This window comes from Pseudorca crassidens, chromosome 3 (assembly GCF_039906515.1).
Source record: "Pseudorca crassidens isolate mPseCra1 chromosome 3, mPseCra1.hap1, whole genome shotgun sequence".
Taxonomy (NCBI): Eukaryota; Metazoa; Chordata; class Mammalia; order Artiodactyla; family Delphinidae; genus Pseudorca; species Pseudorca crassidens.
In genome coordinates this window covers 155,745,183-156,883,750 of record NC_090298.1, presented here as the reverse complement: position 1 = coordinate 156,883,750, position 1,138,568 = coordinate 155,745,183, and the positions used below count along the sequence as shown (strand labels likewise).

General features: G+C 42.9%; 10 protein-coding genes, 1 long non-coding RNA gene, 2 other non-coding genes and 1 pseudogene across 40 annotated transcripts; 6 read left to right on the top strand and 8 right to left on the bottom strand.

Moving 5' to 3' along the window:
• Positions 1–47,010: 47,010 nt before the first annotated feature.
• On the bottom strand, positions 47,011–47,083 carry TRNAW-CCA (transfer RNA tryptophan (anticodon CCA)). The gene has a single exon. It is a non-coding gene; the product is annotated as a tRNA-Trp (tRNA).
• An 80,772-nt stretch (positions 47,084–127,855) lies between these two features.
• Positions 127,856–188,782, top strand: ADRA1B (adrenoceptor alpha 1B). Its single transcript, XM_067732972.1, has 2 exons — positions 127,856–129,373; positions 187,665–188,782. The coding sequence occupies exons 1-2, from the start codon at positions 128,425–128,427 to the stop codon at positions 188,270–188,272; spliced, it is 1,557 nt and encodes a 518-aa protein (XP_067589073.1). The 5' UTR covers positions 127,856–128,424; the 3' UTR covers positions 188,273–188,782.
• Positions 188,783–202,690: 13,908 nt separating this feature from the next.
• TTC1 (tetratricopeptide repeat domain 1) lies at positions 202,691–275,948 on the top strand. Of its 2 annotated transcripts, XM_067732971.1 has the most exons (9): positions 202,691–202,837; positions 222,665–222,878; positions 223,983–224,347; positions 254,961–255,021; positions 256,254–256,366; positions 259,824–259,860; positions 264,426–264,574; positions 266,783–266,837; positions 275,320–275,948. In XM_067732971.1, exons 3-9 carry the CDS (start codon positions 224,015–224,017, stop codon positions 275,451–275,453), a joined length of 882 nt encoding a protein of 293 aa, XP_067589072.1. In that variant the 5' UTR covers positions 202,691–202,837; positions 222,665–222,878; positions 223,983–224,014; the 3' UTR covers positions 275,454–275,948. The 2 variants fall into 2 exon arrangements, with proteins under 2 accessions (XP_067589072.1, XP_067589071.1); XM_067732970.1 differs by lacking the exon at positions 202,691–202,837 and having other exon boundaries at positions 222,683–222,904.
• LOC137220898 (large ribosomal subunit protein uL13 pseudogene) lies at positions 236,432–237,256 on the bottom strand (annotated as a pseudogene).
• Positions 275,949–283,250: 7,302 nt separating the features above from the next.
• Positions 283,251–316,494, bottom strand: PWWP2A (PWWP domain containing 2A). 7 transcript variants are annotated; one of them, XR_010942360.1, is made up of 5 exons: positions 315,747–316,489; positions 297,551–298,512; positions 287,946–288,065; positions 285,355–285,470; positions 283,251–284,542 (listed from the first exon to the last, which is right to left on the bottom strand). XR_010942360.1 is itself a non-coding variant. In XM_067732966.1 (4 exons), exons 1-4 carry the CDS (start codon positions 316,343–316,345, stop codon positions 285,457–285,459), a joined length of 1,695 nt encoding a protein of 564 aa, XP_067589067.1. In that variant the 5' UTR covers positions 316,346–316,489; the 3' UTR covers positions 283,251–285,456. The 7 variants fall into 7 exon arrangements, 6 of the variants coding, with proteins under 6 accessions (XP_067589067.1, XP_067589064.1, XP_067589070.1 ...); XM_067732966.1 differs by having other exon boundaries at positions 283,251–285,470; XM_067732963.1 differs by lacking the exon at positions 287,946–288,065 and having other exon boundaries at positions 283,251–285,470; positions 296,818–298,512; positions 315,747–316,494.
• A 1,667-nt stretch (positions 316,495–318,161) lies between these two features.
• On the bottom strand, positions 318,162–475,229 carry CCNJL (cyclin J like). Of its 4 annotated transcripts, none has more exons than XR_010942359.1 (8): positions 474,936–475,229; positions 474,443–474,557; positions 447,199–447,412; positions 430,494–430,796; positions 428,524–428,683; positions 426,924–427,011; positions 423,287–423,379; positions 318,162–318,185 (listed from the first exon to the last, which is right to left on the bottom strand). XR_010942359.1 is itself a non-coding variant. In XM_067732960.1 (8 exons), exons 2-7 carry the CDS (start codon positions 474,506–474,508, stop codon positions 423,341–423,343), a joined length of 870 nt encoding a protein of 289 aa, XP_067589061.1. In that variant the 5' UTR covers positions 474,509–474,557; positions 474,936–475,229; the 3' UTR covers positions 410,937–411,402; positions 423,295–423,340. The 4 variants fall into 4 exon arrangements, 3 of the variants coding, with proteins under 3 accessions (XP_067589061.1, XP_067589062.1, XP_067589059.1); XM_067732960.1 differs by lacking the exon at positions 318,162–318,185 and adding an exon at positions 410,937–411,402 and having other exon boundaries at positions 423,295–423,379; XM_067732961.1 differs by lacking the exon at positions 318,162–318,185 and having other exon boundaries at positions 423,249–423,379.
• FABP6 (fatty acid binding protein 6) lies at positions 412,398–418,355 on the top strand. The gene is made up of 4 exons (XM_067732962.1): positions 412,398–412,464; positions 413,589–413,764; positions 415,718–415,807; positions 418,253–418,355. The coding sequence occupies exons 1-4, from the start codon at positions 412,398–412,400 to the stop codon at positions 418,304–418,306; spliced, it is 387 nt and encodes a 128-aa protein (XP_067589063.1). The 3' UTR covers positions 418,307–418,355.
• A 24,496-nt stretch (positions 475,230–499,725) lies between the features above and the next one.
• Positions 499,726–499,832, top strand: LOC137222918 (U6 spliceosomal RNA). The gene has a single exon (XR_010942683.1). It is a non-coding gene; the product is annotated as a U6 spliceosomal RNA (small nuclear RNA).
• A 5,617-nt stretch (positions 499,833–505,449) lies between these two features.
• On the bottom strand, positions 505,450–526,518 carry C1QTNF2 (C1q and TNF related 2). 3 transcript variants are annotated; one of them, XM_067732950.1, is made up of 5 exons: positions 526,415–526,503; positions 525,992–526,089; positions 519,621–519,668; positions 510,037–510,289; positions 505,450–506,233 (listed from the first exon to the last, which is right to left on the bottom strand). In XM_067732950.1, the coding sequence occupies exons 4-5, from the start codon at positions 510,278–510,280 to the stop codon at positions 505,620–505,622; spliced, it is 858 nt and encodes a 285-aa protein (XP_067589051.1). In that variant the 5' UTR covers positions 510,281–510,289; positions 519,621–519,668; positions 525,992–526,089; positions 526,415–526,503; the 3' UTR covers positions 505,450–505,619. The 3 variants fall into 3 exon arrangements, with proteins under 3 accessions (XP_067589051.1, XP_067589049.1, XP_067589052.1); XM_067732948.1 differs by lacking the exon at positions 519,621–519,668; XM_067732951.1 differs by lacking the exons at positions 519,621–519,668; positions 525,992–526,089 and having other exon boundaries at positions 526,415–526,518.
• An 18,275-nt stretch (positions 526,519–544,793) lies between these two features.
• Positions 544,794–551,567, bottom strand: FAM200C (family with sequence similarity 200 member C). The gene is made up of 2 exons (XM_067732947.1): positions 551,141–551,567; positions 544,794–547,214 (listed from the first exon to the last, which is right to left on the bottom strand). Exon 2 carries the CDS (start codon positions 547,162–547,164, stop codon positions 545,383–545,385), a length of 1,782 nt encoding a protein of 593 aa, XP_067589048.1. The 5' UTR covers positions 547,165–547,214; positions 551,141–551,567; the 3' UTR covers positions 544,794–545,382.
• A 1,343-nt stretch (positions 551,568–552,910) lies between these two features.
• Positions 552,911–569,849, bottom strand: SLU7 (SLU7 homolog, splicing factor). 2 transcript variants are annotated; one of them, XM_067732946.1, is made up of 16 exons: positions 569,737–569,849; positions 567,296–567,479; positions 566,275–566,428; positions 565,564–565,644; positions 565,108–565,272; positions 563,278–563,346; positions 560,419–560,466; positions 560,091–560,222; positions 559,730–559,827; positions 559,370–559,437; positions 559,096–559,235; positions 558,077–558,238; positions 555,858–555,962; positions 555,630–555,701; positions 555,385–555,498; positions 552,911–554,493 (listed from the first exon to the last, which is right to left on the bottom strand). In XM_067732946.1, exons 2-16 carry the CDS (start codon positions 567,463–567,465, stop codon positions 554,314–554,316), a joined length of 1,758 nt encoding a protein of 585 aa, XP_067589047.1. In that variant the 5' UTR covers positions 567,466–567,479; positions 569,737–569,849; the 3' UTR covers positions 552,911–554,313. The 2 variants fall into 2 exon arrangements, with proteins under 2 accessions (XP_067589047.1, XP_067589046.1); XM_067732945.1 differs by having other exon boundaries at positions 569,518–569,822.
• Positions 569,850–574,050: 4,201 nt separating this feature from the next.
• On the top strand, positions 574,051–585,650 carry PTTG1 (PTTG1 regulator of sister chromatid separation, securin). 6 transcript variants are annotated; one of them, XM_067732955.1, is made up of 7 exons: positions 574,051–574,144; positions 574,607–574,707; positions 575,059–575,240; positions 576,580–576,673; positions 580,857–581,015; positions 581,766–581,871; positions 585,458–585,650. In XM_067732955.1, exons 2-6 carry the CDS (start codon positions 574,617–574,619, stop codon positions 581,843–581,845), a joined length of 606 nt encoding a protein of 201 aa, XP_067589056.1. In that variant the 5' UTR covers positions 574,051–574,144; positions 574,607–574,616; the 3' UTR covers positions 581,846–581,871; positions 585,458–585,650. The 6 variants fall into 6 exon arrangements, with proteins under 6 accessions (XP_067589056.1, XP_067589053.1, XP_067589054.1 ...); XM_067732952.1 differs by having other exon boundaries at positions 575,056–575,240; XM_067732953.1 differs by having other exon boundaries at positions 574,105–574,148; positions 575,056–575,240.
• Positions 585,651–627,482: 41,832 nt separating this feature from the next.
• Positions 627,483–797,379, top strand: LOC137222151 (uncharacterized). 10 transcript variants are annotated; one of them, XR_010942353.1, is made up of 13 exons: positions 627,483–627,745; positions 660,551–660,704; positions 671,405–671,660; positions 672,073–672,258; positions 672,882–673,157; positions 681,737–681,907; positions 693,998–694,582; positions 741,980–742,082; positions 771,340–771,475; positions 776,240–776,325; positions 776,653–777,892; positions 792,681–793,542; positions 796,251–797,379. It is a non-coding gene; the product is annotated as an uncharacterized lncRNA (long non-coding RNA). The 10 variants fall into 10 exon arrangements; XR_010942357.1 differs by having other exon boundaries at positions 627,487–627,745; positions 671,592–671,660; positions 792,681–797,379; XR_010942356.1 differs by having other exon boundaries at positions 627,490–627,745; positions 776,245–776,325; positions 792,681–797,379.
• On the bottom strand, positions 743,622–1,113,137 carry ATP10B (ATPase phospholipid transporting 10B (putative)). Its single transcript, XM_067732943.1, has 25 exons — positions 1,113,004–1,113,137; positions 1,058,592–1,058,658; positions 981,381–981,444; positions 869,347–869,641; positions 868,227–868,421; positions 851,249–851,453; positions 822,612–822,697; positions 818,535–818,641; positions 814,297–814,428; positions 810,755–810,882; positions 808,606–808,858; positions 807,291–807,526; positions 794,921–795,112; positions 792,849–793,449; positions 790,226–790,335; positions 787,937–788,063; positions 784,708–784,892; positions 777,668–777,992; positions 774,773–774,849; positions 773,302–773,427; positions 765,310–765,510; positions 763,825–763,905; positions 762,408–762,512; positions 753,378–753,565; positions 743,622–747,342 (listed from the first exon to the last, which is right to left on the bottom strand). The coding sequence occupies exons 4-25, from the start codon at positions 869,619–869,621 to the stop codon at positions 746,883–746,885; spliced, it is 4,395 nt and encodes a 1,464-aa protein (XP_067589044.1). The 5' UTR covers positions 869,622–869,641; positions 981,381–981,444; positions 1,058,592–1,058,658; positions 1,113,004–1,113,137; the 3' UTR covers positions 743,622–746,882.
• Between the last annotated feature and the right edge of the window lie 25,431 nt (positions 1,113,138–1,138,568).

The window sequence follows — 1,138,568 nt, the reverse complement described above, 5'->3', positions numbered from 1 at the left end:
AGATTTTTTGTTCTAGTTGTGTAAAAACTGCCATTGGTAATTTGATAGGGATTGCATTGAATCTGTAGATTGCTTTGGGTAGTATAGTCATTTTCACAGTATTGATTCTTCCAATCCGAGAACATGGTATATCTTTCCATCTGTTCGTATCATCTTTAATTTCTTTCATCAGTGTCTTATAGTTTTCTGCATACAGGTCTTTTGTCTCCCTAGGTAGGTTTATTCCTAGCTATTTTATTCTTTTTGTTGCAATGGTAAATGGGAGTGTTTCCTTAATTTCTCTTTCTGATCTTTCATTGTTAGTGTATAGGAATGCAAGAGATTTCTGTGCATTAATTTTGTATCCTGCAACTTTACCGAGTTCTTGATTAGCTCTAGTAGTTTTCTGGTGGCATCTTTAGGATTCTCTATGTATAGTATCATGTCATCTGCAAACAGTGACAGTTTTAATTCTTCTTTTACAATTTGGATTCATTTTATTTCTTTTTCTTCTCTGATTGCCATGGCTAGGACTTCCAAAACTATGTTGAATAATAGTGGTGAGAGTGGACATCCTTGTCTTGTTCCTGATCTTAGAGGAAATGCTTTCAGTTTATCACCATTGAGAATGATGTTTCCTGTGGGTTTGTCGTATATGGCCTTTATTATGTTGAGGTAGGTTCCCTCTGTGCCCACTTTCTGGAGAGTTTTTATCATAAATGGGTGTTGAATTTTGTCAAAAGCTTTTTCTGCATCTATTGAGATGAACATATAGTTTTTATTCTTCAGTTTGTTAATATGGTGTGTCACATTGATTGATTTGCGTATACTGAAGAATCTTTGCATCCCTGGGATTAATCCCACTTGATCATGGTGTATGATCCTTTTAATGTGTTGTTGGATTCTGTTTGCCAGTATTTTGTTGAGGATTTTTGCATCTATATTCATCAGTAACATTGGTCTGTAATTTTCTTTTTTTGTAGTATCTTTTTCTGGTTTTGGTATCATGGTGACGGTGGCCTCATGGAATGAGTTTGGGACTGTTCCTTCTTCTGCAAGTTTTGGAAGAGTTTGAGAAGGATGAGTGTTAGCTCTTCTCTAAATGTTTGGTACAATTCACCTGTGAAGACATCTGGTCCTGGGCTTTTGTTTGCTGGAAGATTTTAAATCACAGTTTCAATTTCATTACGTATGATTGGTCTGTTCATATTTTCTATTTCTTCCTGGTTCAGTCTTGGAAGGTTATACCTTTCTAAGAATTTGTCCATTTCTTCCAGGTTGTCCATTTTAGTGGCATGGAGCTGCTTGTAGTAGTCTCTTAGGATGCTTTGTACTTCTGCGGTGTCTGTTGTAACTTCTCTTTCATTTCTAATTTTATTGATTTGAGTCCTCTCCCTCTTTTCCTTGATGAGTCTGGCTAATGGTTTATCAATTTTGTTTATCTTCTCAAAGAACTAGCTTTTGGTTTTATGGATCTTTGCTATTGTTTTCTTTGTTTCTATTGTATTTATCTCTGCTCTGATCTTTATGATTTCTTTCCTTCTCCTAACTTTGGGTTTTCTTTGTTCTTCTTTCTCTAGTTCCTTTAGGTGTAGTTTTAGATTGTTTATTTGAGATTTTTCTTGTTTCTTGAGGTAGGCTTGTATTGGTATAAACTTGCCTTTTAGAACTGCTTTTGCTGCATCCCATAGGTTTTGGATTGTTGTGTTTTCATTGTCATTTGTCTCTAGGTATTTTTTGATTTCCTCTTTGATTTCTTCAGTGATCTCTTGGTTATTTAGTAACGTATTGTTTAGCATCCGTATGTTTGTGTTTTTTACGGTTTTTTCCCTGTAATTGATTTCTAATCTCATAGCGTTGTGGTCAGAAAAGATGCTTGATATGATTTCAATTTCCTTAAATTTACCGAGGCTTGATTTGTGACCCAAGATGTGATCTATCCTGGAGAATGTCCCTTGCGCACTTGAGAAGAAAGTGTAATCTGCTGGTTTTGGATAGAATGTCCTATAAATATCAATTAAATCTATCTGGTCTATTGTGTCATTTAAAGCTTCTGTTTCCTTATTAATTTTCTGTGTGGACGATCTGTCCATTGGTGTAAGTGAGGTGTTAAAATTCCCCACTATTATCGTGTTACTGTCAGTTTCCTCTTTTATAGCTGTTAGCAGTTGCCTTATGTATTGAGGTGCTCCTATGTTGGGTGCATATGTATTTATAATTGTTATAATTGTCCTCTTGGATTGATCCCTTGATCATTATGTAGTGTCCTTCCTTGTCTCTTGTAACCTTCTTTATTTCAAAGTCTATTTTAGTTGATACGAGTATTGCTACTCCAGCTTTCTTTTGATTTTCATTTGCATGGAATATCTTTTTCCATCCCCTCACTTTCAGTCTGTATGTGTCCCTAGGTCTGAAGTGGGTCTCTTGTAGACAGCATATAGATGGGTCTTGTTTTTGTATACATTCAGCAAGACTGTGTCTTTTGGTTGGAGCATTTAATCCTTTAATCACCTTTAAGGTAATTATAGATATGTATGTTCCTATTACCATTTTCTTAATTGTTTTGGGTTTGTTTTTGTAGGTCCTTTTCTTCTCTTGTGTTTCCCACTTAGAGAAGTTCCTTTAGCATTTGTTGTAGAGCTGGTTTGGTGGTGCTGAATTCTCTTAGCTTTTGCTTGTCTGTAAAGCTTTTGATTTCTCCATTGAATCTGAATGAGATCCTGCCGGGTAGAATAAGCTTGGTTGTAGGTTCTTCCCTTTCATCACTTTAAATATGTCATGCCACTCCCTTCTGTCTTGTAGAGTTTCTGCTGAGAAATTAGCTGTAACCTTATGGGTTGTATGTTATTTTTCATTTTTCCCTGGCTCCTTTCAATAATTTTTCTTTGTGTTTAATTTTTGAAAGTTTGATTACTATGTCTCGGCATGTGTCTCCTTGGGTTTATCCTGTATGGGACTCTCTGCACTTCCTGGACTTGGGTGGCCATTTCCTTACCCATGTTAGGGAAGTTTTCAACTATAATCTCTTCAGATATTTTCTTGGGTACTTTCTCTCTCTCTTCTCCTTCTGGAACCCCTATAATGTGAATGTTGTTGTGTTTAATGTTGTCCCAGAGGTCTCTTTGGCTGTCTTCATTTCTTTTTATTCTTTTTTCTTTATTCTCTTCTGCAGCATTGATTTCCAGCATTCTGTCTTCCCCATCACTTATCTGTTCTTCTGCCTCAGTTATTCTGGTATTGATTCCTTCTATTGTAATTTTCATTTCAGTTATTGTATTGTTCATCTCTGTTTGTTTGTTCTTTAATTCTTCTGGGTCTTTGTTAAACATTTCTTTCATCTTCTCGATTTTTGCCTCCATTCTTTTTCCGAGGTCCTGGATCATCTTCTCTGTCATTATTCTGAATTCTTTTTCTGGAAGGTTGCCTATCTCCACTTCATTTAGTTGTTTTTCTGGGGTTTTATCTTGTTCCTTCATCTGGTACATAGCCCTCTGCCTTTTCATCTTTATCTTTCTGTGAATGTGGTTTTTGTTCCACAGCTGCCGGAATGTAGTTGTTCTTGCTTCTGCTGTCTGCCCTCTCTAGTGATATGATCGGTGTTGGGTGGGGATGAAGTGACAGTCTGCCAAAATCTGAACCATCCTTGGCAGGTTTGAGGTTTCTGTAGAGAAGTTTCCTGCCCCAGGTCTGACTGCCATAGCTCAGGAAAATAGTGTAGTCATTCCTCCTAGCATAGAATGTACTTCAGAAGAAGATGTTTAAGGGACCAGTGGCGCCTCGCTGCCTCCCCAGAGGCAGCCGTTCAACAGGTGCCTCAGTCAGAGCGCCACCCCACGGTGGGGTGTGTCGAGCCCGCCCGCAGCTCTCGGATCCGCTCAGCTCCCTGCAAATTTGTTTAATGTCTGGCTTAACAGAAGATGATTAGATTCTCATATTTCTGCCTGCATTCATTTTGTTGTGTGTCACATGTCATGTGTCCTCTGGAAAACACCACTGTATACTTGTGAGAGAATGAGAATGGAAGAGGAGCAAATATCATTTAACATTATTATGAAAATAGTTTTAACACAAACCTCTTGAAAAGATCTCAGGAACCCCCAGGGCTCCCCAGACCACAGTTTGAGAACGACTACTCTAAATCTCTAAACCTTTTCATGCCTTACATTGTAAGGCTTACATCCTAGGTTTCAAATGTGAGGTGCATCTGATTGACATGACAGTTCACATCCTACCTAAAAGCCTAATAATATGGCCTCAGTCTTCAGAATTATTCTATTCACTGGTCCATAATCCCTCTGCCTTGAGGTGTCATTGAGTATTAAAAGCTCTGTTCAAAAAGTCAGGAACTCTGGTTCTGGCACTAACTAGCTGTGTGATCTTGGATAGATCAGTTGTCCCCTCTAGGTCTTCAATATTCACTTGCCAAATAGATACTTGTTTACTTCATAAGATGGCTTAAAGATTAAATTGAATAGTAGGCATGAAAATGCTTTTAACACATCCATGTAATAGGATATTATACTATTATGTAAAATGATTTTATTATTTAGGATGCTTTGGGTTGCCAGTAATAGATAACATGACTCAAACAAGCTTAAATTTATTGACTGAACTGCAGAGTATAGAGGTGGCATGATCCTCAGGCATGGTTTGATCCACAGGATCCTGATGGAGTCCAGGCTCTGATTCATGTTTTCTACTATACTCTCCACTCTGCTCTATATAGCTTCAGTCTCAGCTAGTTCCCCCTCCTGTTAGTAACAATGACCACTGGACTTCTAATCCCACCTTATGCCATACTACCTGAGGTAAGAGATAGAATTAATTCCAGAGGCTTCCATGAAAGAGAGAGGAACTTTCTAACCTAGGAGTCCTTAGCAAATGTCTCTTCTTTGATCCAAACTGGGTCAGGTGCCCATCCTTTAACTAATCTCCAAGGTCTGGATAATAAGATAAGCTGATTGACTCAATCTAATCAAAGTTTACTCTGGAGCTAGGGGTAGAATGACGTATCCAAACCACATGGCCTAGGAATTCTGCATTCTGTTAAGAAATGAGAAGGCAGCAATAGTTCTTTGGAAGGTAATCAAATGAATGTCCAATACGACATCATGGATCTGATTCACTGACCAAGGAAAATGATCACAACATACTGACAGTAAAAATTAGGTTAAAAAGAGTATGTCACCTAAGATACCTATCTTACAAAATGTGTGTGTGTGTGTGTGTGTGTGTGTGTGTGTGTGTGTGTGTATAAAATTCACTTAGTTGAAATGACTGCAGGATGGCATTATGGGTAACTATGCACTCTTGTTTGTTCATTAGTTTGTTTTTGGCTCATCTAGCTTTTATATAATACAAAGTGTTGTACTTTATGTAAATTTCACCACAGAAACAAGTCTATTATAAAGATATGAAGCCTGGTCACTGACCATCCCATTTCCTACTCCTATTCTAGTCTTACGTTCTAGCACCCACTAGCCTTCTGTCCTAGGACCTAAGACTGACCTTGGCTAGCATCTCTCATGTCTCCTAATGGATCCCTAGACAAAGGGCTGAGCTAGCCACAAGAAACTTCTCCCATCTGTGTACATTTTGCTTCAACACCCCTAAGGAATCACTAAACCAATATCTCTTGCTCAGAATAGAAAGTAGTCTATTTTCATTCATATGCAATTCTAATTTTCAGTGGTTCTCTTCCCCTCTCCTCCCCCTCTCCCCAAGCCCTCTATCAGCTCCCATGACCTCATCCTGATATTTAGAATAATAGTCTTTTCCCACAGGTCATCAGCTTCTAAAATAAATATATTTCCATCAACGGAAGCTGCAGAGTCACCAAAATTATTATACTTCGGTTCAGAGTCACAAGCTCATTAAAGACTGATTATTGTGCTTTTCCAAAAAGAATGGCGGCGGAAGAAGCAGGATGATTCTTTATTATTTAACGAGGGAAAGAGATGCATAGGCAGATTAATGTAAAAGGCAGCCTTTAGAGGAGGTAGCTGAGAGAGCTAGCAGGTAAGAAAGTGAGGGAATAACAATCAAAAAAACCACTAAGGTCTTAATAAGTATTTCATTAGCCTCTGAATTTTTCTGCAAGACACCAACAGCAGTGAGGCAGCTTGGGCAGAAGGAAGACTCCAGAAGCCAGGAATTCTAGATCCCATACTGCACCTTACTGCACACTTACACCTTGTCCACCTCTCTGGGCCTGTGAAGTTGGGTAAAATCAGAGATGGCAAATGACTGACATCCCTCCACCGTCCCATCCTTCCTCTTCCTGGCAGCCATCACTAATCCTTTCCCAGTGAGCCCAGGTGTGCCCTGAGAATCAGCATCGTGCTTCAAGTAGCCACTCTCCATTTATCAGTGAACACATGAGGCTGTCTATTATCCCTGGGCTAATGATTTCTAAAATGCCCATAAAATTATGACACTCTGGTTTCCCTTTGCTGACCCTGTTACGTGCTCATTTAACAATCAGTCATAACATTGCTAACATCATTCATAAAAACAGCTGATAGTTATTGAGTGCTTACTGTTGAGAGGAGGTTGAAACAATGGCAACACATCTGACTTTGAATGTCAGAGGAACTGTCATGTGCAAGAGACAGTCAGTACAATCTGTGCAGCCCCAAAAGGTAGGACTGGGGCCACTGAGTGCAAGTTTCAGGACGACAAATGGTGGTGTTTGCAAGGCCATGGGCTGACTCATATGAGGGTATTTCTCTGTTTCTGAAGGCATTTCAGGCAAAGTGGGCTCAGCTACTTCCTGGGGAGGCTGTAGAACATGACTCACAAGGCTAAACACCTACAAGGGCCAGGCAGGTAATGTTATCATGTGAGGCAGACACAGTGTAAGCAATGCTGGCCATGGTGAGGCCAATGGTAACCAGAGAGCACATGTCCAGTCTAACTGGGACAGCCACCAAGGTGCTGCAAACAAATGCAGCCCTGCGATTATCTCCTCCCTGCCTCCCAGCCCTCCAACTTCTCCTGTCTCCTTCCAAGCGAGCCTCTCTCTTTTTCCCTGCTGGGCAACTAGCAGTGTCTACCATAGATGCGTGTGTAATAAATGAGAAGGTGGTGTAAGTGGCAAGGTGCCATGGGAACACAGAGCAGAGGGAGTTGGATGTGGCATGATGGGGTTGATGGAGACCCCTGGCATTGGCTTTGGACTCTGAAGGGAGCTGGAGTCCAACCTGCAGAGGTAAAAAGGAAAGTCCGTCCAGACAGGAAAGTAGCACAAGCAAAGGCATTGGGATGAGAAAGTGTTGGAGCAGAGGGAACATAAAGAAGGAAGAGATAAAGCTGGAAATGTAGGTCCCAGAAAGATCACAAAGGTGCTCAGATGCTTTGTCAAGGAACTTAGGCCTGATGATGTAGTTTAGGGGTTTTTATATTGTTCCTTGCTCCTCACCTTTCCCAGAGCAGCCCTCCTGGCCTCTTGACCCCAGTCCTTACCCATGCTGCCCCTGCAGGAGGATGGGAAACAGGCACAACTCATCTGATCTGTGAGTTGGATTTGGGAGGAAGAAACGGGTGTGGGTAGCTTAGGTCCCGTGGACCTGCCGGTCCACAGAGCACCTGTGTGCTGGCCTGTTCCCTGCCATGGCATCAGAGGCCAAGGTCTCCCCCCAGGGAGGCACATGGTGATCCTTCTCTGTCTGCAATCAACTAAGTGTCTAATCCAGTGATGGAAGTACTAGAAAGCCTATTGGTCAGTACGACTAAAAGTGGCATTCTTCAAACGGCCTCATCAAAAAGAAAGGCAAATTTTTGTTCCTCGCTTGCCTGATTCTTGTGTTTCTTCAAATGGTTCAGAGCTCAGGCTTGCGGTGGAGTTGTGGAAAGGTATGGTTGACCCCCTGAAGCCCCAACAACAAACCCCTCCCCAGACCTACTAAATCTCAGAGGTTGAAGTCCAAACATATGTCTTTAGGAAAAGTTTCCAAAGTGTTTCTGATATACAACCCTGGTTAAGAACTGTTGACATAAGTACTAGGGAGCCATAGAAGGTTTTTGAGAAGGAGACTATGGCAGAGACTGAGATTTGCCTACCCAAGTATCTATATTCCTCATCACCCTTATTAACAAAACCTCCAAATTCATTTGGAGCAAAAATTTGTCCTTAAAACAGACTACATTTCCCAGGCTCCCTTGCAGACAGATATAGCCATGTGACTAAGTGCTGGTTAGTGAAATGAAAGCAGAAATGTGTGGTGGCATCTTCTGGGAAACTTTCTTAAAAGACAACTGGCACAGGCTCTTTTTTCCCTCATGTTTCACCTCTTCCTGTGACCTTCTCCCCAGAATATGGATGTGATGACCTTCTCCCTAGAATATGGAGCTCTAGCTGTCATCTTGGACATTGAGTACAATGGCCATACCCATAGCCTAACAGCTAAACACTGGAAGGAATCCGAGCCCTTGATTGCCATGGAACCATCATACCAGAGGAAGAAATAAAGTCCTATATTGTTCAAGCCTCTGTTATTTTTAGTTTTCTGTCTGCTGCTGAACCTAATTCTAACTGGCACAGAAGGAATAGGAACCAAAATGTGTTTTAGTCACACCACTCCCTGTGTTGGGCTTGCTCAGATTAGTCAAGCAACAAATCGAGAACCCATAATGTGCCAGGCACTGGGGACAAAATGAGGGAAAAAGCAGACTAAGTCCTGCCCTCTTATTGCTTAGAATCTATTGGAGGATATGGCTAATGATCAAGTAAATAAATAATGAGATAATCACAAAATGTAACAAGAACAATAAAGGAAATAAATATGGTCCCAAGAAAAGGAATGGGGTTGATAGCAGTGATCAGAAACCCTACAGTAGACATGGCAGTCAGGGAAGTTTCTTTGAGGACGTGATGTTTAAACAGAGAACTGAAGAATGAAAAAGAACCAGCCATATAAAATCGGAGTGGAGGGAGGAGATTTGCAATAGAGGTGATGGCGTATGCAAAGGACCTAGGGCAGAAAAGAGCCCTGTCTGAAAAAGAAACTTGAAGCATACCAGGAGAGCTGGCTCATTAGTAGAACAAAGACTGTGATTCTCACCACAACTGACATTGACCCATTGACAAGAGGAACAAATTCATTTGAACATGTATCCTGCTAGTCCTCATTTTAAAATTTGACATCTTATGTGAAATAACTTTCTGAGGATGATGGATACCTCTGTGAAGCCAAATGCCATGTGTTCATAGCCAAAAGGAAGGGGCAAACAAGCTTTCATATATTGTGGAGTTGAGGGCGGTGGTGGAAAAACAGATGGTTTTCCTGTTGGGAAATAAACTTTCAAGGAGAGTTAGAATATGTCCTTTGAGTTTATTCATGAGTCCACAAACCTCGGCTTTTTTTAGCCAAACACAGCACACCCCAGGAACCTCCAGATACCAAATATTAGCATATTTCAGGAATTTCCACTGGAAGGGCAGTGATCAGTGGTAGCTTTTCAGGAGGGAAGGGGAATCAAAATCAAAAAAATATATATATAAGGGAAAGTTTCAGTGCTGATTAGAAGGAAGAATGGTGGAGGAATCAAAATTTCCTGGCAGTTTCTCCAAACCAAGCAGCTGATTTGACCTAGAGCACAGAATTAAGTGAAGGTTCCTTTTAAAAGCGAGTTGATACTCCAGAGGCATCGGTTCTCAACCCCAGTGTGGCTAGGAGCACTGAGACCCTTACTTCCTAGGTAGATACTGGACCCATCTCCAAAGATTTAGATTCAGTAAGTTGGCAACAAGGCCCACGGATCCCAGAAGAAAGTCAGAGGTACAGGGACTCCTCAGGAAGTTCGCACAACTCTGAGCTGCATTCATATTGGGCTGGGATAATGCCTGGCTCAAAACCCGTGGCTCCTCACTTCCCTCCTTGCCCTCCCTGTGATCCGTGCTGTCCCTCCCAGCACACACCCTCAACTCCTCACCACACTCCCACTCTGTCCTAACCTCCTGACAAAACCCCAGCCCTGAATAAATCCAACTTCCTGCCACCCTAAGCAGCTCACTGTGGCTAGAAAAGACACAGACAAGGCTGCCAAGTCTTACTTTAACTTTCAGGCCTCAGATCTCGGATCCCCACTGATCATCCTCCTAAGGCCAGCACCTCCATCTGTGCATTGCTTCTCTCCTCCTCAGGGACTTTGCTAACATCTTTCTTCCCCTGTGCTCCTTTGTGAACGAGCTTTCCTTCTTCACTGTATCATTCCCTAGGCCTACAGGCTGCCTGTAATATCTCCCATCACCTTGGCACCCACATCTGCCTCCAGCAGCCACCCTCTTTCCTCTGTCTTCCCAGAGCAAACTTCCTGTAAAAATTGTCTCTACTTGCCACCTTCAATCCCTGCCCATGCATTGTCTTTGTCATCTTCTTCAGCCAGGCTTCCAAACCTCTGCTATACAGAAATCTGTACAGCATCTCCCCCTAAGGTCCCTAGCCATCTCCATGTCACCAACCCAAAGGATTGCTAATCCTTAGCTCCCCAGCAATTCCTTTTTTCTTTCATAAATTTATTTTTGGCTGCATTGGGTCCTTGTTGCTGTGCGCGGGCTTTTCTTTAATTGTGGCGAGCGGGGGCCACTCTTCGTTGCGGTGCGCAGGCTTCAGTAGTTGTGGCACGCAGGCCCAGCAGTTGTGGCTCACGGGCTCTAGAGCGCAGACTCAACAATTGTGGTGCATGGGCTTAGTTGCTCCGCGGCATGTGGGATCTTCCCAGACCAGGGCTCGAACCCGCGTCCCCTGCCTTGGCAGGCGGATTCCCAACCACTGCGCCACCAGGGAAGCCCTCCGCCACTAGCAATTCTTATTTGGACCACAGTGGCATTTGGCACAGATGATTACCCCTCCTTTTTCTTCACTAGGCATCTAGGACCCCATCCTCTCCCAGTCTTTCTATCAACTCTCTGGACCTCCTTCTCTATTTCTTTTACTGCTACATACTCCTGACCTCGCGTTGTTGGAGGGCTCCTAGAGTTCTACCCTGGATCCTCTTGTCTCCAACTTCTATCTTCACTCTCATGATGAACTCATCCAGTCCTGCCTGTGGCTTTAAATACATCCATATGCTAACTCCCAAACATATACCTTCTGCTCAGCTATTCCCCTGAACTCCGCACTTGGATTATCTAACTTCTCACTCTTAATGTCTTTTAGGCATTTCAAACTTAATATGTCCAAAGCAGAATTCTTGATTTCCCTTCCTGGCTCCCACTTTAAAAAAATCTTCTCCTCTCCCAGTGCTTTATAGCTTAAATGGCACCCCATTCTCCCAGGTTCTCAGGCTAAAAACGTGTCATCCTTGACACATCTTTTCCCTTGCACTGCACATCCAATCTGTCAGCAGGTCCTGTCGGCTCTAACATCAAAACATATCCCTGATCTAATCACTTTTCACCACCTCCACCCAACACCAGAGTCCACGCCCTCATTCCCTCCAGGACAACTGCAAAAGCCTCTCAGCTCATCTCTCTGCCTCCTCTTCTGCCCCGGCCCCCATGATCTGTTCACACAACAGCCAGAGGGGTCTTCACCATCATTAAATCAGGTAGTGTCATTTTCTTGACCAAACCTTTTCAGCTCTTTCTTATCACATTTGAAATAAAATCTAAAGTCTTAGCAGGAACAACAAAGCCCCACACAAGACTCAGCCTGTCTTGTCAGCCTCATCTGGAGGAGGTGTATCCAGAAATATTGAAGAGAAATTGCCTCTAGCTCTGTGCCCAGGAGTGTTCTGCCACTTGCCATGTATTTCTTGCTCATGAGGCTCACGATGGCATTAGGTCCTCCACTGATACATCTGAGAGATGGATGGGTGAATAACGTTGTAATTCACCACATGAAGAATCTTAGGCAAACCTCACGGGACATACTATAACTATCAAGGGCTCTTGTTTGTGAGTTATAGAAAACCCTACTCAAACTGTCTTCCTACAGAATGGGAAGTGTTGGCTCATATAACTGATAGGTCCTACAGGATTGCTACTTCATTCATGGTTTGACAGTCATCATCATCATCAGGACCTGGCCTCTCTCCATCTCTTGACTCTGCTCCCGTTCATGATTTCTCCATTCTCAAGCTCTCTGTGGTGTTAAGTGGGCTACCGTCTCCTGACTTGCATCCTTTCTGCTTCAGACCCAGTTGAAAACATGGGTATGCTTCTTGCTCACCACTCCCCTTTGTCCAGAGGTGGGCCACGTGCCCATCCCTAACCAGTCACTACAGCCAGAAGGATGAGATGCCGGATCTGAATCCCACAGGCCCATGCCTGAAGCCAAGTCAGTATTACTTCACTCAAAACATATGGATTGTGAGTGGAGTTCTTATTATTAGGAGTTCTTAGAGGAAAATCAACTATGATAACCAAAAGTAGGGGAAATGGTTGCTTGCTGGCAAAACAAAAGCCTCCTATGAACATCTCAGACACGTGGTCATTCAGCTCCTACTAGGTTCCCTTAAGGGACAGGAAGCTCACTACATTGTGAAGGCGATCTACTCCACTTTTTGTGCTAAATTGTTAGAAAAAGTGTCCTTACATTGGGTCATGTATAACTTCCATAGACTCTGACTGTGGTTCGGCAGCAATACAGAAGGAGGGCATCCAGGCACATTACAGCCCTTCAGATAATCAAAGATAGTTTTCATAGTCCTCTCAAGTTTCCATTCTACAGGCAAAACATCCCAGTTCCCTCAATGGTTCTTCTAATGCTATTTCACTTTCCTCCTTGTGAACCATGACCTGTCAATATTCCTCTCAAATTAGAGCAGAACCGTCACATCCATCCATCCTGCCCCCGTATATTGGAGTCATAGGTCACATAGAAAGTCAACTCTAAAATCAGCACACAAGGCAGAAACTGAGTGCCACCTAAATTACCCTGGAAGAAAGAGGCCACATTGGAGAACAGCACTGTCGCCTCTCAAGAAATCTAACACCTCTAGTTTTCCACCAGTGTTAGAACAGATCATTGCTCTTTGCTTGATCACATGATGATCATTTGCTCCATTAGGGAGCCGCTTGCATTTTAACACATGGTATTATATATAATATGTACCTATAGAGAGTAGAATCAGACTCGACACAAGGAAGTACTCGTGTTCAGAGAGACACAAAGGAAATGAAACTAGCACATCTCAGCTCTTACTCAATCTGAGGCATGCACACTCAACTGAGTGGCAAGGCAAGCAAGGCCTCTGTACAATTTTAAGTTTCTCTGTCTCTGTCTCTCTCCTTCTCTGATCCTACTACCCCATGCAAGTCCATAGACTTGAAACTAGACTTCACTATACTTCTCTTAATGAAATCTACAGTTAGCCTCACCATATTTTCAGCAGTCATTTTATATTAGCTCATATTAAACTTATTCTCAACCAAACTTCCAGGGTTTATAATCTTTCCACAGGATAGTTATCAAGTCACATCTCCCTGATATTCTTTTTATGTAATTGGTTATTGGTATCTAAATACTATACCTTAATATTTACTTGTGCTCAACTTCATTCTGCTGGTTTTACCCATGATTCTTACCTATGTTGATTCACTTAGGGATCCCACTTCCATTATACCATGCATTCATTACTCTTCCCAAGCTGGTGTCAAGGACAGATGTGATGAACCATGGTTCAAGCAAAATGCTGCTAAAAGTATAGACCCAATGAAGGGAGCCTGAGTGCAGAGCCCTGAGGCAAACCTCAACCTCTTCATTCTAACTTGCCAGATACAGTTGCTCCCTCAGCAAAAAAAAAAAAAACATAAACCATCCTAGTCACATTTCTCATCTCACCCAAAAGAGATGCTATCAAAGTTCTGCTGAAACCCAGCCTCATCGTTTATGTTATTCCCCAGAGCCACCAGTCTCACAATCCCTCTAAAACCAAATAAGATATATGTGGCATGATTTTTAGAGAACCAGGCTGAAGGACAGCAACCACTCCTTAATCCAATTGCTTATCACTGTCTGTGAAAAAAAAAAAATTCTAAAATTTTGCTGCTGAGTACCAACAAATGGAGGCTTATTGTCTCTCTTTTTCATTAAGTTTATTAAAAACCAGTTTTTCAAAGTTTTCTGTTCTAGGAAAAAATTAAGGATACTGAAGCTTGGATTTATTCTAGGAGAGACTAGGAATACTAAAGCTAGAGCTGAAAGAGCTTGAGTATCATCTAGTCTGTGGCAGGCTATATCAAAGTTCCTGTTGATCCCCAGTAAAAGGATTAGACATCTTCACTATTGTCATCTGACTTTTTAAAATTGAAGTATAGTTGATTTACAATTTTGTGTTTCAGATGTACAGCATAGTGATTCAGTATTTTTTGCAGATTATATTCCATTATAGGTTATTACAAGATAATGGGTATAATTCCCTGTGCTATTCGGTATATCCTTGTTGCTTATCTATTTTATATATAGTAGTTTCTATTTGTTAATTCCATACCCTAATTTGTCCCTACCTCCTCCTTCTCCCCTTTGGTAACCACAAGTTGTTTTCTATATCAGTGAGTCTGTTTCTGTTTTGTATATACATTCATTTGTAGTATTTTTTAGATTCCACATAAAAGTTATGTCATATAGTATTTGCCTTTCTCTGACTTGTTTCATAAAGCATAATATTCTCTAGGTCCATCCACATTGGTGCAAATGGCAGTATTTCATTCTTTTTCGCTGTTGAGTAATATTTCATTGTATGTGTTTATATACACATATATCACATCTTCTTAGTCCAGTTGTCTGTTGATGGGCACTTGGATTGCTTCCATGTCTTGGCTATTGTAAATAGTGCTGATGTGAATATTGCGGTGCATGTATCTTTTTGAATTAGTGTTTTCTTTTTTCCGGATATATGCCCAGGAGTGCAATTGCTGGATCATATGGTAATTCTATTCTTATATTTTTAAGGAACCTCCACACTGTTTTCCATGGTGGCTGCACCAATTTACATTCCCATCAATAGTCATGTGACTTTCTGTGCCCTCCCATGGGAGGGGTATACTTCCCTGCCCTGTTCATGTTAGGCCTCGCCATATGGCTTGCTTTGGACAATAGGATGTGAGCAGATGTGAAGTAGACCCTGTGCAAGCAGAAGTTTTAGGAGCCCTTGCATAACTCAGTATGCCCCACCAGGACTGCCCCTTCAGCCAGGGTCCAGAGTTCCCAGTCACTAGCTCAAAGAAACAACTGATCCATGGCCAGCATGAAACATGAGCAAGAAATAGACCCTTATTATTATAAATCACTGAGATTTGGGGATTATTTATTGTCACTAATACATAATCCATCCTCAAGCTCCATACACAGAGAAATTGAGACCCTAACAATTCGGTGACCAGCATAGCTATTTAATCCTTAGCAGTAGCGCTAAGTGGAAGTATTCAGGTTTCCTAATATTTAGGCTACTAATTCACCCTTCAGTAGTTGCACATTGAGGTTTTATCAAGGAAGAAAGAATAAAGCTCTTAAAGTTCATTAGGAAGGTTTTCTGAGGGAGATTGTTATAGTCAATCTACTGATATTAGTAGGAAACCCATATGATAAGAACCAAGAAGTGTTATATGGTGCCTTAGTTCAAGGCTGCTATAACAAGTTACTATAGACTGGGTGACTTAAACAGCAGACATTTATTTCTCATAGTTCTGGAGGTTGGAAGTCTGGGATCAAGGTGCCAGCAGATCCCATGTTTGGTGAGGGCCCACTTCCTGGTTTGCAGATAGTCGTCTTCTCATTGTGTCCTCACATGGTAGAGAGCAGAGGACAAGCTCTCATGTCTCTTCATTGAAAAGCACTGATCCCATTTATGAAGGTGCCACTCTTATGACCTCATCACCTCCCAAAGACCCCCACTTCCAAGTCCGAATACCATCACACGGGGGGGATTAGGATTTCAACATATGAATTTTGAGGGGATTCAAATATTCAGTCTGTAATATATGGGAATTTAGATACCCAGATGTATCCCTAGCCATATCTTAAAAGAGGCAAACTTAGATTGGAAATTTTCAGTTCAATAATCATCATGTACTCAGAGTGGACCTATCAGTGTGGTAGGTACTGGGTGCTCAGGTGAAAGTAAGACACAGGTCCCCTCCCCGCAAAATCAAACTTATAACTTAGTCTATTGTTCCTGTAGTGTGATTGGAGGAAGGCCTCTCTTACAAAGTGCTCTTTTTTTTCCTAATTGAAGTATAGTTGATTTACAATATTTCAGGTGTACAACAGTGATTCAGCTATGTGTATGTATACAGATTGTTTTTCATTATAGGTTATTAAAAGATATTGAACGTAGTTCCCTGTGCTATACAGTAGGTCCTTGCTGTTTATCTATTTTATACATGCAAAGTGTTCTTTTTAAAAAGGTGCATACATGGTGTATTATTTTGCTCCTCCTTAAGCATGCATGAAGTCATCTTTACAAGCTCTAAGAAGTCTTATGGTACAAAAACCCTGTCAACCTTGTTTAAGCCAGTGTATCCCTGACTTATTTGACCATGGAATCCCCATTTTGAATAACACCTGCTTGCATCCTGCAAATTTGTGTTCCAAGGTACAGCCTTATGAAAACAATTCTCCCACCCTGCTCCAGTGCTGCCTACACCCTCACCCCAATCATAAGGGAGAGTGCCACCAAGACTCCCCTTTCCAAGGGTAGCTAGGCCTTGAGTCCTCCCTTCCTCTGGTCCCCTTCTTTCATTTTTACCAGTATAATTACTTCATCTGGGCTCATGGGATCCTGGAGGGGAATAATTTAATGTAGATCTAGCACTAGTCCTTGGTAAGTGAATTTCAGGCTCACTAGGAAGGAGCTTCCTGGAGCGGACCAGGAGATGGGGTTATTTTGGTCCAGGCAGGCGGTAAATCACAGCACAGAGGCAGCTGCCCACTCCTCCTACTGTCAGGCTGCCCTGTGAGATGTTCTCACTCTCCGCAGTCCTGCTGCCGCTCTTCTAGAATGTCGCCCTAACTCTGCACTGCTGAAATAGAGCTGGGGTACACGCGTTGCCTGCATAATGTGTGCTGCTTCCCCCCTTTGCACATTCTTTCTGCCCAGAGTTATAAGAATCCAGAAGCAGAAAGAATTCATGTCTAGAGCTCATCTGACCTGATACCCTCATTTTACAGATGAGAAAACTGAGGTACAGAGAAGCTAAATGACATGCCTAAAGGCGGGAATTAGGAACAGTAGCTAAAGTTTGTGGATCTCAAGTCCAAGGTGTTTTCCATTCAACAAAAAGTGCTAGTAATAGCAAAGGGCTGGAAACAAGCTAGGCCAGCACAAACTTCTATGCTATGAATATATACACATATATATGCAGAATATTTATATACAAAGTTATGCATATTCTTTTTAAAAAGACAAATAGAATCACATGTATGTTTCTACAGCTTGCTGTCATTTTTTTTTTTTTTTCACTACTGATGTTTTGAACATCTTCCCTGTGATTACAGCTAGACCTACCTCCTTATAAAACCCTGGTCTCCTTGCTTTGGCTCTTGCTTTCTCATCTTCCTTGCCGAACACAGCAGTCAGAACAATCTTTTTAAAATGTAAATCAGGTCTTATTACCTCCAGGCTTAAAAACCTTCAGTGACCTCCTATTACTCTTTTTTTTTTTTAACATCTTTATTGGAGTATAATTGCTTTACAATGGTGTGTTAGTTTCTGCTTTATAACAAAGTGAATCAGTTATACATATACATATGTTCCCATATCTCTTCCCTCTTAAGACAAAGACCAAACTGCCTGATCTGATCTCTAAGGCCTTAGGTGACCTTGCTCTTCACTTCCTCCCTGGCCTCACCTCTGGCAGCTCCACAGGCTTCTCTCATTCCTTCAAGGCACCAGACTCCTTCCTCCACCTCAGGGCCTTCCAGAATGCTCTACCCTCTCATTGAAATGCCCCCCATATGTGCACACGTGTGTGCATACAGGCAACACATATGCATTCATGCTCACATTTACACATGCATTCACACACACACACCTCATCTAGTCTTAAAAGCTCAGCTCAAACATCACTACCTGTTTCTCCTAAACACCCCCCATTTCCAACCGCACCGCAGACTATATCACATCTATTACTATTCACCCTTATAGCAGCATCTATTTTTCTTTACGTCTTTATCCAGGTGTATATATGTATATATAAATGTTTGTAGAAGTAGTGGATGAATAAATGTCTCTCCCATAAGACTTGTAAGGTCCGGAGGAGGGGTGTGGGGGGCAGGAGCCAACTTTGTATATCATTATAATCCTCCGCATTTAACCAGAGTACTTAACAAACAGTAGACCCTCAATTAATGTTTATGGAATGAATGAATAAATGGAAATGCCAAAAGAATAGAGGGTGTGTGCAAGTTGTAAAGGAAACCATGTCAAAGTAAAAGACCTGGATAAGTCGGCACCCTGGAATCAAGAAGGCAAGTACAAATTGCAGACCTCAAATCCAAGCTTGAAAGGAATATCACCTTCTTTATTTTTTAAATTGTTTATTTACTATTCTGAGCCCTCAATATGCCATACCAGAGATGGAGGGGTAGTGGGTTTTTTTTTTTTTTTTTAATTTTACTGATGTATAGTTGATTTACAGTGTTGTGTTAATTTCTGCTGTACAGCAAAGTGATTCAGTTATACATATATTTATTCTTTTTCATATTTTTTGATTGTGGTTATCACAGGCTATTGAATATAGTTCCCTGTGCTATAAAGTAGGACCTTATTGTTTATCCATCCTATGTATAATAGTTTGCGTCTGCTAATCCCAAACTCCCAGTCCTTCCCTCCCCCACCCCCCTCCCCCTTGGCAACCACAGGTCTGTGAGTTTGTTCCTGTTTCATAGATATGTTCATTTGTGTCCTATTTTAGAGTCCACATGTAAGTGATATCAGATGGTATTTGTCTTTCTCTGTCTGACTGACTTCGCGTAGTATGATGATCTCTAGGTCCATCTATGTTGCTGCAGATGGCATTATTTCATTCTTTTTATGGCTGAGTAATATTCCATTGTGTGTGTGTGTGTATGTATATATATATACACATACATACACACACCATATATATATACACCACATCTTACATCTTCTTTATTAATTCATCTATTGATGGACATTTAGGCTGTTTCATGTCTTGCCTATTGTAAATAGTGCTGCTATGAACATAGGGGTGCCTGTATCTTTTCGATTCATAGTTTTGTCTGAATATATGCCCAGCAGTGGGCTTGCTGGATCATATGGCAACCCTATTTTAAGTTTTTTGAGGAACCTGCATACTGTGTTTTCCACAGTGGCTATACCAATTTACATTCCCACCAACAGTGTGGGAGGGTTCCCTTTTCTCCACACCCTGGAGGGGTAAAGTCTTTATTGGAGCACCCCATCCCCTCCCAGCCATGAATAAGAACACGGGATTATCAGCACAGTGACATGATGCTCCAGAAACAGAAAAAGGGTCTGCAACCTCCAACCTACCATGGAAACCGCTGAAATCAAATTGTCAAGGTCCACCTCCTACAGTGATACTTGAAGCCTGGCAGCCCTACTTCCTCCCCATGCTGTGCATGGGGCACAGAACTCTGTTGTGACCCAGGTCTCAAGTTCCAAGTCCTATCTTCCTGGGGGCACCAAGCTGCCATCCCCACAAGGTCTCCTCTTGCCCTTAGGGAGTTGCCACAGAAAGGTGCACCAGTCCACATTGCCTGAAGGACCTCCACACAGAGCAGGAAGCACCATACTTGGAGAATGTGCCTAGGAGATGCATCTCCTGTTCCCCACCCCAGCCTGCTCCTGCCCCAGACCTCTCTTCCCTTTCCACGCCAGAAGCGACTTGCTCATTGCCTCCTCTTTCTGCTCCCCCAGGGACACCCAGTGAGATGTCTTCACAAGTTGCAAATGGGCTGTGGGCTGTAGGCTGCTTCTGCTGACAGGAGTCCCTGAGCAAGAAGCCCAGAAGGGCCAAGCTACGTGCTTAAAATGGGTAGGAAGAAGAGAATTGAGGGAACTCAAAAAGAAGTTAATATTCCAATAAATCATCTTGCCTCACAAGTCACTTTGATGCCTCACACACCCCCACTTCCTGAGCCAACTGTCATTTGCAAGAAGGTTCTGTTTGCCGGGGGTCAGCCCCATGGGAGGAGTTGAGGCTCAGAGAAAAGAAAGGAACTTGAAGTGGTACTGGGGGCTACTAAAAAAACTGAGAGTCAGGAGGTGGGGCATCTGGTAGCACAAATCCCCAAAACCTGCACTAGAAGACTCTTCCCCCTTCCCCCCTATACTGCTTTAAGGCACACTTCATGGGAATTCAGTTGGGTTTAGTCTGGGAAGACAGGAATGTCAGCACTTAAGAACGGGACTCTTGCAAAGGATGGGTGGTGGGTAGTGGGCGGTGGGTGGAACAAGCCCTCCCGATATTGACTGCTGGACAGAACAGAGCACAGGCCAGCTCCTTCACAGCTAATCAGTCAGAAGGATCTTCTCACCCCATGGCCCCTGCCCATCCAAATTACCTAAATGCACCCTTTGAGGGGTTTCCTTTGAGGAAGCTATGGCCTCTCAGTGGTTAGAAGACAGCCAAGGAGTGGACTGTGAGACCGTGGCCTGAAGATGAGTCACCCTGTCTAATCTTGAGGGTTAGTCACACACCCTCAAGCCTGGATGTCCCCATCCAGAAATCTTTCACCTGACCTCAGCTGTTATCTCTAGCAGCTCCCAGCCCTCCAAGGAAGGTGTGCCCAGCTTCCACTGTGGCACCAACTTTTGGGTGAACCACAAGTGGCTGGAATGACGTATTCTGTTAGCTGATCTGTAGCAGCCAGTCAGTTGGATTGTGACCCAAAGGCAGAAATTCCTCCTGTAGTTAATCAGCACTGGTTTCTGCCAAGGAACTGGGTAGAGCACAGGCTCTGGCCCACCACGGGTCCCTGCTGACACACAAGCCCAGACTCAAGGCTATGGCCAGTGGAGCCACTGGACCTCAGGACCTCGAGCTGTGTCCAAGATATCATCTGAGGTAGAGTATCTCCTTACCCAGGCCCTCTTTGGCCAGAAATCTCCAACGGGATCCTGGTGGTGATAAGCACAGTGATTACAAGGGCCTCACCCTGCCTTGTCCTAGACAGAGATAAGAACCCCAGAGGACAATACCAATGCCTGTGTCAGCCATCAGTGAATGCTTGTTGAGTGAATGAATAACTGAGGGGAACACATGGCTTCATATCAATAAATATTAAGGATCTACATGGTTTCAGAGCTATTTTACATGCTGTGGGGATACAGATGTAGTTTTGGATGCTCTCCATATATGATTTTCCTAGGTGAAGAAAGCAGACTCATGCGATGAGCACTCATTAAACAGTTACTGAACACCTACTGTGTGCAGATCACTGTGTTGGAACAAAAACAATGACCAGCCCCTGCCTTCATGGACTTCACACTCTCATGAGACTGACAAGAAATTAAATGAAAAATGTACAATAAAGTGTGATGGATATTTCTGAGTGCTGTGAAGTACAAAAAGAAGGGAGCTTCACTGGAACATGCTATTCAAGAGAAGTCTTCCTGGGAAGGGCAGAAGGAAGAGGAGGGAAGACAAGGACCCATGCTACAAAGACTTGAAGAGCAGACCAGGGGTGGACATACCAGCTCAGAAGCTAGTGCAGAAATTGAGGCATAGCCACCTCCTCACATTCAAACCCCACCTATCAAATAAGCTGTTGTTTGATCTTGGACAACTTCCTCACTTGGACCTTCAGTTTTTCATCATCTGTGATAGGATGGTGATAATAATATTGCCATCTCATAGGGTGGCTGGGAGAGTTAAATGAGTTGATTAATACAAGGAAAGATCTTAGCAGAATAAGACTCAATATGCAGAAACTAATAATGTTATTGTCACAAGAGCTTAGCTGAGGCTAGAACCAGGGAAATCATAACAATAGGCTGAATCCAAGTCATCCTGATGGAACGAAGTCATGGGACTTGGTGACAGGCTGTGTCTAGGTAAATGAGATGGTGGAAGAATCAGCAATGATTCGCTCATTGTTGATGAACAGTGTGGAAATTGCAAGGACCCCTGAATTAGGACATCAAAATACCTGGGCTTACTCCTGACTCTGACATTTGGTAGCAAGGTAACACTGGAAAATCACTTAGAGCTCTGAGCCTCAGTTTTCACATCTGTAAAATGGAGGTAACATTGGCTGCTCTGTGTACCGTACAGGGTGGTACTGCAAAGCAAGCAAAAAGTAGGTGTGAAGGCTCTTTCGTCAAATTGTAAAGTGCTACCAGTGTGTGAATTGTTGTTATCCTAAATGTTCTAGCTTAGGAAACCGAAAGTACATGCTTTGGACTCAATCTCCAACAAAGAGGAGACTCTAGATTTCTTTTCTTCTTTTATTTGTTTTTAAAGGTTCTAAAGCTGTGCTTCTCAGACTTGACTGTGTCTACAAATCACATGGGGGTCTCACTAAGTGCTGAGTCTGATTCAGTGGGTCTAGAGTGGAACCTACATTTCAAACAACTTATGGGTGATACTACTGCTGCTGGTCCATGGACCACACTTTGAGTAGCAAGATTCTTTACAGGACCATGCAGACAAAGTGGTCCCATTCCACAGGGTGAGCTGACAGCAAAGTCTAAGGAGGGGTGTGGGAACCTGCGAGAGCGTTTAAGATCCACAGCCGTCAGGGTCCTGCCAGCTGCTCTTCCTTTATTGACTGTCACTCTTTTTTTTTTTTTTTTTAATATACATATTACCAGGTGTGTCCCTGGTGGATCTGAGTTTTATATTATTTTATTTTTTTCACATCTTTATTGGAGTATAATTGCTTTACAATGTTGTGTTAGTTTCTGCTGTACAACAGAATGAATCAGCTATACGTATACATATATCCCCATATCCCCTTCCTCTTGAGCTTCCCTCCCACCCTCCCTATCCCATCCCTCTAGGTCGTCACAAAGCACCCAGCTGATCTCCCTGTGCTATGCAGAATGGACAGTCGCTCTTGCTGAGTGCCAAGCACTATCTAAACACTTGGCCGATATTTAATTTCATCCCCAAAACATCCCTGTGTGATAGGTACTATTTTTGCCCCTGTTTTATAGATAAATTGTTTATAGGTTAAATTGTTTGCCCAAGATCACACAGCACACAGTCCTTATACCTCCAATTCTAGAGCTGAGCCCAGAGCAGAGATTAATAAAGCACAACGCATTCTGTGATTAGCTGCCCCTCCAAACTACAGAGCGGAAAAGCAACTGCTGATATATCATCCACTGCTGAAGGCTGGTTAGAGCTGAGTCACTCAATGACAGTGACCTAAACAAACAATCCTAGATCTGCCCTGGTTCCTGTCCTGCCTGACGTTCATCTCCCTTTCATTCCGTGAGCCCCCTAGGATCCGTCCAATAATCCCTTTCCTTGTGTATATTACAGCTTAAACACTTTGTAACCAGGCTACCTGTCTTCAAACCCTGACTTCGCCACTTATTAGTTACTTCACTGCCTCAAGGCTCAGTTTTCTCATCGGTAGCATAGGGATAATAATAGTACTGACCCCATAGAGTTGTTGAGAAGATTGAACGTGATAATGCACGCCGAGCACTTAACCAGATACCTGATACACAGCATGCGTTCCATAACTGTTCTTGGTATAATTATTAAGGTAAAAGTAAGAACAGGCTTGCAATCCCTGTGCTGTGAAATCAGCCCACCACACCACAACCACCTGACCCCCGCCTCAGATGCTGTGAGGAGGACCCAGGGTGTGTGGGCTTGGGCAGTGTGAATGACTCGTACTTCTGCAGCAAGTTCCAGGCCACTGCATCTGCCAGCCGCATCTGCCACTGCTTCTCTTAGAAAATGGGGAATGTGTCACATTTATGGGGGCGCTTTATCGCACATCAGGGAGCGCTTTGCACAAATGTGTGGATCAACTTCTCATGACTCTGGCTCCAGGCCTGCTATGAGTCAGTCTTGCAGTCCCGACTCAGTGCCACACTCCTCCAGAGTTGGTCCTGCATGCCATGCCCCTCCCTCCACCCCTACCTGCTGTCACCAGCCACCACCCTGAATCCCCCAGGAATCCAGGAAGGAAGAGAGAGATGTTGAGTGATGTGAATGACAATTGCCAAAGAGCCACACTGGCCCTCCAGGATTTGTTAACTGCTATTAAAAGATACTCCAAGTCATTATTGTGACATTATGGGGACTTCGCTAATCTCAGACTCCCTTTGTGTTCCTAATGGAGGGGAGTGGCCTCCTGTGAAAAATCCCATTTTGTGCCTTTCTTCTAAAATTTAGTTTAAGAAAAATAACTAGGGGTCAAATGTGATATTCAGCCACTGAAAATGAGTAAGATAAGGGTTTAGGTACAGAGCAAGTGAATCACAGAAGAGTCAGGTAGAGACATTAGAGATGGCAAACATACAGGATGAGTTAAGGAGTAGAGGATATTGAATCAGTTGGTAGCAAATTGTCCTCTTCCGATTCTCTTTAATGCCTTCCAGTTGCATCAGTGAGAAACTCTCCTTTAGAGCTAGTGTGTCTTTAACATCCTGTGACACCAGCTAATCTTCCTTTTTAACAAAGAGACAGCTGGCCCACACAGAGAGGCCACACAGGACAGCCTGCTTGGGGTAAAATCTCACCTAAGACACACACTGACCTTGAGACCTTGGGCAAGTTAATCAACCTCCCTGTGGCTCAGTTTCTTCATCTGTAAAATGGGGATAATAATAGTCCCTCTTTCACAGAGTTACCATGAGGATCAAATGAGCAATTTCATGAGAAGCAGGCTTGGCACAGGGCAGTCAGCCAATGTGAGCTACTATTATTTGACAGCCAACAGTATCTGACTGAAATATAATAGCTTTGTTCTTATTGTACTTATTTTTAAGGTTCTCTTCTACTTGGAGGACATATGGTTTTCCATTTTTAGTAGCAATACGAAATGATTTATGAAAGAGACGTACTTAAGTGTCAGTCAAAAATAGTATCCTGGGCTTCTCTGGTGGCGCTGTGGTTGAGAGTCCACCTGCCGATGCAGGGGACACGGGTTCGTGCCCCGGTCCGGGAAGATCCCACATGCCGCAGAGCGGCTGGGCCCCTGAGCCATGGCCGCTGAGCCTGCGCGTCCGGAGCCTGTGCTCCGCGACGGGAGAGGCCACAACAGTGAGAGGCCCACGTACCAAAAAAAAAGAAAAAGAAAAAGAAGAGAAAAAATAATAGTTTACTAACAATAAAACAGGTAATATTAAACTGTAAAAATCACTGAAAGTGGTACTTGAACAACTGAATTTTGGGAAGGAAGATCCAGTCTAATCCATTCATTTTCCAAGTGAAGACCTAAAGCCCAGAGAAGGATAGTGACTTTCCTGAGGTCACACAAAGTTTCAGGCAGAGTACCTCTAGAATCCAGAGCCCTAACTCTCAGCCAAGTGTTTTACCCAACACACTGTACTCAAGTCACTAAGTTGATAGTGCCTTAAGGACAAATTAAAAGGCAACTTTGAAGTGAGTAGCCACTCCCTTTGAAGACCTAGAATTGGAGCTATTATTATGGAGGGCCTCAGCTACAATGAGACACTTTGCTCACACACACAAAAAAGGAAATAATATCATTTTTGGAGTTTCAGATAATTCAAGCAAGGCACGAAAACAACTCAGAACCCAGGATACTGTTTTCTTTGGAGCATGTACAAGATATGCCTTCGGGTTCCTAATTTTTTTTTCCTCATAAAAGCGTATTCAGACTAAAGTAGAAAATACTGTGATGATTTTTTTTTAATAAAAGCAAAAAGGGCAGGCAAGAGGGTGTTTGTCTTATTAGAGAACAAAGGATGAACTTACATGGTCCAGTGTAACCACAACATAACAAGATTACATCGCAGGCGGGGAAATAAGTCCAGTGGCAATTGGAGAGCAAAAAAAAAATTTTTGCCTAGCCATGGTCTGAGTATTTACTGACTCCAAAACTGAACATTGAACTCCCATCCCTTTTTATCCTTTCTTTTTAATAGGCAGGACCAGGGTGGGGGGTCTTTTAATTTCCACCCTTCTTTGGCATTGATTACTTGCGAATGCTCTGGAGACCGGGGAATGGGCTTCATTCTATTATTAGGAATAACAACCCACACCCACTGCAATAAGCAGCATACTGAACTTCACCTCTAAAGAGCTTCTTCCTTCCCTTTAGGAAGATAGAACTCATGTCTTGTGAATAGAATCTGGACCAAAGAGGAAGAGTTTGAGGTGAAACCAGAAAAAGAGATCTACCTTGGAGTACATTATCTGATGAACATGCGTGTTCCCCAGCTGTACGTCCCACCCATTACTCTATGAGGATCACAAACTCAGACATCTTCAGGGCTCAGGCAGATAATGGAAATGAGAAGACCAGGCCCTCTGGCAACAGTGGGGACCTGGAAAATGTGTGCCTCTCTAAAGGGCCACAGCAACTCAGCTCCACTCACCTGTTGCCTTGTGATGTGGGCCCAGTATTGCCACATCCTTCCATCATTAAAGAGAAGCCAAAAACCTAGATTTTTATGTAATTTTTTTTGATTTTTAAATGTCAGTGACTAATTCACTTTTTCCCAAAACACAGTGTAGGCTCCACACAAGCCTCTGAGCACCAGATCCAGCCTGCAGGCAACTCTGCTCTGTGGCCTCTCCCTAAGCAGTCTCATTCCTTTCTGAGCTTCAAGCACAAAGTGTGAGCAGTGAATCCCCGGGCTACAGTACAGCCTCACCCTCACCAGTGCTCTAGATCTGATTTTCTCAGCTCAGGCTCTCCTTCTGTTTTTTTTCTGTTTGTTTTGGACCAACATTAAAGGCATGGATGAAGGAGAAGGAAGCAACGAAGGAAAGAGAAGAGCCTAGTCAATGGCATCCAACATGGCAGAGCTCAGAATTGCCTCTTGTTCTTCTTGGTAGCCCCAACCCTGAACACAGTGCCCGGCGCACAGTAGGTGCTTAATAAATGTTTGTGTTGGGCTTCCCTGGTGATGCAGTGGTTGAGAGTCCGCCTGCCAATGGAGGGGACATGGGTTCGTGCTCCAGTCCGGGAGGATCCCACATGCCGCGGAGCGGCTGGGCCCGTGAGCCATGGCCATTGAGCCTGCGCGTCCAGAGCCTGTGCTCCGCAACGGGAGAGGCCACAGCAGTGAGGACCTAGTACCGCAAAAAAAAAAAAAAAAAAAAAAAAAAGTTTGTGAATGGATGATAAAATAAAGGAATAAACTGGGAAACAAATGAAGTCACTGTGTTGTCCATAGGAATAATAACCAGCATCTGAAGCAGAAATTATCAGCCACTGTAATGAAATCACAGATGGTGAGACTGGAGCCTATGAATTCAGAGGACAAACTAGGGGAGAAAAGAAAGAATTTTAAATTCCATAGCCTGGATCAAAGTTGGGATGTATCATTTAGAGACAGAAAGCTTGGATTTGAGTCATTGTTCTGCAAATTATTAGCCACGGGATTTGGGGGCAAGTCATGGAACCCCACTGGGTCTTGGTTTCTACATCTGGAAACTGGGGCCAGAGTTATCTAGCTCCTAGAGGTGACGTGGGGATCAGATGAAATAATGGAATTTAAAATACTTTGTAAACTGAAAAACACCCCAGAAGTGGGTGAAGGGGACAGGAGAGTCAAGTCACGTAGAGGATGATGAGTCAGAAGGACGGTGCAGAGCCAACATGTTTCTTGGGCTGTCTGCATCATTTAACGTGTCAAGACAGCTCTTGGCTTAGCCCTTGGCTTCAGTCATCCTGATTAACAGGTGCCTGCCCAGCCAGGAGTTTGACTCCAAGCTGATTGGATGATTAAATGGGCATGAGCTCCTGAACCTGGCCTGTGACTGGAGAAAGCTAAGACAGCAGCCAAGAAAGAAAGCAGCCTTCCCTGTCCAGCCCAAGGACAACTGGGTTGTCTATGAAACTCATCTTACAGTCTGTCTCCAAGGGTACATGTACAATTCTACTGGGGTCTCACTGTTGATAAAGAGGGCACTCCAGTGAGCAAGCTCATTCACGGTGTGAATTATTTATGTTCATAACATGCAAGTTTACACAGATCCATTAATGAAAATTATATCTGGCAACTACTTCTAAACAATTATAATAACTGTGGTTTTAAATAGTGAGCAAGATAATAAAATAGAGCAGCTGTCCTCAAGCCTGCAGAGTATCCCCTTTACTTCAGCAGCTGAAGCTGGATAAGTGGTTAAGAACATGGGCTCTGGAGACAGACAGACCTGATTCAAAACTTAGCTCTGTCAGCTGGGGCCATTTATTTAACCTCTCTGAGTCTCAGTTTCCCCAAATGTAAAGTGGGAATAATAATATTAGCTACTTTTGAGTGAGGTTCTTAAGATTAAATGAGTTGACCTTTGCAGGACACTGAGCACAGTGTTTCCGTCAGAGAAAGCGGTCCAGAAATGGTAGACAGCACGTCTTCTTCTACAGCCACTTTGGAATTCCATCTTAGATCTAGTCCCTTTCTCACTGGGATCTGGAAGATTTCTAGACTGTTAAGGGTGGATGCATCATTTAATTAAGACTATTGAGGACAGAAGGTTTTTTCCCTTGGTGCCAGAGAGTATCTTGAAGGTCCGTAAGAAGCTTTTTGGGGAGACCAAGAGAACCCCAAATTAGAAAAGCTCCAGACCTCCCATGAAGTCTTCACCCAGCAGGGCTCCACTTTGATCTGTTTTCTTATATTGTAGCTCAGTGTAGAATTTTTGCTTGTTGAAAACTGTTCACTAGTAAAAGTAATTCTACCTCTTTGTTGTACAAAGAGAGGATCTGAGACCCAGAGTGAGGTGACTTGCCCAAGAGTACCTTGTAAATATAAATCAGACACAGGACTGGCTTTTATGTCTCCAAACCTTCATTAAGCATAAATAATAATTAGTCTAAATTATTAGTTATTGGATAATTACTATCCCCAATGCAGCTATTCTGTCCTTAATCAAAGTTACACTCAGTCCAATATGCTGCTTCTACTTTAAGACATGGGTTAAGAAGATATTATCTCACATCCAGGGATATGGGGAATCTCACTTAGATATGTAATATGTATTATATACCTTGTGCCTCGGATCTGCAAAACAACCGAAGAACTTTCACCTTCTGTTGCTTTACTTTGACTTTTATTTTCAAAATAATGGAAGAGCAAACCAAGCCAAATTAAAGGATATAGGGAGGAAATAAGAAAGAAGGGAGAAAATAGAATGCATGAAATCCCAAATTAGAAGGATTCTGGATAGGTACATTGTCTAACCCCCAGAAGCAACGTTAAGTATCACCATGATGTCCTCATGTGCATCCTCAGAGCTGGCAGCCATTGAGTGTTTGTTTGAGCCAGGCCATGTTCTAGGTACTCTGTACACATTTTCTTATTTGAACCTCTCAAGGACCCTATGAGGTAAATATTATTGTTCCCATTTTTACAGATAAGGAAAGAAGTAGGGAGAGAATTAAGTACATAGGACAAGATTACAAGACGGGCAGAGCCACAACTGGAATTCACATCAGTGTGACTCCAAAACTCTTGCTTTTAACCATGGTATACAGTGGACTCACTCTACTCCCACATGTAACTTACACAATTTCTGCTAATGTTCTAAAAATCAAAACAGAGAGAGAGAATACAATAGTATAGGTGGTCCCACCTGTCCTACCCACTGACCATGAACCACAGGGAGAGTGTCAGATAGAAGATGTGCTCTGATGGTCGGTCCACAGCCACATGCCTTTTGTAGCATCCTTGCCACAGCATATAGAGTAATTCTAGACATGATTTTTCATTTGACCTAAATGTAAGCCAGCTGTGTCATTTGAGAAGCAGCAGCAGTCAAGTCCAATATTGGGAGAAAAATTACTCCATCAGTGTTTTGACTTCATCAGTCTCCAACCAAGGCAAGTCCTTCTAAGGGATGGTTAAGGAAAATTTTGACCACACACAATTTTTCTCCTTACTTGCTCACTTTAGAACCCAGTTCCCAGGACTTCCCTGGTGGCACAGTGGTTAAGAATCCACCTGCCAATGCAGGGGACACAGGTTCGAGCCCTGGTCCGGGAAGATCCCACATGCTGCGGAGCAACTAAGCCCATGTGCCACAACTACTGAGCCCTCGTGCCACAACTACTGAAGCCCACCTTCCTAGAGCCCATGGTCCACAACAAGCGAAGCCACCACAATGAGAAGCAGGCACACCACAATGAAGAGCAGCCCCTGCTCGCTGCAACTAGAGAAAGCCCGCGCACAGCAATGAAGACCCAACACAGCCAAAAAATAAATAAATAAATAATAAAAAGCCAATTCTTTAAAAAAAAAAAAGAACCTGGTTCCCTTAGAAGTTATGCTTCCTTCTCTGGACACTCAGAGAGCCTGATGGGAAGGCAGGAGAGCAAGCTTCTTGTCCTGACCACGCCACCAATCAGGAGGGCGATGCCTCTTCACTGTCTGCCACAGGAGAGATTGGACTAAGCTGATCACTGAGGAGCCAGATGATGAAGAAGCCTGGACCTGGTATTTGGGTCTAGTCTCTGAAGGCTGAGGGAACTGGGTTAAGCCAAGTTGAGCTCTACAAGGGGACTGCCCAGACCCTCAGGATATTGTGGGTCTCACACAGCAGACACCCACCAACACCCCCGCCCCCTTCCCAGGTACTCCATGTTGTTTAGCGGCTAGGCCAGACCTCCTCCTGGGTATGTGGGGAAATGAAAGGGACAGTTTCCTGGCCTGGAGGCACAGTCACAAGTGGGCTGGGACTCAGACTTTGAGCTGAGGAAACAAAGGCTACAGAGCCTCTCTCCATCCAAATCAGCCCCCCTCCTCTGCCCCAGCCACCAGCCACTTGATAATTCATAATCTTGATGACAGGAGAGAGATGGGGGAGCCAAGAAAAGGAAAGAGATCCTTTCCAGCCAACTGGGATCTGAACTGTTGAATCCAGAAGTTTATTTTATTAAAAATAAAAAGAGAAAAGAAAAACAATTGACCAAGTGTGACTATAGAGTGTCTGAGACTGCACATGACTGGCCTGCCTGTGAAAGATGAGGACATCCTCCTTCAGCCAGTGGTTTTGTCTACATTGTGCCAAACAACCCACCACATTCTCTTTGTTTCTTTAAACAAATTGACCTGTTTTATTTGAACAAATAGACCAATTGTTTGAGTGCCAAGCAGCAAATCCTTCGTATTCTCCTGCAGCGTAGCAAAGTTTCTCACATAACAGCCTGCCTGCCTTTCTGAGCTGATGAAACATACTACTTAATCATCTAGGGCCATGATCCAAGGTGATTGCTGGAGAGGACAGTCAAACACAGCAGCCTATGTGTAATGTAGGTCCAAGGCCCTTTGAGAACTCAGTGGAAATCAGTGCTCTTTGGAGCTACACCCTATTAAGTCGTTAGATCTTCCCCCAGTGGAGTTTCACTTGTAAATACTGAAAGGATCAAGAATCAGACAGTTCTAGACTGAACCTTTCTGCTGCTGAACTTTGTAATGCAATAACCCCTGACTTCTGGGTCTGCCCCATGGAGAGGGTCGCTCTGTCCCTAATCAGATATGCTCTGTAGACAGACCAGCCTGCTTAAGGAACCAAGCCCCTCTCTGCCTCCAAAGGCTAAGACAGGTACTCATTTGCTACTGGTGCACTTATTCTCCAGTTTTAGGAGGTAGTGTATGTGTGTGTATATACACACACACATATATATATATATATATAATTAATATTAACATCAATGTTATATCTATCTTGTACCTGTGAGCTGTAATACAGCCCAAGAGACTTCATCTCCTGTTGCCACTCATTTATTCTAAAACTTGTTCATGAGTAAGTCTTTCCTTTTCTTACCAGACTATGAATATCTCTTGTTTTTCTTTCTTTTTTTTTCAAATATAATAATCCTGTTGTATCATTCTTTTTTTTAACATGTTTATTGGAGTATAATTGCTTTACAATGGTGTGTCAGTCTCTGCTGTACAACAAAGTGAATCAGCTATACATATACATATGTCCCCATATCTCCTCCCTCTTGCATCTCCCTCCCACCCTCCCTATCCCACCCCTCTAGGTGGTCACGGAGCACCGAGCTGATCTCCCTGGGCTATGCGACTGCTTCCCACTAGCTATCTATTTTACATTTGGTAGTGTATATATGTCCATGCCACTCTCTCAGTTCGTCCCAGCTTACCCTTCCCCCTCCCTGTGTCCTCAAGTCCATTCTCTAGTAGGTCTGCGTCTTTATTCCCGTCTTGCCCCTAGGTTCTTCATGACCTTTTTTTTTTTTTTTTAGATTCCATATATATGTGTTAGCATACGGTATTTGTTTTGCCCTTTCTGGCCTATTTCACTGTATGACAGTCTCTAGGTCCATCCACCTCACTAAAAATAATTTCATTTCTTTTTATGGCTGAGCAATATTCCACTGCATACATGTGCCACATCTTCCATATCCATTCATCTGTTGATGGACACCTAGGTCGCTTCTTCCATGTCCTGGCTATTGTAAATAGAGCTCTCTTGTTTTTCTAAATCAAGAGAATTACAGTGGATCTTAAAGGGGAGATCTTAAAGGTACATTTCGCCATCCAGTGCTTGGCTTCCTGTCCCAGAGCCCAGTACAGAACCAGCTCATAGTTGACACTCAGTAAATAGTTGGCAGCTCAATCAGAAGGTTGGGTAAAGGGCTGATTGGGGCTTACCCCAATCAAAGGCAGCTCAGGGAGTTGGTCAGTGGGAGTGGGCATGACCCTGAGCATTGGCTCCGTGTCAGCAGGACCTTCCCCTGGAAGCACCTGGGAAACTCTTACTGAGAACTGGGATGCTCCTCCCCTAAGACTGGCAGGGGAAGAGAGAATCATCTGTTGCAAAGTCATGACACCTCATCAGTCTCCAAGAACACAGGTGATTAAGTCTGTCCTCATTCATGTCACATCACTCCAGAACCAAATGTTAGCAGGCAAGGGGGATGTTGGCACCTTCGGTTGTTGCCATCACCCAAGTCTGCTTTCCACATGTGCCAGAAGGACTGTCATCTTGGACATGCAGACTCTACACTCCCATGTGGAGTTGGGTCCTCTCTTCCCTGGGAAGGTGTGCCAAGCAAATCTTGAGGGGGTGGCCAGGAGCAAGAATCCTGAAGAACTTGAAAACACAAGTTTCTGCTACAGAGCCAAGATTAAGGCCACTAAACCAGAATGAACTCACAGTTTGGACAGAGAGAAAGAGATTGAGATGTGGAAGGAAAGATTTCAGCATTGTCTTCCAGAAGCTTTTGGATTTCCTGTGGCAACGTTTAGATCTGTGCATGGCACCCACCCTCTGAGGCTAGGTCTCTTGCTGCCAACACTGAAAACTCCCAGCTCAGCTGCCTTCCTTCCAATCTTGAGATCAGTCTGAAAACCAGGTGAGGCAGCCAAGGCCACCTACCAGTTCTATCAGTGCGAGAGGGAAATCCCTCCTCCTTAGTCTCTCTGGAGCACCTAGGCCTTCCCTCTGCTGACAAGAAAGAAAAAAAATAATAAGGAATGGTTTAGTGTGAACCCCAGTGGAAATCAGCTCTTAATCTCACTCTATTCTCCTAAGAGGAAATCTTAATGGATCATTCCAACTGGGGCAACTTGCCAAACTCCTCATTTTCGCAGATAAAATTTAAGGCCCAAAGAAGGAGAAGTGACTTGCCTAAGATCTCACATTATTTATAGAACATCTGTGACTAAAATACCAGTTTTTCCTTGTCTAGCGCCTTTTTCTATACTAATTATAGACAAAATCTTTTTTCCTTTAGCTGTGCTTTTTTTTATTTCTTTCTTTGTCTCTATTTATTTGTTTGTTTTTTTGTTCATTTGTTTAGTTCTGTCCCTGGCACATAAACTTTCATCAAACATTTGTAGAATGAAGGATTATATGAATATATGAATGAATCTCCTCTCTAAGGGAAATCTTGGGACTTTCTGGGTTTTTTTAAGTATATTTATTTATTTAGCTGCACTGGGTCTTCGTTGTGGGCTTCTCTCTAGTTGCAGTGTGTGGGCTTCTCTAGTTGTGGTGCAGGGGCTCTAGAGTGGGTAGCTCAGTAGTTGTGATGTGGGTTTAGTTGCAGCGTAGGTTTAGTTGCCCCATGGCATGTGGGATCTTAGTTCCCCGACCAGAGATCGAACCCACGTCCCCTGCATTGGAAGGTGATTATTAACCGCTGGACCACCAAGGAAGTCCTCGGAACTTTTTTTAAAAGATGATTTTTTTACCTTCAGAGATCTTCCACATGGTACAAACATAAGCATGTTGGACAAACAGCATTCTTTTTTTAATTGAAATATTGTTGACATATGATTTTATGTTAGTTTCAGGTGAACTACATAGTAATTGGACATTTGCATTCATTATGAAATGATCACCACAATAAGTCTAATGACATGTCCCCATACAAAGTTATTGCCATATTTTTTACCGTATTCATTTTTTTTAACATCTTTATTGGGGTATAATTGCTTTACAATGGTGTGTTAGTTTCTGCTTTATAACAAAGTGAATCAGTTATACATATACATATGTTCCCATATCTCTTCCCTCTTGCGTCTCCCTCCCTCCCACCCTCCCTATCCCACCCCTCCAGGCGGTCACAAAGCACTGAGCCAATATCCCTGTGCCATGCGGCTGCTTCCCACTAGCTATCTATCTTACGTTTGTTAGTGTGTATATGTCCATGACTCTCTCTCGCCCTGTCACAGATCACCCTTCCCGCTCCCCATATCTTCAAGTCCGTTCTCCAGTAGGTCTGTGTCTTTATTCCTGTCTTGCCCCTAGGTTCTTCATGACATTTTTTTTTCTTAAATTCCATATATATGTGTTAGCGTACGGTATTTGTCTTTTTCCTTCTGACTTACTTCACTCTGTATGACAGACTCTAGGTCTATCCACCTCATTACAAATAGCTCAATTTCATTTCTTTTTATGGCTGAGTAATATTCCATTGTATATATGTGCCACATCTTCTTTATCCATTCATCCGATGATGGGCACTTAGGTTGTTTCCATCTCCGGGCTATTGTAAATAGAGCTGCAATGAACATTTTGGTACATGACTCTTTTTGAATTTTGGTTTTCTCAGGGTATATGCCCAGTAGTGGGATTGCTGGGTCATATGGTAGTTCTGTTTGTAGTTTTTTAAGGAACCTCCATACTGTTCTCCATAGTGGCTGAACCAATTCACATTCACACCAACAGTGCAAGAGTGTTCCCTTTTCTCCACACCCTCTCCAGCATTTATTGTTTCTAGATATTTTGATGATGGCCATTCTGACTGGTGTGAGGTGACACCTCATTGTAGCTTTCATTTGCATTTCTCTAATGATTAGTGATGTTGAGCATTCTTTCATGTGTTTGTTGGCAGTCTGTATATCTTCTTTGGAGAAATGTCTATTTAGGTCTTCTGCCCATTTTTGGATTGGGTTGTTTGTTTTTTTGTTATTGAGCTGCATGAGCTGCTTGTAAATTTTGGAGATTAATCCTTTGTCAGTTGCTTCATTTGCAAATATTTTCTCCCATTGTGAGGGTTGTCTTTTGGTCTTGTTTATGGTTTCCTTTGCTGTGCAAAAGCTTTAAAGTTTCATTAGGTCCCATTTGTTTGTTTTTATTTCCATTACTCTAGGAGGTGGGTCAGAAAGGATCTTGCTGTGATTTATGTCATAGAGTGTTCTGCCTATGTTTTCCTGTTAAGAGTTTGATAGTTTCTGGCCTTACATTTAGGTCTTTAATCCATTTTGAGCTCATTTTTGTGTATGGTGTTAGGGAGTGATCTAATCTCATACTTTTACATGTAGCTGTCCAGTTTTCCCAGCACCACTTATTGAAGAGGCTGTCCTTTCTCCACTGTACATTCCTGCCCCCTTTATCGAAGATAAGGTGTCCATATGTGCGTGGGTTTATCTCTGGGCTTTCTATCCTGTTCCATTGATCTATCTTTCTGTTTTTGTGCCAGTACCATACTGTCTTGATTACTGTAGCTTTGTAGTATAGTCTGAAGTCAGGGAGCCTGATTCCTCCAGCTCCGTTTTTCATTCTCAAGATTGCTTTGGCTATTCGGGGTCTTTTGTGTTTCCATATAAATTGTGAAATTTTTTGTTCTAGTCCTGTGAAAAATGCCAGTGGTAGTTTGATAGGGATTGCATTGAATCTATAGATTGCTTTGGGTAGTAGAGTCATTTTCACAATGTTGATTCTTCCAATACAAGAACATGGTATATCTCTCCATCTATTTGTATCATCTTTAATTTCTTTCATCAGTGTCTTATAATTTTCTGCATACAGGTCTTTTGTCTCCTTAGGTAGGTTTATTCCTAGATATTTTATTCTTTTTGTTGCAATGGTATATGGGAGTGTTTTCTTGATTTCACTTTCAGATTTTTCATCATTAGTATATAGGAATGCCAGAGATTTCTGTGCATTAATTTTGTATCCTGCTACTTTACCAGATTCATTGATTAGCTCTAGTAGTTTTCTGGTAGCATCTTTAGGATTCTCTATGTATAGTATCATGTCATCTGCAAACAGTGACAGCTTTACTTCTTCTTTTCCGATTTGGATTCCTTTTATTTCCTTTTCTTCTCTGATTGCTGTGGCTAAAACTGCCAAAACTATGTTGAATAAGAGTGGTGAGAGTGGGCAACCTTGTCTTGTTCCTGATCTTAGTGGAAATGCTTTCAGTTTTTCACCATTAAGGATGATGTTGGCTGTGGGTTTGTCATATATGGCCTTTATTATGTTGAGGAAAGTTCCCTGTATGCCTACTTTCTGCAGGGTTTTTATCATAAATGGGTGTTGAATTTTGTCAAAAGCTTTCTCTGCATCTATTTAGATGATCATATGGTTTTTCTCCTTCAGTTTGTTAATATGGTTTATCACATTGATAGATTTGTGTATATTGAAGAATCCTTGCATTCCTGGAATAAACCCCACTTGATCATGGTTTATGATCCTTTTAATGTGCTGTTGGATTCTGTTTGCTAGTATTTTGTTGAGGATTTTTGCATCTATGTTCATCAGTGATATTGGCCAGTAGTTTTCTTTCTTTGTGACATCCTTGTCTGGTTTTGGTATCAAGGTGATGGTGGCCTCGTAGAAGGAGTTTGGGAGTGTTCCTCCCTCTGCTATATTTTCGAAGAATTTGAGAAGGATAGGTGTTAGCTCTTCTCTAAATGTTTGATAGAATTAGCCTGTGAAGCCATCTGGTCCTGGGCTTTTGTTTGTTGGAAGATTTTTAATCACAGTTTCAATTTCAGTGCTTGTGATGGGTCTGTTCATATTTTCTATTTCTTCCTGATTCAGTCTTGCCAGGTTGTGCATTTCTAAGAATTTGTCCATTTCTCCCAGATTGTCCATTTTATTGGCATAGAGTTGCTTGTAGCAATCTCTCATGATCTTTTTTATTTCTGCAGTGTCAGTTGTTACTTCTCCTTTTTCGTTTCTAATTCTGTTGATTTGAGTCTTCTCCCTTTTTTTCTTGATGAGTCTGGCTAGTGGTTTATCTATTTTGTTTATCTTCTCAAAGAACCAGCTTTTAGTTTTATTGATCTTTGCTATTGTTTCTTTCATTTCTTTTTCATTTATTTCTGATCTGATTTTTATGATTTCTTTCCTTCTGCTAACTTTGGGGTTTTTTTGTTCTTCTTTCTCTAATTGCTTGAGGTGCAAGGTTAGGTTGTTTATTCAAGATGTTTCCTGCTTCTTAAGGTGGGCTTGTATTGCTATAAACTTCCCCCTTAGAACTGCTTTTGCTGCATCCCATAGGTTTTGGGTCGTTGTGTCTCCATTGTCATTTGTTTCTAGGTATTTTTTTAATCTCCTCTTTGATTTCTTCAGTGATCACTTCGTTATTAAGTAGTGTATTGTTTAGTCTCCATGTGTTTGTATTTTTTACAGATCTTTTCCTGTAATTGATATCTAGTCTCATGGCGTTGTGGTCGGAAAAGATGCTTGATACAATTTCAGTTTTCTTAAATTTACCAAGGCTTGATTTGTGACCCAAAATAAGATCTATCCTGGAGAATGTTCCATGAGCACTTGAGAAAAATGTGTATTCTGCTGTTTTTGGATGGAATGCCCTATAAATATCAATTAAGTCCATCTTGTTTAATGTATCATTTAAAGCTTGTGTTTCCTTATTTATTTTCATTTTGGATGATCTGTCCATGGGTGAAAGTGGGGTGTGAAAGTCCCCTACTATGAATGTGTTACTGTCTATTTCCCCTTTTATGGCTGTTAGTATTTGCCTTATGTATTGAGGTGCTCCTATGTTGGGTGCATAAATATTTACAATTGTTATATCTTCTTCTTGTATTGATCCCTTGATCATTATGTAGTGTTCTTCTTTGTCTCTTCTAATAGTCCTTATTTTAAAGTCTATTTTGTCTGATATGAGAATTGCTACTCCAGCTTTCTTTTGGTTTCCATTTGCATGGAATATCTTTTTCCATCCCCTTACTTTCAGTCTGTATGTGTCTCTAGGTCTGAAGTGGGTCTCTTGTAGACAGCATATATAAGGGTCTTGTTTTTGTATCCATTCAGCCAATCTGTTTCTTTTGGTGGGAGCATTTAGTCCATTTACATTTAAGGTAATTATCGATATGTATGTTCCTATTCCCATTTTCTAAATTGTTTTGGGTTCGTTATTATAGGTCTTTTCCTTCTCTTGTGTTTCTTGCCTAGAGAAGTTCCTTTAGCATTTGTTGTAAAGCTGGTTTGGTGGTGCTGAACTCTCTCAGCTTTTGCTTGTCTGTAAAGCTTTTAATTTCTCCATCAAATCTGAATGAGATCCTTGCTGGGTAGAGTAGTCTTGGTTGCAGGTTTTTCTCCTTCATTACTTTCAGTATGTCCTGCCACTCCCTTCTGGCTTGTAGGGTTTCTGCTGAGAGATCAGCTGTTAACCTTATGGGGATTCCCTTGTGTGTTATTTGTTGTTTTTCCCTTGCTGCTTTTAATATGCTTTCTTTGTATTTAATTTTTGACAGTTTGATTAATATGTGTCTTGGCGTATTTCTCCTTGGATTTATTTTGTATGTGACTCTCTGTGCTTCCTGGACTTGATTAACTATTTCCTTTCCCATATTAGGGAAGTTTTCAACTATAATCTCTTCAAATATTTTCTCAGTCCCTTTCTTTTACTCTTCTTCTTCTGGAACCCCTATAATTCGAATGTTGGTGCATTTAATGTTGTCCCAGAGGTCTCTGAGACTGTCCTCAGTTCTTTTCATTCTTTTTTCTTTATTCTGCTCTGCAGTAGTTATTTCCACTATTTTATCTTCCAGGTCACTTATCCGTTCTTCTGCCTCAGTTATTCTGCTATTGATCCCATCTAGAGTATTTTTAATTTCATTTATTGTGTTGTTCATTGTTGCTTGTTTCATCTTTATTTCTTCTAGGTCCTTGTTAACTGTTTCTTGCATTTTGTCCATTCTATTTCCAAGATTTTGGATCATCCTTACTATCATTATTCTGAATTCTTTTTCAGGTAGACTGCCTATTTCCTCTTCATTTGTTAGGTCTGGTGCATTTTTATCTTGCTCCTTTATCTGCTGTGTGTTTTTCTGTCTTCTCATTTTGCTTATCTTACTGTGTTTGGGGGTCTCCGTTTTGCAGGCTGCAGGTTCATAGTTCCTGCTGTTTTTGATGTCTGTCTCCAGTGGCTAAGGTTGGTTCAGTGGGTTGTGTAGGCTTCCTGGTGGAGGGGACTAGTGCCTGTGTTGTGGTGGATGAGGCTGGATCTGGTCTCTCTAGTGGGCAGGTTCACGTCTGGTGGTGTGTTTTGGGGTGTCTGTGGCCTTTTTATGATTTTAGGCAGCGTCTCTGCTAATTGGTGGGGTTGTGTTCCTGTCTTGCTAGTTGTTTGGCATAGGTTGTCCAGCACTGTAGCTTGCTGGTCGTTGAGTGAAGCTGGGTGCTGTTGTTAAGATGGAGGTCTCTGGGAGATTTTCACCGTTTGATATTATGTGGGGCTGGGAGGTCTCTTGTCGACCAGTGTCCTGAAGTTGGCTCTCCTACCTCAGAGGCAGAGCCGTGACTCCTGGCTGGAGCACCAAGAACCCTTCATCCACACGGCTCAGAATTAAAGAGAGAAAAAGTAGAGAGAATTAGTAGAAGTATGAAGGAAGGAAGGAAGGAAGGAAGGAAGGAAGGAAGGAAGGAAGGAAGGAGGGAAGGAAGGAAGGAAGAAAGGAAGGAAGGAAGGAGCAAAGAAGGAAAGAAGGGAGGGAGGGAGGAAGGAAGGAAGGAAAAAAGAAAGAAAGAAGATACAGTAAAATAAAATAAAGTATAATAAAGTTATTGAATTAAAAAATAATTATTTAGGAAAAAAAGGGACGGATAGAACCTTAGGACAAACGTTGGAAGCAAAGCTATACAGACAAAATCTTACACAGAAGCATACACATACACCCTCACAAAAAGAGGTAAAGGGGAAAAAATCATAAATCTTGCTCTCAGAGACCACCTCTTTAATTCGGGATGATTCGTTGTCTAAAGGAGGGAGGGAGGGAGGGAGGGAAGGAAGGAAGGAAGGAAGGAAGGAAGGAAGGAAGGAAGGAAGGAAGGAAGGAAGGAAAGAAAAGTATAATAAAGTTATTAAAATTAATTATTAAGAAAAAAAATTTTTTTTAAAAACTGTGGACGGATAAAACCCTAGGACAAATGGTGGAAGCAAAACTATACAGACAAGATCTCACACAGAAGCATACACATTCACAAAAAGAGGAAAAGGGGAAAAAATCATAGATCTTGCTCTCGAAGCCCACCTTCTCAATTTGGGATGACTCGTTGTCTATTCATGTATTCCACAGATTCAGGGTACATCAAGTTGATTGTGGAGCTTTAATCCGCTGCTTCTGAGGCTGCTGGGAGAGATTTCCCTTTCTCTTCTTTGTTCTCAGAGCTCACAGGGGCTCAGCTTTGGATTTGGCCCTGCCTCGGCGTGTAGGTCGCTGGCGGGCGTCTGTTTTTTGCTCAGACAGGACGGGGTTAAAGGAGCCGCTGATTCGGGGGCTCTGGCTCACTCAGGCTGGGGGGAGGGAGGGGCACGGAGTGCGGGGCGGGCCTGCAGCGGCAGAGGCCGGCGTGACGTTTCACCAGCCTGAGGCGTGCCGTGCGTTCTCCCGGGGAAGTTGTCCCTGATCCCAGGAACCTGGCAGTGGAGGGCTGCACAGGCTCCGCGGAAGAGGGGTGTGGATAGTGACCTGTGCTCGCACACAGGCCCCTTGGTGGTGGCAGCAGCAGCCTTAGCGTCTCCCGCCCGTCCCTGGGGTCCGTGCTTTTAGCCGCGGCTTGCGCCCGTCTCTGGGGTTCGCGGTTTTAGCCGCGCCTCGCGCCTGTCTCTGGACTTCCTTTAAGCAGCGCTCTTAAACCCCTCTCCTCGCGCACCAGGAAACAAAGAGAGAAGAAAAAGTCTCTTGCCTCTTCGGCAGGTGCAGACTTTTCCCCGGACTCCCTCCCGGCTAGCCGTGGTGCACTAACCCCTTCAGGCTGTGTTCACGCCACCAACCCCAGTCCTCACCAACCCCAGTCCTCTCCCTGCGCTCCGTCCGAAACCGAAACCCGAGCCTCAGAGCCTCAGCTTGCAGCCCCGCCCGCCCCGGCGGGTGAGCAGACAAGCGTCTCGGGCTGGTGAGTGCGGGTCGGCACCGATCCTCTGTGCGGGAATCTCCCCGCTTTGCCCTCCACACCCCTATTGCTGTGCACTCCTCCACGGCTTCGAAGCTCCCCCCTCCGCCTCCCGCAGTCTCCGCCCACGAAGGGGCTTCCTAGTGTGTGGAAACTTTTCCTACTTCACAGCTCCCTCCCACTGGTGCAGGTGCCGTCCCTATTCTTTTGTCTCTGTTTTTTCTTTTTTCTTTTGCCCTACCCAGGTACGTGGGCAGTTTCTTGCCTTTTGGGAGGTCTGAGGTCTTCTGCCAGCCTTCAGTAGGTGTTCTGTAGGAGTTGTTCCACGTGTAGATGTATTTCTGGTGTATCTGTGGGGAGGAAGGTGATCTGCACGTCTTACTCTTCCGCCATCTTCCTTTACCGTATTCTTTATTCCTTATGTATGTTACATCCCCGTGGATTAATTTTATAGCTAGAGGTTTGTACCTCTTAGCCCCCTTCACCTATTTCTCCCCTCCCACACCCCTCCCCTCTGCAACACCACCCATTTGTTCTCTGTATCTGTGAATCTGTTTTCATTTTGTATTGTTTGTTTGTTAGTTTTGTTTTTTATATTCCACATACAAGTGAGATCATATGGTATTTGTCTTTCTCTGTCTGACTTATTTCACTTAGCATAATACCTTCTAGATTCATCCATGTTGTCACAAATAGCAAGGTTTCTTTTTTATGGCCAAGTAATATTCCAGTGTGTGTGTGTGTGTGTGTGTGTGTGTGTGTATCCATTCATCTATTGATGGACACTTAGGTTGCTTTCATATCTTGGCTATTGTAAATAATTCTGCTATGAATATTGGCATGCATGTATCTTTTTTGAATTAGTGTTTTTGTTTTCTTCAGGTAAATACCCAGAAGTGAAATTGCTGGATCATATGGTAGTTCTGTTTTTAATTTTTTGAGGAACCTTCATACTGTTTTCCATAGTGACTGCACCAATTTATAATCCCACCACAGGGGTTCTCTTTTCTCTACATCCTCACCCACACTTGTTATTTGTGGCCTTTTTGATGATAGCCATTCTGACAGGTGTGAAGTTGTATCTCATTATGGTTTTGATTTGCATTTCCCTGATTATGAGTGATGTTAAGCATCTTTTCATGAGTCTGTTGGTCATCTGTATGTCTTCTTTGGAAAAACGTCTATTCAGTTCCTCTGCCCATTTTTAATCAAGTTGTTTGTTTTTTTGATGTTGAGTTGTATAAGCTGTTTATGTATTTTGGATATTAACCCCTTATCAGATATATCTTTTGCAAATATCTTCTCCCATTCAGTAAGGTGCCTTTTCATTTTGTTGATCATTTCCTTCACTGTGCAAAAGCTTTTTAGTTTGATGTAGTTCCATTTGCTTATTTTGCTTTCATTTCCCTTGACTAAGGAGACAGATCCAAAAAAATATTGCTAAGACTGATGTCAAAGAGCATCCTGCCTATGTTTTCTTTTAGGAATTTTATGGTTTCAGGTCTTATATTTAAGTCTTTAATTCATTTTGAGTTTATTTTTGTATACGGTGTGAGAAAGTAGTCCGGTTTGATTCTTTCACATGTAGCTGTCCAGTTTTCCCATCACCACTTATTGAAGAGGCTGTCTTTTCCCCATTGTATATTTTTGCCACCTTTGTCATAGATTAATTGCCCATATAAGCATGGGTTTATTTCTGGGCTGTCTATTTTGTTCCATTGATCAGTGCATCTGTTTTTTATGCCAGTACCATACTGTTTTGATTACTGTAGCTTTGTTGCATGGTTTGAAATCAGGGTGCATGATACCTCCAACTCTGTTCTTCTTTCTCAAGATTGCTTTGGCATCCAGGGTCTTTTGTGTTTCCATACAGATTTTTTAATTATTTGTTGTAGTACTGTGAAAAATGCCTTTGGTATTTTGATAAGGATTGCATTGAATCTGTAGATTTCCTTGGGTAGTGTGGTCATTTTAACAATATTAATTCTTCTAATCCATGAGCATGGTGTATCTTTCCTTTCGTTTGTATCACCTTCTATTTCTTTCATAAATGTCTTATAGTTTTCAGAGTATAAATCTTTTACCTCTTTGGTTAGATTTATTCCTAGGTGTTTTGTTCTTTTCGATGCAATTGTAAATGGGGTTTTTAAAAATTTCTCTTCCAGATACTTCATTATTAGTGTATAGAAATGCAATACACTATTCTCTAATAATTTCTGTACATTAATTTTCCATCCTGCAAAATTGAAGTCATTTATTAATTCTAAACAGACTGCATCCTTGATGGAAGGTGAAGTTACAGGATGGCGGGTGATGCAGTTCAGAGTTCAAAATTAAAAGGAGTGATGGAGAATATGTGGCATTTGGCAGCAATTGAGAATACCACTGCAGCAGCACCTCCTTGGAGGGTTCTTAGACCCCTCCCCATGGGGGCCTAAGGCAGGGAGAAAGTCAGCAAGACTTGCCTCATGGCAAGGCTGAAATTATTTCCAGTTCTAAAATTCCATAATTCAGTACACCAATTGACTAAAAATCAGGATACTTCTGGTACTGTCTATGATCATGTCTACACCCCCAAAATACTTAACTTGATAAGATGATTTGGAAAAAAAGAGGTTATTTTGATCCAAAACGGCTACAGTGATTTCCACCTAAGAGAGAAATCTCTAGACATCAGTCTGTCTCTTTTGCAGACTAAGCTTGTCTTTCTTTGGCTTTATCTACTTATCATTAGCACTAGAGCATTGTAAATCAAGCAGTAGCTTTTATTTTTGTTGATTTAAAGTTTTCTATTTACTAGCCATTCTTTTCTTTTCAATAAAACAGTCTAAACAGTTTTTTTCCAAACAGCACACACACTAACAAAGAAGAAAATAAAAATCACCATCAACATTTTTGTGAGCATTCTTCCTTTCACTTCTCTGACTCTGTCACCCAACATTTTAACTTCATCCTGCTGCTTCCAGTCCCCTAGTACTACCTTTCTTTGACTCCATTGGGCTGAACCCCCTATGTTACCTCACCTAATTCTTACAACATCCCCACAATGTGGCATTTACCATCCCTGTTTTACAGTTTGGAAACTGAAGCTCAGAGAGTTTATGACCTGCCCAAGGGCACACAGCTAACAAGTGACAGAGCTAGGTTTCAAATCCAGGTTTGCCTTACTACAAAGAACAAGTCTAAAAAAATACATAGTGACCATATTTTATACCTTTACCATGTGCCAGACACTGTGCTAAGTGTCTTATATACGTTATCTTAGGACAGCAAATTGATAAGGTAGGTTTTATTCTATTGTTGGGAAGTCTAAGGCATAAAGGGGTTAAGTGACTTGCCGAGAATCACACAGCTGGTAACAGGCAGAGCCAAAAAGCAGATTCAAGACTTTTGACTCCTAAATCCGTGGTGCTCTTAACCAGGAAAATACATCGTACCCTCCATTCCACTGGTCTAGACAGATTTATGTATATGTGGAGTCATAGTCTACCCACTGTTCTGTAACTTACTTGTTTTTCTCATAGGTAAAGGTAGTGAGTTTTCAGTCCTTGCCTTTAAATTTGAAATGACATGATTCAGTCCTGCTCCCTTAAGCCAGTGGTTGGCCCCTGTCCCACCATTGGTGGCCCCACTACTCAATCACAGTCCACGCCCTGATCACTCATCTCAACTGTCTTACCCTCTGTCACACCTCAACTCCTCACAATGGTCTCACCTTCAGGTTGTCATCTTATACCTACCCCTCAAAGCAGATACTGCATAGAGGCCCACTGACCAGACCTCAGGTTTCAAACAAGCTCTCATCCCGATGATCTGGACACTTCTGACCACTCTGGTGAGCTACCTCACCCCACCCAGCCTGCTACCCAGTACTGGAACCCTCAACACAGGACCTTGCTTTGCTAGTAGCACTTGCCACCTTCCCTAGACGGGCTCTGGCTTCATAAACACGTCAGCAACAGGAATTCTAAATTCCCTGTAGTTTGAAAATAATATCCAATGTTACAACTTAAATAAGGAGACAAAAGTTGTTGGGTGAATATGCACAGACTACACTACCCTGAAGTTGAGTTGCATCCATCACTCTGCTTGAGCTAATCTCGCTGTGTAGCTTCAGGCAAGTCACTTCAGCTCTCTTGTCATCAGTTTCTTTATCTGTTACACAACAGGTAGAAACAGATGGTCCCAGGCCCCTGCCAACTCTGAAATTCTATTAGCTCATGATGAAGGAAATGACAAGCCTGGTAGATATTACTCCCATCAGTGTTTTTGTCGAATCATCAACCAAACTAATGAGGCCGTTTATACAATCCAACTGCCAGGTTCACTTTGGGGAAGAAGGGGAGGAATCGGGGCAGTTGGACATTCCAGGACATCGCTGGGGGCCAAACATAAAGTTGACAGTAGTGTGCTGGCCACAGTGAGAGGAAATTGAAGGGATCCTCGCATAAATGGGGTGCACTTTGGAATGAGCAGTCACTTTTAGTGAGTAGAAAACTGTTACCTGACTGAAGCCAAGATGAAATCTACTTTTTTTAAATGTTTGTTTTTGTTTTTTTTTAAGTTTGGCTCAATCTCTTGTTTTTCTCTGTTCCTTATGTAATCTTGTGGGATGCAGCGTCCGAACGTCATAAATCATTCATGGTGCTCTGGAAAAAAAAAATCACTTGTGCAAAGCAGATGCAACTTGAAATGGGAGAAATTTTTGCATGAAACCCAAAGAAAAACGTAATTTCTATGGTTCGTTTAACTCACAATGATCACTAATTCTCGCAGTCGCTATGTGGCTTGGTCATTTGTTTCGGGCTTCTTGTGCTTCACTTTAAATGGAGACTGAGTTAAAGATATAGCCTGTCACAACTGTACTGCATTTTTCCAGGAGTCTTAGAAAAGATGCTGTAGTAGCGGCATTTGTGGGGACAATTGAAGCTGGCAGATTTTATTTCCTGCTTGAAGAAACCAAGAAAGCCCCCTCTTTGTCCAAAAAACCTTTTTCAGTATGCCCATTATGGCTTTCCAAAATTACTAGGAGTTAATTAAATTCCCTTTGGAAAATATACTCTTTCCCAAAACCCACATACAAAGACACAAGTAGCCCCCAGCAGAGGTAACCCATAAAGCTGACTCTCAAATATTAATGCCTTAAATAAACTGGCTTAGTTTTATAATTTCGAATGTGGCAGCTAGCTGTGATGAGATTTCTAATAAACAAGCAAATTATGGGGTTTCTTTAACCTCTTTCATATTCATTAACTCATTCAAGCTTCACAGAAGTAGCAAGGACAGGTATGTGCTCATTCATTAATTCATTTCATATTTTTTTTATTCATTTATTTATTTGGCTGTACCGCGTCTTAGTTGCGGCATGCAGGATCTAGTTCCCTGACCAGGGATCGAACCTGGGCCCCTTGCATTGGGAGCATGGAGTCTTAACCACTGGACCACCAGGGAAGTCCCCCCCATTAATTCATTTCTACAACAAACATTACTGTCAAGCACTGTTCTAGGGTGCTAAGAATACAGACAAGATAACACTGCTTGCCTTTGAGCCACTCACAGAATACTGTGTGACAGACAGGTAAAAATCATTATAGGGAGACAAGTTAAAATGAGTACAACTCCCAAAAGTGAAATGCTTTGCCCTAAGTCAAGCAGCTGGAAAGTTCTGGAGCAGAGATTTCCTCCTAGGTCTCCCAAGTCTAAGTTCAGAACACTCTTAAAGAAGTCCCGTAGCTTTTTGTAAATTGACACAATTTGTTGGGAAAAAGTGAGGGAAAGAAAGCTCTCAGACTGAGGTCCTGCCTCTGAGAAGAATAATCTGGGTTAATTACCTTAGGAACCAATGCGTGACCAGCAGAACTGAGAAAGAATTCTCAGCAGAACAACAGAGGGAAGCATTCCCAGAGGTCAAGTTTACAGTTTTTCCCAGTTAGTCCAGAGAAGATGTCCAGTCTGGCACAGTGCCTGGCTTTGGGTTAGTCCTCAAAAACCGTCTATTTACTGTTTGTCCAGTTGAATTCAAATTAGCCATGTGACCACTTGTGGCTATGTTACCAAATGACAGACACTTGCCCCAAAAAACTTTTGAGATCTCAGTGATATTGCCTTAAACCCCCAGTTCCACAGCATGGGAAAGCCTTAAACCATCCTCAAGATCTTGGCTTTTTCCTAATGCTGAGAATCTTATAACTGGATTCACTGTCGCCATTGTACTCCCATGTCCCAAGGCACAGTCTTTTCCCCATTTTCCAAGAGAAATCTATACAAACCATTTGCTAAGCTTCTAAGAACTGACTGAACATCAGACAGTTATGGAGGGTAGTTACGTCATGCACAGCCCAGCACAGCTGATTCACCATCTTGCTGATTCTACCACCCCTCCTCTCTCCCTCTCTCATATTTCCCACTCCCTTTCCAGAACAACAAATATGTCCTTCCTCTTTGCTCAGGCACAGTATATATATATCCAGAGTCCCAGTTTCTACCGTAGGAGGATTTATCAAGGGTTAGCAAGGTGAATCTCTCCTTAGAAAGAATTCTCAGACCAACTGCTAAGATAATAAGAATTTCCTGCCTTTCATTCCACCCAAGACTAAAATCAAAACTGTAGACCACTGCCCTTTTTTTCAATATTTCCTGTGGCCACATGACAGAGAGTTCCTATTGTAATATAGTTTCTCAATGCAAACCTAAGGTTTGCTTTCACCTCAATCCAATGCCCTGCCTATCCACCTGGCTTTAATTCTCTTGTACCACATGCTTTCTGTACCCTGAGTGTGGTGTGATGTTTTCTGGGTCTGTGCAATAAGCAACAGAAAGAAAAATCATTAAACACCTACTGTGTACAAAACACTATGCTGGGGACTGGGGAGAATAAAGAATCACGGCTCTGTCCTCCAAGAACTCATAAGCTAATCTCTGGCATAAATTTACTATGTAATCTTAGGAAAATGACAGTGTCCAAACGTCAGTTTCCTCATCTGTAAAATGATGGTGTCATAAACATTTACCTCATAGGGTCATTGCAAAGAGTAAATGAAATAAAGAAAGAAAAGGCAAAACATGTAAAGTGCTCGGCTTGGCATATGGCTAACAATAATAATAAATAGATTAATCTCCAAAATTTACAAGCAGCTCATGCAGCTCAATAAGAAAAAAACAAACAACCCAATCCAAAAATGGGCAGAAGACCTAAATAGACATTTCTCCAAAGAAGATATACAGATTGCCAACAAACACATGAAAGAATGCTCAACATCATTAATCATTAGAGAAATGCGAATCAAAACTACAATGAGATATCATCTCACGCCAGTCAGAATGGCCATCATCAAAAAATGTAGAAACAATACATGCTGGAGAGGGGGTGGAAAAAAGGGAATACTCTTGCACTGTTGGTGGGAATGTAAGTTGATACAGCCACTATGGAGAACAGTATGGAGATTCCTTAAAAAGCTAAAAATAGAATTACCATATGACCCAGCAATCCCACTACTGGGCACGGGCATATACCCTGAGAAAACCATAATTCAAAAAGAGTCATGTGCCAAAATGTTCACTGCAGCTCTATTTACAATAGCCAGGACATGGAAGCAACCTAAGTTTCCATCGACAGATGAATGAATAAAGAAGATGTGGCACATATATACAATGGAATATTACTCAGCCATAAAAAGAAACGAAATTGAGTTATTTGTAGTGAGGTGGATGGACCTGGAGTCTGTCATACAGAGTGAAGTAAGTCAGAAAGAGAAAAACAAATACCGTATGCTAACACATATATATGGAATCTAAGAGAAAAAAAAAAAAGGTCATGAAGAACCTAGGGGTAAGACGGGAATAAAGACATAGACCTACTGGAGAAGGGACTTGAGGATATGGGGAGGGGGAAGGGTAAGCTGTGACAAAGGGAGAGAGTGGCATGGCCATATATACACTACCAAACGTAAAATAGATAGCTAGTGGGAAGCAGCTGCATAGCACAGGGAGACCAGCTTGGTGGTTTGTGACCACCTAGAGGGGTGGGATAGGGAGGGTGGGAGGGAGGGAGACGCAAGAGGGAAGAGATATGGGAACATATGTATATGTATAACTGATTCACTTTGTTATAAAGCAGAAACTAACACACCATTGTAAAGCAATTATACTCCAATAAAGATGTTAAATAAATAAATAAATTAATAATAATAATAAATGGAGGGCAAAAATATAAATACTGATTCCTGAATGAAACAGGAAAACATACATAATATAAGGCAGACTTTGAATAAGTTTTATAGGAGTTATACAAAGTGCTAAGGTGGTATGTAGGAGGGAAAGTTTCATTCTAGTTCAAAGGATTGAGAAAGACTAGTCAGAGTAGATAGAAGTTGAAGAAGGCATGAAAAATGAGTAGGATTTGGACAAATGGTCTTGGGAAGTTCTCACAAGGAGTTGGTAATAAGTGTTTAAAAGCTGTATGTTTATGGCAGTGTTTCAGTCTTGAAGGATGATGATCTTGGCTCCAGCTGGGAGTAAGAAGCAATGCTGCTATATTCAGAAATGATTTGGTTGGTAGAACTCTTCAAAGTTTTATGGCTAAAATTCTGACTCCTATGTCATCTGTGGGTGGCATAGAAGTATAAGACTGGACATTACATTACCTGAAAGGTCATTTAGACCAATATTCATTAAATGTCTCAACTGTTGCTGTAGGTACAATATCCCTGCCCCAAAGTCATCTGATTATCAGTTTGTACACCTCCAATGACAGGAGGCTAATTGCCAATACAATTTTGAGAACAGTTGATGTATTGAAAAGAACCAGAGCTGGGGAAATCCACCAGATTTATGGGAGATCATAAGGCTGGAGGACATAGCTTCCAGAAAATACAATTTTAGAAGGAATCTTAATTTTATTACTAGTTTGACCCTAAGCAAGCCACTCATTCTCTCTGGACCTCAGAGTACCTCTCACACTGCTTGTAATGCTAATATCCTTAAACCTCTGATCAAAAAGGTAATGGAGATCAAATGTCATATTGTATAGAAAATCAACTGAAATCGAGCATGCAGAAGTGTTGTGTAACTTTTCAACTATAAAATAAAGGGATTTTTATTACCATTATAAATCACTCAATTTCAATGCAACAAGCAGCTCATTTAATCTCCAGGAATACAAAGATGAATAATCCCACCCTGTGCTTAGCATGCCTGGGAAGCCTTGTATCCAGACATGGACACTGCAGTTTAATAGAGATACCAATACACTATGGTTTGGCCAGAAGCTGGAGCTATTGCTGGGTCAGATGCTGTCACCTAATTAGAAATTCCTATTAGAGCTATGTGGGAGGGACTAAAATTCTTTTAAACTACTGAGGGCAGAACAAGTATCCACAGGTAGAAGTTCCATGGAAGTGAATTTCAGCTTCGTGTAAGGAAGAGCATCCCAATAGAGTTGCCCAATTAGAAAAGTTAGTGAGTCCCCATTACCAGATGTGTTTCAGAAGGATCTGGAGAACTAACTCTCAGTGTAGCTGTAGGAGACATTTCCACAGGGTCTCAGAGGTTAGCCCAGAAGATGTATACATGTCCTCCCAGTTCTGAGTCTCAAAGTTGCACCATACACAGTCATATTTATCATGGTTCATTCATTTGTCCAACAAATATTTAGTGACTGGTCCTGACTTTAGGACCATGTGGCTGGGTTTAAATCTCAACTCTGCCACTTCCTACCTATGAGACTTTGGGCAAGTTAGCTTCTCTATATCTCAGTTTCCTCATCTATAAGATGGGAATAATAATAGTTCCTGCTCATAGAGTTGCTGTAAAGATGAAAAGAGATAATTCGTTTAAAGCACTTTTGAACAGTGTCTGACACATAATACACAGTCAATTAATAGCAAACATTGGTAACAATAGTAGTATATGTCAGGCATTGAGCTAGACATTAAATCACCACAGTTAAGAAAACAGACATGAATCCTACCTTTCTTGAGTGTAAAGTCATCCAGTAGGGTATAAAAGATATTAGACAAAATGTCAAAAAATATATAGTTTCAAACTATGACAGTTGCTATGAAGGGGAAAAGGAAGATGCTGTGATAGCATATGACAGAAGAGACGGGAACTCGTCTAGACTGGGAGGTGCAGGGAAGAGTTCTTTGAGAAGCTGTTATAATAGAGACATATCCCAGCACCAGTAGTTTAAAGGGGTGCCCCAATGCCTGGCCTTATTTTAAGTCAGCAAAGAAAGCAAACCAGCTATATGCTAGGGTATAAAGTTACTTATCCGTCTGAGTCCCAATTTGTATATCAAGCCTCACATTAGTCAGTGTAAGCAAGCTCTCTTTGCTTTGCCTATTAGTTCCCATATGATTTTTCTCTGGGTCTATAAACTCATCAGTCTATCCATCCATCCATACGTACATACATACACACATGTTGGGTGAAAAATATGAATTCTTAAATGCCGAGGTCACACATAGTGTGGGGTCCATGGGGGAGCAGAGAAGCAGTCATTGCCACATCTCCTGCATCCTCCAGGGTGGCACTCACCACTTACCGTGTGGAAAGGGGCAGAGCTGCCCCAGTAGCTTAACTATTAGTTCACCCTTACTTTCTGCCTCTCTCTATCGACCTATCAATTAGCCTATCTCTTATTTTTTACCAAATACTTAGATTTGCATACGTTATATAGAAATGATGTGTGTCCAGTGTAACATAATCAAAGACCTGAGGTCAGCAAAGAGTTGTGCTTTCAGGAAATAGCTTACTTACACAATATAGCTGAAAGTTGGGGTCTGTATTAGCTTCCTAGGGCTGCCATAACAAACTGCCACAAACTGAGTGGCTTGAAACAACAGGAAGTTATTCTCTCACAGTTCTGGAAGGCAGAAGTCTGAAATCAAGTTGTCAACAGGACCATACTTCTTCTGGAAACTCTAGGGGAGATTTCCTTCTTTGCCTCTTCCAGCCTCTGGTAGCTCTGGCATTCCTTGGCTTGTGGCAGCATAGCTCCCATCATCTGCCTCTGTCTTCATGTGGCCACCTTCCCTGTGTCTCTGTGTCTCAGTCTTCTCTCTCCCTTTTCTTAAAAAGGCATTGGAGGGACTTCCCTCGTGGCGCAGTGGTTAAGAATCCACCTGCCAATGTAGGGGACACGTTTTCGAGCCCTGGTCCGGGAAGATCCCACATGCCACGGAGCAGCTAAGCTCGTGTGCCACAACTACTGAAGCCCGCATGCCTAGAGACCGTGCTCCTCAACAAGAGAAGCCACCGCAATGAGAAGCCCACGCACCACAATGAAGAGTAACCCCCACTTGCCGCAACTAGAGAAAGCCTGCGTGCAGCAACAAAGACCCAATGCAGCCCCCAAAAATTAAATAAATAAATAAATTTATTTATTTAAAAAAATAGGCATTGGATTTAGGGCTCACTCTAAATCTAGAATAATCTCACCTTGAGATCCTTAACTTAATTAGCATCTTCAAAGACTTCATTTCCAGATAAGATTACATGCATAGGTACCTGGGGCTAAAACTTGGACATATCTTTGGGGGCCACCACTCAACCCACTACAAGGTTCAAGAAAGGGAGTAATAAAAGTGGATTGATTCCATATATATGTGTTAGCATATGGTATTTGTTTTTCTCTTTCTGACTTACTTCACTCTGTAGGACAGACTCTAGGTCCATCCAACTCACTACAAATAACTCAATTTCGTTCCTTCTTATGGCTGAGCAATATTCCATTGTATATATGTGCCACATCTTCTTTATCCATTCATCTGTCGATGGGCACTTAGGTTGCTTCCATGCCCTGGCTATTGTAAATAGAGCTGCAGTGAACATTGTGGTACATGACTCTTTTTGAATTATGGTTTTCTCAGGGTATATGCCCAGTAGTGAGATTGCTGGGTCATATGGTCGTTCTATTTTTAGTTTTTTAAGGAACCTCCATACTTTTCTCCATAGTGGCTGTATCAATCTACATTCCCACCAACAGTGAAAGAGGGTTCCCTTTTCTCCACATCCTCTCCTGCATTTATTGTTGGTAGATTTTTTGATGATGGCCATTTTGACTGGTGTGAGGTGATAGCTCATTGTAATTTTGATTTGCATTTCTCTAATGATCAGTGATGTTGAGCATCCTTTCATGTGTTTGTTGGCAGTCTGTATATCTTCTTTGGAGAAATGTCTGTTTAGGTCTTCTGCCCATTTTTGGATCGGGGTGTTTGTTTTTTTGATATTGAGCTGCATGAGCTCAATATCAAAAGCTCATGCTCAAAAGCTCAAAAGCTACAAGCATGTAAATTTTGGAGATTAATGCTTTGTCAGTTGCTTCATTTTCAAATATTTTCTCCCATTCTGAGGGTTGTCTTTTCGTCTTGTTTATGGTTTCCTTTGCTGTGCAAAAGCTTTTAAGTTTCATTAGGTCCCATTTGTTTATTTTTGTTTTTATTTCCATTTCTCTAGGAGGTGGGTCAAAAAGAATCTTGCTGTGATTTATGTCATAGAGTGTTCTGCCTATGTTTTCCTCTAAGAGTTTTATAGTGTCTGGCCTTACATTTAGGTCTTTAATCCATAAAATGAAAGAAATTCTCTTTTTTCTTGACTACCCAATCAGAGGGCAATGAGCTACAGAAGCTCTGTAGGACTGTAGCTGGCATCCCCCACATACTGTTTTCTTCCCTGCCAACTAATTCCTGCCCTTAACCTTCTTAGGTGTCAGTACAGCACCTATTATTCATGGCTTCATTGACATTTCTTCTCAATCCCCGAAGCTGGTGGTGACTCATCGTCTCCTGTCATCGACGGGCATCACTGGGCTGTGTACAGTGCACTGTATGAAGTCCATGTTAGCTCTTCTCTGATGCCTTTCAACAGAGGTGCCCTGGAAACTTTTTAATTTGATGACCTAGAGGAAAACATGAAGATTTCCAATTTTATAACCTGTAGACTTAAATTAAGCCACCTTCCTGGGGCATGCAGAGACCCAAGGACTCTGGACTTGCCCTGGGGGAGCAGAGTCCCCAGGCTAGTTTAGCAAGGGTCTAAAATGTCCATAGCCTTCTCTAGGGGGATGTGTTTGAACTTACCCCCCGCCCCCCAAAATGTTCTTAGCATGGAAGAGGAATGATACTTCAATGCAAGCCTGTTTCTACAATGTCTTTGGATTCTCCATGGGATTTTTTTTTTTTCTTTTGCTGAAAAGCACTGGCACGTATTGGGCTAAATGGGACTGAGGAGGCTTGCTCCCAGATAAAATTTGTGTCCACAGCACTAATGAAGTCATATAGGATGGTGACTTCCTAGGAGGTTGCCTCCAACTTCCTAGCCTCATGGCTGTTTGGTAGGATAGATTCTCCTTACTCCCATTCTTAGAGCCTGAACCATAGTGATGCATGGATAAGAGAAGGGGCCCTCTGTTAATGGGACTTAGTGGAGAAAGTGACAACTTAGTGGAGAAAGTGACAGTGACCCTTTTAGTAAAATCACGTGCAGTACAAAAAGAGAAAGTTTATCCTGCGGGGTAGAGGTTTGTGGTCTTGCAGATGTCCTGCCTTGACGGCAGGCAACAGTTATGGCCTTTGCCCTTCCTTCCCCCATCCCTCTATCTCCCATCTCTAGATCACCCAAGCCCACAGACATAGCCCTACCCAACAGCAAAATTTGAAGGAGGTAACTGACAGCCCACACTTGAGGTCAAGCCAAGGAAGAGACAGAACTCTGGGGCTAAAGCCAGCTCACAAATGTGTGACCTCTAGACTATACATAGTTCTCAGATGTGTCCATTTAGTCCATGCAGTATCTTTCTTTAAAATTTAAATGCACATATAAAATTGAGAGATTCTACATAAAAATATGGTTTTCCAATTTCTCTTGAAAAATAAAACCATCTGACCACATCATGCTAGCATTGCCATGCTAGCATTGGCCACTACCAGCCAGAGCTGGTTAACCAACACCAGCCGCTTTACAAGAAGCCCTCACTCTCCAATTTGCTTCTCTTACACAGGGCCTGTTTCACCTTTCTATATCCCTGCCCTGGCCCCTACAGGCATCCAAGTCTGAGTCTCTTGGGTTAAGGCAGGGAAGAGAGAGGAAAGAGAAGAGGTCAAATGAGAAGAGGTACTGTTTATACAATATGTATCCATGATGTATTAGTTAAAGTGCTTTGGGATATATGTAACAAAATATCTGACTAAAAGTTGCTTAAACAGTAAGGACTTTTAATGCTTTAACAGAAATTGGCAAATTGGCAGTTAGATCAGGCTTGGATCAGTGACTCAACAATTTCAGGGCTCTAGGTCAGCTTCTCTGAAGTGTTCTTTGCTTTTGCCTCATGGTGACAAGATGGCTACCACAGCTCCAAGGACCACATCCTCACCCAATGACATAGAAAAGAAAAGAGAGACCAGAGTTTCTCCTCTCATGTCTCTCTCTTATCAAAGAGAAAAATCTTTCCAGAAGATTCCAGAAGACTTTGCCACAGGCCCCATTGCCTGGAGCTGGACCACATGACCACCCCTAAGCCAATTGTTAGCAAATGAGAACTGAATCATCATGTTTGAGTGAGACCAAACATGATTCATCCCTGCATCTAACACAGGGGTCCACTGTGCACATTGCTGCCCACCCAGTTCTACTAAAAAGGAAGAAGGGGAGAATGTAGTTGTTTGTAAAACCTACCACCTGTGAAAGGTGTGGCCACACAGGACATCCCAAGATTCTACTAAAATGGCTCCATGTCACCTGGGTGGCTGGGGAAGACCTAAAATATGGCTGAGCAGAATCAGCCCCTGTGGTGTCTATAAGGGTGGTAAGATAAGGCTGGAATACAAAGTAAAGGACTATTTGCCCCTTCTTATGAGCTCCATTTTGCCCACCTGACGGTAAGATCATCTTGCTATGAACTCTACCACCCCTTTCCACAATTAGGGGCCTGGCACTTTTGTTTCAGGTATTCATCTGGCCAGTAGAAGGGTCGATTCCCATCCTGACCCCATCCCAGAATTTGCTCTCCAGGTTTTTTTCCCCCTGAGGGTACATAAAAAGGCATTGCCCTTGGGAGCAGGCCTGGGACTCAGTCCTGCAGCTGGAAGGGCATTTCATCTGGTTAAAACTCTTTCCCAAAGGAACTGATTATATGGCTTCTGGAATTGGAGCCTCAGGTCGTAAATCAGCGTTTGTTGCCTGGTCCCTTGTCACTTCTTCCTTGGCTTACTCAATCCCAGGCAGCCTCAGAGTCACAGGCTCTGGGATATGGTTAGCAAATAAAGCTTTAGCTCCTTGTCTTATGTGCTCTCCCCACTTATAAACTGCTGTGCTAAGCTGGAAGGAATGAGCAACATTGATGGTCCCAGAAGGTGCTGTAAGAATAGGAGGACCCTGTCAAAGCACTTTCCATCCCACTGCACCAGATTACAATGTCATATAGGAGCCTCGTCGAGGGAGTCCTTCATGCCCTCTGTTTGCCAGGTGCCCAATCCATGTCCAACAGCACATCAATTTGCAAATTTCAAAAGCTGAGACCTAAAATAATTATATCAGTACTCTATATTGACATCATGCTCTGCAGCCTCCTAAACATGTTCAAATCCACTGTCTCATCAGATCCTCCCAATGACCCTGAACGACTACCAGTGCAGGAGTCAAAGAACAAGTCTGTCACCATAGCTACCATTTTATTGACTGCCTGCTGCATGCCAGGCACTGTGCTGAGCACTTTACATCCATCGCCTCATTTAATGCTCTCAACGGCCCTGGGAGACAAGTACATTACTGACCCCGTTTTACAAGTGAGAAACCCAAAACTCAGAAAGATGGTGCAACTTGCCCAAGCTAGCAAGCGACAGAGCCAGGTTTCAAGCTCAGGTCTCTCTGGTTCAAAAGCATGGACTTTTCGTAACCACTGTGTTATTCTTTCAGTGGTGTTTTAATGGTGGCTGGTTTGACTACTCTTCATCTCAAGGATAAGGATGGGCAGTTTACCGTTACTGTGACTGCCCTCCACTTCCGGATTCTTCCTTCTCTCCCCAGACTCACTTCCTGCTCTCCCTTGCCCTCTGACTTTCCCCCGGGAAAAACTTCAAGGCTCATGCTGGGTTTGGTTCTCTGTATCCTAGAAGAACAGGTTCAGTGCTCTTCAGCTTGGTCCCATCAGGACTCCAGGGCTGAACTAGGCCTGAGAATCAGAGGTGGAAACTGGCAAGACCAAACACCAGGCCAGTCTCAGCCAACCCTGACATGTCAGGGAGGTCAGGACCAGCAAGCCCAAAAGGAGCCACTTGAATCAAGATGTCAAAGATGAGCAACAGCTCTTACCTGTGCCACATTCAGGGCCAGAAGCCAATGTGACAGTCAGGGGCCAAGAGGAAGAGCATGTGAGGAAAGAACACAGGGTCTGCACTGGACAACAGGTATCCAGTCCAAGGGGTCTCCCGCCTCAGCTAGGAACAAAGGTCCAGGCTCACACTTAAGCCAACTCAGAAGCATGAGAGCTAAAAGGAGAACCCACACTCAGAGCAGGGCTCCAGGCCATGCAGAAGGGCTTAGAACTAAGGGGCCAATAGAACAGACAGTCCCAGACAGCCTTGGGGTCCCTGTTCCCTTCCAGGACCAATTAATTAATCTGACCAATTAATTCAACTTAAGTATTATTGGCTGATAGTACCTTCATATCCATCCCTCTCAGGTAGTATATAATTAAGTAACTTACTCGTACCATCTCTTATCCTTAGCATAGCCCCCAAAACATAGTAGGTATCAGTGAGTTACCATTTTACAGGTGAGCAAACTGAGGCTTGAAGCGATTAGGTGACCTGCCCAAGGTCTTCTAGCAGAAGAGGCAGGATTGGAGCCCTGGTCTTCCTGACTCCCTAGAAAATGTTCTTTCCTCTCTAGCATGCATCTTACCCAAGAACCCTAACTGTCATCCTCATATACCAGGAAATTAAAGAGATCATGCATGTATCCAGCTGTCAACTAAGATCTTCTAGGTACTGCCTGTGTGTCAGGCAGTGTGCTGGGTGCCTCAAGTGCAACAGGAGATGAGACAGAGTCTGCACTCAAAGAACTCACTGCCCACTCCTCCCACTGGACTTTGCCAGTGTCCCTCAAAGCCTGACAAAGAGCCAGCTGCCTCTCCCTGCCCTGCCCTGGCCCTTGGGAGGGCAGGTTGAGCCTGCTGTTGCATTTGCCCCATGAGCTTGCTCTGCTCATTACAGAAACCACACTGTTGACAGAGGCAGGACCACTGGGTCAGCGGATTAAACAGTATCATTTGAATCTAAACTGCATCCTCTGTGATCAGTGGCCTCTGCAGGCCCAGAGAGGCTTCTGTTTGTTTGGAGCTGGGAGGATTTGCTCAGATTAGCATAGAGATTGTCTGTGCACCAGGGAAAGGGGCCCAGTGGCTGCCGATGGACCAGCTAGAACACAGTCAGCTCAACTCCTCCCTGTGGACTGCAACCCTGGAGTGACACAGCACTTCTCTGGGCTCCGGCAGCAACAGGCGCCTGCTTCTAAGAGAGCACGATGGTGGGAATGACATCTCTTGGTTATCTTATCACTCTCCATCACTGAAGCTCCTTAGGAATGATTTCAGCCCCCTCTCCAGCAGCCAGGGCTATAAATAAAGATTCCCCAGGGATGCTGAATCCTGCCCTTTATCCCGATTGCTTCTGTGACTCATCCCACAGGCAGATTCTTCTTGCATCTTCTTGATTACAGGGAGGGGGAAGCGAAAGTCTGTGCCTGTCTGCGCGAATGGGTGTGCATGGCCATGCTTGTCTGCATGCCACGTGCATTTACTTAGGTGCAGTCTGGGTGCATGCATGCATATCTGTGCATGGAATTCTGTGTGTATACTGCATCTATTTGTGACTCAATATTTAATTTTAAAGGACAGAGGAGACATGCATTCTCACATAAATTTTGCCGTAAAGACTGTTAGCTAAGACTCCATATTAGATCGCATCTACTAGTATTTATTAAGGCCCTTCTTTGTGCACAGCCCTATGCTAAGCAAGGAGAATAAGACACAAGCTATATCATCTTCAAGGACTACAGCTGCTTAAAGCAAATCAAATCCCTGAATTGGCAGTGGAAGTTGAGAAAGCAGCATTTCAAGAAAAGAAAAGCCTCACCTGCAGCAGAGAAGAATCAAGAAAACACTCAATTACTGAGTTCCTTCTCTGTACCAGGTCATTACTAAGTGCTGCATCATTTATTTCTCACAACATCTCACAGATGAGAAAACAGCCTCAGAGAAGTTAAATAACTTACTTGAAATCACGAAGACCATAAAGGTCCAAGGTAAAATTAGAACCTAGAGCTTTGGGGCAGAATCTTAGAGGTCATCTCATCTAAACCTTCATATAATGTTTGCATCAACCCTACAAAAATCCGTGAAAACTGGTCATTTGGCCCCTTGGTAGGAGAAACTCAACTTTCAAGACAAACTGTTCTATCTATAGACAGTGCCAAACTGCTGGAAAGTTCTCTCCTATGTTGAGTCCCAATCTACCCCCTTCTCATTTCTGCTCGTCAACTCTTATGCCCTCTGGGGCTAACAAAGTCTAATTCCTCTTCCTGTCACTTCGCTTCAAATAAAGGATGACAGCCGTCATGCTGTTTCCTCACCAAACTAAACGCTTCAACCATTCCACACTTGAAATAATTTCGAATCCCTAAATATTGTTCATCACTGTATCCTTCATGCTGGTATCTACGGTGCTGGCACATTTTGGTTAGGTAAATATCAGTTGAGTGAATAAAGAGATAAACAAGGGACTTCCCTGGCGGTCCAGTGGTTAAGACTCCACACTTCCAATACAGGGGGTGCAGGTTAAATCCCTGGTTGGGGAACTAGGATCCCACATGCTGCGGCCAAAATAAAAAAATAAATTCTTTTTTTTTTTTTTTTGATGATTATAGCAGCTTTATTCTTTCTTTTTTTCTTGAATTTTCTTTTATTTATTTTTTTATATAGCAGGTTCTTATTATCCATTTTATACATATTAGTGTATACATGTCAATCCTAAACTCCCACTTCATCCCACCACCACCACCATCCCCCCACTGCTTTTCCCCCTTGGTGTCCATACGTTTGTTCTCTACATCTGTATCTCAATTTCTGCCCTGCAAACCGGTGCATCTGTACCATTTTTCTAGGTCCTACATATATGCATTAATATACGATATTTGTTTTTCTTTTTCTGACTTACTTCACTCTGTATGACAGCCTCTAGATCCATCCATGTCTCTACAAATGACCCAATTTCATTCCTTTTTATGGCTGAGTAATATTCCACTGTATATATGTACCACATCTTCTTGATTCATTTGTCTGTCGATGGGCATTTAGGTTGCATCCATGTCCTGGCTATTGTAAATAGTGCTGCAGTGAACATTGGGATGCATGTGCCTTTTTGAATTATGGTTTTCTCTGGGTATATGCCCAGTAGTGGGATTGCTGGGTCACATGGTAGTTCTATTTTTAGTTTTTTAAGGAACCTCCATAATGTTCTCCATAGTGGCTGTATCAATTTACATTCCCACCAACAGTGCAAGAGGGTTCCCTTTTCTCCACACCCTCTCCAGCATTTGTTGATTTTCTGATGATGCCCATTCTAACTGGTGTGAGGCGATACCTCATGGTAGTTTTGATTTGCATTTCTCTAATAATTAGTAATGTTGAGCAGCTTTTCATGTGCTTCTTGGCCATCTGTATGTCTTCTTTGGAGAAATGTCTATTTAGGTCTTCTGCCCATTTTTGGATTGGGTTGTTTGTTTCTTTAATATTGAGCTGCATGAGCTGTTTATATATTTTGGAGATTAATCCTTTGTCCGTTGATTCATTTGCAAATATTTTCTCCCATTTTGAGGGTTGTCTTTTCGTCTTGTGTGTAGTTTCCTTTGCTGTGCAAAAGCTTTGAAGTTTCATTAGGTACCATTTGTTTATTTTTGTTTTTATTTCCATTACTCTAGGAGGTGGATCAAAAAAGATCTTGCTGTGATTTATGTCATAGAGTGTTCTGCCTATGTTTTCCTCTAAGAGTTTTATAGTGTCTGGTCTTATATTTAGATCTCTAATCCAGTTTGAGTTTATTTTTATGTATGGTGTTAGGTAGTGTTCTAATTTCATTCTTTTACATGTAGCTGTCCAATTTTCCCAGCACCACTTCTTGAAGAGACTGTCTTTTCTCCATTGTATATCCTTGCCTCCTTCTTAGTAGAATAGTTGAGCTTAGGTGCCTGGGTTTATCTCTGGGCTTTCTGTCCTGTTCCATTGATCCATATTTCTGTTTTTGTGCCAGTACCATGTTGTCTTGATTACTGTAGCTTTGTAGTGTGGTCTGAAGTCAGAGAGTCTGATTCCTCCAGCTCCGTTTTTTTCCCTCAAGACTGCTTTGGCTATTTGGGGTCTTTTGTGTCCCCATACAAATTTTAAGATTTTTTGTTCTAGTTCTATAAAAACTGCTGTTGGTATTTTGATAGGGATTGCATTGAATCTGTAGATTTCTTTGGGTAGTATAGTCACTTTCACAATATTGATTCTTCCAATCTGAGAACATGGTATATCTCTCCATCTGTTTGTGTCATCTTTTTTTTTTTTTTTTTGTGGTATGCGGGCCTCTCACTGCTGTGACCTCTCCCATTGCGGAGCACAGGCTCCGGACATGCAGGTTCAGCGGTCATGGCTCACAGGCCCAGCCGCTCCGCGGCATGTGGGATCTTCCCAGACTGGAGCATGAACCTGTGTCGCCTGCATCAGCAGGCGGACTGTCAACCACTGCGCCACCAGGGAAGCCCTATTTGTGTCATCTTTAATTTCTTTATCAGTGTCTTATAGTTTTCTGCATACAGGTCTTTTCTCTGCCTAGGTAGGTTTATTCCTAGGTATTTTATTCTTTTTGTTGCAATGGTAAATGGGAGTGTTTCCTTAATTTCTCTGTCAGATTTTTCATCATTGGTGTATAGGAATGCAACAGATTTCTGTGCGTTAATTTTGTATCCTGCAACTTTACCAAATTCATTGATTAACTCTAGTAGTTTTCTGGTGGCATCTTTAGGATTCTCTATGTATAGTATGTCATCTGCAGACAGTGACAGTTTTACTTCTTCTTTTTCAATTTGGATTCCTTTTATTTCTTTTTCTTCTCTGACTGTCATGGCTAGGACTTCCAAAACTATGTTGAATAATAGTGGTGAGAGTGGACATCCTTGTCTTGTTCCTGACCTTAGAGGAAATGCTTTCAGTTTTTCACCATTGAGAATGATGTTTGCTGTGGGTTTGTCATATATGGCCTTCATTATGTTGAGGTAGGTTCTCTCTATGCCCACTTTCTGGAGAGTTTTTATCATAAATGGGTGTTGAATTTTGTCAGAAGCTTTTTCCACATCTATTGAGATGAACATATGGCTTTTATTCTTCAATTTATTGATATGGTGTATCACATCGATTGCTTTGCAGATATTGAAGAATCCAATAAATTCATTCTTAAAAAAGAGAGAGAGGTAAACAAGCCCTTTCACGGTAGATGGTGCCATGACTTGTTTCATTAAGTCTTTTGTCTTAATTAAGGATTTCCTGGTTGCCAGGAAAAGAGCCTATTGTAGCTAGTTCAAGTGAAAATTCAGGTTTAAAGGAAGCATCCAAGGGATTCTAAAGTAAGCTAAATGTGGAAGAATTAAAGGGACTTGTAGAATGAGAACAATATCAGAAAGCCCCACCACCACCACTACCCCCACTTCCTTGTGTTCTCTGATCTCTACCTTCACTTCATGTGTCTACTATGTACACTTCTTGACATGCTGGTTTCCACTATTGCTCATGGCCCAGCGTGTGGCTGTCCCATAGCCATAGTCCCATACAGCTCCATGTCCATCAGCATTAAGTAACAGGGGCTCTGTGTCCCGGTAGAAAGGAACCAATTGGTCGCACTTGAGTCAGGTGGCTACTCCTAGACCAATCCTCAATTGTTAGTAGGCAGGAAGGAGGGATCATCTAGTACAAACATGCATCCTTCAGCACCTCTTTAGCAAGGGTTCAAAGGGTTTGTTTAGCAGGAAGGGAAGATTCTTTGGTAAAGGAGTATGGGTGAATAGAAATGCTGGCATCTCTTGTATACCTTTAAGTATCAGTATTATAAATTTGTCTGAATGGCTCATGATGCTCTCAGAGAAGCACTTTATCCTTAGGATGTCCAAACATGAGCTCTAGGGACTAGGGCCTTTCAGAACTTCTTATGCTTCTGTAATTCTACTTCAGTGCCATGAGGCCCTGAAAAGCCTGACCAGTGGCCATAGGTGCTCTGGAGAGGGCTCAAGCTTCCCATCTGCAGGAGCATGTTCTACTGGAGTTATTAGTGGCGCCTTAGATCCTGTCAATGATCTTGGCCATCTCTGGTAATACAGAAGATCCAATCAGCAAGTGCTAACCACATAAACAGCCCATTTTCTTCTTCCCTGTATTCATAGAGAAAGTATGTGTACATGGAGTAGTGAGGGTTATGGTTAGGTAAGGGCTAGAGAAAAGGGACATATGGCTGTTTTGTAAAATAAATTAAAATTGACTGACTCATAGACTGGAAAGTCCCTTAGCGATCATCTAGCCCCGTGATCATCAACTGTGTCTCTTGGACCTCTAGGGTTCCTCAAGAACCAAAGAAGGAGGTAAGACAGGAACAACTGGCAGGCAGATTTCCACCCACCACCACCACCTGGCCCACCAGCATTTTTCCAGCAACCAGAGAAATTCTGCTCTTCTTAATAGTCTATGCTGGGTTGCTGTGTGTTATCTCACTCTTTTATAGGTGAGTAAACTGCAGAGAGGGGAATGACTTGCTCAGGGTCCCACAGCTAGCTGAGCTGAGCTGAGCTGGCTCCAGCTGTGCTGATTCCCAGAGCCCTCTCTCTGTTGGCACAGGTCATACTGAGACAAGAAAGAAAGCAATGATTTTTGACATGGAGAAGTATCATGATAGCTAACCATCTGTGTTTTCCTCCTGCAGCAAAGTGTGAGGCATTCACTACTGACACGTTTCCATTGCCCGATAGCCCAGGTATACAGCTGTGCTTGGCAGTGTTCAAGTGGCAGGACAGTGATGAAGTGGTAGCTTTAGGGCTCAAGCCCCCTGAAGGGCCAAACTCACTCCTTAAGTGTCTGTCTATTTTACAATTAGCTAATTCATAAAGGGACCCTGTAACAGTTAGGGTAATTTAATTGCAATCAACGGAGCCCTACTCTAACTAACCTGAAAGAGAGGTCGAGAGAGAATACTGAGGAATCCTCCAAACTGACAGTGTCAAGGCATCATGGCTGGAATGAATGAAGGTCAACCAATTTTCCTGAGATTGCAAGGTCATGGGGGAGGGAAACAGGTGGGTGAACTCAGTTCACATGACCACCTCCTTAGTGTCCACTGAGGTTCCTTTGTACAACTGCTGGTTCCAGGCTCTCCAGGTCACCATATTTACTGCTTCCCTTGAGCCAAGTCTTGGGTGGCATGGCTCAAGCAGTCACAGGCTACCTAGCCCACAAGTGGCCCTTGCTCCTTCTCCCCTCTCCCAGTCTGACCTGGCTTTTGTCATGCTTCTACCACTCCAAGAATCATAACACCAAACTCTTGTCATACCCCTAAGTAGAGTTTCCATGCTCTCTGAGTATCTTGCAGCCTGGTGTTATGATTCCTTTGACTCACAAATACAGTTTCTTACTGTGCCCTCTCTTTTGGGAATCTGGGAATGGTTTCTTTGGGACCAGGATAGAGGGCAAGATGCAAAAAAGTGTAGCATGCCGAATTATTCCCCTTCTTTGACAGACCATCTAAGAACTGGACTCAAACTTAGAGTTGGTTCAAGAGTTAAGGGGCAATCTTTGTTCCCCATCTTGGTTTATGAATTTCAGCCTAGAGCAAACAGTCAACTCCAACATATTTCCTCACTGGCTCTCCTAGAAGATCTATGGGGACTTCATACAGACTGAATCCCTACATCAGAGTCCCGGCAGCAAACACAAATTAGGTCCACCCCATGGACTTTGCTGCAAAAACATTTAAACACATAACCTCCAAAGTCACTTCTAGCTCTAAGTGTTCATGATTCTCTGATGAAAACAAAGAGAATTTATTTCTGAGAAGAGGGTGATAAACATCTTACTCAAGGAACCATAATTCATTCTGCTGGATTCTGGAGACTTCCTGGCTGATCATTGAGAATACTACCATAATGCTGAATTTCTGCCATTTGCCTGGGAGTTTATGACGTCAGACAGCAGAGTCTGACTTGACCCTTGGAGGAAAAATGTTATCTAAGCTATGAGGCGACAGACCCAGTCTACCCTCGGAACCAAACACATCACTCTCTGGTTGACTCAGGCCAACTGACCAGCGGCTGAGGGGTTGCTGATGGTTGATTGAACAGACCATTTGCAACAGACAGAAAACATGGTCTGTGCCATCTGCTCAGCAAGCAACCTTCATTGTGGCCAAAAGCCAAGGATAAATTCAAATGAAAAAATCAATTCAATTATGCATGTGACTAAGCTATGTTTCACGGTGAGGAAACTAAAAAAGAATTGGTTGTCCCATGTAACTGAAGAATATTTTCCCAACCCCCAAATGGCATGCTATTATGTTTTGAGTTGTTCCTTCAAAATGGGAATGGTTGTTATCAACCATTTGCACTGATCCTTCCAAAAAAAAAAAAAAAAAAGTGTTAGCCATACAATATGTGACCGCAACACACAGAGGAGCTAGAAATGTTCAGATGTACCACCCTTCAATCCAAAACACTATTTGAGGTGGGCTTGCCATCTTGGGTAGAGGAGGGATTCCCAGGTATGTTCCTGAAGTAGAAAAAGGCAGACCCTTTGGCAGTTAGTCAACTGTATCATCAGCTCAGTTACACAACTCACTGTTGTGACAGTTGCTGGGATCTTGAAATCAATCCTTTGGCTTGTTTTGAGTAACTCTGCACACCTGGAGTGTTTGGCTTGAGGTATTTCTGAGAAGGGAATAAAAGTTGGAAATAGAAATGGTACATTTCAGTTGACCTCTCATTAGAAGAGGCAGGGACCAAACTTAGCCCAGCAGACACTGAGAATGCTAAGATCAGACTCATGACTCTCAGAACAGGAAGAGAGACTGGGAGAGCAAGCAGTCCAAAGCAAAAACTGATGATAAAAAGAGTAATAGTAAGAATAATAATAGTAAGACTTATGGATTGTAGAGATTTTATTCAGATGCCTAGCCAGCATCCATATCTCCCTTCTTCTTTCCCAACAGAACTTCAGTTTTCTTTGGACATCCAAGCTCCCTCCGTGTAGCCTCAGGTGAAGCTGACTGTACCCCTCAGAGCCAGGGTAAGTTCCATTGGTTAAATGTGTATTACAAGTAATTGGTCAGAACAGGCATGTGACCCAATTCTGGACAATAAGATATGCGCAGAAGTTTGCTGGTAGGATTTAAAAAAATAATAATAAAGTTACTTTGCTTCAAATAGAGAGTCATAGGAGAGACATCCTTTTTCTTCCCCAGGACATTGACATATGTAGATGTGGTGCCTGGAAGTAAGGCACCCATCCTGATACCAGCCTAGGAGTGGAGCTAACACTCAGGATCACAAATAGAAATATGGAAAGAGCCAGGTTCTTGAGGAAGTCACTGAGGAACTAATTTAATCCTGAAGACATCCTCTCCCTAAACTTTCAGTCACATGAGCCATTACACTTCCTTTTCTAAGCCACTCTGAGATGGAGTTTCAATTACTTGCAGCCAAAAACATCCCAAGTTAGAGAATGCTTACCATGTGCCAGCCACTGTGCTTGGTACCCTATAAGCTAAAGGGAAATAATTTCCCCTTATTTGCCTTGTGACAACCCTGTGAGATGAATATCATTGTTATCTGATTCTACAGTTGAGGAAATTAAGTCTTACGGATAATAAATAATTTGTCAGAATCAGCTGGTAAGTGGTGGAGACTAGATTCAATATTTAAGCACTTTGAGTCCAGGACCTACAATTTTAGCCTCCATGCGCTGTAACAGAAAAGGAAAAGGTTTGTTCCAAAAACACCGTAAGTCAGTATCATCCAAGGGTTGAAACCAAGGTCCAGTGCTCTTTCAATGCCCCTAAGGATGGTGATGATTTCAGAGATCAGGAGCCAATGTGGTCTCTCCTTTAACCAAGGCATCGCTTCTCACAAGACCCATACTCTGGCTTGAATGACTAGCCTTTCTCTTTAATCATTAGCCATATTACCTGGTTCTCTATGCCCTTCCACCTCCTTTTTCATTTCTGCCTTTTCAGCTCATTAATTGACTTTTTGCAGCCATTGAAGAGAGACATGATTATCCTGGAAACCCCTGCCATGACAGGGGTTACATCATTGCCAGTGGGAAGTTCTCACCACCAGGGAAATTAGGCTGTCTGCTGGGAACTTGGAGGATGAGTTGGCAGGTTTCCCATGCTAATTGGTTTCAGTCTTGATTCAGTGGGTCTCCCAAGCCAGGTGACAGCTCAGTAGTGGCCAGAAGTCCCAGACATGGAAAGAAGGCAGACACCTGAAGCTGCTTTAAGCCGAGGATGGGTCACCAGGAGCCCCCCATAGGGACCTCACAGGCCTTTGATTGTCCATGAGTGAAAAGATGTACTGACAATGGCATGACAGATGGATATCATCATGCTAATAGGACAAAGAGAAATGAGGAGCCCACCCTTGCACTGTGGGCTCACTGAGGAGCCCACCCTTGCACTAACCAGTGGGAAAGCAGTAGGATGTCGTGGTTTTGAGCATGGTCTCATAATTAAGCCCATATGGATTTGACTCCCAGTTCAGTTACTTGTTGACTAGTGAATGCAAAAAAGTGAGTAATGGAACATCCCTGAACCTCAGTTTCCTCTTCTGTAAAAAATAAGGGTAGGATGATTGTGGGGATTAGACATGATGAGCATTACTCTGGAACATAGTAAATGCTTAGCGCCTTTGAAGGTAATGACACTGGCTGCAATAATGATGACAATAATGATGAAAAATTGAGTGGATAGAGAACATGTGTTAATTCTCATGGGCAAAATTTCTTCTTAATAACAACTCCAGATAGGTCCCATACTTGAGACTCTCCGCTTCTGTTTTGCCCCATGCTCCCATGTTTCTTCCCTCCTTAAGGAAAGCACAATTTGGTGCACTTGAACTTTACCCAAAAAACTGGATCTTCTGTGACTGACTACAAAGATGATTTCCTATTGTATCAAGCTGTGTTAATGGTGAACACCCACCTCAACTCAGTAGAGCCAATTAGTCAGGCTACATACAGAATTGGAAAAGGTGAACCAACACAGATATGGTTACTTTCAAGAGAAAATGTTGGTTACAGACTAACTAAGCCTCAGTATTCAAAGCTATTATAATGATCTTATCAGGTTCATGGTGTGAGGACTTGGACTATGCCTTATTCAGATATCTCCACAGGATTTCATTTTATCTGCCATTGAATATGGTGTAGTTATCCAGTTGGCCAAAATATACATGTCTTATCTGACAAGGTAGCAAGGAAGATTTGCACCCAGGTTTCTAAGTCTATTGGTTGAAGTAAGGTATGTGCAGACTATCATTTGAGCAATTTTTTTGGCATCATATTTAATTGGATCCCCTCCTTTTGTGCCTGTATGTGTAAAACTGAAATACATAGAAGAAATGATCTAGTGCAGAGTTGTAACTGTGCTCCATGGATCCCTGGTGGAATGATGAAGGTACTGCCAAGGGTTTGAGGCTAGGGGAAGACTGTAGTTTATGAAACTCTAGAATGCCCACCCATGACTTCAACCAGATCTTCTATTTCTGGTTTCCCTGCTGGGTTTCCATGTGATGTTACTCAAAAAAATTTTTTAAAGTCTGGACATCACCCTCCTGATTGAACCCACTCATTTTTCAGGAGAGGAAACTACGGCCCAGAAAAGCCATCTGACTTCCAAGGTTGCACAGCTAGCTACTAATGGAATCTGGATTAGAATTCCAGACTCAGAGATCAGCACAGTTGCCTAAGAAAAGCTACTGAAGCATTCTCTTGCAAACATACACTTTTAATCTTCATGACTGTCACTGTGAACATCAACAAACACTACTGTCATATACCTCCCTGTGAGCGTGTGATACTATATTTGGCACTTTAGGGCTTAGAGGGGCAGAGTGCAGGGGTAATATCAGGAAGGCTTCTGGAGAATGAATGCCTGGACAAAGTTTTGGATGCTACATATGAGTTTAGCAGGTGGAAAAAGGAAGAAACGGGAGTATTCCAAGCATTAAACCTCTTTGAAATTGAGAACAGTGTTATAAATATAAGTCCTATAGTTCTCACCAAATTACCAAGTGTAGCAGTCAGAGTCCAGTCAGAAAACAGCAAGCAGATTAATATTTCAAATCAGAGGATTTAATCCAGCAAAGTACTTACAAAGTGTTGGAAATGCTAAAAGAACAAAAAGGAAAAGTTGAGGTAAGCCGGAGACTAGGAAAAAGCAGAAAGCAGCTCTATGTTGGGACAAAGACGAGAACATGTTATTATCTAAGTGCAGGAATGCACTTATGACTGCGCCACTGGGGGTGCCAGAAAGGGTGATGGAGCCATGAAGGAGGACCAACAGGGAGGGCTCTCCCAGGCCGGTACTGAGCCATTGTGACTGAGGTTGGAATTGGCAGAGATGCAGTCACTCCCAAAGATCACACGAAGAGCACACCGTCTCACTTCCTCCCACCATCCAACTTCCTACCAGTGCTTCCCCTTGGCTGAACCTACAAAGCGGGTCTGAGATCTGTGGTTTGCAGGGGTCCAGGCCCTGTAATGCAGAGCAGCGTGTGTAAAGGCAAGAATGGTGCTGAGAATAAGCAGGAAATAACCAGCACACCATATTTTCTAAATGTAATATTCTTCCCAGAAATGTCCCCAGGGTCTTGCTCCCTCTCCTCTACAAACACACACTGACACAGTGATATATCCACAGTAGCAACCCAGTAGTGGATATTTGCAATTCTTTATCTGTCCAGTACCTGAAGTCTCTTCCTATCTGGGAGGAATCCCCCATTGTACAAAGATGAAGCTCTAGATCCTGGATTTCCCTGCTTACTTGCAGCTAGGAGGTGGCACATGACCAAGGCTCCACCAATCAGATACATCTGTTCCTAGACTTGGAATCAGGAGCTAGTGACCCAAAGAAGTAGCAACAGGGAGGTTCCATCCTGATGGAGAAATAGCCACATCCAGGTTCCAAGTGCTGTGGCAATTGTGTCCTTACCAAACTGGTCTGACATGTGACCTGGCCCTTAATCTCTAGCCTCCCAGGGATTTTGGAAACTATCCAAACCTTTCTAATAATTTCACTTTCTGCTTAAATCATCTAGAATAATTGTCTGTTGCTCACAACAAAGAACCTCTACTAGCATAAACTCCTTCCTTGTTTTGTGACCAGAGATCTTATATCTTCAGTCTAGCCCTTATGATTGCCCATGAGTTTTAGGGAGTTTCATCTCCTACAATATCCAAGAGAAATAGGCACTGGCAAATAAGTAGACTTTGGCCTAGAACCCTCTAGAAGTCCTGAGAGGCTGGGATGTGCTACCAGCCTCCAGCATCCATAGGTATGGAATCAAGCTATCCCCAGCCATGACCATGGAGAAGAGTCACTTGCCTTGAGGGTTAAGTTCAAAACCCAGTGGCAGAGACTGGATCATCTTCATACCTCTCCCACAAAGGTTCACCGCACCCAGGAAGCTCTTGACTTTGTTGCATCTCCTTCCCTCTCCCAAGCCAAGTTCTGTCCGAAGTTATTAGCCTCTACCCCCTTGCAATTTCAGAACCTCCAGCCTCCTTGCGATATCAGTCAGCAATTTCCAAGGACCTCTCTTACTCTAAATCATCATCTATTAAATTAGTCATCTATTGCTGTGTAATAAATCACCTCAAAACTTAGTGGCTTAAAACGATAATAGTATTTATTACTTCCCATGGTTTCTGGAGGTCAGGCATTCAGTCAGGGCACAATAGGAATGGCTTATCACTGCTCCACAATGTTTGAGGGTCTCAGCTAGAAAACTCAAATGCTGGAGGTTATACTCATCTGAGGGCTCATTCATTCAGATATCTGACAGTTGATGCTGGCTGCAGACCTAGCTGGGGTGACCAACTGAAACACCTCCTGCACATGGCTTCTCCATGGCTTGGGCTTCCTTACAACATGGCAGCTGCGTTCCAAGAAACAGGTGGAAGCAATATTGCCTTCTAGCCTCAGAAGTCATGTGGCATCACTTCCACCACATTCTGTTGGTCAAGCCAGTTACAAAGATCCACCCCATTTCAAGGGAAGGACACAAAGACCTCCACGTCTCAGTGGAGGAACATCAATGTCATATTGTAAGACAAGCCCATGAAATGGGAGATATATTGATGAAGTTTTCTTGAAAATATTTTCTGCCCCAGTCGCCTTCAGTAATTCTCAGGTTTAAAAGGCCTCTTAGGACTCATTCTTCTTTGATCATGTAGCAACTTACTCTGTACCTGACCTTCTAAGTATAGCCATTCTCAGTGAGTCCACCTACCTTCTAGGAAGGGGACTGCACTCAGTGTGTCCCAGGGGCTCTTCCGGATCCTTCTTCTGAAGAAAAGCAAATAAATGCAAATGTCATCTCAATAGAGCTCTCCGCTACACACACGAACCCAAAGATACTGATTTCACTGACTCCTCGGAACTGTACACCACATTATGGTTCACACTGCTCTTTTGCTCACACAGCTCATTGAATCAATAACTCCAAAGTGATTTTTCTGATGAAAAAAGTAAATAAAACTACACAGAATTAAGTACAAACTTGGCTCGAAAATTGCTCACACTACACTTTCCCCGCTCAGCTTCTGCCACCTTGAATTACATTCGTGAAGACCCAGCCCCTCAAGGGCTGACATCTCAACATAAAATGCATTCCACATCAGCAAGCTTGTTGAGGTGGGAGAGGAAACCCAACAAGGTGGGGTAGGAAGGTGGCTTACACAACAGGAAGAGGAGGCCCTAAACTTGAGTTAATGTTCCCAAGTAAGGATCCTGCAGGAGCTGGATGATTTGGAGATGGAAAGGCAACAAATAAATTGACTGTGCTTTTAGTCCTTAGACAAAGCATCAGGGATTCATTGCTGAGAATTTTCACAACACCCTCCTGCAGCCTTGCTCCCTCAGTCCTTTGCTGTAGGCCAGGCCTGACTCTGTGTGAGACGAGGGCAGAGTCATGTCAGGGAAGACGGAACTGGGTAAAAACTCTAGACTGCTCAACAACGTAGAGATTCTAGTCCCTGATTTTGATGGAGGAGAATCACTTTAGGTTTCTACCATGACTGTAGAATAGGAGTCACTTGCAGTTGTCAAAAAGCTTTAGTTTATCAATGCTCGAATTTGAAATGGGCCTCTCATAGTAAATAAAAAGAATAGCCATCCTTTGAAGATGCTTAGTTTGTGCCAATCACTGAGCCATGCTCTTCACAGGTGTTATTGAATTTGATTGATTAATCAACTTAATCAAACACGTTATTGAGTACCTATCATGGTCTCCTAGAGTTTATATTCTTTGAGGTATGTCCGTTAGAGCTGGGACTAAAACTGCTTCTCTGGGATTCCACATTAACCACAAAGCCATAGAACCGCATGCTGGTAATGGGTGTATCTTCCATGACCTGAGGGGTTAGGGCCAGGCATCCAAGGGTTCATCTTGGGCTGCAGGGCTTAGCAGGCTGAACTAAGAGTTTGGAATCCCTTGGTGATTTGTGGAGACAACTCAAAGGAGGAAAATGGAGAGGTTCTCACAGGCCCAGCGTAGGTAGAGAGGATGTCAGAATGACTGGCCAGGCCTAGGTTGGAATTCCAGCTCTGCCACTTGTTAGCTATGTGACCTTGGGTGAGTTACTTCACCTCTCTGTAAAGAGGGGATAAAATAATTAAACAAGATAATGAGCTCAAGTATAGTCCCTGGCCCACAAGAAGTGATCATTCATTCAATGCTCAGTGAAGATGAAGATAAGAATGAGGATGCAGCCTAGCAGGAGGGTCTCCAGGTGGCAGTCAGAGCCTGGAAGCCAAGAATGAGAATTGAATATACTGCGAAACAAAGTGGTGAACAAAATCTGCATGCCAGCACCTCAGAGCTAAAGACTGGGGGATTGCACCAAGCTAGGAAAAAGGGAGAAGGTCAAATATCAAGAAAGATGCAATTCACTATTTCTTTAATTCGTTCATCCACTCAGTCATTCAGTAAACATTTCCCAGGCCCCTGCTACATGCAAGAAGCTCTGTAATGCCAAAATGAATATAGGAACTGGTGCTGTCTGAGAAAGCTGGGCAGAGAGGCAGTCAGGAGCACAAATATCATCAAAAGCCTTTTGGAAATACCAGTCCAGAGATGTGGGGCTATGCTGGTGCATCAGGAAACAGAGTAGGGACTCGCAGCCTTCTGCCATGGTTCAAGTAGCCTCACAGGCATTGAATTCTAGCAGTTTAAGATGCCATCGGGGACTAGATTGGAAAGGCCTCCCTGGATGGTCCTGTCCAGTCTGGACCATCCCAAGTAAACCTAATCACTCTTAGAGCCAAGCTCTGAGACAGACATGGTTTCAGGGGTCTCAGGCTTGCCCCTCACATGTCCAAAACAGGCAGCTACCTACCACTGCAAGGGGCCAGCCAGCCAAAAACGGTCCTTTTGAACTGCCAGAAACCCCCTCACCAGAGCCAGGCCCACAGGGAGACATCCACTCAGCAGCTCCACTCACATGTACCAAGAGCTTACTATGTGCCAGTCTCTGGTCTAGGCCTGGAGATACAGTATTGAATTAAAAAAATGAGGTCCCTGCCCCCTTGGGGTGTTTGTTCAGGTTGGGGAAACAAACAGCTAGAGAGCCACAATCCCTTATCTGAAACATTCACCACAGATATTTTGGGGGGAAAGAGAATTTTTCACATTTTAGAGAGGTCATGCTGTTCAAATTCCATGTAATACGTTATACCCCATGGAGTCTGAGCCAGCTCTTCATAGTCAAACACATTAACAGTTCTGTAGCTGCACATATCCATGTTTACACTAAGAGGGATAAATTAAGAAAAAAGATAGTTTCACATCAGTTCAGGTCATATTTTGCTACAAAAACTGCAGATTTATATCAAAAACAAACTGTTGCATGTCCAAACTATTTTTTATAATGTTCTACCTTGAGGGCATTTGGAATTTCAGAATTACAGAGGAGGACTGTAAACAAGATAATTTTAGATAGTGATACAGGCAATGAAGATAATCAAAGAGGATCATATAATCCTGAGTGAGGCAGGGAGAGAGCAACTTCACGTAGGATGGGCTCTTATCTGAAGCACCATGCAGGACCTTCATACACATTGTCTCATGTCATCCCTCTACTCCCTGGGAGGTAATGCTGTCTCTTCCATTTTACAGTAAGGAGCCGGAGGACTGGTACCATTCAGAACCTCGTTCTACGCCAGCATTTCCCAAATCTCCGCAAACAAATACCACTCGTGGTTTTACCACATTCACATACCACACTGCTAGTCCTTAAGGTTCTCCTTTAAATCAAATCAGTTTTTTTAACTTACATAAATTTATTTTTAAAGGAAGCATTATAGAACTACCATAAGTGGAAAGATAGTTTCTTCGTAATACACATACAAATGTTTGCCTCAACGCTACCTAAACGTTATCTATGTAGACCACACTTTGAGAAATGCTGACCTGTAGGCCAACAAGCGGAACTCAGCCTGAGCCCAACAGTCTTCCTCTTGCCAGGCACTGCCATTCTAGACCAGGATGGTAGCAAAGACCAACTGGACCCATTTCCCCAGCTCACTCCACATCTTAGACCCAGTGGAGTCTTCACCTTCCTAGGAATGTGTCCAGAATGGACTCTGAGGATCAAAGAAGAGGAGGAGCCTCCAGGCACTGTGCCAGCGCTTGTTGAAGCTTCACAATCCTGGGGTGGATGACACTACTACTCTCATTTCACAAAAGAGGACACTAAGACAAGGGGAGGCCAAGGTCAGAGAGCAACCAGAGGCAGAGCTGGACCTCAAACTCGGCTCTCACACCTCCAAAGCTTTCACTCACTATTTCCAGCCTCAGCCTTGCCCAATACTGCTCGCATTCTCCCTTAGGGTTCCCAGAGCACTCTGCTACACAGCTCTACTAAAGTTCTTCCTCACCTACCAAGCCAAGAGCTCCTAGAAGGCACAGCCCATGTCTTAGTGCTCCCTGAAGACTGTAAGATCTATGAAAGCAGGGATCATTTCTGTCTCATTCAGCTCTGTGTCCCCTTCACATAGTGCAGTGCCTGACACCTCCAGGAGGTGCTCAAAACTACTTGTTGAATGAATGAATGGATAGACGAAAGAATGGCTGGGTATCCACCCACGAACCTGGTATCCCAATACCTAGAACAGTGCTTGGCATATAGAAAGAGCTCAGTAAAGACTTGTGGAATCATTAAATAACACTCCTGTTACTTACAGATTAAGTAGAACTAAGAGTTTCTAATTCTGTTACCTAGAATTCAAAAGAAAATGAATTTTAAATGGGATGTTCTTCTGTTTAAATAAACAAACAAGCTACCAATAGGCAAAGAAAGAAGAGAGAACACTTTTTAATTCAGTTACTCAAGATCAATATTCAGATAAACTTAAAATGTTAAAAGCCTTGGATTTGAAACCAAACCTAAGCCCGAAAAGAGACATCTTTTTGGCAATGTGCTTCCACAAGAACACTTGCTGTAATTCCCAGCGTTTGTATCAATTCCCCAGAGATTGATGGCACCGACCAAATTTAAGTGATTAAATGTGTTCCTGGAATTCTCAAGTGTTCCTCCTGACTCAGATGGAAGGTGTGTGCTCGGGGAACGGAGGGAATATCTGACGATCTCTACTGTTCAGTGAATGTGGGTGTGGAAGGGTGGAGAGGAAGGATAGGGGCCCACGAGTCCCTTATTTCACAGGGCTTGGAAATTTAATATAATGTGAAACCAACTGCATGTAGAAGGGCACATTGGGTTCTCTGTCAAATCCGTTCTTGTTTTACGACGTGATCATCTCAGGAAACACACTCATCAGGCACACTCCACTGGAATCTCAGATGTATTTAGCAAGCCCCTGGAATAAATTCTCAGAGACAGAGATTTGCCTAGCACAGGGCAGATCAAGCATCTTACTCCTCCAAGTCAATAAGACAGAAGATGCAGGATTGTTGTACGTATTCAGTGATAGCAGGGGAAGTGTCTAACTCAGTGCCCAGCACGTAAGAATCCAAGAATTCCCTTTTGTAGTAATAAAAAAGCTCCATGTAACCAAATTCTGTCCAGGTCCCAAATAATTATTTACATAATAAGGGCAATTTGGAAATTGCCTGAATTTCTTTCCTTTCATTTTTTTCCCCAGACAGCCCTTTGAGGCCCGTTGACAATGGCTGTATTTAATCTCCATGCAGTTGAGGAGGCAATCAAGGCTAAGACAATCAGGCAACTGACCCAAAGTCACACAGCAAGGATGTGGCCGAGCTGGGATGGAAGTGCAGTATTTTGGACTCCAGGGGCTATTTTCCTGGACTCCTCTGCCTCTCCCAGTTGCTGATTTGGCTATGTCTTGACCAGCCCCACCCATGGATGAAGCAGATAGTCATTTGAGATGAGTGATTTTTTTTTTTTTTTTTTAGAGAATTGAAATTTCAACATTATTGCGGATAACCACAGGATTAGAGAATGTGGCTTTGAGTCTGTGGCAAAGTGGACTTGCCCATTCTTTACTTTTTTTTTTTTTAACATCGTTATTGGAGTATAATTGCTTTACAATGGTTTGTCAGTTTCTGCTTTATAACAAAGTGTATCAGTTATACACATACATATGTTCCCATATCTCCTCCCTCTTGTGTCTCCCTCCCTCCTGCCCTCCCTATCCCACCCCTCCAGGTGGTCACAAGGCACCGAGCTGATCTCCCTGTGCTATGCGACTGCTTCCCACTAGCTATCTATTGTACATTTGGTAGAGTATATATCTCCATGCCACTCTCTCACTTTGTCCCAGCTCACCCTTCCCCCACCCCATATCCTCAAGTCCATTCTCTAGTAGGTCTGTGTCTTTGTTCTCGTCTTACCCCTAGGTTCTTCATGACCTTTTTTTTTTTCTTAGATTCGATATATATGTGTTAGCAAATGGTATTTGTCTTTCTCTTTCTGACTTACTTCACTCTGTATGACAAACTCTAGGTCCATCCACCTCACTACAAATAACTCAATTTCGTTTCTTATTATGGCTGAGTAATATTCCATTGTATATATGTGCCACATCTTCTTTACCCGTTCATCGGATGATGGACACTTAGGTTGCTTCCATCTCCTGGCTATTGTAAATAGAGCTGCAATGAACATTTTGGTACATGACTCTTTTTGAATTTTGGCTTTCTCAGGGTATATGCCCAGTAGTGGGATTGCTGGGTCATATGGTAGTTCTATTTGTAATTATTTAAGGAACCTCCATACTGTTCTCCGTAGTGGCTGTACCAATTCACATTTGCACCAGCAGTGCAAGAGTGTTCCCTTTTCTCCACACCTTCTCCAGCATTTATTGTTTCTAGATTTTTTTTTTCTTGCGGTACGCGGGCCTCTCACTGTTGTGGCCTCTCCTGTTGTGGAGCACAGGCTCCGGACGCGCAGGCTCAGCGGCCATGGCTCACGGGCCCAGCTGCTCCGTGGCATGTGGGATCTTCCCGGATCGGGGCACGAACCCGCGTCCCCTGCATCGGCAGGCGGACTCTCAACCACTGCGCCACCAGGGAAGCCCTGTTTCTAGATTTTTTGATGATGGCCATTCTGACCAGTGTGAGATGATATCTCACTGTAGTTTTGATTTGCATTTCTCTAATGTTTAATGATGTTGAGCATTCTTTCATGTGTTTGTTCGCAATCTGTATATCTTCTTTGGAGAAATGTCTATTTAGGTCTTCTGCCCATTTTTGGATTGGGTTGTTTGTTTTTTTGTTATTGAGCTGCATGAGCTGCTTGTAAAATTTGGAGATTAATCCTTTGTCAGTTGCTTCATTTGCAAATATTTTCTCCCATTCTGAGGGTTGTCTTTTGGTCTTGTTTATGATTCCCTTTGCTGTGCAAAAGCTTTGAAGTTTCATTAGGTCCCATTTGTTTATTTTTGTTTTTATTTCCATTTCTCTAGGAGGTGGGTCAAAAAGGATCTTGCTGTGATTTATGTCATAGAGTGTTCTGCCTATGTTTTCCTCTAAGAGTTTGATAGTTTCTGGCCTTACATTTAGGTCTTTAATCCATTTTGAGCTTATTTTTGTATATGGTGTTAGGGAGTGTTCTAATTTTATTCTTTTACATGCAGCTGTCCTGTTTTCCCAGCACCACTTATTGAAGAGGCTGTCCTTTCTTCACTGTACATTCCTGCCTCCTTTATCAAAGATAAGGTGACCATATGTGTGTGGGTTTCTCTCTGGGCTTTCTATCCTGTTCCATTGATCTATATTTCTGTTTTTGTGCCAGTACGATACTGTCTTGATTACTGTAGCTTTGTAGTATAGTCTGAAGTCAGGGAGCCTGATTCCTCCAGCTCTGTTTATCGTTCTCAAGATTGCTTTGGCTATTGGGGGTCTTTTGTGTTTCCATGCAAATTGTGAAATTTTTTGTTCTAGTTCTGTGAAAAATGCCAGTGGTAGTTTGATAGGGATTGCATTGAATCTATAGATTGCTTTGGGTAGTAGAGTCATTTTCACAATGTTGATTCTTTCAATCGAAGAACATGGTATATCTCTTCATCTATTTGTATCATCTTTAATTTCTTTCATCAGTGTCTTATAATTTTCTGCATACAGGTGTTTTGTCTCCTTAGGTAGGTTTATTCCTAGATATTTTATTCTTTTTGTTGCGGTGGTAAATGGGAGTGTTTTCTTAATTTCACTTTCAGATTTTTCATCATTAGTGTATAGGAATGCCAGAAATTTCTGTGCATTAATTTTGTATCCTGCTACTTTACCAAATTCATTGATTAGCTCTAGTAATTTTCTGATAGCATCTTTAGGATTCTCTATGTATGGTATCATGTCATCTGCAAACAGTGACAGCTTTACTTCTTCTTTTCCAATTTGGATTCCTTTTATTTCCTTTTCTTCTCTGAATGCTGTAGCTAAAAGTTCCAAAACAATGTTGACTAAGAGTGGTGAGAGTGGGCAACCTTGTCTTGTTCCTGATCTTAGTGGATATGGCTTCAGTTTTTCACCATTGAGGACGATGTTGGCTGTGGGTTTGTCACATATGGCCTTTATTATGTTGAGGAAAGTTCCCTGTATGCCTACTTTCTGCAGGGTTTTTATCATAAATGGGTGGGGAAATCAAAAGAAAGCTGGAGTAGCAATTCTCATAATAGACAAAATAAACTGTAAAATAAAGACTATTACAAGTGACAAAGAAGGACACTACATAATGATCAAGGGATCAATCCAAGAAGAAGATATAACAATTGTAAATATTTATGCACCCAACATAGGAGCACCTCAATACATAAGGCAAATACTAACAGCCATAAAAGGGGAAATAGACAGTAACACATTCATAGTAGGGGACTTTCACACCCCACTTTCACCTATGGACAGATCATCCAAAATGAAAATAAATAAGGAAACACAAGCTTTAAATGATACATTAAACAAGATGGACTTAAGTGATATTTATAGGACATTCCATCCAAAAACAGCAGAATACACATTTTTCTCAAGTGCTCATGGAACATTCTCCAGGATAGATCATATCTTCGGTCACAAATCAAGCCTTAGTAAATTTAAGAAAATTGAAATTGTATCAAGTACCTTTTCCAACCACAGCGCTATGAGACTAGATATCAGTTACAGGAAAAGATCTGTAAAAAATACAAACACATGGAGACTAAACAATACACTACTTAATAACGAAGTGATCACTGAAGAAATCAAAGAGGAATTAAAAAAATACCTAGAAACAAATGACAGTGGAGACACAACGACCCAAAACCTATGGGATGCAGCAGAAGCAGTTCTAAGAGGGAAGTTTATAGCAATACAATCCTACCTTAAGAAACAGGAAACATCTGGAATAAACAACCTAACCTTGCACCTAAAGCAATTAGAGAAAGAAGAACAAAAAAACCCCAAAGTTAGCAGAAGGAAAGAAATCATAAAAATCAGATCAGAAATAAATGAAAAAGAATTGAAGGAAATGATAGCAAAGATCAATAAAACTGAAAGCTGGTTCTTTGAGAAGATAAACAGAATTGATAAACCATTAGCCAGACTCATCAAGAAAAAAAGGGAGAAGACTCAAATCAATAGAATTAGAAATGAAAAAGGAGAAGTAACAACGGACACTGCAGAAATACAAAAGATCATGAGAGATTACTACAAGCAACTCTATGCCAATAAAATGGACAACCTAGAAGAAATGGACAAATTCTTAGAAATGCACAACCTGGCAAGACTGAATGAGGAAGAAATAGAAAATATGAACAGACCCATCACAAGCACTGAAATTGAAACTGTGATTAAAAATCTTCCAACAAACAAAAGCCCAGGACCAGATGGCTTCACAGGCTAATTCTATCAAACATTTAGAGAAGAGCTAACACCTATCCTTCTCAAATTCTTCGAAAATATAGCAGAGGGAGGAACACTCCCAAACTCCTTCTACGAGGCCACCATCACCTTGATACCAAAACCAGACAAGGATGTCACAAAGAAAGAAAACTACTGGCCAATATCACTGATGAACATAGATGCAAAAATCCTCAACAAAATACTAGCAAACAGAATCCAACAGCACATTAAAAGGATCATACACCACGATCAAGTGGGGTTTATTCCAGGAATGCAAGGATTCTTCAGTATACACAAATCAATCAACGTGATACACCATATTAACAAATTGAAGGAGAAAAACCATATGATCATCTCAATAGATGCAGAGAAAGCTTTCAACAGCATTCTTTACTCTTGAGTCAGGTGGGCTTTTCTAGCAGGCATGGTCGAGGTAGACATTTTCAGGGGTGGGTCCCTTACGGCACAGAGGTACTGAGCAGATCAGAATGTTAGCGTCTGCTCAGGTAAGCAGCTCTTAAATGAACGCCTATCACAGACAGGCCTTGAAAGTTGCTTCCTTCTTAAAATTGCCAATCAGTCAATGCGTAAGTCATTCTTCTTCCTCTAGAGAAGGGCTCCTGAGGTTAGGGGAGAGAAGCCAGGGTGAGCACTAACTCTAGCTAATGGAGCCTCAGGAGTTGGGAATACATATCTCCCCGGTACCCATCTAATTGAATGTTAGATTCTTTACACGAATTGTTTCAAGTAATCTTCACATTTTTATCACCATTTTATAGATGAGGCAACTCACATTTAAAGATGCTACTTTACCTAAGATTGTATAGTTTGCAATAGGAAGACCTCTGTGTGATTTGACACTTGTCTTTAGTTCCGCTGCTATGTTTTGTAAAGAAATGAACTAGCAAGAGGACCTTCAAGATGGCGGAGGAATAAGATGTGGAGATCACCTTCCTCCCCACAAATACATCAGAAATACGTCTACATGTGGAGCAAGTCCTAGAGAATACCTACTGAATACTGGTAGAAGACCTCAGACTTCCCAAAAGGCAAGAAACTCCCCAAGTACCTGGGTAGGGCAAAAGAAAAAAGAAAAAACAGAGACAAAAGAATAGGGATGGGACCTGCACCTCTGGGAGGGAGCTGTGAAGGAGGAAAAGTTTCCACACACTAGGAAGCCCCTTCACTGGCGGGGAGGGGGGGGTGGCAGGGGGATAAGCTTTGGAGCCATGGGGGAGAGCGCAGCAACAGGGATGCAGAGGGCAGAGATTCCCACACAGAGGATCACTGCCAACCAGCACTCACCAGCCCAAGAGGCTTGTCTGCTCACCTGCCAGGGCAGGTGGGGGCTGGGAGCTGGGGCTTGGGCTTCCGAGGTCAGATCCCAGGGAGAGGACTGGGGTTGGCTACGTAAACACAGCCTGAGGGGGCTAGTGCACCACAGCTAGCCAGGAGGGATTCCGGGAAAAAGTCTGGACCTGTGTAAGAGGCAAGAGACCATTTTTTCGGGGTGTGCAAGGAGAGGGGATTCAGAATATCGCCTAAACGAGCTCCAGAGATGGACGCGAGCCGCGGTTATCAGCGTGGACCCCAGAGACAGACATGAAACGATAAGGCTGCTGCTGCAGCCACCAGGAAGCCTGTGTGCAAGCACAGGTCACTATCCACACCACCCCTCCCAAGAGCCTGTGCAGCCCACTGCCAGGTTCCAGGGACAACTTCCCTGGGAGAACACACAGCGTGCCTCAGGCTGTTGCAATGTCACGCCGGCCTCTGCCACCACAGGCTCGCCCCACATTCCGTACCCCTCCCTCTCCCCGGCCTGAGTGAGCCGGAGCCCCCTAATCAGACACTCCTTTAACTCCCCCCTGTCTGGGCGAAAAACAGACGCCAGAGGGCAACCTACATGCAGAGGCGGGACCAAATCCAAAGCTGAACCCCAGGAGCTGTGCGAACAAAGAAGAGATAGGGAAATTTCTCCGTGCAGCCTCAGGAGCAGCGGATTAAATCTCCACAATCAACTTGATGTATCCTGCATCTGTGGAGTAACTGAATAGACAACTAATCATCCCAAAATTGAGACGGTGGACTTTGGGAGCAACTGTAGACTTGGCATTTGCTGTATGCGACTGACTAGCTTCTGATTTATATGCTTATCTTAGTTTAGTTTTTAGCACTTGTTATCATTGGTGGGTTTGTTTATTGGTTTGGTTGCTCTCTTCTTTTTTTTTTAACTTTTTAAATTTAATAATATACTTTTAAAATTTTTTATTTTAATAACTTATTTTATTTTTCTTCCTTTTTTTTTTTAAAGAAGATGTTGGGGTAGGAGTTTATTAATTTATTTATTTTTGCTGTGTTGGGTCTTTGTGTGTGAGGGCTTTCTCTAGTTGTGGCAAGCGGGGGCTACTCTTCATCGCAGTACACGGGCCTCTCACTATCGCGGCCTCTCTTGTTGCAGAGCACAGGCTCCAGACGCGCAGGCTCAGTAGTTGTGGCTCACGGGCCTAGTTGCTCCGTGGCATCTGGGATCCTCCCAGACTAGGGCTCGAACCTGTGTCCCCTGCATTAGCAGGCAGATTCTCAACCACTGCGCCACCAAGGAAGCCCTTTCTTCCTGTCTTTTTACTTCCTTTTCTTCTGAGCCATATGTCTGACATGGTCTTGGTGCTCCGGGCAGGTGTCAGGCCTGAGCCTTGGAGGTGGGAGAGCTGAGTTCAGGACACTGGACCAGCAGAGACCTCCCGGCCCCATGTAACATCAACTGGCGAGAGATCTCCCAGAGATCTCTGTCTCAATGCTTAGACCCAGCTCCACTCAATGACCAGCAATCTCCAGTGCTGGATACCCAATGCCAAACAACTAGCAGGACAGGAACGCAAACCCACCCATCAGCAGAGAGGCTGCCTAAAATCATAATAAGTTCACAGACACCCCAAAACACACCAGACGTGGTCCTGCCCACCAGAAAGACAAGATCCAGCCTCATCCACCAGAACACAGGCACCAGTCCCCTCCACCAGGAAGCCTACACAACCCACTGCACCAACCTTACCCACTCAGGGCACAAACCAAAAACAATGGGAACTACAAATCTGCAGCCTGAGAAAAGTAGACCCCAAACACAGCAAGTTAAGCAAAATGAGAAGACAGAGAAACACACAGCAGATGAAGGAGCAAGGTAAAAACCCACCAGAACAAACAAATGTAGAGGAAATAGGCAGTCTATCTGAAAAAGAATTCAGAGTAATGATAGTAAACATGATCCAAAATCTTGGAAATAGAATAGAGAAAATACAAGAAACGTTTAACAAGGACCTAGAAGAACTAAAAAGCAAACAAACAATGATGAACAACAAAATAAATGAAATTTAAAATTCTCTAGAAGGAATCAATAGCAGAATAACTGAGGCAGAAGAACGGACAGGTGACCCAGAAGATAATATAGTGGAAATAACTACCACAGAGCGGAATAAAGAAAAAAGAATGAAAAGAATTGACGACAGTCTCAGAGACTTCTGGGACAACATTAAACACACCAACATTCGAATTATAGGGGTTCCAGAAGACGAGAAAAAGAAAAGGACTGAGAAAATATTTGAAGAGATTGTAGTTGAAAACTTCCCTAATATGGGAAAGGAAATACTGAATCAAGTGCAGGAAGTGCAGAGATTCCCATACAGGATAAATCCAAGGAGAAACATGCCAAGACACATATTAATCAAACTATCAAAAATTAAATACAAAGAAAAGATATGAAAAGCAGCAAGGGAAAAGCAACCAATAACATACATGGGAATCCCCATAAGGTTAAGAGCTGAACTTTCAGCAGAAACTCTGCAAGCCAGAGGGAGTGACAGGACATATTTCAAGTGATGAAAGGGAAAAACCTACAACCAAAATTACTCTACCCAGCAATGATCTCATTCAGCTTCGACAGAGAAATTAAAACCTTTTCAGACAAGCAAAAGCTAAGACAATTCAGCACCACCAAACCAGCTTCACAACAAATGCTGAAGGAACTTCTCTAGGCAGGAAACACAAGAGAAGGAAAAGACCTACAATAACAAACCCAAAACAATTAAGAAAATCGTAATAGGAACATACGTATCAATAATTAGCTTAAATGTAAATGGATTAAATGCTCCAACCAAAAGACATAGGCTGAATGGATACAAAAACAAGACCTGTATATATGCTGTCTACGAGAGACCCACTTCAGACCTAGGGACACGTACAGACTGAGAGTGAGGGGATGGAAAAGATTTCCATGCAAATGGAAATCAAAAGAAAGCTGGAGAAGCAATTCTCATATCAGACAAAATAGACTTTAAAATAAAGACTATTAGAAGAGACAAAGAAGAACACTACATAATGATCAAGGGATCAATCCAAGAAGAAGATATAACAATTGTAAATATTTATGCACCCAACATAGGATCACCTCAATACATAAGGCAAATGCTAACAGCCATAAAAGGGAAAATCGACAGTAACACAATAATAATAGGGGACTTTAACACCCCATTTTCACCAATGAACACATCAACCAAAATGAAAATAAATAAGGAAACACAAACTTTAAATGACACATTAAACAAGATGACCTTAATTGATATTTATAGGACATTCCATCCAAAAGCAATATAATACACTTTCTTCTCAAGTGCTCATAAAATATTCTCCAGGATAGATCATATCTTGGATCACAAATCGATCCTTGGTAAATTTAAGAAAATTGAAGTCGAATCATGTATCTTTTCCAACTACAGTGCTATGACACTAGATATCAATTAGAGGGAAAAAACTGGAAAAAATACAAACACATGGAGGCTAAGCAATACGCTACTAAATAGCCAAGAGATCACTGAAAAAACAAAGAGGAAATTAAAAAATAGCTAGAAACAAATTACAGTGAAAACTCAATGGCCCAAAACCTATGGAATGCAGGAAAAGTAGTTTTAAGAGGGAACTTTATACAATCCTACCTCAGGAAACAACAAACATCTCAAATAAACAACCTAAAGCAATTAGAGAAAGAAGAACAAAAAAAACCCTAAAGTTATCAGAAGGAACCAAATCATATAGATCAGATCAGAAATAAATGAAAAAGAAATGAAGGAAACGATAGCAAGGATCAATAAAACTAAAAGCTGGTCTTTGAGAAGATAAACAAAATTGATAAACCATTAGCCAGACTCATCAAGAAAAAAAGGGAGAAGACTCAAATCAGCAGAATTAGAAAAGAAAAAGAAGTTACAACTGACACTGCAGAAATACAAAGGATCATGAGAGATTACTGCAAGCAACTATATGCCAATAAAATGGACAACCTGGAAGAAATAGACAAATTCTTAGAAAAGCACAACCTTCCGAGACTGAACCAGGAAGAAATAGAAAATATAAACAGACCAATCACAAACACTGAAATTGAAACTGTGATTAAAAATCTTCCAAAAAACAAAAGCCCAGGACCAGATGGCTTCACAGGCGAATTCTATCAAACATTTAGAGAAGAGCTAACACCTATCCTTCTCAAACTCTTCCAAAATATAGCAGAGGGAGGAACACTCCCAAACTCCTTCTACGAGGCCACCATCACCCCGATACCAAAACCAGACAAAGATGTCACAAAAAAAGAAAACTACAGGACAATATCACTGATGAACATGGATGTGAAAATCCTCAACAAAATACTAGCAAACACAACCCAGAAGCACATTAAAAGGATCATACACCATGATCAAGGGGGGTTTATCCCAGGTATGCAAGGATTCTTCAGTATACACATATCAATCAATGTGATACACCTTATTAAAAAATTGAAGGATAAAAAACGTATGATCACCTCAGTAGATGCAGAAAAAGTTTTCAGCAAAATTCAATATCCATTTATGATAAAAACTCTCCAGAAAGTAGGCATAGAGGGAACTTACTTCAACGTAATAAAGGCCATATATGTCAAACCCACAGCCAACATCTTTCTCAATGGTGAAAACCTGAAATCATTTCCACTAAGATCAGGAAAAAGACAAGGCTGTCCTATCTCACCACTATTACTCAACATAGTTTTGGAAGTTTTAGCCAAAGCAATCAGCGAAATAAAAGAAAGAAATGGAATCCAAATTGGAAAAGAAGACATAAAACTGTCACTGTTTGCAGATGACAAGATAGTATACATAAAAAATCCTAAAGATGCTACCAGAAAACTACTAGAGCTAATCTATGAATTTGGTAAAGTAGCAGGATATAAAATTAATGCACATAAATCTCTTTCATTCCTATACACTACTGATGAAAAATCTGAAACAGAAATTGAGGAAACACTCCCATTTACCATTGCAACAAAAAGAATAAAATACCTAGGAACAAACCTACCTAAGGAGACAAAAGACATGTATGCAGAAAACTATAAGACATTGATGAAAGAAATTAGAGATGGTACAAACAGATGGAGAGATATACCATGTTCTTGGACTGGAAGAATCAACATTGTGAAAATGACTATACTACCCAAAGCAATCTACATATTCAGTGCAATCCCTATCAAACTACCACTGGCATTTTTCACAGAACTAGAAGAAAAAATTCCACAATTTGTATGGAAACAAAAAAAAACCCAAATAGGCAAAGCAATCTTGAGAAAGAAAAACGGAGCTGGAGGAATCAGGCTCCCTGACTTCTGACTATACTGCAAAACCACAATAATCAAGAAAGTATGGTACTGGGACAAAAACAGAAATATAGATCAATGGAACAGGATAGAAAGCCCAGAGATAAACCCATGCACATATGGTCACCTTATCTTTGGTAAAGGAGGCAAGACTATACAATGGAGAAAAGACAGCCTCTTCAATAAGTGGTGCTGGGAAAACTGGACAGCTACATGTAAAAGAATGAAATTAGGGCTTCCCTGGTGGCGCAGTGGTTGAGAGTCCGCCTGCCAATGCAGGGGACGCGGGTTCGTGCCCCGGTCCGGGAGGATCCCACATGCCGTGGAGCAGCTGGGCCCATGAGCCATGGCCGCTGAGCCTGCGCGTGCGGAGCCTGTGCTCCGCAACGGGAGAGGCCACAACAGTGAGAGGCCCACATACCGCAAAAAAAAAAAAAAAAAAAAGAATGAAATTAGAACACTCCCTAACACCATACACAAAAATAAACTCAAAATGGATTAAAGACCTAAATGTAAGACTGGACGCTATAAAATTCTTAGAGGAAAAGATAGGCAGAACATTCTATCACATAAATCACAGCAAGATCTTTTTTGATCCACCGCCTAGAGTAACGGAAATAAAACCAAAAATAAACAAATGGGACCTAATGAAACTTCAAAGCTTTTGCACAGTAAAGGAAACTATAAACAAGATGAAAAGAGAATCCTCAGAATGGGAGAAAATATTTGCAAACGAAGCTACTGACAAATAATTAATCTCCAAAATATACAAGCAACTCATGCAGCTCAGTATCAACAAAGCAAACAACCCAATCAAAGAATGGGCAGAAGACTTAAATACACATTTCTCCAAAAAAGACATACAGATGGCTAAGAAGCACGTGAAAAGCTGTTCAACATCACTAATTATTACAGAAATGCAAATCAGACCTACAATGAGGTATCACCTCACACCAGTTAGAGTGGGCATCATCAGAAAATCTACAAACAACAAATGCTGGAGAGGGTGTGGAGAAAAGGGAACCCTCTTGCACTGTTGGTGGGAATGTAAATTGATGCAGCCACTATGGAGAACAGTATGGAGGTTCCTGAAAAAACTAAAAATAGAACTACCATATGACCCAGCAATCACACTACTGGGCATATACCCTGAGAAAACCATAATTCAAAAACAGTCATGTACCACAATGTTCATTGCAGCTCTATTTATAATAGGCGGGACATAGAAGCAACCTAAGTGTCCATCGACAGATGAATAGGAACTACGCGACTGAAGCAACATTTCTGACCTACTTCACTCTGTATGACAGTCTCCAGGTCCATCCACATCTCTACAAATGACCCAATTTCATTCCTTTTTATGGCTGAGTAGTATTCCATTCTATATATGTACCACATCTTCTTTATCCATTCATGTATCATTGTGCATTTAGGTTGCTTCCATGACCTGGCTGTTGTAAATAGTGCTGCAGTGAACATCGGGATGCATGTGTCTTTTGGAATTATGGTTTTCTCAGGGTATATGCCCAGTAGTGGGATTGCTGGGTCATATGGTAGTTCTATTTGTAGTTTTTTAAGGAACCTCCCTACTGTTCTCCATAGTGGCTGTATCAATTTACATTCCCACCAACAGTGCAAGAGGGTTCCCTTTTCTCCACACCCTCTCCAGCATTTGTTGTTTGTTGATTTTCTGATGATGCCCATTCTAACTGGTGTGAGGTGATACCTCATTGTAGTTTCGATTTGCATTTCTTTAATAATTAGTGATGCTGAGCAGCTTTTCATGTGCTTCCTGGCCATCTGTATGTCTTCTTTGGAGAACTCACTTTTTAGGTCTTCTATCCATTTTTTTATTGGGTTGTTTGTTTTTTTAATATTGAGCTGCATGAGCTGTTTATATTTGGAGATTAATCCTTTGTCCGTTGATTCATTGGCAAATATTTTCTCCCATTCTGAGGGTTGTCTTTTCTTCTTGTTTATAGTTTCCTTTGCTGTGCAAAAGCTTTTAAGTTTCATTAGGTCCCATTTGTTTATTTTTGTTTTTATTTCCATTACTCTAGGAGGTGGATCAAAAATATCTTGCTGTGATTTATGTCATAGCGTGTTCTTCCTGTGTTTTCCTCCAAGAATATTATAGTGTCTGGTCGTACATTTAGGTCTTTAATCCATTTTGAGTTTATTTTTGTGTATGGTCTTAGGGAGTATTCTAATTTCATTCTTTAACATGTAGCTGTCGAGTTTTCCCAGCAACAATTATTGAAGAGACTGTCTTTTCTACATTGTATATCCTTGCCTCCTTCTTCATAGAACAGTTGAGCTTAAGTGTCTGGGTTTATCTCTGGGCTGTCTATCCTGTTCCATTGATCTATATTTCTGTTTTTGTGCCAGTACCATAGTCTTGATTACCGGAGCTTTGTAGTATAGTCTGAAGTCCAGGAGCCTGATTCCTCCAGCTCCATTTTTTTTCCTCAAGACTGCTTTGGCTATTCAGGGTCTTTTGTGTCTCCATACAAATTTTAAGATTTTTTCTTCTAGTCCTGTGAAAAATGCCACTGGTAATTTGATAGGGATTGCATTGAATCTGTAGATTGCTTTGGGGAATATAGTCATTTTCACAGTATTGATTCTTCCAGTCCAAGGACATGGTATATCTCTCCATCTGTTTGTGTCATCTTTGATTTCCTTCATCAGTGCCTTAAAGTTTTCTGAGTACAGGCCTTTTACCTCCTTAGGTAGGTTTATTCCTAGGTATTTTATTATTTTTGTTGCAGTGGTGAATGGGATTGTTTCCTTAATTTCTTTTTCTGATCTTCCTTTGTTAGTGTATAGGAATGCAAGAGATTTCTGTGCATTAATTTTGTATCCTGCAACTTTACCAAATTCATTGATTAGCTCTAGTAGTTTTCTGGTGGCATCTTTAGGACTCTCTATGTATAGTATCATGTCATCTGCAAACAGTGAGTTTTACTTCTTCTTTTCCAATTTGGATTCCTTTTATTTCTTTTTCTTTTCTAATTGCTGTGGCTAGCACTTCCAAAATTATGTTGAATAATAGTGGCAAGAGTGGACATCCTTGTGTCGTTCCTGATGTTAGAGGAAATGCTTTCAGTTTTTCACCATTGAGAACGATGTTGGCTGTGGGTTTGTCATATATGGCCTTTATTATGTTGAGGTAGTTCCCTCTATGCCCACTTTCTGGAGAGTTTTTATCATAAATGGGTGTTGAAATCTTTTTCTGCATCTATTGAGATGATCATATGGTTTTTATCCTTCAGTTTTTTAACATGGTGTATTGATTGATATGTGTATACTGAAGAATCCTTGCATTCCTGGGATAAACCCCCCTTGGTCATGGTGTATTATCCTTTTATTGTGGTGCTGGATTCTGTTCGCTAGCATTTTGTTGAGGATTTTTGCATCCATGTTCATCAGTGATATTGGCCTGTAATTTTCTTTTTTTTTTGCAATATCTCTGTCTGGTTTTGTTATCAAGTTTATCGTGGCCTAGTAGAAAGAGTTTTGGAGTGTTTCCTCCTCTGCAATTTTTTGGCAGAGTTTGAGAAGGATGGGTATTAGCTCTTCTCTAAATGTTTGATAGAACTCATCTGTGAAGCCATCTGGTCCTGGACTTTTGTTTGCTGGAAGATTTTTAATCATAGTTTCAATTTCATTACTAGTGATTGGGCTGTTCATATTTTCTATTTCTTCCTGGTTCAGTCTTGGAAGATTATACCTTTCTAATAATTTGTCCATTTCTTCCAGGTTTTCCATTTTATTGGCATAGTGTTGCTTGTAGTTGTCTCTTAGGATGCTTTGTATTTCTACAGTGTCCATGGTAACTTCGTTTTCACTTCTAATTTTATTGATTTGAGTCATCTCCCTCTTTTTCATGATGAGTCTGGCTAATGGTTTATCAATTTTGTTTATCTTCTCAAAGAACCAGCTTTTAGTTTTAGTGATCTTTGCTATTGTTTCTCTTTCATTTATTTCTGCTCTGATCTTTATGGTTTCTTTCCCTCTGCTAACTTTGGGTTTTGTTTGTTCTTCTTTCTCCTGTTCCTTTAAGTGTAGGGTTAGATTGTTTATTTGAGGTTTTTCTTGTTTTTTGAGGTAGGATTGTATTGCTATAAACTTCCCTCTTAGAACTGCTTTTGCTGCATCCCATAGGTTTTGGATCATTGTGTTTTCGTTGACATTTGTCTGTAGGTAATTTTTGATTTCCTCTGATTTCTTCAGTGATCTCTTGGTTATTTAGTAGCATATTGTTTAGCCTCCATGTGTTTGTGTTTTTACTTTTTTTCCCCTGTACCTGATTTCTAATCTCATAGTTTTGTGGTTGGAAAAGATGCTTGATATGATTTCAGTTTTCTTAAATTTACCACGGCTTGATTTGTGACCCAAGATATGATCTATCCTGGAGAATGTTCCATGTGCACTTGAGAAGAAAGTGTAATCTGCTGGTTTTGGATGGAATGTCCTATAAATATCAGTTAAATCTATCTGGTCTATTGTATCATTTAAAGCTTGTGTTTCCTTATTAATTTTCTGTCTGGATGATCTGTCCATTGGTGTAAGCAAGGTGTTAAAATCCCCTATTACTGTGTTACTGTTGATTTCCTCTTTAATAGCTGTTAGCAGTTGCATTATGTATTGAGGTGCTCCTATGTTGGGTGCATTTATATATCTATAATCGTTATATCTCCTTCTTGGATTGATCCCTTGATCATTATGTAGTGTCCTTCCTTGTCTCTTATAACATTCTTTATTTTAAAGTCTATTGTATCTGATATGAGTATTGTTCCTCCAGCTTTCTTTTGATTTCCATTTGCATGGAATATCTTTTTTCCATCCCCTCACTTTCAGTCTGTATGTGTCCCTAGGTCTGAAGTGGGTCTCTTGTAGACAGCATATAGATGGGTCTTCTTTTTGTTTCCATTCAGTGAGCCTGTGTCTTTTGGCTGGAGCATTTAATCCATTCACATTTAAGGTAATTATCAATATATATGTTCCTGTTACCATTTTCTTAATCGTTATGGGTTTGTTTTTGTAGGTCCTTTTCTTCCCTTTGTTTTCCACTTAAAGAAGTTCCTTTAGCATTTGTTGTAGAGCTGCTTGGATTGTGCTGAATTCTCTTAGCTTTTGCTTATTTGTAAAGCTTTTGATTTCTCCATCGAATCTGAATGAGATCATTGCCAGGTAGAGTAATCTTGGTTGTAGGTTCTTCCCTTTCATCTCTTTAAATATATTGTGAAACTCCCTTCTAGCTTGTAGTTTCTGCTGAGAAATCAGCTGTTAACCTTATGGGAGTTCCCTTGTTTGTTATTTGTCATTTTTTCCTTGTTGCTTTCAGTAATTTTTCTTTGTCTTTAATTTTTGTCAGTTTGATTGCTATGTGTCTCAGCCTGTTTCTCCTTGGGTTTATCCTGCCTAGGACTGTGTATGCTTCCTGGAGTTGGGTGGCCATTTCCTTTCCCATGTTAGGGAAATTTTCAACCATAATCTCTTCAAATATTTTCTCGGGTCCTTTCTCTCTCTCTTCTCCTTCTGGGACCCCTATAATGTGAATGTTGTTGCATTTAATGTTGTCCCAGAGGTCTCTTAAGCTGTCTTCATTTCTTTTCATTCTTTTTTCTTTATTCTGTTCCGTGGCAGTGAATTGCACCCTTCTGTCTTCTAGGTCACTTATCCGTTCTTCTGCCTCAGTTATTCTGCTATTGATTCCTTCTAGTGTATTTTTCATTTCAGGTATTGTTATTGTTCATCTCTGTTTGTTTGTTCTTTGACTCTTCTAAGTGTTTCTTCTTTAATTCTTCTAGGTCTCTGTTAAACATTTCTTGCATCTTCTTGATCTTTGCCTCCATTCTTTTTCCGAGGTCCTGGATCATCTTCGCTATCATTATTCTGAATTCTTTTTCTGGAAGGTTGCCTATCTCCACTTCATTTAGTTGTTTTTGGGGGGTTTTATCTTGTTCCTTCATCTGGTACAAAGTCCTCTGCCTTTTCATTTTGTCTATCTTTCTGTGAATGTGGTTTTTCTTCCACAGGCTGCAGAAGTGTAGTTGTTTATGCTTCTACTCTCTGCCCTCTGGTGATGAGGCTATCTAAGAGGCTTGTGCAAGGTTCCTGATGGAAGGGACTGGTGGTGGGTAGAGCTAGGTGTTGCTCTGTTGGGCAGAGCTCAGTAAAAGTTTAATCTGCTTGTCTGCTGATGGTTGGGGCTGGTGTTGGTTGTTTGGCCTGAGGCGACCCAGTACTGGAGCCTACCTGGTTCTTTGGTGGGGCTAATGGCAGACTCTGGGAGAGCTCACGCCAAGGAGTACTTCCCAGAACTTCTGCTGCCAGAGTACTTGTCCTTGAGGTGAGGCACAGCCATCCCCTGCCTCTGCAGGAGCCCCTCCAACCCTAGCAGGTAGGTCTGGTTCAGTCTCCTGTGGGGTCACTGCTCTTCCCCCTGGGTCCTGATGCACACACTACTTTGTGTGTGCCCTCCAAGAGTGGAGTCTCTTTTTCCCCCAGTCCTGTCAAAGTCTTGCAGTCAAATCCTGCTAGCCTTCAAAGTGTGATTCTCTAGGAATTCCTCCTCCTGTTGCCAGACCCCCTGGTTGTGAAGCCTGACGGGCTCAGAACCTTCACTCCTGTGGGTGGAGTTCTGTGGTATAAATGTTCTCCAGTTTGTGAGTCACCCACATAGCAGTTTGGGGATGTGATTTTCTTGTGATTGCGCCCCTCCTACTGTCTCACTGCAGCTTCTCCTTTGTCTTTGGATGTGGGGTATCCTTTTTGGTGAATTCTAGTGTCTTCCTGTCGATAATTGTTCAGCAGTTAGTTGTGGTTCCAGTGCTCTAGCAAGAGGGAGTGAGCGCACATCTTTCTACTCTGCTATCTTAAACCAATCTTTTAAGCAGAGTGACTTTTTAAAATTTTTCTGCCTCCGAAAATATCTCCTCTGATGATCTTCCAAGGCTTCTGAAATCCTTGTCCACTTCTCTTCAAGGTCAAGTGCCAACAGGTTACGGTCCACAAAGTTGTCCCATCTAGGTCTTCAAAAGAACCTAGGCCTTTCCCTGTTGATGAACATTTGAATCTAGATTTTCCTTCTGGACTCCATGTTCCTTCATCTATAAAACAAAGCCTCTGGGTCACATGATCTTCAAAGTCCCCTCCTGCTGGGACCTTCTCTGTCACTCTGATCTATGTGGATAGGCAAGGAGTTTGGCCACCTCTTCCTTGTGCACTTATAAAAGGCCCAGTAGCAAGATAAGGGCAAGGAGCACTGACGCCTGAAAAAATAAGTATGGCTGAGAGCCCAGGGGCTGGCACAGCTCCAGTCGTAATGGCATTAAGCTAATAACACTCGCCACCCCTCCCTGCTCCCTCTCTCACCCTCCCTCTCTCCTCCCTCTGCCTGGTCAGGATGACAAACCAAGGTGAGAGAAGTCCTGGGCAAGGCTGTTCTGTGGTATCTCTGCTTGTTCTGCCTATGATTCCATTTAAAGTAACCAGTTGTGCTGGTTCCAAATTGGAAGCGGAGAAGTAAAACTGTCACTATTTGCAGATGACATGATACTATGTATAGAACGCCCTAAAATCTCCACCAAAAATTTATTTAAACTAATAAGAAACTGTCTGAAAGAGAAATTAAAAAGTAACCCCTTTACAATCGCATCAAAAAGAATAAAATACCTAGAAAGACCCATACTCTGAAAACTATAAAACATTGATGAAGGAAATTGCAAATGATGTAAAGAAATGAAAAGATACCCCACGCTCTTGGATTGGAAGGATTAGTATTGTTAAAATGTCCATATTACCTAAAGCAATCTACAGATTTAATGCAATCCCTATCAAAATACCCATGACATTTTTTACAGAACTAGAACTAATAACCCTAACATTTATATAGAACCACAAAAGACCTTGAATTGCCAAAGAAATCTTGAGAAAAAAGAACAAAATTGGAGGTATCACACTCCCTGACTTCAGACTATACTACAAAGCTACAGCAATCAAAACATCATGGAACTGATACAAAAACAGACACATAGATCAATAGAACAAAATAGAGAGCCCAGAAGTAAACCCATGCAGTTATGGTCATTTAATCTACAACAAAGGAGGCAAGAGTATACAATGGAGAAAATACAGTCTCTTCAATAAGTGGTGCTGGGAAAACTGGACAGCTACATGTAAAAGAATGAAATTAGAACATTTTCTCATACCATATACAAAAAAAAAGCAAAAATAAAGCAAAACAAAAAACCTCTTATTATGGGTAAAAGATCTAAATGTAAGTCCTGAAATCATAAAACTCCTAGAAGAGAACATAGGCAGAACACTCTGACATAAATCATAACAGTATTTTTTTGGATTAGTCTCCTAAGGCAAAAGAAAGAAAAGCAAAAATAAACAAATGGGATCTAATTAAATTTAAAAGCTTTTTTACAGTGAAGGAAACCATTGAAAAAACAAAAAGAAAACCTGTTGAATGGGAGAAAATGCTTGCAAATTATATGACCAGTGAAGGGTTAATACCCCCCCAAATATATATATATATATATATATATAGCTCACACAACTCAATATCAAAATATCAAACAACCCAATTTTTTTAAATGGGCAGAAGACCTGAATAGACATTTTTCCAAAGAAGACATCCAGATGGCCCACAGGCACATGAAAAAATGCTCAGCATCGTTAATCATCAGAGAAATGCAAATCAAAACCACAATGATATAGCACCTCACACCTGTCAAAATTACTATCATCAAAAAATCTACAGATAACAAATGTTGGCAAGGATGTGGATAAAAGGGGAACTCTTGTACACTGTTGGTGAGAATGTAAAGTATAAATTAGTGCAGCCACTATGGAAAATGGTATGGCATTTCCCAAAAACACTAAAAATAGAGCTACCATATGAACCAGCAATTCCATTCCTGGGTATATATCCAAAGAAAATGAAAACACTAATTTGAAAAGATACATGCATCTCAATGTTCATAGCAGCGTTATTTACAGTAACCAAGTTACGGAAGCAACCTAAGTGTCTATCAACAGGATGAATAGATAAAGAAGATGAGATATATATAGATATAGATTAGATAGATAGACATACACATATACAATGAAATATTACTCAGACATAAAAAAGAATGAAATTCTGTCATTTGCAACAATTTGGTTGGATCTAGAGGGTATTATGCTTAGTGAAATAAGACAATGACAAATAATATGTTTGATGTATGTTATCACTTATATGTGAAATCTGAAAAATAAAATGAATGAATATAACAGAACAGAAACTGACTCACAGATATAGAGAACAAACTAGTGGTTCCAGTGGGGAGAGGGACGGGAAGGGGCAAGATAGGGATAGAGGATTAAGAGACATAAACTACTATGTATAAACTAAATAAGCAACAAGGATATATTATACAGCACGGGGAAATAGTCATAATTTCGTAATAACTTTAAATGGAGTATAATCTATTAAAATACTGAATCACTATGTTGTATACCTGAAATATTGTAAATCAACTATAATTTTTTAAAATTTTTTTTAAAGAAAGAAACCTATAATTCAAAAAGAGTCATGTATCACAATGTTCATTGCAGCACTATTTACAATAGCCAGGACATGGAAGCAACCTAAGTATCCATCGACAGATGAATGGATAAAGAATATGTGGCACATATATACAATGGAATATTACTCAGTTATAAAAAGAAATGAAATTGAGTTGTTTGTAGTGAGGTGGATGGACCTAGAGTCTGTCATACAGAGTAAAGTAAGTCAGAAAGAGAAAAACAAATACTGTGTGCTAACACATATATATGGAATCTAAAAAAAAAAAATGGTTCTAATGAACCTAGGGGCAGGACAGGAATAAAGATGCAGATGTAGAGAATGGACTTGAGGACACGGGGAGGGGGAAGGGTAAGCTGCAACAACTGAGAGAGTAGCATTTACATATATACACTACCAAATGTAAAACAGATAGCTAGTGGGAAGCAGCCGCATAGCACAGGGAGATCAGCTTGGTGCTTTGTGACCACCTAGAGGGGTGGGATAAGGAGGGTGGGAGGGAAACGCAAGAGGGAGGGGATATGAGGATATATGCATACATATAGCTAATTACTTTGTTATACAGCAGAAACTAACACAACATTGTAAAGCAATTATACTCCAATGAAGATGTAAAAAGAAAGGAAGGAAGGAGGGAGGGAGGGAGGGAAGGAAGGAAGGAAGAAAAAGAAAGAAAGGAAAGAAGGAAAGAAAAAAAGAAAGAAGAAAAGAAAAAAGAAAGAAACAAGTTATGCTGATGTCTGTGGTCCTACCAAGTGTGTTTGGCTGCTTTTGTATCACCCATAAGAACCACTGAAGGATGGCCCCTCTTGACCCCTGTCACCACCACAAACCCTCAAGTTCACTGGTTTCCTGTGAACACAGAAAGCAAGGGAAAAAAGAGAGGAGACTGACTCCTGAGATAGTCATAAGGCATAAGAACAGAAAGAATTATGCCCCCTAGATTTCTAGATTTTAGAAGCCACTGGATCACAGAACCTGATCCCCAGAAGGACTGTGTGTGTGTGTGTGTGTGTGTGTGTGTGAGAGAGAGAGAGAGAGAGAGTGTGTGACAACTGAAACTCTGATAAGCATCTAATTCTCAATCATACTCAGCAAATTATACCTCTGACTTATGTTTGTAACCTAGTGGCTAAATCAAGAATACAGACATTAGGGGCTGTTAGCACATTAAACATATGTTTATAGATTCCAACAAGGTGATTTTTAAATATTTTATTATAATTTTGAATTGCTAATTGTTGACCTTTGCAAGATGCCAGTCACTGTCTAAGGACTTTACTTGTATTATCTCATTTAATCCTTAAAACATTCTGTGAAGTTATCCTGACAGTATTGACTGCTTGTTTTGCTTGGGAGTTTTCTCACTATCTGATGCTAGTACCAATGAATAGAAGCTAAGGTAGAGATTTGGGAGGGGAATCATTCAGAGGACAGATGTGAGCTACTTACTTTAGTATAGGAAGGCAAATAGATTTTAGCCCAAGTGCCAGCTACAGTTGAACACTGGTGGTAACGAAGAGGGTTGGGTTGAGAAAGATTCTGAGATTAAATCTGAGTTTAGTGAGAAAGAGTAACATGATTGACAGGTAATGCCTGTCATGAGTACTAGAAGAAGTGTCACTACATGTGATAAGTATTTGCCATCCCTACTGAAGGACTCCTACTATGCCCATACACATGCTCTTCACAACTCTAATGAGTGTCATTCATATAGATTTTGATATAAATGGAACCCCCTGGAATTGTGCAGTCCATAACCTGCACTAATGTACTCAGCAGCCCTGCTGCTATGATCCCTCATGGAAATGAAAACTGAGGTAGAAGATGATGACCTGAGCTGTAGCGATGGGTCCTTAAAGAGTAGGTGCTTTAGTGCGAAGAGCTCCAAATGGGAAGTAAAGAGCCCTTGGCCCTGCTCTTAATTTGTTGAGTGTCCTGGGGCAATCTCTTTGACTTTTCTGGGCATCAGTTTTATAACTTATGAAATGAGCTGTTAGACCACAGGATCCCCAAAATCTCTACGAACTGTGTATGTGGTAAACTTTGTTGTTCACCTTTGTTGGTCTCCTCCCCCTCTGTGATGTCATAGCCCAATTTGGGGGTAAGGGGAGCTGCCTTCCCCACTCTCAGCTTTTAAGCTTTATGCTAGTCATGAGCATATAACTAAGCTAAACCAAGCAAGGCATCTCATCCACCTTCTAACCCCCAGCCACAGTGACTGGTTCAGAGTTCGATCTAAACAGAGCCAATGAGACTCAAGTCCAGGGATTTGAAGTGGGCTTTATCTTTCCTACTAGATATGAATAGAAGGATGTAGCCTCAGGAAGTGTTGGCAGTTAAGTTGGTTGAGCATGAAGGGAAACGCTGTCTTAAAACAGAGCCCTTACCAAAACCACAAAATCAAAACAGAGAAATTGTATTCTGGTTGGACTGTATGAGCCCTTTACCAAGCTTCTCCTGAAGCCAGACATTCTCTGACATGAACCAACAAATTCCTTTTGCTTAAGCAGTCATGGAACTTTAAAAGTATCCTAACTGAAAATGTATGAATTCATGAATCTAAAGAGTGAATGTTACACCTTCTAACTCTGGCCAATACTGGTCTTGGTATCACTGACAAGAGCCCAACAGAAATGGGAGGTCTTCATGATGCTCTGAGATGCTCATCACGATGAGCATTCCAGATTCCATTCTAGTGGTTCTCCCACACACATCATAGATACACAGTGGGCCTGGGGAAATGCAACAAGTGTATTACTATGCTTACTAAGATGTCCACTTCCAAATGAGTGCTGTCAGCCAAGCAGTCACCTAGGGAGTCAGGCTATGGATTTTTTTTATATCACAAATACATCCAGTCCTCTTTTCCAAAGGTCTACAGATCCAGTTTGCAGAACCCCCAATGAGAACCCCTAGATCAAAATTAAAACAATCCTTTACTGCCCACTCATTAGGTGGAAGGGGCTATTAACAAACACTGAAAGATGGCAACAACAACAACAGCAAAGTCCAGAACCTCAAAGCATTTATAATTTAGAAGGAAAAAATAAGGCAGATGTCCAATCTATCCAAACATTACACTCTGACTGGCTCATAAAAATAATTTTCAGGGCTTCCCTGGTGGTGCAGTGGTTGAGAGTCTGCCTGCCGATGCAGGGGACAAGGGTTCGTGCCCCAGTCCAGGAAGATCCCACAGGCTGCAGAGTGGCTGGGCCCGTGAGCCATGGCCGCTGAGCCTGTGCGTCCGGAGCCTGTGCTCCGCAACAGGAGAGGCCGCAATAGTGAGAGGCCCCGTACCATAAAAAATAAAATAAAATAATAATAATAATAATTTTCAAATGTTAAGTGGTTTTCTAGGCAAACCCTCAGGCTCTTCTTTCCTCCATCCCATTCTGGATCTTTATGTGCTCTGCAGTGAATACCCATGAGGCACCTTCTTGCTAAGAACTGTCCCTCTCTCATCTATATGGTCATCATGGATACCTTCCCAGAAGAATGTGACCCCCTTTCCCTGGCCAGTGTTGATGGTCCAGGGCTAGTCACCTACCAAAGCCTAGCCACAGCCGATTGGTCCAGCTGTAAGCCCCTGATCCTCAGATTTACCTGAGCCCTTCTGTGGGAGTTTTGGAACAAGACTGATATAAAGGAGCCAGGCTTTTTCTGACTGCCCACATGCTGAGATGTAAAAATTAGAGCTTTTTGTGGTCTTGTTTCTCATCTTGTGGATCACAGAAAGAGGGTTTCATCCTGTGGAAAGAAACAAAGGTGAAATATGGTATGTGAGGAGTTATCCAAAGGGTCTTGAACACTTGGGTCCAGTTGCTGCTGAAGCCCAGATACATGCCAGGTTTTGAATTGCTTATTATACCCCACTAACACAATAAAGTCTTGTTTTTGCTTAAGTTACTTGGAGCTAGTTTTCTCGAACCAAGTGTCCTTCCAAGCACATGGTCATCTGATAGGTCTTACGTCTCTGGTTCCAATTTAAGTCCACCCAGCCAGATTTGGTCACGCCCTCATTCCTGAATTTGGACCTTCATGGTTGTGAGCATTGAGCTCCCTTTCAACTTGATGTCTTTTGTTCTCTGTTGGGGCTTCCCCACCCTCATCCCAGCCTGCAAAACTGCATCTTGATTCTCCTGTGAAGGGAGGGGAATAGGACAATCCCCAGAAACCGTGACACTTGGGGGCAGGTGTGGACTGTGCCGGCGCCATGTCCACAGTGCTGTGGAAGCGCTGAGGAAGGAGCAAGCAGATCCAGCTGCAGTAGGGCCGGGGGAGGTCCACAGGGACTTAGCTATAACCCTCAGAGGCTGGTAGGAATCTCATAGGTGGAAAGGACTGGAGGAAGGCAGCTTGGAAAGACTATTTCTAGCAGAAGGAACAAAATGGGCCAAAATGTTTGTGGGAAAATGGGTAAGTACAGCTTTAGTGGATCTCTAAGGAAAAAAGCCTTCCATCTTGATTCCTACATTACTTAACATATTTGGCTCCAATTGACTTTGCCCTTTCAAAATAATTTTTTGGGGGAGAGGGAGGCAGTTGATTACATGTCTATTATTTAAAAAAGAAAAGAATATGGGCTTCCCTGGTAGCGCAGTGGTTGAGAGTCCGCCTGCCGATGCAGGGGACACGGGTTCGTGCCCTGGTCCGGGAAGATCCCACATGCCGCAGAGCGGCTGGGCCCGTGAGCCATGGCCGCTGAGCCTGTGCGTCCAGAGCCTGTGCTCCACAACGGGAGAGGCCACAACAGTGAGAGGCCCGCGTACCGAAAAAAAAAAAAAAGAAAAGAATACCTTCAGAATATATGGAAAATTATGAAATCATCTATAATCTCTCCACCTACTCAGATATAATCTCAGCTAATGTATTTGTCTATACGCTTATTACCTCTTTTTAAAGCATTTATATATTATAAAAGTAGATTTGAGCTATTTATATAGTTTGGCATCCTGGTTTTTTTCACTTTCAATATTTTATGAGAAGAATGTCTTTAAATATATACAACATCATGATTTTACATCGTCATTAAATGGCTGCGTGGCAATCTCTGTGTGGATGTACAGTAATGTCTTAAGCAGTTCCCTTGTGGCAAACATTTAGGCTGCTTCCAGTCAGGTTACAAGCGTGTGTGTGTGTGTGTGTGTGTGTGTGTGTGTGTGTGTGACTTTGCTTTTATATCAAAACTGTGCTGACAGATCTTTATGCATTTGTTTGCTTGTTTTATTGAGGTAAATTCCAACAAGTAGGATTGCTATGTTAAAGAGCTTTCATATTTTCAAGTCCTTTGACATACTGTCAAATGCCCTTTAACAATGTGCCAATTTGCATGCCCACCGTCACTGTATGAAACAATCAATTTTTCCTCACCCTTTTCAGACTTTTTAGACTCAGTTTTATTCTTTTCTATCTGCCCAGTAGGTAAAAACCAGATATCATTGTTATGCAATTTGCCTTTCTTTTACAAGTTTGTATATGATTATTGATCATCCATGTATTTTATTTAAGATTTATCCATTCATGTCCTTTTCACATTTTTATTTGGATGTTATTCATCTTTTTGTAATTGATCAAAAGGATTTCTTAAATATCTAATATTAGTTATCTATTATTTGAATAAGTTGAATGTGTGTTTTGAATATGTCCTTTGTGGGGTGGTTTTGGGTTTTTTTTGTGTGTGTGTGGCTGCACCACGTGGCATGCAAGATGTGGGATCTTAGTTCCCCGACCAGGGATCAAACCCGCACCCCGCTGCAGTGGAAGCACAGAGTCTTAACCCCTGGACCGCCAGGGAAGTCCCTATCCTTTGTGTTTTAACTTCATCATGTGGGAGGTTTTGCCACATAAGTTTTACATTTTCATTTATAGACATACTCTTTCTTTTTTTTTTTAACATCTTTATTGGAGTATAATTACTTTACAATGGTGCGTTTATACTCTTTCTTTTATGGTTTCTGATGTTAAATGCTATTGCTAAAAAGAATTCTCTAACCCTAAGAAGCTAAAACTATGCACCTATGCTCTCTTTTAGTGTTTTTATGATTTAGATGGTCACATTTAAATCTCTAATTTGTGTGGAATTTGTATTTTATGTAAGGTGAGAAGTAAGGCTCTAACTTTATTTTTTTCCAAATATCCAAAATTGACACCATTTGTGAAGAACAGAAATGTCACCTTTATCACATTTTAAATTTCATGTATAGTTGGATCTTCTTTCAGATGATCTCTTCTATTCCAGTGGTCTGCCAGCCTACCCTCTGCCAGTGTCATTATCCAGCATTTTAATCTAGTAGGGAAATTCCCTCCACATAGCCCTCCTTTTTTGAAAAAAATTTTGGCTATTCTTAAGCATTTACTCTTCCAGAAGTATTTTGGAGTCATTTTGTTAAGTTCCTTCCAAATCCCACTGATATTTCAGATGAAATTACTTAAATAACTAGATTAAACTGTGGGGCATTGACATCTTTACAATACTTCCAGAAGCACAGTACATCTTTCCATTTGTCCACGTCCTCTTTCATGCTCCTCACTAAAGTTTTGTCATTTTCTCCATTTGGGTCTTATACATTTCTTGCTAAAGTTATTCCTGGGTATTACATATTTGTTTGCTATTGTGAGTGAGTGAAATCTCTTTTGTATTATTTTATAGAAAGTTCATGCTGGTATATAGCAAGCCATTGAGATATATATAGGTATAGATAGAGATGGAGATAGAGATGGAGGTAGAGGTAGAGACTGAGATAGATTTTATTGAACCTGTCTGGTGCAGGAGGAGTCATGGAACAACTCTCAGGAAGAAGAAGAGAGAGAAATGTCCTGACTTCTCCTGTTTCTCTCCTTCCCACCATGCCCACCACTGACCAAACCCAGCTAGAAGCCAGATGACAAGGGAGTCTGGGAACTACAGCCTGGAGTGGGGGCTTAGCCCCCAGCCATACAGAACAGCACAGGAGAAGTCATGGAAGGAATGTAGGACACAGAGGCCACGGACCAGTGCTAGATGCCTTCATAAGACTATCTATCGGTTGCTTCTAAAAATCTGCTCTCAAATAATGAATGTTTAACTCCACCATGATGATCACAAGATGTACATTGGTTTGAAAACAATATTGAAAGAGGAGAAAAATTAATTTTAATTGGATTATTGAAACAAGCTTATTGCCTCCTGAAGTGACCACTTTGAAGGGGAACACCTACATTTGGAAGTATTGGTATTATTTTTAAATATGCACATTAATGTAGAAATATTCACTATGTAAAATACATGTGTTACTTCAACAAGCTCCCAAGGAGTGGAGAACAAAAATAGTTCACTCTCTGCAAGGACCCAGAAAGATCTTATTTTTCTCCCTCTGTCTCAGAACAGCATGCTTGCCATCCTCAGAGGGAAAAGTGAGGGGACTTATCAGCAGGTGCATCCCCTCCTGCCTCAAGAAGCAGCCAAATAGGCCAAATAGAATCCCAGTAAGAACAATACTTTACAAATAAATAAAACTTGCTAAATACCAGTATGAACTAATGAACCTGCTGTAAAAGGTAATTTCAGTTCTGTATCATTTAACTTTCTTAAAATCAACCAGATGTTACCTTGAGGAAAATCCCAACACTTTTCTAAAAGTTTCTTGAGAGGTTTCTTGTTCATCTCCACTGTCCTCAGCACCTAGTAAGTAGATGCTAAAAGAATGAAGTGAAGTGAAGTGAAGTTGAACCTACTTAAGTACAAATGATTGACAGCTAACTCTCAGAGCCCTCCCACACTTTAACGTCCCTCCCTGGTAATGGTTCCCTATTCCACGTCTTAGCCCCTTGCTTAGTCAATAGCACTGTTGATGGCAGAGTCTGTGTTTTCTCCATGTTTGTGTTCCCCACATGATCTAACCCAACCTGGCACAAAGCTCAGCAAATGTTCGTGTCATCTATGAAGGAGCAGATGGAATAGGGCCTCAGTATCCCCATCTATATAAAATGGGAGCCTTGACATCTGCCTTTTTTTATTTATTATTCATGCTGGCCAGTTTATTTAGCCAATTCATTGACAAAAGTAGATTTGTTGAAGAACATACTTAGGGAATTTCTTCTATCATATATTTTCCTAATATTTTTATAAGCTCTTTTTCATTATTGTTGGACTTCTCACCTAATAACCTATTTAGCACAAAGCTTCTCTATTGTATTTTATTATGTTCTTATACTTTCTTCATGGTAGTTTTATTTTTTTTTTACATCTTTATTGGAGTATAATTGCTTTACAATTGTGTGTTAGTTTCTGCTTTATAACAAAGTGAATCAGTTATACATATACATATGTTCCCATATCTCTTCCCTCTTGTGTCTCCCTCCCTCCCACCCTCCCTATCCCACCCCTCCAGGCGGTCACAAAGCACCCAGCTGATCTCCCTGTGCTATGCGGCTGCTTCCCACTAGCTATCTACCTTACGTTTGCCTTTTTAACAGTCTGTGTGATGGAGCAATTCTCTTGGTGTTCTTGCTTTGGGGATGTAAGAAGTGGGGTTTCGTTCCTTCTGTGCCACCCACTTGTGTCTGTTCTCCTCCTGATGAGTCATCTGGGAGCCAGACACCATCGCTCTCAGACAGAACATGTAAGGTACTTGTTCAGCAGTGGGACCATAAATCTGTGCTGCATCCCTGTGGTTACCTAGGGAACACTGGGGCCCAGCCAGGGAGGGGGCACTGCAGACTGAGAGGGCTCTGGCCAGTGCCCCAGCCTCCAGGCAACAGCCCGGCAAGCACTTCTCACTCTCTAGTTTGGAACCAGTGTCCTGGCCTCTGTAGAAGGCAAGCGTGGCCCCCAGCCAAGAGGCTCTGAAATACACCATGATCCGCCTACCAGACATTCAGAGAGACAGAAGGGGTCAGTTAGCAAAATGACTGTGACAGGAACCAGAACAGCTGGAATCTGGTCCTGCACTTCATTCCTTCACCATTTACACAAGCAATCATAAGCAGATTCCCCTTCCACTCTCTGTGAATGTGAAAAGTAAATGAAACAATATATTAAACTGCTTGGCTTAAGTCCTGATCCCACCAAACAATTAACGAGGCAGTTGTAAATTTAGTTATTATGATCGGTACTGATAGCAGTAGTAGTAATTATTCTCACAATAATCTCCCAAGTAGTATCCCACTTTAGAGATGAGGAAACTGGGTCAGAGAGGTAAAGTGACTTGCTCAAAGTCCTTTAAGAATCGAATACACTGGTAACAGCCAGCTAGCTACTCTAATGCACGGGGATTATTCTAGTAAGTACTATGGGAGAGTGTGGGAAGGACAGACAATATCACTCAGCTCCATTCAGCTCCAGACCCAGACAGGTAGGCCCTCCCTGGAATACTTGCAGACCTTGCTCCAAACTTTACGTCGTCTCATCCTCAAATCCCATGAAAAAAGAGTCCCTGGGCCCTCACTGGCTCTGATTGGGTTGGATTGTCCACCCTAGAGCCACAGGGGAGGGTCAGCCTGGGTCTGAGAGGTGGGGAGCTCAGCAGACAGCTGTGGGTGCAGAGGGATATAGAATAGAGGCTAGGGGCCCAAGCAGCATGGGGTGTGTGTGTGTGTGTGTGTGTGTGTGTGTGTGTGAAGTCTGAAACACATTTGCCAAAAATGTTTATAGAGATGCTATCTCTGGATAGTGGAATAAAAAGTTGATTTCCCTTTTTTTTTTTTTTACATATAGAGAATACTTTTTTAAAAAGTTTTATTGAGTATAATTGATTTATAATGTTTCCCTTTTGTTTTCTATACCTTTCCATAGCTTTACCATAAGCACATACTTTGATAATTTTTAAAAGCTATTTTCATTTGCTTAGTGGTTGAATAATACACATAGTATACAGTTATGTTAAGTATATTTATTTTTAAGAGTTTGGGGCTGGATATTTGAGGGCTCAGTCCTCGTTCTGGCTCTGAGTGACCACGATCATGTCACTTGTCTGGCCTCAGTTCCAGCATCCGTGAGATGAAGGAAGAGCCGTACAACCTCTGTAGTCCCTTCCAGCTCTGATTCTCTCTCTTCTGTGTACACACATCAAGTAAAAAGGTGTGGATCAGCTGGGTCCTAGGAGACCTGCTTGAATGTGAAGAGAACACAGTTGACCCTGAAAAACATGGCTTTGAACTGTGCGGGTCCACTTACATGCAGATTTTTTTCGATAAATACGTACTATGTACAGAACTACACAATTCCCAGTTGGAACCACGGATACAGAGGGCCAGGCCTGACTGTAAACTCTCCTCTCTCGACCCTAAACCCCTCCTTTGCCCCCTCTCCCCACTCCCATTGTTTAAGGGTTAATGTAATTGCTTTTTTTGTAACTGAAGTATAGTTGATTTACAGTGTTGTGTTAGTTTCAGGTGTACAGCAAAGTGATTCAGTTATACATATATATATATATATACTCTTTTTCTGTAATTGTTGCTTTTTTTTTTTTTTAAAGTGACTCAGCCCTTGCAGTGTTGTTTTGGGAGGTCACCACTCTTTTTTTTTTTTAAATTTTTGGCTGCATTGGGTCTTCATTGCTGCGCGCGGGTTTTCTCTAGTTGCTGTGCGAGCGGGGGCTACACTTTGTTGCGGTGCGCGGGCTTCTCATTGTGGTGGCTTCTCTTGTTGCAGAGCACGGGATCTAGGAGGGCAGACTTCAGTAGTTGTGGCATGTGGGCTCAGTAGTTGTGGCTCGCGGGCTCTAGAGCGCAGGCTCAGTAGTTGTGGCACACAGGCTTAGTTGCTCCACGGCATGTGGGATCTTCCCAGGCCAGGGCTCGAACCTGTGTCACCTGCATTGGCAGGCAGATTCTTAACCACTGCACCACCAGGGAAGCCCCTGTAATTGTTTCTTAATAGAAATCAGTTCTGAATTAAAATGGGTACATTTATGGAGTTGAAAAAGTTTCTTCACAAGTTGAATATGTTCCCAGAGCTGCTAAGAGAGCACCCCTCCTAAGTGGAGGCCAGCTAACCTACTCCAGCCCTGAAAAATCTCTCCCTCCCTAAGAGGGAAGAAGAATTAACATTACTGACTGGGCCTACTATGTGTCAGGCTTAATACAAAGTGTATTATACACACAGTCTAATTTAAACTCATAATGTGTTTACCATTGTTTGTTTGACAAGCAACTAGATACTGGACTCCTACACTGTTATTGAATGCTTGTCTTCCCATAAAGATGCTTGAGAAGAAGAAATGCTCTTTATTCATCTTTGTATGTCCCTCAGACCCTAACACAGGGCTCAATAAATATTTGCTGATCATTAGAAACCTCCTCCTATCATCACTGCTTCTTGGGCTCCATAGAGGATGATTCCTAATATCAAAGTTTTGACCACCTCCTTGGTTAAGAGAATGATGATCAAATTAAAAGGGAGGAAAAGGAGCAACAGATTAGGTCATTATCCACTGTTGGCAGGAAGCCGTCACTTTACACAGTTGTCCTGATATGCACAGGGCCTTCAGGAAATAGGACGTTGGACAGATGGACTTTGACCAGGAACAGAAGGTTAGAAAGGTCAGGATTAGGGGTGACTGGAAGCAATATGAGAGCACTGGGAATTTTATTTTTATTGAAATACAGTTGCTGTACAATATTACATTAGTTTCAAGTATGCTACATAATGATTTGACATTTGCATACATTATGAAATGATCACCACAATAAGGCTAGTAACCATCTGTCTGCTTACATTTATTACAGTATTATTGACCATATTCCTTATGCTGTATATTACATCCCTGTGACTTGTTTATTTTATAACTGGAGATTCGTACCTCTTAATCTCCTTTGCCTATTTTGTCCACCCCATCACCCCTCCCCACTCTGTTCTCTGTACCTATGAGTCTGTTTTCCTTTTGCTTTGTTTGTTTGTTTGTTTTTTAGATTCCACATATAAATGAGATCACGCAGTATATTTCTCTATCTGACATCTCACCTAGCATAATACTCTCTAGATCCATCCATGTTGTCACAAATGACAAGATTTCATTTTTTTATAGCTGAGCAATATTCCTGTGTGTGTGGGGGTGGGTGGGTGGGTGGGTGGGTGAGTGGTGTGGTGTGTGTGTGGTGTGGTGTGTTTGTGTATACCTACGTCACATCTTTATCCTTTCATCTACCTATGGGCACTTAGTTGCTTCCATATCTTGGCTATTGTAAATAATGCTGCAGTGAACATTGGAGCACATGTATCTTTTCTAATTAGTATTTTTGTTTCCATCAGGAAAACACCCAGAAGTGCAATTGCTGGATTACATGGCAGTTCTATTTTTAATTTTTGAGGAAGCTCCATACTGTTTTCTATGATCTCTGCACCAATTTACATTTCCACCAACAGTGCAAGAGGGTTCCCTTTTCTCCACGTCCTTGCCAACACTTGCTGTTTGTTGTCTTTTTGATGGGAAACAAAAGCAAAAATAAACCCATGGGACTACATCAAACTAAAAAGCTTTTGCACATCAAAGAAAACTGTCAGTGAAACAAAAAGGCAGCCTACTGAATGGGAAAAGACATTTGCAAACAATCTATCCAGTAAGAGGTTAATATCCAAAATATACAAAGAACTAATACAGCTCAATATCAAAAAGACAAACAACCCAATTTAAAAATGGGCAGAGGGAGAGACCTTCAACATGGCAGAGGAGTAAGTCGTGGAGATCACCATCCTCCCCACAAATACATCACAAATACATCTACATGTGGAACAACTCCTACAGAACACCTACTGAATGCTGGCAGAAGACCTCAGACTTCCCAAAATATTTTTTTTTCCTTTTTCTCTTTTTGTGAGTGTTTATGTGTATGCTGCTTTGTGTGATTTTGTCTGTATAGGTTTGCTTTTACCATTTGTCCTAGGGTTCTGTCTGTCCGTTTTTTGTTTGTTTGTTTTTAGTATAGTTTTTAGAGCTTGTTATCATTGGTGGATTTGTTTTTTGGTTTGGTTGCTCTCTTCTTTCTTTCCTTCTTTCTTTTTTTTATTACTTTTAAATTTTTTTATCTTATTTTTAATAATTTATTTTATTTTTTATTTTAATAATTTTATTCTTTCTTCCTCCCTCCCTCCTTCCCTCCTTCTCTCTCTCTCTTTCTCTTTCTCTCTTTCTCCCTTTCTTTCTTTCTTCCTTCCTTCCTTCCTTCCTTCCTTCCTTTCTTTCTTCCTTTCTCCTTCTTTCTTTCTTACTCCTCGCTTTTCATCTGAGCTGTGTGGCTGACAGGGTCTTGGTGCTCCAGGCGGGTGTTAGGCCTTTGCCTCTGAGGTGGGAGAGCCGAGTTCAGGACATTGGTCCACCAGAGACCTCCCAGCTTCACACAATATCAAACGGCAAAAGCTCTCCCAGAAATCTCCATCTCAACACTGAGACCCAGCTCCACTCAACAACCAGCTAGCTACAATGCTGGACACCCTATGCCAAACAGCTAGCAGGACAGGAACACAACCCCACCCATTAGCAGAGAGGCTGCCTAAAATCATAATGAGGTCACAGACACCCCAAAACACACCACTGGATGCAATCCTGCCCACCAGAACGACAAGATCCAGCCTCATCCACCAGAACATAGGCACCATTCCCCTCCACCAGGAAACTCACTGAACCAACCTTAGCCACTGGGGGCAGACACCAAAAACAGTGGGAATTACAAACCTGCAGCCTGCGTAAAGGACACCCCACACACAGTAAGTTAAGCAAAATAAGACAGAGAAACACACAGCAGATGAAGGAGGAAGGCAAAAACCCACCAGACCAAAGAAATGAAGAGGAAATAGGCAGTCTACCTGAAAAAGAATTCAGAGTAATGATAGTAAAGATGATCCACAATCTTGGAAATAGAATGGAGAAATACAAGAAACATTTAACAAGGACCTAGAAGAACTAAAGAGCAAACAAACAATCATGAACAACGCAATAAATGAAATTTAAAATTCTCTGGAAGGAATCAGTATAGCAGAATAACTGAGGCAGAAGTGACCTGGAAGATAATATAGCAGAAATAACTACCACAGAGCAGAATACAGAAAATAGAATGAAAAGATTTGAGGACAGTCTCAGAAACATCTGGGACAACATTGAACGCACCAACATTCAAATTATAGAGGTCCCAGAAGAAGAAGACAAAAAGAAAGGGACTGAGAAAATATTTGAAGAGACTATAGTTGAAAACTTCCCTAATATGGGAAAGGAAATAATCAAGTCCAGGAAGCACAAAGAGTCTCATACAGGATGAATCCAAGGAGAAACATGGCAAGACACATATTAAGCAAACTATCAAAAATTAAATACAAAGAAAAAATATTAAAAGCAGCAAGGGAAAACAACAAATAACATACAAGGGGATCTCCATAAGGTTACCAGTTGATCTTTCAGCAGAAACTCTGCAAGCCAGAAGAGAGTGGCAGAACATATTTAAAGTGATGAAAGGGAAAACCGTACAACCAAGATTACTCTACACAACAAGGATCTCATTCAGATTTGACAGAGAAATTAAAAGCTTTACAGACAAGCAAAAGCTAAGAGAATTCAGCACCACCAAACCAGCATTACAACAAATGCTAAAGGAACTTTTCTAGGCAGGAAGCACAAGAGAAAGAAAAGACCTACAGTAACAAACCCAAAACAATTAAGAAGATGGTAATAGGAACATACATATCGATAACTACCTTAAATGTAAATGGATTAAATGCTCCAACCAAAAGACATAGACTGGCGGAACGGATAAAAAAAACAAGACCCATATATAGGCTGTCTACAAGAAACCCACTTCAGACCTAGGGACATATAGAGACTGAAAGTGAGGGGATGGAAAAAGATATTCTGTGCAAATGGAAATCAAAAGAAAGCTGGAGTAGCAATTCTCATATCAGACAAAATAGACTTTAAAATAAAGACTGTTACAAGAGACAAAGAAGGACACTACATAATGATCAAGGGATCAATCCAAGAAGAAGATATAACAATTGTAAATATTTATGCACCCAACATGGGAGCACCTCAATACATAAGACACATGCTAACAGCAATAAAAGGGGAAATTATTGTGAGAGTAACACAGTAATAGTAGGGGACCTTAACACCACATTTTCACCAATAGACACATCAACCAAACTGCAAATAAATAAGGAAACACAGGCTTTAAATGACACATTAAATAAGATGACCTTAATTGATATTTATAGGACATTCCGTCCAAAAACAAAAGAATACACTTTCTTCTCAAGTACTCATGGAACATTCTCCAGGAGACATCATATCTTGGGTCACAAATCAAGCCTTGGTAAATTTAAGAAAATTGAAATCGTATCAGATAACTTTTCCTACCATAACGCTATGAGACTAAATATCAATTACAGGAAAAAATCCGTAAAAAATACAAACACACGGAGGCTAAACAGTACACTACAAATAACCAACAGATCACTGAGGAAATCAAAAAATACTTAGAAACAAATGAAAATGAAAACACGATGACCCAAAACTTATGGGATGCAGCAAAAGCAGTTCTAAGAGGGAAGTTTATAACAATACATCCTACCTCAAGAAACAAGAAACATCTCAAACAAACAACCTAACCTTACACCTAAAGCAATTAGAGAAAGAAGAACAAAAAACCCTCAAAGTTAGCAGAAGGAAAGAAATCATAAAGATCAGATCAGAAATAAATGAAAAAAGAAATGAAGGAAACAATAGCAAAAATCACTAAAACTAAAAGCTGGTTCTTTGAGAAGTAAAGACAATTGATAAACGTTTAGCCAGACTCATCAAGAAAAAGAGGGCGAGGACTCAAATCAATAAAATTAGAAATGAAAAAGGAGAAGTAACAACTGACACTGCAGAAATACAAAGGATCATGAGAGATTACAACAAGCAACTATATGCCAATAAAATGGACAACCTGGAAGAAATGGACAAATTCTGACAAAATCAGAACCTTCCAAGACTGAACCAGGAAGAAATAGAAAATAAACAGACCAATCACAAACACTGAAATTGAGACTGTGATTAAAAATCTTCCAACAAACAAAAGCCCAGGACCAGATGACTTTACAGGCAAATTCTATCAAACATTTAGAGAAGAGCTAACACCTATCCTTCTCAAACTCTTCCAAAATATAGCAGAGGGAGGAACACTCCCAAACTCATTCTCTGAGGTGACCATCACCCTGCTACCAAAACCAGACAAAGATGTCACAAAAAAACAGGAAACTACAGGCCAATATCACTGATGAACATAGATATAAAACTCCTCAACAAAATACTAGCAAACAGAATCCAAGAGCACATTAAAAGGATCATACACCATGATCAAGTGGGGTTTATCCCAGGAATGTAAGGATTCTTCAATATACACAAATCAATCAGTGTGATAAACCATGTTAACAAATTGAAGGATAAAAACCATATGATCATCTCAGTCGATGCAGAAAAAGCTTTTGACAAATTCAACACCCATTTATGATAAAAACCCTCCAGAAAGTAGGCATAGAGGGAACTTACCTCAATATAATAAAGGCCGTATATGACAAACCCACAGCCAACATCGTTCTCAATGGTGAAAAACAGAAACTATTTCAACTAAGATCAGGAACAAGACAAGGTTGCCCACTCTCACCACTATTATTCAACATAGTTTTAGAAGTTTAATCTACAGCAGTTGGAGAAGAAAAAGAAATAAAAGGAATCTAAATGAGAAAAGAAGAAATAAACCATCACTGTTTGCAGATGACATGAGAATACATACAGAATCCTAACGATGCCACTAGAAAACTACTAGAGCTAATCAGTGAATTTGGTAAAGTAGCAGGATACAAAATTAATGCACAGAAATCTCTTGCATTCCTATACACTAATGATGAAAAATCTGAAAGGGAAATTAAGGAAAAACTCCCATTTACCATCTCAACAAAAAGGAAAAAATACCTAGAAATAAACCTACCTAAGGAGACAAAAGACCTGTACTCAGAAATCTGTAAGACACTGTTGAAAGAAATCAAAAATGACACAAAGCGTTAGAGAGATATACCATGTTCTTAGATTGGAAGAATCAACATTGTGAAAATGACTGTACCAACCAAAGCAATATACAGATTCAATGCAATCCCTATCAAACTACCAATGGCATTTTTCACAGAACTAAAACAAAAAATTTCACAATTTGTATGGCAACACAAAAGACCCCAAATAGTCAAAGCAATCTTCAGAAAGAAAAACGGAGCTGGAGGAATCAGGCTCCCTGACTTCTGACTATACTGCAAAGCTACAGTAATCAAGAAAGTATGGTACTGGCACAAAAAACAGAAATATAGATCAATGGAACAGGATAGACAGCCCAGAGATAAACGCACACACATATGGTCACCTTATTTTTGATAAAGGAGGCAAAAATATACAATGGAGAAAAGCCTCTTCAGTAAGTGGTGATGGGAAAACTGGACAGCTACATGTAAAAGAATGAAATTAGAACACTCCCTAAGACCATATACAAAAATAAACTCAAAATGGATTAAAGACCTAAATGTAAGGCCAGACACTATAAAACTCTTAGAGGAAAACAAAGGCAGAACACTCTATGACATAAATCACAGCAAAATCCCTTTTGACCCACCTCCTAGAGAAATGGAAATAAAAACAAAAATAAGAAAATGGGACCTAATGAAACTTAAAAGCTTTTGCACAGTGAAGAATACCATAACAAGATGAAAAGACAACCCTCAGAATGGGAGAAAATATTTGCAAACGAAGCTACTGACAAAGGATTAATCTCCAAAATTTATAAGCAGCTCATGCAGCTCAATACCAAAAAAACAAACAATCCAATCCAAAAATGGGCAGAAGACTTAAATAGACATTTCTTCAAATATGTACAGATTGCCAACAAACACATGGAAGGATGCTCAATATCACTAATCATTAGAGAAATGCAAATCAAAACTACAATGAGGTATCACCTCACACCAATCAGAATGGCCATCATCAAAAAATCTACAAACAATAAATGCTGGAGAGGGTGTGGAGAAAAGGGAACCCTCTTGCACTGTTGTTGGGAATGTAAATTGATACAGCCACTATGGAGAACAGTATGGAGGTTCCTGAAATAACTAAAAATAGAACTACCGTACGACCCAGCAATTCTACTACTGGGCATATACCCTGAGAAAACCATAATTCAAAAGGAGTCATGTACCACAGTGTTCATTGCAGCTCTATTTACAATAGTCAGGACATGGAAGCAACCTAAGTGTCCATTGACAGATGAATGGATAAAGAAGATATGGCACATATATACAATGGAATATTACTCAGCCATAAGAAGAAATGAAATTGAGTTATTTGTAGTGATGTGGGTCGACCTAGAGTCTGTCATACAGAGTGAATTAAGTCAGAAAGAGAAAAACAAATACTGTATACTAACACATATATATGGAATGTAAAAAAAGAAAAAAAAGGTTCTGAAGAGCCTTGGGGCAGAACAGGAATAAAGATGCAGATATAAAGAATGGACTTGAGGACAAGGGGAGGGGGAAGGGTAAGCTGGGACAAAGTGAGAGAGTGGCATGGACATATATACACTACCAAATGTAAAATAGCTAGTGGGAAGCAGCTGCATAGCACAGGGAGATCAGCTCAGTGCTTTGTGTCCACCTAGAGGTGTGGGATAGGGAGGGTGGGAGGGAGATGCAAGAGGGAGGAGATATGGGGATATATGTATAGCTGATTCACTTTGTTATACAGCAGAAACTAACACACCATTATAAAGCAATTATACTCGAAAAAAAGATGTTAAAAAAATAAAAGAAAATAAATAAAAGAAAATAAAAATGGGCAGAGGACCTGAATACATATTTTTCCAAAGCAGATATACAAATGGCCAACAGACACATGAAAAGATGCTCAGCATCACTAATCATCAGGGAAATGAAAATCAGAACCACAGTAAGATATCACCTCACACCTATCAGAGAGCATTGGGATCTTAGGCAAGGGTTAGAATTGAAAGTGAGGGAGGGTTGCATAGAGAAGAATGGATTTCCAACACAGAATTCACTGGAAAGATAGAAAGATTAAAGAAATAGACAGATGATCAGAGAAAGCAAACCTCCTTCTCACAATTTTGCCCGCAAGAAGCTCTGGTTTGAGGGATGGGATTAGATGTTGGGATCAAAAAGGTGGGTCAAAAAGAAGAACCAAAAAAAAAAAAAATGTCTAAACAGAGAAAGCCCATTGAAGGACAAAAGTTTCACAAATTTTTCTTTATTTTGACCTTCAGTTAAGGCTGAAATCAACCTGTCCTTTTCATTCACTCATTCATTCTATTGCTCATCTAATAAATATTTATTGAGCACATACAATCCATCAGACAGTGTGCAAGCTCCTTGGATGAGCAAAAAGAAACACTGTGCCTGCTCTCATTGAGTATGAAGTCTAGGAAGAGAGGCAGATATTGATCCAATAATCACGTGGAGGAGTGAGTAAACAGAAACCAGGGGGAATGCCATGAAGGAGAGCGGTGTGGTTTTCTGAGAGCAGAGAAGAAAGGAACCTCACCTAGACTGGGGTGGGGGGGGGGGCAAAATAGTCTCCCTGAAGAATTGACCCTTGACTTGAGATGTGAAGAACCATAGGCCCCTGGCAAGGAATAAGCCACGGCAAATGGAGGCCAAAGTCACTTTTAATGGGTCCAGCTTAGGTAAGACTAGCAATACTGGTAATCAGAAAATCTAAGTTTAAGATGTAGACCCTCCAAGAACCCTCTCTGTGAGATGTTTAGCTAAGTCATTTGTACTTTCTGGGCCTCCATTTGATGATCTGTAAAATGGGGATGATAGACTAAAGTGATGTTTCTCAAAACATGATGTGCCGATCTTCTGTAGTAGAATCAATTGGGTTGCTTGTGAAAAATATTAATTCCTGGACCTCACTTCAGACCTACTGGATCAAAATATCTGTGGCTAGGACCCAAGAATCTACATTTTTAAGGCTCACTCTAGGTGACTGTTATGCTTAGTAAAGTTTGAGCATCACAGGCTGTGTAGGCAAACTTTTGCCTGCTAAATGGCTCCCTATTTCTTTCTAAATTTCTAGGTTCTCAATGGAGCAGCACCAAGAAGAGGTGAGGTGGGCAGTCCTCCAGACTGAGCAAGGAAACATTCTGAAGTTTTCAGGTGACAACAAAGGTCTGAGCTTTTATACCTGGAGCTGGGCCAACTGTTTTAGGGACAGCTTGACTTGAGAGAAAATAGCTCCAGGCTGAATTTTTTTTTTTTTGCTCTTCACTTTCCACTCCACCCCTGGGATTTACTTGATTTACTTGAAAATATATATTCAATGAAGTCTGTTCCCTGCCCTTTTCCCTCCTTTCTTCTTCCCTTCTTGTGGATCTGGTTCTCTGCAGTATCAGGGGCCAGTGGAGGTTCACATGGGTCCCCCTTCCTTCCGTACCTTTCTAGGGCACAAATGGTCGGCCTCTGATATGATGGTTTATAGTCTGTGAGCCTTTGGCTTGCTACACAGGGAAAATTCCTGTTGACACTAATTGTACCAGGGACCAAGAATTACAGGCTGAGATCCGGCTGCCTCGCCTGCTGGACCAAGCCATTTCCCTTTCCCTCTGCACAGCAAGCTCACAGAGCCTACTGCCCAAGGCCACCAATAGCCATACTGGCTTGGCCTCCAACCTCACTTGGAGTTCTCTGTGTGAAGAAATATTTCCAACAAGTCCTGGGGTCTCTAGGTGTGGTAGAGCGAATCTCACAGCTTGCTTCTCAAAGGCCAGGTATATTATTTCTGCCTACCTGATAGAATTCTTGTATTAAAATGAGATAGTGCATGTAAAGCACATAACACCAGCCTAGCACACAGTAGCTCTCAACAAATGTTAGTTAGTGTTCTTTATATTTTTGTTATTTTTCTAGCCACTGTTTGTTCAGGGGTATTTATAAGGAAATAAAAAAGAAATCAGTTATATCAACTGGCAAGTAAAGGGTTGAAAGTACCATTGAGAGATCAACTAGGAAAATCTGTACCTAAATACTCCAGATACTGAGAAATATGTTGTATGTTAAGACTATACAAAACATCAACAATAACTAATAATTACTGAGAGCTTTCTAGGTGCTAGGCAAAGTTTCACTTAATCCTCATAATAACTTGATGGAGTAAATACTAAATCCCCATTTTACAGATAAACAGAAGCTTAAATAAATGAAGTAAAGTCACAAAGTCACAAAGCTAGGAAGTAGCAGCAACTAGAATTTGATCTGATGCTTAATAAGCTATTTCCTTAGGTCTAACTGATATCTCTCATGCTGTATTTGGAGGCTATATCTGCTCACGCTCTCTCTCTCTCTCTCTCTCTCTCTCTCTCCCTCTCTCTGCCTCTCTCCCTCTCTCCCTCTCTCCCTCTCTCTCCCCCCCACCCCGAGATAGACAACAGTTGATTGCCATCATGGGGTCAATAACCTTTGCAGTCCTTAAAGCAATTATTAGATCAGGTCTCTTCCCCTTCTTCTTGGAAGAATTAAGGCTCAAGCCTGATACAAGCCCTTGATCTCATTTGAGGTTCCCAGGGAGGGTTAGGAGGAGAGATGCAATCCTCAGATGCAACCCAGAGAAGGGCCCGTGTTTGCATTGTGCGATTAGTACACAGACCACATCAACTTCTGCCTTTCTGACCCATGTCTCTGGCCTGCTGAGGTGCCCAGAAATTTCTGTCATTTTATCAGTGAGGTCAGCCTGCAGCCAAACTTGGGTTATCTGAGAGGTGAAAAGTATCAACTTAGAATCAAACCACCTCTGTTCCAATCCCATCTCTGAATAATCTTGAGCAAGTTAATTAATCACTCTTATCCTGTTTCCTCACCTGTAGATTGGAGCCAATAGTGTCTTCCACAAAAGTGCTGTTTGGAGGGTTAAATGAGATGATGCCTGTGAGTTAGCTTGACACATGCTTGGTGCATAACTGCACTCATAGTTAATTAACATAGGTGATTTGGAAGAGGGCAATGCTTACATCTAAATGGATAACACTCCAAAGGATTGGGGAGATATTTGGAAGCCCTTCCAAGAACTTGTAATTCACACCATGCATCTAACTGCGATTATCCCAGGTGCTCCTATCTAGAAGTTTCCACAAACTCTTCCACATATCTTAACCCCCAGCACTTACCAGGGCAGTCCCACAAGAGGCAGAAAACCAAGGCTCCTCCTTCTCCCTTCATCTTTTCACGACTCCCAAGGCAACCTTTCAAATTCGTCTGTCTGGCGTCCAGTAAACAGTAGAGACACGCTGGGCATTTCCTGTCCCAGCATCCCTCAGGACACAATAGAGATGGGCAAAGAAAACGGTCTCTTTCTCACATTCCTCCTTCCTTTGCCATGCCCCGGGGCCTGAAGTGATGTCACACACATTTCCCAAGCATGCCCACCTGCATCCCAGGGTCCTACCCTGTCACCCCTGCCAGAGAAGGCAGAAATCACTCTATGACATCATTCCCTGCCTTGGTCCCCAGGGGCCCAGTCTGTCCTCTCCAAAGCTGGCTCTAACACTTTGTCCAGATACAATTTTTAGATGCCCTCAAGGAAAAAGGTTCCCACCACTTCCTTTAGAACTTTCTGAACTTGGTGGCCACCACAAGTAATTGGTTCAAAGAAACCAAAAGAGGAAGAGGAAGATCGGAGAAACATGAGACCTATGTCATGTATTTATGTGTTTCCTTATTTAACTCACATCACTGTTCACTGTCAGGCACAATCCTCTCTACGTCCTCAGACACACATTCCCGTTATTCATCTTAGACTGTGAACTCCGGGAGGGCAAGAAAGGCCAGCGTCCATTTACTTTATTCAGTGCAAGTTCTGCTCCATGATGAATGGTAAAACACTGGATTAGTTCTGTTGCTCAAGAGTGGAAGAGGTTACACCAAGATAGAGTTAGCAGGAGAGAGGCTCAGCAAACAAAAATAAGAATAACAGGGTGGAGATCAATTGATCAAGGGGTCCTGCCAAGAACTTGGCACTGAAGAAGCCCTTATAAGGAATTCAGAAAAAGTGTGGAGTAAAGCAAAATTTCCACAGCTTTCAGTAGATTCTTAATAAGGTCTAGGACCCAAAAAGTTAAAGAACCACTGGGAAGGGATATCACTTTTTCTTATGAAATTTGGAGGGGAGGGGAATAAGATTAATACATATAAAATTACAGAGAACATCAGTATAATAATAGTGCTACTTTTGACTGAGTGTTGTTTATGAGCCAGGTCCCAGCCTAAGCATTATAGACTACAGTTCCTTTAATTCTTGCGACCACCTATGTTGTTGTAGATTATCTCAAGAAATAGAAAGGATTATCTCCAGGTCTCAGATGAAAAAATGGAGGCTGAAAGAGTTACGTAGCTTGCCCAAGGTCACACATCTGGTCAGCCAAAGCTCGGATTCAAACTCAGACTCCATGCCAGGCTGCAGAAATTGATAACAGCAGTGGCAAAAAAAAAAGAGCCATGGAGGCAGAGTCAAATCTCCAGGCTATGGACTCTGGTTCTGCCTTAGGTAAATCCCTTCCCCTTTCTGGGCCTTTGTGTATGCCTACATGTAAAATAAGAGCGTTAGACTAGATAAACAAACATTTGATGCAACAATGTTTATAGAACATGCAACAAACATATTCTGTAAAGGTTCAGAGAACAAATATTTTAGGCTTTACAAGACTGTCTCTGTTGCAGCTCCACAACTCTGCCGGGGTACCGTGAAAGTACCCGTAGACAATACCCAAGCGAATGGGCGTGGCTGTGTTCCAATAAAACTTTATTTACAAAAACAGGCACAAGGCTGGATTTGTTCCATGGGATTATAGCTTGCTGACCCTGGACCAGATGATCTGTAGGGTCCTTCATGGTCTGACATTTCAGAAGTTCGGGTTCTGATTGTAGCAGTGGAGCCCAGAGGGGCCAGTGCCTTAAAAAGTCAGCTGTACGGAGCCTGTTGCCATAACTTTTGTTTTGTTATGTTTTGCTTTAACCTTTGACAGTTTCAACAAGTGTGTTTAGAAAGTAAATCCTGACAGTGGCACTACAAAGGCAGCTTGAAAGAGCTTTAGCCCCAGAAAAATCTCCATTGGTAACATGGACAACTACCTCTGTCTTGTGAAGAGCCTGGTACAAACACAGCTGCGTGCCCACCTTTAAACCATATTGCAACCCAAAGGCCATTTCTTGAGAAATTTGGGGCCCACGACAGATTCCTGGACAAAGTGATGGGCAAAGCCCATGGATAGTAAAGGGACAGCCAGAGTCTTTCAAGAAAACGGCGTACGCTCCCCTTTGTCCTCAACTCTGCAGCACTGCACGTTGGTGTTGGTGACCTGTTTACCTTGTCCCACAGGAGAAGCTGCTAGGGCATAAGGAAGCAGGGACCCATTCTTGGTTCCAGACTCAGTAGGCTTTTCACACTCCACGCTTTGGTGCCCTCACACCCCAGCCCCCAATTCAGGGCTCCCAGGCTCTCCCAGAACATGTGATGTGATGTCAGCCCCTGGATGACTTGGCAACTAATCTTCACAAGTTTACTGCACATGGTTGCTCCAAGCTCTCTCTCACTTAACCGAGACATGCAGTGCATCTAGAATTTCTGGGCTGGGGGAATCCTTTCTCACCAAAGATTGACAAATTGTAATTACCAGAGAGAAAAGCAAATTTGCCCAGAGGGAGCTGAAATCCCTCCCTCCTGGGAGCTTCTGACCTGCTGCCTTTAGAGGAAATGCCTCTAGTGCAGCCAGTGTCCTCTGCTCAGAAGAAAGGGTACTTCTCCTCTTTCCCATCTGGGCTGCAGCAGGGGCAAAAATCCTCCTTCAGGTCCCCAGAGACCCTAGTATACCTCATGAAGCAGAGGCCTCATACCTCCAATTCTTTTTCCATTTTTAGTCTCCTTTACTGGGTACTTTGTATTCCAGCTGTGCCACCTGCCAGGCCTGTGGCCTTGGGCAACCACTCTGAGACTCAGTTTACTCATCTATACAATGTCAGTAGTAATAGCATCCACCTCATAATATTATTAACAGTATTAAGTCAGAAAATGTACATAAGGCATTTGGAGCACAATGCTTACATTGTGGTAAGCACTTAATAACTCACATTATTAAGTGCTGATATTTTCACTATTACTCTGTGCTAGGCACTTCACACACATTATCACATGTAATCCTCACCTCAGCGCTCTGAGGTAGGCACTGTTATGATCTTCATTTCACAGATGAGGAAACCACAGCTCAGAGTGGTTAAGTGACTTGCCCAAGGACGTACAGGTAATAAATTAGTGGACGTGGGACATAAACCCAGGTCTGTTTGATGCCAGTGTTCAGACTCTTAGTCACTTTACTATCCTGCCCAAGGTCACATTAGCAGCTATTAAATAAGGGAAGCAGGATTAGACTCCAAGTTGGCTCTGAAATCTTCAGCAGACTGAGTGCTGGCCTGGGAGGCAAGAAAGCCTGACCCAGGGAGCTCGTCTGCAGAACCTTCTCACCCAGACAGCTCTGCCGTGCCATCCCTTCCCTGACCTCTGCCTCGCTCGGGAACCTGATCACATTCTGTCTTCTACTGTAATTTCCTTCTACTGTAATTTCAGGGCTAACACTGAAACTTCTGCTGCCTTTTTTTTTTTTTTTTTTTTCCCCTTAATCTCAGTCTGGTGCAGAGAGAAGGATGCAAGCTTTGGAGCCAGACAATAATGCTTTGAATACCAACGCTGCTTACTCATTGAATGGGCTTGGCCATGTCACAGAACCTCTCTGAACCTCAGTTTCCTCATATGTAAAATGGGGATAATTCCTACCTTGCATTGTTGTAAAGATTTAAGTAAGTGCACATAGAGTACCTAAAACAGTGCCTGCCACATAGTAGGTACTCTCTGAAGGGCACTTTACCAACATCATCATCTCCCATGGCACCTAGCTCAGTGCTAGGTTATTGTTTGCTTGATTTAATTCACCTTTGATTTGCCCGCAGCACCTAGCATGGTCCCTTACACAGAGTAGATGCTCCTGTATACGGCTGGTTGAATTGAAAACTGGAGAGAGCGAGAGAGGGAATACCATGCAAAGCTGCATGATCACAGATGACAGATCTCCCACAGGTCCTCTAAACAGATCTCTGAATCTCCCACAGCCTTGGTCTCCCCACAGGTCAAACTCAGTGGCAGCTTCTCCTAGAGGGCCCACAGAAATGGGAGTTTGCAACATCAGAGGTTTCTAATGTAATCAGATGGTTAATGAAAAGGTTCTTCTTCCCTGAGCCTCGAGTGAGTCAGAGCTCTGTGCTTGGCTTTGCCCCAGGGAGTACCAAGAAAATGAAATATCGTCTGTATCCTCATGACACCTAAACAAATGGTCATTTCTCTGGGTCAGATATCAGCCAGAGGGGTTAAAAGGCATCTCCAGTGAAGGGAGGAAAGGAGCAGCAGGGAAAGGACCATGAGCAAGGTGCTTAGTGGGGTACGTGGCTCCTGTTAAGGTTAATACCTGTTTGCCTTATGATGGGATGTTCGTTTTGCTTTCGTGAAAGATGCTGCTAAATGACAACGTGTCTGAAATCCACAAGCATTTTGAACCCCTCATTCTGGCTCAATAATCCCTTCCACATCCTGACACCTGAATCAAGACATAAGTTCTCATTTAGGTAACAAACTGTCCTCTTTTGTAACAACTATAAACCACATCTGTATCTCAGACTTGCTCTTTTTCTTCCTGGCCTTTTGCCACTATAGGAAAATGTCAGATAGGCTAAGTTTTCACATTGCAGCTGGTTACTGTGATTATGTAGACACAGCCTCTACAAATTCAATGGTGTGTTGCTGGCTGTTCAAGAGGTGGTGAAATTAATGCCCAGGGAAGTGGGAAATGGGCCACCACAATCAAAATGTGGACTCGAAACTTGCTCTTCATTCTGCCCCACTCTTTCCCTCCTACATCCCTGTCTTTGTGATAATCACCAGCTTTCTGCCAACCTGCTGGCGTTCTCTTCCTCCTCCCACTTCCCCTTGGGAGTAAAGCAGTTCAAGAGAAGCACCATCATCCTAGACTTAAAGATATAGGAGGATGGTGGGAGCTGAGTGTATGAGACCCCACTCCCACCACCGCTGTGGACAGTGCATTGGAGAAGGGGCAGCATGGTTGCCTTCAGAGGCCTCTTTATCCAGCAAAGGAAGCTGACCACCTGGAACTAGAAGACCTCAAAAGATCATCTGGCCCAGACCCTATCTCCAGACAGATCAGTACATGAGCCCCCCAGGACCAAGGACAATCTCTCCTCTTCATAAGGACCCCTGGTAGAGGCCTGCCCAAGTCGTCCCTGTCTCACAGTCTGCTGTATAAGTCATGAGTAGCTGCCGTGTGTGGCTTCTGTCTGGGGCAGAGGAAGGTGCACCGCTCTGTGGGGCAGGGAAATGGAGTTTGAGAACCTGCTCTGCACCTGACTAGCTGTGGGAGTTTACCAATTTTCTGCCTCCTCGACCACCTCCAAAATGGGAAGATGGGCAAGCAAGAGTTCTGCTAGCTCTTGAAGAGCTAAATCACTATAAACCAGTGAATCTCTTATTTTAAAATCTTCATATACAACTTAAGCCAGTTTAATTGAAATAGAAAAAGTCTGTTTTTAGGGCTATCTCTATCACAGATTCCTTAATCTCAGGGAACTCCTTGAAATTGTGTATTTTGTGCATTTGAGGGTCTGTAAATTTTGGTGGGAGAGATTAAATCCCTAGATAGGTGTATGATATCCTACCACCTCCAAATATACATATATACATATATATATATATATATATACACACACACATACATATATATATATATATATATATATATATATATATATATATGAGGTTAGGGACCCACCTTTAGGATGGAGAGCTTAAATGTAAATCACCCTGAATGGCTTCCTGGTTCCCCACCTCTGAATACCAGGCTACAGTGATTATCAAGGGCAGGAAGTAGGAAGCCCTAGATGCAGGATTCTGGACGAGAGTAAAGAAGGCATCAGGCTTTACTTTTTTTTTTTTTTTTTGCTGTGTAGCATGTGGGATCTTAGTCCCTGGACTAGGGATTGAACCCACGCCCCTGCATTGGGAGCATGGAGTCTTAATCACTGGATTGCCAGGGAAGTCCCCAGGCTTTACCTTTCAGTCTCCAGCTCTCACTACCCATTGCTCTGCCACATGTCTACTAGCCATACAACCTCAGGAATATTCTAACTCTCTCTGAACCATGGTTTTCTCAACTGTCAATGGAGAATGGTATACTTCTGTTAAAAGTTGTTGTGAAGAATAAAAGAAAATGAGTAAATGCTTGGCTATCAGTGGAAACTCAATAAATGTGAGTTCCCTCCCAGCACTAGTAGCTCAGGTCCCAAAACTGACTACTTGGAAGACAGCTCCATCTATAACAATCAATCCACCCCTACCTCAAATGTAAATTGGCACAGTCACTATGGAAAACAGTAAGGAGGTTCCTCAAAAAATTAAAAATAGCTATCCCACGTCTGGGTATATATCCAAAGCAAATGAAAAAAGGATTTCCTTTGCACTCCCATGTTCTCTGCAGCATTATTCACAAGAGCTAAGACATGGAAACAAATGTCCATCAGCTGATGGATGGATAAAGAAGATGTGGCATACACACACACACACACACATATACACACAATGGAGTATTATTCAGCCAAGACAAAGAAAGAAATCCCACCATTTGCAGCAACGTAGATAAGACTTGAGGGCATTATGCTAAGTGAAATAAGTCAGACAGAGAAAGACAAATACTACATGATATCACTTATATGTGAATCTAAAAGAAAAAAAATCCTCATAGAAACAGAGTTAGTTAAGTGGTGGTTACCAGGGGTTGGGTGGGGAGGGGCTGGAGTGGGGAAATGTTGGTCAAATGGTGAAAACTTCCAGTTATAAGATGAATAAGTTCTGGGGATCTAATGTGCAGCATGGTGATCGTAGTTAATAATACTATATCATATACTTGAAAGTTGCTAAGAGAGTAGATCTTAAATGTTCTCACCACAAAAAAAGAAATGGTAATTACGTGACATGTTGGCAGTATTAGCTAACACTATGATGGTAATCACTTTGCGATATATAAGTGTCTCAAATCAACTTACATAATGTTATATGTCAATTATATCTCAATAAAGCTGGGGGTGAGAATTCACCCCCTTCCTTGCTTCTGGGGGAAAAGTGTGACGTAACAGCTAAGTGCTCAACTTTGGATAGACACGCAGTTGGGTTCAACTCCCAAATTCACTCCTTGATGGCCATGTGGATTTACACATAGTTAAATTTCACTGCACCTTGGTGTCCCATCCACTAAATGAAAATGATTATGAGAATAGTCCTTCTTTCCTAGGGTCGTGAGAAGATGCGACAAGTGGATAAATGTTAACTAACATAAGGCTCTCCCTCGGCATCCTTGGCCATACCCTCTTTCCTAAGTACCATTCACCCACCTTGGGAAGTGTGTCCCTATAGCTGAATGTCCAACATGGAAATCAGGCAGAAAGGGGAAGAGAATTCAACAAATAATCTGGATTCTCCAAGTCCCCTCCCCATTTGCCTGGAGGTCTTACCCCATTCCTACCCCCAGAGAGCCCACAGTTTGTTCATTTCTTTCAGGTCTTGGCTCAAACATCACTTCAGGAAAATCCTGAGCACCCATATAAATTCCAAATGCGCCCCACAGCATTCCATTTCCCCAATCTTGCTTTATTTTCTCTGCTACGCCTGACAGCATAGGGCGCACCTCAGAATTTGCCTACTTATTTGTTGGTCTCCTCCCACTAGAATGGAAGCTCCCCAAGGACAGGGGTCTTTGTCTACTTGGTTCAATTACTCTACCCACAGCGCCTAGAACAGAACCCAGGGCAGACAGGGGGTTCCCAGTTAACAATCTGTTAAATGAATGAGTGATTGAATGAATGATTGACAAGAAGCTTCCGAGTTTTCTTATGAGACCAGAGAGGTTTCACAGGGAGGGAAGGATGGGGGTTGGTCTCAGATCTGACTCAAGTCCCTCTCATTTGACTAACTTTGGAATTCTTCCTCTTTTAGGTGCCACGCAAGTTGCAGAGCCCCCTATATCTGAGTGCTGACTCCAGACGCCCCTCACTAAAGGCAAGCATCCCCAGCCCACTTTTGAAACTGCGGAGTGAATAGGAGGAAAAAAGAAGCCCAGTGAGCCACCTGGGGGTGGGGGACAGGGGGATCCCCACGCTCAAGTCACTCTGCCCCCACCCCCGCCCCCGCTCCCCCCACCTCTTACCCTCCCCCTACTAGCCTGCCCTCGGGGAGACGGGGGGCGCGGCCCGCCTCCGGGCTGAGCAGGGTGGCGGCGTCGGGGCTGCGGACGCCTTCGCCGGACCCGCATTGCCCCCTAGTGCCGCGCGGAGTCAGGGCGCCGGGCTCCCCCGCCTGATGTCACCGCCGTGCAGTCATCCCAGAGGCGGCTCATTGAAAGCAGACCCTCCTCGGCGCTAGCTGGGCGGAGGCGCCGCTGTCCGCAGACCCGCCGCGGGCCGGGCAGAGCCGGGCGCCCCCTGCCCCGCCGCCCGCTCCTCCCCGCCGCTCCCCGCGAGCCCGGCCCGGCGCTCCTGACGTGGACCATTAAACTTGGAGCTGCCGCCTCGTCCCCTCTCTCCTCCTCTTCGCTCTGACAGGCGAGCGAGCGTCTCGGTGCAGGCAGGAGACGTGCTGCCGGGCTGGGCTGCCCGGGGGAGATGACTTCTCGCCAGGAGGACGCCTTTGGGAAGAAGACCACGGGGGAAGCAAAGTTTCAGGGCAGCTGAGGAGCCTTCATCAGCCCTTCCCAGCCCTGTCACCCCTCTGGCTATGGAGGGCGGACTCTAAAATGAATCCCGATCTGGACACCGGCCACAACACAGGAGCACCTGCCCACTGGGGAGAGTTGAAAAATGCCAACTTCACTGGCCCCAACCAGACCTCGAGCAACTCCACACTGCCCCAGCTGGACATCACCAGGGCCATCTCCGTGGGCCTGGTGCTGGGCGCCTTCATCCTCTTTGCCATCGTGGGCAACATCCTAGTCATCTTGTCTGTGGCCTGCAACCGTCACCTGAGGACGCCCACCAACTACTTCATTGTCAACCTGGCCATTGCCGACCTGCTGCTAAGCTTCACTGTGCTGCCCTTCTCTGCGGCCCTGGAGGTGCTCGGCTATTGGGTGCTGGGCCGTATCTTCTGTGACATCTGGGCTGCCGTGGATGTCCTGTGCTGCACAGCCTCCATTTTGAGCCTGTGCGCCATCTCCATCGACCGCTACATCGGGGTGCGCTACTCTCTGCAGTACCCATCGCTGGTCACCAGGAGGAAGGCCATCTTGGCACTCCTCGGTGTCTGGGTCTTGTCCACGGTCATCTCCATTGGGCCTCTTCTTGGGTGGAAGGAGCCGGCGCCCAATGATGACAAGGAATGTGGGGTCACTGAAGAACCCTTCTATGCTCTCTTCTCCTCCCTGGGCTCCTTCTACATCCCTCTGGCGGTCATCCTGGTCATGTACTGCCGGGTCTACATCGTTGCCAAGAGGACCACCAAGAACCTGGAGGCTGGAGTCATGAAGGAGATGTCCAACTCCAAGGAGCTGACCTTGAGGATCCACTCCAAGAACTTTCATGAGGACACCCTCAGCAGTACCAAGGCCAAGGGCCACAACCCCAGGAGTTCCATAGCTGTCAAACTTTTTAAGTTCTCCCGGGAAAAGAAAGCAGCCAAGACCTTGGGCATTGTAGTCGGTATGTTCATCTTGTGTTGGCTACCCTTCTTCATCGCTCTACCACTTGGTAAGTTGGGAACTGGCGGAGGGGAACGGGGCATTTTCAGATCTTGGGTTTACTGATGAGCTTACTATAAAGTTTTTTGTGGGTTTTAGTTTTTTATGCAGTCTGTGTGTTTGGAGGTTGGGGAATGTTGTTTGTTCTGCAAAGGCTTTGCAGATTGGGTAGGTGGCTAAGAACCAACTCAGGTGTTAGTGAAACGCGCTAAGGTACGAGTCACTTGAAATAGAACCTCAGGAGGCAAATCTGGTATGTGCAATGACTCATTCAACAGCCTTGGTTTAATAATTTAAAAGGACACTGGACTTGAACATCACACCAGCGTTATTACAGTAGTAATCATGTGCCCACTAAGGTGGTGTCACTAATGCTGCATACAAAATAGTTTGTAGTTACCGCAGACACGGCATTTGGGAAGCAGGGAGGCAGCTCGTACACAGAAAGGCAGTTTTCATTCAGCATTTCCAGGGCTCCTGCAGAGATCCACGCTCCTCAAGAGCTTTGCAGAGGCTGCCTTCTCCCTCTCCTCCTTTCACCACTTGCTATCACCTCCATGCACTCCCTCCATTACGAGCTAATAAGAGCATTTTACAGCCTCACAGCCCCAACCAGCCTTTATCTAAAGCTTGAGATTTGAAAGAGAAGGAAGACGGCCAGAGGGTCACACATTCTCAGTTTTCACCCCAAAATATCCCTAACTCTGGTGGTTTATGGAATGTCCAGAATTAAATTATAGTTGCCCCTCACCTTCAGCTACCAGACGCCAAGTCCTGCTAGTATGAAACTGAGCCCTTTCTCTCCTGTGAAAATGTGCCCATCTTCTTTTGTTTGGGAGTCCTACTAAGTGAGTTGTTCAAAAGGCTACCTGACTTCCTCTAAGGATGAAGCCAAGGTCTGGGTAGGAGGTAAACCTAGAGGAGGGTACTGTGACATGCTGTCCACATGGCTCAGGAAACACTTGTCCCTTCTCTGAGGCAGTGATCTGCTTTGATTTCTTTTTCTATCCCTGGGGGACACTCCAGAAAATGAATGGAGGGAGGTAATTATGACAGAGTCATGTGCTGTGATCTCAGAAGAGACAACAGCTGTTACTTGCCATGGACCACTAACACCTACAGTCACACCAGGGGCTCAGTTGGAACTGAACATAAACAAATCCCCAAAGTAACAAAAATCCTAAAGACACACTGCTTCCAAGAGAAAGAGCCAAATAGAAAGAGGGTAAACTGATGTCGGGAGTTTCCGTTTAAAAATGATAAAGAAAAACTGTTTAACCTACTCTCCATATTGTCATTTCTAAGGCTAGCTTTCGAGCTAATGCCTTTCAGAAATATTTTCAGCGTGTTAAGTGGAGAGGGTTTGAAGCTCTACCCCAAGTAGTGATCACATCCCGCTGCCCAGCTTTCTTTTCTTTCCCAAGGTCTCAGGGTCCTTTCGCAGGCTTGTCCAGTTAAAGTGGATGACAGTTCACACTCCATTGGACCATACAAAGATCGTGGTTGCACATGGAGTGATTTGGCCAATAATTAGCCATGTGACCTTGGGCAAATGATGACTTCTCTGTGAGCCTCAGTTTCTTCATCTGCAGAATAGGGCTAATTACTATTTGCTCCATGGGGTTTGCACTAGTACATGGAAAGGACTTAATACAGTGTCTGGTACACAGCAAATACTCAATGAAAGTTAGCTCTTAGTAGTACAAACCAAACCCCAATACCCCCTGCAGCTAAAACTGTGTTTTCTTCTCCATTCAGTTGCCAATACCTGTTATTAAAGGCTCAGAAGGGAACTAGATCCTTTTCCTTTCTTCCTTCTTCCCCCCACCGCCCGCCCCCCCCCCCCCCCCGCCACCCCCGATCCTCAGCTGGCAGAGGCTGTGACCAGAGCATCCTCAGGAAAGACAAAGCCCCAGCAGGATGCAGGAGTGGATCAAAGGTGCAGGCTTTCACTTTAGGTGGCAGGGGAAACAACTGAAGAGGCTGCCAGCATGTTGAAATGGAAAGAGTACTGCTCTGAGGGTCAGGAGCAATAGAGTTATGTATGTGAGCTTTGCCATAGATTAGCTCTGTGAACTTAGGTGTGTTGCTTTACCAGCTGGGCTTCAGGTCTCACTTCCAGGGACCAAGAGGGCTGGACTCGATCAAGGGCTCTCAGACTTCAATAAGGATCAGAATCATTTGTGGAACTAGATAAAAATTCAGCTTCTAAGACCTAACACATAGAGAATCCGAGCCAGTAAATCAGAGAAGTCCCAGGAATCACGTTTAACCAGCCCACCAGGTGATTCTGAAGAGGTGATCCCCAGACCAGGCTTTGAGAAGCACCGGCCAGGGGATCTCTCTGCTCCTTTCAGGCTCCAACCTCCTGGACACCCAGGTTTTTAAACGCTGCAAAGGTTAGCACTTCACCACCCACGCGGTGGTGCAGAACGATGTGGCTTCTCTCTGGGTCCTGTTCTTCACACCCACCCTCAGTTTCTTCTCACTTATACTATTTCAGTTTCCCCCCTCTTTCTGTCCATGCCTTTCTGAGACCTTATGTTCCTAACATATCACTTTCTGTGGCTTCCATGCCACAGAAAGTGAGATGTTCTTGCCACCTTGATGCTATCAGAGCTTGTTTCTCTTCTCCTTGACTTGAAGACTTCCTGACCAACTGTTATCTCCCGGAGTTCTCCCAGTGTGCTGTCCCTGAGCTGAGTCTATCCACATGCTTCTCCCCTGGAAATCCAACCCTTGGCGGGTAAGGAGTGTGGACTCCAGGCCTTGAATTTGGGATGGACTTCGAAAGTTACTCAAGAGTTTCAAACAGAGAAGGTGCTTAATTAACATGTTCTTAGTAATTTATCAATAGAAAGAGCATCTGAGCAAAATGAGATGTGGGCTTCTACTTCGTCTGAGTTCAAATAACACCCAAATAAAAGTAGCATGGGGCTTCCCTGGTGGCACAGTGGTTGAGAGTCCGCCTGCCGGTGCAGGGGACACGGGTTCGTGCCCTGGTCCGGGAAGATCCCACATGCCGCGGAGCGGCTAGGCCTGTAAGCCATGGCCGCTGAGCCTACGCGTCCAGAGCCTGTGCTCCGCAACGGGAGAGGCCACAACAGTGAGAGGCCCAAGTACAGCAAAAAAAAAATAAAAAAATAAATAAAATAAATAACATGATGTAGAACAATAACTCCTTTGGAATCTGATGCAGGTTCCAAATTCTAAATTTTCCATGAAAGGCTTTTCACTCAGAAGGGGAGAAAGCAGATCTGGGGGAAGACAGTGGTTGGCAAACAGAGAAGCCCAGGTAGGAGTAAACTTCTAGTTGGCGATAGACTTCCAGGTGCCTGGAAGTTTCTATCGCTGTGTTTGTGTTCTCCGTGGAAGAGGAGGGTTGGGATTCCTCCTGGGAAGGAAGGAAAATAGCCTTGCCCCCTACAGGGTCCTGGTCAGGGGCCCCATTTGTTTTCCTTCCTCCCTTGTTTTTATTTTTGCGAGCGAGGTTGGACTGCCTGCAGAGACAGGCCTCCCATCTCCTGTGGAGCCCTCCCCACCTGTAACACCCTCCCTATCTCCTCCCACCCTTTTTCCCTGTGGCCTCACACCAAGTTGGGCCAGGGACCAGCTCTCACTTACTCAGGAGCAGGGATGGAGCCACCAAACAAGGACCTCTTTATTCAGCCCCTGGAATCAGGCCATGGAAGGACAGGAAATAATTGGAATATAATATAGTAGCATTTCTACTTGATGGGCGATGTGCATGGTGTCCAAGGAATCTTCAGCTGCCTGGCATTACAATGAAGGCCAACTCCCACCCGCCTGGTCAGGGTTCAAGAAGCAGCTGGGCTATTGAGGGATATGCATTGCACTGGGGTGCAGGGGGGTGTGTAGTAGATGGGGGTGCGGGTGGGTAGCAGGAAGCGCTGGGCAGCCAACTGGTAGCTGGGCTTGGTGTGTTGTTTCGAAAACACTGGAACCTTGCCTCGCTCCAAATCCTTCTTCCGTCTTTTAAAATGCTGAAAGGCATCAGGAAGCCATTATTGAACTAACTGCTTTCCCCTCCAAATAAATGGTCAGCTTCAAAGAAACAGTTGTAATCTCTATAGTACTTGAACCAAATCGGAATCCCTCTCTCCATTGATTTGTTTCTCCAGTCCTCTCATTCAGATTAGGGCTGATGAATTTCCAGCTCCCACAAGAGCATAAGGGAGGGTGGGGGTCTCAGAGATGACTCAGGACAGAGCCACCCCCACAGACACACACACTAATCCTCCAGTTCTGAGGTTTCAAAACACAGGGATTTGAGTTGCTCACAGGGAAGTCAATTGGTTTGAGTGAGGGAAAATTTTACACACAGGGAATCCTTCCTAGAAGAGGGAGATCTTACTGCAGGAAAATACATTCAGTCATTTATAAAATCATTAATGAAGACTTCCTAAAGCACCTACTATGTGCTAGGCTTTGTACTAATCACTGGGTTGTTGAACCAAAGCAAACATGGCCCCTGTGTGCAGGAGGCTCACAGCCTAGTGAGATCCTATTATCATGGAGCACATACTATGTACCAGACATTCTGCTAGGCCCTCTACAGACATTATCTCACTAATCCTCACAGCTACCCTGACAGGGGAAAGTAATAGCTCCCTCTCGACAGTTAAATATACTGAAGCTCAGAGAGGTTAGACTTCTTGCCCAAGGTCACACAGCAAGTAAATGGTAGAGACAAGAATTGAATCCGTGTCTGTCAGAACAGGCACTTACCTGGTCCAGTGCACAAAGATGTCTGACCTTTTTGCTTTCTGGTCCCAACCTGCTCTCATAGCAAATGTTCTCCAGGAACCCCAGAGCCACCTTGTCAAAAGCTGATTATTCTACTTCTGTTACAAAACCCTGTCTTTCTTCCATTCCCTACTCACCCCTGAAAAAAATTCACTCATAAACTATCAGGGAAGGTCATCCACATTCTAGCTCAGGGCTCGGCTTTCTCTCTACCTCCTGCACTGTGTATGACATGGGTCTCTCAACATTGGGCATTTAGTCACCCCAACCAGGAATAAAAAGTGAGATCTTGGCCTTCATATAGGGACTTGTTTCCACATCTTTAATCATTCATTCATTCATTCATTCACTGAATAAGTATGTATTTATTGGAAGCCTACTAGGTCCAGGCGTCGTGCTGGAGATTGTGGAGCAAAGCAGCTGTGTTTCACGTTCTCATAGAATTTAGTTCTAGTGAGGAACACAGATAATTTGAAAAATACACACATGCAAATAAACATAAATGCAAATTGTGAAAAAAGATTTGAAGAAAAGGGGTATGCTGCTATTAGAAGTATACGACAGGGATCGGTGTATTACAGGGATCCCTGACTGGCATTTAGGCAGAACCCTGAACAGTTTGGAGGAGTTAATTCAGTGAAAGGGGCAGGTAGAAGAAGAGAGCTCCAGGCAGAAGGAAGGGCACACCTGAAAGTCCTGAGGGAGGAGCTGGTAGGGAACTACCAGAGCCCGGAGAACAGAGGGGAGGCAGGTGCAAGTCGAGGCTGGAGGTGCAGGCACAGGTTGGGCCATGCAGGGGCTTTTGTGCCACATTAATGATTTTAGATTTTATGATAAATTGCCATGGCCAGTACCGAAGGGTTTGAAGCCGACAAGAGAGACAATCTGATTATGTGTTTAAAAGATGACCCAGGCAGCTACATGGAGCACAGAGCAGAGATGGGGCAGTTAGGAGGCTGTAATCCCAGTGAGCACTGGTGGTAATTTAGACCACACTGGTAGCAGTGGAGGTGGAGAGAAGTAGACAGATTCAAGGACTTGGGGATGGGTTGGTTATGATACAGGAGAATAAGAGATGTATCTGGAATAGCCCTGAGTTTACTGGGTGAAACACAACCAAGAGGATTCCTCCCAGGATCTCCTCAGACCCCATTCATCAGGGCTCACAAGATACCATGCTAGGAATGATACGCCAGACACTCTTATGAGGTGAGTGGACAAAATGTCCCAACCCAAAAACCAGGAGCCATGACCATCAGCAAACCCAGTTGCTCATTAGAAACATCTGGCAGGGGACTGCTTTCAAAAGCACAGATTCTTGACCTCCACCACAGACCTTTGTATCAGAATCTTTCATGATGGGGCCATGAATCTCAATTTTTAACCAGTTCTCACAGGCAATTATGCCACCAGCATAGCACTAGTCCTCCCCATGCCTGGGAACCTGGAATGAACACCCCTTGGAGAACCAGAGTTTGGTTAAACTTCCCCCAGTGCAGCCAGAAACATCCCCAGTCCTGCCCAGTCCCTCGGGCCAGTCCATACAGAGGAAGGCAGAGGATTGTTAGGAGGGAAGGTGAACTCTTCAAACTAGAGCCTCCCTGGAGAAGGGGAGGAGAATGAGCCCTGTGGAAGCAGGTCTTCAATGTAGCAGGCAACACTGCTCAACACTAAGTGTTCTATATAGCTTGTAATTCTCACAGCCCCTCTGCAGAGCAAGGATCATCACCCTGTGTCTAGAGTTCAGCGAGGTTCGGTAAATTGCCCAAGGTCACACAGCTAGTAAATGATAGAATCTATTAGACTCCATATTTGGCACTCAATAAACATATGTTATATTATTCTTGTTGTTACTACAGTGCTTCCACACATTTGTCTGAGGTCTGGTGCCCATGGGTGATAACATTTTTACTGGCTCATGACAAAATGAAAGAAGAGTTAGGAAAATCCTGTGTTTTTCTAAATGTACTCAATATAAATGACTGTTCTTTTGTTCTAAAGACTATGTCCTGTCTATTTTGGGAAACTGAAATAACATTTCTTTAATGGGATGACGGTAATAAGTGATAGTGATAGTCATTGTGTGTGTGTGTGTGTGTGTGTGTGTGTGTGTGTGGTATTCTACTTGGCAAAAGAAAAAGTTGGTAACCCTATGTCTGTCCCCACCAAAAATTTTTTTTGAAATTTTACTGTGAGTCTCCTAAAGTCTTAGAATCATGGGAGACACCATGATAGTTAGGCACGATAAATATTTGTGGGAGAAAGCAGGAAGAAAGGGGGAGGGTGATTTATCCTCTCAGTGATGGATAAACAAATTAGCCTCAGCTTTGCCATAAGAGTCAAAGGCTTAGGGCGGGGGGCAGGGGGGCGGTGAGGGGGAAGGATGATGTGTGTGGAGTCATGCTTGTCAGGTATGATAGGATGGGGGCCATTTGTGGAAGCACCCAGTCCTTCTGGGGTGAAACAGACCACAGAAATGCCAGTGGGCATGTGTGTAGCTGCAGTGCCATCACAGATGGGCCTATTAAGATCTCTAATGCAGGAGATGCCTTTACCTGAGTATGTGTGGCTCATAAAAATAACTGATGGCCACCAGGCCACAATGGGAAATTGCTTTCTCCCACATCTGCAGGATGTCACTGTGCTCCCTAACCACATCTGATAACAGTAATACTAATAGCTCCATTTATTAGGTCTTGCCATGTGCCTGGCTTAACCAGGCTAAGGGTGCTTTCTATGCAGGCTCTCATTCACTCCTCTCCAGAGGCTTACCAGATGGACACTATGGTTGTCTCCATTTTACAGATGAGGAAACTGAAGTTCAGAGAGATTGGGTGATTTGCCTCAGGCCACCCAGCTGATTAGTGACAGAACCTGGATTCACATCTAGGCAATCGGAATAAGCTAAAGGGCTCATTACTGGGGGTATACTAGGTGTGGGGCTCTGAGCCCTGATTTATGGAAGCCCAGAGAGGCCCTAGGGAAAGCAGAGTCTATTCTGAGAAGATGGAAAGGAAGGGCAAGTGGCTGCCTGTTATTCAGCAACCAAAAGGCACCATATCCTGGTGAGAACATAAGGAATATAAAAATAATTGGGTCTTTCCCCTAGCAAGCTAAGTCAAAATTTCTCTTTCTTTTATTATGGGTGCTTTAGATTTTTTTCAGCTTCACAACATATTACGGGTAGTGCCATATACCTTTAAGGCTTTTATCAAATTTGGGCTTTGGGGTTAAACACATAAAATTTACAACACTTTTTCACAGCCTAACTTCTGGCTGAATACATTTCAGAACTTGATTCACCTCTTCACCACATACGTGTGATCTCAGCACCATAGGACTCTCTCCTACCTTGGATCAGCCTCTGGTCCTACCTCTTCTTGTCACAAAGGGTTGCATCGTGGACAAGAGAGTATTTCTAGAAGCTGTTTTTCCACTTTGCAGTAACCCTGACTAGTGATAACCTAGCTATACAGAAAGAAAATGCACATATATGTATATAAGGATATACATATATGCACACCATATATGTATATTCAAGAGAACCCAAATGAAATGTATCTTTAACTCTTAGCTAGTTCCCAAAAATGCCCACAACCCCTATACTAACACCCACATGAAGGGAAATTATGACAGAGGGAAGTCGGAGTGGAATTAGATAGTGATCCTAACCAGTTGCATGTAATAGACCTTACTCATGAAAACTTTGCAAAATAATACTACCTAGAGGAGACACGCTGGGATCCCACCCAGGGCTTTGGAGGATCCCATGAAGAGAGGAGCCCTGAGGTTAAGGAAGTGCCCATGGTCCACCCCAAACACTACAGGGGCGGCTCTCTCTAGCAGCCTCGTGACTGATGGACTTATGTGTGAACTTCTTGTAAGCAGTGACCGCATCTTTCCTCTTTGCCTAACACGGGTGCTAGGAGCGCACGTTAACTCAAATTGCTTGCTGTTTCCCCAAATACACCTTACATTTTCCTTACCCTATGTGTTTTTCGTACTCTTCCCTCTGGCAGGAATGCTCTTCCCGTACCCTCTGAACATCCAAATCTTGTCCACCTGTAGACCCCCAGTTTTGTGGACACCTCTCTTAGGAAGTTTTTTCTGGTCCCCACCCCTTTCCCTGATGGTGATGGCTGTCTTTATACCTTGTGTATGGTGCTTGTCACATTTGTTCACGGGAATCAGGACTGATTGGCACATCTTCAGCAGTGTTACTGGGCTGCAAACCTCCGGAGGAAATGGTCCAGGTTTCACTCATCTTCCTGTCCTCCATGCCCAGAGACATGTACCTACTAGACTCCCAATAAAAATAGCAAATGCAGCTATGATTCACACAGTATGTGCCAGACTTCATCTACCATTTGAACCTCCCAATAGCCCATCAGATAGGTATTAATGTTCTGCTCACTTTATAAATGAGGAAACGGGCTTAGAGGTTAGGTGACTTGTTCTACATTCCTTGAAAATACCACAAGCACGTTGAAACTGTCTTGACTGCTCTTGTGAAACCAAATGGCCAATATGGGTCTGGTTATGGACCCAATGAAGAAAGATTAGATAGATGAAGACCGGAGTGGACCCAAGTTATGAGCTTGAAAATTGGACAACATCTTCATTCTTCATAAAAGGTTGCCATTCCACCGCCTCTGGGGGAGACTTGTCTTTTGCCAGTCAGTCCCCATTTTCCCTCACCTTCTCAGCCCTTGTCACCTGCCTCTCGCCTCTGGGAGGAATATGGTCAGAGTTGGTCCCCACAGAAGTAGGAGAGGAGGACACAATTCTGGTGACTTTATAGCAGGGCCTGATTAAGACCTTCAGAAAGGCCCAAGGTATTGAGAAGTGAATGCTGCCCCCACCTCCAAATGTAATTCTAAATTCTCTCTCTCTCTCTCTCTCTCTCTCTCTCTCTCTCTCTCACACACACACACACACACACACACACATACACACACACGACATACACACACGGCCCTAAAATTAATGGAAGGAAGGCCAACATTCTAATTTATCCCATGAAGTCTACTTTGATTTCTTTAATATCAAAGCATTTCCCCAAAAAAGTGAAGGTGTCCAGCTTTGCTAAATGCACCAAAGATACACTGGGTCTGTTTGTAGGTGATATAGCATTGCTCTATAATGGGGTGACCAGACATCCCACCTTGCCTGAGCCAGTCTCCACTTATGTCTGTTACCAAGGGCACTATGATGATTATTGTAACCCTCTCATATTCTCAAAATGTCTCAATTTGAATGATAAAAGTACCTCGATATTTTAACTCCCGGAGTAAGAGTGTTTACAATGGAACATCCAATGGTGCCTTGGTTTCACTGAGAAGCCTGAGATGGGGGAGGAGAGAGTCTGGCATCCATAGCCTCAGCAGTACCGAGAAAGATTAATAATGAGTGAATGAAGGGAAGGAGGAAAGACACAACTTCACGGGTGTGTTTTTTGTGGGAAAAAGGAATTAATGTAAAGGTTGGTCGGAAATTTTTAAGTCTTCATTCAGTTAATTTACCCTACTTGCACAAGTGAGTCACTGAGCTGGGATCTGAATCCATGGCTGGCTGACCCTAAATACTTAGATGAGTGAGTCAGTGAAGGAGTGGATCCATTTCAGCACAAGGCAGATGGTGTGATCTGAATGATGAGTGTCTCCAGAATGAAGAGGAGACGGAAAGAAAGGTGGGCCAAACTGATATTGGGGGGAGGAGGAGAAAAGCCAGCTATGTCCTAGGTACTTGTCAGGCTGGAATGATGGTGGGGGAGGGGCATCCTCACCCATTCATCACCCCCCTCCTGACATGACAGAGCATAGGTCAGCCCATTGTACCATCCTCACTGGCAGGCTTGTGTTCTTAGATTGTGTCAACAGCACACTCGTGACCACACCCAGGGGCAGCACACGTGAGTCCCCTTTGAGCACTCAAGTGCCCCTCTTCGGTGTGAGCACATAAAGTCCGCTGTAAAAGTCGCACCAATGAACAGTTCATGCCGAAATGTTCAGAAATAGAAAGTCCTAGCACATGCAAGTGGACCATTCCTTTCAGAGACCCATTTAACTTTTTCCAGGGGTATCTGCGCACAGTGTCTTATTCCCCTGAAGCTGGGATGCATCTGGGGCTTAGCTTCGCACGCTTTTTAAAATTCTTCTTTAAGATAGAGTTTCCTGCCAAGCTAACATGCATCGCTTTGAGGCTGAGCTCAGCACCCTGGCCATGGCCCAGAAGGAGGTTAAAATAGGACCAAGGGCAAGCCGGGCTCACTGTCATTCACAGGCATGGGCCCCAGGGCTCACGCCACCAGCACAGGGCCGGGCAGAGATCCAGAGAGGCAGCTGGTGGGGGAGGAGGGGGGTGCTACCAACTGGAACAAACAAAAAAAATTACATCTCTGATTTATATATTCAGGCCATCAATCAGCCCCTGGCATCAAGAGAAAGTGGTACCTGCTTCCAGGTATACCCTCATAGTGTCATTTGTGACTCCTTATCCCCAGCTCTGCAGACTTTATCTTAAGCAAAAGTTCTTGGGCTTTTTTGTTGCACGGGCCCCTTTGGCAATCTGGTGAAGCCCCTTCTTACAATAGATACATAAAATAAGATACACAGGATATCAAAGAAAATCAGTTATGTTGAAATAGCTATTATAATGTTAAAAAAACAAATTTACTGTAGAGTAAACCAATGTTCTTCATTATTAACATATTAAACAAGATCTAGCAGCAAGCCAGATAAATAACTACTATAACTTGAAGTAGTGGCAAGTGGAAATATTTCAAGATATCTGCAGCAAACGTAATATAATATCGTAAATCTGATTTCTGTGGGTGACAAATCCTGCTAATTCTACTGTGGCTTGTTGCCTGCATTCCTGTGGAACAAAATGCTAACTTTCAGCCAAAGGTTAATTCTTTAAAAAAAATAAAAATAATTTTTCCCATCCAAGTTCAGGGACTCCCTAACCCCAGAATAAGAACCCTGTCCTATGACATTATAAAGATGTACTTCAGGGCATGAGGTTTTCTATACTTTCTTCTTTCAAATTATATAGTCTTAGGACCACAGGGAACTTGGACTATGCCATTGTGCTTTGTAACTGTCTTGCGTGATTACTTGTAGCAATTTTTAAATCTACTTTCTTTATTTAAAAATAGTGCATTGACTTTTATTTAAATCAAGAATAATAAAAAAAAAAAAAAAATCATTCTACCCACGCCAGACCCCAGGTCCACCTCTATCCAGCACTCTCAGTCTTTTTTCCCAGGAGCAAACACTGTTACCAGATTGTGTATAGTTCCAGAAATATTCTATTTATCTGTAAGCATCCATATACATTGTATGTATGTGTAAATATTTGAGTGTGTATGTGTGTGGAATGTATGTTTACATCCTGTTTATTTTTACAAATGGTATCATTTTATAAACACTATAGTGGAGGTTACGTTTTACACTCAACGGCATATCTTGGGCATAGTTCTGTCAGAATGTATAGTTACTGCTTTCCTTTTCATGGCTGTATAGTAATCCATCTATGGAATATCCTATTTTATTTAACAATTTCCCAGCTCATTGACATTAGGTTATTTTTGGTTTTTCCATACTAAAAACAATGCTGCAGTGAGTACTCTTGTCTATGTGTCTGTGCCCACATATTCAGGATAAATTCCTAGAAACAGAATCACTGGAGCAAGAAATATTTGATATTTTAGGTTTAACCTGATTATGTTCAATTTTACTAAATAAGGAATTTTAAATATATTAAAATGTAAAGTTGTTAAAATAAATAGGTTAGATCTATTGTGTAGGAGGGTTGTCATGATATTTATGTGAAAAAGACAAGTCATAGGGTTTTATATAATCCTATTTTTAAAAGCTATTAGTCACCTCCAGGGGTAGAGAGAAGTGAGGAGGAGGAGGTTATTAACTTTTTTATACACCTCTGTATTTCATATTTCACAATATTTCACGTGTGTGTGTGTGTGTATGTATACACAAATTACATCACCTAGTGCTTTTATCACTAAGTATCAAGTGTGGACTTCTTGCTGTTTCAATAAAACTGAATCATTTCAGTTTTGTTTTTTGTTTTTTTTTTTTTTTGCGATACGCAGGCCTCTCACTGTTGTGGCCTCTCCTGTTGCAGAGCACAGGTTCCGGACGCGCAGGCTCAGCAGCTGTGGCTCACGGGCCCAGCCGCTCCATGGCATGTGGGATCTTCCCGGACCGGGGCACGAACCCATGTCCCCTGCATAGGCAGGCGGACTCTCAACCACTGCGCCACCAGGGAAGCCCTGTACTTCACATATTTTAACTGATGTATTGCAATCCATAATAAAAGGTACCATAATGTATTATATATAACCAATCCACTTATGACAATAGTGGTCATGTTTATGTAAATAGATAAGACACACACAAGGTATCACATTCACAAGGCCCAAGTGTAGAATGAAAAGAATGTCCCTCTCAGTTCCTTGGTCCCACATATCGAATTCCCCTACCTGGAGGCAACTATTAATACCAGTTTCTTGTACATCCTTTCAGAGATATTCTATGCATATAAAAATATATTTATACGTTCTTTTTAATAGAAATAACATGCTATTCTGCACTTTGCTTTTTTCACTGAACAGTGCATCTTGAAAATTTTCCACTTCAGTATAAATAGAGCAACCTCATTCTTTTTGATACTGCATAGTATTCCTTTTTCTTCCAAAAAGACTTCTATAGAAGGACATTTAGGTTGTTTCAAATCTTTTATTATTACAAACAACACTGTAGTGAATATTCCTGTACATACTTCACTATTTCCCACGTTATACAATTAAAATCCTGAAAGTGGACTATTCTGAGTAAATTTTTTTTTAATTTTTATAAATACTGCCAAATCATCCTGCATAGAGATTGTACCAATTTTCATTTCCTTAACTGACATTTGAGAGTGCCCACTCATTCCCTAACAGTTTGTTATCAAACTTTTTGATCTCTGCCAGCTTGATACGTGAAATATCTGTGAATGAGGTTAAGCATCTTTTTGTATGTTTGATAATCCATCCCCTCTTGATGTACAATTGTTTTGAGTTTTTAGCTGTGACAGATTTTCTTATACATGCACTTTTTTCTTTAATATCTTTTGTACACTTGCCCTTTAGGATTGCCTTAGGATAAAATCCACTTTGAATGGTTAGGATCAAAAGGTAGACTCATGTGAAAGGCCTCAGACACGTATTATCAAATTACCCTCTGGGAAGGATATAGCAATTTACACTCCCACTAAGCGTGTTTCAGCACAGCTGAAGAAACCACTTTTTATGCTGACAGTTCCTCACTGCCTGGGGAAGTTTCAGACATCTGCGTGACAAGTCAGCTTCCCCTCAGAGGTGATAAGATGGCTTGAAAGCTTCAAATCCTTCCAACTAATTTGGTGTCAGCCTTCCAGACTTCAGGGCTAGCAAGCTGCCCTCTTGGAATGCAACACCCCATCCATCAGGGGAGCCAGAGCAAGCAGCAGCCTTGGAATGTGTGTATGTTACCCAGGATCTGAGAACAAAAAGCAGTCACCCACAGTGTGTAAACGGATTTGATCTTTCACATGGCTGCCAGGGCCACCACGATGCACATCAGTGGTTCGAGGCTCTGGGGCTGATGTACTGATTAAAAACCGTAACAAAATAAGATACGCCCCCCGCCCACCCCAGGAAAACAATCAACTTTGAGGCACTCAAGGATGAGTTAATAAGGAAGGATTCCTCTGGGCATCCAAGCTTGCCGCACCCGACCATGGGGGCCTGTGCTGATCCAGGGAACTCAGTGGACAGTCTATATTTAGACAAGGGCATGGCAAATGCACCACATTTTAGTTGCAAAATTCAAATTGGCTCGGAAGATGCCAGCCTCACGAATGGAAAATTTAATCGAGCACTGCTTAAGAAGCAAGGAGATGGCATGTTGAGCAGATTCTTCTGGGGAAGGAGGCTTTTTTGAGAGGCAGGCAATGAGCCCTGGTTAGTCAGGGTGGTAATTTAATCCCGACCTTGAACTGCTAGTCAGGATGGAGAGGCAGAGTTATTTTCAGACGGTACTTAACCTAGAGGTGTTGGAACCAGCATCCAGGACAGGGCAGGGAAGAGATGAACTCTGACCCACTGCCACCAAGTTGAGAGATCAAGATCCTAAGCCAGGAGCTGAGATCAGCCAGGGAGTCTCAGAACCTCAGGAAATCCTTTCCTGCCACCTGTCTCTGTCACTGCCATCCCACCCCACCTCATCCAGTAAAGAGGGCTGGTACCTTCCCTTTTCCTTTCCTTTCCCTTTCCTTTTTTTCCTTCCTTCCTTCCTTCCTTCCTTCCTTCCTTCCTTCCTTCCTTCCTCCCTCCCTCCCTCCCTCCTCCCTCCCTCCCTCCTCCCTCCCTCCTCCCTCCCTCCCTCCTCCCTCCCTCCCTCCTTCCTTCCTTCCTCCCTCCCTCCCTCCCTCCCTCCCTTCCTTCCTTCCTTCCTTGCCCTTCACAGGTTCTGTTTGGCTGGCAGCTTGGAGTACTAGAAAGAACAGGGACATTGAAATCAGGCAAATCCAGGTCTGAAGTCCTGGCTCTGCAGCTCATCTCTCTAAGCCTCAGTTAATACATCTGTAAAACGAGACTGAAATCATCTGCTCATAGGATTGGAGTGAGAAATAAATAGGAAAATGGATGAAAATGACTCAGCTGGGTGCCAGACACGAGTAAATAATTCAAAAACATCAACTATTAATGTATGTGAAGCCTCTAATATAATATCACCTTTGGAGGATACATTTAATAAGGATCTGTTGATAAATTGGGATTTTGAGTAATTCTATAAATGGGCTATGTCTTTGGGGGAAATAAAAATGGGACCAGTTCCTTCTCATTAAAAGGTTAGGGGATTAAAAATAATTTGAGGGCTTCCCTTGTGGTGTAGTGGTTGAGAGTCCGCCTGCCGATGTAGGGGACACGGGTTCGTGCCCTGGTCTGGGAAGATCCCACATGCTGCGGAGCGGCTGGGCCCGTGAGCCATGGCCGCTGTGCCTGCGCCTCCAGAGCCTGTGCTCCGCAACTGGAGGGGCCACAACAGTGAGAGGCTCGCGTACCGCAAAAATATAATAATAATAATAATAATTTGAGACACCCATGACTTGTCCACCCAGATTTAACCAATGTTAACATGTTGCTGAGTTTGCTACCTATCTTCTTTCTCCTCTTAAATAAAATGTTGCAAATACACCTAAAAGGCCCCACTCCTCATCCCATTCATCTCTCTCCTTCTCAGAGGCAATCACCAGGATGCATATGATTAAGCAGACGCTCTTCTCTACATCTTCCTAGATGTGTCCTCTTAGAAAGGCTGAGGGGAGTGGTGGTCCAAAATGAGGCCTTGGATTATGTCAGTCCTGAGTTCAAATTCCGCTCCTGCTCCTTTACTAGCTGGGTGGTCTTTGGCAAATTGCTCAACCTCTCTGTTCCTCCTCTCCCTCACTCTTCTCTAAAATGGGACAAATAACACCTACTTTACTGGGTTTTGTGAGAATGAAATAAGATTATTCATGTAAAGCAGTGGTTCACAGTCAAGGATGATTTTTCCCCGCAGGGGACATTTGACGATGTCAGGAGACATTTTTGATCGTCACAACTGGAGTGTGCCCCTGGCATCTAGTGGGAGAGGCCAAGGATACAGCCGAACATCCTACAATGCACAGGAAAACCCCCCACAGCAAAGAATAATCAGTCCCAAGATCTCAATAGTGCCAAAGTAGAGAAAGCCTAGTATAAAGCACACTGTCACAAGGGCTTAAAAATACTTATTCAATAAACAATAAAAAATGATGATTTTTTTATTTGTTAAGATATTATGTTAGACCCTTCCACGTGCATTATCTCACTAGTATTCCGTGAGTTGCCCCTTCTTGGTAAAAAGAATGATAGAAGGCAAACACAGTTGCTTCTGCTTGTCTGAGACTATCTGTCCTGCTTGTTAAAGTGGTAAACTTACTGAAAATATAAAATTTCAGGCAAATAGATTAATTGGAAGTTGTTACTCAGAGCCTAACCCCTCCTTGTCTCTGTGAAGAACAAATTGTATCAGCACTTTCAGCCATAAAATGGATTTATTTAAACCACAAATATCCCTTCAACCTAAGCAGGCCCAAGGACTGGCATGGCAAAAAATTAAGTCATCATAATTAAGCCTTTTTGAACCCTGTTCACAAGGACTGGATCCCAAAACCTCAAGAAACTACAGAAGTGGGGTAGAATATGGGGGAAGAGGAGAGAGGCCAGAGCTCTGCTTCTCTGATTCACCGCAGGCTCGGATGGACTCCAAATGTTCTGTCCAGGGATTAGAGCCACTGTTAATGCACAGAGAGTACCCATTATGAAAGGCCTTTGCACTGAGTCTCTAGGTGTGGTCCCCAGCCCAGCAGTATCCACATCACCCAGGAACTTGGTAGAGATGACACCCCAGACCTACTGAGTCAGAAACTGGGGGTGCAGCCAGGCAATCTGGGTTCTCAAGTTCTCCAGGTGATTCAGATGCACACTCAAGATTAAGAAGCAATAACCTAATAAGCCCAGATCTCACTTTCCCTGTGGGTCCATTTCCTGTTGCCCATGGCCCTGCCTGCTGTAACCACACAGCTCACCAATACCTATTCCGAAGTGGAGGAGCCACTCCTTACTGGCATTTCCCCTGGGCTGGAAGCTTCACACATATTCTTTAACCTCCACAAAAATATAAGGAAGATACCATTATTCCTTTTTCCAGATGAGAAAATCCCAGCTGAGAAACCTTAAACAGCTTGCCCAGGGTCACACCTACAGAAAAGGGCTGGAATCAGGATCTGAATCTAGGTCAGCCTGCCACCAAATCCTATCCTCTTAATGATGACATCACACTGCCCATTTTTTGATGAAGAGAGACAGAACATGAACAGATCAGCCCTGCTGGGGCCAAATTGTAAGCCTTGCCAAGTTAGTCTTTAGTGCCCCTCAATCCTCTGTCCTGGGGTTCACCTGCCCATAGGTGATCCCCTGGAATGCTTAACCCCCAGTGACCTGATACTGCCCCCTAGAAGCCAAGGCTGCCCACACTTCAGTGCTCTTCTAGCCTTTGTCTGATGTCCTGGGACTTCAAATCCCCACTCTTCCTCTTACTAGCTGTGTGACTTTGAAGCTGACTCAAACTCTCTGTGCTCCTGTTTCTCATCTGTAAATCAGTTATAATAACACATTCATATCAAGGTTGTTAAAAGGATTAAATGGGATAATAAATATGAAAATATCTAGCCCAGTACCTCGTGCATAGTAAAAACTAACTCTTCTTTTGTTTGTTTTTTCCCCCATGCTTTACACACTAACAAATATCAAAACTACTCAGTCCAGGGTTGATTCTACTGCAGTCTCATTTATTGGCCATTAGCTAATATGAGGAGCTAATCTTCACTAAGGTATTAATTCGTAATAATGGTTTTCTGTGTTTGCCTCCAACATACCATTTGCACTTCAACCAGGGGACTTAAGTCCTTGAAATTGTACAGCTTGGGAGGGATTAATGATGGAAATATTAAAGAATATGGAAGGCCAGTGGAAAGCCTTTCCCCATCCTTCATATTGTTCCAATTCAACTCTAATAGACAGGGAATCCCAGAGAAATGGGAAAAATGGGATAAGAAAGGGAAGTATGCCTTCAAGGTTGCACCTGGCTTTGAAGAGAAAAATGAGCTCCTGGCATCTGAATATCAGGATAGGTGGGAACAACGCAAAAAAAGAAGTGAAATCAAAGACTAATGAGCCGGGGCTTCCCTGGTGGCACAGTGGTTAAGAATCCGCCTGCGAACGCAGGAGACACAGGTTCGATCCCTGGTCCAGGAAGATCCCACATGCCGCGGAGCATCTAAGCCCGTGTGCCACACCTACTGAGCCTGCGCTCTAGAGCCCGCGAGCCACAACTGTTGAGCCCACGAGCCACAACTACTGAAGCCTGTGCACCTAGAGCCCATGCTCTGCAACAAGAGAAGCCACTGCAATGAGAAGCCCGCGCACCGCAACGAAGGGTAGCCTCCACTCACCGCAACCAGAGAAAGCCCGCAAGCAACGAAGACCCAACGCAGCCAAAAATAAATAAATAAAATAAATAAATTTATTTTAAAAAAAAAAGACTAATGAGCCATTTGCCAACATCTAACACAATTGCTTGGTATCTGCATAGTTGAATGTAATAAAGCTTCATTAAAAAGTAGTTATAACAACTAATAAGACTCTAATTAAATTACCTTTCACTGGGCAAGCTGCTTGTGAAGTCCTAATTAGGTTATTTGCTGCCATTGGCCTAGCCTGGGAACAAAAGAAGATTCTCTTATGTCTTCAGGGATGCCTAGAAAGCCAGATCTCTAGACTCATGCAAGAATTGCTAAGAGGCTCTAAACCTGGGGGCAGCTGGTCTGAGACTATCTTAGCTCTCCAAAAACCATGATGTGTGGCCAGAGTGAAATCCCTTAATAGGTCCCACTGCTCTTAGGAGCCAGACAGTTTAAAAGATGGAAAAGATATTTAAAGACGGAAATTCTAAGAATTTCATTTTACAGAAGAGGGCCTGAGAAGTGATTTATTCAGGGTCTTCCAGCAAGGAGCAATGTGCCCTTCCCCCAACCTCCTCCCACCATGGTCTGGAAAAGACACAGAACTTGGGCTGCTAGCATGGATTTTCATTTGGGAAGGGAGAGAGAAACAAAAAGCACTGGATTCTCAGGGGCTCCTATCTTTGAAGCCGTGTGTGTGTGCGTGCGTGCGTTGAGAGTGGTTCAGTCACAGGTAAACTGAAGACCTACTTACAGTGTGGGTTGAGCTCTCTCCAACACTGTCTTTGCATTGGTGCCACAGTGTCTTCCTAAAACATAGATCCGGTCATGCCAGCCTCCTGCTGAACTACCCAGCAGGTAACTTCTGAGTTCCTGAGTGTGGCAGAAAAGTCTCCTCACAACTGGGTGCCATCCTCCCTCATCACTCAAGACTGAGCTTTGTGCTCAACAAATGGGAACCCCAGCTCTGCCCTCACTATCTGGGCAGCCTTGAGCAAATTATTTCATCTCTCTCAGCTACCACTTTCTGCCTATAAAATGGGGATGACATTTTACTTATCAGGGGAATAGGAGAATTAAATGACAATAAAGCAGGTAAGCCACTGTGACCTGTGCTGTTACCTCTCCAGCCACACAGGAGCACTCTCCCTTCCCTGAGCACACCTGGCTCCCTCATGTCTGAAACCTTTGCACACGCTCTTCCCTCTGCCTGCAACGCCCCTCACCCTCTTCTCTGCGTCATGAATTCTTCCAATTCAGACGTCCAGCTCAAATGTCATTTCACGTTTGCAGTCTTCCACAGCTCCCCAGGCAGTAGCTACTCCTGTCCTGTGCTTTCCCTGGCATTGCTTCACCCCTATCAGAACCTTGTCACACTGGGATGAATGGGTTTTTGATGTCCTTCTCCCCCAGGAGTCTGTGTCTCACCCAGCACAGGCCTGGCACACAGTGAGAACACAGTAAGTGAATAAAATCTTATCACAGGTACTATGAGAAGGGACTGTGAACAAGGAACAAGATTGGTTCCACTGTCAGTTTTGCTCCTGTCCTCAAAGCTGAAATATAAATAAATTCCATGTATGTGCACAAACACACACACACACACACACACACCCCTCAAGATATTAGCAGTCGGGCTTCCCTGGTGGCGCAGTGGTTGAGAGTCCACCTGCCGATGCAAGGGACACGGGTTCGTGCCCCAGTCCGGGAAGATCCCACATGCTGCAGAGCGGCTGGGCCCGTGAGTCATGGCCGCTGAGCCTGCGCGTCTGGAGCCTGTGCTCCGCAACGGGAGAGGCCACAGCGGTGAGAGGCCCGCGTACCAAAAAAAAAAAAAAAGATATTAGCAGTAACTACCTGTAATTGTTTTTGTTTTCTTCTCATGCTTCTCTGTGCTGAATATGTATTGCTCTTGTAATAAACTAAACACTTCTTCAAATCGAGTGAGCTGAAAGCATAAAGGAGGTACACAAAAGGCTGATTTTCCAAACACATCTCTGAAAAAGTTGGGAATTTCCTAAATTTCAATGTGGTGCGGTTCTGATTTAAGGCTTTGTGGTCTCTGAATTTCTTCTCTGTGATGTCTGTGACAGGAGCTAGTTTGGAGCTGTGAGGTGCAGACCAGAAGGCAAGTCACTTTCTCAGTATCTTTAAGGTGACCTTTTGGGGAACAATGAGTTTTTACAGACAGGAGAGAGTAAGTACTCTGCTGTCCAATATAGTAGCCATGGGCCACAGAAGACGAATCCAACTTATTATTCATTACAATTAAATAAAATTAAAGATACAGTTCCTAAGTCACAGGAGTCACATTTCAAGTGTTCAGTAGCCATATGTGGCTGGTGGCTACCGTACTGGACAGCACATCATTGCAGAAGGTTCTACCAGACAGCACTAAATTAGTGTGTTTCTCAGCTTGCTCCAAACATGGTTGGTGATGTCTCAAGAGAATAAACACATCAATTTGCCCTATGAATATGTTATTTCTTGCTTAAATATACATAGATATAGATATTCGTGGCAGTGTAAAATGATGCAGTGACTTTGGAAAACAGTTTGGCAGGTCCTCAAAAAGTTAAACATAGAGTAGCCTTAGGACCCAGAAATCCCACTTCTGATATCTACCCAAAAGAATTGAAAACATGCTTATACAAAAATCTGTATGTGAACGTTCACGGCAGCATTATTCATAGTAGACAAAAATTGGAAATAACTCAAATGTCCATCAGCTGAAAAATGGATAAACTAATTTGATATATACATACAATAGAGTATTATTTAGACCAAAAAAAGAAAGAAGTAGTGATATATGCTACATGGATGAACCTTGAAAACATATGCTAAGGGAAAGAAACCAAACAGGTCACATATTTTGTGATTTCCATTATACGAAATGTCCAGAGTAGGCAAACCCACGGAGAGAGAAAGTAAATTAGTGTTTGCCAGAGGCTGAGGAGAGGGGGAGATGGGAGTGACTGCCAATGGGTACTAGGTATTTTTTGAGGGTGATGAAAATGTTCTGGAATTAGCTGGTGGTGATAGTTGTACAACTCTATGCATACACTAGAAACCACTAATTGTACACTTTAAAAGGATGAATTTTATAGTGTGTGATAAGTCTCAGTGAAGCTGTAATTAAAAAAAAATACTCTTCTAATTGGGAAACAACCTAAATAAATGTGCATCTATAGGCAAGTGAGGAAAAATCCCTGACACATCCATACAGTGAACTTCAGTGCAGCAGTTAGAAAAAATGAATTCGATGTAGGTAAGAAAGATCTTCAAGACAAATTGTTGCAGGGGGAAACAAGTTTCAGAGAGCTGCATACAGTATAAAATGTAACATTAAAAAAAATCCCAAATATTCTATTTCCTATGAGTGTATGTATGAAAATACAGGCATCTCGTTGCATTTCTCTTTATTGCACTTCACAGATACTGTGTTTTCTACAAACTGAAGGTTTGTGGCCACCCTGTGGCAAGTCTGTGGGCACCATTTTTCCAACAGCACTTGATCGCTTCATGTCTTCATGTCACATTTTGGTAATTCTCACAATATTTCAGACTTTTTCATTATTATTATATCTGTGATGATGATCTGTGATCAGTGATATTTGATGTTACTATAGTAATTCATTGGCGGGGGGGAGGGCACAAACTGTGCCTGTGTAATTAAGACTTAATCAATAAATATTGTATGTGTTCTGCCTGCTCCACCCACTGGCCACTCCCCCATCTCTTTCCCTCTCCTCTGGCCTCCCTATTCCCTGAGACACAACAATATTGAAATTAGGCCAATTAATAGCCCTACAGTAGCCTCTTAAGTGTTCAAGAGGAAGGAAGAGTCACACATCTCTCACTTTAAATCAAAATCTAGAAAAGATTAAGCTTAGTGAAGAAGGCATGTGGAAACCCAAGATAGGCCAAAAGCTAGGCCTCTTGTACCAAACAGTTAGCCAAGTTGTGACTGTAAAGGAAAAGTTCTTGAAGAACATTAAAAGTGCTACTCCAGTTAACACAAGAATGATAAAGTGAAACAGTCTTACTGCTGATGTGGAGAAAGTTTTAGTGTTCTGGTAGAAGATCAGACCAGCCACAACACTGCCTTAAGCCAAAGCCTAATGCAGAGCAAGGCCCTAACTCTCTTCAATTCCATGAAGGCTGAGAGAGGTGAGGAAGCTGAAGAAGAAAAGTTTGAAGCTAGCAGAGGTTGGTTCATGAGGTTTGAGGAAAGAAGACATCTCCATCACATAAAAGTACAAGGTGAAGCAGCAAGTACTGATGTAGAGGCTGCAGCAAGTTATGCAGAAGATCTAGCTAAGATCATTAACGAAGGTGGCCATACTAAACAACAAATTTTCAATGTAGAGAAAACAATCTTACGTTGAAAGAAGATTTCACCTAGGACTTTCATAGCTAGAGAGTCAATGCCTGGCTTCAAAGTTTCAAAGGACAGACTGACTCTCTTGATAGGGGCTAACGCAGCTGGTGACTTTAAGTTGAAATCAGTGTTCATTTCTCATTCCACAAATCCTAGGGCCCTTAAGAATTATGCTAAAATCTACTCTGCATGTGCTCTACAAATGTAACAGCAAGCCTGGATAACAGCACATCTGTTTACAACATGCTTTACTGAATATTTTAAGCCCACTGTTGAGACCTACTGCTCAGGAAAAAAGATTCCTTTCAAAATATTACTGCTCATCAACAATGCATCTGGTCACCCAAGAGCTCTGATGGAGATGTACAATGCGATTAATGTTGTTTTCATGCCTGCTAACACGACATCCGTTCTGCAGCCCATGGATCAAGGAGGATCTATTTCAACTCTTACTATTTAAGAAATACATTTCATAAGGCTGTAACCAGCATAGATAGTAATTCCTCTGATGGATCTGGACACAGTCAATTGAAAACTTTATGGAAAGGATTCACCATTCTAGATGCCATTGACAACATTAATGATTCATGGGAGTAGGTCAAAATATCAACATTAACAGAAGTTTGGTACAGCGTGGTATTGGCACAAAAACAGACATATGAATCAATGGAACAGAATAGAGAGCTCAGAAACAAACCCACATACCTATAGCCAATTAATCTTTGACAAAGGAGGCAAGATTATACAATGGAGAAAAGACAGTCTTTTCAGCACGTGGTGTTGGGAAAGCTGGACAGCCACATGTAAATCAATGAAGTTAGAACACACCCTCTCACCATACACAAAAATAAACTCAAAATGACTTAAAGACTTAAATATAAGACATGACACCATAAAACTCCTAGAAGAGAACATAGGCAAAACATTCTCTGATATAAATCATACCAATGTTTTCTTAGGTCACTCTCCCAAGGCAATAGAAATAAAACTGAAAATAAACAAATGGGATCTAATCAAACTTATAAACTTTTGCACAGCAAAGGAAACCATAAGCAAATGAAAGAAAGGACAACCTACAGACTGGGAGAAAATATTTGCAAATGATGTGACCAACAGGGCTTAATTTCCAAAATATACAAACAGCTCATACAACTCAACAAAAAAAACACAAACAACCCAATCCAAAAATGGGCAGAAGACCTAAATAGACGTTTCTCCAAAGACATATAGATGGTCAATAGGCACATGAAAAGATGCTCAATATTGCTAATTATTAGAGAAATGCAAATCAAAACTACAATGTGGCATCACCTCACACCAGTCAGAATGGCCATCATCGAAAAATCTACAAACAATAAATGCTGGAGAGGGTGTGGAGAAAAGGTGACTTTAAGTTTACATTCTCACCCTCTTGCACTGTTGGTGAGAATGTAAATTGGTGCAACCACTATGGAAAACAGTATGGAGATTCCTTTAAAAACTAAAAATAGAGTTGATATATGATCCAGCAATGCCACTCCTGGGCATATATCCAGACAAAAGTATAATTCGAAAAGATACATGTACCCCAGTGTTCACAGCAGCGCTATTTATAATACCCAAGACATGGAAGCAACCTAAATGTCCATCGACAGATGAATGGATAAAGAAGATGTGGTACATATACATAATGGAATACTATTCAGCCATTAAAAAGAGAATGAAATAATGCCATTTGCAGCAACATGCATGGACCTAGAGATGATCATACTAAGTGAAATAAGTCAGAAAGAGAAACACAAATACCATATGGTATCACTTACATGTGGAATCTAAAATATGACACAAAGTTATTTGTAGAGACGTGGATGGGCCTAGAGTCTGTCATACAGAGTGAAGTAAGTCAGAAAGAGGAAAACAAATACTGTATGCTAACACATATATATGGAATTTTTAAAAAATGGTTATGTAGAACCTTGGGACAGGACATAAATAAAAACACAGACGTAGAGAATGGACTTGAGGACACAGGGATGGTGAAGGGTAAGCTGGGATGAAGTGAGAGAATGGCATGGACATATCTACACTACCAAATGTGAAATAGATAGCTAGTGGGAAGCAGCCACATAGCACAGGGAGATCAGCTCGGTGCTTTGTGACCACCAGGAGGGGTGGGATAGGGAGGGTGGGAGGGAGACGCAGAAGGGAGGAGTTATGGGGATATATGTATATGTATAGCTGATTCACTTTGTTATAAAGCAGAAACTAACACACCATTGTAAAGCAATTATACTCCAATAAAGATGTAAATAAATAAATAAAATATGACACAAATGAACTTACCTATGAAAGGGAAACAGACTCACAGACATAGATGGTTACCAAAGGGGAAAGGGGGTGAGGGAGGGATAAATTAGGAGTTTGGGATTAGCAGATACAAACTACTATATATAAAATAAACAACAAGGCCCTACTGTATCGCACAGGGAACTGTATTCAATATCCTGTTATAAATCATAATGGAAAAGAATATGAAAATATGTATATGTATAACCAAATCACATTGCTGTACATCAAAAACTAACACAACATTGTAAATCAACTATACTTCAATTTAAAAAAAAATTTTTAAACCCAGAAGTTTGGAAGAAGTTGATTCCAGCCCTCATGGATGACTTTGAGGGGTTCAAGACTTCAATGGAGGGAGTCACTGCAGATGTGGTGGAAATGGCAAGAGAATTAGAAGTGGAGCCTGAAGATGTAACTGAATTGCTGCAATCTCATGATAAAACTTTAATGGATGAGGAGTTGCTTCTTATGGATGAGCAAAGAGAGTGATTTCTTGAGATGGGATCTGCTCCTGGTGAAGATGCTGTGAAGGTGGTTGAAATGACACCAAAGGATTTAGAATATTATGTAAACTTAGCTCATAAAGCAGCAGCAGGGTTTGAGAGGATTGACTTCAGTTTTGAAAGAAGTTCTACTGTGGGTAAAATGCTATCAAACAGCATTGCATGCTACAGAGAAATCCTTCATAAAAAGAAGAGTCCATCGATGTGGCACACTTCACTGTTGTCTTATTTTAAGAAATCGCCTCAGCTACCCCAGCCTTAGCAACCACCACCCAGATCAGTCAGCAGCCATGGACATAGAGGCAAGACCCTCCACCAGGAAAAAGATTATGACTCACTGAAGGCTCAGATGATGGTTAGCATTTTTTAGCAATAAAGTATTTTTAATTAAGGTACTGTATGTACATTGTTTTTTAGACATAATGCTATTGCACACTTAATAGAGTACATAATGTAAACATAACTTTTATATGCACTGGGAAACCAAAATATTCGGGTGATTCACTTTACTGCATGTGATACTCACTTTATCACGGTGGTCTAGAACGAAACCTGCAATATCTCCGAATGCCTGTACGAAGAAAAAAAAAAAACTAAGGTTATTCACCAAAAAGATAACAGTAGCTACCTGTGAAGGAAGGGCCTGGAATTAGGGGCAGTGTTCAAAAGATAGGTTCTGAATTTTTACAAAGAAAAATTATTCATTTATGTGTGTAATTAACAATTGTTAAAGCTCTCTTTATTAAAAGTAAAAGCATAAATTAGATCATCCCTGTAGGAATAAAGAAAGATATAACAAAGAGCATGCTTCAAAGAAATAAGCTACCTAAGTATAATCAGATACTTTGTTAATTGACCTCATATATTCTCCCAGGAATACAAACTTACTCTTAAACTTTGCCTATCCCTGAACCCTCTAGAGCTGAAAATACTCCCATGGGGCTACTTCCTCTGGTTTCCCTGCTGAGAGAGCTCCAGACCTGAAGGGCCTGAGCTCCAACCTGATTAAATTTGTTAGTTGGATGATTTCCTCTCTGTGTCACCTGTCATCACCTCTCACTAACCAGCTCTAGCTAGGTAAAACCTTGAAATTCTTTTATGCTTCCTGTAGCCTATGCCTCTGCTGAGATGGTTAAGACATTGCATGTGACCTATTTAGCAGATTTTTTTTTTCAGGGTTTGGAGAGAAGAAATTTGCTTTTCACTTGATTTTTCCCAAATTTTTTCGATCTTCTCTTCACCAGATCACAAGAAAAAAGATAAAATGAAAAAGAGCACAAAGGAATACTTTCTCATTTTGTAGCTAAAATTCTGTGATGGTTTTCTTCCAATCAGTTTATTATTACTGGGTGACTGACTTACACCCATGATTGGCTCTCATTCTCATTCATTCTCTCTCTCTTTCTCTGACTCTCACTCCCCAGTTTTATTTTTCTGGGTCTTCTGTTCCTTTCAGATCAGTAGCTGTATATCATTCAATGAGGGTCTTTACCCAAGATTTGCCCATTTATTTACATCACCATCTTATAGAGACCACTTTTACCTTTGGGAACTTCTTAAAACAGACAGGTTCTATTCCCTGTGAACCATTCAAGCAGGCTTTTTTTTTTTTTTTTTTTTTTTTAACAAAGCACTTCTAAAGATACCAATGTACTCGGGATGCCCCAGGAACAAATGATCCCATTTTTTTACAGTGGAGAGCCTTGGCAATCTGCTTTCTCACCAGCCAACATTTCCTGGCCTGAGTGTCCTGCTCCTGTGTTTCCATTTCTTATATGTCTGTCCCTGGCACAGTGTCCCACAGGCTGCTCATTCTTCTAGATACAAATTTCATCTGCCCTGTCTTTTGAAGAATGATCGGTAGCACAAGATCTCTGTTAATCAGTCAGTTATTGATTGACATGGAGAGAATGGCTAACAGCCATAGAAACATGCGAATGATGTTGGGAAATCTGGTCTCTCGACATGCCACGTTACAATTTTGTCAAAGTGTCCCTAACAAAAGATGATTGCTTGCTCATGATAAATGAATCAGAGGCCTCTAGTAGGTGTAAGATTAACAAAGCCCTGCAATTAGCACCCAGTGAGGACAGCCACCATTTGTACAACGTTCTGGGTGCTGTGCTAAGTGCCTCACATACATTATCTCCTGCAATCTCCACAACAGCCCTAGAGATGAGAGGAGAGACTTATTATTAGCCTTATTTTACAGACATAGGCATTGAAGTTCAGAGGTTGAGAGGCTGACAAAGATCCCATAGATCACATGTTAAATACCTACTACATGTCATGGTCTCTTCTAGAAACTACGGCTCCAAGAGTGAATGAGACAGGCAAAGCCTCCACTTTCATGAAGCTGCCATTCTTGGGGGGTGGGTATGGACAAATACTCGATATATAAGTGAAAATGATATATAATTGTATGTACTAAAGAGATGGTGTACTAGAGGGGACAAGAAAGTGGCAGCCAGAGTGCTGGAGTGAAGAGAAAGAGGAGAGAGATGACAAAGGATGTCAGGCAGAAAGATAGCATGGACATTCTGTACGGCCTGCTGGGTCATGATAGTTTACGGTCTTCTCTGAGTGCAGTAGAAAGTCATTGGAAGGTTTTGCAGGAAGTAATATAATCTGATTTATGTTTTTTAAAGACCTCTGTGGGTAAGTGGAGAATGGATTGTAGAGGCTCAAGAGTGGGGGCAGGGAGGGCGCTTGGGGGGCTATAGAAGTGGTCCAGGAGAGAGGTGATGGAGGTTTGGGATTGTGCTCTGTCCTTACATATAAAAAGCGAAACCATCCAGGAAAAAACATGATCTAGGCTTTACAGAGAACCCAACCTTCCTTACTAAGCTGACGTGAGATATCTTCAGGCCTTGTCTCATCTCATGCTGAATGCGTGCGAATTATGTGCCACTTGTTTTCCTTTAAACTTTTTATTTAAGTCTGACATACATACAGAAAAGTGCACCAATCATAAGGGTAGAGCCCTGTCAGTTTTCACAAAGTGAACACATCCCTGTAAGCAGCACCCAAAACAAGAAAGAAAAGATTATCCACACCCTGAAGCTCCCCTCATACCCCCTTCCTATCAGTCTCTGGCATTCCAAGTATGTTTTTCCAGAATGACATTCTGTAAATCACTTTTCTCCATCTTGCTTAACCCATGACCCCTTTTTCCAAACTGAAAGTTGCATGCCCTCTGCAATCAGAGATTCTCTTATACAACCAGCCAAGAGATTTGAGCTTTGTATTCTGTGATGGGTAGTATGAGAACAACAAGTGTATTCATATTAAAAAAATCTAATGTAATGTTGAATGTGCTTTTTTCAAACTTGATATAAATTCCCACTCCCAGATTCTGTTAGGCCCCCCTCTTAAAAATCATGTGTGCAAATTCTGGAAAGACTGCAAGTTGCTGTTGTCTAGAAGAACAGTCTGGAAATCTAACAGCACAGACAGTAGGACTGGGATACACGAGTCTGTAATAGTACAAAGCCATGATTTCCGGGCTTTGTTCAGGGGACAAGACACTGGCAGAGAGCTAATATTTACTGAGCAATTATCATGTCTCTGGCACTGAGCTAAGGTGTTTCAGTATGTGATCTTATTTAACCTTCACAACCCTTTGAGGATACCATTCTCTTCATTGTATAACTAAGAAAACCAAGGCTAGGAAAGGTGAGATATTTGGCCCAAGTTCTCAGGACTCATAGTGACCAGACTTGGAAACAGCTCTGTCTGTCTTCTTATCCCAAGCTCATTTCACTCAACCAAAGCAACCTCTCTCATGTTTTTCTTCCTCTGATCAGTACTTAAGAAATTGAAAATGTTGGTCTCAACATTTGGTTCCTGCAATAAGCCGCATTTCTGCTAGTGGTTTCCCATTTACATTTTTTTTTAATGCATGGACTTTCAAATTCATGGTAAAGCTATTCATAAATGAAATGGGGAACCTGGCTATAACTTTGCTTCCTTCCAGAAAGCAAAGGCTCTTTAAGCCTGATGAAGTTTAATGCTTGCTGTAAATCCAGGGAAAAAATAAACAGGCACCATTTAAATCACCCAACCCAGAGCCTGGCCACGTGAGGGACACGGAAGCCACACTGTGTCACCATATTATCCATTATTGAGAAGGGAGCCAGCAATTAACAAAGCAATCTAGATTAACCACGTTAACATCTCTGGCAGAGTAAGTCATGTTCTCCGGCTTTCTGGAAGCTCTTCCAAGCTCAAGCTGTCCCTGGGTTCTTTGGCTTTGCATCATGAAGGGAATTGATTTGATTAATTACATTGCTGCTGCCTAATTAGTAAGCGTGGCCACACTTGCCAATCAGTTTCACAGAGATGAAACTTGGGATCCTGACTGCAGACCAATTTTCATAGCTGAAAGTCGCTGTGCCTTGCATCCTCTATCCATACCAAGTTACCCAGAGTTGATCATAGCAGGACTTCAGTCCAGAGCCAGGGGCAGGTTTTCAAAGTTCAGACAGCTGGGTCTCTGGGGCCCTCCTGCATTTCAACACAGATTATTTTGTGAAAGCTTCTCAGGTTAAGAACCCCTGCCTTTCTGCACATGCCAGGTCTCACCCTACACAGAGCACATCCACCCTCACCCTTTCATTTGGGTTTCCCGGTTTCTCAAGAAGAAAGAGGTACAGCTCTCATTTTAGACACGAAGAAAGGAACCTTTGCAGAAATGATTACCCAAGGCCACAAAGCATTTCTCAACTAAGATTAGTCATCCTTTTTTATTTTTTTGAATTTAATTTTTTTATACAGCAGATTCTTATTAGTCATCCATTTTATACACATCAGTGTATACATGTCAATCCCAATCTCCCAACTCATCACACACCACTCCCACCCCCCACCACTTTCCCCCCTTAGTGTCCATACATTTCTTCTCTACATCTGTGTCTAATTTCTGTCCTGCAAACCGGTTCATCTGTACCATTTTTCTAGGTTCCACATATATGCGTTAATATACGATATTTGGTTTTCTCTTTCTGACTTACTTCACTCTGTATGACAGTCTCTAGGTCCATCCATGTCTCTACAAATGACCCAATTTCGTTCCTTTTTATGGCTGAGTAATATTCCATTGTAAATATGTACCATATCTTCTTTATCCATTCATGTATCATTGTGCATTTAGGTTGCTTCCATGTCCTGGCTATTGTAAATAGTGCTGCAATGAACATTGGGATGCATGTGTCTTTTTGAATTATGGTTTTTTCTGGGTATATGCCCAGTAGTGGGATTGCTGGGTCATATGCTAGTTCTATTTTTAGTTTTTTAAGGAACCTCCATACTGTTCTCCATAGTGGCTGTATCAATTTACATTCCCACCAACAGTGCAAGAGGGTTCCCTTTTCTCCACACCCTCTCCAGCATTTGTTGCTTGTAGATTTTCTATGATGCCCATTCTAACTGGTGTGAGGTGATACCTCATGGTAGTTTTGATTTGCATTTCTCTAATAATTAGTGATATTGAGCAGCTTTTCATGTGCTTCTTGGCCATCTGTATGTCTTCTTTGGAGAAATGTCTATTTAGGTCTTCTTCCCATGTTTGGATGGGGTTGTTTGTTTCTCTAACATTGAGCTGCATGTTCATATATTTTGGAGATTAATCCTTTGTCCGTTGATGCATTTGCAAATATTTTCTCCCATTTTGAGGGTTGTCTTTTCGTCTTATTTATGGTTTTCTTTGCTGTGCAAAAGCTTTTAAGTTTCATTAGGTCCCAATTGTTTATCTTTGTTTTTATTTCCATTACTCTGAGAGGTGGATCAAAAAAGACCTTGCTGTGATTTATGTCAAAGAGTGCTCTTCCTATGTTTTCCTCTAAGAGTTTTATAGTGCCCGGTCTTACATTTAGGTCTTTAATCCATTTTGAGTTTATTTTTGTGTATGGTGTTAGGGAGTGTTCTAATTTCATTCTTTTACATGTAGCTGTCCAGTTTTCCCAGCACCACTTCTTGAAGAGACTGTCTTTTCTCCATTGTATATCCTTGCCTCCTTTGTCATAGATTAGTTGACCATAGGTGCGTGGGTTTATCTCTGGGCTTTTTATCTTGTTCCATTGATCTATGTTTCTGTTTTTGTGCCAGTACCATATTGTCTTGATTAGTGTAGCTTTGTAGTAGAGTCTGAAGTCAGGGAGTCTGATTCCTCCAACTCCATTTTTTTCCCTCAAGACTGCTTTGGCTATTCGGGGTCTTTTGTATCTCCATACAAATTTTAAGATTTTTTTGTTCTAGTTGTGTAAAAACTGCCATTGGTAATTTGATAGGGATTGCATTGAATCTGTAGATTGCTTTGGGTAGTATAGTCATTTTCACAATATTGATTCTTCCAATCCAAGAACGTGGTATGTCTCTCCATCTGTTGGTATCATCTTTAATTTCTTACATCAGTGTCTTATAGTTTTCTGCATACAGGTCTTTTGTCTCCCTAGGTAGGTTTACTCCTAGGTATTTTATTATTTTGGTTGCAATGGTAAATGGGAGTGTTTCCTTCAATTCTCTTTCAGATTTTTCATCATTAGTGTATAGGAATGCAAGAGATTTCTGTGCCTTAATTTTGTATCCTGCAACTTTACCACATTCATTGATTAACTCTAGTACTTTTCTGGTGGCATCTTTAGGATTCTCTATGTACAGTATCATGTCATCTGCAAACAGTGACAGTTTTACTTCTTCTTTTTCAATTTGTATTTCTTTTTCTTCTCTGATTGCAGTGGCTAGGACTTCCAAAACTATGTTGAATAATAGTGGTGAGAGTGGACATCCTTGTCTTGTGCCTGATCTTAGAGGAAATGCTTTCAGTTTTTCACCATTGAGAATGATGTTTGCTGTGGGTTTGTCATATATGGCCTTTATTATGTTGAGGTAGGTTCCCTCTATGCCCACTTTCTGGAGAGTTTTTATCATAAATGGGTGTTGAATTTTGTCAAAAGCTTTTTCTGCATCTATTGAGATGATCATATGGGTTTTATTCTTCAATTTGTTAACATGGCATATCACATTGATTGATTTGTGTATATTGAAGAATCCTTGTATCCCTGCGATAAATCCCAGTTGATCATGGTGTATGATCCTTTTAATGTGTTGTTGGATTCTGTTTGCTAGTATTTTGTTGAGGATTTTTGCATCTATATTCATCAGTGACATTGGTCTGTAATTTTCTTTTTTTGACATATCTTTCTTTGTCTGGTTTGGGTATCAGGGTGGTGGTGGCCTCATAGAATGAGTTTTGGAGTGTTCCTTCCTCTGCAATTTTTTGGAAGAGTTTGAGAAGGATGGGTGTTAGCTTTTCTCTAAATGTTTGATAGAAGTCACCTGTGAAGCCATCTGGTCCTGGACTTTTGTTTGCTGGAAGATTTTTAATCACAGTTTCCATTTCATTACTTGTGATTGGTCTGTTCATATATTCTGTTTCTTCCTGGTTCAGTCTTGGGAAGTTATACCTTTCTGAGAATTTGTCTATTTCTTCCAGGTTGTCCATTTTATTGGCATAGAGTTGCTTGTAGCAGTCTCTTAGGATGCTTTGTATTTCTGCAGTGTCTGTTGTAACTTTTCCTTTTGCATTTCTAATTTTATTGATTTGAGTCCTCTCCCTTTTTTCCTTGATGAGTCTGGCTAATGGTTTATCAATTTTGTTTATCTTTTCAAAGAACCAGCTTTTAGTTTTATTGATCTTTGCTATTGTTTTCTTTGTTTCTATTTCATTTATTTTTGCTCTGATCTTTATGATTTCTTTCCTTCTGCTAACTTTGGGTTTTGTTTGTTCTTTCTCTAGTTCCTTTAGGTGTAAGGTTAGATTGTTTACTTGAGCTTTTTCTTGTTTCTTGAGGTAAGCTTGTATAGCTATAAACGTCCCTCTTAGAACTGCTTTTGCTGCATCCCATAGGTTTTGGATCATCGTGTTTTCATTGTCATTTGACTCTGGGTATTTTTTGATTTCCTCTTTGATTTCTTCAGTGATCTCTTGGTTATTTAGTAACGTATTGTTTAGCCTCCATGTGTTTGTGTTTTTTACGTTTTTTTCCCTGTAATTGATTTCTAATCTCATAGCGTTGGGGTCAGAAAAGGTGCTTGATATGATTTCAGTTTTCTTAAATTTACTGAGGCTTGATTTGTGACCCAAGGTGTGATCTATCCTGGAGAGTGTTCCGTGCGCAGTTGAGAAGAAAGTGTAATCTGCTGTTTTTGGATGGAATGTCCTATAAATATCAATTAAATCTATCTGTTCTCTTGTGTCATTTAAAACTTGTGCTTCCTTATTAATTTTCTTTTTGGATGATCTATCCATTGGTGTAAGTGAGATGTTAAAGTCCCCTACTATTATTGTGTCACTGTCTATTTCCTCTTTTATAGCTGTTAGCAGTTGTCTTATGTATTGAGGTGCTCCTATGTTGGGTACATATATATTTATAATTGTTATATCTTCTTGGATTGATCACTTGATCATTATGTAATGTCGTTCCTTGTCTCTTGTAACATTCTTTATTTTAAAGTCTATTTTATCTGATATGAGTATTGCTACTCCAGCATTCTTTTGATTTCCATTTGCATGGAATATCTTTTTCCATCCCCTCACTTTCAGTCTGTATGTGTCCCTTAGGTCTGTAGTGGGTCTCCTGTAGACAGCATATATATGGGTCTTGTTTTTGTATCCATTCAGCAAGACTGTGTCTTTTGGTTGGAGCATTTAATCCATTCACTTTTAAGATGATATGGATATGTATGTTCCTATTACCATTTTCTTAATCGTTATGGGTTTGTTTTTGTAGGTCCTTTTCTTCTCTTGTGTTTCCCACTTAGAGAAGTTCCTTTAGCATTTGTTGTAGAGCTGGTTTGGTGGTGCTGAATTCTCTTAACTTTTGCCTGTCTGTAAAGCTTTTGATTTCTCCATCAAATCTGAATGAGATCCTTGCCAGGTAGAATAATCTTGGTTGTATGTTCTGCCCTTTCATCACTTTAAGTATATCATGCCACTCCCTTTTGACTTGTAGAGTTTCTGCTGAGAAATTAGCTGTTAACCTTATGGGAGTTCCCTTGTATTTGTCGTTATTTGTCGTTTTTCCCTTGCTGCTTTCAATAATTTTTCTTTGTCTTTAATTTTTGCCAATTTCATTACTATGTGTCTCGGCGTGTTTCTCTTTGGGTTTATCCTGTATGGGAGTCTCTGCGCCCTGGACCTTGGTGGCTATTTCCTTTACCATGTTAGGGAAGTTTTCAACTATAATCTCTTCAAATATTTTCTCTGGTCCTTTCTCTCTCTGTTCTCCTTCTGGGACCCCTATAATGCAAATGTTGCTGCGTTTAATGTTGTCCCATTGGTCTCTTAGGCTGTCTTCATTTCTTTTCATTCTTTTTTCTTCATTCTGTTCCCCAGCAGTGAATTCCACCATTTTGTCTTCCAGGTCACTTATCCATTTTTCTGCCTCAGGTATTCTGCTATTGATTCCTTCTAGTATATTTTTCATTTCAATTATTGTATTGTTCATCTCTGTTCGTTTGTTCTTTAATTCTTTTAGGTCTTTGTTAAACATATCTTGCATCTTCTTGATCTTTGCCTCCATTCTTTTTCCGAGGTCTTGGATCATCTTCTCTATCATTATTCTGAATTCTTTTTCTGGAAGGTTGCCTATCTCCACATCATTTAGTTGTTTTTCTAGGGTTTTATCTTGTTCCTTCATCTGGTACATAGCCTTCTGCCTTTGCATCTTGTATATCTTTCTACGAATGTGGTTTTTGTTCCACAGGCTACAGGATTGTAGTTCTTCTTGCTTCTGCTGTCTGCCCTCTGGTGGATGAGGCTATCTAAGAGGCTTGTGGAAGTTTCCCGATGGGAGGGACTGGTGGTGGGTAGAGCTGGCTGTTGCTCTGGTGGACAGAGCTCAGTAAAACTTTAATCCGCTTGTCTGCTGATGGGTGAGGCTGGGTCCCATCCCTGTTGGTTGTTTGGCCTGAGACGACCCAACACTGGAGCCTACCCGGGCTCTGTGGTGGGCTCTTTGGTGGGGCTAACGCGGACTCTGGGAGGGCTCACGCCAAGGAGTACTTCCCAGAACTTCTGCTGCCAGTGTCCTTGTCCTCACGGTGAGACAGAGCCACCCCCCACCTCTCAGGATACCCCGCAACACTAGCAGGTAGGTGTGGTTTAGTCTCCCCTGGTTTCACTGCTCCTTCCCCTGGGTCCCAATGCACACACTACTTTGTGTGTGCCCTCCAAGAGTGGAGTCTCTGTTTCCCCCAGTCCTGTCGAAGTCCTGCAATCAAATCCCGCTAACCTTCAAAGTCTGATTCTCTAGGAATTCCTCCTCCCGTTGCCGGACCCCCAGGTTTGGAAGCCTGACATGGGGCTCAGACCCTTCACTCCAGTGGGTGGACTTCTGTGGTATAAGTGTTCTCCAGTTTGTGAGTCACCCACCCAGCAGTTACCGGATTTGATTTTATTGTGATTGAGCCCCTCCTACCATCTCATTGTGGCTTCTCCTTTATCTTTGGATGTAGGATATCTTTTTTGGTGAGTTCCAGTGTCTTCCTGTCAATGATTGTGCAGCAGTTAGTTGTGATTCCAGTGTTCTCGCAAGAGGGAGTGAGAGCACGTCCTTCTACTCCGCCATCTTGAACCAATCTCCAGTCATCCTTTTTTTTATTCAAGTAACTTTTACTGGGTTTGTTTTGTCTTATTGCAAGAAGTTATATATGCTCGTTATAGAAAAGTTTAGAAGATACAGAAAAACAAAAAGAAGGTAGTAAAAAAGCCATCCTTCACACATAACTACTGAAATGTTTGATACATATTTATTCAGCCATTTTTCTATGGGATGATATCGTACATACTATTTTGTAACCTACTCTTTGTCTTTTGATATATTATGAACACTTTTCAAATCATATTCACTAATTTAATCTTTAATGGTTGAGATATATGGATCATTAAACCAATCAGTTATGTTGGATATTTGGGATTGTTTCAAAATTTTAGTTATGATAAATAATGTGGCAATAAAATCCTTGTATCTAAATCATAATAACTAACATTTATTGCATATTTATTACTCAAGCACTATACTGTTTTACATGTATTATCTTTTTTATTTATTTTTTAATTGAAGTATAGTGGATTTACAGTGTTGCACCAGTCTCTGCTGTACAGCAAAGCGACTCAGTTTTATATATATATATATATATATATATATATATATATATATATATGTATGTATATATATATATACATTCTTCTTTTTATAATCTTTTCCATTATGGTTTATCCCAGGAGACAGGATATAGTTCCCTGTGCTATACAGTAGGATCTTGTTTTTTATCCATTCTATACGTAATAGTTTGCATCTACCAACCCCAAACTCCCAGTCCATCCCTCTCCCCCTTCCTCTCCCCCTTGGCAACCACAAGTCTGATCTCTATGTCTGTGAGTCTGTTTCTGTTTTGTAGATAGGCTCATTTGTGCCCTGTTTTAGATTCCATATGTAAGTGATATCATATGATATTCGTCTTTCTCTTTCTGACTTACTTCACTTAGTGTGATAATCTCTAGTTGCATCCATGTTGCTGCAAATGGCATTATTTCATTCTTTTTTATGACTGAGTAGTATTCCATTGTGTATATATATGCCACATCTTCTTTATCCATTTATAGGTTGATGGACATTTTGGTTGTTTCCATGTTTGGGCTATTGTGAATAGTGCTGTTATGAACATAGGGGTGCATGTATCTTTTTGAATTAGAGTTTGTCCAGGTATATACCCAGGAGTGGGTATATGCCTATGGAAATTTTACTTTTGGTTTTCTGAGGAACCTCCGTACTGTTTTTCATAGTGGCTGGACCAACTTACATTCCCACCAACAGTGTAGGAGGGTTCCCTTTTCTTCACACCCTCTCCAGCATTTGTTATTTGTAGACTTTTTTTTTTTACATCTTTATTGCAGTATAATTGCTTTACAATGGTGTGTTAGTTTCTGCTTCATAACAAAGTGAATCAGTTATACATATACGTATGTTCTCATATCTCTTCCCTCTTGCGTCTCCCTCCCTCCCACCCTCCCTATCCCACCCCTCCAGGCGGTCACAAAGCACCGAGCTGATCTCCCTGTGCTATGCGGCTGCTTCCCACTAGCTATCTACCTTACGTTTGGTAGTGTATATATGTCCATGCCTCTCTCTCACTTTGTCACAGCTTACCCTTCCTGCTGCCCATATCCTCAAGTCCGTTCTCTGGTAGGTCTGTGTCTTTATTCCTGTCTTACCCCTAGGTTCTTCATGACATTTTTTTTCTTAAATTCCATATACATGTGTTAGCATACGGTATTTGTCTTTCTCTTTCTGACTTACTTCAGTCTGTATGACAAACTCTGGGTCTATCCACCTCATTACAAATAGTTCAATTTCATTTCTTTTTATGGCTGAGTAATATTCCATTATATATATATGTGCCACATCTTCTTTATCCATTCATCCGATGATGGACACTTAGGTTGTTTCCATCTCTGGGCTATTGTAAATAGAGCTGCAATGAACATTTTGGTACATGATTCTTTTTGAATTATGGTTTTCTCAGGGTATATGCCCAGTAGTGGGATTGCTGGGTCATATGGTAGTTCTATTTTTAGTTTTTTAAGGAACCTCCGTACTGTTCTCCATAGTGGCTGTACCAATTCACATTCCCACCAGCAGTGCAAGAGTGTTCCCTTTTCTCCACACCCTCTCCAGCATTTATTGTTTCTAGATTATTTGTAGACTTTTTAATGATGGCCATTCTGACCAGTATGAGGTGGTACCTCATTCGTATTATCTAATTTAACCCTCCCAGGAGTCCTATGAATAAGTAATATTACCTCTATTTTACAGGTGAGGAAACTGAGGAGTAGAGAGGTTGAGTAATTTGCCCACAGTGACATAGGTAATGACTCCAGAGGCAGCACCCTTAATCACTAAGATAAATTCTTAGAATTGTAATTTCAAGATAACTAAATACATAAAATTGTAAGGTCTCTGAGTCATATCGTCCAATTGCCCTCCAGAAAGCATGTCCCAATCAATATTCCCACCGTCAGGATATGAATGCCCACTCACTTGCATCATCGCCAGCACAGGACACTATTAATTTGTATTGTCATTAGAGAAATGAAGCTCAGACTTCTGATAGCTTATTCATGCTCTTTAGAGCATGCGTGCAACCCAATTCCCAACTGAATCATTGATTTTCTTTAAACCAATTGTTCTTATCCTTTTTTTGGTACATGGGCCCCTTTGAGAATCTGATGGAAGCTATGAAGCAGCTACACAGAAAATGCACATGTGCACATCAAATAACCCCATATTTTTCAGGAGTTCACAGACACCATTAAGAACTCCTATGCTTGCTAGAGGATGGATATATCAACAATACTGAAACTAAAACTAAAAACAGGGCTAATGAACCCAGTCAAATGCTGGTTTCACCAGACTGTTCTTTTTAACAATCCTGCAGTGTAAGGAACCAGATCAGAAGAGGCTGGAATAAAATGCCTAGGCACTAAAATGGTTCATTTGCCCTGTGGAGTCGAGGTACCCCGGTCAAAACTCTCTCCTGAGGTCATGCTGTCCTCCACCAAACCAGTAAGACCTCCGAGCAGATGGACAGGCCATCACTGGACCTGACCCCATTGGTGCGCTTCAGCAGCCTCCAAAGAACAAGGCTCCCTCTGCCAAATGCTCTTCTTCACACACTAGTGTCTTTCACGATCTCCCCTCGCATCTTGCTCCGTTATGGTCTGGAAAGCCTCATCCCAGATCAGTCAAGCCTCCGCCAACCCTACCCACCCCTCTCCTATCAGAAGCATCGGATGAAGACAAGAGGGGAGGGGAGCATGAGGGCCAGGACCTTGCCCATCCATCTGCTGTGATGCTGCTTTGCCAGGAAGATTTTTCTGGGAACTTTCCTTGGCCTGAGCATGTGCTTTGGGGGCCGTGTTTAATGATGATCCATCGAGGCTCAGTGGCATTTTCAGAATTGGGGGTGGAACATCTGGTCCCAGCCTGAGAGGAAGGAGGCGGACAGAGGAATTAGCACTCTGGAGTGAATTGCTAATTCACTGGGTCACCTTTTGGGTGACCCAGTGGAGAATTCAGCTCCATCTGGATAGACAGGCTAGGGCTACCACACCGCGAGACACACACAGAGGATGCAGGCAGCTCCTCAGGCTGGAAGCTGAGCTGCCCTGTCCTTGCTGCCCGTCCATGGCCACCTTGGGGTCTCATTTTGCACAAGACCACCATATCCTTGTCAGAAATGTGAGGAGGGGTGGTGATGGGAAAGGGGGCTGTTCTGCCCTTTCATTGTCTGGCTTAACTCTATCTTTTGATCTCTGTTTATTAATTTTTCTCCATCGTATGCCCTGTCCTCTTGCTTATGTTCTTGGCATTGCCCATCTACAGATGATGGAAGGATTTGTGAGTTAAGCATCCATTCTCCTCCCACCTTCTTGGGTCCCTGGGACTTATATTCACAAGGCCAGGAGATGGCAGATGATGACTTTTCAATTCTAAATAATTACAGTTCCTCCTGGATTTGGCTGGGAACATGAGTCATCTGAAAACTAGTATATTCACACCCAAACATGGCTCTTCTGTTTCCCCCTGCACCCTGTACTCCCTTGTGGAATCTGCTCAGTGTTTTTACATGTCCTTTTAGTCTTTGGTGTTTTGATGGCCTTCCTCAGCAGGTCCAAATAGCAGAAGATGGGAGAGCAGAAACTCTACTACTTAATATCTCTGTGACTCTGAGAAAATTACTTCTAAGCCTCAATTTCAACATCTGTAAAATGGGGACAGTAACTCTACCTCCCACATTGAAATGTTTTGAGTACAGAGTTAGATAATGTATGTTAGGAGTTTGATACAGTGCTTGCCTCCTGTAAGCTCCCAGTAGACGGTAACTGCTATTCTTATTGTTGTCGTTATTAAATTCAGATCACCACCATCTTCTGTATTTTCTTGGGCACCATCATAAACGTTGAGTCCATTTCTAACTATCACGAGAGTCAGCACGACTTCTCCACCTTCCTTGTGATCAGAACACTGCAGAGGAAGTCAGGCCTCCTCTCTCAGGCTCTAAACATCCTGAGGTCACCAGCTCTCTGAGACACATTGCCCCACTGCCGTTGCACCCTCGTGCACAAAGGGGATGCAATTCCCTGCCTTTGCAGCTCCTGTCTCCTCAAAATGTGCAAAGATGAAATCGTTTTTGCAGGAAAGTTCTCTGAAAGTAGCAAAGTCAAGTAAGTCCTCCTTCCCAAACTATCACCCACACTTATCTCTCCATCCCAACATGTAACCAGCACCTCCTGGTTTTCTTCTAGGTGCCTTCACACAGAACATTCCAGGGATATAACAAGTCCCCAGTCTGTGGGAATCAGCACTGAGGTGCAGAAAGATCAGTTGCTCCAGGGTCAGACCTGGAATTGAATCCTATCTCCACCACTGTGTAATCTTGAGCAATTTCTTTAATTGCACTAAGCCACAGTTTTTTTCATCCATAAAATGGGCATAATAATTGTATTCACCTCACCGGCTTATAGGTACTGAATAAAATAATTGTTGAAATCTCCTTGCTTCCCCAGTCAATGTTAATCTCCTGGATTAAATTCTCAACCAGTTCCAGGTACCTAAGGGATGTTCGATAAAGACTGTCTGTAAAGTGGGACAAAGCTTGGGGACCTCCCACTGCAAGCAATAATCTAAAAACCTGCATCAAACTGAGAATATATTTCATGTGTATTTACATGAAAGAGGTGAAGAAATTGTATTTTCTGAAAATCTAGTAATTTGAGGAAAGGAACTGTCTTTAGGAAAAATCTTAAATAGAGCTGAAGGTAGAAAGTGAAACCCATTTCCCCCTGTCACAACCTCCATGCCCCTCTTCCTCGCTGCCCTCAACAAGGCTGATGCCAAAGCTACCAGAAGAGAGAACAGAAATTATTGCCTAAAAAAGCAATAAGAATTTGGAACTCTTGGAGCAGTCTGCGAGGAGAGGAGCTGAGGTGAGAGACGACAAGGAGGGGGCCAGGGAGCCCAGCACTGAGTAGTAGTACCTTAAACACTTGGTGCGGGTAATTTTCCTCTTGAGGAATCACTGCTTCCAGGTGGTATAAGCAGAGCAGGCATCAAGGGAAATAGAGCCCAAGAAGCAGAGTGGTGGGAATGAAGTTATTCCCCCTGCCCCACTCCAGGAATCCAGAGACTTTGAGGGAGGGCTTTGGACATCCCAGGGTTATGGAAAAGGGACATTCACAGTCATCTCGCCTAGCTTTCAAGGGGTAGAAAGGCCCCCAGCTGATGTCTGGGCTACACATATATAAACAGCATAGGCAGTAAATACTGAATTACATCTTGTCCCTTCAGGGAAACTCTCAGAAAACATTCTCCCATGGCTGCAGCAAGCCCAGCCAGCTCTCTGTCCTGTAGGCCATCTCTGAGTTGAGCAGTAAATTGTCCCTCGGGCACTTGCATCTGCAAATTTCCTAGCAATGAGGAGCCTTTGAGCTATGAGAAAGGGCAGCAATTTCAGGGTCATTTTATGGCATGTCTGTGGACCTGGACTGAGAAGCAGGAGAAGGCCCTGCTTTGCTAAAATCTGGACAGCGGCACATATGCAGTGGCAAAGACTAATCATTTTCATCATACAATATTCATGACACCAGCGATGTGCCTGGCCCTCGGGATAAAGAAAGGCAGGCAAGGGCTCTGGTGAGAAGACAAGACGCCCTAGAGACAGCAGGCTGGCATCATTCACTCTAAGGGCTGCAGATGACAAGGCAGGCATGACGCCCAGGTGTGGCCCCCAGAGGAGGAGTGCATCGCAGACCAGGCCTGACAAGTGGAGAGGAGATGCAGAGCTGTGCAGGGGTCCCAACCTGAACCTGGCAAGCCAGTGGTTATAGGAAAAAGTTTGGATTACCACCAGCCAAAGGACAGATCAGAAGGATGAGTCAGAAAGAGGAAGGCAGGGGAGTCAGTGGACAGCTGCTGAGAGAAGGGATGAAAGGCGTTGCACGGTACCTAATGGCTTAAGTGGTCCAATCTCAGCGTTTTACCACCTGATTCCCCAAAGCCAGTAACTGTCCCTGTTCTCTCTGGAGCCTTTCATCCCAAGGTACCGAGCTTCTCAGCCAAGCAGCAGGCTCATCTGCTCCCTCTGAGGGCAGCATCCAGTATTGCACAGCCTTTTTGTTATAGGCTCAAAGACACTCTGGCCACAGGTTTATCTGTAACTTTTCCCCTCATATCTGTTCCACCTCTGCAGTGGAGTGAACACAGCTGACAATCCAAGAAGCAGAGAGCCCCGGTAGCTAATGCAACCCCCTTGTTTCATACATGAGGAAACGAGGCCCAGAACTGTGCTGACCCTGAATAAAGGTCGGCCAGCTTCTAGCCCTAGGCTGGGTCTTTCCCCCTATATTCTCAACAACTCTCTCTGTCTCTTTCTCTCTCTCTCTCATTTTCCTGCCTGCCTCTCTCCCTGTTTCCCTCTAATTACAAAAGCAATGATTGTTCATTGCAAAAAGAATTTTAAATAAAAAGTGAAAATCTTCCCATACAGCCATCCTCCAGAGATAACCATTATTTTTTTCACATTCACCCAGATTTTTTTCTATGAACACACACACACGCGCACACACACAAAAAATGTTTTTTATAAAAATCAGATATTAGACATTCTCTCCTGAAATTTGATTTTTTCTACTTAACTCTGGCATGGGCCTCATTCCATGTAGACCTAGCTTACCATTTTAATAGATGTATGGTTTTTCAATGCGTGGATGCTACGTGGTTTATTTCATAATCCCCTATGGCTGGAATTTAGGTTATTTCCCATTTGGGGGGAACATCACTGCAGTTTCCTGTACTTTATCTTTGCTCCCTTTTAAGAGTACTTATGTAGGATAAATTCCTGGATGTTGAGTACTTACATCAAAAGCTAAAGTTGTGCTCATTTCAATTGTATCAGATAACACCAGTTTTCCACCCAAAATCTGTAGCCCCACACAGAATGCATGCAAATGTCTGTTTTCTCATACTTTTGCCAAACTAATAGACCTGAAATATTTTGCTGCTTTTTAATTCACATTATTTGCTTTGTAAATGATTTCATGAGGTTTTCATTAATTCACTGGCTGTCCATTGTACTTATTCTTGTTATTTCCTCATCCATATGATTTGCTTTGTTTTCTATTGAGTTGCTTTGTCTTCTTGATTTGAAAGAGAGTTTTGTGTATTAGAAATATTCCTTTTACTGTCCTTTAATTTACAGATGCTTCTCTCAATTCTGATAAGTTTGTTTTCAAAGTTTATGACCTTATAGAATTGTCTAGGCAAACGCAGCAATACTTTTCTTTATGGATCCTGAACTTCTGTCATGCTTAAAAAGATCCTTCCTATTTCAAAATCATAAAAAAATTCACTTCCATCTTCTTATATCTTAATAATCTTTTAATATTTAAAATCTTAGATCCATCTGGGTTTATTTTAATGTAAGAAAGTAGAGATCTGGCTTCATTTGTTTCTAAATAGCTAGAGACTCTTGTCCTAACACCACTTAGAGAATAATCTGTTTTTTCCCCACAGGCATTGAAATGGCATATAAAATTCTCATGGATATTTGGTTCTGTTTATAAACTGTATAATTTCATTGATCTATCTGCATTTTCTTGCACCTCCTGCCCTGGTACTTTTAAATTACTTTTATGGTATGATATGATTTTATGATAGGTTTTACTCTCCGTATGGGTAAGTTTCCCCATCTTCCCACACCACTCCCACCATTCCTCTTTATTTATTTTAATTGACCTGGCTATTTTTTCATGGTTATTCTTCTATAATCTATATTCTTCCATATATTTAGTTTGGGATCATTTAGGTTCCCCTGTGTACCACCCCCCCCCGAAAAAAACCTGGTGGTATTTTAATGAGATTATCTTGAATTTCCAGATGAATTTGGGGAGAACTGAAGTTTTCTTGGAGACTTTCTATACTAAAGCAAGCTATGTCTCTCCATTTATACATGTCTTCTTTTTATGCGCCTTCATAAAGTTGTATCGCTTCCTTCACATATGTTCCCCCCAACACTCAGTTTTAAAAGGGTTCTATGGGGAAATTGCCATTGAGGTCAAAGCATGGAACACACTCAGTTTGGCATCAAAGATAGACCCTTAAGTGCTGCAGAAACTCCTCCATCCCATCTGCTCCCAACTCTGGGCCTAAGCCAAGAGGTCGCTTCCCTCTTTGAAGTTGGAATGATGGGTCCATCAAGTAACCAGCAGGCAACTGATGGCACGGACCCCATGCCCAGTCCTGTGCTAGAAGTACAGAACACAGACTCCGTCTTCAAAGAGCTTTGATGCTGCCTAGAGAGACAAGTGGCACATCTCTTAAGAATGACATTCCATATGAATCCATGTGGTATGGCCTTTGTTTTGTTGGGAAATATAGGAGAAGAAGCCTGGAGCAGTCAGGAAAGATGTCAGGAAGAAGATGAAAACTGACTGGGCATTGGCCTGTGGTTACCATTTATATAAAGAAGAGGAAGGAAGCACATTATAAGCAAGAGAATCACTCCACAACCATTTACCTAGCACCTACTATGAACCAGATACTGAGCCAGGCACATGAAGAGGAGGTTATGTGCTCAACAAATAGTTTTACACATTCACTATAACCCAAGCTCTGTGTTTGGTGCTAGAGAAACAGGAAAAGTAAGGTTGACCCTGGCCTTGAGGAGCTTGTAAACAAGGGAGACAGACTCTTAAATAAATAAGTTCAACAGCTGTTGTGATAGAATTCTGTGGAGAGAATAGCAGAAGACTCGTAATCTGGTGACTGTGCACCTCCTGGGTACCCATGGATGAGATTCAGTGAGTCTGTGAGCCCCTGAAATTATATGATGCTAAATTATTTGCATAACCAGCATTTTCAGGTTAAGAACCATCGAGGTAGAGTGCCACAAAATTCTTGGCTTCTGTGTTTTAATGACCATATAAAATATATAGAAAGACCATTATAAATAAGAAGTAAATAATTCTAGCCTTCCCCCAACCAGAACTATTCTAAGAGTTGAGAGGCAGTATCATCTGTTGTGAAAACTGCCCAGCTTTGAGACCAGGCAGATTTGGGTTTGTATACCAGCTCTACCATTTAATAGCTGTGTAACATCGGGTGAGTTCCATACACTTGAAGACTTTATTTCCTCATCTGTAAATTGAAAATTGAGAATTACAGAACCCAGTTCTCCCTCATGCCTTATTGTGGGAGTGAAATTAGCTAAGGTGTGTCGGGTTACCTGGATCTGAGCAGGTCTTCACAGCCTGCTCACTCCTTCCTTCTGCTTTCACACTTCACAGGAAGCTCTGCATCATGGGCTGTGGTTATGACAAGGAGGAATCTGAGCCAGGCCTGGAAGGGATGGAGAGGAGGAGGGGAAAGGAATGGGCATCTCAGACCAGTGGACAGAGTAGATACAGGGAAAGGAGCCGGAAAGGTCAACTCGTGTTGTGAAGAATCAGTCCGTTGCAGCCAAGTTGAGCAGGTCTTCAATTCCAGCCGAAGCAGTTTGAACTTTATCCTATAACCTACAGGAGCCACTGGAGGGTTTGGGACAAGCAAGTCAATCCCATGGTGAGGTGGTTCGGAACCCAGCCTTTGCCCATCATGAAGCCCAAGACACCCAGGAAAACAATTTTTACAATAAAATTATAATGTGGACTAAGGCAATGCTTCTCACCTCAGGATCTTGTTAAAAAGCAGCTTCTGATTCACTGGATCACTGAGATTCTGCATTTCTAACAAGCACTCCGGTGATTTTGATGCTGTTTACCCATGAACCTCACTTTGAGTAGCCAGAGGCTAACGTATTTTTGGTTTTGTCATTTTTATTACTAATATTATTCTGTAACACATGTTGGCTGAGTGCCTGTCCTGTGTCAGGCACTGTGCTAGGCCCTGAGCAGAAAGAGAAGAATCAGACATGAACTCTTTTTTCTAGAAGCTCACAGTCTAATCTGAGGAGATGTGGCATAGCCCTAAGCAACTGTAATTCAATATAGAAAGTAATAAATGCCATATTTTAGCCTCAGATAAAATACTATGACAATTTGGTGAAGAGAAAGATTGTTCCCAGTTGAGGGAGAAATTGCCTGGTGCTTAAGGAAGTGAATAGTAGCTTCTTTTTCTTATTATTAAACAATGAGTAAGAACCAGTGAGTAGACTTCAGAGTTAGACTTTAATCCTAACTCTGCCACTTACTAGACATGTGACTTCATTAATGTCTTAAACCTCAGTTTTCTCATCCGTAAAATGAGATATATTAATAACAAGGTTCTGGAAGGATTGTATGAGAGAATGTTTATAAACATAGTACCTAATAACTGGTTCCTAGTTCATTATAAATGGTAGCTCTGGTGATTATTATTGTTTTCAGTATTTGCTGTAAACTTTAACATGTGTCTCTTTGGCCCCAAGGATATTGTATTTGTTAGACAATTTTGTGATCTCATTCCAGGGTTAAGCAGCAAATGAAAATGGAAAAACCTCGAAGGGAATTTCCAAATCCAAGGAAACTTCCTTCACAAAGCCAGTGCTGAAAGAATTAGCAACTAGTGTTTTCAATTTTTGAATTTTTTTTGGACCATACTGTTTCCACTGGGGAGACTTGGCTTGGCTAAAGGTGTAGCCAAGTGCTCCTAATAACAGCCACATTGAAAGGGAGCTCCACTCTATTTACAAGCTGATCGAAATGGTTTCACCACCCACTGGCTCCCTTGAGATGTCTGCTTGTGTGATGCTGACTGTGAAATAAGTCAAATCAAATTTATAATCCTACAGACCCAGAATGTCAGAGCTCAGAGGGATGTTACAAACCACCCAGCCCTGGGGGGACCAGATAAATGATGCTTTACATCCCTCTATGCCTTGCTGCAGTCTCCAAGCCCACCCACTGGTCATTCCTTCAACCGGTATTTAATGAAGGAATATTAAAGAGCCCTATAGTAAGAGGATAAGGCACATCAGGGAACCGACAGGCACATCAGGAACTAACAGAGGAGGCTGCTGGGCTTAACAACAAAAAATCTCATTTCCAACCTCTCTCTCTCTCTTACCTGTGGAGGACCTTGCGCAAGTGTTGCCTTCTAGCTGCAGGTCCATTTCTTCATCTGTAAAGTAGGGATAATCCCACTTTGCTCATAGAACTGTCAGGGGGATTAAATGAAATAGAACATAAGATAGTTGGCTGACATATAACTAGGACCCCATAAACACAGTATCTTTTGATTCATTTTTCATTTTTTTAAATAATATTCATTGGATTTTTCCCAATTACAAAACTAATTCGTGTTTATGGAGAAAATGTTGGAAAACACCAAAAAGCCCAGAGAGGGAAAATTCATGCATAATTTCACCACCCAAAGATATACATGGTTGATGTCTCCTTTCATGTATATTCTTCCTGTCCTTTTATACACACCAACATGTGTATTTTGTTTCCCCATGAACTGTATTGGAAGTGATTGACAGCTTCTGTTAGGGCTTCCTGGACTCATGTTCAAACTCTATCCCCCACTAGGTCTGTGACCTGGAGCAACTTGCCTTCCATTCCCCCAAGTGTAATAGTTGTGGCCTCCAGCGGGCGCGGCAGGTTGGACCCAGTCACCAGGAACGCTATAGACTGCAGTGCGAAATGGCGCCCCCTAGAGCCGTGCCAGGCGCAGTCATGCTGGGCTGCCTTGGGAACAGACAGGTTGAAGGAGTAATGGGCGTAAAGATGTTTAGGCATTTGGCCAGTGGCTGACACAGGATAAGAGCTTGTTAAATAGTAGCTACTATTCCACAAACAAACCTTGGGGTTTTGAAGAGTGGAGGGAGGTTCACTGTTCAGATCTGTTAAATAGCACCTTAAGGTGACCCATTGGGACCATGGTCCAGCCAAGAAGTCCCTCTCCTTGTGCTGGTCCTGCTCCGCTTTAGCTTTTTTTCAAAAATATATTTATTTTATTTATTTGTTTTTGGCTGCGTTGGGTCTTCATTGCTGTGTGCGGGCTTTCTCTAGTTGTGATGAGCGGGGGCTACTCTTCCTTGTGGTGCGCGGGCTTCTCATTGCGGTGGCTTCTCGTTGCAGAGCACGGGCTTCAGTAGTTGTGGCTCGTGGGCTCTAGGGCTCAGGCTCAGTAGTGGTGGCGCACGGGCTCCGTTGCTCCGCGGCACGTGGGATCTTCCGGGACCAGGGCGCAATCCTGTGTCCCCTGCATTGACAGGCAGATTCTTCACCACTGTGCCACCAGGGAAGTCCCCACTTTAGCTTTTGATCCTTGCACTTCACCATGCCTCTAAGTCGCCCTCAGGAATGCAAAGCCCAAGTGATGTGAGTGGGCTCACTGCACCATCTGCTTGCTGCCTCATCCCTCCGCTCTCAAGTTCTGCCTCCTGCTCACCCCATCCAGGTGTGCAGCTTTCAACCCCTCCAAGCCCTTTCAGAGGTGTTGTCTCATTTGACCTGTTTAAAAAACCTCAGTAAGAGGCTAGCAAGAGGCAACCGAGTGGAGCCATGTGGCCTCCCGCAAGTGGTTTCCCAGGGCTGCACCCATAATGCTACTCAAAATGACTACAGATCTGAGTGGTGTGCAAGATAGCTTGAAGTGACAGCTAGAGGTGGCACAAAAAACTCTGAGTCACGTATTCAATCGGTCGGTCGGTGAACAGATATTTATTTAGCACTACTGTGTGCCAGGGGCTGGGTTCTCCAGTGAGAAAATATTCCCTGTTCACTTCTCTTTCAATCCTTCGGGTCCTCAAAGAGGAATGAATTCCTCTCAGTTTAGGGCCAGCAAGGCTTCAACACCCCTCAACCCCAGCTAATCTCCCTTTCTGAAAAAGGGAGCAGGCTCAGACCCACTACTGTATGGAGGCATCCAGAGGTACTAATATTGTTTAGTTTTCATCTTATTTTTCTCTACCATTGCATTCTGTTTATAGCAAATGATGCACGTTTTTAAATGATGATAGAAATCTTCCTTTTTAAAAAAAAATTTAGCTTAGATACCAAAAGTGAGTTGATTTAAAGAAAAGCATTAAGTAACGGGTGGTCCGGGTGGTAGAATGACTGATGCTTAGGAAGCCCTAGACTTGAGATGGGTCTAGCCTAGACTTGAGGCTTAACCCTTTCAGGTTTGCTGACCCAAGCCCATGATGACAGCTATGGATTCTCCCCCAGAAAAATGCATGAACATCACGTACAATTTCATCAAGTTCCAGAACTACCTGGAGTCCCATTCCTGGGCCTGTATTGGAAAGAGCAGCAGGGTGAGAGTTCCGAGGCCTGGTCTGCACGGGAGATCCTGTTTGCCACCTGCCTCATCTTCTTGGCAGTAGTACTGGCAGTGATAGCAGTGTTGGCAATAGTAACAGTAGTTGTGTTTGAAGCAGTCAAACTGTACTTTGAGTACAGCTTTGCGTGCTTTCAACATGCCAGGCACTTACCAAGCCTAAGCTCAACTCATCCATGCAGAAAAGAATTATCACCATCCCCACTTTCTGGGAAACAGAGCTCCAGTAGTTTCCCCAAGTTCACTCATCTGGGAAGTCAGGGTCAGCACTTGAACCCAGCTGTACCTGCCTGTGATGTCTGAACAGGTCCTTAACCACTGGACTCCATTGTCTCGATAAATCTCTGTTGGATCAATTGAAGGACATTTGAAGAGGTTCTGGCCATCGTTCTGCCATTCACCAGCTGAGTGACCTTGAGCAAGTTACTCACCCTGACTGACCTTCTGTTAAGGAAGAAGGTTTCGGAGTCCTGCCAAGCCATGATGCTAAGACACAGGGCAAAGAGCGTGGGACCATTTCATGAGCAAGAGAAGTGGAGACAGGCTCAGGGACATGCACTGCAAGTCAGTGGCCCTGGCAAAGAGCAGGCATAGCCCTGGCTTCCAGCAGAGAGAGCAGGCTTCCAGGAACCCACATTTCCCATTGGTATTTGCTTCCTCTCCTGGCAGCTTCATTGGCCCCCAAAGGTCTGTTTGGGTGCCCAGAGAAAAAGATCCCTGTCACCAATCCGCTTTCACGCCCCAAGGGCCTCAGCACCTTCCCTAATTAACGAGGGCTTCTTGGCTCCCCCCCCAGGGCAGGCTGGCGTAGCAAACAGGGCCACTAATCCACGTGGCTGCTGTGCTGCTGGCAGGTGAGGGAGGAGGGAAGGGTCCAACATATGTGTGGAATCCAAGGCAGCTGGCAGTCCAGTCCCTGACCCGCACTGCCCCTCTGTGGTGGGTCTGGAGATGGGCAGGGCTTCTAGCTCTGGCCTCGTGGAGACTCTGAATGTTAAGGCTGGACGGGACTCAGATCAAACCACTCAACTAAAGGAGGGAAACCATGTCAAATTATTATGTAGTGCACCTGAAACTAACATAATATTGTCCGTCAACTCTAGTTCAGTAAAATAAAAAAATACATTTTTTTAAAGGAGGGAAACTGAGGCCCGGAAAGGGAAAGCAACTTACCCAAAATGATACATCAAGTTATCAAACAGGTTTCCTGTAATTAGATTTCCAGCCCAATGAGTGGTTTACAGGAATAATTATTATTTGGTTAATAAGCATTAATGCAGAGTTGATTGAGGTGGCAGGAACCTGGTACCCAACAAGCTAGTAAGAACTTTACATGTTTTTACCATGTTTAATCCTCACAACAACCCAGGGAAGGTGGTATTCTTATTAGCTCCATTTTACTGATGAGGAAACTGAAGCTTAGGTATAGTATGAAACTTGCCCAGGGTCATGTGTCTGGTGAGAGAACCAGGATTCTGTCCCAGGAATCGGAATCTAACGAGAAAAGGGCAGTCGTTGTCAGAAGTCACTGAGGGCTTGCTCAGGGTGCGAGAGTCATGCCGGGGTCTGTAGGAGGACGAAGCAAAGTAGAATGCAAATGGAACAAGAGGGTAGGTGAGGTCATTATTCAGCTTCCAAACACATGAGGATTAAGAACTGACCACACCCAGAGTTGTGGAGGTGTAGGGAAAATATCACATTCATACACAGTCGATGGGAGGAGGGTAAATTGGTACGACCAGTTCAGGAGGCAATTTGGCTAGCTGTCGGGACTTAAATGTGGAATTGACCCAGTGATTGCTCGTGAAGGAGGTTAGCCTGCAGAAACACTCAAACGTGCGAAAAGCAAAATGCATGAGGCTTGTCATTACTGCAGTTTGTGGTAGCCAAAAATTGGAAATCACCTACTTGACTATCATCAGGAAAGAGTTTAGTGAACTACTACTATATATCCAGAGGACAGAATGTAATGCTGTGACATGGGGAAATATCTTTTATGCATTCTAAGTGAAGAAAGAAATTTGGGGAAAGGTATGTGTATGACCCCATTAAAAAAGATCCGTCTGAAAGAATAAAAACAAAACTGTTAACTCTGGTCCTGTCCACTTAAATGAAGAAAGGATTTTCACTCTATATTATATAGATTTTTTGTAATGTGTAATTTTTTAATTTAGCAGGTGTAAGTGAGGGGTTTTTTAGTTGAAGTATAGTTGATTTACAATATTGCGTTTCAGGTGTACAACAAAGTGATTCGGATATATATATATTCTTTTTTTCAATTCTATTCCATTATAGTTTATTACAAGATATTGAATATACTTTCCTGTGCTATATAGTAAATCCTTATTGTTTATCTATTTTATATATGGTGGTATGCATCTGTTAATCCCCTACGCCCAATTTATCCCTCCCCCACTTCCCCTTTGGTAACCATAAGTTTGTTTTCTATGTCTGTGAGTCTGTTTTTGTTTTGTAAATAAGTTCATTTGTGCCACATTTTAGATTCCACATATAAGTGATACCACATGGTATTTGTCTTTCTCTTTCTGACTTACTTAGTGTGATAATCTCTAGGTCCATCCATGTTGCTGCAAATGGCATTCATTTTGTTTTATGGCTGAGTAATATTCCAGTGTGTGTGTGTGTGTGTGTGTGTGTGTGTGTGTGTACACACACACACCACATTTTCTTTATCCATTCATCTGTTGATGGACACTTAGTTGCTTCCATGTCTTGGCTATTATAAATAGTGCCGCTATGAACATTGGAGTGCATGTATCTTTTTGAATTATAGTTTTCATCTTTTCTGGATATAAGCCCAGGAGTGGGATTGCTGGATCATAAGGTAACTCTATTTTTAGTTTTTTAAGGGTCAGTGAGGTTTTTTTTTAATAGACTTTATTGATTTTTATTTTTTTAGTTTTTTGCGGTACGCGAGCCTCTCACTGTTATGGCCTCTCCCGTTGCAGAGCACAGGCTCCGGACGTGCAGGCCCAGCAGCCATGGCTCACGGGCCTAGCCGCTCCACGGCATGTGAGATCTTCCCGGACCGGGGCACAAACCCGTGTCCCCTGCATCGGCAGGCGGACTCTCAACCACTGTGCCACCAGGGAAGCCCAATAGACTTTATTTTTTAGAGCAGTTTTAGGTTCACATTCAAATTGACAGGAAGGTACTGTGATGAACCCATACTGACATATAATCACCAAAAGTCCACAGTTTACATTAGGGATCACTCTTGGTATTGTACATTTTATGGGTTTTGACAAAGGTATAATGACATATATCCACCAATATAGCATCATACCGAGTAGTTTCACTCCCCTAAAAATTCTCTGTGCTCCCCCTATTCATTCTCCATTGTGTCACTTTTGTAATAAAAACATACAAATCTGGAAAGGAAAAGAAATAAAGATATGGTTTCTGCCCAGAAGGAGTTTACAGTCTGGGTGGTAAACAAGGACTCAGCCAGCCCGGAGATGGCTTAATTAACAGACAAACAATAAAATAACAGAATAAGGTCTGATTGTATATGTTCTGTGGGGTACAGAATGAAGAATTCAGTCTGAGTCGGGTAGGGTTAATCAGAGCAGAGTTCCTGGAAGAGGGCAATGAATGGGCCAGGATATACAGTATATTTGGAAAATGGCCACCATTTATGAATTTTCAAGGTGCCAGACCCTGTGTCACGTATGTTTACATGGATATTTTCATGTATTCAGAATAACCCTATGAAGCAGATGTTATCCCCAATTTATGGATAAGAAAATTTAGCCTGAGAGAGCCAATTAACTTTTCAAAAGTCAAACAGCCAATACACCAAAAGGATGCAAAACCAGGCTTCTGTAATCCCAAACTCTGAGCTCAAGTCACCAGGCCACATTGCCTAAAGCGGCTGAAGGCAAAGAATGACCTTCTTCTCAGAGGAACAAGTAACTCGGGGAGCCCAAACTCAAATTGTGGCTGTAAGTAAATGCCATGAGAAAAGTCAGCATCACCCCCTTCCCTTTGGCTGAGCACATCTCAGCCCCATGGTCCTTGGAGAGTGCTTTGTAAGAAAATAAAGACAAAGATCCAGACTGTCTTTATCCCTGACAAGGTGCTTCCGTTGTGATGGAGGTGAAGAAGAACCTAGAAAGAAATGGCACAGGGGTACAGAATGATATTTATGCCCCTATCATAAAGCCATGTGTGTTCTGTGGCAATGAACTGTGAATGCATCAGCCTTCCCACAAGCCTGTGGACTGCCACAGGGCAGAGCCCACCCCCCTGTTTGTCTGTATCCCCACAGGTTGGCCTCATGCCTGGCACTTAGCAGAGCTCCGTATTTGTGGAATGAATGAATGAACAAATGAATGAATGAATGTATAAAAATGTAAAAAGCTACGACTCTTATATGCTGGTGTCCTGATCCATAAAATAGGACCAACTGGGGGCTTCCCTGGTGACACAGTGGTTGAGAATCTGCCTGCCGATGCAGGGGACACGGGATCGAGCCCTGGTCTGGGAAGATCCCACATGCCACGGAGCAACTGGGCCCGTGAGCCACAATTACTGAGCCTGCGCGTCTGGAGCCTGTGCTCCGCAACAAGAGAGGCCGCAATAGTGAGACGCCTGCGCACCGCGACGAAGAGTGGCCCCCGCTTGCCGCAACTAGAGAAAGCCCTCGCACAGAAACGAAGACCCAACACAGCCATAAATAAATAAATAAATAAATTTAAAAATTCATGACATATGTCAATATTTTAAAAAAAAATAGGACCAACTATAGTCCCTTCATCTAGGGATTACTGTGATCATTAAATGGGCAAATGGTGTAAAGGATTTAGTGTAAGATGTGTACAAGAGCACACACAATGTGATTGACGGTTCTGATATTAGCTATTAGCACTATTGTTATTTGTGTATCCTTTAAAAGCTGGTCCCTCAGGATACACACCTGTTAAGCCATTTATTGACCATTTTACTAACATCTTCAACGGGATTGGCAAGCAGAGTTACAAGTTTGTCTTCAGCAAGTATGCTTTCCTGCTCTGGATTCTGCCCACCTTTGCCACAGCTGTCTGTGCCTCCCCAGCCTCTATCCCAGGCCTTAACATGTCCTCATGGGTGGTGTGCCTACCTGTGCACATGCTCACCAGCATTTACCGTCCAGGGCGATTCACAAGGTTTCCAAGTGTTACCTCCCTCTCTCCACTTCCCCAAATTTATTCTCCAGTTTCCCATTTTTGTCAAGACCAGTTTAACTATGCCCTTTAGACTCAGTGACAGAAACAAGACCATCCCCCTGGGCAGAAACAACTCACCCCATCATGGGTACTAGGTGTTCACACGTCATATTTGCATTTCCACTGGGGCCTTCTGTCCAGTGTCTTATTCCAAAGGAGAATCTGGGACAGTGGGACAAAAACCTAATGGTGCAAGCCTTGTCACAAATCAGACCACGAGGTGGCGCCCTCATTGGCTCCCACCTAGAGCTAACCCACAGTTGAGAAGAGTCAGCATACTTTATGTATAGTTAGCACTTACCCGGATTATGGATAAGCTTCTTTCCAAGTTAACCCCTCTTTGGTTTAACCCCACACCAGGAACTCTGGCCATCTCCCCCCAGCCACCACCCCTGCATTGCCAAGCAGAGAAGTTGGAGGCTCCCTGTAACGACAAGCCGAAGCTCAAATAATCAAGAAGGGCAAGTGCTACAGGGGGGAAACTCAAGGGCAATACAAAAGAGGGATTCTTATGGCATCTATGCCACAACTGTGGGATCTGCAGCCACTTTCTGGGTCTCGGTGTCTCCATCTGCCAAGCGAGGAGGTTGGACTTCATGATTTGCTAAGATTTCTCCCATTCAGATGTTCTTCCTTCAACAAATGGATTCAAAGGTGATCCCAAAGACCAGGCCCTCAGGAAGCTCACAGTGTAACAGAGGAGATAAGACAGGAATACAAAAGTCACTGTACTGCAGGTGGAGTGGCTGGCTTAGGGACATGGTTTGAAGTTACGAAATGTTCTGTAAAGTATATTTGCATTTTTTAAAGCATTTACATACATATATACAACAGGAAAAAAATCTGAAAGTTTATGTACCAAAATGTGATGTCTCTGCATTATGGGTATGTGTGCTTTTAAAATATTTTTTCTTTCCTTTTTGCTTTTTAATAGTTTCTCATTTTTCCACAGAGGGTATGATTAATAGCATTAAAAACAAAAACAAAAAATCACGTTTCATAGTCAAACAGAATTGAGTTTAAATCCCAGCTATATTACAAACATGCTACGTGGCCTGGGGCAAGTCATCTAACCTCTCCAAGTCTCAACTGCCTTGCATTTAAAATGGAATTGTTTTTGACTTAATATTGCCATTAAATGCTTTGGGACCTCAAATTCACAGGGATGAGTTAATCATGTTTCCCAATTCATAGCACCTCATTGTCATCGATCTAAGCCAGGCCTCTCTCTTACTTTATTGATTTATTTCCTTTTATTCCCATCCCTTATTCCCCTTTCCCTCTGCCTCACCCTTAGGCACCCATTTTGTATTTGATATGTATAATATTTTTTAACTTGAAAATGTTTTTGAAAATGTGTGTGGTTGGTTGTATCTTATAACAAAAGATATTATGCTATAAATCTCATTGTTTCCTACTTTTTTCACAAAGAACAATGTATTTAAGATCTTTCCATATTGTTTTTTGGACATGTCATCCAGGACTTCTAAGTACTGCATAATTGCTGTGCTATGCATGTACTCCACTCTACCTTTCCATAATTCCCAGTGAGGGGCACCCAGGTGTTTTCCAACTCTCTGTCACCATAAACACCACCCTGAGCATAGTTGTACATGGCCCCCGATGGACCTGTGTGAAAATTCTTTGAGAGCTCTACCCTGGAGCAGAATTGCTGGGTCAGGAGGTATCTATATTCCTAATGGGATCAGAAGGTCTTCACAGCCTCTGCCTCCACCAGCAGGAGACTTCCCATGTCTCCACACCCTTGTCTGTACTTGGCACTATCGAGTTTTCTAATTTTTGCCAACCTAACAGATGTTCTATCACTCTGTGGTTTTCACTTTATTTGACTGCCTAATAGTTTGAGCATCTTGGCATATGCTCATTAGACCTCGCGTTTCCTATTTTGTAAATTGCCTGTTCCTTTTCTTTGCCCACTATCTACTAGGAATGCTGTCTTTTTCTTGTTGACTTTCAGGAGTCCTTATATATTCTAAATATCAATCCCTTGACTGTCTTAGACATTGTAAATAATCTTCTCTCATTCTTGCCCCATAGTTTATCTTTTTGAAGTGTTAAGCTGTTTTTCTTCACCTCTCCATCAATAAGATCATCCTTTACCTTGTCTTCTTTTACCTTATAAAGGTTTACCTTTCACCTTTAGGTCTTTAATACATCTCATATTTGCCATGGAAATACTTCATGGCATTTTGTGAAGGATAAAATAATACAGGTAAAGCACCAGTACAGTGCCTCAGACCCAAGAGCTGTACCATTGTGGGTGATTATTATTATCATTTGAGTAGAAAGTGGTAAGCACTGCCCTAGGAAATCTAGAGATAACGGGAGTTTGAATGCTGTTTTAGCTAGATCAGAAAAGATTTTATGGGCAAAGTTTAAGTGATGGAGATTGGCCTGAAAAAAGAATGTAGGAGTCATTTATTTTGAGATGTAAAGGGCAGTATTCCAGATAGAGGAACTGGCCTGGGCAAAGGCCTGGAGGCAGGAATGCCACAGGTTGACAATGTTTGGGCCGATCACATCGAAGAGAGGGGTCTGACTACTCACCAACTGCTGTCTGTCTTTCTGCCCATACCCACCCCACCCCTTCCCCCTGCAGGCTCCCTGTTCTCCACCCTGAAGCCCCCCGACGCCGTGTTCAAGGTGGTGTTCTGGCTGGGCTACTTCAACAGCTGCCTCAACCCCATCATCTACCCGTGCTCCAGCAAGGAGTTCAAGCGCGCCTTCGTGCGCATCCTCGGGTGCCAGTGCCGCGGCGGCCGCCGCCGCCGCCGTCGCCGCCTCTTGGGCGGCTGCGCCTACACCTACCGGCCGTGGACGCGCGGCGGCTCGCTGGAGCGGTCGCAGTCGCGCAAGGACTCGCTGGATGACAGCGGCAGCTGCCTGAGCGGCAGCCAGCGGACCCTACCCTCGGCCTCGCCGAGCCCCGGCTACCTGGGCCGCGGCGCGCCGCCGCCCGTCGAGCTGTGCGCCTTCCCGGAGTGGAAGGCGCCTGGCGCCCTCCTGAGCCTGCCCGCGCCCGAGCCCCCGGGCCGCCGCGGCCGCCACGACTCGAGCCCGCTCTTCACCTTCAAGCTGCTGACGGAGCACGAGAGCCCCGGGACCGACGGAGACGCCAGCCACGGGGGCCACGAGGCCGCAGCCGACGTGGCCAACGGGCAGCCCGGCTTCAAAAGCAACATGCCCCTGGCGCCCGGGCAGTTTTAGGGCCCCGCGCACCGCTTCCTTTCCCTGGGGAGCCAATCATCGTGGGGGGCGGGCGGGCGGAGGGGGGGAAGGGAGCGTCGACGCCCGGTAGACACGGGCCCCACGGGGAAGCGGGGGGAGGGGGGCGGGGAGAGGGGCAGCTGCTTTTCTGGCAGGGGCATGGGTGCCAGGTACAGCGCGGAGAGCTGGGCCGAGCATGCTGAGAGCCTGGGAGACCCGACGCCAGCCGGGATTTCCGTCTCTCTCTCTGTGTATATATCTAAACGATTTCTTCTGTACATGTATTTAACCGTGGGTGCACGTGTGTCTGTGCGGTGTACGTGTGGTCTGCGTGTGTGCGTGTGTGTGGCCGCCCGCGCGGGGGCAGAGCGAGTGGGTGCCCAGGAGGCACCCTGGGCATTGTTTGTCTCGTGACTTCGTACCTCGCAAGCCCCTCCTGTACTTCACTGAACGGTGGCACTCTGGCGGGGTTGGAAGCAAAGTCGGACATTAAAGGTCATTTCTTCTGTGCGGCTTTGAGTAGTTTGTGAACGGGGTGGCAGGCAGATCTTGAGTTGCCTTTTCGTTCACATTAAGGTGTGCCCCTGTCTCTCCCGCCGGCCCTGTGGGCAGTGATTGTGCCGGCCCCCCCTTGACCCCGTTTCTGCCTTTGCCATTCCTGCCCTTCAGGGCTAAACAAATCTGATCCTGTGGCCGAAAGTGACGCCCTGGACTTGTCCCATAAATCCTTCCTGCCTGCTTTTGACCGTTCCCATATCCAAATCTTCCTGCTGTGGGCAACATAGGGCAATGTCTGGCCTGGCCCTGATCCCCAGGACCCCGATCCTAGTTGGAGCTACCAGGCCAGCACCCTAGGTGGGCCTGTCACCTGTGAGGGGACTGGTCCCTTACCTCCTCCAGCATCTTCTGACCAAACACTGCATTATTTGCCTGTGCCCATGGAACCTGAAAAAGAGAGCCAGACTGCAGAATTTTCTGGACAAGATAAGGATCCATATGTCAATGCAACACCTATGGGCACAGGAACCCTCCTAAGCTCGGCTAACTGGCCAGCCTGCCTGGGAAAGAAGCACTGAGGAAAGTCACGCAGAGAAGAGGAGCATACCTTGAAGAAGGTAACTTCCGTTCTAGTCTCAGCGCTGCTACCAATTTACTCTGTGACCTTGAGAAGGTCACATCTCTTCTGGATCTTGGTTTCCCATCTATGTAATGACAAGATTGATTCTAAGGGGCTTCCCTGGTGGCGCAGTGGTTGGGGGTCTGCCTGCCGATGCAGGAGACACGGGTTCGTGCCCCGGTCCGGGAAGATCCCACGTGCCGCGGAGCGGCTGGGCCCGTGAGCCGTGGCCGCTGAGCCTGCGCGTCCGGAGCCTGTGCTCCGCAACGGGAGAGGCCACAGCAGTGAGAGGCCCGCGTACCGCAAAAGAAAAAAAGATTGATTCTAAGGTCTTTTCTGCCTCTAAAAGCCACCAGTTTGCTAAAAGAATAATGGATAGGGAACAAAAGAGGGAGCATTTTTCTTCCCTGAAATTAAAAAAAAGAACCTAAGAGGAAAACCCCCACCCCAGTCCCTTTCTCTTCCTGCTTTGCTTTTTCTAAGTTGAGATTCATTAATTTTTCAAATGGTGAGAGCTTCTCCCAGTAATATTAGCACATCAGTCATTTATTCTATAGGCGATTGAAATAGAAAATCCCTTAATGGGGGAGGGGCAGTCATTCATTTAGCTGAAAAGTGTAGGGGTATCAGGCATGGCTGGATCCAGGGGCTTAAACAGTATTGTTAGCTTGCTCACTGGCTCTTATCATTCATCTAGCTCCCATCTTTTGCTCTGCTTATCTTTATATGTTACACTTGTTTCCTTTCTGCAAATAGCTTTCTCACACCATTCTTACAACTTGAGCCCCCTCCCCAAGGAGAAGTAAGATTTCCCAGCATATCTGCCAAAAAAAGAAAAATAAAGAAAAAATCCAGAGAAGCTAGATGTTCTGTATCACAGACCCCTTTGAGACTCTAATGAAAGCTATAGATATACCTTCCAGATAAAAAAATGCACATACAAAAAAATTACATTTTCATACAATTTCAAGTGACTCACCTCTGTTTAAGATCCTATGAACTAAGCATGATACCCCAGATTCACTAGTTATTTGAAAAAACAATGTTCAGAATTATCTAGGCCAATCCCCTCATCTTTACAGATGGAGAGACTGAGGTAAATAACTTGCCAAGTCACACTAACCTAGGACTAAGACCTGGATCTGCTACATCCCTGTGAAGTACATTTTCTCCTCCCTTGTGCTGCCATCTTGGGGTTGAGTATATCCTCCAACAGAAAGTAGGTTTCTTCTTGCTGCTGTAGAGAAAAGGGAGTCCTAGGGAAGGAAGAGCCTGCACCCAATTCCCAGAGAAGAAGGAACAGTTTGGGATAGTCCTCTGGAAACATTTGCTTAACAACACAAGTCTTTCAAACAAGTCTGACACAGAATCCTGATACAAGTGCAGTCTGCAGTGAAGTGAGGAAAAGAGGACAGAGCCTCGCCCCCTTGGCCTCCTCCTCCATGTCTTCAGCCCCTTCCCCTCACCTGCCCCAAGCACCTGAGGGCTCCACGGCGTGAAGTTTGAAAATCCCTGGTGAATGGGACTTGGAGTCAGTAGGACCTGGCTTCAAGTCTTGGCTCTGGGTGACCTTGGGTAATTTACCTGCCTCTTCTCATCTGTTTCTCCATCTATCAAATGGACATGACCTTCACAGCCTAGCAGGAAGCACAAAGGATTCGATGAGATCACTGTGGCATAAATACTGAACTGCGAATCACTGGGCAAATGCAAGTTATAATTTGGACTTCAGATATCTGAAGCCACAGTCACCAAAGGTATTTCCTGAGGTGCTCAGTTACAATGACCTCACACATTACTGATGCTTGGAGGCCACCCAGGCAGCACAAAGAAGCAGTGGCAGCCTCCTACCTCTTTCCAGAAGGAAGGTTGGCCAAGCAGTGGCTCACATCCCTGTAGAGGGCTAGGTTCCATATGTGCCCCCAGCCAGGGCCTGCATTATGCTGACCTCTCCAGGCTGCCTCACTGTGGTCTATCTACCCCAAGGAAGGCCTCGAGTTCCTCAGGAGCCCTTGGAGTGAACATGTCCTCTCTGCTCTGACCTCACAACTGGCCACAAAGCAGCCTACTTTATCATCTCTAACTACCCAAATACTGCTGGGTCGTTTGTCACCCCTGAGGCATGCACAGGGATACATCTCTACACCAACCGAAGTAAAGAAGGAAGTGGCTTGGCAAGGGTAGTAGTTAATCCTGCAGCTCTGGGCTCAAATCCCACTCCTGCCATGGGTTCTAAACCTCAGTTTCCTTAACTGTAAAATAGGGATAATAATAGTACTTACTTCATAGGGGCATTAGGAGGATCAAATGAGATCATGAGGGTAAAAATGACACCATGCCAGTCACCTGGAGAACATCCAATAAGTGATAGCTATTTGCAGAGGTATTAGTTATTTAATTCATTACTTTGATATATGAAGTTTAAAAAATCTGAGTAAAAAGACAAAACAAATTTGGTACTATTCATCAGATATCAGGGTTTTAGGACTCAGGGTCCACCTTGAAGAAGAAAGACACACGTTTATGACAGAGTAAAAGAATTTTATGTCTTACAGCATGAAAAAACATATCACTCAAGGTGATGATCAGCCCAAACTAAAAGGAAAAGTGAAATTTAATCAGATAATGTTATAGAACATTCTAGAGTGACAAAGCCAGAATAGGTGTGTGAGAGAAGTCTGGATGTCTTAGGGATCCCATGAAGTCTGGATGTCTTAGGGATAGTGCATCCCGTGACGAAGTAGTGGGAGGAGGGGACACAGGGCTGCTCTGAGCATGTACCTGGGTTCAAGGCCCAGCTCCACTGTCTGAACCAGCTATTGAGGCCTGAGGCTGATTGCCCTGTGTGGAAATAGGGGATGTGGTTAGCACGGACCTCACAAGGTTGGGATGAGACAACATATGAAAGAGCTTGGCCCAGACTGGGCATTGTTTTTATTACCTGTGGGCTACCTTACATATCCTCCTTTCCCGCAGTTCTCAACTTTCTTAAACCAGAAGCTCCTTTAAGAATCTGGTGAAAACCAAAGAAAAGTAAGCATAACAGCCCAAATGTCACCTACAATTCATGCCCCCCAAATCTCCCAACAGACATATGGAACCCATAAACTTTTCAACAGATTTTACTCCCTTGATATACAGAAGTAGCCAAATCCAGAGAGAAATATACACACGAGACATGCTAGCCCTCAGGGAGCCCAGCCTAGATGAGAGGTGGGCAGGTCACCAGGGAACTTGAGTGTGTGACAGGAGTTGGGCGTCTACCACCACCCTCACTTGGTAAGACCCCAAGTGTCAGGCTCCACCTTCCATTTGGGGCATGGAGGTGATGGATAAGTGCCCTGGGATCTTGGGAGTGGGCTGCATGGGACCTAGGCAAAGTACTGAGCATCACTCCTCCAGATGAAGAACAGGCCTCCTCCTGCCTGCTGTCACCAAGAGGTCCTCACCAGATGCCAAAAAGTAGAACAGCAACCACTCCTCAGCTCAAATTAGGGGTTGACTTCCACCCAGCCCTGGAAACAGACATGGCAGCCTCTAGCTATACCACCTCCTCTCAGCAGATTCCTTCAGTACGGTCTTCACCTTACCCCCCAAGTCCATGGAATCTTTATTTAGTCCGGCTAAGGGTGAGAGTCAGGATACAAAGGCATGGCTGGATCAACTTAGAAGAAATTGCATCCTTCCACAGCCTTCCCACATTACACCTGGACCTGCCTTCTGAAACCTAACAACCAAGCATTGGCCATGTTTTTCTTTGGCTTCCCCTGGAAAACCTCTCCCTTAATCAATGGGACTAAGCTGGCTTTCCCTTAGTCAATGGGACTGGCTGGCTTGGCTACAGTCAGAGCCTCAGTGTATGAGTTAGTTCGCTGAAGTGTGGGTGTTGGGAGGTGGGGAGGGGACAGATGTTCAATCTGGTCCCATTCCTGCTCTAACCTCTCAGCCCTCTCCTTCCCCACTCTGCTCCAGCCACGCTGGCCTCTGCTGTTCCTCAAACTGGGGAGCCTGGCTCCCCACTCAGGGCCTTTGCACTTGCTGGCCCCTCTACCTAGCTCTCCTTCTCTCCACACGGCTTCCTCCCTCACCTCCTTTGCATCTTTGTTCAAGGGTCACCTCTCAGGGGTCATCTGATTCCTCTGACTGTCCTATTTAAAACTGACCTCCTCACTGCCCACATCATCTAGCCCCTCCTATAGCCCTTTCCCACTTTTATTTTCTCCATAGCACTTATTGCTGCCTAGCATGCTTTATATTTTATCTGTTTTTATGTTTTTTTGTCTGCCTCCCCATGCACACTAGAAATACAAGTTCCATGAGGGTGGGGATTTTTTTTCTGTTTTGTTCAGCATTGTATCCTCAGCATCTAAAGTAGTGCTTGCCACCTGGTTAAGTGTTCGAATATTTTTGAATGAACAAGTGTATGTTACCTCACCATGAGTGTGGGAGTGCTATCATAGTAGGAGAACAGAGTGCTAGGGGAGCTCATGGCAGGGGCTCCTACCTCTAACTTGATGATGCGAGCTGGGGCAGGGGGCAGTTCTGGTCAGGGAAGGCTTCCTGTAGGAAGTGGCATCTGAAGAATGTCAGCTGGGCCCTGCCTACCCAACACCCACTGTGGTTCCGTTGTTAGTGCTTTCATACACCACCTGGGTGGAGATGGGAGTCTAAAGGCCAGGTATCTGGTCATAGCCCAGCTCCTAAGTCTCCACCCTCTTTAGGCTTCTGTCTACCGTCTGACAGTCAGAAGCATTGAGCCAAAGACACCCCTAAGCTCTGCCGATCTATGATGCCGCTTTTGTTCTCTCCTTAATGCACAATCCCCATAGACAAGCTACTTTTTGGAGACAACGTCATAGTGATTAGTAAGATAAACAGCATTGGCCCTTGCTGATGGCCTCATTCAGAAAAGCAGCATCTATATAAGAAGCTTCCAGAACTTCTCGGAAGCAGAGGAAAGTGCTAAAACCTGGTGACTGCCCTCACATATAGTGCCACCTGCTTCTGCTGAAAGCATGTTTGTGTCTCCGCCAAACCCCACCTGAAATCCAGCAACCACTTACACCTGTATGTCACGCCCCCGTTTGTTCTTTCATTTAGTCTACAAATGATTGTTGATCTGGGAGCCAAAGAAACAAAGGCAAATAAAACGCAGCCTTTGCACTCATGAACATTTCAGTCTGGAAGAGGAGATTGGACATTCCCTCCAAACAAGAATTCTGAAGGGACACAGACATCGTCAGTGCCATTGGAGGCATGTAAGTAAAGGGCTTTGGGAATTCAAGGGAGAAAGGATGCAGGCTGAAGCCCTAACCTTCCATGTGATGGTGTTAGGAGGTGGGGCCTTTGGGAGGTAATTAGTTTAGCTGAGGTCATGAGGGTAGGGCCTCCATGATGGGATCAGTACCCTTATAAGAAGAGGGAGAGGGCTTCCCTGGTGGCACAGTGGTTGAGAGTCCGCCTGCCGATGCAGGGGACATGGGTTCATGCCCCGGTCCAGGAGGATCCCACGTGCCACAGAGGGGCTGGGCCTGTAAGCCATGGCCGCTGAGCCTGCGCGTCTGGAGGCTGTGCTCCGCAACGGGAGAGGCCACAGCGGTGAGAGGCCTGCATACCAAAAAAAATAAAAGAAGACGGAGAGACACCAGCGCTTCCTCTCTCCACCATGGGAGGACACGGTGAGAAGGCAGCCACTTGCAAGTCAGGAACAGGGTCCTCACCAAGGACAGGGTCTGCTGGCACCTTGATCTTGGACTTCTAGCCCCCAGAACTGTGAGAAAGAAATGTCTGCCACCCAGTCTGTGGAGTTTGTTTGGCAGCCCAAGCTGACGAATACAGGACGCTCTAAGAGGTCAGAGATGAGAACCTGGGCGAGGAGGGGTCTAAAAGAGGTGAGAGATGTGAGAGGTGACACGGTGAGTGTGTAAAGGTCTGGCCCAAGCAGTTGCATGTCCAAAGTGATGCCAGAGCACAGTTTTCCTACGACAGGCTGAGCAGGTACGGGAATCCCCACCTGACAGACCAGGAAGCTGAACCGCTAGAAGTTCCTTTCCCAGGTCACATGGCTGATGAAGGGGAGAGTCAGAACAAGACTCCACACTGCCTGGCCCCAACCTAGAATTTGTTCTCTCCTACTGGATCTGTCTGTGAGATAGATGTGTGTCAAGCCTAGATTCCAATCAAAACATAGCTTGGAAAGTGGCGGTACACCCTGGTCCTTAGGGCTGAGTTCAAACCCTGGCTCTGCTCTTCATCAGCTGTGTGGTCCCAGTGAAGTGATTTAACCTCCTTGAGCCTCAGTTCCTACACTAGAAAGACTGCCATGATAGAATCTTCTTCACACAGTTGCTATGAGGAATAAATGAGCCAATGCTTGGAACTGAGAAGTGTTGGGCATATAGGAAATGCTCAACTAGTAATAGCGGTTACGTCAGTATCCTTGCTGTGAGGAAACAGGGAAAAACCTAGGGTCTCAGCATTGGCCAACAGGAAAGTTAAAAGCTTTTGTCTGAACCAGGGTTAACAGGAGTTAGAGGGTTCTCTTCTAAAGCTACATTATGTCCACACTCCAACTCTTCTGAGAGAAGTCCTATCTGGGGAGAGCTGAGAATAAAAGAAAACCGGGAGAAAATGAATAGTGCGTTCAGATCATCCGAGTAGGGGCAGATGCTACCAGGGCCTGGTGAGCAAATCTCAGTGGCAGAACTAGATTCGGGAGCTGGACTCACAAGGAGTCTTCTAGTCTAGGGGCTCTCACGCTCTTTGCAACCCACAGGATGGAACACTGCACATTGCAACTCAGTACATGTAGATATAGATACACAGATATCAAGGTTTCTCAGTCTCCTCACTGTTGAAATTTTGAGTTGGATAATTCATCGCTAGGGAGTGGGGAGGGGGCTGTCTTGAGAATTGTAGGATATCTAGCGGCATCCCTGGCCTCTACCCACTTGATGTCAGTAGCATTTCCTGCCCCCTTCAGTTGTGACAATTAAAATTGTCTCCAGACATCTCCAAATGTCTCCTGGGAGACAAAATTGCCCACAGTTGAAAACCACTAATGCACACAGATATAAGGAACAAAAGTTTCATAAAATTTATCCTTACAAAATGTACTCTGATATTTCTCGTTTTGTATTATTAGATGTCACTTGTTTAAAAGTGCCAATTGTGGCTCACTAACTTAATTTCACAGTGCAAGAACCGTAGTTTGAGGAACACTGTTCCAGGCGAGGCTTTCTGCTTATCCCTGGCCTTCAGAAACTCAGTTGTAACTGTTTTCCAATGTCACCTGTCCTTCCCGGAGGGGAACCCGTATTGAGAATTGGGAAGATGTTTGGGTTGGGAAAGTTACATATCATCTTAGGATCTCTGTCCCACCCTCTGTAAAATGGAGATCAAATGCCTACCTCAAAGGCTTGGGTGGACAGTAATGAGATAATCCCTAGAATAAGCACTATCTCTGAGCAATTGCTATGTGCCGGGCACTGTGCTAGGGGGTTTACACACACATTTTCTCATTTAATTCTCATAGCATTTCTATGAACAAGGGACTATGTTTACCATTACTTGATAGATGAGGAAACTGAAGCCTGGAGAAGCTAAGGATGCAGACTTTGGAAGATGTGGTGGTTTTAAAATATTTCTACAGGTTCTTCTTATTAAGAGGTGAAGTCTAATTATTCACTCCTTGAATAGAATGCAGCAGAAGTGACCCCGTGGGACTTCCAAAGTCATGTAACATAATTCAATCCTCATGTCTTTCTCTCTTGGGATGCTCGCCCTTGGAACCCACCTGTCATTTTATGAGGAAGCCCAGGCCACATGAAGAGGCCACAGTAGATGTACCTGCCAGCTGAGGTCCGGCCAACAGCCAGCCTCAACCACCAGACATGTAAGTGACCCTTGAGTGAGAACCACCCAGCTGAGCTCAATTAACACCCAGCATCATGATAGATAATAATGAAGGACTATTGCTGTTTTGCACCACCAATTTTGCTTTGCGGCAACAGATAACTTGTAAATAAGGGAAGACCTAAGATTTCTACTTAGACAGTATGACCCTGGAACCCACACTTATAACCATTACCCCTAGGGCCAGGAAGGGTTTGTACTTTGTGGTTTGATTTTTTCCCCCCAGCTTTATAGATGTATAATTGACAAGTTAAAATTGTATATATTTAAGGTGTACAACATGATGTTTTGATATAAGCATACACTGTGACATGCTTACCACAATCAAGCTAATTAACATATCTATCGCCTCACATGTTACCTTTTTGTGTGTGTGGCAAGAACACTCTCTTAGCAAATTTCAAGTATACAATACAGTATTATTAACTATAGTCACCATGGTGTACATCAGATCTCCAGAACTTATTCATCCCGCATAACTGAAACTTTGTATCCTTTGACCAACATCTCCCCATTTCCCACACCTCCCAGCCCCTGGCAACTACCATTCTACTCTTTGGTTTTGTAAGTTCAATGTTTTTAGATTCCATATGTAAGTGAGATCATACAGTATTTGTCTTCTGTGTCTGGCTTATGTCACTTAGCATAATGTCCTCCAGGTTCATCCATACGGTTGCAAACGGATTTCCTTCTCTTTCAAGGCTGAATAATAGTCCTGGGTGTGTGTATAAATTGTTTTCTCATTGTTCTGGAAGCCAGAAGTCAGATCAAGATGTCAGCAGGGTTGATTTCTTCTGCGGCCTCTCCCCTCGGCTTGTAGATGGCTGTCTTCTCCCTGTGTCCTCACACAGTCTTTCCTCTGTTCCTGTCTGTGTCCAAATGTCCTCTTCTTCTGAGGACACCAGTCATATTGGATTAGGGTCCACTCTAATGACCTCATTTTATATTGCTGACCTCTTTAATGACCCTATCTCCATATACAGTCACATTCTGAAGTAGTGGGGGTTAGGACTTCAATATATGAACTTGGCGAAGGGGGCGGGCAGCAGCGGGGAGTACACAATTCAGTTCTTAACAGGTATCCCAAGAGCCCTGGGACTAAAGCCAAAATGTTAGAACACATCAGTGAGGTAGACATTATTACTGTCTCATTTTTAGGCTTAGAGTAGTTTAAGTAACTAGTTCAAGATTAGGTGGTTTCCAGGTAGCAAAGCCAGAATTTGAATTGAGCAGCCCCTCTGACTTTGCTCTACACGCCCCTTACCTGGAACAACCTTCTTTGTATGTTGAAGGAAGCACCTCTCACCTTCCTGCTTCTCCAAGCTCCCTACTCCTTCCCTCTGACTCTGTCTGCCCGTCTCTGGTCTTGAGCTTTTAGAAAACAAAAGCCGGGAAACCTTGCAAGCTTCTCCTGCTTCCGCCATCCATGCCTCACTGGAAGGAATGAAGCACAAACCTACTGTCTGCTTGAATGAAGGGAAAGGGCAGAAAGGCGTGGGGCAGAAACATGAGTGAAAATCACAAATATCACCCAGTCACTCACGACCCAAATGTCCAATCAATCCCCATCCAAAGGGTGAATCCAGCCACTTAGATGCTCTGCATGTGTGATACACGTCAGGATGAAGCTCGCTGACTCCACACCTGGCTGAGGAATCCAGTCCACACAGCTAATCTAGCTCAAGACCATCCCTTATGAGCGTCCGCAAAGCAGGGATTGATGAGGAAGCACCTGCTGCAGCGTCAGGGTTGAAGCAGCCTCCTTCCATCCCTCCCTAGCTGACCCCAGGACAAGCCAGCAGGTTTCACAGGAAGGGGCTCCCAGGGCAGAGACTGGTGGCTGTCCTGACACAGCAGAGTCAGCAGGGCTTCCCCTTCCCAACCGGAACACTCTGCTGCCCCAGAGAGCCCGAGAGGCTGGCCAGCCCCTGGCTGTGATGCACCCAAGGAAACACCTGAGCAGGATTCTCCCCCTCACCTGCCCCCCACTTGAAATCACCTACACAGAGATGTCAGAAGGCACTGGATCTTCCCCACTGCAAGGTTCAAGCCCCAGCTATTCCAGCACAGCTGTCCTTGAGCATTGTCCCTAAGGTCTCTGAGGGACCAGTGTTCTTTCAACCATTTGCCACATATTGCTGAGGCCTCCTCCAAGCCAGGCATGCTTAGGATACAGTGGTGAGTAGACAGAGCCAGCCAGCCTCTCTGCCTCGGCGAGGGGGATGTGGCAGGAGTGCCAGCCGAATGGAAACTGGAATTCACAGTCCAACTGTACCTCCTGCGCCGGTGGCCCAGGGGCCCTCCCCAGCATCTGCTGGGCATGAATTGACATGCAGGAAATCAAAGGAGTCTACAAGGGCAGTTTTGTAGGTGGGCATCAGGGAACAGAGAGACAATGCTCTCTTTTTCCCAGCATCACTGGTCTCTACCGCTCTCCCTCTGCCGACCTACTTTATTTCCCTTGACAGAACCCCCCTTCGTGTTTACACTCCATGTCTTCACTTGCTCTCCCCCGTTTCCTCTCCCATCCTTTGTAAACAGGCTTTCATCCCCACCACTTCCTGGGAAACATGCCTGTCATGAAGGGCCTCGATGCTGCCAAAGCCAAGCCTTTTCTCAGTCCTCATCTTCCCGCACCTCTCAGCAGCATTTAGCACAACTGATCAGGCTCCTCTGTACTTTTAAGCACTTCTTTTGCACAGTTTCCAAGCTCGCTGACTACTCCTTCTCAGCAGAGAGCCTTCTCATCTTCCCATCTTCTCGGTGTTGAAGGTCCCCACTGCTCCATCCTTGGATCTTCCTCTTCCCTCCCTGGTGACTTTATCCACTCCCGTGGCGTTAAAGTCTATCCACACCGTGATGACTCCCAAATCATGTCACCAGCCCAGGCCTTTCATAGGCAGCTCAAGCTTCCCATGCTCCCAGCTGGCCTCTTGGTTCCTCCCGAATCCCAGTAACTGTATCACCATTCACCTGATTACACAAACCAAATATTCCAGAGTCTCTTTGACTTCCCTGTGGATCTCAAACCCCACATCAACCATCAATAGGCTTGATGGCCTCTTTTGCAAAATGTATCTGGAATCCATCCACTTCTCACCACCGCCACCATCACCTTCTCCAGCAGTTGCCTCCCAACTCAACTCCCTGCTTCCCCCTTAGAAAACTGTCCATCTGTACCACCCTCCCCAGCGGCAAGAATGGCCCGTTGGAAAAGTAAATGAGACCATGCCCCTGCTCAAACACTCCAATGAGTTCCCACTACAAGAAATCCACATTGCATGCAATGCTCTGCTCCCCCATTTCTTCTCCCACCTCCTCTGCTATACTCTCCCCTCCCTCTGCTCCAGAAACACACTGGCCCCCTTGATGAACACACCAGGGATACGCCTTTCTTAGGATCTCTGCCGTTGCTGTTCCCTCTGCCTGTGCTACTCCAGACATTTACAGTTTTCACCCCTTTGGGACTCAATTCAGATGTCACCACCTCAACGAGGCCTTTGCTGATCACTGGTTGTAAAATAGATCACCCATCGCTGTAGCTCCTTACCTGGCTTTCCTTATTTTATAGCACTTATCAAGAGCTGGCCTGTTTGTTTACTTATTTATTTATGGGCTGTCTCCTCCACTAGAAGCTGAACTCTACCTGGGCAAGAGCTTGATCCCTTGTATTTACTTCCGGATCCCCAGATCAGAGAATAGCAACTGGCATATAGCAGGCACTCAGTAAATAGTTGTTGAATGAATGAATGATGTTTTGGTATCTGGTCCCTGGCCAGCCCTCAGGGAGTGTTGTGCCAGTGACGCCTTTTCCCAGCTGTGACACTGATGATGAGCGCCTCTTTCCAACTTTGCTTAAAATCTGCAGTGATGGGAATATTTATACCACAGGAATCGGTAAACGTGACAAATCAGGGCTTTGATTTTTCTTTTTTGGAAAGCAGTTTACCAGTACACCACTTTTAATCTCTGAAGAAGCTCTTTGCTCAAAGATCTTTGGGACACTGGGAGCCCAAGCAGCACTACCTCTGGGCCCTGATGACAAAATCTGATCCTGAGTTAGAAACGGAAGTATTCTGTTTGGAGCAAAGCTTGGTTTGGGTGCTGTGAGACCTAAAGGGAAGACACCTCCATCTGGCCTTGAGGGTTTGCAGCTTTGGGCGGGTGGGGACTTAACCCCACAGGAGAGGGTGAGCTCTGGAAGCACCAGGTGAAGGAGCCGCACTGGTCACACTTGCGGCTACTCTTTCATGCAACTTGCGGAAAGCAGTTATTACTGAGGTGGGGGGAGAAAAGGAACTCACAGGGGCTCCAGAAATATTGGGGGAGACTCAGAGGGCCTGAGGCTTGATAGATGGGGGTTTACTAGGCAGAAATATTGTATACTTATTTGTATGACCAAATTTGCACCCTCTGACCGGTGGGACTAGAGCTAGCCCAGTTTGGAAGGACATGGGCACTCAGAGGCTGGTTCTTGTATCTGAGCTGCCAGCTTTTAGTACACAGAGCTGGGGCTGTGGTTCTCTGACTCAGGGAGTAGAAGAGCTACTCAAGGGCTTATTAGAAACACAGACTCAGCACTACCACCTCTGGCCTCCTCCATCTGATTTAGTAAAGCTCCGCAAACTGCATTTTTAGCAAATGATCTAGGTGGTCTGTAGACAACATGTTAAGAAGCACTGTACTTTAACCTGCACCCCGTCAGGAAAAGGATCAGAGTTTACTCCCCTCCAGATCCCCTAGAGGGTCCACTGTCTTCGGGGACCCACTTGGGTAAACACTGAGTTGGAAGAGCCATTCCTCTCTCCCCTAGTCACTGACTTTTGTCTGCCACCTGCCTTAAGCCCAGGTGGCTTCAGAGAAAGGGAACCTCTCATCTGACCCTTCTGCCCCAGATTGTTGACCTCCCCACCCCTGCCTCCAGCGAGGAAGAAGCTAGGCCAGGGGGTAAAAGGGCGATGCTGTAACAAGCTCGGAGACACGGTTTCCAGAAACCAAACAGCAGCTGTTTTCATGCCTTTCCAGTCACACCAGGAAGTTTCAATTTCCTCCTCTTGCAGGCTCATAAACATTTGGCGTTCGGTTTCTGTGTTTTCTGCAACTGCCGGAAGCTACCTTCGCCATTCCGGGCGGGGGCGCAGTGCACGCCCAGGTGCGGAGGGCTGTCCTGCGGGCGCCCGGAGCGGGCGCCGCCGCCGCGTCTCCGTCTGCGCGCAGCAGAAATGAAGCCTTCCGGGGCCTCTCCTTGCCACCCAGAGCCGGCCTGCCTTCCTCTGTACGTGCAGAGACGGGGAAACAGTTCTTTAGACCGCTCCGCTGCCCCTTCCCCTGAGCTGGTGCTGGGAGTGGGGCAAGCTCGGCGCTGAGGAGGACCCGGGCGCCACCTGCCGTCCAACGCGCCTAAGCGACGGGAGTGTGAACGCACCAAGTTGCTTTGCAATTCCCTGGCCTCCCCAGGATTCAAGTCAAAGAGACGGAAGTGCACCAAACACCAAGGGAGTGGATTTACTGAACTTCTTCCCTGTACCCGACAGGTAGGTGTACATCTGAGTCCCTTTCTGGAGAGCTTTGGGACTAGTGAGGAAGGTCAGATTCAGACTGCATTTTTCTCCCTGGGCTTTACAGAGGCGTGCCAGGGACTTCACAAAACTATGGGATAAATGTGGGGCATCTCCTGGAGCGCCAGTTTTATGGGGTGAGACAAGAATTAAAACACTTTTAATATAAAACTAGAATTTTAAGATAAACAAGGGACTTGAAAGAAATTTTCCTCTCCCTATAGCCACTTGCAATTGACCTCCCCAGACATTCTGGGTTCTGCATTCACTCTCTCCTGCTGTTAGGGATTTTTTAGTGGGAAAAGCTGAGAAGCTCTAGATAAAGAAACAGGAGCTGTTGAAGAAGCAGTGGAAAGTGCAGTTAGGTAAGCCTTGACTACATGGAGGCCTCCAGGGAGAAGGTGAGGCAGGGGCATCCAGGAAGACTGCTGAGGACGGGGAGCTGCAGCCCACCTGGAAGGATTTGGGAAGGCAAAGTGGAGGGGAAGGGAGGGGAGAGGAAGGGAGGGTATTCCTAGAGGGAGAGACAACAGAAACACAACCTAGCTGGTCCCCACTGTCAGTGGAAAAAGTGGGCGGCGTGGCTGTGGTGTTTTGGAGGCCTCTGAAAGCACAGCAGGAAATATTCTTTAAATTGATAATCTGTTGAGAGTGTGAAGACAAAGGCAACCTCATACAGTGCTAAGGGGTGATCTTAGTGCAGACATTTTGGAGGACAGCTTGGCAATATCTGAAATATTTCAAGTAAACATTCCTTCAGCAGAGCATTTGTAGGCCTCTGACCCACAGGGAGACTCTTACAAGCCCCCAGGGATGTACAAGGATGTTTACTGCAGCTTTGTCTGTAGAAGGGAAAAATGGAAATGATGCAACTGTCCATCCAGAGAAAAACGCTTAGATAGATTATGCACATCCCTGCTGTGAAATGCAATGTGGTGGTTAGCAAGAATGAGGTCCCTGGCTGTATACTGACATAGAAAACCTCTAAAATGAGGTGGACACTATGGAAAAGGCAGATTACATGACCATATATATAGTTTCATTCCATTTACGTACATTTTAAAGCTGTATGTTTGAATGTATGATTCTCAGCCGGAAATGGGAATGAGAGTATGTACTAGGGAAAAAAAGAGGAACAGAGAAGGTCTTCTCTTTTTATTTCATATATTCCCTATCTTGGCTTTTTTGTATATAGAAAATATATATATATATTCCTAAAGTACTCTAAGGTTTTTTTTTTAATTGTGGTCAAATACACATAACATAAAATTTACCGTCTTACCTATTTTTAAGTGTACAGTTCAGTGGTGTTAAATATATTTACATTTCACACTGTTGTGCACCAATCTCCAGAACTTTTTCATCTTGCAAAACTGAAACTTGGTCAACAACAGTTCATCCACCCTCCACCTCCCTGCCCCTGCCCCTGGCAACCACCATTCTACTTTCTGTTTCCATGAGTTTGACTAGTCTAGATACCGCATGTACAGTATTTGTCTTTTTGTGATTGGCTCATTTCACCTGCCATAATGTTCATTTTGTAGCATATGTCAGAGTTTCCTTTTTTTAAGGCTGAATAATACTCCTTTGTATGTATATACCACACTTTGTTTATCCATTCATTCATCGATGAACATGTGGGTTGCTTCCATCTTTTGGCTTTTGTGAATAATGCTGCTATGGACATGGGTGTATAAATACCTCTTCAAGACCCAGCTTTCAATTCTTTTACATATATATATCCATAAATGGAATTGCTGAATCATCTGGTAATTCTAATTTCTTGAAGAACTGCCATACTGTTTTCCATAGCAACTGCACCATTTTACATTCCCACTAACAGTGCCCAAGGGTTCCAATTTCTCCACATCTTCACCAACAGTTGTTATTTTCTGGTTTTTCTTTCTTTTTTAAATAGTAACCATCTGAATGGGTATGAGGTGATATCTCATTGTGGTTTTGATTTGCATTTTCCTAATGGTTAGTGATGCTGAGGATCTTTTCACATGCTTGTTATCCATTTGTATATCTTCTTTGGAGAAATATCTATTCAAGTCCTTTGCCCATTTTTAAATTAAATTATTTTTTATTGTAGAGTTTCAAGTAAGTTTTTTTTAATATAAATTTATTTATTTTTTAATTTACTTATTTTTGGCTGCGTTGGGTTTTTGTTGCTGTGCACGGGCTTTCTCTCTAGTTGCGGTAAGCGAGGGCTACTCTTCGTTGCGGTGCACGGGCTTCTCATGCGGTGGCTTCTCTTGTTGCAGAGCATGGGCTCTAGGAGCGTGGGCTTCAGTAGTTGCAGCACATGGGCTAGTAGTTGTGTCTCACAGGCTCTAGAGCACAGGCTCGGTAGTTGTGGCACACAGGCTTAGTTGCTTCGTGGCATGTGGGATCTTCCCAGACCAGGGCTCGAACCCGTGTCCCCTGCATTGGCAGGCGGATTCTTAACCACTGCGCCACCAGGGAAGCCCCTCAAGTAAGTTTTTAAGTCAGTTTTATTGGGGTATAATTTATATAAAATAAAACTCACTCTTGGGGGAGATAAACTAGGAGTTTGGGATTAACATATACACACTACTATGTATAAAATAGATAACAAGGACCTACTGTATAGCACAGGGAACTATGTTCAATGCATTGTAATAACCTATAATGGAACAGAGTCTGGAAAGGAATATATATATATATATATGTGTGTGTGTGTGTGTGTATATATATATATATATATATATATATATGAGTCACTTTGCTGTACACCTGAAGCTAACACAACATTGTAAATTAACTATACTTCAATTTTTTTTAAATGGTTTAAAAAAATTTTTTAACTCTTTTTTTAAGAGTATGGTCTGATAAATTTTGACAAACGTATGCATTCGTGTAACCAATATTAAAATCAAGATGTAGAAGATTTTCAACACTCCCCAAATTTCTCTCATGCGCCTATGCAGTCAATCTCTTCCCACTTTCAGTCCTAGAAACCACTGATCTTCCCTACAGTTTTCCCCAGTGTCATACAGATGAAATCCTCCCTGGAGGAACTAAATATGGGAAACCTGAGTCTTAGTCGCCTCATCACACCCCGTGTCTCTCTTCTTTTTTTGAATTTTATTTAATTTTTTATACAGCAGGTTGTTATTAGTTATCTATTTTATACATATTAGTGTATATATGTCAGTCCCAATCTCCCAATACATCACACCGCCACAACCCTACGCTGCTTCCCCTCCTTGGTGTCCAGACCCTGTGTCTCTCAGAGTGGGATCTTGTGAGCTGTTTGGAGGTCTTTCTAGCATCTGAAACACAAAACTTTTTCATATGTATATAACCTTCTGTATCTGGCTTTGTCCACTTAGCATTATGCTTTTCATTCATGATTTGCATGTATCAGTAATTCATTTCTTTTTTATTGATGAGTGGCATTCCATTGTATGGATAAACCACAATTTGTTTATTAATTCCCCAGTTTATGGACATTGGGTTGTTTCCAGTTTGGGGGTATTATTAATAAAACTACTGTAAACATTTGCCTACAAGTCTTTGTGTGTGAATGTATGTCTGTTTTCCTTTCTTTTGGGTAGATACCTAGCAGTGAGATTGCTGAGTTGTATGGTAACTTTATCAAAACTGCCAAACTGTTTTCCGAAATTGCTGTACCATTTGCATTCCTGCCAAGAATGTGTGAGATTTCTAGAAGCTCCACATCCTCACCAACATCTGGTATTGTTAGTCCTTTCAAATTTAGTCATTCTAGTAGGTATATAGTTTCCCTTGTGGCTTTAATTTGCACTTCCCTAATGACTAATGATATTGAACATCTTTTTTGTGTTATTTGCCCACTGTACATCTTCTTTGGTCATGTGTCCAAATCTTTTACTCATTCTTATTGTTTTTTTAAATCTTCTTATTCATTTTTAAGAGCTCTTTATATATCTTAGGCCCAATTCTTTTAATATATACGTGCTTTGCAAATATTTTCTCCCAGTTTGTCTTGTCTTTTCATTTCCTTAACAGCGTTCATGCTTTTTATTGTCCTATAAGTAAATTTTGAATTTAAGAATCAAGCAAACCCGGCAGACAGCTCTGCATGGTTGATGAGGCTTTTGGGGAGGAAAAGTTGGTCTTTGAGCAAAGGAATGCAGAGAAAGGAAAAATTTGTCCTTCTTCATTGGGAGGACTGAATGGAAAAGAGAAAAGACAATTGCTCCAGGTTCAAGCAATGTCCAAAGCTTCATTGGCTGACTCTGCTCTGCAAGCAGAGTGAAGGTGGAGCTCCCCGACAGGATGAAATAATGACATGAATAAATGTGTAACTGCAGACAGGGGTGTTAAAAAGGCAAGATACACAGTGCTCTGGCAGCTGAGGACCAGCCCCCTGGCCTGGTGGGGGGTGGCTTTCCTGAGGAAATGAAGCCTGAGCTAAGCTTTGAAAGGGTGGGAAAGGGAGCATTCCAGGCAGAGGGAACAGCCCATGCTCTGGCAAGAGGATGCTTTCTGAAAGGCCGGGGTTCATGGTGCTGATTGAAAGGCAGACAGGGACCAGACCATGCAGGGTCTGGAGGACTTTAGGTGGGTTTTTTTGTCTTCATCCTAAGAGATTGGGATCAAAAAAGTGGGTGATGTGATCAGATGTGCATTTTGGAAAGATTAATTTGGCTGTTGAGTGGAGAATTAATTAGAGAAGAAATGGAGAATTAGTGTTCCATCAAAGTTAGTTAGTTAGTCAGTCCATCTCTCTAAAATGGCCAAAATTAAAACAACAACAACAACAACAAAAAACCCAGAAAGTAACATGTGATGACAATGATATGGAGAAACTGGAACCATTGTACATTGCTGGTGGGAATGTAAAATGGTACAGCCCCTATGGAAAACAGATTGGCAGTTACTCAGTAACTTAAACATAGAATGACCATTTGACCTGACAATTCCACTCCTAGGTATATACCCAAAAGAATTGAAAACAGGGACTCAAACAAAAACTTGTACATGAATGTTCATAGCAGCACTATTCACAATAGGCAAAAGGTGGAAGTAACCCAAATGTATATCAGCTGATGAATGGATAAACAAAATGTGGTATATCCATACAATGGAATATTATTCAGCCATAAAAAGGAATGAAAAGTACTAATACATGCTGCAACATGGATGAACCTTAAAAACATCATGCTAAGTGAAAGAAGCCAGATACAAAAGGCCAGATGTATGATTCCATTTATATAAAATATCTAGAGTCAGCAAATCCATAGAGACAGAAATCAGATTAGTGGTTGCCAGGGCTAGGAGAGGAGGAAATGGGGAATGACTGATAATGGGTACAGGGAGGCCTTTGGGGTGATGAAAGTGTTCTGGAACTAGATAGTGGTGATGGTTGCACAAAATTGTGAATATACTAAATGTCACTAATAGTAAATTTCATGTTATGTGTATTTTACTATAATAAAAAATTTTAGTTTGTCCTCATATCCCCTCATCTATGCAAGAAGGAAGTTGATTTCATTACATGCTTCTGGTCCTAACTTTTTAAGATGCCATAACTGCTCAGCTAGTGTACGTTGCTCTCTGACCACCCACAGGATGACTTAAGTAAAACACTGAATAGGCAATAATATTAGACCATAAAATGAGAAAGTACTCTTTTCAGTGTCTTTTAGTCCTTCCCATTACGTCAAATTGAAAGTCTGACTTTGATACTAGTAAAGCCCTAACACCCCTCTAACACTTTCTCTCAACCTCTGTCTCTCTCTCTTCCTCCCCCCTCTCTTGTTTAAGTACAGAGAAAGCACACCTCAGGCGCAGCCCTTTAGATAGGCAGCCTCAGAGCTCAATTTTAATCATATTGTTTTGTTTTCATTGTATTTACTTTTGTTGAAAACTTCTCTTTGGAGCAAGTGGCACTAGTATTTCAACTGTGCAGATTACCTAAAATTTTTCTTTTAAAATAGATTTTAGGGCTTCCCTGGTGGTGCAGTGGTTGAGAGTCCGCCTGCCGATGCAGGGGACATGGGTTCGTGCCCCGGTCCGGGAAGATCCCACATGCCGCGGAGCGGCTGGGCCCGTGAGCCATGGCCGCTGAGCCTGCGCATCCGGAGCCTGTGCTCCACAACGGGAGAGGCCACAACAGTGAGAGGCCCGCGTACCGCAAAAAAAAAAAAAAAAAAAAATTATTAAGTGGGGAAATTATTTTTAAATATGTATTTTATAATAATAGAGGACCACAGAAATAGCAAAAATCATGGTGTGGCTATGCTAATGACTGAAGTCTGGGAAACAGTGCAGTGTTCAATTACTGCTGCTACTTCTCAGGATCTAGAGGCCATCAAACCCGTGTAAATTATGGGCTGTGGACAAAGTTCTGGCTAAGACTCGGCTAGTACCAGCCCTCACCCATCTCCCACCCTGTCACTGTGTCACTGTGATGGAGCAAGGGGAGTGAGCCAGGGAGGCCTGTGGCTTGGAAATTAAAGCTGAGGAGACAGGAACTGGCTTCTCATCCAAGGCCCTTGAAGCTGACCTTGAGGGTAACTGGGGACTCAGCTGTGACTCCCTCACAGAAATCCTCAGCAGGGGAAGGGATGGATGAATGGTGAAAAGAATCAATCAACCTGATCAGACTCACTGCTTCTCAAACCCCACCTCATCCTCCCGAAGTGAGAGGATCTGTTAGAAACAGGTCCTCATGAGTTGTGCTCACCCTGCTGGTCCCAGTTACCCTCACAAGAGGATGCTACTGGCAGAGTCCGTTCCTGTGAGAAGAGGTCATAATAGCTCTCCAGGCAGCCTCCACAAGCACTCAGACTTCTTCTCATCATTCATCCTATTCAAGGAGCCCCTCAGAGCAGGGTTTACTAAGAAGCCCCCAAATAAGTACTGTTTCTAAATCTAAGATCTAAAGGGCTGTTCATTTTAAGGTATAATAAAAGCAGCTCTCTGTGCTTTAGTTCTTAGAAAAATCTTCCTAGATAAAACATTTTGAGGAGTTTCCAATGTCCTTCAAACTGATGCCTTGAGAGCCCCAGGACTTTGGCATAGACAGCTGGGTTAAATAGCAAACCAGCTCTGTAGCTTCCTGAGGGGAGGGAGGATCTATAAGAAATGCTAAAACATCACTGGGATAAATTAGTGGACAAGTTAATTGGTCTCATTCCTGCTCTAAAAGGCAGTTCTTGATGGGGAGATTGTTTTTAGAATCCACTCTTTCCTAACATAGACCTAACTCTGTACAGTGCACGTGTTTGGTCAGAGTCAACAAAACATTGGTAATCATGGCAAAGAGTATGTTTCTTAAAGCTCTAGTTCTGCCTGTGCCTGGGAACATTCTCATACAAATGTTTCTTCTCCCTTTAAAAACAGAGTTTAAAAAAAAATAGGTATTCAAATGATGATTATGTTTTGGCTCAAAAGGTATCACAAATCAAGATATAACTTTGTACAACTCCCCAGCAGAACCCAGACAAAAGAAGAGCCTCCTTAACTGAACTCAGCTCCTAGAGTAGAAAAGTCCTGTTTACAAACTTGGAAGAGATGGGTGGTAGGAAGCTAAGGGACAAGACTGGAAGGTCAGGCATGGGAGGGGTCCTTGTTGAACCCCGGGACTGTTTGTATGTATCCATCAGCACATGGCCTCACAAGCAGCCCTGTCCTGGGACTCCCAGACACAGGAGGGGGAGACCCAAGTTCTACGCACTGATCAAGAAGGAGTGTTAAACTTTCGGTAAGAGACCTCCACCTAGAAAATAGGTCTCAATCTGTGGGTGTCTTCTGCCCTGAAGTCAGGCGAAAGAGGAGTGGAAGGTAGACAGTTGACGTTGCTTCCTGCTGTTCCTTTTTGTCCACACCAGAAAATAATTTGTTTTCTTCCTAAGTGCCTGGTGGTAAAGAGTGATTAATTCATTTGAAGCATGCAGGTGGGGTAGAACTAAAGTATGCTGAAAATAATTGAAGTTAGCCTCACAAAATCAGTGGGCACCTCACCAGAGGTGAAACTTTGAAACTAAATAATGGACCTGTTTATGAGGACTGGATAATTTGTTAAATAATCTTAATTTTGTACCCTTTAACCTACCTCCCCAAAAGTTGTCTGATTCAGAAAAATCACAAAAGAGAGTTAACAAGAGAATAAGTACATGGAACAATAAGAGATGCTCCCGTGGATTTTTTTCTTAGAACATTAATAGGCCCTACTGGGTGGTTAATCTATTTCTATGTGTTTTGGTTTGGTATTTTTTTTTTGACCGTGCCGCGTGGCTTGCGGGATCTTAGTTCCCTGACCAGGGATTGAACTCATGCCCCCTGCAGTGGGCGTGCAGTCCTAACCATTGGACTGCCAGGGAATTCCCTATGCATTTGTATTTGTAGAAAATCTGTTCATCCTCATCCCCACTAAACAAAATCTGAAGGGCAAAGTTTGACAATATACTTTTGGAGAGAATGTTGGCAAACATGTATAGTACTCCTGGGAATGGAAGTAAAGAAAACCTCTTAAGGAGGAAGACACTTCAACCACCCCTGAGCTAAGGAATTGCAAATGCCGACTGCCTCCTTAGTAAGAGGGGGAAGGAAGAAATAGAGAGTTTAAGCACAATGAAATATTTTGATAAATTGTCCTGCCCATATACTTACATAATGAAGTCAGAGTATTAGTCACCCCAGGCGGCCATAACAACATACCACAGTCTGGGTGCCTTAAATAACAGAAACTTATTTTCTCACAGTTCCAGAGGCTGGAAGTCTAAGCTCAAGGTGTTGGCAACGTAGGTTTCTCCAACACCTCTCTCCGTGGCTTACAGATGACTGCCTTCTCACCATGTCCTGACATGGCCTTTTCTCTGGCCTACGCATCCCTGGTGTCTCTCCCTCTGCTTATAAGGTCATCAGTCTTAATTGGAGTAGGACCCTACCATTACGATCTCATTTAACCTTTATTACCTCCTTATAGGCTCTATCTCCAAATATAGTCACATTGGGAGTTAGGGTTTTAATATATGAATTAGGGGGGAAACACAATTCAGTCCATTACAGTGTATGAAAATTTTCTGGAAGGCTACGCAGCAAACTGTTGCTAATATCACTTCCGGGGAGTGGTGCTGCGATTCCAATTTAGTCTTATTTCTTCTACCGACATTTTTTTCCTCCTACCTGAATTTTTTTAGTGATATTATTTTAACAGATGATGATAAGAGGATATTAATTGGAAGGGGTGCCAAATTTTAGCCTGCCCAGTACACTTACAGAGGCCCAGGCAGCCCTGAGTGTAGAGAGCCATGTGCCTCGCTTCTAGGCCCCATGGCTCGGGAAGCCTAGTTTGGAAGGCATTAGCATCCCAAGTGGTCCCCAGTCCATCAGTGCTGGGGAAAGGGATGTCCAAGGAAGGAAAGGACCAGGTGGGGAAATAGCGCCGTCCTGTTGACAAGACCATAGGCCAAGAGTACCACCCGTAGGGCCCCAGCTCTGATGGTAAAGGTCCAGCAGAGTGGCCACAGGAGCGGGGTTGAAGGGGTGTTTGGAGCGGGGTGGAAGGGGTATTCACAGCCCCCTACAACCACTCACTTCTCATCCCACATTCTTCCTGTGAAGTCAGCATTGCTGGCAGAAATAACATCTCAAGGGCTTGTGCAAGAAATCTGAGGAATAAATGAGAAGTTGCTTTCATCCCCTGAATTTATATAAACCTCCTAACTGCTTCCATGTCTGTGGTTGTTACCCACTAATTATTAGGTGTTTTGCCTCTGTCAGCATTTTCATAAACTGTTCCTTTCTGTGAGACATGATAAGCATTTAATCAAGGCTGAATTTGAGGCATGTGTACCAGAGGGAGGGGAGAAGGGTGAAGGGGGTAGGTGGGGGGTAGATGGGAATGGTGAGTGTGGTTTTGAAGCTGTGGGCCAATACGGAAGAAAGAGCACTGAACTGCGAGACACTGAAACAGAAATAGTAGCAACAGCTGCCTTTAACTCTGCACTTGAAATTGGGCCAGGCACTGCGTTAAGTTCTACGTATCGTCTGATCCTCACCAGAAAACCTTGGTGTTGCGCTTACAGAGTGAGAAGCTCAGAGACAGTCAGCCACCCGGCCAGCAAGAGCTGTGTGTCAGTGAGGGAGTTGGCTGCACCTAACAGAACACAAGTAGCAGTGGCTTGAGCAAGTCAGATTTTTTTCTGTCGTGTGAGAAGTCTGGGGGTAGGTGACCCAGGGTTAATGCGGCCGCTCCATACCATAAGGAGAGCCCCGTGTCCCTTCTAGCATTTGCCTGTACTGTCCTTCTAATGTGGACGCAATGTCTCTCTTCCAGGCAGGAAAAGGAAAGGGACACGGGCAAAAGGCACATATAGCTGACTCTGTCCCCCTTTTATCTAAGGAGATTTCCAGAAAGTCCCATCTCTGTGTGCTTCCACTGCATCAGGTGGCCATGTTTTTTGCAAGATGGCTGTTGTGTGCCTGATATTGTGCCAGCATTTACATATATTATTGTATTTACTCTTCATAATAGCCCTGTAAGGAAGGCCTTTTCAACCCCTGGGTTCTGGTTTTTTGGTTTTTTGTGTGTGGTACGCGGGCCTCTCACTGTTGTGGCCTCTCCTGTTGTGGAGCACAGGCTCCGGACGCGCAGGCTCAGCAGCCATGGCTCATGGGCCCAGCCGCTCCGAGGCATGTGGGATCTTCCCGGACCGGGGTACGAACCCGTGTCCCCTGCATCGGCAGGTGGACTCTCAACCACTGCGCCACCAGGGAAGCCCTGGGTTCTAGTTTTATCCCTGCTATTACCTAGCTAAGCAATCCTAAATAATCACTTTCTCTGGCCCCCAGTTTTCTCATCTGCTTTATGAAGGACTAGACTAGAGAAGGAGTTCTTAACTTAAGGTCTACAGAACCTTGTCGGGACCATGGATAAAATTCAGGGAGAAGGGTTGTGAATTTGGATGGGGAAAACTATTTCATTCCTATTTTCCCTAACCTCTACTTGAAATTTAGCATTTCCTTCTATTATGACTGTAGGCAACAGACCACAGTAATATTAGGAGAATCTGTGACTTTTTCACCAAAAGAAATCACAGATATTTTAGAGCATATTATAGTTGCATATTATAGTTGTTTCAGACATGTTAAGTTATCATTTATGTTTATCACTACCTCAAAATTATGGTAGTTATTAGACCTGCCATATTTAATGTGTTAATAAAGAGACATACATTTATATAGATCTACCTTACAGATTTTTTCTCATATTTTAGTAACTATATTTCAAAATAATTTATTTTCTTCATAATCCTGTATATTTTGCTTTATGCCTTTAAAAACATTTTCTAAGAAGGGGTCCATAGCCTTCAGCAGACTACCAAGGAGTACATGGAACAAATGAGACAAAGCTTCTGAAATATGAGATCTCTTTGTCCCTCTGGCTGTAAATGAAACTATGCCACTAGCTATCATGGTCATCCTGAACAAGACCCTTCAGCTCTCCATTTCCTTAGTTTTCTCTTCTGTAAGATGAGAATAATACTTGCCTTATCTAATTAAGAACTGCTAGGAGAACCAGAGAAATCTGCACGTGAGCACACACAGATGCAGAGCTTATGCCTTTTCAATTATGCACAGTCAACTTCTGAAGTACTAAGTAAATGATAAGGGTTATTAAATTATCCAACCTTAGACCTATTTCCCAGAGATGCTGGTGTTTTTCTATCACTTCTAGACAAGTGTCCTGAGACAGCCATATATTTTCCTAGTGCCAGAGTGGGATTGAACTAGTATAAAATTCAATAATAAAGGGGAAATTGCACCTTAAATGCACTCGGATGGAACTACTTATGAACACAAGGAGATAAAATGAGATTTCTCCAATGGGTCATATAACTCCATACCTTAGGCTCTGAAAAACTTAAGCCAATGTACCATGGTTAAAAGAAAAAATCATAGATCAGCCAGTCATTTCCTCTGTAATCTCTAAATACAGGGATAATTGGACAAATGACAGGAAAATTGAGAAAGTTGGTTTGTTTCATAATCTGTGCCTTTAAAATACCTGTGAATATTTATCAAATATTTATTCATCCAAGAAATCTGCTGAGGTGACCATAATTAATGTTTTTTTGTTTGCAGTACGCGGGCCTCTCCCGCCGCGGAGCACAGGCTCCGGACGCGCAGGCTCAGCGACCATGGCTCACGGGCCCAGCTGCTCCACGGCATGTGGGATCTTCCCGGACCGGGGCACGAACCCGTGTCCCCTGCTGCATCGGCAGGCGGACTCTCAACCACTGCGCCACCAGGGAAGCCCCCATAATTAATGTTTTAAATAGCAAAGTAAATATCTACAAATATCTTAACTTGCTAAATCATATTTTAGGAATGACCTCAAATTATGTTTGGGGTGTTACTTAGTGCTTTCACAGTCTTAAACTCAAAGACACAGGATACTGGGAGGTAGTCAGCTTGGCCAAGGAAGATGGTTCCTAAACAAGCTGGTATTTTGATTGGTTTCCCCAAGGATTCATGGAAATACTTTGGGATGTTTTTGTCGCAGAGGATGTCTGGTTTGCACAATGGAAGCTGCCCTTTTTTTCTGGCTTTGAGAAAATGTCAGTCTGATTCTGGTGTCTGAGCCTCATAGAGAAGAACCCAGCTAAAAGTTAGGATTAGGGGAAATTTTTATGCTACTAAAAACGAAAAAGAAAAGCCTACTTATATATATATATATATAAATAAAAACAGAGAATAAACCCTGGTTTTCTCATGATCCTAGTGAGAGATCATTCATTCATTCATTCATTTACTCATTCATTTGTTTACGAGTGTTCCTTGACCGCTTACATTTTGCAAGGCACTGTGCCAAGCACAACTGATGTGGACTTTGCCCTCCTGACACTTAAGACTAATGTCATTAACATTAAAAATTTTAAGAGACAGGCTCTGTTCTAGTATTTTACTTATGTTAATTCATTTATGCTTCCCAATCACCCTAGAAGGAAAATACTGTTACCCCATGTTACATTATAGATAAGGAATGGGGAGTTATATTATAGATAATGTTACATTATAGATAAGGAATGGGGAGTTTATTAAAGTTAAGGAGCTTGTCCAAGTTTACAGGACTAGTCGGGGGCTGAGCTGGGATTCAGTCTCAGCCAGTCTGATGCCACAATCCGTGCTCTAAAACAGCAATTGGCAAACTACAGTCACTGATGAAGTCCAGCCCAATGTCTGCTTTTGTAAATAAAGTTTTATTGGAACACACATGTTCTCATTCATTTACATGGTGTCTTTGGCAGCTTTCAGGTGATAATAGCAGTCTAGTAGTTGCAGCAGAGACCACATGGCCCACAGGCCCTAAAATATTTACTACCTGTCCCTTTCCAGGAAAAGTTTGCCAACTCTTGCTCTAAAACTGCTATGCTTTATCTGTAGCAGAAAAGACAAGAAGGAAGTAAAATAATTGAAAATAATTTTTTAACGTGCCATGATTCATGAAATGGAGCCCTGTGAAAGAGAATCACTGGAGTGGTGGGGTGTGGTTAGAGGCATCCTCTTTAAAATGTGAGCCCCCGGAGAGGGGGCCTCCAAGCTGAGATCTGAAACCTGGGACAGAGCTTCTTGCTGTGGAATTTGTAGGTTATTTAGCTCCCCCAATATCGACTGGCTCTGCTTTGACCTGAACAAAGGATGACAAAGAAACCAGTCTCCTTTCTAGAGTGAAAAGATTTCCTCCCCCTTTAAATGGGAGCCTGGGAGGATTCAGTGAGGGGAATGACAGATGAAAATGTTCAGCACAGTGCCTGACAACCAGTTGGCACTCAGCAAACAATCCCTTCTTCCCTCTGACTCCCGTCCTTGACACCTGCTGGACCAAAATTGGCCTGCTGCCTGAACTTGCAAAGGTTTATACATCCTGAACACAATGCTTTATGCTTAAAATGGGCATTGACATTTAATATAGTAAAGTGAGGGTTGGAAGTATGTGTCCTAACTCAGAATAAATTGTTTGGTCCAGCGGATGAGTCCCAGGGGAAAAAAATGTCCTAGCTCAGTCATTCCATTTGTGGTTGGGGCACGAATTCCCTTTCTTGATCCAAATGACAGAGATTGAGGGCAGAGGGGGGTTGGGCAGTAGGGCAAGTGAGTGCAGGATGCTTGCCTTGGCAGTCTTCTGCATGGCTCCCTCCAAGACTGTCAGACTCCATTTTATATGGTACCTTCATCCATCCACTACCAGCATTAAAGGCCTCATCTTTAACCAGGCTCTGAGCCATTAGCTTGACAATGAAAAACTGCTGAGTTTTCCTGCCAAGTATATATCCATATTTTTTATAGATATAAATCACCTTCAAAGCCACTTCTCCTTTAACAGTTAAGGTGACTATATCCGCCCACCCCTTTTGTTCTTTAGAAAAGCACAGACTTTGTGGTTAGACCCAGCTTTATGTCCTTGTTCTGTTCGACTAGCTGTGTGACCTTGGGGAAAACTTTTAACCTCTCTGAGCGTCAGTCTTATCATTTGTAATAATAATACCTTTCAATGTCATCCATTTATACAATATTTGAGTTTCTATTGTGCAGCAGGCATTGTGCTGGGCTGTGTGGATTTCACAGCAAAGAAGACAGACGAGCTCAATCCTTGTGGCTCTTACAGTCTAGTAGAAGGAGTTATTATAATCAAGTAAATAAATACTCAAGATTGTTACAGATGTGATAAATGGTATGAAGGAGACCGGGTGATGTAATAGAGTGAGCTACTTAAGTGATATTTAGGCAAGACCTGCAGAATGAGAATGAGCAAACCATGGGAAGAGCTGTTAATGGCATCAGGCAGAGGGAAAGTGGAACAGAAAGGTCTTGAGATGGGGAAAATATTGTGTTTTAGGAAGGAAGAGAGTAGTCAGCACCCAAGAGGGACAGTGGTACAAGATGAGGTCAGAGAGGTAGGTAGAGATCAGCTTACATGGGCCTTATGGGTCGTGACAAGGAATTTTAGATTTTATTCTAATCAGACTGAGAAGCCAGTGAAAATGGTTAAGACTTGAACAGGACTCGTGTGTTTAAAAGATCAGTCTGGTTACTACTGCATGGTGATGGGATCATAGGAAGAAAGGGTGAAAGTAGGGAGGCCAGGGTTGTTGTAAGGATTACGTACAATTACAAATGTAAAATAATGCGCACACCCCCTGACACACCTAAGTTCTCTATGAATGTTAGTTAGCTGTTTTTCTGGAAGATCTAAGCCTCTCTTATCTGGTACTGTAGACATTAGCTTCATGTGGCTGTTGAGCATTTGAAATGTGACTAGTGCAACCATATTAATGGTTTTATTTCATATTAATTAAATTTAAATTAAAAAACTAGTATTTGACTCAGTCATTTGGCAAGTATTTTTGAAAATTTTGGATATATGAATCTATTTTTTTAACTGTAAATTTTATGAAATCTGAGTACAGATTCAAATTTTTTTTTAAATTTATTTATTTATTTATTTTGGCTGCGTTGGCTCTCCGTTGCTGTGTGCGGGCTTTTCTCTAGTTGCGGTGAGCGGGGGCTACTCTTTGTTGCAGTGTGCGGGCTTCTCATTGCCGTGGCTTCTCCAGTTGTGGAGCACAGGCTCTAGGCATGCAGGCTTCAGTAGTTGTGGCACGTGGGCTCAGTAGTTGTGGCTCGCAGGCTTACTTGCTATGCAGCACGTGGGATCTTCCCGGACCAGGGCTTGAACCCGTGTCCCCTGCATTAGCAGGCAGATTCTTAACCACTGCACCACCGAGGAAGCACCCTGCTAGAACTTTAAAAATTGCATACATTACCGAATCCAAGCTTGTACTGCTCACCACACGACAGACCAATAAATTGAGAGACGAGGGGCAAGGAATAGCGACTTTATTCAGAAAGCCAGCAGACCGAAAAGATGGTGGCCTAGTGTCCCAAAGAACCATCTTACCTGAGTTAGAATTCAGGCTTCTTTCATACTAAAAGGGGAGGGGTGTGGCTAGTTGTTGCAAACTTCTTATGCCAGAAATCCTTTATTCTTGCAGCTGTCCACATAGATGTGGTCACAATGTTCCTATAAACCTCCAACAAGCCAAATGTTATTCTCTGTTCTGCAACTTTTTAATGGGAAAGTGTTATACCTTTAAAGGTCAGAGCCTTGAGAACGAGCTGTTTGGTCTATTGCAGGCTATAGGCAACATTCTTTTACAAAGGTACAGAGCCAGCATGACTAAGCACAGGCGACAGAGCACAAGGGTTAGAGCTAAAGGAATAGATCTAACATGGGGTCAGGTTTGTTCTTCTCTGTTACACATACATGTCTCACATCTATTACTATTGGACATGCTGATCACAGGGAAACAAAAATCTAGAAATTTAAATGCACAGGATGTTAACTCTTGATTATGTCTCCTATCAAGAAATCTCAATTTGAAAATTAGAACTGGAAAAAAAAAAGCCATAGCATCCCTTGGAAACACTATAAGAATACAGAATCTACCTGTTAATTATATATTTTTATATACATCCCTGACTATTCCTGGATATTGGACCCTGCTTTAGCAAATTCAAGCACCCCAACTCTGGGAGAAGGAGCCCAGGACTTAGAGGATACCAGAGTGTAAAGCTTTGTCCCCAAAGCTGGGCTCAGTAGCCTTGTGGTATTAATATATTCACATTGAGCACAAAAAGGACTGAATCAGTGTAGCATAGACTTAAATCTCTAGCTCCAGGGAGCACAGATGCACAGAGCCTCCTAAAGTTTTAGTACAGTGTGTACATAATAAGTCACTGGGAGAGGCAGGAGTGATTTCCATCTCTGCCTGCAGATTCTCCACAAAGCAATTAAAATAAATTGCTTTAATTTAAAATACAGTTAAAGTTTGAGCTGGGGTCTGTACAACGTGTTTTAGGTTCGTTATCCCATTTAAGCTTCATGAAACTTTCCGAGGTAGGTGTTAAGGTTTAGTGACTTGTCCAAAATTATATCACACAGCTGCTAAGAGGCAGAGCAGGGATTCAAACCCAGGCAGTCTGACACTAGAACTTACACTCTTAACCACCATACTGGGCAACAATCCCGTTGCCATGCCAGTGACCCAGAGGAGCACCCTTGAGTATAAGACTCCTTCTCTAATATCTTCCATCACTTCTACCCATTGCTGAGACTTGCTTACCCCCTTCCTAGTCCCTGCTCTGCTCCCAGCCCAGAGCTAGCTGGCCCAGACCAAGTGGGCAACTCCTTATGATTGAGAGATGGGCATGTGCCACTAAGAAACCACCCAGCTGCTCCCCCCCAGGGAGAAAAGCAAAGAGTAAATGATTATTTTACTACTCTCCAGATTTATTGCTGTACCCACCACAGGGTCTAGTATGCTGCCTAGCATTCATTCATTCATTATTTATTCATCCATGTTCAGCTTCCATTCTTTCAACAAACTTAGGTGCTCAGTCCCTTGTCTGGGGGGGTGTGAATGAAAACTTCACACATATTATCACTATTAATAATATTATTGGTTATCATTAGTAACACAAGTAATAATTAAATTACTATTAGTAATTGGTCATAATAGTGGTAATACTATAATACCTTCGTTAATAATAATGATTACAATAACAGCAAATATTTATTGGGCACTTGCCACGCTAAGTGCTATTAATATTAAAGTATTTTTTTCTATCTTAAGCCCTTTACTTTCTGTGTTTAATTCTTACAACAGTGGTATAAGGAAGTTCCAGAAGTCTCAAAATCTTCTTATGCAACCCATCAGAGCACTGAGTTACTCAGTGTTTTGGCCATAAATTCCTGAAAGAGGTTCATTCACCCATGTGATAACAGGATGTTCACTGACCCCTTACAACTGTAAACAAGACAGACATGGTCTTTGCGCTGGGAAAATAACAGAACTGCCCTCTAGATGAAAAACATTTCTTTTCCTTTTACAGAGGGGTTGTAAGCACAAAGAGACAAAATCTCCATGGTTCCCAGAATTGACTGGTGGGCTTGCATGTCTAAAAATGTTTCTTGCTTTGTGCTCTCTACCTCAGCAACATCCGACTGCTTATCATTCCCCAGAATGCTCCTAATATTTTCAAGATGTCCTTCAGCCTCTCCAGTTTTTGTCCTCTTAATGAATTATTCCTCTTTCAACAGACTAACTCAAATATCTTATTAGTGAAGATCTACCAAATTGGTCCAACTGGATGTTTGTTCTTCTTGATGTTAAAAGAAAAGAATGGATTGCTTCTTCCTTTACGCTCAGTAGTGCCTTTATCCCCCCCTTCCCCTCCCCCACTAGCCTGTGCATTCCTTGGGATGGGGGAGGGCAGGGACTGTTTCTTATTAGGTTTCTGGTACACAGCTATTGTCACAAGCCCTGTCACATATTATTATTGTCTCTCACATTAATTAAATATTATGTGCCAAGTCCTGTGGGTCCTTGTCTTCTAGATTATATCATTTCTTTCTGCCAAAAAACTAAAGAGGGAGGAACCATTGTTACCCATCCCAATTTTTACGTATGAGGTAAATTTATATATTAAGCTTAGAAGCATTAAGTAATTTGTCCCAGTGTCACACAGCTAGTCAAGTGGCAGAGCCAGAATTAGAAATCAAATAATCAAATAATCCATCTAAAGCATTTTTCACAGCATGTAGCACCTAGTAAGCACATAATCAATCAAGGTTAGCTACTAGAATTATTGTCCAAAGTTGGACAGCTAGTAAAGAAGGTGACATTGTAATGCATTTATTTAACTTATATACTTATTTAGTTTGCTCTGAAATTTATAGCCTTTCTATCACACCAGAATTTATTAACAGGATTTCTTGAAGATCATAAGACCAAACCACTTACCTTTTTATAGTTCTTGCTGTATTTAGAAAATTAAGAAATATTAAAAGGTTTCCAAAATTCTGATATATTTTTAATGTTTACTTTCAGTATATTAAAGCTTTTCATTTACACAAAAATATAACTGTATGCATAACCTCATTTAGACATAAATTGAAGAAATAAATTTGATATCCTTCTGGAAAAAGTCCCTCCCAGCTATCTCTGCAATAGATTCTGTGAATTATAGAAAACTAACTAATACCCTGCTGTTCTTGCTGGTAACATGTCTGGCTACCTTAAGGGATATCTCAATTCTGTATTCCTAGTGGGCAATGCTTGGGGTCTAATAAACATTTAGTAAACATTTCTTGAATGAATGTATAGGCCAACAGTTCACTTCTGGTTCCAGGACCACTTAACACTCTCGAATATTATTGAGGACCACAAAAAGCTTTTGTTTATGTGAGTTATACCTATCAATATTTACTAGTAGAAATGAAAACATTCTTATGTTAATTTGTCCATTAAGATAACAATACACCCATTATATGCAACATAAATAACCTTTTTATAGATACTGTGTTTTCCAAAACAAAAAAATATATATAGTGAGAAGAGTGGCATTGTTTTACAGTTTTGCTAACCTCTGCCTTAATAGAAGACATCTGGAGTCTCATCACTCCTTCTGCGTTCAGTTCATTGCACTATCACAGGACACATAACCTTTAGAAAAATCCATTGTACGTTCATGAAAGAAGGAGTATGGAAAAAGGAGATAACAACTTAGTATTATTGTCAACACTGTTTTTATCTAGCGGTAGACCCCTTGAAAGACACACTTTGAGAAACATAAGAGGGAAAACTTTATTTCTGGACAAGGTTCATGCTTCAGGTTCATGCTACTATACACAGCATAGCTGACATGAAAGAGGTCGTAACGGAGGTGTAAAAGGAACATCATAGAAACAGCCTTTCGCTTTTCCTTTTTTTCCTGCAGTGCGTAGTAGCGCGGACTCTTGCCGTAACCCAAGACGGTAACCGTCGCTCATATTTAAGCCCGGACAATGACGTCACACAGCGACAGCAACGCCCTGTCACCCTGAGGTTTTACTACATTTCCCAGGATGCTTTGCCAACAGCGACGCTATTGGTCAGCGCCGACGGAAGAGCATCTGACTGAGCGGAAGTAGAGGATCTCAGAGGCGAAGAAGGTGAGGACGAGAGGAGCTGTGAAGCGGTGAGTAGCCCCACAGGTCTCTTTTCTTAGCGGTGAGGGACACAGCTACGGGACGAACCTTTGAGAAGGAAGGGTGGGGTGGCCCTATGGGGGCCTGAGGCCCCCACAACTCTGAGGCCTCAAACCCCTGTGTTTTTCCACTAGACCTGGGAGCGGGGAGAAACAAAACGTTGCTGTGGAGGCAAAGTCTCCGTAATAAAATCGTGCTGTTTTAAGTTTTCTTGGGACGAGCTGGAGCGAATTCGGGTTCTTGTCGCAACACAAGGGTCGTTGGCGTGATTTTACTGCGACCGGAGGGGCGGCGGTGCTGACGATCTGACTCAGCTTCTACAGCACTCGTTCTCAATTGGCTGCACGTGAGAATCACCTCGGATGCCTTTTTAAAGATACAGGTGCCCTGGCTCCACGCCAGAGCAACAAATCAGAATCTGGAATATAAGATCTGGGCAGCAGAACTTGCTAAAGCGTCCCAGGTGTTAACGTTGTGCAGCCAGGGTTGAGAGCCACGCTTTTCGTGGCTGATTCTGACCCCCTCGGGAATGCTGATTAGGGCCACCTGAGCCAGGGCCTCCCACTATAACCTGCGTTGGCTCTACCACACGCATGTGGGGGAAGTTGATGATGATTCTTTTGGCACGGATTGTATTTTTAGCTCCAACAGAAACTTATTTTTGAGCTTCGTGTGGTGCTGGAAAGACAGGCCGTGGTTCCTTATTTATGATCTGGCTATTCGTTCTGAATAAAAATTATTAGAGACGCTTCATTTTTCTTGCCATTGTTTTCGCTTCTGCCTATTTTTTGCTACCCCGACAAACTGAGAGCAGTGGAAAGTGGAAGAACCACATTAAAATCGGTGTCTCGTTGCTTATAAGAAGTTCTGAAAAGGGAATCAGTTAAAATTACATTTGGCATTATTTATGGGCGTATGATGCCCTTTATATATGAATATATAAATGCATTAGTTCCAGTGAAAGGAAGTTAGGGTGTGATTTGGGCTTTGATGCAGAAGTTTGTTTAGGTGTGATAGGTAGGATTTGATAGATAGATACCATTACCTAACATGTTTTCTCTTTCCCAGAGTTTCAGCTTCACCTCCCTCACTGATTCAGCATGGGGGAGAAGTCAGAAAACTGTAGGGTTCCAGAGGATCTGTTCAATGGTTTGAAAGTAACAGAGCTCCAGGAAGCAGAGCGTGTTGACCCTCCAGTGTCTAATGCCAAAGATCACCATTCCCAGAGCAAGCTGCTTAGCGATGTTGAGGCCCATCCCCAGGAGGACCAAGAAGAAGAGGAGTGCTTTCATGATGCAAGTGCCTCATTTGAGAAGGAAGAGCCAGGAGTGGGCAAGGTTGAGAACAAACCTGATAATGATGTGAATTCTTCTGAACTAGATGAAGAATACCTAATGGAACTGGAAAAAAACATGCCAGATGAAGAGAAAAAGGTAAGTGTTTTGTTTATTGTGCATGATCTGTCATGTAAACTGCTTTTTAAAGTGAATAAATATGACTGATGCTCTATCATAGACTGCTTCATTTGTGGTAAAGAGTGACTTGCCCATCTGTATGTTTGTTGTTTTAGTAGTGATGGATCTGAGATAAATCAGTGGCATGGTGGGGCAGCATTGAGTGTGTCTGCATAGCAAAGAAATTTCCTTTTTTTCCTGTGAACTTTGAGTTCTTACGTTCATCTTGTGTAATTGTTTCTAACATATATATATATATATATATATACACCTTTTAGCTTTTTTTAATGATCTATGGTTGGCTGCTGAAATTCCTGTAATGGCTATTTTTTTGGTCAGACTTTATAGAATTATGGTATGCTGCTTGTTTATGCTAATCCATTGTTAGCAAAAAGACTGCCTGGATTTCCTGGTGGTAATGATTTGGCTACAGAGAGCAGTGACTGGGACCTGTGTCATTTACAGTTTGTTCTTGAGGAACAGAATTGTGTGTGATGGTAGCTGTCATTTGTTAAACACCAGAAATGTGCCAGCCACTGAGCTTAAAATGTTACTTGTGTTTTAATCTTCACAACATGCCTATGACATATACTGTTAACAACCTATAAGAGAACAGCTTAGAGTAGTACAGTAACTTGCCTGAAATCACATACCTAATAAATAGCAGAACTGATTCTCAAACCCAGATCTCCTTGATTCCAAAGCCAAAATATGTAGAACTTAATAACAAAAACAGCTGTCTTCCTACAAAGCAGATGTCCTAATAAAATGCATACTTTCCTGCTACTTTGCCCTGGGCTTAGTAACTGAGCAAGCCTTCACTTTGGGAAGGAGAGGCTTAGTGTCCTCCATATATCCTTCCTTCTGATCCCGTAAGCAAGGTCGCATGAAGAGTTACTGTAATATCTGAGTTTGCAAAGAACGTGAATGAGATTTGTGGCTTATGCCTCTGAAGAGCTCACTCAGTGAACAGGTTATGATGGATTGGTGCTGGACTGAGATAGTAAATGTGCAGTGTAAGAATGGGAGTGGGGAGGTAGTGGAAGGTGAGGAAAACCATCTTGTCTGTGTCCTTCCTTAGGCACTCTTCATGATCAAATCTGTTGGTTTTAACATGCATATGTTAGCTTTTGTGTTAGTGTGTGCTACCAGAAGAGAAGGATAAAGGGCAGAAATGAGCCCAGTTCATGAACGACCTCACCAGAAATGGCTCGGAAAATTAAATCAAGTACCGTACAGTAACATCAGGGCAATGATTTTCCAGAAAGTGAGTGTTTGGTTCAGCTTTCACATCACTGGTGCAGGCTTTTTAGAAACATTGACAAAACTTCTATGTTAAGATGTTAGCAATGCTTTTCTAATACTTTAATATATTTTGCCCTGATATAGAGGATTGCCATCGGTTTGACAGTTGAGTGGTTTGCCTCAAAATGTTACATACTCTGCTCTCCATTCCCATTATAAAAATTAAGGTATAATTTACATGTTGTGAAATTGTTTAAGCTCTGATGTGTACAGCTCAGTGAGTTTTTTGTTTGTTTTTTTTTTTTTTTGCGGGGTGGCGCTGCGTTGGGTCTTTTGTGACTGCGTGCAGGCTTTCTCTAGTTGCAGTGAGTGGGAGCTACTCTTCGTTGCGGTGCGCAGGCTTCTCTTGTTGCGGAGCACGGGTTCTAGGCGCGCAGGCTCAGTAGTTGTGGCACATGGACTTAGTTGCTCCGTGGCATGTGGGATCTTCCCAGACCAGGGCTCGAACTCATGTCCTCTGCATTGGCAGGCGGATTCTTAACCACTATGCCACCAGGGAAGTCCCGCTCAGTGAGTTTTGACAACTGTGTACACCTGGGTAACTCACCCCAATTGTAGTATTAGCTATTTTTATGCTGCTTTAATAAATATCTTTGTGAAATTAATATTAGGAAACCAGCGAAACAGATGAAGAAATGTCTCTTTGCTGCACATAAGGTTTGGTTTTATGGGTCATTGGGAAAAGGATATGTTTAAGCTTGATTCTTTTAAAGTAGACAAAGTTCAGATAATTCAACAACAAAAATAAACACAAATGGCCACAAAATGTGCAGACTTTCAGCCTCACTAATAATTTTTAAATGCAAATTAAAACATGTCTCATCTCTCAGATCAGAACATTGATCTGATGTTGACAAGAAGAGGAGGTAGGAATTCATGTACTGATATTGGGAGTTTGGATTGCTACATCATTTCTATGGGGTACAGAGATCAAATTTTTATATGAACATTTCTCTAGATCAGGGCTACCAGTGGAACCTTTTGCAATGATGGGAGTGTTCTGTATCTACACTGTCCAGTAATGGTAGCCACCGGCCATTGGCTGCCACATTTTAAGTCATCTGGCTGTTGAGCAGTTGAAATGTAGCTAGTACAGCTGATAAAATGAATTTTTAAATTTTTTATTTCAGTTAATTTAAGTGGTCACACGTGCCTAGTGAGTACCTTATTAGACAGTACAGCTTTAAACCTGATTCTCTTCTAGTCACTTATTTTAAGGAAGTTATTAAAAATATGTATAGGTGTATATATAAAGATACATTGCAGGATCATTCATAATTTTAGAAATTTTAGAAAACTAGAACTAATGTTGAACAGAGGGTATTACTTTAAACATTTTTGGCATATTTATGTGGTAGTGTACAATGTAGTCATTAAAGAGATAAATATTAGTATTGGCATGGAGTAATGCCTGAATGTTAAATGTATTAATAAGCAGGTGTGATAATATGATTTATAATAAACATGTATTTGGTGTTTGTCCAGTTCCTGACACAGAGTTCCTAAAACCTTTGGGATTTCCTAGGTGGAAAGAGATAAAGGTTCATTTTGTTACTCATAACAAGCCTCTTTCAACCACACCTGAGTTAATGTTAATGCGATGACTTTTGGAAAGCCCCTAAGGATGAGGTCTAGTTGTCAGAGTTTGGAGCTCTCAGCCTCACCCCACTCCATCCCCATCTCTGGGGAAGGGAGAGGGGCTGAAGGTTGAGTTAATCACTAATGACCAGTAATCACTAATGACTAGTGATTAATCAATCATGCTTACTTAATGAAGCCTCCATAAAAAACCCAAAGGATTGGGTTCAGAGAGCTTCGTAGTTGGTGAACACATATAGGTGGTGAGAGGGTGCACATCCATAGGGCATGGAGGCTCAGTGCCCCTTCCCACATACCTTGCCTTATACATCTCTTCCATCTGACTGTTCCTGAGTTATGTCCTTTATAGTAAAGTGGTAACCTAATAAGTAAACTGCTTTCCTGAGTTCTGTGAGCCCCTCTAGCAAATTAATTGAACCTGAGGAGGTGGTCGTGGAAGCCGCCAACTTATAGCCCATGGGTCAAAAGCAGAGGTGACTGCAACAACATGGATGGACTTGGAGGGCATTATGCTAAGTGAAAGAAGTCAGACAAAGACAAATACTGTATGATATCACTTATATGTGGCATCTAAAAAGTAAAACAAACTAGTGAATATAACAAAAAAGAAACAGACTCACAGATACAGGAAACAAATTAGTGGTTACCATTGGGGAGGGGAAGGAGGGAGGAGCAAGATAGGAGTAGTGGATTAAGAGGTCCAAATTACTATATGCAAAATAAATAAGCTACGGGGATATGTTGTGCAACACAGGGAATATAGGCAAAATTTTATAATAATTATAAATGGGGTATAATCTTAAAAAATTGTGGATAACTATGTTGTACACCTTTTATGTAACATATAATATTGTACACCTTTTATGTAACATATAATATTGTACATCAACTACAGGAAAAAAAGAAAAAATATATAAACAGACCAAAAAAAGTAGAAATGACAGCCTGGACTTGCAGTTGGTATCTGAAGTGAGGATGGAGCCAGTCTTGTGGAACTCAGTGCTTAACCTGTGGAGTCTGACCCTATCTCTAGGCAGATAGTGTCAGAATTGAGTTAAAGTGTAGGACATTGGCTGGAGTCCACTGCAGAGCTGGAGTTGCTTGGTGTGGGAGAAACTCCTACACATTTGGTCACAGAAGTGTTCAGAGTGAGTGTTGAGAGTAGAGGAGACACCCAGGTGTTTTCTCTTTATAGAGGGTTATGGAACAGTCAGTGATGATTCCTTTTACGTTAAAAACCTGTGTGAAAATATGTTTATACATGAAAGTTTGGCAGGATATACACCAAATTATAAAAAGTGAGTAGCTCTAAAGGGTGTGATTATTGGGAAGTTTTCATTTATATTTAATATAATTTTGTAATGTTTGCTTTTTTTATGGTAAGCATGTATTACATTTATGATCAACAACAATAAAAGTTATTCCAATTTGAGAATATAAATAAAAACTTGATTCTTTACAACCAGGGTGGACTTTCTACTAAAGAAAAAAGCACATAAAGCTGACCTTTGAGGATTTGGGAAAGATATGCTATCATAGGATATATGTATTACTAAATGTATCAAGTATTAATAGCTAAAGTCTGGGGCTTCCCTGGTGGCGCAGTGGTTGAGAGTCCACCTGCCGATGCAGGGGACACGGGTTCGTGCCCTGGTCCGGGAAGATCCCACATGCCGCGGAGCTGCTGGGCCCGTGAGCCGTGGCCGCTGAGCCTGCGCGTCCGGAGCCTGTGCTCCGCAACGGGAGAGGCCACAGCAGTGAGAGGCCCGCGTACCGCAAAAAAGAAAGAGAAAAAAAAAAAGCTAAAGTCTGTTATTCAAGCTGACTTGACTTGCCCTGTGGCTGAGAAGATGATCCAGGCTCAAGAGGGTGCCAGTTCTCAGCAGATCAAGAGTAACAGAGGAGGAAGGCAGTTAAGATTCATTTAAAACTGGCAAAATCTCTTAAGGAAAGCACTATGTGTGTGTTTGTTTCAGCAGCAATCTTAACTGTTTGTGAAACCTTAAATGTAGCTATGACTACCTAGAGGAATAGGATTTTAGCTTACATTTGAGATGTACTAGATCTGCAAAGCAAATAAGTGATTCTTTTTTTTAAATTTATTTATTTATTTTTGGCTGTGTTGGGTCTTCGTTTCTGTGCGAGAGCTTTCTCTAGTTGCAGCAAGCAGGGGCTACTCTTCATCACGGTGCGCAGGCCTCTCACTGTCGCAGCCTCTCTTGTTGAGGAGCACAGGCTCCAGATGCGCAGGCTCAGTAGTTGTGGCTCACGGGCCTAGTTGCTCCGTGGCATAGTCGGATCTTCCCAAACAGGGCTCGAACCCATGTCCCCTGCATTGGCAGGCAGATTCTCAACCACTGCGCCACCAGGGAAGCCCCAAATAAGTGATTCTTAAAGGCTTGGCTGAGGAAGACATATCTGGTAGCAGATGAGAATTATTGCTATAATAATATTCTGATACAAAGATGCTTATAGTTTGGGGACCTATGGAATATACTGCATTGTGGTGATATTGATGTAAGAGAATCATCTTTTGTGGGCTGCTTGTCAAAATGGGGTTCTTATGCCTCACGTATAAATTCTCTCATTCTTGTGCACACACTAAAGTTTGAGGACCACTGTCATGGGGCCTTGCACATAGTCTTCCTTCATTAAATAGCTGAATAATGTTTTCTCTCTCCCATGAGGGCCAGTAATTGGTCTTACAAATTACAGAGATTTTATCATTCATTTATTCAAGAAATGTTTGCATTTCTTCCACATGCCAGGCATTGTTTGAGGCACTTAGGAATACAGTGGTGAATAAGACACACATCTCTCATATGTATATTCTAGTTGGTATGGGTGGGGTGGGGGGAATGATAAGATGAAGTGAAGTAGGCATGGGAGTTGGAACCATGGGCAGGACTACTTAAAATTGGTTGGTCAGGAAAGGCCTCTCTGGGGAGGTGCCATTTCGGGAAAGACTTGGACGGGAAAAGGAGTCAAATGTGTATCTGAGAGGAAAATATTCCATAGAAGGGGAGCAGTTAGTATAAAGACCCTACAGGTGTGGCTGTATTCTTGGCATGCAAGGAGTGGAAGGGCCATTAGTGGGAGCATAGTGATTAAGGAAGAGAATCGGGGGATGAAATAAGAGAGGGTCTGATGATGGAACACTTTGTGAGCCATGGTAAGGGATTTGAATTTTTTTCCAAGTGCAGTAGGAAACAGATGGGTAGTTAAGCCAGCGGAAAGATGAAAGTTATTTCCATCTTATTAAGAGTATTCTGGTGGTTGTGCAGAGAACGCAGGGGGTGGGGGCAGAGTGGAGCACGGGGACCAGCTAGGGCCTAACATGGCGAGCTGGGCGAAGATGATGGTAGCTTGAACTGTGGATCGAGTGAAGGTAAGTGAATGATTTCAGGCTGCATTTTGGAAGTGGAGTTGACGAGACATACTGGATTCAGTTGGGAGGGCTGGAGTGAGAAATAAGCTTGATTCCTTGGCTTTGGCTACTGGGTAGCTGGTGATGCCCTTTACAAATATGGAGATGATGGAGGGACTTGGAGTTCGTCAGGGCTCTGGTGATTTAATTCTTGCTTGCAAATGAAAAAGCTTTTTTATTTGTAAGCCCAAATGCAGATTTCGTCCTTTTAATGGATTTGCTCCCTGGTGCCAGTTGTCGGCACATAGTGTTCATTTACAAATGCGTAGATCCAGTTAAGTAATAGATACAAAAGTCTGTTGCTTGGTGAGCGTGGGCTCACAACATATGGTTTCTGGGATTTTAAAACGTTTTCCTTAGGTTCTGAAACTGTAAAGGATTGTTTTTTCCTTTAAGGCTGTGTAGTCTTTAAACAGGAGCCATTATTGAAGTATTGGTTTAGTGCCAAAGTTCTATATCAGTCTTTCCCCCGTCGCTCTCATTTTTCTTAAATCCCACATAATCCTTTTGATTTCCATGTTTCTCCTGCCTCATTGCAATATTTTCATAATCTTATCAGTGTTGTAACAATGGACATGTTTGCAGGGAACAATTCTCTTGGTTGCTTCCAGAAAGTTTTCAGTAACTTTTCTATAGTGGCCTGCATATTCTGTTAACCTTATGAGAAAACCCTTTCTGATTTGTTTCCCTTAATGGGCATCCTTTTGAACTAAGGTTGCCATATTTACCAATTTCTTAGAGTTTACCAGCATTGAGTTTAATGAATGCTATTGGCAAGTGATTAAATAAAATCCTAGAATTTAAGAACTGGAAGGGACCTTAGATTTTTTTTTAATTTAATTTTTTTATACAGCAGGTTCTTATTAGTTATCTACTTTATACATATTAGTGTATATATGTCAATCCCAATCTCCCAATTCATCCCACCACCCCCACCACCCCCACCCCCACCCCCACCCCCACCCCCACCCCCACCACCACCACCACCACCACCACCACCACCCACCCCCAGCTTTCCCTCCTTGGTGTCCATATGTTTGTTCTCTACATCTGTGTCTCATTTCTACCTTGCAAACAGGTTCATCTGTACCATTTTTCTAGATTCCACATATATGCGTTAATATACAATATTTGTTTTTCTCTTTCTGACTTCACTCTGTATGACAGTCTCTAAGGAAGGGACCTTAGATTTCTGATTCTGAGTTTAAACCAGGGGAAGTAAGGGTTGTTTTACCCTAAAACATTTGGAAGTTATCTGCTGATGGAGAAGTTAAAGTGGCATTCAGTGTTTCCGGTGTTTATTAAGGAAGATCTCTCTGTGTAGATCAGTGGTTCTCAAACTTAATTGTGTCTAAGAATCACAGGAAACTTACTAAACATGCAAAGCCCTCAGAAGCGTTTGATACCACAGACTTGTGAGGTGGCATCTACTTTGTTAATAAGCATCCTCAGGTTTTTTTGGTTTTTTTAATTGAAGTATAGTTGATTTACATATTGTGTTAGTTTCAGGTATACAGCAGAATGATTCAGTTATATTTTTTCTTGATTATATTCCATTATAGGTTATTACAAGATATTGAATATAATTCCCTGTGCTATACGGTAAATCCTTGTTGCTTATCTCCCAGGTCATTTTGGTTCAGGTAGAACTGTGGCCACACTTTGGGAGACAGAGGGCTAGATGGACACAGATGACTAAGCTTCCAAAACAAGAAGTATTGATTAACCTGTATAGTGACTCCATCCAGCATCAGAAGAGCTTAATAATAGGATATTTTCTTTTACCCAGATCTGTGCTCAAGGTCTAAAAAACTTAAAGAAAGAGTTGTTGGGCAGAATTTAAGCAGTACCAAAATAAGAAAATTTATTTCTGTTAAATTGAGTTTTGGGAGATGGGATTTTCTGAGTTAAGAAACAAGGAAGTATTTTCAATATCAGTCATCTTTCCTCAGAAGGGTAAGACTTAATGAGAGTCAGGTTCTAACTATAACCAAAATCTGGAGATTCTCCCTCCAAACTCCTAGTGGACTAGTAAAAATGACTTGTGGAAAGAGCAAGTGTGTCTATATCTGTAAGGCAAGTGATGTCAGATTTCAAAGAAAACAAAACTGAAGCTTTTGTTCCCTTTTTAATGATAAAGAATTCCCTTCAGAATAATTTGTAGGACTGGTGTCCCTAGGCCTTTCAGTTTGAGGTTTCCTTATCCCACCTAAATAGGACTGAAGCAGAAAGTTTTATTGCATAGGCTTCCACTTTCCAGCCTTTTAGCAAGTGTGTAGCTTTTTTTAATCATCCTTTTTACCCAGGTGTGATTGATCTCTGCTTACTGTGCTTGACTAAGTTTGTGCCAAGTTTTATTTTGTAGCAGTTACTTTACAAAGCTGCAGGGGGAAGCAGATAGCTGCTGATAGAGTTACAGTATGGAAGTTAACTTGCTGATGTGAACCTCTTGTTTTTCTCCGTTGTCTATTAAACACATGGTCACTGTAGAATTATTTAATTAACACATTATTGACCAGAGACATATTAATACGTTTTTGTAACCTGAATGTTATTGACCAGAGACGTATCAATATGTTTTTAGAGAATGATACAGTTAATTAATATCACCATGCTAAGTTGTTAGAGCTTAAATTGATCAAGGGTTCATTACACAACTTATGATTGCCGTTATCATTCACATTTTCCTCCGTTAGGTTTTTGTTCCAACCTTGTGTATATTATAAATGCAAGTTTATTACCATAATATTTTCTAAAATGACGCATCGTGAAGTTTTGAATGAAGAAGAATTTTTCAGTGAATTTTATGCAGATACTTTCTCTGATTGTCCGAGCGACATATATACTAGTGTCTCAGAAGATGATAGTTCTTCAGAGTATAGTTCTGATTCAGAGGATGTGAGTATTAGACCAATAAAAAGAGAAAAAACCTTAGTGATTGATTCTAACACGGAAAGTGAACATGAAACTTACGGTGCTGGAGAATGCTCCTTTGCTTCTACAGGAGAGTGGATTGAAGACAACATTTCACGAAAATTAGAAGACTTTACAGGTGTGTCAGGTGTAACTATTAAATATAACCACCCACAAAGTGTTAGTGAAATAACAATTTTTGGTGATGACTTTTTCGAGTTGGTCGCTTCTCAAACAAACTTGAATCACCAACAGAATGAAAAATCATATAAAAGTATGATGAGGCTTTAAAATGGACTGATGTGACCAATAGTGACATGAAGAAGTTTCTTGAATTAATAATTTTGATGGGACAAATAAGAAAGTCACACTGGAAAGAATATTGGTCGACTGATCCCTTAACATGAAATACCTATCTTTCCAAAGATTATGATGAGAAGAAGGTTCGAACAAATAATGACGTTTCTTCACTTTAACGATACCTCGGAAACTCCACTTCCTGCAGACAGAATTTCAAAAGTTAAACCTCTCTTGGATTATTTTCTACCAAAGTTCCAGTCAATCTATATACCCAAACAAGAGCTATCACTTGATGAGGCGATGAAAGTGGAGAGGATGATGCAGATTCAAAACCTGTAATCCCAGAAGACTTACAAAATAATGGAATTCTGGTCAGCATGGTTAGGGAAAGTGAAACTGGGTATATATGCAACCTTGGGATTTACAACAGTGTGTCCACATCTGAAATATTGTTGAAAAATAAAACCAGAGTTTTTGAGGCTATAAGAGAGAATCGTGGTCCACCAAACCAATTAAAGGAGATATCTAAAAACCTAGAGGGGAGAAATGACATTCTTACTGAAGGGAGAAGTGATTCTTCTATGGAAAGACAAGAGGTTAGTCTACATGGTGACAACTATTCATGACGCCTCCATGGCATCTACAGGAAAGGAAGACAGGAGGACTGGCTATCAGATAACTAAGCCCACTTGTATATCAGAGTATAATAAATAAAGGAGTTGATCAGCCTGATCCATATCTGGCAAACTTCAGTATCTTCCAGAAAACTTGAAAATGGTATAAGAAAGTGGGTTTCTCTTTGAGTAATTGTGGTTTATTCAATGCGTTTAAGATTTATTGTAGCTTTAATGCACAGAATGAAATGACTTACAAGCAATTTTTGTTAGCAGTAGCTAGGGAATGGGTAACTGACCATGCTGGTGAATGTAGTGGTGGTCCCGCACCTAGTCCTTCTTGTGGCATTTCTAAAAGAGCCCCCGCAAATATCCACCTTGTCGACTATCAGGTAAAATAAAAGAACATATTCTAGAGGAAATAATACCCACAGGACTGAAAAAAGAAAAATGCTTCCAGAAAGTGTAGAGTCTGCTCTTCCAGGGGAAAGTGCAGTGAAACCCGGTATATTTGTAATAGATGTTCTGTTCCCCTACACAGAGGTGCCTGCTATACTGCCTATCACGCGCTAACAAAATATTAGAATGCTTTAGTAAGACATGTACAAAGTTTCAAATAAAGTGCAAAAATTTGTTGATACTTACTCAAATGTGGCTGTTTCAGTGTTCACTTACACAACAAATTGCTGGCCACAGGCGTTACTTTCTGCAAAAATCCCCCGGTCAGTAACGTGTTAAGAGAAGATTTTTTTTAATGTAAAAAATTTTTTGCAAGTGCAAATTTTTATCATTTAATAATGAAATAATGATAGAAGGGATATACACTTTTAAGTTCCAAGTCAAGTGTGTTTATGTTGTGTTCACTGACCTAAAGTATAGGGAATATCCCTAGCCAGCCACTTCATTGAGTGGGTCTCTGGTGGAGAGTGGTTGTTTTATGATTGATAAGGGAATGGTTGAACACCTGACATTTTTGCCAGGTTACGCCAGTATTTAAAGTTATATCAGTTGGAGTTCTCTAGGATTTTGAGTCACAGAAGGCCATTCCAACAACTAAGCTTGAAAAGGAATTCACCTGTTTTTTTCTAGTACTTATATGGGTTCACTTTTTACATTTAGTTCTGCAATCCACTTAGCGTTTATTCTTGTGTATGGTGTGACATAGCAATCTAATTATATCTTTTTACAAATGACTACCAACTTCTCCCAGCGCTGTTTTTAAAAGTCCATCTTTGCCTCAGTGATCTAGTTAAATTTTAGTGTCAACTAAGACCAAGTTTGTATCCTTTCCGAAATGCTTACCTTCTTCCTGTTTGTCAGATAATCATTTAAAACCTAACTTAGTTTATAGTGGCATTATTTGTCAAAACAGAGAACCTCATTTAGACTCAGACTGGGACACCAGAGATCTGTGTGGTAATAAAATTTCAAAATAACTGGAGAATTGATTAGTATAGAAGTAAGAAGCATGCAGTTGAGATGGTTTTCTGTGATATATTTCAATACTTTCATCTTTAAGAAAGTACTGTTCCCCATGTCATGTGAATTTCTTTTCTTTAAAAATAAATTATTAGTTATTAGTTTGGCTCACAAAATATAGGGAAGACTAACACAAGGGCTATGCCTGTGACCCCTTGGGCTGTACTTCCCTTCCATAAACACCTTTTAGAACCCCAGACTCATGCTGCCAAAGCATTCTCTCACATCTTAACAGCTGCAGAGTATAGTATCCGACCACGTGGGAAGCTTAAACAGACTCCCTGTAAGCGATACGGGGGGTCCCTTCCAATTAGGTCTTCCAGCTCACTTTTGCCGGTATTAGGACAGCACTGGTTGTTCCAGCTGCCCATGTCCTAAAACTCTCATGAATGAACAGGTCACAGGCAAATTACGCCTGCACAGCCCTTATAACTTTTTAAAAGTTTTTAAAAAGGCCTTTCTTAAACAGGAGTGGCTAAGGCCTCTTCGCTATATCCAGTCTTCTAAGCCCCAGGCTGCCTGTGGCACCTGGATGGCAGCCCCTGGGGGTCCCCCACATCCTAGGGTGGCGATGGAGGAAGGGCAGGCCAGGCCAAGCATGAAGAATAAACAGTTTTATTGGGCTCAGACTAGGAATCCATGGGTCTTGAGGACCTCTGTGAATTTGTCAGTTTTCTTCTCTATGTTCTTTTCGGCCTGCTTCCGTAGCCTCGTGACCTGCTTCTTTTTCCGGTAATGGATCTTGGCCTTCTCCTTTCTCTTCTCCCCCAGGGCAGCTGTTACTGCCTGGTACTTCCAGCCAACCTCATGAGCCAGGCGCCCTAGGTAGGCAGACTTCCGCGTGGGCGTCAGGCGCACAACCTTGAGGGCAGCGGGAACCGCCAGACGCTTTTTCTTGTCATAGGCTGGCGGGAACCCTTCAAACATCTTGAGGCGGTCCAGAGTGGCCTGGTCTCGCTTGGTCTTGTGGGGCAGCATGCCTCGCACTGTCTGCCCGAAGATGCGGCTGGGGGCTCGGAAGTGGTAGGGGCCGCGGGAGGGGTTGCTGTTCATACGCTTGCGGAGGAAGGCCAGGTACTTCCACTTGTTTCTGTAGAAATTGCCAAAAGTGTTGATGCCCTCACGGCGCACAGCCACCACCTTTTGACCCAGAAGCACCTGCTCAGCCACGATGGTCGCCAGGTGGCCCAGGAGATGGCCTCGGCCATTGAGCAGCAGGACCTGCCCCTCCACCATCTTCAGCAGCCACCTGGGAAAACATGTGAATTTCTTTTACCCAATGACACAAGAAAATAATTTCCTGGAAAACATAATAAAATAAAAGATCCCGGGCATCCCTGTATTTGTAAAGGCAAAGAATAAGTTTTAAACACTTGCAGATTGAATTCATCCCTCTGCAAGGAATCCATTTTGCTAACTCAGTGAAAAATGGCCTTGGATTAACTATAGAAGAATAACCCAAGACCTGTGGTGCAAGTCCCTGATTCAGTGAGGTAGAGGTTTATTTTTAACATAAACCTCTACCTCAAAATGACTAAACATCAGATCTCTGGGACTTGATGACATGTTCTAGAGCAGTGTCATCTTCTTTTCAAGTGCCCTAATTCTTGGTAGCAAGGGAATTTAAAGTCACTTTTTCTTTAGGACAGTGAAACATATAAGCTCTGTGCTTATTACCTTTTTATAGCAGTTCCTGTGCCTTGCTCAGTTACTTCCTCCTGTGAACAATTCTTTATTTCCATACCTGTGGAAGAAAATATAGTCTTGTGGTTAAAAGCATAAAAGGTTAGACAGATCTGTCCTAGCTCCATCATTTAACTTGATGTAAAGTGGGATAATAATAGTACCTGTCGGGCTTCCCTGGTGGCGCAGTGGTTGGGAGTCCGCCTGCCGATGCAGGGGACACGGGTTCGTGCCCCGGTCCGGGAGGATCCCACATGCCGCGGAGCGGCTGGGCCCATGAGCCATGGCCGCTGAGCCTGCGCGTCCGGAGCCTGTGCTCCGCAACGGGAGAGGCCACAACAGTCAAGAGGCCCACGTACCGCAAAAAAAAAAAAAAAAAAAAAAAAAGCATAATGAATATTACAAATTTTTAGAATTATGCTAACCTCAGTCAATAATCCATAAATTATCCTTCAGGTTAATTTATGAAGAACAAATTGAGTGTTTGCCTGGGGATATGAGCTTGGGGTGAGAGAGAGGGTATTACAGATTTGGAAGGGGCACATGGGAAGTTTCTGAGATTCTGGCAGTTTGTCCTCTTTGTGTATTTTGTAACTGCCGTTAAGTGCATATACATTTATAGCTGTTATATTTTCTTGAGTTATTGACTCCTTTATCGTCATGAAATGTTCCTTTTTTGCTCTAGCAATATCTCTTTTTTTAAAAACTATTTTGTCTCATACTTCTATAGGCATTGCTATAGACTAAATGTTTTAATCCTCCCAAAATTTACATCTTAAAAACTAACTCCCAATGTGATGATATTAAGAGATGGAGCCTTTGGGAAATTATTAGGTCATGAGGGTAGAGCACTCATAAATGGGATTAGTGCCCTAATATAAGAGATCAAAGAGAGCTCCCTTGACCATTCTGGCATGTGAGGCTATGGTGAGAATACCCCTATGATCCAGGAAGCAGGCCTTCACCAGACAGTGAATCTGCCAGTCCCTTGATCTCAGACTTCCAGCCTCCAGAATGTTTGTTGGTTATAAGCCACCAGTCTTTGGTATTTTTGTTGATAGCAGCCCAAACTGACTAAGACAGCTACTCTTTCTTTTATGGTTAACTGTTTGCATGATATATTTTTTACATCCTTTTATTTTCACCCTATTTGTGTCTTTGAATCTAAAGTGTGTCTTATAGATAGCATATGGTTGGATCTTCTTGATTCCAGTCTGACAGTCTCTGCTGTTTGGTTAGAGTGTTTAGTCCATTCACATTGTGCTGTTGACATGGTTATACTTATATCAGCCATTTTGTCTTCTGCATGTCTCTTGTCTTTTTTTTTTTTTTTTTTTTTTGCAGTACGCGGGCCTCTCACTGTTGTGGCCTCTCCCGTTGTGGAGCACAGGCTCCGGACGCGCAGGCTCGGTGGCCATGGCTCACGGGCCCAGCCGCTCCGCAGCATGTGGGATCCTCCCGGACCGGGGCACGAACCCGCGTCCCCTGCATCGGCAGGCGGACTCTCAACCACTGCACCACCAGGGAAGCCCCTCTCTTGTCTTTTTTATTCCTGTTTCTTTCACTGCCTTCTTTTGTGTTAATTTTTTTAGTGTATCATTTTAATACTTCTGATTTTTTAACCATCTGTTTCTTAGCCAAAGTTTCCTAGTGGTTGCTCTATGGTTTACATTACGCATCTTATTACAGTCTACTTTAATGCTACGTAGTTCCAGTAAAAAATAGAAACTTTGCCTCAGTATAGCTCCATTTCCTCCCCCCTCCTTTGTGCTACCATCATCATATATCAATATATTTTGTAAACCCAACCATATAGTGTTGTAATTACTATCTTATAAATCTTTCTGCCTTTTAAAGAAATTAAAAGAAGAAAGAAAATAACGTATTTATAGAACCTTTGATGTATTTACCATTTCTAATGATCTTCATTTCTTCGTGAAAATTTACCATCTCCTTTCAGTCCAAAGGACTTCTTTAGTATGTCTTGTAAGGCAGATATGGTAGCAGCAAATTCTCTGTCTTTATCTGTGAATGTCTTTATTTTGCTTTTGTTTTGAGGTATGGTCTTGCTAAATATCTAATTGTTGATTGACAGTCTTTTTTCTTTTACCATTTTGAATGTGTCGTTATGCTGCCTCTGGCCTTCATTGTTTTTGGTAAGAAATCAGGTATTAATAGTTTTGCTGTTCCCCTATACCTGATAAGTTGTTTCTAATTTCATTGTGTTCAGATTTTCTCTTTGTCTTTGAATAATTTGACTCTGGTGTCTCTAGATACGGATCTACATACTTGGGGTTTGCTGAGCTTCTTGGATCTTTAGATAACATTTTTCACCACGGTTTTGAGATTTTCAGTCATTGTTTTTCAAATATCTGTTCTGTATCTCTTTTTATGGGACTCTTATCACATATATTAATGAAGGGTCTGTTCATTTTTTTCCATCTTTTTTTCTGCCTTTAGTTCTTCACACTGGATGTCTGTTGCTCTAACTTCAAGTTTACTGATTTCTCATGCCAATTCAAATCTGTTGAGCCCATCTGTGAATTTTTTATTTCAGTTATTGAACTTTTCGTCTTTGTTTTCTTGTTCTGTTTTTTAAAAATAATTTCTGTCCCTTTTTCATGATTCTCTTTTTTAATCGTTGTCATCATGCTCATTTAAGTCTTTAAACACACATTCCTTTTAGTTTTTCAACAAATTGTTTATAGCTGCTTTATTTTATAACATCAGCATCTTAATTTTTTAAAATTTTTATGGAGTTTAGTTGATTTACAATGTTGTGTTAGTTTCAGGTGTACAGCAAAGTGAATCAGTTATTTATATATATATATATATATATATATCCATTCTTTTTCAGATTCTTTTCCCATATAGGTCACCATAGAATATTGAGTAGAGTACCCTATGCTATACAGTCAGTCCTTATTAGTTACCTATTTTATATATAGTAGTGTGTATATGTTAACCCCAAACTCCTAATTTATCCCTTCCTACCCCCTTTTTCCCTTTGGTAATCATAAGTTTGATTTCTGTGTCTATGAATCTGTTTCTGTTTTGTAAATAAGTTCATTTGTATCATTCTTTATTAGATTTCACATATAAGTGATATCATATGATACTTGTCTTTCTCTGACTTCACTTAGTATGGCTATCTGTATGTCTTCTTTGGAGAAATGTCTATTTATATATTCCACCCATTTTTTGATTGGGTTGTTTGGGGTTTTTTTGATAGTGAGCTGCATAAGTTGTTTGTATATTTTGGAGATAAATCCCTTGTCGGTCACATTGATTGCAAATATTTTCTCCCATTCTGTGGGTTGTCTTTTCATTTTGTTTATGGTTTCCTTTGCTATGCAAAAGCTTTTAAGTTTCATTAGGTCCCATTTGTTGTATTTTTGTTTTTATTTTCATTCCTCTAGGAGGTGGATCAAAAAAGATCTTGCTGTGATTTGTGTCAAAGAGTGTTCTGCCTGTGTTTTCCTCTAAGAGTTTTATAGTGTCTGGCCTTACATTTAGGTCTTTAATCCATTTTGAGTTTATTTCTGTGTATGGTGTTAGGGAGTGTTCTAATTTCATTCTTTTACATGTAGCTGTCCAGTTTTCCCAGCACCACTTATTGAAGAGACTGTCTTTTCTCCATTGTATATCCTTGCCTCCTTTGTCATAGATTAGTTTACCATAGGTGCGTGGGTTTACCTCTGGGCTTTCTGTCTTGTTCCATTGATTTGTGTTTCTTTTTCTGTGCCAGTGCCATACTGTCTTGATTACTGTAGCTTTGTAGTATAGTCTGAAGTCAGGGAGTCTGATTCCTCCAGCTCGGTTTTTTTCCCTCAAGACTGCTTTGGCTATTCAGGGTCTTTTGTGTCTCCATACAAATTTTAAGATTTTTTGTTCTAGTTACATAAAAAATGCCATTGGTAATTTGATAGGGATTGCATTGAATCTGTAGATTGCTTTGCGTAGTATAGTCATTTTCACAATATTGATTCTTCCAATCCAAGAACATGGCATATCTCTCCATCTGTTGGTATCATCTTTAATTTCTTTCATCAGTGTTTTCTGCATACAGGTCTTTTGTCTCCCTAGGTAGGTTTACTCCTAAGTATTTTAATCTTTTTGTTGCAATGATAAATGGGAGTGTTTCCTTCATTTCTCTTTCAGATTTTTCATCATTAGTGTATAGGAAGCAAGAGATTTCTGTGCCTTAATTTTGTATTCTGCAACTTTACCAAATTCACTGATTAGCTCTAGTAGTTTTCTGGTGGCATCTTTAGGATTCTCTATGTATAGTATCATGTCATCTGCAAAGAGTGACAGTTTTACTTCTTCTTTTCCAATTTGTATTCTTTTATTTCTTTTTCTTCTCTGGTTGCTGTGGCTAGGACTTCCAAAACTATGTTGAATAATAGTGGTGAGAGTGGACTTCCTTGTCTTGTTCCTGATCTTAGAGGAAATGCTTTCAGTTTTTCACCATTGCGAATGATGTTTGCTGTGGGTTTGTCGTATATGGCCTTTATTATGTTGAGGTAGGTTCCCTCTATGCCCACTTTCTGGAGAGTTTTTATCGTAAATGGGTATTGAATTTTGTCAAAAGTCTTTTCTGCATCTATTGAGATGATCATATGGTTTTTATTCTTCAATTGATTAATATGGTGTATCACATTGATTGATTTGCGTATATTGAAGTATCCTTGGATCCCTGGGGTAAATCCCACATGATCATGGTGTATGATCCTTTTAATGTGTTGTTGGATTCTGTTTGCTAGTATTTTGTTGAGGATTTTTGCATCTATATTCATCAGTGATATTAGTCTGTAATTTTCTTTTTTTGTAGTATCTTTGTCTGGTTTTGGTATCAGGGTGATGGTGGCCTCATAGAATGAGTTTTGGAGTGTTCCTTCCTCTGCAGTTTTTTGGAAGAGTTTGAGAAGGATGGATGTTAGCTCTTCTCTAAATGTTTGATAGAATTCACCTGTGAAGCCATCTGGTCCTGGATTTTTGTTTGTTACAAGATTTTTAATCACAATTTCCGTTTCATTACTTATGATTGTTCTGTTCATATTTTCTATTTCTTCCTGGTTCAGTCTTGGAAGGTGATACCTTTCTACGAATTTGTCCATTTCTTCCAGGTTGTCCATTTTATTGGCATAGAGTGCTTGTAGTAGTCTCTTAGGATGCTTTGTATTTCTGCGGTGTCTGTTGTAACTTCTCCTTTTTCACCTGATTTTATTGATTTGAGTCCTCTCCCTCTTTTTCTTGATGAGTCTGGCTAATGGTTTATCAATTTTGTTTATCTTCTCAAAGAACCAGCTTTTAGTTTTATTGATCTTTGCTATTGTTTTCTTTGTATCTATTTCACTTATTTCTGCTCTGATGTTTATGATTTCTTTCCTTCTGCTAACTTTGGGTTTTGTTTATTCTTCTTTCTCTAGTTCCTTTAGGTGTAAGGTTAGGTTGTTTATTTGAGATTTTTCTTGTTTCTTGAGGTAGGCTTGTATAGCTATAAACTTCCCTCTTGGAACTGCTTTTGCTGCATCCCATAGGTTTAGATCGTCGTGTTTTCATTGCCATTTGTCTCTAGGTATTTTTTGATTTCCTCTTTGATTTCTTCAGTGATCTCTTGGTTATTTACTAACGTATTGTTTAGTCTCCATGTGTTTGTGTTTTTTACGTTTTTTTCCCTGTAATTCATTTCTAATCTCATAGTGTTGTGTTCAGAAAAGATGCTTGATATGATTTAAATTTACTGAGGCTTGATTTGTGACTCAAGATGTGATCTATCCTGGAGAATGTTCCATGCGCACTTGAGAAGGAAGTGTAATCATCTGTTTTTGGATGGAATGTCCTATAAATATCAATTAAATCTATCTGGTCTATTGTGTCAATTAAAGCTTCTGTTTCCTTATTTATTTTCATTTTGATGATCTGTCCATTGGTGTAAGTGAGGTGTTAAATTGTTGATTGCCTCTTTTACAGCTGTTAGCAGTTGCCTTATGTATTGAGGTGCTCCTATGTTGGGTGCATATATATTTATAATTGTTCTATCTTCTTTTTGGATTGATCCCTTGATCATTGTATAGTGTCCTTCCTTGTCTCTTGTAACATTCTTTATTTTAAAGTCTATTTTATCTGATATGAGTATTGCTACTCCAGCTTTCTTTTGATTTCCATTTGCATGGAATATATTTTTCCATCCCATCACTTTCAGTCTGTATGTGTCCCTAGGTCTGCAGTGGGTCTCTTGTAGACAGCATGTATATGGATATTGGGTCTTGTTTTTTGTATCCATTCAGCAAGCCTGTGTCTTTTGGATGGAGCATTTAATCCATTCACGATTAAGGTAACTATTGATATGTATGTTCCTATTACCATTTCCTTAATTTTAGGGGTTTGTTTTGTAGGTCCTTTTCTTCTCTTGTGTTTCCCACTTAGAGAAGTTCCTTTAGCATTTGTTGTACAGCTGGTTTGGTGGTGCTGAATTCTCTTAGCTTTTGCTTGTCTGTAAAGCTTCTGATTTCTCCATCGAATCTGAATGAGATCCTTGCCGGGTAGAGTAATCTTGGTTTGTAGGTTCTTCCCTTTCATCACTTTAAGTATATTATGCCACTCCCTTCTGGCTTGTGGAGTTTCTGCTGAGAAATCAGCTGTTAACCTTATGGGAGTTCCATTGTATGTTATTTGTCATTTTTCCCTTGCTGCTTTCAATAATTTTTCTTTGTCTTTAATTTTTGCCAATTTGATAACTGTGTGTTTTGGTGTGTTTCTCTTTGGATTTATCCTGTATGGGACTCTTTGTGCTTCCTGGACTTGGGTGGCTATTTCCTTTCTCATGTTCGAGAAGTTTTTGACTATAATCTCTTCAAATATTTTCTCGGGTCCTTTCTTTCTCTCTTCTCCTTCCTGGACCCCTGTAATGTGAATGTTGTTGCATTTAATGTTGTCCCAGAGGTCTCTTAGGCTGTCTTCATTTCTTTTCATTCATTTTTCTTTATTCTGTTCTGCAGCATTGAATTCCACCATTCTGTCTTCCAGGTCACTTATCTGTTCTTCTGCCTCAGTTATTCTGCTGTTGATTCCTTCTAGTGTAGTTTTTATTTCAGTTATTGTATTGTTCATCTCTGTTTGTTTGCTCTTTAGTTCTTCTAGTTCCTTGTTAAACATTTCTTGTAGATTCTCCGTCTGTGCCTCTGTTTTTTTTCCGAGATTTCGGATCATCTTTACTATCATTACTCTGATTTCCTTTCCAGATAGATTGCCTGTCTCCTCTTCATTTAGTTGATCCTGTCAGTTTTTATATTGTTCCTTTGCCTGAAACATATTCGTCTGTCATGTCATTTGGTCTGAATTTCTGTGTTTGTGGTCCTCTTTCCACAGGGTGCAGGATAGTAGTTCCTCTTGCTTCTGGTGACTTCGCCCTGGTGGGCGAAGCTGGATCTTGTCCCTCTGTTGGGCAGGGCCATGTGAAGGGGTGTGTTTTGAGGTGGCTGGGAGCAGCCTGTCTGATGATGGGTGGGACTGTGTTCCTATCCTGCTGGTTGTTTGGCCTGAGGCATCCCAGCACTGGAACCTGCAGGCTATTGGGTGGGGCCACCAATCAATATTCCCTGCTTTGTGCTGTGTCCCAGCGCTTGTGAGACCTTGTGTGCACCCTCCAAGAGCTCCTGGCCCTGTGGAGCTCCTGCGCTCAAGCCCCACTGGCGTTCAATGCCAAATGCCATGGAGTTCTTCCTCCTGGTGCCAGACCCTCAGACTGTCTTAGAGGGCTGTTTTTATGTGGGAGCATCCCTGTGTAGCCTGTGTGGGTTTAATATTTTTTGGTGCAAGGGCTTTTTTTTGTATGAATGTCTGCCACCTCTTTCCTCAGTGTATGCTGGCTATTATCCCCTTGATAGGAGGTGTGACTGATGTTGTGGTGGCCAGAGCCTGCACTGGATATTGAGCAGGGCCTCCCCTTGGCTCTGTGGTTGTCACTGCCCTGTCAGGGGCAGGGTCTGTTATCCATTTGTTGAAGTAGAAGCCCCCAGATCCATTTCTGAGGTGTGTTTCTGATCTGTGGTGCAAGATAGGCAGGATTGGAGCACTCCCATTGGGAGAGAAGCCACTGAGTATTCCTCCTCTGGAGCTGTTCACCTGTGAGTGTGCTCTGCTGTGTCACCCTTCACCAGTTGTGCGCACTCACAAATTACCCTGTTGTTGGCACTGCTCTCGGCCTCGCCTTAACTGTGGGTATGCTGGCAATTGGCTCTGGTGTCTCTGAGGCATTGTTTTCACCAGGACACCCGCAGAGATCCACTGAAGTCAGGTCATAGGACTGCAGTAATCGGGCACCTGGACCCTCTGTGGGAGCTATGGAAGCAGCCCAGACTCTGGCCTGGCCCAACCCCTTGTGTGTATGTGCCCACAAAGCCCACGGCTGCTAGAGCTAGATGTGGCTCAGCTGCAGGAGCCCTCGTCTGTTTGGATGTTCTGCAGGCGCTGAATTTACAAAGCTGGCAGCGGGAGATATAAATCCATGTTTCACACAGCCGTGAGGAGAGATTTCAGCTCTTCTTTCTTAGTTGCACGGCCTCTGGGGCTCAGCTGTGGTTTCAGCCCCACCTCTGCGTGTGGGCTACCCACCCACCTGCATCTGCTCTTGAGGCTGCCCCGGGGCACATGAGCCTGCCCAGGCGGGAGGGGGCCAAGGTGGCAACCAGGGCAGCAAGTCCACCCAAGTGGGAGCCCCTCCTAGTGCCTGTGGAGGCAGGGGCCGGTGCATGGGGAAAGGCTGCAGTGGCAGCCCCACCCTTGATGCACCACTCAGCCATGGAGCTGCATCTCTGTGGCGGCCCAGGTTTCTTCCACAAACATTCCACGTTGCGGAGCTCCTCAGTCCCATCCCTTCAGGCTGTCTCTTCGCAGCCAACAGCAGTCCTCTACCTGGGTCTGCTCTCCAGACCCCACATTCCAGCACTCAGCCCCCATCTGCACCAGCAGACACACGTCTCAGCCTGGGGAGCTCAGGGCTTTGGCATGCACTGTCTGTGTAGATCTCACTCTGTCCTACCTGCCACAGACCGGTTGCTGGGCTCTACCTCCAAGCCCCCAAAGCTCCCCTTCTGTCCCAGCTGATCTCCCCACTGGTGAGGGGGCTTCCCCAGATGATCTGTATATACTCATGTTTCTGTTGACTGCTTGTTTCCCCGATTGTGGGTCAAACTTTCTTGCCTCTTTGCATGTCTTACAATTTTTTTTTTGTTGAATCTGGGCATTTTAAGTAATATTGGAGCAACTCTAAAGTCTGACCTTCCCCCACCCCCCAATTATTTTTGTTGTTGCTATTTTGCCTGTCTGCTTATTTGTTTAGTAATTTACCTGGACTTAGCTGTGTGATTCATTTCCTCTGGGATGTGTGGCCACTGATGGCTCTGCTCAGTTGGTTTTTGGTTTTGTTCCTGTTTTTATTTTTAAGTCTGGCTTTCTTGAGGTTGCTTCTGTTTCCACACAGTTTAGTGGCCATGCAGTACTGGTCAGAGATTATGTTCAAACATGTCAAATCGATACGGCTTCCACCTGCTGTCATTGGATCTATATGTGGATTTAGAAGTGTGTTCTAAGTTCAGATAGTTTTCAGGTCTGCCCCATTGGACCCTCTTGCATTTCCTCAGCACATGTGCACAGGCTTCTAATAGAACAAGGATGCATGAATAGTTTCAACCCTCTCCATCCTTCTCAAGTGTGCACACCAACTCCAGTCAGCCAGGATATTTGAAGAGCTTGTCAAGTGCCTCTATGACTGTCTCTTTGTATCTTGTTACATTTGTCTGACCCATGGGTCCCTTATTTGCCCAACCAGGACTGCTACCACAGATTAGTAGAACCCCTGGCCTTCCCTGTTTGCTAGCCACTCAGATTGCAACACCACTGGGCATGGATTATTTCACCTTCTTTGAATCAAGTCAGTGAAACTGCTGGTTATTCACAACCTACCTTGCGGTGTTAGAATTACCACATTGAATGATGGGAGGAAAAAGGGGAGCAGTCTCTAGCAAGTATGCCACAGATTTTCATTGTTATTTCCTAAATGAGTTTTTCCTAAAATAAGTGTTACTCACTTTGTTGTTAATCCTGTAATCAATTTCCAGGACACTGAAATGGTTGTTTTTTATCTTTCTGTCCAGTTTTGTAGTTGCTTTTGGGTTAGAGGGTTTGTAAACCTCCTCATTTAGACACATCAGAAGTCCCACCTAGGGACTTCCCTGGTGGCACAGTGATTAAGAATCTGCCTGCCAATGCAGGGAACACGGGTTCAATCCCTGGTCCCTAGGCATGCGGGAAGATCCCACATGACACAGAGCAACTAAGCCCATGCACCACAACTCCTGAGCCCGTGCTCCACAACTACTGAAGCCCGCGTGCCTAGAGCCCGTGCACCGCAACCAAGAGTAGCCCCCGCTCGCCGCAACTAGAGAAAGCCGCACACAGCAACGAAGACCCAACACAAGCAAAAAATTTTTTTAATTAAAAAAAAAAAAAATCGTGTCTTTATAAAAAAAAAAAGTCCCACCTAGTATTGAGTTTTGAACTGTTTAAACATTTTACACATTCAAATGTTAAAATTAAATCAGAAAGGATAAGGAAAATTAAGCCTAAAATGGATTACAAAGAGGAACAAATTAATGTAACTATATCAAATTGATTACATGTTAACATAACTATATCAAATTGATTACATAGAGAAGATAATTCCAATAACTTTGGACATAATATTCTGACTGTATACCCTTAGTAGAATATATCCTAAAGTCGGAAAGAACTGCAATGAAATCTTGAACTTTACGTAGTAGGTTATAGGTAGTGATAATCATATAGTAATTTTGAACATTTTTGTTTATTTTAGGATAGAGCAAATGAGTAAATATATTGCTGTTACTGGGAACTAGAGTTTTCACTGTGGGAGTTGGTGTGGTATTCACTTACTTGAATACATACATAGAAGATTTCACTTGTATGTATTCTCTGACTCCTGGGATTTTTGTTTTATTTAAGATGTATTTTCATGGGTATCTTCACTGAGAGGGCCTAAAAGCAGTGACTCCCTAGTAACACCTAGATCTTGGTTTCTAAGTGCCATTCCCCACTAAAAGAATCCAGGACTCCTTGGAGAAATGGCTGATTCCAGGTATGAGGAAGGCAGAGTACAAAGTATTGCACCTGGAATATAATGTACACCTGCAGCAAAGTTCACCCTTGGGGGATAGATCCAAGCAAAGGTTTACGCAGATCCTAGAAGTGGGCTAAGAAAACTTAGGTAAAAAATCTGGAGCATGGTCTAAAGGGGCCCCACGGGAGGAAGGGTGCGGTCAGAAGAGGACCTTGACGGGCCCCTCTTGCCCACGCCTAAGGAATGTACAGTGTTCTTCAACCCATGAAACCATCTGAGCATTTTATAACGTTCCAGACTTTTTGCAGTGCTTTTTTTAATTCTCTTATAATTTTTTTTTTTTTTTTTGGCTGCGTTGGGTCCTCGTTGCTGCTTGCCACCTTTCTCTCTTTGCGGTGAGCGGGGGCTACTCTTTGTTGTGGTGCACGGGCTTCTCATTGCAGTGGCTTCTCTTGTTGAGGAGCACGGGTTCTAGGTGCACAGGCTTCCATAGTTGTGGCTTGTGGACTCTAGCACAGACTCAGTAGTTGTGGCGCACGGGCTTAGTTGCTCCGCGGCATGTGGGATCTTTCCGGAGCAGGCTTGAACCCGTGTCGCCTGCATTGGCAGGCGGATTCTTAACCACTCCGCCACCAGGGAAGTCCTCTTATAATTTTTAAAAATAACCTGTGAGGTAGAATTGAGTTGCCCAATTAGAGGCATTATGTACAGTCTACATTCAAAGGAAGATCATGTGGGGAAGGAAGTGAAAGGTAGTCCTGGGGAGGAGATATGGTTTTTGCTAGACTTTGAAAACAGGCAAATTTGGTTTGGGCAGCTGGAAGGGAAATCTAGAAGAAAAACAATGGCATTCCAAGGTGGGTAGGTAAGCAAAAGAATGGAGTGAAGAATAAGAGAGCCAGCTGTCTAGAAGAGATGACTTGTGTAGTAATGGGAGATTAGGTTGAGTAGGTTGGAATAGAAGTTTGTTGCAAAGAATAAAAGATTTCTGAATCTTTTTTTTTTTTTAACCTGTAAAATATGTAGATACCTCCATGCCCATCTCTCAGAATTGTCTTGGGAAGCAGATGAGCTGAGCTAATGTATGTGACAGCAGGTGTTAAGCAATGAAATGCTATACTGGTATAAGTTATAGTGAACTTTGAGTGCCAGGCTGAAAAGTTTGCAGTTGTGGTAATAACTGTTGAAATAAACTCCATTCGTCAAGGGCATTGTCTTTTTGAGGTTTTCCTTGGCAGTTCCTGTGATGATTTACAGTGCAAGGTAATGCCACTATTTCTCCCTGAGTTTTTAGTGATGGGGAGGACTACTGAGTTAAGAGCCCTGTAAGAATGGTCCCCATTCTTATGCAAATACAATTCTAGAACAGATGTTACTGTGTGAGGTCTCTGCAATGTGTTAAAAGGCATTGTGGAGGAATGTGAGAGGGCTCCTAACCACGTTAGACGAGAACCTGGAAGATTTGCACCCAGTAATGCAGCAGGATACCAGCACTACCAGTTCACTTATGTGTGAATACTGCTGGCACTTAGCATGCCAAGTAAGACTTATACACGATGAAATCTGTCCTTGGATTCCGTAACATTACAGTGTGCGTGCCATCCTTTGGAAAAAAGAGTATGTTCCGGCAGCAGAATAAATCCTAGTCTTTGTACTGGGATCAAGTTAGTCTCCTGGCACAGCTGGGAGATAGTGCAGCTTTCTCTTCAAAGTGCTATTTTTAGCTGTTGCCAAGGAGATATTCAGCATGATATTGATACTTGAATTAATCCTCAATTTACACAATCTGTGGAAGCAGCAGCTCTTTTTCCAGGGTTTACTGCTTAATGGGTCACTGAGTTGTGATTTATCAAGACGAAAAAATAAAATTCCTTCCTTAGAATAATTGGCCTCTGAAATACGTTCTGGAGCTCACCTCTTGGCCAGTTCAACTTTTAGGCCTAGTTATAAAGACACCGTGAGCTTTTCTCAGGCTGCCTGCTCAGGCTGCCCCTTATCAATAATTCCTTCTGGGTGTACCTTGGATCTAGGCTTTTCTCATTGAAATGTTAATGTTCTAAATTTACCAAATAATGATTAAGCTCTTAAAACACACACACACACACAGGCACACACGCACGCATGCATGCACGCAGGCACATGCATGCGAGCTTCACAAGAGCCTGATCTGGCCGTCTGAAAGACTCATCTGTGTTCATAGAACATTCCTGATAAGTTGGCACTGGATAACAGATTATAAACCAGAAAGTAGCTTGAAATTAGAGTTAAAATAGATTGAAATTGTTAATGTATGGACATTAAACTCTAATAACTTGATGAGTTGCCCTTCTCTAAAGAATTTTTTTGATATAACTGTTTTTTTTTAAATATATTCCAGACCTTTAAGACCTGTAATGCATTTATTCATGTGATCCTATAATTTTTTCTTTTAACTTATTAACATGCTACCTTGCATTAATATATTTTCTAATGTGAAAACAACTTTTCATTGTTACAACTTTATTAGCCAGTGATACATGGGTGTGTGTGTGGTTTTGAGTGAATTTAAAATTGATCGAATGAATTCCCTAATATTTATAGGGTTTTGATTTTACCCTAATTGAAATTGTTTTAGAATTCAAAAATTTTTTTAGTTTTTCTTAAACCCCTTCACCCATTCTCCCACCCCCACCCCACCCCCACCCCCACCCCCCGGCCCCAACCTATGAGCCTGGTGTTTTTTGTTTTGTTGTTTTGTTTAGATTCCACATATAAGAGAGATCATGTGGTGCTTGTTTTTCTCTGACTGATTTATTTCATTTAGCATAATGCCCTCTAGGTTCATCCATGTTGTCACAAATATGAAGAGTTCATTCTCTTTTATGGCTAAATAATATTCTGGTGTGTGTGTGTGTATGTGTGTGTGTGTGTGTGTGTGTGTGTAACACCACAGTTTCTTTATCCATTCATCCATTGACGGCCATTTAGGTTGTTTCCATATCTTGGTTATTATAAACAATGCTGCAGTGAACATGGGGGTGCAGATATCTTTTTGAGTTAGTATTTTCATTTTCTTCAAATAAATACCCAGAAGTGGAATTGCTGGATCATATGGTAGTTCTATTTTTAAGTTTTTAAGGAACGTCCATACTGTTTTCCATAGTGGCTCTACCAATTTACATTCCCACCAACAGTGCACAAGGGATTTCTTTTCTCCACAGTCTTGCCAATGCTTGTTATTTCTTGTCTTTTTGATAATAGCCATTCTAACAGGTGTGAAGTGATATCTCATTGAGTTTTGATTTGCATTTCCTTGCTGATTAATGATGTTGAATGTCTTTTCATGTACCTGTTTGCCATGTATGTCTTCTTTGGGAAAATGTCCATTCAGATCTTCACCCACTTTTTAATAAGATTGTTTGAGGTTTTTTGCTGTTAAGTTGTATGAGTTCTTTATGTATTTTAGATATTAATGCCTTATCAGGTATATGATTTGTAAATATTTTCTTCCATTTATTTTGTTGATGTTTTCCTTTGCTGTCCAAAACTGTTTATTTTGATGCAGTCCCACTTGTTTATTTTTGCTTTTGTTGCCTTTGCTTTTGATGTCAGATTCAGAAAATCATTACCAAGACCTATGTCAAGGAGCTTACTGCCTTAGTTTTCTTCTAAGAGTATTATGGTTTCAGGTCTTACGTTCAAGTCTTTAATCCATTTTGAATTAATTTTTGTGTCTAATATAACATAAGGGTTCATTTTCATTCTTTTGCATGTGGTTGTCCAGTTTTCCCAGCACCACTTATCGAAGAGACTGTCCTCTCCTCATTGTATATTCTTGGCTCCTTTATCGTAAATTAATTGACCATGTGTGTGGGTTTATTTCTGGGCTCTCTGTTCTGTTTCATTGATCAATGTGTCTGTTTTTATGCCAATACCATACTGTTTTACTTACTATAGTTTTGTAATATAGGTTGAAATCAGGGAGCATGATGCCTCCAGCTTTGTTTTTCTTTCTCAAGATTGCTTTATCTATTTGGGGTTGAAATAACTTTTTTTTTTTTTTTTTTGAAATAACTTTTAACTGGATTTGTTATGGGGTTTTCTTGGCCTCCAGCATCAAATCCCCTTTCTCATGTAGAGGAAATTCCCCTGTGCTGTAATGATGTTGAGTGCCAGTCAATCCCCCAATTCCCTCACTCTGTTTTCTGACAGCCAAGGCATGTGACCTACGCTTGGCTCATTGGATGCTTCTGACCAAAACTTTAAATCTGGATCAGGACAAAGAAAGGGGAATGGTTAGGATTTATTGGCTGCTATTACAGTCCTATCTTGGCCAGATTCTTCCACTAAAAGACACTTACGTTTTCTTGCTTTTTGACTTAACAGAGCTGACTTGAGTCCTGCCTGTTTTCTAAGTGTGTATTTTAGGCCTCCCTTTGATTGTGTGAGCCCCACAGTAGCTTTCCAGTAATTTTTTTTTTTTTTTTTTTTTTTTGCCTAAGATAGTCCTTTTGCTAGCATCCAAAAATCCTAACCAGTACAGTAGAGGATATTATAATTCAAGCACCTCCTTCCTGGGTAGTACTAGGTAAATGTGGCCACATTTTTGTGTTTTGATTGCCATCACCACTACCCATTTTATTTTTTCCTGTATTCCCTTAGAGTAGTCCTTCTTCAGATATGTTGTATGTTAAAATGAATTATTATTGTGTCTGCTGAACATTAATAGATGTCATAAAAATTAAATTCAGTTTATACCTACCTTTTAGTTTCTTTATTGAGATTCATCAAGTGTTCTGTTTCATCCAGAGTATAGTAATAAGGTATTTGGAAAGCACCCTGGTCTCAACAGCTCATTTACAGATCTTCTCCAGAGACATAACATTTTTAGTTTAGTTCCTAATCTTAAGAGTACCAATTGTTTAGGCTCCCAGTTTGTACTGTAGATGAAAAACCCTGCTAACTTTATTTCCTCCCTTTGAAGTTTTTATTTAGTCAGAAGCTTCAAGAATGAAGGAAGAGATTTTTGGAGATTCTCTCTTTTTAAAAATGCTGTCAAAAGGTGGCAGGCAGGGCTTCCCTGGTGGCGCAGTGGTTGAGAGTCTGCCTGCTGATGCAGGGGACACGGGTTTGTGCCCCGGTCCGGGAAGATCCCACATGCCGCGGAGTGGCTGGGCCTGTGAGCCATGGCCGCTGGGCCTGTGCGTCCGGAGCCTGTGCTCCGCAACGGGAGAGGCCACAACAGCGAGAAGCCCGCGTACCGCAAAAAAAAAAAAAAAAAAAAAAAAGGTGGCAGGCAGACACTGCTGCCAGTTCTGCTTCTGCCGACCATATTGCTAAGATGTTCAGGGCTGAAAGCACATAGGGACTCGGCACGTGTCATCTTTGCTCTACAGAATAACATTCACTCTGCCTTTGAGTTCAAAGAGTGCTTGGCCATCTGTGTTAATTTCTGAGTTGTTAGAAGAAGCTAAGAAAAGAGAGGTTTCTCTGGGTTTCTTCAGATTTCCCTGTGTTAGCCTGCTAACTGCATACTGACTGACCCTGCAAATAAGACTTGTCCTCCATAATGCGCTCTGGTGGCTACTGTATGTCTCCTTTATGACACAAACTGCAATTGTAGCTAAGTAAGTATTACATTATTTATTTTACAGAAAAATAATGGCTCATATTTATTGAGCCCTTATTTGCCAGTCGGTGTATTGGGAGTTTTACATAAATTATCACGTTAATCCATAAATCTATTAAAGCCTTAATTTTTAGATGAAGAAACTAGGCTCAAAACGATCTGGAACTTGTCCAGGATCTTCTACAATTAATAAGTAGCAGATCTAGAATTTGAACTTACAATGGTAAGCGTACCAGTGGGTATACGTAGTTTCATTTTTAGTAAATAGAAATTACTGTTCCGTGCAAAAGCTAGAAACATAGAAAACCTGGGTTTTATCTTTAAAACATCAAGAATTCACTTGATGATAATCCAGATGTCATGTGTTTTTTTCTGTATGTTTGAGATTTAGATAAAACTGACCCAGTTCTCAAAAGTCAAGCTGCTGCCTGTTGAATAGCATAATGTGTAATGAAAGCTGACCTTTTTGTTCATTTATCATAATATTGTGAGAATTTATGTCATCCTCTGATCTCTTTCAGAGAAGGAGAGAAGAGAGCTCTAGACTAAAGGAGGAGGGAAATGAGCAGTTTAAGAAAGGAGGTAAGATACCTGTTTCAGCACTGATGCTGGGCGTCTTGACTCATTCTTTTGTAGATTCTGTGAAGAAACACCAAAGAACATTTGGAAACAATTAGCAGATCTAAACTGCTAATAATACCCTGTTGCCTCCCAACACCTTGGAATTTTGTTTTTTTACCAGGTCCAAATTATTCTCAAGTGACAGTGACCAGTTACCATGTGTCTCTAGGCACAGGCATAGTTTTTCTTTTCTGTAATCTACTGTCTATAAACCCAGAGATTAGAAGGAAAAACTCTTGAGTTTTTACTTTGGGAAACTCTAAACTGGAATGTTAAAAGGCTATTTTGCTACATTGCTGTAAAAAGATTGTCCCCGTTACTTGTGACAGTGCTGTGAATACTGGCCCAATGCATCCGGTGTGGCCGAGGGAAGGATTTTCCTTGTACTTTGGTTGCTCTTTCATGTGCCTTTTTCTGTGGATGCCTTAAGTAGAGAGGTGTTCCTTCTGCGTTTCCTATATTTGCTTAGGAATAAGTGGGGTTCGTTCTTATAATTTGGGGGAACTATTTGATCTTATGATCAAATTCTATCACATCTCAGAGTGTGCATGCTTTAGAAATCTAGGAGTAGTAACATCTTCCCCTAGTTACTTTTAGGTTAAAAAAATTTTTTTTCTTATATCCTGGTTTAGCAATCATCACTTCTTTTTTTCTAAGAAAACTAAAGCTTCTCTGAAAGCGTATCTCCTTGTATTTTAGTATTAAATATTTCAAACCTGAGAAAGGAGTGAGTAGGCAATTTTTCTTTTAGTACCCTGACCATAATTCTTTGTGTGGCAATGAATATATAAATTTATCACCATTTTCTCTTTTAAGGTGTTTAGTCAACTGCTGATTTTTACATTGTGCTTTTGGCTCTATAAAATGTCTCTCCAAACATTTCATGGAAGCAGTTTTAGCCAGGTTGACTCCATGAAAGCACAATGTCTTTAATGAAAATATATACATAGAATTTTTTTCTTCATTCCGGGCCATTAATCCCAGATTTCAGTCTCTTTCATCTGTCCAGTTCCCTAATCCCCTTTCAAAACTCTTTACTAAATTGATAAGCCAAATTAAAGGTGAACATATAGAGCATTCTGTTGGAGACCTTTGTCCCGTGAATGGAAAGCGATGCATTCTGAGATCTTTTGGAATACAGTGATATCAGGTATAAAATCATAACGACCTCTCATATTTTACCTTATCCTCAGATTATATAGAAGCTGAAAGTACTTACAGTCGAGCCCTTCAGATGTGTCCATCCTCCTTCCAGAAAGACAGGTCTATCCTGTTTTCAAATAGAGCTGCCGCAAGGATGAAACAGGTATGTATCTTTGACCTTTTCTTTTTAAGAAGCACATGAACTTACAGTGTTTTCATAGGATAGCTTCTCTCCAGAAACAAGCATAGGGGCTCTAAAGTTGCTGCCTCTCTTTTCCTACCCATATATTTCCCTGATTTAAAGGGCATGGGGAAGATAGAAAAAATATTTTGAAAAACTTCAGTCAGATTACTGTTCACATTCCTCATTAAAGTGGCTGAGTGAACACTTCCATGGAAGGAAGCCTGGCAAAGTTTCCGCCAAACTAGGGCAGGTTAATGAAGCAAAGAGCCTAGTGCATCTCCTAGAATAGCTACAGCTGCTTATTTTAGGCCTCTGGAACTCTAGATAAAGACCCAAAGGGACAGGAAACAGTGCTTAAAACTGAACTTCAAGATGCTTATCCCTGAGATTCTGATTTTCTGTTGAAAGTGTGGACATAGGGAGAAACGTCCAAGAGTTGGGGTGAGAGGTACGCTTAAATGCAAAGTAGGTGTCAGGGAAAGTTCAAAGGTATTTTATATTTCCAAAGGATTGAGAACCTGGTGTAACAGGGTGAATTTAGGACAGATGAGAGTGTAAATATATTTGTTTGGTATCGTGCTGGATACCAAAAGTTAGATTTGTGATTTGTCTGATATTCCTATTTAGTCAACATAGTAAATCTTGCCAGATTGAAATGATGAGAGCTTGAAAAAAACAATACCACTTGTTTAACTGTGACTACTTGTATTCCAAGCACAAAGGATAGGTTTTTTAACACACCTCTAAGCAGCTACGAAGCAGGCCCAAGACTGGGTGGAGTGGTTTTCTGTTCTTTTAGATGAGGTATCTACATCACTTTCTTTTTTGATGTTGACTGGAATTCTCTAGTGCTTCTACCAAAGTCACTTTGGATGGCCCGGGTTTTTAAAGGTGGGTGGGGGTGTGCTTGAATATTCGGACATGCAAAAAGTTTTATTTCAACCCAGACTCATACGTTTTATTATTGGATTCAGTGTCTAGGGTGAAGTTTTTTAGAGTGATTCATGTGGCATGAGAGAAGGAATCATTCTAGAGTATACAAACAAACATTTTGTATTAGGGGAAATAAAACAACTGTTTTAAGTTTATTTAAAACAACAGTCATTAATATATTTTACCATTGATCAGAATTCACACCTAATAGTTTTTACACTTAGCTGGAAAATTCTGATCTTTCACTTTTGCCTCTTGGAGACATCTAGCCACATTCTTAGACTGGAAATTGTCATTGTGAAGTGAGATCAAGGATACCTTCAGTGTCAGAGAAAACTTTGTACCATACCCATTTGGCTCCTGGGTTTTGGGATTCTTTGTTCCCACAATTGCCAAGTTACTGGCATTGCTAGTGTTAGGCTGGTATGATCAGCTGGTTCTTGAATTAGGAAAATGTATGGCCTTGCTAGTCTTCTGTCTGTCACAGCTGAGGAGAACTCAAAAGAGAGTTGCTCTGTGACTCTTTCCTGAACAAAGGATAGGTTTGTTAGTGGGGTTTTTGTTTGTTTTGTTCTTTTAACTTGCATTCCTAATATTTTTAAAAGATCCTAAAATTATAGACTTGGAGACTTTCAGAATTAATGTACTGAAGTGATTTAAGGAGCATGTTCTGAGTTTAAGGAAGTGATGGGTTAACTGCTTTAAGAATTTCTGAAAGGCAAGTTTGCAGGCTCAGCATCCCTGACTGGGTGTGCTTGGGCAAGCTTTATGTTTCATGTCTGGAGAGGGAAAAGGCAAACTGGAGTTAGGACAGAGTTTCAGCTCTAGGCCTGACTACACAAGAGCAGACAAAGCCCTAAAAAAATAGGCTCTAAAAGTAGTTACTTGGGGGCACAAAGTATAACTTATAACATAAGTTATAAAGATCTGGGACTTCCCCGGTGGCACAGTGGTTAAGAATCTGCCTGCCAATGCAGGGGACACGGGTTCGAGCCCTGGTCAGGGAAGATCCCACAGGCCACAGAGCAACTAAGCCCGTGCGCCACAACTACTGAGCCTGCGCTCTAGAGCCCATGAGCCACAACTGCTGAGCCTGCATTCCACAACTACTGAAGTCCGTGTGCATAGAGCCTGTGCTCCGCAACAAGAGAAGCCACCGCAATGAGAAGCCCGCGCACCGCAACAAAGAGTAGCCCCCGCTCACTGCAACTAGAGAAAGCCCGTGCACAGCAACGAAGACCCAGTGCAGCCATAAATAAATTAATTAATTAATTAATTATTTTTAAAAGTTATAAGGATTTACTCCTATTTCAGTTTAAAATATGAAGTTGTATCTTAGATTTATAGAAATCTAATAAGTTGGGGAAATACTGACTTACAGATTTCTTTACTACAGGACTTCTTTTTTGTTAGAGTTTTTAATATGTAAATTGCTATGATGAACATTGGAAGAGATAATATAGTTAGTGTTTCCCAAATGACTCTGGGACCTTTTTTGCTTATTGTGGGTAAAATACACATGCTACAAAATTGACCATTTTAACCATTTTAAAGTATACAATTCAGTGCCATTCACAGTGGCACTGGATACATTCACAGTGTTAGGCAGCCGTCACCACTGCCTGGTTCCAAAGTTTTTTTTATGACCCTAAAAGGAAACCCATTAAGCAGTCACTCCCTCCCCATCCTGGAACTGTTTCTGATTGAATCCTGAAACTCAATTTGGTAGACATTGCTCTAAAATATTCTGCAGAATATTTGGCATTTCCTACAGTAGCCATTATGGAAGTATTGAATGTTTATTTGAACTCACATTTCTCTAACACTGTAGAAAATTTCTAATTTGGGGAAAATAGACATTTAGAGCTTAGAAAAGTTAAATAGCAGATTAGTGTCAGAGCTGAAACTAGTTCTTTTGATATCCTGTGTTCTTTCCACTGTGCCATGCTTCGCAGTTCAGCAAGTTATGTTAGTTAGATATCTTATTTAGTGAATTGTTTGGTATTTTTGTTTCATCAGTGGATAAATTAAGGTTCATAACTGAGACTACGCGACAAACCATACAGTGTCTGTAGATGGACCATCTGTATACATTTTCAAGATACCACTTTGGGTGCGATATATAACAGCTAGCCAAAGAGGAGGGTTATTAATTCAGTTATTCATATATCAGTCATTTGCCCTGTTAATTGATCACAAAGTTTTCTCACTGTAACATTCTAATGTAAAGTGTCTTGCAAATATAACAAGTCAATTGCAACAGTCTTTAAAGATACTTTAGGAAGAAGCTACTTGAATAATTTGTCACCAGGAGGCTTTCAAGTTAGAGCTGTGAGCATAGTTTGAATTTTAGCTTGGAAGTAACACGCGTGTTTTGGTGTTATTTCCTTGAAAAGCATTCTGCATCTCCGTAAGCAATTATTAATGATCAGCATATGTCATTGAGCCTTTGGGCTATTGAGACAGAATTAGGGTGACATATTAATGATCTATTTCGTTTTAGGACAAGAAAGAGATGGCCATCAGTGACTGCAGCAAAGGTACAGCTTTTTGGTCTTGTTGCATGTTAACATACAAAAAGCATTACCTCAGCTAGACAAGCAAATAAGGAGGCTCTCAGTCAGGTGTTTACTTGTACACATGTACTCTTCTTCTGAGGCAGTTAAAGAAGAAGCTCTCGGCCTTTCTTAGAGGTACTGCACAGTAGTTGTCTTAGTGTAAGCATGCTTTTGAATGGATAGTTCAGTCCGTTTATCCTGTATTGGTAAATATATGGAGAATAATTCCAAGCTACCTTGGCCACAGAAACAGAGTTTATTCCCTGTATGTCCAAATTACTCTCCTTTGAAACTGAAGTTGAAGGTCTTAGTTAGCTGCTGTTGGGGCACCTGAATCTGTGTGTTTGGAAGGGCAGTTGCTGTTAGGGAATTGGTACTCTCTTCAGATGTAGTACTTAATCCAAACCTCCTTGCCATCATTTTAATTATCCTTTCAGGTTCCACACAGTGAATCAAGCCTCTGCTATCTGAGTTCCATCGTGGTCTTTTCGTTCTACCAACTGATAGAGACAGCCCCAGACATAGGATCACCATTGTTTTTTCCACAGATTTCCTGATAGGCCAGACGGTTGTCTTGTCTTGGTGTGGAGAACACGCAGTCATTTTCCTTGCATCTTGCTACTCTCATGAGTCTTTCTAGCTAATTACTACTCTTGTAATTTGTGGGTTGTTGTTGGTTTTTTTTCCATTTTCCTCCTTTGGATAATATTTTTCTCTGAGAGAATCATAGAGTTAGAAAGAACCTTATATATTATCTAATCCCACTCTCAGACCAAGCATGAATTCCCTCTTCTGTTTTGTTTTTTAGTTTTTTTTTAACATGAATTAGTCACCCTCTCTACTGGATTTCTTTTCTTCATCCTTGGTATTTCTATAGAGTATCTGAAGGATGTATCTGTAATGTATCTGTTACTACATTAGAATCTAACAAACTTCTTCTGATCTATTTATCTTGGACTGCAACTAATTCTGAATGTACTGTTTTGTTTGGAAGAAGGTGTTCAACCTTAATCTGTGTGAGATGTGTGGGTTTGAAGAGTTTAAATTAGGAACAAGATTCTGATTTTCAGTTCTTTTCTCTGTAACCAAACGGTGAGAAAATGCCTTGTAAGCCTGATTAGCAGGGTATACACTAGGAAAGAGAATTCATTTCTAGCTGTAACCCTCAGTGTAGGAGCCAAGAAAATGGGAGGAAGGGGAAGGAAAGTGTTTCCAACCAAAGTGTTTCCCAGATTTGTTTTTGGATTTGGTTAAATCAGTATTCATGTGCTTATACTTAGTTGTTATGGACTGCATATGGGTTGTTGAACCCATAGGCCAAATACGTTGACACTAGTATGGTTATTTGTATTAAGGACCCTTCTCCTCCCACTAACCCCCCCAAACACATGCCCACTCAGTGCATAAACCCTGGCAAAGGACTTATTTCTGAGGTCATATTTGGAGCTCATTACTACCAGTTATATGGAACAATATTTAATGCTAGTCACCTTTGGTCTTTTAGCCTTGGCATAAATAAAGTTTAAGTTAATTCTGTTTATATGGATTGAGAAAGAAAATCACAAGTTACAGTGAAAAGTTGACATTTGAGGTTTTTATAAAGTAATCATGGGGAATTCCCTGGCTGTCCAGTGGTTAGGACTCGGTGCTTTCACTGCCGGGGCCCGGGTTCAATCTCTGGTCAAGGAACTGAGATCCTGTAAGCTTTGAGGCGTGGCCAAAAAAAAAAAAAAAGTAATCATGGGAAGAATTCTTTCTCTTCAGTACATATTTGCATTGTTAGAAGCTATCCACTAGTTGAGAAGGGGGCAGTATCTGAGTTAAAATGTAAATTAGGGGGTTCTGTTTTTTAAAAGATGTAGTAGAAGTCACTGGAGTATTTTTTTTTTCCTGTGAGTATTATGTAGTTGGGAATATTTTAAGAGAATATGATGTGCTGGACTAAGCGGAGATTGACAGCATGTAAAGTTGAAATGTTGAGGTTTGGGTTCTTTCAGAAAACCTTCTCCTGAACCAGTATCCCCCTCCAACCCCTGTCCCATTTCTCTGGTCTGCTTCATTGAAAGATTGTCTATACCTACTGTGTCTCCTTTGTCTTCTCCCATTCTCTCCTTACACATCCATTGGACTTCTGTTTCATTCATGCCCCTGAAACCCATCTTGTAAAGGTCACCAACACCCTCCTCTTGTTCGGTAGTTGCTTCTCTATCCTCATCTTACTTGACTTCCCAAAAGCATTTAACACAGTGTGTCATTCCTCATTTTCTTCTGTTTCATTGGCTATTCCTTTTTAGTCTCTTTTGCTGGCTTCTCTGTCAGCCTCATCATTTTGGAAGTCCCTAGTTCTTCATCTATAGGGCCCTCTTTTTTTTTTCCCTCTATATTTTCTCCCTATGTGATCTCATCTAGTTCTGCAACTTTAAATAACCCATCTCTATGCTATAGTTTATATTTTTGGCTCTGCCCTGTAGCCTGGAGCCCTGTATCCCATTGCAAAGTTGACATCTCCTCTGGGATGTCTAGTAGGCATTGCAGATTTAACGTGCCCAGAGCAGACTCTGGTGCCTCCGCAGTCCCCACGCACGCATGCATGCGTGAATACAACTTGAGGTTAGTTTTTTTCATTCTAATGAATGGCATTATTATCCATTATTTACTTGCTGAAACTAAAACGTTTGGAGTCATCCCTGATTACTCTTTCTTTCATTCCACATGGCTTAATTAATTAGCAAATCCTTTGGGCTCTGATTCAAAGACATTTCCTTAATCTGGCCTCTCCTTTTCATCTCCACTGTTAGCAGCTTAGTCAGCATCCTCTCTCATCTGGACCATTGCAGTGACATCCCAGCTGTCTCTGCTTCCCCTCATCCCCTCCACACTGTAGCCAAAGTGATCCTTTAAAACTGTAAATCAGATTATGTCTTGATCTGCTTGAAGACATTCCAGTGGCTTCGTATCACACTTAAGAAAAAGTCCAAGGGCTTCCCTGGTGGCGCAGTGGTTGAGAGTCGGCCTGCTGATGCAGGGGACGCGGGTTCGTGCCCCAGTCCGGGAAGATCCCACATGCTGCGGAGCGGCTGGGCCCGTGAGCCATGGCCACTGAGCCTGCGCGTCCAGAGCCTGTGCTCCGCAACAGGAGAGGCCACAACAGTGAGAGGCCCGTGTACCACAAAAAAGAAAAAAAAAAAGTCCAAGCTCCTTTCCCTGGCGAGGAAGGCCTCCATGACCTGCTTGTTGCGTATCTTCAGCCTCATCTCTTCCGCAGCCCTTACCTAGTCACCAACAAACACGTCAAAGTTATTCTTGCTTTAGAGCCTTTACTCTTGTTAGTCCTTTTTCCTGTATGCTCTTCCTCAGCTTTTCAAATGGCTGGCCTCCCTCAAATAATCCTTTTTCATATTTGACCACTCTCTAAAGTTACTTATTCCCCTCTTCACCTGAATTTACATCACCTTGTTTTATTTTTCTCTACAGCACAAAACTATCTGAAATTATTTGTATGCCATCTTCTCTTGCCTCCTAGAATAGCTTAAAGCTTCATGAGAACGTGGACGTAGTCTGTTCTGTTTGCCACTACTATACTCCAGAGATACACTGCACTAGGTGCATATATTAGGTACTAAATAAATAGTTACTGAAAGCATGAGTGAATTTAAAAATGAGTATATCACTTGAAAAGAAAAAAGTTCTAGAGCCATGATATTGCTTTCTAACAGAGAAAGAAACAACTTAAAAAAGAATACAAGAATGTAGTATACTTGAACCAAAACGCGGGCACTGGATTATTGGAAGGGTTGTTGTTGGAAAAAGGAGAGGATATTATGTGCCAGTGATCTAAGGTGTTAGAGCAGGAGTTTGAAGGAACAGTGAGGATTTAGCTAAAAATGTAACCTCAGGAGTCAAGGCACGACCACAGTAGCTGAGGCCTAGAAAAGAGAGAATGATAGCAGAGTCTGCCACCAAAGTTCTCCCTCAATTTTTTAATATGTGCCTTCAAATTCCCTCTTACGTTTTCACTGTGCCTTGAGCTCTGTGTTTTGGTCTGTTCTGAAGTGGGTGAAGGACAAGTAGGTGGAAAGCAGGACTTGGGTGTGGACCAGGGTTTGGTAAACTACAGTCAACAAGCCAAATCCAGCCTGCATGCCACCTGCTTTTTTACAGCCTACAAGCTAAGAACGGTTTTTACATTAAATGGTTGGAAGTAAAAGAGAAGTAATATTTCAAGACACATAAAAGTTATGAACTTCAGACTTCAGTCTTCATAAATAAAGGCTTATTGTGATACAGCTAACCTTATTTGCTTATGCATCGTCTATGCTTGCTTTCATGCTACAATAGCAGAGATCAGTAGTTGTAACAGACAGTCTATCCCACAAAGTGTAAAATCTTTACTATCTGCCCTTTACAGAAGAAGTTTGCCAACTGTAGGTATGTCCTTTGCCAAAAACTTTTCCTTATGGACCCATGGAGAATAATAAACTTGATATAGCTGAGGATGTACAGGCCCTTTTTCCTCATGGTGACAATTATTTCTTCTCTTTTTATAGCAATTCAATTAAACCCCAGCTATATCAGGGCAATATTGAGGAGAGCGGAGTTGTACGAGAAGACTGACAAGCTGGATGAAGCCCTGGAAGACTATAAATCCATACTAGAAAAAGATCCGTCAGTACATCAAGCAAGAGAGGCTTGTATGGTAAACATAATTTTTTTACAAAAATATTTTCTGTTCCTTGTGTTGCTACTCGGTGAATGTTAAATGATCCTTAGAGACACAACTATATGCCATTTCTAAGCTTTTGAGAAGCTTATCAGAATATATGGGAGATAGAACTTTGAAGTGGTGGCCACACACCCACTGTACCATGTACTATTTAATCTTCATTCTAAAAGTGTTATCTTTGTAAACCTCTAACCTCTAAGGTTGACAAGAACTTTATTTCATTGTTGGACTGGGAAATCTTGTCTACTTGTAGGTGCCTGGTTTAGTTGAAAGTGAGTCTTAATATTATAGGTAACACATTTCTGGTTTTCTTGTCATCCTTTTCCTTACTCAGTCACCAAGTTTCTATTCATTGTTATATGGCCAGCACATTTCCAATTGAATATATCCTAAACTAACTTTCTTATCTCTCTTAAAATGACTCTAGTTCTTGTCCTTGGCACTAACAATCCTTTTGCTTCTAAATGGCATAATATTTTTTATGTCAGTTGTAAGTTAACTAAATGTTACTGGTTTTCCTCCCTTTAAAAATAACTCCAGATTTAGCACCACTCTTTGATTATCTCTAACGCACAGAGCAACATACACTCTGAAGGATATACTGCAGTATTGGATGTGTATATCTTATTGCCCCAAAATAATGCGTGTTCAAGTAAGTTCGACAAACACTGGCTTTAACCAAACAGGTTTCTTTGCTGCCAGACTTTTCAGAGGGCCATTAGGATGGAGAGGTCCATTCTGAACCCAGTATGCCACAGAGGTGGCAGGAGCCGGGGAGCTACAGGAGTCTTTTATTTAAGGCAGACTTCTCGGTTTTGTTTTTGGAATTGAGGGCACTTGCCAACATTTACAAATGGAAAGATTTTACTAGATGAAAATCTAAGTCGGGCTTCTCTTGAAATTGGAAGATGCGGACGTGCTGGCTCCTCCTTGAGCTCCCACATGCCGGTGCTCAGCTGGCGCTCTCGATTCCACAGTGAGCATGCCCATACTCTTGCCTTACTTACTACCTTTCCCCTCTGGCCCCTGAGGGCATCTGAGCCCCTGCTATACAGGTTCCTGTCTAGTTCACGGGACTGTTATTCCACCAAGCGGACCTGAGAAATGTTGACTCCTCTCCCTGCACTAATATTCTAGGTGGTTTGGGTTTTGTTTTGCTTTGTTTTTATACCCACTTGAGGTGAATTCCTTCAATAACAACAGATCTTTTGAATAATGGGAGAAGGGCTCGTTTGGGTAATTAAAATACATAAGCAATTTGAAAGCAGTTTATCTGACTTTTAACGTATCTCTGAATGGTGTTAGGATTAACTTAAATTTGACATGAGGAAAGGGAATAGAGTTCTTAAAATCTTGGCTAAATTCTTGGTAGCCTTTATCCTTGTCAAATTAGTTTTAAGAGTTCCATGAAAGGGAGCCTTTTTTTAAAGCTAGCTGTTATATGCATAAAGAATTTATTTTATATTGAATTATTACAACTGAGTTAATACTGGACTCCCAGAGTACTTGGGGGCAATTACAGAGCTAAAAGGGACCATAGAAGACTCTAATCTAGGTCAGCTGGAGGTGATTTGGTTCCAGGGGGCATTTGGCAGTGTGGGGAGGCACTTTGTCATGACTGGGAGGGTACTGTTGGCATCTGGTGGGTGGAGGCCAGGGATGCTCTAAACATTCTACGATGCACAGGACAGCCCTACAGCAGTTACCCAGTCCAAAATATCAGTAGTGCCAAGGTTGAAACGATCTGATGCTTTCTCAACAAATTAGATTATATAAAGAAAGGACTTCAAGTTAAAAAATACAAATGAGCAAAAAAATTAATAATATAAATATCACCTATAATCCCACCACCTAAATATACTCCTATAAACATCTGGTTTGTATCCTTTCAGACATTTTCTGTGTGTGTGTGCGTGTGCGTGTGTGTGTTTTTCACCAAGTTTTTATTGAGGTCCTCCTTGGGCCACTCTGCTAAGAACTGGGAATATAGCATTGAACCAAACCAAACTCCAGTCTCTGTAGCTCCCCCACAGACAGACATTTGTTCTTCTCTATGTTTAATAGGCTCATGTATAGGTACTTAACCTGGTCTCGCTTTCACATGAGGTTTTTAATGTTTCTCAAATTCAAAATAAAGCCAAAAGATTTTCACAACCCATGTTTTGGTGCTTTTTCCCTCAGAGGTTACCTAAGCAAATTGAGGAACGTAATGAAAGACTAAAGGAAGATATGTTAGGTAAGTCTGCTTCCCTTACCTTCTCTTGACCATAAATAGCTAGGAAGCCGGGGATGGGGCCATCAGTACTTTTATTCATTAGAGGAGAATACAGCAGTTAGAAATAGCTTTGGGGCCCTTTGTTTGTTGTGGGCACCAGTACCGTGGGGCTCGTGAGTTCTTAGCCATTTTTAATTCTAGAAGGAGCAGTGTGGTTTAGAGTGGATAGCAGCTTTTCAAAAACTAAACTTCCATTTTGTGGGGTTGTTTTTTTGTTTTTGGAAAATTTTCCTCCCTTCAAGAATGCAAACATAATTAACTCCCAACCTGGGCTGCCACCAACCTCTATTTCAGATCATGAATTTCTTAAAAACAGTTGAATTTCTTCATTTGAGTAAACAACTTCAGGTTTTTTGGGTTTTGTGTTTTTTATCTATCTATTTATTTATATTTGGCTGCACTGGGTCTTCATTGCTGTGTGTGCGCTTTCCCTAGTTGTGGCGAATGGGGGCTACTCTTCATTGCGGTGCGTGGGCTTCTCATTGCGGTGGCCTCTCTTGTGGAGCACGGGCTCTAGGCGCCTGGGCTTCAGTAGTTGTGGAGCATGGGCTCAGTAGTTGTGGCGCATGGGCTTAGTTGCTCCGTGGCATGTGGGATCTTCCTGGATCAGGGATAGAACCCATGTCCCCTGCACTGATAGGCGGATTCTTAACCACTGCCCCACCAGGGAGGTCCCAGCTTCAGGTTTTACGTTCCATTAGGATGCAATCAGTACAAGCCAATACCATGTCAAAACCAAGGGGACTTTTGTTTTGAAAATGGCGTTCAGAGTCCCTTTAGTGTTTGAGAACACATGCGAGGGCAAGAATTAGTAGTAAATAGGAAGGGGGAAAAGACTGTGGGTTTGGGGGTCGGGGAAATGGTTTCATTTGACCCGTGTTTTAGTTACTTCTTGTGTTTGCCAAAGCATGTTTATAGTTGGAATTACAGAATTCCTCTCATGAACAGTCTGCTTGACGAAGGGGAGTAAAGGTTCCTGGACAGAGACCTGCCCAGCATAGTCTGCTTATAACCTGTCTGATAGTTCTCTGTTCAGGATCTCCTATATATTTTTCCTTATGAATATTTTCTAGATCTATATTGTGAATTGCAATCACATGGGACTAAAGGAAACTCATTTAAAATAAATTGAGCCTGGCCATGTATGGCCTTTAGGCATTAGTATCCAGAGAATGAGACAGATTTCCCCAAAGATCACTGATAGCAAAGTTGATTGAGAAGAAGCCACTAACCTAGTCGATCCAAAGCCCTCGCCCCTGCTGGATAGACTCAGACTCCAAGGGGAGATGCTTCAGACTTGGGGAGATTTCTGGAGCCTTCCTCAGTTTTTCCAAAATTGGCTCTTTCCCTAATTTACATATTTAATTAAATTTGACACCATGTTTGAGCAGAAAAGTTATTTTGGAGGTACTTTTTCTTCAAAGAAGAGGGAAGAGAGCATTTTCTTACCTATTCACAATGATGCTTTATTTTAGCAAAAAAAAAAAAAAAAAAGGAAGGAAAGAATTTGCATTTAGCTGAGCTGGATTTCATGCTGAAAGAGATGACTTGGTGATTGAGCATAGTGGTTTTGGAAAAGACACTTAGGCACTGGTCCCTGGGTCCATTTGTTTTGAACCAATATGGAAAAATAAAGAGATAGGTGTAAATTGAATCTTACTGCCATTGTCAGTTCCAGATGGAATCAAAACTTCCATCTGTCCTTGTCACTCTAAATTCTAATGAGCTGATGTTTCCTGTCTTGTGGCTTTGGCTTTTACTTATGTTGTTCCCTTCATAAACAACTTAAGTTGCTTGGTAAGTAATATGTCAGTTTGTTGTTACACATCAGTAGTCTGAATGGCTGGACTCTTTTATATTCTTTTTTTCTTTTTTTTATTATTACTTTTGTCTGCATTGGGTCTTCCTTGCTGCACGCAGGTTTTCTCTAGTTGCAGTGAGCAGGGGCTGCTCTTCATTGCAGTGCGTGGGCTTCTCATTGCAGTGGCTTCTCTTGTTGTGGAACATGGGCTCTAGGCACACGGGCTCCAGTAGTTGTGGCGCATGGGCTCAGTAGTTGTGGCTCACGGGCTTAGTTGCTCCACGGTATGTGGGATCTTCCTGGACCAGGGCTTGAACCCACGTCCCCTGCATTGTCAGGCAGATTCTTAACCACTGCGCCACCAGGGAAGCCCCTTCCTTTATATTCTTAATGAATATAAGGATCATGAATAAAAATTGGTTCTGGGTGTCACCTCCCGTAGGAGAGCCTTAAAGGGAGAAATCACTCTCCGCCCCACAAGAGCTTTCTGGTGTTCTTCCTTCCTTGTTACAGATGAACCACCTTTGATTCGTGTGCTTTGAGATTTTTGGAGGCTGGTCCCTCTAGAAGCGCAGAGTAACGTCACTTGCTTAGAAGTTCTGAGCAAGCTTTTTGCAGTGGACTGCATGATTTTTAGTGCTAGTTTCTCTGGGAATGATGGCTTCTGCTGGAAGATTGGCAGTTAAAGATTTTTAAAACTGCTTAGCACCATTTGTCACTGGCATTTGCTACGTTATGTGATAATTTAACAAAATGAGATTGTCTTTAAGTTTGTTCGATAATCTTGACTTGCTTTTCCTTTTCTCTCTGTAACTTGACTTCCTTGTTGTTAGAAAGAAGAGCTACGTACCCCCCTTCTTGGGAAAAAAAATTCTAATTGGAATTATAAATGGGTAGAACATACTTGCTCCTCTCTTCTTAGTCTGTCATTTATAAATGTCATCCTTAGAGCAGGAGTGGAGACCCAGGGTGGCAGTCACTCATAGTGCCACAGTCCTTGCCAGAGAGGGACAATCACGCTGAGTTTAGATTTGAGGAAAGGAGTCAGTAACTGGAGTGTTTCCTTTTGTCCTTTCCTCTGGGAAGATAGCCTGGTGGCTGTTATAGCCAGGGAATGACTTAAGGGTATAGTCAGTGGTGTGATGAGGCGGGAAAGATGTCCTGGACAGAGCACCCCAAGAGACTCAGAGCATTTAGCTTCTGTTCCAACAGTTCCGGGGGATCTGCTCTTCCTGCCTCAGTCGAGAGGCTGTCCTGACCTGGAAAACCTAGAGCTGTGACATGAAACTCTTTGATTCCCCCAAAGGATCAAGAGACGTGGGTGAGGCACTGCCCCAGAAACCCTACCTTCCTTTCACTGGCACACAGCTGCTCGGCACACACAGGGGCCTTGTTCCGCATCCAGCCCAGGTTTTCCACTTGTACCATGCCCTCCTTCCACCTTCTTGGAACGTGTTGCTGGTCTCCTGATTCCTGAAGTTACTCAGGTGTTCACTCCTGGCCATTAGCATCCTAATGAGTGTGTAGTTGTGAACTGAATTAAGAATACCACCTTGTATGTTCCATGTTCAAAAGCTAGATTTGGAGCCGGAAGTAACTTGTTCATTGTCATTGTGAGGATGCAACAGGTCTTTTTTGGCTATTCCTGTGCATTGTGTGCCTCTCTGCAAGTGATAGAGGGGCCTAGAATCAGCTCCCTTGCCGAATATCACGAGAGCCTCGAAATTGTTACTGTCCCTTAAAACTGCTGAAGCCATACATGTGGGTATGGAAATCCAGGCTCTTTTTTCACATTTCTCTTCCTGCTGCCCTGCCTGATACTCGTTACAGACTGTGCACTTGCCATGCCATGTGCTCTGGCCACTGGAGACTCTCTCAGCCAGTTCCGTGTTGCTGTCACCCCCTCAGTAGGGAATGTCAGTTTTGGGTTTTCGATGCCCTGCTTTTTGCTTCGTTACCTAGTTGCTGCTCCTGTAGCTTCTCCTCTTTGATAGTTCTTGGTAAGGCTTCCTTCCACTTCTACGTTCACCCAAGAGCTGACTAATATATAAGCATTTGAATTGAGTGTGAATTTTATTTTCTCTATTCTGTGCCCTCTTAATTTGCCTTTTGCTCAGAGGAAAGCAAGAGTCACAGCTTCATGGCTTAGTTTTCTGCCTCATAAGAGGAAATGCAGTGTCAAGATTCACTTGGATGCAATTTGGTTCTCCTAATAGGAGAAAGTCCTAAAGGATCTATTCCACTGGTTCCAACCTCAGTGATCTTAAGGAGGTGAAAACAAATGGCCTTCCAGGCTCTCCTGATGCTAAACTGACTACTGCACAGTCAGTATCTCTGAAGAGAAATTATGTGTAATGAGTCAGTTGGATTTTTATAATACAGTGTTGCTTGGAGACGCGGAAGTTAATATTTATCAGAACTGGATCCAGTGCCAAGCCTTGATCTCGTGTCATAACTATTCTTGTCTGAGCACAAGCAGTGTTGGACTCTTCTCTTTGCCATGGGAGCTCTTATAGATGAGATCCTAACAGTTAGGGGCATGTGGGCACATTCAGGCTGAGTCATGGTGTCAGATTTGCTACAAGTGGAAATAAAGGAACCTAATACTGCCCAGGTCGGGGGAGGGGTGGGATTTGGCGGCCAGTGGAAAGTGTGGCAGATAGGCTAGTTTGGCAGATGGTCCTGTCTTGGGTTCAGCGAAGCTGCCCTTGTCTCTGAGCGCCCACCCTGACTGTGAACAGCAGCAGGAAGATGGTGAGTGTGTGTGTACAGAGCTAGGAAGGAGCATGACCTCTGCTGAAGGTGCTTCTCTGCCACCATCATCAACAGTAAAAGGTGAATCTTGCAGACACTGAAACTTGTTGGTTGTACCTTAATGTTGTGCTCTGTTTCCTTATGTTCCCATTGGCCCTACGCTAATTTCAGAGCTTTGTCTAATTGAAGCGTAGTTGATTTACAATATTGTGTTAGTTTCAGGTACACAGCATAGCGATTCAGTACTTTTGCAGTTTATACACCATTTGAGGTTATTACACGATAATGGGTATAATTCCTGGTATATCCTTGTTGCTTATCTATTTTATATATATAGTTTGTGTCTGTTATTTCCATACCCCTAATTTCAGAGCTTCTTCACCTGACAGTGTAAACATCAAATGTTTGTTCAGTGAATAAACGGCCTCTTTCCCGTTAGGCCTCACCAGCTTTCTGTCAGAACCACCTCCAGGCTCTCCTCTTGTGGTTTATTCTTCACTTTGCCCCGTAGCATTATTAACCCTGAAAGCTGTTCTCAAACCATCAATGGCCTTTGCCGCGCCCTGCCACCTCCCTTTCAGCCCTTTGGACACACTGCCCACCCTTGCCTGCCTGTCTCCGTACATTTGATCCTACCATTTTTGCCTGCACTGCCCACTCCCTCTATCTCAAATGGTTGCAGTCCTGCCTGTCCTTTAGTGGTGATTGAAATGCAGACTCTCACACACAAAGCTCTGCCAGATCTCCCTCCTCCCTGCCCAAGCTGGAGGGCATCTTCTTCTTATTGACTCTCATAGCATTTTATATCTCAGCTACATGTGAACTGGCTTCAGTGTGTGTCTTATCTTCTATCATATCTAAGCTTATTTTGGTGTAAAGACAGTGTCCTGTATCTTTGCATCCCCGCCACACATATGTACTTAGTACATGTTGGTTGAATTAATTCAAGTCAGGTTAACCTCAGGTCTTCTCTAATGGGGAGACTATTTAATCATGTGTCTTTTTTACGTGTCTGCTGCCTTCCAGGGACTTCATGTACGTTGTCTATTTAGCAAGCAGACTTCCCATCTCCTGTTCTACTGTTCTGGCGATAATAGTCAAGCTATTGTGGAATGTTATAAAGGCAGAGATATGAGAATAAAAGGAAAAAAGAATGATGCCATATGTGTTAGGTTGGGTCCTTGGAGAAACAGAAGGCAAGATTTGATTAGAAACACAAGAGAGGACTTCCCTGGTGGCGCAGTGGTTAAGGATCCGCCTACCAGTGCAGGGGACACAGGTTTGAGACCTGCTCTGGGAAGATCCCACATGCCACAGAGCAGCGAAGCCTGTGCGCCACAACTACCGAGCCTGTGCTCTAGAGCCCGCGAGCCACAACTACTGAGCCCAGTGAGCCACAACTACTGAAGCCCGTGCAGCTAGACCCCGTGCTCCGTAACAGAGACAAGCCACCGCAATGAGAAGCACGTGCACTGCAACAAAGAGTAGCCCCCACTCGCCTCAACTAAATAAAGCCCACGCGCAGCAACGAAGACCAAGCACAACCCAAAATAAATTAAAAAAAAAAAAAAGAAGAAACACAAGAGATTTATTGGAGGAAACACCTGCAAGGGAAAGTGAGGCAGAGGGGCAGGAGCTGGACGTGAGTGGGAGCCGCGTCAGGTCCCTGGGAAGAGGGAGGACTTGGTTCGGAGAAGTCCTGCACTGCAGGGTGGTGCCAGGGACGTTTCAGCAAAGCCACTGGGGAGCCACAGTTACCTGTCACAGGGGCCCCTGCTCTGTCCCTGCCCTGCTCCGCCACTGACTGTGGACAGCCGTGGAACCCTCGACCTCTGCATGGAGGGAACTGTGCTCCCTGCATCTGGAGAAGCACGTGTTCACGGCTGCCACTCCACAGAATCAGCCAAGCGAAGGTCCAGGGCTCCTTGTGGTGGGCAGGTCCTCCAACCAGTTAGGCAAAGTCTGGGCCTGCGCAAAGCCCCCTGCCCCCTCTCCATCTGCAGTTTGAATACTTGTGCCCTTGCTTTGCCGCCGTCTCCAGGTGCAGCGGCCTCCTCACCACCTTCAGTAACTGCTCCCCGTCCTTCAGAGCCTTGTCTCTCCTGAAATGCCTTCCTCACACCCCTGAACGGGCCTGCGAGCTCCTCTGCGCTCACCTCAGTCTTGTGTCTGGGTGCCCACTAGGCTGTGAGCATCTCAGAAGCCAAGAATAACTTGTATTCTTTAGATCCCAGTGCCTCCTATAGTAGATATCAAGTCATATGTACATTTGCCTTCAAATTGTTGTTCTGGCAGTCGAGGTGGACTTGCAGTGATCCCTCCAGCCCAGGTGGTGGCCCCTGGCTTGGTCGACAGTCCACAGTGGCCCTGGGACAGGCTCTTCCTGGGGCCTGTGACGTGAGTGGCCCTTGAGGCTTCTTCTTACTTTTTACTCACTCCGTGTCAGAAGAGTCAAGAATTGTGCCAGCAGTGACATTTTATTGGGCTTCTTTAAATGATTGTTTCCTCGCTGTCCTCTCTCCTCTCTCTTCAGCCCCAAGACAGACAGACTGCCCAAGTTCTGGCTGACTCACGCTCTCCTGGTGGGGGGGCCCCTCTGTTTTCTTGGCTTGTTGCGATCCCCTATTCACGCATCCATCTACCTGCAGCAGTGCTCTGGGCCTCTCTGTGCTGCCACCTGTGCGCAGGGGCAAGGGCTGTGCCGGTGATTCTCCTTAATCAGCAGCACTGAGCATATGTGTTCCAGGTTTAAGTTTGGGAAGCCTACCTGGAGAGGGGTCAGTCTGGGTTTTGGGAACTTACTGTGAATATGGTGAGCTGCCAGGGGGCTAAATCTTAGACTGAGTCCAAAAGTTGCCAAGAGTTACTAGAAAAGGTCTTGACATTTAAAGGCCATGCATCTTTAAGTTCTTTACCTGGGGTTTATTTCAAGGTGGGAGACCTCAAAGGGACAAAGCTGCTAACAAGGGCAAGGTGGGAAGGAACCTGTACCTCTGATGATCTGGGGTTTCTTTCCCTTTTACCCTCATCCTCATCTCCATTGGAAGCAGACCTGCAAGAAAAATTAGAACAGTGTAGAAATGGTCGAAATACGTATTCACCCATCCTCACCAAGATTTTCCAAAACACTCCTAGCTTCAGATATTCCATCCTGTTGCCCACATATCCCTGTAAATCTCTCAGATGTCCTGGAAACTCCAACTTCTGTATAAACTCCGTGGCCCTCTTGTATGGAGAATCAGCATAAAAATCCATGGTTATACTGTGTGTCTTCATTTGGTCTTTATGACATGAACTCACTTGGTGATTAACAAGGAAAGCCTGAAACTTGGGGAGGGAGACTGGGCTGTTGAGGTGATGGTGCTGTGCAAGGGAACAAGATCTCCCATTTCCTGAGAAATGATGAGTTCAGTGTGGAAGCTAAGACTTGCAAAAGCAGGAGGCTCTTGTGTTTGAACCCAGGTTCAGTAGAAACCCGCAGAGTGGAATTAGGTTCAGCAAGTCGCTCTGCTGTTCCATGGAGAACAGACTTGGGGGGGGCTTGGCCCTCCCCGCCAGGCTTGGCCTTCAGGCCCCAGGAAGAGCAGCCCATCGCTCATCCCAGAGCCTGTCCCCTGGCGCCTCTGGCCAGTCTGGACAGGAGGCTTTGCTGTCGCGGCAGGGCTCCCGTGTGCTCCCCTACGCAAGCCATGGCTCAGGGTGGATGGCGCTGAAGTGATTGCTCTGCTGTACATTGGGGGCTGAGGGTTTCATGATTTTAAAAGCAGGAGTTTCTTTTTAACTGCAGAGAATCTCTTTTTATCTTGTAATCAGATAGTGAGGCACTTGGGGTCTTCCTGCTTCTGCTGACTCCCTGTATTTACTGGACTTTTTGCTTTTACATTGCAGGTAAACTAAAAGATCTTGGGAACTTGGTTCTTCGGCCTTTTGGACTCTCCACAGAGAATTTCCAGATCAAACAGGATTCCTCTACTGGCTCCTACTCCATCAATTTTGTTCAAAATCCAGATAATAACAGATAACAAAGATAACAATGGCTTTTAAAGCTGGCTTGGAAATTGTATGCTGCCTGTGTTAGCAAGGGGAAAGGCCCTGCCAGTGTTTAACGTTTAACAGCATCTTATCTCAAAGACAGGCTATCTAGTAGAGGCCAGTGCTCCCTTCTCCCCCTTGTTTTATGATCAGGGTGAAACGCAGTTCCTGATGTAATGAGCCTAATTTGATTTCCATTTTAAGGTGGTGTCTGTGCAGCTGTTGCCTTGGTTCTGGCTGTTCTTTGTTTTGTCCGGGAGAAAGCCTGCTTGTCCAGGCTCACCTCCCCGAGCTCCACAAAAACAAGCCCAGCTGGAGTCTCCTGGGCCGAGCAAACCTGCTGGTCGGAGACTGCCCAACCACGATCGATGGGGTCCCCACCTGCTGTTCCCTCGCCCCGATCACACGCACTGCCCAGGCTGCCCTGCGTGGGCTCCAACATCTCCTAATTTCCTCTGTGGTAATAAACGCTTTCTGTGACAGTCTGAGCTGGGTTGTGAATTTTGTCCCCATAACAACAGCTAAAGCAGTGTTGGTTTTGAGCAGTGTTACTGGATTCCACAAATCTGCCCAGAGTCTTAGTTGCCACCTTGAAGATGATCTTGAAGAGCTGACCATCCTACCATGTATTAGGATTCAGAAACTCCACCTTACAAGCTGTCCCGGGCCTCTCCAGGTTTGTGCAGATAATTATGAAATCAGTGTTTTTGGCCAAGTATCAATCTTAGTAATTTCAACTTAAAATAGCTTCATTCAGGAATGGTGGTATGTGAATCCCAGAACAAAACCATGTTCTTTTAGACTCCATGAACCCAGAAGTTTCAAAGGTAGATTTTTTTTTTTTCTAGTCATCAGTGCTGGTGAAAAGCTTTTAATTGTTATGGTTTGAGTGTCAAGTGCAGTGACGTGCAGGTTTCATCTTAGAAATGAAGTAAGTACACGTATAATTCTGTAAGTGACATGCAGTAGGCATGCTCCCAGTGTTCAGAATCGTGCTGTTGTTTTGCTCTGTTCCTCAGAGCCCCTCAGCGTGTGTTGGTAGGCAGTGGAGTCATATGCTGTATCCACACTTTGTGATTTGCGAAGCCTTTATCCCAGATTGAAATGGAATTCCTCACACACTTTATAAGGGGAAAGGGAGAAGGAGAATGTGGTTTTTAATTTTGCTTTGCTATCTTTATGATAAATCCGGCATCTGATTTTTCCCGAAAGGTGTGTGTGAGAAATCATACAAGTTGTACAGAAAGCTTAGCTGAAAGCCGTGTGGCCCACCCAGCGGTGATGAGTGCATCCTGGGCAGCTGGTGCTGTGCACTGCTGCTCCAGCAGGAGCAGCCCTTCTCAGACCTCTTGATCTCAGGACCCCTCCACACTCAAAACAATTTAAAGAGCGATTTGGTTTATGTGGGTTACATCTCTTCATACTTACTGTATTCGAAATTAAAACAGAAATTTCTTAAATATTAATTCCTTTAAAAACAACAAAATACATTTTATGTTAATACAAGTATTTTAGAAAAAATCTAAAAATCACATTTTAGTAAGAAGAGAGACACCGTTTTACATTTTTGCAAATCTCTTTAACGTGTGGCTTGATAAATCTGCTTACGTACTCGTTTTGTCACGATATCACATGTCATGTAGCCTGGAAAATTCTGCATACCTGTGTACTTGTGACAGAATGAGGCAAATAACCTCTTATGAAAGGGTCTCAGGAACCCCTGGGAAGCCTTGGACCACCATGAAAACCACTTTGTCAGATTATGACTTTTGACCTCAGTTGCTGAGACTAAGCAATGGTCAGGGCTGAGATTCCTGAAGGCTATCTGAGTCTCCAAGGAATAGGAAATAAACCTGTTTGCCTGGAAACAGCCTTTCTTAAGACAATACCATTGCTGCAGGGGGTAGAGGTTTTGCTTCTTAGGCATCCTTCCTCCTCCTCCGCACTTCCTCGCTGAAATCTTAAAGGAGGCCAAACAAGGCGAATATTAAGTGCTTCTAGTGATTGGGCCAAGTAATATACCTGGAAAGGTAAGGAAGGAAACCTAAGTAGGTGTGAGTTTGCTTAAGCCAAGGGGTTTTTGTATCACTGTTACTTTTCTGCTTCCAAAATCTGGAAGAAAAGATAGATTCAAACCTTTTGAAAATGTTTGTTCAAACCTACAGAAAAATCCTGAAAGGGTTGAAAAGTAGGAAGAGTGTACGTACGAGGGAGGAAGGTGGCCTGTTGCTAAGATGTATGATTTAAAATTCTGTGATGCCTTCCTTCCCTCACACAAAAAAAAAGGTATAACAGAATTTACTTTTAAGGTAATCACACTGTGACATCGTATATATACTTATGCCAGTGACATTGCAATGGATCAAAATAATTTTGGAATCTCCTTCTAGAATTTCCTTGAAGGCTCAAACACATGTTTAAAAATACTATGATCTATTCCCTATCTGCCTCCATGAATAGACCAAGAGCTTCTGGAAGGTAAGGGCCATATTTATATTCTTAATAGCACCAGTAGCTACTGCTTTACTAGAAATTTAGTAAATTGGTATTAAAGGATGTTCCACGAGAAGTGGTCTCAAAGTGAACCACCATTCTATCCAAACGTCTCTAGATTCTGTGGCCTTTATTTGGTACCTGTTTTTTTGACGCTTAAAAAGACATAGAGTCCCTTTAAGCTGGTCGAGCGCATCTTGTGCAGCCACGTAGAATGTCCTCAGATGGTGATCATTCAACCTGGCCTGTAAACATATGCCTCCTGTTTTCTTGTTTGTTTTTGTTTTTTTGGCTGCCTTGGGTCTTCATTGCTGCACGGGCTTTCTCTAGTTGCGGGGAGCGGGTGCTACTCTTCACTGTGGTGGCTTGTTGTGGAGCACGGGCTCTGGAGCACAGGCTCAGTAGTTGTGGCGCACGGACTTAGTTGCTCCACGGCATGTGGGATCTTCCCGGGCCAGGGCTTGAACCCGTGTCCCCTGCATTGGCAGGCGGCTTCTTAACCAGTGCGCCACCAGGGAAGCCCTGCCTCCTGGTTTTTAAATTCTCATTTTTGCATCTTGTATATTTACAAGGATTTGTGTTGAGACTTTCAGAAATCCCCAACTTTTCCTCTAGTTTCAGGCTCCCCTCCTTCTCCCAGGTCATCTTGTGTTCTCCATATATGTTTCCACACCGTCTCCCAGTTCTCACATGAGCAGCTTTTCCATTCATGGGAGCCTCTGCAGAAGGCTTGCCCAGGATATGGCACTGTCACTACAACAAATTCACACTTGAAATGGTAGTTTTTCTGTGCAGAGTGTACTGTGGATTAGTTCATTTTCCATACATCATGGTTGAATCCTAGTCTTAAAATCCAACCTCTTTTTCTAAGAACTGTGACTTTCCACACGCATCTTCCTCCCATCACAAGCACCGCAGCTGGTTTCTCGTTCCCCTGCCCTTTAGCTCCCCCCCCCGCCCCCACCCACCCAAACGTCTCTTATTGCGTTGTTGTGCTTATAGGCCTAGAGAATGTTAACACCATGCCGCGATGTGGAGGCTGGGAGTGGCCAAGCCTGCTAGCTAATGACCTGAACATTGCAGCCCGGGGCCCGCGTGTGAGCTTCAGTAAACTGACAAGACTTCACACACTGGACCTCCAGAGTTACTCAGGTACAGTCAAAGGCGTGAATGTTTGTTGAGTCCTACAACACTTTGTGTAGTTGAAGGTAGGGAACTGCTTTAGGAAATGTTGCTGGGCCTGGTGATTATTTCTGGTGCTCCTCAGGTCTCTGTGGTGGTTTCCAAGCCTATCGCTGTTACATCTCACACAGCTCTCAAGCTAAAATCCAGACTGCTTTAGGAAGACCAGGCACAGGGACTTTACGGAAGCATGTTCCAGTCTGATTGGACTGCCGTGGAATGGGGAGCCGGCAGCGGCTGTTAAATGTGAACCTGATTGGAAGGTGTATTTGGAAGGTTGTTCCCAAGAGCTAAATAAGCAGACCTGCAAATTCTGTCTTTTATAACTGGTTTAGCAAACTTGGAATGTCAAAAGGGAAGGCTGTGATAGGAGACCAAGGAGGATGGGAACAGCCATGCAAGTTAATGGCTGCTTTAATCTTGAGAAAGATTTTTAAAGGGAAGGGCCCAATAACCCTCCAGACCAGAGTGCAAATCTGAGACACGGCACAGGACAGGAGAAATCAGCAGCTTAATTAAGCGCCTGCCCTTTCCCTCTCGGCTCTCTGTGCGTTTTCGCTGTGCGAAGGGAAAGCCTGCGGCTGCCCGAGCTCAGTCTCCTTGGTGCGACTGAGCCTGCAGCCCAGCGGTCGCCACCAGCCCACTGTTATGTCGGTGTTGCTCTCTGTTCACTTCTGCTTTTGACCCTGCCTTTTTCACCTCCCTGCCTCGTCCCTCCAGTATTCCTTAAGATGCTGTACTCTTCCTCTTCTACTCCTGTGGGTGTATGCTGTGTACTCGTTACACACCCCACACCTTAGTAGAATCTCCTGGAAGCAATTTCAGTGAGATGTTTATGACTCTTTTCAGCCTGCCCCCTCTGCACTTCAGTAGTAACAAGCTTAGTCCTTCCATCACCTAGATTTCCTTTAAAAAAGGAAGTATGTGGACATTCCACCACATACTTCCAGAAGTGGCTGGAAATTCTGTTCCTTCAGGGAGCTGCACAGCTACGCAGAGAAGGGAGGTTTCCAGTCACTTTCTGTTGTCTGGAGAGCGGCCTTGAGCCCACACTAGACCAAGTCCATTAATATTGCTGAAAATGAGAAATGGACTACTTGCTACCAGCCAGTCCAAGAGGTGGGGCTAAAATAAACCGCAGAACATCAGAGTGACTGCTTAAGACCCTTCAAAGGGCAATCAAAGAAACTTTTATTTTAATGATAAAATCAGTTTATGAAAACTAGTGAGGATGTCCTCATGTTTCAAAGTATCAAAAATTTCAATCTTCCTGGCTAAGAGCTGGTAACTGTTGAAGGGAGGGATGGGTATATGGGGTTTATTGTACTCTACCTTTACAAATGTTTGAAATATTCTATGATAAAAATATTCCATTTTCTTCTAATTTCTCAACCCTCTGAGGGCTATAAGCTAGGAATAAGCTCCATCACACAGAAGTTAATTCAGCCAGACTAGAGATGACTCCCTACACCGTTTCCTTTCACTCAAGGGGAAACTTTGTAAGCTCACATTTTCCCCTTAGCTAAAGCATGGCAGAGCCTGCTACCCCACTGCCAAGGAAGCCCACAGCTAATAATCTGGCCATGATTCAGTCCCAGCTGCTAGTTCCGGCTTGCTGAAAAATACAGCCTACCCAGATGGCAACTCCTATCAGGCACTGGACCCCTCAGCCATCAGGCATCATGACAGATGTGAAGGGAGTCAACCCAGAGGCTCCTTAGGAAGCCCTTAGTGCCAAACGTGTGAGGAGCTAGATCTGCAGATAGTGAACCCTCATTGTTCTTGGTGTGGTGCTTTGCTAGGCTGATGTCTGTATCAGACACCCCACCGACTCACACCAGGCAGCTGCCCTGTGCCGCCAAGCACACAGGTGCCCTCCAGCTCCCAAACTCAGCAAGTCGGAAATCCACAAACATGAAAGTCGTCAAGCAAACTGAAGACAGAACGAGGCCAGGGATGGGGAAGCAAGGGCATGGAGTGAGGTGGGGCGTGTTTATTGATAAATTTCAAAGGATATAGGCTTTGGTGGACGCTGTGGTCCTTGTTGTCAAGTACACTAGACTGTTTTGTAGGGACGGTCTGACTGCCCCAAAGGAGAATACGCCGTCTGCAACTTTGCCTCAGGAAGTTAACTGGGAGAAAAGGTCTCGTAATTTCCTAGAGCTCTGTGACACTGACTGGATTCTGCCACTGGCTGGTTGGCATCAGACCAGGAGTTAGAGCTTCAGCTTGTGCATTTCCAGCCGCTCCCTTTCTACAGGCGTTAAAGCAAGGTGCGTTTAAACATGTGAATCACCCCCATCACCATCTTGTAAAGTTGCTTTGTGTCTCACTGAAGCCCCTGGCTGTGCCTTCCTAGGGCAGTGACACATCAGGCTCCCCTTTACCTCAGGGCCCTTCCCATTTCGGAATTCACTCACCTCCTTTAGATCACAGGTTTGAGTGGTCTGCTCAGTGTCCAAAGGAGTCAGGCACTGAGCACAGACAGTTCAGAAACATAAGATTATAGAAGATTTCACTCAGGGAAGAAGGTTCCCTGATGTTGCCCATGTTTTTGGCCTTGGCTGAGTAGGAACTAAAGAGCTAGTTGAGTGAGACACTTATTTTCCATACCCCATTTTGGCCAGTGTGGCCACTAAGTGATTCTTCTGTTGGTAAGGTAACTGATAGAACTAAGATTAGAGTCCATGTCTCTACCTTAGACTAAATAAAGCAAGTTATTCAGATAAAAGCGTCATCATAATATCACCCACTCTCTTTCCCTCCTTTATGTTAGAAAGTTGCTTCTACAAATGGGCTTCAGGAGGGAATGAAGAAAGGTCTAACCCTAGAAGTATTAACTCTCCAGGTCAGTGACCTAGCATTGGGTTTGGCCAGCTCTTTCTTTCTCGGGCACAGGATGCCTTCCTTAGTGGTATTCTCTTTCATCCCAGGGTCATTGCCTTCTTGATATCAAAGGAGTTAGGCCGTGAAATTTTTTTGTGAGTAAGGCAAGATTTGGCAGGATGCTCATCACTAGAAGAAAGTATGCTTAAAAAACACATAGTATGCTCTATTCAAAGCTCTGAGGGAAGACTCATTACTTGAAAGAGTAGAGACGAGCTGTCAGGTATAAAAGCAAGAAAACGGCTAACTTTTACGTGCAGTGACACGCCCAGCGTGTGCAGGGAGACACTGATACAGCCTTAACGTGATTTGAGGGCATGGATCTAAATTATGCTGTTATCTGAAGACAGCACCCAACGTTGCCATCTGTGGCTTTTGTTACTCATTCCCTCTATCTTGTAGGAGTTGTATCTATAAATATACTGACATGTATACAAGATGGTTAGGAATGGTATTGCAGGGGGTCTCTTCTAAGGCCTTCCCAGATAATATGCACATGACTTGTTTACCTTCCCTGGTTCTCTCGTTCCATTTTCATTTGTGGGAAACATGAGGGGAAAAAAAAGATATTAACGGAGCCAGATTTCAGTGGCCTCCTTCTTATGCTCATTTAGATAAACTGAAATGGGAGAATGTTTGCGATTAAAGACTCCATGATACTCTGGAATAACAGGCAGCCTTCTAAAGGATAGCTTTACTCAAATGGGGAAAGAAAAAAAAAAAACGTACACTGACTGAAGTTTCTGGGTCAGCCCTAAAAAATCTCAACTGTCTGGTAGGTATCAAGAGGCTAATTTTTCCTGACAACTGAGTGTTTCTGGTCAAACACTTGACCTAACGTTGGATGTACTGGGCTTTTAAAGAAGTAACCATTTATCCATAAGGGCAAGGCTAATTAAAATTAGGACAAGCCCAGCAGTAGATGTTTGTTTAATTACATCCAACTCTGAATGATGGGTTATTCGTTTCCATCAGAAAAGAAAACAGTAATGTTGGTGCACAGGTTCCTAGTTAAACTATTCTCCTTTCCTCTATCCTCTATCCTCATAAAGACATCCCATTGAATCTCCCAGTGATTAAAAACTACAGGTTGTTCTCCTAAGGAAGCAGTGCTAGTTAAAACAGCTCCCTCAAGGACAAGTGGTTGAATTTTAACAATTTAAAAAATAACCTTTAAAACCTGACTAACTCCTAAAAAGTAAATGAATAGTTTTTAAATAACTAAATTAAAAAAAAAATCAAGACTTTATTGGATAAATGTTGCACAACATTCTTTAACATTTAGGTCTCAGCATAGTTTAGGTGAGAAACAATTTTTGTCATTCAGGTCTACAAAATGAAATAGGCTTGTGAAGATTTGAAATACAGACAAAGGAAGCATGAAGCAAAGCTTAAATATTAAGCAACTAAAGCAGTGAAAGTGAAATAGCAACATGGTATGTCTAGATTTTAAATACCACCAAGTTTCATTTTTAAAAAAAATGAAAATCTGGTTTATAACAAACAAACACCACTGAGAATTGTCTTAAAAAATATTTAGATACTTAAAACCTGATCTCTCCCAGTTCTTTTGCCTTTATATTACTTCTTGGTCATTTCCATCACTCTGCAATTAGAATTTTTGATTACACAAAATCTGCTATGACCTGGGAGTTATCTGATTCTTGAAGTGAGCCTGAAAGGTACTGCTGGGTTACATATCTGAAAGAACAAGAGGGACCCGAGCCTAAGCTCTGGGGCCAGAGAGCAGGGCGCCACTGAAGTGTGCATCATCTTTAGAACGCCCTGCTGCTACAGTTCCTGAGCTTTTTCAGACTTGATCAAATGTGTAATGACTTCATGATCAATGATTTTCCGTAAAGACAATTTCAGAATGCAGTCTAGACTTTTAGTTACTTACAGTGTAATTAGGATTTGCATTAACTGGCTAGAAGCAAGACTGCCTACCTTTTCTTGAGTTGTAAAACAAATCCTAGTCAGGTATAGTAAATATTCTAAAACTCACCCAGAACTTTTTGTTACTCTTGAGTGTGGGGTTAATAAGTAATTCCAAACCTATACTGTAAGATTATGCAAAGCTTGAACACTTGAGCCAAATGCTCAAGTTATGTTGCTTCAAATGCATTTTCTATTTTTCTCCTTTTTTTGTATTAAGTAATCAATATGGATTATCTTTCTGGTTTAAAAAATAAATCAGTATTGCCACTAAAAAACTTCAGGTTTATTATTAAAAGTATGGCACCATCAAATATAAAATGCCTTAAAAATGTAGTACTAACAGGTCCATCTGGTTTTCTCATCAATGTTTTCTCCATTCATTAAAAAAGAAAAATTAAGGTTTTTCATAATATGTATTTTTCACAGACAAGAAGAACATTACCGTCTCCATTAATAAGAATTCATACTTTATGCATGAAAAGTTCACCATCTTTATGCGTCTGTTCCTGCTGCTTGTTCCCCAGGGTCAAGTCCCATCTGACACCTGTGAGGATTTCTTGCACTTAGAAAGAGAGGCTCTCTGTGGAGAGAGGTCAACATCAAAATTCAGATATTATCACCTTTTCTGAACTAGTTCAGAAATCAGTAAGGATAGGGAGAATAGTACAAGCCTTTCCAGCTCAGCAGAATTAAGAACTGGCTCTTAGAGTACATTTTCACTCCAAGATCAACACTAGCCTGATCCACTTTGAGTCAGAATTTGAAAGGTAAGAATGTAGTTATGAAAGTGTGCACAAAATATTAAATACTGGTGGCAAATAAATACATCTTAATATGTTCTAACAAGCAAATGTATATTTAAGATAATATAGCCCTGCTTTACTAAAGATCCAAGTTTTCTTAGTGGGTTGGGGACACTTTGCCATCCTTTTAGTAGGATGTGTTTGTTAGATAATCTTTTCTGTTTCCACTGGCATCCTGAAGGAAACATTGGCCTCGGCATTTGTGACTATTGCTGTTTCATTAGAAGAGCCATTTTAGAAATACCTTTGTTCATATCTGAGCTGATTAAACCTTGGAGAAAGCACAAAGTTTTAATATGAAAAATAATTCAGCATTTCTGTCATCATCTCATGCCTTTCAGGCGTGTCCAAACTGTACTGAGAAGAACTTCATGTTCAAAAGAAGGTACTGTCAGTGATTCTTCACACATAAAATTCAAGAGAGTTCTTTGCGTATTTCACATCACTTTTCTCCTCATCTCATGCATAATTTATTGCAATAGTTTTTTTATAAAATATTCCCCTAATACCTTTTCTTCGGTTTAATATAGCACAATTTGCAAGTGCCCCTTTATAGACTGTTGGTTTTAACCACTGCCTGCATATTTACTTCTTAGTGCAGCTTTAAAAATCTGAGTCTCCAATTTCATTCAGTCCTGATGCTCTGGTGTTCTCTGTCATTGTGGTACAGGTCCATGAAACCAGCAGCCTGCTAATGTCTTTGTGCTGAAATACAGTAAAGAAAAGGAAGAAAATGTAGTTAAGCACAAGTAATTATATAAGAAAAATGATGTCCTTGTTTAAATTAAGCCCTATATAGACTGTGGGATCACACCTGATTTTTTACTTTAAATCAGTTAAACCTGACCCGTGTAGGTTTTTTGAGAAAACAACTTACTGCCACTGTAAACCAGCAGAAGCATTCATGTTCTTTCTGAAGTATATCTGGCCAAATTCCAACACAAATAAAATGGTTTTCACCTTCACGTAATCAATCTGCACTTGAGTGTATTTTTTTAAATACTTTATGAATATTTGCCTAATAAAGGGAATTTTAGCTTTGTTCTTTATGCTGCCATTTCACAAGTAAGTAACAATGTAAAAGTTTGCAAGTCAGCTTCGCCGCTGTGGACTATGAAACGCCAGCAGCCTTCCTCTAGCACAGTCTTAAGAAGCAAATTTATATACAAAACCAGACTATGGAAAAATCAGCTGCAGGTGACACTGTCTACATATGTGCAAGAGCACAACAGAGGGGGGGGTGGAGGGTGCCTCCCCAGAGGTAGACACACACAGCACATCAGAAGGCATCAAGAGCACCATTTTGCTACTGGAAGAGAACTTAGGTACACTGGTTCCATTGACCAGTGTCCCTTGTTACAACAGCAAACCAAGTTATCAGCAGAGGCACTCTGCACCATAACTTCAACAAAAAGCCGGGCTCTGAGCAGAACATTTATAAAGGGCAAGGCTTATCGAAGTTACTGCCAAGTAGCATGACCAGAATGCCCAACATTACCGACCTCCCTTTGATATCAAGAAGTAGTAGAATCCCACTAAAACGCTCTACAATCCCTGGTTATGCCTCTCAAACCTGGGAGCCTAAGTACCAATAAGAGTTTGAATTCTATAAGAGGTGATCCGTGGAAAGAATAATGATTACTTTTGGTCAAATGTATTTTTAAACCAAAGATATGGTATCTTTCTTCAGTGGAATAATAACAGACAAAACAAAAATGCAAAAAGGAAAAAAAACCCACCCCCATCCTTCCCAATATTTGACTATGAAACACTTCAAAGTAGATGTATTTCTCATTCTTTGATAGAACTCTTGATCTTATGTTAACTTTCCAGTGCTGCCATATTTCATTCACTTATTGGATCAAGGCCTATAAAATAAATTTCACAGGGCATTCTATCACATTTCTTCTCAAGCAATGAAAAATTGCTTCTAGCACACATCAAAACAACAGCAGTCCCTGCTTATTACTAAAGCAACAGAATCATTAACATGGTTTTAAAATTTGACACTGAGCTAAGAAAAGTTTTTTTCTAAAAGTAAGATATTATATGATCATTAATACTAATAAATTTAGACTCATATGGAAATTTGCAAGTAAACATCCCCATTTTATAAACTGAAAGAGAAGAAAAGGTAAACAGCCAGTTCCATGTACAACTCCATTTCCTTCTGCTTATGACTTTCAATATTTGGCTTCAACCTTAGTGAGGCCTATTCCAGTTGGCAGAAAAGCCAAAGATCGAAGCAGATCTTACTACTACTCCTGTTGGAGGTGCAGAAAATTGAAAATGCTGTTCCCTCAAGGGGTCACCAGGTAGCTACAACTCCTATAGAGCTAAGAGTCCAAAATACCCCAGCCTTAATCTCTGATCCAAAATGTGCCATTCTGACCCAGTTTGCAAATTATAGCTCATACACAATGATACAGTCCAATTACAGCTCTTCACTAGCTTCAAACACCAGAGTTAAATAGCCTTATTTCAAGAAAGCAAAGAAAAGATCCTAAGTTCAAAAAGCAGCACAACAAAAATCCCTAAACCCTTCCTGCCATGTAAGAGCCCCAAATAAGGATTCTGAGCATTATCTAAGGAGGTTTTAACAAATGTACTTAATTACAACTACACCTCAGCATTATCTTTTGCCACCCTCTAAGTTTTGACATGCCTTATGTAAATGACAATGGTTTTGAGGTTGATTTAATTAAGAATATATATATGTTCATATACCGATATACATATATATTCTTTATATTAAGTAATGACTATCTGAGAAGTTAAAGTGATGAGTATAAAAGTGACGAAGAAAGACTGAGAGAGTGAAAAGATAAATCCACTAGTTGACTTTCCATGGAGACTCAGTTGCTACTTGACATAATTCTGCAATCTGACACCCAACTTCTACCACCCTACGAGAAATTCCTCTGGATTTATGGAAGCTCTCAGGAGGCCGGCTCTACCTTTTTTTTTTTTTTTTAAACACAACAGGTAATATTGACTGAAAGCTATTTTCACTCAATGAAAATTATCACCAACATGAGGTACACCCAGCTACCAAGGTCAGTGAAAACAAAGGAAAAAGAACTAGTGCATTCTTTTACGTCTAGCCTAATCTACTTTGGGAATGGTAAGTGATGACATGAAGCCCTCTTCACTTTGTGGCAGGGCTTAACACAGACAGACCTGCCCGTTTCACTGTTAACGTCAATGCTCCCAGTCTGAATCCACAGTGGTCTGTCAGACACTGTAAGGGAGCAGCAGCACTCGTCACTGTCTGATGTAATAGCTGCCATTTGTTGAGACCTATGGTAGAAAAAACCAAGTTAACAAAAATAGAGCATTTGAGTTCTTTTTCACCCATTTTACCAAAAAAAAAATTTAAAAATAAGACCAAAATTCAGGTGAATTTTTATAATGAATTTATTCTAGATAACTTGCTGGCTTCACACAACGTGAAGCTCTGGTACTAAAGGAAGACTTGAGGTGTGTACACACCAGTCTTGTCCAGGAGAGGGCACTCTCCAGCCCAAGTCAGTTGAGCTGCAAAATGCCTTAAGGCTCATGAAGACGTTGCCCTCCAAAGCTAACTCACAATTTAATGCTCCTGACAAAAAATTTTTACTGGCGTAACACTAGCCTAGTGATGGAGTAGTCCTGACCTTCTCAGTATTCAATAAGGGCCAAAGTTGTCATCCCTATCTATATCATATCATTAATGAGCTCAGAGACACCATTTTGAAGAATCACCAAAACTGCCTGAATCCCTCCCCTTTCTCCTTAATGCCAATGGCACCTGTGCATACTATTCAGCACCTGAACTTAGTGAGGTAACACCTACTTGAAATAAGTTTGACAAGGTAAGCTTTCTCTTAGGCTTTCAGAACAGAGACTTCAAATACTAAGCAAATGAAGGATTACTATTTTAAGCCTTATTTTTTATTAACCTATTTGCTTGTTTCCTTACTTTCCCTACTTTAAGTACAGTATAAATAAGAAAAAACTCATCTATCATGTCAGTGTAGGCAACTGTGGGATCACTGATTTAGATAATGTCCAGTCCCTGTAATATTTTTTTAATGCTGAATCAGAAGCAGTAGCTAATCAAAACCTTAAAAAAAAAGGCTTTTCTGACACTGAAAAGGAGAAACTTTATACACCTGATCTATAAAGAAACATGATTACTTCTGAATTTTAACTCAGAGGAGAACAGTTTTCTTAAATGTGGTTTAATAATGAGGTTATTTACCCTTTTGTTCATGGGAAAACTTAAATATACTATTAGCTACAATCCAACAGCTGTCACACAAGAAAACCAGAAATATGAACGCACAAAGAATTCATCTTTTGAACCTCCCCCTCCATGGGTAAAACTTAGGTTTCAACAATCATTCTAAAGAATCTCCTTTTCACTTCTAGGCAAGAGGAGAGTCAAATCAAAGAATGATCTTATTCCTGTGCATTTACCCCTCCAGTGCCCAGAAATGCCGTGTAAAATGGTAACATGCGAGACCCCAGTCCACAGAGCCTGGCCCATGAGTCTTTAGTGCTAATGTTTAAGATGAGTATCCCCTCAATGCTTTTTAGGGTCTCAAGGTTTTTCTTTAGAAACTGACCACACTTGCAGGATCCATGAGGAAGTGCCAGGAAGCCCCAGCAGTGAGGCAGTAAATGGAAGGAGATCCTCATGAAAGGCAGTGATTTCACTGGAAATTACTTGTTTTGTCCTTTAAGAGAAAGCTTACATTCAACAATGGCAACTACTCCTGGGAGGCAGCAGAGATATAAAGGGGCAAATCAGAACACGGTAAGAACCTTCAGTCTCCTTTGTAGAGTGCATGAAAGAAGGAAGTAGAGGTCACACTCTTAGAGCAAAGCCCAGAATTAAAAACTAAAGAATTAAGATTACTATCTTCCTGAACACTCAATATAAATTTTCTCTTAATACAATGTAGCGTGATGCAACATGAACAACCAGGAAAAGGATAGTGCCTCATTTTACAATAGACATTCTGGTTTTCCACCCTAATGCTATTTTTCTAACCAGTTATTTCGTTAGGGTTTTAGACAAACTGCACATAGTTCTTCCCAGCATACCAGGACAAACACCAAGATGTGCCACTCCCAGCCGGATTCCCTGCTAAAAACTAAACGGTGAGGGGAAATCATAGGTTTGTAATCAACAGCATCTCAAACAGGAGCCATGGGTAGAAATGACTACCCTCTGGAAAATATGGCCACGACGCACACAGATCAAGGCCTTGGAATGTGAGGTATTTCCCTCCTGCAAATGGGAAACAATCTAATCATACCAGTGGCAATAAAAGGGGATGTTCAAATTAATGTCCACTTTTTCACCATTTGGCAAGATATTAAAATAATAAAACACCAGGGTTCCAGGAAAACACAGTATATGTACAAAAAAGCTTATTTACACTACTTAAAAGCTGACAAGTACAGCTCTGTGGTTCTAATACCTTTGGAAATTCCTCCTAAGAGGGACCTCTACTCCACTGAGCCCCGCCAGCTCAGATACTTCTCATGCCTTTGAAAGGATCTGGGGTGTGCTGGGCTTCTCAGATGGTTACTGATCATTAGTACGTAAGTGTCTGAATCATAATTCCTTTTCCTCATTCAAGAGTTGAAATGTCAGTGGACTTCTCCCCTCACCATATTCCCCATGACCTCCAACCCAGCTGCCCTCCGCAAATGCCTGTTGGGACTAGTCAGACCATGCCTACTTCTAGATATCTGTGGATGATCAGCATACTATGATTATTGGAATTTTCAGATAAGAATAACGTCGCTGTAACATTTTTTAAATTTATACTGCGTGTATGTTGAAGAAAGATACTATCAAAAGCTACCAGAATGAAATTTCTATGCCACATACAGAGAGCGCTAGTTGTGGTAATGACAGCAAGTATATAAGTAAGTCTTGCGCCAGGCACTGTATTGTTTTAAACATTTAAATTCTCACAATTACCTTTTGAAGAGGTACTACTTCTCTCCCCCATCTCACAGATCATGACACTGAGGTAACCTGCCTAGGATCACACAGCTTGTAAGTGGCAGATCCAAGTCAGGCTTTGCCTAGGAAATCTGGCTCAAGAGCCTGTACTTTCAACCATGTGCCTGAAAAGTGAACAAAAAGTGATCCTTTGCTCAATAAAAAGACTGATACCGAGGACTATTAGTGCAAAAATGTTAACGGACACTCCAACTCACCTGCATCACTGGCAAGTTACATTCTCATAAGTATTTCTATCATTTACACTGAACAGGATGATCCTCTCACAGTTCTATTAAAAAAAAAAAAAAGTCTCCCCAGGCAAGCCCAAAAAACCCCTATTATACTTTACCTGGGGGGAAAAATGTATTCCTTCCAGGACTTTTCAGTAGCTTTTAAGAGAATCTTTGTGCTGCAGAAAACTGAGTGAGGGATACTGAGGGTTACAAAATTATCTTAAATATTTAAAAAACAAGCTCTTGCTAAAACTTGATATGTGTTAAAATTACAAGTTTTTTAGTTTACATGAAAAGGAAAAAGTGTGATTGTAACACAGCCTTAACACTTTGGCTATGGGGGATCTGGTATTCCTTCTAGATAACCACACTGAATAGAAAAAATTATAAGGAGGTTTCTGGCACTAAGACTTCTAAGGCAACAAAAGGTTAACTGTCACATTCTTATGATACAAGGAAAATTCCATATTTAAATAATGGCTGTGTTTTCAACTTATTTTTAACGAGATCTTACAAATATCAGGAATTTAAAGAAGAAATATGTCATGCACTTTTAAACCAACTTTTAAGACAAGTTAATTTTAGAACTGGCCAGTTTTCAACATCAAAGTTTTATGAAATTGTTTTACAAACCAAAGTGTCTAACGGAAGAAGGCCCACAGCTTAGACCATATACTACAGCCATGTAATTTATTCAGTTGAAAATGAGAATCTGACTCAGAAATTCACTATTATGATAAATCCTGGTAACTTTTGAGTCTATTTTCTTCATTTCCTTTACATATCCCCACAACCAATCTTTAATTTATGCTAACATAGGAATCTATAAGAAAAAATTCAAGTTTGGCAATTAGTTTTTTCAGAGATTAGATACATTAAAATTTGATTCTATCCAAGATGGATTTTAAGGCATGATATAAAAATTCAGTATTTCCTACCAAAGTGTAGTATAACAAGATGATCTTAGAATTTTAACAGAATTATCTACATGTCAAGGCATATTTGTTTTCCATTGGTAGTACTCACATAAAAAGTGGAAAAACGGTACACATGTGAAAATATGGTAAAGAGTGTGATGGTATGTAAATAAATAAAGTTTTGGAAACTAATTTAATTAACTCCATTACTAAAATCATTTAAATGGTTTCCATATTCACAAAATTGTTTTTGTCATTAGGAGGTGATGGTTTTAACCTAAAACCTACTGTTAAAGAGTATTTAATAGGTAAATGCAGTCATACTAATAGACCTAAAAATTTTACCAAGAGGTAGGGATAGTTGTTAAAAATGGGGGGCACCGGGCTTCCCTGGTGGCGCAGTGGTTGAGAGTCCGCCTGCCGATGCAGGGGACATGGGTTCGTGCCCCGATCCGGGAAGATCCCACATGCCGCGGAGCAGCTAGGCCCGTGAGCCATGGCCACTGAGCCTGCGTGTCCAGAGCCTGTGCTCCACAAAGGGAGAAGCCACAACAGTGAGAGGCCTGCATACCGCAAAAAAAGAAAAAAAAAAAAAAAAATGGGGGGCACCATTAGCCCTGTGCAGGACTGCAGGTTGATTAGGAAGGAATGCTGGAAGCCAGGCTGCCAGAACAATACCATCCAAACTTAAAAGATTTCTATCAAAAAACAAATTACAGATGGATGGTAGTGATGACTACACAACAACATGGATGTACTTAGTGCCACAGAACTGTACTTACGGTAAAAATGGTAAACTGTATGTTAGGTATATTTAATAATTTTTTAAATACCAAAAAAAAAAACCCCCAGCAAATTACAATTCTCTATTAATATGAAGGGAAAAAATGATTTCCACCTAAAGTCCCAAAGAAAGTAAACCGGAAAAAAACCCTGTTTGAGTCTATAAAGGTTAAATCTCTTGAGTGAAGAATAAACAAATGAGTTGAGCTGTTTCTCCTCTGATCTCAGTATCAACTATCCATGGTAAAAACACCAAGATATCCTGGAAAACTAAAAATATATAGATCACCTATATGACTTAAACTACTGAAACTTTCATTTTTTTTACTTCTATTCATTCTTTGTTGAATGGAGTACAGTAAATGTACACAAACTGTAAATACAGAATATTAAGAGCCTAGTAACTAAGTCAGAACCAGGTAAAGGTAATTAAGGCAGCTTAGCTGTTTTATTTCTCCTGGCTATTGGCAAGGCACCAGCCTCCTGTTCTATTTCTGAATTCCCTCTATCAGGCATTTTAATTGTTTTAATAGCAACCATATTAATACAATTCCAAAGCAAACACTAAATTTGTCCCAACTTAGAAACAGGGTCTTCAGAATTCTCTCTGGCAAATTCCCTGTTGGAGGCCATCACCGGATACAGATCAAAACACTGACCTGAATTTAAACATTATCAACTTCTCTAGACATCTGCCAATCTCTTCTCTGCTACGAGTACTACCAAATGTGAACCAGTGCAGCACAAGCTATAGAAAAAATTCACAACTTAAAAGGAAAAATCTAATTTTAGATCCAAATTATAGGTTTCTTAAGGTATTTCCAATTCTCAATTCAGTTATTTTATATTAAAGAATATGTATGTATATAAAAGAATTTAAATGTGTATCTTCAACATAACCAATAGTAAGTACAACCTGCTCAAATAGGGGTGCAACTCTATTTTTTAAATTAGAAATTCAGACCCGCTAATGAAGATATTCATTTAGCTGATTTTAGTAAGTTCCATATCCTTTGCCCACAGTCCATCTTCATATCTATATTCCTGTCTGTTGTCTTTGCTACTTAGCACCAATCTAAAATTACTATTTATAGATTTTCCCCATGAAAACCAAGTAGGGACACACCATCTAGTCCTGTAAATAGGCTTCAGACTAGTGAATTCTACTTTCTTGGTCTCACTGATACCTCAGGTCTCTGGTTCCACATCTATAAAGAGTCCCTTCCAAACTTACAGAAGAGACCTTTTCTGGTCTATAAATTCTAGAAAACTGAAAGACAAAAACACTCTGATGCTTTACATTTCCAAAGATTTCTAGAAATAAAGACATCTTTAGCTTTCACAGCTCTTACTTCCCTTAGTTTCTCCCCCTTGCTAATCCTATTCTAATCACTTTTCTTAGACCACTAGAGATCTGGCCTAAGCCTAGTTTTCTCTCTGCAAGGGGGAAAACAAATACCCATTTGGTTGTCTCCATATAAAGAGTTCAGTGTCTCCTTTTTTGTTGTTGTTAAAGAGAAATGTAAGAGAAAAATGGCTACAATTACCCAATTCAACTCTATCTCCATCTACAGTGGATACTGGACAAATATATCTTAGCTGCTTAAGAAATTTCTGTTTGAAAACACTGTTTAGTATGCAGCTATTGGTTTAGTGTTTAGAACACACAGTACATCTTTAAGATTACAGAAATTCTTTCAAACTTGTTTCCCTATAGAAACTTCAGATGAAATATGCCAGACTGCTGGTTTAAAACAGAGGGATTATTTGGCATAATAATAAGAGATCATGCACATTTGTGATTATGCTTCAACCTTTTCTTCAAAGGTATGGACTATATCAAATTGTTACTTTTATACTCAACAATCATGATTTTATCTTTTTCTTTCTTCTTTTTCTCCATGGCTTCTGAAACAAATCAAATTTAGTTTATCCCACAAGAGCACATCTGCCCAAGCACTTAACTACATCAGAAGTATCCACTGTCAAAACCATTTCTATGTTAGGATAAAACTCACCTGGATCATTACCCAAAGCCTTAGAATTACATAACTTAGGTGACTCTTTGCTTTGCCTGGTTTAAATCTTCCTGAACCTTAGATTTCAAACTTTCGAAAATATCTGCATGAACAAATTCACTAATCTGAAACAAGTTCTCTGAAAATCTTTTAAGATACTTCCTTAAAACCCCTCAATCACACTATGAACTTCTTTCAACCTGTTATAATCAAAGAATTTTTAAAATACTATATTTCTGTTTGCAGGAAAGAATATGTTCTATTCAAGTGAAACTTTTTTTTTAATTGTGTGTTTATTATAATCAAAAAGCATTGACTGAGTTCCCCAGAAGAAATTCCACTTGCTTTTGCAGAAATTGGTACATTACCTTAAGGAAGCTGACCGAAGACTACTGATTTTCAATCTCCATTAATCTTTTCATAATTAATTCCATAGTAACTAAGATATTTCAACTGCATTACTTAGAAATCCATAAAAAGTTGCTCTCTTTAAAAGTTCCAAGTTTCCAAAAGTGTCAAACTGACATTGTATCACATTTAAAAGCTAAGTTGGAGCCTAAAATATGAAAGCAACTTAAAAAATCTTGGGACAAACTTGCCTCCACAGGCAATCAATCAGATTTTTCACTAACAATACAAAGCTAAAAATGGAAAATAAGAAATCAAATCTTAGGGACAGATGGACCATGTAGAAAAATAGTGAGCTAAGTTACAAGCCCCAAAAACAATGATACCTGAGGCAGAAGATAAAGCAGAAAAGAGACTGATTTTAATTACACAAATGTAAAAAAAGAAAAAAAAGAAAAAGCATGTGATGAAATATTAAAGCTAAAAATGAAATAATTAAAATCCATACACTTATATGAGAAATTGGCTGCAGGAGGGTCTCAAGTCTAGAAGTATATCAGACCTCTATACTACAAAACCTCATTTTAAGAATATATTGATTAGTCACTTATTTGAATTTTATCATCCTCAGATTATATATTCCCTGATAGGGCAAATAGGAAAATAAGTGATTTTTTTCATCTCCTCTATACACTATTACAAAGAATAATTTTCTACCATCTTGAAATTTTTCAAAGCTTTTTGAGAAACACACACAAATAATTTGGATTTAGTCGATTTTATTTACAACTTGTTTTTTTTTACATTTCAGAGCATTACACAATTACATTTTCTCATTTTCTGACCTGCAAACAGATACCTTAAATGGAAATATTTTTTAAAAATTATCAAACTAGGTACATCCAAAATGCAACAATTACATATATGACAATTAATTCACAAAGTGTAATTTACCAGGACGTATCCTAAGAATTTAGGAAGAGCCAGTCAGGAGAAATCTGACCAAATTTAGCAATCACCTATTTACATATCCAAAGACAAACCTATCTAACGTCCCAAACCAGAAGTCTGAAAGTTTTTGTTAAGTCCCCACTGGACAAGAGAGAGAGCGATGATTCAGACCTAGCCAGCCTTGACAGTCTTAATCCCAAATACTGGGCTATTTCCCCAGCGTGCAATTCAACAGCAAGCATCTCAGTTTGTCAAACATCTTACGTATCAAACTCCCATGCCATTATGCACATAGAAAGGCTAAGTGTTCATTAATTAAAAAACAAGTAGTCATTAAATATCCTCACTATTCCCCCTAGCTCACCCGCCCTTACTATGATCCCAGATATGCAACCTGTGTCACATAGTGACAGGCTTTATTTGATACATGTATCTATGCGTACACACACACATATATTTACATGTGTGTATATACGTATACACATACACACAGTACTAGGTACAAATGGCAATTAACAGTCCCTGCAAAAATTCATTTTCAGTTGAGGCTATGGCTCCTATGCCTTGGGGTGGTTTTAGACTTCAAAACTGAAAAATACTAAAATCTCACTTCCTTAAGACAAAATTTGATTGCTTGTTCAGTTTAAGCTTCTCAGTCTAAAAATGGCTGTAAGGTTAAGTATAAAAAAGCAGCCAACTGAGTGCAAGTTCTCTCCCCAATTTGGCCAAGCTATCTCGTAGTTACCCCTAACTAGACTAGAAAATCTGTGGCACCTTCCAAAGGTTCTTGCCTACCTTACTGTCCATGTTCACGTTTCAAACTGTGTCAACAGAGCCCGCACTTCAGGGGTCAGCTGTTGGGCAGCCTTAGCTGCCTCTGTGATAGCCTTGCGATACAGGCCCTTTCTCTTCTTATTAAAGCGTGACTGGAAGTTTTCTAAAAAGGGGGAGAGTTGCGAAAGAGCCAGGAAAGATGTTGTTGGAGACCCGAACCATGAAATACGGGCCTCCTGTCGGACTAAAAGGCCGTTATCTTTCCGGCTCACAGTTATAGTAAGAATACGGGCTGGCCACCAGGGGAAGCCATATATCTTGGCCCAAACAATGTCCCCTACACATATGGTCCTGCCGTCTGGTGTGACGCACTTAGAGACGTTTTTGGAAAAGACTTTCATTTTCAAGGAATTACTGAGCTTTTTCTCTTCCTTTGAAGAGGAGGAAGTAGAGGATGTGGAAGGTGCATGCATACAGCCTGGAGGAAAATCAAAGCTTTCAGAAGAACTACACTCAGAGTTGGAGGATTTCAAATCATCTGTGCTATCAATGCTACACACTGAAGCACTGGAAGAGTCAGACTTCTTTTGATTTAGGGTCATGTAAACAGAGACATTGCTTTTGCTGCCCTTTTTGCCCAGTGTCTGTGGTTCATCCTGCTCACCAGGCACAAGCACTTCAGTTGTGTCCTGAACCTCACTGCTGGCCTCTTCAGGGCCTTTGGAGGGACTCTGATTTTCTGAAGGGGCCTCACCTGCTGAGCGGGTAGAGGTGCAGCGGGACTGGGGCTTTGGTGCCATCTTGCCGCTCCGCATTTTCTCCAGTCCTGTCTTCAGAGAAGAGTCATTTTCTTCATTCCTGTACCTCTGTGGTTTTAAACGAACCCGGGGTGGAAGGGAACCTGAGCTAGGATTCTGGTATCGACGTGTGAAATGGACTTTTGAATGTGCATTTTTGGACGTAGAGGTTTCATTTTGCTTCTTCTGTGCCTTTTCTTTGGCAATTTTCAGCACTTCCCGAGCTTTTGCATGATCCATGTTCTTATTCTGGAGCACTTTTTTAGTACTTAACTGAGCTTTTGATGTATTTGCCTGAGCAGAAACTTTGACTACTCTGCCTCTGCTGTGAGCAATATTTGAAACCTTAACCACAGCATTTCTTTTCTGGCTTTCATTTTGGTTTTTCCCATCCACCTTATGGTCAGTTTTCAGTTTTTTGTTCACAGTAGTTACACTTTCATTTCTCCGTTTTTTATCTTCATATTTAGAAGAGTCACTTGCACTACTACCTTTTCTAATTTCTTTTTTTTCAGCAACGACACTGTTTTTACACTTGTCACACAAGACTTGTCTGGGTCGTAGTTTAATAGCATTCATTATTGAAGTAGGTTCTTCCCTGTACATTTTTCGTTTGGGTCGCTTAATTTTCCGAGGAGGTGGCTGAGGTATTGATTGGTTATATGTGTCCCTGATAAACAAAGGGGGAGGATAAGGTGCTCCTTCATGGAAGAGAGGTGGTGGTTTGCAAGTCCACAGGCTTTCGGCCAAGCTCAGCTCAGGAGGCGGGACAGGAGGAGGGTCTTCGGGAACAGCACCATTCACGTCACGCTTGACATCTGTCCCTTGGAATGTATTATTTTGGAGCTGCATGGCTTCAGGTTTATCCTTATATTCCCTTTTGGGAAATACTGTCACAGGGATCCCATGGGGCCCAAACCTTTGAAAGAAATGAAAGGAGAAAAGAAGCCATTAAGTTAGTATCTATAATTCAGTTTCTTGAAACACCACCTAATGTTTATTTATATGACCTTTCCTGAAAACTATTTCACTTTAAAAAACAAAACCAAAAACCTAAAGACAACCTCCCCGAGTGCTAAAGCCCTCCATTTTTGGGGGGCTTACATTTTAGGTCTACACTCAAAAAGAAATACTCAATAGTTGCTCTAAGCAATGCCATAATAGCTGATGTTATTTAAAATAGATCTTTCCAGTCTTGAATCAGTAAGGATGTTCTATCAGATAGCTTAATAGTTAATATCATTTGATATAATGTTCGCTCAACTATAGACAACATGTCTAGTAAATGCAACTATAAATTTGTAACATACGTATCTTCCTCTGGTTATAATGGCTTTCAAAAGCTTCACAAAACAAATATAGCCCTAACTACCCCAAAATATTGAATCAGTAAAATTCCAACTCAACTTTATTGTTTAAACACTATAAAGATTCAAAGGCATTTGCTTCTCTACTGTTCTACCCTAACTCTTAAGGCCTTCATCCAACCCAGCCACCCCCCCAAGAAAAAAACCACAAAAATACTAGAAATTCAGATACTCAAATAACCTCAAAAGCAGACAGTTATAAGGCTATAGCTTTCTAGCTTTTTAAAATCACATCATACATTAAGAAATATTTTCACATTGCAATCCAATAAAATGTTTATGCATGTATACATGCATGCACATAAATACACACACTTAAGCAAAAGTTTCATTAAATACTTGACCTTATATTATGTGATACATAATTATATTTTTTTTCTACCCTGGTCTATTTTCATTTGTTTTGATGCTAGTCAGATGCATTAAATGGATTTCAAAACTCCCTTACAGGTCCAGACCCAGTTTGCAAAGCACTGGTATAGAACACAAATCTCTACAATTATCAGTTTCTAATAAAACAGGGGTCAAATAACCTTGTTTCTCCTGTAGACTTAGAAATAACTGTGGTTTAATCTGCCTGGGCTAAACATCAAGAACCCTTAAATCTAAACTTGCTATACTCAGATTCCTGCATATAAAAATAAAATCAGACTACCAAATGATTTCATCATGTACATGCTAACATGCTAATTTTAGGCACTCACTGAGTCAAACAGTACTGAACACAATACAATTCTAACACCAATCCTCTAAAGCAGAGGTGCTTAGAACCTAAGGACTGGCTTCAAGTAGTCGGGTAGAACCCCTGACATTATTAGATGCAAATGTTTTGTAAAGTTCTCTTTTTCTGGACAATGAGTCTTGGTTCTCAGAGTCTCTAAAATGTCTTTACGTCCCCAAAAAGGTACAGAATTCTTTGTTGGAAAGAAATCTTGAGATTAAGTTTAGGGCTGCAGATACACCTAAACTTGGTTAGGGGTATAGGAAGAGCCAACACCAGGATATCTGGTTCCAACACCTAAATGGTTTTTTTCTTTAAGTCTTGTTAGCTTGGCTACCACAAACCAACAACTTTTAGCAAATACAAACCACAAAGGAAGAGGAAAGCCTTTTTACCTGGAGTGGGACAAGTTTGGGTTTGGGCTAATCCACAAAGGAAGGACACATTCCTCACTATACCAAACTTTGCAAAAAGTAGCTTTCAATTCAACTATACTTCAATTAAAAATAAATAAATAAATAAATAGCTTTCTATTCTAGCATCGTATTTCGTACCCAAGTGTTTGCTTCCTGACTACTTAACTGCAAGGCACTTTGAGCATCTGGCCTTAGCTTATATGGAGGTGTCAACAACCACTTTTTCAAGGTGACAGGAAGACAAAGGTTATTCTTGTGTTTTCATCTAGAGCTACATAAAACAATATAACTTATGAGATGAGACCACTATTTGTATTAACAATAAAATTTTCTAACTTGTATAAGAAGCCATCATTTTGTCCCATTACACTTTCACTTGTTTCCATAACTGAGATAATAAATTTCCTCCTCTTATTAGGAATAACTAAACCTCGAGCATCTTAAAGGTTTTTTTACCAACTTTGTATCCTGAAGCAGTACTAAACCTCTCTAAATTCAGTTTTTGCATATGTAAAAGGGAGTAACACTATTTCCTACCTTAGAGAATTCAGGGGAGGATTAATAGGTCAACAAATGTTAGCCATTTTTCTTGGCTAAACTTTATTTAATTTAGTTCATTTAAGTAATATGATCTTACTTTCAACTAATAATTTACCAGAGTTTGGGATCCTTTCTATAACTCTAATTCATTATCTCAATGTGAGGATGATCCAGCCAATTACTTTAAAGCTGTTTATATCAAATAAGCTGTGAAATCTGATACGTCTACCTTCATGGAGTTTAATAAGAACATTAATATCACTTCTGGGTTTTTCTTCTTCCTTGCCTTTCCTTCTTAAGAATATAAAATACAAGGATTAAATGTTTTTAATAACATAGGGAGGCACTTAACTGTGTAATGATGAATGGAAACTGCAGGCACCAAAAGAAAAAGGGAAAATAAAAAGACTGGTAATTGTGGGTAGTGGATTGGCAAAAGCAGAAAAAAAATTTTTTTTAATTCATTTTTAACATCTTTATTGGAATATAATTGCTTTACAATGTTGTGTTAGTTTCTGCTGTATACCAAAGTGAATCAGCTATACATATACATATATCCCCATATCCCCTCCCTCTTGCATCTCCCTCCCACTCTCCCTATCCCACCCCTCTAGGTGGTCACAAAGCACCGAGCTGTGATCTCCCTGTGCTATGTGGCTGCTTCCCACTAGCTATCTATTTTACATTTGGTAGTGTATATATGTCGATGCTACTCTCACTTCGTCCCAGCTTACCCTTCCCCCCACTGTATCCTCAAGTCCATTCTCTGTGTCTACGTCTTTATTCCTGCCCTGCCACTAGGTTCATCAGTACCCTTTTTTTTTTTAAGATTCCATATATATGTGTTAGCATACGGTATTTGTTTTTCTGACTTACTTCACTCTGTATGACAGACTCTAGGTAGAAAAATATTTTTAACTAATAATAAAACTTCCTCAAAGACCAGAAGGATAAATTATTGTAAGAGGAAAAGGGAAATCAGTGTCCCACTCCATCTTAGTAATCATTCTGTTTCCCTTCCATGGAAAACATTTAATACCATGGCCATGTTTTCAAACTGACTGTGGAGAGGTTGGTTGCGAAATCCAATTTCATGGGTCACAGCTATGATTTAAATTAAAAAACAGTGTAAGTGTATGTAACTGCAATGAATCTGTTTCATGTATCTATGTATATACAGGAGTCTACAGATAAAATATATCTGTAACTATGCTCAAAAGTTTGAAAGCCACTGACTTATGAAACTATTACCTTAATAAGAATATAAAGTAGCAACAAAATTATGGTCTCCTAAAACCCCTAAAATCTAATTTCTCAAATATAGTCGGGGAAATCTGCAACACAACAACACTCGGTGATGTTTGAAAATGGAGATTCTTAAGCCCTGCCCCAAGACTGAATGGTAAGACTCTCCTAGGGTGGAACCCAGGATCTAAATTTTTAGCAAGCATGTCTGCTTTAGCTTTTTCTAAGGTGAAGATATTTATGTCCCATATGAATGCTCACCAAAGAGTGACCTCAGCAGAGGAAGAATTTAATGATCAGTGGAGATGTGCAAAGCTGACTAGTGTCCCTTGCTTGAGCTTTTCCTAAAAGAACTTTTTACAAATACTCCATGAGTTGAGTAGTAAGACTCAAACTATCTCTGCTCCTTCCCCTCCCCTTCTTTGTGCAGCATGAGTGTATTTATTAATGTATTAGTGACTCATTCTAACCCTTACCCATTTACAACTTTTTGTACCCAAAATTTCTAAAGGAAAATTACTCAGGTATTATGGCTTAATTTAAAATAGCTTTTTGGGAAAACTAGGTAAAATATATGAGACCTCTCGGCACTATTTTTGCAAATTCCTGTGAATCTATAAAAAGTTTTAAAACTAGCTATCATCTTAATAATTTAGGAGTAGTGAGTGTCAAAATTCTGAGGAGGGAGAATACTGGGGCTTCCTAGTTATTTTTGTGTCAAAGCAAGAGAAAATCACTGTGAAAAAGAATCTTCAGCGGGCTTCCCTGGTGGCACAGTGGTTGAGAGTCCGCCTGCCGATGCAGGGGACACAGGTTCGTGCCCCGGTCCGGGAAGATCCCACATGCCGCGGAGCGGCTGGGCCCATGAGCCATGGCCGCTGAGCCTGCGCGTCCAGAGCCTGTGCTCCGCAACGGGAGAGGCCGCAACAGTGAGACGCCCGCGTACCGCAAAAAAAAAAAAAAAAAAAAAGAAAAAAGAATCTTCAGCTAATGTAAATGGGAAACAAATGCTCAGAAAAAAAGTTCAGGCGTGTTAGTTGAGACAGGCCCCAGTGTTCTTTCTGGACCAAACCTCCCTCCAATAAATATATCAAGGAAAGACAAAAAGAAAGCTTTCCCTCTCTTTAATTCTTTTCTCTTAAAGAAGCTACAGTAGGAAAAAATTACATGCAACTAACTCATTTAAAAAAAATCTAGATGTATTTCATTTCAAGCAGATGTTTTCAGAAACTACCTCCCTCCTTAAATTAGCAACAGGTTCAATCATAAAGGAGGGAAAACTGTGAAGCAAGCTTATCCTGTTTCACATTGCATCTCTGCAAGATTGGTTATTATGGCAGAGTTTAATCTCAGGACAAATGAAATTAGTTCACAATAGAAAATTTTACAAAATAAAATGTATATCTACGCCTCAAAAAATTAAAAATACAAGCCACACATCCACTTCTGGGTATATAGCCAAAATAATTGAGAAAAAAGGATCTCAAAGAGATATCTGCACACCCATGTACATAGTAGCATTCACCATAGCCAAAACGTAGAAACAGCCCAAATGCCTCTTAAAAGACAAATGGATAAACAAAATGTGGTACATACATACAATGCAACACTATTCAGCCTTCAAAAAGAAATCCTGTCACATGCTACAACATGTATGAACCTTGAAAATATTATGCTAAGTGAAATAAGTCCATCACAAAAAGATAGTGTATGATTCCACTTATATAAGATATCTGAAGTAGTCAAATTTATAGAAAGAAAAAGTAGAATGGTTGCCGGGGACTTGGGGGAGAGAAAAATCAGGAGTTGTTTAAGGGGTATAGAGTTTTAGCTCTGCAAGATAAAAAGTTCTGGAGATCTGCTTCACAACAATGCGAATGTACTTAACACTGCTGAACTATATACACTTAAAAATGATTAAAATGGGCTTCCCTGGTGGCGCAGTGGTTGAGAGTCCGCCTGCTGATGCAGGGGACACGGGCTCGTGCCCCGGTCTGGGAAGATCCCACATGCCACCCCACATGCCACGGAGCGGCTAGGCCCGTGAGCCATGGCCGCTGAGCCTGTGCATCCAGAGCCTGTGCTCCGTGATGGGAGAGGCCACAACAGTGAGAGGCCCGCGTACCGCGCAAAAAAAAAAAAAAAAAAAAAAAGATTAAAATGGTATATTTTATGTTTTTTACCACAATTAAAAATGTTTTTAATTGTCTATCTACCTAACGAAGAGGGGCAAGTTTGACGAGAAGCAGTGTATTTCCATGATAGTAAAGGAATTATTAGTCCAGGGGAAATAGTAATTACACTGGAGAATAACAGGACAACACCCTGACCTGAGGAAGGACTCAAGTGAACATTCACCAATGAGGGCACATGAAGATCACATGCCCACAGATATGGTGCCCTGAGCACACAACATTGTGTGTATAACCTGAGCCTCTCCTAAGCAAGTATCAGACAACCCTAAATTGAGAAAGAGTCCCCATTACATATATTCTATATTATATTGCAACTAAATGCCATAATACATGATCTTTTACTGGACGAAAAAAGTTTTAAAGGACATTTCTGAGAAAATTGACAGAGTAATGAAATATGGGCTACAAAACAGATAAAAGTTCTCTTATCAATGTTTCCTGAATTTGAAAACTATATTGTGGTTATGTACGAGAATATCTTTCATCCTGGGAAATAAATACTCAAGTAAAATCAGTGCATCTAGATAAAGAGTTTGAGTTCTCTGCTTTGAAATTATTTCAAAATAAAGTTTAAAAATTATTTTTAAAAGTATAACCTTAAATTTAGTTACACCTCAGTTCCATCAAAACTTTCAAGGAGGGACTTCTCTGGCGGTCCAGTGGTTAAGACTCCGGGCATCTATTGCAGGGAGCACGGGTTTGATCCCTGGTTGGGGAACTAAGATCCCACATGCTGTGGCATGGCCAAGAAAAAAAAAAAACTTTCAAGCAAAGAAAGTATATAAAAAAGATTTGTTCTACTTAAGCATAAATGCCAGCAAACTCACCTGAAGTACCACTAAGCGCAAAATCTATTCAAATACAAGTATGCTAATTAGTCACATAGTATAAAACTAGGTCCCAACCCTAGGACCTAACTGCAGTAGGTGAGACCACAGTCACTGCCAAAAGAGGCTATAGACTAGAGGGAAAGAAAGCACTGAGGATTAGTGATTAGGCAATGAGCTTTGCAGGAAACTGACTACACCTGGAAGGGTCCAAGCACATTAAGCAAAACAGTAGAGGCAGAGTGGTTGCCCATTTCTGAATGTTGGTAACCAACTTAAGTTAGTTTAAAAAAGTGAAACACTGAGGTGCAGAAAAGCCAACAGGTGAAAAGATGCAGCGTAGGAATTACCAGTCAGCAAACAGCCCCCCTCCATAGGAGACAGGTAAGGATTCAGAGACTTAAACAAGCAATAATATACAGATAACCATCTGGTGGAAAAAGAGGGCATGTTGGTGAGTGTATTAAGGGAGGGTTAGGTAAGAGTGTGATGGATGAAGAATACTAGTCTCAAAAATAAATAAATAAATAATGGTTCTGAGGAACCTAGGGGCAGGACAGGAGTAAAGAGGCAGACTTAGAGAATGGACTTGAGGATACAGGGAGGGGGAAGGGTAAGCTGGGACTAAGTGAGAGAGTGGCATGGACATATATACACTACCAAATGTAAAACAGATAGCTAGTGGGAAGCAGTCGCATAGCACAGGGAGATCAGCTCTGTGGTTTGTGACCACCTAGAGGGGTGGGATAGGGAGGGCGGGAGAGAAGGAGACGCAAGAGGGAGGGGATATGGGGATATATGTATAGCTGATTCACTTAGTTATAAAGCAGAAACTAACACACCATTGTAAAGCAATTATACTCCAATAAAGATGTTAAAAAAAATACTAGTCTCTTAAAAAGACAAGACCAGTGAAGGCTTCTGATTAAATATAGTGATGGGACCAAAAGTGTACATCACTTTGTTAAAAAGTTTAGCTGTACTAGTCTGTTTCCACCATTTAATAAGTACAAAGAACACAAAAACATCTTCCTTTCCCTAACTTTGAAGTATGTCATTCTCAAATGTGAGCCCTTCTCAATTATGGTTTTTTTAATTTTTATTTATTTGGATGCATCGAGTATTAGGTGGCTCGTGGGATCTTTCATTGTGGCACGAGGGCTTCTCTCTAATTGTGGCGTGCAGGCTCCAGAGCACACGGGCTCAGTAGTTGGTGACCGGCAGGCTCTAGAGCGTGCGGGGCTTAGTTCGTGCTTAGTTCGTTCACGGGCTTAGTTCATGCGAGGGCTTAGTTGCCCTGCGGCAATGTGGGATCTTAGTTCCCCGACCAGGTATCGAACCCTAGTCCCCTCCATTGGAAGTCGGATTCTTAACCACTGGACCACCAGGGAAGTCCCTCAATTATGATTTAGAAGCATGTAAGAAGCAGAGAGACTGTAAGGACTAAATTTCCCTAATGAGACTATAACTTTCTCTTCATGACAAAGCCCATAATTTCCTCATAAGCCACCTGCCCCAAGGGGTATTGGGAAGAAAAGACTGAGACACATCCCCTACCATCCATCACAAAACTCCTAGTTATCTCATTCTCTCGTAAAATATGTCATCCTTCCTTATTAAAAGGGGAAAGTCATACTTCACCAGTATTACCTGAAGCTTCCACAGACTTTTTCAAGGTATTTTGAAGATGCAGATTATACTGTAGGCCACAATACATTTAGGTTGAGTGGCTATTCAAGCAAACCCATTTAAGTGACTATAATAGCTGCTGTCATCTTAGTGCTGCCACTTAGTAGCTACTTCATAGAAGTATTATTAGCTAACAACTATATAGCATTTACTATGTGCCAGGCACTATTCTAAATACGTACTTATTTGCATCAGTTGATTTAATCATCACAATTTATAGCTGATGAAACTAAAGCACAGAATGTAGTGGCCTTCCCAAGATCACACAGCTAGTGAGCAGTAGAGCCAGGACATGAACCCAGGCAGTCGGCCCAGTCAGGTTCTTAACCACTACTACTACTATTACTGCTTCCCTCACGTCAAGTTACTTAACGCCCTTCCCTCCACCTCCACGCCCCACTAAGGAAGTGGAGGAGCTGACAGGTACACATACTCTTTTCTGAACCCCATGGAGGTGAAAAGGCTTCAGAATTCAGAATTTTCCCAGTTTTCAAAAGATAATAAGCACCCTATCATCAAGCATATTACTATTTCAGCAGTAAAATGAAATGAAAGAACATTCACGCTAAATGGGATAAATACATACAATATGCTCACATAATTTCAGTCAGGTTAGGGTCTGCCACCAAAAAATTAACAGGAAGTTCAGTTTTCAGAGCTTTTTGGATATTGGAATTGCAGTTAAGTAACTTGACAGAATTGTCAAGATTAACTTCAAGATTAATAAATATACATAATTGCTTACCATACAGCCTAGTACACAGTAAGCAGGCATGATACATGGTAATTATTATTAGAGTAAAATTAAAACATACTCAACTTTGTTAACTAAGTGAATGGATGGTGTTTTTAATTAAAAGCCCCAAGTATTACAAGGGCAATCTGCAGGGACTGTGGGTACCCAAATGGGTGAGGAGGGAGGGAGGATGACTTTATCAACATACAAACAAAACATCCACCAATTATGAACAAGAATGCCAGGAAGTATCTTTTAAAATTAACTGAGGGTGGGCTGCATAAAAGTCTTAAAAGAACATCTCTGTAACCATAAGAATTTACTCAATCTTTTAAAAAGTCTATGCAATCCCCTTTTACAAATATAGCTTTGCTTTTGGAGGGAGGGAAAAAAGAAGTTAAACCTGAATAATTCAGATTTTAAGCTCCCACTCACGTACCTTCAAACAATCCTCTAAAAACAACTTACCTGGATATTTTGGAAATAAAGATGGAAACAACTATAGAGAAAACACTGACGCTTCAGCCTTTTTAAAAGCAAAAATAGTCACAACATCTGTATGGTACTCATACTATTTAACTCCCTAACAGTAAATTCTTCTTTTAAAATAACCATCCAAGAAAATAATGACCACAAAGTGGCAAAATACTTTTAAGAGCAGACAGATGTTGACTTCACTTTTGTACAACATCACTTAGAGAAAGATACTTGACATTTTCCCAAGAAAATGAACACTGATATAAAAGAATCTTTTTAATTATTAACATAAATACTCATCACAGCTTTCAAACACTTGAAAAGAATTCCCTTGGTCCTGGCCCTAAGACACCAATAAGCAGTTTTACGTTCTCTATGTTTCCAGTATGATTTCTATGTACTTTTGATATTTCTTTTTTATTATGTCCAATAGAGTCTACCACACAGAGGTCTAAGTTATTTCTCAACAGATGGACTTTTTCTAAAAGGCAAATTATTCAATTTATTTCACTATTTCTATTTTACCAAAAACAGGTTGTCCAACAACTTACTATATGTTAGTCTTTAAATTCTTTTCCAATTCAATCATCCAGCACTTAATGCTGATCTCGAGCTCAACAAAATTCAAATCTGACATTTTGTGATTCCTCCCATGATGAAGTGGACTCCACTGTTGCCAGGGCCAGGCCAACCAAGGCAAAACATTTAAGACCTAGGACCATATATGAAGAAGAAACCCCATTTTCAAAAATGCCTGAAGAATTCACTAAATTGAACTGAAGAGCAATTCTTATTTTAAAACCAAGCAGCTATTCCTGGTTGAGTGAGGAACAGAGCGCTCTGCCATTTCTACCTACCAGGGTAACTCCCCACCAAAATCATAAGCTACATGGTAATGGCAAAATATAGAAATGTATTAGAACAGGGTTGTTATCAAACCTTAGAGAATTGTATATCATTCAGAAAAGCATCTTCAATTTCTCAGTGCTTTCCTAGTCAAATCACAAAACGTAACTCTCACAAACTGCTGTGACTCCCAGCTGTTCATCTTATTCCATAAGCAAAAAGGCATCTTCGATACACCTACTAATATCTACCACTTATAGTTTTAGGCAATTTAATCTCTCTGAGCTTTCCTGTCTTTATCTGTGAAATGGGTATTAATAGAATTTACTTCATTCGATTTTCTAGAGTAAAATGAAACAATGTACACAAAGTGCACAGTGCCTAAAACAGGAGTGGGAAATACATAGTAGCTATTATTAATTACAAAGTAAAACTTGGCAACCTTCCTAGATGGTGGGAATAGGCAGAAAAGTGAAGTCAAATACTATAGAAGGTATGTGTTTTAAAAAGCTAAAAAAACATTATTCTGTTTTAAGGCCACTTGGTACAAAGGGAGAGAGACAAAAATTATGGACTACTTAAATTTCTAGCGGGCAGCCAGATTTAAGAAACAATTTGCAAGTCTAATTACCAGTTCTACAAAAAGTATCTGGATCTGCCACCCAAGTGGCCCATCCCCATATGTACTGCTTACTTTACAATTACATTCCAATCAAATTACCCAACAACTTAAAAAACAGGTTTAACAAATTTACGGTCTCATTATTTTGGCAAAACTATCCCCTAAGTCAGTTATCTCCAAATATGCTCTAAGAATCATCTGCATCGGAATCACCTTGTTAAAAACAAACTGGTAGAGTGGAGCTCAGAAATCTTAAGCACATTTGTTTTGAGAACAACTGCCCAAAAGATGTTTAGCCAAAACATTCTATATTAAATGCACCCAGAGTATAACTTAACCTCCACTTTCCTGCAAGATCTGCCACTATAGCAAGCTCTGTTCTGCTGGTGTGCCTGAATTAATCTGGGAATTAAGGTAGAACAGGACGAATAAATATCAAGAAATAAGGATGCACTTCAGAGGCACAAATAACTACTAAGAACATCTTTCATTTTTAATCAATGTGAAATTAACTCAGCCGTAACAGAGAAGATGAACACATAATACACAAATTCTTTAATGGCCCCCCACAGAAAAACTGATCTTATGAAGATTAAACCTAGTTTCATCAGGAGCTTTGCTTTAAAACAGTACACTGTGAAGTATGGTCTTATTTACACATAAAAGGCTGAAAATTAACCTTATTAGATACCCAACTCCAATAAAACATGCCTGGAATAATTTGTGTGTAACACATCTAGTTACCTAGTTCATGAAATTTATTTAATACTGTGATGTTACACAGAGTCCTTACATTCAAACTAGACTTTTAATGTCCAACAACTACTCATTTCCAAAAAAAATAAATCACTGCAGTCCAACAAGTGATGAACAGCTCACTCTCAATACTGTATATACTAGTACAGCAGTAGGTGTCCTAAAGCTGCCTGGGTCAGAAGGTGATTAGCACTTGTCTCAATGCTATTTCACTGTGGAAACCCTTTATCAACATCTTGGGGTATAAGCAGAATAATCATCAAAAAATATTAAAAGTGTTTTAAATAGGTACAACTCAACACAATCATTCAAGCATACTACTTGAGGGCCTAAATTCTCAACCTGGACACTTACTATAAGCTACTCATACCACTACTCACTGCTTCACCAGAATGGCTGTATATTTTTCCCACCAAAAGTAGGGCTATTGCACCATACGTTTCATGATCTCTGTAAAGAAAAAAAATCATTGTCTTGGTTTATATTTCCTTAAAAAAACAAGTAAATCTACAACTTGTCTTAAGAACTTAGTGAAATCTGAAGATTTCTAAAGAAATCACCTCAATTCTTTTTAATGCAACCCGCATACACACACAGAAAAGGCAGTATTTGTAAAAGATCAATTCTGAAATACAACCAGCTACAACCTTTAATAAGCATGTACCACAAAATTAAAATGCACAAGGGTTTTTAAGCATAAGCATTTACTTCATGATCCCTTAATTCGTATCACGTACCAAAAAAATGGAATCAGAAAGGTTTCTCAGGATTTCAAAGCAGCTTTATAACTTTAAAGATGTGGAGAACAGTAACAAACAGTTTAAATGATCCCTCTTGTAGGAAGCAACCACAGGTCCCATTAAATATGTCCCTTCAAGAATAGACTGAGAAGACTGAGAAACTACCATTTCAGAGGACTGGGCTGAAGGCTGGTTAAATTCTTCTAGGTTTGGAATTACTAAAGTTGGAGGTGTGTTTAAGGGATAGGCCTAGAAGTTTGCAGGCAGGCAAGAGATATCGTACCATTTCTACTGACCCAAAACAAGGCCCTTAGGGGACTACAGCTGTCCCTTCTGGTTGCTCTTGAGGGAAAAGGCCTATTTTAAAAACGTTATGGAAATGCATCCAAGGGGATGCAATCGGAAAAAAATCCAGAACGTGGAAAATTCTACCAAAAAAAGTCTATGGAGGGCTTCCTTGGTGGTGCAGTGGTTGATAGTCCACCTGCCGATGCAGGGGACACAGGTTCGTGCCCCGGTCCGGGAGGATCCCACATGCCGTGGAGCGGCTGGGCCTGTAAGCCATGGCTGCTGAGCCTGTGCGTCAGGAGCACCGCAATGGGAGAGGCCACAGCAGTGAGAGGCCTGCATACCGCAAAAAAAAAAAAAAAAAAAAAAAAAAAAAGTCTATGGATTAACAAATCAACTGCAAGGAAATAAAAGTAATGGCAGGAGAACTACAGATGAAAAACTCAGGAAACTTCTCAAACAACTGCAATGTATAAACTTTACTTGATTTCTAATTTGAACAAAACTTAGATGTTGATTTTGAGACACTGCACATGATGATGTAAAGGAATTGTTGCTATTAATTTCAGTGTGACAACAGTAGTACAATTGAATTTTTAAAGTTCTTATCGTTTTACAGATCTCTACTGAAATACTTATGGTAAAATTATATGTTTAGGATTTGCTTCAAAATAATCCATTGGAGGTGGGCATACGATGAAACACATTTGGCTAACAGCTGATAAATGTCAAAGCAAGGGACATTCATTTACCATAATATATAATACATGGATGTTAATTTACCATAATAAGAAAATTAAACAAATATTATGGTACAACCACTGATTATTCTGTCTAAAATAAGATAGTTTAGCAACCTGAAGGAATGCTTATTATATAATGCTAAATGAAGAAACAAATGTACCTATGTCAAAATTTCAAAAGCATAAGGTTAAGGAACAAAAGAGAATAGGAAGACCAAACTGAATTTGTGAGTTAGTTGATTATCTACTTTATCTACTAGTATTAGACTACTCTCATTAGACATTGCTAATGAATTCAGTAGGCAGGTAATTTAAACCACCTAAGAGAGCTGCGTATAAAACAATAGTGGAGAGGCCTAGAATAAACTAGAGAATGCAATGCATACCTCAACTTAAAAGCATTCAAATAAATACTCCACTACATAAAATCCGTTTTTAAACAGATATTCAAATATCCTCATTTTTAAGGTGACCAAGTCATTTATTTGCCAAAGCAAGCTACTTTGAATGAAGAAAGGAGGTAAGAATCAAACCAGGATGGTACAGGAAAACCAGACCACCTGGTCACCCTATTCACTTTATCTATATAAACTGAGGCATTAAGTTTGTTTGCTTATTTGTGCTTAAAGTGAACTGCCTAAACTCAAAATGAATTAGCCTCATACACACTAGAGACTGAAGCCCAGCGAGGCACAGAGATTTGCTCAAAGTCATGGTGTTAATTGAAGAGGCAGGTGCTACAAGTCAGCACCCAGTACCCTGACACTGTCCAGATCAATCTACTATTTAGTACCATTTTCTTCTCTTTAGGTTTTGGTTTTCTTAAAATTACATGTGTCCTGCTCCTTTTTTCCACAAAAAGAGTCTCTTCAAAATGTGGTCATCAAATAATTCTAAAAATAAGGCAAAAAAATAATACAATAACAGGAAGGTGAAGAATGTCCAACAAATGCTTACAAAAGCAAACTCCTGATTAATCCACATGTATATGAAATCCTGTACTCTAAGATCCAACACTTTTTCTACATGCTGGACAACCCTAAGACATTTCTGTACCGTGCATGATGTCAGAATAAAAAAATTAATAAAAGCAGTAACTGGACGCTTGGAAGACCGGAGAAAAGCACACATACATTGATGCACCTAGTAGCCTCCCAAATGTTAATTCTTTCCTGATTATCTCACTGAAGAGGCAAGAACCAAGACCTCAGAGCCTACTACATTCCCAATAGACAGCTAAGGAAATGGGGAGTCTCCAGAGCAGCTTCTATGGCTATGAGCTGACTAAAGAATCTCTTTGGCTCCAACACCCATACACAACCTCTGTATTATCCCATATAGCTATTAACATCAAGATAAGCACTATATTTCAGAAATATGCAATTCTTTACTTACTGCTTAACAGGAAATCTGCCAGCCCAACTACCTTCCTAATATGAAATTAGAAAAAGCATAGACTTTAAAATCAGATCCAACTTACATCTGAGCCCTTACTTTGCCATTTACAAGCTAGCCAAACTGAAGGAACTTCAATTTCCTCCTATATAAATGAAAAATACCACCAGAGTTATGGAGGTTAAAGCATGCGGTACAAAGCCTGGTACTTAACAGGCACTCAGTAGGAAGCTCTTGCTTTAATTTTTATTTTATATTGGAGTATAGTTGATATACAATATTGTGTTAGTTTCAGGTGTACAGCAAAGCGATTTAGTTATACATATACATATATCTATTCTTTTTCATATTCTTTTCCCATATAAGAGGAAGCCCTCGTTATTTCTACCTAATGGTTTCATTCAATGGCCAATTCAAATAGGATACAAACTATTATTTTATTTTTTATTTATTTATTTTTTGGCTGTGCCGCCTTGCGGGGTCTTAGTTCCCCAACCAGGGATGGAACCTGGGTCCGGGCAGAGAGTACAGAGTGCTAACCACTGGACCGCCAGGGAATTCCTGATACAAACTATTTTTAAAGCAACTGATGACTACAGTCACGGTCTTGGTAAAGTCTGTAAAGAGTTATCTCCTGTATCATCGGTTAACCCCAAAACTGTGCATGAAAGTATGCAATCAACGTAAGCACAGATTACAAAATATATTGGCAGATCTATTTTTCCAAATTATATTAAATTATGAAAAAAAAGATACTCAACTAGTCAATCACTGGTCCAATAATAATTCCTTGAAGTGCTAAATTTTAAAACCACTGCTTTATTTCCTCACCACTTCCACAATGTGTGTGACTCCCATATAAACTTCTAGAAGGCACAGACTGTGTCTCATACATATAATATTCAGAATAGCTAGGAGGGTGCCTTATACAGATGTGCTCAATAAATATTTGTTGAATGAAAAGTTGATATGGTTCCCTTAATGGCGTTTTAAAAAATACTTTAATGACAGGATCCTTTCACTTCAAAACATTAAATTGCAAAAGGTTCATAATAAGAACAGCACCCCCAACAAAAGAAGCTGCTGTTTATAAGCACTGTAGGTAAAACAGACCAAAACTCAAAAAACGAATGGCTTTCCCTATGAAAGAAAATTTTAAAAAACAAAACACCAAGACAATGAGCACCTCAAAAGAGGACAGCACTGTCCATTCCATTTCCAGAAACAACTTACCTTTTTGCACCTCCCTTTTGCAGATTTGAAATCCAGATTCTCACACAATCACTGGCCTTCGCTTCTGTTTGATTCAATAGCATACACACTACTGAACATACATTCTCTCTCTTGCTATTATTAAATACATCAGTACTGGTCTTATTCTGCTTTATAATTCCGAAAAAAAAAGTGCAAAAGTCCTAACCCAAAATTCTTTAAAGAAAAAAAAAACTAAGTAAAAAAATTTTTTTGAGATTTAACAATGTTTGAAGTAACTGTAAAGGCTCCCATCTTTTCCCATACTTCAATTATGTATTTTAAATGGCTTTCTTCCCCAAATGAGAAGATTCTTGTGTCTTGATGGGAGGGCAAGCAGTTACAAGTAAAACGTACTAAAATAAGCCATTTCTCAACAGGTGAGATACCATCAGAGTGTGTGCTGTTGCAGGAAACAGAATGGAGAGCCGTGAATGGGAGTCTCTGCACTTCATATCTGCAAAAGAAGAGAATAAAAAGGTTAACTCTAGACTTAGAACAGAGTATCTTCATCTGTTTAAAGCAATGCCCATAAACAATTTAAATTTAAAAATGAAAATGTGCTAAAACAAGAGGTTTGTGGGTGAACTCAACCATTTAAACTGTATCTACAGTTTTAGAAGTCAGTATCTTGACACTTTTATACCACACCATCTTGATATTAAAGGTTTAATAAAAAATCCCATCTCTTCTTTAGACTTTTCTTAAAGTTATCATTAGCCAATTAGCCAAATGTGCTAGGGGGAATTAGTTCTAACCGTAAGAATAACAGTCGAAGAGCTCATTTTTAATAAACGTTCTTCCCTTTATAAGGAGCGGCAGTTAACCTTTTGGGAACCCCAATGCTCACACCCCTTTCTCCGACCTCATTAAAGTTAAAGGTTAATTTGAGAACAGCGCAATCTCCCGTACCCAGCACCGCGTTCTCTGCGAAAATCCTTCTGCGTTTTGCACTGACCCACCCGCCGCAGTGTGGGTGAGCCAGGGCCAGGTCACGGAAGGAGGCCGGGGTTGCCGGGGGGTGGGGGTGAGACCCGCGAGCCCGTCAAGCACCCGCGGCCCCCCCCCCACCCGGCGGCACACCTGCCTCGCAGGCGCCCACCTGGGGCAGGGACCGCCCTCTGACAGCCCCGCGCGCCTGCCCCACTCGGAACGCGCGCCACGCGCCACGCGGGACCCGAGGGCGGCGCAGGCAGCTGGGCGCCGGAGAGGCGGGAGCCCGGCGTGAAGGGGCCGCCCGGGCTCGCTCCCTCCCCGGGGACCGAGCGGACCGGGGCGTGCTGGGGGCGGGAGCGGTACCTTTTGGACAGATCCATGAGGACCCCGGAGAAAAGCTTCTCCCCGAGGCGGAACGACACGACGAGCGCGTCCTCAATGATGTGGTCCAGCGTGACCCGCACCTCCGAGCCGGGGATCAGTTGCGACACTGCGGAGTCCCCACCCGCCGGCGGCACGAGCGCCGGGGCTGAGGGCTGGGGCAGCGGCGGTTCCTGGCGCTCCTCGGGAGCCGCGGGCTCCTCGGGCGGCGATGCAGGGGAAGGTGAAAGGCCAGGCCCTTCCTGTGGCGCGGCTGCCGCCGGCTCCACCACCCGGGCGGGTAGCTTCTCCTCAGGCTGCAGCTCCGGCCCCGCCGCCTCCGGGCTGCGGGCTAGCTCCCCCGGCGGCGGTGGCGGCGGCGGCGGCGGCGGCGGCGGGAACGGCGGCTCGTCGGCCTGAGGAGAGGACTGCTGCCCGTCGGCCTCGCCGTCCGGCACAGACGCTTCAGTGGCCGTGACCGGGAGGGGGTCAGTGCCGGCCTCGCTGCCGGGAATGGGCTCCATCTCCGGCTCGGCCTCGCCGGCGCCCCCCTCCCCGGGGGACGCTGCAGTCGCTGCCGCCTCTGCAGCTACGGCCGCCATTTTCTTCCTGGCTTCTCTCTCCTCCAACTCAGTCAGTCTACAGCGGCGGCGGCGGCGGCAGCGCTGCTAGGTTCCCTGGGCCTTCCCCTCCCTCCAGCGAACAGTTTTGTCCCGCCCTTACCCCGATGCTTGTTATTGGCACCGCGCCATTGGTTCTGTCCTACAGCCCTCCCGCACTTGCAATATTCCATTGGCCAGGTGGGGACGTCTATCATCCAGTCAGTCCATCCCTCCCATACAGAGTAGGAACTTCTCATTGGCCGGACTAGTTGTCAAATGTCGAATCTTAGAGGAGGAGTGTGGGGCGGGCTCAAAGGGGGCGGGGGGAAGTCAAAAAGCTGAGCCTTATACTTATTGCCTCTTTCTATTGGATGGAAGACAAAATGTAGTCTTATGGTTGGCCTATGCTCCTGCCCATTATCAGCCAGGGTTTCAGAGGTGGGATAAAGGAGGGAATCACGTGGCGTGCCTGTTCTTTCAAAGGCTACGGAGGGGAGGAGTAACGAGGTAATGAGGGAGGGGAACCGCTTCCCAAGAATCTCTGCGCAGAGGTCCTTAGAATAAATGTTATTTCTGGGCGCGGACCTGCTTGTAGCCGCGTGTGGGCACGACAGGCTTCTTTGGGAAGGACAACTAAAGTTTGAAGATAATTCTACAAACAGTTTTTGAGCTCCTCCTATGCTAGGCACTGTGCTAGGTGCTGGGGATAAAATGATGTGCAAGACGTTCTCCATAACCTCATGGCAGCCACTTCAGCTCCCACACAAGGGGTGTTTCCTTGAGTTCTCTCCACTTTCTAGGAACAATGTACCTACTTATTTCAAAGTAGGAAAATGCTAATGAAAACAGGAAGGATACCATGCACACTGGATTAAGCTGATGAATGTTCCAGAGAGCAGTACAGAGGCACTGCTGAACTTCCAAGTGAACACCAATTTTCAACCCAAATTCACTGGAAAGTGGTCGCACCTGGTTACTTGCTTCAGCCTTTATCTTTCCTTGCCGCTCGTATGCCACAGGTGCAAAAAGCCTCTGCATCGTCCTAATGCCTCTACTTCTCTATTCCCACTTTAAGTTTCTTGATTTGTTTTGTCTGGAAGAATCTGCTGAACCTGTTTCTTTCAAAAGACTCAGAGTGAGCCTTTTCTCCAGAAGAGATTGTAAGCACTGAGAATGCGTGCAGGAGCGAGGAGAGAAAAGTTGCCAACATGAGGGGGAGTAAAAAATGAAATTCTAAAGACTAATTACAGCCAACATTTATTGGGCACCCCCTATGTGCCAAGCACTAGTACAAACATTTAGTATAACACCTCATTTAATCCTTACAATACTACTATAAGGCAGGTACTATTATACCCATCTTATAAATAAAGAAATTGAGGCACATAAAGGGTGCTGAAGGTCACTCAGCTAGTAAGTTGCATAGTCAGAATTCCAGTTTTGTTTTTGTTTTTTTTGGGGGGGGAGATAAATTAGGAGATTGGGATTAACAGATACACACTAGTATGTATAAAATAGATAAACAGCAAGGACCTATTGTATAGCACAGGGAACTATACTCAATATCTTGTAATAACCTATAATGGAAAAGAATCTGAAAAAGAATATATATATATATATATATGTATCTGAATCACTTTGCTATACACCTATAACTAACACATTATAAATCAACTATACTTCAATTAAAAAACTAAAATAGCAAAAAGAAAAGAAATTCCAGTTTTACATTGAAAGGACTGAAAATGGGAAAAAGTAACTATTACCATATGCTCTATTTCAAGCCCTGGGGCTCTTGGGAAAGGCACGTAGGAAATCCCAGTCAGGGCAGGATCAGCATCTGCAAAGTAACAGAAGGAAATAAATTTACTGAGTGTCCACTCTGTACCAGAGATTTTCCCATAAGCTCTCATTTAAAATCCTGTGAGTTAAGTCTTCTCCCTCTTTTACAAGTGAGGAAACTGATCCTTAGCCAGGTTAAAGGTCTTCTTGTCAGTCACACAGATAGCTAGCAGCAGATCCTATAGAACCCAGGTCTTCCCAAGTACATGATTGTTTCACTCATTCACTGAACAAATAATTTATCCCCTGCAGGCTAGATGCCTGCAGAAAACAGCCATGGATCCCACCTTACAGAGTTTTTGCCATGATCAATTTTCTATATTTCAACATAATTAATTAAACATAACACATAGTCCTATGAAACGTGTAGACCCATACTGAGTTCCCACATTGTATAGTATCCCACATGGAGAAAAATACAGTTCAGGTCCTACGACCTGATTACCTCTTGCAGTAATTCATTGCAAGACGCTGCAGTAAATCATTTAAATTAAGGATTCATAGCAGATGGTGGCATATCAAGTCACCCTTCTAAATCACCATTTTCAGCCTGCAACTCAAGATCCTCTACTGGCTCCCTATGTTCACATCAAGTGTATCCTCTTCTGCTTGTCATTCAAGGCCCTCTCTGTTCCTACTTTATCTTTCAAGGTCTGTTCTCTACTATTCTTCAAGCTTTCTAATACTGGGAAGATCTTTCATCGATTTATTCCACAGATAAATATTCAAGGCCTACTATATGTCAGTTACTGGGCTAGGCAGTTAGAAGCCATGCAGAAAGAACATGAAAGCCTCCTTGGAGTTATTTTTCTAGTTAGGGAGCTAGAAAATAAGCAGTGAATAAATAACATGATTCACAGATTATGAGCAATGCCATAAAAGAAATCAATAGGGTGAGGTGATAGGGAATAGCTGGGGGAGGGGCAGAGAGTGTCTCATTCAGATAAGGTGGTCAGAAAAGACCTCTCTGAAGACAAGCTATTTTAACTAAAATGCAAAGGATAAGAAGGAGCCAGCTGGGCTTCCCTGGTGGCACAGTGGTTGAGAATCTGCCTGCCAATGCAGGGGACACGGGTTCGGGCCCTGGTCCGGGAGGATCCCACATGCCACGGAGCAACTGGGCCCATGAGCCACAACTACTGAGCCTGCGGGTCTGGAGCTTGTGCTCCGCAACAGGAGAGGCTGCAACAGTGAGAGGCCCGCGCACCGCGATGAAGAGTGGCCCCCGCTTGCCACAACTGGAGAAAGCCCTCACACAGAAATGAAGACCCAACACAGCCATAAATAAATAAATAATTTAAAAAAAAGAAGGAGCCAGCTATTGACATTGTTGAATGAACACTTGGGTTAAAAGGAGCAGCAATTGCTAAAGTCCTGTGGCAAAAGAGGGCTTGGCTTACTCCAGAAACAGGAAGAGACCAATGTGGTTGAGGAGGCATAAGCAAGAAGATAAGTAGCGGAGATAAGGTTGGAAAGGAAGACAGGAGTCAAATCATATTTTATGTACTGCAAATACAAAAATGAGATTCTGTCCTCGGAGGGTTCCATATGTACTGGGACCCCAGCTTTTACATGTGCTGTTGTATCCTAGTCTCTCCTGCCTTCTGTCTCCTCCTGGCATAGGATCAGCATAGAAGAGGCCCTTGGTATTTGTGGAATGGATAGCCACATGATATTTGGTGCTGAATGGATAGAGGTTTTCATGAATGATTGGAAGGTTGGATGATGTCTTAGTCCATTCATACTGCTAGAACAAAATGCCACAGACTGAGTGGCTTATAAACAACAGAAATTTATTTCTTACAGCTCTGGAGCCTGAAAATACAAGAACAGGGTGCCAGCACAGTCAGGTGAGGGCCCTCTTCCAGGCTGCAGAATTCTTATTGTATGTTCATTGGCAGAAGGAGGCAAGGGCGCTCTCTTGGACCTCTTTTTTTTTTTTTTTTTTTTTTTTTGCGGTACGCAGGCCTCTCACTGTTGTGGTCTCTCCCGTTGTGGAGCACAGGCTCCGGATGCACAGGCTCAGCGGCCATGGCTCACGGCCCCAGCTGGTCCACAGCATGTGGGATCTTCCCGGACCGGGGCACAAACCCGTGTCCCCTGCATCGGCAGGCGGACTCTCAACCACTGCGCCACCAGGGAAGCCCATCTTGGCCCTCTTTTATAAGTGCATTCGTCTCTTTCATAAAGGCCCTGTCCTCATGACCTAATCACCTCCCAAAAGCCCCACCTCCTAATAACCATCTGGATGGTTAAGAGTTCAGCAAATGAATTTTGGAGGGACACAAACATTCAGACTGTAACAGATGAACAGCTGGTTGATTGGACAAATCATTGAATAGATGGATGGATGGGTGGATGGAGGGGTGGATAGATGAATGGCAGGGATAAGGAATCCAGCTGACTACCCAAGTGCATCCTCACTGTCACAAGCCGACTTTGATCTCTGAGCTCTGTGCGTACTACAGGTTGGTGGCTAAAAACTCAGAAAGTAGAACGAATGAACCTGTATGTGACTCCTCAGTTGGGCTCTGACTAGCGTATGATCTGGGCATAATCTTAGGCAAGTTGCTTAACTTCATTTATAAAATGTCTTAATAATAACTACCTTCCAGGACTTCCCTGGTGGCACAGTGGTTAAGAATCCGCCTGCCAATGCAGGCCCACACAGGTTCAAGGCCTGGTCCGGGAAGATCCCACATGCCGCGGAGCAAGTAAGCCTGTGTGCAACAACTAGTAAGCCTGCGCTCTAGAGCCCGTGAGCCACAACTACTGAGCCCGCGTGCCACAGCTACTGAAGTCCGCACACCTAGAGCCTGTGCTCCGCAACAAGAGAAGCCACTGCAATGAGAAGCCCGCGCACCACAACGAAGAGTAGCCCCCGCTCACTGCAACTAGAGAAAGCCTGTGCGCAGCAACAAGGACCCAACGCACCAAAAATAAATAAATTTTAAAATAATAATAATAACTACCTTCCTCTAGCACTTGTTTTTTAAATTATGTAACATATATGAAGTGTTTAATATAGAACCAAAATCATAGTGAGCATAGCTCAATAATTGTTAGCACCTACATCCAGAAATGCAGAATTAGGACTTCCCTGGTGGTCCAGTGGTTAAGACTCGGTGCTTCCACTGTGGGGCACGGGGGTTCAATCCCTGGTCTGGAAACTAAGATCCCACATGCTGTGTAGCACAGCCAAAAAAAAAAAGAAATGCAGAATTATCATTGCATCTGGGGCTGATCGTACTCCAGGGGCTCTGACTCCCAATAACCAAACTTGTGAGAGACTAAGTAAAAACCCAGACACTGGGGTGACATGAAGAGGGATAAATGGCTACTTATGGCTTAGTAGGTTGTTTTTGTTTTCTGGGCCTGGACTCTCAGGAAATCAAATTATCGACAGACAAAGCATGGGTAGTGGAGACTCAGGACAAAAGGAACTAACTGACAGCACGTGGCTGAGAAGCCACAGTGCCGAGTAAATTGTTCCTCCTGTTCTAGGCCTATTTTTGTCCAAGTAACCAATATTTCTCTTCTAAAATCAGATCGCCCACTTCCAGACCAAGATCGTGATAGAGAACTACTAACAGACATGTCAATCACTGGCTCTCTCTCCATGTGTCTCAGCAGTTCTCAATGTATTGAGGGATCTCTCCGAGAATCCGCTAAAAAGCTATGTTTTACATTACTGTGTGATCACATTTATATAAAATATGAAAACAAGCAAAACAAATTTATGCTGTTAGAAGTCAAGATAGAGGTTATTCTAGGCAGGGGGAGGGGGGCAGTACAGGGAGTGACTAAAAGGGAATACGAGTGGAGTTTTCTGGGATTCTGATAATTTTCTGTTTTTCATCTACTCACTAGTTATACAGGAAGGTTCAGCTTATAAAAATTCATCAAGCTGTGCACATATGTGCTTTTCTGTGTACAGTTTTGTATTAGTTATCTTTTACTGCTAAGTGTCTTAAACAACATATATTTATTCTATAGTGTCTCGGGGCAGAAATCCAGGCATGGCTTAGGTGGGTCCTCTATTTTGGGTCTCTCTCCAGGCTATAATCAAGATGCCAGCAGGGGCTGCAGTCTCTTCTGAAAGTTTGACTAGGGAAGGGCCCACTTTTAAGCTCATTCATATGATCTTTGCAGGATTCAGTTCCTCAGTGGCTGTGCTCAGCTTGCCAAGTGGCCCTCTCCATAGAACAGTTTGTGATTTAGAGCTCGCTTCATCAGAGCAAGCATATGAGAAGAGCCAGAGAGAAATGATGCAAGGAAGAGAGAAGTCACAGTCTTTTATAGCCTAATCTCAGAAGAGGCAGCCTGTCACTTGTGCTGTATTCGGTTCAGAAGGAAGTCACTAGATCCAGCCCAAACACAAGGGGAGAAGATCATACAGGGGCATGAATACCAAGAGGCAGGGATCCTTGGGAGCTAAGGGTCACATCATTTCAAGTTTTTAAAACATGAAAAGGAAAAGTATTCCAGATGTTTCCCCAAACCTCCTCCCACCCCAACATACTCATCCACAGACGCTGCTAAAGCCTCTTGTTCGATGTGGATGCTTTCCACCCCACGCTACCTGCTCCCTCGTAACAGATCCTCACTTCAAACTGGCAGGTGGAAGAGGCCATCATATTACAGAAGTAAATCCCAGTATTGAGGACAATCCCTATAAGGAGAGCCATCATTGACCCAACCATTATTGAGCACCTACTATGTGTCAGGCTGAGACAGCAGCCAGATGAGCCTGGGGGGGGGGGATCAAGCACATCAAAGGTGGGCACTGTCCTGAGACATCTTCCTCCAAGGTCTCGAGTGTCCTTTCACATGCTCCCCTCCCCTCTCTGTATATTCTCAACAGCTACCATATCAACGTAGTTCCTTAAAAATGGACCCCAAGGGAGGGAGTAGTTCTAAGCTGATCATCTCAGTTTGTCTGTGACTGAAGGGTTTCCTCGGACACAGGATGTTCAGTGTTAAAAGTGGGACAGTCCTAGGCAAACCCTAATGGTTGGTCAGGGTTCATGCTTCATGTCCTGCAGAAATGAACCCTGATCTTTGCAACAACCCAGCAAGAAAGGGAGTCTCGGAGAGGTTAAAGAAAGCTTCCAAAGCTAAAGACTGGGCCCCTCAGTCTCCAAAGAATGTGCTCTCAGCAACTTAGATCTTTTGGCTGTTTCTTGTATTTCCTTAGACATCCCCTGGGACAGGATCCTTGGGTAAATGGCATATCAGTGTGCATTTTTGTGTCTAGCCTTCTAGTTCCAAGCCCACAGGTTAAATCTGACCTTAAAAATAAAAGTAGAAAATGTGAAAAAACAAAAACAAAACCTGACCTTAGATTCTAAACACCCCTGATTGTACCCACCCCATCAAAAAATTCTAAGAACTTGTATTTACTTGACATTCCTCTAGGTTGGGTTCTGCCATCATTTCAAATGTGATAGCTATTATTAGATTTTTAGACCCTTGTAAAGTAAGAACTTTATTTTATAGCTTCCTTAGCACAGTGCTGGGACAAGTAATATCTAATAGTTATCAAGTGCTTACTTCACATCAGGCCTTAAATCAATTAAGTCTTTTATATCCCTATGAGGTACATCACATAATTATCACCATTACAGATTAGGAAACTGAGGCACAGAGAGGTTAAGTAAGTTGCCCAAGGTCACACAGCTAGTAAGTATAGGGACCAAAGAGTAATATCTATTTGCTCATTTAAAGAGTTCCCTGTGTTTTTTTCTGGAAAGACTATCATTTGTTCTGACAGACTTAAGTGAAGCTTTCTGAAAAATGGGTGGAAACCTCAGCTAAAGAGGTACATGTGATATGCCATCCATTCTTGAAAAACCATGAAAGCATGATCATTTTGACAGAATTGCTTCTGTGTCATCACAGTTTCTCTCTGTCTTGGTTTCGTCATCTCTACATCAAATGATAATAATCATCTCTACCTCAAAAAAACTGGACCAGGTCTAAGAAGCAGTAACTATTCTTATTATCCCTCCCAAAGGTCTGGAGGCCTGGGCGGGAGCATGGAGGTCATTTGGTTAGTCCAGTGTAAATTCTGAGCCAGAAGCTGCAGGCCAGGCCCTGGTCTTAACATTTGGTTCATGGCTATTCACTTCCACACAGCTATTTCAGTGTTTACCCCCCGTAATTTCTCTCACTACACACTTGCTATATATGCAAATGAAAAATGAACTGAATATTCAGTTCTAAGTAGCTTTGGTTCATTTTTATACCAAATTCCTACTCTCTGTTTTATTTGTATTTGTTTGTTTTTAAAACAGCAGAGAGTTTTTAGGAAGGAATGTATGTACAGCTAGACATAGAAAAAAACCCCTGTGATGTCTGTCTTGTGCACCATTTGCACCTCTCCTACAGAGCACAGTGCCTGGAGTACAGTAGGCCTTCAAAAATATTTGTAGGATTCATAAACAAATGACTAAATGAATGGTTATTTCTAGGAAGTAGGATCACTGTGGGTTTTTTTTTTCTTTTTGCCCATCTACATGTCCCAGTTATCCTAATTTTCTCATTTTTCTACAATGAACATGTATTTCTTACGGAAAATGTTTAAAATCTTACTTCAGCAAATAAATACATAAATAAGTGAATAAAATGGAGCCTGGGTAGCCTTGTAATAGGAAGGTTTCAAACATGGGCTGCCTGGACAGGGTGTGCATGACTCCGTTGCCTGGGATCTGATGGGAGAAGGAACAGGAGTCCCCATCCTAGAAGCCAGAGGCTCCACCAGCCTGCCCTTTCCGTTTTCCTTTGGCCCACAAGACATCGTTTCTTTGCTCTCGTGTGTTTACTGGGTGAAAGCAAGAAGCAAGTCCCAAAAGTGTTTTTCAAGGATTGTAAATGATTCATAGGGAGCTCACAGACCTTGGCTGTCTTCACGTTGCTGCATTGGAGGTGGTGCCGCTTCCACGCCCTCCCCGCCCCCCCCAACAGTCCCTGAACCCTCAGAGGCGACCCTCTTCTGTAAGTGTTGGCCCCCGTATCCAAATCCGAATTCCTTCCAGACTCAGCCCACTCCACCCAGGTCTGTGGATGCTGACGAAGAAGGGAACAGACAAGCCAATTTAGTTGTCATCCTCTCTTTGTTCCCTTGACCTTGAGGCACTTAACTCAGCAGAGCTAGCCGTGGGGGGAGCCCGGCAGAGTCCGAGAACGAAAGACTAGAAACCTTGAAGGGCTCTTGGAGCCTGCGCTCCTTCTCTCTGCTTTGGTCACCATAGTGACTTCTCTCTGAAACCTCAACCCAATGGTTTCTGCTGGATATTCATTCATAATAAGACCACCTCTGCGTTTTCCGCCCACTGCGGAACAGGCACCAAGTGCATGTGGCTGACGCACTGGGCCTTTAAACTGCGGGACGGGGGGCGGGGGTGGGGGGAGTCAGGGCGTGTCGGGGGGGAGGAGAGTAGGGGGGTGGCGCATGGCGGGCAGGCGGTCCTCTGCCGTGCACAGGGAAGGTTCAGAACTGGAGAGGGGTTCAGACCCCTTGTGGTTCTGTCCCCTCGGTTTACAGAGGAGAAAGGACTTGCCCAAGGTTTCTCAGCCCTTCGAGAGACAGCCCCGACTGGAATATGACAGCCCTGACTCCTGGCCAACTGCTCACTGCACTCCATCATCGGGGTGCACGTACAGCCCATGTTCTCACCCCAGATTTTCTAACTTCTTGGCCTTTTGTGCCAAGCACTGGGCATACTTTCTGGGACTGTTACTAAACGTTATGGAATTTATGGTAATCAGATCGTGATGAGCCCCTAGTGAAAGTCTAGAACTAGAGTTCCTGTAGTGAGACAAAACACTTCCATTTCCAGTACAGATTTGCAAGTAAATTAGCTCATTTAATCCCTAAAATTACCCTGCAAAGTGACTCTTATTATTCCCTTTTAAATTGAGAAACCTGCGTCTTCAGTGAGTGTTTGAATGGGTAAACTTGGAGTCAGGTGAATTTGAATGCTAACTCTGCAATTTACTAATGATAAAGGATGGCACAATAGCTCATTAGTACAGGCAATGACTTCAGATTCACTGCCATTTCCCTGCTGTGTGACTTTGGGCAGGTTACTTAACTTCTCTGAGCCTCTAGTTCTCCATCTGTAAAAACATGATAATAGAACCTACTTCATAAGTCATTGTGAGGATTAAATAAAGTAATGCATGTAAATCACTTAGCACTGCGCCTGAGGGTTAATAAGTGGTTTCTGTTATTCCAAAATTAGAAAGTACTCTCTCCTGCTAGAACTTCTGGTCACACACAAAAAGAGAAAATCTACACCCCTCTTCCAGGTTCACCCAGAGCCCAAAGCCTTTCCTTTGTGTCAGCCAAGGAACAGAGCACTTGAAAAAAATGACATTCCAAAGAGAGGAAGGTGAATTTGAAAGATGCTTTTCATAGCTTGATTTCACATTTTTAAAAGATTCAGACAAGGGAAGAGTGGAAATCTGTATCTTTCTATAGCCTTGCTGCTAATACCTCCAGAGTTATGCTGCCCAACACGGTGGCCGCCAGCCTCGTGTGGTTACTGGAAACATGAAATGTACCTGGTCCAAATTGAGATGTGATGTAAATATAAAACACACACTGCATCTTAAAGACTTGGTACGAGAAAAATATTATAAAATATCCCATTGGAAACAACAAGGTCCTATTGTATAGCACAGAGAACTATACTCAACATCCTATGATAAACCATAATGGAAAAGAATATATAAAAACAGAATGTATATAGGGCTTCCCTGGTGGCACAGTGGTTGACAGTCTGCCTGCCGATGCGGAGGACGCGGGTTCGTGCCCCGGTCCGGGAAGACCCCATATGCCGCGGAGCGGCTGGGCCCGTGAGCCATGGCCGCTGAGCCTGCACGTCCGCAGCCTGTGCTCCGCAATGGGAGAGGCCACAACAGTGAGAGGCCCGCGTACCGATAAAACAATAATAATAATAATAATAATAATGTATATATATGTATAACTGAATCATTTTGCTGTACAGCAGTAATTAACACAACACTGTAAATCAACTATACTTCAATAAAAATAAACAATTAAATTTAAAAAATAAATATCACATTGATAATTTTTATACTGATTTCCCATTGGAATGATTTTTTTTTGGCTGCACCATGTGGCATATGGGATCTTCGTTCCCTGACCAGGGATCAAACCCATGCCCCCTGCAGTGGAAGCAGGGAGTCTTAACCACTAGACTGCCAGAGAAGTCCCTGGAATGATATTTTAAATAAAATACATTGGGACTTCTCTGGTGGCTCAGTGGTTAAGAATCTGCTTGCAAATTCAGGGGACACGGGTTCGAGGCCTGGTCCAGGAAGATCCCACATGCCACGGAGCAAGTAAGCCCCTACGCCACAACTACTGAGCCTGTGCTCTAGAGCCTGCAAGCCACAACTACTGAGCCCGCGTGCCATGACTACGGAAGCCCACGTGCCTAGAGCCCGTGCTCCGGGACAAGAGAAGCCACCGCAGTGAGAAGCCCGCGCACCGCAATGAAGAGTAGCCCCTGCTCGCCGCAACTAGAGAAAGCCCGTGCACAGCAACAAAGACCCAACGCAGCCAAAAATAAATAAATTAATTAAAAAAAAATAATAACTACCTTCCTCTAGGACTTGTTTTTTAAATTATATAACATATATGAAGTGCTTAACACAGAACCAAAATCATAGTAAGCATAGCTCAGTAACTGTTAGCACCTAGATCTAGGAATGCAGAATTAGGACTTCCCTGGTGGTCCAGTGGTTAAGACCCGGTGCTTCCACTGTGGGGCACGGAGCAGCAATCAAAACCCAATGCAGCCAAAAATAAATAAATAAATAAATTTTAAAAATAAAATATATTATTAGAGTTAATTTTACCCATTTCTTTTTTTTTTTAAGATTTTTGATGTGGACCATTTTTAAAGTCTTTATTGAATTAGTTACAATATTCCTTCTGTTTTATGTTTTGGTATTTTTGGCCCCGAGGCATGTGGGATCTTAGCTCCATGACCGGGGATTGAACCCGCACCCCATGCATTGGAAGGTGAAGTCTTAATCACTGGACTGCCAGGGAAGTCCCCTACCCATTTCTTTCGATGTTTTTAATACAGCTACCAGAAAATTTTCAGTTATATATGTGGCTCACATTGTATTTCTCTAAGGCTGAGCTAGTATAGAAAACTTTAATTCCAGCTCAGCTGACCTACGCAGGACACCTCCTCACATTTCTCTCGCTTAATTATCACAACAACATTATCTGGAAAGTATTGTTATCTACATTTCACTGGTGGAGGACAAGCTTAGGGATGCCAACCCTTCATTTTCCCAGGTAAGGTCACCAAATCACTATTATTATGTACTATCATCATTTCATAAAGAAAAGACGTCTTTAATAAGAATAAAATTGAAAGTTTCAACTATGTAAAACAGTACATTGACGCCCACAACTGTCTCCCCTAAAAAAAAAAAAAGCAGTGTTTATTTAAAAGTTTATTATTTTGCAGGCACTGGGATAATATATGCTTCATCTTATTCAGTTCTGTAAAATCTATGAGGTCAGTACTATTATCACCCTTTAACAGATGAGGAGACTGAGGCTCTGGCTGTAGAAGATAGGTTACAGGGTCCCTGGAGAAAGAGAACCGGGAATGGCTTTCTTGACGTTAGAGAAGCCATTTTGGCCTAAGCCATTTTGTAATCTAAGCCTGGCCACAATGCTTGCCCTTGAACAGGTCTCAGTAATCAATGATCTTCAAGAACAAAGGAATGCAGGAGCAGAGAAAAGGCAGTCAAACAACACTGCAGTGATAAAGCAAAGTCCTAGTTCCTCCTCAAGGGATATACATAACAATATATCTTTGAGTTCTTCAAGAACTAAGGCCTCCACCCAGGTGGGGAATGGAATGATGATGTTGACCCTCCTGACTTCAATCAACTAAAGCTTAGACTCTGTGACCTTGGCCCCAGTTCTACAGTGAATCCTCCTTTGCTCAAGCCCCTTCATGAATATGCATGTACACTTAGCTTGAAAATTCCCCAATTTTGCTGTTGGGGAGACACTGCTTTGGGAAAGATCCCCAGTGATCTCCTTACTTCCTGCAAGTAATAATAAATCCGTCCTTCTCACCATCTGTGGCTTGGTGTGTCTTTGGTTCAACACCCACCAAGAGGCAAACCCATTTTTCAGGTAACAGGATTTGAACTGTCAAATGACAAAAATAATACAATTTTGTAATGAGTATCATGTCCTTTACTTAAGGGAAAACAACCCATGGATTGGGGGAGCACAGTGCCTCACAAGCAGTGCAGCACTCCTTCTGAGGGATTCTGGGCAAAAGTGAGTTTTACAGAGCATTAGATGAGGCAATGCAGAAACAGGGCATGATTGGCTAGGAGGTCAGGGATTCCTTATAAGGCCAGCAGGTCCTGTTTTCTAGGATAAGGTGAACTGGATTTAGCTGTTATTGGTGTAGTTAGGTTTCCTAGACAGTGAGGTGTTTCCAGTCCATGTGGGCTGACTCAGGTTTAGATTTGTAACTTGGGCCAGGCCACTGGGCAGCCTCCATTTTGTGGGTACCGATATAGGAATGTCCTTTATCAATTCCCCACTTTTGATCAATACTCTCAGTTGTACTAGAGTATTGATCAAAATTTAAGATGTTAACTCAGCTCTGAGCTACTGCTTTTTGTGAATGCTGGTGTCAGGTTGGATCTCTGACTGGAATTCATGCCATTTTTGGCGTTCTAGGCAAAGGGAGATCATTTGTCTGGTCCCCAGCGGCTGCATGCATTCATTTATAGCCTTTGAGAGAACATAGCACACAAGGGAGACTATTAGAATGATTATAAGCAGGATGGTACCCAACATTTGGAGGGCACTCTGACTCTGAGGCCAAGGTGCCATGACCCAAACCAACTCAGATCAGAAAAATCAAAGAAAGACCCTGTTGAAGGAGTCACAAACCAAATGGCTTGCTCAGTGATATGTAGCTGAGTCTCAACTTCCTCAGACTATTAATCCAAGTGCAGAAAGTGGTGTTGGGCACAGCACAGATACCTCCTTGCTCATCTAAAAGATAATCAAGGGCTATCCTGTTAACAACAATTTTGGCCAGGGAGTCCAGGGATTTTTGTTGGACAGCTATTCCTTTAGCAGCAGATTCTGTGATGTCTTCGGGAGTTAAGGAAAGATTCCTGATCATAACTTCCTTTGCACTTACTTCAAGCCAGAGGAGGAGGGATCTGCTAAAGGAAGGGAATTCTGAATCATGAATGCCTCCTGGTAATTCCTGTTTGGTTCGATAATACAAATTGAGGGGAGTTACAAATGTTCAAATTGTACTTTTGGGGGTGGAGTTATTCCCCCGAAACTTGGATGGTTTTACTAGGATTATAAATTTGACAGGTTAAGCACCGATTAAAAACTATAGTTGCAGGGCTTCCCTGGTGGCGCAGTGGTTGAGAGTCCGCCTGCCGATGCAGGGGACATGGGTTCGTGTCCCGGTCCGGGAAGATCCCACATGCCGCGGAGCGGCTGGGCCCGTGAGCCATGGCCACTGAGCCACGGCCGCTGAGCCTGTGCATCCGGAGCCTATGCTACGCAACAGGGGAGGCCACAACAGTGAGAGGCCCGCATACCACAAAAAAAAAAAAAAAAAACTATAGTTACAGCCTTATGGCATAATTTGGACCTTTTCCCCCCCCAGTAAATTAGTTCTTTATTCTAATCAGAAAGGTCTGAATTTTATTTACCTGTTGCGTTATTAAAAGAAAACTTTTTAACGGTCAAAAAATAAATATCATAAGTTCAATTTTAACTTTATAGGCACTTTGAAGTTCATCATTCCATTTACAGTATCATATCAAAGCTACATTTAAAAACTTTAAAGGGACTTCCCTGGTGGTCCACTGGTTAAGACTCTGCGCTCCCAGTGCACGGGGCCTGGGTTCAATCCCTGGTCAGGGAACTAGATACTACCTGCTGCAACTAAAAGATCCTGCACGCTGCAACTAAGACCCAGTGCAGACAAATAAATAAATATTAAAAATAAATAAATAAATAACTTTAGAAAAGTTTTCCTTGTAGAAAAAGAAATAGGTAAATTCTTTAAAAAAAACTTATTCTTTCTCTTATAAGAAGTGGACATGCCAAGTGAGAAACGTGCTGATACCTTGTAAAAGCTTTTTTCTGTTCCCATGGTGTGTCATGGAACATAAGGTATGGAGAAGTGGTACCCTGAGAGATTATGGGAGAACCAAGTGGCCATCCTGACTCTCCCAGAGTTTGGAGGTCTTACTTATATAAGACCCTTTGATTTCCAGTATCGGTGTTCCCCAGGAGGCAAAGAAGTGTGTTGTAAAATGATGACCTATGATGTTGGAGGCTGAGTTAGAATATTAATGGACATTTGAACCACGCAGTAAATTTCATCCATCTCTGCGGACGCAGTGGCTTTGGCATGAAAATCTGCCTATGCCTTTCTCTGGTATTCGGGCTCAGTTCTTTTAGTGTGAGCCTTGATCTTCATGAGAGCGAGTTTAGAAGGGAGGAGAATGGCAGAGAGAAGTGCTTCTACTTATACCCTCTTCTGAATAGGAGTGCCGCTTGAAGCTGGAAAACCTCTTTGTTTCCATAACATTCCAAAGCCATATTCCACACCAAAGGCACAGCAGCTATCAGTGTAAATGTTAACTAATTTTTCTCAAGCGATCACGCAGGCTCTTCTGGTCAAGGCAAATAATTCTGCCTGTTGTGCTGAATTACCTTGTGGGAAAGGTCTGTGTTCAATGAACTCATATTGAGTAGGGACTGCACCACCAGCTTGATATTTTCCCTGTTTATTTTCGGTAAAAGACCCATCTACACAGAGAATTAAATTTAGGTTATGTAGGCCTATGTCCTTTAGATCTGGATGTGGGGTAACTAATTGGAAAGTGACGGTCTCACAGACATGTTCTTTTTCCGCATCTGATAAGGGAAGTAAGGCAGGAGGATTAAGAACGTTGCACCAAAAATAAAAATTAAACAAAAATTAAAATTAAAAAGGGGGGGCTTCCCTGGTGGCAGAGTGGTTGAGAGTCCGCCTGCCGATGCGGGGGACGCGGGTTCGTGCCCCGGTCCGGCAAGATCCCACATGCCGCGGACCGGCTGGGCCCGTGAGCCACGGCCTCTGAGCCTGAGCGTCTGGAGCCTGTGCTCCGCAATGGGAGAGGCCACAGCAGTGAGAGGCCCACGTACCGCAAAAAAAAAAAAAAAAAAAAATTTTAAAAACGGAATTCCCTTTGGGAGATTGGGATTGACATATATACACTAATATGTATAAAATAGATAACTAATAAGAACCTGCTGTATAAAAAAATAAATAAAATAAAATTCAAAAAAGAAAGAAAAGGGAATTCCCTAGCGGTCCAGTGGTTAGGACTCCGTGCTTCCACTGCAGGGGGGAACAGGTTTGATCCCTGGTCGGGGAACTAAGATCCCTCATGCCTCACGGTAAGGCCAAAAAATTTTTAAAAACCTTTTTTTAAAATTAATTAATTAAAAAACCCCCAAACATCGCAGAGTTTAAGATGTATGTTAGATGGACATAAAAGCAGGAGTCCAGGATTTCCCTGGTGGTGCAGTGGTTAAGAATCCACCTGCCGGGCTTCCCTGGTGGTGCAGTGGTTGAGAGTCCACCTGCCGATGCAGGGGCATAAGTTCGTGCCCCGGTCCAGGAAGATCCCACATGCCGCGGAGCGGCTGGTCCCGTGAGCCATGGCCGCTGAGCCTGAGCGTCCGGAGTCTGTGCTCCGCAATGGGAGAGGCCACAACAGTGAGAGGCCCGCGTACCGCAAAAAAAAAAAAAAACAGCATCCACCTGCCAATGCAGGGGACACGGGGTCGAGCCCTGGTCCAGGAAGATCCCACATACCGTGGAGCAACGAAGCCCGTGCGCCACCACTACTGAGCCTGTGCTCTAGAGCCCATGAGCCACAACTACTGAGCCTGTGCACCTAGAGCCCGTGCTCCGCAACAAGAGAAGCCACTGCAATGAGAAGCCCGCGCACCGCAACAAAAAGTAGCACCCACTCACTGCAACTAGAGAAAGCCCGCACACAGCGACGAAGACCCAACACAGCCAAAAATAAATACATACATACATACATATTACGAACTAAGCAGTTTAAAATATTTTTAAAAAAAAGGTAGGAGTCCAGGGACTTCCCCGGTGGTCCAGTGGTTAAAACTTCACCGTTCAGTGGAGGGGATGCGGGTTCGATCCCTGGTCGGGGAGCTAATATAAGCGAGCAGGACCCTATGGGGCCTTCCCGGGACAGTGCTTCCCCACATCCTCTGCTTCAGCCCTGTTCTGAAGTACCTAGGTAATAGTATTTGATGCACATTTCCTGAGTTGTTTTGCAGATGTGAACCACTCCCCGCCACCAAATGGAAGAACTACTTGACCATGAGCACATAGCTCCAGGCCTCCTGGAGCCTAAGGCCTGATAATGTTAACCCCTGTGACACCACCCTGCTGCCTCACCACCAGCCAATCAGAGAACTGGGTACAAGCTGGTCACATACCCTGCGACCCCCGCCCCCCACCCCGCCCCGTTCCTGGCCTTTAAAAATACTTTGCCAAAACCCTTCGGGGAGCTCGAGGGTTTTCAGGGCGTGAGCCACCTGGTCTCCTTGCATGGCCTTGCAATAAACCTTTCTCTGCTCCAAACTCCCACGTTTCAGTTTGTTTGACCTCACTAGGAGTCGGGCACACGAACTCGAGAACCTGGCTTAACACTGAGATCCCACATGCCTTGCAGCCAAAAAAACCAAAACATAAAACAGAAGCAATATTGTAACAAATTCAATAAAGACCTTAAAAAAAAAACAAAGGAGGAGTCCATAAGTAGTGGGCCTACTTGAGGAAAGATGCTGATCTTAGAACAACAGCAGAAAATGTTGGAAGATAAATACCTCTCCTAAGGTCAGATCTGTTGAGGCTTCTATTAACTGAGTTGCAGCTGCGACTGCCTTAAGCTGATTTGGGTCAACTCTGGCTACTGAGTTTGGCGGCCTGCTGTAATATTCGGCAGGTCTCATTCTTCCACTGCAGTCTTGAGTTAACATTCCTAAAGCCTGATTATTCCTTTCTTGGATGACTATGGTCAAAGATTTGTCATAGTTGGGTAGACCCAGTGCCGGAGGATTTTGGAGGGCTGTCTTAAGGTCAGTAGGTGCTTGTTTGTTTTTGTCTTCCCATGATGGGGGTTCTGGTGTGGTTTTGGTGAGTTCATAAAGCAGGGAAGCTTTTGAGGAAGAATTAGGAACCCAAAGCCTGCAATATCCTGCCAGGCCTAAAACCTCTCTAAGTTGTTTTTTTGTGGTAGGTTTTGGACAGTTTTGTATTCATTGTATGTACTTTAGAGAAAAGTGAAATCCCCTAGTGCTTTTTTTTTTGTAATTTATTTATTTTTGGCTGCCTTGGGTCTTCGTTGCTGTGCACGGGCCTTCTGTAGTTGCAGCGAGCGGGGGCTACTCTTCGTCGTGGTGCGCAGGCTTCTTATTGTGGTGGCTTCTCTTGGGTGCTACAGTGCGGGCTTCAATAATTGTGGCACATGGGCTCAGTAGTTGTGGCTTGTGGGCTCAGTAGTTGTGGCTCGTGGGCTCAGTAGTTGTGGCTCGTGGGCTCTAGAGCGCAGGCTCAGTAGTTGTGGCACACGGACTTAGTTGCTCCACAGCATATGGGATCTTCCCGGACTAGGGCTTAGAACCCGTGTACCCTGCATTGGCAGGCAGATTCTTAACCACTGCACCACCAGGGAAGAACCTCCCTTAGAGCTGTAAATCATGTCCTAAATAGCAAATAACCTGATCGCAAAACTCAAGTTTTTCCTTTGAGGACTTGTGACCTTTGCTTGCAGACTGTTGGAGTAAATATATTGAGTCTAATTTAGAGGCTTCCTGTGTGGAAGAACACAGCAACAGATCATCCACATACTGTAAAAGTTAGGGAATGTAGGGTGCTCAGATCTTGCTAGAGGGCTTGGGAAAATATGTGTAAGTTCCAGTAAGTCCCTGAGGCATTATGGTCCAAGTATATTGCCGATTGTTCCAGGAAAGGCAAAAATGTTGGTGATTTGAGTCCAGAGGGATGCTGAAGAAAGATGAGCTGAAGTCTACCACTGTGAAACACTGGCAGTTGGTGGGACCTGTGATAATAACGTCTTTGGGTTGGGTACCACTGGAAGATGAGGAATCACAATTTTATTTATCGCCCTTAGGTCTTGGACAAATCGCCATCCTTGCCCACTTTGCTTTTTTTTTTTTAATTTTTATATTTATTTTTGGCTGTGTTGGGTTTTCGTTTCTGTGCAAGGGCTTTCTCTAGTTGCAGCAAGCGGGAGCCACTCTTCGTCGCGGTGCGCGGGTCTCTCACTATCGCGGCCTCTCTTGTTGCGGAGCACAGGCTGCAGACGCGCAGGCTCAGTAGTTGTGGCTCACAGGCCTAGTTGCTCCGCGGCATGTGGGATCTTCCCAGACCAGGGCTCGAACCCGTGCCCCCTGCATTGGCAGGCAGATTCTCAACCACTGCGCCACCAGGGAAGCCCCACCCACTTAGCTTTTTAATTGGGAGGATGGGAGTGTTAAAAGGGCTGGTGCAGCCAGCCCTTGTAAAATTTAACCCTTGTAAAATTAAAGATTCAACAATGGGGATGAGTCCTTGTGTAGCCTCTGATGTTAGTGGATGTTGAATCGATTTAGGCAAAGGTTTGGTAGAGTGTATTTTTATGGGTTCAGCACTCTTGATTTTCCAATGTCTGATGATAAATTTGCCCACAGATTCTGGGGAACTCCAGAAAACTCCTAGGGTGAAACATCTTCAATACTATCTATAGCAAATTGTAGAGCACATAATAATTGCGATTCGGGTTGGTCAGGGAATTCAAGGGTTACTTCTCCATCGGGCATGACCTTTATGTGCCTTTGTAAATTTTTTTCTTCTTTTTTTTGGCCGCTCAGCTTGCAGAATCTTAGTTCCACAATCAGGGACTGAAACTGGGGCTACAGCAATGAAAGCTCCAAGTCCTAACCACTGGACCGCCAAGGAACTCCCCTTGTCCTTGTAATTTAGATCAAAGATCTTAGCCCATTAAACTCGAAAGAGGTTGAGTCACAAAGTAGAAAGGTATTCTCATTGAACCTTATTTGAAAATCCCACTATTTTATATTGTTTTTCACTCTGAGGGATAGGTTGTTCTTATTTTTTTTTAATTAATTAATTAATTTTGGCTGCGTTGGGTCTGCGTTGCTGCGCTCGGGCTTTCTCTAGTTGCGGCGAGCAGGGGCTACGCTTCGTTGCGGTGCTCGAGCTTCTCATTGTGGTGGCTTCTCTTGGTGCAGAGCACGGGCTTTAGGCACATGGGCTTCAGTAGTTGTGGCTTGTGGGCTCTAGAGCACAGGCTCAGTAGTTGTGGCTCACGGGCTTAGCTGCTCCGTGGCATGTGGGATCTTCCCGGACCAGGGCTAGAACCTGTGTCCCCTGCATTGGCAGGCAGATTCTTAACCACTGCACACCAGGGAAGCCCGGGATAGATTGTTTTTAAAAGATGGGGGCTGACTTAGGTTTAGATTTGTGACTTGGGCTGGGCCACTGGGGAAGCCTCCATTTTGTGGGTCCTGATATATGAATTTCCTTTATGAGAACCCACATCTGGTCAACCAAAGCCTGTTCTCTATCAGTTCTACCTCCCCATAACTGTCCTAGGAAGTGATTGCAGTTTGCGTTAGGTTGTAAGTTTGATGAGTTTTTGTTGTTGTTGTTGTTGTTTTTTTTTGAATTCCATTATAGATTTATATCCTTTCCCTCCCCAGCCCAGTCTGTACTTGAATTTGGAGAAAGGTAGTTACAGTTGAAGTGACACATGTACTTAAAAGGAAATCAACACCTCTGCCTTCATCCTGCATGAATATGAAAGAGGGATTTCTATCTAACTAGCCCTTTGGATTTTCCCTTCTGATGAGGAAGCTCTAGAGAAGTCCAGGCTGTAGTTGGGCTGCCTGCCTCTTTTTCACACCCGGCTTCATCCGCATCCTTCCAGGCAGTGCCTGGCCCTGGAGGCCACTCCACTTCAGCCCTCTTTCCACCTGACAGGGGATTTAGAAACGAGCTTCCCATGCCTGATCAACAATTGATTTCTAACTTGTCCACCTTCTGGCTTTCAGCTCTCAGAGCTCAGCCCTCAGGGAGATCACACTTGACGTTGAAAGTTGAGGGGAAACCTGCTTGGCATTAACCTCCAAATTCAAATCCTGAAGTTGCAGATTTGCAGGGTGGGTGATTAGGGAGGCTAGCATTTTAAAGCCACAAGTATAAGGGTAGGCCCTTATGTCTTTTAGTCATATTGGGCTTGTGATTATAATGACTATTGCTTGGTAGATGCTTTGCAAACATGGAATCATCATGGAATCATGGCAACTCTTATTCATCATACAAATGAGGAAACTGAGGCTAAGGGAAGTGAAGTGATTTGCCCATGTCACACAGCTGGTGATGGTTGAGCCAAGACCCCAAACCTGGTCTATCAGACTCCAAAGCTTAGAACTCGAAACTAGTTTGCCCAAGGTCATGTCATGGCTAGTAAGTGATGGGGCCAAAATTCCAATTAAAACAAAAATGAGAGACCATGCCTTCGCCAGCAAACTTGTAGAGATGAAAGAAATGATGATATCAAATGTGAGTGAGATGAGCTTTCCTTCAGGCACTCAAGCCTCTGCAATTTGATCTTTCCCTTTTGAATAGCAATTTGATAATATATACAAAGTCCTTAATATTCTTTTCTTTTTTTTAAAAAATTATTTATTTATTTATTTTTGGCTGCTTTGGGTCTTCATTGCTGCACGCGAGTTTCTCTAGTTGTGGCGAGAGGGGACTACTCTTTTTTTTTTTTTTTTTGGCGGTACGCGGGCCTCTCACTGTTGTGGCCTCTCCCGTTGCGGAGCACAGGCTCTGGACGCACAGGCCCAGCAGCCATGGCTCACGGGCCCAGTCGCTCCGCGCCATGTGGGATCCTCCCGGACTGGGGCACGAACCCGTGTCCCCTGCATTGGCAGGCGGACTCTCAACCACTGCGCCACCAGGGAAGCCCGGGAACTACTATTTGTTGCGGTGTGTGGGCTTCTCATTGTGGTGACTTCTCTTGTTGTGGAGCACAGGCTCTAGAGCGCAGGCTCAGTAGTTGTGGCACACAGTCTTAGTTGTTCCACAGCATGTGGGATCTTCCCAGACTAGGGATTGAACCCGTGTCCCCTGCATTGGCAGGCAGATTCTTAACCACTGTGCTACCAGGGAAGTCCGAGGCAGCTTTTAAAAAAAAAAATTCTTTCTTTATTTATTTGGCTGCACTGGGTCTTAGTTGCAGCTTGCAGGGTCTTTTAGTTGCAGTATGCGGGGTCTTTTAGTTGCGGCATGCGGGGTATTTTAGTTGCGGCATGCAGGGTCTAGTTCCCTGACCAGGAATCGAACCCAGGCCCCCTGCATTGGGAGTGTGGAGTCTTAGCCACTGGATCACAAGGGAAATTCCTCACTATGTACTTTATTAAAGGGGAGGGAAAAGGAACAACCTAAATTTCACCAACAAGGTTTGGTAAATTAATTATAATATGGCCACTCAATGGTATATTATGCAACTTTAAAAGTTGTATTCATAAAGATTTGCATTAACATGAAAAGTGCTTATGACATAAGTCTAAAAGGATAGAAAGTACTACGATAATGTTTAAATGCATAAAAATTCCTGGGAATAAATACTCTAAAATATTAATATTTTACATTTGAATATTTAATATTTGAATGTTAGAAATAGAAGCCATTGTAATTTTTCTTCTATTTTTCTGCATGATTAAAATTTTTCATAAGGAATAAACCTGACCAAGGAGGTGAAAGACTTATATGCTGAGAGCTATAAAACATGAATAAAGGAAATTAAAGATGATTCAAAGAAATGGAAAGATATCCCACGCTCTTGGATTGGAAGAATTAATATTTTTTAAATGGCCACACTACCCAAAGCAATATACAGGTTTAACATGATCCCTATCAAATTACCCATGACATTTTTCACAGAACTAGAACAAATAATCCTCAAATTTATATGGAACCATAAAAGACCCAGGATTGCCAAAGTAATCCTGAGGAAGAAGAACAAAGCAGGAGATATAACCCTCCCAGACTTCAGACAATACTACAAAGCTATAGTAATCAAAACAGTGTTGTATTGGCACAAAAACATACATATGGACCAATGGAACAGAATAGAGAGCCCAGAAATAAACCTACACACCTACAGTCAATTAATCTTTGATAAAGGAGGCAAGAATATAAAATGAGAAAAAGACAGTTTCTTCAGCAAGTGTTGCCGGGAAATTTGGACAGCTGCATGTAAATCAATGAAGAACACACCCTCCCTCCATGCACACACACAAAAAAACTCAAAATGGCTTAATGACTTAAATATAAGACAAGACACCATAAAAATCCTAGAAGAGAACATAGGCAAAACATTCTCTGACATAAATTGTACCAGTGTTTTCTTAGGTCAGTCTCCCAAGGCAACAGAAATAAAAACAAAAATAAACAAATGGTACCTAATCAAACTTACAAGATTTTGCACAGCAAAGGCAACCATAAACAAAACTAAAAGACAACCTACAGAATGGGAGAAAATATTTGCAAATTATGCAACCGACAAGGGCTTAATTTCCAAAATATACAAACAGCTCATACAACTCAACAACAACAAAAAAACAATCCATTCGAAAATGGGTGGAAGACCTAAATAGACATTTCTCCAAAGAAGAAATACAGATGGCCAATAGGCATGTGAAAAGATGCTCAACATTGCTAATTTTTAGAGAAATGCAAATCGAAACTACAAAGAGGTACCATCTCACACCAGTCAGAATGGCCATCATTAAAAAGTCTACAAATAACAAATGCTGGAGAGGGTTTAGAGAAAAGGGAACCCTCCTACACTGCTGGTGGGAATGGAAGTTGGTGCAGCCACTGAGGAAAACAGTATGGAGGTTCCTCAGAAAACTAAAAATAATTGGGATCCACCAATCTCACTCCTGGGAATATATCCAGACAAAACTCTAATTCAAAAAGATACATGCACCCCTATCTTTATAGCAGCAGTATTCACAATAGCCAAGACATGGAAACAACATAAATGTCCATCCACAGATGAATGGATAAAGAAGATGTGGTACATATATACAATAGAATACTACTCAGCCATAAAAAAGAACAAAATAATGCCATTTGCAGCAACATGGCAGCAACTAGAGATAATCATACTAAATGAAGTAAGTCAGAAAGAGAAAGACAAATACCATATGATATCACTTATATGTGGAATCTAAAATATGACAAATGAACCTATATACAAAGCAGAAACAGCCTCACAGACATAGAGAACAGACTTGTGGTTGCCAAGGGGGAGGGAGGGTGGGGGAGGGATGGATTGGGAGTTTGCGGTTAGTAGATGCAAACTATTACATACAGAATGGATGGACAACAAGGTCCTACTGTATAGCACAGGGAACTATATTCAATGTCCTGGAATAAACCATAATGAAAAAGAATATTTTAAAAAGTATATATATATATATATATATGTATATAAACTGAGTCACTTTGCTCTACAGCAGAAATTAACACAACATTGTAAATCAACTAAACTTCAATTAAAAAAATTTTTTTCCATAAGGATATTTTTCCCTTAATGGATAAACATTGGCCACTATAAAGAGTATTCAAAAGTATGTGCTGTGGTCTTTGAAAGCTATTCGAAGAGAAGGAAAATCATAATGAATAATATCAGTATCTTTGGACTAAGTGTAAAGCAGCTCAAAGTGACTAATTTGAAGGAAGCATGATAATTTATTGACTCTGCACCTCCCCCTTTCCTTTCTTTACTTACTCCCCTTTACTTGTTTTCTTTTTTTTAATATTTATTTATTTTATTTTTGGCTGCATTGGGTCTTCGCTGCTGCGCGCAGGCATTCTCTAGTTGCAGCGAGCAGAGGCTATTCTTCGTTGCGGTGCAGGGGTTTCTCACTGCGGTGGCTTCTCTTGTTGTGGAGCACGGGCTCTAGGCACGTGGGCTTCAGTAGTTGTGGCACGTGGGCTCAGTAGCTGTGGTGCACGGGCTTAGTTGCTCCGTGGCATGTGGGATCTTCCCAGACCAGGGCTTGAACCTGCGTCCCCTGCACTGGCAGGCGGATTCTTAAGCACTGTGCCACCAGGGAAGCCCTGTTTTCTTTTCTTTTCATCACTGATCACTATAGGAAATGATTGTTGTCTCTTCTGTACCCCTCCCCCACTGTCCCCACCCCTGCACCTAGATAAGTCTCTAGCTGTCAGTAGGCCTCAACAAAGATTTGTAGAAGGAATGAATTCACTCTTGCCCTGACGTTCCCCTAAGGCCAGAGTGCTGTTATGTTCACTCAAGTCAGGAGTTCAGAGAAGAGAAACTGAGAAGGGAAGGACAAGAACGTAATATAAAAATATCTCTGATCCATCTGGCCACTGGTATATGAACCACTGACAGCCTGCAATGGATCAGGATTCCCATGCCCATTGCCAACCTTAAAAAGAATAATTCACTGTTGGCCAAAAATGTTAATAAAAATAACACCTGGGCTTCCCTGGTGGCGCAGTGGTTGAGAGTCTGCCTGCTAATGCAGGGGACACGGGTTCGTGCCCCAGTCCGGGAGGATCCCACATGCCGCGGAGCAGCGGGGCCCATGAGCCATGGCCGCTGAGCCTGAGCGTCCGGAGCCTGTGCTCCGCAACGGGAGAGGCTGCAACAGTGAGAGGCCCGCGTACCGCAAAAAAATTAAAAATAAAAATAACTCCCATATTTGGAATGTTTACCACATGCCAAGGACTGTGTTAATAGAAATGTTTCTGTGTATTAATATTATTTCATCTTTATGATAGCCCTATGGGTAGATATTATTAATCTAATTGAAGAAACTGAGTCTCAAAGAGGTTACAAAACTTGCCCAAGGTCACCCAGATGGCAGGTGATGGAGGTGGCATCCAAAGTGAGAGCATTATGGTTTTCATCCCTTGCTAAGCATGAGAAAATGGAGATTACCAGACCCCACCTGAAGTCACCAACTCAGGATTTCCCAGAGTCTGGCCCTGGGATGGACTGAAAAGTCTCCACAGGTGACCTGAAACCCACCAAAAGTTGAAGACTTAGGCCCAGTTTGGTCTTAATCCAAACTCACCTTTTTAACCACTCACTTGGCTTGGACCCAGTACTAATCATATTTTGTTACTTCCCTAGAAGAATCTTTGGTAGAACCATTGCTGATCTTTGTGAAGACTTTGGTCCAAATATCAGCCTTCAGGATGTGACTTTGTCTTTGGAGTAATGGAAACCAGCGCACAAGCTCAGAGGATTCTTAACAGAAAGGGTCTCAAAAACCCAGATGATCTAATAATATCTTTCAAGCCCAGGAATATACCTTTCACTCAGCCTGGAACCCTGCATGCTCCTCCTTGCCTCTTTAGCATATACCCCTCCATCTCTCAGATCACAACTTCCCACAAAGCTTTTCCTATTTACTTGTGATTTTTATTTTTAAAATTTATTTATTTATTTATTTTTGGCTGCATTGGGTCTTTGTTGCTGTGTGCGGGCTTTCTCTGGTTGTAGCAAGCGGGGGTACTCTTCGTTGCGGTGTGCAGGCTTCTCATTGTAGTGGCTTCTCTTGTTGCAGAGCACAGGCTCTAGGCACGCAGGCTTCAGTAGTTGTGGCACGTGGGCTCAGTAGTTGTGGCACGTGAGCTCTAGAGCACAGGCTCAGTAGTTGTGGCGCACGGGCTTAGTTGCTCTGTGGCATGTGGGATCTTCCTGGGCCAGGGCTCGAACCCATGTCCCCTGCATTGGCAGGCAGACTCTTAACCATTGTGCCACCAGGGAAGCCCCTTACTTGTGATTATTATTTGTTGTTTCCCCCTGCACTGGACCAAAGAGAGCAAGGACTAGGCCTTGTGTTGCTTATCTCCAAACTCTAGCCCCAGGCCTAGCATGTAGTGGGTGCTCAGTAAATTATAGCTAATCTTTATAGACCTCCTACTATGTGCCAGGTTCTGCGCTGAGCACTTCACAGATATTAACTCACTTAATCCTTACAACGACCTAATTCCCATTCCACAGATGAACAAACTGAGGCATAGAAAGACCAAGTGGTCACTTAAGAGTCGAAAAGGCTCAAACCCACCACACTAGTCAATTGTAAAGCCCAGATTCAAACCCAAGCAGTCAAGCTCCATAGTTGAAACTCTTGACTAATTCCTATTATGGTGGTTGATTGATTGATGGTTTAATTAATGGCCTGTGGAGCAGCCACACCCACAGTTCACCTGCTGGAGACTAGAGCTAATGCCTGCCTGGGCAGGCCTGAACAGAATATCCAGGCAACATGACCAAGCACCAGCCATCAGAGAGAGGCAAGGTACCCCTGAGATTACATCCTGGCTCCATCACTTATCCTCTGTGGACTCCAGTTCTCCCATCTGCTATGTAGGCTAGTAATTATCACCCTCAAGAATATTATGAAGATTAGATGACCTGATATACATGAAACAATCTCCCATGATGCATCATACCGGGCAGGAGGCATACAACACAGTGTTTCCTTTCTTTAATCAATCTTTCCCTTTCTGCAATTCAGTCTAAAGACTGTTCTAATAAGGCTCTAGCTTTTTCCGATGAACATTCTCCAGAGGACATACAAAAGCAGCTGTGGCCTTTGCTTGCGTCTGCCTGCTCCCTCACTGAACACTTCTGCTATTTCTAGCTCATCTCTCATCACGGTCTTTTTCTTTTTCCAAGGTATCTAGGATACACACTTGCTAGACCTGGCTCTGAATTCCCAGAGGTGGCCAAAGCAGGGCCTTGGACAAGTAGCCACATGGGGAAGCTGAAAAGGACAGAATCAAGACAAAAAATTTTGCCCTGAGAATGGAGGCAAGGCCAGCCAAGACCTCTCTTCTGACAGCAGCTCAGAAGCAGAAACTGGGGGAAAAGTGGAGCGTCTTTACTCATTCTTTCCTTCCTCCCTTCATCTCTCTCCCTCCCCCATCCCTCCCTTCCTTTCTTCTTCCCTCCTTCCCTCCCTCCCTTCCTTCCTTTCTTTCTTTCTAGACAAAGGTCATTTTTTTTTTTAAAGGACTGAATGATTTGGGACTCCAAATGACCTGAGTATTGACTAGGACCCATGACAAGCTAGGAAGGACAGTGCCTTTATTTTTAAACATTTTTTTAAGAAGTTTTATGTATTTATTTATTTTTGGCTGTGTTGGGTCTTTGTCGCTGTGCGCGGACTTGCTCTAGTTTCCTCGAGCGGGGGCTACTCTTCATTGCGGTTCACGGGCTTCTCATTGCGATGGCTTCTCTTGTTGTGGAGCACAGGCTCTAGGTGCGTGGGCTTCAGTAGTTGTGGCATGTGGGCTCAGTAGTTATGGCTTGCAGGCTCTAGAGTACAGGCTCAGTAGTTGTGGCGCACGGGCTTCCCGGACCAGGGCTCGAACCCACGTCCCCCACATTGGCAGGAGGATTCTTAACCACTGCACCACCAGGGAAGCCCAAGGACAGTATCTTTGTAGAGACAGGCTACTGTGGCATGTTTAAGCATAAGGAAAAATTAGACTCAAAAGCACCTCCCCATGGGTCTTTTGTTGCTTGAGTAAACATCCGGCCTGGCAGTGCAAACAACTGGCAGAACTCTCCTGCAAGGGCGATGGACCGCTTGTTCTTGAAATCACTCTCCCGAGCACCAGTGAGAATAGGGGAATGGGTACAGGAGGGAGTCCACACAAAGATCCAGGTCCACATGTCCCTTTTTTAGGTAGGCCTCCTGATTTCCTCTTTTTTTTTTCAGATTAAAACGTTTTTCCAATAAATACATGCACATAGTGAACAGTTCAGACCACTCAGAAGAATAAAGTGAAAAGTTAGCCTTCTTTCTATCCCAGTTCTCAGGTTCTTGGGTACAACTATTATCTTCCTCCGCCCCCCAAGATATTACATAACATCAGATCTCCTAGTCCAAGCATTTTGCTTCCTGTAAATTATTTCAATCACCCAATATGTATGGAGCCCATTCTATATGGCAGGCACTGAGGATACCACGATAAGCATAGAGTCCCTCTCTGGCCTCAGGAAGCCTACAGCTTAGTGAGGAAGAGCACTAATTAAGTAACAATGGGAACTCCCTGGCAGTCCAGTGGTTAGGACAAGCTTCCACTGCAGGAGAACCGGGTTTGATCCCTGGATGGCAAACTGAGATCCTGCAAGCCATGTGGCGTGGCCAAAAAATAAAATAAAATAAAATAAAATAAAATAAACCAGTAACCGTACATGCATAACTGTGAAAAGTGCCATAAAGGAGAAGTACAGGCATAGAACATGCCTGGCCAGGAAATGATATTTAAGCTGGTGTCTGAAGAATTTTAGGAGTTAAAAACAAGAGGGAAAAGGTCTTTCTGCCAGAGGGAACATCATGTGCAAAGGCCCTGCAAAGGGAAGGCATTTGTAGGAGGGACTGGGAGAAGGCAGTGTGGCTGTACAGAGTGAGAGGGAGGTGTGAGGTGAGATTCAAGGGCAGGCAGGGCTGGCTCACACAGCCATCTGGCAACTCTGGCAACCAGCCCAAAGCTTTTTAGAGTTGTGACTGTAACAAGGCCGTGTGCCAAGCACTTTGGAGAAATCAAAGACCTTTCAGAAATTACTGGAAAAAATATGGACAAATGAAGCAAAGGCTCACAGCAGGAATTCGAGCCTGGGGGGCAGAACTGTCCTTGTGTGGGTTTGGAGGCAGGACAGAAGCCTTCACCAGGCTGGGAATGGAGGAGACACCCAAAAGAATTGAGAGTAGGGGCTTCCCTGGTGGCGCAGTGGTTGAGAGTCCGCCTGCCGATGCAGGGGGCGCGGGTTCATGCCCCAGTCCGGGAAGATCCCACATGCCGCGGAGCGGCTGGGCCCGTGAGCCATGGCCGCTGAGCCTACGCGTCCGGAGCCTGTGCTCCGTGGCGGGAGAGGCCACAACAGTGAGAGGCCCACGTACAGCAAAAAAAAAAAAAAAAAAGAATTGAGAGTAGGATCTTGAGGAGATATTTGTACACCCATGTTCACAGCAGCATTATTCACAATAGCCAAAAGGTGGAAGCAACCCAAATGTCCATCGATGGATGAATGGATAAACAAAATGTGGTCCATATAGACAATGGAATATTATTTAGCCTTAAGAAGGTGGGACATTCTGACACGTTACAATATGGATAAACCTTGAGGACACTATGCTAAGTGAAATAAGCCAGTCACAAAAAGACAAATACTGTATGATTCCACTTATGATATACCTACAGTAGTCAAACTCAGAAAGATAGAAAGTACTACAATGGTTGCAACAGGCTGGGGACTTGTCATTTTATCATCTATATAGTTTCCTATGTCCACACTGCAGACAAGATACAGAATAGCTCCATCACCACAAGGATCCCTTGTGTTGCCCTTCTGTAACCACACCCACCTCCCGCTTCATCCCCAACCCATGCAACTCATCCATCCTCCATTTTTTAAATTTTGTTATTTCAAAAATGTTATGTATGGGACTTCCCTGGCGTTTCAGTGGTTAAGACCCCACACTTCCAATGCAGGGGACACAGGTTCAACCCCTGTCTAAGAACTAAGAACCCATATGCCGTGTTGAGCAGCCAAAAAAAAAAAAAAAAAAAAAGTTATGTAAATAGAATCATACTATATGCAGTCCTTTGGAATTGACTTTTTTCCGCTAAATTCCATGGAGACTCATCCAGGTTGTTGTATGGGTGAGTAGTTTATTCCTTTATGTTATTAAGTGGTAAGTACTCCATGATATGTACTTACTTCAGTTTGTTTGACCAGTCACCACTGAAATATATCTGGGTTGATTCCAGTGTTTGACTATTACAAATAATGTTGCTATGAGCATTTGTATACTGGCTTTTTGCGTAAACGTTAAGTTTTTATTTCTCTGGGGAAAATGCCTAGGAGTGCTATTGCTGGGCTGTATGCTAGTTGCATAATTAGTTTTTAAAGAAACTGCTAAACAGTTTTCCACAGCTGTACACTGACACTCTCACCAGTAATATGTGACTGATTCATATTCTCTGCATCCTCACCAGCATCTGGTGTTGTCACTAGTTTTTTTTGTTTTGTTTTGTTTTTTGATAAATTTACTTATTATTTTATTTATTTATTTTGGCTGAGTTGGGTCTTCGTTGCTGCGCGTGGGCTTTCTCTAGTTGCAGCGAGTGGGGGCCACTTCATTGCGGCGAGCGGGCCTCTCATTGAGGTGGCTTCTCTCATTGTAGAGCACGGGCTCCAGTCATGTGGGCTTCAGTAGCTGTGGCACGTGGGCTCAGTAGTTGTGGTGTGGCTTGCGGGCTCCAGAGTGCAGGCTCAGTAGTCATGGCGCATGAGCTTAGTTGCTCCGTGGCATGTGGGATCTTCCAGGACCAGGGCTTCAACCCATGTTCCCTGCATTGGCAGGCGGATTCCCAACCACTGCTCCACCAGGGAAACCTGTCACTAGTTTTTATTTTAGCCATTCTGATAGATGTGTAGTGATATCTTGTTGTAGTTTTAATTTGTATTTCCTAATAGCTAATGATGTTGAACATGAAAATGTGCTTATTTGTCATCTATTCTTTTTGATGAGCTTTTTCTTCATGTTTTTTACCCATATTCTCATTAGATTGCTTTTTTGTTTTATTACTGAGTTTGAGGGTTCTTGATATATTCTAGATACTAGTCCTTTGTCAAATATGTGGTTTGCAAATATTTTCTTCCATTGGATAGCTTATCTGTTCATTGTCTTCATGTGGGCTTTCACAGATTGAAAATTTTATATTTTGACAAGGTCCAATTAATCAGGTTTTCCTTTTATGAATCATACTTTTTGTGTTAAGTCTAATAACTTTTTACCTAGTTCTAGATACTGATTTTTCACTCTTTTTTTCTAAAAGTTTTGTAGTTTTACAGTCTATGATCCATTTTGATTTAACTTTTGTATAAAGTGTGAGGTTTATACTGAGGTTCATTTTTTTTTTTGCCTATGGACATCTAATTGGATTTGCTTGATTTTTTTTAAAGACAAACTTATCCAGCACCATGATCAGACTATTAGATTTAGCCATCAACAGCACAGATGCAAAAACAAACAAACAAACCCAAGCTACATTAAAACCCTTTGTTAAAACTCCTAGAAGAGATCATAGGCAAAACATTCTCTGACATAAATTCTACCAATGTTGGGACTTCGCTGTTAGTCGAGTGAGTAAGAATCTGCCTTCCAATGCAGGGGATGCGGGTTCAATCTCTGGTCGGGGAACAAAGATCCCACATGCTGCGGGGCAACTAAGCCCACCCAGAGCAACTACTGAGTTGGCATGCTCTGGAGCCCGGGGGGCTACAACTAGAGAGAAGACTGCTCGCCGCAACAAAGAGCCTGCGTGCCGCAACTAAGACCCCACGCAGCTAAATAAATAAATAAATATTGTTTTTAAAAAGTCTATAAATAACAAATGCTGGAGAGGGTGTGGAGAAAATGGAACCCTCCTACACTGCTGGTGGGAATGGAAGTTGGTGCAGCCACTGAGGAAAACAGTATGGAGGTTCCTCAGAAAACTAATAGTAATTGGGATCCAGCAATCCCACTCCTGGGCATATATCCAGACAAAACTCTAATTCAGAAAGATACATGCACCCCTATGTTCATAGCAGCACTATTCACAATAGCCAAGACATGGAAACAACATAAATGTCATTGACAGAAGAATGGATAAAGAAGATGTGGTATATATATACACAATGGAATACATAAAAAAGAACAAAATAATGCTATTTGCAGCAACATGGATGCAAATAGAGAGTATCATACTAAGTGAAGTAAGTCAGAAAGAGAAAGACAAATACCATATGATATCACTTATATGTGGAATCTAAACTATGACACAAATGAATCTATTTATGAAACATAAACAGTCTCACAGACATGGAGAACAGACTTATGGTTGCCAAGGGGGAGGGGACTGGAGGAGGGATGGAGTGGGAGTTTGGGGTTAGTAGATGCAAACTATTACATATAGAATGGATGGACAACAAGGTCCTACTATATAGCACAGGGAACAATATTCAATATCCTATGATAAACCATAATGGAAAAGAATATAAAAAAAAGAATGTATATAAACGTATACTAAAATCACTGCTGTACAGCAGAAATTAACACAAAATTGTAAATCAACTATACTTCAATTAAAAAAAAAACAGGGCTTCCCTGACGCCCCAGAGGTTAAGAATCCACCTGCCAATGCAGGGGATACGGGTTCTGGCCCTGGTCCGGGAAGATCCCACATGCCAAAATTAATTAATTAATTAAAATAATGTATTTTAATTATTAGCCAAAAATATAAATAAATAAATAAAAAATAACCTCTTGGGTGATGTTCTTCAGTGTCTTCTTTAATGCTGCCAACAAAACCTTTTTCACTGTTAAGCAGGCATCTGGTCATAGAGAATGTTCTCTGGACACAGCCCTCTGGTTCCATGACCATTCCATGTGCCTCCATCCACGGCCGCGTCTTCCTCCTCCACAGTGGTGTAGGGGACCAACCTAAAGCCCTGGAGCGCGTAGTGTTTGGACCTCTCCCACCTGCAGTCCGCAAGCGAGCGTTCCCCACAGCTCAAGATGGCTCCTTGGCATCCATTGTTTCAAAGCACAAGCCTCTCATGAAGAACCTAACGGCTGTTGGCCCTCTTTGGGAGCCTCGGACTCAATAGGACGGCAGTGGGAGGAGACTGTAGTGATACTTACTCAGCAGTGACCACCAGGAGAAAGTGCGTTGCTTCTTTTTTTTAATAAATTTATTTATTTATTTTTGGCTGCCTTGGGTCTTTGTTGCTGCACGCGGGCTTTCTCTAGTTGCAACGAGCGGGGGCTACTCTTCATTGCGGTGCGCGGGCTTCTCATTGCGGTGGCTTCTCTTGCTGCGGAGCACGGGCTCTAGGCGTGCGGGCTTTAGTAGTTGTGGCTCGTGGGCTCTAGAGCGCAGGCTCAGTAGCTGTGGTGCACGGGCTTAGTTGCTCCGCGGCCCGTGAGATCTTCCCGGACTAGAGTTCGAACCCTGCATTGGCAGGAGGATTCTTAACCAGTGTGCCACGAGGGAAGTCCCTTCTTGATTTTTAATCATCACCTCTCTCCTTGTTACTCATTCCCAACACACAGAGACAGCCCCACCCGACTCCTTTAGGACATGTGGAGTTAGGTTTTGTTTTGGTCTAAAATAAATTGACATTACCTCTTTTACAGGTATTAACAGGATCTCCCTAGGGTACTAGAAACCTTTCTAGGTGTCCCCAAAACAAGTTTGGGCACCATTGCACCAGAAGCTTTTGGGGGTTTGATGTATTGTTGCTTTTCTGATTTATTCATTGATTTCACAGGACAATCATGCTAGTAGTTACCATGTGTGGTGTCCAGCCATATGCCAATTGCTTTGCACTATTTATCTCTTTTTATCTTCACAATATGCCTGCAAGGTACGTATTTTCATGCCTATTTTATGGATAAGAAATTGAGCATGGGAGAAGTTGAGTAACTTACTGATAGGAGAACTGGAATTTAAACCGAATCTTTCTGATTTTAAAACCTGTGTTGAAAGTGAAAACATAACCCGCAGAATGGGAGAAAATTTTTGCAAATCATATGTCTGATAAGGGAGCTTTATCTAGAACATATAAAGAATTCTTATATCTCAACACTAAAAAGACAACCCAATTTAAAAATGGGCAAAGACACTGAGTAGACCTTACTCCAAAGGTATACAAATGAGCAGTAAGCACATGAAAAGCTGCGTAATGTCATTAGCCATCAGGTAAGGTAAATTAAAATTAAGAGATACCAATCACACCCACTAGGATGGCTATAATTTTAAAAAGATGAAGAACAGAAGGCTTTGGTCAGGATGTGGAGAGGTTGGGACCCTCACACACTCTTGATGGGAACGTAAAACACGTGTAGCTGCTTTGAAACGATGCATCTGGATGTTCCTCAAAAGGTTAAAACAGAGTTACCACGTGACCCAGCAATTACAATCCTAGATAAATAGCCAAGTGACATGGAAGTATATGCTCACACAAATACTTGTATGTGAAAGTTCATAGCAGCATTATTAATAATAGCCAAAAAGCAAAAACAACTCAAATGCCCATCAGCTCATGAATGAATAAAGTGTGGAATATCCATACAACAGAAAACGATTTGGCAATAGAAAGAAATGAAGTACTGATACATGCTATAACCTGGATGAACCTGGAGAACATTATGCTAACTGTAAGAAGCCAGACCCAGAAGGACCACATATCATTTGATTTCATTTATACGAAATATCCAGAATAGGCAAATCCACAGAGACAGAAAGTAGATTAGTGGCTGCCTAGGGCTGAGGGGACTCAAAGGGAAATGGGTAGTGACTACTAAAAGAGGCTTCTTTCTGAGATGATGAAAATATTCTAAAATTGATTTTGGTGATGGTTGCACAGCTCTGTGAATACACTAAAAAGCACTAAACGACACACTTTAAATGAATGAGCCATATTTGATTTATATCTCAATAAAGCTGTTAAAAAAATAAGGCCTGGGTTATCACATGCCTTGTCAGGGACTCAGTTTCTCATTCAGTCAGTCATTCAACAAACATCTGTTAAATACCTACCGTGTGTCAGGCACCATTCTGGGCACTGAGGATACAGTGGTTTACAAACCAGACAAGGGGCCTGCATTTACGAGGCTTATATTCTAATGTAGGGAGACAGAATATAGACAAAGAAATTTTAGAGAGATCAGGACTTCACTGGTGGTCCAGTGGTTAAGACTCTGCACTCTCAATGCTGGGGACACGGGTATGATCCCTGGTCCGGGAACTAAGATTGCGCATGGCACATGGTGCGGCCAAAAAAAAAAAAAAAAAGAAATTTTAGAGAGATCATTTCAGATATCGATGCATGCTATACAGAAATGAAATGGGTGGTGATCATTTTGTAATGTATAGAAATACTGAATCACTAGGTTGTGTACCTGGAACTAACATGGTATTGTAGGTCAATTATATTTCAATAAATAAATAAATTAACTAGCTAGTTAACTGATTAATTAGAAAGAAACTAAATGGGGGTTTTAAGATAGGAAGTGACTGGTTGAAAGGGAAGTGAGCTACTTTAAATAGGGTTGCTAAGAAAGGCTTCTTTGATAAGGTGGCCTTTAACTGAATTATTCCTTCCTCCCTTCCTTCCTTCCTTCCTCCCTCTCTCCCTCCCTTCCTTCCTTCCTTCCTTCCTTCCCCCCTCCCTCCCTTCCTTCCTCCCTCCCTCCCTTCCTTCCTTCCTTCCTTCTTTCCTCCCTCCCTCCCTTCCTTCCTGCCTTCCACAAACATCCCCTGAGCTCCTGTAGGCCCTGTGATAGGAACTCATTCCATGGCCAAATCTCAGCTTCCACCAATGCCTTTTCTGATTGACTAATCTGTTTCCTTCTTCAATTTGGTGCCCATCTGATTTGTGAAATGTTTACATAGCATCTTTCCCTTTCTCTGTCTGGTGGGAGAGAGGGAGATAGCAAAAATTGCTTCCCCTTGGGACAGTGAAATAGAAATCATTCAGCAATTGCAGAGAAAACCGGAAAATAAAGCAAACATTTTCTCAAAATCAGTGCCATGGACTAAACACATTGGTTTTGTTGAAGTCCCTGGGAATTTCCCCAGCTCTTACATAAACCTGGTTGACAAATGAGAGAGTCCTAGAGGATGAAACTGCCAGTTGGTCAGGCTGCAGCCTCTGCTCAACAATTCCAAGCCCTGCGGTCCAGACTCTGGCGCAGAACAGTTCTTTGAGTTTCTAAGTGAGTTCATGGCTTTCCCTGTCAGGACCCTCATCCCAGTCCAGTGATACAGGCAGCGCTGGGTGGCTCTGAGACCCCTGACCCCCGAGGGCTCACCACCCATTTGAATGCCACCGGAAGTGGTATCTCTGACCCTAAGTACAGCGAGCTACCCCTTCACCGGGATCTGCGGCAGAAGGCACAAAAGGCAGACTGACCCGTGGAGACAATGGGAAGAATTGGTGGCCCAAATTCTGGTCCTGGTTCTGCCACCGACTAAACCTGTACCTTACTTAAATCTTACCACTTTTTGGGGCCCTTGTTTCTCCTTTCGTAAACTGAGAGGGTTGGACCACTTCTGGGATGAATAAGACCAGATCTGAATTATGCTACACATACCCCTGCCACGCAGATGTCACTAATGGATCACACCGCTGATGTGACATCACACACTAATGTCACTCTTGAGATTCAGCTACAGAATCCTTCTCAGTATAGTGTTCTAATCAGCTACCATACCACCAACGGATCAGAGTTAGCACACAGCTTAGCACCTACTAGCCATGTGCCTGAACTGGGTTGTTTCTAATATCCTGATGAATCTGAGCCTCTAAGTTTGCAATCACAACAGAGGTTGGGCCTGAGAGTGGTAGGAAAGGAACATGGGCATCAGAATCAGAAAGTCCTGGGTTTGAATCTCAATGGTGCCATTTACTAGTTTTGCAATCTTGGGTGAGTCCGTTCTCTTTGAACCTCAGTTTAGTCTTCTCTGTAAAACAGGATCAGTGTCCCTAACACACACAGGGTTGTACGAATTAAATTAGATAATGCTTGTAATATACCTTTTGCTTGCACACGGAGCACAGACACATCCAGCAAATGTGTACACCAAGAGATGTGTCTTCTACCCTGCTATGCTCCCCTCTCCACCCCACACAGCAGAGAAGCCCTGAAAGGGGCTGCTGACCTGTGCTGCCTGAAGTCCCCTCCTCCCAGGGCTGTCTCTTCTGTCAATGTCAGATAGATCTCTGCCCTTCTAACACTCCCTGGGGCCTGCCAGCATGTCAGGGAGCTCAAAGCAGCCTCACGGTCTTCTGGCCAAGGCAGAAGCTGGAAAGAACCATCAGAGATCAGTGAACGATGGGCTTTCCCTCTGGTTTTCACACTTGGCTTCTGCTTAACAATAGCAGCACCAGATGCTGGATGCAGGTGGGAATATAGTTTCTTAGAAGCAGGGCTGTAGCTGGGCTATTGTTTTTGTCATTTAATATAGGTACCCGGGGCCATTGTGGGAAAACTTGGTTTATAATTTCTGTAGGCCCTAGATGGCAAGTTCATGGCCCAAGTACCACCAATCTCTTTACCTTAGCCCACGCCCCATCACTGTGCTAAGAGCTGGGTTCTCTGGGAAGCAGACTGTGAGACAGAAATTTACACGTGAAAAATTTACTGAAGATGCTTTCAGACTCAACAGCTGTGGGGAGGGGAGGAAGCAGGATGGAGCATTGGAGAAGATGAATTATGATGTACATGCAACAAAGGCCCCAGTGCATTCTACCGGGCGCTCAGGAGCTGGAGTGACCTGGGCAGCGTTGCCTCCTATTGTTGACCCACATTGATCAGTGGGGCGGCGCGCTTCAGCCAAGGGCAAGTCCTGGAGAGGGGTCCCAACAACACTACCCCATGATGGGCGAATAAATGACTCAGTCCTGGAGCCACAAACCTGTCTCAGGATCCATCACATGCGCTCATGCAGACATCGCATTTCATTTCACTTATTTATTTATTTGGCTGCGTCGGGTCTTAGTTGCGGCACGTGGGATCTTCGTTGCGGCACGTGGGATCTTTCGTTGCGGCACGCAGCCTTCTCTCTAGCTGTGGCGCAGGCTCCAGCATGCTCGGGCTCAGTAGTTGCTGCGCATGGGCTTAGTTGCCCTGTGGCGTGTGGGATCCCAGTTCCCCGACCAGGGATGGAACCTGCGTCCCCTGCACTGGAAGGCAGATTCTTAACCAATGGACCACCAGGGAAATCTAAGACATTGCATTTCTTCTCCAAGGCAATATGGGGCTTCAGAATTCTCCTCCAGACTGTGCTCCAGGTAGCCGTCAGCAATCCATGAGGGCTGGCATGCTAGAGGAAACATATGTCATCCCTACCCTAATTTTTTTTTTCCTTTGGCACGCCGTGAGGCATGCAGGATCTTAGTTCCCCGACCAGGGATGGAAACCACGCGCCCTGCAGTGGCAGCGCCAAGTCTTAACCACGGGACCGCCAGGGAAGTCCCCTAATCTTAACCCTTCATTTTATAGAGTCGGAGACTGAGGCTCAGAGAAAGAAAGCCACTTGCTCAAGGCCACACAGATGAGTTAAAATCAGAGGCAGGACTAGAGTCCAAGCCCCTTGACTCTGAAATTGATGCTCTAGACCTGTTCAGATTTAGGTTTAAATAAATTGAAGTTAAATAAGGTCCGCATTTGCACTTGCCACATTTCAAGTACTCAGTAGCCACATGTGGCTGGTGGCTACTGTATTTGATGAGCGTACGTTATTAGAACAGTTCCATCATGGAGAAAAGTTCTCCTGGGCAGCACTGCTCTGGACCCAGTACCCATGCTGACCCTTTGTCCTCAAATTCAAAAGTTAGAGGACATCCCCCAAACACCTTTGTTTCCATTAGCAACCCTTCTGTCAGCGGTTGGTGATGGTGAGTTATGATAAGGGGTATGTAAATGTGGATGTTAACAGAAATATCTACCTAAGTGCAAGCCCTCCTGGGGCTAGTAGGGAACCAGAGATGGACTGTTTTCTGCAACAGGAAGTCATTATTTGTCAGGAGAGATGTACAGTTCCTACTTCATTTACTTATTCATTCATCCAACAAATGTTTATCAGTTTCAGTCTAGAGCCAGGCACTAAGCTGGGTGCTGGGGGTACCAAGATGAATTAGACTCGGATCTTGTCCTGGAGATGTTCACGGTCTAGTGGGGGAAACACAAGGTACATCTTCACAGAAGTAACCTGGTGGGTCACCTGTAGAATGCGTATGAGTTTGCCAGGTGGGTAAACGCTTCTGCAACCACAAAGGACGGAGAAGTAAGCAGCTATAGAGCAACTGTCCCCCAGGGAACCTTTGGCAATGTCTGGAGACATTTTTGGTTGTCACAGCTGGGGAAAGGGATGCTACTGGCATCCCAGTGGGTAGAGACCAGGGACGCTGCTCAGCACCCTACAAAGCACAGGACAGCGCCCACGACAAAGAACGATCCCCCCGCATATGTCGCTAGCATCAGGGTGGAGAAACCCTGGTCAGAGTCTGCACTAGAGATCTGCAGGTGACAGTCTTCAGTCCCATTGTCACGGAGAAGGGTAGGTGAACGGGAGCACGCAGGAATTGAGAAGCTGCTTTAGAAGGCCGCAGGAAGCCACTGAAGAACCTTAACAGATTCAGTGGCAGGATTAGATTTGTACTTTAGAAAGGCCCCTGGTGGGGCCCAGGGTAGCCCACCCCAAAAGGTGCCTCAATGGCATATTGATTATTTTGAATTAAAGTTTCTTAAGAAATGGCCAATGCAAGAGGGACACTCTGGCCCTCCTTTCTGTCTTCCTGAAAGCAGGAAATCTCTCTCTTCTGTGAAAGGTGCTCTCCTTGCATCTGGGGAGAGATGGACACATGTATCACCAAAGATAAGGAATTTGGGCTGAGAATCCTATGTAAACAAACCTTGTTAACGTCTTTAATTTACTATTTCAAGCCCAAACTCTGTTTAGATTCCTCATTAATTGAGCACCCAAAGCCTAAGTTTCTTCGTCCTGTCAATTCCTCACAAATGTATTGTTTCTCTGTCTAAAAAGTATAAAAGCTGCCTGCTTTGGCCACTTCATTTCTATGGAACCTCCCCATACACAAATAAAATGTGTTTCTTTTTCTCCTGTTAATCTGTCTTGTGCCAATTTTATTATTAGTCCAGCCATAGAACTCAACAAGGGTAGAGGGGAAATTTTCCCCCTCCCTGACACCCCCCTAATTACTTGGTGAGAAACAGACTGGAGGGCATGGAAGCTGGGACACCTCTGGGGAGGCTGTTGATGATGGTGGCCATGGAGACACAGAAAAGAAGGTGGACCGTGGAGCTTGGTGATGGGCTGTGGTAGAACAGGAGAAGACCTAGCACTTGTTACAACTGTGATTGAATAACTTTCCGTGTAATTGAAACTGAGCAGGACCCTGCAGGGCCCTCCTGGGTACAAAAGGCCCTCTGTGCCCTGTTCTTGTTTGTAGAAAAAGGCTTTAGTCTCCTAGATCTTCCCTGAGTTCCAAAGAGCAGATTCAAGCTTTTACTAATCAGGGAAGCGAGGGAATGCAGAAACAAAGGAAAAGCAGTTAAGAAACAATGGTTCAGCATAAGAGTCCTAGCTCACCCTCAAGGGATATACACAACAATCTGACACCTATCTTTGAGTTGTTCTGATGGAACTTAAGATTCCCCGGGGACTCAAGTGGAGGAAGGTGACTTCATGCTGAGCGTAAGCACACAGACCCCAGACTGGATGGAACCTGGAGGGAGGTGATGAAGACTTCCAAAACACCATCCTGATATCTCATCACCAACCAATCAGGAGAAAATCATCCCGTCTGCCACCCTCACCCCAAATGTTACCTTTAAAAACTCTTTTCTGGGCCTCCCTGGTGGCGCAGTGGTTGAGAGTCTGCCTGCCAATAGGGAGGGCGCGGGTTCGTGCCCCGGTCCGGGAGGATCCCCCGTGCCGCGGAGCGGCTGGGCCCGTGCGCCATGGCCGCTGGGCCTGCGCGTCCGGAGCCTGCGCGTCCGGAGCCTGTGCTCCGCGGCGGGAGAGGCCGCGGCAGTGAGAGGCCCGTGTACCGCAAAAACAGAAAACAAAAAAACTCTTCTCTAAAAGCCATCGAAGAATTCAGGCCTTTTGAGTGCAAGCCACTGTACTCCTTGCTTGGCACGCTGCAAATATAGGCTGTACTTTCCTTTACCACAAGCTGGTGTCAGTATATTGGCTTTGCTGCATAGCAGGCGAGTGGACCCAAATTCAGTTCAGTAACATAATTAACTGCTTAATGTCCCTAGACTGAAGCTCCAAGAAGGCAGGGATGGCATATCTTTTAATTCACTTCCCAGACTTGGGCAAATTAATTCTTTTGAGCTTTGGTTTTCTCATCTGTAAAATGCAGGTGATACTGGTAACCCTCCTTCTTAACTAAGTATTAGGATTAAATGAACAATCCAGCAATTCCACTTGTGGATTGTAAAGAAGAAATGTTGCCTGCCATTCCAGTTTTACAAGAGTCAAGCCATTGGCCACTGCAGGCACCAACCTGAGGGGAATTCAGGATGGAGAAAAAAACAGGAAACATTCTGTGCTTTGGATATACTGGCTCCTAGATAGTTAAGGTGCATATCTAAGGAAAAAGTTCAAATTACCCCATACATAGAAAAGCACTAAAATCATTAACTTGAGGTGTCTGTTCTTTGTTCTTTGTGATTAGCAGTAATTTTTTCATGCTTGACTACATATTTTCCTGGCAAAAGTTCACAGATATTCTGGCTCCTCCCTTACCTTTTCAGAGCAGTTCCTCACAGCTATCTGAGAGGCTGTATCCCAGGCTACAGTCCTCAGTAAGGTCCCCAAATAAAACTTAACTCACAGGCTTCCCTGGTGGTGCAGTGGTTAAGAATCCGCCTGCCAATGCAGGGGACACGGGTTCGAGCCCTGGTCCGGGAAGATCCCACAGGCTGCGGAGCAACTAAGCCCGTACACCACAACTACTGAGCCTGTGCTCTAGAGTCCGCAAACCACAACTACTGAGCCCACGTGCCACAGCTACTGAAGTTCGCGCACCTACAGGCCGTGCCCCACAACAAGAAAAGCCACTGAAATGCGATGCCTGTGCACCACAACAAAGAGTAGCCCCTGCTCACCGCAACTAGAGAAAGCCCGCACGCAGCAACGAAGACCCAATGCTGCCAGAAATTAATTAATTTAAAAAAAATTTTAAAACTTAACTCACAACTTTTACATTATGCATTTTTCCTTCAGTTGACAGGGTATATACCCAAAAGAATTGAAAGGAGGAACCTAAACAGGTATTTGTACACCCATGTTCATAGTAGCACTATTCACAATAGCAAAAAGGTAGAAGCAACCCAAATGTCCATCAATGGATGAATGGATAAACAAAATGTGGTCCATACATACAACAGAATATTATTCATACATGACTAAATGAAATTTTCATACACGCTACAACATGAACTTTGAAGATGTCATGCTACGTGAAATAAGCCAGACATAAAAGGACAAATATTTTGTGATTCTACTTTCATGAGATGCTTAGAATAGGCAAATTCATAGAGACAGAAAGTAGAACAGTGGTTACCATGCACAACAATGTGAGAGTACTTAATGCCACTGAATTGCATGCTTAAAAATGGTTAAGATGGTCAATTTTATGCTACATGTATTTTACCACCACCAAGACAAAAAGATTAAACGAGATCATTTTATAAGGCCTCTTAGCATAGGGACAAATATTCATTATTATCACTTTTTTCCTAGAAGTGTTCTCATAAAGAGAGGAACCAAGAGCTAGGGGAGCAGAAGCAAGCAAGCTGGCTAACTGTGTGTGGTCTGCCTCGGGGACCGTTCACAGCTGAGATGATACTGGAGTGAGACTTTGCTGCAGAGTTGGAGCGGGAGGCTCTGAGAGGCCAAAGCTGCAGCTCCTATGAGCCTGAAACCACCACGACCATCAAGCTCTAGAAGGGGGGCTCCGCACAGAGCTGGGGGGTGGGGGTGAGGGGTGCGGTGGTCTGCCTGGGTGAGCCCTTCCCCATAAGGGCCTGAGGGCCCATACTTTGTCTTCACCAGGCAGGAATTTCTGGGCCTGGGGACATCTGCGTTTGGTATCTTGATTGCTGACCTGTCCCAGCAGCTGCTAAACCACGATACGCTTTCTCTGAAACCCAGTGGGCAGACAGAAAACAAGTGAGCCTGGCCTTCCCGGCTTTTGTGTCATAATTAGTATTCTATTCCTCGTGTAGAGAGAAAATAGCCAGAGCACCTGCTCTGAGAGGCGTCCGTCGGCGCCAGATCTCCCCGGGGCATTCTTTACATGTATACCATTTCAGGGGAAAGACCTTCAGGAGCCTTAGTCTAACCCACTCATTTCACAGCGAAGCCAGCACAACGCCAAGGAAGTCGACAGACTTGGAGAGCAAAGCCTATGGTTCAAATCCCAGCTGGCCACTTCCAAACTGTGCAACTTCGAGCAAGTTCTTTAACTTCTGGAAGCCTCATTCCTCCTCAGTAAAATAAAGATAATAATACCTGTCTCTTGGAGATCTTCTGAGGAATGAAGGTCAAGGAGAAGTTTAAACTCCCGGCAGCTGGCTGGAGGGAGGTTTGGCCGCACCTCCTCCGAGAATGCTCTCTGGACCAGCCACATCTTTTCACGCTCCATCTCTTGCCTGCTTATTGTGTTATTGTCTCCCTGACATCTATCCTCACCTGACATTGTTTATGTGTATACTCATTGGTTTTATTCTTCCCCTTTCCTCCACCAGAAAGTAACTCTGACCCATTCTGGCTCAGCAGCTAGGGCTGGATCTAGCATATTAATGGCATTTAGTAAATGTTTGTGGAGTAAATGGCCCTCAAGAGTTACTCTGGGGTTAGATCAAGCCTCGTTTCTTCAAAGTGCCATACAACACATGGGCACTTTAGGTAAATTATTTCAGTAACTGTTGAGAAGTCATCAGCCTGAGAGAGAGACATTTAGCTGTGTGGACCAGAAGTAGTTCATATCTCCAAGGCCTAGACAAGGACAGTAAATAAAATGAAGGCCTCTGGTACCAGTCCCTCCTTTGCTGGAACCCAGTGTCCAGGTAACGTGGGCAAAGCACTGGGGTTCTGAGGGTAGAGGTGGGAAGAAGATGGAAGTGAGAAGGGTAAGGCTGAGTCAGGGAAATAAGATAACCCAGAATGGGGATTGGCTTTTCTAGGATTCTGACTCTTGGCTGTGCAGTACATTGCAGAGTTGGGTTCTTAGAAATCACTGTATTGAACCAGGCCAACATAGTAGCGAAATACGTAGGCTCTGGGTCCAAATCTAGGTTCATCCCTTACCTCCTGTGTGATCTTGTCACCGCAGAACCAGTCCCACAGTGGCCCTATTCTGGTTCTAACAAGACACTGAGCTGTTTTTCAGGGACGACAGAACAAAACCGCAAGTCATGCAGCCAAAGCATGTGCAGAGGAAAAAATTTTGACCTCAAACAAATTCGTCCCTTTCCCCCATCCCCCCACCCCCTCAAGAAACCAAAGGACCTGGGACATGACCGGAAGTTGAATGACGGAACCCAGAAGGGAAGGATCCATTGTCCAGGAAGATCTGGTGGTGAAGCCCCTTTCCCACACCTTTTACCGTAAATGGCCAAGTTCCAGAGCCCTCCAATCAGAACCTGCCTGGCCAGACCTTCAACATATCAACCGTCCTCCCCTAATTCATAAAAGTTTGACAGAACCCCAGATGGGGAGACAGATTTGAGCTGTGCCTCTCGTTCCCTTGCCGGCCAACCTCGCAATAAAGTTCTTTCTTTTCTCAAATGCCGGTGCCATAGTATTGGCTTCTATGCACGTAGGGCAGTGAGCCCTTTGCTCAGTAACCATCTGGAGTCAGGTTTGTTTCCTCTCTGGGTTTCAGCTTCCTCATCTGTGAAATGGGATGATAACAATACAAGGTACTTTGAAAAGTTATCCCCTGGTTAAATGAGGTCACCCAACAGTTAGCATAGTGTGCTACTGAAATACATTTCGAGTCCCAAGATGGAGTCACTCCCACCTGGGGTGCCAAGTCAGCAAACCTAAACTTAGATAACGTTCATGTCCCAGCAAATGCTCCACCTGACCAGGAACACAGTATACCCAGGCAGCCAATCCCCAAAAGCCGAGCTAACTCTGGGCTCTATACTTATTTCCTTGTTCCTTATTCTTTATCCTATAAAAGCTTCCTGCCTTCTGTCCCATTTCGCAATTCTTTGGAACCTTGGGAACCGAGACTGCCTGCTTCACGAAGTGTTAAATAAAGTGTTTGCATCACCTGAATTGTCCTCTTTTTTTTTTTTTAAACATTTATTTATTTATTTATTTGGCTGCACCAAGTCTTTGGTGCAGCATGCGGGATCTTCATTGTCACGTGCGGGATCTTTAGTTGCAGCATTCAAACTCTTAGTCGCGGCATGCGGGGTCTAGTTCCTTGACCAGGGATTGAACCCGGGCCCCCTTGCATTGGGAGCGCAGAGTCTTAGCCACTGAACCACCAGGGAAGTCCCTATATTGCCTTCTTTACTCATTTGTAACAGCACTCAGCACAGAGGAGCAGCAGAATCCTTCTTAGCTATATTTTCATTCAGATGAAATGTTGAGATCTAGCGTAGAGACATGACTCCAGTTGGTGGCAGAGCTTAGAACTCACTGCTCTCAGTTCATGCTCTGTCCTCTATCTGTGGTGGCTGCCATCTCTTGTCCCCAGGGCCTTGGGTCTAAGAGGGGAGCCTGAATATGTAAACAATAAATCTCAGGAAACTACAAGGATGACAAACGAGGCTCAGTATGTGTAGTCAAGGAGACCCATGCCTTGTGATATTAGGATCTTCAGAAAGAATCCCCTATCCAGAATGATGGTAACGAATACAGTTTGTTGAGTGCTTTCTCATATGTACAAGACATAGTTTGAGTGCCTAAAACGATTATGTTATTTATTCTCCACAGCAACCCTAGGAAGTAGGAGCTGTCATGACTCCCATTTTATGGATGTGGAAATTAAGACCATAAGGAGTTTAACTGGTTCAAGGCCATAGTAAGAAAGTTCTAGGGAATTCCCTGGTGGTCCAGTAGTTAGGATTCCGCGCTTTCACTGCCGAGGGCCCTGGTTCAATCCCTGGTGAGGGAACTAAGATCCCACAAGCCACACGGCGTGACCAAAAAAAAATAAAGATAAATAAAAATTTTTTTAAATTAAAAATAAGAAAGTTCTAAGTGGAACTATGTGGCATTCCCTCCTTGCCCCACCACAGGTTGACATTCCAGTATTAAAGAGTCCTGCCTAAGAATCACAACATCTTTTTTTTTTCTTATTTTTTGGCCATGCCATGCAACATGTGGGATTTTAGTTCCCCGACCAGGGATCGAACCCGGGCCCTCAGTATTGAAAGCATGGAGTCTTAACCACTGTACCGCCAGGGATCGTAGCATCTTATACGCTATACTTGGTATAGTATATAAGACTATACTAAGTCCTGGCAGTTATGTACATATTCAAAATGTATGAGTCTGTTCACAGTAGAATCTCAGAGGTGACAGGAGTATTAGCAATAATAACAGCTAATACTATGTCAACTATTGTTGTAAGTTCATGTAAACTTTAAAAGCAAGACTACAAAGTAGGAACCATTATTACTCTTGTCTAACAGAGGCATAGAGAGGTTAAGAAAGTGGCCACTGGAATGGCGAGGCTGATGGTCAATAAGTGGAGCAGGGAGCTGAACCCAAGGAAAAGCCACAGGCAATCTTGTGTCTGCACTTTGCCCTGTTCTGCCTCTTGGTAAATGACCTGCCCAGCTCCTTGATAACCTGTTGGAAGGCTGTTTGTAGGCTCAGGTGACCCTTTGTGAATCTGAAAAACAAAGCCATAAATACTCTCTTCAGACACATAACTCTCTGTGATTTTAGGGGCTTCCCAAAGCCTCTGTCAGAAAACCTCCCAAAAGTAACCTCATTTCAGTCCAGACCCTCTACCTCTAATCTCCCCATAACACCCTCCATCATTGCCCTTTAGCCTGGCTCTACCATCTCCAAGAGTGGGAACGTCCTACCTCCCAGGCAGCGCATTCTTCAATCAGCAAGATTCAATAGAAACTTCTCCCCTCTGATGAGATGATGTTGCCTCCCAGAGCCTGCTGCACAGAGCCTGGAGCCTTGGAGAGCAAGTCAGCTTCCAGCTCCCAGACAGCTCTTCAAAGGACAGCCCTGGGTCCATCCCATCCCACCCCTGCTTCCTGCAAAGCTTCTGATAGGCAGGGAGTCCTGGCCTCTCATCTAGTTGTTTGTCTCCCTCTTGAAGCAAGAGAAGTAGAGATGAGGGTGATGCTGCTTCACAAAGGATGTTCTTGTCCCTGCTGAGAGCAGGTATGGATGGAAGGAGCCTAAAGAGCCCTCCTGGGGCTTCCCTGGTGGCACAGTGGTTGAGAGTCTGCCTGCCGATGCAGGGGACACAGGTTCGTGCCCCGGTCTGGGAAGATCCCACATGCTGCGGAGCGGCTGGGCCCGTGAGCCATGGCTGCTGAGCCTGCGCATCCGGTGCCTGTGCTCCGCAACGGGAGAGGCCACAACAGTGAGAGGCATGCGTACCGCAAAAACAAACAAACAAACAAACAAAAACCAAGAGCCCTCCTGATCCAAGAACTGCAGGTGCGGATACCTTTCTGCTGGCTTGCTATGCACGCTTGGTCAGAGGCTGGACTGCATGTTTCTGGGCCCAGGTTAGTCTTTCTGCAAAACTAGGGGGGTTGATTAGATTGAGGTTGCAAACCCAAAAGCTCATTGAGGCCAAGCTAATGATAGAAATATCTAGGAATATTCATTTCCTCTACAAAGAAGAAGGTTCTCTTCTGAACCTTCTTCAAAGAAGAAGGCCACTCTCTTTTTCTATTTCTGATGGAGCCCTGGAGGCAAACTATCTAAAGTAATAAAGACAAAACTGCCAGCGGTGAAGAAAATGGCAATGAGCACTTGGTCTCAGTGGAGGGGACCAAAGGGGACTGTCGCCCACTTCCCGTCTGCAGGGGCAGCTGTGGGATGCCGACTCTGTCTATAGGAGTGTCTGACACTCAGCATCACCAATGTGGACACAGAGACCTGGTGATAGTAGATCTTACCCACTTTCTTTTTTTTTTTTTTTACAAATTTTATTATTATTATTATTTTTTTTTGGCTGTGTTGAGTCTTCGTTGTTGTGCGTGTGAGCTTTCTCTAGTTGCGGCGAGCAGGGGCTACTCTTCATTGTGGTGCGTGCACTTCTCATTGTGGTGGCTTCTCTTGTTGCAGAGCATGGGCTCTAGGTGCGCACGCTTCGGTAGTTGTGGCTCATGGGCTCAGCAGCTGTGGCTCATGGGCTCTAGAGCGCAGGCTCAGTAGTTTTGGCTCACGGGCTTCGTTGCTCCATGGCACGTGGGATCTTCCTGGACCAGGGCTCGAACCCGTGTCCCCTGTATTGGCAGGTGGATTCTTAACCACTGCGCCACCAGGGAAGTCCCTTACCCACTTTCTAAAGAAGACAGACACATGAATTTTTATGTGAAACTCCCAATTTTTAGAATGTTGGCTCAAATTTTTCTTAAACAGTGGGAGGGCCAAATACATGTTCTGAACTGTGATCCACCGGTTTGCAATCTCTGGAGCCGGTGGTTTTAAAGCTCCCTTTCTGCTGGAACATTCTGTGGAGGGAGAAGTGAAGAGAGCAGGAGGGCAGGAAAGAAGGAAAGATGGCAGGAGCCGCAGGGGAATCTCTCTGAGACCTGGTTTGGCCTCTGCTGAGCCTCTGAACCTCTGCTAGTTCAGCAGAGGGGAGGGGGAGGGGGGAAAGGAGAGGAAGGCCTGGCCTTTCTAGGCTTGGGAGGCTGTGTTCAGTAAACCATCCTTTCCATTGCTTTCAGTTCTCACTTGGGAGAAACATAATGGCCCCAGGCCTCAGGAGTGTCTGAGCAGGTCTGAACGGGAGGCCCAGGTCTGTGGCTGGAGAGGCGGTGCCCTGGCTCCCAGGGCTGATGGAGAGGGGGAGGGGAGGGGGCACTCAGCATCCTAGGCCAGAGGCGGGCCCTGGGCCTCAGCCTCAGGCTGGACTGCTGCCTGCTCCCTGGCTTGCTTCTAGCTCCCAAGGAGCCCTGGATATCTTTCCAACTGGGCCTCTGTGTCAAGAAGGGAGTTTATAGCCCATGGTTAGCATGGCTGACCGCCAGCCTGGCAGATGGCCAGAGCCCAGAGCACATTGGGAAGGAGCATAAACAAGGCCCCTGGTGGGCAGCTGTGACCCAGAATCTTCCAGCAGAACAGAAGTAAGCAGGGAGGAAGAACACCAGGGGGACCCTTCCCCTGACCTCTCAGGCTCCCTGGGCTCCGGCATCAGCCAGGGACAGGATGGTGCTCCATGAGGCCCCAGGCAAGCAGCCGTCACAAAAGGGCTGCAGGAGTTCACTTTTAAGGGGCCTTTCAACCTTCTGAGACTGTGAGTCCATGACTATGATCCAGCTTTTCTCACACTGTCCTCTGTACAGAGGACATCTGTGGTTTCCCCTCGCCTGGAATCCACTTCGCTCCTTTTGTTAGAGGCACCCAGTTATCCTTCCAGAAACAATCCCTCCTCCACTCTCAGTCCACGTGGATCAGGTGAGGCCAACCTGGCCTTTCTACCTGTCTGGCTCCAGGGTGGAGGAGGGATTGTTTATATGTGCCAGGCCTGGCCTGGCCTGGCTGATCAGCCGATTTCTACCTCTGCTGGGTCCAATGAGACCACCCGAAGGAATTTTGCTGGAACTCTTGGGAAAAGAGACATTGTCAGCAGTCAGCTTCCTGCACATCTGGAGGTGCTGGAGACCATCTGGCCATGACACCGGAGGAGTTTCCTTGAGGACGACACCATCACAGAAGGAGACCCCATGGAAAGAGAGGGAGAGAAAGAGACGGAGAGAGAGGGGACCAGATTGATGGATGCACTGATGTGTATAAGAGAGAGATAGAGACCTGAGACTTGATGAAACGGTTTAAGCCCCTGGATCCAGCTTTAACTGATGAAGTGTTGGATCCCCGGACTTTTCAGTGAAACAGTGAAGAATATGCCACTGTGGCATAAAAATTACTTTGAGCAGAAGGCATTTGAGTTCCTGATATTTTTTATCTGCTTGAAAGCATAGCTTCTCAAAAGAACTCAATTGTCCTAAATCCCTCCCTGGGGAGCAACAAGGGAAGATTGACTAGAGACTAGAATTACCCACCTAAACAGACACTGTCATAAAGTGATCATATCTCCCATCTAGTCTCCTAAGGGCCCATTTCTCTTTCCTCATAGTAATTTGTTTTCCTGTAACTGCCCTCCTCCCTCCTCCCCTTCCTCTAATAAGATGGTATATAGGGACTTCCCTGGTGGTCCAGTGGGTAAGACTCCACACTCCCAATGCAGGGGCTCTGGGTTAGATCCCTGGTTGGGGAACTAGATCCCACATGTATGTCGCAACTAAGAGTCCACATGCTGCAACTAAGAGTCTGCATGTCACAACTAAGAGTCCGCATGCTGCAACTAAGACCCAGCGCAGCCAAAATAAATAAATAAATTAATTAAATTAAAAAAAAAAAAAGATGGTATATAAACCCCAAATTCTTTTTTTTTTTGGCTGCACCGGGTCTTTGTTGCTACGTACGGGCTTTCTCTAGTTGTGGCGAGCGGGGGCTACTCTTCGTTGCGGTGCATGGGCTTCTCATTGTGGTGGCTTCTCTTGTTGCGGAGCACAGGCTCTAGGTGTGTGGGCTTCAGTAGATGCGGTGTGCGGGCTCAGTAGTTGTGATGCATGGGCTTAGCTGCTCCGTGGCATGTGGGATCTTCCCAGACCAGGGCTCAAACCGTGTCCCTGCACTGGTAGGTGGATTCTTAACCACTGTGCCACCAGGCAAGTCCCTAAACCCCAAATTCTAACCACCTCCTTGAGTCACATTTTTCTGTAAACTTCTGTATATTATGTGATTAAACCTATCTTTTTTTCTTACTAATCTGTCTGTTGTTGGTTTAATCCACAGGCCCCCATTTACATAACCTAAGAGGGCAGAAGAAACGTTTTTCCTCTCTTACATCAGTTATATAAGCAAAAAAAAAAAAAAAAAAAAAAATCTACCTCTGACATCAGCTTCCAGGACTCCAACATTCCACACGAGATTATATAATTATATTATGTAATTATACAGTAAATCTGTGATTTACTCTATAATTTGCTTAAGGAGTAAATTCTACTTTACCTAATTTTTTTTTAGGACATAGAGAAGCCAGCAATAACCCAGGCCTCTGAAATCCTGCCCTGGTTGACTGAAACTAGGGGAATTTGCCCAAGAAGCCTCAAGGATCTTGGCTGCATTCCTGCCCTGCCTGCACGTCCAGCATACACCCTAGACAGCCCTGGTCAGTACCGAGACCTGCAAAAGAGAATGTCACAGGTCCCAGTGGTGCCCTTTATTCATTCATTTGCCAATTGAACACATATTTATGGAGCACCAACTGTGTTCAGAAAGGATGTTCTTATCCTCAGAGATCTTAGAATTTGGTGAGGAAAACAGACGAGTAAGAAGAATTTCATCAGAATGTGATGACTGCTATGCTAGAAATAAACACAGAGAAGGGACCTCTAGACTGGGGAGAGTGGCAGGCATGTCACAGAAACTTCCTGAAGGAAGTGACCCTTGAGATGAGTTCCACAGGATGAGAAGGAGTCAGCTGGATAGGGGGTAGAGGAAATGCTTTCCAGGCAGGCAGAAGGAACAGCATGAGGTACAAACTCCAGGGGATGGGAAAGGCTGTGGCCTGTCAGTGGGAGTGACTGGGGTAGGGACGGAGTGGGGGGAAGTGCAGGGGATTCCCATCAGGGAGCAGGGCCTGTCTGACAAGCTGGCTTTGATGAAGACTGCTTCCCTGCGCATACATCGCACAGATGGCTCAGACCCGAATCTGAGGCCAGGGCAAAGCCTGACTCATGCCGCAGGGGAAAAAACAAACTGGAGGAGCCCCAGGCAGGGCCCCAGGTCAAGGGTGTGCAACAGAGCCCTGGCCACAGAGAAAGCCTGGACCTCCCTATTGGAAATGATTGAAGGCAGGGCCTGTAACCTCATCTTCCCTCTCCGGATTCCTCCCTTTCCCACACGTGTCCTTGAGCTCTGCAGGGTCTATAAGGATGGGAGAGATCATGGGTAAAAGTAAGGACTTTTGAAGTCAGGCAATCCTGGCCCCCAGTCCTAGCTGTGTCACGAAGCGTGGCCTTCTTCCTCAACCTCTGTGTGTCTGTCTCCTTGTCTGCAAAATAAAGCTAGTAATAGTACAGATTCAATAAAGTAATGTGTATCTGGTGACACAGTCATGCATTCATTCATTTACTCTTTCTTTTTATGTTGTCTCTTAGCATCCCTTTCTTCGGGGATCCACACCACTCTCTGTGTTTTGTTAAGACTTTCAGGGGACTTCCCTGGTTGTCCAGTGGCTAAGACTCCACACTTCCGATGCAGGGGGCGCGGGTTCGATCCCTGGTCGGGCAACTAGATCCCACATGCCGCAACTAAGAGTTCACAGGCCGCAACGATAAATAAGTAAATAAATAAACATTAAAAAAAAAAAAAAAGACTGTAGGTTACAGAGCCTTGGCCTCTTCCGGGCCACAGGGATGGGGCACAGACTATGTCCATCCAGTCATGCTATCCCCTTCTTGGCAACAGTGATTGGTCCCTAGGGTGGACCTGAGATTCAAGCAGGCCAACCAGAGACTGGATTTCTCTTCCCCGCTGTTACTGAGCTGGAAGAATATGAGTTTGGAGAGAGAGCGCATCTACCTGTGGGTGACGTCACTTCTTACAAGTAAATAGAGCCAAGATCACGATGATGATAATGATGAGGATGAGGATGATGATGACATCACCATGCTTTGCTTGCAGCCAAATCTGTTCCAGAACTTCCCAGTTTGAAGAACATATTCATTCACATTTTCCTTAAGCCAATCTAGTTTGGTTTCCTTTCTATGCAGCTCCAAGACTCTTAAGCCATTTGGCATGTGAAACCCTGACCACAATATCTGTCCCCATAGGAAGAGCTCAGTGAACTGTCACTACAATGAAGAGGGTGAAAATATCTTAAGCTCCTTCACCATCACCCCTTTCCCTCCCAGAACACAGTCTCAGCCCTTACCTTCTGGCCTGGGGAACATGCTACTAGCTGTGTTGGCTTCCCATTTGCAAGAATGGCCTGGGGGTGAGGGATATGGTGACAGGCAGGCCAAACACCCAGTGCCTACCAGTTAGCATGGGAGCTGCAGCAGCCCCGCCAAGGTCCCCAGCTGCCCACTGAATGTGATTTGGATCGACTGCCTGGTAGCGTGGCCATCAGCTGGAGTCCCACTGGCCTGGTCTGCATCCCGTCACTACAGAAGTGTGTCTCAGTCACTTTATATTTCTGGGCTTCTGTTTTCTTTTCTATAAAACTGGCACAATAAAAGCCCCTGTCACTCAGAGAAGTTGTGAGGACTAAATGAGAAAAAATTAATAACAAGCCTAGTATTGACAGTATGCTCAATATATTCCAGGCATTGTTCTAACCACTTTACAAACTATTAGTCCAATTGACCTCCACAGCAAGCCAAGGGGATAGGTACTATTATTATTCCCGTTTTACAGATGAAGGAACTGAGGCTCGGAGAGGTTAATAACATGCCCAGCGTCTCAAAACTAGGAAGGGGTAGAGTTGGGATTTGAATCCAGGCATTCTGACCTGAGTCCACATCAGTAGAAGTCTAGGCAGGATCAAAACCCACGGCAGAGGGTTGAAGCAAAGGAATTTAATAGGGGCAACTAGTTAGAGAGGGGCTAAAAGAGACGAAAACCAAGGAAAGATGGGGCAACCTGGAGGTTAACAACTGCAGGAAATCACTATTTCCCCAGGGCTGATGGGACAAAGGGAGAAGTCAGTGTCACTGCAGCCCAAGGAGAGCCCTGGCTGCCTGGCAGGAGCTAGGACATTGGAGGAAGGGGCCATCCTCTGGAGTCACTGCCCGAGGTTGCACGAGTGGTGGTGTCAGGGGTAGGGGATGGGGTGGATACATCTCAACTTCTCCCCACCCCCTGCTCTCTAAGCTGCTGGCACCTTCCATTAGCCAAACTGAAAAGGAAGCCAGTGGGCAGGGGAGCCTGGGAAACATAGTTCAGCCCCCTAGATGTGAGCCCAGCAGAGGAAGGGCAGGGTATGGGTCTGAGAGCAAACAGTAAATGACCTGCATACCCACCATGCCATACAGCCTTTTCATCAGAATGCAGGGCACATAAGGGCAAGTGCACCCATAAATGGGAATTGTGAGGACAAGAATTTAGGTCTCTGACTCCTGGTTCAATGTTGTGTCTGGTACAGGAGCAGAACCCAACAGTTACCGGCATCCTGTGACACTGAAAAGCAGATGAAGGGGCAACTGGGGCCCCGGATGGTGCCTCCTGTTCTTGGCCTTTGCACATCTGGAAGCTTCTACAGACGGCTCTACGCAGCAGAGTGCAGATCCGCAGCAAGAAGCAAGCACTGTTTTTCTCTTTCAGGGGTATGAGAGCAGCCTGAATATCCCCAGCAACTGCTTTGGGATCTGAGAGAAACAGATGCAGCTGCTGCTGAAAAACAGGAGGCAAATACGTGGGCTGAGGCGCCTCTCAGCTCCCCACGCCCTCCTTTCTCAAAGGCCGTCACCTCTGTCCCTGCGGAGTTCCCTCATTCCCCTCACCACTGCCGGCCCCATATAACCTCAGTGAGTAGCTGGGAAGCAGCTGCCACCTGCTGCCCTGGAAGCTGGCAGGATCCCACAGGTGACAGCATGAGCAAGGGCAGAAGGTCCAAGCCAGAGCGCAAGAGATGTGGAGTTGAGCAGGTCCCGCCAGGATGGAGTAGAGATGGTCATGGGAACCCTTCCCTTTGACCAGAATTCTGCCTCTAGGGATTTATCACACAGGTAATCTTACACAAGCGCATGAAGACTTCTGGACAGGGCTATTCACTGCAGTGTGGGTTATGATTCACAGAAGACGAGGACAAAAAAGCCAATCGGAGGTGATTTGATTAAGCAAATAATGGTGTACTTCAACAATGGAACGCTCTGTGCACCTACAAGGAATGAAACATCTACATATGCTGAAACAGGCTCATCTTCCAGACAGGCTGTTAAGTGAAAAAGGCAAAGGCCAGAACAGTGTGTCTAATATGCTGGGGCGGAGCCAGTGGTCGAGGAAGAAATGTTCTTATGTGTATTCATGCAAGCACCTCTTGCTATCCAAATCTGTTTGGTTTCTGAATTCAGATAGCAGGGGTTCCAAGCAAGGGATGCTACATTATTGGAATCTTTGACTCCTGTCTTTCATTTCCGATAGCAAATAGCAAGAGTTCATTAGTAACCAGTTCATCCAAGAGGCTATCTGAATCTACTTTGTTCCTGAGTTGGAATAGTGTTTGGATAACCAGAGTAGACAGTAGGGATATCTGTATATGTAAGGCTCTCACCCTGTGTACGTGTGTATTTTCTCTCTGGGAAGATACACAGGGAATTGGTTAGCAGTGGTTGCTGCTAGGGAGGGTAATTCAGCCCTGGGGGAATGGGGTAGAAGTGAGACTTATTTTTCAGTTCACACATATGTGTGGTGGTTTTAACACATGGCCCTGCAATTTTTTCAGAGGTGGGATCTATGTCCTGTCCTGTTCCATCTGAGGGGCTTTGCATCTGCTTAGTCCAATGAAGAATGGTGGAAGTGATACTACATGACTTTGAAGGTTAGGTCATAAAAGGTCATGCAGCTAGATCTGGGACACTTTCTCTCAGACCCCAGCCACCATGCTGGGAGAAGTCTAAGGCACGTGGAGAGGCCCTGTGCAGGCACTGTGGTCCCCAGTGCCACCTGGGCTCCAGCTCCAGCTAATATCATATGCAGCCGTGTGAGTGAGCCATCTTGAAGTTCAGCCCCCATCAAGCATTCAAATGACTGCACCCTCAGCTGCCATGTGACCACATCAATGCCAGAGACCCCAAGTGAGAGCCACCCATATGAACCAACGCAGCAACAGAACTGCAAGAGACAATAGTACATTGTTGTTTCAAGCCACTGAGTTTTGGTGTAGTTCTTTGTATGTGAATATTAACTGGACCATATAGATCATCACACATATTACCTATTCAAAATTAAGAATATCAGGCTTCCCTGGTGGCGCAGTGGCTAAGAATCCACCTGCCAATGCAGGGGACACGGGTTCGAGCCCTGGTCCTGAAAGATCCCACATGCCGCGGAGCAACTAAGCCCGTGCACCACAACTACTGAGCCTGTGCTCTAGAGCCCACGTGCCACAACTACTGAGCCCACATGCCACAACTACTGAAGCCTGCATGCCTAGAGCCTGCACACCGCAACAAAGAGTAGCCCCTGCTTGCCGCAACTAGAGAAAGCCTGCGCGCAGCAACGGAGACCCAACGCAGCCAAAACTAATAAATAAAATAAATAAATTTTTTTAAAAACTAAGAGTATCTTCCTTGTAAACATACAGGGATGGTGCTAAATGTTAAATGTACAGTATCTCGGGCTTCCCTGGTGGCGCAGTGGTTGAGGGTCTGCCTGCCGATGCAAGGGACACGGGTTTGTGCCCCGGTCCGGGAAGATCCCACATGCTGCGGAGCGACTGGGCCCGTGAGCCATGGCCACTGAGCCTGCGCATCCAGAGCCTGTGCTCCACAACGGGAGAGGCCACAACAGTGAGAGGCCCGTGTACTGCAAATAAATAAATAAATAAATAAATGTACAATATCTCATTTATTCCTCACAAGTTCACTGTAGTTATCTCCATTTCACCAATGAGAAAACTGAAGCTCTGAGGGGTTCTCTGGTTACCTGCCCAAGATCACACCTCACAAAAAGCAGCCCTAGGATAAGAAACCAGGAGGCCTCTCAGTCCCAGGGTAACTGTCCCTCCCGGGACCCTGCTCTCACTCCTTCCCACTGCGGGCCTCACCTTCTCCAGTGACGGGTTGGGAAGAGGTGAGGGGTGGAAACTCACAGCCCACAGGGGCCTGGTCAGTAACACAGAGGGGTGAACTGGGCGTGGTGGGCTCAGCTCTGGGAAAACCAGCTCAGAGTTGCCAGATCGTTGGATTTTTTGAATAGAATCCAGAAATCGGATTTTTTTTTTTTTTTTTTTTTTTTTTTGCGGTACGCAGGCCTCTCACTGTTGTGGCCTCTCCCGTTGTGGAGCACAGGCTCCAGACGTGCAGGTGCAGCGGACATGGCTCATGGGCCCAGCCGCTCCATGGCATGTGGGATCCTCCCGGACCGGGGCACGAACCCGTGTCCCCTGAATCGGTAGGCGGACTCTCAACCACTGCGCCACCAGGGAAGCCCCCTAGAAATCAGATTTTTATGGGCACTTTATTTCTGTTTTAATGCTGGCAACTAGTTATGTGTGTGTGTATTGTTATTTTTGTTTTTTTCATCGTGTAGACTGACAGGCAAAACAAAAACAAAAGCCTGCGGATTTGCCTCTTTGGACTAGAAGATCCCCAAGGAGTCTTTGGCGCAGACGTTCTGACTTTCGGCAGAGCCTCTCCGGAGAGACAGTGCAATTCCAATCCCAGGAGGCTCAGATCTGAGAAAGGAGAGGGGTGGTGAAGACGGAGACGTCCCAGCCTCTCCAGCAGTGGGGAGGGGAGGCAGGGGGTGCCGGGAAGCCAGGCCACAGGGACCCACAGCAGTGCTGGAGGGCAGCTGAGCCTGTGGCCAAGCAGCCGCCATAAGCTGCCCGCCTTCCCAGAGCTGTCGGTCTGCTCCCCGGGGGCCCGTGGAAGGCAGCCAGGGCACCGGGGGAGACTGAATTTCCATTGCAATGGGAAAGCACCTCCGCCCGCCCACACCAGCCATTTTCTCCACCACTTCTGCTCACCCCACTGCTTTTCCAACAGGAACGCTGCCCCCACCTCTTCCCCATCGACCCTTCTTAGCAGAGGGGGGGATCGATCCCGACCTCGGCTGTCTCCCTGGGCCTCTCCCTCCCCACTCCCCACTCCCCAGTGTCTTCGATTCCCTCCTGAGCTTGCAGCCCATTCCATTTTCAGCTGACTTGTCTTCCTCTGAGATCCAGCCTGGCAGAGCGCTGTGGAGTGATTGATGAGCTAGGGAGCTCTAGCTGGCAGGCGGGTGGGCAGCCAGCCAGAGACGCAGCTCTCACAAGACAGCCCGGCCGCCCAGGGAGAGCCCCCAGCTACTGGGGTTCTCCCTGAGGTCCCCCCGCTGCCACCCAGGTTGACATGGCAGCCGCTCTGGACAAAGCAGATAGCCACGAGGGCCACCGCGTACAGTACCTGGCACACAGCAGTCCCTCAGGCAATGAGAGCGCTCTATTCTCCACTCCAAAAACAGACCCAAGAAAATGAAGACCGTGAGCTCCTTAAAGCTGGGAATGTTCTCATTCAGCCATGCCTCTCAGTCCAGGTGTTTATAATGTGTACATTCATTAATGCAGCATGAGCCTTTGCTATGAGGATCAGCTCTTCATTACAATTGCTAGCGAGGTCTTGGAGGACAGGGTGCTTTGAATCCAGGCTCCATCGCCTCCTAGCTCCGTAAACTTGGGCTCGTCACTTCAGCTCTCTAAGCTGCAGCTTCTCTCTCAGGGTTGCCGCCATGAGATTGTTAGATAATATGGAAAAAGTGCTTAGGACAGACCCTGGCATATAAAGGAGATCAAGAAATGTTTTCAGCTGGGGCTTCCCTGGTGGCGCAATGCTTAAGAATCTGCCTGCCAATGCAGGGGACGTGGGTTCGAGCCCTGGTCGGGGAAGATCCCACATGCTGCAGAGCAACTAACCCCGTGCACCACAACTACTGAGCCTGTGCTCTAGAGCTCGCCAGCCACAACTACTGAGCCCATGTGCCACAACAAGCCCGTGCTCCACAACGAGAGAAGCTACCACAATGAGAAGCCCACGCACCGCAACCAAGAGGAGCCCCCGATCGCCACACCTAGAGAAAGCCCTCCTGCAGCAATGAAGACCCGATGCAGCCAAAAATAAATTAATTAATTAAAACAAAAAAAAAGAAATGTTGTCAATAAACAGCAAATAAATGAGGGCCTATGACGTGCCGGGTTCTGGGGCTACAGCTCTGAGCGAGGCAGATAAGATCCCTGCTCTCATGCAGTTCACCTTGGAGAGAGTTTGGAAGACCAACAACAAAAAAATAACTGAATGGAGAAACAGGAAATAGCAGGTAGAGCTAAAAGGGCATAGGATGGAGAATGGCAAGGAACGATGGTGATGGGAGCGATGGCCTGAAGGCCCCTCCAAGGAGGTGACACTGGAGTTGAGTTGGGACGAGGAGGACAGGTAAAAATCTGAGGAGACAGCATTTTAGGCAGAGGGAACAGCACATGTAAAGCTCCTGAGGCAGGAGCAAAGCTTGGAGTATGTAAGAATCAGAAAAAGAAGAGAGAGGGGCCCACGTGGCCAGAAGAGCAAAAAAGAGAATGTAGGAGATGAGCTTGGAGACCTAGAACAGGCCAGAGCAGCAAGGACATGTAGGTCAGGATGATGGTTTTATTTTAAGCACAGTGAAGTGACTATGCTTTTGTTTCTGTTTTGCTTTTCAGTCTTCACAATTTAAAAAAAGAAAATGCCACAACTAAGTAGCCTGTGTGCCGCAACGAAGATCCCACGTGCTGCATCTAAGGCCCGGCACAGCCAAAGTAAATAAAAATACACAAATAAATAAATATTTAAAAAAATAATAAAATAAAAATTAAACAAACAAAAAGGATTAGTTGCCAACGTTTTAAGCAGGGGAGTGGTGTGATGAGGGAATAGAAGAGGGAGCAGCTGAGAGGTTCTCATGGTGACTTGGACCAGGGAGGTGGCCATGGCAGGTGCAGGATGGTCTGAGAAGTAGCAGGGACAGGTCTTTTCCTAGATTCCCAGGAGAGAAATTGGACCAGGTGTCCATGATGATTCCTGGGGTTTTCATTTGAGCTGCTGGATCAATGGTGGTGCTGTTTACTGAGATGGGGCAGCTCCATAAAGTGTATGTTGCTTTATGCCATCAGTCAAGAACAGGAGGCACAGTACTTAACCAGAGGTGATCTCTGTCCTTAGGAACTCGTGGTCGGGATGGGGAATCAAAGAAATGAGCAAGCGATGACGATTTAGCGTGACAGGTACTATGACAGGGAAGGAGAGGAGGAGAACCCACCCAGACATGGGGGAGGGGCCCAGCTCCCTGAGGAAGGACCTCCGGGCCAATGTGCTCCAGCCCTTCCCTCCAGCCTCCCTCTGCCCTCCTCCCTCACTATACTCCAGCCACACTGATCTTTCTACTCTTCTAAAAAGCCACTTCGGGGGCTTCCCTGGTGGCACAGTGGTTAAGAATCCGCCTGCCAATGCAGGGGACACGGGTTCAATCCTTGGTCTGGGAAGATCCCACATGCCGCAGAGCAACTAAGCCCGTGCGCCACAACTACTGAGCCTGTGCTCTAGAGCCTGCGAGCCGCAACTACTGAGCCCCCAGGCCTGGAGCCTGTGCTCTGCAACAGGAGAAGCCACCGCAATGAGAAGCCTGCGCACCGCAATGAAGAGTAGCCCCCGCTCACCGCAACTAGAGAAAGTCCGCACACAGCAACAAAGACCCAACACAGCCAAAAATCAAAATAAAAATATATAAATTTAAAAAAAAGGGCTTTTTCTTTCCTGCTTCTGAGCTGTGCACATGTGCTTGCATCTTTTAGGAGTGCCCACTTCTATCTCAGCCTGTTTCTATCCCCCTCTATGTTCATCTCAACTTAATTTTTTTTCCTGCTGAAATTGTTGAATTGACCATCTCCTCCTATAAGAATCTGTAAGGGAATAGGAACAGATCTGTGTCTTATTCACTCCTGGATCCTAGCCCTGCTGGGATCATGTGCACAGCCCTGCACACGATAAGTACTCTATAAGTATGGGGGGACTTTCTTGGCAGTCCAATGGTTAAGACTCCACACTTCCAATGCCAGGGGCATGGGTTTGATCCCTGGTCGGGGAACTAAGATACTGCATGCTGCATGGCGTGGCCAAAAAAAAAGCACTCTATAAGTATGGGTTGAATGAATAAGTGAACAGATGAATGAAGGTAAGGCCTGAAAAATGAATTGAGTTAGACAGGAGGTAAGACTAGTCCAGGCAGAGGGGATGGCTTGTGGAAAGGCCAGGAGGCAAGACAACACAGTATAATCAGAAAACCAAAAGTACTGACAGATCGGCAGCTACCTGTATTTTCTCCATGCCCTCGGCCTGGCCAGCACACAGGGGGTCCTCAGTAAGCATGGAGGCCTCCCTGCTCTCTCCTGTGTGGTGAACAGAGAAACTGCAGCAGGATGGCCAGAGCCCAGGAGCTCCCGGGGTAGGGACTGTGCCTCACTCTGGGCCAGGCCCAGACCAGCACATCATAGGTTTTGGACGTTGACTGATGCTGAGAGGGCATTCACACCTCAGCTGCAAAAGTGACGGGACTTGATAATTCCAGAATGTTAGCTCCAACAAAGTCTTTAGAGCCCAACCTGCCCCTTGTTACCAATGAGGAAACTGAGGCCCAGAAAAGGGAATGGATTTGTGCAAGGTCACACAGCAAGTCAGTGAGGTGGGAGCCCAGATGTCCTGACTGCTGGTGCAGAGCCTCTCCCACCCTGTCCCCACTTCTACCAGTCCCCCTCCTTCCCTCTCCATCCTTCTGCCTTTCAAAATGTCAGAAACCAGCAGATTGGAGCCAACAGAAAATCCCTGAGTGCCTTTTACCAGGGTGAAGGCATTGTGTTACAGGGAGGGCAGATGGGGCGACCCATTAGCAAGCAAACACTGAGTTCCTGTGGGTTCCATTAGTGCTTCTAATTAACCCATTAGCACCCACTGGAAACGGGAAGCACAGAGATCCCCAGAGGGGATGAGTAATGGAGTAAGACAGCTTTGATAAGGCCAAGGGAGCAGAGTTGGAGAGACAGAGAAGGGGTCTTTCCTCTTTCCTTAGAGAGGGTGCCAGGTACTGTCAGGGATGAAGAAGACCAGGCAGGACTCAGAAGCCTGGTATTTCAGAGCTGCAGGGAACCAGCTGAGCTGACCCTTTATACAGATATGAAAACTGAACAACAGGGAGGAAGAATTTGTCCCTGAGTCACTCATGGAGAACCCAGGATTCCTGGCCATCACACTACATTACAGGACTCAAGTGTGTACCAGGAATTATGGCTAAAAATACAGCAAAACATTATTGGAGCACCAAGCTAACTGCTTTACATATTTATCTTATTCTCAGCAATCCTGGGAGGCAGGTACTATTACCTCAAAACTGAGGCTCAGAGTGGTTGAGTAACTGCCCCAAATCACACAGTTAATATGTGGAAGAGCCAATATTCAGACCCAGGCAGACTGATCACCAAATTCTCATCTTCATCGTCATGCCATCTTGGGGAGCAGCAGAAAGAGACAGAACCACCATTTGATACATTGTCTGCACAGCCCTTCACTGGGTCATGCTTTTTATTTTAAGTACTTAAAGATGATACTATTGTCCTATTTTACAAGTGGAAAACCCAAGGCACAGTGAGGCCAAGGAGCCCACCTAATGTCACACACACAGATACTGTCAGAGTCAGGATGCAAACCGGTTGATCTCACTTCATCGCCAAGGCTCTGGGCCACTCCACTGCATGCGTGTGAGGACCCCTACTCTAGGACAACCGTGTAAATGTGCCTACCTCTCTGCTTGGCATCCAGACTGAGCCTTCTGCTTACTCGGGGAACCACTGAATGAAACCGCCTGCCCTGGCCAGGCACCATAGCAAGCACTTGTATGAGTTATGTTAAACAGGCGGTCCTGGTACGGAATGTGGAACTAACAAGCTACCACCAACCAGAAGAATTTGGGAAAGGTCAAAAGGAGAGAGGAGACTCCAGTCCACATGCCCTACCAACCACCCAGAATCCTTCTCGCTGGAATCCATCTTGGCTGAGCGATGTGCACACCACCAGGAAGGACCCCGAGTCAGAGTGACTGGCCAGAGACAAGCCGGAAACTAACCCCATGACCATAAAAGCTGAGACTGCAAGCCACGTGGCAGAGCAGTCCTCCTGCGTTTCCTTACCCTGCTGCTCTCCACCCGGGCCCCCTTCCCAATAAAGCGTCTTGCTTCGTCAGCACGTGTATCTCCTCGGACAATTCATTTCCAAGTGTTAGGCCCACTCTCAGGCCCTGGAAGGGGTCCCCCTTCCTGCAACACACTTGTTCCTCTATTCATTCACTCAGACAACAAATGTAATATTGCGTGCCTGCTGTGTCTGCCAGGCCCTTGCTGACGAGACCAGTGGGATTCCAGCACTTGTGCAGCTACCATTCTACTTGGGGGCAGGAGAGACAGATAGCGATTCCAACAGGGTAGGGATGAGCAGTGGGTGTCATGGCATCACCTAATCCTAGGGGACAGAGAAGGCCGAGCTGAGTCTTGTAGGCCAATTAAGCATTGTCCAAGCGGAGAGGAGCTAGAAGCAGCCCACACAGAGGCCCAGAGGTATAAGAGAGCCCCAATTCCAGTAAAAGCTGGGTGGGAGCTTTCACTGGAGGAGGCAGGTGGAACTGGAGAATCAAGAAGTGGCTGGAGTGTGGACTTTACCCCCAAGACAATGGGGAACCACTGCAGGATATTACATGTATCATGAAGATTTGCATTTAGAAAGCTTGACTCTGGAAGAAGGGTGTGATGGGCTGGGGGTAGATGCCTGGAGGTGGGTTTGGTGGTGGAGTTTCCAAAGATAAGGAGGACTAGGGTGATTGATTTGATCTAGGAGTGAGAGGCAGGGACGTGGCCTGTTACTGACTAGGATGACAGGAGAATCAGGGTGGGGGTTGGGAGGATGAGAGACAAGTTCCTTAGACCTGCTGAGTATGAGATGCCTAAGGGCGTCCAAGAGACTCTGTCTAGAGCGTGCCTGCACTTACTGGCCTGGATTTCAGGCCTACTGGTCTTAAGATTTTGCAGAGAACTGACTCCAGACCTTCTTACCCTGTGCCTCAACTTCTTCATCTGAGGACTTCCCTGGTGGTCCAGTGGGGAAGACTCACGCTCCCAATGCAGGGGGCCTGGGTTCAATCCCTGGTCAGGGAACAAGATCCCACATGCATGCTGCAACTAAGAGTCCACAAGCTGCAACTAAGAAGTCCGTGTGCCACAACGAAAGATCCCACGTGCCATAACTAAGACCGGGCACAGCCAAAATAAATAAATTAATTAATTTTAAAAAATTAAAAAAATTTTTCCTCATCAGTACAATGGGTAATAACATGATCTCATAGAGTTGTGAAGATTAAAAGGATATAAAATATATAATTAATGTATAAAGCATTTGACACAGTCCCTGGTACATGGGGATGCTTCATAAAGGTTAGTTGAATAAATATATGAATGGATGATTCTTTGGGCTGTGGCTGCTAGAAGTTATTTGGGAAGAAAGAGTTGATTTAAAAATTCATGGACCTTATTCATACACCATGATCAGGTGGGATTTATCCCAGGGATGCAAGGATTTTTCAATATCTGCAAATCAATTAGTGTGATACAACACATTAAGAAATTAAAGAATAAACACCATATGATCATCTCAACAGATGCAGAAAAAGCTTTGACAAAATTCAATACCCATTTATGATAAAAACTCTCTAGAAAGTGGGCATAGAGGGAACCTACCTCAACATAATAAAGGCCATATATGACAAACACACAGCTAACATCATTCTCAGTGGTGAAAAGCTGAAAGCATTTCCTTTAAGACCAGGAACAAGAAAATGATGTTCACTCTCACCACCTTTATTCAACATAGTTTTGGAAGTCCTAGCTATGATAATCAGAGAAGAAAAAGAAATAAAAGGAATCCAAACTGGAAAAGAAAAAGTAAAACTGTCACTGTTTGCAGATGACATGATACTATACACAGAAGATCCTAAAGATACTACCAGACAACTACTAGAGCTCATCAGTGAATCTGGTAAAGTTGCAGAATATAAAGTTAATGCACAGAAATCTCTTGCATTACTATACACTAACAATGAAAGACCAGAAAGAGAAGTTAAGGAACCAATCCCATTCACCACTGCAACAAAAAGAATAAAATACCTAGGAATAAACCTACCTAAGGAGGCAAAAGACCTGTACTCAGAAAACTATAAGACACTGATGAAAGAAATCAAAGATGGCACAAACAGATGGAGAGATATACCATGTTCTTGAATTGGAAGAATCAATACTGTGAAAATGACTATACTACCCAAGGCAATCTAAAGATTCAATGCAATCCCTATCAAATTACCAATGGCATTTTTCACAGAACTAAAACAAAAAATTTTTAAAATTTGTATGGAAACACAAAAGACCTCAAATAGCCAAAGCAATCCTGAGAAAGAAAAATGGTGCTGGAGGAGCAGGCTTCCTGACTTCAGACTATACTACAAAACTACAGTCATCAAAACAGTATGGTGTTGGCACAAAAACAGAAATATAGATCAATGGAACAGGATAGAAACCCCAGAAATAAACCCACGCACCTATGGCCAATTAATCTATGACAAAGGAGGCAAGAATATACAATGAAGAAATGACAGTCTCTTCAATAAATGGTGCTAGGAAAACTGGACAGCTGCATGTAAAAGAATGAAGTTAGAACATTCTCTAACACCATATGCAAAAATAAACTCAAAATGGATTAAGGATCTAAATGTAAGACTAGATACTATAAAACTCAGAGGAAAACATAGGCAGAATACTCTTTGACATATCTTTATGGATCCACCTCCTAGAGTAATGAAAATAACAAAAATAAACAAATGGGACCTAATGAAACTTAAAAGCTTTTGCACAGCAAAGGAAACCATAAACAAAATGAAAAGACAACCACAAATTGGGAGAAAATTTTTGCAAATGATGTTACTGACAAGGGATTAGTCTCCAAAATTTACAAACAGCTCATGCGCCTTAATATCATTAAAACCAATCATCAAACAACCCAACCCCAAAACGGGCAGAAGACCTAAATAGACATTTCTCCAAAAAAGACATACACGTGGCCAAGAGGCACATGAAAAGATGTTCAACATCACTAATTATTAGAGAAATGCAAATCAAAACTACAATGAGATACCACCTCACTCCAGTCAAAATGGCTTATCATCAAAAAATCCACAAACGGGACTTCCCTGGTGGCACAGTGGTTAAGAATCTGCCTGCCAATGCAGGGGACATGGGTTCGAGCCCTGGTCTGGGGAGATCCCAGATGCCACGCAGCAACTAAGCCCGTATGCCACAACTACTGAGCCTGCACTCCAGAGCCTATGAGCCACAACTACTGAGCCCACGAGCCACAACTACTGAGCCCATGAGCCACAACTACTGAAGTCCACACACCTAGAGTCCATGCTCCACAAGAGAAGCCACCACAATGAGAAGCCCATGCACCACAACAAAGAGCAGCCCCCGCTCGCTGCAACTAGAGAAAGTCCATGCACAGCAACAAAGACCCAATGCAGACAAAAATAAACAAATTAATTAATTAAGGAAAAAAAAGATGTGGTACATATATACAATGGAATATTACTCAGCCATTAAAAAGAATGAAATAATGCCATTTGCAGCAACATGGATGGACATAGAGATTGTCATACTGAGTGAAATAAGTCAAACAGAGAAAGAGAAATATTGTATGATATCGCTTATATGCAGAATCTAAAAAGAAATGATACAAATGAACTTATTAACAAAACAGAAACAGACTCACAGACTTCGAAAACAAACTTATGGTTACCAAAGGGAAAAGGTGGTGGAGGAAGGATAAATTAGGGGTTTGGGATTAACATATACACACTATTATATATAAAACAAATAATCAACAAGGACCTACTGTATAGCACAGGGAACTCTACTCAATATTCTGTAATAACCTGTATGGGAAAAGAATCTGAAAAAAGAATGGATATATATGTGTGTGTGTGTGTGTGTATGTATGTATATATATGTGTGTGTGTGTATATATATATATATATATATATATAAATATATATATATATATATATAAAACTGAATCACTTTGCTGTACACCTGAAACTAACACAATATTGTAAATCAACTATACTCAATATAAAATAGAAATTAAAGTTTTAAGAAAGAGAAAAAATTAAAATTCATGGACATTTTTCCTCCTTCTTCAGTATTCAGGGCTGGGTTGGAGGGTAGGGGAGAAGGGTAGTAATGCCAGTGTTAACCTGGAAACGACTGGGTAAGGGAGGGGATGGTTCCATCTTCCATCCTCACCCCTACCCTGGAGAGACACACACACACCTCTAGGTATTGAATAATTATAAACCTATAAAACTGGGGGGAATGGTGCGGGGGTGGTTGGTTGGAGGACATTAGAGCCCTTATAAAGGAGGCTCCAGAGAGATCCTTGTCCACCATGGTGGCACCCTGATCTCTGACTTCCAGCCTCCAGAACAGGATGTAAGGCTTTGGGCCATTTGTTTTGGGAGGAAAGGAATGGCCAGGCCTTTTCTGTGCTCTCTCTCAATGGAGCTGGGGATCTTTCTGCAGGAAAGCACTTTTTAAGCTAGGGAGTAGAAAAAAGAGCTCAAGGTAGAGCTCAAAATTGAGCGCATTCATTCATTCATTCACTCATTCATCCATTCATTCAACTAATTAAGTGGTTCTCAACCAGGGGTGATTTTGCCCCTTGGTGAACATTTGTCAATACCTGCAGACATTTTTGGGTGTCGTAACTGGTGGGGAGGGGGAGGTGTGCTATTGATATTGAGTGGGTAGAGGCCAGGGATGCTGCTAAATACCCCAAATGCACAAGATAATCCCCACAACAAAGAATTTTCCAACCCAAAATGTCAATAGTGTGGCATTGGAGAAATTCTGATCTAGTTAGTACTTACTGAGAGCCTATTGTATGCCTACTAGGAGATACTAGGAAGAGGAGACAGTCAACTTTACTACCAGGTAGGGGAGATACACACTAAATTTATCAGGTGATGATAAGAGTTATCAGGAAAACATGAGAGATGCTGGGGGCTGCAGCACAGGGAAGGGACCTTGACTTTTCTTTTTCTTCTTCTTTTCTTTAATTTATTCATTTTTTGGCTGCATTGGATCTTCGTTACTGCACGCAGGCTTTCTCTAGTTGAGGCGAGCAGGGGCTACTCTTCGTTGTGGTGCACAGGCTTCTCATTGCGGTCGCTTCTCTTGTTGTGGAGCATAGGCTCTAGGCCCATGGGCTTCAGCAGTTGCAGCATGTGGGCTCAGTAGTTGTGGCTCGCAGGCTCTAGAGCACAGGCTCAATAATTGTGGTGCAGGGGCTTTGTTGTTCCGCGGCACGTGGGATCTTCCTGGACCAGGGCTCGAACCCATGTCCCCTGCATTGGCAGGCAGATTCTTAACCACTGCACCACCAGGGAAGTCCCACCTTGACTTTTCAACTGCAAAGAGCTGGAGGAATGGAACTGCTAAGGCAAAGCCCCTAAAGGCTGTGGAGAATCTGGTTTCATTTATTCTGAAACTACTACTGAAGTGCTTCCTGTGTGTTAGGCACTGTCCCAGGTGCAGAGTATAGATCACAGGGCAATACAGATACAAATTCCTTCCCTCTTCAACAGCACAGCCTCCGGCCCCTCAGGAGACTAAAATAATGAGGAAAAGTGCCTCCTGTGGGCACTGAGAAGGTGACTGAAACAAATATGGGAGGTAAGGGAGTGAGCTTCCCAGGAAGCAAGGACCACCAGTGCAATGGTCCTGTGGTGGGAGCGCAAGCATGTGGAGGAAATGGGGAAGGCCAGTGTGGCCGACTGGAGTAGTAGGAGATGAGTCAGAAAAGGTCTATGGTCTGAACGTTTGTGTTCTCCCCAAATATATATGTTAAAATCACCCAAGGTGAAGGTATTAGTGAAACAGGAGGGAAGGGGGCAGGGCACAACCTTTAAAAGAATGACATAGCCATAGAAACTGACAAAAACTGGTTAGAACGAACTAGGTCCAAGATGGCAGATGAGTCAACTTCTAGTAGACCTTGAGCCTTATTACAGGCTCACTGTAACACATCAGTACTCTAAATGACACACCCACAGGCACCATGACAGTCGCAAGGCCGACCAAAGATGGTAAAAAATTGGGTGGTGGCCCCAATTCCTGGAAATCCCCATCCCTTCCCCAAAATATTGGTAGTTGGAATAATCCTCCCACTCATTAGCCTATGAAATTACTCACCCCTACAAAAACTGACAACCCCATACCCTGAGGCCTCTCGTCTTCTGAGATGGCCCACACTCTGTCTGTGGGGTGTGTTTCTCCCTAAATAAATGCACTTCTTATCTATCACCCTTTCCCTCACTGAATTCTTTCTGTGATGAGGTATCAAGAACCTGAGCTTCATTAAGTCCTGAGGCCAGGTGTGTGATCTCAATTAATAGACTGTGGGATTAAAAGACCACGGGTTTGGGCTTCCCTGGTGGTGCAGTGGTTGAGAGTCCGCCTGCTGATGCAGGGGACACAGGTTCGTGCCCCGGTCCGGGAAGATCCCACATGCCGCGGAGTGGCTAGGCCCGTGAGCCATGACCGCTGAGCCTGTGCGTCCGGAGTCTGTGCTCCGCAACGGGAGAGGCCACAACAGTGAGAGGCCCGCGTACCACAAAAAAAAAAAAAGACCGTGGGTTCAAGTCCCAATCTGAGTTCCATGGTTTCATTAGGAGGTGGGGCCTTTGAGAGGTGATAAGGTCAGAAGGGCTCTCATGGGATTAGTGCCCTTATAAGGGAGGCTCCAGAGAGTTCCTTGTTCCCCATGGTGGCACCCTGACCTCTGACTTTCAGCCTCCAGAACTATAAGAAATAAATTTCTGTTGTTTATAAGCCAGTAGTCAGTCTGTAGTATTTGGTTACAGCAGACCTAACAGACTAAGACAAGAGGTCATGGGGCCCAGATCATTGGGCCTTGTAGGTCACCATAGCGATGTAAGCAGATAGGGTAGGGGGAACCCGGAGAAAGAGAACCAGGCATGGCTTTCTTGACATAAAAGAAGCCATTTTTGGCCTAAGCCATTTTGTAATCTATGCCTGGCCACAAAGCTTGCCCTTGAACAGGTTTCAGTAATCAGTGATCTTAAGGGAAGCGAGGGAATGCAGGAACAAAGGAAAAGCAAAGAAGAAACAATAGTTCAGTGAAAAAACAGTGTCCTAGTTCCTCCTCAAGGGATATACAACAATTTAATACAGTCCTTGAGTTCTGCAGGAACTGAGGCCCGCACCCAGGTGAAGGACGGAATGATGATGTTGACCCACAGGACTTCAATCAACTAACACCTGGACTCTTATCCATCATGGCCCCAATTCTATGCTGAATTCTCCTCTGCTCAGGCCCCTTCATGAATATGCATGTACCCTTAGCTTAAAACTTCCCCAAGTTTGCTGTTTGGGGGAGACACTATTTTAGGGAAGATCCCCAAGTGTTATTATTTGCTGCGAGTAATAAACCTTTCCTTTTCTCGATCTTTGGCTTGGTTGTATCTTTTTCTGACCCCCTCCAAAAGGTGAACCCAGTTTTCGGGTGACAACAGGATTAAAGGAGAAGATGTCTGACCAGTAAGAGCTGACTGTGAGAAGCTTGTAGAAAAGAGTAACAGGAGGGGTTATGGGCTGTCTAGACTGGCAGTAATAAGTCCACAGGAAGCAATGTGGAAGGAGAGGGGAGGAGAAATGGGTTGCAAAGCTCCACAAGGAGAAAGCAACGGAGTGACCTTACCCCCTAGACCCTGATCTACCAGGAGTACCTGGGAAAATTAACAGCTTCCCTTGAGGGGACAGTAAGGGAACAGGGTCCTGGGGTGGTGGGCAGGGGAGGGCAGGTTTCAGGCCAGGAAGGGGAAGAGAACGTGCAGAGAAGAGGCTGAGAATCAGCAGTTTTCTGATGAGGACTGTGGGCTCCTGACAGCACCATGGCAGGGTGGTCGCAGAACGGGAGTCAGATTAGCTGTGCCCGGGCTTGTGGGAATCAGGGTCTCGGTGATGGAGGATAGACGCCGAGGGAAGCTCGGGCTCCTGGTGGGGAAGGATGTAACAGTTCCACAAATGGTTACTCTCACAGCTCCTATTCTGAGCCACACCTTTAATAAATGTTTGCTATTACTTCTATTATTTCGCCAGGAAGCCAGAGGAAGGAGCTTCTGAATTCCTCCGGGGCGGCCCTCCCAGTTCACCCCGGAGGAAAACAGGCTGGGGCGGGTCTCGGATTCCAGCCGCGCGTCTGGAGCCACCGCGCACCCCACGGCTGCCCTCCGGCGGCTCCTCCCGATTCCTTATCAGCCAGGAGATCCCCAACCAGGCGCGGACCAGATGCTGCTTTCAGAGCCCTAGGCAGCTGGGTGTGTCTTCCCTGCTTTGCAAAATCGGGGAGCAAAAAAAAAAAAGTAAAGCCTGGACGAATATCCTGGCTCAGGTGTGGGACTCGCCTTAGAACTGGGCGGCAGCGGAGTCGGGTCAGAAGCCGCGTGCGGCACCACGCGGAGAGCGGAGCGCGGGGGGCGGAGGCCGAGACGCAGGCACCTCCCCTTCCCCGCCAGCTAAGGGCCTCTGCCAACCCCCGCTGCAGCCCCGGTCCTGGCCCAACTAAACCTTACAGGCCCCAGGGGCCGAGGCGCCCGCATCCCGGCCCGCTGGCCCACTCCTCCCCGAGGGAGGCAGCCCCCAACCTGGCTGTTGGCCACATGCTGAGTGGCCTTGGGCAGGTTGCTTCCAGTCTCTGGGCCTAAGCTTTTCTCATGTTAAAAGAGGACGCTGGGACTTCCCTGGTGGCGCAGTGGTTAAAAATCCGCTTGCCAATGCAGGGGCACACGGGGTCGAGCCCGCTTGCCAATGCAGGGGCACACGGGGTAGAGCCGCGGAGCAACTAAGCCCGTGAGCCACAACTGCTGAGCCCCTGTGCCACAACTACTGAAGCCCACGCACCTAGAGCCCGTGCTCCATAACAAGAGAAGTCACCACAATGAGAAGCTCGCGCACCGCAATGAAGAGTAGCCCCTGCTCACTGCAACTAGAGAAAGCCCGCGCGCAGCAACAAACACCCAACTCAGCCAAAAAAATAAATAAATAAAATAAATTTATAAAAAATACATAAAGAGGATGCTGGACTCAATTTCTCCAAGGTCCCTCCAGGTTGGGGCAGTCCCTGCAATGACCTACCTTCTCCGGATTTGAAACTCTTCCCTCCTGGCAGCCTTCAGGTGGACCCTGGGTTATCTCGGATGGTATTTATCGTTTCTGCATCCTTGAGGGCAAAACAGTTGCAGTGCAGCTGTGCTTCCCAGCAGAGGTCAGCATACTTTTTCTAAGAAGGGCCAGATGATAAATATTTTAGGTTTTCTAGGCCAGGCGTTCTCTGTCACAACTATTCTACTCTGCCCTTGTAGCAAAAGCAACCATGCAGGATGGTAAACTAATGAGCGGGGCTGTGTTCCCATAAGCCTTTGTTTATGGCAGCTGATTTGAATTTCTTGTAATTCTCAGGTGTCAAGAAAATTTTCTTTTTATATATTTTTTTCTTTCACTTAAAAACACAGAAAGTGTTCCTAACCTAGCAGGCTGCACTAAATCAGTTTGTAACCCCAGGCTTTGTAATGTGGGCTTTGAGGCTGATTCCTTCACTTTTCTGGAGCTGTTTCTCATCTGCAAAACACTGACAAACTTCAGCATGGTTGTGGGGATGATGTCAGACCACAGATGAAACTACTACATAATTGATGTCATTCTCCATGTTGTAGCTGGTACGTGTCCCCAGCAGAAGATGGGGGCTTAGAGGTCAGGATGGTGTCTTGTTGTGTCCCACACTCCCCTCACTTCCTGAGTGCAATTATGTGACAGGCACTGTGTTAGCTGCTCAACATGCAAATCTCATTCAATCAGCTCAGGCTCAGGAGATAGAAATTGTAGGCAGATAGGGTAAGGGGTCCCGGATAGGGAGAACCGGGCATGGCTTTCCTGACATAAAGGAAGCCATTTTTGGCCTAAATCATTTTGTGATCTAAGCCTGGGGCACAAAGCTTGCCCTTGAACAGGTCTCAGTAATCAGTGACCTTAAGGGAGGTGACGGAATGCAGAACAAAGGAAAAGCAGCCATGAAACAATATAGCTCAGTGATAAAACAGTCCCAGTTCCTCCTCAAGGGGTATACGTAACAATCTGATTATGTTTTGCATTCTGCAGGAACTAAGGCCCCCACCCAGGTGGAAGAGGGAATGGTGATGTTGACCCTCCTGACTTCAATCAACTAAAGTTTGGACTGCCCAGGCCCCTTCATAAGTATGCATGTACCTTTAGCTTAAAACTTCCCCAATTTTGCTGTTGGGGAGACACTGCTTTGGGAAAAATCCCCAGTGTTCTCCTTACTTGTTGTAAGTGATAAATCTTTCCTTCTTCCTTTCTCTGGCTTGGTTGTTTCTTTTGGCTCAATACCCAACGAGAGGCAAACCCAGTTTTGGGGTAACAAGATGACATATTTCTACTTTACCGGTAAGAAGGTGAGGCTCAGAGCCCAGATTTGAACTGGGTGTTAGGTCAGCCTCCAGAACCCCTTTCTTTGTTTCCTTGTTTTTCTGTCTGATAAAACTTAGAGTTGCTTAGTCTAGCAATGTGACCTCAAACAGAATACTATTTTTCTAGATTCTGTAAACTCTTTGGTCAAAGGACAGGCTATAATTAATACCCGTTATGTGCACCTGTCATTTGCTCCCATTTTTCAGAACAGAAAACTGAGGCTTGAAGAGGTTGAGGATTGAAATCTGGGCCTGTCTGACCCCTAAACTGAGCCCTTTCAACTGAGAACAGTTTCCATGTAACTAGTTGCATAGGCTCCAAACCTAGGAGCCCTCTAGGTCTCCTCCCGTCCCTTCCCCCATGCCCAATACGTTGGCAAGTTGTTTTGATTCATCCTCGAAAACATATCCTGAATCTATCATTTGGGGTAGGGAGAAGAGCTGCTTTGGGGCTACTGTGATCTTTTGAAAATGCATATTAGAACCTTGGAAGCGTTCCTAGTTGACTTGGAATAAAATCCCAGACCTTACCTAGAGGGCCCTGGGCCATCTAGCCCATCTCTCTCCCCTGTCCCCCACTCATGGCCACATTCCCTTAGCTCCAGCCTCAGTGGCTTCCTACCTTCCAGTGTAGCGAGAGGCTGCAAGAGATAACGCAGGCGCCGTGTGGTCACAGAGAGATCGGCTGGTAAATGGCAGTGTGACGGGAGTGTGACTGCGATCAAGAGGACAGTCTCTTCTGGGCTCTCAACCTCAGCACTGTTGACATTTGGGGCCAGATCATTTTTTTGTTGTGTGTGGACCATCCTGTGCCTCGAAGGATTTAGCAGCATCCCTGGCCTCCACCCACTAGAGGCCGACCCTCTTCAATTATGATAACCAAAAATGTTTCCAGATATTGCCAAATGACCCAAGGAGACAAAACTGCCTCCAGCTGAGAATCCTGGGTCTTGGGGGAAATGCTGCAGGAGCCGAGAGGGTGGCGTGGAGGCAGCAAGAGCAGGAGGTGGAATGTGAAAGGCAGCAGAGGCTGCCTCCCCTCCTTGCACAACTCCACAGTCAGCTCCTCTGGCTCTGTCCCTGGAGACGCTTTGTCTCTGCTGGAGGCTTCCTTCCCATAAGGCTGCAGTAAGCTGCGTGTGTGTGTGTGTGTGTGTGTGTGTGTGTGTGTGTGTGTGTGTGTGTGTGTGTGTGTGTGCAAGAGCTAGAGAGGGAGAAAGAGAGAGGGAGAGAGAGATTGGGAGGAGAAAGAGAGAGACTGCAGATGGAGGGGAAGAGATAAAAGCTCTTTGAGGCTGGAAGCCCCTCTGGCCCCAGGTCCCAAGCCTCTGAACACACCAAACTACAGCCCTGGGGGCCTCTGGCAATGGAGTCTAGGGTCCTTTGCCCCTCCACTAAGTGACCTGAGGGAGATGACTCAGTGGCCCCATCCCCAGGCTGGAAGGGGTGGGGGTGGGGGGACGGGGAGGCACCAGCCTGGTCTCCACCATCCCCTCCCCACCAGACAGCCCACCAGCCAGTCCTGTCCAGCCAGCCTCTCAGGTTCATCAGAACCTGACCCCTCCCCGCCCTGGTTCGGCAACCATCCCTCTGTATCCGGAGGCCTGGAGTCTCCCTATGGCTGCCTCCCTGCTTCCACCCTCACCCTTCCTATCGTTTGTGCTCCAAGAAGCAGATGGAATGACCTACTAAGATTGCAAGTCAGATCATGTCATCCTGGCTCAAAGCACTCCAGTAACTTCCTCGGCCCCCAGAATCAAATCCAAACCCCTGGCACACCTTCAAGCGTATGTGGTCCCCAGCCCCCATCTTTTACCTGAAGTTTCCCCTGCCTGCTCTCCCCAGTCCTGTGTCCTCAGCATTAAGGTGTCCCTTACCTGACAGGCCTTCCTGCCCACCCCGTCTGAAAACAGTCTCCTCAAACTCCAGCACCTCCGCCTGTTGTGTAGTCTTCAAGGCACTTTTGACCACACGTCTTACCTTGTTTCTTTCTTGCCTGCCTCACCTAGAATCTCAATTCCTTGCCTGTCATTAATTTCTGCATCCCCAGGGCCCATGTGGCCGGCACATAGCAGAGCTCCATAAATATTTATCGAATAGACAAACGAATGAACAATTCGACAGCCTCAAGAGCCCCTGTCCTTGCTATGGCTCTGCATCTCATCACAGGCTCTGTGGCCTTGTGCTCAGTGAGGCTCATAGGCAGGGACGGCTCAGCCCATGGTGGTGGGGCAGCAGGCACAAACAGGACAGCCCTGAAAAGGTGCAAAGATGTCAACAGAGGCAAATGCAAGGATGTCCCTGGTCACAGTGGGGAGGACACTTGGGGGACTTGGACATCTTTCCATGACTCTAATGATGACTCCATGGCTTCAAGAATCCTTTCCCTCCTTTTATCAGTCTCTTTGTGACCCTTTTTGAGGGCGACTCATTGTTACTATTATTAAGCTGGATTCCCTCCACGGAAGTACCCACCCCCGGGAGAAGCCGCGGGCCCGCTTGGGCCCACAGACGGTCGTGGTGGAAAGTAGGTGGCCCCTCCTCCCCTGGGCCCAGCCTTCCCAGGCCAGGTTGCGGAGCGTGCCACCAGAGGGCGTTCCAGGCCACCGCATCCCTGTGCACTGGCGGCCAGAGGCGGGCAGGGCGGTGCTGGGCTCTGCTGCGTGTACGCCTGCTGGGGCCTCTCTCCCTCTCCCTCTCTCTCTCCCATTCAGGTCTTCCTGCAAGAAGTGGGGCTGGACCTGGCCGTCTCTGTGAAGGGGGCTCCATATCTCCACCCCCACCTGCAGTTAGCTCCTCTTTGATTGAACCCCTCCCTGTGTAGTCACAGGCCACGTGACTTTCTGAGCTGGAAGAGGCTTAGTCAGGGTCTCGCTGCCTTACCTCGCTGAGGGTTAATCCAAGGCCGTGAAACACAGTGTTGAGTCTGGCTTTATATCCGCACTCTGTCATTTAAGAGCTGGACCACCTTGAGTGGGTTCCCTAACCTCTCTGAGCTCAGGTTGCAGACGTTCCAGCCTTTTCAGGCTGCGGGAGGTGACACATGCAAAGTGCTTAGCACTGTGCCTGGAGAGAGCCATTATCATTATGAAAGTGGCCTGCTGAAGGCCACCTGTCAAGCTGAGGTGGCAGACTTGGGCCCAGAATCCTCAAACTCTCAGGCCCCAGCTCTTCCTGTTGTGGTGGGCAGAGGCCCCCTCTGCTTGCACCCTTACTTGGGGGAGAGGTCTGTGTTACCAGCCGATGTCGCAGGACAGTCCCCACGTGCCTCATCTGTGTTTTCCTGCCGTGGGCTTCCCTTAGGAATGGCTCCCCCCTTCCTCCTGGCCTGGCTACACCTGAGCTCCCTTCAAACCAGCCCAGGGGTGGGGAGAGGGGGAGGCAGTCTCCAGCGTGTTGGGAGGCGGCTCTGCCAGGATCTAGCACGTACTCTGTCCCAGCCGTTCTACTTCAGGAGACTTAATCCTACAGACAACAGTAAAATAATGCACAACATTTCCCACTGCAGCTTTGTTTGTGATTACAATAGTTGGAAGTAACATAAACGCCCCTTCAGTAGGTGACTGGTCAAATACGGTGGAGTCATAGAATGAAACATTAGGCAGCTGTAAGAAAGAATGAGGATGTCTTTGGTACCAACATGGAACACTCTTTAAGCTGTATTAAATAAAAAATCAAAGCATGACAAAGGGGGGAATATATATACACATAAAAATGTATACATATTTGTGTACATATGCATCAGATCGCTCTGAAGGACACATACAAAACTGATCATTTTGTTTACCCGGGGTGGGGGGGATCAGGGTGGCAGGAGACCTGGGTGTGAGGGGAGATTTTCTTTTTTCTTTTGGCTTTGCTGTGTGGCTTGTGAGGTCTTAGTTCCCCAACCAGGGATTGAATCTGGGCCCTCGGCAGTGAAAGCGCAGAGTCCTAACCACTGGACCACCAGGGAATTCCCTAGGGAGATTTTCTTTGCAGCCCCTTTTGTTACTCTTGAATATTGAAACGTGCATGTGTTACCTGTTTTGAAAATTAATTTTAAAACTCTCTTTAGGGACTTCCCTGGTGGCACGGTGGTTGGGAGTCCGCCTGCCAATGCAGGGGACATGGGTTTGAGGCCTGGTCCGGGAAGATCCCACATGCCACACAGCAACTAAGCGTGCGCCGTAACTACTGAGCTTGTGCTCTAGAGCCCGCGTGCCGCAACTACTGAAGCCCGTGCACCTAGAGCCCGTGCTCTGCAACAACAGAAGCCATGGCAATGAGAAGCCCGCGCACCACAACGAAGAGTAGCTCCCGCTCACCGTAACTAGAGAAAGCCCGTGTGCAGCAACGAAGACCCAACGCAGCCATAAAAAATAAGAAAAAAAACCCCTCTCTTTAATGAAAGGAAATGGTGACCAAAGAAAAAATTATGTAATACAACATAATAGGACATGATATAATGTAATATATTTGGGTTGGAGAGAATCCAGCTGGGATGCTTCTCCCCTCTCTGTCCCCCTCCTTTCTCCTCTTCCCTCTCTTTAGGAAGCTGCCTTTTCTAGACCAGCTCACATGGTGAACTGTCTCTGAACTCATTCATTCATTCACTTGTCATTGATTTATTCACCAAATGAGCTCTGGGACAGAAGCAGGATTTAGGCAGACATAACTACTTTCTGCTGTGTGTGGGGCAGAGAGGTACCGTGAACACGCACCTAGCCAACAATGTCATTACACTCAGCATAAGTGCGGTGAAGGAGAGGTCACATGGCAACACAGAAAAGGGGACCTGACCTAGCCTCTGGGTTGGAAAGGCTTTTCTGAGGAAGTGACTTGTTTTTCCCATTTATTCTTGGACAAGCTCTTATAATCTCTTATGAAAGAATTCAAACACATACAGAAATAGAGAATATATTATCATGAACCCCATATGCACCCATCACCCAGCTCCCACAATGAACAACATGGCTAATCTTGTTTTGCCTCTGCACCACACCCACTCCCTCACTTCACCTCCACCCAGTTATTTTGAAAGAAAATCCCAGGCCTCTTATTATTTCATCTGTAAATATGTATCTCTAAAAGATAAGGACTCTTTAAAAAGAAAAATTTAATCACAACACCATCATCACGCCTAAACAAAATGAACCTTTCCTTAGGAGAGGAAGTGACATTTAAGCTGAGAGCAGGCCAAGCAGGTGCAAAGGCCTGAGGCAGAGACGGGCATATATATGGGGCTTCCCTGGCGGTCCAGTGGTTAAGACTCCATGCTTCCAAAGCAGGGGGCACAGGTTCGATCCCTGGTTGGGGAACTAAGATCCCACATGCTGTGTGGCATGGCCAAAAAATTAAAAAGAGAGGGGCATATATATATATAAGTAGATTTAAGGAATAAAGACAAGGCCCGGTGGCCGAAGCAAAGAAGACAAGGGTGGTGGGCAGCGGCCAGACCATCTGGGGCTTTGTAAGCTGCAATAAGGAGACTGGCTTTAAACGTTATCCTCATAGCAATGGGTAACCCCTGAATGGCTTTAATCAATGTTGAGAGATGATCTGTGGGCAGTAAAAAAAACAATTCTAGCCGAATACCTGGCTCCTCATTGAGCCTGAACTGTGCTTTCGTGTTTTGCAGGTTGAGGAGGTATTTCTCTCCTTCAAGATGTTTGGACATCTGTGTTCCTGTTTGACAGAGTGTGAACTCTGGAATCGGGCCGAATGGAGTTCAAATCCCACCTCTGCTCTTTATAAGGGGTGTGACTGTGGGGAAGTCTCTCTCCCTTTCCAAGCATTCTTTCCCTCATCTATAAAAAGACCCACAAAGTCCTTGCTTCAGAGCTCACTGTGGAGATAGAATGAAATTCCATAGGGGAGTCGCAGTGTCAGGCCTTTCCCTCCCTGCTTCCTGCCCCCGCCATACTGTCTTTACTGGGAAACGTGCTGTAGAGAGTGAAAGAGAAGCCAAGGGCTCAGGGCCTACCTGGGGTAGGAGGCCTCACCCTGCCAGCAGCCTTGAGCTCTGCTTCCTGGTCTCTGTGAAGTCCGGTCCTGAGGTTTACAGCCCCACGGGTGGGGCTGGGGTGGGGATCACGGAGGGAGGCAGTACGGCAGCTAAGCTTTCCTATTGGCTGTTGGAGACCAGTGGTGTCCCAAGTAGAAAACGGCAGGCTCTGGGGGATCAAAAAATGTGGCAGGTCTCCTCCTCCACTGCCAGCAGTGTGGTTTTAGTTTATGATAAGGCCTGAGTCTTCTGCCTGGCTCAGAACCCAAGGCCTTCCAGTCAAGGACAAGTTCCCAGTAAAGATTAGACTGTTACCCTTGGCCAGGATTTGCAGTCTCAGGAAGGCCACACCCCGGCAGGTCCACCCCATCAACTTTCCCTCTATGTATGCACACATACGCAGGCCCCTGGCTCAGGCGGACGCTTATACCTGCACACATGTGCACACTGCCTTGTGCGTATATGCACTTTTCTCCACGCATACTTACCCACCTGCCTGTGCATATATGCACATAAACAGGCATGCATGTGTAAACTGACACTTATATACACACCTGCACACTTACATACACACTGCCACCTACACATAACCCACAATCCTTAAAACGCACACACACAAACTGCACACACTCAGATACACTCACCCTCATATTCAAGACATACTCCTGCTGTGGTAGATCATTTCTAAAGATGGCTGCCATTAATTCTTTTCTTCTCTGCACGTGCATGCTCCCTTACCTATCAGCAGGTAAATTCTATTCCCTTCCTCTTGAATGTTTGTGGAAGAAGCAACATTCTGAGATTTCTGAATCCAGGCTTTAAGAGCACTGGCAGCTTTTACTTCCTCCTTGTTGTAAGTCAGCTGCCACGAAAGAATTGCAACCATTCTGAGACTACCATGCTGTGAGGAAGCCCAAGCTATTCATATACAGAGAGAGAGGAGCCATGCTGATGTGCACTAACATGTCAGAAACAAGAGGGAAGCCTTCTTAGACCTTCTAGCTCAGCCTAGCTACTAGTGGAATGTAGCTTTGTGAGTGACCGCCGATGATGCCATTTGGTGCAAATGACCACCCAGCCACACCCTGCCCAAATTTCTGACCCACAGAATGATGGGAAATAATAAATAAAACTTTAAATAGGTGTCTTAAGGCAGTATGTTTTGCAATAGTTTGTTATGCAACAATAGGTCATTGAAACACCCATACATATTACATACTCACTTATGTTCATGTATACAAACCCATGTACACAAACATCTGTGACACGTGTGCATAAATGCACATACCTTTGTACTAGGCACTTCCTTTTTTTTGGTCATGCCACACAGCTTGCAGGATTCCCCGACCAGGGATAGAACCCAGACCCTCAGCAGTGAAAGCCCAGGGTCCCAACCACAGGAATACCAGGCGATTCCCTGTACTAGACTACCCTTCCTCCAAGCAGCCTCGTGCTTTGAAAAGCTGATACCATCCTCAGTTCCAGGAGAGGGATCCTGATGAGTCTAAACCAAACTTGGTGGTCTCATCCCCTCCAAGATGGGTTTAGCTTTGGCGACATTTAGTTCTAGCCAATGAGACACGGGGGGAGGTAGGATTGGGCTTCTGGGAAAACTTCCTCATTCTTAGGAAAGTCACCCTAGAAGCAAATATGCGTTTATCAGTCACTGGATTCTTCATGTCTGAGTGTGGGATATGGAAACGCTACAGTCGTTCTGTGACCATGAGGATGCAGAATTAAGCAAAGTGGAGATGTGGACGGGCCCTTAAAGACATTATTGATCGAGGCAATCAGTCAACTTGAGAGTCCTCCCTCCCCACCTCTGGAATTCCAGTCATGAGAGATAAAACTTATTTATTGTTTGGGGAGGGTTGTTTGTTTGTTTTTGCTTGAAGTCTAAGGCATCCAACTAATATCTACCCTCCCTTCAGTAAATAAACACTCTCACATACCTGTGAACAAACAGATCCAAAGCTGAGCACATGTGCACTCTGCTTTGCATGTATATACAAGCATATAATAATACTCCACACGTATACACAGTGATACACACCCATACACAAAGGAAGCATATATCCTTCTACATACAGATACAGGGGCACCTACACATACTTTGTTACACATGCATGCAATTCCTGTATACAGTACCACAGACATAAACGCACCTGGGCCACGTGCATTTTTATACAGAGAAGCACAAACACTGGTCACGTTAATGTCAACGTGAATTTACCTATTCCTGCCCACGTCTGAATAGCTGTGACAAACATACAGCTCTGAGGGGCTCCTTGGCTGCAGTGAGAAGCCACTGGCAGAGGCCAACAGCACCTCACCTGGGACTGACAGAAAGTTCTGGATAGAGATAGGAAAGAGGGACTTGCAGACCAGAACATGGCCCAGGAGGCAGGAGGACAATTCCAGTGTGACCTGGATGTGCAGCTCCATAGTCATGGTGGCTGAACTCAACACAGCACCAAGGAAGGCTGTGAGAAGTTCGCTTCCACCCTCAAAGGGGAAAGAAAACCTCCCCGCACCTGTCCAGCATCTCCTTCTACACTGACACAAAACCTATGCTGTGAGGAAGCCTAAGCTAGCTTGCCCTCCAAGGGCCTCTTCTGGCTTTCTTCATAGGCAAACACTTGACCTGGACATTGCATGAAAGTGAATTTTCACCATTTATGGCAGTGGGCACTCTAGGTAGAGAGACAAGTGTATGCAAAGGCACGGAGGTGCAAAACAGCATAGTGAGTGTAGGAGATTCCAGTGACCATGAGTCTGCAGCAGAGAGTCAGCGTGCGACAGAAAATGAGGCCGGGGAGGTGGGCAAGGGCCATGTCGGGCCCCTGGGTTCATCTCTGCACTACACAGCCCTGTCCACTCACCCTGACCCCCAGTGCCAAGTGACTCTGCACTTAGGCCTTCATCTTCCATCCACTGGTCTTCTCATGCCAAACTCCTGCATCAGACTGAGAAACAAGATGTTTGGTTTCTTTTTTGGGGGGCTGCGCTATGGCTTGTGGGATCTTAGTTCCCCGATCAGGGATCGAACCCGGGCCCCTCAGCAGTGAAAGCGCGGAGTTCTAACCACTGGACCGCCAGGGAAGTCCCTAAATGACGTTTTGGAAGATAAGGTAGCAATAAGCAAATTTCCTTTCTGTCTTGCATACGAGGTTATTTGGACTTTATTCTCTCAATCCCCTTTCTTGTATCTTCCCATAAACCAGAGGAGTTACCAAGGAATTTTTTTTTCTTTTTTTTGGCCACACCTCACGGCACATGGAACTTCCCTGACCAGGGATTGAACCCTCACCCCCTGCAGTGGAAGTGCAGCGTCTTAACCACTGGACCACCAGGGAAGTCCTACCAAGGATATTTTTGTTACATTAGTTTTTATTTATCATCTGATAATGTAAATTCGTCTTCCAGAAATTTCCTATTTCTTTTTTTTTTGAATTTTATTTATTTTTTATACGGCAGGTTCTTATTAGTTATCTATTTTATACATTAGTGTATATATGTCAATCCCAATCTCCCAATTCATCCTACCACCACCACCACCCCAGCTTTCCCCCCATAATTTTGTTCTCTACATCTGTGTCTCTACAGAAATTTCCTATTTCTAAGTTTAAGGAAATGCAAGTTCTAAAATAGCACATATGATACAATCTCATTCTGGGTAAAAGGTTGGCATTGTATATTTACGTGTGCCAATAAGGTCTGGAAGGATACATACACCAACTTGTAAACAATAGTTATATCTGAGTGATGGGATTACAGATGATCCTTATAGGTTTTTAGGCTTTTCTTCATTTTTTAGAATTTTATGCAAAAACATATGTTACTTTTATCAGCAGGAGAAAATGATTTCAAACCTAAAAAAGACTTTAATCTACATTTTAGCCAAAAGTATGAAGTTGGTTGTAAGAAAGTGAGAATAAAGAGAAAACTTCAGGGAGAAGTGGGGAAAGGAGACATGAAATCAACTTGTGCAGGATGGAATCTTCCAGGTGTCTTCAGGAGCCCTGACCTACCCTTAGCAAGGGAGTCTTGCAGCCCATCCTCTGAACCAAGGCCAGTCAAATAGGTGAAGGGGATCACAGAAACAGCTCCCACCTCAAGGAAGGTCTGATCTAGGTGGCAGTATGAGTCATGTGCAGGAAAAGCATGCCAGGCAGTAAATGAGAGGTGAGCTGAAGAGCTAACTCACCTGGGGGTGGGAGACATGGGTTCTGTTCCCAGCTCTGGCACCCAGCGACCTTGGGCAAGTCGTGTCACCTGTGTGAACCTCAGTCTCTTATTTGTCAAGGAGGTATAATGACAATAATTGGAATGCTGTGATGATCAGATGAGATAACTTACCTGTGACTGCCTTGTGAACTCTGAGGTGTGCCATAGGTCATCTTTCAACCTGCAGCAGGGCCTCTGATGCAAAGGAATCCATCCCTATGATGGAATTTCAGACCCAAGCAGTAGGCAAGTGGAATAGACCATGTGGGGGGCAAGGCCACCTTTGGATGGTCCTTAAAATCCCACCATGCCGGCTGCAGCCTGCACAGCTCTGACATTTCAGAATATAAAGTCAGGAAGGGCACTCACGTCTTAGCTCAAGGACCCATACAGCCCATTCCTCTCTGTAGAGCAGTACACCCCAAGAAGAAAAAAAATAGGAGTGGCCACTTCCTGGCCTCCTCTGAATGTCCAATCCTTTTCATAATTTAACTGCCTACTCCGGATAATTACTTTTCTCCTGCTTATGAGCTTAGAGCAATAGTAGTTCCCAATAACTTAATAAGGCTAAATTATAATGAGTGTCCTGCGGAATTACACACTGCATTAACACCAAATGAATTCATCAGAAATTCATTAGGAGTGATTCCTAGGGCTGCCACAGGAATTAATCACGGTTAGCCTGCGGCAGGAGAAGGGGCAATGAATAATTGCACAGGAACTGGATGAAGACCTTTCGGCATCTGACTTTGGCCTGAAGCAATATTTTTAAGAGTCGTGCGGTGCTTTGGTTGTCAGTTTGGAGGTGAGGTTGTTTGGCTGTTGTTGGATCTACCTCCCTTGCTTCCTCCTCCTTGCTGGCTATGGTCCCACCAAGGATCAGACCAGGAGATATGGGGGTGGGCATGCCCAGTTCTGGGGTGTTGAGAAGTTATAGAGAGGACTTAGAGTTCTCGCCTGCCCGGCATGCATTTCCCCTCCCTCTGTATGAGCCTCTCCATGTTCCTTCCACGTTCCTTGACGAGCTACCCCTCCCCCTCGGCACGTGGGTCTTCACGGGACTGTCAATCAAGAGGCTCCGCCCACCCCCAGGAGTTGCATACAACCTAGCTAGGCCAATTGAACTTTGTCTCTTGGTACTTTTTTTTTTATTAGCTAGCATCTATGAAGTATTTGCTAGGTGCCAGGCCCCTTCCTAAGTACCTTCATGTACTGAGTTATCCAGTCCCCCCATGTCTCTAGGAGGCAGGTTTAATTGTTAGCCCCATTCTGCCAACCGGGAATCTCAAACAGGTTAAGTAACGTGTCCAAGTGATACAGCCAGTAATTGGTTGAGCTGGAAATTGGAGTCTCAGGTGCAGGGCTATAAGGATGGAGGGTGGTTGAAGATGATTCACTGGATGGCAGTGCCCCATGGGGTCTGTCTCTTCCTTCCTTCTTGCTCTCTAGTGCTATGGGCTGTCGGCAGGTCTGGTGGTTTAGCTTTTCCATCCCTTCTATGAGCTACCCTATACCTTCCAAGAAATCCACTCCCACTTTTTTGCTAGTCACCAAGAATCAGTGTCTGTACTTATATCTGAAAGAGCCCCATGTCACCCAACAAGTACCTGTAAAGCCCCTTAAGACAGGCCTCGGGACTTACCTGGTGGTGCAGTAGACTCCACGGTCCCAATACAGGGGGCCAGGGTTTGATCCCTGGTCAGGGAACTAGATCTCACATGCATGCTGCAACTAAGAGTTCGCATGCCACAACTAAGGAGCCCACAAGCTGCAACTAAGGAGCCCACCTGCCCCAACTAAGACCTGGTGCAACCAAATAAATAATTAAAAAAAAAAAAAAAAAAAAGACAGGCCTGCCCTGGCTCAGCTGACATACAGGTCACACAGAAACATAAGGCCAGTTTCCTGCCCTCCAGCTGCTTACATCTCAGATAGAAAAACAATGGTAACGATTGAATCCCACACCCTCCTATGCAGATTCTAAGCAAAAGAGAGCCAGACCTGGGTGGGCTAGATGCATGGAGAAAAAGGCTTCATGGAGGGCACAGCACGTGATCTTTGGGGATAGTCACTGTCGTGGACACCTTTCCATCATCTGCCATGCCACAGTCCCTTCTTCAAACACTGTCCCTCTCTACACAGAACAGCTGGTCCTGATTGCTGAGGTGGTACCTCAGGACCCCATTGGTGGGGCAGAGCATCTGCACCCTGTCTCTGTTCAGAGAACTCCTCACTGCATGGACCCCACCTTCCAGTATGAGGCTGAGAAAGCCAAATACTCATCTTCTCATCACCCCATTACGTGGCAACGAAGTGCCTGCCTGTGACTTGGGCGCCACCAATCAGACATTCTCACAAAGACATTTTCTCTGCAGCTTGCAATGCGAAGAAGCAGGGGCAAGGGAATCCATTCTGGTGGTGGTGGGGGCCATGTCCAGTGCCCAGGGGAATGGTGGCTGCAGTGCCAGTATGCAGTGCCGCTGTTGGTAAGGGCTACAAACTGCCCAGTCCAGCTTTTGGTGGTACTGGCAGCGGGATCCTCACAAAACCATTTCTGTGATGTGATTGTGGCTATGGTTCTAGCTGTTTGTCCACTCTCGTCCCTACTTGTTTTCCAAGCCTGAAAATTCTGTGATCTAATTGATATCCTCACAATAAATTTATTTTCTGCTCAAATCAGTTTCCATTGCTTGCAATGAAGAGCTCGGCCTCCCTGCCCACAGCTGATTGGACCAGAGGCGGACACTTGACTCGTGACAGACCAATCAGATTATCTCTCTCCTGACTCAGCTTCTGTTGCGTGTTTTGAAGGCCCTGTTGTCTGCGAGCACATGGACAGCAGAGAAAGGGCGTCTGTGCAGAATCAAGTTGAAAAAGAGAGAAGATGAAGATGAAGAGAGGGGGAGGGGGAGAGAGAGAGAGAGATTCCTCTAGTTCCTCATGAAGCCCTCTATTTCCCCTTGGGTTCTCCGAGTTGCCCCTGCATCCTTAAAATATTAGGTTGAATTATATGAAATTGTTGTTTTTATAGGTCAAAAAGGTCAGATAGCAGCAATTATGTGTGCTGTAACCTAGTAAGCTCCCCTTTTGGCCTATGCTGGATCAAGTGGGTTTCTTTACTTGCAACCCAAAGGGCTTTGTCTACAACAGTCAGACATTCCATTAGCTCAAAAATAGGGAGTGGAGGGCTTCCCTGGTGGCGCAGTGGTTGAGAGTCCGCCTGCCGATGCAGGGGACACGGGTTCGTGCCCCGGTCCGGGAGGATCCCACATGCCGCGGAGCGGCTGGGCCCGTGAGCCATGGCCGCTGAGCCTGCGCGTCTGGAGCCTGTGCTCCGCAACGGGAGAGGCCACAACAGTGAGAGGCCCGCGTACTGCAAAAAAAAAAAAAAAAAAAAAAGGGAGTGGAGCGGGCAGAGACAGAGCAGAAGCAGGAAATAAGGGTTTTCCATGTGTGGCAAAGACTGTCCCCAGTGAGAAGGCTGCCTTGCAGACCAGTGGCTACAGGACTTCCCATCTCCTCTCTGGGCACTGACTCTGAGGTCACTGTCCTCCACTGGTTTGTAATCCATGAACTTCCAGAAGATCTTCAGCCCCACCCTACTCACCTCAAGTAATACCACAGTTGACCCTTGAACAACAGGGGATTGAACTACCTGCCTCCAATTATATGCAGATTTTTAAAAACAGTAAATACTATGGTACTACACAATCTGCAGTTAGTTAATCTGCAAATGCAGAGGAACCACAGATACAGGGGGGAACTAAAAGTTTTTCATGGATTTTCAACTATACAGAGGGTCTGTGCCCCTAATCCCTTGCATTGTCAACAGCATTCATGTTAATATATGATCTTGAATAATGTTTTTGTTTTTGTTTTCTCCACATGGTGGTGTTTCCTAGTCACGTGTGCACTTTTCCCTACCTAACCTGACTATCCAATAACAGGGGACTGGTTGAAGAAGTTGTGATGTATCCATACAGTGCATTGCTATATGGCCATTAAAGCGATGGCTGGGGCTGCGGTGAGCAGGCGGGCAGTGGGAGTGATGTAGAAGACTTGATAAGGGTAGTTGGCATGGAAAGTGAGGTTGAGAACCACCCACTGATGAAGGGGAGTACCACTGAGCTGTTCAAAACCTGGCTGAGGGCGGACCATGAATCTGTGGTGATGTGCACCCCCCGATCCCATGCCTTTTCTTCTGGTTGTAGCCAGCAGTCCTGGAGATGGGAGGTAGAAAGACACTTTTTTTTTTGGTCCAAAGATGGGACCTGGGAAGTCAAGGTGGCCAAAGGACATTGAGGATTCTAGTGAAAGAAGTGAAGCAGCCATGGGCTGGATAGGAAAGGAAGTGAGGCTTAGAGTAGGGGATGAACTGGGGGAAAAGGGATGAGCTGTGAGGCTAGGAGATTCATTCAATGGGGGTGGGGACTATCTTCTATTCTGCTGCATATCTTCCTTCCCTAACACAGCCAGGTGCTCAGTAAATGTATTTTGAATGAACGAATATGTGGGTTATAACTCTGACATTAGAGCCAGAGACTGGCATTCTGCTTTTCGTCAGAGAACCAGCGGTACCCATAGTGGTGGCAAGTAGCACTTCAGGTCAGAGAAAACTGAGTTCACATCCAAGCTGCATCAACAAGCTGTGTGACCTTGAACAAGTCACCTAACCTTTCTGAGCCTAGGCTTTCTTTTCAGTAAATAGGGATAATGACAGCTTTCTTGGAAATTTGTTGCAGGGATTAAATGAGATGCCATGTGTCGAGCACTTAGCACAGTGTCTGGCACTTTGGGATCACTTGCTAAGTACTGCAGGAGGAATAATGGTCTCCAAGAGCCTGGCTGGTTCTGGAGGCTGCATCCTAATCCAATTGCTGCATTTAGTTAGAGTTCATGAGCGCAAGACCTGAAGCTAAACCGCTTCCTCAGTCAACTAACTGTGACATTTCTGAGCCTGTTTACTCATTTATACAGTGGGAATACTATCAGGACCTATCCAATAGACTGGTGGGGAAAATTGGGTGATAATTTATGTAAAGCATTTAGCATACTGCAGGTGCACAGCAGAGGCTGGCTGCTGGGATCCCTCATTATCTGAGATGCAGAAGGCCATGAGAGGAGCTGACTTTGTTGAGGGCGGAAGAACAGTTTTGGACCTGTCAAACTTTGAGATGGCATAAGACATGAAGTGCAGCTGTTAGGTGGGCAGTTGGATGTAAGTCCAGAGGGGAGGTCTGAGATGGGGAAAATATCTGGGAGTCATCAGCATACAGATGAGATTTAAAGCCATGGACTGGATGACATCACCACGGAAGTGAGGGCTTACAGAAAAGACAAGACTGAGGACTGAACTCGGGGTCATCTGATGCTTTGCAATGATGGGGATGATTGCTACTGCAAAGCTGGTGACCAGACACAGTGGGGCTGAAGCTGCACAGCCAGCCTGCCCCAGCAACATTTACTTAACATGCTCTTATATACTCGGCCAGGCTCTGGAAAAAGCGCTTTACAAAAGTTAACTCATTTAATGCTCGTAACAACCCTTTAAGTTAGAGGCAATTACTATCTCCATTTTGCAGATGGGAAAACTGAGACACAGGAAGATAGTTAACTTGCCCTTGCATACACAGCCAGCAAGTAGCAGAGCTAGGATTCAAACCCAGGCAGGCTGACCTCTGAGTCTCTATCTCTTCCAATTTTAAAATTCTAATTTCTAATTGTGGATAAATAAAGTGCCAACTGGACTTTCCAAGGGAATGCTGAATTTCTTAGTCTCTGACCCTTGAGAGCACAGCTAGGCGAATCATCCTGGAATAAACTACCATCAGAGGTCCCATTGATCCTCCAGGATCAGCCCCAATTAGCATTTCAGATCCTTGGCTGAGGAAAGAAGAGGAAGGGCGGTTTGTTCAAGGAATCTAGAGGATTGGCCAAAAAGTTTGTTTGGGTTTTTCTGTAAGGTGTTATGGAAAAACCCCAACGAACTTTTTGGCCAACCCAGTATAACACTGATGGATCAATTACTACACCCACGGCTCTGGAAAGTCCTGGGGTGGTGAGGTCAGGGAGAGGTCAAGGGTTCCTCTTCCAACCACGGACTCCAGCACCTGCATTTCCTACTTTCTTCACTAGTTACTCTTAGAATAATGGTGGCTGATTTGAGGCAGGAGCCAGAGTCCAGGTGGGAAGTTGGGATGGCCCCGGGAGATTAGCCTTGGGGCCATTCTTTATCTCCATGGGGTATAGCTGCTCTATTGGTTCAACTGCCCCATAAAACCTCACTGTGATAGGGAGGCAGTTTGAGTTCATTTACCCCTCTTAGAAGGTTCTCAATAATGAGTGTCTGAGCAAATAGGTGAAACCCAGTTGAAGAGGGAGAGAGAGAGGGTGTGGACGGGAGGAGGGTTGGAGGGTAAAATTCACACATAAATTCCAGTGAAAGGGAGCACAGCTGAGTCAGGTGTCTCAGTGCCAAGGCTGTCCTTTCCCACACCCTTGCCACTCCCATCCTGCCCTTGACGCTGGCTTTGGATGAGCTACTAAGGAGAAAAAGGTTCTGACCATGCACAAGGAAGTCGATGGGAAAGGGACTTAATTGGGGTTCTGGAGAGCCCATCTGCCAGCTCCTGCCCACGTCCGCTGGCCTGGAGCTTCTCAGGGTAGCTGCAGCACAACCAGCAGGGAACTTGTCAGATGCAGATTCCAGGGCCCCACCAGGCCTACCAAATCAGAACTCCTGTGGGTCAGGGCCCAGAGGTTTCCGTTTTTCACAAGCCCTCCCCTCCTGCACCCTCTGCAGTGTATGATAAAGATCACATTTGAAAAACTGTCTCACAGCCTATTCCAGACTGATCTGAACAAATAAAACAAAATCAGAGGGATCCCAGTGCCTACTAGCTGCACAGCCATAAGGAAGTATGAAATGCAGCCTCTTTCCTTAAAGGGGTTATAATCTAATTGGGAGGGACTTCCCTGGCGGTCCAGTGGTTAAGACTCTGCATTTCCATTGCAGGGGGCATGGGTTCAATCCCTGGTTGGGCAACAAAGATGCACATGCCGCGTGGTCAAAAAAAAAAATCTAATTGGGGGATAAAAGACATACTTTGTGAAGAGTTAAGTTAATGCTACAATGAATAATTCAAAACAGTAGGCAGATAGGCTGGACAAACTGCCAATGAGTGGGAATAACAGTATCATTCAATCAGCAGCTACAAAATACTAGATCCTATGCTAAGCCCTTTATTTATATACTGATTATCACACTAAAATCCTGGAAAACAGGTATTTTTATCCCCATTTAATAATGAGCAAATTAAGGATTTGGCTTATTTGCCAATCTCTCTCACATCCGCCTTCCCTGACCCTTAAGAGGTGATCAGGGTGATGCCTCTGTTTTCCCACAATACCCCAATGTTACAGACTTTATCTCAGTTATCACACCGTGTTACAATTGCCTGTGTACTAGGCTGGTTCTCTCACAAGATTTGAGGACAGATACTTGGTAGTTCCAGAATCTAGTGAACAGTAGGTACTCAGTATTTTTTGAATGACTAAAGATTGTGTGTCTGAAGTCTCAGGGCTAATACTGTGACTCACAAGCCCAGGTTTCCCCCTGAGCGATTACAAGCAGCTGGTATACACCTGGGGGGTTCCTGTAAAGGACAATCTACAGGTTGGAGTAATCAGAGAAGACTCCCGGGAGGAGGTGGAGTTGGAAAGACAATTCAAATTTGGAAAGACGGCTGAAAAGTGAGCAGTCATTCTATGCAGGCCAAGGCATAAAGGTGAGATTCTGCAAAGGGCACACCTCCTTCGAGCCTAGAGACCCCAGGGGATTTCGGGAGACTACACCCCTTTCCCTAAGCCTCCCTAGCCTCCTTAACCATCTTAAATCGAACCTACATCCCATACTTCTGTGAAATTACAGGGAGATGGCAAATGCTCTATTGTTTCCCCATGCCCAGACCGGTATGACATGTTTTTTATTAGTGGATTTCTCCATTTGGAAAGTCCCTTTTAAGAATTAATGGGAGGGCTTCCCTGGTGGCGCAGTGGTTGAGAGTCCGCCTGCCGATGCAGGGGACGTGGGTTCGTGCCCTGGTCCGGGAAGATCCCACATGCCGCGGAGCGGCTGGGCCTGTGAACCATGGCCGCTGAGCCTGCGCGTCTGGAGCCTGTGCTCCACAATGGGAGAGGCCACAACAGTGAGAGACCTGCGTACCGCAAAAAAAAAAAAAAAAAAAAAAAAAAAAAAAGAATTAATGGGATAGTTTTCAGTTTCCATGAAGAAATAAGACTTTACCCAGCTTTGAGCTTTTGTCTTCTTAAACACTGAGTATGTATTAATTTTACAACTGAAAAACAAGACCCCATGGTGGGATTATAGGTAGGTTTTAGTTTATTTGTGCTTTGTTCTTCCCAAAGTATCTACTATGAACAACTATTGCTTTTATGAACAGAAAATTAAAAACCCTTTCCTCCATAAAGATTGTTTAAAGAGGAAAGAAAGAGAATCTCAAGGTGGCACAATTCATGATGTTGGGAAGCAGGATGTTTGGGGGAAAAGAACTAAAGATGTTCTAAATTCTGAGTTCCAAGAACTTCAGCACCCAGGCAATCTGGGGCTAAACCAATTCAGTCTCAACATGGCAAAACATATTAAGAGCTGTAAGAATGTTCCAGATCCCATAACTTTGTAATCCCATCCTGGGGCTTTAGCTCAAGGAAATACTTTAAAAAAATTATCTACATATAAAGAAGCTCACTGTGGCCTCTCATTTAATGGGGTAACCTGGGCTCCCCCTAAAAGTCCAACAGCAAACATTATGCAGCCATTTCTAACAATAAACATGGCAGCTTAATAGAAACATGGGACTGTGTTTACAAACTAATACCGAGCAAAGAAAAAAAGAATGGAATATTGCATTATATAGTGACTATGGCTATTGTACACCTGCTATAATTAGAGTGGTGGGAAAGAAAGCAGGGATGAGAGAGGAGAGAGATGAATGAAAGAGGCAGGAAGACAATTAAAAAAGTAAAAATAGTTATAGTGTTAGGGTAATGGGATTATGGAGGACTTTTGGAAATCTGTTTAAATGATGATGAAAGTTGCCTTGGTAGTAAATATGAACTATACATAGGGGCACTGTGACTTTGAGCAAGTTACTTAACTTCGCTGAACCTCAAGTTTCCTCCCTGGCAAAATGGGGACAATAATGGTACCTACTTCATAGAGTTGTTTGGAAGATTAAATGATATAATTCATATAGAGCACTCGGCATCATGCCCAATGCATGATAAATATTCAATAAGTGTTAGCTATTATTGTCAGTGTTATTTCGTCATTATTATCAATGAGGGGAAATTCTCATATGCTCCAGGTGGGAGTGTAAACTGTTCTAGCCTCTGAGAAAGGCATTAGGGTATAGATATAAGTTTATATATAACTTTAGATACAAAACCCCTTTGGTTCCAGGAATTGCATGTCTAGGAATTTATCCTTAGCAAATAATCTCAGTAAATAATCTGACATGTACACCAAGGGGTGTGAATGAGAATGTTTATCTCAGAGTTATTTATAATAGAAAAAGACTGGGAACAACCTAAAGACCTGGCAATAGTTACATAAATTATGTTTTCTTTTTTTCTTTTTTTCTTTTTTTTTTTTTTTGCGGTACACGGACCTCTCACTGTTGTAGCCTCTCCCGTTGCGGAGCACAGGCTCCGGACGCGCAGGCTCAGCGGCCATGGCTCACGGGCCCAGCCGCTCCGCGGCATGTGGGATCTTCCCTGACCGGGGCACGAACCCGTGTCCCCTGCGTCGGCAGGCGGACTCTCAACCACTGTGCCACCAGGGAAGCCCCTCAGAGTTATTAATAGAAAAAGACTGGGAACAACCTAAAGACCTGGCAATAGTTACATAAATTATGAAACATACATACCACAGAATATGTACGATATACCTTTATGTAATGATATACACGTGTACTTACATCATTACATGAAAAAGAAATGACAGAACAATATAATCTTATTTATAGAAGAAAGTATAGGTGTGCATTTAAAAGTCTAGAAGGATAGCTACCGACCGTTATCAAGGGCCATCTCTGTCACTTGCTCTGAATTATGAAATTTTAATATATACAATTCAGCATCAGAAAATCCACGATGAGGTGTGGGTGAGGGGAGTGTGGGTGTGTGGTTTTGTGCTTTTTTAAAGTGAGACACCTGGCTGGAGTGAGGAATTCTAAGATTGGAGATTGCAGACTGGCAAAATGTGGCAAAGCTGGTTTCATCAGTTCAGAAACCACTCAGTCCCAGGTCTGGGGGGTTAGCAACTGTGGTGAATTCTGCTTTGGATAGAAATGATGGGGATTCTTGGAGAGCCCACTCTGGAAGAGGAGACAGATGCAAAACTTTCCTTATTTATAACAATAAGAGTGACGGCCTTTGTAAGTGCTTCATACTTTCATGGCCAATCGGTTTGATCCAGAGAGCAGTCCCACGAGACAGGCAGGGCAGGAGTTATCACCGAGGAGATGGGAGTCCTTAAAGTGAAGTGGTGCCAGAATCAGAACAGGGACAGGAAGTGGGGGCTGAATTACTAGCCCTTCCAGTGGTGAAGCTGGAATAGAGTGAAATTCACCACGCTCCCAGCCCATGCCTGGCACATAGTAGGTCTTCAGCGCACCTGGCACTGCCTCCTCTGATCGGCTCCCTGGGCCCTTGGGCAGCTGCTTCCCTTTGCTTGCACCATCTACACCCATCTTGTGCCTATTCTCCTTCAAGTGCTCTTTGCTGCAGACAACTCATTGTTTCCTTTCATTGTGGCCCTTCCCACCTTCATCACATTGTTCCCTCAACTTAGAATGTTACCTGCCTCCATTCTCAGTGTCTTCCAACCTTACCACTTCTGTAAACATCCAAATTCCTTCAAGACCTGTATTAAATGCCATCTCCTATGCAAAGCTACACCAGCCAGCTGGACACCATCACTCCTTCCCTAGGCCCCAGGCCCCAGGCCCCAGATCTGCACGTCTCTCGGGACACATCCCATCCTGCTTGCACAGGGGTTCTCTGCAGGTGTGTTTTGTCCCTGGACCAGACTGGAGGCTGTTTTGGGAAGGGGGTATGTCTTACTGCTTCCTCAGTGCTGGCCCCAAAATGAGGTGCCCGAGGCACTTTGGTCGATGAATGCAGGGGTGACTGAGTAAATGAGGGAAGATGGGAGCGTGGATAGAGGGAGGGCTGGGTAGAGGTGGATGACACCTCAAACCCTGTGGCAGAGCTGGCCCTGGCCTTGCCAGTGGCAATGGGATTCCAGCCAACGAGTCCCCAGGGTGAATAACCTCAGGTTTCTGCTGCCTGCCTACATCATAAAGTTGCCAGTGCTTCCTCTTCAGGGGTGGGAAGGAGAAGTGGGGTGACTTTGGGGCTGAGCCTCAGCATCTGGGAGGGTTTATAAGCTGAGGCACCAGACCCCTCAGCACCGCAGCCCTGCTTCCTCATCCTTCTTCTCCTGAGCCTCCAGCTCTCCGGCAGCATGTCCTTCACCGGCAAGTATGAGATGGAGAGCGAGAACAACTATGACAAGTTCATGAAGCGCCTGGGTGAGTGAGCTCCTGAAAGCACCTTCCTGGGGCTGGGCTGTCACGGCCAGCTCTGCACAGGGAACCCACAGTCTGCGAGGCTCAGAGAAGTTGAGTGACTCGTGCAAGGTCCCGCAGCCAGTCATGGGTGAGGTGGAGAGTTGATTGGTTTATTCATTCAAACATTTACTGAATGCTTGCTACACGCAGACCAACCCAATGTTACTGATGGGGTGCCTCAGCAAGCCTTGCCCGAGGTCACACTATGCATCAGTGGCAGATGTCATTAGACCCCCTGGACCCGAGGATGAGATGATGAGTGGTGTCACCACATCCTGCCTGGGGAGAGGTGACCAAGGGGTGGGAGCACAGAGATCAGGTTTGACAAGCCACTCGTTCACTAAGTCACTGAGCAAACGGGGGCCTCTTACAGTGCTAGGCACTCTGGGTGGAGATCAAAGACCCCACTCTTCTGTTTGATTTGCAGCACTGGTTGTGAAGAACCAAAGAGACAGTGGACTTGACAATCCTGCAGAAATCTTGGTGTGCTAGCTAAGTGTGAGGCAGTGCAGTTTTCTAGATTGAGGACAGCCCCAGGGGACCAGGGCCTACGACCTCCTGGTAGGAAATGGGCCCCAAGAGCAGGATCCATGTGCCCTGGGGCCTTGGGAAGGCAAGAGCCCTTCTGAGTCAATCACTGGGACTGGCCCTGAAGGAACAGTGACTTGGTTTCACCTACAACAGTCTAGATGTAGCAATCTTTATCTGTAAAGCAAGAGCATTTCAAGACAGTCTTGAAGGTCTCATTCATTTTAGAAATTTGTGAGGTTGGCAAATTTCTGTTCTACTACTATCAGAAGAGCAGCTATTATTTATTCTTAACTATATGCCAGCAGTTTTACCAGACACAAACACTGTAATTTAATCCTTGCAACAGCCCTGTGAAATGGGCCTTATTATCCCCATTTTTTGGATGAAAACACTGAGGCTGGGAGAGACAGTGACTTGCCCAAGCCACATGGCTCACGACATGGGGCTTGTGCTCGACTGTCAGGCTAGCCTGCCGTAGGGGAGGCAAGCTCGTGCCCAAAGCCACAAGTTGTAGGCAGCTCTTACATGGCCACTCTGCTTGTCCCCTGGCCCAGGGCTCCCCAGCGACAGGATTGAAAAGGGTCGCGACCTCAAGACTATCTCAGAGGTGCAGCAGGACGGGCAGAACTTCACCTGGTCCCAGAACTACCCCGGGGGCCCCTCCATTACCAACAATTTCACCATCGGCAAAGAGTGCGACATGGAGACCGTGATGGGCAAGAAGTTCAAGGTGAGAGGCAGCTGGCCACCCCTCCCTCCTTCGCCAGGACTCTGGCTGACTTCTTGGTCCCCACCATGTCCCTGGGGGCTGCTCCCTGAGCTGAGGCTTCTTCTCGAGTCTAGCCTCCAGCTTTAACAGCCTGAGTTACTTGGCAGTTTAGCCTCTCCTAGTTTTTAATGCTACCGTCAATAACGGACACTATAATGATAGTAAAAATTGTTAACATTTGCTGAATCCTTCACACATATATCCCAGACACTTGCTGGATCTGTCACACATCTTAATGCAGGTAAGCCCATGAGGTCGCTACAATTACTGCCCTGTTTGACAGATGGGGGAGCTGGGCTGAGTCATAGGATGAAATAGCTGCCTGGATCCCACAGCAGGGGTGGGCCTGTATAACCAGGCAGTCTGGTTCCGTAGAGCACAACCACATTTTTTTTTAATTAATTTATTTTATTTATTTATTTTTGGCTGCACTGGGTCTTCATTGCTGCACGCGGGCTTTCTCTAGTTGCAGCGAGCAGGGGCCACTCTTCATTGCAGTGCACAGGCTTCTCATTGTGGTGGCTTCTCTTGTTGCGGAGCACGGGCTCTAGGCGTGCGGGCTTTGGTAGTTGTGGCCCATGGGCTTCAGCAGTTGTGGCTCGCGGGCTCTAGAGCGCAGGCTCAGTAGTTGTGGTGCACAGGCTTAGTTGCTCCGCGCCACATGGGATCTTCCCAAACCAGGGCTTGAACCCGTGTCCCCTGCGTTGGCAGGTGGATTCTTAACCACTGCACCACCAGGGAAGCCTCCATAACCACATTTTAATGCTTCCTCTAGCGTGGCCTAGAGATTAATTGCCCAGGCCCTAGAACCAGACTCATCTGGGTTTGAAACTGCAGTCTTGGGTAGCAAAGAATTGAAAGGTGGTTGTTTGTCCCTTCCTACCCAGACTGGTCCCCCAGGTCTTCCACCCATTCCCCTCTGTAGCCTCCAACCCTGGCCAAGAGAGTACTTTGCTCCTTCAGGCTTCTAGGCTGCCAAGGTGGAGGATACGTAGTCATAATGTTCATATTCTGCCACTTGGGTATTTTAAAAATTTAACAATTTCTCACAGATGTCTTTCTGTGTCAGCACATATTGACTTGCCTCTTCTTTTTTAATGGTGGTACAGTATCCTATAGTATGGAAATGCTATCATTTATTTACCACTCCCTCATTAATAGATTTTTAGGTTATTTACCAGTGGATAATACAGCATTGTATTACAAACAATGCTGCAATCAACACCCTTGGATGACGTTAGCATCCTTCTAAAAATGATGATCATAACTGACTCCATAGTTAACAAGGGGTGCTCAACACCAAGCCAGGCACTGCTCTAAGCACTTTATATGTATCATAGTAAATCATTTAATCCTCCCCAGAACTCCAGGAAGTAGGTACAGTTACTACCCCTATTTTAGAGATGAGAAAACCGAGGCACAGGGACTTCCCTGGTGGCGCAGTGGTTAAGAATCCGCCTGCCAATGCAGGGGACACGGGTTCGAGCCCTGGTCCGGGACGGTCCCACGTGCCGCGGAGCAACCAAGCCCGTGCGCAACAACTACTGAAGCCCGCACGCCTAGAGCCCGTGCTCCGCAACAAGAGAAGCGACCGCAATGAGAGCCCGCGCACCGCAACCAGGAGTAGCACCCACTCACTGCAACTAGAAAAAGTCCATGTGCAGCAAAGAAGACCCAACGCAGCCAAAACTAACTAACTAAATAAAGATAAATAAACAAACAAAACCGAGGCACAGAAATGTTCAGTGACTTGCACAGGTTATCTGTATCTTTGGGTATATGTAATCAGATGTCTATAGGGTAAATTAATTCCCAAAGGGTGATTGCTGAGGCTGCAAGCAGGCCCTTCATCCCTGAGGGGCTGGCCTGTGTTTGGGGGGTGCTCTGCAACTCTGTGTTTTGCTTCTCTTCCAGGCCACTGTGCAGATGGAGGGTGGGAAGGTGGTGGTGAACTTCCCCCACTACAACTACACTGCGGAGATTGTGGATGGCAAGCTGGTGGAGGTGAGTGTCCCACTGGTTCCTGGCAAAATCGATGAGAATGCTTTTCTGCCCCCAGCCACGGCCCCCAAGAGGTGGTCCTCTGGGCAGCTGGCTTTATGGGCAACCCCCCCTACCCACCCAACCATGGGCCAGGCTCTGTGCTGAGCACTGGGTGCACATGACCTCATTTGACCTTCACAATCACCCTGTTAGGTAAGGATTTTTATCCCCATTTTGCAGGTGAGGAAACTGAGACACGGGATGGCTAAGTGCTTGGCCGGAGGGCACAGAGCTTTTTTGACAAAGCAGGGATTTGGCTCTGGGCAGTCTGACTCCAGTGCCCACGCTCGGCCACCGCAGGGACGCACGTCTGGACCCCTCCCAGAGTGTGAATGAAGTGGGGAGTCTGGGTGGGCCCTGCAAGGGTAGCCATCGCCATTCCACTTCCACAAGGGACTTTAGGCCCTTGCTGCTAGATGTTCTGGTGTTTCAAGAGAAGCTGGAAATTGGCACTTCCAAGTGAAATTTCCAGTCTAGCAAACGTTGCCAACTAATTAAACATTTATTGAAACGCTGACAGGGACAACTCACACACCTGTGGACTGACCCCTCCCACACGCCATTCTCTGTAAACACAGGTTGGAGGTGCTGCCCTGGAGGGCCCTCATCTCACATCCCTCTCTTCTCCCTGGGGCTCCAAAGTTTTCCCCAGGTGAAAGAAACGGTGTGAGGTTAAGAGGAAAAGGAAGGCGTTTCCCCCTTCGTGAGCCTGTGTCCTGGGCTAGAGTCCCCCTGGGGGAGGTCTGGTCTGTCCTCCCCAAGCCTCTCCAGAAGGGAAGTGATGAGGAAAGCAGGGTTTGCCTCCCCCTGTCCTCTCTCTCTGTCTCTCAATCTCTCCCTTGTTTCCTTGTTTTCCTCATCTCAAGCCCAGTCTAGAGAAAAGGAGCACATGGCCCAAGAGGCTCAGTGCCCTCGCATTACTCCCATTTTACAGAGAAGCCATAGAGTCTCAGAGACACGAGTAACTTGCCCAAGGTCACACAGCTACTTTGTGGTGGAGGCAGATCGCATCAGCTGACTTCTAAATTCTCTGCCTGCTCTTCCCAGGCCAATGGGTCTTCTTTCTCCCCTTCATTTTAGTTAAAAAATATACATATATAAAAATAAATAGATGTACAGTGTTTTAAAAATATATCTATGTGTATGTGTATATATATACACACACATATATATATACATATATGTATGTATGTATATGTATGTGTGTGTGTGTGACATAAGTGACTATACATTTTCTTCTGGATGGAAATCAACCTCTTGGAGAACCTGATGAAAGCTAGAGGCAAAGCTCCCCAGCCTGTAAGGAGTGCAGGGAGAACACAGGGCAGGAGAATGGAGCACATTTGTGCCCAACTGAACTGATCTTCCCAAATGGAACAAACCCATTTCCTAATTCCTAGAGGCGCCTGACCGTGGAGCCTATATGGTGTGAGCAGAGCCCAGAGTTCAGGGCCATTATACACACGCACGCGCACGCACACACGCAAATGCACACGCACACAGACTAGGCACCAGAGACAAGCCATCTTGGTTGCAGATCTCCCAACTCTGGAGGCCCAGAATCGTTCTGGATACCTCGCTTCTTCTCTACCAACATGGGTGCATTTTGCAAGCACCCCTCCTCCCATCTCCACCCACCACCAGCACCCCTTCTCTCATCACCTCTCCTCTAGACCGTGCCCCAGCCTCCTCCCCAGCCTCCCCCTCCACTTCATCTTCCATCCATCCCATATGCAAATCACACATCACTTCACACTGCTGCCCTTTGACAAAACTGCTTCCACCAAACTCCACTTGCCACCCACCCCTCCTCACAAGAAAGCTGCTTTCCTCTGCTGAGGATCTGGACCAACTGATGCTACGCACACATCCCAAGACAGCGTGTCTTGGCCTTGAGCCCAGGGCACCACACACAGTGGGCCTTGGCCGAACAGTATCCTCTTGCAGCCTCTTCCATGAATGCTTACACTTCCTGAGGACAGAGAATGTATCTTCCCATCACCGAGCACAGGGACCCCATAAATGCTAAATGGTGCAGAGGGTGAGCATGGCCCCTCGGACTTAGAGGGGTGACTGATTTCTCTAACCTTCAGTTTTCTCCTCTGTACAATGGGGACAATCTTGGTGTCGTGCAGATGGGCCTGGCATGGGTGAACTGATATGGACAGATGTGTGGAAGATTATCCCACGAAAAGCCACATCACGCCAACATCTGTTAGCACTTTGGCCATGTAGAGTCCACACAATGAGTCCTGTAACAAATTGGGAAACTGAGGCCCGGAGAAGCAGTGCAGCAGGCTCACTCCCACTCAGGGCTGGGACTGGAAGCTGTTCTACCTTCTCTGGGCCCCATGGTCACCTTGGGGCCCCTGCACTGACACCCCCTGTTCCTGCTGCTTCTTCCAGATCTCCACCGTTGCAGGTGTGTCCTACGAGCGCGTGAGCAAGAGGCTGGCCTGAGCTAGTAGGCAGGGCTCCGCGGGGGCCGCAAAGCCACCAATAAAGCTGATGTAACAACAGACATTCTGCTCCTTCCAGAGCCTCTGCCTTTGTTCTCTGCTGTCTTGGGGCAGTTCTGGCTGGTGGGGGTGGGAAACCCCTGACGATGGCTACACAGGCCACACCTTGGCCCTGAGATCTCTGCGGGACCTGTGTCATGGCAGAGGGAGACGGGTATGGACGGAAGACCCCTGGCCCCGGGGAGAGGGCAAAGGCGGTGCTCAGGATGCACGGCGGGCACACTTCTGTGGACCCCTCGCCCCAGCCTGCCATCCACATTCTGCGTGGAGACCATCCTTTCAAGAGACAAATATCACCTCGGAGGTGGCACACTGACTCTCATATGGGCCACAGGAAGGCGGGGAAGGGCTCCCCGCTGCTGGGTCCCGAGGCTGCACGGACACTGGGATGCACCCACCCGGGTTTAGCCAGGGAAGGTGTTTCAGCATGGCTGTGGCTCTCTGCTAATCTGCTGTGGAGTCGTTCCTTTGGGTTTCAGTTTACCTGCTGGTACGAGAGGGGGCCAGGAGGACCAATGAGGGACTGAGGAGAAATGGGAGTCTATGAGATGGCAAAGGGGTTATGGGAATGCCAGGCAGGAAGCGAGCTGTCAGAGTAGGGCTTAGACAGGGGGGCCTGGGAGAAACTTGGAGAAGCTGCAGTGGGCTGGGAAAGGTGGTCAGAAGGGTCACTCTGATCCCCTGGTAGGTGCCTGGAGCCCTGCATCAGGAAGGATTCTGAGGCAGCATTTGGACTGAGCAGGCATCCCTGCCTGATTACAGCGTCTGTCCGGGGCATGGAAGAAGAGGAGGGAGCTCTGCCTGTCCCGTGGCTAGATAATCGCTAATCCTGATGCGCTTTTTTTCATTCTCCTCTTTCATACTCCTTGGGAGTATTCCCCATCCGGGTACCACCCTAACTTCTATTTTATTACTTTTTTTTGGCCACGCCATGCAGCAAGCAGAATCTTTAGTTCTGGACCAGGGATCAAACCTGTGCCCCCTGCAGTGGAAGCATGGAGTCTTAACCCCTGGACAGCCAGGGAAGTCCCCACCCTGACTTTTTTTTTTTTTTGTGGTACGCGGGCCTCTCACTGTTGTGGCCTCTCCCATTGCGGAGCACAGGCTCCGGATGCGCAGGCTCAGCGGCCCTGGACTTATGGGCCCAGCTGCTCCGCGGCATGTGGGATCCTCCCGGACTGGGGCACGAACCCGCGTCCCCTGCATCGGCAGGCGGACTCTCAACCACTGCGCCACCAGGGAAGCCCCACCCTGACTTCTTCTTACCCCATATTTTTCTCTATGGCAACTCACTTATTTTTACTACAATGGAAACTTTATATCACTTATATACATGGAAAGCCAACATCATTTGCCATAAATAGACTAGGACTACTTAAAAAAGTCAAAGCTGAACAATGTTGACTTCTAGCTGGATTCTGCTGCCACAGCCATGACTTTGAGGCCTCCCTTAGTGAAAAGCGTAAGAACCTTACAAGAGCAAGTAGCATCAAATGGGAAACTCTCTCCTTCCCTAATCAAAAATCCTGCAGGACTCCTCGAAAAGAGAAGAATGCACTCACTGTAAGAGTTGAATTATCTAAGTGTCCATCAGTGGATGAATGGATGAAGATGTCTCTCTCTCTCGCTCTTTCTCTGTCACACACACACACACACACACACACACACAAACACACACAGGAATACTATTCAGCCATAAAAAAAGAATGAAATCCTGCCATTTGTGACAACACAGATGGACCTTGAAGGTATTATGTTATGTGAAATAAGTCAGATGGAGAAAGACAAATATCGTATGATTTCAAAATAAAACAAAAACTCATAGATGCAGAGAACAGATTAGTGGTTACCGGAAGGGAAGAAGGTTAGGCGGGTGGGTGAAATGGTTAAGAGGGTCAACTGTATGGTGGTAATGGATGCTACCTAAACTGGTGCTGGTGATCTCTCTTCAGTATATACAAATATACTGCAAAGTATATACAAATATACAAAGTATACAAATATACTGCAAAGTTGAATTATAATACTGTATACCCGACACATATACTACAAAGAGAGTTGAATGATCTAAGTTATCTTGAATATACAAGTCCCACATATGGGTTATTAGAAATAAGGTTTGCCCGACACCTTGCGCAGGGTCTGGCACACAGCAGGTGCTTAGTAAGTGCTACCTGACCTCAGGTCCTTGCAGCCTGTGTAATCTATGGCCTTTCACTCTCAGGGGCCAGCCTCAACTTGGACGGACAGCACAGCCCAACTCACTGGCAGCTCAGTCCTCGCCTCCCCCCCCACATTGTGCCCTGAAACTTGTTGCTTTCCAAGGACAGCACTCAGCCTCCCGCACCCACCCACCAAGCCAGGACCCTGTGAATGCCATCATTTTGCCAAGACTTATTGCTAATTAAGTTAACTAGGTAAGCATTAAATTAAACTAGCAGTGTTGCTGTTTCCCCTCCAGACTGAATAGTTACTCATAATGAGCTTGGATAAGAAGTCTGTAAATAACAGAGAGGTAACCATAATTAGGCTGAAAATTGAGAGAGAGAGAAGGAAAGGAGAAGAGTAGAAAAGAAAGAAAGACCTGAGGGGGAAGAAAGATTGTTTATACTTTGGTAACCGATTCAAGGACAAATTCAAACACTGCAGCCAGTGTTACAGAGTCACAGATTCATGGAATAGAAGGATCTCAGAGCTCAACTAGTTTAAACTCTGTATTACACAGATATAGAAACCAAGGCTCAGAGAGGGGAAGAAATTCACTAAGGTCACACAGCAGATTAATGAAGGGCTGGGCATCACTGGCTGATGGAGGCTACAGTTTCTTATTCCAGCTTATGGGGGTAAGTGGAGTAAGGTGAGATGCGGTGAAGTGTCCATGTTGCTGGCATCTTGGAAAAGAGGCTTCCTCAGCCAGTAGAAGGGACAGTGGTTAAGAGCTTCAACTCTGGAGTCCCATTGCCAGGGTTCAAATCCCTCTTCTACCACCTAGAAGCTGTGTCACCTTGGGGTAAGTTCATCCATTTCTCTGAGCCTCAGTTTCCTACCTTGTCAGCAGGGAAAACAACTGCGCTTACCTAATAGAGTCGTCATGCTACAAATTAAATACTAGCCACTGCGACCGCGACCACCATCATTCCATTCTCAGCACTGTCATTCCCAAGCCAGTGCGATCAAAGTGTTAGGAGTGCCCCCTCCACTCACTTTAAGGCGCACGGGCACGCTGCAGTATTTCTTGGCATCTTGTCTTGTCCATGTGTAAAAGAGGCTAATAAGACCTTCCCTTCCCGGGTGACAGAGGAGTTGCAAGAGTTAAAGGTAAAAATCCTCGCTAGTGGCCTCCATAAAGTTAGAGACGCTTCACCATTTTGCTGTGCTGTTCAAGGTGCGGTAGTGACTCCCTGCTCAGTTCAGGTGCCCTTCACCCTGACCCTTGGAAGTCATCTCTAGCAACCATTTCCCTCCTGCCAAGCTCATCTGGTGAAACGGGGGCTTCTCAAAGCATCTTTAAAGACTACCACTAGGTGGCGTTCCACCACATACCTGTGGCCCCCCAAGGATACCAAGAGGTGTTTGTATGCTGGGGGTGGGGCAGGGGGGTGAGCAGTGAAATCCCAAGTGATTGGGCCATAGTGTGGGTGTGTGTTTCCTCTGGGGGGGGGCAATGCGGAGGCCACAAGTCTCCTCAGTCCGGCATATCTAAGTGCAAAACTGAGTCCACACCACTTGCCCATGGTGAGACCTTGGGCCTCTCTGAACCTCAGTATCCTCATCTGGAAAATGGTGATAATGATGTTGTCGTGAGGACAAAAGAAGAGCAGGGGGGATAAGAGACCATGAGGAAAGTGTCAAGTACAGGGCATGGAACACAGTGAGTGCTCACTAAACAGGGCCCTTCTTGGAGGTTCTACTGGTGTGACTGGGAACACACTAGGTCAGAGCTTCTAGAGCAGAGAGATGTGGCCAGACCTGGCTGTGCATGTGCATCTCCTGGGGGTCCTATTAAAAGGATAGCCCAGGCCCCACTGCAGACCTGCAGAACAGGACACTTTGGGTGTGACGACCAGGGAGATGTCACTGTTCTGAAGTGCTCCCCAGCCAGGTGTGACCTTGGAGACCATTCCAGTCCCAACCCTCCCATTCTGCAGATGAAAAAACTGAGATCTAGAACAGGGGACTGACTGGCCCTCATCCATACAGCTAGGGAGTAGCAGAAGGCCTGACTCCAGTATATACTGCCTGCTGTGGCTCTGGTAAGGGCAGGGCCTGAAACAATTGTCCGAGCTGGGCCAGCAGATGGCTGACCACTTGAGTTCTTCCTCTTTTAAAGCTAGAGCTGGGACGGGGGGCGGTGAAGCTCTGGGGCTCATCTGGGCCCCTCCTCAAAAGGGAGAGGCCCACTCATCTACAATATTTGTCACAGAACTCACTGCTGAATAATGATGCCACATATTCCATGTTTTCTTATCATAAACCTGAAGTGCAGCCCAGGCTGACAGCTTTCTCACCTTACAAATGAGAAGACGAGTTCAGAGTGGAGAAGCAGCTTTCCTCAAGGTCATCTAGCTAAGAGCAGACAGACTCGCACCTTCCACCTCTCGGGCTAACGTTCTTGTCCGTACACTAGAAGCTGCAAGCTTCCAGCCTAAGAACCACCTTAACCTGCAGTGTGTTTTATTGGTCTTCTATTGCGTTGCAATTTAAAAAAAAATTTTTTAAATCACGAAAAATTAGATTTCCTAGCAAGTGCAGATATCCAGTTTCTCTGAAAATCTGAAGTTGTGGCAACATAAGGCTTATATCCCTGAAAGGTTGTAAATAGCCAGAGCTGAACAGAAGCCACACCCCCTACAGGGGACACACTGGCTTCATCAGTCCCCATCACCTCGCGCTGTCTCAGTCATCCAGCGGATTCACTCACTATGTTACCTGCCTGGTCCTGGTGGGCCTTTGGATTTGAGACGCCTGCCAAACGCTATGGCCTTTCTGCTGAAATTCGTCCCAAATGGCTTCCCTGAGGAACAGAGAATGAGGTTAATGAGATTGGTAAGATTCTTTCCCAGGAACTTGGTGCCAGGGATTACCAGAGGCAGCCCAGAGGTGGGGTCCCTCCCAGGGGATGCTCTGGGGAAGTCCCAAGCCTGGTCCCAGATCTTCACCTTCACAGATGGGGCTGGGGGAACCCCTCCCACATCAGAGCCTGTTGGGGGCAGGCAGATGGAGCCGTAAATCACGTTAGCCTGTGGCAGCTGTGCAAAAGCTATGTTTCTGTACGTTTGCTGCTGAGCACACTCTGAGAATCCCCTTGACCCCGTCAGTCAGCAGCACGCATGCCTGGCCACTCTTTTGCGAACCCATATCCATTATTCTGTCGTGTCTTCTTCACCAGGCGAGCAGGACGGCCAGCTGGAGCCTTGCACTTATTCAAAACTCGACTGAGGCATCTCAGGGCGGCGGGGCAGCTCCAGGCTGCCTGGGTTTGAATTGTGCCTCCTTCCTTCACCACACTTTTAGGCAAAGAACTTCTCTGTGGCCCTGTTTTCTGCTCTGTAAGGTACAGCTGCCTTGTAGGGTTACTAGGATGATTATAGTAAATAGTATGAGCGAATTCCTTAGCAGAGTGCTTTATAAACAGCAAACGCTTAATAAACGTCAGCTGGGTGATTAGTGTCACGATCACCAGGTATCTATATATTCTGTTGGCTGCAGGTGGTTTAGGGCACAGCCATCAAACCCAGTAAACAAACTAACAAGATCGTTCCAGATGATTTAACATCTATGATGAAAACAAAGGGGTAAGGAAAGGGACCTGGGGGATGACAGAGACCTCTTTGGAAGGTGACCTTGTGGGCTGAGGTTTTTCAACCATGGCACGGCGGTCATCTGGGGCCAGTCCATTCTTTAGTGTGGGGGCTGTCCTGTGCGTTGTAGGATGTTGGGCAGCATCCCTGGCTTCTGCCCACTGAATGCCAACCATGTCCCTCTCCCAACTGTGACGACCAAAAATATGTCCAGACATTGCCAAAAGTCCCCTGGAGGGCACAAATGAGCCCCGCTGAGAATCACTGATATAAGGGATTGAGAGAGGGGAGCATTCAGATGACAGAATAGATGGCTTTGGAGAGATGGACTTTGAACCCAGAGGGTATGAGGAAGTGGAACCTTAACCCTGACCTTAATCCAGGCATTTGTGATGTTTAGCCGATTTCCTTAAACTGAATCACTCTCACTACCTCCATAATGGGTTCTGTTTTTCTGGAGAACCCCACCCGATTCAGAGCTGAGATGTCAAGCCTCACCCACTCCCACTGCCCAGCCTGTGTCCCAGGGAGGCCCAGCTCCAGCTCCGAGGGCAGGAGCCCGTCTTGCTGTCACCCAAGCCCACAACCTCTTGGCACCAGTGTGGGTGCCCATCCCCGGAGGCTGACGTGGGAGAGGGAGGGAGGGCTGGCTGAGAGAAGGCCAGGAAGAGAACCCAGAGAGGCCACGAGCAGGTGATGTGTTTATTGCGGGACCACTTTTTTGAGGGGCTGGGCTGGCTGTGAGGTTCTACTGGGGGGGTGACGACGACACGGATGGACGGACCCTCCCAAGCGCCCAGCCCCAGAAAAGACAAACACAATAACTTGGAATCCAAACCAGTTGCACATAAATAGAAGGAGGTTGGCAAAAGAAAAAGAGAAAACAACAAATGAATGTGCACTTTCCTATGCTAGTGTGACAAAGCGGCCCCGCACCGCCCACGTCCAGGCTCTTCTTTACTCAGCTTCCACGCTGAGGCTCCCATCTGCTCTGAAAACCGCCTTCAGATCTGACTCCTGGCAGCCCCCCTGCCAGTCTCCTGGACTGGCAACCAAGTCAAGAAAACCAAGATGGGTTCTTCTCAAAAAAAAAAAAACAACCAAAAACCGCCTTCGTGGTTCTCTGCACCTCCCAGTCCTAGGGGGTGAATAATGGGACCTCTGACCCTAAACCAACCAAAAAATAAAACACGCTGAGCACAAGCCGTGAGTCAGAATAAAAACATATTGCACATGCTTCCAAGAGTCTTCCTGAGAGCCCTCTCACTGCAGAGACCCAAATACTGGCTTCTGATCCATCCTGTCACTGGCTGTCAGTCGTGTAACAGACCCTGCACACCCCCAAATCCCCAAAGCCAGTTGGCATCAGGCATACAATCCCACATTACGAGCCTCTGCTCTGAGCCAAACTTGAGGCTGAGGCTGGGTTTAGCCTCAAGCAGGAGATGCATGCGGTGGAAGGACGTGAGTATTGCTGGGTTTAAATCTTTGTCTACTTTTCAACAAGCTTCCTCCTCTGGGTGGTTATCGAAGTTCTACAGGTGAACAGAGCATCCAAGACGTGGAATCTTCCAGAACCGAGAGCCTGGAAAGTGGTTCTCCCCAACTATATGCTTTTGCAAAGGGCGCTCTGTGGTTAACCACAGGTCTGCCCCAAGCCGGGTTAAAAATCTACAGCCCTTGCGTGGGACAGGCAGTGTGGCAATCACCATCATCTTTCTCCTAAGGACTTTTCAAGTATCACAAAATCCCTGATACAGCATGTAAACAAGACATCTTACTGAACAGAAAGCTAGGTCACTTCGGGAAGCAGCAGCATGTGAAATATCTAAAAGGCTGAAGAGGGTTTTAGGTTCCATAACAAAGCAACAAGACAGCTGCCCACTGTGCCTCGGAAGGCAGACAGACGCTCGGGCACGAACACACACACAGGCCCCTGTGGATGGAGCCAGGGAAAGAAAAGCACCCCAGATAGCATCTACCGGGGGTCTGGAGACACATCAGGCTGCCCCCTTTTCAGTGGTGTAGCTGCCATCGGCAAAGAATAAAGGAGTCTTTGATGCTAAAACCTGGACGTGCTCATGAACTGCTGGTCTGCATCCAGACTGGGGACCTGGCCTCTTCCCAGGTCTTTCTCGACCCGCTGGGCCCCTCTCCAGGGGCTGGCCACCGAGCCATCCCCTTGCATCCCAGCCACACGTGGAAGATGTTTTCCAGAGCAATGCTCTTGGGTGAGGTATGTCACTGCCTGTTTTGCCCCAGGTCAGTTTTATTTAAAAAGAGCATGCACCCTCTCCGTTCAAGGGTCCTGAGGCTCTGCGGGGACAGCCTCCCAGGCGCCTCACTGGGCTGAGCTCCCTTCGTCAGCATCCTCTTCCTCTGCCCAGATCTCCAAGGCCTCCCTGCGTGGCTAAAGGTGCCCTATCTGTCGAAACAGCCCGCAGGGAACGCGTGGCTCCCGCTGAAGTAGCTGCTCCCGTAGGTGGCGGCGAGGCAGTGTCTGGGCTCAGCTGCAATAGCCATGTGCATGCTGAGGGACGTGGGCAGCGGCACGGGACACACGTCCAGGGGCTGGAGGGTGGGGTACAGGGCATGGAGGGATGAGCCGCTGCCCCCTGAGAGCAGGGTCCCCGAGTGGTGGGCCTGCAGCGAGTCCCGATAGGCCACGCACAGGTCCTGCACGGGGGTCTGGAACTGGGCCAGGGCCATCGCTGTCGGCTGGCCGAGGCCGGGGTAGGCGGGTGGCTGGAACAGCACCTGGGTGGGAGCTGGGGGTGTGCCGGGCACCATCGCCAGGGCCTGGCTCTTGACCGCGACGGCATCCTTGAGGATGTTGTCATAAGCTCTGAAAGGAAAGGACTTGGGTGAGACTTGGGAGGTCAGAGGCTCCAGCACCAGACACCTGCCTTGCTGAGGGGGATGCCAGGAGACCCATGTGCTGTGACTGCTGGGCCTCTCCCAGCCTGGGCTCACTGCCTGAAGCACTGCCTCAGCTGTTCTCTGACTAAACTCAGGCCTCAGATCTCAGCTTGGATCTGCTTCCTACAAAAACCCTCTTCTGACCCCTCAAGACTAGCCTAGCTGTCCCTGCAGCCCCTCTGCACTGCCCCACCTTGGCGGTCAACACCGCAGATGATAACTTCCGGTCACTACCTGGTCCTTCGTGCAGAGTTCGAGCTTCGACCCATCTGCTTTTGCTCAGCGCTGCATCCCCACACTGGGCACAGCGCCTGCCCTGAGAGGGCAGAGCTCCCGGTGCTTAGGTGAGCACAACCTCTGCCTTCAAGGCACTTCCAGCCAGCTCCATCCCCGGCTAAGCTAGCAGATTTCAAGCAGGTTGCCCCCAGGGACCTAAGTGTCTCCATCTGAAAAGGGGGATGGAACAGGTCTTTTGCCATCTCAAAAAAAAAAAAAAAAGCTTCCCGTAGTAAATCTTTTTGGGAAAACAAATCAATTCGAGGCTTCGGTAAGAAAGGAACAAGTGGAAGCTGCAGCAGGTCTGAGCAGGGGGCTACCCCAGAGGGACAGCCTCGGGGAAGAGGCAGGGCTGGTGGCTCAGTATCCAGGGGCACCTACCCTCACTCAGGCTAGACCGTGTTCTCCAGCTTTGGGCACCCTCTAGAAGGCGAAGATTCTAAAATAAGGGCTAGGGAGCAGGACTGATTCCAGAGGAATGGGACAAAGGCAGTTGCACCAGGAGGCTGAGAGGTGGCTCTTCAGGGGCTGTCCCCGTGGTCAGCGGGGCCAGCATCCAGGAGATGCCACCAGCCGTTGGGTGGAAGAGAGACCAGGTGCAGCCAGGCGAGGGCTTTCTGTCCTCTCTGCCCTCCTCCCTGCAGTCACTACTGAGCTCTTTTGCTTCTGATATCAGTTTCAGGGTGTTCTGTCTATGATGCCTTTAAGCATCCTCTCTGAAACACTGAACACTTCCTCCCCAAGATCCCCAAGGACCCTTGCAAGGAGGCTGTGGCCTCTTACGTGAAGCCACTCTGGGCTTAGCTGGCTAAGAGTCAGCTTTGTGGCCATGTCTGAGAAAAGGAGCTCATAATGAGAGTGTCTCAATATAATCACCCAGAAGACTGACTGATACACTGGGTCAAAGAGCCCAAGACACTCAGAAAGACGTGCACAGAGCCCTTCTGCTGCTGCACTCTTGACCTACAAATTGCAAACCCAAAGCTACTCAAAATAGGAAGGACCAACTCCCCGAATCCCAATTCTGTCAGGAGTCACCACGGCCCACTTTCCGTGAGCCATCAGCCCACCATAAGCCTCCAGGAAATTGCCTGAAGTGGGTCTTATGAGCAAGTGGAACTTCGGTATTTCCGAAACACAAAGGATCAGGAGGGGAACTTACACCAGCAGGATTTCGATGCATGTGCTGAGATGTTCCAGGGAGTAGTTTGAGATCCTCTGCAGATCTCTGGTCCAGTAGGGAGAGAGCTGAAGGCAAATCCTAGAGGCCCCGACGCAGGCTGCGGCCACCACAGAAGGCTGGAATTTGTAGAAAATATGATCTGAAAGAGAATCACAGAGAAAGAGTCAGCATCAGAAAGCCTGGTCCTGGAGTCCTGCCTTGTGCTCCCTGGTAGACAAATGATTAGGTCCAAGGTTGTTCACTGCTCCCGCAAACACGCAAACACACACACACACACACACACACACAATGAAAAATTAAAACAGCATGAATTTCCATTCTTGAATCTTAAAACACCTGGCTCTCTCAGTCTGGGATTTCTTATGTCAGCCTAGAGCAGCAGTTTTCAAAATACCATCCCTGGCTTCTAGGGGCTGCAGTGGGCTTGCTGATGCGCTACAAGCAGAACTGCCAAACACCTGTTCCTTCCTTTGGCTGTTAGGGGTGACCGACACACTGTTTCAAAGGCTTCTTTTTGAGGTTATGACTGAAGGCTACTTAGTAACAAAGCCTGGCCCTCAGTAGGCACTCACTAACAATCTGTTGAAAGAACTAAAGAATGAATGAATGCCTGTAAGTGTTTGATAGTCTTAACTAAAATTGGAACTTGACTTATGTTTACTGGGGAATCCTCCCCCCCACCACCCCAGCTTTACTGATGTATAACTGACAAATAAAACCTGTACATATTTACAGTGTACAGCGTGATGTTTTGGTACATGTACACACTGGAAAATGATCTGAGAAATCTTAACGTCCTACTTTGATATCTGGCAACATGGCAAAGCTGGGACTACTTATGTGCAAAGGCAAACCGTTGAAATTCCCACAATTCTCATGAAGAACAGTCAGTTATCAGCGCATTATTATGCTGTCTTAAACTGTTTATGACTTTCAATGATTTCAACATTTGCCTGTTAAAGTATGAATTAGGCAGGGTGGTACGGTTACAGACACAGAGTCAGACTCCCCAGGTTCAAATTCCAGCAATGGCCTTGGGTAAGTTACTTCACGTCTTGAGTAACAACTAAGGAAACTGATTCGTAAAATGAGAATAGCACAAATGATTTTCATGTGAAGTCGTTGTGAGGTTCAAATGAGACAATGCATGCAGAGAACTAAATAAGGTGCCTGGTACATAATAAGTGCTCATTTAATGCTTGATATCACAATTGTTGATGTTGTTACTGATATTACTGATATTTGGTTTGCAGTGGGTTATCAGGTGGTTGTATCAACAGTATTTCTGACCTAGTGCTGTACTTAATACCTAGATCTTTAGATACTTCAAATAGAACTCCCCAAACAGGGCAAAAGTTTATTGCTAAAGCAGATGTAAACATAATCCTCTCTCCCACCCTACCTGTATAATGATAGCTCTTCCAGAGTGACCTACTTGTGGATTTGCATTGTGTTCCAGATTAGTGTATAAAAAACTACCAGGGCTTCCCTGGTGGCGCAGTGGTTGAGAGTCTGCCTGCCAATGCAGGGGACGCGGGTTCATGCCCCGGTCCGGGAAGATCCCACATGCCGCGGAGCGGCTGGGCCCGTGAGCCATGGTCGCTGAGCCTGCGCGTCCGGAGCCTGTGCTCCGCAACGGGAGAGGCCACAACAGTGAGAGGCCCGCATACCGCTAAAAAAAAAAACAAAACAAAAACTACCAGGTGATCAGTAAATAGGCTACCAGCTGCCTGCATACAAGCTGCTACTTCTCTTTTACACGTTACTGCTAACACATGGTTGAATCGTCGCTCTTTCCCTGCTGATCCCTGCCAAGTGGAGTGATCTGGTGATTTGGGTGGATGGGCCCCCATCAGCAAGGACTCCCTGGGGCAGGTCTCTCAGGGCCCCTGACCCCGGCCCCCATGTGGGGGGGGGGAAGGGCGGACAGGCCCTGACATCAGCCCCACCTTGCAGGGTGACCTCTAGGAAGTAGTGGGCGTACTCCTTGAGGCACTCTTTGGTCTTGCGGGGGCAGGTGGTGGGCCAGCTGTGGCAGTGGTGGTCCTTCTGGCTGACGGAGGCCAGGAGGTAGTAGTCGAGGAAGTGGGCGGGCGTGGGCAGGCAGAGGTTCCAGCCGAAGGCCTCCAGCAGCAGCAGCTCTGTGCTCAACAGCTCCTTCTTGGTAAGGGAGAAGTTCTGGCTGCTCAGGATCCTCGTGCTGTTTATCTGTTCCAGCTTGGGGACGTGGTCTTCCCTATCCTCGAACTTACCTGAGGGAGAAGCAGAGGTTACTGGGACTTTTACAACACTTGCTGTAAAAGCCCACCTTAAAGTACCTGGACGGTGCTGGCAGGGAGAAGAGCAAGCCCAAAGGCACACATTCCAGATCTGTCACACCTGGGCTCGAATCCCCAGGCCATCACTTCCAGCTGTGCTGTGTGGTCATGGAAAGGTGTCTCACCCTCTCTGTGCCTCAGTTCTCTCACATGTAAAATGGAACTTATACATCCTAAAGATTTTGTCAGATTCAATGGGAAACCTCACACCAAATGTTCAGACCAGCAATGAGGATCACAGAAGGTGATCGACAGCAGTTAGCAACAGCAGCAAGGGCCTGGGGAGTAAGGTGGCCCTCCCATCTGGTCCTCACTAATTCAGCCTCAGGACTGGTCAGGGGGCCATTGTCACGGTGACCTTGCAAATCTGGTCCTGTACCTCCAGACATGGAAAAGCCCTTCAGTGGCTCCCCAGTATCTTCAATACTGAGTTTAAACTCTGTCAATGGGTTCTTTAGTTTGGATTCCCCCAGACACAGTTTGCTTGGGATGTGAGCCTAGGAAAGATCTGTAAGTAGGAAAAGACAGGAAAGGGACAAAAGCCAAAAGGGCACTTGATCTTGAAGAGGTTTCTGCACCCTTATGCTCACTGCAGCATTATTCACAACAGCCAAGACAACCTAAGTGTCTCCTTTCAGATGAATGGATAAAGAAAATATGGTATTTATATACAATGGGATATTATTCAGCCGTAAAAAGAAGGAAATCCTGCCATTTGGGACAACATGGATGGACCTTGAGGGCATTATGTTAAGTGAATAATGAGAGAGTCAGAGAAAGACAAATACTGTTATGATATCTCTTACATGTGGAATCTTAAAAAAACAAACTCAGATACAGAGAGCAGACTGGTGGTTGCTGGAGGGGGTGGGGGATGTGAAGATAGTCAGAAAGGACAAACGTCCAGTTATAAATTAGTCCTGGGGATGCAACGTCGGGCATATTGACTACACTTAACCGTATTGCATATTTGAAAGTTCCTAAAAGAGTAGATCTGAAAAGTTCTCATTGCAAGAAAAAAAAGTCTAACTATGTGAGATTATGGATGTTAACTTATGGTGGTGATCATTTCACAATATATGCATATATCAAACCACTGTACACCTTAAACTAATGCAGTCTGCCAACTGTATTTCAATAAAACTGGAAAACAAAAAAAGTGGCGTCATGTAACTTCCAAAGCGAGGCTTTAAGAGGTCTTGCATCTTCTGCCTTTGCCCCGCCTGGAGTGCCATTCCCAGACCTCTGTGCAAGGAATCAAGTCTAGCCTGTTGGAGGTGAAGAGGCCACAAGGAGGAGAACCAAGATGCCCAGGCAGCAGCCCAGCCAGCACCGACTCTCACACACGTGAATGAGGCCACCCTGGACCTTCCAGGCCAGCGGATCCTCCAGCAACTGTATGAAGGAGTCCAGGTAATACCAGCACAGGAACCACCAAGCGACCCACATCGTTGTTGTTTTAAATCACTTAGTTTTGGGGTGACGTGCTTTGCAGGAACAGACAACTGGAATACATTCATATCAATGCACAGTGGCAAAAAGATGCGAAACCCCGCAGACAGACATGTCACACAGCTCGGGAAGTACTGAAGGAACAATGACCTCATACTGGAAGGTCCTGGAAATAATCTGCAGGAAATAAATCCGCGTGGCGCTAGATACAAACAAACAGAAATAAAACACAAGCCTGGGGTTATCCCACTCAAGGGTCAAGGAACCGAGGACTTCCATAGCAACGTCCCCCTGGCAGTCATCAGTTGTGGAAGGCCCTAGTGGCAGCCTCTGCTGTGGAGGGCTCTGCAGGCAGGGGGCGTGCAGCCACCACACCCTCACTCGGGGGAACCACGCACACCTGGCTGTAGCCTCGGCCACGGAAGTTCTCTGCAGGCACCGTGCCCTCCTTGCCTACGAGCCTTTGTCCACACAGCCCCTCTGCGCAGAGCACCCTTCCCCATCCCCTCTTCACTCCGCCAAGCTCACCCCGTCCTTCACCTTGAAGCCACTGCCCCCTGGAAACCTTCCCTGACCATGGTCCCCACGTGCTGCCCAATGCCCACATCGGATGGTGGTGGCCTCGGTCTGGTCACCTTGGCCTCCAAGCCTAACCTCACTGGCTGCAGAACAGCTGCGGGAGCAGGTGTCGGAAGAGGCACTGGGCGACCAAGTTGAGCTCCGAGCACACATCTGTGCTGATGAAGGGAACAGCCAACAAATCATCCACACACCTGTGCTCAACTGCCAGCGCCCCCTGACCCAGTTCTCAGCAGACGCTCAGGCTCGCTGAGAGATAAGGAAGTAACCACTTCAGGCAGGCGGCCCTGCAGCAGATACAACACATTCCTCACGAAGGCCTCAAAAGACGTCACTGAGAAATGAAACACTGACTCTGGGAAGCCTGCATCCTTCTTCTCAGGGAGCCAGGCAACAGCCCACGGGGTGGGCAGAGATGGTGACGTGAAGCTCTAGTGCTTGCCACGGAGGAGCAGAGACGATGCTGACCGGTCCCGAAGCGGCTTACAGCAAAGCAACCCAGACTCATCTTCCAGAGCCCCATCCACGGCCCCTCCGGCGGAGCACACACCTTATTCCCTTGCCTTGTACCAGGGCAACTCAGGCAGGAAAAGGTGAGGACAGTGCTGCCCCTTGCTCAAGGGGAAGAGGCTCTTGAACGCTGAAATCCTGGGTAGGGGGGACCCTGCTGACCAGGCCTTGCTGCCTTCCGCAGCCTCAGGGCCCCTCGCCCTCCCCAAGCACTGGATCCAGCCACACTTGGAATCTGGCCCCTCCTCCAGCGGGCATGCTCATCCCCTCACCCCCTTATCATGTGTCCTCCAGAGCTCAGTTCAGAGGCCGCCCAGTGTCATCAACGCACTTCTCACACTCGGATTGTTTCATCTCAAATAGTAGTAGCAGTGGCCAGCACCTGACCATTAATAGGTCATTAACAAGCGTGAGCCCCAGAAGGATAGGAACCATGTCCCACGTATTCGAAGGTGTGCCCCGAGGTGCCAGCACAGCCCCCGGCACACAGTAGATGCCCAATGCCTATTTGTTGAGAGAATGAATGGTTCTCTCTGGATAGCTGAATTGTAGGCCGTTTGAATTGTTCTCCGACGCTCTCTGATTATCTGTATCTGCTATTTTTTTCTCCAACAATTCACTTATTCTTTATGCAAATTAAAAAGAAAGAAAATAATATTTTTCTTGCAAAATTGTCAAGGTTTCCCTGAACCTTGGGCTGACCTGAGCCAAGGCTGTTCGCAGGCACTCGATAGCTAGAGCTCTTTTCTTCCCAGAGCAGAGGGTGGCACGGTGAAGGTCACCGCTCTGGCAGAAACCTTTGCATCTGGTACCTTTAAAATGGAGAGATCTGGTGTCAGCACCTTAACCAAGCGAGCAAATGCAGCATTGCTAGTGCATCGTGCCGGCGGTGGCACCAAGACCCTTCCACGGTCTTGCCGGCAGCCAGCAATCTATTCCGATGGCAGATGTGCTCAATCAGATTAATTTCTCCCTGCCCTCAGTGCTTTTCAAACCTTTCAGAGTTCTGCCTTTTCTGCAGCCACCAGGCCCAAAAGGGATCACCCTCAGATGGAAGGGGCCGTGGATTACTGAGGAATCTGATTCATCTGCTCTCTCTGCTCCCCACACTGGGGAGGCTACATGGCGACCCACCGCACTGCAGAGCAGGGCGGAGCTGGGTCTGAATCCTCGACAAGTTGACCCTGGACCTAAAAGCACTAAACTCCACAGGCTGTTCATTTCTTCTCTAGGAATCCGCCCCAACAGAGAAAGCATAGCTATGCAGGATGCAAAGTGCTGTAAGAAGTACCCAGCACACAGATATGGACAGAGCTCCCATGCTGGGGCTGGGCACCAGGCTTTGTGCTGGACACACAACAGATCCTCCCAGGTAGGTTCTGTTCGGAGCCCCAGAGGCTCAGAGAAAAAGCTCACGCAAGCACTCAGCTCCACACCTAGGAGTGACCTTACAGCCCCTGCTCTTAGCGAACAACACATTTCACAGCCAGCAAAGATTTTATGAGTTTCCTGGTGTTGCACGTGCCCGACAGACGTTTCCTCCCCTCCTCCCATGACCGTGAGCCGGGCAGCCCTTTGTCCCCAGCCCGCCACCACCGAGCACCGCCACTCAGCTGCTTGCTCCCTATTGACAAATGGCACAGACAGCAGATGCCTGGGAGTCTTTAGGCAGGTCCCCCAGGAGGGGTGGGGTACATTAGTCCGAGTCTTTGCAAGTCAGACAAGAGCCACAGACTGTCTTCAACTTGTGTGATGTACTTTTTATTTGGAAAAGTTTCAAATCCACAGGAAAGAAGAAAGAACTGAACAATGAACCCCGACGACCCTTCCCCAGATTCACCAATAGCTGACACGGAGCCACACAATTGCCATGTGTGTGTGTGTGTGGGGGGGGGTATATAAATATTGGTTTTACTGGACCATTTTTTAATTAAGTTGCAGGCATGACATGCCACCCCTGGATATTTCAGCATCCATCCCTGAGGTCATTTTCCTACCTAATCATAATGTTACTAGCAATTGCAAGAACATCTGCATTAATGTAGTTAACATTTTCTAACATTCAATCCATATTTGACTTTCCCCAAGGGTCCCAAAAATGCCTTTATAACCTTTGTTTTTTTGATCCAGATCCAAAAGGCTACACATGGTGTCTGTTACATCCCGTTGGTCCCATTCTTTGTTTGTTTTTCATGACATGGACTCTTTGGATGAATCCAGGCCAGTTGTACAATGTCCCATATTCTGGATTCCCTGATTGTTTCCTCATGATCAAACGGTTTGAGCAAGAAAACTACAGAGGTGACGTTTTGTCCCTCTTAACAGATCACATCAGGAATTATACAACATCAGTTTGTCCCAGCAATAGCGATGCTACATTTGATCGCTTGGTTAAGGTGCTGACATCAGATCTCTCCATTTTAAAGGTACCATTCTCCTGTGAAATTAATAAGTCATCTGTGAGGTGACACTTCAAGAATAAGTGAATATCCTGTTTCCCAACAGCTTTTAACTCAATGGTTTCGCATCCATGGAGGAGCCTTTCCTGAATAAATTATTACATTGGGGTTGAAAAAAAGAATTTTTAACAATTCTACCATTTCATCTACATTTTTCTTTTTGGATATTCACACTGTCCCAAATTTGAACAGTGGGAGCACTGTCAACATACTAAGGTTAAGAAAAAAAATCCTAAGCCTGTCAGAGCACTCACCCTGAATCTGGGAGGCCAGCCACATGCACATGAGCCCCTAGTGTTGGTGGCAGTGGTGAAACATACAAACAACACCTCTGAGGATGCCCTGCACACCAGCTGACGGATTGCTCCCACACTCCCAGGGGCTGGTGCAAAGACAGCCTGAGCCACACTTGGCAGGTCATAGAGTTAGTTAGTGGACTGATGACCGTGAGGCCACCAAGTGACCTAAACTCTTAACCACAGACTAGGCCACAGTGGCCAGACACTGTAAGCCAGCAAGCCTCAGGAGTGACACTCACACACTGGCTTTTTTTTCTCTCTCTCTTTTTTTAAATGGCATTTAAAGAAATTATAGTAAAATGCACATAACAGAAAATGTACCATTTTAACCGTTTTTAACTGTACTGTTCAGTAGCATTAAGTACATTCACACTGCTGTGTAACCAATCTCCAGAACTCTTTTCATCTTGCAAAACTGAAACTCTATACCCATTAAACAACTCCCTGTTTCCCTCCACCAACCCGATAACCACCTTTCTACTTTCTGTCTCTATGAATTGACTAAAGACTGGCTCTTTCTTCTTCTACCTACTGTCCTGACAATCAAGCCTTAAAACAGACCAAACAGATTCCTGACTTTTCTGAAGTAGGGTCAGGAGAAGCAGTATTTTCAATTGCTTAAAAAACAAAACAAAAACCAAACTCTTTATTTTGGAAAAATTTTTAAATACCAAAAAAGTAGAGAAAATGTTACAGTGAAGCCCCATGAATGCATTATGCAACTCTAACACTCATCCACATTTACACTGACTTTAGAAAAATTCTTAAATAAAAACAAAAACAGCACAGAATGGGAGTCTACAAAAAGCCAGTGTTGCCCGTTTCTCAAGCCCAGGCCCAGCGCTGCCCACTCTCTAGACAGGTCCCAGTTAATCCCCCCAACAGTCCTTCATGCCTGGCAAGATGCCCATTTATAGACTCATTCAGGATTACCTGCTGCCCATTCAGGAGGTAAACCTAGGCTCAGACATGAGGCCAAAGTTCCCCGGCTAAAGAGAACCAGGTTTTAATGCAATAGCTATTAAAACTATTCTTCTTTGCTAAAGAAGTACAATGCCTTTAAAAAGAGTCAAAGCTGCTCTTTCTGAAGAAAGGCCTCTCTCCTATTTGAAGCCCTCCCCCCGCCCTTCATCTGAGAAAGAGAAACAAAATTTGATGAGGAATTGAGACCCCATGGCTACCCTCCCCCTTCCCGCAACTCCCTGCCCTACTCTGTATGCTGCTGATGATAAAGGGAAGGGAGGGAGGCAGGTCAGAGGGTAAAGAGCCACCCCAGTGGCTGCCTGGCCCTCCAGGTGGACCTGACATCTTCTGAGCTGACTGTAGAAAAGAGCTGGGCGGTAGAGGAGCTGAGGACCCAAGAGGAAAGAGAAAGCCCTGGTGGAAAGGGCTTTTCACCAGTACTTGGGAGAGAAAGCACTGGGCCCTTTAGTCCCCAGGCTGGGCCAGGCTGAGTGGAGACCTTTCTGATACTAATTCTTCCTTCTTCAGATCCTTCCTTCATCGAAGGGGAGAGCAGTGGCCATTAGGTGGGGCAGAAGCGGCCAGCTTCATTTACAGCTGGAGCCCGTGCTCCATAACAAGAGAAGCCACCGCAATGAGAAGCCCGCGCACTGCAACAAAGAGTAGCACCCGCTCACTGCAACTAGAGAAAAGCCCGCGCACAGCAATGAAGACTCAATGCAGCCAAAATTAAATAAATTTATAAAAATAAATAAATAAATAGAAGAAAGTGATCTGCTGTGGGACAAATGCTGCTGTTGTGTAGCAGCTGAGAGCAAGGACTCGGGAGGCAGGGTTGGGGGGCGGTGATGGCCACCTGGGTCCCCATCCTAGCTGTGTGCTCATGGGAAAGTTACCCAACTACTGGGCCTCGGTTGCATCCTCTGTCAACTGAGGAAAATAACAGTGCCTACTTCACAGGATTGTTCTGAGGATTAAATGAGCAAACCCACACAAAGAATTCAAAACACTGCCTGGCATAGAAACAATAAATGTTAACCGTTCCATGATCACTGAGGCCAGGATCTGCCCTCCACCCGCAAATTCTGATTATAGAAAAAAATGCAGTGAGTTTGCAAGTAGTTTTTATTTTATTCTTTATATTTTTTTCTATTTTCTAATTTTCTACAAGGAACAAACACCACTCTCCTGCTGAGGAAAAGCAGTTTCAACTTCTCAGAAGACGGGCCCCTAGAAGCCAGAACCGGCAAAGTAACTGCCAGAGAAGGTTCCTGAATGTGGATCTGCCCTAGTCCAGGACTAGGACACAGGGAAAGGCAAGGCATGCTCCTTGAAGACCAATTGAAAATCCACTCCTAACATGAAAATAATCTCATCTCACCACCCAGAGAGGGGACAGGCTGGCATATTTCCTTTGGGCCTGAAAGGGGTTTTTGTTTTTGTTTAGAGGACAGTGATCTTTATTTTAATTTTTAAAAAATAAATTTATTTTATTTATTTATTTTACTTATTTATTTTTGGCTGTGTTGGGTCTCCGTTGCTGCGCGCGGGCTTTTCTCTACTTGCGGCGAGCGGGGGCTACTCTTCGTTGCGGTGTGCGGGCTTCTCATTGCGGTGGCTTCTCTTGTTGTGGAGCACGGGCTCTAGGCGCGCGGGCTTCAGTAGTTGTGGCTCGCGGGCTCTAGAGCGCAGGCTCAGTAGTTGTGGCTCATGGGCTTAGTTGCTCCACGGCATGTGGGGGTCTTCCCAGACCAGGGCTCGAACCCGTGTCCCCTACATTAGCATGCAAACTCTTAACCACTGCACCACCATATAGTTGATTTACAATGTTGTATTAGTTTCAGGTGTACAGCAAAGTGAATCAGTTATACATATCCACATATCCACTCTTCTTTTTTTTTAAGATTCTTTTCCTATATAGGCCATTACAGAGTATTGAGTGGAGTTCCCTGTGCTCTACAGCAGGTTCTTATTAGTCATCTATTTGGAAGGGGTTTTAAAACCAACTGAAAGGTGCCTTGCTGGTACGATCGAGACCAATGCTGACCAGGCGGTGGGTGTCCCGTGGAGGGCAGGGTTCTGTGACCAGGGGAGTGAACACCCACCACGTGGAGCCCGAGTCTCCTAGGCAAGGCAAGGAGGGGCTCTAATCTGGAAGACAGTCTCTGGGTGTGGGGAACGGGTGCCTAATGAAGGACTCTGAGCTCTGCCCTCTCAGACTTCAGCACCAGCAGGAGAATGCGTATAATGCAATTCTGGCCATAAGAGCGGAGAAGGTACTACAAGACACGAGTATTCACTACAGAGAGGGTTCAAGGCTACTGCAAATAAAAAGAAAATAAAGATGAATGCCTAGTTCCCAGCAGCCAAACTGCAGACAGCGTGAGGAGTGGACAGGCTGCCCAACGTCAATGTCCGGGTCTTTGTGTGAGCCGGGCTGTTCTCCTAACAGTAAGGACACTTGGATTTTCTCAGAAGGGCAACTGGCTTGTTCCAGGCAGGTGCCCAGAGACCTGCTGGTCATGCTTGGCTTGAAGTCTGCTTCTTTAGGACGGGGACTTGATCTACTTCGTACATTACAGTCTCCCAGGCTCAGCGCATAGTAAGTACATGTGTGTGGAATGAACCATCGTCAACGAAAGGGCCTGTAGGCACCCCTACTGTTTACCCCCATCTCCCCGGGGCTGAACACAGAGTCTGCCATATCGCAGAGGTGGAATAAATGTTTTTTGACTGGTTTACCCATGCAGGGTCAAGGGCTCCTGAACACTGCATGATTAATGAACCCATGCAGCTCAAGATTCCCCCTCCTCTCAAAAAACCCCAGGCCTTGGCCAAACAGGTCTGGGCACTAGAATTGCTAAGGCAAATGGTGTGATTTCTGAATTTCCAGCCCAGCCAGCTATCCAACCGGCACGTCACACAAAATTCCTCCCCCCAAATAGTTCTAAGCCTGCCAGTCTGCAGAGATGGGAACAGGAAATGGAAAATCACCGTGTCCTCACTCACTGTGCCATAACACTGGAGCCCCGAGCCCGGATCTGCTTAGCGTGGCCCTCACGTGACAGACCACTGTTTTCAGTCCACCCATGCTGTGTGGCCACTGCCAAAATGTCACCGATTAGAAGATGTACCACTGATGTTGCAGCAGCTTTTTGGAGGAAATAATAAACTATGGTCATCTGAAGCGCACACATCAAAGGTAAGACCTATCCTGGTTTCTGAAATGTGAAACCATGGCAGGGAGGAAACTGAGTGCTGGCCACTCTTGCATGAGAGGCAGGGAGTGTTAAATTATTTTCTGCACGGGGGCAGCCACATTTCCTCACAGATTTGGGTTTAATCCTATAAATAAATCTTAGGCTTTGTCTGAAGTACACCCCTGAACAAGGCCACCTGGAAAAATTGCTCCCTTTGCATCTGCTGCCTACAATTAGTGCCCCAGAGGGGTCCCAAGCATTCCTAGCTTTGGGGGGAGCTGGGGTGCCTTCCTTCATCCTTGCCCAGAAGGGAAATCCAGGAGGGATTAGGACTGCTTCCCCCCACTTTGCTGTCAAAGAAGCTGCTTCTCAGTCATCAAAGCAGGGGGAGGGGAGCGGAGGGGAGGGATGCAGGGATGAGAGAGGGGGAGTGAGGCACTTTCCTAGGAGAAAGACAGGCCTCTCCTAGAATCTCCCAAGACCCAGAGGCAGTGCCTTTTTTGGTACCTGCCCTAAGAAATGAGGCTACTGATTTCTGGCTTAAGAATCCTTAAAAGCAGTTGGTCTGGGAACTCATTTCTCACCTGGACACCCTGGACAGGACAAGGCAGAAAGGCAGAATGCAAATGTACTCTCTGCTGGGAGCACAGACAGAAGCTCAAAGTGGATGAGGGGCCAGGATGGGGGAGAGACAATGCTCCTCTTCTGATGGTGTGTTGCTCTCGTGGAGAAGCACGTGCTTCCAAAGGCTCCCACACATTAAGTTCAATTTAAGAAAAAAGGGATCTGCTCAGCTGTTGGTCAAAACCTCTGCAAGGCAATTCAGTGCTACCCACCAAAACCTTAAATGCACACACCTCTGACCAAAGCAATCCCACAGACATACCTCAGTGTGCAAAGATGCAGAGGAAAGGACAGCTGTTGTCATATTGTTTAAAGCAGTAAAAAAAAAAAAAAAGAAAGAAAAAGATGGCAATGTAAATATCCATCGACAGGGAATCATTCTATAAATGTCAGTGCTTATAATATGGAGAACTCTGCAGTCAGTAAAAAGAGTAAGGTAAATCCATACAGACGGGAAAGATGTTCCCTAAGGTACCACGAAGAAAACACCTTTGGTATTAATCCACTTGTGCAAATGTAATGGATTCTGATTATTCACTGTGCACACTGATCTGGTGAATACAGAACCACGCTCCTAGAGGAAGATACAGGGTTAGGTTCCTTTGAGCCTCTGATCACACCCGATCAACACATAACCTTTTTTGTGTATTTCTGTTTACTGTACTGTTGACTCATGATCACTGAACTCACAGCCAACAGCACTTACACCTTATACCTGAGCAAAGCTTACCTAACACACACATTTTCTCCTAAGGTACACACACCACAGCCTTCCCAAACGTAGCAACACGACACCGCAATTCAGCACGATGGTTAGGGCCCGTGTTACACAGCAAAAACACCAACAAGCAGAAAAATGAGAAAACATGGCACTAAACAGCAAAAAAAGGACACCTGTTATTAGTATGAGAGCTGAGAAGGCACAGCGCTGCCTTGTTCAACCTCAGCTAGGAACAAGCACGCCAGGCGATTCACATCTTCTGCTGCTCAGCACGTGTCCACGAATGACCCGAAAAGTTCCGGGAGTATTGATTTTGGGGTTACAAATAAATTTTAGTGAGTAGGCGAATTCACAAGTATGGAATCTTGGACTCATGAGGGCTGACTGTATGTTTGTATATGCACAGAACATTTCTAGAAAATACACTCGATCCATTTTGGAAAAAGATGTAAGGAACTGTTGCCAGAAGTTATCTCTGGAGAATGAGATGGGTAACAGATTTTTTATTTTATTCTTTGAATCTCATTTACAAGTGAGCACATCATTTCTAATTTTAAAACTCTACAGGAGGGAGATGGGCCTTTCTGCAGGTAAGCACAGCAGAGCATGACAGACTCACGCCAGGCTACGGGACCCTGCCCTGCAGGAGGACCTATGTGCAGAGAGGGGTCCTTCCCTTGCAGAGGCCGTGGGACCACCCTCCTGCTTGATGTTTCCCACTCCTGGAGAGGAGGATGAGGGCTGAGATGAAGGCCAGCATTGGACTCAGGCTCACCTACAAAAATATGGAAGTCAGAACTTTATCCCAAGAAACAGATGGACTTGTCCCCCTGAGCTTTCCACAGCTTTTCACAAGCCAGAAGCCAGGAGCAGGACAGGGCTCACCAACAACTCAGCACTAAGAAACCTTGTTTAGGGGCTTCCCTGGTGGTGCAGTTGTTGAGAGTTCGCCTGCCAATGCAGGGGACACGGGTTCGTGCCCCAGTCCAGGAAGATCCCACATCCCACATGCCACAGAGCGGCTGGGCCCGTGAGCCATGGCCGCTAAGCCTGTGCATCCGGAGCCTGTGCTCCGCAACAGGAGAGACCACAACAGTGAGAGGCCTGCGTACCGGGGAAAAAAAAAAGGAAAGAAAAAGAAACCTTGTTTTCCCAGGGAGTGGAGTGGGGGTCTGGAAGTCACAATGAAAGAAAACAGAAGTCTGTAAAGAGAAAGTATGACGGAACTGGGATTAGAAAGGAAAAAAAAAGAATAGAAAAAGGAGGAAGGGAGGGAATCTGGCAATTTTGTTTAAGGGCAGTTTTTGGGGTTTTTTTTTGGCCACACCACGTGGCATGTGGGATCTTAGTTCCCCGACCAGGGATCGAACCCGTGCCCCCTGCATTTGAAGCGAGGAGTCTTAACCACCAGACCACCAGGGAAGTCCCTTTACGGGCGGTTTATACGGCTGTTAATCTATGATTCATTCCCTCCTCTCACTCCCGGAAATGAAAATAGGTTTGTTTTCCCAATTCTGAAAATACATAAGTACATCTAGAACTGGAAGGATACACCCCAAACTTTGGGAATGGGACTATGGATTTGGGGGGAAACAATTTTTTTACACTAAGTCCTTCTGTATCTTTTCTATGTTTCTAACAATAAAAATGTATCTCATACTTTTTGTATCATCACATTTAAGGCCATGCTACCGTAGCAATACCACCAAGCATGCCTCTTGTCTTTCTGGTTTTCTTTCCCTCCCTCTCTCCTTCCTCAGGCTGGTCCATGCCCTGCAGCTAAGAACTCAGCACCCAGTCATCTCTGAGCAGTGACAACCAGGCAAAAGTAAAACTCCAAGTTTCTTTAAAAAGTTCAACATAGAATGACCATATATGACCAGCAATTCCACTCCTGGGTTGCTACGCAAAAGAATTGAAAATAGATGTTCAAACAAACTGGTGCCCGAGTATTCACAGCAGCACTAATCCTAATAGCCAAAACGTGAAAACCACCCAAATGTCCATCAACAGATGAATGGATAAAAACAAATGTGGTCTATCCATACAACAGAGATTATCTAGCCATAACAAGGAACGAAATACTGTACATGCTACAACACGGATGAACCCTGAAAACAGAAAGTGAAAGAAACCAGACATAAAAGGTCACATGTTGCATGACGCCTTTTCATATGAAATACCCGTAAGAGTCAACTCTATACAGACACAGAACAGACTGGTGGTTGCCAAGGGCCAGGGGTGGGAAGGAATGGGGAGTTACTGCCTAATGGATACATGGGCTCCTTTTGGGGTGATGAACATGTTCTGGATCTAGAGAGAGGTGATGTCTGCACAACAGCATTAATGTACTGTCACGGAACTATATACTTGACAGTGGTTAAAATGGTAGAGTCTATGTTGTGATGTGACTTCTACCTCAATTAAAAAAAAATAAAGCAAAGTTCCAAACTGTGGGACCTTGGGCCTCTCTGAGCCTACAGAATGGTCAGATGACAGCACAATCACACAGGCTGGTTGTGAGGCTTCCAAGTGATGTGTGTATAAAGTGCTTGGCACGGGGCTGGGCGCATAGAAGGGGACCAGTGAGCAACGAAGCTGCCCCCGCCGGGACGACGATTATTACGTGGCACCGTGAAAGCCAACTCACCTGCAAGTGGTGGGGTTTCTGTGTTGTCAAATTGTCCTTTTAGTTAAACACCAACAAGCAAAAGACAGTTGGGGGGGGGGTGCTGTGTGAGATGAAAGACTAAAGAAGAGAGTGGCTCTTCTCTATTTATGGTATATTTATATCTAGATTATATTTATACTAGAATTCTCTCCTGTGTCAAGGTAGGAAATGCAGTTAACTTGGTCCTAGAAAGGCAAAGGGTGGCTTTGCCAGTGGTCCCCCAAGGAACAACCCACAAGCTCTTGCTTTTCTGCCCCCTTCCACAGGCTTGGAGACATGCGTCCTTGACTGGCTCCTGTTTTATGGGGGCAGAAGGGGCTATGTGTAGGTGAGAGGGCTCCACCTATGCAAAGGCCCTTACCTGGAAGCAGCTTTAAAAACCTAAGAATGGACATATGGGGGCAAGAAGGACTATCCCCCTTCTTATCTGGGAATTAATTATTTGCAACAAAATTAGCAGAACTCAGAACTTCCTGAGGCAAGGTGAACCCCCTTGTGGCTGACAGTCGGCCTGGGGAGAGGGGAGGGAGGAATGAATAGGATTTCAGGCTGTCATGGAAACTTTTCTTTCCTGGGGCCTCTGAGCATATGGCAGGTGTCCTGAAAAATCCGTTCCTGCTGCCCAAAGCTGGCTGCTGTCCTCAGACATGTGGGTGAGGGCCTCTGCCTCTCCCTCTGAAAGGCCCCCTCCCTCTGCCACGGCAGCAGGCACAAAGGAGTCCCCAGTGCGCACCTCTCATCCCAGCTCCCCAGAAAGATGCTGGGAGCCTCGGTGAACCCATGGAAATCCGAGTCCCCTGCCCCCAGGGCCCTCGAGGCAACCCGCAGATCACAGACTGCAGCAGGCCAGAGGCCACGGTGCAGACTCCTCGAGGGCCGCTGCAGCGGGGACAAACCCCCCAGCTCCTCCCAAGACGAAACAGAGCTGCGTGCTGATTTGAGACTTTGAAGTAGTGAGCAGGCTGGACTCCCAGCAAGACAGGCTACCCTGTATAACATGGGAAATCCAGTTGGCTCAAGGTAGAGAAAATCACAAGTCAGGAGGCTGTAAACCCAGAGCAGCCAAAGGGATTAAGATAACAGCAGGTGGCAGGTGCCAGGGTGGAAAACAAGGCAGAATTCTGAAAACTCTAAAGCCATGTGTCTGGACCTGGGTGATTATGCTGGAGGGTCTGTAGCAGCATGCCAGGGACAGACAAAGCCACAGGAGAAAATGGGCATGGTGGTCTCAAAGCATCAGAGGGAATAAAGCACTGGGGAATGGGGAAGGGAGCCATAAAATAAAATAGGACAATAACATATTGTAGCGGAGAATGTAAGATGTGATTGAATTTTAAGGAGAAAGGACTAGATGTCAAGGAAATGTGACTGCAGCTGGCCACTTTGGGGTGTCCCACTCGTCTGCATGAAGGGCAACTTGGCCCAGCTCTAAGGGAAACTCTGGCTCCATTCATTTCCTTTAGCCCACAAATATTGTTTTCATTTTATTTCATTTTATTTTCTTTGGCCACACCACACGGCATGTGGGATCCTAGTTCCCCAACCAGGGATAGAACTCCCGCCCCCGGCTCTGGAAGCACGAGAGTCCACAAACCTTATTTTTTGAGGCCTTATTATGTGTTCCTTTCCCTCCCTGAAACTCACTGCTTAGCGGGGGGAGGTGAGTGTCAATCAAAAGTCCATGAGGCCGTGCGGCTGTACCTCAGGGAGGCCTTATGTACACCCCACTCCCAAGGCGGCAGAGGAGGCTTTCTCAGGGATGTGAGTACAGGGCCCAAGCACCATTTAACCAGGACCAGATGGGCAGGGGGAAGGAATGGGAGGTGCTGTGGGCAGAGGGAACAGCATGTGCAAAGATCTGTGACAGGAGGGGCTTGGCTGGAACCTAGGGATGGAAGATGAGAAAGGCCTGAGGTCAGAGAGGCAGGACCCTGATGCACGGTCCTTCTAAGACTGTTGGTAAATCAGGGGGCAATTTTTAGTTGCAGCGTGGCATGGCAGACTGTGCTTTAAGCAGATGACCAGAGTAGTAGCATATTCATTTCCTACCTAGGCAGACAGATGGTCAAAGCCATGCCGTGTTTTGTTTTGTTTAAGATTTTTTTTTTTTGGATGTGGACCATTTTTAAAGTCTTTGTTGAATTTGTTACAATATTGCTTCTGTTTTATGTTTTGGTTTTTCGGCCGTGAGGCATGTGGGATCTTAGCTCCCCGACCAGGGATCGAACCCGCACCCCCTGCATTGGAAGGCGAAGTTTTAACCACTGGACCGCCAGGGAAGTCCCCATGCCATGTGTTTAGTGAGGTCTCACTGGAAGATACAAACTCCAAGAGGCCTGTGCCCAGGCTTGGAGACTACACAATGGGTCCTGCTTGGGGCCCACACAAACAGTCACATTTCTAAACACCTCTAAGAACAGTGGTTGCTAGGGCTCCCCCCCCACCCCCGCCAGCAATTTCAGAAGCCCTATGTCAGAAAGCAGGTAACATGGGGTTAAGACACAGGTTCTGGCACCATGCAGTTCTGGGCTCAAATCCTGTCTGCTATAGATGAGCTGGGTGACCCAAGGCAAGTTTCTTAACCTCTCTGTGCCTCGGTGAAATGGGGGTACTAAAAGTATCTGTCTTCTAGTGTCACTGTGTGGATTCATTAAGATCAAGCTGCTAAAATCCTCATCCCTTGGCCTGGTACATTATAGATGCTAAAGGAAATGTTGGTTATTATTACTATGGTTCGCATTCAGCTAAGGATGAACACGGAAGTACATGCAAAGACCATGGAAATGTAGAACGATTCGGGAGCGCCCGGGCTCACCGGGTGAGGAAACAGCACGGGGAAAGAAGTGGGTTCCACGTACTTGCGAGCAGAAGGCAGGAGACTGCCACGGCGTAGAGCTGCTTGGAGGTGGTGATGTTATAGCGATCCAGGAAGTGGTCCAGCAGGTAGACGGCCAGGTGCCGGGCAGCGGGGCAGAGCTGGCAGTGGCTGCTCAGCAGGGTTAAGATGTCAACAAAGAACCGGCGGCTCTTCAGGAGCGGGGAGTGGGCTCGGAAGGTGGGCAGCTTCAGCTCCTGGAACAGGCAGGGCAGAAGGGGGGTCAGGGCTGTCTCCCGAGAGCCTCAGAGGCCCACCTGCTGGCTGGTGAGGAAGCATTGATTCCCTCCACACCCTCTTCGTTTTCCTTCAAGTCCCAGGATGGCAGTTCCTCTATTCTAGAAACTCCTGGACCGTCTCCCACCTGCCCTCACTGAGCATAGGCTCGTAAAGTGTCAAGAACATGAAGACAGAGGCAGGTGAAGGAGCGGGTCATTCCCAGCAAAAGCTCGACTATCTGAGATGCACAAGGCCATAAAACATGTAGGAGGCCTTGAGTTGGAGACCCACATCCAAATCTTGGTTCTTCTACTCAACCAGTTTGACAGACCTTGGTCAGCCTGCCTTCACCTTCACTTCTTCCTCAACAGCAGAGGATTAAATGAAAAATGGATGTGAAGCACCTATTTTGAAAAAATTCGCCATAAAAAAGTTGTTAAAATAACAGTACAAAGAACTCCCAAATAGCCTTCACCCAGATTCATTAGTTGTTGACATATTACGTTTTCTCTCTCTGCAGACATATGTGCTTTTTTCTAAAAGTAAGTTCTAGACATCATATATCCCCCAGGAGGTGACTTTTCCTTTGTAATTCATACACTGCCGTGTCACCTGAATTTATTTAGTCTAACGCAATAAAAACCAACAAGAGAAATGTCACCCAACCAAGATTTTTATGACGGAAAAATTTTTCTTGTATATCTACTATATTTATAATTTAACCAAAGTAGACAAGACACAATTTATTTAGGAAATGTCTTAGCAACATTTTGTCAAATAGGGAAACAAAATTGAGGAAAAACAGGAAAAGAAATGCTGGCAGAAAGGGAATTGTGAGAGCTCACTAAGGGCAGCGTCCCTGGGGGAGGAGATTAAAACAAATTGGTGCCCATCCTCCGTCTAATGCCCTCTCTTAACCCTGGGGCTTTACTTAAATAGCAACAGCTCTGGGATGAGAAGATATCTGTTCACTCACTCATTCAAGAGATATCAGTTCATTCATTTCACTCAGTATCAAGTACCTCCTATACATCAGGCATTATTCTAGGCACAGGAGGTACAATCTGGAATGAGATAGACACAGACCTAAATATAAGATTAAAACTATAAAACTCTGGAAAAAACACAGGAGCAAATCTTCATGACTTTAGATTAGGCAATGGCTTCTCTGATCTGACATCCAAGATGGAAGGAACAAAAAAAGAAAAAAATGCATAAGTTAGACTTCAAAATTTAAAACTTTCAAAAGATAACATCAAGGGCTTCCCTGGTGGCGCAGTAGTTGAGAGTCCGCCTGCCGATGCAGGGGACATGTACCCACGTACCGCAAAACAAACAAACAAACAAAAAAACAACAAAAGAAGAAAAGATAACATCAAGAAAGTGAAAAGACAAACCACAGAATGGGAGAAAATGTTTGGAAATCATATATCAACAAGAGACTCTAATTCAGAATATATAAAGAACTCTTACAACTAAGCAATAAAAAGACAAACAACCCAATTTAAAAATGGGCAAAAGGGCTTCCCTGGTGGCGCAGTGGTTGAGAGTCCACCTGCCAATACAGGGGACACGGGTTCGTACCCCGGTCCGGGAAGATCCCACACGCTGCGGAGCGGCTGGGCCCGTGAGCCACGGCCGCTGAGCCTGCGCGTCCGGAGCCTGTGCTCCGCAACGGGAGAGGCCACAACAGTGAGAGGTCCGCGTACCGCAAAAAAGAAAAAAAAAAAAAGGCAAAGGACTGAATAGATATTTCTTCACAGAAGATATAGAAATTGCCAATAAGCACATGAAAAGATTCTCACATTACTAATCATTAGGAAAATGCAAATCAAAAGCACAATCAGATACCACCTCACATCCATTAGAATGGCTATTATAAAAACCAAAACCAAAAGAGAAAATAAACAAGTGTTAGCGAGAATGTGGACAAAATGGAACAAACTGGAAGCCTCAATACACTGCTGGTGGAAAAGCAAAATAGTGTAGCCAGTGTGGAAAACGATCTGGCAGCTGCTCAAAATGTGAAACACAGAGTTACCACATGACCCAGCAGTTCCAATCCTTGGTGTATTCCCAAGAGATGGAAACACAGGACCACACAAAACCTTGTACTGGAATGTTGATAGTGGCATTATTCATAATAGTCCCCAAATGGAAACAACCCAACTGTCCATCAACTGATGAATGGAAAAATATGGTCTGTCCATCCCATGGAATATTATTAGGCCACAATAACAAATGAAATACTGATATGTGTTACGACATGGATGAACCTTGAAAACATTATGTTAAGTAAAAAAAATCCAATCATAAAAGGCCACATATCCTGTGATTCCCTTTATATGAAATGTCCAGTATAGGAAAATCTGTTGACCAAAACTGCCTGCCTCAGCCAGGCACAATAATAACCACTTGCACGAGTTGTGTCACAACAGGAGGTCCCGATAAGGCACACTGCCGCTGAAAACTAACCAGGAGAATTCGGGAGGGGCCAAAAGAAGGGAGGAGACGTTGGTCCATAATATGTCCTGCCAACCTCCCAGAAACCCTCACGCTGGAATCCATCTTGGCTGAGAGATGCACACACCATCAGGAAGGACCTTATTCAGACCAAACAGGGGCACAAGCAAGATGACTGGCCAGAGACAACCTGGAAAGCTAACCCCATCACCATAAAACCTGAGACTGTGAGCCACGCGGCACAGCAGTTCTCCTGGGCTCCCTTATTCCACTGTTCTCTGCCCGGGCGCCCCTTCCCAATAAAGTCTTTTGCCCTGTAAGGATAACGTGTCTCCTCGGACAATACATTTCCAAGCGTTAGACAAGAGTCCACTCTTGGGCCCTGGAAGCGGCCCCCCTTTCGGTAACAAATCCATACAAACAGAAAGCAGATTAGCAACTGCTGGGAGCTGGGGGCAGTTGGGGAGGTTAGTGGCAGGGGGACCTGCCAATGGATATGGGGTTTCTTTTAGGGATGATGGAAATGTTCTGAAATTAGATAGTGTGGATGGTTGCACAACTCTGTGAATACCCTAAAAGCAATTGAATGTATACTTCAAAAGGGTGAATTTTATGGTGTGTGACTTGTATCTCAATAAAGCTGTTATAAAAAAATAAGATGGACACAACACCCACTCTCATGGAGTTTATGGCCCAGTTAGAAAGAGATGGCCATCAAAGAATAAGGCAACTGCAGAGTTCCAAACCATGATCAACACTACGGAGGAAAGCTGTGGACTCTGGGAAAGCTCCTCTGAAAGCGAAGCCTGGTGGAGATTTCATGCTGGGATCTCTTTTCTTCTGGCTTATTCCCCCAGAGCCCTGAGTCCACAACACAGCTCTCTCAGTAGCCCCTAGAGCTGTGCTCAAGGAAGATGCCCAAAGCCTGAATCAATTATTTCCTGTTCCTAACATTATACATGAAGAACTGAGTTTGACAAAGTCCTACAAAACCCCAGGGCTTAACTAACTAGCAATATTAGATCTGAGACTAGAAGAATTTTAACGTATCCTTTTTCTCAACCTTTTAATTTTTTAATCATGGAGAAAATCTTTTTTTAATAAACAATTTTTTTAATTGAAGTATACTTGATTCACAATATTTTGTTAGTTTCAGGTGTACAGCAAAGTGATTCGGTTAACATATATATATATTTTTTTCAGATTCTTTTCCACTATAGGTTATTACAAGATATTGAATATAGTTTCCTGTACTATACAGTAAACGATCCTTATTGTTTATCTATTTTATATATAGTAGTACGTATCTATTAATTCCATACTCCTAATTTATCCACCGCCCCCTCTTCCCCTTTGGTAACCATAAATTTGTTTTCTATGTCGGTGAATCTGTTTCTGTTTTATAAATAAATTCATTTGCATTGTTCTTTAGATTCCACATATAAGTGATATCACATATTTGTCTTTCTCTACCTGACTCACTTCACTTAATATGATAATCTCTAGGTCAGTCCATCCATGTTGCTGCAAATGGCATTATTTCATACTTTTTATGGCTGAGTAATATTCCATTGTATATATGTGCCACATCTTCTTTACCCAGTCATCTGTCAGTGGACACTTAGGTTGCTTCCATGTCTTGGCTATTCTAAATAGTGCTGCTATGAACATTGGGGAGCATATATATTTTTGAGTTAGAGCTTTTGTCTTTTCTGGATATATGCTCAGGAGTGGGATTGCTGGATCATACGGCAATTATATTTTTAGTTTTTTAAGGAACCTCCATACTGTTTTCCATAGTGGCTGCACCAATTCACATACCCACCAAGTATAGGAGGGTTCCCTTTTCTCCCCATCCTCTCCAGCATTTATGATTTGTAGACTTTTTCAATCATGGAGAAAATCTTAACTTCTTTATGGAAAAGATCTGACTTCTCTGTGTATTATTCATCTGCATTGTTTGATGGATTCATGCTGCTCCTTGAATGTGGGGGTCTGGGTCTGCTCTTGCTTATGTTTGTTTTGCCACCACCCTGGTGTGATGAGAACATGGTCAGGTGCCCGAAACTAAATAGTGAAGGAGTGAAGGAAGGGAGGGGAACAGGAAGGGAGGGACTGCAGTGATGAGTATCAACCACCCAGGGCCCAGAGGAAGGTGTGGCTCTCTGTGTAGAGTAGCAGGTCCGTGGGGACTTCAAGGAGAAGAGACCTGTCTAGCCAAATTCTGGAAGGATGTCTAGGAATTAACCTGTTGAAGCAGCAGGAAGGAAAGGAAGCTCAGCAGGAAAAACAGCACCTGCAAGGCCACACTGGTGTCCTGTCTGGGGAATCTGGAGCCCTTGGAACAGCCGGAGAGGGAGGGTATGCTTGAACAAAGCAGGCTGCGAGGGTGGGCAGGGTCCCAGCCTGTATGTCCTGCTAAGATATCCGGCCTGCCCTGAGGGCAATGGGGAGCCAGCGAAGGGTTGAGAGCAGGGCACTGACGTGGGTGCAGCCGCCACGTGGGAAGACCGCTCAGCCAGGCTCGTCCTGGGCTACAGCCAGACAGCTGGAATCAGCAGCCAGCGTGTGGCTGCAGCCCCTCAACGACAGGGCCCTCTCCCCACCCTCCAGCAGCCTCCACAAGCTTGCAGCCTACTTGGGCATTTCCTCTAAGCAGAGGGCTCTACGGCTCCTGACGAGAAGCAAGCAGTCACAGATCCTTGGTGTTCCACAGGCAGCAGCTGGGGGAAATTAGCCAAGCGACCTTTGGCCCAGGCCGCGCTGCCCTCATCAAGGCGGTTCAAAGGCCCCAAACACAGTAAGTCAGATATGCAATGTCCTGACTTCCCTCCCGGCTCAGCTCAGCCCAGCCAAGCTTCACTCCCTCCCTCTGGATTTTCCCTTGTGTCAAGAGAAACTCAAAGCAATACGTTGTAGGTCTTTCCTCTGAACACTCCCCCGGGAAAAGGGCCCACTGGCTTGAGCAGATTCTCACAGGAGGCCATCGGTGCATAAAAGAAAAAGCTATGGACCTTCAGAACAGGCAACAATAGCTCTGGAAGGAGTTAGCAGGGAGGGCTTCCTGGAGAAGGCTGGTCTCAAGGGTGGGCAGGCTTCTGAACACTAGCACAGATGCCTGCGATGCTTCCCAGCCCCATTTCTTCTCCTCCCTCAGACACGGGTTTAAAGGTCACTTCCTGAGAGAGGCTTTCTCTGACCTGTCATCATTCCAGATCAGGTGCCCCTTGTTTTCTCTCTTAGCACGCTGTTCTTCGCAGCCAGGTATTTACTTATTTATGTGTCTTTTCCTGCTAAACACTAGCTTCAGAGAACAGGAGCCATGTCCATCTTGCCGATACCATCTGCCCAGCGCCCAGAGCCTGGCCCAGGGGCAGGTGCTCAAAAAAATATCTGCATGAGCAAAAAGGAATGAACAGCCATCAAAAGTCATGGAGGAAACTTACATGCATATGACTAAGTGAAAGAAGTCAATCTGAAAAGGCTGCATACTATGACTCCAACTATATGACATTCTAGAAAAGGAAAAACTATGGAGAGAATGAGAAAAGATCAGTGGTAGCCAGGGGTTTGGTGGGGAGGAGATGAATAGGGGGAGCACAGAGGATTTTTAGGGCAGTGAAACTACTCTGTATGATACTATAATGATGGATACGTGTCCAAACTCACAGAATGTGCAACACCAAGAATGAACCCCAATGTAAACTGTGGACTTTGGGTGACAATAACTTGTCCATGTAGGTTCATTGGCTGTACCAATGGACCCCTCTGGGGGGGGCTGTTGATAGTGAAGGAGGCTGTGTGTATGTCAGGGGGCGGCAGGGGTACATGGGGAATCTCTGTACCCTCCGTTCAGTACTGCTGTGAACCGAAAACTGCCCTAAAAAACAAAGTCAATTTAAAAAAAAAAAAATGAATGAACACAAGGACATCCCTCCCTGTTCCAAATACACCCATCCCTGCCATATATGGGGGAGCAACTTGGCACAGATTGTAAAGTCAGGCAGTTCTGGGGTGGAGTCTCACCTCCACTATTTACTAACCTTGGGCATGTGAATTCTGAACCCGTGTCCTCATGCAAAAAACGGGGGTCATAGTGCCATAACGTAAAGCATCTGGCACTTAACAGCACTCAAGCAAGCGTCAGTGGCCTTTCCCTCAAACTGGGCAATCAAATCTCAGGTAAGTTGAGCTTATCTGCCTCTGTCGGGCTCTCATAGGAAGCTGCTTTGTACGCTGGAACGAGACATTCCACCTGAGGGGTTATAGCTGGGCCTGGGGGTCTGTGCAGAAAAGGAAGCCTGACCACTCCACGTGCTCTGCGGAGCCCCGGAACCAAAGGGAATTAGGAGCTCTGAGCCTCTGCTTTTCTCCTGCACCTCAGAGCAGGGCGATTCTTTGGCAAATGAACAACAATGCGGGATGCCAGCATGCCTACCCTGCTTAGTTGAGAGTCCAGCCGATTACTCCCCTAACCCAATTAGCGGGGAAAGGCATTCATTACAAGGGCTTTGCTCTAAGGATCGCATTCCTCCCCAAGCACTCTTGACCTAAGTCAGCTCCGGGTGCATGAAGCCAGACCCTCCGCTGAGTGCTGAGTGGCCTGGATTCCAAAAACCAAAGAGCAGCCTGCTGAGAGGCGGCTCAGGAAGCTCTCCTGGATTAGGCAGGCACTTGGCAGGCACGCAGCAGCTGGCGCGGGCGGAAAGGGGGCAGGAACCAGTCAGGCAGGGTGACTTTGCTAGAGCTGGGGCCAGGGGCAGCATCGGCGTGGCCGGCACAAAAGCTGCGGGGAGGGCACTGAGAGGAGGGGCGGAGGGGCGGGCAGAAGCTTCCTGAAACTCTCCCTCCCCAGTTCTGGCTCTTTATCACCTGAGCCAGACGGGAGAGCACCTGTGCCTCAGGTACATCTAGAGGCGGGAGCACAGGGACAGATGGCCATGATAGGGTGAGGGCAGGGGGATCCACCTTAAAAAAAACCCTGCTCTTGTTATCTCAGTAGTTTACCATATTTTTAAAAATAATAACAATGGACTAGGAAAAAAACTATTACATGTATACCAAAGTGGTTACAGTGGTTATCTCAGAGGGCTGGGATCCCACATGATTTTTACTTTCACGCTTTTCAACACTGCCCAGATTTTTAAAAAACATTCACTGTAAAAAAAAAAAAATCCGCTTTATTATTTCAATTACTGTGTTTCCAGTTTGAAAAAAATGGAGAGAGGGACTAGATACCCACTATATTAAGGCCCAGCTCAAACCTTATCCCCAAGGATTCCCTGGCAACCCTGCATCATCACTTTGACAGAATCAGCTCTTTAATAATAGCATCCCCCTTGCCAGTGTTGGGCTAAATATCCTGCTTCATCCTCACAAGATGCAAAGACCCCACCAAGGCACTACCCAGAAGTAGTGTTTTTCCTTGTTTCTTCTTTTTACTAATTATAAATTATGTGCTCACTGATACATTTTCTAAAGTAAAAAAGAATAACAAATATCACTGATAATCCCTGGTGCAGCGAGAAGTACTATTAAGTTTCACACGGATTCTTCGGATGTTTCTCTGTGCAAACTTTCACAGAACAGGAGCCTCATCTACAAGCACGTCCCTTTCACAGGAATCTGTGGTTTCAATGGCTGCCTAGAGTTTCATTGTGAGGTTGTGCTGTGACTTAAGCAGACCCCCGATTCTGAACATTTGGGCTGTATCTCCTATCTTCCTTCGGGTGTCGTCTGAGAGGCCTTCCCTGACCCCCCTCTGCTGCAGCAGCCCTACAATCAGCAGTTACTGCTGACTCAAGTGTTCCATCTGTCGCCCCTGCCCTGCCCCTACCACCCACAATGTGATCTCCGGGAGGGAGGGAGCCACCTTTTTCCAGGTCTTGGTTGTACCCCTGGTACCCGGCACACAGTGAGGGCGAATGAGTATCTGTTGAATGAGGGCATGAATGTATGAATGAATGAATGGAGTGTTCTGTGATGAACACAGGTGCGACCCAAGCAAACACCAACTGGGGGAACTTCCCTCCACCTGGGGCCTTCTCTAACCTCCTCCCCCCGAGTCTCCCTTACCTGGTCCTGCACCCTTCCCTGGGGTAACCAACGGGGTGGGGGAACAGCCCCCGAGTGGGAAACCCCAGGGATACCAGAGGTGCCATTTTGGGGGAGAGGAAGGCGGTAGGTGTCAAGACAGGCTTGAGTCCTTTAGAAACACTCTCCTTGCTGCCTAAGGGCTCTGCCTGAGGCTTTCAAAGCAGAAAGAGGACTTCCTGAGAGGTGCAGGGCTCCAAGAGAGGCCAGGGACAAGCGAATCATGACCCACATGAAGCCCCAAACCGAGCTACACACAGAGGCAGCAGGGCCACCTGTAGAGGCTTTGGAGGTTTCCGTGCTTCCCCCTCCCCTCCCCCCAGCACCGAGGTGCTGACCTTGGCAGAGGTCAAGGTCACCTATGCTGGGCTCAGATGTGCGTGGGAACATGGGCTGCACCTATGCTGGGCTCAGATGTGCGTGGGAACATGGGCAAGGCCAGCCCCAAGTGCACTTCAACAGACCCTGAGCCCGTAGCCAGGACCCCAGCCCATCACTGTTGCAGGAGAGACGGGGAAGAAAATTCAGTGTGTGCCCCTCACAAACAGCCTCTGCCGGCATTTGAAGGCTTACCTCAGAGGGCTCTGAAGGTCATGCGTACTGTGAAAGTTCAGCCAGTCACCCCTGGTTTCTCATATTAGGGGAGAAAGGGAAGTCTTCATTTGACCCCTTGGTGTCCTGCACTGTGTTACTTTCTAATTGACTATTAACCCACTCTTTCTTCCGATCTCTGCTTAAAAGTCACTTCTGAAAAGTGTTCCCTGGTCATGCCCCTGTCAGTCCCCGAGCATCCAGGACTTTCCAGCCATCCATCCATCCATCCCTCCATCCACCCCTCCCTCCCTCCCCCCATACAAGCACCACCTTCTTCACCCCTGACTGGGCATCAGGAGGGCAGGGACTGGGTTCATCTTGTTCGGCTCTGTGACCCCAGCGCCTGACACAAAAGAGATACTCAATACTTACCCAAATCTCCAAATTTGGGGAACCACAAATACTTGAAATGAAAAGGTAAGAAAAAATGAGTTGCTCCTGATCTCAGGTTGAATAAAATTATTCATCTAGTTGAGCAATTCCAACTACCCACAAAGCCTGGCAGTGTGAGGATGGGGGGTGGGGTGGGGGAAATGCTGAATTCCAGGGGAAGAGAAAGCTGTCCTTGCCTTGGGGTGGTGTGTGCCTCAGTCTACTCAACAGCAACACAGGGTGACCGAGGAGGAAGAAGGTCAGTGTTTACAGAGGGCTGGGAGCTTTAAGAATCATAAATTATGCCCTCCACACTTGATCATCCCAAAGGTAATGCTTCCCAGCATGTGTTCCCTGACACCCCAGCCCCTGAAAAAAGAGTTCTCTGGGCCATTAGTTTGGGAAACACTACATACACATTAGCCCACTAGAGGCCCTGAAACATTTGTTCAGGAAAAAACTTACATAGTCTTGAGAAACGCTAGGTTAAATTTATTTATCCACAGACCACTACCACCTGCTGTCCTTTTTCAGGGGCAGACTAACAACATCCCAGAGAGCTTGTTCTGTGAAATGGTGCTTTAGGGTGCCGGCAGCTGGGCCCCGGTGCGCTGGGGAAAATGAAACCCCGACGCATCTGCAAGGCAAGACTCTGGTGAAAATCCTTGGCTCACTGCCTAATAATGTGATGATTCGAAATCAAGAGATTAACTGAAAAGCTTGCTGAGATTAAAAACCCCAGCTTCCACCTGAAGAATGGCCCCTGGTAAGAATTTCCACATGGCTGTGGTATTAGGAGCCTAGGAGGGGCACAAGAGGCCACAGACGCCAGCCACAGAAGCCCCGGGCAGCCAAGTGCTGGCTGCCCTGCCTTGAGGGGTCCAGGGACTGGGCCCAAGATTAAATCTTCTGCCCCGTCCCATCTCTTTTATATATATATATATATATATACACATATATATATATATATATATATATATATATATTTATAACTTTGGCAGCTCCCAATTCTCTGTAAACCACAGACCTGGTTCCTCCTTGGTTACCCTCTGTTGCTACTGGATAGACTGAGGCACATGTCAGCCCAAGGCAAGGACAGAGCTTTCTCTTTCCCCTGGAATTCAGCTCCCTGAGCTTTATACCTCCCCTCTGGTCTTCACGAGTATCTGGACTTGCTCATTATGATGAATGTATCATATTTATAATTTGAAAGCTTATATGTATGTATCATATTATACATACCATTTTATATATACGTATCATATTTATAATTGGAAAGCTTCTATGTCATTTGCCAGACACTGCATCCCATGCATTTTGTCCTCTCATCCTCCAACAGGCCCAGGAGATGGGGATCGTCAGCATGCCAGTATTCCAGACAAGGATGGCTCAGAGAGGCTAAGTAACCTGCCGAAGGGCTCCTAGTTAATAAAGGACGGATGTGGGCTTCCCTGGTGGCGCAGTGGTTGAGAGTCCGCCTGCCGATGCAGGGGACACGGGTTTGTGCCCCGATCCGGGAGGATCCTACACGCTGCAGAGCGGCTGGGCCCGTGAGCCATGGCCGCTGAGCCTGCGCGTCTGGAGCCTGTGCTCCACAACGGGAGAGGTCGCAGCAGTGAGAGGCCCGCGTACCGCAAAAATAAATAAATAAATAAAATAAAATAAATGACGGATGTGAATCTGGGCTTTCTGACTCCGTGATCTTAACACTATGTTTTGGAGTCCCCATGGGATAGTTTAGGTTTGTGTTTTCCTTCCAAAATAATGCTATAGTTAACTGATTATAAAATATCTCATCACTACAGAAATTGGAGAAAATACGATGAATACAAAGAAAATTTAAATCACCAGCAATCTCTCCACCAGGAGATAACTGTGAGTATGTATGAGTGTCGATATATGCCCTTCTGACACTGTTTCTCTGCACACAGACACCCCCGACAATTTAACCCAATTTAGGCTCTCCATCCCAACACCCACCCTCTTGACATGGGCCCGGGCAGAGGTTCTGCCACTAACAATAGTACCCAGGAGACTGAGGCACAGAAGTTCAGTGGCCAAGGCCACATTCCGGGTTAGTGGCAAATCCTGGCTTGGACATCAGAGGAGCTGGCCGGGCCCGGGGTGTGACATTGCTTTGAGTGTGACAATTGCTTCATACAGCCCAAGGTGCGGAGCACGGCTGAGCTGCTCTCCCACACCAGCCACTGAAAGAAAACCACTCTGGGTCTCCTCCCGTGCTTCCCACCATGCTCATCCTCCCCGCTGCCAACGGCTACCTCCCGAGGGAGGCTGGGCCTCCAGGCTCTGGGCCAGCTGCTTGGGAAACAGCTCCAGGGGTTGAGTCGGCCTGAGAACAAAGAGCAGCAAGACGTGAAGAAACGCCATGGGTAACCAAGGTGACCAACAGGAAGTGGAGACATGCAAATTGAAAGGGAAAAAGGGGACGAGGTGCGTTGGTTCTTCAGAGGCCTCAGGAGGACACACCACAGACCTGGGAGGCCCTGCAAAGCCGGAGGATCACTCACCCTCCCTTCCTCTCTTGCCCGATTGCTTCATAAACCCCGAGGAGACATTTTCCGTAAAGAATCAACTTCTCTGCGGGAACACTATTTCAACATTCTCGAGAGGGTGGCTTGCAGTACATGAAGCCAACAATGCTGGTGACATCCTCTCCTGCTGATATCTGGCCTGCAGCTGCCTTCCAGCAGAGAGAAAGGTCACCCCCAGCCACCCCATCTCTCCCGGGCCCCCTGAACTCTGCAAATGGCAGGAAGGCCAGCTCCAAACACACCTCCTCATTCCCAGAACCGAAAACACCCAGAAACTTTTTATTAAACGCCCCCAGAGTCCTTCCATTCAGCAGCTTCCTGATATGACCACGCCCCACACCTTCTCGACTGGGGGTGCCCCTCATTCTCCCACACCCTCCATCACCTGGGGGAGGGGTCATGATGTGCCCCCTTCTACGGTGGTTCTCTGCAACAGGTCCAACCCTGGACTCTCTCTTCCTGTTCCCCTGGGTCACCATTCCTACGCTGTGGTCTCAAAAGCTCTTCACTCCACACTTCCAGCTCCCCTCCCCAGTTTCCAGATTCCTTCTGATGGATTCTCCTGGGCACCCAGACCCTACCGTGCAGCCCAAAACGAGTCAGTTAGGGTAACCACCACCACTAACCCCCGGTCACTCCAGCTGGGACTCCAGTCCCTTGCTGACCTGGGTTTTGCAACTGTGGTCAGTTGATCACAGGCACTGCAATCTCCTGGGGATCTACTGAAACATGGAGGCTGCCCCCAGGTCCTGAGTTGGATAGCGTTTCACCCAGTTTCATGTCCACCCAAAACCTCAGAATGTGACCTTATTTGGAAACAGTCTTTACAGATGCAATCAAGTTAAAATGAGGTCACATTGGATTAGTGTGGAGCCTAATCCAATGACTGGTGTCCTCATAGGAAGAGAAAACAGAGACGCACAGACATACAAAGGGAAGACCAGGCAAAGACAAACACATGCAGAGGGCCAGGTGAGGATGGAAGCAGAGAATGGAGGGATGCAGCTACACGCCAAGGAACGCGCAGGGTGGCCGGCAACCACCAGATGTTGGAAGAAACAAGGAAAGATCCTCCCTGCGAGCCTTTGGAGGGATCACGGCCCTGCAGACACCTCGATTTCAAACTTCGGGCCTCTAGAACTGTGAGGGAATAAACTTCTGTTGTTTTAAGTCACCCAGTTTGAGGCAGCCCTAGGAATCTATTACACTCCCCATTTCCTGACTTACTGAATCAGACGTCCTGGGATGGAGTTGGGCACCTAAATATGCTTTACAAGCACTTCATGTGAGCCTGATGCTTGACTATAAGCTCCGTGAAGACAATTTTGTTTTGTTCATCACTTATATCCCCAGTAGCTAGCAGTGTGTGGCATGTGGTCGGCTGCTAAAAAACATGTGTTGAATGCAAGAATGAACCTGCGCCGATGTGCAAGAACTACTAGTGCCTTGCTTGATCAGGACATTAAGGCAACTTTAATTATCAAATAAGATAATATGCAACAAACATTCAACAACGTCTGGCATACTGTGCCCAATAAACACCTACTCCCTTAATTTAGAGGGCAGTGGGAGTCTTGAAAGATTACACAGAAACTAGCAATTAATTGCTGGAAGGAGCTTTCTAAGAACACTGCTCATCATGAAAAAGGCCAGTCCCTCAACAATGGAAAATCTCTTTGTTCCAACAAGTAAGAAACATGAAATCTTTCACTGTTTGTTAACTAGTCCTTTTGACCCTATTTCCTAAAACTCTCAAGTCTCCCCACTTCCTGCCCTGGTTCAGAAGCCACCTCCTTGGATCATTACTAACACCCAGGTCTCCAAGGCCAAGGTCATTTTCCAGTGATTCAGCCCTCGCTCCTCACAGCTCTCCATGTGTCTCAGGATAAGTGTAAACACCTACGGAGACCTGCATCCCAGAGCCAATGCTCCCGGTCCATCTCCCCCTCCTCCCCTACTCACCAGACCGCCCCTGGCAGGTCACTGATGTGCGACTATCACACACGGCCCTGAGCCCTGGTAGATGAACTTCCTCCACATCTCACCTTCTCTTGGAAGCTCTTCACACTTCCCTAGGCAATGGGGTGTCACCACTGGTACAGTGGTTAAGAGTGTGTGCTTTGGGGCTTCCCTGGTGGCGCAGTGGTTGAGAGTCCGCCTGCCGATGCGGGGGACATGGGTTCGTGCCCCGGTCCGGGAGGATCCCACATGCCACGGAGCGGCTGGGCCCGTGAGCCATGGCCGCTGAGCCTGCGCATCCGGAGCCTGTGCTCCGCAACGGGAGGGGCCGCGACAGTGAGAGGCCCGCGTACCACAAAAAAAAAAAAAAAAATAGAGTGTGTGCTTTGGAGCCAGGTTGCCTGGGTTCAAATCTTGGCTCTGCCATCTACCTGCTGTATGACGTTGGGGAAGTTATTTAACTCTCTGTACTTTAGCAGGCTCGTCTGGAAAGTGGGGATAAAATGAGGAAAATTTAGTACTTACTAGAGGGGGTTGCCAGAGGATTTAGATAACAGGAGGGAACATACTGTCGAGCACACAACAAACACCCATTAACGGGGAATAGCATTGCTACATTTCACTGGCTTTTACAACCATTAACAAATAGAATGGCCAGAAGTGGTTTGAGATGATTAGCCTCAGCTGTGCTAAGAACACCCCCCTCTCCCAACCCCCAGGACCGGAGTGGGGCTTGGGGCTGTGGTATCTCCTGGGAGAGCCTCTTAGGGTCTGCAGGTCATACACGGGGTTCAGTAAATGACTGCCTAATGAAGAAGCCGTCTGCCAATAAGCCACGGGGATGGTCCAAGGAAATGAGCCAGAAATCTGCCTTCCCAGATTCACGGCCAGGCCACCTGTGGCCACCCGGCTTCCTCCCTCCTGATCCAAATGCTGAATCCCCTTCACCTGAACCAGCCTTCCAGGTAGGATTCCTACCTGGGAAGGTGTCGCTAGGGGTTTGACTCAAGTTCCCCCAGAAAGTGCTTTATGGCCCATCTTAAAAGTAACCATGCAAGATAAACCCTGAAATATTAAGGGATAATGGAGTATTATGTCTGCATCTTGGTCCAAGAGGGGAAAGAAACCACCTGACAGAAAAAGGGGATGATAAGGCAAATGTGTTAAAGTGTTTACAACTGTGTACTGTGCTGGCAACTCTGCTAAGTTTGATAATACTTCAAAACAGAAAGTTAACACAAAAGAAGAGACCAACAAGAGATTTCCACTCAGAGCCAACAGCTCTGTACCACTCGCCCTGGGGTGGAACCGCCGCTGAGGGGAAGTCCCTGTTACACATCGCTGCCTTCAAGGCTGCGTGCGACTCCTCTGCTTTTTCAAAGTCAGGCTACGGACAGCAGACTGCGAGGTTTTAAGGTCCCAGCTCCCCCACTTAATGGGAGCCTTGGCCAAGTGCTGAAGCCCTTGGAGGCTGTTTCTCTCCCAGTAGATGGAGTTACTGGCAGCCGTGCTACCTACTCCACCAGACAGTGAGGTCCAGGAAGGCGATGTGTGTGTGGGCTGTAAGGCTCAAACCCCAGACCAGGCATCCGTGATGAGCACACACCAAGGGGCTTGTGGCTACTCTGCTCAGAACTGGGGAAACACGGCCCCAGCCTGCTCTCACGCACCTGCCGTCCAGGAACAATCCCACTAAGAAGTGTACAATTACAAGTCATGCTGGGTGCTGAAGGCATAATCGAGGGTAGTCTGAGAACGTCACAGGGGTGCAGACTGACCTTGTGTGCGAGTGGGAGAAGGTTCCTCTGAGGAAGTGATGTTTGACGGCCAACTAGAGAACAAGGAGATTGCAGCATATTCTAGTCCCACAGAGTAGGGAAGTATACAAGCCAAACTGTTAACAGTGAACGCAAGTTAAGGATACCATGAGGAAGTAATAGGCCAAATTAAGAACAGGGGGTGTCCCTCAGGACAAATGACCTGGTTTCTCCAAAACCCAATGGCATGAAAAAAACAATTTTAAGGAGCTGGGAGACAGGGAAACCATTACAGAATAAAAGACTTAAGAGTAATTTTTTAAAAACCTACTGAATACAAGATATTTGCAAATGATATGACTGATAAGGGGTTAATATCCAACATATATAAACAGCTCATACAACTCAACATCAAAGAAACAAACAATCCAATTAAAAAATGGGCAGAAGAACTGAACAGACATTTTTCCAAAGAGGAAATGAAGATGGCCAACAGGCACATGAAAAGACACTCAACATCACTAATCATCAGGGAAATGTAAATGAAAACCACAACGAAATAGATTATCACCTCACACCTGTAGAATGGCCATCATCAAAAGAGCACAAATAACAAATGTTGGCAAGAATGTGGAGAAAAGAGAACCCACCTACACTGTTTGTGGGAATGCAAATCGGTGCAGCCACTGTGGAGAACAGTATGAGATTTCCCAAAAAACTAAAACCAGAACTACCATATAACCCAGCAATTCCACTCCTGGGTATATATGTGGAAAAACAAAACCCAAAAAACAGAAACACTAATTCAAAAAGATACAGGTACCTCCATGTTCATAGCAGTGTTATTTACAATTGCCAAGGTATGGGAGCAACCTAAGTGTCCTTCAACAGATGAATGGATAAAGAAGATGTGGTACATATATACAACGGAATACTACTCAGCCATAAAAAAGAATGAAATTTTGCCATTTGCAGCAACATGGATGGACTTGGAAGGCATTATGGTAAGTGAAATAAGTCAGACAGAGAAAGACAAATACTGTATGATATCATATGTGGAACCTAAAAAATACAACAGACTAGTGAATATAACAAAAAAGCAGACTTACAGATATAGAGAACAAACTAGTGGTTACCAGTGGGGAGAGGGAAAGGGGGTGGGACAATATAGAAGCAGGGGATTTAAAAAAAGGGTTATTACAGGATTATATGAAATCATGTATGTGAAACTTTTGAAAATTATAAAGCACTATAGAATTTAAAGAAACTTACATTCAATTAAAAAAATATAATGCATGGATCTTATCTGGATTGTGATTTTGAACAATGCAACTATAAATGCCATTTCTGAGACAGCTGTGAGAACTGAATTATGGACTGAGCAATAGATTATTAATGAATGACGGTGAGTTTTGTAATAATGGCATAGTTGTTATGTCAAAAAAAGAGGTTTTTATTGCTTAGTAGATATTTATGGGTGAAATGACATGCTGTCTGGGGAAGATGAAACAGGTACTGAAGCTGGGTAGAGGGTACATGGGGATTCATTCCACTTTTCTTTCTACTTTTGTGTATCTTTTAAAATTTCTATAATAAAAAGGAAAACACAGTGGTGCACTCCAAAGAGTCAGCAGTACTGAGTTACTTGCATTTTTTTTTTACAAGGATCAGGAAATTAATTGTTATTAAGCAGAAAGTTATCTACCTCATCATATTTGATAACTCCACCTAGTTTAGTATATGCATGAACCACAGTGAAACCAATTCCCCTCTGATGGGCATTTAGGTTTTCTCCAAGTTTTCCTTACAATAACTGAATCCATCCAATTCCTGATGCTTTTCTCTGTTCTTACAATCCACCTCACTCCTTGTCATCCCAACCCACCCACGCAAGTCAATGGATGACTGTTTTTGGACTAAGTAAGTAGCTGGTGCTACCAGGGGAGATGTCCCTACCACAAAGAAGGCCCAGGCCCTGGTACCATCTGCTCCAGTGACCTTGCAAGGGAGCCAGTGCCGCAGGACAATTCAAATTCCGCCTCAAGATTCAAGTTTCCAAGTAACTGCCACTTGGGGGTAGAGGGAAGCACACACTGCAACAATGGGGCTCAGAGGGAGCCTGGGGAGTTTTCTGGCCAGGGCCGAAGGTCAGCAGCCCTCACCCAGCCTGACACAGGTCTCAGGCTAGTTCCCTGCTGCATATGGGCCTCCCCAGATCCTGGAAAGTATTCAGAGTTCTCTACCCCTTCCTTTCCATCCGTTAGCGCTTTTCCCATTCTGGGTTCCTGATTCTTTTAAACATAGCCAAGGGACACCATTTTGACCTACTGAAATGGCATGGAATTTTTTTTAAAATAAGTTTATTTATTTTATTTATTTTTGGCTGCGTTGGGTCTTTGTTGCTGCGTGTCGGCTTTCTCTAGTTGCAGTGAGCGGGGGCTGCTCTCCATTGCGGTGTGTGGGCTTCTCACTGAGGTGGCTTCTCTTGTTGCAGAGCATGGGCTCTAGGCGCACGGGCTTCAGTAGTTGTGGCTCGCAGGCTCTAGAGCGCAGGCTCAGTAGTTGTGGTGCACGAGCTTAGTTGCTCTGCACCATGTGGGATCTTCCCGGACCAGGGCTTGAACCCGTGTCCCCTGCACTGGCAGGTAGATTCTTAACCTCTGAACCATGAGGGAAGCCCGGCATGGACTTTTCTTTTTTTTTAAAGGCTAATATCCAGGGTTAGCAAAGTTACTGGGAAACTGACACCCTCCCACACCACTGGTGCAAGTGCAGGCTGGTGCAAGTTTTGATAATTTATTAACTGGTGAAACTCAAAGTTCTTAAAATCACACCCCAAGACCAGCAATTCCATTTTAGGCATTTATTCTCATGAGCACCCTCGCAGACAGAAGAATAGGATTACCACTGCAGTGCTGTGTAAAATCAAATGGTACAGGAGAAATGACCCAAAAGACCATCAAGAGGGAGATGAATGAACAAATTATGTAATACACATACTGTGGAATATTACTCAGCAATAAAAAAGAAATAAACTCCTAATAGATACAACATAGGTGAATCTCAAAAATGTTCTCAAAAGTGAATCTCAGGGGCTTCCCTGGTGGCGCAGTGGTTGAGAGTCCGCCTGCCGATGCAGGGGACACGGGTTCGTGTCCCAGTCCGGGAAGATCCCACATGCCGCGGAGGGGCTGGGCCCGTGAGCCATGGCTGCTGAGCCTGCGCGTCCGGAGCCTGTGCTCCGCAACAGGAGAGGCCACAACAGTGAGAGGCCCGCGTACCACCAAAAAAAAAAAAAAAAAAAGTGAATCTCAAAAGTGAATCTCTAAGTTAAAAAAGGCAGACAGAAAAGAGCACATACATATAACTCCATTTATATGACACTCTGGAAAACACAAACTAATCCACACAGACAAAAAAGCAGATCAGTGATTGCCTGGGGCTGGGAGCATGATGGGGTGAGTGACTGAGAAAAGGTACCTGGGAACTTTCTAGGTTGATGGCAATGTTCTGTATCTTGACTATGGTGGTAGTTACATGAGTATATACATTTGTCAAAACTCACTGCATACTCGAAACTGCATATGCACTTCAGATCTGTACATTGTATTGTATATAAATTAACTTCAATTAAAAAAATGAAAACGCAGCTCCATCTAAGTATCTAACAAAGAAATGAGTTAAATCATGGTATATCCATACAATAAAACATTATGCATGATACTGTAGAAGAATAGTTAATGACATACAAAGTTACTTAGTATATGCAGTTAAGAAAAAAATTGTTATGAAACTATAATATACTATGATAACATTTATATAAAATAAAATGTATATATTTGGATAAAAAATTACCAAAAAGAAATATTTCGTTCATTCATTCAACACAAATATATTGAGTATCTACACTATACCTTTATTGTTACAATGAGCAGAAAAGACCAAAAAAAAAAATCCCTTCTCGTCATGGAGCTTCTGTTTGGTCGTTTCATAAAAAATATTTAAATTATTAAACTGTACACATTTAAAAACATCAAATGGTACAGGGAAGTGTGTAAATGCTACTACCACTTGTGTTAGAACACACATAGTTGGTTTGTTCATGCAGAGAACAACTCTGGAAGGATTCATGAGAAACTGGGATCAGTGGTACCTTTCAGGGAGGAAAACTAGAGCCTCTTCACCATCCACCCTTTCATATAACCTGGGTGTTTTTCCTTTTTGCCATGTTCTTATATTGTCTATTCTAAATAAACACAATCGTTTCTAATTTTTTGCTGAAGTCCAATAATCAGGAGTTGGGTGGAGAAGAATGATATGGAAATGTGAGCACGACATCTACAAAATCAACAGTGTTCTGAGAAAAGATATTTTCCATTTTTACTAAAAAAAACTCCAAAATAAAAATGTATTGTGATGACAGGCACACAAAGGAACAGAAGAACCTACACCAAAATGTCAACAAATTACTTCCAAGGGGTGGGATTGTGGGGGGGAATTTTACTGTCTTCAAAAAGACAAATATCACCTCCTGGGACATGCCCAAGACCCAACGGAGGGTTCCTGGGAAGCATTCCTGCACCACCGTTCACCATGCCCCCGCAAGTCCACCTAAGCCTCGTCCTTCCATTCTGTGCTCCCCCAGTGGCTGTGTCTGCAGCAGGTGAAGGGATGGACACCCCTTGCCCTCCGTCCACACCTCATCACACTGGTCTGGGAATCCCGAGATATCACACACACCTCATGCCTGCGAGGGGCTCACAATCTAGTGAGTAGGACAAGTTACTACACAGGTGACAAGGACAATGAAAGAAGCATGAGGTTGGGGCCAGGACACATGGGGGAAGGGAGAGAGGCTTGAAGGACCAGGAAGTTGGCCCTCAAGCTGACAGCCATTCCATGACCTAATTTCATCATGTGTACCCAGAACCTGCTAATTTTAAACTTGGGTGGATGCATCTTTTGGCAAAAAAAAAAAAAAAAAAAAGTGGCTGTCAGTCTAATCTGAACACTCCTTGGGGCATACAGCTGGTTACTAGGAAAACACCAACAGCCTCATTGTCACCACCAGCATGGTGGGGATGATCTGCTCCTCCCCCCATGTTCAGTGAAGAAGTTCAAGGGCACAGGTGTGATAAGGAAGAATCCTGACTCCCCTGTACTGACTGGCACCCCCAGCCCCAGCAGAAAAGTAGTCAAAGGAGGAGGGCTCTAGCTCTGCTCCAGCAGAAGCAGTAAGGCCAGGTAGGATGATCAAAGGAGTAATTTAATATTTGAAAACAAATTAAGACCTACAAGGTCTTAATTTCCAAAATATACAAACAGTTCATACAACTCAATAACAAAAAAACAAACAACCCAATCAAAAATTGGCCAGAAGACCTAAACAGACATTTCTCCAAAGAAGACATACAGATGGCCAACAGGCACATGAAAAGATGCTCAACATTGCTAATTATTAGAGAAATGCAAATCAAAACTACAATGAGGTATTACCTCATACTGGTCAGAATGGCCGCCATTAAAAAGTCTACAAATAATAAATACTGGAGAGAGTATGGATAAAAGGGAATCCTCCTACACTGTTGGTGGGAATGTAAGTTGGTGCAGCCACTACGGAAAACAGTATGCAGTATGGAGGTTCCTTAAAAAATGAAAAAATAGAGTCGCCATATGATCCAGCAATCCCACTCCTGGGCATATATCTGGAGAAAAACATGGTCCAAAAGGTACCCCAAAGGTCACAGCAGCTCTATTTACAATAGCCAAGACATGGAAGCAACCTAAATGTCCATCAACAGAGGAATGGATAAAGAAGATGTGGTACATATATATACAATGGAATATTACTCAGCCATTAAAAAGAATGAAATAATGCCATTTGCAGCAACATGAATGGACCTAGAGATTATCATCCTAAGTAAAGTAAGACAGAAAGAAAGACAAATACCATATGATATCACTTATATGCGGAATCTAAAATATGATACAAGTTAATTTATTTAGGAAGCAGAAACAGACTCATAGACGTAGAAAACAAACTTACGGTTACCAAAGGGAAAAGGTGGGTGGGAAGGGATAAATTAGGAGTTTGGGATTAACATATACACACTACTACATATAAAATAGATAAACAAGGACCTACTGTAGAGCACAGGGAATTATATTCAGTATCTTTTTTTTTTTTTTTTTTGACTGCACCACGTGGCATGCCGGATGTTAGTTCCCTGACCAGGGACTGAACCCACACCCCCTGCAGTGGAAGCGTGGAGTCTTAACCACTGGACCGCCAGGGAAGTCCCTCAATATCTTGTAATAAACCATAGTGGAAAAGAATATGAAAAAGTATATATATATATATATAATATGATATATATATCATATATATGAGATATATATATCATATATATGATATATATATGTCATATATATATCATATATATGATATATATATATATTATATATGAAGACCCTGTCACACCCGCGAACCCCTCAGAGAGGGTAGTCACAAACTCCAAGCCTTACCCTAGCCACGCATGTCACAAAAGGGGCTGTCAGCCTCCCCCGGAGTGGTCGTTAAGTGGAAAAGCATAGAAAAGCACAGCATCTGTCAAGTAGCTGCCACGTGCCTCACACGGCTCTCAGGTTCTCTCACTGAATCCTAACATTCCTAGAAAACATTTCCCCCAGTTTACAGAAGAGGAAATTAAAGAAGATTCACTCATCTCATCCTTCTGCAGAGGGGGGCTCTGTTCTGGACACTGCGGCCCCGCACTGAACGTGACAAACACAGGCTTGTTCTTGTGGAATGTACATTCTCGTGTGGGGGAAAAGATAATAAGCAAACAGAAAATAATCCCAGATACTCGTTAAACGCTATATAGAAAACAAAACAGGATGATTCGATTGAGGGACACAGAGGAACAGTTATAGAGAAAAGGAGACTCCAGATAGAGGGAACAACAGCCTGTGCAAAGGCCCTGAGGCATGAAGGAGCTTGACTTATTCAAGGAAGAGAAAGGAGGTCAGAATGGTATGGGGTAGGAGACAAGGCAGGAGAGCAGGCCAGGGCTGGACTGTGTCAGGTAACAGAGGTGGTGATAAGGACTGGAAATTATAACTGCAATGGGATGACGGTAGAGGTCTTTAAGCAGAGAAGTGACACAATCTAGGTTCTGCCTGTTGTGGGAAGAATGAACGATGGGGCCAGGTTTAAAGAGGTTTAGAGAGGCTAAATAAGCACCCCAAGGTTTCACTGCCATTAGTAGCTTGCATTCAACACCAAGGTTTGTTTCCCCAGTGTCACATTTTATATACTGTAGTATAACACTATACTGGAATCTCATATCTGACAAAGGGGGGGGCTCCCACTATCTCTGTCATCCCAGGCTTGCTTCCTACACCAGTCAAGTGAGGATAACTGCTCCTGGTTCTGTGATGACAATTCAACAGCCTAGATGGAAACACACTTTGTATTCATCTGGCAGCATTCAACAAACAAAGAGTATGACATTATAAGCAAGGAGAGCCAGCGTAGAGAAAAGGGAACCCTCCTACATTGTTGGTGGGAATGTAAATTGGTACAGCCACTATGGAAAACAGTATGGAGGTTCCTCAAAAAACTTAAACTAGAGTTGCCACATGATCGGGCAATCCCACTCCTGGGCATATATCCAGAGAAAATTCTAATTTGAAAAGATACATGCAGTACTTCCCTGGTGGCTCAGTCGTTAAGAATCTGCCTGCCAATGCAAGGGACACGGGTTTGATCCCAGGTCCGGGAAGATTCCAGATGCCGCGGAGCAACTAAGCCCATGCGCCACAACTGCTGAGCCTGCGCTCTAGAGCCCGTGCTCCTCAACAAGAGAAGCCACCACAACGAGAAGCCTATGCACAGCAACGAAGAGTAGCCCCGCTTGCAGCAACCAGAGAAAGCCCGTGCGCAGCCACGAAGACCCAACGCAGCCAAAAATAAAATATTAATTAATTAAAAAAAAAGAAATGAACAGAAAAGACACAGGCACCCCTATGTTCACAGCAGCACTGTTTACAATAGCCAAGACAAGGAAGCAACCTAAATGTCCATCAACAGATGAATGGATGACGAAGATGTGATATATATATACAATGGAATACTACTTGGCCATAAAAAAGAATGAAATAATGTCATTTACAGCAACATGGATGAACATAGAGATTATAATACTAAAAGAAGTAAGTCAGAAACAGAAAGGCAAATACCATATATCACTTATATGTGGAATCTAAAATATGATACAAATGAACTTATTTACAAAACAGAAACAGACTCACAGAAACAGAGAACAAACTTATGGTTACCAAAGGGGGAAGAGGGTGAGGAAAGGATAAATTAGGAGTTTGGAATTAGCAGATGCAAACTATTACCTATAGCGTAGATAAACAACAAGGTCCTACAGTATAGCACAGGCAACTATATTCAATATCTTGTAACAAACCATAACAGAAAAGAATATGAAAAAGAATATGTATATGTATGTATAATTGAATCACTTTCCTGTACACCAGAAACTAACACAACATTGTAAATCAACTATACTTCAAGTAAAAAAAGAAACCCAGGATTTACCCTAATAAGACCAGCTTCAAGTCACAGGTGACCCCGAGTATCAACCCAGTGAGTTTTCTGTCTCTAACCTGAAAAACCTGGACAAACCCGTCCTCCTTCAAGGTAGGCAGCCTAACAGTGAACCAATATGGCATTATGGCATTGGTGAGGCACAATTATTGGGGAACTGCCTGCCCTGCTCCTCTGAGTGGCTGGAAGAGAGATTAGAACAATCTTGCTTATATACAAAAGGTTGAGGATTCTCAGGTAGTTGAGCTGGTTGAGTTTATACTGCTCTCAGAAATCCTTCCTGCTAGAAAGGACCAATGAGGTCAAAGCCATTCCTCCTAAGCTATGAGCAGAACTAACAACCACTTGAGCCTACAATGAACAAGGAAGCCCAATTTCCACGGCAGCCCTCACTAATTTATTTAGCCACCACCTCCAGAAAAGGACCAAGACCTTACTGCCTGGTCCACCATCCCACTGCCCCAGCTTTTTAATTGAAACACCAAGACCTGGATTTCTTCTCCAGATGCCTAAAATATGCTCGCACCTTGGGCCATTCTGTTCTGGGAAGAAGACCAAGGGGAGCAGAGGAAAGCCACAGCCCGGACAAGCAATGCAAGATGGAGATAGACTAGGTACAGGAAAAAAGAAAAAATAATTTTACTAGAAGACAGCTACCCCCTGATGAGGAAAAAACCCTGATAAAGCTGGTGACTTTTTAAGCAGAACTCCATAGACATCGGGTGCAAATGCACTGGATGAGACCTGTTTGTGTAGGGAGCCAGCTAATCCACTAAGAAGACCTCTCCCTCCCTGTACTGGGTTGAATGGTGTCCCCCCCAGAATTCATGTTTACCCAGAACCTAAAAATGTGGTCTTATTTGGAAATAGGGTCTTGTCAGATGTAATTAGTTAAATTAAGATGAGGTCACACTGGATTAAAGTAGCCCCTATTCCAATGACAGGTGTCCTTATAAGGAGAGAAAATACAGATAGAACACCATGTGACAATAGAGACAGAGATGGGAGTGATGCCTCACGAGCCAAGGAATGCCAAGGAGTAGCATGGCCTTGCCAACACCTTGATTTTGGACTTCTAGCCTCCAGAACTGTGAGAGAGCATATTTTTATTGTGTAAGTCCCCAGGTTTATGGTACTTTGTCCCAGCAGCCCTAGGAAACCAAGACACACCTTTATTTCACACCTGTTCCCCAAACCACCCAGGGGCAGGAGACAAGACACACAGGCCACATCTCTAACCCACCTGGACTCTTCCACCTTCCGGGAGCCCATCAGCACTTCTCCCTTTGAGGTGAGGGGAAAGCAGAGATCACATTTCAGGTGCCTCCACCTTCTGCCACCAGCGGCAAACTGGCAGGGGAGTGTTTGTTGTCTCCCCACATTCTCTTAGTTTTGTAGCCTCTCCTTTATTTATTTATTATTATTATTTTTTAACATCTTTATCGGAGTATAATTGCTTTACAGTGGTGTGTTAGTTTCTGCTGTGTAACAAAGTGAATCAGCTATACATATACATATATCCCCATATCCCCTCCCTCTCACGTCTCCCTCCCGCCCTCCCTATCCCACCCCTCTAGGTGGTCACAAAGCACGGAGCTGATCTCCCTGTGCTATGTGGCTGCTTCCCACTAGCCACATAGCTATCTATTTTACATCTGGTATATATGTATATATACCAGTGGATATATGTCGATGCTACTATCACTTCGCCCCAGCTTCCCCCTCCCCCCCATGTCCTCAAGCCCATTCTCTATGTCTGCGTCTTTATTCCTGGTCCTGCCCCTAGGTTCATCAGAACCATTTTTTCTTTTTTTTTTTAGATTCCATATATACGTGTTAGCATACGGTATTTGTTTTTCTCTTTCTGACTTACTTCACTCTGTATGACAGACTCTAGGTCCATCCACCTCACTACAAATTTCGTTTCTTTTTACGGCTGAGTAATATTCCATTGTATATATGTGCCACGTCTTCTTTATCCATTCATCTGTCGATTAGGTTGCTTCCATGTCCTGACTATTGTAAATAGTGCTGTGTAGCCTCTACTTCAATGTTTCTTAAATCTTATTCAGTCCCATCCTAGATATATTTGGGGTGGGGGCATTAACTACGTATGCCTTATACTATCATTTACCTAATTATTCTTTATGTAAAGTCACTACTTTTACTTAAATTTATTTTAAAAGGAACTACATCGTTACAATATATGGAAAATCATCATCAGTTAGCCTATGCAGAACTTGCTCGATATATATGTTTTTAAATTGCACATTAAAGTAAATACACGATGATTATTTTTTTTAAGTTCATTCACGTACCCTTTAAAATAATCTCGGGTGACAGTACTATGGGAAATACCACCTTAAGGGGTACAGTTTAGTTGTCTGAGAACTCTGGGCTCCTAAGCAGAAAAACCAATTTAAGCTCTCCAGTCTCGTTTCTCACCTCACGACTGTCCCAGGAGGAGGCTAAGAGCAGGAGGAAAGAAAAGCACCGAGAGTTCCTAGTTCCCACGCAGAGCGACCTGAGGATACGGAGTCGAGAGCGAAAGGGACTTTAAATACCCAGACCTGCGAGTGACAAGGGCGGGGACGGACTGACCTTCTCGCGCAGGGTGCAGTGGACGTCCGAGGCGACACGCCCTTCCCACCACGGCTCATCCATCATCGAGTCTACAGCGCCGCGACGCGAGGCTACCGGGCTCTCAGGGCGCACCCTGTGTGGACACGGGCAACTTCAGCGGCCGTAGCGCGCCCCCCGGCATCCCATCCTCTCTCGTCCTCGGCCGGGGTCTCTGCCGGGCGCCCCCTCCTGTCCCGCTCAGCGGAGCTGGCGGTCGCCTCCCATCCCGGGAAGGTTGCAGTGCCCCCTCCCCTCTATTCGCGGGACCTGAGGCGACCTGGAGCTGTGCAACAACTTGCAGAATTTTTATCTTCCCTTTTGCAAAAGTTACAGAGAAAGTTGCCGACTTCGCTAGCTCTCCAGAGGCCAGGGCTCAGGCAGCGGCCACCGGCTCGCCGTCCCCAACTCCTCCCCCGCCGCCCAGCCTTTGTCCTGCTCCCACATCCTGCCCTCCAGCCGGGGCGAAACTCACGCATCCCTCTCCGGGCGTGGAGGGCTGCGGGCGCCAGGCCCCCCCGGCCCAGGGCCGAGCTGGCTGTGCCCTGGGGTGCCTGCACGCGGATGGGCCCTAGCGCTGGGCGCTCCACGCTCTTGACTGCCGCCTCCGTAGCCCGGCTAGCCCCCGCCACCGCCGCGCCCCTGCGTGCGCTCGGGTCCCGCCGCGGCTCGCAGCCTCGGGGCCGCCGGGGGCCTTCCTCCCTCGCCGGGGGAATTGGGGGCCGGGCCTCGCGCATGCGCCGCCGGCCCCCGCACCCCGCGGGGCGGGGGGCTGGGAACTGGAGTCTTTCTTTCGCCGGCGCTGGCTGCGTTTCCTGTCAGCCCTCCTCCCCCGCCTCAGTGGAAAGCTTCCTCTCACCTTCGCGTGGGCGCCGGGTGACCTCCTGGGCACCCCGCGGACTCACGCGGGCAGCGCTGGGACCGCGGCGCCGGCACCGCGGCGCCACCTGCGCGCGCCACTCGTGAAGGGCGCGGGCAGAATGCCCCCAGAAAGTTCTCTCTCCCGCGTGCGCTGTTCTAGCCAACCTCCCGTCGGTTCCACCTGGTTGTTTTTTTATTTCTTTTTTTTTTTTTAACCGGCCCTGCAATGGGGAGGTGGATTTCCAAACGGACAGTTCCCACGAAATCGCCAGAAATTCCGCTCTTGATTATTCACGAGTCCCTGATTCTAAAGGAGGCTCAGTAAATCAACGGATATTTTTTTATGCTCCTGCAAGGTATAAATTGTACGCCTTACATTGGGAGAAAACCAGTCTTTTTGGAGGGCCCGCTGGATGGAAGGCATTGTCTTTTTAATTGAGTTGATTGTTTTCGGAAAGGCACGCCCTTTAATTAGCTCCTCTGATGGCACAGAAGATTGATTGGTTTTTGTGATTCTTCTGGACGTTCACAGATCTGTTTCAAATCCAGCTAGCAACTGGGTGACTTTTGCCATGTTCCTCAGACTCTGTAAGCTTGGAACCCTCATGTGTAAATTGGGAATAAAAATTGCACCAACCTGCTGGAGATACTGAATCATTAAATAAGATACTTCATATAAAGGGATAATCGCCATGCCAAGTATAAAACAAACAACAAATAGCTGCCACTAAAGAGCCTTTGGTTTCTGACTGGTACCCAAGTACCCACCTGGAAAAAAAATTTTTAAATCAGCTTTAATAAGCTTCAATAGGTGCTTAAAGAGAAGTTTTAATATAAAAAATAAATTTAAAAAACTACCGTGAGGGGCTTCCCTGGTGGCGCAGTGGTTGAGAATCTGCCTGCTGATGCAGGGGGCACGGGTTCGAGCCTTGATCTGGGAGGATGCCACATGCCGCGGAGCAACTAGGCCCGTGAGCCACAACTGCTGAGCCTGCGCGTCTGGAGCCTGTGCTCCGCAACAAGAGAGGCCGCGATAGTGAGAGGCCCGCGCACCGCGATGAAGAGTGGCCCCCGCTTGCCGCAACTAGAGAAAGCTCTCGCACAGAAACAAAGACCCAACACAGCCAAAAATAAATAAATAAATATTAAAGGCAAAAGAAGAAAGGGGAAATTGTAGATAGAGTAAGGATCTAGTTTAAAAAAAAAAACTGTGAAAGTGAAAACTAAGAATAAACAATAAGTGCAGGCTCTTAATAAAGAAATTATAAAGGTTAAACATAATAAGAAAGGCTTGAAGAAATAGAAATAGGTGAAAATATCAACTTTACTCAAATTAACTCAATAAAATTCTAATGATTGTGGGTAGATGGGGGTGGGGGAGGGATGACACTTTTTGTAACACTCAAATGGAGGAATATCTATGGCAAACGCTAAGATTTTTATATTTTAAAAATGGGGTATAGATCTATATATTGCCAAATCTTAAAACATATTGCAAAGCTATAATTCAAACAGTGGTGTTGACACAAGAATGGATGGATTAAAAAAAAAAAGAAGAATGGATGGATAAGTATCAGTGGAATAATTGAAAGTTTAGAAACATTCTACATACTTAAAAATTAACTGTGTGAGAAATGTGGCATTTCACTTTTGAGGGGAAAAGGATAAATTCTTCAATAAATTGGGCAGGGGAAATTAGTTAACTTGGGGGAAAAAAGTAAAACTAGGGATTTATTTAAAGCATCATCAAAATAAATATAAGAACTTGTCAAATGACAAAACTAAGACAATTTAGTAATGAGTTTGATGTTCTTTATTTAAGGGAAAACAATTCATGAATTGGGAGAGTGTAGTGCCTCACAAGCGGTGAACATTCTTCCCAAGGGATTTGGGGCAAAAGCGAGTTTTATAGAGCATTAGAAGAGGCAATGAGGAAACAGGGCATGATTGGCTAGGAGGTCCTGTTTTCTAGGGTAAGGTGAGCCAGCTTTAACTGAGCTGGAGGACTGTGATTGGTGTAGTTAGGTTTCCTAGACAGCGAGGTGTTTCCCATAAGGGCAGGCTGATTTAGGTTTAGATTTGTGATGTAGGCCAGGCCACTGGGGCAGCCTTCATTTGGTGGGTCCCAACATACAATTTAACTTTTTCAAACCCAAAGAACTACAAAGAAATATCAACACCCCCCCCAAAAAAAAAATCACAAGAGAACTAAAAGAAAACGCAGGTTATTTCAGAGGAGAAGGCCTAGAGCTTAAGGCATAGGAAGAAACAAAAGGCCAGGATGAGTATATATATTTTAATAAATATGCGAGACTTAGACATCAAATATCACCAAAAGGGAAAATGACAAATTGGAGAAAATGTTTTTAACAAACATGGTAAAGGTTGATCTTACTATATAGACCTATTGTAAATCAATACATGTTATAAAACGCTAATACCTGAAATGCAGAAAAGGATGAACAGGCATGCATGATAGAAGAAATTCAGGGACTTCCCTGGTGGTCCAGTGGTAAGGAATCCACCTTCTAATGCAGGGGACGCAGGTTCGATCCCTGGTCGGGGAACTAAGATCTCACGTGCCACAGGGCAACTAAGCCTGTGTGCCGCAACTACTGAGCCCAAGCACCTCAACTAGAGAGCCGGTGTGTCGCAAACTACAGAGCCCACGTGCTCTGCAGCCCCTGCACCACAACTAGAGAGAAGCCCACATGCCACAACGAAGATCCCACGTGCCTCAACTAAGACCCAATGCAGCCAAAAATAATAAATAAATATTTTTAAAAAGAAAGAAGAAATTCAAATGGACAATTATCATTTTTTAAATGCTCATACTAGTAAAGACATTAAACATGTTTTAGAAACAAGGTATATCTTTGTCAAGAATTTTTAAGAACACAATACACAGGATTGACAAATATATAGTGTTGGTGGGAATATAAATTAATACCATCTTCTGAAAGACAATATCACTCAAAAACCTTAAAAATGTATCATTGTGGGCTCCCCTGGGGCGCAGGGGTTGCGAGTCCGCCTGCCGATGCAGGAGACACGGGTTCGTGCCCCGGTCCGGGAGGATCCCACATGCCGCGGAGCGGCTGGGCCCGTGAGCCATGGCCGCTGAGCCTGCGCGTCCGGAGCCTGTGCTCCGCAAGGGGAGAGGACACAACAGTGAGAGGCTCGCGTACCGCAAAAAAAAAAAAAAAAAAAGTATCATTGTACTCATTTGCTCACGGGCCCAGCCACTCCGCGGCATGTGGGATCCTCGCGGACCGGGGCACGATCGGCAGGCGGACTCGCAACCCCTGCGCCACCAGGGAAGCCCCGAAAGATTTCTTTACAAGGGGTTTCATCAACAAATGCTCTTTTATCATAGTGAACTATTAGAACAGGGACTGGTTAAATAATAATTTGGCTCTTACCATTTTTTAAGAGAATGAATAATGACTTAAGAAAATGTTCACAAGACATTAAGTGAAAAAGGAGATTAGATTATGATCCCAATTGTATATTACATTCACACACAAACACAAAAGAAACAAAAAAGAAGTCCGTAAAAATATTAACTGTGTAATCAGAGTGGTAGGATTATGGGTAATTCTAATTAACTTTTTATTCTAGTGTATCTGAATTTTCTAAATTTCTATAAGAAACATGCATTACTTTCGCAAAAAGGAAAAAAGAGTGAACGTTATTTTTAAGTAATCACCGATACATTTACTGGAGTGGCCTTCCATTGAATAACAATTCACAGTGTTGTTTTGTTTTTGGTTTGGTTTTGTTTCTTCATAGCAGTATTATTTCTTTCTCAGGCTACACCAAAAGAGGACAGACCTTTCTTATTCACTGATTTGTAGTCTTCTTTTCCTAAACTTCAGCTCTCAGATATCTGGAGTTCCGATAGGTGAGAGGGAGACAGAATCTTGGGGCTTTTCTACCAGGGTATTTTAAGAAGATACTAAACATCATTTGTATTCTGCAGTCCTTTTTGTATCATTCTCAGGAGTCTCTCGTTTTCCCAGTGTCTCTGAAAGATAAAAACGTGTTGCACTGATGGTTTTGGTAGTGAGTCCTGTCGGCAGGTAGAAATGATGTTGGTGCCCTCAGCAGAGGAAGCTTCCTCTGGTGCACAGCAGGGGAACAACACAACTGGAGTTACTTCTCCCACCCACTCCATTCCCAACTAAGCTAAGAAGTATCCATTCATTTATTCATTCATTCACTCAAAAAGTAAAACTGTATCAAGTGCTTACTGTGAGCCGATTACCACCCTCCCACTTCCAATCTCTGAAGCTCACAGGTTCGGAACCAAAGATTTAGAGCAAGGCCATCCTACCTCAAACTTTACCAGGTATAAAATGAGAAAAAAAATTTTTTTCTCTGACTTTCCAATCTTCCACAGAGGACAAATCAATCTAATATTATAAACTGCTCACTTTAACTTTCCTTTGTCTTTTTTTTTTTCCATAGGCTATAAGCTCTCACATTAAAAATATATTTATGGTGAAATGAACGTGTTCTCATCCTGGTCCTAGGCCTTGTTCTCCTCCCCAAGGATAAGCAGCACCTTGTGTTTCCTTCCAGAAGTGATCCACACACTTACCAACATGAACACCCATGCCTTTCCCCCCTTTACACAAATGGCAGCATACGGAATGCATCCTTCTGCACCTTCTTCTTCCCTCTTGGTTGTTTCATGGCAGTGCCTGCAGAGCTGCACAGTTATCCCATAGTCCCATAGTATGGATCCATCATGATGTATGTAACCAGTCTTCTTTTGCTGGATACTTAGGTTGTTTCCAGTCTTTTGCTGCCATAACCACACTGCAGTGAATATCCTGGGTGGCAGGATGGTCAGTGACATAAATTCTTCAGGCACTCAGCTTTACAGGTCCTAAGCTGAGGCAAAGACTTTGAGTAGTATTTCCTTAGGGTCTTAATGGTTTGCATTGCTCCATTTAGGACCAAAGGCATGAAGCCTGGCTCAGTTTATAGGGACAGAAGGAAGACATCTGGGCTATAAACTTTGAGACATAAGCCTTGTTTACCACTTTGGTCTTTAACCAAAAACCAAGCCAACCCCGTTAACCTCTTTCTAGCTCTGTGCTCTACATAGTCTAAAGGACATTGGCCAAATCCTTTATGATCCTTGATTAGAAATTCTTGAGATATATTTCTACAGATTAGGTCTGAGACCCCAGCAGGAAGAATTTTAAAAAGCAGCATTTTGCAAACAAAACTCAGAACCTAGGATATTTATAAAGCTGGTCCATACTACTTTTTTCAATTAAAAAAATAGTATGAGGGGACTTCCCTGGTGGCGCGGTGGTTAATTTAAGAATCTGCCTGCCAATGCAGGGGACACGGGTTCGAGCCCTGGTCCGGGAAGATCCCACATGCCTTGCAGCAACTAAGCCCACGCGCCACAACTACTGAGCCTGCGCTCGAGAGCCTGTGAGCCACAACTATGGAGCCCACATGCCAAAAATACTGAAGCCTGTGCACCCTAGAGCCCAAGTGCCCCAACAAGTGAAGCCACCGCAATGAAAGCCCGCACACCACAACAAAGAGCAGCCCCCACTCGCTGCAACTAGAGAAAGCCTGCATGCAGCAGTGAAGATCCAATGCAGCCAAAAATAAATAAATAAATACATTTAAAAAAATAGTATGAGATCAAAAAGGCACAAAAGGAATAAGAAAAAAAAAAATTTCCCTGTCGCTGGGCCAGTTCCTGGGTTGAGTTGTACAGGCTCAAGCTCAGGAGGGCCTTGTGCTTGACTTTAATGTTCTACTGTCACCACCTTGAAATTCTTAAGAGTTTTGTCTTTGAGCCTGTGTTTTGTAAACAAAGTCCAGGAGGACAGAGGAGCATGCGTAGGAGCAGATGACATCTGTGACATAGGTGTCTGCTGTTCCTTGCTGCCCCATGAGCATGGAATTCTAGTGGACCTCCTAGGCCTGGGAGTTTAGTGAAATCCAAAGAAGTAGAAGGTAAGCGTGTTACCTCTATACCTGGAGGGCAGGAGGAACTGACAACCCTGAGAGGCTACACTTGCACTGCACTAGACTTGCTTTGAATGCAAAAAGAAGGTGTGACCGTTTCCTAAAGGCTGCTGTAAACAAAATACCACAAACTGGGTGGTTTAAAACAACAGAAATTTATTCTCTCACAATTCTGGAGGCTAGAACCCTGAAATCAAGGTGTCAGTGGGGCTATGCTCCCTCTGAGACTCTGGGTAGAACCCTTCCTTGCCTCTTTGAGCTTCTGGTGGTGGCCGTCAATCCGTTGCTTGCGGCTGCATCACTCCACTGTCTGCCCCTATCTTCACAACATTCTTATAAGGACAGTAGTCAGCCATCTAGGATTAAGGGCTCACCTCACTCCAGTAGGATCTCATCTTAACTAACTATATCTGGAATGACCCTGTGTCCAAATAAAATATTAGGACTTCAACATATTTGGGGGGGAGGACACAATTCAACCCATAACAGAAGGCAATAACATTCTGAGAAATATGAATGACCCAGGAAGCCTATCACAGCCTTTCTTACTGGTGTTGCTTCCTTGTATTAAGCTACCATGTATCATGACACAGAAGGAAAGGAAAAGGTGGGGCAACCTGTCATTCCTTTTCCTTTCCTCTCTTCCCGACTCATGAGTGAGCCAGAGGTAGAGAGTATTGATAAGATGTGCACATCTCAAGAAGTTCATTGCAACAGTATTCACAATAACCAAGACATGGCTAAGTGCCCATTGATGGATGAATGAATAAAGAAATTGTAGTATATATACACAATGGAATGTTATTCGGCCTTAAAAAAGAAGGAAATCCTGTCATGCATAACAACATGGATGAACCTGCAAGGCATTAAGCTAAATGAAATAAGCCAAACACAAAAAGACAAGTACTGTATCACTTACACGTGGAAGCTAAAAGACTCGAATTCATAGAAGCAGATAGTAGAACAGTGGTTATCAGGGGTGGGGAGCTGGGGAAAACGGGAAGATGTTGGTCAAAGGGTACAAAGTTGCAGTCCTGTAAGATGGGTAGGTTCTGGGGATCTAATGCACAGCACAGTGTCTGTAGATAGTAAAACTGCATTTTAGGGACTTCCCTGGTGGCCCAGTGGATAAGACTCCATGCTTCCAAGGTAGGGGGCACGGGTTCCATCCCTGGCCAGGGAGCTAGGATTCCACAAGTGGGGGGGCCAAAAAAAAAAAACACAACAACAACAAAAACAAAAAACAGGTAACTATGTACAATGATGGGGTGATGGATATGTTAATTAGCTCAACTGTAGTAATCATTTCTCTATGTATATGTATGTCAAAACACATGTTGTACACCTTAAATGTACACAATTTTTATTAGAAAACAGAAACAAAAAAAACCCAAAACAAAAGCAAAAAGGAGTGAAATTAAAAGTTGCATTAGTTGTGTGCAGCATTTCCACTGCTATTATATAAACTAAATACATATGAACATAAAAACTGTGAAATATGAATTGTGTGATTTCAGGGATCCTGCATATGAGTTAAATACTTTTGCATTGAAAAGTGGCAATGCACAATATAAAGATGAATGATAAAACTCACAGTAATATTTAAGTTTTTCTTTTCTTTTCTTTTTTTAAATTTTTGGTCATGCCATGTGGTTTGTGGGATCTCAGTTCCCCGGCCAGGAACTGAACCCACGCCTTGGGCTTTGGCAGTGAAAGCACAGAGTCCTAATCACTGGACTGCCAGGGAATTCCCAGTTTTTCTTTACTTAGAACCTTAAATAACAAATAAAACAATGACAAGTTGAGAGATGGCAGAAGAAAGGAAAATACTTTATATTTTAATAACTTTAACAGCACTTTTCCCTGCTTTTTGAACAAGGAGCGCCATGTTTTCATTGAGCACTGGGCCCTGCAAATGGAGCTAGCCCAGCTCCCACCTCTGGTCCCTCTGAACTCTACCCCAGAGGAAGCCCATTGCTATGGTCTGAACGTTTGTGTCCCCACCATCTCCTAAATTCATATGTTGAAATCCTAACACCCCAAGGTGATGCTATTAGGAGGTGGAGGCTTTGGGAGACGATTAGGTCATGAGGGTGGTGCCTTATACAAGAGACCCTGGAGGGACCCCTGGCCCCTTCCGCCATGTTGAGGACACAGCGGGAAGGTGCTGGCTATGAACCAGGAGGTCACTAGAATGTGACCATGCTGGCACCTTGTTCTTTGTGTTCCCAGCCTCCAGAACTTCTGAGAAATAAATTCCTCTTGTTTATAAATGACCCAGTCTGTGGTGTTTTGTTATAGTAGCCTGAATAGACTAAGACGCCCCTTTATGTTTCCTCCCAAAGATATTCTATACCTTATGATTCTTAATCTGAACTCACCCATCCCCCTCCATGGGCAATCCTTGGGGCAAAAATTTCCCCTTCTCCCCACCATTACAATTTAGGCTCCTTGAAGACAAGGACAGTGTCTTATGTAAAGGAGGTGGTCAATACAGTTTTCCTGCATTAATAGATAAATGAGGGACATATGGGCCGCAGAGCTAATGGAGTCTGAAGGAATCAGCTGGCTCAGACTTCAGCTTGGTAAGGCATTATCCCCAGTTTTCAAATGAGACTCAGAAAGTTGTAAGACCCTGGACACTTATGCTCTCTGGTAGTAAAAGGGAGGAACTATTGTTTCCTTAAAAGACTGTTGTGACTATGAAAAGAAGAAAGGTACATGGAAGTACAAACTACTTTCTAATATGTGTCACTCAAAACATGCCAGAACCTTCCTAGGACATTGCTTTTTTTTTTTTTTTAATATTAATTAATTTATTTCGCTGTGCCAGGTCTTAGTTGCCATGTGCCGGTTCTTCATTGCCTCACACAGGATCTAGTTCCCCGACCAGGGATCAAACCCGGGCCCCCTGCAGTGGAAGGGTGGAGTCTTAACCGCTGGACCACCCGGGAAGTCCCAGGACATTGCTCTTTAGAGCCTAAAACAAGTGCTGTGTAAACTCACTGTGGGGAGTTGGCAAGCAGCTCTCCTTCCACAGGGCTCAGTTTCTCCTCTGTCAAAGGAGGGGATGGGATTAGATCCCCAGGGTGGGAAACAAACCCAGGGGGACCAAGGGGTCAGGAAGACAACGTGAGAGAATCTTGCTGGGTGGAAGAAAGCTCTCACAGCCCTCCTGTGTAACTTCCCCACCCCCACTCCCCACTCTGAAGGAGACACAGGGATAGAGAAGTACTCTTCTCTGTGAGGAAGACAACAGCACCTCCTAATAGCATGTTCAAGGGCCATGCAGCCGAGGCGCCGGGGGACAACAGGGAGTGGTGAGGATTGCGGTGAACCAGACAGCTCATGGCGCATCCCAAGTGAGGCGCCCACTGTCCTGCTCTGATTGTTCCAGCTCCAGAGTTTGGGTCCATTATTCCCAGTTTGTTAGATTTCTCAGAGAAAGAGGAAACCAAGATATCTCCTGATTTTTAAGATACTGGCTTTTTTTCCTTTCCTTTTCTTTCTTTTTTTTTTTTTTAATGCTTATGGCCACCCTCAGCATCAGACCCATTTTGTGAACGCTGGACTAGGTGTGTGATAAGGAGCATTCCAGCCTGACTAGGAGTCTGTGGGGAACAATGGAACAAGAGCCTAAGAGCTCCCCAGACTCCAGGAGGAAATAAAAGCAGCCATTAACTTAAAAGCCCCTGAGCCTGCCAGACGCCCCTCCCCTGACAGACAATGAACAGGAAGGAAACTGAGACTGGACAGTAAAAAGCAACCAGACAAGCCTGCTGGGGCCTGCCGGTAGGACCCTCAAGCTGAGGAGGTCCTCACCGCCAGCAGCCGGCTGCTGATTTCCTCAGACCACGGGATGCCAAGAGGTCACCTTCTATGAGGGGCTTCCAAAGCTTGCAGGTGTGCAGAGACCCAGGCTTGAAGAGCCAAGAATTAGGGCAGCAGCTGCTCAGCTTGGGGGGCCTGAGGCTGGGGGTTTGGGGAGGGCGCTGGGTAATCTTCTGTTTTGACATTTTTGGATTACACGGGTGTCACTCTCCTTGTAACACTATTAAAACTTGATTAAAATATGTTGAAGATCCTGAACAACCCCATTCTCCTACCACCATTAGGCAACTGTGTGATATCAATGTGATGGTATCTGGGGCTGGGCACTTGGAAGGTGGGGGGCATATACCCTGAGAAAACCATAATTCTAAAAGAGTCATGTACCAAAAAAAAAAAAAAAAAAGAGTCATGTACCAAAATGTTCATTGCAGCTCTATTTACAATAGCCCAGAGATGGAAACAACCTAAGTGTCCATCATCGGATGAATGGATAAAGAAGATGTGGCACATATATACAATGGAATATTACTCAGCCATAAAAAGAAACGAAATTGAGCTATTTGTAATGAGGTGGACAGACCTAGAGTCTGTCATACAGAGTGAAGTAAGTCAGAAAGAGAAAGACAAATACTGTATGCTTTATATGGAATTTAAGAAAAAAAATGTCAAGAAGAACCTAGGGGTAAGACAGGAATAAAGACACAGACCTACTAGAGAATGGACTTGAGGATGTGGGGAGGGGGAAGGGTAAGCTGGGACAAAGCGAGAGAGTGGCATGGACATATACACACTACCAAACGTAAGGTAGATAGCTAGTGGGAAGCAGCTGCATAGCACAGGGAGATCAGCTCGGTGGTTTGCGACCACCTAGAGGGGTGGGATACGGAGGGTGGGAGGGAGGGAGATGCAAGAGGGAAGAAATATGGGAACATATGCATATGTATAACTGATTCACTTTGTTATAAAGCAGAAACTAACACACCATTGTAAAGCAATTATACTCCAATAAAGATGTAAAAAAAAAAGAGAGAGACCAGGTCGGAGGCTCCAGGTGGAGGCAGTGGAGGAGATGAGAAGGGGCCAGACTGAGCATATTTGGAAGTCAGAGCCGACAGGATCTGTTGATGGAACAGATGTGGAGTGTGAAAGAGGGGAATCAAGATGACCCCAAGGTTTTAGGTCTGAGCAACTGAAGGTGGTAGTTCTCATTTCCTGAGACCTTAATCCCATGACCCAGGACATTTTTGATGTCTTGCCCTCCCCCGACCCTGGCCTCTCTACCTCCCGTCAGCTCAGTGCTTAAATCAAGGCTCTGAGAGAGACCGCCCAGACTGCAGTCTTGACCTTGCTTCCTTCTAGTCGATGATCTCAGGCAACTTACTGAACCCCATTTGTAGAATGGGGATAATCAGGGGTAGCTCCTTTATAGAGTTATATGAAGACCAAATCATATCATGCGTGGTATGCAGAGGGCACTGAGTGTGAGCCCTAATGACTATATAATCATGGAGTTGTAATCACCTGAATGCAGCTTTGTATTCTGCTGCTTCTAAGCCCCAAATTATCTCATGAGCATTTTTCAGGAGATATCTCAAAAATATCTTTCAAAAAGATTTTCAGGGAGTTCTCTGGTGGCCTAGTGGTTAGGATTCTGGGCTTTCACTGTAGTGGCCTGGGTTCAATCCCTGGTCAGGGAACTGAGATCCTGCAAGCCACACAGTGAGGTAAAAAAAAAAAAACAAAAAAAACGTAGTATTTTCAGTGGCTGCATAATATTCTCTTATGTTGCTAAATCATTTATTTAACCAGTCTTTTATTGTTGGATATTTTAAAATACGACTGACAGTTATTGGTAACACATTGTGTTTTATCTGTGCATTATAAATAAAATCTTAAAAACATGTTTTTTTTTTTTCCTGCGGTACGTGGGCCTCTCACCATTGTGGCCTCTCCTGTTGCAGAGCACAGGCTCCGGACGCGCAGGCTCAGTGGCCATGGCTCACGGGCCCAGCCGCTCTGCGGCATGTGGGATTCTCCCGGACTGGGGCACGAACCTGTGTCCCCTGCATCGGCAGGCGGACTCTCAACCACTGCACCACCAGGGAAGCCCAAACATACTTTTTACTTTTTTTTAAGTAAGTAAACATACTTAAAAAAAAAATTTTATTGGGGTATAATTGATTTACAATGTTGTGTTAGTTTCAGGTGTACAACAAATTTTAAGTGCTTTACATGTAATAAGTCATTTTTTCCTCATAACAATCCTATAAGGTACTATCATCATCATCTCCATTTTCAAGATGAGAGCATGGAGGAACAGCAAGGTCAAGATCACAAAATTAAGTGGAAGAATTAGAAAAGAACCCAGGCAGCTTGGCTCCAGAATCTACATTCAGAACCGCTACACCAGCCTCTCAGGTGCACTAACCTCCTACGGATGCTAATACCCAGCCATTATATCATATTGAAGTAGACTGGACCGTCTCAGATCAGACCAGGCAGTGGATGCACCTGGAGGGCTTGTTAAGCAGATGGCTGGCCCCACTCCCTGGGTTTCTGAATCCCTGATAAGAAGGGGTGGGCCTGATCGTTTGCATTCCCAACAATGCCCAGGTGATGCTACTGTGCTGGTCTGGGGATCCATCCGACCCGTGAGGACGAGTCCCAAGTCCATTCCCCTCTCTCTTTCATAAGCCACCACTTCATACCTTTTCTCAGCCTCCAATACTTTGTCCCCATCCTCACTCTTGACTGATGACCTTCCTTCTACCTCACGGAGAAAATAGAAGCTGTCAGAAGGGAACTTCCACAAGCTGCCCCAGCATATTTCCTCACCTTCCTGCTGCCCCCCCTCCTGTTATTACAGATGAAATGTCTCTCTACTGGATCATTCCCATCAGTATACAAACATGCTATAACTTCTCCCAGCTTAAAAAAAAAAGTACTTTAAATCCCACGCTTAGTTACCTCTCTCTGCTTTACAACTGAGCTTCTCAAAACAGTGGTCTCTACTCACTGTCTCCAATTATTCACCTGGTGTCTCTTTTTATTTTCTAAGAAAATTTTGTGATAAAATACATAACGTAAAATGTGCCCTTTCAACCATCCTTTCAACCATTTTAAAGTGTATAATTCAGTGGCATTAATTACTTTCACCCTGTTGTGCAACCATCACCACTGTTTTCAAATTTGTTCCTATATATAGGAAATGCCAAAGAATCCAGAAGAAAGCTACTAGAGCTAATAGCCAAGTTCATCAAGGTGGCAGCTGCGTATTGTCTCTCGAATGATCCCCAACCATGTTTCTCCTCTATTTCTCCTCCCAAACTTCTCTTTCCAAATCTCCTCTGAGCTCCATCTCACTAAAGCAATGGTCAACACTCGATCCTAATTTAATTTTTCCTACTGCATCATTTGATATGATTGATCGTTTCTTCCTTTCTGTAACAGTATCTTCACTTGGTGCTACAGACTGAAGTTGTGTCTCCCACCCCCAAATTCATATGTTGAAACCTGATCCCTGATAGTATGGGATTTGGAGGTGAGGCTCATGAATGGGATTAGTGTCCATATAGAAGAGACCCCAGAGAGCATCGTTGCCCCTCCACCATGTGAGGACACAGCAAGAAGACGGTTATCTATGAACCAGGAAGTGGGCTCTTACCAGACACCAAATCTGCCAGCATCTTGATCCTAAAGTTTCCCGCCTCCAGAACTATGAAGTATAAATTTCTCTTGTTTATAAGATACCCGCTCTATGGCACTTTTTTTTTTGCCCACGTGACATGAGGGATCTTAGCTCCCAGACCAGAGATGAACTCATGCCCCTGCAGTGGAAGAGCAGAGTCCTAACTGCTGGACCATGTATGACACTTTGTTATAGCAGCCCAAATGGACTAAGACACTTGGCTTCCAGCCCCACGGTCCCTTGATTCTCTCCTACCTCTGTAGGAGAGAGCGAATGAGACCAAAGAGGCAGAGGTTGGGGCAATGCAGCCACAGGTCAAGGAATTGCCATCAGCCCCCAGAAGCTAAAAGATGCAAAGAATAGATTCTTCCCTAGAGCCTTCAGAGGAAACATGGCCCTGCTGACACTTAGAGCTCAGACGTCTGGCTTCCAAAACCGTGAGAGAATCAATTTCTGTTGTTTTAAGCCACCAGGTATGTGGTAATCTGTTACAGCAGCCCTAGGAAACTAATAGAGTTGTCTAGTAGACATCTCCAACTAACATGTCCAAAAACAAACTCTTCTTTTATTCACCTCCCACTCCCACCCATGAACCTGCCCCTCCCACAGTATTTCCCATCTCAGTAAAGGACAATTTCAGCCTTAAAGTCACTTAAGCAAAAACCTTGGTGCCCCTATTGAGTCTACGCTTTCTATCACATCCAGATCATTGGCAAACCCTGTTGGCTGTACCTTCAAAAATAGATCAAAAAGTCAGATCACTTATAACCTCCTTCCTTGCAACCACCTGGGTCCAAGCCACCAGCATCTCTTGCTTGGATTATGACAATCATCTCCTGTCTCCCTGATTTTGTCCTTGCCCTTTAAACTCTTCTCAAAATACTAGCCAGTGATGCTGTTAGAATCTAAGTCAGACTTTGTTACTCCTTTGTTCAAAACCTTCCAATGGTTTCCCATCTCACTCAACACAAAAGCCAAGTCCTTAGAATGCCCTACAAAGGCCCTTATGATCTGGGAACCTGCATCTCCCTGATGTCACCTCCTACTACTCTTCCCCTCCATCACTTGGCTCCTTGACCAACCATGTTGGTTCCCACCCAAGGAACTTTTCATTGAGAATGCTGGGGGTTTGGGAGGGGAGCTGATAGGATGACCAGGTTACATTTTGTGCCATTTGAGAATGTGGACATGAATTTAAAGTGAGATCAATTGACATAGTTGTTTGTTCTCTTTAACATTCAGTTGTGGATGAATGGATGGAGAAGGAAGAGGGTTGGGTTTGGCCAGATTAAGGTTTTGCTAGGGAAGAATGATGGAGAGAGAAGAGGGAGGACATTATGGCCATTTGTATGAGGAAGTGATTATAATATTGGACCATGAAATCTAAGCTGGATAAGAAGGAATTAAGTCAGGCAATGCATATAAAGCACTTATTACAGGGCTTGGCACATTGTTAAGTCTCAAGAAGCATGAGCTCTTACTATCAGAAGCATTCATCGTAAGTACACTAAAAGAACTCTTAAACCTAAAAAGACCTGGCAAAATTAATAGCAGTACCACACTCTATCCCAGCACTTGTGATTAACTCTCAATCCCTATAAACAAGAGATGGCTTTTAAGATAGAGCAATAAAATTCAAGATAAAGATGATACTTAACAAATATGTATGTGTCTTGGGTATAAATAAATAAAAAGTATATTTTGGACTTCACTACCACCAGAGTGAAAAGTCATAATTGCTTTCTAACTCTAAGAATTTATAATGGGCAACATCCAAACATATCCTTCGATTTAAATACATAAAGATTTGTTACCCCTCCGAAGATTTCAGCCTGATGATATGGTGGTTTTCTCTTAGGGGTACGCTTCATCTTACAAATTGTCACTGACTTGCTTTCAGTGATACATTAATGCTGACACAGAAAGTACCTTTTCATCTGTTACCCATATCTGCCGAGAGGAAAGCTGTGGTTGACTAATTGGAAGCACACAATCAAATGCATCAACTTCATCAATGTGTTCTGGGTACCCAAGGCCATGGCCCATTTCCCGTCAAACTTAAATATTATTCAAAGATTTGGCTAAGAAAAACATACTATTTCTGTGTTCACACAAATAGAGATGTTAATGAGTAGAATGTCAAAGTCACATATATTTTAAAGATTAAAACATATCAGCAGAATTCAGGAGCTGGGCCATGGAGCAAAAACTCAGCAGATGGGTACTGTGATAGGAGGCTCCGTCTGCCAGGGTCCTGCTAATTTAGGATTAAGACGAACCCTCTGTGTCGGCACTGTGGTAGAGGACATTTCTGTGCTAAGCACCTAGGTGGATGGGGTTGCCCGCTACTAAACGAGGGACCTGGGGTTGGAACCAAGGGTTGGATGTTCAAGTCTCTGGTTTTACACTTCTAACTGCGGGAGCCTCAATTTCATTATCTGAAATGGATGTGGTAACTCCAAAATGCCTCAATTCTATCGTTCACGTTTTGACATTTCTAGTATTGAGAGTGTGTCTCAAAATTAACCCATGTGAAGGGGTAGTGTTTGTCTTTAAGTGGATAAAGAATAACGCGGAAGGCAATTCTTTTTCTGGGTGTTGATTTAAAATGTAATGAAGCAGAGAGGCCCCAGCTCATAAGGCTGTTGTGAGGATTAAGTCAGCGGAAATGAGATGCTGTGGGTAAAGCATTTAGGGGAGCGTCTGGACCTGGGGTGGAGGGGGGTGCGGAGGAGGGGCAGCTGCAGCCCTCCGATGTCCCCCTTCCCAGCCCAGAATGCTGCTAAGATTTCCATGTCACCTTATCTGCGCAAAGACCTGGCAGAGCAAGACAGAAAAAGAAGAGGGAAAACATCCCTCCCCTGCTCTGCAGGGTTACTTCTTATCTATAATTTGTTCTAACTAGGTTCAAGGACTTGGATTTCTCTGATGCTGTTTCCTGCCCCCCTCCCTTTATTTTGTTAATCACTATGAATCCGATTTCAGAACACTGTCAGATTTGGCTCACCCGTTCAACACCTCTGCAGGGGGACCTGCAGCCTGCATTTATTTCCTGTTTACATGCACATCATTTATGTAAAACCATTGTTCAAAACACTCCAGGGGCTCTCCATCTGCATGTTAAGCCCACGTCGGGTCAATGGCCCTTAATGCCATCCCTGATCACCCCGCCATTGTTTCTCTAGCCACGGGGGCCCCTTGGCTGTACGCACGCACCCTGCGAGCGGCTATCTCAGGCCTTTGCGTTTATTGTTCCCTCCGCCTGAAATGCTCCCCCTCCCCCTCAGCACCCTCAGACAGTCGCATCTCACTATCTGAGGGTCTTTACTCAAGTGCCACCTTTGCAGTGACACCTTTTTTTTTTTTTATTCGGTACGCGGGCCTCTCACTGTTGTGGCCTCTCCCGTTGCGGAGCACAGGCTCCGGACACGGAGGCTCAGCGGCCATGGCTCACGGGCCCAGCCGCTCCGCGGCATGTGGGATCCTCCCGGACCGGGGCATGAACCCGTGTCCCCTGCATCGGCAGGCGAACTCTCAACCACTGCGCCACCAGGGAAGCCCCAGTGACACCTTTTTTGAACACCTTGCTGAAGTCGTAACCCACCCCTAACAAGCCCCCTACGCTCTCTCCTACTTTATTTTCTCTCCATAGTAGTTGAGACCATGCAACATACTATTTTACCTTTTTACCTGGTTTATTGCCTCTCTCTATTAGAGTATAAGTTCCATGAAGGCAGGAATCTTTCTCTATTTTGTTTGCTGCTTTATCGCCACTGTCCAGAGCAGAGCTAGCACATATAGGTACTCAGTAAGATCTAGTCTTTATGTATTTAGCATATCCCTTCTTTAAGTTGGAACTGAAACAGGAGGGAAGGGGGCAGGGCACAACCTCTGAAAGAATGACATAGCCCTTGAGGCTACAGTATAACCTGGTTAGAACCAACTGGAATCAAGATGGTGGAAGATTGGACTTCCAGTAGACCTTGAGCCTCATTATATGCTTCTTGGAATACATTAGCATGCTAAATGACATACTCACAGGCACCATGACAGTTCCAAAGCTAACCAAAAAAGGTCAAAAAGTGGGCAGTGGCCCAATTTCTGGAAATCTCCGCCCCTTCTCCAAAATAGTTGGAATAATCCTCGTACTTGTCAGCCTATGAAATTACCCAGACCATATTTCGGGGGCTTCTCACCTTCTGCGATGGCCCACACTCTGTCTGTGGCATGCGTTTCTCCCAGGACCATTCTTGCCTTTTGAGACAGACTGCATTCTGTCTATGGAATGTGTATCTCTCTAAATAAATCCACTTCTTACCTATCGCTTTGTGTCTCCCTGAATTCTTTCTGTGACTAGATGTAAAGAACCTGAGCTTCATTAAGTACTGAGACCAGGTGTGTGATCTCAATTAAAAGACAGTGGGTTCAAGCCACAGTCTGGGTTTTAGCTGGGTTCAAGTCCCAATCTGAGTTGTGTGGTTTCAGAACTATTGGGCCAAAGGGATGACTATTTTCTATAGTTCTTCACTTTAGTTTTTGCTTGTACCAGTGGTTTGCCCCTTTTAACTGCTGAGTAGTATTTCATAGTGTGGATGTACTGTCCTTTGTTTAACCATTTACCCATTGAAGAACATCTTGGCTATTTCCAGTTTGGGGCTGCTATGAATAAAACTGTTATAAACCATTGTGTACGGGTTTTCACGAGATCTTAAGCCTTCATTTCTCTGGGATAAATGTCTAGGAGTGCAATTGCTGAGTTGCACTGAGTGGTAGTTGTATGTTTTCTTTTCAAAAGAAACTGCCAAACCATTTTCCAGAGTTGCTGCACCATTTTACATCTCCACCAACAATGTAAGAGTGATCCACTTTCTCCACGTCCTTGCCAGCATTTGGTATTGTCACCCTTTTTTATTTTAGCCATTTTGTTATGTGTGCAGTGATGCCATGCATTTAATTTGTATTTCTCTGATAGTTAATGATCTTGAACATCTTTTTTCCCTGCTTATTTGCCATCTGTATGTCTTCTTCAGGAAAACGTCTCTTTAGGTCTTTTGCCTATGGTCTGATTGGATTGCTTGCTTTTTTAATATTGAGTTTTAAAAAGCTTTAAAAATATATTCTAGATATAGTCTTTGTCAGATATGTGGTTTGCAAATATTTTCTCCCACTCTGTAGGTTGTCTTCTCATCCTCTTAACAGACTAAAAGTTTTTAGTTTTGATGAAGTCCAACTTAAACATTTTTCCTTTTAAGGTCATGGTTTGGTGTCAAGTCTAAGAACTCTTTCCCTAGTCAGATCCTAAAGATATTCTTCTATGTTTTTTCTAAAAGTTTTATAGTTTGAGTTTAAATCTATGATCAATTTTGAGTTAGTTTTTGTATAAAGTGTGAGATTAGGGATTTCCCTGGTGGCGCAGTGGTTAAGACTGTGCTCCCAGTGCAGGGGGCCTGGGTTCATTCCCTGGGCAGGGAACTAGATCCCACATGCATGCCACAACTAAAGAACCTGCATGCCTCAACTAAGGAGCCCTCAAGCTGCAGCTAAGGAGCCCGTCTCCCAGAACTAAGACCCAGTGCAACCAAAAAAGTAAATAAATAAATTTTAAAATAAAAAAAATAAAAAATAAAGTGTGAGATTAGATTGAGGTTTTTTTTAAACCTATGGATGTCCAATTTGGAGCCTGCATTTTAACAAATCTTTAGAAACATCAAGGTCTGAGAACTTCTGGGGAGGGATTTGTGGGATTTACTTGGTGATGTGATGGTAAATGTTTCACAACTAGTTCTTGGTGAGGGAGGGGTAATTTCCATGGTATAAATACAACCTTTATAGCTGATTGCAAGCAACTGATATGATGCCCCTGAGCACAGAGTTGGGAAGAGATTCACAGAAGCACACCATTATGTAATATGCCCACACTTACAAGAGATGCATATGACCTCAGAAGTATAGATAATAATAAAATGTGGGAGGAAATGATGCGTTTTGAGTATTTATCAACTTTGTTTTAAATATAACTTATTTAATTTTAAATTTATGTCAAGAACTTTGGAGGTTCTAAGAGTTTACCCTACTTGCAACCTACATTGTCAGTTTCATGGATGCTGGCAGAAGACATGAGACTCCTGGATTAGAGACAAAGGACTTTATTACTTACAGCAACTGCAGTAACTAGAGTGTCAGCATTACCTTGTACTAGTTCCCTGAGCCCCAATTCCCAAAGGGTGATGCAAAATGGCACTTATCCATGCAGTGGGTTGTATATAGGAGAGGAATTCTGTGTTTAGGGATCCGAATGCTAAGTTATCATCTTTTATAATGCTCAAAGGCAGACATTATCTTTATTACTCTGGACAATAAGAAAACTGCCCTTTTTATCTTGAGGGAAACACTATACAAACAACTTTGAAAAGATAGTCCTGAACAAAGATATTCAAGTGCTTCCACTCACAGGACCAGCTGAAATGAGAGAGACTCATGAAGAATTGACTCCAAATAGCCTATATAATTTATTTTTTAATAATGGCTGTGTTTAACAACCAGCCCACAAAGTTCCTGAAAATGGAACAATAGGCCCTCAGAAGCCAGTACATTGGCTCCAGTACACCAATGTATTTCGAGGCAAAAAAAAAAGGAAAGACTAAGGGAGAGGGTCTCTCTGGATTGATTTCACCAGCTGGGAGCCCGGGAAGCCCCATCCATGGAGGAAGCTGTTTTAATGGTTTGTTTTCCAGAATGGTTATTATTATAATGGAAATTCTAATAATAGTTATTAAAGTAAAAATAGCAACTGCTCTTTGTTGCCTGTCAAGTACAGGTCATGCATTTTGGGGGCTTTTTATCTCATTTAATCCTCGAAATTACCTACGAAGTAAGGAGATTATTACTATCCTCATTTAATAAATGAGAAAACCAAGACTCCTAGAGGTCAAAGAAAAAAGCTGGGCTGGGATTGAGCTTGTCCGGCAAACTCTAGCTCTGAGGAGTTGAAAACTCACAGTCTTTTTTTTTTTCTTTTAATAAATTTATTTATTTTATTATTTTATCTTATTTATTTATTGTTTCTGGCCGCGTTGGCTCTTTGTTGCTGCACGCGGTCTTTCTCTAATTGTGGCGAGCAGGGGCTACTCTGCTGCGGTTTACGGGCTTCTCATTGTGGTGGCTTCTCTTGTTGCAGAGCAGGGGCTCTAGGCACATGGGCTTCAGTAGTTGTGGCACATGGGCTCAGTAGTTGTGGTACATGGGCTTAGTTGCTCCTTGGCATGTGGGATCTTCCCGGACCAGGGATCGAACCCGTGTCCCCTGCACTGGAAGGTGGATTCTCAACCACTGTGCTGCCAGGGAAGCCTGAACTCACAGTCTTAAAAGCAACTTTTCCACTCACGTCGACTGGCATTATTGGGACCCCACCTGCCTTCTCTCTGTGCCTCTCGGGAGCAGGGCTTTGTGGTGTCATGCTGGCAAGGGCCAAGGGCATAGATTTCTGGTCTCTGTTTGCCAGTGAGTTCCAGTGTGACCTTGGGCAGATTATTCATCTCTGCACCTCTATTTCCTCATCTGTCCAATGACGGATGTTCTGATGGTACTGTTCTGCCAGTCTTGCAGAGTTATCTGGAAAATCAAAGGTGCATCAAAATGGTCTGGGGTTGTAGTTTAGGTTGCATGACTTTGTACCAGCTATAAAATCTCTGCAACACCCCCCCCCCACCTTAACGTTTCTTATGTGTATTATGGGGGCGGGGCATATGCGGTCACCATGAGGCTGTCAGATTCTGAGTCTATAAGTGAGATAATAGCTCCAGAAGGCTCTGGAAAAGGCAGAAAGCAACTCCCAGACATGAGGTATTGTTTTTCACTCTCTGCTGCCCCATCTCTTTCTAATTTCCTTTGGTTGTGCAGCCACCGGGCTCAGAGAGGGTCAGGTAAGCATTTGTGACCTGAGTCTTTGGACTGCAGGAGTGATGGTGGTTCAGGCAGGGCTGCTCTCCCTGGGGGCAGATAGAGACTCCCCCCACGTGCCAGGCAGGAGGTGTCTGAGAGGCGCAGGAGCCTTGGATATCGCCTGCCTCTGAGCCTCTCAGCTCAGAGTCTGTTCAGAGCTCCGTCTGCGCCCCACCTGAGTTCCAGGCTTAGAGTTGCCAAGTGACTGGCTGGAGGAAGGCATTCTAAGCCCAGGGACCGCCAAGTACAAAGGCCTAGAAGGGGGAATAAACTTGGCAGGTTTAAGTGGCAGCAGACCAGCCTGGCTGGAGAGGGAAAGGGGAGGAGGTCAAACATCCGTAACCTGCTCCAAGCAGCCGAATCCCCAAGAAGCCAAGGAGCCCCAAGGGGGCAGGTAAGGGATGTTCCCACTACTTGCAAATGCTCCGGGTGCTCTCGAATGTGTGGATCGGTCTCTGGTAACGGGCCGACAGCCAACAGCAGCTCTGGCTGTGCCCACTGAGATCACCTGACCTTTTCTCTTCCTCCTGTCAACTTGTTTGCAGGCTGGGTCTGAGCCAGAGGTGAGGGGGCTGGCAGGGCTCAGAGATGTAGCCTTGAGGGCTTGCCTCTCCCTGCCCAGCCATTAGAGCCAACGCGATGTTACCAAGGCCCCTCAGCCTCCATCTGCCAGTTCCAGAAACCCAGTCCCCTGGGGGCAGGGGTAGGGCAGGGGGAGGCTTCTGGCAGCAGGACTGGTGAGTCCTAATATCACAGCCTATCTGAGAGGCACAGGAACTCATAACAGACTCACCTGTTTACAAAATTCCCAAAGTCCAGGCTGCACTCTGGGCTACTTACATCAGAATCTCTAAGGGGGGAGGATTTGAATATTTACAGCCCACTCAGGAGATTCCACTGTGCAACCCAGGCTGAGGACCAGGGCTGTGGTTCCTTGCAGCTCTCTGGGGCCTCTGAGTTCAGACAGAATTGGATTTGAACTCCAGCTCTCCGACTTCACCAAGTGACCTCAACCAACATTCGGAGCCTCCCTGAGCCTCTATTCCCTCCTCTGTAAAAAGTGCATCGTAGTAATACACCTACCTTATGCGTTGTCCTCAAGGCCAAAGGTATTAATCCATGATAAATACATGGCACAAAGGGTTCATTCCTAGTAAGAGCCCAATAAATGTGTTTATTGTTATTACTTTCCCAAGGTCAAGCATGCCATTAGAAAGCTCCTCTTTAGGTTAAGTTGAAATGTTCTTATGGCTGCAAGAATCATCTTCTCAAAACCCAAATTTCCTTGCATCACCCACCCACTTAAAATCATTCTGTGGTTTTCCTTTATTCTCAGAGTCAACAGAAGTTTTGAATTTGACTTAGCAGCCTTCAAGGCTCTGCCCCCTCACCTTCTTTTTTATTTATTTATTTATTCATTTATTTAATTTTTGGCTGCATTGGGTCTTTGCTGCTGCACGCGGGTTTTCTCTAGTTGCTGGGAGCCAGGGCTACTCTTTGTTGTTGTGTGCAGGCTTCTCATTGTGGTGGCTTCTCTTGTTGCGGAGCATGGGCTCTAGGCGCACGGGCTTCAGTAGTTGTGGCACGGGGTTCCCCCTTGCGGGTTCTAAAGCACAGGCTCAGTAGTTGTGGCACGCGGGCTTAGTTGCTCCACGGCATGTGGGATCTTCCCGGACCAGGGCTCAAACCCGTGTCCCCTGCATTGGCAGGCGGATTCTTAACCACTGTGCCACCAGGGAAGCCCCCCCTCACGTTCTTATTTTGCAGTCTTTGCTCCCTTCACACCATGACCTGGGGGAGGGGACTCCTTTGATTCCCCGGACCCGCCCTGCTGGTCCCACCACCGGGCCTTTACATATGAAACTCCCATCACTGCGCCCCTGGAATGCCTTCCCCACTCTTCTTCCTGCTAACTTACCCTGCAGATCTCAGCTTGGTCATATCACTCTACCAGTAAAGTTCTTTACACTCTGACCAGGACAAATCCTCGCCTTGTCATTCTCATGGCACCATCTCACAGCTGACATTTTACATTTATTTCTCTGGGCATTTGTCCAATGCTCGTCACCTGTGCTAGACTCTAAGCTCCAAGAAGACAAAGACCATATCTGCATTTTGCTCACCCCAGCATCCCCGATGCCTAACTCACTGAGTTGAGGTTTGATAAATATCTATGGAATAAATGGCCCAAATTGGCCTCTTGATAAAGTCCACCTGTTCAAATGCGGCTCCTTGCAGCAGTCGGTGCCCTGGACTAGAGGACTGCCCTGCAGGGGTGGGCCGGCAGCTTCGGGACCCCCACTCTTCTCTCCTCTCCCTCCTTATAGAAGGTGGCTCTTCCAGACGTCCAGGTCCTCCTTAGACAGGTTCTGGTTGTACCACGCTTGGAGTGGGATTCAAAGTAGCTGATGGGGTGCTTTTCAAGAGTGATTTGCCCACAGAGTTCTGCCAAGTGGTGGGGCAGCTGAGAAGTGTTTCAGGATTTAATGCCCTCCTTAGCCTTTCACCTCTGAGGCCCTTGATCTCCATGTAATTAAGCTCATACATTAAATGCGCTTTATGGGATGAGAAAGCCCCACGTGGAACATGGACTTTTCACACCAGGAGGCCATTTTAGGTTATTGTCAGCCTCAGCTTGAAAAATCGCTTGGGGTGGGGATGAATAGAGGTTGTGAGTTTACAAGGGCATCAGTGAAAATAAATACCAGAGATGAAGCTAAACTCTTCCTTCTTGTTTTTTTTTTTTTCTTGGCCACGTCATGAGGCTTGCAGGATCTTAGTTCCTCGACCAGGGAATGAATCCAGGCCCACGGCAATGAGAGCACTGAGTCTTAACCACTGGACCGCCAAGGGAAGTCCCTTCCTTCTTGTTTTTAATCAGGGTCAATCTGAGGCAAAAAGATAAAGTAGATGAAGAATATCTTTTCAAAAAAAGCGACTTGTGCTCACTTCGGCAGCACATATACCAAAATTGGAACGATACAGAGAAGATCAGCATGACCCCTGCACAAGGATGACATGCAAATTCGTGAAGCGTTCCATATTTTTAGGCAGAGCTCCAAAGCCGTCGTCAGGTTTCTAACTGTGATGATGAAGCATGTTTACGTTGGTGAATTTGAAATCATCGATGATCACAGGGCTGGGAAAAGTGTTGTGAACCTCACAGGCAGGCTAAATAAGTGTGGAGTGATCAGCCGCAGGTTTGATGTGCAACTCAAAGATCTAGAAAAATGGCAGAATAACCTGCTCCCATCCCATCCGTTTGGTATCATTGTACTGTCAACCTCAGCTGGCATCATGGACCATGAAGAAGCAAGATGAAAACACACAGGAGGGAGAATCCTTGGATTCTTTTTCTAGGGATGTAATACATACATGCAGATAAAATGCCTCAGAGGAAAAATAAATAAAAATTAAAAAGCAACTTGCCCAGAGCCATCTTTGGGCCCTTTCTGAGAAATTCTGTTTAGGCTTTTGTCTCCAGAGCAGGGAGAGGCCTGGAGTTTTGCAGAGGTTATTAGGAGCCAATAAGTAAGCACCTACCCTCGTCCTGGCCTCAGCCGCTGCATGAGGAGCTAGGCCTGTGAGGGTAACTTCCATCTTACCCGCAGAGCTCCACAGCCAGCGCCCACCTGGGCCTGAGGACAGCTGTGGAAGGGACACCAGGAAAGGGGAAAATGAAGAAAAAGAAACACACATAGGCTCCAGCCCCATCAAAGAGTAGAAGCTGAGTCTTTTCCATTCTAGTTTTCCCCTCAGCCTGGCCCGGGGATTGGCAAAGCTGGCTGTACTTCACAGTTGGCTGCGGAGCTTGTAAAGGGCCAGACTCCCAGGTCCCATCAAGGGAACTAAAGGGCTGGAGGAGGTGCAGCTGTGTCCACACCCTTCTCTACCCTGCGAGCTACTGACTCCCCACCTGTCCTGGGGACCACAGGCGTCATCCCTGACCACAGTGAGGCCTTCAGAGATGTCTGCTGAGTTGAGATGAAATCTGTAATTGACTAGACAGGATCCTGCTTTGTGGGAGGGAAATACTTGGGACCCAAACCCCACCACATAGGAGTGCTTCCAAGTCAGAGCACTTGCCCACATTTCTCTGGCTCCCCTCCACAGGGGGCACACAGGGTGGTGGGGAGGGCCTACTGCCCACAGAGGGGCCCGCTCATGGCCAATGTAGCTGAAAGTGCAGCCTCTAGATGCACCCGCTTAGTTCCAGTCCCATTGCATTGACCTTTGGCATTGACCCAAGCTCTCTAGGACTCAACTTTCCCCATCTGTAAAGAGGGGATGTTGATCGTAGTAGCGGCTCACAGCGGTGTGGAGAAGCTGAGAAGAGACAATACACATAACACCCAGCATGTGACTAATGTTCAGTTAGATAATAATGTTATTATCTTCCAGCTCAGGAAACCTAATAACAGCAACCACTGATTGTCTTCAGTGGAAGCAGAGGGCCAGATGTGAACGTTCAATGCTTCAGAACATGCTGGCCTGATTCATCCAGCTGTTTTAATTTATGTTTCAGGAATTTCAGGCTCTTAGCTCTGCTTTGGAGACACAAGCATAAATGTTTAGTGCCAAAATGGATTCTGAGACCATCTGATTCAATCCTTCATTTCACAGATAGGGAAACTGAGGCCACCTGACGTGAAATGTCTTGGCCAAAGCCGCACAAGGAATCAGAAGAAGACAGAGCTGGGACTGGAACCCAGATTTCTTGTTTTCCTGGACAACTGCAGTATTCCTGCACTCTACCAGCTGCCTCTGTAATTTAGAATGTGTGTGAAATCCCTTTAACTGATAATGCTAGAAAGATGTGTGGTTCTTGTGTTCTTATTCTTTTTCTTTTCTCCAGCTGAGGGTCATGGTCGAATAATATCACGGATCAGAATCTCTCTTTCTCTCTCTCTCTTTTTTCCTTTGGCTCAGAATCTAGAAAACAGCCTGGAGAAGAAACCAGGGCAGATCTTCCAGCCTCTAAGCCTCAGGACTGGAGGTTTGTGTGGTAGACGTTTGCCCCCTAGTGGAATGAGTGAAGATGACAGGCAGGGAGTGAAGAAGCTTCTGCCTCCAGGACCTGGCTGCCCAGGGGTCCGATGCAGCTTGCACAGCCGGGCCTCCCTTACCTCACCCTAATGCCAGCACCGTCAGATCCCATCTTTACTTAAAATTATGATATTCTGTTCATCAAAACACTTTTTGGTATTAATTTTGATTTATTAAGACATTGAATTAAAATATTATTTATATTGATTATTTTGGGGGCAACTCCTTTAAATTTTGCACGTGAGGTGAGTGCCCCATTTGCCTCCCCCGATCGTAGTCTTTTTAAAATATTTATTTATTTATTTGTTTGTTTCTTTATTTATTTTCGACCATAGTCTTAATCCAGAAGGCGGCCCTGGAAGAACCCGCAGATACCTGATGTGCTGACCCCCTCACTTGTCGGAGGTGCCCTGAGGCCCGGCAAGGGCTGGGCTGGGCCAGCCTGTTAGGGCAGTGTGGTCTGCTGCTTTTGCACTGAAATAATCAGAACTGCATATTTCCCAGGCTTTCTCCAGAAGCGAACGGTGACAAAGAACCTCTCCTTGCCCAAACCCTAGCCAGGCTCCTCTGAGCCCTCTTCTTTACTAGGCCTGTCAACCTGGGCCTATAAGGACTTGAACAAACACTAACATCGTTTCCAACAGCTCAAGGCCCTGTGACCCATGCCCCCCTTAAAGTGGCTGCCTGAAAACACTCAAGGCAGCCAAAATCATGTACTGTTTGTTCCAGCCAACATCTGAAGATAGCGCCCCTGTTTCCCAGTCTCTGTGGGAACGTAGTAACCCCATTTTGATAGAGGCCAGTTAGCAAGTCCATAAGGGCTTCACCTGGACCAGTCCCCTCCCCCTTTTCCCTGAGTCTACAGAGCCCCCAGTCAGCCCCATCCCCACTCCCTCATCCTCCCTTTAAAACACCCAGTCACCGCTGAACAAAGAAAAGTGAGCCCAATTCACATTGGACTCTTCCAATGCAGTAATATACTACAATAGTATATTACTGATTAAAATCAGTCCTTACCACTTTAACTAGTGTTCAGCTTTTCTTTGAAATTTATTTAATTTATTTTTGGCTGCTTTGGGTCTTCCTTGCTGTGCACGGGCTTTCTCTAGTTGCAGCGAGCGGGGGTTACTCTTCGTTGCGGTGTGCAGGTTTCTCATTGCAGTGGCTTCTCTTGTTGCAGAGTACGGGCTCTAGGCGTGCGGGCTTCAGTAGTTGTGGCTCACGGGCTCTAGAGTGCAGGCTCAGTAGTTGTGGCGCTCGGGCTTAGTTGCTCCGCGGCATGTAGGATCTTCCTTGGCCAGGGCTTGAACACTTGTCCCCTGCGTTGGCAGGCGGATTCTTAACCACTACGCCACCAGGGAAGCCCCCAGTGTTCAGGGAAGCCCCCAGTGTTCAGCTTTGTTTCTCTTTGATAACGGCTGACTTTTGAAGAGTGTCCCTTATGAGAAAAGACCCTGGGGCCAAGGGCAATTTTATTGCACAAAGATGCGCTGAATTCTGGGTCTTCCTCAATGCCTAAAGCATGAAGCCCTAGGGAATTCCCTGGCCGGACTCAGTGCTTTCACTGCCAGGGCCCAGGTTCAATCCCTGGACAGGGAACTAAGATCCTGCAAGCCACGTGGTGCAGCCAAAAATAAACAAATAAAAATAAATAAATAAATAAAACTTAACAAAAGACAAAAAAGCATGAAGGCTTAAAGATAGGCCCTATTTGCAGGGGCCCACAGTAAGTAGCTAGACTAGGAGGAGGGTCTGGTGCCCCAGCATGTCTGGGAAGGCCACCTCGTTGGAACACCTTCCTCAACTGGGCCTACATCCTGCATCACCTGCTGGAGGACTCCAAGTACTCAAGGCACCAAGGCGTCAGCCACCCTCAGGAGTGTTAGGGGACACACCAGCCCTCCTCCTTGCCATCAACTGGCTACCAGAGACCCCCCTCAACTGTGTCACCTACTTCTGCCCACCTGCCACCAACCCAGCGCTCCCACCTCCCCACTTCCAGCAGTCCTGGGCCACATCCAAGGAAGACGAGACCCCAGAACTTGGTCCTGCAAGGCCTCTGCCTCCACCTGCCCGATCCCCTACAAAGAGTGCTAAGGCTCCCCCCACCCCATTATCCCCCCACCCCAGGATTCCCTGGCAGGCTGCCAAGGGGACATGGGTTTAGGTCAGGCCCAGAAGTGGCAACCACAGAGCTTCAGGGTCCTGCCCATCTTGCTCAGGCTGCATTTATTACTGAGGTTTCACAGAGTTGAGTCAACTGCTTGAATCCCTGGGGGCAGGAAGAGGAAGCGGCTAAAGGTGCTCTTTTTAAGAATGTAAAATAAAGAAGAAGAAAGGAAAAGACAAAAGAATTGTTCATAGACAAAAATGCCTCGAGCTCAGAAGCTGGCCCTTTCCTACAGGGGTGCTGGGCAGGACCCCAACCACACACTAATCTGCTTGGGCCCCAAACTCCTTCTTAGGTTTCTCAGACCCATCCCAAACTGATATGTTTTGTGGCCTAAAGAGAATGGAATTATTTTAAGTAAGCTCCATTTCATTTACGGAGGGGTTCACCCCTTCCAGGACCACCTCAGGCAGCGTCTCCTTTCCTTTCCTTTGCCCCCCAGCCCCACTTTTCCAGCTAGGAGACGGTCAACCCAATCTGCCAGGGACCTGCGGTTCCATCAGAAAGTTCTCTCCAGCAATCAACCTGGGAGGCTTCTCAGCACCAGCTGCTCAGATCCCTGCACGCTGGAAACCCTGGGGTGGGGGAAGAGATTCATCTGTACGCTACTCACGTCCGCCCAGTGGTTCTCAGGCATGCTGGGGTAACCCAAGTACCTCACTGATTGAGAAGCGGGCCCGCAGGTGATTTGTTACTAATAATGAAGGGCTTAAGTGTGACGTTGACTTGCCTCACGCGTGGAGCAGATTCAAGGTCATCCCTGTATGACTGTCACGCTCACGCCTGCTTTCTTGAGCTGAATGAACTCTTTGCCACGACCTGTGAGGTTCCGTGTAAGCTTCCAGCCTCGCACCTCAGGTCCCTATCTCCTTTCTCACTCACCCATCCCTCTGGCCTCCAGCCAGTTCCGCAGGTGTGTCAAGCTCTTTCCTCCACACCTGCCGCTCTTTCTGCCAGGACACCCCTCCCCCTTTGCTTGCTATATCTCCTGTTTTAGGGCCCAGCTTAAAAATTAACTTCTTCTTGGTACTGACTTGGAGGGGGCTTCAGAGAGCCTTGAGGAGTTGGGGGGGCTGGAGATATTCTGTTCTTGATCTACATGAAGGTGACAAGGTGTGTACATATGTGAAAATTCATTGAGCTGTCCATTTAAGATTTGTAGACTTTATGTAAGTAAACGCAAAAAGATGATATCTAAAAAAACAATTTCACCCTTTTCCCTGTCTCCTGTTCTTTCTATTACTCTCAACCATGGCATGTGCATCTCCATCTTGCCACAATAATTATACTATTTGTTGGTTTGTTTGTAAATTTTTTCTCCCATTAGAATGTAAGCCCCACGAGGAGAGAACCACAGTCTGTCTTGTTCACTGAGGTACCTTCTGGAGTGTAGCACAGTGCCCACCACATAGTACATATTAAGAAAATTAGCAAATGGATAGATGGAAGGATGAATAAAAAAGCTTGGATTTAATGATGGAGGAACAGAGGGGCAGAGGAGGTCGGCCAGAGGTTAGAAGCTCCCAACTTCCAGTTCCCAACAGACAGTTTAGGGGTCTTGCTCTGGAAGCCCAAGCTCAGAAGCTGGTGCCCTCCTCGGTGACCCAGCACTGGCCTGTCTACAACTCATTGGGGTTGTCCTGGTCGGCATAGATGAGGAAGCCCGTGAAGAGGCTGTCGGTCCAGTATGGGTCATAGAAGAGCCCATTCTGCTCTGAGTAGAAGATCTGCAGCCAGACCTCGTCACCCTGCTTGAGAGCCAGGATGGTGGAGCCTGAGGCCACATCGTGGTTGCCCGTGTTGGCGTCGAAGGTCCGGATGCGGTACTGGCCATTGTGCACCAGGCCGATGGCCAGGTGCTTGTTGGCCAGCGTGATATCGTAGGTGAAGTAGTAGATCCCTGGCACGCCGCAGACGAACTTGCCGCTGGACGTGTTGTAGTGGCCGCCCTCGTTCATCAGGATCTTGTCGAACTTGATGGGCAGCCGTTCCCTTGGGTAGCTCTTGGTCACTGCCACGGAGAAGGCCGACTTGGCGTGGCCACTGCCGCAGCTGCAGGGGCCCGGGAGTCCGGGCTCCCCCTTCTTGCCCTTGGGCCCCTTCTTGCCCGGTGTGCCATGCTTTCCTGGGGCACCACTGACCCCCTTGGGGCCGCGAGGGCCGGCCCGCCCAATGGCCCCTGCTTTGCCCTTTGGTCCTGGCTTTCCCCGGTTACCTGTCCGGCCAGGTGAACCTGGAAGACAGAGCAGCTGGTGTTACGGAGGGGACCTCAGAGAACTAGGCAGAGGCCGTTGGCCTGGGCTTTCCATCCTTAGAGCACAAGCCTTTGGATGAGGGAAAGAACATGAAGGCTGTGGAGTCGCATAGAAATGGGTGCAAATCCTGATGGTACAACCAGGGGCACTTCTCCCTTCTTATCTGGAAAATGCGAATGTGACACATACCTTCCAGAATCATGTGGATCAGGGCAAAAATAACTTGTAACAATTCACGCCCTCCCCTTGTCCTGCCTTCTAAGGAAGAGTCTGATTTGTCTGCCAGGTCAATCCTTCCCCCGGCTGTGCTGGTAATGGGTTGAGACAAGAATTGCAAGAAGCCTCTTGACTTCAAACCATTGACCTTAGTGAACTCCCTGCCCAGTGCCCAAGATCCCTGCCCACGTGGGCAAGGTTTTTTTCTTTTTTTTGCGGTACGCGGGCCTCTCACTGCTGTGGCCTCTCCTGTTGCGGAGCACAGGCTCCGGACGCGCAGGTCCAGCGGCCATGGCTCATGGGCGCAGCCACTCCACGGCACGTGGGATCTTCCCGGACTAGAGCACGAACCCGTGTCCCCTGCATTGGCAGGCGGACCCTGAACCACTGCGCCACCAGGGAAGCCCCAAGGGCAAGGGTTTTTACAGCAGCATTGCTTACAATAGCAAAACACTAGGAACAACTAAATGCCCAACCAAAGGGAGATAATGAGAAAAATGATGGTCCATCCATTATGTGCTATTCTCTGCAGGAGTTTAAAAAATGAGGCAGATTTGCATGCACTGTTTGAAAACTTCTCTAAACTACACTGTGAAGAGGAACAAGCAGGTGGCAGAAACTTCTTTTTGTTCAGAGGAAACCACAACGCTATTTCTACACCCATTTAAGTGCCTGGCACATAGTAAACACTTGCTAAATACACTTGGTATAGCCTGCAGAACGTTTTCACAGTATTACATTTTCACAGTAATATGTGTCTGTAGAACACCTCTGGGTTTTTAATACCCATACTCTAATAATGTGCATTTCTCTCAATACAACATTTTTTGGCTGATGATTATGTGGGAAACATTTATATTTATGTCCCCCAAACTCAATACAACATTTTCTACAAACTGTATCTGGGTAACGACTGGAGTCACATCCAAACACAATGGCGGTACGGTTGATACAACCGGCAGACTGGCAGAGCTGTGGGTAGATGCTTTGGAAAGCATGCCAGATGTCAGTCAGGGAGCCTGCTGCTGGAGGGGTTGCCAGGTGCTAAGCAGTGTCTTAGCATCACAGCACACAAAGCAAGTGTTCGTTAACCATCCTACAAACTGGGTGATCAGCAGGTAATGTTGCAGATATTTCACATCCTAACAAGGTACTTGGCTCCTTACTTGTACACATACAGGGATTTTTCTGTGCTTTAGAGTTTTGTGTTCACGTGTAATGCATTTAAATTTTTCCTATTTTAAGAAACAGGGAAATAGATTTCCAAATAGCATTTTCTCACTGAACATCTAGTTTCCAGGAACGGATTGCTTATGCTGAGTGCCTGGAAGTGTTTGGTATTATTATACATACATGTAAATATATGAAAGAGGCCAGGGAGGTTATACATTTAACCAATTAATAGTGGTTACCTTTGGAGGATGAAAGGAGGATGACGAGGGGTAAGAATTAAGAAGAAATCTTGCTTTATTTATACTGTTTGAATATATTACAATGAAAATGTATTTGTGTATTATACGTGTAATTAAAAATAAATAAAAGGAATGGGGGAAAAAATAAAACTAAGAAAGGTCAAAAAGCTGTTCTTTGAAAAAATGAAAATAAATGAAAGGTGGGAGAAAGGACCATGAGAAGAGGAGGAATAAAGACAGGGTCATTTTGGATTGGAGTTTTTTGGGAAGACAAATAGATAAGGAAGTTTTATGACGTGTTATGGTGTGTGCTTCCTTTTTGATTTCCTTTTTTGAGAAACTTCTGGAAAAGCTGACTTTTACTTGTCAAGACCTCTCTGGAGGTGGGTTTGTATGTGTATGTCAGGGGGAGGGTGGTTGGAGATTATCCTGTCCTACGACTGGTCCCAGGATGACCCAGCTTTATCTGGGTTATGTGTGTCAGGACTCTGCATCTCTCAACACTGCCTTCCTTGGTGTGTTGGCTTAATTCTCAGCAGAGACTCAATACATGGCAGAAGAGACAGCCAAAACAGCCCCAAACCTACATCCTCAGAGTTCTTAATCAAGGTGGGGAAAGTCAAGAGCAGAGATATCCTGTTTCTCTTAGGGTTCATAAGGATGATGGATCATGTCATAAAATGTCATGCAAACTCTGGCTGGCTCTGCTTGGAGCACACGCTCAGATCCCAACTGATCACTGTGGTCAGGAAATGGGAACTATGTTGTCCAGTGCCAGACATACTCTGACCCCCCTTAAGTCAAAGCCATTATCATTATTTTTATAGTTATTCTTCTGGAAAGGAGGTGCTTTTGGAGGAATTAATTTGATCTGGTAGGAAAGGGCCTGGATTTGGAGTCTGCTACCAGCCTGTGGTGTGAGCTCAGCAAGTCTATTAAGGGGCAACTACCATTTATTGTATGTCTACTCTGAGACAGGTGCTTCACATGTTATTTTATTTCATCTTCACTGCACCCGTGTGAGGTAGGTCTTGTTATAATCCCAATTTTAGAGAAGAGGAAACTGAGGTTTGGAGACGGGCGAGGTAATTTGTCAAAATTGGTATCCAGGTTTGTTACAAAGTTTAAGTTCTTGCAGCTATGACGTGCTGTTCTCAACTTAATCATTCTGATTTTGTGTCCTCATCTGTAACATGGGGATAATAAGAATACCTCACCCATAGGATGGTATTGCTATACCAGCAAATGAGCGGCATACTCAAAAGTGCTTTGTCAATGTTAAAATGCCATACAAATAAAAATTATGATTTCACTAATGCTCGAAATGTACACTTTGGGATGCTGCTGACACTGAAAAGTGCTTGGTTACTGGGGTAAGCGTTCAGGATATAAGGAATGTCAAGGATGAGAAGGGCTGTAGACAGTATCCAACTTGTCTGCTACCTGCCTGGCACCCCTTCACCCCTGGCACCCTGCCCTTCACTACTTCATGTGGTCCTAGGGAGGCTGTCAGTCACAGTGGACAACTGCCGTCACCACACACTCACACACACCAAGGGGTGGGCACTTGACCCAGTCCTAGCAAATGGTGGTACTTCACCTCCATAGTCAAAGGGATTGGTCCAGGATGCACATGTGATCAAGGAGACTCAGTCATCCTGAGAATTGCTCTGTGGATCAAGCCATGAGGAGGTAGGCTTGAGCCCACCAGTGGGCATTTCATAACTTCCAACATTTGTGAGAACAAAACCAACACACCGAGAGAAGCAAAGCCTTGACAACAATATTTGAGCTCCTAGACCCAGCTATTCCTGAAGCTCAGCTCTTGGACTTACTAGTTGTATGAGCCAATAAATTCCATTTGGGGCTATAAATCGGGTTTCTGTCGCTTGCGCCCGAAAGAGTTCTGAATAATATTTCAGGAGACTTGCTTAAAGTCACTCAGCAAATCAACGGTGCAGCTGGGGCAGGAACAGATCTGATGCTCACTGTTCCTTTCCAGAGAATATACTGCTCTGTTTTTTAAAAACACATTAATTTGGTTTACAATGAAATGGAATTCACATTAGTTTTCATAACTTTGCAAACCCCTTTCGTGTCAGATGTTGTCAACCCCAGGTGGGGACAGGAGAGACAGGCACTGGGCTTCTTACCTTCCTCTCCGCTGTCCCCCCGGTCCCCGTCCTGGCCATCCCGGCCATCTTTGCCTGGAAAGCCCATCATTCCGACCATTCCTGAGGTCCCTGGGGATCCTGGGGGGCCCGGTGGGCCCTGGGGGCCAGGCAGGCTGCAGATGAGTTGAGGGGAGCTCTTCTGGAAGTCCCTGCGGGCGAAGGCACCAAGCAGCGGGTCGGCCGCACATGGAAGGGCACAGGCCAAGAGCACCCAGGGGATCATGGTGGTCACCTATGGGAGGCAAGAGAGCTGTGAGCTAACTGGGGGTCAGTCAGAAAGGCATCAAGAGGAGGAGAGGGCATCTGGGAGAGACACAGTTGCATTTCTGATCCTTCCTATCTCCCACATCACATACAAGTAGCTGGACAGTGTCATCACATCTTGAGGACATATTTGGATGAGCTGAGTCATGGACTCAGAATACCCTTGGGAGGGCTCCTGCGGGGGAGGCACACGTCCTCACACTGTCACGCTCCAGAGTGGCAGAACTGACAGCCCAGTGACAGCTGCTGGGGAGGAGCTGTGGATGGAGAGAAAAATTCCATGGTTTCATTCAAATATGTGGCATGAATGGAAAGTTACAAGGGCAGAAATATCAATACTTCCAACTGCAGGCGGTGATTTGCAACTAGGCTGCCTCTCCCAGAGGATTTGGGGCAGCACATTGGTGGGTGAGAAGTGAGGTGTCAGCTCTGAGCGAAGGTGCCCCAAGCCTCAACAGCACTGGTGGGCCGTGGGCACAGCTCCTCTGTGGTGGGCTCCCTGTGCACTAGGCCTGGGCTAAGAGCTTTCCACACGTTACTTAATCTCACGGCATCCTTACCGAATAGATACGGAGAGGAAATGGGGGCTCAGAGAAGTTCACAGCATGACTAAGTCAGGCAATTAGCAGTTGGCAGGGCTGGGATTTGAACGAGGCTGGGCAAATCCAGAGCTTGTGTGCTTTGCTTCAGGCTACACTGCTTTTTTTTTTTCTTTTTTCCCAGTTAAAAAATAATAAAAATGATACACTCACATTGTTATAAAGTCAAATAATACCATAAAGCTTATAATGAAAAATTGTGTGTGATCTTCATACCCACCCCTCAACCCTCGCCCACTCCAAACTCTTTTGGGTATTTCTTCTGGCATTTACTGACATTAAAAGACAATATGCTTACATGGTTTCTTTTTAACAATTTTGGACATTTCCTTTTGAACTCCTGTATGTGACAGATGAGGATTCAGCCCTCCTCCGTCACTCTAGGACCCTGTTTTCTCTCCCTCATGCAGTTCAGATATAATCTTTGACTGAATCAAAATTCACTCTGAATTATTGTGTCTTGTTTACTGCTAAGCTAAGCACTGTACTATAATTATACTTCCTTTCTTACACACACTTTTCTTACTGGAGATATTAATAATTTTATTTGCTTAGTTCTCTACGCCACTATTTTCTACATTATCGAATGTATCAGATAATTTACCTCTTCCATTTATTTTCCTAAAGACATAAGTCCTGGAGCCCTCCATTCTCTTTTTCCAACCTTTGTACATGCTAAGCTGTCATCCCAGGATTTTCCTTTATAACCATCATGGCAATTGTCTTTGCCTCTCTCCTGCGTTGTATCTCCTGCTTTACGAATCCCATGTCTTTCTCTTATTTTATTTTTTCACTCTCTCATTTTGGTGGCACATTTGGTGTAATAGCTTCCTGGAAAAGACGTGTGGGATATAATTTTTTTGGGACAATTTGCAAGTCTCAATATGTCTTAATTTCACACCGTGTCCTTAAGGCTGGGGCATGATCACACCAGAGACCAGAGTGTTATGTGCCCAGACATTATCTACCTCCAGCCCCTCACCGGGAAGATGCAGAAGCCAAGGTCCAGAGCAGAAATAAACCACTTGTTCAAGATCTCTCAACAAACTGGCTCAGTCACTTTGTGACCAACAGCCTCTCTCCCTGGAATGAAACCAGGAGAGAGAACATTCCAGGTATGACTTCTTGCCTCTAGGGTGAGCTCTGAAGTGGTAACTGGCTTTGTGACTTTAGGCAAGCCCCTTTCCCTCTCTGGGCCTCAGTTCCCCCCCTGAAAAATAAGGGGTTGGTTTCTACACTCGAGCATGCATCAGATCCACCTGGAGGGCTTGTCCAAACCCAGACTGCTGGGTCCCACCTCCAGAGTTTGTGATTTGGTAGGTCTGTGTTGTGGCTGGAAGATTCGCATTATTATGTGGTATGTGAGGGACACTGATGCTGTCGGTTCATGGACGCATTTTGAGGACCACTGGACTAGATGATTTCTAAGCCCCTTCACCTCTGATGCTGACTGAGACTTTCAGAGTCCACTTGGCCCTCTCTTACTAGATATGAAGTCTTGCTGGCTTCTCCGTTCCCGCACAGCCTTCAGCTGCCTCATCACAGCCTTCAAGCATGAGGGGGCTCCCCGCAGCCGTGGCACTGGCAGTAAGGGAGGACCACTGCTCAGATCTCACCCTTGGAGCTCACAGTTCCCTCCTGGGCCCTCAACCTCCCTTCCCTTCACATGCTGCTTTGCCTGAGGCCTGGGAGCCTGTCCAGACCACTGTGCCACCTCTGGAAACAGGCCGATTCTACCTTTCCTCCTGACCCCTCCAAATCTTTAACCCTGGGAACAGATGAAGGGGAGAGAAGACCAGGCCTCCCCTGCCAGGGAGAGGAGGGGAGACCGCAGCACTGCACTGCGCTGCCACTCGGGGGCCTGGTCTAGTTCCAGCTTCAAGCCTCACCAACCTGGTGACTTTGGATAAGTTACTTTCTTTCTCTGGACCTCAGAGAATAAATGTCACAGAGGTGTCCCTGGCTAGGTAGAGATGATCTAGTACCAGACACTGCCTTAAATAACATGACATCATACAGTAACAAAGTTATTGTCTTTTCAGTTTCTGTAATCCTGATGAATTGAAGAAAAAAGTTTCAGTTTGGTGATAGTACATTTTTCATGCCTCTATACCCCTTTCTAATATCACTTTTGCACAAAGAACACTGTCTTCTGTGGCAGTGCACACCCATTATTAAAGAATCTTGAGCAAGGCTCCACAAATAAGCATGGAAACCTTGGAAACCCCCAGACAGGGCCACAGCGCCAGGGACCCTGGGACAGAGCATCTGCTAGGACGCAAGGAAGGCCTGTGGCACAACGTAAAGAAAGGGACTTGACAGGGGCACAGGTTAGGTCTGGGTATCTAGTCCTTGGGAGAGGGTGCAAAGAAAGACTTAGTGGGTCAGGGAAGGTGGGTGTTAAAATCAAAATTCTCACCTGAGCACCAGGACACACGAGAGGCTGCATGCTCAATTGAGAGATCAGGCCAAAGTGAAGAAATGACAAAGGAATAGTTTGAGAGCTCATTCCATAACTCTGGGCACTCTTGGATTTTACTGAATAAAATGCAACCCGTGTGGTGGGGAAGGGGAGGAGGCATGGAAATGAATCTGAGGCCTGCCTCTGGAAGCTGGTGGGTGGGAAAGTGGCTGGTTGCTGCATGAAAGGGGGAAGAGAGAGCTCTCAGTTGCACAGAAACTGGGCTGACTGCCTTCTCGCCTGCCTTCTCTGGTAGACAGAAGGTGCCAGACATTCCGCAGCCCCAGCCGGCCTGAGCTGGAGGCACCAGGACAGAAAGCGAGGGGCCCAGCAGTGATAACCATGCAGGGTGGATGCCCGAAAACCAGAAGCTGAGGGTGAGGCCTGGACTTGCTGGCGAAAGAAAGTGTGGTGGCCCACTTCATGGCTGTTACAGTCAGAGGGCTCAACCTGGGAACCGCCAAGGAGCCCGCAGAAGGCCCCCAACAAAAGAGACATCCCTGTCTGCCAGGCCCAGACGGGCCGAGGAGCTTAGCCCTGTTCCTGCCAAGAAACAAGAATCCCCCTGCTGTCTGTCCCTTTACTTCTCTTTCCCCTCGTTCCTTCAGCCTGGAAAGAGGTGAGCTGAGAAGGGGGGCAGGTGGTCCAGCCAGTCTTACACCTGCACTGGGGGACAGGAAGAAGTCTCACCTTTGGTGCCACCTGGGCTCCACATGGGCTGCATAAGTGATAGTGGGAGGTGGGAGGCAAACTCGGTGGAAGTTACATGCATGATGGACTTTGGAAAACTGTCCTAGGCACTCCCCAGGCCCCAGGAATCTCCATCTCCTTCCCTTGTCTCCTTGATGAGAATCTTACAAAACTGGTCTTAGTGTTACTTGTGAGCTGGGACACATCTGGGGCCCCAGAAGAGAAACCGACTTCTCAAAGCAGGTTTGAAATAGTTCGGAAAGTTGCAACCTGCGAATATTTGGGACAAGGGAGGGAGGGAGGGCGGAGGAAGTGAGCTGAGAGGGGGGCTTACTGAGTGATCCCGCTTAGTGATGCTGGCCCAGGGTGGGCCCCAGTGGCGGGGCGGAGGTTCTGGAACACGCAGGGAGGAAGGGATTTCTCAGAGCTGGAGCCTGGAGGTTCCTGAAGCAGCTCCAGCCAGGAACTGTTTTGGAAATAAAGGCGGGGAGACTAGGTTCTGGTTCCAAACCAAGAGGGAGGGAGCAGAGTGTCTCTGTTTCAGAGGGGCACCTCTGAAAAAACCAGCTCCAAATAGCCCTGCTCCCAGCCTACTCTCCACACCACAGTGGTGGAAAAACCTGGGGATGAGGGCTTGGAGGGGGGCCAAGGCTGCAAGGCATCCAGACAGGTGAACTCTTGCCGGGTCTTAAAAATAAACTTAGAATGACAAACTTGAAGAGAGCCCCAACGGGCCATTTAAGCCAACCTCATTGGTTACTGACAGGGAAACTGAGGCAGAAGCAAACTGACTTAACTGGACACCTACAAACTTCCAGGCACTGTGCAAAGCTCTTTATTGGAATTATTTTATTTGAAGTTTACAATAAACCCTATGAAGGCAGTAAACTTATAGTCCCGTTTTTCAGAGGAAGAAACAGAGGCTTGGGGACTTCCCTGGTGGTCCAGTGGTAAAGAATCTGCCTTCCAATGCAGGGGACGTGGGTTCGATCCCTGGTCGGGGGACTAGGTTCCCACATGCCGCGGGGCAGCTAAGCTTGCGCGCCACAACTACTGAGCCCGCGAACCTCAACCACGAGCCCACACACCCTGGAGCCCGCGTGCCACGACTAGAGAGAAGCCTGCATGCTGCAACGAAAGATCTCGCATGCCTCAACGAAGATCCCGCGTGCCACAACTAAGACCCAATGCAGCCAAAATAGATAAAAAAAATATTAAAAAAAAAAAAAGAAACAGAGGGTCTGAGAAGTGAAATGATTCTACCCCAAATCACACTATTCGAGTACTGGAGAGAACATTCGAACGTGTGTCTGAGGGGCTCTGAAGACTATATGTAATGTACTATGCCTTGTTCCCTTCCCTGCTATTTTTTTTTTCCCTGTCTTATAGAAGAGTAAACTGAAGCTCGGAGAGGTTAATTTGCTCATGTTTATACAACTTGTTCATGGCAGAAGTTACATTTGAACTTGGGTTTGGCAGACCTTAACACCCAAATGCTTTCCATTATGTCAGTGTTTTTTGGATTTTTCTTCCTAAATATCTGAAATTACAGAAGATACCTTGAAGCATAGGCCAAAGCCACACACAGCAACAGAGAAATTTCTTTGATGTCTCATCTTTTATTATATCATATAAAATACATGGTTAAGAGAATGTAAAAGTGATGCTTTTTCTCCTTCAGGGTACTTGAGATTGATGCTTGAGGAAACCTCCTGTCCTTTGAGAGGCCCACACGTGGTTTAGCCAAGGTGATGGGGGGCAGCCTCTGAGCCCTGACATCCCACCATTGGGATGCCCCTTTGGAGTATTAACGGAGTGTCCCCAGGGGCTGAACCAAAAGACCAGGGTGCACAAAGCACCTCCCCTTCAGCCCCATCACCTCATTCCTTGCTTAGAGCCGTCAAGAGCCTCCAGCCTTGTCTCTTGCTGCCTCCACTGGCACTCTCCAAGCCCAAGCCAGAGAGACCCTTTATAAACATAACTCAGCCACATCACTTCCTGGACGGTCTTACTCCAGTGGCTGCTGGCTGCAAATAGCAAACCCTTGATGTGGCCCTAAAGGAAATGGCCCCCTGCCTCCATCCTAACCCTGGTTCTTCCCCTCTCTTCCTGCACTCCCCCCCATTTCAGGCGAAGCTCCATTTCACCCTTTTGCCTGCAACCCGGGGGCCCACCCTCTTGGCATGCTGGCTCTTTATCTATTGTGTTTCAGCTTAAATGTCACTTCCTCCAAGGCCTTCCTCTCAGACAGCTCTCCCTTTGGAGCCCAGCTCCTTGTCCTGTCTTTCCAGCCCTTATATCTCACCCGTATTCACTGCATTTGTCTGCTTGCCCATTTACTGGGCCTCTCCCATTAAAATGGAAGCCCCATGGGAGCAGGGACACCAGCTATATCCCCAGGGCTTCCAACTTCTTTGCTCATAGCAGGTATTCAAGAAATATTTGCTTGGTTAATGCGTGTTTGAGACCCAGACTCCGCCCTGAAGAAAATTCACGGTGAAGAGAAAACAAGGCTGTGGCCTAAATCCAAAAGGGCCCTGATACCCCTGGATTCAAAGAAGTTTTCTCCTTTCCCCAGTTTTTCTAACCCAAAGCCGATCCAATTCTAATCCCTCCTTCCTTTGACCTCCTAGAGCACAGGGCCCCTACCCCCATTCCAGGGAGGGGGCTTGCAGAATATTTTACATACAGCAGGTACTCCATAAATGTCTGTTCAATTGATAAGAAAAAATAAGCATTAGTCCTTCTTCACCTTTAAAAAAACTATCTTAGCTCCTAAATTGTCCTTGCTGGTGTAAGTTGACCAGGGAAGGCTGCCTGGTAGTCTTCCTGCTGAGGGGAAAATAATGTTACTTGGCTCAACCCCCAAAATGGAATCATGAGGTGCTAAGCTGGGATGAAGTTCTTTAGTCTGGTTTTAATTTACCCAGTCCCTGGGTTCCTCATCTCTGAGTTAAGTAGCTCATGATTCGTAAAGACAAGTGTTCTAGGAAAACACTAGACGCTTAAAGGGCCCCAGCCTGAGGTCCTCTGTCAGAGGCGGAGCCTTCCTCCTCCTTGCTCTTGCCCTTAGCTCTCAGGACATGAACCCCTGGTTCCCTCCCAAGGGCCCTCTATTCAGACTGTGATGTGAGAAGGGCCAGCAGTGCGGATATGGGTCTCTCAGTGCCTCTACCGGAATGTGGAAACTCCAGGGACACTTGTCTGGGCCTTGAGCAACGTGGCTGAGCCTGAGTTCTGCACAATCTCCCTTGGAGACCGGAAGATATAAATTGTGCTCAAATAAATTTGACCTGTTGGTTATGAGGTTGGACACACTGACAGGTAGGGATGGTGTTTCACTCAGTGACTAAGAGCTGTGGGAAACACAGCCACTTAGTTTCCTCAACTATATCCAATGGAATAATAGTATACCTACCTCACGGAGTTCATCCAGGAATAATGAGATAATGTATTCAAAGCTTCTAGCCCCGAGTGTGACACAGTAATCCTCTCCCTCAGAAGCCGTCAGATAGCTGCCTGCCCCATGTTTCAAGTCTCAGGGCTAATACCTCCTCAGAGAGGCCCACCCCTGCTTGTTTGCTCAGACCACCCTGGTCCTCCTTCCAAAGCACTTGGCCCGAGTTGTGATTATACATTTTTTGTTCCTTGGCTCATTAACTTTCTGTTGTCTGTCTTCCCCCTGGAGTGGAAGGTCCAGGAATGCAGAGGCCCTGCCTGTCTTGCTCTCTGTTATGACCACAGCTTAGCACGGGGTCCGCCCTGCCCACAGTAAGGGCTCAACTCACAGCTGTTCAACGGCCTTGAATGAAATGGTCACTCGTGTAACAAAAGAGCAAAGGGAGCAAAAGGATGACAAAACCACACTTGGCTACTGAGGGAAACCCAAGGAGAACACTGGTCTTGGATTCAGAACATGTGGGTCCCAGGCCTGGTTTTATAACTCACTGGCCACGTGGAAAAAGTCATTTCCTCCTAGCCAGGCCTCATTTTCTCACCCGTAAGATGGAGATCATAACCCTCACCCCATCTGCCTTACAGAGTTCTCCTGAGAATCAAACTAGATAACCAATGTTGAAAGCAGAACATGGTACAAAAGTTAGAGCCTTGTTTAAAACCGTAACTGCCACCAACTGCAGCGGAACTAACAGCGTGCAGTCCTGACCTCCCACTAGGAGCCCCTGGAGTGTTTCAGGTGGAGGACACCTGAGCCTAATGCAGCCGGGCAATTCTCCCTGCGTTTGCAGTTAAAAGGAAAGGGCTGGTGATGGGATTGGGGTGACGCTTGCTCGCAGATGAAGCTTACTGAAAATTCGCTTTGATGGGAGTGAAATTTCCATGATGAAAACACCCCATGCCCTCCCTGAATTCCAAGAAGCAAATTGGAAATAGCTTCTCTGAGAAGCTGACAGAGGCCGATGGGAGGAGAAAGGGTCTGGCTGCCGCTCCTCCCGCAGTGCTCACGGAACCAGCCCCCTTTCCTGGGATCTGGAGACCGATGCCCATTTGGAAACACTCCAGCACTGAGTCTACATACAGAGGATTAAAAGTCATGGGGCCCACTTGCCAAGAGGCCTCAGAAAATATTTGATCTGCTGTTTTCTCCTCCCCTCACCCCCGTGCCCCTGTTTTTGGCTCAGTCTAGATAAAGAGGTTCAATACCAAAGCAAGACTTAATGACTTAATGCTCATTAAAGACTTAATGCTCCTGGAGCAGGAGCCAGGATCTCGCGAGGTTTGTCTCAGCGGGAACTCGAACGGCACCGCGGAAGTCAGCGTGGCGGGCCCTGCGTTACCGCCACCAAGGTCTACTTTCTGACAGATACGCCCAAACTCTTACACACCAACACGCGTGGCGTGTGATGTGGTGGGAGTGGAGCCCACCCTCTGGGTCCCTGGCTGCTTCACGTGGGACTTAAGTCCTCGAAGTGAGGGCCAGAGTCAGGCTCCCGGGCGGCTGAAGCCAAAGCCGTCAGGCTTTGGACCTGCCCACAGCTGTTTTCCGCCCTGGAGACCAAGGACCGCAGTGAGAGAAGCAGGCAGCTGACGTGTGGGGTGTGAAGACGGGCGAGGAGGCCCGAGGGTGTTCAGAGCCCTGTATCCAGCTTCTCCTGAGGGCCGGCCTCCAAGTGGCCGACCAGAGCGGTGCCCCATAGGAGGAGGATGTGAGACGCATGTGTCATTTTAAGCTGTCTCACTGCCACGTGAAAAAGGTAAAAAGAAGCAGGTGAAATTAATTTTCATATGTTATTTCGCCCGGTATATCTCAAATATCATCATTTCAACATGTAATCAATGTAAAAATTGTTGAGGCATTTTACATTCTTTAAGTGCCACTAAGTCTTCGAAGCCCAGTGTGTATCTCACACTTGCAGCACTGGCCACGTTTCAAGTGCTTGATAGCCACACGGTGGGTATTGTATTAGATGGAAGCAGAGTTGCTGGAGTTGAAATCCCACCAACTAGCTGTGGGACCTTCTACAAGTTACTTATCTTCTCTCCCTCATCCTCATCCTCTCCAAAATGGGGACGATAATAATAGTACCTACCTTAGAAGGTTTTTATGAGGATTTAATTTTCCTAGAGTAAGGCCTGCCCTATGGAAGAGATATAAAAGCATTAGCTATTATTTGTCCTTCTGAAAAGCAAACAAGATGATGGATGTTGAAAGCAAAACATGATACAAAAATTCAGACCTTGTTTAAAATTGTCACCAACAGCAGTTCAGCCAACGGAAAATCACCCTGACCTCCTCCATGAGTCCTGTGGCATTTCAGGTGGAGGCCCCTGTAGGCTCCTAATAAATTCTCCATTTTCAGGTAAGATAGTTTGAGTTTTATTTCTGTCTGTTGCTACCAAAGGAGATTCCTAGGGAGGCTTGGCCTTCACTCCTGCCGTTCCGTCCTGAGGGAAGGATGAGGGTGTCTGGCTTGGCCCTGTACCCCTGATCCACCTGGTTTGTTCAGGCTCCACAGTACAGAGATAGGTGAATCAATGGGAGAATGTTTATCTCATCAAGTGACAGGAGGCCAAATGGGCTATCACGTATGCAGGTACTTGGTACCATGGCTTGGAAATACTGCCTAATAAATGGTGTGGCTTATTCTTATTGCCTTGGAGGCCAGATACTGGGGATCTGAAGATGAAAAGATGTGGTTGCTGCTTTTAAAGGGCACACCATCTGGTTATACTGAGGGTCCCACCTGGCCTACCTATACCAGGAGAGAAAGCAAGCCTTGCTCCTCTTTTCTCTTTGATACAGGCTCCCCTGAGGAGCATCCAGGACCATACAGAAGGCAGGGGAAGGAAATTTGGGGGTTAGATGATTCCTTGGAAAGGTGTAGAAAGGACTGTGCTTGAAGATCCAGGAACTGAGGGAGAGGAACAAAGTCTGAACTCTGAAGGGCTGGGGAGAAAAAGCTAAGTTTTGGTTTTTTTTTTTGTGGTACGCGGGCCTCTCACTGTTGTGGCCTCTCCCGTTGCGGAGCACAGGCTCCGGATGTGCAGGCTCAGTGGCCATGGCGCACGGGCCCAGCCACACCGCAGCATGTGGGATCCTCCCGGACCAGGGCACGAACCCGCGTCCCCTGTATCGGCAGACGGACTCTCAACCACTGCACCACCAGGGAAGCCCACTAAGTTTTCCTTGACTTCCCTGGGCTTGCTGGTTTCCATGGAGTCACTTCCAGTCAGGCTGTGATGGGCATTCAGGGTAACTCTAAAGATCTGACACAATGCTAGCCTTCGAGAGCACAGAGCTGAGCTGGTGGTTAAGTAATGGTTAAGAGTCATTTTCTAGCTGTTTGACCTCTGTTAAGTTATTTAATCTCTCAGTTTTCTTGTCTGTGAAATGGGAAAAGCAATGTGTATCGTCTTATTTGAATCATTTGAATTTGAAATAGCATGGTATAAAAAAATCTATTGTTTCACTTTATGAGTGAACGTTTGTCAAGAACCTTGCAAGGCTATTCTAATAGGTAAACAGAAATTCTCATGGGTAAACAGAAATACCTGCCATCCTTCAGCTGTATTGAATTACACCAGTTTGAATTATTTGAGGTCTTTAGGAATGTCTCCATGAGTAATTTGATTGCTCATACTTCCATTATAGAGTAACTGTGAATATTAAATAGGATCATTCAGTAACAGCCCACAGTAAGCACTCAGTAGTAGTAGTGTTATTCTGATATAATTGCACTATATGAAAACAGTGAGAGATATAATGGGAGAAGGAATAATGAGCAGGCCTGGGTCTGCTGTTTCCTCATCTGTAAAATGGTGAGAACAGTGAGCTTGTGAGGAGTTGAACAGTTGTGAGCTTTGGGATAAATGGCACTGAAGGCAGTTGTAACAGCTGAGGTGATTTTACAGCATGGCATGAATGCAAAGGTGCAGGATTTCTACGGGTGTGCCCTACTTTAAACAAGGATGTAAAATTGGAATTTTGTCATTCAGTGATCAGATTTTTGTTAAGATTGCAATGTACAAGGACTTCTGGCTGAGAACTATGGAAGATGGTCCTGCCACCGAGGAAGTTATAATCTAGACAAGGGGTGACCAGCTGGCTTATCAATGACATTATGCAAACCATAGACTGCACCATGCTTCTGGTTTTTTTTTGTTGTTGTCTTTTTTTTTTTTTTTTAACGTTTGAAATTGTTGCCAATGTAAAATTTGGGAGATTTTATGTTAAAATCAAGATTTCAAAATAAAATACCTAGAATAAATCTAACCAAGGACGTAAAAGGCTTGTACTTGGAAAACTGTAAGGCACTGATGAAAGAAAACAGATGGAAAGATATACCATGCTCACGGATGAAAGAATTAATATTGTTAAAATGACCATACTACCCAAGGCAATCTACAGAGTCATTGCAATCTCTATCAAAATACCAATGACATTTTTCACAGAACTAGAACAAATAATCCTAAAATTTGTGTGTAAACGCAAAAGACCCCAAAACAATAGCCAAAACAATCTTGAAAAAGGGGGACAAAGCTGAAGGTATCACACTCCCTGATTTCAAACAATACTACAAAGCTGCAGTAATCAAAACAGTATGGTTCTGGCACAAAAAGATACACTTAGATCAATGGAAACAGAATAGACAGCCCAGCAATAAACCCACAGTTGTATGGTCAATTAATCTATGACAAAGGAGGCAAGAATATACAATGGGTCAAAGACAGCCTCTTCAATAGATGATGTTGGGAAACTGGACCACTTTCTTATACCATGTACAAAAATAAACTCAAAATGGATTAAAGACTTGGAATCATAAAACTCCTAGAAGAAAAGATAGGCAGTATGCTTTTTGATATTGGTCTTAGCAATATTTTTTTTTAATATGCCTCCTCAGCCAAGGGCAAAAGTAAAAATAAACAAATGGGACTACATCAAACTAAAAAGTTTCTGCACAGCAAAGGAAACTATCCACAAAATGAAAAGACAACCTACTGAATGGGAGAAGATATTTGCAAACAATATATCTGATAAACAGTTAATGTGCACAATATACAAAGAACTCATACGACTCAGCAGCAAAAAGACAACCTGATAAAAATTGGACAGAAGACCTGAATAGACATTTTTCTAAAGATGGCCAACAGACACGTGAAAAGATGCTCAACATCACTAATCATCAAAGAAATGCAAATCAAAACCACGATATCATCTCACACTTGTCAGAATGGCAGTTATCAAAAAGACAACAAATAAGTGTTGGCCAAAATGTGGAGAAAAGGGAACCCTTGTGCACTGTTGGCGGGAATGTAAATTGGTGCAGCCACTATGGAAAACAGTAAGGAAGTTCCTAAAAAAATTAAAAATAGAAATTCCATATGGTCCAGAAATTGCACTTCTGAGAAAATGCACATCTGAAGAAAACAAGAACACTAATTTGAAAAGGTACATGCACCCTTATGTTCATTGCAGCACTATTTACAATAGCCAAGATATGGAAGCAACCTAAGTGTCCATCTATAGATGAATGGATAAAGAAGATATATATAATGGAATATCACTCAGCCATAAAAAAGAATGAAATCTTGACATTTGTGACAACATGGATGGACCTAGAATGGACCTAGAGAGTATTATGCCAAGTGAAATAAGTCAGACAGAGAAAGACAAATACCATATGATTTCGCTTACATGTGGAATCTTAAAAACAAAACAAATGAACAAACATAAAACAGAACAGACTCAGAGATACAGAGGACAAACAGATGGTTGCCAGAGGGGAGGTAAGGGAGAAGATGGGTGAAACAGATGGAGAGTGAGAGGTACAAACTTCTAGTTATACAATAAATAAGTCACAGGAATGTAATGTACAGCATAGGGAGTACAGTCAATAATATTGTAATAACTTTATATGGTGACAGATGGTAACTAGACTTATTGTGGTGATTATTTTGTAGTGTGTAAAAATATTGAATCTCTATGTTGTACATTTGAAACTAATATCATAACTCAATTATACTTCAAATAAAAAAAAAGATTTCCAGCTTTTCTTGAGAATCAGGAGGATCTGCAGCATTCTGGCAGGGCACCAATTGGCTACCTCTTGGACAAGGTGTTATGGGCTGAATTGTGTTTCCCCAGAATTCATACGTTGAAGTCCTAACCCCCAGAAGCCCAGAGTGGGACTGCATTTAGATATGAGATCTTTAAAGAGGTAATTAAGGTCAGACAAAGTCATATGGATGGGCCCTAGTCCAATATGACTAGTATCTTTATAAGAAGAGGAGATTAGGACATGACACCCAGACCAAGGGATAACCATGTGAGGTCACAGTCAGAAGGTGGCCATCTGAAAGCCAAGGAGAGAGCCCTCAGAAGAAACCAAATCTGCCATCCCCTTAATCATGGACTTCTAGCTTCCAGAACTGTGAGAAAATACATTTTTGTTGTTGAAGCCACCCAGTCTTTGTGACTCTGTTATGGCAGCCCTAGCAAAGTAATACACAGGACCTATATTCTTCAGTGTCAAGTCTTCACCACTCCTAAATGTCATGCATCCTGTTCACTTATGTATCGTGCATGGCCTTTGTTGGCGTATGATCTAGAGGAAGAGGGTATTCTCCATGTGTTTGTTCTGCAGGTATGTTCTTATTTCAAAGCTCTGATGTTCGTTTTCTCCTTTAATTCTCCCCACAGTTCTAAGAGGCTGATGCTATCATCCCTATTTGGCAGGAGAGAATACAGAACTCAGAAAAGTGAAGTCATTTTTCCCAGGTCAAAGCTGGGATGTAACCCAAGCCTGTTGATTCAGGGCCCAGGGCTCGTGCCCCTCTATCACGGCCCCTCTGCTTGGGCACAGGACCCATGCACATAAAGCCTTAACTAACAGGGCAGCTGCGTGTGTGTGTTATAGAAGTAAGCCAGTTACAGCAATGCACAAATACAAAGGAAGATTATTTCCTTGAAAAAAGATTTGGCATAGAATTCCCTTCAAAAGTAAACCTAGATTAGAATTTGATTAACAGAAATCTGACTTATGCAGGAGTTCGCCTCATGGAGGTAAAGCCAGCTTGGCAGTCCTCTGACCTGGAGGAAGGAGTGGGGGAAGCTGTGAGTATATAAAGGGTCTGTGTTGCCCCATGATGAACATTCAGGAGTAGAAAGCACCAGACACTGGGACTGTAGGAAAGAAGGTCCAGTCGTCTGTGTCCAATCTGCAGGTGAAGATGAGAGGAGGAATAGCAAGATAGGGAAGAATGGAGGGATTTGCAGAGAAAGAAGTAACTTCTTGGGGGGATTTGCTGAATATTTGATGGAGGCGGAGTAGGTTTGAGATGCCCCAGACTTGTGAAAGAAATCTCAATTCATTTGTGTAATGACACACTGTACACGGGAACAAAGTATACGCACATATGGAAAGATGGCCAGTGTACACTGTTAAGTGAAAAAGCAAGTTGCAGCAGGGAATGTCAAGTATGATTTATCCTTGAGTTTAAACAAGATAGACACAGATAAATAGAGATGTGTATGTATGTTTGTGGGGGAAATTCCTGAAAGGACACACATCTTGTTAAAGGGGTTACCTCCCAGAATTGGGAAGGAGTGTGTGACCTTTTACTTTTCACTTTCCACCTTTTTGTACTGTGTGAATTTTTTAAGGTAAGCATTGTCAGTTTTGTATCATTTAAAACAAAAGGTAACCTGAAGGCTTAAGGATTGGAAGACAGTCAAGGCTGTGTCCCTGCTAGGGGATGGGGAGAAGTAAGACATCTGGGAAGAAAGGAAGCCTGTGCTGCTCTGGATGTATTAGAATGAAGGGCAGTAGTGAGGTTCTGAAAAGTGTGGAAGGTTTGCCGAGCGGCAGTTGAAAGTGAGCATACTGGATATGATTACCAGATAACGGAATGAATCAGAGAAAAGCTGTGCAGATGGGAGGGCGGAAATGGAGGAGCAGAGAGGACTTGGAACACTAACTGAGCATCAGCCTTGGATTGGCACATATAGGACACTGTCGTTGCTATTGCTGCTGGTTCAGTGGGGTCTCTGGGAGATGGCCAGTCTAAGGAGGTGACCCTTGAAGGGTTCCACGCAGGAGAGTTTTGCAGTCAAAGGGTAGAGGACAATTGCACTGAGGTTGTACAAAGGATTCAGGCTTTGGGCGAGAGGCCTGGGCTGGGAGGCTGCAGGGAGCCAGTGCAACAGTTTAGTTGAGAGGAACAGCCCTGGAATGGGGCAGTGGCAGTGGGGATGGAGAAATAAGAACAAAGTAAATAAGACAAGGCTTGGAGACAAGTAGTGGGGAGGGAGAGTGAAGAGAGTTGTGAAGAGCTGGGTGCAAATCTCAGCTTGCCTGTCTGTATGATATATTTGATGAAAGAAATGTTGTCAAGAGTCAATTAGATAATGCACTTGATAAGTAACTATGATTGTTAGTTCGGATATTGGGCTCGGACTTACCAGGCTTCAAATCCCTTTACCACCAACTACTAGCTGTGCAACCTGAGGAAGTCATTAACGTCTCTGAGCCCGGTGCCCCTTCTGCAGGTGGTGATAACCTGTTGTCATGGAAACGAAAGAGCTTAAGTGGAGGGCTGGCAGGGCCTGGCACAAAATAGGTGCAGGACAAATGGTCGAGCTATTACTATCAACGATAAAACCTCTGAGCACAGAGCCTGGCACACGGTAAGCGCTTAATAAATGTCAATTCATGTTGTAATTCATAAGGCTGCCCGGCCTGCAAAGAGGGGGTGTTGGCAGTACCCTCCCTCCCATCTCCTCCTACCCGCGCCAGCACCGCGTATCCCCCCTCCCCGCCCGCACTTTCCATCCCTGCCGGAGGGTGGCGGGGGTGCGGACTGGGCAGACCGCGCAGACACTTACCCTCAGCGCCGCCGGCCACGTCCAGACGGGTCTGCAGCCACGAAGCTCTGGGCCGTCCCGCCTTCCGTAGCTGCAGCCCAGCCGGCTCCCGCCCCGGGCATACTTTTCCCATCCCGTCATGGGCGGGAGAGCTCTCCGCCGGGTCACGTGGGCCGGCCCGCAGCGAGGCGCGCTCTCTTGGGCATCGGTTGGGAAAAACCTTTTAGCTCCGGCAACAACTTGAGTGTGTCGATGCATCGCTCTGTGCGTAGAACTTGTCAGTGCATTTGAAATTTTCTGTGCACGAGAGTGATTGTTACCCAGGCGTTTGCAAGTGCGTGGGTATGTGTGCATGTGTTTGAAGAGGAATGTGTGTTGCTTGTACGTGAGCATTCATCTCGCTGTGGATCTAGGGGTTGTGCTGTGGGCATGACAGCTTATAACAGAGTACCTCTTCCTGTGTACTGAATGTGTGTGTACTTGAGAGTGATTAGGAATCGTGTGTACATGTTTAGTTTTGTGTGTGTGTGTGCATGCATAAGTGCATGTGCCCAAACATACATCAGGGCTGTGTCTGCACATATATACGCACATATCCAAGCTTGCAGCTTGCTGTGCAACAGAAGTGTACTTCAGTTTCAGTGTGTACACAATAGTTGCTGGATATATGTGTTGGGTGCACGTTTAAATGTGTGTATGAGTCAGCAGTAACTTCATATCAGTGTGTATGTGCATAATGCTGTGTGGCACCTGTTTGTGCGGTGGCTCATTCTGTATGTGTTTATATGTATATGTGCCTTGGTGTGGATTTGGTCCATAATGTGAGTGTGCACATACATAATAATGGACAGGCACCCCTGTGTCCCAGCCCTCATCTCCCTCCTCCCCAGAAGATGAGGCTTCGCTGGCCTCACTAACTGTCTGCCCAACCTCAGGTCATTTAGAGACATGCCCCTGCTCGAGGACCCCAGCTCCCAGATGGGCAGAGTGACCATGTTTAGGTAGCAAGCAGACACTATAGGAAAGAAAAGTCATCAGAGGCCTGGGTTTTGCTTCTCTCTATTCCTTCCACTGCTCTCTTCCACTAGCTACCAGTATTTCACTTGGCTGCCAGAGCATCAGGTGAACAGATGGTGTATGACCCAAGGTTTATAGTCTAATGCAGATATGCATTAGAATTCTCAAGCTGGTTCCACCACCTTAGCCAAGTTAGTTATCTCATAGGTGGTATTTCATTTCTGAAAAGGAGGAAGAATAATAATTATATTACCTGCACTGTCTTTCCCCCTAGAGTTGGGACACTCACTCATAGAGATGTTTGGTAAACAATCAAACTATGTAGAGAATTATTATTAATATTACATAAATATTATTTGAGGATGAAAGTTAGTGGGCTTAGCAAACATTTAATAAGCATCTATTACGTGTCAGTCCCTGGCTAGGTGCTGGGGATCTAGAGGTAAACCAAATAGGCTTGGTGCCTGGCCTCGTGGAACTTAGAGTCTAGTGAGGATGATACAAGTGGTTTCATGTGAAATAAGTGTTGCAGAAGAGGAAGACACTGAATATGAAACTGGGAGGCCAGGGGAAGGCCTGGGGAAGTGATGTCCAGTTGAGCCTGAGGGAGAGGGTGAGAGCTCTAAACATGACTGAAAGATGACACGTGCAGTGGGGTTTAGTGTGTCAATTCACAGGTGGCTGGAAAGGGGACCTCTGTCCACCACCCCCTCTGGGTACCTTGGTCTGTTTCCAGATGTGTCAGGAATGGAAAAGGTGAGGGATCCCGGCTTAGGATGCCAGGAGGCCATTCAGAATCTAAAGGGCTCAGGAAAGCCCCTCTCCTAGGGTAGAGTAAGAATCTCCATGTGTTACCCATGGGACTCCACTGCGACACAAGTTGAAATCACTGGCATGCCCTTATTGGCAAGAAGATGGTTAATGAACAGTATAGGGAAAGGCAGTGGTGCCACACTCAGCACCCAGTAAATAAATGTTTACTGGCTTGCTGAATGGGAACAGATGTTTTTCCAGCGTTTGGAGGAGTCCTGGAACCCAGGTCCCCTGAAGCTCCCCCTTGGGGCCTTGTCCTGTGGATCCTTGCAGTGGTGATGGCATCACAGAGCAGGAAATCCAAAGTACTCATGAAATGGCTATTTCAGGAGCTGCTTCAAGCTGGAACGGGGCTCAGGACTTCTCCCCAGTAGCCTGTTTGTGTCTTTTATTCAGTCCACAAACATGTATTACCTATTATGAATGTGGAGACAAGGAGATGAACTTCTGGTCTACAGGGAAAATGAATGTGAGCACAAATTACTGTAAGATGCAAAATACAATACATGTCATAGGAAAGGTACAATGTGTTATAAAAAATTAGAAGTCTTTCCCCCTTTGATTCATTTCAGTTCATTCCATAGTTTCATTCATTCTAGAGAACGTGGATACATTAGGACGCTGATGGCCACAGAGAGTTGACAGTCTGGCAGGGGCAGCCATGTGCCAGATGGGGTAGATTTGCTTGTTCCACGCCTCTCATCGAGTGTGCCTTCCTATACTGCAGAGGCCAAGAAGCTAAAGATCTGTTTTCTAGGCTCTTTGCTGCTGGGTTCCTGTTTGAGATTTAGGTTTAGCTAGTCCTGTGTGCTGTGTAAGACCTGAACTCAAAACTGAGTTAGGAAGAAAAACCAGTTGAGTTAGGGGCAGAGGAGACAGTGGCCTGGGAGGACTCCATTTTGCTGGGTCTGACCCAAAAGGTACAGCACAGCTCTGGAGTTCTGGCAGTAGCTCCCAGTTCTCCGATTACACCTAAGGTGGTGTGTTCCGGTAGCCAGAGACTGGGCTAGTGGCTCCCTGAGCTCTTGCTTCCAGGTTGTGGGTGCGATGGGGAGGGGAGGTGGTCAGTACTGGGGTGATGTTCTAGGAATCATTCCTGGAGGCCCAGGCACAACTTGCTCTGCCCTGATTCTGAACTCAGTTGATTCTCTTTATTAAATCCGTGTCCGCTTAAAAGAGCTAGAAGGGTTTTGTCTCTTCACTTGAACCCTAATTGATATGTCATGCTGTGAACTATAGGTGCTGGAAAAGTCAGAGAAGGGAGATGAGTGCACAGCAGAACAAGCAGGGAAGAAATCCAGAGGACTGCTGTTCTTTCCTCTTTTCCTCTTTCAATTCCACCTCCTACCCTCAGCCCCTCTTCGATCCTATAATCAACCTTCAAATAAATTAATTAATTGATTAAGTATCAAACAACTACAGTGTACAAGGCACTGTGATGTTGGGGGTCACAGTCATGAACAGATACCCAAGGTCTCTATCTCCATGATGCTTATGCAAAGACAGATATTCTACTAGCACTCAAACACAGAATTCAAAATTGTGGTAAGAGTTATGAAGGAAAAGAAGAGGGAACTGTGGCACAGAATGATGGTGTGGAGTCTGCGAGAGAACGTATTTTGATTGGGAGATCTGGGATGATCGCTCAAATAGGTAACGTTTAAGGTGAGCCGCACAGGATAAAAAAGGGCCAGCTGTGCCAAGGTGGCAGGGAAGGAGGGGGAGAGGCGTCAGCAGAAGGAGCAGAGTGTATGAGAGCTACATTAACCTATCTCAGCATCTTCCTATGCTCCCTGTGTAACAGTCATAGGATGATGCCTCGACTCTGTAGCCTTTCTGTAGCCTCACTAACTGAAAGCCCTCTATGATTTGACGTCTTCCCAGACATGTCTCCTGTTTTTCCTGTGTGACGGCGTTCCTCAGCCTCGGCACTGTTGACATCTGGTGCTGGATGAGTCTTCCTTGTGGGGACTGTCCTGTGCCTTGTCGGATGTTTAGTCTTTACCTCTGGCCTCTACCCTCTACATCAGGGGTCCCCAACCCCCGGGCCACGGACCACTACCAGTCTGTGGCCTGTTAGGAACCAAGCCGCACAGGTGAGCAGCGGGCAAGCGAGCGAAGCTTCATCTGCTGTTCCGCATTGCTCCCATTCCCGCCTGAACCATCACTCGCGTTACCTCCTGAACCAACCCCCCTGCCCACCGCCCCGGTCCATGGAAACATTGTCTTCCACGAAACCGGCCCCTGGGTGCCAAAAAGGTTGGGGACCGCTGCTCTAGATGACAATACTAGGCCTCTGCCCCTAGTTGCGACAACCAAAAATATCTTCAGACATTGCCAAATGTTCTGAGAGGGGCAACATCGCCCTCCTTTGAGAACTGCTGCCCCGTGGGTAGCCCTCCTTTGGTCAGGTGGTCTTCTTGCTGGCTCCTGAATGCACCTTTATGTTTCTGTACCTCCCCTTAAGCAGTTCCCTCTAACTATTACCTGTCTTCTACAAAGCCTTACCCATATGTCTACTAGAAATGCATGGCTTTTCTCTGCCCAGCATCCCTCTGTCCTTTGGGGAATTTGTACTGGGTGACTCATGTGTTTTGAGTGGTAGAGGAAGAGTGCTCTGCCTGCCCAGGCATGTGGACCAGGTACCCTTTCCTGTGCCCAGTTAAGAGCCCAGATGGTGGATGTGAGACCCAAGCAGAGCCAGCCAGTCTTTCCATGGGCTTTCCGTGACACAGCCCTCTTTTCTTCTGAATTGTTAACTGTAAGTACAGAGCCCTGGGCTGCCACCGGCAGGGAGCCTGCCATTTGGAGAGAGCCTGCTTATGGCAGGAGACAATGACATCAATACACAAGTAGGAGCAGATTCAAGAAGAACTGAGAGGTGGAGGGAGAGTTCTGTGAGCACATTATTAGAGCCCTTAGTTCAGAGACTTGTGCTAAAGCATTCACATTCGTATATTCTCTCTCTCTCTTTAAGCTAGTTTGGATTGTTTCCGTCAGTTACTACGGAAAGAGTCCTAATGTAATTTCCTTCAATGCTTGGTTCAAATCTCTCCTCTTTCATGAAATCCTTTCAACACAGGACAGTCTGAAGAAAATGCTTGCTTTGAATCCGTAATTGTTGGTTTTCTGGAGCCAGCAGCCAGTTCTGTGCCTCTCTTCCCAACTTTGAGTTTAGTGACGTCATGCTGCCATTTGAAATCATCATAGTGAGAATAATTACACCACGGAAATCCACAAATACTACAAATCAAGGCTCTCTTTTTCCCACCTCAGCCTGTTTACCAGCGCGCCACCGTCTAAATCTTCTCAGTTGTACCACCCATTTCGATATTAATCATGTGCTAATTCATGACATCTTTTGCTTTTTGAATATGGTGAGGTTGGGACAAGTGCCCCCAACATACGCTGCATGTGAGTCTTCAGAATCTCAAAGGAGGAAGGGTCCTGAGAAATAATTTGGTCCATGGTCTTCATTTCATACACAAGGACGAAGAGGTCCAGAGACATTCAGTGACTTAGTAGTCAGTTGTGGAGTCAAGGCCAAGTCCAAGATCTTTTTTTTTTTTTTTTCCCAAGATCTTTTGACTTACGTGCATTATTAAAATGCGGGCCTTCCTAGTCTTCCTGTATGTCTTTTTCAACCTTTCCTTTCTCTGGTTTGGGTACAGAAGAGCGTTTAAAAACGATGTTGAATCATTCCAAACTGCTAATGGCCAAGATCCAAGTTGTCAGTGCTTACTTTCAACAAGGGACTTTGGGGCTGTGAAGTCTCCAGAATGAGATAATTCCAGATGGGGTCTTACTAATGTGGCAGCACTGGGAGACAGCTGTTAGTAGACGGGACTTGCTGCCTTTGCATGGAAAGAGCATGATGTTGGAGTGAAGGCTGGCTGCTCTGTGTATTATATCACTTAGAATGAAACAAGATGATAGTTGAACTGTAAGGAAAGTTTTGCGGATTTATAAAAATTTAAAATACACAATTTTGTTTTTTCTGGCTGCGTTGGGTCTTCGTTGCTGTGCACAGGCTTTCTCTAGTGGCGAGCGGGGGCTACTCTTCGTTGCTGCGAGCTGTGTTCTTCGTTGCTGGGCTTCGTTGCTGTGCGTCTTCGTTGCTGGGCTTCTCATTGCGGTGGCTTCTCTTGTTGCGGAGCATGGGCTCTAGGTGCGCGGGCTTCAGTAGTTGCAGCACGCGGGCTCAGTAATTGCGGCACGCGGGCTCGGTAATTTCGGCATACGGGCTCAGTAGTTGTGGCGCTTGGGCTCTAGAGCGCAGGCTCAGTAGTTGTGCCACACGGGCTTAGTTGCTCTGTGGCATGTGGGATCTTCCTGGACCAGGGAGCAAACCCGTGTCCCCTGCCTTGGCAGGCGGATTCTTAACCACTGCTCCACCAGGGAAGTCCCACAACTTATTTTTTAATATAGCTGTTCTATTTCCTGTAATTATTTCTTGGAAGTGTGCATAAGGATATCCATTGCAACCTTGTTTGAACTAATAAAAGACTGGAAACAATCTAAATGCCAAGTAATAGGGGACTAATTAATCATTATACATACATACATAGAGGCAGAACTCTTTGTACTATTATGGAATTATCTTCAAGACATATTGTTTAGTGAGAAAAATAAGAAGCAGAACAGTGTGTATAGTTTGCTACCATTCAAATTAAAAAAAGAAGAGGTGGGGGCTTCCCTGGTGGTGCAGTGGTTGAGAGTCTGCCTGCCGTTGCAGGGGACATGGGTTCATGCCCCAGTCTGGGAAAATCCCACATGCCGCAGAGTGGCTGGGCCTGTGAGCCATGGTCGCTGAGCCTGCGCGTCCGGAGCCTGTGCTCCGCAACGGGAGAGGCCACAACAGTGAGAGGCCCACGTACCGCGAAAAAAAAAGAAAAAAAAAGAAGAGGTGAGGAAAACACAGACACACATGTTTGTATGAACACAATTTATCCCTAGGAGGATATACAAAAAATTGCAACAGCAGACGTTGTCTCTGGAGAGAGGGACTGGAAAACAGCAGTAAGAGAGAGGCGTATTTTTTCGCTTAGGTCTTTTGGAACAATTTTTTTTTTTTTTTTTTTAAAGAAAACTGGAACCATGATTTTTTTTTTTTTTTTTTTTTTTTGTGGTACGCGGGCCTCTCACTGTTGTGGCCTCTCCCGTTGCAGAGCACAGGCTCCGGACGCACAGCCTCAGCGACCATGGCTCACGGGCCCAGCCGCTCCGCGGCATGTGGGATCCTCCCAGACCAGGGCACGAACCCGTGTCCCCTGCATTGGCAGGCGGACTCTCAACCACTGCGCCACCAGGGAAGCCCCTCCATGATTTTTTAAAATTAATTAATTAATTAATTTTTGACTGCGTTGGGTCTTCGTTGCCACGTGGCATTTCTCTAGTTGCAGCGAGTGGGGGCTACTCTTCGTTGTGGTGCGTGGGATTCTCATTGTGGTGGCTTCTCTTGTTGCGGGGCACGGGCTCTAGGTGCGGGCTTCAGTAGTTGTGGCTTGCAGACTCTAGAGCGCAGGCTCAGTAGTTGTGGCGCATGGGCTTAGTTGCTCCGCGGCATGTGGGATCTTCCCGGGTCAGGGCTCGAACCCGTGTCCCCTGCTTTGGCAGGCGGATTCTTAACCACTGCAACACCAGGGAAGCCTGAACAATTTGATTTTTAAAACAATGGAAATCTTTTACTTACTCAACACTCCTCCCCCCAATAAAATAAAAAATAAGGAAATGCCGTATTGCAGTTTTTAGAAATTCTTCCTTTGCTGTGATGGATGAGCCAGATCTGGGGATGTGGCAGAGAGTTTAGGGAGTTAATAATAATAAACCCCCAACAATTATAGACTTTCTTTTTAAAAAAACATTTTCAAAGAACAGTCTCTTGCAGTCTTCCAAGTTTGGGACAAGTATTTTCCCCATTGTATAGTCGAAGGAGTTGAGGCCCAGAAGCAGGCTCATCTTCCCAAGGTTACACAGTGGGCGAGGGGCAGAGTTGGAATGAGAGCTCATATCTCGCCCAGGCATAAGTTCCTTCTTCTAGACAGTGTTTAGCTGGGCAGAGGGCTTCAACAAGCAGAGTAGTTTTCACGGGAAGGAAAAGAAGAACCAGAGAGTTATAAGAAGCTCTTCTGGCCTGAGGTTTCGGAAGAGTTAAAGGCCTTGAGACAGCTACAATCCCAGAGCAAATGAAGTCAGACCAAAATAGACACCACTTATATTCTAGGGGAAATGACCCAGAAAAGATTCAGCCAGTTTCCAGATGTAGCTTGAAAGGCTTCAGTTGGAGAGACTTCATTTTGGAACCTCATGCAAAAACCTCTCTTGATGAGGTTTCTCAACTCAGTATGTGGATCAGAAATGAACAGACATTTGATTTGAGGGAGATGCTCTGCTAAGAAGGTCTAGAGGCTTGTGCTTTGTAGAATCAAGCTTAGAGAAAGTAACCTATGAATGAGTATAGAAATAAAGGCTTTGCCATGCTTTGCCAGCATAATTTTGGGAGGGAATATGAGAAACATAGGGTCTATCCCCGCCTTTTGGCTGAGATGAAAAGCAGAAATCCCAGACTGAGGAAATGAGGCTTGATGAAACTGCATAAATGAGATTTAGCTAGTGGCTAAAAGAAATGTTTTATCTGTTAGCTGTTGTGAAGTGGAAGGAGACTAATTTCTCAAAATCTGTGTTTTAAAAGACTTCTACACATTTCTTTTAAATAATACTCAGAAGACACTTAACTCTACATGTCTCATCCACTTAATTTATTATGGGTATGATAAAAAATTTAAAACATTAAAGCATACAAGAGTGTGTCTACCGTGCTACTGCTTATGAAGGAAAAAGGTTACACACACAGACACACACACACACGTTTATGTGTAACCACAATTTGAAGACATGTAGCCTGGTAGCCTTGGCTGTGTCTTGGAGGAGAACTGTGGAGCTGAGATGGGGTGGGAGGTACAGCCTTCACTGTACTGTCTCAATTTACCAGATGCCTGTTTTACATATTAAAAATAAAACACACTCTTAAAAAACCTCAAAGGGAAAAACGTAGCTTTATAATGGAGAGATGTGGCGGCCACGCTGTTAACCAAGTAGGGAAATTTAGCATTACCAAGGGCATAAAACCTGACATTATATGATACATCCAGGGTTTTAACCTGAATATAATTAAGCCTTCACACCTAACCTCTGATTAGCAGAAAGTATAGGGAATAGAGAAACTAGTTAAACAACACAGGAGAAAACAGTCAATTCAGAGAGTGGGACATTCTTTAAAATGTTAAATGTCATGGAAATATTAAAAGGTGGTTCAAAAAATTAGGAATAAAAGATATTTTGGGGGCAATTGGAAGAACTTTGAATATGGTCTGATTATTAGACATATTAGGGAATTATTGTTAATTTTCTTGTGTGTGAATAATGGTTTTGTGGTTATATAGGATAATGTCCTTATTCTTAGGAGATGCAGTGCTGAAGTATGGAGGGGAGAAGACACATGGTGTTGGGAAGTTACTTTAAAATGGTTCAGAAAACACACATGAATGCACAGACACTCACACACATGAACCCCCCCCCCCCCCCCCCACACACACACACAAAACAGAGTTGGTTATTAAGCTATAGTCTTACCTTCAAACTCAGCTATGTGATGTAAGGGCTGGGACTTTGCAAATCACATTTCTTCTTTGCCAGCGGGCCTTCTGTTAGTCTGCCAATAGGGGGCATTAGAAGGGCACTGGAAGTCTAGAGGAGCCACAAAGAGCTTGCTTCTTTCTGTTTTGCTTCCTGTTACTCTCAGCCTGCCTGAGCAACAGTTCCTCACCCTGGCAATGAAAGTTATTTCCTGTAGGAGCAGCTGGTTTAGGTTTACATTTTTTCCACAGTCTCAGAATACAGCCTGTCTTCAGATATACCTGTATCAGCTGGCAAAGCCTTCTCTAACCCAGCTCCATGGGACCCTTCGTCCAAGCTTCTAAATTCTATTAATCCCGAGCTCTTCTCCCAGCCCTAGGGATGGTAACTGCTTTCTGTGTTTATACAGTATTCCTTTTACCTTTCCAGTTCTCCGATACCTGGTTCACAGTTCTTTATATTAAATTTTCTCTGCAAAAGTAACTGGTGGAGTTTGTGTCTCCTGACTGAACCTTGACTGATACAGAAATTGGAACTAGGAGTCTCAGGAAACAGACCCTTTTTTTAGGTGTTTGGGTTTGTCTTTAGACTTGAATGCAATGTTGAGCTCCTTGTCATGGAAATGGGATGCTAGTAACTCATGGCATGGAGTGGCCCTGATTAATCTAATTATTGGCTGTAGATTATTGTGATAAAGAACCTCCTGAAGCAGGTACCTTGGGGGACCAAGTGGCTGCTGGGAATAATGACGACCTACAGGGACTGTGGGGCGGGATGCCTCCTTCTGAGTGCTCTGGAGTGTGTACAGAAAGAAAACAACACACTCAGCCCTTTAAAGTCTCAGCCCAAGTCCTGGTCAGAGAACTAGAGAGATTCTATGGCAGCTCTAAAAGTATCGCAAATCTGTTGGAGCTGCAAATTCAGACACAAGATTTAATTGTGATGGTTGTAGAATTTAATGTAAATTGAGCTCACAGCCTATGTCTCTCAGTGAAAGTTAGGATGAGGGTTGGGAGTGTCCCCAGGACTTGGAATGAGGACATCTGCGTGGACACAGATGAAACTGAGAATCTGAACTCCTAAGTCACTCTGAGCCTTCCATGCCTTCACCTTCTGTGTCTGAGATTAGGTTTCCTTTGCTTGAAGTCCTTGTAATACTCTCACCGGAGGCAGGTGACTTTCAAGGAGATGCCTGTACTCTTCAAGACCTACCCCACCACTCCTTGCTGCCACTAGACCCATAACCAGGGTCAGATCCAGCATATTCCAAGGGAACAAGTACAAAGTCTGAACCTGGAGGGAAGAACTTATAATCCAAAAGAACTGGAAGATTTTTATAATTTGTATAGGCAGAAACCAGGTGAATATATGTGGGAATGGGATTCTGAGAGCATTAGATGGAAAAAGGCAGAATGTAACAGGCCAAATTTACTGATATGGGTGTATGTATCAGGGATTCTGGATTTAATATGTTAGCTCATATAAGAATTTACTTACTTGGATAACTTGAACTCAACAGTGACCTACATATAATGAGTTTGAGATCCCAGAACTTCCCTGGCACAATGTAGAGAAAGGAATTAAAAGACCTGGGGAGATAGAAATGTTGCTAAACTTATCACGTGTGACCTTTGAACTTCCCTCACCCACTCCCCCCCCCCCCCGCCAACTATATGGTTGAAGAGGGCCCAGAGGACACTCATTCCCTGAGATATTGAGCAATACATTAGTGAGGAGATCACTGATATCCTTGGAAATCTCTGTGGTGGCTTTTCTCTGTGGGCTTGTATGATGGTAGAAGATGCTGCCACTGAGATGAGTTCATTGATTTCAGTGGGGTCGATAGGATCCTGGAGTAGCTGAAGCCAAGTGGCAGTGTTCAGTCATGAGAGAGAAGGTGGATGCACTTAGTGTCCAGCAGAGACAAAATGGAAATCAGACTGTTTTGATCCACAGGGATTGTTGATAGTAGCTGTGAAGGTTAATTTTATGTGTCAATTTGACTGGGTCATCAAGTGCCCAGATATTTGGTCCAACATTATTCTGGGTGTTTCTGTGAGGATGTTTTTGGATGAGATGAACATTTAAAGTGGTGGACTTTGAGTAAAGCAGATTGCCCTCCAAAATGTGAGTGGGCTTCATCCAATCAGTTGGAAACCTGAATAGAACAAAATGACTACCCCGAAGCAAGAGAGAATTCTGTAGATGGCTGTCTTTGGACTGGAACTGAAGCATTGGCTCTCCTGGCTCTCTGGCCTATTGGCCCACCCTGCAGATTTTGGACTTACCAGCCTCTATAATTATGTGAGACAATTCCTTCTAATCAGTCAGTCAATCCTACTGATTCTGTTCTCTGGAGAACCCTAATACAGTAGCTAAATGGTACAGTAGATCTAGGAATGGAATAGATAGGCAGTCTACTAAAACATTGCTTGATCTATGTAATGAAAAACCCTAGGGCTGGTGCCCAGAAATCTGACTAAAGTCACTACAGAGAGAGTCATAACCTCTCCTCCAGCTTCCAGACCTAAGCCAGTTGTCAGATCCAGAGCCCCTTGATTGAAGGACATGCTGAGTTCCCTTAAGAACTCCATGACACTGCCACAAGTATATACTAGAGACTTCCTCCAAGACTTCCCCAGAAACCTGCAGTCTTTAATAGGTGACTTAGTATTATGAAAAAAGGAAAGCCTCAGATCTTTTAGGGATTAAATAATAGGCACTGGCCCTGAATTGATGCTAATTCCTGGGACCAAAATACTACTATGGTCCACCAGTCAAAGTGAGAACTGGTGGTGGTCAGATAATGAATGGAGTATTGGCCCAAGCTAAAATTACAGAGAGCCTAGTAGGTCTGTGAACCCAGTGGTTATATCTCTACTTCTTAAATGTGTAATTGGAATAGATATATTCAATTCCTGGCAGAACCCCCAGATTTGCCCTCTGATCCATGGAGTGAGGCCTATTATGGTAAAAAGGGACAAGTAGAAGTCCCTAGAAGTTCCCTTCCCTACCAGGGTAGTAAACCAAAATCAACACCACATTCCTGGAGGAAACTGCAGGGTTTAGTGCCACCATCAAAGGCTTAATATCTGTCACATCCCCATTTAAATTCACCTGCTTTTCCTGTGCAGAAGGTTGTTGGATCTGGAGATTGACTATGGATTACTGCAAACTTAACAGATAATGACTCCAGTTGCAGCTACTGTTCCAGATGTGTATCTCTACGAAAGAGAGTCAGCATAACCCTTGGCAACTCGTATACCATTAGTGACCTGGCAAATACTTTTTCCCCCTCTATATCAATTTCAGTGAATAACACAAGCAGGTTGTTTTCACCTTGCAGAACCAAGAGATCACCTTCACAGTTCTGCCCTAGGGCTACATCGACTTAATGTCTGTGATAATCTAATCTGCAGAGATTTTGATAATCTTGACATTTCACAGATCATCAAATTTGTCCACTTCACTGATGACATACAGATGGCATCTGATAAGAAGGTAGAAGCAAGTACTTTAGATGCCTTAGTAAAATGCATGTGAGTCAGAGAGTGGGAAATAAACCTCATAAAAATTCAGGGACTCATCCACCTTGGTGAAGTTTCTGATGTGCAAAGGAGTGTATGTTAGTCTGCTTGGGCTGCCATAAGAAAATACCATAGACTGGGTGGCTTAAACAGCAGAAACTTCTCAGTTATGGAGGTTGATAAATCCAAGATCAAGGTGTGGCAAGGTAGGTTTAATCCTGAGGCCTCTTTTCGTGGCTTGTAGGAGGCCGCCACCTTTCTGTATGCTCACATGACCTCTTCTTTATGCGCCAGAGAGAGAGCAAGCGTTTCATAAAGGCATTAATCCCACTGGGCCAGGCTCCCACCCTCATGACTCCATCTAAACCTAACTACCTCCTCCCAAAGGCACATCTTCAGATGTCACACACTGGGGCTTAGGATTTCACCATATGAATTTGGGGGTGAACACAGACATTCAGTTCATAACAGAGTGTGGCAACAGACTGACACCTATGGAACTTACTGGTCTTGTCATGTACTTCATCACTCAGAGGCACCTGGTCTGTTAGAATGATAGAATGAGCTACTTAATACTCAGTTACTTGCAACTGGGAGAAAAGAATCTAAAAAGATAAAGTTCTATCTTGTAGGATGCAAATGTGCTTTGAATTGGTAACCTATGAATATACTTCTTTTTTTTAATCCCCCAAGCCAGAATACATTGGTCTGGGAATCAAGGGATGGGCACCTAATAATTCACAGAAATTTTGCTTCCCATTGCTGTGACTGTGACTCTTGATATTTTGGAAGTCTCGGTTCCCAAGGGAGAAATGCTTTCACCAAAGGACGTAACAGTGTTTCCACTGAACTGGGAGTTGATACTACTGGCTGACCGTATTTGGCTAGTGCTGTGGGGTTAATGCCAGTGGGCCTGAAATTGGTCTGGTCAAGGCATGGCATGTCCTGATGAATAGTGTCGCTTTCTAACCGTGTATCTGAGGAGTTTCAGGGTGGTTTGTATCAATTTGTTATCATTGTTTACTGTAACAGTGATATAGATGCGACTTACACCTGGAGACTTCTTCTATACCCCCTCAATCCCACAAAAAAAAAAAAAAAAAACAAGCCTTGGTGGTTGGGGCTAGTCATTAGGCAACAGAATAATTAATGGCACTGTTACTAAATTTGAGGAGCTGAGACTGTGTTTTCCTCATTCTGGAGAGAAGGTAAGAGCATCTTTATTTGTACTGAGATAGTTACCTCTTAAGAGAACCACAAACCTATGCTTATTGTATAGAAATTCAATTATGGATAGAAGGATGACTGGCCAAAGAGATGGGCTGTGCTGGTTACTAAGCTCTTGTCTTTCAGCTTCAGACCCACCCATGTCCTGTAATCTGCTTTGTCATGCTGCGGCTGAGACCTCACAAAGTACATTTCTTTATCACCTAGCTTTCTGTTAGGCTCTGCAAATAAGGGGTGCAAGAGACATGGTGGAAACGTAGAGGAAGGACCAGTGATTTACTCCCTCCTCATTTGCTTCCTACTGCTGACAGTATCCTCCCTGCAGTGGTTCTTCACCCGGGAAGTGAGAGTTAGTTTAGGAGCAGCAGTTGGTTTAAGTTTTCAGTGTTTTCACACTTCCAGAGCCGCCTCATCCTACATGCTCAGAGACGGCAGCATCAGCAGGCTGGCACCCATTCTTCAGTCTTTAGAGCTCCTAAGACAGTAATACCAGTCAGGCAGGGCCTCTTCCTCAGACACTGGAGTCTCACTTCCAAGGGACCCCTCATCCAAGCTTTCACATTTTAATAATGCCAGCCTCTTTTCTTGTTCATCTAGCCCTAGTGATGCTGTTTCCTGCATTTACTATCTCTGTGACACCTCAGTATCCCCCTTTGCCTATTAAGTTCTCCAATACCTGGCCAATGATTCTTCACTGTAGATTCCTTTTATTTAAAAATTGGTACAGTTTCTGATCTTACTGGACCCTGTTTGATACATGGATACCTATACATTTATATAAACAGATAGCTATAGCAAAATGTTAACACTTTTTGAATCTAGAAAACAGCCATATAGGTGTTCATTGTATTACTCTTCCAACTTTTTGGTATATTTGAGACCTTTCATAATAAAGCATTAGGGATAAGGTCTCCTGAAAATCTGGATAAATATCAGTACCAGAATAAAAAAGCCCGATAAAGGGCGAAAGTCTCCAAAATTATAGTAGAAGGAAATGATACATAGAACTGTGATTGCTCCAGAAACCAAGCTGATGCCATTACAAAAAAAAATCGAAACAGAACAAAAAAATAAACAACAAAAAGTCTATTTTTCTTTTTATATCTAGGAAAGGTTCTATCTACTATGTCACACCACCAAAATTAAGTGAATGAAATATGACCTCTGTAGAAAAAAATGAAAAGGTTCTCTAGAGAAAACTTGTCTGTTTCATCTTATAGGGGAGAAAAACTGAGGCCCAGGACAGGTAAGAGTTGTCCAAAATCACACGGTAAAATTAATGGAGTCAAAACTTTCCCATTAGCCATTCATAATAAGTAAGATTGGAAACCAAGTATATGAAGTAAGTCTCTTGGTTGCATGTGACAGGAAACTGCAAAAGAGGGAATTAGCCCATATAACTGAAAAGTAAAAAAGTATGACTGCATTTAGGTGTGGAAGCAATGTCATAAGGAATCTCTTTCCCTTTCTTGGCTTTGTCTCTGTTGGCTTCACCGTCTGGCAGCAAGGTTGATCACTGGAAGCTCCAGACTCACATCCTGCTAGTTTAGCAAGTATAGCATCTTTCCCATTAATTCCACCAAAGTACTGGAGCTGACTCTAATTAGCCAGGATGGGGCCATACAGACTGACAGGGTGGTAAGGAAAGTTCCTTAAAGAAAAATAAGGGTGCTATTAAAAGAAGCAAGTGAATGATTGAATCAATGCTGAGCAGGGCAAAATAAGAGATGACGGGTCTGCCAGACCTCTTGACTCCTACATGCTGAGGGCTATCGAGTTTAACCTGCTAGTAAGTAGCTGAGACAGGACTGGAATCCATTTCTGTGTTAGAGTAAGACTTAGAGCAAAACTGTGAAATGAAAGGGAAATAACCTTAGGTTCTCAGAAAGTACTCCCAGAAGATAAAGTACAAAATACAATGAATTCGACAATTACCTTATACAGTCCTTCAAATTAAGGTAGCCTTCGAAAGCTTCAAGTTTTTCTAAATGCTTGGTAGATATTAAAGCCAAGCTTACAATATTTTGGTATAATTTAATGCTAAAGACTATAATATAAATAAACTATAAATAAACTATAGTTTAAACTATAAATATCCAGACCCTATTAAAAAAAACTGAGATGTAATTTACATATCATAAAGTTCACCCTTTAAAAGTATAAGTCTATTTGGTTTTGATTCCCATTGGATTGTCTGAAAACAATGACCTATCCATTCACTTCAAGTGGCTTTGGGTGGCTTAGGAAAGCAGCCAAGATGTCAAAAATCCACGTGGTCAAGTCAGTTTTAGGCAAAAAGCCCTTTTTATCTTCTCTTTCCCACTGTTTCTCAATGATTTCTTGCAGGCTGGTAGTTATTGGCTCCATGAGAGTTGTCACCAATTTTGTCACCACCAGAGGCTCAGGTGGGGCATTTTTAATTTGAGCTACTAATCCCTTTTCTAGAGATGTTTAAAATCAGGTATTTGGGAAAATCTGTAATGAGAGTAAGTTTGCTTTCAACCAGTCATGCACTGACAGTGACATCTGCTGGTCATAAAGATTATTATTTATACTGTTTTGACTCCTTTTTGCAATTTATCAACGACCTCATATTATGAAAATTTAAGAAAAACAATTATGTCTTCCTTGGAAGAAAAAGAAACGAACACATAGGACTTATATATGCCAATATATGTACCACTGTGGGAGATTTTTTAAATTAAAAAAAAAAATCTAAGTTTCCTCTTCATTTTATCAGACACAGCAGTCTCATTCATTTGATCAGGGGAAAATGAACTGCTGTAGAATTTGAAAAAGAATTAAAAACTCGGTTAGCCATTTCCTTTAAAGTGTGCTTTGGGTTTTTGTTTCAGAGCAGAAACTAATGAATTCAGTCTAAGAGAAAACTGTAGTGGACCTAACAAAAGACTGGCTATCTCGCGTTTGCTTTTGGCATTTCATCCTAATCTTGCTATTGTATTGTTAGGTCCCAGGCTTCATTCATACCCTTGCTCCCATTCCTACTTCCTTCCTATCTTTAGATATGCATACATATTAAACTTTATACATACTCTTCCAGATTTATTCCTGTATTAGCTTTGGAAATTTCCTCCACTGCTCTTGATGTCAGATTATACTGGGAAAAATTAGGACTTACATTTTCTAACTATATTTTTATAGAAAAGAAGGCATGTATTTATACTTATTGATAAAGCATTTTGATGGACAGTGATGAAGTTTAATTTTGTGTAGGAAATATAAAATTCAATTTGTGTACTCAAGTGGCATCTAAATTTGATAGTTGGACTTCATTCCCCTTCAAGTTTAAAAAAAAAAAAATTTCAAAAGTGCTATGATTACCCACCTTATAAACTTTGTGGATACCCCTGATTCTTTCCATGTGATAAATTCCTAGAGGGAAAAATCCTCAATGAAAGGGCTATGAAGAATCAAGAGGAATGAAAATTAGTACTATCATAACAAAAAAATTGGAAGTAGTAGGAGAGGAGATGGATGTTTTATAAATTCAGTCCTTACCTATTATCTAGAGGAGTCAACACATAACTTCTAAATCTGATAAATCAAAACTGGCCTATGTATTTGGTATCATATTACTTAGATATATGGGTGGGACCATAAAATGTTAAAGCAGAAATGGTTAAGGTAACTGGGTAGGAAGCGGACTGTGGCTTTTCATTATAGGGCTCATTTCTTCTCCAGCCTTGAGCATATTGTACTTGGATAAAACATTAAATTTTGAAATAAAAAATGTTAGTTTATTCACATTTAAAAATAAATCTAGCCAAATTATCATCCAGGAAAGTATATTAACCTAGATTCCCATGGGGAGCTTTCTGGTGGCCCTGAATTACTACAGTGACTTCATGTCAATTTCCTTAGTATTTATATTCTGATCCATTCAAAAGTTTTGAACTATCTTAGAAAAATGCATACAGCATAAGGTGTAAAATAAGTGAGGAAACTGGGGTAAAGGAAAAATAAGTGTAGGAAAAATAAGATGAGGTGAGAGGACCAAAGTATCCATCGGAACCATATGGAAAGCTGGTTAAGAATGAAGATCCTTGATCTTGTCCAGACCAGTTAAATTAGAATCTCTCAAATAGGGCTCTGGGATCTCCTCTTTAGCAGCCCTGATGACTTGGAGTCTGGATGTAATGTAAAAGAAGACAAAGAGTGACTAACAGGATATTAGGATGTTTATTAATGTCATGGAATTTAGAGCATAGGGACTAAGAGGAATGGACATTGTGAGACTAACTCCAAAGAATACATTTAAAAATAAATCTTACATTAACTAGGGCCATCCCTTCTCTCACTATAACATTTCATAATCCTCTTCTGATTTCATTAACCTCCCCAAAACAGCCCTCAAGGACATGGGAGGACTCAGTCCGTCATTTCATCCTTTGACTTTTAACATGAGATGCATGTTCTGGGAGGTCTTTTTCTCTTGGCTCTATTCGTAGCCTATTGTACCATTTAGCTTGGATATTGTAGTGCTCGAGTGTCTTTTTTTATGTATCACATCAAAAGGTTAAACAGATACTTAGAAGAATCCTATGTATCAGCAGCACTTAATCTTTTCTGCTGCTTGTGCTTTTATTCTCAAAACATATTTTCACATCTCACGTGAAAATTAAAAGTTAAAAATGCTAAACTTTTAAAGGATTTGGTATATCATAAATATAAAAGAGACAGAATTATAACTTAATTTTACAATGGAATTAAGAATATATTAAAAATTATACATTGAAAAAGTCTATCAGCTTACAGTGACTTCTGTAGCTGTAGTTTTTGTTCAATGATGTCTGAGAAACGAGGAACTTTTTTTGAAATAGCCACACGGATGTCATCACTCATATTCACGTAGCTTCTGGACTTTGTTTTAAAATGCAAGAGTGATGAAAATCCCAACTCACAAAGATATGTAGTTGCAAACGGTATAAGGATTTTTAGAGCTGTCTTTGCTAGGCTTGGAAACACTGTGAATTGAGCACACCAGAAATCCTCAAGCTTCATTGTCTCAAATTCCATTAGGATTTGGCCACTAGCTCGTAATTCAGCAAGATCATTTTTCATTAAATAGCCATCATCAACAAAGTCCAAATTAAAAAGAAATGGATCCAGTATCCATTTACTTGCCTCATCAAGATCTCCAACAGAGAAATATCCGTGGAAGAAGTTGCTCAACTGTTGCAGGTGCACTGTTATTTCAGCTGCAATGCATATTGCTTCATTATCTGAAACAACAATTTCTTCAAGAAAAGGAAAGTTGGTAAAATTTCTTTTCTCAATTCGTTTTAGCCAAAATGGAAACTTCCTAACAAAAGCAGACAACTTCTCTCTAGCTGATACTGTGTTCATTCCAGTCCTTTGCATAGATGCACTAAGTTCATTTAGGTGTTTGAATAAATCTGCAAGGTATGCTAGGTGAATTTTGAACTCTTTGTTTTCAAAGCCATCAACTAAATTGCTGCTTTGGTGGTGAAGAAACTGATTTATTTCTTCATACATTTCAAAAATATGAGTAAGTATTTGGCCTCGGGAAAGCCACCTCATTTCAGTATGGAAAAGGAGAACACTATACTCTATTCCAATTTCTTCAAAAAAAGCCTGAAACAGGCGATGATTTGGAGCTCGCCCTTTGATAAAATTTATTACTCTCACCACAGTAAAAAGCGCATCCCTCAGTTTTGTAGGCAGTGTCTTTGTGACAAGTTCATGAGGGTTCAACAAACAATGTGTGATCACGATATGAGGTACCTCTTTTTTCATACAGGAAACAAATTCTGAATTTTCTCCTAGGATAGAAGAGGCACCGTCAGTACAAACAGAGCCACATACATCGAGTGCTATCTTATGCTTCAAAAAGAAGTCTCTGAACAGATTGAACACAGCTTTTCCCTTCACTGTTAACTGCAATGGTTCACAGAACAGGAATTCTTCTACGATCTCTCTTTCCTTTATGTACCGCACAAATGCCATTAGCTGACTGCAGTCATCCATGTCTGTTGTCTCAGCAAGCTGAATACCCACTTTCAGAGGACTGGCTTTGATATCTTCGAGAACTTGCTGTAAGATATCCTGGCTCATTTCATCAATCCTAGAATGGATCACATCATCTGATAAGGATACCTGCTGAAGCTTCTTTTGTGCATCTGGTCCCAAAACTATTTGTGCTATTTCCAGGGCACAAGGTTTCACTAATTTTTCAGCTATTGTATGAGGATTCTTCTCCTTGGCACATAAATACGCAAACTGATATGATGCCTGTAGTAAGGTATCCTCCTGAGATGCAACTCCAAATGCTTTCAGGGTTTCACTCTGATCAGATGGTGTTGGCACATGTTTCAGGCTATTGAGATCGTGCCCACCTATACCACCATGCTGTCTGTTAAAATGGTCAGACAGTTTTGATGGTCGGAGGTCAGCGTTTGAAAATACAGAGTTACACAATACACACTGTGGGCGTTGAGTTCCATCAACCTCCGTTGTGCAGGTGAACCAGTAACGAACATAGTCATCGTCCCATTTGCGTTTCTTCGACATGGCATCCCAAAATTCTCACGTAGTATTCCAGAGGTGTTGCAGATTTTTTGCTTTGGAAGTAAAATATAACCCAGACATTAAAAACCAGTGGCTAACTGAATTAAAACAAAGCCACATCACATGCCATCCTGTCATCTGTGTACATGTCAAGAAATATCCTGCAACATGTCAATTCAAAGTAAGCCATGACAGCATGACAGCCCAACTTAAACCTAGCAAACTCACAGCTAAAGCCCTGGAATAAATACCTTGCCAGCAAGTTATATACGAGAGATTAGGGCTTATGCAAATTGTGATTACCCATAAATTCTCTATTGATGAATTGCAGTTACGGCTTAATTTGTTTTCAATGATGTATGTTCCAAACAAATCTGGTACATTTTGTATCCCCAGAAAAGGCATCTCACTACCACCCCCTTCTTTGCATCTTATGCCAAGGATGTATGCACACCCCCAGTTATGAACTAGTGAATAGAGAAGGGAGTAATTCACTAAATACTGTAAGGAAGGGCAGAGTTTGACATGGTGGCCAGTTCTTTCTAATAGTTAAGGATTAAACAGGTCTATAAAACTATTTGATCCTTGAGTGGCTTTGACTCCAACTTAAGCAGAGAATTTCAAACAGGTCTGACCAAGCCACCCTTGACACAGAAGTAGGATACACACTCTCAGTCCATGATTCACACTGTCCATATAAAAAAGCAAAACAAGTTGCTCAGGAGAAACACAACTATTCTTGTTACTGAAACTTCAGAAAAAGCTCTCTCATAGAAGAAAAGCCTTAATTACAGTACGACAGGATGTAGAAGGCAGTGGTTCTCTAGCTTAGTAAGTGGAGGAATCATATAAGTCTCTTGTGAAAATGCAGATTCTTGGACCCCACCCTGAGATATTCTGATTCCCTAGCTCTGGAGTAGGGGCCCCAAATCTGTATTCTAAATAAGTATTTTAGATAAGTCTTATGAATAGTACCTAGAACAGTAATCTCTAACAAGAGATGCCTATCGCAATCATTGGGAGCCCCTTTGAAAGTATACATGTCCCTATACCACATCAGAATTAATAAATCATCATCTCCAAAAGTAGGACAAAAGAATCTAAAATAAAGTTGTCCAGGTGATTCTGATACACATCCTAGTACATAGACAGATTTAGAGAAATGAAACATATCCTCGGGCCAATTCCTAGCTTACCGATATTCTAGGTTGCTAAGTAAACACTAAATGCTTTAACAGGCAATTGTTTTCTGAGTTGATGACAACTTCTTACGAAAATTGAGGGACCTAACATTTCTCCAAAAAAGACATATGGATGGCCAAAAAATACACAAAAAGATGCTCAACATCACTAATTATTAGAGAAATGCAAATCAAAACTATACCGCACCTCACACTGGTCAGAATAGCTGTCATCAAAAAATCTACAAATCTGCTAGAGAGGGTGTGGAGAAAAGGGAACCCTCTACACTGTTGGTGGGAATGTAAATTGGTACAGCCACTATGGAGAACAGTATGGAGGTTCCTTAAAAAAACTAAAAATAGAGCTACCATATGACTCAGCAATCCCACTCCTAGGCATATATCTGGAGAAAACCATAATTCGAAAGGATGCATGCACCCCAATGTTCATTGCAGCACTATTTACAATAGCCAGGATGTGGAAGCAACCTAAATATCCATTGACAGAGGAATGGATAAAGAAGATGTGGTACATATATACAATGGAATATTACTCAGCCATCAAAAGGAACAAAACAGTGCCATTTGCAGAGACATGGATGGACCTAGAGACTGTCATACAGAGTGAAGTCAGAAAGAGAAAGACAAATATCATATAATATTGCTTATATGTGGAATCTAGAAAAACGGTACAGATGAACTTATCTACAAAGCAGAAATAGAGTCACAGATGTGGAAAACAAACTTATGGTTACCAAGTGGGGTAGGGATGGTGGGATGAATTGGGAGATTGGGATTGACATATATACAGTACTATGTATAAAACAGATAACTAATGAGAACCTACTGTATAGCATAGGGAACTCTACTCAGTGCTCTGTGGTGACCTAAATGGGAAGGAAATCTAAAAAAAGAGTGGATATATGTATATGTATAACTGATTCACTTTGTTGTACAGAAGAAACACAACATTGTAAAGCAACTATACTCCAATAAAAACTAAAAAAAAATCATAAATGAAACATTAAAAAAATTTAAATTAAAAAAAAAAAGAAGAAAGAAAGTTGAGGGACCTAAAAAGAAAGACATGCCTTTTTTTCTTTCTCCCTCCTGAGCAATGAGTAAAGGTGTAATCCACAGGTAGACTCAAATATACCTTAGAAAACATTTCTATCTCCCACGTAAATAAGTGATCCCCTAAATTTCCAGAGTTCTGTGCCACAGAATGTGGCTGAAATAATGTAACAGGAGCACATTTAAATCCAAATGCCCACTTTGGCCATTAAAAAAAAATCACAGTTAAGTAAGCCAAGAATATTAAGGCATTAGCTTTCTAGAGGCTCTGCCAAGAATGACTAGTTGTAAAATGCACTTCTATGTAACTAGTAAGTTGATCTGCCATATGGTTGTCATCAGTCAGTTTAAAATTGGAAGATGTCTGCCAGTCAGTAAAGGCAGTTTAAAGTTTAGAGTTGATCTTAAGCGTTCCTTTATCAAGTGATGAGTCTATGGGCCAACTGTGTTTAGAACCTCGCCTAACTGATAACAAAATGATGACATAAGCATAAAAAATGCTTATCTTTCTGTATTCTGTTATGTATATTTTGGGGAACAGAGGGAGTGAAGGAAAAAGCTTTACTTCAAATGATTTCTCACTAGAAATCATTATAGGATGAGTTTAGAGTCCATTGTTCCCCTCTCTGACTATGCTGCTCAATTATATTCTGATTGAAGATTAACCTGTTTGGAAAAGAATTTTTAGAAAAACTCATTTATAGTATTCTTCTCCATCCCCCTCAAAAAGGGAGAATAGGTAGCAAGAATTTTCAAGACCCTCAAAGATGAACTTACTGCCCAGGAGGCTTTCTTGTGTTTTAGAAACTCACAATTTTCACTTGCTCCTTTGTGGTATTTAGCAATCACAATATCCTAAAATATGTAAACATTAAAAAAGCATCACCTATTAAGGAATTATTGTTAACTGAAACTGTGATAATGGTATGGTTGTGTTAAAAAAAGGTCTTCATTTGTTAGAGATACAGACTTAGTTATTTACAAGTGAAATGATGTCTGGGATTTCCTTTGAAATACAGTACTTCAGCACACATACACAAACACACACACACACACACACGCACACACACAATAGGGTGGAAACAGAACAGGATTGACCTTGAGTTGGTAACTGCTAAAGCTGGATGATAGGTACACATCATTACACCATTCTCACTCTATGTATGCTGGAAAATTTCCATAATAAACAGTAAAATAATCAAAAAGGTTTACTTATTAAGATAGACATAATTAGTTTTTAGAATGATTCTTTTGAGTTTGTTGAAAGCTATCTGAAGAGGCAGAATGAAAGACCAGATTAACAGAGTAAAATGTTTTGCAAATTTATGAAGGGTAGATACAAAAAAGCATCACAATTTAGAGATAAAAGTCAGTTACAGGTGAACATTAACATAACGGAAATACCTGAGGAAGGCTAAAACATCTATTTCATCAGTGACAACACTAAAGTGCAGTTGTAAACCTAAAACCCCAAACCAAACACAATCCAACTTGTACCTGGCCACCGCCTATGCCCGTCCATGGTAGGTGTCGGTGTCCAGGGAGGCAGAGGATTGAATCATTACATTTTACATCATTAAGAGCAAAAGCCAGGAGAGAAGGGACGGGAATGCAATAGCTGAGCAAATGCGCCAGAGGCAAACGCCTGGGATCCTGCCTTTGTCACTTAGGCTGGGACCTGTCCAAGCTTCAGTCCCTCAACCGGGGAGGACAATGGTACCTACCTTAGAGGGCTGTTGGGAAGTTTAATTATGAGAATGCATGTAAACAACACCAGCTCGTAACTGGTAGGACCTCTTGGTGTATTATAAGGACGGAGCGTTTAGGAGGCGGCCCGGGCGAGCTAAGGACGCCGGAGGAGCGGGAAGAAGACTCTGCTCGGTCTCCACCCGCCGTCTCCTAGCCAGAGGAGCAGGCCCAAGGGATGCTCGGGCTTCTTTTAGGCGCCCGTTTCAGGCTCCAGTTCGCTCTCCGCTCAGGCTGGGGCCCAGCCTCCGGGTGCTGGAACCAGTCTAGGTGGCGGTTCCTCGTGTCCGACTCCCGAGCAGGACCTTGCAGGGCGCGGTGAAACAGCAGCGCCCGCGGCGTCCCCCGCTCCAGCCGCGCCGGGTCCCATCCGGGTTCTCGGGGGTGGGGGGGCTTCCCGCCCGCAGACCGGGCGAGGCGGATCCCGGCACGCAGGCGCACTGGCAAGCGGCTGAGGGCCCTGCCGCCCTGAGTAAGGAGCACGCGCGCTGGTTTTCTTTTCAGATGGGGGACTTGGAGCTGGGGATTTTTTGCTTATTGTGTCTGCCAGAGAGGATGAATCGTAGAATCTCGGGAATGGAAGGCCCTGTAAAGCCCACATAGTTCTACTTTCTAAAGCACTGCAGATAAAATTTTATATTGTCAGGCTTTGAGCTTGGCGATTGTAAAGCTTCAATAATTAACCATTTTCTATGTGGAATCAATGAGGAAAAAGAGAAGGGAGCTCATTCTACTTACAAATTAAACATTCAGGCAAATGGGACAAGTTGTACATTCCAGTAACATACTAATGGTGGAGGCTGAGCTTGTGTCCTCTCGCCCATGCTCAGAGACTTGGGTTTATGTTCTGGCCCCAACACTTTTTACTGTTAGGACTTGAGCAAACCACCTGGACTCATTAAGTCCTTATGCTTACTGTGAAATATGGATATCATCCATTACTCACCCCATGAAATTCTTTTGAGGAGATAACATGTGAAAACTACATTACATAGTTCCTGCACTCAAAAGGCAGCTATAATTGAGATAATAAAATCAAAATTCATATCTTGAGTAATGTCCTAGATATTACCTTTTATCCAAAATGAAACAGAAATAAGACATGATTTCATATATTATAGAATTCTTCCTAAAATCAGAGTAAATTAGGTTTCAAGAAGAGGGAACAGAAGCCTAACAGAAATGTTAGGTGACACATTTTTTAGAGTCCTGAAATTGTTTAAAAAAATATTTTATTTATTTAGGCTGTGCTGGGTCTTAGTTGTGGCACGTGGGATCTTCAGTTGCGGCACGCAGGATCTTTTTTTTAGTTGCAGCACGTGGACTCTTAGTTGCAACATGCATGTGGGATCTAGTTCCCTGACCAGGGATCAAACCCAGGCCCCCTGCATTGGGAGCGTGGAGTACCCACTGGACCATCAGGGAAGTCCCTCCTGAAATTTTCTAATTCAAACACACAGAAGCTAACCCAGGCTTCCTGCCAGTCCTATAGATCGCTTGTCTGCCAGGTATTTGTTTTATTTTTTAAAAAATATTATTTATTTATTGAGGCTGTGCCAGGTCTTGGTTGCGGCATGCGGGATCTTTAGTTGTGGCATGTGGACTCTTAGTTGCGGCCTGCACGCGGGATCTGATTCCCAGACCAGAGATCGAACCTGGGCCCCCTGCATTGGGAGTGTGGAGTATTACCCACTGGACCACCAGCGAAGTCCCCAAATATTTGAAATAATGCTGCAAACCACTCACAGTTAAGTATTCTCAGTTATACATCTTTATCAACAAAAGATAAATAAAATACAAAATAGACACTAATATCAGACTATGTTGAACAAGTCTATGTTAAGGTAGGAATATGAAAATGTAAATTTTTGACATTCTTAAAGTAGGTAAGAATTCGATGTATTTGCATTGCTGTTTTAATTTCATACTGGTCTGAATCTAGATACCATGTATATTCACAGAACTTGATAATCTGATTCAGTTACTCTCCCACCAGCACTATTTCTGAGATGCTAACTTAATGCAATATTCTAGTGGGTTTTGGTAGTTTAGAAAAGCCAGTGAGCTGTTAAAAGTCAATGTCCTTGTGTCAGGGGTTTTAAACAGGCTGTTTTCACTGATCCCACTCTCACTGTCAGTACTATCTTCACAGTGTTCTTAGAAGAAGGCTAAAAATCGCGGCAATCTCAGTTACTAATAGCCCTACAAGCTATACTTGTAATTCTTTGAAGAAACCTTCAACTTCAGGTTTTGCTTTTTGCAGATTTTACAAAAAGACACCTGCTGGCTATGAAGATTAGGTACAAGAGTTATTCTATAATCTTCTAAAAATCTAATATTCATGATTGTTATATAAAGGCAATCACAATTAAAACAGCAATTAGTATCACAGACCATATCCTCTATGTTAAAGAAAAGGATTTCTGTGTCTAAACACTCATGTCTAGAATGGTAAAAGACCTAGTACTAACACTGACTCAAGGGTGACAAAATAGTTTTTTTTCCATGCAAAGGCTAACGCATTTAGTTCTGAGTATAAGATACAAGGAAATGTTCTGAAAATCAAAATTTTATAACCAAGTGGAAAACAGGATTATTACTACACAGACTGACATCAGGGATAAAGTTTTCACACGTTCTACAGTCCTTTCAGTAACCCAGAGCTCAAGATAGGATATTAACTTCAGATCAGAAAAATCCAAGAAGGCAAAAAGAAATGATTATCAAATAACTACAGTTACAGTTACTACTAATTAAAAAAAAAAGAACCCCTTGTTTTGAGAAAGAGTAACTAACTGCCTTCAAAATGAGTGCTAACACTAGATAAAGGGCCATAAAAATTGAGGAAATGAAGTTTGAAACTTAATAAATAAATGTTAAGATATCTGTGATAGGTGGAGAGCCAAGACCTTTTTCCACATCATTAATATAAAATTGGAAATAAAATCTTAATCTGCACTTAATATACCGCTTTTTTTTCTTCTCTGTTTCTTCAGTATGGAAAGGAATGAATTTACTATAAGTCTTCTGGATGCTTTAAAGTCAGGCAGCAAGGAGAGTAGATACAGATTTTTCCATTGATAATCATCAGCAAGAATCTAAAAGAATGTATCAGCAGAGTCTATCTTTGGTGACCATCTGCGACCAGTTACTACTGTCCGAGGAAGGAGGCCATGGGGTCATCTGGCCTCTGACGCTTCATTCTGTAGGCCTCCATTTCCTCTTCAGTGGGTTCCCGAGTTTCATATATGCTACTGTAAGGCCGCTTCCTCTCATCAATCTGCATGATCTCCTTGACATGAAGAAGACGGGCCTCCTCTGCATTCAGTGCCTATAGTGAGAAGAAAGAAATGAGTACTGTCGCTCTACATCAGATCTCTTTTGTGCAAGAGTGGTAGAGTACCAGAAGACCCCACTGAGTATGAACTACTACATCAAAAACCTAGATTGCGGGCTTCCCTGGTGGCGCAGTGGTTGAGAGTCCGCCTGCCGATGCAGGGGACACGGGTTCGTGCCCTGGTCCGGGAAGATCCCACATGCCGCGGAGCGGCTGGGCCCGTGCGCCATGGCCGCTGAGCCTGCGCGTCCGGAGCCTGTGCTCCACAACGGGAGAGGCCACAACAGTGAGAGGCCCGCGTACCGCAAAAAAAACAAAAACAACAAAAAACCTAGATTGCCTGGAAGAGCTTGGGAGTCAGCCCTTTCGCTGTCAAGCTACAACTAATCACTATTTGGCTCATACATTTTCATAGAGCACAAAACATTCTATGACATTTTCAATGAAATTTCAAAGAAATTTTATTTAACAACGAAAATTGAATGAGGTTTATTTTACTGACAGAAGCCGACAACTGATGCTTTTTGGTGGAGACTGCAATTCTGACTTTTCCCAAGACTTGCTGAAACTTACAAATTATAGAGCCAGATGGCAAGTCTCTGGCGAACAAGTCATAACTCTAAAATAACAACTATACCAAGCCTTTTTCTTCTGTGCATTAGTGATATTCAACAAGTAGTTCAAGAAGCAGGCAATACCAAGACACACAAAATCTCTATTTGTATTCTACACCTGATAGGTGACCTGAGCAAATCACCCAGACTAGGGGCTCATTTGCTCATTTTTAAAATGAGCTTGTAAATAGGACTAGATAATTTCCTAAGGTCCCTACAAATAAAGAATGCTGTGGTCACTTTTACTGTTTATTTAGCCTTCACAAAATACCTTTTTCAATTTTTCATGTTTCTTTTCTTCGTCATCACTCTCTGAACTGCTCTTTCGATGCTTCCTCTTCTTCTTTTTCTTCTTTTTCTCCTCTTTTAGTTTTTCCTGATGCATCTGATTGCGAGGATGCAAATATAGTGTTGTAAATGCAAAAACAAAGTTCTAGCAAAAACAAAGTTCTAGCACAAGTTTTAAAGTCCTCCCTCCAAGACTTAAAAATTCAGGACAACTGATCATGGACTTACCTCCATGAGGGTCTGCGGTTTTTTCACAGATTCTTCTCCAGTTGTATCATTTATAATACACTCCTCTGAATTCTGTGGAAAAATATATGTAATCTAACTTGAGAGTCATAGTTACCAGTCATCTAAGAAAAAGTTAAAATTTGAAACATAAAAATATGTTTCATATAAATTTTGACTTAAGAGTTTTGGCTGTTGTTCACTTTTAAGCACTAGAGGGCAATTACTTACAGCAGTCTCCTTCCCAGCTTCGCCAGTACAATAGGAATACTTGAAAAAAGAGTGACAGCATTTGTATCCCCAACGGCCTTCTTTCCAGTAAGAGCCCCAGATATGCTGCAGAGAGACAGAGAGAGGTTATTTAAAAATGAACCTGAAACTAGGGTCTCTCATATACTGTTTTTCTTTCTTTTTTTAAAAAAATTCTATCATTAATTAATTTGATTGTTTTTAAAAATTGAAGTATAGTTGATTTACCATGTCGTGTTAGTTTTAGGTGTACAGCACAGTGATTCAGTTATAAATATATTCATTTTCAGATTCTTTCCTCTTACAGGTTATTACAGAATATTGAGTATAGTCCCCTGTGCTATACAGTAGGTCCTTGTTGGTTATTCTCATATACTGGTGATAAAAGGAGGAAAATTATGGGGATGCTAGGGCTAGCTAACAGGGAGAAGGTGTGGTTACAACGGTCTTACATTCTATGCCCCCCACCGAATTAAAAAATTTAGGCTATCTGACTTCTCTTGAAAAACTGAGGACTGGGAAATTCTGGGCCCACATTCCCACTTGTCAGTAATTGGCTGTTGCTGACCAGTGGATGCCCCTATTAGACAGGGCTTGTGTTCTCTAGTTTATAAAATTAGCCTGGCTCATTTCACTCATCTATGATTACTGGCCTAGCTCCTATTAGGTAGCTAGGTTTTTGACTCTTACTTAGAGAGACAAGTGTAGTTTGGGTACTTAAAGTACAGCAAATTATATGCTTTATCATGCGATGCAATATGACATACACTGTATCACCTATGAAGTGTTCCTGTCAAAATATTTAACTTTAATCAAGCCTTTAGGTCTGAATTCCTGTTTATAGGAAATAGGGAATACAGGAATAAGTTATATATCACTAGGAACCAGTCAAATACAGGATATGAGACAGTTTACAAGATAACTGGCATGATCTGTTAGAGTCACTGTCATGACAAAGGGGAGATACATGCTAGAAAAAAGAGAGATAACAACCAAATAACAAAATAAACGTAAGCTGTGACTGGATTCTGTGTCTCACACTCACGCACAAAACAGTTATCCCCACTCCAACCAAAAAAACCCAAAAAGTTATTTAAAGGCATTTTGGGGTATATTTTGGAAAATGTGATTAAGGACTAGAGATTAGGTGATATTAAGGCATTAATGTCAATTTTCTGAAGTGTGATAATGGTAATGTAGTTATATAGGAGAACATCCTTAATTTTAGGGTACATGATACAGTGTTATGGGTGAAATGTCATGATATCTGTAATTTACAAATGTTTCAGTCAAAAAAATATACAGTTACTTACACACACTCACACACACACACACACACATACACACTCTTCTAGACAAAGAGTATATGGCGATCTGTAAAAAAGAATTTGAATCTAGATGGTGGGTATATGAGTGAAAATAATAGTATTCTTTCACATTTGGGGAAAATTTCATAAAACAGCAATTGGTGCAGCCACTGTGGCAAACAGTATGGAGCTTTCTCAAAAAAACTAAAAATAAAACTACCATATGACCCAGCAATTCCACTCCGGGGTATATATCTGATAAAAACAAAAAACTAATTCGAAAAGATACATGCACCCCAATGTTCACAGTAGCATTATTTACAATTGCCAAGATATGGAAGCAACCTAAATGCCCATAAACAGATGAATGAATAAAGATGTGGTGTACATATATACAATGGCAAACTACTCAGCCATAAAAAAGAACAAAATTTTACCATCTGCAGCAACATGGACGGACTCGAAGGGCATTATGCTAAGTGCAATAAGTCAGACAGAGAAAGACAAATACTGTATGATATCACTGACATGTGGAATCTAAAAAATACGACTAGTGAATATAACAAAAAAAGAAGCAGACTCACAGATACAGAGAACAAACTAGTGGTTACCAGTGGAGAGGAGGGGAGAAGCAGTATATAGGGGTCAGGGAGTGGAAGGTATAAACTATTGGGTGTAAGACAGGCTACAAGGATGTATTGTACTATGTGGGGAATACAGCCAATATTTTGTAATAACTGTAAATGCCGTATAACCTTTAAAAATTGTATTAAAAAAAAAGACAAAGTTAAAATGCAAAAAAACAAAATGAAATACAACGACTTACTAATGAAAAATACAATCCAGAACAAAATGCTAACAAGGATACAAAAATAATTCTGGTTGAACACATACAGTATGATTGTGGATCTTCATATCCTCCTCATACTTGGAGGAGGCAACAGCCCGCTCCTGTCCTTTGATGACTGTCCCATGTCTTGAGTACTCCACGTAGTCTTCGGTCTGAGCTAAAAGCAGTTCAGCTGGAGGGGCATCCAAGTGTTCTTGGCCACCGTACTAAAAGGACATTGAACATTATTAAATATATTTTACAAAGATTTGCATTCAAATCTCTACTGAAGGGTTTATTTCCAATCAGAAAGATTAGAGGACTATTCTTCATGGGCTTTGTTATACAAAACACAGTGAAAAAAATGTCACCAAATTTTCACAGGCAAATAAAAGATGTCTCAATTGCTACTCATCTATTGAGTGTGGTAAATTACAAAATGCTCATAAAATTCCCCTTATCCTCTGTGCATGCCCATTTGCCACATGACTTTGCTGCTCCTTCCCTTGAATCTGGGCCTGGCCAGGCTACTTGTTCTGGCCTATGGAACACTGGCAAATATGATGTAAGCAAAAACCTGAAAAACACCTGTGCACTGGGGCACACTTTGCTGCTAGTTTCTGGTATCCTGAGAATGCCATGTAAAGAAGCTGGGCTAGCCTATCAGAGGATAAGAACCCATGTGGGGCAGAGATGAGCTGTTCCAGGTGGGCCTTCTCAGGACAGATGAGGGCTGCTAACTGCTAGAAACCAAAGTGAGGCCATTCTAGATCATCCAACTTCAGATAGGCAGACTCAGACCAGGAGACCCAGCTGACATACAAAATGGTGAGAAATAAGAAACGTTTATTTAAACTATTTTTTTTTAAACTATTATATTTTGAGGTGATTTGTTTTGCTGCAAAAGCTCACTGATATAGTTTCACTGATACTGTATACCAATTGATTGCATCAGTGGAAGGACAGGACTAATCCTGATGGATTAAAATGGACTGTATATTGTATTCCAAACGTAAATCAAATGTTTATTAACTGATAATTTCTATTAAGAAATGTTTTCCTTTAGCAGTTTGGTCAAAATTACCTTTTCCAGGATGCTTTCTTTCTGCTGTTCTTTGAAGTCTTCTTTCTTGACTTTGAAGGACTTATACAACAGCTCTAGTTTTGTAGGATCAGCTTGCAGATGCACTTCAGACCCCTTGTCATAGGCTTCCCAAGCAAACACTAGAGTAATTAAAAACATCGTAATGAGCTGTCACCTAAATTGTTTTCATGCTTCTTGGAAACAAGCTTTAAAAAATGCCCCTAAATTTCTTATGAGCTGATATAAAATACCTTGACATAGAGAAAACACTTACATTGTGTCTGAGCCATTGAAATGGTATCACCTGTGTATCTAACAAAGTTATCCCCCGCGTAGCTCACTCTGTAAACACAAATTTAAAAAAAACTGTTTCAGAGATTGATTTCTTTAAGGAAATTCTTTTCTGACCTGACCATAGGTGATGTTCATTTTAATTCAGATTGTGATTTATGAATAAAAGCTCCCCTCCCCTACCTTGAAATTTTTTTTTTTTTTTTTTTTTGTGGTACGTGGGCCTCTCACTGTTGTGGCCTCTCCCATTGCGGAGCACAGGCTCCAGGCACACAGGCTCAGTGGCCATGGCTCATGGGCCCAGCCGCCCTCTTGAAATCTTTACATTGAACTTGGTACTTACTCATCTGGATTCTTTCCTGCATTGGCATAGGGATTCTCTCTCATCGCTCTGGTTTTGGGATCATAGTAAGCAGAATTTGGATCTAAATTCCGCAAATACTAGAAGGAAAAAAATATTTTAAGACTGTGTTAATGTTTACTTTCATCAAAGAAGATTTCAGCAGACTAGTAGGAGGAGCCAATTAAATGTGTGTGTGCATGTCTGGGGTACAGGTGAAGAGAAAGAAAACCGGAATGACACCTAACTTTGGAATGACTGACTATATTACCCATATACTACCGAGGTACCATATTAGTAGACAAAATTTAGGCTGGGAAGACAAATATTTTTTGAATATGTATGTTGAGTTGGCAAGGCTTACTTTTGCAATATCTTCTCGAATCCTGAGATTCCGGACAGTAATTCGTCTCTTAGAGTCAAAATTCTGTCCAGGCATGTCAATGTCATCTGCATATTTATCTTCATCCTCATCTTCACTGTTATGATCTTTTTCCTGAAAGAGGAAGAGAGAGGGAAAAAAATTTTTAAGAAAAAAAGAGCAGCATCTAGTTCTTGTTTTCCCTTTAACCAAACCTTACTCACTATGTTCTTTAAACCTATTATTATTATGAATTATATATTACTATTAATATTAGCCATCAGAACTTTAAAAATTTAATGTATATCCAGATAGGGCATATATTTACTACCGTCTGAGAATTTGGTTCCTCTTCTCCCCACTGGTGTTTTGGAGAATTCTGTGTCACGAAAGAAGGAAACAAATTTGTAATTGTATTCCACTGAATCAACTGATTATTTAACACTTTAAAAACATAGTTAAAATAATATAACAAATTTAACTGAACAAATTCTTATATTTCTCACTTGTAGTGAGCACGTAAGTTTTGAATACAAGTATGTCATTGTGAATAATTTTATTAGGCTGCCTACAAATCCAAAATTTTCATTGATGATAGGACTATAATCACACAAACGTAATAGAAAGATTAAGTTGATCAGTATACCTAAAAAATATTCATTTCATATGTATTCAATCTTCAGACATAACATTTTCATTAAACTTCACTGTTTTTCTATTAAGGCCAAAAAGAAAAGTTACCAGAATCATGTAATAAGTATCTTTAGAGCCAAAACAGCCTTTGTAAAATTTAGGCAATGAAGAAATCTACTCAGGTGACAACACGCTGTGATTTAAGAAGCGTGCAAAATCCTTGCCTCAAAGACACTCTTCATTAGCAGTTGGTCACGATATTCTCTATCTCCACAAAATGCCAAGAGCAAAGTGCTCAGTACTTCATCATGTCCTTTTAAAAAGGCTTCACACATTCAAAACAATACCTTATACCATTAGTGGGGGGATGTGGAAACATGTGTATAAAAAAAAAATATATATATATATATGATATATTGGTGGAAGCAAAAATTTGTACAGGCTTTCTGAATGCAAGCTAAGTGATAAGTCATCAAATTTTTTTTTTTTAAAGTCATCACATTTTACATATACATATTCAGTGCATCAACAATTACACTTTTAGGAATTTATCATAAAGAAAAAATGTCTATTATATAAAGGCTTATAAGAATCTAGTGTTGGGTATTGTACAAATAATTAGGAAAAACAGATCAACAAGAGATGATTGGTTATATAAAATATTGCACTCAATAAACACTGAACAACCATTAAAGTCATTCTGTCCAAGGTGTGGAAAAACACGTATACTTTGCTACCATTTTTATGGGGGGAAGAAAAAAGAGGGAAGGATGGGAATAAGATTACATATTTGTATTTGTTTGTATTTACACAACAAACTCTGAAAGGATCTGTAAGAAAAATAAAAATGGTTATGGGGGGTGAGGTTTAGAGATAGGGTGGATGGAGGCACATCTGTCTTCTTAAATTATTTTGATTACTGAACCATGTGAATTTATATAAAAATAAATGTTACAGGTCTACATTTAATGATATGGAGAACAAGTGCTCACTGCACTGTATATTGTTAAATTGAAAGAGTAGGTGATGAGTATGTAAAGATGAATCCATTTAAAAAACATGTTGTATGGTAATCACACACATCCATGGATGTATGTGGGGGGTGTACTGGGACACTGAAAGGCCTACTTGAAAATGTTAACTATTTTTCTTCTTTATAATTTTCTGTGTACTTTTTCTGAATATTTGTTGCCTTCAAAATTGGGAATTTTAAAAATATATATATTTTTTGGAGTTCTTACAAGTTGCTAGTTCAACAAAGGACATTTATATTGCTACACAGACAGCTAAATCTCTATAGTACACATAGCTCTACTATATGCAGTTAATCTTCATATCCAAATGGGCAAAATTCATACTTACTTTCCCAGTAAGTATGCTTACTGGGAAAATAAATTATAATATGTTTACAATAAACAACAACAAAGAATATGTTAGAAAAACAGAAAAAGGCCCTCTTCTTTTTTCCAGAGTTGGTAATGATTAACAATAGCTACAAATTACGAAGTGTTTACTCTGTGATATGTATGCTAAACCTCCTGGTGGGGGTAGGTGTTGTTATCTCTGCTTTAGAGATGATCAACTGAGGCTCAGAGAGGCAAATTAATTTTTCTAGGACCACCTAGCTAGCCAGGGGCAGAGCTGGGTTTTAACATTATCTGTCTGTTAACTTGTGCTTTGAACCTGCCTGATAGGTAGCTTCTGTGACTGCTCAGACTTGGTGATTAACTTACCTAGTTGTGTTTTCTTTGTAATTATACTTGCTAAGCGTCCCTTTTAGAAGTTTAAACTCGACAACTAGAAAATGTTTATTATTTACTTGTGCCATTAATTTGTTAAAAGAAATTTTCACAACTCTAATAAGTATAATATACTCTAACTGTTAAGTTGACTGACTGGAAGAAAAAAAAAGGAAAAAACGTGTCTGCAATACATCTTTTTTGTTAGTTTGAAAATTTTTTGCCTAGCTATAAAATTATTACATGTTCATTACGGAGAATGTGGGAAATACTAAAATAAAAAAAAGAAAAATTCACTAATTCTATATTAAATGAGAACTGGTGTTCTGGTCATCTTCCCTGTGGTAATATTGTAATATTTTACATGTGTCATTAAAATATAAGTGTTAGCCAGTGTTGTTACAAAGTTTTGACAAAAGTCATTTTACATTCTATCATGCAGAGGAAGGATAGCTCACTTCACTAATTCCCTATTAAACTATTTCAATTTCTTGCTGTTGTAAAAAGTGCTGCAATGAACATCTTTGTGCATAATGACTTTTCTGAACACTGAAAAAATTTAGGATGGATGGATTTACTAATTTAATTCCAGAAAAGGTATATAAATGTTTTATGGCAATATTCTCTCCAAAATGATTGCATCAATTTATAGTCGCATGAACCCTATAAGTCAGTTTTACTCTTTCTCCTCAATAGCACTTCTCTCTCCCTAAAATCTTTTCTAACTTGAGAGATATAAAATGAATTTTTTGTTTCAATCTTCATTTTTTGTTTACTAGGAGTTTCAATTTTTTTTAATGATCATTTTTATTACTTACAGCCTGTTCCACTAATTTTCCTGAGGCTAATTCTTCTTGGAGTTTTTGAGCTTTCAGCGTTCGTTTTGCCTAAGAAAAAAGAAACATTTGAAATTTACTTAGTCAAATGAACATTTAATTTTTACATGTGTAAAATGCGTAAGTTTATTGTTTTCAGTAAAGGTCATTGGACAAGGTCATGTTTTGTAGCTCTAGACCTCTGGCTCCTAAAGAGCAGGAGTTACAACGAATTCACTAGTGGTCCAGTGGTTAGGATTTTGCGCTCTCACTGCCAAGGGGCTGGGTTCGATCCCTGGTCTGGGAACTAAGATCCCAAAAGCCATGCAGTGTGGCCAAAAACAAACGAACAAAAAACCCCCCAACTCTACTGAATGCTCTGTGATGACTTAAATGGGAAGGAAATCTAAAAAGGAGTAGATACGTGTATATGTATAACTGATTCACTCTGCTGTACCTCAGAAACGAATACAGCATTGTAAAGCAACTATACTCCAATAAAAATTAATAAAAAAAACATGAATGGATAAAGAAGATGTGTGGAATATATATACAATGGAATATTTAGGCATAAAAAAAAGAATGAAATTTTGTCATTTGCAGCAACATGGATGGACTTGGAGGGCATTATGTTAAGTGAAATAGGTCAGAAAGAGAAAGACAAATACTGTATATTACTTGTATGTGGAATCTAAAAAAATACAACTGCTGAATAAAACAAGAAAGAAGCACACTCAAAGAGAACCAACTAGTGGTTAGCAATGAATAGAGGAAAGGGGGGAGGGGTAATAGAAGGGTAGGAAATTTTTAAAAGGGGGGGTTATTATAAGATTATATGAAATCATGTGTGTGAAACTTCTGAAAATTGTAAGGCACTGTAGAATTTAATGACTCTTTCATTCAATAAAAAAACTAAATTAAAAAACAAAAAAACCAGGATGAATTGGGAGATTGGGATTGACATATATACACTAATATGTATAAAATAGATAACTAATAAGAACCTGCTGTATAAAAAAATTAAGTTAAGAAAACCCAAAAACAAAAAACCCCCCAAAAAACAAAAAATGAAAATGAGTTGGATTCAATCAGCCATATTTAAACAGGAGTTACAAACTCCTGTTTGAACCAGGCATTAATGTAAAACAAGTTAGACACCACCAGGGGTAAACTGCAGAGAACAAGCCCTGCTGACGAGGTGCCACCTGACTCGAGATGACTGACCCCTCCAGGCTGGCCCAGGATTACTGCATATTTCACTGTTCAAGAAATATAAAATTCAGATTTTTATGTGAAATTCCATGATTTTAAATGTTAACTCTACTTAAAAACAAAAACAAAAAAAGCAATGTGACTGTGGTGTTTGAAAAATGGGAGTGAGTAGGTGAAATCATAACAGAAAAAATTTAGGTTAAATTAAAATAAAATTCAATTTTCTGAAATGACTTATCCTCTTCCCCTTCTCCCACCCTGAAATGCTATGTGAGACAAGTATAAAACAGGCCCATAGGCAAGATATAGTCTGGGGGCCAAGAGTTTATAAAAGAAAGGAAAAAGCTTTGGACACTAATCTGTTCTAATGCTTCCAGTATTTTTTGCAACCTAAGTCATGGAGTAAAGGACAATATAAGAATGAAATAAAAAGAAATTGCTGCCACATAGGGCTAGCACACTGTTTATTTCACTATTCAATTAGGCTTACTACTACTACAATAATAAAAATGCCATCATTTTTATACTGCTTGAAGACTCAAAAAATAGAGTTGCTAAATTAGAGATACAGCAAAATGTACATTCTTTAAGGATAGCAGGAAAGCAGTGAACTGTGCTCACCAGATCAACTTTCGCATACTCTTCTACAATTTTCATGTGTTCTTCTGGATTGTAGCCGTTCCACCGATCCCTCTTCCCATCATAGTCAAACATCAGCTGAGGCTGGATGTGTTCATCTGGAGCTATATTAGTACCTGTAAATTTTGCTCCAACTCGCCTAGGTCTCTGGAAAACAGAATAAGATTAAATCTTTTCCTAAGTATCTATAGCCCAGAGGAAAACTTCATATAATCTTTACAGAGTGGGTGTGAACATACCATGGGACTTTATGGTTTATTCAATTATCATTTAGTCTTCCAGCAAAACTTTTGATGATGCGAAACTAATTTCATTCAAATTAATTTTTATTTAACTTGTACCTAAATATAGGTAATTAAAAAAACAGAATGAAGCTCTCTGACAGGAATAAAGAGACTCTCTGACAACCGTTTCCAAAATTCTCAAAGGTGAACTCACCTCAAAGCAGTCTTTCCTTTTGTGTGTCATGGCTCCACAGTTTTCACATGCTCCTTTGCGGTACTTAGTAGTTACGGAATTCTATAAATGGATGTAAAGAAAAACAAGGAAAATTTTTATTTATCTGAATAAGTTAAAAATAACTTTGGCTCTCATTCCTATATTGCCTAGTGAAATGATTTATTCATTAAGAGGAAAACCAGTTAGAATCTCCACTTTTTTTTTTTTTTTTACATCTTTATTGGAGTATAATTGCTTTACAATGGTGTGTTAGTTTCTGTTTTATAACAAAGTGAATCAGTATACATATACATATGTTCCCATATCTCTTCCCTCTTGCATCTCCCTCCCTCCCACCCTCCCTATCCCACCCCTCCAGGCGGTCACAAAGCACCGAGCTGATCTCCCTGTGCTATGCGGCTGCTTCCCACTAGCTATTTTACGTTTGGTAGTGTATATATGTCCATGCCACTCTCTCACTTTGTCACAGCTTACCCTGCACTTTTATAAATGAGAAAGTTTAAAGATTTCAGCAATATCAAATTTATAAAATATAGACGCTAAAGTAGTATGTACTGTGAATTTTAATACCACATAAAAGGTCATATAATCTGTTTCTACTTTATATAGTATTGCTTTAGAGGTTCTTATATTAAGTTCTTAAAATAAAATCTCCATTTTCACATGCATATATACAAGTTGCATACATACCTCTTTTACACCCCTCTTGTACCAGTCTCCAGATGAGCTATACTGCTTTTGTTTCTCTGGCTGTGGTCTCTGGTGCTTTAAAGTAGGCCTTTTTGATGGATCAATATACCATGGCACTGAAGAAATATACTGAGGAATATGAGGATTGATGTCTCTGTAATAAAATAAAAATTTTTTTAACAGAATGAAGTTGAAAAATAATTGATATTACAATTACAAAGGTAGCCTATGCAGAATCTAAGAATAGAGATACTGTACTGGGAGGAGAAAGGCAGAATATGCTTGTTATTTCTATAATAAAAAACAATTAAAAATAAAGAAAATAATTTATATTAGAGTGAAAAAATTTCCAACAAAGAAACTAAAAATAGTGATATAACTAAAGCGGGAGGAGAGATGAAGGAATATAGGGACCTATGTTAGTGAGATTAATCTTGTATCAGAGCAAGAAGTTAACTAATAATGTCTAGAGTTGATTATAATAATGGTATAGGTATGTTATTTAGAGATGTGGAGGTATCAACCAGAAAAACTCAAAATAGACTGACAAGTACAGTCATCCCTCAGTATCTGACAGGGACTGGTTCAGGACCTGCCTCAGATACCAAAACCTGCGGATGCTCAAGCTGCACAGTCGGGCCTCTGTATCCACGGTTTGGAATCTGAGGATTCAACCCATGGCAGATTGTGTAGTACTGCACGTAGTTATGGAAAAAAATCTGAGTATAAGTGGACCCACACATTTCAAACCTGTGTTGTTCAAGGGTCAACTATAGTCACTTGTGTAGAGTGGGACAGGGAGTGGGAAAACTGAAAAGGACTACAGCTATTCATTACAAGTCCTTCATTATTATATGATTACTAAACCTTATACATATGAGTTTAATAAAATAAATAAAAACAAAAATGATGTAAATGATAAAGATGGCTTCCTGTCAAGGCAAAGGATGAGAAATTGGTAAACTAAGTAGACATTTATTTGAATTCTGAACAGATTTTGCAAAAAAATTAAAGTACTTACTTTCCTTCTTCATCAACTTCTGCAGGGGCATTACCCAATTTTCGCTGTTCTTCTAGCTCCTTCTTCTTTCTCCAGTCCTCTCTGGTCATCTTCTTTGGTTCCTCCAAACTCATTTCTTTGGACCCCGAAAGGGTGGCCGCATTACCTGCATCCATGGCTACAGCTGACATGGTTATCTGGCCTTCTGTATGAAAAGGAAGAAATACCTATTAGTATAAACTAGCCCTTGGTGAATTCACCAGTGAAACTATCAGAAGTACACTGTAGGGCTTCCCTGGTGGTGCAGTGGTTGAGAGTCCACCTGCTGATGCAGGGGATATGGGTTCGTGCCCCGGTCTGGGAAGATCCCACATGCCGTGGAGCGGCTGGGCCCTTGAGCCATGGCCGCTGAGCCTGCGCGTCTGGAGCGTGTGCTCCGTAAGGGGAGAGGCCACAACAGTGAGAGGCCCGAGTACCGCCAAAAAAAAAAAAAAAAAAAAGTTCACTCTAATGACACATACTGTGTGTTATACAGAATGTTTCATATTCTAGACATTATTAGTTAACTTCTTGCTCTGATACAAGATTAATCACTAACATAGGTCCCTATCTTCCTAAATCTCTCCTCCCCCTTTAGTTATATCACTATTTTTAGTTTCTTTGTTGGAAATTTTTTCCAATATAAATTATTTTATTTTTAATTTTTTTTATTATAGAAATAACAAGCATATTCTGTCTCTCCCTTCCCACTACAATATCTCTATTCTTAGATTCTGTATAGACTACATTTGTAATTGTAATATCAATTATTTTTCAACTTATGCCTTATTCTTCATAGTATCTGTAAGGGAAAGGTCTCTTTCCCCTCCACAAAAGTCTTTATATACTGTTGCAGTTTTTCTCTCAACTCTAAGTTATAAGTGGAGAGAGACATACACATATATTTAAAATTTCATGAGACACTTTCTCTCATATATATTCCTGAATTCCTCTCTACGTAAGTGTCTCAAACTTTTCTACCACACTAACCCTTAATGAGTACGTAGGGTCCTATCTCTGTTCCTCTTAAAGACTGGATGCTTTAAGATTTACCTATATTCATCATCTCTATTTCCTCATCTTCTGCTTCCCTTCTCAATCACTCTGATTTAGCTCCCACACCCCTCCCCCCACTCCAAAGCTACCACTAAGTTATCAATGTGCCTAGTCCTCTGGACATTTTTCAGTTCTGTTCCTTCCCCTTTTGATATATGCTTATCCTTTGACTTATGTGACACTATACTCTCCTGGTTTTTCTTGTACCCCTCTCGCTGCTTCTCCTGAATCCTTTGTAAGTTCAACCATTTCTGCCCAGTTATTTTATTTTGGATTCCACAAGGGTCAATCCTGGGGCCTTCTTCATCACTCTAAACTCCACCAGAGGACAAGCTCATCTATTTCCAAGGTTTCGATAGCCACAGTATACAACTGCTGGCTCTCCAATTTATTTCTCTACTCCAGCCCTTTTGTCTGAGCTTCCAATAAATACATTCCACTTGCTTACTTCAAAGTACCTCCACTTAAATATCTCTGAGAAACCTGAACTCAACAAATCTTAATTCAAATTCATAATCTTCAACTAAAAAAAAATTCATAATCTTCTCTATGAAATCTTTTTCCACTGTTCCCTCTCTTGATGAAAGACACCACCATCCATCTCTTTTCATAAGTGTTCCAGCTAATTCCCACACCTATTTCATCACTAAGTAACGTTATTTTCACCTTCTGAATATCACTCAAATTCATTTACTTCTACTGTCAATAACCTTAGTGTTAATACTTTTCCCTACCAGTCTCTCCCAATTCCCTCCAATCAGTTTTCCACACTGCAGTGTTATTTTTTCAAAACACAGATGTGATCATATCATGTCCACTACCCAAGCTTAAAACCCTCTAATGCAGTGCTGTCCAAGAGAAATATAACGCCAGCCCTATATGTCATTTAAAATATTCCACAGCCATACTAGAAAAGTAAAAAGAAACAGGTAAAATTATTTTTGCAATATTTAACCCAATATACCCAACATATTATCATTTCAACATAGGAAAAAATCTGTTTAGACTTAGGAAAACTAAGTCTTTAAAATCTGATATGGATTTTACACGTATTCAGACTAGCCAACATTTCAAGTGCTTAAGAACCACAACAGTTAACAGCTACTGTACTGGACAGTTCAGCCCCAATGGCATCTTATAATTCTTACTTTGAAAACCACTGAAGACACAGTCCTGGTCTGACTGGGCACAGGTGCTATGACTGAGGCCTAGGACGGCGGCTTCCTTCTAGGTCCCCGTTCCCTCCTCAACGTAGCGTTTATCAGTCTCGTAAGGATATTTGTAACAATTAGGAGCCTTTGGTCCACTTCTCGGGGTTCTTCACCCTCACCCACCTCCCTCTTGAAGTTCTCACAATATTTCCCTACCCGGTCCCGCCGCTGCTGACACCAAGACAGCCGGACATGCAGGAAGCCGACCATCTATGTTTACTTCCTGACCTCCTCCCTCTCCCAGCAGCCCCTGCGGCACCTTCCGGACGAACCACACATGCGCGCTGAGAACTCTTTGAGTCTCAGGCTCCCAGGCGGAGCTGGTCTTGCGAGATGTTGAGCTGTGTCTGTTTCTCTACTGTGGGTCTATAGAATGGGTTAGGTTTGAGCAGCTGCTTTTACGCTCTGTTCTTTGAAACTTTTTTTTAAGAGTCGCCGCGTCATACGACGTAAAACAAAACAAACAAAGAAAAACGTAGTAGAGAGCAGACGACAGCTTAAGCCTCACTAGAGCGCTGTAAAATGAAGGGGGAAGTGCGTGAAGTTAAAAAAAAAAGTTAAAATTAGCATTAATTAGTAACCAGGTAGTGTAACACGCCGAGGACAAGGTAAACACAAAGTGTCTTCCTCTCCTCGAATCTACATCATACGGAGTGAGAAAGACACTGAATTATTCAAAAATGTATAGTTCTAGAAAGCCGCTATGAAAGGTATACGAGGTGCTATGAGAACGTGAGGCATTATTCCGTAATGATACCTCGTCCCAATGTGATATTGTATTTTAGCATTAGGAAAAAAATACTATAAAACGATTTCCATTTTGGGAAAACAGTAATATTTATGACATCTCAACCTTCCTTTAAAGTATAATATGAAATAAAATACCGGAAAATATTAATGTTGGAGTAGAATTCCCCCCCCCCTTTTTTTTTGGTCCTATCCTCTCTGTTCCGGTCATGTTTTATTTTTCAAAACAGTATGTGTTCCTTTCAAATGTCAGAGTGACATCCTTGCTTCAATAAGAGATCTCATCATAATATAATCTATTTTTTCTTATTAAGAATGTTCAGTGCCTAGCATAGGAATGTAAATATTAATTTTGATTTTACAGGGCAATAGTTGAAGGGACAGAAGTTGTCAGAAAATAGTCTGAAAGTGAGTAGTCTGAATCACTCACACTTTGCTTTTTTTAATATATATTTTATTTATTTATTTTTGGGTGTGTTGGGTCTTCGTTGCTGCGCACGGGCTTTCTCTAGTTGCAGCGAGTGGGGGCTACTCTTAGTTGCGGTGCACAGGCTTCTCATTGCAGTGGCTTCTTGTTGCGGAGCATGGGTTCTAGGCACGTGGGCTCAGTAGTTGTGGCACGCGGGCTCAGTAGTTGTGGCTCGTGGGCTCTAGAGTGCAGGCTCAGTAGTTGTGGCGCACAGGCTTCGTTGCTCCACGGCATGTGGGATCTTCGCAGACCAGGGCTCGAACACGTGTCCCCTGCATTGGCAGGCGGATTCTTAACAACTGTGCCACCAGGGAAGTCTCACACTTTGCTTTTATCTCCTTAAAACAATTCCCAAAATTTGCTTGGAAGTGTTAGGGTGTATTTAGTTAAAACTATCAGGCACAAGCCAGGGAGTACATCTCTCAGAGGAATTATAGAATGTGTTGGACAAGAGAGAAGAACCTTTTGTAAGGTTCAGATTCCCCCTGGAGGATTCTGAGGAGGGTCTAGGGAAGCAGAAATCAATTCTGGATGGGTTGCTGTTTGATAAACTGGGATTGATTAGGATCTAGATGCAGATATAAGGTGAGGATGGTTTAGCAATTGGGTATCTCCAGTAATGGTCTGGGGTATAGCAGAGTGGGTTTGGGGCATCATTAGTAAGGAAACAGTGGTTACTCAAAGAGGGAGTGGTTGTGCATTTTACAGTTACTGCATGACCTTGGGAGACACAGTGCTTTCTGTTGTAGGGGGAAGACTTACCCTAGGGAGATATAAACCTTGTGCCCCAAAACTTCAGGAGATAAAGAATCCCCACTTGGAAGCTGTAGGTGTTGTTAAAGATAGAAGCCACAGGCCCAAAATGGTGTTACTTGTGCTAAAGCCCATGATACCAAACCTAGATTTAACATCTAACGTAATCACAACTTCAAAATGTAATCCCCAGAAATGTAATCCAATCAACCAGTTTGGAATTTCCTGGTCAGTACTGAAGAGGTAATATGTCACGTGGACCCTTTCTATCATCCCCTCACCCCCACCCTGCCTCTCAGAGGAAGAAGAGGCAATCAGCTGTAAAAACCTTGCTGTTCCTTGCCCCCTTCCCCACCCCCCAAAGATGTCCCAGCCTAAAAATAATCCTTTCTATTATTCTGCTAATAGCTCCATGCCCCACCCTTCTTCCTACAAAAACTTTTCAGCTTGTACAACCCCTTGGAGCATGCTTCTGGTTGCTAGGTGGGATGCTGTCTAATTCATGAGTTGTTGAATAAAGCCAATTAGATCTTAAAGTTTACTTGATTGAATTTTGTTTTTTGACAGTGTCATGCAGATTTGGTTTCAAAATGAACACTTTTGTGTGTTGATGATGTAATATGGAGCTGAGACATTTAGAAGGGGATACAGGGAGGAAATAAGGGGAGGGGTAGGGATAAAGGAGAAAGGACAGAGAAGGGGCAAAGAAGTTATGCATTTTTTGTCCTTCCTCTTTTCTTCATGATGTCCAGCATTTAATAAGCACTCAATAAATATTTGTTGAATGAATGAGACATTCAATCAATTTTGGTCCTGAAACGCCAGGGAAGATGGGACAATGAACTGGCATATGTTTCAAACCATATCTATGCCAGGTGTAGTGCTAAGCCTTTTGTGAAAGAGTAATAATGTAGGCTCAACTCCTCTCTCCCAACTTACATGCAAGTTAAAAAGTATCTGGTGACCTGTTGGGAGTACAGTTTGGATGACACAGGTCACCCTTGGTCTTTTGAACTGATTTCTTTATCTTGTTCAATATATTTCTATTTATTGTAGAAAGGAAAAGGTCACCAACTTTTTCAAGCACAATTTCTCCCCATATCTTGGAAATTGGAATTCCTTTTGTATATCTTTATTATTCCTCTGATCTTTTTCTCTTGTTCACCCTCTGTCCTTCCCCCACCAGCTTTGATGAGTATATTGTTGAGATGTTAAAAGTTTAAAATAACTCCCTATTGGGACTCGCCTGGCGGTCCAGTGGTTAAGACTCTGCGCTTCCACTGCAGGGGGCACGGCTCGATCCCTGGTCTAGGAACTAAGATCCTGCATGCCATGCGGCATGGCCAAAAACAAACAAAAAAAGTCCCAATTAAATGATAGAAGTTTAAAGGAAGCCTGAATTTTGTACTCATTAGGTCATTATTTTGTTCCTAAGTCAGATTCTGTATAACAGAGACAGCATCCTAACCTGAAATATTGATGATAGTCTTGCAATTAGGAAATAATCAGTCCATTTTGTAAAAATTGAAGTTTAATGGATTTATTATATTAGTTTCAGAATCAGTCCATCTTAATCACAAGCACCACAGAATGACACAAACACTGCCGTTTTATCTACCTGTACTTTCATTTCTTAATTTTTAATTCTGCCCTGCTAGTATTCACTAGACCTAATATAGGTTTTTTTCCCCACCGGACTATATATTGACTGTATATGTATTTTTAATTTTATTTATTTATTTATTTATTTTGCGGTACTCGGGCCTCTCACTGCTGTGGCCTCTCCCATTGCGGAGCACAGGCTCCGGACGCGCAGGCTCAGCGGCCATGGCTCACGGGCCCAGCCGCTCCGTGGCATGTGGGATCCTCCCGGACCGGGGCACGAACCCGCGTCCCCTGCATCGGCAGGCGGACTCTCAACCACTGCGCCACCAGGGAAGCCCTATATATGTATTTTTTATATCTCTAATTGAAATACAACAATTATGTATCCGTCTCCCTTCCTCATTTTCCCGATGACTACAATGCCTTTCCTCCAGTGCTGCCCCTTCTTTTTGATTTGATCTGCTCTATTTACTCTCTGGAAAAATAGTTGATTAGTTGAAGACTTTAGGAAAATAGTTCTGTCACCACCTCACCTTGACTTTTTGAACTTCACAATCTTCTCATTTGAAAACGTCTTGGACACCAAAGTGTCTCAGGAAAAAATAAACTCCAAAAACCAACTCTCTGTATCTTGGTATTACAATAATCATCATAATTATTTATTTCTTGGAATTGGAGACCATATTTACTCCCCTTCTATTTCTGTGGGGAGCAGGTTAAAAAACAACTAGAAATCCGTGATCAAGGTGTCAGCGTGTTTGATATTTCTCCTCCCGGGAAACTAGCGACAAAGTTGCCGGGGGAAGCTTTCGGGGCGGAGCCCAGGGAGCTTATGTTCCTACCATTGGTTCTTCCCGGGAGCCTCCTCCCCACTCCTGCCCCGCCTCCTGGACGGATGAACCAATAGCGGCGTAAGTTGTGGTTTAAACGCCGAGGCCCGCGCGACCGCTGGAGATCGTGTCTCGGAAGAGTTTGGCTGTTGTTCCCGACGTGGGTGAATGGAGCGGTCGCGAGTGGTTGGGCGGGAGGGGTCCGGCGGGTTAGGAAGCGGGGCTGGAGTGGGGGGTCTGGGAAGCGGGGTCCGTATGTCTGGGAGCCGGGGCTGGGGATTGGGGGCTGGGACTAACCCCGGGACATCTGTAGCGCCCAGCCCGTTGAGCCACGGCCTTTGGACTGCGTCCGCAACCCACGGCGGTTCGGTTCCGATGGGTAGCAGGGCCTGTGCCAGTCCCAAACCGCCAACTCTTCTGGAATTTAGGGCCCCTGACTCAGGCTTCAAGAGTTAAGAGCTGGATTAAGTGCCTGTCGGCTCAAGATCGGGCTTCTCTCTCTGCTTAGCTCTTGTTTTTGCATAGACGTGCCCAGGGTAGAAAGTGGGGTCTGTGCTACACCTTAGGTTCTTTCATCTTCCCTAACTCCCAGGGTTTAATGAGTATTTCACATTACCCCTAGGTAATCCAGAATGGCTACTCTGATCTATGTTGACAAGGAAAATGGAGAACCAGGCACCCGTGTGGCTCCTAAGGACGGGCTGAAGCTGGGGTCTGGGCCTTGTAAGTATACAGGCGGCAATCAGGTACACAGGTATTGTGAATCAGTGGTGGGTGTGGCCTGGAGCTGGGGGAGGCATTTAGTATACTTTGCCAGCAATTGGAGTCAGGTTTACCCAATACTGCTACTACCAGGTTCTTGTTATGGGTCTCTTTTTCATGTTCAGTATCTTAATGAGATTATTTAAGAGGGTACTAAACTGAAGTACTGTTACGCATAGGACCATGCCGCTGTCGAAAAGGGGTTAAGTTTGGGTGTGAGAATTAGGCCACGTTTATAGGTAAGGTCAGCCTTCAAGTTGCACAGGCGTTTACTGCTGGAATAATCTCACGGTAAGACTTTTTCTTTAGCAGTCAAAGCTTTAGATGGGAGATCTCAGGTTTCAACACCACATGTTGGCAAAATGTTTGATGCTCCACCAGCTTTACCTAAAGGTACCAGAAAGGCTTTGGGAACTGTTAACAGAGCTGCAGAAAAGTCAATAAAAACTAATGGACCCCTCAAACAGAAACAGACAGCCTTCTCTACCAAAAAGGTAAGTGTTGGCTATAAATAAAGATGCTGTTTAAACACTTCAGCACTTGTGACTCTTAAAATGACTATTGGCATCCTACCCGACTTTCTCCTGTGTGAACAGAAAGAAATAGAGGCTAGCAAACATAGTTTAGCAGAAGAGAATCATCATACTGTCTTTGTGGACTTCCCCTGTAACTCAAGATCACGTCTCAGTAGCAGCTGGTGAATTTTTTTTGCCTCACCTGCCCTTAATGAGTGTCTTGAAGCAGATTGATTGGTAGAATGTACTTACAGATTAAAAAGTACTGAGAGGGACGGTATTTTGCAAGAGGTCACATTGCTAATATAACAGCTCAGGTGCTGCCATCCTTCTCCCCTCCTTCCAGAGCAAGCACCAGTTTTTTAGGTTATAACGTGGTAGCATGTTGACCTTGGTATGTGTGTTTACAAACTGTAGGTTAGTGCATCCTAGACTGAGAGGACTTGGCTATGAAAGATAACTTTAGCATGTGGATTAACACTTCATTTCACTAATTGTTTTGTTTAATGTGTATTAGGAAAAAACAACTAGTACTTGATCTCAAACTGAGACATGTGTGGTTTTAGGACAAGGATGTCTTTTTAAAAAAACTAAGTTGAGTAAGAGAAGTGTTAAAGGCAAGTATTGCAAGGATATAGCAAAAGTGATGAGAATCTGACAGAACTGAAATGTGGGAAACCTTGCCTTAGGGATTTCCTCTAGCCATGCAATGTGACGTAAGCATAAATCAAGACTATGCAGGTTTCCATTTTGGCCCACCATTGTGGACTGCCTGCCAATTCCAGACTAGGGAATTATCCACTGTGGGCTTCTAAAGTCCTTGGCTGTCTTTGGCTGCCTCTTACTCTGTGTATTTGAGGAACACAAATTGGTTTTTAAAATTAACCAAGCAAATAATTTAGGTAACACTGATGGACACACCAACGGAAAATTATATTTCCAACAGCCAAAAATGGCTTCCAGGATTAGCTTCTGTTCTAGGTGATTCATGCCCATTTTCTCCTTTGTTAGGTTGGGTGATTGAGTGAATTAGTTCTGAATTAACTCCACTCTGCATTTTGATAACTTATGCTAACAGGTGCTGATACTTATATTTTAGAATTAACTTTTGAGCCATGATATTAGAATTGCTTGCTGAATTGTATTTGTAATTTTGAGAATGAAGGATTATGGTTTCTTAGAAGTCAGCATGAAATTGAAAACAATTTAAAATGTGGTGAAGCAGTCACATGTCTTAAAGAAGCCCTATGATCTCTTGTACTAATCAGTTGACAAGGCTTCCGCTCTCACTAATGTATGTTTTCTTGGGTTGTTTTAGATGACTGAGAAGACCGTTAAAGCAAAAAGCTCTGTTCCTGCCTCAGATGACACCTATCCAGAAATAGAAAAATTCTTTCCCTTCAACCCATTAGGTAATATCTTTTGGTATCGCACAAATGCTTTAGCCTTGAGTTTCTCTTAGGATCCAATTCAACTGTAACTTGATATAGCTATGAATAAGACATGTGATCCAAGACTGTAACAAGGCTGTCTGAATCTGGGTTGCTCTGAACAAATACACTTGTGAATTTATTTGTAAGGTATAATCTTAGGTCAGAAGAGGAATCCGAGCTAAGATGTGGAAAACATTGTTCCTGTCCTCAAAAGCTAACCACCTAGGGGGAGATTACACCTATTCAACGTTAGGGGACAGTCTTCTTAGAAAACCATTTAGGAAGAGGGCTCTATGTCAAGTTGAACAATGCCTGAGGGCTTCCCTGGTGGCTCAGTGGTTAAGAATCCGCCTGCCAATGCAGGGTATGCAGGTTCGAGCCCTGGTCCAGGAAGATCCCCCATGCTGCAGAGCAACTAAGCCCATGCACCACAACTACTGAGCCTGTGCTCTAGAGCCCTCGAGCCACAACTACTGAGCTCACGTGCCTAGAGCCCGTGCTCCGCAATAAGAGAAGCCACCGCAATGAGAAGCCTGCACACCGCAATGAAGAGTAGCCCCCACTCGCCACAAGTAGAGAAAACCTGTGTGCAGCAACGAAGACCCAACACAGCCAAAAATAAATCAAATAAAAAATAATTAAAAAAAAAACACTTAAGTTTCTTTCTAAGCTAAAGCATTTAGTCAGCAATACTAACTATATACAAGTTGTGAATCCAACCCTTGCTTGTCCTATTTCTCCACAAGCACATTAAATATTTCTTAAAAAACCCCCCAGAAAACAATGCCTGAAAAATCCACATAGCCAGTGAAAACGTGCTTTTTTTTTACTCCTTCAACCTGCTATACGTATCTGAGATATTTTCTGTTACAGAACCAGCTTTTCAAGCTTTAATTTACTCACATTTGAGGAGAGGCTACCATACACCAGGCACGAATAAGCTTGGGATGCAGTGGTTAACAAGACAGGCCCCACCCTGAGAAGCCCATGATTTGGAGGGAAAGTCAGGCACTGAACAAATCATCTCACTTTGAGTGTGAGCAAGGAGAAACACAGGGCCTGTTAGGGGCCTAGCCTGTAAGAGCCTAGCCTGTAAGAGCCTAGCCTGTAAGAGCAGGGAAGAGTTCTCTCAGGAAGTGACACCCAGTGGAGTCTTGAAGGATATAAGGAGATAGTTGGGTGAAGAAAGGATAGGGCAGGGCAAGAGCACTGTAGCAGATCAAAGTGTGTGCAAAGATCCTGAGGCAGAAAAAAGGACTGGAGTGGTTCTGCGAAGCTGAAAGGCAGAGGTGAAGGATGGTACTGGTGAGGGGGTGGGGACAAATCACACAGGTCCTTTGAGATTTCTGAGCTGGATTTTTTGCCCTTTGATCCAAAGAGTATTTAATCATTCCAGTAGTATACATCTAGGTTGTTTCTGGCTTTTATATATTACAAAACAGTTATGCAATTATTGTTGAGAGTTTGTGAGTCTCTCTGGAGAGTAAACTCCAAGAAGGATTGCTGGGTCTCAAAGCTGTGTGATTAAGTTTTGATAAAATGTGGTACATCCGTTCTAATGATTACCATTCAGGAAAATGAAGTAGATTTATGCATATTGACCAGGAAAGAGGACTAAGATATGCTGTGTTGGAGGAAAGAGATATTGCTAAGTTGCCTTCCAAAATAGGAGCATAAATTATTGAAGCCACCTTCAGTGGATAAGGATGCCTGCTTCCCCTGTAATCTAACTGCAAATGTTTTAAAGCTCTAATCTTTATCAGAAAGGTAATTGGTATTTTATTGTTTTAAATTGGGGTATATGAGTGTGTCTGAGCATATTTGACTATTGGTCATTTATAGTTTTTTAATTTTCTGTTTGTATCTTTGTTTTCTCTTGATTTTTGTGACTTTCTTACACTGTGTGTATGTGTGTGTAAAGAACTCTGTGGATAAAGGTAATTAGCCCTGTATGTTGCAGACTTATTTCCTCTGGGGTCTTTTGTCTGTTTATGCTTTCCTTTACAATTCAGTGTTTAAATTAAGTAGTCACATATCACTCAATTCCTTTTTGAATTCTGAGCTTTATCAGTCTTGAAAAAGAATAGACCAATTCCTAGTATTTAGGCTTTAGAGAACTTTCGCACTTCAGAATATGATGGTTCTCCGTCCATCTTTGTTCTTAGCTTTTGAGAAAATGCTTAAATTAACCTCTTGGGGAGTTTTGTTAAATTACAAATTAAGTTTTATGACTGTGATCAGTCTGTTCAAATTGTCTGTTTCTTCTTGATTACCTCTTCGAAAAGAGGCAAGACTCTAATCCTACTTTTGTTACTGTCAAGAAAAATTAGTTGTTTTAAATAATTCCTAATCTGAAAGGCACTTGGATTTTAAGAAGAAATGTTGCCTAAAACAGCATTTCTTAAATTTGTTTTAGGACTTATACACTCTTACAAATTAGTGAAGACCCCAAAGAACTTTTGTGTAGTGTTTATGTATTCTATATTAGAAATTAAAATTGAGAAATTAAAAAAGAATTTGTTTAAAAAACAAACACATTACATTAATGTACATAGCTTGAAACAAAATTTTTTTACATGTATAAATTGTGAGAAGAATGGCATGGTTTTATATTTGAAAATTTGCTTAATTTGGCTTAACATAAAACAGCTGGATTCACATGGATTCTGCAATCTGTTGCATCTTGTTTTGGTTGAAGTATATGAAGAAAATCTGGCCTTATGCAGACATGTATTTAGGAAAGAGAAGCATTTTAAGTCTTTTATTTTTTATTTTTTTTGCTGAATGCGGGCCTCTCACTGTTGTGGCCTCTCCCGTTGCGGAACACAGGCTCCGGATGTGCAGGCTCAGCGGCCATGGCTCACGGGCCCAGCTGCTCCGCAGCATGTGGGATCGTCCCGGACCGGGGCACGAACCCATGTCCCCTGCATTGGCAGGCGGACTCTCAACCACTGCGCCACCAGGGAAGCCCTTAAGTCTTTTAGATAAGTATAGATAGTTTTCTTTGCCATTACACTAAAATTCAACAAGTGGCTGTTTCTGTAGGCATAGTTGCAATGTGGAATCCAAAACCGTTTCAGTAAACATTGTATGCTCTGACAATAAAATCCATTGGTCTGTTTTGCATTTTGAAGGAAGGTTATCCTGCATTTATCACCATTGATCATTTAGAAATACTGGTACCCTGGGAAATGTAGGTCATGTTGAAATGTTTCATTATGAAGTATCAAAAGCACACTCATTAATATCACCGCTGATCTAATCAGAAAAGTCTTCAGTATTAGGAAGTTCTTAAGCTAATGCTTACAGATAAGTTTACTGATATTCCAGTTTTTTTTCCCCTTGAAATTGTGAATTTTATCATTGGCAACAAATACCGTTTCCCTTTAAGTGGTAGACTTCTTTCATTCCTCGGAGAATAATGTGCAACACATATCCAAGGCTGAGTTACCACAGTTTGTCTTTCAGTTCTTTCAAGTAAATGGTGTCCAGGAATAAGGCCTCTAGTTTAGCTTGCAAATCAAATAATTGCACGAATCTTTTTTTCTTGGAAAACACCGTGGTCCTTCAGTACGCGGTAGATGTGTTTTGTGGCATACTTCACATCATATACAGAATACTAAAAAGACATGTTCTCAAGGGTTGAGAGCTAATAAAATTAATACTGTTTACTGCATGTGGTAAAGTAACATTATGTGAAACGCATTTTTTACTGCAAGTGAATGGCAGCGAGGAATATAGTGACTACTAAGCATAGTTTATTGCCACTGCCTTGATTCACGCACAGCAGTTTTCTCTACCATTGCTTTTGGACCATCATTGTAAATGTCAACACAGTGGAAAAAGGTATTAATATTATTATAAAAAATAGTTTGAGGGCTTCCCTGGTGGCGCGGTGGTTGAGAGTCCGCCTGCCGATGCAGGGGATGCAGGTTCGTGCCCTGGTCCGGGAGGATCCCACATGCCGCGGAGCAGCTGGGCCCATGAGCCATGGCCACTGAGCCTGCATGTCCGGAGCCTGTGCTCTGCAACGGGAGAGGCCACAACAGTGAGAGGCCCGCGTACCGGAAAAAAAAAAAAAAAAAAAGCTTGAGCTCATGGACCCTGTGAAAGCTGACCACCCTGAGGAATGCTGCCCTGACAAAGTACTTTTCTGTGGCAGATTTCGAGAGTTTCGACCTGCCTGAAGAGCACCAGATTGCACACATGCCCTTGAATGGAGTGCCTCTCATGATCCTCGATGAGAAGAGGGAGCTTGAACAGCTGTTACACCTGGGCCCCCCTTCACCTCTGAAGATGTCTCCTCTACCGTGGGAGTCTAGTAAGTGAACAAGTGCCCTTCTAGAAGGTCTGTAAACAATCTGTCATAACACTTCCATTACCACGGGGACAGGTTGTGCAGAAGGTTAGCCTGTAAGTAATTTCTATCCTTCAGACTGCAGGGATAAGGTTTCAGGATAATGAAAACTATTCTCAACTGGTACTGCTTTTTAGTCCCAAATGCCCAGTAAAATTGTCATTCTGGAATCGGGACAGTCTTAGATACAAGCAAAACCAGAGGAAATTTAGTGTGTAACTTCTTACGTTATAAGCTGAAGTATAATAAACTTGCTTGGAATGAGAATTCCAAGCTACACCCAAAGCTCGTGTAGGATCAAGACCCACGTAATAGCATCAACTGGCAAACCTTTACTGCAGAAGGTTTGAGGTCTTGGTTCAAACTGGTGGTCAAAAGCCATCATCAGTATGTATTCTATTTGTTCTGATGGAATACCTCACACTATTTGCTCAATTGCATTAATGATAATTGTTGGCCCTTACTTGGGTCTCTAAGGATGATGGAATTTCAGGTACTTCTATGATTTATCTCATAATGAAGGTTAATTCTGTGGCCGCAGCCACTTTCCAAGAAATAAGTGAGAGCGGGTATGTGTGTGTGTAGGTGGGGCGGGGGTAAAGATTCCTTAGACAAAGGGAAAAACAAGAATTCATGATTAAGAGTGACAACTAGTGTGTGTGTTGATGGACACGAGGATTTGCAGATATTGAACAAGAAATTCCTGTTTTCTAGATCTGTTGCAGTCTCCCTCAAGCATTCTGTCGACCCTGGATGTTGAATTGCCACCTGTTTGCTATGACTTAGATATTTAAATTTCTTAGCACTTTATAGTCTGTGGGTATGTATTAATAGTTTGTATTAATAAAGCAATTCTTTGTTTAACAAACTCTTCCTAATATTGTGGTTGGTATTGTTTGGAATTTGCTTAAAACAGTATGAAAACTAGTAGATGTGTTTAACAGACAAGAGTCTATAATCTGACAAGAGAAGTTTGTCCAAGTTAAAAAACTTCCCCTGAAACCCTCTGCTTTGTCTTAACAGCTTATTTTAGCAGCTGCCACTGTTTTCCCTGAAACATATACCCTGCCATATGTACTTTCCTACCTTTTTGTGGCCATTAACTAGTGACAGTTAATAGATCTCTTAATAGGAAGAGCTACTTCCAGCTCATTGTGTCTGTTGCTAGGCATTCTTTATTGCTAGTTCTGTTTAGTTTCTAATGCCTTCAATACTCTGTATTCAGTGATCAGAATTTGAAAGGCTCTAAATCTGAGAATTCTGCCTCCTTGAGCTCTTCAATTGGGTTCTTTGAAGACCACAGCAGATAATTTACTGATAGTAAGATCCACTTTCTACCTATAGGAAACTCTATTTATTTGCTAGCTCTGTGTTGGGAATTGTTTTTTTTTGTTTTTTTTTTTTTTTTTTTTTTTTTTCTTTTTTGCGGTACGCGGGCCTTTCACTGTTGTGGCCTCTCCCGTTGCGGAGCACAGGCTCCGGACACGCAGGCCCAGTGGCCATGGCTCACGGGCCTAGCCGCTCCGCGGCATGTGGGATCCTCCCGGACCGGGGCACGAACCCGTGTCCCCTGCATCGGCAGGCGGACTCTCAACCACTGCGCCACCAGGGAAGCCAAATACACATTTGGGATTCTTTTTTTTTTTTTTTTTTCCGATACGCGGGCCTCGCACTGCTGTGGTCTCTCCCGTTGTGGAGCACAGGCTCCGCATGTGCAGGCCCAGCCGCTCCGCGGCATGTGGGATCTTCCCGGACCAGGGCACGAACCCACGTCCCCTACATCTGCAGGCGGACTCTCAACCACTGCGCCACCAGGGAAGCCCGGGAATTGTTTTTAAGTCTTTAATAAGCATTATTGTGTTTCATGTTCATGACCCTGGTTTTCAGATGAGGACAGTGAAGCTCAGAAGTTGACTGATACATCAAAGACACGAAGAGCTAGAAAATGATAGAACTGGTATTTTGATTCCATAACTGAGATTGGAATCAAAATATCAGATTGCTCATGGATTTTCCCTTTTTTCTTTTGGGCAGAGGGGCTGGATGATGTTTAAAAAAAATGAATTGTTGCCATCATTTTAAATTAAGAGTTTCACATATCTTTGGTTTTAGAGCTTCTCTTGGAAAAGCAGACCTGTTTATAGTAGGCCCTTGTTTCCAACACTTGGTGGAGTGGCTGCCTTTTACATGAAGTGTGGGTTTTCTGTCCTCTGAACCCTGTGTGAGATGGTTTGAGGGGAGAACTGAAGTATTCCTCTTTCTCTCTTCTGTGACTCAGCCTATTTAACTCACTTAACTTGCCTGGGCCAGGCAGCCAATTGAATTTGATCCTTGCTAAATACTAACTTATATAGGAAGGCTTTCTCCTGAAACATCTGTTGCATCTATAGTCAAGTTAGAATGTGAGCCTTTTCTTTTCCATCGTTATTAGAGGAATCTGCAAGATATTAGGCATGAAACACTAGGAACACATATAGACTCTGATCCTGAGTTTAAAAATTCTTTTTTTAGTTTTATTTACTTAAGAAAAATGAAAAAAATTTTTTGGCTGTGCTGCTCGGCATGCAGGGTCTTAGTTCCCTGACCCTAGATTGAACCCATGCCCCTGCAGTGGAAGTGCAGAGTCTTAACTATTGGACTGCCAGGGAAGTCCCCTGACTTTCAAACTTTGACCCTGTAAACATAGCTGAACCAGCCTGGATTTCTGAAACTAGTAGAAAGACTTCTAAAAGAGAATAAAGTAAGACAACTCGGCACTTGACTTTAAAGGAGAGGATTAGACCTTCTATCCTCAAGTATAATAGGGCCACTTTGAAAAGCAAAGCCTAGTTTTGAGCGACTTTCATACCCTACAATATATTTAGAAACTTTGGAAAGTGGTTTGTTGTGGTGGAGGGAACAAAGGGCTGGGAGCAAGGCAACTGGTCAGTCCTTTACCAGTTAGTTACTGTCCTTGGTCAGAGCTGGGCACAAGTGATCTTCTCTTCACTGCTGTTAGTCAGACGCAAAGTGCTTAATATTTGTTGACTCTGAGAATTTTAAACAGATGCTTTTCCATTAATATAGATAATTCTTTTTGTGGGTATTGTTGCTGTTTGTAAACAGTTTATTAAGTAGCATGTGTTTGGCTTCATTACTTGAGAAAGCTTATGAGAAGCCCTGTTTGGAAATCTAATCTGTCCAAGCAGTAATACCGTAGGATTAAAGTTTCTTTCAATCACAGTTCCCCTGCACTGGACTGAAACGTGCTCTTACCTACGTAAGGTTCATCCACACCTAACTTCTTTTAAAAAAAAAAAAAAAATTATTTATTTATTTTTGTCTGTGTTGGATCTTTTTTGCTGCGCGCGGTCTTTCTCTAGTTGAGGCGAGTGGGGGCTACTCTTTGTTGCAGTGCACAGGATTCTCATTGTGGTGGCTTCTCTTGTTGTGGAGCACGGGCTCTAGGCATGTGGGCTTCAGTAGTTGTGGCATGCAGGCTCATTAGTTGTGGCTCAGGGGCTTAGTTGCTCCACGGCATGTGGGCTCGGACCCGTGTCCCCTGTGTTAGCAGGCGGATTCTTTTTTTGTTTGTTTGGTTTTTTGTGTGTTTTTTTTGCGGTACGCGGGCCTCTCACTGCTGTGGCCTCTCCCGTTGCGGAGCACAGGCTCCGGACGCGCAGGCTTAGCGGCCATGGCTCACGGGCCCAGCCGCTCCGCGGCATGTGGGATCCTCCCGGACCGGGGCACGAACCTGTGTCCCCTGCATCGGCAGACAGACTCCCAACCACTGCGCCCCCAGGGAAGCCCTGGCAGGCGGATTCTTAACCACTGCCCCACCAGGGAAGTCCCACACCTAACTTATTCTTGCATTGGCATTTTTCAGGTTTCAAATTCCAATTAACCTTCAACAGGGACACAAAGCCTTTTAAATATATTAATGCTAATATTCTCTATTAGACTAATTCTGAACTAACCTATATAGGAAGGTTAGTCCCTATACCAAGTTCCAAAAGGGTCAATACTATGGCAGAAATGTCCTACGTTGACTTTGTTCTTTCCAGTAGTTTAATCATTTACCATTTATTGAGGCCCCGTGTGCTAGGGACCAAGCCTACGCCTACCATGGTTAAGTAACAACATTGCCTCTGCCCTCAGGTGCCTGGCATCCAGTGGGAAGAGAGGTATCAAATGCCATTGTGATACAGGAAGATGCACGTGGGGGTGGGGAGGACCAGGAATTGGGGAGCACTCCCCAGCCCAGTCTAGGGAAGGACAGGGAAGGCTTCCTGGGGAGGGACATATGGATGGAGACTTGATGGAAGAGAAGCATTCTGGGCAGAGAGAACAGCTTTTGCAGATGGCAGGAAGCAAGATAACATAGCTTGTTAAGTGAAAACTGCCTTTCTGTTTTTCTCCTGCTTTAGGTTTGAGCAAGGAGTGTGTTTGGCAACAAGGGAGTCTGGACAGTGAAGCAGGGGCCATATGGCTTTTTGAACTGTGCAAGGGGTTTAGAGTTTGTCCTGGGGGTGTTTGGTGCCATGGAAAGGTTTCATTTTGTTTTTCATTTATCATTTATTTAATAGTATTTTCCTGCATAATAAAGCAAACTAAAATGTACACACTTATTTTCAGCAATAGTTATACATGTATCTTAAATTGTATACAAACTTAGAAATATTAAATATCATTACAGAAAAATTTGAAATTATGACAAGATATATAGCAAAAAACACTTATTGAAAAGAGCATACATGTGGTAGTTAGTTGGTAAATGCTGCTTCTGTATCAGTATACACACTTTGAATATCATCCTTCTGTGCTATTGATGTGTTTAATTTTTTTCTTATATCTGCAAATACAAATTTCACTATTATTTTCCCCTTGAAATAGAGAAAAAATTCTGCACTGTTCCAGGGACCCATATTGAGAAATGCTCTTTTGCATATACCATCTCAAGTCCTTACAAGCTCTTTATGCTCTTATAGAAATCATATATACTGTTTCCAAGGTGCACCATAAATTAAAAAAAAAAATTTTGTTTTATATTGCAGTGTAGTTGATTAACAATGTTGGGCTACTTTCAGGTACACAACAAAGGGATTCAGTTATACATGTATCTATTCTTTTTCAAATTCTTTTCCCATGTAGGTTATTACAGAGTATTGAGCAGAGTTTCCTGTGCTATACATTAGGTCCTTCTTGGTTATCTATTTTAAATATAGTGTGTGCATGTCAATCCCAAACTCCCAATCTATCCCCCCCCGACCTGTAACCATAAGTTTGTTCTCTAAAACTGTGAGTCTGTTTCTGTTTTGTAAAAATGTTCATTTGTATCATTTTTTTAGATTTCGCATATAAGCGAAATCATGTGATATTTGTCTTTCCCTGTGTGACTTACTTCACTTAGTATGGATCTCCAGGTCCATCCATATTGCTGCAAATGGCATTATTTCGTTTTTTTTTTTTTTCCCCGGTACGCGGGCCTCTCACTGCTGTGGCCTCTCCCGTTGCGGAGCACAGCCTCCGGAACGCGCAGGCTCAGCGGCCATGGCTCACGGGCCCAGCCACTCCACGGCATGTGGGATCTTCCCGGACCGGGGCACGAACCCGTGTCCCCTGCATTGGCAGGCAGACTCTCCACCACTGCGCCACCAGGGAAGCCCTATTTCGTTCTTTTTTTAAAAAAAATTTAATTAATTTGGTTGCACTGGGTCTTAGTTGTGGCAGGTGGGCTCCTAAGTTGCGGCAGGCAGGCTCCTTAGTTGTGGCATGAGAGGCTTCTTAGTTGTGGCATGGAAGTGGGATCTAGTTCCCTGACCAAGGATTGAACCCTGCCCCCCTGAATTGGGAGCGCACAGTCTTAACCACTGTGCCACCAGGGAAGTCCCTATTTCATTCTTTTTAATGACTGAGTAATACTCCATTGTTTATATGGACCACATCTTCTTTATTCATTCATCTATTGATGGACGTTTAGGTTGCTAGCATGTTTTGGCTATTGTAAATAGAGCTGCAGTGAACATTGAGGTGCATGTATCCTTTTGGACCATGTTTTTCTCTGGATATATGCCCAGGAGTGGGATTGCTGGATCACATGGTAGCTCTATTTTTAGTTTCTTGAGGAACCTCCATACTGTTCTTCATAGTGGCTGTACCAATATACAGTCCTACCAACAGTGTAGGAGGGCACCCTTTTCTCCACACCCTCTCCCGCATTTATTGTTAATAGATTTTTTTTGATGATGGCCATTCTGACTGGTGTGAGGCAATACCTCATTGTAGTTTTGATTTGCATTTCTTTAATAATTAGTGATGTTTAGCTTCTTTTCATGTGCTTTTTGGCCATCTGTGTGTCTTTTTTGGAGAAATGTCTATTTAGATCTTAGGCCCATTTTTTGATTGGATTACTATTTTGTTTTTGATAGCGAGCTGCACGAGCTCTTAGTAAATTTTGGAGATTAATCCCTTGTTCGTTGCATTGTTTGCAAATATTTTCTCCCATTCTGTGGATTGTCTTTTTGTTTTGTTTATGGTTTCCTTTGCTGTGCAAAAGCTTTTGAGTCCCATTTGTTTATTTTTGTTTTTATTTCCATTACTCTAGGAGATGGATTGAAAAAGATATTGCTGAGATTTATGTCAAAGAGTGTTCTGCCTATGTTTTCCTCTAAGAGTTTCATAGTATCTGGTCTTACATTTAGGTCTTTAATCCACTCTGAGTTTATTTTTATGTATGGTGTTAAAGAATGTTCTAATTTCATTTTTTTAAAGGTAGCTGTCCTGTTTTCCCAGCACCATTTATTGAAGAAATTGTCTTTTCTCCATTGTATAGTCTTGCCTGCTTTGTCTTAGATTAATTGACCATAGATGTGTGGGTTTATTTCTGGGCTTTCTATCCTGTTCCATTGATCTATATTTCTATTTTTGAGCCAGTACCATGCTGTCTTGATTACTTTATCTTTGTAGTATTGTCTGAAGTCAGGGACTCTGATTCCTCCAGCTCCATTTTTTTTCCTTCAAGACTGCTTTGGCTATTCCGGGTCTTTTGTGTCTCCATTCAAATTTTAAGATTTTTTGTTCTAGTTCTGTAAAAAATGCCATTGGTAATTTGTTAGGGATTGCATTGAATCTGTAGATTGCTTTGGGTAGTATAGTCATTTTCACAATACTAATTCTTCCAATCCAAGAACATGGTATATCTCTCCATCTGTTGGTATCATCTTTAATTTCTTTCATCAGTGTGTTAAAGTTTTCTGCATACAGGTCTTTTGTCTCCCTAGGTAGGTTTATTCCTAGGTATTTTATCCTTTTTGTTGCAATGGTGAATAGGAGTGTTTCCTTCATTTCTCTTTCAGATTTTTCATCAGTGTATAGTAATGCAAGAGGTTTCTGTGCATTAATTTTGTATCCTGCAACTTTACCAAATTCATTGATTAGCTCTAGTAGTTTTCTGGTGGCATCTTTAGGATTCTCTACGTATAGTATCATGTCATCTGCAAACAGTGACAGTTTTACTTCTTCTTTTACAATTTGTATTCCTTTTGTTTCTTTTCCTTCTCTGATTGCTGTGGGTAGGACTTCCAAAACTATGTTGAGTGAAAGTGGTGAGAGTGGACATCCTTGTCTTGTTCCTGATCTTAGAGGAAATTCTTTTGGCTTTTTACTGTTGAGTATGATGTTAGCTGTAGGTTTGTCATATATTGCCTTTATTATGTTGACGTAGGTTCCCTCTCTGCCCACTTTCTGCAGAGTTTTTATCATAAATCGATGTTGAATTTTGTCAAAAGCTTTTTCTGCATCTATTGAGATGATCGTATGGTTTTTATCCTTCAGTTTGTTGATGTGGTGCATCACACTGATTGATTTGCAGATATTGAAAAATCCTTGCATCCCTGGCATAAATCTCACTTGATCATGGTATATGATCCTTTTAATATATTTTTGGATTCTGTTCTTAGTATTTTGTGTCTGTGATGATTTTATTTTTTTGTGGTATCTTTGTTTGGTTTTCGTATCAGGGTGATGATGGCCTCACAGAATGAGTTTGGTAATGTTCCTTCCTCTGCCATTTTTGGAAGAGTTTCAGAAGGATAGGTGTTAACTCTAAATGTTTGATAGAATTTGCCTGTGAAACCGTCTGGTCCTGGATTTTTGTTTGTTGGGAGTTTTTAAATCACAGTTTCAATTTCATTACTTGTGATTGGTCTGTTCATATTTTCTGTTTCCTCCTGGTTGGGTCCTGGGAGATTGTACTTTTCAAGGAATTTGTCCATTTCCTCTAGGTTGTCCATTTTATTGGCATATAGTTGCTTTGTATTTCTGTGGTGTCTGTTGTAACTTCTCCTTTTTCATTTCTAATTTTATTGCTTTGAGCCGCCTCCCTCTTTTTCTAGATGAGTCTGGCTAAAAGTTTATCAATTTCATTTATCTTTTCGAAAAACCATCTTTTAGTCTCATTGATCTTTTGTATTGTTTTCTTCATCTCTATTTCATTTCTGCTCTGATCTTTATGATTTCTTTACTTCTCCTAACTTCGGGTTTTGTTTGTTCTTCCTTCTCTAGTTGCTTTAGGTGTAAGGTTAGGTTGTTTATTTGAGATTTTTCTTATTTCCTGAGGCAAGCTTGTATTGCTATAAACTTCCCTCTTAGAAATGCTTTTGCTGTGTCCCATAAGTTTTGGATTGTTGTGCGTTCATTTTCATTTGTCTCTAGGCATTTTTTGATTTCCTGTTTGATTTCTTCAGTGATCCATTGGTTGCTTAGTAGCATATTGTTTAGCCTCCACGTGCTTACGTTTTTTATAGTTTTTTTTTTTCTTGTAGTTGTTTCAAATCTTGTAGCATTGTGGTCAGAAAAGATGCTTGATGTTATTTAAATTTTATTAAATTTACCAAGGCGCACTGTGTGGTCCAGCATGTGATCAGTCCTGGAGAATGTTCCATGTGCACTTGAGAAGAAAGTGTATTCTGCTGCTTTTGAATGGAATGTTCTGTAAATATCAATTAAATCCATTTGGTCTAATGTGTCATTTAAGGCCTGTGTTTCCTTATTGATTTTCTTTCTGGATGATATGTCCATTGGTGTAAGTGGGGTGTTAAAAGTCCTACACTATTATGTGTTACTGTCAATTTCTCCTTTTATGGCTGTTAGTATTTGCCTTATATATTGAGGTGCTCCTATGTTGGGTGCATATATATTTACAATTGTTATATCATCTTCTTGTATTGATCCCTTGATCCTTATGAAGTGTCCTTCTTTGTCTCATAACAGTCTTTATTTTAAAGTCTATTTTGTCTGATATGAATATTGCTACTCCAGCTTTCTTTTGAGTTCCATTTGCATGGAATAACTTTTTCCATCCCCTCACTTTCAGTCTGTATGTCTCCCCAGATCTGAAGTGGGTCTCTTGTAGACAGCATATATACGGGTCTTATGTTTGTATCCATTCAACCAGTCTGCGTCTTTTGGTTGGAGCATTTAATCTGTTTATGTTTATAAAGATAGTTATCTATATGTACTTAATTGCCATTTCATTATTGTTTTGGATTTGTTTTTGTAGGTCTTTTTCATCCCTCCTCTTTTGTTCTCTTGTGATTTGATGACTAAATTTAGTGTTGTGTTTGGATTCCTTTTTCTTTTTTGTGTTTGTATCTACTGTAGATTTTTGGTTTGCAGTTACCATGAGGTTTTGTTATAGCAGTCTGTATATTAACAAGATTGTTTTAAGTTGCTGGTCTTTTAATTTCAAATGCATTTCCAATATCCTGCATGTGTACTCTGCTCTTCTCACAATTGCTCGTTTTGATACCATATTTGTGTGCAGATGATTTCCTGCCTTTACTGTATATTTGCCTTTACCAGTGGTTTTTTCCATTTGTAATTTTGTTTTTAGTTGCGACCTTTTCTTTTCCACCTAGAGAAGTTCCTTTAGCATTTGTTGCAAAGGTGGTCTGGTGGTGCTGAATTCTCTAGCTTCTGCTTGTCTGTAAAGCTTTTGATTTCTCTGTCGAATCGGAATGAGAGCCTTGCTGGGTAGAGTATTCTTGGTTGTAGATTCTTCTCTTTCTTCAGTTTTGTCACTCCCTCCTGGCCTGCAGGGTTTCTGCTGAGAAATCAGCTGATAACCTTATGGGAATTCCCTTATATGTTATTTGTTGCTTTTAATATTTTTTCTTTGTCTTTAATTATTGTCAATTTGATTACTCTGTGTCTCGGCATGTTCCTCCTTGGGTTTATCCTGCCTGGGACTCTCTTTGCTTCCTGGACTTGGGTGACTGTTTCCTTTCCCATGTTGGGGAATTTTTCAACTACTAGCTTTTCAAATATTTTCTCAGGTTCTTTCTCTTCTCCTTCTGGGACCCCTGTAATGCGAATGTCGGTGCATTTAATGTTCTCCCAGAGGTCTCTGAGGCCATCCTCATTTCTCTTCATTCTTTTTTCTTTATTCTGTTCTGTGGCAGTGATGTTCACTGTTGTGTCTTCCAGCTCTCTTATCCATTCTTCTTCCTCAGTTATTCTACTATTGATTCCTTCTAGTGTATTTTTCACTTCAGTTATTGTGTTGTTCATCTCTGTTTGTTTTTTAGTTCTTCTAGGTCTTTGTTAAACATTTCTTGTATCTTCTTGATCTGTACCTCCATTCTTTTTCCAAGATCTTGTATCATTTTTACTGTCATTACTCTGAATTCTTTTTCAGGTAGATTGCCTATCTCCTCTTCACTTAGTTCTTCTGGGGTTTTATCTTGTTCCTTCATCTGGGACATAGTCCTCTGCCAGAAAGGTTTTAAGGAGGGAAGTAACAAGGTCAGGTTTGTGTTTTAGAACCTCTCTCTGGAGGCAGGGAGACCAATTTGGAGTCTGTTGCAGATTAAGATGATGATGATGAAATGACCCTGAATAGATGACAGTGGAGAAAAGACTAAGTCTTCAGGAAGGATCCAGGCAGTGGAATTGGCAGGATGACAAACGATGGGGAGAAGACACAGGAAAGATCAACAGTACATGGGGAAACCCCTCATACAAGTGTCCCCAGGTGTGTTTACAGATCTGTTTGTTGCTGCATAGTTTATAATGGGAAAACTTGATACAGTTAAACATGGAGTAAAATGTGCTCATTAAAAAGGACAAAGATCTACATATGTAGACATGGAAAGATAACCATGGAAGTTTTTTGGTGTACAATGTGGGTTGTAGAACAGTCTTTTTTTTTTTTTTTTGCTGTACGCGGGCCTCTCACTCTTGTGGCCTCTCCCCTTGCAGGGCACAGGCTCCAGACGCGCAGGCTTTACGGCCATGGCTCACGGGCCCAGCCGCTCCGCGGCATGTGGGATCCTCCCGGACCGGGGCACGAACCCGTGTCCCCTGCATCGGCAGGCGGACTCTCACCCACTGTGCCACCGCGGAAGCCCCGTAGAACAGTCTTTAGGATCACTTTTATTTAAATACATATATGCTTACATGAGACAGGAAAGCATAGTGGTGAGGAGTATAGCCTCAAAAATCAGATCCTGGCTCAGCAGCTTATTCTGTGACCTTGGGCAGGTTGTCAGGAGGATTGTATGAGCTAATGCATGAACACCCAAAACAGGCTCGTCAAGGAGTAAGCCTCTGTGAGTTTTAGTTACTGTTACAGTTAGGTTTATTTGGGGGTATAAAAATTATCTGTAAAGCTATGTGTTCATCTCTTATTAGGATTATCCTGTGTGTGTATGAATACGAGAGATTAGCATAGTTTAAATTTATGAATATTTGTATATCAATAGGATTATACCATTTAAAGAAAGAGAAAATGCCCTTCCCTCTGGAACCTTGAGAGCCTGGAGTCTGGAGAGATTGTCTTCCTCTTACTGATTCCCCACAGACCTCATTGTGGAGTTGTGGGCATCAGGTTTTAGCCTTACCTTGATACCTGCTCCTAAGGTATCTGGATACTTAAGGATGTCTGAATACCTGGTTTGTGACTTGGGTTGGGGATCGTGCAGGGGATTCTGAAACAGCCTCAAAGGAGGCTAGGGGTGGGATGTGGTAATTGGTGTTTTTTTTCCCTAAATTATTTATTTATTTATCGCTGCGTTGGGTCTTCATTGCTGCACGTGGGCTTTTCTCTGGTTGTGGTGAGCAGGGGCTACTCTTCGTTGCGGTGCGCGGGGTTTCTCTAGTTGCGGCAAGCGGGGGCTACTCTTCATTGCGGTGTGCAGGCTTCTCATTGTGGTGGCCTCTCTTGTTGTGGAGCACGGGCTCTAGGCGTGCAGGCTTCAGTAGTTGTGGCACGCGGGCTCTAGAGTGCAGGCTCAGTAGTTGTGGCGCACGGGCTTAGTGAATCCCCTGCTTAGATTGTAATCTAAGTAGATTCCCATCGTGCCTCAGGTAACATCTGAACTTGTCTCCCTGGTCCTGGAGGCTCTGCCTGATCTGGGCCCTGCCTGACCCTCCAGTGTCCCCTGTTCTGCACTACTTCTCCCCTGAAGCCGGCTGCACCCGTCTTCAGTTCTTGAGTGCACCACTCCTGCCCCTGGTGTGGCCCCTGCAGGAGGCATTGCCTGGTTTCATGGCAGTTGCCTCCTGAACTGCATTTCCTTTGCCCATTGCTGATTCCATCTAAGGCATGGTTGATGCTCTCTGACCTCACCTCAAGTGGAGGAGCTGCCCGCTTCCCTTCGTCTTACGTCTCACCTCGTCACCTTCAGCTCCCTCGCCTCACACGCCTGAGCAGTCACCTTATCCTGCCAATTCCACCTCCTAAATGTTCACAAACTCCTGATTCTTCCAGTGCTTGTCATCCCTATTCAGACAGCCATCATTTCTCACCTGGGATGTTCTAATAGCTTCGTATTTCTACTTTAATATTATTTCCCCAAAGCCATTCTCTAGGCGGCAGCCAGGATGAGGTTTCCCATTCAGCAAATGTGACGGTATCATTTAACTTCAGACACCTGAAGTTTTCACCTCCAGGAGTTTGATTACCGTCTTTTCTTTTTATATCTTCCATGTCTCTTATTAATGTTTTGAACATATGGAATGCAGTTATAATCTGTTTTAATGTTTTTGTCTGTTCACTCTGACATCTATGTCAACTCTGTGTTGGTTTCAATATGTTTGTTTTTTCCCCTCATTACGGTTCATGTTTTCCTACTGCTTTGACAATTTTTAATTAGGTGTCAGATGTGAATTTTACCTTTTTTTTATGCTGGGTATTTTTACAATTCTAGAAATGTTCTTAAACTTTGTTCTGGGATGTAGTTAAGTTATTTGGAAACAGTCTGATTCACTTGAGTCTTGCTTTTAAGGTTTGTTAGGCAGGGCTAAGGTTAATTTCCCCTTAGTACTGAGGTAAAACTCTTTCATTTGTTTATTATTATTTTTTAATTTATTTTATTTTTGGCTGTATTGGGTCTTTGTTGCTGCGCGCGGGCTTTCTCTAGCTGTGGCGAGCAGGGGCTACTCTTTGTTGCGGTGTGTGGGCTTCTCATTACAGTGGCTTCTCTTGTTGTGGAGCACGGGCTTCAGTACTTGTGGCCCGTGGGCTCTAGAGCACAGGCTCAGTAGTTGTGGCTCATGGGCTTAGTTGCTCCACGGCATGTGGGATCTTCCCGGACCAGGGCTCGAACCCATGTCCCCTGCATTGGCAGGTGGATTCTTAACCACTGCGCCACCAGGGAAGCCCCAGTAAAACTCTTTTAACATGTGTTCTCCCATTTATCTTTACAACAATCAAATGAATCCTTATATTACAGATGAGGAAACGAGGCTTCCAAAGTTTGTGACGCAGCTGGCAGTTGTTGGAACCTGGAATCAAACTCATATGTCTGGCCCTGGTCGCTCTCTCTCTCTCTGTCTTTTTTTTTCTTCAGCTTTATTGAGATTACCACTAACACCTAGGTTAGGTTAGCTAACACCTCCATCACATCACATGATTACCCTTTTTTCTTTTCTTGTGGTGATAACATTTAAGATCTACTCTTAACATATAATACAATATTATTAACCATAATGCCATGCTGTACATTAGATCCCTGGAACTTATTTGTCTTAAAACGAAGTTCGTATCTTTTGACCAACATCTCACTCTACTCTGTTTCTATAAATTTGGCTTTTTTAGAATCTACATATAAGTGATACCTTACAGTATTGGTCTTTCTCTGGCTTATTTCACTTAGTGTAATGCCCTCACGGTCCATTCATGTTGTCGTAAATGACAGGATTTCCTTCTTTCTCACAGATGGATAATATTCCATTGTGTGTGTGTGTATGTATGTATATATGTGTATCACATCTTTTTTATCCATTCATCTGTTGATGGACACTCAGGTTGTTTTTGTATCTGTGAATAATGCTGCAGTGAACATGAGAGTGCAGACATCTCTTCGAGATCCTGTTTTCATATCCTTTGGATATGTACTAGAAGTAGGAGTGCTGGATCATATGGTGGTTCTATTTTTAATTTTTGAGGAATGAGGTAAGACTCTTAGTAGTCTGTTCACTGTTCCCTGAATTCCGAGGTTTTACAGTCTGTCTGTTGGGAGCAGACACTATTCCCAGCCCTGAGTGAGCTCTGGGCATTCTTCTCTCTAATCCTTTCGGGTAGTTTTCTTGCATGCATGCAGTGGACACTGGAGGGGGACCCTCTGCAGATTTCCAGGGTTCTCTCTCCTCTCCTGTGCTCTGCCCTGCAAACTCTAGCTGCCGTGGTATTCCCTGACTTGGGCTCTGTCTCTTCAGCTCAGAGAGCTGGCTTGGCTTTCCTTTCTTCCCCACTTTGTGGCCTCGAAACTCTCAAAGTTATACACTGGGGCTATCCTAGGGCTCACCTCATTTGTTTCCCATTCCTCAGGGATCACTGTCCTTTGTTGCCTGATGTCTGTTCTCCTGGAAACCATGTTTCATAGATTTGTCTTGGTTTTAGTTGTTTCAGGCAGGAGGGTAAATTGGTCCTTGTTACTCCATCTTGGTTGGAATTGAAAGTTCCCTCTAGGTGTCTTCCCCCCCACCCCTCAGGTAAAAATTAAATGGTGAATTAACCATTTTAAAGTGTACAATTCAGTGGCTTTTAGTACATTCAGTGTTAGGCAGCCATGACCCCTACCTAACTTCAGAAAATTTCATTACTCCAAAAAAAGAAACCTGTGCAGTCATTCCTCATTTCATTTACTTTTTAATGATGCCCCACTGCCCTCTGGATAAAGTCTACGTGGCTCCCAAGGCTGCTCGGTGGCTCCCAGGGAGATGATGGTGCGACTCCTCTCCTGGAAAGCGCTTCCTATTTGCCTGGCTCATGCCTATCCATCCTTTAGCTCTCCACCGAGATACTTCTCTTACCAGATGCCTTTCCTGATAACCTGAGATTGAGCTAGGTTCCTTCCTTTTTGCTCAGTTGGCCCCAGACTCTTAAACTTCTGGCGCTTAGCACGCTAAGCTGTGTCTGTCTGTTTGGCTGTCTGTCTCTTCTGCCACCCTGGGAGCTGGCTGATGTCTGTCTGCTGTTGTGTCTTACCTGGCACATGGTAGGTACCCAGGTATTTGCTGAAATGAATATGTCCTCAGTCCCCGATTCTTAAGAGTTCCGGTGACTGCAGCGTGTCCAATGTTAGCGTCATGCAGAGTCAGGGCTGAGGAACCTAACCCCATCAAAGGTTTCTGCAGAGAGGAGGTGGCGGAGCACAGGTGTGGGGGGCTGCCTCCCCCCCCCCCCCCCCCCCCACAGCGTAGGTAATCATTTGTGTTCCGAGAAGTTCCCAGCCGTCAGGGTGGAAATGTGAACCCGTTTTCCTTCTTCAGTAATTACTACCAGTGGTGTTTTGTTGACCTCTTCTCCTGGCTGGGTGTGATGGGTGATGCTTAACAGAATCTCAACAGATTCCTTAGCTCTCTGGTTACTTTTGGATAAAATGAATTTGGGGCTTGGAATATAAGCCTCAGTCCTGTTCCTTTCAAAACTTCAGTCTCAAACTCATTTTGAGCTCTTCTCCCTGTCCCCCAGCACAGGCTAGAGCTGGGACTCAAGCACGTGCATGTTCAGCTCTCCTCCCACCTCCCCTCCCCTGAAGCTGCCAGCCCCCTTGGGGGCCTTTGGCAGCCCAGTGCCAGGGTGGGCACCTGGAGGGAGAAGGGACTCTGCTCGTGGGACCGGATGCATGTTGGTTATGAACCGCGTCCTGGCTTTGCTCTGGGTCTGGGGCTGTGTGTGATCACACAGTCCTCTATGGCTGTGGACCCCCGTCCCTCCTAAGGCAGCCATTTCTCTTCCCACACTTCTCCCAGGTGGGCCTCGTATTGCTTGGTCCACAGCCATGGCCTCTGCCCTTCTGTTAATAACCACCTGGGTCCTTTCCACAGGAAAGGGGTCACAGTAATAACCATGGGGCCCTTCGAGGGCTACAGAGAATGGGATGGGGTGAAGGTTTCCCAGGCACACCACGTCAGAGGCTCTTCAGACCCTGTAGTCCTCGACTACTCTGGCAGGTGAGAAATCTCTGGGCCACGAGCAGGCACCAGTGTTTGAGATCAAGTCCCCACCCGCCAGTGATCCCCCCTCCCTCCCCACAGTGCAGTGAGAAGACAGAAAAAGACACCCACCATATCCTCAGACACCCAGAATGCTCCCCACCATGCTTGGCTCTGCTGGTGGCACCAGGGGGGCCTATAATTTCTGCAGCTCAGCAGGTGTGCACCTAGGGACCAAGATGCCACTTTCTCTTTCTTGCAGGTCCCCCAGTCTTCACATGTGATTTGTTTAGAGCTACTCTTAGCTACGGCGGGGGCGGGGGGCGGGAGGAACCACGCCCTCCCACCATGGACATGGGTTTTCCCTGCAGACACCCAAAAGCTAACTCTTATCAGGCTTTCCTTTCCTAATGGTTGACGCTCACTGGGGCTGGTTCTGGCATCTCTCAGCAAGCCCAGAACGAACTTTAGGACCTGTTGCATTTCGTGGCTTTTGGGGACCTTAGCCCCATGTGCTCAAGCAACAGGAGCAACGAAATAGCAGATCTTCCATCCCTCTCTAGCTCGAGTGAACACCTGCTGAGGGGTGGTTTATCTTTGCAGTCTCCAAGTCCATAGCCATGCCTGGCATAGACAGTTTATGGGATTGAGTTACAGCAGGAAGCATGACAGCCAAGTGGCTGCCTGTGTCCCTGGGTGCACAGGCTCCCAGGAGGATGCGTGCTTATATTCCCGATGAAGGGGCCTCTTTCCCATAAGAGGAGCCTGGATGGATGAGCCACTTCTCTTCCCGGAGCACGAAGTGGAACAAACTGCAGGCCCTGCCTTCCTCTGGTGCCCGAGGAGTGGGAGGGGGTTGCCACGGCGATAGCATGCACCATACTTCCTGCCCATGTTGCAGCACTGCCACAGGGGTGCGAGCTGCCTGCCGTTGGTATGCTGCTCAGACCCCAGGCCCCGGCTGTCTTCTGGTGTCCTGCACACTCGCACTGACACACCAGAGGGGACAGCCCACTGGGGGCACTGTGGGGAGACTAACCGAGGGATGTAGTCCAGGGACGGGACACGTAGTTAAGAAGCATCTTGGTCTTCCTGGAAAGATCAAAAGCTAGTTGAGCAGTGTTGTGCATTCCTTGGTTGAAAACTGGGCGTGTAACTAGAGCAGTGAAACAAATTATATTTCAGTCCTGCAGAAAGACTGAAAGAGGCAGAGGGGTGAGGCTGGTGTGGAGAGATGCTGAAGGGGGCAGTCAGATGGAGAGAGACGGGGAAGTCCCCAGACTCATACCTTGAAAAGGAAACAGAACTGGGAACTCAGAAGGTAGCAGACATAACACCACACAGGGCTTGGCACCCAGCCGGCACTCGTACTCAGGCCTGTTGAATTTTATAGGAGGGATGTGTTCCTAAGACCTTGCATAATTAAAAATTAAGTAATTGAAGACTAATCCTCACATGGATGCTATATTAGTGTTCTTGGGCTTCCATAAAAGAATACCCTAGACTGGGGGCTTAAACAACAAAACTTTATTTTCTGACAGTTCTGGAGGGTAGAAATCCAAGGTCAAGATGTTGGTAGGTTGATCCTTCCTGAGGCTTCCCTCCTCTGGCTTGCAGATGGCTGCCTGCTCTCTGTCCTAGCATGGTTTTCCCTCTGTGTTGTCTGTGTCCTAATCGCCTTAAAGGACACCAGTCATATTGGATTAAGGTAGACCCTAAGGACCTCGTTTTAATTTAATTAGCTCTTTAAAGGCCCTATCTCCAAATGTAGTCACATCCTGAGGTACTGGGGGTTAAGAATTCACCATATGAATTTCAGGTGTGGGGAGGAGAGACCCAATTCAGCCCATAATAGATATTGTGTGTTTCTATTAAAGAGGCAAAGCTAAGTGGTAGTGACATAAACATAACTTACACTTCATTTTTAAACCTGTTAAAACTTTGAAAAATGATTCTTGATAAATTCTGAAAAATTGGTAGATGCTTTGCAGTTTAAAATTTTATGTAGAAGATGACAATAACCTTTTATTTTTAGTGTTGGAAATCTGCATAGTCCAGTTTCCTTTTTCATGCAGAAAATATCTATTGAGTGGTCAATGTGCACCAGGCACCGTTCTAGGTACTAAGGATATAGCATTGAACAAAACAGATAAAAATCTCTGCCTTCATCCTAGCTGGAAGAAACAGACTATCTGCAAAATAATAGTAAGTTACACCATATGCTATAAAGTGGTAAGTGCAATAGAAAAAATAAAGTAGAGAAGAGGGTATGTCCTTTGGGTGGGTTGAAATTTTACATATTATAGATGGCCACATTGAGAAGGTACTTTTGAAAAAAGATTTGAAGGAAGTGAGGGAGGAGCCCTGAGGACATCCAGGGTTAGGACTGTCTAGGCAGAGGAGAGGGCGAGTGCAAAGGCCCTGAGGTAGGAGTGGACTTGGTATGTTTGAGAAAATGCAGAAAGGTCAGAAGGGCTGGGTGGGGGGTTTGAGTAATAGGGAGAGGATTGGGAGACAGTGCCAGAGAGGTAGGCCGGGGCTAAATCATGTAGAATCTTGAAAGCCATGGAAATTAGTTTGGATCTTAAGTGTAGATTCCTGAAGGACCAAAAGATTGTTGGGGACAGGGTAGTGCTGAGCTGGGAAGATGGGGAGTGGGGTGCCTGAGGATCAGGTTGCGGAGAGTTTGAAGTTATTGGTAGTGATGGTGTCCAGGAGATGACCGCAGGAGTAAGTGACTCAGGTAGGTGGAAGCCAAGCTCATTGTAGGAGAACTGTAAGGGAATTTTGAGAGCAGGGTCTTGGAGGGAATAAGCAGAATGAAGGAGTGGTTTTAGAGAGAGTGGCAGTGAGCCAAGAGTCAAATTCTTCAAGGAGGGAAGGGTTTGTTTTTGACCCAGGTATTTGCAACAAGACAGGCAATGGATGGTGTAGTCTGTTCACGTGAGGTTGGACCTGGGGTTTTAGGACAGAGGGAGGGCATGTGGTCTGGAAGCAGCAGTGGAGCAGAGGCCTCCTCTTCACTGATGCTCATGGGAGGCCTGGGAGGGATGGCAGCTGGGGACCACAGTTCCCCCTAGGTGTGAAATGTGATTGACTTCTAGGATATTGCTCTTGATGACTTTATTTATTTAATGAAACCTAAATGGGATTATTCTTAGTATTAGGCTTCTCAGTCTAGATGAAATTGAGTGAGGATTTTTCAGAAGTTCTTTTCCTTAAAAATGGAATAACAGTTAGGAATTAATCGTTTATGCTCCTTGGTCTTCAGATGGAGGTCTTCAGAGCCTCTCTTTACTGCTTGTAGGATTCTGTCCCGAGGTTCATCATTGCCTTGACAGGCTACATCCAGAGCACAGTGAGAGAAAAAGTTGACTTAGAAGACGTGCAGTTGCCAGGAAAAGAGCAAGAATGGAGGGAAAAAGGAAGAAAAGGCATTCGAAACGTCAGTAGGAATGTTTTGGGTGGAATGAACTTTGGGGAGAAGTGACTCATTCGCCCTACAGATAGGAAGTCACAAAGCAGTGTTCTCCAAGGGTGCCTGGGACCCAGGGGCCCCGAGACCCTTTTAGGGGTGTGTGAGGTCAAGACTCTTTAAGGAATAGCACCAAGATGTTTTTTGCCCTTTTCATTCTTTTTCACAAGCATATAGTGGAGTTTTGTAGAAATTATGTGAAGTGTGATATCACAGCTGATAGAATGTAGCAGCAGATAGAAGAATCCAGCTCTCTTCATGTAAGCCAGATATTAAGGAATTCTGCAAAAATGGGGACTTCCCTGGCGGTCTAGTGGTTAAGACACTGCGCTCCTAACGTAGGGGACGCAGGTTCAATCCCTGGTCGGAGCATTAAGATCCCACATGCCATGTGGTCTCCCCTCCAAAAAAAAAAAAAATCCTTAAGACACATATTTAAAAAAAAAAGAAATCTGCAAAAATGTATAACAATGTCAGTCTCACTAAATGTTTTTTTATTTGAGAAAATACTAAAAAATAAAAATATGTTAATTATATTAACATTAAAAGGGTTATTACAATATTTAAATCAACTAGTAAATATTTTTAAATTCCCATTTAAATTTCTAATGCTGTATATATCGATAGATATAATCCTTATAAACAAAACGAAGGCTCTTTGTGGTCCTTACTTTTCTTTTTTTTTTTTTTTGCGGTACGCGGGCCTCTCACCGCTGTGGCCTCTCCCGTCGCGGAGCACAGGCTCCGGACGCGCAGGCTCAGCGGCCATGGCTCACAGGCGCAGCCGCTCCGCGGCATGTGGGATCTTCCCGGACCAGGGCACGAACCCGCGTACCCTGCATTGGCAGGCAGACTCTCAACCACTGCGCCACCAGGGAAGCCCGGTCCTTACTTTTTAAGAGTGTAAAGGAATCTTGAGACCAAACAGTTTGAGAACTAGTGGATAAGAGGCCAGACTCTGGAGTTAGTGTGCTTGGGTAGGAATCCAGGCTTTGTGATCTCAAGCAAGTTACTTAACCTCTCGGAGACTTTAGTTTCCTTGTCTATCAGCTAGGCCACCTTATACAGGTATTGTGAACAAGTGAAATAATGCATTAATACCACTTTGCACAGTTTTGGGTATAAGAATGATCATTTCAAAAATGTTGATCATTACTTCATCAAACAATTGACTGAATGCATAATTCTTTGCTAAGTGCTGGGAGGATATAAAATGGCATAAGTCACAGCTGCTACTCTGAAGGGGTTTGCTGCCCGGGTAGAGATTTCTGGATTTGTAGTCTGCACCTTTGAGTTCAATTCCCAGCTCTTGACCAGCAACCTCACCTTGAGCGAGCCAGTTCCTGTGGGTAAAGTCTGATAATAAAGGCATTGTGGGACTTCCCTGGTGGCGCAGTGGATAAGACTCTGTGCTCCCAATACAGGGGGCCTGGGTTTGATCCCTGGTCAGGGGACTAGATCCCACATGCATGCCGCAACTAAGAGTTCACATGCCACAACTAAGGAGCCCACCTGCTGCAACTAAGACCCGGTGCCACCAAATAAATAAATATTAAAAAAAAAAAAAGGCATCCGTGAGGGTCCGCTGAGGAGATGGTAAATTCCCGCTGTATCTTCCAGGCACTGCTGTCCCCTGACGTAGTTTAACACTTGGATTTGTCCTTCTCCTTGATAATTACGCTGTCCTTCCTGCTTTCCATTTCCGGAACCTGCTTTTCTTCCCGAGATATGTAACTATGCCACTAGAGGGCACCCCCTGCCTTCTTATTCATTCATCGTCTGCTGTTTCTTATTTGGAAATGTTCTTTTAGCTGAGGTGGGTGGCAAGTCCCGATTTTGTCTTCAGGACACTCTCAGCTCGGTGAGTGTGCTACGTTTTGTCTGAAAATCCCGACTCTGTGTTTATCAGTCGATACAGGTTTACTGAGACTTCTTTAAGTAAAACTGGAGGGAAGGCGTTGGTGGAAAGGAGATTGTGGGTGTCACCGCCACCACCTGACATTACAGATCATGGACTCCATGCCAGGCGGTGCTCAGTGCTTCACGTGCATCGTCTCACGGAATCTCAGAGTAATACTAGCGGGCGTAGGTATGGGCACTCATTTTTAATAGTTGGAAGCCTGGGCTGTGATTGGTTAAGTAACTTGTGTGAAGTCCAGTGTGTTGGAGCTGGTTCAAATCCCGGTGAAGTGTGCTGATAGCAGAGGAGGGTGGCCTGCAGGGAGGCAGGATTTGGACAGAAGAGGACCAGCGAGAGTTTGGTCAGGCAAGGGAAATGGTCTCCAGAGGGGCTTGCACTGCCTGTGAGCCCTGAAAGCAAGGAGCAGGTCTTACTGCTCTAGGGTGGTGATTCTCAGCCTTGTCAGACACAAACACCCCTTTCTGTAGAAAGTATTTTACAACAACCATTTTACTATTCTGAAGTGAAATTCAAAGGCAGTATATATCTATGTTTACATATATACTTACATCTAATACGAAGGACAGTACTACCTATCGGTTGAGTATCAGGCTGGCGGGTGTACACAGACCAGACGATGGAAAGTGCCAGCATAAATCCCCAAATGGTCCACTAGGGGGCGGCGTACTTCTTCCACGGCTGTGAGCTCTTCCCCCAGTCGACTCCCCTCGAGTTGCCTTTGGGCCGCTCCCCTCTCCCGTCCCAGTGGCCTCATGTCACACTCCTCCTGGGGTGGCGTGATTGTCTCCCTGAGGGCCCCTTAGTGGTCAGGGGGCAGGCGGGGAGTGAAGAGAGGAAGTCACAGAGCATGGAGCTGACCCCCAAGTGAGTGTGCTAGATTTCTAATCACATGAACGTGCCGTGATCAGAGTCATGTGCTTTAAAGTTTTACTTTTGTTGTTGAGTCATTTGCTTAAAAAGTGATTATGAAGTTACACGTTTGTCTTATTTTCATTAAATTATTTTTGAGGTTACTTTATATTGTAGCAAGTGGTAACTATCGATTTAATTTTTTCTTTAGTGGATTTAATTTTTCTTTAACCTAAATACATTTATTTATTTATTAAATACATATATTTAAATAGAAACCTTAAATGAATATATAAATGTAAAACTTATATCACTTGGCATAATTAGAGGGTAACCTAAAAATAAAAAAAAACCAAATAAATAAAACAATGTTACTACATTCTTGCTGTACTTATACTTTGGTTTTCCACCAAAGGTCCAGTCTCTCTCTCTAAAAAAAAAGAAGTTTAACAAGTGTTAAAGACAGAGTCGCACCAAACCAAAACTAGCCTTAAAGTAATCAGAGAACTAAGAGAGAAGTGAAAGGGAATATTTTTCTCACTATTTAAGAGAATCCATGTTGTTTAAAGCTTTATCTGTACTCCTAAAATCACCTCCCATACAACAGTGGATAAAAATGTCTCCCACTCTGGAGACATTGGTACAGCAGATGGCTTCCTGGACTTGGGAGTCAAGGGACCACTTACTAGCTGTGTGTCCTGCACATGTTGTCTGCCCTCTCTGGGCCTCTCTGTCCTCACCTGTAAAATGAGGAGGTTAGAAGAGATGATCTCTGAAGTTCTTCTGGATCTAACAGTCGAAGACTCTGAAGCCCTGATTCTCATCAGAAGGAGATCCAGGACTTAAGGTGAGCATCCTCTTGTTTTGTGCTTAGAACCTTTGAAGGGGGCTGGGGAAAGCCATGTATTCTCAGAAATTCCAACTAGCATTCCAACTAGCAATTTCGCCTGACATAGCAGAGTTCTAAACTCTAAACTGAGAGTTTAGAACCTGGAGTCCAAGAAACCTGGATTTAAATCCCTGCTTGGCCTCCTACAAGTTTTGTGACTTTGAGCAAGTCACCTCTTTTGTCCCTAGTTTCTCAAGCTATAAAATAGGGGTGATAGTATTTATCCTTATTGTGACGATGAAATTATAATTTCAAGTGCTTACTACAGTGCCTGGCCCGTGGCTTAGCAGTGATTCCTGTTTATTATGATAATTCCTAAGATAGATGCATTTGCTCATTTTTAATGAATCTTGGTGGTATCCTGGAAGTAAGCCATTGGGGGAAACTATTTGGTGGCCCTGTTCCCAAAATCTTTAAAACTGATGAAATGAATATCATAGACGCCCAAGAAGGGGAGGCCTTGTCTGAGAAAGGTGAGTGTGAATGTATAAGGCTGTCCCACCTACACATGGCCTTGGTGGTAATGGGGGGGCCAAGCATATTTGTGTGGGTTTTAGGACTTTGAAAAAAATAATTTTTTGTTTTTAAAGCATTAGCTGAGCAGCTTGTGGCTTTCCAGCCCACAGGTTTCCTGCGTCTCGGCCTGGCCCCTTGGTGCAGGTGCCTGTGAGTGTGTGCGTGGGACAGGGGAGATGGGGGGGGATGGCAGAGCGACACAGTTTCCCGCTTGTGGCCCCTGATCCACTCTCCCACCACGACAGGCCTGTTCTGGCCCACGTGGAGCTGGGCCAGGTGGCTGGGGCAGTGGGAGCCTGTCGTTTGGAAGAGCGGCATTGCTCGTCTTGGGAACATCTATCTCTGAGGTCTTGCTGCCACTTCTGGGACATTCCTGACCAGGTGGAATTCCCCTGATGACATTTTTTTGGGATGATCATGTGACAACTACTCCCTAAAACATAGAGAGTTCAGTTATTTGAGCTGTGGACCTGGATTTTCATTCTGACCTGACCACTAATGGGCTCTGTGACCTTTCTGAACACTTCTCTTTCTTCCTTTCCTTATTTGTAAAATGAAAGATTAGATCATACGAGTGGTTTTTAAGTGATAAGTTATTTCTGTACGTGTGGGGTAGGTATCACAGAGCCTTTGGACAAGCTGATGAGAATTATAGACTCTCTCTCCAGAAAAATGTAGGTCCCCACACATTTTATCTAAAATTTCAGGCTGTTCCAAGACACCCCTGGAAATCCCTCCGTGGACTCCAGGTGGCAAACCACTGGTTCTGTGCTTCATTCAGCATATAAGCTTCTATGAAGCCCATGCCTTCCAAGTCGGCTTTCCTGCTGAACCCGAACCAAATGAAGAACTTGTCCATTTGTAAACATGTGTTTAGTACACTCTCCCTCACAGTCCAGCAAAGTCAGTCTCAGCTCAGCAGGGCCGTGCAAGAGCTGTGCTACCAGGGCCTTTTCATGTGGCTGTGCAGGTTATTCCCTGCACAAGCCATCCGCAGTTGATGGCCAAGCCTTTTCCTAATTCACACAAAGGTGGGTCATGGGCCAGTAATAACCTTTGCAACATACACTTGGACACCAAAATATAAGGTCCAGCAGGAGATTCTCCACCCAAGGGCTTGGCCTGAGGCTGGCTCTCCCTGTTTGGGCTCAGTAGACAGTATTAATTAGTGGCTGAAGAGAGGGGTCATCGAGAGGCTAGAAATATGCACTTAAAGAAGACTCATATAAGACTGAGATCCTTGAATGAGTTAGGACTCTTGTGGAAAGTAACTGCATTCATTGGAGTTCTTAGTTTCAGACAATCGAAACCAACTCAGCTGACATAAGCAGGAAAGGAATTTATTGAAAGCACGTCAAGTGGTCCACAGAAATGTCAGGAAAGCTACAGAATAGGCACGAGATACAGAGCAGTGACATGGAGGTGAGGCCTCAGCCAGAATAGTGGTCTGAGTTGATGATGCAGCCCCAGCCTGGCCATGGATGCCACTGCCGTCAAACAAACCCAGCTTATGTTGCTGCCACTGGTGACGCTGGATGGAAGATGCAGCTGTCGCCAGCAACCGTTAAAATGAATCCTCTAGGGCCCCATTTCATTGCAACATCTGATTGGTTGCACCTGGGCCATGTGCTGGACCATCCCGACTGCAAGGGATACTGGGAGAGCGAGTGACTGACATTTTCAACTTGTTTGTTTCCCACCAAGACTCTTAATTGGGGGATTTCCCCAAACCATCGAAGGCAGCCCTCCCAAATCAACAAGCATTCTGCAGACACAGCAACCAGCTAGAGTTAGCTTCAGTAAAGAAAACTCTTGAAGGCTGTAGGGTGTTTCATGAAAGCAAAGACAGGAGGGAAGCCAGACAGTGAATGGCATGGAACCAGGAGCTTGAACATCAGTGGAACGCTTCCTCCAGCTGTTATCTCTGCTGCTCTGGGCTCTTGCTTCATTTTCTCTTTCTGCTTTCTGACATTTTATTTCCTCAGTCCAGGAGGTAGGATCATGTGGTAAAAACGGGGGGTTTGGAGCCTCCTCCCGTGGCTCTAAGGGTCCCTCTCCGGAAGGAGAGCTTGGCATTCACCATGACGGGTGGCTTCCACCCGCTTCGTGCCTTCATTCTGGCTGCACAGGATGGGTCTCCGCTGTTCTACACGGTTCTCCCCCTGTGGAGGTGCCTTTAGATAACCTGAGCACACCTCCTCATGTTTCTCTGAGGCTTTGGTTAGCTGCTCAGATATTCCCAGAATGTCAGGTCTTCCTCATTTTACTAATGGAGGGTCTAGGTTCTCAGAAATTAAGTGACTCACTCAAGACTGACCATCCCATGAGTGAGTTGGTGCATACACACAGTGCTTAGAAGAATGCTTAGCATGTGGAGAACCCAGCAGGTGTTAGTGACGTCACTAGGATTTCTTTTCTTCTAAAGTACATTTCTTTCCTCTTTTCTCTCTCTCTCTTTCTTGGTGCCCTCTGTCCTTTCTTTCTTTCCAAAACTATGTACTGAAGGCCTGTGTGCCCAGTACTATTGTAAGTGCTGAGAACTCATCTGTGAACAAGGCAGACAAGATTCCTGCCCTTATGAGGCTTTTAGTTCAGTAGAAAGCAAGTCAACAAGGTGATTTGTGCTGGTGGTAAGTGCTCTGAAGGAAACAGAGAGAAGTAACCGAGGCTGGCTCTCGGGGAGGGCTACTTTGACGTGGTGATGCGGAGGGAAGAGGCCTCTGAGACGGTGGTTGTGAACCAAGATAGGAGGATGAGGGCTGATGGAAGAGGGAGGAGCGTGTGCAACAGCCCCGAGGCGAGAACAGACTGAGAAGCCAGCCAGCCCGTCCTGGTGGTGGGAACATGACCGGGCCAGAGGGATGGGAGATGAAGGTGGAGAGGAGGGCAGAGTTCAGATCAGGAAAGGCCTTGTAATGACGTGGTCATGGGAGCCATGTAGGTAGGACAGTGTCGTGATATGATTTAGAGTAAAAAAAAAAAAAAATTAATTTTTATCAGAGAACCACAACCGAACCAAACTAGACAAGAACAATAATAACAAAGATACCCAACTGGCCTGTACTCTTCAAAAATGTCAAGGTCCGCAGACATACAGAATGGACTTGAGGACGTGGGTGGGGGGAGGGGGAAGCTGGGGCAAAGTGAGAGAAGCATCGACGCATATACACTACCAAATGTAAAATAGATAGCTAGTGGGAAGCAGCCGCATAGCACAGGGAGATCAGCTCAGTGCTTTGTGACCACCTGGAGGGGTGGGATAGGGAGGGTGGGAGGGAGGCTCAAGAGGGAGGGGATATAGGGTATATGTATACATGTGGCTGATTCACTTTGTTGTACAACAGAAACTAACAGCGTTGTGAAGCAGTTATACTCCAATAAAGATGTATAAAAGAAATGTCAAGGTCAAGCAAGACAAAAAAGGGCTGCACATTGAATTTGCACATTGAAGAGATATGGCCATTAAATGCAGTGTGTCGTTGGGACCAGATCCTGGATTGGGAAAAAGTTGTTCTAAAGAATACTGTTGGGACAATGACGAAATTTTGAAATGTACTGTTTTTTTAGATAAGAGTATTGCATCATTGTTAAATTTCCTGGATTTGTTAACTTGGCTGTGGTTAGGGGAATGTCCTTGTTTTTAGGAAATAAATACGTGTGAAAGTGTATAGGCATAAAAGGGCATGATGTCTACAATATACTCTCAAAAGGTTCAGGATAAAACATATGTAGAGAGAGTGATAGAGCAAATACGAAATGACATTAAAAATTGGTGAATTTGTGTGAAGAGTATCCTTGAGTTCTCTAACTATTCTTGCAACTTTTCTGTAGGGTTGATTATTGATATGGTTAAATTTAAGTTTATCATCTTATTTTTTTTCTTTTTCATCTGTTCTTTGTTCCTCTTTTTCTGTCTTCTTTTGGATTTTTTTTTAATAGACTTTGTTGGCTTTTTAGCTATAACTCTGTTTTTTTAGTGGTGGCTTTAGAGTTTATAGTATACATCTTTAACTTATCACCGTTTACTTTCAAGTGATATTATATCACTTCACATATAGTATAAGAGCCTTGAACAATATACTTCCATCTCTCCCCTCCCACCCTTTGTGCTATTGTTGTCATAACTTTGTACTTTCTAACATGTTATAAACCCTATATTACATTGTCATTATTTTTGTTTAAACAGTCAATTATCTTTTAAAGAGATTTAAATAATAAGAAAATATTATTTTTCTTGGTGCTCTTCATTCCTTTGTGTAGATCTGTATTGCCACCTAGTATCTTTTCCTTTGTGCCTGGAGAGCTTTAACATTTCTTGTAGTCTGGGTCAGCTGATGATGAATCCTTCCAGCTTTTGTATTTCTGAAAAAGTCTTTATTCTGGATTCGAGGTTGGCAGGTCTTTTTCTTTCACTGCTTTAAAGATGCTGCTCCACTGTCTTCTCTTCTTGCATTTTTTTTCAACTCGGAGAAATCTGCCCTTATTCTTATCCTTGTTGCTGTGTGGGTAAAGTCTTTTTTTGCCAGATGCTTCCACCACTCCTCCCTTATCACTGATTTTGAGTAATTAGGTTATATAATGTGCCTTCCTGTAGTTTTCTTCATGTTTCTTGTGTTGGGGGTTTGCTGAGCTTCTTGGATCTCTGGATTTATAGTTTTTGTCAAATTTAGAAAATTTTCATCCATTATTTCTTTAAATAGTTTTTCTTCCTGCCCCCCCCCCCACCCCGCCCCCGACTCTTGGGACTCATAGCTCACTGATGCTCTTTTCATTCTTTCCAGATGCTTATTTGACAGGCCATTTCCAGTCCTCAGCCCCAGAGATGCAGATTCCATTACTTTGGGTTGGGGTTTGGGAACTAGTACAGTATTTTTAAACCAGTCCCTGGGAGATTCGGATGCATCTGGTCCAGGACCACATTTTTGGGCTTTTTAAAAATTAATTTTGTTTCCTAACTTAAAATGTATTTTCAAACTTAAAGAAAAGTTGCAAGAATAGTTGTAAAAACTTCTGAACGCTCTTTAACCAGATTTACCAACTGTTAACATTTTGCCATATTTTCCCCCCACTCTGCCAACAACAAACACGCTTTTTTCCCCCAGGACTATTAGAGAGTAATTCACACCAAGCCCCTTTACTCCTAAGTCCTTCAGTGTACACTCCCTAAAACGAAGGCTATTCTGTTACACAACCACAGTAGAATGATCAAATTCAGGAAACTTAACATTGATAAAATGCTGTTATCTCATCTTCAGTCCATATTCTGATCTCACCAGTTATCCTTATAGTGGCTTTATCCAGCCCGGGACCCTACCTGAGGTCATGAATTCCACTTAATTGTCATGTCTCTTTAATGTCCCAAGGACCAAAATGTGAGAAACATTGTTTTAAAGCTGGTTGGTAGTGGAGGAGAGAGAATAACACTCCCTGAAAGCAACTGAATCCCAGGAATGGCAGGGCAGAGACCTGAGGGCAAGGACCTCCTGCTGCCGTGTCTGTGGGGCCTCTGTGGACTCAGGGCCAGCGTGTGGAATGTTCCAGCTCTTCCTGCCGCCCCACTGCGGGTCTTAGCTTCCCCTGTATGAATGACCTTATTAATTCCCTTGCCCTTTCTGCCCTACGTCCATTGCTTAAGGCAAACAAGTACATCTCTATGATGTGCAACTGAGAGTGGGAAAGGAAAGAAAAAGTGAACGGCGAGGAGGAGAATGGGAAAGATAAGTAGAAAAATGGAATAAACCAAATTGCCCTGCCCTTAGATCCACAAATTACTGGATGACTTTGGGCAAGTTAGAAAATATTTTCCAGCATCAGAACCAACATCAAAATAAAACGAGCTCTTACTTTCTGTGTCCTGAGATTGAGATAATGTTGTAAGGCCCTTGGAAATTGTTATTATTGTCAGATGGAGGATGGGAGAAATCTGCAGACAAAGTTATATACTTATGAATGTCCCAGCTCGTCATACCAGGGTATCCACCTTCACGTGGATTTTGCACAAGTTTTGTCTTTTTTTTTGTTTTATTAAAGGGAGTGAAAGGGGGAACTCAGTGCACATGACATTGATGGGACTGAAAAAAAAAAACACCCCTATTTAGAAATCTGATACAAAAGCAAAGTCATCATTTTCAAATCCAAACTTGGTTCCGACTCATTGGCCAGACTCATGCTTCAGCACAGGCTTTGGGGAGACGCTCCCAGGCCCACGTACCAGGACGCAATTCTCCAAAGTGTGCAAACTGGAGCTGCAGGGGCAGGGTTTGCGCTACATCAAGCTGGCACTGAGAAATGCCCAGGGAGTGATACCTGTGCGTGCAAGCCTAACACCTTACATCGTGATCTGGTCCTACTGTGGCTTCCTTTCTCCCACCTCTCCGTCTCCATCCAGCCACACTTCACCTCTTCAGCGCCTCCAGACCTGGCGACCATCATGTTTGCTGTCTACTCTGCTTGGAATATTCTTTTCTGGATCTTTTTCTTAAATCCTGCCTCTCTTTCTGTTCTCAGTTTTGAAGTCACTTCCTAAGCCTTCACTGCAACCCAAGCTTGGAGTAGGTGCCCCTACCTGAAATCCCAACATGCTATGAACTGACCTAGCACAGTTGTGATTGCCTGTTACCATGCCTGGACTGCACGGTAGATTTTAAGGCCTGTGAGATCAAGCACTGTACTTTCTTTACTGTTAGATTCCTGGCTCATAGCATAGTCCTTGATGTACAATAAATGCTCGATAAATATTTATTGGATGAATTAAAGAGAAGCTGGCTCAGATATGATAGTTTGGAAATTAAAACAAAAAGGATGAATTATGTTTGGCAACATCATACAAACTCCCATGCACCCCCATTTCTCCCTCTAACTGTTGTGGAGAGCTCTGATTTATTGCGTTACCTGGGAATCTGGAGTTTGCCTTTAGCTGCTTCCTCATCTTCCCCAGCTGGACATCCAAGTGGTCACCAAACCCTAGATGGTCCACATCCTGGGGTCTGTCAGGGTCCATCTTCTCCTTTCCGTTCTCACTGCCAATACCCTCATAACCTCTGTGTTGTGTCAAGAAACTCCCTTGCTCCTCATTGAAACCTTGCCCTGACGGGTCCGCTGGTCTCCAGGGATGGACTTACTCACACTGGGCTCTTGGCCATTCCTCAGGCATTTTTATTTCTTTATTCTTTCACCCATAATGCTTCCTCAGCAAGGAATCTACCCCTACCCCCCATACCTGTTGAATCTGCCTACTTAACCTGCAAGGCCTAGCTTAGATTCTTCTTCTAAGCTTCTTTTTTTTTGTTTTTCAATAAATTTGTTTATTTTGGGCTGCATTGGGTCTTCGTCACTGCGCGCTGTGCACGGGCTTTCTCTAGTTGTGGCGAGCTGGGCTACTCTTTGTTAAAGTGCGTGGACTTCTCATTGTGGTGACTTCTCTTGTTGTGGAGCACGGGCTCTAGGTGTGTGGGCTTCAGCAGTTGTGGCAGGTGGGCTCAGTAGTTGTGGTGTGTGGGCCGTAGAGCACAGGCTCAGTAGTTGTGGCGCACAGGCTTTGTTGCTCCGTGGCATGTGGAACCTTCCCAGACCAGGGCTCGAACCCGTGTCCCCTGCATTGGCAGGCGGATTCTTAACCACTGTGCCACCAGGGAAGCCCTAAGCTTCTTAAGAATAAGGATATCCCTTACTCTCTGAGTCTGTTTCGCTTCTGAGTTCATATAGAATCTTTGGGTAGGGAGGGATATTGGGTTATCAAGCAATAAGACGTTCCTGAGTTTGAGAGAACAAGTGGCTGGAGTTCAGATAGAGAAAGACAGCTGTCATAACCGTAACTTGTGCGCATCACCATTAACAAGGACCAGGGCTGAACATCTCACATGCCTTATCTCCTTTAGCCTTCATCACAGCTCTTGGGGGTTGAGGGGTGGGGAGTCGGTTCTTTAAATATCCTGATTTTACAGATAAAGAGACAGAGGTTCAAGGAGGTGACCTGATTTTCTCACAGCCGCCCAGCAAGGACATGGTGGATCCTTGGTGCCCCTGGAGTCTATTCCGCCTCTCTCCAGAGCTTGAGCTGGTGCCTGTTGCACCCTCCTAAAGAGAACAGCCACTCCCAGGCACCTCTGCGTGGCCAGAGACATCGCTTTGCACATCGTAAATGCTCCATCAGTCTTTCAAATGAATGGATGCTTTCTAATTGATATTGACAGGTTATAATCTTTCATTATCTTCTATCATTAACATTGATAACAACATGGTACCTAAATGCAACCCTTTTGTCTATTTAAATAGAAGCTCTGCATGTGAGTGATAAAAAAATTAAATCGTACAAGAGCATATAGAATGAAAATGAAGTTTCGTTCTCTCTCAGTCCGCCTAGTCTAATCCCCAGAGGCAACCACTGGTAATAGTTTCTTGTTTATCCTTCTGGAAATATTCCACGTATAAATCAGCATATATGAATATAGACTTCTTTAAAAGAAACACAAATAGAAGCCTACCGTGCATTGCTCTGCATCTTGTTTTCATTTAGAAGTGGGTTCTGGAGGATGTTCCATTCCTCACATGCAGATCTACTGCAGTCACTTTAAGGGCACCTAGTGTTCTGTAGAACGGATGTGGCTGAGATTGGCTTAACGAGTGCTATGTTGACGGATATTTATTTTGCTATTGCAAACAATGCTGTGAAGAATACCCTTGCAGGTCTTCCCTGGTGGCGCAGTGGTTAAGAACCCACCCGCCAATGCAGGGGAGACGGGTTCGAGCCCTGGCCCGGGAAGATCCCACATGCCCGGAGCAACTAAGCCCGTGCGCCACAACTACTGATCCTGCGCTCTAGAGCCCGCAAGCCACAACTACTGAGCCCTCATGCCACAACTACTGAAGCCCGCGTACCTAGAGCCCGTGCTCTGCAACAAGAGAAGCCACCGCAACGAGAAGCCCATGCACTGCAACGAAGAGTAGCCCCTGCTCGCTGCAACTAGAGAAAGCCCGCACACAGCAAGGAAGACCCAGTGCAGCCAAAAATTAAAAAAAAAAAAAAAAAAGAATACCCTTGCACGCACTTCTTTGCCCTCACGGTGAGTGATCTGTATCCCCTTACATGTACATGTGTAAGAGGTACACGTTAAGAGGTAACTCGGCAGTTTTCTCCCCTTTTAAAAATAGGAGAGCAAGGTACAGAAGTATTTAGGAATCTTCTTGAAGGGAGGGAGGGAGGGAGGGAGGGAGGGAGAAAGGAAGTCAGAATATTCTACATTTTTAGAACAGGGTCAGATTGGAAGGTTAACATGGAAAGATGTCCCCTGCCATACACCATTAGTAAAAATCATAACATTAAAAAGTTCAGATGTTTTTCCACAGGGACAACCTCATGGTTTTTGTTGAAGGATCTTTTGCTTTTAAGACATTCCTTTTTTGGTGTCCCTGCTTTTTTCTGAGACCCAAAGCCTGGGCTTAGCCTGCCTGTGACAGTGGTCAGAGTGAGGAATGGGGCAGCACAAAGAACCGGGGTCCTCGGCCCTGGGATTGACCAGAGTCAGAACTCAGAGTGCAACAGAGCCCAAATTCACAGCCCTTATGCCAGCCACCCACTTGACAGATGAAGAAACTGAGAGCCAGAGAGCTGTCATCTGACTGTCAGAAACTAATTGACATCATCTTGACACAGGTCTACCAACTCTCAGACTAGTGGCATTTTGAAGTAAGTGAAACCCTAGGCAGATACCCATTAACAAATATAGCCCCAGTGTTTCATTTTTATTTCACAAATGCAAACAGGCAGCAGCAAGACACTCATGAGCCTGCTCTGGGTCGATGGCATGTTAAATGTCGGCTACCCCCTGCCCCGAAAGGATGCATCGCCCAGATGGAACTATGGTTTACGATGTCCTGGTAGATATGGAGAGCAGCAGTCAGTGGGTCTCAGGGGCCTAATGTGTGCTGACACTGCCCATCATTCAGACCCTTGCACGTTCTGAAGGATGACGGTCAGCTGCCTCTTAGATAATATTTCACGGCTGGCCCCAGTATTATCTGTCTTGTGTCCTGTTGATGTGGCTTGGAGAACTCCTAGACACCACACTGATCTAGGTAAGATCTGAGCTGGCAGCACTTCCTGTCGAAAGAACCTTGTAAGTCAGAACTTTCCAGAGAGCACACAGTGTGGCTTTGGTGGCTGATGTGAGTCCTTGGGGACAAGGAACCTCCTGGGTGCTCCTTGGTGTTTACAGGCACGCAACTCTCCAATTTATTTTTTCTTCATTCTGGCCCAAGTGCAGGCAGTGTGGTGTGGTGCTGGAGGGTAAGCTCAGGCATGAGGAATATCTGGATTCAACTCCACTGCACAGAGCAGTGTGACCTTGAACGAGTTACTTAAATCTCATTGTGTCTTCAGCCTGGACAGGTGCACGATTCTCTTGATGCTGTGTCCACCTGTGAAAGTAAAGGAGTTTGGACTAGAGTGATTTATTAGTGGCTTTATAGGATTTCACTTGCATTAAAAGGCCACTGGCTTGAGTGGAAATTGGAGTTGAAGCTGGGGAACCAGGCCGCTGCATTTGGATCCCTGCTGTGAATTCTTTCCCCCTTCCCACTGTGTGACCTTAGACAAATCACTGCACTGGTCTGTGCCCAAGTTCCCTCCACCCTAAAAGGGGGTAACAACAGTACTTAACTCACAGGTCATTGTGAGGATTGCCTGAGATGTGTGTATAAGGTGACACAAACACATCTCATGAAATATGTGGTAGGTTATATGCATAGGTCTTGTTTTGAAAGACAATGTCCGTACCTATAACTCCCCTGCTCCCTCCTCCAAATACAATATGCCTTTCCTTTTCCCTACACTTTAATTCACTCTAATTGTTAAAAGTATGTGTGTAATAAAAGATGCTCACACACGGGCAATTCATTCATATTTATCCATTCAACAAACTTTTTTAACATCTTTATTGGAGTATAATTGCTTTACAATGGTGTGTTAGTTTCTGCTGTATAACAAAGTGAATCAGCTATACATACACATATATCCCCATATCCCCTCCCTCTTGCGTCTCCCTCCCTCCCGCCCTCCCTATCCCACCCCTCTAGGTGGTCACAAAGCACCAAGCTGATCTCCCTGTGCTATGCGGCTGCTTCCCACTAGCTATCTATTTTACATTTGGTAGTGTATATATGTCCATGCCACTCTCTCACTTCGTCCCAGCTTACCCTTCCCCCTCCCTGTGTCCTCAAGTCCATTCTCTACGTCTGCATCTTTATTCCTGTCCTGCCCCTGCCCCTAGGTTTTTCAGAACCTTTTTTTTTTTTTAGATTCCATATATATGTGTTAGCATACGGTATTTGTTTTTCTCTTTCTGACTTACTTCACTCTGTATGACAGACTCTAGGTCCATCCACCTCACTACAAATAACTCAATTTTGTTCTTTTTTATGGCTGAGTAATACTCCATTGTATATATGTGCCACATCTTCTTTATCAACAAACATTCTTTAACTTTGTCCTGTGTGCCAGTGACTATCTTTGAGGCACTGGGGACACATCAGTGAACAAGACAGACACAAATTCCTGCCCTCAAGAAGCTTACACTTTAGTTGGGGAAGATGGATGACAGCTAATATACTAAATAAAAAAGTTATATAGTATGTCAGAAGGTGATGAATGCTATGGAAAAAAATGTTGGGGAGTGGATAAGACAGGAAGTACTGAAGTGTGTGGGCTGTTTAAAATGTGGGGCAACTCCTTGAGAAGACGAGAGCTGATCAAAGACTTGAGGGGGGTGAAGGAGTGAGCCATGGAGACGGTAGGGAGGAGAGAGCTCTGAGGAACAGCAAGGAGGCCTTTGTCACCCACTGGAGAGGGCAGGGCAGATGGCAGAACATGAGGTCCCAGAGCTGAGAGGTGGTGGGTTGGGTGCACATTTCCCTGGGCCGTGTAGGCCATTGGATGGATTTTCATTTTTGCTCTGAATGAGAACAGGTTCCACTGGAGGTTTTTGAGTAGAGGAGTGCCATGATCTGATGTAATTTTAAAATAATAATTTAAAATAGTCTTTTCAGCATTGGTCATTTGAGCAAAGACAGGCAACAACCTAGATGCCCATTAATAAGGAGCAGATTAAATAAACGCACTGTAGAAAAGAAAACTCGTTCTGTATGGATATGATATGTGCTATGGACTGAATGTTAAAATTTGTGTTGAAGCCTAATCCCCAATGTGATGGTATTTAGAAGTGGGCCTTAGGGAGGTAATTAGATCACAAAAGTGGAGCCCTCATGAGATTAGTGCCCTTGTCAGTAGAGACAGAGAGAGCTTGCTTTTCCTCTCTCTGATCTCAATCACCTGAGGATATGGCAAAAAGATGTCCATCTGCAAACTAGGAGGAGGGTCCTCATCAAGTACTCGACCTTGCTGGTGCCCTGATCTTGGATTTCCAGCCTCCAGCACTGTGAGATCTAAATGTTTGCTGCCTAACCCAGCCAACCTCTGGTATTCTGTTATAGCAGCCTGAGTTGACTGAGAAAATAGAATATACAAGATACATTGTCAAGTGAAAAAATGCAAGATGCAGTGTTTGTACCGTGCATTCACACAGAGATCTCCGTTTTTGCATTAACTATGTCTGAAAGATATGGAGGAAACTGATAGCCCATGGGAACCTGGAGCCTCTAGGAGGATGGAGTGAGGAGGACCCCTTTTACTCTATACACTTTTCTCTCTTTTGAATCTTGAGCCATATGAATATATTACCTATTCAAAAAATGATCACAAATAAAAGGCATACACGCTTGTACCAAGTCAGATGATATAATTTGAATATAAAGAAAATTAATAATGGTCCCGTCTGTCTTCCTTTCCTAGCCCCTGAGAAAACCCAGTGATATATATCTTTTAACATCTTTCTCTATGTTTAAACATGAGTATATAAAAGTTATAAATACATCTACATTTTCTCCTTGAAAGCAAGAAACCAACAAGAAATGGGATTATGTTATATTCATTAGTCTGTAACTTGCTTTCCCCCAAGCTTCATAAAGCACCGTGGCCATTCTCTGGACCAAGCCAATAAAACTCATGTTTATTATTATTATTTTTTAATAGCAAAAGCATCCATCATATGAATGTGCCATAGTTTATTATTTAACAACTCCCTGTTTGGAGCACATTTAAGTTGTTTCCAGTGTGTATGTGTGTTTGTGTATATGTGTCTTTGTGTTATGCCACTTCTGACAGTGCTGCAATGAACATCTTTATATCTTTCAGCTGCTTTCAGATACTCCATCTGAGCTATTTTGGGGTGAGGGCAGGCGGTTAATCTTCTTCCCATTTGTTTGTTTGTTTGTTTTGGCCGCATCGTGTGGCTTGTGGGATCTTAGTTACCTGACCAGGGATTGAACCCTGGGCCCACGGCAGTGAAAGCACCAAGTCTTAACCACTGGACCACCATGGAATTTGCAATCTTCTTCCTATCTGTGAAGCACTGCAGTGGGTCGTATGAAGAGCTGGGCTTTAGTCCAGCTTGCCCACTGACTATAACTCACTGTGTAACTATGAGCAAGTCTCTCCCCATCTCTGGGTCTCAGTTTTTCCATCTGTCAAAGGGGGAATTGGACTAGGTGATCCTGAAGGGCCTTTCCATTTTCTAGGCTCTTCATGGGGTTACAAGTTCCACAAGGAGAGGGACCGTGTTTTGTTTTATTCACTGTTGTTTTCTTTTTTAAGTTTTAAATAACTTTTATTGAAATATAGTTGTTGTGGGTTTTTTTGGGTTTTTTTGGCTGCATTGGGTCCGGTGCGCAGGCTTCTCATTGTGTTGGCTTCTTTTGTTGCGGAGCACGGGCTCTAGGCACTGGCTTCAGTAGTTGTGGCACACGGGCTCAGTAGTTGTGGCTCACAGGCTCTAGAGCGCAGGCTCAGTAGTTGTGGCGCATGGGCTTAGTTGCTCCGTGGCATGTGGGATCTTCCCCAGCCAGGGTTCAAACCTGTGTCCCCTGCATTGGCAGGCAGATTCTTAACCACTGCACCACCTGGGGAGTCCTATTCACTCTTGTTTTCTAAGTATTAAGCACATAGTAGACCTTAACGAGTAATTATTGATCAAACAAGTGAATGGATTCTTTGTCTTGTTTAAGCTCATGAAGTTCAATCATAGCAGAGTAGTGTGAGCTTGTGCTTCTTTTTCCCTCTACATCATGCTTCCTCCCACCTCGGTAAATATCTTTGCCCTTGACCTTTACATCTTGTAACCACATGACCTTTTGTTCTTCTACTGATACTCATGTGATGTGTGTTTCACTATAATGTGTCTTTTACATATTAGGCCAGGGTTCTGTGCCATCATTTACTACTTGTGTGGCCAGGGGACAAATTGACCCTGTTTCCTCCTCTATAAATAGGAATGGAAGTTCACTATTTACTATGCACATGTGCTTTGAAGTAAATTATCTAAGCCAATATGTGTGAATTGCCTAGCAAATCGCCTGGTGGATAGTAAGTACTCAAAAAATGGTTGTAGTTGTGGTTTGAGCAGGGTGTAGCCTACACGATGGGCATTTCAATTTGACAAGTGATCGTTGTCATCTGTTAGATGGGAGACAATGGCCTGGGTACTGGGGTGATTCAAAGCTGTGTGATAATGTGCCCTGTCCTTCAAGTAGCTCATCACGAAATCCCAGAAACATCCATTTTGTAGTAGAATTTCATCAAAATGATTAAGTATGTTACAACATACATATTTCTTGTTTTCCTTCTTGGGTAGTTACCACATTAAAAGATACATATGCACACAACATAGAGTTTTTTTTTTTTTTTTTTTCGGTACGTGGGCCTCTCACTGCTGTGGCCTCTCCTGTTGCGGAGCACAGGCTCCGGACGTGCAGGCTCAGCGGCCATGGCTCATGGGCCCAGCTGCTCCGCGGCACGTGGGATCTTCCCAGACCGGGGCACGAACCCGAACCGCCCGCATCGGCAGGCGGACTCTCAACCACTACGCCACCAGGGAAGCCCCAACATAGAGTTTTATGCATTTGACTATGTTTTTCTTTTTCCAAATGCCTGGACCATTTTTCAAGTCATGTTGTTGGTTTGGGAGGATACCTTGAAAATTGGGGTGGGTTGAAATAGTTGAGGCAGGAAAGGGTGAAGGCAGCTGAAGGCTTGTTTCCTTTCATTTTCTTCATAGAAAGGGTCTGAGACTCAACTCAAATTCTATTGATGTAGAGAATGCCTAGAACATGGTTCCAGGGAAAGAAATGCCAAGGATTATTCATCTCAGAAAAGGGAATCGATTAGTGCTTCTTATGTGCAAGTTACAGAAAGCCAAAACAAACGGCTTAAGTAATACACAGTTTATTGTCTCACATAACTGAATTGTTTAGCAGTGCTTTTTTAATGACGGCTTCATTTTCAGCTCTTACATGAGTCCCTGTGGCAGCTGCAGACCCCCCTTATGGTAGCTAAATGGCGTGGCAGCTGTAGACCCAATATCCATATACTACATCATCTAGGGGGAGAGAGAGGGTGTCTTTTGGAGATTCCTCAAGGAGCCTCAGAATTGCTTCTCTTTCATTGCCCTGACTTGGGTCATGGGCCCTTTCCTGAACCAATCATCATTGTTCTGAAGTGTGGTTTAAGCCCATCAGTAACCCCTTTTGGAGGGGAGCATAGGATCAATTCCATTCAAAATAACAGGGTTGAGAATGAGGGAGTGGTGATTTCACAAAGGAGATCTCCAGCAGTGTTTGGAAGGGAAGTGGATATTAGGCAGCCAGTATATAGTAAGTGCCTACTAGAATCATCAATTATTTATTTATTGAGTATCTACTGTATGTTGGCCATAGTTCTAAGTATTTTACATGTACCAACTCATTTAGTGCTAAAGAAAACCCTATGAGGCACTACTATTTTTTCTATCCCTAGGATGAGGCAACAGAGACAGAATGAGATCAAGTAAGTTGCCTACTTGGTAAGTGGAAGCAAACAAATTCAACTTAGGCAGTCTGGCTCTGGACCTGCTGCTTCAACGTTACACCATGGTTTTTACCAGACCCATGTTGGAATCTAAAGTAGTTCTGCTCCTCAAAGTCACTTCCCTAATTCTATTTGCTGTAATCTGTAGTTTTTCTCAGGATGCTTTTTTATTTTATTTTTTAAAATAAATTTATTTATTTACTTTTGGCTGCATTGGGTCTTCGTTGCTGCACGCAGACTTTCTCTAGTTGTGGCGAGTGGGGGCTACTCTTCGTGTGGTGCGAGGGCTTCTCATTGTGGTGGCTTCTCTTGTTGTGGAGCACGGGCTCTAGGCACGCAGGCTTCAGTAGTTGTGGCATGCGGCCTCAATAGTTGTGGCTCGCGGGCTCTAGAGCGCAGGCTCAGTAATTGTGGCGCATGGGCCTAGTTGCTGCGCGGCATGTGGGATCTTCCCGGACCAGGGCTCGAACTCGTGTCCCCTGCATTGGCAGGCAGATTCTTAACCACTGTGCCACCAGGGGAGTCCTCGGGATGCTTTTTGAAGAAGATGATGTTCCTATATTGCTCTGGATCTTTTCACTTAGTTGAAAGCTTTTGGGCAGTTTCAGGGTCCCATCATGCTTTTAGGAGTTCATGGGAAAGACAGTAATTTTTGCTTAAAATTACCCTTAAATTGCATTTATCTTTGATCTATAAATATTTACACTCTGTTAACGCATGGGGTATATATTCCTGGGCTTTTATCTAGCATCTTTTACTAGCAGCATGGCTGGTATTGTTTTTCCTCAGCAGAAGCTTTGAAGGAAGAAGAGCAGAAAGGTTTGCAGAGGGGAAGCAGCTTGGTGGGAAGATGTTTATGAACCCCTGCTTGCTGACCTCCTTCCCTTTTTTCCTTCTCCTCCTCCTTCCTGTTCTTCCTTTGTCTCTCTCTCAAACTAAGACTTTCCCTCTTTTTGTAAAAGTAATACACTTGGATTATTTTTAAATGTAGAAGCACAAATGAGAAAATTTAAGAAACATCTCATGTAGTTCCATCTCCCTTTTGCACGTAACTACTCTTCTTGGTGTGTTGCTTTCACTTTTTCTTATAGAAATTACATGAAAACAGCTTTTTGTATTTTGTAGTATTATTTCCTTTTTAAAAATATCTAGGGGCTTCCCTGGGGGCACAGTGGTTGAGAGTCTGCCTGCCGATGCAGGGGACACAGGTTTGTGCCCCAGTCCGGGAAGATCCCACGTGCCACGGAGCGGCTGGGCCCGTGAGCCATGGCCACTGAGCCTGTGCATCCGGAGCCTGTGCTCCGCAGCGGGAGAGGCCACAACAGTGAGAAGCCCACGTACCGCAAAAAAAAAAAAAATCTATAAGATCTTAAAAGCTGTGATGAAGCATTCTTTAGCATCATCACTGTATTTTTTATTTTTTAAAATTAATTTTTATTGGAGTATGGTTGCTTTACAGTGTTATGTTAGTTTCTGCTGTAAAGCAAAATGAATCAGTTATACATATACATATATCTACTCTTTTTAAGATTTCCTTCCCATTTAGGTCACCGCGGAGCATTCAGTAGAGTTCCATGTTCTATGAAGTAGGTTCTCATTAGTTATCTGTTTTATATGTAGTAGTGTGTATACGTCAGTCCCATTCTCCCAATTCATACCACCCCACCTTCCCTTCTTGGTAACCATAAATTTATTCTCTACATCTGTGACTATTTCTGCTTTGCAAGTAAGTTCATCTGTACCATTTTTCTAGATTCCACATATAAGCGATATTATATATTTGTTTTTCTCTTTCTGACTTACTTCACCCTGTGTGGCAATCTCTAGATCCATCCACATCTCTGCAAATGGCACGATTTCGTTCCTTTTTATGGCTAGTATTCCACTGTGTATATATACCACATCTTATTTATCCATTCCTCTGTCGATGGACATTTAGGTTGGCATCATCACTTTAAGTAGAGTGAATACACTTCTTTGGTAGATGCACCATAATTTATTTTGCCAACTCCCTATTTTTGACAGTTAGACTTGTCAGTGTTTTGATGTTAAGACAGCTTCACTCATGAGCATTGTTTGGCCAAATCTTTGCTACATTATTGATGACTTCCTTCATTTGCTGGGTCCGATTGTGTCAGTCTTCCACATCTGGGGATGGTGATGCTCTACTCTTTCAGACCCACTGTGTTGTTGCCACCTTAGAGCTGCTTGGTTTTCAGGTTCAGGAACAGCCTCTGAGAATGCAGGAATGCAATGGGCATCATTATTATCTTCCTGCCTGTTTCTGTCACAGTGTAGTACCATCCCTGCACTGGGCACTATCTCTCTGGAGGTCCAGCTTGGGGAAAGGCCATACAAGAAATACAAAGCTCTTTAATAGGTGATCTTTTTGCTTTGTCATTTTCAGGGCGTGCCAAGGACCATGTATTATGTTTGGCACTTTACTGCTTTTTTAAAAATAAATTTAAGCTTTAACACACCCCTGTCAGATAGGAGTTATTCCCAGTTGTGTTAGAAGTCAGTAAAAGCTAAGTTAGTTTTTCTCAGCTGGAATCTAATGGTCTGGCTCTTTCTACTACTACTTCTTGTCTTAAAGGGTGTTAAGCTAGTTGGAGAGACCAGCTGTGCACAAACGAAAAGTTAAAAACGTTGGACAAGGCACACATGCCAGACAGTCCTGCGATACGATGGAGGGAGGGGAAGCTGGGGTGTGGCAGCCTGGAGGCCTTCTGCTGCTCACATGCTCTGTATGAGGCAGCTGAGCCGAAGGGCACTTGGTGACATTGGGTTTTCCTTTGGATAGAGGCTGTCCACCAGGGACAGCTAACCCTCCCTTGAACTTGCAGAGAGGAGGGTGAGTTGAATCCTCATTCTGAGCTCTAGCTGAACTATAAGCTGTTTGAGGCACCAGCTCTAACCCTCACCCCAACAGAGCCTGTCTTATTGGGGATTTCCTGGGTTCAAGAACCCCAAGCATCTCAGCTACTGAGTGGGCTGGAAACACAAGCATCATCGTGACACTTGGAGGTATTTTTCATAGCTATCTATGTCACAATTTCCTAGTACTGGATCAAAGCGTCTGAGGGCCAAAGAACTCAGGTGGAGACGTCCCTAAAGTACTCAGGGGCACTTTTGAGGTCATCTTTCCAGTATGACCTTTTTGTACCCCTGAGCCCACACTGTGATATTTTCAGATAGTGTCAAGATTCTCAAGCTTCGTGTATGTGCGTCGTGAACCGTGAAGCAAGGCCATCTCTTAAACATGGAACCAGGTAACATATCAGAGACTCTGGATGTTGCCTATTTGTGCTTTTCCAGGGCTCCTTAGGGAAGAACTGGCTGGCTCCAAAATTCAAAAAGAAAACTATAAAATCAAAGCTAATAAATGTTTAATTAAATGCCTCCCCAACATAACGTCATAATATTGTATCCATTTATGAACTTTAAGCCAAGTTATATATCAACATTAGTTTCAGTTAACACAGTTTTTTTTTTTTTTTTTTTTGCTGTACGTGGGCCTCTCACTGTTGTGGCCTCTCCCGTTGCGGAGCACAGGCTCCCGACGCGCAGGCTCAGCGGCCATGGCTCACGGGCCCAGCCGCTCCGCGGCATGTGGGATGTTCCCGAACCAGGGCACGAACCTGTGTCCCCTGCATCGGCAGGCGGACTCTCAACCACTGCGCCACCAGGGAAGCCCTCAGTTAACACAGTTTTGTGGAAAATCAAGGACTGCCTTATGTAATATTTCCTGTGGGATATGGATTCATTTAGAAATGTCTAATACAATGGTAGAGGGTGGGGGATGGGTGAGTGAGTTATTCAAAAGGAAGGGTGGCCCTGCTTGGATTTAAAATAAAACAATGCAGGGCTTAAACTTTTTCATATTGATGTTGTACACATTGCCTCCCAAGTAACTGGGTAGAAAATAGGTCCAGCCCAGTAATCCTATTAATTTTTGTGTTTGTGAGCACCTGTAAAGAATGTAGCATGGCATTTAGTTAGTTCGGGGCTCCAAACCAGGAAAGGCGGTGTTCTTGTCACCCAGGAAGATTCATATTCATTCAAAAATTCCCCTCCTCCCAGCATCACCTCTCTAACTGTAACTCTGGGAAGTGATGGAACTTCTCTGAGTCTCAGTCAGTCATCTGTACATTATCACCTGTAGGATGGATGTTAACACCTATTTTATGTGCATTAAATGAGAATGTAGCTAAAGTGCCTAGCACTTTGCCTGGCATATAAATTCCATAAATGGTGTTTAAGTTCACCACCCCCGTCAACAAAATAAAAGTGATATAAATTTTGACTCTAAAAGGATGAGGCTAAATTCCTATATTATCCATGAAAACCTGGCTCAAGATTTTAGAGTCTGTTCTTACCCCGGTAATAGACAATGGAGGTGCATACAGCTGGCCGCATGTAGCTATTTAAATCCTGGCTCTGCACATCCACTTGCTTGGTTCTACAAAACCATACCAGAGGAGCCCCAGGTGTTGTGAAGGAGCCCTTAGGAATGCATAAGTCGAGTTAACTGACTGGAACAGGGTAATGAGCTTGTTAGCAGAAACCAGCCAGGCCTGGGTTCCTTCTGTGTATTCCATTTGAGTCAAGCCCCAGTTAATGGATCCAAATGACTTCAGATCTCTTTCAACAAGATCGTCACTAATTGGCATGATGTAGCTCTTAACCCTTTGTAAAAGCTTCACAAATAGGTCATTTACTCTTTATTTCAATGTGGAATGGGTAAAGAGTACACTTAACTCTTCTGGTCAACTTATCCTTCCTCTCATCCATCCAGTGTTTCAGAAAATGCTACATAATGCCTAAAAGTCAGCCCAGAGCTGACTCAGATGCCTGGGGCCAGGCCCATACTCCCAAGGAGCTCCCTTCTCGTGAGAGAGAATCTCACATAAATACAGAGTTTTAATGTTGGTCCCCTTCAGCGGCAGTGTAATGCAGCACGTGGGGTTCAGAGATCCCAGGAGAGGGAACCTCGGTTCAAACCCTGGCTCTGCTAATTTCTGGCCATGTGACCTTGGGCAAGTTTTTAATCTCTCTGAGCCTCATTTGTAATCGGGATAATAATAGGATATACTTTTTGGTGTTGTTGGGAGGATTGAATAAGAACCTGTATGTATGTACAGTGTCTGGCATATAATAAGTGTCCAATAAATATGTGCTTTTAAAAAAGTTACCTATAATAGAAGGGCAAACAAAGCTTTTGGGAGCCCAGCAAGGTGAGCAACGAACACCTTCTGGGGAGGCAAGGGAAATGACTAACTCTGCTTGGAAGCAAAAACCTTTAAATTGGCTCTTTTCTGTCCATGGGTAAATTTCCAGTGTAGGGAGGGTATATTTATCTTGTCTGGGAATCTTCATTTGCAATTGCATATTCCAAGGGTTTAGGAGGGCCTTTCCAGTTTGGGAAAAGGAGCGGCAAACGGTGGAACCCCCGGCAGCAGTTCCTAATTGTGTGACCTTGGGCAAGTCACCCTAGCCTCCTGGGAGATAAGACTCTCTTCTCAGTAAAATGGGGATCATAATACCGGCTCCCTGGCATGCTGCTGTGGGATTGGGAAAGCCCTTGCCTGTGAAACACTGAGCAGAATGCCTGGTGCATAGTAAGAGCCCATTAAAGTTGAGCTATTATTGTTATCCTTAGCTGAGTGAGGCAGCTTTGTATCTCCACATTTCAGAGAAAAGTACTGGGAAAAACATTTCCGGGTCTCCTGCCTGCCAGGTCAGCGCTCACTTCAAGCAGCCAGTTTAAAAGCACCCATTTGTTCAAACAGATTCAGGCCTTGTGTATCTGCAGCACCGATCTTGACCCCAAAGGCTAATTCTCTTTTCTTTTTTTCTTTTCTTCTCCTCTTTTTCTTTTCTTTCTTTTTAAATGAATGCCTGCACACGTGTTATTTATTTATTCATTCTTTCTTTATTTACTTATTTATGGTTAACGTTAAATTGAGGTTTGAGCCGAAACTCAAGCTGCGCATACTTGAAAGGTGGACGGGCTCGTTGGGCAGCGGTTAGAGCTCTCGGGGGTTTCCCCGCGGGGCTGCGAAGAGTACAGACAGGAAGCCCGGGACCCGAGCGCCTGACCAGAACTTCCCCGGGGGAGGCTGGAGCAGAGCACGAGCATCCTGCCCAGAACTCTCCAGAGCGCGCCGGCCGAGCGCGTCGTCGGCTTCCCCAGCGCGCGTGCAGAGGGTCCCGGGCCCCCGCCCATGGGTCCAGACTCAGCGGGCAGCGGGAGGGAGGTTGAGGCTATTCCCCAGGGAGAGGTTGACCCTGCCAGGCTGGAACCTTCCATTCCGGCCCAGCCTTTTCCCCCTTCTCTGCGCCCAGGAGGGAATCGAGAAGGGACTTTCCAGAGAGCGTTAGCGTGCAGGGTGTGGAAATGGAATAAAAGCATATGCAAATAGGCCCTTGCGTGCCTTCCTCTACCCCTGCGAGCAAGAGCCTTTCTCCAGAAAGATGTTCTTGCTCCAAGACACTTGACAGCGCTCTTCCTTCCCTGGACGGCGGCAGCAGGGCCGAGTGAAGTGGTAACACCCGGGCAGCGGCAACGCCTGGGTGGGCCGGGTGGACAGGAGGGAGTAGCAAACAGAGGAGGGGAAGAACGGCCGCTGAGTTGGAAAGACAAAGTAAAACGAAATTTTAGGAGCTCGCTGTGAGTATGAGCTGGGAAAAATAATCATGGCAGGCTGATTTATTATGTACGTATCCTCTGTCTGAAAAGTAGCTGGCTTTTGTACAGTGGGTTATTGCAGAGTAAATGGCACATTAAAGATATAATCAAGATGTTTAAGGCATATTGAATGACGTTAAAAAGTAGGTGAGACTTCTGTCACGGTCTATAAATATAAAACTGTCAGGGCCTTGGAGAGATTTCCAGTGCTTTAGTTAAGATGTGACTCCATTCCCACAAGGAAAATATTTTTAACCTTTCGTTATTTTCAGGGTGGGGTGGGATGGAGTCTGGAAGTGGTGTAGAACCTATAGGGATGATAAAATAATATGCTTTAAACCCTGGAGTTGTAGACTGTAACCTCTACTTAGCAAGTCATGAACTTCCTTGCAGTGACAGTAGCATGAAAATATTACATAGTGCATATTGGTACTTTTTATTTTATACTGGAGTATAGTTGATTAACAATGTTGTGTTAGTTTCAGGTATACAGCAAAGTGATTCAGTTATACATATACATGTATCTATTCTTTTTCAAATTCTTTTCCCATTTAGGTTGTTACATAATATTGGATCTCATTCAGTCCTGCCTTTCGGTGTAAGAGTTTTTGTGTTTTGAAAATAGTCTTTTTTTTTTTTTAACATGCTGAACCTGACTTTATATTATTGGGGCAAATAGCGTAGCTTTTCTTTCTTAAAGACTTAACTGTATTATTGTATTTTCTTGTCTTTTGGGACCTGTACATTCAGTGTCCATTATTTCACTTGCTTACCCAGAGTTCTGCCTGATTTTTCCCCAAACTCTTCTGATTGCTGTACACTGGTGACATTTGCCCCCATGTTGTAAACTATGGATTTGAATAGAGTGGATTTCTCTTCATTTGTTTAATAAAAATCACCTTGCTATCCTTAGTCATAGCACTTTTGAGAACAGATAAGCAAACTCTTTATGCTGGAGTTCACAGAGGGAGAAGAAGGTAGAAACTTGACTTGGGGGTTTGCTCAGATAGTTTGGAGCTGCTTGGATTGGTAGCACGTGGACTGGCTGGGGTCGGAGTCTTTTCTTCAGGATCTGTCCAGGCCCAGGCATGGGATGGGGTGCAGTGCTGACTGGAAGGCCGGTGATGATTCTTGGTTATCCTCTTATCTCTGAATTCCTATCATCCCACCTTTTTCCAAGGACCCTGAAGAAACTTAGTGTAGTCTTACCTTCTCAGTGTGGGCCTTTGGGCTAAATCTGTAGCAAATGTTTATTTTCTCTGACTGTCAGCATTTTATAGGCTTGGGTGTGATCCGAAAAGCCAGCTTTGGGTACTTTTTAAAATTCAAATGGTGATTCATCCCTCTGGTTGTTCTACAATCTGGTAAAAGTTCCTTATTTTGGTCCTGGCCTCAATCTTAATAACAACAAGACATTCTTTTTATTTTAATGATCACTAATGAAGTATTTTTATGGTTTACAATTTGCAAAGCATTCTCATTTGGGTCATTTCGTGTAATTCTCCCATAAAATCTGTAAGGTTAGTAGAGATAGTAGAATTGGCACATAATGGGAGCTTATTAAATATTTGTTGAATGAATGAATTATCCCCGTTTTACCCATTGAGACTCAAAGAGGTCAAGTGACCTACTGAAAGCCCCACTGCCCAGGAGGGACTCGAACTCAGATCTTCTGATTTTTTTCCGCTCCAGATCGGCTCTGATATAATGTTTTACATGATATTTGTTGTCTTTTCTCTAGGAAAATGTCTTTGATTCTCCAAAAAAGATACTGAGAAACTGCAAACAGTTGCCTGTACTATCAGAGGGTGGCCAAGAGCTTCCCTACCCCTTTATACAGACTTTTCTTAGGCTCCTTACTCTGCCAGAAATTTATATCTTTAAGGTCATGACCGTTTGGATATGTTCCTTATTGGGGATAAACGTTCAAGGTTATGCTGAAAAAATGACTGTCTTGGATTTTTAGTATTTCTTGGAGGTGTGGGCATAAAACCACACAGATCTCAGAGGAAACTAATACCACGGTTTTGCGTGTGTAGCTGAACAGCTGTCTCTAGCTTTGTCTCCTGAGGTATGCGGGGAGGCATGCAGTGCCATCTTTTGGCCGGGGGCCTGGTGTGCGGGGACCAGAGGTTGCCTGGCCTACAGTAGTTGTGACCACTGCTCCCACTGCTTGAGGAACTGTCATCCAGATCCGCTCGGATATTAAAATAACAAGGAAAGAGCCCCCTGTTCTCCCAAAGCCGAGACTTAGGCTCTATGCACCAGTAACACGCCATCTGCTTGCCAGAGACTTCCTTCAAGCCCCGTGACACCAGGAAGGAGAATTTCCCTTCTAAATCTAAAGCTAGTTAGAGGGGAATGACAGCGGGAGTCCACCTGGGCCCTTTCCCTTTGACTTCTGTAATTGGAGATTCAGAGCTTTGGCTGTGAAGTTTCTCCCAGAGGAAAGTTGAGAAAACAGTTCTGATTCCTTCTCTACTGAACTGACACCCCTTCTGTCTTCAGTGTGTGATTGTATGGCCACGTAGGTGGTCTCAAACCTGCCAGTATTGCCCCTGATGGCTTATGTGCCTTGTTTAGAAAGGCCTTTCTGAAGTGAAGGCTATAAAGATTTATTCTTATATTTATTTTATTTGCAGTTAACTCTTTCATCCAGCTGAAGTGTATTTTTCATAAGGTGTGAGACAGATCTGAAGTTAATATTTTCCTCTATAGATGCCAGTTTCCCCCTCTGCAGTTCGTTTGTTTGTTTTTTAATAAGCTTTTAACTTTAGGATAGCTTTAGATTCACAGAAAATTTGCACAGAGAGTACAGAGAGTTCCTGTGTACTCCTCTCGGCTGCTTTTTGACTTGAAAGGATATATTTTTGCCTGGTCCTAAATTCCCACATATACACAGATGTCTTTCTAGAATCTTACTTTTATTCTATTGATGCATTTGCTATTTCTGCCTCAACGTCCTATGTTTAATTAATATTAGTTCTAGAGAGTTCATAGCTTTTGCTAGGGAATCTGAGATCTTACAAGGCTTTTAAGAGGTCATGTCCAGACCTCAGGGAAGGAAGGCAGTATTAGCCCTGTGTATGGGTGTTAACTGCTGCTGAGGTGACTGGCCAGGAAGGAACACATGTACCTCTCTAGTACACAGGGAGGGGTCATCATTGGTGACCTGCGTCTTGTAGAGAACGCCCTGTTCCTTGAGCACAAGCCTCGGACACAGTAACACGGACTAGGCTCTGGGGTAGGGTTTTTCCTCCTTAGTACCACTGATATTTTGGGACTGATCGTTCTTTGCTGTGGGGCTGTCCTATGCATTGTAGGATGTTTAGCAGTATCCCTGGTCTCTACCCACCAGAGGCGTTAACAGCCCTAACTACTCACGACAATCAAGTTATGTTCAGACACTGAAAATATCTCCTGGGGACCAACCTGCATGCCTCACCCTCACCCCAGCTGAGAACCACTGGTCTGGTTCTAGCTGCCTGAGCGTTAACCCTGGCTCCACCGTTCAGCAGCTGTGTGCCTCTGTTTCTTCCTCTGTAAAATGCAAACAATAATGGTGTTTGTCTCCTACGATGGTCCTAGGAGACCATTTTACCATTTGGGCAAATACACATAAAACACTCAGAACAGACACTGGTGGGACAGATCCTAGCCCAATGTTAGCTATTACTATTATTTAAAAAGCCCTTTATATTTGCTCACACTTCTAATAAACACACAGACTTCCCATTTTTCTACTACCTCCATAGCTTCCCCACCACAGAGCAAACGTGTTTAAAGCCTAACAATATTTGCCCCAAAGTTACATGTTAATGAAATGGAACTCTATTTTCAGGGCTCTGTAACTGCTAATTAATCAGCTCCCATGATAAACTCATCCGAGCTGCCTGCGATTTTTATTTGCAGCTACAGAAGAGCAATTCCAGTTAGTGAACAGGCCTTTAAGTGACAGTCCAGCTTTGTGGAACAGCAGAAAGGCCCAGAAACGATTCTCTAAGCAAGACAGTAATGCCAGTGGGAAGAGAGAAATCTGGGATGAGGAGAAGACTGAGGGTTTGCTCGATTCATTCACTTGGTGGCTTTGGAAATGCTGTGTTCATTTATCGTTGAAACACACCATCATCTTGCAGTTCAGAGAGGGCTGGATGGAAGACTTGTCTTCCAGCAATTCATGTGACTTAGTCACCCAGAGGTTTTTTTTTTCCCTTTTGTAGCAGTAGCTTTTGTAAAACCATAATGTTTGCTGTTAAGCTTGTCCGAGAACCCCTCTCATGGGGATGATTATTTCCAGTGTGTAAGAAGAGCTGGCTGATATGGGGGAGGGGGTGTGGGCTCTTTCTACCTTCGTCCAAAGGGCTCACTTCCTCCAGTGAAACCAGGAGTGGTTTGAAGAGGCGAGGACTGCCCTGGCTTGAGCTGGAGGGGCTGGAGTCTGGGTGGGGCTCATTAGTTTGCTGGCTTCAGTGAAGCTTGGTTAATTCACTTAGCCTGTACCGCTGGGCTGTTGGGGACCTGGGTTCGGGAATTGGAATGATTAGGTTGAAATCCCAGTTCCTTAACTCTCTGGCTGTGTGGCCTTGGGCAAGTCTCTTGAACCTTTTCTCATCTTTAAAATGATGTTGATGATTGTACCTTCCTCATAGCTTTTTTTTGTGACTTTTAAGTGAGATAATTCATTTAGCCCAGTGGCTGGTGCATAATAAGCACTTAATACATCTTAGCTGTTATGGTAATTGTATAATTATCATTTATTTGAGTGTCCTCTGTGAGTACATTCAGGTCAAAATTCTACAGTTTGTGCCTCCGAAGAGTTTAATACTCTGGAAATTAGTGTTTTGACAGGTGAGCATCGAAGGCTGGGGAAGTGGGAGGGAGTCAGAGAAGTCCCCAGAGACTGGTACCTTAGTAACCACAAGGGCATGGACCCTGGATAAGGCAGAGCCTGTGGATAGAGGGAGAGACAGTCAAGGCCATGGACACAGGGACAGGGAACTTAGAATCCTCCCCGCCCCCCCCCCCCCCCCCCCCCCCACCAATAGGAGACAGTTACCAAGTTTAAAGTGGATAGGCTGGAAGACCAGAGAGAGAAGTATCTCCCACTTCTGCTGAGTGAATCCAGCCATCAGTTTCTGCAGACTTTAAGCCTGTTTTGTAGTAAGCTCTGCCTGATTCCTGGCCAAGTGGGCCCTAGAGCCTAGAGGTGCCTCCCTGACCCTCTTCCCGTGCATGGGCTGCAATCAGTTGTTTGGTGAGTTGTGTTTTAAGTCTCTTTTCTCTTCATAGGAACTCACCTCATGTTTATAAGGGGATTTTGTTTTACACAAAGGGCTAGTGAAGTTCAACCCTGGAGGATAACCCTGCAGTTTCTTACTGGCAAAGATTTGTCAACTCAGTTTCTTTAATATGGCCACGTCTGCTCCAGCTTTCCTCCTAAGGCTGTGTGTGGAGACCTAAATGAGATAATCACTCAGACTGTTTAAGATAAAAAAAAATAATAATAAAGTGCTATGTAAGGGACTGTTTTTTTAGTAGTGAGCATATACAGCAATTTGGAAGCATCTCCTTTATACCTTTGGGAAATGAACTGGAAGACCAGGATTCATTTAGCTCTGAAAGGATTTTAGATTTGCAAAGTTATACCAGATGAGTAGCTCTCCTAAAAGCCTCACATACTAGAAACTCATTCCTATATTCTAAGTGTATATAGCAAGAGCAAAGTGCCACAGTAGTAATTTTGGGGCGGCAAAATCTTATTTATAACAACTTTTGGGTTAGTTTTTATTTTTTCCTCAAAGAGTGGGGAAAATACATGAAGAAGAAGGACATGAATTCTTGGAAACGGAAATGAATAATTCGTCTATCATAACACACCAAGACCAAGTCAGGTGTGGGTTTCTTTCCGTAGGATAAATTACATACGTTTACCCAACAGAGTTACACAAGGAGTTCTGTCTTAAAAGAGAATTCAGGTTTTTATTGATTTAATACAACTTTAGGTTTCCTGGGCTCTGTACCGGGGAAGTGCTAATAATGGGTAGAACAGGAGTGTTGATAAATGTGAACAGTCAATGGTTAAAAGGCCTTTGTATTGTTCTTTTGTTTCCGTGTTTTCTGACTACAAATCTCATGAAGTTGATAAAATGTCTTATAATGTGGAGTACGTCCCGGTAAATAGGAGGCAATTACTTTGCTGAGTTGCTCTGTCCTGTTCTCCATTCCTGCTGAGAAATGGCTCTGGCTGTGCAGTTGAAGTTCACTGTGACCTGGCTGCTTCAGCAGTGCAGGAGCAAACTCCTGCCTCATTGGTGATGCAGACTCTGAAGAACCAGAGGTTGGAGGGTCTGGGTGACCCCGTACAGGTGGGGTCCCTGATATCCCCTGTCCAGGTGATGCAGTGACTGTTCAGAGAGCTTGTGAGGAGGTTATCTGAAAGTTGTGGTGGTCTTCAGAACGAGAACATGACAGTTGGGTGGAGGGTGGGAGAGCAACTGGGAACAGGAGGGAATCTTTCAGAGGGCAGAGGGAACGAAGTGTTCATTATAAGAAAGACATAGAATTTGTTATCGTAGAACAATTACTTGAGAAATGTTTTCTAATCGTCTACCATGTGTAATGTACCCCTGTTATGGGGAGGGAGGGCAAAGAGGTTGAAAATATCACACCTGTCTTTGAGAATTTCCGTCTCACAAGGCATGCATTGATGGATACAAGACCCCACAGGATCAAGTGTTAAACTGCATGATGGATATGCGGGACTATTTCATGCCCTCCCCGCAACTGTTCATCACATCCGGCCAGAATATTTTAAAAATGCAGGCAGGATCACATCACTTCCCTGTTTCTTCTGTTTTCCCCTGATTCCTAAGCAAGGGTGATGCGAACTGCCCCTTGGCTGCCTGGGCCTCCTTCACTTCTGTGCCATGGCTGGTCTCAGTACCATCCCCCGGAGAGGCGTCCATCTCGGTCCCCACTTGTGTGCCTGCTCATGTCCTATCTCAGAGTGTTTGAACATTCTGTTCCCTCTGCCTGGACTCCTGACCACAGCCTATTTTTCCTTCAGGATTTCTCCTTAAATGTCACTTTTTCCTAACTACCAGGTGCTTGGTAGGATCATGTACTTTTCCATTGGCAGTGCTTCTCACATTTGAGCTCACTTGTTTTGTATGATTGTCAATGAGACCTCAGTCTTTCCTGCTATTTGGTCACCTCCAGGAGCATCAGGGCAGCAGCCGTGTTCATCTTCTTCCCTGCTGTCTCCAGCATCGTGCTCCAGAGCCTGGCACATAGCAGGTGCTCTGTAAATGAGCGATGGATGAATGAATGGCTGGATGTGGACGGAGAGATTCCACTGTCCTTTAAAAGCACTTTGTCCCTTCTCCTACTGGGGCACTTGGTATGCTGTACTAAACATCCTGTCTACCCTCACATGCCTACAGCTTCCAGAGGGCAGGAATTGGATCATAATCATCTTTTCATCACCAGAGTCTGGCTCACATAGAAAGCAATGAAGGTTTGTGGATGAAGAATGTATTATGCATGAATGGGGTCGGGGTAGGGGGCTTCTCTGGGTTTTAAAGTGTGCCTGGGGATGAGGGTGAAGGAAAAGTGAATTTAAGCATCTAAAATAGCAGTGGGAGTTGGGATGCAAAATAAGATTAGGGTTAAAAAAAAAAAAAAGCTGAAAACTGAATTAGACATATACCGCATAGTCACCAGACACAGCTTGACAGGATGTACTCACACTGCAGACTGGAGGCTTGGGTGGCAAGGTCGCTGGGAATTTCCCCACCCGAACTTAATGCCTTGAATAATGTCTGTCTTTCAGCCTGCTGTCCACCTCAGGAGTTTTATCCATTCTACAAATATTTATCAAGCACCTATTCTCTGCATTCCCAACAGGGGAACTGTCACCCCCAAAGGCACAAAAATTGGCTTGCAGGAGGTGAAAAATTTCGTTCTTTTTATGTATAAAGCACAGATATACATATAGTACATGAACTGATATATAGTATGTCTATGGTATTAAAATTTCATAGTGGGGGTGATTAGGAAAAAATCTTTCTAAAAAGTCTCTTTTGGGGGATGATAATGAAAAAAAAGGTAGAGAACTGACTTGCTCTATGCCAGGCATTATTCTTGTCAAGGTGCCTACCCCCATGGAATTTTCATTCTTGTGGGGCAGGCAGTAAATAAATAAGTAGCCATAACTGTCAAAGAGTGAGAAATCCTGTAAAGAAGAAAAAAGTAGGCATAGAGATAGTGTGCATGGGGGTGAGTATGGGCACGTCTGTGGCTCTTTGAGGTAGGGGGTCAGGTAACTTGGATGAGGTGACACTTGAGAAGACTCTGGAAGAAGTAAGGGGGAAGAGCATCCCAGGAAGAGGCAGCAGTATGGAGGAATTGGAACGGCAAGGAGGCCACTTGGGCAGGAGTGGATGAGTGAGGGAAGGATGGTGGGAGATGAGGCTGGAGACGGGACGGGGCCAGGTCACACGGGCCTTATATGCCGTGCTAGGGGTTTGGGTGTTGCTCTGAGCAAGCTGGCAAGCTTTATGCAGGGGAGTCACTGACCTGATTTGCCTGGCTGCTGTTTGGAGGGTGGACAGTAGAGGCAGGAGTAGAATCAGGGGACCAGCAAGGAGGCTATTGCTGGGGTCTCCGTTGGAGGTGAATGGCGGCTTGGGTGAGAGAGAGGGGTTAAGTTCCATTGTACTGTGAAGGGAGGGCTCACAGGCCTTGCAGAGGGATGGAAGGGAGGGTGCGAAAGAAAGAGGAGTCAGGTAAGCCAAGGTTTAGCCCAGGCACTGGGTTCCATTTATGGAGACGAGATCGACCGTGGGCGGAGCACGCCTTCCCGGGGACCATTCCTAGAGTGAGGTCTTCCGTCTATCAGCTGCAGGCCCCTCTTGTTGACGCTAGGCTTAGCATGTATATATATTTAATTTAATATGTATATATTTAATTTTAATTGAAATAATGTTATTTTTATACAATTTTTAAAGTTTACTTTCCATTTACAGTTATTATGAAATATTGACTATATTCCCCGTGTTGTACAGTATCTCTTTGAGCCTATCTTAGCATATATTATATATTGCCTTCTACAGTTACTTATCTTTCATCTGTATACATCGCTACCTTACCTAGTCTTTAAATTTCTTTAGGGAAGGAACTTTTTTTGTTGTTGTTGTTCTTTCTCCAAGAGGCAGGCAGTGGGGCAGAATGGTTACAATTGTTAGTTGTGTGTGCTAGGGTAAGTGTTTTAACTGCTTAGCTTTTACCCTCTTTCCCTTTCTCTTCCCCCCTTCCTCTTCTTCCTCAGTGCTTTTTTTTTGTTGTTCAGTGAAGAAGGCAACCGTATCTACTTCCTACCACCACTTTGTGAAAGCAAAGTGAGACTTGCATATAAAGCCTTGCGTAGGTCTGGCAAGCGGTTGGTGGTTGGTGGTTTTTACGTCATGTGGCTCTCCCCTTCCCACTAGATTTCTGTGTTGCTGGCTCTTGTATCTCAGGGTCATCTAAGCTGGAGCTCTTTGCGGTAAGGGTATCCCTTTTCCCCTTCCATGTCTTGGTTTTCCTTCATAAAAAAAGGGGGAAGCGAGACTTACTGAAGCGATGAAACAGTGGAGCCCCTCAAATGCGGGTATTTGCTCTGTACGTGATGTTGAATCCTAAGTGTGACAGGCTCTGTTGAGTTGAGGATGATGGAGAAGCCTTTCCATGCCACCCGGGGGGAAGTGAGCGCCAAGTGACTCATTTTCAATAAGCGGAATTGATGCTGCAGCCTGAGCAATACAAGACGTTTATATAGTAATCACCAAATTGTGTGGATCCAACCAGAATGAAAAATGCCTGGAGCCTTGGCTTAGGGCCATGGATGAACAGAGCATGAAGCCTGGCATGGAACAGAAGGAGTGGAAGGCATGGGGGTAGCACGGTGATATAAACAGATGTACATTTAAGTAGAGATGAAAATACGTCGTTGCCTCTTTCCCTTTCTGCAGTCGTGGCAGACTTCGTTAATCTATCACATCATTCATTCCTGATTCTGATATAAAGCTAACATTTCTTGAGTGTTTACTGCATGCCAGACACTGTGTTCTGTGCACATCATCTTCTTTACTCCCCACAACAACTCAGTGAGGTGGGTCTATTATTATCCTCCTAGTCCGATGAGAAGACAGTCTCAGAGTGGTCAGTAATGTGCCCAGGGTCTCCAGGCTGGCCAGTGGCAGAGCTGGGATTACAACCCTGGCCACCAAACTCTAGAGCCTGCTCTCTAATTGTTACGCTTTACAGCCTCTAGCTATGCCCAGATGCTACCTCAGAATCCTTCTACCCCGTAAATTTATTCCCATCTGCTTCATTAAGGTTGTGGGATAGAGGTTCATACTACATGTGCTCATTTGTTCATTCATTCGCTCATTCACTAAACAATACTTCTGTGCGTCTGCCATGTGCCAGGCACAGTGTCAGGTGCTGAGGATTCCGTAGTGAATGAGACACAATCCCTGCTCGGGGGCTACGCTTAGTAGATCATGACTTCTTGTCTGAGACTCTCTGCGGGTAGGAAGAAGACTCAGAATTTGTGTGATTCGGGATACTTCCCTGTGTTGAACCAGAAGGTGTCCCGATTGATGATGGAAATCAGCAACAACCTGAAAAATGCGTTATAATGCCCAAGCATGCACCCTGGACCAGAAATCGGGCCACCTGCCACCTTTTTCTGACTTGACTGATTGAGCTATTTGATCTTGGGCCTCAGTTATAACTCATGTTCAAGCAGTGCTTTCTTATGTGTTCGTTCACGTTGTTCCTTCCAGTAGCTGAAGGAGTTCTTCCAGGAGTTCTCTGAAGTGCAGAGAGGTTATGTGACCTGCCTGGTTCTCACAGCTGGTTGGAGACTAGAACCCAGTTCTAACTTCTAGCTCCTTGTTCTTACTATCTCATCATGCAGTATCTTAATGTCTTGAGGCCTTCAGTTTCTCCATCTATAGAATAGGGAAATTAAACCACATGGTCTCTAAAAGTTCCTCCCTCCTTCCCTCCTTCCCTCCTTTCCTCCCTCCCTTTCTTCCTCCCTTTCTTTCCTTTCTCCCAAATCACTGCAGTGCCTATGTGATCCAGACATTATGCTAGAAGTTGGAAATAATGTTGTGGAGAACACACACACACACACACTCACACTCACTCCTCAAAAAAGTTAAAAGCCCATAGAATGGGAGAAAATATTTACAAATCATATACATGGGACTTGTATCCAGAACATGTAAAGAACTCTTACAACTCAATAATAAAAACAGCCCAATTAAGAGCTTGGCAAAGGTTATGAAAAGACATTTCTCCAAAGACGTGCAGGTGGCCAGTAAACACATGAAAAGAGCCTCCGCATCGTTAGTCATCAGGAAAATGCAAGTCAAAACCACAATGAGATACCACTTTACACCCAGCAGGATGGCTATAATCAAGAGAAAGATAATAACAAGTCTTGGCAGAGGGTGTGGAGAAACTGAAGCCCTTATACACTGCTCGTAGCCTTTGAAAATGGTGCCGCCCCACTGGAAAACAGTCTGGAATAGAGTTACCATATGACCAGCAATTCTACTCCTAGGGATGTACCCAGGAGAAATGGAAATGTATATCTACACATATGCTTGTACACAGGTGTTCACAGAAGCATTGTTTATAATAGGCAAAAAGTGGAAACAATCCATTTGGATTGTTTGAAGAAAATGTTTTAAAACTGGTTATGTTGATGGTTACATAACTCAGTGAATATACTAAAAACCAACAAGTTGTACACTTTAAATAGGAGAATAGTATGATATGTGAATTATATCTCAATAAAACTATTATATATACTTTAAAAAGCCCTAGCATGAGCTCTGCCCTTGTGGAAAACATAATCTCGTTTGGGAGATAAGTATGAATCAAATAACTATACAAAAGTTGTTTTGTTTTTTTTTTTTGCGGTACGCGGGCCTCTCACTGTCGGGGCCTCTCCCGTTGCGGAGCACAGGCTCCTGACGCGCAGGCTCAGCGGCCATGGCTCACGGGCCCAGCCGCTCCGTGGCATGTGGCATCTTCCCGGACCGGGGCACGAACCTGTGTCCCCTGTATCGGCAGGCGGACTCTCAACCACTGTGCCACCAGGGAAGCCCACAAAATTTTGTAGTTACCAATTATGGTAAGTGCTATGAAGGGAAAGAACCAAATCTTATGACAGAGACTAGCAGGAAGTTAATGGGGGTTAGGGAATAGATATTGATACTAGGAAAGCTGTAACATTCCAGTGCTCCAACAGAGATCCTCAAATAGCAGTGGCTTGAACAAGGTAGATGTTGAATTCTCGCTTATACAGTACTGCAGGTGTAAGCAGTGAGGGGCTCATATGGAAGCCCACAGTTGCAGGGATCTTCTGGCGTGTTGCTCTGTCTTTCCCCTGGGGGGGCTGCCCTCATCTGCATGGTCCACGGCGACTCTCCATCAAGTCTACAGGCCGGCACTGAGATGGGGAAGGGGGCGCTGGAATGCTCATCATTTCTGCTCACATCTAATGCTCAGTCACATGAGGCTGGGAAAGGAAGTCATATGCCAGGTGTCCATGTGCCCTTAGGGGCTCTGTTATAACCTTGGAGATCCTATTACCAAAGAAGGAGGGGAGAACAGATGTAGGGTGAACAATTAGCAGTTTCTGCTGTGGATGGCCTCTCTGAGGAAGTGACACTGAAGGTGAGAACCTGAGGATGAATTGGTAGAGAGAGAGAGGGAAGAGTTTTCCAGGCAGGGGGAGAGCATGTGTAAGGGAAGGCAGGAAAGCCCAGCTACAACGTTTAATGATGTTTAATGATGCGCGTGTCTGCGAAGCACAGCCTCCAGGTGCTTAGGACTCAGGAGTGCCAGAACTAGACCTGGTCGTGGGAAGCAGCGGCTCTGGATTCACCTGGCTTTTCTCTCTTGTATCTTACAGGGCTGGGACGGGCCTGGGCCGTGAGGAGGGGGGCTTTGTGCCGACTCTGGAAAGCCTATGTGTATCCCCAGCTCTGAGAACTGAATTCCATGGGTTGTGTCAGTGTCAGACCTGTGAAGTTTAGTTCTTCAGCTGGGATATCTCTATCATCCTGGACTCGAGGGACATTGGAGAGAACAGATCCGAGGTCGGCTGAAGAACCTGGAAGACTGGAGACAGAAGGGCCAAGTCTCAGGCTCTGAAGCAATAGGGAGGATGGATTCACAGGAGGAGCGCTCATTTCATTGTGAGAAGACTCGGATTCTAGCCGAGCAGCGTTCTAACTAGCTAAATGGATGCTCTAGGCAAGTCAGTTTTGCTGCTGCTGCTGCTTTTACTAGTTTACCTTTATTAATTACTTACAACGTTCCAGGTGCGGTACTAAGTGCTTTCCATGCTGTTATAGGAGACTCTTGGGAAAAATCACTTTAGTGAAGCTTGGGACGCCTGGCGCTGCCATGCAATGATTTTTTCCCCTTCTACATGGAATCAGACAGAATTAACAGAATGTGACAAGTACTCTTCAGCATGGATTGCTGAGCTAACTGGCTGGTCCCTCTTTAGGATGAGATACATGGATACATCCCTCTTGTGGTCCCCCTCTCCATTTATTTGAATCTCTACTTCCTTGCCTTCTGTAAGTACATTAGGGCTATATAGTGTCTTTGTATTCCAAACTAGGCAAAAGGAGGTTGTGATTAGACCTTACTGTGGTTCCCAGTTTCTCCCAGGGAAAAGGGATATGAGGGTTTTGAAGGCCTGCTCCCTTTGCCAGTATGGTCAGCTGTGTGCTGTAGGTCAAGCCCTCTGTTGTCCTCCTGTGTCACTGTCAGCTTGGTCTGCTCTGAGGGTCACGCTTTCTACAATAATGATGATTTCCACCTTTAGGCAGAGGGCTGAGGTCTGAGGTCTGCCTAAGTAATATCTGGGCTTTATTAGGCTTTAGATTTGATGGGGAGCCAGGCATTCCCATCTATTGGAAATTCATCTTTGAGGGTCTTGGTGTCCTGAAATGTCCATCTCCTTATGTGTACAGAATGCAGGTGTGGTCTGGGCCAGGGAGGGGAGGCAGGCACAAAGTGGGAGGCCCACAGCACATGCCTTCTCACTGTGCCTTCTCAGTGACACTGATGTGTATCAAGTGCCCACTACATGCTGGGCACTGGGCTCAGTGCGTCTTGTGCGTGATCTCAATGAATCTCACATCAGGCCTTATCTAGAAATTGAGGACAAATTAACCAAAGGATGTCAAATAAAAAAGTGTAATGATGTTATACGGTACAAAAGGGTGCTTGGTTCTTCTGAAGGCCCCCGGCGTGGGTGTTGGACATGCGTGTGCTCTCTGGGCTGTACTGATGGTATTAAGGGCCTCTCCCACCCCCTCTCAGTCTGCCCATTTCTGTCATTTGCTTACTAGACCTTTAGCCAGTGACTCATTCTAGAACCGGAACACTGGTGAAACTCAACTGAGACCAGAGATCAGTGTCTTTAGTCCTAGATGCTGGAGAAATTCCAGAATTTACTCCAGAAGCTCCAAATGCTCTGGATTTCAGACCATCTGTGTTGTGAACAGGGGCTTAGAGCACAGACTCGTGGTTTACTGCAAAAGGCTAATCCTTAATGCAGGTGAACTCTTCCTAAAGCAAACCTGGTAAATGAAATATGGAATGCTCTCTCTCACGCACACACACACACACACACACACACACACTTAAAAAAATAACACAGTAGATCTATGAGGAGTAGGTGAAAATTCACTATATAAGATAATATTTCATTTCCTAAGAGAACTTTTATTAAGTAAGAGGTGATTCCATTAAGTAATGCATTTTCCAAGGATTTTTGAGATTGTATTTGCTTTATCAAAACATTTTACATAAGTGGAAAAAGTAGGTTACAAAATTGCGTGGATTATATGATTCAATTTATGTAAAATTATAAATGCATAAAGGAATATGTGCATTGAAAAATGTACATCAATTTATCAACAGGGATTATTTCTTTAGTGGTGGGAATTAACATGTGTTTTTCTTTCTTTGTATTTTCTTCTAGTGTTTGATTCTTACACTGAGCATGATTAATTAAAACAATAAAGTTATTATTTTTTTAATCAATTTTTATTGGAGTATAGTTGCTTTACAATTTTGCATTAGCTTCTACTGCACAGCAAAATGAATCAGCCATACATATACATATATCCCCTCCCCTTTGGATTTCCCTCCCATTTGGGTCACCACAGAGCATCGAGTAGAGTTCCCTGTGCTATACAGTATGTTCCCCTCAGTTGTCTATTTTATACATAGTATCAATACTGTATATGTGTCAATCCCAATCTCCCAATTTCTCCCACCCCACCCCTTTCCCCCTTGGTATCCATACATTTGTTCTCTACATCTGTGTCTTTATTTCTGCTTTGCAAATAACGTCATCTGTACCATTCTTCTAGATTCCACATACATGTAAAACAGTGAAGTTATTGAAGAAGATTTCACATACAGTTGTGATGAATCTAGACAAGTGCTAGTGCTGTGCATTTGGTAGAAGTTATGTTGCACAGGTGTGTCATGGAAGAGTGGATGGAGGTTCCTGACGTGTTCAGTGAAGGAGGTGGGCATAGGGAAATATACAGTGTGATTTTTTTTTTCAAGAGGGAAGTGTGTATGTGTGTCTGTGTATGGAGTCCAGTGGGTAGTGGGTGGTGAGGTAGCAGGCGATTTTTCTCTCTCCCTTACTTAGGCTTTTCTGCCCAAATAAGAAGAAAAAGAACTCTCACCGTATATGTGCTACTTTCCAAGAATCCATCCATCGTGTAAACCAGTGGTTTTCAAGTGAGTTTCCTGGACGAGCCACATCAGTATCACCTGGGAACTTATTAGAAGTGTAAGTTCAGGCTTCACCCTTATCCTACTGAATAAGGAACTCTGGGAATAGGACCCAGTAATTTCTGTTTTAACAAGCCCTTGGGCTGAACTGTGGGTGTTAATCAAGAGACATCCCCACTCCACCAAACTGAAACACAGCTGATATTGATATGCAAGATGCTGGCCACTCCTACAAGTATGAGGGTAGGTATTCTGTAAAACTGATCTCTGAGAAATGAAGGGCAGGACCACAAACCTCTAGATCCTTACCAATGATCATTCCCTGCAGTGAACAGTAGATCTAAGTTTTTAAAGTGCAAACTTCAAGTGCATAAAATCACCTGAAGAGGTTGTTAATTAAGGCAGATTCCTAAGTCATGCCCCTGACCTACAGACTCAGCATCTCCTGAGGTCTGCCATTTCAACCATCACCCCTAAGGGATTCTATCAAGGAAGTTCTAGGACAACACTTTAAGCAACGGTTTTAGGCTTTTTCAGACTCTCTTTTCCCCCCCTGTATCCTCGCTTACATTTCTTCTTTCCTTCTCATCCCCTCCCTTCCTGCTGTGATTGGTGGGATCTCAGAGGCAGATTCATCATCCTTTCGGCTCTGTGCTTCAGAGAGAACAGGTCAGATGCTCTTGGGAGTAATAATAATAATAATGGAAGTATTGACTTGCCATCCTCAGATTACAGGGGAAGGTCATGATTTATCAGCTCACATTGATGGGACACGGTGGGTAGCTGGACACACACTCAATAGTCACTGTCTATCCACATGACAAGGCTGCTGAGACTCAGTGACTTAGGGACACAGTGGTTTCTTAAGTCCTCCCAGCTGTCAAACCCCTGTGTTAGTTAAGGTGAAGATTCCTGTATTAGGGTTCTGCAGAGAAACAGAACCAGTAGGATTATATACACATAGAGATTTATTATAGGGAATTGGCTCATGTGATTACGGAGTACCACTTGGCAAATCTCATGATCTGCAGGGTGAGTCAGCAAGCTGGAGACCCAGGAGAGCCAATCGTGTCCTTCCAGTCTGAGTCTGAAGGCCTGAGAACTAGGAAAACCAAGGTGTAGTTCCAGTCCAAAGGCCCGCAGGCTCAAGGACTAGAAAGAGCTGATGTTTCAGTTCGAGTTCAAAAGCAGAGGGAAAAAATGTCCCAGATCAGCAATCAGACAGGAGGAGTTCTGTCTTACTCCCAGGAGGTCAGCCTTTTTGTCTATGCAGGCCATCAACTGATTGGATGAGGCCCACCCACACTGGGGAGGGCAATCTGCTTTACTCAGTCCGTCAATTCCAATGTTAATCTCATCTGAAAACACCCTCACAGACACACCCAGAGCAATGTTAGATCAAGTATCTGGGCACCTTGTGACCCAGTCAAATTGACACATAACGTTAACCTTCACAGTTCCTTTTTCATGTTTTTTCACATCTAGGTTCTCTTGCCCTCTTCTCTGATAATATTTCAGAGCTTGGATGTCTGGTTGGCACAGAGGCTTGAAAAATGCTCTGGGGGTAGGGGTGGGGAGCCAGGCATCTTGCCCCATTACTCTTTGTTCTTCTTGGCATTAAAGTGCTTTGAGGAACTGTTTTTGAAGGAAGTCCTGCTCCTACCTCCTAGGGCGGCCCTTCCAAGTAGAAGAGCTAATTTCAATTTTTCCTGGGAAAGGCAACAGTATGATTACAACTTTCCTATCGTAGGTGTTTGCAGTGCTCCAGGTGTCTTATATGAAAAAAGATATCATCTCCATTTTCTAGATGAGAAAACTGAAGCTCAGGAAGGTTATGTACCTCGCCTAAATTTCACACACTATTAAGTTTCACAGCCAGGATGTTAATCAAGGCTGCCTAATCAGAGCCTATGTTCTTTTCACTAAAGTTTGTACTGGGCTTTACAGTTTATAAAGCACTTTAACACACATTCTTTTATTTGTTGACTGTAACTTTCCCCAGTGAAGTAGATATTATAACCATAATTTTAGAGATGGGAAATAGAATTTTCAAAGGTTACACATCTTGTCTATCTCCTGTGTCATGTAGCTAGAAACTCCTGAAGCAGTGACACAAATCCAGAATCTCAAATAAAAAGATAATTTTTATTCTAAAAAAATTCATAGGAATACACATAAACTTAGAAGGAAGGTAAGAAAGAAAAAAAATCCCCTGCCTCAGTTTCTCTAATGTGACTGAAAACAGAGTAGTATACATTGAGGTCCACCCTAATTCCCCTGCCTATGTCTTTGGTAAGCAGGAGTGAGCCCTTATACATGATCAATTCCGCCCTCTGGAGCACAGTTATACTTTAAAATATATTAAAATTACATTGTTGGTAGCTTTTAAGAAACCATAATATATTTTTGCCCTGGGTCTTGCCATACGGCTAAGGCTGGTCAGATTCCACCTGCCTCTGGGCAACAAGTGCGTTTTCTTGTTTAAAAAAACTAACATATTTTTATTATATGAGTAATATGAGTTTACTGCAAAAGAATTCTGAAAATGCAGAAAAGTGTAAAAGAGAAAAAAATTTAAACTATCAAAAAATTTTATTGTACAGTGAAGTATTTTTTAACTGGGAATTTGGAAAATTCAGAAAATCATAAAGCAGAAAAACTACCCATAAGATTATAGATGACTATTTTGGCTTCTACCTTTTCATTTTCACTTTTTAAAAACACAATTGGGGTCATCATTTAAATGTAATTTGTTTGTGTTTGTTTTCCTGTTTTTGTCATAAGCATACCCTCATGTCCTTATATGATCTTTTTCATGCATTTTAAATGGCTGCATATGTAGTTCATGGAGTGGATGTGCATTTGTTGGCATGATCTTCCCCTATTGTTGGACATTTAGAACTTGGATGTCCTGAATCCAAATCTGCTGCTGCCCCCACCCACACACATCTGTCTTTATTTCCTTTTAGCCTTTTGCTTACGTTGATTCAGGCATTATTTGTGATGACCTTCGTAGTGTTAAAAAAATAAAAGCCTAGTAGCTTCTTATTCATTAATATGTAATGATGCTAGTGTTAAGGATTTACTATGTACCAAGTTCTATTTTAAGACGTTGAATAGATTTTCATTAAAGTTACCATTTCTGTTATTCTCATCATACAGATGACACCACAGAGGCACAGAGAGGTTGAGATAAGTATCAGAATGCACTCACTTGTACTGAGCAAAACATTCAGCTTGCAGAGCCTTATACAAATAGGCCTCTATTCATTCTGCATTTGGGCAGCTATTGATATTGGTTTGGAGGCTCAGACACATTAAGACTGCTGTCACCGCAGTCCTCTTCTCCCATGCCTCTTGGTTTTAAAATGGCTGCGACTGATCTAGACATCACATCCCAATTCAGGGCAGGAAGCGAGTGAAACAGGTGGTTCTGACTGATCACTTCTGACCCTTTTATCAGGAAAGCACATTTTCTTCTCAGAACTTCCTTTTTCACTCAGCAGAATTCCCCTCATGAATTATTGTATTTTATATGATCACTGCCAACTGCAGAAGAGGCTGGGGAAAAACCTTACCTCTAGAGGAGAAGTTGACTAGATGAGAGCGATTTGGTTAGGACTGTTGGGTCAGTTAACCTACAGTGGCCACCACAAGATACTTGCCAAGGTCAAGTGTTGGTCTTATTTGACCCAACCAGCCTATTTCATACAGGTGCTAATACCCATTAGCTGGGAATTGCTGTTTCTCACACCTCTAGAAGTGGCTAGACTAGAAGTGGCCTGGAGCCTGCCAAAACTCATCTTTCACTGAATATAACACCATCTAACGCATGCTAACATTTTTTATCAATATTAATATCACCGCAAAGTGCCATTAAAATAGAAGTGATTTTCATACATTATTTAACCGCAGTATATCCACCAAGCCATTCTTTTGCTGGAGCGCCGTCTCCTTGGCATTTATAAACTAGGTAATAAATCTGCAGCTCACTGGGTTCGTATCCTCGGTCTGTGGCAGAGGGAGAGGAGGATCCACAAGCTTTCTGGGCTAAAACAAGTTGCTGCATCACTTTTCTCTCAGCCCTGAGCATGTTCATTAAGGGCCTGGTTGCAGGTGAGCTGAACTAGGGGCTGCACAGTGGCAATGCTGAAAATGATGGCTGTACCCCACTTCTTGAAAATATGGCTTTAATTAGGAGAGGGCTCAAAAAAGATCCGTCATTTACTGGAACCTTTCAATTGTGGTTATTTCTAGAGCAGAAGTCTAAAGTAGCAATTAATAGGAGTGTTTTGTTTTAGGGCTGGGACTGGAGTGAGGTGAGTGAGGTGCTTAGGATATTTAAGCAAAATTTAAGGGGATGTTCACTCCCATTGTCGTGTATTACTTGCATGGCCCTGGTTTTGTTTTGTCTTTACTAGTTGCTAATGTTTAAAAATTGGAATAATTATTCAACAAAGGTTTTTTGATCACTTCTGTGTGCCTGACACTATTCTAGTCACTGGGGATACGGTAATGAATAAAATAGTCATTATTGTCCTCATGGCACTGATATTTTAGTAAAGAAGAGATTTCATAGAGAAATTTGGATTTTTGGCTCCTTAAAGTATCAGAAGAACTGATAACTGTGAGCTGGCCTTTCCTTATGACAGCCATCACTCACATCTGGGGAGCTGCCACTTCCTTTCAGTTGAGGCATGAGTTCGTCACACTCCCCATCGCTCCCTACTGTGTTGTTTGATCCACACGGGATCTCTATGAGTGGATACCACTATTATTGCCAAGTTTCAGATGAAGAAACTGATGCTCAGAGAGGTAAAGTGACTGGCCCGGGGTCCTCTAGCTATAGAAGGCAGAGTGGGATATGAGACCAGTTCTATGCAACTTCCGAGGCTGAGATTGCTGTCTCTGTGCAGAGCAGTGATTTAGGAGGCAGGAACACAGAAGTATCAGTAAGCAAAAACATTCAGCCCATATAAGATCAAATTAGAGAGGGGTATCAGCAGGAAACAGATAGCACCCTCAGATTAGGATAGCTCAAGCAGAGTTTCATAAACTATTTACAAAGGTGTGGGCAGAGTATAGGGAAACCACAAGGCATAGTGCAAGACCCCAGATTAGTAACAGTGGGACTCTACTGCCACTCCTAGACCTCTAGGCAGGTGACAGGGTGGGCTACTGGAATCGGGGAGATAGGACTGTAGAGAGGGCTGCACACTTGAGCTGAGAACTTTGGATGCAGCCGGCCCCTTGGCACCCTACGGGGAGGGAACTTGGAGAATAAATACCCCAACCTTACCAAGTTCTCTCTACTCCTTCCCATTGATCTCTTGCCAGTGCCAAACTCAATTGGAAGTTGGAGGACAAGAAGCCCATTGATGCATCCCTCCAGGTTCTGGGGGTACAGAGCAGGGTGGAGAGCAGTGGAGAGTGGCTCAGGAGGGGCAAACAAAGGCAGGGGCAGGTGAAAGCCAAGGGCATTTTAGGGGGCAGGGACTGATGATGGGTAGGGGAAGAAATTAAGATAATTGTGAATACGGGGTCCAGCTTTGTTTTTTTTCATCAATATATTTTTAAATTGAAGTATAGTTAGTTTACAATGTTGTGTTAATTTCTGCTGTACAGCAATGTGATTCAGTTATACATATATATAAGTCCTTTTTTAAAATATTTTTTCCATTATGTTTTATCATAGGATGTTGAATATAGTTCTCTGTGCTATACAGTAGGACCTTGTTGTGTGTCCATTCTGTATATAAAAGCTTACATCTGCTAACCCCAAGCTCCCTCTCCATCCCTCCCCTAAACCCCTCCCACTTGGCAACCACTAGGCTGTTCTCCATGTCCGTGATTCTCTTTCTGTTTTGTGGATATGTTCATTTGTATCATATTTTACTTTTTTTTCCCCTGGCCATGCCACGCGGCATGCGGGATCTTAGTTCCCCAACCAGGGATCGAACCCATGCCCCCGGCAGTGGAAGTGCAGAGTCTTAAACACTGGACTGCCAGGGAAGTCGCCATTTGTGTCATATTTTAGATTCCACATATAAGTGATATCATATGGTATTTGTCTTTCTCTTTCTGACTTATTTCGCTTAGTATGATAATGTCTAGTGGCACCCATGTTGCTGCAAATGGTATTATTTTGTTGTTTTTTATGGCCGAGTAGTATTCCATTATATATATATACCACATCTTCTTTTTCCATTCATTCTGTTGATGGACATTTAGGTTGTTTCCGTGTCTTGGCTGTTGTGAATAGTGCTGCTATGAATATAGGGGTATGTGTATCTTTGTTTTGTCTGAATATATGCCCAGGAGTAGGATTTGCTGGGTCATATGGTAATTCTATTTTTAGTTTTCTGAGGAACCTCCATACTGTTCTCCATAGTGGCTGTACCAACTTACATTCCCACCAACAGTGTAAGAGGGTTCCCTTTTCTCCACACCCTCTCTAGCATTTATTATTTGTAGACTTCTTAATGATGGCCATTCTGACTGGTGTGAGGTGATACCTCATTCATGTTTTGATTTGCATTTCTCTAATAATTAGTGATGATGAGCATCTTTTCATGTGCCTCTTGGCCATCTGTATGTCTTCTTTGGAGAAATGTCTATTTAGGTCTTCTGCCCATTTTTTGATTGGGTTTTTTTGTTGTTGTTGTTATTGAGTTGTATGAGCTGTTTGTATATTATGGAAGTTAAGCCCTTGTCGGTTGCATCATTTGCAAATATTTTCTTCCATTCTGTAGGTTGTCTTTTCGTTTTGTTTATGGTCTCCTTTGCTGTGCAAAAGCTTGTAACTTTGATTAGGTCCCATTTGTTTAGTTTTGTTTTTATTTCTATTGCCTTGGGAGATGAAAGGAAGAGCTTAGATGGGGCTGGGAAATTTCTTTCTCTTTCTCTCTCTCTCCCCGTCAGCTATGTTTAACCACCTGTCTACTAGAAACATCATTGATTTCATGTCAGAGATTCCTCAAGTTTGTAACACAGGGCTTGAAACTTTTGTTGTGATGACTTTCCAAATGGACAAAATTCTGAACAATGTAGGGAGGTAACTTCTTCCAAGTTTTCAGAAGGGTGACAGAGTTCATTGAACCCTAGCATTGTGGAAGCCTGTAACTTTAAACATCCAAGACTGATCTGTCTGTTTTTAAGTTTCTCCTCTAAAGTCTATTCAGCTTAATACTTCTTGTCAAACACGATATATCTTGCTAAACTGAGCCACGTATTACCACCACGAAAAATCATTTACTTGCTTGCTTTCAGAATTCTCAGTTTCTGAAATGAACTGGACCATGGCCTTGGATCTTTAGTGGATTTTAATCAGTATGTTTCAATCATCTTTACAGTTACATTTCCCATATGAGTATCCCTGTCAGCATAGTAACAGTAACAAAAGCAGGAGCACTTTAGCTAATATGGTAACAATGCAAATAGCCGTTAAACCTAGTATATGTGGCTCAGAAACAATGTACTTCTGAGAATACATAGCTGCAGGGAGGGACATAGAATGTGGCTGGGTGACAACACTCATATGAGGAGCATGGTGTCATAATTAATTTAGGGAACAGTTGTGACACCATTGGTTGCGTACCTATGAGCCTTTCCCCCTCTTTTTCCTTGTTAATAGAACCCCAATATTGTTCAGTGAGTAGGCAAGTCATGTGCCTTGAAAGGGGGCTGGCCTCTCCAGTGCCAAGGAGAAAATCATTTGTCCATTCCAGACTGGATAACCTTGTCCCTTTTACCAATGATTGGATTAGCAGGGTCATGGAATGCAGTCCTAATAGGATGTGAGAAGTCTGCTATGGATATCTCTAGAATAGGTTCTTCTTGTTGCTAAAAAGAGTCACATAGGAAGAAATAGTTGCCTCTTCTTTACCAGACAGTATCATAGCAGCTTGTGATGCCTAGAACTGTGGCAGCCAGGTAATGATGTGAACGGAGCCAGGTCTCATGCTGTGGGTGGCAGAGCACAAAGATGCTCTAGGATGTCATAATTCAGGTAACCACTGAATTCACCGACCTGAGTCCTAGCCTACCTCAGGTCTTATTATTTGAGACACTGTGTTTCTGATTGTTGACACCACAGACACAGGCGGCTCAGATCTTTATGCATCGTAGAGATGCATGTAATTCAGGAGTTTAAGGGAAGGGTAACTGATGATTTTAACATTTTGTTTTCCTAATTTTTTTGAATTCCAAAAGTAATACATAGATGTAAAAATTCAGTCAAAACAGAAATGTTAAGAATAGAAGCCGGAGTAAATCCTGAGTTCTCATTGCAAGGAAAAAATACTTTTTTCTTTTTCTTTTGTTTTATATCTATATGAGATGATAGATGTTCACTAAATTTATTGTGGGAATCATTTCATGATGTATGTAAGTCATATCATTATGTTGCATATCTTAAACTTATACAGTGCTGTATGCCAATAAAACAGGAAGGAAAAAAAAAAGCTGGAAGTCTCCTATAATTCTCCACCTCCTACCTACATATGTTAATATAATGTTAAAAAAATAGGATCTTGAATAGACATACTTAACAGGACATCTTAGATGTCTTTTATATGAATAATGTAGATCTACATCATTCTTTTTAGCAATTGTGTAATATTCCTAAGTATGGCTAGATCATACTTTTAAAGACCTGATGTGGGTGGTGCTTTAAAAAAATGTGATCCATGGGTAACTATATTCATCTCTGCCCCCAATCTCTGTCTTCAGCCATTTCTGGCAGGTGTTGCTGTTGTTCAGAGGGGCGTGCACAGGGAGAAGTTGTGTGGCACAGGGAGAAGGTGTGTGGCACAGTGAAGGGACACAGGATTTGGGGTCAGGCAGGTTGGGGCTGGGATTCAGCCCTACCATGTATACTAGCTGTGCCATCTTGGAAAGTGATTAAACCCTTTATGTCTCCGTTGCCTCACCCCACTAAAAGGGATAATAAAACCTACCTCTTAAAGTTGTAAGGGTTAGAAATAATGTATTAAATCACTCACAACCTAGAATGATATTCAATGAATGACAGCAATTATTCTATGAAAGGAGCCGACTCCATGAACTCGTGTAACTGTCTTTCGTTATCCTCACCGAGCACACAATGGACAAAGATGCACTAGGACTTGTTAGCCGAAAATAATTTCTTGAAATTATTGAGCAAGTGGTACAAAGTAGGTCCATGGAAACAAACAATCTAAATTCATGTTTGTGTCAATCTTGTAAAGGAGTTAAACATTTAACCTTCATTTCATGGACAGAGGCCTGCACATACAGTATGAGCAATTTGTCAAATAGGCCAAGAAAAGACACCACAGTAAGAAGGTTTCGGTAGGCTGGAGTGGTAGGCTAAATTAAACAAGGTGAACTTAATTAGGGGAATACGTAAAATTTAACTGTTTGTTTCCTTTTCTTTCTTTTTTTTGCACAATACAGAATGGGAGAAATGTGATTTAATAACAGGTATGAAAAAGGCTTAGGGTTTTCTGTGGCTGAGGTTCAATGTGAAGCCATAGTGTGACACAGCTGTCTAATCAAGCAACTGGAATCTTGGGCCTTATAAAGAGAAATAGGAAGTTCAGAATGAGGAAAGTGATGCCTCCGCTTAGTCTGCCCTCGTCAGACCACATGCTGTAACACTAGGATGGCGAGTCACGGGCATGCAGGCTGAGGCTTCAGATAACACTCACTCATCATATTCCATTGTGTTTCGATGCAGCCTCTGAATCCTTCTCAACACTGTCTTTAAGGCGGCCAATATTTTTTCCACGGAGTTGGCATGCAAGATGAAACCTGTCGGTAGCCAATGGACTGCAGGCTTCTCCTATGGTCTCCTTCTAAGGACACATTTCATGCTTAAATCACATGGTTCAACTTTTTACCAGCCACAGGAGATTGGATATGGACCCAAGTTCCGCCAACCTATAGGATGCTTAAAGAGCTTTATCCAAACTAGAACAAGTTCCTCACTTTGATTCTTTTGGGAATTTGAACTGGGAAGAAGAGAGTAAATCAGGCAGTTGCTGGCGGGCTCAGAGTGGACATAATGAACGTAAGAAAAGGGAAGCAAGAATGAGGAAGCAGAAGCTCTGAGGTAGAGATAATCTATAAGGGGAGAGGGGATAAGGGATTGGCTGGTGGCAGCAAAAATGGTGGAAGAAGAGGCAGAGCGCTGAGGATAAATGTCACCCTGCTGCTGAGGGACCGGCAAGATCTCTTGTCCTCTGGCTGGAGATCCAACTACATTGCCATCTCTACTCTTCCCAAGAGGCCTCATCAGCCTGGGGTCCGTCAGGCTGGCCAGAAATGTGAGGTTCCTGTTTTTCTTAAGTCCACTATAAACACCCCCTCTTACTTGAGGTGACCGAGGGAATCTTTGCTCCTTGTAACCCAGAACATCTACTTAAGGTTCTTTGTCTAGCTCCGGGCGCCATAGTGGCAAACCAGAGCAGGTGCCAGAGAGAGAGACTCAGAATGGTAAAGAAGCCCGGGAATCTCACACAGAAGGAGCTTTCAAAGCTATGAGGGTGTTCAGCCAGAGCAGTGGTTCTTCAAGTGTGATCCCCAAGCAGCAGCAGCGGCAGCAGCATCTTAGAGATGTAAATTGCTGGGCCCACCCCAGACCTACTGAATCCGAAACTCTGGGGGTGGGGCCCAGTACTCTGTGGTTTAGCAAGATCTTCACATCTGATGCACGCTCAAGTTTGAGAACCACTGGCCTAGAGGAGACCAAGGCAGAACGTTAGTACCATCTCTGGTTATTTGAAGGACTGTCAGGGCAGGTGTGATATGAGACCCCCTGAGGGCAGCACGAAAACTAGAGCTTAGACAAAATGCGGAGACAGATTTCAGGGCAACAGAAGGGGGACTTTGCAAGCAGTTAGTGTGGTTTGAGAATGGTTTGGGTCTGTTGGGTAGTGAGCTGCCTGTCCCTGGTGGTGTTCAAGGATGGGGCTGCATGACCGCCAGGTGGTAGGTATTGTAGAGGGCTGTGAAGTCCACAGGAGGGAGAAGAGAAGACTGAAGGAGGAAGTGTGAATTAGGAAGACTCTAAATCAGGAACCGTGATTGAGGACTGGCATCCTGGGTCCCTCGATGCCATGGTGACAGTGGTGGGGTGGAGCAGTAACAAGCCAATGTGTGTATAGGAGTTTCGGGTGGGGCTTCTTTCCATTAGAGGCAGATCCACAATCCTGGTCTCTGTCAGGAAACAAATCCTAACATCTAGGACCAGGATCCCACCTTGGGATTTGCTTATTATCCCTATCTCTAGATTCTAGCCCTTCATTAAACGATCTTAAGCAAAGGCAGAGACTCTGATATTGGGGCAAACAGGTGGAGGCAGTCTGATCACTCACTCACCCAGTCCTCTTGGGACAGGCAGTAGAATAACGAATATTAACATCAAAGTGTCATATTGCGCTTAGTGGGTACAAGTTTTGGCTCTGGAGTCAGAAGACCAGACATGTCATTGCATGACTTAAGCATACTTCTCTCTGCCTTATTTTTCTTGTCTCTTAAATTGAGGCTTATATGAGTTGCTATCTCATAGGATTGTTTTAGTGTTGAGATAGTAGCCGTGTGCCCAGTCCACGATGAGCACTCAATATGTTTAACTATTATCATTGCTGTTATTGTTGTATCTCATCAGACTCCTAAAGTGCCTATGAGGAGGGTAGGGTAGGTTTTGTCACCCCCATTTTACAGCCCCAGGAGCTGAGGCACAGGATGGTTAAGACCAGGCTGACATCACACTGCTTCAGTATTAGTGGCAGACTCGAGCTAGGACTTGGTTTTCCTGACTTCAGGTGGCCAGGACAAAGGACAGATTCTGTATGTGTGCTCTAGAAAGAAGAGCAGAATTAGTTTTTTGAAAAGGCCATATATGCACGTGAGAAACATTCTACAAAAAAGGCATGTGGTGCAAAGTAAGTCTTACCGTGCCGCTAACGGGCTGGTCTCCTTGTCCCTTTCTGAGGATGGACTCTGTGCATCCTCCAGGAGCTGGTTCGTGCTTGGACAAGCCTGGGGTGTATGGATCCCTGGGTACTATTTCTAAGGCCTGTTGCTGTTTTGGTCTCCGGCTCCAGGCACGCGCGTGTGTGTATGTGCGTGTGTGTGTATGTGCGCGTGCGAGTGTGCGTGTGTGTGTGTGTGTTGTGAGGAGGGTTTATGAGGGCAGAGTGGGGTTTAGGATCTAACCTTGCCCTTGGAAAGAGAGGCCAGTAGGTCTGGGCAGCACCAGAGATAGGCCAGGGCCAGTGCTGGGTGGCCTCCTTCAGCCTCCCTCAGGGCTGGGGGGCTTTGAGTTCTCCACCCTGTTCCAGAAGACACAGGCGGGTGGCCTGGGGGTGTGAATGCTGGCCCACGTCTCCCTTGCTCTGAGTCTGGCTTTCATCTCTTTCTTAAGGTGCTTTCATTCCCCCTGCTCCTCCCAATCTGCCTGGGGAAAGCTGATGGGGACCCCTAGACCCCAAGCTGCTGGATCATCACACCTGAGGCACAGCACAGGGGTGGGGGTGCAGGTCATGGAGGTGCAGGTCACAGGCCCAGGGGCCTGCACTCCTTGGCTCTTCCCCTTCCTCCTGGGGTCTCTGCTCAGCCAGCTCCTGGGGGAAACGTCAGACTCACTCAGCTTTAGTAATCCTGCCACTTTCCCGGCTTAGAGGAACAATCTTAGTATTTATCATCATTAGTACTATTATTATTTAACTTCTAGAAGCCATGCTCTGACAAACACAGCATGGCCGTAGTTGCCTGCCATTTTTGTCAGGAGACAAAGGATGGGGCCAGCTGAGAATGCCGGTCCTTTCCGGGGTCAGCTGGGCCGAGACCATCCCCTGTCAAATCCCCTGACAAGCATTCTGGTGTCAGAGCAGATTTCTGTGCTTCCTGGTTACTGGTTCTCTCCAGGCTTAGTTCCTGGCTTCCCCTTTCCCTGGTCTGGAGTTTAAAAGGTTCTGCGTGAAGGCCTTGGTGTGTTGCTTCTCTGAGCCTCCCTCATCAGGGTCCTGCCTCTCTGATGACTGGAACTATTTAAAAACATGCTGCTTATCAGTCAGCTCCTTGCTGGCCTATGCAGGCTTGAGTATATCCACTCACGGGGATACAGTCCACCACTTCTGGAATCTCCCATCTCATTCTTAGATGGTGCTAGAGAGAAGAGCAGAACTAGAATTTGTGTTTGTTTTGACAGGTACTGGGCTTCTAACCTCAAATTCCTCTTTCACTTAAAAGTCCTATGGGTTCTTAATCTCAGGATGTCTTTGAACATTTCTCTTAGGGTCAAGTTTCCAGCGGCTCATCTAAAACTTGGATGGGCTGGGTGGGCCCATTGTTCACCGGAAGGAGTGTAAATGTAGGAGAAATCCATCTGCCACAAGAGACAATCAGGTAGGGGATGGGCAAAGTGACTTCTGAGGTCCTGTCCTCATCATGCATTTGGGCTCCACATTCTCTTATTCTCTGAAGGAGCCAGAGTCTGCAGTTTTGGGGCCTTATCCTCGGTACAAGGAGAACAAGTTGAAGAAGCTACTGAGTCCTGGGATGAGCCCAGCAGCTTTCTTCCTTTTCTCACTTTGCTTCTCTCCTTCCCCCCACCCTTTCCTGCCTGAGGCGGTATGGCCAGCAGCCAGAGCTCCTGAGCCCTGTTATTTAAAAAAAAAAAATTCAGCCATCACCATGGCAACCTTCATCCTGCACCACCTCAACCAGAGATACAAAGAAGCAGTGAAAGGGAAAGTTTAATAAGATTTTTAATTTATTTATTTATTTTATGAATCTCACTGACAGTGTCTATCTTTTTGGGAAATAGAAATGTTCCATTTTCGTGTCATTATCAAAATGCTATTCATTTTCTGCCCCTTGGCTTCAGGAGGGTCACCACCACTGCTTGCTTTCTAAGGGCTCCCTTCAGAATGCGTGAGGGGTCTTTTTTTTTTTTTTTTTTTTGCGGTACGCGGGCCTCTCACTGTTGTGGCCTCTTGCGTTGCGGAGCACAGGCTCCGGACGCGCAGGTTCAGCGACCATGGCTCACGGGCACAGCCGCTCCGCGGCGTGTGGGATCTTCCCGGACCGGGACACGAACCCATGTCCCCTGCATCGGCAGGCAGGCTCTCAACCACTGCGCCACCAGGGAAGCCCTTTTTTTTTTTTAAATTTATTTTGCTGTGTCAGGTCTTCATTGCGGCGTGTGGGATCTTTCGTTGCAGTGCACGGGGTTCTCTCTAGTTGTGGCATATGGGTTTTCTCTTCTCTAGTTGTGGCGTGGGTTCCAGAGCGCGTGGGCTCTGTAGTTTGTGGCACGCAGGCTCTCTAGTTGAGTCACATGAGCTCAGTAGTTGTGGCGTGTGGGTTTGGTTGCCCCACGGCATATGGGATCTTAGTTCCCTGACCAGGGATCGAACGGGTGTCCCCTGCATAGGAAGGCGGATTCTTTACCACTGGACCCCCAGGGAAGTCTCTGGGTGAGGGGTCTTATTTGGCATTTTGGCTTTTTGAAAGGGTTTGGGGTTGGGCTAATGCTAGAGCATTTCCATGGCTTTATTCTCCCTTCCATTTCCCTGACATCCAATCAGAGTCACATCAGGGTATTGAAAGCTGGAAGGGTCCTTAAAAATCACTTAACTCTGCAGTGCCATTTCTGTTGCTGCACGTCTAGCAACTGTTCTCCCACATTCCGAGAGTACTTCCTTGATCACCCCCCGGGGTGCCTGGTCTCTGGCCGTGTCAGTCCACGTGATTCAGGTGGAGCCCAGAACTTCCCTTGACCACAGCTGCTGGCTCATAGGTGAGCATGTGGCCCAAAGGCACCTGTGAGGGCAGTCCAGGGCCTTTTGTGTGCTACGTCTAAGAGAAAGCCCCTCTATTTTTCTGCTGTGGGGATGAAAGCCTGGAGCTGCTGGAGACCCCCATATACAAGGAACCTTCCTGCAAGGGGACCAACAGAGAGGGAAGCAGAGCTGAAGGATGGAGGAGAGAGACCAGGCTCAGAGGAAGTTGCTTGACATCCTGGACTAAGTCCTCAATCCATGGCTTTTCAGTTTCATGAGTAATACGTATCCCCCTTTTACTCCCCTTAAGGTAGTTTAGGTTGGGTTTTCTGACACCTGAAAAACAGTGGCTTTGATGTTACATACCCCAAGAGTTTAGAAATGAGACAACAGACAGCCGGGGCAGGGAGGCACCACCCAAGGTTACAGAGAGATAGCCCCGAAGGTCAGGTGTCCTGATGTCCGTGTAGCCTGTCAATCTGCTGTCCTTCAGTTCTCAGGCTGATTTCCCCACCATGGCAGGAACGAAAGCTGAGCTGGTGGGGGCAGAATGTTAACAAGTGTAATTACGGTAAAGACACCTGCCCAGCTACCTGCCCCAAGGGTGATGGTAAGCATTTGCGGTCATATTCAAGGAATGTCTCCATCCTCAGAAGATTTTTGTGCCTTTTATAGGTTAGGAGGGATCCCAAGACATGTCAAGAAAAGCACTAATCACATGACCAGTGCCGCGTAGCTGTGAAACCCCAAGACGTAGCTCACCTGCTTTCTCCACTGAGATCTGCTTTTTAACTCTGTAAACAGATATAATTCAGTCAGTAAACCAACACTTGTGATTTCATTAATTCCACGGAAAAGCATTAATTGAGGGCCTCCTATGTGCTAATCACTAGTTTAGAGACACAGATTCAGTAGTCAACAAGGTAGCCTCAGTGCCTGTCCTCAGGGAACTTACACTTCAGGGTGGGCGTGAAAATAACCAGAGAAACACAGACTTAGGGACTGTGAAAAGTCTTATGAAGGAAAAGTACCCAGTGCCATGAGAGCATATGAAGAGGACCCATCTCATCTGCTGAGGCAGGGGAAGTGCTGAGCAGAGATGGGCAGAAGGAACAGATATTAGCTAAGCAGCGTGGGGACCAGTATTTTGAATACTGGACAGAGCCTGGGCAGTTAGGGGGGCAGGGCTTTGAATTCATTCATGCCAGTGTTTGTTGGGTACCATATGTCAGTGTTCCTCTCTTTTGCTTGCTGTTTTAGGTCCTTTTCTTCCTGCCATAGATTCTCAGAGCCCAGGAGTCCTTGAGTCAGTTATATAAACTATTTTCAATCTAGGATCCTTGGTGCTCTGGCCTCACGGCTCCGCAGGTTCAGATACGCTGCGGGCTAACGTCTAGTTAGTCACGCTTTTGTGTGTGAGGTTAAAAAACTCCGCCATCGTAACCAAGCCTGCTCTTTTAGAGAAGGGTGCGGATTGCTTCTATCCATCCTCAAAAGTGCCTCCTCTCCCCCCACCACCCCGCCCCGATTTCCCTTTCATTTGTCTGTAGAAGAATGTGGCGGCAGTGAAGCTTGCTGCCACTAGGGGGCAGGAGCGCCAAAGCAAAGGACTAAGTTCCGGGAAAAAAGCAAATGAAGCCCGCAGGTAACACGCAGACAGTCCGACAGGGTTTGCGCTGGTGTAGGCCCCGTCAAGCTCCGAAGCCCAAGCTTTACGTGTCTCGATTCTGATACACCAAGTGTGCTTACAATGATGATTCCCTCCTGCACACTGTTGATTGCTACAGATACTAGTGCCAGCAGAGAAATTTTAAAAAGGAGCCTCTGGTGGGGGTGGTTCTTTTTGTCTATAAAACAAAGGAATGGAGTCTTGGATTAGAATTTAAGCTTGAAAGAGCCCTTCAAAATGTGCAGAGGGGCCAGGGGGCCCCAGTCCTGGTTTGCAGTGTTCTGTGTGACCTTGCTTAAGAACATAACCTCTCTGGGCCTAAATTGCCCCTTTATAAAAGGATGACACGATGTGAAAAGTCTCTTCTGATTCAAAGAATCCAAGTGGTGAAGACAGTTAAGAGTGGAGAACTGCCCCCTCAGATGACTCCTTGTGTAATTTCTAATTTGGGGGGTTCTTTCCACTGAGGGAGTTCTGTTTTCCTGACTCACACCTCCTTTCATTTTACAGATGAATACACTTTACCACGAAGGAATGAAGAGCTATGGGCGGGGTTCTGGCAAGTGGTGAGAGAGACACTGTCGGTTCTTTCAAATCGCACCATGACCAAATCCTCTTTGCCTTTGATAGGGACGAGCTGTTTGGCTCTGATGTGGGAGACAGGGTGAGTATCTGTGAGAAGCAAGTATCTCCCTGAAACTCAAATTAAACCCTCCGTTATCCTGGAATCCAGAGCCTCGTTGAACTAGCTCACGAGGCTGCCGGCTTGAGAACAGCGTGGAAACAGGACTGCTCTGGGACTGAGAGATGATCTTTAAGTCCCTTTTCTGCCTTGTCACTCTAGAATGAGAAGATTTATGCCCAGACAAGGCTATCCCTGGGAGGCCCCACCAAGAAGTAGAGCTTCGGCCTAAAGCCACAGTCTTGTTCTAAGACGGGCCCCCTGGGACTGGCCCCTGAGGACCTGTGCTGTCCTCACCGTCCACTGCTGCTTTGGGCTGGGGGAAGATGGCGGACGATAACGGAGACAAAACCCCCAAACAAATCAAAAACCAACAACAAAAACCCTATAGGAAAACCTCCTTTCTCTGGCAGCACCAGTTTCTGGGATTCACGACTTAGACCCAAAATGTAGAGTGGGAGGGGTCAGCAGGGGCCCGGGGAGGCTCCGCTCGGATTCTCCTTCCCGCTTTGGGTGATGGCTCTCTCTCCCCGCCCACCAATGCCTGATCGACAGCAAGCGGTTGCCTTGCGTGGCTGCTGCCTTTCCCACCGAGCAGGATGTCATAGATACCTTCGCTGTCAATTAATATAGATCAGCACCATGATTCGTGTTTCTCTAAAGATTATTTTAATGTTGACGTACATTTTAATGGAAGTTTATTTTTTGGTTGGGTGACATCAGTACCACAATTTGTAATGATCGCAGAATGTTCCAGTTATGACTGTTTTTGGCTTTTTTTGGCCAGACCTTGTAGCTTACAGGATCCTAGTTCCCCGACCAGGGATGAACCTGTGCCCGCTGCAGTGGAAGTGTGGAGTCCTAACCGCTGCACCACCAGGGCATCCCCCTGCCCCACGGTTTTAACTGGCAACTCCCCACCCAACCCACACATTGCACATCCCCTAGGTCGCCTGTCTTCATCTTGACACCGGGTGGAGGCGGGGAATCACTGCATCTTAGGGATCATCCTCTCTAGCCCTTTCATCTCCCAGAGCAGGGATGCGGCTTCCAGCTGGTGGCTGACCGGGGCTAGAATTCAGGTTTTCTGAATCACCACCCCTCTCAGGATTACTGAAGGTGGCCAGGAAGGGAGGAAGAGGGGACTTCACCCTCCAAAGCCTGGCAGTTTACAGATTGTTAAGAGTGTCCCCTCTTACACATTTTTATATTCTCTTCCATGTTTCTACAATAAGTGTCCAAAATCCTGTCCCTGGCTGCTTGCTTGTTGGACAAATTTGGCCTTCCCGTCCTTCCTGTGCCCGAAAGTGGCATTTTAAACCCCTCCTTCCTCTCTCCCAGATCTGTCCCACCTCTGCATCCCCCAGATTGAATTTCCCAAGGGCGACTGCTACACAGAGCTAGCAACCCGTCACGAGATGGCTAAATATAAACTGTACAGACTGCAAATAAGCCTCCATGATCATCTGCTCCTTTGTTTAGCTTATTATCCTCCCAAATCAGGCTGGCGGGGAGGCACGCGCCTCGTCCGTGCTGCACAGGACCCAGTGGGTGTTGGTGTCCCACAGGACAAGACAAACAAACACACTCTGCTGTGTGCCGAGTCGTTCCCTTCTCCATGGAGCAGGCCCTGCTTTCCAGATAAAGCTGACAACCCCAGGCTCCGATTTCCAAAGCAAATAACTGTGAATCCCCTCAATATGGGGAACAGATGCAACAGTCTGGCTGAGGGCTGAGTGCAGCTAGGGACAGAGACACATGATGTGCTGTGGAAGTCGTCTTACCTCCCTCAGGGGAGGATGGGGAATGGGGGACGATGACCTGGGAAGGGATCGAGGGTTCAGAGCTGTACCGCCATCCTAGAACATGGCATGTAGGGAGAGTGACCCCCAGAGGCGCACAGTTTTCAGGGGGGACTTCCGATCCATTAGTGATGTCTGACATGGACCCAGGTTTGGTGGGTGTGAATAGGTGTGCCTCACACTTGCCATCTGTGATCTAGAGGAAACCAATCTCAGGAGGTAGGATTTCTTGGTATGTAGGGTGGAGCGGTGGTTCCAGAAAGTTACAGGCTTAGCTGAAGCCTCAAACTGTCATGTTGAAAACATTCCTAAGTGTTCAGGATCTCATGAATGGTTGGTTTTTCTAGAGAGTTGAGGTCCATTTTGAACCTTGGACTGTAATGGGGACAAGGGCACAGGAAAGAATCTGTGTTTGGAGAGGACCCAGAACGGGATGCTATCATGAAAGGACACCGGTGACCTGGATATTTGGATATCCTGATGGATATTTACCTGTCTTCATCTTAAATGACCCTTATCAGCGCTTGGTGCTACTGGCCATTTCTTTCTTCTTGAATGATGCTCTTCCCTTGCTTAAAAACACTCTTCTGCTTTTCCTTCTGTCTCTTTGATCTTGCCTTAATTTCTCTTAAGTTTCATCCTCCTCTGTCATTAAATACTATGGTCCCTTGTCCATAGACTAGTCCTAGGTCCCTTTCTTTTCCCACCTTGTGTTCTCTCCCTAGGTGATCTCATCCTAGCCAATTACTTTAATTCCCACCTACATGGATATATTCAACCTTTTATATCTTGAGCTACACAGAACCCCTCAGCTCCAATGGCCTATTTAGCATATCTGCTTGGGTGCCCCAAGGGCGAGTCAAACTCAACATGTGCAAAAGCAAGTCTGTGATCTCCCTTCTGTGCCCCGCCCACTTGGATCTCTTCTGCTGTTTCTTAACTCCAGTTAAATAAGCCAGAAATGTCACCCTGAACATACCCCCTCCTTCTCTCTTCCCGTTTCCAATCCATCACCTAGCCCTGATGGTTTTTTTCCCCAGTTCTATTGAGATATCATTGACATATAGCATAACGACTTGCTATATAAGGGGTACAGTGTAATGACTTGACGTACATATAAATACCATAAGTTTAGTTAACATCCATCTCATATAGTTACAAAAACATTTATTCTCCTTGTGATGAGAATTTGTAGGATTTGCTCCCTTAGCATTTTTCAAATATGTCCTACAGAAATGTTAGCTGTAGTCATCATGTTGTACATGACATCCCCAGAACTTATTTATCTCATAACTGGAAGTTTGTACTTTTGACCACCTTCATCTAATTCCTCTGCACCCTGCCCCCCCCAACCCTGATTCTAGTAAACACACATCTGTTCTCTTTTTCTATGAGTTTGGTTTCATTTTTTTAAAGATTCTACATATACATGAGACCATACAGCTTTTGTCTTTCTCTGCCTGACTTATTTCACTTAGCCTAATACCCTCAAGGTCTATCCATGTTGTCACAAATGGCAGAATTTCCTTCTTTTTAATGGACGAATAATATTCCACTGTATGTATATATCCCTCACATTTTCTTTATCCATTCATCTGCTGATGGACACTTAGCCTGATAATTTTACCTCATAAATATTTTTGAATTTGTCCACTTTTTTCTGTCATGACCACCATCCTAGATCGTTACTAAATACTTTCCTTTCTTGCTCAGACTACAAATGGTCCAAAACACCCCAATTCCTTTCCTTAAATTAATTTCAGCTCCCAAGTTGTCAAAAAAGGTCTTTGTCAAAAGGCACCTTGGATCACCCTCTCTTTCTCCTCCCACTGTTTCTACTCTGATATTGGCCTCTAGTTTACTGCAATGCTGAGGACTGTTAAAATCCCAACATTCACATGGTGCTTTCATTTCAAAGCACTTTTTTTTTTTTTTTTTTTCCGGTACACGGGCCTCTCACTGTTGCAGCCTCTCCCGTTGTGGAGCACAGGCTCCGGACGCGCAGGCTCAGCGGCCATGGCTCACGGGCCCAGCCGCTCCGCGGCATGTGGGATCTTCCCGGACCGGGGCACGAACCCGTGTCCCCTGCATCGGCAGGCGGACTCTCAACCACTGCGCCACCAGGGAAGCCCCTCAAAGCACTTTTGTTCTCATCATCTCATTTTATTTTCAACTGGCCCCGTGAGTGGGTCACAATCACCGCATTTTAGGGATCTTATCTGCCTTCCTTGGAAACAGTCTCAGAGACGTGGATCACCTCTTCTAAGGTCATCACTGGTTAGTGAGCAGGGCTCACGTCTGCTGACTCCCCACACTGACCTCACTGTTCCCCCCACTACTCAGAAGAGGACTTTGGATGAGCCAGATGCCCTTTAAGGCATATTCTAGGGCTAACAGTCTGTGATTCTGTGGTTTACAGGGACCAAGAGGAAGTTGCAAAAACATTTCAAAGAGAACTTTAGAGGTGAGGTTGAGAGAAAAGGTTCAAAGTGAAACTTGCCTTTCTCCACAAGTGAGTTTCACATCTGAAGCCTGAAGACAACAGATCAATTCTCTCTGCCTCGTGGCTGCTGCTTCTCTGGCCTCTCAGTGACCATGACTGGAGGTTGGCTTACCGCCTGATGGTGACCCAAGAAGGGCCAAGGGGTTTTAATCTTGCTTGGGGAAAAGATTGAACGTGGGAGGAATGAAAACCTCATGTTGTGCTAAAGAGGGTAATGAGAAGTGAAAATAATCCACTGTGAAGGAGCCCCTGTGACAAATTGAAATAGAAGCAGGTGAGCCGTAGGGATGGAGAATTTGAGGGAAGAAAGAGTCAAAGCAATGAAGGGCTAGTGATTTCATGTTCCCAGGTGCAATCCACATAGTCTACATCTGAGAACATAGCAGAAGTTTGTGTTTGTGGTATAGATTGCTATGTCTTCTTGTAGGTATGTGTGAATTAAGGGCTTCTCAAGCTGCAAAAAGATTGTTAATGGACTGAATGATCAGGAGGGACTCCGTTGATGAGATAGATGGTCATACTTCATGAACTTTTCATTAGGCTGGATACAAAAATATAGACATTTCCTTATCCTGGGTGTGAATATGACAAATGGTGAGCCTGTGGACATGTAAAGTAGGGATGGTAAACAAGTTTAATTTCCTGTGGTATCCCTGATTGTGTACATGGTTGTGACTGTCTTTTTTCTCTTTTCCAAATGTATAAAAGGTCCAGAACAGGGAAGACAGAAGACAGAAAGCAGATTAGCGATTGCTCAGAACTGGGGTTGTAGGGGAAGGAAGAATTGGAAGATGACAGGTAAACGTTACAGGGTTACTTTCTTTTAAATACCTTTTAACTCCCTTCAGCCATTTCTCCCCCCCTCCTCTGGCAACCACCAATTTGTTCTCTGTATGTATAAGCTTTTTTCTTTTTTAAAAAAGACTCTACCTATAAGGGAGATCATACTCTAATTTGTCTTTCTCAGTCTGACTTACTTCATTTAGCCCAATGCCCTTGAGGTCCATTTATGTTGTTACATATGGCAAAGTTTCATTCTATTTTATGGCTGAATAATATTCCATTGTAGATATATAAACCATAATTTCTTTATCCATTCATCCATCGATGGACACTTGGGTAGTTTCCAATATCTTGGCTATTGTAAATAATGCTGCATTGAACATGGGGTGCATGTATCTTTTGGAGTTAGTGTTTTTGTTTTCTTCAGGTAAATAACCAGAAGTGGAATTGCTGGATCATACGGTAGTTGTGTTTTAGTTTAGTTTTTTTTTTTTTTAACAAGTTTATTTTCTTTTTTAAAATTTTATTTATTTATTTATTTATTTTCGGCTGTGTTGGGTCTTTGTTTCTGTGCGAGGGCTTTGTCTAGTTGCGGCGAGTGGGGGCCACTCTTCATCGCGTGCGCGGGCCTCTCACTGTCGTGGCCTCTCTTGTTGCGGAGCGCAGGCTCGGTAGTTGTGGCTCACGGGCCCAGTTGCTCCACGGCATGTGGGATCTTCCCAGACCAGGGCTCGAACCCGTGTCCCCTGCATTGGCAGGCAGATTCTCAACCACTGCACCACCAGGGAAGCCCGTGTTTTGGTTTTTAAAGGAACATCCGTACTGTTTTCCATACTGGCTGTACCAGTTCACATTCCCACAACAGGGCATGAGGGTTCCCTTTTCCCCATACCCTTGCCAAAACTTGTTATTTCTGGTCTTTTTGATAATAGACATTCTAACAGGTATGAAGGGTAGTGGCTGTCTTGAACACTGGGATAAGGAAGATTTTAAAACCAAGCATGGGCTTCATGGGGAAATGTGTGATGACTGATTAGCAATTTCTGCCATGGTTGAGGAATGAGGCAGTGGGAGTACAAGTGCTGACCTGGGTCAGTGCTACTCAAAGTGTGATTTGCAGATGGATGTAGGTCTAGAAATATTTGTTACCCATGAAGAAATGAGTACAGAAACGGTAAGTAAGCATTTAAAAACTTTTATAGCAATTTGACATTGCAGCCTCATCCAAGTATATAATTCCCGTTATTTTATAAAGTATTGATCTGTGGCAGATTGAAAACAAAATTAAAACCTGGCCCTTTACCAGAGATAGTTTGAGAAGCAGTGACCTGATGGACTGTATTTGACCCCATTAGTTCCTATAAAATACTTTGGACTTGAAAAGCTTATGAATGCAGCCGAGGTCCTATACATGTTGGCATTTACGTGGACTTGTTGACTGAGCATGGGTGTTTGCCAGTTTTCCTCCTCTTGCTTGGCAGAAGGATTAAGGTAATAACTACTCAGAGATTGCCAGAAATGCCTTCCTGGACTTCTCTACCCATTTCTACTTTCCATTTATTCCATAAAGCCTTCACTAACATTGGCTTCTTCCAGTGGAGAGTCAGTGAGGCCAGCAAAGAGATGATGTCATAGAAGGGCCTGAAGGGTGATCAAAGAGAGGTGTCCAACGTCAGCTGTTGAATTGGCCTGGGTGGCCGCTGGGATCATACATGAAATCACCCATTCATTTGCCCATTGATGCATTCTTACTCCTTCATTCTGTCATTCAGCAACTCTTTGTGGAATGCCAACTATAAGCGTCAAAGTGCCAGGTCCTGGAGATATGATGGTAACCAAGGCAGACGCGTTCTCTGCTTTCATGAAACTGACAGTTTAGGAGGGGGACAAGTCTTAAAGCAATAATGTGTATGAGTGGTGATATAAATCCTGGTAGGTAGTCTGATGGAGAAGCATTGGTTTCTCTGAGAATATTTAGCAGGGACCCTATCCTAGCTAGGGCATCTTGGAAGGCCTCTGAGGAAGTGACACGTCTGCCGGAGTGGCTGGACCATGATGAATGACTGGAGAGCAAAGGAAGTGACTAAGATGGTCCTGGGGAGGTGGGCGAGGGACAGAAGGTGCAAGGCCTTGCAGGCTGCAGAAGGAGTTTGCACTTGATCCCAAGAACAGTAGGGAGCCTAATGGAATTACAAATATGGTTACGCCATGGTCTCTGCTCTCAAGAGACCATCAGCACAGTGGGGGAGAAAGATACCTAAACAACTACCTATAATATAATGTGATCTGGGTTGTACAGAGGTGTACACACAAATGGGAAATAATGGGGTTAGTGGACCGAAATGCTTTAACAGGTGAAATTTGACCCTGTCATTCTCCTGCTTTAAACACTTCGGTGGTTGCCTGTTGTGGTTAAAATATAGATGAGATCTTTCTGTATCGCCCCACATGGTCTGGTTGCTCCCTCAATCCCCAGACTCTTCTGGGGGCACTGTCTTGCTTCCTCCACTTCTGACCGGCATCCTGACTGATCATTCTTTAAGTCCCCAGAAACCACACACTTTCTTCCTATAGAGTGGCTTTTATTTATTTATTTAATTAATTTTTTGGCTGTGTTGGGTCTTTGTTGCTGTGCGCGGGCTTTCTTTAGGTGCAGCAAGCGGGGGCTACTCTTTGTTGCGGTGCGCGGGCTTCTCATCGCACTGGCTTCTCTTGTTGCGGAGCATGGGCTCTAGGCACGCGGGCTTCAGTAGTTGTGGCACGCAGGCTCAGTAGTTATGGCTCGTGGGCTGTAGAGCACAGGCTCAGTAGTTGTGGTGCATGGGCTTAGTTGCTCCACAGCATGTAGGATCTTCCTGGGCCAGTGCTCGAACCCGTGTCCCCTGCATTGGCAGGCGGATTCTTAACCTCTGAGCCACCAGGGAAGCCCTAGAGTGGCCTTTTGTTTGGAATGCACTCTCCCTAGGCCCCCACTGCACCCCTGTCTGCTTCACTCATTCTCTAATTTTTCAGATCTCAACTTAAATATCCCTAGTTCCCCAGAAGACCTTGTACTTCTCCCTCCAAGTGCTTAGGACAAGTAGAATTCTTTGTTTGTATGATTTGTTGTTTAATGTCTGTCTCCCCTGATGCGGTAGGCAACCGATACATATTGAATGAATGAATGAATGAAGGAATGAATGCATAAGAAGACAGCTGGCCTGGCCTGGGAAGGTAGAAGTGCTGGCATGAGAGAGTGGACATGGGGCATGGAGTTTGGGTCGAGGGTGGGGGAGTGGGCATGACTGGTCCCAGAGCACAGCTGTTCCTTCTCTGTTGGCTTTTCCTCTCTCCCAAGCATGTGTGAAATGAGCCACAACATGATGGGACTCTCTGAAAGGCCACTTTTGAGGGATTATGAGTGCCAATCCTTAGCTCTTCAGGGAAAGCAAGTATCCCAGGTAGATAAACCGTGCCTAGTCCTATCTCTGTGAATTACAAGAAAACCCTTCAACCTTAAAGTTGCTCAGGACTACAGAGCTTCTGTTGGGGTGTGTCATTTAGCAGGTGATGAGCATGTTGGAAGGCTGGGGGCTGGGGCTGTGGTCAGCCACAGCTGAGCCCTCCCTCGTCATTCCCCTCTGCCCTGTGTGAGTCAGTCCCTGCTGGCCTTAAGGTTTTGGTTCAAGAACTAAGAGGCCCATGTCTGTAAAATTTTCTCTGTGAGTCATCTATTGCCGTGTAACAGCTTATCTCCAAATGTCGTGGCTTAAAATAATGCATATCATTGACTATGTCTCATGGTTTCTGTCGGTCAGGAATTCAGAATACAGGGGGCATGACCTGTGTCTGATGCTCCAGGTCTGGGGCCTCAGGTGTGGGAGCAGGAGGGTTGAAGGCTGGGTGCTGGAATCATCTAAAGTCTCCTTCAGTTATGAATCTGGTGGGTGATGGTGTTGCTGGCCTGGGGACCTCACTGGGTCTGTGGGCCGAGACACCCACGTGTGGCTTCTTCATGTGCTTGGGCTTCCTCACAACATGGTGGCTGGATTCCAAGGGCAAGCATCTCAAGGGAGAGCCAGGTGGAAGCTGAATCCGTTTTAGAGCCTAATTCTCAAGTCACACAGCGTCACTTCTGCTACATTTTATTCATTAGAAGAGAATCACTAAATCCTCCTCATGTTCAAGGGGAAGGAAATTAGACTCCACTTTTTATGGGCATATTTGAAAACTACCACATTCCCTTCAACAAAAGTCCAGAGAGTACCCTGGAATAGCGGTATATGTTCCAGTGTAAAATAATGACGTCCGGGAATTTGCTGGTGGTCCAGTGGTTAAGACTCCACGCTCTCACTGCTGAGGGCTCTGGTTTGATCCCTGGTCCCGCAGCCACGCGGCCGAAAGAAAAAAAGAATGACATCATAGCAAACATTTCATTTCTGAGATTCTCTAGGACCCTACCCTGGGCAATGTTTTGACAGCTCCCCACATCCCCCATCTCCCTTTAGGAAGAGGCACTAATTTCTGAGAAGCTTCTCTACCCCTGATTAAATAAACATAGGACAGTCTGATTGTACTGTGTGTGTGTGTGTGTGTGTGTGTGTGTGTGTGTGTGTGTGTGTGTGTATGGTGGGGACCATCCACAGTTCACCTGAAACTCTGCAGACAGGCTACTCACTATCCTGGAACATTGGGAAGCTTCTCAAGGTTCAGTACACATTTCTGATATTTCAGAGCTGCCCAAAGACATAATAAAGAAAGAAATAAGCCACACTAATAGTGAAGAGTTACATTTAAGGGAAGGTTCTTCGACTGAGCTAGTTTAAATGTTAATTTTGTTACTCAGGAGGAGGCTTTGGAACTCCCTGTCATTATCAAACAATTAAACTGTAGTTCCTTATTAATTTTTACTGCTTTCCTAGGGTAATTAGTGGCACGTAATGTGAATTGCATCCCATTAATGAATAGATTTTTGAATGTGAGTGGGCAGAACCTTTTATTTGGCTATCCAACTAGACAAGGCCCACAAAAGGAAGAAAGGTGGACCCTTGCCAGAATAGAGGGCCTCTGCATGTCTCCCTGAGTCCAGGGTGAAGCCCGGCAGTGCCCTTTATAAAACATGTAGTCATCAAGCTTCAGGAAATATGATGGTCCTGGCGCCTTCCTTGAACTCAAAGTTGGCAGTCAGAAAAAGGATAGTTCTATTGGAACAAAGATTTGGAAACCAAAACCACGATATGGAGATTCCTGAAGTCTTAAAGGAAGACTCTCACTTGCGGATTCATCTTTTTGGTTTTGTTGAAAGTGCAGTTTATAAAGCACCTACTATAGGCCTGGTACTTTACCAGGCAACATGAGTATATTATTTAATTCTCCACACTCCTTCATGAGATCGCTATTATTATCTCAATTTCATAGACAAGGAAAACTCATCTTGGGCTTAAAAACATGAGATCATATATTAAGTGACAGATCTTGGCCCTGAGGCCAAGTCCAGCTGAGTCTCAAGCCCCAATTCTCAACCACTGCATCACTGCCTGATGGTCGGGCCATATCTTTATTCATATCCTCTGTTGCATCACTCTGATTTATTTTAACATTTTTCTTGTTTGCAGATTCTATAACTAACAAAATTGAACACAAGTGTTAAAGGACCTTAGAGATGTAATGTGATCCCTTCATCGTTTTTTTTTTTTTCCCACTTCATCTTATAAATGAGAAAATTGAGGCCCCGGGAGGAGAAGGGACTGTTGACTGAAAACAGATGCACAACCTAAAAGTTGAGAATTATGTTTTATTTAGTGGACTTTCTGAGGACCTCAAGCCCAGGACACAGCCTCTCAGATAGCTCTGAGGGACTGCTCCCAAGAGGTAAGGAAGGAGGTAGGATATATAAGGGTTTTTGCAACAAAGACCAGGTTGTTGGAACATTAAAAGATTACCGTTAATTAAAGAAAACCAGAGAGCTCAAGTTAATGAATTTAGCACTTTTCTACGTATGGGAAGATGCAAGAGTCTGGGCTCACTGAACTCATTCCTTTGCTATGCACCTCAGCTCTCTGGGGCCAGTGTCCTGTTCTTGCACATCCTGAGTCCCCTCAGGGTGCACAGTTGGGGATGGCGGCCATGGCTGAGGGCTTGGCAGTGGGCAACCTGGCAGCCCGGAAGCCATTTGTCACCATGCTGAGTTCCTGCAGGGCTCACCACGGGGGCGGCTGTGGTGGATTGATGGCTGAAACACCCTTTGTTTACTGACATGGCAGGACACTTTTTTCATCCACAGGACCACCTGACCCAGTGAGAGAGTAGTGAATCTGGTTCCATGTACATCCTAGAGGTGGTCCTGGCTGCCAGCGGTTCCCCTGATTCCTACTCTGTTTGCAGAATCCTCAGATCCTAACAGAGAGGCTGACCTCTGGCTTCCTGGGTGGGCTTCTCACCAGCAGTGTCACCTGCTCTGAGACTCTAGGTAAGTCACATTCCCTGTATGGGAAAACCATAGCCAGCTCTGTCTTGTCCCCTGGCAACCCAAATGTCACCAGCCTGAAAATACAAATTGTGTTGGCACAAGTCCCCACCTGCCTGGATGATAGCATTCACCCTCTCCTCGGTTGACCTGGGGGTAGGTGGGGGGCAACTGCTGAGACCACAGGAAGCAAAACTGCAGATAAGGGGGGACTACTGTATAGGAGAGCCTGGATCCTGATGGCTTGGTTGAGTTGCCCAACCAAGCCTAAGGGCGCCTTCCTCTGGGCTTCTCACTTAAAAACAATCAATGCAGAATGGTTTAAGACATTCTTAACCTCTTTATCAGTTATTTCCGGCTGAAAGCTAGCCTAATAGATAGTAGCATGTTGAGTGATGGGACACAGTCCCTGCCCCGAAGGAGCTTACATGCAATCGCTAGATGACAGAGATGCCGGGCAGGGAAGAGAGCGGAGTTGTCAGCTGGGGCAATGCCTGGGTACCAGCTCAGCCGTTCTCTTCTGCTTATCAAAGGAGAAGAACAGCATTCCTTGCACACTGTGTCTCCGTTCAGTATAATTAAATTCCATCTCTATTTGCTTTTACTTTTAACTTCTAATTTCTCAGAGTAAATCTGAGCCAGGAAGAGCTGACCAAGGAAGCAGCTGCTCCTAGGAGCCTGGCCGGTCTGCAGGCGGCTGTGGTAGACTGCGAGCTCATTTAGAGAACACTTTGGGATCGATAATGATTTCAGTTCCACCAGAGGCAAGTGTTTGGAGCCAGTGACTGTGGAGGAGGAGTGATGCTTACATTCGGAGCGCCGGTGTCACGGGTAGAGGCTTTTTCCTTCTCGCCTTCTCTGCGTGGGAGAAGTCATCTCTTTTTTGGCTGGAGGGTTGCTAGGTCAGTCAGTCCTGGCAATTGTTGATTCACAGTTCAGATTTTCTCTCTCAGGTGACAAGTTTTGCCAAGAGAGAGGCAGTGGAGGGTGGTGGTTAAGAGCTCCAGCTCTAAGAATCCAGACTCTACCTCTTTACAGACCGTGTGACCTTGGGCAAGTTACTCAGCCTGGCTGAGCCTGGATTTCTTTATCAGTGCTCTGTGGATAATCACAGGAGACAAGGCTTCTGCTGGCCCTCAGCAGGCCTTCCATAGATCTTTCGAGGAGCATGGTCGCCAAAGGCTGGAATGGGGAGGGAGTGAATTTGTGGAATGCACAGAAATGAAAACATCCCAGCAGCTGGGGGCGTAACATCAGTAAAGGCACAGAGGTCAAACAAAACAAAATAAAAACACAAAACAAAACCCAAAACACGTTGAGGGAGGGGTACCCAGGGCGTTACCAGGAGGTGTTGAGATGAACTCTGTCTCCCTGCCTAGATCTGGTACTGCCAAGGTCCTGCCCTGTGAGAAGTACCTCCTGTTAAAAAAGGACTAAAACACTCCCCCAAACGTGACATCCATAAACAAATATTTTTAATGATATTCAAAGTTTCTGTGTTTTTAATGGAAGAAATAGGCACCTTTATGCTGTAGGTAGACAAGTATTCTATTAAAATATTTTAGTAGGACAATTGTCAGTATGAATCAAGAGCCCTAAAAGTGATCACATCCTTTGACTTGGCAGTTCCACTTTCAGGAAATGATTAAAGGAACTAAGATTATGGTTGTGAGAAATTTAGTTCACATGCTTTTGGCACAGTGTTGTAAAAATAGAGAGGAACTGTCCAATAATTTCTTAAATTCTGGTGAATCTGTAAGTGGAATACCATGTTACCATTAAAAAATGTAGAACATTGCTTTTTAAAAAAATGTTATTGAAGTATAGTTGATTTAAAATGTTGTGTTAATTTCTGCTCTACAGCCAGGTGATTCAGTTATATATATATATATATACATTCTTTTTCATGTTCTTTTCCATCATGGTTTATCACAGCATATTGAATATAGTTCCTTGTGCTATACAGTAGGACCTTGTTGTTTATCCATCCTATATATAATAGTTTGCATCTGCTAATTCCAAACTCTCAATCCTTCCCTCCCCCAGCCCCTCCCCCTTGGCAACAAGAAGTCTGTTTTCTATGTCTGAGTCTTTTTTTGTTTCGTAGATATGTTCATTTGTGTTGTATTTTAATTCCATCTGTAAGTGATATCATATGGTATTTGTCTTTCTCTTTCTGACTTACTTTGCTTAGTATGATAATCTCTAGTTGCATCCATGTCACTGCAAACGGCATTATTTCATTCTTTTTAATGGCTGAGTAATATTCCATTCTGTATATTTTTCACATCTTCTTTATCCATTCATCTATCAATGGACATTTAGGTTGTTTGCATGTCTTGGCTACTGTAAATAGTGCTGCTATGAACATAGGGGTACATGTATCTTTTCGAATTATAGTTTCTTCTGGGTATATGCCTAGGAGTGGGATTGCTGGATCATATGACATCTCTAATTTTGGTTTTTTGAGGAACCTCCATACTGTTTTCCATAGCAGCTGAACCAATTTACATTCCCACCTACAGTATAAGAGGGTTCACTTTTCTCCACACCACCTCCAGCATTTATTATTTGTAGATTTTCTGATGATGTTCATTCTGACTGGTGTGAGGTGATACCTCATTGTAATTTGGATTTGCATTTCTCTAATAATTAGTGATGATGAGCATCTTTTCATGTGCCTCTTGGCCATCTGTATGTCTTCTTTGGAGAAATGTCTATTTAGGTCTTTTGGGTTGTTTGTTTTTTTGTTACTGAATTGTGGGAGCTTTTTTTTTTTTTTTTTTTTTTTTTTTTTTTTGCGGTACGCGGGCCTCTCACTGTTGTGGCCTCTCCCGTTGCGGAGCACAGGCTCCAGAGCGCAGGCTCAGCGGCCATGGCTCACGGGCCCAGCCGCTCCGCGGCATGTGGGATCTTCCCAGACCAGGGCACGAACCCGTGTCCCCTGCATCGGCAGGCGGACTCTCAACCACTGCGCCACCAGGGAAGCCCCTGTGGGAGCTTTTTGTATATTTTGGAAATTAAGCCCTTGTCAGTTTCATAAAAAGTGTAGAACATTGTTGAAAGCCTGAGAAAAGGCTCAAGATGGATGCAGATGTGAAACTTGAAGACTGGATTATACTTCTGAGGTTTAAACCTGCTTCTACCACTTCCTAGCTGTGTGGCATGGGACAAATTACACAACTTCTCTGTGTCTAGGATTTTTCATCTGAAATAGGGGTCAGAAATCATAGTTGCTTTATGGGTTTATTATAAGTGAGATAATGCTTGTAAAACTTAGGGCAGTGACAAGTACATGGTAAGTGCCTCATCTATCGTTAAGTGAAACTATGAGGACATATTTCAAAAAAAAAAAGGAAGGGAAGCATATGTGCAAAAAAGAAAAAGAATTTATTTATCTATTCAATACATATATATTGAGTACCTCTCATATGTCAGGCTCTGGAATACAGTGGTGAACAGAAGAAGCCCAAATATCTGCATTAGCAGGGTTTACCAATCCGAAAGGAAGTCATCCTAAGGATCGCTGGGGGTGCCTTTGCAAAATGCAGGTGCTGGGAACCCATCCATACCCAGAAATCTGGATTCTGCAGACGTGCAGACATGCCCAGGAGTCTGATTTTGTGTATGCATGGGGAGATTCTGCTGCAGGCTTTGGGAGACTGTGCTGGTGGAGGTACCTCCGAGCGATGGTTGGAGAGGGATGAGGAGTGACTGGTTTTTTTCCTTGTATTTTGTAAAGTTTTAACAGTAAGTAAGAATATTTTTTAAAAAATTTTATACCTTTGTAAACGTTTTATATATATAAATATTCGGCAGCTCTGCCCCTCCAGTCTGCCTTCCCCCACATCCAGCACAACCCTTATTTCTTCCCCAATAGCAGAAGCACATTGCATAGATTCCAGATTAGGAAAGCCCTCTGGGAATGGGTAGTGGGGCTGTGATTCTCAGATACCTGCAATATCACAAAGGGAAGGTGGAAAATTTCTTGCCCAAATCATCTACTTTTACTTGAATCTGCTTCGGAGCAGGCTCTCTTATGCCAAAGCCCTCTTTAAAGATGCATTTCATTTGCTTTCTTTTTCCTGCAAATTCTCCTGACCTTGAGATTTCTCTGGTGGCTCTAGCAATTGGTGCTGTTTCCAGAGTCATTTGTATGGACACTGTGTAATGAGGAGGTAGGGGGAGAAATCTCCGCAGTCATCCTGTGCTTGTATCAGGTGAATTTATATTTTATGGGTTTTGGTCAGATTGATTTGTGTGAAACACCCTGGGGTGTTTGCAAATATGAAAGTTCTTGTAGTGCTGGTCGCTTGTTTGCATTTACAGGAAGAATATAAAGAAGAAAAAAAATTTGCTCTCTCTGTCGACAAACCCCATTGTCCCAGGAGCGTGGTAGAGAAGCAGATGAGGGGGTTCCAACAGGAGAGAAAATTAGAGGCAGGGAGATCAGAGATCAGGGTGAGAAGCTGCCAGTGAAGGCTCATCTGCCCCGGGAATTATTGACAGGTGTGGGCTGCATGTTTTTAAGTACTGGGTAGGTCTCACTAAAGAAACAGGTTAAGATAAACACAACTGCTATGATTAAAGGCTTTAAAATCTCTGAATTCTTTTATAAGTGGGCTCCATGGTCCTACCTTGAGTTCATTCAGCGAAACAATGTCCATTTTGGGCTGATCTTAGTAGTTACAGACACATAGAAGGAGTACCTGTCAGCTTGGTTATATAAATTGAAAAACATATCTTCCCCAACCCCAAACCAAACCAAACCAAACCAAATCAGAATACGTAACTTCTTGTATCAGTTGGTTCTGATGCCTGAAATACTTTTAGTGTGGTTTCTTTTGGTAAATTTAGGCACAGTAAGTATGTAGCATGCATACGGCTACTTCTTACTTCTGAGTTTATGACAGCCATCACTAATCAATTATAGTATTCTCTGCTGCTGAGGCCAGATGTCAGCACTAGTGCCTAATAATCTTACTTATAGCCTGGGCAGAACATTCTTTTGGGGTTGGTCTTAAGCATAGATAGGGTTGGTGTTTGACCTAACTAGTAGAAATTATAAGGCCTTCCCTACTCCACCAACCTTACCCCATTTAGCAACTCCATTCCTAAATTTCTCATCGTGATAGCCATCCCCCCTTTTTAATTGAAGTATAGTTCATTTAAAATGCTATGTTAGTTTCAGGTGTACAGCCAAGTGGTTCAGTTACATATATATATGTATATATATATACATATATATATATATTCTTTTTCAGATTCTTTTTCCTTATAGGTTATTACAAAATACTGAGTATATTTCCCTGTGCTATACAGTAGGTCCTTGTTGGTTATCTATTATATAGTAGTGTGTATATGTTAATCCCAAATTCCTAATTTACCTCTCCTCTCTCTTTCCCCTTTGGTAACCGTAAGTTTGCTTTCCATGTCTGTGGGTCTGCTTCTGTTTTGTATATAAGTTTGTTTGTATCATTTTATTTTTTAGATTCCACAAATAAGCAATATTGTGTAATATTTGTCTTTGTCTGGCTTATTTCACTTAGTATGATAATCTCTAGGGCCATCTATGTTGCTGCAAATGGCATTATTTCATTCTTTTTTATGGCTGAGTAATATTCATTTTATATATATATATATATATATATATATATATATATATATATATATATATATACACATATATACATACCACATCTTCTTTATCCATCATTTGTCGCTGAACATTTAGGTTGTTTCCAGGTTTGGGATAGCCATCCCTTTTGGATAAAGCACAACTGGCAAAGGCAAAGCATCTGCATTGCTTTTCTTACTGCAATTCCTCCGTGTTTTATCCTTGACAGGCACCAGTTATAAATCACAGCGCTCACAATGAGTTCAGGAGTCATCTTAGAATCTTTCTCAACACAGTATCACTTGCAGCTTCTACCAATAGATGAGATTTTGTATAAAGCAGGAAAGGTATTTGCCATCCATGGGTTTCTGGTAGTGAGGCGGCCAGGCATCTGCTTGTGAATTTTCCCATCTGATTAGTGTCATGGGGGAATGGGGGGAAGGGAGGGAATGAGGGTAGGCGTAAACTCTTCAGTCTGGTGTTTAAGACCCTTTGTGGTTTGGCCTCGCTTTCTATCTCTAATCAAAGAGCCTAGGTTTGCTCAGACAAGCATTCCCACTTGCTTCCATACTTCTTGTTTTTTTCCTTTCTTGGGTCCTCTGTTCACTGTTTCCCCCACTTGGAACACCCTCCCTCCTGTCCATCCAATTCTTGCTGTTATTTAAGGCTTAGCTCATGGTCCATCTCTTTTTGCTAAGTCTTTTCTAAATGCTAGCAATGCTTTCTTTGTGGTTTAAAGTCCCAGGACATTTGCAATTCATTCTACTCACTTGGTATCAAACATCTTCCCCTGAAACATTTGTTTCCTTTTAATATCTATGTGTTTGAATATTTTAGCCACTAGACAATAGACCTTGACAGCAGGGTCTGAGCCCTCATCTTCCATTGTGCTGAGTGTATATGTTGGGTAAGAACGATTTGTCTGTCCAGGGCTGGTGGAAAGAAGGGATGCTGGTGGAAGGTAAATGAGCCACACTTCAGCTGCTCTGCATTCTGGTTTAAGTCCCTCTCTGTTTCCATTTGAGGCCTTTGAAATAGGATTCAAAACATAGACTAGGATGTCGGTGGGTTTTCCCACAGAAAGCTAATGCAGTATTGAGAGATGATAAAAGGGAGGATCTGGAGGGTGCAGAGCAGCGAACCGCCAACTCCAGGTAGTGGGGCGGAGCACTGAGGGAAGTTTCACTTCCCTTTGGTTCTTCCCGCCCTAGTAGGAAGTGATGACAATATCCAACATTCAAAGTCATTTAATCTTCAGTCTTACCATTAGGGAGGAGTTGCATTTTATTAAAGCAACTATCTTCATTGTCATTCTGCCCCGCTCAGAATCCGGCGTCAGAGAAGTAGAGCTCATTTTGTATGTCTGAAATATTTCTTATAAGTTTTTAAAATAAATCTTCAGTGCTACATAAAAGTGATATAAAGTTCATCACATATAAATGCTTGCTTTCTGAGTGTTTTCTATATATTTCCAGATTATATAAGGATGTTTTATTCAAAACGATTCAAAATGATTTTCCTTCATTACAATGTCAACATATTTGTATTTTTATTTTACTTAGATAACAGATACACAAGTTCATAAAAGTATTCAATGAAAAATTTGTACCAGTCACTGAGCATATAAATGATCATTCTTTTTAGGGTAGTAGATACTAAGGCAGAAGTTATTGAGAACCAGAAGTTCAGTGGAGAAGCTGAAACCCAAAGGGCATGGGACTTGGCTAATGCCCTGGCTTTGTTAATACAACTTGAAAAAATTAGCCCCAATTTTCTTCCACATCCAGTTTCCATAGCTAGTTGGTAGCTTCCTTGATATCAGAGATCCAGCTTCTGTGATCTTTGACAAGAAATTAGACTAGTAAACCCCCCAGTCCTCATCTGTAACATGAAGAAGTTGGATGAGCTGTGGTTTACAAACTGTGCTCTGCAGGATCCTAGGGTTCCCTGGGGAGGGCAATAGGACAGCTCTCTACCAATCTCTCCCATTACAGCAGCTCTTTTTAATTACTGTTTTTCAGTGTTACAGTTAAGATTTGATTTGGAAAAAATGGACTGGATGATATCCAAGTTATTGTTCAGCTTTCAAAAATTCTATGTCCAGTCTTTACTCCTAAGGTCTAATTCAGTGAACAAAAAAGGGCTTAATTGGGGCTTACTTGTTGGAGAAGTGGTTGAGAATCTGCCTGCCAATGCAGGGGACACGGGTTCGAGCCCTGGTCTGGGAAGATCCCACATGCCATGGAGCATCTAGGCCCGTGAGCCACAACTACTGAGCCTGCGCGTCTGGAGCCTGTGCTCTGCAACAAGAGAGGCCGCGCACCGGCCCGCACACCGCGATGAAGAGTGACCCCCGCTCGCCGCAACTAGAGAAAGCCCTTGCACAGAAATGAAGACCCAACACAGCCAAAAATAAATAAATATTTTTTTTAAAAAAAGGGCTTAATACATTTTATTGGCTAAGAAAATAAAAGGAAACATTTTGTGAATAATGGCTGACATTGATGGGCTATCTATAATGTGCTAAATGCTTCATAATTATTACTTCATTTATCCCTCACCACAGCCCTGTGAGGCTTAATTCTTTTAGAGAAACAGATATTTTTAAGCAACTTGGATAGAGCATATTACTGGTAAGTGGAACTACACTGATATTTTAAAAGTATAAAGTAGTTATATTTGGGCTCCATGCTCAAAACCTTTGTGTACCATCGTAGTTTTCCCTTGAGTTCTCTCGTCCCCTTTATTCAAGAGTTCATAGCCCTCCTGAATCAAAGTTTTAAAGAATCTCAGGAAAAAAATGGAAAATCATTTCCCTAGATCTGGGCTCCTGAGGATGCTTTAATCATGCGACCCACGGGAGGCAGAGGACTAGATGAAATGACCCAGAGAGGTTAATTTCCAAGTTCCTCATTCTATGTTCTCATTCAGTGATGGCCAAGACGGCTGTTGCATGGAAGGCCATGTTTCTGAATTGACTTCTGTCTTCAGCATCCAGGGAACATGTGCCCTCTAATCACCTCCCCCCACCCTACCAACCCCCAAATGGGAATTATACACCCTCAGTGGTTCAAGATGGCAATTTTGGAGCTAGGTGGTGAGGCTAGGTTTAGGGCATTACATTTGAGTTCTTCCCCCTGTGGTACAGCTTTAACTAATGTTTCCAACATGTTCTCTTTAAGTAGCAGGAGACAATAAGGGAGCATCTGGAGTTTCCAGGAGCCTTGGAAAACAACTCATAAGTCCTCTTAGGAATCAGTGTGATAATTTCTCGGGGGTTTATACCAGGAGTAAGATCCGTGAGTGGTAGGTAAGCTACACTGACCCTGGGGTAAGGTCGGGTGGGGTACACGGTGAGCACTCGTACAATGCCCTCCAGAACGACCTTAGCTTTTCACTCCCGTGAAGATCCCATTCTCCCTTATCCTCACCGAAAGTCTGATGTGTCTACAGAGGTTTCTCACTGTCATTTTAATTTGCATTTGTCTGATTGCTAGGGGAGTTGAGCAGAGGATTATCTTTCTCTTCCATGAAACTGTGAGTTCCTCTAAGGCCGTGCGATAATCGTGTGTATCCTTGGCCTCTGCTACCCAGTAGGACCTCCTTACTTACATGAGTGCCCGGCTCGTCCCTCAGCAGAGGCTTCAGGTGTTCCAAATACAAGCTTTTTCTTGAAATTTCTTTAAGTTGGAAGCATCTATGTCTAGCTAGTGTCTGCCAGAACTGCAATCAGGATAATGACCAGAGTATTCATTTGTTTCTGTAAAATCAGAGAACTAGTGAACTTCAAGGACACGAAGAGGAATGGTCGGCTAATGACAGGTTTCACTCAGTAAACTGATTTCCTCTCTTGTTTTTCCTCAGTGTGATACGTCATCTTGTCAGCTTGCGTGCCGCTCACTTTTGATCTGTTTGAAATGCTTGCCTGGGGCCATCCGTGGGAAATCGTCTAGTCTGACCCATCCTGTCCCCATCTCTACACCAGTGGTTTTGAGCACTTTGGGGTCATGTGTCCCATTGATACTATGATAAAAGGTACGGACCCATTCTCTGGAAAATTCATGTGTGCACAAAATTTTGCACGTAATCTCAGTGGACGTGACACCTAAAGACTTATGTGGCAATTGTTTGTGCACTCATTTATTCATTTACTTGCTCATTCACTTATTCACGCGTTCATTCATTTATTGTTAGTTAATGCTGTGATCTAGGTGCTGTGTTAGATATTGGAGACCCATGAACAACAGTCCCTACCCTCAAGGAGTTTATAGTCCAAGCGTACAGGTGGTAAATAAACCACCTGTGATGGTAAATTTTGTGTGTCAATTTGATGGGGTTAAGGGATGCCCAGATAGCTGGTGAAACATTATTTCTTAGTGTCTGTGAGGGTTTTTCTGGAAGAGATTAGCATTTGACTTGGTAGACTGAATAAAAATGCCCTCCCCTGCACCCCCCACCCCAATGCTGGTGGGTGTCATCCAATCTGTTGAGGGCCTGACGAGTACAAACAGAGGATGGAAGGGCAAGTTTGTTCTTTTTGCTTGGCTGAGACATCCATCTTTTCCTACCCTCAGAAATCAGCATTCCTGGTTCTCAGGCCTTCAGACTTGGACTGAGAATTAACCCCTGGCTCCCCTGGTCCTCAGGCCTTTGGACTCAGACTGAATGACTCCACTGGCTTTCCTGGTTCTCCAGCTTGCTTTTTTTATTGTGGTAAAATATATACAACATAAAAGTCACCATTTTAACCATTTTTAAGCGTACAACTCAAGGACATTAAGTACATTTACAATGTTGTGCAACCATGCCACTATCTATTTCCAGAGCTTTTTCATCACCCCAAACAGAAAGTCCCTATTCCTCCCTCCCTTCTCCCCACCTCCTGGTAACCTTTGTTCTACTTTCTGCCTTTATGAATTTGCCTATTCTAGATACCTCATATAAGTAGAAGCCTACAATATTTGTCCTTTTGTGTTTGGCTTACTTCAGTTAGTGTAGTGTTTTTGAGGTTCATCCATGTTGTAGCATGAATTCAGAATTTCATTCCTTTTTAAGGCTGAATAATATTCCATTGTATATATAGACCACATTTTGTTTACCAGTTCATCTCTTGTGGACACTTGGGTATTTCCACCTTTTGGCTATTGTGAATAATGCTGCTATGAACATTGATATACAAATATCTGTTTGAGTCCCTGCTTTTTTTTTTTGCGGTAAGCAGGCCTCTCACTGCTGTGGCCTCTCCGGACGCGGAGCACAGGCTCCGGACGAGCAGGCCCAGTGGCCATGGCTCACGGCCCAGCCGCTCCGCGGTATGTGGGATCCCCCTGGACCAGGGCACGAACCCGCGTCCCCTGCATCGGCAGGCGGACTCCCAACCACTGTGCCACCAGGGAAGCCCTGAGTCCCTGCTTTTGATTCTTTTGGGTATATATCTAGGAGCGGATTGCTGGATCATATGGTAATTTTATATTTGACTTTTTTAGGCTATATATAATTTTCTCAGAAATTTTTGAAAGGATTTTCAAATTGTGCTTTGTAAATTACTTGGCTACTTATTTAGTTTATGATTGGTTATTTTAATTTTTATTCTATAAGATTATTATCCTTTTATTTTGGTAATCGTCTAGCACAGTGGTCCTCATATTTAAGCTTGTATCAGAGTCACTTGAAGGGCTTGTGCAAACAGAGCATTCATTGAACTCCATTCCCAGGGTTTCTGATTCAGTAGGTCTGGGGTGAGACCTAGGAGTCTTCATTTCTAGCAAGTTTTCAGACAAGGCTGATTTTGCTGTTCTGGGGGCCACATTTTGAGAACCACTGACAATGCATACTCAGGAATTCTTGAGGTAAAAATAGAACTTACCAGCTGTTTTCAAATGTAATAATTTTATGAATACTAAACCTAACAATTGCTGAAGCTGGCATGATATATTTTATAGACAAACACATTCGTTGCAACTTTGCAGTTTTATTTTTGTATTTTGTAATCAACATTCTTTTTTCAGGTCTTTAACATTTTTATAGGCCTCTCCCAAACTTATAGGCCTTAATTGTACCCAAAGTATTGATGGAGAGAATGGTTTTTCCTAACGCTTATAGATTTGCCTTATTAAAAAAAAAGAAGACTGGTAATTATCCCATTGTGTAGATGCATCATAATTTAATCACACCCAATCAATAAACTATAAGTTGTTTGCATTGTTTTCCTTCCAAACAAAGCTACAGTGAACACCTCTCTATCCCAGGGGTTCACATTTCTGACTGCCTGTTAAAATCACCTTTACTAATCAGTTTTCTATTCCTATCCTTGGGCCTCACTACCAGAGGTTCTGATTTTATTGGTCTGAGTTCATGCTGCCCAGGCATGAATAGTTTTTAAAAGGTCCTCAGGTGATTTTAATGTGTAGCCAGGGTCGAGGATCATTGTCCTACATGCAACTTTGACCACATGTGCTCTGTCTTGTCTGGGCCAGGACATTCCCTTGAGATCTGATGCTAACCGGGAAGAAGATTCATTGTTATTTTTGTAAGAAAGATGTTCAAATGATTGTCCCACAAGTGAAGACATGCTATGTTATTGCTGCATTGGCAGTGGGAACAACTGTCCTGCTGGTTCTCCTCTGCTCTAAAAACATGCACACTCCCAACCTTTTCTGTCACGGTTGCTTGTCTTGTAATTGCCAGGGAGGAGGGAAAAAGAGTGTTAAAAAGACAAGCTTCATTGCAGGAATCAGGATGGGAGTTCATTCCTTATCCTTAAGAGTCTCTGAATTTAGTTGTTTTCATTATTTAAATTCTAGCATTGAAGAAATCTTCAGTGTAGAAACATTAGGACAGATTAATAAGTGAAAGGAAAACTACCTAAGTGTCTATTTTCTATTTAATGAAGAATAATGAGAATCAAGTCTAATCATCTTAATCAACAGCAGTGTTCAAGCGCAAATGTTACATTTTGGGTTGAAGATGAATGACTAGCAACAGATGCAGAGATTTTTGTCACTATTGTACGTACTTGGAGACAGACGTGACTCTGTAAACCAAGCCGAAAAAACAAAGGTGATGTTCAAAATATATAACAGCTGGTATGGCATGGGGCCTGGTGCTGCTTGGGACACAGTTCTGGTCTGTTTTGACCAAAACCAGCCCTCCAAAAGCATTTGATGTGGGGGTATTAAGAGTCCCCTGCTTTCACAAGCCTACCCCACTTGCCTGTCACATTGCCTGAGATTCCACCCCTCACCTGAGTAAAAATTTTATCTTTCTTGTAAGATCAATACAGATATCTTTTGGAGGAGAGTATGTGTATATATGTGAGAACTTCATTTCCTAATAGCTTTTTACCCTTGCTATTGATTATTTTATAACCTGAGCAGGTTCCCTGTTGGAAATGTTCCCTGGTGGACTGGACATAGGATATAGATCAGTGTTGGTGGGGAGAGAGAAAATTCAGGACTCTGGGCTTCTGCCTGGGAGGAAAGGCCTCCCTCGTGTAGTGACATCATTAAGGATGAGGTGGAATGGGAATGGGAAGAGGACTTGAAGATCAACGTGGCCTGTTTTTATCATTTTGCCAAGCAATTAACTTTAGCAGAGATGCCTAGATCTGGAAGGAACTGTAGAGATCATCTCTTCCACATGCCCCAATTTATATCTCAGGAAGCTGAGCCCAGAGAGGGAACGTGACTTGTTCAAGGCCACACAGTTGTTTAGTTTGGCAACGTGGGAAGAATTTTAGTGTCAGAACTGGCTTTAAGGTGGGACTCTTCTGCTGTCCTGGGAAATGGGGCATACATTTCAAAAAAGTGAAAACATGTGAAGGGATGAAGAAGTCCAGAGTATGCCCTTGTTACATAAAAATTATTTTGAGCTGAAGGCATTTGAGATCCTGAAATCCCTTATCTGCCTAAAAGCAGAGCATCTCAAAAGAACTCAGTTGTCATAAATCCCCTCCCTGGGAGCAACTCTCTAGTCTTCTTGGAGATGTAAAGCTGGCACCACACCAAAACAGACATTATTACAAAACTATCATGTCCCCCATTTATTCTAAGTGCCCTTTCTTCCCTCTCTTTCTAAAAAGTCATTTGTTTCCCAGAAGTGCCCTTCTCCCCCTTCCTTTCCCCTATTAAGATGGTATATAAGCCCCTTTGGGTCACATCTTTTTTATGAACTCCCATGATTAAATCTGATTTTTCTCTTGCTACTCTGTCTGTCTGAGTTTAATTTGCAGGCACACAAAACAAAATGTAAGAGGTTAGAGAAAAAGTTTTTCTCCATGACACATGACTCATACAAAAGACAGTAAACATGTAAAGATTTTATTCAAAGAACATAGAGCTGGTTACAAAAAATTTAAGAAACACATTTATATAGTATGTTAGTCAAGGGAATGTGAAAATGAATTTGCTAAAAGATACAAAATTGGTTAATGTTCTACAGGGCAATGAAATTGTAACCTTTGGGACAGAAATCTACAAGTTAACATTATTTTCACAATGTCTGTTCTCTAAACAAGTAGTGAATGGCAAAATCATACAAAGTCCTAATTAATAATCCTCGGATGAGTCTGTTAAACAATGATACTGAAAGGAGGTACGTTTACTATGGTAGTTTATTTCCAAGTTTTGGGTAAGTTTGGCTTAGTATGGGAATGTGATGAAAAAATGTCTGAAGTACTCCTCAGTTGTTACTGTTTAGCAGGAAAATGTGCTTTTGGAGTGTTCTGGGTCCTTGATTATGTGAGAGTCCATCCATCTATACATCTCCTATGCACATACTGCAAGAGGAGGTGATCCTAGGAAAGAGAAAGTCTCATTCCATCAATCCTCCCAGTATCAATCAGCCAAACTGCTGAGGGTTTGAAATCCCGGACCCAGGAGGGGCCTATTCTTTGCTAGAAGCCATAGTAAACAGATTTAGTTGTCAGTTTTGCCAAGAATGAATGGAAATAAGTGAAGATTTAAAGTTTTTGGAGCAGAAGGCCTGTTGAATTTGGGGGTAGGGGTTGGGCAATGACAGCTTTTCTCTGGTGTTTTGGGAGAGGAGAGCAGTGCCTGAAATTAATTTACTTCCTTTTCTCACCTCAGTGACAAAATATGTCCACACACCTTGGTGATTCTCCAAGTCCAGGACTTGGCCATGAGGTCTGGTCAGGGCTGAATCTGCCCCAGTCAAGGTTCTCTTGGGAGTGCCTATTTCTTTTTGTTGTTGTTGTTTTTTGTTTGTTTTTCTTTTTGCAGTACGCGGGCCTCTCACTGCTGTGGCCACTCCCGTTGTGGAGCACAGGCTTCGGACGCGCAGGCTCAGCGGCCATGGCTCACGGGCCCAGCCGCTCTGCGGCATGTGGGATCTTCCCAGACCGGGACACGAACCTGTGTCCCCTGCATCGGCAGGCGGACTCTCAACCACTGCGCCACCAGGGAAGCCTTCTTTCTTTCTTTTTTTTTTTTTAAATAAATTTATTTATTTATTGTTTTTGGCTGTGTTGGGTCTTCGTTGCTGCAGGCGGGCTTTCTCTAGTTGCGACAAGCAGGGGCTACTCCTCGTTGTGGTGCGCGGGCTTCTCATTGCGGTGGCTTCTCTTGTTGCAGAGCACGGGCTCCAGGCGTGCGGGCTTCAGTAGTTGTGACACGTGGGCTCAGTAGTTGTGGTTCATGGGATTAGTTGCTCCGCGGCATGTGGGATCTTCCCAGACCAGGGCTCGAACCCATGTGCCCCTGCATTGGCAGGCGGATTCTTAACCACTGTGCCACCAGGGGAGCCTGGGAGTGCCTATTTCTGAATTTACCTCTGTTTGCATTTCAAACACCTCTGTTATTTAGTTAAAAACTAGGGTGTTCCTTCTTCTTAGGCTGTCAATGACCCCACTGAAACAGTGTTTGGAAATACCACATATATTTGTATTTCTCAGCTCCTGCCTCTGAGCTGACCTCTGTGTCTACTCTCTCTCACATACCTGCAGAGGCAGGGCTGTCTTTGGCCATGTTGTGAAATGTTTGGGGAACACATTCCTCCTTGTGCCTTTGACAGCTCCCACCTCAGTTCTCATATCCTCTACACACCCCAACAGAATGGGTGATAAACAAACTATTCATTCATACCAAGGCATAAATGACTGATAGCTTTTAATTTGTTAACTATCCCAGAGGTCTCATTTCTTAATATTGAAGTATAATTGGTTTACAGAGATCTCATTTTTAAGAACTTTATTATTGTTTTTTTTAATAAGAAAAGGTCTTGTTCATTATGAAAGGCTTAGGAAATACAGAAATGTATTAAGAAGAAAATTTAAATCACCTAGAATACCAGTATCCGGAGATAACAAATGTGGCTAACATTTTGCTATACTTGCTTCTGGATATACACATACTTCAAAACATTGAGATTATACTGTTTTATTAACTTTTGACTTGTGATTGAAAGCAGTTCCAAGGGTGGAATTTCATGTATCAGTTAGCGGATTGCAACGATTTTTTTTTTGATCTGGGGAGGAAGTAAATGGGAGTGCAAGTGGGCAGTGGGAGCTGGTGGATACTCATGAACTAACACCCTGGAGGCACCTCTATCCAAGGAAACAATTTTCTGTCCACAGGTTGTGCTGGCAGAGGTGGTCTCTGAGACAGAGAAGATTTTTGGAGCTATTTACATTACTGTGTATGCAGAGAGTAGGTGAACACTAGGCATTTTTTTCTCCTGTTTGCGAATGTATGTACTCTAGCCTTCCCTGACTTTCTACGTGGCACCATTGCCTACCTAGTTGTTCAAGCTAGGACTTGGTTCTCACTCTCCCTCCCTGCTTATATTTTGAAGGTTCTACACTTATTTCTTTATTTTTAATTTTTAAAGTTTACATTTGGCTGCACTGGGTCTTTGTTGCTGTGCACAGGCTTTCTTTAGTTGTGGCGAGCGGGGGCTACTCTTCATTGCGGTGCGTGGGCTTCTCACTATGGTGAGTTCTCTTGTTGCGGAGCACGGGCTCTAGGCGTGCAGGCTTCAGTAGTTGTGGCACGTGGGCTCAGTAGTTGTGACACACGGGCTTAGTTGCTCCGCGGCATGTGGGATCTTCCCGGACCAGGGCTCGAACCCGTGTCCCCCGCATTGGCAGGCGGATTCTTAACCACTGCACCACCAGAGAAGTCCCTGAAGGTTCTCCCCTTAAAATATTTCCTGAATATAATCACTTTTTACTATCTTCACTGTTATCACCTTGATCTAAGTCTCCATCATTTCTAACCTGAATGAGTCCAGTTAACGCTTGTGGAAATAAAGACCAACCCAGTGAGAACAGGCAAAGGCTATTTGTACAGAGCTTGCTGTAACAAAGGAGACAGCCACCATCACTTGTGTTTTGGCCGAGACTCAAAAGCAGGTAGAGGAATTGGAAAACTTCATAGTGGAGAAAAAGGAAGATTTCAGGTATGTCCCTATTGAAGGCTGTTATTGTGGGGAAGTTGTAGGTGGGCCAATAAGAGGTAGGACATCTTATGTGACTGGTGAAGGCTGCATATTTGGCTTTCTCTGGTTGGTCCTAAGTTGGAAACTGCCAGTTATTAATCAAGTCCTGCCTGTTTTGGGCTGGTAGTTATAGGAGTTTGGCTTTATGGAATTTTTTCTAGAGATGGTGGTCTGACTTTGTACAAGTCTGACTTATAAATAATAAGTAGGCTGGCTTCCTGAGCTCCCTAGATAATGGGTCGGTTTCTAGGACTGGTTGCAGACAGTAGGTTAGAGATCTATTTTTACATATGGTTTGGCCATTGTATATTCAGTCTGTCATGCTGCATTCAAAATTTAATGGTGTTTCTTTGGTGAACACTTGGAACCAACTTGATTGGGAAGTAACTACTATTACTGTCATCTCCATTTACCTAGAAAGAACCTGAGGGTCAGAGAGGTTAATTAACTTGCCCAAGATCACAAGGTAAGAAGAGCCTGGCTTTAAACCTTGGCAGTTTTCATTCCAGAAGTCACCACCTTAGACTACCTCCCTCAGCCACTTAGAGACTGGGGTCACCCTGTCCTTGCCAGTGTGTTAGATAAGGATTTAAAATGCAGCCTCTCCACCAGCAGAATTTGCATTTTGCCTCTGCTAATTCTCTCCCTGAGGAAGTCAGTCCATTCTGTATGACCTAACTCATCTTATATCTTCTCAGTGAGACTTGACTCCATTCATCCTATTTTCCTTTCAAATATCCAATGGATTATAGCAGATAAAGGAGTGAAACTCTGAGAGGAAAATAGAAAAGCCTTGGGACATCCCTGTATACACATTTAGGAGTCATACTGCCTAGGTTTGATTCTCAGCTCCCCCACTTAGTAGCTACAGACCTTGGGCTGATCTCTGAATTTATCTAAGCCTCAGTTTCCAAATCTGTAAATGGGGATGATGATAAAATACTACCTATCCTATGAAGCATAAAGATTTAAATAACAGACACAAAGCACTTGCATGATGCCAAGGCAGATGGTAAGTGCTCAATGTAAATTAAAACACAAATACCCTTAGAAGATTCTTTCCTATGGCCTTAACTAACGTAATATGGAAAGTGGGAATTTTAATTGTCAATAGTTTGGGCTGGAAAGGGAGGAGAGAAAAACCCTAGAGTACTCTTTTTCAAAAATTTTCGGGACTTCCCTGGAGGTCCAGTGGTTAAGAATCCGCCTTCTAATGCAGGGGACACAGGTTCAATCCCTGGTTGGGCAACTAAGATCCCACATGCTGTGGGGCAACTAAGCCCGCACGCAACAACTACTGAGTTCACACGCCTCAACTAGAGAGAAGCCTGTGCGCCGCAACGAAAGATCCCACGTGCCTCAATGAAGATCCCGTGTGCCACAACTAAGACCCAATGCAGCCAAAAAATAAAGTAAAATAAATAAATATTAAAAAAAATTGTCTGGGAAAAGTGAAGACTTTTCAAAAAAGTTGACCAAAAGTGGCATTCCCACCCATCCCCACGCACACACATGCTTCTCGCTCCCATACGCTATTCACTTTTGAGATCCTCCAATGATTACAGGGAAAAGACTGAATAAGATTTTATTTTTACTGATTGAATTGAATAATTGGTCTTTGTAAATCCAAGCAAATACACAGCACATTAAGAACTTCAAATCCTATTTTATTTGTCTTCTCTGGGTCACTGTACTTGAAATAAGTAGAAGCCAGATAAATAGGCATTCACTGGAGTAACAATTCAGAGACGCCTAACCTTTTGTTTGTAGAAATAATCGCATATCAAGGGCCTTATCCTCTATTTGGGTACAAAGCACAAAAGAATAATGTAAATTTCCAGTTCAAAAGAGAAGCGATCCACACCCTCCAACCACAGTTTATTTTCTGTCTCGGTGGGATCTTCCCATCTAGGGGAGCTAGGGAATGTGGCACAAAGAGGGTAGAGAATTGGTTCAGTGGTGCTGCAGCGTCTGGAATCCCTGCATGGCCAGAGGGGAAGGTCTCTGGAGTCCTCCCCCGTAGCCATAGTGAGGCGGAGAGAACGTGGGTGCAGGTGCCGCAGAGTGAAGTGAGGTGGGAGCTGGTGGAAGTTCCTATCTGATTGCCTTTATTTTCAAATGATTTAGAGAAGCAAGGTCAAGTGCTGAAAATGGGGACGGGGACTCGAGGTTTGTAAAGAGAGGCAAAAGCAGGAATTGTCTGGGAGAGTGGAAGAGTGAATGGGCTAGCAACAGGACCCACTTGAGGTTCAAGGTCACGACTTGACAGTGACCAGTCAGCCCCTTTCTCTAGCCGCTTTCAGCTCTCAGGGTACAGGGGCAGAGCAGGCAGAGACTTGGTTTTAACTGAGAAATATGTGGTTTAGCCAAGTGAGTCTGACAAAGTAAGAGGAGGCCAGGGGACTGGGCAAGAGGGAACAAGGATAACAGTGGGTTGGGGAATCTGAGCCTCTGTTCACTGTCCCTCCCCCTCCCCCATGCTGTGTCCTCACTTGGAGGGTGGGATACTTGAAAGTGAAATTTTGGAGGGGTTTTAGTGATTGGTAGTGACATGGTTTAGTATCTGGGGTGAGACCATGGGGGTGATGGGTGAAGTGGGATAGAGACCAAGCTCATCAGAGGTGAGAAAATCAAGAAATCGAGTGAACAGGGTATTGGAAGGGTCAACAATGTAGATATTGGAATCACCAGTAATTAAGACAGATTTGTATTGGAGAGAGGGACAGTGAGCCAGGAGCTAAATATTCAAGGAATAAAAGGGGTGATGCTGGGAGCAGGACGTTAACAAGGAGGGGTGGGTAGTGGTGTCATCTGATAACATGAGATTCAGAGCTGCAGGGATTTTACAGAGGAAGGAAGGACAATGGTCTGGAAGAGAGGACAAACGCTCCATCTCCAAGCCTCGTGGGTGGGAGAGAGTATAGTTCTTACTCGAGGGATCTTCGGGGAAAGTCACATTCTCAGAGCAGAGCCAGGATTCTCTTAAAAAGGTCCCTTTGGAAATTCAGCAAACAGATTAAGGGGGTAGAGAATAATACATAGTAACCCTAGAATAAAATGTGATACACATGCTGCTTTGATCGCTCAGAGAAGAGGCACGCGAGAGGATTATGGGTAGGAAGTGACAGGTGACCTGAGTTTTAGAGGATGGGTAGAAGTTCTCCAGGCAGATAAAGAGAAAGGAAAGAGAGAGAAGAGCAAGAATAAAGGCATGGTGGCATGGTTAGATTTGGGGAACTGAAAAGAGGCTGTTGAGAACAGAGGAGGAGGGATGCGGGGCTGCAGAGTCCGAGGCAGGGGTTCCATCATGAAGGGCCTTGAATGCCGTATTTGGAGGTTGAACTTTACTTGGAAGTGGTTATAAGCCATATGAGCAGGACAGTGACTGGATTTTTAAGTAGTATTGAATTCAGTAAAACAACCATTCTGTGATTTGCATTTGTTTTTTTCATGTATGTATCTATGAATACAGATCTCTTTCTATCTAATCCCAAATATGAAGAGGATTCCAGTTATTACAGCGCAGATTGTTGTCATCTGGATGCAACCAAATACTGAAGATTTAAGGCAGGGACCAGAGCACTAAGTGGCTTGGGGAGGGGCCTAAAGACCCCTAGGGGTTAGGAGTCTTGGCACAGACAAAACCCTGAACTGGATTCTTAGCTTTTCACTTACCATTTTGTGGCCTAGACAAATTACTTAATTTCTCTGACTCTCCTTATTGGTAAAATGGGAATAATAGTCCTTACTTGAAGGTTCCTGTGTGGATTAAATGAGGTCATGCAGTAATGTACTCAGCAGAGTGACTGTCTCATGGTAAGTGAATATTAGCTGTTATTAGCTGTTTTTTTTTTTTTTTTTTTTTTTTTGCGGTACGCGGGCCTCTCACTGCTGTGGCCTCTCCCATTGTGGAGCACAGGCTCCGGACGCGCAGGCTCAGCGGCCACGGCTCACGGGCCCAGCCGCTCCGCGGCATGTGGGATCTTCCCGGACCGGGACACGAACCCATGTCCCCTGCATCGGCAGACGGACTCTCAACCACTGAGCCACCAGTGAAGCCCAGCTGTTATTTTATGGTGTATGAACTTCAAGCTCACACATGCGCCTACATTACTTCCTCTCTGGTTTGGCTGCACATTGCAATGACCTGGTCCTACTTTTTAAAAACAGGCATAACTTGTTTCCACCCCCAGGGATTATGATGGATTTGGTCAGGGGTACCGCCTGGGTGTTTTTATAAGCTCCCCAAGGTGATCTTAATGTGCGATGAGGTTGAATGCTGTTGGCTCTCAGAGGGCTGCACCCTGAACTGGCAGCATTAGCATCACCTGGGAATTAGTTAGAAAGGCAAAATTTCCCTGGTCTACTGAATCAGAAACTCTGGGGGTGAGTCAGCAATCTGTATTTTAACAAGCTCCCCATGCAGACTCAAGTTTCATAAGTACTGATCCAGGGCTAGCCGTTCAGGGTGGTCATTTCAGCTGTTGACATCACTTGCACCTGAACCAACAAGTCTCTCAGACCCTCCCCCTCCACTTCCTCTGCATTCCTCTGCTTGCTCTCCTTTTTTTTTTTTTTTTTTCTCCTTCAGAAGAGGATGGTTAGATTTAGGGCTGAGATTTCTTTTCTTTTGCTTATTTAATTTTGTATATTTTCTTTTTCTTCTTTCAGGTACGCTTCCATTCTCCCAACAAAATGTCGGTGCTGGCTACTGGGGGTATGGAGCAAATAAGGAAGACACGGTTCCTAATCCCATGGAACGCCCAGTTGTCGTATTGTGATTTATAATAAATGTGTACTTGGCCTTTGTCCCCACTTCTGGCACAGACCTGCGAAATTGGAAATTTCCCTTGGAATTTTCTGTGATGAGAGCGTTTAAAGGTGTCTTTTGTTGTGTTGATGGTAACTTCTGAACCACACCTGAGGATGGAGGCTGGTTGCCAGGAGAGCCCATCCTGTGATTATAAGTTTCAGTTCCACCCCCGACCTCGGGGCAGGGGAGAGGGGATGGCGAATGAGTTCAATCGCCAATGGCCAATGATTTAATCAGTCGTGCCTACGTCATGAAGCGGCCATAAAAGCCCGGAAGGACTGAGTTCGGAGAACTTCCGCGTTGGGGAACATGGAGGAGCCGGGAGAGTGTTGCACCTGGAGAGGGCATGGAAGCTCCGTGCTCTTTCCCCACATCTTGTCCTATGAATCTCTTCCTGCTGGTCGTTCCTGAGTTATCGCCTTTCATAATAAACTGGCAATCTGGTAAGTAAAATGTTTCTTTGAGTTCTATGAGCCACCCTAGCAAATTAATCGAACCTAAGCAGGGGTTTGTTGGAACCTCCAGTTATCGCTGGTCCGTCAGAAAACCTGGGCTTTTGACTGGCGTCTGAAGCAGGGGTGGCGGGTGCAGGGGGCAGCCTTGTGGGGCTGAGCCCTTATCCTTGGGATCTGATGCTACCTCTGTAATATCAGAAGTGAGTTGAATTGTAGGGCACCCAGCTGGTGCTGGAGAATTGCTTGGTGTGGGAAAGAACCCGCCGCACGTTGGAGTTGGAGTCAGAAACTTATGAGCATTAAAAAAAAATAAACCCTGGTGGCGCAGTGGTTGAGAGTCCGCCTGCCGATGCAGGGGACACGGGTTCGTGCCCCGGTCCGGGAAGATCCCACATGCCGCAGAGCGGCTGGGCCCATGAGCCATGGCCACTGAGCCTGCGCGTCCGGAGCCTGTGCTCCGCAACGGGAGAGGCCGCAGCAGGGAGAGGCCCGCGTACAGCAAAAAAAAAAAAAAAAAAAAAAAAAAAAAAATGTAGCCTACTGGGCCTGTCTTGGGCAGGGAGAAGGATGATTTTAGGTCCTCAGCTTGCCTGTTTTATATCTGCCTCTTCCTGTGATCTTGTCCTCTCTCCCCTGCCTGTGTGAAAACCTATTCTCACGTTTGGATTTGACCTCAGTCATTTGTAATTTAGTTTGAGCTACTCTGAGAATAAGCCTTGTTTGCCTACCAGACTGCATACACCTGAGGAAAGGGGCTGTGTCTTTATTTCTTTGAATGCACACACTTCTGCAGTTCACAGTCCTGTAATAAGATGCCACTTGCACTTTTAAGTGCTGAACAGCACTGGCTTTGGCACCACAGATGAGGGTTTGTCTGCAGCCTGCTAGCTGTGTAAACTTGGGCAGCTCATGGCGCTTCTTAGCACTTCAGTTTGCCCATCTAAAATGGGCTTGATGATTGTTAACGTCATACAGTTGTGAAGACTGTGTAAGAGAACGCATGGAAAGTGCTTAGGTCAATACTCTACTGAGGATATTCACTGAGAGCGCTCAATGAATGGTACATGTTAATGATCATTATTAAATTTCACTTCCTGCTGGGAAAGGATAGGTTTCATCCAGAGCAATATGGTAAAATGCCTGTCAGACTCCAGTGAGCTGTTGGGAAACTTTTGGACAGAGTCTCTTTTCCCTGAGGTACAATTTCTACTCTGACAGCCCCCTTTCCAGGCAGCCCAGAAATGTCACCGCCACCAATGTCTCCAGAAACCCCTCTTACTGAGCCCTTCATACAGTTTCCTGTGGTCTCACCAATGCTGGTGCTGAAGCGCCTAGAGCAAGTCCTAAATCTTCTCTTCAGGAAGTTAATACCTTGCAGAAGCCTGAAGCCTATTTTATTTTATTATTTATTTATTTATTTTAAAATAAATTTATTTATTTATTTATTTTTGGCTGAGTTGGGTCTTTGTTGCTGCGCGTGGGCTTTTCTAGTTGCGGCAAACAGGGGCTACCCTTCGTTGTGGTGTGCAGGCTTCTCGTTGTGGTGGCTTCTCTTGTTGCGGAGCATGGGCTCTAGAGCACGGGCTTCAGTAGTTGCTGCACGCGGGCTCTAGAGCACAGGCTCAGTAGTTGTGGCGCATGGGCTTAGTTGCTCTGTGGCATGTGGGATCTTCCCGGACCAGGGCTCGAACCTGTGTCCTCTGCCTTGGCAGACGGATTCTTAACCACTGCGCCATCAGGGAAACCCCTTGAGCCTATTTTAATTGAATTATTTCATTCAGTGTCAGGCTTAAAGAGCACCCCTACAGGGTCTCAGCTCTGAATGAATGCATTAAAAAATCAAATACTGTAGATGATGGCATAATCCTCGAGGCAGTTATAAATAGAATCTCCTCTGGTGCCGTTTCATTTCCCTGCATTAGTTAATAAACACATTTTTATAGCGTCTGCTTTTCATTTTCGTCCCCTAAAGTTCTTTAGTTGCCTTAGTAAGAAAGAGAACAAAACTCAGAATAAAACAAGATATTGGGGAAGAATTTACCATCTTAATTTTCGGGGCTGGAAGGGATTTTCAACATTACCTGGTCTAACCCTTCATAATTTACCTGGCATGGGGCAGAGGTCTAGAGAAGGAGATAGCTTAGCTAGGGTCACAGAACTTCACCTCCAATGAACTTAGCTGGAAAAGACACAATCTTTGTTCTGGACGAGTATTGGGAGCCACAGTGAAACATGGTGTAGGAGAATGAGCAGACCAGGGCCATGATTAAGGGGGGCGCTTTGGCCTCAGACTGCCAGGGATTGAATCTTTGTCCACTTCACGCTGTCTGCCTTTGGGTAAGTGATTTAACATTGCTGGGGCTTAAGTTTCCTTACCTCCAAATAGGGATAATAATTGTACCTACCTCAGAGTGCTGTTGAGTCAGACAACAGTTCACTAAAAAGCTTAGAACTGTACCTGGCACATAGTAAGTGCTCAATACATTTTAGTTGTTATTGTTAGTAAATAATTTTTTTAAAAGCTCTCATTGGGATGGTAATGGGCAGGCCCTGCATCTTTAGCACTTTATGGCAGTGGCTGTGGGCTCCCCATAAGGATTGAATTCCTTATTTCCTCCAGTAGGAGGAAAGTCCCAGAGGTCCTTAATCCAAGGGCAGGCTTCTTTGCTAATGAGAGTATGTAGAAGAAGGGCAGGTGTTAAGGGGTCAGCTCCATCAGAGAGGGCTGAAAATGATGCTGTCTGATCCTTTGAGAAGATCAAATACAAAGTGGATTTTAAGTGCTTAAAAAATGTGGGAGCTCAGTGAAAGGGAGGTGTTAGTAACAATAGTAAAACTAATGTTACCAAGTACATTAACAGCCATTATCTCATTTGATTCTTAATTATATATGAATATATAATCTATAGATATTATGTAGTAAGCCATCAACTCTCTTGAATAAACAGATGAGTAGTTGGATAGGCATTATTGTCCCTTTTTTTCTTTTTTTTTTTTTGCGGTACGCGGGCCTCTCACTGCCATGGCCTCTCCCGCTGCGGAGCACAGGCTCTGGGCGCGCAGGCTCAGCGGCCATGGCTCACGGGCCCAGCTGCTCCGCGGCATGTGGGATCTTCCCGGACCGGAGCACGAACCCATGTCCCCTGCATCGGCAGGCGGACTCTAAACCACTGCGCCACTAGGGAAGCCCTATTGTCCCATTTGAATGAGGAAATAGGGATGCAGTCTTTGCTATGTAACAGACCACCGCAAAGATTAGTAGCTGAAAGCAACAGCGACTCCTTTCTTTTTCTGTATGTTTATCTTTTATTTATTTATTTTTTCTTATTGGTCATCCATTTAATACACATCAGTGTATACATGTCAATCCCAAGCTCCCAATTCATCACACCCCCACCCCCCACCGCTTTTCCCCCTTGGTGTCCATACGTTTGTCCTCTACATCTGTGTCTCAACTTCTATCCTGCAAACCGGTTCATCTGTACCATTTTCTAGGTTCCACATACACGCGTTAATATACGATATTTGTTTTTCTCTTTCTGACTTACTTCACTCTGTATGACAGTCTCTAGGTCCATTATGTCTCTACAAATGACCCAATTTCGTTCCTTTTTTATGGCTGAGTAATATTCCATTGTATATATGTACCACATCTTCTTTATCCATTCGTCTGTCGATGGGCATTTAGGTTGCTTCCATGACCTGGCTATTGTAAATAGTGCTGCAGTGAACATTAGGGTGCATGTATCTTTTTGAATTATGGTTTTCTCTGGGTATATACCCAGTAGTGGGATTGCTGGGTCATATGGTAGTTCTATTTTTAGTTTTTTAAGGAACCTCCATACTGTTCTCCATAGTGGCTGTACCAATTTACATTCCCACCAACAGTGCAAGAGGTTTCCCCTTTCTTCACACCGTCTCCAGCATTTATTGCTTGTAGATTTTTTGATGATGACCATTCTGACTGGTATGTGGTGATACCTCATTGTAGTTTTCATTTGCATTTCTCTAATGATTAGTGATGTTGAGCATCCTTTCATGTGTTTGTTGGCAATCTGTATATCTTCTTTGGAGAAATGTCTCTTTAGGTCTTTTGCCCATTTTTGGATTGGGTTGTTTGTTTTTCTGATATTGACCTGCATGAGCTGTTTATATATTTTGGAGATTAATCCTTTGTCTGATGATTCATTTGCAAGTATTTTCTCCCATTCTGAGGGTTGTCTTTTGGTCTTGTTTATGGTTTCCTTTGCTGTGCAAAAGCTTTTAAGTTTCATTAGGTCCCATTATTTTATTTTTTTACTTTTTATTTTTTTGCGGTACACGGGCCTCTCACTGTTGTGGCCTCTCCTGTTGCAGAGCACAGGCTCCGGACACGCAGGCTCAGTGGCCATGGCTCACAGGCCTAGGCGCTCCATGGCATGTGGGATCTTCCCGGACTGGGGCACGAACCTGCGTCCCCTGCATCGGCAGGCGGACTCTTAACCACTGCGCCACCAGGGAAGCCCCCATTTGTTTATTTTTGTTTTTATTTTCATTACTCTAGGAGGTGGATCAAAAAAGATCTTGCTGTGATTTATGTCAAAGAGTGTTCTTCCTATGTTTTCCTCTAAGAGTTTGATAGTGACCGGTCTTACATTTAGTTCTCTAATCCATTTTGAGTTTATTTCTGTGTATGGTGGTAGGGAGTGTTCTAATTTCATTCTTTGACATGTAGCTGTCCAGTTTTTCCAGCACCACTTACTGAAGAGACTGTCTTTTCTCCATTTTATATCCTTGCCTCCTTTGTCATAGATTAGTTGACCATAGGTGCGTGGGTTTATCTCTGGGTTTTCTATTCTGTTCCATTGATCTATGTTTCTGTTTTTGTGCCAGTACCATATTGTCTTCATTACTGTAGGTTTCTAGTATAGTCTGAAGTCAGGGAGTCTGATTCCTCCAGCTCCATTTTTTTCCCTCAAGACTGCTTTGGCTATTCGGGGTCTTTTGTGTCTCCATACAAATTTTAAGATTTTTTGTCCTAGTTCCGTAAAAAATGCCATTGGTAATTTGATGGGGATTGCATTGAATCTGTAGATTGCTTTGGGTAGTATAGTCATTTTCACAATATTGATTCTTCCAATCCAGGAACATGGTATAACTCTGCATCTGTTGGTATCATCTTTAATTTCTTTCATCAGTGTATTATAGTTTTCTGCATGCAGGTCTTCTGTCTTCCTGAGTACGTTTATTCCTAGTTATTTTATTATTTTTGTTGCAATGGTAAAGGGGAGTGTTTCCTTAATTTCTCTTTCAGATTTTTCATCATTAGTGTATAGGAATGCAAGAGATTTCTGTGCATTAATTTTTCTTTCTTTTTTTTTTTTTTTTTTTTCTGTACGTGGGCCTCTCACTGCAGTGGCCTCTCCCCTTGCGGAGCACAGGCTCCAGACATGCAGGCTCAGCAGTCATGGCTCACGGGCCCAGCCGCTCCGTGGCATGTGGGATCCTCCCGGACCAGGGCACGAACCCGTGTCCCCTGCATCGGCAGGCGGACTCTCAACCACTGCCCCACCAGGGAAGCCCTCTGTGCATTAATTTTGTATCCTGCCACTTTACCAAATTCATTTATTAGCTCTAGTAGTTTTCTTGTGGCATTTTTAGGATTCTTTATGTATAGTATCATGTCATCTGCAAACAGTGGCAGTTTTACTTCTTCTTTTCCAATTTGTATTCCTTTTATTTCTTTTTCTTCTCTGATTGCCGTGGCTAGGACTTCCAAAACTATGTTGAATAATAGTGGAATTGTTTTGTTCCTGATCTTAGAGGAAATGCTTTCAGTTTTTCACCAGTGAGAATGATGTTTGCTGTGGGTTTGTCATATATGGGCTTTATTATGTTGAGGTAGGTTCCCTCTGTTCCCACTTTGTGGAGAGTTTTTATCATAAATGGGTGTTGAATTTTGTCAGAAGCTTTTTCTGCATCTATTGAGATGAGCATATGGTTTTTATTCTTCAATATGTTAATGTGGTGTATCACATTGATTGATTTGTGTATACTGAAGAATCCTTGCATCCCTGGGATAAATTCCACTTGATCATGGTGTATGACCCTTTTAATGTGTTGTTGGATTCTGTTTCCTAGTATTTTGTTGAGGATTTTTGCATCTATATTCATCAGTGATATTGGTTTGTAATTTTCTTTTTTTGTAATATCTTTGTCTGGTTTTGGTATCAGGGTGATGGTGGCCTCATAGAATGAGTTTGGGAGTGTTCCTTCCTCTGCAATTTTTTGGAAGAGTTTGAGAAGGATAGGTGTTATCTCTTCTCTAAATGTTTGATGGAATTCACCTGTGAAGCCATCTGGTCCTGTACTTTTGTTTGTTGGAAGATTTTCAATCACAGTTTCAATTTCATTACTTGTGAGTGGTCTGTTCATATTTTCTATTTCTTCCTGGTTCAGTCTTGGAAGGTTATACCTTTTTAAGAATTTGTCCATTTCTTCCAGGTTGTCCATTTTGTTGGCATAGAGTTGCTTGTAGTAGTCTCTTAGGATGCTTTGTATTTCTGCAGTGTCTGTTGTAAGTTCTCCTTTTTCATTTTTAATTTTATTGGTTTGGGTCCTCTTCCTCTCCCTCTTGATGGGCCTGGCTAATGGTTTATCAATTTCGTTTATCTTCTCAAAGAACCAGCTTTTAGTTTCATTGATGTTTGCTATTGTTTTCGTTGTTTCTGTTTCATTTATTTCTGCTCTGAATTTTATGATTTCTTTCCTTCTGCTAAGTTTGGGTTTTGTTTGTTCTTCTTTCCCTAGTTCCTTTAGGTGTAACGTTAGATTGTTTATTTGAGATTTTTCTTGTTTCTTGAGGTAGGCTTGCATAGCTATAAACTTCCCTCTTAGAAGTGTTTTGCTGCATCCCCTGGGTTTTGGATCGTCATGTTTTCATTTTCATTTGTCTGTAGGTATTTTTTGATTTCCTCTTTGATTTCTTCAGTGATCGCTTGGATATTTAGTAATGTATTGTTTAGTCTCTATGTGTTTTTGTTTTTTACTTTTTTTCCCCTGTAATTGATTTCTAATCTCATGGCGTTGTGGTCAGAAAAGATGCTAGATATGATTTCAGTTTTCTTAAATTTACTGAGGCTTGATTTGTGACCCAAGATGTGATCTATCCTGGAGAATGTTCCTTGCACACTTGAGAAGAAAGCATAATCTGCTGTTTTTGGATGGAATGTCCTATAAATATCAATTAAATCTATCTCGTCTATTGTGACATTTAAAGCTTGTGTTTCTTTATTAATTTTCTGTCTGGATGATCTGTCCATTGGTGTAGGTGAGGTGTTAAAGTCCCCCACTATTATTGAGTAGTCGATTTCCTCTTTTAGAGCTGTTAGCAGTTGTGTTATGTATTGCAGTGCTCCTATGTTGCGTGCATATATATTTATAATTGTTATGTCTTCTTCTTGGATTGATCCCTTGATCATTACATAGTGTCCTTCCTTGTCTCTTATAATATTCTTTAAAGTCTATTTTATCTGATATGAGTATTGCTACTGCAGCTTTCTTTTGATTTCCATTTGCATGGAATATCTTTCTCCATCCCCTCACTTTCAGTCTGTATGTGTCCCTAGGTCTGAATTGGGTCTCTTTTAGACAGCATATATATGGGTCTTGTTTTTGTATCCATTCAGCAAGCCTGTGTGTTTTGGTTGGAGCGTTTAATCCATTCATGTTTAAGGTAATTATTAATATGTATGTTCTTATTACCATTTTCTTAATTTTTGGCAGTTTGTTTTTGTAGGTCCTTTTCTTCTCTTGTGTTTCCCAGTTAGAGAAGTTCCTTTAGCATTTGTTGTGGAGCTGGTTTGGTGGTGCTGAATTCTCTTACCTTTTGCTTGTCTGTAAAGCTTTTGATATTTCTATCGAGTCTGAATGAGATCCTTGTTGGGTAGAGTAATCTTGGTTGTAGTTTCTTCCCTTTCATCACTTTAAGTATATCATGCCACTCTCTTCTGGCTTGTAGAGTTTCTGCTGAGAAAGGAGCTGTTAACCTTATGGGAGTTCCCTTCTATGTTATTTGTCTTTTTTCCTTTGGTGCTTTCAATAATTTTTTTTTGTCTTTAATCTTTGTAAAGTTGATTACTATGTGTCTCAGTATGTTTCTCCTTGGGTTTATCCTGCCTGGGACTCTGTGTGCTTCCTGGAGTTGGGTGGCTATTTCCTTTCCCATGTTAGGGAAGTTTTCAACTATAATCTCTTCAAATATTTTCTCAGGTCCTTTCTCTTCTCCTTCTGGGACCCCTATAATTGAATGTTGTTGCATTTAGTGTTGTTCCAGAGGTCTCTTAGGCTGTCTTCATTTCTTTTCATTCTTTTTTCTTTATTCTGTTCAGCGGCAGTGAATTCCACCATTCTGTCTTCCAGGCCACTTTTCCGTTCTTCTGCCTCAGTTATTCTGCTAGTGATTCCTTCTAGTTTATTTTTCACTTTAGTTATTGTATTGTTCATCTCTGTTTGTTTGTTCTTTAATTCTTCTAGGTCTTTGTTAAACATGTCTTGCATCTTCTTGAATTTTGCCTCCATTCTTTTTCCGAAGTCCTGGATCATCTTCACTATCATTATTTTGAATTTGTTTTCTGGAAGATTGCCTATCTCCATGTCATTTAGTTGTTTTTCTGGGGTTTTATCTTGTTCCTTCCTCTAGTACATAGCCCTCTGCCTTTTCATCTTGCCTATATTTCTGTGAATGTGGTTTTTGTTCCACAGGCTTCAGGATTGTAGTTCTTCTTGCTTCTGCTGTCTGCTCTCTGGTGGATGAGGCTATCTAAGAGGCTTGTGGAAGTTTCCTGATGGGAGGGACTGGTGGTGGGTAGAGCTGGCTGTTGCTCTGGTGGACAGAGGTCAGTAAAAGTTTAATCCACTTGTCTGCTGCTGGGTGGGGCTGGGTTCCCTCCCTTTTGGTTGTTTGGCCTGAGGTGACCCAGCACTGGAGCCTATCCGGGCTCTTTGGTGGGACTAATGGCGGACTCTGGGAGGGCTCACGCCAAGGCGTACTTCCCAGAACTTCTGCTGCCAGTGTCCGTGTCCCTTGGTGAGCCACAGCTGCCCCCGCCTCTGCAGGAGACCCTCCAACACTAGCAGGTAGGTCTGGTTCACTCTCCTGTGGAGTCACTGCTCCTTCCTTTGGTCCCGATGCACACACTAGTTTGTGTGTGCCCTCCAAGAGTGGAGTCTCTGTTTCCCCCAGTCCTGCTGAAGTCCTCCAATCAAATTCTGCTAGCTTTCAAAGTCTGATTCTCTAGGAATTCCTCCTCCTGTTGCCACACCCCCAGGTTGGGAAGCATGACGTGTGGGTCAGAACCTTCACTCCAGTGGGTGGAGTTCTGTGGTATAAGTGTTCTCCAGTTTGTGAGTCACCCACCCAGCAGTTATGGGATTTGATTTTATTGTGATAGCACCCCTCCTTCCATCTCATTGTGGTTTCTCCTTTGTCTTTGCACGTGGGATATCTTTTTTGGTGAGTTCCAGTGTCTTCCCGTCGATGATTGTTCAGCAGTTAGTTTTGATTCCGGTGTTCTCAAAAGAGGGAGTGAGAGCATGTCCTTCTACTCCGCCATCTTGAATCAATCTGTCAACGACTCCTTTTTTCAATTTAATTTTATTGAAGTGTAGTTGATTTACAATGTTCTGTTAGTTTCTGGTGTACAGCCAAGTGATCCAGTTATACGTATATATGTATTCTTTTTCATATTCTTTCACTTTATGTTTTATAACAAGATATTGAATATAGTTCCCTATGCTATACAGTAGGATCTTGTTGTTTATCCATTTTATATATAATAGTTTGCATCTGCTAATTCCAAACTTCTAATCTGTCCCTCCGTCAACCCCCTCCCCTTTGGCAACCACAAATCTGTTCTCTATGTGTGTGAATCTGTTTCTGTTTCATAGATAAGTTCATTTGTAACAATGACTCCTTCTTCATTCTTCTGTAGGTTGGCAGGGTGGCTTCTCTGCTGGTTTTGCCCAGACTCAAAATGCTGGAGGGTCCATTGGGTTGAGGGTCCAAGAGAGCCTCAGTGGTATATTTGGCAGTTGATGTTAGATGTGGGCTATGATGCCTTGCTTCTCCCCACGTTGCTTCCCCTCCTGCATAGACTAGATTAGCTTCCTTACATGGTGATCTCAGGGAAGCATTCCAAGATGGTGGAGACAGAAGCTGCAAGGCTGTTGCTTCCACCATATTCTATTTGTCAAAGCAAGTCTCAAGACCAGCACAGATCCTAAGCCTGGAGAAACTCCCTCTGTTGATGAAAGAAGCTGTAAGGAATATGTAGTTATATTTAATTACTAGGAGATAGCAGATTTCATCTTTCATTAGCATTTGGCCAGGGTCCCAGAGCCTATACGAGTCAGGGTCATGGCTTGAACTTGGGTTCTGTGACTCCAGGGCTCGTGGCGTTTCTTCTACAGCACAACCGCCTTTGCTGCAAGAGGAAATGCAGCTCAGGGATGAGGCAAAGATTTTCTGCCCTTAGACGTTTTAGGGCACTGGGCACCTGCTGTGTCTGTTGAAAAATGTCATAATCTGGAAACATTGTGGTTTGGACATAACATAGTTCTTTATTTGTACACAAAAATACCCATAATATGTTTACATGGTATAATTCAGTGTAGGCTCTTTAAAATGAGAACCTGACAGAATGGCTTGCTGTTCCAGGAGAAGTAATGTGCGTGTGTGTGGCTTGACTTAAGAGAGATTTGTTTAGGTTTCATCCTCTCAGTTATTCACAGAAATCTAGGCCTAGGAAAATAAGCTCTTTAAAAATGGTGAGGTTTGTGTAATGGTCACATGGTTCCCAAGCATTTGGCTAAAGCTTGAGAAGATGAAACAAGGGTGACTGAAAACAAAAAAGAGATTAAATTTCAAGCCAACAGGGGCTCCTTTAAAGCCTTAGAAAAGAACAGAGCAGTCTGTTGAATAGAAAACCTATAGAAGAATCTGCCCCAATAGATTCCCAAACAGAAATGATCTGTTTTGAGTAGTAGAAGAAAGTGTTTCACAGAATAGTTCGATTTTTTTTTTTCTTCTTCAGCGCTTGGGTTGGCGACCTTTATAACTGTACTGTCGCCTGCAAAATGTACTTAATGTTACTCAAAATGGTTTCTTAGAAGAGAATGCAGTAAAGTATAAATATTTGGTCTCCCATTCCTGCCTGCTAAGGGGGAGGAGATTGCTGCTCAGCGGCCTGCTTCTGCAGTGCTGGCTGGGGCAGCAGACAGAAGAAAGTGCCAGGAGGTGGGCAGCTTTGCAGGAGGAAGGGACCCAAGCCACCAGGGAGAAAGGACCCTGGATGGGATGCTGCTGAGAAGCTCTGAAGGAGGAGAAGGACAGCAGTGCACAGGGCACCTTTGAGGAGAAGGAGGTGTGCTTGTGAATCACCTGGGAGGAGTTTTAGGAAATTCAATCTTGTTCTGTAGCGCGGGGCGCAATTTCCCGTTTGTGCTTCAAGATACCTTCCCTAAAGTCTTCGCTGCTTCTTGAGACTTTTGGGGTCCAGTATGTGTTTATTTTGAATATGACCCCACATGGAGAAGCAGGAGCTAGAAGACCTAGTTTCATTTGAGTTATGCTAATTTTCTCCTAATCTTATTTTCTAGGCATTTTCACCTTTCCAACCATGAATTTTTTTCCGTTGGTGGGGGGTTTACCAACCCTGCAGGTTTTTTTTTTTTTTCTTTCCTAATTTTGTTGTTGGTTTTCGCTAGTGGTGAGTTCTGATGTCTGTCTACAAGGCTCTCACTGAAAAGTGCTCCCTGGGCCAATAGTGAGAGTTCAAGATATTGCTGATGCAACAGCAGGCTTTTTCAGGGCCCAGCGCAGGCTGCTGTGAGCTGCTCATCTGAGCACTGGCCTGCTTTCCCTAGCACAATTTTGCAAGTAATTTAGCAACTATGATGCTGCCCCAGGGCCACGCTGGCATTGGAGCCAGGAGGCATTCAAGTCATGCCGTTTGTATTCCTTGGTGTTTCCAGACAAGCTTTGTTACTCATATGAGAATCAGTTGTCATTGTGTTCCATTTCCCACTTCCGGCCCTTTCATGTTCCTTTTGTGACTGTGGGAGAGGGCATCTACTAGAGGGATATTTGGATTAAGATGAAAAAATAAGAGTCTTCCCTGGGGTAGTGTCAAAACCATAATGATGATAATGAGAGCACATACATGCATAGGTGTGTTGACTCTTACAGCCTTAGGAAGTAGGAGTGTCTAAATTTTGCAGGGGCTGGGAAATTATTATTTTTTAAAATGGTTTTTTATATTGGAGTATAGTTGACTTACAACGTCATGCTGGTTTCAGGTGTACAGCAAAGTGATTCAGTGATACATATATTCGTATCCCTTCTTTATCAGATTATTTTCTCATATAGGTTATTACAGAGTATCGAGTCTAGTTCCCCGTGCTATGCAGTAGGTTCGTGTTGATTATCTATTTTATATATAGTAGTGTGTATATGTTAATCCCAACCTCCTAATTTTCCCCTCCCACCCCCTTTTCCCTTTGGTAACCATAAGTTTGTTTTCTAAGTCTGTGAGTCTGTTTCTGTTTTTAAATAAGTTCATTTGTATCATTTTAAATTAGATTCCACATATAAGTGATATCGTATGATATTTGTCTTTCTCTGTCTGAAGGGCTGAGAAATTAAAACTGACTTTTTAAAAGAAATATCTTTAATTTTTTAAAAAATTAATTTAAGTTTTGGCTGTGTTGGGTCTTTGTTGGTGCGTTCGGGCTTTCTCTAGTTGCGGCGAGCCAGGGCTACTCTTCGCTGCAGTGTGTAGGCTTCTCATTGCGGTGGCTTCTCTTTTTGTGGAGCACGGCTCTAGGCGCACGGGCTTCAGTAGTTGTGGCTTGCAGGCTCTAGAGTGCAGGCTCAGTAGTTGTGGCTCATGGGCTTGGTTGCTCTGCGGTATGTGGGATTTTCCTTGACCAGGGCTCAGACCCGTGTCCCCTGCATTGGCAGGTGGATTCTTAACCACTGCACCACCAGAGAAGTCCCCCAAACTGACATTTGAACCCATATCTTGGCATAAGTTCCTAACCCTTAAGCTACAGTGTACCTCCTAGATGAGGGTCAGGAGGTCTGGGTTCTAGCATAGCTGTTTGCTGTTGTGCAAGTCAGTTCCCCTGCCCAGATCTCAGTTTTTTTCAGGTGTAAAGTGAAATTTGGCTATAATCTTTAAATTCCATTCCAGCTGTATGAGTTTGTGATTCAGGAATTTACAGACACTTCTTATGTGCCAGGATGCTGATCTTATGATAGAAGGGAAGGCATTCCTGCCTTCTGAGTGGGCCATGGAACCAGTTATAGTCTAACAGGAGTAAATAAGAGTATAATGGTCCTGGCACGTAGCAGGCAGAGGTCATGGCTCAAAGTAGTTAATAACTTGTTTGGTAATGAAAATCAACATATAAAATAAACTAATTTGAAAAGCCCTTTTAGTTTATATACTATCTATCTATCTATCTATCTATATATATTTATTTTTTTTTTGCGGTACGTGGGCCTCTCACTGTTGCGGCCTCTCCCGTTGCGGAGCACAGGCTCCGGATGTGCAGGCTCAGCAGCCATGGCTCATGGGCCCAGCCACTCCGCGGCATGTGGGATCTTCCCGGACTGGGGCACGAACCCATGTCCCCTGCATCGGCAGGCGGACTCTCAACCACTGCGCCACCAGGGAAGCCCATCTATCTATATTTTAAAACTGCTTGGCAAATAATATAAGTTGTGGTGCATATCATTGGTCAAACCTTTCTAATTTCCAAGTCATTTGTTGAGTTTTAGATTTTTTCCAGTTTTATTGAGATATAATTGACCTATTTAAGATGTACAATGTGTTGATTTGATACACTTATATATTGCAAAATGGCAACTACCATAGCATTAACTAACACCTCCATCACATCACAGAATACTTATTTTTGTGGTGAGAACATTTAAGATCTAGTCTTTTAGCAACTTTTAGCAACTTTCATATATATAATGAATAACTTTATATCATGCAGTATTATTAACTATAAGCACTATGCTGTACACTAGATCCCCAGAACTTTTTCATCTTATGACTGGAAGTCTGTATTTTTTGACCAACATCTCCCCCTTCCCCCCAGACATTGGTAACCACAGTTCTAGTCAGTTTCTATGAATTAGGTTTTTTGATTCCAAATATGTGATATCATAGTAGTATTTGTCTTTCTCTGTCTGACTTATTTTACTTAGCTTTATGACCTCAAGTTTCATGCATGTTGTCACAATGGGCAAGATGTCCTTTCTCATGGCTGAATAATATTCCATTGTGTATATACATATATACGCTACATCTTTATCCATTCATCTGTTGACTAACACTTAGGTTGTTTTGATATCTTGGCTATTGTGAATAATGCTGCAATGAATATGGGAGTGCAGATAGCTCTTCCAGATCCTATTTTCATTTCCTTTGGATATATACCCAGAAGAAGGATTGCTGGATTATGTGGTAGTTCTGTTTAATTTTTTGAGGAGCCTCCATACTGTTTTCCATAGTGGCACCACCAATTTACATTCTGATCAACAGTGCACAAGGGTTCCCTTTTCTCCACATCCTCCCCAAAACTTGTTGTCTCTTTTCTTTTTCATGGTAGCCATTCTAATAGGTGTGAGGTGATACCTCATATGGTTTTGATTTGCGTTTTCCTGATGATTAGTGATGTTGAGCACCTTTTCATGTACCTGTTGGCCATCTGTATGTCTCCTTTGGAAAAATGTCAATTCAGTTCCTGTGCACCTTTTAAAATTATATTGTTTGTTTTTGAATTGTATGGGTTCTTTATATATTTTGGATATTAAACCCTTATCACACAGGTGGTTTGAAAATATTTTCTCTCATTCAGTAGGTTGCCTTTTCATTTTGTTGATGGTTTCCTTTGCTGTGCAGAAGCTTTTAATCTGATGTAGTCCCACTTGTTTGTTTTTGCTACTGTTGTTTTTGCTTTTGCTGTCAAATCCAAAAAATCATTGCCAAGACTGATGTCAAGGAGCTTACCTCCTATGTCTTTTTTTTTTTTCTAGGAGTCTTGTCATTTCAAATCTAAATCTTCACACCATACACAAAAATCAATTCAAAATGGATTAAGATAGGGGTCTGGTTTCATTTTTTTGCATGTGGCTTTCCAGTTTCCCAGCACCATTTATTGAAGATACTATCCTTTCTCCATTGTATATTAATGGTTCCTTTGTTGTAAATTAATTGGCAATATATGTGTGGATTTGTTTCAGGGCTCTAAATTCTGTTCTGTTGATCTGTGTCTTTATTTTAATGCCAATACCATACTGTTTGATTACTATAACTTCATAATATTGTTTGAAACCAGGAAGTGTTATACCTCCAGCTTTGCTCTTTCTCAATATTGCTTTGGCTATTTAAGATTTTTTGTGGTTGCATACACATTTTAGGATTGTTTGTTCTATATCTGTGAAAAATGCCATTGGAATTTTGATAGAGATTGCATTGCATTGGGTAGTATGGACATTTTAACAGTATTCCTCAAATCCATGACCATAAAATATCTTTCCATTTGTGTCTTCAATTTCTTTCACCAATGTCCTATAGTTTCCAATGTATACATCGTTCACCTCCTTGCTTAAATTTATTCCTAAGTATTCTTTTGGGTGCTATTTTAAATGACTTTATTTTCTTAATTTCTCTTTCTGGATAGTTCACTATTATTGTATAGGAATGCAGTTGATTTTTGTATATTTTTACTGAGTTTGTTTTCGTTCTAACAGGTGTTTTTTTTTTTTTTTGAGACTTTAGGGTTTTCTGTATATGATAGGTCTTCTGCAAGTAGAGAAGATTTTACTTCTTCCTTTCTGATTTGAATAACTTTTCTTTATCTTGCCTAATTGCAAGTCTAGGACTTGCAGTGATATGTTGAATAGGAGTGCTAAGAGTGGACAGTCTTGTCTTGTTTTTGACCTTAGAGGAAAGGCTTTCAGCTTTTTACCACTGACTATGGTGTTAGCTATGGGCTTGCCATATATGACCTTTATTATGTTGAGACTCCTAGAAGAGAACATAGGTGAAACATTCTTGCATATAAATTGAGTAATACTTTCTTAAATCATCTCCCAAGGCAAGAGAGATAAGAGCAAAAATAAACAAATGAGACCTAATCAAACTTAAAAGATTTGCACAGCAAAGAAAACCATAAGCAAAATGAAAATATAACCTATGGACTGGGAGAAAATATTTGCAAATGTTGTGACCAAAAAGGGCTTAATTTTTAAAATATACAAACAGCTCATACGATTCAATACCAAAAAACAAACAAACAAAAAAACAAAACCAAAAAACTGCAACAACCCAATCAAAAAATGGGTAGAAAGAAGACCTAAATAGACATTTCTCCAAAGACATACAGATGGCCAACAAGTACATGAAAAGATGCTCAACATTGGTAATTATTAGAAAAATGCAAATCAAAAGTACAATAAGTTATCACCTCATACTGGTGAGAATGGCCTTCATCAAAAGGTCTACAAATAATAAATGCTGGAGAGGGTGTGGTGAAAAGGGAACCCTCCTACACTGTTGGTGGGAGTGTAAATTGTTGCATGCACTATAGAAAATAGTAAGGTGGTTGCTTAAAAACTAGAGTTTACCATATGATCCGGCAATCCCACTCCTGGGCATATGTCCAGAAAGATGAAAACTCTAAAAACATACATGCACCCCAGTGTTCATAGCAGCACTATTTACAGTAGCCAAGACATGCAAGCAACTTAAGTGTCCATGAATGGATAAAGACATGGCATAATATACATCAATATATACACATACATACAATGGAATATTACTCAGCCATAAAAAAGAATGAAATAATGCAATTTGAAGCAACATGGATGGACCTAAAGATTATCATACTAAGTGAAGTCAGACAGAGAAAGACAAATATTATATGATATCACTTATATGTGGAATCTAAAAATAATACAAATAAGCTTATTTACAAAACAGAAGCAGGCTCACAGACATAGAAAACAAACTTATAGTTACTAAAGGGGAAGGCGGGGGGAAGGATAAATTAGGAGTATGGGATTAACAGGTACACACCACTATATATTAAAAAAACAAGGATTTACTGTATAGCACAGGGAACTATATTCAAAATCTTGTAATAACATATAATTGAAGACTCTAAAAAAGAATATATATGTATGACTGAGTCACTTTGCTGTATACCTGGAACTAACACAATAGTGTAAATCAACTATAGTTCAATTAAAAAGAGAAAGACAACAAATAACAAGTGTTGGAGAGGATGTAGAAAAAAGAGAACCCTTGTGCACGTTAGTAGGAATGTAAATTGGCACAGCTGCTATAGAAAACGGTACGGAGTTCCCTCAAAACATTAAAAATAGAACTGCCATACGATCCAGCAGTTCCACTTCTGAGTATTTTTCTGAAGAAAACAAACACTAATTCAAAAAGATATATGCACTCCTATGTTCATTGCAGTATTATTTGCAATAACCAAGATATGGAAGCAACCTAAGTGTCCATTAATAGGTGAATGGACATAAGGAAGATGTGATATACACACACAATGGAATATTATTCAACCATTAAAAAACAATGAAATCGGGCTTCCCTGGTGGCGCAGTGGTTGAGAGTCCGCCTGCCGATGCAGGGGACACGGGTCCGTGCCCCGGTCCGGGAAGATCCCACATGCCGCGGAGTGGCTGGGCCCGTGAGCCATGGCTGCTGAGCCTGCGCGTCCGGAGCCTGTGCTCCGCAACGGGAGAGGCCACAACAGTGAGAGGCCCGCTACTGCAAAAACAAACAGACAAACAAAAAAAACAAACAATGAAATCTTGCCATTTGCAACAACATGGATGGACCTAGAGGGTATTATGCTAAATGAAATAAATCAGCCAGAGAAAGACATATACCATGTGATTTCACTTATATGTGGAATCCAAGAAAACAAAACAAATGAACAAACAAAACAGAAAAAGACTCATAGATACATAGTACAAACAGATGGTTGCCAGAGTGGAGCGGGGTGGAGGGATGAGTGAAGCAAGTGAGGGAGATTAAGAAGTGCAAACTTCCAGTTACAAAATAAATGAGTCACAGAGATGAAGGGTACAGCAAGGGGAATATAGTCAATAATAATGTAATATCTTTGTATGGTGACAGATGGTAACTAGACTCACTGTGGTGATCACTTTGTAATATATAGAAATATCAAATCATTATGTTGTACATCAGGAACTAATTACATTTTTCTTTTTTAATTCCAAGCAGCCAGAATGAAAATTTAAAGAATTTGGCTGCAGCTGTTTAACCTAGGGGGTAAAAAATGTTTTACTTGTAGAGCATATCTGCCAGCCAGTTTTTTTCTTTTCTTCTAAGTTAGAAATACAAGGAAAGAGACAAAAACTGCAGCTTGAGGGAATGAAGCTAGGAAAAGAAAAGATCCCTGACAGTGCTGTGATGTTTCTTGGACATTGGAATTGGTTACCAAATATTTGATCAGACTGAGGTTTTGCCTAAAGGTGATCCTATCTCTAAACTGCTTGAGAGGTGAGAGTTTAGACAAGATAATTTCCACAGCCCCTTGAAAGCTGTGTTTGGCAAAGAATGTTCTGAGGCCACGTATATCAAAATTGCCTGGGGTGCTTCAATTGGGCTTTTGCATTTTTAGTAAGTTTCCTTTATCATTCATGATCCAGTCAGAGAAACAGCAATGGAAGAGAGATTTAATGAAAGGAAACAATTATTACATGAATTATCTGTTGTGGGGTTATAGAACACCCTAAAACTAGTAGCGTAAAGGAACAATTGTTTGTTATTGCTCCCCAGTCTAGTGGACAACTGGATTGCTCTTCTGATCTTGGCTGGTGTCCCTCATGTATCTGTGGTGGGTGTCAGGCCAGCTAGGTGGCTCTGGTTCTGTGGTCTGACTGATTGCTGGCTGGGGAACTTGCTTCTCTGTGAGGTCTCTCATCCTCCAGCAGGCTAGCTCAGGCTCATTCACGCAGAAGCTTAGTGAGATTCCAAAAGGAAGCATGCAAGGTCTTTAGGTCTAAAATCGGAACTGGCATATTGCTTTTGCTACTATTTACTGGCTTAAGCAAGTCATAAAGCCGGCCCAGACCCAAGAGATGGAGAAACAGATTTCACCTGTTGATGGGAGGAGCTTTTTTTTTCTTTTAACAAATTTATTTATTTATTTTTGGCTGCATTGGGTCTCCGTTGCTGTGCGCGGGCTTTCTCTAGTGTGGCGAGCGGGGGCTACTCCTCGTTGCCGTGCGTGGGTTTCTCATTGCTGTGGCTTCTTTTATTGCAGAGCACGGGCTCTAGGCATGTGGGATTCAGTAGTTGTGGCACGCGGGCTCAGTAGTTGTGGCTCGTGGGCTCTAGAGCGCAGGCTCAGTAGTTGTGGCGCATGGGCTTAGTTGCTCCACGGCATGTGGGATCTTCCTGGACCAGGGCTTGAACACGTATCCCCTGCATTGGCAGGCGGATTCTTAGCCACTGTGCCTCCAGGGAAGTCCAGGAGGAGCTTTATAGTCACATTGCCAAGGGGAATAAATAGAAGGGATTAATGGGGACCATTTTGCCTATAGTCTGTCATGGTAATAATGGTGTGAGGAAGAGGGGGAGTAAAAGGAACAAGGGATGTGCTGAGGGTGAGGACTTCGTTAGTAGGATTTTAATGGGACTGCTCCTTTTTAATAGGTGGAGTCTATCCCTCCATCTCTTGAGTGGGCTGGACTTATGACTTGCTTTGGGGAGTGTGGGGCTGCGAGCAGACTGGAAAACAACTGCCACGCCCCTGTGGAATTCTTATCCCATTAGAGTTTTGAGATCTATTGCTCTAATATGCTATGATTCTAGGTGGGTAGTGAACTATAAGCCCCATCCCAAAGATGAACACTGGCTTGGTGAAGAATTCCTGGGAAATTACTCTTGCTGATTTTGACCTATTACTAGGCTGGAGGTAGGGGTGAAGACAAGATAAGTATGCTGAATGGGCAAGAAAGTCCGAGTTTGGTCTCATTCATTATTATCTCAAAGGAGATTATCTGTATGGAGAAGCAATAGACACAAAAATCTTGATGTTTGTCATCTGATAAGTTGCTTGGCCAATGGCTTTAGCCAGCAGCACAGAGGATTTGCATGATGGTGTGAGTGAGTGGGGTATAGAGAGGCAGGCAATCAGCATGAATATTAATCCAATCAGTCTGTTAAAGGTCTGTAAAAAGTCACAATTCTGGATCCTCTAATGAGAAGAGGGAATTTACATATTGTTAGAGAAACCCAGTAGCTTCCACTTAAGTCAGATAATGACTAACTACCACAGCTGAGGGGACATCCAAAGGATGGGGCAAGGGGCAGGAAGACAGAAGGCAGGGTGACAAATGATACAAGGATGACTCTGCTACTGGGGAGTTTACAAAAATTCCACACCGAACGCCGCAGAAGCTTAATTATGGATCCCGAAGACAATTAAATATGTAATGGACTGATGTGGCACGAGTGTGTTTTAAATATGCATTACTTTCCTGTAAGAACTATTTAACAGTGATTATTTATACCAAGTCTTAATCAATTAGTGTTTGAAACTGGCCTGCACATGTAAAAGAAATAACTCCATAACCTGGGCTCTTTAAGACACTTTGGAAATCATCTACTCCTTCTCCCCTCATTGTGTCTCTAATGAAACTGGGGCCCAGAAAGCTGCAGTGGCTTGTCTGAGGTCACACAGCTGATTAAAGACAAAAGCAGGACTAGCACTTGAGCTGGGTGATTCCCAGTCACATGGGTTTCATAATCTCTACCTTGTATTTTGACACTGGTGAGGCCTGTATCTATATGAAACTTGAAGACAGTGTTTTCTAGATTCATCAGAATCACCCATGGGTGCTTTTATAGATCTGCCTGGAGCCTAGGCCAGAACTGCAGAGGCAGAATTCTGGGACAGCAGAACAAAACCTTAGGAGTGTGTATTAAAAACAACAACTCCCTTACGCGTTTTCGATGTCCTGTCTCCCTTTTCCCTTGCCCAGCTCTGGGTAAGGATATGGTTTTAGGCATTGATTAGCAGGAGAGAGAATTCTTTCCAGAGGTCTACATACTTTCAGTTAGGTAAGGCCTGAAGCCCCTTCTTGACTGAGTGACTTCCTGAGGGGATCATGTGCCGTACACCCTCACTCATCAGTGATTTCCATGGGCCCATCCTTTGTACAGGGAGTATTAAGGTGCAGCGTTGGCTATTGACAAGTTGGCTCCTCCAAGTACCTTCAGAAAATTGTAGGATGACATCCAGTTCAGACCACCTCAAGTATTGATCCCCAGGTGCCACATTGTTGGTGTGTTTGGCCAGTAGTGAGTGTGAGTTAACAGGGAGGGAAGCCAGCTCTAAGGATAAATGAGTCTTTCTTGCCCGTTGTGTTATCTGCAGTTTCTAAAACAGTACTGGGCATATGTTAGGTGCATAGTTAATATTTGTTGACTGACTGAATGAAATGGAGCCCCTTATTGGGTGCCAGCTGTGAAATAGCTGTACTTAATGTATCTTGAGTCATTAAGTGTCCTCTTTCCAGAAGTGTGGTTGGATTCTGAGTGTAGTTGGGATTCATCCTGTAAAGCTCCACAGGGCCTAATGGATGATGATAAATCATAACCTTCCTAGGTGTTCAGAATCAATTTCACACCTCATCTGTTATCGTGAGCAGAATGTGTGAGAAAGTACGCTCATCGTGGTAATACATCAGCTCACAAAAATAAAAAATGCCTGAAGATCGGAAAAGGGAACACCGTTATAGTCCATGGTGCTTAATCAACTACCCAGACATTGATGGATTTCAGGGGATATTTACATTTGAATCATGGCATCTAGAATGTCTCGAGTACAACCCGTAGTTTATGGAAAGCATGGAAGCAATTTAAAAAAATCATTTCTCATTGTCTGTAGTTAAAAACAAGGTCTCTCTTTGTAGAAATATTCTTTCTACCAAAAAACAACAAAGGATAAATCCTATCTAGAGCAATGATAGCCTTGACTGCCAGAATCCTCAGCGTGTCCCTGACAGACATCACTAACTGATCACAATATATTTTCCTGCTGTGCCCAGTACAGTCTCATTGCTTCTCCATCCAAGGCTTTAAGAAACCATTACTGATTGATCTGAGGTGAACGGAAACTCACTATTGCTGATCTAGAGTTTGTCTTTGTTACTTCTCTGAAAAGCTAATATTAGCAGATAAGAGGATGAAGGGAAAAGCAGAGGAAATGTTATCGGTTTGGAAAGCATCTTGAATTGGTCAGCTGGTCCACTCCGTTGCTTCTGGACAGGGTCATATTCAAAGCCATGGGCTGAGGATGATTTCCTCGCTGGCAGTGTTTCACCAACTGAGATTTGGGGGCCGGGTGCATCAGAATCACTTGGGTGATATTGTAGGTACTTGTGCCTCACTCAAGACTTACTGGATCAGAACCTCTGGATTTGAAGTCAGGTACACTGCATTGGAACAAGTATCCAGGTGTGTCGTAGTCACTCTAATGTTCTAGTGGTTCTCTAATGAGTCACTCTAATGTTCTAGTGGTTCTCTAATGAGAACCACTGCCCTATGGAGATCTGGGGTCTAGTCTCAGCTCTTGCCATTCACTTGGGCCCATCCCTTACTTGAGCCTCAGTTTTCTTGTCTTAAGGAGAAATAATAACATCTGTGCCGTCTACGTCATAGGGCAGCCATGAAGCTCACTTGAGTTGAGACACCTGAGAATACTTTGAGGCAAAATGACTGCTATAAACATGGGGTATATTGCTGTCCACCTATTACACTTGGTGGGGAATTGGGGTATATTTTCAAAAGTTTATTTTAACTTTACCAGGAGCCAGTGATCTACTAATACACAGAATGACATAGGAGAAAAATAAAACAACTCTGCTGAAGAGACCAGAGCAGTAGTTGTCAACCATGCTTACAAATTAGAATCATCTGGGGAAGTTTTAAAACCTGCCTAAGGCAGAGCCCCATCCAGGACAGAGTTCCAAGAATCCAGGGAGTGAGCTTGGGACTTGGCAACCCTTGTGGGATGTATTCTGGTTTCCAGCCTTTCTGAAGAATGGCTGACCTGTTTGTCTTTCAAGCCTATCGGCATTTCAGTATTTTGCCAACACATTTCATTTTATTTAAGTTACTCAGGCTCACACTTGTTGCTTGCAACCAGAAAACCTTAATTGACATCTCATTAGCTGGTTAACCCTCAAAGCTAGGGACTGTGGCTGTCTCCTTCACATCTGGATCCCGAGTGACTCACGCAGTTCCTGACATAGAGTGGAGATGAAAAATTGGCTTATATAAATTGCGAGCTACACAAGTGCTGATCCTAATTGGGGCAGAGTAAATCTAGGTGTCCTCAAAGTGAAGAGATAATGCCTGTAAGGTTCCTGGCATTTATATGTGGACACTCAGCAAATGATTGTAATGGTCGTTTTTGAACACTGTGGAGATACAGAGGTGGGTAAGACTTAAATGAGTTTGTGGTAAACAAAATTTTATAAATAAAGAATGAAAGTCCAATGTTATTGAACACAGTCATGCTCATTCATTTGTGTTGTCTGTGACAGATTTTGTGCTATGAATACAGAGTTAAGTAGTAGCAACAGAGACCATATGGCCTGCAAAGGCTAAAATATTTACTTTCTGGTTCTTAAAGAAAAGGTTTGCTGACCTCTGGTCTAACGGTGTAGATTGGATAAATGAGTGTGTGCTGGATAGTCTCCTTTTGCCCCTCAGGATCAACTTTTCACCCCTTCCACCATGTTCTGTACCCTAGGAGGCTGGCCTCTAGGGTAGGGTTTCTGGCAGTTGTTCTCAGTGTCTGGTCCTGGAATCAGCATCATGCTAGCATTGATGGTGATCTTGTGGCAGATTCTTGAGCCCCATTCACCCCAGACCAATTGAATCGGAAAATCTGGGGGTGGGGGCTCAGGAATCTTTAACAGCCCTCAGGTAATCCTGATGTACGTTAACATTTGAGAACCACTGATCTATGAGTTCCCTTGCTCTTCAGCTTCCTGTCGATTTCTGCCAGTTAGGAGCGTCGGCAAAAGATGGATTGAGGGAGGGAGGAAGGAGAGCGAGGCAAGTTATTCGTTCACTGTCTCTCACCCTGTGGAGTGATTTGTGTATGTATGTCTGTATGTATTTATGTCTTTCCCCATCTGGGATTCTTTTAAATTGAAGTATAGTTGATTACAATATTTATGTTAGTGTCAGGTGTACAGCAAAGTGATTGTTTTATATATATATATATACTTTTATAAATATTTATACTTTAAAAAGTTATTTTCCATTATAGGTTATTACAAGGTATGGAATATAGTTTCCTGTGCTCTACAGTAAATCCTTGTTGCTTATCTGTTTTATGTATAGTAGTTTGTTATCTATTAATTCCATACTCCTAATTTATCCCTTCCCTTTCCCCTTCGGTAACTGTAAGTTTGTTTTCTATGTCTGTGAGACTGTTTCTGTTTTGTATATAGATTCGTTTGTATTATTGTTCAGATTCCACATGTAAGTGATATAATATTTGTCTTTCTCTGGCTGACTTACTTCACTTAGTATGATAATCTCTAGGTCCATCCATGTTGCTGCAAATGGCATTATTTCATTGTTCTTTAATGGCTGAGTAATATTCGTGTGTGTGTGTGTGTGTGTGTGTGTATCTCACATCTTCTTAAGCCAGTTGTCTGTTGGTGGGCACTTGGGTTTTTTCCATGTCTTGGCTGTTATAAATAGTGCTGCTATGAATATTGGGGTGCATGCATCTTTTTGAATTAGAGTTTTAGTCTTTTCTATGGAGTTATTTAATTCCTCAACTGATAGTCCCAGCTCCTGTAAGGCAGCCCTCTCCAGGCAGCCTTCTTTGTATTGGGTCCCATTAGCAATAACTGTTGCCTCTTCACATCCTTTCTTTAGGCCTGCGAGTGGTTATAGGGGCTTCTATTGCCAGACTTGGGGCTCACACTAGCTGCCATAGTTTCCCTCTAGACTTCCCACACTTCTGTAAACAGTCCCTTTATGAAAAACAACTCCAGTTGTTCTAAAGTGAATGTGCTTTGTGCTGGGACCGTGACACGTACCATACATAAAATGCTAACTTGTAAGGTGTCATACTGTAAAGGCAAAATGATGGATACTCAGTAAGGGTTTGGGGAGCCCAGAGGACAGAAAATCATTTCAGAAACTTTTAGGTGCTAAAGTCCTCACAGGAGGCTTCAGAGGAGGTGTGACCTTGGCCGGTCTCTTCAAGATGGATAACATGCACCTTAATGTAGGAAGCGTTCCAGGACTTGGGTAGTGTGTATGACTGTCTAGGCAGCCATGAGTCATTGAATTCGATGAACATATAATGTTGGGTTGAGAACCACTGTCATAGGTAGTAAGGTGCCATTGAAACTTTCTAAGTAGGTAAGTGATGTGGAGATAGCTTAAGAATGAACAATCCAGAATTTGGTGGTTAAGCAGACAGGCTATGGGATCGGAGGGACTAAAGTTAAAATCCAGGCCTGCCTCATACTAGCTGTGTGTCTATTAGTAAATAATTTAATATTTCTGAACCTTAGTTTCCTCTATAAAACAGAAATGGTGATACCTTGTATAGATGTCATAAAGGTTAAGTGAAGAGTTGTATGTAGAGCACTAGTACTGTGCCTGGAATACTGTAAATGATCAATACATCGTGTCATAAGTATGGTCACTCTTATTATCCTTCTGAACCCCAAGAACTTACCGCATGCCCAAGAGCTGTGAATGTTAGACGGGAGACCAGTGGCCTGGGCTCCGACAGCTAGAGGATACATCATTGTTGTGACTTAGCGTCATCTTCCACAATGCTTCTCCTTTCTCTGATGGCCTTCTGGAGAAGTTGCTGTGCACGCTCTAAGCAAGCTGCTATCCCTACAGCTATCTCTAAGGGACACAGGGTCAAAAGAGTTCTCATTTAAGGGTATCAGTACAGAAATCACTTGCACATTCTTAATTTTTAAAATTTTATTCAAGTATAGTTGAAGTACAATATTATATGTTACGGGTGTACACCATGGTGATTCACAATTTTTAAAGGTTATACTCCATTTATAGTTACTACAAAACGTTAGCTATTTTCCCCATGCTGTATAATATATCCTTGCTGCTTATTTTATACCTAATAATTTGTACCTCTTACTCTTGTACTACTATTTTGTCCCTCCCCTGTCCCCTCTCCCTACTGATAACCACTAGTTTGTTTCTATATCTGTGAGTCTGCTTCTTTTTTGTTATATTCACTAGTTTGTTGTGTTTTATTAGATTCCTTATATGTGATATCATACAGTGTTTGTCTTTCTCTGTCTGACTTATTTCATTTAGTATAATGCCCTCCAAGTCCATCCATGTTGCTGCAAATGGCAAAATTTCATTCTTTTTTATTGCTGAGTAGTATTCCATTGTGTGTGTGTGTGTGTGTGTGTAAATCTATATAATTATATGTATATCACATCTCTTTAATTGTTTTTGTTGAAGTATAGTTGATTTATAATGTGTTAATTTCTGCTGTACAGAAAAGTGATTCAGTTATGTACATACATACATTCTTTTTTTAATGCTCTTTTCCATTATGGTTTATCATAGGATATTGAATATAGTTCCCTGTGCTATACAGTATGACCTTGTTGTCCATCTATTCTGTATATAATAGCTTACATCTGCTAACCCCAGCCTCCCACTCCATCCCCCCCCAACCCCCTCCTCTTTGGCAACCACAAGTGTGTTCTCTGTGTCCATGAGTCTGTTTCTGTTTTGTAGACCTGTTCATTTGTGTCGTATTTTAGACTTTACATATAAGTGATATCATATGGTATGTGTCATTCTCTTTATGATTTATTTCACTTAGTATGATAATCTCTGTTTGCGTCCATGTTGCTGCAAATGGCATTATTTCATTCGCATTTATGGCTGAGAAGTGTATATATGTAACATCTTACAGAAAAACCCGAACGAACTTTTTGGCCAACCCAATATATCATCTTTTTTTTTTTTTCCTGAAGGATGTATAGTTTTGTTTTTTTTAACTTTTTATTTTATACTGGAGAACTGTATAGTTGATTAACAATGTTGTGTTAGTTTCAGGTGTACCGCAAAGTGATTCAGTTATACATATACATGTATCTATTCCTTTTCAAATTCTTTTCCCATTTAGGTTCTTACATAATATTGAGCAGAGTTCCCTGTGCTATACTGTAGGTCCTTGCTGGTTATCCATTTTAAATATAGCCTTGTGTATATGTCAATCCCAAACTCCATAACTATCCCTTCCTCTGACCCTTCCCCCCTGGTAACCGTAAGTTTGTTCTCGAAGTCTTTGAGTCTGTTTCTGTTTTGTGAATAAGTTCATTTGCATCATTTTTTTTTTAGATTCCGCATATAAGCGATATCATACAATATTTCTCTTTCTCTGACTTACTTCACTTAGTATGATGATCTCTAGGTCCATCCATGTTGCTGCAAATGGCATTATTTCTTCCTTTTTAATGGTTGAGTTAATATGTACCACATCTTTATCCTTTCATCTGTAGATGGACATTTAGGTTCCTTCCATGTCTTGGCTATTGTAAATAGTGCTGCTGTGAGGATAGGGGTGCATGTACCTTTTTAAATTATAGTTGTCTGGATATATGCCCAAGAGTGGGATTGCTGGATCATATGGTATTTCTACCTTTAGTGTTCTGAGAAACCTCCATAATGTTTTCCATAGTGTCTGCACCAACTTACATTCCCACCAACAGTGTAGGAGGGTTCCCTTTTCTCCACACCCTCTCCAGCATTTGTTATTTGTAGACTTTTAAATGATGGTCATTCTGACTGGTGTGAGGTGGTACCTCATTGTACTTTTGATTTGCATTTTTCTAATAATTAGTGATGTTGAGCATCTTTTCATGTGCCTGTTGTCCATCTGTATTCTTCTTTGGAGAAATGTCTATTTAGGTCTTCTGCCCATTTTTCGATTGGGTTGTTTGTTTGTCATTGAGTTGTATGAACTGTTGTATATTCTGGAAATTAAGCCCATGTTGGTCGCATCATTTGCAGGTATTTTCTCCCAGTTCATAGGTTGTCTTTTTGTTTCGTTTATGGTTTCCTTTGCTGTACAAAATCTTGTAAGTTTGATTAGTTCCCATTTGTTATTTTTGTTTTTATTTCTATTGCCTTGGGAGACTGACCTAAGAAAACACTGGTATGATTTATGTCAGAGAATGTTTTGCCTATGATCTCTTCTAGGAGTTTTATGGTGTCATGTCTTTTTTATAAAATTTATTTTGGCTGCGCCAGATTATGGCATGTGGGATCTTTAGTTGTGGCATGCGGGATCTGCTAGTTGCAGCATGCAGACTTCTTAGTTGTGGCCTGCATGTGGGATCTAGTTCCCCGACCAGGGATCGAACCAGGCCCCCTGCATTGGGAGTGTGGAGTCTTACCCACTGGACCACCAGGGAAGTCTCAGTGTCATGTCTTATATTTAAGTTTTTAAGCCATTTTGGGTTTATTTTTGTGTATGGTGAGAGGATGTATTCTAACTTCATTGATTTACATGCAGTTGTCCAACTTTCCCAACACCACTTGCTGAAAAGACTTTCCCCATTGTATATTCCTGCCTCCTTTGTCGAAGATTAATTGACTGCAGGTGTGTGGGTTTATTTCTGGCTCTCTGTTCTGTTCTGTTGATCCATATGTCTGTTTTTGTCGTACCATGCCATTTTGGTTACTGTAGCTTTTTTTTTTTTTTGCCGTATGTGGGCCTCTCACAGTTGTGGCCTCTCCCGTTGCGGAGCACAGGCTCTGGATGCACAGGCTCAACGGCCACGGCTCAGGGGCCCAGCCGCTCCGTGGCATGTGGGATCTTCCTGGACTGGGGCATGAATCCGTGTCCCCTGAATCCGCAGGCGGACTCTCAACCACTGTACCACCAGGGAAGCCCGATTATTGTAGCTTTGTAGTATTGTCTGAAGTCTGGGAAGGTTATGCCTCCTGCTTTGTTCTTTTTCTGCAGGTATATCACATCTTCTTTACCCATTCATCTGTTGATGGACACTTAAGTTGCTTCCATATCTTGGGTATTGTAAATAGTGCTGCTATGAACATTGGGGTGCATGTATCTTTTCAAATTAGTGTTTTTAGTTTTTTTGGATATATACCCAGGAGAGGAATTGCAGGATCATATGGTAGTTCTATTTTTAGTTTTTTGAGAAACCTCCATACTGTTTTCCACAGTGGCTGCACCCATTTACATTCCCACCAAAAGTGTATGAGATTTCCCTCTTCACCACATCCTCACTGACATTTGCTGCACATTCTTAATTTAAATGCAAGAAAAAGGGTAGAATTTTCTCCTCAGAGAATGCCAAAATGAATTAAGTTACACTGCATGCAAAGACATTGGGGTGTCCTTGGTGCTTATCTGCAGACGGTTTCATTTGAGGGGGTGGTCTTTTTTGACCATTTTAAAAATGAGCAATTCTCAACCAAGACATGCTGGTGGGATGCAGACAAATAACTGGGTAGTCTGGATGTGGCAGCCTCTGTTCTTTCCTGATGCCCCTTTGAGGTAGGACATGGAAGTTTGATTCATCTCCAAAGTAGATACAGTCCAAGGAGTGTCCAGGAGAAGTGACATTTAACTAAAGATTGTGTATGGGGATTAGAAGAGGGACCTACCTTTATACATCTTGTCCTTCTCCCTAGAGTAGTTCTTCCTTGCAAGCCATCTTTTGTATCCTTTCTTTTCTTTTCTTTTTTTTAACATATTTATTGGAGTATAATTGCTTTACAATGGTGCGTTAGTTTCTGCTTTATAACAAAGTGAATCAGTTATACATATACATATGTTCCCATATCTCTTCCCCCTTGCGTCTCCCTCCCTCCCACCCTCCCTATCCCACCCCTCTAGGTGGTCACAAACCACTGAGCTGATCTCCCTCTGCTATGTGGTGGCTTCCCACTAGCTGTCTATTTTACATTTGGTAGTGCATATATGTCCTTGCCACCCTCTCACTTTGTCACATCGTACCCTTCCCCCTCCCCATATCCTCAGGTCCATTATCTAGTAGGTCTGTGTCTTTATTCCCGTTTTACCCCTAGGTTCTTCATGACTTTTTTTTTTTTAGATCCCATATATATGTGTTAGCATACAGTATTTGTTTTTCTCTTTCTGACTTACTTCACTCTGTATGACAGACTCTAGGTCCATCCACCTCCATACAAATAACTCAATTTCGTTTCTTTTTATGGCTGAGTAATATTCCATTGTATATATGTGCCACATCTTCTTTATCCATTCATCTGTTGATGGACACTTAGGTTGCTTCCATGTCCTGGCTATTGTAAATAGAGCTGCAGTGAACATTTTGGTACATGACTCTTGTTGAATTATGGTTTTCTCAGGGTATATGCCCAGTAGTGGGATTGCTGGGTCGTATGGTAGTTCTATCTGTAGTTTTCTAAGGAACCTCCATACTGTTCTCCATAGTGGCTGTATCAATTTACATTCCCAACAGTGCAAGAGGGTTCCCTTTTCTCCATACCCTCTCCAGCATTTATTGTTTTTAGATTTTTTGATGATGCCCATTCTGACTGGTGTGAGATGATACCTCACTGTAGTTTTGATTTGCATTTCTCTAATGATTAGTGATGTTGAGTATCCTTTCATGTGTTTGTTGGCAATCTGTATATCTTCTTTGGAGAAATGTCTATTTAGGTCTTCTGCCCATTTTTGGATTGGGTTGTTTGTTTTTTTGTTATTGAGCTGCATGAGCTGCTTGTAAATTTTGGAGATTAATCCTTGGTCAGTTGCTTCATTTGCAAATATTTTCTCCCATTCTGAGGGTTGTCTTTTGGTCTTGTTTATGGTTTCCTTTGCTGTGCAAAAGCTTTGAAGTTTCATTAGGTCCCATTTGTTTATGTTTGTTTTTATTTCCATTTCTCTAGGAGGTGGGTCAAAAAAGATCTTGCTGTGATTTATGTCATAGAGTGTTCTGCCTATGTTTTCCTCTAAGAGTTTGATAGTGTCTGGCCTTACATTTAAGTCTTTAATCCATTTTGAGTTTATTTTTATGTATGGTGTTAGGGAGTGTTCCAATTTCATACTTTCACATGTACCTGTCCAGTTTTCCCAGCACCACTTATTGAAGAGGTTGTCTTTTCTCCACTGTATATTCTTGCCTCCTTTATCAAAGATAAGGTGACCATATGTGCGTGGATTTATTTCTGGGCTTTCGATCCTGTTCCATTGATCTATATTTCTGGTTTTGTGCCAGTACCATACTGTCTTGATTACTTTAGCTTTGTAGTATAGTCTGAAGTCAGGGAGCCTGATTCCACCAGCTCCATTTTTTGTTCTCAAGGTTGCTCTGGCTATGCGGGGTCTTTTGTGTTTTCATACAAATTGTGAAATATTTTTGTTCTAGTTCTGTGAAAAATGCCAGTGGTAGTTTGATAGGGATTGCATTGAATCTGTAGATTGCTTTGGGTAGTAGAGTCATTTTCACAATGTTGATTCTTCCAATCCAAGAACATGATATAGCTCTCCATCTATTTGTATCATCTTTAATTTCTTTCATCAATGTCTTACAGTTTTCTGCATACAGGTCTTTTGTCTCCTTAGGTAGGTTTATTCCTAGATATTTTATTCTTTTTGTTGCAATGGTAAGTGGGAGTGTTTTCTTGATTTCACTTTCAGATTTTTCATCATTAGTATATAGGAATGCCAGAGATTTCTGGGCATTAATTTTGTATCCTGCTACTTTATGAAATTCATTGATTAACTCTGGTAGTTTTCTGGTAGCATATTTACGATTCTCTATGTATATTATCCTGTGATATGCAAACAGTGACAGTGTTATTTCTTCTTTTCCAATTTGTATTCCTTTTACTTCTTTTTCTTCTCTGATTGCTGTGGCTAAAACTTCCAAAACTATGTTGACTAAGAGTGGTGAGAGTGGGCAACCTTGTCTTGTTCCTGATCTTAGTGGAAATGGTTTCAGTTTTTCACCATTGAGGACGATGTTGGGTGTGGGTTTGTCATATATGGCCTTTATTATGTTGAGGAAATTTCCCTCTATGCCTACTTTCTGCAGGGTTTTTGTCATAAATGGGTGTTGAATTTTGTCAAAAGTTTTCTGTGCATCTATTGAGATGATCATATGGTTTTTCTCCTTCATTTTGTTAATATGGTGTATCCCGTTGATTGATTTGCGTATATTGAAGAATCCTTGCATTCCTGGAATAAACCTCACTTGATCATGGTTTATGATCCTTTTAATGTGCTGTTGGATTCTGATGAGGATTTTTGCATCTATGTTCATCAGTGATATTGGCCTGTAGTTTTCTCTCTTTGTGACATCTTTGCTTTTGGTATCAGGGTGATGGTGGCCTCGTAGAATGAGTTTGGGAGTGTTCCTCCCTCTGCTATATTTTGGAAGAGTTTGAGAAGGATACGTGTTAGCTCTTCTCTAAATGTTTGATAGAAGTCGCCTGTGAAGCCATCTGGTCCTGGGCTTTTGTTTGTTGGAAGATTTTTAATCACAGTTTCAATTTCAGTGCTTATGATCGGTCTGTTCATATTTTCTATTTCTTCCTGGTTCAGTCTCGGCAGGTTGTGCATTTCTAAGGATTTGTCCATTTCTTCCAGGTTGTCCATTTTATTGGCATAGAGTTGCTTATAGTAATCTCTCATGATCCTTTGTATTTCTGCAGTGTCAGTTGTTACTTCTCCTTTTTCATTTGTAATTCTTTGATTTGAGTCTTCTCCTTATTTTTCTTGATGAGTTTGGCTAATGGTTTATCAATTTTGTTTATCTTCTCAAAGAACCAGCCTTTAGTTTTATTGATCTTTGCTATCGTTTTCTTTATTTCTTTTTCATTTATTTCTGATCTGATCTTTATGATTTCTTTCCTTCTGCTAACATTGGGGTTCTTTTGTTCTTCTTTCTCTAATTGCTTTAGGTGCAAGGTTAGGTTGTTTATTTGAGATGTTTCCTGTTTCTTAAGGTAGGATTGTATTGCTCTAAACTTCCCTCTTAGAACTGCTTTTGCTGCATCCCATGGGTTTTGGGTCGTCGTGTCTCCATTGTCATTTGTTTCTAGGTATTTTTTGATTTCCTCTTTGATTTCTTCAGTGATCACTTCGTTATTAAGTAGTGTATTGTTTAGCCTCCATGTGTTTGTAGTTTTTACAGATCTTTTCCTGTAATTGATATCTAGTCTCATAGCGTTGTGGTCGGAAAAGGTACTTGATACGATTTCAATTTTCTTAAATTTACCCAGGCTTGATCTGTGACCCAAGATATGACCTATCCTGGAGAATGTTCCATGAGCACTTCAAAAAAATGTGTATTCTATTGTTTTTTGATGGAATGTCCTATAAATATCAATTAAGTCCATCTTGTTTAATGTATCATTTAAAGCTTGTGTCTCCTTATTTATTTTCATTTTGGATGATCTGTCCATTGGTGAAAGTGGGGTGTTAAAGTCCCCTACTATGATTGTATTACTGTTGATTTCCCCTTTTATGGCTGTTAGTATTTGCCTTATGTATTGAGGTGCTCCTATGTTGGGTGTATAAATATTTACAATTGTTATATCTTCTTCTTGGATTGATCCCTTGATCATTATGTAGTGTCCTTTGTCTCTTCTAATAGTGTTTATTTTAAAGTCTATTTTGTCTGATATGAGAATTGCTACTCCAGCTTTCTTTTGATTTCCATTTGCATGGAATATCTTTTTCCAACCCTTAACTTTCAGTCTGTGTGTGTCCCTAGGTCTGAAGTGGGTCTCTTGTAGACAGCATATATATGGGTCTTGTTTTTGTATCCATTCAGCCAGTCTGTGTCTTTTGGTGGGAGCATTTAATCCATTTATATTTAAGGTAATTATCAATATGTATGTTCCTATTCCCATTTTCTTAATTGTTTTGCGTTTGTTATTGTAGGTCTTTTCCTTCTCTTGTGTTTCTTGCCTAGAGAAGTTCCTTTAGCATTTGTTGTAAAGCTGGTTTGGTAGTGCTGAACTCTCTCAGCTTTTGCTTGTCTGTAAAGGTTTTAATTTCTCCATCAAATCTGAATGAGATCCTTGCTGGGTAGAGTAATCTTGGTTGTAGGTTTTTCTCCTTCATCATTTTGAATATGTCCTGCCACTGCCTTCTGGCTTGCAGAGTTCCTGCTGAAAGATCAGCTGTTAACCTTATGGGGATTCCCTTGTGTGCTATTTGTTGTTTTTCCCTTGCTGCTTTAATATGTTTTCTTTGTATTTAATTTTTGACAGTGTGATTAATATGTGTCTTGGTGTGTTTCTCCTTGGATTTACCCTGTATGGGACTCTCTGTGCTTCCTGGACTTGATTAACTATTTCCTTTCGCATATTAGGGAAGTTTTCAACTATAATCTCTTCAAATATTTTCTCAGTCCCTTTCTTTTTCTCTTCTTCTTCTGGGACCCCTATAATTCGAATATTGGTGTGTTCAATGTTGTCCCAGAGGTCTCTGAGACTGTCCTCAGTTTTTTTCATTCTTTTCCCTTTATTCTGCTCTGCAGTAGTTATTTCCACTATTTTATCTTTCAGGTCACTTATCCGTTCTTCTGCCTCAGTTATTCTGCTATTTAGCCCTTCTAGAGTATTTTTAATTTCATTTATCATGTTGTTCATCATTGCTTGTTTCCTCTTTAGTTCTTCTAGGTCCTTGTTTAATGTTTCTTGCATTTTCTCTATTCTGTTTCCAAGATTTTGGATCATCTTTACTATCATTATTCTGAATTCTTTTTCAGGTAGACTCCCTATTTCCTCTTTATTTGTTAGGTCTGGTGGGTTTTTACCTTGCTCCTTCATCTGATGTTGTGTTTTTCTATTGTCTCCTTTTGCTTATTTTACTGTGTTTGGGGTCTCCTTTTCACAGGCTGCAGGTTTGTAGTTTGCGTTGTTTTTGGTGTCTGTCCCCAGTGGCTAAGGTTGGTTCAGTGGGTTGTGTAGGCTTCCTGGTGGAGGGCACTAGTGCCTGTGTTCTGGTGGATGAGGCTGGATCTTGTCTTTCTGGTGGGCAGGTCCATGTCTGGTGGTTTGTTTTGGGGTGTCTGTGGCCTTATTATGATTTTAGGCAGCCTCTCTGCTAATGGATGGGGCTGTGTTCTGTGCTAGTTGTTTGGCATAGGGTGTCCAGCACTGGAGCTTGCTGGTCATTGAGTGAAGCTGGGTGTTGATTTTGAGATGGAGATCTCTGGGAGATTTTCATCGTTTGATATTACATGGAGCTGGGAGGTCTCTTGTGGACCAGTGTCCTGAACTTGGCTCTCCCACCTCAGTGGCACAGCCCTGATGCCTGGCTGGAGCACCAAGAGCCTTTCATCCACACGGCTCAGAATAAAAGGGAGAAAAACTAGAAAGAAAGAAAGAGGATAAAAGAAAATAAAATAAAGTAAGGTCAAAATAAAATAAAGTTATTAAAATAAAAAAATTATTAAGAAAAAAAGTTTTTTACAAGTAAAAACAAACAAACAACAGACAGATAGAACCCTAGGACAAATGGTGAAAGGAAAGCTATACAGACAAAATCTCACACGGAAGCATACACATATACACTCACAAAAAGAAGAAAAGGGGAAAAAATAATAAACCTTGCTCTCAAAGTCCACCTCCTCAGTTTGGGATGATTTGTTGTGTACTCAGGTATTCCACAGATGCAGAGTTCATCAAGTTGATTGTGGAGATTTAATCTGCTGCTCCTGAGGCTGCTGGGAGAGATTTCCATTTCTCTTTGTTCGCACAGCTCCCGGGGTTCAGCTTTGGATTTGGCCCCGCCTCTGGGTGTAGGTCGCCCGGAGGGCGTCTGTTCTCCGCTCAGACAGGACGGGGTTAAACGAGCCACTGCTTCGGGGGCTCCGGCTCACTCAGGCCGGGGGGGTGGGAGGGGCACTGCGTGCGGGGCGAGCCTGCGGCGGCAGAGGCTGGTGTGACGTTGCACCAGCCTGAGGCGTGCCGTGCGTTCACCTGGGAAGTTGTCCCTGGATCCCGGGACCCTGGCAGTGGCGGACTGCACAGGCTCCCCGGAACGGGGGTGTGGATTGACTTGTGCTCACACACAGGCTTCTTGGTGGCGGCAGCAGCAGCCTTAGCGTCTCATGCCCGTCTCTGGGGTCCGCGCTTTTAGCCGCGGCTCACGCCCGTTTCTGGAGCTCCTTTAAGCAGGGCTCTTAATCCCCTCTCCTCGTGCACCAGCAAACAAAGAGGGAAGAAAAAGTCTCTTGCCTCTTCGGCAGGGCCAGACTTTTCCCCAGACTCCCTCCAGGCTAGCCGTGGTGCACTAACCCCCTGCAGGCTGTGTTCACGCCCCCAACCCCAGTCCTCTCCCTGCGCTCCGACCGAAGCCCGAGCCTCAACTCCCAGCCCCACCCGCCCCGGCGCGGGAGCAGACAAGCCTCTCGGACTGGTGAGTGCCGGTCGGTCCTGATCCTCTGTGCGGGAATCTCTCCACTTTGCCCTCTGCACCCCTATTGCTGTGCTCTCCTCCGCGGCCCCGAAGCTTCCCCCTCCGCCACCCGCAGTCTCCGCCCGCGAAGGGGCTTCTAGTGTGTGGAAACCTTTCCTCCTTCACAGCTCCCTCCCACTGGTGTAGGTCCTGCCCCTATTCTTTTGTCTCTGTTTATTCTTTTTTCTTTTGCCCTACCCAGGTACGAGGGGAGTTTCTTTCCTTTTGGGAGGTCTGAGGTCTTCTGCCAGCGTTCAGTAGGTGTTCTGTAGGAGCTGTTCCACGTGTAGATGTATTTCTGGTGTATCTGTGGGGAGGAAGGTGTTCTCCGCGTCTTACTCTTCTGCCATCTTCTCAAATCTCGTATCCCTTCTTTTTTAACTCACAAATCTCCAGTATTAAAAAAAACACTCTGCACTCACATTCTGTGGCATTTCACCCTCGCCCTGTGCTTGTACACCTGCACTCAGCAATACCTACCATTATAAGGTATGCTACTGATTACCCTCATTCCACCCCCCGCCCCCTGCCAATGAAATGGGGTAGATTCGATTAAAGCCTCCATTCACCATACTCTAGGTAGAGTTCAGCTAATGGTGGTGGCAGTGGAATTCCAAACAGAAAAGTGTTGGGTTGTGTCTCTCTAGGGCAGAGGGAAACAGTGGGTCTTGAACACAGTTTGCTTTTCAAATGATGACCCGCCTGCCTTCTTTTTTATTAAATTATTATTTTTTATTTTTATACAATTTTAAGGGTTAATTTTCATTTACATTTATTATAAAATATTGGCTATATTTCCCATGTTGTACAATACATCTTTGAGCCCATCTTACACCCAATAGCTTGTATTTTCCACTCCCCTACTCCTCTGTTGCCCTTCCCCACTTCCCTCTCCCCACTGGTAACCACTAGTTTGTTCTCTATATCTGTAAGCCTGCTTCTTTTTTGTTTTATTCACTAGTTTGTTGTGTTTTTTAGATTCCACATATAAGTGACGTTGCACAGTATTTGTCTTTCTCTGTCTGACTTATTTCACTTAGCATAATGTCCTCCAAGTCCATCCACGTTGCTGCAAATGACAAAATTTTGTTCTCTTTTATGGCTGAGTAGTATTCCATTATGTGTGTTTATATATACCACATCTTCTTTACCCATTCATCTGTTGATGGACACTTAGTTTGCTTCCATGTCTTCTGCCTGCCCTCTTTTGATGGTAGTACCTGAAAATCTCTTCTCTTAGGCTAGTCAGCTTACCAAAACAGAGTTTTCCAATCTCCTGTTTGGGAGGGGCCTTGGCTTTGGGGCTGCCCACATTCTAAGAGCTGAGGGTCTAACCTTTTGATCAGGGAGGACCTTGCTCTCAGCCTGTGCTCTGCTCATGGTACCTCCTGCAGAGTCTACATTTCAACCTCCCACCTGGTTTGGGGAATGGAGGTTCCATGTCTGCACTGGTTGGGGTAGGGGAGCTGGCTCAGGCTTGGAAACACCTTGTTTTCGGCTCTACTCCCTGGATCCCCAGTTTTAGAGTTACCTGGTGCTTTTGATTCCCAAACCTCTGAGGTCTGTTGGTAGGCACTGCCGGGATTTATGTTGGTTTCTCACCCTGCAGGTCCTTTGCAGAGAGAAGACAGCTGAAGTGTAATCCAGTTACCCTTCCTTTATTTCTTTTCCATTTTCCTAAGTTTTTTTTTTTTTTTTACTCCTCTTTGTCTTTAGTTCTCTCCCCTTCTCTTTGTTCTTGAAGATTTACACCTTTCTACTCCCTTAACTCGTATTCTAGTGGGATTTTAGGAGAAAGTGGAGATAAGTGTGTACGTCTATCCACCTCATTTAACTGGAAGTTGAGCTGATGTTCTCTTTTTCTGTTTCAAAAGTTAACTTTTTCTATTGCTGGTTGTGTGGGTTTGCCAGCCTTTCATTAACCAGAGTCATTTGTTTTCATTCTGGAATACCCATGGAGATTTCTTCTAGGTTTCAGAATTTGTCTTTAGAAGCTTTTCAGCCAAGGAGCTGATATATGCCCTATTTTCAAAGCTTGCGTGGGTGAGCAATGCATCCATTCAAGAGAGAAGTGGTAGAAGGTCTTATCAGTCTGGATCTGTCAGCCTGGATAAAGGGGCCTTCCATCTTCCCAGGAAATCTGCCACAGAATGATGCTGAGCTATCTTAGTTATTAAAGGAAGCCTACACATCACTCAAATCAGCTCCCAGCTCCCCTGTGCTCTGAGTGTCTATCTACAGTCATTAGTATCATCTCTGGGTGTTTTCTCTGCTTTGCTGGGATTCCGTGTTAATCTGCTTCTTCCTTAGCCCTTGTGTCTCCTTCATCACTCAAAATATACAGCTCCTCTGTCTTGGCACGGTGGGTTCCTTACACCATTTCAGTTCTTGCTACTTCATATGCTCCAGAGCTATGAAGGATTTTAGAGATCACCTAGTGGCTTCAAACGTGCAGTCTACAGATCAAAAAGAAGAGTTTTAACCAATCTTGGGGGAAAGCCTGGTACATGAAGCAGGTAGAATGAGAGCGGTTCTGGGTAATGTAGGGGAGGGAACCTACCCCATCCCGATCACATCTCCCCAAGGAGATGGATTAACCACCACTGATCCCGTTTTACTCTCATCTTGAACGTGAGAGGCTGAGTCCCTGAGTTGGGAAGTAACTTGCAGAAGGTCAGGTAGTGGACTAGTTCAGGATTTGAATCAAGGTTTCCTTACACTTTACCATTTCCTCTAGATCCACAAATGATGAAGCCAGAAGGGTGACTGTGGAGACCTTCAAGTGAGTGATCAAACCGTGGCTGCATCCTATGAGCCTGACTGCCCCTTTTTTCAACGGCTCCACTCATCCATAGTCTTGTATGAAAAAATCATAAATAATAATTCTCGCTGAAACGGCCTCCTGTCTGCCCCGGAATTGGTGTCCCGCTGGCTTGTTAATTTTAGTTTGGGAGTCAGAGACCTAGTGACAACTGCTATCGTGCAGGGCTCCTTGGCTGTTCAGTAAATGCTAATAAACCGTAAGTTGCAATCCTAACAATCCCTGCCGCCCGAACCAAACTGCAAGGGCAGAGATGACTTTGGTCTGAATTGGATTTGAAAAGGCTGAAAGAACAGGCTTTGAGTACGCAGTGGAAATGCCAGTCGAATATTAATTATAGCGGCAGTGCCGGCCCGCGGAAGGCGCCATGGTTCAGCCCCGAGAACGAAGAACGGGAGAGGGATGATGAATGCAGATGAGATGCTTCTGCCTGTGAAATCCAAGTGTGGCTTCACAAAAGAGGCCAGGGAGCCTCCGGTGGTTTTCTGCAACTCTTCTGGTGTTCAGAGAGGTCTTTCTGGTCTTCTCATTTGCTCGTTTTATTTATTCCTCAGAATCACTAGGGTGACGCGGCCATGAGCTATCTTAGGGGCAGGTTTTAATTAGTGGCTTGGGATTCCAAAAGTGGCAGCGAGGTAGATGGGGCCTCCGTAACCTCTTTGACCCAGTGATTATTTACCACATTCCAGGAATGGGCTGTTCTGGTCCACAGTGAACCAGACACATAATTATAACCGGTCCCTTTATGCAGCAGGCGTCTACACACAAACGCACACCTACCCCCCCCCCCCAACACACACACACACACACACACACACACACAGACACACAGCATTAACAGCATCGGGCTGTAGTGTGGGCAGGGATAGAAGTTTGCTTACGAAAACAGGGAGCCATAGGTAAGGGATAATTTCCATATATCTCACCGCCTGGCAAACTTTTAAATTATGTATACTGAAGAATTTCCTACAGCTCTAACTGCCCAACAGATTGTGTGACTAATTGTTTCTTTCTACTTAAAATGGGAGCCTCCTGGTAGGCTGTATGTTTCGGTGCAATTATGTCAACCGGACCAGGGCCGAGGCCATTTTAGCCACCTGAGGGGTGTGCTAATTGTTCTGAAGTGTGCCGCCTGGGGTGCGCCTCATTGCTGTAGTGGTTTTAACGGAAATTCTAATTAAGAATAAGAAGCGAAAAGGGGCTGGGTGCATTCCTCCCACGTCAGGGGTTCAGGCAGGCTGCCTTTGAGCACAACAGTGTGAACATGCCCATGGTGGAGCCAGCTGGGGCAGAAATTGATGTGCCTCAGGTGTGGTTTGTCTACAGGCTTGGTGCAGGCTGTTGGAGCTGTAATTAGAGCTGGGCCAATGTCAACGTGGTGTCCGGGCTTCCAGTCTTTCCAGGCTCTGTGTCAGTGTTTGGAGGGGGTGCCTGTGGAGGAGCTGGAGGGGAGGAGGCTGGAAAGTTTAAGTAGCTGGAAGTACAGCCTGAGGGAGTTGGTGAGACAGGACTGTTCTGGCAAATCGCACGCCCTGATGCTTCTGTAAGACCAGGCTGCCCTGGTTGTTAATTACAGTTGGGCTGGGAATCCCACCGGGGTTCGGAACACTAGTTTTGTCTCTTGTTAACAGAGCATCTTTGGGTAAACTGTTTAACTTTTCTGAGTCTCAGTTTGCTTTACCTGTAAAATGGGGATTAAAAATATGAATTAAGTTTGATGTTATTTTGGCATCACGGACTTAGAACTCAGGAATGTCTGCATCCCACATGGACAATCATTTCTCCCCTCTGTGGGACTCCACTTCCCAATTCCCCTTACTCCGTCCTTCGCAGACTAGTACCACAAGGAACATTAGCAGAATGGGAACAAAAATAATTAATTTATAACTGAGCCCAGTGAACCAAAGTAGGAGAAAGAAAAGGGAACGAAAGAGAGGTTGGCTTTCTCCATGAGACGAGTCTCAGCTTAGTGTGCTGACTGACCTCATGGAAGGAGGAAAGAGAGACGCAGGAGAGCTCAGATGTGTCTGGAACTCTTTTTTTTTTTTTTTTTTTTTTTTTTTGCGGTACGCGGGCCTCTCACTGTTGTGGTCTCTCCCGTTGCAGAGCACAGGTTCCGGATGCGCAGGCCCAGCAGCCATGGCTCACGGGTCCAGCCGCTCCGCGGCATGTGGGATCCTCCCGGACCGGGACACGAACCCGTGTCCTCTGCATTGGCAGGCGGATTCTCAACCACTGCACCACCAGGGAAGCCCTGGAACTCTTTTAGAATATAGGCCGTCAAGAATCACTGATTTTCCTGGCACTCTGACCATTGGATCATTCTCTGGTCTTTGTCTATAGGGAAGAGAAGAGTGGGAGGCTGAGACAGAGACCTCATGGTATGAGAGAGGCAGAGGAAATGTCTCTCCCCACCTCTGTCTCCTAGATTTGTAGTCAGGACTAGATGAAAGAACATTCTTAGGAGGCAGTCTGCTACTATCATTTGGCCAAGGCTTGGTTCTAGCCCTGGAATGACCCGTGATTTCAGGCTCTGACATTCTATCAGGAGTGATTAAAAAAAAAAAGACGCGAGTCTGTATTGAGTTCCGTAAGTGGTGTGCAGAGAGGTTTGAGAGTTCAGTGACTAGGGAAAGCTTTATGGAGGAAGTGGTCGTTAGAGGTCTGAATTTGAGATTTGGGCTTTGATCAGGCGTTCTAGGCAGAGGAAGTGGCCCAACCAAAGGAACAGAGGTTGGAAAGTGTAAAATGTGTTTAGGATGGCAAGCAGCCTGATTGCCTCAATTGCAGGCTCTGAGCTCGGCAAGGTAGGTCAGGGTCAGGCGATGGGGGCTCAGTGAACACCTGGTTCAGGAGTTGGGCCATAAATAGAACACACAGCTCTTGCTTATCTCCTTTGGGAGTTATTTTTATTTTTTAAATTTATTTATTTATTTATTTTTGGCTGCGTTGGGTCTTCATTGCTGCGCGTGGGCTTTCTCTGGTTGCTGCGAGCGGGGGCTACTCTTCGTTGTGGTGTGCGGGCTTCTCATGGTGGCTTCTCATTGGGGAGCACAGGCTCTCGGCGCACAGGCTTCAGTAGTTGTGGCTCGTGGGCTCAGTAGTTGTGGCATGTGGGCTCAGTAGCTGTGGCTCACGGGCTTAGTTGCTCTGCGGCATGCGGGATCTTCCTGGACCAGGGCTCGAACCCGTGTCCACTGCATTGGCAGGCGGATTCTTAACCACTGAACCACCAGGGAAGCCCGGGTGTTATCTTAATATCCTTCAGATTCCTTCCCTGCCACCTGCTTACTCTCCCTGCCCACCCCCCACCCTCCAACTATGTTTGTGGTTTGCTAGTGCTTAGCCAGCCAGCAGGTTTTCAGTTGACTTAGTAGTGGCTTTAATTATCCTTTTGAAAAGCTGATTAGTCTGGTTTCAAACACATCTACTGAAAAAAAGATTTCTTACTGATAGCTTGAGTGGAAGCTTCAAGGGCATTTAGGAGTCAACTGAGTATGTGTTCTTACAGAGGAGAATCATGAATTCAGAAAAATGTGGTGGCCTTAGTCGTCTCCAGGCCAGCCTCTTCATTTTACATATAGAGAAGAGTGAGAGAGGAAAAAGTCCCACAATAAGAAATTTGCAGATCTGGGAATCAGATCTCCTGACTCTTAATTCAGTCAGGTGTCTTTTCACTGCATTGTGGAAGGAGTGTAACCTAGAGGTTAATATTTTGGGCCCTGAAGTTGGGCTCCTCGATGTTGAATCTTGGCTCTTAGCCACATAATTGCCTGTTGACTTTTGGGAAAGGTATCAAGCCTCAGTTTACCCATCTATAAAATGGGACAAGGAAGCCAAGTGGAAAAATACATTATCATTTTCAGGGAACAAAAAAAAGGGTGTATATTGATATTTCCTATTTGTAAAAGAGCTGCCTGATATGTAGGCAGTCATGTCCAAGGGGTGAAGCAAGGGTCTTCTAAAGAAAGGGTCTTTTGGCCAAAGATGTCGATATCCTCACTGTGGCCTGCCACCCTGCCTGCTTTATCTTCGGGATGAAGGACCCCAAGACCTCCTAAAATAGATGAATTACCAAGGTGGGGTCTCACATTAGATCATGATGTTCATTAAGACCGTGGTTTGAATGACATCCTCTGGTTTATCCTGAGCCAATAGTGAGGCCAGGAGGGTGACATGAGGTCCTGCTTGGAAGGGTATCCATGGGCCCATTTGGTAAAAGCACTTATTGAGGGTACCTCAGAGATTCCATTTTCTTTTTTCTTTTTTTTAAATATATATATATATATTTATTTTATTTATTTACTTTTGGCTGCATTGGGTCTTCATTGCTGCGTGCGGGCTTTCTCTAGTTGCAGTGAGCAGGGGCTACTCTTCCCTGCGGTGCGTGGGCTTCTCATTGTGGTGGCTTCTCTTGTTGCGGAGCACAGGCTCTAGGCGTGCAGGCTTCAGTAGTTGTGGCATGCAGGCTCAGTAGTTGTTGTGGTGCACGGGCTTAGTTGCTCCGCAGCATGTGAGGTCTTCCCGGACCAGGGCTCGAACCCGTGTCCCCTGCATTGGCAGGCGGATTCTTAACCACTGTGCCACCAGGGAAGCCCCTCCATTTTCAACATGGAACAGATCTTCTAAATCTCTGTCCTCTGGCCAGCTGGGGCAATTGAAGGTAGCAGAGGTGACCCTCAACCTCCGGCAAGTTCACATCCCCTCTTTGGGCCTTTTATCCCTTGTCTGGTTTCTTGCTCCTTAAAAAGAGGAGGACTTGGCTAGAAGCCTAGCAATCGTTAAGCTCTCAGGGTTTCTGTATTCCCTTCTTGAAAGAGAACCCTCACTGTCCAACATACTAGTCTGTTACAAATGGGGAAAGCAAACGTGTGCTGCTCTTCACACTTTTGTCTTTTGCATCCAGTAAAAGGGATAAATGCTGCTTTTTCGTGTGTGTGTGTGTGGGGGGAGGGACGGTGAGTTGTCTTAAAGGCAAGATTGGAGGTTCAGAAGAAGCAGCTAGGGGAGCTTCAGATTTCTGTTCTGCCTCTGCAGACCAGAGAACTCCAAGGTGACTTTAAAAAAAAAAATTAATTAAGTTTTGGCTGTGTTGGGTCTTCATTGCTGCATGTGGGCTTTCTCTTACGGCGAGTGGGGGGCTACACTTCGTTGCAGTGCGTGGGCTCCTCATTGCAGTGGCTTCTCTTGTCACGGAGCACAGGCTCTAGGCGTGTGGGCTTCAGTAGTTGTGGCACATGTGCAGGCTCAGTAGTTGTGGCTCGTGGGCTTAGTTGCTCCGTGGCATGTGGGATCTTCCTGGACCAGGGCTCGAACCCGTGTCCCCTGCATTAGCAGGTGGATTCTTTTTTTTTTTTTTTTTTTTTTTCGGTACGCGGGCCTCTCACTGCTGTGGCCTCTCCCGTTGAGGAGCACAGGCTCCGGACATGCAGGCCCAGCGGCCATGGCTCACGGGCCCAGCCACTCTGCGGCACATGGGATCCTCCCGGACCAGGGCACGAACCCGCGCCCCCTGCACCGGCAGGCAGATTCTCAACCACTGGGCCACCAGGGAAGCCCCTAGCAGGTGGATTCTTGACATGCGCCACCAGGGAAGTCCCCGAGAGGTGACTTCTTACTAGTATAGCCCCATCCTTCACCCCCGAGGCTGCCCTTTTGCAAACAGGCTGATATGAATTTCATAGTCAAACAGATCTATGCTGGCTCACCTGCCGTGTGGCCTGATATTTTAAAATTTTACCCTTTTGGGTTAATCTTCTCATTTTTAAATGTGCAAGCAGAGCTGGAAGGGACTGCCAGTTCATCTCTAGCTGATGAGATGGTTGAAGAGACCTCCTTGGGGGGTGTCAGGAGACTCCAATTCCAATCTCTGCTCTAACTCCAAATTACTGGGTGACCCTGCGCACAGCCACTTATGTCTCATCTCAGTTTTGTCATCAGCATCTTAAGGAATATCTCCCACCTCAACCTGTGGGAACATAAGAGAGCTGGGGTAGGAAGGGCTCAAGACACGGAGGAAAGAACACTTTTTCTCAAAGTTCAGTCAAGTGTCTGTCAGGCAGCCTCCCTTTGCTGCACTGGGGTCTGAGAACAGGCTCTGAGGATACTGTGCCTCCCAGGTGGTCTGGGGCTTTGTTGTGCCTGAGCTTACCTTCCTCCAGCCCTGATCGGTGAGGGGCTGGCTCCTCCGATAGCCTGGGAGTCAGGGGAGAGATGGTGGCTGTTTAAATTTGGGGTCAGAGGAGGGGGGTAGGGGCGGTGATGTGCATGGTATTGGAGCTGGGCTTGGTGTTTTATTTACACAGCAAGCCAGCCATGTTTCCGGAGGGGTGTGGAGGTATTGACAGAGATTATAGGAGAGTGAATTTCCTATTCGTCCACCCCTTTGCACCTGGAGTCAGCTGACAGTGTGTGAGGGAGAGGCGTCCTGGCTCCAGCTCCCTCCTGACAGCTGGAAATGCCGGCTGTCCTGTCCCCTTCTGAGGTGTTTGTAATTCCTTAATACCTACTGATCTCAGAAAGGCAACGTGGCGCCTCCCCGGGTGCATTATCTTCCCAAATAGGGTTGCTGCCCTCCTGCCTTCTCTACTCTCTCTGAAACCAGCCCCCATCTATGATTTTCTTCAACAGCAAGAGTCACCATATTGCTGAGCTCTGACATGGGCAGGGCGCTGGGAACACATCAGAGAACAAGACCACGCGCTCCCTCCCTTATGGGATCGTTCGTGTGTGTGGTGTGCGCATTGCGCACGCGCAAGAATCAAACAACTGCGCGAACAGTACATTGGTTTACCAGAGGTCCTTCCCCCACTGTAACTAGCCTCCCCAAAAGAGCTTTTAGAATCACAGAATATTAGAACCAGGCCAATTCCCACCCTGAGTGTTTGGGGAATCTGAGTGAATCTCAGTTTGAGGTTGAAACCCCGGGGAAGGGATTTGTCCAGAGTCAGAGCAGAAACTGTGGGCGGGGCCAGAGTTGAAACTTGGCCTCCAACTCCTGGCTCGGCTTCCCCTGCGCCTTGTTATTCCTGCTCCAGCTGCAGGAGGAATCCTCAGGTGTGGCAGCTCCTCCGCCGATGCTAGATGCTAGGTGGCACCAGCACACCTTGGAACAAAAAGGCTCCCAATCTGGCTCCCATCTGAAAATGCCCGAATCCTCACTGCTGGCAGCCTGAAGTCCAGGCTGGGTGCTGTCTTCTCCTAGTGCCCTCACAAGGCCTGCCTGCTCGGGGGGCTGCCCCTGATCACAGTCCCACTTCCTTCATCCCTTCCTGGGTCCCAGGTGCCTTGGGGACCTGTTCGCTGGTTACCTGGAAGAATTCACTCCTATGTGATTGATTTCTTCTGGGGGCTCTCTGTGCAGAATGGAGAGTTCTGGCTGGGTGATCAGCTCAGGGGAGCTATTTTAGGGCCATGCAGGCACAAATTCCCCTTAGGTGCTGGTATCTTTCTTACTTACTGAAGCTTCTGTCTGGGTGAACAACCCAGCTGAACACGGTGTGGTCTCTCCCCAGGTCACATTGCCAGTCTGTGACAGAGGGGGGATGGAGTCCAGGCTTGCTAAGGACCGCACTACTTTGTCTCTCAAGAGAATGTCCAGAAGACAAGACCCTCTGTCACTTGGTCCCTACCTACCCTTCCAGTGCCATCTCACAGTTGTGGAGCTCTGTGGCTAAGAGTATGGGCTGTGGTTTCAGACTCCTGGGATTGGAATGGCGTCTCCCCAATTGTTAATTGTGTTACTGTGCCATGTTTATGGAACATTTCTCTGCCTCAGTTTCTCCCTCTGTGAATGGGATGGGGTAGGTTACATAGGATCTCAAATTTCTTTGCAACTTCCCCCACTAAAGGTGGAGTATACTTTCCCACCCCCCTGAAACTGAGCTGGCCTTGTGACTTGCTTCCATAGGAATGGGTGGCAATAATGTGTGAGCTCTGAGCCTAGGTGTCAAGAGGCTTTGCAACTTCTGTTCTTTCAGGACATTGCTGCCATGTGACAAGCCCCGCTGATGCCATTGAGGATGTGAGGCCACGTGGAAGGAGATCCCAGCCATCCAGCCCAAATTGCCCACTCACAGCATTGTGAGTACATGAATTATTTTGGAAGTGGTTTGTTATGTTGCTGAAGCTGACTGAAATAGGGGAGAATAATAGTACAGTAGTCTCTCCTTATCCATGATTTTGCTTTCTACAGTTTCAGTTACCTGTGGTCAACCATGGCCCCAAAATACCAAATGGAAAATTCTAGAAAGAATTTGTAAGTTTTAAATTGCATGATTTTGTGCGTAGTTTGATGAAATCTTGTGCCTTCCCACCTGGGACATGAATCATCCCTTTCTCCAGCATATCCGAGCAGTATATGCGACCCCCATTACTCACTTAGTAGTGCTCTAGTCTCAGTTATCAGATCGATGGTCCTGGTATTGCAGTCCTGGGGCAGGTAGGGACCAAGTGACAGAGGGTCTTGTCTTCTGTCCAAGTCACTCTTACTTCACTTAATAATGGCCCCCAAATACAACAGTAGTGATGCCAGCAATTTTGCATATTCTCTTACTGTGCCTAATTTATAAATTTTATCATAGGTATGTATGTATAGGAAAAAACATAGTGTATATAGGGTTTGGTACTATCTGTGGTTTCAGGTATTTACTGGGGGTCTTGGCGCATAATCTCCTAGAATAAGGGGGACTGCTGTACCTACCTTGAAAGGTGGCGGTGAGGTTTACATAATAATGGGAACTTAGATCAGCGCCTAGCACATGTGAAGCAAATACAGTCGTTACTACTAACATCATCATGGGGCACTTCCTCTTGCTTATTGCATTCTAGTTCCACCGACCTCCTTTCTTCTTATTCTTCTTTTTTCCTTGTTCCTTCTTTCCTCCTCCTTCTTCTCCCCCTCCGTTGTCTTCTTCTTTTAAATATACCAAACTCTTCCTTTTTCAGGGCTTTCATACTTAATTCTCTCCGTTTGAAATTGTCCTTCCCTGCTGTCTTGTTTTCATGGTTGCGGTCTCAGCTGAAACTTCTTCTCCTTGGAGAGGTCTTCTCTGAATCTCCCTCCTCCCTTCCTCTCCATTTTTGCTTCCTTTCATTGTCTCTGATCATCACATTTATTGATTTCCTTGAATGTTGTCTGTCTCCCCTTCTAGATTTCAAGTCCCTTGAGGGCAGGAGCTGGGCTTTTATCCTTGCTGCCCACCACGGTGCCGTGCACAGCAGGCACTCACTTGGTATTTGCTGAATGAGTGGATGAAAAGAGGCATCTAGTCAATATGAGTTTGAGGTTGGTGTCTGGTTTCCAAGAACAGGGGAGTATCCAGGTTGGAGTTTCAGAGAGAGGAGACCATGTGTGCTGCTTCTCATTCTTACAGCCGTTTAGGTTTTTGTCACACTCTTTGTTGGATCAATTATGTTCCTGATATCCTATGCCCAACAAGGCTATGGGCTTCTTTAGAAAGAGATTGAGTCCCTCACAGCCCCAAGCACATTGTCAGGCACCTAGTAGAGGCTTAACAGAAGTTTATTGGATAGATAAATGGATGGACGGGTGGATGAATAGATGAATAAATGAGTGAATGTAAAGAAGGATGGATGGACAGTAGTACTCAGACTGCAGGCAACAATGGAAAACCATGTTTATTTTTTCCTTCTAATAAAGGACAGTACATTTCCAGTCAATCTGTAAAACATCATGAACATATAAAAATGTATTAAGTACAGTCATTAGCATTACATTGCAGAGAAATAGTTGTTATAACCTTTTCCCCTAAGATGGTACTTGGATGGTCACTGTTGGTTTGCTTTAACAAAAGAGGGCAAGAGTAGGTGACCAGTTGGCCTGGTTGGCCCAGGACTAAGGAGTTTCCCAGGATGTGGGGCTTTCAGTGCTAAAACTGGGAAAAGCCCAGGCAAACTGGGATGGTTGGTCATGCAAGAAAGAGAGCAGCACGAGAATGTTGGGTGTGCTTTGGTGTTTAGGTACACGGGGCCGATATTTTCTCAACTTCCCATGACCTCGCTTCCTCTTAGCTCTGGAATAAAAATCCCTGTGTTATTATCAAGGGTGTTGCAGCTTTCAAAGGGTTTTAACAGCCCCGTGTAATTTTGACTTGATCTTTATGCCAAGCCTGGGAGGTAGGGCAGTTCTGTCTTTTTTTTTTTTTTTTTTTTTTGTGGTACGCGGGCCTCTAACTGTTGTGGCCTCTCCCATTGTGGAGCACAGGCTCCGGACGCGCAGGCTCAGCGGCCATGGCTCACGGGCCCAGCCCCTCCGCAGCATGTGGGATCTTCCCAGACCGGGGCACGAACCCATGTCCCCTGCATCGGCAGGCGGACTCTCAATCACTGCGCCACCAGGGAAGCCCGGTAGGGCAGTTCTAACCTAATTTGCAGGTGAAGCATGCTACATCAGTGCTCCTAGCTCCTAGAGAATACGGGGCAGAGACAAGACTGCCACCCCCATCTCCTGAGGCCAGTGTTCTTCCCACTACTCTGTTCTCTTCTGAAACATCCTACCTGTCTCATCTGGCTTTCAGGAGTGAGCAGGAATCATACGGGGGAAAGGAAGGACCCTGAGATCCAAGCTTTGGCTCAATCCCCTCATTTGGGACAATTTTATATGATTACTACTTTGCCTGATGTGTTTACCTGCTCCTCCTCTAGCAATCCTCATGAAGGATTCCCCTGAAGACCCACCAGCTGGTCAGTGCTGGCATCATTATGTGGCAAAGTCAGTGAAAGAGATCCAGTATATTTGGGCCATGTCCCAAATGGCCCTTCCAGTTAAGGTTTGCCAGCAGGATGGTCAGAGGACCAGCTCAGTCTGCCATGTGCCAGCTTGATTGTTGAGCTCTTTTTGGGTACTTCTGCTGAGAAATTACTCAAGTGATAAGTCAATTCATGGGGTGGCTGTAACTTGCCACACTTGTTCCCACCCTTGTACTTTTTGCCTGACATAAATGGGCACCACCTTAAGGCGGGAGGGTTCAGTAGTCCTCCCTGGCTCACCTTAAAAGACTAGGGACAGGCTATCCTTGCCCACGGTAGACCTCACTTCTCTTGACAGTGTATTAGAATCCTATCATCCATTCTTTTATTCCAACACTGTTTTGAGCTCGTTTGCATTTTTGGCATTTATGACCTCTAGGGATAAGAAGTCTATGTAATCCTTCTTTTCCCTGTGAAGTGAGACTTCCTCTGGCTCTCCCTAATTCAACTGAAGCCTGTGATATTCTGGGATAAGCTTAATAAATGGGGTTTGACACTGGTCCTACTCTTTCAGATGTTGTTGTTTGGGCTCAGAGTTGCTCTGTCATGCGGGTCGTCTGTTTTGGGTGCAGCTGTGTAAAGGTCTGATCTTGGAGCTTTCCTTTTCTGAGAGTTGAATGAGGAATGGGTACAGGCTTCCCCTGCTATCTGAAAGTAGAGCGTTAGTATAAAAATTTTCGTAAGCTGAAATGGTGTAAACAAAGAAGCAATTACCTTAGGACACATCTTGCTAATGGATGCACAAAATGGATAGATCCAGATAAAGCACAGCTGCTTAGACACAGTTCAAAGCTATGGCGGTTTGATTCTGAGATGCTGAGTGGAGTTCCTGGGGAAGGAGTTGGGTGGTGCCACTCAGTGCTCAGTGCTCTATAACCGCTGGCTGCAAAATAAATGCTGAATGCTATTTTCACTTTTCACCTTTTTTGGAGGGTAAAAGCAGAAAGAAATGCAACTCTTTGGATTTCTTCCGGTTAGCAACAACAGGTACCAATGTAGGTCTTTGGTAGAAGTCAAATGGCTTAAGTCAAACTTGAAAAGTGGGGCATATTTGTACTTTTATTTAAAAATAAATAAAGTAAATATCTTTAAAAGAAGAGTGTTGCCCATGCCCTCTTGGTAGATTCCCCAGACTGTGGGACATGTAGCCTATTAGCTGAAGCGTGGAGTTTCTGCTTCACGTGCTTATGTCCATTCATTTTCACATGCTTATGTTCTTTCTGCCTCTTAAACTAGCTGCGGCCTTATGACCCTCAGAAGTGTCTGTGGCTCTGAGTTCAAATTTGATTTTAGGGCTTCCCTGGTGGCGCAGTGGTTGAGAGTCCGCCTGCCGATGCAGGGGACACGGGTTCGTGCCCCAGTCCGGGAAGATCCCACATGCCGTGGAGCGGCTGGGCCCGTGAGCCATGGCTGCTGAGAGCCTGCGCGTCCGGAGCCTGTGCTCCGCAACGGGAGAGGCCACAACGGTGAGAGGCCCGCGTACCGCCAAAAAAAAAACCCAAAACACACACACACACATATCTGATTTTAATCTTTAGGTGTGATTTTCTTTGGTTTAGAGCAGACCCAACTCTGGAAGGGATGTTAACCCCGATATGACCATCCCTGCAGTACATTTGAGATGAGGCACTTGTGTGTATGAGACTCTTCTGAAACTTGAACTCTTGACACCGAGGGGTGAGGTGATGGTTTGACAAGCCCAGAAACTTCCAGATCTTGAGATATTGGCTGGCTCGCTACACACTTCTTGGCATCTGGGAAACTGATGGCCCAGTTGCATTGGGTTGTAGGCTGTACTTATCTAGAGGGTCAAAGAATGTCTCTGGGTTAAAAAATGAAAAACGCTCAATGCAATAGAAATATAGCCTCCTTATAGAAAACCTTTTGCAAGAAGTGCTGCCTGGCAGCAGGAGAAAACTAGAGGTCGACTGGTTTCCAGTCCTTTTTTGTCAGACCCCTTGGGGCCAGCACTTCCTCTAAGGAAGTCAAGCCTGGTGGGGAGAAGAGGATAAGACGGGCACATTCTTCCCTTCATGAAGAGGAAGAGTCGTGGTTAATTAAGCCAGTGATTAGGCGGCCTCCTCTGAGTTTGTGCAGATCTCTGCAGGCCCCTCATATGGTCACTGAACTCTGGGATCGGCGATGGCTGCCCCGGCTGAAGGGCCGGTTCGACTTAGTCTGTCCACTTGAGTAGGCTCCGGACGCCATCATCCTACGAGGCTCCAGGAGAAGGTGCTCCCCAGATGAGAATTTAGCCCAGGAGTCCCGTGAGCATGGGTCATCCCTTATGTGGTCTCCATTGGATCTCTCTCCGGGCAGCACCCAGTCCTCTTTGTACTTGCACTCCACAGGGCTCGAGCTCTTTGGGGTGCTGGCTCTGAAGCTCGGTTCTGGGGCAGGTGGCCCTGGACGGTGGGTGGGCTGGGCCTCTCCAGGGACAGTGGCAGGCCTCTGTCGGCTTCTCCAACTCCGGATTTCCAGCTCTCTTTTGTCCATGGGGAGTTTGTCAATTTTCTGAGCTTTTAAGATCAGAGACTTCCCATATGTGCCTTGTAGAGCCAGGAGAAAGTACCTGGTGGGAAATAATAGAATAAAGATATTTTCTGACGTCTGACTTCTGAATTTCAGCATTGAAAGGGTCCTTAGAATCCAACTCCCTGCCCAGGGAAAGATCATCTTTTTTTTCCCCAAACAATGGTAATTTAATGTTAGTTACTATAAAGAAAAGGTTACCATGTATTGGCCTTTAATGACTGCGTGAATCATGGGGTGCTTCCTTGGGGAAGTCTTATTTGATTGAACTTCCTTCTCATAAATGCTTGTACCACCTCTTAGTTCGTAATGATGGCACTTAAAAATTTTTTTTAATTTTTCATTTATTTATTTTTAACATCTTTATTGGAGTATATTTGCCTTACAATGGTGTGTTAGTTTCTGCTGTATGACAAAGTGAATCAGCTATACATATACATATATCCCCATATCCCCTCCCTCTTGCGTCTCCCTCCCTCCCACCCTCCTATCCCACCCCTCCAGGTGGTCACAGAGCACCGACTGATCTCCCTGTGCTATGCGGCTGCTTCCCACTAGCTATCTGTTTTACATTTGGTAGTGTATATAAGTCCATGCCACTCTCTCACTTCGTCCCAGCTTACCCTTCTCCCTCCCTGTGTCCTCAAGTTCATTCTCTGCGTCTGCATCTTTATTCCTGTCCTGCCGCTAGGTTCTTCAGAACCTTTTTTTTAGATTCCATATGTATGTGTTAGCATACGGTATTTGTTTTTCTCTTTCTGACTTACTTCACTCTGTATGGCAGTCTCTAGGTCCATCCATCTCACTACAAATAACTCAATTTCGTTTCTTTTTATGGCTGAGTAATACTCCATTGTATATATGTGCCACATCTTCTTTATCCATTCATTTGTCTATGGACACTTAGGTTGCTTCCATGTCCTGGCTATTGTAAATAGTGCTGCAATGAACATTGTGGTACATGACTCTTACTGAATTATGGTTTTCTCAGGGTATATGCCCAATAGTGAGATTGCTGGGTCATATGGTAGTTCTATTTTTAGTTTTTGAAGGAACCTCCATACTGTTCTCCATAGTGGCTCTATCAATCTACATTCCCACCAACAGTGCAAGAGGGTTCCCTTTTCGCCACACGCTCTCCAGCATTTATTCGGGAAAGGTCATCTTTGCCACTCTCTTGACTGATGGATCAAATCTATGCTTGTACGCCTCTGGTACTGGGGAGTTCAACAACAAAATATAACAGCTAACATTTGTTAGGTAGCAGGATTATTCTAAGTGCTTTACATATTATTAACTCATATTATTCTCCCCCACATCCCACGTGGTTGGTACGTTTGTTTCCCGCTATGTACAGACATGGAAACTGAGGCACTGAGAGACTGAATGGTTTGTCCAGAGCCACACAGTGGTCAAGCTGTGGTGAAGACCAAGTGCTGTGGACTCTGAGGCTTTTCTCTCATCTACCATGCATGAGGCAGTCCATTCTATTTCTGAGCTGTTCTAATTTAGGCAGATTTTCTTGCTTTGGAATGTCAACTCTTTGTGGAACTTAATAATTTTAAAGTAGTTTCCCAATACGTCCTTTTCTTGTATCCACAGGCTATGCTAGCTTCACAGCATCAGTGTATTATCACTATTTTCCAGATGAAGATACTGAGGTCCCAAGTGATGAGATGGGTTTCCTCAGGTCTCCCGAGAAGTTGATAGATCTCCTTGATGGTTAACTCAAGGTTCCTTTCCCCTGCCAAGCTTCCTGTAGCCTGTAGTGGACTCTGGAATCGGGGGTCTCTATATGTGCCTAGAATATTTTCCTGTTCCAGGTTTAGGTAAGAAGGTAACTAAAACTATGTGATCTGTGGTAGAAGCATATACCATCTTGTGATGCTGGGCAGCTCATACCCCCTCTCTGGGTGTCAGTTTATCTAAAACGTAATCCAGTTGGGCCAGAGGACATCTAAGGTCTTTTCCAAAAATAATCCTTAAATGTTTTTTTTTTTTAATTTCTAAAGCCTTATAAGCAGAGAGGCTCCCATCCTTCTATTATGTCTAAAAGATTCAGGATGATCTAAAGTGAGCAGGGGTTTCTGAAGACCACAGTAGATCCCACGGAATCAGAAACTTCTCCCCATTCTCTCTCATCTCACCCAGGGCGGCAGTGCAGGTGACCATCACATATGTGTTTCAGGAAAGACTCTTCTTGCGGGAAACTGGAATTTTCTCAGTTTAAACATTCCCCCAAGTTACCAATTTCCCTCTCTGTCCATTTAGTGAACATATACCTGGCAAGTTCCTACAGTGGGCCAAGCCCCAGGGGATTATTAAGCTGGGAACCAGACTGACAGGAATCTTGCTGTCAGGAAGCACAGGAACAGAGTTGGAAGCCTCAGGAGCAGTGAGAGTGTCAAACACGTGATCTGGTGCAAGAGCTCTTCCTTGAGGAGGAAACATTAAAGGTGAGGACAGAGGGATGCATAGGAGGAAGCCAGGCAAAGAGGGGGTGGGAAGCAAATCCTGGGCTCAATGGCTGCAGTGTGGAGAGTGAGGGCAAGAGTGAGGGACTAGGACACAGAGGGGTTGGCAGGGTCAGAGCAGGCAAGGACCATGGGGAATGTTTTGGGTTTTTTGCATTATTGTAAAGGCCTTGGAACGTTATGAACATGACACGATTACACTTTGACACAATGATAATGGATTAGAGTAAAACCCAGTAGGAGACTATTGAAGTAATTCGGAATGAAAGTCTTATAACCTATCCATGGTGGTGGCTGTAGAAATGGAAATAGCAGATGGAAATACCTACTGAGAAATAGGTTAGCAGATAAAATTGTCGGGTCTTGGTGATGGGCGAGAGAGGGGCATGTGGTGGGTGGTATCAAGGATAAGTCTCAGGGGCCTGCCTTGATCCTAAGTGGTCACAGTGGATGAAAGGAACTCGGGAAGAGAGCCAGGTTTCTGGGATGGTGGTGGTGACAGAAAGTAGATAGCGAATTAAATTACAGATGTCTCCCACTTTCCTCAGATGTAGCAGGCCCAGTGCTGGTGAGGCATAGGTCGCTTAGAAAGATGTATCTGGGATTCCGGAGAAGGATCTGGGCTGGGAGTTTAATAGATTCATTTGTGAAAAATGATATTTAACTTCACAATAGTGGTTGCTATGTTTATGGAAAGAATTAAAGTGAGAAGACAAAAGAACCTAGGACAAAGGCTTGACAATACACCATGTCAAAGACATGAACCAGCAAAAGAAACAAAGAAGAAGTAGGAGAAAAACCAAGAGAGTTCTGTGTTACTGAAGCTAAATGAAGAGTGTCCAAGGGCTCTGTTGTAGCGAATTACGATGCTGCATTGTGTTTTAAAGTTTGTGTGTTAGTTATTTAAGAGATAAAACAAAAGAAACTTACTTTCTCTTAGTTTAAGAGAATCCATAGTTCCTTTATACTGGTTGAAGTAATTAGACCGAGATAAGTGAGGTCACGGTTAGTGGCTAATTATCACAAGCTTGGTGAGTGAAATCAATCTTATTATAAGTACAGCTTACATCTTTAAGTGAACAAATAGGGTTTTCTATAGCAAACATTCTATCATGTAGATTTCTGTAACAAAAATTAATTGTTCTAAGGTTACAAGTCAACAGTCCCTGGAGCTATTAAAATAATCCTTTCTCTGTCAAAGGAAATCTCTTTGCCTTTCTTAGGCAACAGAATTAAACAGTAATTCAAGTTTATGATGATAATATAGAATAAGCAGGGATTTAACTTGTGCACTGTGGTAACTGGCAAGAAAATATTTGCCTGCTTTTCCCTAAGTTGTCCCTCATTTGTTTAACAAGCTGTAACGTTGAGTGTTTGTCTTTTCCAAGAACGTTCACACTTTTCAACAGCCCTCATCAAGCTGGCAGCCTCTGGCTCCAAATGTGTCTTCTAACCAAGGGTGGGACAAGAATCCTCGGCTGTTGATTTGCTCTTTCCATACCCCAGATAAGACACAGAACAGAGGAGGTCAGTCCTCGGTCAGAGGTGATCATAACCATGTTTAACCCCAAAAGCGTGGACAAAAATATTTAACCCACATATCTGATGCCTTTTTCCAATGAGGGCAGGACCTTCACGGTCTCTCCCAGGCTCCGTCTCCCAAGGGGTTGGGCTGAGAAAGGGGGTGGGTGGGAAATAATGTCCTCTGAGGCTTGTGCTTAATTGCTTCCCACTCTTCAGTCCCAGGGCCCTGTTTTAATACTAGTTACTTTCACCTGTATTACGATCAAACTTCTGTCTGAATTGTCCACTGGGCTGTAGACTTCTGGAGAGCAAGAGTTCTGTTTTATTCATCTTTCTGTTTCTTTAGCATCTTTTTCTCATTTATCTCTGAGGGCAGCCTACATGACAAGAACTCTGCTAGCTGTGGGTTATATAATGATAAGGAGACACCTTCCTTCCCGGAGTTAATGGTCAGACCAAGACAAACAGATAAAACAGATGATGTGGCTAAAGGGAGTAGTGACAGATAGACCCAGGTCATGGGAACACAGGAGCAAGGGGGATCTGTTTCAGCCTGAGGGAGGTAGGTGAGGTCATGCAAGGGTTCTGGAATTGCTCATGCCTGAAATGATGTCAAAGGGTGAGGCGGTCTGGTAACGAAGGGCATTTTGAATAGAAGGGACAGCATGAACACAGGCAGGAAGGGGAGAGGGCAGGGAGCCTTTAGGGAAGTCCAAGAAGCTTGGTGATGTGGAGCCCAAAGTTTGAGCTTTGGGAGCAGGGGGATGAGGCTGTAGAGGCCAGTAGGGGCCAAGCAGGGAGGCTACGTCCACAGTGCATACTCAGCCGTTTGCTGAGTTCACAGTAGTGTTTGTCATATTGGTATCTTCAGCCTCTAAACCCTGCATCAGATGTCAAGGTTCTGAGGTGGCTTATGAAGAAGAAATGGAGCCCAAACTAGGTTAAGCAAGCTTCCAAACTTACTAAAGGAAGCAAAGCATGCTATTGGCTCTCTGCCTATTAGAAAAAGTTCTACACAATGTTGCAATGGCTTCTTGACTGTGGCTTATAACGATAAAGTAGCTGAATTTCAACGTTCAGAGCAGACGAGATCCTAAGGATGGAGAGAGGCTGAGTCTTGCCTCTGGGTACAGCATCGTTAAGTTCACCGAATGCTCTGACTATAGAGAGCGTGGGATGGAGAACAGAACGCTGGCCTCCGAGTGGGGAGAACTCAGCTCCCACTGTGACTTGCGGTGGGCTGGAGGACACATTCTGGTCCCTCGTAGGACTTAAGCTGTTCCATGAGCAAGTAGGACTACAACCACCGCTTTGCCTAATTTCTAGGTGATTTTGCAAAAGGCAGTTTTTGCACAAATGGAGGAGCTAGATAGAAAAGCATGTGTCAAGAGTAAGTTCTAAGGACACGCCAGGCGTTGTTGCTGTTTTTCGGGAAAAGGCGAATGTAGAGGATTTAGGCTGGAAATGTTAGAAATAGTCCCTCTGCATGAATGACTTATTTGGCAAATGCAGGGTGTGTGTTTTAACAAATTTGAGTAGTATTAAAAAGTTGGCTATTTCATGCAAAATTTGAATTTCTGGGAAAAAGCTAAAGCTCTGAAATGCTGGTCTTGATCTTTCCTTGTGGCAGTGATAGGCTGAAGCTTAGAAGTTCCTTCTCCTAATGTCTGTCTGTACCTCACCTGGTTTGCTGCTGTTGCTTACCTGTCCCTGTAGGCATTTGAGAGTGAGACTCCTGGGCTAAGGAGTAAAGGACTATAGAGCTTTTCCAAATGATTCTTTTTACACAACAAAGTTTGTATGGCAGGAGGGTAGGAATTAGTACTCTCATTTTACAGGTGGTATAACAGAGGTTGTGCCAGATTTGGTGACTTTGCTGCTCTGTGGCTGAGCTGGGACCAGAGTCCGTGCTATTTGCCTCCAAGTTCATTATTCTTTCTGTCCTAGCTCCCTATCTTTGAAACAGTAGCCTCAAGCATCCCAGCTGGAGTCAAACTCCTGACTCTTGGGCTATGAAAATGGCTGATTGAGGGGAGAGTGGTAGTTCTAGGAAGAAAATAGCACCCCCTGTTCAAACCTTGGGAGAAGAGCCACGACCGGTGTGAGGAAGCAGACGAGGTAGAAAGTGGGGTCCGAGAGCTGGCCTTCCATCACCCAGTAGGGGTTGATGGGACTGTTGCAGGTGACGCAGGTGGCGTTGTACACTAGGGATACCACAAAGTACATCAGGAAGCTGCCTGCGAGAACAAGCCCGTGGATGATGGTCTGTGGAAGGAAAGAAGTAAACACTGTTGAAGGGATAGCTTAGATTAGGGGGGAATGCAGTCACGCTACTTTAACTTGTTTTAAACTTCTTTTTTTGGAAATGCCACATACCTATAAACAATTTTAAAAAGTGTGTCATTTAATGGCTTATGATAAAGTAAACACCTATACTGCTACCACCCAGAATTTGAACACACATACCCCGGAAACCCCTAAATCACCTTGACTTTGGTGATAATTTTCATGATATTCTTTAGTTTTACTACCTATGTTTCTCTCCTAATAGTCTGTTTTTAAAAATTAATCATACTTGATGTGACTTTTGTCTTTTTTCCTCAGTATTATGTTTGTGTGATGAATTCATTTTTTCCACATGTGGCTGTTAGTTATTCATTTCCAAAGCAGTGCAGTCTTCTGTAGTCTGATCTCATTTTGCCCTGCCTGTTTTATGCTGCTTTCCTTCCAATTCTTGTCCTCTTTTAAACTTACTGACGATTCCTTATAATTTCATTTCCCTGTCTACTAGTTTGAAAGTTATATATTTCATTTCCATTCCTTAGTGATTACTCAATAAATGCTAATAAGCAGTTTTAACTTACTGTGGTATAAAGTTTCTATGTTTCCCTCCTCCTGAATACATTAACTTTAGAACACATTAACTTTGTTTACCTCCCTCCTGACTCATATCTCATTGCTACTGTGTATTTAAATTCTATCATCTTTTTAAATCACATAAGTCGTTATTACAGTGTCATATGGTCAGTATTCATTAAGATTTACTTACATGCTTGACACTTTTTATGCCTTCATTCCCTCTTGCATTTTGGACTTTCCATCTGAGCTTTCTTTCCTTATACTTTTTAAAAAAATTTTATATTAGAGTGTAGTTGGTTAACAATGGTGTGTTAGTTTCAGGTGTACAGCAAAGTGATTCAGTTATACATATACAAGTATCTCTTCTTTTTCAAATTCTTTTCCCATTTAGGTTACTACAGAATATTGAGCAGAGTTCCCTGTGCTATATACAGTAGGTCCTTGTTGGTTATCTATTTTAAATATAGTAGTGTGTACATGTCAATTCCAATCTATCCCTCTCACCCTCCTTTCCCCCTGGTAACCATAAGTTTGTTCTCTAAGTCTGTGAGTGTTTCTGTTTTGTAAATAAGTTCATTTGTGTCATTTTTAAAGATTCTGCATAGAAGTGATATCATATGATTGATATTCATCTTTCTCTGACTTACTTCACTTAGTATATAATCTACAGGTCCATCCATGTTGTTGCAAATGGCATTATTTCATTCTTTTTAATGGCCGAGTAATATTCCATTGTATATACGTACCACATCTTCTTTATCTATTCCTCTGTCGATGGACATTTAGTGTGCTTCCATGTCTTGGCTATTGTAAACAGTGCTGCCATGAACATTGGGGTGTCTTTCCTTATACTTTAAATAGAGTTGACCTTTGAACAACATGGGTTTGAACTGTGCCGGTCCACTTACATGTAGATTTTTCTCAACAAATACTACAGTATTACCTGATCTGTGATTGGTTGAATCCACAGATACGGAGAACTGATTATCGGACTTGAGCATCCACAGATTTTGGTATTTGCATTGGGTCCTGGAACAAATCCCCTGTGGGTACTGAGGGATGGCTGTACATCCTTTAGAATATCCTTTCGTGAAAGTCTGCTGGTGATGCATTCTCTGATCCATTATTTCATTCTCATTCTTAAAAACTATTTTTGATCTTGTTGGGAAGTTATTTTCTTGTAGTATATTTAAGATAGCATTTCACTATCTTCTGGCTTCTGTTGTTGCTATTGAGAAGTTAGCAACTCTTTATCTGTTATTCCTTAGAAGGAAGTCTCTTATAACGTGGCTGCTTTTACGATTTTTATTTCGTCTTCAGTGTTCTATAGTTTTCTTGTAAGGGTGGATTTTTAAAAAATTTATCTTGCTTGGGTTTTGCTGATCTTCTTGAATTCGTGGATTGATGTCTTTCATTACTTTTGCAAAATTCTCAAGTCACTATCTTTTCAAATATTGCCTCTGTCTCATTTTCTCCTCCTTTCCTTCTGAGACTCTAATCAAATGTATGTTAGATCTTTTAAGATACCACCATATCTTCTATATATCTCAATATCTGTTCCATAATTTTCATCATTTTACTTTTGTTTTATATTCTGGATAATTTGACCATTTCACTAATTCTCCCCTCAGCTGTGCCCAATCTGCTGTTAATCCAGCCATTGAAACTTAAATTACAGTTATTGTATTTTTTAATTTCGAAGAGTTTTATTTGGTCTTTTTTTTCCACATCTTCTAGAATTCTTGCAGATTTTTTTTTTTAATTTTTTTTAGAATTCTTGCAGATATTTTAAAGCTTAATCTTCTTTAAACATAGCAAACAAACCTTTTCTATGATTTCTATCTGATAATTCCAATACCTGAAATATTTGTTACTGATGTTTGTGCTTGTGATCCTCATTGAATTCTTGTTTCATTTTGAGCTTCATTATTTATTTATTTATTTTTTTTGCGGTATGCGGGCCTCTCACTGTTGTGGCCTCTCCGTTGTGGAACACAGGCTCTGGACGCACAGGCTCAGCGGCCATGGCTCACGGGCCCAGCCGCTCCACAGCATGTGGGATCTTCCCGGACCGAGGCACGAACCCGTGTCCCCTGCATCAGCAGGCAGACTCCCAACTGCTGCGCCACCAGGGAAGCCCCATTATTTATTTTTTTGTGTGTTTTCGAAAATTTTATTTTTCTTACTCATTTGAGAGTTATTGAAACTTCTTAATGCAATCTGTTGTTATATAGTGCAAAAATCTTCTTAAAGTCTACTGTTTATTATTATATATATTTTAATTGAAGTATAGTTGCAGTGATTCAGTTTTTTATATATATATATATATATATATATATATTCTTTTTCAGATTCTTTTCCCTTACAGGTTATTACAAAATTGAGTATAGCTGCCTATAGGTCCTTGTTGGTTATCTATTTTGTATATAGTTGTGTGTGTATGTTAATCCCCACTTTATCCCTCCCCTCCCCCACCCCTTTCCACTTTGGCAACCATAAATTTGTTTTCTACGTCTGTGGGTCTATTTCTGTTTTGTAAATAAGTTAATTTGTATCTTTAAAAAAAATTATGATATAAGTGATATCATATATTTGTCTTTCTCTGTCTGGCTTACTTCACTTAGTATGATAATGAGCTTCCTTATTTTTGAATATGTGATGCTTCTTGGCCTTGGAAAATTAGTGGGGATACGTTGAGGCTTAGGAAAACTTTCCCTGGAGAGGGTGTATGTGTATTTTGCAACATCCTTGTGCACTGTCAGTTACTTTAAACTGAATTCATAAGTCAAAATTTGGCTCACCCAGGGGGTACAAAGAATCTGGGCTGCAAATCTGTGTGAGGCCAGCCCATGGTCCATTTCCCAGGATAAGTCCTTTTTACTGATTCTCCCTGCTCTCTTCAGCACAGTGGGAACAATCCCTACAGTCCCTGCTGGGGAGGGGAGTGCAGGTAGGTCCACTTTTGGGTATACCTTTACTCTGAAGGTAGAGCCTTTGGGGTCCTAATTTAATGTGATCTCTTATTAGACTCCCACTTTAGCAGCCTGGCTTTTAATTTCTGAACTTTATGCTCAATGAAGTCTGCCAAAAAGTTCATTTTGGGCAGGGTTGCAAACGCTCTGAAGAAAACAGAGGCTTTGGCTCAGCTTGCTTCTCTACAAACCCACTTTCCCAGAGGCTTTGGTCTTTATCCTGTCATCTTTTTCATACCTTTAGCATATGTATACACATATACTTTGTGTGTGTGTGTGTGTGTGTATATATATATATATAATGTGTGTATACATATATATGTTTATGTATACATATATTAAATACATACATACATACACACACACATTAATTTGTTTTCAGGGGAAGGGGTGGTTTGAATACCCTAGCCCCTGTTCCTGAAAAGAAAGCAGTTAGCTAACTTTTTAAATCACTTTGGTGGGGACTGTGAAAGCTGACACAGCTATTAACATTCATGTTAGATTTCTACCCAGGGAAGAAAGACATTCTCCCTCTGCTTCAAGCACTTTAAAAAGGGAAACACTTTTTTTCATAATGATTCTAGTAGCTAACTAACTCCTTTCCCAAGAGCAACAGAAATCACCAGTAACTACCAGGATACCTGGTCTAGAGATGCATTAGGTGGGTTAATAGTGCTGAATGGTGAGTGAAAGGAACAGGTTCTGTCTTTTAAGGCAGATGAATGCAGTGCTCTGAGAAAGAGGGCCGAACGACCAGTCATTATATTACACATTGAGGCCTGATTATTTACAGGGCAATTTTGAAAGGTTAGTAAGCTACCTAATGGTTAAGAGGGTCATGGAGAGCAGAGATCCTCTTGGGAAATATCTTGTGCTGGTGTTTAAAAAAAAGTAATTAAATTATTGTGAAATATTTCAAGTGCATAGTCAACAAATCTCATATACTTGACATCCAGCTTTATCAATTTTAATCTTATGCCATATAAAGGGGAGCAGAATATATCATCCCCAAATAAGTCTCCGGCATAAGGATTATCTTGAGCTGGTTATTTTTAAGAAAGAGCAGACAGAGGAGGAGCTCTGGAAACTGAAAAGAAGTTATCTTTTTGTAAGAGACATTTACAGTTATAAGGGAAATCTCCATTTGTAAGGGTGTCTCCCTCTCTGTACCTGGAAGAAAAGGACAATTCTATATTTCTAGGAAATCTTTATCAACTCCAATATCTGGCCTCCCCTAGCCTCAAAACTTCTTTTGTCTTTAGCTAGAGATGGTATTTAAGGTGGTGGCCAGGGCCATTTCAGAAAGTTACTCAGTTTCCTGGCCTCTCCCATGTGTATAGGAAGTATTTATTAAACTTTTGTTTTTCTCGCATTAATCTGTCTTTTATTACAAGAGTGTCTAAGCTGAGAACCTAGAAGGGTAGAGGGAAAATTATTCTTTCTTCCTCTACACATATTTGCCTCAGATTTTATTGAAAGATTAAGCCTTAGAGATACAATTCAAGCACCCATGTATCCCTTGCAAATGCCTTCTCGTTAGTCTTGAAAATAAACTGTGTTCCTCATTCTTCTGTGTATTTTATATATACATGTTTATGTATCCATGTTAATGGATGCTTTTTAATTTTATCAATCATGTATAGGTATCCCTCTGAATTAGGCTTTGGACCTTTATTTTTGTTGATAAATGCCATTCTGGTTTATTCATTTTAACTGTTCTAGTGTATGAATATGCCACTATTTATTTATTTTCCTGTTAATGAACATTTAAGCTGTTTCCGATTTTTTTTTTTTTGCTATTAAGAACAATGAAGAAACAAACATTCTTGTACAAACATTCTTGTACATGTCTATGTATATACATGTGCAAAAGGATGGCCCAGGGTGCATATTTAGAAGTGGAATTGTGTCATAGCATATAGTGAGTACTTAAACTCCTCTAGCTATTTTCAATTTGCTCTCTAGAATGGTGGTATCAGTTTATAGTTTACCAACAGAATATGAAAGTTCCTTGGTTGGGCTTTATTATGTTTAACCTGCTACTGAGTTAGTGTGGCAATATTTTATTTAGAATTTTTTACATTTATGTTCATTGAACAGATTGGTCTGTAATTTTGTTTTCTTGAACAGTCCATGCTCATTTTCATATCAGAATTATTCTAGCCATGAACATTGAATTGCCTATATTTTCTATTTTTTGAATCCATGAAACAATGGGTATGAGAGAGGAATTATCTGTCCCTTGTAAGTTTGGTCAAACTGACCTTTATAATCCTTGGGCTTGGTGTCTTTAGGAACAGGGTTACCGAGTCAATTTCTGTAATAGTGATTGGTTTATTCATGTTTGCTGAATGATTTTGACTATGCTTTGGTAAATTTTACATTTAAAGGAATTTTTATTGTTATTATTTTTTGCGGTACCTGGGCCTCTCACTGTTGTGGCCTCTACCGTTGCGGAGCACAGGCTCAGGACGCGCAGGCTCAGCGACCACGGCTCACGGGCTTAGTTGCTCTGCGGCATGTGGGATCTTCCCGGACCGGGGCACGAACCCGTATCCCCTGCATCGGCAGGCGGACTCTCAACCACTGCGCCACCAGGGAAGCCCTAAAGGAATTATTTTTATTATTATTTTTAAAAGGTCAAGTCTTGGGACTTCCCTGGTGACACAGTGGTTGGGAATCTGCCTGCCAATGCAGGGGACACGGGTTCGAGCCCTGGTCTGGGAGGATACCACATGCCGCAGAACAACTAAGCCCGTGAGCCATGGCTGTTGAGCCCAAGTGCCACAACTACTGAAGCCCGTGCACCTAGAGCCTGTGCTCTGCAACAGGAGAGGCCACTGCAGTGAGAGGCCCACGCACCATGGTGAGGAGTGGCCCCTGCTCGCCACAACTAGAGAAAGCCCGCACACAGCAGAAGACTCAACACAGCCAAAAATAAATAAATTAATTTTAAAAAGCCAAGTCTTTATTTATTTTTATTTGGCTGCGTTGGGTCTTCGTTGCTGTGGGTGGGCTTCTCACTGCAGTGGCTTCTCTTATTGCGCAGCACGGGCTCTAGGTGTGTGGGCTTCAGTAGTTGTGGCTCGCAGGGTCAGTAGTTGCAGCTCCTGGGTTCTAGAGTGCAGGCTCAGTAGTTGTGGCACATGGGCTTAGTTGCTCTGCGGCATATGGGATCTTCCCAGACCAGGGCTCGAACCTGTGTCCCCTGCATTGGCAGGCGGATTCTTATGTAGTTTTAGCTTTTATGTTCTTGCATGTTTCTTTCTTCCTTTAGTGAGGGTCTGTGGGTGGTAGACCTTGCAGAGTTAAGTGGTAGTGTAACTGTTTGTTATTTTGCCTCAGGTCTTTGAAGATAATTACTCCATTTTTTTTTCGGTTTCTACTTTTTAAACTGCTGTTAAATTTCAAGTAATTGGTGCACAGTCTGTCATTCACACTGTACAGTTTTACTGTGATATACCAGGCAATATACCCAGGTTTATTTTGATTAATCGTCATTCTCAGTGATGATCTCTTCAGCTACTGCTTGTCTACTATTCTTTGCTTGTTCTTCTGTGACTCTGACTCCTATTATGTAGCTGCTGGAACCATTTATTCTAGCCACCATTCCTCTTGATTACATTGTCATATTTGTGTGGCATTCTGGATGGGTACCCAATACTACCGTCCAATTTGGTAGTTTACTTTTAGCCAGTGTCCAGTCTAATTTCAATGACAAAATTTTTGTATTTTTCAAGAGTTCTAAATGTTTCCTTAGTTTGGCTCAGTTCCCAGTATTAAAGTTATGACTCTTGTCTGTCTTCCTCACAGCTTCTAAGTGGTTTTTCTGGTGGTTCTGAAAGAAATTTATCCTGTGTACTTAAGCTTGGCTAGACCTTTTCATCGTTTTGGTCTATCTGTCATTGGCATGAATTGGAGCAAAGGGGTTTTCCAGATGGGAACTGCGTGATCTGGAAGCTCCCTTGGGTGGCTCTTATCAGCCACTGCCCAGTGCCAGGGCCTGGCCTAACTTGTGATAGTAGGGCGTGGGGAGGAAGTCCCATTGCAGAATGCTGGGAACACACCGAGCCTACTTGGGGAAGTCTTCGAAATGGTTAATACAAATGCTGTCAGAAAGAGCCATTTCAGCTTGGCTAAAGACAGATCTTTCTGTCAAGGGGTCTCCCTGCACCAGTCAGTCTTACCTTCTCACACTATTAGCACAGAGGTTAAATGGTCAACGGTCAGCTGGCCAGGGTTCAAACTTGCTTCTGTCTTGAACTACTTGGGGAAAGTTTCTTAACCTCTTTATATTCATTTCTATAGCTATAAAATGGGAATATAAAAAAAAAACACCTAACACATGCGTATATTGCAAAAGGATTTCCACAGTAAGGTTAGTTAAGATTCATCACTTTGCAATACAGTTGACTCTTGAACAACACAGGTTTGAACCGCACGGGTCCACTTATACACAGATTTTTTTCACTAAGTACATACTATAGTACTACACGATTGAAGCCATGGATGTGGAACTGCAGGTACGGAGGGCCAGCGGTAAAGTTATGTGTGGATTTTCCCCTGCGTGGAGGGTTGGCGCCCCTAAACCCCAAACTGTTCAAGCGTTAACTATATGTGTATGTCAAGTCATTAAACTTATACAGTGCTGTATGTCAATCATATCTCAATAAAACTGAAAAAAGCAGAACAAAACGCTCCAAATACCATCTAACACGAAGGGTTCTGGGAGGTTAAGTAAGATAATACATTAAAACATGTAGATATGTACCTGGCATATAATTTTAAGCTCTTTGTTTTTATAATTATCATTGACTAGTCTAATGAGAAAGATAGTGTTACCTTTTTAGATACTAAAATGTGATATTTGGACGTGCTTGAGATATGCTTAATGGAGACAGTCTTCTAATCTTTTACCCCCAAGTTAAATGGGGAGCATACCTCCCTAACACAGTCTCAAGTACGATCAGTCTAATGTTTTCCTTTGTCTCTCAAACACCCCTGAATTTTTTAATCAAAAATTTGCATTTTGGCAACAAATTGTCTCATTGTTCTTTATGAATTAGTTTTTTCATCCTGGCTGGATGGTTACAAAGTTGAGGCCAGCAATTTTATCTTCTCTACCTCTTTATCCCTGTACAAGTGGAACGCAGGTAGGGGTTCAGTATGTATTTATCCAGTGGCTCAATTATATGGAGTAAAGCAGCTCAGAAATCTGAAGGTGGTTGATGAACAGGAACACAATTCTTAGGCCATAAGGGCTCTGGGGCACTTACCCAGGTCTTCATTTCCATTGCCTGGTGCAGGAGGATTGTGGCGAGGGAAACGGTGTTGATGGGTGTCCCAAAGGTAAAGATGTCGATGTCAGAATCCTTGTAGGTCTGCAGAGGAGGAACAAACAGGCACTGGCAGATGTGCCCATGGACTGAAGGCCTTGGCTTTGACAAGTGATTGTAAAACATCAGTGAAGGCAGGTGTCAAGGGAGGGGCAGGCTGGGTAGAAGGCATCCAGCTGCCATCACGTGGAGCTGACCCAAGGGACAGACAAGAGGAGGAGTGAGTTGACAGGACTAAACTCTTGAAAAAGCATTTGCAAAGGAAGCCATGATGAGTATTCCAGAACACTGCAGAAGGAGTCAAGAAAGAATTTACTGAGTACCTACCAGGCACAATGCCAACTGCTAAAGACACTGCTGTGTCCACTTTCAAGGAGTTTAGAGACCGACTAGGCAGGGCAAATGTGGTACAATTTTAGGGTATAAATGCTATAATGGCAGCAAGTACAAGGAATGCTGGGAGTAGAGAAGAGGAATCAGCTGAGACTATAATAAGAGGATTGAAAAGAGAGAGGAAAGGCAAAGGCCACAACCGAGGGTGAAAAGTCCAAATCGTCCTAGATGGTAGGTCTGTTGAGCACACAGTAAGGGCAAAAGGTGACGCAGGAAAGGCAAGCAGAGGCCTGACCAGGGAGGGTATTGTAAACCAGGAAATTCAAAGAAAGCACAAAATGCCCACCTCAACACTCATCGTGTTGCTGTTTGCAAACGAACAGGGGCCAGAGACTAGACACCACTGGCTTCCTGGGAGCAATTACCCCACACCTGAGTTCCCTGTCTAGGATGAATACAGATATCCTATGCTATATAAATTCTCACTCTTTAAACTGGGGAACCAAACTGAGATGGGGCTGGAATCCCTTACTATCTGCATTCTTGTTTTTATTTCATAGAATGTAGTATCCCTTATTATCAGAACTTCCTGCCTTGACCTTGGAAGGTCAAATCTAAATATAAACCAAGGGTTGCAAATTCAAATACCTTCAGTGCTCAGGTAAGAAGCGGTAAATGAGTGAAGAAGGCCAGGCATGACACAAAAGGGCATGGTGGGGACTATGGCAGACTGGAGCACATGCCCCCCATCTAAGCAGGGCAGTGAGTCAACTCTGGATTCTCGCCACGAGGGAAAAATGACCCAGTGTAATAATAGCTTTCAGTGTTTCAGAAGCTGGCAGAAATGAAGACGTTTTGGTAAAATATTCTGACTTTTTGAATACCAGGGTAGGGTGGAGTCTGCAGGCCTCCTCTTTGGAGCCCCTGCTCTGAATATTAGGAAACTATTAGTCTGGGATTTCATATAAACAGGACCAGTTCTACCCTGCTATTTGTACGGTTAGAATGGGACCATGCAACTTACCAGGTAGGGGATAAAGAAACAGACGAGGCTCTGGTAGAACGCATCCGCCATGGAAATCCAGAAAGTCAGCAGGTTATAGCACTGGCAGGAAATAACACATCGACAGTAACCACCATCAAAGCAAGCCTCTGTTCTTTGTAAGCAACTTTCTTGTGCATGGCTGGACTAGACAACACGGCACTTACAATGCTTCTTATCTTAGAGGCAATAGAATGGAACGATTAAGAGCATGGGCCTGGGGGTGACAGACCTCAGGTCCAGTTCCAGCACTGTGTGGCCTCAGTGAAAGTCACTAAACTTCTTTGAGCATTGTTTCCTCTTCCTTAGAAAGTAGAGAAAAACACCACCAACTATTTCCTTGGGTTTCAAGAGGTCTAAATGCAATTGTGCTTTGGTAGCTAGTAAAGGCTCAGCTACCAAATATATTACCAAATTATTACCAAATGATAATGAATGGTTATCATTCATTAGCACATTGTTAGTGCTCATACAAACTTGGTAAGTTTAGAGATTCTGAGGTTTCCGAATAGCATCTGAAAGAGAACCCTCAATCACAGCCCAGGGTCACAGGTTCCCAAGATCTCAGTGGCTTCAGAGACAACCTTTCTCATTTTGTGCTTCACTCCTCTTGCCTTCCCTGGGAAAAGTGAAACTGTTCACATTGTATGTTTTTGCCACATTAACTTCTTTTAATGTTAGTTACTCAAGGAAGACATTATGCAGCTAGCTCGCCTCTGGGAAGGGGACAGTTAGAAGGGCCCAGGATGTAGGCGTGCCATCGCCACCTCTCCCTTGCTTGAAGTGCTGGGGTTGCTGTGTTGCTCTCCACCTGTCTCTGGTTGAGGATGGGGCTCGGTTCTTCACTGGCTGTCCCCAAAATATCACCAGCTCTCAAGCACCACATCTGGCTTTGCCCTCCTTTTCCCCAGGTGCAAAGGTACCCTTGTGCATATCGACATCCCTTTTCCCAGAGCTCCCCCTTCGAGGCAGTCAGGTCCCCTCTCTGCCTCCTGCATCCAAGCTCCTGACCCGTGTCTGTGCTAGTCGGGCTGCCTGCTGTGTGACTTCTCCAGATCATTTAGGGCATCAGTGTGGCCTCTGTGCCTTGTAAGAGACTGTTCTGTGGTTTTAGACCAGGGGTTCCCAAACCAAGCCTTGGGCATTCTGTTGAAAGCCTACAGACAAGGACCAGATAAGGGTGATGGGATCTTTCTGTAAGCCCTCTTCCCCTTTAACTAGGGAGTCCCGTATTAACGTGTGATGTAATTAAGAAATAACTGAAAAGAAAAATACCCACTGGTCTGGTCCATCACCTTCAACAGCAAATGAGAAACAGGCCAGAAGCAGGGAGCAGTGTTTCCGGGTCACATGGGAGGTAAGTGGCAGAGTGGTGACCAGAACACAGGACCGCCAGCCCAGCACTCCTCCTCTGACACCTCAAGGGAGGAGCTGGAGGTCACCTCCCCGCCTGCCCGAGCCCCTTACCTCAGAGTTCTGACCACTCTTGTACAGCTCAGGCAACGCCAGGAGTGTTTCCATAGAGACGTCTTTATCGAGGACTCCGAAGACAAGAGGAGGCAAGGAGGTGAAGAAGAGATTGAAGAAGATCAATTGCCAGTAATCGATCATGGTGGAGCCAGAGAAACCACAGAAGAACTGGTACCAGAAGAGCAGGTTGACGTAGCCCTGCAGGCAGAGGGTGCGGCCTTGTGAGTGAGGAGCCGCGGGCAGCCGGGTCCCAGATGCTGCTTAGGAGCTCTGACAAGTCCCTACTCAGACTTGGAGCTTCAGTTTCCTTGTTTGTGACAGGCAAGGTTGTATAAGGACTGCAGGTGATTTTCATCCCTTAGATTCTACCATTACCACTTCTGCTACTACTACTAACCTTCTTTAGGACCTGAAAGTAATTCCACCGATTTGTTAAGTATACGTTGTCAAGAGCATAGGGTTTTGGAGGCAGAGAGGACTGGTTTTGAATCCCCAGTTGGGTCATGTACTAGCTTGAGTCACACCCCAGTTGGGTGTGAACTCGGTCAAATTGCTTAGCCTTTCTGAACGTCATCTTGCCATCTTTCGGATACGATTAGTAGTACCTAGACCATGGCATGTGATACCAAAAGGCAGTAGTTGTGATTAGCAGTATGGTAAGAGGAAGGGATGCTAGAAAGACTTGACCGCGGGCAGGAAGGCTGGCGGGAGGATGACTTCCTGAGGAGGTTGACCTCACAACACTTGCCTCATGGTCACACAGCTCCAAAGGTGAAGAAGAAAACCTTGTGCCTAAGTTGCTTTATGCTTTCGAAAGATCTTTCTACCCAAGACCTCCTCACCTGAGAAGGGCTGGGTCACTATTACTATCTAACATATTGTGATGTGGTTTGGTGACTTGACCAAGGTCACAGAAGCAGCCGGTCCTGGCATTAGAACTAGAACTTCTCAACTCTACGTGGCTGGGGCACAGAGGCATGAAGGATGTTGTAAGGAAGCTTTCAGTGGGTTTGTGTTCAAGCTAGAATTCTCATTCCCTGATTGCTGGGCCAGTGTTATTTTTAAGAGCCTCTCTGTTTAGTACTGTAATACTACTAGTAATATTAACATTCATATTAACACCACGATTGTTATTTGAGCTTCTATTTGTGACAGGTGTGTGACATACTATATTAGTATATACCACAGTAGTAGATGTGCAGTATACATAATTGGTCCCATCAACCTGGCAAGATTAATGTCATTGCTAATAATATCATACTACTATATTTATGTATTATTAACTATTATAACTTGATCTACAGACAAGGAATCTGAGGCTCTGAGATACTCAGTTACTCCTTGCCTGTGTTCACAGCCAGGAAATGGCACAACCAGCCACTGAGTTTTCAAAGCTTCCTCCTCAACCACCCGCAAGAACTCTTAGTCCCGTTTTTGGATTATATAATAACAATGCTAACCAAGATTCTCCCAGCTGAGGAACTCCATCCTTTGGCTTTTCTGCCAAGGTGACTAATGGGAGGTTTTCTGGCTCTGAAGGAGACCCCGGTGCTCTGAGACACCCTGGAGGGACCTTGCATCTCTCTGTCTGAGGGCCGGGCTCCCCTTCATTGCTGCTCTGGGGCTTCAGGTCATCCCGCTCCCACTCCAGTCCTGTGATGCTGTGAGGGCTTTTCTCCTATGAGTTTTGGTGAAGTTCTTTCTCAGAGGAGGAGATTTGGGAAGGAGAGGGCTTGGTCTGTTTCCTGTGCTGTAGGTAGGTTTGAAATATACTATGGGCAGACACTGAGTCCCCAAATCAACATCACCCACTTGTGCACTTGACAGGATTGGTTTAAGAAGAACCAAAGTGCTGAAGTCTCCTTGATACTAGGGTTCAACAACTGCATGAGGCTTTGACTGCTTGTTTTTTTTTTTTTTTAAGCCCTTTGAGCACCTTGCTTCTTCCTCCCCAGCTAGCTGGGTAAGACAATAACTCTTATCTCCATGTACGCACAGGCAGCTTGAGTGGCTCAAATAGGGTAAGTGACTACACCAAAGTCCCTCTGCCAGTTGGGCCTGGAACTGTGACTTGAGGTTGTAGAACCTTAGGACGCCAGGACTGGAAGTGACGCCATCTACAGACGAGGCCAAGAATAGCAACGGCAGCAAACACAACAGCAACCGAGACTCCTAAAGCGCATCTTATGTGCCAAACTCTGTTCTGACTCACTCAGTCCATCTACCAGCCTTATGAGGATATCACTACTATCCTCATTTTACAATTGAGAAAACCGAGCCTCAGAGAGGTCAAATCATGGGGCTGGGGCTACAGACTAGTAAGTAACAAAGCTGGAGTCCAGACCTAGATGTTCTGGCTAAACAATATACTACTAAACAACCAATGGATCACTGAAGAAATCAAAGAGGAAATAAAAAAATACCTGGAGACAAAAAGACAATGAAAACATGATCATCCAAAACCTATGGGACGCAGCAAAATCAGTTCTAAGAGGAAAGTCTATAGAAATACAATCTTACCTCAGGAAACAAGAAACATCACAAATAAACACCTAAACTTACACCCAAAACAACTAGAGAATGACAAACAAAACCCAAAGTTAGTAGAAGGAAGGAAATCTTAAACATCAGAGCAGAAACAAATGAAATAGAGATGAAGAAAACAGTAGAAAAAGATCAATGAAACTAAAAGCTGGCTCTTTGAAAGATAAAATTGATAAACCTTTAGTGAGACTCATCAAGAAAAAAAGGGAGAGGGCTCGTATCAATAAAATTAGAAATGGAAAAGGAGAAGTTACAATGGACACCACAGAAATACAAAGGATTGTATGAGATCACTATACACCAATAAAATGGACAACCTGGAAGAAATGGACAAATTCTCAGAAAGGTATAACCTTCCAAGACCCAACCAGGAAGAAATAGAAAATATGAACAGAACAATCACAAGTACTGAAATCGAAACTGTGATTAAAAATTTCCAACAAACCAAAGTCCAGGACCAGATGGCTTCACAATCGAATTCTTTCAAACATTTAGAGAAGAATTAACACCTATCCTTCTGAAACTATTTCAAAACATTGCAAGGAAGGAACACTCCCAAACTCATTCTATGAGGCCACCATCACCCTGATACCAAAACCAGACAAAGTTACCACACATGAAAAAAATTACAGGCCAATATCATTGATGAACATAGATGCAAAAATCCTCAACAAAACACTAGCAAACCAAACCCAACGATAACACTAAAAGGATTGTGCACCCTTATCAAGTGGGGTTTATCCCAGGGATGCAAGGATTTTTCAATATCCACAAATCATTGTGATACACTACATCGAAAAATTGAAGGATAAAAACCATATGATTATCTCAATAGATGCAGAAAAAGCTTTTGACAAAATTCAACACCCACTTATGATAAAAACTCTCCAGAAAGTGGGCATAGAGGGCACCTACCTCAACCTAATAAAGGCCATATATGACAAACCCACAGCAAACAACATTCTCATTGGTGAAAAGCTGAAAGCATTTCCTCTAAGGTCAGCAACAAGACAAGGATGTCCAGTCTTGCCACTTTTATTCAACATAGTCTTGGAAGTCCTAGCCGTGGCAATCAGAGAAGGAAAAGAAATAATAGGAATCCAAATTGGAAAAGAAATGTAAAACTGTCACTGTTTGCAGATGACATGATACTATATATAGACAATCCTAAAGATGCTACCAGAAAACTACTAGAGCTCATCAGTGATAAAGTTGCAGGTTACAAAATTAATGCACAGAAATCACTTGTATTTCTGTACACTAACAACAAGAGATCAGAAAGAAATTAAGGAAACAATCCCACTTACCATCGCATCAAAAAGAATAAAATACCTAGGAATAAACCTACCTAAGGAGGAAAGAGACCTGTACTCTGAAAACTATAAGATGCTGATGAAAGTAATTAAAGATGATACCAACAGATGGAGAGATATACCATGTTCTTGGATTGGAAGAATCAATATTGTCAAATGACTGTACTACCCAAGGCAATCTACAGATTCAATGCAATCCCTATCAAATTAGCAATGGCATTTTTCACAGAACTAGACCACAAAATTTTATAATTTGTATTGAAACACAGAAGACCCCATATAGCCAAAGCTATTTGAAAAAGAAAGAGCTGGAGGAATCAGGCTCTCTGACTTCAGACTATGCTACAAAGCTACAGTTGCCAAAATACTATGGTACTGGCACAAAAATAGAAATACAGATCAAAGGAATAGGCTAGAAAGCCCAGAAATAAACCCACACACCTATGGTCAGTTAATCTATGACAAAAGAGGCAAGAGCATACAGTGGAGAAAAGACAGTCTCTTCAATAAGTGGCGCTGGGAAAACTGGACAGCTACATGTAAAAAAATGAAACTAGAACATTCTTTAACGCCATACACAAAAATAAACTCAAAATGGTCTAAAGACTTAATATAAGACATGACAGCATAAAACTCCTAGAAGAGAACATGGGCAAAACATTCTCTGACATATATCATACCAATGTTTTCTTAGGTCAGTCTCCCAAGGCAATAGAAATAAAAGCAAAAATAAACAAATGGGACCTAAAGGAAACCATAAACAAAATGAAAAGGCAACTTACATACTGGGAGGAAATATTTACAAACAAAGTGACCTACAGGAGATTAATCTCCAAAATATACAAATAGCTCACGCAGCTCAATATAAAACAAACCAACCAACCAGTCAAAAAATTGGCAGATCTAAATAGACATTTCTCCAAAGAAGACATATGGATGGCCAAAAAGCACATGAAAATATGCTCAACATCACTAACTGTAAGAGGAATGCAAATCAAAACTACAATGAGGTATCACCTCACACTGATCAGGATGGCCATCATCAAAATACCTACAAACAACAAATGCTGGAGAGGGTGTGGATAAGAGGGAACCCTCTTGCACTGTTGGTGGGAATGTAAATTGATATAGCCACTATGGAGGTTTCTTAAAAAACTAAAAACAGCTACCATGTGATCCAGCAATCCCACTCCTGGGCATATATCTGGAGAAAACCATAATTTGAAAGGATATACGTACCCCGGTGTTCACTGCAGCACTATTTACAATAGCCAAGACATGGAAGCAACCCAAATGTTCACTGACAGAAGAATGGATGAAGAAGATGTGGTACATGTATACAATGGAATATTACTCAGCCATAAGAAAGAATGATATAATGCCATTTGTAGCAACGTGGACCTAGAGATTGTCATACTGAGTGAGAAAAGTCAGAGAAAGACAAAGATCATATGATATCACTTATGTGGAACTAAAAAATGATATAAATGAACTTACAAAATAGAAACAGACTCACGGACTTTGTAAACAAACTTACGGTTACCAAAGGGGGAAGGTTGGGGGAGGGATAAATTAGGAGTTTGGGATTAACATATATACACTATATAAAATAGGTAATATAAAATATATAATCAACAAGAACCTACTGTATAGCACAGGGAACTCTACTCAATAATCAGTAATAACATTATTACTGTTATTATTACTAATAGCATATATGGGAAAAGAATCTGAAAAGGAATGGGTATATGTATATGTATATGTATAACTGAATCACTTTGCTATACCCCTGAAACTAACGCAACACTATAAATCAAGTATACTCTTATATAAAACAAAAATTAAATTTAAAAAGGAATAATCCAATTAAAAAATTGAAACTGTATTAATCCTTAAAAAAAAAAAGAATACAAGGTTCCTGACCTCCAAGACAATATTTATGAGCAGGCCCTTTGCAGAAGAAGTTTGCAGAGCCCCGATTTAGACCGTAAGCCTCATGAGAGTGGGGACCACGTGTGTCTAGATCTCTGCTCTATACCCAGTGCCTGATAATGTTCCCGACACAGCATATGTTCAATAATTATTTGAACAAACTAAGTACATCTTGGTGGTTCTATTGTCCTCACATGCATCCTGGAGTTTTAACGTGAAAATGTGTTTCCTTCCACAGGTCGTGTTAGGACCTTGTGCGTTTCCACTTGCTCTGCCTGGCTGGAATCTCTGCACCCCGGGGAGACCGTATTGAACCCCGTGATGGCGTCGCTGAGACTGGGCACCTGTTTTTCCTCCCAAGAAGCCACAGTGCCGTAATTAACTCACTGTTCACATTTCAGAGCAGGCAGCGTTTTAATCCCCTCGGAAATTGGTTTCGGACATGGAAGTTATAGTTCTCCACCCTCTAATTGCAAAGGGGAGATAATAGGGCATCAGTATCGCCATTTCGATCCCGGTATTGAGCTGGAAATAAATATCATTTAAGCTCTGAAAGCATGGCTGGCTGGAAACGTTTCCTTTTCTATTTCACAGATTTAATGCAGAGAAGAGGCTGTGCTTATTCAAAAAAACGATTCTCTTGGAGGCAAGGAAAAAACATTAAACGGGGGCATTTTGAATTCTAACTACACAGTCTTTCTGGTCAAATAGAGACTTGTTTGCATGGGTTTGCTGAAATAATGGTACCATCCAGTGTATGGAATTTACATTATTTTTTGTCATGCTGCTTATTTACATATACATTGAACTTTGCACAGAAATGCCTATTCCCGAGTCCGGGTAACTGTGACTTTCCTGAAAGCAGGCCTGGGAGAATGGAGTGAGAGGAAAAAATATATGCCATTTTGTAGCTGCTACTTGGCTACTGTGTTTCACTTCCATCACTCTGGTCTTAATCCTCCCTTTTTCCTTATGCAAAAAGGAATTGGATTCTATTTGGAGTCTCTTGGGGATTATTCAAAGGTCCTCAAGCTAGATAATGAAAAGCGCAGGCCCTGTTCTCTCCCTTGGTACAGCAGTGCTCTGACTTCTTCCTATGCCCATTGTTAATCGAGGGCTTTGCAAACAAGAGCCTCTGACAGTTTTAATACCTCAGTTGGTGTGTGCCTGCTTTGGGCCCTTATCAACAAGACAAAAACACACATATCTTTCAGAGAAACAATCATACCTTCAAATGATTGTATAGTGCTCCGTGCCATCCAGAGCTCTGATGCTAAAACCTCTCGATAATACTTCTAGGGACAGAGAGAGTCCTATTCTCCCCACATTATGGATGAGGAAACCAAGGCTCAGAGAGTTGAAGTAACTCTTTCAAGTTTACAAAGCATACTAGAGTCAGGCAAGACTAAAACCCAGATGATCACCCTGCTCTAAACATTTTTGCTAATGTATATTTTATTTAGAAGTCCTTGCTGGGAATGCTGGCGATGTTGAAGTGATACACAGGGTCTTGGGTGGAAACCTTCCCCTTCACTCTCCTGAGGGTCAGGGTTCTGCTCTTGCCTAGCCGGGTGACTCTATCTGGGGAGGAAACCTAAGCTCCAAGTTAGGCGAGTTGTTCTTCAAATCCTTCTTCCTTGCAGTCAGAAAAGAAATCTCATTTATGGAGGCCCTCTAAGAGTTACGACAGCAGCAACAATGATAAAAAGAAGAATGGCTAACTTTATAGGGTGATCACTAAGCGCTAATCACTTTCCACACAAGCTGTCAGTTCATCCCTGTGGCAAGTGTGCGAGAAAGGTACTATTACCATCCCCGTTTTAGAGATGAGGAAACTAAGGTGTGAAGCCATTACCAAATACAGGAGCCTCAGTTTGAACCAAATCTGATCTGACTCCAGAGTGCTCACGCTGCCTCCTACGTGCCAGGTGCGTGCCAGACAGTACTGCCAATGTTGAAGATCATCTCACCAAATAGTACTAGCCCCATTTTATCAAAGACGAAATTGAGGCTCAGAGAACTGAATTACCTTGCTCAAGGTCACTGAGCTAGTCAGGGACAGTTTCAGGATTCAAAATCCAGGTTAGCCTGACTTATTTCCTTACATAGAGATGCTTCGTCTATTTCAGCGGGGAGAGCTGGCTGTCCCCTGGCCAGGACTCCCAAGGCTCGGGTGGGAGGTTACCGCAGGGCTACTCACCACGTTCTTGTAGAAGTAGTACGCCACCATCCTGGCCAGGCGTGAGTAACACCAGTGTCCGTGCACAAGCAGCAGCTTCTTGAGGTGTCTGAAGTGGGAGATGGCAAAGTCGCTGGACATGACGGCCTGAGAGGGCAGAGCAGACACATCAGCTTCCATTCTGCTGCCAGTGCACCAAAGAGGCTCCCTTGAGGGTGCTGCTCTGTTCCGCGTCCATAGCCGGTAGGGTCTAAAAGACCCTTTGTCACGTGTAGCACCCTTGGGTGGCTTTATGGACTCTGACACCCCACCCTCTCCTCTGGGAAATGCAAATCCCACTAGAATCCAAGGAGGGCAGGTCAGAAGGGACCAGTGGTCTGGCCTGGCCCTTCACCTCCTTCCACTTATCCAATAAGCATTTATTGTGAACCAGTGTGTGTTGGGCACCATCTAGGGATGTGATGGTTGACCAGAGAGTAGGGGCTTCCATGCGAGTGATCCTCAAACCTCTCAACGCCCTTGGCCACCCACCAAGGCCGGCCATTTGCTCCAGTCTCATGCGGAGCTGATGGATGGATAGCTCTTCCTTTCCATGGAGCTGAAATGTGTCTTTTGCCCTTGGGATGACTCAGAAACAAGGCCCAGTTCATAGTAATTTTTTAGAGTATGAGGTTTGGACGTGCCTGGTTATAAATCCTGGTCCGAGTCTTGGTCAGGGCATTTAACCGCTCTCAGCCTCAGTTTCCTCATCTGAAAAAGTGGAATAACAGTCCCTAACACACAGGGTGGTGGCTGCTGAAATTAACTGGGATAATAAGTGTGAAGTGCGAATAGAGTGCTGGCCTACGATAGACACTCAAAAGGTGACGGTGTTCGATCCTCCCCACCAACAAATTTAGGCACCGCCTAATGTCTGCACTGGTGGTGGGAATACAGTTGTTAATGGTTCAGAACCCCAAGGTGGGGTCTGTCTTAATGGGAAACATTAGCAGCTCCAGTTAGTATGTTTGTTCCAAGCTGAATTTGAGTAATTTTGGTACACTTTTAAGGTATACCAAGCAACTTATAGGTCCGTCTAGCCATCACGACTCAAATGGCAATTGAAAAATATTTTCCGATGTCCTTACAGCTGTCACTGCTCACAGAGGGCACTGCAAACTTGGATGTGGGTGGAGGTTACAGGGAGGAAGCATGGAATCAGGAAGGCTTTGTTTTCCCTGAATGGTTAGGTACTATTTGGCTTTAGAATATGGGTATCGCCAGCTGTCTATAAGAAGCCAAGCATCTTTGATCACTCTCTTTATTCTGAAGGACTGGGCAGTAGGGATGCGGTGATGGAGGTTATGTATAGGCAAGGATATGTGTCTTTCAGATGATAATTCTGCAAAGCTCTTCAGTATAAATTCCTCCAAGACTGTGGGGAATTGCTTAACTCACTAATAAGGATAATGGAGAGTAAGAAAGTAACAAGTAGAGTTGAAGCAAATGATACCTGCATGCCTTCCTGTCCAGATATTCCAATCCCAATATCAGCAGCTTGAATCATGCTTACGTCATTTGCTCCATCACCTGAAAGGAGAGAGGTCATGAGATCCTGGTCCAACTGCTATGTGACAATGAGAAGTTTTATACAAGCGGCACTGAATCGTCCCTATTTTATGCACAAGTGAATCCTTTTAATGTTGCTCTGAATAGTCCTATAGGAAGAGTCATTGCTACAGGACTTTAGCCTGAGAGATCTTTTCTTCTTTGGACAAGAAGCCCTACTCTTTCTTTATCATTTACCAAATACTTATTGTGTCCTTTTTTTAGGTACAATGTTAGGTATTGGGAATACAATGGTATGTGAGCCTTGGGCAGTGCTTTACAGTTTGCCAAAAAGGCCTTCTCAGGTGTTGCAGTGGGCTTCACTGAGAAGCAGATGGAGAATTTGAGCAACACAGGGGCTCGGCAAGGGTAATCCAGGTAGTGAAGGGACCCGGAAGCCCTGGAACTAAGATCTTTCTGTTTCCACGGCCAGCAAACCTCCCCTCACTCAGTATAACTTACACTGACCATATCAAGACAACTGGAATCCTGGACAGCTAAATCATCAGAGATTGTCAGTGGTGTCCAAGGACAGAGACAATGTTCAGTGATGTTTCTAAATAGAGGAACGTGGGATTGACTCATTTTTTAGGTTGAGGTACATTGAGTCACTTTGGGTTCCCAGTCAATGAATCAGTTGATTCAGGGAACTGGAGGTTAGGGCATGGAAATACATACACACACATGCCACCTTTTATACCAGCACCGTCAAACAGATTTTCCTGTGATAGAAATGTCCTATATCTTTACTGTCCAATTTGAAAACCATTAGCCCCCTGTGACTACTGAAATGTGGCTGGTGAATTTCTATTTAATTTTAAGTTTAACTTTAAATAGCCACATATAACAGGTGGCAACCATGTTGGACGGCACAGCTCTCAACAGTGAGGTCTTCCTCACGAGCCTGGCTTTTCCAGACTATGATGCCTTATCCATCAGACTAGAGTTTAGCAAACTTTTTCTGTAAAGGGCCAGATAGTAAATATTTTAGGCTTTGTGGGCCAAGAAGCAAAACTGAGCAACTGTTCCTGCTGAGAGGCAAATCGTTTTTACACATTTTACTATTAAAAACACAAAAACCATTCTTAGCATCTCTACAGAAATATGCAGTGGGCCAGTCTCAGCTTGACGGCCATGATTTGTAGACTGAACTGGCTTCATCCTTCTCCTTCTCCTGGCGCCACCTGTTTTTCCAGTGGGTTCTCATAATGATCTGCAAGTCCATTTATATGAGATACTAGAGAGAATATGGATTTGGGGGAGAAAATTTCCTTCTCCTAATTATCTGGCAACAAAATTCATTAAGCTCAAAAATTGTGTCAGTGTAAGTTGCTGTTATTCTTCTAACGATGATTTTTTTTCTCCTTGATAGCACAGCAGTGCATGATTTTCATCTTCCCCATGGCAGAACAAATCCACCCTTTAACCTCTTCTGTTTGCAAGGCAGTGGAAGCAGAGGTGTGGAATCCCGCTATTTCTTGCCCTGCTGGTTTTGTTTCTGCTGCTGCGGCAGTGAAGCCAGTCCCTCGCCTCTGGGAATCAATCCCGGGCTATTGCCTTGAAGTTTGGAAGAGGACAGTTCAGGGAATACAATTAGGATGCAGTTGCTAAAGCTCTGCTGCCTCTATTCTTTCTGCCGACTCCCTCTTTTTTTTTCTGGTTTTGAACTGCTTTTACCTGAAGACCAGGAGAAAAGGAAAAAAAAAAAAAAAAAAACCCACCAGTGTAAAGTAGGCCCCTTATTTGAAATGCCAGGAAAGAAAATCTCTTTCCATGTCTTTGCAGGAGGAAGAGAACCTGAACCATCTGTAAGAATGTCCTCACACAAAAGCAACGTTTACCGTGTGCTTGGTACGCGCTGGGCACGGGATGGAACTGAGTTAAGACTGACATTGCCCCTCCACTCAGGACACTTCTGGTCTCCTGAGCAGCCCAGCACTGAAGGCGTAACAGTGCTGTGGAGCCCTGTGGGAGCCCACGGAGTAAAGGAACGTTAGGCGGGATTGGAGGAGGTTTTACAGAGGAAACGGCTTGAGCAAAAGTCAGGAAGCGAGAGAGGACGAGGCTCCTGGAGAATGGTAAGCAGCTTCATGTGATTGGGACATGGACTGCTGAATGTTGTGGGGAGGAAGGTGGCTGGACAGATAATGGAGCCCAGATCGTGAAGGTTCTTGTAAACCAGCTTTGGTTGTTCCTGGAGGGTTTGAAGTAAGGACACTTCATTTCTCTGCCTCAACCATGGCTAAAATTTAATCCCCTATGAGAAATTCTTCAACAACCAACAAGCCAGCGTTTACTGAGGGTATGCTTTGTGTAGAGTCTTATATTTAGAAATGAATATACAACACTAAACATGGGACAAGCTTCACTTTTTAGATCTCCCCACCAGCCATCAACACTCGCCAGAATATCAAGTCCACAGGCACCTGAGGTGCGTGGTATTGTGCCATGTGTTAAGTATGGAAGGGCACATGGTCGGCATCCCAGAAGTGAGTGGGCCTGGATGTATATTGAGCTACCTGGATATTCTGAACTTGAGGCCCCTCTTGCCTTTGGCCTCCATCCAAGTCCTGACTTTTCCTTAGCAGACCTGCTCATCCTGAGAACTTGGATTTGCTCGCCCACCCTGCTTAGCTGCTGCTCACCTGCTGACTGCCACATCTTGATTGCCATGTTGAACTCTCTCCCTCTAAGACAACGACCCTCAGCTTGAGCATCCTGACGGTGATACGTGACCCCTCACCTCTGGTCCAGAGTGGGCTTGCCCAGCGTCCCCCCCACATCTCCGCATGATGGGTACCTATGGAAAGGGTCATGGCTCTCAGCCTGTCTCGCACCAGCTTGACGAGCATACTCTTCTGGAGTGGGGTGGAGCGGCAGCACAGGACAGACCGGCAATACTGGGTCAACTCCAGAAATTTCTCCTCCAGTTTTCCCTGGAAAATGGCATTCAACGTCTTCCCATCGATGACCAATCCAACCTCTGGAACTGCAGCTCCTGAGGTGGGGGGTGGCGTCGCAGAAGGTAGGCGGAAGAACCCAGAGAGCTTGTGGTCCGGCTTCTGTGGTCCATGAAGTTGCTTTACCTCTTCCAATACCGAGTTGAGGATGGATTCACAGGTTTCCTATAAAGAGCAGAATAATGAATTTGGTGTCAGTAAGCAACATTAAAAACAGGTTAAAAATGTCACTTTATCCTTTAGTTAAGGAGTTATAAAACTCTACCCCCATAGAGATGACCCGGGATTTCACTTTCTGATTTTGACATTTCTCTGCAATATTTCAAACAGCATCAAAGCAATAGTAATTTGGAAACAAATTAATGGCCAAAATAGGAGAGACAGCTTGGGAATGGGAGTGGAGATAGCACAGCAAGATGCGGGCCTTTTACAGGGATGACAGAATGTAGTAAATGATACTGATACGATGGCAAATGATGACAACGTGTCATGCTGGTATCCTACTTTCCATTTCTCACAAGTCATTTCTGTTCTCCTTTGTTCCTCAGAACATTCCTGTGTGGTAGGTAGGGTGAGTATTACTGACTTTAGTTTCGAGATGAGGAAATTGAAACAGTGAAATCCTTAGTAACTTGCCCAAGGTCATCTCGAATTGTGGCTTCTTAACTGAAAAAATACATTGCATGTTTATCCGTTTGTATAAATGTATTGGTCGTACTGGTTAAAACTGACTATGTGGGCTTCCCTGGTGGCGCAGTGGTTGAGAGTCTGCCTGCCGATGCAGGGGACATGGGTTTGTGCCTTAGTCCGGGAGGATCCCACATGCCACGGAGCGGCTGGGCCCGTGAGCCATGGCCACTGAGCCTGCGTGTCCGGAGCCTGTGCTCCGCAACGGGAGAGGCCACAACAGTGAGAGGCCTGTGTACCGCAAAAAACAAAAAAAAACTGACCAGGTATGTGAGTCTTATTGAGTTTTTCTGATGTTTACCTTGAAACATGGTGAAGAAATTATTTCCTCTTATCAATTCTCCTCCATTACTTTTGTTTGTATCAAAGATAAAGACAGATCTTGGATCTAAAGATATCCTTAATACCTCTTTCACTTGTTTAAACATCACTTTTAAATAAAGATAGAGAAAAGTGGTGGCAGTCAGCTGTACTATCAATTTTAATTTCATTGTTCTGTTCACGGGGTCTTTATTTAGCAGTGTTCTTTTATCCGTGGCAAGGGATGATGATTTTTCATTTACTTTAGTGCTAAAAATTCTTCTAAAAATAAGTTTTGAAAAGTTCAAAGTGAGTCTATTTAAATGAAATCATTAAATAAACAACAGTATAGATAATATGTGGATTTAGGCAAAAATTGTGAAGGTTGTTCTGAAATGACAAGTTTGGAGACCCCTGATCTAGAAGCTTCTGAGAATATTTGGAATAATTGCTTCTGGAGTGAGTAGGACTGCAGCTCATTATTCTGGAGGCTTCCTTTAGGGGATGCTAAACTGAGCACTGCAAGCAAGAGGATGTGCACGGGACCTAGCGGGGTCACAGGAAGTAGCTCAGGAGCAGGTGGTTATACCCGAAGCACTTTTCTGGGAAAGAGATCAAGGTAGTCCTTGCTGGAACTTGGGGTTGGCACACAGTATATACAGGCATACCTTGGAGATATTGTGGGTTTGGTTCCAGACCACTGCAATAAAGTGAATATTGAAATAAAGTGAGTCACATGAGATTTTTGGTTTCCCAGGACATATAAAAGTTATCTTTAGTAAGTATACAATAACATTATGTCTAAAAAAACTGTACATATATTAAAATACTTATGGCTAAAAAGTGCTATCATCTGAGCCTTCAGCAAGTTGTAATCCTTTTGCTGGGGGAGGGTCTTGCCTCGATGTCCATGGCTGCTGACTGATCTGGGTGGTGGTTGCTAAGGCTGGGGTAGCTGAGGCGATTTCTTAAAATAAGACAACAATGAAGTGTGCCACATCGATGGACTCTTCCTTTCATGAAGGATTTCTGTGTAGCCTGCAATGCTGTTTGGTGGCATTTTACCCACAGTAGAACTTTCTAAATTGGAGTCAATCCTCTCAAACCCTGCTGCTGCTTTATCAACTGAATTTATGTAATATGCTAAATCCTTTGGTGTCATTTCAACAACCTTCACAGCATCTTCACCAGGAGTAGATTCCATCTCAAGAAACCACTCTCTTTGCTCATCCATAAGAAGCAACGCCTCAACTATTAAAGTTTTATCATGAGATTGCAGCAATTCAGTCACATCTTCAGGCTCCACTTCTAATTCCAGTTCTCTTGCCATTGCCACCACATCTGCAGTGACTCCCTGCACTGAAGACTTGAACCCCTCAAAGTCATCCATGAGGGTTAGAATCAGCTTCTTCTAAACTCCTGGTAGTGTTGGTATTTTGTCCTCTTCCCATGAGTCACAAATGTTCGTAATAGCATCTAGAATGGTGAATCCTTTCCATAGGTTTTCAATTTATTTTGCCCACAACCAGCAGAGGAATCACTGCCTATGGCAGTTATAACCTTATGGAATATATTTCTTAAATAATGACTTGAAAGTTGAAGTTCCTCCTTGATCCATGGGCTGTAGAATGGATGTCATGTTATCAGGCATGAAAACAACATTAATCTCACTGTACATCTCCATCAGAGCTCTCGGGTGACCAGGTGCATTGTCAGTGAGCAGTAATATTTTGAAAAGAATCTTTTTTTCTGAGCAGTAGTAGGTCTCAGCAGTGGGCTTAAAATATTCATTAAACCATGCTGTAAACAGTTATGCTGTCATCCAGGTTTTGTTATTCCATTTATAGAACACTGGCAGAGTAGATTTTAGCATAATTCTTAAAGGTCCTAGGATTTTCATAATGGTCAGTGAGCATCGGCTTCAACTTAAAGTCACCAGCTGATTAGCCCCTAACAGAGTCAGCCTGTCCCTTGAAGCTTTGAAGCCGGGCACTGACTTCTCTCTAGCCATAAAAGTCCTAGACTGCATCTTCTTCCAATATAGCACTGTTTTCTCTACATTGAAAATTTGTTGTTTGGTGTAGCCGCCTTCATTAATGATCTTAGATCTTCTGCATAACTTGCCGCAGCCTCTACATCAGTACTTGCTGCTTCACCTTGTACTTTTATGTGATGGAGACGTCTTCTTTCCTCAATCCTCATGAACCAACCTCTGCTAGCTTCAAACTTTTCTTCTTCAGCTTCCTCACCTCTCTCAGCCTTCATGGAATTGAAGAGAGTTAGGGCCTTGCTCTGGACTAGGCTTTGGCTTAAAGGCATGTTGTGGCTGGCTTGATCTTCTCTCCAGAACACTAGAACTTTCTCTGTATCAGCAGCAAGGCTGATTCACTTTCTTATCATTCATGTGTTTATCGGAGTAGCACTTTTAATTTCCTTCAAGAATTTTTCCTTTGCATTCACAACTTAGCTAACTGGCACAAGACACCTAGCTTTTGGTCTGTCCCAGCTTTCAACATGCCTTCTTTACTAAGCTTAATCATTTCTAGCTTTTGGTTTAAAGCTAGAATTTCTAGCTTTTGGTTAAAAGCTAGAGATATGCAACCCTTCCTCTCAAACACTTGGAGGCCATTGTAGGGTTATTAATTGACCTAATTTTGATATTGTTGTGTCTCAGGGAATAGGGAGGCCTGAGGAGAGTGGGGGGAGATGGAGCAACCTGTTCGTGGAGCAGTCAGAACACTGACAACATTTATCAGTTAGGTTCGCTATGTTATATGGGTGCAGTTCATGGTACCCTAAAACATCAAAGAACACTAGACACAGATCACCGTAACAAATACAGTAATAATAAAGAAGTTTGAAATACTGCGAGAGTTACCAAAATGTGACCCAGAGACCCAGAGTGATCAAATGCTTTTGGAAAGAGGGCGCCAACAGACTTGTTCAATGCAGGGTTGCCACGAAACTTCAATTTGTAAAAAAAAAGTATCTGCAAAGTGCAATGAAGTGCAACAAAATGAGGTATGCTGTCAATTCCTCCAACATGTGACTGCAGCAAGTCACTGGAAATATAAGTTTCAAAATAAAATCTCTGAATTTACTTATTTCAGATTTTCTATGTAATAATCATAATCGTTACCATTCATTTAACATTCAGTATCCGTCAGGTGCTGAGGCAGGCAACCTCTACGATGGTTCTCAGTGATCTCCATCTCCTGGTATTCATGTCCTTCCTTGTGTAACCTCCAACCCTTGAGTGTGGTTATGACTAATGACTCCTTTCTAATGAAGAGAATTCTGCAAAAGTGATGGGATGTCGCTTCCCAGGTCAGTTTATCTAAAGACTGTGGCTACCAATCTTGGCCATCTTTCTCACTCTCTCTCTTGAATGGCTTACCCTGGAGAAAACCAGCTGTCACGTTGTGAAGCAGCTCGGTAGAGGGGCCCCTGTGGTGAGGAACCCAAGCCTGTCAATAATCATGCCCGTGAGCTTGCAAGGACTCCTCTCCATCACCAAATGACCCAACCAGTTGAGCCTTTAGATGAGCTCACATCCCTGACCGATAGCCTGACTGCAACCCCAGGAGAGACCTTGAACCAGAGGTACCCAGCTAAGCTGCTCCTGGACTCATAACCCACACATACTGTGGGATAATAAATGTTTACTGTTTTCAGCTGCTAAGTTTTGGGGTAATTTGTTAACTCATATAAATGCAGTGCTAGTAAGTATTGTTCTTCTGTGAACTTACTTAACCCTCCCAATAGCCTCTGAAATAAATCTTTTTAATCCCTATTCTACAGATGAGAAGAACGAAGTTCAGAGAGATATGGTATCTGGATCATATTACGCCTTCAATATGTTGTTAATAATAACAATAATAGTTGCTATTACCAGTTCCTATCTAATACTGTATAGTCCCTTCTAAAATTCCTTGACAGATCAACATTTCCAGTGATGGATTAGTAATTTTCTCGTGTTATGGATGAGAACCCTGAGTTCTAGACAGGTCCCATAGCTTGCTTATAGCTTTAAGATACATAACAAAGAAACCATAGCCCTAAATCAATTTATATTGAATCAGGCAGATTAAAACCCTTGGAGGAAATAGCCACCAAATATGTAATTACATTAAACTGGGGTTTAAATAAGTCTGAGATTTAGAATAGGTTTCCCCAGTTTCTGTCTTAACATATCTCTGCACCTACTACTTTCCCAAGGGGATGAGAAAGCCTAATTTTCCAGGTTTAGTGGGCCTGGGGGTGTAGGCAGGGTCCAACATTCAGGTACCATCTTGGAGGGTTGTGGACAGCTTTAAAATTGTTGACAGTGACTGAGCTCAACTTGGAACGTGGCCCACAGTTCCTTGGGAACTTTGGCTAATTAATCAAGAGGCATCTTCCGCTTCCTACAGGAATGCATTGCATTTAACAGAACCCACAGAAGCCCACTCTATCCCCCTCAGGAGCACTCACAGGCTTGTTGATATCCTCCTCCTGGAATCTGCTGGAGTGAAATGATCATTGCAAATGGAATTTCCATTGCCAGTGGGGCAGGCAGACATCCACACTATTACAGGGATCAAGCACTCAAGCCAGCTGCAAATTACTTTCTTTCCTAGGCATCATATTAACGCCAAGATTTCCCTGAGAATAGTTTCATTTTGAAAATTCATTGGGGTTTAATCTAATCATGGCATTATCTGTTCACCTGACAAGAAAGTAAGTGATTTTCCCAATTCATCTAAAGGGCCTCTGGCACTTTTATTAGGATTCACTACCTCTTTAAAAAAATAGGTGTACGTGGATTCTTCACGGAATGAAAACCAAATTGAAACCTGTAAACGTCTCTTCTGGGTCCAGTTCAGCCCCAGGCAAAAGTGAAGGAGTGAGATTGCATCATCCTTCCTGCCTCTCTTTCTGCGCTGTTCTTTCCATCTTCCATCTTCCCCCCTGTCTCCATCCTTCTCCCCATGGTATGTTCTAGGTCTCCAGGTGCCCCCCCCCCCCCACAACCCACTGCTTTCCTTGTTACAACCGCACATCTAATCCAGTCCTGTTCCCTTTGATAGGAGCACACAACTCAATGCCTACTTCCCATATTCATCAGCCACGGAGATAGTGGAACTTCACTTTCTGCAGTTTGCATCGTGAAAATAGATTTTTTTCCTCCTAAATATAAAACTGTGTTATGACTTTAAATACGCTTCTTTAGACTTTATACAGTCCTCTGTCTCCAAACCTTGCTCCCTGCCACTCACAACCTATTCAGGCTGAAAATTACACTTTGCAAACTTCGCTTATCTTTCTCTCTCTCCTCCATCCCATCAAAACATACTGGTCTCACGTGTCATTTCCTTCAGGTTTTATTCTGTGGCAACAAATTGCACATAGGAATTGGAGCTGAAATTTTAAACTCAGAATCATTTCTATTCAATTGGGGTTTTTCAATGGATAAGTTTATCCAAAGTATAAGAAACAATTGAGGATCTGTGAGCAAACAGTCTGGTATAATGCAAATAGCACTGGCCTGGCCGGAGAAGAGCATTTTAGACTTGGTCCATCAGAAACTACCAGGGTGGCCCTGGGCAAGTGACTTAGCTCCAGTGGTCCTCAGTTTCTCACGTGTAGAATGGGGAGACTGGGCCAAGGATGAGATTCAAGAGAGGCACAACTTGCTACTAGGTACTGCTAGATGTAATATAAATAGACTGGCCAACGATATGTGGGGATGGGGTCGAGGATATTGGGCTGGATGCCTTCTAGGACCCTTGGAATTCCAAGATTTGGGGGTGGGGTGCGTCTCCTGTGTACCCAAGTCCCACCCACAATCCCGTCTCCTGTTGGCCTAGAAGCTGCTCCGCACTTGGACATTTGAGCTCTACTTTGGCCTCACCTGACTTTCTGTGTTAATGGAATAAACGGTGTCCTTCTGGTCTAACAGTCTGCAGGCATAGGCGATATTGACTGCCGTCTGCTGCTTATCTCCAGTCAGGACCCAGAGCCGGATCCCAGCCTCCTGCAGAGCAGCGACTGTATCTGGAACTCCTTCCTGCAGCCGGTCTTCGATCCCAGTGGCTCCTGGAGTGATTAGAGACAGCAGAACTCACATTTATGTTGAGAAAGTAGCTGCTTAATTTCCCCAAAGCCCTATCAAGCCAGGCAATGATTATTAACTTATCTCCCGTGTTCTAGGCTGTGCTAAATGCCCAGGATACAGCCGTGAAATAGACAGAGCTGGTCCCCACCCTCTCGGTACTCAAAGGCCTGTTGAGTAAGGATTTATAACTGAGCTATTTGAGGAGAGAAGCCCAGGGTGCCGGGCAAACATATATCAGGAGACCCAAACTTCATTTGGAAGGTCAGGGAAGGCCTTGCTGAGGAAGGGCCACTTAAGCTCAGACCTGGGAGATAAACCCAAAAGGTGGGGAAGGAGGGGGAATTCCAGGCAGAGGGATCAGCATGTGTGAAGGCCCAGAGGTCAGAGTAGAAGATGACACAGAAAGGCAGACAGAGCAGGGAGAGAGAGGAGGCCAGGCAGGGAGGGGTGGAGCTGGATCTTGTAGAGCCTATCGGGCATGAAGGGATTTGGCATTTTTTGGTAGCAAAGAAAGCTATGAAAGGGAGTTAAGTTGGAGAGTGATGGGATCGGTTATGAATTTTAAGAAGATCATTCTCAAGAATGGATTGGAGGGTGGAGGAAGCAGGATGAGATTCAGGGCTAACAGAGGAGAGCTGGTGTGGCTGGACTGGCATAGCGGCAATAGGAGTGGAAAGATATGGAGAGACTGGAATCTTTGCTCTGCAAGCGCTCACCACAGAATTAACAGAGACTTGGGTTTTTGATAACGTTCTTAGAGGGCATTAAACATGCGGATTCCATCATTTTTTGAATGGTCTCAAGCTTTGAGCCAAACTTGATGATTGTATACCCAAATACCCAATAGCTGCTCAGTGATTAAGCAAAAATAAATCTGCATTTAAATTGAGATTCATTTCAGACCACAGACTAATGGCTACCCATCTCACTCTGGGCAGGAACAGGCGTGCCATTTCTTTTAATAATCCCGAGTGACAATAGCTTGGCAAAGCAGTTACATTAGATGCATATTGAAAAGTTGATTTAATATCGTGGGACTCGGTGTGAATGCATGGCAGCTTTTTAGTGGTGTGACAGTTTCTTCGTGGCAGGATGAAATCTCTTCCCAGCCCTAGTCCTCTCCATCACAAGCCATCTGGAGGGAAGAAAACAAACCTCTCTATCCCGAAATGTGCCTGTTTTATATTTCAGGCCCAAGTGCACAGGTAAACCAACCCATGAAAAGTGATGCCCGACCCTCATCTTTTCCGCCGAGCGTTTGCCTGGAAAGTGAGACTGAAAATGATGTGTGTTACCGGGAGGCAGGGTGAAGGAGAGAGCAGGAAAAACACATTTAGTTGTGTGAAAGAGAAAATGAAACAGGAAGGTGGTGAGAGCCTTTCTCAGCCAGGGAAGCCCATGGGTCCTGACAAGTGTGTTCTCTTTCATGCACTACCGGCTCAGGGGCATTTCTCACCAGCTGAGGCCAGAAGGCTCCCCTGAAACAAAAGAAACCGCAGGGGAGAGGGTGTGAAGGGGGTCAGGTGCCCTAATGGGATGACATTCCGGGGGTGGCCCGGGGTGCCGGATGGAGCTGTCTGGACTAGCTACCGTCTACTTCCTGTTAAAATGGGTTCTCGAGGCCAGCTTTCAAGGGGGCCTTGTGAGGCAACAGACAAAGGCCCCTGCAGTCCAAACACAGGAAACAGAAAAGCCGAAGGAGGTGGGGAGCAAACCTGTCTCCTCCTGTTTTCCCCCCATCTGACCAAATCTTGCTGGTACCTTTTTTATATAAAGAGGTATTACCGTCTTCCTACAGCGACCCTGGGTCTTCCCCCTTCAACCCTGCCTGGCTGAGCTTGGTGATTTAGCCAGAGGAGGCGCAAAGGCTCAGAGGGGTGTGGGGATGTGTCCCTGGGCACACAGCAAGGTCACCACAGGGCCAAGATGTGGCCTTCATCCCCAGGCCAGCACTGCCTCCCAAGATGAAAGAAGCCTTTTGCCACATGGCCAGTATGTGCACGCTGTTCAGGCATCGCCTTTCCGGGATCTTATTCCCAAGCTGTGAAGAGATTAGTCTGATAAATAAAGCCTCCCCCTTCTCCCTTGGCAACACTTTTCCTTCAGCAGAAATCCAACCCTGTCTCTTAGCTGGTGTTTTCCATCTTTCCCCCGAGAGTATCTATCTAACTTCTATACATCTTTACAGCAGCAGAGTGATTTTTGTAAAACGCAAATCTGTCCCTGCTTTGATCCCCTTCCCCTCTCCAAAGCTTTAGCCTGTGATCTACACGGCCCTTCATAACCTGCATCCTGCTGATCTCCCCCGCACTCTGGGGTCCAGCCGTAGGAGACCTCTGAGTCCCCAGCCAGCCCAGGCTTTCCTGCCTCCAGGCCTTCATTCGGGCCCTTCCCTCTCCTGGAACACCCTCCCCCTTTGACCAGCTCCTTTTCTCTGCTCAGTTCCGGCTGTCCTGCACCCCTCCTTGGCTCCGCAGTATGTTGCCACCTTCTCCTTTGTGCTTTCATCCCACCAGGTACATCTTCCAGCCCACCTCTCATCACACTCTGAGGAAATTACTTGTTTAATCAACCAAGTGTCTTTGCTAGACTCTGAGCTCCAGGAGGGCAGGGTCTGTGTGTTTTGTTTTTTTTTTTAATTTTTTTTGGAGTATAGTATTTACAGCGTTGTGTTAGTTTCAGGTGAGGGTCTGCGGCTCTTGTTCCCTGTTGTAGCCACGATACCTAGCATGCTACTTGGCACATAGTAGGTGCTCAATAAACATTTGAACGACTGGAGGAGAAGCAACCAGGCTTCATCCGGCAGGGAGTGCAGGAATGCTCCTGGGGCATCCTCAGGAATCTGCGTGTGGAGTCTGGGTTGGATATCGGCACAGCCCATTGGCGCCAAATGCCTGGAAGGGCACCCCAGGGAGGTTCCTAATTGAGACACATTTGAAGCAGTGTCAGAATCAAGGCCAAGAACTCCCTTTCCAGCTTGCAGCATTCCTTTTTAAAAATGTAATGATAACTTATTTTTACCTACCGAGTAAGATGAGTTGGTTCTCCAGGTGCTGTGCTGTCTCCAAGAGAAGCTCATCTCTGTTGTTGAGGGACGCCTCAGCCTCACGCCGGAAACTGGCCCATCTCTGGAAGTCCTCTTCACTTAAGATCTATGCAGAAAGAAGAGGCTTGTTCACAGCTCTGGGTGACTCCCTCCCCCTGCCCATGTGCTGGGCCTCCTACGGGCCAGTTTGAGCTTCACTGTACAATTAGATGGGGCTTTTCCCTCAATTTTTTTTTTTTTTTTTTTGAGTCTTGAATTGATGAAGGATTGGTTCTTCGTGTTCCATTATCATCAAACTTCTGTTGAGCCCCTGTGATGCTCTGGTCACCGGAGATATACCAGTGATCGAGACAGACAAGAATCCTACAGGCCTGGGCTTATGTGCTAGTGGAGGGTGAGAGACATGATCCAAGTGAATAATTTAAAAGAATGGATCATGTCAAGGAGTTCCATACAGAAAACAAAGAGGGTGATATGACGGCGTACGACAGGGTAGGGGGATAGTTGTGGGAAGAGGGGTTATTTCATTTGGATCGTCAGGTCCCTTAGACAAGGTGACATGTTGGCTGAGATCCAATGACGAGAAGGCTTCTGTCACGGGGAGGGGTAAGTTCAAAGGCCATGAAATAGCAATGGACGTGGCTTTCTTTCTGTCCCTTGAACTTACCAGTTGGCTTAAGGATGGAAAGCCAGGTGGAGAGGACCAGCAATGAGGCTGGAAAGGTGAGAAGCATCCAGATCTTGCATAGCCTGGTAGACCATTCCACTAGCTGCTGGGGGTGCCCAGTGGCTGAAAGAATCCAACTAGAGGGCATATCTGGAGTCCAGAGCACTTTTAGACCCCTCTGTTGGCATTATATCCTCACTGTTTCTTTTTTTTTTTTTTGCGGTACGTGGGCCTCTCACTGCTGCGACCTCTCCTGCTGTGGAGCACAGGCTCCAGACGCGCAGGTTCAGCGGCCATGGCTCACGGGCCCAGCCGCTCCGCGGCATGTGGGATCTTCCCGGACCGGGGCACGAACCCGTGTCCCCTGCATCGGCAGGCGGACTCTCAACCACTGCGCCACCAGGGAAGCCCCTCTCTGTCTCTTATAGTAATGAATGACTCTTTCCTTCAAGCATCAACTATTCTTTAATTTTCCCTCTGTGCGCGGCACTGTAGGGAAAACCAAGGGGACACAGGTAGGCCTTTTGCTCTCAAGGAAGAAGAGTCTCATCAGAGGAGGCAAAATAGGAATAGATAATGTAAATAAAAAATAGAAGGTGGTAAGGATATAATTACAGTTTATAGAATAGTAATGCGGGTCACTGTCCCAGGTGCTGTACCTGTGTTATCTTAGTTGATGTCCCTGACAATTATATGAGGTAGGGAACACTAGCACCTTTTTACAGATAAAAACATCCCCAAACTCAGAGAGGTGAAGAAACTTGCCCAAGGTCACACCACAGATACGTGGTGAGATTGGGACTTGTCTCCTGGTAGGTCTGGCTTTAAAGCGGGTGCTCTTAAACTTTATGGTGCACTAAGCACCTACAAAAGAGATGAAGAGCTCTGGGGATTTATGGAGAAGAAGCCACTTCTAGCCATCTTGAAATGTATGCCCATCATAGCTCCCCTGATTTTAGGTGCCTCATTAGATGCCCCAGCTCTGGGATTCATAGCTCTTTGCCTCCTTTCCTGTAGGGGCAGCAAAGTGAGAGACCTGAAGGGCATAAGGTGGGTAATCTACTTGACTATAGCTGGGACAAGGGCAATGCAATCGGGAATGGTAGGAAACATGACCAACCCCAGAACACAGCAGAATATATCCTTCATCAAAGGGATCAGCTGCTACATGGCTCTAGCTATTTGTAGCTATTCAAGAATGGAGATCCAGTTTTCCAGATCCTCTGCACTTTCAAGAGAAACCAGAAATCTAGATTTGTATGTGATCACATAAAATCTCCCCAATTCCAAATCTAGACAAATAATGCAAATGTTCAAAGGATATTTGAAGGCAAAATTATAACATTAAAAAATTATGAGTTATAGGTCATCAGTTACATAGACAATGGAAAGCAAGGAACCACAAAGCCACACTAATAAGGAACCTTCCCACTCAGATTTTTGTCCCAGCAAAATTGTCAAAGTCATGGGTCTCTGTGGTCAGGATAGCTAATTTTGAAAATATTAAAACAACCAACATTGAGGATCTTCTAAAAAAGAAATAGAAAAGACAGAAGCAGGGTCGAGGCCTTTCAGCCACTAAGCGTGGAACTTGTTCTCACCTTCTTGGCGATGCACAGTGTTCGAAGGCCATCTCTCGCATACAAGTCTAGATGCCTCTGGGTCTGGGCTCGGATTTTCCTCACCTTCTTTTCCACATCAGTGTCAGTCACTGTCAAATAGTCATTATCCCCCATGAGGTCGTGGGCAATTGCTTAGGGATCCCGTTCCTAACACTCAGGCATCTTTAGAGGAGGAATTCCCTCATACCCCCGCCCCCCCGTAAACATGGAACAGCTCTCCCAGGCTGCCCTGGAAGGCGGTAACTCCACGGGTCCTTAAATTGTCTGCTCTATCTGATCATCCAACGTCTGGCTGAGAGAAGTACTATTTAGGGAAGGTAGGTGGTTCCAGGTATTGTTCCCAAATGCCTGTTTGCAGGAATTCCCTGGCGGTCCAGTGGTTAGGACAATGTGCTTCCACTGCAGGGGGCATGGGTTTGATCCCTGGTCAGGGACCTAAGATCCTGCATGCTGTGAGGCAAAAAAAAAAAAAAAAAAAAGCATGGATAACCTAAACATCTGTTTGCATCAGAACCACCAGGGAACTTAAACCAATAATTCGCAGGTCAGGTTGAAGGCCTGCTGAATCAGGGGACGAGAAGTCTGAGTGTTTCTTGTTACCTAAGGAGTTTTCCATGTGGCTAGTTTAGCCCTGGATGACCAGTTTGCTAAGTCTCAGAGATACTATCCATCACCTTCTCCGTCATCTACTTTAGTCCTTAGAGCAAGTTGCTTCCAAGGTGGCTACAGACCTGAATCTCATTACTAAGTCCCTCACCATACTGGGTTTGCTGAGTTAGGCTTAGAAAAAGTATTTTTTGGATTCCTATAAATCTAGTGTGAAAAATATTTCATTGTGTTGCTCAAAGTCCCCCTTTTGAAGTCCTACATAATACGATTCTCTTAGAAGAAATTTATCTTTTTCTTTTGAAATTCCAGTACTTTGATCTATCAGAGAAAAAAGAATTTTTCAGCCTGGGCTGGTGGTTGTGGGGCAGGATTGATGCAATCACCGCTTCCCTTATCTAAGATGTCACAGACATCACTAATCAGTAGCAGCACTTTGTAAATGTGAGCTTGGAAGAAGCTTCTGAATCCTTCTTTACCAGGGCTGGACTGAGATCTTCAGAAGCCCTAAGCGGTAAACAGATTTTGTGCACTTTGTCCATCCCTCCATATGATGCAAAATTAAAAGTACAATTCTTAACAGTATGATAAGTATAAGGAAGTCCAACAAAGCTCTCACTTTCTCCATGATACTATTCTAAGGCTGCTTTTATGCAGTATAAAAATCCCTTCAAAGATTATTTTCTCATTTTTCAGATGCTACTGGTTTCCTGGTACCTTAACAACAGTCTTTGTACCTTATCTTTTTGAGCACTATCTACAATATTTTATTTTCAAAGACATCAGCTCCCGAGATTAAACACCTTTTGCCTTCTACCTGTGTGCCTTTGAGTTTACATTTTTGCTCAGGCTACCAGGAACCTCAGGGTCAAATTGAATGTTCAAACACTGTAAATATATTAAACCCTGAGGTTATTTTTTCCCCCTCTTTTTGAAATCTTTGCTTCGCAAATCTTACAGTAACACTGTCTATGTATTTTTTATCGGAGGCATCGGTAATCCATTTTGGAATCAGGTGAGGAACAGAGAAAGAAACATCTCCAGGGCAGTGTGGAAGGCTGTTGCCCGGGGATAGAATGCCGTGGCACCCTTGACTCGGAAACACTGAATTCACTTGTCTGCCAGAGTCTGGGGATGAAGAGACTTAATTAGCTCCCTTCCCCTTCAAAACACTCATCAACCCCCATGATCCTCTTGGCTCTCATCCATAGCTGATAATTCAGGAGGCACAGGGCTGCCTGGGCAATTCTAAAGCTTGGCTAGAATCTACTACCCTGGGAGAATCACAGCCCCATAACGGTCTTCTCCTTGCTAGCAATCAGGAAGCGGCTGCACACTAATTCATGCTGTTCCAAAATTGGACACTGATATGTAGGGACTTTGGAACATTTTTCTGGCTTGGAGCAAGTTTATGAAAATCTGTTTGGGGGAGGCTGGGGAAAGGCATGATAAAGAGGACCACCCGAGGCTTCCCAGAGTGAACCGAGCCTGATGCAGAATTCTGGCAGCATGGGAAGAGCCCTGAACTGGGATTCAGGATACCTCCACATAGGATTTACCACTAGTTAGCTGGGACCACTCTTTCAAGTCACTTCCCTCTTTGGGTTCAGCTGGCTTCTCTCCAAAACTAAGAGTTAGGACCACAGTGTGTTCTAGGGTATGTTAATGGGTGTCCTGGTGAAAAAAAAAATTGTGTATGGAGAGTCCATCTTTAAATGAGTTTGGAAAACTAGAAACTGGGATAAATAAAGTTAAAGAAGTTCCTCTATGACAAGACTGCCCAAACAAAGCCTTTAATAAGTTCATAATGAGCTCCGTCATTCTCCAGGTCGTGGAGACGTGGAAAGCAAGCTGCTTTGTGGAGAGCATCTTGAGGGTTTGTGTTCCAGTTGGGACCTGCCGGACTGAGTGACACTATAACCTGAGCCCCTGGTTACCATCCACGCCGCCTGTTAAATAAGCCCTCTCTTCTTGGAGCCCGGTGGGGTGGACTCACCACAGGCTGGGTCTTCCAGCAGGTCCATGATAACGCAGTCGGCACCCTTGGTGTAGACGATGATCTCACCGGTCAGCGGGTGCCTCACGACCACGGACATCCTCTTCCTGACAGAGTCAAACTCCAGGGTGCAGAGGACATCGAAGGTGAGGCAGGTGCCCTGGGGCAAGCGCACGGTCACCTGCTTGGGCGTCCGGGACACCAGCGTGAAGCTGTAGGCACGGGCAGCGTGCACCAGGGCAGCCTCATCAGGGCTCTCGGCCTCGTAACAGACTTCGGGGCCGGCCAGGCTGAGGGCCGGGTCCTGCAGCACCTCCTCCAGGGAGGCACCCGGACCCACCCCCAGGATGTCACCCTGCTCCCACGTGCTGCTCCTGTAGCCACCGTCGGTGGAGTAGCCGCCACTGCTCACAGACGCGTCGTCTCTCTCTTCCGAGTCCGTGGTGGGCATGTTGGCCCCCAAACTCTCCCCCAGGTCCACGTCGGAGGGTGCGGTGGTCGAGAATGACTGGCTGAGGCTCGAAAGCTTCAACTTGCGGAACAGCTGCTGAATCTTCTCCAGGGATGTCACCAGAGCCTTGGTCGAGGGTGGCACTGTGACCTTGTGGTAGAGGAGGGAAGGAGACCATGACTCTCCAGGTTGGGAAAACTGTCAAGCTGTCTTATGCATCTCATTTTGCAATCAGTGAATTAGGTGGGCCTTCAGTGATGGTGGGCAAGTCTTCTCCCCTCTGTGAGCCTCGGTTTACCCACCTATAGCATGAGGGAGTTAGGCCATTGGTTTCCTTCCAGCCCTGACTTCCTAGGGATTGGCGATACTCATTTTCCTCTATCTTATGACCATCCCACTCTGATCATGGGCAAAGCAAAGGAGACAAAAGCCAGACTCACAGTAGGGGTTCACATGCCCTGCACCCTTATCATCGCCTTGTCTGCTTTAGTTTTGCACGCAGCATCTCACTTCATCCTCCCAGCGATGCTAGGGGATCCTATCATTATCCCAATTTCTGGATGAGGCAACTGAGGCATAAAGAGGGTAAATTGGCTGTGATCACCCAGTGTGTAGATAGCAGAGCTGGGTCTCAAGTCTGGGTCTGTCTGACTCCAGGGATTGGGCTCTTGAGCTACCTGCCAGCTAAAGCCTCCCCACTGACGTGCAAATTGAGAACTGGATGCTGTCCTTCCCCAAATGGTACTGCTTTCTCTCTTGAAAATAGGGAGAATTGCTCAGATAATGCTTCCTGCGTTCCCCAAACTCCCTGAAGACTTCTGATTACTTGCTGACTTTTCAGGGTAGTTTAGAATCTGGGTGTAATAATGGGGGCTCTGGTTTGGTGCCTGGATGAACGCTCTTCTTGATTTTTGTGGCCACATGTTGTAACACCCAATTATTCTTATTTTTCACTTACAAGGGAGCTTGGGTGAGAGTATGTGGATAATCGAAGGTAAATCTATCTTCTGTACTGAAAAATAATTCAGAGTATAACGTCCTATGAGTGGCCATCCAGGTGCATTATCTCCAAACTGGCAGAACTTCACACATGGTGTTAATTGTTTTTTTAACCCTCCATTAAAAAGCAGACACCACTATACCGTGATATTATTACAGAATCGTACAGATCGTTCTGCCGTGTATTCACCATACGTCCTTCCTTAAGTTCCTCAAGCTCTCTGAGCCACGCCACTGTTTCTTCACTTGTTAAATCCAAAGACATACCTCCTAGGACTGTTGGGCTGTGAGGATTAAATGATAGTGCAGGTGACATGTGTGGCATGGAGCCTGGCACATAGCAAGTGCTCAGTAAATATTAACTTTTAACATCTACCCTGCAGACAGACAGACACAAAAATGTGAGATCTATATAAAGAGCTCATATGGAACTTTTAATATTTTATTTAAAAAAGGAGGAGATTGAGGCCCAGAGAGGCTAAGAGCTCTGTTCAAGGTCTCACAGTGATGAAATGGTGACAGTGTGGCTAGGACCCAAGTATCTTGTCCCCCTGTGCAGGGCTTCCACCCTCGCCCCTCGCCCTCCTCTCATCCATCCCACCTTACCATCAGCGGTCCTTACCCTCTGACGGGGCTCTGCGGTCGTGGAGACCGTGACGGAGTTGCAGATGGTTAAGGCCAGGAAGAAGTCAGCAGTGGAGGAGGTGGTAGAGAGGGAAGGCTTGGCAGGCCTGCTGTCTGACAGGGTTTCCAGCCACAGGGCTGCATCTTGTACCTTGGTCAGGAGGTTTTTATCCGGAGTCACATCTTTTTCCTGGGAGAGAAAGGCCCGGGTCAGAGTCTCCTGAAGAGACTGGGGAGGAAAGCCCCCTCCGGCAGATCCTTTCATGCCTGGGAAAGGCTGATACAGTCCCCCCACCCCCCACCGCGATCCTGCGTCCAGCACGTCTCCCCGCCTCCCCTGGGCCTGGTCATTGTAGAGTGTGATTTGGTTCCTCCCTTTCCCTCAACCCCACATGTCCATCAGTTATAGGCTCTGGTAGTTCTTTCCCCACAGGGTCTCCCCGCCATTTACCCCTCATTCCTGATGTTTCCAGCCAAGCGCAGACCCTCTAGCCCTCCAGCTTGGATTTCTGCATCAGCCTCTAAAGTGAGGTGGCTGCCTTTCACTTCTCTTCTTTCAAACCCTTCATATGTATCACCCATTCATCCTCCTAAAAATACTATTTCCCTCAAGGTCTTCTTGAGCTTGAAAAAATTCCAGGAGATCTTCATTGTAAACACGATCAATTCAGTCTGGCACCTAAATTCTTTCCCATTTGCATTTCCACTCTTGATTCCCACCACTCTGCATTGTGGACCCTCAGCTAGGCCGGGTGGTCTGTCTGCTGCCTCCTGGGGGTATACTCCCCTCCTATGCCTCTGATCACACCCTGTGTGAAGTCCTCTCCTGTCTACCCAAATCCTACCTAGACATCAGTAACCATGAAAACTCCACGGGTCCATGAGATCTGATCCAGCCCACCGTGAGTTCTCTGTCTTCTGAGCCACAGTAACAGGCTCCTGAATGCAGAATGTGCACAGGAGTCAGGGTAAGGTGAAGGAGGCAAGCTGGCCAAGGTACGGTTGAGGACACTATGGGATGGGGGGCTGTGAGACCTGGCAAGTCCCACCCCCTCTAAAAGGGGGCGACTGCTCTGCTACTAACAGGCTCCAGGGCTGGAACATTTTGCCAAATCTCTGGATTTTTCAAGATAAAGTAGAGACGATGTGAGAACTGTGTTTTGTTTCTTTTCTTTTTTAAAAAACCTGTGGGCTGGATCTGACTCATGGATTTCCAATTTTTCCGCATCTTTGTAGAAGTTGCCACTTCTGCCATCCCTCTAGAATTCACTACATATTGACCTATATTTTAAACTCAATTTTCTTAAGTCCATGTTTAATCTCTCTAGAGATAAACCAAGAGCCTGAAAGACAAGAGACTGCCTTTTCCATGAAGTTGTATCTTCTGTAACTCCAAAGATTGCTTTGTTTGAAGCCGAAGTTCAATAAACACTAGCTCTTCACAGATATGACAAAAGCCATTCCGCAAAAAGCCATTTCGATCCATGTTCAGAGTTCACAGGTTAATTAAAGTTTAGAAGAGAGTCAATGATTGGAAACGATGGACTGACGAATCTTGACTGATTCGTGCAGAGTGAAGACCGAGGGCCAACAAGCTAGCAAGTTTTACGAACAAGAACCCAAGTTGAGATGAAAAACAGCCTCAGACTGTGTCTTCTCTGACTACCAAGTGCAGTGACTCCAGAAGTCAGCTTCTCACCTCCCTGGAAGTGCTGGCACAGGCGAGAGCCACAGGGGAGGAAACCCAGACTGACGTGGAGGTGCTGGATGGCTGGAGGGATGAGAGTCGGCTTTTCCAACAGCACAGCTTGATCGGGGAAGTGGACTGCGGGTGGAGCTCACACTGTAAAGAGTTCTGACCTTCACTTGGAGGGCTTTCCCAGAGCCAACGCCTACACTTCCAACTTGTTGATACCATCTTGAGAGGACAGTGTCCAGAAAAAAGCCTTTTCATTAAAAGGAAGAGTGCGAGTAAAACCGCATCCAGTCTGCATTCCCTTTCCTTGCCCTGTAATAAGTAATGGTGGGCCGTCCATACCATACGGTGACCCTATTTTCAGAAAGCTTAGGAAGGAGCAGGAACCATCCATCCTCCCTGCCTCTGAGTACAGTTGTCATAGCAGGAACTCACAGTGATGGAGCTAATCCTACCTTTCCAACAATGTCAGTTATGTGATCTCACTGGGTTCTCCCAGTCCCAAGTTGAGATGAAACTAGCCGCAACCTAACTGAAACCCAGAGAGATGTCTGACTTGACCAGTGTCACCCAAGGAGTCATTGTAAAGCCAGAATTGATGTCAGACCCCTTGACTGTGAACCTAGGGTCTTCCTTTCTGTGGTCGTGGTAAAGCAGCTATGTTCCCTTATGAATGCTCCCGTGTGTACTCCTCTAACCAGATTCCAGGGTCCATCCAGTTTGCCAACATCACTCACGGAACTCTGAGCCAATTTCTTTTCTTTTTTGTGGTACGCGGGCCTCTCACTGTTGTGGCCTCTCCCGTTGTGGAGCACAGGCTCCGGACGCGCAGGCTCAGCGGCCATGGCTCACGGGCCCAGCCGCTCCGCGGCATGTGGGATCTTCCTAGACCGGGGCACGAACCCGTGTCCCCTGCATCGGCAGGCGGACTCTCAACCACTGAGCCACCAGGGAAACCCTGAGCCAATTTCTGATAATAGTAACGACAGTTCCATTTCGTGGAGTGTTTCTTATGTTCTGGGTACATCTATTATCTCACTGCATCCCCACAGCACACTATCTATTGAGTACTATTATTCTCCCAGTTACCTCTGCACTTCAAACGAGGAAACGGCTGCCCAGGGAGATTAGATGTCTGGCCTAAGGTCTCACAGCAAGTTGATTCAAGATAGTCCGACTCTAGAATTCATGCTCTTTAACCTCCACGCCAGGCAAGATCTCCCATGAGAAGGAAGTGGCCTTTGATACTTGCTGACGGTTGGCATCTTTAGTGTCTGGGATCCCAAATACAACTGACGGGCTTATATATCTAATCCTTAGGGCTCAGCAGGGAGTCCATGAGATTATAAAGGGGATTATGGGGATCTTTTTCAGAAAGTAGATTTCATTTTTTTTTTGGCGGGGGTACATGAATGGGATGCTTTTAACCCTTACCAAAGATACCCAGACTTGGGAACAAGCTTGGAGGTCATCAAGGCCCAATCCCCTATTTTCCTGATGCTAAAACTGAGTGCCAGGGAGGAGGGTAGTGAACTCCCCCAAGATTGCACATTGAATCAGAGTCAGAACTAGGACAGTTTTCACACCACCTGACTCCGGCCTCTGACAGCACACCGCTTTGCTCCAAGCTATGCATTATGTATTTCCAAACGGTGACACAGTTAAAATGATTTAACGGTTAGGTATTGCATGTCCATTGCTCTCTAGTCTCTAAGTGCCATGAGGGCAGAGACTGTGATGTGTCCCCGGTGCTTGCCAGCCTGTAGGCACTCACTCGAACCTTTGTTGCCTGACTCCTGTCTAGGACACCATGCTACCTCACCACTGATTAACCCATGGGGGCTCTTTGTTAAAACTCTTATTTAGTATATTTCTACCCAATCATATAGCAATGCACACACACAAAAAGTTCTGCAAAGGGCCTGCTTCTCTCTGGCATTGGCAGCAGGCCCAGCCTGCAGGTGTCAGCGGCAGATGTCAGGGAAGCTTCATCCAGGCACGCAGACTTGTTTCTGCAGGGCAAGCTTCTTCGTGGTTCCCTTCATCCACAGCCCATTGGTTTGCTGTCCGGTTCATTAACATTTAGGAACTTGGCATGTAGGACGCTTTTAGAGAAAACAGTGCCCCCAACCCCCTCCGGGCCCTTTGGCTAGTCTGTTTCTCTGAAGGAAAAGAAATATACATTTGTGGGGCTACCAGTTGCTCAGATTAGAGCTTTGTGGCAGCTGGGCACCCAACTGGTTGGATTTCTTTCTATTGCAGAACACCCGAAGCTCAGATAAACCCTCTTTGGGGAAGTTGATCTCTGACCTCACACCACATCCTCAAGGATCCTCCTATTATCATCAGATTATATCTATTGACAATTTATAGCAAAGTCATGGGCTTTGGTAAGTGCTTCCATGTACATCATGTAATCATTATAACAGCATCAAAATAGCTACTATCATTCTCCCATTTTATTTATGAGGCAAATGAGGCTCACTGAAGATAAGTAACTTGTCTAAGGTTCCAAAGTCAATTAAAAAGCTGGGTCTTGAATCCAGTTCTGCTGATGCCAAAACCCAAACCCTTAAACACGATGCCAGCACTTCCCAAACTCTAACATATACACAAATCAGCTGGGTGTCTTATTTAAATGCATATACTGATGCAGCAGTTCTGGAGTGGGGTCTGAGCATCTGCATTTCTACAGGCTCCCAAGTGGTGCTCCTGCTGGGGGTCCGAGGACAAGAGTTTGAGTAGCAAGGCTCTAGGCTCTAGGGCTGCCCTATAGATATAGCCCGCTCCCTCTCTGACTGGGGAGTGTTCTGCATGGAAGGCTGGGAGAAGAAGGCCAAGCTCCATTCCATTACTCTCCTCTCAGTTTTAGTGACGGCTCACTCATGGTCACACTGGTGACTATCACTAATTGGGTGCAGCAGATTGTTGCCATGGGAACCCACAGAGCCAGCGGTGGAAATGAACAGGAACCCTGGTGCATAGGCCTGGAAGCAAACTCTGTGGCTTGGTTCCTCCCATGTCTCTATCTCCTCGATCGCCTCTCTCCGACCTGTGCCTCTTATTCCAGCCATTCCTTGGAACCCCAAGTCTCCATTTGCTTGTGCAGAATGTCTCCCCTAAAACAACATGCACTCTCCCCACTAGATGGTCTCTTCTCTTTGCTCTGGTTAACCTTTAAAATTTTGTCTCAAATTCAGCTCTGATGCTAACCCTTCCAGGAAGCCCCCTGATGCCTAGTTTGATGTAGGTGCACCTCTTCTGGGCTCCTATAGCACCTCTGCACTCATACACCCCAGCACTGAGAGCAGTGTCCTGTAGGCACTGGGGTTCTTGCCCCTTCACTGGGCTGTAAGTGCCTGAAATCAGGAACAATGCCCCATTAGACTTTACTTCCCCAGTGTCTAGAACAGTACTTGCTATATTATTTAGTATTTGTTGACCGACCGACAATAAATGAAAAGCTATTCTAAAGAAATGTAGACGCTGAGAATACAAAGACTTGGAAGAAGGGGAGGAGGCAGACCCTTCTATTTGCTTTTGTGGGTGTCTGAACTCGTACAACCACTTGAGAAGTATCAATCAAAAATTTAAAAATGCACACAATCTCAATTTAGCAGTTATGCTCTAAGAATACCATAGAAAAACTTACATACATGTATAAACGTGATGGCTCGACCATCCAACAAATTCTAACAGCCATTAAAAATGGGATGAAGTGGCTCTCTATTGAATATCTGTCAATTTGTCTACATATATGAAATATTCCCCAAGATTCATTAGGTTAAAAAAAAGTCCAAAGTCCAAAACAGTGTGTATGCTATGCTTCTGTTTGTGGAAAAGGATGTGTTTATGTGTACACCCCACTTGCCTGCTTCTATATAGATATAGCACCTCTGGCAAAGACACAGAAATATACAAATAATGGTTGTCTCTGAGGTGGTGGGGAATAGAGGAGGGAGGGAGGCTTACTCTCTTCATTTGCCCTTTGGTTCCTTTTGAATACTTAGCCACGTGGTTGTATTGCTATTGTCGAAACAAACTTTCCCAATTGCTGGGGAGATGAAGGCTGAAGTATTATTTAGGGCAGTCATGTTTTTGCCCTTGATGAGGTTGTGGCCTTGATGATATTGAGTTTGGTTCAAGAATGGGGAGAGCTCAATATTAGTAAATATTTGCTTAAATAGAAGCATGTGGATTATTAAGGTAAGCTTTTCCCAAATGGGACAGAAGCCCCAAGGAAAAAAACTCAGTGGCCTAGCAAGAAGAGTTTCCCACAGCATCCATTCATGATAAAAACCCTTACCAAAGTGGGTATAGTGGGATCATATCTCAGCATAATAAAATCTATATATGACAAACCCACAGCCAACATAATACTCAACAGAGAAAGCCTTCCTGCTAAAATCTGGAATGAGACAAGGAGGCCCACTCTCACCACTTCTATTCAACATAGTATTGGGAGTCCTAGCCACAGCAGTTAGACAAGAAAAATAAAAGATATCCAATCTGGAAGGGAAGAGGTAAAATTGTCATTATATGCAGATGACATGATGTTATACATAGAAAACCCTAAAGACTCCACACAAAAACTACTAAAACTGATAAATGATTTCAGCAAGGTAGCAGGATACAAGTTTAACATATAGAAACCTGTTGCATTTCTTTATACTAACAATGAAATATCAGAAAGAGAAAGTAAAAAAAACAATTCCTTTTAAAATTGCATCAAAAAAGCCCAAAACCAAAATCAAACTTAGGAATAAACCTGACCAAGGAGCTGAAAGACTTATCTGCTGAGAACTATTAAACAATGATAAAGGAAACTGAAGATGATACAAAGAAATGGAAAGATATTCCATGTTCTTGGATTTGAAGAATTAATATTGTTAAAATGGCCATACTACTCAAAACAATCTATAGATTTAATGTGATCCCTATCAAATTACCCATGACATTTTTCAAAGAACTAGAACAAAGAATCCTAAAAGTTTTTTGGAGCCACAAAAGACCCAGAATTGCCAAAGCAATTCTGGGGAAAACCAGCAAAACTGGAGGCATAACCCTCCCAGACATCAGACAATACTACAAAGCTACTGTAATCAAAACAACATGATATTGGCACAATAACAGACATATGGATCAATGGAACAGTAGAGTGAGCCCAGAAATAAACTCACACACCTATGGCCAATTAATCTTTGACAAAGGAGGCAAGAATATACAATGGAGAAAAGACAGTCTCTTCAGCAAGTGGTGTTGGGAAAGCTGTAAATGTAAATCAATGAAGTTAGAACACACCCTCAAACCATACACAAAAAATAAACTCAAAATGCCTTAAAGACTTAAATATAAGACATGACACCATAAAATTCCTAGAAGAGAATATAGGCAAAACATTCTCTGACATAAATCGTACCAATGTTTTCTTAAGTCAGTCTCCCAAGGCAAAAGAAATAAAAGCAAAAATAAGCAAATGGGACCTAATCAAACTTATAAGCTTTTGCACAGCAAAGGAAACCATAAACAAAATGAAAAGACAACCTACGGAATGGGAAAAAATATTTGCAAATGATGTGACCAACAGGAGCTTAATTTCCAAAATATACAAAAACTCATACAACTCAACAACAAAAAAACAAACAACCCAATCTAAAAATGGGCAGAAGACCTAAAGAGACATTTCTCCAAAGAAGACATACAGATGGCCAATAGGCACATGAAAAGATGCTCAACATTGCTACTTATTAGAAAAATGCAAATCACAACTATAATGAGGTATCACCTCACACTGGTCAGAATGGCCATCATCAAAAGTCTACAAATAACAAATGCTGGAGAGGGTGTGGAGAAAAGGGAACCCTCCTACACTGTTGGTGGGAATGTAAATTGGTGCAGCCACTATGGAAAACAGTGTGGAGGTTCCTTAAAAAACTAAAAATAGAGTTACCGTATGATCCAGCAATCTCACTCCTGGGCATATATCCGGAGAAAACTCTAACTCAAAAAGATATATACAGGGGCTTCCCTGGTGGCGCAGTGGTTGAGAGTCCGCCTGCTGATACAGGGGACACGGGTTCGTGCCCCAGTCTGGGAAGATCCCACATGCTGCGGAGCGGCTGGACCTGTGAGCCATGGCCGCTGAGCCTGTGCATCTGGAGCCTGTGCTCCGCAATGGGAGAGGCCACAGCAGTGAGAGGCCCGCGTACCGCAAAACAAAACAAAACAAAAAGATATATTCGGCCCAGTGTTCATAGCAGCACTATTTACAATAGCCAAGACGTGGAAGTTACCTAAATGCCCATCTACAGATGAGTGGATAAAGAAGGGGTGTGTGTGTGTGTGTGTGTGTGTGTGTGTGTGTGTGTGTGTGTGTGTAAGTCAGCCATTAAAAAGAATGAAATAATGCCATTTGCAGCAACATGGATGAACCTTGAGATTATCATACTAAGTGAAGTAAGTCTGACAGAGAAAGATAAGTACCACACGCTATCACTTATATGTGGATCTAAAATATGATACAAATGAACTTACTTATGAAACAGAAACAGACTCATGGATATAGAAGACAAACTTATGGTTACCAAAGGGAAAGGGGGTGGGTAGGGATAAGTTAGGAGTTTGGGATTAGCAGATAGAAACTACTATACTTAAAACAGATAAACAACAAGGTCCTACTGTATAGCACAGGGAAATGTATTCAATATCCTGTAATTAGCCATAATGGAAAAGTATATGAAAAAGAATATGTCTGTATCTATCTATCTATCTATCTATCTATCTATCTATCTATCTGAATCACTTTGCTATACACCACAAACTAATACAATATTGTAAATCAACTATAGTTCAATAAAAATAAAAAAGAAAGAAGTATCCCAGATCTTGTAAGACCAGTTCCGTGAAAAGGGTCACCACAGCTGTGTGCCCCTATATGGGACCCTGGGAGCTAAGGGAAGCAAAGCTGAGACAGGCTTCCTCCATTTCTTGCCCTGTGTGGTCACATGACTTACTAAAAGATTTTGCGCGCTTGACTAGTTAAATCAGGACTCTTACCTAACCTTGCCGTGGGAGTTTGTGCACGTGGGCTGTCCCTGTCAACCTGGAGCAGACTATAAGTATGGCACAAATATCTTCCCAAGAATGAAAGGAAGACCAAGTTTCAAGAAAGGAGGCAGAGGGCCAAAGACACCGCCTTTACTTCCCTCTATTGCATTCTTTCTAGACAGGTGGGAGGGGTCGTGCCCACAGAAGGGAGAGGTGGTGGGGTTTGGAGCCTAAACGGCCCTGATGCAAACTTTATGATTAGGAAAACAGTCTTTGGTCTGATGACTCAAAAATATTTTTCCAAGTGGCATGTCTAAACAAAGACTCTCTACTCCAATCTTGTCTGCTTACAGACCAGGGGGGAAAAGGCATTTCACTTTCCCTCCGGCAGGACTATTAAATGCTGGCTCAGAACTCACCACTTTCCTAAGAATATTACCCCACCCTAAAGCCACAGATTTTAGAGCAGCCAATTAGACAACAATAACAGATGCTTCCTTGATCTTTGTAGTAAAAGAAAAAAGCCAGCTTTTGTTGTAGTGGTTGTTATTGTTGATTTTTGGTTCAGAGCAATGGGCTTCCTTGGAATGGGGTTGGGTGCTCTGCCATGACCTGGCATCCCTGGGGCTTCAGAGGCAAGTTCTGGCTGAGTTTACAAGGGAAAGGTAAAGCACTGGTTTTGCCAAGACATTACCCAACGAGGTTGGTTGCCAGACGGGCGGGTGCAAGAGGAGGCAACACAGAAAGCCTGCCAAGCAGGGGTGAGTGGGAGCCAGGAGCCAGGGCATCCCCCCGGGGCTGACACGGACGTTCTCCATGGACTCACTCAAGGGTCTGCCACTCAGACACAGAGAGTTTACAGGTTAGTGTCAGAGCCCTTTAAGGCAACATACATCACCCCCTTTAGCGAATGCCTCCCAGGCTGTACAAGGCGCCCGTCTGAGCCAAATGAAGACCATTTTCCAGTGGGGTGATGGTATGCTTAGAGCGTTTCTCAATCTTGGTTGCTCACTGGAATCATCAGAAATAGAAACATGAATGCTCAGGCCCCACCCTAGACCGAATATCCCAGAATCTCAGGGGAGAGAGCTTGACATTGTGTTCTATGAAAACTCCCATTTCCCCTCCCTGTCATCAGTTATGTGAACGTTTGTCCAAGGCAGACAGCTTTCCTTTAGAAAAGTCATTTAAAACTTCTAGTAGTTATCCATCTGTCTAGAACACATGAGCTTTAAGAATTAAATCCTCAAAATCAACTCACGAGGCATAACAGTAATCCCTTTTCAAGATGAGAACATCGAGGCTTCCAGCTCAGTGAGTTGACCAAAGTCATGGAGCTAATACACGGTGGAGCAAAGATGAGAACCTGGGACATGTGACCCCAAATGTGCTTAATTCATAGCTGGCAGCGACCTTGCAGGTCAGCACAAGCATCATGGTATTTGACTTTTAGGACAGCCAGTCAGAGTTGTAAGCAACGTATTTTCAGGTGATGAAACAGGGAAAGAGAGAGGTTTAACATGTTGCATGAGGCCACACAGCAAGCCTCAGCAGAGTTGAAACCAGAGCCTATGTTTCCTGACCCTTGACCCAGTGCCCTCACTAACACATAGCCAGGATGCTGACCCCACTGACCCCAGATTTTCAGCCTGACTTGTAGAACAGCATAGTTAGCAGCTCATAAAGAGAACACATCACCATCCTGTCTTGCTCAGGCAACAAGAGTTGGGTCTTACTCTCTGTGTCCATTTCCTTATTGTTCCTAAATGCATTTAGTTAGAACTGGACTTGGAATGTGCCAGCCAGGGCAGAACAATGACATCCAGGATCTGGAGGCAGCTCATAAGTTGACGTGTCCCTTTCACTGACCATCAGCTAAGGGCCCCGAATAAAAGTTATACTGACTGACTCAGGGCTGCAATTTTTCTGGGCTGCTGAGATTTGTCCGGCTGGGCAATGAATCTGTGTATCCCAAATGAGATGTACACAGGAAAGCTTCCTTTTTTCCCCCGTGTCCTGGGGGAGACATTCTCAGACACACGGGATGCCCATGGTATCTAGAACTGGAAGATGCCAAAAGACACTGGTAATGCAAGACTTACTACCTGTGCCCAATGAGAATTCACTGAATTCATTGTCCAAATATTTAGGTAAAGAACTGAGGGGAAGGGCATTCCATTCAGAAGGGACAGAATTAAATTAAAGAAGGAAAAACTTGACAATATGCATGTCCTGTTGTTACTTCATTTGGGAAAATCAAAAAGAAAAATAAAACCTAAAATCTTCTCAAAGGATCATTCTTCTTGTAGGTTTATAAGCATCATATGTCTTAACACACTGTTATTGTTTTCTCCTGCTACTATTGCATTTCTGTGCATGATAATAACATAAGAGAGTTAAATTTGTACTTACTTAAAGTTAGATAAACAACAACCCAGAACATACAGTCTCACAGCATTTCTTGTCACAGCCAGAAAACAGAGTCCTGGATAATGAATACTAGGTAGCAATGTGGAAAAGGCTCTTGATATCATGTCAGATGAAAAAAACCCAGCAGCTATAATTTATGTGTACTATGACTGCAAAAATGTTAAAATATGTAGTTTGTGTGTGTGCACGTGTGTGTGTGTATTAGTGGGGGAAATAAAAGACTGGAAGGAGATTCACCAAAATGATCATTTTGAAAATCTAATGTTCTAATAATGGGATAATAGCACTTTCAGTCCCTCTGTATGTGTGTCTTGTTCAAGATACCTGGGGCTCCCTGAGGCCTTTTCTGTAAGTGCAGAAGACTCTGGATGATGTGTTCCCCAGAGGAAAAGCCTGGTGCAGAGGAAAGTGTGATGAGATGGGAGTCAGAGGCCCTGGTTCTGGCCTTGACTTTTTGGGCATGCTGTGTCATCTTGGGGAAGGAACTCAGTTTCTTCACCTGCTGCCTGGACGTCTAGTGGTAACTATCCCAATGGATCAAATGTGAGGGGCCAGATGCAGAAAGCCCCAAAGTTGCAAAGTCGAACATCCTAGGGGCCTGGCAGTTAGCCTAAGGGAGTGACGTGGACTGAGTAAATTTGACAGAGATGTTCTTTGCATCATAACAATTTAAGGCTCTTTATCACAATAAATACATTCTCCCATTTTTCGTGAAACCTAAGCCTTACGGGCTCATCTTTTGTTTTTCCACTTTATAGAAACGTGGACATGTCAGATATTTCTTTTTCCTCTTAACTGTATTTTGGAAAAAATGCATAATGAACATGCTGCTGGGCCTCAGCTCAGGGATGAGGATACAGAGAGAGGGGGTGAGGGACAGTGATGGACTGAGGACGGCACGCCCAGGCTGAGCACTGACTTCTTCATTCAAACCACTTATTGCCACAGGGAAATGCCGGCTTAGTGGGGACACTTTTTTCAATCCCATTTAGAAATCTCCCAATTTCTAAACATTGAACATTTGAAATTAACAAGAATCCTACACCTGTGTAGATTACATACAAGACCAAGAGCTGCCATTCTGAGAGCTCTTCAGGGTTTATACACCCTTTTCTCTTTCATACCCCAGAGCCCTCCCCCTTCTCTCCCCGAGACAGGCCACTAGCAATTCAAAGAGGAAAAGGCAGGGACTTACTATGGAGCTGCTGAAGGCCACAGCGGGCTGTGAGATTTCACAGCGCCCCCTGGACCTTTGTCGCCAGTGGCCCTGGATGCGTGCCCGGGCACTCTGGCTCCTCAGAGGCTGGGACCCTCCTTGGCCCCTTATTGTTGCTGGTCCCTGGTCCCTTCGGGCTGGGAAGGACAAGCACCGGTATTGGGTCCACTCTTCACTGTCTGAGTCCAGCTCCTCTGGGGTCTCTAGTCGCTTAGCTGCAGGAAAGGAAGCCCGTTATTGCGCCAGTCACACCTTGGCCAGATCATGGTTGGGGAGATGCCAGACTTTGGGGGTGGAGCTAAGAGTAGGCAGCTGGCTACCCCAGCTGGTGAAAGAGGGGTGCCACTAAGTTGCACAGGTTCAAATCCTGGCTCTCCTACCTCCTAGCTATGTGACTTTGCGCTTCGCATAACCCATGCCTCTCTTTCCTCAATTAGGGGTTATAAAAAAGTACCTAACTCACAGGTTGTTTTGAAGACTTAATGATATAATGATATAAAAGTGATTAGCATACTCTAAGGACTGGTAGCGGTAGCTGTATTATTATTAAGAAGAGATTAGAAGCTCCATGTAAATGGTTACCACTGTGGCAAAGGGGATTGGACCGCCTTTAATATCCCCTCTTTTCTCTTTCTCCATCCCTCCCACTCAAAAGAATGAATGCTGCTCTTGTGAGTTTCTTCTCCTAGTTAGGAAGCGCGCGCACGTGCGTGTGTGTGTGTGTGTGTGTGTGTCGGGGGAGGGAGCTGAGGGGATCAGTCAGCTCTGTCGGCCACCTTCAGTCTGTGCAAGATGACAGTCCAGGCATTTTATAGCCACACCCCCTAAGGCAAAGCTTGGCGTCAGTGAAAATCTAAGAGACCAGTTACTATGGAGGGCGTTTCCTGGATGTATCACATCTCACCATGTGCCTACACCTGGGCCTGTCCTCTCAGGTAAGGGGACGTGAGAAATTCTTAAACTTTGGCTACATGACTGGCACATAATTTGGACATTTCCCCAGTGCATTCCTGACAGATAAAAATCCTGTGTGTAAATGGCACCAAAGATCAACCGACTGGAGGGCTACCACACAGGAGATCACTGATAGCCTTTGTGAACAAGTGCACGTTTACAAGTGATAAGAACAGCATTGATCTTTGACAAGGAAGCCACAGGGATGCAGGAAGCTACTTCCCACAGAGCCACCCCGCCTCTGCTGGGAGCCAGGATAATGGTTTTTATCATCATTCTCTCAGGAGAGCAGGGGCAATTCCTTTAGAAGAAGGGTGGGAGCCCCTGGAAGCCCTCGTACCATTTTCTTGGTGAGAATACTCGTGGCCCATGATGGTACAACGCCTGAACACCATCTTGTTCTCGGTCAGTGTCCCCGTCTTGTCAGAGAAGATGTACTGGATCTGGCCCAAGTCCTCAGTGATGTTGAGGGCTCGACACTGAATGGACAAATACGTCTCTTCATCGTACAGGTCAAGGTCATTGTGCAGGAAGAAGACTTGCCCGAGCTTCACCAGCTCGATGGACACGTACAGGGAGATTGGGATCAGTATCTGTGGGGAGATCAATTCCCATCGTATCAGAAAACGGGCCGGTCCCCCATCTCAGAACCTTCACTGGGTGATGGGAGTAGCAAAGGGATTTCATGGAAAGCTCAGGTCAGCTCACATGTGGACTTTCTCTGAGAAGTTAAAGATTAATGACCTCATGCCTCCCTTGGCATTCTTAGGGTCATCTGAAAAAGAGATACACCTTCTTCAACCAGAGATATCCAGTACGGGGTAGGCACTCACCATTGCTTGTTTAATGACTGAGCCAGGAGGAGGTAAGGAGCTCTAGCTACCTCAGTCCAGAGTCTCCTGGTGCCCCTCGGATCTCTATGCCACCAAAGACCGCTGCCCACTTTGATGGGTATTCAGACTCATTTTCTTTTGAAGGATAGTTAACTTACAATGTTGTGTTGGGTCCAGGTATGCAGCAAAGTGATTCAGTTTTATGTATATAATATACATATATATATTCTTTTCCATTGTCGTTTATTACAAGGTTTTGAATATGCTACACAGTAGATTCTTGTTGTTTATCTATTTTATATATAGTAGTGTGTATCAGCTAATCCCAAACTGCTAATTTCTCTCTCTCCCCCCCTTTTCCCTTTGGTGACCATAAGTTTGTTTCCTATTCAGACTCATTGTTGATCACTGCCCACTGATCCAATACCTAGTACCTATCAGGTGCTTTAGGTGTCACATGCCATTCTAGGTCCTGCAAATGGCAGTGAGCAGAACAAAACCTCATGTTCTAGTAAACAAACAAAGAAATAGATACTGGGTAGCGGTAAGTCTCATGAAAAAGCGTAAAGAAAAGTGAAAAGGGTGAAGGCTGGGAGGGAGTGGGTCATAAGCCATGACCTTTGCGCAGAGACCTGAAGAAATGAGGGTGTGAGCGTGAGGTTATCTGTGGGAGGAGGAGGGTTCTGGGCAGCGCATGGGTGGCTGGGTGCTTGCAGGGTGGGCATGAGAGTCAGCAGGCCTGTGTGTGAGTGTGCAGGAAACAGCTTGGAGACGTGGTCCAGAAAGGAGTCAGGGTCCAGATCACCTAGGACCTTGTTGGTTGCAGTCAGAACTTCAGTTTTCACGTTGAGTGGATGTGAAACCACCAGAGGGTTCAGTGCAGAGGACAGCATGACCCGATTCACATTTTAAAAGGATTACTGTGCTCAATGAATGAACGAACTAATGAATGAAAAAGGATCATCAGTAAGAGGACAGTGAAACACCCTCAAATACTGTAGGGACTCAAACATAGATGGGGTTTTGTTAAAACAAAACTACAACCTGCCTTATCTTTTCATAGACTGTGATTACTTATAGAGCCTGAGGATTTTTTTAATCTGTCTCTTTATACTTCACTGCAGGTGTTTACCTACAGTCGTTGCCTTTCTTACGTCCCTCATAGGTGCTCTATGTTTCTGTTTCTTTCCTCCTATATAGTGCCAGTTCTCTTTTTCCATCTCAAACTTTCAAATGAGAAAACACTAACCTGTGGTTTCTTTCTCTCAGTGTTTGGGGTCTGAAAGTTCTCTGTAGTTCTCTGTGCTGCATTATCTTTTGTTGTTCCCAGGTCACTAGGGTTTACCTGTTTAGGTCTGGCAGAGGGACAGGCACACGTGGATCACTGCTATAATCTTACTTTTAAATGGAAAATGCTGATAAATATTTTCCTCTGCTATTATCTGAGGCCAAGGTCCCCTCCACAAGGCAGGGCTGGTCCTGGCATAATCCCAGTTGTGAATACTTTCAAAGACCCATAAGAAAGCGATAAACATTTCCCCATCTCAGTCCAGTTAGTTCTTTCACGGGGCCAGCGCTGATTTTTCTTTAGTTTGCAAAGTTGTGCAGATATTGGCCACGGGTCTTCTGGGTCCCAAGTTACAGAGGGCCTCCTACCTGGAGCAGAATGATCATGGTGAGGAACATGTAGAAGCCTCCAAGGGCAAGGGGAAGGAAGTTGCCCTCGGCATCTGGCACATCAAAGGGAGGGTGTTCTGCAAAGGTTCCATTCCAGAGGCTGTGACCTAAGAGGAGGCAAAGCCAGGCATGAGGCAAAATCTCCCATTAATCCTAAATGGGTCACTTACATCAGCCCTTCCCTGACCTATTGCCAGAAGTGAGCGTGCTTTGGAGGAACCCATCCTTTTTCTATATAACATAGGTGTGTGTGTGTGTGTGTGTGTGTGTGTGTGTGTGTATTAATTTAGCTCTAAAGTGGTCCTTCATATATACTACATTTCAATCTCTTGATAGGCATTAGGTCTGTCCTCCCAGAGGAGACTAGCGTGGGGATTACTTACATTTTGTGGAAGTCCTGTTATTCAGGGGTTGGAAAGCAAGAAAGGGGCATGAGTTTTTTTTTTTTCAGTTGTGTGGTAGAAAGTACATGGCTGGGAAGTCTTCACAGACCTGTATCCTAGTCCCTCTTTCTCTCCCATGCACATACCCATCCACCCATCCATCCATCCAATCAATCATCCAATTACCCATCTACCCATCCACCCGTCCATGCATCCATCTATCCATCCGTCCGTCCGTCCATCTATAGCTCTGTTCAGTCACTCCTCCCTGCCTCCTTCCTTTCCCTCCCTTTATCCAAAATTTTTTAATTCAAGAAGGAGTCGGTCCTACTTCTTGTCTTTGAGGAGTTCCCTACCAAGTCAGGGAGTCCGATGTAAAGATACAAATCCCACCTAGCATGAGGGGTGCTATGCTAGATCCCGGAACACTACGAGAGCCCATAGTGACAGCACCAGATGCAGACCGAACCCTCTGTTTCCTTAACTGCAAATGGGGATAACAACACCCATCAAGTGAGGATTGATAAGTGCACCTCGCACCAAGCTCTCTGAATCTCAGCATCCTCATCTTGCAATTAGTAATAATACCTTCTCCATGGGGTTGTTGTGAGAACAGGATAACCTAATGTGTATGATGCTCTTGGCCCCAGGGCCGGGACTATAGAGAATAAAAGGCATAGGGGTTCCTACCCTGCCCCTAAGATACTTCTTTGCACAGGAGGTTGGGTCACATACCATCAGATACAGCAGAAGAAAGGAGACTTACAGACGTGAGGTTAAGGGCCAAATGTAAGGCACAGAGTAAGGGTTACTACAGACCGTGAAAGAAGTCAGAGCAGGCTGCATGGAGGAGGAGGCCTGGAGGGGTTCTGAAGCCCAGGTGGGTACTGGGTGATCAGAAAAGCCTGGGGAGGACATTCTGGGCAAATAAAAAAGAAACACCATCTTCACACAATTAAAGCAAACATGTGATAAATGACCCTGAATGGTGCTCATTCGAGAGCTTTCACCTCCTGCGGGAGCTGTGTTTGATACGGTGCCAGCAGCGGCCTGTGTTATTCTCAGGCAGAATAGAATCCTGCCCCTCCCAATTACTTTCTCCACGTATTTATTATCTTGGGCAATCTACCAAGCTGCTTCTGGTTGGCCTGTACCTCATCTAACTCTGTGACCTTTTAATCATTCACTTCCTTTCCCTGGAGACGCAGTGAGATGATCTCCAATGTCCTTTCCAGGTCTGACGTTCCCTGAAAAACCTGTCCCGAAGCAGAGCTGACAGTTCTCCAGAATTTCCGGGGACACAGGGATGGCCCACAAAACGAACAGTTGGTTTTCTGGTTTGCCTGCTTCCGTCCCATGCGGGTGCTGCCCTTCCAGCCACGAGCCCCTCACATGGAGTGCCATTAGACACATCTGGGAAGCATATTCATTCAAAACTCCAGGCCACGCACAAGATTGAATCCCACTGTCTTCACTGTGGTGACATAGAAAATCTCTGTGGGCCTAGGAAGATCTTAAGCTTTGGACACTGTCTTTCTTTTAATCTTTTTAAATTTTGTCCACACCTCATGTCTTGCAGGATCTCAGTTCCCCTGCCAGGGATTGAACCCGGGCCACAGCCGTTACAGCACTGAATCCTAACCTCTAGGCCACCAGGGGGCTCCCTGGACACTGTCTTTTAAAAACAGTGATGGGTGCGATTTCTGACAAAAGTAAAGCCCAAACGCTATAGCTGCTCACTGGCGTGAGGATGGCAGGGGGTTCTGGACTCAGCATACGAGTTCTCCCTTTTGATCCTCCCTGCTTCTTTTTGGGGTCTCCTTTAGGGTCCTGAGAACCATCGTTAGTGTTAAGCCACAGAGGGGGAGAGTGGGTAAGAGTGAGGGCCCCTCTTCCCCTACCCTCTGAGGATCTACTGAAATGGCTCTGATCACTCATGTCTACACCTCCCACAGCTGTCTACACCTGGCCGTCGTAGAACCTGGCCACGGCCCATTTCTAATCAGGTCTCCATCCTTGGCCTTGCTCTTGGCACACCAAATGGCCGAACACTCCTCTGCATAACATGGCTCTCCTTCCTGCCGCTGTGCTTTGCTTGTGCTGCCCCTCGGGTCAAGTGACCTCTCTCTTTCCTTTCACAGCTGCCTGCCCCCTCCTGTTCCTGTCCCCGCCCTCCTCTGGTGAACACCTGCTGCATCTGGGAATCAGCTCCAGCGAGACTTTCTTCCTTGATGCTCCCATAATCCCGGTCGTGGGCTGGATAATGGCCCCCTAAGGTGGCCACGCCCTCATCCCTGGGCCCTGCGAATGTGCTACCTTAGATGGCAAAAGGGACTTTGCAGATGTGATTTAGTTAAGGATCTTGAGATAGAAAGAAGAGCCTGGATTATCCAGGTGGGCCCAATGATGGAACTACAAGCACCCTTATAAAAGGGAGGCAGAGGGCCACACTCCCACAGACAAGGAGAAGGAAGTGTGAGTGGAAATTGGAGTAATGCGCTTTGAAAATGAAAGAAGATGCTTCAAAGGGAGAAACACAGGCAGACGGTAGAAACTGAAAAAGACAAGGGACCGATTCTCCCTCTGGAATCTGCAGCCCTGAGGACACCTTGGTCTCAATCCAGTGAAACCGACTCTGGACTTCTGAACTCCACAGCTATAACAGAATCAACTAGCATTGTTTTAAACCACTGAATTTGTGTTGACTTTTGACAGTGGCACTAGGACACGAGCACAGTACCTGGTACCGCCCTCACTGAGTGGGACAGATGGTGTTACTGATTCTGTTCTCAGATTGGACTTCCTCCTACTAGACTATGAGGACCTTCCTGCTCTTTGAGGACCGGTCCTGTGATCGATTCATCTCGTTACCCTTTCATGACAAGGGGGTGCCTGGTTCAGGAAGTATTTCTTGGACAGACACATGATAGACGCTCTTCCTAAGATTTAGAGTGCATACTACTTTCAGGAGAATGTCATCTGCATTTGTACTTAATTGGCACCCTGTTAAAATACGGAGTAGGCTTTCTTTGAGGCTTTTCTTTCTTTAGATGAGGAAACTGAGGCTCCGAGTTGCAGCAACTCGCCCAGAGAAACGGAAGATGATTGTGGGGTTGTCCTTTCCAGAACATTCCATACCTACAGCCCCAGTGAGGCACATGAGGAAGAGGATCCCGATGCAGAAGAAGATGTCTGTGTTCATGCGCCGCTCGATCTTGCTGCGTTTGTACCGCGGGCCGCTGTTGTTCAGCATGGCTTTTGTCTCATGGCCTTTGAGAGAAAATGAGATCGTCAGCCCTTGGCCCCTGTTTGCCTCTGGCTCTTCTCCCATGAGATTTCGATACAAGAGAAGCTTCATTCTCTAACCTGAATCTGTCCTGCTGCAGGGAGGTTCTGGGAACGGCCGGAGAGACCTCACACAACTTGTCGGCAGGTTTTTACTGAACATCCCCTACCTGCCAGACACTGGTGGGCATGGACAGAGCTACTGTGCACAGGCTGTGCCCTTGCACAACTCGAGAGGTAGCCCTCATTTTGTAGCTGTCATAGATTTGTAAGTCCATTAGGACACATTTGTAGCAAATGACAGTAAGCTGTCTTGAGGAAGGGCCATCTTTTTCTAATTTGCACAGAGGTGCTGTTATGGGCTCAGTGGTGGGATACAGTGGTGAGAAAGATGATTCACAATCTGGTGAAAATATACAGGGAAATAAGTAAATAAGGTAATTACAGTTAGCCATAAGTCCCATGAAGTAAACAATAAATAAAGGGCTAATAAATAAGAGATGGTGTTAGAGTGTGGTCAGGGAAGGCTTCTCAGAGGAGGTGACATTTGAGAGAGACCTGAAGGGAGAGAGAAGAGTTGGGAGAAAAGGGTTTTAGGCTGGGGAACAGTATGTGCCAAGGCCCTGTGGCAGGACTGTACTTGAGGCCAGTAATTATCATGCTTGCTTCTTTGCCTAAGGTGTTGTCGTGCTCGTGCAAGAGTGGTGGCGGCCAAAGGTCTCCACCCCAGCATTAACTCTGGGCAGCTACTCTCCTACCCTGGAGTTCTGCATAAAGTTCTGTTTAAAGAAAAGACAGTAAAATTTTAAAACTACTGAGCTCATTCAGGCACCCACCGCCCTTTTTTTTTTCCCAATTAGAGAAATTCAGGACCAAAACGTAGAAGGGACCCGCTCCAAACGAAAGAATAAATTGACACCAGAGCCACATGGAGAGCCCAGGATTCTGACTCCCAGTCTATTTCTCCTTCCAGTAACTCCTGGAACCCAAACCACCCAGCTAAGAGTTGAGAGTCAAACTGAGCCTTTGTCTTTAGAACAGAGCCTCCCCTTTGGGGCTGCCAAATTGTATTCACCACGCTGTACCCCTCAGCAGTCAAATTAAAAGAGACCCGTCACACATTTTCTGTGCAAAATTAGAGAAAACCAATACATCAGCTCCAGCAGTGTGTGGTTTAATGCTACTTAGCTGGTGGCCTCGTGGATTTAAAGCAGCAACAAAACTGTAGGCGTGAGCATGCTAGGCTTATTAAATTAGACTCAAGTTGCTGCAGCTGTGCAGGGGCTGACACAGCTGTGGTTCCTGCGTGCCCCAGGCTCACCCCGTAAAAGGGGTCCTCGGACCACCCACTTCACCCACCTGCTTCCTCACTTCCTAAGATACCCCTGTTCTTTTGGCAAAATTTGGGCTCAAGGGGGAGGCAGTATGGTGTAGTGGATAGAATGTGGGCTCTAGTGTCCGACAGAGCTTGGCTCTGCAGGTACCTGACCTTGGGTTATAGGGAATTAATCTCAGGAGACATGTGACCTTGGGGGAATTAATCCTTTTGTAACTCAACCCCTTATCTGCAAAATGAGATATAGTTGTTGCGTGTTTTGGGGTGGGGGAGTGAACTGATATACACAAAGTACCTAAATTAGTTTCCAGTACACAGTAGGGGCTCAATAAACGTTTGCTGTGAGGAGCGCATACCTCCACACTGAATCTCTTCCTTCTGGAAAGCTCACTTGTCCATTTTCTGGCCTTTGACTCTGAGGTGCTCCCACTTTGTCCATCTGTATTACCAAGGCAGAGAATGTAGCTCTAGGCCAGTCATTCTCCCCAGGGGACACCTGGCCAAGTCATGAGAAATTTTTGGTTGTCACCTTTGAGGAGGTGGTGCTAATGACATCTAGTGAGCAGAAGCCAGGGATGCTGCTAAACACCCTATAGGGTGGCCCCCACCACAAAGAACAATCTGGAACCAATGTCAATGGTGCTGAGGTGGAGAACCCCTGGTCTACACAGTAACACTAAACACAATTTGCACCATTTTTGCTCACATTTCTTGAGGCCCTAATGGGTGCCAGGCACTGTGAACCTTATAACCCTAGGAGGCAGGGGTTATCAGTGCTCCTTGTGGTGAAAACTGAGCCAGCTTCTCAGCAACTTGCAGCCAGGCAGCGATTCAGCCCCAGGCGGCCTGAGTCCCCAGTCACGATTAACTCTCCCTCCATCTGCCTCCCCACACACCGCTCCCATCACCCACTCCGACCTTTGTTTCTGATTAGGCAGAGAAGCAAATCCGTGTCTATGCAGGTTTTTTAGGGCGGTAGGCATTGTGGAAGTGTTCTTGTCTACTAGGTCTACCAGATGGCATTGAACTCCATTGCCAAAGACCCTTGAAAGCAGTGACCTGTACTGACAAATATAACATCCCTCCCCCAAATTAGGGAAAGCCAGCTAGATTGTGACACAACTTTTTAAAAAACATATTTTTGGTTTTTTTTAAATTTAATTTGATTATTTTTTATACTGCAGGTTCTTATTAGTTATCTATTTTATACATATTAGTGTATATATGTCAATCCCAATCTCCCAATTCATCCCACCACCACCGCCTCCCCTCATTTTCCCCCCTTGGTGTCCATACATTTGTTCTCTGCATCTGTGTCTCTATTTCTGCCTTGCAAACTGGTTCATCTGTACCATTTTTCTAGATTCCACATATATGCGTTAATATATTTGTTTTTCTCTTTTTGACTTACTTCACTCTGTATGACAGTCTCTAGGTCCATCCATGTCTCTACAAATGACCCAATTTTGTTCCTTTTTATGGCTGAGTAATATTCCATTGTGTATATGTACCACATCTTCTTTATCCATTCCTCTGTCAATGGACATTTAGGTTGTTTCCATGACCTGGCTATTGTAAATAGTGCTACCATGAACATGGGGGTGCACGTGTCTTTCTGAATTATGGTTTTCTCAGGGCATGTGTCCAGTAGTGGGATTGCTGGGTCATATGGTAGTTCTATTTTTAGTTTTTTCGGGAACCTCCATACTGTTCTCCATAGCGGCTGTATCAATTTACATTCCCACCAGCAGTGCAAGAGGGTTCCCTTTTCTCCACACCTTCTCCAGCATTTGTTGAAAAACCTATTTTTCTTTCACAGTCCCCCAAAGGGAATCTTAGGGTGGATTGATGTTTTAGTACTCTTCTATGTCTAACAAAAGTGGGAGTCTACTCCGACCAAAACGAATCAAATCAAACAAAGTAACAAGCAAATGAAATACTACAAGGTGTCCCAGTGAGTGGAAGATCCAGGGAAACGTATGCTGGAGACTTCCAGGGAAGGTAGACACTCCAGGGGGACTGTGTTTCCTCTATAGAAGAAGTCTGCAGTTGTTCACGTAACAATAGACACGTACTGAGTACCCACTGAGTGCCAGGTGCTAGGTACTGGGGATACAGCAGTCCCAAGACCTCCCTCCAATACTTCAGGTACCATTGTGAGAAGTGCTGCTGTTACCTTTTATCAATGGGAAGCAAAATCAAAGTGCAAAGGAGAGATAGGCCACCATATATGGAGACACAAAATGAATAGAGGTAATAATAAAAACAATAACTAAAACCCATCCCGCCCTCACTTGCTACACACAGTTCTGGGTTCTTTCCATGTGCTGGGTCACTGGACCCTCATGGGGGGCCTATGGGGCAGGTAGAAATATTCTTCCTGTTGTATAGCTGAGGACACTGAGGCACACAAGGTGAAGTTGCTAAGTTTGGTGAGGTTATTCCTCAGGCTCAAGGAGATACCCTTCATCCCACCTGTGGTTAGTGTCAGAAAAGTTTTAGGGACACATGAGCATGAGTCCCCCTCCCTGTCTTATCTGGATGAGTGACAGTAACTTGGAACTGAATTATGTCTCTGTGGACCAAGTGAGCTGCTGTGATTCCAGCCTCAGTTTGCTTAGCTGAGAAATGGGAAGTCACATGACTCTACTCCTTAGAACTGATGTGAGTTCCCACTGACTGAAGATAAATTTGGAGGAGGTTTTGGAGAGAGGATAAAGGACAGGGACATAGGAAGCTGTCCAGGGACAGTTACCCGCGTAGATGACAATGCCAACAGCCACTTTGGTGTTTCTGATGGTGCAGCCTCGAAGCAGAAGACTCTCACTGCCAAAGCCGGTTCTGCTCTGGTCGGGATGTTCCCTGGGGATGAGGAAAGACAGGGAGCTGTTTGGTGGCCTCTCCACGCTGTCACCGGTGAGTGCCATAGAATTAGAGGGGCGAGTAACAAGATCCCTCTTCTCTCTCTTCCTCAGAAGAGTGATATTAACTCAGAATCTAATCCCCGTGTTCAAGTGCAACCCTTCATTGCTCCTGGGATGTCTAGTGGGGGCTGGACCATTAGAAGGGAATTACCCATCCCTAAGGACGTAATCATTTACTCACCTAAAAGGCAGAACTCTGCTGAGGAAGCCTTGAAATAAACAGACCTCACAGGAGGTGGACCAGCGACCCTGTGCAACATCGTGCATGGCAGCTTCTCAAAAGCGAGGTACATGGAGTGTTTCCCTTTCTCTAGCCTCCAGAAGCACTGCAATTTTCCACCTCACCCTAGAAACTTCTGAGTCAGTCCACATTAGTGATTACGCAGCGTCTGGCCCTTATTCTATCCTGATGCCCTCCATTTGGGTTTTTCAGGAATTTAAAATATAACTTTCCCCCAACATTGGGGAGAACAGAAGAGTAATAATCTGAACCCTTAGGGATTTTTCTCCTTCTAATTCTTAATGCTTCATGTCTCTAGGTCCAGTTATAAGTGTTTTCCATGTATTAATTAATGGTCATGACAACCTTATAAGATAGGTCATGTTTCCTACTCATTCTATAGATAGGGAAATTGAGGCAAGTTCACAGAGCTAGTATGTGGCAGAAAGGGGATTCAAACCCAGGGAGTCTGCCTCCAGAGTGCTATACTGCCACTCAATACTCCTCTTAATAATAATTCTTTGTTTGTAAACTACATTTATTTACATTATTTTATTTGTCTCTTCACAGCTCTGGGAAGTTAGTACGGTGATCATCCTCACTCGTAAGAAAGATGAAGCTCAGAGAGGATGAGAGACTTTTCCAAGGCCACTCACCTAGTACATGGAATATCCTAGGACTTGGGAACCCAGGCCCCAGACACCAACCCTCATGTGGTTTTCACTACACCAGGGTTCCCAAGGTAGCACCCCGTTAATTGACATTGAATCGGAGTCATTCCCATTTGCAATTCTTTGAAATCTAACGAGGAAATGTCTTAGTATTTCGTTAACGTTTTTCTAGCCCTTATTTATCTAACTTTTCAACACAGAGGAGGCTGTGGCAAGTAAGTCTGTAGTTAGAATGAAATAATAACTGTTTTGATTTCATTTTATTAATTTTACTGTTATGAAATTTATATATGGAAAGCAATACTGCCATAAATCTATGGCAATCTACATAGGGCAGTGATGCTTGATGCCCACAGTGCCAGTAACATACATTTTCCTTTGGAAATAAAGAAAGCCAATTAAAAAGTTGGAAAGTAGAGGTGTTTTATGAATGTGATACAAATCATAAACGTGGTCCGAGAATGGCTAAATTTTATGACCTACCTCTCTTTATCAAGGAGGGAGTTGGCTATGGATAGAATATTGGGATAGAAACTTGAATGATTCAGTGTCAGTAGCTAGTGGTTTAAAGAGCGTTTTTTTTTGATTCTCTGAGGTGATAACATATGACAGCATCTTTTTCTCCCGGTCATAATGTTCCTTTTTCAATGGATGGTAGAAAGAGATTAGCCATCTCATAGCTCTTCTATTTAGTGCTCTGTTTACAGGGATTTTTTTTTTTTTTTTTTTTTTTTTTGCATACGTGGGCCTCTCCCGTTGCAGAGCACAGGCTCCGGACGCGCAGGCTCAGCGGCCATGGCCCACGGGCCCAGCTGCTCCGTGGCATGTGGGATCTTCCCGGACCGGGGCACGAACCCGTGTCCCCTGCATCGGCAGGCGGACTCTCAACCACTGCGCCACCAGGGAAGCCCCAGGGATGTTTATTTAACCAACTCAGAGCATTATGAGGGGGAGCATATTTCTTCACCTCAACACTACTGACATGTTTTGGGGGATCGTTCTTTGTCGCGGGCGCTGTCCTGTGCTTTGTAGGGTGCCGAGCAGCAGCCCTGGCCTCTACCTACCAGATGCCAGCAGCACCCCCTTCCCTAGTTGTGACAACCAACAATGTGTCCAGACTCGCTAAAGGTCCTCTGATTGAGCGGAGGAGATGGGGTTTGAGAACCACTCCTTTAGAGAGATCTTATTGTTTAAAAGTTACATTTTCAAATCTGACATTCCTAACCTTCAAAGCATTAAAAACTACTCATTTTCTAGCCAACCTGGCTATCCCCAGGAGAACTCCTAAATTAAGGGGACCCAAAGAAGCTTCCAGAGACCTGGAGGCATCAGGCAGTGGGTTTGTTCAGGAAGAGAGTGCTTATCATCTGTGGGTGCTGGGCCTTGGCAGGGATGTAGGACCACAGTGAATTCCCCAGCATCCCGTGGGTTGGCTGCTGGACTGACCAACTGGACTTTCAGGGCTCACGCATGAGGCCCGGGCAGGTGGGGAAAGACAACTCTAAGGGCAGCAGCCAGGAAGAGGAGGTGCTGGGGGTTGAATGGAACTGGGAAAGTTCGGTCTGAGATGAAGGGCCAGAGCCCAGGATGAAGCTTAGAAAGGCTGGGTGCTGGCATGAGCTGTTTGGGGGAGAAAGGATTACAAAGAGAAACCCAGCGATGAGGCTGCTCTCTAAGAGGAAGAATGGCTCAAGGCATGGGTCACTTGGGATGAACCAAATCCACAAAACTCAGACACGAGGGGTAGCCTCCTTGCCCCGGCAGGTGGCAAGCTCTACCTTGCCAGATGACTGCAACGAACCCTCTTCTCCCCCAGGAGCTCGTGCCCTTCTCGCCTGTCTCCGTCTGCTCTCTATGAGCTTTTAAAAAGTAATTTGCATTGAAAAGCTGCTATTTCTCTTGTACTGTTCTTACCCTTTCCCCTCTTATCTTGCTCCTCAAGATATCTCATATGGCCTGAGAAAATGTAGGTGGAGGGAAAGCATTGACACCTGCCTCCCAAGAAGCCTTCTTAAGCTTCATTGCAGGGCACATTGGTAGAGAAGTTGCTATAACATGTCTGAGCTGTGGGTGCAGACAATGGAAAACACACCGGGGTTGGAGTGAAAAGACCCAGCTGTAAGTCCTGGCTTTGCCTTGAAGCTGCTGTGTGCCTCTGGGAGAATCCTGAAAAATCTTATCATCACATGTCCCATCTGAAAAATGGGAATCATAATTCTCACTTCCCTGGGTTGTTTTGCAGATTAAATGAGACGATGTTCTGTGAAAGTCCTCTAACTCTTAAAGCCAGAATACAGGCATTTATTCACATCTGTTACCACTACTCTTTTTTTTTTTTTTTTTCCAGTAAGACCGGCGGTCAAATGTGGGAGCAAAATTACAGTAAAACTCTTATGCTGAACCAGAGGTGAGGAACAATAACAACAATAATTGCAACAGCAGCAGTTGCATTAACTATCTACTCTGTGCCAGTTTCTGTGCTACGGGCTTTGCATATGATCAGTTCTTAGACAAGAAAAATCCTATGATGTAGATATAATCTTTATTTTACAGATGTGGAAATGAAGGCCCAGAGAGGTTAATTAATTTACTCAAGGTCACACAGCTTGTAAGTGATAGAGCCTGGTTTCGAACCTAGGTCTGTCCAACTCCAAAGTCCCCATTCTTACCTACAGGGCAGTAAAGGCCCCTTCAGAAATCTAATCTAAATTCAATCGTACTTGCCTCCCCTGAATCAGAGTGTGGTCTCGATTTTGATGCTGTTTCACCAGAGTTCTGAACTATTAGTGAATTTAACCCTGTGAGATAATTAAATATCACTCCAGCAAAAAAAAAAAAAAAAAAGACTAGAAAAGTTTTCCCAATTTAGTTAGTTTTCTCTAGCCCTTTTTTTTGTGATAAAAAGAAATAAACTTCCTTAGGACCCAGATGCTTATCTGTTTGGCCATTTCAAGAAAAAATGTTTTCTAGCTGCAGACGAGATATTTACAAGCAGCACACAGGCAGCACATACTTACATATAACCTTTAAACCTGTTAAGGTGGTTGTTAGGCTTCTCACACACGATGATGTTGTGGAAACCTTCTGGTTGGAACTGTACCTCCTGTGAAAGAGAGGACGCTGTGAGGTTATTAAGTCAGAGGGATCTCGTTTTAATAGGATCATCAGGAGAGCTAATCACTGTTAGAACCATTGCAAATAAGGTAATCCCCGCTTTGTCACACTGTGATAGTTGTAATGTGTTAAAAGAAACAGTTAAATCCTCATTAAGGAGGAGAGAATAGATGCAGATGAAAAGTTGGATGCGCTGCAAAGGGAGGGCCCTGTCCTGACCACTCTTCCCCGGCCTGGGTTTGAGTCTCTAGACTCAAGCTGCCCCACAGAACTTACTGCAATGATGGAAATGTTCTATGTCTGCACTGTATAATGTAGAAGCCACACATCGCATGTGGCTGTTGAAATATGGTAGTATGACTGAGGAAGTGATTTTTAAATTTTATTTAATTTCACTTAACTAATTTAAAGTTAAATAGCCACATGGCGGCTAGTGGCTACCAAACTGGGCAGCATAGAAACAGATGATCAAAAAAGTAGAGATTATAAATCACACAACCTACAGCTAGCCAATATTCGTGTGTGTACAGAACTTCCAGGCTTTAAAAAATATATGCGTATACCTACATACACATTTATGTATGGACAAACACACACATTTATGCATTTCAACAATGAGATTTAGTGTTCATACAACTTGAACATTTTTACATGTTACCTGGATAGATACCTATTGCATGAGTGTCGCCCTATTTCATTTAATTCTTTCACTACTGAACATTGACATGGTTTCAATTGTTTGGCTGTTGCAAAAATGCTGTGCAAATAGTAGCTAATAAAATAAGTAGGGACTTCCCTGGTGGCAAGGTGGTTGGGAGTCTGCCTGCTGGTGCCGGGGACATGGGTTAGAGCCCTGGTCTGGGAGGATCCCGTGTGCCGCAGAGCATCTGAGCCCGTGCACCACAACTACTGAGCCTGTGCTCTGGAGCCCGTGAGCCACAACTACTGAGCCCGTAAGCCACAACTACTGAAGCCCGCACACCTGGGGCCTGTGCTCTGCAGCAAAGAGAAGCCACCACGATGGGAAGCCCGTGCACCGCAACAAAGAATAGCCCCCGCTCGCTGCAGCTAGAGAAAGCCCACGTGCAGCCACAAGGCCCAATGCAGCCAAAAATAAATAAATTAAAAAAATTCTCAACAAACAAACAAACAAACAAAAAACACAAAACAAGTAGCATTTACTAGACTCTTATTTCTGTCAGATGCTGCAATGAGAACTTAAGGAATGCTATTTTTTTTTCAAGCTTTCAATCATTTTATGAAGTAAGTACTTTGATTAGCCCCTCTTTAGAGATGGGAAAACTGTGACTCACAAGGGTTAAGTGGCTGTCCGTGGTCATATCAAGACTGGGATTTGAATCCAAGTCTGAGTGCAGACCCTCTGTTCTTTACTTGCACAGCACACTGCCCCCTGGTGAACATTCTTATAGCAAAGCATTTAAAACACATTCTTGACTTCACTTTTTCTCTTTCATTCAGTATTTTAGTTGTACAATCTCTTTAAGTTCAATGAGTGGGAAAACACAACTAGGGGCGGGGAGATCTTGCTTTCTAATTCTACCCCACATTGCCTAATAGTACATTCAACTGTCGAGCCTCAGTTTTCTCCTCTGTAGAATGGGGCTGACACCCCCTCCCTGTCCATCTTACTTGTGCCCCAGAAGATAGAATCCATGTGGGAAAGTTTTGAAAGGTATAACATGCTATGCATATAGAATGAAGTACTACTAAAGGTGGGATTGGAAGTGGTTCCCAGGGTAGAGCTTTTAGCACGGGGAGTGAATTTATCACTCCAAGCTTCAAGGTACAGCTGTTCAAAGGAGTAAATTGATTAGAAGAAATGATAGCATTTTCTGGCTTCGTGTAAATATACTGTCCATTGGTTCTGTGGGGCGCCAACATAAACTCTCCATTCACTTGAAATAAATTAACCATCCAGGAGTTTCTAAAAATACAGCCCTCTTCCCTCCAAGTATTGATTCTTTCAGGGACAAACACTTGCCGAGTTCTGAGATGATGACAAATCATGCTGTAATTTGTCAGCTGCTTTCACGGCCCTGATTAAGCCGTGTGCTTCCCTCCTGATCTGTACCGCTCAGCTCATTGCTAGCTTTCTAAATCCAAACTTATTTCAGATGTGAGCGGCAGCAGGGTCTGAGAGCTAATGATCCTGCTGCAGTGAGTCCCTGTCAGCTGTTTAATCATACCTGGCGGATCCCCGGCAGTGCTCAAGTCTCTTGTCCCTCAGTGGGGCTTCCCAGTGACCTTCCTCTTGAAGCATCCCTTGCTCTTTTATTCTTCTGGGCACTGGCCTTGGGTGCTCTGTCTCCCTCTCTACACGGAGAGGTGATTTCGCCCTTTCTAGCTCTCTGTCCTCGGGCCCCTTCTGTTCCTCCCCGAGATGGACTGTGGAGAGGGCCACACGGCCCTGCTGTCTCCAGAGACCCCATCAGCATTGCTTGCTTCTTAGGCTTTCCTGTAACTCACTCTAGGGAGCTGCTAGGAGAACTCAAGGACAGCAGCGGCAGGGGCATTGCCAAGCCCTACAAATCTATCAGGGTCCTTATTTTTTACCTTGTTCAGGAATTTCTGATTCACTTCTGACTCACTACCCCTTAGCTTTTCTTAGCTTGGGAATGAAGTCCACCTAACCACCTTTTCTTTCAGACCCAGCCTTTTATCTAAGGTGTTGTCCTTATGAAAGGAACAGCCATCAGGGTACAGGAAAAGGCAAACCCTTTCCAGAGAGCACAGTGTGTTTGTGGTTCTTCAGGCCAGACCTACTGATCTGGAGTATTTACTATGTGCCAGGCACCTGCCATAAAGTTCTCACAGTAACCTTAAGAGATGTGGACAGAAGTGCAAATGCAGATTCAATAAAGCAATTGTCTTATGGTTGGTAAGTAACAGAGCCTGCAATGCAATCCACATCATCAGACTCCAAAGCCAATCATCAATCATTATTGTCTTTGTTATCATCGTCATCACCAATACATTTATTCCACTTTCTCCTCTCATTATTATTATTATTATTACAGTACTTACTGAATGCTTATTGTGTGTCAAGTATAACTAAATATTTTATACATGCTATTCTCTTGAATTCACACAATAACTCCACCAGGTAGGTACTATTATTACCCTATTTTACAAATGAAGGAACTAAGGCTTCGAGAGATTCAGTGGATTTTCCCAATGGTGCACGGCTAGCAAAGCAGAAGACAGGCTTTAACCTCAGGACGTCTGATGCCACACAGCCTGCTCTCTTAAACCACAGTGTTATTTTTTTTTTTTTTTAATTTTTTTTGGCGGTATGCGGGCCTCTCACTGTTGTGGCCTCTCCCGCTGCAGAGCACAGGCTCCGGACGCGCAGGCTCAGTGGCCATGGCTCACGGGCCCAGCCTCTCCGCGGCATGTGGGATCTTCCCAGACCGGGGCACAAACCCGTGTCCCCTGCATCGGCAGGCAGACTCCCAACCACTGCGCCACCAGGGAAGCCCCACAGTGTTATTTTGATGCACAATGAAAGATTATTGTTTCAGATCTCCTTTTGGCTCTATTTCCTTTTCTATATTCCTTTTCCACTTCCTATGACCGAAGTACAATACATGAGGTCTGTATATAGTTGACTCTTGAACAACATGGGTTTGAACTGTGTGGATCCACTTATGCAGGTTTTTTCAATAGTGAATACTACAGTGCTACCCGATCTGTGGTCGGTTGAACTGGTAGATGTGGAACTGCGAGTACATAGGACTGACTATAAATTACATGTGGATTTTCCACTGTGTGGATGGCTAGCATCCCTGACCCCAGTGTTATTCAAGGGTCAACTGTATGTGGAATCTAAATTTAAAGAAAAAAGCTTATTGCCAGAGGCAGGGAGTTGTGGGTGGGTGAAATGGGTGAAGGGGGTCAAAAGTTACAAACTTCCAGTTAAAAAATAAATAAGTCAAGGAAAATAACATAAGCATGGCAACAATATTTAATAATACTGTATTGCATATTTGAAAGTTGCTAAGAGAGTACACCTTAAAAGTTCTGTTCATAAGAAAAAAAATTAACTATGTATGATGACAGATATTAACTTAGACTTACTGTGATCATTTCACAATATATACAAATATAAAATCATTATGTTAGACACCTAGAACTAATATAATGTTATATGCCACTTGTATCTCAATAAAAAATGTAAGCAAACCCCAGTGTCTAGAAACTATCATCATTATCACCATCACTACCACCCTTCTTAACTTGGGTCAGATAAGGAAGAATCAAAAAGTAAATTACATAATATTGTCCTGCTGACCTTTGATTGACTGCTATTAACATTTTTTTATTTCTTTGATTGTTTCTAAAAGATTTGTATTTATGTTTCATGAAAGGTTTTGCACTGGCTCACTTTCATTTTTTCTAGTGTCTACATAGACATCTGGTTGATTGGCAGCTCAAGGCATTTTTAGACCAGGGTAGCTCAACTTGCCACTCTTGACATTTTGGGCTGGATAATTCTTTGATGTTTAGCAGCATCCCTGGCCCTTACCAACTTGATGCCAGTAGCACCCTCTCCTTCTCCCCCTCAGTTGTGACAGCCAAAAATGTTTACAGACATTTCCAAATGTCCCTTGGGGGAGGGGGAAGAACAAAAAATTGCTCTAGAAAAAGTTCCAAGTTAACAGGAGATGAAGTTGCAGAGATTGAGAATACCCTCTATCCTAACAGTCCATTAGGAAAGGACACAATCCAAATTTCTATATTTTCTTCTCTTCAGTTGGAAAAAAGTTAGGTTTTATGACTGGGGGTCATAATGACTTGTAATAAGAGAAATCTGTATATATCATTTGTATACCACAGAAACTACTATATAAGCATGGTGGAGGTTCCTGGCAATGTATGTACTATCCTACAGTTACAAATAAAAGGGGGGCGCTTCCCTGGTGGCACAGTGGTTAAGAATCCACCTGCCAATGCAGGGGACATGGGTTCGAGCCCTGGTCAGGGAAGATCCCACATGTCACGAAGCAACTAAGCCTGTGCACCACAACTACTGAGCCTGCACTCTAGAGCCCGTGAGCCACAACTACTGAGCCTGTGCTCTAGAGCCCGCGAGTCACAACTACTGAGTTCCTGTGCCACAGCTACTAAAGACCGCACGCCTAGAGCCCATGCTCCGCAGCAAGAGAAGCCACTGCAATGAGAAGTCCACACACTGCAATGAAGAGTAGGTCCTGCTCACCACAAGTAGAGAAGGCCTGCATGCAGCAACAAAGACCCAACGCAGCCAAAAATAAATAAAAGGGGATTTGTTATGAAAAAAGAATTCATTTTTAATATATAGTAGAAAATATATAAAAATTACTACAACTAATAAGCAATGTGGTGTGTTACCTCTTCCAAGTATAATTTGCATTTTAAAGTAGGGTACCTTCAAAAGGTAGAGGTTAAGACACTAAATTGCCTAGACAGAGAACATTCTTTTGAGAATTATTACTATATATATATATATATATATTTATTTTTAAAAATAAATTTATTTATTTATTTATTTTTGGGTGTGTTGGGTCTTCGTTTCTGTGCAAGGCCTTTCTCTAGTTGCGGCGAGCGGGGGCCACCCCTCATCACAGTGCGCGGGCCTCTCACTGTCGTGGCCTCTCCTGCTGCGGAGCACAGGCTCCAGACACGCAGGCTCAGTAGTTGTGCCTCACGGGCCCAGTCGCTCCGCGGCATGTGGGATCCTCCTGGACCAGGGATTGAACCTGTGTCCCCTGCATCGGCAGGCAGACTCCCAACCACTGCGCCACCAGGGAAGCCCCTTTATATATATTTTTAACATTTGAGAGGTTTTTTATCTGCCACCTCCTCTATGAAGCCCACCCATATCCCCAAAGACTGTTTCACCCTAGCCAACAAAAATTGCTCTTTTAACATGTTTCCACATCCACTCTCATGCCTCCATTTAACACTGATGTATCTAGATCTCTGTCAGCTTCCTCTAGAGCATCTCCTGTGATACCTTGTGTTAACAGGCACACTATAAAGATTTGGAGAGGTAAGGTTAGTGCTGGGGAGATGAATATTATAAATATAAATACTGAAAGGTGATGGATGAGGAGGTAACAAAGAAGACCTCTCTGTAAAGACTGCCCCACACAAGTAGGAAAAGCCCCAGGTACAAATCTTAACTTTGATTCATGGGAATAAGATTGCTTCTTGCAAGGAAATTCTTTGGCTCAACTAATAAAAAAAAGAAAAAAAGTAGTCACAATCCTAGATCCCAACATGGGCCAGACTAGTCTCCCATCCATCCATCCATCCATCCATCCATCCATCCATCCATCCATCCATCCATCCATCCAACGATCTATGTATGAGCCATGGAAGTGAGAATTAGAGAGAAGGAAGAGGTTATTGACACAAATCAATTATTGCAGCCATAAAACAACTCAAAGTTCCCAGTTTAGCTGGATGTGTCAATGGTGGTATCAGTGAAAGCAAAGAAAAGTGAGCCAAGTGTTAGTGTGTAATGACTCTCCGGGATTAATGTACTCCTCACTGACCTATGCCCTAGATACAGTAGGCTGTATCCTCCTGGGGCAACCGGGAAGGCCATGGTGAAACAAAGAGGTTGTGATATATTCCTGTATCTAGACTAGGCCATTTCCTTTGAATTAGCCTCAACTCTTACTTTCCTAGGCTTATTTTTCACTATTATTCAAAGTTGATCAATAAATATGATTACATAAATGTATGGATGATCTTTTGAAATTGTCTGTAGTGGATAGATGTTTTCTGGTGACTCACTCTCTATCGTGTTCTCCTTTCTTTAACAATCCTTTAACTTCCTTTTGGAAAACTACCTTTTCTCCCTGGTTCATAATCTTAATGAGAGTATAAATCACGATGCCCTGCCCACTAAATTTGCTCACTGTGGGACTTTGCCTTGAGTAGAATAACTCAGGGAAGGAAAAACAAAGGAGAACATTAAGTAATTGCTGCTACCGATATTCTCCTGCTGAGCTGAAATTTCCTGGTACTTGTTTCTGAGCCTGGTTCTTCAGATTTCCTTAGAATCTGTGAGTCATATTGTGTACTTCACCCCTTCCACCTCACCTCCCGGCACATTTTTTGATAATTCCGTTTTGTTTAAGTGAGCCAGAATCATTTCTGTTCCTTGAAAACAAAGAATCCTAATCAACACAGTGGTCTACTCAGTCCACTGGACATCTCTAGGCCTTTAAAAAATAATGATGTGTATTTACTTGGTAAAATCACCCTTCACAAAATGCTGTCCCTTATTTATGTGATCTTATTTGATCTTCCCAACTCTTCTGTGAAGTGTTCAGGACAGGTTAGTCCCATTTTATAAGAGAGAAACCTGAGTGTTGGTGATGCTAAGTAACTTGCCCAAGGTCACACAGCTCATGAACACCCACATTTGTCTGATTCTAAAGCTTGTGCTTGTTCTTTGCTGGATGTAAGCATTTAATGCTGTCTTCTTATAGAGCAAGCCCTCTGAGCCTTTTTCACGATGTCTTTGCAAGTTTTTCTCATTGACAATTCCCTTAAACCTTCATTGCCAAGCTCAAGGGTTTACCTCTTAAGGACCCATATGTCTACCATAGATCATACAAATTCTCCTTCCTTCGAGCCTAGACAATTTGTAATAGCCATACCACTCGCTTGGAACTTGAAATGTTTTACACTTTTATTTGTCAAATACCAAGCTGTTTCTATAAGCCAATTGGTAGATGAAGCACTGCAACTTGTGTATGCATCCCCATGTGCACCAAAATGCTGTCTGTAGACAGAGTAAAAATAACTCTAACACATACATGGTTTTCAAATTTCTGTAGGAATTCCTGAGATCAATAAATACAAATCCATTTAAAAAGGTCACCAAATTCATGGTCGCTTGTTTTAATTTATTTTCTTAACTAACGGACACTGAAAAGACAACCACCTTCAGGGAGGAGGGATTTGGGGGTTAGGATTATCAAAATTTTTTGAGAGTCACTGAGGGTATTTATGTTAAAGAAAAATAGGGACCCACAGTTCTAAGCTCTTACAGGACAGGGAGTATGTCTTAGACCATTCTGAAACCCCTCTACAGCCATTAGGAAATATTCAAGAAAGATTCTGCTAGCCAAATGGCAGAGTAAGAAAACCATGAGCTCAACTCCTCCCATGGGCGTATCAAATTATAACTATTTACAGAGCAACTATCGATGAGAATGACCTGAAGACTAGCAGAAGAGAGCTTTCAAAACTAAAGCTATAATGAAGGAACCACAAGGAGATGGGTAGGAGGTACAGAGATGTGGTAATAGTCAAGACCCATACCCCCAGGTAAGCAACCCACAGATGGGAGGATAATTCACAACTGCAAAGGTTCTCCCCAAGGAGTAAGTTCTGAGCCCTACATCAGGCTCCCCGGCCCAGGAGTTCTGCATGAGGAAGACAAGCCCCTAGACTACCTTGTTTTGAAGGCCAGTGGGGCTTGTGTATGGGACAGCTGAAGGAAACAGAGACTTCATTCTTAAAATTCATATGCAAAATCTCACACACTCTGAGACCCAGAACAAAGGCTGTCATTTGAAAGGAGCCTGGGTCAGACCCACTTACTAATCTTGGAGAGCCTCCCAGAGAGGCAAGAGGCAACTTGGACTCCCTCTGGGGAGTGGAAGTCATTTTCAGAAGCTCATTCTACCACGAGGACTCTGATGCTGCCAATTGCCATCTTGAAGTCCTCTTTCTAGCCTATTAGAGCTGGGGCCTGGCCCCACCCACCAGCCTGTGAAACACAATGATTCAAAATCTGTGCAACACAGCAAAAGCAGCTCTAAGAAGGAAGTTTATAGAGATACAAGCTTACCTCAGGAAACAAGAAAAATCTCAAAAGAACAACATAAACTTATAGTTTAACTAGAAAAAGAAGAACAAACAAAACTGTAAGTTAGTAGAAGAAAAGAAACAGTAAAGATTAGAGTGGAAATAAATGAAATAGAGACTAAAAAACGAAAAAGAAAGAACAATGAAATTAAGATCTGGTTCTTTGAAAAGATAAACAAAATTGATAAAGCTTTAGCCAGACTCATCAAGAAAATGAGAGAAAACTCAAAAAAGTCAGAAATGAAGGAAGCTACAACTGACACCACAGAAATACAAAGGATCAGAAGAGATTACTATGAAGAGTTATATGCCAATAAAATGGAAAGACAGAAGAATGGATAAACTGGTAGAAACATATCATCTCCCAAGACTGAATCAGAAAGAAATATAAAATATGAACAGATCACTAATACCACAAATGAAATTGAATCAGTAGCCAAAAAAACTCCCAATAAGCAAAATTCCAGGACCAGATGGCTTCACAGGTAAATTCTACCAAATACGTAAAGAAGAGTTACTTCCTACGCTTCTCAAACTATTCCTCAAAATTGAAGAGGAATGCTTTCAAACTCATTCTATGAGTTCAGCATCACCCTGATTCCAAAACCAAAGACAAAAAAAGAAAAATTAGATATGGGGAGAGGGAAGGGTAAGCTGTGACAAAGTGAGAGAGTGGCATGGACATATATACAATACCAAACGTAAAATAGATAGCTAGTGGGAAGCAGCTGCATAGCACAGGGAGATCAGGTAGGTGGTTTGTGACCACATAGAGGGGTGGAATAGGGAGGATGGGAGGGAGGGAGATGCAAGAGGGAAGAGATATGGGAACATATGTATATGTATAACTGATTCACTTTGTTATAAAGCAGAAACTAACACACCATTGTAAAGCAATTATACTCCAATAAAGATGTTAAAAAAAAAGAAAAATTACAGGCCAATATCAATGACAAATATATATGGAAAAATCCTCAACAAAATATTAGCAAACCAAATTTAACAATACATTAAAAGGATCATTTACCATGATAAAGTGGGATTTATTCCAGGGCTGCAGGGATCATTCAATATCTGCAAATCAATGTGATGCACCATATTAACAAACTGAAGAATAAAATGTCATATGGCCATCTCAAGAGATGCAGAAAAAGCTCTGACAAAACTCAACATCCATTTATGCAAAAAAAAAAACCTCTCAACGAAGTGGGCATAGAGGGAATACAACTAAACATAATAAAACCCATGTAAGACAAACCTGCAAGCAACATCATACTCAACAGTGAAAAGCTGAAAGCATTTCCTCTAACATCAAGAACTAGACAAGGATGCCAACTATTACCACTTTTATTCAACATAGTATTGGAAGACCTAGCTATAGCAGTCAGACAAGAGAAAGAAGTAAAAGGCATCGAAATAGGGAAGGAAGAAGTAAAAGGTCACTATTTGCAGATGACATGATACTACGCATAGAAACTGCTAAAGACGCCAACAAAAAACTACTAGAACCCATCAGTGAATGTGGTAAAGCTGCAGGATACAAAATTAATACATAGAAACCTGTTGCATTTCTATACACTAACAATGAACTATCAGAAAGAGAAATTAAGGAAACAATCCCATTTACATTTGCATCAAAAAGGATAAAATACCTAGGAATAAATCTAACCAAGGAGATTAAAGACCTGTATTTGGGAAACTGTAAGACACTGATAAAAGAAACTGAAGACAACACAAACAAATGGAAAGATACACCATTCTCATGGATTGGAAGAAATAATATTGTTAAAGTGACCATACTGCCCAGTGCAATCTATAGATTCAATATAATCCCTATTAAAACACCAATGGTAAATTTTACAGAACTAGAACAAATAATTCTAAAATTTAATTAGAAGCACAAATGATGCAGAATAGCCAAAATAATGTTGAGAAAGAACAGAAGAACTGGAAGTATCACACTCCCTGATTTCAAACTATACTACAAAGCTACAGTCATCAAAATGGCATGGTACTGGCATAAAAAATGACACATAGATCAATGGAACAGGATAGAGAGCCCAGAAATAAACCCATGTTTATATGGTCAATTAACTTATGACAAAGGAGGCAAGAACATACAATGGGGAAAGACAGTCTCCTCAATAAATGGTGCTGGGAAAACTGGACAGCTACATGTGACATAAACTGTACTACTTTCTCATACTACATACAAAAATAAACTTAAAATGAATTAAAGACTTAAATGTGAGACCTGAGAGCATAAAACTCCTAGAAGAAAACATAGACAGTACATTCTTTAACATCAGTCTTAGCAATATTGTTTTGTATCTGGTTCCTCAGGCAAGGGAAACAAAAGCAAACTTCCAGTTACAAAATAAATGAGCCATGGGGATGAAATGTACAATATGGGGAATATAGTCAATAATAATGTAGTATCTTTTTATGGTGACAGATGGTAACTAGATTTGCGGTGATCATTTTGTAATGTATAGAAATATCGAATCACTATGTTGTGCACCAGGACTAACATAGTGTTGTAGGTCAATTATAGTTTAATACCAGCCAACCAATCAAACAAACTCATAAAAAAGAGATCAGATTTATGGTTACCAGAGGCAGGAGGTGGGGCGGGGGGGAATTGGATGAAGGCAGTAAAAGGTACGAACTTCTAGTTATAAGATAAATAACTATTAGGTAAGGAATGTACAACATGATTAACATTGCTGACATGAATTAACATTGCTGTATGTTATATATGAAACTTGGTAAGAGAATAACTCCTAAGAATCCTCATCACAAAGAAAAACATACTTTTTCGTTTTCTTTTATTGTGTATCTATATGAGATGATGGATGATCACTAAACTCATTGTGGTAATCATTTCATGATGTGTGTCAGTCACATCACTATACTCTATACCCTAAACTGAAACAGTGCTGTATGTCAATTATATCTCAATAAAACTCAAAGAAAAAGAAAAGCAAAACAAAAAAATAAAGAGCTAAGCGCATTAAAAAAATAAAACGAAAGATTCTGTTCATTGAAGAAAGAGAAATCAGCTAAACTCTTTCCTCCAACAGAGAATGCACTTATATACTGAGCTTTTATCATAAGCTGGTGATGTATGTGAAAAAGAAGAGTTGAACAAGGGATTGCCAAGCTTCTGCAAAGCTCTCAGAGTGTGTTTTTACACAACCCTCAGGTTAGACAACTAGAAGAGCCAACTCCACTCCACGCCAGGAGGAGAATGACAAAGCAGCATTTGTAAGTCATTTGTGGACTCTGCAAGGACTCACAGGCTCACAGGAACTCTGCAAGGATGGGGGTTACAGGGTACACAAACCACACCAACCTGGGCAGCTACACAGGAGATATACTGAGACCTTAGAAGAGTGCTACTTAAAGTGGTTAAAAAAATTTTTTTTTCTTTTTTTAGCATACTAGTTTGGATAAATGGTAGAATTAAATGTTCTTCATGCTCCAGCTGCTGAGTCAGGTGACTGAGGTTTCCTCCCTGACATGCAAATTAATCCTGTGATTTCTGAGAATTCTATCTGAAAACTAATGACATTTACCAGCACTCGATAACCTTTCTGCTTTCTGGTCAGAGTCCTTTTCAAGATAACCTGCAACAGTGACTGGCAGATACTTTCCTCTCTGACTCTGGATGAGGAAATTGTCTGCGTGTGCAAGTAACTGGGTCTTCCTACCTGCCCCAGTGATTCCCACAAAAGCACACAGAGAGGGCTGGAGGGCTGTGGGAGAAAAGGTCTATTTAAGGATTCCTTATAGTCTGTGTTCCCTTTTTTTTAAGTGGACAAATATTCTGATTTTTATTCAGGGCGAAGACTAAATTTAATCTTGAAATCTTCCCATGACATTTTTCCAACAAAAAGGCATGGGTATGGCATGTGAAGCTAATACTGAAAAAAGAATGATTTCTTCTGTCATTCCTAAAAGGAATCAATTAATTATTTGTGGAATTGTTTGTTAACAATTGTCTGTTTAATTCCCTCTTAGAGCCTGTATGTCTCTTGTTTACACCTGGACCCCCAGAACATGCTACAGTACTTGCCGTATAGAAGGCATTCAGTCAATACTTGGTGAATGAATGCATGAATGCATGCTGGAAATATGGGCAGCTGCCACCAGATGGGCAGTGGAGCCTTAAGGGAGTGTTGCAAAGATATTCTTTTCTGTACACATTTTTATTGCTGTGGATAACTGAGACGCAAGAAAATGACATGAGATCCAATGTTTTGTACCTCATGTTTTGGCAAAAGAGGTGACAAAGAAGAGAGTATGAATTCCAGTTTGAGAAACTCTATATTCAGTTATTTCCAGAAGAGATGATCATAATGAGTCACCCCTGTGATAACAACAACAACAGTGACAAATCCTAACACAGTGTCTGGCAACAGAAGGACCTAATTGGGTGCTGGTTGAGTAAATGAATTTATCAAATGAACTACAAAGAGGTATGTGCAGTGGTTGAGAGTGGTAAGAACGAAGTCTATGGGAGCACAAAGAAAGGAGGGATTCATCCCACGTACCTGGTGCCTAGGCAGAGAAAGGGCAGATGGGAAAGGGCTTTTGGGGAAGAGGAAATGCCACTGGGAGCTATAGGAGAGAGGACATTGGACCCCCCTCCTTAAGCATAGATGACCTTGGTTGTACCTAAGTTAGGCTTATATAGCCCTGATGCAGAATAGATGCAATGGATATTTATTGCTGTGCTGCTCAGTACCCTCCTGCTTCACAGGCCAATTTCAAATATGAAGTTGAACTAGAGGATGCCAAGGACAGAATCCTTCCCCAGTGGCCAGAGTGAATTGTTCTAGGGGTGGGCACATGATACCAGCCAGGCTAATCCCTGGGATGCTTTTCAAGTGGGACAACAGGGAAGGTCCCCAGTCCCTTTTTGGGGGGTGGGGCATAAATGCAGTTTTATTGGTGCCAATTTTTCTTCCACATGAAAGAAACTGGTTTGAGAGACTAAAACCAAACATGGAGAGAAATGTAGACAAAGGAGATGGAGATTGTACTGATGGATAGAAATTTCGGGTCCACAGCACTCTGAGGCCCATCTCACACTGTATCCTTCCAATAAGACTCCTTTTTGTCCAAGCTACTTCGAACTGGAGTTCCGTCACCTGCAAACAAGAGTCCCGACTAATCCATATACTAGAGTGGTGTGTCTCCCCTTTGAGATACCAAGTATTTCCCACATTGGCCTGAAATATCCACAATTATTCATAGTGTTTAAGACAGTGAAGGCCACTATTACAACATAAATATATTATCGTGGGGTATGGAGACAGTGGGAGGGAGAAAAACTTTAAGCTGTTAAAGATTTCGTCTGTTAACACCTTAATGAGATTATATCTTTCACACAACCTGGCAGAGCTTCCTAATGTGGCCCTTAAGGGGTAAAAATAGAAAAAGAATGTTTAATAGAAGTGGGCAAACCATTGGGAACAGGGCAGCCCATGTCTCTGTGTGTGTGTGTGTGTGTGTGTGTGTGTGTGTGTGTGCACCCATGCCCCAGCAGAACTCTGGAGGAGAGGTTCACCAAAAGGAAGTCAGAAAAGCAAGAAGAACTACAATCCTGCAGCCTGTGGAACAAAAACCACATTCACAGAAAGATAGACAAGATGAAAAGGCAGAGGGCTATGTACCAGATGAAGGAACAAGATAAAACCCCAGAAAAAAAATGAAATGAAGTGGAGGTAGGCAACCTTCAAGAAAAAGAATTCAGAATAATGATAGTGAAGATGATCCAGGACCTCGGAAAAACAATGGAGGCAAAGATAGAGAAGATGCAAGAAATGTATAACAAAGACCTAGAAGAATTAAAGAACAAACAAACAGAGATGAATACAATAACTGAAATGAAAACTACACTAGAAGGAATCAATAGCAGAATAACTGAGGCAGAAGAACGGATAAGGGACCTGGAAGACAGAATGGTGGAATTCACTGCTGCAGAAAAGAATAAAGAAAAAAGAATGAAAAGAAATGAAGACAGCCTAAGAGAACTCTGGGACAACATTAAATACAAGAACACTCACATTACAGGGGTCCCAGAAAGAGAAGAGAGAGAGAAAGGACCAGAGAAAATATTTGAAGAGATTATAGTTGAAAATTTCCCTAACATGGGAAAGGAAATAGCCACCCAAGTCCAGGAAGTGCAGAGAGTCCCATACAGGATAAACCCAAGGAGAAACACGACAAGACACATAGTAATCAAATTGGCAAAAAATAAAGACAAAGAAAAATTATTGAAGGCAGCAAGGGAAAAACGAAAAATAACATACAAGGGAACTCCCATAAGGTTAACAGCTGATTTCTCAGCAGAAACTCTACAAGCCAAAAGGGAGTGGCATGATATACTTAAAGTGATGAAAGGGAAGAACCTACAACCAAGATTACTCTACCTGGCAAGGATCTCATTCAGATTCAATGGAGAAATCAAAAGCTTTACAGACAAGCAAAAGCTAAGAGAAGTCAGCACCACCAAACCAGCTCTACAACAAATGCTAAAGAAACTTCTCTAAGTGGGAAACACAAGAGAAGAAAAGGACCTACAAAAACAAACCCAAAACAATTAAGAAAATGAACATAGGAATATACATATCGATAATTACGTTGAATGTGAATGGAGTAAATGCTCCAACCAAAAGACACAGGCTTGCTGAATGGATACAAAAACAAGACCCATATATATGCTGTCTACAAGAGAACAACTTCAGACCTAGGGACACATACAGACTGAAAGTGAGGGGATGGAAAAGGATATTCCATGCAAATAGAAATCAAAAGAAAGCTGGGGTAGCAATACTCATATGAGATAAAATAGACTTTCAAATAAAGAATGTTACAAGAGACAAGGAAGGACACTACATAATGATCAAGGGATCAATCCAAGAAGAAGATATAACAATTATAAATATATATGCACCCAACATAGGAGCACCTCAATACATAAGGCAACTGTTAACAGCTATAAAAGAGGAAATTGACACTGACACAATAATAGTGGGGGATTTAACACCTCACTTACCTCAATGGACAGATCATCCAAAAAGAAAATAAGTAACGAAACAGAAGGTTTAAATGACAGAATAGACCAGACAGATTTAATTGATATTTATAGGACATTCCATCCAAAAACAGTAGATTACACTTTCTTCTCAAGTGCACACAGAACATTCTCCAGGATAGATCTCATCTTGGGTCACAAATCAGGCCTCAGTAAATTTTAAAAAATTGAAATCATATCAAGCATCTTTTCTGACCACAACGCTATGAGATTAGAAATGAAGTACAGGGAAAAAACTGTAAAAAACACAAACACATGGAGGCTAAACAATACATTACTAAATAACCAAGAGATCACTGAAGAAATCAAACAGGAAATGAAAAAATACCTACAGACAAATGACAATGAAAACACGACGATCCAAAATCTATGGGATGCAGCAAAAGCAGTCCTAAGAGGGAAGTTTATAGCTATACAAGCCTACCTCAAGAAACAAGAAAAATCTCAAATAAACAATCTAACTGTACACCTAAAGGAACTAGAGAAAGAACAAACAAAACCCAAAGTCAGCAGAAGGAAAGAAATCATAAAGACCAGAGCAGAAAAAAATGAAATAGAAACAAAGAAAACAATAGCAAAGGTCAATAAAACTAAAAGCTGGTTCTTTGAAAAGATAAACAAAATTGATAAACCATTAGCCAGACTCATCAAGAAAAAGAGGGGGAGGACTCAAATCAATAAAATTAGAAATGAAAAAGGAGAAGTTACAACAGACATTGCAGAAATATAAAGCATCTTAAGAGACTACTACAAGCAACTCTATGCCAATAAAATGGACAACCTGGAAGAAATGGACAAATTCTTAGAAAGGTATAACCTTCCATGACTGAACCAGGAAGAAACAGAAAATATGAACAGACCAATCACAAGGAATGAAATTGAAATTGTGATTAAAAATCTTCCAACAAACAAAAGTCCAGGACCAGATGGTTTCGCAGGTGAATTCCATCAAACATTTAGAGAAGAGCTAACACCCATCCTTCTAAAACTCTTCCAAAAAATTGCAGAGGAAGGAACACTCCCAAACTCATTCTATGAGGCCACCATTACCCTGATGCCAAAACCAGACAAAGACACTAGAAAAAAAGAAAATTATAGACCAATATCGCTGATGAATATAGATGCAAAAATCCTCAACAAAATATTAGTAAACAGAATCCAACAACACATTAAAAGAATCATACACCATGATCAAGTGGTACTTATCCCAGGGATGCAAGGATTCTTCAGTATACGCAAATCAATCAATGTGATACACCATATTAACAAATTGAAGAATAAAAACCATATGATCATCTCAATAGATGCAGAAAAAGCTTTTGACAAAATTCAACACCCATTTATAATAAAAAAAAAAAGTGGGCATAGAAAGTGGGCATAGAGGGAACCTACTTCAACATAATAAAGGCCATATATGACAAATCCACAGCAAACATCATTCTCAGTGGTGCAAAACTGAAAGCATTTCCTCTAAGATCAGGAATGAGACAAGGATGTTCACTCTCACCACTATTATTCAACATAGTTTTGGAAGTCCTAGCTATGGCAATCAGAGAAGAAAAAGAAATAAAAGGAATAAAAATTGGAAAAGAAGAAGTAAAACTGTCATTGTTTGCTGATGACATGATACTATACATAAAGAATCCTAAAGATGCCACCAGAAAACTACTAGAGCTAATCAATGAATTTGGTAAAGTTGCAGGATACAAAATCAATGCACAGAAATCTCTTGCATTCCTATACACTAATGATGATAAATCTGAAAGAGAAATTATGCAAACTCTCCCATTTACCATTGCAAAAAAAAGAAAACCTTGGAATAAATCTACCTAGGGAGACAAAAGACCTGTATGCAGAAAACTATAAGACACTGAAGAAAGAAATTAAAGATGATACCAACAGATGGAGAGATATACCATGTTGTTGGATTGGAAGAATCAATATTGTGAAAATGACTATACTACCCAAAGCAATGTACAGGTTCAATGTAATCCCTATCAAATTACCAATGGCATTCTTTACAGAACTAGAACAAATCATCTTAAAATTTGTATGGAGACACAAAAGACCCCGAATAGCCAAAGCAGTCTTGAGGGAAAAAAATGGAGCTGGAGGAATCAGACTTCCTTACTTCAGACTGTACTACAGAGCTACAGTAATCAAGACAATATGGTACTGGCACAGAAACATAGATCAATGGAACAAGATAGAAAGCCCAGAGATAAACTCACGCACCTGTGGTCAATTAATCTATGACAAAGGAGGCAAAGATATACAATGGAGAAAAGACAGTCTCTTCAATAAGGGGTGCTGGGAAAACTGGACAGCTACATGTAAAAGAATGAAATTAGAGCACTCCGTAACACTGTACACAAAAATAAACTCAAAATGGATTCAACACCTAAATGTAAGACCACACGCTATAAAACTCTTAGAGGAAAACATAGGAAGACCACTCTTTGACATAAATCACAGCAAGATCTTTTTTGATCCACCTCCTAGAGTAATGGAAATAAAAACAAAAATAAACAAATGGGACCTAATGAAACTTCAAAGCTTTTGCACAGCAAAGGAAACCATAAACAAGACGAAAAGACAACCCTCAGAATGGGAGAAAATATTTGCAAATGAAGCAATGGACAAAGGATTAATCTCCAAAATATATAAACAGCCCATGCAGCTCAATATTAAAGAAACAAACAACCCAATCCAAAAATGGTCATTTTTGGATTGGGGAAATAGACATTTCTCCAAGAAGACGTACAGATGGCCAAGAAGCACGTGAAAAGCTGCTCAACATCACTAATTATTAGAGAAATGCAAATCAAAACTACAATGAGGTATCACCTCACACCAGTCAGAATGGGCATCATCAGAAAATCTACAAACAACAAACCCTGGAGAGGGTGTGGAGAAAAGGGTACCCTCTTGCACTGTTGGTGGGAATGTAAATTGATACAGCCACTATGGAGAACAGTATGGAGGTTCCTTAAAAAACTAAAAATAGAATTACCATATGATCCAGCAATCCCACTACTGGGCATATACCCAGAGAAAACCATAATTCAAAAAGACACATGCACCCCAATGTTCATTGCAGCACTATTTATAATAGCCAGGTCATGGAAGCAACCTAAATGACCATCGACAGACGAATGGATAAAGAAGTGGTACATATATACAATGGAGTATTACTCAGCCATAAAAAGGAATGGAATTGGGTCATTGAGATGTTGATGGACCTAGAGACTGTCATACAGAGTGAAGTAAGTCAGAAAGAGAAAAAGAAATATCGTATATTAATGCATGTATGTGGAACCTAGAAAAATGGTACCGATGAACCGGTTTGCAGGGCAGAAGTTGAGACACAAATGTATTGCACAAATGTATGGACACCAAGGGGGGAAAACCGTGGTGGGGTGGGGATGGTGGTGTGCTGAATTGGGTGATTGGGACTGACATGTATACACTGATGTGTATAAAACTGATGACTAATAAGAACATGCAGTATAAACAAACAAACAAACAAGCAAGTAATACTAAACTTTCTTTGGGTTATTTGTATGGAAATATGTTGATATAAATGTTTCAGACATTACATGAAATTTCTAAAAATCTTATATGTTCTGGTATAATGTTATAAGTCATAATTCTAGTTATTACTTTAAAATGTATATCTCAGAAATAACTAAATTTCCTTGTCAACTGCATTATATGAACTTTCATCAAATCTTTAACCGTGGTCGTTTTTAAGTCTTTTGTCATTTACAGACAGTTCTGGGTGTACTCTGATGCTTTTGTAAAAATGTTCCTGTAAAAGGGTTTCATCTTCAAGGAATTCATGGAAAAGACTCTGACAAGTACAGGTTTCTGGTAACTGACTATACTGCTGAAGTGAATGAATAAGCATTTTCAGAACTCTAATGGAAAACTGATGAATTCATAAAAGTGCTAACAAAAGATCAAGATAAAAAAATTAATTACATGGGACTGAGTGAACTGATGAGGATGATTATAATTTTTGTGACTTTTTGTTTGAATTAAAAAAAAAGGAAGTCAGGGGGCTATAAAAATAAAAATAACAGCTTTTTATAGAGTTGTGTCCATCATGGTCATACTAAGTATTATTGTATATTATTATAACTAAAACTTATAAAACTTCAGTATTTTCATATATATGAAAATTGTATTTATTTGAGAAATGGAAAATACATATAAAAGAATCTAAAATTTACTTTAGCAGTGGGAGAAATAATCAGGTACATCAGAATTTAGTTCCAATTCTGTCTCCGTACTATATTGGCTAGGTAATCCTTGACAGGATTCAATCTCTCTGAAATTAATTTTTCTCATCTTGAAAATGTCGTTAATTCTACTTCTAACGGTGAGTGTCCAATATCGAGTGTCAAATAGCAAAAGGGAGCTGTGTAGTACAGTGGTTAAGGACTTTGCCTGATGTGGGAGAAGGATTTACATACTTAACATTGATGAGGTTGAGTAAAACCCTCTAGCCCTTAATTTGAAGTATCAGCATAATTCTTGATGTATTTAATCTTAAAAAAAAAGTCCTAGTTCTGTTCACTTAAATGCCCTAGAAACAATGATTAACCCAATAGCAAAAAGTACCTCTAGCATGTACTTACTATGACTTCTAAACGCCATTTTTCTATCGAAAGGGACTAGATTTGTCAAAGACTACTGAGGTCATGGCAAAAGAACTTGGAAGCCAATTTGAAGAAGTTCCCACTGGCTAAAGATGGGATACTCAATAAAGATAATAACTGCAATGATTTGACATACATCAAACATGTTTTAATCCAGGAGTTCATATTGATACTAAGAAAGAAAAACTCACTTTGGAGGATGTTAGGGAATCAAATCATTGTTTTAAAACTGGTAAATAAAAGGAAAGGAACAAACATCCTGCCTTTATAGAGGGTAGTGCACAGTAACCAAATACTTGATGAGGGGAAATTCCTCTTTATACATGAGTTAGAGTATCGCCATTTTGCAAATCCCAATTGAATTAATGGATCTAAACAATGATCATCAATGACTGCTTACACTGAAAAAAGACCACCAGACATTTTGTACCTCAAGATGGTAACACACTTTATTTCCTATGGTGTAATGTTAACATAAACATGCACACAAACACAAGTCTAACCTGAGTCTAATTTAGGCACTAGATCCAACCACCAATTTATAGAAATATAGTGGGTAGGAAAACAAAATGGAACCACAAGGAAACAACACAATCAGCAGAATCCAGACTATGGGAAATTTTATGGGACAAACAACTTGTTTTATTCAGCAGCAAAAACTAAATATGCAAGGGGGAAAAAAAAAGCTGATTAGGGAACCTACAGAGTAAAAGAGATTTAAGAAAGTAATCTTAGTATTTGGCCTTATTTTGATCCTTATTCAAACAAACTGGAAGTATTGAACACTGACTTGGAAGTTGAGATCAAGAAATTACTGCCACTATTTTAGGCGTGACAAAGATAGAACGGTATATTTTTAAAAATCCTATTCTTGACAGATAGATATTGAAATATTTACAGATAAAATGCTGGGTATTGAAAAGACATGCTTCAAAATAATTAACAGAGAGAAGAGGGTGGGGATCTAGATAAAACAAGATTGGTTATGAGCTGATCGTTGAAATTTGGTGATGAGCACATAAAAAAATTTATCATATTATTCTCACTTTTGTATATACTTGAAAATTCCCATAATGAAAAGTTAAAATAAAAGAACTCTTCTTGGGTTTAAAGCTGAGCTCAGTCCTTTGCTTGCAGAGTTAGTGAACTGTTCTTGCTTCATTTGTCAAATGCGGATAATCAAAGTGCCTGTCTCATAGGGTTTTTTAGAAGGAGTAGAAAGAAATAATAGGTATGAAACACTTAGAAGAGCTGTTTATGGCACATAGTATGTGCTCAACCAAGTTACCTATTGATACTGTTTATTATTATTATTATTGTGTATTGTTACGTAGATGCAGTCCCATTATAAAATCCAGCAGGAAAGAGGATTCTTCTCTGGTTCTCAGGGCAGACAAGTTGAATGGACAGGCAGAGACTTTTTGTTTCATTCAAGATGCATCATCACTGAACTGGGATGGTGATAGATAATTCCCCACCCCACCTCAGCTCCGTAGGTAAAGTGCTCTCCTGTCTAAATACGTTAAATCAGCACACACATTCACTGTGGAGGATCCAGGTTACAATGGCTCTTTTTAGTTGAGCAAATGGCTTAAAAGCACTAACCATCAGTGGAATTCAAGCTAGTTAAAAGGCAGAGTCAATTAAGAATCTTTAACGTGTGCAATAAAACAGATAGGCACAATTATTACATTAATCAAAGATGCTCTAGGCCCGTGCTTTCCAACTTCAATTGCACATGAATCACCTGGGGATCTCTTAAACTGCAGAGTCTGGTTTAATTTGGGGCAGGGCCTGAAATTTTGCATTTCTGACAAACTTTCAGGTGATGCTGAAGAGGCTAGTCCATGTCAACTTGGTGTCCCAAGTTCCTTGTTACTGGGAAATGATCTGACACACACTTCAGTAGGATTTGGGCTTCAATGGTTTGGATAAAAGATAACTAGGATAATTGCTCTGAAATACTAATTGGAAGAATTCATTTCTGATTCTTTGGCTTTGGTAAATGTTCCATCTACCAAAATAAATGACACATACTTATTTTCAGGTGTTAAATCTCTAGTGCCCATCTTGGAACCCCTTTAAAGAAGAGATTTTACTAAGCGGGGGGTGGTGGAAGAAGGATGGATTGGGAGTTTGGGATTAGCAGACGCAACTATTATATATAGAATCGATAAACAACAAGGTCCTACTGTATAGCACAGGGAATTATATTCAATATTCTTTGATAAACCATAATGGAAAAGAATATAAAAAAAGAATGTACATATGTGTATAACTGACTCATTTTACTGTACAGCATAAATTAACATAATATTATAAATTAAATTAAAAAAAATTTAAAAAAGAAGACATTTCAGGTGTCAAAAATGTCCCCAAAGAGAAAACTGTACAATTTTTTTTTTTTTTTGGCGGTACACGGGCCTCTCACTGTTGTGGCCTCTCCCGTTGCGGAGCACAGGCTCCGGACGCGCAGGCCCAGCGGCCATGGCTCACGGGCCCAACCGCTCTGTGGCACGTGGGATCCTCCCGGACCGGGGCATGAACCCGCATCCCCTGCATCGGCAGGCGGACTCTCAACCACTGTGCCACCAGGGAAGCCCCAGAAGTGTAAAATTTAATTCTCTAATGAAGTTTTCTTGCCTGCTTTGCAGACCTCGGCATAATCCTAATTTTGTATTCCTTCCCTTTCTGTCCTAAACCAGCAATGGGATGTAGGAATAAATATTTCAAGAACAGGTCAATAATGTTGTGAATGCAAAGATGGCCCATCATGATAAAAGTTCCGACTGAAAAAAAAAACAACAACCCTGAAACCTGACTTGGTCTAAGTTGCATTCTGGGAAATGGATTTTGAAACTAACTCTTTGGCAACCTTGAGAATGATGTGCTGTGTCACAGGGGAAGTATCCTTTTGAGAAGCTCTCTCATGTTTATAATTTTCCCTGAACCTAGACAGGAAAGGCAAGGATGAGCTGTCTAAGCCATGAGGATAGTCAGCCTCTCGGTCATTCCTCACCTGTTGTGATCACGTGTGTTCCACACAATGTAGATTAATGTGTTCAAGTTGCCATATTAAGGTGAAAAATTATTGTGCCCCAAATGGTTCTGAGGTTAAATAAGTTTGGAAAGCTCAGGGTTAAAGAAAGTTTAACTGGCCTCCTTCCTCTAGGTCTTCTCTGAGACCTTAAAATATTCATGGACATTGGAACCTCCTAGAGGGGTCCACAGGACTTCGGCCTCCTAATCAGATTTGACCACACACCTTTTTTAGTTTTTAAAGAACTATCTCTTAAGATAAGGATTTGGCAGACTCCACCTTGAGAAGTGCTGATCTAGGGGAGCTGGGACAAAGTTTGTCTTATTGACTTTCAATGAACAGAACACAGCAGTGAAAATAGCTGTGGGTATATGGTGTGGGGTTGGGAGTTTCTAGAGATCTCTGAGGTTAGTAAAAACCCCCTTTTGGCAAAATAAAAGTCTCATAGCCAATAGGAATAACAAGCTAAAAAAGTCATTAATACTAATTATTTAAGATATTAAATTTACAAACCACATTTGCAGGTGTTCAAAATCTTCTCTGAGACAAGTGGTGAATTTTGCCTTTTTTGTACCTTAGGGTTTTCATCTGTCTAATGGAGTAGTGATGTCCTCCTCACAGGATGGTCATGAGGACAAAGGACAACATGGGCAAAACATGTAAGACTCCTGTAGATGGTGGTTTTATTCCCATTATTATGATGAGTGTTTTTTGGAAGTAACAGCTTCCCTTTATTATACAGGTTTTTGATGAGCTAGTGGTAGGTTCATATTAAGATCATCTGGGAGAACATTTAAAAAATATGCATGCCCAGACTACTACTCAGTCCCCATGAATCATAATTTGGTGATAATAATGGGGAAGGATGCATGTATATATGAAAAAGTTTCTCCCTGTGATGGTTATGATACATCCAAAACACCTTCAATGCATTTAAGACAAATTTCTAAATTGTGATCCCACCTCTCCTGGGATATGGTCCTTGGAATCAAAGGTTTCTGTGGTTAAATAATTAGAAATATTATATACTAGTACCTTCCCCCCCTCCCCCTTTATTAAAGTATCTGAGAAGTTCTGCAATACACACTATTGGAAAACTTGTAACCTATTGCCTTCTGATCTTATTTGACAGTGCAACATGTATTTTTCTTGCAACTCTCATCAACATCCTTGTTCAACACATTTGAGAAATATTATATATAGAGTTAGACAGAAGAGAATTCTATCCATATTCAGAAATATTTTTGCACTGAAGACATAAGGGAGAAGCAAGATCGCACAGAGCAGCTAAAATTCCTCCTCCCCAGGGAGCTGGCTAGGCCTGCTTTTATTCTTCCTGCTGCTTGTTACTTACATGTGGAAAGAATATTGAAAACGATAAATGTGTGTTTTCAAGTAAGCAATTCTGGGTAAAGTCTGGGTGAGAGTCAAAGGACCAGGGAGGTGAGCTACTGCAAACCTTAAGAGCTGAGACTGGACAAACTTGGCTTTGAATCGTGGTTCCAATACTTCCCAGCTTAGTGACCTTGGGCAAGTTGCTTCACGTTTCTGTGCCTCACTTACCTTATAAGGGCTTTACAAAAGTGCATTATTATTAGTACTATTTATCCCTGTTCTTATAGAAGTGGAAAAGCACATTTAAGCAAAGTGAGGGGGAGAATCAAGAATTGAAATAGAATAGAGAATTCTGGAAACTTTCAAAATCAAATAAATCTTGTTCCCTTTACAAGTGAATTTATTTATTTATTTTTTTTGGCAAATCATTACACCAAGTACCCTATGAGAATTCAGGGTTAGAGTTTGAGAGATGTGATTAACTTGAATTGGCTGGTTTATAGCAGTGGAGCGTGAATGACCCTTTCATCCAGCTCTTCATTCTAGTCAAATCCCAAACTATCAGACTAATTAATATACAAGAAACAGCTTGGGAGCCGCTGCCAATGGCAAAAAAGAGAAGGGACTGGGTGAACCTCAACAGCGCCGAAATAACTGCCCGAGAAAGAGAATAAAAGACTCAGAGTTGTGGTGGGCTGGCTGAAGGGTAGATTTACAAGCACACACACGTTTTCTGCTCCCAGAACTTAAAAACAACAACAACAACAAAAACCAGGGCTTCCCTGGTGGCGCAGTGGTTAAGAATCTGCCTGCCAATGCAGGGGACATGGGTTCGAGCCCTGGTCCGGGAAGATCCCACATGCCGCGGAGCAGCTAAGCCCGTGTGCCACAACTACTGAGCCTGCACTCTAGAGCCCACGCACCACAACTACTGAGCCTGCGCGCCACAACTACTGAGACTGCATGCCACAACAACTGAGCCCACACGCCACAACTACTGAGCCCACAAGCCACAACTGAGTCCGTGCACCACAACTATTGAAGCTCAAGTGCCTAGAGCCTGTGCTCCACAACAAGAGAAGCCCCCACTCACTGCAGCTAGAGAAAGCCTGTGCACAGCAATGAAGACCCAACACAGCCAAAAATAAATAAATAAATAAATAAATTAAAACAACAACAAAACCCAAAACCCGATAGAATAGAATAGAAAGTTTCAGAGTCCTTTGCACGTAGTATGACTGAGGCGGCAGTTTTATACACTCACACACATACCCACATGTGCATGTGGATAGGTGTGTTGTGCGATATGTATTTCTTATTGTGAGTTATGGTTAAAAAAGCTTGAAAACCTTTGCTCTAGAGGGCAGCCCACAGGGCCCTGAGCCAAGAAATAGATTGTTATTTTGTGTCTAGAATGGCTTTGTGAGCTTACCCAGATCCCACCCTACATTTTTGTAAACACTGGGATGATTGGGTGAGTGTGACAAGGACAAGCAAAGGAGAGAAAACTCAGACGCCAAGCCCCAGGGCAGTGATTGACTCAATAGAGCCTGGGCACCAATGGGAGGACTGAGCCACTATCACAACCACAAAGCAAGATGCCGGTGTGGTGGTCATGGTAGTTTCCATTCCCATTGTAGGAACTGTAGCTGAGGTAGCAGCAATAGACCATTTATTGTGTATCTACAATGCAGCAAACCCTCTATTTTGTTCTTTACTTTCCTTATCTCACCTGAATCACACAGTAAAACTTTGGGAGAGCTATTATTACTATTCCCATTGTAAGGATGAGAGAACAGAGTTCAATCATAGAAAAGCGATTTTATGAGAACTGTTCATCCGGGGCTTTGAGAGAGGCAAAGTGAGGTATGATGAGTGGCCTTCTCTTGAGAAGTTTCTGTCTAGATAACGAAACGTTAGCTCATGAGCATCTCTGAGGAATGAACCACTTGCCTTCCTTCTTCTAAATCCCCTGATTCATCCGTTTTCTCCCCAGCCACAGGCTGTCAGGATGAAGAGGAGTGATAGAATTTTATTCTTTTCCATGCATAGAGCAAGGTACCAGATGGGAAATCAACCCTTTCAAGGGGAATTTTAATTGAAAACTGGAATATCACACCCAGTTTCGATCAGTCAACACATATTCCCTATGCACGCCATTGATATTTACTGCCAACTATTTACTGGTCTCTAACTATGTGCCTAGCTTCATGCTAAGTAATTCATGTACATATTATTTTATAATCAAGCAGGACCTTATGGGGCCTTTTGGGGGCTGACCTCTCCCCCATATTCCCTGCTTTAGTTCCTTTGTGAAGTCCCTAGATAATAGTATCTGATGCACATTTCCTGAGTTGTTTTACAGACATGAAAACCCCCATCAAATGGAAGACGTTAACTACTTGATGACCATGAGCACATAGCCCCAAGACCTACTGGAGCCTGTGGATTGATAAACCCTGTGACACCACCCTGTTCCCTCACCATCAACCAATCAGAGAATTGTGCACGAGGAGATCACATACCCTGTGACCCCCCTCCCTTAGCTGGCCTTTAAAAATGTTTTCCTGAAACCCATCGGGGAGTTCTGTCTTTTTGAGCACGAGCTGTCCCAGACTATTTGTATGCAGGCTTACAATAAATGCTGCGTTTCCTTTACTACGACCCAGTGTCAGTAGACTGGCTTTACTGCACGGGGGCACGCAGAAGCAAGTTTGGCTCAGTAACAACTCAGCCTTCAGAAACACCCTATGGAGAGGGTACTATTTCTGTGCCCATTTTCCAGATGAGGGAATGAAGGTGTGAGAGGGTAATAACTTGCCTTAGGTGAGACAGCGAATAAATGGTGGGGTTGGACTTTTGAGTTCAGCTCTGCCAGATGTAGAGCCTGGGCTCTTAACCACCAAACAATCATGATTCCTCCATGATATCCAAGGTATCACACACATAAAGTGGGGATTAAATTAAAATGTTGATGATCACTCCCTGGCCTTAAAGAGGTTTCAGTACTGTTGAGAAGGTAAGACCTACACGAATGGTAAAATAGTTAATGGTACCTTGCTGCTTTTATGCTGCAGTCAAAGGAGTACTAGCAAAAATTCATGGAGGGAGAAATTGCTGAAGCTGAGCTGGGCAGGATGAGCCAGGATTGGATACGCACAGAAAAGTGGGTTGGTCTCAAGAGTAATTGAGCAGATACTAGACTCCTCGGTTTAGAGCAGAGAGCACGGTTTCTTCAGTTGAATGGAGGGGGTCCCCATTTAAGGACTCTGAGGCCTTCAGCAAGTTATTTACCTTTCCCAAGCCTCAGTTTCCCCATCTGTGAGAAGGGGATGATATCCATCTCAGAGAGTTGGTGGGAAGATTAATTGTACCTAAGTGCCTGGGAAAAGGAGGCATCTACTACCTTCTCCTCTACACACCAGATTAAATCCAGTTTCCCAGTAGAGCTGGCTGGCATCTTCCCTTTGCCATTCCAGTTGAAGATCTTAGAAAGAGCCCTACCTGCTGTGTGAAGCCCTTTACAACACGTCTCTGCTTGAGGTTTGTCTCTCCATCCAAGTTGGAGGTTTCCAGATGACAGATCCCACTGGGGTCCGAGGAAAAGAGGAGGAGTATGTCGGCTGGGATGATCTCATTGCATTGCATTTGGATGAAGTCCCCCACTTGCACATCCTTCCAGCACTTCTGCGTGTAGCTCTGCTCTTTTCTGAGGTTGGAGAAAGACAGGGGTCAGAGTGAATGTTAAAGTTCTCCAGAACATGAATGAGTGAATGGAAAAGGTCCCCCTGCACCTAATATCCTCCAGTCAGCCTGTCACAGGACCGCTCTGTATTCTACCTTGCCCCAGATGACCACTCTCATCATCTCTAGAAAAGCTAAGCATGATCTACAGAATCTCACTAGTAAAGATCCCTCCTTATGACCATGTAGACTTTTGATTGACCGTCGGCTATCGACTGGTTGCTGTGCTCAGCCCTTGCTTCCTAGCAGGAGAAAAAATTTAAAGGAGAAGGTGATTATATAGTCATATTAACATAGTGTTCTTAATATACATCACTTCCTAGAATACCCAGTTATCACTGTAGAAAGCAGGGTCACAAAAGAATGGAGTATAGGAAAGACTGCTTCTGGTTATGGGTGGAGAGCAGCAGTGGGAAAGGTGAGAATATAGACCATTGCCTAGGAAGATCTGCAGTGGTGCTGAAATAGGAAGCAGGGAATTAGGAAGATGGCACCCGGAACTTTGATAGGATGGGCCCCACAGTGATCACAGGATCAGAGGGCTAAAGAAATCTGAGAAAATGATGTACTTTCTCTTCCTATCCAATTTATCAAGCTCAGGTAATAACAGGGGCAGCAATTGTGAATTTAGCATTTCTACCGTGCCAAGCACTAGGGTGAATTAATACTTGATTTAATTGCATAATAACTCACTGGAGGAGATGTTATACCCATTTTATAATGAGGAACTTGAGGGTTCAAGAGAAATTTCCCAAGGCCTTACAGAAACAGAGCTGAACCCCGAGTCTGGGTCCAACTTGACACCAAACCCAGTTTTCACTGCTTGAATATCCTACCTCCTGGAAATCATTCCCCTCTTTCCTCTCCAGTGGAACGGCAGCATCAGCTTTTACAGCCCTTGCAGAAGGACTCGCTACTCCCCAAGGCAATACATCCGTTTCCAAGAGCCTTCATTTTACGAAATTCTTCCTTCTGATTAGCCAAATATTGAACTAATTCTGCTCTCCCAGGCAATCTGATTTACTCCATCTTCTACCATTAAAAAAAAATATATATATATTTTAATGAATTCATTTATTTTATTTTTGGCCGTGTTGCGTCTTCGTTGCAGTACGCGGGCTTTTCCCTACTTGCAAGTGGGGGCTATTCTTCGATGCGGTGCGCGGGCTTCTCATTGCGGTGGCTTCTCTTGTTACAGAGCACGGGCTCTAGGCGCCTGGGCTTCAGTAGCTGTGGCTCATGGGCTCTAGAGCGCAGGCTCAGTAGCTGTGGCACATGGGCTCAGTTGCTTCCAGGCATGTGGGATCTTCCCGGAGCAGGGCTCGAACCAGTGTCTCCTGCACTGGCAGACCGATTCTTAATCACTGCGCCACACAGGGAAGCCCTAAAATAATACTTTAAAGTATTCATCGGGTGTCTTCTGAAGCCTTTTGGACTTGCCAAGTCAAATTCAACTTTCCAAGTGCCCTCAATTATTCTGTGTGACACAGTTTCAAGATCTGTCTTAGAGGTGAGGGCTCTTCTGACTAAGGCTGTGTTTGGAAATGTTCCTCTTTAAATGTGGGATCTGGGACCAAACCAATATTCCACATGTGGTCTTTTAAACTAAGTCCAGCTGGCTTGCAGCTGGTTGCCTCTGAGCCCAGCCAGGCCTGGAGAAGCAGGCTCTCTTTTGCTATTTTTCTCCACTGATGCTGAGCCTCTCTGGGCATGTTACTGATTCTGTTTTTGTTGGAATCTGAGCTGCCCTGGGCATGACAAGACCACTCTTCCACGGAGAAAGAGACGTGACGAATTTCACTTTTCTCCTCTGAGTTCGTAAAAGTCCTTGAGGAGGATAAGGGTTTGATGCCTTTCTCCTTTCTTTGGCGGCCCTTTAGAGAACCCCAAGCAAGCCCTCCTAAGACCCCATTTTCCTTGTCAAAAAGATCCTTTCAAAGGAATCCCCCAGTTTCCTGAAATAGATGCACATCCATCTGGAAGACTTTCGGAAGGCCAACCAAGGGAAGGTCTGATCAGAGTCTATAAAATAATCAGGGATTACAGTTAGGGAGCAGTCTTGTAACTCTAAAGACCCACAGAGTTCTGTGGAAGTGCCCATGCTCTAGGGAGCCCAGTGCAGCAGCCACTGGTTAACCGTGGGCAGTATCACCCAAACGGGGACCACTTCTGAGCATTTTGTGGGCAGTGCATCTGTAGCTTTTTTTTTTTTTTTTTTTTGCGGTACGCGGGCCTCTCACTGCTGTGGCCTCTCCCATTGTGGAGCACAGGCTCCGTTTTTTTTGTTTTTTGTTTTTTTTTTTGCGGTACGCGGGCCTCTCACTGTTGTGACCTCTCCCGTTGCGGAGCACAGGCTCCGGACGCGCAGGCTCAGCGGCCATGGCTCACGGGCCCAGCTGCTCCGCGGCATGTGGAATCTTTCTGGACCGGGGCACGAGCCCGTGTCCCCTGCATCGGCAGGCGGACTCTCAACCACGGCGCCACCAGGGAAGCCCCATCTGTAGCATTTTAATAATAATAATTCTTTTAATGGAAAAATGATGTAACAGGTTTCTAAGCACTTTTTCATTCCATCAACTTATTTTAGAGCAGCTTATCATCTGCTCTTATTTTTTTATTTTTTATTTTTACCATGGAAAATAGAGACAGTCCCCCCAGATCTGTTTCTCACTGCCATTTCAGAAAAACATTTATCTGTTGATTCAGGGAAGAATTTTTTTCTTCAGAGCAGCCTTGGGAACACCTGTTAAATGTCCAAATATGAAGCTACTTAAAGAAATTGGAATGGCAGATACTCTACATTGGAAAAGGAATCTTGTATGGTGAAGGAGGGAGGCTTTCTCTAGTGCTTTTTTTTTCCTTTTTGAGAGGGCACTTAAAGAAAAGGATCCTTGAATATTACAGCAAAATTGCTCCAAGGAATAAAGGATTATCGCTCAACTTGTCCTTACTCTTCTCCCCTTTGACTTCTGCCCTATTGGGTAATGCCTTTGGGGATGGCCCACCATTGGTTGCTTGCTGTAATCTCAGCAATCTGGCCGGTATTGAGATTGGATTTAATGAGAACACCTTTGACTCTGAGCAATATCCTGACTGCTAACACTTCCAAAGCACACTGGTTCAAACCAGAAGGTTTGCAAAAGCTAGTTGGGAACGCTACATACATAGACATACCGAAGGCAAGGCCAATGCACCGCCACCCGTGAACACTGAAATTCATTTTCTTCCTTCTAATAAAGGGCTCCACTGCATATTATGGGATGTAAATTATTAATGGGATGGAAGATGGATGTTATGCAGATGAACTTATGAAATATATGTGTGTATATATGTATGTGTGTGTGTGTGTGTGTATGTATATATATTTATGAGCAGTCACTTCTGTGAGTTTGGCTGGAGTGCTGTCTTGTCAATTCCCATAATGATGATAGGTATCGCGAGGTCAATGGAACCACACAAGAAGCTATAAGTCAGACTGGTCTCTGTTTTCTTTCTATTATTCTTTGGGTCCCTGGGAGGTCCTGTCCAGTACTGCTGTCCCGTTAATAATCACCTGTCTTTCCTTTAGATGTAATCTTCTCTTCCTTAGGATGCAGTGGTGAAGGGACACTCTTCGTCCCTGTTGTAGGCTTACCCTCCCCTAAACAGAGATTGCCCATCTCCGGGTCACGCTCAAACAGAGGCACATACGCCTCCAGGCACACATCTTGTCGTGTGTGTCCAGGAGCACTGAAGCTATGGGAACAACATGATTTTTGGGGTGTTCAAAATTTTTTTGGGGGGGGACATAATTTAGTAATTTAGCTGGTACAAAATTTGAAGAATTATATATTTATATTGACCCAAATGTAGTAATATTATAGAATCAGAGTCAGATTTTATAGGAATTTTGGGATAAGAACAAGTGGCATCAGGGACATTTCCTTCTTGCACTGGGTTATTCTGTGCTGGTTTCCTGATCCTCTGGGGGCCCACTTTGCCTCCTCAACTGTGGAAAAGGCAAGGGTACATAGCTCCGGGGTTGGGGCGTCCAGTCCGAGGAGGTGCTGAGTGGCTGAATCCAGCTGAGGCAGAAAAGCGGCGTGCTTCTGCATTGAGGGATGCCCAGATGTGGCCACAGCTGGCTGGGAGCCACTCTGAGGAGTCATTCCCCGGTTAATCCAGCCCGTTCGGAACAGCTGCCATGGGTGGACACATGCACACACTCCTGGTCATTTCCCTGCTCAGTGAGTCCACACCTGGGAACTGATTGCTATTTTAGTTTTGTGGCATGTTCACTGCTGCTTAAAAATAAGACAAATCGACGTGGCTGGGGACGAAGACTCCATCTGGCAGATTCTGCCTTGGGGAGAAATCAAGTGGTGCAGTGCTAAATGGCTTTCTGAGAGGAGATAGGGCTTATTAAGAGGTAAATAAACAGCAAGAGAGGTTTATAACCAACTGGATCCTGTGGGGAAGCAGGTGAAAGGGGGGGAATGGAGGAGGAGAAGGTGCTTAAGCTTCCATTGCTCAAGTGCTATGTGGGTTTTGTAAAAAGGGTTTCAAGGAACTAGAGTAGAGGGCATTTATCAGGAAGCTTAGTTGTCTGTGGGATTTCCCATTCAGTGTAGGATGATGGGCTGACCTGGGCTGTCCTTCAGGAAGCTGGAATGTCAGGCCCAGGATGGTCAGCATCGCTACCGCAGGGTGAAAGGGGAAGCCAGTGAGAATGAGTGCAGTCTAGGGGTTAAGAGTGGGTTTGAATCTCAGCTTCACCACTTACTACCTGTGTGACTTGGGGAAGTTACTTAATCTTTCAGAGACTCTATTTCTTCAGTTGAAGGTAATACGTGTATTTGTCTCAGAGAGTTATTGGAAGGATTAGTGACATGATGCATGGAAGGGACTGAGTTCTTGGTTTTGCACTTAGTAAGTACTTAATGAATACAAGCTTCTTTTATGATGTTGATGACAATGATTGTTAATGTTATGGTGAGGGCTAACCACCACCGCCAGCCCCAGCATTTTCTTCTTCGTGCCATTGGGGTCCCCGCTTTATGTCCGTGATTACATTTCATGAATTGGGCTCAGGCACATAATGTGCAAATACAAGGAACTTAAAAAATCCAAACATGTTCCCCAAGTCCAGAAAAGAAGGACCCAAATTCAGCCCACTGAAGACCAAGGGCTCTGGATGCTGGCTACTGGGCAAACTCCCAGAAAAATATATCGTTAAGATCAGGGCTGTCCAGCAAGTTCTTTGTGGATGTCGACAAACTAGTTCCAAAGTTTATATAAAGAGGCAAAAGACCCACACTAGCCAACTCGATATTGAAGGAGAGGATGGACACTACCCATCCTCGAGACTTACTATAAAGTTACAGTAATCAAGACAGTGCGGTATTGGCAAAAGAATAAACAAATGGATCAATGGAACAGAATAGATAGCCCAGAAATAGATTCACATAATTATAGTCAACTGACTTTTGACAACGGAACAAAGGCAATACAACCGAGCAAAGATAATCTTTTCAACAAATGGATATCCATATGCCAAAAAAAAAAAAAAAAAAAAGAAAGAAAGAAGAATCCACAGACCTTACACTCTTGACAAAAATTAACTCAGAATGCATCACAGACCTAAATGTAAAATGCAGAACTATAAAACTCCTAGAAGACAACATAGCAGAAAACCTAGATGACCTTGGGTGTGGCGATGACTTTTTAGGTAAACACCATAGGCACTATTCATGAAAGAAGTAACTGAGAAGCTGGACATCATTAAAATTAAAAATTTCTGTTCTGTGAAAGACAATGGTAAGAGAATGAGAAGACGAGCCACCATCTGGGAGAAAATATGTGTTTTGCAAAAGACATGTCTGATAAAGACTCATTATTCAAAATATAGAAAGAAAAAACAAACTCAAAACTCAACAATAAGAGAACAAACAACCCAATTAAAAATGGACAAAAGATCTGAATAGACATCTCACCAAAGAAGATATACAGATGTCAAATAAGCATGAAAAGAGCTCCACATCACATGTCATCAGAGAAATGCGAATTAAAATGAGATACCGCAAAATACCTATTTGAATGCCCCGAATCGTGAACGCTAACACCACCAATTGCTGGTGAGGAGGTACAGCAAGAGGCACTCACACACTGTTGGTAGGAATGCACAACGGTACAGCCACTTTGAAAGACAATTTGGTGGTTTCTTATAAAACTAAACGTATTCTTACTATACGATCTAGCAATCACGTATCCTATTTACCTAAACGAGTTGAAAACTTATGCCATGCAAAAACCCACACATGTATGTTTATGGCAGCTTTACTTGTAGTTTCCAAAACTTGGAAGCATCTAGATGTCCTTCAGTAGGTGAATGAATGAACTATGGTACATGCAGACAATGAAATATTATTCATAGCTAAAAAGAAGTGAGCTATCAAGCCATGCTAAGACATGGAGGGAACTTACATGCATATGGCTAAGTGAAAGAAGCCAATGTGAAAAGGCTACACACTCTATGATTTCAACTGCGAGACATTCTGGAAAAGGCTAAACTATGGAGACAGTAAAAATATCAGTGGTAGCCAGGAGTTGGGAGGTGGGTAGGGATGAACAGGAGGAGCACAGAGGATATTTAGGGAAGTGAAACTACGCTGTATGATACCGTAATGGTGGATACAGGTCGTTATACATTGGACCAAACCCATAGAACGTATAATACCTAGAGTGAGCCATCTTGTAAACTATGGACTTTGGGTGACTATGATGTCTCAATGTTGGTTCATTAATTTCGACAAATGGACCACTTTGGTGAGGGATGTTGATAATGGAGGAAGTTGTGCATGTGTGAGGGCAGAGGGTATACGGGAAATCTCTGTACCTTCCCCTCAGTTTTACTGTGAACCTAGCTCAAAACTCAACAATAAGAGAACAAACAACCCGATTAAAAATGGACAAAAGATCCATTAAAAAAATAAAGTCTTAAAAAAAAAAAAAAGCCTGGAGGAAATTTGATAAATCTCCAATTTCGGTGAGGAAACTGACCTGGCCAAGGTGTATAGGAACAAAACTTGGGTTGGAACCTCTGTTCTTTCCATGGCTCCAAGAAGAGTCAAGCGTCCTGTAGCTGGTTCAGGAATACTTGAAATGCCCAACGGTCTTTGTCTTGACAGTGGTGTGCTCACGTAGAGACAATATCGTGGGGTGGTTAAAAGCTCTGGAGTCATGTGAGCCTGACTACAACCCAGAACTACTTCTTACTTCTTACATACAAGGTAGTGTGACCTTGAACCCACTACTTGACTCTATGACCCTCAGTTTATTCATCTATCAAATGGACAAATAAAATCTATTCTACAGGTTAAAGTGAGAGTTCAATAAGATAATACACGAAATGGCCTTAGAGCAAATGGCATTTACTGCTGCTATTAGTATCATCACAGTTATTATTAGCTTGGAGGAAACAGGGTCACTGCTGTGGTGATAGCAGAACAGAATCTGTGTGGTTGTCTATTTTCATGAGCTGTCGTGAATGAGGGGTGGGGCTTTGTGGTTGGAGGAGGAGCTTAGCAAGGGAGAAGGAACTGAAAAGGGAGGAAGGGTCCTGTGGCTTCTGTCCTGACCTGGTCCCACAAAATGGAAATGGAACAGCAGTTAAAGGTTTAGCGTTAAGTTAAAGTTACGCTAAAGACAACGTGGGCCTGGGGCAGAGGGCAGTGAGTGCAGCTGTGTCCCCGCACCCGCCTGTTTGCTACAGACCACGATGATGGGGGCTTTAGACTCAGGCAAGCTCCAGAAAGAAACAGCTGAGGCTGGAGGAGTGGGTAGGAGACCCGGACCCCTGGCTCGGATGGAAATACTGGGGGACATGAACATATTAACTATACCTGAGGATGCCCAGATATATCTGGGGAGGCCTGAGTATTAGGGCGGGAAGAATGAAGACCCAAATCAGCAGCTTGGGGCATCTGTATTTATGTGAATTCATTAACACCCAGAGGCCTAATTGTTTCATGTGTCTTCTACTTTCAACTATGCAATAAGCTTGCTGACAGCTGGGATGACCCTGGGTCTTATATCTCCGTACCTACGTGGAGTCTGGTATGGTGTCTAGTGCACAGGGGAGTGTTCAGGAAATATTCACTAATTGATTCCTTGTAGATTTGTCTTGAACATGAGGCAGTAGAGGAAAAGCTTTTCCTAATCTTAAGTCATTTTGACATCTATCTCTTTTTGTTATGGACGCACTAACGGAGACTTCCAAAAATGATATCATAATAATATAATATGATGGATGATATGAATAGATATGATGAGATGATATAATATAATGTATTTAATGTAATGTAATATAATAAACTTATTTGTATTAAGTGCCTATAATAAGCCCAGCACTTAACCAACGTTACCATTTAGCTGCCTAATAATGACACAACTTTTATTGTTATTGTTATCTGTGTTTCATAGATGAGGAAACTTAAGCCCAGAAAGGTTATCTAACTTGTGTAAGGTCACATAGGTGTGTCTGCCAGGACATAGGAGTGATAGCTGTGGGGACTTCACGGCTCAGCGTGGTCTCTTGGTCCTGTTCGAAAGTGCAGTACTAAGCAGATGACGCCTCAGAACCTGGCGACATAAACATAACTGAGGCTGGGTCGGGAACAGGAGCCTCAGCTTTTGGAATTGTGAGCTCCATAATGGCAAATCAGAGGCTATAAACGCTCACCCGCTCACGTACAAATCACGCCTGTTGACACAAGTGCAGAGCTTCAGGGACACCTGAATTCTTGTTTTTTGATTCTTCCACCCATTGAGTTTGGGGGAGAACCTAATGCATTCTATCCTGAAATGACAAGCTGAATTGGCCCACATAGTTTATGGCCTTCTGTGAGCACAGGGCGAGGCCATGGGAGTCGGGTGGGCACTTGCAAAACCGACCCTTTAGAGAGGATGCTACTTGGCTGGTGCCAAATGCAGAGCAAAGACCTGCAGAGTGGATGCAGCGGTCTGCTGGTCTGTCAACTACAGCCAGTGGCACTTTTCATAGTCATGCTTCAAATGACACTATGATCCTCTGTTTTGTGCACTTTCAGATTCTTTCCCCAGGCCTAGTTTGCTACGTTATGATAGCTTGGAGTCAAGTTCTATGGTAAAGCGTTTGTCCTCTTCTATGCGGTTCAAAACCCCAGCCAATGATCTGTCTATCTTACTCCCCTTGAGTCAAGCTCATGGTGACTCTTGGCTATCAAGGTTATCGAACTCTCCTTAGTAATATTTTAGGCAACATTTTCTGAGGGCTACTGAATGCCAGGAACTATACTAAGCATTTTACATGCATTACTTCATTTAACAGCTGCAGCAAACCGAGGATATAGTTTTAGGGTAAAGAATACATAATGTATTTCGATGTTAGGACGGCCCTGGCAAAGCCTGAATTCTACCCTGTCAATCATTTCATATCCTCTCGGTTTCCCAGAGGGATGTTATATGGAGGAAAATGATAGTAGAATGGGGATCCAATAGCTACTATATTAAGAGCCACACAAACATGATATTTGAATGTACATTCTATGTTAGAAGCTGGGTTGGGAGAAGTGGCTTAGGCTCCGGGCCAGATGAAGCCACCTAAATCCCTCGCCTAAATCTAAACCCTGGTCTGGGTGTGCTCAGGAGTGACGTGGAAACGGAGTTAGGGGAAAGAGGTCCAGGCTCTAGAAGGGTTTCCCAAATTCAGATTTTAAATCCTGCCACATAGAATAGAAGAGAAATGAGAGAGCAGAGCATAAGTTTTTGCTTTTAAAACACTGTTACCCTGCCCACTGGTACATGTGGCTCAGTGAATGTCCTTGACCTTTGCCAATAAAATAAACAATTCCTCCCTTGTATGGGTGGGAAATGTAGCAAGAAAGATGAAGGCTTAGGTTGGGCCTGACATTGAAAAAATTAGAGCTGAAGTGAAGGGAAATTTAAAAAATTATGTAGTGCTAATTATGGTGCAGACACTGAGTTAACAGTTTATAAGGATTATTTCATTCAACCCACATGCCCCTGGGAGATAGGTGCTAATGCTGGCCCTACTTTATACGAGTTGAAATGGCGGCTGCAGTGATCAAGTAACTACAAGTGTCCACACATTTAGTAAGTGGCAGTTCTGAGACAAGCCCTGGTGTGATGCCAAGTGTCCAGTATGATGTCACGTTTTAAACATCCCTGCTGAGACTGCTTTAAGCACTCTCCTTTGGCACTGCATTGTAGAGTTGTTTCTATAGCTCTGCTACGTTCAAGCCCTCTGACATGTCATCTCACATCTTTTCACAAAGTTTACCGTAGAGAGACTATGACCATTATTTAAAGATGAGACAAATGGGGACACAACTGCCTAAGTGGCTTCCTTTAGGTCATGTAGTTAATTGGTGACAGACCCAGGATGAGGACCTCTGGTTTCCTCATTCTCAGGCTTTCCTATGGGGACACCGGCACGGAAGGAAACTGACATACAAATAAAAACAGGCTGCAGGCCAGGCATCTGCCTTCTCCAGCAGAGCTTTCCACAGCTGGGAAACCAGGCCCTCAGTGCCATGCTGTCAGAAGACCGGCCGCGATCCTGTAGCATCTGGAATTCTTTTTATGTTATAGCAGCCACCTGACTTACAGAAAAGAGAATCTCCAAGTCTTGGTAAGAAGTCAGAATTTAAACGTTTCTAGGGAATTCCCTGGCGGTCCAGTGTCTAGGACTCGGAGCTTTCGCTGCCAGGGCCCGTGTTCGATCCCTGGTCGGGGAACTAAGATCCCCCAAGCCATGCAGCGTGGCCAATAAAATAAAATAAAGTTTCTAATCGATTCATTTCTCTCTTAAGCTCCTGCTATCTCTTGATCCTGGTCTTTTTGATACCAGCATAAATCACACATACAACCTTCAGGTGACACATGAAGAGGCTGTGAGCTGACCTGTTCTCTTTACCTATTTGAATGCTCATCCTTCAGTGCCCTCCTGAAATGTCACCTCTTCAGAGAAGGCTTCCCTCAGCTGGCTCTGATGTTTTTGGCAGGCAGATGTGTCACTGCAGCCCATGCATGACTGTGACCCTTTGTCCATAGGCAAGGGACACTGTAGCTGTTTACAAGTTCCTCATGCTCTCTGGACTGAGAGCCCCTTGAGGGTACATGGGGCCTTCCATGTTGATATACACGTACTCGGTTCAGACGTAAGACTTGCTGAACAGATGAATAATTGTGTGCTCGGCTGCTGAAACACTGGAAGGCTTTTGCTGCGTTACAATATGGGGACAAAAACCTTCATGGATTCCCTTAGTTCCCACTCCTGCTTCCTTGTTGCCTGTTTTCTGAATACAAATAAAAATATACGAAGCTGGATGGAAAAATACAATTCTCTTGCTCGGTATGGTTTCTAGATTCATTAAATTGAGCCCTGGGAGAAACTAAGCTAATACAATTCTGAAGCTAATCTCTCCTTGAAGTCATTCCATAAATCTGATTAATGGGTCACTTTTAGACCACAAGCACAGTTGCTACATTAAAAGAAAATGCTCTAACAGGATTGTAATTCTGTAAACAAGGCTTCTGCTGTTTGCAAAAACATTCTCTCACAGTATAAACAAGTCTAGGCTGGATGATGCGTGGGATTAAGGTGAGCAAAATTCTTAGGGTCCTAGTATTCAACTGTACAAAAATGAGGACATTTGATATCAGCTTCTCAAATGTGTGAAATTGAGACAAGATGGATAGAACTAGTGCTTGAGATATAAGTTTCATGTTGCTTCTCAGAAAAAAATTGTCCTCTCAGATCTTGTATTCTTTGCCTGACATACCGTCATATATTGTGTTGGTCAAAAAGTTCATTTGGGGTTTTCAGTAAGATGGGATGACAAACCCGAACAGACTTTTTGGCCAGCCCAATATCTTCAACGTTTGGCAAAAGGAAATGCTCCCTCAGCATCATCACTTAAGATAATAATAACAGCTAGCATTTTCTATCTTCCTATTCTGGAGTTTTTCATAGAATTAATCCACTTCAGGGTTAGAATAACTTTAAGGATATATATTACAGAATGTCCCAAAGTGTGTCTGCTCCTGTTAATATGTGAAAAGCAATTCACAAGGAGTCGAGGCTCAAAACTATTTTAAGGTGATGATGTTGAGGACATAGTGGTGGCCTCTCCAACATGTGTTTCTCCTTCTCTTGGAAAGACCTCATTTTTTAAATCTGGACTTTTCACCTTCCCTGTGTAGCCCATATGCTTTCAGGGAAGTGAACCTCATGCTGAGCTCTATGGCTCAGGTATAACCTAATCAGCGTAATCTCATCTCCTGCTCAGAGGGATTGGTTCAGGGATGGGCATGTGACCCACTGGGGTCACTGAGAGATGAGGAGGATCTGTGGAGTAAGCTTCCTGGACCTTCCAAGAATGCTTCTGGAAGTGCTTTTCTTTCTCCCTTTGTGGGTTATTATATGTAGATGTGAGGGCTGGAGCTGCTGCAGCCATCTCATTGCCATGAGGGAAATCTACCTGGGGGTAAAGATGACACAGAGGGGGACTGAATGAAAAGGACAGCTAACTGCTGCAGCTAGAATGCTGATTGGCTGAATGAACCATGCTTGATCACCTGCCCACCTCAGCATATTTGTAGTGACTTAAGAAACAAAGTCTCTTCATTGTTAAAATTGTTTAAGTCGAGGTTTCTGCTTCTTGCAGTAGAGAGCATCTCAACTGACACAACAGAATATATATAAAACTGAATCACCTTGCTGTATACTTGAAACTAACACAACATTGTAAATTAATTATACTTCAATTAAAAATAGGAATTTGTATATCCATTATCAATAACCATAAAGTCTTCCCAAGTACAAATTGCATGATGTGTGCTTTTCTCTTTTTTAAAAAAATAATTTATTAATTAGTTTATTTATCTTTGGCTGTGTTGGGTCTTCGTTTCTGTGTGAGGGCTTTCTCTAGTTGCAGTGAGCCTGGGCCACTCTTCATCGTGGTGTGCGGGCCTCTCACTGTCACGGCCTCTCTTGTTGCGGAGCACAAGCTCCAGACGCACAGGCTCAGTAGTTGTGGCTCACGGGCCTAGTTGCTCCGCGGCATGTGGGACCTTCCCAGACCAGGGCTCGAACCCATGTCCCCTGCACTGGCAGGCGGATTCTCAACCACTGTGCCACCAGGGGAGCCCGATGTGTGCTTTTCCAAGGTAATTTTTCAGTCCTGACAACTATGATAATCAAGTATTGAAATAAACTGAACTTAGAACCTGGTTTTCAAATACTCTCTTTGTTAAACTATGATTCACCAAAATAGTGAAGAATGATCAAACCCATTATTATCACTAAACTTTTATCTATAATCATTTTAGAACAATTTCTCTGAAATTATATTATTAAGAAATAAATAAAATAATATTATTTGTTTTTAAAAAATAAAAAACCTGTATGTCCCTCCCTGCCAGTGAGCCTTTTTTCTGGATTGTTATCTCCTCAGTTTTCTGCCACTTTCCTGGAAGCTATTTTGAGAACAGAATGACAACAGCCTGGCCTGTATCAGGCCAGCACCCAGCACAGGTCAGTCTGTGATCTGATTGACACTGAGATTATCCCCAAGAACAGGCCTATTTTTCTGGGATGCTCAGGGCAGAGGATTTCTGGCAAAGCAGGGAGAAGAGAACCAGGCTCGCTGAGGTCCCCCTGTATCCCTCCCCAAGGAACCAGCCTCACTGTGCATCTTCCATGAGAAAAACAACAAAGGAGAAAGACAGAAAACAAAAAGTGATGAGGTGGATTGGTGACAAGAGAAAAACAATGTTTTCTTAAAAAATCAGTCTCTTTAGGAAAGGCGGCACACTCCAACAGTTTTTTTTTTTTTTCTCTCTCTTTATAATCTCCTTACTCAAAGGTGAGGAATGACTCAGTCTCAACTCTAGGTATTCAGTGTGCTAACAATACTCAAGACAATTAGATCCAGCTGAAAAAAAAAAAACCCAAACCTTCAGATTAATATTTTTAGATGTGCAATTTTGGTCCTGTAGGCAAACAGAACAGAAGCTCATCTTTTGCTGAGGAGAAGGTACGGAAGTTCTCTTAGGGGCGCCCTGGAGACAGCTGAGTCCCTTGCATTACATGGTCTCCTTAGAAGCTTCCCCAGGCTACAATTTTCCGAGTGGAGTCTGCCTCATAAACTGTCATCAGCCAGCTCCAAGTCATAAGCTCCATGTTCTCCCCCGGGGAAGGGAACTTCTTAGAAAGAAGCAGCCCCTAAACAGCTGTAGGGCACACATCGGAGCAAGCGCCTTTCACTCTAAGAAGGACCAGAGCAACTGCAGAACGTCTTGGGGTCCATAAGGTCAGAGGAAACAAGTCAGAGGGATGGTGCTTCTTGAGAGAGATGGACTTTTCCCCTTATTTGGCAGGAAGTCAAGCCCCTACCTGCTGTATTCATCTAAGTGACTGACTCATCCAAAGTTTCTTATTGCCAGCCTAGAAAGCACTCTTTGTCACTGCAATCTCACTGCAAGCCCAGCCTCCATTCCCTTGCTTCTTTCTGGGCTACATGAATTGTCACAAAGTTGAGACACACGGTAACTCTGTTTTCTTCCCTTACTGATCGAGAGCGTGTCCTTTTCCTAACAACCCAGTTTGGTTTTTGACTCAATGGAGTCTTTCTAAGACAACGACAGGTATAAAATTATGTTAAAGTACATGGCAAGACAGGTGGTGAACCATGTTTGTTTGGGTTGGGATATCAGAGAGAAAGCTTAAGGACAGTCTTGATCGAGCTAATGTGCATTTCACATTCTAAAAATAAAGCAATTACAGTTTGCAAACTGAGTATTTATCATACATCAGGAGCACTGCTAAGTAATTTCCAAGGATTATCACATGCAATTCTCACGACCACCTCAGGAAGTGTTCCAATTTTACGAGGGACAAAATGAGTCTCAGAGAGGTTAGGTCACTTGCCTAAGGTCACAGAGTTAACGATTGATCGAGACAGCGTTCAATCCAGGCAGTGTGTCTCCAGGACTGGTTCTCCTAATACACTGCCTACTGCTTTCCTGAAAAACAGTGATGCCACTTTTCTCCAAGGGTCTCCAAACCTGCTCCAATGTGCTCATGGCCACACTGGACCTAAAATGGTTGTGAATTTATGCAAAACTCTTAAATGTCTAATACATTTGAAACAGCAAAGAAAATGTCACATAGTAAAGACTTCCTAATTTTAATCAACGATTGACTCAAGGCTCAATTCCTTTTGTTTTATGTTTTTCAGTTTTAAACCATAATCCCCATTGTGGAGAACTGAACAGCTTCACTGTGATAAAATGATGCTATCTTCCTACCCCATCCTTCTAGAAACAGCACCTGCGGTGGCAGCAGCCACAGAAAGCTCAGAGCTGGGGCCGAGACTTCCCCGGGTGTTTCATTTTACCTGCTATAGACGAGGCACTCTCGGTTATTGATCACTGTATCGGATTTGTACCTCCGGAGGTCTTCCCAAGCATCCTTGATGGCAGTGACCGTCAGGATGATACAGATCGGTATCATGCTCACCTCAGGCTGGAAGGCATTGACCACGGGGATAAAATTCAGAACCACAAGGCCCACAAAATAGAAATTGGCAAACCGGTGTAGCTGCTCAAAGATGTTCTTGGGTATGAAGGACAACAGAGTGTACTTGCTGGTCTTAATTTGATTCCCATGGTAATGTCTGTTGGGGTTCTCTTTGTGGGACCGTCCTTCAAAGGGCAGGTTGGAGACCACCACTCGTTTCCTGTCTTCTTTCCTTTTCAGCCTTTCCTTGCCTTCCTTTCTCATCTCTGCTCAATCCCGTCTCTTTAATTCTCATAGCAGGACACTTGAGCTCCCCATAAAAGAGGTTCTTCCCTGATCAGTTCCGTTGTTCAGCTGTCAGCGAGTGATGTTCCTGACATCTTTTACTCGCCTTGTCTGCTGAAAATTTCTCTCTTCTTTCAAAAGGAAAACTAAAAGTAAAAAGCCGGTGTATAAACTCTAGGGGAGAAGTATGACAAGGAAAGAGCTTGCAGAGAACAGGTGTGTACCCACCAGGTCACTTCCTTCTATTTGTTGAGACTCCACCTGTTGGAATGCAGACGTCACCCACAGGTAGCTTCCTTTTCCACCCCAGGCAACCAAGAACAGGTGTGCCAACTCTGGGTCCTAAAACCTACCTGGCTAAGTTCTAAAAGCAAGGAGTTTTAGCCAAGAGCCACAGATGCTTTAAAAACAGTATACATTTTCCTGTTTGGGAGACATCGCCTGTCACTCTCCAAAGAGCTGTTCCTGAACTTGGTCTCCTGAGATGATTCAGTCAATCTTAGAGTTTAGTTCCTGAGGTTTCAACCCTGCTCTTATGGCAGTTACACGAGTTAAATTAAAGGTTTCTAAATCTCAGCACTACTGACATTTTGGGCTGGATCATAATTCTTTGTTGTGGAAGGTTGTCCCGTATATTGTAAGATGTTTAGCATCATCCTTGGCTTTTACTCACTAAATGCCAGTAGCAACCTCCTTCCCGATATGGCAACCAAAACCATCTGCAGACATTGTCAAAAGTTCCTTGCAGGGCAAAATTGCCCTGGTTGAGTATCACTGAATTACATGAATTGAAGAAAATTAATGTGAGAAGAGAGACCAATTTTTTGAAAACACTGATAAGTTTGCATAATCTATTTGCCACAGAGAAAACAGAGGAATGATTTCCCTTACCTTTCATATATCTGGATGTTGGAGCAGTTTATCTCTCTATCAAGGCGGTGTCTCTTGAAGTCCTCTATGCCATCCTTGACCATGGTGATGAACAGGACAATGGCCAACGGTAACATAGTAATCTCCCTGTGGAAGACTTCCATGGAGGGCATCCAGTTCAGAATCACCAGGAACAGGAAATAGAGGTTAGCCCATCTGGAAGGGGCAAGCAAGGTATGAGTGAAAACCGTGGAGAAGAGAAATATACTTGCCGCATTACTGCTTCCCTATTAGCCCTTGCCAACTAAAAATGACATTCTCTTTCAGTGTCACCTCGAACATCATGGTAAGGGCTTTAAAGTCAAATCCATTTAAAATGGGGATAGTACTGTCTACTTTATAGGGCTCCTATAAATATTACATGGGATGAATATTTGTTATGTATGCAATGGAGGGTTCCAGAGTATAGTAGTTGCTCAATAAATGATAGGTGCTAATAATTACAAAACTTAGGATAATGTCTAGGTGCATATTTTGCTTTATAATTAAAAGATAATTTTGCATATATTATCTCAAAAGAGTGGCTTGCACTTTTACGTTTTCCAAGTGCATCTTTCTCCCTCTTGCCACAGTGCCTTTGCACATGAAGGTCTGTTCGAAAGAACATTCTTCTGGCTCCCTTCTCTGACTTCTCTCTGCCTCTTTCCACCTAGTTAACACATTCTCTTCTTTCATATTAGACTTCCACAGTTACTTCCTCCTAGAAGTCTTCCTTGACTTTCCTAACTAGGCCCGATTTCTCTTGTACTCACTCTAATAGCACCATATCCTTCTCCTTGGAAGTATCTATCTGAATTACAGTTTACACCAATTTACATAATTCCTAAAATTAACATCTGTCTCTTTCACTAGCCAATATAGTCAGGACAATGTGTCTTTTTCTTTTCGCTCATGTATCTCTAATACACAACACATGGCTTAACACAGAGTAGAATCTGATAAATACTGAATGAATGAACGAATGAATGACAAAGCTTCTCAAGGTACACGCATTTGGCCCAGAGGGTAGCATTTCTGAGTTCATCTGAGTGGCAAATACTTGGCTCTAAAGTGTGTACTGTCCAGCCAAGTGGTCGTATACCTGTGAAACTGCTCCAAGAGATTCTGGGGCAGGAAGGTGAAGAGGGTATACTTGGTGGTGCAGATTCTGTTGCCAGAGTATCTCCTGGAGACCTTGGCCCAATCCCGGTGGAATACGTTGTTGTTGGGGAGCACGACCCGCTGCTGTGCCAGGTTGTAGTTCTGCGCCCCCTCCTCCGGGGACAGCAGTGGTGTGGCTTCTGATGGAGACTGTGGGAGGCCATCTCTGACTCGCCACTGCCACCGGTACCAAGACGAGTCCACTGAGAGGGCCATGTCTGGCAGCAAGCTACGATCTGAGAAAGGACATGAAATCACCGCGGTCAGGAGAAATATGAGGCTTGTCAGCGCGAGGTGTGGATATGTTTACGACACACGGGTGGCATATTGGCTCATCCACTTGTCCACCCAACCATCCAAGGTAGACTGTGGCACACGAGGCGAGAAAAATATATTCAATCCCTATAATTCATACATTCTAGGGTGAGAGACATTAAGCAAATGATCATATAAATAAAATGCAACTAACACTCTGATAAGTGCCATGAAAGTATTTCAGCTGGTCGATGGTATGGAGAGGGTGTAGATGACCTCGATGGGGCAAAAGTGGGGCCTGGAGGACTGTGAACCCAGGGCTCAGAATTCTAGCTCTGGTTCATTCCTGACTCCAAACTGCCCCTTCACCTCTCTGGGGTTGTGTCCTTACCAGAGTATGAGGAGACCTAGTCTTACTCTAATTTTTTTCACAAGCCTTTTGTGAGGAACAAATTGGACAGTATAAAAAGTGGAGACATGTCTGAAAGGGAAAGCTGTTTATTCTCTAGGTTTTCCCTCGCTCTAAAGTTTTCTGATACTGATGATATTTCAGAGGCGCTCATTTGTGGTCAGAACCTCACGTGAGAGTGATTGGTGAAACAAGAGAAAGTCTCTTTCCTAGGAAATTTGGGCCTGAGGTGACTGGACTGCACTGAATGCGGTTCCATGAACGCCATGGGCTTTTCCTGATCTGGTTGTCTGGGGGTGAGGGCTGGAGACCCCTCTCTTTCTTGCCATTCCATCTGGTGGTTTCTGAAACTGAGCCCTTAGTCCTAGATGGAGGAAGGAGGCTGCTTTATCTAGGATATTCCAGTTTCTGAGCTCTTTTAATAGAACCTATAAGCAAGCTCTCAAGGTTCCTTTTGGCCACATCTTGCTTAGAGACCCAGTAGAATTAATTCAAATACATACTTTATAAGGTTAGAAGTTGTAGATAGTTTGCTTCTCACCTAGTAGGCTTGCAGGATGATTTTCTTTTGAATAAATGGATGAGGGAATGTCAGGCATTATTAATCTCACAGTGAGCAACCCCATCTGTCATTGAAAATGTGATTCACTGAAGGAGAAGTTCCATTTCCCATTTAAATGGTAATATTTTACCTTCCTGATGCTCCTATGATCTGACCCTTACCCTAATTCTCCTCATGACTTTAATGAACCCAAATGATTTCTAATGCACAGACCCCAAGGCTGAAAGAAGCTCTTCAGAGTCTTAAGTGAGTCCTTGTATCAAGCATGAAAAAAAGTAAATGCAATTACTGACACCCATCATAACGAGACAAAAGCAATATTATGACATGTGGTAAGCCCGAAATAATCATGTATATCTTCTTTCTCATTATTAAAATAAATGCCCCTTTCATGGATTCTTTTTCAAAAATATTATTATTATAAAAGGAAAGGAAAGGAAAGGAAAAGATCATTCATGAATAGAGTGGAAAATGCAAACAAGAAATCTTGCCTTGGCTAATGCCATACATATCAGATGTCTGTCAATTTTACGTGATAAGGTCTTCACAAAGGAAGACTGGATTGACACGGGAGATGCAGGTATTTTAGGTGGGGCAATTGAGAAAGTCCACTTATCATATTATATTCTTTTCTTTATTAACAGTGTAAAATGAGCTTACTTAAAAGCAAAGCAGATATAAAGTGGATGCCAAACAAGTAGATGAAGTTTGATGAGGAACTGAATATTTGCATAGTTTCAAAGTATCTTTCCTTCAAGTTATTAATTACAATGGTTAAAGAAAAAGAGAATCACTTTGTAGTGGAGAAATGTGGCAGACACCACCTTACCCAAGAGATCAAAGCAAACATCACCCATTTTGGGATAACTGGATATGCTGGGTCTCCTGATACGATATACTGAGAACGCCACTTCTGTGGTAGTCACAAGGAAACACTGAAAAATCTCAGCCTGGGGGCTGGTCTCCAGAACTACTGGCTTAGGTTGTTCAAATGTCAAAGGTCAAAGAAAAGCAGAGGAACTGCTTCTGATTAAAGAAGACTAAAAAGGTATGACAACTAAGAGTAATGTGTGATCCTGGATTGGCTCCTGGACCGGGGGAGATAAAATAGGTATAAAAGACATTATTGGATAATGGGAAAAATTTAAATATGAAATGTGGATTAGAAACAGGATCTTAATAATGTTAAATCTTCTGATTATGATAATTACATGGTGGTTATATAAGAAATTGTTCTTAATATATGGAAACCAAGAGCGGAAGGGGTGGGGTGGGATGAATGGGGAGATTGGGATTGACATATAAACAGTACTATGTATAAAATAGATAACTAATGAGAACCTACTGTATAGCACAGGGAACTCTACTCAGTGCTCTGTGGTGACCTAAGTGGGAAGGAAATCCTAAAAAGAGTGGATATATGTATACGTATAGCTGATTCACTTTGCTGTATAGCAGAAACTAACACAACATTGTAAAGCAAGTATACTCCAATAAAAATTAATAAAAAATAAAAAGCAACAAAGAGGTCAGCAAGAAGAAGCTAAAGAAAAATAAGGGGAGGAAGGAAACTGACTTATTTAGCTAGATTATATTTAAGTATGGTTAGAGGTAGGTACTCAGATGATGTCAACAGTAAACCATCTCAGCTCTGCTTTCCCTTGCGTTGACTTTAGTGTCATTTCCTAACTCCTGCACGCATTGAAATCTTACTTCTCCCCGCGCATACATGTATTACCTGATCCAGCCTTTTCAGCAGTTGGCTATATTTAGTCAGTACTTAATTAAATAATAATATATATGAATTTAGTAAATAAGCTCTTTTTCATCAGTCATTTGAAACAAAGAATCTGAAGGAAGGGGCCACATATCATGTCTTTTGGATTATCTGTAGCAACTTGCATACGACCTTTCACAAAGCTGATGATCAATATATACTAAAAAAAAAAAAGAAAAGAAAGAAATTGCTCTTGCTTGCAGGAAATCCATCCTAAAGTAGTTATGGGTTAAGGAGCAAGACACTTCAATGGTGTGTATGTATATGTGTGTGTATACATATATGCGTATGTGTATATATACACAGTTAGCTAGGTAGGTAGGAGGTTGTGGAAGGGTGTTCCAGGCAGAAGAACTGGTTCTAGAAAGTTCATAGGACTGTTCTATAGAGGCCATGAAGTAGGGGACAAAGAGTAGCAAAAGGTGAGGGTGGAGAGGCAGGCAAGGGCGAGGTGGCCTGTTAGAGCTATTTATTACGCTGAGAGTAAGAAGTCCTGGAGGGTGTTGGGCAGGGAAGCGGGGAGCAGAGCTGTGGGCCCCAGGCCGTGTGAAGCACACGAGAATGGGCTGGATGGACCAAGACGGGGAGGCAGCTCCGTAACCCACTGCTTCCCCTTTGCTCCAGAGAAGCCACTTCTTTCCAAAAGTAGAACAGGAAACAAAGGGGGATTGTGCAATTCTTTTATCCGAGCTGTGGTTTATTACTGCTTTCAGAAAGGGAGGGGCATATCTGAAGCAACTCTCCAAGGTCCTTCCGATTGTAAAATCTCTCTCTCATTCTAATTTTCCCGAAATGGCACTTTCCACTAACAATAAACTTGGGGATTACCTTATTTTGCTAATGAACACTCAGATCACCTCTGGCTTGAGACAGTAATCCTCTCTGGCACCAATATCACTTTTCCACTGGGCAGCATGTCCCCTAGATGGGGTGTGTGTGGGGAGTATTTCTATACGGTGGACCATTAGTCTAAAATACTGGGTTAATTAGAGTTTGCTAAGAAATTCTGTTCGTATTCCCAAACTTTCTCTATCCTGCCTGGCTCACGTTTTCAATTAACCCTAGTTCTTTGCTTTTACATTTTAATGAACTCAGCTAAACCCCATCTTTAGCAAATTCCATTTTTATTCTTAGGGGTCAATTAACCAGTTATTCATTGAATCAAAAAAATACTTATTGAACCTTTGTCAGGATAAGTGCTACAAAGGAGAAGAGGGTGCAATGTGATTGCAGGACAGAGGGATGTGACCCCGTCCCTGAGGAGGTGGGGTTCACTGAGCTGAGATCAAGAGATGAGAAGTAACTGCATAAAATTGTGTGTGTGTGTCTGGATGTAAGTGAGCAACCTAGGAAGAAGCTACATTTGCAGGCTTCCTGTGGCTACAGTAAACATGTTGACTTTAAAAATGGAAAGACCCAAGTGTTAGAAAGCAGGAAAAAGTTGTTACTAGAAAATTATTTTCCCTTCATGTACAGTTCTCTGAAAAGGATATCAGTTGGTCAGGACCGTGGGAGTGGGGGGACCCTATAAAATTAAGTTTAATCTACACTTAGATTCTTGAAGAATAGTACCCTATCCTGATATTAGAATTAATTAGAATCTAAGAAAGTTTCATCCTCAGTTAACCACAGGGGTTTTTAAAGCACTCCACCCTGAGGACAAAATGTGTAAATCTTACAAAAACAATTTCCTGTTAGACACTGAGTTAAACAATAACCACCTTAGAAGAAATAGTCTGGGGTTAGTGTGTCCTCAAATCTATCAATTATATCAGTTTTCCCCAAATTGCAAGCATTCTTGAGTCATCTTTCCAATTCTTGCTATACCCTAATAACATTTGTTTTATTAAATGCAGTATATTTTATTTCAAGTCAACTCACTTTTTAAAAGCTTAATCAACTTTGGCTTTGTGCTAAAGCACTGATAACTGAAATTAGGAGTCTGACACACATTATTTTTTTTAATAGGCATTAACAGGTCCGACTTTTATTAAAATAAAACTGTTGTCCTGTTACTACAACATTTGTCCTAGACCATCTATAACTCTATTTGCTATCTGGAAACCAGGTTCAGAAACATCACCAATCACCCAGAAAGTATCAGCCATTTTCATTATTTGAGGTATTTCCAACTACTGCAGGAAAGACTGCTAACATGTTTTGTAAGATTTTTGTTTGCTTGTCACAGAAGTTTCAGAACAACAGAGGCAACAGCAACAAAAGGTTTTTCATCAACCTGAATTAAAGCAAAAGTCCAGTGACCACATTCCTATCCATTCCCCAAGCATTTTACTAGATCAAGGAAAGATTTCCAATAAAATAATCTTATCATCAATTTCTTATTCATTTTGCTTTTTCCATTTATGTTGACTGGATTTGCTTAAGAAAATGGCCCTCACGTTTATGTAGTATTTTACCCATACTCATTTTACAGATGAAGAAACAAAAATAAGGGAAATAGAGTAATTTCTCTGTAGAACCTGTCATTTCTTCCTAGTCCATTTCAGGAAAACCTATATTTGCTAGAATCTGAGGTATACCTTTATTTTTTTTATTTTTTTTTATTTGGCTGTGTTGGGTCTTTGTTGCTGCGCATGGGCTTTTCCTAGTTGAGGTGAGCAGGGGCTAACCTTTGTTGTGGGTGCGGGCTTCTCATTGCAGTGGCTTCTCTTATTGTGGAGCATGGGCTCTGGGCATGCAGGCTTCAGTAGTTGTGGCACACAGGCTCAGTAGTTGTGGCTCGTGGGCTCTAGAGTACAGGCTCAGTAGTTGTGGCTCACGGGCTTAGTTGCTCTGTGGCATGTGGGACCTTCCTGGACCAGGGATTGAACCTGTGTCCCCTGCATTGGCAGGCGGATTCTAAACCACTGTGCCACCAGGGAAGTCCAACTTTTTTTTTCACATTTGTTTTGAACCTAGGATGTGTCGCATTATTGATATGGTAATGTTTCTTTGTTTTTTTACCCTCGTAACATTACTAAGAGTCTCACGCTCTACCAACTGAGCTAGCCGGCAGGCTTCCTCACAACATTATTAAATTGATAGCGTCTTAGATTCAAAGAAATGTCTTTGGTCGCAGGCCAGAAAACAGAAATCATGGTTTGAGAGCCGCTCACTAAGGTTTCTAGTTCTGGGACCCCTCCAGGAAAGTTCAGTAAGGCTTCATGAGAAAGGAATGGTCAAAGGGGAGACCTTATCCTGCAGTAGAGTTCAGCTCGGGCAGAAGCCTTGTGGATGCCTCAACTTCAGAGTCTCCATTGGCCTTGAATTCAGTACAGGAGTCTACATAGAGCTGCTATGTGCCATCAGTTCCTGAAAGTACTACACAGTGCTCTGTCCTTCCCAAAGGGAAGGGCAAAAGCTGTGACTGTGCCTCATTCACAGACCACAAAACGTGTCCTATAATTAGGATGCCAGATGCTGCCTTCCTCTAGAGAGGAAGAAATACTGAATAAGTACCGAGTCTGCAGGCCCTTGCACAGGGTGGGGTGCGGATGGCTGCTTTTAGAGGTTGGTGAAAGTGGGAGGAGTGTGAGAGGTGTGGGGAGAGTGAGAACGAAACAGCAATCACCTTAAATAAAATTAACCAAAGGATGCAGTTCTGTAGAAGAGAATGAAAATACCTGACAAATGAAATCCTATGGGACCATTGTGGGAAAGGAACGATCAAAAGATAGATTTTTATAAAACTTACGTATTATCAGCATGCCACACTCAGTGTCCATCACGAGTCTAGTTAATGTTTTTTACCTGATTGATTTTCTCTTAGCTCCTCGGTCCATAAAAGACTTACTCCAACAGATTTTCAAGGACAACTATTTTTTAAACAGATGAGAAGATATTTCTGCCATGTTAAACGTCATTATCCTCCGAGTTCATTAGCATTTAGGGCACCACCAGTGATCCAGCAAGCTTATCTCCCATTCAGTGTATTTGGAGCTCAAACCTCACTCATGGCGTATTGGACAGTGGTAATCCCACTGCCTACCTGCCATCTCTACTTCTTTGCTGAGTATCTCAACTTTATCATTTCTAGAACTCCTGGATTCTCTCCAAAATTCACTTTGGCTCCAGTAGTCCTTATTTCTATGAATAGCATCTCCAGTTACCCAAATGACCTAATCATTAACTTTGATTCCTCCTTCATTTGATACAGCCAATCTATCTTTGTGTTCTATCCATTTTTGTCTTCTGAATATTCTTCAAATCCATCAGCTTCTCAACATTTCTACTGCTTCCATTTTAAAAAAGGCATTAGCATCTCTTGTCTTGGATGACTGCAACAAACTTTTAACTGGTTCCTACATCCTTGCTTGTTCCCTTTCCAATCTAGCCTTCACATAGCAGCCAGAGTTATTTTTCTAAAGTGTAAGTTAGATCATGTCAGTTCTCTTATTAATGCTCTTTATGATTGATTGCCTTTGTACAAAATCGAGACTTCTCACTGTGGCCTACATTTCTTTATAGGATGCAGCTCCTGCCTACCTCTTTCCTTGCTGCTCAATATTCTCAAACACTCCAAGCTCTCCCTCTCTCTCTTTTTCTTGGTGCATGGATCTAGGCATTTAGTAGTTCCTTTCCTTAAAAGCTCTTTTTTCACTTTTAAGCTAGGCTAGGCTGTGAAACAAATAAGCCTCCAAATCTCAGTGGTTTAGCACAATCTACGAAGAGTTTGCAGGTCCAAGTAATTCACCTCCATCCAGTGACTCAGGGATCCAGGCTCCCTCCACCCCATGATCTCAACATGTGGCTTTAAATATAACCATGACAAGGACCCAGAAGTGAATAACATTACCTTGCTCATAGTCAAATGGCCAGAATCAGTTACATGGCCTCATCCTAACTGCAAGGGAGGCTGGGCTACATGGGAAGCACACAGAATCTTTGGTGGGTATTGGTTGTCTCTGCCAGGTCGCAGATTAAAAGACGTTTCTTCAGAGAGTTAAATAACAGATTAATCCAGTGAGTGCTACTGGAGTAACGTGGCAGCACGACGACAGGACATGGTCAGAACGTCATTATTGCCGTTAGCTGAAGGAAGAGTTTACATTTTCCAAATACTCTGACACCTTCTACTTGCGTGTCCTGCTTCAAATTTGAGGCCAAGAGAGTAGCTCCTAAACTCTGGCCCTTCAACATTGCCCTTGAGGTAGACCGCTGACAGCAAGAGGTCAGAGAATTCCCATGTGCTCCTGGCACAGTCTGTAGATGGAACACATTATATGCTGCCTACATATGAGAGCCCCTATTTTAAAGTGTGGCAGATACTTTTAAGATAGATATATTGTAAATTTGTATAAAGTCATTACCAAATACACAATCGGATTCAGCTGCTGTGCATTTTGCAATTAAAATTATAGCAAATTTCAGGTGGAGGTTGTAAAATTCTTTGATGACAAAAGAGATCTTTGGGCTCTGAAAGGTTGGAAACACTGGTGTAGTAAAGGGAGCCCAGGACTGCACGCAGGGTGTTTGGCCGAGAGACTGATCTGTAATGCACAGTTCCTGACCTAACAAAATAATTGTAGACATGAGATGTATACACAGGAAAGGTAACTGGATAGGCTATCAATGGGGAATTGAATAAATGCAGACATCAAGGAGTGGTGGTTGTCAGAGATGGAAGAAAACGTGGATGACTAGGAAGGATGAGGCAAGTTCCTGGGGAAGCAGAAGTGGCCAAGTAGTGAATATGAGGGCTTGGGTATTGGTCCAGAAGCAGGCGTTGGTCCAGAAAGTATAAGAATGGGCAAGTGAGAAGCCCCATCTGTTGTCCCCGCCTCTCAGACCTACTAGTCAGAAAGCCCGGGGCTAGGGTGGGGAATCTGCTCTCTTAACCAGTTCCCAGATATTCTATGGCAGGGGTTGCCAAAGAACCAACCTGGAGAGGCCCTGCCTTATGCGCTCACATATCTGCTCTCTATTGAAAATGACCTTTTCCCATTTTCTCCCCTCTACTCCAAGCCTGATTTCCCAAGTCTTTTCCTTAATGAAAGACAAAAGGTCTTGGGAAATAAAAAGACAATCTGGGCAATCCTGTCTTTGTAACAGGCAGGTAAAATGAGATACGCAATTTCATTTTTTATATCCCTCCAGGCAGAAATGTGATTTCACTTAAAAGTTGTTTTATAGATTCTTTTGGTTTGTTTTACCGACAAAATATAAGTTGGGTCTAATTAAAAGTGAATAAATTGCTTGCAGAAGCTGAATAAATCAGTGCTGAGCTGCAGGGTGAAGAAAGCTGTTCAAAGTCTGCAGGGCTGAAAGCAATTAAAAGACAATAGTATACACTGGCAGGCTCAGTTCACGTCACTCAAAACATATGCGTGCCTATGTGAGTTTCATGCTGACTAACAAGCCCAGGAAAGCCTGAGGTGGGGACAGGCAGGGAGCAGGACCTGGGAAATTTGGGAGGAACTTTCTACAAGGTCAGATGGACGAGTCACCTGGCTTAGTGCAAAGAGCGTAGGACCAGATTTGTTAAGTGGGGTGAGAAAAATGGATATTTTAGCAGGTACCTCCAGAGTTTCTCTAGGGAGGGAATATCCTCTGATTAGTACATGGGATGAATGGCAAGGGGACAAGAATTAAGGGGAAGAGGAAACAGGAAAGGGAACGGGAGAGAATCAGTTGCCCAAAGCATGAGAAATGAGATTAAGATGGGAGCAGGTTGGTGCTTGTGTTGTCAAAAAAGGGCAGAGGGGCTATTTTTAAAATTGAGGTATAATGGACATAAAACATTATATAAGTTTCAGGTGTATAACATAATGATCCTATAATTGTATACTTTGCAAATGATTAGCACAAGAAGTCTAGTTAATATCTGTCACCATATACAGTAACAAAATTTTTTTTTTTCTTGTGATGAGAACTGTTAAGATCTACTCTCTTAGTAACTTTCAAATCATTATTAACTATAGTCGCCATGTTGTACACTACGCATGACTTAATTTTATGACTGGAAGTTTGTACCTTTTGACTCTCTTCACACATTTCACCGCCCACACCCACCTCTAGCAACTACTAATCTGTTCTCTGTATCTATGAACTTGTTTTTTGTTTGTTTTATGTTCCACATATAAGTGAAATCATACAGCATTTGTCTCTGTCTGGCTTATTTCGCTTAGCATAATCCATCCTTAGGATACATCCATGTTGTTACAAATGATAAGATTTCCTTATTTCTTTATGGTTGAATAATATTCCATGGTATAAATGATACTTTAAACAATATTTACTTACAAATACGTATGATATTCTAATGTGATATAATATCCATCCATGTTACTTTAAAATTGTCAGTAAAACTTTGCAACACAGAGTGGCCTTGTCTGATTGGTACCGTTTGATTGGGGGTAGAGGTCTAAAAGTCAAGAAGGAGGTGTCCCCATATTTGGCTCAATGCCAGTGGGAGAAGCTAAAAGAAGAGCCACAAGAAACAGTAGAGAGTGAGAAATTTGGCCAACGCTGGGAATGAGAACCAGAGATGACTGGGACAAACGTCAGTCCCACAGGCATTCACAGAAGTTGGGGGCAGGGGAAGTGGTGGCATGGGGTTTTCCATAGGATATGGGATGGGGGCTCAGGTTGATCTCATCTGGATTTTAAAGGGCAGAATAAGACACCAAGCTGACATCTGGCTTACACATCCCATTGACCAGCTGTGTGAGCATGGGCAGGTCAGTCACACTCTCTGGGTCTTGTCTTAGTTCCTTTCTCTATAAAAGGAAGGAATTGGACCAGGTAATGGTGAAGGCCCATGTATGTCTCTCACACTTTCACTTCAGCTTTAATTCACTCTGACTTTTCTGACATCAAGGGGATGAGTGCCCCTGATGAGGGATATTGCCAGAGGGCAGATTATTTCCTCCCCAGATGCCAGCCTTTCCATAAAAGGTAAATGACCTCACAGCACATAATTGCTAAGTGGCTGATCTTTTCTCTTTTCAGAAATGCAGCTTTTTCATCCAACCGTTTTGGTTGAGTTACTCTCTCACACATACTTTGGACTGAACATTCTCTTATTTCCAAAGAAATAACTTACTCTCTCATTTTTATTTCTCCTCTTTTATTAGATTAATATATTAATAACAAAGTTCTCAAAAGGCCTCCATATGTTCCAAACTCCTATTCTCAAAGTGGAGAGAAATTTCAGGAAAGATCCAACTGTCTGTTGGACATCACCACTTGGACATCTCTTAAGAATTTGCCTCCAAGTAAACTCATTATCTTTACTCCTACATCTGCTATTACCCCCTCTTTCCTGTCTCCATGGCATGGCAATGCTACCCTTTCAGTTGCCCAAGCTTTTGATTCTTCTCTCATCCAGTGTATCCAATCAGTTACCAAGTCCTGTTTATTGTAACCTCTACATATCTGTCAGTTCTGTTGACTCTTTTCTGGGCCCACTGCCACCACCCCAGTCCAGGCCACTCGCATCTCTTGCCTTGATTACTTGAACAGTTTCATAGTTTGTCCTTCTGCTTCCAACCCCCCACCCCCACCCCCGCACCCAATCTGTTTTTCCACAGTAAAGTCAGAAAGACGTCATCAAATTGTCCATCCATTTATGTCATAACCTTGCTCAAAACCCATTCTGGGGACTTCCCTGGTGGTGCAGTGGTTAAGAATCCACCTGCCAATGCATGGGACATGGGTTTGAGCCCTGGTCCGAGAAGATCCCACATGCCACGGAGCAGCTAAGCCCGTGCACCACCATTACTGATCCCACACACTAGAGCCTGCTGGCCGCAACTACTGAGCCCACGCACTGCAACTACTGAAGCCTGTGTGCCTAGAGGCCGTGCTCTGCCACAAGAGAAGCCACCGCAATGAGAAGCCCGCGCACCAAAACAAAGAGTAGCCCCCCGCTCGCCGCAACTACAGAAAGCCTGTGTACAGCAACGAACCCCCAATGCAGCAAAAAATAAATAAATTTATTAAAACAAAAAAAAACCCATTCTGGCTTCAGTTTCCCTCAGACAGGATAAGGAACAAAACTTTAACATAACTGACAGCTCCTTCCCTCCGTGAACTAGCGATGGCCTCTCTTTCCAGGCTCATCTTTTGTTAATCTCTCGTTCATGCTCTATTCTAATCATAGGAAATTATTTTATTTCCTTTTGTGCCTGTCTCTGTCACAACCAACACCACCAGCACTCCCTAGCTCCCAACCCCCCAAAACCTAGCTAATTTCCATTCAATTTTTTTAGGACTTAGATGTTACCTCCCCCAGAAAGCCTTCCTTTGTCCTGATATATGATTGAGGGGCAACTCATGTGCCTCGTAGTACCCTGTCCTTATCCCGTTTTAGCTCCTAGCTCTGTATATTAAGCCTATGTACTTGTTGGGATTGAGGGCTTCTACAGGGTAGTCACCACTCTACCCACCAGTGTCTTGTGGGAGCAGTCAGCACTTTACGCCTCCTTTCCCAGTGCCATGATAGGCACCAAGACATGCTTGATTTCTCTGATGAATAAAAAACGTGTATATCAATATTATTTTTAAAAATTTCAAAGAACTTCAACTCTATTACAAGCATACCCTTAGAGATATTACAGGTTCAGTTCCAGATCACCACAATAAAGTGAATGTTGCAAAATAAAGTGATTCACATGAATTTTTTGGTTTCCCAGGGCATTTGAAGTTATGTTTGTACTACATTGTAGTCTATTAAATATGCAAGAGCATTATGTCTATGGCTGCTGACCGATCAGGGTCGTGCTTGCTGAAAGTTAGGGTGGCTGTACAAGTTTCTTAAAAAGAACAATGAAGTTTGCTGCACACGATTTCTCTGTAGCATGAAATGCTGCTTGATAGCATTTTACCCACAGTAGAACGTCTTTCAAAACTGGAGTCTGTCCTCTCAAGTCCTGCCACTGCTTTATCAACTAAGTTTATGGAATAACAATCAAGTTCAATGTCTTATATGGGTGTGGTTCGTGGCGCCCCAAAACAAATACAAGAGTAACATCAAAGATCACTGATCACAGGTCACCATAATGACCTGTAAGGAAAAGGTTTGAGATATTGGGAGAATTACCAAAATGTGACACAGAGACACGAAGTGAGCAAATGCCGTTGGAAAAGTGGCATCGGTAGACTCGCTCGAAGCAGATGTGCCACAAACCTTCGATCTGTAAAAATCGCAGTATCTGAGAAGTGCAATAAAATGAGGTATGACTGTATTCCACTTTACCCTCCAAATAATCCTTTGAGGTAGGCTGGGTCTGTATTATACTGGTTCTCCCCAGCTATAGGTGTTAAGTTCCTCAATATGCCCATTTAGGAGAACCTGTGGTTAAGGGACTTCAGAACTCATAGTAGAAGTTCTTCCTTGCGACCAAGTTTGAGAGTGTAATAAAAAATATTTTGAACAAAGCAATCAAGGTAGCATGTCAATATCAATGACATTTATCTTTTAAAATAACCATAGGTATGGCACGATTTCACTCAGAATCTGCTCTCTGGAACATTTTAATGCTTGCCTCAGCTAACACGAGAAACTTGAAATTAATTTTGTTTGTCACTAGCATCTGTTATGAAGCATGAAAACAAAATTGTTGATTTATGACTCAGAGCTTTTGATTTCTGGCTCCTCAGATCTCAGAGACTCTGAATGACTGGATTTTTGAGATGGGCAAATTATTGGGGACGTGCTTCTGAAACTACCTTCCCATAACGCAGTGTTACATGTCCTTCACTCTGCTCAGAAGGAATTCTGATCAAAGTGCTTGTAACAAAATGCTCTCATACCTCTCAGCAAAGGCTTTCCCTACAGACCCAGGGTGCGGTTCTAAGATCGCAATTCACATGCTTTCAGTATTCTTTATCTTTCAGTATTACGTCACTCCCATCTCTACTTCCAATGTACCATCTTCTTCCTCTTTAGTTCCTTGTTCTGTTAGAAATGAAGTGATATTTGCATATACCAGAACTGAAATTGCCTGGGTCAACTAGATGTGCAGAAGTAAATCTGCTGCTACTGAATTTTCATATTTGGTGGAATCATGCCTTGGAGGGTATGGCTGTGGATAATTCTGAACTTTTCCATATTTTGCAGATCAATCTAATTGCCCTTTTTCTCTGGAATCATAAATAAAAAGAAGAGAGGTTAGGTGACATGCTTAAGGTCACAAAAATAATCAGCGGTAGAGCTGACATCAGTTTCCTAATGTATAGGCTGGACAAATGGCTTTTGGTTTTTCTGTGTCAGTGTGAGCCATTTATGTTTATTCCTATAATTTTAGACATCTGTGATTGCCCTGTGATTGTTTGTTTGAAAATAAACTTTTGATTTTGGAATAATTTTAGGTTTACAGAAGAGTTGCAAAGATAGTACAGAGATTTCCTTCACCCGAGATTCTCCTAACGTTACAAAACCAGGATATATTTGTCAAAATGAGAAATTAGTGTCCGTACACTACAATTAATTAAACTACAAACTTCATTTGGGTTTTACCTTGGCATTTTACGATTTCTCAAGTTACAAAGCATTTCAAATTAGAGAAAAATACAGAGCTTGACCCAAGTGCCACAGTACTTGATCATTGGCAGCAAGAGACTCAATCGGTTAAATATTTGTTGGTGGATTGTTTGTTTTCATATCCTTCTATTCCTATCTGAAACGATACTAAGTGACTTTCTCATGCGACCCACACTCCTTCTATCTCTCCCACTATGGTAGAGCCCTGAGCTGGTGTGGGTGGGCAGGGGGCTAGCTCTTCAGGGCAGTAACTTTGGACTCTTGAGAAGAGCTAATCACAAGCTTCTTGCCTCATTTCAGACTCTGAAAGGTTCTCTGGCTATTTTAAAACCCAGTAAACTGCAAGCGAGCAAATTTCTGGACAGAGACTTTGCATTGGCATGTGACAACATCACATACTCTTTTTCCTTTTTGGTAATATGCACAATTTACCTTCAGGATAGGGGCACACAGATCCACATACTGCTTTGTGAAGAATAATAGACCATAGTTGTTGATGTTTGTTTCCCACAGTAAAGAAAAGTTTGTTAATATCGGGTGAGTGAATGGAGGTCTACAAGATTGTAAAGGAGAAACTGACTGTGGCTTCCTATGGTGAGATCATAAACCCAGAGACAGAAGGAGAGAGAAAATAGACAAAAAAGGAATGGGAAGAAAGTAGGAAAATGGGTTTCACCATTTAAATACTCTTCTGCCTTAAATGGCAAAGGCCCATGGAGATAGGGGAGCAGCAGCACAGTGATAAACCAATCAGCCATGATCAGCTTGAAAGGGAATGGCAGAGTGATGTTCCCTGGCTGGACTGCTTGATGGAGCTCGGGGGCTGCGCACTTCTCCAGGAAATTTACCCCTTCTGAAGACTTGGTCCCCGAGGCCCAGTTCTCCCCTCTTCATTAAACCTCAGTCCTTGGTGAGAGATCCTGGATGTTTAGAAAAACCACTGGGCCTTGCTTTTTATGTTCTTGCCTGATTGAATTCTGATTGAGGCTGCTGAAGCAGACCCACTGACATTTCCTGGTGCCCAGGGGGGGTTGCAACCATTTAAACATTTACTTAGGGTGTTGCAGGGGTTTTGTTATCTGATTAATAAAGCAAAATCAGCATTCTCTCTGAGGCACTTTGTTTGGCTATTATTCTGATACAGAAAATTGAGATAAAAGCAAATTAACACATGTAGGTAGCTACACTCACTCTCCTTCCCACCTCCTAATCACTTCATTCTGGCCTTTTATGAAAGAGCCAAGGAGATGACACTCCATCTGGTAAGCAGATAATTTATTTCTAATTTTCTCAACCTTTTCAGAGTTGTGCGTGTGGGGATTTGGTGATGTTTTACATCTCCAGTATAATGGTTCCTGTCCCAAGTGCTTCATAACTATCCAGGCTATAAATATTGCATCTAGGCACCTTTCCCTTTCTTTGGACCATTAGAAAGACAAAATGGCTTTGCTATCAAGTAGAGTTGGGGGGTACTGTTGAGTACAGCATCATGTAGAGTAAACTCTGATGGTGGCAGGATGCACGTATGGGTTTCGGAGTCTGAAACACAACAGGGTATATATTGAGAAGAGAGGGAAGATGCAAGTTTGAGTTAAACCTATTTCTCCCTTCTGCTGTGTCCCTGTGGCACTGAGATTTGTCCTACATAAAGCTGGAAGAACTGTCTGAACAGGGGAAAATCCATCCTAACTATGATTTGATTTATCTGCACGAGGCCAAAAAACCAGGGTTCTCATGGACTAAAGACCCTTTAGAGACTGAGATTCAGGCAGTGCGCACTGGCACTAGGATAGCAAGCAGACAGATGATACACACCAGAGAGCTGGGCAACAGACTCGTGTACATATGGGGACTCAATAAGCGACAGCGGTAGCCTTACAAATCAGTGTGGGTGGACGGACTGCTCAATCAATAGTGTTGAGATCACCGTTAACTCATACAGAAGCAACCAATTTCTATTTCACACTGCACGTACAAAAAACAATGGCAGGTGTAGCCAAGGCTCCCCTCCTGGGGAGAGGAATTTAAAACAAAATATAGGAGAAAATCCCTATGACCTTGAGGTTGAGAGGGAACTCTTAAGGCACAGACATCAATAATTAAAGTTTGATAAATTTGACTATGTTAAAATTTCTATGCCCTAAAGAATGTGGAAAGACAAGTCACAGATCGGGAAGATATTTCTGTAACATTATTATAGATACAAATTCAAAAAGGAAAAGGGAAACAACCCTGAAGAAAAATGAGAGATGATAAGAACAGGTTGTTCGCAGAAGAGAGCACCCAAATGCCTCCAAATCACATGAAATTATTTCCAGCTTCACTACTGATCAGGGAAATATGAATTTAAACAACAACAAAGTGATACCTTGCTACGATATCAGATGGGCAAAAAATAAGAAGTCGAATTACGTTGGGATTTGGGGAAGATGAGCTGTAATGGGCACTTTCTTAGATTGTTATGACCACTTGGGAAAGCAAATTAGCTTTATCAAGCCAGGTGGAAAGTGCACATGGCCCTGGACTGAGCATTTCCACTTCTAGGTAGATACCCTGGAGAAACTCGCACACGTGTAAAGAAGGAGATATATTCAGAAATGTTCAATGCACCATCATTTAGTAAAAGGTAAAAACTGGAAACAACTTAAAAATCCATCAAACATAGAATAAAAAAATAAATTATAGCATGTTTATAAAATGGAATATTATATGGCGGTTAAAATCGAACTATATCACCATCAATAAGCTGCAAAGTAATAGTTAATAAGTCTCTACAGGTTTACTTATCATGTTGCTGTAGGTACAATTGTAAGCACTTTGCATGTGAATATTAACTCATTTAATTCCCTTGCCAATCCTGTGATAAGGGTACTATTATCATTCCCATTTTACAGATGAGCAAACTAAGATACAAAGAAGTTTAAGTAGTTACCCAAGGTCTCATAGCTGTCAGTGCCAGAGTTGGGCTGTGACCCAGCCTGTCTAATTCCAGAATGGGTGCGTTAAACCCTATACCTGTCTTGTAAAATAAATAGAATGCTGAGCAATGAAAATATAATGTTGAACAAAAATTCAACTTGGAAGATGATACATACAGTATGATTCTCTGATTCTCTGGTTAGTATGATGAGGCTTAGCTTCAACTGCATTTAACCACAGTAACAAAAAACGTGCCTTAACCAGGATATTTAGTCATGACACAAAACAAATCTAGAGGTAGGTCTCCAAGGCTGGCTGAGACACAAGCTCCAGGGTAATGAGGGACGCAGGCCTTTCTGCTCCACCATGTTTAGCACTGGTGCCCAACCTCCAGGTGTGTTATAAACCAAAGAGCTACTGGAGCTTCATCCACCTCACTCATATTCCAGGTAGGAAGGAGGAAAACGGGAGGAAGGGCAAGGGTACACCTGGCAGCTGAGTCTCTTCAAAGGGTCATTCCAGAAACACTGGCCAATGACCTTCACCTTCATCTCACTAGCTGCCTCTCTAGCAGCAAGGGAAGGTGGGAAATGTAGACCTTTAGCTGGATGCAGTGTTGCCCAGAACAAACTACTTGTTCTGCAAAGAAGGAAAGTAAATATTGAAGTAGGTCGACTAATAAATAAATACTGAGTAGGCAACAAAGAGTTTCTATCGGAAATGCCATTTATATAGGGCTTAAAAGAATGTGATATACTGTTTATAGATTTATACATACTTATTATGATATAAAAACATGCATGGGAATAATTAATACCAAATTTAGGACAACAGTTATGTTTGGAGAAGGACGGAAGTGGGGGGATACACAATAAACTTCAACTGTATCTCGACCTAAAAAAAAAATGTGAAGCAAAAATGACGGTTAAACTGCAATAATTTGGGTGGAGGGTAGGGCCGGGTGTGCCTTTTGGGCATGTAGGCATGTTTTCAATGCTCTCCTTCTTCTTCTGCGTGATTCATTCACTCCTTCTCATTTTCCTCTCTTTTTCTAGAGAAGGGGAGAGATCCCCCAGAGCCATGTCCCCGGTTCAAAGCTCAAGCCCTCTCTGAACTTACGGCAGTTTGTTCCAAACTGCAGCATTTTTGGAGTGTGCCTGCTTCAACAGGAGGGCTTATCAAATGTCAAACACTAAGCTATGGCCTCGGCAAGCATTAACTTATGTAATCCACAAGAGCCCTGGCAGCTAAGAACTACTGTTATTTCCATGGGACAGAAGAGGAAATAGGGCTCAGAGAGTTTGCATATCTTTCTGAAGATCCCACAGTCCACGGGGGCAGAGTCCTGATTGGAAGCCACACCTGTCTGGCCTCTAGACCTGGGCTTGTAACCAGCTCTTCTGATGTCCAATCACTCCCCTGCCCCATCTCCTGCTAGAACTTCTAACAAGGGCTCTCTGGGATGTAGCCAAAGCAAGATGCCAAGCATAAGGTGGGATGCTAGGATCGGGATGGAAAAATAGGCTGGGTTTTCCTATGGTTGGTAGGGGTCTCAGTTTGGAAGGGCCACAGAGGGCCAGGCTGAGATGAAGGAGAAAGCTAACTGCTCAGAGCGGGGACTTGGTCTAGAAGCCAAAGAAATAAGGGGGGTTTCTCAAGGGGCTTTCATTAGTCACAGTGTTGCTGCCACAGGCTAGGAATCAGCCAGGTACTCAGGGTGGAACCCTGGCCAGGAAGAGTGTACCTACACTGACGTCCCCACTGTCATTTCTCCCTGAGTTTTAAGCAGGGCACAGTACCAATTACTTGTGCTCTCACTGCCTGTTCCCTCTGCTTCCCCTCTAGAGAGCTCCTTGAGGAGACTGTGTCTGGTGCAAGATCTGAGATGGTGCTGGCATACGGTAGGAACACAAATGTTTGCTGAATAAACAAGTGAACAAACAAACAAACAAGTAAACTCAAGAGGACTGAGGTTCGCTGGTGTCCTCTGAGTTGGGGCTGAGCTCTCAGCACAATAAACACAAATTTAGTTTAAGTTCCTTGAGGACAAGGCATTATTCGTGTTTGCACACTTTGCCCCGGCATCATGCCCACAGCTGAGCAGAACTGAGATGAATTACAAAATAAAAACAGGGATTTATAACAATGCACTGGAATCGTATGGCGTATTCCAGAGATCCACAGGTAAAGATGCCAGGAGGTTGTTTGAAAATGATCCCAAACCTCGAATAAAAACATCATGAATCTCATCATCAAAACTAAAATAACTATGGCCACAAGTTATTTGGTCTATCTTATGTGCCAGGTGTTGTTAAGTATATTATCTCTAAAACTTACCGTCACTTTGCAAGGTAGGTATTATCCTTACCATTTCACAATGAAGAGGTTAAGTGGCCCCTTGAAGATCAAACATATCGTAAGGAGCCCAGTTAGGATCCCAGTTAGGATTTAAATGCGGGTCTCTTGGGCTCCAAAGTCTATACTTCTACTACTGCGGTGGCCAGACTTTTCCCCTTTCACAGACTGAGTTGCAACATCAAAAAATGGCAGTAAAGAAGTTACATTTCTCCTTAAGGAAAGATTCTGGCATGTTCCCATAACTCCTCCCAAGGCACAGGTGATCTTATGGCTACTCTGAATATACTTAAGCTGCAGCTCCTAACCTAATTGTTTTCTGCTGGCAAATCTAGTTGACTTAATGTAAGTCCTTATTTCCCAGAGGAGTGACGCTGTGAATTGGTATTACCCTATGGAAACGTGGTATACCCTAAAAATACCAACGTTAATCTTGAACATAAATGAAGGAAAAAGCAACCCCCAAATGCATGCTTTTGCAAACATTTATTAAGAAGCAAAAATCAAATAGGGAATATAAAGGCTACATTGTATTTTCTTCTTTCTGTTCTTAAAGAGGCTTTATAAAAATCTGAGAGCAATGAAGTCTGAGATGCAAGCGCTGGCTTCCTTTTTTGGCAAATATCCCTCTAACAAGCTTCCTAAGCACTCTTTTTTGCTCCAGGGTCCTTTGAATTGAATTCAAATGAAAATCAACTCAAACTTTTCTTATGAGTCAATATGCCTGAAAACCTCTGCAATCAGGCTTTGACCAGGAAATCTTGATCCTTGTTTTGTGATGTAAAATACTCTGCAATGACTACCCTCTTCAAGAGTTTCAGCTCAGATCTCTTGAAGATTCTTCTTTTGCTTCTTTTATATTCTCCCCCTGAGTTTATAGCCTTGAAATCTCAAACTATCCTTAAACTCATGCTAGAAACTCATCTTTGATATCTCACCACAAGTGCTGTTAGCTTTTCAGAGAGATATTGTCTTGGTAAAAATTGTTGCTTTGGTGGAAAAGTATATGATTTGCATGTCTGCACGTAAAGCCATGCGATCAAAAATTATTCCACCTCATGACTTAGCCCATTGCTTTTTCTTTTTTTTTCCCCCATATTCTTTTCCATTATGGTTTACTACAGGATACGGAATACACTTCCTTGTGCTACACAGTAGGACCTTGTTATTTATCTATTTTATATATAATAGTTTGTATCTGCTAATTCCAAACTCTTAATTTATCCCTCTCCCACCTCCTTTCTTCTTGGGTAACTGTAACTTTGTTTTCTATGTCTGTGAGTCTGTTTCTGTTTCATAAATATGTTCATTTGTGTCATGTTTTAGATTCCACATGGTATGGTATTAGGGAGTGTTCTAACTTCATTGATTTACATGTGGCTGTCCAGCTTTCTCAACACCACTTGCTGAAGAGACTGTCTTTTCTCCATTGTCTATTCTTGCCTCCTTCAAAGATTAATTGACCGTAGGTGTGTGGTTTCATTGCTTTTTCTAATTATTGTTCTGCCAATTCACTCAGCTGATAATTGGCATGAGTGACTACATTGGTTGTAGTAAGTAGGCCAGTTTTAACACAAGTTGTGGGTGCTAAGGACTAAGAGTGTGTGTGTGTGACTTGTGATAAGAACAGTATGAATGTGGAAGGTTGCCAGTTGGGCCGTCTAAGTTGGGGACAGTGCACACACAGTGATCTCTTTGAATCACAGGATAGGATGCATCAGAACACCTAGGGATCCATGGACAATGGTGCTCGCTCCTTATGGAACATGTAGTGGTGGAAAACTTTCCCCTTCTTCCTTTTTAGGTTCTCTGTTTGGTCTAATAATTAAATTGACACATGACAGATTAACAGGAGAAAAACAAATTTTGTACGTATGAGAGGTCTGTAAAGATGAGAGTCCCCAGCATTCAGGTGACTGAGGCTTACATACCATCCTGAGCTAAGGAGAAGGGGTAAGGGATCTGGGGCCCTAGAAGGGAGGAAGACAATTCACAGGAAGATGAGATGAGCAAATGTTTGGTCAACAAATGTTTGCTCTGCCATCCAAATGAGTCTTTCTGATATAAAAAGTTATCTCTGGTAATAGTTCTCTTCCTGGTACAGGCCCTCTATCTAAAATTCTATTTTTTTTTTTTTTTTTTTGGCGGTATGCGGGCCTCTCACTGTTGTGGCCTCTCCCGTTGCGGAGCACAGGCTCCGGACGCGCAGGCTCAGTGGCCATGTCGCACGGGCCCAGCCGCTCCGCGGCATGTGGGATCTTCCCGGACCGGGGCACGAACCTGTGTCCCCTGCATCGGCAGGCGGACTCTCAACTACTGCGCCACCAGGGAAGCCCCTAAAATTCTTTTAGGTGGTTAAGGGGGAGGTAAAAAGCGCTGAGTTTGCTGGGCCTGAATTGTCTTCAGCTCAAAATAATCCACGTGCCTAAGTGGCACATTCTGGAGATGGTGTATTCTGCTCCCCACCAAATGTTAACACTTCCTGAGCAATGAGCTTTCATAGGTAATTATGGTGATATTGACCTAATTCATAATACTGATTGAATATTGAAATGAGGTTTCAAGATATAAAATGGGTTCTGCTAGATCTTCAACACTGTCATCCCTAGGCTAAAGCTCACACTTTTCCTCTTCTTGGCCCAAGTCCATTGCCATGAGTATGATGGCATGAAGGAAGGAACATGGAATGGGGAGTTCCCAACAGGCTGCTACAGTGCAAATCAAGATTTCCAATGAAGCTTCTGGAGATTAAGCTTAGGAAGCTCAAGCTGTGTTTTGATCAGCTATAACGAGCCATGTTCAAGCTGATGGATGGGTTCATAGGACAGTCTTGCAGAGAAGACACACAGAAACTCTAATAGACCAGATAGATGGCCGCAGAGCTTCCTGATGACTTGACCTCTGGTTCTACTCTCTGTGAGGGTAGCTGCTTTCTTGCCCTTGGAGTCTATGAGATGCTCTGATTTCTTTCAATATACCCTCCTTTATAAAACAAAACTGAAAAACAACTCCACATCAATGCTTTCTCCTTGACCTATCACGACATCATGTTTACAATTTGATCCAGACTACCAGAGTTAAAACGCCAGCTCTGCCACTCCCTGGCTCTAAGTCCTACTTAGCCTTTTAGTATCTCAGTGACCTTATTTGTGTGGAGATAGTAATAATATCTACCTCCTAGGGTTGTAGGGATTACATGAGAAACAATTTCTAAAACATTGGAGCAATGACTGCCCCATACTAAATGTTTCTTTTTTAAGTGGTTGCTAACTTATATATATAAATACATACATTTGTATTTCATATGTAAATATATATACACAGTTTGTGGATATTTATAAGTCCATTGACTTATAAGTTAGAAAGTTATAAGTTAGAAAAGTTCCCTGATTTGGATTAAAATTTGTGTTTATAATCAGAATGGGTTATTTACTTGAAGATTATATTCCATGGAATATCATCTATACAAAGACTAAATTTCTTAGACCAACAACAGAAAGACTAAATAATAGAATTTAGGTTACGTCCTCTCCTCTCAGCTAAAATCAGAGGAAATAAACTTTGAGGCTTCACTCATTTTCTCACTCATTCCTTCATTCAGTACCCCAGTTGCTCTATCTTATCCTTCCCAGTGGGTTGTCTTAGCACCATGTCAGTTGATCACTGGCACCCTCACTGAATTCGATTGCTATTTCAGCTGCTCCCAAGAATATGAAATATTCATTACAGACCAAACAGCCTTTCTGCAGACAGCAAACACATCAAAACACAGAGAAAAAGACTCAGGGATTAAAAAAAAATAAGGCAAGAAGAACAGTACTTGCCATGCCAAATGGACAAAATCTTATTTACAAATGACCTCTAACCTCTGAGATCAGCTCAAATAAAGAAACATCTGTCATCTCTGGGAACATCCAAAACTCTTTACCCTGACAGGGGCCGCCAAAGACCAGATTCCATTTCAATCTAATTGGCTCCTTGCCCTTTTCCTGCCTTCCTCAGCCATGCGCAGAGAGCTAAACCATCTCGGGACAGGCAGCCAGCCCAGAGACGTGCGACATCTTGACAGCAGAAACGGGGTAGAGGCAGGGCAACAGCTCTGCTAATTAAAGAACTGGATGCATTGATTTCAGCTTCAGAAGGAGCAGCATAGATTGTGGTGCCTGCAATCTCGGAGCTCCTGTTGATGGCAGCACTTAGGTAGAACTTTTCTCCTCACCAAGGCATAGTACACAGACTTCTCTGAGGGAACTATTTAGCCTAAGCGTCATCCACCTTTTAAAAAGGCCCTCCTTAGTGCCATTTTCTAAGCTGCAAACGGACAAGTGTGAGTGCATGAAACAGACAGATGTCAAGCAGAGATACCACGAGAAATGCAGGCTGAGTGTTATAGCCTTTCATGCTTCTACTCGTAAGTATTTACCAAGCATATATTAAAGTTGAAACAGTGTTGTAGAAGCTGACGATATGGCATGAGCTTGGTCGATGAGATCTTTCCCCTCACGAGGCTTCAATTCGGTGGAGGGGATAGATGACAAAGAAAAGTAAACAAGATCATAGCCGACTGTGCTTAGTTCTCTGAAAGAAGTAAGCAGGGAAAGGAGAATAATCCTGAGATTAGTAGCTAACACTTGAGTTTTACATACCAGGAATAATTCTAAGCCATTTGCTTGTAACAACTCATTTACCTTTCACATTTTAATTAATTGACCCATTTGGCAGATGAGAAAAAGGAGGCAGAGAGACATTAATCATAATTTGTTCCCAAATTACAACTCCATCCTTCCAGTTGTTGGCCAAATACTTTTGTGTCATTCTTATTTCTCTCGATCTTTCTGTCTCTCTCTATTGTACCCCATTAACCAATCATATATAATCCATCAGGAAACCTCTACCTCAATATACAATTGACCTTTGAAACAAAGCGGGAGTTAGGGGCACTGTCCCTTCACGCAGTCGAATAACCAGCCCCTGGTGTGCATAATTCCTCTGTGATTGTGTTTCTGTATCCATACATCCAACCAGCTGTGGATGGTGTAGCACTGTAGTATTTACTATTGAAAACAATCCACGTATAAGTGGACCCGCACAGTTCAAACCTGAGTCATTCAAGGGTCAGCTGTATTTACAGAGTCTGACCACTTCTCTCCGCCTCCTCTGATATACGCTGGTCTGAGCCGTCATCACCTCTTAACCGGCTTGCTGCCATCAACTCCTAACTGGTTGCACTTCTACCCTGGCTCCTTGGAGCCTGTTCTTAACAGAGTAGCTACAGTCATTCTGAAAAAACAGAAACCAAGTGATTTCACAACGCCTTTCAAAACTCTCCAATGGCTTCCCATACGCTCAGAGTAAAAAACATAACTAAATTCTTTGTGTTTGTATTCTTTAGTTACCTGCAGTCACCACAGAAGGCCCTGTGCATTGCGGCCCCTCCTCTCACCTTGACCACCTTTCTAAGCCCCTCCCCTCCTGGCTCGCTCTGCTCCAACTATGATGGCCTCATACTTGTTTTGAGGGCACTCCTGCCATATGACCCCTTAAAGCCCAAGAATCTGTCTTGATGCTCCCCGGGATCCCTTGATCACCCGGTTTTTGCTCAAATGTCATCTTTTCACTGGGGACTTCCCTGACCCATTTAATACTTAAAACCACAAGCCCTGTAGGCCCCAACACTGTTTATCATTTTTCCTTACATTTTTTTTTCTCCAAACCATTTATCATCATTTGCTAGAACACGTTTTTACTATTTTTTGTTTGCTTATTGTTTGCTCCCCACTACCAAAATATAAACGACTGAAGGCCATGAATTTTTGTCCATTTCATTTTTTAGATTGCCTAGAAGAGTTCTTTGTGTGTAGGAGGCACTTAGTAAATATCTGTTGAGTTAATGAATTAAGGAAGAGGACCTACTCCTCTGATTTGATAAATTTTTTAAAAAATCAAGATTGAAAAATTAGTTGACTCGGACGCTAAATAAGAGAGGTCAGGCATAAAAATAGCCTGAATGTGTAGAAAGCAAAATGTTTGCTTACATGCACTGCAGTTTAGTCTTCACGGATTACCCTAGATTATTCAGTCACTCTCTGTGCTCACTAAGAACATCTGGGAACTCAGAGAAGTGACTTTCTCTCTCTAGACCTAACACGTAAAATAAGGGCAACACACCAGCATTTATCGTACGCAGCTCTAATTGCTGGGGCTACGTCACAGGCTCATCATGGGATTCTCAGGCAGCAAATGTGCAGCCGCCTTATCATTGATCATCCCCAATGCCACGTTCATGGGAAGAGGTACAGGGAAGAAAACAGCAAAATCTGTGACTCAGATCTTCAACAGTCAGAAAACTGAGACCCTAAAGCAGGACTTTTTCTTATTCATGATTGTAGCTCTGTAGGAGAAGGTATTTTTGGGGAAAGTGTACATGGAAGGCTGATCTCAATCATAGAATAGGGCTCTGGGGGAAGGTTTGCCTTTTCCCAAACCACAGAACAATTCCAGGCAGCATCAAGAGAGCTGCTGAGAGCCGCACAAGCCTAACTCAGGATGACGCAAGTTGCGGTCTCGATACGACCTTGCTTCATAACATGGTCAGTGTTCCTCTTGGGTGCTTTAGAATCTCTGTCTGTACAGTGGGTGGGCTGTGCTAATGCTAGTGAGGAGGGCAGGGCTATTCTTAGGGAAGTTTCCTGGCATGTGAGCCCAACCTTCCCTGTGAGCCCAGAAGAGAAGCCCAGGCAGGACTGTTGTGTAACCAAAGGTGAAACAGGCCCAGACATCTGTAGCAGCCCAGGTATTTTTAGAAAACGTATTTTCGTCTTCAATTTACACCAGATCTGGAGTGGAGCTAAGTCATTACAACGTGTTAGGTCCTGTTTATTCCAGCCCTGGACAGCTAGCTTTGTTCAGTAGACACTGGTAGGGCCTGTCTATGGGGGCAGTGTATGCCAAAGCTGCTGCAGGCATCTGCGTCCCTTGAATTTGGCGTTTCCTTAGTCACAGCGCAGTGAAGTGACATCCTCCTATCCTGAGAGAAGATGCAAGGTTGGAAAAGAAGAGAGCATAAGTGAGGAGGGAGGGAGGGATGAAGGGAGTGGGGCTGGAGAGAGGGAGAGAGAAAGAGAGGTGAAAAAAGAATTGAAGAATAGGAAAAGGCTATTCAATTTACTGGGTATCTACCACACATCAGCATTATATTAAGAACATTAAAAACATCAACTCTAATCCATACAAACACTGCAAGGGCTAGGCATTCGCATCTCCATTTTCCAAAGGAGAAAACTGGGGCTTAGAGACGTGAGTGACTGGTGAGTTTATACAGGGATAATGGTCGATCCTGCACAGCCCTGTCTGGCTCCAAGTTCATGCATTTCCCAGCATGCTGAAGTGGGGGTAATAAGGGTCAGGAAGGGTGTCTATGCTGGACTCTGCATAGTGAAGAATTTAACCTTTTGCCCCAAAGAGGTCTGCTGTTTGTCCTCGGCTTCTGGGAAATAATCTCTAAGGCCTCGGAATGTCATATGTGAGTGTTTTTGTTTGCTTGGGGATGTTGGGTCATGTCAGATATACTAACAACATGACTTAGGGTGGATGCTTTGGGTCACGTAGTGTCAATTCAATGTCCAGAGGGGCTGAGATCAGCCATGTGGGCAGACGGCTGTATCTACAGGATGGAGCCCCAATAAAAACTCTGGAGGCCAAGGCTTGGGGGAGCTTCTCTGGTTGAGAATACTCTGTGCATGCTGTCACACATGGATGTTGGGAAAGTAACACTGTCCACAGCTCCCTGAGAGGACAATGGAAACTCTGCATTTGGAACTTTCCTGGAATTGGCCCCATGATTCCTTGGCTTATTTTTATCCATATCCTTTCCCTTCTGTAAACTATGACCTGGAGTATAACAGCTTTCGGTGCGTTCTGAGTCTTGCTAGTGAATGATCAACACTGAAGGTGGTCTTGGGAAACCACAAACTTGCAATTGGTGTGAAAGGTGAGGGTGGGCTTATGGACTGTGCTCCCTCTAACTTTGTGGGCTCACTCAGCCCTTGTGCTGGCAGCTTTCTTCTTCTGGACTGTGTTTCTCTCTCCTCTCCTTGTCTGACTAGCAAATCCTGGAATGAGCCACTGTAACACTGGGTTGGGCCAGCAAGGGACTGGCGACATGAGATCAGGGGTCAAGTCCAGGAAAGTGACAAGCAAAACCTGGGAATGGCAGGTAGGAGCTGATGAAGGGCTGGTCTGGACACAGCAGTCACAGATGGCCCCTGATCCTAGCCTAGCTCTGCCTCTTGTTTGTTTAATGCCTCTGGGGGCTGGAGGTTAAATCTCTCTGGACCTCAGTTTTTTCATCTGTAATATGAAGATACTGAAATAATTATTATTAGGTCGCTTAAGGCTTCAGATTTTCTGGGATTCTATGGTCTGACAGCATGGAAAGAGTAACAACCCCTTGGAGGCTTAGAAGAAGATGTTTTTTGTCCATTTCTAGATATTCTTGCAGGGCTGGGCAGCTAGGGTGCTTAGAACACAGTGCTAATACTTATTGTGATCACAGATTGATGTCCACAGAGGCCAGGTTACAGCACCATTCCTCCTGTCTTCCTGCCCTCCTTCCCTCCCTCCCTTCCAACAGCTCTAGTGTTCCACCCATACACTTCAGCCACTGTGCTAGCCAACAGGGACTACAAAGGCCATCATGACACAGTCCTGCCTTAAAGGGAACTTTAATAAGGTGGGGTGTTGGGTCACGTGAACAACTTCATAGAACATCTAAGTAAAATAACGGTTAACTAGGAGTAGAGAGACACGCAAAATTTGAAGGAGTGAACAATTGTTCAAAAGGTGACAACAGTAGTGGCTGCAATAACGGCCTAGAAGGAGGTATTACTGAACTTGAAATAACAATTTCAATGGATAGAGGTTGGTCAAAGTGTCTTTCCAAGAGATGAAAGTGGCAAGAATGAAGGCACAGAGTTTTAAGTACAGAGTGTGTCACGGGCCCACAGCCTGTGAACCTGCGTGACGAAGTGTAGCAGGGGAAGCAGCAGAGCAGGAGAGGGGGGGAGAGGGAGGGGGGAAGGGAGGGAGGGGGAGAGAAAGAGAGAGAGAGAGAGAGAGGGAGGGAGGGAAGGAAGGAGGGAAGGAGAGAGGGAGAGAGGGAGGGAGGGAGGGAGGGAGGGAGGGAGGGAGGGAGGGAAGGAGGGGGGGAGGGAGAGATGAGGTTGGAAACACAGAGATCGGAGAACGAATGGCCTTGTCTGTCAAGTCAAAGCATTTTTATCTTGGTAGCAAAGAAGAGTCTGCTGAAGAAGGAAGGATAAGACCATCCTGTGAAACTATGTTTATCCTGGTTTCTACTGTGCTTTCTTGAATCAGTGGTGATGTGATGATAGTAGTGGTGACAATATATAAAAAAAAAAATCACAGTGCACCCCTGTAGATATTTTACATTTTTCAAACCACCATCACTTAAACAGTTTTTAAGAAGCACAATTTTAAGCCTTCACACTGCTAGGCCCAATGCACAGAGTTTCTATAAATCATTTCATGCTGACAAAACCCATGATGGGTATACCCGTCTGTTTTTGAGACACAGAGCATGCAGGTCCAAGAAGGTGAGTTTGCACAGGGGCCCAGAGCTGGCGAACAGCGGCGCTAGCCTTGACTTTGCCTCTCAGACTCAAGTCTGTTCTCCTGACTCCTGTGCTGCCCCACTAACTCATTTCATTCTTACCCTGCCTGGGGAAATAGTACTGTTCCCATTTTATAGATGAGGAACCTGAGGCGAATAAAGATTAAGTCATAAACCCAAGACCCCACAACAAGAACGAAAATTATTTCTTTGGCTTCCTAATGCGCTCTCTTCTTGCCTGACAGGAGATGTAATGACACATGCTACATACAGTGTGCACAGCTGTTGCATATGCTTAAGTCTGAATGAGCTGCTGGGATAAATCAATATTTTTTCATTATTGAATTGGATGACTGAGCCCACATGGAATCTTTCTTCTGCCTGTGTATGTTGCCCATAGTGGCTCCTCTGAATTTGCATTCTATTCTCCCTTATGTGTTCTAGACACTTCCCAGGGTATTTCTTCAATTATCCTTCCTCTTGTGAAAACTTTACCCCTCTAACCTCCAGCACCATGTTTCTACCATATGACCCATCCCCTGGTCAATTGGTTGGACCAGTTGGTTGGACCTGAGGGCATTCTCAAAATCAGCCAGGTCAATCAAATTCAGGGAGAGGACTGGGGTTGGCTGTGTGAACACAGCCTTAAGGGGGCTACTGCACCACAGCTAGCCGGGAAGGAGTTCGGGAAAAAGTCTGGAACTGCCTAAGAGGCAAGAGACCACTGTTTCGGGGTGCGCGAGCACAGGGGATTCAGAGCACCACCTAAATGAGCTACAGAGATGCGTGCGAGCCGCAGCTATCAGCATGGACCCCAGAGATGGGCATGAAATGCTAAGGCTGCTGCTGCAGCCACCAAGAAGCCTGTGTGCAAGCACAGGTCACTATCCACACCTCCCCTCCCACAGCCTGTGCACTCCACCACTGCTAGGGTCCCGGGATCCAGGGACAACTCCCCCAGTAGAACGCACGACACGCCTCAGGATGGTGCAACGTCACGCCGGCCTCTGCCGCTGCAGGCTCGCCCTGCATTCTGTACCCCTCCCTCCCCACGGCCTGAGTAATCCTGAGCCCCCGAATCAGCGGCTCCTTTAACCCTGTCCTGTCTGAGCAAAGGACAGATGCCCTCAGGCGACCTACACACAGAGGCAGGTCCAAATACAAAGCTGAACCCCAGGAGCTGTGCAAACAAAGAAGAGAAAGGGAAATCTCTCCCAGCAGCCTCAGGAGCAGCGGATTAAATCTCCACAATCAACATGATGTACCCTGTATCTCTGGAATACGTGAAAAGACAACGAATCATCCCAAAACTGAGGTGGTGGACTTTGGGAGGAATTGTAGACTTGAAGTTTGCTTTCTGCATCTAATTTGTTTCTGGTCTTATGTTTCTCTTAGTTTAGTATTTAGAGTTTATTGTCAATGGTAGATTTGCTTGCTCTTTTCCTTTTTTTTTTTTTTTAATATATATATATATTTTTTTCCTTTTTCTCTTTTTGTGAGTGTGTATGTGTATGCTTCTTTGGGTGATTTTGTCTGTAGAGCTTTGCTTTTACCATTTGTCCTAGGGTTCTGTCTGCCCGTTTTTTTCATTTTTTTAGCATAGTTTTAGGAGTTGTGATCATTGGTGGATTTGTTTTTTGGTTTGGTTGCTCTCTTCTTTCCTTCTTTCTTATTTTTTTCATTACTTTAAAAAATTTTTTAAATTTTTAATAATTTATTTTTTATTTTAATAAATTTATTTTCTTTTTTTCTTTCTTTCTTTTTCCCTCGCTTTTCCTTTGAGCCGTGTGACTGACAGGGTCTTGGTGCTCTGGCCGGGTGTCAGGCCTGTGCCTCTGAGGTGGGAGAGCCGAGTTCAGGACATTGGTCCACCAGAGACGTTCCAGCTCCACGTAATATCAAAGGGCGAAAGCTCTCCCAGAGATCTCTATCTCAATGCTAAGACCCAGCTCGACTCAACGACCAGCAAGCTACAGTGCTGGACACACTATGCCAAACAACTTGCAAGTAAAGAACACAACCCCACTCATTAGTAGAGAGGCTGCCTAAAATCATAATAAGATCACAGATACACCAAAATACGCCACTGGACGTGGTCCTGCCTACCAGAAAGGCAAGATCCAGCCTCATCCACCAGAACACAGGCAGCTCCACCAGGAAGCCTACACAACCCACTGAAACAACCTTACCCACTGGGGGCAGACACCAAAAACTATGGGAACTATGAACCTGCAGCCTGTGAAAAGGAGACACCAAACACAGTAAGTTAAGCAAAATGAGAAGACAGAGAAATACACAGCAGATGAAGGAGGAAGTAAAACCCCACCATACCAAACAAATGAAGGGGAAGTAGGGCAGTTTACCTGAAAAAGAATTCAGAGTAATGATAGTAAAGATGATCCGAAATCTTGGAAACAGAATGGAGAAAATACAAGAAATGTTTAACAAGGACCTAGAAGAACTAAAGCAAACAAACAATGACGAACAACACAATAAATGAAATTAAGAATTCTCTACAAGGAACCAATAGCAGAATAACTGAGGCAGAATAATGGATAAGTGACCTGGAAGATAAAATAGGGGAAATAACTACCACAGAATAGAATAAAGAAAAATAAAGAAAAGAAATGAGGACAGTCTCAGAGACCTCTGGGACAACAGGAAATGCACCAACATTCGAATTATAGGGGTCCCAAAAGAAGAAGAGAAAAAGAAAGGAACTGAGAAAATATTTGAAGAGATTATAGTTGAAAACTTCCCTAATATGGAAAAGGAAATAGTCAAGTGCAGGAAGCACAGAGAGTCCCATACAGATAAATCCAAGGAGAAACATGCCAAGACACATATTAATCAAACTATCAAAAATTAAATACAAAGAAAACATATTAAAAGCAGCAAGGGAAAAACAACAAATAATATACAACGGATTCCCCATAAGGTTAACAGCTGATCTTTCAGCAGAAACTCTGCAAGCCAGGTGGGAGTGGCAGGACATATTTAAAGTGATGAAAGAGAAAAACCTACAACCAAGATGACTCTACCCAGCAAGGATCTCATTCAGATTTGGTGGAGAAATTAAACCCTTTACAGATAAGCAAAAGCTAAGAGAATTCAGAACCACTAAATCAGCTTTACAACAAATGCTAAAGGAACTTCTCTAGGCAAGAAACAAAAGAGAAAGAAAAGACCTACAATAACAAACCCAAAACAATTAGGAAAATGGTAATAGGAACATACATATTGATAACTACCTTAAATGTAAATGGATTAAATGCTCCGACCAAAAGACATAGACTGACTGAATGGATCCAAAAACAAGACCCGTATATACGCTGTCTACAAGAGACCCACGTCAGACCCAGGGACACATACAGACTGAAAGTGAGAGGATGGAAAAAGGTATTCCATGCAAAGGGAAATCAGAAGAAAGCTGGAGTAGCAATTCTCATATCAGACAAAATAGACCTTAAAATAAAGACTATTACAAGAGACAAAGAGGGACACTACATAATGATCAAGGGATCAATCCAAGAAGAAGATATAACAACTGTAAATATTTATGCACCCAACACAGGAGCACCTCACTAATAGCCATAAAAGGGGAAACTGACAGTAACAAATTCATAGTAGGGAACATTAACACCTCATTTTCACCAATGGACACATCATCCAAACTGAAAAAAATAAGAAAACACAAGCTTTAAATGATACATTAAACAAGATGGACTTAATTGATATTTACAGGACATTCCATCCAAAAACGACAGAATACAGTCTCTTCTCAACTGCTCACGGAACATCCTCCAGGATAGATCATATCTTGGGTCACAAATCAAGCCTTGGTAAATTTAAGAAAACTGAAATCTTATCAAGTATCTTTTCTGACCACAACACTATGAGACTAGATATCAATTACAGGAAAAAGTCTGTAAAAAATACAAATACATGGAGGCTAAACAATACACTACTAAATAATGAAGAGATCACTGAAGAAATGAAAGAGGAAAACAAAAAATACTTAGAAACAAATGACAATGAAAACATGATGACCCAAAACCTATGGGATGCAGCAAAAGCAGTTCTAAGAAGGAAGTTTATAGTAATAAAATCCTACTTCAAGAAACAAGAAACATCTCAAATAAACAACCTAACCTGACATCTAAAGCAATTAGAGAATGAATTACAAAAAAACCCTAAAATTAGCAGAAGGAAGGAAATTATAAAGATCAGATCAGAAATAAACAAAAAAGGAATTAAGGAAATGATAGCAAAGATCAATAAAACTAAAAGCTGGTTCTTTGAGGAGATAAACAAAATTGATAAACCATTAGCCAGACTAATCAAGAAAAAGAGGGAGAAGACTCAAATCAGTAGCATTAGAAATGAAAAAGGAGAAGTAACAACTGATACTGCAGAAATAAAAAGGATCATGAGAGATTACTACAAGCAACTATATGCCAATAAAATGGACAACCTGGAAGAAACAGACAAATTCTTAGAAAAGCACAATCATCTGGGACTGAACCAGGAAGAAACAGAAAATATAAACAGACCAATCACAAGCACTGAAAGTGAGACTGTGATTAAAATTCTCCCAGCAAACAAAAGCCCAGGACCAGATGGCTTCACAGGTGAATTCTATCAAACATTTAGAGACAAGCTAACATGTATCCTTCTCAAACTCTTCCAAAATATAGCAGAGGGAGAAAAACTCCCTAACTCATTCTACTAGGCCACTGTCAACCTAATACCAAAATCAGATAAAGACGTCACAAAGAAAGAAAACTACAGGCCAATATCACTGATGAACATAGATGCAAAAATCCTCAACAAAATACTAGCAAACAGAATCCAACAGCACATTAAAAGAATCATACACCATGATCAAGTGGGGTTTATCCCAGGAAAGCAAGGATTCTTCAATATATGCAAAACAAACAATGTGATACACCATATTAACAAACTGAAGGAGAAAAATCATATGATCATCTAAATTGAGGCAGAAAAAGCTTTCAACAAAATTCAACACCGATTTATGATAAAAACCCTCCAGAAAGTAGGCATAGAGGGAACTTTCCTTAATATAATAAAGGCCATATATGACAAACCCACAGCCTATATCATTCTCAGTGGTGAAAAACTGAAACCATTTCCTCTAAGATCAGGAACAAGACAAGGTTGTCCACTCTCACCTCTATTATTCAACATAGTTTTGGAAGTTTTAGCCACCTCAATCAGAGAAGAAAAAGAAAGAACAGGAATCCAAATCAGAAAATAAGAAGTAAAGTTGTCACTGTTTGCAGATGACATGATACTATACACAGAGAATCCTAAAGATGCTACCAGAAAACTACTAGAGCTAATGAATGAATTTGGTAAAGTAGCAGGATACAAACTTAATGCACAGAAATCTCTTGCATTCCTATACAATAATGATGAAAAATCTGAAAGAGAAATTAAGGAAACACTCCCAGTTACCACTGCAAGAAAAATAATAAAATACCTAGGAATAAACCTACCTAAGGAGAAAAAAGACTTGTACGCAGAAAACTATAAGACACTGATGAAAGTAATTAAAGATGATACAAACAGATGGAGAGATATACCATGTTCTTGGATCGGAAGAATCAACATTGTGAAAATGACTCTACTACCCAAAGCAATCTACAGATTCAATGCAATCCCTGTCAAACTACCAATGGCATTTTTTTTTACAGAACTAGAACGAAAAATTTCACAATTTGTATGGAAACACAACAGACTCCAAAGAGCGAAAGCAATCTTGAGAAAGAAAAATGGAGCTGGAGGAATCAGACTCCCGGACTGCAGACTATACTACAAAGCTACAGTAATCAAGACAGTATGGTACTGCCACAGAAACAGAAATATAGGTCAATGGAACAGGATAGAAAGCCAAGAGATAAAACCATGCACCTATGGTCACCTTATTTTTGATAAAGGAGGCAAGAATATACAATGGAGAAAAGACAGCCTCTTCAATAAGTGGTGCTGGGAAAACTGGACAGCTACATGTAAAAGAATGAAATTAGAACACTCCCTAACACCATACACAAAAATAAACGCAAAATGGATTAGTGACCTAAATGTAAGACTGGACACTATAAAACTCTTAGAGGAAAACATAGGCAGAATACTCTATGACATAAATGACAGCAAGATCCTTTTTGACCCACCTCCTAGAGAAATGGAAATAAAAACAAAAATAAACAAATGGAACCTAATGAAACTTCAAAGCTTTGCACACCAAAGGAAACCATATACAAACCGAAAAGACAACCCTCAGAATGGGAGAAAATATTTGCAAATGAAGCAACTGACAAAGGATTAATCTCCAAAATATACAAGCAGCTCATGCAGCTCAATATCAAAAAAACAAACAACTCCATCCAAAAATGGGCAGAAGACCTAAAGAGACATTTCTCCAAAGAAGATATACAGATTGCCAACAAACACATGAAAGGATGCTCAACATCACTAATCATTAGAGAAATGCAAATCAAAACTACAGTGAGGTATCACCTCACACCACTCAGAATGGCCATCATCAAAAAATCTGGAAACAATAAATGCTGGAGAGCGTATGGAGAAAAGGGAACCCTCTTGCACTGTTGGTGGGAATGTAAATTGATACAGCCACTATGGAGAACTGTATGGAGGTTCCTTAAAAAACTAAAAATAGAACTACCATACGACCCAGCAATCCCACTACGGGGAATATACCCCGAGAAAACCATAATTCAAAAAGAGTCATGTACCACAATGTTCAGTGCAGCTCTACTGACAATAACCAGGACGTGGAAGCAACCTAAGTGTCCATCGACAGATGAACGGATAAAGAAGATGTGGCACATATACACAATCGAATATTACTCAGCCATAAAAAGAAATGAAATTGAGTTACTTGTAGTGAGGTGGATGGACCTAGAGTCTGTCATACAGAGTATAGTACGTCAGAAAGAGAAAAACAAATACCGTATGCTAACACATATATATGGAATCTTAAAAAAAAGAAAAAAGTGGTTCTGAACAACCTATGGGCAGGACAGGAACAAAGATGCAGATGTAGAGAATGGACTTGAGGACATGGGTAGGGGAATGGTAAGCTGGGACGAAGTGAGAGAGCGGCATGGACATATATACACTACCAAATGTAAAATAGACAGCTAGTGCGAAGCAGCTGCATAGCACAGGGAGATCAGCTCAGTGCTTTGTGACCACCTAGAGGGGTGTGATCGGGAGGATGGGAAGGAGACGCAAGAGGGTTGGTATAAAGCAGAAACTAACACACCTTTGTAAAGCAATTATACTCCAATAAATATGTTTAAAAAATGTTTCTAATGTTTAAGTTCAGAGCAGCCATGTGTTCCTGACCCAGCCTTCTGTCATAATGGCCACATCCGGGTTGATCCTCTGTGGGTGAGTTTGGCTTTGCACAGGGGTTGCTTTCTGGCAAGTGAGCAGGTAGCTGCTCCTGGTATCTTTGCAAGTGTTCGACTTGGGGAAGGTTACACTAAAGGTGTCTTTCATGAGCGGGATGCAATGGCTTTCTGAGCCCTGGGCACACAGCATCTGGATGGGGAATCTGGTGAAGTGATCAGGAGGGGAGACACAAGATCAAGAGGCAGATGATGATTATAGCTCATTATAGATAAATTTCCTTTTGCTACTTTTGAACAAACTCAATCATTCATTCAACACATATTTATCAAGTGCCTGATAATAAAACTTATGATTTATTAAGTGCTTACTATACTCCAGGTACTGTGATAAGACTTCGGTCTGTATCAATATTATTCATCCATCCATCCAATAACAATTATTGGATGCTTGTTGTATGTCAGGCATAGTTTTAGGTACTGGGACTATAGCAGTAAAAACAAAACAAAGCAAAACAAAATCCCTGTCCCTGTGTGTGTGTGTGGGTGTGTGTGTGTGTGTGTATTGTGTGTGTGAAACAACTATGTAATAGTTCAGACAGTGGTAAGTGCTATGAAGCAAAATAAAGCAGGGTAGGGGAAATAGGTTATGGGGGTGTGGTTGCTATTTTATGCAGCAAGATCAGGAAAGTCCTCTAGGACAAAGTGACATTTACACAGAGACTGGAAGTAAGGGAGTAAATCCATTGGGATATCTTAGAGAGGATAATTCCAGGAAGAGAAAAACCAGTGTAATGCCCCAAAGCAGAAGCATGCTTGCATTTTTGAGCAAAAGAAGGACATCAGTGTAGCTGGAGCAAAGAATAGAACTAGGAAGCACAGTCTGGGGTTTACTGAAATAATATTGCCACTTGAGAGATTATCTTCGTTTAGATCAGTGAGTTAGTGATGGAGATGACAGATGGTCAGATTATAGATATACTTAGAAGAGCCCAAAGGATTTCCTGATGTACTGAATGTGAGGTAAAAGAGAAAGAGAAGTCAAGGACCAGAGAGTAGTATTTGTCATAAGCAACTGAAAAGATGGAGTAATTATATATCGAGATGGGAAGACTATGGAAAGAACTGGCTTGGGAGATGAGGCCAGGAGTTCAGTTTTAGATATGTAGTTTTGAGATTATCATTAATTATCCAAGTGGAGATGACCTGTCGAGAGCTCGGTATTTGAATCTGGAATCTGGGGGAGAGATCTAAGTTGGAGATATACATTTTCAAGTCATCAATGTGTAGATAGTATTTAAAGCCAGGGGATAATATGCGATCATCTAGACAGCAGTGCAGAGAAGTGTCCTAAGAAATGAATACAGGGAAATTGAAAAAGAATGGCTAATAAAGTAGGAGGAGAACCAAGGGAGAACAGAGTCCTGGAAGGCAGTGAAGAAAATAATGAATAAAGAGTGATAATAGGCATTGGATTTGCCATTATGGAGCTCTTAACAAGAAATGTTCTCATTGAATGATAGATACAAGAGCCTGATTATATTGATGTAGCAGAAAATGGGTGGCAAGGGAATGAGAGAGTGAGCCCAGACAAGTGTTAGGGAGTAGGACAATGGAAAGTATGTAAATCAGGAGAAGTTTTTTTGTTTTAAGGAGGGGAGTTGTTACAGCATGTTGGCATGTTGATGGGAATGATTGAGTAGAGGTGGAAAACTGAAGACCTAGGAGAGAGGGAGTAATTGCAGAAACAATGTCTGAAAGTAGAAAAGTACACAAGTACAAGACTTCAAATACAAAAGTGAAGGAATTGCCTTAGGTCAGAGCATTGACACTTAACAAGAAGAAAAATAGAGAAAATGGGCACAGAGGTAGGTGGGGAGGTAGATTGGTTGGTGGAAATGTGTGGAAGTTTCCTTCTTATGGCTACTGAGTTCACAGTTTTCTCAGTGCAATAAGAAGCAAAAATTCATTGGCTTGAAAGTGAAGAAGCAGCAGAAGGTGTTGGGAGTTTGAGGAAAAAGAAGGTATAAAACACTCATGAAGAATAGGAGAGTGTGCTAGGGAAATAATTTTATTTATCCTAAAGTAGCCTCATAAGTCAGGTATTATTAAGTAAATTTAAAATATTAGGATGCTGAAGTTATAGAGTTAAGTAACTTGTCAGAAATATATAGTAAATACATAGCAGAATCTAGATTTAATCTTGGTCTGTCTGCCCTTAATTATTGTGGAGGATAAAAAATAACTATATAAGACATATTTCTTGTGGCCATGGTGTTTAAGCCAATTATGAGGGAAAAAACCACCTTTACTTCAAAAGGTTAATAATAATCTAAGACGCTATAAGTGATGTAACCACTGAAATTCTAGGAAAACCTTACTTGAAGGATTCGATGTTAACTTGGAATAGAATGGATGATGGTTTCATGGTGGGACATGAGTTAGGATTTAGATGGTAGGATTTGGATAACAAATAAACACTAGAGAAGGCACTCAAATGAGAAGTAGATCAAAAATAAAGAAGAAGGTGTAATTGATAAAGGAGTACTTAAGGAATGGAGTTTTGGTAAATCTAACCTTAGGAGAGCCTGAGACAAGTAAAAAATTTATGTGTTAACAAGGTTCTCTATCAATGGAGATAATTTTAGTACTGAAAAGATAAGATGTAGAAGTGGAGGAGGTTGTGCTGGAGAGACCCGTGCAGTTGCTGAAGAGAAGTTGATGGGGGTGCTAGTGGAAAAAAAACAACATTTGTTTTTCTGGCATTGGTAACCAGAGGACTAAGTCTTGGGGAAATCATACTCTCTATAGAAAGAAAGAGGAATAACTCCAGAAGGCAAAGAGCCAGAGAGGGGATCCTTAACTTCTGTCTTTCCGCATCTCTGACTAACCTCTGAGCTATGCATACATGGAACAGATCCAAGAAGATCAACTAAAAACAAACAAAAATATCTGAATTGAGATAGAAGCTGCTTCCCAAGGAGAAAAGTTTGTAGTCTACTTCCAACAAAGTTAAATGCCTACTAAAAGAAAAAAAGCTATATCTTGTAGAAAAATAATAGGATCCAGAGTCTCCATGCTTAACATTCAAAATGTCCAGGATATTCAATGTATATGACCCAGGAAAATGTGACCAGTTCTCAAAGGAAGAGACCATCAGCTAAGATGAATCCAAGATGACCCAGATTTTAGAATTAGCAGACAGGAAATTTAACAGTTATTATATCTACCTTCAATGATATAAAAGAAAATATGCTTGCAATGGGTAAAAAGAGTAAACATCTCAGCACAGGTATGGGAACAGTAAAAATGCACAAAATTAATGTTCTATAACCAAAAATAAAATATCTGCAATAAAATATTCACTGGATGGATTTAACTGAAGAATGGAAATGACAGAGGAAAAAGTGAACCTTAAGATAGATGAATAGAAATTATCCAATGTGAAGAACAGAAAGAAGATGAGTAGAGCCTCAGAGGCTTGCTAGATAATATAAAAGAGTTTAACATACATTTTATTGAAACTCCAGGGGGACAAAAATGAGATAATAGAGTACAAAAAATATGTAAATAAGTAGTGACCTAAAGCTTCCTGAATTTGATACAAGACATAAATTTACATATTCAAGATGCTCAATAAACCACAAGAAGAATAAATATGAAAAAGGCCAGAGACACATACATGTGTCAATGACTATGAAAAGCCAAGGAAAAGAGCAAATCTTGAAAGAAATCAGAGAAAAATGACACATTACATATAAAGGAATGATGATTTGATTAAAGGCCAGAAAAGATGAAAACATCCTCAAAGAGTTTTTAAAAAGTCAACAGAATTATATAAGCAGCAAAAATAATTCTTCATGAATAAAGCAAAACAGACATTTTCAGATAAAAGAAAACTATGAAAACTTGTTGCTACCAGATCTGCACTATAAGAAACACTAAAGGAACTTCAGGCTAAAGCAAAATGATACAAGATGGAAACTCAAATCCCCAGAAAGGACTGAAAGCATCAGAAGTGGTGAATATCTATGTAAATGTATAAAAGACTATTTTTTTGGCCTTTTTCTTCTTAATTTGTTTACAATACATGTGCCTGTATAGAGAAAAAACAACAGCATTGCCTTCTGGGATTTTTATGTAAGTAGATGTCATAAATATAAGAACAGCATAAAGATGTAAGTAGGAGAATAAATGAAATTACAGGATTTTACAGCTTTTACATAGTTAAATAGGAAAATAGACAATTCCACAATTATAGTTAGAGATTTAAAAACTTTCTTTCAGCAACTGGCAAAGACAGACAAAAAATTAGTAAAGACAAAGAAGATCTGAACACTACTATCACATTTATCTGACTGACATTTATAGAACTATACCTAACAACTGCTAGCATACACATTCTTTTCAAGGGTATGTGCACACCAGAATATGTTAGGTTGTAAAACAAATCTCAATAAGTCTTAAAAGTCTGAAATCATACAGAGTATATCCTCTGACCAAAATGGAATTAAGTTAAAAATCAATATGAATAAGGTATTCATGAAAGTCTCAATTATTTGGAAATTAAATAATGTACTTCTAAATAATCTGTGGGCTAAAGAAGAAATCAAAATTATTTCAAACTAAATGATAATTAAAAAAGGAAAAAAAATTTAAAAAATCAAGGATCTAGGTTTCTACCTTAAGAAAAAGACCAAATTAAAGCCAAGGTAACAGAATGAGGAAGACAATAAAGATAAGTCTAGAAATCAATAAAATAAAAACTGGACACAAAACAAGAAAAAATGAAACCAAAAGGTCAGTTTTGAAAAGGTCAATAAAATTAATATACCCTATTTGATTGCTGAAGAAGATACAATACACAAAATATGAATATCACTAAGCACTGCACATCTTACAGACATGAAAGGATAGTAACGGAATGTCGTGTACTACTTTATGATGATAAGTTTAACCACTAAAAGTGAGCCAATCCTTTGAAAGACATAAATAATTAAAATGGACACAAGAAGAAACAGGAAAAAATGAATAACCTTAGGTCAATTAAAAAGTTGAATTAAAACAAAAATCTCCTTACAAAGAAGAACCAGGCACAGATAGGTGCACTGGTGGAGTCTAACATTTAAGGAAAAATAAGAACAATCTGATACAATCTTCTTTAGAAACAGAAGAAAAGGGAATTATTTTCAAATTATTTTATAAGTCCAGTATTACTAGGTGAACACATCACAAGAAAAGGAAACTACATACCAATTTTCTTCATGAACATAAGTTAAAAATCCTTAACAAAATGTTTGTAAATAAAATCCAGTAATGTATAAAAAGGGCAGTGTATTACAACCATTTAGGATTTATTCTATGAAGCAAAGGTTGGATTTAACATTCAAAATCAGTTTGACTCCCCATATTAATGGAATAAAGGAGAAAACACATGTGATAATTTTAGTAGAAGCAGAAAAAATTATTTGATGAAATTCAACTTGCATTTATGATAAAAACTCTCAGAAAACTAGGCATAGATAGGATCTTCCTCAACCCAGTAAGGATATCTACACAAACCTTACAACTAATGTCATACTCAATGGTGAAAGACTGAATGCTTTCCCCTAAGAACAGAAACAAAGCAAGGATATCCACTCTCACAACTTTTATTCAATATTGTATTTGTAGAACTATGTAGGTCAATAAGGCAAGAAAAATAACTAAAAGCCATATAGATGTAAAAGCAAGATATAAAAATATCTTTATTTGCATACAACATGTAGTATACATATAGAAAATCCTGAAAGGCAGTAGAATTAATAGGTGCCTTAAAAGGTTGCAGAATACAAAGTCAATATGCAAAAGTCAATTGTATTTCTGTTCATTATCAATGAACAACTGAAAAATAGCATTAAAATAACAAACCTATTTATAATGCCATAAAAATACTAAGAACAAATCTAATGAAAGATGTATAAGACCTGTACACTGATAACAGCAAAACGCTGCTGAGACAAATTAAAGAATATCTAAATTAATGGAGAGCTATACTGTGTTCATAGATTGGAAGACAATATTGTTAGGATAAAATTTTCCCCAAGTTGATCTATAGATTCAATGAGATCACAATCAAAATCATAACCAGATATTTTTGAAGAAACTTAATTTCTTCAAGTTAATTTTAAAAATTTATGTGGAAGTGCAAAAGTCCTGGAATAAATAAAACAATCTTGAAAAAGAATATCAAGTTTGAAGGACTTATGCTGCCTGAATTCAAGACTTACTGTAAACATAAAGTAATTAAGACAGTGAAGTATTGGCATAAATACAGACAGCTAGATAAATGGAATTGAAAAGAGAACCTAGATATAGACTCATGTGGTCAACTGATTTTGACAAAGACACCAAGGTAATTCAATGGGGAAAGGATAGTCTCTTTGACCACTGATGCTGGAATAATTGGATATCTGTGTGCAAAAAAGCAAACCTTGACTATTACTTTACACTATACATGAAAATTAATTTGAAATGAATTGTATACCAAAATGTAAGAGCTGAAACAACAGCAACAAAATTCCACAAGAGAAAGTAGGAGAAAATATTGTGATCTTGAGTTAAGTAAAAATTTCTTCGGATTCCAAAAGCACCAACTATAAAAGAAATTAATTCATAAATAAGATGATATCAAGGGTAACACCTTTTGTATTTTAAAAGACATAGAGAAAACCAAAAGGCAAGCTATCCTCTTACAGGAAATGTTTGCAAAACATATATCTGACAAAGTGGTGTATCAAGAATAAAAAACTCAATTATAACAAGAGAAGCAACCTAATTTAGAAAGTCTACAAAATATTTGAACAGATACTTCACCAAAGAAGATAAAATGAATGGCCAGGAGGGACTTCCGGGAAGATGGCGGAAGAGTAAGACGCGGAGATCACCTTCCTCCCCACAGATACACCAGAAATACATCTACGCGTGGAACAACTCCTACGGAGCACCTACTGAACGCTGGCAGAAGACCTCAGACCTCCCAAAAGGCAAGGAACCCCCCACGTACCTGGTTAGGGCAAAAGAAAAAACTAAACAGAGACAAAAGGATAGGGACGGGACCTGCACCAGCGGGAGAGAGCTGTGAAGGAGGAAAAGTGTCCACACACTAGGAAGCCCCTTCGTGGGTGGAGACTTCGGGAGGCGGAGTGGGGGAGCTTGGGAGCCGCGGAGGAGAGCACAGCAACAGGGGTGCGGAGGGCAAAGCGGACAGATTCCAGCGCAGAGGATCGGGCCGACCGGAACTCACCAGCCGAGAGGCCCGTCTGCTCGCCCGCCGGGGTGGGCGGGACTGGGAGCTGAGGCTCCGGCTTTTGTCGGAGCGCCGGGAGAGGACTGAGGTTGGCGGCGTGAACACAGCCTGCAGGGCATTAGTGCACCGCGGCTAGCCGGGAGAGAGTCCGGGGAAAAGTCTGGACCTGCCGAAGAGGCAAGAGACTTTTACGTCCCTCTTTGTTTCCTGGTGCACGAGGAGAGGGGATTAAGAACGCTGCTTGAGAGAGCTCCAGGGACGGGCGCGAGCCGCGGCTAAAAGTGCGGAGCCCAGAGACAGACATGAGACGCTAAGGCCGCTGCTGCCGCCACCAGGAGGCCTGTGTGCGAACACAGGTCACTGGCCACGCGCCCTTCCGGGGAGCCTGTGCAGCCCGCCACTGCCAGGGTCCCGGCATCCAGGCACAACTCCCCCGGGAGAACGCACGGCGCGCCTCAGGCTGCAACGTCACGCTGGCCTCTGCCGCCGCAGGCCCGCCCCACACTCCGTGACCCTCCCTACCCCCCGGCCTGAGTGAGCCAGAGCCTCCGAATCAGCGGCTCCTTTAACCCCATCCTGTCTGAGCAAAGAACAGACGCCCTCTGGCGACCTACACGCACAGGCGGGGCCAAATCCAAAGCTGAGCCCCTGGGAACTGTGAGAACAAAGAAGAGAAAGGGAAATCTCTCCCAGCAGCCTCAGGAGCAGCGGATTAAAGCTCCACAATCAACTTGATGTACCCTGCATCTGTGGAATACATGAATAGACAACGAATCATCCCAAATTAAGGAGCCCTGTGGATGAAAGGCTCTTGGTGGGGCAGCCAGGAGTCAGTGCTGTGCCTCTGAGGTGGGAGAGCCAACTTCAGGACACTGGTCCACAAGAGGCCTCCCAGCTGCACATAATATCAAACAGCAAAAATCTCCCAGAGATCTCCATCTCAACGCCAGCACCCAGCTTCACTCAACGACCAGCAAGCTACAGTGCTGGACATCCTATGCCAAACAACTAGCAAGACAGGAACACAACCCCACCCATTAGCAGAGAGGCTGCCCAAAATCATAATAAGTCTGCAGACACCCCAAAACACACCACCAGAAGTGGACCTGCCCACCAGAAAGACAAGATCCAGCCTCATCCACCAGAACACAGGCACTAGTCCCCTCCACCAGGAAGCCTACACAACCCACTGAACCAACCTTAGCCACTGGGGACAGACACAAAAAACAACAGGAACTACGAACCTTCAGCCTGCAAAAAAGGAGACCCCAAACACAGTAAGATAAGCAAAATGAAAAGACAGAAAAACACACAGCAGATGAAGGAGCAAGATAAAAACCCACCAGACCTAACAAATGAAGAGGAAATAGGCAGTCTACCTGAAAAAGAATTCAGAATAATGATAGTAAGGTTGATCCGAAATCTTGGAGATAGAATGGACAATAGAATGGACAAAATGCAAGAATCAGTTAACAAGGACCTAGAAGAACTAAAGATGAAACAAGCAACGATGAACAACACAATAAATGAAATTAAAAGTACTCTAGATGGGATCAATAGCAGAATAACTGAGGCAGAAGAACGGATAAGTGACCTGGAAGATAAAATAGTGGAAATAACTACTGCAGAGCAGAATAAAGAAAAAAGAATGAAAAGAACTGAAGACAGTCTCAGAGACCTCTGGGACAACATTAAACGCACCAACATTCGAATTATAGGGGTTCCAGAAGAAGAAGAGAAAAAGAGAGGGACTGAGAAAATATTTGAAGAGATTATAGTTGAAAACTTCTCTAATATGGGAAAGGAAATAGTTAATCAAGTCCAGGAAGCACAGAGAGTCCCATACAGGATAAATCCAAGGAGAAATACGCCAAGACACATATTAATCAAACTGTCAAAAATTAAATACAAAGAAAACATATTAAAAGCAGCAAGGGAAAAACAACAAATAACACACAAGGGAATCCCCATAAGGTTAACAGCTGATCTTTCAGCAGAAACTCTGCAAGCCAGAAGGGACTGGCAGGACATATTTAAAGTGATGAAGGAGAAAAACCTGCAACCAAGATTACTCTACCCAGCAAGGATCTCATTCAGATTTGATGGAGAAATTAAAACCTTTACAGACAAGCAAAAGCTGAGAGAGTTCAGCACCACCAAACCAGCTCTACAACAACTGCTAAAGGAACTTCTCTAGGCAAGAAACACAAAAGAAGGAAAAGACCTACAATAACAAACCCAAAACAATTAAGAAAATGGGAATGGGAACACACATATCGATAATTACCTTAAATGTAAATGGACTAAATGCTCCCACCAAAAGACACAGATTGGCTGAATGGATACAAAAACAAGACCCATATATTTGCTGTCTACAAGAGACCCACTTCAGACCTAGAGACACATACAGACTGAAAGTAAGGGGATGGAAAAAGGTATTTCATGCAAATGGAAACCAAAAGAAAGCTGGAGTAGCAATTCTCATATCAGACAAAATAGACTTTAAAACAAAGACTATTAGAAGAGACAAAGAAGGACACTACATAATGATCAAGGGATCAACCCAAGAGGAAGATATAACAATTGTAAATATTTATACACCCAACGTAGGTGCACCTCAATACATAAGGCAAATACTGACAACCATAAAAGGGGAAATCGACAGTAACACATTCATAGTAGGGGACTTTAACACCCCACTTTCACCAATGGACAGATCATCCAAAATGAAAATAAATAAGGAAACACAAGCTTTAAATGATACATTAAACGAGATGGAGTTAATTGATATTTATAGGACATTCCATCCAAAAACAACAGAATACACATTTTTCTCAAGTGCTGATGGAACATTCTCCAGGATAGATCATATCTTGGGTCACAAATCAAGCCTTGGTAAATTTAAGAAAATTGAAATTGTATCAAGTATCTTTTCCGACCACAACGCTATGAGACTCGATATCAATTACAGGAGAAGATCTGTAAAAAATACAAACACATGGAGGCTAAACAATACACTACTTAATAACGAAGTGATCACTGAAGAAATCAAAGAGGAAATCAAAAAATACCTAGAAACAAATGACAATGGAGACACGACGACTCAAAATCTATGGGATGCAGCAAAAGCAGTTCTAAGAGGGAAGTTTATAGCAATACAATCTTACCTTAAGAAACAGGAAACATCTCGAATAAACAACCTAACCTTGCACCTAAAGCAATTAGAGAAAGAAGAACAAAAAAACCCCGAAGTTAGCAGGAGGAAAGAAATCATAAAAATCAGATCAGAAATAAATGAAAAAGAAATGAAGGAAACGATAGCAAAGATCAATAAAACTAAAAGCTGGTTCTTTGAAAGGATAAACAAAATTGATAAACCTTTAGCCAGACTCATCAAGAAAAAAAGGGAGAAGACTCAAATCAATAGAATTAGAAATGAAAAAGGAGAAGTAACAACTAACACTGCAGAAATACAAAAGATCATGAGAGATTACTACAAGCAACTCTATGCCAATAAAATGGACAACCTGGAAGAAATGGACAAATTCTTAGAAAGGCACAACCTGCCAAGGCTGAATCAGGAAGAAATAGAAAATATGAACAGACCAATCACAAGCACTGAAATTGAAACTGTGATTAAAAATCTTCCAACAAGCAAAAGCCCAGGACCAGATGGCTTCACAGGCGAATTCTATCAAACATTTATAGAAGAGCTATCACCTATCCTTCTCAAACTCTTCCAAAATATAGCAGAGGGAGGAACACTCCCCAACTCATTCTATGAGGCCACCATCACCCTGATACCAAAACCAGACAAGGATGTCACAAAGAAAGAAAACTACAGGCCAATATCACTGATGAACATAGATGCAAAGATCCTCAACAAAATACTAGCAAACAGAATCCAACAGCACATTAAACGGATCATACACCATGATCAAGTGGGGTTTATTCCAGGAATGCAAGGATTCTTCAATATACGCAAATCAATCAACGTGATACACCATATTAACAAATTGAAGGAGAAAAACCATATGATCATCTCAATAGATGCAGAGAAAGCTTTTGACAAAATTCAACACCCATTTATGATAAAAATCCTGCAGAAAGTAGGCATAGAGGGAACTTTCCTCAACATAATAAAGGCCATATATGACAAACCCACAGCCAACATCGTCCTCAATGGTGAAAAATTGAAAGCATTTCCACTAAGATCAGGAAGAAGACAAGGTTGCCCACTCTCACCACTCTTATTCAACAGAGTTTTGGAAGTTTTAGCCACAGCAATCAGAGAAGAAAAGGAAATAAAAGGAATCCAAATCGGAAAAGAAGAAGTAAAGCTGTCACTGTTTGCAGATGACATGATACTATACATAGAGAATCCTAAAGATGCTACCAGAAAATTACTAGAGCTAATCAATGAATTTGGTAAAGTAGCAGGATACAAAATTAATGCACAGAAATCTCTGGCATTCCTATACACTAAGGATGAAAAATCTGAAAGTGAAATCAAGAAAACACTCCCATTTACCATTGCAACAAAAAGAATAAAATACCTAGGAATAAACCTACCTAAGGAGACAAAAGACCTGTATGCAGAAAATTATAAGACACTGATGAAAGAAATTAAAGATGATACAAATAGATGGAGAGATATACCATGTTCTTGGATTGGAAGAATCAACATTGTGAAAATGACTCTACTACCCAAAGCAATCTACAGATTCAATGCAATCCCTATGAAACTACCACTGGCATTTTTCACAGAAGTAGAACAAAAAATTTCACAATTTGTATGGAAACACAAAAGACCCCGAATAGCCAAAGCAATCTTGAGAATGAAAAATGGAGCTGGAGGAATCAGGCTTCCTGACCTCAGACTATACTACAAAGCTACAGTAATCAAGACAGTATGGTACTGGCACAAAAGCAGAAATATAGATCAATGGAACAGGATAGAAAGCCCAGAGATAAACCCACGCACATATGGTCACCTTATCTTTGACAAAGGAGGCAGAAATGTACAGTGGAGAAAGGACAGCCTATTCAATAAGTGGTGCTGGGAAAACTGGACAGCTACATGTAAAAGTATGAGATTAGATCACTCCCTAACACCATACACAAAAATAAGCTCAAAATGGATTAAAGACCTAAATGTAAGGCCAGAAACTATCAAACTCTTAGAGGAAAACATAGGCAGAACACTCTATGACATAAATCACAGCAAGGTCCTTTTTGACCCACCTCCTAGAGAAATGGAAATAAAAACAAAAGTAAACAAATGGAACCTAATGAAACTTAAAAGCTTTTGCGCAGCAAAGGAAACCATAAAGAAGATCAGAAGACAACCCTCAGAATGGGAGAAAATATTTGCAAATGAAGCAACTGACAAAGGATTAATCTCCAAAATTTATAAGCCGCTCATGCAGCTTAATAACAAAAAAAACAAACAACCCAATCCAAAAATGGGCAGAAGACCTAAATAGACATTTCTCCAAAGAAGATATACAGAGTGCCAACAAACACATGAAAGAATGCTCAACATCACTAATCATTAGAGAAATGCAAATCAAAACTACAATGAGATATCATCTCACACCAGTCAGAATGGCCATCATCAAAAAATCTAGAAACAATAAATGCTGGAGAGGGTGTGGAGAAAAGGGAACCCTCTTACACTGTTGGTGGGAATGTAAATTGATACAGCCACTGTGGAGAACAGTATGGAGGTTCCTTAAAAAGCTACAAATAGAACTACCATATGACCCAGCAATCCCACTACTGGGCATATACCCTGAGAAAACCATAATTCAAAAAGAGTCAGGTACCAAAATGTTCATTGCAGCTCTATTTACAATAGCCCAGAGATGGAAACAACCTAAGTGTCCATCATCGGATGAATGGATAAAGAAGATGTGGCACATATATACAATGGAATATTACTCAGCCATAAAAAGAGACGAAATTGAGCTATTTGTAATGAGGTGGATAGACCTAGAGTCTGTCATACAGAGTGAAGTAAGTCAGAAAGAGAGAGACAAATACCGTATGCTAACACATATACATGGAATTTAAGAAAAAAAAGTCATGAAAAACCTAGGGGTGAAACAGGAATAAAGACACAGACTTACTAGAGAATGGACTTGAGGCTATGGGGAGGGGGAAGGGTAAACGGTGACAAAGCGATAAAGAGGCATGGACATATATACACTACCAAACGTAAGGTAGATAGCTAGTGGGAAGCAGCCGCATAGCACAGGGAGATCAGCTCGGTGCTTTGTGACCGCCTGGAGGGGTGGGATAGGGAGGGTGGGAGGGAGGGAGACGCAAGCGGGAAGAGATATGGGAACATATGTATATATATAACTGATTCATTTTGTTGTGAAGCTGAAACTAACATACCATTGTAAAGCAATTATACTCCAATAAAGATGTTTAAAAAAAAAAAAATGAATGGCCAATAAGCACATGTAAATGTGCTTGATACCATTAAGTATCAGAGGAATGAAGATTGAAACCACTTACACATACACATTAAGTTGGCTAAAATTAAAAAGAGTGACAATATCAAGCGTTGGGACGAATTTGGAATAAGTGGGACTCTCATACAGTGCCAATATGAGTGCAAAATAGACAGTTGGCTTGAAAGAGTTTGGCAGTTTCTTGTAAAGTTAAACAGATACTTGCCATAAAACCATACAATCCCACTTCAGAAAACTAGTATTTACCCAACAGAAAAGAAAATATGTGTTCATCCAAAGACTTGTATTTACCCAACAGAAAAGAAAACATGTATTCATCCAAAGCCTTGAATATGTATATTTACAGTAACATTGTTCATAATAGTCAAAAACTGGAAACAGCCACTATGGAGAACAGTATGGAGGTTCCTTCAAAAACTAAAAATAGAGCTACCATATGATCCAGCAATCCCACTCCTGGGCATATATCTGGAGAAAACCATAATTTGAAAAGATACATGTACCCCAATGTTCATAGCAGCATTATTTACAATAGCCAGGACATGGAAACAACCTAAATATCCATTAATGGAGGAATGGATAAAGAAGATGTGGTACATATATACAATGGAATATTACTCAACCATAAAAAAGAATGAAATAATGCCTTTTACAGTGACATGGATGGACCTAGAGACTGTCATACTAAATGAATCAGTCAGAGAAAGACAAATATCATACAATATCACTTATACATGGAATATAAAAAATGGTACAAATGAAACTATTTACAAAACAGAAATAGAGTCACAGATATAGAAAAGAAACTTATATTTACCAAGGGGGGGGAAGGTGAGGGAGGGATAAATTGGGAGATTGGGATTGACATATAGACACTGCTATGTATAAAATAGATAACTGAGAGAGGAACCAAGATGGTGGAGTAGAAGGATGTGCTCTCACTCCCTCTTGCGAGAACACCAGAATCACAACTAGCTGCTGGACAATCATCGACAGGAAGACACTGGAACTCACCAAAAATGATACCCACATCCAAAGACATCCATCTCACATCCATCTCCAAAGGAGAAGACATCCAAAGACATCCATCCCACATCCATCTCCAAAGGAGAAGCCACAATGAGATGGTAGGAGGGGTGCAATCACAGTAAAATCAAATCCCATAACTGGTGGGTGGGTGACTCACAGACTGGAGAACACTTATACCACAGAAGACCACCCAATGGAGTGAAGGTTCTGAGCCCCACATCAGGCTTCCAAACCTGGGGGTCTGCAACAGGAGGAGGAATTCCTAGAGAATCAGACTTTGAAGCCTAGTGGGAATTGATTGCAGGACTCTGACAGGACTGGGGCAAAGAGAGACTCCACTCTTGGAGGCCACACACAAAGTAGTGTGCACATAGGGACCTAGGGGAAGGAGCAGTGACCCCAGGGGGACTGAACCAGACCTACCTGCTAGTGTTGGAGGGTCTCCTGCAGAGGTGGGCGGGGGCTGTGGCTCACTGTGGGGACAAGGACACTGGCAGCAGAACTTCTGAGAAGTACTCCTTGACGTGAGCCCTCCCAGAGTCTGTCATTAGCCTCACCAAAGAGCCCAGGTAGGCTCCAGTAATGGGTTGCATCAGGCCAAACACCCAACAGGGAGGGAACCCAGCCCCACACATCAACAGTCAAGTGGATTACAGTTTTACTGAGCTCTTCCCACCAGAGCAACAGTCCACTCTACCCACCACCAGCCCCTCCCATCAAGCCTCTTAGATAGCCTCATCCACCAGAAGGCAGACAGCAGAAGCAAGAAGAACTACAATCCTGCAACCTGTGGATCAAAAACCACATTCACAGAAAGACAGACAAGATGAAAAGGCAGAGGGCTATATATCAAATGAAGGAACAAGATAAAACCCCAGAAACACAATTAAATGAAGTGGAGAAAGGCAACCTTCCTGAAAAAGAATTCAGAATAATGATAGTGAAGATGATCCAGGACCTCAGAAAAAGAATGGAGGCAAAAATCGAGAAGATGCAAAAAATGTTTAACAAAGACCTAGAAGAATTAAAGAACAAACAAACAGAGATGAACAATACAATAACTGAAATGAAAACTACACTAGAAGGAATCAATAGCAGAATAACTGAGGCAGAAGAACGGATAAGTGATCTGGAAGACAGAATGGTGGAATTTACTGCTGTGGAAGATAATAAGAAAAAAGAATGAAAAGAAATGAAGACAGCCTAAGAGACCTCTGGGACAACATTAAATGCAACAACATTCGCATTATAGCGGTCCCAAAAGGAGAAGAGAGGGAGAAAGGACCAGAGAAAATATCTGAAGAGATTATAGTAGAAAACTTCCCTAACATGGGAAAAGAAATAGCCACCCAAGTCCAGGAAGTGCAGTGAGTCCCATACAGGATAAACCCAAGGAGAAACATGGCAAGACACATAGTAATCAAATTGGCAAAAATTCAAGACAAAGAAAAATTATTAAAAGGAGCAAGGGAAAAATGACAAATAACATACAAGGGAACTCCCATAAGGTTAACAGCTGATTTCTCAGCAGAAACTCTACAAACCAGAAGGGAGTGGCATGATATACTTAAAGTGATGAAAGGGAAGAACTTACAACCAAGATTAATCTACCCGGCAAGGATCTCATCCAGATTCAATGGAGAAATCAAAAGTTTTACAGACAAGCAAAAGCTAAGAGAATTCAGCACCACCAAACCAGCTCTACAAGAAATGCTAAAGGAACTACTCTAAGTGGGAAACACAAGAGAAGAAAAGGACCTACAAAAACAAACCCAAAACAATTAAGAAAATGGTCACAGGAACATACATATCGATAATATGTTAAACATGAATGGATTAAATGCTCCAACCAAAAGACATAGGCTTGCTGAGTGGATACAAAAACAAGACCCATATATATGCTGTCTACAAGAGACCCACTTCAGACCTGGGGACACATACAGAGTGAAAGTGAGGGGATGGAAAAAAATATTCCATGCAAATGGAAATCAAAACAAAGCTGGAGTAGCAATACTCATATCAGATAAAATAGACTTTAAAATAAAGAATGTTACAAGAAACAAGGAAGGACACTACATAATGATCAAGGGATCAATCCTAGAAGAAGACATAACAATTAGAAATATATATGCACCCAACATAGGAGCACCTCAATACATAAGGCCACTGCTAACAGCTGTAAAAGAGGAAATCGACAGTAACAAAATAATAGTGGGGGACGTTAACACCTCACTTACACCAATGGATAGATCATCCAAAATGAAAATAAATAAGGAAACACAAGCTTTAAATGACACAATAAATGAGAAAGATTTAATTGATATTTATAGGACATTCCATCCAAAACCAGCAGATTACACTTTCTTCTCAAGTGTGCATGGAACATTCTCCAGGATAGATCACATCTTGGGTCACAAATCAAGCCTCAGTAAATTTAAGAAAATTGAAATCATATCAAGAACGTTTTTTGACCACAACACTATGAGATGAGAAATGAATTACAGGGAAAAAAAAGTAAAAAACACAAACACATGGAGGCTAAACAATACGTTTCTAAATAACCAAGAGATCACTGAAGAAATCAAAGAGGAAATCAAAAAATACCTAGAGACAAATGACAATGAAAACATGATGAACCAAAACCTATGGGATGCAGCAAAAGCAGTTCTAAGAGGGAAGTTTATAGCTATACAAGTCTACCTCAAGAAACAAGAAAAATCTCAAGTAAACAATCTAACCTTACACCTAAAGGAACTAGAGAAAGAAGAACAAACAAAACCCAAGGTTAGCAGAAGGAAAGAAATCATAAACATCAGAGCAGAAATAAATGAAATAGAAACAAAGAAAACAATAGCAAATATCAATAAAACTAAAAGCTGGTTCTTAGAGAAGATAAACAAAATTGATAAACCATTAGCCAGACTCATCAAGAGGGAGAGGACTCAAATCTATAAAATTAGAAATGAAAAAGGAGAAGTTACAACAGACACTGCAGAAGTACAAAGCATCCCAATAGACTACTACAAGCAACACTATGCCAATAAAATGGAGAACCTGGAAGAAGTGAACAAATTCTTAGAAAGGTAGAACCTTTCAAGACTGAACCAGGAAAAAATAGAAAATATGAACAGACCAATCACAAGGAATGAAACTGAAATTGTGATTAAAAATCTTCCAACAAACAGGGGCTTCCCTGGTGGCGCAGTGGTTGAGAATCTGCCTGCCAATGTGGGGCACACGGGTTTCAGCCCTGGTCTGGGAAGATCCCACGTCACGGAGCAACGGGGCCCATAGGCCATAACTGCTGAGCCTGCGCGTCTGGAGCCTGTGCTCCGCAACAAGAGAGGCCGCGACAGTGAGAGGCCCGCACACCGCGATGAAGAGTGGCCCCCGCTCGCCGCAACGAGAGAAAGCCCTCGCACAGAAACGAAGACCCAACACAGCCAAAAATAAAAAAAAAAAAAAAAAAAAAAAATCTTCCAACAAACGGAAGTCCAGGACCAGATGGCTTCACAGTTGAATTCTATCAAACATTTAGAGAAGAGCTAACACCCATCCTTCTCAAACTCTTCCAAAAAATTGCACAGGAAGGAACACTCCCAAACTCATTCTGTGATGCCACCATCACCCTGATACCAAAACCAGACAAAGGTACTACAAAAAAAGAAAATTACAGACCAATATCACTGATGAATATAAAATGCAAAAATCCTCAATAAAATACTAGCAAACAGAATCCAACAACACACTGAAAGGATCATACACCATGATCAAGTGGGATTTATCCCAGGCATGCAGGGAGTCTTCAATATACGCAAATCAATCAATGTGACACACCATATAAACAAATTGAAGAATAAAAACCAGATGATCATCTCAATAGATGCAGAAAAAGCTTTTGACAAAATTCAACACCCATTTATGATAAAAACTCTCCAGAAAGTGGGCATAGAGGGAACCTACCTCAACATAATAAAGGCCATATATGACACACCCACAGCAAACATCATTCTCAATGGTGAAAAACTGAAAGCATTTCCTCTAAGATCAGGAATGAGACAAGGATGTCAACTCTCACCACTATTATTCAACATAGTTTTGGAAGTCCTAGCCACAGCAGTCAGAGAAGAAAAAGAAGTAAAAGGAATACAAACTGGAAAAGAAGTAAAACTGTCACTGTTTGCAGATGACATGATACTATACATAGACAATCCTAAAAATGCCACCAGAAAACTCCTAGAGTTAATCAATGAATTTGGTAAAGTTGCAGGATACAAAATCAATGCACAGAAATCTCTTGCATTCCTATACACTAGTGATGAAAATCTAAAAGAGAAATTATGGAAACACTCCCATTTACCATTGCAACAAAAAAGAATAAAATACCTAGGAATAAACCTACCTACGAGGACAAAAGACCTGTATGCAGAAAACTATAAGACACTGATGAAAGAAATTAAAGATGATACCAACAGATGGAGAGATATACCATGTTCTTGGATTGGAAGAATCAATATTGTGAAAATGACTATACTACCCAAACCAATCTACAGATTCAATGCAATCCTCATCAAATTACCAATAGCATTTTTTACACAACTAGAACAAACCATTTTAAAATTTGTATGGAGATAAAAAGACCCCGAATAGCCAAAGCAGTCTTGAGGGGAAAAAAAGGGAGCTGGAGGAATCAGAGGCCCTGACTTCAGACTATACTACAAAGCTACAGTAATCAAGACAATATGGTACTGGCACAAAAGCAGAAACATAGATCAATGGAACAAGATGGAAATCCCAGAGATAAACCCACACACCTATGGTCAACTAATCTATGACAAAGGTAAAATAGATAAAAAAGTTGTCAGGGTGGAGGGAGGGATAAGTTAGGAGGTTGGGATTAACATATACACACTACTATATATAAAATAGATAAACAACAAGGACCTACTCTATAGTACAGGGAACTGTACTCTATATTTTGTATACCTATACCCACAAGGGAAGAGAATCTGCAGAATATATATACACACACGCATATGTACATATATATATGTATAACTGAATTGCTGTGCTATATACCTGAAACATGATATTGTGAATCAACTATAATTCAATAAAAAAAAATCTAAAAAGAAAAGTTGTCATATGCTGATACTGTGGACTGTTAGCCATAAAAAGGAACTATCGATAAACAACAATGTGACTGCATCTCAAGACACGCTGAGTAAAAGAAGTCAAACACAAAAAACTGTTAGACATCACATGATTCAATTTATACGCAATTTCAAAAAAGGGAAAACTGTAGAGACAGAAAGCAGATCAGTGGTTTCCAATGACTAAGGTTAAGAGGAAAGGATTGACTGTAAAGAGGCCTGGGCACAAGGAAACTTTTGGTGGTGATAGCAATGTTCTATATCTTGATGGTGGTGATGGTTACAGAACAATATGCAGTTACCAAAAAATGGGCAGAAGACCTAAATAGACATTTCTCCAAAGAAGACATGCAGACGGCCAAGAGGCACATGAAAAGACGCTCAACATCACTAATTATTAGAGAAATGCAAATCAAAACTACAATGAGGTATCAACTCACACCAGTCAGAATGGCCATCACCAAAAAATCTACGAACAACAAATGCTGGAGAGGGTGTGGAGAAAAGGGAACCCTTTTGCCCTGTTGGTGGGAATGCAAATTGATACAGCCACTATAGAGAACTGTGTGGAGGTTCCTTAAAAAACTAAATATAGAACTACCATATGACCCAGCAATCCCACTACTGGACACATACCCTGAGAAAACCATAATTCAAAAAGACACATGCACCCTAATGATCATTGCAGCACTGTTTACAATAGCCAGGTCAACCTCAATGTCCATCAACAGAGGAATGGATAAAGAAGATGTGGTACATATATACAATGGAATATTACTCAGCCATAAAAAGGAACGAACTTGGGTCATTTGTTGAGACGTGGATGGATCTAAAGACTGTCATACAGAGTGAAGTAAGTCAGAAGGAGAAAAACAAACATTGTATATTAATGCATATACGTGGAATATAGAAAAATGGAACATAGAAAAGGCTCATACAGATGAGCCTGTTTGCAGGGCAGAGGTGGAGACGCAGAGGTGGAGAACAAGCGTATGGACACCAAGGGGAGAAGTGGGGGATGGGATGAGTTGAGAGACTGGGATTGACATACATACGCTGCTATATGTAAAATAGAACCTGTTGTGTAGTGCAGGGAGCTCTACTCAGTGCTCTGTGGTGGCCTGAATGGGAGGGAAATCCAAAAAGGAGGTGATGTATGTATACATATAGCTGATATACATCACTGTACAGCAGAAACTAACACAACATTGTAAAGCAACTATACCCCAATTAAAAAAAACGCAATTATTAAAAATCAGATTGTATATCTAAAATGGATAAATTTCGTTATATTCAAATTATACCCCAATATATCTGGGAAAAAAATCTCTGATATGTAAGACAGAGACAGGAAGAGCCTTTGAAATTGTAGCAAAGATGGGTGGGCCCAGATTTCACCCCTGCCCTCATCCTGTGAGATTCACAAATAAGCAGCATATCTAATTTTAAATTGGCACACTCAACCATATGTGCCACACCCCATGTACACAGAAATGTACATTAAGTTAAATAATGCAGGTGGGTCCTCTTGCATCCCACCCACTCACTGAGCACGTGCCCTGATGAGAGAGGTGAACAGCTGCGATCCCTCCAGTCCTCAAGCATCTCACCCCACTGAAAGTGATTCCAGTATGTAAAGACCCATTTTCAACAACATGGTTTCCAGAGGCAACCCAGCCTTAACTGTCCAAGGTGAAAAATAAAATCATATTTATATATAGCTTTTTATGGACAATTTAAAGGATTCTCAAAAGTATTTTTTTTAATTTTATTTTTGGCTGTGTTGGGTCTTTGTTGCTGCGAGTGGGCTTTCTCTAGTTGTGGTGCGCGGGCTTCTCACTGCAGTGGCTTCTCTTGTTGCGGAGCATGGGCTCTAGGTGCGCAAGCTTCTGTAGTTGTGGCTCGCAGGCTCTAGAGCACAGGCTCAGTAGCTGTGGCTCACGGGCTTAGTTGCTCTGCGGCATGTGGGATCTTCCCGGACCAGGGCTCGAACCCATGTCCCCTGCGTTGGCAGGCAGATTCTTAACCACTGTGCCACCAGGGAAGCCCGCAAAAGTAATTTTGACCAAGTATGATTTTTGTTCAGGGCCAACTTCAATGCTAATTTCTACACCAGCTGTGACTTCCTTGAACTTCAAGAGAACCCTAAGGCTACCCAGAACAGTTTGTAAACCACTCCATGTCTGGACACCTCAAGTGAGGAACCTGTCACCTCACAAAGCATTCCACTCCATTTTGGACCACTGAACTGTCAATTTTCCAAACGTGGGTCATCTTGCCATGATCTCTACTTACTGGCCCTGGCTCTGCTCTATGGAGCCATGTTGAAAAATCGTCTTTTCCTTGAGAGTTCCTTCAAATTCCTGATGGGTAATGGGTTCACCTCTGGTCTTTTTTTTTTCTAATACTGAACAATCCTAGTACTAGATTGATTTTTCTCTTCTGTAATCAGTATAGCAATGGCCTGTGGCCTCAACCCAAAATAGATGCTGAATTAGGTGATGGTACCTTGGCACCGCCTGTCCTCAAGTGACTTAACAACTTCAGCAACTGCCAAGTACAGGAAGCCTGGGAATATCAAGAGTTCCTGCACTCAGTACATTTTCCCAGCTGAGCTCTGCAGAAGGAGTAGCAGTGGTGAAAGTCTTTGGACCTTTGTCTGACCTCCATCCCCAGACATGTCACTGACCTGCTTTGGGATGTCACTGCCCTGGCCAGCTCTCTGACTCGGCTCCCATCTCAACGGGACTTTATAAAGTCATGGAATGGAAACGACCTCCCCCGTCCTCACTTCCCTTGCCCCAGCCTCCGTCGGGGAGCTATTCAATGTACAGTAATGACCATTAAGAAGCTGCATGTTTATTTTGCAGGCAATCTCGGCTGCCTCCATTGCTGGACTGAGCCCTCTACCAGGCTTGCACAAGCAGCTCTGCTGGGAGCAGTCACGCTTATGAACTGTTCATGGGGTAAGCCCATCGCCGGCTGTCAGCAGCTGAACGCTCCTTACCCTGAAGAGAGAGAAAAGGAAGGAAAGACAAACAGCTCTGAAGAAACGCTTCTGTAAATTTAGCAATCAGAAGGGCTACACAGAATCATCGAATGCCTCTCATTTTGTGAATGCCATTAGTCAATAGTTCTAGCCTCCGTACAAGGTCCAGTACTCTGTAGGACCTCTCCCACTCGGTGAGTGAGAAAGAAACTAGATTGAGGTCACAGACTTGGGTTCTAATCCTGACTCAGCCTTGAGTTAGCTTCAGCAATGGTTTCTGGCAGTCTCTCCTTGTCTAGGAATGTGCTAGAAGAGCCTATGTGTAGTGAGCCTGTCAAATGCCACTACCAGGATCAAAGGCAAGCGTAACAAGAGCAGCATGCAAAGAATGAGAACATTACTATTGGTTAAATCTGTTCTGCACTTTACATTTTTCGAGGTTCCTTTCTTCCCTAGAGCTCAGTTGAGACTTTCACCATTTTTCAAAGCAATTAGAGGCAAATAATAGTAACTCCATTTTAGCCCGATAGGAAACTATGCTGCAGAGGTTGAGATAGTCACTCAAGGTAACATTTAGGGACAGATCTGGGGACTTAGGTCTCCTAATTGCTAATGCTCGGCTCTTTTCATATACTCTCTGCATAGACCCCAATTATTGTCATCTAAATAGCCATTATTTTCAGAACTATTTATTGAATACCTATTAGATGCCAGGGTTTGAGCTAAGTATGTCACACTGTTTACAAACTGAATCATTAGAACAACCCTATGCAGACGAAATACAGATATGAAAACTGAAGCTCAAACAGATCAAATACCTTGCCAGAGTTATTCTCCAATCCATTACAGACTAATAAGTAATCTCGAGCAACAGACAACCTCTCTCTGTGTCTAACGGGTTTAATGATATCTCCTCCTGGTCTCCCAAGGCTTAGGTAGCATGGGGACCATCTGTGCTAATGGACAGGAGAATGTCTTGAAACATGTGAAGTGACAATCCTTTTCTCACAGCTAGTAAACAGCCAAGCTGGGATTCAAACCCAGGCGTGTACATTTCCAGACTGAGGGTGTAAGCATGATGCTATATGTCATACTAAGTATTCACAGAAAAACCCATTACCCAGACCACTCACTGCTGGTCACCTACACAGAAAAAAGGACTCCATGGTAAACACTTCAATCTGTGTTGATTAAGAAAAAAGGTCAGGGACTTCCCCGGTGGCACAGAGGTTAAGAATCCATCTGCCAATGCAGGGGACACGGGTTCGAGCCCTGGTCTGGGAAGATCCCACACGCTGCAGAGCAACTAAGTCCGTGCGCCACAACTACTGAGCCTGTGCTCTAGAGCCCGCAAGCCACAACTACTGAAGCCCGCATACCTAGAGCCCGTGCTCCGCAACAAGAGAAGCCACCACAATGAGAAGCCCGCGCACCACAACGAAGAGTAGCCGCCGCTCACTGCAACTAGAGAAAGCCTGCACACAGCAACGAAGACCCAACACAGCCAAAAATAAATAATAAATTAATTTAAAAAAAAAAAAGAAAAAAGGTCAGTAAGTCTTTTGAACCCTTAAATCCCAAAGGGCTGTTCCCTTCATTCTGGACACAGGCAGCAAGGAGTTAACGCTGGGTGATGAGAAAGGGGTTGTAATTACTTTGGCTGCACCAGAGTTTCACCTCTTTCTTGCAAGTCTTTGCTTTTCACCTGCTGAGCAAGTAAGTATCACCAAGGAAACAAGATCTTTTCTTTCCTGTCATTCTGAACTCAAGTGTAGCCACTTCAAATAATGGCAGGAGCTACTTTTGGAAAAGGAAAGGTGGAGGGAGTGAGGGGGAGGTCCTATGTAGGTGGCTATGAAAAGAAAGAGGGAAGAGTGATTTGGAGGACTTCCGGGGGGCGGGGGTTGTCTTTTGGGACTTCCTGGTTTCGGGTTCTGGCTGAGTTCATTGTGGATATCCTATGGCCTTCTTGGCTGGTGGTCTCAGAGTGATAGAAAGGTATGGTGGGATAAGTTTTAATTGCTTTTTAAAAATGTTTATTTCTTCAAAAGTTCCTGAAGCAATCTCCTGGCTGCCTGAAGTCATTACTTCCAGATACTTCTAGTGGAAATTGGAGGATAGGGAATGAAGTGATCATTAAAAATAATTATCATCGTGATGATGATAGTGGGAAGAGTGTGTACTGAATGCTTGCTATATGCACAGCATTTTGCTGAATACTTCACATACATATTTTATTAAATTCTCACAGCCACCATGTGGAGCCGGCACTACTACTGTCTCCATTTTGTGGATAATAAAACTGCAGCTACGAGTCTCAGGAAATTACCCAACATCCTGAAACTAGTGGGTGGATGGATGGGCAGGTATTCAAACCTGGGCTGTGGTCTGATTACGGGGTTTGAATTCTTAACACCCACACTTACATACAGGATGTGACTTAAGCCCTTAAACAAATAAGTAGTAATTACTAGAGAAAATTGTTTAGAAAAAGACAATGGAAAAAAACAAAGTGAGAAATAAATAATGCCCCTTGATATGAGAAAGGCTGTCTGGGTGGGTTACACTGACTCAGCCAAGATACCTGACATTTATTTTCATTTGTTTTCTAGTTTCGCATTTGTGGGAAGAGGAGATATGTTGAGAGAAGGGAGTTGGAAGCAACAGGAGGTGGTGAGAGAGGCTGATCTCTGCAGGATTATTAACCTATATGCTTTTAGGAACTAACTTGAGGTCCGGTAGCCAGGAGCAACTGGAGTGAAGGCAAACCACTATGATGTTGGCCTCGACCTATGAACCAGGACCTCCAGACAAAGTTGAGCAGTAGGAAAAATATATTGAGCTAAACTTTTCTTTCTTTCTTTTTTTGGCCGTGCCCCATGGCTTGGGAGATCTTAGTTCCCTGACCACAGATCGAACTCGCGTCCTCGGCAATGAAAGCATGGAGTCTTAACCACTGGACCGCCAGGAAAGTCCCTGGGCTGAAGTTTTCATTTAAAACTTATCTCAGATATCGTAGGGATCGTAGGATGATAACTAAATGGCATCTCTGAAATCACCTAATTCAGTGTTCTCACGGGGATTTATTTTGCCCTCTGGGGGATATTTAGCAACACGCAGAGGTATTTTTGTTTGTCACAAACTGGGGGAGGGAAGGATCATGCTAATGGCCCGGAATGCTTAGAGGCCAGAACTACTTCTAATCATCCTCCAGTGCCCAGGACAGCTCCCACAGCAAAGAATCGTCCAGCCCCAGATATCAATAATGCCAAGGTTGAGAAATCTGTTCTGGTCCAACTCTCTAGAAGCTTAACGGTGAAGATCCATGTTCTATTTAAAAGTTACATTTTATTAGTAAAGTGTAAAGAAAATAAAGCTCCGGAGACGTTTAACCTATCACTAATTGTACCATCAGCCCTGGCTTAATCATGCAAATTAAACAGCTTCTGTGTTGTCCCAGGCAAACCAGAGAGCAGACCAGTATGTTTCTTCCTGGCTAGTGGCTTTCTTTTCTGCCTGGGTTCCCAGAGCCTGAGGTTCCCTGAAGAGGCCTCGTGGGCAGCTGGGCCCCTTTCTTCCTGGGATCACTGCAGATCCTCTTTTATGTATATAAATCCAGTGGATTAGGGTCTGTTTCTAACCACTCTGGACAGATTTTCACCCAATTTGGAGAGTGACATTGGGGATATTCTGACTTCTAATTTATTTTTTGAGGGAGACACGACTATCTCTTTGAAAGACCCACTGAAACACCTCAAAGACAGATTAGCTAAGACTGAGGTACAATGACAGGCCTAGTCACTGTCAGTTAGAAGAGAAGTCTGTGTGGATAGTAAAATCAAACTGGGGTTTCAATATGACTGGGAATCATAAGTGGCAAAGGTATGGCTCTGTATCACTGTGGCTCTCATCTGCAATAAGCTGCTCCTTCCTTTTACCCTGGCCGTCTGGAGGGGACTGGGGTGGAGAGCAGAGCAGTAGAGCGGAAAGGCTGTGGGCCTTGGAGGCAGCCTCCGGCTAAGCTCTGTGACCTTGAGCAAATTACTTAACATCTCTGAGCCTCAGTCTCCTCCTAGAGTTGTTGTAAGGCTTCCATGAGTTACCGTGGGTCAGGTCTTAGAATAAATTGTGCCTGGCATGCAGGAAGTTCTCAGAAAGGATTAGCCGCTGCGTTCTTTTTTTTTTTCTTTTTTGTGGTACGCGGGCCTCTCACTGTCGTGGCCTCTCCCGTTGCGGAGCACAGGCTCCGGACGCGCAGGCCCAGTGGCCATGGCTCACGGGCCCAGCCGCTCCGCGGCATGTGGGACCCTCCCGGACCGGGGCACGAACCCGTGTCCCCTGCATCGGCAGGCGGACTCTCAACCACTGCGCCACCAGGGAAGCCCAGCTGCTGTGTTCTTACCTTCCTCATCGTTATTATGCCGGAGCAGTACATAATGGACACCAGCTGATGCTATTCTATATGCTGGCATTCTATGCAAGGTTTCATTCTTTTTTAAAAAAAGGTTTTCTGCTAAAAATAAATCTAGGGACTTCCCTGGCGGTCCAGTGGTTAAGACTTCGCCTTCCAATGCATGGGGTGCGGGTTCCACCCCTGGTCAGGGAGCTAAGATCCCACATGCCTTGTGGCCAAAAAACCAAAATATAAAATAGAAGTGATATTGTAACAAATTCAATAAGGACTTAAAAAATCAATCAATCTGAAAAACCACTGGGCAGCTTCATTTTCACATCAAAAGCTTTTAAGACTCCTCTTATTTTGAGGCATGAATCAAAAGTGTCACATGACTGAGGAAAAAAAACCCAAGGATGCAATGTTAGGCCAAATGATGCGTAGCTGAGGAGAGGGCCTTCCTACCTCTTCTTTGCCCTTCACATTTAAACAAGTCTATGCAACTCTTCACTCACTTACTTTCATTCTTATTTGCTGTCCATCACTGGAGTTTCTTAAAGATATTAGCCAACGCAAATAGATCGCCATCCTGTGTCTCACCTAGATCTGGTAGCTTGGTTGGTGGAGGGTCTTAGAAGAGTAATGGAAACACATATTAAAGACTGTTTACATTTACGGTGATTACATTTCGTGACTCTGAACTGAGTGGGTTCAAATCCTGAGCTTTGCCACTTATAAACTCTGTGACCTTGGCAAGTTATTGAGCGTCTCAACCATGGTCTGGAGAGAGTATGTGACTTACCCAAGGTCACACAGAGAATGGCAAAGCTAGAACTGGAATCCAAGGCTCTTTTTTTTAAAAAATTTAATTTATTTATTTTTGGCTGCTTTGGTTCTTTGTTGTTGTGCAGGGCTTTCTCTAGTTGGGGCCAGCGGGGGCTACTCTTCGTTGTGGTGCGCAGGCTTCTCATCGCGGTGGCTTCTCTTGTTGCGGAGCATGCGCTCTAGGCGTGCGGGCTTTAGTAGCTGTGGCACACGAGCTCAGTAGTTGTGGCTCGTGGGCTCTAGAGCGCAGGCTCAGCAGTTGTGGCGCACGGGCTTAGTTGCTCCGCGGCATGTGGGATCTTCCCAGACCAGGGCTCGAACCCGTGTCCCCTGAATTAGCAGGCAGATTCTTAACTACTGCACCACCAGGGAAGCCCATGGAATCCAAGGCTCTTGACCAAAGATCACAAAGTGGCTGCCCATGGGCTGGGTTCAGTTTGCAGATGGTCTTAGTTTAGACTGCACAAGGTTTTGAAAAATATTTGATTTAGCTGCCACAAAGAACTGGGAGATTTCTCCCGAAACTCTGGAGTTCCTGCTTCTGTTCCGTCAATGAAATAGAAGTCATTATAACATCTACCTCTCAGCGTTGGCGTGAGAACGGCAAATAATCCACGGCATCTCTTAGCACAGTGCCTCGTGCATAGAATTTGCACAGTGAGCTATTATCATCAGCAGCGTTAAAGCTGGGATTGGAAGATTTCTGTCTCCACTCTGTGATGCTCTCTCCTAACAACTCAGTTATATCTGCCTCACATCTCTGCATTTGGAACCCATGCATTTAAAACCACTAAAACAGCCGCTAAGTCTGACTCACAGAGGAGCCCTGAAAGGGGTTAGCATGAGGGCAGGAGTTACTCAGCGGGAGGCCGGGGCAGGCACTTTCTAGTGGCTTTAAATTGATCCACTTATATAATCTTCAGAACAACTGCAGGAGGTCACTCAAGTTTCCCAATGTGTAAGTCTTGTTTCTTAAACTACTCTGTAAGTACCTCCAGCATACGCCTGGCATCCCATACCTTGAAATATTCACCATCACTCACCACCATACTCTGTGGGATGATCGAGGCTGCCTCCTGCCCCACTAGGAAACTGTGGTCTAGAGACGCGAGAGGAATCACTGAAGGTCACACGGTAAGTTGCAAGCCTGGGACTTGAACCGAAGGCTCTTTACCAGTGGGGGCAGATTGGCTACTCACGACTGTTCTTAGTTTGCAGAAGGGCTTAGTTTGGGCTGCACCGCATTTTGAAAAAAAAAAAATTATTTGCCAAAGTTTAAAATACAATTGTGAAATTTTGCATATAAATCTGGATTCTTGCCTCCTTGGAGGGTCTGGCCTCCTTGAGCCAGTCCTACAGGGCAACATTGGCTGGAGCCGAGCAGCCTTTGCCCTTATCTGGGGAAAGAACTCTAGTTCATCCTCATCCCAAGGTCTTGGGGTAAGGAACAACCACCATTTGCCTGTTCTGCAGCCTGTTATGTTACTTAACAAATTTTATTATGTTACTTAACTATTATGTTACATTGGAATTTGTGACTCTGAAATCTCTACTAGTGCCTTTCCAGCCTTTCCCAGGGCCTTCTACAGTACTGGACTAAATTTATCAGACAGCAGCCCTCTGAACAGCCTCTAATGGGTTAAATTGTATCCCCCGGCAAAGATATGTTAAAGTTCTAACCCCCAGGGCCAGTGCATGGGACCTTACTTGGAAATACAGTCTTCTTTGCAGATGTCATCAAGTTAAGATGAGGTCATGCTTAATTAGGGTGGACACTACTTCAGTATGATGTGTCATTACACAAAGAGGAGCAGAGACACAGATACAGACCCAGAGGGAAGATGGCCATGTGAAGCCAGAGGCAGCTGATACGAGCCAAGGAACATCTAGGGCTACCAGTAGGGTGGAAGGGGCAAGGAAAGACCTTGCCTCAGAAGCTTTGCAGGGAGCATGGCTCTGCAGACACCTTGATTTTAGAGTTCTAGCCTCCAGAACTGTGAGAGAGTAAACTTCTGCTGCTTTAAGTCCCCCAGGTTGTGGCACTTTGTTACAGCAGCCCTAGGAAACTAATACACAGCACTGTCACGCATCCCTTTCATTTCCAGTTCTTATAGCCTGCTTTTACCTTTGTCCTCCTTCATTTCTGCTTCCCTGTCTCTCTCATCCATCCTCCAGTACATCTCTATCCTCTTTCTCCCTGTCTGCCTCAGGTCCACTATGGACTTTGAACCTGACTGATGTCTCCCAGGATGAAAAGGACCCTGGACCCACTTCCGAGTTTGGCAAATAGGGAGGTAACACAGGGGAGCGATTATTTGCACGTGTTGATACGGTTACCGCTGGGTGGCACAGTTGCCAGGCTGCCAGAAACAGCTGCCGGAAACCTGAAATCTCAGTGCCGATCACTGCAGTACCACCTTTGGGAGCTGCGAGAACAACAAGCTTGCCCAGGACTTTGTGTGAATTGGCCCAGACACCTCTTCTCCCTCCACTGCATCTCAAAATCGACTCCAGTAGCTTCTTAGCATTCAATGCAGCCCTCGCTGGTGAAGCTTAGACAGGCCGTTCGGTCCCTGCAAAGCAGGGCACTGACAGCTTTTTCCCTTTTCCCTTCCTCATTACTTAATCTGTCCACTTCCTGATACTAATGGATTTTTAAATGAGCCTAGGACAATTGATAGCATTTCCCAATTAAAACCAAATATCCCTCATCCACCCTTTATGCAGCCACTGGGTACGAAGGAGTGCCAGGGAGCAGGGGCCCAGCCAGACATATCTTTCTAGCTGTTCTGCTCTGACCCTCTCCACCTGCAGAGATGCCAAAGCCCCTCTCGTGGGAGCTGGTTATTGCAAAGTTGCTCTGAGATGCAGGAGTGACTTCTAGATGCCAGCAGGAGGAGTGCTGGCTGAGATTTCTGAGCAGATACAGTGATAGCGATAGAGTCAGAGACAGGATTTTTCCCAATCCTCTCTGTTGTCAACTGGTTTCATAACCACTGAATCCAGATGCTGCCCTCTGAATGGGGAGAAATCCTTGTACAGCCATAGTAATTGATAGAAAGTTTGAGAGACAGTGGACTGAGGGTCTGCAGAAGTAGATCCTCTTATTTTTTTATTATTATAAGTGATTATAAATAAAAGAAGGGAGCTACTGCTTATTGAGTGCCTGCTGGGTGCTAGACCCTGTGATTGGCACCTTCCATAAATTATCTCTAATCCTTATAAGACCATTTGAGAAGGATAATCTCTCTTTGTTACAGATGAGGAAATAGACACTCACAGAAGTTAAATGACTTAACCAAGGCTGCACATCTAGTAAATGTCAGCACGGAATCTAGGTTAGTCTGAATCCAAAGCCATGTTCTTTCTGTTACTCTAGGAGAGACTTACTGCTACTGGCTGCAGGAAGCGTAAATTTAGTAACCGTGTTTGGGGACTGTGCTCAGGGCAACCTTAGAGGGTTGATATACTGTGAAGGTGCAGTGGAGAGTTTATTTACTTACTGTCTTATCGCGGGAGAAGAAGTGCCTGAGAGTGACAGCCCCACTACCTACATAGAATTCTATCTTCTCAGACCTCAGGCCCCTCCTACAGAAGTTTCAAGGTTACCCTGAGGGGATGCCTCCCAGAGAGTCCTAGACATGCATGGCAGCAGGAAGGAAGGGGCGGGAGGTTCGATTTTCCCATTTCTACAATCCAGCTGCCCTCCCCATGCTCCGAGAGTCAACCCCCAACTCCTGTTTCAGTTCCACACCTCTTTCCCACGCCTTGTTTCAGCTATTCCTCACTGCCACCAGGTGGGATGGGGCCCTCTCTTGTCACTATTATCCCTGCAACGCAGAGAAGGAAACTCTCTGAGAATGAAGAAGCTTGCTCAGGATAAACACCTCGGCTAGCTGCGGCACTAGGTCTCAAATCCACCTCCTCTGACTTCGTGTACACTCCTGGCAGTTAAAATGGCAGAAGCCAAGATCTTGCATGGCTGCGTGTAGAAACGAGTTCTGCCTTTGCAGCAAGACCGTGGACCCCTGGAAGAAGAGTGAGTTCAGCGTTGGGTTTGCTGGAAGAGAGAATAGAGTGCAAGTGAGCACACGTGAGGGTCACAGATGGAATCCTCTAGGCAGCCAACTGGCCAACTACCACCAGAGACAACTCAACTAGGCCACATTCTATCTCATTTCAACATGTCCCACCTTTGGCATTCTCTAAACCTGACTGAGGTTGTTGAGCTCCACAAAAGCTAAGTTCCTGGATATCAGTGCAAAGAGCAATAGGGAAATTAAACATCCTTCTTTCTCCAAGGCTACAGATGATCTCCAATCTTTCATGTGCAGGTAGCAGTAATGGAGATTGCAGAAGGAATGTAGCTTGTAATTAAAGACGGAGAGTAAGAAGATGTTCTGAATTGTTCTGCTGTGGTTGCGCTTATGCACCTGACGGTGGAGTCTACACAAGGTCTCATTCTAGAATCCCTCGTCATGTTCTAAGCTAAATGTGTAATCTTCTCATAGTGTTCCAGACCTATTTCAAACTCTGGGCAAACCCACATACCAGTCTCACACAAAAGCTTAACAAGTGCCCTTCTAAAAACTTAACATGACTTAACCAACTTGGCTACTTTGTAACCAACCAAAATGGTGCCAAACTTGTGGCTCCATCACTAACCATCATTTAGCAAATGGCTATGCCATTCACTCAGTTGTCCAACAACTTGGCTTCATTTTTCAATGCTCTCTCTTTCATGTTCAATAACTTCTGTTGGTTCTAATTTATAGAATTTCTAGAATCCATCCATGCCTCTCCACTGCCACTCGTCTTATCTAACCATCACCCACGCTCTTGTCTTTAGAGTGTCTCCCTCGTTCCCTCCACCACTACTGTTTGGCTCTAGAACCATCCTGTACTCTGCTGCCGGCACAACTTTATGTTACAAACCTGCTTAAAACACTATCATAGGGACTTCCCTGGTAGCACAGTGGTTAAGACTCTGCGCTCCCAATGCAGGGGGCCCCGGTTTGATCCCTGGTCCGGGCACTAGATTCCACATGCATACTGTAACTAAGAGTTCATATGCCACAACTAAGGAGCCTGCCTGCCGCAACTAAGGAGCCCAGGTGCCACAGCTAAGAAGCTGGCAGCCGCAACTAAGGAGCCTGCCTGCCACAACTAAGACCTGATGCAATCAAATAAATAAATAACCAAAAACTACAACGAAAAACCCATTATCATTAATCCTCATCATCTTCCAGATAAATACAGATGAGGAAATAGACACTCTCAGAAGTTTAATGACTGAACCAAGACTGCATACCTAGTAAGTGCCAGTGTTGAATCGAGGTAGTCTGAATCCAATCCATGTTCTTTCCGTTACTCTAGGAGTAATTTATTGCACTGGCTGGAGGGAGCACAAGTTACGTTAACCATATTTGGGGACTGTGCTTATTTATTCATTATCTTATGTGAGTGGGAGAAGAAATGCCGGGAGTGGTAGCTCCATTACACACAGGGAATTCTACCCCCTTCCCTCCTCCTGCCCCCTAAAAAAACACCAGTGTCAGTGCCACATACTCCCATTGCCCCCGTACTTATGCCCTGGAATAATCTGCCCCTTATATTTTAATTGCTTGTTTAGCTGTCTTTCTCTTTCAGACAGAGAGTTCTGGGAGGTTGCAGACTGTTCATTATTAAGCACCACACCAGGCATGTGGTGGGCACTCAATAAATACTTACTACTTTCTTTTCCTTCCCTCTCAGTTTCATTGGTACTGAACACATCAGTAAACAGCTAGCTCCTCTCCAACACGCCCCCGGCGTCCTCTAGGCTTTGCATTCCCCCTTTATCTCCCTCTCAGGTTCTCCTGTCCTTTCTTCTCAGAAGAAGTTGTTTCAGGCTCATGCCATGAAATGTCGCTTCAAAATATTTAACAAAAAAACAGAGAGAAGCTTGGTGTTATTTTCTTTTTTCCCTCAAGTCTTCCACAGTGACAGGATGAACTGAGCAGTAGTGGAGCTGTTGCCATGGTAACTGATAACGGTCTAGTCCTTTCACTTTCTTTGTAGGCGAAAAATATATCTCTTTTTCTATAACTAGCAAAAGATGAGGATTTTTCTTATCGTCTACTAGATACCTAATAGCCCAAAGGACTCATTCTCAATTACCCAGTGCTTGCATTCATTCTGGAAACTCTTTGCTGCTGATCAAAATGATCCAGCAGAACCGACACTGTCACTGGTACCATCCTCTTGGTTGTCACTCTGGAGCCCTACAGAGGCTCGGCAGGAGGAGTTCTGAATTGTTTGATACAAGGGGTCTGGAGAAAGAAGTGTTTGTGAACATGTGTGCACACGTGCCTGTGGGTCTGTTTGTGGTAGGAAAGGTGTGTTTCAAATTTTTGTCATGTTTGAACTAGGTCATTCCATCTAATAATTCAGGGACCCTCTGTACACAAAGTCTTTGCTGTAAAGATCAGAAGAAGATTCTTGGAGGCCCAGGATCAGTGTGCATCCTCTAATTGGCTACATGTGTAGGAGTGAAAGACGGCTGCTCAGAGACAGCTTAAACTCTAAGTAGGGCAGCCACGTATCCAATCTTAAATTAAAAAAGAAGATCTTCACATAAAAAGTCATTTGTGCATGTAAGAGAAAGAGAAAGATAAACTAGAGCCAATTCCAGCTCCAGGGGGACAGGTCCCCCTCGTTTTTTCTTCCAGAAAAAAGAAAAAATACGATTCCTTCCTTTAGATTTCCCTGGGTCGTTTCTCATTGGGCTGCCAATGCTATGATGTGGGCATGGTGGATTCCCCTGATGTCCAGAGAGGCTAAATGACCTGCCAAAGGTCACAGAGCAAGTTCATGACAGGCTTCATGAAAATTCAAGTTTTCAAACTTGGAATCCTAAACTATCCTACCCACCATGAAAGGACTCCCTCTCAAGAGACAGCTGGGCCTTCTGATATTAGCCACCTCCTTTGCATCCTACCTCCAATGGCCATAATATAAATATTCATGGAAAAAGCCTCTGAAGTTAGACATTTAAGTGCAAGAAAGTTGGTAAGTCTTCTAGAAGATTCTCTGTATGGACTCCATACTCATACTGTGAGACGAGTTTGCTGCTGCTGCTCTAATCCCATTTACTTTCCACAGCAAGCCAGTTTGGTCAGTACTAATGTGATCCTTGTTTTAAAAATGAAGAAAGAAACTCAGAAAGGTTAAGCTCCTTGCCCAAGTTCAAGGAGTTAATAACTTGTAGAATCAAATATGAAGAAAAGAGAAAGGGGAAGAAGGAAGGGAAGGAAAGGAAGAAAGGAAAACTCTTCCAGGTAAATATGTACCTGTGAAGTTCTGGGCCCTGTGCTATGCACTTTCACATACAGCATCTGATTTAATCTCAGAGCATTTAATCTCAGAATCTGAGTTAATCTCAGAGCATCCCTGTGAGGTGGGTATTTATCCTATGCCGGAGGAAACTGAGGTTCAAAGAGGTTAGACTGCGTTCTGGATATCACGCAGCGAGTAAATAGCAAGGCAGGAATATCAGCCTAGTTTGAACTGCTCAGGCAAAGCCCGTGCTCTTAACTTTTGCAAGATGCTGCCTCCAATATCTGGCATTACTGACATAAATTCTGAAAAGCTACAGGGGAACAAACACTGTGAAACAACTTTAGGACTGAAAGAAAGCTAGGAGATGCTCTTAGCTCCCTATATATGGACACAGGGGGTAAGAACACAGGAATTCTCAGAGTTCAACACGTGTTTTAATATGTTCAGTGTAATGGACTGAGAGTTGTGTTGGTGAAAGGGCATGGCTACCCACCACTAATCAGCTGTGTGATATTGGGCAAATTGTCCACCCTCTCGGCTTCTATTTCTATAAGTGAAATCTGGTGGTTGGGCTAGATCAGTACTGATCAGCAGAGAGATTTCCAATCACATGCCAATGCTGATTAATTAATATGTAGTGGTCGCCTGGACTGCTGTGTTGTGAAGGATTCTGAGGCTGCACCTATGCCATGATCATCAGGGATCTTTACCTTGGGCATTAGAGGTGGGAGTGGGGGCATACATGTCATAGTTTTGCCATTGCAACACTGATGAGTAATGTACATTTGCAGTTTTATCATCTTTGCTTATTCACTCAGTCTCTTGTAAAGCAATTTCTATTTTTGAGCTGTAGTTGCCTCAGCAAGAAATTCTCCTACTCTGTGTGTATCTCTATGGTCAAGCTTCAAGACCCCTCCCCCCAATAAAAAGATCCATTAGTGCGGAATTTGCTGAAAAAACCCATCTTCATCCTTTCCAGCTCCATGATGATTTCATGGACTTCAATCATTCCAAAGTTTTGCTTGTATCTTTCCAGAAGAAAGAACCTTGAAAACTTTAGTCCCTTTCTTCTTAATTATTACAATGATGAGAAGAATGATGGCAGGATAGGAGGAAGAGCGCTTTTTGCTTTGTTGAAAAATGTAAGCTTTATCACTTTGGAAAGGAGGCACCTTAAAGGCAACATGACTGAAATGGATAGAAGCACAACCAGGAAAATCAGAGGAATGGTGGGCTCTTCATGAAATACACAAATACAGTGATGAAGAAGGTTTTTGGAAAACTTAATGGAGAAGTGTACTTTAGGACAGAAGATTCGAAAGTGTGATCTGAAAAACATACGGGATTTCTTGGAAGTACTGCAGGGGCAGGTGTAGGGGACAGGAGTGTGTGTGGGGTTTGGTAGGGTGGCCACTGGTTTCTTTTTTCAACCTACACTCCTCAGCTCCCCTCACGTTCTCCTTTATGAATTATGTTTCCATGCAAGGCTTAGTTGTGAGTAAACATCGTAAGTTTGAAAACCATGCATTTAGATAAGTAAAAGAAAGTACCATTTCACATAACGGCCAAATAAATAACTGAATCCATTATATGAAGGAGTGCGTTAAAGGATTAAGACAAAATCATTGATTCAAAAAGTTTGGACCATTTTCTGAAGGATAAGGCCAAAAAGTGCTGCTGGAGGAGGCTGTGCCCTGTCTAACACTACAGTGAGGAAACATCTTGCCCTTTTCTGGGAAACATACGTTAGCTGGAACTCAGTATAAGTCTAAATTCCCAGTCTTGAAATTGCTCTTGTGGAGGTGGCACCCTGCTTTTGCTGAATACCCTTTCTAGAAGAACCCTTGTTGTTGACACAGAAAATAGCACACTTGCTCCTGAGCTGGTAGGAAGACTGAAGAAGCAGCAAGGACTCAGAATGAATTAACTCTGATTTACAAAGCAGCATCACTGACACACGTGATGATTAAAATCTCACATTAGCCATTATTTTATTTGCTTTGCTACGCAACACATGCGCACACACAGAAAAAAGTGTCATTCTTACTGTGATCTGAAGAATGTCTGGGTTTTCTTGGGAGCACTTCAGGGATGGCTGTAGAATAGAGAAGTTGTTTTGAAAACCGAAAGAGACAGAGGATTTTAAATGAATGAAGTCTACCATTGATCCAACACCTATTATGCGGCACAGATCATCACAAATAACTGAATAATGCTGACGGCGGCTAATATTTATTGAGTCCTCGTCTTGTGTCCGTACTGGTGTAAACGTTTTATATATACGTATTAACGAATTTAACCCACATACCAGCCTTAGGAGGTAGGTGCTCTTATGATCTTTATTTTTACAGATGAGGAAACTGAGGCACAGAGTACTACAAAGGAAGTGGCAAGGTCAGGATTGAAATGTAGACTGCCTGGCTTCAGATCCCATGATCTGAATGACTATACTATGGTTTCTTAATTTATAAAGTTCCTTAAAGAAAATATCTTACTAAACCCTTACAAAACAATCATCTCACTTTACAGAAGAGAAACCTGAAGTTCAAAAAAGATAAGAAACTTGCCATATGTCATACAACTAGGAAACTATACAAAGGGGCTTTGAGTTCAGATTTGAATCCAAAGTTTATGGTAATTTCTATGGTAGCCTCTCACATATAGTATCTGTTACAGCCATTTTCTGTTAAATATATACAGACATAGAGAAAACCAATGGTATGATGACAAAACTCTGTCAAACAGCATTATCATCTTCCTGAACACCATCCACATAAATTTCTAACTCTCGATTGCTTGTTAAACTTAGACCTGAGAAGAAGGTTGCTGGGAAATAGATGTTATGATGAATCACGGTTTTTATGTGGCTCAGGATTTTATTGTTTCTTGGTTAGGAAAGAGGCGATGAAAAGTCAAAATAGATAAGCTTTCAAAGACATGTAATCAGGGCTACAAATAAAGATGTGAAATGAAACTCCAGGATGTGTTGTAAGTTCCTGTGGAAGTGAAAGATGTGTTCAGACACTATGTTTTAGCAGACTGGGTCCTATGTGACCTCCAGGCTATACCTTGACTTTAAAGTTATTGGTGTAACTCAATCCGTACTTATTGATGAAGATTACCCAAGATGAGGCCACTATTGTCACTGATGTGAAAATTCTAAGTAAGTGTTGATTTTCTTAGAATTCTTAGATTTCTTAGAATTGATTACCCAGGAGGCCACACTCAGCTGTCACTAAAGGAAGCAGGCAGTCCTGTGGCCACTGCAGTTAGCACTACAGAGTTAGAAGCAGATGCTCCCCATTGGGTGGCAGCCCCTCACATGGGAAAAGGGAGCTAAAGGACATAGAACTGAAACATCTTATTCACTTAATTTTTCTAAAGTTTTACTGGGATTGAATGTATAATAAACCATGTATATGTAAATTACACAATTTAATGAGTTTGACATACTATACATTCATGAGAGCATCACTGCAGCCAAGATGACGAATATATCCATCATCCCCAAAGCTTCCTTTTGCCCCTTTATAAGTCCCCACCCCTTACCCATCCCTGTCCTCTAGGAAACGACTGATTTGCTTTCTGTCTTATAGATGATTTAGTTTTTAGAATTTTATGTAAGTGGAACCACACAGTATAGATGTTCTTTTGTTTTCTGATGGTAGGGGATGTGTGTCTGGCTCCTTTTACTCAGCGTAATTATTCTGATAATCATCTATCTAGTGTGTATCAGTAATTTGTTCCTTTTTGCTGCATGGATATACCATAATTTCTTTATTTACTTGGTGATGGACGTTCGGGTGGTTTCCAGTTTGGGGCCATTATAAATAAAGTTTCTCTGAATTTCTCTACATGTGTGGATACGTGTTTCTCTTTTCTCTTGGGTAAATACTGTACTTACGAGGGAGTAGCTCGGTCAAATCATGGGTGTAAGTTTAATTTTTTTTTTTTTGAGAAACTGTTGGAGTTTTTACTAGGAGATTTTTCCATTTTGCATTCCCAACAGCAGTGTATGAGTGTTCTAGTTGCTCCACATTCTTGACAATACTTCTATGATTAGTCTTAAAATTTTTTTTTCCAATAAACTGTGCAATCTGTATTTTTTCTAACATCTTTATTGGAGTATAATTGCTTTACAGTGGTATGTTAGTTTCTGCTTTATACCAAAGTGAATCAGCTACACATATACATATATCCCCATATGTCCTCCCTCTTGAGTCTCCCTCCCACCCTCCCTATCCCACCCCTCTAGGTGGTCACAAACATGGAGCTGATCTCCCTGTGCTATGCGGCTGCTTCCCACTAGCTATCTATTTTACATTTGGTAGTGTATATATGTCCATGCCACTCTCTCACTTCACCCCAGCTTACCCTTCCCCCAGCCCACGTCCTCAAGTCCATTCTCTATGTCTGTGCCTTTATTCCTGTCCTGCCCCTAGGTTCTTCAAACCAATTTTTTTTTAGATTCCAATGTATCTGTTAGCATATGGTATTCGTTTTTCTCTTTCTGACATACTATACTCTGTATGACAGACTCTAGGTCCATCCACCTCACTACAAATAGTTCAATTTAATTTCTTCTTATAGCTGAGTAATATTCCATTGTATATATATGTGCCACATCTTCCTTATCCATTCATCTGTCGATGGACACTTAGGTTGCTTCCATGTCCTGGTTACTGTAAATAGAGCTGCAATGAACATTGTGGTACATGACTCTTTTTGAATTATGGTTTTCTCAGGGTATATGCCCAGTAGTGGGATTGCTGAGTCGTATGTTAGTTTTTTACCTTTTTAAAGAACCTCCTTATTGTTCTCCATAGTGGCTATATCAATTTACATTCCCACCAACAGTGCAAGAGGGTTGCCTTTCTCCATACCCTCTCCAGCATTTATTGTTTCTAGATTTTTTGATGATGGCCATTCTGATGGGTGTGAGGTGATACCTCACTGTAGTTTTGATCTGCATTTCTCTAACGATTAGTGGTGTAGAGCATCCTTTCATGTGTTTGTTGACAATCTGTATGTCTTCTTTGGAGAAATGTCTATTTAGGTCTTCTGCCCATTTTTGGATTGGGTTGTTTGTTTCTTTAATATTGAGCTGAATGAGCTGATTGTAAATTTTGGAGATTAATCCTTTGTCAGTTGCTTCATTTGCAAATATTTTCTCCCATTCTGAAGGTTGTCTTTTCATCTTGTTTATGGTTTCCTTTGCTGTGCAAAAGCTTTTACGTTTCATTAGGTCCCATTTGTTTATTTTTGTTTTTATTTCCATTTCTCTAGGAGGTGGGTCAAAAAGGATCTTGCTGTGATTTATGTCATAGAGTTTTCTGCCTATGTTTTCCTCTAAGAGTTTTATAGTGTCGGGCCTTACATTTAGGTCTTTAATCCATTTTGAGTTTATTTTTGTGTATGGTGTTAGGGACTGTTCTAATTTCATTCTTTTACATGTAGCTGTCCAGTTCTCCCAGCACCACTTACTGAAGAGGCTGTCTTTTCTCGATTGTATATTCTTGCCTCTTTTATCAAAAATAAGGTGACCATAGGTGCATGGGTTTATCTCTTGGCTTTGTGTTCTGTTCCATTGATCTGTATTTCTGTTTTTGTGCCAGTATCATACTGCCTTGATTACTGTGGCTTTGTAGTATAGTCTGTAGTCCAGAAGCCTGATTCTTCCAGGTCCGTTTTTCTTTCTCAAGATTGCTTTGGCTATTCAGGGTCTTCTGTGTTTCCATACAAATTGTGAAATTTTTTGTTCTAGTTCTGTGAAAAATGCCATTGGCAGCTTGAAAGTGATGGCATTGAATCTGAAGATTGCTTTGGGAAGCATAGTCATTTTCACAATGTTGATTTTCCAATCCAAGAACATGGTATATCTCTCCATCTGTTGGTATCATCTTTAATTTCTTTCATCAGTGTTGTACAGTTTTCTGCATACAGGTCTTTTGTGTCCTTAGGTAGATTTATCCCTAGGTATTTTATTCTTTTTGTTGCAATGGCAAATGGGAGTGTTTCCTTAATTTCTCTTCCATATTTTTCATCATTGGTGTATAGGAATGTAAGAGATTTCTGTGCATTAATTTTGTATCCTGCTACTTTACCAAATTCATTGACTAGCTCTAGTAGTTTTCTGGCAGCATTTTTAGGATTCTCTATGTATAGTATCATGTCATCTGCAAACAGTGACAGTTTTATTCTTCTTTTCTCATTTTGATTCCATCTATTTCATTTTCCTTCTCTGAGTGCTGTGGTTAAAACTTCTAAATGTATGCTGAATAGTGGTGAGAGTGGACAACCTTGTCTTGTTCCTGATCTTAGTGGAAATGTTTTCAGTTATTCAACATTGAGGACGATATTGGCTGTGGGTTTGTCGTATAAGGTCTTCATTATATTCAGGTAAGTTCTCTTTATGCCTCTTTACCGGAGGGTTTTTTTTTTTATCATAAATGGGTGTTGAATTTTTTCAAAAGCTTTTCATGCATCTATTGAGATGATCATATGGTTTTTATCCTTCAGTTTGCTAATATGGTGTATCACATTGCTTGATTTGTGTATACTGAAGAATGCTTGCATTCCTGGGATAAACCCCACTTGATCACGGTGTATGATCCTTTTAATGTGCTGTTGGATTCTGTTTGCTGGAATTTTGTTGAGGATTTTTGCATCTATGTTCATCAGAGATATTGGCCTATAGTTTTATTTCTTTGGGACATCTTTGTCTGGTTTGGTATCAGGGTGATGGTGGCCTTGTAGACGAGTTTGGGAGTGTTCCTCCCTCTGCTATATTTTGGAAGAGTTTGAGAAGGATACATGTTAGCTCTTCTCTAAATGTTTGATAGAATTTGCCTGTGAAGCCATCTGGTCCTGGGCTTTTGTTTGTTGGAAGATTTTTAATCACGGTCTCAATTTCAGTGCTTGTGATTGGTCTGTTTAAATTTTCTATTTCTTCCTGGTTCAGTCTCGGAAGATTGTGCATTTCTAAGAATTTGTCCATTTCTTCCAGGTTGTCCATTTTATTGGCATAGAGTTGCTTGTAGTAATCTCTCATGATCCTTTGGATTTCTGCAGTGTCACTTGTTACTCCTCCTTTTCCATTTCTAATTCTGTAAATTTGAGTCTTTTCCGTTTTTTTCTTGATGAGTCTGGCTAATGGTTCATCAACTTTGTTTATCTCTTCAAAGAACCAGCTTTTAGTTTTATTGATCTCTGCTATCATTTCTTTCATTTATTTCAGGTCTGATTTTTATGATTTCTTTCCTTGTGCTAACTTTAGGGTTTTTTGTTCTTCTTTCTCTAATTGCTTTAGCTGTAAGGTTAGGTTGTTTGAGATTTCTTGTTTTTTGAGGTAGGATTGTATTGCTATAAAACTTCCCTCTTAGAACTGCTTTTGCTGAATCCCATAGGTTTTTGGTTGTCACGTTTTTATCGTCATTTGTTTCTAGGTATTTTATGATTTCCTCTTTGATTTCATCAGTGATCTCTAGGTTATTTAGTAGTGTATTGTTTAGCCTCCATGTGTTTGTATTTTTTACAGATTTTTCCTGTAATTGATATCTTGTTTTACAGCATTGTGGTCGGAAAAGATACTTGATACGATTTCAATTTTCTTAAATTTACCAAGGCTTGACTTGTGACCCAAGATATGATCTATCCTGGAGAATGTTTCATGAGCACTTGAGAAGAAAGTGTATTCTGTTGTTTTTGGATGGAATTTCCTAATAATATCAATTAAGTCCATCTTGTTTAATGTATCATTTAAAGTTTGTGTTTCCTTATTTATTTTCATTTTGGATGATCTGTCCACTGGTGAGAGTGGGGTGTTAAAGTCCCCTACTATGATTGTGTTACTGTTGATTTCCCCTTTTATGGCTGCTAGCATTTGTCTTAGGTACTGAGGTGCTCCTATGTTGGGTGCATAAATATTTACAATTATTATATCTTCTTCTTGGATTGATCCCTTGATCATTATGTAGTGTCCTTCTTTGTGTCTTATAATAGTCTTTATTTTAAAGTCTATTCTGTCTGATATGAGAATTGCTACTCTAGCTTTCTTTTGATTTCCATTTGCATGGAATATCTTTTTCCATCCCCTCATTTTCATTTTGTATGTGTCCCTGGGTCTGAAGTCGATCTCTTGTAGATAGCATATATACAGGTCTTGTTTCTGGATCCATTCAGTCACTCTATGTCTTTTGGTTGAAGCATTTAATCCATTTACATTTAAGGTAATTATCGATATGTATGTTCCTATTACCATTTTCTTAATTGTTTTGGGTTTGTTATTGTAGGTCTTTTCCTTCTCTTGTGTTTCCTGCCTAGAGAAGTTCCTTTAGCATTTGTTGTAAAACTCGTTTGGTGGTGCTGACTTCTCTTAGCTTTTGCTTGTCTGTAAAGGTTTTAATATCTCCGTTGAATCTGAATGAGATCCTTGCTGGGTAGAGTCATCTTGGTTGCTGGGCTTTCCCTTTCATCACTTTAAATATATCCTGCCACTCCCTTCTGGTTTGCATAGTTTTTGCTGAAAGATCAGCTGTTAATCTTAAGGGGATGGCCTTGTATGTTCTTTGTTGCTTTTCCCGTGGTGCTTTTAATATTTTTTCTTTGTATTTAATTTTTGATAGTTTGATTAATATGTGTTTTGGCATGTTTCTCCTTGGATTTATCCTGTATGAGACTCTCTGTGCTTCCTGGACTTGATTGACTATTCCCCTTCCCATATTAGGGTAGTTTTCAGCTATAATCTCTTCAAATATTTTCTCAGTCCCTTTCGTTTTCTCTTCTTCTTCTGGGACCCGTGTCATTTGAATGTTGCTGCATTTATTGTTGTCCCAGAGGTCTCTGAGACTGTCCTCAATTCTTTTCATTGTTTTTTCTTTATTCTGCTCTGTTGTAGTTATTTCCACTCTTTTATCTTCCAGGTCACTTATCTGTTCTTCTGCCTCAGTTATTCTGCTGTTGATTCTTTCTAGAGAATTCTTAATTTCATTTATTGTGTTGTTCATCATTGTTTGTTTGCTCTTTAGTTCTTCTAGTTTCTTGTTAAATGTTTCTTTTATTTTCTCCATTCTATTTCCATCTTTAGTATCATTTTGGATCATCTTTAGTATCATTACTCTGAATTTTTTTTCAGGTAGACTGCCTATTTCCTCTTCATTTGTTTGGTCTGGTGGGTTTTTACCTTGCTCCTTCATCTGCTGTGTATTTCTCTGTCCTATTTGCCCATCTTATTGTGTTTGGGGTCTCCATTTTGCAGGCTGCAGGGTCATAGTTCCCGTTGTTTTTTGTGTCTTCCCGCAGTGGTTAAGCTTGGTTCAGTGGGTTGTGTAGGCTTCCTGGTGGAGGGGACTGGTGCCTCTATTCTGGTGGATGAGGCTGGATCTTGCCTTTCTGGTAGGCAGGACCACATCAGGTGGTGTGTTTTGGGGTATCTGTGACCTTATTATGATTTCAGGCAGCCTCTCTGCTAATGGGTGGGTTTGTGTTCCTGTCTTACATAGGGTGTCTAGCACTGGAGCTTGCGGGTCGTTGAGTGGAGCTGGGTCTTAACGTTGAGATGGAGATCTCTATGAGAGCTTTCGCTGTTTGATATTACATGGAGCCAGGAGGTCTCTGGTGGACCAATGTCCTGAACTCAACTCTTCCACCTCAAAGGCTCAGGCCTGACACCCTGCTAGAGCACCAAGACACAGTCAGCCACACAGCTCAGAAGAAAAGGGAGAAAAAAAGAAAGAAAGAAAAAAATAAAATAAAGTTATTAAAATTAAAAAATTATTAAAAATAAGAAAATTAAAAATAATAAAAAAAAGAAAGAAAGAAGGAAGAGAGCAACCAAACCAAAAAAGAAATCCACCAATGATACCAAGTGCTAAAAACCTTACTAAAAAACCAAAAAACAGACAGACAGAACCCTAGGACAAATGATAAAAGCAAATGTATACAGACAAAATCACAGAAAGAAGCACACACATACACACTCACAAAAAGAGAAAAAGGAAAAAAAATGTATCTATAAATAACAAAAAGGAAGAGAGCAAACAAATCAATGAACAAATCTACCAATGATAATAAACTCTAAATACTAAACTAAGATAAACATAAAACCAGAAACAAATTAGACGCAGAAAGCAAACCCCAAGTCTACAGTTGCTCCCAAAGTCCCCCACCTCAATTTTGAGATGATTCGTTGTCTATTCAGTTATTCTAAAGATGCAGGGTACATCAAATTGATTGTGGAGATTTAATCCACTGCTCCTGAGGCTGCTAGGAGAGATTTCCCTTTCTCTTCTCTGTTTGCACAGCTCCTGGGGTTCACCTTTGGATTTGGCCTCGCCTCTGTGTGTAGGTCACTTGAGGGCATCTGTCCTTCACTCAGACAGGACGGGGTTAAAGGAGCAGCTGATTAGGGGGCTCGGGCTCACTCAGGCCAGGGGGAGGGAGGGGTACGGAGTGCGGGGCGAGCCTGCGGTGACAAAGGCCAGCGTGATGTTTTACTAGCCTTACGCACGCCTGGTTTTCTCCCCAGGAAGCTGTCCCTGGATCATGGGACACTGGCAGTGGCAGGCTGCACAGGCTCCTGGGAGGGGAGGTGTGGACAGTGACCTGTGCTTGCACACAGGATTCTTGGTGGTTGCAGCAGCAGCCTTAGTGTTTCATGCCCGTCTCTGGTGTCCGCTCTGATAGCTGTGGCTCATGCCCATCTCTGGAGCTCGTTTAGGTGGTGCTCTGAATCCCCTCTCCTCATGCACCCTGAAACAATGGTCTCTTGCCTCTTAGGCAGTTCCAGACATTTTCCCGGACTACCTTCCAGCTAGCTGTGGCACACTAGCCCCCTTCAGACTCTGTTGACACAGCCAACTCCAGTCCTCTCCCTGGGATCCGACCTCCGAAGCCCAAACTTCAGCTCCCAACCCCCACCTGTCCCAGCAGGTGAGCAGACAAGCCTCTCAGGCTGGTGAGTGATGGTCGGCACCAATCTTCTGTGCGGGAATCTCTCTGCTTTGCCCTCCGTACCTGTTGCTGTGCTCTCCTCCGTGGCACCGAAGCTTCTCCCCCCCCGCCCCCAGTCTCTGCCAGTCAAGGGGCTTCCTAGTGTGTGGAAACCTTTCCTCCTTCACAACTCCCTCCCAGAGGTGCAGGTCTCATCCCTATTCTTTTGTCTCTTTTTTTTTCTTTTGCCCTACCCAGGTACATGGGGGAGTTTCTTGCCTTTTGGGAGGTCTGAGGTCTTCTGCCGATGTTCAGTAGGTGTGCTGTAGGAGTTGTTCCACATGTAGATGTATTTCTGATGTATTTGTGGGGAGGAAGGTGATCTCCATGTCTTACTCCTCTGCCATCTGGAAGGTCTCTCCAGTCTTTTAAATTTTTAACCATTCTAGTGTGTTGTTGGTATCTCATTGTGGTTTAATTTGCAATTCCTTAATGACTAAAGATCGCACAGCTTTTCATGTGTCTTTTACCATCTGTAAACTTTTTTTTTTGGGTAAAATATCAGTTTTCCTTTTTAAAAAATGGATTGTTGTCTTATTTTTAGGTTATAGGAGTTTTGTACACATTTTAGTTATAAGGTCTGTGTTGGATATACGTCATGCAAATATCTTCTCCCAGTCTATAGCTTGCTTTTTAATTTTTGTAACAATGTCTTTTGAAGTGCAAAGTTTTAGATTTTATGAAATCTGAATTATTGGTTTTCTTCTTTTACAGTTCAGGCTTTTGTGTCATATTTAAGAAATCTTTCAAGCCCAAGGTCACTAAGATGTTTCTCTTATTTTTTTCTAGAAGTTTTGTAATTTTAGATCTTATATTTAGGTTTATAATCAATTATGAGTTTTTGTTTAGGATGTAAGATTGAAAGATCATTTATTTTTGCATACAGTGGTCCACTTTTTTCTAGCACCATTTGGTGCAAAGATTATCTTTTTCCCATTGAACTGCCTTGGTGCTTTTGTCAAAATCAATTGACTATGTATGTAAGTTCATTTCTAGACTCTCTATTCTGTTTTATTGATCTATATGTACAGACTCAAATTTGACATAAAAGTAGTCATGCTTTCCTAGAGGGCCTTGATTGTTAGAATCTTTTTATTTGCTTTAAAAGTAGACATGACCAAATCAAATGACAACAAAGGGGATGATTTATACGTGGGTAGGGAACATACTGGGCTGATGTTCACTGGAGTATAAACTTTGTGCGAATAGAGACAATGTATTATTCACACTTATTCCCAATGAACGAATTGAAAGATTAGGCACGATATCATTGGAAGATGGTTGAAATAGCAACCAGGTAATCTGGGTCTACTTCTGGCTTTGTCATTCACTAGTATTTGATCCTGGGTAGCTAATTTAATCTTCTAAGCCTCCATTTTCAGAAAAGGGGATTGTTAAAAACAGGTAAGTAATAGAACACTGGAGAATCACTGTAGTAAGGATGGGGGTGTATATGAGGTGGGGGGGCTAGACCTGACACTATTGCTCTCTCCACAATCTAATGGCTAACGTGGAAAGTAGTTCAATTTGCTTTGTGTGACAACAGAACAGGATTTCTCAGTCTTAGCACTACTGACACTTTAGGCCAGACAATTCTTTGCTGTGAGGGACTATCCCGTATACAATAGAATGTTTAGCAACAACACTGGCACTCTACACAGAGGGCCTGTAGCACTCCCCTCCCAAGTGTGGCAGCCAAAAATGTGCCCAGACATAATCAACTGTCTATGAGGGCAAAATCAGCATGGTAGGGAACCACTGCTATAGAAGGTACAAATGGTATTCAGTATAGTAGGCTGTAGGGAGACAACATTTTCAATAGCAAGGGGACTTAATCATGGTCAGAATTACCCATGGGAAACTCAAGCTGTCTGTGGTGGAGGTGGTGGTGAATGTGAGTTTTCTAAAATATGTCAACAGGAGGTGGCTACACATCACAGTGGGTACTTAGATAAGCAGCAGATGCCCAAACTAGGTAAAGCCTTTCTAAACCTCCATTTTCTCCTCTGTAACACAGGTAAAATTATGTCACCACCGCAGGGTTTTATAATGATTAAATGAGATGTCAACCATAAAGTCCTGGGAACAGCACCCAGCACAGAGTATATGCTTAATACGTGGTGGATATTGTTGTTGTTACTACTGTAGAAGCAGAAACTCCTGCACTCCAGAAATACGTTCCTACAGCAGAAAGCTTTGGCCCCTGTCCATTCTCTTCCCAGTACTTCTGTGAGGGAAGAGAAGATGATTACCTGACTGATCAAAGCACTGACAAGGAGATAACTAGCAGCCAAGGTCTTGTACCCTGACAAGCTTTAGCCTCATTCTTGAACTTCTGTCTCCCGGTTTCTGCATGCTAAGCAGATACAGGCAGGCCTGGTCCCTGTCTGCCAGCCTCTCTTTTTCTGACTCAGTGTCCCCAGATAGGTGAATGGACTTGGGCCTCTCTTGGGGCCTGATCATCTCTCTTTTCCGACCAACATATTTTGGAATACTGGGTCAAGATTTAGATAGGAAGGGGAGAGAAAGACAGACACAGAGACAGAGAGAGACAGAGACAGGCTAGGTAAGAAAAATAATAGAGTTCTCGGTAAGCCCTGTGATTCAACCTGCCCTCTTTATTTACCAGAGCTTTGCAACGTTCCCAACGCTATCAATGACGTAGTCCTTTGCATACCTTTTATTGTTAGCTATTGTACATGATTTTCTTGAGAAACTTATAAAGTGGTAAGATAATTAGTAGAGCTGGATTTGGGTCTGTTAGAGTCCCAGACTGCAGAATAACCATCAAATCAGCAACCCAGTCTATAATAACTTAAACTATAATTTTTAGATTTCCTTCCACCAATAAAAATTTTTTGTTTCAAGAATCTGGAAAAGAAGGTTAGATTTGTCTTTCAGAGTCCTTTTAAGCTCTAATTATTTTCTCTGAGTTTGTTTTACCTGACATGCATAAAATTCTAGGCATGCACTGTTAAATATTTTGCACCCTTCAAGATAAGGAAAGCTCTGCCTGGTACTGGTCTGGCGGATCAATCTATATTATAATCTTTTTCAAAGCCTCTTATGGGATGACAATTCACTTTTTAATAACACCTTAGTCTTTAAATTGTATCATGAAGGAAACACAGGTGAGCATGATAGCTTATTCAAAGACTCTAAACATGATAATAAGAGGATAATTTTGTCACCCATGAATGATGTGTCTGTAATCATCTTTGGTGTAATATACAACAAGAAAATAAAACAGAACTAGATTTTTTTTTTAAGATCGTGGCTTCTCCTTGTGTTTTACTGAACTCAGTAAGGCATGGGTGAACATCTGAGTTCTTTCTACACTTAGACTTTCCAAACATCAGAGTGTATGTTTTATAGACACCTATGGCAATAAGCTGTGTAGTAACAGTCAATATGTCTGCACACAAAGGAGTATTCAGCTGTCTGCTCTTTCCTGCACACTCTCCTCCCATCTCTATTCACGGTCTGCATGCGAACATTTCCTTCTTCACCCACCATCCTCTCCAAAGGCAGATTCTTTTCCCTTTACAAGCAACTTCCTCCAGAGTGGAAATCCACATGTTATACCTATTTCCTTAATTCTATTTCCTGTGCGAATACAGTTACTCACCCCCCCATGCTTGCTCTGGCCCTGTCCCAGAATTTGCTTGTTTGTAGGAATTCTGGCATTCTTGGGCATCCACTGACTTTACTACCATAGCCATGACTTCAGAGACTGCATCCAGGCCACACTTGGATGTGCTCAGACTCAGTCTGCAGCTGTTTCATGAACGTTCTCAGAGTTGCATCCTTAGATAACAGAAGACAGTGCCAGCAGTTTGAGGATATGATTCCCAAATTCTAAACATCAAGGCAGAGGTCAACTTCCATTTTTATCCTAGGCAAATCAGGCAATCCCAGCACCTGCTACCCTCAGCACATAAGTCAACACCTCCACTTACATACTGCTAACAGGCACTTTGCAAACACTTAGAACAGCAGTGTTGGTATTTCAGTGAAAGGAGGTGCGACCAGGTTTTAAACTGTGTGCTTGCAGCTTCAAATAATCAATAACTGAGCAGGTTAGGATCCTTCATTCCCAAGGAATCCTTGCTGCCTACATAAACCCAAAGACACAATGAGCCTGGATAAAAGGTACTGTGATTGCCTCTTATGTCCTGGTCAGCAAAATGAGGATTTTCCGATTTCCCGGTTAGGGTTCCTATGCTTTTGGATTATATGACATAACATTTCCAAAGAAATTTTGGGAGCTGATCTATGATTGTCAAGATTTTACTTTCCAAATTAAGTCAAACCGAAACCAAAAGCTAAGCTACTTTTACTCTCATCATGCTTTTACTCTGTAAAGAATATTAGGTAGGACATACTCTTAGAATAAACGCAAATCCTTTAGTTAACTAAATTTAACTTAATAAAAAACATATTACATGTTTTTAATAGTTCTCATTTTGCTGAAGACTGATTTGAGGGCAACACTGGTGCTGTTTCATACACACAAACACATTCACTTAGAGCAAGGTAAAAGACAGTTTGAATTTGACACCTGCTCCCCGCAGACTCTGGGGGGGTTTCCAAGCTAACCTGGGAAGTACCAGGCCCCCAGGATCCTCTGGGTTAATATTCTCACCATCGAATAATCTTCCCTAAAGTATGGGGGCAAGCCGAGGAAGCACTGCTTTGAGCAATGTGCGAAGACCAACTTTCTCTGACTGAACACTCCTGTGGCAGGCACTGGGCTGAGTGCTTACTTTAATCCCTAAATAAGAAAAAATAGAGGTATTTTTATCCATTTTCTTCCTACAAATGAAGAAACTGTGCTTCTGAGAGATAAAGGAACTTGTCTGAATTCACAGTGCCACTGAATAGTAATTCTGAGATTTGAACCTGCGTCTGTCTTCCAAATCCTTAATTTGGAATTAAATATCTGTAGCCATGAAATGGATTACAGTTATTACTTCACTAGAATCAAAAATGGGCACTTTCTTTCCAATATGGGAGAGGGGGGACCTCATTCTCAGAAAACCTCCAAGGTAAAATGTTACCCTGACTGAAACCTTAACAAACCAATTTAACCCCAGATGTTGCTAAGCTGATGTCTGTGGAAATGTCCTGACCTTTTTCTATATGGCAATCGCACGAGTGAGTTACCGTTTTTCCACCATGAACAGACAAGCGTAAATATGGTACCCCTGGCGATTTGGGGATACCTTCCAGTAAACACATGTGTTTTGCATTTAGTGAACCTGACCTTCAGAGGTCTGACTTCCTTGCATTCTTTGCAAGTAAACTTTGTTCTTTCTTGTCCTGAATGTCTGTTTCTCAGTACTGTGTCCCTCCCCAGTTTTCCTTATATTGGTTCCCAAACCCTATCTGAGGATGTTAGTCACCCAAGTTCCCTACCCAAGTACCTGAGTCACCTTCCTTTTTTCCAGTCAGGCCAAGCTTCTACTTTGGGATCTTAGTTACTGTTGACACCATCATCATTTTCTTATTTCCCTTCCTCCCATTATCTTTGTTATTTATTAAACACTTGCTATATGAAATTTTATAAATCCTGTATCCATACTGCTTCCTTTAATCCTTTTTTTTTTTTCTGGCACACATGTGGCATAGTCACAATTATTCCCATTTTAAAAAAATATTTTATTTTTTTATATCTTTATTGGAGTGTAATTGCTTTACAATGTTGTGTTAGTTTCTGCTGTATAACAAAGTGAATCAGCTATACATATACATATATCCCCATACCTCCTCCCTCTTGCGTCTCCCTCCCAACCCCCACCATCCCACCCCTCTAGCTGGTCACAAAGCATGGAGCTGATCTCCCTGTGCTATGTGACTGCTTCCCACTAGCTATCTATTTTACATTTGGTAGTGTATATATGTCCATGCCACTCTCTCACTTCATCCCAGCTTACCCTTCCCCCTCCCTGTATCCTCAAGTCCATTCTCTACATCTGTGTCTTTATTCCTGTCCTGTGCCTAGCTTCTTCAGAACCACTTTTCTTTAGATTCCAAACATATGTGTTAGCATACGGTATTTGTTTTCCTCTTTCTGACTTACTTCACTCTGTATGACAGACTCTAGGTCCATCCACCTCACTACAAATAACAATTTCGTTTCTTTTTATGGTGGAATAATATTGCATTGTATATATGTGCCACATCTTCTTTATCCATTCGCTGTCGATGGACACTTAGGTTGCTTCCATGTCGTGGCTATTGTAAATAGAGCTGCAATTAACATTGTGGTACATGACTCTTTTTGAATTATGGTTTTCTCAGGGTATATGCCCAGTGGTGGGATTGCTGGGTCGTATGGTGGTTCTATTTTTAGTTTTTAAGGAACCTCCATACTGTTCTCCATAGTGGCTGTATCAGTTTACATTCCCAACAACAGTGCAAGAGGGTTCCCTTTACTCCGTACGCTCTCCACCATTTATTGTTTGTAGATTTTTTGATGATGGTCATTCTGACGGGTGTGAGGTGATACCTCATGGTGGTTTTGATTTGCATTTCTCTGATGATTAGTGATGTTGAGCATCCTTTCATGTGTTTGTTGGCAATCCATATATCTTCTCTGGAGAAATGTCTATTTACATCTTCTGCCCATTTTTGGATTGGGATTTTATTTTGATATTCAGCTGCATGAGCTGCTGGTATATTGTAGAGATTAATCCTTTGTCAGTTGCTTCGTTTGCAAATATTTTCTCCCATTCTGAAGGTTGTCTTTTTCTCTTCTTTATGGTTTCCTTTGCTGTGCAAAAGCTTTTAAGTTTCATTAGGTCCCATTGTTTATTTTTGTTTTTATTTCCATTTCTCTAGGAGGTGGGTCAAAAAGGATCTTGCTGTGATGTATGTCATAGAGTGTTCTGCCTATGTTTTCCTCTAAGAGTTTCATAGTGTCTGGCCTTCCATTTAGGTCTTTAATTCATTTTCAGTTTATTTTTGTGTATGGTGTTAGGGAGTGCTCTAATTTCATTCTTTTACATATAGCTGTCTAGTTTTTCCAGCACCACTTATTGAAGAGGATGTCTTCTCACCATTGTACATTCTTGACTTCTTTATCAAAAGTAAAGTGACCATATGTGCATGGGTTTATCTCTGGGCTTTCTATCCTGTTCCATTGATTTATATTTCTGTTTTTGTGCCAGTACCATACTGTCTTGACTACTGTAGCTTTGTTGTATAGTATGAAGTCAGGGAGCCTGATTTCTACAGCTCTGTTTTTCTTTCTCAAGATTGCTTTGGCTACTCAGAGTGTTGTGTTTCCATACAAATTGTGAAATTTTTTTCTCTACTTCTGTGAAAAATGCCATTGGTAGTTTGATAGGGATTGCACTGAATCTGAAGATTGCCTTGGGCTGTATAGTCATTTTCACAATGTTGATTCTTTCAATCCAAGAACATGGTATATCTCTCCATCTGTTTGTATCATCTTTAATTACTTTCATCAGTGTCTTATGGTTTTCTTCATATAGGTCTTTTGTCTCCTTAGGTAGGTTTATTCCTAGGTATTTTATTCTGTTGTTGCAATGGTGAATGGGAGTGTTTCCTTAATTTCTCTTTCTGATCTTTCTTTGGTATAGGAATGTAAGAGATTTCTGTGCATTAATTTTGTATCCTGCAACTTTACCGTATTCATTGATTAGCTCTAGTAGTTTTCTGGTAGCATCTTTAGATTTCTTTACGTATAGTATTATGTCATCTGCAAACAGTGACAGCTTTAATTCTTCTTTTTCGATTTGGATTCCTTTTATTTCTTTTTCTTCTCTGATTGCTGTGGCTAAAACTTCCAAAACTATGTTGAATAATAGTGGTGAGAGTGGAAACCTTGTCTTTTCCCTGATCTTAGTGTAAATGGTTTCAGTTTTTCACCATTGAGAATGACGTTGGCTGTGGGTTTGTCAAATATGGTCTTTATTATGTTGAGGTAAGTTCCCTCTATGCCTACTTTCTGGAGGGTTTTTATCATAAATGGGTGCTGAATTTCGTTGAAAGCTTTCTCTACATCTATCGAGATGTTCATACTGTTTTTATCCTTCAGTTTGTTAATATATTGTATCACATGTTTGATTTGTGTATATTGCAGAATCCTTGCATTCCTGGAATAAACCCCACTTGATCATGGTGTATGACCCTTTTAATGTGCTGTTGGATTCTGTTTGCTAGTATTCTGTTGAGCATTTTTGCATCTATGTTCATCAGTGGTATTGACCTGTAGTTTTCTTTCTTTGTGACATCTTTGTCTGGTTTTGGTATCAGGGTGATGGTGGCCTCTTAGAATGAGTTGGGGAGTGTTCCTCCCTCTGCTATATTTTGGAAGAGTTTGAGAAGGATACGTGTTAGCTCTTCTCTAAACGTTTGATAGAATTTGCCTGTGAAGCCATCTGGTCCTGGGCTTTTCTTTGTTGGAAGATTTTTAATCACGGTCTCAATTTCAGTGCTTGTGATTGGTCTGTTCATATTTTCTATTTCATCCTGCTTCAATCTCGGAAGGTTGTGCTTTTCCAAGAATTTGTCCATTTCTTCCAGGATGTCCATTTTATTGGCATATAGTTGCTTGTAGTAATCTCTCATGATCCTTTGTAATTCTGCAGTGTTAGTTGTAACTTCTCCTTTTTCATTTCTAACTCTGTTGTTTTGAGTCTTCTCCCTTTTTTTCTTGATGAGTCTGGCTAATGGTTCATCAATTTTGTTTATCTTCTCAGTGAACCAGCATTTAGTTTTATTGATCTTTGCTATCGTTTCCTTCATTTCTTTTTCATTTATTTCTGATCTGATATTTATGATTTCTTTCCTCCTGCTAACTTTGTGGATTTTCTTGTTCTTCTTTCTCTAATTGCTTTAGGTGTCAGCTTAGATTGTTTATTTGAGATATATCTTGTTTCTTGAGGTAGGATTGTATTGCTATAAACTTCCCTCTTAGAACTGCTTTTGTTGTACCTATAGGTTTTGGGTCATCGTGTTTTCATTGTCATTTGTCTCTAGGTATTTTTTGATTTCCTCTTTGATTTCTTCAGTGATCTCTAGGTTATTTAGTAGCATACTGTTTAGACTCCATGTGTTTGTATTTCTTACAGTTTTTTTTCCTGTAATAGATATCTAGTCTCATAGCATTGTGGTTGGAAAGGATACTTAATACAATTTCAATTTTCTTAAATTTACCAAGGCTTGATGTGTGACCCAAGATATGATCTATCCTGGAGAATGTTCCATGAGCACTTGAGAAGAAAGTGTATTCTGTTGTTTTGGGATGGAATTTCCTATAACTATCAATTAAGTCCATCTTGTTTAATGTATCATTTAAAGCTTGTGTTTCCTTATTTATTTTCATTTTGGATGATCTGTCCACTGGTGAAAGTAGGGTGTTAAAGTCCACCAGTATTATTGTGTTACTGATTTCCCCTTTTATGGCTGTTAGCATTTGCCTTAGGTATTGAGTTGCTCCTATGTTGGGTGCATAAATATTTACAATTGTTATATCTTCTTCTTGGGTTGATCCCTTGATCGTTATGTAGTGTCCTACTTGTCTCTTGTAATAGTCTTTATTTTAGTCTATTTTGTCTGATATGAGTATTTCTACTCTAGCTTTCCTTTGATTTCCATTTGCATGGAATATTTTTTTCCATCCCCTCTCTTTCAGTCTGTATATGTCCCTGGGTCTGACGTGGGTCTCTTGTAGACAGCATATATACGGGTCTTGATTTTGGATCCATTCAACCAGTCTATGTCTTCTGGTTGGAGCATTTCATCCACTTACATTTAAGGTAATTATCGAAATGTATGCTCCTATTGCCATTTTCTTAATTGTTTTGGGTTTGTTATTGTAGGTCTTTTCCTTCTCTTGTGTTTCCTGCCTAGAGAAGTTCCTTTAGCATTTGTTGTAGAGCTGATTTAGTGGGACTGAATTCTCTTAGCTTTTGCTTGTCTGTAAAGGTTTTAATTTCTCCCTCAAATCTGAATGAGATCCTTGCTGGGTAGAGTCATCTTGGTTGCAGGTTTTTCCCTTTCATCACTTTACATGTGTCCTGCCACTCTCTCTGGCTTGCAGAGTTTCTGCTGAAAGATCAGCTGTTAACCTTATGGGGATTCCCTTGTATGTTCTTTGTTGCTTTTCCCGTGGTGCTTTTAATATTTTTTCTTTGTATTTAATTGTTGATAGTTTGCTTAGTATTTTTCTTGGTGAGTTTCTCATTGGATTTATCTGTATGGGACTCTCTGTGCTTCCTGCACTTTGCTGACAATTTCCTTTCCCATATTAGGGAAGTTTTCAGCTATAATCTCTTCAAATATTTTCTCAGTCCCTTTCTTTTTCTCTTCTTCTCCTGGTACCCATATCATTTGAATGTTGGTGCCTTTAGTGTTGTCCCAGAGGTCCTCAATTCTTTTTATTCATTTTTCTTTATTCTGCTCTGTGGTAGGTATTTCCACTCTTTATCTTCCAGGTCATTTATCCATTCTTCTGCCTCAATTATTCTGTTATTGATTCCTTATTCAGAATTTTTAATTTCATTTATTGTGTTGTTCATCATTGTTTGTTTGCTCTTTAGTTCTTCTAGGTCCTTGTTAAACGTTTCTTGTATTTTCCCCATTCTACTTCCAAGATTTTGGATCATCTTTACTACCATTACTCTGAATTCTTTTTCAGGTAGCCTGCCTGTCTCCTCTTCATTTGTTTGGTCTGATCGGTTTTTACTTTGCTCCTTCATCTGCTGCATATTTCTTCTCATTTTGCTTAACTTACTGTGTTTGGTGTCTCCTTTTCACAGGCTGCAGGCTTGTAGTTCCTGTTGTTTATGGTGTCTGCCCCCCATGGCTGAGGTTGGTTCAGTGGGTTGTGTAGGCTTCCTGGTGGATGGGGACTGGTGCCTGTGTTCTGTTGGATGAGAATGGATCTTTTCTTTCTGATGGGCAGGACCGCATCCGGTGGTGTGTTTTGGGGTGTCTGTGAACTTCGTATGATTTTAGGCAGCCTCTGTGCTAATGGATGGGGTTTTGTTCCTGTCTTGCTAGTTGTTTGGCATGTGGTGTCCAGCACTGGAGCTTGCTGGTTGTTGAGTGTAGCGGGTCTTAGCTTTGAGACAGAGATCTGGGAGACTCCTTGCTGACTGATGTTGCATGGGGCCAGGAGGTCTCTGGAGGACCAGTGTTCTGAACTCGGCTCTCCCACCTCAGAGGCTCAGGACTGACACCCGGCTGGAACACCAAGACCCTGTCAGCCACACGGCTTTTTTAAGTCTGAGGTCTTCTGCCAGAATTCAGTAGGTGTTCTGTAGGAGTTGTTCCATATGTAGATGTATTTTTGATGTATTTGTGGGGAGGAAGATGATCTCCATGTCTTACTCCTCTGCCATCTTGAAGGTCCTCTTCAAGATATTTTAGACATGCCCATCTTTTGGAGCCGCCAACGTAGGTGAAAATAAAGGTGGAGTCTGAGTATCTGAAATCGGGCAGGGCATGGTCTTGGCGGGGCCAGGGTTGCTCAAGGCACGGGGGTTCCCAACGAAGCAGGCTTTGCCCTTGTTGTGCGTTCTATTCGCATTTTTAAAAAGAGAAGACTGAAGTTTAGACAGATTGTGCTATTTACCTAAATTCATTTGACTGGAGAATGGTGAAGCTAGGAATGTAAGCCATGTTCGTCCATAATCCATGCTATTAGCTGCTTTATATGTCCTTTCCTCTTTATCTGGAAGACTTGCCACAATATCTCTGAATACCCACACTCAAGTCCTAATGCAAGGTCTGTCTTATTTTCCTGGGCCACAGGAATTCTCTCTCCTCTGAAGTCCTCCAACACTGAATCAGTGCTAATACAGTAGGCATTACTCTGTTTTGTATCGTTTGTCTCTCAGTTATAAGTGCCCTGTCTCCTCTGCTGCACTGTAAGCTAGCTGGGATTCCAAAGGCACTTAAGAGATTATTAGCAAACAGTGTAAGCCAACCAAGAACATCCCCGTTTTTTATAGCCAGTGAACCTACTGACGGGTGCAGTTTTCCAGCAAGTTACCCAGGGTGGGCCCAGAGATTTGAGAACATCCAGAAGGATGCATTCAGTTAGTGGGTCTCAGTGGTCCGGCAATAAAACCTCAGCTGGCTTATTATTTATTCTTTCTTTCCACCACTGCTTAGTGAGCACATGCACTATGTTGGACACCAGGACAGGCATTGGAGATACAGTGGAAAATAAAACCGATGTTACAGGTGAGATTCCATAAAACTGAAGCCTGAGGCTTGAGTTGGCACTCCATCATGGGGAAGTAAGAAATCATCTCCAAAGTCACGGAAACATGTGTTCACGAGACCCCACTCTGAACATCTCCTGTCACATTTGCCTCTGTCTCCGTGTCAGATGTGCACTTCCTGGAGCACCTGGTAGACAGACGCTCATTAGATGAGGTTGGAGTGGTACACGGCACATTTGTTTAACAGAGGAGGCATGATGATAATTTAAATCCTTGGCAAATTTCATTGTCTTTATAAAATCAAATTCCTTCCCTTGAGCCTCACCTCTATTTCCTCTCCCTCAAAAGGTTTCCAAGACTGCTTGGTTGCCAAACTCCTCTTCTAACTGACAGTATTGGTTATGGAGATTGACAGAAGAGGTGACATGTGCATTACAGAAGGAAAAGCTCAGAGTACCTGGAATTGAGACCGGGGCCCACATTTCACCATGGTGGCACATTCTACAAGGCTCACACAAATGCTCTATTAAATTAAATGACTGCAGACTCCATCTGCACTAGTAATCTCCAGATATGCTGAACTCTTTTCTAGCCAATAGCCTGCAGGTGTGCAAATAAGCACTCACAGTCCATACCAGATGTCAGGGCCTAATTAAAATATAGAATGAAAGTGCTCTTCCCTAGGTACTGAGCAGTCAGTACCTCAGAGCTTCTTGGGACAGAAAGTGGCAAAGGCAGAAAATTTAATTCCAGTTGTTGAAGCAAATAGCTGCAAGAAATTCACCTCCTGAGAGCCACTTAGCAAGGAGTAGAAAGTCAAAAAGCAGCACTGAAACCGTCTCATTCTCATGTTCAACAGCGTTTTCAGGTGGTTACCATAATATAATTAGCATGGTTATTTTTAGACCAAGGAGAGACACTCAGAGTTAAGGATCCCAACCTGACTTTCAAATCCTGGAGTCACAGTGCCCTGATTAGGAACGTGTTTCTACAGTTGACAATTTTGCCCTAGTGGGCGGCCATATAGTGTGGATTCTGAGAGGGTTTCTAAAGTCTTAAGAGAAAAGAAAGCTGAAGAGCTGTCAATCACCTAAACAACATACAAAGAAAAGTGATGAGGTAACTCTATTTTAAAACCCATAGGAGCCCAAACATGGAGTTTCAAGAAAGGTTTATAATCACTTAAGAATTTACCAAATCCTTTCCCCCCCCCCCCCCACTTTCCTAAAGTTCCCTGTCTCTCTCTTACTCTCTCTCTCTGGATGCCAATTTGCCAGTCACTCTTCCTCTGTATTTTTATCTTTCTTCTTACTCTCCCCGCTCCCCACCCCCTTCCCATTGCCTCTATTTTTGGTTGTGATGCAAAAAAAAAAAAAAAAATGTGGGCCTTAGAATTAGAAAGATCTGAGTATGAGTTCTAGCCCTTGACTATTTTAATTTTGTTGTAACTAAATATGACTTTTTCTATTCCCTAGGCATATTTTAAACATCAGATAAATTCAATTTCAAGGCATTTTCTCAAAAAACAAAACAAAGTTGTTTAAAATCTGGGTAGCTCTCAATTTACTTCCTCAGGACCTCAGTGGGCACTGTCTTTCATTGAGACAGGGCCTTTCACATCCTCACTGCTCAACATGCATCTCAAGGGATGCACGTGGCAATTTTGCTCAGTGCGCTTTTAACAGTTATGCACTTATTTTAACATGAGCTTAGGAAAAAAGTGAAATAAGCACATCAAAACCATGACCTCAAGGATAAGAAATAAAGTTGATTTACAAGAATATAGGGTATACAGGTAGGACAAATAGATGGCATGCTTTTAGGGCAAAAAATATGAAGGAGGTGCTTGAATAACTGCAATTTTAGAAGCAGAGTTATTACCATAGGGTCCATATTTACATGCTTGCCATATATTGGATGGATGCCATAGGCTAGGTCCACACTTATGTTGTGACCATTTTCTATCCTTTATTATTATCCATGATCTATCCTTTTTGTTACTACTCTAGATCTAAAGTTATTGAGGCTCTGAGCAGTTAAAAATTCACCCAAGCAGACAGTGCTGGGATTGAATCATGGCGCTGGCCTCAGTTCTGGAGCCACCACCTTCAGTTACAACACAACGCCTTGGAAGCACATGCAATGCCTGCACCTGGTCAGCTTGCAAGAAATGACAGCTGTTCATCAGCATAATCGTTTATGTAAAACAGATCCTTAAACTCTCATATCAGCCCTGCGAGATAAGTATTCATCTCTTTCTTTTACAGGTGATCAAATAGGCATAAAAAGGTTAAGTGACAGCCAGTATTGAGGAATATTTGGGATTATTCGAGAGAATCTAATAATACATTACCATTAGCATCTTTAACCCTCATTCCTGCTAAGTGCCGGCCAAGGGGCTTGGGTGTCCCACATATGGGGTGTGATTATAAAACAATGAGAATAATCTTTAATGAATTATTTTTACAAGCTGCACGTTAAAAGGAAGTCACTCTCGTTATTTTATAGTCCCATCTTATTTTGATTTAAGCCAGAGTTGATGAGAAAATGTATCTGTGGTAGGAAGAATTATACGATGGCCCCCAAGAGACCTGGTCCCAGGTCTACACATGCCTTCGCCCATCCAATCAAATACTATCCTAGGGACTGTGGAGAAAAGGCTCGGCAGTTATAATTCAGGTCCCAAAGCAGCTGATCTTAAGACAGATTATCCCGGGCGTCTGACTAATAAGATGAGCCCCTCAAAGGGACTGGGCTCCTCCTGGCAAAAGAAATTCAAGGCGTGAGAGGGATTTGATGAGGAGAGATTTTTCACTGCTGGCTTTGAAGTTGGATAGAAGGGGGGCACAAGGCAAGGAATGTATGTGACCACTAGGAGTTCTGACAGTTTACAAGGAAATGGGGAACCACAATGCTACAACTGCAAGGAACTGAATTTAGCCAACAATATGAATAAGTTTGGATGTAGATTCTTTCCCAGAGTCTCTGGAAAGGAACACAGCCCAACTGATGCCTCGACTTCAGCCTTGGAAGACCCTGAGGAGAGAACCCAGCCAGGCGAATCCAGGTAAGTCACCCTTGCCTGGACTTCTGACCTAGAGAAACTGTGACATAATAAATGCGTACTGTTTTAAGCTAAGCTTCTGGGAATATGTTACATAGCAATTAAAACAAAACAAAACTAATTCTGTAACTAAAGCCTTAAACGGTAGCCGTATTCTATAAATATAATATTATTATATATATAAATGCACACAACTGAATCATCCACTGTATTTTCTACTCTTAGATTTGGGTAAATTTTACAGCTTATAAAGACTAAATCCACGGTCTAATAGTAATTACAACAATATCTAACATTCATTGAACAATTATGACATGTTCATTGCGCTAAGTGCTTTTCATGCATTAAATCATTTAATCTTTACAATCTTAGGAAGTAGGCACATTATGAATCCATATCCAACTGAGGAGATTGGAACTAAGAAAAATATCAAGGGCAACATAAATTCTATCATTTAAAGGAAAAGTCATTATTATTATTATTATTTATTTTTGCGGTACGCGGGCCTCTCACTGTTGAGGCCTCTCCCGTTGCGGAGCACAGGCTCCGGACGCGCAGGCTCAGCGGCCATGGCTCACGGGCCCAGCCGCTCCGCGGCATGTGGGATCTTCCCAGACCAGGGCACGAACCCGTGCCCCTGCATCGGCAGGCGGACTCTCAACAACTGTGCCGCCAGGGAAGCCCGGAAAAGTCATTATTAACAGTTATGGCATTAAAAACAAATTTTGCTTGCATTAGTAAAGGTAGGAATATTCCATCTTTCTTTTTTATTTGCCTTTATGCTCATCTCAGACCTGTGATACCCCCCCCCCATGTTCACAATGATGATCCTCATCCTTACAATGATGATAAATAAATCCTCACCAAAATATAGCACATCTTATCTAGCAGTGTATAAGAGAAATAATACATCATGATGAAGTGGGGTTTATCGGAAGAATACGTCTGGTTCAACATCAATATAATTCATTATACTAACAGAGTGAAGAAGAAAAATGATATGATCATCTCAATAGATACGGAAAAAAGAAGCATAATATCTATTCAAAAATAAACACTCTCAACAAACTAGGAATAGAAGGAAAATCTCTTAACCTTTAAAAGATGTCTAAAAAACATACAACTCTTATCATAGCTGATGAAAGACGGAATGCTTTTCCTTTAAGAGCAAGAACAAAGCAAGGATGTCTTCTCTCACCACTGCTATTCAACGTCTTACTGAAAGTCTTGGGCATTGCAATAAGGCAAGGAAAAAAAATAAAATGCATATAGATGAGGGATTGGGAATTATGAGATAAAACTACACACCTGTCAGGAAGGCTAAAATTTAAAGATCAGTCATACCGAATCTGGGTGAAGATATGGAGGAACTGGAACTCTCCAGGGAATGTGAGAATGTTAAAATGATATCAGCCCTTTGGAAAACAGTTTGTCAGTTTCTTTAAAAAGTTAAACTTACACACCTATAATATGATCCAGACATTCCATTCCTAGTTATTTGTCTTTACGAAAAGGAAAGAAAAAATATATATACTCTTACAAAGATTTATATACAAATGAGCAGCTATATTTGTAATAACCCAAAACTAGGCACAATGGTGAAGGGATAAACTATAAAGGCATGTATACTCATACAATGGAAAATTCTCAGCAATAAAAAGAGAACTATTCATATATGTAACAAAATGGATAAAATTAAAATGATCATACTGAGTGAAAGAAGTCAGACCAAGAAATAACAGAAGTACAACGGGTTGGGGAGGAGTGAGAAAAAACTTCTGGAGACTATGGATATGTTTGTTATTTTGATTGTGGTACAGTTTCACTGGTCTATAAATACGTCAAAATTTATCAAATTGTGCATTTTAAATAAGTTCAGTTTATGGTATAGCAATTATAACTTAATAAAGCTATCTTTAAAAAATACAAACCATGAAGCAAGGATAAATAAGAATAAAGGACAATCAGGAGTTTTACACTCTTAAGACTGCTCACTAAGTTTTCTCAATACTTGGCACATGGTCAGCTCTCTGGGAAAAGTAGGTCTTCTCAATATTATCCTCAGGCTATGTGGGCAATACATGTTGCCCCCTACAGGTTTGCATGCCAGGTTTGCTTCTGATTGGCTCATTTCCTGCTGCGCACAAGGTCTATTATCCAGGAAGCCACCTGGCAGTGGTGTCTGTGGGATGGAGCGCAGATGCCTGGGGCTGTGACCTTGTGTCCTAAAAAGCCAGCCCTCCCCGAGGGAAGTCAGTGATGCTTTAACACTCAGATCCTCAAATATCCCTGGGTTTGTGGTTCTGACTGAAATACACAGTGAACCCTCAGGAAAAAATCAGTTGATGGCTCTAAACTGTTGCTAGCACATCAGCAACCAGGACCTCATGGATCGCACTTGAGACAATCAACCATGAAAACCGTCTTGTTCTTAATTTTGTTGCACTGATTTGGCGAGAAGGTCGTTAGACTAGAAATCAGAAAAACCGAGGGTGTTTGTTGTTGTTTTTGTTGTGGTTATTATTATTAGCTAATTAGTTCCATGGTTCTGTGACCTTCAGTTTTCTTAGCCTCTCTGTGGCTTAGGTCAATGGCTCCCCAAGATTGTTCTAAGGACTCATGCTCATCTGACTGCTTAAGAATCACTTGAGGAGCTTTGAAAACTACAGAGGCCTGGTCCCTATCCTCAGATTTTGAAAAATAGTCTTTGCTCATGGAAACACTGTATTTTTGTCCTAAACAGACTCTGTAATTACATATCAAAGGACCAGGGAGGTCTACGAAGTTAGAGCGTAAAAGCAGGCTGCGTGGGATAGAAACGTCTGTGGTCCAGACATGTGCGTTTTTACATATTTCAAAAACACCTCACTTGATGCTGATGGGAACCTCTGGGGGAGGTAATTTCTGGAGTCATTTCCAGCTCTATTAGAATGGTACTTCTACAGCTTCCGAGATGGCCCACTTATTCAGCTAAATACCATATGTGCCATTTGTTAGGTTACATTAGCGTTTCTATCTTATAGCTGAGAAATTCTAGACTCAGAGCAGTTAATATTTTTCCAGTATCACATCACTAGAAAGTGGCACGCCTCAGCCTCCAATCCCATTCTGACTCTTGCCCACCTTGCTACAGTGTAGTGGCAAGTTCTGGCTGGGAGGGTTTCAGGGTGCCAGAAACATCTGCCTCTGTTCGAGCAAGCAATCACATGATGGGCAGTCAGACATGCTCATCCCATGCAGCCTGACCTCCCAGCTCCTTTGATGGTTAATTGCAGAATCCATTAGCAATGGATGCCGTTAGCAATGACGAAAGCTACCTTACAAAAACCCAGTATGATGGGTCTGAAGTCTCTCGGGCCATTTGCCATTGTAAAGACTCCTGTTAGTCTGTGGATCATCACAGATATCACTTTTTCTCTTGTTTATTCATATACAGACTCTCGATTCAGTGCTTTCCTCCGAAGGTAGGAAGACGCAGCAGACTTTCTTAAGGGCTTTAATTGAGAAGGATGTGTTCTTCCATTGTGGTTCATTAGAAGCTTCACCAGCATAACCCCAGGAGGTGGACATACAAACTAAACAACACCGGTCTTCATTTTGGCCCCATGGGAAGAGCAAATCGAGGTCCCAGCCACTTAAGGCCAGCTAATCAGGACTGAGGGCTTCCGGGGTTGCACTGGCTGTGACCAGCGCCCCGTCTGCATCCCCACCTCTTCCCTGGAGGCACAGCTGAGGTCTTAGTGGCATCAGGAGCAGAGAGAGATCAGAGTTCCGGCTCCATTTCTTTCATCAATTTGCTGTGTGGCTTTATGCAGATCTCATAACCTGTCTGGATATTCAGAGTTTGCATATGTGTAAAACGAGTGAAAATACTGTGTACCCCTTCTGGAGCCGCAAGGCTCAAGGCTTCTTGGCTTCCTTGGCACTACTGGGCCATTCTTTCTGTTTTCCTGAGCTGAGTATCCACCTTGGGAGGCAGGGGGGGGGGGTTGATCTATGAAGGACTAAGTGCTTTAGGTTTCTTAATTCCAGGATGGTAACAAGAATACAAATCTAGTATGTTTTGGCTGGGTGTTCTCTTTCGTAAGTGACGCAGTCCTGAGCTCAGGCTCCAGGCTGGTTTGGCTGTGTCTGAAGGGCAAGGCCTCTTTTTTTTTCCGCCTGGTTTTCACTCCTTGTCAATAATCTTACAGTGCCTTAGAGGTGTGCAGACCCACCCTTGCTGGCTGGTAACTGTGAGCCGTGAATAAAGTGAGCAAATGGGGGAAAATCATGCTGGCAGCATTTTACTTATTACTGGCATCACTGGCTCCCTGGACCCACCAGGCGTGTGTGGAGACTCGGATGAACCTTCTGAATCAGGGAGGCAGAACTGAAGTTGGTTAGACTCCTCTGAACACAGCCCTCTCCACGATCTGCAGCAGCTCTGCGGAAATCAGCAGGCTGTGGCCGTGGTTATCATCCAGACTCCGGGGCTCTGCCCCTGCCCACGTCTCCTCAAGGCCACGCCTGTCTGCATCCGGCCAAGTCAAGCTCCATTCCCACGGGCTGAAGGGGGCCAGGATCTGCCACTGGCTGACCTAACAGAGATTTTCTCTTGATGCAGTGTCCTTGAAAATGCAACTAAATAGATTAGGAGAGCAGAGTCGGTTTAAGTCCCGCTGCCTGATTTTAATTAGACTGCACTTGATTTGTTTCATGGTTAAATATAAAAACATCTAGCACTTTTTATCCTCAGACGGTAACTACAGGAGCTCAGGGCACAAAAAAGGGGACACCCCTTACATGTGATTAGATGCGGGCTGCATCAGTAACGTCGCTTTCAGCCCTAGCTCCAATCCCAGTCACAAGTCAGCTTGCCTCCTTGGAAATGATATAAACTGTGCTAGGATGCTGCCTGGGTTTCCATCCCAGCTCCACCATTTTTGAGCTACATGACCTTGACAAGGTGTTCTGCTTTCTGCAAGCCTCAGATTTCTAATTTGTAAAATGCTGATAATAATTGTATCTACCTTCCAGGGCTACTGAAGAGATTAAATGAGCACCCAATAGCACCCAATAAGTACGAGCTACTTCAGTTACTGTCAAGAGTATCCTGGGGCACCTTTGCAAAGGCAGTGAGTGGGAGGTAGGTGGAGGAGCTCCACGGCATCCCATTAGATGGTCAGCTCCATGAGAACCAGCACCGTGTCTTGCTCCCTCGTTGCTCTATCCCCAGTGCTTGTAACATAGAAAGCACCCAATAAATATCTGAAGAATTAATGAGGCAGATGGACCTAAGTTTAAATCCCAGTTCTGCAACTTTCAGTCTTGAACAGGTTTTTTTACCTTCTCTGCTTCTGAGTTTGCACATTTATGAAATGAGGAGAAACGATCTTGCAGGGACAGCCAGCTGGTACTGTGTGTTTATTATGCACCAGGCACTGGGCTAAGTACTTTCCATGGGCTGCCTTGTTTGATCTTTCCAACAGCCCTTTCGAGGTAAGTGTGGTTACTGGTGTTTTTCATTTGTTTGTCTATTTGCTTTCACAGATGGTGTAACCGATGTTCAGAGTGGTCAAGAAATGTGCTGAGTGACACAGCTACTGAGTGATGGAGATGGGGGCCCAAACCACTTAGGCTGATGCCAGGTCCTGTACTGTCCATCACAATGCTCCATGTCTCGTATAGAATCCAGGATAAAATAGGGACTCAAATGCAGCTGCTGCTGCCTTTTTTTTTTTTTTTTTTTTTTTTTTTTTTGCAGTACGCGGGCCTCTCACTGTTGTGGCCTCTCCCGTTGCGGAGCGCACACTCCGGACGCGCAGGCTCAGCGGCCATGGCTCACGGGCACAGCCGCTCCGCGGCATGTGGGATCTTCCCAGACCAGGGCACGAACCCGTATCCCCTGCATCGGCAGGCGGACTCTCAACCACTGCGCCACCAGGGAAGCCCTGCTCTTGTTATTATTAAGGATTTTCCCTCCGTGACACTTGGTGGAAGGGACGGATACAGTCAGCCTAGTCATCTGTATCCTTATAACAATTTGTCCACACGTGAAAATTCTTGCTCCGTCAGAACGCAGAGGCTGAGATTTCAGTGTGTGTGTCTGTCACCCGGGCCAGAATACTGATTTGAAAATCAATGCAAACATGTGTCTTCAGAAGGCATTTCAGTTGGGCAACTGTGAATAATTCCCATATGCAGCTGGCGAGGAGGGCAAGAGAAAGGGGAAGATTCCCACAGCTGGTGAATTCTGAGTGATCTGGCAAGATGGGGGTCAAACAAAATAAAGGCAGGTGCCTGAGCCTGACTTCTCCCCCCATATGTGATGGCAAATCACAAAGCTGGGGAAAGCCTGAGATGGATGACCTCAGAGGTCATCTAGACCTGCTAAGGAAAGAGGACCAGAGAGGCAGAAAGGATTAGAGCTACAGCAGCGATGGTGACAAAGGGTCGCTGATGAAGGGTCTGCTTGAACAACCCCTAAAGTGGGTATCTATGGTTTGTGCCTGGCTAGTATCCAATCCATTTTTTGGTGACAGTATTTCCCAGGGGAGTTCATCAACAAGGCATGACCACCAGTTTGACCTGTGAACTGGCCCCGAGCAATCAGACGCTCGTTACCCCTACCCCTGTCCTTGGAATGTGTGTTGTTCTTGCCTTCCTCCTGATAGAAGCTGTCCAAGGACACAGCCTTGAGATAATAATGTGCTGCTGAGATCATTTGGACTGTGCATGTACTTGAACCCAGATAAGGCCTCTATATAAACTCTTCAGATCTGGCAGGTGGGTGAGGAAATCCATTTGTTTTGTGACCACCCAAGACAAAGCTCATAAGTAAATTCCCTTGCTTATTTAAACAGCCACCTACCGATCTGGAGTCATCTGCCATTTTCTTCAATTTCTCCCTGCCCTCCACGTATAGGGTTGTGACCCAGCAGTAGCTTGACTTGGGCAACCACCCACGCAGTCCAAGTGCACTGACCTCAGAACTGGTGCTCTCCTACCACACCGTCCTGCCACTGGGCAAGGCCACACATATCTCCCTGGATAAATCCTGTAAGCTAGTCTGGAGCAGAGTTCTTATACTTGTTTCCCAGGACTGCACTGGGAAATCCAGAGATGGAAGGTGGAGCCTTAGTTTCTCTACTCTTCCAGGAAAGCCACATAAGACTTTTCTCTAAGCAGCACTGTGGGCTTATTCACTAAGGCACTAAGTACTGGAGCAAGGGGAGGACTGCAATTCAGAGAAATACATTGGAAGAATCTGGAAGGTGGTTATATGTCCCTGATATCCAACCTGGCTCAAACAATGACTTCATGGTTTTTAAGTGGCCAGAAAAAGCTATTAGACAGCAACATTAAAAGCCAAACGCTTTCCAAAGCAATTCTCTGAACACTGTATCTATCACAGCTTTGTTTATAAGAGCAAAAGATTGGAACCAACCTAAGTATCCATCTATAGGAGACTGATTACATAAATTTTGATTCATTCATACTACAAAATGTTACGTGCCCATTAAGAAGAATAAGAAAGCATTGTGTGCACTAATGTAACACCATCTCCAAGAAACAATAAGTGAAAAAACACCAAGGTGTAGATCAGCGCGTATACTGTGAGGGTTACAAAAAAAACAAGGTGCATCCGTATTTGAATAGATAGAGACGCTTACTGGAAGGATGCACTCACACAAAGTGGTTATTTAAGGAGAGGAGAGCAGAGAAGTTGAGTGAAGGCTCTGCAGAAACCTTAATTTTTGCTCAATATCCAAAATGCATTAAACATGTTTTTTACTGTGTGCATGAATTTAAAATAAACATAATTTGTATGCCATAATAAATAGGTCTTTATAAAATTTAGAGGCTCACTTGGAAACGGCATCTGAATTTTTCTCTATCCTTCAAACTTGATTAGGAGGCAGATTTAAAGGCATTAATTTTCTCGCCTGCAGTGAAGCCCCAGGGCTCCGAGGCTGGGAGAAGGCTGCTCCAATCCTGCAATATCCTTCCTTAAGTGACTTGATGACACCAAGTGAGAGGAAGCAGTTGTTCAAACTCCTCATTCACTATTCTCCATAACACTCATCATGGCTAGAGGAGGAGGCTGACAGCCAGTTTCTCCCTGTTTTTGGTGGTTGAGCAGCAGAAGCTTTCAACTGTATCTCCAGTCAGCCCACTGGATGTCCATTAGGGAGCCAGGGATCACAGGATGCTGCAGCCGGAAGGGGGTTAGCTCGGTAGTCTCCAACGCGGGAGAGACCCCAGGGGAAGGCAAGACAACCCACTGTAGTGTGGATAAAAGAATTTCTATTCATAATCACTTTCTGAAGTAAGCTTAACTCATATTTACTCACAGATTAAGATGCACTTTATAAACACATACGCATATAGTGAAGGTGTATTCTGAAAGTGTTTGCTAACAGAGGTTCACGGTCAAAATATTTTGAGACCACTCTGTAGTGTAATTCTAGAGATAGCAAAGGGCACAGTGACAAGAACATCAGTTTTAAAGCCAATGGGTCTCGGTCAAAATCCCAGCTCTGTCCGTTATTAGCTATGTCCTCTGAATAAATGACTGCCTTTCTATGCCTGCTTCCTCACTTGTAAAAATGGGATAATAATAGTACCTATCTTAAGAGGTCATGGTGAATATTAAATGCAATAACTATGTATGGCAGCCTGATTGTAGGGTGGCTCTGAATGATTCCCACCTTCTAGTATTCATGCCCTGTGTAATCCCCTTCCCTTGAGCGGACATAATGACTTACATTTAATGAATACAATAGGCAAAGGTGATTGGACAACACTTCCATAACTAGGTGCAAAAGACTGTGACTTCCCTCTTGCTGTCATCCTCTCTCACTCTTCTTGCATCTTTGCCCTGTGGAGTGGGCAATCTGTCAAGGAACTGCGGGCAGTCTCTGGACAATGGCTGGTGAGGAACTGAGACCCTAGTGCAACAGTTCTCAAAGAACGCAATGCTACCACGTGAGCTGGTCAGTGGATCCTTCCCCATTCAAGCCTTTGAGTAAGACTGCAGCTCAGGCCGATACCTTTATTGTGTCCCTGTGGGAAACCCTGAGACAGAGAACCCAGGAAATCTGCTCAAAGACTCCTGATGCAGAAACTGTGAGATAATAAACATTATTCTTTTAAGCAATTACATTTTGGCGTAATTTTTTACTTAGCAGTAGATAACTAAGACAGCATGTGAGTAGCTTGACAATGTATGACATACAAAGATTTAGTAAATTTTGGTAGGGAACATTATATGGCTGATGTATGGCTTTATCCCACACCCACAGCAGACATCACAAAATATTTTTTCCTGGTGACCCCAGATATAGCCTCAGAATCCTTCTTAACACAGATCTCCAGGAAGCTATCAATTGCTCAGATGAAACTTTTGGCCAACTCTGATCGGATTAATACTTCTTACCTCTTTATGCTTCCTCTTATGTAATATTCCTTTAATGGAAACCCAAGTCTTTCTTTCATCATGAGAGAGATGACTAAAAATTATCAGAACGACTCTATGAACATACACAAAATATAAAATGGCTGGCATCATATGTTGTCCCAAGAATAGATTTTTCCTGAGGGAAGGGTTGAAGAGAAGCTGATAGTGCCTGAAATCTTAAAAGAACAGAGGAGTTAAGCTCAGAAGGAGGACCTAGGAGCACCAAAGTTCACCTTATCCTATCTCTCATTTTTGCCATGATTTGGTCTTATTGTAGGGCTGCCATTTTGAAAAAACGAGAGAATAGAGGGCAAATTGTTTTGAAAAATAATGAAATGCTCTGAGGAGTAAGTAATTGTTTTTAAATATAGAAAGTGTCCTTCAAATGATTATGAAAGTTTGTTTTTCTGCCTCACTTGATAATAGTATGAGCTATGGAAATAATGCACTTTTAATAATACTCTACTTCACATGTGCTTCATTTTGTGGGTTAAAACACATTCATTTTGTGGGAGAAGGTATCAGGGAGAATGACTACAAAAAATTGTCTTTTAGATCTGTTATGTGCACACCAAAGTACATGAGGGTCTTGAGAAAATGTATATTATTACTCACTAGGTCTGGGGTGGAACCTGGGATTCTGCATTTCTAAGAAGTGACCAGGTGATGCTAATTCTGTTGGTCTCCAAACTTCACTGTGAACAGCCAAAGAGCAATCTCTCTTCCTCCTTGGAGATAGTTGAAGGATTTCTAGACATGGTTTTCCATTAAAGGAATATTATACATGAGGAATAATGAAGAGATAAGAAGTATTGACAAGATCAGAGTTGCCCAATATGTTTCATCTGAGCAACTGATAGCTTCCTGGAGAACTGATTTTGATACTCTAAGCCCAGGAGCCAATGGAGTTGTCAGTTGGCGATGGGTGTAGGGTGTCTCTGTTCAGCTAGCTCTTTTGCTGGGCACACAGACATTAAGTGACTTAGGGAACAGGAAAACCACCCTTGCTGCTCTGGGAAGGATGACAAAAATTCAAGAAACTTAGATAAAGCCTTGAATGACATGAAACATTTTTGAAAATAGAAAAAGCAAATAAATATCATTTATGGAAAGAGAAAAAAATCTCATCTTTCTTGTGTGTTTTGGAGCAAATCAAACTGGTACAACATTACAGAACCCGTTCATTTTGCAATGGGATAGAATTTCATATAAAGTCACATCTCTAAGTCCATCATTTCTTTGGTTTTCATAAACTCACCGAACGACATCTTGTTTAGGAAAAGAAAGGTAAAAATAAATCAAATGCCGGTCGTAAAAACAGGTTGACCCCTGAGGTCATTTAGTACAAGCTGCCCCTTATACAATACTTCCTGAGGCAGAATTGTCTTTTGCCCTAAGATCCTGGAGTACCACCTGGAGCTGTATAGTGTTTCCATTGTTTTGGGACGTAGATTATAATAAACAAGTGAGAGTAAGAGCTGAGTGAGATGATTAAGAAGAGCATAGATTCTCTAGACACTTCACTCTTTAGGAACTTCCTTCTTTCCATCATGAAGTATTTTCTATATAATTTTTTTCACTCTTTCACCCCAAAATTACATCCACACAGCAATGTAAATATGTTGGGTATTTGGTATGTATTTGTAGACAACAAAAGAAAACCAGACCTGGCTCCTACCCATAGGGAGTTTACAGTCTATACAAAGGACAGACAGACCGTTACTCAAGTAAACACAAAAATAAATATAATCGCCTATAATAACAGTAATTCCCTTACTGTTCTGTAGTAGGACAAGGTAAAAATGTGGCGTTTAGCAAAGTTCACATTTGATGCAATTTGCCCCCATTTTCTTCTTCCTGTCATTTAACCTCTCCCTCATGCAGGAACCCAAAGCACAGGCATATCCAGAGCCCCCCAAGGGCCCACGCTCTGCTGGCACATGGCTGTGTCGAGATTCTAGTCTTTTACGGCTCTGCCCTTACAAAGCCGTGGGTCTCTCACTGACCCAGTGATCACCCTTCTAGAATCTTGACCAAAGACATAACCATAAGTGTGGAGAAAAATCTCTGTGCACATGAATATTTGGTATAGTTTAAAACAGTAAAAATATTAACTAGTAATGACAGATATCTTTTAATTGAGGATTGAGTAAATAACTTACCTTTTATTCCTGAAATGCAATATTAATCAACGGTAAAAAATGATGTATATACACACATACACGATGCAATGGAAAGATGTCTATAATGTATTGTTGAGCTTAAAAAGCAGGTCATAGAATAGCTTGTATAAAAGTAACTCATTTATGTAACATCGTGTGTATGTGTGTTGTGTGTGTAAATGTAATACTCATCTCCATTACATAAAAATATACACACATATATATAATTTTTACTATAGGTCCAGGGGCACTTTTCTCTATGCATAAACACATTGGTATCCTGTGTCTCAGTCATCACTGGTGCTAAGGGATAAACTTAAATTGAGGGGTATAAGAATAGCTTAATATTCCGTCTTGGCCAGGTAGCATATTTGTATTGCAGCTGAGAACTTCAAGGCCCAAGACAGGGACTGGTGTGGACACTGTAGGCAGATCAATAAGAGAGTTGGGGGCAAGAAAGTCTTTCTGCACCTCTTCAATCATTTCCCATAAATATTAAAATTTAAGACCACACACAGCTCACAGGTGACTCAAAACCCAATGAAGACATCTGAGGGAATGTTATCTTCCTGTGGCTGCACAGAGCAATTGCCTAGACATGAATGATGGTAGTCAACGCACAGAATAATGCATTTGAGAGCCAATTTAATAGGATGAACTCCTACTGGTAATTTTCAGGCATCAACTCAAATTCTTTAGCTAAAAAAAATTGGGTTTTAGCTTTATTTTTTCTGTTGAGTTCTTTTAGGCAGGTGGAAGGTTTTATTAAGCACACAGTATCTATAGAGTTGTGCACGCCTCTGTGAGATCCCAGACAAATTAAAAAGTCAAGTTAGCAATGCATATTTAATACTGCTTTGTAGTTTTTTTTTTTTTAAGTTGGCAGCGATGTTTACTCTTTGAGGGGGAGTTTATAATTATGCAAATTGGAGAAACAGTCTGCATATGATACAATGATAATGCCTTGGGTTTTATATCCAGAGTCAAAAGTATTCCTAAATATTTCTTCAATTTTATGCACGACTTGGGGGAAGGTTTGCCAAGGCTGGGGGCCTGCTTTTTCTTCAGTGATGGAGTATATGGTGCCTTGGAACTTAGGTACCTGTACCAGTTTTCACCTAAAATGTGCACAGTACCACCTTATAGCCTTTACAATAAACATTCATCCTTCCTTTCTCCTTTTAAACAAGACTTCAATTTTGTTCAGATATTCACTTTCCTCTATGTGACCACGCGCTTCAGAGGATGTGGATCCCATCCCTAGCCCCAAGAAGAGATTAATGATTGGTCTAAGCCAGGCATGGTGGTCACATCTTGCTTTGCCAGGGATTGATTTAAGCAAGGATATGTGACACAGTTCTGGCCAATGAATGTGAGTGAAAGCCTGCTGGAGGACTTCTGGAAAAGCTGATAAAAAAATAAATGAAAGAGACGGTCCACTGAAGATGTTAGAACCCAGATCATGGTGACATTTTTGAACTATTCAATTCACCAACTATGGACCTATCCTACTTTATTTTTTTCCTATCCTACTTTAGGACGTCTTGTTATGATAGCTAATGATCTTTTTCTTATTACTTAAGCCATCTTGGGTCTGTGTTTCCTGTTACTTGTAGCCAAGAATATATCTTAAGTGATCTGCACCTTGAGAGTTCCTATGTTGCTCTGGGGAACATATATATAATAGAGAAAAGTTAAGCCATATACCTGGCATCTGATTCACTAATGAGGCCAGTGGATATTTGTTTAAACTGGTTGGAGGAAGGAACGGTAGTTTAATAAATCTCATCTTGGTACCAGAAAGGAGTTCATATTCTATAACAAACAAATAGGAAAAACTACTCACTATTCACACTCCTGCTTTCACTGAAACAAGTATCACCGGTCCTGATCCTCCCGTCAAAGCAAGCCTGCAAGATGCAGGAGAGAAAATCAATATAAAACACACAACCTCATTTTGGCATCATCCGGTCATCAAGTATTTTGCCCTTTTCTCTCCTACGGGATGACTCCAGCTTTAAACTTCATGGATCAGGCTGGACATTTTCCCAGGAAGTTGTTTCAGGAGGAACAGTTTATTCCTACCGGAGAGGAATAAACTGTTATCCTCCGGGTGCACGTCCTGTTTCCATAAACTCTAGTTAAATGCCTAATTGCTCTGAGAAATGCGTATTGGTCCAGCCACCCAGTGCATTCCATCTTCTATGCCACATTCACTGGTTCAGGAGTGGGCATAGGCCCCAATTCAGGCCAATTCATGTCAGTCCTGACACTTGTGTTGAAAATGTAGGGGAAGAGAAGCTCTCTTTCTATTGCACTTAGGATGGTGAGGATGCACACCTGAAGCTGCTGGCAGCCAACGTGGGAAATCACAGCTGCAGTTTTGAGTAAGAGGTACCAAGCCTTGATGTTATTTGGGCACTAGCATCTAGCTATGATCGAAATGCTTGAACTTTCCAGTTGCGTGAACCAATACATAATCCTTTTTTGCTTAAGCCAGTTGGGTTTTCTGTCTCTTCCAGTCGAAAATCCTCACTAAAACAGAGAAGGAGGGCAGGTATCCTAAATCTCCCTTTACAAGGTATGAAATGGAGGCTCAGAGAAAGGTTAGGGTGGGAGGTCCAAGACCTCCGCTCAAGGGCTCCTGCCATGCTAGTCTGCCGCCTACTCATTCAGCAATTCATTGCAGCAAAGTGGAAGGGATCAACACACCCACTGCTATCTTAACTGACTTCAAATATTTCTGGTTTAGAGAAAATGAAGGAGTCTTCCACTGGATTACCAAGGGAGATTATCTACATGACTTTCGCAAAGTAAAGATTGTTACACGTGTGCACACACACCCACACCTACACTACAAAAGGCCACAGTAGGTGCCTTAGATTTGCACAGAAGATCATCTCCCCCCAAGGATCTGCCCAGGCTGCAGGGTGGCTCTGGTGGAAGCCCTCTTTCCCCAGGTGACAGCTGCCCTAAGTCTACGGATCTTCTCTGCTGCCTGTCTCGTCGTCCTGACCCTGTCATCTCCGTGCCCTTGTGTCTGCTGGTCTGCGACTGGACTGATCACAAGCAAACTCTCCACCCAGTTGACTGACTTGCCCAGTGACTGGTCCACTTACAGTGAGTCACTAAACAGAGGTCACAAAGGAAGGCCACAACCCAAATCCTGCTCCTTTCTGTGTTCTAACTTTTCTTTTTAAATTGAGCTACATTTAAAGATTGAAAAATTTTACATAACAACTTAGATTTTATGCTTCACTTGAAAAAAATCAAAAGGACTGTCAACACTACATGTACCCCCACACAGTGACATGGACTGAATCCAAGTGCCTGAGTCCTTTAGACATATTTTCTTTCTTCACTGTATTATCCGTCTGGCTTTTTTCTTTTATTTTCTCTTTTTTTACTCATTTCTGCCACCTGCCTGGCTGCTATGAACTCATGCATTTTCAACCCCTGTCTTGACTTTCCTACACCTATTGGCACTAACCCAACTGAGATGCCACCTTGCCCTCCAGTGGCTGTGTCTGGAAGTAGCCTGTTTCTAGCCAGGTTCCCACCCTAGGCTCCAGTCTCTCCAGGAACAAAAGCACAGTGGCAGCAGTGTGTGATTTTATTTTGTTTCCTTGGATTTTTATGTATCCTTGGATTTGGACCTTCCAAATCCTCTGCCAAAAATAGGAGTCATTTATTTAAATCAGAAAAAAAGATTTATAAATACTCTTGTAAAACGAAGCTGCCCTGTGTCTTGTAGGGGACAGGGATTTAAGGGAGGCTGTGTGGTGTAATCAGCTAGGCACCCGATGAGAAGTCTGAAGATTTTGTCATTCTGTGACCTTCTGTGAATGATTTCCTTCTCTCTACCTCAGTTTCTTCATCTATCAATAAAGGAAGTTGAGCTAGATCAGAAGTTTTAAGCTGGTGGCCCACAAGCCGTATCAAGCCAATAGATGGTATTTTCTTCTTTTATTAATTATATGCCAACAGCTAAAAAGAAGAATATCTCAAGTAAGAATCCAGATAATGCAGGTGACAGACTTCTCAGAACTATCTAGCAATGATCAACAACGGGCCAGCATCCCTGAATGACCACGATGGTTAGATGGGGGCTCTGAGCTCACCCCAATCCTCACCTACTTCCCAGTGGGCATACACACACACACCCTCACCCCCTGATCTGTTCGTTTATGTCCCTGTCTGCCCTCATAGGCATTTGCTCTTGCCACCTTTCATTGAGATGACCTCTCGGGACCTATCAGCCCCAATTCTGTGAGTGGAGATTAGTGATCTAAGAGTTAGAGATGACTCAGAGAAAAGAAAAAATGTTCTGAGCAGACACCATGCTGCAGCATTCCAGCAAACCTTAATGGGTCACCTCCTCCCACTTGGCCCAGAGTTGAAACAGCAAGACGCCCAAGCCTTTGTCGTCCCACTACATGGTTAATCCTGAAAGGGCAACAGCCGGGTTTTGAAAGTAGCAGAAATATTCTTCCGTTGGGGTTGCTGGCTGATTCTCTAAGTAATTTGCAATTCAAGTGCCTCTTTGTTTTGTATGAAAATTTGCTGCTATTTGGAAAGTGGGGAAGAGCTAAATTGCATCCTGCTGGTTTTACTTTGACTATATCAAAAAAGAAACTGTTAATCTGGTTCCATAATTAACTTTCCTGTTCTAAAACGGCCCTGGGATAGAGTTCAGAGAGTGGCTGTCAACTCCCTGCTTCTCTTCTCAACAATGTCTTTCAACAGGACACCCTGAAAGAAGAATGAATCCAGGTGGGCATTGGTCTTGATTTTCACTTTTTCTGATTTTTCTTTCCTTTTATCCCCATCCAACCAACATTTAGTGAGCCCTTACTGTAGGTAAGGCACTGGGCTGACCTGGCTGAGTATGAAGATACATAAATTCCTGTGGAGCTGCCAGCTGTAAGTTAATTTTCTTTCCATCCATCCATCCATCCATCCATCCATCCATCCATCTATCCATCCAAGTGTTTTAGGTTTCTATGTTATATGCCAGACACTGTGCACAACATGCTAGAGAGACAAGATCATTGATACAAGCAAAGGCATGTAGGCTGGAGATTAAGTTTGACGATCAAGGGGAGACCACTTTGGTCTGAGCAGAGGGCTCAGACTAACATTAAGAACTAATACTCATTGACTACTGAGAACTATACTATGCAGTTTTTATCTATGACCTCAATGAGACCTCACAAAGTAGTAATTTTTTCGCTACATGCTACAGACAGGAAACAGACTCAGGTAAATTCCCAGGGAACACACTGGTGGGATAAAGAGCAGAGGTGGGACCAGGATCCATGTGTGACTTCAGAGCATAAGCTTTTAAGTACGAAACTGCACTGCCCAGTGGGAAAATGACTAAAGATGGACTTGGATTCCCACCAATTACTCATTCAAGTGATCAGTAACGCATTAATTCACTGATTCATGGAAATACATATTTGTTAGTACTCCGTGCAGAAGAGTACTCTGAAAGCTGGGACTAAAGAAAGCATGACAGACAAGGTCCTTGTCCTCCTGGAGTTTACATTCCAGTGACCTCACACTGAGGTTCTCCAAATTGCACAAACTGCACGTTCCCCAAATTGCACAAGGCAGAAAGTACAAAGATCAAGCCATAATGGTTCTTTAAGGAGAACACTACCAATCAGGTGACCTTTCCCCAGCTCCACTTAGATAATTTGGATGTTACCCCATCTCCACATTTTCTTTGAGGGGCATTTGTTCCCTCTTTTCTTTTCTCTTCTTGCCTTACGTTTGTTACAACCATTTTCCAATCGTATCCTCAAATCTAACCTGAAAGAATCTGTAAAGAACTTGCTCTTTGCAACTCGCTGAACAGACCTAAATTCTTTCCCACAGTCGCTCGGGCTCTTTCAGGTTCTGGCTTTGAGGAAAGGTAGACACAGACCTAGTTTTACTCCTGGTCCCAACCCCACACCTACCTGAGAAAACTCCCAGCATCCACCAAATTTGGCCTGTAACCTGGCCCTACAAACATGGATGTTTGTATCAAGTTAATGTATCATCCCAAATTTTTCTTGAGATCAGGCAGAGACACTGCATTATTCCTGAGAATTAGAGGAGGATGGGACTCCTGACTGTGTCAAGGCTATAATGGACCTCAAGCATCCAGGACAAATTGCCCCTTGGGTCATTATACCAGTAAATGAGGAGGACAGCTGAAACAAGATCTCAAATGGACAGGAGAAGGAGGGTGCTGAGGTAACTTCATATTCTCTGCATGTGGTAGATAGAATAATACCCTCCTAAAGATGCTCATGCCCTAATCCCTGGAATCTATGAATATATTACATTACATGGCAAAAGGAACTTTGCAGATGGAATTAAGGTTACAGACCTTAAGATAGAGAGACTATCCTGGATCATCTGGGTGGGCCCAACGTAATCACATGGATCTGTAAAGGTAGAAGAGGAAGGCAAAAGGGTTGACCAGAGATATGCAATGACGCAAGGAGAGGTAGATGAGATTTGAAATGTAGAGACTTGATCCACTGTGGCTGATGGATGGTGGGCCATGAGCCAAGGAATGTGGGCAGCCTCTAAAAGCTGGGCATAGTCCTTAGCTGAAAGCTAGCAAAGAAATGGGGGTCCTCAGTCCTACAACTGCAAGAACTCAATTCAGCCAACAACCTGAATTAGAAAGGAGATGGATTTTCCCTTACAATCTCCAGAAAGGAATACAGCTCTGCTGTCACATTGAATTTATCCTAGTGAGACCCATGTTGAACTTCTGACTTATAGAACTGCAAGATAAATATAGCTCTGTTGCTTTACATCTCTAAGTTTGTGGTAATGTGTTATGGTAGTAAAAGGAAACTAATAAGCTGACTTTTGGTTTAACCGCCCATCCACTGTTAAGTTTAATATAGCACCAGGTGGGGTTTGAAAGCTAGTTAGGACTTGGTGTGCCTGAATGTAGCATACAACCCCAAATAACAATGGCTTAAACACCTAAAGTCTTATTTTTTGCTTTAAAGAAGTCTGGGGGTAGGCAGCTCAGGGCTTCCCCCTAAGGTGCTTCTATAGAGTCATCAGAAAAGTGGGCAGATTCCAACTTTCTGTTCTGCTATTACCAGGGTTGGTTCTCATTCTTCTGATGCGACCTGACTACCAGAGCTCTAGCCGTCACATCTGAATTCCAGGCGGCAGGCTGGAGGAAGTGTGAAGGAAAGCTATGTCTTCGAGAACACTTTTCAGCAGTTGCATACAATGCTCCACTCATATATCCTTGGTCAAAACTTGGTCACATGATCACATATAACTCTAAAGAAGTGTGAGGCAGACAATATGCTCAACTAAAAGTTAGAATTGTCAGTAAGGAGACAGGAGAGAATGGATTTGGAGTGAGAAACAACAATATCTGTCTTCATATTTTTTTTTTTTTTTGGTGATTGGTGGATGGTTCTCAAAAGGCTCCAGCTACGCAAATGACTCTGGCTGGGATGCCAGCTCTTCCCTCCACACTGACTACAGGCCCTTCTTTCCCTCTTCTCAGTCCTGTTTCCTAACTTTAATTTCCAGTCTGCACTACTCTTATCCAATCTTAAAGGTCCATTTCAAATGTTACGTTCTCTAAGAATTTTTCCTAAGTTCCACTCAGATGGAAATAATTGTCACACTCCACGTAATGTGAGAGTTATTGCTATATGTGAGAGTCTCTTGCCTTCGGAATGAAGGCCATCGTCTTATTCACAGTTGAAAGTCTCAAACACAGCATGAACTCAATATACACACGACACAGCAGAGACTGCTAGCTTGTCCTCCAGGATCCATAGTCCTCTTTTCCTATTAGAAATAGCCACCCTCCCTGGCCCTAAGTGTTGTCTGTGTACATTGTCGTCCAACTAGATAGTTCAGTGCTATGTCTCCCTTGGGGTTATGTGTGACCATGTGACTACGTCAGGACCAATGGAGTATGAATTGGAGTGATATTTGCAGATTCTGGGTCATCTCCATAAAGATAAATCTACTTGCCAGGACTCTTCCTCCTACCCTCTTCGTGTTGGCTGGAAAACAGTACAGCAGTTTCCTTGGAACCAGAGATGGAAGCCACGTGTAGAGGATGGCAGAACCGAACGGCCAGCCTGTGACTCACAGTGACCACGTGGAGCTGCCTACCTGCCCTAGCCTGCTCGCCTACTTTTAAGCTGGGAGGGATACACAAACTTGCTCTTCTAAGCTGCTGTATTTGGTTTTCATGACAGCAGTTCATCTGTGCATTAGCTCGTTCCCATGATAAATAGAACTGGTCTCTCTCCCTATGGACAGAAGTCTGGCTTCCTTTCCACCTGTCTTGTAGCAGGAGGCTGACACTTAGCATAAAACAATGAGACCTAAAGTACTGAATGTACTTATGCCAAGCCTTAAAAGCAGCCAGGTGTACTTGATAGGAGGTGTGAGCCCGGCTCTCTCATTCTGGTTAGCTAGGAGAACTAAGTGAAAAGGTTCGAGCCTAGCATTTTATTATTTCTGCTGGAGTCGCTCTGGAAAATATCTTTAATCAGAAGTTTGTCCAGAGGTTGCTAAATAATGTTTTGCACTGACATTCACTGCTGATTCATTCTTCTCAAACCCATCATTTTAGAAAATTGTCTTTTGCTGCCTAAGTATTTCTTGCCATTTGAAGAAATGTACAAAGTCCCATTTTTCGCCATACCCCTTTAAGAGCCTATTTAGACAATTCCGCTGAGACTTCATTTTCTAGCTGACTATTAACAACAAACTGCCTTATATTTGTATGTTGTTTAAAACTTTTTGAAACACTTTCACAATAATAATAGCATTTAATCATCAGGGAAGCCTGGTACGTTATGTAGCCTAAGTATTAGTATTCCCACTCCCTAGATCAACAGTCCTCAACAATGGTGTGGTATAAAAGTAATATTTAGTTATCCATTGTGAAGTTTGTTATAATGAAAATCATGGGGTTTTTTTTCAAATAATAAAATGTCATTCTTTTAAAGTCACCATGTAAACACAATAGGCAGTTTTGAGGAGTTAATGTGTCCTAGGAACAGTCTTCAGCATGGGGAACATAGTGGTGAGCAAAACAGACAATATCCCTGTTCCTGAGAATCTGATGGGCAGTTGATGAGTCAAGATGGTGAACGTCTATTGTCTCATGTATATTGCATCATTCCCCTCCTCTGGCCAACTGTTCCCCTGCTGCTCCAACCATGTGATTCTTTTTTTTTTAAATTTTTATTGGGGAACCATGTGATTCTGATGGGGTTGTTGACCATAGAAGGAGGCAACAGATCCAGGCCTGCATTTCTGATTACTGTGTTCCTTTGGCCACAGTGATTGGTTCAAGAGAAGTCACATGATCCAAACCTAAGCCAATCGAAGTCTTTTCTGGGATTTACAATTTAGGAAACAGGAAGAGAGAGAGGCTTTTCTTTGATTTGTCATTACTGGGCTGGGATGATGTAATCTTGGAGCCAACTTTGGCAGTATTTTTTGCCACATGGAGGACACCTCTTGCAACAGAGAAGTAGAACCAAGAACAATAGGTGATGGGGAAGTGGAGAGGCAGGCATTGAGGGAGAGGCAGTCACAACAATTTGGAAGGAGACTGATTCATTGGAACAGATACTAAAACAATGACTAGTAGGTGCTCATTACTTGTTTTTGAAATGGCAAATGGAAAAGAGAGGTGAACGTTACTTTTGAGCCCCTTTGTCTGGACGTTCCTATCACCTAGTACAGTGTATTGAGTAGAAAAGATACACAGGACATATTTCTTAAATGAATGAATGAATAAATGAATGAATGGCACTATATTGACTATGACTTTGGCTAAGAGGAAAGGCATTTAAGATTGAAAAATTTCCCACCATCTTATTTTATCATAATGTTCATCCATTTTCTCAAAGTATTGTGAAGCAGAGGACTTAGAAAGAATAAGAGCTTAGATATCAGGCAGGCCTAGCTTTGATTTCTGGCTTCAGCAGCAACCAGCTGTGTGATGTTGAAAAATAATGACTACCCCCTCATAGGGGTTTTTGATGAGGATATAATGAGGTAAGAGTAAAGCTTTAATAAGAGCAGCTGATAGGAGGGATAAATTGGGAGATTGGGATTGATATATACACACTATTATATATAAAATAGATAATAATAAGGACCTACTGTAAAGCACAGGGAACTCTACTCAGTACTCTGTAATGACCTATATAGGAAAATAATCTAAAAAAGAGTAGATATATGTATATGTATAACTGATTCACTTTGCTGTACACCTGAAACTAATACAACATTGTAAATCAACTATACTCTAATAAAGTTTTTTTAAAAAGGATAAAAAAATAAATAAAATATAGTAATATTTTAAAAAAGTAATTACAAATAGAATACTAGGTTTCTAATTAAGTTCACTCAAAAGATAAATCTTAAATGCACTATGGAATTAAACACAAAAATAAAATCATTTACCAAAAAATGAGAAGCCACTGACATATAGTCAAAAGATCTAATGCTACCTATACTCATTAAACCAGTTTTTATTGATTGAGTGTCTTTATATGCCAGGACTGTCTTAGTCCTGGGGATACAGGAGGATGAGACAGATGGGGACCTTATCCTCAAGGAGATTCTGTTTGAGTGGAGGGAGGTGGTAACAAAATTAAAAACAAATAAATGATTAAGTCATTTGAGGAAGTAGTACAGGTCATGGATAATAAGGTAGGGATAGAGATGAACACAGCCTCTTCTAGACTGGGTGGTCAGAGAAGACTTCTAAGGAAAGATGACATTTGAGCTAAGATCTGCATCCAAAAAGGAGCCAGCCATATGAAGACAGAGGAAAGAGTGCTCCAGACAGTGGGAACAGCAAGAGCAAAGGCCCTGAGGTCAGAATGAGCCTAGTGTATTTAAGAAATTTAAAGAAGGCTGTGTGGTGGGCTATAAAGAATGATGGAGACCATGGTGGGAAGAGAGGTCAGGGAGGGGCCCTTAATTTCCCAGCCATTTAGACTGACTTGTACTATGGGGCAGGCTCTATGTTGGGAACCAGGGATACAAGCATGAAAAGGCAACAGCTCACTCAAGGAGTTCTCAATCTATCTAATCTCAACAAATATTAAGGGACGTTTCAGATGAACTGAATTTTGTAGAGCCACCTTTTGACTATCTTATACCTGCTGGCATCTGTGTCTTTACCATTATAACTGGGTTGGAAGTAAGGGATAGTTCTGTGTCAGGCTTTCTTCATGAAGCAAGCAGGAGGCAGTTAAATAGTAAACGTGAATTTGCCCACAGGAGAGAATTCAGTGTATTTCATGTAATTACACCTCATCAAGGACAAATCCCATCTCTGTGAACCCATGCAATGTTCTGGAGGAGAGGAAGTGATGGTTACACTCATCGGAACCCCAAGTGGCGAGTTAAACTCTATTCTTGTGAAGGATTGCACTACAAGTCATGCCCAAGCACTTTCCACACTGTCCACATTTCTGATTTCTCTATGTTAAGTCATTTGTATGTATTGCTATGTTTTATTCATTAGCACTTTGAGGGTCTAGAGGGCTCGGAGCAGCAGAGGGTAATTTATTTATAAAATAGGAAAGGGAGAGTACAAAACTGATCAGAACTCAGGCTTAAATCAGGGCAAAGTGAGATATCAATCCATTTCCTGCAAGAGTACCTTGTTCTTCTCTCCCTGGGTGACCTTGTCCTCTCCCATGACTTTAAATACCATCTATAGGTTTTTGATTCTTAAATTATATCCCCAGCTTAGACCAAGCTCTTGAGCTCTAGACTCATGTATTCAACGTCTGGTTTGATATCTTCACTTAGATGTTTCATAGGCCTCCCAACTTAATGTGGCTCAACAATAGCTCTTCAGAATCTGGTTTGGCTTGCCCTACCCAGCATTCTGTTACGTCTTAACTCTTCATTATCTCCCTAAATGGCACCATCGTACACCCATTGGCTCCTGATTCCCAATATCTAGTACATCAACCAAGTCTTGTAGGGTTCACCTCCAAATGATATCTTAGACCTCTCCTTTCATTTCTATAAGCACAGTCACTACCCAAGTTCAAATCTTCCCTATCTGCTGCCTAGAACAGTGCTATGGACTCCGAAAAGGTTCTCGCTTCACTCTTACCCTCCCATAATCTGTCCTCCATAGAGAGAACTTGAAAAATGCAAATTAGATCCCTCCCCCTGCACTCACACACTTAAATCACTTCAATTTCATTATACTTTGAATTTTATTCACACCTTTTCCCTGGACTACAAAGTGAAAAATGGCACCTGCCCACCTCTGCAATCTCACACCACTCACCTTCCCCATCCAGCTCTAAGTTCTGGTCATAAGTGACTTCCAAGAACGTGGCAAGCTCACTGGCCCCTTAGGGCATTGTGTTTGAAATGGAATGCCTTTTCTAGCCTCTTTGCCTAGTGGGCTTCTCCAAATCTCACCTAAATTTCACAGAGACCTTCTCTAATTCCTCTACCTAAAGTAGCATCACAGCAATAGACTCTCTCACAGTACTCTATTTCATTCACAGCAATTTTCAAATTTCAAAATAACACTCCTTTGTTATATTATTGTTGTTGTCTGTCTCTCCTATACTGTGTTGAATTCCATAAATACAAGGAGCACATTCATTTTGTTCATTATTTTCTCCCTAGCCCTAAGCACACTGCCTCAAAAGGGTAGGTCCTCCATATTTGTTAAATGAATAAACAAATGAGTGCGTGAATAGATAAATGTTTCTCACTGATGGTAATGATGGAGACCCATGTTATACAGAAATCATCTCCCTTTGTATTTCAACGTTGACATGGTTGCACTGGCCATTCCACTCCTTTATCATATTACAAACCATCTTTTCTTATCCTCATAAAAAAAAAGATTTGCGTCTCAGATTGGATAACTCAATAGCAAAAAATTCTCTCTTAAAGTTTCCCAGTTACCCAGACAAAAAGTCTTCTAAGTATTACAGAAAATACCCCTATTACTCATATCTTTGGGTAAAATCATTGAAGACTGGTGTAGAAAGAAGGCTTGACTCTGGTATCTACCCTACTATCTTGGGTAAGTCACTTCCCATCTCTGATCCTCAGATTTCCACATTGGGCTCCTTTGTTTGCTAGTGCCAAGATCTTCAGCAAGTCACCTAACCTCTCTCAGCTCCAGGATACCTGTAGTGGGCTGAATAGTGAGCCCCTAAAATATATGTCTCTATCACAATTCCTGGAACCCACAAGTGTTTCCTTGTTTGGAAAAAGGTCTTTGCAGATGTTATTAACTTAAGGATCTTAAGATGAGGAGGTCATCCTGGCTTAAGAAGACGGGCCCTAAATCTAATGACAAGTGTCCTTTTAAGAGAAAGACAGAGGGAGATTTGAGACAGTGGAGAAGGCAATATGACCACAGTGACAGAGGTTGCAGCCACAAGTCAAGGAATGCCAAGAGCCACCAGAAGCTGCAAGAGGCAAATAATAGATTTTTCCGTCAAGCACCTAGAGGAAGTGTGGCCCTGTGGGACTTTGGACTTCTGGCCTCCAGAACTGTGAAGGAACACACTTCTGTTGTTTTAAGTTACCAAGTTTGTGGTATGGTGTTAGGGCAGCCTTAGGAAATTAACGGAGTATTAATCTGTATGAGAGGTGTGGCTGAGGGTCACTGGGCCTCCTTAACCCAGAACCCAGTTTCTAATCTCACCGTATTTGGTAACCCCACCAGGCCCAGTCTAGAAACTTAACTGATGTGTAGTCCAGTAAAAAGAGATCCGGAAGATCATCTTATCCACATCACACCACAGTCCCCTTAAATAGTCAATGTGCCCCTTCACGCAGCTATTTCTCCCTCTTTTCTGTGACCTGTGTCCTCCAGCCACCTTCAGCCCCATGGAATCTCCTCTCTTCTTGATCCTCACTGCCTCTCCAAGTCCTCTCAGACAATACATCAGCAAGTGTTTAAGGAGGGCTCAGTCTTGCCCTAGGTTCTATGGAGATTTCCACTTCCACAAGCCATGTGAAAACATTAATACTAACAGTAATGAGTGGTAACAGTAATGAGTGGTAACAGTAGCTAACAGTAACTGGTTGTTTACCCTGTGTAACCATGGTGCTAAGTACTTTTAAGGTATTATTTCTTTCAGCCTCCAAAAACAGGACCTCCTAAATGAATTCCCTAGTAAACATATTCAGGGTACAAGGCCCACTATTGCATCCTCAGGACCCCTATATAGTGTTGTCTGGCTTCACATTTGCGTGTGCCCTTTGGAATGATCTCCTTCCTCCGGAAAGACATTGGATTCTAACCAGCAGATCGCAAAGGAAACTACATTTTACATTTTCTGCACGTTAAGGGATTGCCTTGTCTTCTGACATGTCGTCTATTGCAGACTCTCATGGGAAGTGAGAATCGCGAGAGTGAACACTTCAGCCAGGCACTAGCCCCTGCAGCTGGAGGACCAGAAAGGAGGCCAGAAGGAGTAGGAGAAAAGGCAGGAAAGGCAGCTCTTTCTAAGCTAGCTGTCTCTTGTAGTAAAAATTGGGTGCCATTTACTCCGGGAGTATTGGGATTTAATTTCACCGGGAGCTTAAACAATCTTCTTAGGTTGGAAACTGGATGGGAGGGAGGGAGGGAGGGAGGGCAGGCAGGAACCTAAAGAAAACTGCCAGGTTGAACGTGCCCCAGCTGCCGGGGGGCACCCAGGCGCGGGCAGCAAAATCTTGCCCTGAGTCGCCAGTGTGTGTCAGAACTCATTAAATACATATGGCTTCCAGGTCCCTTGAGGCCCAGGAACCAGGACCCCAAAACCCATAGCTGGGAAAGGCGTCATTCGCTGCACCTTCCCCTTGACTGCCTTGCCTGCTGCAGCAGCTGGGTTCACATACCTATTCCACATGGCTCCACTGTGCCAGGCCCACAGACGCACCAAATGCCCTGGGGGTTACTCTTGGTTACGTGCATCCTGAATTACTATCACTTTTTGCATCAATACCAGCTCCCTTTTGCTAAGTCTCTCCCTACCTGTGTCCCTCTGTTCTCCCGAGACTGCCAGCTTTGCTAAATTGTTAATTTTTCCTACAGCACTTTTCAGGCCCTCTCTGCTTAAACTTCACACATCCTATTTTAGAATTATTTGTGTCTACCTCTGATTTCACCCCCAACCTAAGTTCTTTGAGGCCACAAATTATATTTCACATCTCCATGTCCCGCAAGTGCCCAGCACCTGGCCTTGCATAGGATAGATACTCAAGTTGTTTCTTTAATAAACAACTATCCATTTTGTACATGATCTGTGACAGGAACTTTATTGATGCCGGAAGAACAAGCTAGGAGGAACAAGCTAGCTGTGGACAAGCTGATTTTAGTGAGAAAGCTAGAAAATATTGATACACACACAGAGCACTGGTGTGATGCTAAATACAAGAAAAGAAACAAGTATGGCGACTGAGAACCGTTGATAGGATCAAGGAGCTTCGACAGAGTGGGCAAGGGAAGGTTTCTTTGAGGTGGTGACATTTAAACCAGGGGAGAATTCTCGGCTGAGAGGAGTTGGAAGTTCAAAGGGTGGGAAAGAGTTTGACATATTCAGAGAATTGAGGGGAGGCCACTAAGGCTAAGTCTCAGCTGGTGAAGGTGGAGAGTGGAAGGGGTGTGAACTGGGTAGAAGTGTCTCCCTAAAATTCATGTCTACCCAGCACCTCAGAATGTGGCCTTATTTGGAAACAGGGTCTTTGCAGATGTAATCAGTTAAGATGAAGTCACATGGAGTAGGGTGGGCCCTATTCCAGTGACTGGTATCCTTTAAGAAGAGAAAACAGACACAGAGTGAGAGACATACAGGGAAGAGGGTCATGTGAAGACAGAGGCAGAGATTGCAGTGATGCAACTACAGGGTAAGGAACACCCAGGATCAACGGTCATCACTGGAAGCTCGGGAAGAAGCAAGGAAGGATCCTCTCCAAGATCCTGACTCCTTGATTTCGGGCTACCAGTCGCCAGAACCGTGAGAGAATAAATTTCTGTTGTTGGAGGCCACCATATATGGTAATTTTTTATGGTATCCCTAGGAAATTAATATAGGGGGCAAGGGAAAGACTGTTTATTAGTGAAATGGAGATTCATCAAAGAATGTTAGGTGGTAACAAGAACTGATTTTTTTCAGATTTGTGTTTTATAAAGGTACCTCAAATGAGTGAAAGAAGTCCTCATGCTCAGAACACTTTCCTATATCTTTCCTTAAGGCTGACTTGCCCATGGCACCAACAACGCAGCTGCCCACTGACCATACACAATGGGGCACTCGGAGAGATTAGTCATCTGGTTTTCCCATCTCCACCATTAACCACTCGAGTTCTCTAAACATTTCCCTTTTATTTTTAAGCAAACAGGAATCTACTTCTGCATTCTGAATTTAGCTCCTTTTCTCTCCAGTCACGTGGTGATGACATGTGTTGTCCTTTCTCCTCCTCCCTTCAGATCTAATGGAAAACATCACACATTCCGAAGTCACTGTTAATTAAAGCTGATCTTTGCTTTGCTGACATTGCTGTCAAAAGTGCTTATTTAAGGGATGAAGGGTTCTTCTAATTCTGAACACAACTTTCAGTATGTGCCTAAAAATCAACGCATGACTGGATTCAGGTGCCCAATCACAGCTTGAATTAAGCAATTCATGAGTGCTGGCTGTCTGATGCTTGTGGAAAAACACGTAACTTGGGGGTGAGAATGGGAAAATGGGGCAGCAAGCAGAAAGTTCTGGAGTCCACAGCTTTATGCAACCTGATAGGATTTGGAGTTCTCAGTTTCTTAGAGAAACTAAGAAAAGAATTTTCCTTTTTCCTTACAACTGATGGGTTCAATCATAATTCTCCCTCATTCAAGATGCCAAGTATCCTGATTAGGAGTTTGAACCTTACTCCTTGCCAGGTGGAATAAGGCCCTTAGGGTTGGAGCACTAACTATGTGCCAGTTATTGAACCAAATGTTATATATCCATTATCTCATTTAAGGAGGAAATTGTGCACCATTGATAATGATGAAAATGCCAGTAACTGTCATTTATTAAGTGTCAAAAATCTTGGGTGGTACTTCATATACATTATTTCTTATAATCCTCTCATTGCAGGGTAGTGGTTGGGAGTATGAACTTGGAGTCCAACACCCTGGATTTAAATCCTGGCTCTGAAACTCAGTAGCTTAGTGACTTAGTTGCTTAGTCTTTCTAGGCCTCAGTTTCCTCATTCTGGAAACAAATGGAAATAATAAAACTACGTATCATATAAGGACTAAGTGGAATCCTGTAATATAGTCAATATAGTATGGCCTATTAAGATGATGATGATTAAAAATTACAAAGACAACAGTAACAATTGTATAGCATTTTCTATATGCCAAGCATGCTTCTACACATAGATATTATTATTTCTATTTAATAGATGAAAAAATTGAAAAGTAGAGAGGTTAACAAACTTGCCCTTTATCACACAGCTAAAATGTGGTAGAGCTAGGATTTGATCCACTGATGGTAGCACTGTGACCTAGAGTTCTCACTACAGTGGTTTGCACAAAGTACATGCTGGATAAATATTTGTAGATTGATAAATTATAGGCAATACATTCCTGCCAGAGAAGACTCTTGGATCTTGCTTAATAGTTTCCATTTTTACTTGATTAGCTCCTAATACAACTGGTTTCTTTTTTCCTCCACTGGATTCAGCAGAGATAGGCCATTGCCCTTTGACTCTCAGTAGTTCTTCAGTCTGAGCAGAAAGTACTTCCTGGATAATATTTGGGAATGATGACATCAGCTTAGGAAACAAATTTAAAACATTCATACTTCAAGGCTCACGTAAAGGCCTACCTCTTCCAAGAAGCTTTGAAACTTCCCTGTCATCTGGAGGGCCCTCCCCTACAGGGCCCTCACAGCTTAGGCCTTCTTGTGCCTCTTATTAAATGAGTTTGTAATGCAGAGTTTGCAGACCCTTGGTTCCACTTTCACGCTGTAAAAACCTTGCTTAGCCCTCAGAATGTCCTAGAGTTATTTCCAGGAATTCTTAGAGGAGTTTCACAGGAACTTGTGTAATTCTGGCCCCTCCTCCTTGACTTCTGTGGCTCAGGAATCCACTGGGATATATAGTCAACCACCACCCCAACCCCCAGGGTCCTCTCTGTGAACACATTTCCTGCCCAGGGAACTTTCTGGCCACAAACCCCACCAGGAACTAAAATGGTGCTGCTTCCCCTACAGAAATGCAACTTGCTATTTCACTGTCTCATTGGTCCTGCCGTCACTCTGCTTATACTCTTATCTCACAAAGCCCTTCATGTAAACGGCTCCTGTAGCCTCTGCTTGTAGCACATCAGTCTCAGACTGCAGCCAGGCTCAGAGACAGGGGGACGCCTGATCTTTTCCTTTAGAGCTCTTATTACTAGTGGCTATTACACATTATTTTGTGACATTTCTGCCTAATGTCTGTCTTCCCTATTAGATGGTAAGCTATGGGGGAATAAACTGTATATGCTTTGATCACCATCTCACATTCAGAGTAGTACAGTCTTGAACACAACTGTGCTGAGTAAATATGTACTGAGTGAATCAATGACTATTCTGTTCTCCTGAACCCATGCTTTTCCAAACCAGGGATCCAGGTAAGGAAGACAGAAGTTCTAATGCAAATCAATGTCTAGGAAGAGCTCAAACACCTGTCCTGGCTCCTGGCAATATATACCCCCAATTCACCAGTTGATGAGATAGAATCCAAATCTGGATTCCAACTGCAGGTCTTGAATTTAGAAGATATATAGCCCACGTCGTCCTTCCAAATAGATTGGAAGCTTTGGAGTTGGGGACAATGCCTTCTTCATCTCAGCACCTTCCACCTCATCTGGCACAATGCCTAGCACAGGAGATCTGCCCAAGAAATCTTTGTTGCATAGGGCTAAGCATGATTTTCAAGATGAATGTTTGCTAGCTTGTTACTGATACGCTGCTGTCTTCCAGCCATGTCTGTGGAGGGGGAGGTGGAAACATGGCAGGGATTTCTGTAACAACTTTTTCCTTCAGGAAACATCTCTGGAAATGGTTCATACCACCTCATATCAAGTGCTGAGAAACTATTTCCTAAAAATGTAGGTGTGCCTTAGAAAGCTGAAAATAAGCTGAGGAAGATGAGTGCCTCATGACTGCTTCCTCCAGGAAGCCAAATGTTTCCTGGTTTGCCTCAATTTGCAAAGACAGAATAAAGATATCTAGCCTAGTGGTGCAGGACTTTTTCTTCAGGTAATGTCAGGCCACAAACTCTTGTCTCTGCCCTTAAATGAGGCCAGGAACATGCCTAACCCACAGCCAAGATCCGTTTGCAAGTCAGATGTCAAGTCCTAGCTCTCAGCTGGGGGCAATTTTGTCCTTGAAGACATCTGACCATGTCCAGAGACGTTTTCGGTTGTCATACCTGAAGACTTTAATTGATATCTAAATGGAAAGATATCAGTAAAAATATCCCAGGGCTAATGCTAAACATCTACAATGAATGCAAAGAACAACCCCTCATAGGAAAGAATTATTCAGCTCACAAAATCACTAGGGCTGAGGTTGAGAAACCCTGGCCCAGATAAGACCAAAACACAGGGCTAGTGACACACTGAATTCACACAGAGCCTGCTGTCTACCGCTTAAGGCACTGGAGTCCTTTCCCTTTCTTCCTGCCTTCTGTTGGTCGCTCATGGCCGCAGCATCTCTGATCCCCCAGCTGCAGCCTCCAGGATGTGGCCTGTGCACATTAGGGGGCAGCTTGGGTTCAGACTTGCAGCCACTACTGTGGCAGGATCCAGAGTCCCAGGCAGAGAGGGGGATGCCTTTGTCTGGCTTCTCACCTTTCTCCTGCTGAGTTCATGGGAGAGGAATCTGTCTCTCTCCAGTCCCACAATTCTGCATCTTTCACCCCACTCCAGAAAAGGGAAGGAGGGGAAACAGTTGGGGCTCAACATAAGCTGTGCCTTCTGCTCAGAAGGCAGGAACTAGTTTCAGCTGACTTCACGTTTCTGTGCACACTCCCTGAGAAGCGTTCCTCCTTGATGCTTTCCCAATGGCACAGTCCTGCTCTAAAGGCTTCTGTTGGTTCACCTGGCTTGGCGGGTTTCGATCCTGCTGACCTGGGTTTGACAAGCTGTGTAACCTTAGACCCCTGAACCTCAGTTTTTCCTTTTACATAAAAGGAGAATGCTATGACCAATCGTTTTAGTTGTGTTACATGGATTAAAAAAACATATATCACCTGCCACGGACTACTATGCCCATTAACACTGCTATGAAGATTACCATATGCCAGCAACTGTGCTAAGTGTTTTACACACTATAGGATTTAATTATCACCGTAACCCATTTTGAAGAGGAGTAAACTGAGGCATGAAGAGAGATAACTTGTTCAAGATCAGGCAGCCTGTAGGTAATGGAAGAATTGAAACCTGGTCATCTACACTGAGCTCTACGTTAGTGATGTAGAGAAAAAGCTCTGAATAATGTGCGGTACTCTATAAATCTCACAATTTCCCCTTTGTGCTCTGTATTTGTACTTTCTACTTTCAACTAATGTGTACTGAGCAGTTCCTGTGTGTTAGAGACTGTGTCAGAGAAAGTCACACTGAGGTTTCTCCAACACCATCCCTGCAGGATTCCTGGGGAGGCAGAGATCAAATTTCTGACACAGTCCGTGACCCAGCCTACCGTTCTCTGATGGACTCCTGAGTTCAAATGCTCAGATTCACAGGAAATAAACCATCTAATGTCCTACACCCATGCCTATGCATAAAGACAATTAGATCTGTTTGGCCAAATAGCTACTTCTATAAAGGATGAAGTTACAGGTGTTCATCATATCCTCAGGGAAACCATTTTTTTGCCTGATCAAAGTTCCCTTTATACAGTCTCACAGTAGCACGTACCTCCCTGCTCAGCACCGTCCAGACTGCATTACCTGCTCATTTATGTGTGTGATAAGTACATTAAACAGCCTTTGCTCATCATTTTTGCCCTGTGTCTACCACAGTGTCGTATATATAACAGTATTCTAGAAATAAGTCAAGGGAGTAAACTCGAGTTTGTGCTATGTGCTAGGCCTTGTAGCATCATCCTACCATGCATTCTGCATGTATTATCTCACCATGTGAGTATGCATTGGTGTTGACGTTTTGCAGATGAAGAAACAGGCTTAGGAGTCCACCTCCGCACAGCTAGTAAGTGTGGAGTCAGGATGCCAACCCGGGCTGATCTGGATCTAAAGCCCCATGTCCCCTCAGCGTTAGACTAGAAATTTGCAAACCAGATATTTAGAAACCTGCAGTCATTTGGGAGAAGGTGTTATGATCAGCAGGTAAGCATGTGGGGTCCAGAGTCAGTCTGCTTGGGTTCAAATCTGGGCTCCATCACCTTCCACGTAAAGGTGTTGGATCTTTGCTCCTGTATCCATTCTGTGCCTCAGTTTATTTATATGTAAAACAGAGATAAAAAAATAGGAGTACCTCACGGTGTTATTGTGAGGGTTAGTTAAGGTTCTTAGGTTTGTAAGGTTTGTAAGGTTCTTAGGATAGAGCTTGGCATATACGTGGCCACATATTAGTTTTATTCTCCTTCTGTGAAGAAAGAAGGGCTTTACAGGCCACTTATCACTGCTTATAATATTATATTTAGGATTCTGCACATAAGTATCCCAATTTGATGAGACATGTTGAAATTTAAATGCTGCTGATTAACATCACTTAGCAGCAATTAATACTAATTTGCGTTTCCTACAAGGCAGCACATCCACATATTCATTTAAACAATCACTGGTATTTAATAGCATCTTGTTAAATTGAATTGTCTTGCTAAGTGTATCTTGAAGAAACCATTTAGATCATCACTGAAGTTTTAAGCTGTCTGCTCATTTTAGAAGTAGAACCAAAGCTGCCTTCCATGCTGCTGATTTGAGGACGGGCAAGCACACAAGAGCATTTCTGGGTGACTCCACTAACTAGGTCATACCCACCTAGACAGGCCACCTGGGACCAACCCATGTTTTCCAAGTCTGAAATCTGTCTCACTGCCTGCGAAGGCCCTGGTACAGTGGAGTAGAAGGCGCTTAAGAGCATTTGCACAGTGCTTGCCATGGCCCTGAGTGCCTCAGAGGATCTCTCTGGGTCCTTGGAGTCTGTAGCAGTGTATGTGAGCAGATGACCCAGGTTTGAGATGGGGGGATTCTGTGGGAAGATAGTCGCAAGGCAAATGACATTCTTCTGACACAGACCAAGGTCAACTGCCTTTGCTGCCAGTAAGGACAAGATCTGAAAACAAGCTACCACGCATTCTTGTAAAGGGTAACCTGGCACTGCCATCTTTCCTTAATAAGTGTGCATACACCGACACAGGATTATTCCTTAGAGCAGAGGAGATAACGTTCAAGAGACAGACGTGCAAGCTGAGAGCAGAGGTTTCCCTTCACTGTGTGTGTTTTTCTCTCTGAGCACTGCCCGAGGTCTTAGGAAGTTGATCCTTGTCCTCTAAGGAAGATGGAAGCTAACCACAATTAGCATTGATGGAATTTTTACCATGTGCTAGACGTTTGACAAACATCACGTAATCCACTCAACAGCTCTGTTTCCCTGGGTGCTATTATTATTCCCATTTTCCAGTTGAAGAAATTGAGGAGACAGAGAGTTTGAGGAACTGGTCCATGGTCACTTAACTGTAAGTGGCAAAGTCCAGATTTGAACACAGCCTGTCTTCTTAACCAACATCTACACTGCCTTCCAGAATTCACCATCACTTCCGTAACTATTTATGGCAGGAGAGTACTCTATGAGCCTCTGTGTAGTACAGGGAAACTTTCCTGACTTCAAGCAGAGTACAAGTGGGATTAGCTCCATTTTCAAGGGCTCCAGAAAACAGGCAGATGAGGAAAAAAAGAAAGAGATGCAGAGTTCAATTCTGTCAAAGAGAGAATCTAGCAACAAATTAGAACCACAGAAGAAAACCATACATACAGCTGTTAAGAAAGAATAGTTCTCTAGTTACCGATATGGAAGCTACAAGAGAAAAACACCAGGCAGGAGGGTGTGTATAATTGCTCTGATCGTGTTGCTAAAATAAAATATTCATATATGTTTATAAACACATAGACTTTGCTGGTAATAGTGATTGCTTCTGTAAGGGAAACTGTTCGGAAGGGAGCAGGGAAGGAGGGAGACAATTTTCACTGTAAACCATTTTTTAAACTTTATGCCATGTGTTTGTATTACCTAGTCGAAATGAACTTCTAAGAACTAAGAAACAGAATGGGCTGTGCTTTGAGATGGTGAGTGGACAGGGAATATTCAGATAGACTGTGCAGATATCAGAGATGCTGTAAAGATACTTTGGAATAACCTAAATGGGAAAAGAATTTGAAAAAGAATGGATACTTGTGTGGGTATAACTGAATCGCTTTGCTGTACACTTGTAACTAACACATCATTGAAAATAAACTATACTCCAGTATAAAATAAAAATTAAAAAAAAAGATACTTTGGAGGGCAGATTGGGGCTTGGAGTTATTCTAATGAATCTGCAATTATATTATACTCACATCACTGGAAATGGTGCTTTCACCATACTCCCTATGGGGATAATACCTTGAGGATGGCATGTTGTCTCTGTCTGAGGGTGGTCAGGGGATCCTGTAAGGTGACCATGGCCTTGGAGACCTCCAAACACATGAGGACAAACTTAACTTTGAGTGTTCTGCTTTGGGTCATAATTCATCCTTCAAAAGGCCCAAGAACCTATATTTTATCATCAATTCCTGCTACTGCTCCCACAATCATGTTCCCTTTTAATATGTTGTAAATAAGCTTTTCTCTACCTTAGTTGGCTTGGCCACATTGTTCTCTCTCACCGGGATGTTCTTCTCCAAACTCTTCGTGGACTTGTAACCTTCTTATCCTTCCAATGTCAGCTTAACTAATTCTCAGGAAGACTTTCCTTGACCATTTATCTAGGCAGATCCTCCATTCTTCTCCAATACGTTACCTCATTTATTATCTTTAAAGAAATGTGTATTAGTTTGTCACAGCTGCTGTAACAAAGTACCACAACCTGAGTGGCTTAAACAGCAGAAATGTATTGTCTCGCAGTTCTGGAGGCTAGAAGTCCAAGATCAAGGTGTTGGCAGGGTCGGGCCCTTCTGAGAGCTGTAGGGGAAGGATCTGTTCCATGCCTCTGTCCTGGTTTCTGGTGGTTTACTGACAATCTTTGGAGTTCTTTGGCTTGTAGAAGCTTCATCCTCATTTGTTTTTATCTTTACATAACATTCTACCTGTGTGCCTGCTTCTGTATCCAAGTTTCCCTTTTTTATTAGGACATTACACTGGAGTAGGGCCCACCCTAATGACCTTACCTTAGCTAATTACATATGCAATGACACTATTTCCAAATAAGGTCATATTGTGAGGTACTGTGTTAGGACTTCAACACATGAATTTTGGTGACACAATTCAATCCATAATAAGATGTATTCAACTTATCTATTTGTTTAGCTGTTTATTGTTTCTTATCCCCTCACTGTGCTGTGAGCATCCTGGGGGTAGAGATTACATCTATTTACTTCCCTGTTGTAAACTTCGTATTCACCATAGCGCTTTGCACATAGTATAAACTGGCCTTCATTTCTACTAGCTTGTCTTTTACTGTTGCTGATTGTAAACTTTCTTAATTGACTTTAGATAATAATGCTCGGTTGGTTAGATGAAATCCAAATATTTTTCCAAGTCTGTGACTTGCTTTTTAACCTTTGAGATGTCTTTTCAAAACCCACTGACACACACCATTGTAAAGCAATTATACTCTAATAAAGATGTTAAAAAAAAAAACCCACTGACAGTTTTAATTTATTATTTTATTTCAGATTTTCTGTCTATGTTCATTTGTGAGATGGCCAATGATTTCTCTTTCTTCTTGTGCTTGTCTGATTTTGACTTCAAGGTTATATTAGCTCTAAATATGACTTGGAAGTGTTCTTTCCTGTTCTAGAACTGTTTAACAGTGATATTATCTATTCCTTGAACATACAGTCAAACTTACCTGAAAAACTGACTTGGTATGAGTAGAAGGGGCTGGGGATGGGGAAAAGAGATAGTTTTAACTATTAATTCCATTTTCTTTAGTGGTTAAGATCTTTCTTCAGTTGTTAAGATGTGTATTAGGATTTTTAATGAACGTTCAGCTTTTCTATTCTTTTTTTCTTGACTTAGGTTTGATAAATTATATTTTTAAAGAAATTGATCATGTAATCTAAAACCTTCACAACTACTGACCTAAAGTTGTAAATAATATTCTGTATTTCTTTTTAATCTCTACAGTATCTTCTATTTCTTTTCTTGATTAACTTTGCCAGAAGTATGTATGGCTTTTTATGGGTAAATCTTTTCTAAGAACCAAATATTGACTTCTTTGTTTTCCATTTATTTTTTAGTTTATCAGCTGTTTTAAAATTTTTTCTTATTTTCCTTCTATTGCACTAGCTCTTCTGTTAGCTGATTAATTGCCTCCTTTTACATAATATGAAAATTTCAGGCATTAGTTTTCCTTCTTACAAGGTTTACAATTTGATACGTAGCATTTTCATTACTTTTTAGCTCTAAATATTTAAAAATTTCTGTTATTCTTTCTTCTTTGACCTACTTATTAGTTTGTTTCCAAATACAAAAATTTTAAACTTGTCTTTTTGTAAGTGCTTAATAATATTTCTAATTAAATTGTTTAGCAGGATACCAATTGTTTAGCATTTATTGAGATTTGTTTTGTGTTTACTACATGGAAAATTTTATAAATAACCATGTGTCCTTAAAAAGAGTATTTATTATCTAAATAGGGTGTTGGGTTCTCTGTGTGTTCATTTCATCAAGCTTGCTAAATGTATTCTTCAAATACTTATATGTTCTTATTAATATCCAGCTGAAGCACATGAAAATTTAATCAGAAAGCAATGATGATGTCCCATGAAGATTGTGGTTTTACTTCCTACACTGTTGGTGGGAATGTAAAATGATATAGCTACTATGGAAAACAGTATGGAGGTTCCTCAAAAACTAAAAATACAGTTATCATATGACCCAGCAATCCCACTCCTGGAGAAAACTCTAATTCAAAAAGATACATGCACCCTAATGTTCACAGCAGCACTATTCACCACAGCCAAGACATGGAAGCAACCTAAATGTCCACTGACAGATGAATGGATAAAGAAGATGTGGTACATATATACAATGGAATACTACTCAGTCATAAAAAAGAATGAACCAATGCCATTTGCAGCAACATGGATGGATTTAGAGATTATCATACTAAGTGAAATAAGTCAGAAAGAGAAAGACAAATACCATATGATATCACTTATATGTGGAATCTAAAATATGACACAAATGAACTTATCTCCGAAACAGACTTGTAGACATAGAGAACAGACTTGTGGTTGCCAAGGAGGAAGGGGAATGCTGGAGGGATGGACTGGGAGTTCAGGATTAGTAGATGCAAACTATTATGTATAGAACGGACAAATAACAAGGTCCTACTGTATAGCATGAGGAACTATATTCAATGTCCTGTGATACACCATAATGGAAAAGAATATGAAAAATAAAGTATATATATGTGTAATTTAATCACTTTGCTGTACAGCAGAAATTAACAACATTGTAAATCAACTGTACTTGAATAAATTAAAACAATAGCAACAACAAAAAGATTATGGTTTTATAATTCTGTAAATCTGTTTATACCTATTATGAGGTTATGCCCTTAGGTGTATGAAAATTTGAAATTTCCTGGTGAATTGTAACTTTATCAATGTTGTGAGCCTCTTTATTTCTAATAATTTTGCTTTAATGTCTATTTCATCTATTTTATGTGATGTTGATCCTGCTGGGCCAACTTTCTTTTGGTTAGAATCTCTTCATATCCTTCTACTTTCAGCCACTTTGTGTCCTTAATTTAAAAATTAAGAGCTTCAGATTGGTTTGTGTAATTTTAATCCAATATGCTAATCTCTGTCTTTATAGGCAAGTTTAACCTATTGATGTTTTTGTGATTTGGCACATTTTCATTTTGCCATTTTATTCAGTACTTTCTAGTTGAACATTTGCTCTTCTTGTGCCTCTGTCTTCTGCCAGTTTAGATGTTATTCAATGTATTTTTATCTCTTTTTTATTGATTATCCTTAACAATTTACCACAGACACCTAAAATATTGGAATTAATTATATCTTGACCTCTCCTGTGGAACTTAGATTTCTTTAACTCTGTTCATTTCTGTGTCCTGCCTCGATCCTATCTGTCTTACCAGTTGTTACCCAGAATTTAATTCTACCTTTGTCTTTATTACTTCTAAATCAAATATTATTATTGTTCTCTCATATGGTCAGTATTTGTTTAAAATTTTTGAAATGTTTAAACTTTTATTGCTCAGCATTTTTCTCTTAATTCATTTTTTCCTACTGGATTAATTTCTCTACTAATTGCTTTAGTGGAGTCTCTTACTAGTTCTTCTAGTCTTTATCTGAAAACATCTTTGTTTTGTTCTAACTCTTAAATACTACCCTAGCCAGATGTATATTCTGAGGTTAAAAGTTATTTTTCTGTAGCACCATTTTCTTTATATTCTATTTTACAATGAGAAGTCTGCCAGTTTATTTCTTTGCAAATAATATACATACTTTATATGTTTTTCTGAGATTTTTGTCTATTATTCTTCTGTTTTACTCTGTGTCTAGGTATTGCACACACTTTAATCTCTGAATCTCATTCTAATGAGATTAATCTGAAATATCAAAACAATAGTTTTAGGGGTTTCACTCTCATTTTATCTTTCTCTGTCTCTCCTCCATGTCTGTTTTTTAATTTTTACCCTGCAGTTTCTATCTCATCAACTCACTGTACTGTTTTCTGGGTAATGTCTTCATAACTATATTCTAGTTCATCACTTCTCCATTCCAGTTCAACCATCAATTAGTTTTAAACATCATTGACTGTTTTTTTTTTTTTTATTTCCAGAAGTTCTATTTGGTTCTTTTTATATTTGCCTGGTGTTTTATACACACACACACACACACACACACACACACACACATATATCAATTCCTTCTTTTATGTTTTTCCTCAATCATATTTTATAACCTTTGCCATTTCTATTATCTGAAGTTCTTGTCTAATTCTGATATTTGTTGTGTTAATATCCATTATTCTTGATAAATCATTTCAAACACAGAAGAATGTTTCCTTCAGCGTTTTTATAGGTTTAAATCTGATGTGAGTTCATTTTATTCAAGTTCATTTTTCAAAGTTTGTTATTTTCTTGTATGGATAGCCATATTGTTCAAGCACCATTTGTTGAAAAGACAGTTTTTTTCTTGTTGAATTACCTTGGCTATTTGTCAAAAAACAATTGATCATCTATTCTGTTATATTGGTCTGTATGTTCACATGTATGTCAATACTACACTATCATCTTGAGCACAACAATTTTATAGTAATTCTCGAAATCAGGTAGTACACACTCTCCAAACTTATTATTCATTTTAAGTGTTTTTGTGGCTATGTTAGTTCTTTGCATTTCCATAAAAATTTGGGGATCACTTTTTAAATTTCTACAATAAAGCTTGTTTGTATTTTCATTGAGATTGTGTGGAACACATACACAATTTTCAATAGAATTGACATCTTAGCAACACTGAGTCTTCTAATCTGTGAATTTAACATGTCTTTCTATTTTTTATAGATTTTTAAAAATTTCTCTCAGCAGAGTTTTTAGGTAACAGTTTAATTTTTTTCTGATGGTTGTGAACAGTATTTTAAATTTCATTTCTAATCATTTTTTTCGGTTTTTAAAAATACAAATGAGTTTTGTATATTTACCTGTGAACTTCCTAAATTTACTTAGAGTTCTAGTAGCTCTTTTGAGCATTTTCCACTGCATGATCATGTTTTCTATGAATAATTAATAATTCTTACCTTTATTCCTTTCTCAGTAATGTGTATTTTTTCTTCTTGATGTTTTAAGATTTTCTTTTTTATCACTGTTTTTTCGAAATTTAATTTTGATGTGCTGCAGTGTTTTCTGTATACACCCTACATGGATAATTGGATTTTTAGTTCACTGAGTTAATTGGATTTTTAGTTTTCTAGTTTTCATCATTCAAAAAAAATTCAAAACACTTTTTTGCCTATTCTCCCTTCTAGAACTCTAAGTACACATGGTTATTTGACTTATTATTGTTCCACAGGTCACTGAGTCTCTCTTTTTTTCCTTCACTATTTTGTTTCTCTCTTTGCTTCAGTTTGGATAATTTTATTCTTTTGTCTTTAGGTCCATAATCTTTTCTTCAATGTAGAATGGGCAGTTAATCACACCTAGTGAATATTTTATTTAAATATAATGTATATTTCAGCTATAAAGTTATGCTTCTTTATATCATTTATCTCTCTCCTCACTATGTTCAAATTTCCTTTAGATCACTGAGAATATTTATAGCAGCTATTCTAAGGTCCTTGTCTATTAATTCCATTATCTCTGTCATTTCTGGATCTGTTTCTACTGACCAATTTTTCTTCTGGAAATGGGTCACATTTTCCTGCTTAATTCTAAGTCTAGTAGTAGTTTGAATGCTCGACATTGTGAATATTATACATCGTTGAGTATCTGGATCATTTGTCTCCCTTTAAAGAGTGTTGGACTCTGTTCTGGCAGTCATCTAAGTTATTTGTAGGTCAAATTGCTCTTCTGAATTATATTTTAAAAATTCTTTAACGTAACTTTTACTCTAGTGCTAACTTATCCCACCTGCTAAAATGTGTAGGGTGTGGTCTCATGGAGTTGTTATCAAGCGCTCTCAGTGTCTAATGCTTACTCTCCACCAACTTTTCAGAACACAATTATCTCCCAGCCTTGTATGAACTCTGAATGGGCCAGCTTACAATGCCCATGTTTTTCTTTGGTTGGTCCCACGTAGTTTCATCCTGCACATGTGCACTTTAATATTCAGTAACACAATCAAAGGGACCCCATGAAATTTTCTGGAACTCTTTCTTTGTAGAGTTTCCCCTTCTCTGGTAACCTAGCCCACAAATTCCTTTCACCTTAGCCTTCCTGAACCCTTATTACAGTCTTCTCTAATCATTGAGTCTGTTGAGCTCTGCTTGGGTTTCTTTATACCTTTCCTTGAGATTAGGACACTGTATATAAGATTCTAATGTCCCTTTGCTGATAGGCAGATTTTTTTTCTTCAACTCTAGTCTTTCACTGAAGTCAGAGTCCTTTGAAATTTTTGGTTCTACATATACAACTTAATTCAAAATTCCTCAAATAATTGAGACTCAAGATTTTGGTTCCTGCACACTAAAAATCAAGTTCTTATGTTATAGGGACTACCAGTCCTACCTGCCATCCCCCAAACTCACTTCAGTCACTTAGAATAATACTCCTAATAGTAACAAAAAATTTTTGGTTTTGACCCCTTAGGGTTTTCTTTACTTTTGTGGGTGCTTAGCTAGCGCTAAAAGGATGTTTGTTATATTTTCACTTCTAGGTGACTTTCAGAGTATGTAGTCAAATTGTCTATACGATTTTTAGCTTATTGGCCATCATGACAGAAAACAAACATCATGTTAAATAATTTTCCATGAAACTATATAGCTATTCATTAGTATTTTTAGTGGCTTTAACATGTTCTAAAATTGATCTAACTTACCACTATTCAATATTTAAGGTGCCTGCATAATTTGTACTATTATTATTATAACTAGTTCTCTTAAAAGTTAGTTTAATACAATGAATGTTTTCTTCTTTTAGTAAACTTTCCAGATAAACTCTAAGAAGTAGAATTTTGGGGCTGAAATAATGAAACTGTTTAATAAGATTCCTGTCTAGTTTCCACAAAACTTTCTTGCCTCTGTGTCTTGTAGTACAATGACTAAAACTGAAAGGGGATTCAGACTGGATATTGGTTTTCCACTTTTCATTATTTTATGAATAATAAAGAGGGTTAAACTAATTCCTGGAAAATATAGTAGCTCTTAGTGGCCTAGAGATACATCCAACACAAACAAGAGGTACTTTAACAAACCTCTGATCAGTGACATTGCAGAAATAGAGCAGCCGCTTATTTTCATTCCAGTTATGCCAAGAAGGGGCAGGTTTCAGTAAACACCAGCAGTTCCCCCTTTGCAGGTGGTTCTACTGTAAAATAGTTTGCAAGAAAGTACCCTCTGTCACATTTTGTAATGAAAACTTTTATTTCAAACTGTCTGCATTTTCCTTTGGTTTCGGGTGAGTACTTGGGCATGCTCACAAATGACTGCCCCAACCTGAGAAAATCTGCAGTAGAAAATCAGTAGATACAGCAGCTTCCCAAGTGAGAAGTGTGCCAGAAAAGGTCACGTGTCTTCTTTGAATATCTCTAACAAAGTATGCTGAACACACTAGCCTGGGGGTCAAGGGTTTTCCTAGTCCCATTTTACCGATTGCTAGCTTTGGGCAAGGCACCTTCTCCCTCTGTGTCTCGTTTCCTCTTTGGTAAGAGAGGGCATTTACCTGTGATCTCCCCACTTTTTTCTAACATTTCCAAAGACTAAATACGACATGTCACCTAGCTTTATGCATTTTCATAAAGGTTAATTCTTTGGGACTCTTCTTCCCTTTTTTTGTTTATGCCACTATTATACCTCTTAATAAAAGTTGTGTGGTTATTATCTTTATTTGGTCTCTCTTGCCCACTGAGCTGTAAGCTGTTTGGGGTCAAGAACTGTCCTATGCATCCCCCACCTTCCCAAAACCCAGCATATACCTAGCATGTAAGAGTTGCTCAGTAAATATTTGTTGGATGAATATAAGATTTCTAATGTAAAACTTTATTTCACTAATGTCATTTAAATTATTTCCTGCTAATGCTTATTCTTATGGCAAAAGGTAGTAGCATACATTTTAATATTTTCTTTAATCTTCCATTTTTTATAATCTTACCAGATGCACTCAAGCAATTCATTTCTTAATTTATTCCAACGACTGTGTGTGTGTACACACTGTGACAGTTGACATGGTGCTTGGGTGTGAAGTGCTTGATACACATTTGTTGAATAAATATGCTTTTTGCATGTGACAGAGTGTAATCATGACACCAGATCAAATAGGCCTAAGGCTTTTTGAGCTTTGAACACCCGTTCTTTGCTTTCTCAAGTGTGATTTCGGCTGCAGATTAAGCCAAGCCTTTTTTTGTACTTGATTGGTTAGGCACAGAGAAAACAGTGTTGACGTCACGTTATCCAAATTTGTTAGGAATGGAGCCAAATTTCTATATGTGAAACTCTCTGGACTGTTTTCTTTTTCTGAACTCAGAGATCCTCTGTAGTGCCTTTATCTGCAGTGCAGATTTCTACTGCATATTCTACAACTGACGTCAATGGAAGCTCCAGAGGAGAAATGAGGACAGCATATGGAATGGGAACCAGAGGGATGGTTGACAAGTAGAAATTTTACCCCTGCTTGGCCTGTCCTTCAATCTCTGACTCTCACTCTAGTTAATCTGACACATCAGAACAGCCACTTTGGCTAGTTTCATTTTCATTCTCCATCTGTGTGTCTCTTTCTCCCTCTGTGCCTCTGTTCCTCTTTCTCACACACACATCCACACTCTCAGCAGACAGAATAGTGTAGTGGTTGAAGACAGACTTTGAAATTAGTCAAATTTAGTTTACATCTCAGCTTTGCCACTTATTTTTCCTTTTTCTTTGTGACTTTAAATGAATTGCTGTTGTTTGTTTGCTTTTAGTTTCAATGGTTCCAGCATTCTTTATCTGTTCAATGGAGATAAAAATAGTATTTTCGTGGTCTGTTGTTGAGTGAAGTCAATAAGATGATTCAGGTAAACTTCTTAGCATCACGGCTACCATTAAGTCCAGAGTTAATGGTGACTACGTAGCATATGGTCTCTCTTGTTTAACTGCACAGCTTTTTTCTGATACCTTATTATGAGTAAGATTACTGAATTTTCCTACTTTTCCTCTTCTGTTGGATACATGCACCCTGCTTAAGCCTTCAAAAAGCAAGAGAATTCCCTAAATCAGGAATTCAGGGGATAACAAACTACATCATTCTTCACTTATGGGAAAATACAGATGACTAACTTGAAAGAAGAAAAGAAGAGTTATGGGAAGGCCAAATGAGTTCAATAGAGTTCAGGCATTAAAGGTCTCCTTATTGACTCATGGGAGAGCTCATCCGGACCTCTGGGTTTAAAGGCTGCTTATTTGTAGTTTATAAACAAATCTAACAAGCATGAACCTTCCTCATCTCTAAGGGGGAGTAGTCTTTCTGGACTAGGAGATTCAGAGATTAGGAGATTCACAGATTAGAAGAAAAGGGTAACTCATTGTGAAAAGTGCTGAAAGTCTAATCACATGGGAAGAGATAGAAGAAACAGGAATATTTGGGTTTATTTTAAAAGGAACGAAATTACTTACAGCAGCATTTCCATACTGTGATTTTTCTATAGGGTGTCAATATATAATAGGCAATGAGAGTTACTTGATCAGTGTGCAAAACGCTGGGTGACAGAAAGTTAAATATATCACCATTCTTCTTCATGGCTTCACAAGCTCTTTAGTATATTGAAGTATACTCTGAATCTCTAAGAAAGAAGGATGCATGGCTAGTTTACACTGGGCTTCCCAATCTAACTTGACCCCAGAACCCCTTTTATGGAATATTCATATTACTAGTGTTCCATAGAACCTACTTTGGGTTATTCTGGTCTCAGGCTTTCATGCAAGTACAGACTATTGGTCAAATAGTCCAACACTTGCCCAACAAGTGATCAGGGAATCACAGCAGTAGAGTGATAGAGTCATAATGATATCACAGAACCATACGGAAAAATTAGATTGGGTTTAATGTCATCTTTTAGATAAAGGAAACACCTTCAAAGTAGTTATTTTAGTTTTAGGAATTCAACCTTAGGAACGCTCATAAAACTCTGCATACCCTTTTAAGATTGTTCATGAATATATTATTTACCATATTAAAACACTTAATGACTAAACGTCCACCATTAAGAAATTGCCTGGGTAAATGATGGTTCAGCTAATATGATGGAATGCTATACAAGTGTTCAAAAGAATGTGGTAATTCCACCTGTACTGGCAGGGAAATATACACCCAACACATTGTTGGAAAAAAAGAGAACGTTGTAGAGAGAAGGTATGGCAGACTAAATATTTTTTTTTTAAGGCATCAGTCTTCCAAATGGCAGGTGGCATCTGCTACCAGGTGGCGACCTGGTGGCAGGGTAGTATGGTGGGTAGATTTCACAAGGCACAAAAACCTAAAAGACTGATGGCTGCGTCATAAAGAAGAGAGATCTCCCACAATTTTAAGAGCTGACAGCTTGATGGTAGCATATAGAGGAAACTCAAGATTCTCACTAGTAATGAGGTCCCTAAGCCCTGATGAAGGCAAAGCTCTGATCCTGCCCTCAGATCTGCTGAGGTCAGTGGTGAACTGAATTTAACAAGAGCTCCAACAAACCCCACATCCAGCTCAGTTATAGATTAGCTGATCCGATTGACTCAACTTTCTACATCAGCAGTCTGAAGATAAAGGGTTAATGCTCTTTTCAAGGAGTTAATATTTGTTTCATTCTATGGCTCTTTTTACATACAATGTCCAGCATGAAACCAAAAATTATGAGATGCGCAAAAAAGCAGGAGAAGGTGATTTACTGGGTTGGCCAGGAAGTTTGTTTGGGTTTTTCGTAAGAGCTTACGAAAAACCCAAACGAACATTTTGGCCAACCCAATACAAGGAAGAGAAAAAGTAGTCAATAGAAGCAGTTCAGATGTTGGAATCAGAAGACAAAGACTTTAAAATAACTGTGATGAATATGTTATAGAATCTGGTGAAGAAAAGCGGACAATTCACAAAGAGTGGAGAATTCTAAGCAAAAACTGAAGACTGTAAAAAAGAACCATATTTTTACATTTTATGATTTTTATCACTTATATTTGAGTAGTGAGAAGATGTTTTAAAAATTTAAAATGTGACTTTAAAACAATTTCCCAAGTCTTTCCATGTGAAACGGCTAAAGTATAATTCAAATACTTTAGAGGGAAACCTCAACTCTATGGAAAAAACTTTGATGTAAATCTATGCACTCTCTGAAGTTTATTGGCAATAATGGTTCTACCATACCTGCAGGCATCAAACAATCAAGGTCTCCAGATGGACATCTAGACATTACAACAGTGATCACATCAACAGTATTTCTAAAAGCCTATGTGTGGGAGGTAGACTTTTCGATCCCAGCAGTATGATTCCAGGACAAATCATAAATCATAATTATTTATCCAGCAGTATGATTCCAGGATAAATAATTGTCCCTAGGGGAGAGGGAGAAGCACTGTTTTCTCTGGGAAGAACTTTTGCACTTTCATCTTTTCAAGGAGCAACAGCAGATTCTTTTGCTTGTCATGGTCATAATGCTGTTAAAGAGTAATGGGCATGCTGTCCAGGATGGTCAAGTTCAGTCTTAGGCTGGATGTGGCAGAAACCAATATGTGTTAATTTCTAAAAGGTAGATTTGATTAATCTGTACAAAAGGGTGTTGCATTTTCAGGGCAACACTCTTTATAAAATGCTGTTGGTGGAGCTAAACATGGATGAAACTGAAAAAAGCAGAGAGATGTGTCAATAGGATGAACCACATTTAAAATTTAATGAAATTTTAAGGGGGCTTAGTGATGGTGCATCTTCTCAGTTTACAACATGCATCGGGATACTCACATGAATTCTCATCAAGCAGAGAAGCTCTTTGGTTATGATCCTTGTAGTATACATTTTAGAAGCTTTTATATACGTTTCCTAGTCCAAACATGGATTAGTTATCATGATAAATCTTTCCCTGAGGATTAAGGTTCTGAAAGACCTCAGCATCCTCGATTCTTCTCAGTAAAGGTAATCGCCAGAACAACCTTAGTCTGTAGGTATCTCACTGCGTTCTTGACAAGAATTTGTGGCTGCCTCCTACTCCCACTCCCCACAAGATTTTGTGTGTTCTCTAGGAACTGAAAAATCAAGGTTTTCCTTACAAAGAACTGACAGCTGAGATACAGATTACTGATGAGGTGAGAAGTCCCTCTGAACACATGCTCAGTGGGAGAATATCCAAAAAAGATGTTGTAGAGCCAAGAGACAGAGAATTCCTCAGCAAGACTTCTTTCATTCTATAAGAGTCCTGTTTCTTACACCCTGGATTAAGATGTGGCCAAACAATAATTTGTGACTGAGGGAGAGGGGAGCAAAATTACTGGGTTGAGTCGTCACTTCTAACTCCAAACACTGGCTCAGAAACAGGCTGTGCTTGCTGAAAAACAACCCGAGATGTATTGCTTGTGGTGGTTTATTTTTTAGAAGGAATATGAAACTTTTGCTTGTCAGTCACTTGCAGGGGGAAGGGGAGTGGAAAATGACAAGTAGAAGTGGCAGGAGGAGCATGTGGTCACCCCTCTCTGCTGCCCAAGGTTTTATGGAACATGCTGTTTACTGGGACCTCCTACCTGCATCAGGAATAAGTTTATGTGCTACACTGGATCTTGACCCACTGGCTTGAATCCACTTATTTCTCTCCTCAGGGGTTAGGATGAAGGCAAGCCTGGAGCCTACTCAGCATTATGAGGATAAAGACTACCATTATATTTTCAACCGGAAAAGCTCTTCCTCTTCCTGATTCCAAAGTCCTGTCTGTCAAGTAGCTATCGTCTATGCTATACATATTTGGCTAATGTCTAAGAAGCAAGTTGGACATTGGCTTAGGGTGTTTGGCTTCTAGATAGGGATTTTTCTTCATGCACTGGAATCATACAGCCCCACACCAAAACACACACACACACGCAGACACACACACACACACACACACACACACGGACAAACAGGTTTTCATAGGGTTCCTGATGGAATCTGTAGTCAGATCTGATATTTTCTGTTTCTGGTTACCTAGATATCATTTCAGTCTCAGTGGGAAAAAAAACAGTAAGAGCAATATGGAAATATAACAGAGAGCTAAGTTTGTTGTTTGTTTCATGCAATTTATAATCTTTTGTTTAACTAATTCTTGAAGTTTGGTCCTGACTACTGATATCCTGCAGAGTGGAAAGCAAACCATTTCAAAACAGTTGGTCAACTGAACCTTGGAAAACCCTCAAAACCTTGTAAAATCATGACTAATCAATAAAGATTTTAAGTTTCTTGGAAACAATGGAACGGTTCTCCATTTCTCTAGCCTCCAGAGATGCTTATATGAGGTAGACATGCTGTAATTCAGTGCTGAGTGAATGAAATATTTGTGGAAGGCCTACCATGTGCTCAATAGTATGCTTGTTATTTGTAGAGAACAAACTGAGATAGAGTCCTTGTGCTTCTCCTTTCTGGTCTAGAGAACTGTCACATGTACTCTACTTGTCCTTTACATTGCTCCATCAGATTTATCTTTCTAAAACCCTAATCTCATCACATTTTTCTTTACATCCTACATTTTCTTAATTGCTTATTAAATCAAGTTCAAATGAACACTCTCTGTGAACTAGTTGCAAACTATCTCTGCTTCTTTAGCTCTTACCAACCCAACAGACAAATTATTTTCCCTCACAAGATTTCTAGCAAACTCAGATATTCATGTGTTTGCTCACTCTCGTTCCTCTGACTCAGTCATTCTTTCCCATGGACTTGACCCAACCATATTCTTCAAGCTGAAATTAGCTGCCACCTCCTTCAGGGATCCTTCATTATACTCCATCTCTGGCCAGCATTTCCTCCTCCTCCTTGTATTACATAATGTTATTACTTCTTGCAGCTCTTCCCTGAACTATGAGGTCCTGACAACAGACCCTCCTCCTGGAATTATCAAATATTCCCTTGCTCAAGCTGAAAATGCCTTCTTTAATGTCTCAATTTTCTTTTTCTTAAGAGTTTTGGAAAAATCACTGTTTGGCTTCTGGGCATATGGATTCACTATCTTATCATATATCCAGGCATTCAAAAGTCTCTCCGCCCCATCAGTCAGCCCATCATGTTTTCTCATCACTGCTGATTACATTTGTCTAAAGCTGCTAAGTTGTTTGGCCATTCTAAGAAATAATTTTGTGGGGTTTTCTTTTTTCAACTAGAAAGGACATTTTGAAGCAGGGATAAAAAAATCAGCTACTGTAAATGTGGGTGAGGAGGGTCATTTATATACTGTTATTATCTCTTATCATACAATTCAGAAAATTTAGCTCTTGGAATATTCTTAGCAAAATTACAAATGCTTTGAGGTGAAGGGATATATTTTATTTCTCTTTATATCCTCTTGGTACCTAGTACAGTGTCATGGACATAGCAAGAGCTTGTTAAACATTCGTTGAAATGAATATTTTCTAAAAGGGAAATCCATGTTAGTGTTTCTCTTCCTGAAGTGTTGCTACTGTCTTATTTCATGAGAAAGCCCTAACAGAGCTTCTAAAATATGATCAAGTTTCTTTACCAATATATATTTTTTTCAGAGAAATCATAGCAAAGTACCACATTTTTTTAATGCTATTAAAATATCATTTGGTGATAGTTCTCCACTCAAGTTAATAGTCCTTAGCAAAGAAGCCCTCTTACAGAAAACACAAGCTTTGCCTTCAGAGCAGAAAAGTAAATAGCTATGATTTGTTCTCCCCCATTTTTCAAATATAGTACCATCTGGTTTATCCCTTAGCCCTGGAGAACCACTTTAAAAATTATTTCCCCATGATCCATTCTCCATCCTATCCTTGTCCTGGAGATATTCCTGTACTTATCATTATCTCACCAGTATACGATAACCACTCCTGCTTATAAAGGTATTCATTACCTCACAGAAGTTTGAGCAAAGTTATAAGAACCAAATTCTTCCATGTCCGGGTTCTACAATGTAGCCACAGATTGTAGGCATCATTTGGGACTGGGCTATCTTTCACTCACAAACTTTTGCCAGAATTATAAGATTATGCTGGTACTCAGAATCCCACTCCAATTGCCTTCTCATGTGGCACACATCTTGAAGCCCTGGGTTACTATGCGATACCTCATCAACTCCCCATGCCTCTCTTCTCTGCATTATGTAGCAGGAAGTTGGAAAACTGTGTGGGGTAGCTGGTGCTAGACTTCCATTCTGGAGGGTCTCACACTGTAGAGTTTTAGGGTTCAGAATGGACACTTATCCTAGATTCCTTTTAGAATGGCCCTGGGAATGTAAGAAAACAGGCTCATATGTACCATCAAAACAAGATATGGATGAAACTTCCAATTTGTGATGTGGAAACAGCCTAGAGAAAAACCTCAACAGACAGGGCTGTCATCTGGCTGTCAGGCAGCATCAAGCCATTTACCAAATACCTTTTCAGTACTGTTGTCTATCTGAGACCCTCAATATACTTGACCCAGGTTTTCAAGTTTTAGAATTTTGGCTGGACAGCATTTTAACAATGCCAAGATGCCATGAAAAATATGTTCTTTAATTGAAGGGGCCATTCAAATATTTTTTTTGGCCTTCAGTTTCTGTGACTTTTATTAACAATGGCAAGTCGTGACACGTGCTTTGAAGAGAAATAATGTAGGACAAGGATCTAGAGAGTGATATAGCAGTGATTTATAAATATGGGGTCAGGGACTCTTTCGATGATGAGATAAAATTTGACTTCAGACTTGAATGAAGTGAGAGAGTAAACAGTATAAAAATTTGGAGGAAGGACATTCAGATAGAAGTAACCCATCTGCAAAGGCCTTGAGATGGGAACACGTTTGAGAAAGACCAACAAAGTCATGATGCTGGAGTTCAGTGAACGAATGGAGAGTCATAGGAAACAACTTCAGAGGAATAGTGAAAAAACAGGTTATGGAAGGCTCTGTGGGCCATAGCAAGGATATTGGATTTTATTCTGAGATGGGGGCGTCAATGAAAGTTTTGAGATAATAAAGGGTTAAATAAGACAAAAGGGAATCAAGAATACTATAAATACCAAGCTAAACACTAAAAAAGAAACACAAAACTTCATAAATAGCCAAAGGCAAAAAATAAAAGCAAAGAAGACACAGTGAATGAAGAAAGAAAGTAAATACGATGCTCACAGAAATTACAACATAAATGACAGATTGGGCACCAAACATAAGTCACATCAATAAACATGAATGAGCTTAACTCATCTATTAAAATAAAATGATTCTCAAATCTATTCATCAATGAAAATCTAAATTCAATGTTGTATATAAGAGATGCAGCTAAAATGCAGAGATTCAAGGCTAAAAATAAAGAAATGCACAGATTTACCACAAGCAAATGAAAACAATAAGAATGCAGAAATTGAAATTCTCATACCAAAGGAGAATTCAAGCCCAAAGCATAAAATGAAGCCAAAGACATTTTATAATTCTAAAAGCCATACTTCTCTATGAAAAATATAACAAAATTCAAAAGCATTCACATACACAAATGATAGTTGGAAGACAATGAATAAGAAAATCTTATTTATAATAGCAATAAAAAAGATAAAGTAGTTCTCTGTGCCTGGAGACCACCCTCACCATTTCCCTGTGAAGCCCTGCATGGTGTGGGGCCCTCTCCTTTCCAGAACTGCACAGAAAGAGGTGCTGGAAATACAACAAACAAGCAGCCACTGACAGTGCCTTCACAGAGCTGATAATTTTGGTGGGAGAAAATTAAGGAAGAAGTGAAATCTGTGTCCCTGAACCAAGATGGCAGAGTAGAAGGATGTGCTCTCACTCCCTCTTGTGAAAACACTGGAATCACAACTAGCTGCTGGACAATCATCGACAGGAAGACACTGGAACTCACCAAAAAGATACCCCACATCCAAAGACAAAGGAGAAGCCACAATAAGATGGTAGGAGTGGCACAATCACAGTAAAATCAAATCCCATAACCAATGGGTGGGTGACTCACACACTGGAGGACACTTATACCATAGAAGTCCACCCACTGGAGTGAAGGTTCTGAGCCCCACGTCAGGCTTCCCAACCTGGGGGTCCGGCAACGGGAGGAGGAATTCCTAGAAAATCAGACTTTGAAGGCTAGTGGGATTTGATTGCAGGACTTCAACAGGACTGGGGGAAACAGAGACCCCACTCTTGGAGGGCACACACAAAGTAGTGTGCACATCAGGACACAGGAAGGAGCAGTGACCCCAGAGGAGACTGAACGAGACCTACTTGCTAGTGTTGGAGGGTCTCCTGCGGAGGTGGGGGGGTGGCTGTGGCTCAAGGTGGGGACAAGGACACTGTCAGCAGAAGTTCTGGGAAGTATTCCTTGGTGTGAGCCCTCCCAGAGTCTGCCATTAGCCCCACCAAAGAACCCAGGTAGCCTCCAGTGTTGGGTTGCCTCAGGCCAAACAACCAACAAGGAGGGAACTCAGCCCCACCCATGAGCAGTCAAGTGGATTAAATTTTACTGAGCTCTGCCCACCAGAGCAACACTCAGCTCTACCCACCACCAGTCCCTCCCATCAGGAAACTTGCACAAGCCTCTTAGATAGCCTCATCCACCAGAGGGCGGAAAGCAGAAGCAACAAAAACTACAATCCTAGAGCCTATAGAACAAAAACCACATTCACAGAAAGATAGACAAGATGAAAAGGCAGAGGGCTATGTATCAGATGAAGGAACAAGATAAAACCCCAGAAAAACAACTAAATGAAGTGGAGATAGGCAACCTTCCAGAAAACGAATTCAGAATAATGACAGTGAAGATGATCCAGGACCTTGGAAAAAGAATGGAGGCAAAGATCGAGAAGATGCAAGAAATGTTTAACAAAGACCTAGAAGAATTAAAGAACAAACAAACAGAGATGAAAAATACAATAACTGAAATGAAAACTACACTAGGAATCAATAGCAGAATAACTGAGGCAGAAGAACGGATAAGGGGGCTGGAAGACAGAATGGTGGAATTCACTGCTGCGGAAGAGAATTAAAGAAAAAAGAATGAAAAGAAATGAAGACAGCCTAGGAGACATCTGGGACAACATTAAACGCAACAACATTCTCATTATAGGGGTCCCAGAAGGAGAAGAGAGAGAGAAAGACCAGAGAAAATATTTGAAGAGATTATAGTTGAAAAATTCCCTAACGTGGGAAAGGAAACAGCCACCCAACTCCAGGAAGCACGGCAAGTCCCATACAGGTTAAACCCAAGGAGAAACATGCTGAGACACATAGTAATCAAATTGGCAAAAATTAAAGACAAAGAAAAATTATTAAAAGTAGCAAGGGAAAATTGACAAATAACATACAAGGGAACTCCCATAAGGTTAACAGCTGATTTCTCAGCAGAAACTCTACAAGCCAGATGGGAGTGGCATGATAAAGTGATGAAAGGGAAGAGCCTAAAACCAAGATTACTCTACCCGGCAAGGATCTCATTCAGATTCAGTGGAGAAATCAAAAGCTTTACAGACAAGCAAAAGTGAAGAGAAATCAGCACCACCAAACCAACTCTACAACAAAGTCTAAAGGAACTCTTCTAAGTGGGAAACACAAGAGAAGAAAAGCACCTACAAAAACAAACCCAAAACAATTAAAGAAACGGTCATAGGAACATACATATTGATAATTACCTTAAACATGAATGGATTAAATGTTCCAACCAAGAGACACAGGCTTGCTGAATGGATACAAAAACAAGACCCATATATATGCTGTCTACAAGAGACCCACTTAAGACCTAGGGACACATTCAGACAGAAAGTGAGGGGATGGAAAAAGATATTCCATGCAAATGGAAATCAAAAGAAAGCTGGAGTCGCAATACTCATATAAGATAGACATTAAAATAAAGAATGTTACAAGAGACAAACAAGGATACTACATAATGAATGATCAAGGGATCAATCCAAGAAGAAGATATAACAATTATAAATATATATGCACCCAACATAGGAGTACCTCACTACATAAGGCCACTGCTAACAGCTGTAAAAGAGGAAATCGACAGTAACACAGTAATAGTGGGGGCCTTAAACACCTCACTTACACCAATGGACAGGTCATACAAAATGAAAATAAATAAGGAAACAGAAGCTTTAAATGATACAATAGACCAGATACATTTAATTGATATTTATAGGACATTCCATCCAAAAACAGCAGATTACATTTTCTTCTCAAGTGCAAACGGAACGTTCTCCAGGAAAGATCATATCTTGGGTCATGAATCAAGCCTCAGTAAATTTAAGAAAACTGATATCAAATCAGGCATCTTTTCTGAACACAGCTCTATGAGATTAGAAATCAATTACAGGGAAAAACAACTTAAAAAACACAAACACATGGAGGCTAAACAATAAGTTACTGAATAACCAAGAGATCACTGAAGAAATCAAAGAGGAAATCAAAATACATAGAGATAAATGATAATGAAAACATGACAATCCAAAACCTATGGGATGCAGCAAAACCATTTCTAAGAGGGAAGTTTATAGCTATACAAGCCTACCTCAAGAAACAAGAAAAATCTCAAATAAACAATCTAACCTTACACCTAAAGGAACTAGAGAAAGAAGGACAAACAAAACACAAAGTTAGCAGAAGGAAAGAAATCATAAAGATCAGAGCAGAAAAAAATGAAATGGAAACAAAGAAAACAATAGCAAAGATCAATAAAACTAAAAGCTGGTTCTTTGAGAATATAAACAAAATTGATAAACCATTAGCCAGACTCATCAAAAAAAAAGAGGGAGAGGACTCAAATCAATAAAATTAGAAATGAAAAAGGAGAAGTTACAACAGACACCTCAGAAATACAAAGCATCCTAAAAGACTATTACAAGCAACTCTACGCCAATAAAATAGAGAATCTGGAAGAAATGAACAAATTCTTAGAAAGGTAGAACCTTCTAAGACTGAACCAGGAAGAAATAGAAAATATGAACAGACCAATCACAAGTAATGAAATTGAAACTGTGATTAAAAATCTTCCAACAAACAAAAGTCCAGGACCAGATGGCTTCACAGGTGAATTCTATCAAACATTTAGAGAAGAGCTAACACCCATCCTTCTCAAACTCTTCCAAAAAACTGCACAGGAAGGAACACTCCCAAACTCATTCTGAGGTCACCATCACCCTGATACCAAAACCAGACAAAGATACTACAAAAAAAGAAAATTACAGATCAATATCACTGATGAATATAGATGCAAAAATCCTCAACAAAATACTAGCAAACAGAATCCAACAACACATTAAAAGGATCATACACCATGATGACGTGGGATTTATCCCAGGAATGCAAGTATTCTTCAATATATGCAAATCAATCAATGTGATACACCATATTAACAAACTGAAGAATTAAGACCATATGATCATCTCAATTGATGCAGAAAAAGCTTTTGACAAAATTCAACACCCATTTATGGTAAAAACTCTCTGGAATGTGGGCACAGAAGGAACCCACCTCAACATAATAAAGGCCATATATGACAAACCCACAGCAAACATCATTCTCAATGGTGAAAAACTGAAAGCATTTCCTCTAAGATCAGGGACAAGACAAGGATGTCCACTCTCACCACTATTATTCAACATAGTTTTGCAAGTCCTAGCCACAGCAGTCAGAGAAGTAAAAGAAATAAAAAGAATACAAATTGGAAGAGAAGAAGTGAAACTGTCACTGTTTGCAGATGACATGATACTATACCTAGAGAATCTTAAAAATGCTACCAGAAAACTACTAGAGCTAATCAATGAATTTGGTAAAGTTGCAGGATACAAAATTAATGCACAGAAATCTCTTGCACTCCCATACACTAATGATGAAATATCTGAAAGAGAAATTAAGGAAACATGCCCATTACCATTGCAACAAAAAAGAATAAAATACCTAAGAATAAACCTACCTAAGGAGACAAAAGACCTGTATGCGGAAAACTATAAAACACTGATGAAAGAAATTAAAGATGATACAAACAGATGGAGAGATATACCATGTTCTTGGATTGGAAGAATCAATATTGTGAAAATGACTATACTACCCAAAGCAACTTACAGATTCAGTGCAATCCCTATCGAATTACCAATGGCATTTTTTTACAGAACTAGAACAAAAAACTTAAAATTTGTATGGAGACACAAAAGCCAAAGCAGTCTTGAGGGAACAAAACGGAGCTGGAGGAATCATATTCCCTGACTTCAGACTATACTACAAAGCTATAGTAATGAAGACAATATGGTACTGGCAGAAAAACAGAAACATAGATCAATGGAACAAGATAGAAAGCCCAGAGATAAACCCACGCACCTGTGGTCAACTAATCTATGACAAAGGAGGCAAGGGTATACGATGGAGAAAAGACAGTATCTTCAATAAGTGGTGCTAGAAAACTGGACAGCTACATGTAAAGGAGTGAAAGTAGAACACTCCCCAACACCATACACAAAAACTCAAAATGGATTAGTGACCTAATGTAAGACTGGACACTGTAAAACTCTTAGAGGAAAACGTAGGAAGAACACTCTTTGACATAAATCACAGCAAGATCTTTTTTGATCTACCTCCTAGAGTAATGAATGGAAAACAAAAATAAACAAATGGGACCCAATGAAACTTCAAAGCTTTTGCACAGCAAAGGAAACCATAAACAAGAAGAAAAGACAACCCTCAGAATGGGAGAAAATATTTGTAAATGAATCAACGGACAATCGATTAGTCTCCAAAATATATAAACAGCTCATGCAGCTCAATAGTAAAAAAACAAAAAACCCAATCCAGAAATGGGCAGAATACCTAAAAAGACGTTTCTCCAAAGAAGACATACAGATGGCCAAGAAGCACATGAAAAGCTGCTCAACATCACTAATCATTAGAGAAATGCAAATCAAAACTACAATGAGGTATCACCTCACACCAGTTAGAATGGGCATCATCAGAAAATCTACAAACAACAAAGGCTGGAGAGGGTGTGGAGAAAAGGGATCCCTCTTGCACTGTTGGTTGGAATGTAAATTGATACAGCTACTGTGGAGAACAGTAGGGAGGTTCCTTAAAAAACGAAAAATATAATTACCATATTACCCAGCAATCCCACTACTGGGCATATACCCAGAGAAAACCATAATTCAAAAAGACACAGGCAGGGCTTCCCTGGTGGAGCAGTGGTTGAGAGTCCGCCTGCCGATGCAGGGGACACGGGTTCGTGCCCCAGTCCGGGAAGATCCCACATGCCGCGGAGCGGCTGGGCCCATGAACCATGGCCGCTGAGCCTGCGCATCTGTAGCCTGTGCTCTGCAACAGGAGAGGCCACAACAGTGAGAGGCCTGCGTACTGCAAAAAAAAAAAAAAAAAAAGACACCTGCATCCTAATGTTCATTGCAGCACTATTTACAATATCCAGGTCATGGAAGCAACCTAAATACCCATCAAGACATGAATAGGTAAAGAAGATGTGGTACATGTATACAATGGAATATTATTCAGCCATAAAAAGAACGAAATTGGGTCATTTGTTGAGACGTGGATGGAGCTAGAGACTGTCATACAGAGTGAGGTAAGTCAGAAAGAGGAAAACAAATATCATATATTAACGCATATATGTGGAACCTAGAATAATTGTACAGGTTAACCCGTTTTTAGGACAGAAATTGAGACACAGATGTAGAGAACAAACGTATGGACACCAAGGGGGGAAAGCTGTGCGGCGATGAGGGTTGTGGTGTGATGAATTGGGAGATTGGGATTGACATGTATACACTGATGTGTATAAAACTGATGACCAATAGAACCTGCTGTATAAAAAAATATATGAAATTCAAAAATTAAAGAAGATAAAATATTTAGGAACCAACGTAACAAGAGATAACAAAAATTTATATGAAGAAAAGTACAAATTCTCATGAAAAACAAAAAAGTACACATGAGCAAGTGGAAAAATAATCCTGTTCTTGCTTAGGATGCCTGAACGTAATCAAGATCTCATTTTCACTATGTTAGTTTGTAAATTTAATGTAACCCAACAGAAATATTGACACACTTTATTACCAAGCTAGATATATTGAACCTAAAGTTCACATGAATGTATATCAAATCATCACATTGTATGCTTTAAACATCTTATAATTTTATTTGTCAGTTATGCCTCAATAAAGCTATGAAAGAAAAAATAAATATACAAGTGTAGGTAGGAAGAGCTATGGGTGGGGGGGCGGAGTCTAGCCCTCTGGATGTTAATACTACTAAGCCTCTATAATTAGAACAGTGTAGCACTGGCTCATGATGAGACAAATTGCAATGGAATAGAAGTCTATTATAAATGTGTTATCTAGACTTATTGGGGAAAAGATGATCTTTTTAATGAATAATGTTGGAACAAATGGATGACCATTTTTTTTTAATGAAAAAAAAAAAAAGGATCCACTCCTCATGTCACTCTAAATTGATCAGAAAAGTAAATGTAGGAAATAAAACTGTACCAGTACTAGAAGAAAATATGGGTGAATTACTCTATAATCTGTATTTAGGAAAACTTTTAAAATTGTGCCTAAAAAATTCCAGATTATAAAGAATTGATAAATTGAATATACATGGCAACAAAACAAAACAAAACACCATAAGCAAAGTAAAAATACAAATGACAGGCTAAGAGAAAGTGTTTGCAGTGGATATCACAGAAAAAGGCCCAGTATTGTTAATATATTATACAAAAACTTTTAACACTTGAAGAAAAAATAAATACTAATAATTCTATAGAAAATGGATAAAAGACATGAAGAGGCAATTTACAAAAAATTATAAATGTGAGCCTTGAACATATGAAAATATATTCAACTTCACTCATATGAAGATAAATGCAAGTTAAAACTCACTGAAATACTGTATCTCACTCATCAGATTGGAAAAAACTCAAAAGCTTGACAATACACTTTGTTTCCATGGCTGTGGAAAGACAGACACTCTCATACATTGTTGGCAGGAATGCAAAACGGTAGGAACGCAAAACCCTTATTGAAGGGAATTTGGCACCAGCTAATAAAATTACTTAGGCATCTATCTTTCAATATAGCAATCCCACTTCTAGGAATTTGTCCTGGAGATATACCCCACAGTAGTACAAAAATACATATGCACAAAGCAACTAATTACAGTATTATTTTTAGGAAACTACCTAAATGTCTAAGCACGGGAGATTGATTGAATATATGGCCCCTATATTCAGTAGAGTACTATCCATCTGTAAACAAAGAATGAGGAAGATCTCTGTAAACTGATGTGGAGTGATCTCTGGGAGACATTGTTAAATGAAAAAGGCAAATTGTGAAAGAGCTCACATGCTATCCTTCATAAAAGAAAGATGAGGCAATAAGATAACACATATACATCTACTTATCTTTTAAAAAAACACAGGAAGAAGTTACCAAACAATAATGTTAGTTACCTAGATGGAGATAGGCCGAAGGAATACAGGAGGAAATGGCGCTTTTCTGAGTATACCTGTGTGCCATAGCTTTGATTTTTAGAAGTATGTTAATGTTCTTCATATTAAAATATTAAATTGATAAGGATGGGAAGGAAGAAAACTTCTAAGTGAAAGCAAATTGAAAACAAATGAAGCTAACTGCATTTCAAATAAATAATATAACCATGCTAAAGGGAAGGGGAGAAAGAACTAATCCAATTAACTTATGAACAAGAGTATTTGATCATATACTTTTAATCTGGCACAGAATTTCAAGTGTATGTGGAACATTTTACCAAAATAGATCCCACACTGGCCATAAAGCAAGTCTCAACAAATTTCAAAGGATTGTTTTAAATTGGTGTATAGTTGCTTTACAATGTTGTGTTAGTTTCTGTTGCACAACGAAGTGAATCAGCTATATGTATATATATATCCCCTCCCTCTTGGACCTCCCTCCCCCCGCATCCCATCCATCTAGGTCTCCACAGAGCTCCGAGCTGAGCTCCCTGCGCTATACAGCAGGTTCCTACTAGCTATCTGTTTTATACATGGCAGTGCCCATGCCATGTGTGTCAATCCCACGTGCAAGTGCACATGCACAGTGTGTCAATCCCAATCTCCCAATTCATCCTCACCCCCCACCATGTCCACACGTTTGTTTCTTACATCTGCATCTCTATCCTGCCCTGCAAATAGGTTCATCTGTACCATTTTTCTAGAGAATATATTCTTAGACCACAATGAATATAAACTAGAAATAACAGAAAGATAACTAGAGAAGACTTCCCCAAATCTGAAAGCTAAGCAATACACTACTAAATAACCCATGGAACAAGAAGAAATCATTATGGAGGTTTAGAAAATATTTTGAACTGAATAAGAAATATAGCGTATGAAAATTTGTGAGATACAGATAAAGCCATGCTTAGAGAGAAATTGTGGCCTTGAGTGCACATACCAGAAAAGAGGAGACACTAAAAATCAATTATCCAAGTAGCTTTCTCAAGGAAATAAGAAAAGAGCAAATGAAACCCAAAGAATCTAAATTGAAGAAAGTTAATAAAATTTTAAAGTGTACAGTAGATAGAATTTTAAAAATCCAAAAGGTGGCACTTAGGAAAAACTAACAAAACTGATATACCCCTGGAAAGTCTAATCAAGAGAAAAAAAGAAAACACAAAACAACCCAATAATATACAGGAAATTAAGGAATATCATTAAAGATTTGACGGACAAAAAAAAATCATTGGAAGATATTATGAACAACTTTATATCAATAAAATTAAGAATTTAGATGGTATGGATACATTCCTAAAAAAATAAACCTACCAACTGACATATGAAGAAACAGGAAATCTGAATAGTCCTGTGGCTATTAAAGAAATTGACCTCAGCAGTTAAAACACTCCCATAAGAAAATTTAGGGACCCTGGCTTCCCTGGTGATTTCTTCTAAAATCTAAGGAATACATAACACTGATTTCATAAAAACTGTTCCAAAAAATAGAAAAATAGCGATCACTTCCCAATTTATTTTATGAGGTTGGCAGAGCCTTGATACCAGGCCCAGATGAACACCTTATGTAAAATGAAAGAAACAAATGGAAGATTATTATTGGAGTTCTGATCCAAGATGGCAACATGGGAGCCTCCTGAACTCACCTCCTTCCTTGGGCACACCAGATCTATAGGTTTACAATGGAGCAATTCCCTCTGGAAGAAATCCAGAAACTAGCTGAGTGACTCCTATACATTAAGCACAAGAGGAAATACCCGTATGACCCACATTAAAATGGGTAGGAAAGGTTGAGACACAATTTTGTCATAAACCTGACCCCAGGCATAGTCCCATACAATTGGGAGAGAACTCCCAGCTTCTCCCGGGGAAGTGAAGGGTTTGAACCCCCCATCTAGTGCCCCAACTTTTAAGACTCCCACCTGAGGGAGGGGCTGCAAAACACCTAGCTCTCAAAGCCAATGGGACTTGTGCCCATAAGACCAAAGCAAACAGTTTCTAAGGGGCTGGTGACTATCCCCCAGCGCTCAACACAGAGGGAGTTGGCAGAAAACTCCCATCTCCTACAGAATTTTTTCCCTGAAAGAGGCCTTTTTGCATACTTCAAAGCTGCTGCCTGAAGGTCAGGTTTCTAGGTGCTGACTATAATCTTCCCCCCTGGATCAGGGAAGCCAGCAATACCACCTTCAGCTTCTCACTTGAGTCTCCTGCAAACTGCCAATATCTCCCCGGAAGCTTATACACATTTCTGGTGCTCCTGCTGTTGTAGCTGTTGTCCGAGGGACAAACCCATAGGACTGCCTGGCTCTGAGAGGCCCTGGGGCTTATATTCACAAGTCCAACTGGACAATGGTAAACAAAGACATAATAGTTACCTGGCTGTCCTTCCAGGGCTCAGTACAGAGGGAGCAAACAGAAACATCTATTTCCCAGTCTCTCCCTGAAAGAGGCCTATTTGCATACTTTAAAAGCTGCTGCCCAAGGGCCACACTTTTAATTTAGGGTACATCTAGGGTCTGACTGTGACCCATTCTGGGGAACAGGGAAGACTGTGGACACCTTTTAGCTTGCTCCAATTTTCCTGTATCTCCCTGGAGGTACTGGCATACATGTCTGGCACCCCAACTCTTGTGAAGACACCCAAGGGCTGGGCCCCTCATCACGTGGCTCAGAGAGCCAAGGGTGTTTGCATTCAAAAGTCCCACAGGACTGTAGCAAACAAAGAAGCGGTCATTAACAGGCTCAGGAGTAGTACGCACAGTTATACACGCAGACCCAGCACATGTTTAAAAAAAAAAAAAAAACAGGGAAAAAAGACCATCTCCAAGTTTCTCCCTAGCAGGGTCCTAACTACATACTCTCCCAGCTGCTGCCTGAGGATCCATCAGCCTGTATCTAGCTGTTGCATGTTGTGGACGAAGAATGTCACCTGCCACTTCAGTAAATGACAATGTTGGCCCCATCAAGCTATCAGCCACTACAGCTGCCCCCAAAAGTAGGCTCTGAGGGGGAATTCAGGATGGTTAAAAATAGGATACTGGCCCTAGATAGTTAAGATGCCTATCTAAGGAAAAATTTAAAATGACCCCAGATTCTTATATCCAGCCATACATAGAAAAGCAGTAAAACAATTAACTTGAGATGTCTCTTCTTTGTGATTAGCAGTAATCTTTCTATGCTTGACAAGATGTTTTCCCAGAAGATAAGTTTACATATATCTGGCTCCTCCCTACTTCTTCAGAGCAGTTTCTCAGAGCTAGCTGAGAGGCTGTCTCCCAGGCTAAAGACTTCATTAATAAAACCTAATTCTTAAATTTTAGGTTGTGATTTTTTTTTCAGTCGATACTGTGATCCTCCCTTTTGGGACATGCATTGGTCCTGGCAGACCCTCAACTACCGGGAGCCACTAAGAATAAAGAATGAGGCTTGGACAATTACAAAGGTTTGAGTAACGACCAAAAGCTTGGGCTGGGCTGACTGACCATTCATCTCCTAAACAAGACCGCTCCATCAAGACTAGGAGACGTGGTTATTTTATCTAGTGTGCAGAAACTGAAACAGAGACAAGGAAAATGAAGAAACAGAGAAATATGATCCAAATAAAAGAACAAGATAAAACTCCAGAAACAGATCTTACTGAATGAAAAGGAGATAAGGGATTTACCTGATAAAGAGTTCAAAGTAACAGTCAAAAAATGCTCACTGAGGTCAAGAATAAATGTACGAACAAAGTGAGAATATCAACAAAGAAACAGAATATATAAGGAAGTACTAAACAGAAATCACAGAGCTGAAGAATACAAAGATTATTATAAATACAAGCTCTTTCATGTAAGCATCACAGTACCCACAAAGCAAAAACCTATAGTAGATACACAAAATATAAAGAGAAAGAAATCTATGCATACCATTTCAGCAAATTATCAAAGCACAAAAAAAGAGTAAGAAAAGTAGACAGGAAAAAAGGAATTACAAAAATGTCAGAAAACAAGAAAATAGCAATAGTAAGTCCATACCTATCAATAATTTAAGTGTATGGACTAAAATCTCCAATCAAAAGACAAAGACTGATATACTGAGTTTCCAAGATGGTGGAGTATAAAGAACCTCCGTTCACCTCCTCTCATGGGAACACCAAAATGACAACTATTTTCAGAACAACTATCAATGAAAAAGATGAGAAGCTACCAGAAAAGATCTTCTACAACTAAGGATATATAGAAGGAACCACAATGAGATGTGTAGGAGGAGTGCAGTGGTGGTATAGTCAAGACCCACACCCCCAGGTGGATGACCCACAGACAGGAGAACAGGAGTAAGGGGTCTCAGCATGACATAAGGCTCCCCAGCACAGGGGTCCTGTACCGGGAAGATGAGCTCCCAGAGCATTTGGCTTTGAAGACCAGTGGTGTTTACCTTCAGGAGTTCCAGAAGGCTGGGGGAAACAGACATTTCACTTTCAAAGGGTGCACACAATATGCTCTGGGACCAAGGGTGGAAGCAGTAATTTGATAGGAGCCTGGGTCAGACCTACCTGTTGACCCTGGAGAATGTCCTGAAGAGTCAGGAGGCAACTGCAGCTCACCCTGCGGACATGGACACTGGCAGCAGCCATTTTGGGGAGCTCCTTCTATCACACGGACCCTAGTGCTGGCAAGTGTCATTTGGAATTCTTCCTCTAGCTTATTAGCCCCAGGACCCAGCCCCATCCTGGCCCAACAGTCTGTAGTCACCAGTGCTGGAAAGTCTCAAGCCAAGCAACTAACTAGGAGGGGACCCAGTCCCACCCACCTGCAGACAGGCTGCCTTAAGAACCCCTGAGCCCAGAGCTGCCCCTGGACATGGCCCTGCCCACCAGAGGGCCCAGGACCCAGACCCACACAACAGTGCAGAGACACTAGACACGGAACCCTCAAGGCCCTCCAGCCAGAGATGCTGGGACACAGCTCCACCCAACAGTGGGCAGACACCAGCCCCACCCAACAGTGGGCAGGCACCAGCCCCAGAACGTGGGCTGGATGCAGAGAAGTTAGAAGTTTTTAACAAAGAGTTAGAAAATATAAAGAACAACCAAACAGAGATGAAGAGTACAATAACTTAAATGAAAATTACACTAGAAGGAATCAACAGTAGACTAAATGATACAGAGGAACGGATCAGCAAGCTGGAAGACAGAGTAGCAGAAATCACTAATGCTGAACAGGAAAAAGAAAGAATGAAAAGAAATGAGGACGGCTTAAGAGACCTCTGGGGCAACATCAATCACATTAATATTCACGTATTTACAGGGGTCCCAGAAGGAGAATAGAGAGAGGAAGGGACTGAGAACATAATTGAAGATATAGATGAAAACTTCCGTAACCTGGGAATGGAAATAGACATCCAAGTCCAGGAAGCAAAGAGAGTCCCATACAGGATTAACCGAGAGAGGAACATGCCAAGACACATTGTAATTAAAATGGCAAAAAATAAAGATAACAAGATAATATCAAAAGCAGCAAGGGAAAAATGCAAGGCGTTACATACAAGGGAACTCCCATAAGGCTGTCAGCTGACTTTCCAGCAGAAACTCTGTAGTCCAGAAGGGAGTGGCATGATACATTTAAGGTGATGAAAGGGCAAAACCTACAACCAAGAATACTCTACACAGCAAGGCCCTCATTCCAATTTGATGGAGATATGAAAAGTTTTACAGACAAGCAAAATTTAAGAGTTTAGCACCACAAAACCAGCTTTATAAGAAATGTTAAAGGAACTTCTCTATGTGAAAAAGAAAAGGTCACAACTAGAAACATGAAAATTACAAAAGGAAAATATCATCGATAAAGGCAAGCATACAGTAAAGGTAGGAAATCATCATGCACAAAGCTAGTAGGAAGGTCAAAAAAGTAGTAAAATCATCTATATCCACAATAAGGATATACAAAAGGATACACAAAGCAATTAAATGTAAAATATGTCAAAACTGTAATTGTGAGGGGAGGAGAGTACAAATGCAAGATTGTTAAAATGCATTTCAAATTAAGAGATCCGCAATTTTAAAGAATCTCTCTCTCACACACACACACACACAGACACACACACACACACACACACACACACTGCTATATATAAACATCATGGTAACCACAAAGCAAAAATCTATAATAGATACACACAAAAAAAGAAAAAGGAATCCAAACATAACACTAAAGATAGTCATTAAATCACAAGAGACAGGTATAGGGTATTAATAGGTACAAACTGCTATAAATAAAATAAATAAGCTACAAGGATATATTGTACAACACAGGGAATATAGCCAATAGTTTATAATAACCATAACTAGAATATAACCTTTAAAAATTGTGAATCACTATACTGTACAACTGAAACATACAATATTGTACATCAACTATACTTCAATAAAAATAAAGATATTCCGTGTTCATGGATTGGAAGAATATTGTTGAAATGTCCATACTAATCCAAGTGATCTACTGATTCAATGCAATCCTATCAAAATTCCAATGGCATTTATCACAGGCATTTTTAAAAATTCTAAAATGTGTATGGAATTACGAAGATGTGAATAGCCAAAGCAATTTTGAGAAAGAAGACAAAGCTAGGGCATCATACTTCCTGATATCACACTGTATTACAAAGCTGTAATAATCAAAACAGTATAATTTTGGCATAAAAACAGACACATATGTCAATGGAACAGAATAGAGAGCCCAGAAATATACCCATGTGTATATGAGCAATTAATTTATGACAAAGAAGCCAAGAATATACAATGGGTAAAGGATAATCTCTTCAATAAACGGTCCTGGGAAAACTGCACAGCCACATGCAAAAGAATGAAACTGGATCCCTATCTTCCACCATACACAAAAATAAACTCAAAATGGATTAAAGACTTGAACATAAAGCCTGAAACCATAAAACTCCTGGAAGAAAGCATAGGAAAAAAATCTTCCTTTTATTGGTCTTGGCAATGATTTTTGGATTAGACACCAAAAAAGCAAAGGTAACAAAAGCAAAAACAATCGGGACTACCTCAAACTAAAAACCTTCTGCACAGCAAAAGAAACCATCAACAAAACAAAAGGCATCCTACCGAATGGGAGGAAATATTTGCAAATTATTTATCTGCTAAGGGGGTTAATATTCAAAATGTATAAAGAACTCATACATATAACTCAATAGCAAAAATAAAAACAATTTTATTAAAAAAATGGGCAAAGGAACTGAATAGACATTTGTCAAAGAAAACATACAAATGGCCAACAGGTATATGAAAAGGTGCTCAACATCACTAATTGTCAACGAAATGCAAATTAAAACCACAATGGTTTATTACCTCACACCTGTTAAAATAGCTATAATCAAGAAGACAAGAGATAAGTTTTGAGGAGGATGTGGAGAAAAGGGAACTCTTGTGCACTGTTGGTGGGAATGTAAATTGGTGCAGCCACTATGGAAAACAGTATGGCAATTTCTCAAAAAATCTAAAATAGAATTACTATATGATCCAGCAATCCCACTTCTGGGTATATATCCAAAGGAAATGAAAACAGAATCTCAGAGAGATATCTGCATTCCCATGGTTACTGCAGTGTTGTTCACAAAAGCTAAGATATGGAAATCACTTGTGTGCCCCTTAAAAGATAAATGTATAACAAAATGAATCAGCTATATGCATACGTATATCCCCATATCCCCTCCCTTTTACATCTCCCCCCCACCCTCCCTATCCCACCCCTCTAGGTGGTCACAAAGCCCCGAGCTGATCTCCCTGTGCTATGTGGCTGCTTCCCACTAGCTATCTATTTTACATTTGGTACTATATATAAGTTCATGCCACTCTCTCACTTCGCCCCAGCTTACCCTTCCCCCTCCCCGCGTCCTCTGTAAAGCAATTATACTCCAATAAAGATGTTAAAAAAAAAAGATAAATGTATACAGAAAATGTGTTGTATACATATTCAATAGGATGTTATTCAGCATTAGAAAGAAGGACAGCCTCCAGTCTATGACAATATGGATGGACCTTGAGGCCATTAGGCTAAATGAAATAAGCCAGACCAAGAAATATATACAAATACTGCATGTTATCATTTACATGAGAAATCTTGAAAAAAAGCCCCTCAAAGTCAGAAACGGACAGTAAAAATGTGGTTGCTAGAGCCTAGGTGGTAGGCAAAATAGGGAGAGGTGGGTAAAATTGTATAAACTTTCAGCTATTAGATCAATAAGGTCTGAGGATCTAGTGTAAAAATAGTGACTATAGTTGATAACACTGTATTATATAATTGAAATTTGCTAAGAGAGGAGAACATAAATGTTCTCATCTAAGTAAAATGAGTAAGTAAAGTGATGTAGATATTAATTAACCAGATAGGAGGAATCCCTTCACAATGTATTTGTACATCAAATCATCACGATGTAAACTTTAAGTATCTTACAATTTTATTTGTTAATTGCACCTCAAGAAAGTTGGAAAAAAGTAAATATTACCGGCCAATCTTTTATGAACATAGAAATCATAATCTTAAACCAAATATTCCCAAACAAAACCTAGAGATTTATAAGAAGGATAATACATCATGACCAGGTTGCAAAGGAATGCAAGGGTCATTTTAAGCTAGAAAAGAAACTGGACTATTTCAACATATTAATGGGGGGATGGGGCAGAAGAAAAGTCATATGATCACTTCAGCAGAAGTAGCTGTGGGTGTATGTGAGATGTGGTTAAGTTGAGGGCAACTCTAGTTTGGATTTAGTGGTATATTTTTATATGGCTTGTGGTCACCCCCAGGTACAGTTAATTGATTGCTAGTTGTTCTAGGGTAGGAATGGCTTCCAGGTATAAACTATTTCTGCTGTGCTGATTTCAATAGCAATACTAAACAAAGGGGAAGATCTAATTCAATACATAATAAATCACCACAACCAGGACATGGATGACAAAGAAGCTAAGTTTCACCAATTCAAAGAATATTTAAGACTACCTAGGGACTTCCCTGGTGGTGCAGTGGTTAAGAATCTGCCTGCCAACGCAGGGGACACAGGTTCGATCCCTGGCCCGGGAAGAGCCCACATGCCATGGAGCAACTAAGCCCGTGGGCCACAACTACTGAAGCCCGTGCACCTAGAGCCCGTGCTCCAAAATGAGAAGCCGCCGCAATGAGAAGCCTGCGCACGGCAACAGAGTGGCCCACGCTCACTGCAACAAGAGAAAGCCTGTGCGCAGCAACGAAGACCCAACACAGCCAAAAAAAAAAAAAAAAAAGAAAGAAAGAAAAAAAAGACTACCTGAAACATCCTAAAAAATTGCAGTTCATTTTTAAAAAAATCTATAGTGATTCCCCAAATTTGACAAATTTTTGAACTTAAATACACTTTTCTAAACTACCTGTATTAAAAAAAAGTTTTTATCAAATTATAAGAAAAGCTGAATTGTCTTTCTATTTTCTCTAAAGAAAATGATAATGTAAAATTGTTACCCTATGAAGGGGTAATTCAAGAACAGACAGCTAAAAAGTGCAGAAATGGAAAATTGTAGGGGGTGTGATGGGTAGTGAATTCATATGATTTTTCTCAATTTTTCTTGATTTAATGGTATTTAGAGTTATTTCTTGTCTTTTAAATTTTATAACCTGCTGGGATTTATTTTCCTCTAGTCAATAATTATTCATTCTTAACTTTGATTTATAATTTACTATTCTTTTTCTTAGCTCACACCTCCCAAAATGAATTAAGCTTTAAGCAGCACAGAATCTGGATCTGTCTGTGCCCACTAGAATTGACTTGTATTAAAATACTAAAAATAGTAAAGGTTAGTAGGATGTGGAACAACTGACACTCTCATACAACCCTGGTGGAAGTGTAAATTGGAATGACTGCCTTAGAATACTACTTAGCAGTATCTACTAAAGTTGAGATAGCCATACCCTAAGACTAAGGAATTCCACTCCTAAATATATACCTACCAGAAACACACATATGTGTACTAAAAGCTATGTTTGAAACTATTCATAGGAGCATTATTGATAATAGCTCCAAATTGGAAATAACACAAATTTCCATCAATAGTAGAATATATAAATAAATTGTGCGCTCAAACAGTAGAAAACCAAACAGAAATGGAAATAAATAACTGTTACACGTATCAGTACGAATGAATTTCATAGACCAGACTTTTCCAAACTTTCTCAGGTCATTATTGTCTCAGAAAAAATTTTAAAGTGCCACTACACCAAAAGAAAAATATAACAGTCCCAATTATTAAGTAGTTATATCACAACTTAATAAATATTTATGTCCTAACAACTTAGCAGTCATGTTAAAAAGTACACATAAATTGAAAGAAAAAACTAATATTTTAATTTCATCCTTAAATAACCACAGTAACGTACTAAAGGGATGTGTATTCCTGCTAGGCATTGCACAGCTTCTCAAATCTTGGAATCATGTTGGATACTACCACCCTCATTTTCTGTTCCACAGTGATTTCTCTACATACTTGCTTTTAATTACAGCTTGAATGTTACCTTTGAATGTTTGCAAAGCTACGACACGAAGAAATGTAGTACAACTTAATGTGGAAACTGAACTGTCATGAAGTATTACTTTGTTCACTGTCTGACAGATGTTGAGCATTATGATGTTTCTGTAAAATTTACAAATACCCTGCAGTGCCCTGCGATGCACTGCTACACAGTTTGGGAACCACTGTTGTAGACATCACATTGAGCAAAAAAGCCAGACACAAAGGCATGTATGAGTGTGATTCCATTCGTATAAGATCTCAAGGACAGGCAAATTTAATCCTTGATGTTAGAAATCAGGATCTTGGTTACACTTGTGAAGAGGGAGAGGGCCATAATTGGGAAAGGGCGTATCAGGACCTCAGGAAAGCTCGTAAAAACATTCTATTTCTTGACCTAGTGGTGGCTTCTTGATCAAGTGACTAAGCAGGAGTGTTCATCTTGTTATAATTCACTGAGCTGTATATGCAAGGTTAGTGTACTCTGTGTGTGTATAAATTATACATGAATAAAAAGTTTTTTTTAAATAGAATAAAACAAAACAACAAAATATAAGAAATTACCCCTTAAGGGTGAAGCCCTTTCTGATACCCTAGCCAAATCCTTTGTTTTCCTTTAGAGCGTTATCTCCTAGTCTACTTTTTTTTTTTTTTTTTTTTTTGCGGTACGAGGGCCTCTCACTGTTGTGGCCTCTCCCGTTGCAGAGCACAGGCTCCAGACGCGCAGGCTCAGCGGCCATGGCTCACGGGCCCAGCTGCTCCGCGGCATGTGGGATCTTCCCGGACCGGGGCACGAACCCGTGTCCCCTGCATCGGCAGGTGGACTCACAACCACTGCGCCACCAGGGAAGCCCTCCTAGTCAACATTTATGTGCTTATCTGTGGTATCTCTGGCTAGACTGCGAGCTCCTGGAGGATAGGGGCCATGTCTCATTTATCTCTAATTTCCTAGTGCTTCAAACATGACAACACAGAAGGTGGGTAATTATTGTGAAATAAAGAACAGTTGTTCAAAATAAACGTACAAACTCTCGTCTTTTTCTCTATCTGCTGTCTTTTCTCTGTCTCATTCAAATGCCCTGAGTGATGTTCTGTGTATGACACATCTGTGACTTTCCTTTTTAAAATTCCCTATTTTCTAACACACCATTGTAAAGCAATTATACTCCAATAAAGATGTAAAAAAATAAAATTCCCTATTTTTATGATATTCATTTCTCATCTCCAAAGAATACATTTTTAAAGGGACAGAAACACACACCCACACACGCCGACATACCCATATTCTCTTTTAAGAATTTATTTATATACATTATAGACTTCTAATGTTACTCAGTACAGTCCATGGACGGTTGATTACTGGTTGACAGCAAGTTAAACACAGAAATTGAGTATATATGTTTAGAAACGAGTACATCAACTTAATCCTACTAAAATATCTGAACATGTGATTGGGAAACTTGCCTTACATATGACATGAGTTATGTTCTTGTCATTCATAGTAGAACTAGTTATTGGTTGAACGTGGATTGTACAAAAAACAAAAAAACACTGGTCCTTTTCCATGAATAGTTGTTAATGCTCTGCCATTGACTATCAGAGCTGGAAAAGACCAACCCCATTATTTTACTAGTGGGGAAACTGAGACCTAGAGCTTACACAGTTCCTGATTGCCAAGCTAGTGGTCTTTATACTCTAATGCCATCCACATTCCTTATATTAACAAAAAGATTCAAAGATAAAATCAACATTATTACTGCTCTTGTTACTGGCAGTAGCAACTGTAGCTACTGTTTACCCACATTCAATGTTTATTAGCCAGAACCACATGAAATCGTTATTTATACATGTAAAAACTGTCAAGTGTCTATAATTTCACATGGTTCAACTCATATGAAACGCTGACATATGAAACAATGCCAAGTGTTTTTAAGCCTTAGAGAAGAGGCATCTGGAGCCAGAGTACGTGTTGCTTGGCAAGTTAGTGGAGTTCTCTCTGGGGCCTGTTCCCACGTCCCTAACCTGAAGCTAGTAATTGTACCCACTTCAGATATTTATTGAGGCTTAAATGATCCTAGCCTTGGAAGAGCACCTACCTGGCGGGAAGTAAGTGCTTACTGAGTGTTAGCTCTTCTGATTAATCAAGGAGATGATGTGAAAATAATCTAAGAACAATCTTGTGAAATAGAAACATATTATCCTCAGTTTATAGATGAGGAGACCAGAGCTTTAAGAGAAGATAGTAACTTGAACCTTTGTCCATCTGAGTTCAAGCTCATGCCCTGTGTCTTACATACTAATTTTCAATTAAGTGACAGCTGAATCAAGTTGAATAACCTCATTAGGGTGTTTCATCAGAGTTGCCAATATTTGAGCAGATCAACCTTCTGGGACTCTTTAATAGTTATATTAAAGAAAGTGCAAGCTTTATTATATTCTGATTAAGAGAAGCTAATTTCAGCATTTTTCCTCATTTTTAGGTCTCCTGATGGACAGGAATGCTATAAGCAATAAACAAGCTAATGGTTACCACGTCTGATTTCCTAATAGTTCAATCCTGTAGTAACCCCTTAGGTATTTCATTCACCTTCCAATGGGCCCCCAAATCCCAATAGCACCATCCGTTGGATGCTGAGAAGGGAAAACTCCACGTGGCACCTGCTGCCTGGAACCCGAGCTGTTCAACTTGGTCAGCATTTTGTACAACACCAAAGAAACAGTGTCATCTCGTTTTCTCCTTAAACAGAATAACTAGTCAAGAAACTCCCTTGAGAAGCAACAAGATATGATTGAATTTTTCAGAATTTTCTATTATTCTATCAAGTTCACCTGACAGCAAAGGACAAGCTGCCTTTCACATAAGCGAACGCATCAGCAATTCAGAAGGAAAAACATGGGTTATTAAGTAGGAACAAGTTTCTCTGAATATATTTATACCAACTCATAGAAACCATTCTCTTCAGAAACCTCTGTGACTATCTGTTTTCTAGTCTCAGTATTGCTTTAAGGTTGACAGATGATAATAAAATACAATGAAATTACCTGAGTTCTGAAATGTACATCAGCTTGTACATTCCTCATGACCTGATTTTTTATTTTTCCAACATGGCTCATCCATGAGCCATAGTTTCAATACTATTCTCAAGCACTCAAGGTTTATGCCTGTGGAATACAGCTACTTAGGCCTACACCATGTTTATATAAAGGTAAAGAATACAGAATTTATTATATATATGTGTATATATATACATACACACATATACAATGTACATGTATATACCTATTAGCTAAGAGCTAGAAGGGGCCTTTGAAATCATCAAGTCTCCTTTGTTGCCTTGTAAATGACTCTGAAACCCAGAAAGCAATGCTATTCTAAAGGCTACACAGCAAACTGGCTTCTAAATAAAGCTTGAGGGAACAAGTATGTAGCAAGCACCTACCATCTTCTGAGGATTGCAGCAAGCATTTTCTATACATAAGTTCTCATAACATTTCTTCGATGTCAGCATCACCATTCTCATTTGATACATGAAAAAACTGAGACTATATAGCTAATAATTGCCACAAGTGGAATTAAAGCACTGGTGTAATTGAGTTCTTTTCAGTACACCAGTGTTTCTCCGAATGCACTCACGCCCACATCCCGGTTTTTTGCCATATCCACACACCAAATATGTCATTGTTTTCTAAACCTTTTCTTTAAATAGACTAAACATTTATAAAGGAAACTTTTTATCACCACCTAAGTGTAAAACAATTATCATGTGCCATAAGTAGAAGACATTCGTAGAAGTAGATACAAACCAACCAAAATACCAGTAAATTTTAGTTAGACTCTGCTGCTCCCTACATTGGCTTTGCATCCTTCTCTTTGTTGACAAAAGAGATTAGCAATGGTTAGAGAGGTAGTAAAGGCCTGTCAACATCAAACTGAGATGTAAGGATTGACAGAGAAGACAGGGAAAACTTTCACTATGGGATTCAGCTGTTCGACGGCACATCAGAGAGTGACCTAAAGTCATCTTGTTCCTATCTCAGATAATTTTGAGTCCTGTCCTGGTGCCTACTCCTCACTTTTGAGAAACACTGACGTACCTAAAGCACCTGGGCAGGTTCTCCAGGTCATGTTTCTCTAACTCTGGTCAATATCAGAATCACCTAGAGGCTTCTTAAGAACTCAGATTTGAGTCTTCCCAAGTTTCTGACTCAGCAAGTCTGGGGTAGAGCCTGAGAAATGGCATTTTTAACGAACTCCTGAGTAATGCTGAAATGATCTGGGCAGAAACAACAACTAGAGAATCACTGCTCTGGGTTGTACTTGGGGTTGGGGGAAAGAGGTGGAGAATATACGGTGGCATGTATGTGAAAATTTCGCCATCAAGTTTGATAGTAATTGCAGGGATCTGGTAGTTTTATTGAAACAGGTAGATACAGCAAAGAAACCATGTATTCTTGTGTTCCTGTGTTGTTTCTTCAATCTAGTGAGTTCAAATTGATACCACACCGCATCAGAGCAGCCTGCAGTAACTTCGGGTGAGGGATAGAAGTCCTCCCCCAGGCCCAATAATTCAGGTCATTTCCAGGTGGCTTACTATCTGCAAGGTTCTTGTCTGCTCGTAACAGCAGCCAGTGATCATTAATCCCAAAAGCAGAAAATGAGACTCTCCTTCTTTCTTCCACACATTAAGACGTTATATAACACTAATAAATGCCATGACAGTTACTATTCCCTCTCTTCTGGTTCCAGTTAACAGTAATGACTAATAATTATAAAATGCCTGTGTGAGCCAGTCATTGCATTGTACTAGGTGATTATACACACACATACACACTCTCAATGCGAGGTTTGAGGAGCTAAGTAACTTATCTAAGGTCACACAAGAAGTAGAACAGTGATTCGATTCTAATTTCGATGACTATTGTTTTTCTACTAAGCCACCCCACTGCTACTGTTACTACTTATTGGCTCAATCTTAATATAATTGTATTTTATAGAAAACTAAAAGAAGGAGAAAAGGCTCCAGACGCTTGAAACTTCTGAAAGAAAATTTTAAAACGATGCCATTGAAAGGGAGAAATCAGTGATATTTAATCAGCAATGGAGGTAGAGCTCCCTAGGTTCAAGGGTGGAGGGATGTCTGACGAAGTCTTATTTTTCGGAGAGGGAATAAGTAGGTAAAACCAGTCTCAGAAATCCAACCTGTCTTAGCTTACTCTTGAGTCAAGAAGGAGATTTTTATTCCTCTCTGGAATGTCAAGGGCCATTTTGGAGAACAAGTATGGTAGAATAACCAACACCGAATTGAGAGCCATGAGCCTTGGTGGTTGTTTTGTCTCAGTAACTCAGACTTTGTTTTCCTGAGTCCCAGGTTCACCATCTGTAAACCAGACAGCTGGCCTAAGTTCCTTTCTCAGTTCTGCCTTTCAGAATGGCAGACTCCTTCAACTGGGTTTATTGGCACCATATGCCTCAAAATGGCAATGCCCATCTTTTAGCATAAGGGCAATATGGTTTGATTGCAAACTCAGCAGTGGGTTTCAACCTTCAGTCTTTCTATTAATCCACCCATATGTGAGGTTATCCTGCTACCTTCTTTGGAAGATACATGTTAACAACTGGAGGAGGGAATTTGAACCCTCTGAGGTAGAAATACAATTTAAATCCATATAAATAGAATTTAAGAAATGAATGATCTGATAAATTTTTAAAAAGTCACCAATGGCAATGAAATGGCAAATTCAGTAGGTGTTGTTAGGAGTAATTATAGTAACATCTGAAAAGAAAACAACATCTGTGATTTGCCCTACTAATGGCTTAATGTAACAGTGCATCTGTTACTGGAGTAACACTCCTAGCGATCTTGACTGTCTGTTTGCAAGATCTGGAAATAAAGAAAGGACTGTTGGAGAAGAAAGGAACAGGGCGCCAGATTGGCTACTGTTGGTCAACTTCCTCCCCAGAATTTTGAATTCCCCTCCAGCTACCTCGGCCAGAAGTGTGTAGAAAATTTAGAGGACAAGTGAGTTCCACCTTGCATATGAACTCCTGCAGGCTAAACAACTAGCGGCTCATAGTGATTTTTAAAAATTTACTTTTCATCTTGTGATTAGATATGTGTTACCCCAGCCCTAATGGCATGCCTCAGTAGGATTTTACTAAAGGTACTCATCATGACTCGTATGAATGAGGCTTTTTTTTTTCTGGGGGGAGGAGTTAATACTCAGGGAGTAAACTTATTTTCTTTAAACATCAATTTTCTCCTTTGAACTCAAAGGAAATCCAGAAGTTCCCACCTATAGTTGAAATCCACTGCAACGTGCCAGCTTCAGGGTATATCTAGATGAAATTGGGAAGCCATATAATAGTCTCAGTCTTTTCCTCAAAGCTGTATTTTCTCTCTGCTTTGAGAAACAGACACTAACTACATCTCCTTCTTCAGCCTGCAATGGATGAATGCAGGATAGATTCTTTTTTTTTTTTTTTTTTTTTGCGGTACGCGGGCCTCTCACTGTTGTTTGCAGAGCACAGGCTCCGGACGCGCAGGCTCAGCGGCCATGGCTCACGGGCCCAGCCGCTCCGCGGCATGTGGGATCCTCCAGGACTGGGGCACGAACCCGTGCCCCTGCATCGGCAGGCGGACTCTCAACCACTGCGCCACCAGGGAAGCCCTAGATTCTTTATCATAAAACGTATCCAGGTCCATTCAAACTGCAAGCTCTATTGCATGAGGAAGCAGCATTTGCCAAAAGCTTATCCTAATGAAATCAACTGAAGAAAAATACAACATTCTGTTACAAAAGAAATGTGGATCTCACACTCAGCAAGGCAAACACAGTTTCAAATGTGGTATAAAGAAAAATGGTTATGTGTTGGGCCTGATTCAAAAGTTAGAATCAGTGAGCAGAGGAGGCAATGATTCCTCTATTATATGGAAGGGACAAGTTGCTGTTACTCACCCCAGCAAAGATGACGTCTGTCCTGAGCGGGCTCCATTAGGAACTACGGAAAACAGGGCTTGAAAGTGGCATATTTCTCTTGTGCTGCTTGGCTAAAATATCACTTTTCTCTCCTACGATATTTTTCATTTCTCTGATTATATCTGATGGTGTCAATGCGAGGCCTTAAGCTAACACTCTCTTGGAAACTCAGAGAAGAAGAAGGCCTGGAAAGAAACAACTCTGACCAACAAAGGAGAAGGGACAAATAAGCTGTCTCACTAGAGCCCTGTGAGAAAGAAGAATAGCCTGACAGACCGTGGAGCTCAGTCCCAGAACAGTGAAGGCAGTGTTCTCCGCTGGGCTGCGCGTTTACACAGCACCATCGCTGTTAGACGTGGCTCTTGCATACATTTCTACTTTCTGTGAATCAGTGAGCCAGCAATATCAAAATTCATAAGTGATCGTACTCTCTGTATATGGTACAAAAATGACTGTCCATTTACCTTTTGCAATGCATGTAATTAAGTGTGAGACAAATATAACCTTTGTTATACCTTTGTTTGGGGGCCTGGAATATAATTTAGCTGCTGGGTTTCAAGGGCACTTAAGAAAGAAAAGACTCTCTGCAGTGACTGTTATATGCATGCTGGTGAAGAATTTGCCCTCAGAGCTTCAGAAGTCCCATTCTTCAGTAGTCATTGTTCTGACTGATTACTGTCTGATTATACAAAATAAGGAAAGTGGGACCAATATATTGTATTTATGTGAATACTTCAAACATACAGAAAATCAGAATTGTTTATGGGCTGATTGAGAGCTTTGAGTCACACCCTTAAAAGGAAATTATCACGTATGATATATATATATTTTTTACTGAGTTGTCTGTTACTCAGCTAATTGGGGTGTTAGTTACTGGTGAGCCCATTAAAAAAAAAAGAGAGAAGGTAAAGCAAGCAACAAGCCTATTTTGAGGGTAGCAAAAGGGAAATATTAACAACCCTGGGAATAAAAGGAGGTGAAAAGAAATGAACATACTATCTAACTTCATGAAAATCTTTCCATATGACCTTGGTTGGTTGCTATGTTAACTGTGAACTTACATGTATGGTTGGATCCTATCAGACTACTAAGTAGAAGCACGGACATAAGAAACGTTTTAGAAGGGCTGAAGCATCCATAACGTCTAAACTTTGAATAGCTGTAAGGTACAAGGTAGGAATTTTTAAGAACATAAAATTTGCCTAACAATTTGGACAGTCTAGAAGTTTTTCAAAAGACACTTAGCATTTCACAGACATCCATCTGCTAAAGAGAAGAGTGCTTTGCAAGTCCTAGTTTCTTTCTCTCCCTTTTCTCAGAGTCCTCTGGTTTCTTGGCACTAGTGTGACCTAAAATCACAGATCTGGCTCATCACAGAGTGTTAGCATCAGAATTGAAGGTTGTTTTGCACATGTTTTGCATGTGCTGTGGGAGAGGACACCACTGTAAAGCTTAGAGAAGTTAATAAACTGCTCAAGGCCACACAGGAAGTTGGTGGCAAAGACGGGACCACAAACCACATCTCCTCACTCATAAAACCAGTGCTCTTCCCCTCACCACTTCCCCAGTAGAGAGAGGTGCATACAATTCTGGGACAAGAGGGTCTAGAGTATCTTGTGGACTATTAGGCTGACCAATGGATAGAGAGTCCACAAAGCATAAGCCCATTTTCCAAGCTATTTAGAAACTGTAAATACTAACAGGCATTTGCCAAGTTATTTGCACGATGAAGTTGGAATTAAAAACATCACTGTCTGGCTAATTAGAACCCTAAAAACAAGTAATAGATAGCAAACACTATGTTCAGTTTTTGCTAGAGAGGCCATGTTTCTTTTGTCCGGCTGTTGGAATTCCCTAATAAATCGTGTTGAAAGATCACACGTCACAGAACTGTATGTAGTTCCCCTTTCCTGCCATCAGCTTTTCTACACTTAAGTGAATCAATCATTTTGTACGTATTTGCATTTCTCATTGGCTGCATCATGCTCTTCATGCATGATTTTTAGAGTTTTTCACGGTTAGCCTTTATATTCTTGCTGCCCAAAATTGCCAATGAAGAAGCAATGTTTGACAGAAACTTTTGCCCCTTCATCTCCCACCCACCCATACCATATACCCAGGATAAACTTCATAAGCTTAAGACCAGTTATTTACTAAAGGCTGTGCAAATTTTAGTGGTACTAATTGTTATAACTCTTGTTGAGTGGTGATTTTGTGCCAAGCACTGGGGTGAGCACTCTACATAATGCGACTCATTTAATTCCCCAACAACCTTAACAGATTGACATAATTATTTCCATAAAAAAAGTTGTAAAATTCTTCAAACAAACTGAAACAGAAGTAGTTGTGGGGAAAAATCTTATGGTTACTTTGATAAGGCAACGCTTGTTTGTCTTAACTTTACTCAGGAGAAAGGCAAGGGTCTAGACTCATCTTCCCTGAACAAACAAAATCATGTTTTAAGTACTTGGAATGGAAAATAACTTGAGGCCTTTTAGCTGGTTAGACAAATGCAAACACTGGTATAGGATTAATGAACAAAGGTTGGAAAAAGAACAAAAGCATGAGGAGGAGTTAGTAATATGAGAGATTAGCCATAAAATGAGTTTCTTCAGGACTGAGGCAAGGGGATGGACAGTGGGGCAGTGGCCCAGAGCATCAAACATCTCTGGAGATGTAACATGATGGAAAAGAGTTCATTTACCAGATCTCCCCTTAGCAAGAATAAGCAGCATGAGAAGAGGTAAGATATCCTCAAGGGCCATGCATGAACACCCCTAAATCACTGTTTCTCAACAAGGGATGACTTGGCACCCCAGTGGACTTTTGGCAATATCTGGAGACATCTTTGATGGTCACACTGCGATGGAGAAGTCACTGACATGTAGTGGGTAGATCCCAGGGACACTGATAAACATCCTACACTGCACAGAACATCCTCTCATGACAAAGAATTATCTGGCCCAAAATGTCAATAGTGCCGAGGTTGAGAAACCCTGCCTTAAATGTTCCCTGAACTCCAGAGGTGCTGGGTTAAGCTAACCGCAGAACTGAATCACTCAGTAAATGAGTTTGGCGAGTCTTGGTTACCTTTCTCCAACCTAAGCTTTGCTCTTTCTCTAGATACTTGTTGAACAACCTTCTAAAGATGAGCAGTTTGAAGGAGTGTGAAGTCTCGGGCTGGGCCTCTATGAATTAATTTGATTTCTGAAATAATTTTAAAAAGCAAAGACAAAGTGATGGTGAAGAGCCTTTATAGTAAGGAATATTGAGCAGGGACAGGCTCAGCTGAAAAACACCAGCAACTACAGAAAACCTCAGTGGATGATAACTTCTTGGTCGTTTGTCATCAAGTAACTTGTGATATTCAGGGCTCCTAAACCAGATGTGACACAGTGGTAATTACCTGCACAAATATTTCGTTTGGCCTGCACAGACTTAAATTTTAGATTCACTGGCAGCGTTAAACACCTGGATGCTCCTCATAATAATGTAGACTCTTTTTTGGTGGAACTCAAGTAGCCAAACAACTGGCAGCCACGGGTACACTTTCCCACCAGTCAAAAGTTGTCCACTGCTGGGACTTCCCTGGTGGCACAGTGGTTAAGAGTCCGCCTGCCAATGCAGGGGACACGGGTTCGAGCCCTGGTCCGGGAGGATCCCACATGGCACGGAGTGACTGGGCCCTTGTACCACAACTACTGAGCCTGCACTCTGGAACCTGTGAGCCACAGCAACTGAGCCTGTGACACACAACTACTGAAGCCCACATGTCTGGAGCCCGTGGTCCACAGCAAGAGAAGCCACCACAATGAGAAGCCTGCGCACTGCAGCAAAGAGTGGCCACTGCTCGCCGCAACTAGAGAAAGCCCACACACGGTGACAAAGGCCCAGTGCAGCCATAAAAATAAATAAATAAAATAAATTAATTAAAAAAAAAAGAGTTGTCCATTGCTGAATAATGCCATTGTGGGCAGGGCATGACTATCCCCATTCCTCAACTGGCCTGATTCAGGAGGTTCTATTACCTGCCTGGTCCCTGTAGCAACCTTAGTTTGCAACTCCTGTCTTAAAAGATTATACTTGTAGTAGTCTCTTATAATCCTTTGTATTTCTGCAGTGTAAGTTGTGATTTCTCCTTTTTCATTTCTAATTTTATTGATTTGCGTCCTCTCCCTTTTTCCCTTGATAAGTCTGGATAAGGGTTTATCAATTTTGTTTAGCTTCTCAAAAGAACCAACTTCTAGTTTTATTGATCTTTGCTATTGTTTTCTTTGTTTCTATTTCATTTATTTCTGCTCTGATCTTTATGATTTCTTTCCTTCTACTGACTTTGGGTTTACTTTATTCTTCTTTCTCTAGTTGTTTTAAGTGTAGGGTTAGATTGTTTATTTGAGATTTTTCTTGTTTCTTGAGGGGAGATTGAATTGCTATAAACTTCCCTCTTAGAACTGCTTTTGCTGCATCCCATACATTTTCGGTTGTCGTGTTTTCATTGTCATTTGTTTCTATGTATTTTCTTTATTTCCTCTTTAATTTCTTCAGTGATCTTTTGGTTATTTAGTAGCACAATGTTTAGCCTCTATGTATTTGTGTTTTTTTACAGTTTTCTTCCTGTAATTGATTTCCAATCTCATAGCGTTGTGGTCAGAAAAGATGCTTGATACGATTTCAAATTTCTTAAATTTTCCGAGGCTTGATTTGTGACCCAAGGTGTGATCTATCCTGGAGAATGTTCCATGTGCACGTGAGAAGAATGTGTATTCTGCCACTTTTGAGTGGAATGTTCTATAAATATGAATTAGATCTATCTGGTCTATTGTGTCATTTAAAGCTTGTGTTTCCTTATTTATTGTTTGGATGATCTGTGCATTGGTGTAAGTGGGGTGTTAAAGTTCCCTATTATTATTGTGTTACTGTCAATTTCTCCTTTCATGGTTGTTAGCATTTGCCTTATGTATTGAGGTGCTCCTATGTTGGGTGCATAAACATTTATAATTTTTATATCTTCTTCTTGGATTGATCCCTTGATCATTATGTAGTATCCCTTCTTATCACTTGTAACAGTCTTTATTTTAAAGTCTATTTTATCTGATACAAGTATTGCTACTCCAGCTTTCTTTTGATTTCCATTTGCATGGAATATCTTTTTCCATCCCTTCGCTTTCAGTCTGTATGTGTCCCTAGGTCTGAAGTGGGTCTCTTGTAGACAGCATATATATGGGTCTTGTTTTTGTATCCATTCAGCCAGTCTGTGTCTTTTGGTCAGGGCATTTAATCCATTTACATTCAAGGTTATTAACGATATGTATGTGCCTATTACGATTTTCTTAATTGTTGTGGGTTTGTTTTTGTGGGTCTTTTTCTTCTCTGTGTTTCCCCGCTTAGAGAAGTTTCTTTAGCATTTGTTGTAAAGCTTGTTTGGTGGTGCTGAATTCTCTTAGCTTTTGTTTGTCTGAAAAGCTTTTGACTTCTCCACTGAATCTGAACGAGATACTTGCTGGGTAGAGTAATCTTGGTTGTAGGTTTTTCTCTTTCATCACTTTAAGTATATCCTTCCACCCACTTCTGGCCTGCAGAGTTTCCACTGAAAAATCAGCTGATAACCTTATGGGGATTCCTTTTTATTTTTTGTTTTTCCCTCACTGCCTTTAATACTTTTTCTTTGAATTTATGGACAACCACGAAGAAATGGACAAATTTTTGGAAAGATACAATTTTCCAAGACTGAACCAGGAAGAATTAGAAAATATAAACAGAGCCTATCACAAGGAATGAAATTGAAACCATAATTAAAAATCTTCCAACAAAGTCCAGGACCCAATGTCTTCACAGGCGAATTCTACCAAATATTTAGAGAAGAGCTAACACCCATCCTTCTCAAACTCTTCCAAAAAATTGCAGGGAGAGAAACACTCCCAAATTCATTCTATGAGGCCACCATCACCCTGATACCAAAACCAGAAAACAATATCACAAAAAAGAAAATTATAGACCAATATCACTGATGAACATAGATTCAATATCCTGAACAAAATACTAACAATCAGAATCCAACAGCACATTAAAAGGATCATACACCATGATCAAGTGGGCTTTATTCCAGGGATGCAAGGATGCTTCAATATATGCAAATCAATCATTGTGATATGCTGCATTAACAAATTAAGGAATAAAAACCATATGATCATCTCAATAGATGCAGAATAAGCTTTCGACAAAATTCAACACCCATTTATGGTAAAAACTCTCCAGAAAATGGGCACAGAGGGAACCTACCTCAACATAATAAAGGCCATATATGACAAACGCACAGCAAGCATCATACTCAATGGTGAAAAACTAAAAGCATTTCCATTAGGATCAGGGGCAAGACAAGGATATCCACTGTCACCACTCTTATTCAACATAGTTTTGGAAGTCCTAGCTACGGCAATCAGGGAAGAAAAAGAAATAAAAGGAATGCAAATTGGAAAATGAGAAGTAAAACTGTCACTATTTGCCAATTACATGATATTATATATAGAAAATCCTACAGATGCCACCAGAAAACTATTAGAACTAATCAATGAATTTGGTAAGGCTGCAGGATACAAAATTGACGCACAGAAATCACTGGCATTCCTATACACCACCAACAAAATAATCAGAGAGAGAAATTAAGGGAACAATTCCATTTACCATCACAACAAGAAGAATAAAATACCTAGGAATAAACCTACCTAAGGAGGCGAAAGACTTGTACTCAGAAAACTATAAAATACTGATGAAAGAAATCAAAGATGACATAAACAGATGGAGAAATATACCATGTTCTTGGATTGGAAGAATCAATATTGTGAAAATGACTATACTACCCAAAGCAGTCTACAGATTAAATGCAATCCCTATCTAACTACCAATGGCATTCTTCACAGAATTGGAAAAAAAATCTTACAGTTCGTATGGAAACACAAAAGACCCCGAATAGACAAAGCAATCTTGAGAAAGAAAAAAGGAGCTGGAGGAATCAGGCTCCCTGACTTCAGACTATACTACAAAGCTACAGTAATCAAGACAGTATGGTACTACCACAAAAAACAGAAATATAGATCAATGGTACAGGATAGAAAGACCAGAAATATACCCACACATATATGGGCACCTAATTTACAACAAAGGAGGCAAGAACTTACAATGGAGAAAAGACCACCTCTTCAATAAGTGGTTCTGGGAAAACTGGACAGCTACATGTAAAAGAATGAAATTAGAACACTCCCCAACACCATACACAAAAATAAACTCCAAATGGATTAAAGACATAAATTTAAGGCCAGACACTATAAAACTTTTCGAGGAAAACATAGGAAAAACATCCTTTGACATAAACCACAGCAAGGCGGTTAGAACTTTTTTGACCCACCTCCTAGAGTAACAGAAATAAAAACAAAAATAAACAAATGGGATTAATTAAACTTAAAAGCTTTTGCACAGCAAAGGAAACCATAAACAAGACAAAAAGACAACCCTTAGAATGGGAGAAAGTATTTGCAAATGAAACAACAGACAAAGGATTAATCTCCAAAACATACAAACAGCTCATGGAGCTCAATATCAAGAAAACAAATAATCCAGTTAAAAAATGGGAGGAAGACCTAAATAGACATTTCACCAAGGAAGACATACAGATGGCCAAGAGACACATGAAAAGATGCTCAAGATCACTAATTATTAGGGAAATGCAAATCAAAACTACAATGAGGTATCACCTCACATCAGTCAGAATGGCCATTATCAAAAAATCTAGAAACAATAAATGCTGGAAAGGGTGTGGTGAAAAAGGGAACCCTCCTGCACTGTTGGTGGGAATGTAAATTGGTACAGCCACTATGGAGAACAGTATGGAGGTTCCTTAAAAAACTACAAATAGAACTACCATATGACCCAGCAATCCCACTACTGGGCATATACCCTGAGAAAACCATAATTCAAAAAGACACATGCACCACAATGCTCACTGCAGCTCTACTTACAATAGCCAGGACATGGAACCAACCTAAATGTCCATTGACAGATGAATGGATAAAGAAGATGTGGCATATATATATACAATGGAATATTACTCAGCCATAAAAAGAAATGAAACTGAGTTATTTGTAGTGAGGTGGATGGACCTACATTCTGTCATACAGAGTGGAGTAAGTCAGAAAGAGAAAAACAAATACCGTATGCTAACACATATATATGGAATCTAAGAAAAAAAGGTCATGAAGAACCTAGGGGCAAGACAGGAATAAAGACACAGACCTACCAGAGAATGGACTTGAGGATAGGGGGAGGGGGAAGGGTAAGCTGTGACTAAGTGAGAGAGTGGCATGGACATATACACACTACCAAACGTAAAATAGATAGCTAGTGGGAAGCAGCCACGTAGCACAGGGAAATCAGCTCGGTGGTTTGTGACCACCTAGAGGGGTGGGATAGGGAGGGTGGGAGGGAGGGAGACACAAGAGGGAAGATATATGGGAACATATGTATACGTATAACTGTTTCATTTTGTTATAAAGCAGAAACTAACACACCATTGTAAAGCAATTATATTCCAATAAAGATGTTAAAAAAATAATAATATATTTATTACATGTTAATATATAACATTTTAACAAAAAATAACTATTTCCCAACAAAAAATTTAGTGAGAATTTTTCTAAATCTCATTACCATTTGGATTAGAGGACAGCTGGATTCTCATATCTGTTTATCCATTCATTCTGTTGCATCACGTTCTTGTGTTCAAATACCTGAAGAAAAATCCAGCTTTATACATAGTTATAAAAGGGAGGACTCATGGATCCCCCAAAAGACCTTTGAGAACTGTGATTAGTTTTATGTGTCAACTTGGCTATGCTACAGCGCCCAGTTATTCAATCAAGCACTAGTCTCGGTGTTGTGAAGGTATTTTGTAGGTGTGATTCAAGTCCATAATCGGTCCACCTTAAATAGGGCCTGATTTGATCAGCTGAAAGGTCTTGGAAGCAGAGTTGTGTCTTCCCTGAAGAACAAGAAAAAATTCCGTCTGTAGATAGCAGTCGCAGCTCACGCTTGAGAATTCCAGCCTGGCCTGCCCGATGGCCTACCCTATGGAGATCACACTTGCGTAGCCAGCCCAATGATCATGTAAGCCAATTCCTTGCAATAAATCTCTTAATATATATCACCTACTGGTTCTGTTCGTCTGACTGAACTCTGATACAGGGACCCTCTAGGGATCCTCAGACCACACTGTAAGAATCACTGATAGAAGATATATTTCATAAAGCCTTTGATGTCACTTACCTAACTGGCTTAACAATAATTCTATGAAGTCAAAAAGGCAGAAATCATCACTCCTATCATCAGAGAGTATATTTATCAAATGGCACACATCCATCAATGGCTCTTAGTCTTTTTTAAAAAAAAATAAATATATTTATTTATATTTTTGCCCGTGTTGGGTCTTCGTTGCTGCTTGCAGGCTTTCTCTAGTTGCGGCAAGTGGGGGCTACTCTTCGTTGCAGTGCACGGGCTTCTCACTGCGGTGGTTTCTCTTGTTGCAGAGCACGGCCTCTAGGCATGCGGGCTTCAGTAGTCGTGGCTCGCGGGCTCTAGAGCTCAGGCTCAGTAGCTGTGGTTCACGGGCTTAGTTGCTCCGCGGCACGTGGGATCTTCCCGGACCAGGGATCTAACCTGTGTCCCCTGCATTGGCAGGCGGATTCTTAACCACTACACCACCAGGGAAGCCCAATGGCTCTTAGTCTTGATCCTTAAATTCCTGGTTCCTATTGCACTGCTTCTATCCTTCAGTACAATAACCTTGAATATATTTGCAAGTATACACACTGATCTAGACATTCATCTTACTTAATACACTCATGCCACAAAGAATTTCCTTAGAAAAAGTAGGTAGGACTACTTTAAGTGAATTTCTTAAGGGAAAGTGATACAGAAGAAACACAGGGCTTTGTTTTATGCTCAAGCAGTTTACAATTTACCTGGGAGAAATAAGATTACTCACCCCTGAATACATGAGATTTAATGAAGTAATTAGGACTTTGATTCTTTACCAATACTTTTTTAAGCACTAGGCACTGGAATAGGGCCACTTTCATCTTTTTCAGCTACTTCTACTGTGGAATGGACCTCCTCACCCCGTATTTGATGCTCCCACTGGTCAGTGAGTTTATGGAAGACAGGGGTAGTGACTGACCAGCAGGTGCTTAGTGATAATGACCTGTTGAGTGAATGACTGAGGATGCCAAGAATGGGTGCAATACATAAAGGTGAAAAGAAAGAGCAAAAGTGGAAAAGTTGGGAGAAATGGAGAAACCAAAGAGCTGAAAGATGGAATATGACTTTCAAAAAAAGAATAAAGAGGAAGCTGAGCTGGAGAAAAGGGTGTGTATCAAATAGTAACAAGAGATTTATGAGAACAAATGAAAGCCTTCCATTCTATGAAAGACTGGCCAAGGATCTGTGCTTCATTAGGAAGAAGAGGCAGAATAGTATCATGGCTGAACGTGTAAACTTCAATCAGACAGATGTGAGTTTGGGTCTTAGTTCCATCACACACTAGCTATGTGATCTTGGATAAATTACCTGACCTTTCTGGGCCCCAGTTTCCACAACCGTGAACTTTTAGAGAGTCATTGTGAAGATTAAAGAAGAAAGTATATGTAAAGTACATCACATAGTGCCTAGCACAGAGTAAATCCAGTGAGTGTTGGCTCTCATAATTATTAATGTTACTACTGCCAGCATTATTAATTCTAGGGGCAGCAAGCAGCCCATGGGAGGTTTTTAATTGGGATGGTGATAATGGAGGCACCTGTCAATTTTGAAAATATATTTGATGTTAGTTAGAATGAATCATTAAGGGGAAATACTGGAGCCAGAACAGTCAGGAGGTTACCTTAATAGACCAAGCACAAAGAAGTGACAGAGGTAAGGAACATGCTAGCCCAGCGCTCCTTCCACTGCCTCATCCCATACACAACAGACTGGACCTCTGCAGCTTATTATTCTAAATAAGAGCAAAAGGTCTCTTAAGTATAACTGGGAAAAGAGAAATGGTATAAAATTTTGCAAGTGTATTTAACTTCAATACATTGTTGATCAGATTTAGGGGAGAATTTTAGAATATCAAAGTTGCAACTTTTAGAGATTGTCAAACTCTCTGACATACTGAGGCTTTCAAGCTCCCTCTGCTTACATGGCAAATTAACTCAAGGTTCCCAGAAAACAGATTGCTAAGGAGACACCAGTCTAGGCTAATAATAATAAAAAAAAACTGCTTATAAGTCACATAAACATCTTTGTGTATGTCTAGGATCTTTTGAGAGTTATGTATAGCTAGATACATAAGTATCTACAGAGCTTACGCATGGTGACTATTCACACTGAATGAAACCCATCTGTTAATATCTGGGTACACTGGCGGTAAAGTCAATTGACGACAGGTAGGTGTAAGAGGAGCTGACTAGGAGAAATCACTTGCCAATCTATAGCACTGGTCTTGTTATGTCTGTATCCAGTAATTATGACATCTTTTAATTTTCAAGTAAGTTCTTGGTCTTAGTGTGAGGTTTAATCTTTATTTTCAAACACAGAGAACTGGGATTCTCCCTGAGCAACTTGAAGCATAGCAGAATGTCAGTAGGCTGAATCACAGGGTTTCCTAAAATGGTACAGTTCTAATAATGTGTACACACTGAAATCCAAAGACATGCTGATCTCCACGTATAACACTTCTGACTTAGTATGGGAGGTCAATGACAAATAGTACAGAACATTCACCAGAATTATGATTTAGCTACTCGTTTAAAGTGGAATTTCTAGTCTCAGTTGATTGAAACACATGTGCTTATGTTTCAGTGTAATAGATGTGAATCCCCCTTTCAAAAGAATTCCAAGTTTGCATTGTGCATTTGTGCAGAAATCATTGATTGGAATAGGTATTCCATGAGTATAAAGGAAAAAAAAGACATTAAGGAAGAGACATCTCATAGTGGCCTTTGTACATGATTTTCTCTCCATCAAATGCTAGTACTCAAGTTGACCTTCCAGGTAGAAGGGATGGATTGTCTCAGAGCCAAAAATGCATTGTTGTGCAGGCCCTGTGGTTGTCTAACAATACACATTTGCAAGGTAGCTCCTTGGGACAGAGGTGGAGTGAGACCTGGGAAGAGAGAGCTGTGATCTTCATCTAGAAATAAAAGCCTTGCATTAGCTAAACGTACTGATAAGCAGTGTGTGTGGCTCACCACTTCCTATGGCTTCTAGGTGAGAGGTAACTAGGAACTCATGGAGTTAAAGCAATCAACTTGGAATAACAGCTTAAGATGAAATAGGGCCTCAGATTTTAAGTCTTCCAATATTAGCATATCACAGATAAAGGAGACAGACTCAGGAAGGTTAAGGAGGGTCATGAGTCAAGGTGACCGCCAGGACTATTTTATAACTTCTAATCCAGTATATTTTTGCCACTTCACACTGTCTCAGTGAGGTCACCATGATCACTGTATTTCTACCCAACTGTTTTCTACCCATTTACTTTAGCAAAACGGGAGATTTATTGGCTCACAGAACTGGAATGTTCAGAGATCCAAGGGCTCTAATAATTGCATGTTTTAGTCTGGCTTTTTCTGTGTGGTGGGCCAGATGGCCTTTGGAAACTCCAGACACATATTGACTCAGCCTATAAGCCTCATTAGAAGGTCTTTCCTGACACATTTTATTTTGCCAAAGTCCCAGGAAAACCTCTAACTGGTTCACTCTGGATTAGGTACCCATCCACAGCAGCCCATGACATACTCTGTGCCAAAGTCTTTTAACCGCATTGAATATATTATTCATAAGAAAAAGGGGTTATCTAATTAGAAGGAAGTCAGGGATTCTAAACAGGCACAAGCAACTAACATATATCATAATCATATTTCTAAAATAAAATATCATGGAAGGAAATAACTAAAAAGGGAAACTTACCAAACAACGGAATACCAACTATGGAAATGGTGTTGCTTTTCTTCTTTAAAATAATTTGTGTCAATATCTGTAATGACAAAGATAAGGAAAAATCTCATTTCAGTAGATCAAAGATTGATTCACTATAGCTTACATCACAATAATTGCTTTCATACACACCCAACATAAAATATTTTATAGTCTTTGCACAGTGTCTGGCATTTAATGAATGCTCATTCCCATTCTTTGCACATGTACAACCGTTAGCCTTATTTGTGCCAAGGCCACTGTCATCGCTTTTATCACCACGGACTGCCAGGGTCATTCATGTTATGAAGTCTCAGTTAAAAGACAAAATGGACTATAAGCTGTTCTATATTTTTGGTTTCCAACATTTGAGTTTTTGAATGCCATGATTCCCAGAATGGCCTACCATTTGCTCTGTGATTTCATAGCACATATTCCCACCCTCCTTACATTTCAGTGGGACTTGCATTATTCTGATTTTCTTTTTAATTTCAATCCACATGAACCTTGGTTATTATGTCTTTGAGAATTTCATGATATAGCTGGAATTGTGTCATCTGGTAAAATTAGGTTTCTACAATGTAACTCTGGAGGATAATCAAAGACTTAAATGAAGCACAAACTTATCACCTGTCTAATTTCAGTAGAGACCAAAGAGGTAGTGTGTGATCATGGTTAGGAGCCAGGGCTTTTAAGTTAAGAAGTTCTGGATTCAAATCCTGATTCCCTACTAGCTGGTTTCTTAAGCAAGTTACTTTATCTCTTTAAGACTTAATGACCTCACCTATAACGTGGGACAATACCACCACCTAATTCATAGGTAATGCACGTAGAGTGTGTGGTACTCTTTGAACGTTAAATACAGATTAACCATTATTATGACAGTCATAATGAAAAAATTTATGTGTGGGCAATAAAGAACAGAAAGAGCACCTGCTGCAGTTGCAAGCACAAAATGAGAACACATACATACATCTGTGAATGATGATTTTATCGACAGACATCTTTTACATTTTGTTCAAGAAACCTACCCAAATTTCTTTATTCTCATTGGTCCGCCTCCTTTTGGATTCTTTATAATCACAACTTTTTATCAACAGCTTTGAGGTATAATTGACAGGTAAAAATTGTATATATGTAAGGTACACAAAATGATGGTTTAATATATGTATCCATAGTGAAATGATTACCACAATCAAGCTAATTATCACATCCATCACCTCATGTAGTTACCATTTTTCTGTGTGTGGTGAGAACACTTAAGAGATACTCTCTTAGCGACTTTCAAGTAAACAATTCTATGTTATTAACTATAGTCACCATGCTGTCTGTTAGATCCTCAGAACTTACTCATCTTATAATTAGAAGTTTGTACTCTTTGACAAACATCTCTCCATTTTGCCTGATTATTATTATTATTATTTTTTGCGGTACGTGGGCCTCTCACTGCTGTGGTCTCTCTCGTTGCGGAGCACAGGCCCTGGACGCGCAGGCTCAGCGGTCATGGCTCATGGGCCCAGCCGCTCCGTGGCATGTGGGATCCTCCCGGACTGGGGCACGAACCCGTGTCCCCTGCATCAGCAGGCGGACTCTCAACCACTGCGCCACCAGGGAAGCCCTGCCTGTTATTTTGATTGTTTTTTGTTTGTTTTTTAAGATAAGAAATTAGGACAGATACAGAATTCTGTGTGACTCTTGAATGTCTCTCAAATCTATTCATTTCTTCCATTTCTTTTTTTTCTGTGAATTTTTTATTTTTATTGTACTTTTTTATTAATTTTTATTGGAGTATGGTTGCTTTACAATGTTGGGTTAGCCTCCACTGTACAACAAATCTTCCATTTCTACTGCTTGAGTCCAGGCTATCTCTTCTCTTGCCTGCTCTCTCTTGTTCTCACTGCTTCTGTGCTCACTTCCTATGGTGGTCATTGCTCCTGGTCACCAATAGTCATCCCTCCTCTACTTCTGGGCACTTAGGAGGATCGCCCTTTCCTGTGCCTTAGAGAAATGCATGGGGCTTCCCTGGTGGTGCAGTGGTTGAGAGTCTGCCTGCCGATGCAGGGGACACAGGTTCGATCCCTGGCCTGGGAGGATCCCACATGCCACGGACCAACTGGGCCTGTGAGCCACAACTACTGAGCCTGCGTGTCTGGAGCCTGTGCTCCGCAACAGGAGAGGCCGCGACAGTGAGAGGCCCGCGCACCGTGATGAAGAGTGGCCCCCGCTTGCCGCAACCAGAGGAAGCCCTCGCACAGAAACAAAGACCCAACACAGCCAAAAATAAATAAATAAATTTAAAATTAAAAAAAAAAGAAAAGAAAGAAATGCATGGCCATGTGACCTGTGGTGGCCAAAAAAGTAAGAGAGGAAGTGACGTGTGATGCTTCCAGGCGGAAGCATTTGAGCTGATGTGTGTGGTTCTCCATGTTCTGTCCTTGTTGACATGACCACCAACCTTCCAAATGGCAGAGCTTTTGTCAGCCAGAGTTATAGAGTGAGGATGATGTGGAACAGAGTGACAAATGATGCATGAGCAAAAAATAAAATTTGTTTCACAAGCACAATTTAACTGCTAATTAAAGACCGCATGGAATGTAAACTGTTGCATAATATTCTCTCCAACTGGAATTTAGGTAACTCTTCTGCAGGAATTACAGCTTGCTTCTTATACAGTCTTTGTGTCACCAGCCTGAGCTTAATATAAGGAATCAGTAATTACTTGTCAGTGGACTGACCAGGGAAAGAAACTTGATTCTCTCCTCCAGCCCTTTTAAATCAATTGACTGTTTTATGGAAGTTAGCAGTAGACTTACATACAGTTACCACAGGTATATGGACTGGGATGAGAACCCCTCTTAAAATGTTCTAAGACTCCTCAAGCTGTCCTTTTGTATGGATATGTCTAAGGCCCGTAAATCGCAAAGCATTATTCACTGACTAACAGGAGCCCAAATAAACTTATGCCTTATTTCTATTACCTTTTGATATTCTTCTATTATCAAAGATATGGACGGAGAAAGGTAATGGAGCATGGACTTTCTGATAACTTTCATGTTATCATGGTTTGGCCAAAGGCTGGAACATACAAACCATGATTATAAACAGTGGTATATAAAGTGTCTCCTGGGACTTTGGTCCAAGGTCAGTCTACAGTTTTAGTAGACTCAAGTATTTGATTTGATGTCTCCTTGATGCCTTTCCTGAATAGCACAGTGGAAGCAGAGGTATCAGATGTGAGGGTATCTCAGATTGTGCCTCAACAGGAAGAAAAGTCCAGGCACCAAATGTTTTGCTAGGGAGAGTTTTTATGCAAATAGCCTTGGGAAAGACCTCCAAACTCTTGTTGAAAAACTCCAGAATTTTTCTCCATTCTACTACTTTAATAGTCAGCAGCCCCGAATTTTTGCTGTCACTTCCTTGCCTCTTCCATTTGTTGTCTCCTTCACTTTGTCATCTGTATATCGTATTGATGTGGGTCTTGTTTCTGATTTCCAGGGTCTGCCTTGACTTTTGGTGACTGTGTAGGATACAAATCCCATCTCTGCAATCACATCAGTAACATCAGATAGAGACTCCTCAACTGTATGTCCATAAATGGCCCTTCCCACAATTCTCCACTGTAACTAACTTTGAATTGGGCCAAAGAGTATAGGATGACAGGTCCACGTTTGATTTTCCATCAACCTCAGTAGTGACTAATATTCCACTATCCTTCGTATTTTTATTTTCTTTAAATTCTTTGGAAAGGATCCATTCAGATTAGTTTCATAAGATCAAAGCTCATATTACTATATATTCTTACTTTTTCACATTCTAATGTTTCTGAAATTGCGGTGCCTCTTACACTTGATATTTACCTTTAATGATATATTTTTAATCTCCAAATGCTATTATTAAATTTACAATGCAGTGTATAATTGGTAGCATCTTAGAACTCAAGGTATATGCTAATATTACTCCTCATATTAGAGGTTCTCAAGTACACTTTATGACATTGGCTTCTTATTGCACTGCATACATGCAATTTAACAGAGCTAAAGGGTTATATCCCCAAGAACTGTGAAAGCCAACCAAATCCTGAGCATCACAGGCTAGAGGAGTGTTGAGCCTGGTTTGCACAGATGTATCTGGTCTGCCTTCTGAAACTTCTGTACATAAGTAACAACAACCTTTCCTCATCAAGAGAAGTTGCCAGACTATCACCACATCTGGGGTGGAACAGCAGCTAATTTTACACAAAAAGTCAGTACTTATTTGACTTTTTGCTCAAATTCTCTGGCTTCCCAATCCACTTGAACATGTTGACTAGCTGGTTAATATTTCTCAGGGAAAACTACATTTAATTTGATCCCATTTACTCTTTTTCTCATACTTAAATTTACAAGTAAACATCATCACAGAGTTCACAAGGCTTTATTTAATTTCCGTATCTGCACTCAACATTTCACTTGCTGAAACCACTGCTATGAAGTTTATGCTTTTCTTTAGACAAAATCATATACACCAAACACCCCCCCACTAAAACCCTGCATCTTCTCCAACAACCTCATTGTAAGGCATACACACATATGATAACATATTCACATTTCCAATATGAAAACACACCACCTAAAATTTCTTGTTTTACTTATATAAAAAAGGCGGGCTTCCCTGGTGGCGCAGTGGTTGAGAGTCCGCCTGCCAATGCAGGGGACACGGGTTTGTGCCCCGGTCCGGGAAGATCCCACATGCTGCGGAGCGGCTGGGCCCGTGAGTCATGGCCGCTGAGCCTGTGCTCCGCAACGGGAGAGGTCACAACAGTGAGAGGCCCACGTACCGCAAAAAAAAAAAAAAAGGCGTAAGTATCTCTCTCTGATCTGGAAGTCAGATGTTGAATTATCATAAGTTTATAAAGAAATGTTTTTCTCCTCAACAAATCAACTACATGATACTACCCTAAGCTTTGGGAAGATAATTGACTTTTTCTAAGACCTACAAATTGGTAAGGACTAGCATTTATTGGGATTAAACATTAGGCATGGCTTTAAATTCCCAGGAGTACTTGGTGAGGAGAATCCTGGAATTCATACCACTATACCTATACAGATTAAGAGAATCAAGATTTGGGGCCCTCAGTAGTAGATGAAGCCAGGGATATATTAATACCCATCCAATCTATAATTATTCAATTGCATTAATTAAGTAGGGAAGCCAAGTGATTTCTTTAAGGGTTAAAAATGTATCAACTACTGCAGAGTCAGTGACGTTATGAATGTGCATTGAGATTGATTCATGCAGTCCTGGGTCTAATTTTACTTCTGCCACCTTTTCCTGGTTATTTGACTTTGTATAGCTACTTAATCTCTTAGGCTTAAGATACTAGCCTTAAGTTTCTTCTTCTGAAAAAAAAAAAGCAAAATAATAGCTATTTTACATGATTACAAATTTCCTCTCTCTATATATCTCTATCTCATGTGTGTGTATATACCATATCTGGCATAATGAATACTCAACGGCAGTTGTTGTTAACACTATACTCTACCCATCCCAACTGTAAACTCAAATACCCTACCCTAATAGCTCTCATTTTCCCCTACCAATATGAGAAGTGGACAATCTAATTTATCTTCTAGGCTACCATCATTTATCATCTCACTCTCCCTTTCTGTCTGGCTAAGAGAAGCTGAGAGAGTAGGACTAACAATAAGAATCATACAAATGCCTAATTTCAAGGAAAAAGTGCCGTGGGATAGGAAATAGTCCTATAATTGTTTATTTTTTCAGCTAGAAAAAGAAAAGTCTGAACAAACTTACTAACAAAACCTTCCATTTAAAATTCTTCCCAGCACCTCCTCATAAAAACCTCCTGCAAATAATTGGTACAGAAACAAGGAATCTTATTCAAATATAGGTAATCACAAAGAAATCTTCATAAAAGTTGTCACTTTTATAGATAGATACTATGAAGCGCAAAAGGAGAATGGAACAGGAAAAACAACTGAAAATAATGAACACAATAAAAAAAATATTGCCATGGAGAAGATCAAGTTGTGATTGAGTTTTCACTGTGAAAACAGCACAACAAACCACCTCATGAAATGATGATCACTAAAATTCAGAGATCAAGTCAGACCTCTAGGACCTAGAGAACTATTGTAAGAATACAAAAGGAAAAAAAGAATAGAGCTGATTGGTTTAAGGAAAGAAACAGAAGATAAAACTGAAGCCAACACAAAAATGAATCTGAACTGGGAAGCAACACAAGGGAGATCAAAAATTGCTATAAATGCAGTAAACCACAGAATACTAGAATGGGAAAAGTTAAAAAGATTAGTGAGAGAAATTACTGGTATCAAAGACAGATGTGGTTATAAAAGATGTGTATAATTGAAGCCCGTGATGAAGAAATGGAAATAGGCAATTAAAGCAAATGTTAAGGATTATAATTGAAGAAAATTTCTCAGACATAGAAAAAAACTTGAATATGAAGTTTGAAAGGAAACTCTAGAAAACTAGGGCACCTACAAGGCACTGGTGGGGGACCACAGACACTTAAGGGGACTGGAAGAACCCCCAGCAATTGGCTTGCAGGATCATGGTTCCCAGGCCAGAGGTCAGGCCCAAGCTCCTGTGGTAGGAGCTCCAAGTCCAAACCACAGGACTAACAGAGAACCTCAGACCCCAGGGAATATTAACTGGAGTCAGGCCTCCTGGAGGTCCTAATCTCAGCACCAAGACCCAGCTCTATCCAACTGCCTGCAAACTCCAGTGCCTGACACCTCAGGCCAAAGAACGAGTAAGACAGGAAAACAGCCCCACCCATCAAAAGAAAAAAAAAAATGAAAGGACAAAAAAATATGTTACAGAGGAAGAAGCAAGATAAAAACCTACAAGACCAAACAACTGAAGAGGAAATAGGCAACCTACCTGAAAAAAGAATTCAGAGTAATGATAGTAAAGATGACCCAAAATCTCAGAAACAGAATGGAGAAAACAGGAAACATATAACAAGGATCTAGAAGAGCTAAAGAGCAAACAAACAGTGATGAACACCACAATAACTGAAATTAAAAATACTCTAGAAGGAATCAATAGCAGAATAACTGAGGCAGAAGAACGGATAAGTGGGCTGGAAGAGAAAATGGTGGAAATAACTATCACGGAGCAGAATAAAAAGAATGAAAATAATTAAGAATTAATTTCATGCCAACATGAAAGGATTGTAGACATCACTAATCATTAGAGAAATGCAAATCAAAACTACAATGAGGTATCACCTCACACCAGTCAGAATGGCCATCATCAGAAAATCTACCAACAATAAATGCTGGAGAGGCTGTGGAGAAAAAGGAACCCTCCTGCATTGTTGATGGGAATGTAAATTGATACAGCCACTATGGAGAACAGTATGGAGGTTCCTTAAAGAACTAAAAATAGAACTACCATATGACCCAGCAATCCCACTACTGGGCATATACCCTGAAAAAAACACAGTTCAAAAAGAGTCATGTACCCCAATGTTCACTGCAGCTCTATTTACAGTAGCCAGGACATGGAAGCAACCTAAGTGTCCATCGACAGATAAATGGATAAAGAAGATGTGGCATGTATATACAATGGAATATTACTCAGCCATAAAGAGAAATGAAACTGAGTTATTTGTAGTGAGGTGGATGGACCTAGAGTCTGTCATACAGAGTGAAGTAAGTTAGAAAGAGAAAAACAAATACTGTATGCTAACACATATACATGGAGTCTAAAAATAAAATTGTTCTGATGAACCTAGGGGCAGGACAGGAATAAAGATGCAGACGTAGAGAATGGACTTGAGGACGTGGGGAGGGGGAAGGGTAAGCTGGGACGAAGTGAGAGAGTGGCATGGACTTATATATACTACCAAATGTAAAATAGATAGCTAGTGGGAAGCAGCTGCAGAGCACAGGGAGATCAGCTCGGTGCTTTGTGACCACCTAGAGGGGCGGGATGGGGAGAGGGTGAGGGAGATGCAAGAGGGAGGGGATATGGGGATATATGTATGCATATAGCTGATTCACTTTGTTATACAGCAGAAACTAACACAACATTGTAAAGCAATTATACTCCAATAAAGATGTTAAAAAAAAATGAAAAAAGAAAGGACCCTCTATATTCCAAGAAAGAAGTAGCACAGAATGGCCAACATTATGACATACCATAAAAAAGTTACTGGATGTCAAAAAAAAAAGGGGGAATCCATTGGGAAGCCAAAGGAAAAACAATTCAAGCCCCAGAAAAGTTGGGGAAATAGCTTCAACAAATGCTGAAAGACAGGCAGCATTGCCTATTATATTCTCAGGGACAGAAAATATGGTTTGGAACTTTAAACCCAGCCAAACTATTTTGAACATGGAAGAACTAAGGGAATATTGTTCCCAAGAGACTTTATTGAGAAATCTGTTGGAGGAAAAACTTCAGTCCATCCATATATGATTGTAAAAATTACAGCAAAAAGATTTATGGAGAGGACTGAATCTAACTACAGGACTGAGCCTAAATGTCATTCAGGGATAGTTGTTTCAGAGCAGAATATACATTTTATTAACCTTGACAAAAGTTGGGAAAAGAGGGATAAATGAAGACATGTAATATAAATACATTGATTGCCTCATGTCTTATAGTTGAGAATAGTGAATTAAGAGCTAGAAGGATAACAGAACAAAAGGAAACAACCTAGCAAAGATAACACTGGAAACTGAAATTGGGTGGAAGAATAAAGGGAAAGAGAGAAAATACAGTAGTTTTTATCACTGCTTACGAAAGAAAGTTGATAGATACTATTTAAAGAAATAGAGAATTTAGTTACTACTCATGTTACACTTAATATGAAAACGTAAATATAAACTTTTCAGATTATCAAAAGAAGTACATATAAAATGAAAACAAAGACTATATATAGTAAAGGATTTAAAAAATATTAACGAAAGCTCCCATTCCCTTTAAATTAAGCATATTAAAAGAGTAGGTATGGCTACTTTCCTATGTTAGATCAGTAGTGATTTATGGTCCAACAATCAGTAAAATAAATTTCATTTAAGTAGTTAGTGCTGCTTTTCCCTTGAGGCTCTCTAAAACAATATCTCAGAATATTAAAAGACAGATAAACCTTTTACTTGTGCCTGAAATTATATAAAATTTTCATTAACCCATCAGCTAAATAACTATACCCTAATTGGTGGCAACTTCTTTAATAAAAGACCACATTTTCTTCCAATTGCCAGAACACTCTTCCAAGTGTACATTTGTACATGTGGTATATTGAATAACAGTGATGAGGTTTGCTATTTCAGCAAGGAACCCTTGTTTTTAGGAAGTAGAGTGGTGCTAAGTTTCCAAGCCATCTCTCTTGCAGTGGGATTGGTGAAGAGAGATGTACGAGTTTGCTAGGGCTGCTGTAACAAAGTACCACAAGTGGGTGGCTTAAACAACAGAAATTTAGGGTCTCACATTTCTGGAGCCTCAAAGTCCCAGATCAAGCTGTTAGCAGGGTTGGTTCTTTCTGAGGGCTGTGACAAAAGAATCTGGTCCATGCCTGTTTCGTAGCTTCAGTGTTTTGCTGGCAATCTTTGATGTGCCTTGGCCTATAGACCCATCATCTTGATTCCTACCCTCATGCTCACGTGGCATTCTCCTTCTGTGCACATCTCTATGCACACATCTCTCCTTTGTCTAAGGACATGTCGTATTGGCTTAGGAGCCCACCTACTTCAAAATGACCTCATCATAACTTCATTACATCTGCATATCTATTTCCAAATGAGGTCACATTGTGAGGTACTGGGAGTTAGGAGTTAACTGTGGGAGGAGCCACAATTAAACCTGTAGCAAGACAGAAGAGAAGGTGGTGGTTCTGAAATGGTAGAGCAGACCATTCCACCTGTCAAAGTAGACAAAACCAAACTGGATGCCCATTAAAATCAGGTGTCATTGCTGGTATACATGTTGAATGTCACTGGGACCTCTTGCAGTTTCTTACCTACCAAGTAGATGATTTTGCTTAATGATATTCATCAGTGATAAGAAAAAAGGCAGATGAGTACATCAGAGTATGTGAAGAGGAAATTAAGATCTAAATCCAAGCACCTTGATACTAGGACATCTAATCAGTGAATAGAAACATTCCTGACTTTGTAAGACTTTCAAATTTACTAATAGTCCATTTTTTCTGTCTAGCATATTGTTTATAAGCAACCTTATACTGTTAAATAATAATAACAGTAATAATATACTGTTGTTGGACCTAAGCAAGTCTTCCAAAACCTCATCAGGATTATTAACTCCTCACAGAGACACACACACTCTTTTCTGGGGCCAACTATACTGCAACAATTCTTTGTTGATAACAAAGGGTGTAGGAGTGGGCGGCCTGAAGTTCTACTTGTTGAAATCAACTTAATGTGCCCTGGAGCAAAAAGAGCTTTCCTGTTTTTCAGGTAGCAAAAAACCTCTATCCCACAAATTTCAGCTTCACTTAATTGACCAATGTTTTCCTAGGTCGGGGAATGCTACTTAAAAGGGTTTTGGGCAATGTGAGATAATGCAGGATGCTTCCTAAAAGTGGTAATGTAACCCTGATATTCATAATGAGATTTTTCTTTTTTAGTTCCATTTTGTATTGAATACTCAAAAGAATTAGCTACCTCAGTTTTGTGCTAGTGTGATTTTAAACATTAATACATCCTAATCTCCCTTATAACACAAAGGAAGATACCACAGCTCCAAGTTTTAGTTTCATTTATTTAGAATATGATGTTATTTTTAATTATATTTATTTTATCATTACTATCTAGTTATGGTGTTTGATATAAATATTTCCTTTATGAAAGGGACAAGATTTTTAAAATAAATTGAAAAGTCAATTTTTTAAAAAAACTACAGGGCTTCCCTGGTGGCGCAGTGGTTGAGAGTCCGCCTGCCGATGCAGGGGACACGGGTTCGTGCCCCGGTCCGGGAAGATCCCACATGCCGCAGAGCGGCTGGGCCCGTGAGCCATGGCCGCTGAGCCTGTGCGTCCGGAGCCTGTGCTCCGCAATGGGAGGAGCCACAATGGTGAGAGGCCCACGTACCAAAAAAAAAAGAAGAGAGACAAAACTACAAAATAAGTAACAGTCATGGAGTTAGGCAAACATTTGAAAGGTAGCATGCAAATAACTAAAATTTGGGAATTAATGAATTAATTCTTTCATTTATTCTGAAGGTATTTGCATCCAAGAACAAAGCACTCCACTGGATGCTCAATAAATGTATTTAGTTGCAGGAAACAGTTATCCTCTGCACCCAAATTTGCATGTTTTGGCTGGGCAGAAATGAAAAACACAGAAATCCAGCACATCTTTTTTTTTGCTAGAATAGAGCAAGGGCTGAATTCCAACCACCTTTGGAGCTGGTGGCAATGCCTCCTCCTTCCTTTCTGTTTTTATCCCGGCTTCCCTGTTTTGCATTATGTTTGATCCCACAAGCCACCTCTGACCCTTTTGGGAATAGGCAGAGTATATAAAAAGGGAGGGGATTAATCAGTATCTGTTGAATAAATGAATACGTAAGTGAATGAATAAGTAAGCAGAGGACTGAGGGGGAGAACTGCAAAGCTCTGATGGTTCTTAGCTCTCCTGTTTTAATAAGGAGGGTTGATTCAAAGAGCACACTGTGATTCTAACTAGGAAGGTAGCACCCTGCCTGACCCAGATGGGGACCGTGGAGTCTGAATAGGCAGGAAATTAGAGAAAACACTCGTCAGTGAGTGTTTGTCTTCTCTCCAGATGTACTGGAGGGCTGGCTGATAACCCCAGATGGACCCAGAAATGACTTCTCAGGCAAGTCAGAGGAAACTGAAGCTTACGGTCACCTTGGCTAAACCTCAGATTAAGTGTGTCAGTCCTAATTCAGAGGAATCGTGAAAAAAAAAAGGTCTGGTTGTTAGTGTAAAGGAAAGTTGTAAAACTGCCTTTGAGAGGGAATCCAGCCTGAATTAGTAAGAGAGAGAAAAACTGCCATGTCTTTGTTCTCTGCCCAGGAGGGCCATCAGTGTGACCCTGACAGCTCTTACGGGGAACAAGAGAAAATCCCTGGTGGCCTTGTGGAAGTTGTTTTCATCCTAGGTGACAGGATGATTCACAGGCTGTTGGAGAAAATATCGGTCGCAGAGCAAAGAGAAACATGAGTGAATTTAACCTGCTGTTCTTGACTCTCTAGGTTTTAGCACTTCTTCCCTTGTAATACAGCACTTTACATATATGTCCTCCCTCTCCTAAATTGGACTCCGCCCAAAGGCAGGATTTCTTCCTTTTTTTTTCTTTCTTTTTTTTTTTTTTTTTTTTTTTTTGCGGTACGCAGGTCTCTCACTGTTGTGGCCTCTCCCGCTGCGGAGCACAGGCTCCGGACGCTCAGGCTCAGCGGCCATGGCGGACCGGGGCACAAACCCGTGTCCCCTGCATCGGCAGGCGGACTCTCAACCACTGCACCACCAGGGGAGCCCCAGGATTTATTTCTTGATTCATTTTTGTAGTCTTCATGGTACCCATTATTTGAGACTCAATAGGTGCTTGGTATGTATTGGTTAAATGTATGAATGAAAGTAGACATTTGAAAATTTCTACAGCTGTTATTTAAATCCTTCTCCATGAATGTTTGAGTGCTTACCATGAACCAGACAACTTTTCATCACTGGGAGAAATTTAAAACATCAGTACGCCAGCCTCACTTCTAAAGACATTTGTAGACCTGAGGCTGATGTAGCCATGAACATTAGTAACATTTATACAACTGAGATCATAAGAAACAAAGTGAGAGGGGGATATAGCAAAGGGATGTGAGTGCACAGAGAAAGAGGAATCAGATTTGGGGACTGCTTAGAGCAGAGACTGGGGAAGGAGCACTTGTTGAAGGCTTTGAAGGATGAAATTCAATAGGTGTAGGTAACTCTGGAGAGGACGTCCCAAGGGAAAATTATACCCCAGACAAAATCTTGACATGGGATAGAACAGAGTTTGTTTTGGCGTGTTGGGTAGTTTAGAGGGGCTATGATAATGTTCACAATGTGGGGGTGTGTATGTATGTGTGTGTGTGTGCGTGTGTATGTGTGTGAGAGAGAGAGAGGGAGGAAAGGGGGGACAAAGGAGGAGGAAGAGAGAGAGAAAGAATCGAGGAGTTAAGGTCATTTGGGCACAGATTTCACAGAACCTTAAACACTGGGTGAAGCCGTTTGGATTTAACTAAGTAATGAAGATCATGGAGCAGGGACATGGCACAATCTCAGCTGCTCTTTAGAATCTGGATGCAACAATGAGCTCATCTGACCAACAAAGCTAGGCAAGAGTTACTGACACCCCCTCCTCCAGGGTCATTCTTTTCCTTCCTGGTATCAAGGGTGCACCACCTAAAAGGAGACTCCAAAAGATGACAGCTAACTCAAGGAATGGTTCCCTGCTGGAATGTCATCCAAAAAAGAAAGGACAATGTAACAAGGAAACAGTGGGAGAGCCCTTCTAAAGCACAAGGCACATTTGTCTCTATTTGAGGGATGATTTAAAAAAAAAAAAAAAGCTTCCCTTGAACATATGTCCTTAAAGGGAATGACCTAAGTGTTTATTTTTACTTTTTAGCAGGAAATGTATTCCTGTGCAATGGAATACCTAGAATTGTCGAGGGAAAGCTCTATCTCACAAAGGGATGTCAGCTGGTAAGCACAGAATGAGTGACAGAATTAGAAAAAGCACCTGCCAGCTCTAATGTAATTGATTCAGGCATGAATTTTCAATTGGTGTTTAAACTATTAGGTGAATGGAAATGTAAGCACGTAATGAACAAAACACAAGTGAGATCTCATCACCCCTCTGATCAAAGCTCGGCACTGGCCCCCTTTCACTCTAAGAGTCCAATTCCTTACAGAGGCTCCCATGATCTCACACCATCTGCCTCCATTCCTTTCCTAAACGCAACCTCACTGTGATCCCCTTGTTCCTGTAACTTCAGCCACACCAACCTCCTTAGTCACGCACCCTCCTTAAGGTCTTCTGGTCACTATCCTCAAAGTCTGGATTCCTCTTCTCCCAGACGTCTGCATGGCTAACTCTTTTCTGATACGAGTCCCTATTAACAGTCAACTTCTCAGCACCGTGTTTACAAATACACCCCACTCCGTTGCCACCCTCGAACACTCCCAGTCTCTGTCACTCCACTCTCTGCTTTTCCCTACTAGGCATCTACTGAGTGTTAACCTATGATATAATTTACTTATTTGGGGAGACAGAGATTTTTGTCTTTTGTTTTCTGCAAAAATCCCAGGTATCTAGAATAGCACCTGGAATGCAGTAGTTGCTCAAATATTTGTATAATGCATTGAATAAAAGCCTATGGGCAAAGGAGTCTTTTGTGAGTCACCTTTGATAAGTGGCTCCTGTACTGCCCATGCATACAGTGGGAGCACAGATCGCAAGTGGGGACTGACCTCTGCGTACATGAAGGGGCAACCCTTGCCTCTGGGCATTCACTACCATAAATAGGTGAGAAGTGTTGCCTAATTAGAGGATAAGGAAAATATATTAGTGTTGAGAAATTAATGAGCTTAGGGAACAGAAAATCAGTGCCTCTGACAAAGGAATCTGTTAGAAAAACAAACACAGCAGAGGCCAAGAGAGAGCAATACCAACTTCTAGACTTGGACCTTTCTGCTTCAAAGATGCAGAAGTTTCGTCTCTGATAAACTTCATTAAAAAGCCAACAGAATTCTCTCAATGCCCAGGCAGCTTCTTTGAATTTGCCTCCTTTTGTGAGCCGTTCTAGAAACCAGCCCAGGATCTGCATGCTGGGGAAAGAATCTTTCGTCTGACCAGGGATTAAGGCAATCTGCTTCTTCGGTCTGGGGGAACCGTTCTCCTGGGGGCCAGGGGATTAGGTATAAGCAGCTGTCTGGAATCAGGGAGAAGAGGGAAGGAGGCAGAAGTACACAGTCCAGTCTCAGCACAGGCTGTGAGCCATTCCAGTTTCTCTTCTATAATCAGCTTTGTTTTCCTTTGTTCCTACGATTATGATCTTTTATGTTTTTCATTCTAGCCGCTCCTAATTCACGAAGCCATGAAAATGGGTGTCAGGGGTCTGAAAATTTGTGAGAACTAGACATTATCGTTACAGTGAATAAATATCAGATTTTTGTGTACATATATGTACTATTTTTGAGCTATAGGTGTTCTTGGGACCAATGAAATATAAAAATGCTATTAAAAGTGTTGCTGAGTTCATTGAATGGCTTGTTATACTACTCCTAACACAGTAACCTTTTGTCACGATGGCTCAAATAAACATGAATTGCTATTATCACAACGTTAGACAAAATCTTCCGTGGGAAAAAATATGGTAGGGATAAATCATCTAGGTCAAGTTCATCACTTACTTCCTTAATAGTTTGGAGAACCAAAGAGAGGGAGACGTTAAGGTCTCATGGTGAAATAACAGAAGGCTGGAGCAGAATCCTGGTCCTTGGACACCCAGCACAAGGCTCTCAACAAGGGCTCTAACCTGCCAGCTGACTCCAGCCTTCCAACATTCCTCACTGAATGGACATTCCCCTACCCTTGACCTCTGACCATTTAAACTCTTGCTAGGTGGGTCAGAATCAAGGGGCCAGAGTGGTCAGCTGATAAGAGGATCCTTCTCTAGAAGGTAAGACCTGCTTTTTGCAGAACTAGATGCTCCTCCCCCACTGGCAGTGCAGCTCACACAGGGGTTCTCAGGAGAGGTACCCCAAGCCCGACGTTCCTTTCTACTACAGATCAAGCAGCTGGCTGCCTCGCTTCTCCTCTCACCCCAAACCAACACATTCTCCACATTGCAGTGTGAATGAAAAAGATTGCCTGCCATATCAATAAACAAAGGATCTTGCGGGCATCAAGCTATCACATTATAGCTTCCCAGCTGGTGAATCCCGAGGGAACTCACAATGGAGACAAACGGGCTGCCCACTGCAAAGCCCTCAGCCACCGCAGTCACCCCCACCTGTGAACTCTGAAGAGATTCAGGATGGAGAAAAGCAGGATACTGGCCCCGGATAGCTGAGGTACATATCGAAGGAATGATTTCTGTGAGCCAGACTCTTGCATCTTCCCCTATACAGAAAAGTGCTAAATTCCTTAACTTGAGATATCTGGTTTTCTTTCATTAACAGTAATCCTTTGATGTTCCAACTACCTGGTCTTTGTTACAAAAACTCCTATATATCCTGGCTTCCCCCGCCCCTGGCTTGCCTCTTGAGAGCAGTCCCTCAGAGTCATCTGAGAGTCCTGTCTCCTGGGCTTAGTCTTTAGAATGTTGGTCAAATGTCCTTAGAATGTCGGTCAAATGTCCTTAGAATGTTTTTCAGTCAACAGCAGCGTGAGTGGTATTTTCAAAACAGAAATCTATGACTTGATTCAACAAGTCTTTGACCATCCAGCCCTAACCCTTACAGAGCTTACGCAGAAGTGGGTAGTGAGACAGGTAGCAAGCAAAGACATGACAGGGGTGGTAAGAGCTATGAGGACAGGAAGTGGAGGGGAGAGACATGGTGTGTGTTTGGTGGGTAATTTTTACTCTTCTGAGGACTAGAAACAAACTCCTGAGTGTGGCCAGTAGGGTTCTACCTGATCTGGCCCGGGCTGCCTCTCCAGACTCGTGTTATGCTGGATGTCAGACCCTGATCTCTACCGTGAAGTTTGCCACTGGGCCTTTGCATGTGCTCTTCCCTGTCTACCTCAGACCGCCTCCTTCTCCCTAGTAAATTCCTTCAGAAGATTCTTCAATTGCCACTTTACCAGGGAAGACTTCGCTGCCGCCCTCTGGCACCATGGAGATTCTCCTTCAGAGCATTCATCCCATTCATGATTTAATTCTTGTGGTTATTTGACTAATGTCTGTTTGTAAACCCCATGAAGGCAAAGTCGATGTATTACTGGGCTCATCCTAACACTTAACAGGTGTTTAACAGATATATATGGAATGAGTAAAGATTCTCTAGGGATTCTCTTTGTGGACTTTTAAGGTCTTCTTAGCTGGGGATTTTAGTGACTCTACTAAATTGTTTTTTTTTATTGAGGTAAAAGTTACGCACTGTAAATCGACCATTTGCGAGTATGCCAACAGTAAGTTCGTACATTCACAATGCTGGGCAACCATCACTCAGTTGGAACTAGATAATTCCAACATTTCCCTCACACCAAAGGGAAAGCCCATACCTAGTAAGAAGTCACTCCCCTCCCACCTCCCTCCCAGCCCGTAGCAGCTACAAATCTGTTTTCTCCATCTACAGATTTGCCTCCTCTGGGTATTTCATATAAGTGGACTCATACAACACGTGACCTTTTGCGTCTGGCTTTTTTCACTTAATGTTTCACAGTTCAACCGTGTGGTAGCATGTACCAGAAAGCCAGTTCGTTTTATGGCTAACACTCCATTGTGTGTGTATGCCAGTTATACCTATCCATTCGTCATTTGATTGGGTATTTTGGTTGTTTTCACATCCTGAGTTTTGGGACTAGGGATGTTATGATCCTAAGTTTAAGATCTCCTCCCTCCCTTCCCTCCTTTCTTTTCACTACTTCTTTACCATTTTTGGAGCATACTAACGGGGTGGAATTGCTAGGTCCTAGAATAATTTTCTAGTTAATGTTTTGAGGTCTCTTGCGTACGAAGAACAGATACTACGTTTGCGCAGTTGCTGAGGTTTCTCCTCTCTGCCGGAACTGTCTGGTTTCCATGACTTTGGCAGGTGGCTGAGCAGCCTTGTGCATGCTCTGGGTGACCATCGTGGGCGCTCTGTCCCTTGTGCCAGAATCCCCCCCAGCCTGTGTCCTTCACCTCCTCCAGTGATTTTCCCCATTACCTCTTCCTTTCAATACATGACCTATTTTTCTTTCCAAAAGCCATTAGCCTCCATGGAGCCTAGGAAACAGGTTTAAATGTGCCCTTGCAGCCAAAAGTTGCATATGAGTTTTGACAGAAAAAGACATTTCCCTTGGCCCTATTCATTTACTTCAGTGAGCCAGTCTCCAAGTTTTGTCAACTTGGGAAAATTATTTAACCTCTGAGTCAATTTTTTTCATCTGTAAAATAGGAATGATATGTGTTTTGTAGAGGTAAAAGAAATATAGGTCAAAAGCTTGGAGCTCTGCCTAGCAGAAAGCATATGAAATACTCATTTGTTATTTTTCTCCAACCTAAGATGCCGTAGTATAGAGGGAATTTCATTATTATAATTCTTTAAAATATCATTTTTTATAATGATTCCTAATTATTTGTTTTAAGCAGAAAGTTGACATTTTCTTAATGTATGAGTCCTTTAGTGAGACGCTGCAATCTTTAAAGAATTAAATGTGCTCCTTCTCTGACTGAGATCTTCCTATGGCTTCTCATTGTGTTTAGAATAAAACTCAAACTTCTTCCATAGGCCTTCATGATCTCTTCTGATCTGGCCCCTGTCTTCCCCTCTAGCTGTGTTCTCCCACCTCTCTCCGTTTCTCTCAAGCTGCAGCCTTGCAGGTCTGCTGTTCCCCCAGGGCCCCAATTTCTTTCCTGCCTCAGGTCCTTAGCGTCTGCTGATGACCCAGGCTCCAACCTTGTCTCCCAGGCTTTCCCAAGCTTTGGGGTAAGAAAGAAACTGCTATCAATTTCCTTAACTGCTTTCATTCCTTATGCTTGACATTTAAAAGGAAAACAGAACCACAATTTTTTGTCACTGCATGCTTTCTGATAAATATTTATTTGTCTACCTAGAGGTGGTCAGTCCCCGCTTCTGAGCTGTGAGCTTCATGAGGCAAGGAATCTGGTGTGTTTTGCCCTCACTCTTCACACACAAAGCATCTCGACAGAGGAGCCTCCCCTTTGTTGAATGAATGGAATCACGATTTCTCTTCTACCTTGGTGCCAAAATCATCTCCAGTGAGCCTTATTTCCAATCCATAACGAGATCAAAAGTGATAGTAAGGGTCGATATTAAAAGCGTTCCCATTTGCAGTAACATATACAGAGACATGCAGCTGCCTTTACAGAAGCAGCTTTGACATGGGGTGGGAGTGGGTGTCAGGGTTTTTACAGGGATATTGAGAAAAGTACCGTGAGCGCCCACTCCCAAGAAAAAGGAACCACAAGGATACCACAACATCAAATTGTCTAATTATTGGAAATAAGAAAATGGAAAAAATACTATAGTCATGTATAAGGCTTCGGGGGGCAGGGGTGGTGGGAGGGACTACAAAGGGGCACAAGAAAACTGGGGGTGATAAATATGTTTACTGGGGTAGCCGTGGTGATGGTTTCACAGGTGCAACCATATGTCATAACCTGCATTCTGATGTTTCAAATGTGTGCAGTTTATTGTATGGCAATGATACCTCAATAAGGCTATTCAAAGCATTAACAAAATTAGGGGGAAAACAACAGTAACCTCCACAACAAAATAGCAGTCATGGATTTTCTCGGGCTGATTAGATCAGAATCTAAGTTTCTGAAGGTGGAGCTAACGCATCCTACTTGTTCTGGGAATTCTGGGATGGGACACTGCTGAGGTCCCTTTTGCAGAGGTGAGAGAGAAAGACGAGCCCGTGTGGGGCAGTTGTTGCCATCCAGGCCTCACCCCCATCCTCAAGGGGGCGCCCCTTCATGGGGGAGTAAAAGTCAAGAACCTCTCGTGCACCAGCGCTCACAGGGAAGCTTTCCAGCAAGGACAAGAAGGAGGTCGTGCTGTGTTACCGTGTTTTGTTTTTGCCTAAAGCAGTGAGGAGCTCAGACACCAGACCAGCAGCTCCTGTTGAAAACCCCCCTACAGCCATTGACCTTTCCTTTCCTGAGGCTGCCCTCCGAGTCCCAGCCTGCCCTCGACTACTGAATCCCTCCAGTTTATGGACAGGGCATCTCTTCCCCTCACATATTTTTCTTTCCTCCATTTTCCTCTGCTTACATTTCCTTTCTCTTCTTGTTCTCTTCCTTTTTAAAATATGAAAGTAAATTTACGCTGGTTGGACACTATGTGGCCAACTTCTCACTAACTTTATTCTATTTTGTCTTTTAAGCCAGACCAGGGAAGAGCTGCCGTCAGCGTTCCTATTTCACAGAAGAGGAAAACGATACTGTGACAGGTTTGGGGGTCACAGATGTTCTGCCTCCAATAAATGCAGAGCCAGGATTTGAACCTGGGGTATCAGCCTCTTTCCTGATCTCCAAGATTTCCTTCTTTCTTTTCCCTTTACACAGGTATTAATGTGTGATGACTCCATTAGATGAAGTATTCTATATTTCTAAAAAATAATGTGGTAGAGTGTATGAAATGGCATGGAAGTAATCCTCGCATACCCTAAAGCATAAGAAACACATTTAATAATTAAGTACTCTATGTCAGTGCATATAGTAAATTAGAAGCATATACACCAAATTCAGCAAGGTAGCAGGATACAAGGCCAACATACAGAAATCGGCTGCACTTCTTTACACCAACAATGAAATGTCAGAAAGGGAATGCATAAAAAGGAATACCTTTTGAAGTTGCAGCCCCCAAGATAAAATATTTAGGAATAAACCTCACCAAGGATGTGAAAGACTTACACACTGAGAACTATAAAATGTTAACAAAGGAAATTGAATACTGTATTGTTAAAATGGCCCTACTACCCAAAGCAATCTACAGATTTAATGCACTACCTATCAAATTCCCCATGACCTTTTTCACAGAACTGGAACAAATAAGCCTAAAATTCATATGAAACCATAAAAGACCCAGAATTGCCAAAGCAATCCTGAAGAAAAAGAACAAAGCAGCAGGCATAACTGTCTCAGACTTCAGTCAATACTACAAAGTTACAGTAATCAAAACAGCATGATATTGTCACAAAAACAGACATATGGATCAATGGAACAGAATAGAGAGCCCAAAAATAAACCCACGTATCTATGGTCAATTAGTCTTTGACAAGGGAGGCAACAATATACAATGGGAAAAAGACAGTCTCTTCAGCAAGTGGTGTTGGGAAAGTTAGACAGCTGTGTGTGAATCAATGAGGTTAGAACACATCCTCTCACCATACACAAAAATAAACTCAAAATGGCTTAAAGACTTAAACATAAGACATGATACCATAAAACTCCTAGAAGAGAACATAGGCAAAACATTCTCTGACATAAATCGTACAAGGTCAGTCTCCCAAGGCAATAGAAATAAAAACCAAAATAAACAAATGGGACCTAATCAAGCTTACAAGCTTTTGCACAGTAAAGGAAATCACAAACAAAACAAAAAGACAACCTACAGAATGGGAGAAAATGTTTTCAAATGATGCGACCAACAAGGGATTAATTTCCAAAATATACAAACAGCTCATACAACTCAACAACAAAAAAACAAACAACCCAATTGAAAAATGGGCAGAAGACCTAAAGAGACACTTCTCCAAAGAAGATATACAGATGGCCAATAGGCACATGAAAAGATGCTCAACATTGCTAATTATTAGAGAAATGCAAATCAAAACTACAATGAGGTACCACCTCACACTGGTCAGAATGGCCATCATTAAAAAGTCTACAAATAACAAATGATGGAGAGGGTGTGGAGAAAAGGGAACCCTCCTACACTGTTGGTGGGAATGTAAGTTGGTGCAGCCACTGTGGAAAACAGTATGGAGGTCCCTCAGAAAACTAAAAATAGAATTACTATATGATTCAGGAATCCCATTCCTGGGCATACATCCAGAGAAAACTATAATTCAAAAAGATACGTGCACCCCTATGTTTATAGTAGCACTATTCACAATAGCAAAGGCATGGAAACAACCTAAATGTCCATTGACAGATAAATGGATAAAGAAGATGTAGTACATATATACAATGGAATACTACTCAGCCATAAAAAAGAACAACATAATGCCATTTGCAGCAACATGGATGCAACTAGAGATTATCATACTAAGTGAAGTAAGTCAGAAAGAGAAAGACAAATACCATATGATGTCACTTATATGTGGAATCTAAAATATGACACAAATGAAACTATCTATGAAACAGAAACAGAATCAGGGACACTGAGAATAGACTGGTAGTTGCCAAGGGGGAGGAGGGTGCGAGAGGGTTGGATTGGGAGTTTGGAGTTAGTAGATGTGAACTATTCCATATAGGATGGATAAACAACAAGGTCCCACTGTATAGCACAGGGAACAATATTCAATATCCTGTGATAAACCATAACGGAAAAGAATATGAAAAGGAATGTATATATATGTATAACTGAGTCACTTTGCTGTAGAGCAGTAATTAACACAACATTGTAATTCAACTCTACTTCAATAAAAAATAAAGTAAAAAAAGTAAAAGAAAAAATAAAGAAGCATGTACATCAAAATGAGTCATTGGTCGTTTGCCTCATGAGATGGTGAATTAGGTATGCTTACTTCTCAGCTTATCTGCATTTTCTTACATATTCATGATGAGCATGTTACTTGTGTCATAGACAAAAGTACAGGAATGCTTTCTAAAAAGTAGCAGTCCTTTAGAGGGGAGGGTTATATTTTCTTTTTTTTCCCTTATAATCTTAGCTCTGACTAGTGAGCAGCATCTCTTCTCTGCTAGGAGAGCCATGTAATGAGCTTGTCCCAAGACTGCAGGAAAATCAAAGGTGCAAATAGAAACATGTCTAATGCAAAACTCAGTTCTCCACTCAGAATGGAAGCTTTCCTCTGAAGAGTGACCACAGATAAACAGAGGGGCTCCGTCCTGGCAATGCTCTGCAAATACTGTGGACTTTCATATGCTACCTTCTACCCAAGATTTCCAAGTCTCTCACCCCAACTAACTCTTCCCTTCCTCTTCTGGGCTTGGCTCTTCCATCTATAGCTACCTTATAAAACCAACCAATTTCTGCCCTGAGGTAGAAAATTCATAGTCCTAACAGAAATACAGGGGTTTTAATAATGTAACTAAAATGTCCTTACACTTCCTCATTTGGTTGTGAATCAGATCAAGGAAAGACCCATGGCTGCTTTGTTTTCACTTAGGATTTATTCATTCATGTGATTAAAAATAGAGTGTCTACTTGGTTCCAAGCACTGAGCTGAAGGCTGGGGATTTAGTAATAAAAAGACGCAGTCTCTGCATCCCCCAGTTTATGGGGAAGGAACAGCCAATAAAAACTGAAACCAAGAAAACACTGTTATACTGTGAAGGAAATACACAAGGTGACATGATGAAGAGTAACTAGGGGCTGACTGTAGATATGGAGGAAGGGAAGACCTCTCGGCAGAGATGATATTTGAGCTGAGACTTACAAGTACAGGGATTGGATAGGAAGCACATGATAGGTACGTATCAGACCTTTGCTTTGGGAATGAATGAGTCATCTGGGTTACCTTTCTCTGCAACCCCCAACAGGTCCCTGTGCACAGCAGGAGACCAATACACTGTGGAACTTGATTCAGACAAGTTATTGAGCTCCAATTATTGGCTAAGCATTCTGTTTCATAGACTCCACCTCACTCAATCTTCCCAAACACACACATGAGATAGAGCTTTAAATAAAGGACCCATTCTACTGATGAAGAGAACGTTCACTGAAGTTAACTTGCCCCATGGCTGGTGAGTAACAGAAGCAAGATCAAAGCCCATATTTACTGGACGGCTCCGAAATCCACCTGCTTCCACTCATCCTTGAAGGAGTACGGGTAAGAAATCATGTCCAAGAGGGTTTAATGAGAGAATTAACTAAAAATGAGCACATCACTGTTTACATAGTGGAAATCTAAAATCAAATGTTAGTTTTACAGAAGTCATTTGCCTCTTTAAGTGTGAGGTCAAATTTCAGGGGAAAAAAAGGCCATTTTTTTATATGAAAAAAAGAAGTCTCATTGTCTCAGTAGCACTTCAGATGGATGTTCAGACTTTCAAGAATATTCTTGTGGGCAAGAGACTTGAAGAGCATGGACCGAGGGAGCCTGTGTCCTGGGTTGGCCTTGTGAGTAATCTGTTGCATACTCCTAGGGAAACAAATCCACCACTCTCCATTTTGGAGTCCTTGATGATACCCTTGCTAGCAAACAGCAACGTGATGAATTGTGGCAAACACGTGGGTGAGAACTAGTAGGTCAAAGTTCCCTGAAAATAGAGAAACCCTAGGCATTTGAGGAGATAAAGAATGGCAGAGGAGAACCTAGTCTTGATGTCTACTCTGGGAGAAAGGAATAGAGCTCATGATGGAGGTAAAAAAGAATAAGAGGGCAAGAACTGAAGGTGACAGAGGGAAAAATGAGAGCGTCTTTTCTTTTCCTAAAAAGCCATCGACTTCTTGATGTCAGTGCCTACTTCTTCCTAATTTGTTTTTTCCATATAGAACCTGTTAGAGGGCCCTAGCACACAGTAGGTAATCAGTTAACTGATTGGTTAATAATTTGGAACACTCTGAGAGCTGGGAAAGGACACTGTTACTACAAAGACATGCTGACTAATAAGCGATAAAAAGTAAGAAGAAGGACACAAAGTCAGATGGCTAGAGGGATCCACTGTGTAAGATTTAGGAATTTGTCACCAGCACCAGCTGAGAAGAGAAATTGGACGTATCCAACTATCATCCATCTGACATTTATTAAACACTCACTCTATGTGAGGCACTGTGGGACCACGGAGATAGAATCTTGGACAAAACATACCTGCCCTCTTGGAGCCAAGAACCTAGTAGATCAACTACCTTTCCTCAACAGTTAATAATACAAGGAACTATTAACAACAGCAGTGAATGGCTGAGAAGTTGTTTATTTGCCGTGTGACCTTTTAAGACCGTCCAGTCTAAAGCTTCTATCTTATAGACAGGAAGGCTGAGGCTCAGAAAGGCCAACTTGCTCAGGGCTACGTAGCTTGTTGATGGAGACCCAAAACCAGAACCTGGTCTAGCGACTCTAAGTCGCTAGGCTGGGTCTCAGAGAAGCTTGTCCCTGTTTTTAAGGAGTGATGCTGAGGTTGTGGCAGGCATCGGGGCTTGAAGGCGCTCACATGTGGTCCTCAGCTCACTGTGCCTTGCACACGGAGAGAGAGGGGCTTCCACCAGGCCTTGGCGGACAGGCTTCCACAGGCCCAAGCACACTGCATTGTCTGTATGGCAAGTGGGCTTCAAAGGGCCATCAAGGGACAAGAGCCGTGGAGCATCTCCTCGGTAAATGGAAAACTTGTAACAACATGAATCTGCTCTTTCCCATGACACAAAATGCTAAGTCCCCAAGCGTTTGCTGGTCCACTGCAAATGCAATATTACAGAAGCCTTGATACCATTTTAATATCCTATTTGTCATCCCACTTAGCTGACTCCAGAACAACTCCAGGTGTCATTTAAGGAGTCTCTGTCACATGCTTGACAAGGTTTATCCTGGCTGCTCCCTGCAGGTTTCACACATCCAGCAACAGTAGAACAGGAGCAGAGCCTGGCCTGCCTGCCCACCCAACGGCCCTGTATTTTCCTTGTTCAGAAAGGCGTGCAGGTGTGCTGAGTGGCTGGAAGCTGCAGCTCTATGCACAGCCCCGGTCGGGGGATGCGGAACGAGGCCCTCTGGACCAGAAGGTCATCCCTGACTAGTGGCCCAGCGGTTAATGTCTACCTGGTGACCTACAGGAGGTCAGGATATCCATGGGGGAAGCTCACCTGATAGTTTCCGTCACCAAAGGTTTTAGGACTGAGGGCCTCAGCTCCCTGCCGAGGACGTCACCCCTTTGCCCTTTTCCCCAGCACCAGGAAATATCCCAGGACTTTAATATTCAGGAAGCTGGAAATGGTTTCCTGTTTTTTCTTAAAGGGGCTTAAGTTCAGAAACTATAGAAGGTTCTGAGAGTGGTGGCTGATAGTACCAAAGCTCTGGAGTTACACGGTAGGGTGGGGTTCCCACTTCCTAGCTGAGCAAGCTACTTCATCTCTCTGAGCCTCATGTGTTTATCTGTTAATAAAGATATCCATAGTACTTTTACAACAGGGTTCCTGTCAGGAGTGGATGAGGCAGCCCAGGAGAAGTGCTTCTAGCAACGCCTGGAACTTAGTTGTTACCTAATACGCGTTAGCTCTTCCTGTTCTGGGTCTTTACCATCTAGGCAGAGGCAGGATGGGCAGACAGTCCTGACAAGGGAATCACATTAGCCTCTCTCTCTCTGTGTTTGTGCGTGTGTGTGTGTGTGTGCATGTATGTACGTGTGTGTGCACTCACATTACCATATAATATATGGCAATATATATAATATATATTATATTTAGATAACTTGGTCAAGCCTGTCTGCCCAACTTGTAATATATACTTTTAGGCAAAATATCTATTTTGCCAACATCAGCAAAAGAGAAGGAAAAAGATGAACAGATTCTTCAATTACATACAGTAATGCAGCTATAATGTCATAAAGAGCGGTTGGCATGTAGCAAGCCATCCTGGAATGAGAGCTATTATAATCCTAAAATCTGGGAGCCGCTGGCAGTCCTGTTGCCAACAGTAACCTTGTGCTTATTCTTATGGAGACCTCATGCTTCCCTTAGGCGTCGTGTGAGACAATGTAGCTGCTCTTGGCACCTGACTGAACTGTGAAAAGTGTGGAATGACAGACAGAAGGAAACATGGAGCATATTAACTTCTTCTTATCTCACAAATGGAGAAACTGAAGCCTGGAGGGAGGAGACAATTCCTCAAGGCTATACAATGAGTTAAAACATGGATCAAATCCAACAAGGTGGGAGAAAAAGCTAACAGATTTTGAACAGTAACCCTTGGATTGAATACGATACCAAGTGCTGCCAACAAACCTATAAATTAGTTACTACTATTAGCCCCATTTTACAGAGGAGTAAGCTGAGGCTTAGAGAGCTTAGGAAACCTGCCTCATGTCAGAGAGCTAGTTTGGCTCCAGAGTCCATGTTCTTGACCAGTTCACTGCCCTGTGTAAGTAAATCTTGATGGCAGAGTTACGGGTGGGGAGTTAACGCACTACGTATGTTCGGCCAAGAGGAAAACGCCTTATGGCGTTGATAGCCCAGCTTTGTATCTAAGACTCAGATGGGTCTCGCTCAGTTCAATCCCAGCTCTGCCATTTAATAGCTCTGCAGTTGACCTTGGTCAAGTCACCAACCTCCTTGAGCCCTGGGTTCCTCAGGAGTAAAGTGAGACAATCTGTGTCCCGCAGGGCTGCTGAGAAAATTCTACAGCAGCACAGCTTAGTGATTAAGAGAGCAAGTATGACCCACAGCTCTACCCCTTGAAAGAGTGATATCTAACATATTTCTTAACTTGCCTGGACCTTCAATTTCCTTATCTGTAAAACAAGTTAAGAGATAGCACCTTTCACCTGGCGGGTTTTTTGCGATGCGTCAAGATCATTTATGTAAAGCCCTGGCACTAAGACTGGGGCTCAGTGAGCACTTCCTAAAGGTCAACTAATATTATTACAATGTATATGAAACCCCCCTAGAGCACGGAACACGCTGCTGACATTTAATAAAATTTGGCTGTTAAACGGATGATAAACTGAGCTGTTTCATTAAAACATTAAAAAGCCTAAGCGTTTATGCCTAGGCTTCTGTCTCAATCCTACCTCATTTCTCTGGTATAAAAAAACGTGTTTGTGGGTTAGAGCTGGAGTGGGAAAAGGGTTAAGAAAGAAGTGGGACAATTGTACTTACCTGAGGACTTGTAACTCTCCACGATGTACCGTTCCCTCACTGCCTCTGCCCCCTCTCTTTTACTGCTATTCTATTGGAATCCTGCCTCAGGAGGTAACTGCTATCTGGAATTGTGTCAGCACCTGACTTTTAGATTTAGACTTTTAGCTTTTGAACATTGAAAGCGTGGAAAGGTAAGTTCTGAAGGAACTTGGAAAATAGCCTCTATGTGTTGAGAAGTTAGAATGGGTCAGGCACTATGCAAAGCATGTTAAAGTTTTAAGACATTTTTCCTCCTACCTTTCTTATTAATGTGTGACCACAGAAATGGATTGTCCTGGGATCTCTGAGACATTTCACTATAGAAGGCACTTTTTTCTTTTCTTTCCAGTTTAATTGAGAAACAATTGACCTATTATAGGAAGAGGTTTTAACCAAAGAGATCTATCCAGAAACAGCCTCTGGGAAAACATCTATCAACCAGTTTACTCTCCATATCCAATGCTACTCAGGTTTTCCTGAGCCAGGAAGGGGTTCTGTAGACCCCATGGAACAATTTTCACATCTTGTATAAGCACCGTGGAAAGAAGAGTCAGCGAAAGTAATTCTTCAGGTTCAGGCCAGTTGTTATCTCCTCCCTACTCCCTGTGTAACATTGATGTTCAGCTGTGGACATTTGACAGACGTGGTAGGTTAGCACATCTGTACTTCCAGACCCAACTTCTCCTTTGCTTAAATCTACCAAAGGGTACTTAAAAACCTGAATTTCCCAGGTTCCCTTGCAGCTAGGATTAGCCCTATGTCACAGTTTTGTCCAGGGAGATGGAATGGAGGTCTTCTGGTACCACTCTCCTTCCTCATACTGTGACTATAAGGTATGGGGAGGAGAAGGCAGTGTGCTAAGCAGGCAGAGAGGAAGGACAGAGAACATGGGCCTGTGAGGACATCTTTGAGTCCATGCATCAGCTGTGGACTGCTTCCGTCTACACGTCTTGTTTAAGCCACTGTAATTGGATCTTATTTGTAAATGACTTACTCTTAACCCATGTAGTGAATGGATATTTGTCATTTGTGGCTACTCAGGCTCCACTCTCCCTCTCTTCTGCAGCAGCAGCCAGATTTCCTTGTAAAGCACTACTTGTTCCCCATATGGAGCCTTGGGTAGAGGGGGACTGTCAAAACGCCTAGCCCTGGGTTTGCCAAAGGGGTGGCACCAAGTCGCATAGATTCCTGTGCTTCCTACCATGAAGGCCCAGGTGCCTGTCTTTTACGACATGGTTCTTCAGTCTTCACTTAGATTCTAAAAGGTACCCCAGATCCTTCCAATAAATTCCATACGTTCTGAAGTTAGTTAGAACCTGTTTGTGTTGCCTGCAGCCCAAGAGCCGTCCTTGATACTTACTGATCTCCACAACAACATTGCTACTGAATAGTTTCTACCCGCAAGGTAACGTGCTCAAGTCTTTGCCTGCATTATCCCATGTGATTCTTACAAAGCTCCATACAGTAGGAACTATTAGACCATTTCAGAGGTGGGGAAACTGAGGCTCAAAGAGGTGAAGTGATTTCTCCAATGTCATACAGCAAGGAAGTAGCTGAGGCAGAGACAGTACTCACCAAATATTCACGTGCTACTCTATATTACTGGGCCTTCTGTCATTTAAGTTGGGCCCTGGTAACCAGTACTGGCCAATGGAACATGAGTGACCATGACATATGCACTACCAGGTGAAGGCAGGTAAGAACTGGTGAATCTCTTCTATCAATATTTCTTATTCCCCACCTCCGTGGCCTTGGAGGATAGCTTGACCACAGGTGGGATGATGGCCTCCCAACCCACACCGGGTTGTGACACTGGAGAGAAGAGAACAGTGTGAAGGGCTCTGATGGGAGAAGCAGAGGAGGCTCTAAAGGCCTTAGAAGAAGCATTGCACCCAGACTAGCAGGAAGTCTTCCTCAGCATTCCAAGGAGCCAATTTATTTGGCCAAGAATTCAAAACATTAACGGAAGAGGTGATAGAATAAGATGCAGCAAACACTGGCTATTCTTCCTGCATTCCAAATTCCCCAACAGGGCATGCAGCGGCTGGGGACTCCTCCACACAGTGTGGAGAGAGAAGATTCTGCCACATAACTGTGCCCTTTTTTGTTTGGGGCTTATTTCTACATTCCGGGAGAAGTAACAACTAGGAGACTTACAAGTATTGGTTTCAGTCTTCCCAGGCCCTCTAACTAAGTAGCAACAAGACCACATTCTCTTCATGGGGACAAGACAGAGCTGGTGGCCAAGTGTCCCCCAAACCTTCTCTGCCTCCAGCTCTTTAAAAAGGCCGTTTCCTACAAGGCATCTAATCCAAGTAGGCGCAGGGATTGCCGTCTCACCATACTCTCCCTGCCGCGCCCACGCCGCTGTTAGTCCCGTGGCCTGGAAGGCTGCCACTTCACTTCTTCATTTACCCTCATTCTGCCCAGCTCAAGCCTCCCTCTCCATCCATCCTTTTCCATGAAGCCTCCTGGTTATTTTAGTTTGCATCTCTCTCCCTTCTCTCTTTCTCCAAGAACACATATTCTGGCATTTGGAAAATACAAAATCCTAAAGAACAGTCTAGCAGGAAATTGTCCTTATAATTGTTCAGCTCTTTAGGACAGAAACTATGTCTCATTGTATCTTCTAAAGACTTCATAATGTTTGGTCCAGTGATGGGCACTTAGTAGACACTTCCTAAATATTAATTGATTGATTTGGTATACATGGTACAGTTCAAAGCATCTAGTAGATGCTCATTAAATAGTTTGGGGGGCCAACATTATGACGTATAGAGCAAAAAAAAGGCAGATTGATCTGGGACACAAAGAGCCCTTGATTCTAAGTACTGCTGTGGGAAGAGAAGGGACACCATGGTGCCAGATACTTTAACAGGCACTTTTGTGTACTTTAGTACACCAGATGCTTTTGTATACATTGTCCAGGTTCATTATGATAGCAACCTTCTGAGTTAAGTACTATACTTGATCTAATAGATGAAGAAAATTAACATGGCACTGGAGAATGATTCAACTTCAAATGTGACAGCAGAGCCTTGGCCTTATGATGAAACACACGGGTTCTCCTACTAGGCAGGCCTAATAAGGGATGGCCTTTGATGATACTTGTCCCAGTTTCAGATCAGTGTTCTACAAGGAGTGAGCAGAGGAACCTGGCAGAGGGCTACGAATGGCGTTACCAGAACCATCTTGAGACAGTGTCCTGGACCAAGAGCAGGACCTTGTTAAATGCGGTGTGTCACAGTACCCTTCCCAGCGGAACTGCCAGAGAGACCACTCAGATAAGCTGGTCTGCAGAGCCACCCATTAGGTTCTTGTCTCCATCTTGACTATTTCAATATTTGGATACCTGAAGTTAACTTAAAAGGTTTGGAATCGTTTCTATTTTTGCTTTTGTTTATAAAACAGCTAAGTGACAAGAATTTATTCCTCTCTAATTAGGAGGAAAATAATAGATTAGAAAGAACCTGGGAAAAATCACAGGAGTGCAGAAGAGTGTCAGGTTCCATCTCAAAGGCCTTACATGACCAACAACGGCCGCTTTCTGCAAGCAGCTCAGTAAAGCAAAACAGCTTTCAGCAAGGGAGGCGATCTCATTTCCAAAACCATCCAGTGTTTCAATGACCTTGAACAAGTCACTTCACCTTTGGGCTTTAGTTCCTGAGTTTGTTAAGAGCAGGGGCTGAGTAAATTAAAATCCAAACTCATTCTCATAGCCTGAGATGCCATGTATGGTCTGGCCTTTGCTCCTTTCTCTCCTTTCTGCCCCCCCTCCGCTTCCTCCTCATCCGCTGTGTTCCAGCCACTCTCTCCTCTTATCCTTGACAGGCTTGCGTGAAGGCCTTTGTGTTTGCTCTTCTGTCTGAAATGTTTTCCCATACTTTTCCTTTCAAGATGAGACAGATATCTTTTTGATATTCGGGTTTCAGCTCTGACAGACTTTTCCTGACTCTCTTAGCTAAAATGGTCCTCCACAAAGTACTGTCCCATTAGCTTGTTTTTTTCCATAGTATCCACCACTTTCTATCTCCCTTGTTTGTGTGTATATTCTCATTCTCTTCCTAAGAGAAAGAAACACTTCATGAGAGCAGAGACTTGGTCAGATTTTTTTTTCTTCCCAGTGCTCTAACCCCTAGACTGAGGACAAATTCTGGTACGTAGTATATGTTCAGTAAATATCAAGTAGCCAATTGAACCATAATAATGTGTTTATCCAGATATATGCCCAGGAGTGGGATTGCTGGATCATGTATCTGGAGAAAACCATAATTTGAAAAGATACATGCACCCCAATGCTCATAGCAGTGCTATTTACAATAGCCAAGACATGGAAGCAACCTAAATGTCCATTGACAGAGAAATGGATAAAAAAGATGTGGTATATATATATACAATGCAATATTACTCAACCATAAAAAAGAATGAAATAATGCCATTTGCAGCAACATGGTTGGACCTAGGGAGTATCATACTAAGTGAAATAAGACAAAGAGAAATACAATATCTTTTCACTTATATGTGGAAGCTAAAAAAAAGTGATACAAATGAACTTATTAACAAAACAGAAACAGACTCACAGACTTTGAAAATAAATTTATGGTTACCAAAGGGGAAAGGCTGGGGGAAGGGATAAATTAGGAGTTTGGGATTAACATATACACACGACTGTATATAAAACAGATAATCAACAAGGACCTATTGTATAGCACAGGGAACTCTACTCAACATTCTGTAATAACCTATATATGGGAAAAGAATCTGAAAAAGAATAGCTATATGTATAACTGAATCACTTTGATGTACACCTGAAACTAACACAACATTGTAGATCAACTATATACTCCAATATAAAATAAAAATTGTTTTAAAAATAAGCTGTGAGAGCAAGTAAACAAATAGGAATAAAAAGTTTTTCTATAAGAATATTTAGTTGAAGCTCAATATTTTTCACCCTATATAACTATCTTGAAATCATAATTTGATATTGTTCATTGTAAAAAATGTTTATATATGTCTCTATAGTTTTCAAAACTGTACTACCAAGTTTAGTCTCACTCAGACTTCACTATCTTGTGAATTAAGAATTATTCTATTTCAATGGTTCTGATGAACCTAGGTGCAGGACAGGAATAAAGACGCAGACACAGAGAATGGACTTGAGGACACGGGGAGGGGAGAAGGGTAAGCTGGGATGAAGTGAGAGAGTAGCACTGACATACATACATTACCAAATGTAAAATAGATAGCTAGTGGGAAGCAGCTGCATAGCACAGGGAGATCAGCTCAGTGCTGTGTGACCACCTAGAGGGGTGGGATAGGGAGGGTGGGAGGGAGACTCAAGAGGGAGGGGATAAGGGGATATATGTACACTTACAGCTGATTCACTTTGTTGTACAGCAGAAACTAACACAACATTGTAAAGCAGTTATACTCCAATAAGGATGTTAAAAAAAAAATTATTCTATTTCAGGACCAAGAGGGTGTGTGTGTGTGTGTGTGTGGTAAGATAATCAATTTAACAATTTGGGGGATTGTTACAGGGGAATGGGAAAACCACAACACTGAGTGTGTTTGCAATTTATAAGACTGAATCTGCTTAAGAAACATTCATGACAAAAAAAAAGAGTGTAACTTAGAATCAAGGAAATATCGTTATAAACATTTAAAAAATGAGGAAGTAACTTTCCCAAAAGTGGTAGAAGCCAACTTTTAAACTTCTTCTGGTGTCTTTTGCATTTCAGGCTTAACACCCAAGACTAGCATCATCTGGTCCTAATACCTTTTCAAGGCTCGGAGGACAAAGGAGATACAACTCAAAACTAACTTTTGTGCTGCATCTTAAAAACCTTTAAACGATTCTACAAACATTCTCCCTCATCCCCACCTCCTCACACCCCAGCTTTAAGACAGTGCCTGAGAGCTAAAAATGGAAGAACGTGAGCTTCAACTGACCTAAAAAGTGAGAGAAAAGGATGAGCTGAAATGAATGACAAGGAAAGACTGAAGCTTCCCTTCACCAAATGTGGCCAGGGTACGTAAGTACAGAGCTGGCTGGAAGAAGGAGGCTGGACTAAATGCCTTTCAAGGTCATTTCCAATCTTTACACATTATTTTGGATGACAGAGGAGTACAATGCTCACATACATTGAAACTTTACCCCAAGTGTATGAGAGTCTGAGGCATGGATAGCCCTGTGAATTTGATTAAACAGTTAAGTCTTCAAAAATGTTTCTCTTTAGGTCAGAGAGAGCAGTTTTCACAGAATTATACTCTCAGGGACGAAATTCCCCTCAAGAGACCATGTGACCCATCCTGGTTTCTTTAGACACAAAAAATATGGTAATATTTTTCCCACTTCATCTGCGAAACAATAATGACCTGCTTGCTAAATGTGACACGCGTAGAGATCTCAGCTCTATGTCTGGCAAACAGTAAGAGTGAAGACATTTTGGTTAGCATCATGATTATTAACCTATTTTAGTGGACAGATATTTAAATAAACATTATACTACGCGTAAAGACCCAAGAGGAAGACAAAGTAACAGTAGCCACTGCTAAGGAGCTTTGCATCCCAGTAGGGAAAGACATTACTTCCACTGGTGTTGAAAGAGACTAAGTGAGCACTGGACAGAGATGGGAACAGGTAGGGCAGAGCTTGGGTGCTTGGCATAGCAACTGAACACGAGTTCTCACATGAAGAATAAGTTACCCAAAGAAATACGGGACTTCTGTGGGATGAGGACAGTCCTTTGTAATTATTTTTTAAGACCCTAGGTGATATTAAATAATTATGCTTTCCCTATCTCTTGAGACCCTGAGAATACCAGGTAGGATGGCTCAAGGGGGGGCGATCTAACCTGACCTGCCACACTTCCCTGTGCTCTCTGTGATCTTCAAGAGTACGGTTTGCATAATTCAGAAAGTCCATTCCCCTGCTTCTTTGAGAAATGGGGCTTAAAAGAGGCAGTACTTCAGGTAAGGGATGACTGTTGAGGCCACTGGCTCACTGGGGGTGAGAGGACAAGATGGCTGATGACACAATATCTGAGTCCTTCATATAACAGCGGTATTGCAGATTGTGACAGAATTCAATTGGATTGAAATATCTAGCTCCCTTAAACAAGGCAACAAAGCCAAGACACAGAAGCAATCTAACTGTCCATTTATGGCTGAATGGGTAAAGCAAATGTCGTTATCTGTCTATCTATCTACATACACATATACATGCGTACACACATATATAAAGATGGAATACTATTTAGCCATAAAAAGAAGGATCGATGAACCTGAGGACATTACGCTAATTGAAATCAGTCAGACTAGAGAAAGACAAATGCTATATGAGCTCACTTATATGTAGAATCTACATAAACAAAAAACCAAGCCCATAGATCCAGAGAACAGATTGCTGGTTGCCAGAGGAAGGGGTGGATGGTGGATGAGGGGAATAGGTGAAGCTCTAAAATAAGTCATGGGGAGGTACTGTACAGTGTGGTGACTATAGTTCATAATACTGTATTGTGTATTTGAAAGTTGCTACGAGAAGAAGAAACATTTTTGTAGCTATGTATGGTGATACATAGCTTATTCTGGTGGTGATAATCTTGCAATATATAGATATCAAATCATGTTGTACACCTGAAACTAATATAGGTCAATTACATCTCAAGTTAATAAAGCGCGCACACACACACACACACGCACACACACGGCAACAAGAACCCCTCCTAATAGAGCTCCAGGTAGATAGACAGGTTAAGAGATCTCTTCCTCATCTTTCTATGAAACTAGCACCAGAATGGGAATTAAGAGGTACATGTTTCCAGCCCCAGCTCTACGCTTTTTGTACATTTTGTCAGGACTCTTAACCACCTTATAAAACTTCAGTGGGACTCGCTGCTCTCTGGTGCCCTTCTCCTTCTGAAATCCAAGGAGCCAAGACTGATGGAGAAAATGGATGCTAGGGGGATTCCCTTCTGTCTCCTTTAATTTCCTCCCCGCCCTCAGAACTGTGTTGGATCATGGAGGCTGAGTTGGCACCAGGGGTGTTTGTCCTGAGTCTGCAGCCTCATAAAACCAGCTTCGGGAAAATGAAAGCTGCATGTATATACCTAGTGTTTGTGTTCACAAGTTGGCCTCTCTGAGCTCATTATCCCTGCCCATGCATTATCTACTTCACCTCAACCCTCTAGGCCCAAATCTCCCATACTAATTTGGTTATGCAACTCATTTCTTTCATTTCCCCCATCTAAAGGCTCCTAAGAAGGGAGAGCTGGCAAAAAACAAACAAAAAGAACCAAAAATCAAAACTGAAGAGATGTAAAGAACCTGCATGTTCTGTCCCCTTTACGTATCCTTTATGCTGTTGCACATTCTACAGGGTCGGAAGCCTCACACTGATAGTAATGAGTTATTCAGGGCATGCTGTGTTACTAGGCCTGTGTGTAATGTAAACGGAATTATTTGCCGTGGAAATACCCAGTCCAATCTCTTAGCAAATTGCAATCCCTCAAACTAGGTCCCTCTGGAAAGCACTTAAATAAATGTATACCTTGTTGGAGAGATTTGCAGCAATTTGAGAGACATACTGAGCTCTTTCTAATATAAAAATTGACAGTCTCTGCTCCATTTATCATAAAATTTAATGAACAATCATTTATCAGAACCTGTGAATTACCTGATCATTCATTGTTTGACAGGTTCAGTTGAATCATCAAAATACTTCTCCAAAAAATGCAAGCTATGTACCACTTAAATATACATGTATGTATATATGTGAGGAATGTTTATATATGTCTGTATTCATTGATTTATGAAAGAAAATTGAGCAGGCTTTTGTATTTTGCTTTGCTAGATTTAAAAAAGCAGGTTTGTTAAATTAAGTTTTCTTCTAGGTTCAGAACTCACCTGGACCCAAAGGCAAAGAGGTTATACCACACAACCCTACTCTCAAGGACACTTTACAAATTTAACTAGGGAGTTAAGAGTTATACACATGAACTAGATGAAAAAAGCAAGGCTATGAGCAGCCATGACTATATGCCCAGGTACAAGTGATACAACTGGTCAGGGAAAGAAGTTTCTAACACGGGATGGAAGCTGCCCAATGCTCCTTTTCAAAGGACCATGAAAAAGACTCCTTCCAGGGTTTAGACCTGGGAGACAGCCTGTCTCTGAGAAACAGCATGATGGCCACCATCCCGAGCTGGTGTAGTCATAGGTGTTTCATAAAGCCTGGAATGGAATCCTGTTGAGTCTGGTAGTCAAACACAAGCTGGAGACCAGTTTAGGGGCCCAGAGGTGGGTTCCGTGAGAACACGGTGCCTGCAAGAAAGGAAGGGTCCCGAGGCCTGGGTTTTCCTGCCAGCCTCCCTTTGTGAACCAAGCACTGAACCTTCTTCAAATCATGTTAAATTATGCCTTTAAAAGCTTTTTCAAGTATGATGAAATAACATCTTAGGGTGGGAAGGGAAAGTTTTTTTGGGGTTGTGTTCTAGAAGGAAACAAATTCCTGGATATCTCAGGAAAGGGAAAAGACATAAGGAGAGATTTCTCTCTCCACACTTTGGCCTGGGACTCTCCCTGAAGCGCACCAGCTGACTTCCTAGAACCATCACAGATGTTGAAGATGAGACCCTTCCCATTCCCCTAGCCCACCATCTGTGTGGAGGGGAGTCTTCGCTTCCCAGAACAGCCCTTCTGTTACCATAAAAACAGAGTAGCTCACCTATTCTGTGCTCCCATAGAGGTGAGCAATTTGTAACAACCTGAGACACAGTGTATCCCTATTGTACAGACAAGCAAACTGAAGCACAGAGATATTCAGAAACTTTCCAAAGTCATACAACCAGCAGGTATGGAATCCGAGTCTACACGACCATCTTCGCATGTCTGCACTGGCGAGGAAGGATGCACGCCCTGAAGACACCAGGCTGGGCCCTGGGAACGTATGCTCCAGCCTTGCTCCACTGCTGCTACTTCATTACAAGATCTCGGGTGAAGCGCTTGCCTGTTTGGGGCCTCAGTGCTCAACTGAGGACATTGAGCTCACTGCTCTCTCAACTGAAGGTCCAAGATGTTTTGGTATCTAGTTTTCCAAGAAAGAATCCATAGCTTTATGGATCCTTTATGGAGGGATCCATCATCCCTCAATATGTTAAGAACCACTAGTTTAGTAATGTTAAGCTATACAATTGTACCTGCCAATATTTATGAATACATTTTTATGTTCAGTATTATTCCACACATTTTGCATATTTAACTCATTTAATCCTCATTAAAAACTCTGCAGCAGGTACCCCTTTTAGAGATGAGGAAAGAACAGCAGAGAGAAGTTAAGTAACTTTCCTAAAGACACACAGCAAGAGGCAGAAGCCATATTCAAACCCAGGCAGTCTGGCTGCAGAGCCCACACTCTTAAACCACTACACTTCTGTTACTTTCTAACAGACACCTGGAGCAGGACTGTGCCTCCCAGCGTTAAAGCTGAAGGTTCAAAGGGCTGAAAGAGTTCAGAGATCATCTGGTTCAGTGGCTTCCAAACTTTTTCGTCCTTAGCTGGACCCTCTTTTCTTATCACCTACTGTGTCTTGTGTCCTTTACAGTAGGCTGGTGCATGAAACAGATGAGAGCTTCTGAGAAGACAGAAAGAACGTGAATGCACATGTGTGTGTGTGTGACTGTGTGCGGCTTTGTGTGAGATGTAGGGGTCAGTGTGTGGGAAACGTAAGTGTCTCAAAGTCCTTCTCCTTTGTCCCCCCCGTGGTGGCTCTAAATCATGTCCTCTGAGCTCTACAGCTGCAGAGAGAGAATGTGAAGATCGCTCATCTTGTCCCGCCCTTCTGTTTTGCAGGGTATAAAATGAGGCACAGGGAGCAGGGAGCTGGATGTGGACCCAGGCTCCTGGTCCCAGGGCTCAGTCCTCTTTCTGTCTGATCTCCTTTCTGTAACCAGGCTACTGCCCAACTCATGGCCAAAGGGCTAGCACCAGTCAAGGACAAATGCACTCCGTACATACCTTCCAAGCCTCTCCCTGGGCTGCCTGGATGTTTGAATGCTTCTAACCTTCCAGCTGGCTGGGGACAGTCACCTAAGGGCTTTCTAGGACAGGACGAATGGAAGAAAAGCTTTGGAGTTGTTTGGTATAATAGGAAAGTCAATGACAGGAAAATGGTCAGCTCCAAGCGGACGGGGTAGGGGGTCACCTAAAAAGACCCTTATACTCAAGTCACATCACACCATTTGTCCATTTTGAGTGAGGCAGCCGGTAGAGGAGGGAGCGAACGCCTCTTTCCCCACCTGCCCCCCAAATCTGGTGAGGCTCGTTCCTCCAGACAGAACACGTCTGGGATGTCACACCTACTTAGAAGACAACTTTGCTGTCCTCCCTGCCACCTGCCTTCCCTTCTGGGTTTGCCATCATGCCCCTCTGTTGCCTCTGCAGTTGGCCACTGGACCTGGCTGAGTGTTCCAAGGAACAAGCTCGCAGGAGAGCTGTGGCCTGATTGAAACAGGGAGGGAACCACCACGGGGCAGGGTGGGAATCAGTGGCCACAATGCTTCCCAGCAAGTCCCTGTGATGTTGAATGACTGGGCGGGGTTTCTATGCATAGGCAGTGGAGGAACACCCTCCAGGACCACATGGAGGAAGGGAAGCAGGGCATCCTCACCTGCCTACTTTCTCTTTCACACTCAGGGTTCTAGTAAGGGCTGCAGATGATCGACTACTCATCCCAGAGAGCATCTACAGGGTGCTGGGCATGACGCTAGGTGCTGCGGGAAAACGGAGATAAAGACAGTCCTCATGAGGTTTCCAGTATAAAGAGGGAGGCAAACTTACATCAGATGACAAAGTTTATAATTGGTAGTAAGCTTCATAAAGGAAACATAAGGAGCTAGAACATATAGCAGTGGGTCTGACTGAGTCTAGGGGTTAGGGCAGGGAAAACTTCCCTATGGCAGTGATATAACTGAACTGAGGTCTGCAGGGCAGGTAAAATGACTAGGAAGAGAGGCAGGAAGAATATCCAGATGGAGGGAACACCAAGTGCAAAAGCACTGAGGCTACCACACATACTTCTTTATCCACCATGATATCAGTGACATATTGACATGCACATATATTCACATACATACGTCCTATTTACTCATCACCTGCTATGCCACACACTTTACATTTTCTCATTTCTTCTTTCTCAAGGTGTTAGAGAGGCAGACACAAACATGGAACAGAGTTACGTGAAATGAGAGGTTATATATGTAGCATAATGGGCAGAAAAAGGAGGGCCATAATAGCCTAGAGGGCCGGTGAGTCAAAGGAAGTTCATGGGAGGAAAAAACTCCTGTGTAAGAGTATGATTTCCTACACAAAGTGAGTGAGGAATACAATATCTTAGGCAGGGGGTCCAGTTAACCAAAAGCTGGAAGGTGGAACACAGGCTGGTGCCTATATAGACAACTTGCAGCATTTCAGTGTTACCCAGAGAAACACTGCAAAGCAGAGTGGGGCAGATTAGGCAGGAAGCCCTTGTATGACATCCTTGCATGTGTTTATTTTTTCTATGACTATTTATTGAGCATCTGCTACAAGCTAGACCCTAGGGCTATGATACTGCACAAAATCAGACTTGGTCTACGGCCTGGGAATTGGGACTCACACAAAACAAGGACTCAATCAGGTGAAAAAGACAGCCCAATAATTAGAGCAATGGGAGTTGGGGAGATGACTGGGAGAAGTATCTAGAAGCCAGATTCTGTAGACCCTGTTAAGAGTGTTGGTCTTTATTTGCAAAGTAGTGGGAAGCTCTCATAGGGATTTTTTTGGGAGAAAATGTATCTTTACTTTCACTCATCACTAACTGCAATGCAGCATTCTTTGAGTTTTAAACATAGTCAACAAGCAACAGTACTATTGGCAGTGCATGTGCCTTTGTCACAAAATCACAGATATTTTCAAATGAAATCTCATAGGGTTTTAAACATCAGTTTTAAGCATGTTCAGATTCATGTTGTGAAAAGATGACTTTGGGTGCTGGGGGCAGGGGGAGGGCATCGATTCTGACTTGGACACCCTGTCCCTCTCCTAACTCCCATCTATCTGGCAACGGAAGGGAAGCTCGGAAGCCACTCTCCAGCATCATCTGGCCACACAGAAATGCTAGCGGCTTCCACTAACTCTTTGCTTTTGCAGCCATCTCGGGTTACTAACCACGACGCCTTGCTGACTGCCTCTGAGGCCAACTGCAATGTCTCGGCAACAATTATATTAATATTAGAGCTAGGAATGAGCTGATGGAAAGGTGTTCATGCACGTAATGAGGTTTCAGTTGCATTTTAGAAAAGTGTCAGATAATTTGCTGAGAGACGGCAGAGTTTTTACTGTTTGTCAAGAGATGGGGGGAGGTGGAACTCGAGCTCCTCAGCTTCAACTACAATGTGAGAAATGTCATCTGTACGAGAGACGCTCAAGGCAGAATAAACAAATGTGACGGGAACAGTGACAGTGAGAGGGGCGCAGGAAAAGAGGGGGGATAGGAGGGGAGGGGGAGTGTACAAAAACGTAATTATCACCTAATATTGATCAAGCATCATCTGCACCATCTTATTTAAACACGGCAGCTCTGTGGGGCAGGTATTAACCCCATTTGACACAGGGCTCAGAGTGGCAATTCAAAGCCCTATTTTTGAAACTCCAAAGTCTGATTTTAAAAGACCTGACATTATGCTCCATCCCTAGATAAAAAGGCCTGTAACCGTTATGTGTCTTGGTGTAGAACTGTGGTCTATTTTATATGAAGGGGAAACACTTTCCTCCTAAGCTCAGGTGAATGTCAATATTGTATGTTCCTGTGTGACATTCACGTGATCTGAGATACTCATCCTGGCCAGTGTTCCCAAGTGTGGGACACGTAATGATTTCCAAGGGGCACATGGAGCCCACACTGAATAAACTGAATCACATAGTAAGAAGACTGGGAAAAACGAAAGGGTTGATATAGAACCAATTACACTAAGTCTGTAGTTGGTACATCAACTGCCCCGGTGGGATCACCTGGGAGCCTTAATCAATGCCCAGGTTCAAACCCCACCTCAGAGATTCTGATTTAGTTAGTCCTGTGCAGTACTTCTTACACTTTAATGTCCTGTGAGCCACTTGGGGACCTTGGTAAATGCAGATGTGGATTCCCCGGGTGTGGGTAGGCTTGAGATCCTCTATTTCTAACAGGCTACAAGCTCCCAGGGAGGCCAATGTTACTGGTCAGGGGACCTGACTTGGAGCAGCTGGTGTCTAGGTGTAGGCAAAGGTGAGAACCACTGCTTTAATGAGATGGTTTCATTTTGGTGCTTAGCTTTTTCGGAGTTTAAAAAGCTGTCAATCAGAATGAGTTATACATGCACACGGAACACAAATTAAATAGCAATGACCCTCCCTCCCTGTCTATTTCCAATTGCCAGAAGCCTGTTCGCCCTACAGAATCAAATATTGACATCCTTCCAGAGGGATCATTGCACACACAAGCCTAGATGCATGTGTATATACATATTCCTTAAAAAGAAAAAAAACCCACAAATGGCAGCTTTCAGGTCACACCGTTCAGCACTTTGCTTTTTTCACTTCATGCATCTTGAACATTGTTTCTTAACTATAGTAAAGAGCTGCCTCATTTTTCTTTAATGGTTAAATATATATAAGTGCATTCACGTTGTTGTGTAACCATCACCACCGCCCATCTCCAGAGTATCCCAAACTGAACTTCCACACCCATGAAATGGTGCCAGGTAACAGGCAACTCTCCTTTGAAACAAGGCAAGAGCTGGTCTCAGAGCCAGAGCTTTCCGTGGACAGCCGTGTAAGGCTAGAGTTTACTCACGGTGCTGTGCATTCATTGTATTTAATTGCAGACACCTTCTGAGATGAGCAATACTGATTTTCCACTTACAGTAGTTCCCTTTTAAATAAACTGAAGTCCCATCGAAATTATGATGTCTGGTGAGCTTTACTGAAGGCTGCCCCTGGCTGTGCCACAGGTGAGAAAGTTGCAGTTCAAGAAGAACCAAAGCACTGGACGCTCGTCCCCCTTTCTGAGCTGCCAGCTGACCTTCTTCTCCACACACTAAGCTGGGCAAACAGCCTTCCCTTCAGCCTCATGACTTGTACCCAACGGCAGCCTTTCCTAGGCCATTTTCTCTAAGTCAGACCACATAGCAGACCCTCCTCTGTCATCCTTACCAGAATGCTAACCAAGAATGAAGGTTCAGGTCCCTTATGGGATTTTGTGTCCCCTGATAGAAACAGGGAACCCAAACCCAGGCTCCTTACACTAAAGCAATGGGAGATTGCCCTTCTAGAAAACGGCACCCTTCAGTGGGTGGGTATCTGGCTTGAGAGCAGTCAGAAGGACCAGCGTCCCTCTCACACGGGACGGTGCCTAGCACTCCTGGGCTGAAGGCAGAGGTAGGTTTGCTGAGCAGCCCACGATGGCGAGAGCTCAGGTTGGGGGCCCAGAGTCCCAGCACGGAGGCCAGGGCTCACCACCCACCAGCTCTGTGACCTCTGGTGGGTCATTTCACTTTGCCAGGGGCAGGGGTTTGTTCAGTGCAAAATAGTGAGGTGGAGGTCTTGTGATGGTGAAATGAGGTAGTATGGGGAAGTGTTTAGCACTGAGCCTGGCGCATTGTTAGTGCTTAATAAATGGAAATCTTATCATCCTGGACTCTTCCTGAAGGGGAATTCAAGAAAGGAGGAGATATGGGGAAGAAGTGGGGTCCAGGAACACTCACATGGTCGCTGCCCAGCCAGGCTTTCACCTGTGGTGGAAAGAGGTAGAGTGTGTGCGAAAGACCTCCCAGTGCAGCCGTGGCAGGAGAAATGGCATTATTAGATGGGATGGAAATGACGAACTTCACCCCGAAAAGAGAGTCCAGACTAACTCAGAAAGTAGCTGAGCAGAGAAATACTGAGAAGCTGATAGAGGAAAATGTGCTCCCAAATGTAATAATTCTAATACCCAACATTTAACCCTCTCCTTCTTTGTTTCTTTTTTTTTTTTTTTTTTTGCGGTACGCGGGCCTCTCACTGTTGTGGCCTCGCCCGTTGCGGAGCACAGGCTCCGGACGCGCAGGCTCAGCGGCCATGGCTCACGGGCCCAGCCGCTCCGTGGCATGTGGGATTCTCCCGGACCAGGGCACGAACCCGTGTCCCCTGCATCGGCAGGCGGACTCCCAACCGCTGCGCCACCAGGGAAGCCCCTTCTTTGTTTCTTTGTAAGCAAAACAAACAAGTATCTGAAAAATCTGCAATAAACATGTACTTTTTTTGTTGTTTGTGAAGCTACCACAATGATCCAGGGAATAAACGCTTGAGCCTCTCTTATGTGCCCGGCACTGCTCTAGGGGTCGGGGAACAGTGACACAGGAGCAGGCCCTTGCACTCATGGGTGTACATCCCACTGGGTCCCCTCCCAGCCCGACTCTGTGGCCCATTCAACTCGCCAGCGTACAACCCCTGCTTCTCTCTGAGTGTCCTGGAAAGGCAGCGGTATCTGGTGTTCCTTCTGCAATGCAGAGGGAGGGAAAATGGATGGTTGTATTCTCAGAGGTAAGCACAAGCATTTGTTTGGAAGCTCTCTCAATCGTTAGGAAACTAAAAAGATTTACATTTATCCATGAGGTATCTTCTGTGACGAGGACAGCAAATACAGCAGCAGGGGTAATGAGTAATGGCCAGGCTTGGGTTGGAGCTGCTCGGGTCACTGATCAGGAGAGAGGCAGATAAGGAGCAGTGCAGCGAGGCCTGGAAAACGTCCTTAGCACGAGCGGCAAAAGCAGACTGCATGCAAGGCAAAGACTTGTGTGTGATCTCTTGGTAGAAAAGGAAAAATTTCACATTGAACCATCAGCCAGTGCATTATTCTGGTCAGGACTATAGATTTTTACTCTGAAAGAAGTGGTTCAAATCCCACCTCCACTACTTACTTAATAGGTGCTTAACCTTAACCAACTTGAGTGTCCTCATCTGAAAGTGATGAGCGCCATGCTTACCTCATTAGGTTGGTAGGTGAATTAAGGGAAATGGTACACATAAAGGGGTCAGTATGGTGCCTGAGACACTGTAAGAAATCTTAGTGCCTGAGACACTGTAAGAAATCTTATTACTAGATGTATGCAGAGTTGAACAAAATGAAAGCAGTGTTATGCTACTGCAGAGAATAAGTAATTAGTGCAAGATCTCATAGACAGTAGGAGGGCATGGTGACTAAGATTTAACTAGATTTCCCCGACTCCCTTCTGCATTTACACCTGGTAAGAGCCCAGCTGAGTAAGCACTGCTTTCGAGGGATGACACTTTCTTGACAGGCAGCCACGATGCAGCCCACCATTTTGTCTGCTTTTGTAAATAACATAATTCACAGCCCAGTCATCAGGCTAAGATGCCAATTACTGAGTTACCTCACAGCCCTGAAAATATGCTTTATAATCTGATCAAATTCAGCTTGCTCTTAAACCAGACCGAAAAGTGAACAGAGAAGGAAAGAAAAGTCGCAACAGCTTAGAAGGGTTACTGTTCAAAAGGGTAAGAAATAGGCTGAGGGTGCCTTGGAGAGACGGAAACTCTGCCCTCATTCTTTCCTACTGTGATATTCCTGCGACTACAGGGTTACGGGGAGAAAGCCAAGTTGATTCATTAAGGAGTTCAGCTGTGTCTGGAGAAGTTGGAGCAAAAGGAAAACAGCTCACGGTCCAGGGCAGGAAGGACAAGTGAAACCAGGTGAGGCAGGTTTGTCTACAGCGCCCCCCCCCCCCCCCCCCCCCACCGCGGGCCTGGCCCAGCAGGACCGGTTTTTCCATGGCTAGTTGGGAATGTGTTATCACAGCACCGCAGAGAGGGTGGCTCAGGCAGGAGGAGTTTGGGGTTGATGAGCACAGAGGTGAAGAACACGTGTTCAATCACACAGGTTTGGGTATATGTCCTGGTGGCTCCACTCAGTTGGGTGTCCTTGACCACGTCTGTGTTCCCCTCAATGTCATCTTACTCTTCCCTCAAATAGGCAGGATAACACTGGAACCTACTTGAGAGTATTGTTGTGTTAAGATTCCATGAACTAGTTAAATAAACTCACACATAGCAAATACTCAATGAAAGGAAGCTGTTAATTATTAATTACTGTCATGATTGGGGAGGCATCTCAGAGCCATGCACACTTAGCGCTGGCAGCAGCAAGATGGGGGCTTCCTGGGGGTCCTGGTGCTCTCCCATTGCATGCTGGGATCCTGCAGAAGCAAGTCCCCACCCAGGGAGAATGAACCCGTACAATAACTCCAGTATCCAACTGGGTACCACGACCGAAAGAACACAAGTGCTGGCATCTGTCGTTGACCAGCCCAAGACAGACCCCCGGACAGTTTCTTCTGGTCACTTACGCCAACACAGATGCTAACTCAAGAGACTGTGTATCAACAGATTTCAGCCAGCCAGCACAGGACGATGTTATCACAGAGCTGAAAGAAGGCCCCTAACCGCTCAGGTAAGCGCTCTGTCTTGAGGAAGAGGAGTGCTACTGACTGCTTTTAATGAGCAAATTTATCACTACAAGGCCAGTGTGGTTGCCTGCCCACAGACAGAATCCTGAATAGAGGAGAGAGTTCTGCCTGGTTTGACGATAACCTAGAGGCACAGCTTGAGACGTTTCAATAAGATACTTTAGTTAACAACCTAAAAATGACATAAGTAGGTACGTGCACAGAGAGAACGTAGGTTGGGTCTTGGAGTGTGAACTCCTGTCAAACTGAGTTCCTGGAGGAATGTGCATTTCCTTTAGAGTTTATAGAGGAAATAACGACATAGAAGAGGGAAGGCTTGGGATGACCACAGTCGGAGGTTTACATCCTAGCCCTATGACCTGACTCTTCATCAGTTTCTGTACTTGGGAGTGTAGGATGGGAGTGAGAAGACCTCGCTCATAGGAGGGCTGAGGGAAAAGCAGCAGTGGCAGCGAACGTTTGAGTGGACGTTATATACCAAGCACTGTTTCAGCCCCTTACATGTATCCACTTAGACAATGCTCACAACACCACTCAGGGAAAAGTTCAGCAATATCCTCATTTATAGATGGGGAATCTGAAACAGAGTGGTTGAGAAACTTACCCAAGGTCACACAGCTAGCATCTGACAGAGCCAGGCACCCTAAGCCACAAGCCCACGACTTTACCACCGTGAGTGACTGCCTGTTGCACATGTGTTAACATGAGGACAATGCTTCCGTCAGTACCGAGTAGGAAGAAGTAGTTAATAAATGTTGACTATCATGATTATATCATTAACCCCTAGCATGGCACGTAGGATCTGCAAATTCCCCTGAAGATTTAAAGAATTTAAAACATTTTGGGTTCAGCCTGGTATCAAACTTATGCTCCGGGTTAGGGCTGATGATTTTCATGTTTCCTCTTGGTGAGATGCACCATTTTGCTTTCTTTTTGAAATATGTGTCATTTTCTTCAAAGGTCACTTCGAGAAAAGGAGTATCGGTAGAACATTTTTCTAAATCTTGGTAAACAAGATGTATGGAAAATGGTGAAATAAACCTGCATCATTTCAATGCACCGTCACTGGCATCTTCTCATTGGATGACATCCTGTGGGGATGGCAGTCCCGGGGATGTCGAATTGTATATGACGATCCTAGCATAGGGTGGCCCAGTAGACAGCAAGGCACCTGGTACGTAAGTGCACATGCTCTTAAGTCAACCAGCACGTGTTCAAATCTGGGTTCCATCACTCCCTACCTGATGACCTCCTACCCTCCGAGTCTCACATTCCCCATTTCCAAAAACAGGAAGAGTCAGCATGACCATGAAATGAGATTATCCAAGGAATCGTTTTAACATTTACTAAGTTCTCGGGAAAAGTCCGCTGCCAATATTGCAATTATCTGCACCATGGTCTAAGGAGTCGGGAGAGGATTACTGAGAAGCCTGGCCAGGATTCAAGTCAAGGTCTCTGGACACTTAATGTCATTCTCTTTCCCTGATACGACTTTGCTAACGGACGTCTTCCTCCTCAGAAAATCCTCAGGACTCTAGCTTCGCTCCTAATTCAAAAATATATTTTCTTTCAAATAAGGCCTATTTTAAAATCTGGAAATCAAGAATAGTACAAGAGAGTAGAACAAGATAAAGAGTGCCTTAAAAAAAGAATCACAGAACCACCTGAGGATATAAAACCAGAAGTCCCTTAAATCAAATAGGGCCAGGGCTGATGTCAGAAAGGCTTACCACACATTACAATGAAGAACACATAAGAACAAGAAGGGGCCCGTAAAAACCACCAGCGTGTGACATACTGCCAAGCGCTGCGTGCCTGTCATTAGGCTGGATTCTAATGCTGATCACTGCAACGCAAATCATCTGGGTGTCAATTAAAGCGTGTAAGTCGATTCTTGAGGTAGCCGCCTAGGAGGAGTCCTGCAGAGAAGTCTCTTCCTCCCATAGATTTCTTTTGGAATTGTGGATTTTCTGCAAGTGAAATTCTCCAAAAGAAACACACCTCCCTGTGTGTTCTCTGCCCCTCACTGCCTGCAGGGCCAGGTGCTTGTAAAGCAAGAGATATATCGCACTGGTTTCTACATCGCTATCGCACTGGTTTCTACATCGCTGTCACCCCGAATACTCTGAAACCTCACCGGCTATCGAGGGCAGCTACTCGCAGGCCATTTTACAGAGGAGAAACACCGGAAGTGGAGGCACTAAAGGGACGTGCCCACAATTGCACAGAGCAGTAGAGCCCACAGAGACACTTGGGACCCCGTGTTCCTAAGCATGGGCCTCGTCCCATCCCACAGATGAATGATACTCAAAATAGCAAAAGGTATGTGAGCAGAGGCTGGTGGGAATTTGAATGAGAGGCTTGATGAAGCAGGGCTGGGAGCGTGCACTCTCAGCTTTCTGAAATCGCACTGGCACGCCAAGTACCCCAGGTATGGCCAAGGTCAATACCCTGTGTCCAGAAGGGCGTTGCTGGGCTGAGTCATAGGCCGTGTTGCTTATCAAGACTGGCCAGCAGAGCCAGCCTTATCATACCTTGCTGGTTCTCAGGGAATGAAATCCACTTGATAGATTTCAGCCTTTTTCCCTATGTTACTCCAAGAATGCAATCAGTTGCCCCTTGAGCGCTTGAAAACGCAGATGCTCTTTACTTCAGTTTCTAGACCAAGACGTTCGACTTCCCAAGGAAGACTGAGTCGAGCTGTTGGATAAGAAGGAGGCGATGATACCTCCTGATCCCTTCTATTACTTACTGACTCGATAAACTTTAACCCAGCCCCTGTTACTGGGAGATATAAGCCCTGGAGACCCAATAGTGTCCCGCAGGCAGAGGACATGTACGGTCCCTACCCTCATGGAGTTGTACTTGGGAGACAGACAATAAACAAGAGGACAGACTTTCAGATTGTCATCACTATAATGACTGTAATCAACACTATAAGGGAGTATACACGGGGATGGCAGTGGTGGATCTACTTGTGTTGCTGGGGTCTAGGAAGCCCTCTTAAACAGGCAACATCTGAGCTTCAGCCTTATTGAAGGGAGAGCGCCAAACACAGGAAGAGCCCAGGGAAATGTGTTCCAAGCAGAGGGAAAACCACAGGTCCTAAGGAGGGAAGGAACCGCTGGCTCACCACGAGCTGAGGGACCCTGTATTAGGTGAGGTTGGGGACAGGGCAAGGGTTGGAGTCATGAGAGGCCTGGTAAATTGTTTTGGGGGTGTTGGGTTTAATTCTAAGAGGCCACAGGGCACTGGCCCAGTGTCCAGCTCTCAAAGGCATTCCTTTCCTCTGGTGTTTTAAAGACCAGCTCCACTGCTCAGCTGTAATCTTTGAATTCTTAATGGCACAGCACATGGGGATTACATCTTGCCGACAGTGAGCTCTTAACAGTTTCTGAATCCACAGGAAGGGGCTACTGAGGCCTGAGAAGCAGAGACCCAGGTCTAAATTAATTCCTGAACATGGCAGGGGGAGATGGAGGCTATCAGCTTTGTTCTGCTTGGAGAAAGCCTCTTTGCAAAGCCTCTTCACAGGTGGTTGCCTCTCACCTCCGTACACTTTGAATCTGAAAGACACTTGCCTAAATATGACCTCATGGATATAAATCAAGAGTGTGTACTGAGATCAGCAAACCCTGGTTTGCCTCAGTTAACCTGCCTGACCTTCAGCCCCCTCATCACTAATTGTAGATAATACCAACACCTGCCACACGGGCTGCAACGAGATGAAAAGTGCTTCACCGTCATGCTTTGCAAATCATAAACTCTCAATAAGCTCTTACCCTTACTATTTATTCATTACCATCAAAAATCCAACTCTCTGTCTCACGCTTACTCTTCCTCACACAATGTACATCTTTCAAAATCCTGCACAACGGTTTTGTAAGCTTTTGGAAAGAGCCCCTGAAACAGTACAGGTAATGACCAATGCCTGTATATCATGGACTCTCCGTACAGGTAATTCATTCCAAGCTATCGACAGCAAAGGCAGAGGCTGTCTGCTCATCAGCGCACGGAAAAAGCGGGGACCACATCGAGTGACCACTATCACTGTTTGCAGCTACCCTCATGACCCAGTCAACTGCACGCGCGGGGCCTTCCAGGGTGAACAGAGAGCTCCCCAAGTAGAGCACTGAGGTTCCATGGGAGCCCGGAACTGCAGGTGGCTGGCGGTAGACACGGCTGCAGCACCCAGAATACAGAGGCCTGGAGCAGCCTCAGAGGTTCCCTTGGAAGCAGCATCCCTACCCCAGGCCAGCAAGCAGTGGGGAGAGCTGAGAAGAAAAGCTCAACCCTTCCCCACAGTCTTAGCATCAAGCAGGGTCCGTACCTCCTCTGTCCTTGGTGCAGGGTCCACAGCTATGAGAGGGGGAGTCAGCACGCCTTGGGTTTTTCTTCTGGTGGGGAACTGTAGCGGGGGAGACTGGGTTGCAACCCCCTCCAGTTACCCCATCAAACGGGCGTGACAGCCACGAGAGAGCTTCCTTCTCATCCCTGGCTGGAGCAGGCAGGCGCAACCGCTTCTGAAGCCCAGCCTTCAGCGTCACACACCTGAACACAATTCCTCCACACTATATCCTCCTCTCCCGGCCCTGCTGCAGAAACCTGCCTAGCCCCGCCCTCCCCATGGCCTGGCTGTGACCTGGTCTTTACCAGCCCAGCTCCCGCCCCTGCAATTTACTTTGAGAGAGAGCCCCTGGGTTGGAGTGAGAATTTAGAACTTTAATCCAGCTGAGGGAAAATGGGAAGTATCCATTTTCTGGTGATTAATTTTTAAAACTGTAGGAATTTGAAGGTCAGATATCAGGGGATGGGGGCACTGTCCAACTGCTTCAGTCCAGGCCAAAGAGCTACATCTCTCTGCCCGAGACTTGGCTATATCGCATCCTAACTTCTGGGGCCCAGCTTTTCCCAGGACCGGTGCAGCAACTACCTGTATTCTCAGTAGAAATGTGGGAGAGAGAACTTGAGATCCAGGTTGAAATCTGCCCACCAGGCCAACACAAGATTCTGTTTTTTCCTCTGTGAAGTATCAGGGAGATCAGTAAGGAAAGTTTAACAATGCACCCCATGTCTGTTACTAAAAAGCACTTGGTCATCCCAGCTAATTGCTGTTCCACTGAATCCACAGGTGGTCTTAACATAAGGAGTTAAATGACCCTTGAAAAAAGGCATGTTACTCAGGTGCCAAATCTAAGCATTTGGGATTTTATTTCCTGACCCTGACAAGTATTCTGTCTCTCCAGATGAGAGGTTTGCAGACTTTAGGCTTCATAGAAATTAGCCCGGTATTAAAAATGAAGATTTCTGCATGAAACTTTTAGATTCCAGGAAGGCTCAGGAAACCATATTTAAAAAATTTTCCCTAGGTGATTTTGATGTGGGTGGTTGGTGCCTGGACTTTAAGGAATACAACCCTAGAATAGGCCTAAGTTCTCCCATCCCAGCCTTGCATTTCTAGCTGGCTTTTAAACTCAGCCGAGGACCAGCTGTTCTCCATTGTTTTCAATTCACTCTTTTGCCCCTGCCCTCAGGAATTTTCCAGCTGACTCCAGTATCTTCCTCCTCCGTTTAAAAATGAGCTTTGTCAGAGGAAAGAGCGTTAGCTTCGCCAATATTGCAGCTATCAGAGGTCTTAGAAATGACATCACTGAAGCCTTTATCATACCAGCAGACACCAACGACATTAAACCCTAGTTCTGCCCTTTCTCCCACTGGAGGCCCAGACCTCACACTACAATCACCGTCCTGGAGCAAATCCCCCCATGCCGGCCCCTCCCCAGGTGCAGTCTCTCTCATAGTACTTCCAAAGAGAAGTCAGGTGTGTGGGCCTCACAATCAGTTCCTCACCCTGCCCTATGGCCGACACAGTCGGTGTTCAGGTCCCTTGTTTCTTGAGTCAAGTTTAGTTTTTGAATGAGATTCTCACATCCAACCTGCTATCCTAAATGGAGTTCTTATACAGGCAACTAGATCTCATATGACTGCTTGTCCATGCCAAACATTTTAGTCCTAAGACAACTACAAAGCACATTTACTAAGCACCTAATATGGGCAGAGGCCTGTGCTCAGCTCAGCAAGGGGTGTGAAACTATAGGTAGCTCAAGTAATCCATGGGATACAAAAGGGAAACTCAATAAAAATGTTTTCTTGCCGTGTCAACGCAGTGCTGCAAGACTTTCCCAATACTCATAACCTTCAGACCAAAGGAATGGCAGCATAGTCCAGTGGTTACAAACACAGACTCTGGCTTGGATTCAAACCCGTTCTCCATCAGCTCCCAGCTGTGGTTTCGGGCAAAGTACTGACCTTCCCTCTGGAATATCAGTAGTACTTATTTCACAGGGCTGTTACCAGGATGATATGAATTAATATGTATAAAGTGCTTTTAACAGCAAAAGTGCTTACATATTATTATTATTATTATTCAGGAGATCCTGAACACTGTTAACACATATTTATTCGCACTATAGGAGATTCATAATGTTTTCTCACCTAAAGACCAATAATGCCTTCCAAACATTTGCTCCATTTGATTTATGCTTCTCAACTCTATGTTCAAGGTTCTTTAATTCGTTTTTCCATGGTTCCTTCATGTATTTACTTAACTTTTTCTATTGAGGATGTACTACATGTCAAGAACCGTGCTAGGTCCTGCTGATAACAATCGGTGGAAGTCATCTCCCTGCTCTGAGGAGTTTACAGCCCTTTGGTGTACCGGATATTGACCGAAGTCACACAAAAATTGTGAAATTAAGATCGTGACAAGTGTTGAGAGGGAACAGTACCTGGTGCTGAGAAAGCACGGGAGAAGGGATTTGACCTGGTCAAAGGGTTAGAGTAGAACTGGGCTGTGAAGGAAGAGATGGAGTTGGCTACGTGGAGTGGGGGTGACCAGTCAGAATGTTACGGATAGAGAGACGCCATGTGACAGGTGTACTAGTCAATTTTGCTGCAGTAACAAATGACATCCATGTCTCAGTGTATTACTTGCTTATTTTACAGGTAGGCTATGGGTTGACTGCTGCTCTGCCCAGGCTATGACTCTGCTTCTCATTCAGGGACTCACACTGCAGGAACAGTCCCTATGTGAGATATGGTATTCTTGTAGCATAAAGAAAGATCAAGAGCACTGGTGGAAATGTGCCATGACTCTGAGGGCTTCTGTCGGGCGTGGCCTTGTTCTGTTTACATTCCTTTGGCCAAAGCCCAAAGTCAATGGGACAAGGATATATGGTCCTCAACACTGGGGACATAGCAAGGTACAGGGCAGTTGACAGGAACGTGATCCTCCTACAGGGAAAGGGATGGGAATGAATAACTGCAAAAATAATATAATTTACTACATTAAGGTTCTGTGGCAAGAGGCCTGTGTGGCTAGTGGTGAGCGAGTTGGTAGGAACATAGGAGAGATGAGGGTGGAGAAGGAGGTGGGGACATGCCATGGAAAGAATCTGAACTTTACACTGAGCAATGGAAACACTGACCTTTACCTGTTCAATCTCTTTCCTTAGTTGTGAAAAAATACTTTCCATGTTTTTCTGGTTTCTGAAGTTATACATGTTTATTATAGAAAGTGTGGACATGGCAGATACATTTTTTAAAAAGTCACCCTTAACGTTACAAGTCAGAGAGAACCATCATAGACTGATACTTTGTTGAATATATTTCTAGACTTTTTGATGCTATTTAAACGTACATAAAGTATTCTTACAATCAAAATTGGATCATGTTCTCTATCCGTTGTTATGAATACCCTCCAAGTTATTAAACAGTCTCCCCATTGCCTGATCATACAGATGTACCATAGTTTAACCAGTCCCCAACTATTGGACATATAAGTTTTTCTAATTTTTCCATTTTATAAAAATTTCTAAAGAATTCTGCAGTGGTGTTGTTTAGATTCAGCAACATCCATATCATTTGGTAGATGTGGCATGTTTATCTTAAAGGGTATAACAAATTTAAGGCCACTGATACATATTGCCAATTGTCCCTTGAGAAAAGTCAGGGCAAATCACACACAACCCTAGAGCAGGATTTGCCAACTCGGTTGAAAATTATTTTACATTGCCAAGTTAATCAGTGGAAGATACGGTCTTACTTCAGTTTTGCATTTATTTGATCATTCAGGACAGACTTATTTTCTATAATTCCCAGTGCTTTCATCAGGGAAGGACTTACCTGATTAAAATGCTGGGCCGTTTGCATCTTCTTCTTAGAATGCGCTCCTGGTTTCTCTTCAGCAAATTATGACTACTTTGTCCCTTACGACTCCGCAAGATTTTCTTCTGCTTCCTATAAGAAGCCTTCTTTGCCTCCATCTCTTTGCTGTGGAAGCTGCCAGGAAAGATGTGGACAGTTGGTTTTACGTATATGATAGGAGGTCATGGTTCCATACACCTCGTCTCCCCATATGGAGAGAGTGTTTCCGAGACTGAATTTTGTTCCCTCCTAGAGTGACTCACTCTGTCATCTACATGCCTTATAGTCCATAAGCATTTGTGAATGACTGCTAAGAAGAGCCATGATGGCACAATGGGTGGGTAAGTTTTGACCTGATGAATGACTCACTTGTGGATACTGGCACATGGCTATATTAATAAAAGATTATGGACCAAAGACCATTGTGAATGCCGCTCAGGAACTCTTTTTAGATTATATTCTAACACCAATCTTTCAACTTTCACAACAGAGGTTAGCAACAGAACATCTGATTTGATAGACGCCCAATTACTTATACCTCTCTCTGATATATATACTTTCCCTCCTAGCCAGAGTCAAAGGACTTTTACCCATTTGATATGTGGTGTGATTCCCAGTTAACTTTTAATAGAGATTGGACGGTTTTCCCCTCCTGTTACAGGTTGTGCTAATGTCTTGTCAAGCTAGTTTGACAATGTAAATTGTACCTTCACGCTCCCCTTCTCATGTTACAGAGGGGCCAAGCCTTACAACATGGAAAGGCCATTAACGGAGCATCGGATTATGTCAGTAAGGAATGTGGAGAAAAGGGCAAACCTTGTTGACATGGTCTTGCTTCCTGGGGTGGTGGATTAAGTGCTTGCAAGTCTCTCAGAGGCCTCGGTGGACTGGGTTTATGATGATTTATTTCTGCCCTGGCATCGCTTGCACCCCCTGTCTTGAAGGAGCGGGGACTAAAGCCTGTCAACTCTTTGTCCCATCATGTCACTCCTTCTATGCTCATTCTGTGCCACGGAACCCAGAAGTAATTGTAGGATTATTCTCTCACATAGCTCCACATAGCCCCCCTCAGTGACAAGAATGGTTACATGACATCAGAGCTATTTGCCTTCCCTACATGTTTCAATATTATTAGATGGTGTTTGAATATAGTATACAGTCTACCATATAGTCTCACTGCTCTCTCCCATCTCACAAATATTACCTATGCCTTCAAATAGATGCCCATCTCCTTCCAGAAATAGTGAGATTTTGGGTTTTAATCATTGTTTTCCAAATAAAGCTGAGGCACCACCTGAACAGGTGTTCTGTCCATGATTTACTTAATTAAAACAGCTCTCTGAAGGCCGCTGAAATACCAGAAGAAGAGAGCAAAGCACAGACTTTTTTTTTTTTTTTTTTTTTTGCGGTACGCGGGCCTCTCACCGCTGCGCCCTCTCCCGCTGCGGAGCACAGGCTCCAGACGCGCAGGCTCAGCGGCCATGGCTCACGGGCCCAGCCACTCCGCAGCATGTGGGATCCTCCCGGACCAGGGCACGAACCCGCGTCCCCTGCATCGGCAGGCGGACTCCCGACCACTGCGCCACCAGGGAAGCCCCACAGTGACTTAATTTTGAGTAAATCCTTTATTAAAATGGAAGGAAAGACAATCTGGTCTACTTCAACTTAGGTGAATGCATTAAAAAATGCATCAGCAAAGAATGATGCCTTGTAATAAAGCAGTGTTTCCAGAGTGGGGTATGAAGACCACCTACATTAGGATGATTTGAGGAACGTGTGACACATTCAGGCTCCTGGTTCTGCCCCAGACCTACTCAACTCGCTGAGGGTGGAGCCTGGATCTGCATTTTAACACCCACCGTGCCAGACGATTTCTTTGTACACCAAACTTTGAGTGCCGGTACAGGGCTTAGTGATCTTCTGTGGGAGAAGTCTGAATGCGATGTGGTCTTTGTAAAACTCTGTGCATTGGAACATTGTTTAATGTCTCCCTTCTAAATTAAACTGTGTGTCCGGTGAAGACAGAGACCAGTGACTTCACTCCCGTATTCCCAGGGTCCAGCACGGTGCCTGGCCCATTCCTTACCTACTGGATCAGAAACTCCAGGATTCAGGCCCATCTTTATTTTAACAAGTCCTGCAGGTGAGCCTGATTCATGCTACAGTTTGAAAAACCCTGGTATAAAAGAATCTTTTCAGAACAACTATTTGCTTCTTAAGAGTAGGAACCTACTGCCCTTCCCACTCACCCGCCCACTTCAAATGGGATATGCTTCGGTCTATATGATACCATATATCTTTTAAGACAGAATATATTACATGATCCCAGGCAGAGTTTCAAGGAAAGGAAATATTATCTCCATTTGACAACAGAGGACAGTGAGGCACATTGAATGGAGGTGACTTGTGTGAGGTTGTGCAGCTGATAAGGGACAGACTTGGTGTTTAATTCAAGGTCTCTTAGAAACTTATGCCACATTCTTCCTTATTCTTCTCCTAATTGCCTAGGTTCTGGCTTATGTTTCACTGGGCTGCATGAGGACTCTTGTGAGAGTTTTTTAAGGGGAGAAATAATAGAGTCTCTTCTTGCATCACTAATGGCATCACCCTGAGGACAGCTGCCTTGTGGGACCTTGAGATCTGAGCAGTTTCCTGAACATATCATCCAGAAGTGATTTGGAGGGATTCACTGGGACTTCTAGGCTGGAGAGGCAGCCTGATTATTGTGGAATTGTCCCCTCTCACATCTACCAAACAGTCCTTAAAAGCTATGTATTTTTAAAATTCTGTTCCAGATGGGGCTTCCCTGGTGGCGCAGTGGTTGAGAATCTGCCTGCTGATGCAGGGGACACGGGTTCGTGCCCCGGTCCGGGAGGATCCCACATGCCGCGGAGCAGCTGGGCCCATGAGCCACAACTGCTGAGCCTGCGCGTCTGGAGCCTGTGCTCCGCAACAGGAGAGGCTGCGATAGTGAGAGGCCCGTGCACCGCAATGAAGAGTGGCCCCTGCTTGCCACAACTAGAGAAAGCCCTCGCACAGAAACGAAGACCCAACACAGCAAAAATAAATAAACTCCTACCCACAACATCTTCAAAAAAAAAAAAAAAATTCTGTTCCAGAAACCAAATTAAGTCATATGTCTACAGACTGGAGGAGATCAGAGTAGGCCTAATGGAAGAATATTCATTGGGAATAAATAAACATTTATGCTGAAGACAGATCTGTGCTTTTTAAAAAACATAGAGTAGTGAGTGAGGTCATGCTTGATTGGTCCAGAGCAAAGTAGGTGACATCATCCATTCATTCATTCACCCTCTATGCCCACTTTGAACTCATGGTTGCGTGAATACAAAAGACAATGCCATTTCAAATATAGCAAGATGAGTGCCATGACAAGCAAAGGCAAGATGCTGTGGAAACATGTAAGAGGGCAAACCAATCAGGTACGGGAGTTAAGGAAGGCTTCCTGAATGTAGTGAGCCTAGGACCGGAAGATTTTATAGGCACTGCCAGCTGAGGAGTGTGCAAGGAGAGAAATGTAGGGAGAAGGAAGGCGTTTCTCTGCAGAAGGAACTACATGTAAAGAGTATACTGCAGAGTCAGGTAATCTAGGCCTTGTAACTATACCCCAACTTATCTCTGTTCTTGGGGGAATCTAAACCAAGATAGAGACTGGAAGACAGGCTTTCGTCCAGTCACTCGAAATCTTGGCATCCTCTTAATCTTATTTATCACCACCATCATTATTATAATATTATTATTAGAGCTAATAGAATGGCAGACTATATTAATATAACTACATATTCAGAACGGAGAATGGAGAATCCTCTTCCCTTCTTCTCAGTTTAGATACGGCTGGAGTTCATGTTTGATGCCTTACTTAAAAAGACCCTGATAAACTGCAGTGTGTTCAAGGGTAGAAAGGGGAAATATCTCATGTGAGGAATATCTAAAGAACTAGAAGGCTTAGGTGAGGCAGGAGAGCTATCTTTCAATTCTCAAGTGCTAATATTGGGGGAGAACTCTTCCCTAACATCTAACTCTAGGCTGTCTCCCATGAAACTGTCATGGCACCCTTTAAATTGTAAGTTTCATTGGGGATAAGGACCAAGTTTGTCTTACTACTGCTTCCTCAATGCCTAGCACAGTGCCTGGTAAATAACAGGTACTCAGTAGATATTTGCTGAATGAATGAACGACAGGGACAGAAGTAGTCTCAGGCCAACTGCAGGGATTTTCCAGGCTCTGTATTATTCCCACTCTTTCCAAAGATTAGACCTTGGCTGTACGCCCTTTTGACTAGAAATCTGGCCCATTTAAAATATCCAAAGCACATCACATCATTGTGTCTGGTTTCCATGGTGTATGTGCAGACAAATCTTTTAAAAAACTTAACCAGTGGATGAGATGCCATGTCTAGTAGTTCTGCAGTACAGCTTGGAGAGTTTATTTTTCACAATCTGTTTTATGCATCATAAGCCAAAATATACAATTGAAATTGTTGCTGAGAAAGTGACACAACTTTTTTCAGATCCAAAGACCTGGGAATTGACCCCTCTGCCTAATCTACTGCTAAGTGTCCTGAGATTGCACAAGAGGAAAGAGGCTATAAGTGAAGATTTTAATCATAGAGCTGACAGGTTCAAAGCACCCCAAGCAGTTTTCTGAACTTCTCAAGCATCAGAGCATCTCTCCAAGGGAATTTAGAGACCATTTGGTCCAACATCTTCATTTTTTATATGGATCAACTTGGGTTCCAAAAAGTAAAGTGTCTTTTTCCCATTAAAGCACCCTATTAGTGGCAGAGCAGGTGTCTTTACTCAAAGACCTGCTTTCTCCACCATGCATTAGCCACTTTCCTGCTATTCTTTCTTTTCCATCTGTGTTAAGCTCAGTATTCAACTTCCTTTAAAAATCAAAGATGGGCTAAAACATTAAGCTGACTTTTTTCAGTTTCCTCCACCTAGAATCATGTCCCTCTCAGCTACCTCTTTTCATATGAAGCATAGAGCAGAATTTTTTCCCTTATCTTCCCTTTGGGTTTTCTTTTTTGCAAAAATGGTCTCTTTAACTGGTAATGATAATTTACATCTTGGCATTCTGGAAGGCTACAGCAAAATAACATATGCAGGAAAACCAAACGGAGGATTTTCTACCTCAGAGGTGATTCCAGACATTACACTTGGAGATGACCACATTGGTCACTGTTATATTCATTAGTGGGAAAACGTATTTCAATTGAGGAGAAGAGATCTTTAACTCTGGTGCTTCTAAGGATGATAGGTGAAAAGGACTGTCCTATGAGTTGAGACATGACATCAGATCTATTTGCCTTAGACGGTTTTCCCCTCCTGTTACAGGTTGTGCTAATGTCTTGTCAAGCTAGTTTGACAACGTAAATTGTACCTTCACGCTCCCCTTCTCATGTTACAGAGGGGCCAAGATGAGACATAAAAATAAATCTTGTTGTATTGCCATGGAAAAGCTTGTTCCTCATATTTGCTTTGCAACAGAGCTTGGTTTTAGTTTGCAAACTATTCAACCTTGATGTCTGAAATATTAACATTTTATCCACAAATCTGTTTACAAATCACAAATCATGCTGGTAAATATTCATGGACCATTCTCTTTTGCTTCCTGGGAAAGTATGGAGAGTAGAAAAAAACCTTATGGGGTCAGAGCTTGGGGTGTGGTGGGAGATAAGACTGAATATCAACAGAGTTAAGCTGGCAATAAATTTGGGTTGCTGTTTGTGGATCTTGGCTGCAGAATATCCTCAAGCACTTTCAAAGATGAATGATGCTGGGGAAAGGCAAAGCCAAACTTTCTGGCCCCAATCCAAGCACACACAGGCTGGGATGCTGGAAAACTGACAGCAATGGTGCCTCATACAATACCTTCCCTTGCACTGTGTAGAATGCTTTAGAATTTACCAGTCACTTGCACATATATTTTGTTACCTGACCCTATGAGATGTACCCCCATCTCAAGATGTATCCCCATCTCAAAAATGAAGAGACTGATGTTCTTTGATTTTAAATGACTTGCACATGTTTTATAAGACTAACAACTCAAAAAATTGGACCTGGATCCCAGATCCATTGACTTCTGGTCCAGGATTCTTTCAGGTACATCTTATCATTCGGGACTCAGATTAAGACACCTCTTCCTCTGGCAGACATTTCTGTCTACCAAACTCTGGATTAAGTAAACATCTCTGGGCTCAAAAGAAGAAGAAAAAGAGATACCCTATAACAGCCTAGCTCTCATCACATTGACTTCTTCTAATGAATTATTCCCTTGACTTTATTTTTCACTGGACAATGCGCCCCATGAGAAAAGTGACTTGTTTACCATGGTAATTACAACATATTGGGCCTGGTAGTAAAATATTCTCTAAGTCTTTGTGAAGTGAACTGAATTCCAACACTTATTTTATAGGGAGGATAGTAAAGACCTGACTTTTAACCTGACAAGTTACAAGTCTGTTTAGAATGGGTGTTTTCAAGGAAGAGCTAGTTACTGGTGTTGCCCTCTTGAAAATCTCATTGCAGATGTCCAAGAGAGGACTTGGAAATTCTTTCTAACATAGACCATGGCTCTGCTTTAGGAATTGCCCCTGTTTCCGTTTCAGTTGAAGGGCATTTCCGCCCAGCTGTGAAATCAAGATGGCGAAAGAATGAGAAATTCTAAAAGTTCTCTGGGTACAAGGAACATGTCCTGTTGTTTCCTCACCAATGTCCACAAACCTGCAGAAGAGGGATGTGTATGTTTGACTCTCTAGAGAAGCTGTATCTGTTCTCCAAAGCAGCCATCCTCTGCCAGGCAGATAATTGTGATGGTGAGGTTGGCAGAGGTGCCAGATGATGTCTCATCATCCCAGATGAAAAGGAGCAAACGCTAAGTGAAAATAAACAATGAAAAGGTCCATTTAAAACTCATAACCTGCATAACTCAAAATTGGAAGTGGGACTTAGGATCTCTGTCCCCTTTGGAAATTTGTAAATTCCACCCTACTCTGTGAGATTCTCCAACATGGCCAGCACAGCCAGAGTTGGCTAGACTCCCAGGTGCAATGCAGAGTCCATCTGTTTGGTCACTCTGTCTGGTGTGGATTTAGAGAATGAGTTGTGTGCACGGGACAGGTTCCAGATAAATTTGAATTTCCTAAATATATTGAAAATGTGGTTGTGAGTTCTAAGAGTTAGAGATTCCCACTGTGCCTGGCTCCCACTCCCCAACTGTTTCAGTCCATCCATGTACAACAGAGGTTTAAAGGAACATAGGATATACTCTGCTGTAAGGCTGATAAATCTAGTTTAGCAAAATGCCTGGCTTAGAGCAGGTATTTAATAACCATTTCTTTAATAATAATACTAGGAGCATGTTTTTACTATTTTTATGCATCAGGTGATATGCTAAGTATTTTCCTTCTCCTTTGTTTCTCCTTCTCTCTCACTTCCTCTCTCTCCTCCTTCCTTTCCTTCCTTTTTTTCCCCACAAATATTCATTCATTTCCCTGTTTCCATAGCGGTTACTCTTCTAAGAGCTAGGTCTCTGCTAGTGAACAAGTGACATTATGCACCTTAATTTCTAGTTGGAGGGATACTATTAATAATCAAGTGAACAAACAATAAAACCTCAGACAGTGATACATACTATGGAAACATTAATAAAAGAGAGTAATAAAAGTGAGTGGGGATGAAGGATATTTCCTTTGGGCATACAGGAAAAACTCCTCTATGGGAAAGACATTTGAGCTGACATTCTTTCAGTCAGTAAGAAAGAATTTGTCACTTAGCAGTCTGTAGGGGCAATTTTCTAGGCATATGAGCATTCCAAGGTAAATGTCCCAAATGAATCAGACTTGTTTGTGGAATCCAAAGAAGCCAGCATCTCTGGAGCAAGATGCACAATGGGAGAGAGTAGTATAGAGATGAGGTTGGAGAGGAAAGCAGATGGCAGATCACATAGAGATGTTGTAGGCTATGGTGAATAAGACTTCAATGCGTTACCTTCTTTAACCAACACAATAACCCTATGATGTAAGAGCTATTTGCATCCCCATTTATAGAGGAGAATGGTGAGACATAGAGAGGTAATGCAGAATGGTCAGGGTCACATCACTGGCAAGTGGCAGAATCCAGATTTGAAAACGGGCACCCTGCCTCCAAAACTTAACCTACAAATCCCAATGTAAATCCAGACATTATCAACGACATCTTAGAATCATCTCCCTTCCCACATCCAACCACTCATCAATCCATGTTCCCATCAACAACACAGAATACTGGGTACCAGCATGAATATGGGAGTCAGTGCCAAACAAACCCAGCTTAAGATCTCAGCACTGCTTTGATGGGCTACGTGATCTGGGAAAGTCATCTAATTCCTTAGGGCTTCTGTTTTCTTGTCTGTGAAATGAGACTACTAATAGTACTTTCTTCCCACCTCTTAGAGTGTCGTGAGAATAAAGTGATATCGTAACTGCCCATGCTAAGTCCTCAAAAGATTCTTAACCTCAAACCAAACCAAACCAAATCCCCACCACATGTATCATGTACCACAACACATCTGTCCTTCCTCTTTCTTTCCCCACTGTTATCGGGGTTGCAGATCACTGCTGCTACCATCCAGTCCTTCTGAGTCAGACTCCTCAGGTGGAGTCAGAAAGTTGCATTTTAACATACTCTTCTATTGTTTCTAATGCAAACCAGAGTTTAAGACCACTGGAACAGACCATCAACCAAGATACAAGAGGATCTTGGTAGATCTCAGTGTCAGCCTTAGACATTGCAACTGTATTTGTAAATATACAGTGTTAAAGATTAAATGGGATTTCAGGTCTTTTTGATGCTATTTTGATGGTGTGACAGTCAGACTTTTGGTAGTACAGGAATCCTGTCCTGCTCTTGCCCATCTTCCATGTTCTCCTGCTTTACAATATTCCCATGTGAATCAGATGCAAGGAATAATTGCCAAATGGTATTTAAAATACAACGTGTAACAACTCTCAGCACACAATTATGGTAAAGGCTAATCTGATTCGCCTGTTTAGGTTCAATCTGACATTTAATTCCAATATTGACATCTCAATTTGAATCTTCAGTAGGCCTTTCAAATGTAATATTTAATTTCAGATTTACTGTATAACCGTACTCATTATCTTTCCTCTAAATCTGCTCCTTCAATAACCTTTCCCATTTCGGAAACAGCCTATCTATCCTTCCAATTGCTCAGGATGAAAACTTGGAGAAAGCAGTTCCTCTTCTATTTTTTCATGACCCATATCCACAAACCATGTTGATTTTGTCTTCAAAACGTATCTAAGATAAGACTTCTCAACCACTCTGCTGCCATCACCCTGAACTAAACCATCATCATCTTTTGCCTGAGGTATTGCAAGAGCCACCTAACAGGTTTCCTTGTTTCTGTCCTTGCACTTCCAAAACTGTTCTTAATAGAGCAGCCAAAGAACACTTTAGAAACCTAAATCAGAGCAAGATATCTGTGGTAGAGTGAATAATGGCTTCCCAAACATGTCCAGGTCGTAATCCCCAGAAGCTATGCATGGTATATGGCAAAAGAGATGTCACAGGTATGATTAAGGATTTTGAGATGAGGAGATTATCTGAGTGGGGGGGGGGGCATGGGTCTGATGTATCAATAACTATATTGGTTTTTATAAGGGGATGCTGGAACAATCAGAGTCAGAGTGATGTGACGATGGAAGCAGAGATTGGAACAACAGGCTTTGAAAATGGAAGATGGGGCCACAAGCAAAGGAATGCAGGTGGCCGCTAGACCCTGAAAAAGGCCAGGAAACAGAGTCTCTCCTCCCAGCCTCCGGAAGGAACCAGCCCTGCTGACACCTTGACCTCAGTCCAGTGAAACTGATTTCAGACTTCTGACTTCCAGAACTGTAAAGAATACGTTTGTGTTGATTCAGGCTGTTCAACTTGTGGTCATCTGTAACAGCAGCAACAGGCAATTAAGACAGCTCCCCCTTTATTCCCTCTCATCCTGATTAAAATCCAAAGTCATCACAATGACCTACAAAGCCCCGCACAATCTGAACCCCACCATCCACCTTGTGACTCTGACCTCACCTCCTACGATACTCCCCTTTGCTCACTCTTTCCAGCCACTTGGCCTCCTTGCTTCAGATACCGAGACATGTCCCCCTGCTCTTTGCCTTTGCTCCTTTCCATACCTGGACTGCTCTTTCCCCAAAATAGTCTCATGATTTGATCCTCACTTCCTTGGGTGTTGCTCAGCTGTCTCCTTCTCAGTGGGGGCTTTCCTGACCATGCTACTTGAAATCAGAACACATCTCCTTTGCACCCTTCTATTCCTTGTCCCAGTTGCCTGCTTTATTTTTTCCAAAGAACTTATCACCATCTGGCGAACTCTAGTTTTGCTTATTTATTTCCTAGAATGTAAGATCTATTTTTCTTTGCTTTGTGCATGGTTATAAGCCTGCCACTTCCATGATGCTTGCACACAGTAGGTACCCGAAATATTTTTGTTAATTGAAAGGAAGTGAAGTGAATGAGTTGTTAACCCAGTGCAATGTCCAGCATGGCTTGGCATGCAGGCAGATGGGAGGGCTCCAAGGAGAATCCTGACTCAGCCGAGTGAGTGTTTCATGAAGTTTGCGAAGAAGAGAGGCAGGTGACACGTCCTGCCAAGGACAAGTCCTAATTTGACTTACTAACCAAGCTGTGTGTAGTGGAAGGCATGAAGAGAGGAGCAGAATATGGGCTAAGGTCCCTTAATGCCGTGGCCCTACATATTAATATTCATGGCGCAATTCTTGATCACTGACCAATTATATTAGCTATTCTTCCCCCCTTCCCTTGAAAGGAGACCTGGAAAAAGAGTGGACAGAGAAGAGAGTTAAAATTTCTTTCCCTTATATTGGGTTACTTTTAAATTTTTCAGAAAGTCTCAAGAAATGATTTAATGAGGAAACCACCAATTTCCAAACTTTCTCTCAATGACAGACGATGATCCACGAGGAAAGTTTAGCTTCCGTTTCAGCATAAGGATGTGTTCTATGCAAATCACAAGCTCTTCAGCAGTCATCCGTTAGCAATGGTGCCACATACTATACCACACACACGTCACATTGCACAAATGCAAGGGAAATTGATACCACTGGGACCCAAACCATGGATACAATTCAAAGCAGAAGCCTGGCTGGAGCAGCTTCAGGGGTGGCAGAGAGTCTAGATCACCTGTCAGTTCTAAGGCAGTTGCCTGAAGCTCTGAGGCCTCACCTAGAAGCAGTACGAGAGAGTGCTGTTATGCTGAATGAGTGATACAGGCCCTGGGCATAGGAAAGCCACACATGTCACAGTCTTTCTTGCTTTAGATGAGAGAATATATTTAAGAGATTAGGATTTGCAAAACAATCTCAAATGGGAACCACTGGGTATTTTCCCTTTCTCATCCATGGATTGCCAACCCTGCCTAACATCCCGTGTTAGGAAGGAGAAAGCAAGTTAGAAAGAGGTTAAAGGATCTGGTTGAACTTGTACAGTTAATGTATGAAACAGCAAAGAGTCCCAAGGTTTCAGCAACTCTGCTCATCTTTAAGCAATGACATGTGACACCCTGAAGGATAGGTACTTACAGAACAGTACAGTGAGTGTGTGGAAGCTTCCATGGGTGAACAAAAGCTGATTTTCCTCATCCTGATCTATCATTTCTCACCACATGTGCTATTTATCAGAAAATGGCTCACTAGCCACCAAGTAGGTGACAGTTATTGATAAGACAAGAAGACAAAACTGAAAGGAAGGGCTTCCTTGGTGGCGCAGTGACTAAGAATCCACCTGCCAAGACAGGGGACACAGGTTCGAGCCCTGGTCGGGGAAGATCCCACATGCCGCGGAGCAACTAAGCCCGTGTGCCACAGCTACTGAGCCTGCGCTCTAGAGCCCGTGAGCCACGACTACTGCCTGTGCTCCGCAACGAGAGAAGCCACTGCAATGAGAAGCCGGTGCACCGCAACGTAGAGTAGCCCCAGTTCACTGCAACTAGAGAAAGTCTGTGTGCAGCAACGAAGACCCAATGCAGCCAAAACTAAATAAGTAAAGTTAAAAAACAAAAAACAACTGAAAGGAAAAAGTCAGGCAGAAAAGCACGCTGCTGCTGGGCTTCTTCGTTACTGTAGTGGATTGCCCAATCCGTTCTGCTCTTGAAGTTGGCTTTGAGTCAGCTTTGTTTGGAGACCCGCTGATTGTGTTACAAATACGAGTTTGACACGTAGCAGATGAGGATTTTTCAAAACACATGTTCAGTGAAGAGGGAGGTCACAGCTTAAGTAAACCCCATGTGGGTTCTTGGCCTGGCTCAGATCAAACAACGTGGGGAGTAAAATCCCCTGGAAGGTCATGTAAATACACCTGGTAAAAACCTTCCATTTCCTCATCAACCTCCAGGTCTTCAGAAGTTCCTGGTTATGGGGGCCCTTCCTCAGGTACTGCCATCATCTTTTGGGGTTTGGGCCTCCTAGAGTGTTCTCAAGTATTTTTCTATCCTCCTCCCTATCATCTCTCTACCCTGAAATTGTCTTGTGGATAATCCTGGCAGCTGGTCCCATACAACGCTGCTCTCAGTAGCTTCAGAGCTTTTGGAGGTAGAATCTTTTTCTGCAGCTTTTATCCCTGATGGTGGGAAGATTATGTGCCAGGTGACAGCAGGGAGGACAGATGGCCTCATTTTTTGCCTGGTTCCTATTTAAAGTCAGGTTCTTCTCCTCTGATGTCATGTATATCAAAAGTCATTCCTCCTAAGCAATGATATTTACTTATATTAATTATTCCCGGACTCAGATTTGCATTGAAAGAAAATTTAGATGTCACTAAATTTTTTTTAAATGGATTTTTTCCTGTAAATTAAAAAGGCACACAGTAAAATAAATTCTAAAACTGTACAGAAAGGCACAAAATAAAAGATAAAGTCTCTTTTCTCTCACCTCTCCTAAAGGACACTGATAAAATTTCTTGCATATCCAGTCAGAAATATATTTATACCTATATCTATATCCAGCTATCGCTTTTCTAATTCTCAGAGTTGTGGTAACACAAGGTATACTATTCCTCACTCAGCTTTCTATTTTTATTAATAATTTATCTTAGAGATAGTGTCACGTAAGCTATATAATCTTACACTCTAGTCTTTTTTTCCGGACTCACAGGCTCAGCGGTCATGGCTCACGGGCCCAGCCGCTCTGCGATGTGCGGGATCTTCCCGGACCGGGGCACGAACCCGCGTCCCCTGCATCGGCAGGCGGACTCTCAACCACTGTGCCACCAGGGAAGGGAAGCCCCAACGTCTGTTCTTTTAACCAACCCCTTCTCCACAGTGTTTTCCCATCATATGTCACATAGGAAGGCCCAGAGAAGAAACGACTCCCTGGCAGGCATGGTTGGTTTGGACGACACAAAAGAGAGTGGGTACAGGCTTACAAACCTTTGGTCAAATATTTAAAGCACTGTCATGTGGAGAAGTGGCTCCGAGGTCAAGTCACTTCAACAGGAATTGGGAGATACTGACACAGGCTCAGCCAAACTACAAGAGAGAATTCCCAAATTGCCAGATCAGTTTCTCCCTCCTGTAGAAGGAATGATTCTCTCTCGCTGAGAGATGCTATGTCAGTCTATACAATACAGGTCTGGGGGAGAGAGGGTAATGGAAGGGAGAAGGAAAGAAAAGCTGCCTTAGTGGGAACAGAGGAGAAAGTTTTGAGGGGGAGGATGGTGCTGCAACACAGCTGCTCATTGAGAGAAAAGGAGGGGAGAGGCAAGAGGATTTCTTATGTCTTTCTGTGGACACTTTATTTGGGTCCCTTTTAAAGCTGTTGAGTGGAGAATAGAATTCCCTTCTCATTACTTTTGGATATTGACTATACTTTTTGAACATAAAGTTCCTCTGAGATTGAACCACCTGCGTCCCTGGATTATAATGGTTACATTAAATATACAACTTTAAAACAATTGACTGAAAATGGAAACAAAAACTGCTTGATAAAGAAGTTAGTAGCTTGTCATTTGAAATTTAAGCAGAACGTCAAAGACAATTTTCTGGAGACTGAAGTATAGGTTATTTGCTAAAGTCTGTTCCAACTCTCACCAGACAATGACTCTAGTCTACTGTCAAGTACAAAGAGCTTCTCTGGGTAGAACAGAAGGGACCCTTTACATGTTCTTACAGATACCCTCTTGGACGAAAGTTGGCCAGTTTGGGTTTGGAAATGGGTACAGTAATGGGACATTGTTTCTGTTTTCCCACCTAGAATTTCCTGCTGAATGACTAGCAGAGTGGAGAAAATGGAGGTGTCAGGGGACTGTGGAGAAATGAGGAACATGGTATCAGTTCTGGCCAGGGTTGGGTGTGTGACCTCAGGTTGGCTGCCAACGTCTGTGTGCATGCTCTCCTGCCACTTGCATACAGCGGTATGATACTCTCTGTATGTACAGAAAAGATGATCTGTTTGGGGAGCTAGTCTCACCTCACCAAAAATGGTCCCTGGAAGGAGTTGAGCAGGCAAACAGGTGATGGACCAAACATAGGAAACACGTGAGAACTCTGGACTGCAAGGGTGCCTGTGTGACCTTGTGAGGGTCCCTTCCCTCTCTGGGCCTCACTCTGTTTATTTGTGAACAAAGAGGACTAGACAAATACTCTGACAGCTCTCCTCACCCTGATATGCTGGTTAGCAAGTTTGCAGGTCAGTATGTTTTTGCTGTTGCATAATCCTCAGAAAGTTAAAACATAGAATAAAATTGGGATACAGAAATAAGGCAGAGGAATGGCATCAAGAAAGAAACAAAAAGAACTGGGCAAGAAAGGCACCAATTAGAGTATGGAAAATCATAAATTTGCTTAGACAAAGTAATGTTACAAGTGGCCAGGGAAAGAAAGTATTAGAAATTCTTAGCAGATTCTCTTTTGCTACAAGTATTTCTGAGATATGAAGAACTATAGTTGAGAAATCTCTTTTCTTCCCCCTTCTTTCTTACTATTCATAGCTGGTCTGAAAATTTGACCTTCTTTAATGACACACAAGGCTCTCCGTCATCTGCCCTATCTGTCTTTGCTACTTTATCTCTCTATAATCCTTCCTGACTTTTCATTACGGTGGCCATTCTGGACTCTCACAAAGATTTTGTACTTTGCTATCTGTATTAGTTTGCTCAGGCTGCCACAGTAAAATACCACAGATTGGGTGGCTTAAACAACAGAAATTCATTTCTCACAGTTCTGGAGCTTAAGATGCTGGAAGTCCAAGATTAAGGTGCTGGCAGGTTTGGTTTCACCTGAGACCTTTCTCCTTGGCTTGCGGTTGGCTACTTTCTCAGTGTGTCCTCACATGGCCTTTTCTTGGTGCACAGGAATCCCTGGTGTCTCTCCCTCTTCTTATAAGGACACCACTCATATTGGATTAGGACCCCTACCTTAAGTTAAATGGCCTCATTTAACTTAATCATCTCTCTAAAGGCCCTGTCTCTAAATACAGTCACATTTTGAGGTACAGGCAGTGAGAGCTTCAATGTGTGAATTTGGGGACACAATTCAGCCCATCACACCATCTCATCAACTTGGTGTAATGTCTTCTCCCTTTTTTCTATCTTTCAAAATCCTATGCATCCTTTAATTCCACCTCAAAATCCCTTCCCTCCTTTTCTTCCTTCACTTATCACTCCCTCTCTCTGTAACTAGATTTTCTTTTAATTGAAGAAGTAACACTTGTACCTGGTATACTAATAAAAACACAGAAGTGCTACCTTGTAAATGATAAAACTCTTTCACACCCCAAATCCCTCATCCAGAGTGCCCCTCTGCAAGCCAATGGTTAATACCAGTTTGGGGAGTCTCTTGTCTGACCCACAGTACCTACATCCTGGCCATTAGCCCACACTGCCTAGAGAGAAGGGCTAATTCTAAGTGAAGGATGGACAAAGGTATCATAGACTGTTGTATATCCTCTCATACAAGGTCTTTCCCAGTTCCTGATGATTAGGTCTTTCTCTAGGCAGTGGGACAGAGAGCAACCTGGGCCATATGCCTCACACAGATTTGGATTTGAATCCAAGCACTAGAACTTGCTGGTTGTATACTTTGGACAAAGTGTTTCATCACTCTGGGCCTCTGTTTACTTATCTACAAAATAGGGACAATAATGACAGTAAGTCCCCTACATACGAAAGAGTTCTGTTCCGAGAGTGCATTCATAAGTTCGATTTGTTCATTAAGTCCAACAAAGTTAGCCTAGGTACCCAACTAACATAATCGGCTATATACTGTACTGTAATAGGTTTATAATACTTTTCACACATAATACATAAAAAACAAACACAAAAAATAAACATTTTTAATCTTACAGTACAGTACCTTGACAAGTACAGTAGTACAGTACAACAGCTGGCATACAGGGGCTGGCATCGAGTGAACAGGCAAGAAGAGTTACTGACTGGAGGAGGGAGGGGAGGTGGGAGATGGTAGAGCTGAAGGATCGTCAGCAACAGGAGACGGAGGGCAAGCTGCAATTTCACTCACGCCTGATGCTGATGGCACAGGTTCTGGTTCTTTGTTGGATTCAATTCTATCTACCCTCTTGAAAAAACGATCCAGTGATGTCTGGGTAGTAAGTCTGTTTTTCTTGTTGTAGATGACACAGAAGCACTGGACTGTATTCTGAATGGCTGCTGCAACCTTCGTGTACCGTTCTACATTTGGGTTCTGTGCCTCAAAAACTAACAGTGTCTCCTCAAATAAAGAAAATCCCCTGGCCATTTCCTGTTTTGTGAATCTCTTCAATTCTTCAGTTACTGAACGAGGGACGTCTACCATCTTTTCACCTCACTCCACTCTCTCAATTATTTTCACTTTTGTTTCCATCGTTATCGCTTGGCGCTTAGCAGTACCAGCTACATCACTGCTGCTTTTATGCTTGCCTCTGGACATTCTGGGTTTGAAATAAAGATACTGTACTACTGTACTCTATACAGTACTGTACAGTAAAGTACACAAAAGCACAACCACTCGTAGAGGGGGCATGCACGTGACAATGTATGCCAAACATGTGAACTAACTTATGTAATTGGACATATGAACGCATGTTTGCATCGTCGAAAGTTTGCAACTTGAAGGTTCGTATGTAGGGGACTTACTGTATACTTTCTCTAGAGAGTTCTGGGATGAAACAAGAGGTTGCTTGTGAAATGCCATGGGAATGGCATGCAGTTGTGCTGCAGAAATGTTCTTCCTTTTCATCACCCTCTGTGCTTCTGCAGGACTCTATGACTACTTCATGACTCCTGCAGGATGCTTTGCTCTCAGCCTGTCCTGTGGCTCCTTTGAGAGCAGGGCCCAGGTAGGTGCCGCTTTATATCTTTGAAGATCCCACTGATTCTAACTCAGTACCTATTTAGGCAATAAATATATGTTAAAATCAATTTAAACATGGATCTATCTGGCATACAAAAGGCAAGGTATTCTGTTTTGTGGTGTAAAGATGTGGGAGAGTAACCCAGTTCTGTCTTAATTGAGTTGTGGCCGTAGGCAAATCATTTAAGTCGCCTTCATCCTCAAGTTTCTTATCTGTAGTATGTGGGTGGCCAACTGTACCTCATGGAGCTCTTGGGAGGGAAACTGAGAGAATCACCAGAGCTGCTGCAGGACAGTTACATAGAGTTATGAGGATCTTTCTTATTGCTTTCTGTTTTCCCTTCCATGTGAAATTTTCCCTTTAGGTACACAGTGTCCCAGTTCCTCCTATTCTATCCCCTCCTCATCCTGAGAGCTCACCACAAGCAAGGTCTGGAGGGAAGATAAGAAGCTAAGGTGTGTGCAAATGTTGTCAGAGCTATTCTTTTCCTAGGTTTTGACAGTTTGAAACTGCATTGCTGCAATTTTCTGTTCCACTGTCAACCTGACTTGCATGAGTCATCTCTATGGTAATCATTAGTGAAAGCCTCACATGATAATTTATCTAATGATGGAATCCACATTGTGCTGCACATGCCTGTCCTCTTAAAATACAGTCAGCAGCTGACCAGCAGGACATCAGTCAATTTGCGATCCATTTGGTGCCACTCAGCATCTTCCATGCAATTTCTAACTATAGTGTCCAGTTCTCTGGTACCTCACTGGATATTCCAGAACCTCCCATTTGACTGTCTCTAAGGGCAAAGCATACCGTGTACTTATTCGCTGATCCCATCCCATGTCTCCATCTCCAAGATTGTATCCTGAGTAAAAACAGGGAGACCAACCTTGAAGTAGAAGTCAGGAAGGCCACCAGGCAGGCTTGTGGTAAGAGTGCTGGTGGGCAAACAGATTTAGAAGGAGAAGACAAAGTTTGTCCAGGTCAGTTGTTCTCAAACATTTTAGTCCCAGGATTCCTTCACACTTGTAAAAATGACTGAGGACCCTCAATAATTTTTTTGTTCATGTGGATTATATCTACCAATAATTATTGCATTAGCAATTTTAAAAAGGTTAAATTTTTGTGACTTAAAAAATAGCAATCATAAGCTGTTAACAACAGCACAGTAACATCAATACACATCATGTAGCCTCTGGAAAACTCCATTTTACATTTAAGAAAGAATAGAAGTGAAAAGTCAGTATTATTATAAAAGTAATTTTGATCTCATGGACCTCCAAAATGGGTCTTGGGGACCTTTGAGAGGCAAGGACATTGGAGGTTAAAGGACAGAGAGAGACAGAGAGAGAGAGGGAGAGAGTCTGTGTGTCTGTGTGATATACATGAATCTCTCTCTCTTTTGGTAATAATGATAGCACATTAGTGTATACTGCGAATTAATACTCTGCTAATTCACAGTTATTATTTAATTTAATCCCCGTAATAACTCATGAGAGGCATTACTATTATTATTCACATTTTACAGATTAAGAAACAAGGCAGGTTTAGAAAGAGAGGTTAAAACTCAAAGTGAGGCCAAATTTCCATGACAAATACCAGAAAAGGACAAATCAGGTTTCTAATGCAAACTATTGCGGGGTGTATTCTAAAGCCTGTAGATAGAAAATGAAAAGACTTGAGAACACTCTTCTACAAAAAACCCTCCAGGTTAAGGGTTATTTAACCTTGGAGGATGACAAGGGTAACTTCCTGGTTAGGTTCTAGAGAGATGGGGAGAGCTGGCTGTAGTGAATGCTGTTGTGTGCTGTCCACAGCCCCTTGATATTGACTGCTGACTGCTCTCAGCGAGTTCCTCTCTGGGTATTATACTCAAAAAGAGGGCTGTTAATCCAAGGTCACACCTCTTCCCCTGGGGCAGCCCAAAGCCAGGACTAGTTAGTAGGTATATACAAGCCCTTACCGCAAGGCAGGACAGCTCTGAAAGGCCATTCAATCATAGACCTGCCCACGGGATCTGAGGAGGCCTTTCCTGCGTGTGCAGTACCGCTCAATACCTCCCTCGGACCAGGCCTGCTGCCTCCATTTCCCTGAAGGTGTTGATCCTGAAGGCACTTCTCAATCAACACCTTGTTGCCAAGTCTCCTTCTCAGAGTCTGTTTACCAGGAGAACCAACCTAAGACAGATTCCCAAGTCTTCCACCATTTGAAACCGTTCATTCCAATTCCTTTTAAATATTAGGTCTCTGTAGGCTTAAGCCTCTTGACACTCAGCAACCAGTGGGAGAGTCCTGATTTATGCTTACCCAGCCTTCCAGCAATAGGCTTTTCATTCCACGTTGGACACTTTAGATTTTGACAATGTTTCCTCCTACCGAGTGGAAATCGGCCTGCCTGGTACCCATCCACTGTTCTTAGTTTTCCATGTGGAGCTTTTCAGATCCACCCATTCATTCTTCTGTGATGGCTGTGTCCACATTACAATCTGGGTGGATAGATGAGAACCTGACCAGTCAGAGAGCTGGACCACACAACATTTTAGGTGCTTCCTTGTCCCAAGGTTTTCTGATTCCAGGAAGGTTTTTCTGGTAGGCTGTTCATAATAGAAGGTTCCCTCTTTCCAATCTCCACCTTCCATGCAGACTTGGATGCCTCACGCCATGGAAAGGTGGTAGCCTAACAAACTTCCTTCTGATTCTTCTTTTGTTTTCTGTTATAGTCAAATAGGGGTGAAGGTTTAAGGCCCCTGATTTACATGGTTTTCAATTTGACCCCATATACCTTCTTTCTTGTGAACCAACTTAGCTTTGTGCAGTCTCATCTTCCCTGCTGTGCTCTGGAAGTAGGACAATTTTCAGTGTTATTTTTAGTCATGTAGCACTCAGGGAGATAATGATATTGATTAAAATGTGAACTTAAGAAAGGTAATTCTCTTGGAGAAGGATGAATGGAAGAAGTGTGCCTTGCCTGCAAAGCTCCACTAGGTGACATTTCCTTAAAGCAGTATTGCTATTGTGCTTATTAGAGGTAATTGCTCATGCTATTATTCTTAAACGAGTAAACTCCTCAAAGATTTAAATGTCCACATTTCAATGGTAGAGTGAGGATTCTAAAACAAAGGCTTGTCATATTTTTTAAGATAAAATACCCAGATCTATGCCTGGCAAATCTAGCTTAGCCTAAAGAGAGAATGAGGACTCAAGACAAGATTTCTCACCTGGATTCCACCACTAACTTATTTATGTGACCTTGTGCAAATCACCTTCCCTCTCTGGGCTGATTTCTTCTTTGCCCTGAGTGGGGAGAGCAAACTAGACAATCTTCTCAGGTCTTTTTACTTCTAGTATTTATAATTCGATCTCATTCATTTATGTGTTTAAATGACAAGTTTTTTAATACCCTCATCACCGAATTTGTAACGAAAACAAAATTTGACCATTGGTGTGTTGATAAAATACTTACTGTGAAACATTACTGTGATTTTAGGCAATTCTAATTTTTATTGTTGAAGAAGACCTGTTAGAGGCATTTTTTCTCATACTGAGTTTCAGAGTCTTTTATTTCAAGTCAAACAATTTCAGCGGTCAACAACCTCTCTACTTTTTCAAGCCCTGTGGAATGAGTGTCTTTGAAACCTAGAGAAAGTCATCTGGGAGAGCAAGAGAGGTCTTCACAGATAATTATCAGCATTAGACAGGAGAAGGGCACTCAACACTCTTGTCCAGTTCTGCCAAAGAAACCTCTTTAAAGTTTCTAATTTCCAGAGTGCTTTTACCTGAACTATAACAGATGTCACTGAACAGAGGCTTGTAATACTTCACAGTGTCATAGAATTTTTTCCCATCTTTCTATCCCTAAGCCTTAATAAAACAGAAGGGATAGTACCTTCAGAGCTCAAGCTCCTGTGGACCTGTGGATTTGGGCCCAGGGGAAGGCAGTTTTAACTCTTTGAGAGCATTACTGCTCTCCTGTGGACATCGAATAACGAATGCTACGTTGATTCTGTGGTTTGAAATCTGCTTCTCCCTTGCTTTCACTGCTCTCCTTACCCCCAGATTCACAGAACCTAGGGCTATCAATGTCAGAAAGGACCTGGCTGGTTGCCTGGTTTGATGTTTTTCAAAGGGTGTTCCATGAAACAAGAGCCACCGTGGGAAAAAGAAATGGCTCTTTCTTCAAAGAAGTTTCAGGAAGTTTGCAAAGAACTGTCACAGTGTACATTACATTTTAACTCTCTGGAGTTTTCTACAGTAAAGCAACCTATTTGTAGAACCCATTGTTTGGCAAACCTGTGAAATGGTTTGGAGAGACACACCTAATTTAACAATTTTATGTTATAAATAATGAAGAAACAGAGTTTTGTCAAGAATAAAGTCCAGGAAAAAACTCTAACTTGAAAAGATACATGCACCCCTATGTTCATAGCAACACCATTTACAATAGCCAAGACATGGAAGCAACCTAAATGTCCATCAACAGAGGAATGGATAAAGAAGATGTGGTACATATATGCAATGGAATATTAGTCATAAAAAAGAATGAAACAATGCCATTTGCAGCAACATGGAGATTATCATACAAAGTGAAATGTCAGACAGAGAAACATAAATTTCGTATGATATCACTTATATGAGGAGTCTGAAACAATGATACAATTGCAGTCATTTACAAAACAGAAATAGACTCACAGACATAGAAAACAAACTTATGGTTACCAAAAGGGAAAGGGATAAACTGGAATTTAGGATTAACAGACACAGACTACTATATATAAAATAGATAAACAACAAGAATCTACTGTATAGCACAGGGAACTATATTCAATATCTTGTAATAGCCTATAATGGAAAAGAATCTGAAAAAGAATATATATGTGTGTATAACTAAATCACTTTGCTGTAATCTGAAACTGTAAATCAACTATACATCAATTAAAAAATAAAAATTAAAAAAAAAATAGTCAAGAGTTTAGTCACAATAAAAATGTAGGGGAAGCATTGGACTCAGGACCCTGTATCTTCTGGCTTTCAGCCCTGTTCTTTTTCCACCATACATGCTAGTTGCAGATCCAAATCTAGAATATCCTCTACAATTTTTCAAAACACAATATGAATTACATACAATTTAAAACAAAAATGGACCTAGACAATGTTGCCTGGTGTTATTTTACTAGTGAGCAAAGCAAGACTCAGAGAGGATAAGTGACCTTCTCAAGGTCATACAACTAAGTACAAGCAGAACTAGAGATAAGAGGTGAATTTGCTTAATGTCTGTCTAGGTATATGGTGCCCATACTTATGTCATTTGTCCAGTTAAAGCCATGCCTTAGATATAATCTCCATTCTTAATTCAAAGTCATTCTGTACATGTGTCATTATCAAATTCAGTTGAATAGGGTTGTTCCTTTTGCCTTAGCAGAAGGTGACAATAGGACAGATAAGATTTGATGACACGGTTTTGACAAGAGAGAGCCAATAAAAATAAGGATCAGAATGAAAAATGTCAAATGCATAACTTCGAACATGAACCCACCTTCTTTAAAGTTTGCCTTAGACTAGTTTAGTGAGAAATTGGGTTCTTAAATTTTTTTTTAATCTAATTATAGCTCTGGGTAGCAGTGACAAAGAGCCCAAATTATTAAAGATAATAGTTATAGAAATACAGATAGAGAACATTTACTAAGTGTTTACGGAGTACCAGGTACTGTGCTAAGGACTCATATACACTTAACCTTTGCAATAGCTCTACAAGGTAGGTATGCCCATTTCATGGATGTTCAAGCTAAAGCTCAGAGAGATTGGTTAAGAGATTGGTTAAATGTCACGCAGTAGCAACTGGTAGAAATAGGATTTGAACCTATGAAGTTAGTTTCTAGAGTCCTTAAACAGTTTACAATATTAAAATACCACACTGAAAACCAAATCTGAAAATATGATATAGAAATGTCTTCCTCCTTTGAACGCCCTCTTGCCCAGCAGGAAGCGTGGATCTCCATTCTTTCATCCATTCATGTCAGTGAGTTCATTACTAGCCACTCCCTAGATAAGGCTGTGCTGCCTTATATTTGGAGAACCTCTTAAAGGATGAACATAAGCGCTCCTAGTTTCATATGTAATGGAATTACACGATTTGGAGAAGGAAGTGGGCTGAAGGCAACTTTTCCTGCTCTGGGAAGAAAGAGTTTGCCAGAGAAAATAATGATGTTGATAAAATGACCCTAAGTGTAGTCTGCATAAGAAAACTGGTCTAAAGTAAGTTGGCAGCTTTCCAAAATGTGCTCATATTCAAGATGCTGGTCCATCTAAATATATTCTGTAACAATCTTTGTTTGCTTTCTCTTATGACCAAGGTGATAGTAGTGGCTTTCTTGCCTTTTGGAGAATAGCCTTTGTTTAAATGGCTGGTTCCATGGCTCTGGAAAGACTGAAGTGTCACCAAAATTTCTAGGGGTTCCTAGGAGCTTACTTCCTCCTGATGACTTCTGTCTCTAGATTTGCAGCCATTGTGGTGTTGGCCTATTCTCCTGTTTCTGAGGAGATAAAACTACTCCCATTTTGTGAGTTAGATCACCTCACTGAACATTTGGAGGGTCAAGGGGGAGAGCAAACATTATGCCCTGCCAAGTTTTCTGCCACCTATGCCTTCCCCTGCTCTCCCTTCCCTTCTCCCCTTCCCTCCCCTCCCCTCTCCTTTTCTCTCCTTCCCTCTTAGGAACAAATTTCCCTTCCTGCCACTAGCACGTAGCTCTGCCCTTCTCTGAAGGCTCCCTGTAAGCTGACGTGCATTCCCCACAGCCTCTCAAGGCATTCTTCCAAGCTATATGGTTTGCTTCATAAGAAAATTCTGTAGCATACCCCTGAGAATAAATTTTTCTCTATTTGTTATAACCATATGTGCTTGAAAATAGCAAAATTGTGTCTTTTCTTTTAAATTCTGTGCTTCTGACTTCTCACCCATGTAGTCAACCTGCCTCCCTGGTTATTTAATGCTAATACTTTCCAAAGAAAAATGGTTCTATTTTTTTAAAAAAAATATTATGTCTCTAAGTCACATCTCATGTCTCCTTACCTCTCTTATATAAGGAGAGCAGGGAGGATGCTGCTTAATTTTCTTTAAAGATGAAGAAAGGCCCAGGAAGGTAAAATGAGCTGTCAAAATTCAACCTGAACCTACGTGGCACCAACACTCATGTTCTTTCTTGATGTTCTCCATTACGTCTGGTACGCATCCCCCAAAACATAGCTTAGAGCATCATCGGTTTCAGCAGCAGGCACCCACAGTGGCAAGCACTGCAGTACAGTTCTGGGGCTGCAGGCCGCCAGAAAGAGAGAGAAAGCCTAGACAAAGGGAACAAAGACAAAGAGACAAAGAAAATGTCCATCATTACAGGTCCTCCTCGAGCTTTGCTCATTATCTGGGAGCACCTTTTCTCCACCCTGCAGGAGGAATGTGCTTTTAAATTTAACTGGATAATGATTCAAGTTTAAATAGCTTCCTTTTGCTCTTGGGTCAAAATCCAAACTCCTGAACATGTTCTTGAGTGATCTGCGCCCGCCTCTTTGCTTTCTTTTTGCAATACGTGGGCCTCTCACTGTTGTGGCCTCTCCCGTTGCGGAGCACAGGCTCCAGACGCGCAGGCTCAGCGGCCATGGCTCACGGGCCCAGCTGCTCCGCGGCATGTGGGATCTTCCCGGACCGGGGCACGAACCCGTGTCCCCTGCATCGGCAGGCGGACTCTCAACCACTGCGCCACCAGGGAAGCCCCCCCGCCTCTTTTCTATCCTCATCTGAGTTACCTACTCCCTCCTTTGATCAGCTCCAGACAACTGGCCTCTTTGCAGTTCTGCAAAAAAGCCATACTACCTTCTGTCTCAGCCTCCCTCCACATGCTTGTCTCTCAGCCTAAAATTACATCCCCCCCATCCCACCTGCCACCTATCCACCTGGTCAACTTTTTCTGGTTCTATGGTTTCCATTTATTTGTCTTCTCTTTTGAAAAGCTCTTCCCACTAGCCTGTGCTGAAGAGCCTTCCCCCCATTTTGCCCTATGTATTGACATTATTTTTTATGGTCTCTTGCTCCCACAAGCCCTCATTAAGCTCTGAAGTCAGTGCTCAGTGTAGTTCCTGGCACATAATAGGCTTTC

Coding starts and splice junctions, on each gene's coding strand:
- SLU7 (XM_067732946.1), bottom strand. CDS start 567,465: ATGTCAGCTGTAGCCATGGATGCAGGTAATGCGGCCACCCTTTCGGGG. Junction 563,347..565,107: donor AGTATGCGAAAGTTGATCTG/GTGAGCACAGTT, acceptor CTTTTTTCTTAG/GCAAAACGAACGCTGAAAGC. Junction 559,236..559,369: donor TTCAATGGCTCAGACACAAT/GTAAGTGTTTTC, acceptor TAATTACTCTAG/TGTTTGCTTGGGAAGCCTAT.
- ATP10B (XM_067732943.1), bottom strand. CDS start 869,621: ATGGCCCTCTCAGTGGACTCGTCTTGGTACCGGTGGCAGTGGCGAGTC. Junction 818,642..822,611: donor AACAGGTTTAAAGGTTATAT/GTAAGTATGTGC, acceptor CCTCATCCCCAG/GGAACATCCCGACCAGAGCA. Junction 765,511..773,301: donor ACTACTTCTACAAGAACGTG/GTGAGTAGCCCT, acceptor CTCTGCCTGCAG/GGCTACGTCAACCTGCTCTT.
- PTTG1 (XM_067732952.1), top strand. CDS start 574,617: ATGGCTACTCTGATCTATGTTGACAAGGAAAATGGAGAACCAGGCACC. Junction 575,241..576,579: donor CAGCCTTCTCTACCAAAAAG/GTAAGTGTTGGC, acceptor GGGTTGTTTTAG/ATGACTGAGAAGACCGTTAA. Junction 576,674..580,856: donor CTTTCCCTTCAACCCATTAG/GTAATATCTTTT, acceptor TTTCTGTGGCAG/ATTTCGAGAGTTTCGACCTG.
- C1QTNF2 (XM_067732951.1), bottom strand. CDS start 510,280: ATGATCCCCTGGGTGCTCTTGGCCTGTGCCCTTCCATGTGCGGCCGAC. Junction 506,234..510,036: donor GGGGGACAGCGGAGAGGAAG/GTAAGAAGCCCA, acceptor TCTGTCTTCCAG/GTTCACCTGGCCGGACAGGT.
- ADRA1B (XM_067732972.1), top strand. CDS start 128,425: ATGAATCCCGATCTGGACACCGGCCACAACACAGGAGCACCTGCCCAC. Junction 129,374..187,664: donor CTTCATCGCTCTACCACTTG/GTAAGTTGGGAA, acceptor TTCCCCCTGCAG/GCTCCCTGTTCTCCACCCTG.
- FAM200C (XM_067732947.1), bottom strand. CDS start 547,164: ATGTCGAAGAAACGCAAATGGGACGATGACTATGTTCGTTACTGGTTC.
- CCNJL (XM_067732958.1), bottom strand. CDS start 474,508: ATGATGGATGAGCCGTGGTGGGAAGGGCGTGTCGCCTCGGACGTCCAC. Junction 447,413..474,442: donor ACTGCACCCTGCGCGAGAAG/GTCAGTCCGTCC, acceptor TGCCTGTTCCAG/GAGCTGAAGCTGCCCACCTT. Junction 427,012..428,523: donor TGCATCGAAATCCTGCTGGT/GTAAGTTCCCCT, acceptor CTTTCCTTTCAG/AGCTTATGACAACATCCTCA.
- FABP6 (XM_067732962.1), top strand. CDS start 412,398: ATGTCCTTCACCGGCAAGTATGAGATGGAGAGCGAGAACAACTATGAC. Junction 412,465..413,588: donor CAAGTTCATGAAGCGCCTGG/GTGAGTGAGCTC, acceptor CCCCTGGCCCAG/GGCTCCCCAGCGACAGGATT. Junction 413,765..415,717: donor TGATGGGCAAGAAGTTCAAG/GTGAGAGGCAGC, acceptor CTTCTCTTCCAG/GCCACTGTGCAGATGGAGGG.
- TTC1 (XM_067732971.1), top strand. CDS start 224,015: ATGGGGGAGAAGTCAGAAAACTGTAGGGTTCCAGAGGATCTGTTCAAT. Junction 255,022..256,253: donor TGAGCAGTTTAAGAAAGGAG/GTAAGATACCTG, acceptor CCTTATCCTCAG/ATTATATAGAAGCTGAAAGT. Junction 259,861..264,425: donor CATCAGTGACTGCAGCAAAG/GTACAGCTTTTT, acceptor CTCTTTTTATAG/CAATTCAATTAAACCCCAGC.
- PWWP2A (XM_067732963.1), bottom strand. CDS start 316,345: ATGGCGGCCGTAGCTGCAGAGGCGGCAGCGACTGCAGCGTCCCCCGGG. Junction 298,513..315,746: donor CTCATGGATCTGTCCAAAAG/GTACCGCTCCCG, acceptor TTTCTTTCAAAG/GTTTGGGCCCCATGGGATCC.